At 58.1% G+C, this 1,113,484-nt stretch overlaps 11 protein-coding genes and 2 long non-coding RNA genes across 43 annotated transcripts in view; 6 read left to right on the forward strand and 7 right to left on the reverse strand.

The window, feature by feature from the left end:
- Window positions 1–55,768: 55,768 nt before the first annotated feature.
- Window positions 55,769–813,933, forward strand: TTC34 (tetratricopeptide repeat domain 34). The gene is made up of 9 exons (XM_055349041.2): window positions 55,769–55,885; window positions 56,594–57,418; window positions 66,707–67,550; window positions 69,853–70,078; window positions 71,536–71,740; window positions 73,722–73,888; window positions 805,315–805,585; window positions 806,400–806,614; window positions 809,021–813,933. The coding sequence occupies exons 2-9, from the start codon at window positions 56,638–56,640 to the stop codon at window positions 809,546–809,548; spliced, it is 3,237 nt and encodes a 1,078-aa protein (XP_055205016.2). The 5' UTR covers window positions 55,769–55,885; window positions 56,594–56,637; the 3' UTR covers window positions 809,549–813,933.
- LOC129524413 (uncharacterized) lies at window positions 79,466–82,112 on the reverse strand. 2 transcript variants are annotated; one of them, XR_008668169.2, is made up of 5 exons: window positions 81,249–82,112; window positions 80,640–81,128; window positions 80,155–80,437; window positions 79,915–80,035; window positions 79,466–79,832 (listed from the first exon to the last, which is right to left on the reverse strand). It is a non-coding gene; the product is annotated as an uncharacterized lncRNA (long non-coding RNA). The 2 variants fall into 2 exon arrangements; XR_008668167.2 differs by having other exon boundaries at window positions 80,114–80,437.
- A 364-nt stretch (window positions 813,934–814,297) lies between the features above and the next one.
- On the reverse strand, window positions 814,298–818,134 carry LOC129524421 (uncharacterized). Its single transcript, XR_008668184.2, has 3 exons — window positions 817,897–818,134; window positions 817,007–817,390; window positions 814,298–814,562 (listed from the first exon to the last, which is right to left on the reverse strand). It is a non-coding gene; the product is annotated as an uncharacterized lncRNA (long non-coding RNA).
- Window positions 818,135–818,281: 147 nt separating this feature from the next.
- On the forward strand, window positions 818,282–859,945 carry MMEL1 (membrane metalloendopeptidase like 1). Of its 3 annotated transcripts, none has more exons than XM_055349165.2 (25): window positions 818,282–818,412; window positions 821,040–821,309; window positions 821,715–821,905; window positions 838,783–838,860; window positions 839,657–839,716; window positions 841,147–841,308; window positions 841,559–841,639; window positions 843,907–844,002; window positions 844,610–844,728; window positions 845,352–845,417; window positions 846,693–846,827; window positions 847,001–847,090; window positions 852,339–852,475; window positions 852,829–852,922; window positions 854,439–854,567; window positions 855,022–855,120; window positions 855,726–855,809; window positions 856,192–856,295; window positions 856,641–856,699; window positions 857,151–857,270; window positions 858,119–858,252; window positions 858,365–858,430; window positions 858,891–858,986; window positions 859,285–859,361; window positions 859,829–859,945. In XM_055349165.2, exons 3-25 carry the CDS (start codon window positions 821,752–821,754, stop codon window positions 859,926–859,928), a joined length of 2,340 nt encoding a protein of 779 aa, XP_055205140.2. In that variant the 5' UTR covers window positions 818,282–818,412; window positions 821,040–821,309; window positions 821,715–821,751; the 3' UTR covers window positions 859,929–859,945. The 3 variants fall into 3 exon arrangements, with proteins under 3 accessions (XP_055205140.2, XP_018865768.3, XP_063559420.1); XM_019010223.4 differs by having other exon boundaries at window positions 818,287–818,412; window positions 821,059–821,309; XM_063703350.1 differs by lacking the exon at window positions 854,439–854,567 and having other exon boundaries at window positions 818,287–818,412; window positions 821,059–821,309.
- Window positions 859,454–864,160, reverse strand: PRXL2B (peroxiredoxin like 2B). Of its 12 annotated transcripts, none has more exons than XM_031007094.3 (7): window positions 863,960–864,160; window positions 863,625–863,829; window positions 863,128–863,179; window positions 862,467–862,530; window positions 862,295–862,370; window positions 861,880–861,998; window positions 859,454–861,509 (listed from the first exon to the last, which is right to left on the reverse strand). In XM_031007094.3, exons 1-7 carry the CDS (start codon window positions 864,020–864,022, stop codon window positions 861,492–861,494), a joined length of 597 nt encoding a protein of 198 aa, XP_030862954.2. In that variant the 5' UTR covers window positions 864,023–864,160; the 3' UTR covers window positions 859,454–861,491. The 12 variants fall into 12 exon arrangements, with proteins under 12 accessions (XP_030862954.2, XP_030862955.2, XP_030862949.3 ...); XM_031007095.3 differs by having other exon boundaries at window positions 861,880–861,966; window positions 862,295–862,390; window positions 863,960–864,132; XM_031007089.3 differs by having other exon boundaries at window positions 862,295–862,390; window positions 863,960–864,132.
- Window positions 864,161–887,161: 23,001 nt separating this feature from the next.
- Window positions 887,162–894,587, reverse strand: TNFRSF14 (TNF receptor superfamily member 14). The gene is made up of 8 exons (XM_004024518.4): window positions 894,252–894,587; window positions 893,151–893,259; window positions 892,516–892,641; window positions 890,999–891,154; window positions 890,263–890,353; window positions 889,162–889,304; window positions 888,095–888,126; window positions 887,162–887,843 (listed from the first exon to the last, which is right to left on the reverse strand). Exons 1-8 carry the CDS (start codon window positions 894,318–894,320, stop codon window positions 887,718–887,720), a joined length of 852 nt encoding a protein of 283 aa, XP_004024567.3. The 5' UTR covers window positions 894,321–894,587; the 3' UTR covers window positions 887,162–887,717.
- A 25,493-nt stretch (window positions 894,588–920,080) lies between these two features.
- Window positions 920,081–921,976, forward strand: HES5 (hes family bHLH transcription factor 5). Of its 2 annotated transcripts, XM_055348677.2 has the most exons (3): window positions 920,091–920,524; window positions 920,624–920,789; window positions 920,886–921,974. In XM_055348677.2, exons 1-3 carry the CDS (start codon window positions 920,471–920,473, stop codon window positions 921,161–921,163), a joined length of 498 nt encoding a protein of 165 aa, XP_055204652.1. In that variant the 5' UTR covers window positions 920,091–920,470; the 3' UTR covers window positions 921,164–921,974. The 2 variants fall into 2 exon arrangements, with proteins under 2 accessions (XP_055204632.2, XP_055204652.1); XM_055348657.2 differs by having other exon boundaries at window positions 920,081–920,524; window positions 920,624–921,976.
- Window positions 921,977–924,007: 2,031 nt separating this feature from the next.
- Window positions 924,008–941,829, forward strand: PANK4 (pantothenate kinase 4 (inactive)). Its single transcript, XM_055348482.2, has 19 exons — window positions 924,008–924,164; window positions 928,639–928,721; window positions 929,124–929,338; window positions 929,533–929,716; window positions 930,025–930,117; window positions 930,469–930,622; window positions 931,245–931,426; window positions 931,970–932,051; window positions 932,303–932,403; window positions 934,844–934,999; window positions 936,136–936,248; window positions 936,513–936,600; window positions 937,557–937,708; window positions 938,733–938,788; window positions 939,029–939,078; window positions 939,579–939,683; window positions 940,211–940,311; window positions 940,453–940,521; window positions 941,306–941,829. The coding sequence occupies exons 1-19, from the start codon at window positions 924,017–924,019 to the stop codon at window positions 941,517–941,519; spliced, it is 2,346 nt and encodes a 781-aa protein (XP_055204457.1). The 5' UTR covers window positions 924,008–924,016; the 3' UTR covers window positions 941,520–941,829.
- Window positions 941,830–944,716: 2,887 nt separating this feature from the next.
- On the reverse strand, window positions 944,717–982,318 carry PLCH2 (phospholipase C eta 2). Its single transcript, XM_063703353.1, has 22 exons — window positions 982,120–982,318; window positions 971,235–971,381; window positions 969,880–970,123; window positions 969,544–969,673; window positions 965,249–965,419; window positions 963,024–963,117; window positions 962,648–962,851; window positions 962,306–962,426; window positions 960,647–960,818; window positions 960,160–960,267; window positions 958,693–958,836; window positions 955,188–955,280; window positions 954,616–954,698; window positions 953,485–953,582; window positions 953,180–953,362; window positions 952,582–952,689; window positions 951,544–951,668; window positions 951,363–951,447; window positions 950,961–951,107; window positions 950,471–950,550; window positions 947,836–948,133; window positions 944,717–946,325 (listed from the first exon to the last, which is right to left on the reverse strand). The coding sequence occupies exons 1-22, from the start codon at window positions 982,160–982,162 to the stop codon at window positions 945,034–945,036; spliced, it is 4,170 nt and encodes a 1,389-aa protein (XP_063559423.1). The 5' UTR covers window positions 982,163–982,318; the 3' UTR covers window positions 944,717–945,033.
- A 52,570-nt stretch (window positions 982,319–1,034,888) lies between these two features.
- On the reverse strand, window positions 1,034,889–1,038,713 carry LOC134758552 (collagen alpha-1(I) chain-like). Its single transcript, XM_063706621.1, has 2 exons — window positions 1,037,372–1,038,713; window positions 1,034,889–1,036,022 (listed from the first exon to the last, which is right to left on the reverse strand). Exon 1 carries the CDS (start codon window positions 1,038,640–1,038,642, stop codon window positions 1,037,680–1,037,682), a length of 963 nt encoding a protein of 320 aa, XP_063562691.1. The 5' UTR covers window positions 1,038,643–1,038,713; the 3' UTR covers window positions 1,034,889–1,036,022; window positions 1,037,372–1,037,679.
- A 105-nt stretch (window positions 1,038,714–1,038,818) lies between these two features.
- PEX10 (peroxisomal biogenesis factor 10) lies at window positions 1,038,819–1,046,628 on the forward strand. Of its 3 annotated transcripts, none has more exons than XM_004024506.5 (6): window positions 1,038,819–1,039,062; window positions 1,040,996–1,041,076; window positions 1,042,589–1,042,995; window positions 1,044,554–1,044,729; window positions 1,044,830–1,044,965; window positions 1,045,615–1,046,628. In XM_004024506.5, the coding sequence occupies exons 1-6, from the start codon at window positions 1,038,951–1,038,953 to the stop codon at window positions 1,045,681–1,045,683; spliced, it is 981 nt and encodes a 326-aa protein (XP_004024555.2). In that variant the 5' UTR covers window positions 1,038,819–1,038,950; the 3' UTR covers window positions 1,045,684–1,046,628. The 3 variants fall into 3 exon arrangements, with proteins under 3 accessions (XP_004024555.2, XP_018865705.2, XP_063559434.1); XM_019010160.4 differs by having other exon boundaries at window positions 1,038,876–1,039,062; window positions 1,044,497–1,044,729; XM_063703364.1 differs by lacking the exons at window positions 1,038,819–1,039,062; window positions 1,040,996–1,041,076 and adding an exon at window positions 1,041,101–1,041,778 and having other exon boundaries at window positions 1,044,497–1,044,729.
- On the reverse strand, window positions 1,046,013–1,059,935 carry RER1 (retention in endoplasmic reticulum sorting receptor 1). Of its 7 annotated transcripts, none has more exons than XM_055382851.2 (9): window positions 1,059,728–1,059,887; window positions 1,058,302–1,058,387; window positions 1,056,930–1,057,011; window positions 1,055,787–1,055,874; window positions 1,054,438–1,054,542; window positions 1,052,147–1,052,246; window positions 1,050,737–1,050,815; window positions 1,049,102–1,049,237; window positions 1,046,013–1,048,408 (listed from the first exon to the last, which is right to left on the reverse strand). In XM_055382851.2, the coding sequence occupies exons 4-9, from the start codon at window positions 1,055,865–1,055,867 to the stop codon at window positions 1,048,319–1,048,321; spliced, it is 591 nt and encodes a 196-aa protein (XP_055238826.1). In that variant the 5' UTR covers window positions 1,055,868–1,055,874; window positions 1,056,930–1,057,011; window positions 1,058,302–1,058,387; window positions 1,059,728–1,059,887; the 3' UTR covers window positions 1,046,013–1,048,318. The 7 variants fall into 7 exon arrangements, with proteins under 7 accessions (XP_055238826.1, XP_055238819.1, XP_030862562.1 ...); XM_055382844.2 differs by having other exon boundaries at window positions 1,058,302–1,058,449; window positions 1,059,728–1,059,886; XM_031006702.3 differs by lacking the exon at window positions 1,056,930–1,057,011 and having other exon boundaries at window positions 1,058,302–1,058,449; window positions 1,059,728–1,059,914.
- Window positions 1,059,936–1,059,942: 7 nt separating this feature from the next.
- Window positions 1,059,943–1,113,484, forward strand: part of MORN1 (MORN repeat containing 1) — a 76,235-nt gene continuing 22,693 nt past the window's right edge. For 2 of the 8 annotated variants that reach the window (XM_055382785.2, XM_055382790.2), the window contains exons 1-9: window positions 1,059,958–1,060,228; window positions 1,063,354–1,063,452; window positions 1,064,161–1,064,271; window positions 1,065,798–1,065,888; window positions 1,066,632–1,066,719; window positions 1,077,280–1,077,376; window positions 1,079,246–1,079,356; window positions 1,095,688–1,095,811; window positions 1,096,808–1,096,974. In XM_055382785.2, coding sequence (XP_055238760.2) covers window positions 1,060,153–1,060,228; window positions 1,063,354–1,063,452; window positions 1,064,161–1,064,271; window positions 1,065,798–1,065,888; window positions 1,066,632–1,066,719; window positions 1,077,280–1,077,376; window positions 1,079,246–1,079,356; window positions 1,095,688–1,095,811; window positions 1,096,808–1,096,974 — 964 coding nt within the window. In that variant the 5' untranslated portion in view covers window positions 1,059,958–1,060,152. The other 6 variants (XM_055382798.2, XM_055382773.2, XM_055382783.2 and 3 more) reach the window with 6 other exon arrangements.

The following is a 1,113,484-nucleotide window of genomic DNA, read 5'->3' on the forward strand; positions in this document are numbered from 1 at the left end:
AGGGAACATCCCGTGGCCCTGGCCAGCCTGGGCCTGGGGCAGGACGTGCACCGTGCACCCCTCTGAAGGCTCTCCCCTCCCCATCACCTGCCAGACCATCTACCATCTTCCAGCTTTCTAGTCTCTGCTGCATGCCTGCCTCCCCTGGGCAGTGTCTGGGGGCCCCTGGCAGGAGGCGGTGCTAGTCTCAGGTCCCAGGAGTCAGCCTCATGCATGTGAGTCTCAGCTCCGGACGGGAGTGAGCCTCTGACACAGGACCAGACGCCCTACACAGGCTATGTCTGCAGCACCCAGGCTCACGGCACAGAGCTGGACACAGCAAACACTGGCCACCGCCTCAACTCAGACTCCTTCCTGGGCGGGCGGGGCAGGCAGGGGAGGCCAAGTGAAGATGAGCAGGAGGCCACAGAGATCATGGTCAAAGGCAGAAAAGAAAAGAAAATCACAGCCGCTCTACAGTGTATACGTGTTGCACACAATAATGATACATGATTTTTATTTGCCAGCTGAGAAGTTTAAAAAATTTTTTTTTACTTGCTCTGTCACCCAGTCTGGAGTGCGGTGGTTTGATTTTGGCTCACTGCAGCCTTGAACTCCCAGGCTCAAGCGATCCTCCCACCACAGCTACCTGACTGGCTGAGACAAGTGTGCACCACCACAGTCAGCTAATTTTTGTAGAGATGGGGTCTCATTGCATTGCCCAGGCTGGTCTCAAACTCCTGGGCTCAAGCAATCCTTCTACCTCAGCCTCCCAAAGTGCTGGGACTACAGGCGTGAGCCATCATGGCTGAACCTAAACAAAATTTTAAAGCAGAAGAAAAGGAACATGAATGTGAAACCTTCAGGATGGCTAAAATGAAAACAACTGACAATGCCAAGTGCTGCAAGGTGGTGGAGCAACTGGAACTCAGTGTCCCACGGCACAGCCATTTCAGAAAATCATCTGGCACTTCCCTTGAGGTTAAACCTACACTTATACCATAGGACCCAACCATTCCACTCCTGGGTATTTACCCAAGAAATGAAAGCATGTGTCCACCCAACAACCTGTAGGTGAATGTTCAAAGCAATGGTATTCATTGTAGCCCCACACTGGAAATCACACAAAACTACACCAAAAGGCTAATAGATAAATGGCCTGTGGTTCACCATACAATAGATACACGCAACGGACACAATGTGGAGGTGTATACAGTGGATAAGATGTGCAGGTGCCTGCCATGGATACAATGTGGAGGTGTATACAGTGGATAAGGTGTGTGTGTGTCCGCCATGGACACGATGTGGAGGTGTATACAGTGGATAAGATGTGTGGGTGTCTGCCTGGATGCAACGTGGAGGTGTATACAGTGGATAAGGTGTGTGGGTGTCCTCCATGGATACAATGTGGAGGTGTATACAGTGGATAAGGTGTGTGGGTGTCCTCCATGGATACAATGTGGAGGTGTATACAGTGGATAAGATGTGTGTGTGTCCGCCATGGACACGATGTGGAGGTGTATACAGTGGATAAGATGTGTGGGTGTCCGCCTGGATGCAACGTGGAGGTGTATACAGTGGATAAGGTGTGTGGGTGTCCTCCATGGATACAATGTGGAGGTGTATACAGTGGATAAGGTGTGTGGGTGTCCTCCATGGACACGATGTGGAGGTGTATACAGTGGATAAGATGTGTGTGTGTCCGCCATGGACACGATGTGGAGGTGTATACAGTGGATAAGATGTGTGGGTGTCCGCCTGGATGCAACGTGGAGGTGTATACAGTGGATAAGGTGTGTGGGTGTCCATCATGGATACAATGTGGAGGTGTATACAGTGGATAAGATGTGTGTGTGTCCGCCATGGATACAATGTGGAGGTGTATACAGTGGATAAGATGTGTGGGTGTCCGCCTGGATGCAACGTGGAGGTGTATACAGTGGATAAGGTGTGTGGGTGTCCTCCATGGATACAATGTGGAGGTGTATACAGTGGATAAGATGTGTGGGTGTCCGCCTGGATGCAACGTGGAGGTGTATACAGTGGATAAGGTGTGTGGGTGTCCTCCATGGATACAATGTGGAGGTGTATACAGTGGATAAGATGTGTGGGTGTCTGCCTGGATGCAACGTGGAGGTGTATACAGTGGATAAGGTGTGTGGGTGTCCTCCATGGATACAATGTGGAGGTGTATACAGTGGATAAGATGTGTGTGTGTCCACCATGGACACGATGTGGAGGTGTATACAGTGGATAAGATGTGTGGGTGTCCGCCATGGACACAATGTGGAGGTGTATACAGTGGATAAGGTGTGTGGGAGTCCGCCATGGACACAATGTGGAGGTGTATACAGTGGATAAGGTGTGTGGGTGTCCGCCATGGATACAATGTGGAGGTGTATACAGTGGATAAGGTGTGTGTGTGTCCGCCATGGACACGATGTGGAGGTGTATACAGTGGATAAGATGTGTGGGTGTCCGCCATGGACACAATGTGGAGGTGTATACAGTGGATAAGGTGTGTGGGAGTCCGCCATGGACACAATGTGGAGGTGTATACAGTGGATAAGGTGTGTGTGTGTCCGCCATGGACACAATGTGGAGGTGTATACAGTGGATAAGGTGTGTGGGTGTCCGCCATGGACACAATGTGGAGGTGTATACAGTGGATAAGGTGTGTGGGTGTCTGCCATGGATACAATGTGGAGGTGTATACAGTGGATAAGGTGTGTGGGAGTCCGCCTGGACGCGACGTGGAGGTGTATACAGTGGATAAGATGTGTGGGTGTCCATCATGGATACAATGTGGAGGTGTATACAGTGGATAAGGTGTGTGGGTGTCCGCCTGGACGCGACGTGGAGGTGTATACAGTGGATAAGGTGTGTGGGTGTCCGCCATGGACACGATGTGGAGGTGTATACAGTGGATAAGGTGTGTGGGTGTCCATCATGGACACGATGTGGAGGTGTATACAGTGGATAAGATGTGTGGGTGTCCATCATGGATACAATGTGGAGGTGTATACAGTGGATAAGATGTGTGGGTGTCCATCATGGACACGATGTGGAGGTGTATACAGTGGATAAGGTGTGTGGGTGTCCATCATGGATACAATGTGGAGGTGTATACAGTGGATAAGGTGTGTGGGTGTCCATCATGGATACAATGTGGAGGTGTATACAGTGGATAAGGTGTGTGGGTGTCCATCATGGATACAATGTGGAGGTGTATACAGTGGATAAGGTGTGTGGGTGTCCTCCATGGATACAATGTGGAGGTGTATACAGTGGATAAGATGTGTGGATGTCCATCATGGACACAACGTGGAGGTGTATACAGTGGATAAGATGTGTGGGTGTCCATCATGGACACGATGTGGAGGTGTATACAGTGGATAAGGTGTGTGGGTGTCCATCATGGATACAATGTGGAGGTGTATACAGTGGATAAGGTGTGTGGGTGTCCATCATGGATACAATGTGGAGGTGTATACAGTGGATAAGGTGTGTGGGTGTCCATCATGGACACAACGTGGAGGTGTATACAGTGGATAAGATGTGTGGGTGTCCATCATGGACACGATGTGGAGGTGTATACAGTGGATAAGGTGTGTGGGTGTCCATCATGGACACGATGTGGAGGTGTATACAGTGGATAAGATGTGTGGGTGTCCATCATGGATACAATGTGGAGGTGTATACAGTGGATAAGGTGTGTGGGTGTCCTCCATGGATACAATGTGGAGGTGTATACAGTGGATAAGGTGTGTGGGTGTCCTCCATGGACACGATGTGGAGGTGTATACAGTGGATAAGATGTGTGGGTGTCCATCATGGATACAATGTGGAGGTGTATACAGTGGATAAGATGTGTGGGTGTCCATCATGGATACAATGTGGAGGTGTATACAGTGGATAAGGTGTGTGGGTGTCCTCCATGGATACAATGTGGAGGTGTATACAGTGGATAAGATGTGTAGATGTCAGCCATGGACACGATGTGGAGGTGTATACAGTGGATAAGGTGTGTGGGTGTCCATCATGGATACAATGTGGAGGTGTATACAGTGGATAAGGTGTGTGGGTGTCCATCATGGATACAATGTGGAGGTGTATACAGTGGATAAGGTGTGTGGGTGTCCTCCATGGATACAATGTGGAGGTGTATACAGTGGATAAGATGTGTGGGTGTCCTCCATGGATACAATGTGGAGGTGTATACAGTGGATAAGATGTGTAGATGTCAGCCATGGACACGATGTGGAGGTGTATACAGTGGATAAGGTGTGTGGGTGTCCATCATGGATACAATGTGGAGGTGTATACAGTGGATAAGGTGTGTGGGTGTCCATCATGGATACAATGTGGAGGTGTATACAGTGGATAAGGTGTGTGGGTGTCCTCCATGGATACAATGTGGAGGTGTATACAGTGGATAAGATGTGTGGGTGTCCTCCATGGATACAATGTGGAGGTGTATACAGTGGATAAGATGTGTAGATGTCAGCCATGGACACGATGTGGAGGTGTATACAGTGGATAAGGTGTGTGGGTGTCCATCATGGATACAATGTGGAGGTGTATACAGTGGATAAGGTGTGTGGGTGTCCTCCATGGATACAATGTGGAGGTGTATACAGTGGATAAGATGTGTAGATGTCAGCCATGGACACGATGTGGAGGTGTATACAGTGGATAAGGTGTGTGGGTGTCCATCATGGATACAATGTGGAGGTGTATACAGTGGATAAGGTGTGTGGGTGTCCATCATGGATACAATGTGGAGGTGTATACAGTGGATAAGGTGTGTGGGTGTCCTCCATGGATACAATGTGGAGGTGTATACAGTGGATAAGATGTGTAGATGTCAGCCATGGACACGATGTGGAGGTGTATACAGTGGGTAAGATGTGTAGATGTCAGCCATGGACACGATGTGGAGGTGTATACAGTGGAGAAGATGTGTGGGTGTCCATCATGGATACAATGTGGAGGTGTATACAGTGGATAAGATGTGTGGGAGTCCGCCATGGATACAATGTGGAGGTGTATACAGTGGATAAGATGTGTAGATGTCAGCCATGGACACGATGTGGAGGTGTATACAGTGGATAAGATGTGTGGGAGTCCGCCATGGACACAATGTGGAGGTGTATACAGTGGATAAGATGTGTGGGAGTCCGCCATGGACACAATGTGGAGGTGTATACAGTGGATAAGGTGTGTGGGTGTCCATCATGGACACGATGTGGAGGTGTATACAGTGGATAAGGTGTGTGGGTGTCCATCATGGATACAATGTGGAGGTGTATACAGTGGATAAGGTGTGTGGGTGTCCATCATGGATACAATGTGGAGGTGTATACAGTGGATAAGGTGTGTGGGTGTCCATCATGGATACAATGTGGAGGTGTATACAGTGGATAAGGTGTGTGGGTGTCCTCCATGGATACAATGTGGAGGTGCATACAGTGGATAAGATGTGTAGATGTCAGCCATGGACACGATGTGGAGGTGTATACAGTGGATAAGGTGTGTGGGTGTCCATCATGGACACGATGTGGAGGTGTATACAGTGGATAAGGTGTGTGGGTGTCCATCATGGATACAATGTGGAGGTGTATACAGTGGATAAGGTGTGTGGGTGTCCATCATGGATACAATGTGGAGGTGTATACAGTGGATAAGGTGTGTGGGTGTCCATCATGGATACAATGTGGAGGTGTATACAGTGGATAAGGTGTGTGGGTGTCCTCCATGGATACAATGTGGAGGTGTATACAGTGGATAAGATGTGTAGATGTCAGCCATGGACACGATGTGGAGGTGTATACAGTGGGTAAGATGTGTAGATGTCAGCCATGGACACGATGTGGAGGCGTATACAGTGGAGAAGATGTGTGGGTGTCCATCATGGATACAATGTGGAGGTGTATACAGTGGATAAGATGTGTGGGAGTCCGCCATGGACACAATGTGGAGGTGTATACAGTGGGTAAGGTGTGTGGGTGTCCGCCATGGACACGATGTGGAGGTGTATACAGTGGATAAGGTGTGTGGGTGTCTGCCATGGACACAATGTGGAGGTGTATACAGTGGATAAGATGTGTGGGTGTCCATCATGGACACAATGTGGAGGTGTATACAGTGGGTAAGGTGTGTGGGTGTCCGCCTGGACGCGACGTGGAGGTGTATACAGTGGATAAGGTGTGTGGGTGTCTGCCATGGACACGATGTGGAGGTGTATACAGTGGATAAGGTGTGTGGGTGTCTGCCATGGATACCATGTGGAGGTGTATACAGTGGACAAAATGTATGGGTACCTGCAATGGACACCATGCGTAGCTCCACATAGAGTGCATGGGACGTGTGGGTGCCTGCAATGGAAACAACCTATGGATACATGTCATGGATAGCCTGTCTGGGTCCTTGCAGTGGATGGATACATACAAAGACCATTTCCCCAGCAGTAAAAAAGCAGAACTATTGATCCATGCAGCAAGATGAATACATCACAAAACAATTATGCTGAGAGAAAGAAGCCAGACCAAAAAGCGGGCATACTTGTACTCCACTTTGGTAAAACTCTAGAAGAATCTAAACTAATCCACAGTGACCGGAATCCGTCTTGGGCTGCCTGGGGTGGAGGGTAAGGGGGATTGTGTGGCAAGTGTGGGAGAAAACTTTCTGGGGACATGGCAATGCGCTCTAACTTGATGGAGTGGCAGTTACATGGATGTACACATTTGTCAACATTTATCCAACTTTACCTGGGTGCCTTTTCTAATTGTGGTGAAATATACACATAGCGTAAAACTTAACCATCTTCACGATTTTTCAGTGTAGACGTCCGCAGCACTGGGCGCATTCAGCTTGGTGTGCAGCCGTCACCACCATCTACCCCAGAACCCTTCTTCTTCCCAACCTGAACCTCTGCACCCATTAAACACTCACTCCCTGCTCCCCCTCCCCCAGCCCCAGGCACCCACCCTTCCACTTCCCGTCTCTTTGGATTTGACAGCTCTAGGGACCTCCTGTAAGTGGAATTCCATGGAATTTGTCCTTTCGTGACCGGCTGACTTCACTGAGCAGAATGTCCTCGAGGTGCATCCCTGTCATAGCCTGCATCGGCATTTTATTCCCTTTTACACTGAATAACCTTCCCATGTTTGGATACACAGCAGCCCCCAATCCTGGAGGATACGTGCCAAGACCCCCAGTGCGTGTTTGACACCATGGGCGGTACCACATTGTCTCTATACTGTTTTTTCTCATACACGCCGATGATTAAGTTTAATTCACAGGTCAGGCACAGGAAGAGGTTAACACTAACTAACAATAAAGACAACTATAACCATTTACTGTAATAGAAAGTTACGTGATTGTGGTCTCTCCTCCCTCCCCTGCCTCTCTCTTTCTCTCTCCTGAATATCCTGCCGCTCTGCGAGGTGCTCCCCCTCCTGCTTCCGGCGCTGATGTGCTGAGTTGCAGTGAGGCGCAGGACGCAGGCACCGGGATGCAGCTAGGCCACCATGGAGCTTATGCAGCCTGGAATCTGCGTAACTGTCCTCAACTGGGAGTCAACGGCTGGGCGTCACTCTCTCAGGCGTGCCTTGCTGAGGTCTCCCTACAGGCTCCGTGCTTTCCAGGGCCACATGATGCCATCCCAGAACACGCTTCCGCTCCTGTCCTCCACGCACACGTGGAACGCTTTTCCGTCTTCTCTAAGCACTTGCCATGCTCTGCGGCCACAACTGCTGCTGTTTGAGATGCAACAACAAAACTAGCAGAAATTTCTGTCTCCTTCTTGAGAGTTTGAGAAAAGACTTGTTCTTACTGCAGATCTCAGCAAGCTCAGCGTACAATTTCTGTTCTATCCTTATTAAATCGAGAACGTTCACCTTTGCACTTCAAGGAAGCACTTCACGGCCTCTCTTTCGCATAACCGAGTTGTCAGCATCGAGACTCTTGTGCTTTGGGGCCATTAAGTCAAATAAAGGTGATTGGAAAGCAAGCACCGTGATACCATGGCCGTCGATCGGATCACCAAGGTGGCTACTAAGTGGCTCACGGGCAGCAGTGTAGACAGCACGGATTCACCTGCAGGGCGGGACAGAGGGATGGCGGGAGATTTCATCACACTACACAGAATGGTGCACAATTTAAAGCTCGTGAGTTGTTTATTTCTGAAAGTTTCCATTTGATATTTTTGGGCCTCAATTGAGCGGGGGTGACTGAAACTGTGGCGCAAAGCCACAGATAAGGGGGTGACTGCACCAGGCGCTATTGATCCGTTTGTCTGCTGACGGACATTCTGTTTGCCCTCACCTTTTGACGGACATTTGGTTTGCTCTCACCTTTCGGCTACTGGGGATTATGCTGCTATGTGTGCACTGGGGTGCGAGTGCCTGTGAAGTCTCTGCTTCAGTTCTTTGGGGATACTCCTGGGAGTGGAATGGCTGGGTCATGTGGAGATTCTGTTTAATTCTTTGGGAAATGCCACGTTGTTTCCACAGCAGCCGCTCAATTCCACACTCCCGCCCAGGGCACAGGGTTCCATTCCACACTCCCACCCAGGACACAGGGCTCCATTCCACACTCCCACCCAGGGCACAGGGTTCAATTTCACACTCCCACCCAGGGCACAGGACTCAATTCCACACTCCCCCCCAGGATACAGGGTTCCATTCCACACTCCCACCCAGGGCACGGGGCTCAATTCCACACTCCCGCCCAGGACACAGGGTTCCATTCCACACTCCCACCCAGGACACAGGGCTCCATTCCACACTCCCACCCAGGCACAGGGTTCCATTCCACACTCCCGCCCAGGACACAGGGCTCAATTCCACACTCCCGCCCAGGACACAGGGCTCAATTCCACACTCCTGCCCAGGACACAGGGTTCCATTCCACACTCCTGCCCAGGGCACGGGGCTCCATTCCACACTCCTGCCCAGGACACGGGGTTCCATTCCACACTCCCACCCAGGGCACGGGGCTCAATTCCACACTCCCGCCCAGGACACAGGGTTCCATTCCACACTCCCGCCCAGGACACAGAGTTCCATTCCACACTCCCACCCAGGGCACAGGGCTCCATTCCACACTCCCGCCCAGGACACAGAGTTCCATTCCACACTCCCACCCAGGGCACAGGGCTCAATTCCACACTCCCGCCCAGGGCACAGGGCTTAATTCCACACTCCCGCCCAGGACACAGGGTTCCATGCCACACTCCCACCCAGGGCACGGGGCTCCATGCCACACTCCCGCCCAGGGCACGGGGCTCCATTCCACACTCCCACCCAGGGCACAGGGCTCAGTTCCACACTCCCGCCCAGGGCACAGAGCTCAATTCCACACTCCCGCCTAGGCACAGGGTTCAATTCCACACTCCCACCCAGGGCACAGGGCTCAGTTCCACACTCCCACCCAGGGCACGGGGCTCAATTCCACACTCCCGCCCAGGACACAGGGTTCCATTCCACACTCCCACCCAGGGCACGGGGCTCCATTCCACACTCCCGCCCAGGCCACAGGGTTCCATTCCACACTCCCACCCAGGGCACAGGGCTCAGTTCCACACTCCCGCCCAGGGCACAGAGCTCAGTTCCACACTCCTGCCTAGGCACAGGGTTCAATTCCACACTCCCACCCAGGGCACAGGGCTCAGTTCCACACTCCCACCCAGGGCACGGGGCTCAATTCCACACTCCCGCCCAGGACACAGGGTTCAATTCCACACTCCCACCCAGGGCACGGGGCTCAATTCCACACTCCCACCCAGGGCACAGAGCTCAATTCCACACTCCTGCCTAGGCACAGGGTTCAATTCCACACTCCCACCCAGGGCACAGGGCTCAATTCCACACTCCCACCCAGGGCACAGAGCTCAATTCCACACTCCCGCCCAGGCACAGGGCTCAATTCCACACTCCCACCCAGGGCACGGGGCTCAATTCCACACTCCCACCCAGGGCACGGGGCTCAATTCCACACTCCCACCCAGGCACAGGGTTCCAGTTTCTCCACATCCTCACCCACACTCATGTTTTCCTGGTTTGTTTTTTTTAAATAACAGCCATTCTACTAAAATGCATCCCGATGGGTGCATTTGATGATATGTAAAGCATGCCTCAAGAAAGTTATCTAAAATTTTTAATTAAACAACGTGAAACCCTTGGCTTCTCTCCCTACCCAAAGTGAGGGGACCTAACCCTCTGGGTGCTGGCCTCCACACTGGCAGCTCACATAATCAGCTCTCAGCAGCCTAAGCCTGTGACAGGGACCTTGTCCTCAGAGAAGCCAAGAACCCAGAGCTGCCCCTCCCGGGTCCTCTCCCCATCCCTGGTCACTGGCCCCAGGGAGACCCCTCTCTGGGTACCTCCTGGGCAGTGTTCAAGCAAAGCCTCTGAATGGGCCTTTCTCAGGTGACTGCACAGGGTGAGGACAGCAAGTCACCCATCCCTACCCGGGTCCTCAGCCCTGCTGGAGCAGATCAGCTCTGCAGACAGGGGAGGGCTGGCTGTGTGGGTGGAGGCAGCTGCGTGGGTGGAGATGGTTGTGTGGGTGGAGATGGTTGCGTGGGTGGAGATGGTTGCGTGGGTGGAGGCGGTTGCGTGGGTGGAGGCGGCTGCGTGGGTGGAGGCGGCTGCGTGGGTGGAGGCGGCTGCGTGGGTGGAGATGGCTGCGTGGGTGGAGATCCCCCTGCAGCCTGAGGCTCAAGGCATAGGTGGCAGCAGGATGGCATCCTGGCCCCGTGGCAGCACCTGGCAGGCCTCGGCCTCATCCCCGTGTGGCAGACAAGGACTCACTGCTCCTGTCTCCTGATGAGAATGCCAAGCCTCACCCTGGGCTGCCCCAGGCGGAGGGGTTCGTTTCCCCACCCCTGGGACATTGCCCGGCCGCCTCAGAAGCTGCCTCAAGCCCTTTACTGGCTATAGGGGTGAAGAAACAGACCATGGAGCCCGCAGCCACAGAAGAAGACGGGAGATAAGGAAGGGAACAGGCAAAGCCGTGCCCTTGCACTTGTCTAGAAGGAAATGGGCCGAATGTGGCAGGAGAATCACCGGGAAGAGCTTCCTCAAAGGCGTGGGGGGACAAAAAGCAGCTCCGCGGTGGCAGCATGAGGCCAACGCCCAAAGGACAGGAAGGCACTGGCCAGGCACAGGCCCTCCTTCCCTCTGCAGTGCCGGGGACAGGAGCGGACCCGTGCGGAACGTGCCCAGAGACAAGCAGACAAGATGAGGAGGGCCCTCCAGCCACACCCCGTGTGCTGAGCTTAAAGAGAACAGCACGGGGTGACCAACTGACACACTCTACCCAGCACCGAGGGAGTTTCCAGGATCCAGGACCTTCCGTTGTAAAACCAGGACAGTCCTGAGCAGACTGGGATGAGTTGGTCACACTAGGGTTTCTCCAGTTTGAAAAGGGCCACTGGGTGCAAAGAAAGAAAAGTGAATTCTGCCAAGATGGCTCAAGCCCCCACCCAGTCCCCCTGGGAGGGGGAGGCCAAGCAGGGCTGCTGGCCTTGGGGGAGGCGGGAGCAGGGCACATATTACTGATTTGTGTCCAAGACAGGTGCACCTGGCTGGGGGGATGAGCCAGGCCCCCACATGGTCTCTGTCTTGTCACTTTATTGCCATTAAATTGCACATTCCCTTTCATGCCATAGTCCTCAGAGACGGTGGGTGCATCTGGTGTCCTGCATGGTAGCTTTGGGTATTCAGACACAGAAAGGACCTAGAATTATGGAGAAACCACTCATGGACATTCACTGAGGCTCACCATGGGTTGAGATCCTGCACTGCAAAGCGCCTTGTAGAGATTTCTTTCCCACAACAGCCCAAAGGTGGGGATTATCGCCTTTCCCATTGCAGAGTTGAGAAAACTGAGATGGAAGTCAGCTAAGCCATCCGGTTAGTCCGAGGAGGAGCCGCGATTTGAACTGAGGCCCCCAGGACCCCGTGTCATTCCCACAGTGTGAGCCATCGGGCTCGGGAGATAGGGGCCAAAGAACTCCTAAGCCCCCCTTTGGTTTTAGGAGGTTCTCAAGGGGTTTCTCCATGCTCTGTTGCAGAATCGACATGAACTTTTAAAATATGGCCTTGATTTGTTAACTTATTTCTTCTTCTTCTTCTTTTTTTTTTCTGAGACAGAGTCTTGCTCTTTTACCCAGGCTGGAGTGCAGCGGCGTGATCTCGGCTCATTGCAACCTCTGCCTTCCAGATTCAAGCAATTATCCTGCCTCAGACTCCTGAGTAGCTGGGATTCCAGGCACGCACCACCATGCCTGGCTAATTTTTGAATTTTTAGTAGAGACGGGGTTTCACCATGTTGGCCAGGCTGGTCTCGAACTCCTGACTTCAAGTGATCCACCCACTTCGGCCTCCCAAAGTGCTGAGATTACAGGTGTGAGCCACCGCACCCGACCTAACTTATTTCTTAAACAGTTAAATCAGTTGCACAGGGAAAAGATCAACTCTCAGTTGTTGGTCCATTTGCACCACAGTTCAATTTTGTAAAGAAATAAGCATGTTTCAATTCAGTATTTAAAAAATTTTAATTGTATTATACATGATGATGCCCTTTACCTTCCACTATATTAGAGTAGATTATAGCAGACCAATCCTCCTGCAAACACAACTGAAAACTCTAGGATCGACACACAAAACCACAGCACCAGCAAAGCAGCCAGGACACAAGACCAGCCGACATCCTGGAGAAAAGGGAAGTGCAGGGAAGAAAGTCTGAGAACAGATTCCGTGGTTGGCATGACAAGGGCCTGTGGGCTGACAATCCAAGCCGACAGCAGCAGAGAGCATCCTGGTAGCATCACCCCCAAGCTCACGGTGCTGTGTTCAGAGCCTGCCAAGCAAGCGGTGCCCTGCTAAACACCACAGGCTTTCTGCCCCGATGACTCCAACTCCACCCAGGAGCAAGAGCAGCCTGTAGAGAGGCCAGGCCTCAGAGGAGCCAAACCCAGTGGAATCAGCTCAGTTCTTAGTTGGACGATGGAGATCCGGCCCCGTTGCAGCCACCTGCTAGGAACCAAAGAAAGTCTCCTCTGGTGAGATAAACAACCCAGAGTGCTACAGTGTTTTCTGAACAATGTGGAGAATTTTCTTTTTAGATTATAGGTGCAGTGAGCTGAGCGCTGGCCCCAAAAAAGATACATCCACTTCATAACCCCTAGAACCTGTGAATGTGACCTTATTTGGAAAAAAGGGTCTTTGCAGGTGTGATCAAGTCAAGGATCTTGGGAGAAGGAGCTTATCCTGGGTTCTCTAAAGGCAGTCCCATGTACGCTCTGTAAGAAACAAAGAGACTGGGCTGAGAAGCACAGAGGGAGACAGGCACACAGAGAAGAGGGGAAGGAAATGTGGCACAGAAGCAGGGACGGAAGGAATGCAGTCACTTCATCCACGAAGGAATTCCTGAAGCCACAGCAGCTGGAAGATGCAAGGGAGGGTTCCCCCAGAGGCACTGGAGGGAGTGCAGCCCTGCCCATACCTTGACGGGGGGCTTCTGGTCTCCACAACTGAGACATTAAGATCCTGTGTTTTGTTTTGTTTTGTTTTGTTTTGTTTTGTTTTGTTTTGTTTTTTTGAGATGGAGTCTCGCTCTGTCACCCAGGCTGGAGTGCAGTGATGCAATCTCAGCTCACTGCAAGCTCCACCTCCCGGGTTCACGCCATTCTCCTGCCTCAGCCTCTCCGAGTAGCTGAGACTACAGGCGCCCGCCACCATGCCTGGCTAATTTTTTCTAGTTTTAGTAGAGACGGGGTTTCACCGTGGTCTCGATCTCCTGACCTCATGATCCGCCCGCCTCGGCCTCCCAAAGTGCTGGGATTACAAGCATGAGCCACCACGCCCGGCCAAGATCCTGGTGTTTTAAACCACTCTGTGGTCATTTGTTATGGCAGCCATGGGAAACTAATACACCAAGTAAGCCAAGAGAGGAACAGCAAAGCAGACCATAGAAGCAGACCCACAGGTGATCCCGCTATTGGAGTTACAGAGACAGGCTTAACAAAAGTGCACTTAAGAAAGTAGAGAATTTCACCAGACAATTGAAATCTGTGAAAAAATAATACATAGAAATTCTAGGACTGAAAAATCCCTCCAAAGGAACAATAATATGACAGGGGACTTCACAACAGAAATGACAGAAGCCAGAAGGTAATGGTATGTCATGAAGTGCTGGGGAAAAATATGCTAAAAGCAACTACTGCCAACTTAGAATTCTAATGCAAGGGAGAATAACTTCAAAAATAAAGGCCAACAGTTCCTTTAAAGGTTAAATATAGCCCAACATATGACCCAGCCATTCCGCTCTTAGTTATGTACCCAAGAGAAAGAAAAACACATATCTACACCAAACTTTGTCTTAAAAATGTTCATAGCAGCGTTATACACAAAAGCCAAAAAGAAGATACAATTCAAGGGACCACCAACTGTTGAGTGATAAAGTCAGCTCTATCCATACAGTGGAATATTATTAAGCCATTAAATAGCACAGATTCATGCTAGCACATGGGTGACCCTCAACAGCATTATCCCCAGTGATAGAAGCCAGACACAAAAGAACACATAAGACAGGATTCCATTGATATAAAATGTCCAAAAAGTCAAATATAGAGAGACATAGAGCAGATCCATGGCTGGCTAGGGCTGGGGGAGGAAATGAGGAGTGACTTTTTTTTTTTTTTTTTTTTTTTGAGACAGTTTTGCTTTTGTTGCCCAGGCTGGAGTGCAGTGGCATGATCTCGGCTCATTGCAACCTCTGCCTTCCGGTTTCAAGCAATTCTCCTGCCTCAGCCTCCAGAGTAGCTGGGATTACAGGCAGGCTTATTTATTTTTAGGGTGTGGAAACCTAAAATTAGATTGTGGAGATAGTCATGCAACTCTGTAAATATACTAAAATTCATTGACTTGTACACATAAAACATGAATGTTATGACATGTCAATTATATCTCAATAAAGCTGGTTTAAAAAAAGAGAAGGCAAAAAAAATTTTGCAGACAAATAAAAACTGAGAGAACTGAGGTAGCAGCAGCACACATGCACACACAAATACACACACATAAATATTAAAGAGAATTCTCCTGCAGAACAAAATGATCCCAGGCTACAGAAAGGAAATTTAGGAGAAAATTAAGTGCACAGAAATAGTAACTGGGTAGGTACATATCAATGACTCTCAACTAAACAACAATAATGATGTCTTATAGGGTTTTAAATATACATAGAATTCGTGTATACACAGCAGTCACAGAACAGGTAGCAGCAGAAAATGGAGTTAAAATATTGCAAGCAGCCAGGCACAGTGGCTCACGCCTGTAATCCCGCACTTTGGGAGGCCAAGGAGGGCAGATCACCAGGTCAGGAGATGGAGACCATCCTGGCTAACACAGTGAAACCCCGTCTCTACTAAAAATACAAAAGATTAGCCAGGTGTGGTGGTGGGCGCCTGTAGTCCCAGCTACTCGGGAGGCTGAGGCAGGAGAATGGCATGAATCTGGGAGGCAGAGCTTGCAGTGAGCCGAGATCGCGCCACTGCACTCCAACTTGGGGCGACAGAGCGAGACTCCGTCTCAAAAATATATATATATATATTGCAAGCATGCCTACTTTCTATTTGAAAAGATTTGGATTCCCTAACCTGAGAGTTTTCCTGTAATGCAACCCATTGGGCGTGCAGTTATCATCCAACCTTCTTCCCATCACCCTGTGGGAAACAGAGCTCAGGGAAACTTCCCAGAAATTCTGATAGTCTAGCTACTGCTATTTCTATGTGTAATACATTGTCCATTTCTGACCCAGGGAAAAATTAATTACTTAATTAAAATAAAATATTCTAAAGTACTTGCCTTGTCTTGGAAGTGACAGGAGTATGCAATCATGGTAGAGTGTAATAAATCAAGGATGTGTTTTTAATCTTTTTTAGGGAAAAGACTAAAAGAAGAATAACATATAGGATATTTAACAAGTTAACAGGACAAGAGATAAAACAAGGGAAAACAGGAAAAAAGTGGATCAAAAAACAGACGAACCCAATAGAAAACCAGATAGTCGGATGGTAGATTTAAACCCCAAATATTTGTCATTATATTAAATGTAAAAGTACTAAATATTTCAATTAAAAGATAAAGATTGTCAGATTATATTTTTGAAAACCACTTACATGCTGCTTGTGACACACTTTAATTAGAAAGACATACAAAAATCAAAATAAAAGGATGGGGAAATCAGCGCCTTGTAAACAATAACCAAAAGGAAGCTGATGGTATGCTGACAGGCAGGGCGGACCTCCAGGCAAGAAGCCGTGCTTGAGATAACTGAGACAGTGCATACCGGTTAAAATGATACAGGTTAAATGATACAGGTTAAAACGGTCAATCCGTCAGGAAACATAGCATTAAAATTCACATGCACTCAATAATATAAGTTCAAAACATAAAGGGAAGGAATTGAGAAGGGAGAAACGGACAGAATTATCATCATAATGAAAAAATTTTCACCTACCTCAGCCTGTAACTGATAGAACAGACAGCAGGTAAGTGAGGATATATTAACAGACAGTTTGAAAACATGATTTTAAATATGACCTGATGTATGGATTGTCTTAGTCCCTTTGGGCTGCAGTAACAAAGGGCCCTAGATTGGATGGCTTATACATAGCAGAAATCTGTTTCTCACCCTTCTGGAGACAAACTCTGAGATGAGGATGCTGGCATTGCTGGGTTCTGGTGAGAGCCCCCTTCGGGGTTGCAGACGGCTGACCTCCCTTGTATCCTCACGGAGTAGAAAGAGGTCAAGCCAGCTCTCTGGGGTTCCTTTTATAAGGCATTGATTTCATTCTCGGGGGCTCCACCGTCATGACCTCATCAACTCCTAAGTGTCCACCTCCTAACCTTGTCATCTTAGGAGTTAGGATTTCAGCATCTGAATTCAAGGAGACATAAACACTCAGTTCATTGTACGGATACACAGCACTCTCCCCCAAAACTGCAGGAGACACACTCTTTTCAAGTACCTAAGGAATAGTAACCAAAATTTATCATATTTGGGGACAGAAATCAGGCTTTGACAAACGTCAAAGGCAGGGCCAGGACTAGGGTGAGTCCAGTGAGTTCCCCTAGGCCCAAAATATAAAGGGATGCTCACTCCCAGATTCACGCAGGCAGAGGAGTGGGAGGGAACACAGGAGAACTCAATTAGAAAAGGATGAGAAGAAAGCAGGGAAAATTCACGATAATAAAACAAACGACCCGAAAACAAGAGAAGGGAGCTTCCTTACTCCGATCAAAAGCACCTGCAAAAAGCCTGGAGAATATATTCTACCAATGGTGAAATCATGGAAGGTTTCCCACAAGATTAGAGATGAGACAAAGATGGCAGCTCCCCTGTGTAGTTTAAGTCACACATGCTGAGATCCTCACCAGTGTGATCACACCAAGAAAAGGAAATAAGAGGCATTTGATTGGAAAGGAAGAAATAAAACTTTTATTATAGGTGGACAACATGATTTTATATGTAAAATATCTTAAGGACGCTACAGATAAACCATCAGACTGATGAAGTAAACTCAGTGTGGTCACCGGATACAAGGTCAATATATAAAAATCAATGACATTTGTCTAGGCTGGTGTTGTGGTCACCCCACTGCAAGAAACAAGATAGACATCCCTCCCCCACGTTCCTAAAATTTGGTTTGGATGTCAGTACTGATGATGCCTTGCACACACGCACACACACACTCACACACACACTCACAGTCACACACACACACTCGCTCACACACACTCACAGACACTGATACACTCACACACTCACACACACACTCTCACACACTCACACACTCTCACACACACACACACACACACACTCACACATTCACACACCCCAAGAGGGTATGCAAGGCTTACTAGTCACGCAATGAGACTTTCTGGGGAGAGCGGGGCTGATGCCCAAGTTTGTCTGAAAGTGGCTTGAGGCGGCTGGGAGAGGAGGTGGACTCAGCCTTCCCAGAGGTCCCAGAGGTCGGGGATGGGCTGGGGTGAAGGTTCCCACAGGCAGGCCGGGGGCCCCAGGCTTTGAACTTCCTGCCAGCACCGCCAGAGGGGGACCCAGGCCTTCTTATCGGCTCACAGGAAGGTGGGACAGAAGAGGGAGGGGAGGGTGAGGCTTCAAGACCTTCTGCAGGAAAACCGCAAAACTGGAGCCAGAACCTTTACTGTTGCCGCGGATTGTGCTAATTGTGTTTAGAAAAGAAAATAACCAAGAAGTAAAATGATACTGAGGCAGGAGAATAGGGTCTGGAGTCTAAGGCTGATTCGCCCTGACTTCCTAGAACTGAATCAAAAGGAAAACCTCACCTCTTCCCACCCAAGTAACAAAACGATCAGAGGCGACTCCCTTAGCAACGCCCCCACCACCTCCACTGCGTTGCAGATGAGAAACGGAAAGTACCTCTGATTGGTCACCTCCAGCAACCAATCAGACTGGTCACGGCCTTACTCTTCATTTGCACAGCGGTGTAACTTTGTAACTTCATTTCAGCCTCTGATTGGTCCCAGTCACTCAGACTGGTCGTGGGCCACTCCATTTACATAGATTGTAACCAAGTAACCAATGAGAAACCTCTAGAGGCTGTTTAAACCCCAGAACATTCGTAAGCAGTGCTCTTGAGCCATTGGCTCGAGCCCACCCTCACTCTGGGGAATGTACTTTTGTTTCCATAAGTCTGTGCTTTCCTTGCTTGATTCTCTTGTCACTTTGTTCGTGCATTTTGTCCAACTCTTTGTGCAAAAAGCCAAGAACCCGAACCACCTGTAGCAAGACCTTCAGCCAGTAACAGTATCATTTACAATGACACAAAAAATCAAATACCTGAGAATGCATCTAAAATGTGCAAAACGTCTCTCACAGAAAACTACAAAACATCATTTTACAAAAGTAATGGAGGCCCCAAGTGGAGGAACCAGCTCATTCATGAATCAAAGGTGGACAGATGTCAATCATCTCCACATTAACACAGTGATTCCATGCATCGCTAGTTTTAAAATGCCAGCAGGTTTTTATTGGTGAAAGGAAGCCACACTTTTAAAGTGTACAGGAAATGAAAAGGTTGGGACTGGGCTGGGCACGGTGGCTCATGCCTGTAATCCCAGCACTTTGGGAGGCCAAGGCGGGTGGATCACTTGAGGTCAGGAGTTTGAAACCAGCCTGGCCAATATGGTGAAACCCTGTCTCTACTAAAAATGCAAAAATTAGCCAGGTGTGGTGGCGGGCACCTGTAATCCCAGCTACTAGGGAGGCTGAGGCAGGAGAATCACTTGAACCCAGGCAGCAGAGGTTGCAGTGAGCCGAGATTGCACCACTGCATGCCAGCCTGGGCAACAGAGCGAGACTCCATTTTAATTAAATAAAAAAGAAGGAAAGAAAAGACCAGGACAACCAGACAGTCTACAGGAGAAGAGCAACACAGGAGGACCTACCCCACCAGAGGCCAGGGTCTAAGATGAAGCTACAATAATTAAGCCAGTGTGGCATCAGTGCACAAACAGACCCACAATAAATGGCGACCTGGTGTAGAACGAAGCTGGGGGCAGGATGGTCTTTTCAAAAAATGGTGCTAAGTCACTTGGGTATCCGTCTGGAAGAAATAAGCCTCGGTCCCTATATCGCACCATTTCTAAATATCAGTTCCTGGGATGCTATAGATTCTAAACATCAAAGATAAAGCAGTAAAACGTCTAGAAGATAACACAGGCGAAATGTTGTATGACTTTGGGATAGGCAAAGATTTCTTAAGTCCAGACCTTATGGCACTATTAAGAAAGTAAAAAGGCAAACTATAGACTGTTGCAAAATACTTGTAACAAGTGTATTTGGTAAAAAACTCACTTCCTAGATATATACCAGACTTTTACAAATCAGTAAGAACAAGAACAAAAGGCAACCCATAATCAAAAAACGGGTTAAAAAAAAAAAAACTCCGACAGGCATTTTGCAAAAGTTATCTTATAAGCATTTGATTAAAAAGTGCTAAATATCAGCCAGATGCAGTGGTCCATGCCTGTAATTCCAGCAGCACTTTGGGAGGCTAAGGCAGGCAGATAACAAGGTCAGGAGTTCGAGACCAGCCTGGCCAATAAGGTGAACCCCATCTCTACTAAAAATACAAAAATTAACCGGGTGTGATAGCACGCACCTGTAGTCCCAGCTACTCAGGAGGCTGAGGCAGGAGAATCACCTGAACCCAGGAGGCAGAGGTTGCAGTGAGCCGACATCGTGCCACTGCAGTCCAGCCTGGGTGACAGAGCGAGACTCCATCTCAAAAAAAAAAAAAAAAAAAAACTGCGAAGCGTCAATCCTCACCAGGGAAAGCACATTAAAACCATGAGCCACCCATACACACTTATGAGAGAGGCTACAATGACAGACTGACATAAGCAAAAGTTGGTGGGGAGACAGAGCAACTGGAACTCCAGCACCCCACGTGCAGGGAGAGAAAGTGGTGTGACTCTGGAACGCTGGGTATCCATACTTCCTACAGCTGAATCTACACATAACTTATGGCCCAGCAATTCTGCACCTAGCCAAGTACTCTGTGGGAATGTGCACACATGTTCACCAAAAGACATACCACAGTGTTCACGGCAGCATGGTTAGCAATCTTGCTGAGGTCGGCATGACCCACTGACAATAGGACAGGCAAATAGGCTGCAGCATCGTCACACCAGGGGATGCTATGTATCGAAGGTGACAAGTCACAGCTCTGCCTGTCACGGAGTCATTGCAGCAACGTAATGTTGAGGGAAAGAAGCCAGACACACAGGAGGGCACATGGCATGATTCTATTTATGTAAAATTCAGAGAGGGGCAAAACCAAGCTATGGCCCTGGCGGTCATAGCTTTGGGTGGCAGTAGCTTTGGGAGGAGAGCCAAGTGTGCCAGGAATGGACATGGCTGCCCTGTTTCCTGGTGCGCAGGGTGATTTCTCAAGGGTGTTCAGCCACAGTGGGGCAGTTTTCTGCACTCACTGATGCTTCCATTAAAACAGAGCTCCCCATCCCCCAGACCACAATATGGGTCCATGGCCTGTTAGGAACTGGGCCGTGCAGCAGGAGGTGAGCAGCGTGTGAGTGAGCAAAGCTTCATCTGTGTTTCCAGCCACTGCCCATCACTCACATCACCACCAGGGCCCCACCTCCTGTCAGATCAGCCGTGGCATTGTGGCATTCGATTCTCATAGGAGCCAGGACCCTATTGTGAACCGTGCATGCGAGGGATGTAGGTTGTGCACTCCTCATGAGAATCTAAAGCCTGATGCTCTATCACTGTCTCCCCTTACCCACAGACGGGACCATCTAGTTGCAGGAAAACAAGCTCAGGGCTCCCACTGATTCTACATGACAGTGAGTTGTAGAATTATTTCATTACATATTACAACGTAATCATCATAGAAATAAAGTCCAAATAAATGCAATGCCCTTGAATCATCCCCAAACCATCCCCCACCCTCCAGATCCATAGAAAAATTGTCTTCTGCAAAACCAGTCCTGGTTGCCAAAAAGATTGAGAAACACTGAATTAAAAGGTTCACTAACAAGGGCGGAAGAGAATGCTGTCTTATTTCTGACGGGATCAGCTGCAGGTTATTCAATGTCCTCAACAAATCCCTCAAGTCAGGCACAGCCGTTATGGAAATCAGATTTTTTAACATGACCAAGGTCAGAAAAAAATACTCGTGCCTCGTCCCCCCACATCACACAGATTGCACGGGGTACTCCATCTGGAGAAGGGCTGAATGTTCCATCTTTTGAAACAGCAGGCCCCAAAGATAAATACTCTTGACTACAGCAAGGCCTTGTGTTGCTTTTCCAGACATGGCTTCCCCTCTGCAGTGGGCTGGGAGGGGCTGTGCTGGCCTCTTGTCTCTGTGAATCATTCCCTGTGTTCGCTGCATTCCGGGCCCTCCTGCTCTGGGCCCTCCTGGGGGCACAGTGGTCCTCCCCAAAAGAGGTCAAGCAAATGAAATGTCCTTGCTTCTATCACCAGTTTCGGGAGACAATGGGACAAATGGTTTTGAAGCACTCCCAAGTCACCCAGGGCCAGACACTAATTCACATCTGCCCCGTAGTGGATTCTAAGTACAGACTCGACCTCCCGGCCGAGGTAGGTGCCATCGAAACTCCAACTCACGCAGACTCGGTGCTGGGCGCCTCTGCGCTGTCCTCGGCCATTACCTTTGTGGTCTGTTCTAGGACCTTCTCAGTAGCCACGCAGCGTGAATGCCCATTCTGTGCAATTCTGAGTAGAATCACTTCTCTACCTTTCGCAGGAAAATTCTTCCACGTAAACCTAAAAAGCATTTTGCAGTTGTTCTAGGGGAAGAAAATGATTTTATCCGGAGGTTCCTGAGCTTTAAAAAAAAAAAAAAAAAAAGATGCAAAAGCTTCAAGGGCCCCCTGCCTATATTTGACAAAGTTTCCTAGCAGATAATGCCCCGGGGGTCAGGGAGACGGATCTCGGCCCCCGCAGGCCTCACAGCCGCTGTGCAGCCCTTCAGAAGAAAACAATTATTATTTGCATAATGGGATTTCTGCAGAAATCATAATTAATCTTAAATTTCACATTAGTGAATATATCTGAACCAAATTGCTCCAGCACTTTTTCATCTGAAACCACCACGCTGCCTGAAGACCACTTGAAAGTGGCTGGAGCCCCCCAGGGGTCCGCGACTGCCCTTCAGGAGACCCTGTCTGAGGCAGAGAGAGAGGGGGCGAGGCTGCAGGGTGCTAGGGGAGGGGTGCGGCTGGCAGTGGTGGGGAAGGGCGCAGGAGGGGAAGCCTGGCCGAGGGGGTTTTAGGGACTATATGGATTTTATTAGCAGGGTATAGGGTAGCAGAACTGGGGGGCCGAGTGGCCGCTGTGTGGGAGGGGGAGCCGCCCAGCCAGGTGTGGGACCACCACTGAGCCACTCTTGTTTGGACAATGGCTTGGAAACTACCCCTGCTCGATGCTTGAAACCTTAAGGTGAGATTTAAAGGGACTGGGGGCATTGAGACCATTCTCAGTGGGGGCCACTTGATGTTTTTCCAGATGACCTCCTGGGTTCAGGGGGCCTCCGGCTTGAGTGTCTAATGACTCCCAGGGGCTGGCCCCCCGCTCCTCCATTGTACAGTCCCTGCCCCAGCCCCACCAACCAGGCAAGTGTCCCAGGACCTGGCCTGGAAACCTGGGTCCAAACCCACTGTCGTGGCTGTCAGAACCCGGGATCCCCGGGGCCTTGTGCCCCAGCCACACAGCCTGGCTCAGCCAGAGAAGGCCAAGCTTCTAGAAGGCACCAGATGGTGGACTGCAGTGGGGGCAGGCGGCACTGGCTGCCGGGGCGAGGGCAGTGCACAGAGCCCCCTTTCTCCTCTCTGCCCACCCCATGGAACAGTGGAGACATGTCCAAGCCCTCCAGGGAGGTCTGCCTGTACGTGCTCCGGATCCCTGCGTGGCCGCACCTCCTGGCAAAGCCTCTTTGTCCACGGCTTCCTGGCAGGGCCCCTACTGCAGACTCCTGTTCCGTAAACACCTCACAGCCTCCGACCCCCGACTCCCTCTGGCTCCCACCTCCCCCTCCCACTCTCTGTACCCACAAACTTCCCCCGGGCACCCACTGTGCTGGGCATGCTGGCGTTTGGGGGAAGCACGCACGGGCCCGGCCCAGGGCCTGCCCAGGAAAAGCTGAGGCAAGGATGGCAATAACCATCCTCCTAGCTCGAAGCGATGGCTGGGAAGTGGCCCGGCCCCTCCATGCCTGGTGTCCTTATCTCTAAGGGGGAGGAAAGGTGTCCCCCTCAGAGGCTGTTTGGTGGAGCAGCGGAGATGCCACTGGGGTGAGGCATTTTTCCTGATATTTTCCCTGGGGCTGGGGAGGCATTCTCAGGGGCAGCCCAGAGCAGTGCGGTCAGCCCTCCAGAGCCCCGGGCCACACAGGACAGCGCTCAGGCCACTTCAACAGCGAAATCAGCAACAAGAAACGCACAAAGCAAGAAACACGTACTAAATTGACCTCGAGAAAGAGGCTTGCTTGGCGCTGGGTACACGTCCAGGTGACCTCAGGGCACCGGGAGTATGGATTTGGGGACCACCCATAGCTTTCATCACACAGGCAAATTGGTAAATGTGGAATCCGTGAATGAGGATCAACTGTACTGAAAACAAATCACTGAATTGTACGCTTTGAAAGGGTGATTGGTGACTTACACCTCGAATGCAACATACGACACAACGCAGCCCTGCCCCGAGAGCCGGGAAACAACCCAACACACCTGCAGTGGGAACAGAGACTCCTGGGGGCCCCACGGCACCGCTGCTCACCCCAGCACCTCCCAGATCCTGGGGCAGGAGCCTCTGCTTCTCCATCAAACCCGCCCTCTGACCACTCCACAGCACAGTCCCCTTCAGGCGGCACACACAGGGAGGACGGGAAGAGCAGGACAGGCACACCGAGGCAGAGCCCGAGGCTGGTTCCAGGGAATAGGTAGCATGGACACGGGGCTAGGGGAGGCAGTGAGGGGCTGGGAGGCAGGAAGGCCTGGCAGAGGGAGCCCCCTGAGCACAGTCAGAGGGAGACATGGGGTGGAGTTGCATGGGGTGAGGAGACGCCCCGATGCCTGGGATGGCCCTAGTTTGCACCCACTGTCCCAGCCAACGAACAGCTTCCCCCACTCTCAAAAGCACCCCAGTCTCGGCAAACGATTCTCTGGCAATCCTGCAAAAGGGCAGCATGCATGGCTACAGCACAGTGCCGGGGTGCACGGTGGAGGGGAATAGGGCTCTCCCTCTTTCCGGTGGGGGGGTCTTTAGCTGAAGGGGCTTCAGCCAAAACATGGACCCTGTTTCCTTCCCCGCTGGAGGCAGAGGGGCCATACCTGGTCCCCCGGAGGCAGCAGCACCCTGCCCGCCATCTGAGAGACACCTGTGTTGCTTGTCTGACATCCGCTGTGAAGAGTCAGGGGAGCCTCGGTGCTGCCTGGGGAGGATGCGACAGGAAGCCCCAGTGGGGCAGCTCCCCGCCTTCGACTCTGCCCCCACCCTCTGCACCGCAGCACTCCCAGCACCTGGCCAGGATGGGAAAACGTTGCAGACAGTCACCAGGGACCATCCTCTGCATGCGCTCCCTCCCGGCCTCGAGTGACTCTATTAGAGAGAGTATGTTTTATTAATATCAGATATTAAATTTTAATACTGTGATTGCAGGGGAAAAATGGGACTTCACCTTCGAGGAGTATTAGCGGATTCCAAAGAGAGTCTGTGAGCGGGAGGCACATTTGTCACGGCTTTGCAGGATGGGCGCCCCCATCCATCACACCCTTGGTGAGCTCTCCACGCTGCTGGCGGTGGCCACGGGGTGAGTGTCGCGACCCCGTCTGGTGCTGCCACCGGGTCAGCTCCCACCCCAGGGGTCTGGGGCCACCAGGAGAGGAAGTGTAGGTGAGGCAGGGGCACCAAGACCCCAGAGAGGGGGCTCCAGACTCTGCATCCTGCACCTCTGGGTATGGCTGGGACAGAGGCCGACCCCCTTCACTGGCTCCTGATTCTATGCAGGGAGCTCTGTGGGGCCCCCCTGGCCCCCAGTTCGCCCTTGTGGGCCCCTCGGACCGTTCTCACGCCTGCATGCCTGCGATGGACAAGGGCCACCCTCTCCGCTCAGAAGCCCAGGACCAGCAGGGTGGGGCGGGTGAGGAGCCGTGGTGGAGGCTCCAGAAAGGGGGCGGAGCTCACTGCAGGTTCCTGTCTCGCACTCCTTATAACTCCTGAGCCTGGCAGTTGGGGTGGGAGCCCCAGGCCCAGGCTGGAGGCCCAGCAGCGGCTCAGACCCAGCCCCTAGGCTCCTCCCCCATTCACACCATGGACACCTCCAGCCGCCCCGCCCGCAAATGCACAGGCCACCTCCACCTCCGCTGGCTGCTCTCGCTCCGCCCACTGGCTGCACTGGGCCTGGCTTCTCCTGGACTTTGGGCCTCCCCCCATACACCTTCCTTCTGCACCCCGTGCTGATCCATGCATGTTTATGGGGGTGACGAAATCAATGAACACATTTGGGAAGGTGCCGTTGGTAACAAAAAGAACTGGTGATCAGGCCGTCAGGCCCTGGGGGGACTGCACCCACACCCATCAGCTCATGATGGAGCCCTAGTCCTTCAGTGTGGCTGTAACAGAATACCACAGGCTGCGTAATTTACAAAGAACCGAAATGTCTTTCTAACCATTCTGGAGGCTGGGAAGTCCAAGACCGAGGTTTGGTGTCTGGTGAGGGCTGCATCCTTCAGAGGGGGACATGCTCACGCCAGGGTGGGCGAGCTTACCAAATGCTGTGGACTCCCAGTCGTGAGAGGAGGAGCCCTAATGGCCCAATCACCTCTTAAAGGCCCCTCTTAATGCCACCACATTGGCCATCGAGTTTCAACACCTGATGTTAGAGGGGACACAATCGAACCACAGCAGATGGCGAGAGCTGGGCTGGCTAAGAAAGGACTCAGTCGGCAGATGGGGAATTCCTGCCTCTCGCATCCACCCTCCCATCCCTCTGCACATGGCAGACATCACTAATCAATCGCCACACTCACTGCTGCTCAGCCCAGACCCAGCTGGACCCTCTCCAGCACTGGCCAGGCAGCCATGCCAGTTGGTGAAAGTGGGTGTCCCAGAGGGAGTCCAGCCAGATGCCTGCCTTTTACATGGGACACAGAGGATGAGGCGGGGGGGAGGGCAAGAAGGAGTTCCTCAGTTTCCCCTCAGAGAGGAAACAAGACAGGCAGCTGTCACGTGGTGGTACTTAGGCACCCACCCCTGGGTCTCAGAGTCCAGTGCAGCACTGGGTACACAGCAGGTGCTCCCTACGTGCCTGTGGGTGGCCACGCCCAGCCCTGAGTGCGGAGCCTTCCTGAAGCTGATGCTTCCTGCGAGGCAGGCCCCATGGCCTCAGGAAGACCTCAAAGGCCACGCTCGCGCATTCCACTCTTCCCAGCCCCTCGGGTTCTAGGTCCAGGGAGAACACGGAAGAGTGGCTGCTGCTGAGGCCCCTCCAGTGCCTCCCCAGAGGTTTAGACCACCTCAGGGGACAGGAGCAGCTCCATCCTCAGGATTCTGGGGCCTGGTGGGTGCAGGCTGGAGAGGAAGAGCAAGCTGGGAGCAGCGTCCTCAGGGGCCCAGCCCTTGAAGGCTCCACAGACGGGAAACATTATCTGTGGCCACTGGGCCCTTCCTGGGAAGAACTAAGTGTAAAGAGTAGCAGAGGCCATGAGGGGAACAGACCTTCTGGCAAAGCAGCCCTGTGAGGGGGGCGGGTGCGACCTCACCCAGAGGTGACCCCTCAGCATGGACAGGTAGAGAACACACAGGTGGCCTCCAGCCCACTGCTAGCCTGGGACCTGCTCCCAGCCCCTCCTTGCAGAGCTGAGGAGACCCTGAGAGGCCAGGACCCAAGGGCAGAAGCCCGGGCAGGGTGGCAGAGCTCAGGGGCTGAGAGGGCTGGGGAGGTGCACCTAGCACCAGGCTCTGAGCAATCTGGAGGGCACAGTGCCCAGGAGCTGCCACGCCCAGAAAGGCACCCATGGATGGCAGTGAGGCAGCGCCTGGCAGGAGAGACTTTGGTTGGCGCCGTGATGATGGCTGTGGTGTTGGCAGCTTGGTAGTGGGAGCACAGGTGGGACCTGGCCTCACGGCGCTGGCACCTTCCCCCTCGCCGGGGCTCCGGGGGATGAAGCAGCAGCAGGCGGCGGGGACGGGGGCGGGGCAGGGAGCCTCGCTTCTCAGGGAGACTTTGTGCATTCTGAATTTCGTATTTTGTGTTCTTTAAAAATAATCATTCAATTACAAATCAATATCCTCACACTTGTCTGTCCACATATATCTGCCACCCCAGAAATGCTGTTTGCCCCCAGAACTGAGTGACAGGGGAGGGCACTTGTGTCATCGGGGTGCTGGGAGCTTCTCTCTATGTCAGAGGATTGTATCCAACGCACAAGGAAGTAACCAGAATTTCCCGGTTACCTGCACCGTGGCCGGAGGTAGACATTTAAATTTAAATAAATTAAGATAAGTAAACTTTAAAATTCCATTCCTGAGTCACACTAACTACGTCTCAAGTGCTCAGTAGACTCACGTGGCCCATGGACATAGGACGTCTCGGCACAGGCAGCTCTGAGGATGGCACCGGCACCCACAGCCAACCCCTCCATCGCCCCGGGCTCTGCAGAGCACACGGTGGGAGCTCAGCGAACACTCGAAGGACAGAATGGAGCCTCAGGCGGGGACTCAGTGCTTGGCCGTCTTCATAGCACTGACTCTGCCCCTTGCTTCCTGGAAGGAGGAGGCATTAACTGGAAGGAGGAGGGTGAGGGACTTTGGCACCCCCATGCCTGGGGCACCCCCAGAGCTCAGCTTGGCTCAGTGGAGTTTCGAGGGGGTGGGGCTGGTCAGGGAGGGCTTCCAGGAAGAAGTAGAGCCTCGGGCAGCGGGGAGGGCAGTTACTTGATGAGTGAGCAGGGAAGACCGTGGAGGGAGGCACCTGGCCAGACATAGCAGCGTGGACCTTGGAGGTGGGAGCCCTCCAGGGGGACCAGGAAGACGCTGGCCAGAGTGCACAGAGGCCCAGGACATGGACTCACACGGCTGTCCTGACGGCCACATCCCAGGCCACCATCCTGTCCGTGACTCTGATGAGAGGAAACTCTTTCTGGAGGGAGGTCCCGGGCACCAGGAAGGAGGAGGGGCCCCCAGGCAGCCTGGGCCTGGGCAGAGAGGAGCACCGCAGAGCCTGGTGGTCTTGAGGTCACTTCCTCCACCCTCAGAGACCCCGGGAGGGATCCCCACCACCGGAGCCTCCCCTTGTCTACCCTGAGCCTGGTGCCCGTTACCTAAAGCTTAAAGGAGCAAATAATGCGCCTAAACAGAGTCCTCTCCTTGTGTTGTGTTTTTTATTTAATTTTCCAATGAACACACTCTTTTATCATCCAAAACCGTGAAAGTAAATTAAGAAGAAATGGGTTTCTTTCAATTAGGCTCCGCGTTGCTTTGAGTAACTGCCTATAATTCTATTTAATGAAAAAATAAAATCATTATTCCACTCTCCCCTGCCCTGTCACAGACCCACAGACGGGCTCCATTAGCGTGCACCGTAGATTTATTTAATTAGAAAAATATTTTGTTTTCTCTGAATCTTTGGGAACAGAAAAGGGAAGGGAAAAAAAAAAAACCTCCAGGCACAAAATTAATCAAATCTGTTACCTGGTAGTTAATGGTTTCTACGCTCAGGCATCTCTCAATCCCTACGGTCGTTCCCACCCTTGGATTTCGACCCAAACTCAATCACACACCACCAACGGGCCACCACCGCACCTCCCTGGCCGTGTCAGGCAAACTCAGATGCCAAGACCCTCGCTGCCGGGTGGGGGGACCCCCGCGGCAGGCAGATGGAGGAAGGGGGCCAAATTCTTCCTTCACCACAAAGCATCAGTCCCCCGGGCTCTGCATGATGGGCAGGAAGCTGGAGCCCGGGACGCACACGTGCTGTTCGTTAAGCAGAGCCCAGGACCGTGCCCACCTCACTCCCAAACCCGGGACGGGACCCCCACACCGAGGCCTCAGCTTCTTCCCAGGGCTCGGGAGTGGCAGAGAGTGTGTGAGAGAGAGGCGAGCTCACTTTACAAAAGAGCCTCTCTCCCACCCTCCAGGGACAAAGCTAAGATTTGGGAGTCAGGCCCTGAGGACCCCTCGTGTGACCTCCAGTGGCCCTGCTGTGAGCTTAGGGTCCTCTGACCATCTAGGAGGAGCGTGCCACCTGCGACGTATCTGCCATGGGGATAGATGGACTCAGCGTGGACTCCAGGCCCATTCTGTGTACTTGGGGCCACCCTGTGCCCTTTTCTGTGAGCATTGAGCCTCCAGTCCCTGGTCTTCCCAGAAGTCAAAACACAGACTCCACTGGGAAGCCTGTTCACAGCCCTGAGGCCCCGTGAGGTCCCACTGTTTTGGGGCATTGGGTGGCAGCAGGATGGAGCCCAAGTCCAGGCCTAGGGGATGCCAGGGGATCCTGGCTCAGACTGAAGAGAGAACGTCCTGGGGCATGGCTTCGTTCAGCTCCAGGGCAGCGGATCCCCACACCAGGCCACAGCAGGCACTCCAGGAACACTGGCTGAATAAATCACCCACTGTTGGGAGCAAGCCCCCCAAAATCTGGCCATAAACTGGCCCCAAGACTGGCCATAAACAAAATCTCTGCAGCACTGTGACATGTTCATAATGGCCCTAATGCCCAAGCTGGAAGGTTGTGGGTTGACGGGAATGAGGACAAGGAACACCTGGCCCGCCCAGGGCGGAAAACCGCTTAAAGGCATTCTTAAGCCATAAACAATAGCGTGAGCGATTTATGCCTTAAGGGCATGTTCCTGCTGCAGTTTAATAGCCCAACTATTCCTTCAATTCGGCCCATCCCTTCGTTTCCCGTAAGGGATACTTTTAGTTAATTTTATATCTATAGAAACAATGCTAATGACTGGCTTGCTGTTAATAAATATGTGGGTCAATCTCTGTTCGGGGCTGTCAGCTCTGAAGGCTGTGAGACCCCTGATTTCCCACTTCACACCTCTGTATTTCTGTGTGTCTTTAATTCCTCTAGCGCCGCCGGGTTAGGGTCTCCCCAACCGAGCTGGTCTCAGCAACCCACGAGCAGGGAGTCCTCAGGCCGGAGCCTACAGCTCCCCTCACACCTCCCTCCTCCCTCCCGCTTCCTGCCACGCCTTCTTTCTCTTCTTCCTCTCCCTTCCTGCCCCTTCCTTCCTTCCTTCTCTTCTCCCTTCTCTCTCCTTCTCTCCTTCCATCTTTCCCTTCTCCCATCCTCCCTTCTTCCTCTTCCTTTCTTCGCTCTGGACCCTGCAGGACCCTGTCAGTGGAAAAAGCCCACAGTTACGAGCAGAAACTCATGTTCTCTGAGGACCTTTGAGGTGAGGAAAGAAGGAACCCCTAAAAGAGCCACAAGCAGGTTTCCCAGACTGTGTGTCCTGGGACAGGACATCTGTGAGGTTGTCCTAACAAGAGCTCCCAGCCAGCTGAGCTTGGGGTGGGAACGCAGATAGAGTTGCCAGAGAAACTAGGCTGTCCACTTGCTCTGGAATCCCAGATCAACACCAGGTCATTTCTTAGAACAAGTATGCCCCCAAATCGTGCATGGGATATACTTACACTCAGAAGGACTTGCTGATCTGACATTCAAATGTCACTGGGCATCCTGTATCTCTGTTTGCTCTATCTGGCCATCTCTGGGGTAGACCTTGGTCTCCTGGGAGGCCCCCAACGATGCCCCTTGCCCTCTAGAGGCTCTGAGAAGCACTTGGTGCAACCCTTCCTCCCAGAGCCGATGGTTTCTACTGCAGCTGACACCTTCACCCTCCCACACGGAGGTGGGGCCTGCCACCATCCTACCCAGCCGGTGAGTGTGGGAGCTCCAGATCAGGGTGCTTTTCCTTCTTGGGGGATCTCAACTCGGCAAGATGGGAGCCCTGGGGCTGGCCTTCCGGTAGCCCCAACGTGTCCTCGCCCAGGCCTGGCCCTGGGCCTCTCCCACCCGGCACTGTGCATGGCCCAGCGGTTGGTGGGTGCAGGTCCCCAGCAGACGAATGTACCACAGAGGGAGGTCATGTGGCTCAGCCGAGCTGCAGCCAGACACCCAGACCTCGTTGTCCCAAAGCCAATCCCAGCCAGATGGGAGCTGGCACAAAGACAAGATGGCACGGCAGTGCCCACCTGGGCCAGGCTATGGCCTCTGAAACAGCCACTGTCTCCATCTTGCTTTCTGGTTTTTCCAGCAGAATCTCACCGTTGGAAGTCAGCTCCTCAGCTTAGGTGGACGTGGACCCCACCCTGGTCCACCCCACACACCTCCTGGATGAGGGAGATGGCCCAGGGGACAGGGATCTCCGGACTGACCTGGGAGCTGGGCTTCCCTCAAGCCCCTCAGGAGGGCCAGGTCCCGGAGACAGCAGGACCCCCCACATGAGGACAGGGTGCATGGGAACCAGAGAGCCCTGTCCCAGCTGCTCCCGGCAGGCACGATCCAGAACGCTCTCTATGGCCAGAGCTTGGCCAGCACCTGGTTGAGTTAATGCCACCCCCAGCGTCCTGACCACTGGCGCCTTCCTCAAACGCCCCTGAGGGGCTTGGAACCGGCACCGGGTAGAGTCCTCACTCCACTCCACCAGGTCTTGTGTGAAATCCTCAAACTCAGCTCGGTGGCGCAGACCTGCCCGCCGTTCTCTGCCTACAATTGGCAGCCCCTGTTGGCACAGGCGTGAGAACATTCTCCACCTGGGGCCCAGGGCTGTGGGGGGTGACCTGACTGAGGAAAACTGGCCCCTAAGAAGCAGCGTTTTAGAAAACCTGACCACAGCCAAGCTGTCTCTGCTCTCGGCCTGGCAGTGTGGGAAACTGCAGGTTTTTCTTGCTGCACCTCAACAAACATCCCCCTATGCCCCGCCCGGCTTCTGCCCACCAGTGGGGGAGCCACAGAAGAGGGGGTTCCTCTGAAAGCTGAACCCCCCCCCGTTAGGGCTGAACTCTGGCCCTGCATTGAAAAGGTGACTTAGGTGAAATGATGTCATAAGGGTGGGCCCTAATCCAGGTGTCCTTACAGGAGGAGGTGAGGACAGACGCACGGAGGGACGCCCCTGTGAGGACACGGAGAAGGCGGCATCTACCAGCCACAGAGAGGCCCCTGGAGGAGCGAGCCCTGTGGCGCCCTGACCCTGGACTCCCAGCCTGCAGGGCCGTGGGAACAGTGCTGTGTAAGCGTCCAGGCTGCGGTGCTTTGCTGTGGAAGTCCCTGCAAACCGACCCCACTCCACTGCTGCTTTCTGGCTTGAAACAAACAGAAATGTTTGCAAGCTCCCCCTCCAGATCAACAGTCAGGGGCTATTGTGCTGAGTGTGGAGGGCGTCCTGAGGCAGAGCCCCCGAGGGTGGCACCAGCTGCACGGAGCGGTCCTACCGCAGCCCAGCTGGGGATCTTCTCCAGCATTTACCTTCAGTTGGTGTGGACCGGAGCCTGTTGCCAGGCTGGGTTCCCTCGCAGCCATGTAAGTTGGCCCCTTTCTCCCTCCATCTAGGAAAGACACTACATTTTACCTTTTTTTTTTTTACCAGTGGTGACCCTAGTCCCAGCTTTCTCTAGGAGCCTGACTTTGACCTCACCTCCAGCAGCCCATTCTGCCCTAGAAAGCAAGCCCTCACCCCCACAGAGCTTAAGCCCCTGCCTGCAGAACAGGGGACCCAAGTTGAAGCAGGGGACCACACAGGTGACCCCCACAGTCAGAGACACCCATTGACCCCAGAGGCTCCCCATCCCCAGGGAAGGTGCCACCAGGCGTGCCCTCACCTGGCCCTGGCCCTGGGGAGCTGCAGACAGAGAGACCAAGCTGCCTGGTGGGAGACAAAGCACCCTCCATCAGCCTGGCAAAGTCTCCCCCCATCAGACCAGAGGGACAAAGTCCCCCCCCCCATCAGCCCAGAGGGGCAGGCTGTGACCCTTTCCCAGGTCCTGGGGACAGAGTCCTCTCCCACCTCCTTCCTGGACCCCCTGTACTGGCTGACCCCTTAGTGCCACCCCCCCCAAACACACACACACACTCACACACACTCACACTCACACACACTCACAATCACACTCACACACTCACACACACACTCACACACACACTCACACACACTCACACACACACACACTGAGATGCTCTTTGGGCAGAATAAGCCCCGGGTGACCTCAGAACACCTGGACATGGGGCAGAGGGAGGAGAGGCGGCCAGGATTCGCCCCCCAGGCATCAGCTCCAGGGCAGCCCCAAACCAAGGTGGTATCAATGGGATAGCTGTCCCCACCCAAATCTCGTGTGGAAATGAAATCCCCAGTGCTGGAGGTGGGGCCGGCGGAAGGTGCTTGGGTCCCGGGGGCAGAGCCCTCCAGGTTTGGTGCTGTCTTAGAGACAGATCTGGTTGTTTAAAGTGTGTGTGGCAGCTCCCCTTCTCTCTCTTGCTCCTGCTCCCGCCACATAAGACACCTACTTCCCCGTCATCTTCCGCCGTGATTGGAAGCCTTCTGAGGCCTCCCCAGACGCAGATGCCACCGTGCTTCCCACAGAGCCTCCAGAACCGTGAGCTTTTCTTGTAAGTTACACAGACATGGGCATTTCTCTACAGCAGCCCAAGAACAGCCTAATGCACACACCTTGCCCAGCAGCGGCTCCTGGGCATTTGCTTCCCCTGGGGCTGGGATGCACCACCTACATTGAACTTCCTCATTAGAACAGAAGACGAAAACCCCGAAATATCTAAAGAAGGAAGGCAGTCAGCAGCAATCCCAACACCCAGAGACGGCCCGGTGAGCTCTCAGAGCACGTGCTTCTGGGTTGCTCTGCCATGTTCTCAGGTGGACATGACAGGACTGTCCACCCCATCTGTGGTCAGCTGAATGACAGTCCCCACAGATGCCCGCGTCCCAGTCCCTGGAACCTTACCTGGCGCATTCGTCAGGGCTCTCTGGGAAAGCAAAACCAGCAGGCTGTGTGTCGGGGGGAAAGGGGATCAGGAAGGCCAATGGAGCCCACCATCTGCCATCTGTAGCCTTGAGACCCCGCAGGAGCCCCTGGTTTCGTTAAAGCTGAAGGCAGAGTGAATTCCTTCTTAACTGGGGAGGGGCACCTCTTTAGTTCTCTGCAGACCTTCCCCTGGTTGCGTGAGGCCACCCGCATGACAGAGAGCAGCCTTCTTTACCCTGTCTACCTGTTCAAATGTCAATCTCACCCAGAAACAGCCTCACAGACAGACACAGCCAGAGTCACACTGACCAAGTGTCTGGGAACCCCACGGCCCCGTCAAGTTAACCCATAAAAGTCACCATCACGCCTGGCAAAGGGGACTGTGCAGAGGGGGTTAAATTGAGGTTCTTGAGATGAGGAAATTATCCAGGATTATCCAGGTGGGGACAGTGTGATCACTGGGCTCTCCTAAGAGGGAGGCAGGAGGGTCAGAGTGGGAGGACATGCGGGTGTGGAAGCAGAGGTCAGAGAGAGGGACTGGAAGGAACTGTGCTGCCAGCTTTGAGAACGGAGGAGGGACAACAAGCCAAGGAGCATGGGCGTCTCTAGAAGTGAAAAGGCAAGGAAGAGATTCTCGCCTCGAGCCCCCAGGAGGAACCCGCCCTGCCACACCTTCCTTGTAGGACTCTGACTTCCAGAATTCTACAATAAGGAATGTGTGGTTCTAAGCCTGAAGTTTATTTCAATTTTTATAGCAACCAAAGGAAAAAACACATCATTCATGTTGTTAGTAGAATAAAATTCCATTTGATGTCTGTGCAATAGTTTCTCGGCTGTTCCTCCAGTTTTGAAGACTTGGTTGTTTCCAGTTCTGGCATCGTAAATAACACTGCGATGGACATCTTTATTCTCAGAGGCCCCCAGCATTTTCCATTGCTTTTAAGGCAGGTGCCCTATGGGTTTCCAGAAGCCCAGCCCTAGCCCCACCCTGTCCACTGCAGCAGGGTACTGGTGAGGAAGGGGGTTGGGGGCCAGTGCTCATTTGCGCCCCTTTCAGGGTGACCTTGTCAGCTTGAAGGACAGCTTGCCTCAGTCCTGGCCTAACGTGGGGATGGGGCTGCGCTCTCATTTCCCCCAGGCCTGAGGCAAACTCTCTTTCAGGAGTGGTCCTCGTCCGGCACCAAGGTCCCCGAACCCCTGAGAACTCGCCACTTGCAAGGGCCCTCCCGTCTGGAGAGCACAACCTGCTCATGGCACAGCTGCCAGGCACCCCCCTCCTGTCCTGCAACCACCTCCCAGCCTCTGTCCACTCTAGACCCCAGACAGGAGAATGGGCTGCACCCACCATGTTGTGTGGGTCTCGTGAGCAGGCCAGCCCCTCCCCCAGACATGTTTCAATGCTTGTCCAGTGGAGCAGAGACCCCTGTGAGGACAGGTGGAGGGGAAGATCCAGTCAGAAGGAGCTGGTGGAAACTTCTGCAGGAGTAACAGCAGGACCCCTCTGCCCTCTGGGGCCCAACCATGGTTGGAAGCTGGATGGGGGCTGCACTTGGACTCCAGACCACAACCCCTGTGGCCGCAGGCCCTGCCGCCCAAGCACCTCCTGCCCCCCTGCCCTGTTTCCTCACGCCCTGGAGAAGCCCTGGGTGGCTGTGCTTTCGAGCACCCCCCAAGCCCAAGCCCAAGCCCGGTATGTGGGCCGTGAGGATGCCCAGTGCAGGCCCAGCTCCAAGGGCACCGGCCAGGGCCCCCACTGCACCCTTCCCACCCCAGGTCCAGGTCTGAGGCCCCTCCCCTGCCCTGTGCAGTGGTCTTCCTGCGGCCTGAGCCCCTCCCCAGCCTCCCCCTGACTCGCACCTGGAGAGGGGGCTCCGGCGTGGACAGCCCAGCTGTGCGTGGTGTGTGGCCGCCCTCTGCTGGTGTCCACGAGCAGTGACTGCGGGAGGAGGCCGAGCAGCCACCCGCCCCGCCCCAGTGCAGACTCTGGGCCCTCCAGGGCACCTGCCAAGAGGGGCAGGGCCAGGACTCAGGAGCAGTCGCCATGAACTCTGGAGGGATCCCCAGTCCCTCCCTCCACAGCCTCGGCCGAGGCATCGCTAGCCTCGTTGCATTGAGGAGAAAACTGAGGCACAGCAGAGAGACAGCCATCTGGAGGTGGAGCTGCTCGGCCCCCACGTGCCCACCTTGAGTGAAAGCACCTCTCTCCAGAGGGGACATCTCGCCCTGGACAGGGGGAGCCACATGAGCATCAGTGCCCTCCCCACCCCCTTGCCCAGATGGAGAAACTGAGGCCTGGAGCCCCAGGCCTCGTGTCCTGGCCGGCCCCTATCGAGAGCTCATCCTCCCACAGGGCAGTGATCCGGGGGCTGCCTCAGGCAGGGACGCTCTGGAGGGAGGCCCAGAAGGGGGTGTCTGGTGCAGGGGAAGTAGAGGGCTGAGCAGGGCCTCAGCTGGTGGGGCTGGGACTGCCCTTAGACCCCATAAGACCTCTTCCCCAAAGCAGCCCCCAGGTGGGCTGGGGATTTCAGTGGGTCTGTCTGCAAGGGAGGTGAGTGCGAGGACCGGCTGCAGCCATGCCCGGAACAGGCCGGCCGGCTTCAGGGGCCTCCCTTTTGTGCGTTGCTGGGCCATCCCCCAGAAACTCGTTCCCCCCAGGCCCATCCAGCCGTGAACCATTCCCTGGGTGCTGCATCTGAGCACACGCGGCTGCAGGGCTCTGCAGAGTCAGGCGGAACTGCAGGCAAGGCCTGACTCCACCAGCGTCCAGCAGCCACCCCCAAGCTCGCAGACTCTTTTTCCCAGCCCACCATTCCCCAGAAGCCACAGAGGCCTGGCAGTGGCCCTGGGACCCTCCTTGGCCCCCTGAGACCTGGCTGTGCCGTTCTCCAGAGCTGAATGCCAAGCCTGGCTCGGAGGTTCTGACTTCTGTGTCCCACCCTGGTGCCGCCCCCAGCCATAGCCCCTTCAAGATGCCAGGGTTCAGCAGGCAGCCGGCAGAACTTGCCAGCCGATGTAGCTGAGCGGCTCCTGGCTCCAGAGACAGGGGCCTGTTGGTCTTGGTGGGAAAAACATCAGGGTCAACTATTTATCTGTCCTGACGGCAACAGCTGGGCCATTTCTGTCCCCTGAACCATCACTCCTGGAACATCCATGCAGCTGGACACTGGCCAGAGCACGGGAAGGACTCAGACCCAAGGCTGTGCTCACCTACACCCCTTACCAGAGACCTGGCTGCTAAAAATGCGAGGCCACCACCCCACAGTCCTCCTGGCCCAGCACTTTGGCCCCCTGCCTCCAGATCCCCAGTGCCCTGGACCCCCCACCTGCTGGCTCTCTGGCCTCCAGTCCCTCAGTCTCTTATCCCCCAAGACACTGACCCTGGCCCCCCGGACCCCTGGTCCCCTGAACCCCTGGCCTCCAGCCCCTCAGCCCGTGGTACCCCAAGACCCTGACCCTGGACCCCTGGACCCCTGGCCCCCTGGCCTGGGACCCACATGCACAGTGGTAGGAGCATGGAGGGCGCTGGGCCAGGCCCACACTGCACACCTAGGACTCCTAGGGCAGCCCCCGTGAGTGACTCTTTGGGCCTCTCCGCTGACTTGGGGTCACTGCCATGGGGAGAAACCGAGGCCCCTGAGGTGAAGGCAGGTCCTGGAGCCAGTGCAGGTCGGGGATCATGAGGGCTGAGCAGTAATTGGGGCTGAGCAGCAATTCGGGCTGAGCAGTTGCAGATGGTTTTCTCGCTTCACTCACTCACTCTCGTCCTCCTGGGAGGGAGATATTGATGCCTCCACTTTCAAACATGGAGAATCGGTCACGGGGAGCAAAGGGACGGGGAAGTAGTGGAGTCAGTCGTGGACGCAGGTGTGCTGACTCCAGAGCCCCATAGGCACAGGCTTGGGCGCTGCACCCAGGGAAGAGATGTGGTTGGGCGGGGCAGGGGAGCTGGGTCCCAAGGTCATGACATGGCAAGGTCAGACTCAGGAGGAGGGAAAGAGCTGCTCCTTCTGGAACAGAAAGGAAGAGGCCGCATCTATCCTGGGGTTCACAGGGCATCCCCAGAAAAGACAGCTGTGTGGCAGAGCCAGACAAGGGTGCCCACCAGGTGTGCTGGTGTGTATGACGGCAGGTGTAGGGGTGTGCATGCAGGTGTGTGTGTGCAGACGTATCTGTGTGTGCATGTGTGTGCCAGCAGGTGTGGCTGTTCATGTGTGTTCATATAGGTGTGTGTGTGTGTAGGTGTGTGGGGGTGTGCATGTGTGTGCATGCAGGTGTGTGTGCACATGTGCGTGCAGTTGTGTGGCTGTTCATGTGTGTGCGTGCAGGTGCATGTGTGCAGGAGTGTTGGGGTGTTCGTGTGTGTGTGGTGTGTGTGCAGGTGTGTGTGCGTTCATGTGTGCACACAGGTGTGTGTGGTGTGTACGCATGTGTGCAGTTGTGTGGGGGTGTGCATGTGTGTGCATACAGGTGTGTGTGCAGGTGTGTTGGGTGTTCATGTGTGTGCATGCATGTGAGTTTGTGCAGGTATGTGTGTGCACTTGTGTGGGGTGTGCAAGTGTGTGCATACAAGTGTGTGTAGCTTTCAGGTGTGTGCATACAGGGTGTGCAGATGTGTGTGGGTGTGCATGTGTCCCTGAAGGTGTGTGTGCACGCCAGTGTGTGTGATGTGTGCACATACGTGTGTCTGTTCAGGTGTGTGTGTTCAGGTGTGTGTAGGGAGAGAGGCTGCAATGATTGGATCACTGAACACAGGCACTGGTCACATGACCCTGCACAAATTCTTGGACTTCTCTGTGCCTCCGTCTCCTCCATTTTCAAATGAGAATAGGGCAGATCGAGGTCTTGTAGGCGTGAAGCTTTTCAATTTGGGAGCCCACTTTAAGAGAAAGGATATAAAATTATGCACAGTGCCTGGAAGAGGCCCATGCAAATGAGGACCCTGCAGTTAGCTTTCCAATAAATCTGTCCAAATGGGGAAATATAGCCACCCTTGGAGGGTGCCTTGAGATCAGAGGCACGGCAGGACAGGACTGTGGGAGCACCTGCCTAGGAATGGCGCTGTCCAGGTGTCAGGTTTCACTAATGGCCTGGGGTACACCCATGCGCACTCACATGGATAGCATGCACCTGAGGCACGTATGCACATGTATAGGCACACACGCATATGTTCATAAGTACATGTGTGCATTGCACTTTTGCACACATTCACATGGCCATATACATGCATGTCTATGTATCTGCACTCACACCTGGGCACATGCACAGATGCACCTCTATGCGCAGGCACACACACACAGACTCATGAGCATGGCATATACACACATGTATGCATGCAGGCACACTCACATGCAGACACAGGCACACAGACATGCACATATGCACACATGCAGAGAGGGCTGTTGTGTTTCCGGTGCCTTAAGAAAGCTTGGGGCTTCCTGGAGAGGAGAACATGAAGGGAGTACTTGAATCCAGAGCCCAGGGAAGGGCCAAGACCCAGGGGGAGGAGAGGGCCAGCATGGCAGTGTCTACTTGCCCCTGCAGGGCAGGCAGCAGGGAGAGCCTGGGGTGCACCCGGTTCCCATAGTGGTTGGTTGTGAGTGGTGCCCACCAAGACCTGAAGCAGTGGGGCCCCCAGCTGACACTCCTGGCCCAGTGAGAGCAGGGGCAGGAAGAGTGTGGGCCTCACCCTGGGGCCCCCAGCCAGCCCTGAGCCCTGGAGGGCCTGGAGGCTTCTACAACACTGTGGGGATGGGGAGCCGAGAAAAGATGGACAACGAACCTCTCACCAGCCAAGGGAGGACAAAGAGGCGCGTGTGTTTGAGCTGGAGAAAAAAAAAAAAAAAAACACTAAGATGATTCAGCACACACCAGTGTCATGGAGTCAAGGTCAAGACCAGCCAGACAGCCAGGCCTCCGTGGGAAGGTCAAGACCAGCCAGACGGCCAGGCCTCCGTGGGAAGGTCAAGACCAGCCAGACGGCCAGGCCTCCGTGGGAAGGTCAAGACCAGCCAGATAGTCCAGCCAGACGGCGAGGCCTCCGTGGGAAGGTCAAGACCAGCCAGACGGCCAGGCCTCCGTGGGAAGGTCAAGACCAGCCAGACGGCCAGGCCTCCGTGGGAAGGTCAAGACCAGCCAGATAGTCCAGCCAGACGGCGAGGCCTCCGTGGGCTCTGTGGGCCTTGTCCTGGTGCTATAGGGAAGCACGGGAAGGGCTTGGCAGGGGAGCAGCACCCTCAGAACAGGGGCTCCTGCTGACCAGCAGACTAAACGGAGGTCGCAGCCCACTTCCAAGGACTCCTGTGCCCCGGCGGCCCACGATACCATGCCACCTGTAAGAACCAAGGTCCTAGAGCATTTACTGGTATACTGCTGCGATTTCAGAATTTTTAAGAAATCAAAATCCAATCCTTTATATCATGAGGCCAGGATCAATAATTCAATTGCTCAATTTATTCAAAAAGACAAACCCGTGCAGAGCCTAGAAGCCTAGCGGGTTCCCATCCACAGGAGCCATGACAAGCACCCACGGAGCAGCAGTGATTCCAGCTTCAGTCCAAAGGCCTTCTCCCAAAACAGTGAAATGTGTGCCTGATGGTCGAGGGATTGATACGTCATAAACGCATCGGAACCTCCGTGCAGATGGAAGAAGCCTCAGGACGAAGACAACAGGAGACTCTCTCTAAACAGTGGTAGCTTGCTGTCAAGAGAAAAAGAGCAGGACCTTAAAGAAGATTTAATTTTCCTGTTTAGAAAAAAGAAAGTGCAGCTTGCTAGCAGCATTTATTTAATTTTACATCAATACGCTCTTTGAGGCTGAAACAAATCTGACTGATTTTCAACATGGAAATAAAATATAAAAACTGTCCTTGGAGTTATTTCTAAACAGAACTGACATCAGAATCGTCTGAATTATCAGAATCGTCTATTTCGGAAAAATCGGATTCATCAAACGAATCTTTGGCCAGCAGGTGTTTGAGAACAATGTCACCATCGCGCACAGGAATGGCATGGTTTTTTGCAGTGATCGAAAGTTACTATATTTTGTCAATGGAAATACCATGACTAAAAACAGAGTAATAGAATGATGGCTTTTGTTTCCAAAGTCGATATTCCAGAGCGAGGGGAAAATAATAATAAAAGTGAGATATTTTGTGGCAAAGCTATCTCAGTAAATGCTGTAGCCGTGGGCACTGCTGGCAAATATTCTCAGGGCAAATGGGAAAAGGGTTAAAAGAATGTCTCAGAGTCCAAGGAGCAGCAGCACCGTGCAGCGGCTGACTCTCCATCCTTCCCATCGTGGCATCGTTGGCAAGGTAAGGCGGCTACTTTTCCCACAGGAGATGCAGACTGACCCCACCTGCTTTGAATCCAGGCTGACCACTGGGATACGTGAATGTGGCAGCAGACAAGTTCACAGTGGCCCTGGGGCTTCCTCAATCCATCTCTTCCCCACCCCAAAAAAAACCTGCTTCTGCCGTGGGGACAAGCTCAAGCTAGTTGTTGGAGGATGAGAGGCCACACAGAGGAGACTTGAGGTGCCTCAGCCCGCAGCCAGCCCAGCCCTCAACCATGGAAAGCGCTAGCCTGGACCTGCAGGATCACCCTACCCCATCCTCTGCTGACCAAAAACACAAGAACAATGATTGATACGGATTGTTCCAAGCCACTGACTGTTGGGGTGATTTGTTAAGCAGTGATCAACGACCCATATCTACCACCCAGGCTGGCGGGCAGGGGCATTATCATGGCTCACTGCAGCCTTGACCTCCTCTCGGGCTCAAGCAGTCCTCCATATTAGCCTCCTGATTAGCTGGGACTACTGGTGCAAGCCACCACTCCCAAATAATTTGACCTTGACCTCCTCTCGGGCTCAAGCAATTCTCCATATTAGCCTACTGATTAGCTGGGACTACAAGTGCTTGCCACCACTCCCAAATAATTTTTATATTTTTTGTAAAGACAAGGTTTCTCCATATTGCCCAGGCTGGTCTTGAACTCCTGAGCTCAAGCAATCTGCCCGCCTCGACCTCCCACGGTGCTGGGATTACAGGTGTGAACCACCACATCCAGCCTCTCCAGCTTTTCTTTTATTACATGATGTTTGATTTTTTTATAACATACTTTGCTTTAATTCATTTATCTGCTAAATCCTTCTTTTAAAATAATAGTAAACGTTTGATGTCTATAGTTTTATAAGCATATATTTTTGCTCGATGTTGTAATACACTTAATAACTTTTACATCTCAAACATAGCAAATGTTTAGTTTATTTGATTTTTTAAATGAGATTCAAATACTTTAAAAATAATATGCTTTTTCAATATCATGAGAATAAACAGCAGAAGAACAGAACCATGTTCGGCTCTACAGCCACCACTGCCAAAGCCTGGGCAACACTCAAGAATGCGAACAAATCCCAGGTCGGCACTGCCTGATCCAGACCCTGGGGTCCTCGTCCTCCTGCCCAGCATGGGGTGCTGGCTGTGCTGAGGCTGCGGCCATGACTACAGGGACTGAGTTGTGTGATTAGGTGCGTTCCCAGAAGACCTCTGGGTACAGGCTGCAGCTCCAGACGGGAGGGCCAGGGAGAGGCCAGCCTCGCCCTTCAGGCCAGGGAGCCAGGGAGCCAGGGAGCCAGGAAGCAACCTGGCGCCAGGTGGAAACGCCTGCCTCCTTCCGCCGGGGTCCTCGCCCAGCCTGGCCCTCCTGCTCCCTGCCCCCAAGCCCCGGCTGCCACCCCACAGGGGTCTTAAATTAAAGTTAAAAACCCAGTTCTTCCTGAGCTCCTGAGTTGCAAACAGAAATCTTACTATTCTTTTTTTACTTTTAAAATTACAATCATCATTTGCAGGCCAGGTGCAGTGGCTCACGCCTGTGATCCCAGCACTTTGGGAGGCCAAGGCAGGTGGATTGCTTGAGCCCAGGAGTTTGAGATCAGCCTGGGCAACATGGTGAAACCCCATCTCCACAAAAAAGACAAGAATTAGCCAGATGTGGTGGTGTCTGCCTGTGGTCCCAGCTACTTGGGCGGCTGAGGTGGGAGGATCACTTGAGCCCAGGAGGCAGGTTGCAGGGAGCTGAGATCGCATCACTTGGCATGTGATGCATTTAGCTAGACACAGAGTGCTGATTGGTGTATTTACAATCCTCTAGCTAGATGTAAAAGTTCTCCAACTCCCCACCCGACTCAGGAGCCCAGCTGGCTTCACCTAGTGGATCCCCCTCTGGGCCCGGGAGGGCAGCCCACCAGTTCTGCACCACACCCACACCCCTCAGCCCTTGGGTGGTTGATGGGACCGGGCGCCGCGGAGCAGAGGGCGGCACTTGTCAGGGAGCCTTGGCCCCACGGGAGCCCACAGTGGGAGGGGGCTCGGGCATGGCAGGCTGCAGGTCCCAAGCCCTGCCCCATGGGGAGGCGGCTGAGGCCTGGCGAGAATTCAAGCATGGCGGAGGTGGGCCAGCAGTGCTGGGGTACCTGGTGCACCCTCCGCAGCTGCTGGCCCAGGTGCTAAGCCCCTCACTGCCCGGGGCTGGCGGCACCGGCCGGCCACTCTGTGTGTGGGGCCCACCGAGCCTGCACCCACCCGGAACTCACGCTGGCCCGTGAGCACCACGCGCAGCCCCGGTTCCTGCCCGTGCCTCTCCCTCCACACCTCCCTGCAAGAGGGAGCTGGCTCCGGCCTCGGCCAGCCCAGAGGGGGGCTCCCACAGTGCAGCAGCAGGCTGAAGGGCTCGTCAAGTGTGGCCAGAGTGGCCCCCGAGGCCGAGGAGGCGCCAAGAGCGAGCGAGGGCTGCCAGCATGCTGTCACCTCTCACCATCCTGGGTTCCCCTGTCACCTCCCTGGAGAAGGGTGTGTTCCTGGTGCCACTGGCTTTGTGCCTGGCCATGCGACACATCTTGACTCATGGAACGTGGGCACAGGTGAGGTGCGGCCCTGTCAGATCCACGGAAAATGCACTTGCAGGGGTTGGCCGAACCCCTCTTGCTCCTTCCCCTTTCTGTTAGTTTCCTATCAAAGCTGCAACAAAAACAACAGACATTTACTACCGTTCTGGAGGTCAGATGCCTCCAATGGGTCCCGCTGGGCTAAAATCAAGGTGTGAGCAGGGCTGCCTTCCTCCTAGGGGCTCCACAGAAGAATCCGTTTCACACCTTCTCAGCTTCTAGAGGCTGTGGCATCCCTGACTCATGGCCCCTTCCTCCACCATCGCAGTTGGCAGCACAGCTGACCCTAGCCTCCACCCTCACTGTCACTCTGCTCTTTGGCTCCGACCCTCCTGCCACCCCTTGTGAATATTCAGGTGCCAGGGCCCTCTCCATCTCAACATCTCTACTCACTCTGCAAAGCCCCTTGAGCTGCAGGAGGTCACATGTCCACAGCTTCCAGGGACAAGGGTGTGGACATTTTGGGGGAGCCATGATGCTGCCTCCCACACCTCCATATGAACATATCACAGCCCAGACAGATTCTCCTGCAGCCTGGGGCCTGGAATGCAAAGGCCACTGGGGCCAAATCAGCTGAACTGAGCTGAGCCAGCAGAGCTGCAGGCAGCAGCCGCCCTGTGAGCAGCTGGGAACCACTGAGAAGTGGAGATGTTTGTCATGGCAGCAGCAGCTGGCAGATACTTGCTATCCACACACCCTGGGCACACATGGGCACCAAGGCTGGGGGTGACAGGTGGGTTTTCTTTTCTTTGTAGAGATGGAGGCTCCCTGTGTTGCCCAGGCTGTCCTCCTCAAGCTATCCTCCTGCCTCGGCCTCCCAAAGTGCTGAGATTACAGGTGTGAGCCGCTGTGCCTGGCCATTATTTTTAAATATCTTTAAACTATTTTTAAATAATCAAAAAAGCCATTTTTGTTTTTTTTTTTTTCCAACTGAAACCTGAAGTATTTTTCTCACTTCACTTCCTAGAACTTTACACTGTGGGGTTCTCTCCTGACAGCCAAGAAGGGGGTTTTCCCTTCTACCACAAAGAACTTCCCCGGAGGTCTCCCCACATCTAATAATTAGGAAGATAACGTGGTCATCAACAATAAAAGCTGTCCAGGCAGGCGCCTGCACAAGCCTCAGATCAGAAGGTCATTCAGGCACAGCAAATGGGCTGGCCCTCCCCATGGACGACAGCTTCTTCAGTGCCTCAGAGCCAGTCAAGCCCCCAGGCCCAGAAGGCAATCACAGGAGACCGCAGCTCCTCCCTGTCCCCAAGGCGCTGCCGGCCGGGCTGCCTTCAGCAGCCACACAGCCAAACCTGTCTCCTCTCAGTTCCTATTTCAGCCTGAGCCTGAAACTGCCACCACACAGCCCCTCTGTGGATGGCCCTCCACGCACCTCACACCCCACTACAGACCTCACACCCCACTATGGCTTCAGCCCCTGGGGATCCCCTGTGCCGCTCTCAGGGGGCTCCTCCTCTCTCTTCCCTGGCTCAGACACGGGCCTTAGAGCTGGAGCCGGCCATGTGCTAGCTGCTGGGGCTGGCCTGGAGGCCCCTGTGACAAGGACCTTAATCCCCCAGGAGGGCCAGTGACGCTCAGCCAGAGCTGCCCCCATGGCTGTTCCCCCACTGGCCTGTGACCCCTGGGGCCCACTGCCACCCTGCCTGCCTGGAACCAACAAACCAGGTCATTCTGCCCTGCAGGGCCCACTGGGCTGGGTGCTAGGGAAGGCAGGGAGAATGCAGCTCTTGGCCCCGAGGAATTCATGGCCCATTGGGCCATTTAAGGCCACATCCTCACAGGACAGGGGTCACTCTGCCTTGCAGTAGGAGAAGGTGAAATGTTCAATGGGGAGAAGAAGACTGAGGTGCTACAGATTCGGAGCTAGGGCCTGGGCAGTCCGGGAGGGCTGCCTGGAGGTGGCTGCCCAGAGGTGGCAGCCCGGTATCCTGACCTGGGCCCCAGGGAATCCCATGAGTGGGAGGAAAGAGGGAGCTGAGGGTCCAGATGTCTGGACAGCATCCCTGAGTCCCCGTGATTTCCTCACAGGGAGAGGCTTGCTCTGTCTCCTCCCAGAGCGTGAGCCAGGCCCCTATGTCCAGTCGAGCCCCACGGGGTTGCTGGGAGGAACAGGAAGGGCCTGTGCAGTGCTGAGTCCAGGGCCCAAGACCAAGGGAGTGGTCAGCAAATGTGCTCTGTCCTCAACGTACTGCTGTGCAGCCGCTGTCTCCCCCAGGGTCTCCCACCACAACGGCACCTCCAGGAATTGTGCGGACCCCACCCAGTCCCCAGCAGTCCCTGGTGTGAGGGAACAAGGGGCAGGTCTCCAGGCCCTGCATAGGGGCACAGGGAGAGGGTGACCTTGGTGCTGGGGAGGGTGGCACTGGGTGGCTCTGACATTCACACCCAGCAACGCCTGTAGCTCATCCCAGGCTGAGAGGGCTTTGGGGGCCCCAGTCCCGCCGCTGTCCTCACCACAAGAAGGCTGGCTGAGCTAGCAGGGGCACGGAGAATGATGGAGAGGAGTGCGGCATCCCCAGGAGGACTGTTCCCCAGTCGGGGCGATGGGGACGGCTAGCTGGCAGGAGGGAGTTCAGCTGAGCTCGGGGAACCAACAACCCTCAGTCGTGTGCACAGCAGGGGCTGGACATGTGGTCCTCGCCTGGAGGGTGCTGATGAAGTTACGGTAGCAGCGTTCAGTCCAGGAGCACGTGCACCCCGCCCCCAGCCAGTCTCAGGCCTGGGACTGCATGGGCACGGCTAGGGGAGGGCGGGGGCTGCAGGCTGCCGGGCCAAGGGGCACATGGAGCAGGGGCCAGGGCTCAGGAGGGCTCAGGGGGTCCTGGGAGGGCCAAGTGTCTGAGCAGAGTCTAGGGAACCAGGAAGAAGGTTCTAGAAAAGGAAACTGCCCAGGCAGAGGCTGGTGCCAGGAAGGAGGCAGTACGTCCCATAATGCCGCGCTGTGGCCTGCTGGGCCCACTGTGACCAAGGAGCAGTGGGAGGTGAGGTTGGTGGAACCCAGGCCATACGTTCAGCTGGGGCCACGGCCTCGCCAGGGAGTCCACGCGCTTCTCAGAGCGAGTTCTCCACATGCTGCTCTGGACTCCCAGGAGGCTCTCAGGCAGATCCAGGCCGGATCCAAGGAATCGGACTTGCTTGCCAGGGGGCCGGGCATCTACATCACTCGAGGCCTCCCAGGGTGAGGCCCTAGGCCCAAGAGGGCGAGAATCACCCCACCCTACCTGCTGGTGGAGCCTTGGGCCAGGCCCACACCCCCTTCCCATGTGGCACTTCCTAGGCCAAGGCCACAGGTCCCTTGAGGCGCAGGGCAGGTGGCTTTGCCCCATGTCCCCTCCCTTCTCTGGGTTTGTGTCCTCACCCTTAATAAGGCCAGCTCCCCCTGTGCCAGGAGTGGCCTGTGCCAGTTGCTGGTGCTTGCCCACCCCCAGAGCCATCGGGTATGTTTCTGCTTCCCCGCAGGAGACCTGAGGGCAGGGATGGCGGCCGTCTCAGCCAGGGCTGCAATGCCACTTCCCGGGTAGCCCCAGGATAGGAAGGCACGAGCAGCCAGCCACAGGCACCTGAGTCCAGGCTGAGCGGGCCAGGGCCAGCCCGGGAGATCCGAGCAGGACATGGTCAGCGGCCGAGCTGGGGGCTGTTTGCTGCTGCTGGTTCTAGTGCAGGGAGGGCGGGCACAGCCCCGTGTCCCCCAGCTCTGCTGCGAGGCATGTGTCCCACGCCCGGGGACGCTGCCAGATCTTTTCCCAGGAGGATCAGCCCCCCCTCAATAAGTGGGTGCAGGGAGCTAAGGGAAGAGCTGCAGCTCCCATGATGATGCGGACACGGCCTCTGCCACCAAGCTCGCCTTTCCTGTGTGGGTGGCGACACGCGGCGCCGGCTGCCACCTGCACAGAGCCATGGAGCCAGGCCCACGGCAGCCCCGCCCACCCCAACCACACCTGCGAGGCCGGCAGCCCCAGCTCCTCCACAGCCCCAGACCTTCCTCCGTGCGTCCCCACTGAGCTCCTCCTGTCACCGTGGCCCAGTGAGGCCAGGGCACCGTGAGGCTGCCCGGCAGGGTCCTCACCGCCCCCCTTCCCACCAGCACCAGGGCCCTGTGGCCCTCAGGCCAGTGAGTGACCCAGCTCCAAAATCCCACCCTAAGGGTCTGCTTTCCAAGACCACCTTGACCTGGGCTCCCCAGAAAGCACAGCCTAATGGGGGTGGGAGGGGCCTTGGGGCCGTTATCCTAACAGGAAGAACAATCCCCCGAGCAGTGGTACTGATGGGAGAGGGAAGCCGTAGGAGGTGGCCCCGAGGAAGACAAGTCCCCAGGTGTCCCCCGCACCTGGCCCGGGGGACCCCATGCAGCAACCTGCGCCCGGGGCCTCTCCTGTGCAGCAGAAAAGGAGAGGCGCTCACACTCCCCACTCCTCCAGGCCCCCGGGTGTTGACTGCCCTGCAGGCTCTGGGCTTGGCTGTGTGGCTGCGTCCTCAGGAACCCGGGCAGGAGGCAAGAGTCAGCCCTGCTGCGTTGGGTGGTGCCTGTCCAAAATCACTCAGACCCCACATCAAACAGAGAGAAGGCCCGCGAGGCCCAGAGGGTCTGAAATGGAGCGTGGTGGGTGTCTGAGGCGGCAGGTAGCCAGCCAGGTATCTGGTTTGAGGATGCCAACATCGGACAGTGCGGGTGCAGGGCTGGCCTGTGTGTCTGCGTGCTGTCCACGGCTGCTTTTGTGCTGCCACGGTTGAGTGGAATGTAAACTTTGCGATTGGAACCCTTTCCAAAAAACATTTTCAGCCCCCACTCTGGAGTGATTCATGGCCAGACGTGCCCCCCTCCACAGTGCTGGGAAGCCTGCTGCACGTCGAGCTGATCTAGGCACTGGGGAGCCGGGGATCAACGGGACGTGTCCTGCCCCCGCAAGCCGGCACTCTTGCCAGGGAGACAGACAGGAACATGCTGACACTAGGCAAGAGCCTGAGCAAAAATACCATGGGAAAGGAGGACGGGATGGAGGCTGAATGGCGCGGTCAGGGTGGACGCCAGCGTGCACAGGGCTCTTTGTGATGAAAAGGCCCTGGAGCAGGACCTGCCCGGCGTGTCCAGGGGCAGCAGCAGGCTGCGGCGTCAGGGCCCGGGACTCACCAGCTGCTGGGACTGCAGGCCTGGGGCAGGTTCCCATCTCTCTGTGCCTGGGCTTCCTGCTTGCTGAAACAGGGTGATGGTTCTCACCCCCACAGGGCTGTTCTGCAGGTGGGGGAGGGTGGGGCACACATGTCTGGTTGGTTAAATGGTGTCTCTTGGAAGGAGCAAAGCCCCGGGTTGGCCGAGAGGCTCAGGGTACAGGAGAGGGGCCAGGCACAAAAGCAGAGGACCTGGACTTTGGGATGGGAAAGTCCGGATGGGCTGCTGAGCGCTCTTCTCAGCTCAGCCTCACCTGGGCCCTGCTTCAGCCTGCGGGGTCCAGCTGTCGCAAGGATCCGGCTAAGGCAGTTTGGAGCCAATCCCCGCCCTGGATATGGGATCACTCCACCTTGAGCAAGAATCGATGAAGTGGGTTTGCAAGAATCTCTCTGCCCTGGTGTCCCCGCTTTGTAATCTCCCATTCATCAAGCCCCTACCCTGCTCCTGGGCTGTGAACCCCCACTTGTCCTGGCATCCGGGGTCGAACCCTGTCTCTCTCTCTTACGCAACAGTCTTGAACGAAGTCTTCCTTACCAAGGGTCAGGATAATTTCCCTTTACCAGGGCCCCCACTTTCCTGGTCTCATCCAGCCCAAGCCGTGTGGAGAGGGAAGCCCAAGCCCCCGCCATTCAGGGGCAGCCTGAGGCCACCAGCCGTCACCTGCTAACAGCACCCAGAGACCACCGAGGCCACTGCACTGAGGCCACCCCACCCCCACCCCGCAGGAGGGGTGGCCTCGCCTGACTTCATTAATCTCACACTGGTTCACGTGTCAAAGTGCACACGATCTCTTGTAAAAATCATCTGGCTGCTAATTAGGCTGTTTATAACTTGTTTCCCTGGTCGCTAATGATAATTAACATGCAAATTAGCTCAGGGAGGGGAGGCTCTGGGGCCCCCGGTTCATTACCACGTTAATTACTGTTTGCATACTTAAGTATCACAGATATAAATGGCGGCATTTAGTGTAACGGGCAAGACGATAATTATACCAATGGCATTTTGAAAAGTCATTTCTCTGTGTTATTTTTCTGCGTGATTAATGATTCTGGGTTGCCTGGTTAATAAACTTCGTTAGTTCAAACCGATACAGGCTGTGTACACAACCCGGCTCCCAGCTCCCGCACCACGTTCATCATTCTCTCCCCAATGCCCGTTGGTTGGGAAGTTTCGGGGAAAGGAAAAGACAAAGGGGGACGTGGAGCAGCACCAGGCCGAGGAGCTTCTCCAAATTCTCGGTTTGACAGGAGCAGAACCCTGCCCTGCCCAGCTAAGTCCGGGGAGACCTGTGGCTCATGGCTGACCTCCTCCCGGGGAAGCTGGGCTCTCCCCTGCCCAGTGTAACACAGAGGTCGGAGAAGACATCTCCGCACGTCCTCCCTCACTCTTTCCTTCCTTCACACCTTCCTTTGCTTCTCTTCCACCTGCCAGGTCCTGTTGGGGGTGTGGCAGCCTTACCCTGCCCTGCTCACCTAAACACCAAGGCGGAAACGCCACCAATGCAAACAAAAGTGCGTGTCAGTGTTGGGTGGCGAAGGGGTGGGGGCAGGGAGGAGCAGCAGTGGGGCTGCGTGAGATGGGGAAGTCGGCCAAGGTCTGTTGAAGGAAGAAGGATTGAGCCCAGACCTGCCAGCTGTGGGGGCAACAGCTGGCAGTGCAAAGGCCCTGGGGCAAGAACAGACTGTGGGGAACAGGGTGGGGTCCAGCCCAGGAAGGGGCCGGCGTGGCTGGGCTGAGTGGCCAGGCACTGGGAGATGAGGGTGCAGATCCCGAGGGTGGGAGCAGACGGGACCGCGGTGGGCAGCCTCGCAGCGGTGGGAGATAAGAAGCCATCACGCCCAGGATATGCCTCAGCGGGGAAGCTGGGGACCTGCAGAAGGGCCAGGTGAGGGTGTGAGGACAGACGAGGTCTTGGAGGGGCCGCTGGCTTGTGGCCCCTTGCTTGCCCTGGCCCATCCCCTGGGGCTGGGTGGTCAGCTTCCCTGCAGGCCAGGCAGGACGCTGCAGGGTTGAATATCCCCTGCAGGCCTCAGAAACTGGCCACACGGGGCTCGGCAAAGCTCCTCCTCACCTGGAGTGCTAGCCCCCAAGAGCCTCCTCCCCCAGCGTCCCCCAAAGGCAATGAGAAGTCCACGGCTGAACTGTGGGTCCAAGGGAACCGCGGAGCCTCCGTGGTGCCAGAACACGAATATGGCAAATCTGCTCCTCCCTAAACAGGCATCTGACCCTCAGCCTCACCCACAGTAGCCCCCAGAATGCAAAGGGGCCCTCAGAAACCACCCCTGCAACTGAGCTCGCAACACAGCGGGAGCAGCTGGCGGGTGGGGGCCGGGAGGGGTGGGGGCTCCTCCCCCCACTGCATTATTGATCAAGGATGGAACAGGAGCCCGGGGAACAAGAGGAGCTCAGGGGCGGGGGTGGGCCCTGCACTGCCTGCCGGCTGCCAGGCCTGCGAGAAGTTTAGCTCGGGGAGGGAGGGCGTGGAGTGGAGAGGCCTCCCGACCCCAGGCTCCACTAGGGAGGGCTGTGCACTTCTCTGCCTGGCTGTCCACCTGCGGGTCCTGCCTGTGTGGCTCAGGGTCAAGAGGCGAAAATTTCATCTGGTGATGGCCGGGCCCCCCGGCCCCACCCTGGTCCTGTGAAGCTGCCCAGGTCTCCTGGACGATACCCCAGGTAAACCCCAGGGCCCAAGGGGCTCCCCTGAGCTGAGGGGCTCCGAGTCTTGGGGGAGTGTCCTAAGTTTTGGCAGCCGGGGCTCTGAGGGGCTCACATACCCTGGGAGGGCACTCTGGGGCACATGGGATGGAGGCGCCCCTTGGGTGGGGTGGACACCGAGGCCAGAGAAGTGGCCAGAGCTGCACCTGTTCCTGGGTCAGGAGGGCGGGGAAGCACCCCTGAGAGAGCCCAGGGCTACCCTTTTTGGGGTTTGGGGCGCAGCCTCGAGCTGTTGCTAAGGCTTCCCCTCTCTAACTGGGGCTGGCTTAGCCCAAAGTAATCTGCTTCCCCAGGTGAGCACCTGCGGGGGGGAAGAGGGGCAGGCAGGTGGGGAGGCTGTGGCCCTGGGGAAGCTGCACAGAGGCAGCATCACTGCCAAAGGCAGTGCAGGCCTGGGCCCCAGGCCTAGGCTGTGGGGATCCCTCCCTTTGTGCTATGATGGTAGGGGACAAGGACACGTGCCCGCCACCCCAAGGTCACCAAGGGCCCCAAATTGTTGCCACACTGGCAGCCCCCAGTGGCAGGAGGGTGCAGACCTCCCTTCCAGCTGGGGAGGAACAGCCTCGGGGCTGCTGGTGCTGGTGGGGCCTCAGCGGAGCCTGCAGGCAGGTGCTTGGCAGCAGCAGTTCACGGCCAGACCCCGCCTCCCAGTTGCATGCCTGACCTTTGAGGGCACTCAGGTGTCTGGAGGGCAGGGGGTTCCACTGACTAGGGTGAATGAAGCGCATCTGTTTGTATAAAGACAATGCGTGTCCTGGATTCCTCCTGCCCGTCCCTCTCGAGGAGCCTCGGAAGAGGCCCTGGGAAAGGTTCCAAAAGATTCCTTTGCCCAGTAGGCACACCCGTGTCCACTCTTGGGGAGCAGAGAAGGAGCTCCAAACAGGCTGGAGAGCCTGGTCCCGGGGCGGGCGCCTCGCTGCTCTGTGCCACCTGCACAAAGGGCAGAGCAAGCCCCGCCTGCAGCCATGCCTGCCCCAGCAGCCCATGCACGGCCCTGTGAGCCACGAGCACATGAGGTCAGCCTCAAGGCCATCCCCGGCTCCCACCAAGTCAACTGTTTTCACTGCTGGCTTCAAGAACATTCTGGTGACAGGGCTCAGAGCTCTTCCCAGAGGGTGGCGTCTTTATCCCAGGCCTTCGGTGTGACTGGGACGGGTCCTGCCAGCTGCGGACTCTCCTGAGGGCATCTCTGGTGGGGACTATGTGCTCCTGCTTGGCCCCGGCGTGGGAACCAGGCCCTTTCATTTCTGCAAGTCTGAGTGCAGGGAGTGAGGGGGTCCTTGCTGGGTGCTGACGCGGAGTCCTGCCCCTCCCTCCACCCAGACAGGTCTGACCACATAAACGGGGGCAGCCAAGCAGGCTCAGAGCAGGAGGAGTGGCTCCCAGGGCATCGGAAGCAGCTCCTGGGCCCTTCGCAAGGGTCTGTAAGGACAAGTGGTTGTTGTGGGTCCAGTCAGGGCTGAATGCTTCCATCACCCTCAAACCCTGTTTCCCCCTGAAGCGTCAGATGAGCCAGCTCCCTACGCTGTCAGTGCGCTAATGGTCTTGAATGGGAAAGTGTGCAGAGGGCAAATGAGCGGTATCCCCCGCCCCCGGCTAGCCTCGAGTTAGAAATGTTGGAAATCCTTTTGACTCACAAACTAAAGCAGCACAAACCCGAACATGAGACCCTGAAACTACCAGGTACCGGCCTCGGCCTCCCTGTCCGGCTCAGCAGCCCACTTTTGTCTGTGGCAGAATCAGAGACGAGAGTGCGGAGTGGGAGGGGTGGCGTGGAGGCGGCCCTGGGATTACCTGCATCCAGGTGTGCTGCTCTCAGGCAGGGGCTGTGATCATAGCTCGGGACCCTCCGAGACTTCCAGGCTCATCTGGCCAGTGTCTGTGGGCCCCGGGCAGGGCACTGTGCACAGGGCAGAGACGCAGGGGGCCCATCGGCGCTGCTGTGATGGCAACTGTCGCGCAGACCTGCCACCTCTGTGCCCCGGGCTCTTCTACAGCCCTGGTGACAGCCCCACTCCATTACAGCTCTCGCCTAATTAGGGCAATTAAAATGAAAGTAATCAACACCGAGTAATGGGAAATCTCTTAATAAACTGCCCCCACTGCATTACCCGCACAGGCCTTGGGCCCTGGCGAATGTCATGGAGCTGAAGAACTGGGCCAGGCAGCCCCAGCCCTGCTGACCCCCCCTGCCCTGCACCCTCAGACTGACCCTGACTGCTCTGCCCACGCTGCAGGGGCTCCACACCCTCCCCAAAGGGCCTGAGGGGCACGTCTCAGGAGACCCAGCCATCGAGGGGATCAGGGATGCCGCCCCCCATTCCCAAGATCCCCTCCCCCAAAGGGCACCCCCAACCCTGCTTCCCTGAGCCCCACAGAGGAGCCAGCATTGGCCTGGTGTCCGGGCACCTTGGCATCCTGAATTGGGAGGGACCTGTCTCAGGGACGCACCACCCCCATTCCCCCCACTCATGCCTGCCCTCCAGGGCAGCTGCCGGTGCTGGGGTCTCAGCTTCACAGACCTGAGCCTGCCTCCAGCCACCCCACTCAGTCTTTCTGCTCCTGCGGCATGGGCTAAGGGTGGCCACGGGCTGAGGGTGATGTTTCCTAAAATAGTCCCTATGCTGCCACCCCTTCCTCAGTGACAATCAGGGTCCCTGGGCAGTAGGCTCAGGTCATGGCTCCCAGAGCTGCCTCTGGGCCTCAACCCTGTGATGGGGGAGGGGTGTTTCCTCGGCTAATGTGCCCTGCCCTCCCCAGGGCACAGCTGGCTCAGCTGGTGCAGGCAGGACAGGGCTGCCTAAGCCTCTCAGAGGGAGGACCACCAAGGGAAACGGGCTGGCTGTGCACGGAAGGTCCAGTCCCAGCTGCCGGCACAGGGAACAGCCTGTGGGGAGGTGCCCCAGGACTGGGTGACAGGGCCCTGCCAGAAGACGAGTGAGGCTGGGCGGTGAGGGGCCCGCATAGCAGCCCAGGCGGAGTTCTGGGGGACAAACCCAGAGCCTGAGTGCACTGCGTGGGCAGGCGGCCCCCACCTGCCTCCAGGAAGCGCCCTCCTCATCTACACGGAGAGGAGGCTGGGGGCACCCTGGCAGAGCAGGCAGGGTGGAGGCTGGCCCCGCCTGTGGGGGGCTCTACCCCACAGGCCCCTTCTCCCCCAACACCCCCATGAACTCAGGGTTCTCTGCTCTGAGGCAGCCCATTGGAGCCTGGCTGGGGCAGTGTGGGTGGGACCTCGGCCTGGTAGCCTCTGGCCACAGCGGGGCGCTGCAGGACAGCAAGGAGACCCAAGGGTGTTGACGCTCTCCCGGGAAACCGCAGGCTGTGCCTTCCCCAACCCACACGGGGTGGTCATAGGAGCCCCACCCAGGCCTGGGCCCTCCAGCCAGCCACATTCCTCTGTCCCCCACCACCCACGAGGGAATCTGGGTCCCCAGGGCACAGCCGGCTCAGCCTCCAAGCTGCAGGTGAGTGTGAGTGTGTCTGTGTGTGTCTGAGAGCGGATGCTGGGGGCTGCCTGTTTGATGAGGAAAGAAAGGGCTGTGCGGAGCTAGTTCGTCAGATCAAGTAGCTTGGGGACCGGGAAGAGGGGAGTACCAGGGGCTGTCCCTGGAACCTCAACCTCAAAACTGAACCCCCCCACCCATGGGCAGGGGTGGCTCCCCTGACCCAAGGGCCTGGCAGATGCTCTTGGCGCCCCCCTGGAATGGCCCAGGTGTGAGAGGGTGGGCAGGGGTGTGGTCTTGCGTCCCACTGAGAGGGCTGCCTGGACTGACGGGGGGTGTGCCTTCCTGAGGGGCTCAGGGTTGGGAGGGGCAGAGGGTGGGTCCGGGGGCCCTATTGCTGGGCCCTGACACCTCGGGCCACCGTAACCCTCCCGACATGGGCACTCAGGGGTCAGATGTTCTTAGAGGGAACTCACCTGGGTGAGGCCACTGTCCCATTCTGCAAAGGAGGAAACTGAGGCTCCAGAGGTGAAGAGTGGGCTGGAAGTTGGCCTGGGACACCTGGTAGGCCCCACCCCACCAGCCCAGGATCCCCCCAGTTTTCACCCAGTGGGGTCTGCACTGACCCTGGGGTCAATGGGAAGGGGTGGAGGTGGCTTGAGGCTGGGCACGGGTGGCCACAGGGCAGGAGAACTGGCCGCCCTCTGTGCACTCACCATACTCCCCCACCCCCAGGTACTCTGAGGACCAGACATGGGCCCGTCGGGGTCCCAGACCTGATGTCAGCCCAGGAGCTCGTGGCCTGCCTCTGCCGGGAGGGGGAGCAGCATCTGGCACTGGGGGAGCTGCCCCTGGCCACCGCCTTCTACCTGGCTGCATTCAGCTGCCACGCCCCCTCAGCCCTGCAGAGTGTGCGCACTGCCCTGGCCCAGGCTCGGGGGGCGGCGGTGGTGGCCACCCTGGAGTCCTGGTGCCGCGGGGACAGCCAGATCCCCACCATCCACTGGGACGGCATGGCAGTGGTCTCCCTGACAGGGTCGCTGGCCTCTGCCTTCCTCGGCGCCCTCTGCCCGGACCACCCCGCTGCCATCCTGCACCTGCTGGCAGGTCTGCTGGCCCGCGGGCGTCACGAGGAAGTGGTGCAACGCTGCAGCACCCTGCTGGACTCTCACACACAGCAAGTCCTGGAGCTGCGGCTGACCCGCGCCCTGGCCTGGGTCCTGTCTGGGGTGCAGGCAGCGGATGGTGTGGCCGCCTATCTCCAGGCCTTCGCCTCCAGCTCCGACCGGACGGTAGCTTTCATTCGCACCCACCAGCAGCCCTACCTCCCCGCGCTGCTCAGTGCCCTCCAGGACTACCTCTCGGGGCACCCGGAGGCTGGGCACAGTGCCGGCCAGCAGGAGACCGGTGGCCAGCAACTCCTGGCGGCTCTGGACCCCAGGGGCACCCGGAGTGACACCCTGTCACCTGAAGCTCTGCTCCACAGCGGCAGGTATGAGGACTGCCTGGCAGCATGCAGCCGCGCCCTCGAGGCCCATCCCACCGGCAGCGGACCCCAAGGTAGGAGGACGGCATGGCCCCTGCAGAGCCAGGGTGAAAGCTGCCCCCGCCGCTCCCTCCCCACATGGTTATGTCCTGCCATGATGGGGTGAGGCTGTGCTGGGGCTGGGGTGCCTCGGTGACAAGAAAGTCAGGCCCTGCCCCTTTGGAGCACCCAAAGACACAAACAAAATGCATGCTTTAAGAAATGGGATAGGCAAGGTACTGCTCCAGCTGGTGATCAGGGAAAGCTTCTCAGGAGAGGAATCATTTAGGCTGAGAGTGAGGGTTCCAGGCAGCAGAAGCAAATGTGCCAAGTCCTTAGGGGAGCAAGAGCTTGGGCTCCCCCTGCCACTGAGGGGGCCAGGGCGACTGTCGGAGGGAAGGGGAAAAGGAATGGGAGACTGAAGACGGCAGCTGTGGGGCTAGATCCTGCTGGCCTCCCAAGGCCCTTGGATGTTACCAGTCCGTGAGGCTGAGCTGTGGAGTGAGGTGCTCTGAGCTGCATTTTTTTTTTTTTTGAGACGGAGTTTCGTTCTTGTTGCCCAGGCTGGAGTGCAATGGGGCGATCTCGGCTCACCGCAACCTCCACCCACTGGGTTCAAGAGATTATCTTGCTTCAGCCTCCTGAGTAGCTGGGATTACAGGCACCCACCACCATGCCTGGCTAATTTTTGTATTTTTAGTAGAGATGGAGTTTCACCATGTTGGCCAGGCTGGTCTCAAATTCCTAACCTCAGGTGATCCACCTGCCTCAGCCTCCCAAAGTGCTGGGATTACAGGAGTGAACCACCGCGCCCGGCGTCTGATCTGCATTTTTAAACTTTCCTCTGGCTGCCGTGTGCAGAATGTGCCAGAGGAGCCAGAGTAAGGACAGGACCTGCTGGGAGGCTGGGAGGCTGGGAGGCTGGGAGGCTGGGGGGCTTGGAGGCTGAGAGGCTGAGAGGCTGGGAGGCTGGGAGGCCTGGAGGCTTGGAGGCTGGGAGGCTGGGAGGCCGGGAGGCCGGGAGGCCGGGAGGCTTGGAGGCTGAGAGGCTGAGAGGTTGGGAGGCCGGGAGGCTGGGAGGCTTGGAGGCTGGGAGGCTGGGAGGCCAGGAGGCTGGTAGGCTTGGAGGCTGAGAGGCTGAGAGGTTGGGAGGCTGGGAGGCTGAGAGGCTGGGAGGCTGGGGGGCTGGGAAGCTGGGAGGCTGGGGAGCTGAGGGGCTGGGAGGCTGGGAGGCTGGGAGGCTGGGGGGCTGGGGAGCTAAGAGGCTGAGAGGCTGGGAGGCTGGGGGGCTGGGGAGCTGAGGGGCTGAGAGGCTGGGAGGCTGGGGGGCTGGGGGGCTGGGGAGCTGGGGAGCTGAGGGGCTGAGAGGCTGGGAGGCTGGGAGGCTGGGGGGCTGGGGAGCTGAGGGGCTGAGACGCTGGGAGGCTGGGAGGTTCGGAGGCTGAGAGGCTGGGGAGCTGAGGGGCTAAGAGGCTGAGAGGCTGGGAGGCTGGGAGGCTGGGGGGCTGGGGAGCTGAGGGGCTGAGACGCTGGGAGGCTGGGGGGCTGGGGAGCTGAGGGGCTGAGAGGCTTGGAGGCTGGGGAGCTGAGAGGCTAAGAGGCTGAGAGGCTGGGAGGCTGGGAGGCTGACAGCCTGGGAGGCTTGGATGCTGGGCAGCTGAGAGACTGGGAGGCTGGGACAATGATTCAGGAGAGAGATGATGGAATTCAGATCAGGGAGAAAGGGTTGCAGAGAAACCACGTGTCTGAGAGTTAGAAGTGATGAGATTGTGGGTAGATTTAATGGTGGAGAGACAGGCACAGAGAAGGAGGGTCAGGAACGTTTTCTGAGTTCATGTTGGGCAACTGAACTGTAGAGGGAAGTGCGGATGGGAAAAGGGGTGTCAGAGGTTTAGACACCCCCAGTTTGAGACACTGCTCCTGCCTGGTCCCTTCACTGCCTCTTCCTTCTGGAGGAGCACCCAGGGCCACAGCCCAGCCTACTGCCAGCACTCTGCCACCCTCGGATCCCCGAGTGCCTGAGACGAGGCTGCGCCTCCAGCCCAAAGGCTGCTGTGTGGATTCAGTGAACATGCACAGCAAACCCTTAGAATAATGTCACCTACTGAGTGCTTTACACACAGTCCTTTGAGCCCATCAAGCCTCATTGTCATTAGGCAGCCGGACAGGTGAGCCCTGAGGTGGGAGGAGCTCAGTTTGAAAGGGAGATTTAGAGTCAGTGCAAATAAGAGGTTGAAGGTCAAGGTTCCCAATAGAGGCAGGAAGTGGGGCCACGAGGCGTCCTGGAGCAGACAGGACCTCCCTGGCATGAGTGTCCTGCAAGGCACTGCAGCTCCCTGCCCTTTCCTCGTGCCCCACCTGCCCCCAGCCCCCATCCCAGGCCAGCAGACATCTGGAGGTGAGGATGGCAGTATTAGCTGCCATTTACTGAACAGCTAGTGGGTGGGCCCCATTTGATGGGTTTGATGTGCATAATCATGGAATCTGCAGAGCAGCCACCATCCCCACGAGACACGGGGCTGCCAAGGGCATACGGAGTGCAGGCAGCTGGGACTTGGCCCCTGGGGTGCTCCTAACCACCCTCCATACTGTGCCTCTGGGGAGGAGCAGCCCAGGAGGACAGGAAGAAGGAAGAAAATTCGGAGCCCGTGGGGTGACGGATCAGGGCCAGAAGAGGAGGGTGTTTGCAAGATAAAGACAGGTAGACAGCCCTGAGAGTGGCCACGATGTCCGTAAGGAGAGGACAAGGAGTGCGCATTGAGCGTGTGGTGCCGAGGTTCTTGGTGACCCCGATGAGAGGGTGGGGCAGGAACCAGTTAGAGAGAGCTGCAAAGTGAGCAGGAAAATTTGTTTCTGGAAATATGCTCAAATATGTTGAGCATTACCAGAAAATGATCAACAAAGTCACACCGAATCGTGAGCTTCTGAGGAAGGAGGGGACCCCAGGTGCCCAGAGCACAGGCACTCAGGGGCTGGTGAGTGAGGACCATGCCCACAGCAAGGGGGCTCCAGGAGGGAGGGGGCCTTCCACTTTAATGATCACGCAGGGGCAGGGCATGAATTAAGGGTGTGGGTGGGGTCACACTAAAGCTCTCTGCAGAAATCCAGAATCCCCCAAGTGTTGCAGCCTTGGGGAATGTGAGGGAAGACCCAGCTCCTCCAGGAAGGCCACCGGAAGCTCGTCTGTGTCTGCCGTGGCTCTGGTGTGTACAGGGAACACCTGCCCTAAGAATTGTGCATCCATTAGACCCAAGTCGCTTAGGTCAAGGGACTCCCCATATCGCCACCACCAGCACAAGCATGGCTTACGATGAGAAGAGAAGAAATGAATTTTCCTATAACAGACTTTTTACAAATGTAGTTTCCTGCAACAAATGACCTTCCATCTGGAGGTTACTTTCCAAAGTCCTTGGAAACATTGCACAAACCAGTCGCTCCATTTGTGCTGCTGTGACAGAATGCCACGGGCTGGGTGATCCATAATGAGTAGAAATGAATGAGCTCCAGTTCTGGATGCTGGAAGCCCAAAACCAAGGCCCCAACAGGCTTGGGGATTCGGATTCCAAGATGGCGCCTTGAATGCTGCATCCTCACTTGGCACAAGACAGAAGAGCAAAGAGGCGAAAGGGGCTGAACTTGCGTTAATCCCACCCAGAAGAGCAGAGCCCTCCTGGCCTAATCATCTTCAAAGATCTGACCTGTCAAAACCATTACAATGGCAGTTAAGTTTCAGCATGAGTTTTGGAGGGGACAAACATTCAAACTGTAGCAAAACCCTTCTATAATCTGGGAACTTTCTTTGCCCTCTTTAGTAAGTAGACATGCAGCGACACACGATGTGTGAGGACAAGATACAGAATAAACACCACTTTCCCTCAAGGTAGCTGCTAAGTAAGCATCCAGGTACCATGGCTCCCTACGTGTTTGTCTTCCCAAAGGACTGGGATGACCACTTCCAACTTGTTTAAGGTTCTTCATTAAGAGTGCTAGGAAAGTTGACAAAGCATAGCTGTAATTCCTGCATTCCTCCCACCAAGACGCAGGGTCTGTTCTCCATACAGAATCTGGCATGGCCTTGTGCCTTGCTGGGACCAGTAGAATATGGTAGAAGTGATGGCTTGTGCTTCAGGAGCCCAAGCCTCAGAGGCCCCACGGCTTCCACCTTCACCTTGGAATTCTCCCAGGGCCATGTAAGGAAGCTGGAATCATGACCAGTGAGAGAACACACAGACAGAGGCTCAGCTGACAGCCATCACCAAGGCCCCGGACACATGAGTGAGGCCACCTTAGATTCTCTTGTCCGGTAAAGCCACTGGATGGCTGCAGCCACCTGAGTGACCCCTGGTAAGACGAACAGAAGAACTGTCCAGCTTAGCCCAGCCCAAACTGAGGAATAATTATGGGCAAATATAAATGGTTGGATTTTCCTTTTTGAGACAGGGTCTCGCTCTGTCTCCCAGGCTGGAGTGCAGTGGTGTGATCACGGCTCACTGCACTCAATCTCCCAGGCTCAAGTGGTCCTCCTGCCTCAGCCTCCCAAGTAGCTGGGACTATAGGTACATACCATCACAACTGGCTAATTTTTTTTTTTTTTTGTAGAGACGGTGTCTCGCTATGTTGCCCAGGCTTGATTGTTGTTTTAAGCCACTAAGTTTTCAGTGGATGGTTATGCAGCAATAGTTAGCTGAAATAACTGCTGACCAGGTCAAAACATCAGTTTTGATGCATTTTAGCCAATATTTGGTCAAATATTATAATATAGAACTTAAAATTTTATGTTTCCAGAATTATATAATTCACTACATTAATAATTAATGGAATAAAGAACATATTATCATTGCAGTAGATTCAGAAAAACTGTTTTATAATATTTAACATTCCCAGAATTTTAACAATCAAGAAACAGAAGAAAACTTACTTAATTGAAAAAGATAATATCTATCCCAAACCCACCATAAATATCATACTCGATGGTGACAATTCAGAAGCCTTCCATTTAAAATCAATTACGAGGAGGCTGTGCACTCTCCCAGTTACTCATCATTGTGCTAGAGACCCCAGCCAATGCAATAAGGTAAGAAAACAAGACAGAACATGTAAGACCAGAAAGGAAGTCACAAAGTTATCATTATTCCAGGCAATATGATTAGCTATGTATATAGAAATTCCAAAAGAAGCAACAAAAAGGTATTAGACATTGTAGCAAAATTTAACAAAATATGCAAAACATTATTTATATTTATAAATACCAGCAACAAATAGATGCCCTGTGTCCCATTTACCACAGGGACAGAAAATGATTAAGTTATAAGAGTCACATGACTTTATGGAAAAAGTATAAAACTTTATTAAAAGATAATAAAGAATACCTATAGCCATGCCTCAGTGGCTCATGCCTGTAATCCCAGCACTTTTGGAGGCTGAAACAGGAGGAACCCTTGAGCTCAGAAGTCTGACACCAGCCTGGGCAACATAGTGGGAACTGGTCTCTACAAAAAATTTTAAAAATACAAAAAAACTTATCCGGGCACGTGGTGCATACCTGTGATCCCAGCTACTTAGCAGACTGACATGGGAGGATCTCTTAAGCTTGGCAGATGAAGGCTGCAGTGAGCTGTAATCACACCACTGCATGCCAGCCTGGGCAACAGCAAACATTGTATCAGAAAACAAAGAATATCTATATAAATGGAGAGATATTCACTGTCCACAGAAGAAGAAGGAGGGCGAGGAGGGGAAGGGAGAGGTAGGGGAGTGGGGAGGTGGGACGGGGGAGAAGAGGAGAAGGAGAAGCAGAAGATGGAGAAGGAAGAGGTGGCAGTAGAAGGATTTGCTCTACCAGTTAATACGAAGCTATACTAATCAATATGGAAGTTTATTGACTTCAGGGATAGATAGAAAGACCAATAAAATGAATTAGAGAGCTCAGAAGTGGACCCACGTCGATCTAAAACTTAACAGGTGACAGATGAGTGTTGCAAAATCTATAGGGAAAGAAAAGGAGCATTATTCAATGGAGGGTACTGATTTCCTACCTCTCACCTTGCAAAAAAGTGAATCCCAGGTGGAAGTTGCTGCATTTTACAGTTTCTAAAAGAAAATATCTGAGAATGTCATTAAGATTTCTATGTACAGGTGGGCTTCTTAAGATACAAAACAGGGAATCAATAAAGAAAAATTTAATACATCTGATTAAACTAAAATTTAAAACCTCTATTTTGCCCATAACTATAGAAAATAAAGACGATCCACAAAAGGAGAAAAATGCTTGCAAAATATACAATGAGCAAATAAATCAGTATGCAGAGTATTTGAAGAACTGCTACATATCAATAAGAAAAAAAAATTCAATACAAGACTTGGCAAAAGCATTCCCCAAAAGAGGAAACACAGATGGCTAATAAAACATGTGAACAATATTCAGCATCATAGTAATGAGACAAATGCAAAATTAAAACAATGAGAAACCATTTTCCACCCACCAGATTGGGGAAAAAATTAATAAGTAAACCTCACTAGTCATCAGGAAAATAGAAATTAAAACAATAATGTGATAGCATTTACATTCCTCTCAGCCAGTCAAAAATTGTCTATCTAACAATAGAAGATTTGGCTTCGAGTTGGCTTCAAGTCACTGTGGAATAGCTTGCCTACATGTCCCACAGATAACAATTATAAAAGCTGGACAAAATATAAAAAGTGACTATTTGAAGGCATGGATTAGTAACCACATGCAGGCAGAAACTAGTAGCTGACCCTTGAACAATGGTGTTGTGTGAGGTGAGATGTGCACCCCGCAGCTCTTCACCTGAGGGGGCTCCTCAACCTATGAGTCATTGTTCAGCAGATGCTGAAGTTCTCCTGGCTTGAGGTAGCACAGGACAGTTCAGGGCTGAGAAAAATGGATGGAAAGTTAGATGAAGAATCTTGAAAAGGAGGGAGCCACAGAGGGGGTGCAGCACCAAATCTGTGTATTAAATCTACTTAAATCTCCAGCCTACAGAACTGCACGTACAGAGGTAAAGACTAGCTGGGCTGAAAGAACAGGCACTGGAAGCTGCAAAAGCTACATGGAGACTTCAGCTCTGTCCATCAAAAAGCAATAGAATTTGGAGTTTAAACCCAGCCAATTTCACTGCTACTAAAACAAAACTCAGCTCTCTTCAGAGGAATGTAACTGAACCCAGAGTCTCCACAAAGTGTCCATCATGCCTGGTGTGTGGGAAGAAACTACTATTCACGCAAAGAGACAGGAAAATAAAATATGAGCTACAGTAAGGAGAAAAAGAAATCCCTAAAAACTGACTTCAGGAAAATGTGGACCTAACGATTGAACTGATGTGGAATCTTCATAGATAAATGGAAATTATATAAAGGAACCAGGCTAGGCATGGTTCCTTATAAAAAGGAGTACCAGTACTTTGGGAGGCTGAGGCGGGAGGATCACCTGGGCCCAGAAGTTCAAGACCACCCTGGGTGACAAAGTGAGACTCCAACTCTAAAAAACATCCAAAAGTGAGCTGGGTATGGTGGTGCATGCCTGTAGTCCCAACTACACAGGAGGCTGAGCCCAGGAGGTCAAGGTTACAGTGAGCCGTATTTACACCACTGCACTCCAGCCTGGGTGATGGAGCAAGACCCTGTCTTAAAAAAAAAAAAAAAAAGCATATGGCAAGTCTAGAGTTGAACAGTGCAATAATTGAAATGAAAATATTAGAGACAGTAGAAGGGTCGGTGAACTTGAAGACAGAATAGAAATTACTTGATATGAAGAACAGAAGAAAAATGAACAGAGGCTGGGTGACCTGCGGACAATATCAAAGTCTTGTGTGTGTAACTGGAATCTCGGAAAGAGAGGAGAGACCACCCTTTCACGTGGAAACATAAATAACAGCCCCCTATCACCCTCAGGTCCCAAGGGTTCTCCCCTGGCTGCAGCTCCCTCGGATCCATGAACTACCGCAAAAATCAGGAGTAATGTTGTGTTCAAGGGTCAGTAGCTGACAGGAAAGGCTCAAAGTGTCTTTTACTTTGGCCACCAGAACTAGACAGAGTGACCTTGTGGCTGCTTGCATGGCTAGTCTCAGGGCACGAGACACCTTCTGTGCTGGACTTGGCGCTTACCGCAACGGCAGCAGGGCAGTGACCGCAGCGGCTTTGCTTCTGCGCCCTGCGTGGTATTTTGCCCTCTCCAGAGTCCTGTTTGAATGCAGCAGATTGTTGCTGTTGTTGCTATTGAATGGGGTTATAAGGAAAAGCTGTTTGAAAATTCTGAAGGAGTCAGTGCAAAAAGCACTGAAGCAGAGGTTCGGAGGTCTGGGATGGACCCTGAGAACGTCCCTCCCCTGCAGCACCTTCGTAGCCTGTGAAAATAAGGGCCATGACCTGAAGCCCGCCCAGCACGGAGTATCCCCGCCTCTCCCAGTGGCCTGTGCACCCTGCCTGGGGCCCTTTTTAGGATGGGGCAGCTACACTTCCCTTACCAGTCAGAAAGCCCCATTCACGTTTGCTCAGACACACTGGGGCGGGGGGCAGGTGTGCGGGGAGGGTGCTGGGGGAGTGGGGGTGGGGAGGCTGCCCCTGACCTCACTGACTCACACGATGCACCAGGCCCTTTCTAGGCACTGGATGTAGGTAGATCCGTTTAATCCTCACACCCTGCGAGCGTGGATCATTATAACCCATTATAGTGCAGACCAGGGAACAGACGCAGGAGACTCCGTAAATGCCCAGGTCCACCCTCAGTAAGCCGCAGGGCATGCACCTCCAGTCCTAGACCTGAGAGAAGAGCTCTGCTTCAGAGAGGGAAGGGCTGGGTCCCCACTTGGCCCAAAGAAGGCAAGAAACAAAGGCGCCCAGGAATAAATGGCCACTGCAAAGGTCATAGAGTTGGAGCCTCAGCTCTGCCCTGGGAGTGGAGAGGCACTGATTCCCAGAGGAGGAAACTCAATCCTAAAACCCATTATTTAAATGTCAGGCAAGGGAAAGGCGTTGTAACTAAATTTGGTTTGCACTGAGCGGTGGGAGTGACTCTGAACCCACCCTGAGAGCACAGTGCGCTGGCAGGCAGGGCGGCTGCCCCCTCGCCGCTTGCCCAGCACCGTTCTCAACCTGCCCCGTCGCTCATGGGCGTCGGGCCTCCTGCCAGCTGGTGTCCTGGAGGTGCCATACCCAGGGCCACTTGGAGACTGGAGGGAGATGCCTCGGGCAAGAGGACTCACAGTCTCCTGAGTCCAAGCCCTGGACCTGGTGGGGACTTGCAGGTGGCACCCCTGGGGAGTCGGCCCCCCTGGCAGGACCCACGCCTCTGTTTCTCTCCGCAGGTGAGCGCCGGGCCGCCCTGCTGGTCACCCGCGCGGCCTCGGCCTTCTTCCTGGACGGCCGGGCCCAGGACGTGTTTTGGAACCTGCAGGAGGCCTTCCGCGAGAGCCCCTCTGGGGCGCGGAGGCAGTTCCAGGCCGTGTTCTCTGTCCAGGACCAGGAGCGCGTCCGGGCTCAGGCGCAGGAAGCCGCGGACGTGGGCTTCGCCCGCTTCCAGGAAGCCGTGCGGAACCACCCTGAGCTCCGCGAGGATGCGGGCCGCGAGCTGCTGGCCCCGGTAACCCGCGCGCTCCGCGTCCTGCTTCGCCTGGCGCCTGCCGGGGCGCGACCCGCGCTGGGAGCCCGCCTCGCCGAGTGCCTGCTGCTGGCGGGAGACGCCGCGGGCGCCCGGGCCATGTGCGAGCGCCTGCTGCGGCCCGCACGCCCTGAGGACCCTGCCGGGGACCGTGCAGGGGACCGCGCGCCTCTCCTGGTTCTGCGCGGCTTCTGCGCGCTGCATGCCGGGGACTCGCGGCGCGCCCTGGAGGACTTCCAGACGGTAGTGGAGCAGGGGGCGCCGCACCCGGGGGGCTGTGTGCGCGCGCTGTGCGGCCGGGGACTGCTGCGGGTGCTGGCGGGCAGCGCGTTCCTGGGCACGCTGGACTATGTCACCGCCTGCAGGCTGCGGCCCGAGGAGGCGCTGCTGGCCGCCAAGGCCTACGTGCCCTGGAACCACCGGGGGCTGCTGCTGGTGGTGCTGCGGGAGGAGGCCCGTGGGATGCTGCAGCGATGTCCACGCGCCGGGCCGTCCAGAGCGCAGGGCCGGAGGGAGGCCGCAGAGACGGGCGGCCCCACCACGCAGGAGGGGTGAGGACCCGCCCGGGCACGCTGGGGCCGCTGCTTCCTGCGGGTCTCCTTCGAGGTAGCGACGGATGTGTTTCCTCCTATTTTACAAAGGAATGAACGGAGGCAGTGGCGGGTGACCTCCCAAAGCACCCGAGGCAGGTCTAGCTCCGCTGCTTCCATCGACCGGCCGCAGTCCGGAAATGGAAAGCCGCGGCTCACATTTCCTTCCAGGCCTTTCGTTTGGTGCATGTAAAATAGCTCACCAAACCGAGTCTGTGCTGGACATGCGGTTCATATGCTAATTTTCTTACTCAGTAGGTCATGACGATTCCCTTTGTGGCTAAATGTGTTTCCGGCAGCACCGCCCCGACCTGCGCCCCTGCCACTACTCCTTCCAGCAGTCCTGGGGTTGGTTTGTTTTGTTTTGTTTTGTTTTGTTTTGTTTTGTTTTTTGTTCTTTGAGATGGAGTCTTACTCTGCCGCCCAGGCTGGAGTGCAATGGCGCAATCTTGGCTTGCTGCAACCTCCGCCTCCTGGGTTCAGGCCGTTCTTCTGCCTCAGCGTCCCAAGTAGGTGGGATCACCACGCCCAGCTAATCTTTATATTTTTAGTGGGATGGGGTTTCACCATGTTGGCCAGGCTGGTCTCGAACTCCTGACCTCAAGTGATCCTCCCACCTGGGCCTCCCAAAGTGCTGGGATTCCAGGTGAGCCACCGCGCCTGGCCTTTGTTCTTAGCTGTAATCCCTCGTGGGGTAATGTCCTGTCTCCAGGATGTTCTCTCCATGAGACGGAGACAGGCATGCAGTTCCCAGGTCAGGAAGCGCCGCCACTTGTAGGATCCTTGACTTCAGGAGCTGCCCTCCTCCCACCACAATCTGGCCACCGCCCATCCCCCACTCACCCTTGATGCTCATTTTGCAAATTATTTGCCAGCCCAAAGCCCAGTGGGTGAATCCCTAGCTGCTTTGACTTCCCTCGTGTAATTGCTAGGAGGTGGCAGGAAGGGGTTTCAGCAAAGTTGAAAGCACTGAGTCTGGGGGGTGGGGGCGGTTCTTGGAGGGCATCATTGATGTCAGCGTCCACCCCAAGGCACACACACAACACACACACACACAACACATACATAACACACACACAACACACCAGACACACACCATACACACCACACATACAACACACATACACCACACACAACACACAACATGTACATAACACACACACAACACACAACATGTACATACACACACAACACACAACATGTACATAACACACACAACACACAACATGTACATAACACACACAATACACAACGTGTACATAACACACACAACACACAACGTGTACATAACACACACACAACACACAACATGTACATACACACACAACACACAACATGCACATAACACACACACAACACACGTGTACATAACACACACACAACACACAACATGTACATAACACACACACAACACAACATGTACATAACACACACAATACAACATGTACATAACACACACAACACAACGTGTACATAACACACACACAACACACAACGTGTACATAATACACACACAACACACAACGTGTACATAACACACAACACACAACGTGTACATAACACACAACACACAACGTGTACGTAACACACACACAACACACAACGTGTACGTAACACACACACAACACACAACGTGTACATAACACACACAACACACAACGTGTACGTAACACACACACAACACACAACGTGTACGTAACACACACACAACACACAGAGTTCCTCTGCCTTCCGGGTGTTTAATTTGCGTGGCTTTGATTTGCTGCTGGTAATAAACTTTCATTATGTGATGGCATTTATATTTGTTCTCTGGAAATTGTCAAATTTGAGGCTCTGGCCCCATTTCCCAGTGAGCACTCAGTAACATTCCCACATGGACACAGGAACATGCCACATGCAGCCATGTGTTTTCTTGTTCTGCCTATAGGCACACCCCTGAGCCCAGCAAGGCCAAATTGTTCGTCTGTGTTTTTGCAGAAAAGGAAACTGAGGCAGGGTCCACACAGGGTCAGCCCTGCTTCTGCCTGTCTATACCGCCTCAATCCCACCTCCCACAGGGTGGGGGAAGGGCAAGGGAGAGCATGAGGGCCGCGTGCTAGGAAGGGCACCTTTGGCTTCTGGGGATGGTGTGGCGTGAGGGTCCTTCTGGAGGGAGCTGCCCAGGCCAGGTGCATGGAGACGGGATTTCCCCACTGCCCAATCACCCGGGCAGGTGGAGGGGTTGTCAAAAGGGGCGTGCCCCCCTGAGCTGATCTCCACACAGGGTCGCCTGCGGCGTGCACCAGCTGGCTACACTGCTGATGGAGCTGGATTCAGAGGACGAGGCCTCTCGCCTCCTGGCGGCTGATGCCCTGTACCGCCTGGGCCGCCTGGAGGAGACCCACAAGGCCCTGCTGGTGGCCCTATCCCGGAGGCCCCAGGCGGCCCCCGTGCTGGCGCGACTGGCCCTGCTGCAGCTGAGGAAGGGCTTCTTCTATGACGCCAACCAGGTGAGGAGGCCTGGGGGGTGACAGAGGGCAGGTGGAAACGGGCCCAGCTGGGAAGAGGGCGCAGGCCTCCCGTGGCCCTGGCGCTGGACCCCGCAGTCTGGGCTTTGGACCAGGCGACTGCATTCAGCCCCAGCTCTGCACCTGCTGCAGGCCCTCACCTACCTGACCCTCAGTCTCCTTATCTGGGTCCTGGTCCCATGGGTTGTCATGGAAATCGGCTGGGGCAGGTCCCCGGGGCCGGCAGTTTCCCTGCATGCGTAGCTGCTTTGTCGTACTTGCTTCCACTGTGGTTACGAAGCATAAGGGCCAGGAACTGACTGCAGGCCGAGCTTCTCTCCAAGTCTCTCACATAAACCAGGCTTGGATGCAACCCTGCCTTGGGGTGGGTAGCAGAGGGGACCTTCCCTCCTGCCTCCAAGACCCCCTGCTCCCAGGAAAGGCAGACCCTTACCTGCCTCAGGTGCTATCCCGGGTTCCTGTTTGAACTGGGGTCTAAAGTTTACGCTCTGGTGGGATTCAGGCCTTGGGGCCTGGGGTGAGGGCCTTGTCTCGTCTTCCTCCCCCTGGGGCCCGGTTTGGGTCCTGATCTCCTTGCCCTGCCCAGGTTCGGATGCCCTGAACCTGCATCCTCTTGCTCAGCTTGGGGAACCCGTGTGCCCACCAGCAGCCAGCAGGGGGCAGCATTGGGCCTCCTTCGGATGGAGTCGTGGAGAGGGGAGGTTGTGGGGTGGAGGTCTCCCCTCGCCCAGAGACCTGGTCCTACTTGGCCGTGCTGGGCTTTTGCTCCGCGTCATCTGAAGGACTCCCTGGCGCCTGTTGACCCTTCATGACCTAAAAGCCCCTTCCTCTGCTTCTCACTTGGACCTTGCTCCAGTGGGCCCACTGGGGCGGAGTCTCCACCTCCATGGGATGGAGAAGTCCTAGGCTCAGGGACCCTGAGAGTCCCAGCCCACCAATGCCATCAGCAGACAGATGCGGCTCGGACTGCAGCCCAGAGCGGGCTCACAGCTCCCCTCCCTGCCTACTCCTCTGCACCAAGCTGAGGACACACAGTCCCTGGCCGCTGTGGGACCCCCACCTATGGGGAGACAAAACGCCCCCAAAGGCTCAAATGGCCACATCGCAACACACGGCCAACCTCCTAGTGCTCAGACAGGCAGAAGCTCCCAGGTTCATGGACACACAGCCAGGGGCTGGTGGAGGCAGCGAGGCAGTAGGGGAGGATTGGGGTGATGGCACAGGGCAGACCCTGGCACAGAGAGGGTGGGGTGAGGAATTGCCAGGGGCGTTGGAACTGGGTGAGCCGTGGGGCAGCAAGGGTGGGACTGGGAGCGTTGGCACCAGGTGGACCCTGGGGCAGTGAGGGTGGGGTGGGGGATGGCCAGGGGCGTCAGTACAGGGTGGGCTCCAGGGCATCGGTCCCAAGGGCATGGGCAGTGACTGTGGCACCCTTGCAGTTGGTGAAGAAGCTGGTCCAGTCTGGTGACACCGCCTGCCTCCAGCCCACCCTGGACGTCTTCTGCCACGAGGACCGGCAGCTGCTTCAAGGCCACTGCCACGCCAGGGCCCTGGCCATCCTGCGGGCACGGCCAGGCGGGGCCGATGGCAGGGTTCACACCAAGGAGGCCATCGCCTACCTGTCTCTGGCCATCTTTGCCGCAGGTAGGAGCTGCTCACCTGCCCCCAGGGCCCAGTCTTGTGCCAGGCACAGGGGACATGGGGAGTCTCTGCCATGCTGGTTGGTGGGGACACGCGTGCTCCCCAGGTGCAGGGGCCTCAGGAACACCCACGGGTTGGACAGGGCAAGGGCCACTTGCGGAGGGCATTTCACCTTCAAGGTGGGTGCACCAAGGCCTGAGACCAGGCTCTGAGACCTGGGGCCTGAGCTGGGACCTGAGCTGTGCCCTGCCTGGTGCCTGAGCTGCCGTCCCAGCACCCCCAGTCCTGAGGAGAGAAGGGCCCCTTTCCTAGCTAATGACAAGGAGGCGAGGTCCCTGCTCCCCTCAGCCCTTCCTAGAAATAGTGACAGGCTCCTCCTATGCACGCCTGGCCTCCCCACCCTGGGACACCCAGCACGGGGGTGCTGCCTGCTTCCTGGAGTCAGTGCTGTTTCTGGGGTTGGGGGGCCAGGTGTCTGGAGGGAAGGCGATGTTTCCCAGGACTCGCAGGGATCTCCTGGGGTACAGGGAGTGTGAGAGCCTGGACCTAGATCAGGCTGCCACGTGGAACCCGGCCATGCACTTAGTGAGCACCCCTCACCCTCCTCTCCCAAAGGGGGATGGCAGCGTTGCCCATGTCGGGTGGAAGTGGGGATTCAGAGGGCTCATTTTGGGACAGTACCTGGCACAGAGAGCATGCCCTGCACACGTCGGCAGGAAGGCATGCAGCCCAGAGCGGCCCAGAGCAGCCCAGAGCGGCCCAGAGCGGCCCAGAGTGGCCCAGAGTGGCCCAGAGCAGCCTGGCATGTTGTCCCATGTCTGTCACCAAACAACACCCAGAAGGGGCACAGTAATGACAGCCTCTTTGGCGAGGGGTTGTGGGCAAAAGATTACCTAGGTGCCGAGGCAAGAGACTGAAGGCACAAACTGTTTCAGTATAATAAAGAAAATAGTTAGAATAAGAATAGTCATGATACAAATTAGATATAGAGATAATGAACAATTATCAATCATTATTAATCATTAGCTTTTAATATTACTCTTTGTTGCATTACTAACATAATCTAGTAATAACCGGTGGGTGTAGCATCAGGTGCTGAATGGACATTGTGAGAAGTGAATAGAAGGCAAGAGGTGAGCCTTCTGTCACACCCGCATAAGGGCCGCTTGAGGGCCCCTTGGTCAAGTGGTAACGCCAGTGTCTGGGAAGGCACCCGTTACTGAGCAGACTGGGAAAGGGAGTCTCCTTTCCTTGCAGGAGTCAGGGAACACTCTGCTCCACCAGCTTCTTATGGAAGGCTGGATATCATCCAGGCCTGCCCGCAGTCATCCGGAGGCCTAACCCCTCCCTGTGGTGCTTCAGTGGTCACGTTCCTTGTCCACTTTCGTGTCCCTCCCATACTCCTGGTTCCTCTTTGAAGTTTGTAGTAGATAGCGGTAGAAGGAATAGTGAAAGTCTTAAAGGCTTTGATCTTATAAGTTCATAGAAGAAAACGCTGATGTATGCCACCTTCTATCTCTGCTTCAGCTGCCCAAGAGGGAAGGGCCCACTGTCCTGTGATCATGTGACTTGCTTCACCTTGTCAATCACTTAGAAGATTCACCCTCCTTACCCTGCCCCCCTCATCTTGTATGCAGTAAATATCAGTGTGCTCAGCCGTTCGGGGCCACTACCGGTCTCCGTGTCTTGATGGTAGTGCTACCCTGATCCCCCTGCCCTCGTGTGGCCTCAGAGGCAGCTGCAGTGCCCCCTCCTCACGGCAGCCCCCCAGCTGTCCCCAGTCCTGGCTGGGCTCCTCTTGCCCTGCAGCCAATGCCCCCAAGTCCACCCTGTCTCTGTCTGTCTTGGTGCCCAGTGGCCTGTGAGCTCCCCAAGGTAGGCCCTGAAGCTCATGCACCCTCTGCCCTCCCCGGGCTGGGCAGGACGGATGCTGGGGAAGGGACCCAGCATAGGCTCATCCTGACCCCATGCCGTCTTCCTGCAGGAAGTCAGGCAAGTGAGTCCCTCCTTGCCCGAGCCCGCTGCTATGGGTTCCTGGGCCAGAAGAAGACGGCCATGTTCGACTTCAACACAGTGCTGCGGGCTGAGCCGGGGAACGTGCAGGCACTGTGTGGACGGGCGTTGGTGCACCTGGCCCTAGACCAGCTGCAGGTGCTGCCCCACTCCTGACCTGGGCCTGGGCAAGCAGGGGTGGGGGACCCAGGGAGCTGCCTTCCTCCACCCCAAGGAGAGAGGGAGCCGGGTAGGCCATCCTGAGCAGTGAGATGCCCATCAAAACCCATGTTCCCATCCCCACCTGTACAGCGGCTCATGGGAGCCGGGTCCCCACAAACCCGGTTTCTGGGAGTCCCGCCCTTTCATCCTCCCGGCCTCAGTCTGCGTGGATAGATGTGCGAGCCTTCAGAGGTACTAGGGGTCCTCCCCAGCTTAGATAATGCTCAGTGCATGCAGGGGTCCCTCTGGGGCTGTTGGCCAGGAGGTGTTCCCTCAGCTGCATTGGTGAGGCTGCCTGGCCCCCGGTGTTGAGAGGGGTTTAGAGGACATGCACAGAGGGAGTAAGTGCTGGCCTCGGCCAGCCATGTCTGCCACAGACAGGTGCGGGGATGCAGCCCCCAGACCCTGATCTGAGCTTCATTTACCTGCTCTTTAAGTTCGGTATCTATGCATTTAAGACTTTCTTCTGCAGGAACTGCTCCAATTTAAAATAAAAGTTAGGAGAGGGGCAATGGCAAGAAGACAGATCCCAATCAGCTGGGGGAGGCCTGTGTGCTGGAAGATGGTTTCTGTTCTGTTTGTTTATGAGCATTCCTTGCTTGCAACTGCACTGCATTCTATGTGGTCTGACTCTGAGGGACTCACACTGGACGTGTGTGCTCAGCCCAGGCCTGCTGCCCTGAGCACTGTCCCTGGAGCCCAGAAGAGTTGGGTCCAGCTAAGCAACCTCAGCCGAATTACTTCACCTCCCCAGGCCTCAGTTTCCTCCTCTGTAAAAGGAGGAGGGGGCTAAACAACCAATGGATCACAGAATAAATCACACTTCGAGAAGTTAGACAATGCTTAGAGACAAGTGAAAATGAAAACAACACACCCCAAATTATGAGACACAGGGAAAGCAATCCTGAGGGGGAAATGTATAGCTGTAAATGCTTCCATTAAAAAACAAGAAAGATCTCAAATCAACAATCTAACTTTACAACTTAAGAAACTAGAAAAAGAACACATGAACAGAAAGAGAAAGAAAGAGAGAGAGAGAGAAAGATAGATTACAGCAGAGATCAATAAAACATAGGATAGAGAAGAAATAGAGAAAATCAATGAAAACAAAAGTTTGTCCTTGAAAAGACAAAATTTGACAAACCTTTTGCCAGGTGGACTAAGAAAGAGAAAATTCAAATCATGACAATCAGAAATGAAAATCAGGTTATTACCAATTCTACAGAAATAAAAATAATTATAAGATAGTAATAGGAACAATTGTAAACCAACAAATCAGTTAATCTAGGTGAAATGGACAAATCCCTAGAAACACAAAACCTACCAAGACTAAATCATGAAGAAATAGAAGATCTGAATAGACCTATAACTAGTAAAAAGATTGAGTCAGTAATCAAAAATCTCTCAACAAAGAAAAGGCCAGGACCTGATGGCTTCACTGGTGAATTCTACCAAATATTTAAAGAACTAACACCAATCCTCAAACTTTTCCAAAAAATCAAAGAGGAAGGAACACTTCCTCAGACTCATTCTATGAGGCCAGCATTACCCTGATACCATAGCCAAAGACACTACAAGAAAACTACAGACCATTATCCCGTATGAATATTGAGGCAAAAATCCTCAACAAAATACTAACAAAACAAATTCAGCAATTTGTTAAAATGATGACACACATGACCAAGTGAGATTTATTGCTAGAATGCAAGGATGGTTCAACATACAAATGTCAATTTATGTAATATACCACATTAACAGAATGAAAGGGAAAAAATGATCATCTCAACTGATGCAGAAAAGCATTTGACAAAATTCAACACCCTTTTATGATAAGAATACTCAATAAACTAGGAATAGAAGGAAACTGCCTCAATATAAAATCCATATATGAAAAACCCACAGCAAACATCATACTCAATGATGAAAAAGAAAAGTTTTTCCTCTAAGATCAGGAACAAGGCAAGGATGATTGCTTTTGCACTTCTACTCAACATTGCACTGGAAGTTATAGCCAGAATAACTAGGCAAGAAAAAAATTACCAAGCATCCAAATTTGAAAGGAAGAAGTAAAATTATCTCTGTTCACAGATCTTATATTAGAAATCCCTAAAGATTCCACACACAAAAAAAAATTGTTAGAACTAATCAATGAATTCAGCAAAGTAGCAGGATACGAAGGCAACACAAAAATCAGTTGCATTTTTATATATTAATAATGAACAATCTAAAAAGGGAATTAAGAAAATACAGTCACCCCTTGGTATACACATGGGATTGGTTCCAGGACAACCCTCAGATACTGAAATCCCCACATACTGAAGTCCTACAGTCAGCCCTGTGGAACCCCCAACCCCTAGATATGAAAAGTTGGCCCTCCGTGTACGCAGGTTGCACATCCCAAGAACTGATCTGCATTTGGCTGTGGATTCGGAACCCACCAATATGAAAGGCTGACTGTATTTATTGAAAAAAATTCACATATAAGGGGACCCACATAATTTTAACCTGTGTTCAAGAGTCAACTGTAATTCCATCTACAATAGAATTAAAAAGAATAAAATACTTAGGAATTAACTAAAGAGGTGAAAGATTTGTACAATGAAAACTATAAAACATTGCTGAAATAAATTAAATAAGACATAAACAAATGGAAACACATTCCATGTACATGTATTAGAAGACTTCATGTTGGTAAGACGTCAGTATTACCCAAAGTGATCTACAGATTCAATGCAATCTCTGTCAAAATCTCAATAATGTTTTTTACAGAAGTAGAAAAGCTAAATTCTGAAATTCCTGTGGAATCTCAGGGGACCCCAAACAGCCAAAACAACCCTGAAAAAGAACCAGCAAGCTGGAGGACTCACACTTCCTGATTTCAAAACTTACTACAAAGCTACAGTGATCAAAATAGTGTGGTATGGCACAAAAACAGACAGAGAGACCAGTGAAACAGAATAGAGAGTCCAGAAATGAACCCTCCCATAGACGGTCAAATGATTTGACCAAGACCATTCAATGGGGAAGGGACAGTCTTTTTAACAAATGTTGCAGGGAAAACTATGCAAAAGAATGAAGTTGGACTCTTTCCTAACACTACATACAAAAATTAATTCAAAATGGATCAAAGACCTAAAACTATAAAATTCTTAGAAGTAAGCACAGGGGAGAAGCTTCACGACACTGGATTTGACAATGACTTCTGGGCTACAACACCAAAGGCACAGGCAGCAAAAGAAAAAATAAAGTTGGATTTCATGAAAATTAAATTTTTTGTGCACCAAAGGACACTATTATAATAGAGTAAAAAGGCAACTGACAGGATGGAAGAAAACCACAATATTTGCAAGTCACATATCTGATAAGGAATTATTACCCAGAATACACAGAGAAGTCCCAAAACTCAACAACAACAAAGCCAAAAACCCAATTCAATTTTTGGAGCTGAAGTCTCGCTCTGTCACCCAGGCCGGAGTGCAGTGGCGGGATCTCAGCTCATTGCAACTTCCACCTCCGGGGTTCAAGCGATTCTCCTGCCTCAGCCTCCCGAGTAGCTGGGATTACAGGTGGGCAACCCCACGCCTGGCTAATTTTTTGTATTTTTAGTAGAGACGAGGTTTCACTGTGTCATTCAAAAAAATGAGCAAAGGACTTAAACAGACATTTCTCAAAAAAAGATATACAAATGGACAATAAGCACATGAAAAGATGCTGGACATCACCAATCATCAGGGAAGCACAAATCAAAACAATGAGATATGCCTCACGCCTGTCAGGATGGCTACTATGAAGTTTTTAAAAAGAAAATAACAAGCACTGGTGAGGATGTGAAGAAACTGGAACCTTCTGCACTGTTGGTGGGAAGGTAAAATGGTGCAGCAGCTAAGGAAAACAGGATGGCCATTTCCCAAAAGGCTAAAAATAGAACTACCAGCTGGGTGTGGTGGCTCACGCCTGTAATCCCAGCACTTTGAGAGGCCAAGGAGGGTGGATCACGAAGTCAGGAGATCAAGACCATCCTGGCTAACACGGTGAAATCTGGTCTCTACTAAAAATACAAAAAGTTAGCCAGGCGTGGTGGCGCGTGCCTGTAATCCCAGCTACTCGGGAGGCTGAGGCAGGAGAATCGCTTGAACCCGGGAGGTGGGAGTTGCAGTGAGCTGAGATCCCGCCACTGCACTCCAGTCTGGGCGACAGAGCGAGACTCCAGCTCCAAAAAAAAAAAAAAAGAAAAAAAGAAATAGAACTACCATATGATCAAGCAATTCCACATCTGGGTCTACATCCAAAAGAAATGGAAGTAGGGTCTTTTAGAGACATTTGTATGCCATATTCATAGATAGCATCATTGTTCACAAGAGCTTGGAGGTGGAAGGCACCCAGGTGTCCACCGATGGATAGGTGGATAAGCCAAACATGATCCATCCATACAATGGGGAATTATTCAACATTAAAAAGGAAGGGATTCCTGGTACACACTACAACATGGATGAACCTCGAGGACATTGTGCTCAGTGAAATAAGCAGCCACCACAAAAGGACAAACACTGTGATTTCCCTTATATGAAGTCCCTAGGGTCATCGAATCACAGAGACAGGAAGCAGAATGGTGGGTGCCTGGAGTTGGGGGGAGAGAGTGCCTGGGGAACGGAGAGTGAGTATTTAACGGGGACAGAGTTTCAGTTTGGGAAGATGAGCTAGTTCTGGAAAGGGATGGTGGTGATGGCCACACAACATGATGAATGTATTTAATGCCACCGCACTGTACACATAAAGATAATTAAGATGGTAAATTTTACGTTATGTATATTTAACCACAATAAAAACAAATTGGAAAAAGAAGAGGGTGGGTGCTGCCCCTCCTGGGGATCAGAGGAGGCACCCTGGGGATATGCCCAGGTGCTGCCTGGCCCCTCCCCTGCCTGTCTCCCCCCACAGAGCTCCCATCAACCTCGGGTGAATGCAGGAGGGGCAGGAGAGGAGATGTGGCTGAACAGTGGTTCCTCCAGCCCGTAAACAGCTAAGACAAAAGGGACATCCCCTGTGATCTGCTGGGCACCCTCTTGGGTACTAGCCTGAGCTGTCTACTCAACAGGATGCATGGCAGGGATGGGAGGGGTCCACTCCCAGGCCCATGACAAGAGGCTGTCACAAGGGAGACCTGCCCTGAGGCAGCCACAGCCCCGGGGCCCTGCACTTTCTCTGTGGGGGCTGCCAGAGATGAGGGCACTTCCCAGCCAAGAGCAGTGTTGAAATTGGCTGTCTGCCCTGATGCTTCGCTGGGTAAAAGCACAGCACAGAGGCAATGTGCCTGCCAGGGCTTCTGATTTTCTTAAGGGCTGGAGTTCTAGGAAGCAAGGAAAAGCAATCCTGGAGGCCAGGAGGATGACAGCCTCCAGAGGCCATGCTTGCTGCTGCAGGGCAGGCTGCCGGACCAGGGCACCAAGTTTCCCCCAAGCCCACTGGCAGGCCTGACTTCTGTGCCAGCCTGGGCCCCAGGGAGGGAGACATGCATTTGGGGCTGGGAGCCAGCTCTCTGCCTGCCCTTTCCTGCACTGGACAGACTTTCCTGCACTGGACAGACATCTGTGGCTGCCAGGGACATGCCCATTTAACAGCTGGATGTGGCCACAAGGGATCCTTGGAAACTGCCTACAGGTGCCGGACCCAGATGCTCACCTGGGGCTGTGGGGTGCTGTTCCAGGCTGTCATATGCTCATCTGCCAGTAGGGGTGCTGTTTTATGCTGCCAGATGCCCACCTCGGGGTGAGGGTGCTGTTCTAGGTTGTCAGATGCTCCCCTGGGGGTGAGAGTGCTGTTCCTTGCTTTCAGATGCTTACTTGGAGAACTGGGGTTCTGTTCCAGGCTATCAGATGTTCACCTGGAAGCAGTGGGGGGGTTTCCAGGCTGTCAGATGCTCACCTGTGGGTGGAGGGTGCTTTCCCAGGCTGTCAAATGCTCACCTGGGGGCGGTGGTCTTGTTCCATGCTGTCAGATTGTTGCCTGGGGTGTGGGGTGCTGTTTCAGGCTGTCATATTCTCACCTGAAGGTGGAGGGTGCTGTTCCAGGCTGTCAGAGGCTCACCTGAAGGGGGTTGTTTTTCCAGGCTGTCAGATGCTCACCTGGGGGCAGTGGTCTTGTTCCACACTGTTGGAATCTTACCTGGGGATGTGTGGTGCTGTTCCAGGCCATCAGATGCTCACCTGGCAGTGGGCGTGGAGTTCCAGGCTGTGAGATGCTCATCTCGGGCAGGGGCTAGTTGTAGGCTTTCAGATGCTCATCTGGGGGTGTGGGGTGCTGTTTCACACTGCCAGATGGTCTCCTTGGCATTGGGAGTGCTGCTGTGTGCTGTCAGATGCTAACTCGGGGGTAGGCACTGCTCTTCCAGGCTGTCAGATCCTCACCTGAAGTTTTAGGGTGCTGTTGCAGACCATCAGATGCTCCTCTGGGGATGTGAGCTGCTGTTCCAGGCTGTCGGATGCTCACCTGCATGTGGGGTACCATTCCAGGCTTTCAGCTGAACACCTGGCTGTGTGGAGTGCCTATCCAGGCTATCACACGCTCACCTGCAGTTGTGGGGTGCTGTTCCAGGCTGTCAGATACTCACCTGAGGGCGGGGAGCTTTTTCCCACTTATCAAATTCTTATTTGAAGTTGTGGGGTTCTGTTCCAGGTTGTCGGATGCTCACCTGGGATGCGGGTGCTGCTCCAGGCTGTCGGATGCCCACCTGGAGGTGTGGGGTGCTGTTTCAGCCTGTCAGATGCTCACGTGGGGGTGTGGGGTGCTGTTCCAGGCTGTCAGATTCTCCCCTGGAGGTGTGGGGTGCTGCTCCAGGCTGTCAGATGCTCAGGTGGGGGTGCGGGGTGCTGTTCCAGGATGTCACATGCTCACGTGGGGGTGTAGGGTGTCGTTCCAGACTGTCAGATGCTGAACTTGGGGTGTGGGGTGCTGTTCCAGGTTGTCAGATGCTCACCTGTGGGTGTGGGATGCTGTTCAAGGCTGTCAGATGCTCACCTGGGATTGTGGGGTGCTGTTCCAGGATGTCAGATGGTCACCTGGGGGTGTGTGGTGCTGTTCCAGGCTGTCAGATGCTCAACTGGGGGTGTGGGGTGCTGTTCCAGGATGTCAGATGCTCGCCTGGGGGTGTGGGTGCTGCTTCAGGCTGTCGGATGCTCACCTGGGTTGAGGATGGCATTCCATGAGGTCAGATGCTCTTCTGGGGGTCTGGGTGCTGCTCCAGGCTGTCAGATGCTCACCTCGGGGTGTGGGGTGCTGTTCCAGCCTGTCAGATGCTCACCTGGAGGTGTGGGGTGCTGTTCCAGACTGTCAGATGCTCTCGTGGGGGCGTGGCGTGCTGTTCCAGGCGGTCAGATGCTCCCCTGGATGTGTGGGGTGATGCTCCAGGCTGTTAGATGCTCACCTGGGGGTGTGGGGTACGATTCCAGGATGTTAGATGGTCACGTGGGTGTGTAGGATGCGGTTCCAGGCTGTCAGATGCTCACCACGGGTGTGGGGTGCTGTTCCAGGATGTCAGATGCTCACCTGGGGGTATGGGGTGCTGTTCCAGGCTGTCACATGCTCACCTGGGGGTGTGGGGTGGTGTTCCAGGCTGTCAGATGCTCACCTGCGGGTGTGGGGTACTGTTCCAGGCTGTCAGATGCTCACCTGCGGGTGTGGGGTACTGTTCCAGGCTGTCAGATGCTCACCTGGGGGAGTGGGGTGCTGTTCCAGGCTGTCAGATGCTCACCTGGGGGAGTGGGGTGCTGTTCCAGGATGTCAGATGCTCACCTGGGCGTGTGGGTGCTGTTCCAGGCTATCAGATGCTCACCTGGCGGTGTGGGGTGCTATTCCAGGCTGTCAGACGCTCACCTGGAAGTCTGGGGTGCTGTTCCAGGCTGTCAGATGCTCACGTGGGGGTGTGGGGTGCGGTTCAAGGCTGTCAGATGCTCACCTGGGGGTGTGGTGTGCTGCTCCAGGCTGTCAGATGCTCACCTGGAGGTGTGGGGTGCTGTTCCAGGATGTCAGATGCTCACGTTGGGGTGTAGGGTGCTGTTCCAGAATGTCAAATGCTCACCTGGGGGTGTGCGGTGCAGTTCCAGGTTGTCAGATTCTCACATGGGGTTGTGGGGTGCTATTCCAGGCAGTCTGATGCTCACCTGGGGCTGTGGGTTGCTGTTCCAGGCTGTCAGATGCTCACCTGGGGGTGTGGGGTGCGGTTCAAGGCTGTCAGATGCTCACCTGGGGGTGTGGGGTGCGGTTCAAGGCTGTCAGATGCTCACCTGGGGTGTAGGGTGCTGTTCCAGGCTGTCAAATGCTCAACAGGGGGTGTGGGGTGCGTTTCCAGGAGGTCAGATGCTCACCTTGGGATGTGGAGTGCTGTTGCAGGCTGTCAGATGCTCACATGGGGATGTAGGGTGCTCTTCCGGGATGTCATGTGCACACCTGGCAGTGTGGGGTGCTCTTCCAGGCTGTCAGATGCTCACCTGGGGGTATGGGGTGCTGTTCCAGACTGTCCGATGCTCCCCTGGAGGTGTGGGGTGCTGCTCCAGGCTGTCACATGCTCACCTGGGAGTGTGGGGTGCTGTTCCAGTCTGTCAGATGCTCACCTGGAGGTGTGGGATGCTGTTCCAGGCTGTCAGATGCTCACGTTGGGGTTTGGGGTGCTGTTCCAGGCTATCCGATAATCCCCTAGAAGTGTGGGGTGCTGCTACAGGCTGTAGGATGCCCACCTGTGTGTGTGGGATGCTGTTCCAGGAAGTCAGCTGCTCACGTGGGGGTGTAGAGTGCTGTTGCAGGCTGCCAGGTGCTCACCTGGGGATGTGGGGTGCTGTTCCAGGCTGTCAAATGCTCACCTGGGGGTGTGGGGTGCTGTTCCAGGATGTCACATGCTCACCTGGGCATGTGGGGTGCTGTTGCAGGCTGTGAGATGCTCACCTGGGGGTGCAGGGTGTTGTTCCAGGATGTCAGATGCTCACCTGGGGGTTTGCGGTGCTGTTCCAGACTGTCTGATACCCCCTGGGGTTGTGGGGTGCTGCTCCAGACTGATACCCCCTGGGGGTGTGGGGTGCTGCTCCAGGCTTTCAGATACTCACCTGGGGGTGTGGGGTGCTGTTCCGGGCTATCAGCTGCTCCCCAGGGGGTGTGGGTTGCTGTTCCAGGCTGTCAGATGCTCACATGGGGGTGTGGCGTGCTGTTCCAGAATGTCAGATGCTCACATGGGAGTGTAGGGTGCTGTTCCAGTCTGTCAGATGCTCACCTGAGTGTGTGGGGTGCTGTACCCGGATGGCAGATGCTCACCTGGGGGTGTGGGGTGCTGTTCCAGGCTGTCACATGCTCACCTGGGGGTGTGGGGTGCTATTCCAGGATGTCACATGCTCCCCTGGGAGTGCGGGTGCTGCTCCAGGCTGTCGAGTGATCACCTAGGGGAGAGGATGCCATGCCATGCGGTCAGATGCTCCCCTGGAGGTGTGGGCGCTGCTCCAGGCTGTCAGATGCTCACCTGGGGTTGTGGGCGCTGCTCCAAGCTGTCAGATGCACACCTGGGTGTGTGGGCGCTGCTCCCGGCTGTCACATGCACACCAGGGGGTGTGGGTGCTGCTCCAGGCTGTCAGATGCTCACCTGTGGGTGTGGGGTGCTGCTCCAGGCTGTCAGATACTCACCTAGGGGTGTGGGGTGCTGTACCAGGATGTCAGATGCTCACCTGGGGGTGTGTGGTGCCGTTCCAGGATGTCAGATGCTCACCTGGGGGTGTGGGGTGCCGTTCCAGACTGTCCGATGCTCCCCTGGGGGGTGGGGTGCTGCTCCAGGCTGTCAGATGCTCACCTGGGTGTGTGGGTTGCTGCTCCAGGCTGTCAGATGCTCACCTAGGGATGTGGGTGCTGTTCCAGGCTATTGGACTCTCACCTGGGTGTGTGGGTGCTGCTCCAGGCTGTCAGATGCTCACCTGGGGGTGTGGGGTGCTCTTCCAAGCTGTCAGATTCTCACATGGGAGTGTGGGTTGCTGTTCTAGGGTATTAGATGCTTCCCTGGAGGTGTGGGGTGCTGCTCCATGCTGTCAGATGCTCACCTCTGGGTGTGGGGTGCTGTTCAAGGATTTCAGGTGCTCACGTCGGGGTGTAGGGTGCTGTTCCAGGCTGTCAGATGCTCACCTGCGGTTGTGGGGTGATGTTCCAGGATGTCAGATGCTCACCTAGGGGTGTGGGGTGCTGTTCCAGGCTGTCAGATGCTCACCTGGGGGTGTGGGGTGCTGTTCCAGGATTTCAGATGCTCACCTGGGGGTGTGGGGTTCTGTTGCAGGCTGTCAGATTCTCACGTGGGGGTGTGGGGTGCTGTTCCAGGATGTCAGGTGCTCACCGGGGGTGTGGGGTGCTGTTCCTGGCTGTCAGAGGCTCACCTGGAGGTGTGGGGTGTTGTTCCAGGATGTGAGATGCTCACCTGAGGGTGTGGGGTGCTGTTCCAGGATGTCAGATGCTCGCCTGGGCGTGTGGGTGCTGCTCAAGGCTGTCGGTTGCTCACCTGGGGGTGCGGATGCCATTCCATGAGGTCAGATGCTCACCTGGGGGTGTGGGTGCTGCTCCAGGCTGTCAGATGCTCACCTGGGTGTGTGGGCGCTGCTCCAAGCTGTCAGATGCTCACCTGGGGGAGTGGGCACTGCTCCCATCTGTCAGATGCTCACCTGTGTGTGTGGGTGCTGCTCCAGGCTGTCGGATGCTCACCTGGGGTTGTGGGTGCTGCTCCGGCCTGTCAGATGCTCACCTGGGGATATGGGTGCTGCTGCAGGATGTCAGATGCTCGCCTGGGTGTGTGGGGTGGTGTTTCAGGCTGTCAGATGCTCACCTGGGGGTGTGAGGTGCTGTTCCAGGCTGTCAGATGCTCACCTGGGGTTGTGGGTTGCTGTTCCAGGCTGTCAGACGCTCAACTGGGGATGTGGGGTGCTGTTTCAGGATGTCAGATGTTCACCTGTTGGTGTGTGGTGCTGTACCAGTCTGTCCGATGCTCCCCTGGGGGTGTGGGGTGCTGCTCCAGGCTGTCAGATGCACACCTGGGGGTGTCGGGTGCTGCTCCAGGCTGTCAGATGCTCACCTGGGGGTGTGGGTGCTGTTCCAGGCTGTCTCATGCTCACATGGGGGTGTTGGTGCTGCTCTAGGCTGTCAGATGCTCACCTGGGGGTGTGGCATGCTGTTCCAGGGTGTCAGATGCTCCCCTGCATGTGTGGGGTGCTGCTCCAGCCGGTCAGATGCTGACCTGGGGTGTGGGGTGCTGTTCCAGGATGTCAGATGCTCACCTGAGGGTGTGGGGTGCTGTTCCAGGTGGTCAGATCCTCACCTGGGGTTGTGGGGTACTGTTTCAGGATGTCAGATGCTCACCAGGGGGTGTGGGGTGGTGTCCTAGGATGTCAGATGCTCACCTGGGGGTGTGGGGTGCTGTTCCATGCTGTCAGATGCTCACCAGGGGGTGTGGGGTGCTGTTCCCCGATGTCAGATGCTCACCTGGGGGTGTGGGGTGCAGTTCCAGGCTGTCAGATGCTCACCTGGGGGTGTGGGGTGCTGTTCCAGGATGTCAGAAGCTCATGTGTGTTTGTAGGGTGCTGTTCCAGCCTGTCAAATGCCCACCAGGGGGTGTGGGGTGCTGTTCCAACATGTCAGATGCTCACCTATGGGTGTGGGGTGCTATTCCAGGCTCTCAGATGCTCACATGGGGGTGTGGGGTGCTGTTACAGGAAGTCAGGTGTTCACCTGGCGGTGTGGGTTGCTGTTCCAGGTTGTCAGATGCTCACCTGGGGGTGTGTGGTGCCGTTCCAGGATGTCAGATGCTCACCTGGGGGTGTGGGGTGCCGTTCCAGACTGTCCGATGCTCCCCTGGGGGAGTGGGGTGCTGCTCCAGGCTGTCAGATGCTCACCTGGGTGTGTAGGGTGCTGCTCCAGGCTGTCAGATGCTCACCTAGGGATGTGGGTGCTGTTCCAGGCTATTGGACGCTCACCTGGGTGTGTGGGTGCTGCTCCAGGCTGTCAGATGCTCACATGGGAGTGTGGGGTGCTCTTCCAAGCTGTCAGATTTTCACCTGGGAGTGTGGGTTGCTGTTCTTGGCTATTAGATGCTCACCTGGGGGTGTGGGGTGCTGTTCCAGGCTGTCAGATGCTCACGTGGGGGATTGGGGTGCTGTTCCAGGCTGTCAGATGCTCCCCTGGAGGTGTGGGGTGCTGCTCCATGCTGTCAGATGCTCACCTCTGGGTGTGGGGTGCTGTTCAAGGATTTCAGGTGCTCACGTCGGGGTGTAGGGTGCTGTTCCAGGCTGTCAGATGCTCACCTGCAGTTTTGGGTGCAGTTCCAGGATGTCAGATGCTCACCTAGGGGTGTGGGGTGCTGTTCAAGGATTTCAGGTGCTCACGTCGGGGTGTAGGGTGCTGTTCCACGCTGTCAGATGCTCACCTGCAGTTTTGGGTGCAGTTCCAGGATGTCAGATGCTCACCTAGGGGTGTGGGGTGCTGTTCCAGGCTGTCAGATGCTCACCTGTGGGTGTGGGTTGCTGTTCCAGGAATTCAGATGCTCACCTGGGGGTGTGGGGTTCTCTTGCAGGCTGTCAGATGCTCACCTGGGGGTGTGGGGTGCTGTTCCAGGATGTCAGGTGCTCACCGGGGTTGTGGGGTGCTGTTCCAGACTGTCAGATGCTCACCTGGAGTTGTGGGGTGTTGTTCCAGGATGTCAGATGCTCACCTGGGGGTGTGGGGTGCAGTTCCAGGATGTCAGATGCTCGCCTGGGCGTGTGGGTGCTGCTCCAGGCTGTCGGTTTCTCACCTGGGGGTGCGGATGCCATTCCATGCGGTCAGATGCTCACCTGGGGGTGTGGGCGCTGCTCCAGGCTGTCAGATGCTCACCTGAGTGTGTGGGCGCTGCTCCAAGCTGTCAGATGCTCACCTGTGGGAGTGGGCGCTGCTCCCAACTGTCAGATGCTCACCTGTGTGTGTGGGTGCTGCTCCAGGCTGTCGGATGCTCACCTGGGGTTGTGGGTGCTGCTCCGGCCTGTCAGATGCTCACCAGGTGGTATGGGTGCTGCTCCAGGCTGTCAGATGCTCCCCTGGGGTTGTCGGGTGCTGTTCCAGGATGTCAGATGCTCACCTGGGGGTGTGGGGTGCTGTTCCAGGGTGTCGGATGCTCACGTGGTGGTGTAGGGTGCTGTTCCAGACTGTCACATGCTCACCTGGGGGTGTGGGGTGCTGTTCCAGGTTGTCAGATGCTCACCTGGGTGTGTGGTGTGCTGTTCCAGGCTGTCAGATGCTCACCTGGGTGTGTGGGTTGCTGTTCCAGGCTGTCAGATGCTCACCTTGGGGTGTGGGGTGCTGCTCCAGGCTGTCAGATGCACACCTGGGGGTGTCGGGTGCTGCTCCAGGCTGTCAGATGCTCATCTGGGGGTGTGTGTGCTGTTCCAGGCTGTCTCATGCTCACATGGGGGTGTTGGTGCTGCTCTAGGCTGTCAGATGCTCACCTGGGGATGTGGCATGCTGTTCCAGGGTGTCAGATGCTCCCCTGCATGTGTGGGGTGCTGCTCCAGCCGGTCAGATGCTGACCAGGGGGAGTGGGGTGCTGTTCCAGGGTGTCGGATGCTCACGTGGGGGTGTAGGGTGCTGTTCCAGACTGTCACATGCTCACCTGGGGGTGTGGGGTGCTGTTCCAGGTTGTCAGATGCTCACCTGGGTGTGTGGTGTGGTGTTCCAGGCTGTCAGATGCTCACCTGGGTGTGTGGGTTGCTGTTCCCGGCTGTCAGATGCTCACCTTGGGGTGTGGGGTGCTGCTCCAGGCTGTCAGATGCACACCTGGGGGTGTCGGGTGCTGCTCCAGGCTGTCAGATGCTCACCTGGGGGTGTGGGTGCTGTTCCAGGCTGTCTCATGCTCACATGGGGGTGTTGGTGCTGCTCTAGGCTGTCAGATGCTCACCTGGGGGTGTGGCATGCTGTTCCAGGGTGTCAGATGCTCCCCTGCATGTGTGGGTTGCTGCTCCAGCCGGTCAGATGCTGACCTGGGGTGTGGGGTGCTGTTCCAGGATGTCAGATGCTCACGTGGGGGTGTCGGGTGCTGTTCCAGGCTGTCAAATGCTCACCTGGGGCTGTGGGGCGCTCCTCCAGTATGTCAGATGCTCACCTGGGGATGTGGGGTTCTGTTCCAGGTTGTCAGATACTCACCTGGAGTGTCGGGTGCTGTTCCAGGATGTCAGATGCTCACCTGGGGGTGTGGGGTGGTGTCCTAGGATGTCAGATGCTCACTAGGGGGTGTGGGGTGCTATTCCAGGCTGTCAGGTGCTCACCTGGGGGTGGTGTTTGCTGTTCCAGGCTGTCAGATGCTCCCTGGGGATGTGGGGTGCTTTTCCACGATGTCAGATTCTCACCTGGGGGTGTGGGGTGCTGTTCCAGGATGTCAGATGCTCACCTGAGGGTGTGGGGTGCTGTTCCAGGTGGTCAGATCCTCACCTGGGGTTGTGGGGTGCTGTTCCAGGATGTCAGATGCTCACCGGGGGTGTGGGGTGGTGTCCTAGGATGTCAGATGCTCACCTGGGGGTGTGGGGTGCTGTTCCATGCTGTCAGATGCTCACCAGGGGGTGTGGGGTGCTGTTCCCCGATGTCAGATGCTCACCTGGGGGTGTGGGGTGCAGTTCCAGGCTGTCAGATGCTCACCTGGGGGTGTGGGGTGCTGTTCCAGGATGTCAGAAGCTCATGTGTGTTTGTAGGGTGCTGTTCCAGCCTGTCAAATGCCCACCAGGGGGTGTGGGGTGCTGTTCCAACATGTCAGATGCTCACCTATGGGTGTGGGGTGCTATTCCAGGCTCTCAGATGCTCACATGGGGGTGTGGGGTGCTGTTACAGGAAGTCAGGTGTTCACCTGGCGGTGTGGGTTGCTGTTCCAGGTTGTCAGATGCTCACCTGGGGGTGTGTGGTGCCGTTCCAGGATGTCAGATGCTCACCTGGGGGTGTGGGGTGCCGTTCCAGACTGTCCGATGCTCCCCTGGGGGAGTGGGGTGCTGCTCCAGGCTGTCAGATGCTCACCTGGGTGTGTAGGGTGCTGCTCCAGGCTGTCAGATGCTCACCTAGGGATGTGGGTGCTGTTCCAGGCTATTGGACGCTCACCTGGGTGTGTGGGTGCTGCTCCAGGCTGTCAGATGCTCACATGGGAGTGTGGGGTGCTCTTCCAAGCTGTCAGATTTTCACCTGGGAGTGTGGGTTGCTGTTCTTGGCTATTAGATGCTCACCTGGGGGTGTGGGGTGCTGTTCCAGGCTGTCAGATGCTCACGTGGGGGATTGGGGTGCTGTTCCAGGCTGTCAGATGCTCCCCTGGAGGTGTGGGGTGCTGCTCCATGCTGTCAGATGCTCACCTCTGGGTGTGGGGTGCTGTTCAAGGATTTCAGGTGCTCACGTCGGGGTGTAGGGTGCTGTTCCAGGCTGTCAGATGCTCACCTGCAGTTTTGGGTGCAGTTCCAGGATGTCAGATGCTCACCTAGGGGTGTGGGGTGCTGTTCAAGGATTTCAGGTGCTCACGTCGGGGTGTAGGGTGCTGTTCCAGGCTGTCAGATGCTCACCTGCAGTTTTGGGTGCAGTTCCAGGATGTCAGATGCTCACCTAGGGGTGTGGGGTGCTGTTCCAGGCTGTCAGATGCTCACCTGTGGGTGTGGGTTGCTGTTCCAGGAATTCAGATGCTCACCTGGGGGTGTGGGGTTCTCTTGCAGGCTGTCAGATGCTCACCTGGGGGTGTGGGGTGCTGTTCCAGGATGTCAGGTGCTCACCGGGGTTGTGGGGTGCTGTTCCAGACTGTCAGATGCTCACCTGGAGTTGTGGGGTGTTGTTCCAGGATGTCAGATGCTCACCTGGGGGTGTGGGGTGCAGTTCCAGGATGTCAGATGCTCGCCTGGGCGTGTGGGTGCTGCTCCAGGCTGTCGGTTTCTCACCTGGGGGTGCGGATGCCATTCCATGCGGTCAGATGCTCACCTGGGGGTGTGGGCGCTGCTCCAGGCTGTCAGATGCTCACCTGAGTGTGTGGGCGCTGCTCCAAGCTGTCAGATGCTCACCTGTGGGAGTGGGCGCTGCTCCCAACTGTCAGATGCTCACCTGTGTGTGTGGGTGCTGCTCCAGGCTGTCGGATGCTCACCTGGGGTTGTGGGTGCTGCTCCGGCCTGTCAGATGCTCACCAGGTGGTATGGGTGCTGCTCCAGGCTGTCAGATGCTCCCCTGGGGTTGTCGGGTGCTGTTCCAGGATGTCAGATGCTCACCTGGGGGTGTGGGGTGCTGTTCCAGGGTGTCGGATGCTCACATGGTGGTGTAGGGTGCTGTTCCAGACTGTCACATGCTCACCTGGGGGTGTGGGGTGCTGTTCCAGGTTGTCAGATGCTCACCTGGGTGTGTGGTGTGCTGTTCCAGGCTGTCAGATGCTCACCTGGGTGTGTGGGTTGCTGTTCCAGGCTGTCAGATGCTCACCTTGGGGTGTGGGGTGCTGCTCCAGGCTGTCAGATGCACACCTGGGGGTGTCGGGTGCTGCTCCAGGCTGTCAGATGCTCATCTGGGGGTGTGTGTGCTGTTCCAGGCTGTCTCATGCTCACATGGGGGTGTTGGTGCTGCTCTAGGCTGTCAGATGCTCACCTGGGGATGTGGCATGCTGTTCCAGGGTGTCAGATGCTCCCCTGCATGTGTGGGGTGCTGCTCCAGCCGGTCAGATGCTGACCAGGGGGAGTGGGGTGCTGTTCCAGGGTGTCGGATGCTCACGTGGGGGTGTAGGGTGCTGTTCCAGACTGTCACATGCTCACCTGGGGGTGTGGGGTGCTGTTCCAGGTTGTCAGATGCTCACCTGGGTGTGTGGTGTGGTGTTCCAGGCTGTCAGATGCTCACCTGGGTGTGTGGGTTGCTGTTCCCGGCTGTCAGATGCTCACCTTGGGGTGTGGGGTGCTGCTCCAGGCTGTCAGATGCACACCTGGGGGTGTCGGGTGCTGCTCCAGGCTGTCAGATGCTCACCTGGGGGTGTGGGTGCTGTTCCAGGCTGTCTCATGCTCACATGGGGGTGTTGGTGCTGCTCTAGGCTGTCAGATGCTCACCTGGGGGTGTGGCATGCTGTTCCAGGGTGTCAGATGCTCCCCTGCATGTGTGGGTTGCTGCTCCAGCCGGTCAGATGCTGACCTGGGGTGTGGGGTGCTGTTCCAGGATGTCAGATGCTCACGTGGGGGTGTCGGGTGCTGTTCCAGGCTGTCAAATGCTCACCTGGGGCTGTGGGGCGCTCCTCCAGTATGTCAGATGCTCACCTGGGGATGTGGGGTTCTGTTCCAGGTTGTCAGATACTCACCTGGAGTGTCGGGTGCTGTTCCAGGATGTCAGATGCTCACCTGGGGGTGTGGGGTGGTGTCCTAGGATGTCAGATGCTCACTAGGGGGTGTGGGGTGCTATTCCAGGCTGTCAGGTGCTCACCTGGGGGTGGTGTTTGCTGTTCCAGGCTGTCAGATGCTCCCTGGGGATGTGGGGTGCTTTTCCACGATGTCAGATTCTCACCTGGGGGTGTGGGGTGCTGTTCCAGGATGTCAGATGCTCACCTGAGGGTGTGGGGTGCTGTTCCAGGTGGTCAGATCCTCACCTGGGGTTGTGGGGTGCTGTTCCAGGATGTCAGATGCTCACCGGGGGTGTGGGGTGGTGTCCTAGGATGTCAGATGCTCACCTGGGGGTGTGGGGTGCTGTTCCATGCTGTCAGATGCTCACCAGGGGGTGTGGGGTGCTGTTCCCCGATGTCAGATGCTCACCTGGGGGTGTGGGGTGCAGTTCCAGGCTGTCAGATGCTCACCTGGGGGTGTGGGGTGCTGTTCCAGGATGTCAGAAGCTCATGTGTGTTTGTAGGGTGCTGTTCCAGCCTGTCAAATGCCCACCAGGGGGTGTGGGGTGCTGTTCCAACACGTCAGATGCTCACCTATGGGTGTGGGGTGCTATTCCAGGCTCTCAGATGCTCACATGGGGGTGTGGGGTGCTGTTACAGGAAGTCAGGTGTTCACCTGGCGGTGTGGGTTGCTGTTCCAGGTTGTCAGATGCTCACCTGGGGGTGTGTGGTGCCGTTCCAGGATGTCAGATGCTCACCTGGGGGTGTGGGGTGCCGTTCCAGACTGTCCGATGCTCCCCTGGGGGAGTGGGGTGCTGCTCCAGGCTGTCAGATGCTCACCTGGGTGTGTAGGGTGCTGCTCCAGGCTGTCAGATGCTCACCTAGGGATGTGGGTGCTGTTCCAGGCTATTGGACGCTCACCTGGGTGTGTGGGTGCTGCTCCAGGCTGTCAGATGCTCACATGGGAGTGTGGGGTGCTCTTCCAAGCTGTCAGATTTTCACCTGGGAGTGTGGGTTGCTGTTCTTGGCTATTAGATGCTCACCTGGGGGTGTGGGGTGCTGTTCCAGGCTGTCAGATGCTCACGTGGGGGATTGGGGTGCTGTTCCAGGCTGTCAGATGCTCCCCTGGAGGTGTGGGGTGCTGCTCCATGCTGTCAGATGCTCACCTCTGGGTGTGGGGTGCTGTTCAAGGATTTCAGGTGCTCACGTCGGGGTGTAGGGTGCTGTTCCAGGCTGTCAGATGCTCACCTGCAGTTTTGGGTGCAGTTCCAGGATGTCAGATGCTCACCTAGGGGTGTGGGGTGCTGTTCAAGGATTTCAGGTGCTCACGTCGGGGTGTAGGGTGCTGTTCCAGGCTGTCAGATGCTCACCTGCAGTTTTGGGTGCAGTTCCAGGATGTCAGATGCTCACCTAGGGGTGTGGGGTGCTGTTCCAGGCTGTCAGATGCTCACCTGTGGGTGTGGGTTGCTGTTCCAGGAATTCAGATGCTCACCTGGGGGTGTGGGGTTCTCTTGCAGGCTGTCAGATGCTCACCTGGGGGTGTGGGGTGCTGTTCCAGGATGTCAGGTGCTCACCGGGGTTGTGGGGTGCTGTTCCAGACTGTCAGATGCTCACCTGGAGTTGTGGGGTGTTGTTCCAGGATGTCAGATGCTCACCTGGGGGTGTGGGCGCTGCTCCAGGCTGTCAGATGCTCACCTGAGTGTGTGGGCGCTGCTCCAAGCCGTCAGATGCTCACCTGTGGGAGTGGGCGCTGCTCCCAACTGTCAGATGCTCACCTGTGTGTGTGGGTGCTGCTCCAGGCTGTCGGATGCTCACCTGGGGTTGTGGGTGCTGCTCCGGCCTGTCAGATGCTCACCAGGTGGTATGGGTGCTGCTCCAGGCTGTCAGATGCTCCCCTGGGGTTGTCGGGTGCTGTTCCAGGATGTCAGATGCTCACCTGGGGGTGTGGGGTGCTGTTCCAGGGTGTCGGATGCTCACGTGGTGGTGTAGGGTGCTGTTCCAGACTGTCACATGCTCACCTGGGGGTGTGGGGTGCTGTTCCAGGTTGTCAGATGCTCACCTGGGTGTGTGGTGTGCTGTTCCAGGCTGTCAGATGCTCACCTGGGTGTGTGGGTTGCTGTTCCAGGATGTCAGATGCTCGCCTGGGCGTGTGGGTGCTGCTCCAGGCTGTCGGTTTCTCACCTGGGGGTGCGGATGCCATTCCATGCGGTCAGATGCTCACCTGGGGGTGTGGGCGCTGCTCCAGGCTGTCAGATGCTCACCTGAGTGTGTGGGCGCTGCTCCAAGCTGTCAGATGCTCACCTGTGGGAGTGGGCGCTGCTCCCGACTGTCAGATGCTCACCTGTGTGTGTGGGTGCTGCTCCAGGCTGTCGGATGCTCACCTGGGGTTGTGGGTGCTGCTCCAGCCTGTCAGATGCTCACCAGGGGGTATGGGTGCTGCTCCAGGCTGTCAGATGCTCCCCTGGGGTTGTCGGGTGCTGTTCCAGGATGTCAGATGCTCACCTGGGGGTGTGGGGTGCTGTTCCAGGGTGTCGGATGCTCACGTGGGGGTGTAGGGTGCTGTTCCAGACTGTCACATGCTCACCTGGGGGTGTGGGGTGCTGTTCCAGGTTGTCAGATGCTCACCTGGGTGTGTGTTGTGCTGTTCCAGGCTGTCAGATGCTCACCTGGGTGTGTGGGTTGCTGTTCCAGGCTGTCAGATGCACACCTGCGGGTGTCGGGTGCTGCTCCAGGCTGTCAGATGCTCACCTGGGGGTGTGGGTGCTGTTCCAGGCTGTCTCATGCTCACATGGGGGTGTTGGTGCTGCTATAGGCTGTCAGATGCTCACCTGGGGGTGTGGCGTGCTGTTCCAGGCAGTCAGATGCTCACCTGGGGGTGTGGGGTGCTGTACGATGCTGGCAGATGCTCACCTGGAGATGTGGGGTGCTGTTCCAGGGTGTCAGATGCTCCCCTGCATGTGTGGGGTGCTGCTCCAGCATGTCAGATGCTGACCTGGGGGTGTGGGGTGCTGTTCCAGGGGTGTGGGTGCTGTTCCAGGATGTCAGATGCTCACGTGGGGGTGTCGGGTGCTGTTCCAGGCTGTCACATGCTCACTTGGGGCTGTGGGGTGCTGTTCCAGGATGTCAGATGCTCACCAGGGGGTGTGGGGTTCTGTTCCAGGTTGTCAGATACTCACCTGGAGGTGTCGGGTGCTGTTCCAGGATGTCAGATGCTCACCTGGGGGTGTGGGGTGGTGTCCTAGGATATCAGATGCTCACCTGGGGTTGTGGGGTGCTATTCCAGGCTGTCAGATGCTCACCTGGTGGTGGTGGTTGCTGTTCCAGGCTGTCAGATGCTCCCTGGGGGTGTGGGGTGCTTTTCCAAGATGTCAGATGCTCACCTGGGGGTGTGGGGTGCTGTTCCAGGATGTCAGATGCTCACCTGAGGGTGTGGGGTGCTGTTCCAGGTGGTCAGATCCTCACCTGGGGGTGTGGGGTGCTGTTCCAGGATGTCAGATGCTCACCTGGGGGTGTGGGTTGCTGTTCCAGGCTGTCAGATGCTCACCTGGGGGTGTGGGGTGGTGTCCTAGGATATCAGATGTTCACCTGCGGGTGTGGAGTGCTGTTCCATGCTGTCAGATGCTCACCAGGGGGTGTGGGGTGCTGTTCCCCGATGTCAGATGCTCACATGGGGGATTGGGGTGCTGTTCCAGGCTGTCAGATGCTCCCCTGGAGGTGTGGGGTGCTGCTCCATGCTGTCAGATGCTCACCTCTGGGTGTGGGGTGCTGTTCAAGGATTTCAGGTGCTCACGTCGGGGTGTAGGGTGCTGTTCCAGGCTGTCAGATGCTCACCTGTGGTTGTGGGGTGCTGTTCCAGGATGTCAGATGCTCACCTAGGGGTGTGGGGTGCTGTACCAGGCTGTCAGATGCTCACCTGGGGGTGTGGGGTGCTGTTCCAGGATTTCAGATGCTCACCTGGGGGTGTGGGGTGCTGTTGCAGGCTGTCAGATGCTCACCTGGGGGTGTGTGGTGCCATTCCAGGATGTCAGATGCTCACCTGCGGGTGGTGGTTGCTGTTCCAGGCTGTCAGATGCTCCCTGGGGGTGTGGGGTGCTTTTCCAAGATGTCAGATGCTCACCTGTTGGTGTGTGGTGCTGTTCCAGGATGTCAGATGCTCTCCTGAGGGTGTGGGGTGCTGTTCCAGGTGGTCAGATCCTCACCTGGGGGTGTGGGTTGCTGTTCCAGGATGTCAGATGCTCACCTGGTGGTGTGGGTTGCTGTTCCATGCTGTCAGATGCTCACCTGGGGGTGTGGGGTGGTGTCCTAGGATGTCAGATGCTCACCTGGGGGTGTGGGGTGCTGTTCCATGCTCTCAGATGCTCACCAGGGGTTGTGGGGTGCTGTTCCCAGATGTCAGATGCTCACCTGGGGTTGTGGGGTGCTGTTCCAGGATGTCAGAAGCTCACATGTGTTTGTAGGGTGCTGTTCCAGCCTGTCAAATGCTAACCTGTGGGTGTGGGGTGCTATTCCAGGCTGTCAGATGCTCACATGATGGTGTGGGGTGCTGTTACAGGAAGTCAGGTGTTCACCTGGGGGTGTGGGTTGCTGTTCCAGGTTGTCAGATGCTCACCTGGGGGTGTGGTGCCGTTCCAGGATGTCAGATGCTCACCTGGGGATGTGGGGTGCTGTTCCAGACTGTCCGATGCTCCCCTGGGGTGGTGGGTTGCTGCTCCAGGCTGTCAGATGCTCACCTGGGTGTGTGGGGTGCTGCTCCAGGTTGTCAGATGCTCACCTGGGGGTGTGGGGTGCTGCTCCATGATGTCAGATGCTCACCTCTGCGTGTGGGGTGCTGTTCAAGGATTTCAGGTGCTCACGTCGGGGTGTAGGGTGCTGTTCCACGTTGTCAGATGCTCACCTGCGGTTCTGGGGTGCTGTTCCAGGATGTCAGATGCTCACCTAGGGGTGTGGGGTGCTGTACCACGGTGTCAGATGCTCACCTGGGGGTGTGGGGTGCTATTCCAGGATTTCAGATGCTCACCTGTGGGTGTGGGGTGCTGTTGCAGGCTGTCAGAAGCTCACCTAACGGTGTAGAGTGCCATTCCAAGCTGTCCGAAGCTCACCTGAGGGTGTAGAGTGCCATTCCAGACTATCAGAAGCTCACCTGGAGATGTAGAGTGCCATTCCAGGCTGTCAGATGCTCACCTGAGCATGTAGAGTGCCATTCCAGGCTGTCAGATGCTCACCTGGGGAAGCAGAGTGCCATTCCATGCTGTCAGATGCTCACCTGAGGGTGTAGAGTGCCATTCCAGGCTGTCAGATGCTCACCTGAGGGTGTGAGGTGCCATTCCAGGCTGTAAGAAGCTCACCTTGGGATGTAGAGTGCCATTCCAGGCTGTCAGATGCTCAGCTGAGGTGTAGAGTGCCATTCCAGGCTGTCAGAAACTCACCTGACGGTGTAGAGTGCCATTCCAGGCTGTAAGAAGCTCATCTGAGGGTGTAGAGTGCCAATCCAGGCTGTCAGAAGCTCACCTGGGGATGTAGAGTGCCATTCCAGGCTGTCAGATGCTCACGTGGGGATGTAGAGTGCCATACCAGGCTGTCAGATGCTCACCTGGGGATGTAGAGTGCCATTCCAGGCTGTCAGATGCTCACCTGAGGGTATAGAGTGCCATTCCAGGCTGTCAGAAGCTCACCTGGGGTTGTGGGTGCTGTTAAAGGCTGTCGGATGCTGACGTGGGGGTGTGGGTGCTGCCCCAGGCTGTCAGATGCTCTCCTGGGGGTGTGGGGTGCTCTTCCAGGCTGTCAGATGCTCACCTGGAGGTGTGGGGTGCTCTTCCAGGCTGTCAGATGCTCACCTGTAGGTATGGGGTGCCATTCCACACTGTCAGATGCTCTCGTGGGGGTGTGGGGTGCTGTACCAGGATGTCAGATGCAAACGTGGCGGTGCAGGGTGCTGTTCCAGGCGGTCAGATGCCCACCTGGGGGTGTGGGGTGCTGTTCCATGATGTCAGATGCTCACCTGGGGATGTGGGATGCTCTTCCAGGATGTCAGATGCTCACCTGGGTGTGTGGGGTGCTGTTCCAGGCTGTCAGATGCTCACCTGGGGGTGTGGGGTGCTGTTCCAGGATGTCAGATGCTCACATGGGGGTGTGGGGTGCTGTCCAAGACCGTCAGACCCTCCACTGAGTGTGTGGGGTGCTGCTGCAGGCTGTCAGATACTCACATGGTGTTGTGGGGCGCAGCTCCAGGCTGTCAGATGCTCCCCCCGGGATGTGGGGTGCTGTTCCAGGCTGTCAGATGCTCACATCGGGGTGTGGGGTGCTGTTCCAGGCTGTCAGATTCTCACCTGGAGCTGTGGGGTGCTGTTCCTGGAGGTCAGATGCTGACCGGGGGTGTGGGGTGCTGTTTCAGACTATCAGATGCTCACCTGGGGGTGTGGGGTGCTGTTCCAGGTTGTCAGATGCTCACCTGGTGGTGTGGGTGCTGTTCCAGGCTGTCGGATGCTCACCTGGGGATGTGGGTGCTACTCTAGGATGTCAGATGCTCCCCTGGGGGTTTGTGGTGCTGTTCCAGTCTGCCGGGTGCTCACCTGGGGGTGTGGGGTGCTGCTCCAGGATATCAGATGCTAACCTGGAGGTGTGCGGTGCTGTTCCACGCTGTCAGATGCTCACGTGGGTGTGTGGGTTGCTCTTCCAGATTGTCAGATGCTCCCCTGGAGGTGTGGGGTGCTGCTCCAGGCTGTCAGATGCTCAACTGGGGGTGTGGGATGCTGTTCCAGTATGTCAGTTGCTCACGTGGGGGTGCAGGGTGCAGTTCCAGGCTGTCAGATGCTCACCTGTGGGTGTGGGGTGCAGTTGTAGGATGTCAGTTGCTCACGTGTTGGTGTGGGGTGCTGTTCCAGGCTGTAAGATGCTCACCTGGGGGTGTGGGGTGCTGTTCCAGGCTGTCAGATGCTCACCTGAGGGTGCGGGGTGCTGCTCCAGGCTGTCAGATGCTCACCTGGGGTTGTGGAGTGCTGTTCCAAACTGTCAGACACTCCCCTGAGGGTGTAGGGTGCTGCTCCAGGCTGTCAGATGCATACCAGGTGGTGTGGGGTGCTGCACCAGTCTGTCAGATGCTCACCTCAGGGTATGGGTGCTGTTCCAGGCTGTCTGATGCTCACCTAGGGGAGTGGGCGCTGCTGCCGGCTGTCAGATGCTCAACTGTGTGTGTGGGTGCTGCTCCAGGCTGTCAGATGCTGACCTGGGGGTGTGGGGTGCTGTTCCAGGATGTCAGATGCTCACTTGGGGGTGTGGGTTGCTGTTCCAGGCTGTCAGATGCTCACCTGGGGGTGTGCGGTGGTGTCCTAGGATGTCAGACCCTCACCTGGGGGTGTGGCGTGCTGTTCCATGCTGTCAGATGCTCACCAGGGTGTGTGGGGTGCAGTTCCAGGATATCAGATGCTCACCTGGGCATGTAGAGTGCCATTCCACCCTGTCAGATGCTCACCTGAGGCTGTAGAGTGACATTCCAGGCTGTCAGATGCTCACCTGAGGGTGTGGGGTGCCATTCCAGTCTGTCAGAAGCTCATCTGGGGATGTAGAGTGCCATTCCAGGCTGTCAGAAGCTCACCTGGGGATGTAGAGTGCCATTCCCGGCTGTCAGAATCTCACCTGAGGGTGCAGAGTGCCATTCCAGGCAGTCAGAAGCTCACCTGAGGGTGTAGAGTGCCATTCCAGGCTGTCAGAAGCTCACCTGAGGGTGTAGAGTGCCATTCCAGGCTGTCAGAAGCTCACCTAACGGTGTAGAGTACCATTCCAAGCTGTCAGAAGTTCACCTGAGGGTGTAGAGTGCCATTCCAGACTGTCAGAAGCTCACCTGGGGATGTAGAGTGCGATTCCAGGCTGTCAGAAGTTCACCTTGGGATGTAGAGTGCCATTCCAGGCTGTCAGATGGTCACCTGGGGATGTAGAGTGCCATTCCAGGCTGTCAGATGCTCACCTGAGGGTGTAAGGTGCTGTTCCAGGCTGTCAGAAGCTCACCTGAGGATGTAGAGTGCCATTCCAGGCTGTCAGATGCTCACCTGGGGATGTAGAGTGCCATTCCAGGCTGTCAGATGCTCACCTGGGGATGTAGAGTGCCATTCCGGGCTGTCAGATGCTGACCTGAGGGTGTGGGGTGCCATTCCAGGCTGTCAGAAGGTCACCTGGGGATGTAGAGTGCCATTCCAGGCTGTCAGATGCTCACCTGGGGGTGTAGACTGCCATTCCAGGCTCTGAGAAGCTCACCAGAGGATGTAGAGTGCCATTCCAGGCTGTCAGAAGCTCACCTGGGGGTGTAGTGTGCCATTCCAGGCTGTCAGAATCTCACGTAAGGGTGTAGAGTGCCATTCCAAGTTGCCAGAAGCTCAACTGAGGGTGTAGAGTGTCATTACAGGCTGTCAGATGCTCACGTGAGAGTGTAGAGTGCCATTCCAGGCTGTCAGAAGCTCACCTGAGGGTGTAGAGTGCCATTCCAGGCTGTCAGATGCTCACCTGAGCGTGTAGAGTGCCATTTCAGGCTGTCAGATGCTCACCTGGGGAAGCAGAGTGCCATTCCAGGCTGTCAGATGATCACCTGGGCACGTAGAGTGCCATTCCAGGCTGTCAGATGCTCACCTGAGGGTGCAGAGTGCCATTCCATGCTGTCAGATGCTCACCTGAGGGTGTGGGGTGCCATTCCAGGCTGTAAGAAGCTCACCTTGGGATGTAGAGTGCCATTCCAGGCTGTCAGATGCTCATCTGAGGTGTAGAGTGCCATTCCCAGCTGTCAGAAGCTCAGCTGAGGGTGTAGAGTGCCATTCCAGGCTGTCAGAAGCTCACCTGAGGGTGTAGAGTGCCAATCCAGGCTGTCAGAAGCTCACCTGGGGATGTAGAGTGCCATTCCACGCTGTCAGATGCTCACATGGGGATGTAGAGTGCCATTCTGGGCTGTCAGATGCTGACCTGAGGGTGTGGGGTGCCATTCCAGGCTGTCAGAAGCTCACCTGGGGATGTAGAGTGCCATTCCAGGCTGTCAGATGCTCACCTGGGGGTGTAGACTGCCATTCCAGGCTGTCAGAAGCTCACCAGAGGATGTAGAGTGCCATTCCAGGCTGTCAGAAAGTCACGTAAGGGTGTAGAGTGCCGTTACAAGCTGTCAGAAGCTCACCTGAGGCTGTAGAGTGACATTCCAGGCTGTCAGAAGCTCACCTGAGGGTGTAGGGTGCCATTCCAGGCTTTCTGATGCTCACCTGAGTGTGTGGCGTGCCGTTTCAGGGTGTCAGATTCTCACCTGGGGATGGAGAGTGCCATTCCAGGCTATCAGATGCTCACCTGGGGATATAGAGTCCCATTCCAGGCTGTCAGAGGCTCACCTAAGGGTGTAGAGTGCCATTCCAGGCTGTCAGATGCTCACCTGAGGGTGTGAGGTGCTGTTCCAGGCTGTCAGAAGCTCACCTGGGGATGTAGAGTGCCATTCCAGGCTGTCAGATGCTCACCTGGGGATGTAGAGTGCCATTCCAGACTGTCAGATGCTCACCTGAGGGTTTAGAGTGCCATTCCAGGCTGTCAGGTGCTCACCTGGGGATGCAGAGTGCCATTCCAGGCTGTCAGAAGCTCACCTCAGGGTGTAGAGTGCCATTCCAGGCTGTCAGAAGCTCACCTAACGGTGTAGAGTGCCATTCCAAGCTGTCAGAAGCTCACCTGAGGGTGTAGAGTGCCATTCCAGACTGTCAGAAGCTCACCTGGGGATGTAGAGTGCCATTCCGGGCTGTCAGATGCTGACCTGAGGGTGTGGGGTGCCATTCCAGGCTGTCAGAAGCTCACGTGGGGATGTAGAGTGCCATTCCAGGCTGTCAGATGCTCACCTGGGGGTGTAGACTGCCATTCCAGGCTGTCAGAAGCTCACCAGAGGATGTAGAGTGCCATTCCAGGCTGTCAGAAGCTCACCTGAGGGTGTAGAGTGCCATTCCAGGCTGTCAGAAGCTCACCTGAGGGTGTAGGGTGCCATTCCAGGCTTTCTGATGCTCACCTGAGTGTGTGGCGTGCCGTTTCAGGCTGTCAGATTCTCACCTCGGGATGTACAGTGCCATTCCAGGCTGTCAGATGCTCACCTGGGGATGGAGAGTGCCATTCCAGGCTCTCAGATGCTCACCTGGGGGTGTGTGGTGCCATTCCAGGCTGTCAGATGCTCACCTGGGGGTGTGTGTTGCAGTTCCAGGATGTGAGATGCTCACCTGGGGATGTGGCCTTCTGTTCCAGACTGTCCGATGCTCCCTTGGGTGTGTGGGGTGCTGCTCCAGGCTTTCCGATGCTACCCTGGGCGTGTGGGTTGCTGCTCCAGGCTGTCAGATGCTAACCTGGGGGTGTGGGGTGCTGCTTCAGGCTGTCAGATGCTCACCTGTGAGTGTCGGTGCTGTTCCAGGCTGTCGGATGCTCTCCTGGGGTGTGAGTGCTGCTCTAGGATGTCAGATGCTCCCCTGGGGGTGTGGCGTGCTGTTTCAGGCTGTCAGATGCTCACCGGGAGGTGTAGGGTGCCGTTCCACGCTGTCAGATACTCAGGTGGGTGTGTGGGGTGCTGCTCCAGGCTGTCAGATGCTCACATGGGGGTGTGAGGTGCTGTCCCAGGATGTCAGATGCTCACCTGGGGGTGTGGGTTGCTGTTCCAGGCTGTCAGACGCTCAACTGGGGATGTTGGGTGCTGTTCCAGGATGTCAGATGGTCACCTGTCGGTGTGTGGTGCTGTTCCAGACTGTCCGATGCTCCCCTGGGGGTGTGGGGTGCTGCTCCAGGCTGTCAGATGCACACCTGGGGGTGTCGGGTGCTGCTCCAGGCTGTCAGATGCTCACCTGTGGGTGTGGGTGGTATTCCAGGCTGTCACATGCTCACATCAGGGTGTTGGTGCTGCTCTAGGCTGTCAGATGCTCACCTGGGGGTGTGGCGTGCTGCTCCAGGCTGTCAGATGCTCACCTGGGGGTGTGGGGTGCTGTACGAGCCTGGCAGATGCTCACCTGGGGGTGTGGGGTGCAGTTCCAGGCTCTCAGATGCTCACCTGCGGGTGTGGGCGCAGCTCCAAGCTGTCAGATGGTCACTTGGTGGAGTGGGCCCTGCCCCCGGCTGTCAGATGCTCAGCTGTGTGTGTAGGTGCTGCTCCAAGCTGTCAGATGCTCACCTGGGGGTGTGGTTGCTACTCCAGGCTGTCAGACGCTCACCTGGGGGTATGGGTGCTGCTCTATGCTGTCAGATGCTCGCCTGGGGGTGTGGTTGCTGATCCAGGCTGTCAGACGCTCAACTGGGGGTATGGGTGCTGCTCTATGCTGTCAGATGCTCGCCTGGGGGTGTGGGTGCTGCTCCAGGCTGTCAGATGCTCACATAGGGGTGTGGGTGCTGCTCCCGGCTGTCCAATGCTCACCTGGGGGTGTGGGGTGCTGTTCCAGGCTCTCAGATGCTCACGTGGGGCTGTGTCATGCTGTTCCAGACTGTCCGATGCTCCCTTGGGGGTGTGGGGTGCTGCTCCAGGCTTTCCCATGCTACCCTGGGCGTGTGGGTTGCTGCTCCAGGCTGTCAGATGCTCACCTGGGGGTGTGAGGTGCTGTCCCAGGCTGTCAGATGCTCACCTGGGGGTGTGCGATGCTGTTCCAGCCTGTCAGATGCTCACCTGGGGGTGTCGGGTGGTGTCCCTTGGATGTCAGATGCTCACCTGGGGGTGTGTGGTGCCATTCCAGGATGTCAGATGCTCACCTGCGGGTGGTGGTTGCTGTTCCAGGCTGTCAGATGCTCCCTGGGGGTGTGGGGTGCTTTTTCAAGATGTCAGATGCTCACCTGTTGGTGTGTGGTGCTGTTCCAGGATGTCAGATGCTCTCCTGAGGGTGTGGGGTGCTGTTCCAGGATGTCAGATGCTCACTTGGTGGTGTGGGTTGCTGTTCCATGCTGTCAGATGCTCACCTGGGGGTGTGGGGTGGTGTCCTAGGATGTCAGATGCTCACCTGGGGGTGTGGGGTGCTGTTCCATGCTGTCAGATGCTCACCAGGGGGTGTGGGGTGCTGTTCCCCGATGTCAGATGCTCACCTGAGGGTGTGGGTTGCAGTTCCAGGCTGTCAGATGCTCACCTGGGGGTGTGGGGTGCTGTTCCAGGATGTCAGAAGCTCACGTGTGTTTGTAGGGTGCACTTCCAGCCTGTCAAATGCTCACCAGGGGGTGTGGGGTGCTGTTCCAAGATGTCAGATGCTCATCTGTGGGTGTGGGGTGCTATTCCAGGCTGTCAGATGCTCACATGGTGGTGTGGGGTGCTGTTACAGGAAGTCAGGTGTTCACCTGGGGGTGTGGGTTGCTGTTCCAGGTTGTCAGATGCTCACCTGGGGGTGTGGGTTGCTGTTCCAGGCTGTCAGATGCTCACCTGGGGGTGTGCGGTAGTGTCCTAGGATGTCAGACACTCACCTGGGGGTGTGGCGTGCTGTTCCATGCTGTCAGATGCTCACCTGTGGGTGTGTGGTGCCATTCCAGGCTGTCAGATGCTCACCTGGGGGTGTGTGTTGCAGTTCCAGGATGTGAGATGCTCACCTGGGGATGTGGCCTTCTGTTCCAGACTGTCCGATGCTCCCTTGGGTGTGTGGGGTGCTGCTCCAGGCTTTCCGATGCTACCCTGGGCGTGTGGGTTGCTGCTCCAGGCTGTCAGATGCTAACCTGGGGGTGTGGGGTGCTGCTCCAGGCTGTCAGATGCTCACCTGTGAGTGTCGGTGCTGTTCCAGGCTGTCGGATGCTCTCCTGGGGTGTGAGTGCTGCTCTAGGATGTCAGATGCTCCCCTGGGGGTGTGGCGTGCTGTTTCAGGCTATCAGATGCTCACCGGGAGGTGTAGGGTGCCGTTCCACGCTGTCAGATACTCAGGTGGGTGTGTGGGGTGCTGCTCCAGGCTGTCAGATGCTCACATGGGGGTGTGAGGTGCTGTCCCAGGATGTCAGATGCTCACCTGGGGGTGTGCGATGCTGTTCCAGCCTGTCAGATGCTCACCTGGGGGTGTCGGGTGGTGTCCCTTGGATGTCAGATGCTCACCTGGTGATGTAGAGTGCCATTCCAGGCTGTCAGATGCTCACCTGGGGATGTAGAGTGCCATTCCGGGCTGTCAGATGCTGACCTGAGGGTGTGGGGTGCCATTCCAGGCTGTCAGAAGCTCACCTGGGGATGTAGAGTGACATTCCAGGCTGTCAGATGCTCACCTGGGGGTGTAGACTGCCATTCCAGGCTGTCAGAAGCTCACCAGAGGATGTAGAGTGCCATTCCAGGCTGTCAGAAGCTCAGCTGAGGGTGTAGAGTGCCATTCCAGGCTGTCAGAAGCACACTTAAGGGTGTAGAGTGCCATTCCAAGCTGTCAGAAGCTCACCTGAGGGTGTAGAGTGCCATTCCAGGCTGTCAGAAGCTCACCTAACGGTGTAGAGTACCATTCCAAGCTGTCAGAAGTTCACCTGAGGGTGTAGAGTGCCATTCCAGACTGTCAGAAGCTCACCTGGGGATGTAGAGTGCGATTCCAGGCTGTCAGAAGTTCACCTTGGGATGTAGAGTGCCATTCCAGGCTGTCAGATGGTCACCTGGGGATGTAGAGTGCCATTCCAGGCTGTCAGATGCTCACCTGAGGGTGTAAGGTGCTGTTCCAGGCTGTCAGAAGCTCACCTGAGGATGTAGAGTGCCATTCCAGGCTGTCAGATGCTCACCTGGGGATGTAGAGTGCCATTCCAGGCTGTCAGATGCTCACCTGGGGATGTAGAGTGCCATTCCGGGCTGTCAGATGCTGACCTGAGGGTGTGGGGTGCCATTCCAGGCTGTCAGAAGGTCACCTGGGGATGTAGAGTGCCATTCCAGGCTGTCAGATGCTCACCTGGGGGTGTAGACTGCCATTCCAGGCTCTGAGAAGCTCACCAGAGGATGTAGAGTGCCATTCCAGGCTGTCAGAAGCTCACCTGGGGGTGTAGTGTGCCATTCCAGGCTGTCAGAATCTCACGTAAGGGTGTAGAGTGCCATTCCAAGTTGCCAGAAGCTCAACTGAGGGTGTAGAGTGTCATTACAGGCTGTCAGATGCTCACGTGAGAGTGTAGAGTGCCATTCCAGGCTGTCAGAAGCTCACCTGAGGGTGTAGAGTGCCATTCCAGGCTGTCAGATGCTCACCTGAGCGTGTAGAGTGCCATTTCAGGCTGTCAGATGCTCACCTGGGGAAGCAGAGTGCCATTCCAGGCTGTCAGATGATCACCTGGGCACGTAGAGTGCCATTCCAGGCTGTCAGATGCTCACCTGAGGGTGCAGAGTGCCATTCCATGCTGTCAGATGCTCACCTGAGGGTGTGGGGTGCCATTCCAGGCTGTAAGAAGCTCACCTTGGGATGTAGAGTGCCATTCCAGGCTGTCAGATGCTCATCTGAGGTGTAGAGTGCCATTCCCAGCTGTCAGAAGCTCACCTGAGGGTGTAGAGTGCCATTCCAGGCTGTCAGAAGCTCACCTGAGGGTGTAGAGTGCCAATCCAGGCTGTCAGAAGCTCACCTGGGGATGTAGAGTGCCATTCCACGCTGTCAGATGCTCACATGGGGATGTAGAGTGCCATTCTGGGCTGTCAGATGCTGACCTGAGGGTGTGGGGTGCCATTCCAGGCTGTCAGAAGCTCACCTGGGGATGTAGAGTGCCATTCCAGGCTGTCAGATGCTCACCTGGGGGTGTAGACTGCCATTCCGGGCTGTCAGAAGCTCACCAGAGGATGTAGGGTGCCATTCCAGGCTGTCAGAAAGTCACGTAAGGGTGTAGAGTGCCGTTACAAGCTGTCAGAAGCTCACCTGAGGCTGTAGAGTGACATTCCAGGCTGTCAGAAGCTCACCTGAGGGTGTAGGGTGCCATTCCAGGCTTTCTGATGCTCACCTGAGTGTGTGGCGTGCCGTTTCAGGGTGTCAGATTCTCACCTGGGGATGGAGAGTGCCATTCCAGGCTATCAGATGCTCACCTGGGGATATAGAGTCCCATTCCAGGCTGTCAGAGGCTCACCTAAGGGTGTAGAGTGCCATTCCAGGCTGTCAGATGCTCACCTGAGGGTGTGAGGTGCTGTTCCAGGCTGTCAGAAGCTCACCTGGGGATGTAGAGTGCCATTCCAGGCTGTCAGATGCTCACCTGGGGATGTAGAGTGCCATTCCAGACTGTCAGATGCTCACCTGAGGGTTTAGAGTGCCATTCCAGGCTGTCAGGTGCTCACCTGGGGATGCAGAGTGCCATTCCAGGCTGTCAGAAGCTCACCTCAGGGTGTAGAGTGCCATTCCAGGCTGTCAGAAGCTCACCTAACGGTGTAGAGTGCCATTCCAAGCTGTCAGAAGCTCACCTGAGGGTGTAGAGTGCCATTCCAGACTGTCAGAAGCTCACCTGGGGATGTAGAGTGCCATTCCGGGCTGTCAGATGCTGACCTGAGGGTGTGGGGTGCCATTCCAGGCTGTCAGAAGCTCACGTGGGGATGTAGAGTGCCATTCCAGGCTGTCAGATGCTCACCTGGGGGTGTAGACTGCCATTCCAGGCTGTCAGAAGCTCACCAGAGGATGTAGAGTGCCATTCCAGGCTGTCAGAAGCTCACCTGAGGGTGTAGAGTGCCATTCCAGGCTGTCAGAAGCTCACCTGAGGGTGTAGGGTGCCATTCCAGGCTTTCTGATGCTCACCTGAGTGTGTGGCGTGCCGTTTCAGGCTGTCAGATTCTCACCTCGGGATGTACAGTGCCATTCCAGGCTGTCAGATGCTCACCTGGGGATGGAGAGTGCCATTCCAGGCTCTCAGATGCTCACCTGGGGGTGTGTGGTGCCATTCCAGGCTGTCAGATGCTCACCTGGGGGTGTGTGTTGCAGTTCCAGGATGTGAGATGCTCACCTGGGGATGTGGCCTTCTGTTCCAGACTGTCCGATGCTCCCTTGGGTGTGTGGGGTGCTGCTCCAGGCTTTCCGATGCTACCCTGGGCGTGTGGGTTGCTGCTCCAGGCTGTCAGATGCTAACCTGGGGGTGTGGGGTGCTGCTTCAGGCTGTCAGATGCTCACCTGTGAGTGTCGGTGCTGTTCCAGGCTGTCGGATGCTCTCCTGGGGTGTGAGTGCTGCTCTAGGATGTCAGATGCTCCCCTGGGGGTGTGGCGTGCTGTTTCAGGCTGTCAGATGCTCACCGGGAGGTGTAGGGTGCCGTTCCACGCTGTCAGATACTCAGGTGGGTGTGTGGGGTGCTGCTCCAGGCTGTCAGATGCTCACATGGGGGTGTGAGGTGCTGTCCCAGGATGTCAGATGCTCACCTGGGGGTGTGGGTTGCTGTTCCAGGCTGTCAGACGCTCAACTGGGGATGTTGGGTGCTGTTCCAGGATGTCAGATGGTCACCTGTCGGTGTGTGGTGCTGTTCCAGACTGTCCGATGCTCCCCTGGGGGTGTGGGGTGCTGCTCCAGGCTGTCAGATGCACACCTGGGGGTGTCGGGTGCTGCTCCAGGCTGTCAGATGCTCACCTGTGGGTGTGGGTGGTATTCCAGGCTGTCACATGCTCACATCAGGGTGTTGGTGCTGCTCTAGGCTGTCAGATGCTCACCTGGGGGTGTGGCGTGCTGCTCCAGGCTGTCAGATGCTCACCTGGGGGTGTGGGGTGCTGTACGAGCCTGGCAGATGCTCACCTGGGGGTGTGGGGTGCAGTTCCAGGCTCTCAGATGCTCACCTGCGGGTGTGGGCGCAGCTCCAAGCTGTCAGATGGTCACTTGGTGGAGTGGGCCCTGCCCCCGGCTGTCAGATGCTCAGCTGTGTGTGTAGGTGCTGCTCCAAGCTGTCAGATGCTCACCTGGGGGTGTGGTTGCTACTCCAGGCTGTCAGACGCTCACCTGGGGGTATGGGTGCTGCTCTATGCTGTCAGATGCTCGCCTGGGGGTGTGGTTGCTGATCCAGGCTGTCAGACGCTCAACTGGGGGTATGGGTGCTGCTCTATGCTGTCAGATGCTCGCCTGGGGGTGTGGGTGCTGCTCCAGGCTGTCAGATGCTCACATAGGGGTGTGGGTGCTGCTCCCGGCTGTCCAATGCTCACCTGGGGGTGTGGGGTGCTGTTCCAGGCTCTCAGATGCTCACGTGGGGCTGTGTCATGCTGTTCCAGACTGTCCGATGCTCCCTTGGGGGTGTGGGGTGCTGCTCCAGGCTTTCCCATGCTACCCTGGGCGTGTGGGTTGCTGCTCCAGGCTGTCAGATGCTCACCTGGGGGTGTGAGGTGCTGTCCCAGGCTGTCAGATGCTCACCTGGGGGTGTGCGATGCTGTTCCAGCCTGTCAGATGCTCACCTGGGGGTGTCGGGTGGTGTCCCTTGGATGTCAGATGCTCACCTGGGGGTGTGTGGTGCCATTCCAGGATGTCAGATGCTCACCTGCGGGTGGTGGTTGCTGTTCCAGGCTGTCAGATGCTCCCTGGGGGTGTGGGGTGCTTTTTCAAGATGTCAGATGCTCACCTGTTGGTGTGTGGTGCTGTTCCAGGATGTCAGATGCTCTCCTGAGGGTGTGGGGTGCTGTTCCAGGATGTCAGATGCTCACTTGGTGGTGTGGGTTGCTGTTCCATGCTGTCAGATGCTCACCTGGGGGTGTGGGGTGGTGTCCTAGGATGTCAGATGCTCACCTGGGGGTGTGGGGTGCTGTTCCATGCTGTCAGATGCTCACCAGGGGGTGTGGGGTGCTGTTCCCCGATGTCAGATGCTCACCTGAGGGTGTGGGTTGCAGTTCCAGGCTGTCAGATGCTCACCTGGGGGTGTGGGGTGCTGTTCCAGGATGTCAGAAGCTCACGTGTGTTTGTAGGGTGCACTTCCAGCCTGTCAAATGCTCACCAGGGGGTGTGGGGTGCTGTTCCAAGATGTCAGATGCTCATCTGTGGGTGTGGGGTGCTATTCCAGGCTGTCAGATGCTCACATGGTGGTGTGGGGTGCTGTTACAGGAAGTCAGGTGTTCACCTGGGGGTGTGGGTTGCTGTTCCAGGTTGTCAGATGCTCACCTGGGGGTGTGGGTTGCTGTTCCAGGCTGTCAGATGCTCACCTGGGGGTGTGCGGTAGTGTCCTAGGATGTCAGACACTCACCTGGGGGTGTGGCGTGCTGTTCCATGCTGTCAGATGCTCACCTGTGGGTGTGTGGTGCCATTCCAGGCTGTCAGATGCTCACCTGGGGGTGTGTGTTGCAGTTCCAGGATGTGAGATGCTCACCTGGGGATGTGGCCTTCTGTTCCAGACTGTCCGATGCTCCCTTGGGTGTGTGGGGTGCTGCTCCAGGCTTTCCGATGCTACCCTGGGCGTGTGGGTTGCTGCTCCAGGCTGTCAGATGCTAACCTGGGGGTGTGGGGTGCTGCTCCAGGCTGTCAGATGCTCACCTGTGAGTGTCGGTGCTGTTCCAGGCTGTCGGATGCTCTCCTGGGGTGTGAGTGCTGCTCTAGGATGTCAGATGCTCCCCTGGGGGTGTGGCGTGCTGTTTCAGGCTATCAGATGCTCACCGGGAGGTGTAGGGTGCCGTTCCACGCTGTCAGATACTCAGGTGGGTGTGTGGGGTGCTGCTCCAGGCTGTCAGATGCTCACATGGGGGTGTGAGGTGCTGTCCCAGGATGTCAGATGCTCACCTGGGGGTGTGCGATGCTGTTCCAGCCTGTCAGATGCTCACCTGGGGGTGTCGGGTGGTGTCCCTTGGATGTCAGATGCTCACCTGGTGATGTAGAGTGCCATTCCAGGCTGTCAGATGCTCACCTGGGGATGTAGAGTGCCATTCCGGGCTGTCAGATGCTGACCTGAGGGTGTGGGGTGCCATTCCAGGCTGTCAGAAGCTCACCTGGGGATGTAGAGTGACATTCCAGGCTGTCAGATGCTCACCTGGGGGTGTAGACTGCCATTCCAGGCTGTCAGAAGCTCACCAGAGGATGTAGAGTGCCATTCCAGGCTGTCAGAAGCTCAGCTGAGGGTGTAGAGTGCCATTCCAGGCTGTCAGAAGCACACTTAAGGGTGTAGAGTGCCATTCCAAGCTGTCAGAAGCTCACCTGAGGGTGTAGAGTGCCATTCCAGGCTGTCAGAAGCTCATGTGAGCGTGTAGAGTGCCATTCCTGGCTGTCAGAAGCTCACCTGAGGGTGTAGAGTGCCATTCCAGGCTTTCAGATGCTCACCTGAGCATGTAGAGTGCCATTCCAGGCTGTCAGATGCTCACCTGGAGAAGCAGAGTGCCATTCCAGGCTGTCAGATGTTCACCTGGGGATGTAGAGTGCCATTCCAGGCTGTCAGATGCTCAGCTGAGGTGTAGAGTGTCATTCCAGGCTGTCAGAAGCTCACCTGAGGGTGTAGAGTGCCATTCCAGGCTGTCAGAAGCTCACCTGAGGGTGTAGAGTGCCAATCCAGGCTGTCAGAAGCTCACCTGGGGATGTAGAGTGCCTTTCCAGGCTGTCAGATGCTCACCTGAGGGTGTAGGGTGCCATTACAGGCTGTCAGAAGCTCACCTGTTGATGCAGAGTGCCATTACAGGCTGTCAGATGCTCACCTGGGGATGTAGAGTGCCATTGCAGGCTGTCAGATGCTCACCTGGGGATGTAGAATGCCATTCCAGGCTGTGAGATGCTCACCTGAGGGTGTAGAGTGCCATTGCAGGCTGTCAGATGCTCTCCTGAGGGTGTGGGGTGCCATTCCAGGCTGTCAGAAGCTCACCTGGGGATGTAGAGTGCCATTCCAGGCTGTCAGAAGCTCACGTAAGGGTGTAGAGTGCCATTCCAGGCTTTCTGATGCTCACCTGAGTGTGTGGCGTGCCGTTTCAGGCTGTCAGATGCTCACCTGGGGATGGAGAGTGCCATTCCAGGCTCTCAGATGCTCACCTGGGGGTGTGTGGTGCCATTCCAGGCTGTCAGATGCTCACCTGGGGGTGTGTGTTGCAGTTCCAGGATGTGAGATGCTCACCTGGGGATGTGGCCTTCTGTTCCAGACTGTCCGATGCTCCCTTGGGGGTGTGGGGTGCTGCTCCAGGCTTTCCGATGCTCCCCTGGGCGTGTGGGTTGCTGCTCCAGGCTGTCAGATGCTCACCTGTGAGTGTCGGTGCTGTTCCAGGCTGTCGGATGCTCTCCTGGGGTATGGGTGCTGCTCTAGGATGTCAGATGCTCCCCTGGGGGTGTGGCGTGCTGTTTCAGGCTGTCAGATGCTCACCGGGAGGTGTAGGGTGCCGTTCCACGCTGTCAGATACTCAGGTGTGTGTGTGGGGTGCTGCTCCAGGCTGTCAGATGCTCACATGGGGGTGTGAGGTGCTGTCCCAGGATGTCAGATGCTCACCTGGGGGTGTGCGATGCTGTTCCAGCCTGTCAGATGCTCACCTGGGGGTGTCGGGTGGTGTCCCTTGGATGTCAGATGCTCACCTGGGGATGTGTGGTGCCATTCCAGGATGTCAGATGCTCACCTGCGGGTGGTGGTTGCTGTTCCAGGCTGTCAGATGCTCCCTGGGGGTGTGGGGTGCTTTTCCAAGATGTCAGATGCTCACCTGTTAGTGTGTGGTGCTGTTCCAGGATGTCAGATGCTCTCCTGAGGGTGTGGGGTGCTGTTCCAGGTGGTCAGATCCTCACCTGGGGGTGTGGGTTGCTGTTCCAGGATGTCAGATGCTCACCTGGTGGTGTGGGTTGCTGTTCCATGCTGTCAGATGCTCACCTGGGGGTGTGGGGTGGTGTCCTAGGATGTCAGATGCTCACCTGGGGGTGTGGGGTGCTGTTCCATGCTGTCAGATGCTCACCAGGGGGTGTGGGGTGCTGTTCCATGCTGTCAGATGCTCACCTGGGGGTGTGGGTTGCAGTTCCAGGCTGTCAGATGCTCACCTGGGGGTGTGGGGTGCTGTTCCAGGTTGTCAGAAGCTCACGTGTGTTTGTAGGGTGCTGTTCCAGCCTGTCAAATGCTCACCAGGGGGTGTGGGGTGCTGTTCCAAGATGTCAGATGCTCACCTGTGGGTGTGGGGTGCTATTCCAGGCTGTCAGATGCTCACATGGTGGTGTGGGGTGCTGTTACAGGAAGTCAGGTGTTCACCTGGGGGTGTGGGTTGCTGTTCCAGGTTGTCAGATGCTCACCTGGGGGTGTGGTGCCGTTCCAGGATGTCAGATGCTCACCTGGGGATGTGGGGTGCTGTTCCAGACTGTCCAATGCTCCCCTGGGGTGGTGGGTTGCTGCTCCAGGCTGTCAGATGCTCACCTGGGTGTGTGGGGTGCTGCTCCAGGCTGTCAGATGCTCACCTGGGGGTGCGGGGTGCTGCTCCAAGCTGTCAGATGCTCACCTGGGGTTGTGGAGTGCTGTTCCAAACTGTCAGACACACCTCTGAGGGTGTGGGGTGCTGCTCCAGGCTGTCCGATGCATACCAGGGGGTGTGGGGTGCTGCTCCAGTCTGTCAGATGCTCACCTGGGGGTGTGGGTGCTGTTCCAGTATGTCAGTTGCTCACGTGGGGGTGCAGGGTGCAGTTCCAGGCTGTCAGATGCTCACCTGTGGGTGTGGGGTGCAGTTGTAGGATGTCAGATGCTCACGTGTTGGTGTGTGGTGCTGTTCCAGGCTGTAAGATGCTCACCTGGGGGTGTGGGGTGCTGTTCCAGGCTGTCAGATGCTCACCTGTGGGTGTGCGGTGGTGTCCTAGGATGTCAGTTGCTCACCTGGGGGTGTGGGGTGCAGTTCCAGGCTGTCAGATGCTCACCTGGGGGTGTTGGGTGCTGTTCCAGGATGTCACATGCGCACCTGGGTGTGTGAGGTGCTGTTCCAAACTGTCATACGCTCCCCTGAGGGTGTGGGGTGCTGCTCCAGGCTGTCAGATGCTCACCTGGGGTTGTGCAGTGCTGTTCCAAACTGTCAGACACTCCCCTGAGGGTGTGGGGTGCTGTTCCAGGCTGTCAGATGCATACCAGGGGGTGTGGGGTGCTGCTCCAGTCTGTCAGATGCTCACCTGGGGGTATGGGTGCTGTTCCAGGCTGTCGGATGCTCACCTGGGGGAGTGGGCGCTGCTGCCGGCTGTCAGATGCTCAACTGTGTGTGTGGGTACTGCTCCAGGCTGTCAGATGCTGACCTGGGGGTGTGGGGTGCTGTTCCAGGATGTCAGATGCACACGTGAGGGTCTCGGGTGCTGTTCCAGGCTGTCACATGCTCATCTGGGGGTGTGGGGTGCTCTTCCAGGCTGTCAGATTCTCACATGGGAGTGTGGGTTGCTGTTCTAGGCTATTAGATGCTCACCTCTGGGTGTGGGGTGCTCTTCAAGGATTTCAGGTGCTCACGTCGGGGTGTAGGGTGCTGTTCCATGCTGTCAGATGCTCACCTGCGGTTGTGGGGTGCTGTTCCAGGATGTTAGATGCTCACCTAGGGGTGTGGGGTGCTGTACCAGGCTGTCAGATGCTCACCTGGGGGTGTGGGGTGCTGTTCCAGGATTTCAGATGCTCACCTCGGGGTGTGGGGTGCTGTTGCAGGCTGTCAGATGCTCACCTGGGGGTGTGGGGTGCTGTTCCAGGATGTCAGGTGCTCACCGGGGGTGTGGGGTGCTGTTCTGGACAGTCAGATGCTCACCTGGAGGTGTGGCGTGTTGTTCCAGGATGTGAGATGCTCACCTGAGGGTGTGGGGTGCTGTTCCAGGATGTCAGATGCTCACCTGGGCGTGTGGGTGCTGCTCCAGGCTGTCGGTTGCTCACCTGAGGGTGCGGATGCAATTCCATGCCGTCAGATGCTCACCTGGGGGTGTGGGTTGCTGTTCCAGGCTGTCAGACGCTCAACTGGGGATGTTGGGTGCTGTTCCAGGATGTCAGATGGTCACCTGTTGGTGTGTGGTGCTGTTCCAGACTGTCCGATGCTCCCCTGGGGGTGTGGGGTGCTGCTCCAGGCTGTCAGATGCACACCTGGGGGTGTCGGGTGCTGCTCCAGGCTGTCAGATGCTCACCTGTGGGTGTGGGTGGTATTCCAGGCTGTCACATGCTCACATCAGGGTGTTGGTGCTGCTCTAGGCTGTCAGATGCTCACCTGGGGGTGTGGCGTGCTGCTCCAGGCTGTCAGATGCTCACCTGGGGGTGTGGGGTGCTGTACGAGCCTGGCAGATGCTCACCTGGAGGAGTGGGGTGCTGTTCCAGGGTGTCAGATGGTCCCCTGCATGTGTGGGGTGCTGCTCCAGCCTGTCAGATGCCGACCTGGGGGTGTGGGGTGCTGTACCAGGCTGTCAGATACTCACCTGGGGGTGTGGGGTGCTGTTCCAGGATTTCAGATGCTCACCTCGGGGTGTGGGGTGCTGTTGCAGGCTGTCAGATGCTCACCTGGGGGTGTGGGGTGCTGTTCCAGGATGTCAGGTGCTCACCGGGGGTGTGGGGTGCTGTTCTGGACAGTCAGATGCTCACCTGGAGGTGTGGCGTGTTGTTCCAGGATGTGAGATGCTCACCTGAGGGTGTGGGGTGCTGTTCCAGGATGTCAGATGCTCACCTGGGCGTGTGGGTGCTGCTCCAGGCTGTCGGTTGCTCACCTGAGGGTGCGGATGCAATTCCATGCCGTCAGATGCTCACCTGGGGGTGTGGGTTGCTGTTCCAGGCTGTCAGACGCTCAACTGGGGATGTTGGGTGCTGTTCCAGGATGTCAGATGGTCACCTGTTGGTGTGTGGTGCTGTTCCAGACTGTCCGATGCTCCCCTGGGGGTGTGGGGTGCTGCTCCAGGCTGTCAGATGCACACCTGGGGGTGTCGGGTGCTGCTCCAGGCTGTCAGATGCTCACCTGTGGGTGTGGGTGGTATTCCAGGCTGTCACATGCTCACATCAGGGTGTTGGTGCTGCTCTAGGCTGTCAGATGCTCACCTGGGGGTGTGGCGCGCTGCTCCAGGCTGTCAGATGCTCACCTGGGGGTGTGGGGTGCTGTTCCAGGATTTCAGATGCTCACCTGGGGGTGTGGGGTGCTGTTCCAGGGTGTCAGATGGTCCCCTGCATGTGTGGGGTGCTGCTCCAGCCTGTCAGATGCTGACCTGGGGGTGTGGGGTGCTGTTCCAGGATGTCAGATGCTCACCTGGGGGTGTGGGGTTCTGTTCCAGGTTGTCAGATTCTCCCCTGGAGGTGTCGGGTGCTGTTCCAGGATGTCAGGTGCTCACCTGGGAGTGTGGGGAGCTGTTCCAGGCTGTCAGATGCTCACCTGGGTGTCTGGGGTGGTGTCCTAGCATGTCAGATCCTCACCTGGGGGTGTGGGGTGCTATTCCAGGCTGTCAGATGCTCACCTGGGGGGGGGGGTGGTTGCTGTTCCAGGCTGTCAGATGCTCCCTGGGGTTGTGGGGTGCTTTTCCAAGATGTCAGATTCTCACCTGGGGGTGTGGGGTGCTGTTCCAGGATGTCAGATGCTCACCAGAGGGTGTGGGGTACTATTCCAGGCAGTCAGATCCTCACCTGGAGGTGTGGGGTGCTGCTCCAGGATGTCAGTCGCTCACCTGGTGGTGTGGGTTGGTGTTCCAGGCTGTCAGATGCTCACCTGGGGGTGTGGGGTGGTGTCCTAGGATGTCAGAGGCTCACCTGGGGGTGTGGGGTGCTGTTCCATGCTGTCAGATGCTCACCAGGGGCTGTGGTTTGCTGTTCCCTGATGTCAGATGCTCACCTGGGGGTGTGGGGTGCAGTTCCAGGCTCTCAGATGCTCACCTGCGGGTGTGGGCGCAGCTCCAAGCTGTCAGATGGTCACTTGGTGGAGTGGGCCCTGCCCCCGGCTGTCAGATGCTCAGCTGTGTGTGTAGGTGCTGCTCCAAGCTGTCAGATGCTCACCTGGGGGTGTGGTTGCTGCTCCAGGCTGTCAGACGCTCACTTGGGGGTATGGGTGCTGCTCTATGCTGTCAGATGCTCGCCTGGGGGTGTGGTTGCTGATCCAGGCTGTCAGACGCTCACCTGGGGGTATGGGTGCTGCTCCAGGCTGTCACATGCTCACCTGGGGGTGTCGGTGCTGCTCCCGGCTGTCCGATGCTCACCTGGGGGTGTGGGGTGCTGTTCCAGGCTCTCAGATGCTCACGTGGGGCTGTGTCATGCTGTTCCCAACTGTCAGATGCTCCCTTGGGGGTAGAGGGTGCTGCTCCAGGCTGTCAAATGCTCACCAGGGGGTGTGGGGTGCTCTTCCAGGCTGTCAGATGCTCACATAGGGGTGTGGGGTGCTGTTCCAGGATGTCAGATGCTCACCTGGGTGTGTGAGGTGCTGTTCCAGACTGTCAGATGCTCACCTGGGGGTGTGTGTTGCAGTTCCAGGATGTCAGATGCTCACCTGGGGATGTGGCGTCCTGTTCCAGACTGTCCGATGCTCCCTTGGGGGTGTGGGGTGCTGCTCCAGGCTTTCCGATGCTCCCCTGGGCGTGTGGGTTGCTGCTCCAGGCTGTCAGATGCTCACATGGGGGTGTGAGGTGCTGTCCCAGGCTGTCAGATGCTCACCTGGGGGTGTGCGATGCTGTTCCAGCCTGTCAGATGCTCACCTGGGGGTGTCGGGTGGTGTCCCTTGGATGTCAGATGCACACCTGGGGATGTGTGGTGCCATTCCAGGATGTCAGATGCTCACCTGCGGGTGGTGGTTGCTGTTCCAGGCTGTCAGATGCTCCCTGGGGGTGTGGGGTGCTTTTCCAAGATGTCAGATGCTCACCTGTTGGTGTGTGGTGCTGTTCCAGGATGTCAGATGCGCTCCTGAGGGTGTGGGGTGCTGTTCCAGGTGGTCAGATCCTCACCTGGGGGTGTGGGTTGCTGTTCCAGGATGTCAGATGCTCACCTGGTGGTGTGGGTTGCTGTTCCATGCTGTCAGATGCTCACCTGGGGGTGTGGGGTGGTGTCCTAGGATGTCAGATGCTCACCTGGGGGTGTGGGGTGCTGTTCCATGCTGTCAGATGCTCACCAGGGGGTGTGGGGTGCTGTTCCCCGATGTCAGATGCTCACCTGGGGGTGTGGGTTGCAGTTCCAGGCTGTCAGATGCTCACCTGGGGGTGTGGGGTGCTGTTCCAGGATATCAGAAGCTCACGTGTGTTTGTAGGGTGCTCTTCCAGCCTGTCAAATGCTCACCAGGGGGTGTGGGGTGCTGTTCCAAGATGTCAGATGCTCACCTGTGGGTGTGGGGTGCTATTCCAGGCTGTCAGATGCTCACAAGGTGGTGTGGGGTGCTGTTACAGGAAGTCAGGTGTTCACCTGGCGGTGTGGGTTGCTGTTCCAAGTTGTCAGATGCTCACCTGGGGGTGTGGGTTGCTGTTCCAGGCTGTCAGATGCTCACCTGGGGGTGTGCGGTGGTGTCCTAGGATGTCAGACACTCACCTGGGGGTGTGGCGTGCTGTTCCATGCTGTCAGATGCTCACCAGGGTGTGTGGGGTGCAGTTCCAGGATATCAGATGCTCACCTGGGCATGTAGAGTGCCATTCCAGGCTGTCAGATGCTCACCTGAGGGTGTGGGGTGCCATTCCAGGCTGTCAGAAGCTCACCTGGGGATGTAGAGTGCCATTCCAGGCTGTCAGAAGCTCACCTGAAAGTGCAGAGTGCCATTTCAGGCAGTCAGAGGCTCACCTGAGGGTGTAGAGTGCCATTCCAGGCTGTCAGAAGCTCACCTGAGGGTGTAGAGTACCATTCCAGGCTGTCAGAAGCTCACCTAACGGTGTAGAGTGCCATTCCAAGCTGTCAGAAGCTCACCTGAGGGTGTAGAGTGCCATTCCAGACTGTCAGAAGCTCACCTGGGGATGTAGAGAACCATTCCAGGCTGTCAGAAGTTCACCTTGGGATGTAGAGTGCCTTTCCAGGCTGTCAGATGCTCACCTGGGGATGTAGAGTGCCATTCCAGGCTGTCAGATGCTCACCTGAGGGTGTAAGGTGCTGTTCCAGGCTGTCAGAAGCTCACCTGAGGATGTAGAGTGCCATTCCAGGCTGTCAGATGCTCACCTGGGGATGTAGAGTGCCATTCCAGGCTGTCAGATGCTCACATGGGGATGTAGAGTGCCATTCCGGGCTGTCAGATGCTGACCTGAGGGTGTGGGGTGCCATTCCAGGCTGTCAGAAGCTCACCTGGGGATGTAGAGTGCCATTCCAGGCTGTCAGATGCTCACCTGGGGGTGTAGACTGCCATTCCAGGCTGTCAGAAGCTCACCAGAGGATGTAGAGTGCCATTCCAGGCTGTCAGAAGCTCACCTGAGGGTGTAGATTGCCATTTCAGGCTGTCAGAAGCTGACGTCAGGGTGTAGAGTGCCACTGCAAGCTTTCAGAAGCTCACCTGAGGGTGTAGAGTGCCATTCCAGGCTGTCAGAAGCTCACGTGAGCGTGTAGAGTGCCATTCCTGGCTGTCAGAAGCTCCCCTGAGGGTGTAGAGTGCCATTCCAGGCTGTCAGATGCTCACCTGAGGATGTAGAGTGACACTCCAGGCTGTCAGATGCTCACCTGGGAAAGCAGAGTGCCATTCCAGGCTGTCAGATGTTCACCTGGGGATGTAGAGTGCCATTCCAGGCTCTCAGATGCTCACCTGAGGGTGTAGAGTGCGATTCCAGGCTGTCAGATGCTCACCTGAGTGTGTGGGGTGCCATTCCAGGTTGTAAGAAGCTCACCTTGGGATGTAGAGTGCCATTCCAGGCTGTCAGATGCTCAGCTGAGGTGTAGAGTGCCATTCCAGGCTGTCAGAAGCTCACCTGAGTGTGTAGAGTGCCATTCCAGGCTGTCAGTAGCTCACCTGAGGGTGTAGAGTGCCAATCCAGGCTGTCAGAAGCTCACCTGGGAATGTAGAGTGCCATTCCAGGCTGTCAGAGGCTCACCTGAGGGTGCAGGGTGCCATTCCAGGCTGTCAGAAGCTCACCTGTTGATGCAGAGTGCCATTCCGGGCTGTCAGATGCTCACCTCAGGGTGTGAGGTGCTGTTCCAGGCTGTCAGATGCTCACCTGGGGATGTAGATTGCCATTCCAGGGTGTCAGATGCTCACCTGGGGATGTAGAGTGCCATTCCAGGCTGTCTGATGCTCTCCTGAGGGTATAGAGTGCCATTCCAGGCTGTCAGAAGCTCACCTGAGGCTGTAGAGTGCCATTCCAGGCTGTCAGAAGCTCACCTCAGGGTGTAGAGTGCCATTCCAGGCTGTCAGAAGCTCACCTAACGGTGTAGAGTGCCATTCCAAGCTGTCAGAAGCTCACCTGAGGGTGTAGAGTGCCATTCCAGACTGTCAGAAGCTCACCTGGGGATGTAGAGTGCCATTCCAGGGTGTCAGATGCTCACCTGGGGATGTAGATTGCCATTCCAGGGTGTCAGATGCTCACCTGGGGATGTAGAGTGCCATTCCAGGCTGTCTGATGCTCTCCTGAGGGTATAGAGTGCCATTCCAGGCTGTCAGAAGCTCACCTGAGGCTGTAGAGTGCCATTCCAGGCTGTCAGAAGCTCACCTCAGGGTGTAGAGTGCCATTCCAGGCTGTCAGAAGCTCACCTAACGGTGTAGAGTGCCATTCCAAGCTGTCAGAAGCTCACCTGAGGGTGTAGAGTGCCATTCCAGACTGTCAGAAGCTCACCTGGGGATGTAGAGTGCCATTCCAGGCTTTCTGATGCTCACCTGAGTGTGTGGCGTGCCGTTTCAGGCTGTCAGATGCTCACCTGGGGATGTAGAGTGCCATTCCAGGCTGTCAGATGCTCACCTGAGGGTGTAAGGTGCCGTTCCAGGCTGTCAGATGCTCACCTGGGGGTGTACGTTGCAGTTCCAGGATGTGAGATGCTCACCTGGGGGTGTGGCCTTCTGTTCCAGACTGTCCGATGCTGCCTTGGGGGTGTGGGGTGCTGCTCCAGGCTTTCCGATGCTCCCCTGGGCGTGTGGGTTGCTGCTCCAGGCTGTCAGATGCTCACCTGGGGGTGTGGGGTGCTGCTCCAGGCTGTCAGATGCTCACCTGTGAGTGTCGGTGCTGTTCCAGGCTGTCAGATGCTCCCTGGGGGTGTGGGGTGCTTTTCCAAGATGTCAGATGCTCACCTGTTAGTGTGTGGTGCTGTTCCAGGACGTCAGATGCTCTCCTGATTGTGTGGGGTGCTGTTCCAGGTGGCCAGATCCTCACCTGGGGGTGTGGGTTGCTGTTCCAGGATGTCAGATGCTCACCTGGTGGTGTGGGTTGCTGTTTCATGCTGTCAGATGCTCACCTGGGGGTGTGGGGTGCTGTTCCATGCTGTCAGATGCTCACCAGGGGGTGTGGGGTGCTGTTCCCCGATGTCAGATGCTCACCTGGGGGTGTGGGTTGCAGTTCCAGGCTGTCAGATGCTCACCTGGGGGTGTGGGGTGCTGTTCCAGGTTGTCAGAAGCTCACGTGTGTTTGTAGGGTGCTGTTCCAGCCTGTCAAATGCTCACCAGGGGGTGTGGGGTGCTGTTCCAAGATGTCAGATGCTCACCTGTGGGTGTGGGGTGCTATTCCAGGCTGTCAGATGCTCACATGGTGGTGTGGGGTGCTGTTACAGGAAGTCAGATGCTCACCTGGGGGTGTGGGTTGCCGTTCCAGGATGTCAGATGCTCACCTGGGGATGTGGGGTGCTGTTCCAGACTGTCCGATGCTCCCCTGGGGTGGTGGGTTGCTGCTCCAGGCTGTCAGATGCTCACCTGGGTGTGTGGGGTGCTGCTCCAGGCTGTCAGATGCTCACCTGGGGGTGTGGGGTGCTCTTCCAGGCTGTCAGATTTTCACCTGGGAGTGTGGGTTGCTGTTCTTGGCTATTAGATGCTCACCTGGGGGTGTGGGGTGCCGTTCCAGACTGTCCGATGCTCCCCTGGGGGAGTGGGGTGCTGCTCCAGGCTGTCAGATGCTCACCTGGGTGTGTGGGTTGCTGCTCCAGGCTGTCAGATGCTCACCTAGGGATGTGGGTGCTGTTCCAGGCTATTGGACGCTCACCTGGGTGTGTGGGTGCTGCTCCAGGCTGTCAGATGCTCACATGGGAGTGTGGGGTGCTCTTCCAAGCTGTCAGATTTTCACCTGGGAGTGTGGGTTGCTGTTCTTGGCTATTAGATGCTCACCTGGAGGTGTGGGTGCTGCTCCGGCCTGTCAGATGCTCACCAGGGGGTATGGGTGCTGCTCCAGGCTGTCAGATGCTCCCCTGGGGTTGTCGGGTGCTGTTCCAGGATGTCAGATGCTCACCTGGGGGTGTGGGGTGCTGTTCCAGGGTGTCGGATGCTCATGTGGGGGTGTAGGGTGCTGTTCCAGACTGTCACATGCTCACCTGGGGGTGTGGGGTGCTGTTCCAGGTTGTCAGATGCTCACCTGGGTGTGTGGTGTGCTGTTCCAGGCTGTCAGATGCTCACCTGGGTGTGTGGGTTGCTGTTCCAGGCTGTCAGATGCACACCTGCGGGTGTCGGGTGCTGCTCCAGGCTGTCAGATGCTCACCTGTGGGTGTGGGTGCTGTTCCAGGCTGTCTCATGCTCACATGGGGGTGTTGGTGCTGCTCTAGGCTGTCAGATGCTCACCTGGGGGTGTGGCATGCTGTTCCAGGGTGTCAGATGCTCCCCTGCATGTGTGGGGTGCTGCTCCAGCCGGTCAGATGCTGACCTGGGGTGTGGGGTGCTGTTCCAGGATGTCAGATGCTCACGTGGGGGTGTCGGGTGCTGTTCCAGGCTGTCAAATGCTCACCTGGGGCTGTGGGGCGCTCCTCCAGTATGTCAGATGCTCACCTGGGGATGTGGGGTTCTGTTCCAGGTTGTCAGATACTCACCTGGAGTGTCGGGTGCTGTTCCAGGATGTCAGATGCTCACCTGGGGGTGTGGGGTGGTGTCCTAGGATGTCAGATGCTCACCAGGGGGTGTGGGGTGCTATTCCAGGCTGTCAGGTGCTCACCTGGGGGTGGTGTTTGCTGTTCCAGGCTGTCAGATGCTCCCTGGGGATGTGGGGTGCTTTTCCACGATGTCAGATTCTCACCTGGGGGTGTGGGGTGCTGTTCCAGGATGTCAGATGCTCACCTGAGGGTGTGGGGTGCTGTTCCAGGCGGTCAGATCCTCACCTGGGGGTGTGGGGTGCTGTTCCAGGATGTCAGATGCTCACCAGGGGGTGTGGGGTGGTGTCCTAGGATGTCAGATGCTCACCTGGGGGTGTGGGGTGCTGTTCCATGCTGTCAGATGCTCACCAGGGGGTGTGGGGTGCTGTTCCCCGATGTCAGATGCTCACCTGGGGGTGTGGGGTGCAGTTCCAGGCTGTCAGATGCTCACCTGGGGGTGTGGGGTGCTGTTCCAGGATGTCAGAAGCTCATGTGTGTTTGTAGGGTGCTGTTCCAGCCTGTCAAATGCCCACCAGGGGGTGTGGGGTGCTGTTCCAGGCTGTCAGATGCTCACCTGGGGGTGTGGGGTGCTGTTCCAGACTCTCTGATCCTCCCCTGGGGGTGTGGGGTGCTCCTCCAGGCTTTCCGATGCTACCCTGGGCGTGTGGGTTGCTGCTCCAGGCTGTCAGATGCTCACCTGGGGATGTGGGGTGCTGCTCCAGGCTGTCAGATGCTCACCTCGGGGTGTCGGTGCTGTTCCAGGCTGTCAGATGCTCACCTCGGGGTGTCGGTGCTGTTTTAGGCTGTCAGATGCTCACCGGGAGGTGTAGGGTGCTGTTCCATGCTGTCAGATACTCAGGTGGGTGTGTGGGGTGCAGTTCCAGGCTGTCAGGTGCTCCCCTGGAGGTGTGGGTTGCTGCTCCAGGCTGTCAGATGCTCACCTGGGGGTGTGAGGTGCTGTTCCAGGATGTCAGATAATCCCGTGGGGGTGTAAGGTGCTGTTCCAGTCTGTCAGATGCTCACCTGTGGGTGTGGGGCACAGTTGTAGGATTTCAGATGCTCACCTGGAGGTGTGGGGTGCTGTTCCAGGCTGTCAGATACTCACCTTTTGGTATGGGGTGGTGTTCTAGGATGTCAGATGCTCACCTGGGGGTGTGGCGTGCTGTTCCATGCTGTCAGATGCTCACCAGGGGGTGTGTGGTGCTGTTCCAGGCTGTCAGATCCTCAACTAGGGGTGTGGGTGCTGTTCCAGGCTATCCGACGCTCACCTGGGTGTGTGGGTGCTGCTCCAGGCTGTCAGATGCTCACCTGGGGGTGTGGGGTGCTCTTCCAGGTTGTGAGATTCTGACCTGGGAGTGTGGGTTGTGGTTCTACACTATTAGATGCTCACCTGGAGGTGTGTGGTGCTGTTCCAGGCTGTCAGATGCTCACGTGGGGATTGGGGTGCTGTTCCCGGCTGTCAGATGCTCCCCTGGAGGTGTCGGGTGCTGCTCCATGCTGTCAGATGCTCACCTGCGGGTGTGGGGTGCTGCTCCAGGCTGTCAGATGCTCACCTGGGGGTGTGGGTGCTGTTCCAGGCTGTCTCATGCTCACATGGGGGTGTGGGTGCTGCTATAGGCTGTCAGATGCTCACCTGGGGGTGTGGCGTGCTGTTCCAGGCAGTCAGATGCTCACCTGGGGGTGTGGGGTGCTGTACGATGCTGGCAGATGCTCACCTGGAGGTGTGGGGTGCTGTTCCAGGGTGTCAGATGCTCCCCTGCATGTGTGGGGTGCTGCTCCAGCATGTCAGATGCTGACCTGGGGGTGTGGGGTGCTGTTCCAGGGGTGTGGGTGCTGTTCCAGGATGTCAGATGCTCACGTGGGGGTGTCGGGTGCTGTTCCAGGCTGTCACATGCTCACTTGGGGCTGTGGGGTGCTGTTCCAGGATGTCAGATGCTCACCAGGGGGTGTGGGGTTCTGTTCCAGGTTGTCAGATACTCACCTGGAGGTGTCGGGTGCTGTTCCAGGATGTCAGATGCTCACCTGGGGGTGTGGGGTGGTGTCCTAGGATATCAGATGCTCACCTGGGGTTGTGGGGTGCTATTCCAGGCTGTCAGATGCTCACCTGGTGGTGGTGGTTGCTGTTCCAGGCTGTCAGATGCTCCCTGGGGGTGTGGGGTGCTTTTCCAAGATGTCAGATGCTCACCTGGGGGTGTGGGGTGCTGTTCCAGGATGTCAGATGCTCACCTGAGGGTGTGGGGTGCTGTTCCAGGTGGTCAGATCCTCACCTGGGGGTGTGGGGTGCTGTTCCAGGATGTCAGATGCTCACCTGGGGGTGTGGGTTGCTGTTCCAGGCTGTCAGATGCTCACCTGGGGGTGTGGGGTGGTGTCCTAGGATATCAGATGTTCACCTGCGGGTGTGGAGTGCTGTTCCATGCTGTCAGATGCTCAACAGGGGGTGTGGGGTGCTGTTCCCCGATGTCAGATGCTCACCTGGGGGTGTGGCTTGCAGTTCCAGGCTGTCAGATGCTCACCTGGGGGTGTGGGGTACTGTTCCCGGATGTCAGAAGCTCATGTGTGTTTGTAGGGTGCTGTTCCAGCCTGTCAAATGCTCACCAGGGGGTGTGGGGTGCTGTTCCAAGATGTCAGATGCTCACCTGTGGGTGTGGGGTGCTATTCCAGGCTGTCAGATGCTCACATGGTGGTGTGGGGTGCTGTTACAGGAAGTCAGGTGTTCACCTGGGGGTGTGGGTTGCTGTTGCAGGTTGCCAGATGCTCACCTGGGGGTGTGGTGCCGTTCTAGGATGTCAGATGCTCTCCTGGGGATGTGGGGTGCTGTTCCAGACTGTCCGATGCTCCCCTGGGGTGGTGGGTTGCTGCTCCAGGCTGTCAGATGCTCACCTGGGTGTGTGGGGTGCTGCTCCAGGCTGTCAGATGCTCACATGGGGGATTGGGGTGCTGTTCCAGGCTGTCAGATGCTCCCCTGGGGGAGTGGGGTGCTGCTCCATGCTGTCAGATGCTCACCTCTGGGTGTGGGGTGCTGTTCAAGGATTTCAGGTGCTCACGTCGGGGTGTAGGGTGCTGTTCCAGGCTGTCAGATGCTCACCTGTGGTTGTGGGGTGCTGTTCCAGGATGTCAGATGCTCACCTAGGGGTGTGGGGTGCTGTACCAGGCTGTCAGATGCTCACCTGGGGGTGTGGGGTGCTGTTCCAGGATTTCAGATGCTCACCTGGGGGTGTGGGGTGCTGTTGCAGGCTGTCAGATGCTCACCTGGGGGTGTGTGGTGCCATTCCAGGATGTCAGATGCTCACCTGCGGGTGGTGGTTGCTGTTCCAGGCTGTCAGATGCTCCCTGGGGGTGTGGGGTGCTTTTCCAAGATGTCAGATGCTCACCTGTTGGTGTGTGGTGCTGTTCTAGGATGTCAGATGCTCTCCTGAGGGTGTGGGGTGCTGTTCCAGGTGGTCAGATCCTCACCTGGGGGTGTGGGTTGCTGTTCCAGGATGTCAGATGCTCACCTGGTGGTGTGGGTTGCTGTTCCATGCTGTCAGATGCTCACCTGGGGGTGTGGGGTGGTGTCCTAGGATGTCAGATGCTCACCTGGGGGTGTGGGGTGCTGTTCCATGCTCTCAGATGCTCACCAGGGGTTGTGGGGTGCTGTTCCCAGATGTCAGATGCTCACCTGGGGGTGTGGGGTGCTGTTCCAGGATGTCAGAAGCTCACGTGTGTTTGTAGGGTGCTGTTCCAGCCTGTCAAATGCTAACCTGTGGGTGTGGGGTGCTATTCCAGGCTGTCAGATGCTCACATGATGGTGTGGGGTGCTGTTACAGGAAGTCAGGTGTTCACCTGGGGGTGTGGGTTGCTGTTCCAGGTTGTCAGATGCTCACCTGGGGGTGTGGTGCCGTTCCAGGATGTCAGATGCTCACCTGGGGATGTGGGGTGCTGTTCCAGACTGTCCGATGCTCCCCTGGGGTGGTGGGTTGCTGCTCCAGGCTGTCAGATGCTCACCTGGGTGTGTGGGGTGCTGTTCCCCGATGTCAGATGCTCACCTGGGGGTGTGGGGTGGAGTTCCAGGCTGTCACATGCTCACCTCTGGGTGTGGGGTGCTGTTCCAGGATGTCAGAAGCTCATGTGTGTTTGTAGGGTGCAGTTTCAGCCTGTCAAATGCTCACCAGGGGGTGTGGGGTGCTGTTCCAAGATGTCAGAAGCTCACGTGTGTTTGTAGGGTGCTGTTCCAGCCTGTCAAATGCTCACCAGGGGGTGTGTGGTGCTGTTCCAGGCTGTCAGATCCTCAACTAGGGGTGTGGGTGCTGTTCCAGGCTATCCGACGCTCACCTGGGTGTGTGGGTGCTGCTCCAGGCTGTCAGATGCTCACCTGGGGGTGTGGGGTGCTCTTCCAGGTTGTGAGATTCTGACCTGGGAGTGTGGGTTGTGGTTCTACACTATTAGATGCTCACCTGGAGGTGTGTGGTGCTGTTCCAGGCTGTCAGATGCTCATGTGGGGATTGGGGTGCTGTTCCCGGCTGTCAGATGCTCCCCTGGAGGTGTCGGGTGCTGCTCCATGCTGTCAGATGCTCACCTGCGGGTGTGGGGTGCTGCTCCAGGCTGTCAGATGCTCACCTGGGGGTGTGGGTGCTGTTCCAGGCTGTCTCATGCTCACATGGGGGTGTGGGTGCTGCTATAGGCTGTCAGATGCTCACCTGGGGGTGTGGGGTGCTGTTCCAAGATGTCAGATGCTCACCTGTGGGTGTGGGGTGCTATTCCAGGCTGTCAGATGCTCACATGGTGGTGTGGGGTGCTTTTACAGGAAGTCAGGTGTTCACCTGGGGTTGTGGGTTGCTTTTCTTGGCTATTAGATGCTCACCTGTGGGTGTGGGGTGCTGTTGCAGGCTGTCAGAAGCTCACCTAACGGTGTAGAGTGCCATTCCAAGCTGTCCGAAGCTCACCTGAGGGTGTAGAGTGCCATTCCAGACTATCAGAAGCTCACCTGGAGATGTAGAGTGCCATTCCAGGCTGTCAGATGCTCATCTGAGCATGTAGAGTGCCATTCCAGGCTGTCAGATGCTCACATGGGGAAGCAGAGTGCCATTCCATGCTGTCAGATGCTCACCTGAGGGTGTAGAGTGCCATTCCAGGCTGTCAGATGCTCACCTGAGGGTGTGGGGTGCCATTCCAGGCTGTAAGAAGCTCACCTTGGGATGTAGAGTGCCATTCCAGGCTGTCAGATGCTCAGCTGAGGTGTAGAGTGCCATTCCAGGCTGTCAGAAACTCACCTGACGGTGTAGAGTGCCATTCCAGGCTGTAAGAAGCTCATCTGAGGGTTTAGAGTGCCAATCCAGGCTGTCAGAAGCTCACCTGGGGATGTAGAGTGCCATTCCAGGCTGTCAGATGCTCACGTGGGGATGTAGAGTGCCATACCAGGCTGTCAGAAGCTCACCTGGGGATGTAGAGTGCCATTCCAGGCTGTCAGATGCTCACCTGAGGGTATAGAGTGCCATTCCAGGCTATCACAAGCTCACCTGGGGTTGTGGGTGCTGTTAAAGGCTGTCGGATGCTGACGTGGGGGTGTGGGTGCTGCCCCAGGCTGTCAGATGCTCTCCTGGGGGTGTGGGGTGCTATTCCATGCTGTCAGACGCTCACCTGGAAGTGTGGGGTGCTCTTCCAGGCTGTCAGATGCTCACCTGGAGGTGTGGGGTGCTCTTCCAGGCTGTCAGATGCTCACCTGTAGGTATGGGGTGCCATTCCACACTGTCAGATGCTCTCGTGGGGGTGTGGGGTGCTGTACCAGGATGTCAGATGCAAACGTGGCGGTGCAGGGTGCTGTTCCAGGCGGTCAGATGCCCACCTGGGGGTGTGGGGTGCTGTTCCATGATGTCAGATGCTCACCTGTGGGTGTGGGATGCTCTTCCAGGATGTCAGATGCTCACCTGGGTGTGTGGGGTGCTGTTCCAGGCTGTCAGATGCTCACCTGGGGGTGTGGGGTGCTGTTCCAGGATGTCAGATGCTCACATCGGGGTGTGGGGTGCTGTCCCAGACCGTCAGACCCTCCACTGAGTGTGTGGGGTGCTGCTGCAGGCTGTCAGATACTCACATGGTGTTGTGGGGCGCAGCTCCAGGCTGTCAGATGCTCCCCCCGGGATGTGGGGTGCAGTTCCAGGCTGTCAGATGCTCACATCGGGGTGTGGGGTGCTGTTCCAGGCTGTCAGATTCTCACCTGGAGCTGTGGGGTGCTGTTCCTGGAGGTCAGATGCTGACCGGGGGTGTGGGGTGCTGTTTCAGACTATCAGATGCTCACCTGGGGGTGTGGGGTGCTGTTCCAGGTTGTCAGATGCTCACCTGGTGGTGTGGGTGCTGTTCCAGGCTGTCAGATGCTCCCCTGGAGGTGTGGGGTGCTGTTCCAGTATGTCAGTTGCTCACGTGGGGGTGCAGGGTGCAGTTCCAGGCTGTCAGATGCTCACCTGTGGGTGTGGGGTGCAGTTGTAGGATGTCAGATGCTCACGTGTTGGTGTGGGGTGCTGTTCCAGGCTGTAAGATGCTCACCTGGGGGTGTGGGGTGCTGTTCCAGGCTGTCAGATGCTCACCTGAGGGTGCGGGGTGCTGCTCCAGGCTGTCAGATGCTCACCTGGGGTTGTGGAGTGCTGTTCCAAACTGTCAGACACTCCCCTGAGGGTGTGGGGTGCTGCTCCAAGCTGTCAGATGCATACCAGGGGGTGTGGGGTGCTGCACCAGTCTCTCAGATGCTCACCTCAGGGTATGGGTGCTGTTCCAGGCTGTCTGATGCTCACCTGGGGGAGTGGGCGCTGCTGCCGGCTGTCAGATGCTCAACTGTGTGTGTGGGTGCTGCTCCAGGCTGTCAGATGCTGACCTGGTGGTGTGGGGTGCTGTTCCAGGATGTCAGATGCTCACTTGGGGGTGTGGGTTGCTGTTCCAGGCTGTCAGATGCTCACCTGGGGGTGTGCGGTGGTGTCCTAGGATGTCAGACACTCACCTGGGGGTGTGGCGTGCTGTTCCATGCTGTCAGATGCTCACCAGGGTGTGTGGGGTGCAGTTCCAGGATATCAGATGCACACCTGGGCATGTAGAGTGCCATTCCACGCTGTCAGATGCTCACCTGAGGCTGTAGAGTGAAATTCCAGGCTGTCAGATGCTCACCTGAGGGTGTGGGGTGCCATTCCAGGCTGTCAGAAGCTCACATGGGGATGTAGAGTGCCATTCCAGGCTGTCAGAAGCTCACCTGGGGATGTAGAGTGCCATTCCCGGCTGTCAGAATCTCACCTGAGGGTGCAGAGTGCCATTCCAGGCAGTCAGAAGCTCACCTGAGGGTGTAGAGTGCCATTCCAGGCTGTCAGAAGCTCACCTGAGGGTGTAGAGTGCCATTCCAGGCTGTCAGAAGCTCACCTAACGGTGTAGAGTGCCATTCCAAGCTGTCAGAAGCTCACCTGAGGGTGTAGAGTGCCATTCCAGACTGTCAGAAGCTCACCTGGGGATGTAGAGTGCGATTCCAGGCTGTCAGAAGTTCACCTTGGGATGTAGAGTGCCATTCCAGGCTGTCAGATGGTCACCTGGGGATGTAGAGTGCCATTCCAGGCTGTCAGATGCTCACCTGAGGGTGTAAGGTGCTGTTCCAGGCTGTCAGAAGCTCACCTGAGGATGTAGAGTGCCATTCCAGGCTGTCAGATGCTCACCTGGGGATGTAGAGTGCCATTCCAGGCTGTCAGATGCTCACCTGGGGATGTAGAGTGCCATTCCGGGCTGTCAGATGCTGACCTGAGGTTGTGGGGTGCCATTCCAGGCTGTCAGATGCTCACCTGGGGGTGTAGACTGCCATTCGAGGCTCTCAGAAGCTCACCAGAGGATGTAGAGTGCCATTCCAGGCTGTCAGAAGCTCACCTGGGGGTGTAGAGTGCCATTCCAGGCTGTCAGAATCTCACGTAAGGGTGTAGAGTGCCATTCCAAGCTGCCAGAAGCTCAACTGAGGGTGTAGAGTGTCATTACAGGCTGTCAGAAGCTCACGTGAGAGTGTAGAGTGCCATTCCAGGCTGTCAGATGCTCACCTGAGGGTGTGAGGTGCTGTTCCAGGCTGTCAGAAGCTCACCTGGGGATGTAGAGTGCCATTCCAGGCTGTCAGATGCTCACCTGGGGATGTAGAGTGCCATTCCAGACTGTCAGATGCTCACCTGAGGGTTTAGAGTGCCATTCCAGGCTGTCAGATGCTCACCTGGGGATGCAGAGTGCCATTCCAGGCTGTGAGATGCTCACCTGAGGGTGTGAGGTGCCTTTTAAAACTGTCAGATGATCAGCCACGTGCGATGACTCCAGCTTGTAATCCCAGCACTTTGGGAGGCCGAGGTGGGTGGATCACCAGGAGTTCAAGACCAGCCTGGTCAACATGGTGAAACCCCGTCTCTACTAAAAATACAAAAATCAGCCTGTAGTCGCAGCTACTCAGAAGGCTGAGGCAGGAGAATCGATTAAACCTGGGGGCGGTGGCTGCAGTGAGCCACGATCGCACCACTGGCCTGTAGCCTGGGCGACAGAGAGAGACTCCATCTCAAAATAAAACAAAACTATCAGATGCTCACCTGAACATGAAGGGTGCTGTTCCAGGCTGTCAAATGCTCGCCTTGGGGTGGTGAGTGCTGCTGGAGGGTTTCAGATGCTCACCTGGGTGTGGGCACTGCTGTTCCAGGCTGTCAGATGCTCACCTGAAGGTTTGAGTGTTGATCCAGGCATTCAGATTCTCACCTAACTGGGGGGTGCCGTTCTAGGCTGTCAGATGCTTATGTGGGTTGTCATTCCTGGCTGTCAAATGATCACCTAAGGGTGGAGGGTGCTGTTTTAGGCTGTCAGATGCTCACCTGGGGTTGTGGGGTCCTGTTCCAGATTGTCACAAGCTCACCTGCTGTTGGAGAATGCTCTTCTAGGCTGTCACACACTCATCTGTGGGTGTGGATACCGTTCCAGGCTGTAAGACACTCACCTGGGGGTGTGGGGTGCTGTTTCAGGCTGGAAGATGCTCACCTGGGGGTGTGGTTGCTGTTCCACGCTGTCAGATGCTCACCTGGGGGTGTGGGTGCTGCTCCCGGATGTTGGATGCTCACCTGGGGGTGTGGGTGCTGTTCCAGGCTGTCAGATGCTCACCTCGGGGTTTGGGTACTATTCCAGGCTGTCAGATGCTCACCTCGGTGTGCAGAGTGCTGTTCCAGGCTGTCAGAGGCTCGCCTGGTTGTGTGTGTGCTGTTCCAGGCTGTCAGATGCTCACCTCGGGGTGCAGGGTGCTGTTCCAGGCTGTCAGATGCTCACCTGGGGGCGTGGTTGCTGTTCCAGGCTGTCAGATGCTCGCCTGGGGGTGTGGGTGCTGCTCCAGGCTGTCGGATGCTCACCTGGGGGTGTGGATGCTGCTCCAAGCTGCCGATGCTCGCCTGGGGTTGGAGAATTCTGGTCCAGACCATCAGATGCTCACTTAGAGGTGGAACGTGCTGCTTCAGGCTGTCAGATGCTCCCCTGAGTGCAGGGTGCCGACTTAGGTTCTCAGCTGCTCACCCAAATGCGTGAGTTGTTGTTTGAGTCCGACAGAGGCTCACCTAAGTGGTGGTACCGTTCCAGGCTGTCCGATGATCACCTGGTGGTGGAGGGTGTTTTTCCGGCTGTAAGATGCTCATCTGGGGGTGGAGGGTGCTGTTCTAGGCTGTCAGATAATCACCTGAAGGTTGGAGAGGGGTGGTGCTGTAGGGTTTCAGATGCTCACCTGGGTGTGGGGGTGCCTTCCCAGGCTGTCAGATGCCCTCCTGGGGTGCAGGGTGATGTTCCAAGCTGTCAGATACTCACCGGGGGGTGTGGGGTGCTGTTCCAGGCTCTCAGACACTCAGCTGAAGATCGAAGTGCTGATCCAGGCTGTCAGATTCTCACCTAAGTGTGGCGGTGCCATTCTAGGCTGTCAGATGCTCACCTGGGTGTGTGGGGTGCCATCCTTGGCTGTCAGATGCTTACCTGGGTGTGTGGGGTTCTGTTTCGGATTGTCACAAGTTCACCTGGGGCTGGAGAATGCTGCTCCAGTCTGTCCCATACTCATCTATGGGTGTGGGTGCCATTCAATGCCGTCAGATGCTCACCTGCCGGTGTGGACTTCTATTCCAGGTTGTCAGATCCTCACCTGGGATTGGAGAATGCTGTTTCAGGCTGTCACACATTCACCTTGGGGTGGGAGTGCCGTTCCAGGCAGTCAGATGCTCACCTTGGCCTGTGAGGTGCAGTTTTAGGCTGTGAAGTGCTCACCTGGTGGTGGAGGGTACTGTCCCAGGCTGCAAAGTTGCTCACCTGGGGGTTTGGGGTGCCATTCCAGGCTTTCTGATGCTTACCTGGGGGTGTGGGATACCGTTCTAGGCTGTCAGATGCCCCCCTGAAGGTGTGGAGTGCTGTTTCAGGCTATCAGATGCTTATTGGGGGTTTGGGGTGCCATTTGGATGGTGTGATGCTCACCTGGGGGGTTGGGGTGTCATTTAGGGCTGTCTGATGCTCGCTTGATGGTGTGGGGTGCTGTTGCAGTCTGTCAGCTGCTCACCTGTGGTGTGGGTCTGGTTTCAGGCTGTCAGAGGCTCACCTGGGGGTGTCAAGTGCTGTTCCCTGCTGTCAGATGCTCACCTGGCATGGGTGAGAGCTGATCCAGGGTTTCAGATGCTCACCTGGGGGTGAGGGTGACATTCTACGTTGTCAGAGTCTCATCTGTGGGTGTGAGGTGCTGTTCCCGACTGTCAGATGCTCACCTGGGGGTGTGGGGTGCTGTTCCAGACTCTCAGACACTCACCTGAAGGTCGAAGTGCTGATCCAGGCTGTCAGATTCTCACCTCAGGGTAGTAGTGCAATTCTTGGCTATCAGATCATCCCCTGTGGGTGGAGAGTGCTATTTTCGACTATCACATGCTCTCCTGGGGTAGTGGGGTCCTGTTCCAGATTGTCACAAGCTCACCTGGGGTTGGAGAATGCTGTTCCAGGCTGTCACACACTCACCTGTGGGTGTGAGGTGCTGTTCCAGGCTGTCAGATGCTCACATGGGGATGTACAGTGCCATTCCAGGCTGTCAGATGCTCACCTGAGGGTGTGAGGTGCTGTTCCAGGCTGTCAGAAGCTCACCTGGGGATGTAGAGTGCCATTCCAGGCAGTCAGATGCTCACCTGTGGATGTAAAGTGCCATTCCAGGCTGTCAGACGGTCACCTGGGGATGTAGACTGCCATTCCAGGCTATCAGATGCTCACCTGGGGAAATAGAGTCCCATTCCAGGCTGTCAGAGGCTCACCTAAGGGTGTAGAGTGCCATTCCAGGCTGTCAGATGCTCACCTGAGGGTGTGGGGTGCCATTCCAGGCTGTCAGAAGCTCACCTGGGGATGTAGAGTGCCATTCCAGGCTGTCAGATGCTCACCTGAGGGTGTAGAGTGCCATTCCAGACTGTCAGAAGCTCACCTGAGGGTGTAGAGTGCCATTCCAGGCAGTCAGAAGCTCACCTGAGGGTGTAGAGTGCCATTCCAGGCTGTCAGAAGCTCACCTGAGCGTGTACAGTGCCATTCCAGGCTGTCAGAAACTCACCTGGGGATGTAGACTGCCATTCCAGGCTGTCAGATGCTCACCTAAGGGTGTGGAGTGCCGTTCCAGGCTGTCTGATGCTCACCTGGGGATGTAGAGTCCCATTCCAGGCTGTCAGATGCTGACCTGAGGGTGTAGAGTGCCATTCCAGGCTGTCAGATGCTCACCTGAGTGTGTGGCATGCCGTTCCAGGCTGTCAGATGCTCACCTGGGGATGTAGAGTGCCATTCCAGGCTATCAGATGCTCACCTGGGGATATAGAGTCCCGTTCCAGGCTGTCAGAGGCTCACCTAAGGGTGTAGAGTGCCATTCCAGGCTGTCAGATGCTCACCTGAGGGTGTGAGGTGCTGTTCCAGGCTGTCAGAAGCTCACCTGGGGATGTAGAGTGCCATTCCAGACTGTCAGATGCTCACCTGGGGATGTAGAGTGCCATTTCAGGCTATCAGATGCTCACCTGGGGATATAGAGTCCCATTCCAGGCTGTCAGAGGCTCACCTAAGGGTGTAGAGTGCCATTCCAGGCTGTCAGATGCTCACCTGAGGGTGTGAGGTACTGTTCCAGGCTGTCAGAAGCTCACCTGGGGATGTAGAGTGCCATTCCAGGCTGTCAGATGCTCACCTGGGGATGTAGAGTGCCATTCCAGACTGTCAGATGCTCACCTGAGGGTTTAGAGTGCCATTCCAGGCTGTCAGATGCTCACCTGGGGATGCAGAGTGCCATTCCAGGCTATCAGATGCTCACCTGGGGATATAGAGTCCCATTCCAGGCTGTCAGAGGCTCACCTAAGGGTGTAGAGTGCCATTCCAGGCTGTCAGATGCTCACCTGAGGGTGTGAGGTGCTGTTCCAGGCTGTCAGAAGCTCACCTGGGGATGTAGAGTGCCATTCCAGGCTGTCAGATGCTCACCTGGGGATGTAGAGTGCCATTCCAGACTGTCAGATGCTCACCTGAGGGTTTAGAGTGCCATTCCAGGCTGTCAGATGCTCACCTGGGGATGCAGAGTGCCATTCCAGGCTGTGAGATGCTCACCTGAGGGTGTGAGGTGCCTTTTAAAACTGTCAGATGATCAGCCACGTGCGATGACTCCAGCTTGTAATCCCAGCACTTTGGGAGGCCGAGGTGGGTGGATCACCAGGAGTTCAAGACCAGCCTGGTCAACATGGTGAAACCCCGTCTCTACTAAAAATACAAAAATCAGCCTGTAGTCGCAGCTACTCAGAAGGCTGAGGCAGGAGAATCGATTAAACCTGGGGGCGGTGGCTGCAGTGAGCCACGATCGCACCACTGGCCTGTAGCCTGGGCGACAGAGAGAGACTCCATCTCAAAATAAAACAAAACTATCAGATGCTCACCTGAACATGAAGGGTGCTGTTCCAGGCTGTCAAATGCTCCCCTTGGGGTGGTGAGTGCTGCTGGAGGGTTTCAGATGCTCACCTGGGTGTGGGCACTGCTGTTCCAGGCTGTCAGATGCTCACCTGAAGGTTTGAGTGTTGATCCAGGCATTCAGATTCTCACCTAACTGGGGGGTGCCGTTCTAGGCTGTCAGATGCTTATGTGGGTTGTCATTCCTGGCTGTCAAATGATCACCTAAGGGTGGAGGGTGCTGTTTTAGGCTGTCAGATGCTCACCTGGGGTTGTGGGGTCCTGTTCCAGATTGTCACAAGCTCACCTGCTGTTGGAGAATGCTCTTCTAGGCTGTCACACACTCATCTGTGGGTGTGGATACCGTTCCAGGCTGTAAGACACTCACCTGGGGGTGTGGGGTGCTGTTTCAGGCTGGAAGATGCTCACCTGGGGGTGTGGTTGCTGTTCCACGCTGTCAGATGCTCACCTGGGGGTGTGGGTGCTGCTCCCGGATGTTGGATGCTCACCTGGGGGTGTGGGTGCTGTTCCAGGCTGTCAGATGCTCACCTCGGGGTTTGGGTACTATTCCAGGCTGTCAGATGCTCACCTCGGTGTGCAGAGTGCTGTTCCAGGCTGTCAGAGGCTCGCCTGGTTGTGTGTGTGCTGTTCCAGGCTGTCAGATGCTCACCTCGGGGTGCAGGGTGCTGTTCCAGGCTGTCAGATGCTCACCTGGGGGTGTGGTTGCTGTTCCAGGCTGTCAGATGCTCGCCTGGGGGTGTGGGTGCTGCTCCAGGCTGTCGGATGCTCACCTGGGGGTGTGGATGCTGCTCCAAGCTGCCGATGCTCGCCTGGGGTTGGAGAATTCTGGTCCAGACCATCAGATGCTCACTTAGAGGTGGAACGTGCTGCTTCAGGCTGTCAGATGCTCCCCTGAGTGCAGGGTGCCGACTTAGGTTCTCAGCTGCTCACCCAAATGCGTGAGTTGTTGTTTGAGTCCGACAGAGGCTCACCTAAGTGGTGGTACCGTTCCAGGCTGTCCGATGATCACCTGGTGGTGGAGGGTGTTTTTCCGGCTGTAAGATGCTCATCTGGGGGTGGAGGGTGCTGTTCTAGGCTGTCAGATAATCACCTGAAGGTTGGAGAGGGGTGGTGCTGTAGGGTTTCAGATGCTCACCTGGGTGTGGGGGTGCCTTCCCAGGCTGTCAGATGCCCTCCTGGGGTGCAGGGTGATGTTCCAAGCTGTCAGATACTCACCGGGGGGTGTGGGGTGCTGTTCCAGGCTCTCAGACACTCAGCTGAAGATCGAAGTGCTGATCCAGGCTGTCAGATTCTCACCTAAGTGTGGCGGTGCCATTCTAGGCTGTCAGATGCTCACCTGGGTGTGTGGGGTGCCATCCTTGGCTGTCAGATGCTTACCTGGGTGTGTGGGGTTCTGTTTCGGATTGTCACAAGTTCACCTGGGGCTGGAGAATGCTGCTCCAGTCTGTCCCATACTCATCTATGGGTGTGGGTGCCATTCAATGCCGTCAGATGCTCACCTGCCGGTGTGGACTTCTATTCCAGGTTGTCAGATCCTCACCTGGGATTGGAGAATGCTGTTTCAGGCTGTCACACATTCACCTTGGGGTGGGAGTGCCGTTCCAGGCGGTCAGATGCTCACCTTGGCCTGTGAGGTGCAGTTTTAGGCTGTGAAGTGCTCACCTGGTGGTGGAGGGTACTGTCCCAGGCTGCAAAGTTGCTCACCTGGGGGTTTGGGGTGCCATTCCAGGCTTTCTGATGCTTACCTGGGGGTGTGGGATACCGTTCTAGGCTGTCAGATGCCCCCCTGAAGGTGTGGAGTGCTGTTTCAGGCTATCAGATGCTTATTGGGGGTTTGGGGTGCCATTTGGATGGTGTGATGCTCACCTGGGGGGTTGGGGTGTCATTTAGGGCTGTCTGATGCTCGCTTGATGGTGTGGGGTGCTGTTGCAGTCTGTCAGCTGCTCACCTGTGGTGTGGGTCTGGTTTCAGGCTGTCAGAGGCTCACCTGGGGGTGTCAAGTGCTGTTCCCTGCTGTCAGATGCTCACCTGGCATGGGTGAGAGCTGATCCAGGGTTTCAGATGCTCACCTGGGGGTCAGGGTGACATTCTACGTTGTCAGAGTCTCATCTGTGGGTGTGAGGTGCTGTTCCCGACTGTCAGATGCTCACCTGGGGGTGTGGGGTGCTGTTCCAGACTCTCAGACACTCACCTGAAGGTCGAAGTGCTGATCCAGGCTGTCAGATTCTCACCTCAGGGTAGTAGTGCAATTCTTGGCTATCAGATCACCCCTGTGGGTGGAGAGTGCTATTTTCGGCTATCACATGCTCACCTGGGGTAGTGGGGTCCTGTTCCAGATTGTCACAAGCTCACCTGGGGTTGGAGAATGCTGTTCCAGGCTGTCACACACTCACCTGTGGGTGTGAGGTGCTGTTCCAGGCTGTCAGATGCTCACATGGGGATGTACAGTGCCATTCCAGGCTGTCAGATGCTCACCTGAGGGTGTGAGGTGCTGTTCCAGGCTGTCAGAAGCTCACCTGGGGATGTAGAGTGCCATTCCAGGCAGTCAGATGCTCACCTGTGGATGTAAAGTGCCATTCCAGGCTGTCAGACGGTCACCTGGGGATGTAGACTGCCATTCCAGGCTATCAGATGCTCACCTGGGGAAATAGAGTCCCATTCCAGGCTGTCAGAGGCTCACCTAAGGGTGTAGAGTGCCATTCCAGGCTGTCAGATGCTCACCTGAGGGTGTGGGGTGCCATTCCAGGCTGTCAGAAGCTCACCTGGGGATGTAGAGTGCCATTCCAGGCTGTCAGATGCTCACCTGAGGGTGTAGAGTGCCATTCCAGACTGTCAGAAGCTCACCTGAGGGTGTAGAGTGCCATTCCAGGCAGTCAGAAGCTCACCTGAGGGTGTAGAGTGCCATTCCAGGCTGTCAGAAGCTCACCTGAGCGTGTACAGTGCCATTCCAGGCTGTCAGAAACTCACCTGGGGATGTAGACTGCCATTCCAGGCTGTCAGATGCTCACCTAAGGGTGTGGAGTGCCGTTCCAGGCTGTCTGATGCTCACCTGGGGATGTAGAGTCCCATTCCAGGCTGTCAGACGCTCACCTGAGGGTGTAGAGTGCCATTCCAGGCTGTCAGATGCTCACCTGAGTGTGTGGCATGCCGTTCCAGGCTGTCAGATGCTCACCTGGGGATGTAGAGTGCCATTCCAGGCTATCAGATGCTCACCTGGGGATATAGAGTCCCATTCCAGGCTGTCAGAGGCTCACCTAAGGGTGTAGAGTGCCATTCCAGGCTGTCAGATGCTCACCTGAGGGTGTGAGGTGCTGTTCCAGGCTGTCAGAAGCTCACCTGGGGATGTAGAGTGCCATTCCAGGCTGTCAGATGCTCACCTGGGGATGTAGAGTGCCATTCCAGACTGTCAGATGCTCACCTGAGGGTTTAGAGTGCCATTCCAGGCTGTCAGATGCTCACCTGGGGATGCAGAGTGCCATTCCAGGCTGTGAGATGCTCACCTGAGGGTGTGAGGTGCCTTTTAAAACTGTCAGATGATCAGCCACGTGCGATGACTCCAGCTTGTAATCCCAGCACTTTGGGAGGCCGAGGTGGGTGGATCACCAGGAGTTCAAGACCAGCCTGGTCAACATGGTGAAACCCCGTCTCTACTAAAAATACAAAAATCAGCCTGTAGTCGCAGCTACTCAGAAGGCTGAGGCAGGAGAATCGATTAAACCTGGGGGCGGTGGCTGCAGTGAGCCACGATCGCACCACTGGCCTGTAGCCTGGGCGACAGAGAGAGACTCCATCTCAAAATAAAACAAAACTATCAGATGCTCACCTGAACATGAAGGGTGCTGTTCCAGGCTGTCAAATGCTCCCCTTGGGGTGGTGAGTGCTGCTGGAGGGTTTCAGATGCTCACCTGGGTGTGGGCACTGCTGTTCCAGGCTGTCAGATGCTCACCTGAAGGTTTGAGTGTTGATCCAGGCATTCAGATTCTCACCTAACTGGGGGGTGCCGTTCTAGGCTGTCAGATGCTTATGTGGGTTGTCATTCCTGGCTGTCAAATGATCACCTAAGGGTGGAGGGTGCTGTTTTAGGCTGTCAGATGCTCACCTGGGGTTGTGGGGTCCTGTTCCAGATTGTCACAAGCTCACCTGCTGTTGGAGAATGCTCTTCTAGGCTGTCACACACTCATCTGTGGGTGTGGATACCGTTCCAGGCTGTAAGACACTCACCTGGGGGTGTGGGGTGCTGTTTCAGGCTGGAAGATGCTCACCTGGGGGTGTGGTTGCTGTTCCACGCTGTCAGATGCTCACCTGGGGGTGTGGGTGCTGCTCCCGGATGTTGGATGCTCACCTGGGGGTGTGGGTGCTGTTCCAGGCTGTCAGATGCTCACCTCGGGGTTTGGGTACTATTCCAGGCTGTCAGATGCTCACCTCGGTGTGCAGAGTGCTGTTCCAGGCTGTCAGAGGCTCGCCTGGTTGTGTGTGTGCTGTTCCAGGCTGTCAGATGCTCACCTCGGGGTGCAGGGTGCTGTTCCAGGCTGTCAGATGCTCACCTGGGGGTGTGGTTGCTGTTCCAGGCTGTCAGATGCTCGCCTGGGGGTGTGGGTGCTGCTCCAGGCTGTCGGATGCTCACCTGGGGGTGTGGATGCTGCTCCAAGCTGCCGATGCTCGCCTGGGGTTGGAGAATTCTGGTCCAGACCATCAGATGCTCACTTAGAGGTGGAACGTGCTGCTTCAGGCTGTCAGATGCTCCCCTGAGTGCAGGGTGCCGACTTAGGTTCTCAGCTGCTCACCCAAATGCGTGAGTTGTTGTTTGAGTCCGACAGAGGCTCACCTAAGTGGTGGTACCGTTCCAGGCTGTCCGATGATCACCTGGTGGTGGAGGGTGTTTTTCCGGCTGTAAGATGCTCATCTGGGGGTGGAGGGTGCTGTTCTAGGCTGTCAGATAATCACCTGAAGGTTGGAGAGGGGTGGTGCTGTAGGGTTTCAGATGCTCACCTGGGTGTGGGGGTGCCTTCCCAGGCTGTCAGATGCCCTCCTGGGGTGCAGGGTGATGTTCCAAGCTGTCAGATACTCACCGGGGGGTGTGGGGTGCTGTTCCAGGCTCTCAGACACTCAGCTGAAGATCGAAGTGCTGATCCAGGCTGTCAGATTCTCACCTAAGTGTGGCGGTGCCATTCTAGGCTGTCAGATGCTCACCTGGGTGTGTGGGGTGCCATCCTTGGCTGTCAGATGCTTACCTGGGTGTGTGGGGTTCTGTTTCGGATTGTCACAAGTTCACCTGGGGCTGGAGAATGCTGCTCCAGTCTGTCCCATACTCATCTATGGGTGTGGGTGCCATTCAATGCCGTCAGATGCTCACCTGCCGGTGTGGACTTCTATTCCAGGTTGTCAGATCCTCACCTGGGATTGGAGAATGCTGTTTCAGGCTGTCACACATTCACCTTGGGGTGGGAGTGCCGTTCCAGGCGGTCAGATGCTCACCTTGGCCTGTGAGGTGCAGTTTTAGGCTGTGAAGTGCTCACCTGGTGGTGGAGGGTACTGTCCCAGGCTGCAAAGTTGCTCACCTGGGGGTTTGGGGTGCCATTCCAGGCTTTCTGATGCTTACCTGGGGGTGTGGGATACCGTTCTAGGCTGTCAGATGCCCCCCTGAAGGTGTGGAGTGCTGTTTCAGGCTATCAGATGCTTATTGGGGGTTTGGGGTGCCATTTGGATGGTGTGATGCTCACCTGGGGGGTTGGGGTGTCATTTAGGGCTGTCTGATGCTCGCTTGATGGTGTGGGGTGCTGTTGCAGTCTGTCAGCTGCTCACCTGTGGTGTGGGTCTGGTTTCAGGCTGTCAGAGGCTCACCTGGGGGTGTCAAGTGCTGTTCCCTGCTGTCAGATGCTCACCTGGCATGGGTGAGAGCTGATCCAGGGTTTCAGATGCTCACCTGGGGGTCAGGGTGACATTCTACGTTGTCAGAGTCTCATCTGTGGGTGTGAGGTGCTGTTCCCGACTGTCAGATGCTCACCTGGGGGTGTGGGGTGCTGTTCCAGACTCTCAGACACTCACCTGAAGGTCGAAGTGCTGATCCAGGCTGTCAGATTCTCACCTCAGGGTAGTAGTGCAATTCTTGGCTATCAGATCACCCCTGTGGGTGGAGAGTGCTATTTTCGGCTATCACATGCTCACCTGGGGTAGTGGGGTCCTGTTCCAGATTGTCACAAGCTCACCTGGGGTTGGAGAATGCTGTTCCAGGCTGTCACACACTCACCTGTGGGTGTGAGGTGCTGTTCCAGGCTGTCAGATGCTCACATGGGGATGTACAGTGCCATTCCAGGCTGTCAGATGCTCACCTGAGGGTGTGAGGTGCTGTTCCAGGCTGTCAGAAGCTCACCTGGGGATGTAGAGTGCCATTCCAGGCAGTCAGATGCTCACCTGTGGATGTAAAGTGCCATTCCAGGCTGTCAGACGGTCACCTGGGGATGTAGACTGCCATTCCAGGCTATCAGATGCTCACCTGGGGAAATAGAGTCCCATTCCAGGCTGTCAGAGGCTCACCTAAGGGTGTAGAGTGCCATTCCAGGCTGTCAGATGCTCACCTGAGGGTGTGGGGTGCCATTCCAGGCTGTCAGAAGCTCACCTGGGGATGTAGAGTGCCATTCCAGGCTGTCAGATGCTCACCTGAGGGTGTAGAGTGCCATTCCAGACTGTCAGAAGCTCACCTGAGGGTGTAGAGTGCCATTCCAGGCAGTCAGAAGCTCACCTGAGGGTGTAGAGTGCCATTCCAGGCTGTCAGAAGCTCACCTGAGCGTGTACAGTGCCATTCCAGGCTGTCAGAAACTCACCTGGGGATGTAGACTGCCATTCCAGGCTGTCAGATGCTCACCTAAGGGTGTGGAGTGCCGTTCCAGGCTGTCTGATGCTCACCTGGGGATGTAGAGTCCCATTCCAGGCTGTCAGACGCTCACCTGAGGGTGTAGAGTGCCATTCCAGGCTGTCAGATGCTCACCTGAGTGTGTGGCATGCCGTTCCAGGCTGTCAGATGCTCACCTGGGGATGTAGAGTGCCATTCCAGGCTATCAGATGCTCACCTGGGGATATAGAGTCCCATTCCAGGCTGTCAGAGGCTCACCTAAGGGTGTAGAGTGCCATTCCAGGCTGTCAGATGCTCACCTGAGGGTGTGAGGTGCTGTTCCAGGCTGTCAGAAGCTCACCTGGGGATGTAGAGTGCCATTCCAGGCTGTCAGATGCTCACCTGGGGATGTAGAGTGCCATTCCAGACTGTCAGATGCTCACCTGAGGGTTTAGAGTGCCATTCCAGGCTGTCAGATGCTCACCTGGGGATGCAGAGTGCCATTCCAGGCTGTGAGATGCTCACCTGAGGGTGTGAGGTGCCTTTTAAAACTGTCAGATGATCAGCCACGTGCGATGACTCCAGCTTGTAATCCCAGCACTTTGGGAGGCCGAGGTGGGTGGATCACCAGGAGTTCAAGACCAGCCTGGTCAACATGGTGAAACCCCGTCTCTACTAAAAATACAAAAATCAGCCTGTAGTCGCAGCTACTCAGAAGGCTGAGGCAGGAGAATCGATTAAACCTGGGGGCGGTGGCTGCAGTGAGCCACGATCGCACCACTGGCCTGTAGCCTGGGCGACAGAGAGAGACTCCATCTCAAAATAAAACAAAACTATCAGATGCTCACCTGAACATGAAGGGTGCTGTTCCAGGCTGTCAAATGCTCGCCTTGGGGTGGTGAGTGCTGCTGGAGGGTTTCAGATGCTCACCTGGGTGTGGGCACTGCTGTTCCAGGCTGTCAGATGCTCACCTGAAGGTTTGAGTGTTGATCCAGGCATTCAGATTCTCACCTAACTGGGGGGTGCCGTTCTAGGCTGTCAGATGCTTATGTGGGTTGTCATTCCTGGCTGTCAAATGATCACCTAATGGTGGAGGGTGCTGTTTTAGGCTGTCAGATGCTCACCTGGGGTTGTGGGGTCCTGTTCCAGATTGTCACAAGCTCACCTGCTGTTGGAGAATGCTCTTCTAGGCTGTCACACACTCATCTGTGGGTGTGGATACAGTTCCAGGCTGTAAGACACTCACCTGTGGGTGTGGGGTGCTGTTTCAGGCTGGAAGATGCTCACCTGGGGGTGTGGTTGCTGTTCCATGCTGTCAGATGCTCACCTGGGGGTGTGGGTGCTGCTCCAGGATGTTGGATGCTCACCTTGGGGTATGGGTGCTGTTCCAGACTGTCAGATGCTCACCTCGGGGTTTGGGTACTATTCCAGGCTGTCAGATGCTCACCTCGGTGTGCAGAGTGCTGTTCCAGGCTGTCAGAGGCTCGCCTGGTTGTGTGTGTGCTGTTCCAGGCTGTCAGATGCTCACCTCGGGGTGCAGGGTGCTGTTCCAGGCTGTCAGATGCTCACCTGGGGGTGTGGTTGCTGTTCCAGGCTGTCAGATGCTCGCCTGGGGGTGTGGGTGCTGCTCCAGGCTGTCGGATGCTCACCTGGGGGTGTGGATGCTGCTCCAAGCTGCCGATGCTCGCCTGGGGTTGGAGAATTCTGGTCCAGACCATCAGATGCTCACTTAGAGGTGGAACGTGCTGCTTCAGGCTGTCAGATGCTCCCCTGAGTGCAGGGTGCCGACTTAGGTTCTCAGCTGCTCACCCAAATGCGTGAGTTGTTGTTTGAGTCCGACAGAGGCTCACCTAAGTGGTGGTACCGTTCCAGGCTGTCCGATGATCACCTGGTGGTGGAGGGTGTTTTTCCGGCTGTAAGATGCTCATCTGGGGGTGGAGGGTGCTGTTCTAGGCTGTCAGATAATCACCTGAAGGTTGGAGAGGGGTGGTGCTGTAGGGTTTCAGATGCTCACCTGGGTGTGGGGGTGCCTTCCCAGGCTGTCAGATGCCCTCCTGGGGTGCAGGGTGATGTTCCAAGCTGTCAGATACTCACCGGGGGGTGTGGGGTGCTGTTCCAGGCTCTCAGACACTCAGCTGAAGATCGAAGTGCTGATCCAGGCTGTCAGATTCTCACCTAAGTGTGGCGGTGCCATTCTAGGCTGTCAGATGCTCACCTGGGTGTGTGGGGTGCCATCCTTGGCTGTCAGATGCTTACCTGGGTGTGTGGGGTTCTGTTTCGGATTGTCACAAGTTTACCTGGGGCTGGAGAATGCTGCTCCAGTCTGTCCCATACTCATCTATGGGTGTGGGTGCCATTCAATGCCGTCAGATGCTCACCTGCCGGTGTGGACTTCTATTCCAGGTTGTCAGATCCTCACCTGGGATTGGAGAATGCTGTTTCAGGCTGTCACACATTCACCTTGGGGTGGGAGTGCCGTTCCAGGCGGTCAGATGCTCACCTTGGCCTGTGAGGTGCAGTTTTAGGCTGTGAAGTGCTCACCTGGTGGTGGAGGGTACTGTCCCAGGCTGCAAAGTTGCTCACCTGGGGGTTTGGGGTGCCATTCCAGGCTTTCTGATGCTTACCTGGGGGTGTGGGATACCGTTCTAGGCTGTCAGATGCCCCCCTGAAGGTGTGGAGTGCTGTTTCAGGCTATCAGATGCTTATTGGGGGTTTGGGGTGCCATTTGGATGGTGTGATGCTCACCTGGGGGGTTGGGGTGTCATTTAGGGCTGTCTGATGCTCGCTTGATGGTGTGGGGTGCTGTTGCAGTCTGTCAGCTGCTCACCTGTGGTGTGGGTCTGGTTTCAGGCTGTCAGAGGCTCACCTGGGGGTGTCAAGTGCTGTTCCCTGCTGTCAGATGCTCACCTGGCATGGGTGAGAGCTGATCCAGGGTTTCAGATGCTCACCTGGGGGTCAGGGTGACATTCTACGTTGTCAGAGTCTCATCTGTGGGTGTGAGGTGCTGTTCCCGACTGTCAGATGCTCACCTGGGGGTGTGGGGTGCTGTTCCAGACTCTCAGACACTCACCTGAAGGTCGAAGTGCTGATCCAGGCTGTCAGATTCTCACCTCAGGGTAGTAGTGCAATTCTTGGCTATCAGATCACCCCTGTGGGTGGAGAGTGCTATTTTCGGCTATCACATGCTCACCTGGGGTAGTGGGGTCCTGTTCCAGATTGTCACAAGCTCACCTGGGGTTGGAGAATGCTGTTCCAGGCTGTCACACACTCACCTGTGGGTGTGAGGTGCTGTTCCAGGCTGTCAGATGCTCACATGGGGATGTACAGTGCCATTCCAGGCTGTCAGATGCTCACCTGAGGGTGTGAGGTGCTGTTCCAGGCTGTCAGAAGCTCACCTGGGGATGTAGAGTGCCATTCCAGGCAGTCAGATGCTCACCTGTGGATGTAAAGTGCCATTCCAGGCTGTCAGACGGTCACCTGGGGATGTAGACTGCCATTCCAGGCTATCAGATGCTCACCTGGGGAAATAGAGTCCCATTCCAGGCTGTCAGAGGCTCACCTAAGGGTGTAGAGTGCCATTCCAGGCTGTCAGATGCTCACCTGAGGGTGTGGGGTGCCATTCCAGGCTGTCAGAAGCTCACCTGGGGATGTAGAGTGCCATTCCAGGCTGTCAGATGCTCACCTGAGGGTGTAGAGTGCCATTCCAGACTGTCAGAAGCTCACCTGAGGGTGTAGAGTGCCATTCCAGGCAGTCAGAAGCTCACCTGAGGGTGTAGAGTGCCATTCCAGGCTGTCAGAAGCTCACCTGAGCGTGTACAGTGCCATTCCAGGCTGTCAGAAACTCACCTGGGGATGTAGACTGCCATTCCAGGCTGTCAGATGCTCACCTAAGGGTGTGGAGTGCCGTTCCAGGCTGTCTGATGCTCACCTGGGGATGTAGAGTCCCATTCCAGGCTGTCAGACGCTCACCTGAGGGTGTAGAGTGCCATTCCAGGCTGTCAGATGCTCACCTGAGTGTGTGGCATGCCGTTCCAGGCTGTCAGATGCTCACCTGGGGATGTAGAGTTTCATTCCAGGCTATCAGATGCTCACCTGGGGTTATAGAGTCCCATTCCAGGCTGTCAGAGGCTCACCTAAGGGTGTAGAGTGCCATTCCAGGCTGTCAGATGCTCACCTGAGGGTGTGAGGTGCTGTTCCAGGCTGTCAGAAGCTCACCTGGGGATGTAGAGTGCCATTCCAGGCTGTCAGATGCTCACCTGGGGATGTAGAGTGCCATTCCAGACTGTCAGATGCTCACCTGAGGGTTTAGAGTGCCATTCCAGGCTGTCAGATGCTCACCTGGGGATGCAGAGTGCCATTCCAGGCTGTGAGATGCTCACCTGAGGGTGTGAGGTGCCTTTTAAAACTGTCAGATGATCAGCCACGTGCGATGACTCCAGCTTGTAATCCCAGCACTTTGGGAGGCCGAGGTGGGTGGATCACCAGGAGTTCAAGACCAGCCTGGTCAACATGGTGAAACCCCGTCTCTACTAAAAATACAAAAATCAGCCTGTAGTCGCAGCTACTCAGAAGGCTGAGGCAGGAGAATCGATTAAACCTGGGGGCGGTGGCTGCAGTGAGCCACGATCGCACCACTGGCCTGTAGCCTGGGCGACAGAGAGAGACTCCATCTCAAAATAAAACAAAACTATCAGATGCTCACCTGAACATGAAGGGTGCTGTTCCAGGCTGTCAAATGCTCCCCTTGGGGTGGTGAGTGCTGCTGGAGGGTTTCAGATGCTCACCTGGGTGTGGGCACTGCTGTTCCAGGCTGTCAGATGCTCACCTGAAGGTTTGAGTGTTGATCCAGGCATTCAGATTCTCACCTAACTGGGGGGTGCCGTTCTAGGCTGTCAGATGCTTATGTGGGTTGTCATTCCTGGCTGTCAAATGATCACCTAAGGGTGGAGGGTGCTGTTTTAGGCTGTCAGATGCTCACCTGGGGTTGTGGGGTCCTGTTCCAGATTGTCACAAGCTCACCTGGTGTTGGAGAATGCTCTTCTAGGCTGTCACACACTCATCTGTGGGTGTGGATACCGTTCCAGGCTGTAAGACACTCACCTGGGGGTGTGGGGTGCTGTTTCAGGCTGGAAGATGCTCACCTGGGGGTGTGGTTGCTGTTCCACGCTGTCAGATGCTCACCTGGGGGTGTGGGTGCTGCTCCCGGATGTTGGATGCTCACCTGGGGGTGTGGGTGCTGTTCCAGGCTGTCAGATGCTCACCTCGGGGTTTGGGTGCTATTCCAGGCTGTCAGATGCTCACCTCGGTGTGCAGAGTGCTGTTCCAGGCTGTCAGATGCTCACCTCGGTGTGCAGAGTGCTGTTCCAGGCTGTCAGAGGCTCGCCTGGTTGTGTGTGTGCTGTTCCAGGCTGTCAGATGCTCACCTCGGGGTGCAGGGTGCTGTTCCAGGCTGTCACATGCTCACCTGGGGGTGTGGTTGCTGTTCCAGGCTGTCAGATGCTCGCCTGGGGGTGTGGGTGCTGCTCCAGGCTGTCGGATGCTCCGCTGGGTTTGTGGATGCTGCTCCAAGCTGCCGATGCTCGCCTGGGGTTGGAGAATTCTGGTCCAGACCATCAGATGCTCACTTAGAGGTGGAAGGTGCTGCTTCAGGCTGTCAGATGCTCCCCTGAGTGCAGGGTGCCGACTTAGGTTCTCAGCTGCTCACCCAAATGCGTGAGTTGTTGTTTGAGTCCGACAGAGGCTCACCTAAGTGGTGGTACCGTTCCAGGCTGTCCGATGATCACCTGGTGGTGGAGGGTGTTTTTCCGGCTGTAAGATGCTCATCTGGGGGTGGAGGGTGCTGTTCTAGGCTGTCAGATAATCACCTGAAGGTTGGAGAGGGGTGGTGCTGTAGGGTTTCAGATGCTCACCTGGGTGTGGGGGTGCCTTCCCAGGCTGTCAGATGCCCTCCTGGGGTGCAGGGTGATGTTCCAAGCTGTCAGATACTCACCGGGGGGTGTGGGGTGCTGTTCCAGGCTCTCAGACACTCAGCTGAAGATCGAAGTGCTGATCCAGGCTGTCAGATTCTCACCTAAGTGTGGCGGTGCCATTCTAGGCTGTCAGATGCTCACCTGGGTGTGTGGGGTGCCATCCTTGGCTGTCAGATGCTTACCTGGGTGTGTGGGGTTCTGTTTCGGATTGTCACAAGTTCACCTGGGGCTGGAGAATGCTGCTCCAGTCTGTCCCATACTCATCTATGGGTGTGGGTGCCATTCAATGCCGTCAGATGCTCACCTGCCGGTGTGGACTTCTATTCCAGGTTGTCAGATCCTCACCTGGGATTGGAGAATGCTGTTTCAGGCTGTCACACATTCACCTTGGGGTGGGAGTGCCGTTCCAGGCGGTCAGATGCTCACCTTGGCCTGTGAGGTGCAGTTTTAGGCTGTGAAGTGCTCACCTGGTGGTGGAGGGTACTGTCCCAGGCTGCAAAGTTGCTCACCTGGGGGTTTGGGGTGCCATTCCAGGCTTTCTGATGCTTACCTGGGGGTGTGGGATACCGTTCTAGGCTGTCAGATGCCCCCCTGAAGGTGTGGAGTGCTGTTTCAGGCTATCAGATGCTTATTGGGGGTTTGGGGTGCCATTTGGATTGTGTGATGCTCACCTGGGGGGTTGGGGTGTCATTTAGGGCTGTCTGATGCTCGCTTGATGGTGTGGGGTGCTGTTGCAGTCTGTCAGCTGCTCACCTGTGGTGTGGGTCTGGTTTCAGGCTGTCAGAGGCTCACCTGGGGGTGTCAAGTGCTGTTCCCTGCTGTCAGATGCTCACCTGGCATGGGTGAGAGCTGATCCAGGGTTTCAGATGCTCACCTGGGGGTCAGGGTGACATTCTACGTTGTCAGAGTCTCATCTGTGGGTGTGAGGTGCTGTTCCCGACTGTCAGATGCTCACCTGGGGGTGTGGGGTGCTGTTCCAGACTCTCAGACACTCACCTGAAGGTCGAAGTGCTGATCCAGGCTGTCAGATTCTCACCTCAGGGTAGTAGTGCAATTCTTGGCTATCAGATCATCCCCTGTGGGTGGAGAGTGCTATTTTCGGCTATCACATGCTCACCTGGGGTAGTGGGGTCCTGTTCCAGATTGTCACAAGCTCACCTGGGGTTGGAGAATGCTGTTCCAGGCTGTCACACACTCACCTGTGGGTGTGAGGTGCTGTTCCAGGCTGTCAGATGCTCACATGGGGATGTACAGTGCCATTCCAGGCTGTCAGATGCTCACCTGAGGGTGTGAGGTGCTGTTCCAGGCTGTCAGAAGCTCACCTGGGGATGTAGAGTGCCATTCCAGGCAGTCAGATGCTCACCTGTGGATGTAAAGTGCCATTCCAGGCTGTCAGACGGTCACCTGGGGATGTAGACTGCCATTCCAGGCTATCAGATGCTCACCTGGGGAAATAGAGTCCCATTCCAGGCTGTCAGAGGCTCACCTAAGGGTGTAGAGTGCCATTCCAGGCTGTCAGATGCTCACCTGAGGGTGTGGGGTGCCATTCCAGGCTGTCAGAAGCTCACCTGGGGATGTAGAGTGCCATTCCAGGCTGTCAGATGCTCACCTGAGGGTGTAGAGTGCCATTCCAGACTGTCAGAAGCTCACCTGAGGGTGTAGAGTGCCATTCCAGGCAGTCAGAAGCTCACCTGAGGGTGTAGAGTGCCATTCCAGGCTGTCAGAAGCTCACCTGAGCGTGTACAGTGCCATTCCAGGCTGTCAGAAACTCACCTGGGGATGTAGACTGCCATTCCAGGCTGTCAGATGCTCACCTAAGGGTGTGGAGTGCCGTTCCAGGCTGTCTGATGCTCACCTGAGGGTGTAGAGTGCCATTCCAGACTGTCAGAAGCTCACCTGAGGGTGTAGAGTGCCATTCCAGGCAGTCAGAAGCTCACCTGAGGGTGTAGAGTGCCATTCCAGGCTGTCAGAAGCTCATCTGAGCGTGTACAGTGCCATTCCAGGCTGTCAGAAACTCACCTGGGGATGTAGACTGCCATTCCAGGCTGTCAGATGCTCACCTAAGGGTGTGGAGTGCCGTTCCAGGCTGTCTGATGCTCACCTGGGGATGTAGAGTCCCATTCCAGGCTGTCAGATGCTCACCTGAGGGTGTAGAGTGCCATTCCAGGCTGTCAGATGCTCACCTGAGTGTGTGGCATGCCGTTCCAGGCTGTCAGATGCTCACCTGGGGATGTAGAGTGCCATTCCAGGCTATCAGATGCTCACCTGGGGATATAGAGTCCCATTCCAGGCTGTCAGAGGCTCACCTAAGGGTGTAGAGTGCCATTCCAGGCTGTCAGATGCTCACCTGAGGGTGTGAGGTGCTGTTCCAGGCTGTCAGAAGCTCACCTGGGGATGTAGAGTGCCATTCCAGGCTGTCAGATGCTCACCTGGGGATGTAGAGTGCCATTCCAGACTGTCAGATGCTCACCTGAGGGTTTAGAGTGCCATTCCAGGCTGTCAGATGCTCACCTGGGGATGCAGAGTGCCATTCCAGGCTGTGAGATGCTCACCTGAGGGTGTGAGGTGCCTTTTAAAACTGTCAGATGATCAGCCACGTGCGATGACTCCAGCTTGTAATCCCAGCACTTTGGGAGGCCGAGGTGGGTGGATCACCAGGAGTTCAAGACCAGCCTGGTCAACATGGTGAAACCCCGTCTCTACTAAAAATACAAAAATCAGCCTGTAGTCGCAGCTACTCAGAAGGCTGAGGCAGGAGAATCGATTAAACCTGGGGGCGGTGGCTGCAGTGAGCCACGATCGCACCACTGGCCTGTAGCCTGGGCGACAGAGAGAGACTCCATCTCAAAATAAAACAAAACTATCAGATGCTCACCTGAACATGAAGGGTGCTGTTCCAGGCTGTCAAATGCTCCCCTTGGGGTGGTGAGTGCTGCTGGAGGGTTTCAGATGCTCACCTGGGTGTGGGCACTGCTGTTCCAGGCTGTCAGATGCTCACCTGAAGGTTTGAGTGTTGATCCAGGCATTCAGATTCTCACCTAACTGGGGGGTGCCGTTCTAGGCTGTCAGATGCTTATGTGGGTTGTCATTCCTGGCTGTCAAATGATCACCTAAGGGTGGAGGGTGCTGTTTTAGGCTGTCAGATGCTCACCTGGGGTTGTGGGGTCCTGTTCCAGATTGTCACAAGCTCACCTGGTGTTGGAGAATGCTCTTCTAGGCTGTCACACACTCATCTGTGGGTGTGGATACCGTTCCAGGCAGTAAGACACTCACCTGGGGGTGTGGGGTGCTGTTTCAGGCTGGAAGATGCTCACCTGGGGGTGTGGTTGCTGTTCCACGCTGTCAGATGCTCACCTGGGGGTGTGGGTGCTGCTCCCGGATGTTGGATGCTCACCTGGGGGTGTGGGTGCTGTTCCAGGCTGTGAGATGCTCACCTCGGGGTTTGGGTACTATTCCAGGCTGTCAGATGCTCACCTCGGTGTGCAGAGTGCTGTTCCAGGCTGTCAGAGGCTCGCCTGGTTGTGTGGGTGCTGTTCCAGGCTGTCAGATGCTCACCTCGGGGTGCAGAGTGCTGTTCCAGGCTGTCAGATGCTCACCTGGGGGTGTGGTTGCTGTTCCAGGCTGTCAGATGCTCGCCTGGGGGTGTGGGTGCTGCTCCAGGCTGTCGGATGCTCACCTTGGGGTGTGGATGCTGCTCCAAGCTGCCGATGCTCGCCTGGGGTTGGAGAATTCTGGTCCAGACCATCAGATGCTCACTTAGAGGTGGAACGTGCTGCTTCAGGCTGTCAGATGCTCCCCTGAGTGCAGGGTGCCGACTTAGGTTCTCAGCTGCTCACCCAAATGCGTGAGTTGTTGTTTGAGTCCGACAGAGGCTCATCTAAGTGGTGGTACCGTTCCAGGCTGTCCGATGATCACCTGGTGGTGGAGGGTGTTTTTCCGGCTGTAAGATGCTCATCTGGGGGTGGAGGGTGCTGTTCTAGGCTGTCAGATAATCACCTGAAGGTTGGAGAGGGGTGGTGCTGTAGGTTTCAGATGCTCACCTGGGTGTGGGGGTGCCTTCCCAGGTTGTCAGATGCCCTCCTGGGGTGCAGGGTGATGTTCCAAGCTGTCAGATACTCACCGGGGGGTGTGGGGTGCTGTTCCAGGCTCTCAGACACTCAGCTGAAGATCGAAGTGCTGATCCAGGCTGTCAGATTCTCACCTAAGTGTGGCGGTGCCATTCTAGGCTGTCAGATGCTCACCTGGGTGTGTGGGGTGCCATCCTTGGCTGTCAGATGCTTACCTGGGTGTGTGGGGTTCTGTTTCGGATTGTCACAAGTTTACCTGGGGCTGGAGAATGCTGCTCCAGTCTGTCCCATACTCATCTATGGGTGTGGGTGCCATTCAATGCCGTCAGATGCTCACCGGCCGGTGTGGACTTCTATTCCAGGTTGTCAGATCCTCACCTGGGATTGGAGAATGCTGTTTCAGGCTGTCACACATTCACCTTGGGGTGGGAGTGCCGTTCCAGGCGGTCAGATTCTCACCTTGGCCTGTGAGGTGCAGTTTTAGGCTGTGAAGTGCTCACCTGGTGGTGGAGGGTACTGTCCCAGGCTGCAAAGTTGCTCACCTGGGGGTTTGGGGTGCCATTACAGGCTTTCTGATGCTTACCTGGGGGTGTGGGATACCGTTCTAGGCTGTCAGATGCCCCCCTGAAGGTGTGGAGTGCTGTTTCAGGCTATCAGATGCTTATTGGGGGTTTGGGGTGCCATTTGGATGGTGTGATGCTCACCTGGGGGGTTGGGGTGTCATTTAGGGCTGTCTGATGCTCGCTTGATGGTGTGGGGTGCTGTTGCAGTCTGTCAGCTGCTCACCTGTGGTGTGGGTCTGGTTTCAGGCTGTCAGAGGCTCACCTGGGGGTGTCAAGTGCTGTTCCCTGCTGTCAGATGCTCACCTGGCATGGGTGAGAGCTGATCCAGGGTTTCAGATGCTCACCTGGGGGTCAGGGTGACATTCTACGTTGTCAGAGTCTCATCTGTGGGTGTGAGGTGCTGTTCCCGACTGTCAGATGCTCACCTGGGGGTGTGGGGTGCTGTTCCAGACTCTCAGACACTCACCTGAAGGTCGAAGTGCTGATCCAGGCTGTCAGATTCTCACCTCAGGGTAGTAGTGCAATTCTTGGCTATCAGATCACCCCTGTGGGTGGAGAGTGCTATTTTCGGCTATCACATGCTCACCTGGGGTAGTGGGGTCCTGTTCCAGATTGTCACAAGCTCACCTGGGGTTGGAGAATGCTGTTCCAGGCTGTCACACACTCACCTGTGGGTGTGAGGTGCTGTTCCAGGCTGTCAGATGCTCACATGGGGATGTACAGTGCCATTCCAGGCTGTCAGATGCTCACCTGAGGGTGTGAGGTGCTGTTCCAGGCTGTCAGAAGCTCACCTGGGGATGTAGAGTGCCATTCCAGGCAGTCAGATGCTCACCTGTGGATGTAAAGTGCCATTCCAGGCTGTCAGACGGTCACCTGGGGATGTAGACTGCCATTCCAGGCTATCAGATGCTCACCTGGGGAAATAGAGTCCCATTCCAGGCTGTCAGAGGCTCACCTAAGGGTGTAGAGTGCCATTCCAGGCTGTCAGATGCTCACCTGAGGGTGTGGGGTGCCATTCCAGGCTGTCAGAAGCTCACCTGGGGATGTAGAGTGCCATTCCAGGCTGTCAGATGCTCACCTGAGGGTGTAGAGTGCCATTCCAGACTGTCAGAAGCTCACCTGAGGGTGTAGAGTGCCATTCCAGGCAGTCAGAAGCTCACCTGAGGGTGTAGAGTGCCATTCCAGGCTGTCAGAAGCTCACCTGAGCGTGTACAGTGCCATTCCAGGCTGTCAGAAACTCACCTGGGGATGTAGACTGCCATTCCAGGCTGTCAGAAGCTCACCTAAGGGTGTGGAGTGCCGTTCCAGGCTGTCTGATGCTCACCTGAGGGTGTAGAGTGCCATTCCAGACTGTCAGAAGCTCACCTGAGGGTGTAGAGTGCCATTCCAGGCAGTCAGAAGCTCACCTGAGGGTGTAGAGTGCCATTCCAGGCTGTCAGAAGCTCACCTGAGCGTGTACAGTGCCATTCCAGGCTGTCAGAAACTCACCTGGGGATGTAGACTGCCATTCCAGGCTGTCAGATGCTCACCTAAGGGTGTGGAGTGCCGTTCCAGGCTGTCTGATGCTCACCTGGGGATGTAGAGTCCCATTCCAGGCTGTCAGATGCTCACCTGAGGGTGTAGAGTGCCATTCCAGGCTGTCAGATGCTCACCTGAGTGTGTGGCATGCCGTTCCAGGCTGTCAGATGCTCACCTGGGGATGTAGAGTGCCATTCCAGGCTATCAGATGCTCACCTGGGGATATAGAGTCCCATTCCAGGCTGTCAGAGGCTCACCTAAGGGTGTAGAGTGCCATTCCAGGCTGTCAGATGCTCACCTGAGGGTGTGAGGTGCTGTTCCAGGCTGTCAGAAGCTCACCTGGGGATGTAGAGTGCCATTCCAGGCTGTCAGATGCTCACCTGGGGATGTAGAGTGCCATTCCAGACTGTCAGATGCTCACCTGAGGGTTTAGAGTGCCATTCCAGGCTGTCAGATGCTCACCTGGGGATGCAGAGTGCCATTCCAGGCTGTGAGATGCTCACCTGAGGGTGTGAGGTGCCTTTTAAAACTGTCAGATGATCAGCCACGTGCGATGACTCCAGCTTGTAATCCCAGCACTTTGGGAGGCCGAGGTGGGTGGATCACCAGGAGTTCAAGACCAGCCTGGTCAACATGGTGAAACCCCGTCTCTACTAAAAATACAAAAATCAGCCTGTAGTCGCAGCTACTCAGAAGGCTGAGGCAGGAGAATCGATTAAACCTGGGGGCGGTGGCTGCAGTGAGCCACGATCGCACCACTGGCCTGTAGCCTGGGCGACAGAGAGAGACTCCATCTCAAAATAAAACAAAACTATCAGATGCTCACCTGAACATGAAGGGTGCTGTTCCAGGCTGTCAAATGCTCCCCTTGGGGTGGTGAGTGCTGCTGGAGGGTTTCAGATGCTCACCTGGGTGTGGGCACTGCTGTTCCAGGCTGTCAGATGCTCACCTGAAGGTTTGAGTGTTGATCCAGGCATTCAGATTCTCACCTAACTGGGGGGTGCCGTTCTAGGCTGTCAGATGCTTATGTGGGTTGTCATTCCTGGCTGTCAAATGATCACCTAAGGGTGGAGGGTGCTGTTTTAGGCTGTCAGATGCTCACCTGGGGTTGTGGGGTCCTGTTCCAGATTGTCACAAGCTCACCTGGTGTTGGAGAATGCTCTTCTAGGCTGTCACACACTCATCTGTGGGTGTGGATACCGTTCCAGGCAGTAAGACACTCACCTGGGGGTGTGGGGTGCTGTTTCAGGCTGGAAGATGCTCACCTGGGGGTGTGGTTGCTGTTCCACGCTGTCAGATGCTCACCTGGGGGTGTGGGTGCTGCTCCCGGATGTTGGATGCTCACCTGGGGGTGTGGGTGCTGTTCCAGGCTGTGAGATGCTCACCTCGGGGTTTGGGTACTATTCCAGGCTGTCAGATGCTCACCTCGGTGTGCAGAGTGCTGTTCCAGGCTGTCAGAGGCTCGCCTGGTTGTGTGGGTGCTGTTCCAGGCTGTCAGATGCTCACCTCGGGGTGCAGAGTGCTGTTCCAGGCTGTCAGATGCTCACCTGGGGGTGTGGTTGCTGTTCCAGGCTGTCAGATGCTCGCCTGGGGGTGTGGGTGCTGCTCCAGGCTGTCGGATGCTCACCTTGGGGTGTGGATGCTGCTCCAAGCTGCCGATGCTCGCCTGGGGTTGGAGAATTCTGGTCCAGACCATCAGATGCTCACTTAGAGGTGGAACGTGCTGCTTCAGGCTGTCAGATGCTCCCCTGAGTGCAGGGTGCCGACTTAGGTTCTCAGCTGCTCACCCAAATGCGTGAGTTGTTGTTTGAGTCCGACAGAGGCTCACCTAAGTGGTGGTACCGTTCCAGGCTGTCCGATGATCACCTGGTGGTGGAGGGTGTTTTTCCGGCTGTAAGATGCTCATCTGGGGGTGGAGGGTGCTGTTCTAGGCTGTCAGATAATCACCTGAAGGTTGGAGAGGGGTGGTGCTGTAGGTTTCAGATGCTCACCTGGGTGTGGGGGTGCCTTCCCAGGCTGTCAGATGCCCTCCTGGGGTGCAGGGTGATGTTCCAAGCTGTCAGATACTCACCGGGGGGTGTGGGGTGCTGTTCCAGGCTCTCAGACACTCAGCTGAAGATCGAAGTGCTGATCCAGGCTGTCAGATTCTCACCTAAGTGTGGCGGTGCCATTCTAGGCTGTCAGATGCTCACCTGGGTGTGTGGGGTGCCATCCTTGGCTGTCAGATGCTTACCTGGGTGTGTGGGGTTCTGTTTCGGATTGTCACAAGTTCACCTGGGGCTGGAGAATGCTGCTCCAGTCTGTCCCATACTCATCTATGGGTGTGGGTGCCATTCAATGCCGTCAGATGCTCACCTGCCGGTGTGGACTTCTATTCCAGGTTGTCAGATCCTCACCTGGGATTGGAGAATGCTGTTTCAGGCTGTCACACATTCACCTTGGGGTGGGAGTGCCGTTCCAGGCGGTCAGATGCTCACCTTGGCCTGTGAGGTGCAGTTTTAGGCTGTGAAGTGCTCACCTGGTGGTGGAGGGTACTGTCCCAGGCTGCAAAGTTGCTCACCTGGGGGTTTGGGGTGCCATTCCAGGCTTTCTGATGCTTACCTGGGGGTGTGGGATACCGTTCTAGGCTGTCAGATGCCCCCCTGAAGGTGTGGAGTGCTGTTTCAGGCTATCAGATGCTTATTGGGGGTTTGGGGTGCCATTTGGATGGTGTGATGCTCACCTGGGGGGTTGGGGTGTCATTTAGGGCTGTCTGATGCTCGCTTGATGGTGTGGGGTGCTGTTGCAGTCTGTCAGCTGCTCACCTGTGGTGTGGGTCTGGTTTCAGGCTGTCAGAGGCTCACCTGGGGGTGTCAAGTGCTGTTCCCTGCTGTCAGATGCTCACCTGGCATGGGTGAGAGCTGATCCAGGGTTTCAGATGCTCACCTGGGGGTGAGGGTGACATTCTACGTTGTCAGAGTCTCATCTGTGGGTGTGAGGTGCTGTTCCCGACTGTCAGATGCTCACCTGGGGGTGTGGGGTGCTGTTCCAGACTCTCAGACACTCACCTGAAGGTCGAAGTGCTGATCCAGGCTGTCAGATTCTCACCTCAGGGTAGTAGTGCAATTCTTGGCTATCAGATCATCCCCTGTGGGTGGAGAGTGCTATTTTCGGCTATCACATGCTCACCTGGGGTAGTGGGGTCCTGTTCCAGATTGTCACAAGCTCACCTGGGGTTGGAGAATGCTGTTCCAGGCTGTCACACACTCACCTGTGGGTGTGAGGTGCTGTTCCAGGCTGTCAGATGCTCACATGGGGATGTACAGTGCCATTCCAGGCTGTCAGATGCTCACCTGAGGGTGTGAGGTGCTGTTCCAGGCTGTCAGAAGCTCACCTGGGGATGTAGAGTGCCATTCCAGGCAGTCAGATGCTCACCTGTGGATGTAAAGTGCCATTCCAGGCTGTCAGACGGTCACCTGGGGATGTAGACTGCCATTCCAGGCTATCAGATGCTCACCTGGGGAAATAGAGTCCCATTCCAGGCTGTCAGAGGCTCACCTAAGGGTGTAGAGTGCCATTCCAGGCTGTCAGATGCTCACCTGAGGGTGTGGGGTGCCATTCCAGGCTGTCAGAAGCTCACCTGGGGATGTAGAGTGCCATTCCAGGCTGTCAGATGCTCACCTGAGGGTGTAGAGTGCCATTCCAGACTGTCAGAAGCTCACCTGAGGGTGCAGAGTGCCATTCCAGGCAGTCAGAAGCTCACCTGAGGGTGTAGAGTGCCATTCCAGGCTGTCAGAAGCTCACCTGAGCGTGTACAGTGCCATTCCAGGCTGTCAGAAACTCACCTGGGGATGTAGACTGCCATTCCAGGCTGTCAGATGCTCACCTAAGGGTGTGGAGTGCCGTTCCAGGCTGTCTGATGCTCACCTGGGGATGTAGAGTCCCATTCCAGGCTGTCAGATGCTCACCTGAGGGTGTAGAGTGCCATTCCAGGCTGTCAGATGCTCACCTGAGTGTGTGGCATGCCGTTCCAGGCTGTCAGATGCTCACCTGGGGATGTAGAGTGCCATTCCAGGCTATCAGATGCTCACCTGGGGATATAGAGTCCCATTCCAGGCTGTCAGAGGCTCACCTAAGGGTGTAGAGTGCCATTCCAGGCTGTCAGATGCTCACCTGAGGGTGTGAGGTGCTGTTCCAGGCTGTCAGAAGCTCACCTGGGGATGTAGAGTGCCATTCCAGGCTGTCAGATGCTCACCTGGGGATGTAGAGTGCCATTCCAGACTGTCAGATGCTCACCTGAGGGTTTAGAGTGCCATTCCAGGCTGTCAGATGCTCACCTGGGGATGCAGAGTGCCATTCCAGGCTGTGAGATGCTCACCTGAGGGTGTGAGGTGCCTTTTAAAACTGTCAGATGATCAGCCACGTGCGATGACTCCAGCTTGTAATCCCAGCACTTTGGGAGGCCGAGGTGGGTGGATCACCAGGAGTTCAAGACCAGCCTGGTCAACATGGTGAAACCCCGTCTCTACTAAAAATACAAAAATCAGCCTGTAGTCGCAGCTACTCAGAAGGCTGAGGCAGGAGAATCGATTAAACCTGGGGGCGGTGGCTGCAGTGAGCCACGATCGCACCACTGGCCTGTAGCCTGGGCGACAGAGAGAGACTCCATCTCAAAATAAAACAAAACTATCAGATGCTCACCTGAACATGAAGGGTGCTGTTCCAGGCTGTCAAATGCTCCCCTTGGGGTGGTGAGTGCTGCTGGAGGGTTTCAGATGCTCACCTGGGTGTGGGCACTGCTGTTCCAGGCTGTCAGATGCTCACCTGAAGGTTTGAGTGTTGATCCAGGCATTCAGATTCTCACCTAACTGGGGGGTGCCGTTCTAGGCTGTCAGATGCTTATGTGGGTTGTCATTCCTGGCTGTCAAATGATCACCTAAGGGTGGAGGGTGCTGTTTTAGGCTGTCAGATGCTCACCTGGGGTTGTGGGGTCCTGTTCCAGATTGTCACAAGCTCACCTGGTGTTGGAGAATGCTCTTCTAGGCTGTCACACACTCATCTGTGGGTGTGGATACCGTTCCAGGCAGTAAGACACTCACCTGGGGGTGTGGGGTGCTGTTTCAGGCTGGAAGATGCTCACCTGGGGGTGTGGTTGCTGTTCCACGCTGTCAGATGCTCACCTGGGGGTGTGGGTGCTGCTCCCGGATGTTGGATGCTCACCTGGGGGTGTGGGTGCTGTTCCAGGCTGTGAGATGCTCACCTCGGGGTTTGGGTACTATTCCAGGCTGTCAGATGCTCACCTCGGTGTGCAGAGTGCTGTTCCAGGCTGTCAGAGGCTCGCCTGGTTGTGTGGGTGCTGTTCCAGGCTGTCAGATGCTCACCTCGGGGTGCAGAGTGCTGTTCCAGGCTGTCAGATGCTCACCTGGGGGTGTGGTTGCTGTTCCAGGCTGTCAGATGCTCGCCTGGGGGTGTGGGTGCTGCTCCAGGCTGTCGGATGCTCACCTTGGGGTGTGGATGCTGCTCCAAGCTGCCGATGCTCGCCTGGGGTTGGAGAATTCTGGTCCAGACCATCAGATGCTCACTTAGAGGTGGAACGTGCTGCTTCAGGCTGTCAGATGCTCCCCTGAGTGCAGGGTGCCGACTTAGGTTCTCAGCTGCTCACCCAAATGCGTGAGTTGTTGTTTGAGTCCGACAGAGGCTCACCTAAGTGGTGGTACCGTTCCAGGCTGTCCGATGATCACCTGGTGGTGGAGGGTGTTTTTCCGGCTGTAAGATGCTCATCTGGGGGTGGAGGGTGCTGTTCTAGGCTGTCAGATAATCACCTGAAGGTTGGAGAGGGGTGGTGCTGTAGGTTTCAGATGCTCACCTGGGTGTGGGGGTGCCTTCCCAGGCTGTCAGATGCCCTCCTGGGGTGCAGGGTGATGTTCCAAGCTGTCAGATACTCACCGGGGGGTGTGGGGTGCTGTTCCAGGCTCTCAGACACTCAGCTGAAGATCGAAGTGCTGATCCAGGCTGTCAGATTCTCACCTAAGTGTGGCGGTGCCATTCTAGGCTGTCAGATGCTCACCTGGGTGTGTGGGGTGCCATCCTTGGCTGTCAGATGCTTACCTGGGTGTGTGGGGTTCTGTTTCGGATTGTCACAAGTTCACCTGGGGCTGGAGAATGCTGCTCCAGTCTGTCCCATACTCATCTATGGGTGTGGGTGCCATTCAATGCCGTCAGATGCTCACCTGCCGGTGTGGACTTCTATTCCAGGTTGTCAGATCCTCACCTGGGATTGGAGAATGCTGTTTCAGGCTGTCACACATTCACCTTGGGGTGGGAGTGCCGTTCCAGGCGGTCAGATGCTCACCTTGGCCTGTGAGGTGCAGTTTTAGGCTGTGAAGTGCTCACCTGGTGGTGGAGGGTACTGTCCCAGGCTGCAAAGTTGCTCACCTGGGGGTTTGGGGTGCCATTCCAGGCTTTCTGATGCTTACCTGGGGGTGTGGGATACCGTTCTAGGCTGTCAGATGCCCCCCTGAAGGTGTGGAGTGCTGTTTCAGGCTATCAGATGCTTATTGGGGGTTTGGGGTGCCATTTGGATGGTGTGATGCTCACCTGGGGGGTTGGGGTGTCATTTAGGGCTGTCTGATGCTCGCTTGATGGTGTGGGGTGCTGTTGCAGTCTGTCAGCTGCTCACCTGTGGTGTGGGTCTGGTTTCAGGCTGTCAGAGGCTCACCTGGGGGTGTCAAGTGCTGTTCCCTGCTGTCAGATGCTCACCTGGCATGGGTGAGAGCTGATCCAGGGTTTCAGATGCTCACCTGGGGGTCAGGGTGACATTCTACGTTGTCAGAGTCTCATCTGTGGGTGTGAGGTGCTGTTCCCGACTGTCAGATGCTCACCTGGGGGTGTGGGGTGCTGTTCCAGACTCTCAGACACTCACCTGAAGGTCGAAGTGCTGATCCAGGCTGTCAGATTCTCACCTCAGGGTAGTAGTGCAATTCTTGGCTATCAGATCATCCCCTGTGGGTGGAGAGTGCTATTTTCGGCTATCACATGCTCACCTGGGGTAGTGGGGTCCTGTTCCAGATTGTCACAAGCTCACCTGGGGTTGGAGAATGCTGTTCCAGGCTGTCACACACTCACCTGTGGGTGTGAGGTGCTGTTCCAGGCTGTCAGATGCTCACATGGGGATGTACAGTGCCATTCCAGGCTGTCAGATGCTCACCTGAGGGTGTGAGGTGCTGTTCCAGGCTGTCAGAAGCTCACCTGGGGATGTAGAGTGCCATTCCAGGCAGTCAGATGCTCACCTGTGGATGTAAAGTGCCATTCCAGGCTGTCAGACGGTCACCTGGGGATGTAGACTGCCATTCCAGGCTATCAGATGCTCACCTGGGGAAATAGAGTCCCATTCCAGGCTGTCAGAGGCTCACCTAAGGGTGTAGAGTGCCATTCCAGGCTGTCAGATGCTCACCTGAGGGTGTGGGGTGCCATTCCAGGCTGTCAGAAGCTCACCTGGGGATGTAGAGTGCCATTCCAGGCTGTCAGATGCTCACCTGAGGGTGTAGAGTGCCATTCCAGACTGTCAGAAGCTCACCTGAGGGTGCAGAGTGCCATTCCAGGCAGTCAGAAGCTCACCTGAGGGTGTAGAGTGCCATTCCAGGCTGTCAGAAGCTCACCTGAGCGTGTACAGTGCCATTCCAGGCTGTCAGAAACTCACCTGGGGATGTAGACTGCCATTCCAGGCTGTCAGATGCTCACCTAAGGGTGTGGAGTGCCGTTCCAGGCTGTCTGATGCTCACCTGGGGATGTAGAGTCCCATTCCAGGCTGTCAGATGCTCACCTGAGGGTGTAGAGTGCCATTCCAGGCTGTCAGATGCTCACCTGAGTGTGTGGCATGCCGTTCCAGGCTGTCAGATGCTCACCTGGGGATGTAGAGTGCCATTCCAGGCTATCAGATGCTCACCTGGGGATATAGAGTCCCATTCCAGGCTGTCAGAGGCTCACCTAAGGGTGTAGAGTGCCATTCCAGGCTGTCAGATGCTCACCTGAGGGTGTGAGGTGCTGTTCCAGGCTGTCAGAAGCTCACCTGGGGATGTAGAGTGCCATTCCAGGCTGTCAGATGCTCACCTGGGGATGTAGAGTGCCATTCCAGACTGTCAGATGCTCACCTGAGGGTTTAGAGTGCCATTCCAGGCTGTCAGATGCTCACCTGGGGATGCAGAGTGCCATTCCAGGCTGTGAGATGCTCACCTGAGGGTGTGAGGTGCCTTTTAAAACTGTCAGATGATCAGCCACGTGCGATGACTCCAGCTTGTAATCCCAGCACTTTGGGAGGCCGAGGTGGGTGGATCACCAGGAGTTCAAGACCAGCCTGGTCAACATGGTGAAACCCCGTCTCTACTAAAAATACAAAAATCAGCCTGTAGTCGCAGCTACTCAGAAGGCTGAGGCAGGAGAATCGATTAAACCTGGGGGCGGTGGCTGCAGTGAGCCACGATCGCACCACTGGCCTGTAGCCTGGGCGACAGAGAGAGACTCCATCTCAAAATAAAACAAAACTATCAGATGCTCACCTGAACATGAAGGGTGCTGTTCCAGGCTGTCAAATGCTCGCCTTGGGGTGGTGAGTGCTGCTGGAGGGTTTCAGATGCTCACCTGGGTGTGGGCACTGCTGTTCCAGGCTGTCAGATGCTCACCTGAAGGTTTGAGTGTTGATCCAGGCATTCAGATTCTCACCTAACTGGGGGGTGCCGTTCTAGGCTGTCAGATGCTTATGTGGGTTGTCATTCCTGGCTGTCAAATGATCACCTAAGGGTGGAGGGTGCTGTTTTAGGCTGTCAGATGCTCACCTGGGGTTGTGGGGTCCTGTTCCAGATTGTCACAAGCTCACCTGGTGTTGGAGAATGCTCTTCTAGGCTGTCACACACTCATCTGTGGGTGTGGATACCGTTCCAGGCTGTAAGACACTCACCTGGGGGTGTGGGGTGCTGTTTCAGGCTGGAAGATGCTCACCTGGGGGTGTGGTTGCTGTTCCACGCTGTCAGATGCTCACCTGGGGGTGTGGGTGCTGCTCCCGGATGTTGGATGCTCACCTGGGGGTGTGGGTGCTGTTCCAGGCTGTCAGATGCTCACCTCGGGGTTTGGGTACTATTCCAGGCTGTCAGATGCTCACCTCGGTGTGCAGAGTGCTGTTCCAGGCTATCAGAGGCTCGCCTGGTTGTGTGTGTGCTGTTCCAGGCTGTCAGATGCTCACCTCAGGGTGCAGGGTGCTGTTCCAGGCTGTCAGATGCTCACCTGGGGGTGTGGTTGCTGTTCCAGGCTGTCAGATGCTCGCCTGGGGGTGTGGGTGCTGCTCCAGGCTGTCGGATGCTCACCTTGGGGTGTGGATGCTGCTCCAAGCTGCCGATGCTCGCCTGGGGTTGGAGAATTCTGGTCCAGACCATCAGATGCTCACTTAGAGGTGGAAGGTGCTGCTTCAGGCTGTCAGATGCTCCCCTGAGTGCAGGGTGCCGACTTAGGTTCTCAGCTGCTCACCCAAATGCGTGAGTTGTTGTTTGAGTCCGACAGAGGCTCACCTAAGTGGTGGTACCGTTCCAGGCTGTCCGATGATCACCTGGTGGTGGAGGGTGTTTTTCCGGCTGTAAGATGCTCATCTGGGGGTGGAGGGTGCTGTTCTAGGCTGTCAGATAATCACCTGAAGGTTGGAGAGGGGTGGTGCTGTAGGGTTTCAGATGCTCACCTGGGTGTGGGGGTGCCTTCCCAGGCTGTCAGATGCCCTCCTGGGGTGCAGGGTGATGTTCCAAGCTGTCAGATACTCACCGGGGGGTGTGGGGTGCTGTTCCAGGCTCTCAGACACTCAGCTGAAGATCGAAGTGCTGATCCAGGCTGTCAGATTCTCACCTAAGTGTGGCGGTGCCATTCTAGGCTGTCAGATGCTCACCTGGGTGTGTGGGGTGCCATCCTTGGCTGTCAGATGCTTACCTGGGTGTGTGGGGTTCTGTTTCGGATTGTCACAAGTTCACCTGGGGCTGGAGAATGCTGCTCCAGTCTGTCCCATACTCATCTATGGGTGTGGGTGCCATTCAATGCCGTCAGATGCTCACCTGCCGGTGTGGACTTCTATTCCAGGTTGTCAGATCCTCACCTGGGATTGGAGAATGCTGTTTCAGGCTGTCACACATTCACCTTGGGGTGGGAGTGCCGTTCCAGGCGGTCAGATTCTCACCTTGGCCTGTGAGGTGCAGTTTTAGGCTGTGAAGTGCTCACCTGGTGGTGGAGGGTACTGTCCCAGGCTGCAAAGTTGCTCACCTGGGGGTTTGGGGTGCCATTCCAGGCTTTCTGATGCTTACCTGGGGGTGTGGGATACCGTTCTAGGCTGTCAGATGCCCCCCTGAAGGTGTGGAGTGCTGTTTCAGGCTATCAGATGCTTATTGGGGGTTTGGAGTGCCATTTGGATGGTGTGATGCTCACCTGGGGGATTGGGGTGTCATTTAGGGCTGTCTGATGCTCGCTTGATGGTGTGGGGTGCTGTTGCAGTCTGTCAGCTGCTCACCTGTGGTGTGGGTCTGGTTTCAGGCTGTCAGAGGCTCACCTGGGGGTGTCAAGTGCTGTTCCCTGCTGTCAGATGCTCACCTGGCATGGGTGAGAGCTGATCCAGGGTTTCAGATGCTCACCTGGGGGTGAGGGTGACATTCTACGTTGTCAGAGTCTCATCTGTGGGTGTGAGGTGCTGTTCCCGACTGTCAGATGCTCACCTGGGGGTGTGGGGTGCTGTTCCAGACTCTCAGACACTCACCTGAAGGTCGAAGTGCTGATCCAGGCTGTCAGATTCTCACCTCAGGGTAGTAGTGCAATTCTTGGCTATCAGATCATCCCCTGTGGGTGGAGAGTGCTATTTTCAGCTATCACATGCTCACCTGGGGTAGTGGGGTCCTGTTCCAGATTGTCACAAGCTCACCTGGGGTTGGAGAATGCTGTTCCAGGCTGTCACACACTCACCTGTGGGTGTGAGGTGCTGTTCCAGGCTGTCAGATGCTCACATGGGGATGTACAGTGCCATTCCAGGCTGTCAGATGCTCACCTGAGGGTGTGAGGTGCTGTTCCAGACTGTCAGAAGCTCACCTGGGGATGTAGAGTGCCATTCCAGGCAGTCAGATGCTCACCTGTGGATGTAAAGTGCCATTCCAGGCTGTCAGACGGTCACCTGGGGATGTAGACTGCCATTCCAGGCTATCAGATGCTCACCTGGGGAAATAGAGTCCCATTCCAGGCTGTCAGAGGCTCACCTAAGGGTGTAGAGTGCCATTCCAGGCTGTCAGATGCTCACCTGAGGGTGTGGGGTGCCATTCCAGGCTGTCAGAAGCTCACCTGGGGATGTAGAGTGCCATTCCAGGCTGTCAGATGCTCACCTGAGGGTGTAGAGTGCCATTCCAGACTGTCAGAAGCTCACCTGAGGGTGTAGAGTGCTATTCCAGGCAGTCAGAAGCTCACCTGAGGGTGTAGAGTGCCATTCCAGGCTGTCAGAAGCTCACCTGAGCGTGTACAGTGCCATTCCAGGCTGTCAGAAACTCACCTGGGGATGTAGACTGCCATTCCAGGCTGTCAGATGCTCACCTAAGGGTGTGGAGTGCCGTTCCAGGCTGTCTGATGCTCACCTGGGGATGTAGAGTCCCATTCCTGGCTGTCAGATGCTCACCTGAGGGTGTAGAGTGCCATTCCAGGCTGTCAGATGCTCACCTGAGTGTGTGGCATGCCGTTCCAGGCTGTCAGATGCTCACCTGGGGATGTAGAGTGCCATTCCAGGCTATCAGATGCTCACCTGGGGATATAGAGTCCCATTCCAGGCTGTCAGAGGCTCACCTAAGGGTGTAGAGTGCCATTCCAGGCTGTCAGATGCTCACCTGAGGGTGTGAGGTGCTGTTCCAGGCTGTCAGAAGCTCACCTGGGGATGTAGAGTGCCATTTCAGGCTGTCAGATGCTCACCTGGGGATGTAGAGTGCCATTCCAGACTGTCAGATGCTCACCTGAGGGTTTAGAGTGCCATTCCAGGCTGTCAGATGCTCACCTGGGGATGCAGAGTGCCATTCCAGGCTGTGAGATGCTCACCTGAGGGTGTGAGGTGCCTTTTAAAACTGTCAGATGATCAGCCACGTGCGATGACTCCAGCTTGTAATCCCAGCACTTTGGGAGGCCGAGGTGGGTGGATCACCAGGAGTTCAAGACCAGCCTGGTCAACATGGTGAAACCCCGTCTCTACTAAAAATACAAAAATCAGCCTGTTGTCGCAGCTACTCAGAAGGCTGAGGCAGGAGAATCGATTAAACCTGGGGGCGGTGGCTGCAGTGAGCCACGATCGCACCACTGGCCTGTAGCCTGGGCGACAGAGAGAGACTCCATCTCAAAATAAAACAAAACTATCAGATGCTCACCTGAACATGAAGGGTGCTGTTCCAGGCTGTCAAATGCTCGCCTTGGGGTGGTGAGTGCTGCTGGAGGGTTTCAGATGCTCACCTGGGTGTGGGCACTGCTGTTCCAGGCTGTCAGATGCTCACCTGAAGGTTTGAGTGTTGATCCAGGCATTCAGATTCTCACCTAACTGGGGGGTGCCGTTCTAGGCTGTCAGATGCTTATGTGGGTTGTCATTCCTGGCTGTCAAATGATCACCTAAGGGTGGAGGGTGCTGTTTTAGGCTGTCAGATGCTCACCTGGGGTTGTGGGGTCCTGTTCCAGATTGTCACAAGCTCACCTGGTGTTGGAGAATGCTCTTCTAGGCTGTCACACACTCATCTGTGGGTGTGGATACCGTTCCAGGCTGTAAGACACTCACCTGGGGGTGTGGGGTGCTGTTTCAGGCTGGAAGATGCTCACCTGGGGGTGTGGTTGCTGTTCCACGCTGTCAGATGCTCACCTGGGGGTGTGGGTGCTGCTCCCGGATGTTGGATGCTCACCTGGGGGTGTGGGTGCTGTTCCAGGCTGTCAGATGCTCACCTCGGGGTTTGGGTACTATTCCAGGCTGTCAGATGCTCACCTCGGTGTGCAGAGTGCTGTTCCAGGCTATCAGAGGCTCGCCTGGTTGTGTGTGTGCTGTTCCAGGCTGTCAGATGCTCACCTCAGGGTGCAGGGTGCTGTTCCAGGCTGTCAGATGCTCACCTGGGGGTGTGGTTGCTGTTCCAGGCTGTCAGATGCTCGCCTGGGGGTGTGGGTGCTGCTCCAGGCTGTCGGATGCTCACCTGGGGGTGTGGATGCTGCTCCAAGCTGCCGATGCTCGCCTGGGGTTGGAGAATTCTGGTCCAGACCATCAGATGCTCACTTAGAGGTGGAACGTGCTGCTTCAGGCTGTCAGATGCTCCCCTGAGTGCAGGGTGCCGACTTAGGTTCTCAGCTGCTCACCCAAATGCGTGAGTTGTTGTTTGAGTCCGACAGAGGCTCACCTAAGTGGTGGTACCGTTCCAGGCTGTCCGATGATCACCTGGTGGTGGAGGGTGTTTTTCCGGCTGTAAGATGCTCATCTGGGGGTGGAGGGTGCTGTTCTAGGCTGTCAGATAATCACCTGAAGGTTGGAGAGGGGTGGTGCTGTAGGTTTCAGATGCTCACCTGGGTGTGGGGGTGCCTTCCCAGGCTGTCAGATGCCCTCCTGGGGTGCAGGGTGATGTTCCAAGCTGTCAGATACTCACCGGGGGGTGTGGGGTGCTGTTCCAGGCTCTCAGACACTCAGCTGAAGATCGAAGTGCTGATCCAGGCTGTCAGATTCTCACCTAAGTGTGGCGGTGCCATTCTAGGCTGTCAGATGCTCACCTGGGTGTGTGGGGTGCCATCCTTGGCTGTCAGATGCTTACCTGGGTGTGTGGGGTTCTGTTTCGGATTGTCACAAGTTCACCTGGGGCTGGAGAATGCTGCTCCAGTCTGTCCCATACTCATCTATGGGTGTGGGTGCCATTCAATGCCGTCAGATGCTCACCTGCCGGTGTGGACTTCTATTCCAGGTTGTCAGATCCTCACCTGGGATTGGAGAATGCTGTTTCAGGCTGTCACACATTCACCTTGGGGTGGGAGTGCCGTTCCAGGCGGTCAGATTCTCACCTTGGCCTGTGAGGTGCAGTTTTAGGCTGTGAAGTGCTCACCTGGTGGTGGAGGGTACTGTCCCAGGCTGCAAAGTTGCTCACCTGGGGGTTTGGGGTGCCATTCCAGGCTTTCTGATGCTTACCTGGGGGTGTGGGATACCGTTCTAGGCTGTCAGATGCCCCCCTGAAGGTGTGGAGTGCTGTTTCAGGCTATCAGATGCTTATTGGGGGTTTGGAGTGCCATTTGGATGGTGTGATGCTCACCTGGGGGATTGGGGTGTCATTTAGGGCTGTCTGATGCTCGCTTGATGGTGTGGGGTGCTGTTGCAGTCTGTCAGCTGCTCACCTGTGGTGTGGGTCTGGTTTCAGGCTGTCAGAGGCTCACCTGGGGGTGTCAAGTGCTGTTCCCTGCTGTCAGATGCTCACCTGGCATGGGTGAGAGCTGATCCAGGGTTTCAGATGCTCACCTGGGGGTGAGGGTGACATTCTACGTTGTCAGAGTCTCATCTGTGGGTGTGAGGTGCTGTTCCCGACTGTCAGATGCTCACCTGGGGGTGTGGGGTGCTGTTCCAGACTCTCAGACACTCACCTGAAGGTCGAAGTGCTGATCCAGGCTGTCAGATTCTCACCTCAGGGTAGTAGTGCAATTCTTGGCTATCAGATCATCCCCTGTGGGTGGAGAGTGCTATTTTCAGCTATCACATGCTCACCTGGGGTAGTGGGGTCCTGTTCCAGATTGTCACAAGCTCACCTGGGGTTGGAGAATGCTGTTCCAGGCTGTCACACACTCACCTGTGGGTGTGAGGTGCTGTTCCAGGCTGTCAGATGCTCACATGGGGATGTACAGTGCCATTCCAGGCTGTCAGATGCTCACCTGAGGGTGTGAGGTGCTGTTCCAGACTGTCAGAAGCTCACCTGGGGATGTAGAGTGCCATTCCAGGCAGTCAGATGCTCACCTGTGGATGTAAAGTGCCATTCCAGGCTGTCAGACGGTCACCTGGGGATGTAGACTGCCATTCCAGGCTATCAGATGCTCACCTGGGGAAATAGAGTCCCATTCCAGGCTGTCAGAGGCTCACCTAAGGGTGTAGAGTGCCATTCCAGGCTGTCAGATGCTCACCTGAGGGTGTGGGGTGCCATTCCAGGCTGTCAGAAGCTCACCTGGGGATGTAGAGTGCCATTCCAGGCTGTCAGATGCTCACCTGAGGGTGTAGAGTGCCATTCCAGACTGTCAGAAGCTCACCTGAGGGTGTAGAGTGCTATTCCAGGCAGTCAGAAGCTCACCTGGGGGTGTAGAGTGCCATTCCAGGCTGTCAGAAGCTCACCTGAGCGTGTACAGTGCCATTCCAGGCTGTCAGAAACTCACCTGGGGATGTAGACTGCCATTCCAGGCTGTCAGATGCTCACCTGAGTGTGTGGCATGCCGTTCCAGGCTGTCAGATGCTCACCTGGGGATGTAGAGTGCCATTCCAGGCTATCAGATGCTCACCTGGGGATATAGAGTCCCATTCCAGGCTGTCAGAGGCTCACCTAAGGGTGTAGAGTGCCATTCCAGGCTGTCAGATGCTCACCTGAGGGTGTGAGGTGCTGTTCCAGGCTGTCAGAAGCTCACCTGGGGATGTAGAGTGCCATTCCAGGCTGTCAGATGCTCACCTGGGGATGTAGAGTGCCATTCCAGACTGTCAGATGCTCACCTGAGGGTTTAGAGTGCCATTCCAGGCTGTCAGATGCTCACCTGGGGATGCAGAGTGCCATTCCAGGCTGTGAGATGCTCACCTGAGGGTGTGAGGTGCCTTTTAAAACTGTCAGATGATCAGCCACGTGCGATGACTCCAGCTTGTAATCCCAGCACTTTGGGAGGCCGAGGTGGGTGGATCACCAGGAGTTCAAGACCAGCCTGGTCAACATGGTGAAACCCCGTCTCTACTAAAAATACAAAAATCAGCCTGTAGTCGCAGCTACTCAGAAGGCTGAGGCAGGAGAATCGATTAAACCTGGGGGCGGTGGCTGCAGTGAGCCACGATCGCACCACTGGCCTGTAGCCTGGGCGACAGAGAGAGACTCCATCTCAAAATAAAACAAAACTATCAGATGCTCACCTGAACATGAAGGGTGCTGTTCCAGGCTGTCAAATGCTCGCCTTGGGGTGGTGAGTGCTGCTGGAGGGTTTCAGATGCTCACCTGGGTGTGGGCACTGCTGTTCCAGGCTGTCAGATGCTCACCTGAAGGTTTGAGTGTTGATCCAGGCATTCAGATTCTCACCTAACTGGGGGGTGCCGTTCTAGGCTGTCAGATGCTTATGTGGGTTGTCATTCCTGGCTGTCAAATGATCACCTAAGGGTGGAGGGTGCTGTTTTAGGCTGTCAGATGCTCACCTGGGGTTGTGGGGTCCTGTTCCAGATTGTCACAAGCTCACCTGCTGTTGGAGAATGCTCTTTTAGGCTGTCACACACTCATCTGTGGGTGTGGATACCGTTCCAGGCTGTAAGACACTCACCTGGGGGTGTGGGGTGCTGTTTCAGGCTGGAAGATGCTCATCTGGGGGTGTGGTTGCTGTTCCACGCTGTCAGATGCTCACCTGGGGGTGTGGGTGCTGCTCCCGGATGTTGGATGCTCACCTGGGGGTGTGGGTGCTGTTCCAGGCTGTCAGATGCTCACCTCGGGGTTTGGGTACTATTCCAGGCTGTCAGATGCTCACCTCGGTGTGCAGAGTGCTGTTCCAGGCTGTCAGAGGCTCGCCTGGTTGTGTGTGTGCTGTTCCAGGCTGTCAGATGCTCACCTCGGGGTGCAGGGTGCTGTTCCAGGCTGTCAGATGCTCACCTGGGGGTGTGGTTGCTGTTCCAGGCTGTCAGATGCTCGCCTGGGGGTGTGGGTGCTGCTGCAGGCTGTCGGATGCTCACCTGGGGGTGTGGATGCTGCTCCAAGCTGCCGATGCTCGCCTGGGGTTGGAGAATTCTGGTCCAGACCATCAGATGCTCACTTAGAGGTGGAACGTGCTGCTTCAGGCTGTCAGATGCTCCCCTGAGTGCAGGGTGCCGACTTAGGTTCTCAGCTGCTCACCCAAATGCGTGAGTTGTTGTTTGAGTCCGACAGAGGCTCACCTAAGTGGTGGTACCGTTCCAGGCTGTCCGATGATCACCTGGTGGTGGAGGGTGTTTTTCCGGCTGTAAGATGCTCATCTGGGGGTGGAGGGTGCTGTTCTAGGCTGTCAGATAATCACCTGAAGGTTGGAGAGGGGTGGTGCTGTAGGGTTTCAGATGCTCACCTGGGTGTGGGGGTGCCTTCCCAGGCTGTCAGATGCCCTCCTGGGGTGCAGGGTGATGTTCCAAGCTGTCAGATACTCACCGGGGGGTGTGGGGTGCTGTTCCAGGCTCTCAGACACTCAGCTGAAGATCGAAGTGCTGATCCAGGCTGTCAGATTCTCACCTAAGTGTGGCGGTGCCATTCTAGGCTGTCAGATGCTCACCTGGGTGTGTGGGGTGCCATCCTTGGCTGTCAGATGCTTACCTGGGTGTGTGGGGTTCTGTTTCGGATTGTCACAAGTTCACCTGGGGCTGGAGAATGCTGCTCCAGTCTGTCCCATACTCATCTATGGGTGTGGGTGCCATTCAATGCCGTCAGATGCTCACCTGCCGGTGTGGACTTCTATTCCAGGTTGTCAGATCCTCACCTGGGATTGGAGAATGCTGTTTCAGGCTGTCACACATTCACCTTGGGGTGGGAGTGCCGTTCCAGGCAGTCAGATTCTCACCTTGGCCTGTGAGGTGCAGTTTTAGGCTGTGAAGTGCTCACCTGGTGGTGGAGGGTACTGTCCCAGGCTGCAAAGTTGCTCACCTGGGGGTTTGGGGTGCCATTCCAGGCTTTCTGATGCTTACCTGGGGGTGTGGGATACCGTTCTAGGCTGTCAGATGCCCCCCTGAAGGTGTGGAGTGCTGTTTCAGGCTATCAGATGCTTATTGGGGGTTTGGGGTGCATTTGGATGGTGTGATGCTCACCTGGGGGGTTGGGGTGTCATTTAGGGCTGTCTGATGCTCGCTTGATGGTGTGGGGTGCTGTTGCAGTCTGTCAGCTGCTCACCTGTGGTGTGGGTCTGGTTTCAGGCTGTCAGAGGCTCACCTGGGGGTGTCAAGTGAAGTTCCCTGCTGTCAGATGCTCACCTGGCATGGGTGAGAGCTGATCCAGGGTTTCAGATGCTCACCTGGGGGTGAGGGTGACATTCTACGTTGTCAGAGTCTCATCTGTGGGTGTGAGGTGCTGTTCCCGACTGTCAGATGCTCACCTGGGGGTGTGGGGTGCTGTTCCAGACTCTCAGACACTCACCTGAAGGTCGAAGTGCTGATCCAGGCTGTCAGATTCTCACCTCAGGGTAGTAGTGCAATTCTTGGCTATCAGATCATCCCCTGTGGGTGGAGAGTGCTATTTTCGGCTATCACATGCTCCCCTGGGGTAGTGGGGTCCTGTTCCAGATTGTCACAAGCTCACCTGGGGTTGGAGAATGCTGTTCCAGGCTGTCACACACTCACCTGTGGGTGTGAGGTGCTGTTCCAGGCTGTCAGATGCTCACATGGGGATGTACAGTGCCATTCCAGGCTGTCAGATGCTCACCTGAGGGTGTGAGGTGCTGTTCCAGGCTGTCAGAAGCTCACCTGGGGATGTAGAGTGCCATTCCAGGCAGTCAGATGCTCACCTGTGGATGTAAAGTGCCATTCCAGGCTGTCAGACGGTCACCTGGGGATGTAGACTGCCATTCCAGGCTATCAGATGCTCACCTGGGGAAATAGAGTCCCATTCCAGGCTGTCAGAGGCTCACCTAAGGGTGTAGAGTGCCATTCCAGGCAGTCAGAAGCTCACCTGAGGGTGTAGAGTGCCATTCCAGGCTGTCAGAAGCTCACCTGAGCGTGTACAGTGCCATTCCAGGCTGTCAGAAACTCACCTGGGGATGTAGACTGCCATTCCAGGCTGTCAGATGCTCACCTAAGGGTGTGGAGTGCCGTTCCAGGCTGTCTGATGCTCACCTGGGGATTTAGAGTCCCATTCCTGGCTGTCAGATGCTCACCTGAGGGTGTAGAGTGCCATTCCAGGCTGTCAGATGCTCACCTGAGTGTGTGGCATGCCGTTCCAGGCTGTCAGATGCTCACCTGGGGATGTAGAGTGCCATTCCAGGCTATCAGATGCTCACCTGGGGATATAGAGTCCCATTCCAGGCTGTCAGAGGCTCACCTAAGGGTGTAGAGTGCCATTGCAGGCTGTCAGATGCTCACCTGAGGGTGTGAGGTGCTGTTCCAGGCTGTCAGAAGCTCACCTGGGGATGTAGAGTGCCATTTCAGGCTGTCAGATGCTCACCTGGGGATGTAGAGTGCCATTCCAGACTGTCAGATGCTCACCTGAGGGTTTAGAGTGCCATTCCAGGCTGTCAGATGCTCACCTGGGGATGCAGAGTGCCATTCCAGGCTGTGAGATGCTCACCTGAGGGTGTGAGGTGCCTTTTAAAACTGTCAGATGATCAGCCACGTGCGATGACTCCAGCTTGTAATCCCAGCACTTTGGGAGGCCGAGGTGGGTGGATCACCAGGAGTTCAAGACCAGCCTGGTCAACATGGTGAAACCCCGTCTCTACTAAAAATACAAAAATCAGCCTGTTGTCGCAGCTACTCAGAAGGCTGAGGCAGGAGAATCGATTAAACCTGGGGGCGGTGGCTGCAGTGAGCCACGATCGCACCACTGGCCTGTAGCCTGGGCGACAGAGAGAGACTCCATCTCAAAATAAAACAAAACTATCAGATGCTCACCTGAACATGAAGGGTGCTGTTCCAGGCTGTCAAATGCTCCCCTTGGGGTGGTGAGTGCTGCTGGAGGGTTTCAGATGCTCACCTGGGTGTGGGCACTGCTGTTCCAGGCTGTCAGATGCTCACCTGAAGGTTTGAGTGTTGATCCAGGCATTCAGATTCTCACCTAACTGGGGGGTGCCGTTCTAGGCTGTCAGATGCTTATGTGGGTTGTCATTCCTGGCTGTCAAATGATCACCTAAGGGTGGAGGGTGTTGTTTTAGGCTGTCAGATGCTCACCTGGGGTTGTGGGGTCCTGTTCCAGATTGTCACAAGCTCACCTGGTGTTGGAGAATGCTCTTCTAGGCTGTCACACACTCATCTGTGGGTGTGGATACCGTTCCAGGCTGTAAGACACTCACCTGGGGGTGTGGGGTGCTGTTTCAGGCTGGAAGATGCTCACCTGGGGGTGTGGTTGCTGTTCCACGCTGTCAGATGCTCACCTGGGGGTGTGGGTGCTGCTCCACGCTGTCAGATGCTCACCTGGGGGTGTGGGTGCTGCTCCAGGATGTTGGATGCTCACCTGGGGGTATGGGTGCTGTTCCAGGATGTCAGATGCTCACCTCGGGGTTTGGGTGCTATTCCATGCTGTCAGACGCTCACCTGGAAGTGTGGGGTGCTCTTCCAGGCTGTCAGATGCTCACCTGGAAGTGTGAGGTGCTCTTCCAGGCTGTCAGATGCTCACCTGTAGGTATGGGGTGCCATTCCACACTGTCAGATGCTCTCGTGGGGGTGTGGGGTGCTGTTCCAGGATGTCAGATTCAAACGTGGCGGTGCAGGCTGCTGTTCCAGGCGGTCAGATGCCCACCTGGGGGTGTGGGGTGCTGTTCCATGATGTCAGATGCTCACCTGGGGGGGGGGATGCTCTTCCAGGATGTCAGATGCTCACCTGGGTGTGTGGGGTGCTGTTCCAGGCTGTCAGATGCTCACATGCGGGGGTGGGGTGCTGTACCAGACCGTCAGACCCTCCACTGAGTGTGTGGGGTGCTGCTGCAGGCTGTCAGATACTCACATGGTGTTGTGGGGCGCAGCTCCAGGCTGTCAGATGCTCCCCCCGGGATGTGGGTTGCTGTTCCAGGCTGTCAGATGCTCACATGGGGGCGTGGGGTGCTGTTTCAGACTATCAGATGCTCACCTGTGGGTGTGGGGTGCTGTTCCAGGTTGTCAAATGCTCACCTGGGGGTGTGGGGTGCTGTTTCAGACTGTCAGATGCTCACCTGGGGTTGTGGGGTGCTGTTCCAGGCTGTCAGACGCTCACCAGGAGGTGCGTGTGCTGCTCCAGGCTGTCAGATGCTCACCTGGGGGTGTGGGTGCTGTTCCAGGCTGTCGGATGCTCACCTGGGGATGTGGGTGCTACTCTAGGATGTCAGATGCTCCCCTGGGGGTTTGTGGTGCTGTTCCAGTCTGCCGGGTGCTCACCTGGGGTTGTGGGGTGCTGCTCCAGGATGTCAGATGCTAACCTCGAGGTGTGCGGTGCTGTTCCACGCTGTCAGATGCTCACGTGGGTGTGTGGGGTGCTCTTCCAGACTGTCAGATGCTCCCCTGGAGGTGTGGGGTGCTGCTCCAGGCTGTCAGATGCTCACCTGGGGGTGTGGGATGCTGTTCCAGTATGTCAGTTGCTCACGTGGGGGAGCAGGGTGCAGTTCCAGGCTGTCAGATGCTCACCTGTTGGTGTGGGGTGCAGTTGTAGGATGTCAGATGCTCACGTGTTGGTGTGGGGTGCTGTTCCAGGCTGTAAGATGCTCACCTGGAGGTGTGGGGTGCTGTTCCACGCTGTCAGATACTCACGTGGGAGTGTGTGGTGCTTTTCCAGGCTGTCAGATGTTCCCCTGGAGGTGTGGGTTGATGCTCCAGGCTGTCAGATGCTCACCTGGGGTTGTGGGGTGGGGTTCCAGGATGTCAGATGCTCACGTGGGGGTGTAGGGTGCTGTTCCAGGCTGTCAGATGCTCACCTGTGGGTGTGGGGTGCTCTTCCAGGATGTCAGATGCTCACCTGGGGTGCGGGGTGCTGCCCCAGGCTGTCAGATGCTCACCTGGGGGTGTGGGGTGTTGTTCCAGGCTGTCAGATGCTCACCTGGGGGTGCAGGTGCTGCTCCAGGATGTCGGACGCTCACCTGGTGGTGAGAATGCCATTCTATGCTGTCAGATGCTCGCCTCGGTGAGTGGGTGCTGCTCCAGGCGCTCAGATTCTCACCTGGTGGTTTGGGTTCTGCTCCAGGCTATCAGATGTTCACCTGGGGGTGTGGGGTGTTGTTCCAGACTGTTCGATACCCCCCTGGTGGAGTGGGGTGCTCTTCCTGGCTGTCAGATGCTCACCTGGAGGTGTGGGGTGCTCTTCCAGGCTGTCAGATGCTCACCGGTAGGTATGGGGTGCCATTCCACACTGTCAGATGCTCTCGTGGGGGTGTGGGGTGCTGTACCAGGATGTCAGATGCAAACGTGGCGGTGCAGGCAGCTGTTCCAGGCGGTCAGATGCCCACCTGGGGGTGTGGGGTGCTGTTCCATGATGTCAGATGCTCACCTGTGGGTGTGGGATGCTCTTCCAGGATGTCAGATGCTCCCCTGGAGGTGTGGGGTGCTGCTGCAGGCTGTCAGATACTCACCTGGGGGTGTGGGATGCTGTTCCAGTATGTCAGTTGCTCACGTGGGGGTGCAGGGTGCAGTTCCAGGCTGTCAGATGCTCACCTGTTGGTGTGGGGTGCAGTTGTAGGATGTCAGATGCTCACGTGTTGGTGTGGGGTGCTGTTCCAGGCTGTAAGATGCTCACTGGGGGTATGGGGTGCTGTTCCAGGCTGTCAGACGCTCACCTGGGGGAGTGGGGTGCTGTTCCAGGCTGTCAGATGCTCACCTGGAACTGTGGGGTGCTGCTCCAGGCTGTCAGATGCTCACCTGGGATTGTGGAGTGCTGTTCCAAACTGTCAGACACTCCCCTGAGGGTGTGGGGTGCTGGCCAGGCTGTCAGATGCATACCAGGGGGTGTGGGGTGCTGCTCCAGTCTGTCAGATGCTCACCTGGGGGTGTGGGTGCTGTTCCAGGCTGTCGGATGCTCACCTGGGGGAGTGGGCGCTGCTGCCGGCTGTCAGATGCTCAACTGTGTGTGTGGGTGCCGCTCCAGGCTGTCAGATGCTGACCTGGGGGTTTGGGGTGCTGTTCCAGGATGTCAGATGCACACGTGGGGGTCTCGGGTGCTGTTCCAGGCTGTCACATGCTCATCTGTGGGTGTGAGGTGCTGTTCCAGGATGTCAGATGCTTACCTGGGTGTGTGGGGTGCTGTTCCACGTTATCAAATGCTCACCTGGGGATATGGGGTGCTGTTCCAGGATGTCAGATGCTCACCTGGGGGTGTGGGTTGCTGTTCCAGGCTGTCAGATGCTCACCTGGGGGTGTGCGGTGGTGTCCTAGGATGTCAGACACTCACCTGGGGGTGTGGCGTGCTGTTCCATGCTGTCAGATGCTCACCAGGGTGTGTGGGGTGCAGTTCCAGGATGTCAGATGCTCACCTGGGGGTGTGGGCTGCTGCTCCAGGCTGTCAGATGCTCCCCTGGGGGTGTGGCGTGCTGTCCCGGGATGTCAGATGTTCACCTGTGTTGTGCGGTGCTGTTCCAGGCTGTCAGATGCTCACCTGGGGTTGTGAGGGGCTGTTCCAGGCTGTCAGATGCTCACCTGGGGGTGTGGGGTGGTGTTCCAGGCTGTCAGATGCTCACCTGGGGGTGCGGGGTGCTGTTCCAAACTGTCAGGTGCTCACCTGGGGGTGTGGGGTGCTGTTCCATGATGTCAGATGCTCACGTGGGGGTGTAGCCTGCTGTTCCAGGATGTCAGATGCTCACCTGGGTGTGTGGGATGCTGTTGCAGGCTGTGAGATCCTCACCTGGCGGTGCAGGGTGTTGTTTCAGGATGTCAGATGTTCACCTGGGGGTTTGGGGTGCTGTTCCAGACTGTCAGATGCTCCCCTGGGGGTGTGGGGTGCTGTTCCAGGATGTCAGATGCTCACATGGGAGTGTAGGGTGCTGTTCCAGTACGTCAGATGCTCACCTGGGGGTGTGGGGTGCCGTACCAGGATGGCAGATGCTCACCTGGGGTTGTCGGGTACTGTTCCAGGCTGTCAGATGCTCACCTGTGGGTGTGGGGTGCTGTTCCAGGATGTCAGATGCTCACATGGGAGTGTAGGGTGCTGTTCCAGTCTGTCAGATGCTCACCTGGGGGTGTGGGGTGCCGTACCAGGATGGCAGATGCTCACCTGGGGGTGTGGGGTGCTGTTCCAGGCTGTCACATGCTCACCTGGGGGTGTGGGGTGCTATTCCAGGATGTCAGATGCTCCCCTGGGGGTGTGGGTGCTGCTCCAGGTTGTCAGATGCTCACGTGTGGGTGTGCGGTGCTGTTCCAGGATGTCAGATGCTCACCTGGGGGTGTGGTTGCTGTTCCACACTGTCAGATGCTCACCTGGGGGTGTGGGTGCTGCTCCAGGATGTCCGATGCTCACCTGGGGGTGTGGGTGCTGTTCCAGGCTGTCAGATGCTCACCTCGGGGTTTGGGTGCTGTTCCAGGCTGTCCGATGCTCACCTCGGTGTGCAGAGAGCTGCTCCAGGCTATCAGAGGCTCGCCTGGTTGTGTGGGTGCTGTTCCAGGCTGTCTTATGCTCACCTGGGGGTGCAGGGTGCTGTTCCAGGCTGTCAGATGCTCACCTGGGGGTATGGCTGCTGTTCCATGCTGTCAGATGCTTGCCTGGGGGTGTGGGTGCTGCTCCAGGCTGTCAGATGCTCGCCTGGGAGTGTGGGTGCTGCTCCAGGCTGTCAGATGCTCACCTGGGGGTGTGGATGCTGCTCCAGGCTGTCAGATGCTCGCCTGGGGTTGGAGAATTCTGGTCCAGACCATCAGCTGCTCACTTAGAGGTGGAAGGTGCTGCTTCAGGCTGTCAGATCCTCCCCTGAGTGCAGGGTGCCGACTTAGGTTCTCAGCTGCTCACCCAAATGCATGAGTTGTTGTTTGAGTCCGTCAGAGGCTCACCTAAGTGGTGGTACCGTTCCAGGCTGTCCGATGATCACCTGGTGGTGGAGGGTGTTTTTCCGGCTGTAAGATGCTCATCTGGGGGTGGAGGGTGCTGTTCTAGGCTGTCAGATAATCACCTGAAGGTTGGAGAGGGGTGGTGCTTTAGGGTTTCAGATGCTCACCTGGGTGTGGGGGTGCCTTCCCAGGCTGTCAGATGCCCTCCTGGGGTGCAGGGTGATGTTCCAAGCTGTCAGATACTCACCGGGGGGTGTGGGGTGCTGTTCCAGGCTCTCAGACACTCAGCTGAAGATCGAAGTGCTGATCCAGGCTGTCAGATTCTCACCTAAGTGTGGCGGTGCCATTCTAGGCTGTCAGATGCTCACCTGGGTGTGTGGGGTGCCGTCCTTGGCTGTCAGATGCTTACCTGGGTGTGTGGAGTTCTGTTTCGGATTGTCACAAGTTCACCTGGGGCTGGAGAATGCTGCTCCAGTCTGTCCCATACTCATCTATGGGTGTGGGTGCTGTTCCAGGCTGTCACATGCTCACCTGGGGGTGCAGGGTGCTGTTCCAGGCTGTCAGATGCTCACCTGGGGGTGTGGTTTCTGTTCCAGGCTGTCAGATGCTCTCCTCGGGGTGTGGGGTGTTGTTCCAGGCTGTCAGATGCTCACCTGGGGGTGTGGGTGCTGCTCCAGGATGTCGGACGCTCACCTGGTGGTGAGAATGCCATTCTATGCTGTCAGATGCTCGCCTGGGTGAGTGGGTGCTGCTCCAGGCGCTCAGATTCTCACCTGGTGGTTTGGGTTCTGCTCCAGGCTATCAGATGTTCACCTGGGGGTGTGGGGTGTTGTTCCAGACTGTTCGATACCCCCCTGGTGGAGTGGGGTGCTGCTCCAGGCTGTCAGATGCTCACCTGGGGTTGTGGGTGCTGTTACAGGCTGTCGGATGCTGACGTGGGGGTGTGGGTGCTGCCCCAGGCTGTCAGATGCTCTCCTGGCGGTGTGGGGTGCTATTCCATGCTGTGAGATGCTCACCTGGAGGTGTGGGGTGCTCTTCCAGGCTGTCAGATGCTCACCTGGAGGTGTGGGGTACTCTTCCAGGCTGTCAGATGCTCACCTGTAGGTATGGGGTGCCATTCCACACTGTCAGATGCTCTCGTGGGGGTGTGGGGTGCTGTACCAGGATGTCAGATGCAAACGTGGCGGTGCAGGGTGCTGTTCCAGGCGGTCAGATGCCCACCTGGGGGCGTGGGGTGCTGTTCCATGATGTCAGATGCTCACCTGTGGGTGTGGGATGCTCTTCCAGGATGTCAGATGCTCACCTGGGTGTGTGGGGTGCTGTTCCTGGCTGTCAGATGCTCACATGGGGGTGTGGGGTGCTGTCCCAGACCGTCAGACCCTCCACTGAGTGTGTGGGGTGCTGCTGCAGGCTGTCAGATACTCACCTGGGGGTGTGGGATGCTGTTCCAGTATGTCAGTTGCTCACGTGGGGGTGCAGGGTGCAGTTCCAGGCTGTCAGATGCTCACCTGTGGGTGTGGGGTGCTGTTCCAGGCTGTCAGATGCTCACATGGGGGTGTTGGGTGCTGTTCCAGGCTGTCAGATGCTCACGTGGGTGTGTGGGGTGCTCTTCCAGACTGTCAGATGCTCCCCTTGAGGTGTGGGGTGCTGCTGCAGGCTGTCAGATACTCACCTGGGAGTGTGGGATGCTGTTCCAGTATGTCAGTTGCTCACGTGGGGGTGCAGGGTGCAGTTCCAGGCTGTCAGATGCTCTCCTGTGGGTGTGGGGTGCAGTTGTAGGATGTCAGATGCTCACGTGTTGGTGTGGGGTGCTGTTCCAGGCTGTAAGATGCTCACTGGGGGTATGGGGTGCTGTTCCAGGCTGTCAGACGCTCACCTGGGGGAGTGGGGTGCTGTTCCAGGCTGTCAGATGCTCACCTGGAACTGTGGGGTGCTGCTCCAGGCTGTCAGATGCTCACCTTGGGTTGTGGAGTGCTGTTCCAAACTGTCAGACACTCCCCTGAGGGTGTGGGGTGCTGCTCCAGGCTGTCAGATGCATACCAGGGGGTGTGGGGTGCTGCTCCAGTCTGTCAGATGCTCACCTGGGGGTGTGGGTTCTGTTCCAGGCTGTCGGATGCTCACCTGGGGGAGTGGGCGCTGCTGCCGGCTGTCAGATGCTCAACTGTGTGTGTGGGTGCTGTTCCAGGATGTCAGATGCTGACCTGGGTGTGTGGGGTGCTGTTCCAGGATGTCAGATGCACACGTGGGGGTCTCGGGTGCTGTTCCAGGCTGTCACATGCTCATCTGTGGGTGTGAGGTGCTGTTCCAGGATGTCAGATGCTTACCTGGGTGTGTGGGGTGCTGTTCCACGTTATCAGATGCTCACCTGGGGATATGGGGTGCTGTTCCAGGATGTCAGACGCTCACCTGGGGGTGTGGGTTGCTGTTCCAGGCTGTCAGATGCTCACCTGGGGGTGTGCGGTGGTGTCCTAGGATGTCAGACACTCACCTGGGGGTGTGGCGTGCTGTTCCATGCTGTCAGATGCTCACCAGGGTGTGTGGGGTGCAGTTCCAGGATGTCAGATGCTCACCTGGGGGTGTGGGCTGCTGCTCCAGGCTGTCAGATGCTCCCCTGGGGGTGTGGGGTGCTGTCCCAGGATGTCAGATGCTCACGTGTGGGTGTGCGGTGCTGTTCCAGGCTGTCAGATGCTCACCTGGGGTTGTGAGGGGCTGTTCCAGGCTGTCAGATGCTCACCTGGGGGTGTGGGGTGGTGTTCCAGGCTGTCAGATGCTCACCTGGGGTGCGGGGTGCTGTTCCAAACTGTCAGCTACTCACCTGGGGGTGTGGGGTGCTGTTCCAGGATGTCAGATGCTCACGTGGGGGTGTAGCCTGCTGTTCCAGGATGTCAGATGCTCACCTGTGGGTGTGGGATGCTGTTGCAGGCTGTGAGATGCTCACCTGGCGGTGCAGGGTGTTGTTCCAGGATGTCAGATGTTCACCTGGGGGTTTGGGGTGCTGTTCCAGACTGTCAGATGCTCCGCTGGGGGTGTGGGGTGCTGCTCCAGGCTGTCAGATACTCACCTGTGAGTGTGGGGTGCTGTTCCGGGCTTTCAGATGCTCCCCAGGGGGTGTGGGGTACTGTTCCAGGATGTCAGATGCTCACATGGGAGTGTAGGGTGCTGTTCCAGTCTGTCAGATGCTCACCTGGGGCTGTGGGGTGCTGTACCAGGATGGCAGATGCTCACCTGGGGGTGTGGGGTGCTGTTCCAGGCTGTCACATGCTCACCTGGGGGTGTGGGGTGCTATTCCAGGATGTCAGATGCTCCCCTGAGAGTGCGGGTGCTGCTCCAGGCTGTCGGGTGATCACCTAGGGGTGAGGATGCCATGACATGCGGTCAGATGCTCCCCTGGGGTTGTGGGTGCTGCTCCAGGCTGTCAGATGCTCACCTGGGGTTGTGGGCGCTGCTCCAAGCTGTCAGATGCTCACCTGGGGGTGTGGGCACTGCTCCCGGCTATCACATGCACAGCAGGGGGTGTGGGTGCTGTTCCAGGCTGTCAGATGCTCACCTGGGGGTGTCGTGTGCTGTTCTAGGCAGTCAGATGCTCACCTGGGTGTGTGAGGTGCTGTTCCAGGCTTTCAGATGCTCACCTGGAGGTGTGGGGTGCTGTTGCAGCCTGTCAGATGCTCACGTGGTGGTGTGTGGTGCTGTTCCAGGCCATCAGATGCTCCCCTGGAGGTGTGGGGTGCTGTTCCAGGATGTCAGATGCTCACCTGGGGGTGTGGGGTGGTGTTCCAGGCTGTCAGATGCTCACCTGGGGCTGTGGAGTGCTGTTCCAGGATGTCAGATGCTCTCCTGCGGGTGTGGGGTGCTGCTCTAGGAGGTCAGATGCTCACCAGGGGTGTGCGGTGTTGTTCCAGGCTGTCAGATGCTCACTGGGTGTGTTGGGTTCTGTCCCAGGATGTCAGATACTCGCCTGGGAGTGTAGGGTGCTTTTCCAGGCTGACCGATGCTTACCTGGGGGTGTGGGGTGCTGTTTCAGGATGTCACATGCTCCACTGTGGGTGTGGGGTGCTGCTGCAGGCTGTCAGATGCTCACCTGGGGGTGTGGGGTGCTGCTCCAGGCTGTCGGATGCTCACCTGGGTGTGTGGGGTGCTGTTACAGGATGTCAGGTACTCGCCTGGGTGTGTGGGTGCTGCTCCAGGCTGTCAGATGCTCACCTGCAAGTGTGGGGTGCTGCTCCAGGCTGTCAGGTGCTGACCTGGGTGTGTGGGTGCTGTTCCAGGCTGTCAGATGGTCACCTGCAGGTGTGGGCTGCTGTTCCAGGCTGTCAGATGCCCACGTGGGGGTGTCGGGTACTGTTCCAGGTTCTCAGATGCTCCCCTGTAGGTGTGTGGTGCTGCTCCAGGCTGTCAGATGCTCACCTGGGGGTTTGGCGTGCTGCTCCAAGATGTCAGATGCTCATGTAGGGCTGTAGGGTGCTGTACCAGGCTGTCAGATGCTCACCTGGGGGTGTGGGGTGCTGCTCCGGGCTGTCAGATGCTCACCTCGGGGTGTGGGGTGCTGCTCAAGGCTGTCAGGTGCTTACCTGGGGGTGTGGGTGCTGTTCCAGTCTGCCGGGTGCTCACCTGGGGGTGTGGGGTGCTGCTCCAGGATGTCAGATGCTAACCTGGAGGTGTGCGGTGCTGTTCCACGCTGTCAGATGCTCACGTGGGTGTGTGGGGTGCTCTTCCAGACTGTCAGATGCTCCCCTGGAGGTGTGGGGTGCTGCTCCAGGCTGTCAGATACTCACCTGGGGGTGTGGGATGCTGTTCCAGTATGCCAGTTGCTCACGTGGGGGAGCAGGGTGCAGTTCCAGGCTGTCAGATGCTCACCTGTTGGTGTGGGGTGCAGTTGTAGGATGTCAGATGCTCACGTGTTGGTGTGGGGTGCTGTTCCAGGCTGTAAGATGCTCACCTGGAGGTGTGGGGTGCTGTTCCACGCTGTCAGATGCTCACGTGGGAGTGTGTGGTGCTTTTCCAGGCTGTCAGATGTTCCCCTGGAGGTGTGGGTTGATGCTCCAGGCTGTCAGATGCTCACCTGGGGTTGTGGGGTGGGGTTCCAGGATGTCAGATGCTCACGTGGGGGTGTAGGGTGCTGTTCCAGGCTGTCAGATGCTCACCTGTGGGTGTGGGGTGCTCTTCCAGGATATCAGATGCTCACCTGGGGGTGCGGGGTGCTGCCCCAGGCTGTCAGATGCTCACCTGGGGGTGTGGGGTGTTGTTCCAGGCTGTCAGATGCTCACCTGGGGGTGTGGGTGCTGCTCCAGGATGTCGGACGCTCACCTGGTGGTGAGAATGCCATTCTATGCTGTCAGATGCTCACCTGGGTGAGTGGGTGCTGCTCCAGGCACTCAGATTCTCACCTGGTGGTTTGGGTTCTGCTCCAGGCTATCAGATGTTCACCTGGGGGTGTGGGGTGTTGTTCCAGACTGTTCGATACCCCCCTGGTGGAGTGGGGTGCTGCTCCAGGCTGTCAGATGCTCACCTGGGGTTGTGGGTGCTGTTACAGGCTGTCGGATGCTGACGTGGGGGTGTGGGTGCTGCCCCAGACTGTCAGATGCTCCCCTGGAAGTGTGGGGTGCTGCTGCAGGCTGTCAGATACTCACCTGGGGGTGTGGGATGCTGTTCCAGTATGTCAGTTTCTCACGTGGGGGTGCAGGGTGCAGTTCCAGGCTGTCAGATGCTCACCTGTGGGTGTGGCGTGCAGTTGTAGGATGTCAGATGCACACGTGTTGGTGTGGGGTGCTGTTCCAGGCTGTAAGATGCTCACTGGAGGTATGGGGTGCTGTTCCAGGCTGTCAGACGCTCACCTGGGGGAGTGGGGTGCTGTTCCAGGCTGTCAGATGCTCACCTGGAACTGTGGGGTGCTGCTCCAGGCTGTCAGATGCAAACCTGGGATTGTGGAGTGCTGTTCCAAACTGTCAGACACTCCCCTGAGGGTGTGGGGTGCTGCTCCAGGCTGTCAGATGCATACCAGGGGGTGTGGGGTGCTGCTCCAGTCTGTCAGATGCTCACCTGGGGGTGTGGGTTCTGTTCCAGGCTGTCGGATGCTCACCTGGGGGAGTGGGCGCTGCTGCCGGCTGTCAGATGCTCAACTGTGTGTGTGGGTGCTGTTCCAGGATGTCAGATGCTGACCTGGGTGTGTGGGGTGCTGTTCCAGGATGTCAGATGCACACGTGGGGGTCTCGGGTGCTGTTCCAGGCTGTCACATGATCATCTGTGGGTGTGAGGTGCTGTTCCAGGATGTCAGATGCTTACCTGGGTGTGTGGGGTGCTGTTCCACGTTATCAGATGCTCACCTGGGGATATGGGGTGCTGTTCCAGGATGTCAGACGCTCACCTGGGGGTGTGGGTTGCTGTTCCAGGCTGTCAGATGCTCACCTGGGGGTGTGCGGTGGTGTCCTAGGATGTCAGACACTCACCTGGGGGTGTGGCGTGCTGTTCCATGCTGTCAGATGCTCACCAGGGTGTGTGGGGTGCAGTTCCAGGATGTCAGATGCTCACCTGGGGGTGTGGGCTGCTGCTCCAGGCTGTCAGATGCTCCCCTGGGGGTGTGGGGTGCTGTCCCAGGATGTCAGATGCTCACGTGTGGGTGTGCGGTGCTGTTCCAGGCTGTCAGATGCTCACCTGGGGTTGTGAGGGGCTGTTCCAGGCTGTCAGATGCTCACCTGGGGGTGTGGGGTGGTGTTCCAGGCTGTCAGATGCTCACCTGGGGTGCGGGGTGCTGTTCCAAACTGTCAGCTACTCACCTGGGGGTGTGGGGTGCTGTTCCAGGATGTCAGATGCTCACGTGGGGGTGTAGCCTGCTGTTCCAGGATGTCAGATGCTCACCTGTGGGTGTGGGATGCTGTTGCAGGCTGTGAGATGCTCACCTGGCGGTGCAGGGTGTTGTTCCAGGATGTCAGATGTTCACCTGGGGGTTTGGGGTGCTGTTCCAGACTGTCAGATGCTCCGCTGGGGGTGTGGGGTGCTGCTCCAGGCTGTCAGATACTCACCTGTGAGTGTGGGGTGCTGTTCCGGGCTTTCAGATGCTCCCCAGGGGGTGTGGGGTACTGTTCCAGGATGTCAGATACTCACATGGGAGTGTAGGGTGCTGTTCCAGTCTGTCAGATGCTCACCTGGGGCTGTGGGGTGCTGTACCAGGATGGCAGATGCTCACCTGGGGGTGTGGGGTGCTGTTCCAGGCTGTCACTTGCTCACCTGGGGGTGTGGGGTGCTATTCCAGGATGTCAGATGCTCCCCTGAGAGTGCGGGTGCTGCTCCAGGCTGTCGGGTGATCACCTAGGGGTGAGGATGCCATGACATGCGGTCAGATGCTCCCCTGGGGTTGTGGGTGCTGCTCCAGGCTGTCAGATGCTCACCTGGGGTTGTGGGCGCTGCTCCAAGCTGTCAGATGCTCACCTGGGGGTGTGGGCACTGCTCCCGGCTATCACATGCACAGCAGGGGGTGTGGGTGCTGTTCCAGGCTGTCAGATGCTCACCTGGGGGTGTCGTGTGCTGTTCTAGGCAGTCAGATGCTCACCTGGGTGTGTGAGGTGCTGTTCCAGGCTTTCAGATGCTCACCTGGAGGTGTGGGGTGCTGTTGCAGCCTGTCAGATGCTCACGTGGTGGTGTGTGGTGCTGTTCCAGGCCATCAGATGCTCCCCTGGAGGTGTGGGGTGCTGTTCCAGGATGTCAGATGCTCACCTGGGGGTGTGGGGTGGTGTTCCAGGCTGTCAGATGCTCACCTGGGGCTGTGGAGTGCTGTTCCAGGATGTCAGATGCTCTCCTGCGGGTGTGGGGTGCTGCTCTAGGAGGTCAGATGCTCACCAGGGGTGTGCGGTGTTGTTCCAGGCTGTCAGATGCTCACTGGGTGTGTTGGGTTCTGTCCCAGGATGTCAGATACTCGCCTGGGAGTGTAGGGTGCTTTTCCAGGCTGACCGATGCTTACCTGGGGGTGTGGGGTGCTGTTTCAGGATGTCACATGCTCCACTGTGGGTGTGGGGTGCTGCTGCAGGCTGTCAGATGCTCACCTGGGGGTGTGGGGTGCTGCTCCAGGCTGTCGGATGCTCACCTGGGTGTGTGGGGTGCTGTTACAGGATGTCAGGTACTCGCCTGGGTGTGTGGGTGCTGCTCCAGGCTGTCAGATGCTCACCTGCAAGTGTGGGGTGCTGCTCCAGGCTGTCAGGTGCTGACCTGGGTGTGTGGGTGCTGTTCCAGGCTGTCAGATGGTCACCTGCAGGTGTGGGCTGCTGTTCCAGACTGTCAGATGCCCACGTGGGGGTGTCGGGTACTGTTCCAGGTTCTCAGATGCTCCCCTGTAGGTGTGTGGTGCTGCTCCAGGCTGTCAGATGCTCACCTGGGGGTTTGGCGTGCTGCTCCAAGATGTCAGATGCTCATGTAGGGCTGTAGGGTGCTGTACCAGGCTGTCAGATGCTCACCTGGGGGTGTGGGGTGCTGCTCCGGGCTGTCAGATGCTCACCTCGGGGTGTGGGGTGCTGCTCAAGGCTGTCAGGTGCTTACCTGGGGGTGTGGGTGCTGTTCCAGTCTGCCGGGTGCTCACCTGGGGGTGTGGGGTGCTGCTCCAGGATGTCAGATGCTAACCTGGAGGTGTGCGGTGCTGTTCCACGCTGTCAGATGCTCACGTGGGTGTGTGGGGTGCTCTTCCAGACTGTCAGATGCTCCCCTGGAGGTGTGGGGTGCTGCTCCAGGCTGTCAGATACTCACCTGGGGGTGTGGGATGCTGTTCCAGTATGCCAGTTGCTCACGTGGGGGAGCAGGGTGCAGTTCCAGGCTGTCAGATGCTCACCTGTTGGTGTGGGGTGCAGTTGTAGGATGTCAGATGCTCACGTGTTGGTGTGGGGTGCTGTTCCAGGCTGTAAGATGCTCACCTGGAGGTGTGGGGTGCTGTTCCACGCTGTCAGATGCTCACGTGGGAGTGTGTGGTGCTTTTCCAGGCTGTCAGATGTTCCCCTGGAGGTGTGGGTTGATGCTCCAGGCTGTCAGATGCTCACCTGGGGTTGTGGGGTGGGGTTCCAGGATGTCAGATGCTCACGTGGGGGTGTAGGGTGCTGTTCCAGGCTGTCAGATGCTCACCTGTGGGTGTGGGGTGCTCTTCCAGGATATCAGATGCTCACCTGGGGGTGCGGGGTGCTGCCCCAGGCTGTCAGATGCTCACCTGGGGGTGTGGGGTGTTGTTCCAGGCTGTCAGATGCTCACCTGGGGGTGTGGGTGCTGCTCCAGGATGTCGGACGCTCACCTGGTGGTGAGAATGCCATTCTATGCTGTCAGATGCTCACCTGGGTGAGTGGGTGCTGCTCCAGGCACTCAGATTCTCACCTGGTGGTTTGGGTTCTGCTCCAGGCTATCAGATGTTCACCTGGGGGTGTGGGGTGTTGTTCCAGACTGTTCGATACCCCCCTGGTGGAGTGGGGTGCTGCTCCAGGCTGTCAGATGCTCACCTGGGGTTGTGGGTGCTGTTACAGGCTGTCGGATGCTGACGTGGGGGTGTGGGTGCTGCCCCAGACTGTCAGATGCTCCCCTGGAAGTGTGGGGTGCTGCTGCAGGCTGTCAGATACTCACCTGGGGGTGTGGGATGCTGTTCCAGTATGTCAGTTTCTCACGTGGGGGTGCAGGGTGCAGTTCCAGGCTGTCAGATGCTCACCTGTGGGTGTGGCGTGCAGTTGTAGGATGTCAGATGCTCACGTGTTGGTGTGGGGTGCTGTTCCAGGCTGTAAGATGCTCACTGGAGGTATGGGGTGCTGTTCCAGGCTGTCAGACGCTCACCTGGGGGAGTGGGGTGCTGTTCCAGGCTGTCAGATGCTCACCTGGAACTGTGGGGTGCTGCTCCAGGCTGTCAGATGCTCACCTGGGATTGTGGAGTGCTGTTCCAAACTGTCAGACACTCCCCTGAGGGTGTGGGGTGCTGCTCCAGGCTGTCAGATGCATACCAGGGGGTGTGGGGTGCTGCTCCAGTCTGTCAGATGCTCACCTGGGGGTGTGGGTTCTGTTCCAGGCTGTCGGATGCTCACCTGGGGGAGTGGGCGCTGCTGCCGGCTGTCAGATGCTCAACTGTGTGTGTGGGTGCTGTTCCAGGATGTCAGATGCTGACCTGGGGGTGTGGGGTGCTGCTCCAGGATGTCAGATGCACACGTGGGGGTCTCGGGTGCTGTTCCAGGCTGTCACATGCTCATCTGTGGGTGTGAGGTGCTGTTCCAGGATGTCAGATGCTTACCTGGGTGTGTGGGGTGCTGTTCCACGTTATCAGATGCTCACCTGGGGATATGGGGTGCTGTTCCAGGATGTCAGACGCTCACCTGGGGGTGTGGGTTGCTGTTCCAGGCTGTCAGATGCTCACCTGGGGGTGTGCGGTGGTGTCCTAGGATGTCAGACACTCACCTGGGGGTGTGGCGTGCTGTTCCATGCTGTCAGATGCTCACCAGGGTGTGTGGGGTGCAGTTCCAGGATGTCGGATGCTCACCTGGGGGTGGGGGCTGCTGCTCCAGGCTGTCAGATGCTCCCCTGGGGGTGTGGGGTGCTGTCCCAGGATGTCAGATGCTCACGTGTGGGTGTGCGGTGCTGTTCCAGGCTGTCAGATGCTCACCTGGGGTTGTGAGGGGCTGTTCCAGGCTGTCAGATGCTCACCTGGGGGTGTGGGGTGGTGTTCCAGGCTGTCAGATGCTCACCTGGGGGTGCGGGGTGCTGTTCCAAACTGTCAGGTGCTCACCTGGGGGTGTGGGGTGCTGTTCCAGGATGTCAGATGCTCACCTGAAGGTTTGAGTGTTGATCCAGGCATTCAGATTCTCACCTAACTGGGGGGTGCCGTTCTAGGCTGTCAGATGCTTATGTGGGTTGTCATTCCTGGCTGTCAAATGATCACCTAAGGGTGGAGGGTGCTGTTTTAGGCTGTCAGATGCTCACCTGGGGTTGTGGGGTCCTGTTCCAGATTGTCACAAGCTCACCTGGTGTTGGAGAATGCTCTTCTAGGCTGTCACACACTCATCTGTGGGTGTGGATACCGTTCCAGGCTGTAAGACACTCACCTGGGGGTGTGGGGTGCTGTTTCAGGCTGGAAGATGCTCACCTGGGGGTGTGGTTGCTGTTCCACGCTGTCAGATGCTCACCTGGGGGTGTGGGTGCTGCTCCAGGATGTCGGATGCTCACCTGGGGGTGTGGGTGCTGTTCCAGGCTGTCAGATGCTCACCTCGGGGTTTGGGTGCTGTTCCAGGCTGTCAGATGCTCACCTCGGTGGGCAGAGTGCTGTTCCAGGCTATCAGAGGCTCGCCTGGTTGTGTGGGTGCTGTTCCAGGCTGTCAGATGCTCACCTGGGGGTGCAGGGTGCTGTTCCAGGCTGTCAGATGCTCACCTGGGGGTGTGGTTGCTGTTCCAGGCTGTCAGATGCTCTCCTGGGGGTGTGGGGTGCTATTCCATGCTGTCAGACGCTCACCTGGAAGTGTGGGGTGCTCTTCCAGGCTGTCAGATGCTCACCTGGAAGTGTGAGGTGCTCTTCCAGGCTGTCAGATGCTCACCTGTAGGTATGGGGTGCCATTCCACACTGTCAGATGCTCTCGTGGGGGTGTGGGGTGCTGTACCAGGATGTCAGATGCAAACGTGGCGGTGCAGGCTGCTGTTCCAGGCGGTCAGATGCCCACCTGGGGGTGTGGGGTGCTGTTCCATGATGTCAGATGCTCACCTGTGGGTGTGGGATGCTCTTCCAGGATGTCAGATGCTCACCTGGGGGTGTGGGGTGCTGTTCCAGGCTGTCAGATGCTCACATGCGGGTGTGGGGTGCTGTCCCAGACCGTCAGACCCTCCACTGAGTGTGTGGGGTGCTGCTGCAGGCTGTCAGATACTCACATGGTGTTGTGGGGCGCAGCTCCAGGCTGTCAGATGCTCCCCCCGGGATGTGGGGTGCTGTTCCAGGCTGTCAGATGCTCACATGGGGGTGTGGGGTGCTGTTCCAGGCTGTCAGATTCTCACCTGGAGGTGTGGGGTGCTGTTCCAGGAGGTCAGATGCTGACCGGGGGTGTGGGGTGCTGTTTCAGACTATCAGATGCTCACCTGGGGGTGTGGGGTGCTGTTCCAGGTTGTCAGATGCTCACCTGGGGGTGTGGGGTGCTGTTTCAGACTGTCAGATGCTCACCTGGGGTTGTGGGGTGCTGTTCCAGGCTGTCAGACGCTCACCAGGAGGTGCGTGTGCTGCTCCAGGCTGTCAGATGCTCACCTGGGGGTGTGGGTGCTGTTCCAGGCTGTCGGATGCTCACCTGGGAATGTGGGTGCTACTCTAGGATGTCAGATGCTCCCCTGGGGGTTTGTGGTGCTGTTCCAGTCTGCCGGGTGCTCACCTGGGGGTGTGGGGTGCTGCTCCAGGATGTCAGATGCTAACCTGGAGGTGTGCGGTGCTGTTCCACGCTGTCAGATGCTCACGTGGGTGTGTGGGGTGCTCTTCCAGACTGTCAGATGCTCCCCTGGAGGTGTGGGGTGCTGCTCCAGGCTGTCAGATACTCACCTGGGGGTGTGGGATGCTGTTCCAGTATGTCAGTTGCTCACGTGGGGGTGCAGGGTGCAGTTCCACGCTGTCAGATGCTCACCTGTTGGTGTGGGGTACAGTTGTAGGATGTCAGATGCTCACGTGTTGGTGTGGGGTGCTGTTCCAGGCTGTAAGATGCTCACCTGAGGGTATGGGGTGCTGTTCCAGGCTGTCAGACGCTCACCTGGGGGAGTGGGGTGCTGTTCCAGGCTGTCAGATGCTCACCTGGAACTGTGGGGTGCTGCTCCAGGCTGTCAGATGCTCACCTTGGGTTGTGGAGTGCTGTCCCAAACTGTCAGACACTCCCCTGAGGGTGTGGGGTGCTGCTCCAGGCTGTCAGATGCATACCCGGGAGTGTGGGGTGCTGCTCCAGTCTGTCAGATGCTCACCTGGGGGTGTGGGTTCTGTTCCAGGCTGTCGGATGCTCACCTGGGGGAGTGGGCGCTGCTGCCGGCTGTCAGATGCTCAACTGTGTGTGTGGGTGCTGTTCCAGGATGTCAGGTGCTGACCTGGGGGTGTGGGGTGCTGTTCCAGGATGTCAGATGCACACGTGGGGGTCTCGGGTGCTGTTCCAGGCTGTCACATGCTCATCTGTGGGTGTGAGGTGCTGTTCCAGGATGTCAGATGCTTACCTGGGTGTGTGGGGTGCTGTTCCACGTTATCAGATGCTCACCTGGGGATATGGGTTGCTGTTCCAGGATGTCAGATGCTCACCTGGGGGTGTGGGTTGCTGTTCCAGGCGGTCAGATGCTCACCCGGGGGTGTGCGGTGGTGTCCTAGGCTGTCAGACACTCACCTGGGGGTGTGGCGTGCTGTTCCATGCTGTCAGATGCTCACCAGGGTGTGTGGGGTGCAGTTCCAGGATGTCAGATGCTCACCTGGGGGTGTGGGCTGCTGCTCCAGGCTGTCAGATGCTCCCCTGGGGGTGTGGGGTGCTGTCCCAGGATGTCAGATGCTCACGTGTGGGTGTGCGGTGCTGTTCCAGGCTGTCAGATGCTCACCTGGGGTTGTGAGGGGCTGTTCCAGGCTGTCAGATGCTCACCTGGGGGTGTGGGGTGGTGTTCCAGGCTGTCAGATGCTCACCTGGGGGTGCGGGGTGCTGTTCCAAACTGTCAGGTGCTCACCTGGGGGTGTGGGGTGCTGTTCCAGGATGTCAGATGCTCACGTGGGGGTGTAGCCTGCTGTTCCAGGATGTCAGATGCTCACCTGGGGGTGTGGGATGCTGTTGCAGGCTGTGAGATGCTCACCTGGCGGTGCAGGGTGTTGTTCCAGGATGTCAGATGTTCACCTGGGGGTTTGGGGTGCTGTTCCAGACTGTCAGATGCTCCCCTGGGGGTGTGGGGTGCTGCTCCAGGCTGTCAGATACTCACCTGTGAGTGTGGGGTGCTGTTCCGGGCTTTCAGATGCTCCGCAGGGGGTGTGGGGTACTGTTCCAGGCTGTCAGATGCTCACCTGGGGGTGTGGGGTGCTGTTCCAGGATGTCAGATGCTCACATGGGAGTGTAGGGTGCTGTTCCAGTCTGTCAGATGCTCACCTGGGGCTGTGGGGTGCTGTACCAGGATGGCAGATGCTCACCTGGGGGTGTGGGGTGCTGTTCCAGGCTGTCACATGCTCACCTGGGGGTGTGGGGTGCTATTCCAGGATGTCAGATGCTCCCCTGAGAGTGCGGGTGCTGCTCCAGGCTGTCGGGTGATCACCTAGGGGTGAGGATGCCATGACATGCGGTCAGATGCTCCCCTGGGGGTGTGGGCGCTGCTCCAGGCTGTCAGATGCTCACCTGGGGTTGTGGGCGCTGCTCCAAGCTGTCAGATGCTCACCTGGGGGTGTGGGCACTGCTCCCGGCTATCACATGCACAGCAGGGGGTGTGGGTGCTGTTCCAGGCTGTCAGATGCTCACCTGGGGGTGTCGTGTGCTGTTCTAGGCAGTCAGATGCTCACCTGGGTGTGTGAGGTGCTGTTCCAGGCTTTCAGATGCTCACCTGGAGGTGTGGGGTGCTGTTGCAGCCTGTCAGATGCTCACGTGGTGGTGTGTGGTGCTGTTCCAGGCCATCAGATGCTCCCCTGGAGGTGTGGGGTGCTGTTCCAGGATGTCAGATGCTCACCTGGGGGTGTGGGGTGGTGTTCCAGGCTGTCAGATGCTCACCTGGGGCTGTGGAGTGCTGTTCCAGGATGTCAGATGCTCTCCTGCGGGTGTGGGGTGCTGCTCTAGGAGGTCAGATGCTCACCAGGGGTGTGCGGTGTTGTTCCAGGCTGTCAGATGCTCACTGGGTGTGTTGGGTTCTGTTCCAGGATGTCAGATACTCGCCTGGAAGTGTAGGGTGCTTTTCCAGGCTGACCGATGCTTACCTGGGGGTGTGGGGTGCTGTTTCAGGATGTCACATGCTCCACTGTGGGTGTGGGGTGCTGCTGCAGGCTGTCAGATGCTCACCTGGGGGTGTGGGGTGCTGCTCCAGGCTGTCGGATGCTCACCTGGGGGTGTGGGTTGCTGTTCCAGGCTGTCAGATGCTCACGTGTGGGTGTGCGGTGCTGTTCCAGGCTGTCAGATGCTCACCTGGGGTTGTGAGGGGCTGTTCCAGGCTGTCAGATGCTCACGTGGGGGTGTGAGGTGGTGTTCCAGGCTGTCAGATGCTCACCTGGGGGTGCGCGGTGCTGTTCCAAACTGTCAGGTGCTCACCTGGGGGTGTGGGGTGCTGTTCCAGGATGTCAGATGCTCACCTGAAGGTTTGAGTGTTGATCCAGGCATTCAGATTCTCACCTAACTGGGGGGTGCCGTTCTAGGCTGTCAGATGCTTATGTGGGTTGTCATTCCTGGCTGTCAAATGATCACCTAAGGGTGGAGGGTGCTGTTTTAGGCTGTCAGATGCCCACCTGGGGGTGTGGGGTGCTGTTCCATGATGTCACATGCTCACCTGTGGGTGTGGGATGCTCTTCCAGGATGTCAGATGCTCACCTGGGTGTGTGGGGTGCTGTTCCTGGCTGTCAGATGCTCACATGGGGGTGTGCGGTGCTGTCCCAGACCGTCAGACCCTCCACTGAGTGTGTGGGGTGCTGCTGCAGGCTGTCAGATACTCACATGGTGTTGTGGGGCGCAGCTCCAGGCTGTCAGATGCTTCCCCCGGGATGTGGGGTGCTGTTCCAGGCTGTCAGATGCTCACATGGGGGTGTGGGGTGCTGTTCCAGGCTGTCAGATGCTCACGTGGGTGTGTGGGGTGCTCTTCCAGACTGTCAGATGCTCCCCTGGAGGTGTGGGGTGCTGCTGCAGGCTGTCAGATACTCACCTGGGGGTGTGGGATGCTGTTCCAGTATGTCAGTTGCTCACGTGGGGGTGCAGGGTGCAGTTCCAGGCTGTCAGATGCTCACCTGTGGGTGTGGGGTGCAGTTGTAGGATGTCAGATGCTCACGTGTTGGTGTGGGGTGCTGTTCCAGGCTGTAAGATGCTCACTGGAGGTATGGGGTGCTGTTCCAGGCTGTCAGACGCTCACCTGGGGGAGTGGGGTGCTGTTCCAGGCTGTCAGATGCTCACCTGGAACTGTGGGGTGCTGCTCCAGGCTGTCAGATGCTCACCTGGGATTGTGGAGTGCTGTTCCAAACTGTCAGACACTCCCCTGAGGGTGTGGGGTGCTGCTCCAGGCTGTCAGATGCATACCAGGGGGTGTGGGGTGCTGCTCCAGTCTGTCAGATGCTCACCTGGGGGTGTGGGCTCTGTTCCAGGCTGTCGGATGCTCACCTGGGGGAGTGGGCGCTGCTGCCGGCTGTCAGATGCTCAACTGTGTGTGTGGGTGCTGTTCCAGGATGTCAGATGCTGACCTGGGGGTGTGGGGTGCTGCTCCAGGATGTCAGATGCACACGTGGGGGTCTCGGGTGCTGTTCCAGGCTGTCACATGCTCATCTGTGGGTGTGAGGTGCTGTTCCAGGATGTCAGATGCTTACCTGGGTGTGTGGGGTGCTGTTCCACGTTATCAGATGCTCACCTGGGGATATGGGGTGCTGTTCCAGGATGTCAGACGCTCACCTGGGGGTGTGGGTTGCTGTTCCAGGCTGTCAGATGCTCACGTGTGGGTGTGCGGTGCTGTTCCAGGCTGTCAGATGCTCACCTGGGGTTGTGAGGGGCTGTTCCAGGCTGTCAGATGCTCACGTGGGGGTGTGGGGTGGTGTTCCAGGCTGTCAGATGCTCACCTGGGGGTGCGCGGTGCTGTTCCAAACTGTCAGGTGCTCACCTGGGGGTGTGGGGTGCTGTTCCAGGATGTCAGATGCTCACCTGAAGGTTTGAGTGTTGATCCAGGCATTCAGATTCTCACCTAACTGGGGGGTGCCGTTCTAGGCTGTCAGATGCTTATGTGGGTTGTCATTCCTGGCTGTCAAATGATCACCTAAGGGTGGAGGGTGCTGTTTTAGGCTGTCAGATGCTCACCTGGGGTTGTGGGGTCCTGTTCCAGATTGTCACAAGCTCACCTGGTGTTGGAGAATGCTCTTCTAGGCTGTCACACACTCATCTGTGGGTGTGGATACCGTTCCAGGCTGTAAGACACTCACCTGGGGGTGTGGGGTGCTGTTTCAGGCTGGAAGATGCTCACCTGGGGGTGTGGTTGCTGTTCCACGCTGTCAGATGCTCACCTGGGGGTGTGGGTGCTGCTCCAGGATGTCGGATGCTCACCTGGGGGTGTGGGTGCTGTTCCAGGCTGTCAGATGCTCACCTCGGGGTTTGGGTGCTGTTCCAGGCTGTCAGATGCTCACCTCGGTGTGCAGAGTGCTGTTCCAGGCTATCAGAGGCTCGCCTGGTTGTGTGTGTGCTGTTCCAGGCTGTCAGATGCTCACCTGGGGGTGCAGGGTGCTGTTCCAGGCTGTCAGATGCTCACCTGGGGGTGTGGTTGCTGTTCCAGGCTGTCAGATGCTCTCCTGGGGGTGTGGGGTGCTATTCCATGCTGTCAGACGCTCACCTGGAAGTGTGGGGTGCTCTTCCAGGCTGTCAGATGCTCACCTGGAAGTGTGAGGTGCTCTTCCAGGCTGTCAGATGCTCACCTGTAGGTATGGGGTGCCATTCCACACTGTCAGATGCTCTCGTGGGGGTGTGGGGTGCTGTACCAGGATGTCAGATGCAAACGTGGCGGTGCAGGCTGCTGTTCCAGGCGGTCAGATGCCCACCTGGGGGTGTGGGGTGCTGTTCCATGATGTCAGATGCTCACCTGTGGGTGTGGGATGCTCTTCCAGGATGTCAGATGCTCACCTGGGGGTGTGGGGTGCTGTTCCAGGCTGTCAGATGCTCACATGCGGGTGTGGGGTGCTGTCCCAGACCGTCAGACCCTCCACTGAGTGTGTGGGGTGCTGCTGCAGGCTGTCAGATACTCACATGGTGTTGTGGGGCGCAGCTCCAGGCTGTCAGATGCTCCCCCCGGGATGTGGGGTGCTGTTCCAGGCTGTCAGATGCTCACATGGGGGTGTGGGGTGCTGTTCCAGGCTGTCAGATTCTCACCTGGAGGTGTGGGGTGCTGTTCCAGGAGGTCAGATGCTGACCGGGGGTGTGGGGTGCTGTTTCAGACTATCAGATGCTCACCTGGGGGTGTGGGGTGCTGTTCCAGGTTGTCAGATGCTCACCTGTGGGTGTGGGGTGCAGTTGTAGGATGTCAGATGCTCACGTCTTGGTGTGGGGTGCTGTTCCAGGCTGTAAGATGCTCACTGGAGGTATGGGGTGCTGTTCCAGGCTGTCAGACGCTCACCTGGGGGAGTGGGGTGCTGTTCCAGGCTGTCAGATGCTCACCTGGAACTGTGGGGTGCTGCTCCAGGCTGTCAGATGCTCACCTGGGATTGTGGAGTGCTGTTCCAAACTGTCAGACACTCCCCTGAGGGTGTGGGGTGCTGCTCCAGGCTGTCAGATGCATACCAGGGGGTGTGGGGTGCTGCTCCAGTCTGTCAGATGCTCACCTGGGGGTGTGGGTTCTGTTCCAGGCTGTCGGATGCTCACCTGGGGGAGTGGGCGCTGCTGCCGGCTGTCAGATGCTCAACTGTGTGTGTGGGTGCTGTTCCAGGATGTCAGATGCTGACCTGGGGGTGTGGGGTGCTGCTCCAGGATGTCAGATGCACACGTGGGGGTCTCGGGTGCTGTTCCAGGCTGTCACATGCTCATCTGTGGGTGTGAGGTGCTGTTCCAGGATGTCAGATGCTTACCTGGGTGTGTGGGGTGCTGTTCCACGTTATCAGATGCTCACCTGGGGATATGGGGTGCTGTTCCAGGATGTCAGACGCTCACCTGGGGGTGTGGGTTGCTGTTCCAGGCTGTCAGATGCTCACGTGTGGGTGTGCGGTGCTGTTCCAGGCTGTCAGATGCTCACCTGGGGTTGTGAGGGGCTGTTCCAGGCTGTCAGATGCTCACGTGGGGGTGTGGGGTGGTGTTCCAGGATGTCAGATGCTCACCTGGGGGTGCGCGGTGCTGTTCCAAACTGTCAGGTGCTCACCTGGGGGTGTGGGGTGCTGTTCCAGGATGTCAGATGCTCACCTGAAGGTTTGAGTGTTGATCCAGGCATTCAGATTCTCACCTAACTGGGGGGTGCCGTTCTAGGCTGTCAGATGCTTATGTGGGTTGTCATTCCTGGCTGTCAAATGATCACCTAAGGGTGGAGGGTGCTGTTTTAGGCTGTCAGATGCTCACCTGGGGTTGTGGGGTCCTGTTCCAGATTGTCACAAGCTCACCTGGTGTTGGAGAATGCTCTTCTAGGCTGTCACACACTCATCTGTGGGTGTGGATACCGTTCCAGGCTGTAAGACACTCACCTGGGGGTGTGGGGTGCTGTTTCAGGCTGGAAGATGCTCACCTGGGGGTGTGGTTGCTGTTCCACGCTGTCAGATGCTCACCTGGGGGTGTGGGTGCTGCTCCAGGATGTCGGATGCTCACCTGGGGGTGTGGGTGCTGTTCCAGGCTGTCAGATGCTCACCTCGGGGTTTGGGTGCTGTTCCAGGCTGTCAGATGCTCACCTCGGTGTGCAGAGTGCTGTTCCAGGCTATCAGAGGCTCGCCTGGTTGTGTGTGTGCTGTTCCAGGCTGTCAGATGCTCACCTGGGGGTGCAGGGTGCTGTTCCAGGCTGTCAGATGCTCACCTGGGGGTGTGGTTGCTGTTCCAGGCTGTCAGATGCTCTCCTGGGGGTGTGGGGTGCTATTCCATGCTGTCAGACGCTCACCTGGAAGTGTGGGGTGCTCTTCCAGGCTGTCAGATGCTCACCTGGAAGTGTGAGGTGCTCTTCCAGGCTGTCAGATGCTCACCTGTAGGTATGGGGTGCCATTCCACACTGTCAGATGCTCTCGTGGGGGTGTGGGGTGCTGTACCAGGATGTCAGATGCAAACGTGGCGGTGCAGGCTGCTGTTCCAGGCGGTCAGATGCCCACCTGGGGGTGTGGGGTGCTGTTCCATGATGTCAGATGCTCACCTGTGGGTGTGGGATGCTCTTCCAGGATGTCAGATGCTCACCTGGGGGTGTGGGGTGCTGTTCCAGGCTGTCAGATGCTCACATGCGGGTGTGGGGTGCTGTCCCAGACCGTCAGACCCTCCACTGAGTGTGTGGGGTGCTGCTGCAGGCTGTCAGATACTCACATGGTGTTGTGGGGCGCAGCTCCAGGCTGTCAGATGCTCCCCCCGGGATGTGGGGTGCTGTTCCAGGCTGTCAGATGCTCACATGGGGGTGTGGGGTGCTGTTCCAGGCTGTCAGATTCTCACCTGGAGGTGTGGGGTGCTGTTCCAGGAGGTCAGATGCTGACCGGGGGTGTGGGGTGCTGTTTCAGACTATCAGATGCTCACCTGGGGGTGTGGGGTGCTGTTCCAGGTTGTCAGATGCTCACCTGGGGGTGTGGGGTGCTGTTTCAGACTGTCAGATGCTCACCTGGGGTTGTGGGGTGCTGTTCCAGGCTGTCAGACGCTCACCAGGAGGTGCGTGTGCTGCTCCAGGCTGTCAGATGCTCACCTGGGGGTGTGGGTGCTGTTCCAGGCTGTCGGATGCTCACCTGGGAATGTGGGTGCTACTCTAGGATGTCAGATGCTCCCCTGGGGGTTTGTGGTGCTGTTCCAGTCTGCCGGGTGCTCACCTGGGGGTGTGGGGTGCTGCTCCAGGATGTCAGATGCTAACCTGGAGGTGTGCGGTGCTGTTCCACGCTGTCAGATGCTCACGTGGGTGTGTGGGGTGCTCTTCCAGACTGTCAGATGCTCCCCTGGAGGTGTGGGGTGCTGCTCCAGGCTGTCAGATACTCACCTGGGGGTGTGGGATGCTGTTCCAGTATGTCAGTTGCTCACGTGGGGGTGCAGGGTGCAGTTCCACGCTGTCAGATGCTCACCTGTTGGTGTGGGGTACAGTTGTAGGATGTCAGATGCTCACGTGTTGGTGTGGGGTGCTGTTCCAGGCTGTAAGATGCTCACCTGAGGGTATGGGGTGCTGTTCCAGGCTGTCAGACGCTCACCTGGGGGAGTGGGGTGCTGTTCCAGGCTGTCAGATGCTCACCTGGAACTGTGGGGTGCTGCTCCAGGCTGTCAGATGCTCACCTTGGGTTGTGGAGTGCTGTCCCAAACTGTCAGACACTCCCCTGAGGGTGTGGGGTGCTGCTCCAGGCTGTCAGATGCATACCCGGGAGTGTGGGGTGCTGCTCCAGTCTGTCAGATGCTCACCTGGGGGTGTGGGTTCTGTTCCAGGCTGTCGGATGCTCACCTGGGGGAGTGGGCGCTGCTGCCGGCTGTCAGATGCTCAACTGTGTGTGTGGGTGCTGTTCCAGGATGTCAGGTGCTGACCTGGGGGTGTGGGGTGCTGTTCCAGGATGTCAGATGCACACGTGGGGGTCTCGGGTGCTGTTCCAGGCTGTCACATGCTCATCTGTGGGTGTGAGGTGCTGTTCCAGGATGTCAGATGCTTACCTGGGTGTGTGGGGTGCTGTTCCACGTTATCAGATGCTCACCTGGGGATATGGGGTGCTGTTCCAGGATGTCAGACGCTCACCTGGGGGTGTGGGTTGCTGTTCCAGGCTGTCAGATGCTCACGTGTGGGTGTGCGGTGCTGTTCCAGGCTTTCAGATGCTCACCTGGGGTTGTGTGGGGCTGTTCCATGCTGTCAGATGCTCACCAGGGTGTGTGGGGTGCAGTTCCAGGATGTCAGATGCTCACCTGGGGGTGCGCGGTGCTGTTCCAAACTGTCAGGTGCTCACCTGGGGGTGTGGGGTGCTGTTCCAGGATGTCAGATGCTCACCTGAAGGTTTGAGTGTTGATCCAGGCATTCAGATTCTCACCTAACTGGGGGGTGCCGTTCTAGGCTGTCAGATGCTTATGTGGGTTGTCATTCCTGGCTGTCAAATGATCACCTAAGGGTGGAGGGTGCTGTTTTAGGCTGTCAGATGCTCACCTGGGGTTGTGGGGTCCTGTTCCAGATTGTCACAAGCTCACCTGGTGTTGGAGAATGCTCTTCTAGGCTGTCACACACTCATCTGTGGGTGTGGATACCGTTCCAGGCTGTAAGACACTCACCTGGGGGTGTGGGGTGCTGTTTCAGGCTGGAAGATGCTCACCTGGGGGTGTGGTTGCTGTTCCACGCTGTCAGATGCTCACCTGGGGGTGTGGGTGCTGCTCCAGGATGTCGGATGCTCACCTGGGGGTGTGGGTGCTGTTCCAGGCTGTCAGATGCTCACCTCGGGGTTTGGGTGCTGTTCCAGGCTGTCAGATGCTCACCTCGGTGTGCAGAGTGCTGTTCCAGGCTATCAGAGGCTCGCCTGGTTGTGTGGGTGCTGTTCCAGGCTGTCAGATGCTCACCTGGGGGTGCAGGGTGCTGTTCCAGGCTGTCAGATGCTCACCTGGGGGTGTGGTTGCTGTTCCAGGCTGTCAGATGCTCTCCTGGGGGTGTGGGGTGCTATTCCATGCTGTCAGACGCTCACCTGGAAGTGTGGGGTGCTCTTCCAGGCTGTCAGATGCTCACCTGGAAGTGTGAGGTGCTCTTCCAGGCTGTCAGATGCTCACCTGTAGGTATGGGGTGCCATTCCACACTGTCAGATGCTCTCGTGGGGGTGTGGGGTGCTGTACCAGGATGTCAGATGCAAACGTGGCGGTGCAGGCTGCTGTTCCAGGCGGTCAGATGCCCACCTGGGGGTGTGGGGTGCTGTTCCATGATGTCAGATGCTCACCTGTGGGTGTGGGATGCTCTTCCAGGATGTCAGATGCTCACCTGGGGGTGTGGGGTGCTGTTCCAGGCTGTCAGATGCTCACATGCGGGTGTGGGGTGCTGTCCCAGACCGTCAGACCCTCCACTGAGTGTGTGGGGTGCTGCTGCAGGCTGTCAGATACTCACATGGTGTTGTGGGGCGCAGCTCCAGGCTGTCAGATGCTCCCCCCGGGATGTGGGGTGCTGTTCCAGGCTGTCAGATGCTCACATGGGGGTGTGGGGTGCTGTTCCAGGCTGTCAGATTCTCACCTGGAGGTGTGGGGTACTGTTCCAGGAGGTCAGATGCTGACCGGGGGTGTGGGGTGCTGTTCCAGGCTGTCAGACGCTCACCAGGAGGTGCGTGTGCTGCTCCAGGCTGTCAGATGCTCACCTGGGGGTGTGGGTGCTGTTCCAGGCTGTCGGATGCTCACCTGGGGATGTGGGTGCTACTCTAGGATGTCAGATGCTCCCCTGGGGGTTTGTGGTGCTGTTCCAGTCTGCCGGGTGCTCACCTGGGGGTGTGGGGTGCTGCTCCAGGATGTCAGATGCTAACCTGGAGGTGTGCGGTGCTGTTCCACGCTGTCAGATGCTCACGTGGGTGTGTGGGGTGCTCTTCCAGACTGTCAGATGCTCCCCTGGAGGTGTGGGGTGCTGCTCCAGGCTGTCAGATACTCACCTGGGGGTGTGGGATGCTGTTCCAGTATGTCAGTTGCTCACGTGGGGGTGCAGGGTGCAGTTCCACGCTGTCAGATGCTCACCTGTTGGTGTGGGGTACAGTTGTAGGATGTCAGATGCTCACGTGTTGGTGTGGGGTGCTGTTCCAGGCTGTAAGATGCTCACCTGAGGGTATGGGGTGCTGTTCCAGGCTGTCAGATGCTCACCTGGGGGAGTGGGGTGCTGTTCCAGGCTGTCAGATGCTCACCTGGAACTGTGGGGTGCTGCTCCAGGCTGTCAGATGCTCACCTTGGGTTGTGGAGTGCTGTCCCAAACTGTCAGACACTCCCCTGAGGGTGTGGGGTGCTGCTCCAGGCTGTCAGATGCATACCCGGGAGTGTGGGGTGCTGCTCCAGTCTGTCAGATGCTCACCTGGGGGTGTGGGTTCTGTTCCAGGCTGTCGGATGCTCACCTTGGGGAGTGGGCGCTGCTGCCGGCTGTCAGATGCTCAACTGTGTGTGTGGGTGCTGTTCCAGGATGTCAGGTGCTGACCTGGGGGTGTGGGGTGCTGTTCCAGGATGTCAGATGCACACGTGGGGGTCTCGGGTGCTGTTCCAGGCTGTCACATGCTCATCTGTGGGTGTGAGGTGCTGTTCCAGGATGTCAGATGCTTACCTGGGTGTGTGGGGTGCTGTTCCACGTTATCAGATGCTCACCTGGGGATATGGGGTGCTGTTCCAGGATGTCAGACGCTCACCTGGGGGTGTGCGGTGCTGTTCCAGGCTGTCAGATGCTCACCTGGGGTTGTGAGGGGCTGTTCCAGGCTGTCAGATGCTCACGTGGGGGTGTGGGGTGGTGTTCCAGGCTGTCAGATGCTCACCTGGGGGTGTGGGCTGCTGCTCCAGGCTGTCAGATGCTCCCCTGGGGGTGTGGGGTGCTGTCCCAGGATGTCAGATGCTCACGTGTGGGTGTGCGGTGCTGTTCCAGGCTGTCAGATGCTCACCTGGGGTTGTGAGGGGCTGTTCCAGGCTGTCAGATGCTCACCTGGGGGTGTGGGGTCGTGTTCCAGGCTGTCAGATGCTCACCTGGGGGTGCGGGGTGCTGTTCCAAACTGTCAGGTGCTCACCTGGGGGTGTGGGGTGCTGTTCCAGGATGTCAGATGCTCACGTGGGGGTGTAGCCTGCTGTTCCAGGATGTCAGATGCTCACCTGGGGGTGTGGGATGCTGTTGCAGGCTGTGAGATGCTCACCTGGCGGTGCAGGGTGTTGTTCCAGGATGTCAGATGTTCACCTGGGGGTTTGGGGTGCTGTTCCAGACTGTCAGATGCTCCCCTGGGGGTGTGGGGTGCTGCTCCAGGCTGTCAGATACTCACCTGTGAGTGTGGGGTGCTGTTCCGGGCTTTCAGATGCTCCGCAGGGGGTGTGGGGTACTGTTCCAGGCTGTCAGATGCTCACCTGGGGGTGTGGGGTGCTGTTCCAGGATGTCAGATGCTCACATGGGAGTGTAGGGTGCTGTTCCAGTCTGTCAGATGCTCACCTGGGGCTGTGGGGTGCTGTACCAGGATGGCAGATGCTCACCTGGGGGTGTGGGGTGCTGTTCCAGGCTGTCACATGCTCACCTGGGGGTGTGGGGTGCTATTCCAGGATGTCAGATGCTCCCCTGAGAGTGCGGGTGCTGCTCCAGGCTGTCGGGTGATCACCTAGGGGTGAGGATGCCATGACATGCGGTCAGATGCTCCCCTGGGGGTGTGGGCGCTGCTCCAGGCTGTCAGATGCTCACCTGGGGTTGTGGGCGCTGCTCCAAGCTGTCAGATGCTCACCTGGGGGTGTGGGCACTGCTCCCGGCTATCACATGCACAGCAGGGGGTGTGGGTGCTGTTCCAGGCTGTCAGATGCTCACCTGGGGGTGTCGTGTGCTGTTCTAGGCAGTCAGATGCTCACCTGGGTGTGTGAGGTGCTGTTCCAGGCTTTCAGATGCTCACCTGGAGGTGTGGGGTGCTGTTGCAGCCTGTCAGATGCTCACGTGGTGGTGTGTGGTGCTGTTCCAGGCCATCAGATGCTCCCCTGGAGGTGTGGGGTGCTGTTCCAGGATGTCAGATGCTCACCTGGGGGTGTGGGGTGGTGTTCCAGGCTGTCAGATGCTCACCTGGGGCTGTGGAGTGCTGTTCCAGGATGTCAGATGCTCTCCTGCGGGTGTGGGGTGCTGCTCTAGGAGGTCAGATGCTCACCAGGGGTGTGCGGTGTTGTTCCAGGCTGTCAGATGCTCACTGGGTGTGTTGGGTTCTGTTCCAGGATGTCAGATACTCGCCTGGAAGTGTAGGGTGCTTTTCCAGGCTGACCGATGCTTACCTGGGGGTGTGGGGTGCTGTTTCAGGATGTCACATGCTCCACTGTGGGTGTGGGGTGCTGCTGCAGGCTGTCAGATGCTCACCTGGGGGTGTGGGGTGCTGCTCCAGGCTGTCGGATGCTCACCTGGGGGTGTGGGTTGCTGTTCCAGGCTGTCAGATGCTCACATGTGGGTGTGCGGTGCTGTTCCAGGCTGTCAGATGCTCACCTGGGGTTGTGAGGGGCTGTTCCAGGCTGTCAGATGCTCACGTGGGGGTGTGAGGTGGTGTTCCAGGCTGTCAGATGCTCACCTGGGGGTGCGCGGTGCTGTTCCAAACTGTCAGGTGCTCACCTGGGGGTGTGGGGTGCTGTTCCAGGATGTCAGATGCTCACCTGAAGGTTTGAGTGTTGATCCAGGCATTCAGATTCTCACCTAACTGGGGGGTGCCGTTCTAGGCTGTCAGATGCTTATGTGGGTTGTCATTCCTGGCTGTCAAATGATCACCTAAGGGTGGAGGGTGCTGTTTTAGGCTGTCAGATGCTCACCTGGGGTTGTGGGGTCCTGTTCCAGATTGTCACAAGCTCACCTGGTGTTGGAGAATGCTCTTCTAGGCTGTCACACACTCATCTGTGGGTGTGGATACCGTTCCAGGCTGTAAGACACTCACCTGGGGGTGTGGGGTGCTGTTTCAGGCTGGAAGATGCTCACCTGGGGGTGTGGTTGCTGTTCCACGCTGTCAGATGCTCACCTGGGGGTGTGGGTGCTGCTCCAGGATGTCGGATGCTCACCTGGGGGTGTGGGTGCTGTTCCAGGCTGTCAGATGCTCACCTCGGGGTTTGGGTGCTGTTCCAGGCTGTCAGATGCTCACCTCGGTGTGCAGAGTGCTGTTCCAGGCTATCAGAGGCTCGCCTGGTTGTGTGGGTGCTGTTCCAGGCTGTCAGATGCTCACCTGGGGGTGCAGGGTGCTGTTCCAGGCTGTCAGATGCTCACCTGGGGGTGTGGTTGCTGTTCCAGGCTGTCAGATGCTCTCCTGGGGGTGTGGGGTGCTATTCCATGCTGTCAGACGCTCACCTGGAAGTGTGGGGTGCTCTTCCAGGCTGTCAGATGCTCACCTGGAAGTGTGAGGTGCTCTTCCAGGCTGTCAGATGCTCACCTGTAGGTATGGGGTGCCATTCCACACTGTCAGATGCTCTCGTGGGGGTGTGGGGTGCTGTACCAGGATGTCAGATGCAAACGTGGCGGTGCAGGCTGCTGTTCCAGGCGGTCAGATGCCCACCTGGGGGTGTGGGGTGCTGTTCCATGATGTCAGATGCTCACCTGTGGGTGTGGGATGCTCTTCCAGGATGTCAGATGCTCACCTGGGGGTGTGGGGTGCTGTTCCAGGCTGTCAGATGCTCACATGCGGGTGTGGGGTGCTGTCCCAGACCGTCAGACCCTCCACTGAGTGTGTGGGGTGCTGCTGCAGGCTGTCAGATACTCACATGGTGTTGTGGGGCGCAGCTCCAGGCTGTCAGATGCTCCCCCCGGGATGTGGGGTGCTGTTCCAGGCTGTCAGATGCTCACATGGGGGTGTGGGGTGCTGTTCCAGGCTGTCAGATTCTCACATGGAGGTGTGGGGTGCTGTTCCAGGAGGTCAGATGCTGACCGGGGGTGTGGGGTGCTGTTTCAGACTATCAGATGCTCACCTGGGGGTGTGGGGTGCTGTTCCAGGTTGTCAGATGCTCACCTGGGGGTGTGGGGTGCTGTTTCAGACTGTCAGATGCTCACCTGGGGTTGTGGGGTGCTGTTCCAGGCTGTCAGACGCTCACCAGGAGGTGCGTGTGCTGCTCCAGGCTGTCAGATGCTCACCTGGGGGTGTGGGTGCTGTTCCAGGCTGTCGGATGCTCACCTGGGGATGTGGGTGCTACTCTAGGATGTCAGATGCTCCCCTGGGGGTTTGTGGTGCTGTTCCAGTCTGCCGGGTGCTCACCTGGGGGTGTGGGGTGCTGCTCCAGGATGTCAGATGCTAACCTGGAGGTGTGCGGTGCTGTTCCACGCTGTCAGATGCTCACGTGGGTGTGTGGGGTGCTCTTCCAGACTGTCAGATGCTCCCCTGGAGGTGTGGGGTGCTGCTCCAGGCTGTCAGATACTCACCTGGGGGTGTGGGATGCTGTTCCAGTATGTCAGTTGCTCACGTGGGGGTGCAGGGTGCAGTTCCATGCTGTCAGATGCTCACCTGTTGGTGTGGGGTACAGTTGTAGGATGTCAGATGCTCACGTGTTGGTGTGGGGTGCTGTTCCAGGCTGTAAGATGCTCACCTGAGGGTATGGGGTGCTGTTCCAGGCTGTCAGACGCTCACCTGGGGGAGTGGGGTGCTGTTCCAGGCTGTCAGATGCTCACCTGGAACTGTGGGGTGCTGCTCCAGGCTGTCAGATGCTCACCTTGGGTTGTGGAGTGCTGTCCCAAACTGTCAGACACTCCCCTGAGGGTGTGGGGTGCTGCTCCAGGCTGTCAGATGCATACCCGGGAGTGTGGGGTGCTGCTCCAGTCTGTCAGATGCTCACCTGGGGGTGTGGGTTCTGTTCCAGGCTGTCGGATGCTCACCTGGGGGAGTGGGCGCTGCTGCCGGCTGTCAGATGCTCAACTGTGTGTGTGGGTGCTGTTCCAGGATGTCAGGTGCTGACCTGGGGGTGTGGGGTGCTGTTCCAGGATGTCAGATGCACACGTGGGGGTCTCGGGTGCTGTTCCAGGCTGTCACATGCTCATCTGTGGGTGTGAGGTGCTGTTCCAGGATGTCAGATGCTTACCTGGGTGTGTGGGGTGCTGTTCCACGTTATCAGATGCTCACCTGGGGATATGGGTTGCTGTTCCAGGATGTCAGATGCTCACCTGGGGGTGTGGGTTGCTGTTCCAGGCTGTCAGATGCTCACCCGGGGGTGTGCGGTGGTGTCCTAGGCTGTCAGACACTCACCTGGGGGTGTGGCGTGCTGTTCCATGCTGTCAGATGCTCACCAGGGTGTGTGGGGTGCAGTTCCAGGATGTCAGATGCTCACCTGGGGGTGTGGGCTGCTGCTCCAGGCTGTCAGATGCTCCCCTGGGGGTGTGGGGTGCTGTCCCAGGATGTCAGATGCTCACGTGTGGGTGTGCGGTGCTGTTCCAGGCTGTCAGATGCTCACCTGGGGTTGTGAGGGGCTGTTCCAGGCTGTCAGATGCTCACCTGGGGGTGTGGGGTGGTGTTCCAGGCTGTCAGATGCTCACCTGGGGGTGCGGGGTGCTGTTCCAAACTGTCAGGTGCTCACCTGGGGGTGTGGGGTGCTGTTCCAGGATGTCAGATGCTCACGTGGGGGTGTAGCCTGCTGTTCCAGGATGTCAGATGCTCACCTGGGGGTGTGGGATGCTGTTGCAGGCTGTGAGATGCTCACCTGGCGGTGCAGGGTGTTGTTCCAGGATGTCAGATGTTCACCTGGGGGTTTGGGGTGCTGTTCCAGACTGTCAGATGCTCCCCTGGGGGTGTGGGGTGCTGCTCCAGGCTGTCAGATACTCACCTGTGAGTGTGGGGTGCTGCTCCGGGCTTTCAGATGCTCCCCAGGGGGTGTGGGGTACTGTTCCAGGCTGTCAGATGCTCACCTGGGGGTGTGGGGTGCTGTTCCAGGATGTCAGATGCTCACATGGGAGTGTAGGGTGCTGTTCCAGTCTGTCAGATGCTCACCTGGGGCTGTGGGGTGCTGTACCAGGATGGCAGATGCTCACCTGGGGGTGTGGGGTGCTGTTCCAGGCTGTCACATGCTCACCTGGGGGTGTGGGGTGCTATTCCAGGATGTCAGATGCTCCCCTGAGAGTGCGGGTGCTGCTCCAGGCTGTCGGGTGATCACCTAGGGGTGAGGATGCCATGACATGCGGTCAGATGCTCCCCTGGGGGTGTGGGCGCTGCTCCAGGCTGTCAGATGCTCACCTGGGGTTGTGGGCGCTGCTCCAAGCTGTCAGATGCTCACCTGGGGGTGTGGGCACTGCTCCCGGCTATCACATGCACAGCAGGGGGTGTGGGTGCTGTTCCAGGCTGTCAGATGCTCACCTGGGGGTGTCGTGTGCTGTTCTAGGCAGTCAGATGCTCACCTGGGTGTGTGAGGTGCTGTTCCAGGCTTTCAGATGCTCACCTGGAGGTGTGGGGTGCTGTTGCAGCCTGTCAGATGCTCACGTGGTGGTGTGTGGTGCTGTTCCAGGCCATCAGATGCTCCCCTGGAGGTGTGGGGTGCTGTTCCAGGATGTCAGATGCTCACCTGGGGGTGTGGGGTGGTGTTCCAGGCTGTCAGATGCTCACCTGGGGCTGTGGAGTGCTGTTCCAGGATGTCAGATGCTCTCCTGCGGGTGTGGGGTGCTGCTCTAGGAGGTCAGATGCTCACCAGGGGTGTGCGGTGTTGTTCCAGGCTGTCAGATGCTCACTGGGTGTGTTGGGTTCTGTTCCAGGATGTCAGATACTCGCCTGGAAGTGTAGGGTGCTTTTCCAGGCTGACCGATGCTTACCTGGGGGTGTGGGGTGCTGTTTCAGGATGTCACATGCTCCACTGTGGGTGTGGGGTGCTGCTGCAGGCTGTCAGATGCTCACCTGGGGGTGTGGGGTGCAGCTCCAGGCTGTCGGATGCTCACCTGGGGGTGTGGGTTGCTGTTCCAGGCTGTCAGATACTCACGTGTGGGTGTGCGGTGCTGTTCCAGGCTGTCAGATGCTCACCTGGGGTTGTGAGGGGCTGTTCCAGGCTGTCAGATGCTCACGTGGGGGTGTGAGGTGGTGTTCCAGGCTGTCAGATGCTCACCTGGGGGTGCGCGGTGCTGTTCCAAACTGTCAGGTGCTCACCTGGGGGTGTGGGGTGCTGTTCCAGGATGTCAGATGCTCACCTGAAGGTTTGAGTGTTGATCCAGGCATTCAGATTCTCACCTAACTGGGGGGTGCCGTTCTAGGCTGTCAGATGCTTATGTGGGTTGTCATTCCTGGCTGTCAAATGATCACCTAAGGGTGGAGGGTGCTGTTTTAGGCTGTCAGATGCCCACCTGGGGGTGTGGGGTGCTGTTCCATGATGTCACATGCTCACCTGTGGGTGTGGGATGCTCTTCCAGGATGTCAGATGCTCACCTGGGTGTGTGGGGTGCTGTTCCTGGCTGTCAGATGCTCACATGGGGGTGTGCGGTGCTGTCCCAGACCGTCAGACCCTCCACTGAGTGTGTGGGGTGCTGCTGCAGGCTGTCAGATACTCACATGGTGTTGTGGGGCGCAGCTCCAGGCTGTCAGATGCTTCCCCCGGGATGTGGGGTGCTGTTCCAGGCTGTCAGATGCTCACATGGGGGTGTGGGGTGCTGTTCCAGGCTGTCAGATGCTCACGTGGGTGTGTGGGGTGCTCTTCCAGACTGTCAGATGCTCCCCTGGAGGTGTGGGGTGCTGCTGCAGGCTGTCAGATACTCACCTGGGGGTGTGGGATGCTGTTCCAGTATGTCAGTTGCTCACGTGGGGGTGCAGGGTGCAGTTCCAGGCTGTCAGATGCTCACCTGTGGGTGTGGGGTGCAGTTGTAGGATGTCAGATGCTCACGTGTTGGTGTGGGGTGCTGTTCCAGGCTGTAAGATGCTCACTGGAGGTATGGGGTGCTGTTCCAGGCTGTCAGACGCTCACCTGGGGGAGTGGGGTGCTGTTCCAGGCTGTCAGATGCTCACCTGGAACTGTGGGGTGCTGCTCCAGGCTGTCAGATGCTCACCTGGGATTGTGGAGTGCTGTTCCAAACTGTCAGACACTCCCCTGAGGGTGTGGGGTGCTGCTCCAGGCTGTCAGATGCATACCAGGGGGTGTGGGGTGCTGCTCCAGTCTGTCAGATGCTCACCTGGGGGTGTGGGTTCTGTTCCAGGCTGTCGGATGCTCACCTGGGGGAGTGGGCGCTGCTGCCGGCTGTCAGATGCTCAACTGTGTGTGTGGGTGCTGTTCCAGGATGTCAGATGCTGACCTGGGGGTGTGGGGTGCTGTTCCAGGATGTCAGATGCACACGTGGGGGTCTCGGGTGCTGTTCCAGGCTGTCACATGCTCATCTGTGGGTGTGAGGTGCTGTTCCAGGATGTCAGATGCTTACCTGGGTGTGTGGGGTGCTGTTCCACGTTATCAGATGCTCACCTGGGGATATGGGGTGCTGTTCCAGGATGTCAGACGCTCACCTGGGGGTGTGGGTTGCTGTTCCAGGCTGTCAGATGCTCACGTGTGGGTGTGCGGTGCTGTTCCAGGCTGTCAGATGCTCACCTGGGGTTGTGAGGGGCTGTTCCAGGCTGTCAGATGCTCACGTGGGGGTGTGGGGTGGTGTTCCAGGCTGTCAGATGCTCACCTGGGGGTGCGCGGTGCTGTTCCAAACTGTCAGGTGCTCACCTGGGGGTGTGGGGTGCTGTTCCAGGATGTCAGATGCTCACCTGAAGGTTTGAGTGTTGATCCAGGCATTCAGATTCTCACCTAACTGGGGGGTGCCGTTCTAGGCTGTCAGATGCTTATGTGGGTTGTCATTCCTGGCTGTCAAATGATCACCTAAGGGTGGAGGGTGCTGTTTTAGGCTGTCAGATGCTCACCTGGGGTTGTGGGGTCCTGTTCCAGATTGTCACAAGCTCACCTGGTGTTGGAGAATGCTCTTCTAGGCTGTCACACACTCATCTGTGGGTGTGGATACCGTTCCAGGCTGTAAGACACTCACCTGGGGGTGTGGGGTGCTGTTTCAGGCTGGAAGATGCTCACCTGGGGGTGTGGTTGCTGTTCCACGCTGTCAGATGCTCTCCTGGGGGTGTGGGGTGCTATTCCATGCTGTCAGACGCTCACCTGGAAGTGTGGGGTGCTCTTCCAGGCTGTCAGATGCTCACCTGGAAGTGTGAGGTGCTCTTCCAGGCTGTCAGATGCTCACCTGTAGGTATGGGGTGCCATTCCACACTGTCAGATGCTCTCGTGGGGGTGTGGGGTGCTGTACCAGGATGTCAGATGCAAATGTGGCGGTGCAGGCTGCTGTTCCAGGCGGTCAGATGCCCACCTGGGGGTGTGGGGTGCTGTTCCACGATGTCAGATGCTCACCTGTGGGTGTGGGATGCTCTTCCAGGATGTCAGATGCTCACCTGGGGGTGTGGGGTGCTGTTCCAGGCTGTCAGATGCTCACATGCGGGTGTGGGGTGCTGTCCCAGACCGTCAGACCCTCCACTGAGTGTGTGGGGTGCTGCTGCAGGCTGTCAGATACTCACATGGTGTTGTGGGGCGCAGCTCCAGGCTGTCAGATGCTCCCCCCGGGATGTGGGGTGCTGTTCCAGGCTGTCAGATTCTCACCTGGAGGTGTTGGGTGCTGTTCCAGGAGGTCAGATGCTGACCGGGGGTGTGGGGTGCTGTTTCAGACTATCAGATGCTCACCTGGGGGTGTGGGGTGCTGTTCCAGGTTGTCAGATGCTCACCTGGGGGTGTGGGGTGCTGTTTCAGACTGTCAGATGCTCACCTGGGGTTGTGGGGTGCTGTTCCAGGCTGTCAGACGCTCACCAGGAGGTGCGTGTGCTGCTCCAGGCTGTCAGATGCTCACCTGGGGGTGTGGGTGCTGTTCCAGGCTGTCGGATGCTCACCTGGGGATGTGGGTGCTACTCTAGGATGTCAGATGCTCCCCTGGGGGTTTGTGGTGCTGTTCCAGTCTGCCGGGTGCTCACCTGGGGGTGTGGGGTGCTGCTCCAGGATGTCAGATGCTAACCTGGAGGTGTGCGGTGCTGTTCCACGCTGTCAGATGCTCACGTGGGTGTGTGGGGTGCTCTTCCAGACTGTCAGATGCTCCCCTGGAGGTGTGGGGTGCTGCTCCAGGCTGTCAGATACTCACCTGGGGGTGTGGGATGCTGTTCCAGTATGTCAGTTGCTCACGTGGGGGTGCAGGGTGCAGTTCCACGCTGTCAGATGCTCACCTGTTGGTGTGGGGTACAGTTGTAGGATGTCAGATGCTCACGTGTTGGTGTGGGGTGCTGTTCCAGGCTGTAAGATGCTCACCTGAGGGTATGGGGTGCTGTTCCAGGCTGTCAGACGCTCACCTGGGGGAGTGGGGTGCTGTTCCAGGCTGTCAGATGCTCACCTGGAACTGTGGGGTGCTGCTCCAGGCTGTCAGATGCTCACCTTGGGTTGTGGAGTGCTGTCCCAAACTGTCAGACACTCCCCTGAGGGTGTGGGGTGCTGCTCCAGGCTGTCAGATGCATACCCGGGAGTGTGGGGTGCTGCTGCAGTCTGTCAGATGCTCACCTGGGGGTGTGGGTTCTGTTCCAGGCTGTCGGATGCTCACCTGGGGGAGTGGGCGCTGCTGCCGGCTGTCAGATGCTCAACTGTGTGTGTGGGTGCTGTTCCAGGATGTCAGGTGCTGACCTGGGGGTGTGGGGTGCTGTTCCAGGATGTCAGATGCACACGTGGGGGTCTCGGGTGCTGTTCCAGGCTGTCACATGCTCATCTGTGGGTGTGAGGTGCTGTTCCAGGATGTCAGATGCTTACCTGGGTGTGTGGGGTGCTGTTCCACGTTATCAGATGCTCACCTGGGGATATGGGTTGCTGTTCCAGGATGTCAGATGCTCACCTGGGGGTGTGGGTTGCTGTTCCAGGCTGTCAGATGCTCACCTGGGGGTGTGCGGTGGTGTCCTAGGATGTCAGACACTCACCTGGGGGTGTGGCGTGCTGTTCCATGCTGTCAGATGCTCACCAGGGTGTGTGGGGTGCAGTTCCAGGATGTCAGATGCTCACCTGGGGGTGTGGGCTGCTGCTCCAGGCTGTCAGATGCTCCCCTGGGGGTGTGGGGTGCTGTCCCAGGATGTCAGATGCTCACGTGTGGGTGTGCGGTGCTGTTCCAGGCTGTCAGATGCTCACCTGGGGTTGTGAGGGGCTGTTCCAGGCTGTCAGATGCTCACCTGGGGGTGTGGGGTCGTGTTCCAGGCTGTCAGATGCTCACCTGGGGGTGCGGGGTGCTGTTCCAAACTGTCAGGTGCTCACCTGGGGGTGTGGGGTGCTGTTCCAGGATGTCAGATGCTCACGTGGGGGTGTAGCCTGCTGTTCCAGGATGTCAGATGCTCACCTGGGGGTGTGGGATGCTGTTGCAGGCTGTGAGATGCTCACCTGGCGGTGCAGGGTGTTGTTCCAGGATGTCAGATGTTCACCTGGGGGTTTGGGGTGCTGTTCCAGACTGTCAGATGCTCCCCTGGGGGTGTGGGGTGCTGCTCCAGGCTGTCAGATACTCACCTGTGAGTGTGGGGTGCTGTTCCGGGCTTTCAGATGCTCCGCAGGGGGTGTGGGGTACTGTTCCAGGCTGTCAGATGCTCACCTGGGGGTGTGGGGTGCTGTTCCAGGATGTCAGATGCTCACATGGGAGTGTAGGGTGCTGTTCCAGTCTGTCAGATGCTCACCTGGGGCTGTGGGGTGCTGTACCAGGATGGCAGATGCTCACCTGGGGGTGTGGGGTGCTGTTCCAGGCTGTCACATGCTCACCTGGGGGTGTGGGGTGCTATTCCAGGATGTCAGATGCTCCCCTGAGAGTGCGGGTGCTGCTCCAGGCTGTCGGGTGATCACCTAGGGGTGAGGATGCCATGACATGCGGTCAGATGCTCCCCTGGGGGTGTGGGCGCTGCTCCAGGCTGTCAGATGCTCACCTGGGGTTGTGGGCGCTGCTCCAAGCTGTCAGATGCTCACCTGGGGGTGTGGGCACTGCTCCCGGCTATCACATGCACAGCAGGGGGTGTGGGTGCTGTTCCAGGCTGTCAGATGCTCACCTGGGGGTGTCGTGTGCTGTTCTAGGCAGTCAGATGCTCACCTGGGTGTGTGAGGTGCTGTTCCAGGCTTTCAGATGCTCACCTGGAGGTGTGGGGTGCTGTTGCAGCCTGTCAGATGCTCACGTGGTGGTGTGTGGTGCTGTTCCAGGCCATCAGATGCTCCCCTGGAGGTGTGGGGTGCTGTTCCAGGATGTCAGATGCTCACCTGGGGGTGTGGGGTGGTGTTCCAGGCTGTCAGATGCTCACCTGGGGCTGTGGAGTGCTGTTCCAGGATGTCAGATGCTCTCCTGCGGGTGTGGGGTGCTGCTCTAGGAGGTCAGATGCTCACCAGGGGTGTGCGGTGTTGTTCCAGGCTGTCAGATGCTCACTGGGTGTGTTGGGTTCTGTCCCAGGATGTCAGATACTCGCCTGGAAGTGTAGGGTGCTTTTCCAGGCTGACCGATGCTTACCTGGGGGTGTGGGGTGCTGTTTCAGGATGTCACATGCTCCACTGTGGGTGTGGGGTGCTGCTGCAGGCTGTCAGATGCTCACCTGGGGGTGTGGGGTGCTGCTCCAGGCTGTCGGATGCTCACCTGGGGGTGTGGGGTGCTGTTCCAGGATGTCAGATGCTCACCTGGGGGTGTGGGGTGCTGCTCCAGGATGTGAGATGCTCACCTGGGGTTGTGCGGTGCTGTTCCCGGCTATGAGATGCTCACCTGGGTGTGTGGGGTGCTGTTACAGGATGTCAGGTACTCGCCTGGGTGTGTGGGTGCTGCTCCAGGCTGTCAGATGCTCACCTGCAAGTGTGGGGTGCTGCTCCAGGCTGTCAGGTGCTGACCTGGGTGTGTGGGTGCTGTTCCAGGCTGTCAGATGGTCACCTGCAGGTGTGGGGTGCTGTTCCAGGCTGTCAGATGCTCACGTGGGGGTGTCGGGTACTGTTCCAGGTTCTCAGATGCTCCCCTGTAGGTGTGTGGTGCTGCTCCAGGCTGTCAGATGCTCACCTGGGGGTTTGGCGTGCTGCTCCAAGATGTCAGATGCTCATGTAGGGCTGTAGGGTGCTGTACCAGGCTGTCAGATGCTCACCTGGGGGTGTGGGGTGCTGCTCCGGGCTGTCAGATGCTCACCTCGGGGTGTGGGGTGCTGTTCAAGGCTGTGAGGTGCTTACCTGGGGGTGTGGGTGCTGTTCCAGGCTGTCGGATGCTCACCTGGGGGTGTGGGTGCTGCTTCAGGCTGTCAAATGCTCACCTGGGGGTGTGGGGTGCTGCTCTAGGCTGTCAGATGCTGACCTGGGGGTGCGGGATGCTGTTCCCGGCTGTCAGATGCTCACCTGGTGGTGTGGGGTGCTCTTCCAGGATGTCAGATGGTCACCTGGGGGTGTGGGTGCTGCTCCAGCCTGTCGGATGCTCACCTGTGGTTGAGGATGCCATTCCATGCGGTGAGATGCTCACCTGGGTGTGTGGGTGCTGTTCCAGGCTGTCAGATGCTCACCTGGAGGTGTGGGGTGCTATTCCAGGCAGTCAGATGCTCACGTGGGGGTGTGCAGTGCTGTTCCAGGCTGTCAGATGCTCCCCTGGAGGTGTGAGGTGCTGTTGCAGGCTGTCAGATGATCACATGGGGGTATGGCGTGCAGTTCCAGGATGTCAGATGCTCACCTGGGGGTGTAGGATGCTGTTCCTGGGTGTCACATGTTCACCTGGGGGTGTAGGGTGCAGTTCCAGGATGTCAGATGCTCACCTGTGGGTGTAGGGTGCTGTTCCAGGCTGTCAGATGCTCACGTGGGGTTGTGGGTTGCTGTTCCAGATTGTCACAAGCTCACCTGGGGTTGGAGAATGCTGTTCCAGGCTGTCACACACTCACCTGTGGGTGTGAGGTGCTGTTCCAGGCTGTCAGATGCTCACATGGGGATGTACAGTACCATTCCAGGCTGTCAGATGCTCACCTGAGGGTGTGAGGTGCTGTTCCAGGCTGTCAGAAGCTCACCTGGGGATGTAGAGTGCCATTCCAGGCTGTCAGATGCTCACCTGTGGATGTAGAGTGCCATTCCAGGCTGTCAGACGCTCACCTGGGGATGTAGACTGCCATTCCAGGCTATCAGATGCTCACCTAGAGATATAGAGTCCCATTCCAGGCTGTCAGATGCTCACCTAAGGGTGTAGAGTGCCATTCCAGGCTGTCAGATGCTCACCTGAGGGCGTAGAGTGCCATTCCAGGCTGTCAGAAGCTGACCTGAGGGTGTAGAGTGCCATTCCAGGCAGTCAGAAGCTCACCTGAGGGAGTAGAGTGCCATTCCAGGCTGTCAGAAGCTGACCTGAGCGTGTACAGTGCCATTCCAGGCTGTCAGAAGCTCACCTGGGGATGTAGAGTGCCATTCCAGGCTGTCAGATGATCACCTGGGGATGTAAAGTGCCATTCCAGGCTGTCAGATGCTCACCTGGGGATGTAGAGTCCCATTCCAGGCTGTCAGATGCTCACCTGAGGGTGTAGAGTGCCATTCCAGGCTGTCAGATGCTCACCTGAGGGTGTGGGGTGCCATGCCAGGCTTACAGAAGCTCACCTGGGGATGTAGAGTGCCATTCCAGGCTGTCAGATTCTCACCTGAGTGCGTAGAGTGCCATTCCCGGCTGTCAGAAGCTAACCTGAGGGTGTAGAGTGCCATTCCAAGCAGTCAGAAGCTCACCTGAGGGTGTAGAGTGCCATTCCAGGCTGTCAGAAGCTCACCTGAGGGTGTAGAGTGCCATTCCAGGCTGTCAGAAACTCAGCTGAGGGTGTAGAGTGCCATTCCAGGCTGTCAGAAACCCACCTGAGGGTGTAGATTGCCGTTACAGGCTGTTAGAAGCTCACCTGGGGATGTAGAGTGCCGTTCCAGGCTGCCAGACGCTCACCTGGGGATGTAGAGTGCCATTCCAGGCTGTCAGATGCTCACCTGAGGGTGTAGAGTGCCATTCCAGGCTCTCGGATGCTCATCTGAGGGTGTGGGGTGCAATTCCAGGCTGTCAGAAGCTCACCTGGGTATGTAGACTACCATTCCCGGCTGTCAGATGCTCACCTGAGTGTGTAGAGTGCCATTGCAGGCTGTCAGAAGCTCACCTGAGGGTGTAGAGTGCCATTCCAGGCTGTCAGAAGCTCACCTGAGGGTGTAGAGTGCCATTCCATGCTGTCAGAAGCTCACTGGGGATGTAGACTGCCATTGCAGGCTGTCAGATGCTCACCTAAGGGTGTGACGTGCCGTTCCAGGCTGTAAGATGCTGACCTGGGGGTATGGGGTGCTGTTCCAGGCTGTCAGACGCTCACCTGGGGGAGTGGGGTGCTGTTCCAGGCTGTCAGATGCTCACCTGGAACTGTGGGGTGCTGCTCCAGGCTGTCAGATGCTCACCTGGGGTTGTGGAGTGCTGTTCCAAACTGTCAGACACTCCCCTGAGGGTGTGGGGTGCTGCTCCAGGCTGTCAGATGCATACCAGGGGGTGTGGGGTGCTGCTCCAGTCTGTCAGATGCTCACCTGGGGGTGTGGGTTCTGTTCCAGGCTGTCGGATGCTCACCTGGGGGAGTGGGCGCTGCTGCCGGCTGTCAGATGCTCAACTGTGTGTGTGGGTGCTGTTCCAGGATGTCAGATGCTGACCTGGGGGTGTGGGGTGCTGTTCCAGGATGTCAGATGCACACGTGGGGGTCTCGGGTGCTGTTCCAGGCTGTCACATGCTCATCTGTGGGTGTGAGGTGCTGTTCCAGGATGTCAGATGCTTACCTGGGTGTGTGGGGTGCTGTTCCACGTTATCAGATGATCACCTGGGGATATGGGGTGCTGTTCCAGGATGTCAGACGCTCACCTGGGGGTGTGGGTTGCTGTTCCAGGCTGTCAGATGCTCACCTGGGGGTGTGCGGTGGTGTCCTAGGCTGTCAGACACTCACCTGGGGGTGTGGCGTGCTGTTCCATGCTGTCAGATGCTCACCAGGGTGTGTGGGGTGCAGTTCCAGGATGTCAGATGCTCACCTGGGGGTGTGGGCTGCTGCTCCAGGCTGTCAGATGCTCCCCTGGGGGTGTGTGGTGCAGTCCCAGGATGTCAGATGCTCACGTGTGGGTGTGCGGTGCTGTTCCAGGCTGTCAGATGCTCACCTGGGGTTGTGAGGGGCTGTTCCAGGCTGTCAGATGCTCACCTGGGGGTGTGGGGTGGTGTTCCAGGCTGTCAGATGCTCACCTGGGGGTTTGGCGTGCTGCTCCAGGATGTCAAATGCTCATGTAGGGCTGTAGGGTGCTGTACCAGGCTGTCAGATGCTCACCTGGGGGTGTGTGGTGCTGCTCCGGGCTGTCAGATGCTCACCTCGGCGTGTGGGGTGCTGTTCAAGGCTGTCAGGTGCTTACCTGGGGGTGTGGGTGCTGTTCCAGGCTGTCGGATGCTCACCTGAGGGTGTGGGTGCTGCTTCAGGCTGTCAAATGCTCTCCTGGGGGTGTGGGGTGCTGCTCTAGGCTGTCAGATGCTGACCTGGGGGTGCGGGATGCTGTTCCCGGCTGTCAGATGCTCACCTGGTGGTGTGGGGTGCTCTTCCAGGATGTCAGATGGTCACCTGGGGGTGTGGGTGCTGTTCCAGCCTGTCGGATGCTCACCTGTGGTTGAGGATGCCATTCCATGCGGTGAGATGCTCACCTGGGTGTGTGGGTGCTGTTCCAGGCTGTCAGATGCTCACCTGGAGGTGTGGGGTGCTATTCCAGGAAGTCAGATGCTCATGTGGGGGTGTGCAGTGCTGTTCCAGGCTGTCAGATGCTCCCCTGGAGGTGTGAGGTGCTGTTGCAGGCTGTCAGATGATCACGTGGGGGTATGGCGTGCAGTTCCAGGATGTCAGATGCTCACCTGGGGGTGTAGGATGCTGTTCCTGGGTGTCAGATGTTCACCTGGGGGTGTAGGGTGCAGTTCCAGGATGTCAGATGCTCACCTGTGGGTGTAGGGTGCTGTTCCAGGCTGTCAGATGCTCACGTGGGGTTGTGGGTTGCTGTTCCAGATTGTCACAAGCTCACCTGGGGTTGGAGAATGCTGTTCCAGGCTGTCACACACTCACCTGTGGGTGTGAGGTGCTGTTCCAGGCTGTCAGATGCTCACATGGGGATGTACAGTACCATTCCAGGCTGTCAGATGCTCACCTGAGGGTGTGAGGTGCTGTTCCAGGCTGTCAGAAGCTCACCTGGGGATGTAGAGTGCCATTCCAGGCTGTCAGATGCTCACCTGTGGATGTAGAGTGCCATTCCAGGCTGTCAGACGCTCACCTGGGGATGTAGACTGCCATTCCAGGCTATCAGATGCTCACCTAGGGATATAGAGTCCCATTCCAGGCTGTCAGATGCTCACCTAAGGGTGTAGAGTGCCATTCCAGGCTGTCAGATGCTCACCTGAGGGCGTAGAGTGCCATTCCAGGCTGTCAGAAGCTCACCTGAGGGTGTAGAGTGCCATTCCAGGCAGTCAGAAGCTCACCTGAGGGTGTAGAGTGCCATTCTAGGCTGTCAGAAGCTCACCTGAGGGTGTAGAGTGCCATTCCAGGCTGTCAGAAACTCAGCTGAGGGTGTAGAGTGCCATTCCAGGCTGTCAGAAACCCACCTGAGGGTGTAGATTGCCGTTACAGGCTGTTAGAAGCTCATCTGGGGATGTAGAGTGCCGTTCCAGGCTGCCAGACGCTCACCTGGGGATCTAGAGTGCCATTCCAGGCTGTCAGATGCTTACCTGGGGATGTAGAGTGCCATTCCAGGCTGTCAGATGCTCACCTGGGGATTTAGAGTGCCATTCCAGGCTGTCAGATGCTCACCTGGGGATGTAGAATGCCATTCCAGGCTGTCAGATGCTCACCTGAGGGTGTAGAGTGCCATTCCAGGCTCTCGGATGCTCATCTGAGGGTGTGGGGTGCAATTCCAGGCTGTCAGAAGCTCACCTGGGGATGTAGACTACCATTCCCGGCTGTCAGATGCTCACCTGAGGGTGTAGAGTGCCATTGCAGGCTGTCAGAAGCTCACCTGAGGGTGTAGAGTGTGATTCCAGGCTGTCAGAAGCTCACCTGAGGGTGTAGAGTGCCATTCCATGCTGTCAGAAGCTCACTGGGGATGTAGACTGCCATTCCAGGCTGTCAGATGCTCACCTAAGGGTGTGACGTGCCGTTCCAGGCTGTAAGATGCTCACTGGGGGTATGGGGTGCTGTTCCAGGCTGTCAGACGCTCACCTGGGGGAGTGGGGTGCTGTTCCAGGCTGTCAGATGCTCACCTGGAACCGTGGGGTGCTGCTCCAGGCTGTCAGATGCTCACCTGGGGTTGTGGAGTGCTGTTCCAAACTGTCAGACACTCCCCTGAGGGTGTGGGGTGCTGCTCCAGGCTGTCAGATGCATACCAGGGGGTGTGGGGTGCTGCTCCAGTCTGTCAGATGCTCACCTGGGGGTGTGGGTTCTGTTCAAGGCTGTCGGATGCTCACCAGGGGGAGTGGGCGCTGCTGCTGGCTGTCAGATGCTCAACTGTGTGTGTGGGTGCTGTTCCAGGATGTCAGATGCTGACCTGGGGGTGTGGGGTGCTGTTCCAGGATGTCAGATGCACACGTGGGGGTCTCGGGTACTGTTCCAGGCTGTCACATGCTCATCTGTGGGTGTGAGGTGCTGTTCCAGGATGTCAGATGCTTACCTGGGTGTGTGGGGTGCTGTTCCACGTTATCAGATGCTCACCTGGGGATATGGGGTGCTGTTCCAGGATGTCAGACGCTCACCTGGGGGTGTGGGTTGCTGTTCCAGGCTGTCAGATGCTCACCTGGGGGTGTGCGGTGGTGTCCTAGGATGTCAGACACTCACCTGGGGGTGTGGCGTGCTGTTCCATGCTGTCAGATGCTCACCAGGGTGTGTGGGGTGCAGTTCCAGGATGTCAGATGCTCACCTGGGGGTGTGGGCTGCTGCTCCAGGCTGTCAGATGCTCCCCTGGGGGTGTGGGGTGCTGTCCCAGGATGTCAGATGCTCACGTGTGGGTGTGCGGTGCTGTTCCAGGCTGTCAGATGCTCACCTGGGGTTGTGAGGGGCTGTTCCAGGCTGTCAGATGCTCACCTGGGGGTGTGGGGTGGTGTTCCAGGCTGTCAGATGCTCACCTGGGGGTGCGGGGTGCTGTTCCAAACTGTCAGGTGCTCACCTGGGGGTGTGGGGTGCTGTTCCAGGATGTCAGATGCTCACGTGGGGGTGTAGCCTGCTGTTCCAGGATGTCAGATGCTCACCTGGGGGTGTGGGATGCTGTTGCAGGCTGTGAGATGCTCACCTGGCGGTGCAGGGTGTTGTTCCAGGATGTCAGATGTTCACCTGGGGGTTTGGGGTGCTGTTCCAGACTGTCAGATGCTCCGCTGGGGGTGTGGGGTGCTGCTCCAGGCTGTCAGATACTCACCTGTGAGTGTGGGGTGCTGTTCCGGGCTTTCAGATGCTCCCCAGGGGGTGTGGGGTACTGTTCCAGGCTGTCAGATGCTCACCTGGGGGTGTGGGGTGCTGTTCCAGGATGTCAGATGCTCACATGGGAGTGTAGGGTGCTGTTCCAGTCTGTCAGATGCTCACCTGGGGCTGTGGGGTGCTGTACCAGGATGGCAGATGCTCACCTGGGGGTGTGGGGTGCTGTTCCAGGCTGTCACATGCTCACCTGGGGGTGTGGGGTGCTATTCCAGGATGTCAGATGCTCCCCCGAGAGTGCGGGTGCTGCTCCAGGCTGTCGGGTGATCACCTAGGGGTGAGGATGCCATGACATGCGGTCAGATGCTCCCCTGGGGGTGTGGGCGCTGCTCCAGGCTGTCAGATGCTCACCTGGGGTTGTGGGCGCTGCTCCAAGCTGTCAGATGCTCACCTGGGGGTGTGGGCACTGCTCCCGGCTATCACATGCACAGCAGGGAGTGTGGGTGCTGTTCCAGGCTGTCAGATGCTCACCTGGGGGTGTCGTGTGCTGTTCTAGGCAGTCAGATGCTCACCTGGGTGTGTGAGGTGCTGTTCCAGGCTTTCAGATGCTCACCTGGAGGTGTGGGGTGCTGTTGCAGCCTGTCAGATGCTCACGTGGTGGTGTGTGGTGCTGTTCCAGGCCATCAGATGCTCCCCTGGAGGTGTGGGGTGCTGTTCCAGGATGTCAGATGCTCACCTGGGGGTGTGGGGTGGTGTTCCAGGCTGTCAGATGCTCACCTGGGGCTGTGGAGTGCTGTTCCAGGATGTCAGATGCTCTCCTGCGGGTGTGGGGTGCTGCTCTAGGAGGTCAGATGCTCACCAGGGGTGTGCGGTGTTGTTCCAGGCTGTCAGATGCTCACTGGGTGTGTTGGGTTCTGTTCCAGGATGTCAGATACTCGCCTGGGAGTGTAGGGTGCTTTTCCAGGCTGACCGATGCTTACCTGGGGGTGTGGGGTGCTGTTTCAGGATGTCACATGCTCCACTGTGGGTGTGGGGTGCTGCTGCAGGCTGTCAGATGCTCACCTGGGGGTGTGGGGTGCTGCTCCAGGCTGTCGGATGCTCACCTGGGGGTGTGGGGTGCTGTTCCAGGATGTCAGATGCTCACCTGGGGGTGTGGGGTGCTGCTCCAGGATGTGAGATGCTCACCTGGGGTTGTGCGGTGCTGTTCCCGGCTATGAGATGCTCACCTGGGTGTGTGGGGTGCTGTTACAGGATGTCAGGTACTCGCCTGGGTGTGTGGGTGCTGCTCCAGGCTGTCAGATGCTCACCTGCAAGTGTGGGGTGCTGCTCCAGGCTGTCAGGTGCTGACCTGGGTGTGTGGGTGCTGTTCCAGGCTGTCAGATGGTCACCTGGAGGTGTGGGGTGCTATTCCAGGCAGTCAGATGCTCACGTGGGGGTGTGGAGTGCTGTTCCAGGCTGTCAGATGCTCACCTGTAGGTGTGGGGTGCTATTCCAGGCAGTCAGATGCTCACGTGGGGGTGTGCAGTGCTGTTCCAGGCTGTCAGATGCTCCCCTATAGGTGTGAGGTGCTGTTGCAGGCTGTCAGATGATCACGTGGGGGTATGGCATGCAGTTCCAGGCTGTCAGATTCTCACCTGGGGGTGTAGGATGCTGTTCCAGGGTGTCAGATGTTCACCTGGGGGTGTAGGGTGCAGTTCCAGGATGTCAGATGCACACCTGTGGGTGTGGGGTGCTGTTCCAGGCTGTCAGATGCTCACGTGGGGTTGTGAGTTGCTGTTCCAGATTGTCACAAGCTCACCTGGGGTTGGAGAATGCTGTTCCAGGCTGTCACACACTCACCTGTGGGTGTGAGGTGCTGTTCCAGGCTGTCAGATGCTCACAACGGGAGGTACAGTGCCATTCCAGGCTGTCAGATGCTCACCTGAGGGTGTGAGGTGCTGTTCCAGGCTGTCAGATGCTCACCTTGGTATGTAGAGTGCCATTCCAGGCTGTCAGATGCTCACCTAAGGGTGTGGCGTTCCGTTCCAGGCTGTCAGATGCTCACCTGGGGATGTAGAGTGCCATTCCAGGCTGTCAGATGCTCACCTGAGGGTGTAGAGTGCCATTCCAGGCTGTCAGATGCTCACCTGAGGGTGTGGGGTGCCATTCCAGGCTTACAGAAGCTCACCTGGGGATGTAGAGTGCCATTCCAGGCTGTCAGATGCTCACCTGGGGATGCAGAGTGCCATTCCAGGCTGTCAGATGCTCACCTGAGGGTGTGAGGTGCCTTTTAAAACTGTCAGATGATCAGCCACGTGCGATGACTCCAGCTTGTAATCCCAGCACTTTGGGAGGCCGAGGTGGGTGGATCACCAGGAGTTCAAGACCAGCCTGGTCAACATGGTGAAACCCCGTCTCTACTAAAAATACAAAAATCAGCCTGTAGTCGCAGCTACTCAGAAGGCTGAGGCAGGAGAATCGATTAAACCTGGGGGCGGTGGCTGCAGTGAGCCACGATCGCACCACTGGCCTGTAGCCTGGGCGACAGAGAGAGACTCCATCTCAAAATAAAACAAAACTATCAGATGCTCACCTGAACATGAAGGGTGCTGTTCCAGGCTGTCAAATGCTCCCCTTGGGGTGGTAAGTGCTGCTGGATGGTTTCAGATGCTCACCTGGGTGTGGGCACTGCTGTTCCAGGCTGTCAGATGCTCACCTGAAGGTTTGAGTGTTGATCCAGGCATTCAGATTCTCACCTAACTGGGGGGTGCCGTTCTAGGCTGTCAGATGCTTATGTGGGTTGTCATTCCTGGCTGTCAAATGATCACCTAAGGGTGGAGGGTGCTGTTTTAGGCTGTCAGATGCTCACCTGGGGTTGTGGGGTCCTGTTCCAGATTGTCACAAGCTCACCTGGTGTTGGAGAATGCACTTCTAGGCTGTCACACACTCATCTGTGGGTGTGGATACCGTTCCAGGCTGTAAGACACTCACCTGGGGGTGTGGGGTGCTGTTTCAGGCTGGAAGATGCTCACCTGGGGGTGTGGTTGCTGTTCCACGCTGTCAGATGCTCACCTGGGGGTGTGGGTGCTGCTCCCGGATGTCGGATGCTCACCTGGGGATGTGGGTGCTGTTCCAGGCTGTCAGATGCTCACCTCGGGGTTTGGGTACTATTCCAGGCTGTCAGATGCTCACCTCGGTGGGCAGAGTGCTGTTCCAGGCTGTCAGAGGCTCGCCTGGTTGTGTGTGTGCTGTTCCAGGCTGTCAGATGCTCACCTCAGGGTGCAGCGTGCTGTTCCAGGCTGTCAGATGCTCACCTGGGGGTGTGGGGTGGTGTTCCAGGCTGTCAGATGCTCACCTGGGGGTGCGGGGTGCTGTTCCAAACTGTCAGGTGCTCACCTGGGGGTGTGGGGTGCTGTTCCATGATGTCAGATGCTCACGTGGGGGTGTAGCCTGCTGTTCCAGGATGTCAGATGCTCACCTGGGGGTGTGGGATGCTGTTGCAGGCTGTGAGATGCTCACCTGGCGGTGCAGGGTGTTGTTTCAGGATGTCAGATGTTCACCTGGGGGTTTGGGGTGCTGTTCCAGACTGTCAGATGCTCCCCTGGGGGTGTGGGGTGCTGTTCCAGGATGTCAGATGCTCACATGGGAGTGTAGGGTGCTGTTCCAGTCTGTCAGATGCTCACCTGGGGGTGTGGGGTGCCGTACCAGGATGGCAGATGCTCACCTGGGGTTGTGGGGTACTGTTCCAGGCTGTCAGATGCTCACCTGTGGGTGTGGGGTGCTGTTCCAGGATGTCAGATGCTCACATGGGAGGGTAGGGTGCTGTTCCAGTCTGTCAGATGCTCACCTGGGGGTGTGGGGTGCCGTACCAGGATGGCAGATGCTCACCTGGGGGTGTGGGGTGCTGTTCCAGGCTGTCACATGCTCACCTGGGGGTGTGGGGTGCTATTCCAGGATGTCAGATGCTCCCCTGGGGGTGTGGGCGCTGCGCCAGGCTGTAAGATGCTCACGTGTGTGTGTGCGGTGCTGTTCCAGGATGTCAGATGCTCACCTGGGGGTGTGGTTGCTGTTCCACACTGTCAGATGCTCACCTGGGGGTGTGGGTGCTGCTCCAGGATGTCCGTTGCTCACCTGGGGGTGTGGGTGCTGTTCCAGGCTGTCAGATGCTCACCTCGGTGTGCAGAGTGCTGCTCCAGGCTATCAGAGGCTCGCCTGGTTGTGTGGGTGCTGTTCCAGGTTGTCAGATGCTCACCTGGGGGTGCAGGGTGCTGTTCCAGGCTGTCAGATGCTCACCTGGGGGTATGGTTGCTGTTCCAGGCTGTCAGATGCTCGCCTGGGGGTGTGGGTGCTGCTCCAGGCTGTCAGATGCTCGCCTGGGAGTGTGGGTGCTGCTCCAGGCTGTCAGATGCTCACCTGGGGGTGTGGATGCTGCTCCAGGCTGTCAGATGCTCGCCTGGGGTTGGAGAATTCTGGTCCAGACCATCAGCTGCTCACTTAGAGGTGGAAGGTGCTGCTTCAGGCTGTCAGATGCTCCCCTGAGTGCAGGGTGCCGACTTAGGTTCTCAGCTGCTCACCCAAATGCGTGAGTTGTTGTTTGAGTCCGTCAGAGGCTCACCTAAGTGGTGGTACCGTTCCAGGCTGTCCGATGATCACCTGGTGGTGGAGGGTGTTTTTCCGGCTGTAAGATGCTCATCTGGGGTTGGAGGGTGCTGTTCTAGGCTGTCAGATAATCACCTGAAGGTTGGAGAGGGGTGGTGCTGTAGGGTTTCAGATGCTCACCTGGGTGTGGGGGTGCCTTCCCAGGCTGTCAGATGCCCTCCTGGGGTGCAGGGTGATGTTCCAAGCTGTCAGATACTCACCGGGGGGTGTGGGGTGCTGTTCCAGGCTCTCAGACACTCAGCTGAAGATCGAAGTGCTGATCCAGGCTGTCAGATTCTCACCTAAGTGTGGCGGTGCCATTCTAGGCTGTCAGATGCTCACCTGGGTGTGTGGGGTGCCGTCCTTGGCTGTCAGATGCTTACCTGGGTGTGTGGAGTTCTGTTTCGGATTGTCACAAGTTCACCTGGGGCTGGAGAATGCTGCTCCAGTCTGTCCCATACTCATCTATGGGTGTGGGTGCCATTCAATGCTGTCAGATGCTCACCTGCCGGTGTGGACTTCTATTCCAGGTTGTCAGATCCTCACCTGGGATTGGAGAATGCTGTTTCAGGCTGTCACACATTCACCTTGGGGTGGGAGTGCCGTTCCAGGCAGTCAGATGCTCACCTTGGCCTGTGAGGTGCAGTTTTAGGCTGTGAAGTGCTCACCTGGTGGTGGAGGGTACTGTCCCAGGCTGCAAAGTTGCTCACCTGGGGGTTTGGGGTGCCATTCCAGGCTTTCTGATGCTTACCTGGGGGTGTGGGATACCGTTCCAGGCTGTCAGATGCCCCCCTGAAGGTGTGGAGTGCTGTTTCAGGCTATCAGATGCTTATTGGGGGATTGGGGTGCCATTTGGATGGTGTGATGCTCACCTGGGGGGTTGGGGTGTCATTTAGGGCTGTCTGATGCTCGCTTGATGGTGTGGGGTGCTGTTGCAGTCTGTCAGCTGCTCACCGGTGGTGTGGGTCTGGTTTCAGGCTGTCAGAGGCTCACCTGGGGGTGTCAAGTGCTGTTCCCTGCTGTCAGATGCTCACCTGGCATGGGTGAGAGCTGATCCAGGGTTTCAGATGCTCACCTGGGGGTCAGGGTGACATTCTACGTTGTCAGAGTCTCATCTGTGGGTGTGAGGTGCTGTTTCCGACAGTCAGATGCTCACCTGGGGGTGTGGGGTGCTGTTCCAGGCTCTCAGACACTCACCTGAAGGTCGAAGTGCTGATCCAGGCTGTCAGATTCTCACCTCAGGGTAGTAGTGCCATTCTTGGCTATCAGATCATCCCCTGGGGGTGGAGGGTGCTGTTTTCGGCTATCACATGCTCACCTGGGGTAGTGGGGTCCTGTTCCAGATTGTCACAAGCTCACCTGGGGTTGGAGAATGCTGTTCCAGGCTGTCACACACTCACCTGTGGGTGTGAGGTGCTGTTCCAGGCTGTCAGATGCTCACATGGGGATGTACAGTGCCATTCCAGGCTGTCAGATGCTCACCTGAGGGTGCGAGGTGCTGTTCCAGGCTGTCAGAAGCTCACCTGGGGATGTAGAGTGCCATTCCAGGCAGTCAGATGCTCACCTGTGGATGTAAAGTGCCATTCCAGGCTGTCAGACGCTCACCTGGGGATGTAGACTGCCATTCCAGGCTATCAGATCCTCACCTGGGGATATAGAGTCCCATTCCAGGCTGTCACAGGCTCACCTAAGGGTGTAGAGTGCCATTCCAGGCTGTCAGATGCTCACCTGAGGGTGTGGGGTGCCATTCCAGGCTGTCAGAAGCTCACCGGAGGGTGTGGCATGCCATTCCAGGCTGTCAGATGCTCACCTAAGGGTGTGGCGTGCCGTTCCAGGCTGTCAGATGCTCACCTGGGGATGTAGAGTGCCATTCCAGGCTGTCAGATGCTCACCTGAGGGTGTGGGGTGCCATTCCAGGCTTACAGAAGCTCACCTGGGGATGTAGAGTGCCATTCCAGGCTGTCAGATGCTCACCTGAGGGTGTGGGGTGCCATTCCAGGCTTACGGAAGCTCACCTGGGGATGTAGAGTGCCACTCCAGGCTGTCACATGCTCACCTGAGGGTGTAGACTGCCATTCCAGGCTGTCAGAAGCTCACCGGAGGGTGTAGAGTGCCATTCCAGGCAGTCAGAAGCTCACCTGAGGGTGTAGAGTGCCATTCCAGTCTGTCAGAAGCTCACCTGAGGGTGTAGAGTGCCATTCCAGGCTGTCAGAAGCTCACCTGGGGATGTAGAGTGCCATTCCAGGCTGTCAGAAGCTCACCTGAGGGTGTAGAGTGCCATTCCAGGCTGTCAGAAGCTCACCTGAGGGTGTAGAGTGCCATTCCAGGCTGTCGGAAGCTCACCTGGGGATGTACAGTGCCATTCCAGGCTGTCAGATGCTCACCTGAGGGTGTGGCATGCCGTTCCAGGCTGTCAGATGCTCACCTGGGGATGTAGAGTGCCATTCCAAGCTGTCAGATGCTCACCTGGGGATGTAGAGTGCCATTCCAGACTGTCAGATGCTCACCTGAGGGTTTAGAGTGCCATTCCAGGCTGTCAGATGCTCACCTGGGGATGCAGAGTGCCATTCCAGGCTGTCAGATGCTCACCTGAGGGTGTGAGGTGCCTTTTAAAACTGTCAGATGATCAGCCACGTGCGATGACTCCAGCTTGTAATCCCAGCACTTTGGGAGGCCGAGGTGGGTGGATCACCAGGAGTTCAAGACCAGCCTGGTCAACATGGTGAAACCCCGTCTCTACTAAAAATACAAAAATCAGCCTGTAGTCGCAGCTACTCAGGAGGCTGAGGCAGGAGAATCGATTAAACCTGGGGGCGGTGGCTGCAGTGAGCCACGATCGCACCACTGGCCTGTAGCCTGGGCGACAGAGAGAGACTCCATCTCAAAATAAAACAAAACTATCAGATGCTCACCTGAACATGAAGGGTGCTGTTCCAGGCTGTCAAATGCTCCCCTTGGGGTGGTGAGTGCTGCTGGAGGGTTTCAGATGCTCACCTGGGTGTGGGCACTGCTGTTCCAGGCTGTCAGATGCTCACCTGAAGGTTTGAGTGTTGATCCAGGCATTCAGATTCTCACCTAACTGGGGGATGCCGTTCTAGGCTGTCAGATGCTTATGTGGGTTGTCATTCCTGGCTGTCAAATGATCACCTAAGGGTGGAGGGTGCTGTTTTAGGCTGTCAGGTGCTCACCTGGGGTTGTGGGGTCCTGTTCCAGATTGTCACAAGCTCACCTGCTGTTGGAGAATGCTCTTCTAGGCTGTCACACACTCATCTGTGGGTGTGGATACTGTTCCAGGCTGTAAGACACTCACCTGGGGGTGTGGGGTGCTGTTTCAGGCTGGAAGATGCTCACCTGGGGGTGTGGTTGCTGTTCCACGCTGTCAGATGCTCACCTGGGGGTGTGGGTGCTGCTCCAGGATGTCGGATGCTCACCTGGGGGTGTGGGTGCTGTTCCAGGCTGTCAGATGCTCACCTCGGGGTTTGGGTGCTGTTCCAGGCTGTCAGATGCTCACCTCGGTGTGCAGAGTGCTGTTCCAGGCTATCAGAGGCTCGCCTGGTTGTGTGTGTGCTGTTCCAGGCTGTCAGATGCTCACCTCAGGGTGCAGGGTGCTGTTCCAGGCTGTCAGATGCTCACCTGGTTGTGTGGTTGCTGTTCCAGGCTGTAAGATGCGCTCCTGGGGGTGTGGGGTGCTATTCCATGCTGTCAGACGCTCACCTGGAAGTGTGGGGTGCTCTTCCAGGCTGTCAGATGCTCACCTGGAAGTGTGAGGTGCTCTTCCAGGCTGTCAGATTCTCACCTGGAGGTGTGGGGTGCTGTTCCAGGAGGTCAGATGCTGACCGGGGGTGTGGGGTGCTGTTTCAGACTATCAGATGCTCACCTGGGGGTGTAGGGTGCTGTTCCAGGTTGTCAGATGCTCACCTGGGGGTGTGGGGTGCTGTTTCAGACTGTCAGATGCTCACCTGGGGTTGTGGGGTGCTGTTCCAGGCTGTCAGACGCTCACCAGGAGGTGCGTGTGCTGCTCCAGGCTGTCAGATGCTCACCTGGGGGTGTGGGTGCTGTTCCAGGCTGTCGGATGCTCACCTGGGGATGTGGGTGCTACTCTAGGATGTCAGATGCTCCCCTGGGGGTTTGTGGTGCTGTTCCAGTCTGCCGGGTGCTCACCTGGGGGTGTGGGGTGCTGCTCCAGGATGTCAGATGCTAACCTGGAGGTGTGCGGTGCTGTTCCACGCTGTCAGATGCTCACGTGGGTGTGTGGGGTGCTCTTCCAGACTGTCAGATGCTCCCCTGGAGGTGTGGGGTGCTGCTCCAGGCTGTCAGATACTCACCTGGGGGTGTGGGATGCTGTTCCAGTATGTCAGTTGCTCACGTGGGGGAGCAGGGTGCAGTTCCAGGCTGTCAGATGCTCACCTGTTGGTGTGGGGTGCAGTTGTAGGATGTCAGATGCTCACGTGTTGGTATGGGGTGCTGTTCCAGGCTGTAAGATGCTCACCTGGAGGTGTGGGGTGCTGTTCCACGCTGTCAGATGCTCACGTGGGAGTGTGTGGTGCTTTTCCAGGCTGTCAGATGTTCCCCTGGAGGTGTGGGTTGATGCTCCAGGCTGTCAGATGCTCACCTGTGGGTGTGGGGTGCTCTTCCAGGATGTCAGATGCTCACCTGGGGGTGCGGGGTGCTGCCCCAGGCTGTCAGATGCTCACCTGGGGGTGTGGGGTGTTGTTCCAGGCTGTCAGATGCTCACCTGGGGGTGTAGGTGCTGCTCCAGGATGTGGGACGCTCACCTGGTGGTGAGAATGCCATTCTATGCTGTCAGATGCTCGCCTGGGTGAGTGGGTGCTGCTCCAGGCGCTCAGATTCTCAGCTGGTGGTTTGGGTTCTGCTCCAGGCTATCAGATGTTCACCTGGGGGTGTGGGGTGTTGTTCCAGACTGTTCGATACTCCCCTGGTGGTTTGGGTTCTGCTCCAGGCTGTCAGATGCTCACCTGGGGTTGTGGGTGCTGTTACAGGCTGTCGGATGCTGACGAGGGGGTGTGGGTGCTGCCCCAGGCTGTCAGATGCTCACCTGGAGGTGTGGGGTGCTCTTCCAGGCTGTCAGATGCTCACCTGTAGGTATGGGGTGCCATTCCACACTGTCAGATGCTCTCGTGGGGGTGTGGGGTGCTGTACCAGGATGTCAGATGCAAAGGTCGCGGTGCAGGGTGCTGTTCCAGGTGGTCAGATGCCCACCTGGGGGTGTTGGGTGCTGTTCCATGATGTCAGATGCTCTCCTGTGGGTGTGGGATGCTCTTCCAGGATGTCAGATGCTCACCTGGGTGTGTGGGGTGCTGTTCCTGGATGTCAGATGCTCACATGGGGGTGTGGGGTGCTGTCCCAGACCGTCAGACCCTCCACTGAGTGTGTGGGGTGCTGCTGCAGGCTGTCAGATACTCACATGGTGTTGTGGGGCGCAGCTCCAGGCTGTCAGATGCTCCCCCCGGGATGTGGGGTGCTGTTCCAGGCTGTCAGATGCTCACATGGGGATGTGGGGTGCTGTTCCAGGCTGTCAGATGCTCACGTGGGTGTGTGGGGTGCTCTTCCAGACTGTCAGATGCTCCCCTGGAGGTGTGGGGTGCTGCTGCAGGCTGTCAGATACTCACCTGGGGGTGTGGGATGCTGTTCCAGTATGTCAGTTGCTCACGTGGGGGTGCAGGGTGCAGTTCCAGGCTGTCAGATGCTCACCTGTGGGTGTGGGGTGCAGTTGTAGGATGTCAGATGCTCACGTGTTGGTGTGGGGTGCTGTTCCAGGCTGTAAGATGCTCACCTGGGGTTGTGCGGTGCTGTTCCAGGCTGCAAGATGCTCACCTGGAAGTGTGAGGTGCTGTTCCAGGCTGTCAGATGCTCACCTGTGGGTGTGCGGTGGTGTCCTAGGATGTCAGTTGCTCACCTGGGGTTGTGGGTGCTGTTCCAGGCTGTCGGATGCTCACCTGGGGGAGTGGGCGCTGCTGCCGGCTGTCAGATGCTCAACTGTGTGTGTGGGTGCTGCTCCAGGCTGTCAGATGCTGACCTGGGGGTGTGGGGTGCTGTTCCAGGATGTCAGATGCACACGTGGGGGTCTCGGGTGCTGTTCCAGGCTGTCACATGCTCATCTGTGGGTGTGAGGTGCTGTTCCAGGATGTCAGATGCTTACCTGGGTGTGTGGGGTGCTGTTCCACGTTATCAAATGCTCACCTGGGGATATGGGGTGCTGTTCCAGGATGTCAGACGCTCACCTGGGGGTGTGGGTTGCTGTTCCAGGCTGTCAGATGCTCACCTGGGGATGTCGTGGTGTCCTAGGATGTCAGACACTCACCTGGGGGTGTGGCGTGCTGTTCCATGCTGTCAGATGCTCACCAGGGTGTGTGGGGTGCAGTTCCAGGATGTCAGATGCTCACCTGGGGGTGTGGGCTGCTGCTCCAGGCTGTCACATGCTCACCTGGGGGTGTGGGGTGCTATTCCAGGATGTCAGATGCTCCCCTGGGGGTGTGGGCGCTGCTCCAGGATGTCAGATGCTCACGTGTGGGTGTGCGGTGCTGTTCCAGGATGTCAGATGCTCACCTGGGGGTGTGGTTGCTGTTCCACACTGTCAGATGCTCACCTGGGGGTGTGGGTGCTGCTCCAGGATGTCCGATGCTCACCTGGGGGTGTGGGTGCTGTTCCAGGCTATCAGATGCTCACCTTGGTGTGCAGAGTGCTGCTCCAGGCTATCAGAGGCTCGCCTGGTTGTGTGGGTGCTGTTCCAGGCTGTCAGATGCTCACCTGGGGGTGCAGGGTGCTGTTCCAGGCTGTCAGATGCTCACCTGGGGGTATGGTTGCTGTTCCAGGCTGTCAGATGCTCGCCTGGGGGTGTGGGTGCTGCTCCAGGCTGTCAGATGCTCGCCTGGGAGTGTGGGTGCTGCTCCAGGCTGTCAGATGCTCACCTGGGGGTGTGGATGCTGCTCCAGGCTGTCAGATGCTCGCCTGGGGTTGGAGAATTCTGGTCCAGACCATCAGCTGCTCACTTAGAGGTGGAAGGTGCTGCTTCAGGCTGTCAGATGCTCCCCTGAGTGCAGGGTGCCGACTTAGGTTCTCAGCTGCTCACCCAAATGCGTGAGTTGTTGTTTGAGTCCGTCAGAGGCTCACCTAAGTGGTGGTACCGTTCCAGGCTGTCTGATGATCACCTGGTGTTGGAGGGTGTTTTTCCGGCTGTAAGATGCTCATCTGGGGGTGGAGGGTGCTGTTCTAGGCTGTCAGATAATCACCTGAAGGTTGGAGAGGGGTGGTGCTGTAGGGTTTCAGATGCTCACCTGGGTGTGGGGGTGCCTTCCCAGGCTGTCAGATGCCCTCCTGGGGTGCAGGGTGATGTTCCAAGCTGTCAGATACTCACCGGGGGGTGTGGGGTGCTGTTCCAGGCTCTCAGACACTCAGCTGAAGATCGAAGTGCTGATCCAGGCTGTCAGATTCTCACCTAAGTGTGGCGGTGCCATTCTAGGCTGTCAGATGCTCACCTGGGTGTGTGGGGTGCCGTCCTTGGCTGTCAGATGCTTACCTGGGTGTGTGGAGTTCTGTTTCGGATTGTCACAAGTTCACCTGGGGCTGGAGAATGCTGCTCCAGTCTGTCCCATACTCATCTATGGGTGTGGGTGCTGTTCCAGGCTGTCAGATGCTCACCTGGGGGTGCAGGGTGCTGTTCCAGGCTGTCAGATGCTCACCTGGGGGTGTGGTTGCTGTTCCAGGCTGTCAGATGCTCACCTGGGGGTGTGCGGTGGTGTCCTAGGCTGTCAGACACTCACCTGGGGGTGTGGCGTGCTGTTCCATGCTGTCAGATGCTCACCAGGGTGTGTGGGGTGCAGTTCCAGGATGTCAGATGCTCACCTGGGGGTGTGGGCTGCTGCTCCAGGCTGTCAGATGCTCCCCTGGGGGTGTGGGGTGCTGTCCCAGGATGTCAGATGCTCACGTGTGGGTGTGCGGTGCTGTTCCAGGCTGTCAGATGCTCACCTGGGGTTGTGAGGGGCTGTTCCAGGCTGTCAGATGCTCACCTGGGGGTGTGGGGTGGTGTTCCAGGCTGTCAGATGCTCACCTGGGGGTGCGGGGTGCTGTTCCAAACTGTCAGGTGCTCACCTGGGGGTGTGGGGTGCTGTTCCAGGATGTCAGATGCTCACCTGAAGGTTTGAGTGTTGATCCAGGCATTCAGATTCTCACCTAACTGGGGGGTGCCGTTCTAGGCTGTCAGATGCTTATGTGGGTTGTCATTCCTGGCTGTCAAATGATCACCTAAGGGTGGAGGGTGCTGTTTTAGGCTGTCAGATGCTCACCTGGGGTTGTGGGGTCCTGTTCCAGATTGTCACAAGCTCACCTGGTGTTGGAGAATGCTCTTCTAGGTTGTCACACACTCATCTGTGGGTGTGGATACCGTTCCAGGCTGTAAGACACTCACCTGGGGGTGTGGGGTGCTGTTTCAGGCTGGAAGATGCTCACCTGGGGGTGTGGTTGCTGTTCCATGCTGTCAGATGCTCACCTGGGGGTGTGGGTGCTGCTCCAGGATGTCGGATGCTCACCTGGGGGTGTGGGTGCTGTTCCAGGCTGTCAGATGCTCACCTCGGGGTTTGGGTGCTGTTCCAGGCTGTCAGATGCTCACCTCGGTGTGCAGAGTGCTGTTCCAGGCTATCAGAGGCCCGCCTGGTTGTGTGGGTGCTGTTCCAGGCTGTCAGATGCTCACCTGGGGGTGCAGGGTGCTGTTCCAGGCTGTCAGATGCTCACCTGGGGGTGTGGTTGCTGTTCCAGGCTGTCAGATGCTCTCCTGGGGGTGTGGGGTGCTATTCCATGCTGTCAGACGCTCACCTGGAAGTGTGGGGTGCTCTTCCAGGCTGTCAGATGCTCACCTGGAAGTGTGAGGTGCTCTTCCAGGCTGTCAGATGCTCACCTGTAGGTATGGGGTGCCATTCCACACTGTCAGATGCTCTCGTGGGGGTGTGGGGTGCTGTACCAGGATGTCAGATGCAAACGTGGCGGTGCAGGCTGCTGTTCCAGGCGGTCAGATGCCCACCTGGGGGTGTGGGGTGCTGTTCCATGATGTCAGATGCTCACCTGTGGGTGTGGGATGCTCTTCCAGGATGTCAGATGCTCACCTGGGGGTGTGGGGTGCTGTTCCAGGCTGTCAGATGCTCACATGCGGGTGTGGGGTGCTGTCCCAGACCGTCAGACCCTCCACTGAGTGTGTGGGGTGCTGCTGCAGGCTGTCAGATACTCACATGGTGTTGTGGGGCGCAGCTCCAGGCTGTCAGATGCTCCCCCCGGGATGTGGGGTGCTGTTCCAGGCTGTCAGATGCTCACATGGGGGTGTGGGGTGCTGTTCCAGGCTGTCAGATTCTCACATGGAGGTGTGGGGTGCTGTTCCAGGAGGTCAGATGCTGACCGGGGGTGTGGGGTGCTGTTTCAGACTATCAGATGCTCACCTGGGGGTGTAGGGTGCTGTTCCAGGTTGTCAGATGCTCACCTGGGGGTGTGGGGTGCTGTTTCAGACTGTCAGATGCTCACCTGGGGTTGTGGGGTGCTGTTCCAGGCTGTCAGACGCTCACCAGGAGGTGCGTGTGCTGCTCCAGGCTGTCAGATGCTCACCTGGGGGTGTGGGTGCTGTTCCAGGCTGTCGGATGCTCACCTGGGGATGTGGGTGCTACTCTAGGATGTCAGATGCTCCCCTGGGGGTTTGTGGTGCTGTTCCAGTCTGCCGGGTGCTCACCTGGGGGTGTGGGTTGCTGCTCCAGGATGTCAGATGCTAACCTGGAGGTGTGCGGTGCTGTTCCACGCTGTCAGATGCTCACGTGGGTGTGTGGGGTGCTCTTCCAGACTGTCAGATGCTCCCCTGGAGGTGTGGGGTGCTGCTCCAGGCTGTCAGATACTCACCTGGGGGTGTGGGATGCTGTTCCAGTATGTCAGTTGCTCACGTGGGGGAGCAGGGTGCAGTTCCAGGCTGTCAGATGCTCACCTGTTGGTGTGGGGTGCAGTTGTAGGATGTCAGATGCTCACGTGTTGGTATGGGGTGCTGTTCCAGGCTGTAAGATGCTCACCTGGAGGTGTGGGGTGCTGTTCCACGCTGTCAGATGCTCACGTGGGAGTGTGAGGTGCTTTTCCAGGCTGTCAGATGTTCCCCTGGAGGTGTGGGTTGATGCTCCAGGCTGTCAGATGCTCACCTATGGGTGTGGGGTGCTCTTCCAGGATGTCAGATGCTCACCTGGGGGTGCGGGGTGCTGCCCCAGGCTGTCAGATGCTCACTTGGGGGTGTGGGGTGTTGTTCCAGGCTGTCAGATGCTCACCTGGGGGTGTAGGTGCTGCTCCAGGATGTCGGACGCTCACCTGGTGGTGAGAATGCCATTCTATGCTGTCAGATGCTCGCCTGGGTGAGTGGGTGCTGCTCCAGGCGCTCAGATTCTCACCTGGTGGTTTGGGTTCTGCTCCAGGCTATCAGATGTTCACCTGGGGGTGTGGGGTGTTGTTCCAGACTGTTCGATACTCCCCTGGTGGAGTGGGGTGCTGCTCCAGGCTGTCAGATGCTCACCTGGGGTTGTGGGTGCTGTTACAGGCTGTCGGATGCTGACGAGGGGGTGTGGGTGCTGCCCCAGGCTGTCAGATGCTCACCTGGAGGTGTGGGGTGCTCTTCCAGGCTGTCAGATGCTCACCTGGAGGTGTGGGGTGCTCTTCCAGGCTGTCAGATGCTCACCTGTAGGTATGGGGTGCCATTCCACACCGTCAGATGCTCTCGTGGGGGTGTGGGGTGCTGTACCAGGATGTCAGATGCAAACGTGGCGGTGCAGGGTGCTGTTCCAGGCGGTCAGATGCCCACCTGGGGGTGTGGGGTGCTGTTCCATGATGTCAGATGCTCACCTGTGGGTGTGGGATGCTCTTCCAGGATGTCAGATGCTCACCTGGGGGTGTGGGGTGCTGTTCCAGGCTGTCAGATGCTCACATGCGGGTGTGGGGTGCTGTCCCAGACCGTCAGACCCTCCACTGAGTGTGTGGGGTGCTGCTGCAGGCTGTCAGATACTCACATGGTGTTGTGGGGCGCAGCTCCAGGCTGTCAGATGCTCCCCCCGGGATGTGGGGTGCTGTTCCAGGCTGTCAGATGCTCACATGGGGGTGTGGGGTGCTGTTCCAGGCTGTCAGATTCTCACCTGGAGGTGTGGGGTGCTGTTCCAGGAGGTCAGATGCTGACCGGGGGTGTGGGGTGCTGTTTCAGACTATCAGATGCTCACCTGGGGGTGTAGGGTGCTGTTCCAGGTTGTCAGATGCTCACCTGGGGGTGTGGGGTGCTGTTTCAGACTGTCAGATGCTCACCTGGGGTTGTGGGGTGCTGTTCCAGGCTGTCAGACGCTCACCAGGAGGTGCGTGTGCTGCTCCAGGCTGTCAGATGCTCACCTGGGGGTGTGGGTGCTGTTCCAGGCTGTCGGATGCTCACCTGGGGATGTGGGTGCTACTCTAGGATGTCAGATGCTCCCCTGGGGGTTTGTGGTGCTGTTCCAGTCTGCCGGGTGCTCACCTGGGGGTGTGGGGTGCTGCTCCAGGATGTCAGATGCTAACCTGGAGGTGTGCGGTGCTGTTCCACGCTGTCAGATGCTCACGTGGGTGTGTGGGGTGCTCTTCCAGACTGTCAGATGCTCCCCTGGAGGTGTGGGGTGCTGCTCCAGGCTGTCAGATACTCACCTGGGGGTGTGGGATGCTGTTCCAGTATGTCAGTTGCTCACGTGGGGGAGCAGGGTGCAGTTCCAGGCTGTCAGATGCTCACCTGGGGTTGTGGGGTGGGGTTCCAGGATGTCAGATGCTCACGTGGGGGTGTAGGGTGCTGTTCAAGGCTGTCAGATGCTCACCTGTGGGTGTGGGGTGCTCTTCCAGGATGTCAGATGCTCACCTGGGGGTGCGGGGTGCTGCCCCAGGCTGTCAGATGCTCACCTGGGGGTGTGGGGTGTTGTTCCAGGCTGTCAGACGCTCACCGGGAAGTGTGGGGTGCTCTTCCAGGCTGTCAGATGCTCACCTGGAGGTATGGGGTGCCATTCCACACTGTCAGATGCTCTCGTGGGGGTGTGGGGTGCTGTACCAGGATGTCAGATGCAAACGTGGCGGTGCAGGGTGCTGTTCCAGGCGGTCAGATGCCCACCTGGGGGTGTGGGGTGCTGTTCCATGATGTCAGATGCTGACCTGTGGATGTGGGATGCTCTTCCAGGATGTCAGATGCTCACCTGGGTGTGTGGGGTGCTGTTCCTGGCTGTCAGATGCTCACATGCGGGTGTGGGGTGCTGTCCCAGACCGTCAGACCCTCCACTGAGTGTGTGGGGTGCTGCTGCAGGCTGTCAGATACTCACATGGTGTTGTGGGGCGCAACTCCAGGCTGTCAGATGCTTCCCCCGGGATGTGGGGTGCTGTTCCAGGCTGTCAGATGCTCACGTGGGTGTGTGGGGTGCTCTTCCAGACTGTCAGATTCTCACCTGGAGGTGTGGGGTGCTGCTGCAGGCTGTCAGATACTCACCTGGGGGTGTGGGATGCTGTTCCAGTATGTCAGTTGCTCACGTGGGGGTGCAGGGTGCAGTTCCAGGCTGTCAGATGCTCACCTGTGGGTGTGGGGTGCAGTTGTAGGATGTCAGATGCTCACGTGTTGGTGTGGGGTGCTGTTCCAGGCTGTAAGATGCTCACTGGGGGTATGGGGTGCTGTTCCAGGCTGTCAGACGCTCACCTGGGGGAGTGGGGTGCTGTTCCAGGCTGTCAGATGCTCACCTGGAACTGTGGGGTGCAGCTCCAGGCTGTCAGATGCTCACCTGGGATTGTGGAGTGCTGTTCCAAACTGTCAGACACTCCTCTGAGGGTGTGGGGTGCTGCTCCAGGCTGTCAGATGCATACCAGGGGGTGTGGGGTGCTGCTCCAGTCTGTCAGATGCTCACCTGGGGGTGTGGGTTCTGTTCCAGGCTGTCGGATGCTCACCTGGGGGAGTGGGCGCTGCTGCCGGCTGTCAGATGCTCAACTGTGTGTGTGGGTGCTGTTCCAGGCTGTCACATGCTCATCTGTGGGTGTTAGGTGCTGTTCCAGGATGTCAGATGCTTACCTGGGTGTGTGGGGTGCTGTTCCACGTTATCAGATGCTCACCTGGGGATATGGGGTGCTGTTCCAGGATGTCAGACGCTCACCTGGGGGTGTGGGTTGCTGTTCCAGGCTGTCAGATGCTCACCTGGGGGTGTGCGGTGGTGTCCTAGGATGTCGGACACTCACCTGGGGGTGTGGCGTGCTGTTCCATGCTGTCAGATGCTCACCAGGGTGTGTGGGGTGCAGTTCCAGGATGTCAGATGCTCACCTGGGGGTGTGGGCTGCTGCTCCAGGCTGTCAGATGCTCCCCTGGGGGTGTGGGGTGCTGTCCCAGGATGTCAGATGCTCACGTGTGGGTGTGCGGTGCTGTTCCAGGCTGTCAGATGCTCACCTGGGGTTGTGAGGGGCTGTTCTAGGCTGTCAGATGCTCACCTGGGGGTGTGGGGTGGTGTTCCAGGCTGTCAGATGCTCACCTGGGGGTGCGGGGTGCTGTTCCAAACTGTCAGGTGCTCACCTGGGGGTGTGGGGTGCTGTTCCAGGATGTCAGATGCTCACTTGAAGGTTTGAGTGTTGATCCAGGCATTCACATTCTCACCTAACTGGGGGGTGCCGTTCTAGGCTGTCAGATGCTTATGTGGGTTGTCATTCCTGGCTGTCAAATGATCACCTAAGGGTGGAGGGTGCTGTTTTAGGCTGTCAGATGCTCACCTGGGGTTGTGGGGTCCTGTTCCAGATTGTCACAAGCTCACCTGGTGTTGGAGAATGCTCTTCTAGGTTGTCACACACTCATCTGTGGGTGTGGATACCGTTCCAGGCTGTAAGACACTCACCTGGGGGTGTGGGGTGCTGTTTCAGGCTGGAAGATGCTCACCTGGGGGTGTGGTTGCTGTTCCATGCTGTCAGATGCTCACCTGGGGGTGTGGGTGCTGCTCCAGGATGTCGGATGCTCACCTGGGGGTGTGGGTGCTGTTCCAGGCTGTCAGATGCTCACCTCGGGGTTTGGGTGCTGTTCCAGGCTGTCAGATGCTCACCTCGGTGTGCAGAGTGCTGTTCCAGGCTATCAGAGGCCCGCCTGGTTGTGTGTGTGCTGTTCCAGGCTGTCAGATGCTCACCTGGGGGTGCAGGGTGCTGTTCCAGGCTGTCAGATGCTCACCTGGGGGTGTGGTTGCTGTTCCAGGCTGTCAGATGCTCTCCTGGGGGTGTGGGGTGCTATTCCATGCTGTCAGACGCTCACCTGGAAGTGTGGGGTGCTCTTCCAGGCTGTCAGATGCTCACCTGGAAGTGTGAGGTGCTCTTCCAGGCTGTCAGATGCTCACCTGTAGGTATGGGGTGCCATTCCACACTGTCAGATGCTCTCGTGGGGGTGTGGGGTGCTGTACCAGGATGTCAGATGCAAACGTGGCGGTGCAGGCTGCTGTTCCAGGCGGTCAGATGCCCACCTGGGGGTGTGGGGTGCTGTTCCATGATGTCAGATGCTCACCTGTGGGTGTGGGATGCTCTTCCAGGATGTCAGATGCTCACCTGGGGGTGTGGGGTGCTGTTCCAGGCTGTCAGATGCTCACATGCGGGTGTGGGGTGCTGTCCCAGACCGTCAGACCCTCCACTGAGTGTGTGGGGTGCTGCTGCAGGCTGTCAGATACTCACATGGTGTTGTGGGGCGCAGCTCCAGGCTGTCAGATGCTCCCCCCGGGATGTGGGGTGCTGTTCCAGGCTGTCAGATGCTCACATGGGGGTGTGGGGTGCTGTTCCAGGCTGTCAGATTCTCACATGGAGGTGTGGGGTGCTGTTCCAGGAGGTCAGATGCTGACCGGGGGTGTGGGGTGCTGTTTCAGACTATCAGATGCTCACCTGGGGGTGTAGGGTGCTGTTCCAGGTTGTCAGATGCTCACCTGGGGGTGTGGGGTGCTGTTTCAGACTGTCAGATGCTCACCTGGGGTTGTGGGGTGCTGTTCCAGGCTGTCAGACGCTCACCAGGAGGTGCGTGTGCTGCTCCAGGCTGTCAGATGCTCACCTGGGGGTGTGGGTGCTGTTCCAGGCTGTCGGATGCTCACCTGGGGATGTGGGCGCTACTCTAGGATGTCAGATGCTCCCCTGGGGGTTTGTGGTGCTGTTCCAGTCTGCCGGGTGCTCACCTGGGGGTGTGGGTTGCTGCTCCAGGATGTCAGATGCTAACCTGGAGGTGTGCGGTGCTGTTCCACGCTGTCAGATGCTCACGTGGGTGTGTGGGGTGCTCTTCCAGACTGTCAGATGCTCCCCTGGAGGTGTGGGGTGCTGCTCCAGGCTGTCAGATACTCACCTGGGGGTGTGGGATGCTGTTCCAGTATGTCAGTTGCTCACGTGGGGGAGCAGGGTGCAGTTCCAGGCTGTCAGATGCTCACCTGTTGGTGTGGGGTGCAGTTGTAGGATGTCAGATGCTCACGTGTTGGTATGGGGTGCTGTTCCAGGCTGTAAGATGCTCACCTGGAGGTGTGGGGTGCTGTTCCACGCTGTCAGATGCTCACGTGGGAGTGTGAGGTGCTTTTCCAGGCTGTCAGATGTTCCCCTGGAGGTGTGGGTTGATGCTCCAGGCTGTCAGATGCTCACCTATGGGTGTGGGGTGCTCTTCCAGGATGTCAGATGCTCACCTGGGGGTGCGGGGTGCTGCCCCAGGCTGTCAGATGCTCACTTGGGGGTGTGGGGTGTTGTTCCAGGCTGTCAGATGCTCACCTGGGGGTGTAGGTGCTGCTCCAGGATGTCGGACGCTCACCTGGTGGTGAGAATGCCATTCTATGCTGTCAGATGCTCGCCTGGGTGAGTGGGTGCTGCTCCAGGCGCTCAGATTCTCACCTGGTGGTTTGGGTTCTGCTCCAGGCTATCAGATGTTCACCTGGGGGTGTGGGGTGTTGTTCCAGACTGTTCGATACTCCCCTGGTGGAGTGGGGTGCTGCTCCAGGCTGTCAGATGCTCACCTGGGGTTGTGGGTGCTGTTACAGGCTGTCGGATGCTGACGAGGGGGTGTGGGTGCTGCCCCAGGCTGTCAGATGCTCACCTGGAGGTGTGGGGTGCTCTTCCAGGCTGTCAGATGCTCACCTGGAGGTGTGGGGTGCTCTTCCAGGCTGTCAGATGCTCACCTGTAGGTATGGGGTGCCATTCCACACCGTCAGATGCTCTCGTGGGGGTGTGGGGTGCTGTACCAGGATGTCAGATGCAAACGTGGCGGTGCAGGGTGCTGTTCCAGGCGGTCAGATGCCCACCTGGGGGTGTGGGGTGCTGTTCCATGATGTCAGATGCTCACCTGTGGGTGTGGGATGCTCTTCCAGGATGTCAGATGCTCACCTGGGGGTGTGGGGTGCTGTTCCAGGCTGTCAGATGCTCACATGCGGGTGTGGGGTGCTGTCCCAGACCGTCAGACCCTCCACTGAGTGTGTGGGGTGCTGCTGCAGGCTGTCAGATACTCACATGGTGTTGTGGGGCGCAGCTCCAGGCTGTCAGATGCTCCCCCCGGGATGTGGGGTGCTGTTCCAGGCTGTCAGATGCTCACATGGGGGTGTGGGGTGCTGTTCCAGGCTGTCAGATTCTCACCTGGAGGTGTGGGGTGCTGTTCCAGGAGGTCAGATGCTGACCGGGGGTGTGGGGTGCTGTTTCAGACTATCAGATGCTCACCTGGGGGTGTAGGGTGCTGTTCCAGGTTGTCAGATGCTCACCTGGGGGTGTGGGGTGCTGTTTCAGACTGTCAGATGCTCACCTGGGGTTGTGGGGTGCTGTTCCAGGCTGTCAGACGCTCACCAGGAGGTGCGTGTGCTGCTCCAGGCTGTCAGATGCTCACCTGGGGGTGTGGGTGCTGTTCCAGGCTGTCGGATGCTCACCTGGGGATGTGGGTGCTACTCTAGGATGTCAGATGCTCCCCTGGGGGTTTGTGGTGCTGTTCCAGTCTGCCGGGTGCTCACCTGGGGGTGTGGGGTGCTGCTCCAGGATGTCAGATGCTAACCTGGAGGTGTGCGGTGCTGTTCCACGCTGTCAGATGCTCACGTGGGTGTGTGGGGTGCTCTTCCAGACTGTCAGATGCTCCCCTGGAGGTGTGGGGTGCTGCTCCAGGCTGTCAGATACTCACCTGGGGGTGTGGGATGCTGTTCCAGTATGTCAGTTGCTCACGTGGGGGAGCAGGGTGCAGTTCCAGGCTGTCAGATGCTCACCTGGGGTTGTGGGGTGGGGTTCCAGGATGTCAGATGCTCACGTGGGGGTGTAGGGTGCTGTTCAAGGCTGTCAGATGCTCACCTGTGGGTGTGGGGTGCTCTTCCAGGATGTCAGATGCTCACCTGGGGGTGCGGGGTGCTGCCCCAGGCTGTCAGATGCTCACCTGGGGGTGTGGGGTGTTGTTCCAGGCTGTCAGACGCTCACCGGGAAGTGTGGGGTGCTCTTCCAGGCTGTCAGATGCTCACCTGGAGGTATGGGGTGCCATTCCACACTGTCAGATGCTCTCGTGGGGGTGTGGGGTGCTGTACCAGGATGTCAGATGCAAACGTGGCGGTGCAGGGTGCTGTTCCAGGCGGTCAGATGCCCACCTGGGGGTGTGGGGTGCTGTTCCATGATGTCAGATGCTGACCTGTGGATGTGGGATGCTCTTCCAGGATGTCAGATGCTCACCTGGGTGTGTGGGGTGCTGTTCCTGGCTGTCAGATGCTCACATGCGGGTGTGGGGTGCTGTCCCAGACCGTCAGACCCTCCACTGAGTGTGTGGGGTGCTGCTGCAGGCTGTCAGATACTCACATGGTGTTGTGGGGCGCAACTCCAGGCTGTCAGATGCTTCCCCCGGGATGTGGGGTGCTGTTCCAGGCTGTCAGATGCTCACGTGGGTGTGTGGGGTGCTCTTCCAGACTGTCAGATTCTCACCTGGAGGTGTGGGGTGCTGCTGCAGGCTGTCAGATACTCACCTGGGGGTGTGGGATGCTGTTCCAGTATGTCAGTTGCTCACGTGGGGGTGCAGGGTGCAGTTCCAGGCTGTCAGATGCTCACCTGTGGGTGTGGGGTGCAGTTGTAGGATGTCAGATGCTCACGTGTTGGTGTGGGGTGCTGTTCCAGGCTGTAAGATGCTCACTGGGGGTATGGGGTGCTGTTCCAGGCTGTCAGACGCTCACCTGGGGGAGTGGGGTGCTGTTCCAGGCTGTCAGATGCTCACCTGGGGGTGTGGTTGCTGTTCCAGGCTGACAGATGCTCTCCTGGGGGTGTGGGGTGCTATTCCATGCTGTCAGACGCTCACCTGGAAGTGTGGGGTGCTCTTCCAGGCTGTCAGATGCTCACCTGGAAGTGTGAGGTGCTCTTCCAGGCTGTCAGATGCTCACCTGTAGGTATGGGGTGCCATTCCACACTGTCAGATGCTCTCGTGGGGGTGTGGGGTGCTGTACCAGGATGTCAGATGCAAACGTGGCGGTGCAGGCTGCTGTTCCAGGCCATCAGATGCCCACCTGGGGGTGTGGGGTGCTGTTCCATGATGTCAGATGCTCACCTGTGGGTGTGGGATGCTCTTCCAGGATGTCAGATGCTCACCTGGGGGTGTGGGGTGCTGTTCCAGGCTGTCAGATGCTCACATGCGGGTGTGGGGTGCTGTCCCAGACCGTCAGACCCTCCACTGAGTGTGTGGGGTGCTGCTGCAGGCTGTCAGATACTCACATGGTGTTGTGGGGCGCAGCTCCAGGCTGTCAGATGCTCCCCCCGGGATGTGGGGTGCTGTTCCAGGTTGTCAGATGCTCACATGGGGGTGTGGGGTGTTGTTCCAGGCTGTCAGATTCTCACCTGGAGGTGTGGGGTGCTGTTCCAGGAGGTCAGATGCTGACCGGGGGTGTGGGGTGCTGTTTCAGACTATCAGATGCTCACCTGGGGGTGTAGGGTGCTGTTCCAGGTTGTCAGATGCTCACCTGGGGGTGTGGGGTGCTGTTTCAGACTGTCAGATGCTCACCTGGGGTTGTGGGGTGCTGTTCCAGGCTGTCAGACGCTCACCAGGAGGTGCGTGTGCTGCTCCAGGCTGTCAGATGCTCACCTGGGGGTGTAGGTGCTGTTCCAGGCTGTCGGATGCTCACCTGGGGATGTGGGTGCTACTCTAGGATGTCAGATGCTCCCCTGGGGGTTTGTGGTGCTGTTCCAGTCTGCCGGGTGCTCACCTGGGGGTGTGGGGTGCTGCTCCAGGATGTCAGATGCTAACCTGGAGGTGTGCGGTGCTGTTCCACGCTGTCAGATGCTCACGTGGGTGTGTGGGGTGCTCTTCCAGACTATCAGATGCTCCCCTGGAGGTGTGGGGTGCTGCTCCAGGCTGTCAGATACTCACCTGGGGGTGTGGGATGCTGTTCCAGTATGTCAGTTGCTCACGTGGGGGAGCAGGGTGCAGTTCCAGGCTGTCAGATGCTCACCTGGGGTTGTGGGGTGGGGTTCCAGGATGTCAGATGCAAACGTGGCGGTGCAGGGTGCTGTTCCAGGCGGTCAGATGCCCACCTGGGGGTGTGGGGTGCTGTTCCATGATGTCAGATGCTCACCTGTGGGTGTGGGATGCTCTTTCAGGATGTCAGATGCTCACCTGGGTGTGTGGGGTGCTGTTCCTGGCTGTCAGATGCTCACATGGGGGTGTGGGGTGCTGTCCCAGACCGTCAGACCCTCCACTGAGTGTGTGGGGTGCTGCTGCAGGCTGTCAGATACTCACATGGTGTTGTGGGGCGCAGCTCCAGGCTGTCAGATGCTCCCCCCGGGATGTGGGCTGCTGTTCCAGGCTGTCAGATGCTCACATGGGGATGTGGGGTGCTGTTCCAGGCTGTCAGATGCTCACGTGGGTGTGTGGGGTGCTCTTCCAGACTGTCAGATGCTCACCTGGGGATATGGGGTGCTGTTCCAGGATGTCAGATGCTCACCTGGGGGTGTGGGTTGCTGTTCCAGGCTGTCAGATGCTCACCTGGGGGTGTGCGGTGGTGTCCTAGGATGTCAGACACTCACCTGGGGGTGTGGCGTGCTGTTCCATGCTGTCAGATGCTCACCAGGGTGTGTGGGGTGCAGTTCCAGGATGTCAGATGCTCACCTGGGGGTGTGGGCTGCTGCTCCAGGCTGTCAGATGCTCCCCTGGGGGTGTGGCGTGCTTTCCCAGGATGTCAGATGTTCACCTGTGGGTGTGCGGTGCTGTTCCAGGCTGTCAGATGCTCACCTGGGGTTGTGAGGGGCTGTTCCAGGCTGTCAGATGCTCACCTGGGGGTGTGGGGTGGTGTTCCAGGCTGTCAGATGCTCACCTGGGGGTGTGGCGTGCTTTCCCAGGATGTCAGATGTTCACCTGTGGGTGTGCGGTGCTGTTCCAGGCTGTCAGATGCTCACCTGGGGTTGTGAGGGGCTGTTCCAGGCTGTCAGATGCTCACCTGGGGGTGTGGGGTGGTGTTCCAGGCTGTCAGATGCTCACCTGGGGGTGCGGGGTGCTGTTCCAAACTGTCAGGTGCTCACCTGGGGGTGTGGGGTGCTGTTCCATGATGTCAGATGCTCACGTGGGGGTGTAGCCTGCTGTTCCAGGATGTCAGATGCTCACCTGGGGGTGTGGGATGCTGTTGCAGGCTGTGAGATGCTCACCTGGCGGTGCAGAGTGTTGTTTCAGGATGTCAGATGTTCACCTGGGGGTTTGGGGTGCTGTTCCAGGATGTCAGATGCTCACATGGGAGTGTAGGGTGCTGTTCCACTCTGTCAGATGCTCACCTGGGGGTGTGGGGTGACGTACCAGGATGGCAGATGCTCACCTGGGGTTGTGGGGTAGTGTTCCAGGTTATCAGATGCTCACCTGTGGGTGTGGGGTGCTGTTCCAGGATGTCAGATGCTCACATGGGAGTGTAGGGTGCTGTTCCAGTCTGTCAGATGCTCACCTGGGGGTGTGGGGTGCCGTACCAGGATGGCAGATGCTCACCTGGGGGTGTGGGGTGCTGTTCCAGGTTGTCACATGCTCACCTGGGGGTGTGGGGTGCTCTTCCAGGATGTCAGATGCTCCCCTGGGGGTGTGGGCGCTGCTCCAGGTTGTCAGATGCTCACGTGTGGGTGTGCGGTGCTGTTCCAGGATGTCAGATGCTCACCTGGGGTTGTGGAGTGCTGTCCCAAACTGTCAGACACTCCCCTGAGGGTGTGGGGTGCTGCTCCAGGCTGGCAGATGCATACCAGGGGGTGTGGGGTTCTGCTCCAGTCTGTCAGATGCTCACCTGGGGGTGTGGGTTCTGTTCCAGGCTGTCGGATGCTCACCTGGGGGAGTGGGCGCTGCTGCCGGCTGTCAGATGCTCAACTGTGTGTGTGGGTGCTGTTCCAGGATGTCAGGTGCTGACCTGGGGGTGTGGGGTGCTGTTCCAGGATGTCAGATGCACACGTGGGGGTCTCGGGTGCTGTTCCAGGCTGTCACATGCTCATCTGTGGGTGTGAGGTGCTGTTCCAGGATGCCAGATGCTTACCTGGGTGTGTGGGGTGCTGTTCCACGTTATCAGATGCTCACCTGGGGATATGGGGTGCTGTTCCAGGATGTCAGATGCTCACCTGGGGGTGTGGGTTGCTGTTCCAGGCTGTCAGATGCTCACCTGTGGGTGTGCGGTGGTGTCCTAGGCTGTCAGACACTCACCTGGGGGTGTGGCGTGCTGTTCCATGCTGTCAGATGCTCACCAGGGTGTGTGGGGTGCAGTTCCAGGATGTCAGATGCTCACCTGGGGGTGTGGGCTGCTGCTCCAGGCTGTCAGATGCTCCCCTGGGGGTGTGGGGTGCTGTCCCAGGATGTCAGATGCTCACGTGTGGGTGTGCGGTGCTGTTCCAGGCTGTCAGATGCTCACCTGGGGTTGTGAGGGGCTGTTCCAGGCTGTCAGATGCTCACCTGGGGGTGTGGGGTGGTGTTCCAGGCTGTCAGATGCTCACCTGGGGGTGCGGGGTGCTGTTCCAAACTGTCAGGTGCTCACCTGGGGGTGTGGGGTGCTGTTCCAGGATGTCAGATGCTCACTTGGGGGTGTAGCCTGCTGTTCCAGGATGTCAGATGCTCACCTGGGGGTGTGGGATGCTGTTGCAGGCTGTGAGATGCTCACCTGGCGGTGCAGGGTGTTGTTCCAGGATGTCAGATGTTCACCTGGCGGTTTGGGGTGCTGTTCCAGACTGTCAGATGCTCCCCTGGGGGTGTGGGGTGCTGCTCCAGGCTGTCAGATACTCACCTGTGAGTGTGGGGTGCTGTTCCGGGCTTTCAGATGCTCCGCAGGGGGTGTGGGGTACTGTTCCAGGCTGTCAGATGCTCACCTGGGGGTGTGGGGTGCTGTTCCAGGATGTCAGATGCTCACATGGGAGTGTAGGGTGCTGTTCCAGTCTGTCAGATGCTCACCTGGGGCTGTGGGGTGCTGTACCAGGATGGCAGATGCTCACCTGGGGGTGTGGGGTGCTGTTCCAGGCTGTCACATGCTCACCTGGGGGTGTGGGGTGCTATTCCAGGATGTCAGATGCTCCCCTGAGAGTGCGGGTGCTGCTCCAGGCTGTCGGGTGATCACCTAGGGGTGAGGATGCCATGACATGCGGTCAGATGCTCCCCTGGGGGTGTGGGCGCTGCTCCAGGCTGTCAGATGCTCACCTGGGGTTGTGGGCGCTGCTCCAAGCTGTCAGATGCTCACCTGGGTGTGTGGGCACTGCTCCCGGCTATCACATGCACAGCAGGGGGTGTGGGTGCTGTTCCAGGCTGTCAGATGCTCACCTGGGCGTGTCGTGTGCTGTTCTAGGCAGTCAGATGCTCACCTGGGTGTGTGAGGTGCTGTTCCAGGCTTTCAGATGCTCACCTGGAGGTGTGGGGTGCTGTTGCAGCCTGTCAGATGCTCACGTGGTGGTGTGTGGTGCTGTTCCAGGCCATCAGATGCTCCCCTGGAGGTGTGGGGTGCTGTTCCAGGATGTCAGATGCTCACCTGGGGGTGTGGGGTGGTGTTCCAGGCTGTCAGATGCTCACCTGGGGCTGTGGAGTGCTGTTCCAGGATGTCAGATGCTCTCCTGCGGGTGTGGGGTGCTGCTCTAGGAGGTCAGATGCTCACCAGGGGTGTGCGGTGTTGTTCCAGGCTGTCAGATGCTCACTGGGTGTGTTGGGTTCTGTCCCAGGATGTCAGATACTCGCCTGGAAGTGTAGGGTGCTTTTCCAGGCTGACCGATGCTTACCTGGGGGTGTGGGGTGCTGTTTCAGGATGTCACATGCTCCACTGTGGGTGTGGGGTGCTGCTGCAGGCTGTCAGATGCTCACCTGGGGGTGTGGGGTGCTGCTCCAGGCTGTCGGATGCTCACCTGGGGGTGTGGGGTGCTGTTCCAGGATGTCAGATGCTCACCTGGGGGTGTGGGGTGCTGCTCCAGGATGTGAGATGCTCACCTGGGGTTGTGCGGTGCTGTTCCCGGCTATGAGATGCTCACCTGGGTGTGTGGGGTGCTGTTACAGGATGTCAGGTACTCGCCTGGGTGTGTGGGTGCTGCTCCAGGCTGTCAGATGCTCACCTGCAAGTGTGGGGTGCTGCTCCAGGCTGTCAGGTGCTGACCTGGGTGTGTGGGTGCTGTTCCAGGCTGTCAGATGGTCACCTGCAGGTGTGGGCTGCTGTTCCAGGCTGTCAGATGCTCACGTGGGGGTGTCGGGTACTGTTCCAGGTTCTCAGATGCTCCCCTGTAGGTGTGTGGTGCTGCTCCAGGCTGTCAGATGCTCACCTGGGGGTTTGGCGTGCTGCTCCAAGATGTCAGATGCTCATGTAGGGCTGTAGGGTGCTGTACCAGGCTGTCAGATGCTCACCTGGGGGTGTGGGGTGCTGCTCCGGGCTGTCAGATGCTCACCTCGGGGTGTGGGGTGCTGTTCAAGGCTGTGAGGTGCTTACCTGGGGGTGTGGGTGCTGTTCCAGGCTGTCGGATGCTCACCTGGGGGTGTGGGTGCTGCTTCAGGCTGTCAAATGCTCACCTGGGGGTGTGGGGTGCTGCTCTAGGCTGTCAGATGCTGACCTGGGGGTGCGGGATGCTGTTCCCGGCTGTCAGATGCTCACCTGGTGGTGTGGGGTGCTCTTCCAGGATGTCAGATGGTCACCTGGGGGTGTGGGTGCTGCTCCAGCCTGTCGGATGCTCACCTGTGGTTGAGGATGCCATTCCATGCGGTGAGATGCTCACCTGGGTGTGTGGGTGCTGTTCCAGGCTGTCAGATGCTCACCTGGAGGTGTGGGGTGCTATTCCAGGCAGTCAGATGCTCACGTGGGGGTGTGCAGTGCTGTTCCAGGCTGTCAGATGCTCCCCTGGAGGTGTGAGGTGCTGTTGCAGGCTGTCAGATGATCACGTGGGGGTATGGCGTGCAGTTCCAGGATGTCAGATGCTCACCTGGGGGTGTAGGATGCTGTTCCTGGGTGTCAGATGTTCACCTGGGGGTGTAGGGTGCAGTTCCAGGATGTCAGATGCTCACCTGTGGGTGTAGGGTGCTGTTCCAGGCTGTCAGATGCTCACGTGGGGTTGTGGGTTGCTGTTCCAGATTGTCACAAGCTCACCTGGGGTTGGAGAATGCTGTTCCAGGCTGTCACACACTCACCTGTGGGTGTGAGGTGCTGTTCCAGGCTGTCAGATGCTCACATGGGGATGTACAGTACCATTCCAGGCTGTCAGATGCTCACCTGAGGGTGTGAGGTGCTGTTCCAGGCTGTCAGAAGCTCACCTGGGGATGTAGAGTGCCATTCCAGGCTGTCAGATGCTCACCTGTGGATGTAGAGTGCCATTCCAGGCTGTCAGACGCTCACCTGGGGATGTAGACTGCCATTCCAGGCTATCAGATGCTCACCTAGGGATATAGAGTCCCATTCCAGGCTGTCAGATGCTCACCTAAGGGTGTAGAGTGCCATTCCAGGCTGTCAGATGCTCACCTGAGGGCGTAGATTGCCATTCCAGGCTGTCAGAAGCTCACCTGAGGGTGTAGAGTGCCATTCCAGGCAGTCAGAAGCTCACCTGAGGGAGTAGAGTGCCATTCCAGGCTGTCAGAAGCTGACCTGAGCGTGTACAGTGCCATTCCAGGCTGTCAGAAGCTCACCTGGGGATGTAGAGTGCCATTCCAGGCTGTCAGATGATCACCTGGGGATGTAAAGTGCCATTCCAGGCTGTCAGATGCTCACCTGGGGATGTAGAGTCCCATTCCAGGCTGTCAGATGCTCACCTGAGGGTGTAGAGTGCCATTCCAGGCTGTCAGATGCTCACCTGAGGGTGTGGGGTGCCATTCCAGGCTTACAGAAGCTCACCTGGGGATGTAGAGTGCCATTCCAGGCTGTCAGATTCTCACCTGAGTGCGTAGAGTGCCATTCCAGGCTGTCAGAAGCTCACCTGAGGGTGTAGAGTGCCATTCCAGGCAGTCAGAAGCTCACCTGAGGGTGTAGAGTGCCATTCCAGGCTGTCAGAAGCTCACCTGAGGGTGTAGAGTGCCATTCCAGGCTGTCAGAAACTCAGCTGAGGGTGTAGAGTGCCATTCCAGGCTGTCAGAAACCCACCTGAGGGTGTAGATTGCCGTTACAGGCTGTTAGAAGCTCACCTGGGGATGTAGAGTGCCGTTCCAGGCTGCCAGACGCTCACCTGGGGATCTAGAGTGCCATTCCAGGCTGTCAGATGCTTACCTGGGGATGTAGAGTGCCATTCCAGGCTGTCAGATGCTCACCTGGGGATTTAGAGTGCCATTCCAGGCTGTCAGATGCTCACCTGGGGATGTAGAATGCCATTCCAGGCTGTCAGATGCTCACCTGAGGGTGTAGAGTGCCATTCCAGGCTCTCGGATGCTCTTCTGAGGGTGTGGGGTGCAATTCCAGGCTGTCAGAAGCTCACCTGAGGGTGTAGAGTGCGATTCCAGGCTGTCAGAAGCTCACCTGAGGGTGTAGAGTGCCATTCCATGCTGTCAGAAGCTCACTGGGGATGTAGACTGCCATTCCAGGCTGTCAGATGCTCACCTAAGGGTGTGACGTGCCGTTCCAGGCTGTAAGATGCTCACTGGGGGTATGGGGTGCTGTTCCAGGCTGTCAGACGCTCACCTGGGGGAGTGGGGTGCTGTTCCAGGCTGTCAGATGCTCACCTGGAACTGTGGGGTGCTGCTCCAGGCTGTCAGATGCTCACCTGGGGTTGTGGAGTGCTGTTCCAAACTGTCAGACACTCCCCTGAGGGTGTGGGGTGCTGCTCCAGGCTGTCAGATGCATACCAGGGGGTGTGGGGTGCTGCTCCAGTCTGTCAGATGCTCACCTGGGGGTGTGGGTTCTGTTCCAGGCTGTCGGATGCTCACCTGGGGGAGTGGGCGCTGCTGCTGGCTGTCAGATGCTCAACTGTGTGTGTGGGTGCTGTTCCAGGATGTCAGATGCTGACCTGGGGGTGTGGGGTGCTGTTCCAGGATGTCAGATGCACACGTGGGGGTCTCGGGTACTGTTCCAGGCTATCACATGCTCATCTGTGGGTGTGAGGTGCTGTTCCAGGATGTCAGATGCTTACCTGGGTGTGTGGGGTGCTGTTCCACGTTATCAGATGCTCACCTGGGGATATGGGGTGCTGTTCCAGGATGTCAGACGCTCACCTGGGGGTGTGGGTTGCTGTTCCAGGCTGTCAGATGCTCACCTGGGGGTGTGCGGTGGTGTCCTAGGATGTCAGACACTCACCTGGGGGTGTGGCGTGCTGTTCCATGCTGTCAGATGCTCACCAGGGTGTGTGGGGTGCAGTTCCAGGATGTCAGATGCTCACCTGGGGGTGTGGGCTGCTGCTCCAGGCTGTCAGATGCTCCCCTGGGGGTGTGGGGTGCTGTCCCAGGATGTCAGATGCTCACGTGTGGGTGTGCGGTGCTGTTCCAGGCTGTCAGATGCTCACCTGGGGTTGTGAGGGGCTGTTCCAGGCTGTCAGATGCTCACCTGGGGGTGTGGGGTGGTGTTCCAGGCTGTCAGATGCTCACCTGGGGGTGCGGGGTGCTGTTCCAAACTGTCAGGTGCTCACCTGGGGGTGTGGGGTGCTGCTCCAGGATGTCAGATGCTCACGTGGGGGTGTAGCCTGCTGTTCCAGGATGTCAGATGCTCACCTGGGGGTGTGGGATGCTGTTGCAGGCTGTGAGATGCTCACCTGGCGGTGCAGGGTGTTGTTCCAGGATGTCAGATGTTCACCTGGGGGTTTGGGGTGCTGTTCCAGACTGTCAGATGCTCCGCTGGGGGTGTGGGGTGCTGCTCCAGGCTGTCAGATACTCACCTGTGAGTGTGGGGTGCTGTTCCGGGCTTTCAGATGCTCCCCAGGGGGTGTGGGGTACTGTTCCAGGCTGTCAGATGCTCACCTGGGGGTGTGGGGTGCTGTTCCAGGATGTCAGATGCTCACATGGGAGTGTAGGGTGCTGTTCCAGTCTGTCAGATGCTCACCTGGGGCTGTGGGGTGCTGTACCAGGATGGCAGATGCTCACCTGGGGGTGTGGGGTGCTGTTCCAGGCTGTCACATGCTCACCTGGGGGTGTGGGGTGCTATTCCAGGATGTCAGATGCTCCCCCGAGAGTGCGGGTGCTGCTCCAGGCTGTCGGGTGATCATCTAGGGGTGAGGATGCCATGACATGCGGTCAGATGCTCCCCTGGGGGTGTGGGCGCTGCTCCAGGCTGTCAGATGCTCACCTGGGGTTGTGGGCGCTGCTCCAAGCTGTCAGATGCTCACCTGGGGGTGTGGGCACTGCTCCCGGCTATCACATGCACAGCAGGGAGTGTGGGTGCTGTTCCAGGCTGTCAGATGCTCACCTGGGGGTGTCGTGTGCTGTTCTAGGCAGTCAGATGCTCACCTGGGTGTGTGAGGTGCTGTTCCAGGCTTTCAGATGCTCACCTGGAGGTGTGGGGTGCTGTTGCAGCCTGTCAGATGCTCACGTGGTGGTGTGTGGTGCTGTTCCAGGCCATCAGATGCTCCCCTGGAGGTGTGGGGTGCTGTTCCAGGATGTCAGATGCTCACCTGGGGGTGTGGGGTGGTGTTCCAGGCTGTCAGATGCTCACCTGGGGCTGTGGAGTGCTGTTCCAGGATGTCAGATGCTCTCCTGCGGGTGTGGGGTGCTGCTCTAGGAGGTCAGATGCTCACCAGGGGTGTGCGGTGTTGTTCCAGGCTGTCAGATGCTCACTGGGTGTGTTGGGTTCTGTTCCAGGATGTCAGATACTCGCCTGGGAGTGTAGGGTGCTTTTCCAGGCTGACCGATGCTTACCTGGGGGTGTGGGGTGCTGTTTCAGGATGTCACATGCTCCACTGTGGGTGTGGGGTGCTGCTGCAGGCTGTCAGATGCTCACCTGGGGGTGTGGGGTGCTGCTCCAGGCTGTCGGATGCTCACCTGGGGGTGTGGGGTGCTGTTCCAGGATGTCAGATGCTCACCTGGGGGTGTGGGGTGCTGCTCCAGGATGTGAGATGCTCACCTGGGGTTGTGCGGTGCTGTTCCCGGCTATGAGATGCTCACCTGGGTGTGTGGGGTGCTGTTACAGGATGTCAGGTACTCGCCTGGGTGTGTGGGTGCTGCTCCAGGCTGTCAGATGCTCACCTGCAAGTGTGGGGTGCTGCTCCAGGCTGTCAGGTGCTGACCTGGGTGTGTGGGTGCTGTTCCAGGCTGTCAGATGCTAACGTGGGGGTGTGGAGTGCTGTTCCAGGCTGTCAGATCCTCACCTGTAGGTGTGGGGTGCTATTCCAGGCAGTCAGATGCTCACGTGGGGGTGTGCAGTGCTGTTCCAGGCTGTCAGATGCTCCCCTGGAGGTGTGAGGTGGTGTTGCAGGCTGTCAGATGATCACGTGGGGGTATGGCGTGCAGTTCCAGGCTGTCAGATGCTCACCTGGGGGTGTAGAGTGCCATTCCAGGCAGTCAGAAGCTCACCTGAGGGAGTAGAGTGCCATTCCAGGCTGTCAGAAGCTGACCTGAGCGTGTACAGTGCCATTCCAGGCTGTCAGAAGCTCACCTGGGGATGTAGAGTGCCATTCCAGGCTGTCAGATGATCACCTGGGGATGTAAAGTGCCATTCCAGGCTGTCAGATGCTCACCTGGGGATGTAGAGTCCCATTCCAGGCTGTCAGATGCTCACCTGAGGGTGTAGAGTGCCATTCCAGGCTGTCAGATGCTCACCTGGGGGTGTGGGGTGCTGCTCCAGGCTGTCGGATGCTCACCTGGGGGTGTGGGGTGCTGTTCCAGGATGTCAGATGCTCACCTGGGGGTGTGGGGTGCTGCTCCAGGATGTGAGATGCTCACCTGGGGTTGTGCGGTGCTGTTCCCGGCTATGAGATGCTCACCTGGGTGTGTGGGGTGCTGTTACAGGATGTCAGGTACTCGCCTGGGTGTGTGGGTGCTGCTCCAGGCTGTCAGATGCTCACCTGCAAGTGTGGGGTGCTGCTCCAGGCTGTCAGGTGCTGACCTGGGTGTGTGGGTGCTGTTCCAGGCTGTCAGATGGTCACCTGCAGGTGTGGGCTGCTGTTCCAGGCTGTCAGATGCTCACGTGGGGGTGTCGGGTACTGTTCCAGGTTCTCAGATGCTCCCCTGTAGGTGTGTGGTGCTGCTCCAGGCTGTCAGATGCTCACCTGGGGGTTTGGCGTGCTGCTCCAAGATGTCAGATGCTCATGTAGGGCTGTAGGGTGCTGTACCAGGCTGTCAGATGCTCACCTGGGGGTGTGGGGTGCTGCTCCGGGCTGTCAGATGCTCACCTCGGGGTGTGGGGTGCTGTTCAAGGCTGTGAGGTGCTTACCTGGGGGTGTGGGTGCTGTTCCAGGCTGTCGGATGCTCACCTGGGGGTGTGGGTGCTGCTTCAGGCTGTCAAATGCTCACCTGGGGGTGTGGGGTGCTGCTCTAGGCTGTCAGATGCTGACCTGGGGGTGCGGGATGCTGTTCCCGGCTGTCAGATGCTCACCTGGTGGTGTGGGGTGCTCTTCCAGGATGTCAGATGGTCACCTGGGGGTGTGGGTGCTGCTCCAGCCTGTCGGATGCTCACCTGTGGTTGAGGATGCCATTCCATGCGGTGAGATGCTCACCTGGGTGTGTGGGTGCTGTTCCAGGCTGTCAGATGCTCACCTGGAGGTGTGGGGTGCTATTCCAGGCAGTCAGATGCTCACGTGGGGGTGTGCAGTGCTGTTCCAGGCTGTCAGATGCTCCCCTGGAGGTGTGAGGTGCTGTTGCAGGCTGTCAGATGATCACATGGGGGTATGGCGTGCAGTTCCAGGATGTCAGATGCTCACCTGGGGGTGTAGGATGCTGTTCCTGGGTGTCAGATGTTCACCTGGGGGTGTAGGGTGCAGTTCCAGGATGTCAGATGCTCACCTGTGGGTGTAGGGTGCTGTTCCAGGCTGTCAGATGCTCACGTGGGGTTGTGGGTTGCTGTTCCAGATTGTCACAAGCTCACCTGGGGTTGGAGAATGCTGTTCCAGGCTGTCACACACTCACCTGTGGGTGTGAGGTGCTGTTCCAGGCTGTCAGATGCTCACATGGGGATGTACAGTACCATTCCAGGCTGTCAGATGCTCACCTGAGGGTGTGAGGTGCTGTTCCAGGCTGTCAGAAGCTCACCTGGGGATGTAGAGTGCCATTCCAGGCTGTCAGATGCTCACCTGTGGATGTAGAGTGCCATTCCAGGCTGTCAGACGCTCACCTGGGGATGTAGACTGCCATTCCAGGCTATCAGATGCTCACCTAGGGATATAGAGTCCCATTCCAGGCTGTCAGATGCTCACCTAAGGGTGTAGAGTGCCATTCCAGGCTGTCAGATGCTCACCTGAGGGCGTAGAGTGCCATTCCAGGCTGTCAGAAGCTCACCTGAGGGTGTAGAGTGCCATTCCAGGCAGTCAGAAGCTCACCTGAGGGAGTAGAGTGCCATTCCAGGCTGTCAGAAGCTGACCTGAGCGTGTACAGTGCCATTCCAGGCTGTCAGAAGCTCACCTGGGGATGTAGAGTGCCATTCCAGGCTGTCAGATGATCACCTGGGGATGTAAAGTGCCATTCCAGGCTGTCAGATGCTCACCTGGGGATGTAGAGTCCCATTCCAGGCTGTCAGATGCTCACCTGAGGGTGTAGAGTGCCATTCCAGGCTGTCAGATGCTCACCTGAGGGTGTGGGGTGCCATTCCAGGCTTACAGAAGCTCACCTGGGGATGTAGAGTGCCATTCCAGGCTGTCAGATTCTCACCTGAGTGCGTAGAGTGCCATTCCAGGCTGTCAGAAGCTCACCTGAGGGTGTAGAGTGCCATTCCAGGCTGTCAGAAACTCAGCTGAGGGTGTAGAGTGCCATTCCAGGCTGTCAGAAACCCACCTGAGGGTGTAGATTGCCGTTACAGGCTGTTAGAAGCTCACCTGGGGATGTAGAGTGCCGTTCCAGGCTGCCAGACGCTCACCTGGGGATCTAGAGTGCCATTCCAGGCTGTCAGATGCTTACCTGGGGATGTAGAGTGCCATTCCAGGCTGTCAGATGCTCACCTGGGGATTTAGAGTGCCATTCCAGGCTGTCAGATGCTCACCTGGGGATGTAGAATGCCATTCCAGGCTGTCAGATGCTCACCTGAGGGTGTAGAGTGCCATTCCAGGCTCTCGGATGCTCATCTGAGGGTGTGGGGTGCAATTCCAGGCTGTCAGAAGCTCACCTGGGGATGTAGACTACCATTCCCGGCTGTCAGATGCTCACCTGAGGGTGTAGAGTGCCATTGCAGGCTGTCAGAAGCTCACCTGAGGGTGTAGAGTGCGATTCCAGGCTGTCAGAAGCTCACCTGAGGGTGTAGAGTGCCATTCCATGCTGTCAGAAGCTCACTGGGGATGTAGACTGCCATTCCAGGCTGTCAGATGCTCACCTAAGGGTGTGACGTGCCGTTCCAGGCTGTAAGATGCTCACTGGGGGTATGGGGTGCTGTTCCAGGCTGTCAGACGCTCACCTGGGGGAGTGGGGTGCTGTTCCAGGCTGTCAGATGCTCACCTGGAACTGTGGGGTGCTGCTCCAGGCTGTCAGATGCTCACCTGGGGTTGTGGAGTGCTGTTCCAAACTGTCAGACACTCCCCTGAGGGTGTGGGGTGCTGCTCCAGGCTGTCAGATGCATACCAGGGGGTGTGGGGTGCTGCTCCAGTCTGTCAGATGCTCACCTGGGGGTGTGGGTTCTGTTCCAGGCTGTCGGATGCTCACCTGGGGGAGTGGGCGCTGCTGCTGGCTGTCAGATGCTCAACTGTGTGTGTGGGTGCTGTTCCAGGATGTCAGATGCTGACCTGGGGGTGTGGGGTGCTGTTCCAGGATGTCAGATGCACACGTGGGGGTCTCGGGTACTGTTCCAGGCTATCACATGCTCATCTGTGGGTGTGAGGTGCTGTTCCAGGATGTCAGATGCTTACCTGGGTGTGTGGGGTGCTGTTCCACGTTATCAGATGCTCACCTGGGGATATGGGGTGCTGTTCCAGGATGTCAGACGCTCACCTGGGGGTGTGGGTTGCTGTTCCAGGCTGTCAGATGCTCACCTGGGGGTGTGCGGTGGTGTCCTAGGATGTCAGACACTCACCTGGGGGTGTGGCGTGCTGTTCCATGCTGTCAGATGCTCACCAGGGTGTGTGGGGTGCAGTTCCAGGATGTCAGATGCTCACCTGGGGGTGTGGGCTGCTGCTCCAGGCTGTCAGATGCTCCCCTGGGGGTGTGGGGTGCTGTCCCAGGATGTCAGATGCTCACGTGTGGGTGTGCGGTGCTGTTCCAGGCTGTCAGATGCTCACCTGGGGTTGTGAGGGGCTGTTCCAGGCTGTCAGATGCTCACCTGGGGGTGTGGGGTGGTGTTCCAGGCTGTCAGATGCTCACCTGGGGGTGCGGGGTGCTGTTCCAAACTGTCAGGTGCTCACCTGGGGGTGTGGGGTGCTGCTCCAGGATGTCAGATGCTCACGTGGGGGTGTAGCCTGCTGTTCCAGGATGTCAGATGCTCACCTGGGGGTGTGGGATGCTGTTGCAGGCTGTGAGATGCTCACCTGGCGGTGCAGGGTGTTGTTCCAGGATGTCAGATGTTCACCTGGGGGTTTGGGGTGCTGTTCCAGACTGTCAGATGCTCCGCTGGGGGTGTGGGGTGCTGCTCCAGGCTGTCAGATACTCACCTGTGAGTGTGGGGTGCTGTTCCGGGCTTTCAGATGCTCCCCAGGGGGTGTGGGGTACTGTTCCAGGCTGTCAGATGCTCACCTGGGGGTGTGGGGTGCTGTTCCAGGATGTCAGATGCTCACATGGGAGTGTAGGGTGCTGTTCCAGTCTGTCAGATGCTCACCTGGGGCTGTGGGGTGCTGTACCAGGATGGCAGATGCTCACCTGGGGGTGTGGGGTGCTGTTCCAGGCTGTCACATGCTCACCTGGGGGTGTGGGGTGCTATTCCAGGATGTCAGATGCTCCCCTGAGAGTGCGGGTGCTGCTCCAGGCTGTCGGGTGATCATCTAGGGGTGAGGATGCCATGACATGCGGTCAGATGCTCCCCTGGGGGTGTGGGCGCTGCTCCAGGCTGTCAGATGCTCACCTGGGGTTGTGGGCGCTGCTCCAAGCTGTCAGATGCTCACCTGGGGGTGTGGGCACTGCTCCCGGCTATCACATGCACAGCAGGGAGTGTGGGTGCTGTTCCAGGCTGTCAGATGCTCACCTGGGGGTGTCGTGTGCTGTTCTAGGCAGTCAGATGCTCACCTGGGTGTGTGAGGTGCTGTTCCAGGCTTTCAGATGCTCACCTGGAGGTGTGGGGTGCTGTTGCAGCCTGTCAGATGCTCACGTGGTGGTGTGTGGTGCTGTTCCAGGCCATCAGATGCTCCCCTGGAGGTGTGGGGTGCTGTTCCAGGATGTCAGATGCTCACCTGGGGGTGTGGGGTGGTGTTCCAGGCTGTCAGATGCTCACCTGGGGCTGTGGAGTGCTGTTCCAGGATGTCAGATGCTCTCCTGCGGGTGTGGGGTGCTGCTCTAGGAGGTCAGATGCTCACCAGGGGTGTGCGGTGTTGTTCCAGGCTGTCAGATGCTCACTGGGTGTGTTGGGTTCTGTTCCAGGATGTCAGATACTCGCCTGGGAGTGTAGGGTGCTTTTCCAGGCTGACCGATGCTTACCTGGGGGTGTGGGGTGCTGTTTCAGGATGTCACATGCTCCACTGTGGGTGTGGGGTGCTGCTGCAGGCTGTCAGATGCTCACCTGGGGGTGTGGGGTGCTGCTCCAGGCTGTCGGATGCTCACCTGGGGGTGTGGGGTGCTGTTCCAGGATGTCAGATGCTCACCTGGGGGTGTGGGGTGCTGCTCCAGGATGTGAGATGCTCACCTGGGGTTGTGCGGTGCTGTTCCCGGCTATGAGATGCTCACCTGGGTGTGTGGGGTGCTGTTACAGGATGTCAGGTACTCGCCTGGGTGTGTGGGTGCTGCTCCAGGCTGTCAGATGCTCACCTGCAAGTGTGGGGTGCTGCTCCAGGCTGTCAGGTGCTGACCTGGGTGTGTGGGTGCTGTTCCAGGCTGTCAGATGCTAACGTGGGGGTGTGGAGTGCTGTTCCAGGCTGTCAGATCCTCACCTGTAGGTGTGGGGTGCTATTCCAGGCAGTCAGATGCTCACGTGGGGGTGTGCAGTGCTGTTCCAGGCTGTCAGATGCTCCCCTGGAGGTGTGAGGTGGTGTTGCAGGCTGTCAGATGATCACGTGGGGGTATGGCGTGCAGTTCCAGGCTGTCAGATGCTCACCTGGGGGTGTAGGATGCTGTTCCAGGGTGTCAGATGTTCACCTGGGGGTGTAGGGTGCAGTTCCAGGATGTCAGATGCACACCTGTGGGTGTGGGGTGCTGTTCCAGGCTGTCAGATGCTCACGTGGGGTTGTGAGTTGCTGTTCCAGATTGTCACAAGCTCACCTGGGGTTGGAGAATGCTGTTCCAGGCTGTCACACACTCACCTGTGGGTGTGAGGTGCTGTTCCAGGCTGTCAGATGCTCACATGGGGAGGTACAGTGCCATTCCAGGCTGTCAGATGCTCACCTGAGGGTGTGAGGTGCTGTTCCAGGCTGTCAGATGCTCACCTGGGTATGTAGAGTGCCATTCCAGGCTGTCAGATGCTCACCTAAGGGTGTGGCGTTCCGTTCCAGGCTGTCAGATGCTCACCTGGGGATGTAGAGTGCCATTCCAGGCTGTCAGATGCTCACCTGAGGGTGTAGAGTGCCATTCCAGGCTGTCAGATGCTCACCTGAGGGTGTGGGGTGCCATTCCAGGCTTACAGAAGCTCACCTGGGGATGTAGAGTGCCATTCCAGGTTGTCAGATGCTCACCTGAGGGTTTGAGTGTTCATCCAGGCATTCAGATTCTCACCTAACTGGGGGGTGCCGTTCTAGGCTGTCAGATGCTTATGTGGGTTGTCATTCCTGGCTGTCAAATGATCACCTAAGGGTGGAGGGTGCTGTTTTAGGCTGTCAGATGCTCACCTGGGGTTGTGGGGTCCTGTTCCAGATTGTCACAAGCTCACCTGGTGTTGGAGAATGCTCTTCTAGGCTGTCACACACTCATCTGTGGGTGTGGATACCGTTCCAGGCTGTAAGACACTCACCTGGGGGTGTGGGGTGCTGTTTCAGGCTGGAAGATGCTCACCTGGGGGTGTGGTTGCTGTTCCACGCTGTCAGATGCTCACCTGGGGGTGTGGGTGCTGCTCCAGGATGTCGGATGCTCACCTGGGGTTGTGGGTGCTGTTCCAGGCTGTCAGATGCTCACCTCGGGGTTTGTGTGCTGTTCCAGGCTGTCAGATGCTCACCTCGGTGTGCAGAGTGCTGTTCCAGGCTATCAGAGGCTCGCCTGGTTGTGTGGGTGCTGTTCCAGGTTGTCAGATGCTCACCTGGGGGTGCAGGGTGCTGTTCCAGGCTGTCAGATGCTCACCTGGGGGTGTGGTTGCTGTTCCAGGCTGTCAGATGCTCGCCTGGGAGTGTGGGTGCTGCTCCAGGCTGTCGGATGCTCACCTGGGGGTGTGGATGCTGCTCCAGGCTGTCAGATGCTCGCCTGGGGTTGGAGAATTCTGGTCCAGACCATCAGATGCTCACTTAGAGGTGGAAGGTGCTGCTTCAGGCTGTCAGATGCTCCCCTGAGTGCAGGGTGCCGACTTAGGTTCTCAGCTGCTCACCCAAATGCGTGAGTTGTTGTTTGAGTCCGACAGAGGCTCACCTAAGTGGTGGTACCGTTCCAGGCTGTCCGATGATCACCTGGTGGTGGAGGGTGTTTTTCCGGCTGTAAGATGCTCATCTGGGGGTGGAGGGTGCTGTTCTAGGCTGTCAGATAATCACCTGAAGGTTGGAGAGGGGTGGTGCTGTAGGGTTTCAGATGCTCACCTGGGTGTGGGGGTGCCTTCCCAGGCTGTCAGATGCCCTCCTGGGGTGCAGGGTGATGTTCCAAGCTGTCAGATACTCACCGGGGGGTGTGGGGTGCTGTTCCAGGCTCTCAGACACTCAGCTGAAGATCGAAGTGCTGATCCAGGCTGTCAGATTCTCACCTAAGTGTGGCGGTGCCATTCTAGGCTGTCAGATGCTCACCTGGGTGTGTGGGGTGCCATCCTTGGCTGTCAGATGCTTACCTGGGTGTGTGGAGTTCTGTTTCGGATTGTCACAAGTTCACCTGGGGCTGGAGAATGCTGCTCCAGTCTGTCCCATACTCATCTATGGGTGTGGGTGCCATTCAATGCCGTCAGATGCTCACCTGCCGGTGTGGACTTCTATTCCAGGTTGTCAGATCCTCACCTGGGATTGGAGAATGCTGTTTCAGGCTGTCACACATTCACCTTGGGGTGGGAGTGCCGTTCCAGGCGGTCAGATGCTCACCTTGGCCTGTGAGGTGCAGTTTTAGGCTGTGAAGTGCTCACCTGGTGGTGGAGGGTACTGTCCCAGGCTGCAAAGTTGCTCACCTGGGGGTTTGGGGTGCCATTCCAGGCTTTCTGATGCTTACCTGGGGGTGTGGGATACCGTTCTAGGCTGTCAGATGCCCCCCTGAAGGTGTGGAGTGCTGTTTCAGGCTATCAGATGCTTATTGGGGGTTTGGGGTGCCATTTGGATGGTGTGATGCTCACCTGGGGGGTTGGGGTGTCATTTAGGGCTGTCTGATGCTCGCTTGATGGTGTGGGGTGCTGTTGCAGTCTGTCAGCTGCTCACCTGTGGTGTGGGTCTGGTTTCAGGCTGTCAGAGGCTCACCTGGGGGTGGCAAGTGCTGTTCCCTGCTGTCAGATGCTCACCTGGCATGGGTGAGAGCTGATCCAGGGTTTCAGATGCTCACCTGGGGGTCAGGGGGACATTCTACATTGTCAGAGTCTCATCTGTGGGTGTGAGGTTCTGTTCCCGACTGTCAGATGCTCACCTGGGGTAGTGGGGTCCTGTTCCAGATTGTCACAAGCTCACCTGGGGTTGGAGAATGCTGTTCCAGGCTGTCACACACTCACCTGTGGGTGTGAGGTGCTGTTCCAGGCTGTCAGATGCTCACATGGGGATGTACAGTGCCATTCCAGGCTGTCAGATGCTCACCTGAGGGTGTGAGGTGCTGTTCCAGGCTGTCAGAAGCTCACCTGGGGATGTAGAGTGCCATTCCAGGCAGTCAGACGCTCACCTGTGTATGTAAAGTGCCATTCCAGGCTGTCAGACGGTCACCTGGGGATGTAGACTGCCATTCCAGGCTATCAGATGCTCACCTGGGGAAATAGAGTCCCATTCCAGGCTGTCAGAGGCTCACCTAAGGGTGTAGAGTGCCATTCCAGGCTGTCAGATGCTCACCTGAGGGTGTGGGGTGCCATTCCAGACTGTCAGAAGCTCACCTGGGGATGTAGAGTGCCATTCCCGGCTGTCAGATGCTCACCTGAGGGTGTAGAGTGCCATTCCAGACTGTCAGAAGCTCACCTGAGGGTGTAGAGTGCCATTCCAGGCAGTCAGAAGCTCACCTGTGGGTGTAGAGTGCCATTCCAGGCTGTCAGAAGCTCAACTGAGCGTGTACAGTGCCATTCCAGGCTGTCAGAAACTCACCTGGGGATGTAGACTGCCATTCCAGGCTGTCAGATGCTCACCTAAGGGTGTGGAGTGCCGTTCCAGGCTGTCTGATGCTCACCTGGGGATGTAGAGTCCCATTCCAGGCTGTCAAATGCTCACCTGAGGGTGTAGAGTGCCATTCCAGGCTGTCAGATGCTCACCTGAGTGTGTGGCATGCCGTTCCAGGCTGTCAGATGCTCACCTGGGGATGTAGAGTGCCATTCCAGGCTATCAGATGCTCACCTGGGGATATAGAGTCCCATTCCAGGCTGTCAGAGGCTCACCTAAGGGTGTAGAGTGCCATTCCAGGCTGTCAGATGCTCACCTGAGGGTGTGAGGTGCTGTTCCAGGCTGTCACAAGCTCACCTGGGGATGTAGAGTGCCATTCCAGGCTGTCAGATGCTCACCTGGGGATGTAGAGTGCCATTCCAGACTGTCAGATGCTCACCTGAGGGTTTAGAGTGCCATTCCAGGCTGTCAGATGCTCACCTGGGGATGCAGATTGCCATTCCAGGCTGTCAGATGCTCACCTGAGGGTGTGAGGTGCCTTTTAAAACTGTCAGATGATCAGCCACATGCGATGACTCCAGCTTGTAATCCCAGCACTTTGGGAGGCCGAGGTGGGTGGATCACCAGGAGTTCAAGACCAGCCTGGTCAACATGGTGAAACCCCGTCTCTACTAAAAATACAAAAATCAGCCTGTAGTCGCAGCTACTCAGAAGGCTGAGGCAGGAGAATCGATTAAACCTGGGGGCGGTGGCTGCAGTGAGCCACGATCGCACCACTGGCCTGTAGCCTGGGCGACAGAGAGAGACTCCATCTCAAAATAAAACAAAACTATCAGATGCTCACCTGAACATGAAGGGTGCTGTTCCAGGCTGTCAAATGCTCCCCTTGGGGTGGTGAGTGCTGCTGGAGGGTTTCAGATGCTCACCTGGGTGTGGGCACTGCTGTTCCAGGCTGTCAGATGCTCACCTGAAGGTTTGAGTGTTGATCCAGGCATTCAGATTCTCACCTAACTGGGGGGTGCCGTTCTAGGCTGTCAGATGCTTATGTGGGTTGTCATTCCTGGCTGTCAAATGATCACCTAAGGGTGGAGGGTGCTGTTTTAGGCTGTCAGATGCTCACCTGGCGTTGTGGGGTCCTGTTCCAGATTGTCACAAGCTCACCTGCTGTTGGAGAATGCTCTTCTAGGCTGTCACACACTCATCTGTGGGTGTGGATACCGTTCCAGGCTGTAAGACACTCACCTGGGGGTGTGGGGTGCTGTTTCAGGCTGGAAGATGCTCACCTGGGGGTGTGGTTGCTGTTCCACACTGTCAGATGCTCACCTGGGGGTGTGGGTGCTGCTCCAGGATGTTGGATGCTCACCTAGGGTTGTGGGTGCTGTTCCAGGCTGTCAGATGCTCACCTCGGTGTGCAGAGTGCTGTTCCAGGCTGTCAGAGGCTCGCCTGGTTGTGTGTGTGCTGTTCCAGGCTGTCAGATGCTCACCTCGGGGTGCAGGGTGCTGTTCCAGGCTGTCAGATGCTCACCTGGGGGTGTGGTTGCTGTTCCAGGCTGTCAGATGCTCGCCTGGGGGTGTGGGTGCTGCTCCAGGCTGTCGGATGCTCACCTGGGGGTGTGGATGCTGCTCCAAGCTGCCGATGCTCGCCTGGGGTTGGAGAATTCTGGTCCAGACCATCAGATGCTCACTTAGAGGTGGAAGGTGCTGCTTCAAGCTGTCAGATGCTCCCCTGAGTGCAGGGTGCCGACTTAGGTTCTCAGCTGCTCACCCAAATGCGTGAGTTGTTGTTTGAGTCCGACAGAGGCTCACCTAAGTGGTGGTACCGTTCCAGGCTGTCCGATGATCACCTGGTGATGGAGGGTGTTTTTCCGGCTGTTAGATGCTCATCTGGGGGTGGAGGGTGCTGTTCTAGGCTGTCAGATAATCACCTGAAGGTTGGAGAGGGGTGGTGCTGTAGGGTTTCAGATGCTCACCTGGGTGTGGGGGTGCCTTCCCAGGCTGTCAGATGCCCTCCTGGGTTGCAGGGTGATGTTCCAAGCTGTCAGATACTCACCGGGGGGTGTGGGGTGCTGTTCCAGGCTCTCAGACACTCAGCTGAAGATCGAAGTGCTGATCCAGGCTGTCAGATTCTCACCTAAGTGTGGCGGTACCATTCTAGGCTGTCAGATGCTCACCTGGGTGTGTGGGGTGCCGTCCTTGGCTGTCAGATGCTTACCTGGGTGTGTGGAGTTCTGTTTCGGATTGTCACAAGTTCACCTGGGGCTGGAGAATGCTGCTCCAGTCTGTCCCATACTCATCTATGGGTGTGGGTGCCATTCAATGCCGTCAGATGCTCACCTGCCGGTGTGGACTTCTATTCCAGGTTGTCAGATCCTCACCTGGGATTGGAGAATGCTGTTTCAGGCTGTCACACATTCACCTTGGGGTGGGAGTGCCGTTCCAGGCAGTCAGATGCTCACCTTGGCCTGTGAGGTGCAGTTTTAGGCTGTGAAGTGCTCACCTGGTGGTGGAGGGTACTGTCCCAGGCTGCAAAGTTGCTCACCTGGGGGTTTGGGGTGCCATTCCAGGCTTTCTGATGCTTACCTGGGGGTGTGGGATACCGTTCCAGGCTGTCAGATGCCCCCCTGAAGTTGTGGAGTGATGTTTCAGGCTATCAGATGCTTATTGGGGGTTTGGGGTGCCATTTGGATGGTGTGATGCTCACCTGGGGTGTTGGGGTGTCATTTAGGGCTGTCTGATGCTCGCTTGACGGTGTGGGGTGCTGCTGCAGTCTGTCAGCTGCTCACCTGTGGTGTGGGTCTGGTTTCAGGCTGTCAGAGGCTCACCTGGGGGTGTCAAGTGCTGTTCCCTGCTGTCAGATGTTCACCTGGCAAGGGGGAGAGCTGATCCAGGGTTTCAGATGCTCACCTGGGGGTCAGGGTGACATTCAACGTTGTGAGAGTCTCATCTGTGGGTGTGAGGTGCTGTTCCCGACTGTCAGATGCTCACCTGAGGGTGTGGGGTGCTATTCCAGGCTGTCAGATGCTCACATGGTGATGTGGGGTGCTGTTACAGGAAGTCAGGTGTTCACCTGGAGGTGTGGGTTGCTGTTCCAGGTTGTCAGATGCTCACCTGGGGGTGTGGTGCCGTTCCAGGATGTCAGATGCTCACCTGGGGATGTGGGGTGCTGTTCCAGACTGTCCGATGCTCCCCTGGGGTGGTGGGTTGCTGCTCCAGGCTGTCAGATGCTCACCTGGGTGTGTGGGGTGCTGCTCCAGGCTGTCAGATGCTCACCTGGGGGTGTGGGGTGCTCTTCCAGGCTGTCAGATTCTCACATGTGTGTGTGGGTTGCTGTTCTAGGCTATTAGATGCTCACCTGGGGGTGTGGGGTTCTGTTCCAGGCTGTCAGATGCTCACATGGGGGATTGGGGTGCTGTTCCAGGCTGTTAGATGCTCCCCTGGAGGTGTGGGGTGCTGCTCCATGCTGTCAGATGCTCACCTCTGGGTGTGGGGTGCTGTTCAAGGATTTCAGGTGCTCACGTCGGGATGTGGGGTGCTGTTCCAGGCTGTCAGATGCTCACCTGCGGTTGTGGGGTGCTGTTCCAGGATGTCAGATGCTCACCTAGGGGTGTGGGGTGCTGTACCAGGCTGTCAGATGCTCACCTGGGGGTGTGGGGTGCTGTTCCAGGATTTCAGATGCTCACCTGGGGGTGTGGGGTGCTGTTGCAGGCTGTCAGATGCTCACCTGGGGGTGTGGGGTGCTGTTCCAGGATGTCAGGTGCTCACCGGGGGTGTGCGGTGCTGTTCCGGACAGTCAGATGCTCACCTGGAGGTGTGGGGTGTTGTTCCAGGATGTGAGATGCTCACCTGAGGGTGTGGGGTGCTGTTCCAGGATGTCAGATGCTCACCTGGGCGTGTGGGTGCTGCTCCAGGCTGTCGGTTGCTCACCTGGGGGTGCGGATGCAATTCCATGTGGTCAGATGCTCACCTGGGAGTGTGGGCGCTCCTCCAGGCTGTCAGATGCTCTCCTGGGTGTGTGGGCGCTGCTCCAAGCTGTCAGGTGCTCACCTGGGGGAGTGGGCGCTGCTCCCGTCTGTCAGATGCTCACTTGTGTGTGTGGGTGCTGCTCCAGGCTGTCGGATGCTCACCTGGGATTGTGGGTGCTGCTCCGGCCTGTCAGATGCTCGCCTGGGGGTATGGGTGCTGCTCCAGGCTGTCAGATGCTCGCCTGGGTGTGTAGGGTGCCGTTTCAGGCTGTCAGATGCTCACCTGGGGGTGTGGGGTGCTGTTCCAGGCTGTCAGACTCTCAACTGGGGATGTTGGGTGCTGTTCCAGGATGTCAGATGCTCACCTGTTGGTGTGTGGTGCTGTTCCAGACTGTCCGATGCTCCCCTGGGGTGAGGGGTGCTGCTCCAGGCTGTCAGATGCTCACCTGGGGGTGTCAGGTGCTGCTCCAGGCTGTCAGATGCTCATATCGGGGTGTTGGTGCTGCTCTAGGCTGTCAGATGCTCACCTGGGGGTGTGGCGTGCTGTTCCAGGCTGTCAGATGCTCACCTGGGGGTGTGGGGTGCTGTACGAGCCTGGCAGATGCTCACCTGGAGGTGTGGGGTGCTGTTCCAGGGTGTCAGATGCTCCCCTGCATGTGTGGGGTGCTGCTCCAACCTGTCAGATGCTCACCTGGAGGTGTGGGGTGCTGTTCCAGGATGTCAGATGATCACGTGGGGGTGTCGGGTGCTGTTCCAGGCTGTCACATGCTCACCTGGGGCTGTGGGGTGCTGTTCCAGGATGTCAGATGCTCACCTGGGGGTGTGGGGTTCTGTTCCAGGTTGTCAGATTCTCCCCTGGAGGTGTCGGGTGCTGTTCCAGGATGTCAGGTGCTCACCTGGGCGTGGTGGTTGCTGTTCCAGGCTGTCAGATGCTCCCCTGGGGGTGTGGGGTGCTATTCCAGACGGTCAGATCCTCACCTGGGGGTGTGGGGTGGTGCTCCAGGATGTCAGTCGCTCACCTGGTGGTGTGGGTTGCTGTTCCAGGCTGTCAGATGCTCACCTGGGGGTGTGAGGTGGTGTCCTAGGATGTCAGAGGCTCACCTGGGTGTGTGGGGTGCTGATCCATGCTGTCAGATGCTCACCAGGGGCTGTGGTGTGCTGTTTCCTGATGTTAGATGCTCACCTGGGTGTGTGGGCGCTGCTCCAAGCTGTCAGGTGCTCACCTGGGGGAGTGGGCTCTGCTCCCGTCTGTCAGATGCTCACTTGTGTGTGTGGGTGCTGCTCCAGGCTGTCGGATGCTCACCTGGGATTGTGGGTGCTGCTCCGGCCTGTCAGATGCTCACCTGGGGGTATGGGTGCTGCTCCTGGCTGTCAGATGCTCGCCTGGGTGTGTGGGGCGCCATTTCAGGCTGTCAGATGCTCACCTGGGGGTGTGGGGTGCTGTTCCAGGCTGTCAGATGCTCACCTGGGGGTGTGGGTTGCTGTTCCAGGCTGTCAGACGCTCAACTGGGGATGTTGGGTGCTGTTCCAGGATGTCAGATGCTCACCTGTTGGTGTGTGGTGCTGTTTCAGACTGTCCGATGCTCCCCTGGGGGTGTGGGGTGCTGCTCCAGGCTGTCAGATGCACACCTGGGGGTGTCGGGTGCTGCTCCAGGCTGTCAGATGCTCACCTAGGGATGTGGGTGCTATTCCAGGCTGTCAGATGCTCACATCCGGGTGTTGGTGCTGTTCTAGGCTGTCAGATGCTCACCTGGGGGTGTGGCGTGCTGTTCCAGGCTGTCAGATGCTCACCTGGGGGTGTGGGGTGCTGTACGAGCCTGGCAGATGCTCACCTGGAGGTGTGGGGTGCTGTTCCAGGGTGTCAGATGCTCCCCTGCATGTGTGGGGTGCTGCTCCAGCGTGTCAGATGCTCACCTGGGGGTGTGGGGTGCTGTTCCAGGATGTCAGATGCTCACGTGGGGGTGTCGGGTGCTGTTCCAGGTTGTCGGATTCTCCCCTGGAGGTGACGGGTGCTGTTCCAGGATGTCAGGTGCTCACCTGGGAGTGTGGGGAGCTGTTCCAGGCTGACAGATGCTCACCTGGGTGACTGGGGTGGTGTCCTAGCATGTCAGATCCTCACCTGGGGGTGTGGGGTGCTATTCCAGGCTGTCAGATGCTCACCTGGGGGTGGTGGTTGCTGTTCCAGGCTGTCAGATGCTCCCTGGGGATGTGGGGAGCTTTTCCAAGATGTCAGATGCTCACCTGGGGGTGTGGGGTGCTGTTCCAAGATATCAGATGCTCCCCTGGGGGTTTGGGGTGCTATTCCAGGCGGTCAGATCCTCACCTGGGGGTGTGGAGTGCTGCTCCAGGATGTCAGACGCTCACCTGGGGGTGTGGGGTGGTGTCCTAGGATGTCAGTGGCTCACCTGGGGGTATGGGTGCTGCTCTATGCTGTCAGATGCTCACCTGGGGGTGTGGGTGCTGCTCCAGGCTGTCCGATGCTCACCTGGGGGTGTGGGTGCTGCTCCAGGCTGTCACATGCTCACCTAGGGGTGTCGGTGCTGCTCCCGGCTGTCCGATGCTCACCTGGGGGTGTGGGGTGCTGTTCCAGGCTCTCAGATGCTCACGTTGGGCTGTGTCATGCCATTCCCAACTGTCAGATGCTCCCTTGGGGGTATAGGGTGCTGCTCCAGGCTGTCAGATGCTCACCTGAGGGTGTTGGGTGCTGTTCCAGGATGTCAGATGCTCACTTGTGTGTGTAGGGTGCTGTTCCAGGCTGTCAAATGCTCACCAGGGGTTGTGGGGTGCTGTTCCAGGATGTCAGATGCTCACATAGGGGTGTTGGGTGCTGTTCCAGGCTGTCAGATGCTCACATAGGGGTTTTGGGTGCTGTTCCAGGATGTCAGATGCTCACCTGGGTTTGTGATGTGCTGTTCCAGGCTGTCAGATGCTCACCTGGGGGTGTGTGTTGCAGTTCCAAGATGTCAGATGCTCACCTGGGGGTATGGGGTGCTGTTCCAGGATTTCAGATGCTCACCTGGGGGTGTGGGGTGCTGTTGCAGGCTGTCAGATGCTCACCTGCGGGTGTGTGTTGCAGTTCCAGGATGTCAGATGCTCACCTGGGGGTGTGGCTTGCAGTTCCAGGCTGTCAGATGCTCACCTGGGGGTGTGGGGTGCTGCTCCAGGCTGTCAGATGCTCACCTGGGGGTGTCGGTGCTGTTCCAGGCTGTCGGATGCTCTCCTGTGGTGTGGGTGTGCTCTAGGATGTCAGATGCTCCCCGGAGGGTATGGCGTGCTTTTTCAGGACGTCAGATGCTCACCTGGGGGTGTGGGGTGATGTTCCAGGCTGTCAGATGCTCACATAGGGGTGTGGGGTGCTGGTCCAGGATGTCAGATGCTCACCTCGGTGTGTGAGGTACTGTTCCAGGCTGTCAGATGCTCACCTGGGGGTGTGTGTTGCAGTTCCAGGATGTCAGATGCTCACCTGGGGGTGTGGGGTGGCGTCCTAGGATGTCAGAGGCTCACCTGCGGGTGTGGGGTGCTGTTCCAGGATGTCAGATGCTCTCCAGTGGCTGCGGTTTGCTGTTCCCTGATGTCAGATGCTCACCTGGGGGTGTGGGGTACAGTTCCAGGCTGTCAGATGCTCACCTGCGGGTGTGGGCGCAGCTCCAATCTGTCAGATGGTCACTTGGTGGAGTGGGCCCTGGCCCCGGCTGTCAGATGCTCAGCTGTGTGTGTAGGTGCTGCTCCAGGCTGTCAGATGCTCACCTGGGGGTGTCGGTGCTGTTCCAAGGCTGTCGGATGCTCTCCTCGGGGTGTGGGTGCTGTTCCAGGATGTTGGATACACACGTGGGGGCGTAGGGTGCTGTTCCAGACTGTCACATGCCCACCTGGGGGTGTGGGGTGCTGTTCCAGGTTGTCAGATGCTCACTTAGGGGTCTGGGGTGCTGTTCCAGGCTGTCAGATACTCACCTGGGGGTGTGGGGTGCTGTTCCAGGCTGTCAGATGCTCACCTGGGTTTGTGGGGCGCTGCTCCAAGCTGTCAGATGCTCACTTGGGGGAGTGGGTGCTGCTCCCGGCTGTCAGATGCTCTGCTGTGTGTGTAGGTGCAGCTCGCGGCTGTCAGATGCTCACCTGGGAGTGTGGGTGCTGCTCCAGGCTGTCGGATGCTCACCTGGGGGTATGGGTGCTGCTCCAGGCTGTCAGATGCGCGCCTTGGGGTGTGGGTGCTGCTCCAGGATGTCAGATGCTCAGCTGGGGGTGTGGGGTTCTGTTCCAGGCTCTCAGGTGCTCACCTGGTAGTGTGGGTGCTCTTCCAGGCTTTCGGACGCTCACCTGCGGGTGTGGGTGCTGCTCCAGGATGTCAGATGCACACCTGGGGTTTGGGGTGCTGTTCCAGGCTGTCCGATGCTCACCTGGTTGTGTGGGGTGCTGCTCCCGGCTGTCAGATGCTCACCTGGGGTATGGGGTGCTATTCCAGGATGTCAGATGCTCCCCTGGGTCTGCGGGTGCTGCTCCAGGCTGTTCCATGATCACCTAGGGGTGAGGATGCCATTCCATGCAGTCAGATGCTCACCTGTGGGTGCGGGCGCTGCTCCAAGCTGTCAGATTCTCACCTGGGGATGTAGGCACTGCTCCCGGCTGTCACATGCTCACCAGGGGGTGTGGGTGCTGCTCCAGGCTGTCAGATGCTCACCTGTGTGTGTGGGTGCTGCTCCAGGCTGTCAGATGCTCACCTGGAGGTGTGGGTTGCTATTCCACGCTCTCAGATGCTCACGTGGGGGTGTGGGGTGCTGTTCCAGGCTGTCATATGCTCCCCTGGAGGTGTGGGGTGCTGCTCCAGGCTGTCAGATGCTCACATGGCAGTATGGGGTTGCTGTTCCAGGATGTCAGCTGCTCACGTGGGAGTGAAGGGTGCTGTTCCAGGCTTCCAGATGCTCACCAGGGGCTGTGGGGTGCTGTTCCAGGATGTCAGATGCTCCGCTGGGGTGTGTGGGGTGCTGTTTCAGACTGTCCGATGCTCCCCTGGGTGTGTGGGGTGCTGCTCCAGGCTGTCAGATGCTCACCTGTGGGTGTGGGCTGCTGTTCCAGGCTGTCAGGTGCTCACCTGGTGTTGTGGGGTGCTGTTCCAGGATGTCAGGTGCCCACCTGAGGGTGTGGGGTGCTCTTCCAGGATGTCAGCTGCTCATCTGGGGGTGTGGGGTGCTATTCCAGGATGTCAGATGCTCTCCTGCATGTGTGGGCTGCTGTTCCAGGATGTCAGATGCTCACCTGGGGGTGTGGCGTGCTGTTCCATGCTGTCAGATGCTCACCAGGGTGTCGGGTGCAGTTCCAGGATGTCAGATGCTCACCTGGGGGTGTGGGCTGCTGCTCCAGGCTGTCAGATGCTCCCCTGGGAGTGTGGGGTGCTGTCCCAGGATGTCAGATGCTCACGTGTGGGTGTGCGGTGCTGTTCCACGCTGTCAGATGCTCACCTGGGGTTGTGGGTGCTGTTCCAGGCTGTCAGATGCTCACCTGGGGTTGTGGGTGCTGTTCCAGGCTGTCAGATGCTCTCCTGGGGGTGTGGGGTGCTATTCCATGCTGTCAGACGCTCACCTGGAAGTGTGGGGTGCTCTTCCAGGCTGTCAGATGCTCACCTGGAGGTGTGGGGTGCTCTTCCAGGCTGTCAGATGCTCACCTGTAGGTATGGGGTGCCATTCCACACTGTCAGATGCTCTCGTGGGGGTGTGGGGTGCTGTACCAGGATGTCAGATGCAAACGTGGCGGTGCAGGCTGCTGTTCCAGGCGGTCAGATGCCCACCTGGGGGTGTGGGGTGCTGTTCCATGATGTCAGATGCTCACCTGTGGGTGTGGGATGCTCTTCCAGGATGTCAGATGCTCACCTGGGGGTGTGGGGTGCTGTTCCAGGATGTCAGATGCTCATATGCGGGGGTGGGGTGCTGTCCCAGACCGTCAGACCCTCCACTGAGTGTGTGGGGTGCTGCTGCAGGCTGTCAGATACTCACATGGTGTTGTGGGGCGCAGCTCCAGGCTGTCAGATGCTCCCCCCGGGATGTGGGGTGCTGTTCCAGGCTGTCAGATGCTCACATGGGGGTGTGGGGTGCTGTTCCAGGCTGTCAGATTCTCACCTGGAGGTGTGGGGTGCTGTTCCAGGAGGTCAGATGCTGACCGGGGGTGTGGGGTGCTGTTTCAGGCTGTCAGATGCTCACATGGGTGTGTGGGGTGCTGTTACAGGCTGTCAGATTCTCACCTGGGGTTGTGGGGTGCTGTTCCAGGCTGTCAGACGCTCACCAGGAGGTGCGTGTGCTGCTCCAGGCTGTCAGATGCTCACCTGGGGGTGTGGGTGCTGTTCCAGGCTGTCGGATGCTCACCTGGGGATGTGGGTGCTACTCTAGGATGTCAGATGCTCCCCTGGGGGTTTGTGGTGCTGTTCCAGTCTGCCGGGTGCTCACCTGGGGGTGTGGGGTGCTGCTCCAGGATGTCAGATGCTAACCTGGAGGTGTGCGGTGCTGTTCCACGCTGTCAGATGCTCACGTGGGTGTGTGGGGTGCTCTTCCAGACTGTCAGATGCTCCCCTGGAGGTGTGGGGTGCTGCTGCAGGCTGTCAGATACTCACCTGGGGGTGTGGGATGCTGTTCCAGTATGTCAGTTGCTCACGTGGGGGTGCAGGGTGCAGTTCCAGGCTGTCAGATGCTCACCTGTTGGTGTAGGGTGCAGTTGTAGGATGTCAGATGCTCACGTGTTGGTGTGGGGTGCTGTTCCAGGCTGTAAGATGCTCACCTGGAGGTGTGGGGTGCTGTTCCACGCTGTCAGATGCTCACGTGGGAGTGTGTGGTGCTTTTCCAGGCTGTCAGATGTTCCCCTGGAGGTGTGGGGTGATGCTCCAGGCTGTCGGATGCTCACCTGGGGTTGTGGGGTGGGGCTCCAGGATGTCAGATGCTCACGTGAGGGTGTAGGGTGCTGTTCCAGGCTGTCAGATGCTCACCTGTGGGTGTGGTGTGCTCTTCCAGGATGTCAGATGCTCACCTGGGGGTGCGGGGTGCTGCCCCAGGCTGTCAGATGCTCACATCGTGGTGTGGGGTGCTGTTCCAGGGTGTCAGATGCTCACCTGGGTGTGTGAGGTGCTGTTCCAGGATGTCAGATGCTCACCTGAGGGTGTGGGATGCTGTTCCAGACTGTCCATGCTCCCTTGGGGCTGTGTGGTGCTGCCCCAGGCTTTCCGATGCTACCCTGGGCGTGTGGGTGGCTGCTCCAGGCTGTCAGATGCTCACCTGGGGGTGTGGGGTGCTGCTCCAGGCTGTCAGATGCTCACCTGGGGGTGTCGGTGCTGTTCCAAGGCTGTCGGATGCTCTCCTCGGGGTGTGGGTGCTGTTCCAGGATGTTGGATACACACGTGGGGGCGTAGGGTGCTGTTCCAGACTGTCACATGCCCACCTGGGGGTGTGGGATGCTGTTCCAGGTGGTCAGATGCTCACTTAGGGGTCTGGGGTGCTGTTCCAGGCTGTCAGATACTCACCTGGGGGTGTGGGGTGCTGTTCCAGGCTGTCAGATGCTCACCTGGGTTTGTGGGGCGCTGCTCCAAGCTGTCAGATGCTCACTTGGGGGAGTGGGTGCTGCTCCCGGCTGTCAGATGCTCTGCTGTGTGTGTAGGTGCAGCTCGCGGCTGTCAGATGCTCACCTGGGAGTGTGGGTGCTGCTCCAGGCTGTCGGATGCTCACCTGGGGGTATGGGTGCTGCTCCAGGCTGTCAGATGCGCGCCTTGGGGTGTGGGTGCTGCTCCAGGATGTCAGATGCTCAGCTGGGGGTGTGGGGTTCTGTTCCAGGCTCTCAGGTGCTCACCTGGTAGTGTGGGTGCTCTTCCAGGCTTTCGGATGCTCACCTGCGGGTGTGGGTGCTGCTCCAGGATGTCAGATGCACACCTGGGGTTTGGGGTGCTGTTCCAGGCTGTCCGATGCTCACCTGGTTGTGTGGGGTGCTGCTCCCGGCTGTCAGATGCTCACCTGGGGTATGGGGTGCTATTCCAGGATGTCAGATGCTCCCCTGGGTCTGCGGGTGCTGCTCCAGGCTGTTCCATGATCACCTAGGGGTGAGGATACCATTCCATGCAGTCAGATGCTCACCTGTGGGTGCGGGCGCTGCTCCAAGCTGTCAGATTCTCACCTGGGGATGTAGGCGCTGCTCCCGGCTGTCACATGCTCACCAGGGGGTGTGGGTGCTGCTCCAGTCTGTCAGATGCTCACCTGTGTGTGTGGGTGCTGCTCCAGGCTGTCAGATGCTCACGTGGGGGTGTGGGGTGCTGTTCCAGGCTGTCATATGCTCCCCTGGAGGTGTGGGGTTCTGCTCCAGGCTGTCAGATGCTCACATGGCAGTATGGGGTTGCTGTTCCAGGATGTCAGCTGCTCACGTGGGAGTGAAGGATGCTGTTCCAGGCTTCCAGATGCTCACCAGGGGCTGTGGGGTGCTGTTCCAGGATGTCAGATGCTCCGCTGGGGTGTGTGGGGTGCTGTTTCAGACTGTCCGATGCTCCCCTGGGAGTGTGGGGTGCTGCTCCAGGCTGTCAGATGCTCACCTGTGGGTGTGGGCTGCTGTTCCAGGCTGTCAGGTGCTCACCTGGTGTTGTGGGGTGCTGTTCCAGCATGTCAGGTGCTCACCTGGGGGTGTGGGGTGCTCTTCCAGGATGTCAGCTGCTCACCTGGGGGTGTGGGGTGCTATTCCAGGATGTCAGATGCTCTCCTGCATGTGTGGGCTGCTGTTCCAGGATGTCAGATGCTCACCTGGGGGTGTGGGGTGCTGTTCCAGACTGTCATACCCTCCCCTGAGGGTTTGGGTTGCTACTCCAGGCTGTCAGATACTCACCTGTGGTTGTGGGGTGCTGCTCCAGGCTGTCAGATGCTCCCCTCATGGTGTAGGGTGCTGTTCCAGGCTGTCAGATGCTCAACTGGGGATCTGGGGTGCTGTTCCAGAATGGCAGATGCTCACGTGGGCGTGTGGGTGCTGTTCCAGGCTGTCAGATGCTCACCTGGAGGTGTGGGGTGCTGTTCCATGCTGTCAGATGCTCAAGTGGGAGTGTGTGGTGCTTTTCCAGGCTGTCAGATGTTCCCCTGGAGGTGTGGGGTGATGCTTCAGGCTGTCAGATGCTCACCTGGGGTTGTGGGGTAGGGGTCCAGGATGTCAGGTGCTCACGTGGGGGTGTAGGGTGCTGTTCCAGGCGGTCAGATGCTCACCTTTGGGTGTGGGGTGCTCTTACAGGATGTCAGATGCACACCTGGGGGTGTGGGGTGCTGCCCCAGGCTGTCAGATGCTCACCTGGTGGTGTGGGGTGCTGCCCCAGGCTGTCAGATGCTCGCCTGGGTGAGTGGGTGCTGCTCCAGGCGCTCAGATTCTCACCTGGTGGTTTGTGTTCTGCTCCAGGCTATCAGATGTTCACCTGGGGGTGTGGGGTGTTGTTCCAGACTGTTCGATACCCTCCTGGTGGAATGGGGTGCTACTCCAGGCTGTCAGATGCTCACCTGGGGTTGTGGGTGATGTTACAGGCTGTCGGATGCTGACGTGGGGGTGTGGGTGCTGCCCCAGGCTGTCAGATGCTCACCTGGAGGTGTGGGGTGCTCTTCCAGGCTGTCAGATGCTCATCTGTAGGTATGGGGTGCCATTCCACACTGTCAGATGCTCTCGTGGGGGTGTGGGGTGCTGTACCAGGATGTCAGATGCAAACGTGGCGGTGCAGGGTGCTGTTCCAGGCGGTCAGATGCCCACCTGGGGGTGTGAAGTGCTGTTCCATGATGTCAGATGCTCACCTGTGGGTGTGGGATGCTCTTCCAGGATGTCAGATGCTCACCCGGGGGTGTGGGGTGCTGTTCCAGGCTGTCAGATGCTCACATGCGGGTGTGAGGTGCCTTTTAAAACTGTCAGATGATCAGCCACGTGCGATGACTCCAGCTTGTAATCCCAGCACTTTGGGAGGCCGAGGTGGGTGGATCACCAGGAGTTCAAGACCAGCCTGGTCAACATGGTGAAACCCCGTCTCTACTAAAAATACAAAAATCAGCCTGTAGTCGCAGCTACTCAGGAGGCTGAGGCAGGAGAATCGATTAAACCTGGGGGCGGTGGCTGCAGTGAGCCACGATCGCACCACAGGCCTATAGCCTGGGCGACAGAGAAAGACTCCATCTCAAAATAAAACAAAACTATCAGATGCTCACCTGAACATGAAGGGTGCTGTTCCAGGCTGTCAAATGCTCCCCTTGGGGTGGTGAGTGCTGCTGGAGGGTTTCAGATGCTCACCTGGGTGTGGGCACTGCTGTTCCAGGCTGTCAGATGCTCACCTGAGGGTTTGAGTGTTGATCCAGGCATTCAGATTCTCACCTAACTGGGGGGTGCCGTTCTAGGCTGTCAGATGCTTATGTGGGTTGTCATTCCTGGCTGTCAAATGATCACCTAAGGGTGGAGGGTGCTGTTTTAGGCTGTCAGATGCTCACCTGGGGTTGTGGGGTCCTGTTCCAGATTGTCACAAGCTCACCTGGTGTTGGAGAATGCTCTTCTAGGCTGTCACACACTCATCTGTGGGTGTGGATACCGTTCCAGGCTGTAAGACACTCACCTGGGGGTGTGGGGTGCTGTTTCAGGCTGGAAGATGCTCACCTGGGGGTGTGGTTGCTGTTCCACGCTGTCAGATGCTCACCTGGGGGTGTGGGTGCTGCTCCAGGATGTCGGATGCTCACCTGGGGGTGTGGGTGCTGTTCCAGGCTGTCAGACGCTCACCTCGGGGTTTGGGTGCTGTTCCAGGCTGTCAGATGCTCACCTCGGTGTGCAGAATGCTGTTCCAGGCTATGAGAGGCTCGCCTGGTTGTGTGGGTGCTGTTCCAGGCTGTCAGATGCTCACCTGGGGGTGCAGGGTGCTGTTCCAGGCTGTCAGATGCTCACCTGGGGGTGTGGTTGCTGTTCCAGGTTGTCAGATGCTCTCCTGGGGGTGTGGGGTGCTATTCCATGCTGTCAGACGCTCACCTGGAAGTGTGGGGTGCTCTTACAGGCTGTCAGATGCTCACCTGGAAGTGTGAGGTGCTCTTCCAGGCTGTCAGATGCTCACCTGGGGTTGTGGGGTCCTGTTCCAGATTGTCACAAGCTCACCTGCTGTTGGAGAATGCTCTTCTAGGCTGTCACACACCCATCTGTGGGTGTGGATACCGTTCCAGGCTGTAAGACACTCACCTGGGGGTGTGGGGTGCTGTTCCACGCTGTCAGATGCTCACCTGGGGGTGTGGGTGCTGCTCCAGGATGTCGGATGCTCACCTGGGGGTGTGGGTGCTGTTCCAGGCTGTCAGATGCTCACCTCGGGGTTTGGGCGCTGTTCCAGGCTGTCAGATGCTCACCTCGGTATGCAGAGTGCTGTTCCAGGCTGTCAGAGGCTCACCTGGTGGTGTGGTTGCTGTTCCAGGCTGTCAGATGCTCTCCTGGGGGTGTGGGGTGCTATTCCATGCTGTCGGATGCTCACCTGAGGGTTTGGATGCTGCTCCTGGCTGTCAGATGCTCGCCTGGGGTTGGAGAATTCTGGTCCAGACCATCAGCTGCTCACTTAGAGGTGGAAGGTGCTGCTTCAGGCTGTCAGATGCTCCCCTGAGTGCAGGGTGCCGACTTAGGTTCTCAGCTGCTCACCCAAATGCGTGAGTTGTTGTTTGAGTCCGTCAGCGGCTCACCTAAGTGGTGGTACCGTTCCAGGCTGTCCGATGATCACCTGGTGGTGGAGGGTGTTTTTCCGGCTGTTAGATGCTCATCTGGGGGTGGAGGGTGCTGTTCTAGGCTGTCAGATAATCACCTGAAGGTTGGAGAGGGGTGGTGCTGTAGGGTTTCAGATGCTCACCTGGGTGTGGGGGTGCCTTCCCAGGCTGTCAGATGCCCTCCTGGGGTGCAGGGTGATGTTCCAAGCTGTCAGATACTCACCGGGGGGTGTGGGGTGCTGTTCCAGGCTCTCAGACACTCAGCTGAAGATCGAAGTGCTGATCCAGGCTGTCAGATTCTCACCTAAGTGTGGCGGTGCCATTCTAGGCTGTCAGATGCTCACCTGGGTGTGTGGGGTGCCGTCCTTGGCTGTCAGATGCTTACCTGGGTGTGTGGAGTTCTGTTTCGGATTGTCACAAGTTCACCTGGGGCTGGAGAATGCTGCTCCAGTCTGTCCCATACTCATCTATGGGTGTGGGTGCCATTCAATGCCGTCAGATGCTCACCTGCCGGTGTGGACTTCTATTCCAGGTTGTCAGATCCTCACCTGGGATTGGAGAATGCTGTTTCAGGCTGTCACACATTCACCTTGGGGTGGGAGTGCCGTTCCAGGCAGTCAGATGCTCACCTTGGCCTGTGAGGTGCAGTTTTAGGCTGTGAAGTGCTCACCTGGTGGTGGAGGGTACTGTCCCAGGCTGCAAAGTTGCTCACCTGGGGGTTTGGGGTGCCATTCCAGGCTTTCTGATGCTTACCTGGGGGTGTGGGATACCGTTCTAGGCTGTCAGATGCCCCCCTGAAGGTGTGGAGTGCTGTTTCAGGCTATCAGATGCTTATTGGGGGTTTGGGGTGCCATTTGGATGGTGTGATGCTCACCTGGGGGGTTGGGGTGTCATTTAGGGCTGTCTGATGCTCGCTTGATGGTGTGGGGTGCTGTTGCAGTCTGTCAGCTGCTCACCTGTGGTGTGGGTCTGGTTTCAGGCTGTCAGAGGCTCACCTGGGGGTGTCAAGTGCTGTTCCCTGCTGTCAGATGCTCACCTGGCATGGGTGAGAGCTGATCCAGGGTTTCAGATGCTCACCTGGGGGTCAGGGTGACATTCTGCGTTGTCAGAGTCTCATCTGTGGGTGTGAGGTGCTGTTTCCGACAGTCAGATGCTCACCTGGGGGTGTGGGGTGCTGTTCCAGGCTCTCAGACACTCACCTGAAGGTCGAAGTGCTGATCGAGGCTGTCAGATTCTCACCTCAGGGTAGTAGTGCCATTCTTGGCTATCAGATCATCCCCTGGGGGTGGAGGGTGCTGATTTCGGCTATCACATGCTCACCTGGGGTAGTGGGGTCCTGTTCCAGATTGTCACAAGCTCACCTGGGGTTGGAGAATGCTGTTCCAGGCTGTCACACACTCACCTGTGGGTGTGAGGTGCTGTTCCAGGCTGTCAGATGCTCACATGGGGATGTACAGTGCCATTCCAGGCTGTCAGATGCTCACCTGAGGGTGTGAGGTGATGTTCCAGGCTGTCAGAAGCTCACCTGGGGATGTAGAGTGCCATTCCAGGCAGTCAGATGCTCACCTGTGGATGTAAAGTGCCATTCCAGGCTGTCAGACGGTCACCTGGGGATGTAGACTGCCATTCCAGGCTATCAGATGCGCACCTGGGGAAATAGAGTCCCATTCCAGGCTGTCAGAGGCTCACCTAAGGGTGTAGAGTGCCATTCCAGGCTGTCAGATGCTCACCTGAGGGTGTGGGGTGCCATTCCAGGCTGTCAGAAGCTCACCTGGGGATGTAGAGTGCCATTCCAGGCTGTCAGATGCTCACCTGAGGGTGTAGAGTGCCATTCCAGACTGTCAGAAGCTCACCTGAGGGTGTAGAGTGCCATTCCAGGCAGTCAAAAGCTCACCTGAGGGTGTAGAGTGCCATTCCAGGCTGTCAGAAGCTCACCTGAGCATGTACAGTGCCATTCCAGGCTGTCAGAAACTCACCTGGGGATGTAGACTGCCATTCCAGGCTGTCAGATGCTCACCTAAGGGTGTGGAGTGCCGTTCCAGGCTGTCTGATGCTCACCTGGGGATGTAGAGTCCCATTCCAGGCTGTCAGATGCTCACCTGAGGGTGTAGAGTGCCATTCCAGGCTGTCAGATGCTCACCTGAGTGTGTGGCATGCCGTTCCAGGCTGTCAGATGCTCACCTGGGGATGTAGACTGCCATTCCAGGCTATCAGATGCTCACCTGGGGATATAGAGTCCCATTCCAGGCTGTCAGAGGCTCACCTAAGGGTGTAGAGTGCCATTCCAGGCTGTCAGATGCTCACCTGAGGGTGTGAGGTGCTGTTCCAGGCTGTCAGAAGCTCACCTGGGGATGTAGAGTGCCTTTCCAGGCTGTCAGATGCTCACCTGGGGATGTAGAGTGCCATTCCAGACTGTCAGATGCTCACTTGAGGGTTTAGAGTGCCATTCCAGGCTGTCAGATGCTCACCTGGGGATGCAGAGTGCCATTCCAGGCTGTCAGATGCTCACCTGAGGGTGTGAGGTGCCTTTTAAAACTGTCAGATGATCAGCCACATGCGATGACTCCAGCTTGTAATCCCAGCACTTTGGGAGGCCGAGGTGGGTGGATCACCAGGAGTTCAAGACCAGCCTGGTCAACATGGTGAAACCCCGTCTCTACTAAAAATACAAAAATCAGCCTGTAGTCGCAGCTACTCAGAAGGCTGAGGCAGGAGAATCGATTAAACCTGGGGGCGGTGGCTGCAGTGAGCCACGATCGCACCACTGGCCTGTAGCCTGGGCGACAGAGAGAGACTCCATCTCAAAATAAAACAAAACTATCAGATGCTCACCTGAACATGAAGGGTGCTGTTCCAGGCTGTCAAATGCTCCCCTTGGGGTGGTGAGTGCTGCTGGAGGGTTTCAGATGCTCACCTGGGTGTGGGCACTGCTGTTCCAGGCTGTCAGATGCTCACCTGAAGGTTTGAGTGTTGATCCAGGCATTCAGATTCTCACCTAACTGGGGGGTGCCGTTCTAGGCTGTCAGATGCTTATGTGGGTTGTCATTCCTGGCTGTCAAATGATCACCTAAGGGTGGAGGGTGCTGTTTTAGGCTGTCAGATGCTCACCTGGGGTTGTGGGGTCCTGTTCCAGATTGTCACAAGCTCACCTGGTGTTGGAGAATGCTCTTCTAGGCTGTCACACACTCATCTGTGGTTGTGGATACCGTTCCAGGCTGTAAGACACTCACCTGGGGGTGTGGGGTGCTGTTTCAGGCTGGAAGATGCTCACCTGGGGGTGTGGGTGCTGTTCCACACTGTCAGATGCTCACCTGGGGGTGTGGGTGCTGCTCCAGGATGTCGGATGCTCACCTGGGGGTGTGGGTGCTGTTCCAGGCTGTCAGATGCTCACCTCAGTGTGCAGAGTGCTGTTCCAGGCTATCAGAGGCTCGCCTGGTTGTGTGGGTGCTGTTCCAGGCTGTCAGATGCTCACCTGGGGGTGCAGGGTGCTGTTCCAGGCTGTCAGATGCTCACCTGGGGGTGTGGTTGCTGTTCCAGGCTGTCAGATGCTCTCCTGGGGGTGTGGGGTGCTATTCCATGCTGTCAGACGCTCACCTGGAAGTGTGGGGTGCTCTTCCAGGCTGTCAGATGCTCACCTGGAAGTGTGAGGTGCTCTTCCAGGCTGTCAGATGCTCACCTGTAGGTATGGGGTGCCATTCCACACTGTCAGATGCTCTCGTGGGGGTGTGGGGTGCTGTACCAGGATGTCAGATGCAAACGTGGCGGTGCAGGCTGCTGTTCCAGGCGGTCAGATCCCCACCTGGGGGTGTGGGGTGCTGTTCCATGATGTCAGATGCTCACCTGGGGGGGGGGATGCTCTTCCATGATGTCAGATGCTCACCTGGGGGTGTGGGGTGCTGTTCCAGGCTGTCAGATGCTCACATGCAGGGGTGGGGTGCTGTACCAGACCGTCAGACCGTCCACTGAGTGTGTGGGGTGCTGCTGCAGGCTGTCAGATACTCACATGGTGTTGTGGGGCGCAGCTCCAGGCTGTCAGATGCTCCCCCCGGGATGTGGGGTGCTGTTCCAGGCTGTCAGATGCTCACATGGGGGTGTGGGGTGCTGTTTCAGACTATCAGATGCTCACCTGGGGGTGTGGGGTGCTGTTCCAGGTTGTCAGATGCTCACCTGGGGGTGTGGGGTGCTGTTTCAGACTGTCAGATGCTCACCTGGGGTTGTGGGGTGCTGTTCCAGGCTGTCAGACGCTCACCAGGAGGTGCGTGTGCTGCTCCAGGCTGTCAGATGCTCACCTGGGGGTGTGGGTGCTGTTCCAGGCTGTCGGATGCTCACCTGGGGATGTGGGTGCTACTCTAGGATGTCAGATGCTCCCCTGGGGGTTTGTGGTGCTGTTCCAGTCTGCCGGGTGCTCACCTGGGGGTGTGGGGTGCTGCTCCAGGATGTCAGATGCTAACCTGGAGGTGTGCGGTGCTGTCCACGCTGTCAGATGCTCACGTGGGTGTGTGGGGTGCTCTTCCAGACTGTCAGATGCTCCCCTGGAGGTGTGGGGTGCTGCTCCAGGCTGTCAGATGCTCACCTGGGGGTGTGGGATGCTGTTCCAGTATGTCAGTTGCTCACGTGGGGGAGCAGGGTGCAGTTCCAGGCTGTCAGATGCTCACCTGTTGGTGTGGGGTGCAGTTGTAGGATGTCAGATGCTCACGTGTTGGTGTGGGGTGCTGTTCCAGGCTGTAAGATGCTCACCTGGAGGTGTGGGGTGCTGTTCCACGCTGTCAGATGCTCACGTGGGAGTGTGTGGTGCTTTTCCAGGCTGTCAGATGTTCCCCTGGAGGTGTGGGTTGATGCTCCAGGCTGTCAGATGCTCACCTGGGGTTGTGGGGTGGGGTTCCAGGATGTCAGATGCTCACGTGGGGGTGTAGGGTGCTGTTCCAGGCTGTCAGATGCTCACCTGTGGGTGTGGGGTGCTCTTCCAGGATGTCAGATGCTCACCTGGGGTGCGGGGTGCTGCCCCAGGCTGTCAGATGCTCACCTGGGGGTGTGGGGTGTTGTTCCAGGCTGTCAGATTCTCACCTGGGGGTGTAGGTGGTGCTCCAGGATGTCGGACGCTCACCTGGTGGTGAGAATGCCATTCTATGCTGTCAGATGCTCGCCTGGGTGAGTGGGTGCTGCTCCAGGTGCTCAGATTCTCACCTGGTGGTTTGGGTTCTGCTCCAGGCTATCAGATGTTCACCTGGGGGTGTGGGGTGTTGTTCCAGACTGTTCGATACCTCCCTGGTGGAGTGGGGTGCTCTTCCAGGCTGTCAGATGCTCACCTGGAGGTGTGGGGTGCTCTTCCAGGCTGTCAGATGCTCACCGTTAGGTATGGGGTGCCATTCCACACTGTCAGATGCTCTCGTGGGTGTGTGGGGTGCTGTACCAGGATGTCAGATGCAAACGTGGCGGTGCAGGGTGCTGTTTCAGGCGGTCAGATGCCCACCTGGGGGTGTGGGGTGCTGTTCCATGATGTCAGATGCTCACCTGGGGGTGTGGGGTGCTGTTCCTGGCTGTCAGATGATCACATGGGGGTGTGGGTTGCTGTCCCAGACCGTCAGACCCTCCACTGAGTGTGTGGGGTGCTGCTGCAGGCTGTCAGATACTCACATGGTGTTGTGGGGCGCAGCTCCAGGCTGTCAGATGCTTCCCCCGGGATGTGGAGTGCTGTTCCAGGCTGTCAGATGCTCACATGGGGGTGTGGGGTGCTGTTCCAGGCTGTCAGATGCTCACGTGGGTGTGTGGAGTGCTCTTCCAGACTGTCAGATGCTCCCCTGGAGGTGTGGGGTGCTGCTGCAGGCTGTCAGATACTCACCTGGGGGTGTGGGATGCTGTTCCAGTATGTCAGTTGCTCACGTGGGGGTGCAGGGTGCAGTTCCAGGCTGTCAGATGCTCACCTGTGGGTGTGGGGTGCAGTTGTAGGATGTCAGATGCTCACGTGTTGGTGTGGGGTGCTGTTCCAGGCTGTAAGATGCTCACTGGGGGTATGGGGTGCTGTTCCAGGCTGTCAGACGCTCACCTGGGGGAGTGGGGTGCTGTTCCAGGCTGTCAGATGCTCACCTGGAACTGTGGGGTGCTGCTCCAGGCTGTCAGATGCTCACCTGGGATTGTGGAGTGCTGTTCCAAACTGTCAGACACTCCCCTGAGGGTGTGGGGTGCTGCTCCAGGCTGTCAGATGCATACCAGGGGGTGTGGGGTGCTGCTCCAGTCTGTCAGATGCTCACCTGGGGGTGTGGGTTCTGTTCCAGGCTGTCGGATGCTCACCTGGGGGAGTGGGCGCTGCTGCCGGCTGTCAGATGCTCAACTGTGTGTGTGGGTGCTGTTCCAGTATGTCAGTTGCTCACGTGGGGGTGCAGGGTGCAGTTCCAGGCTGTCAGATGCTCACCTGTGGGTGTGGGGTGCAGTTGTAGGATGTCAGATGCTCACGTGTTGGTGTGGGGTGCTGTTCCAGGCGGTAAGATGCTCACCTGGGGTTGTGCGGTGCTGTTCCAGGCTGCAAGATGCTCACCTGGAAGTGTGGGGTGCTGTTCCAGGCTGTCAGATGCTCACCTGTGGGTATGCGGTGGTGTCCTAGGATGTCAGTTGCTCACCTGGGGGTGTGGGTGCTGTTCCTGGCTGTCGGATGCTCACCTGGGGTAGTGGGCGCTGCTGCCGGCTGTCAGATGCTCAACTGTGTGTGTGGGTGCTGCTCCAGGCTGTCAGATGCTGACCTGGGGGTGTGGGGTGCTGTTCCAGGATGTCAGATGCACACGTGGGGGTCTCGGGTGCTGTTCCAGGCTGTCACATGCTCATCTGTGGGTGTGAGGTGCTGTTCCAGGATGTCAGATGCTTACCTGGGTGTGTGGAGTGCTGTTCCACGTTATCAGATGCTCACCTGGGGATATGGGGTGCTGTTCCAGGATGTCAGATGCTCACCTGGGGGTGTGGGTTGCTGTTCCAGGCTGTCAGATGCTCACCTGGGGGTGTGCGGTGGTGTCCTAGGATGTCAGACACTCACCTGGGGGTGTGGCGTGCTGTTCCATGCTGTCAGATGCTCACCAGGGTGTGTGGGGTGCAGTTCCAGGATGTCAGATGCTCACCTGGGGGTGTGGGCTGCTGCTCCAGGCTGTCAGATGCTCCCCTGGGGGTGTGGCGTGCTGTCCCAGGATGTCAGATGCTCACTTGTGGGTGTGCGGTTCTGTTCCAGGCTGTCAGATGCTCACCTGGGGTTGTGAGGGGCTGTTCCAGGCTGTCAGATGCTCACCTGGGGGTGTGTGGTGGTGTTCCAGGCTGTCAGATGCTCACCTGGGGGTGCGGGGTGCTGTTCCAAACTGTCAGGTGCTCACCTGGGGGTGTGGGGTGCTGTTCCAGGATGTCAGATGCTCACGTGGGGGTGTAGCCTGCTGTTCCAGGATGTCAGATGCTCACCTGGGGGTGTGGGATGCTGTTGCAGGCTGTGAGATGCTCACCTGGCGGTGCAGGGTGTTGTTTCAGGATGTCAGATGTTCACCTGGGGGTTTGGGGTGCTGTTCCAGACTGTCAGATGCTCCCCTGGGGGTGTGGGTTGCTGTTCCAGGATGTCAGATGCTCACATGGGAGTGTAGGGTGCTGTTCCAGTCTGTCAGATGCTCACCTGGGGGTGAGGGGTGCCGTACCAGGATGGCAGATGCTCACGTGGGGTTGTGGGGTACTGTTCCAGGCTGTCAGATGCTCACCTGTGGGTGTGGGGTGCTGTTCCAGGATGTCAGATGCTCACATGGGAGTGTAGGGTGCTGTTCCAGTCTGTCAGATGCTCACCTGGGGGTGTGGGGTGCCGTACCAGGATGGCAGATGCTCACCTGGGGGTGTGGGGTGCTGTTCCAGGCTGTCACATGCTCACCTGGGGGTGTGGGGTGCTATTCCAGGATGTCAGATGCTCCCCTGGGGGTGTGGGCGCTGCTCCAGGCTGTCAGATGCTCACGTGTGGGTGTGCGGTGCTGTTCCAGGATGTCAGATGCTCACCTGGGGGTGTGGTTGCGGTTCCACACTGTCAGATGCTCACCTGGGGGTGTGGGTGCTGCTCCAGGATGTCGGATGCTCACCTGGGGGTGTGGGTGCTGTTCCAGGCTGTCAGATGCTCACCTCGGGGTATGGGTGCTGTTCCAGGCTGTCAGATGCTCACCTCGGTGTGCAGAGTGCTGCTCCAGGCTATCAGAGGCTCGCCTGGTTGTGTGGGTGCTGTTCCAGGCTGTCAGATGCTCACCTGGGGCTGCAGGTTGCTGTTCCAGGCTGTCAGATGCTCACCTGGGGGTATGGTTGCTGTTCCAGGCTGTCAGATGCTCGCCTGGGGGTGTGGGTGCTGCTCCAGGCTGTCAGATGCTCGCCTGGGAGTGTGGGTGCTGCTCCAGGCTGTCAGATGCTCACCTGGGGGTGTGGATGCTGCTCCAGGCTGTCAGATGCTCCCCTGAGTGCAGGGTGCCGACTTAGGTTCTCAGCTGCTCTCCCAAATGCGTGAGTTGTTGTTTGAGTCCGTCAGAGGCTCACCTAAGTGGTGGTACCGTTCCAGGCTGTCCGATGATCACCTGGTGGTGGAGGGTGTTTTTCCGGCTGTAAGATGCTCATCTGGGGGTGGAGGGTGCTGTTCTAGGCTGTCAGATAATCACCTGAAGGTTGGAGAGGGGTGGTGCTGTAGGGTTTCAGATGCTCACCTGGGTGTGGGGGTGCCTTCCCAGGCTGTCAGATGCCCTCCTGGGGTGCAGGGTGATGTTCCAAGCTGTCAGATACTCACCGGGGGGTGTGGGGTGCTGTTCCAGGCTCTCAGACACTCAGCTGAAGATCAAAGTACTGATACAGGCTGTCAGATTCTCACCTAAGTGTGGCGGTGCCATTCTAGGCTGTCAGATGCTCACCTGGGTGTGTGGGGTGCCGTCCTTGGCTGTCAGATGCTTACCTGGGTGTGTGGAGTTCTGTTTCGGATTGTCACAAGTTCACCTGGGGCTGGAGAATGCTGCTCCAGTCTGTCCCATACTCATCTATGGGTGTGGGTGCTGTTCCAGGCTGTCAGATGCTCACCTGGGGGTGCAGGGTGCTGTTCCAGGCTGTCAGATGCTCACCTGGGGGTGTGGTTGCTGTTCCAGGCTGTCAGATGCTCACCTGGGGGTGGGCGGTGGTGTCCTAGGATGTCAGACACTCACCTGGGGGTGTGGCGTGCTGTTCCATGCTGTCAGATGCTCACCAGGGTGTGTGGGGTGCAGTTCCAGGATGTCAGATGCTCACCTGGGGGTGTGGGCTGCTGCTCCAGGCTGTCAGATGCTCCCCTGGGGGTGTGGGGTGCTGTCCCAGGATGTCAGATGCTCACGTGTGGGTGTGCGGTGCTGTTCCAGGCTGTCAGATTCTCACCTGGAGGTGTGGGGTGCTGTTCCAGGCTGTCAGATGCTCACCTGTAGGTATGGGGTGCCATTCCACACTGTCAGATGCTCTCGTGGGGGTGTGGGGTGCTGTACCAGGATGTCAGATGCAAACGTGGCGGTGCAGGGTGCTGTTCCAGGCGGTCAGATGCCCACCTGGGGGTGTGGGGTGCTGTTCCATGATGTCAGATGCTCACCTGTGGGTGTGGGATGCTCTTCCAGGATGTCAGATGCTCACCTGGGGGTGTGGGGTGCTGTTCCAGGCTGTCAGATGCTCACATGCGGGTGTGGGGTGCTGTCCCAGACCGTCAGACCCTCCACTGAGTGTGTGGGGTGCTGCTGCAGGCTGTCAGATACTCACATGGTGTTGTGGGGCGCAGCTCCAGGCTGTCAGATGCTCCCCCCGGGATGTGGGGTGCTGTTCCAGGCTGTCAGATGCTCACATGGGGGTGTGGGGTGCTGTTCCAGGCTGTCAGATTCTCACCTGGAGGTGTGGGGTGCTGTTCCAGGAGGTCAGATGCTGACCGGGGGTGTGGGGTGCTGTTTCAGACTATCAGATGCTCACCTGGGGGTGTAGGGTGCTGTTCCAGGTTGTCAGATGCTCACCTGGGGGTGTGGGGTGCTGTTTCAGACTGTCAGATGCTCACCTGGGGTTGTGGGGTGCTGTTCCAGGCTGTCAGACGCTCACCAGGAGGTGCGTGTGCTGCTCCAGGCTGTCAGATGCTCACCTGGGGGTGTGGGTGCTGTTCCAGGCTGTCGGATGCTCACCTGGGGATGTGGGTGCTACTCTAGGATGTCAGATGCTCCCCTGGGGGTTTGTGGTGCTGTTCCAGTCTGCCGGGTGCTCACCTGGGGGTGTGGGGTGCTGCTCCAGGATGTCAGATGCTAACCTGGAGGTGTGCGGTGCTGTTCCACGCTGTCAGATGCTCACGTGGGTGTGTGGGGTGCTCTTCCAGACTGTCAGATGCTCCCCTGGAGGTGTGGGGTGCTGCTCCAGGCTGTCAGATGCTCACCTGGGGGTGTGGGATGCTGTTCCAGTATGTCAGTTGCTCACGTGGGGGAGCAGGGTGCAGTTCCAGGCTGTCAGATGCTCACCTGTTGGTGTGGGGTGCAGTTGTAGGATGTCAGATGCTCACGGGTTGGTGTGGGGTGCTGTTCCAGGCTGTAAGATGCTCACCTGGAGGTGTGGGGTGCTGTTCCACGCTGTCAGATGCTCACGTGGGAGTGTGTGGTGCTTTTCCAGGCTGTCAGATGTTCCCCTGGAGGTGTGGGTTGATGCTCCAGGCTGTCAGATGCTCACCTGCGGTTGTGGGGTGGGGTTCCAGGATGTCAGATGCTCACGTGGGGGTGTAGGGTGCTGTTCCAGGCTGTCAGATGCTCACCTGTGGGTGTGGGGTGCTCTTCCAAGATGTCAGATGCTCACCTGGGGATGCGGGGTGCTGCCCCAGGCTGTCAGATGCTCACCTGGGGGTGTGGGGTGTTGTTCCAGGCTGTCAGATGCTCACCTGGGGGTGTGGGTACTGCTCCAGGATGTCGGACGCTCACCTGGTGGTGAGAATGACATTCTATGCTGTCAGATGCTCGCCTGGGTGAGTGGGTGCTGCTCCAGGCACTCAGATTCTCACCTGGTGGTTTGGGTTCTGCTCCAGGCTATCAGATGTTCACCTGGGGGTGTGGGGTGTTGTTCCAGACTGTTCGATACCCCTCTGGTGGAGTGGGGTGCTGCTCCAGGCTGTCAGATGCTCACCTGGGGTTGTGGGTGCTGTTACAGGCTGTCGGATGCTGACGTGGGGGTGTGGGTGCTGCCCCAGGCTGTCAGATGCTCTCCTGGGGGTGTGGGGTGCTATTCCATGCTGTCAGACGCTCACCTGGAAGTGTGGGGTGCTCTTCCAGGCTGTCAGATGCTCACCTGGAGGTGTGGGGTGCTCTTCCAGGCTGTCAGATGCTCACCTGTAGGTATGGGGTGCCATTCCACACTGTCAGATGCTCTCGTGGGGGTGTGGGGTGCTGTACCAGGATGTCAGATGCAAACGTGGCGGTGCAGGGTGCTGTTCCAGGCGGTCAGATGCCCACCTGGGGGTGTGGGGTGCTGTTCCATGATGTCAGATGCTCACCTGTGGGTGTGGGATGCTCTTCCAGGATGTCAGATGCTCACCTGGGTGTGTGGGGTGCTGTTCCTGGCTGTCAGATGCTCACATGGGGGTGTGCGGTGCTGTCCCAGACCGTCAGACCCTCCACTGAGTGTGTGGGGTGCTGCTGCAGGCTGTCAGATACTCACATGGTGTTGTGGGGCGCAGCTCCAGGCTGTCAGATGCTTCCCCCGGGATGTGGGGTGCTGTTCCAGGCAGTCAGATGCTCACATGGGGGTGTGGGGTGCTGTTCCAGGCTGTCAGATGCTCACGTGGGTGTGTGGGGTGCTCCTCCAGACTGTCAGATGCTCCCCTGGAGGTGTGGGGTGCTGCTGCAGGCTGTCAGATACTCACCTGGGGGTGTGGGATGCTGTTCCAGTATGTCAGTTGCTCACGTGGGGGTGCAGGGTGCAGTTCCAGGCTGTCAGATGCTCACCTGTGGGTGTGGGGTGCAGTTGTAGGATGTCAGATGCTCACGTGTTGGTGTGGGGTGCTGTTCCAGGCTGTAAGATGCTCACTGGAGGTATGGGGTGCTGTTCCAGGCTGTCAGATGCTCACCTGGAACTGTGGGGTGCTGCTCCAGGCTGTCAGATGCTCACCTGGGGTTCTGGAGTGCTGTTCCAAACTGTCAGACACTCCCCTGAGGGTGTGGGGTGCTGCTCCAGGCTCTCAGATGCATACCAGGGGGTGTGGGGTGCTGCTCCAGTCTGTCAGATGCTCACCTGGGGGTGTGGGTTCTGTTCCAGGCTGTCGGATGCTCACCTGGGGGAGTGGGCGCTGCTGCCGGCTGTCAGATGCTCAACTGTGTGTGTGGGTGCTGTTCCAGGATGTCAGATGCTGACCTGGGGGTGTGGGGTGCTGTTCCAGGATGTCAGATGCACACGTGGGGGTCTCGGGTGCTGTTCCAGGCTGTCACATGATCATCTGTGGGTGTGAGGTGCTGTTCCAGGATGTCAGATGCTTACCTGGGTGTGTGGAGTGCTGTTCCACGTTATCAGATGCTCACCTGGGGATATGGGGTGCTGTTCCAGGATGTCAGACGCTCACCTGGGGGTGTGGGTTGCTGTTCCAGGCTGTCAGATGCTCACCTGGGGGTGTGCGGTGGTGTCCTAGGATTTCAGACACTCACCTGGGGGTGTGGCGTGCTGTTCCATGCTGTCAGATGCTCACCAGGGTGTGTGGGGTGCAGTTCCAGGATGTCAGATGCTCACCTGGGGGTGTGGGCTGCTGCTCCAGGCTGTCAGATGCTCCCCTGGGGGTGTGGGGTGCTGTCCCAGGATGTCAGATGCTCACATGTGGGTGTGCAGTGCTGTTCCAGGCTGTCAGATGCTCACCTGGGGTTGTGAGGGGCTGTTCCAGGCTGTCAGATGCTCACCTGGGGGTGTGGGGTGGTGTTCCAGGCTGTCAGATGCTCACCTGGGGGTGCGGGGTGCTGTTCCAAACTGTCAGGTGCTCACCTGGGGTTGTGGGGTGCTGTTCCAGGATGTCAGATGCTCACCTGAAGGTTTGAGTGTTGATCCAGGCATTCAGATTCTCACCTAACTGGGGGGTGCCGTTCTAGGCTGTCAGATGCTTATGTGGGTTGTCATTCCTGGCTGTCAAATGATCACCTAAGGGTGGAGGGTGCTGTTTTAGGCTGTCAGATGCTCACCTGGGGTTGTGGGGTCCTGTTCCAGATTGTCACAAGCTCACCTGGTGTTGGAGAATGCTCTTCTAGGCTGTCACACACTCATCTGTGGGTGTGGATACCGTTCCAGGCTGTAAGACACTCACCTGGGGGTGTGGGGTGCTGTTTCAGGCTGGAAGATGCTCACCTGGGGGTGTGGTTGCTGTTCCACGCTGTCAGATGCTCACCTGGGGGTGTGGGTGCTGCTCCAGGATGTCGGATGCTCACCTTGGGGTGTGGGTGCTGTTCCAGGCTGTCAGATGCTCACCTCGGGGTTTGGGTGCTGTTCCAGGCTGTCAGATGCTCACCTCGGTGTGCAGAGTGCTGTTCCAGGCTATCAGAGGCTCGCCTGGTTGTGTGGGCGCTGTTCCAGGCTGTCAGATGCTCACCTGGGGGTGCAGGGTGCTGTTCCAGGCTGTCAGATGCTCACCTGGGGGTGTGGTTGCTGTTCCAGGCTGTCAGATGCTCTCCTGGGGGTGTGGGGTGCTATTCCATGCTGTCAGATGCTCACCTGGAAGTGTGGGGTGCTCTTCCAGGCTGTCAGATGCTCACCTGGAAGTGTGAGGTGCTCTTCCAGGCTGTCAGATGCTCACCTGTAGGTATGGGGTGCCATTCCACACTGTCAGATGCTCTCGTGGGGGTGTGGGGTGCTGTACCAGGATGTCAGATGCAAACGTGGCGGTGCAGGCTGCTGTTCCAGGCGGTCAGATGCCCACCTGGGGTTGTGGGGTGCTGTTCCATGATGTCAGATGCTCACCTGTGGGTGTGGGATGCTCTTCCAGGATGTCAGATGCTCACCTGGGGGTGTGGGGTGCTGTTCCAGGCTGTCAGATGCTCACATGCGGGTGTGGGGTGCTGTCCCAGACCGTCAGACCCTCCACTGAGTGTGTGGGGTGCTGCTGCAGGCTGTCAGATACTCACATGGTGTTGTGGGGCGCAGCTCCAGGCTGTCAGATGCTCCCCCCGGGACGTGTGGTGCTGTTCCAGGCTGTCAGATGCTCACATGGGGGTGTGGGGTGCTGTTCCAGGCTGTCAGATTCTCACCTGGAGGTGTGGGGTGCTGTTCCAGGAGGTCATATGCTGACCGGGGGTGTGGGGTGCTGTTTCAGACTATCAGATGCTCACCTGTGGGTGTGGGGTGCTGTTCCAGGTTGTCAGATGCTCACCTGTGGGTGTGGGGTGCTGTTCCAGGTTGTCAGATGCTCACCTGGGGGTGTGGGGTGCTGTTTCAGACTGTCAGATGCTCACCTGGGGTTGTGGGGTGCTGTTCCAGGCTGTGAGACGCTCACCAGGAGGTGCGTGTGCTGCTCCAGGCTGTCAGATGCTCACCTGGGGGTGTGGGTGCTGTTCCAGGCTGTCGGATGCTCACCTGGGGATGTGGGTGCTACTCTAGGATGTCAGATGCTCCCCTGGGGGTTTGTGGTGCTGTTCCAGTCTGCCGGGTGCTCACCTGGGGGTGTGGGGTGCTGCTCCAGGATGTCAGATGCTAACCTGGAGGTGTGCGGTGCTGTTCCACGCTGTCAGATGCTCACGTGGGTGTGTGGGGTGCTCTTCCAGACTGTCAGATGCTCCCCTGGAGGTTTGGGGTGCTGCTCCAGGCTGTCAGATACTCACCTGGGGGTGTGGGATGCTGTTCCAGTATGTCAGTTGCTCACGTGGGGGTGCAGGGTGCACTTCCAGGCTGTCAGATGCTCACCTGTTGGTGTGGGGTACAGTTGTAGGATGTCAGATGCTCACGTGTTGGTGTGGGGTGCTGTTCCAGGCTGTAAGATGCTCACCTGAGGGTATGGGGTGCTGTTCCAGGCTGTCAGACGCTCACCTGGGGTAGTGGGGTGCTGTTCCAGGCTGTCAGATGCTCACCTGGAACTGTGGGGTGCTGCTCCAGGCTGTCAGATGCTCACCTTGGGTTGTGGAGTGCTGTCCCAAACTGTCAGACACTCCCCTGAGGGTGTAGGGTGCTGCTCCAGGCTGTCAGATGCATACCCGGGGGTGTGGGGTGCTGCTCCAGTCTGTCAGATGCTCACCTGGGGGTGTGGGTTCTGTTCCAGGCTGTCGGATGCTCACCTGGGGGAGTGGGCGCTGCTGCCGGCTGTCAGATGCTCAACTGTGTGTGTGGGTGCTGTTCCAGGATGTCAGGTGCTTACCTGGGGGTGTGGGGTGCTGTTCCAGGATGTCAGATGCACACGTGGGGGTCTCGGGTGCTGTTCCAGGCTGTCACATGCTCATCTGTGGGTGTGAGGTGCTGTTCCAGGATGTCAGATGCTTACCTGGGTGTGTGGGGTGCTGTTCCACGTTATCAGATGCTCACCTGGGGATATGGGTTGCTGTTCCAGGATGTCAGATGCTCACCTGGGGGTGTGGGTTGCTGTTCCAGGCTGTCAGATGATCACCCGGGGGTGTGCGGTGGTGTCCTAGGCTGTCAGACACTCACCTGGGGGTGTGGCGTGCTGTTCCATGCTGTCAGATGCTCACCAGGGTGTGTGGGGTGCAGTTCCAGGATGTCAGATGCTCACCTGGGGGTGTGGGCTGCTGCTCCAGGCTGTCAGATGCTCCCCTGGGGGTGTGGGGTGCTGTCCCAGGATGTCAGATGCTCACGTGTGGGTGTGCGGTGCTGTTCCAGGCTGTCAGATGCTCACCTGGGGTTGTGAGGGGCTGTTCCAGGCTGTCAGATGCTCACCTGGGGGTGTGGGGTGGTGTTCCAGGCTGTCAGATGCTCACCTGGGGGTGCGGGGTGCTGTTCCAAACTGTCAGGTGCTCACCTGGGGGTGTGGGGTGCTGTTCCAGGATGTCAGATGCTCACGTGGGGGTGTAGCCTGCTGTTCCAGGATGTCAGATGCTCACCTGGGGGTGTGGGATGCTGTTGCAGGCTGTGAGATGCTCACCTGGCGGTGCAGGGTGTTGTTCCAGAATGTCAGATGTTCACCTGGGGGTTTGGGGTGCTGTTCCAGACTGTCAGATGCTCCCCTGGGGGTGTGGGGTGCTGCTCCAGGCTGTCAGATACTCACCTGTGAGTGTGGGGTGCTGTTCCGGGCTTTCAGATGCTCCGCAGGGGGTGTGGGGTACTGTTCCAGGCTGTCAGATGCTCACCTGGGGGTGTGGGGTGCTGTTCCAGGATGTCAGATGCTCACATGGGAGTGTAGGGTGCTGTTCCAGTCTGTCAGATGCTCACCTGGGGCTGTGGGGTGCTGTACCAGGATGGCAGATGCTCACCTGGGGGTGTGGGGTGCTGTTCCAGGCTGTCACATGCTCACCTGGGTGTGGGGTGCTATTCCAGGATGTCAGATGCTCCCCTGAGAGTGCGGGTGCTGCTCCAGGCTGTCGGGTGATCACCTAGGGGTGAGGATGCCATGACATGCGGTCAGATGCTCCCCTGGGGGTGTGGGCGCTGCTCCAGGCTGTCAGATGCTCACCTGGGGTTGTGGGCGCTGCTCCAAGCTGTCAGATGCTCACGTGGGGGTGTGGGCACTGCTCCCGGCTAGCACATGCACAGCAGGGGGTGTGGGTGCTGTTGCAGGCTGTCAGATGCTCACCTGGGGGTGTCGTGTGCTGTTCTAGGCAGTCAGATGCTCACCTGGGTGTGTGAGGTGCTGTTCCAGGCTTTCAGATGCTCACCTGGAGGTGTGGGGTGCTGTTGCAGCCTGTCAGATGCTCACGTGGTGGTGTGGGGTGCTGTTCCAGGCCATCAGATGCTCCCCTGGAGGTGTGGGGTGCTGTTCCAGGATGTCAGATGCTCACCTGGGGGTGTGGGGTGGTGTTCCAGGCTGTCAGATGCTCACCTGGGGCTGTGGAGTGCTGCTCCAGGATGTCAGATGCTCTCCTGCGGGTGTGGGGTGCTGCTCTAGGAGGTCAGATGCTCACCAGGGGTGTGCGGTGTTGTTCCAGGCTGTCAGATGCTCACTGGGTGTGTTGGGTTCTGTTCCAGGATGTCAGATACTCGCCTGGGAGTGTAGGGTGCTTTTCCAGGCTGACCGATGCTTACCTGGGGGTGTGGGGTGCTGTTTCAGGATGTCACATGCTCCACTGTGGGTGTGGGGTGCTGCTGCAGGCTGTCAGATGCTCACCTGGGGGTGTGGGGTGCTGCTCCAGGCTGTCGGATGCTCACCTGGGGGTGTGGGGTGCTGTTCCAGGATGTCAGATGCTCACCTGGGGGTGTGGGGTGCTGCTCCAGGATGTGAGATGCTCACCTGGGGTTGTGCGGTGCTGTTCCCGGCTATGAGATGCTCACCTGGGTGTGTGGGTGCTGCTCCAGGCTGTCAGATGCTCACCTGCAAGTGTGGGGTGCTGCTCCAGGCTGTCAGGTGCTGACCTGGGTGTGTGGGTGCTGTTCCAGGCTGTCAGATGGTCACCTGCAGGTGTGGGCTGCTGTTCCAGGCTGTCAGATGCTCACGTGGGGGTGTCGGGTACTGTTCCAGGTTCTTAGATGCTCCCCTGTAGGTGTGTGGTGCTGCTCCAGGCTGTCAGATGCTCACCTGGGGGTTTGGCGTGCTGCTCCAAGATGTCAGATGCTCATGTAGGGCTGTAGGGTGCTGTACCAGGCTGTCAGATGCTCACCTGGGGGTGTGGGGTGCTGCTCCGGGCTGTCAGATGCTCACCTCGGGGTGTGGGGTGCTGTTCCAGGCTGTCAGGTGCTTACCTGGGGGTTTGGGTGCTGTTCCAGGCTGTCGGATGCTCACCTGGGGGTGTGGGTGCTGCTTCAGGCTGTCAAATGCTCACCTGGGGGTGTGGGGTGCTGCTCTAGGCTGTCAGATGCTGACCTGGGGGTGCGGGATGCTGTTCCCGGCTGTCAGATGCTCACCTGGTGGTGTGGGGTGCTCTTCCAGGATGTCAGATGGTCACCTGGGGGTGTGGGTGCTGCTCCAGCCTGTCGGATGCTCACCTGTGGTTGAGGATGCCATTCCATGCGGTGAGATGCTCACCTGGGTGTGTGGGTGCTGTTCCAGGCTGTCAGATGCTCACCTGGAGGTGTGGGGTGCTATTCCAGGCAGTCAGATGCTCACGTGGGGGTGTGCAGTGCTGTTCCAGGCTGTCAGATGCTCCCCTGGAGGTGTGAGGTGCTGTTGCAGGCTGTCAGATGATCACGTGGGGGTATGGCGTGCAGTTCCAGGATGTCAGATGCTCACCTGGGGGTGTAGGATGCTGTTCCTGGGTGTCAGATGTTCACCTGGGGGTGTAGGGTGCAGTTCCAGGATGTCAGATGCTCACCTGTGGGTGTAGGGTGCTATTCCAGGCTGTCAGATGCTCACGTGGGGTTGTGGGTTGCTGTTCCAGATTGTCACAAGCTCACCTGGGGTTGGAGAATGCTGTTCCAGGCTGTCACACACTCACCTGTGGGTGTGAGGTGCTGTTCCAGGCTGTCAGATGCTCACATGGGGATGTACAGTACCATTCCAGGCTGTCAGATGCTCACCTGAGGGTGTGAGGTGCTGTTCCAGGCTGTCAGAAGCTCACCTGGGGATGTAGAGTGCCATTCCAGGCTGTCAGATGCTCACCTGTGGATGTAGAGTGTCATTCCAGGCTGTCAGACGCTCACCTGGGGATGTAGACTGCCATTCCAGGCTATCAGATGCTCACCTAGGGATATAGAGTCCCATTCCAGGCTGTCAGATGCTCACCTAAGGGTGTAGAGTGCCATTCCAGGCTGTCAGATGCTCACCTGAGGGCGTAGAGTGCCATTCCAGGCTGTCAGAAGCTCACCTGAGGGTGTAGAGTGCCATTCCAGGCAGTCAGAAGCTCACCTGAGGGAGTAGAGTGCCATTCCAGGCTGTCAGAAGCTGACCTGAGCGTGTACAGTGCCATTCCAGGCTGTCAGAAGCTCACCTGGGGATGTAGAGTGCCATTCCAGGCTGTCAGATGATCACCTGGGGATGTAAAGTGCCATTCCAGGCTGTCAGATGCTCACCTGGGGATGTAGAGTCCCATTCCAGGCTGTCAGATGCTCACCTGAGGGTGTAGAGTGCCATTCCAGGCTGTCAGATGCTCACCTGAGGGTGTGGGCTGCCATTCCAGGCTTACAGAAGCTCACCTGGGGATGTAGAGTGCCATTCCAGGCTGTCAGATTCTCACCTGAGTGCGTAGAGTGCCATTCCAGGCTGTCAGAAGCTCACCTGAGGGTGTAGAGTGCCATTCCAGGCAGTCTGAAGCTCACCTGAGGGTGTAGAGTGCCATTCCAGGCTGTCAGAAGCTCACCTGAGGGTGTAGAGTGCCATTCCAGGCTGTCAGAAACTCAGCTGAGGGTGTAGAGTGCCATTCCAGGCTGTCAGAAACCCACCTGAGGGTGTAGATTGCCGTTACAGGCTGTTAGAAGCTCACCTGGGGATGTAGAGTGCCGTTCCAGGCTGTCAGACGCTCACCTGGGGATCTAGAGTGCCATTCCAGGCTGTCAGATGCTTACCTGGGGATGTAGAGTGCCATTCCAGGCTGTCAGATGCTCACCTGGGGATTTAGAGTGCCATTCCAGGCTGTCAGATGCTCACCTGGGGATGTAGAATGCCATTCCAGGCTGTCAGATGCTCACCTGAGGGTGTAGAGTGCCATTCCAGGCTCTCGGATGCTCATCTGAGGGTGTGGGGTGCAATTCCAGGCTGTCAGAAGCTCACCTGGGGATGTAGACTACCATTCCCGGCTGTCAGATGCTCTCCTGAGGGTGTAGAGTGCCATTGCAGGCTGTCAGAAGCTCACCTGAGGGTGTAGAGTGCGATTCCAGGCTGTCAGAAGCTCACCTGAGGGTGTAGAGTGCCATTCCATGCTGTCAGAAGCTCACTGGGGATGTAGACTGCCATTCCAGGCTGTCAGATGCTCACCTAAGGGTGTGACGTGCCGTTCCAGGCTGTAAGATGCTCACCTGGGGGTATGGGGTGCTGTTCCAGGCTGTCAGACGCTCACCTGGGGGAGTGGGGTGCTGTTCCAGGCTGTCAGATGCTCACCTGGAACTGTGGGGTGCTGCTCCAGGCTGTCAGATGCTCACCTGGGGTTGTGGAGTGCTGTTCCAAACTGTCAGACACTCCCCTGAGGGTGTGGGGTGCTGCTCCAGGCTCTCAGATGCATACCAGGGGGTGTGGGGTGCTGCTCCAGTCTGTCAGATGCTCACCTGGGGGTGTGGGTTCTGTTCCAGGCTGTCGGATGCTCACCTGGGGGAGTGGGCGCTGCTGCCGGCTGTCAGATGCTCAACTGTGTGTGTGGGTGCTGTTCCAGGATGTCAGATGCTGACCTGGGGGTGTGGGGTGCTGTTCCAGGATGTCAGATGCACACGTGGGGGTCTCGGGTGCTGTTCCAGGCTGTCACATGCTCATCTGTGGGTGTGAGGTGCTGTTCCAGGATGTCAGATGCTTACCTGGGTGTGTGGGGTGCTGTTCCACGTTATCAGATGATCACCTGGGGATATGGGGTGCTGTTCCAGGATGTCAGACGCTCACCTGGGGGTGTGGGTTGCTGTTCCAGGCTGTCAGATGCTCACCTGGGGGTGTGCGGTGGTGTCCTAGGATGTCAGACACTCACCTGGGGGTGTGGCGTGCTGTTCCATGCTGTCAGATGCTCACCAGGGTGTGTGGGGTGCAGTTCCAGGATGTCAGATGCTCACCTGGGGGTGTGGGCTGCTGCTCCAGGCTGTCAGATGCTCCCCTGGGGGTGTGGGGTGCAGTCCCAGGATGTCAGATGCTCACGTGTGGGTGTGCGGTGCTGTTCCAGGCTGTCAGATGCTCACCTGGGGTTGTGAGGGGCTGTTCCAGGCTGTCAGATGCTCACCTGGGGGTGTGGGGTGGTGTTCCAGGCTGTCAGATGCTCACCTGGGGGTTTGGCGTGCTGCTCCAGGATGTCAGATGCTCATGTAGGGCTGTAGGGTGCTGTACCAGGCTGTCAGATGCTCACCTGGGGGTGTGGGGTGCTGCTCCGGGCTGTCAGATGCTCATCTCGGGGTGTGGGGTGCTGTTCAAGGCTGTCAGGTGCTTACCTGGGGGTGTGGGTGCTGTTCCAGTCTGCCGGGTGCTCACCTGGGGGTGTGGGGTGCTGCTCCAGGATGTCAGATGTTAACCTAGAGGTGTGTGGTGCTGTTCCACGCTGTCAGATGCTCACGTGGGTGTGTGGGGTGCTCTTCCAGACTGTCAGATGCTCCCCTGGAGGTGTGGGGTGCTGCTCCAGGCTGTCAGATACTCACCTGGGGGTGTGGGATGCTGTTCCAGTATGTCAGTTGCTCACGTGGGGGAGCAGGGTGCAGTTCCAGGCTGTCAGATGCTCACCTGTTGGTGTGGGGTGCAGTTGTAGGATGTCAGATGCTCACGTGTTGGTGTGGGGTGCTGTTCCAGGCTGTAAGATGCTCACCTGGAGGTGTGGGGTGCTGTTCCACGCTGTCAGATGCTCACGTGGGAGTGTGTGGTGCTTTTCCAGGCTGTCAGATGTTCCCCTGGAGGTGTGGGTTGATGCTCCAGGCTGTCAGATGCTCACCTGGGGTTGTGGGGTGGGGTTCCAGGATGTCAGATGCTCACGTGGGGGTGTAGGGTGCTGTTCCAGGCTGTCAGATGCTCACCTGTGGGTGTGGGGTGCTCTTCCAGGATGTCAGATGCTCACCTGGGGGTGCGGGGTGCTGCCCCAGGCTGTCAGATGCTCACCTGGGGGTGTGGGGTGTTGTTCCAGGCTGTCACATGCTCACCTGGGGGTGTGGGTGCTGCTCCAGGATGTCGGACGCTCACCTGGTGGTGAGAATGCCATTCTATGCTGTCAGATGCTCGCCTGGGTGAGTGGGTGCTGCTCCAGGCGCTCAGATTCTCACCTGGTGGTTTGGGTTCTGCTCCAGGCTATCAGATGTTCACCTGGGGGTGTGGGGTGTTGTTCCAGACTGTTCGATACCCCCCTGGTGGAGGGGGTGCTGCTCCAGGCTGTCAGATGCTCACCTGGGGTTGTGGGTGCTGTTACAGGCTGTCGGATGCTGACGTGGGGGTGTGGGTGCTGCCCCAGGGTGTCAGATGCTCTCCTGGGGGTGTGGGGTGCTATTCCATGCTGTCAGACGCTCACCTGGAAGTGTGGGGTGCTCTTCCAGGCTGTCAGATGCTCACCTGGAGGTGTGGGGTGCTCTTCCAGGCTGTCAGATGCTCACCTGTAGGTATGGGGTGCCATTCCACACTGTCAGATGCTCTCGTGGGGGTGTGGGGTGCTGTACCAGGATGTCAGATGCAAACGTGGCGGTGCAGGGTGCTGTTCCAGGCGGTCAGATGCCCACCTGGGGGTGTGGGGTGCTGTTCCATGATGTCAGATGCTCACCTGTGAGTGTGGGATGCTCTTCCAGGATGTCAGATGCTCACCTGGGTGTGTGGGGTGCTGTTCCTGGCTGTCAGATGCTCACATGGGGGTGTGCGGTGCTGTCCCAGACCGTCAGACCCTCCACTGAGTGTGTGGGGTGCTGCTGCAGGCTGTCAGATACTCACATGGTGTTGTGGGGCGCAGCTCCAGGCTGTCAGATGCTTCCCCCGGGATGTGGGGTGCTGTTCCAGGCTGTCAGATGCTCACATGGGGGTGTGGGGTGCTGTTCCAGGCTGTCAGATGCTCACGTGGGTGTGTGGGGTGCTCTTCCAGACTGTCAGATGCTCCCCTGGAGGTGTGGGGTGCTGCTGCAGGCTGTCAGATACTCACCTGGGGGTGTGGGATGCTGTTCCAGTATGTCAGTTGCTCACGTGGTGGTGCAGGGTGCAGTTCCAGGCTGTCAGATGCTCACCTGTGGGTGTGGGGTGCAGTTTTAGGATGTCAGATGCTCACGTCTTGGTGTGGGGTGCTGTTCCAGGCTGTAAGATGCTCACTGGAGGTATGGGGTGCTGTTCCAGGCTGTCAGACGCTCACCTGGGGGAGTGGGGTGCTGTTCCAGGCTGTCAGATGCTCACCTGGAACTGTGGGGTGCTGCTCCAGGCTGTCAGATGCTCACCTGGGATTGTGGAGTGCTGTTCCAAACTGTCAGACACTCCCCTGAGGGTGTGGGGTGCTGCTCCAGGCTGTCAGATGCATACCAGGGGGTGTGGGGTGCTGCTCCAGTCTGTCAGATGCTCACCAGGGGGTGTGGGTTCTGTTCCAGGCTGTCGGATGCTCACCTGGGGGAGTGGGCGCTGCTGCCGGCTGTCAGATGCTCAACTGTGTGTGTGCGTGCTGTTCCAGGATGTCAGATGCTGACCTGGGGGTGTGGGGTGCTGTTCCAGGATGTCAGATGCACACGTGGGGGTCTCGGGTGCTGTTCCAGGCTGTCACATGCTCATCTGTGGGTGTGAGGTGCTGTTCCAGGATGTCAGATGCTTACCTGGGTGTGTGGGGTGCTGTTCCACATTATCAGATGCTCACCTGGGGATATGGGGTGCTGTTCCAGGATGTCAGACGCTCACCTGGGGGTGTGGGTTGCTGTTCCAGGCTGTCAGATGCTCACCTGGGGGTGTGCGGTGGTGTCCTAGGATGTCAGACACTCACCTGGGGGTGTGGCGTGCTGTTCCATGCTGTCAGATGCTCACCAGGGTGTGTGGGGTGCAGTTCCAGGATGTCAGATGCTCCCCTGGGGGTGTGAGGTGCTGTCCCAGGATGTCAGATGCTCACGTGTGGGTGTGTGGTGCTGTTCCAGGCTGTCAGATGCTCACCTGGGGTTGTGAGGGGCTGTTCCAGGCTGTCAGATGCTCACCTGGGGGTGTGGGGTGGTGTTCCAGGCTGTCAGATGCTCACCTGGGGGTGCGGGGTGCTGTTCCAAACTGTCAGGTGCTCACTGGGGGTGTGGGGTGCTGTTCCAGGATGTCAGATGCTCACCTGAAGGTTTGAGTGTTGATCCAGGCATTCAGATTCTCACCTAACTGGGGGGTGCCATTCTAGGCTGTCAGATGCTTATGTGGGTTGTCATTCCTGGCTGTCAAATGATCACCTAAGGGTGGAGGGTGCTGTTTTAGGCTGTCAGATGCTCACCTGGGGTTGTGGGGTCCTGTTCCAGATTGTCACAAGCTCACCTGGTGTTGGAGAATGCTCTTCTAGGCTGTCACACACTCATCTGTGGGTGTGGATACCGTTCCAGGCTGTAAGACACTCACCTGGGGGTGTGGGGTGCTGTTTCAGGCTGGAAGATGCTCACCTGGGGGTGTGGTTGCTGTTCCACGCTGTCAGATGCTCACCTGGGGGTGTGGGTGCTGCTCCAGGATGTCGGATGCTCACCTGGGGGTGTGGGTGCTGTTCCAGGCTGTCAGATGCTCACATGCGGGTGTGGGGTGCTGTCCCAGACCGTCAGACCCTCCACTGAGTGTGTGGGGTGCTGCTGCAGGCTGTCAGATACTCACATGGTGTTGTGGGGCGCAGCTCCAGGCTGTCAGATGCTCCCCCCGGGATGTGGGGTGCTGTTCCAGGCTGTCAGATGCTCACATGGGGGTGTGGGGTGCTGTTCCAGGCTGTCAGATTCTCACCTGGAGGTGTGGGGTGCTGTTCCAGGAGGTCAGATGCTGACCGGGGGTGTGGGGTGCTGTTTCAGACTATCAGATGCTCACCTGGGGGTGTGGGGTGCTGTTCCAGGTTGTCAGATGCTCACCTGGGGGTGTGGGGTGCTGTTTCAGACTGTCAGATGCTCACCTGGGGTTGTGGGGTGCTGTTCCAGGCTGTCAGACGCTCACCAGGAGGTGCGTGTGCTGCTCCAGGCTGTCAGATGCTCACCTGGGGGTGTGGGTGCTGTTCCAGGCTGTCGGATGCTCACCTGGGGATGTGGGTGCTACTCTAGGATGTCAGATGCTCCCCTGGGGGTTTGTGGTGCTGTTCCAGTCTGCCGGGTGCTCACCTGGAGGTGTGGGGTGCTGCTCCAGGATGTCAGATGCTAACCTGGAGGTGTGCGGTGCTGTTCCACGCTGTCACATGCTCACGTGGGTGTGTGGGGTGCTCTTCCAGACTGTCAGATGCTCCCCTGGAGGTGTGGGGTGCTGCTCCAGGCTGTCAGATACTCACCTGGGGGTGTGGGATGCTGTTACAGTATGTCAGTTGCTCACGTGGGGGTGCAGGGTGCAGTTCCAGGCTGTCAGATGCTCACCTGTTGGTGTGGGGTACAGTTGTAGGATGTCAGATGCTCATGTGTTGGTGTGGGGTGCTGTTCCAGGCTGTAAGATGCTCACCTGAGGGTATGGGGTGCTGTTCCAGGCTGTCAGACGCTCACCTGGGGGAGTGGGGTGCTGTTCCAGGCTGTCAGATGCTCACCTGGAACTGTGGGGTGCTGCTCCAGGCTGTCAGACGCTCACCTGGGGGAGTGGGGTGCTGTTCCAGGCTGTCAGATGCTCACCTGGAACTGTGGGGTGCTGCTCCAGGCTGTCAGATGCTCACCTTGGGTTGTGGAGTGCTGTCCCAAACTGTCAGACACTCCCCTGAGGGTGTGGGGTGCTGCTCCAGGCTGTCAGATGCATACCCGGGGGTGTGGGGTGCTGCTCCAGTCTGTCAGATGCTCACCTGGGGGTGTGGGTTCTGTTCCAGGCTGTCGGATGCTCACCTGGGGGAGTGGGCGCTGCTGCCGGCTGTCAGATGCTCAACTGTGTGTGTGGGTGCTGTTCCAGGATGTCAGGTGCTGACCTGGGGGTGTGGGGTGCTGTTCCAGGATGTCAGATGCACACGTGGGGTTCTCGGGTGCTGTTCCAGGCTGTCACATGCTCATCTGTGGGTGTGAGGTGCTGTTCCAGGATGTCAGATGCTTACCTGGGTGTGTGGGGTGCTGTTCCACGTTATCAGATGCTCACCTGGGGTTATGGATTGCTGTTCCAGGATGTCAGATGCTCACCTGGGGGTGTGGGTTGCTGTTCCAGGCTGTCAGATGCTCACCCGGGGGTGTGCGGTGGTGTCCTAGGCTGTCAGACACTCACCTGGGGGTGTGGCGTGCTGTTCCATGCTGTCAGATGCTCACCACGGTGTGTGGGGTGCAGTTCCAGGATGTCAGATGCTCACCTGGGGGTGTGGGCTGCTGCTCCAGGCTGTCAGATGCTCCCCTGGGGGTGTGGGGTGCTGTCCCAGGATGTCAGATTCTCACGTGTGGGTGTGCGGTGCTGTTCCAGGCTGTCAGATGCTCACCTGGGGTTGTGAGGGGCTGTTCCAGGCTGTCAGATGCTCACCTGGGGGTGTGGGGTGGTGTTCCAGGCTGTCAGATGCTCACCTGGGGGTGCGGGGTGCTGTTCCAAACTGTCAGGTGCTCACCTGGGGGTGTGGGGTGCTGTTCCAGGATGTCAGATGCTCACGTGGGGGTGTAGCCTGCTGTTCCAGGATGTCAGATGCTCACCTGGGGGTGTGGGATGCTGTTGCAGGCTGTGAGATGCTCACCTGGCGGTGCAGGGTGTTGTTCCAGGATGTCAGATGTTCACCTGGGGGTTTGGGGTGCTGTTCCAGACTGTCAGATGCTCCCCTGGGGGTGTGGGGTGCTGCTCCAGGCTGTCAGATACTCACCTGTGAGTGTGGGGTGCTGTTCCGGGCTTTCAGATGCTCCCCAGGGGGTGTGGGGTACTGTTCCAGGCTGTCAGATGCTCACCTGGGGGTGTGGGGTGCTGTTCCAGGATGTCAGATGCTCACATGGGAGTGTAGGGTGCTGTTCCAGTCTGTCAGATGCTCACCTGGGGCTGTGGGGTGCTGTACCAGGATGGCAGATGCTCACCTGGGGGTGTGGGGTGCTGTTCCAGGCTGTCACATGCTCACCTGGGGGTGTGGGGTGCTATTCCAGGATGTCAGATGCTCCCCTGAGAGTGCGGGTGCTGCTCCAGGCTGTCGGGTGATCACCTAGGGGTGAGGATGCCATGACATGCGGTCAGATGCTCCCCTGGGGGTGTGGGCGCTGCTCCAGGCTGTCAGATGCTCACCTGGGGTTGTGGGCGCTGCTCCAAGCTGTCAGATGCTCACCTGGGGGTGTGGGCACTGCTCCCGGCTATCACATGCACAGCAGGGGGTGTGGGTGCTGTTCCAGGCTGTCAGATGCTCACCTGGGGGTGTCGTGTGCTGTTCTAGGCAGTCAGATGCTCACCTGGGTGTGTGAGGTGCTGTTCCAGGCTTTCAGATGCTCACCTGGAGGTGTGGGGTGCTGTTGCAGCCTGTCAGATGCTCACGTGGTTGTGTGTGGTGCTTTTCCAGGCCATCTGATGCTCCCCTGGAGGTGTGGGGTGCTGTTCCAGGATGTCAGATGCTCACCTGGGGGTGTGGGGTGGTGTTCCAGGCTGTCAGATGCTCACCTGGGGCTGTGGAGTGCTGTTCCAGGATGTCAGATGCTCTCCTGCGGGTGTGGGGTGCTGCTCTAGGAGGTCAGATGCTCACCAGGGGTGTGCGGTGTTGTTCCAGGCTGTCAGATGCTCACTGGGTGTGTTGGGTTCTGTTCCAGGATGTCAGATACTCGCCTGGAAGTGTAGGGTGCTTTTCCAGGCTGACCGATGCTTACCTGGGGGTGTGGGGTGCTGTTTCAGGATGTCACATGCTCCACTGTGGGTGTGGGGTGCTGCTGCAGGCTGTCAGATGCTCACCTGGGGGTGTGGGGTGCTGCTCCAGGCTGTCGGATGCTCACCTGGGGGTGTGGGGTGCTGTTCCAGGATGTCAGATGCTCACCTGGGGGTGTGGGGTGCTGCTCCAGGATGTGAGATGCTCACCTGGGGTTGTGCGGTGCTGTTCCCGGCTATGAGATGCTCACCTGGGTGTGTGGGGTGCTGTTACAGGATGTCAGGTACTCGCCTGGGTGTGTGGGTGCTGCTCCAGGCTGTCAGATGCTCACCTGCAAGTGTGGGGTGCTGCTCCAGGCTGTCAGGTGCTGACCTGGGTGTGTGGGTGCTGTTCCAGGCTGTCAGATGGTCACCTGCAGGTGTGGGCTGCTGTTCCAGGCTGTCAGATGCTCACGTGGGGGTGTCGGGTACTGTTCCACGTTCTCAGATGCTCCCCTGTAGGTGTGTGGTGCTGCTCCAGGCTGTCAGATGCTCACCTGGGGGTTTGGCGTGCTGCTCCAAGATGTCAGATGCTCATGTAGGGCTGTAGGGTGCTGTACCAGGCTGTCAGATGCTCACCTGGGGGTGTGGCGTGCTGCTCCGGGCTGTCAGATGCTCACCTCGGGGTGTGGGGTGCTGTTCAAGGCTGTCAGGTGCTTACCTGGGGGTGTGGGTGCTGTTCCAGGCTGTCGGATGCTCACCTGGGGGTGTGGGTGCTGCTTCAGGCTGTCAAATGCTCACCTGGGGGTGTGGGGTGCTGCTCTAGGCTGTCAGATGCTGACCTGGGGGTGCGGGATGCTGTTCCCGGCTGTCAGATGCTCACCTGGTGGTGTGGGGTGCTCTTCCAGGATGTCAGATGGTCACCTGGGGGTGTGGGTGCTGCTCCAGCCTGTCGGATGCTCACCTGTGGTTGAGGATGCCATTCCATGCGGTGAGATGCTCACCTGGGTGTGTGGGTGCTGTTCCAGGCTGTCAGATGCTCACCTGGAGGTGTGGGGTGCTATTCCAGGCAGTCAGATGCTCACGTGGGGGTGTGCAGTGCTATTCCAGGCTGTCAGATGCTCCCCTGGAGGTGTGAGGTGCTGTTGCAGGCTGTCAGATGATCACGTGGGGGTATGGCGTGCCGTTCCAGGATGTCAGATGCTCACCTGGGGGTGTAGGATGCTGTTCCTGGGTGTCAGATGTTCACCTGGGGGTGTAGGGTGCAGTTCCAGGATGTCAGATGCTCACCTGTGGGTGTAGGGTGCTGTTCCAGGCTGTCAGATGCTCACGTGGGGTTGTGGGTTGCTGTTCCAGATTGTCACAAGCTCACCTGGGGTTGGAGAATGCTGTTCCAGGCTGTCACACACTCACCTGTGGGTGTGAGGTGCTGTTCCAGGCTGTCAGATGCTCACATGGGGATGTACAGTACCATTCCAGGCTGTCAGATGCTCACCTGAGGGTGTGAGGTGCTGTTCCAGGCTGTCAGAAGCTCACCTGGGGATGTAGAGTGCCATTCCAGGCTGTCAGATGCTCACCTGTGGATGTAGAGTGCCATTCCAGGCTGTCAGACGCTCACCTGGGGATGTAGACTGCCATTCCAGGCTATCAGATGCTCACCTAGGGATATAGAGTCCCATTCCAGGCTGTCAGATGCTCACCTAAGGGTGTAGAGTGCCATTCCAGGCTGTCAGATGCTCACCTGAGGGCGTAGAGTGCCATTCCAGGCTGTCAGAAGCTCACCTGAGGGTGTAGAGTGCCATTCCAGGCAGTCAGAAGCTCACCTGAGGGAGTAGAGTGCCATTCCAGGCTGTCAGAAGCTGACCTGAGCGTGTACAGTGCCATTCCAGGCTGTCAGAAGCTCACCTGGGGATGTAGAGTGCCATTCCAGGCTGTCAGATGATCACCTGGGGATGTAAAGTGCCATTCCAGGCTGTCAGATGCTCACCTGGGGATGTAGAGTCCCATTCCAGGCTGTCAGATGCTCACCTGAGGGTGTAGAGTGCCATTCCAGGCTGTCAGATGCTCACCTGAGGGTGTGGGGTGCCATTCCAGGCTTACAGAAGCTCACCTGGGGATGTAGAGTGTCATTCCAGGCTGTCAGATTCTCACCTGAGTGCGTAGAGTGCCATTCCAGGCTGTCAGAAGCTCACCTGAGGGTGTAGAGTGCCATTCCAGGCAGTCTGAAGCTCACCTGAGGGTGTAGAGTGCCATTCCAGGCTGTCAGAAGCTCACCTGAGGGTGTAGAGTGCCATTCCAGGCTGTCAGAAACTCAGCTGAGGGTGTAGAGTGCCATTCCAGGCTGTCAGAAACCCACCTGAGGGTGTAGATTGCCGTTATAGGCTGTTAGAAGCTCACCTGGGGATGTAGAGTGCCGTTCCAGGCTGTCAGACGCTCACCTGGGGATCTAGAGTGCCATTCCAGGCTGTCAGATGCTTACCTGGGGATGTAGAGTGCCATTCCAGGCTGTCAGATGCTCACCTGGGGATTTAGAGTGCCATTCCAGGCTGTCAGATGCTCACCTGGGGATGTAGAATGCCATTCCAGGCTGTCAGATGCTCACCTGAGGGTGTAGAGTGCCATTCCAGGCTCTCGGATGCTCATCTGAGGGTGTGGGGTGCAATTCCAGGCTGTCAGAAGCTCACCTGGGGATGTAGACTACCATTCCCGGCTGTCAGATGCTCTCCTGAGGGTGTAGAGTGCCATTGCAGGCTGTCAGAAGCTCACCTGAGGGTGTAGAGTGCGATTCCAGGCTGTCAGAAGCTCACCTGAGGGTGTAGAGTGCCATTCCATGCTGTCAGAAGCTCACTGGGGATGTAGACTGCCATTCCAGGCTGTCAGATGCTCACCTAAGGGTGTGACGTGCCGTTCCAGGCTGTAAGATGCTCACCTGGGGGTATGGGGTGCTGTTCCAGGCTGTCAGACGCTCACCTGGGGGAGTGGGGTGCTGTTCCAGGCTGTCAGATGCTCACCTGGAACTGTGGGGTGCTGCTCCAGGCTGTCAGATGCTCACCTGGGGTTGTGGAGTGCTGTTCCAAACTGTCAGACACTCCCCTGAGGGTGTGGGGTGCTGCTCCAGGCTGTCAGATGCATACCAGGGGGTGTGGGGTGCTGCTCCAGTCTGTCAGATGCTCACCTGGGGGTGTGGGTTCTGTTCCAGGCTGTCGGATGCTCACCTGGGGGAGTGGGCGCTGCTGCCGGCTGTCAGATGCTCAATTGTTTGTGTGGGTGCTCTTCCAGGATGTCAGATGCTGACCTGGGGGTGTGGGGTGCTGTTCCAGGATGTCAGATGCACACGTGGGTGTCTCGGGTGCTGTTCCAGGCTGTCACATGCTCATCTGTGGGTGTGAGGTGCTGTTCCAGGATGTCAGATGCTTACCTGGGTGTGTGGGGTGCTGTTCCACGTTATCAGATGATCACCTGGGGATATGGGGTGCTGTTCCAGGATGTCAGACGCTCACCTGGGGGTGTGGGTTGCTGTTCCAGGCTGTCAGATGCTCACCTGGGGGTGTGCGGTGGTGTCCTAGGATGTCAGACACTCACCTGGGGGTGTGGCGTGCTGTTCCATGCTGTCAGATGCTCACCAGGGTGTGTGGGGTGCAGTTCCAGGATGTCAGATGCTCACCTGGGGGTGTGGGCTGCTGCTCCAGGCTGTCAGATGCTCCCCTGGGGGTGTGGGGTGCAGTCCCAGGATGTCAGATGCTCACGTGTGGGTGTGCGGTGCTGTTCCAGGCTGTCAGATGCTCACCTGGGGTTGTGAGGGGCTGTTCCAGGCTGTCAGATGCTCACCTGGGGGTGTGGGGTGGTGTTCCAGGCTGTCAGATGCTCACCTGGGGGTTTGGCGTGCTGCTCCAGGATGTCAGATGCTCATGTAGGGCTGTAGGGTGCTGTACCAGGCTGTCAGATGCTCACCTGGGGGTGTGGGGTGCTGCTCCGGGCTGTCAGATGCTCATCTCGGGGTGTGGGGTGCTGTTCAAGGCTGTCAGGTGCTTACCTGGGGGTGTGGGTGCTGTTCCAGTCTGCCGGGTGCTCACCTGGGGGTGTGGGGTGCTGCTCCAGGATGTCAGATGTTAACCTAGAGGTGTGTGGTGCTGTTCCACGCTGTCAGATGCTCACGTGGGTGTGTGGGGTGCTCTTCCAGACTGTCAGATGCTCCCCTGGAGGTGTGGGGTGCTGCTCCAGGCTGTCAGATACTCACCTGGGGGTGTGGGATGCTGTTCCAGTATGTCAGTTGCTCACGTGGGGGAGCAGGGTGCAGTTCCAGGCTGTCAGATGCTCACCTGTTGGTGTGGGGTGCAGTTGTAGGATGTCAGATGCTCACGTGTTGGTGTGGGGTGCTGTTCCAGGCTGTAAGATGCTCACCTGGAGGTGTGGGGTGCTGTTCCACGCTGTCAGATGCTCACATGGGAGTGTGTGGTGCTTTTCCAGGCTGTCAGATGTTCCCCTGGAGGTGTGGGTTGATGCTCCAGGCTGTCAGATGCTCACCTGGGGTTGTGGGGTGGGGTTCCAGGATGTCAGATGCTCACGTGGGGGTGTAGGGTGCTGTTCCAGGCTGTCAGATGCTCACCTGTGGGTGTGGGGTGCTCTTCCAGGATGTCAGATGCTCACCTGGGGGTGCGGGGTGCTGCCCCAGGCTGTCAGATGCTCACCTGGGGGTGTGGGGTGTTGTTCCAGGCTGTCACATGCTCACCTGGGGGTGTGGGTGCTGCTCCAGGATGTCGGACGCTCACCTGGTGGTGAGAATGCCATTCTATGCTGTCAGATGCTCGCCTGGGTGAGTGGGTGCTGCTCCAGGCGCTCAGATTCTCACCTGGTGGTTTGGGTTCTGCTCCAGGCTATCAGATGTTCACCTGGGGGTGTGGGGTGTTGTTCCAGACTGTTCGATACCCCCCTGGTGGAGGGGGTGCTGCTCCAGGCTGTCAGATGCTCACCTGGGGTTGTGGGTGCTGTTACAGGCTGTCGGATGCTGACGTGGGGGTGTGGGTGCTGCCCCAGGCTGTCAGATGCTCTCCTGGGGGTGTGGGGTGCTATTCCATGCTGTCAGACGCTCACCTGGAAGTGTGGGGTGCTCTTCCAGGCTGTCAGATGCTCACCTGGAGGTGTGGGGTGCTCTTCCAGGCTGTCAGATGCTCACCTGTAGGTATGGGGTGCCATTCCAAACTGTCAGATGCTCTCGTGGGGGTGTGGGGTGCTGTACCAGGATGTCAGATGCAAACGTGGCGGTGCAGGGTGCTGTTCCAGGCGGTCAGATGCCCACCTGGGGGTGTGGGGTGCTGTTCCATGATGTCAGATGCTCACCTGTGGGTGTGGGATGCTCTTCCAGGATGTCAGATGCTCACCTGGGTGTGTGGGGTGCTGTTCCTGGCTGTCAGATGCTCACATGGGGGTGTGCGGTGCTGTCCCAGACCGTCAGACCCTCCACTGAGTGTGTGGGGTGCTGCTGCAGGCTGTCAGATACTCACATGGTGTTGTGGGGCGCAGCTCCAGGCTGTCAGATGCTTCCCCCGGGATGTGGGGTGCTGTTCCAGGCTGTCAGATGCTCACATGGGGGTGTGGGGTGCTGTTCCAGGCTGTCAGATGCTCACGTGGGTGTGTGGGGTGCTCTTCCAGACTGTCAGATGCTCCCCTGGAGGTGTGGGGTGCTGCTGCAGGCTGTCAGATACTCACCTGGGGGTGTGGGATGCTGTTCCAGTATGTCAGTTGCTCACGTGGTGGTGCAGGGTGCAGTTCCAGGCTGTCAGATGCTCACCTGTGGGTGTGGGGTGCAGTTGTAGGATGTCAGATGCTCACGTCTTGGTGTGGGGTGCTGTTCCAGGCTGTAAGATGCTCACTGGAGGTATGGGGTGCTGTTCCAGGCTGTCAGACGCTCACCTGGGGGAGTGGGGTGCTGTTCCAGGCTGTCAGATGCTCACCTGGAACTGTGGGGTGCTGCTCCAGGCTGTCAGATGCTCACCTGGGATTGTGGAGTGCTGTTCCAAACTGTCAGACACTCCCCTGAGGGTGTGGGGTGCTGCTCCAGGCTGTCAGATGCATACCAGGGGGTGTGGGGTGCTGCTCCAGTCTGTCAGATGCTCACCAGGGGGTGTGGGTTCTGTTCCAGGCTGTCGGATGCTCACCTGGGGGAGTGGGCGCTGCTGCCGGCTGTCAGATGCTCAACTGTGTGTGTGCGTGCTGTTCCAGGATGTCAGATGCTGACCTGGGGGTGTGGGGTGCTGTTCCAGGATGTCAGATGCACACGTGGGGGTCTCGGGTGCTGTTCCAGGCTGTCACATGCTCATCTGTGGGTGTGAGGTGCTGTTCCAGGATGTCAGATGCTTACCTGGGTGTGTGGGGTGCTGTTCCACGTTATCAGATGCTCACCTGGGGATATGGGGTGCTGTTCCAGGATGTCAGACGCTCACCTGGGGGTGTGGGTTGCTGTTCCAGGCTGTCAGATGCTCACCTGGGGGTGTGCGGTGGTGTCCTAGGATGTCAGACACTCACCTGGGGGTGTGGCGTGCTGTTCCATGCTGTCAGATGCTCACCAGGGTGTGTGGGGTGCAGTTCCAGGATGTCAGATGCTCCCCTGGGGGTGGGAGGTGCTGTCCCAGGATGTCAGATGCTCACGTGTGGGTGTGTGGTGCTGTTCCAGGCTGTCAGATGCTCACCTGGGGTTGTGAGGGGCTGTTCCAGGCTGTCAGATGCTCACCTGGGGGTGTGGGGTGGTGTTCCAGGCTGTCAGATGCTCACCTGGGGGTGCGGGGTGCTGTTCCAAACTGTCAGGTGCTCACTGGGGGTGTGGGGTGCTGTTCCAGGATGTCAGATGCTCACCTGAAGGTTTGAGTGTTGATCCAGGCATTCAGATTCTCACCTAACTGGGGGGTGCCATTCTAGGCTGTCAGATGCTTATGTGGGTTGTCATTCCTGGCTGTCAAATGATCACCTAAGGGTGGAGGGTGCTGTTTTAGGCTGTCAGATGCTCACCTGGGGTTGTGGGGTCCTGTTCCAGATTGTCACAAGCTCACCTGGTGTTGGAGAATGCTCTTCTAGGCTGTCACACACTCATCTGTGGGTGTGGATACCGTTCCAGGCTGTAAGACACTCACCTGGGGGTGTGGGGTGCTGTTTCAGGCTGGAAGATGCTCACCTGGGGGTGTGGTTGCTGTTCCACGCTGTCAGATGCTCACCTGGGGGTGTGGGTGCTGCTCCAGGATGTCGGATGCTCACCTGGGGGTGTGGGTGCTGTTCCAGGCTGTCAGATGCTCACATGCGGGTGTGGGGTGCTGTCCCAGACCGTCAGACCCTCCACTGAGTGTGTGGGGTGCTGCTGCAGGCTGTCAGATACTCACATGGTGTTGTGGGGCGCAGCTCCAGGCTGTCAGATGCTCCCCCCGGGATGTGGGGTGCTGTTCCAGGCTGTCAGATGCTCACATGGGGGTGTGGGGTGCTGTTCCAGGCTGTCAGATTCTCACCTGGAGGTGTGGGGTGCTGTTCCAGGAGGTCAGATGCTGACCGGGGGTGTGGGGTGCTGTTTCAGACTATCAGATGCTCACCTGGGGGTGTGGGGTGCTGTTCCAGGTTGTCAGATGCTCACCTGGGGGTGTGGGGTGCTGTTTCAGACTGTCAGATGCTCACCTGGGGTTGTGGGGTGCTGTTCCAGGCTGTCAGACGCTCACCAGGAGGTGCGTGTGCTGCTCCAGGCTGTCAGATGCTCACCTGGGGGTGTGGGTGCTGTTCCAGGCTGTCGGATGCTCACCTGGGGATGTGGGTGCTACTCTAGGATGTCAGATGCTCCCCTGGGGGTTTGTGGTGCTGTTCCAGTCTGCCGGGTGCTCACCTGGAGGTGTGGGGTGCTGCTCCAGGATGTCAGATGCTAACCTGGAGGTGTGCGGTGCTGTTCCACGCTGTCACATGCTCACGTGGGTGTGTGGGGTGCTCTTCCAGACTGTCAGATGCTCCCCTGGAGGTGTGGGGTGCTGCTCCAGGCTGTCAGATACTCACCTGGGGGTGTGGGATGCTGTTACAGTATGTCAGTTGCTCACGTGGGGGTGCAGGGTGCAGTTCCAGGCTGTCAGATGCTCACCTGTTGGTGTGGGGTACAGTTGTAGGATGTCAGATGCTCATGTGTTGGTGTGGGGTGCTGTTCCAGGCTGTAAGATGCTCACCTGAGGGTATGGGGTGCTGTTCCAGGCTGTCAGACGCTCACCTGGGGGAGTGGGGTGCTGTTCCAGGCTGTCAGATGCTCACCTGGAACTGTGGGGTGCTGCTCCAGGCTGTCAGACGCTCACCTGGGGGAGTGGGGTGCTGTTCCAGGCTGTCAGATGCTCACCTGGAACTGTGGGGTGCTGCTCCAGGCTGTCAGATGCTCACCTTGGGTTGTGGAGTGCTGTCCCAAACTGTCAGACACTCCCCTGAGGGTGTGGGGTGCTGCTCCAGGCTGTCAGATGCATACCCGGGGGTGTGGGGTGCTGCTCCAGTCTGTCAGATGCTCACCTGGGGGTGTGGGTTCTGTTCCAGGCTGTCAGATGCTCACCTGGGGGAGTGGGCGCTGCTGCCGGCTGTCAGATGCTCAACTGTGTGTGTGGGTGCTGTTCCAGGATGTCAGGTGCTGACCTGGGGGTGTGGGGTGCTGTTCCAGGATGTCAGATGCACACGTGGGGTTCTCGGGTGCTGTTCCAGGCTGTCACATGCTCATCTGTGGGTGTGAGGTGCTGTTCCAGGATGTCAGATGCTTACCTGGGTGTGTGGGGTGCTGTTCCACGTTATCAGATGCTCACCTGGGGTTATGGATTGCTGTTCCAGGATGTCAGATGCTCACCTGGGGGTGTGGGTTGCTGTTCCAGGCTGTCAGATGATCACCCGGGGGTGTGCGGTGGTGTCCTAGGCTGTCAGACACTCACCTGGGGGTGTGGCGTGCTGTTCCATGCTGTCAGATGCTCACCACGGTGTGTGGGGTGCAGTTCCAGGATGTCAGATGCTCACCTGGGGGTGTGGGCTGCTGCTCCAGGCTGTCAGATGCTCCCCTGGGGGTGTGGGGTGCTGTCCCAGGATGTCAGATTCTCACGTGTGGGTGTGCGGTGCTGTTCCAGGCTGTCAGATGCTCACCTGGGGTTGTGAGGGGCTGTTCCAGGCTATCAGATGCTCACCTGGGGGTGTGGGGTGGTGTTCCAGGCTGTCAGATGCTCACCTGGGGGTGCGGGGTGCTGTTCCAAACTGTCAGGTGCTCACCTGGGGGTGTGGGGTGCTGTTCCAGGATGTCAGATGCTCACGTGGGGGTGTAGCCTGCTGTTCCAGGATGTCAGATGCTCACCTGGGGGTGTGGGATGCTGTTGCAGGCTGTGAGATGCTCACCTGGCGGTGCAGGGTGTTGTTCCAGGATGTCAGATGTTCACCTGGGGGTTTGGGGTGCTGTTCCAGACTGTCAGATGCTCCCCTGGGGGTGTGGGGTGCTGCTCCAGGCTGTCAGATACTCACCTGTGAGTGTGGGGTGCTGTTCCGGGCTTTCAGATGCTCCCCAGGGGGTGTGGGGTACTGTTCCAGGCTGTCAGATGCTCACCTGGGGGTGTGGGGTGCTGTTCCAGGATGTCAGATGCTCACATGGGAGTGTAGGGTGCTGTTCCAGTCTGTCAGATGCTCACCTGGGGCTGTGGGGTGCTGTACCAGGATGGCAGATGCTCACCTGGGGGTGTGGGGTGCTGTTCCAGGCTGTCACATGCTCACCTGGGGGTGTGGGGTGCTATTCCAGGATGTCAGATGCTCCCCTGAGAGTGCGGGTGCTGCTCCAGGCTGTCGGGTGATCACCTAGGGGTGAGGATGCCATGACATGCGGTCAGATGCTCCCCTGGGGGTGTGGGCGCTGCTCCAGGCTGTCAGATGCTCACCTGGGGTTGTGGGCGCTGCTCCAAGCTGTCAGATGCTCACGTGGGGGTGTGGGCACTGCTCCCGGCTAGCACATGCACAGCAGGGGGTGTGGGTGCTGTTCCAGGCTGTCAGATGCTCACCTGGGGGTGTCGTGTGCTGTTCTAGGCAGTCAGATGCTCACCTGGGTGTGTGAGGTGCTGTTCCAGGCTTTCAGATGCTCACCTGGAGGTGTGGGGTGCTGTTGCAGCCTGTCAGATGCTCACGTGGTGGTGTGTGGTGCTTCTCCAGGCCATCAGATGCTCCCCTGGAGGTGTGGGGTGCTGTTCCAGGATGTCAGATGCTCACCTGGGGGTGTGGGGTGGTGTTCCAGGCTGTCAGATGCTCACCTGGGGCTGTGGAGTGCTGTTCCAGGATGTCAGATGCTCTCCTGCGGGTGTGGGGTGCTGCTCTAGGAGGTCAGATGCTCACCAGGGGTGTGCGGTGTTGTTCCAGGCTGTCAGATGCTCACTGGGTGTGTTGGGTTCTGTTCCAGGATGTCAGATACTCGCCTGGAAGTGTAGGGTGCTTTTCCAGGCTGACCGATGCTTACCTGGGGGTGTGGGGTGCTGTTTCAGGATGTCACATGCTCCACTGTGGGTGTGGGGTGCTGCTGCAGGCTGTCAGATGCTCACCTGGGGGTGTGGGGTGCTGCTCCAGGCTGTCGGATGCTCACCTGGGGGTGTGGGGTGCTGTTCCAGGATGTCAGATGCTCACCTGGGGGTGTGGGGTGCTGCTCCAGGATGTGAGATGCTCACCTGGGGTTGTGCGGTGCTGTTCCCGGCTATGAGATGCTCACCTGGGTGTGTGGGGTGCTGTTACAGGATGTCAGGTACTCGCCTGGGTGTGTGGGTGCTGCTCCAGGCTGTCAGATGCTCACCTGCAAGTGTGGGGTGCTGCTCCAGGCTGTCAGGTGCTGACCTGGGTGTGTGGGTGCTGTTCCAGGCTGTCAGATGGTCACCTGCAGGTGTGGGCTGCTGTTCCAGGCTGTCAGATGCTCACGTGGGGGTGTCGGGTACTGTTCCACGTTCTCAGATGCTCCCCTGTAGGTGTGTGGTGCTGCTCCAGGCTGTCAGATGCTCACCTGGGGGTTTGGCGTGCTGCTCCAAGATGTCAGATGCTCATGTAGGGCTGTAGGGTGCTGTACCAGGCTGTCAGATGCTCACCTGGGGGTGTGGCGTGCTGCTCCGGGCTGTCAGATGCTCACCTCGGGGTGTGGGGTGCTGTTCAAGGCTGTCAGGTGCTTACCTGGGGGTGTGGGTGCTGTTCCAGGCTGTCGGATGCTCACCTGGGGGTGTGGGTGCTGCTTCAGGCTGTCAAATGCTCACCTGGGGGTGTGGGGTGCTGCTCTAGGCTGTCAGATGCTGACCTGGGGGTGCGGGATGCTGTTCCCGGCTGTCAGATGCTCACCTGGTGGTGTGGGGTGCTCTTCCAGGATGTCAGATGGTCACCTGGGGGTGTGGGTGCTGCTCCAGCCTGTCGGATGCTCACCTGTGGTTGAGGATGCCATTCCATGCGGTGAGATGCTCACCTGGGTGTGTGGGTGCTGTTCCAGGCTGTCAGATGCTCACCTGGAGGTGTGGGGTGCTATTCCAGGCAGTCAGATGCTCACGTGGGGGTGTGCAGTGCTATTCCAGGCTGTCAGATGCTCCCCTGGAGGTGTGAGGTGCTGTTGCAGGCTGTCAGATGATCACGTGGGGGTATGGCGTGCAGTTCCAGGATGTCAGATGCTCACCTGGGGGTGTAGGATGTTGTTCCTGGGTGTCAGATGTTCACCTGGGGGTGTAGGGTGCAGTTCCAGGATGTCAGATGCTCACCTGTGGGTGTAGGGTGCTGTTCCAGGCTGTCAGATGCTCACGTGGGGTTGTGGGTTGCTGTTCCAGATTGTCACAAGCTCACCTGGGGTTGGAGAATGCTGTTCCAGGCTGTCACACACTCACCTGTGGGTGTGAGGTGCTGTTCCAGGCTGTCAGATGCTCACATGGGGATGTACAGTACCATTCCAGGCTGTCAGATGCTCACCTGAGGGTGTGAGGTGCTGTTCCAGGCTGTCAGAAGCTCACCTGGGGATGTAGAGTGCCATTCCAGGCTGTCAGATGCTCACCTGTGGATGTAGAGTGCCATTCCAGGCTGTCAGACGCTCACCTGGGGATGTAGACTGCCATTCCAGGCTATCAGATGCTCACCTAGGGATATAGAGTCCCATTCCAGGCTGTCAGAAGCTCACCTGGGGATGTAGACTACAATTCCCGGCTGTCAGATGCTCACCTGAGGGTGTAGAGTGCCATTGCAGGCTGTCAGAAGCTCACCTGAGGGTGTAGAGTGCCATTCCATGCTGTCAGAAGCTCACTGGGGATGTAGACTGCCATTCCAGGCTGTCAGATGCTCACCTAAGGGTGTGACGTGCCGTTCCAGGCTGTAAGATGCTCACCTGGGGGTATGGGGTGCTGTTCCAGGCTGTCAGACGCTCACCTGGGGGAGTGGGGTGCTGTTCCAGGCTGTCAGATGCTCACCTGGAACTGTGGGGTGCTGCTCCAGGCTGTCAGATGCTCACCTGGGGTTGTGGAGTGCTGTTCCAAACTGTCAGACACTCCCCTGAGGGTGCAGGGTGCTGCTCCAGGCTGTCAGATGCATACCAGGGGGTGTGGGGTGCTGCTCCAGTCTGTCAGATGCTCACCTGGGGGTGTGGGTTCTGTTCCAGGCTGTCGGATGCTCACCTGGGGGAGTGGGCGCTGCTGCCAGCTGTCAGATGCTCAACTGTGTGTGTGGGTGCTGTTCCAGGATGTCAGATGCTGACCTGGGGGTGTGGGGTGCTGTTCCAGGATGTCAGATGCACACGTGGGGGTCTCGGGTGCTGTTCCAGGCTGTCACATGCTCATCTGTGGGTGTGAGGTGCTGTTCCAGGATGTCAGATGCTTACCTGGGTGTGTGGGGTGCTGTTCCACGTTATCAGATGCTCACCTGGGGATATGGGGTGCTGTTCCAGGATGTCAGATGCTCACCTGGGGGTGTGCGGTGGTGTCCTAGGATGTCAGACACTCACCTGGGGGTGTGGCGTGCTGTTCCATGCTGTCAGATGCTCACCAGGGTGTGTGGGGTGCAGTTCCAGGATGTCAGATGCTCACCTGGGGGTGTGGGCTGCTGCTCCAGGCTGTCAGATGCTCCCCTGGGGGTGTGGGGTGCTGTCCCAGTATGTCAGATGCTCACGTGTGGGTGTGCGGTGCTGTTCCAGGCTGTCAGATGCTCACCTGAGGGTGTGAGGTGCTGTTCCAGGCTGTCAGAAGCTCACCTGGGGATGTAGAGTGCCATTCCAGGCTGTCAGATGCTCACCTGTGGATGTAGAGTGCCATTCCAGGCTGTCAGATGCTCACCTGGGGATGTAGACTGCCATTCCAGGCTATCAGATGCTCACCTAGGGATATAGAGTCCCATTCCAGGCTGTCAGATGCTCACCTAAAGGTGTAGAGTGCCATTCCAGGCTGTCAGATGCTCACCTGAGGGCGTAGAGTGCCATTCCAGGCTGTCAGAAGCTCACCTGAGGGTGTAGAGTGCCATTCCAGGCAGTCAGAAGCTCACCTGAGGGAGTAGACTGCCATTCCAGGCTGTCAGAAGCTGACCTGAGCGTGTACAGTGCCATTCCAGGCTGTCAGAAGCTCACCTGGGGATGTAGAGTGTCATTCCAGGATGTCAGATGATCACCTGGGGATGTAAAGTGCCATTCCAGGCTGTCAGATGCTCACCTGAGGGTGTGGGGTGCCATTCCAGGCTTACAGAAGCTCACCTGGGGATGTAGAGTGCCATTCCAGGCTGTCAGATTCTCACCTGAGTGCGTAGAGTGCCATTCCAGGCTGTCAGAAGCTCACCTGAGGGTGTAGAGTGCCATTCCAGGCAGTCAGAAGCTCACCTGAGGGTGTAGAGTGCCATTCCAGGCTGTCAGAAGCTCACCTGAGGGTGTAGAGTGCCATTCCAGGCTGTCAGAAACTCAGCTGAGGGTGTAGAGTGCCATTCCAGGCTGTCAGAAACCCACCTGAGGGTGTAGATTGCCGTTACAGGCTGTTAGAAGCTCACCTGGGGATGTAGAGTGCCGTTCCAGGCTGCCAGACGCTCACCTGGGGATCTAGAGTGCCATTCCAGGCTGTCAGATGCTTACCTGGGGATGTAGAGTGCCATTCCAGGCTGTCAGATGCTCACCTGGGGATTTAGAGTGCCATTCCAGGCTGTCAGATGCTCACCTGGGGATGTAGAATGCCATTCCAGGCTGTCAGATGCTCACCTGAGGGTGTAGAGTGCCATTCCAGGCTCTCGGATGCTCATCTGAGGGTGTGGGGTGCAATTCCAGGCTGTCAGAAGCTCACCTGGGGATGTAGACTACCATTCCCGGCTGTCAGATGCTCACCTGAGGGTGCAGAGTGCCATTGCAGGCTGTCAGAAGCTCACCTGAGGCTGTAGAGTGCGATTCCAGGCTGTCAGAAGCTCACCTGAGGGTGTAGAGTGCCATTCCATGCTGTCAGAAGCTCACTGGGGATGTAGACTGCCATTCCAGGCTGTCAGATGCTCACCTAAGGGTGTGACGTGCCGTTCCAGGCTGTAAGATGCTCACCTGGGGGTATGGGGTGCTGTTCCAAGCTGTCAGACGCTCACCTGGGGGAGTGGGGTGCTGTTCCAGGCTGTCAGATGCTCACCTGGAACTGTGGGGTGCTGCTCCAGGCTGTCAGATGCTCACCTGGGGTTGTGGAGTGCTGTTCCAAACTGCCAGACACTCCCCTGAGGGTGTGGGGTGCTGCTCCAGGCTGTCAGATGCATACCAGGGGGTGTGGGGTGCTGCTCCAGTCTGTCAGATGCTCACCTGGGGGTGTGGGTTCTGTTCCAGGCTGTCGGATGCTCACCTGGGGGAGTGGGCGCTGCTGCCAGCTGTCAGATGCTCAACTGTGTGTGTGGGGGCTGTTCCAGGATGTCAGATGCTGACCTGGGGGTGTGGGGTGCTGTTCCAGGATGTCAGATGCACGCGTGGGGGTCTCCGGTACAGTTCCAGGCTGTCACATGCTCATCTGTGGGTGTGAGGTGCTGTTCCAGGATGTCAGATGCTTACCTGGGTGTGTGGGGTGCTGTTCCACGTTATCAGATGCTCACCTGGGGATATGGGGTGCTGTTCCAGGATGTCAGACGCTCACCTGGGGGTGTGGGTTGCTGTTCCAGGCTGTCAGATGCTCACCTGGGGGTGTGCGGTGGTGTCCTAGGATGTCAGACACTCACCTGGGGGTGTGGCGTGCTGTTCCATGCTGTCAGATGCTCACCAGGGTGTGTGGGGTGCAGTTCCAGGATGTCAGATGCTCCCCTGGGGGTGGGAGGTGCTGTCCCAGGATGTCAGATGCTCACGTGTGGGTGTGTGGTGCTGTTCCAGGCTGTCAGATGCTCACCTGGGGTTGTGAGGGGCTGTTCCAGGCTGTCAGATGCTCACCTGGGGGTGTGGGGTGGTGTTCCAGGCTGTCAGATGCTCACCTGGGGGTGCGGGGTGCTGTTCCAAACTGTCAGGTGCTCACTGGGGGTGTGGGGTGCTGTTCCAGGATGTCAGATGCTCACCTGAAGGTTTGAGTGTTGATCCAGGCATTCAGATTCTCACCTAACTGGGGGGTGCCATTCTAGGCTGTCAGATGCTTATGTGGGTTGTCATTCCTGGCTGTCAAATGATCACCTAAGGGTGGAGGGTGCTGTTTTAGGCTGTCAGATGCTCACCTGGGGTTGTGGGGTCCTGTTCCAGATTGTCACAAGCTCACCTGGTGTTGGAGAATGCTCTTCTAGGCTGTCACACACTCATCTGTGGGTGTGGATACCGTTCCAGGCTGTAAGACACTCACCTGGGGGTGTGGGGTGCTGTTTCAGGCTGGAAGATGCTCACCTGGGGGTGTGGTTGCTGTTCCACGCTGTCAGATGCTCACCTGGGGGTGTGGGTGCTGCTCCAGGATGTCGGATGCTCACCTGGGGGTGTGGGTGCTGTTCCAGGCTGTCAGATGCTCACATGCGGGTGTGGGGTGCTGTCCCAGACCGTCAGACCCTCCACTGAGTGTGTGGGGTGCTGCTGCAGGCTGTCAGATACTCACATGGTGTTGTGGGGCGCAGCTCCAGGCTGTCAGATGCTCCCCCCGGGATGTGGGGTGCTGTTCCAGGCTGTCAGATGCTCACATGGGGGTGTGGGGTGCTGTTCCAGGCTGTCAGATTCTCACCTGGAGGTGTGGGGTGCTGTTCCAGGAGGTCAGATGCTGACCGGGGGTGTGGGGTGCTGTTTCAGACTATCAGATGCTCACCTGGGGGTGTGGGGTGCTGTTCCAGGTTGTCAGATGCTCACCTGGGGGTGTGGGGTGCTGTTTCAGACTGTCAGATGCTCACCTGGGGTTGTGGGGTGCTGTTCCAGGCTGTCAGACGCTCACCAGGAGGTGCGTGTGCTGCTCCAGGCTGTCAGATGCTCACCTGGGGGTGTGGGTGCTGTTCCAGGCTGTCGGATGCTCACCTGGGGATGTGGGTGCTACTCTAGGATGTCAGATGCTCCCCTGGGGGTTTGTGGTGCTGTTCCAGTCTGCCGGGTGCTCACCTGGAGGTGTGGGGTGCTGCTCCAGGATGTCAGATGCTAACCTGGAGGTGTGCGGTGCTGTTCCACGCTGTCACATGCTCACGTGGGTGTGTGGGGTGCTCTTCCAGACTGTCAGATGCTCCCCTGGAGGTGTGGGGTGCTGCTCCAGGCTGTCAGATACTCACCTGGGGGTGTGGGATGCTGTTACAGTATGTCAGTTGCTCACGTGGGGGTGCAGGGTGCAGTTCCAGGCTGTCAGATGCTCACCTGTTGGTGTGGGGTACAGTTGTAGGATGTCAGATGCTCATGTGTTGGTGTGGGGTGCTGTTCCAGGCTGTAAGATGCTCACCTGAGGGTATGGGGTGCTGTTCCAGGCTGTCAGACGCTCACCTGGGGGAGTGGGGTGCTGTTCCAGGCTGTCAGATGCTCACCTGGAACTGTGGGGTGCTGCTCCAGGCTGTCAGACGCTCACCTGGGGGAGTGGGGTGCTGTTCCAGGCTGTCAGATGCTCACCTGGAACTGTGGGGTGCTGCTCCAGGCTGTCAGATGCTCACCTTGGGTTGTGGAGTGCTGTCCCAAACTGTCAGACACTCCCCTGAGGGTGTGGGGTGCTGCTCCAGGCTGTCAGATGCATACCCGGGGGTGTGGGGTGCTGCTCCAGTCTGTCAGATGCTCACCTGGGGGTGTGGGTTCTGTTCCAGGCTGTCAGATGCTCACCTGGGGGAGTGGGCGCTGCTGCCGGCTGTCAGATGCTCAACTGTGTGTGTGGGTGCTGTTCCAGGATGTCAGGTGCTGACCTGGGGGTGTGGGGTGCTGTTCCAGGATGTCAGATGCACACGTGGGGTTCTCGGGTGCTGTTCCAGGCTGTCACATGCTCATCTGTGGGTGTGAGGTGCTGTTCCAGGATGTCAGATGCTTACCTGGGTGTGTGGGGTGCTGTTCCACGTTATCAGATGCTCACCTGGGGTTATGGATTGCTGTTCCAGGATGTCAGATGCTCACCTGGGGGTGTGGGTTGCTGTTCCAGGCTGTCAGATGCTCACCCGGGGGTGTGCGGTGGTGTCCTAGGCTGTCAGACACTCACCTGGGGGTGTGGCGTGCTGTTCCATGCTGTCAGATGCTCACCACGGTGTGTGGGGTGCAGTTCCAGGATGTCAGATGCTCACCTGGGGGTGTGGGCTGCTGCTCCAGGCTGTCAGATGCTCCCCTGGGGGTGTGGGGTGCTGTCCCAGGATGTCAGATTCTCACGTGTGGGTGTGCGGTGCTGTTCCAGGCTGTCAGATGCTCACCTGGGGTTGTGAGGGGCTGTTCCAGGCTATCAGATGCTCACCTGGGGGTGTGGGGTGGTGTTCCAGGCTGTCAGATGCTCACCTGGGGGTGCGGGGTGCTGTTCCAAACTGTCAGGTGCTCACCTGGGGGTGTGGGGTGCTGTTCCAGGATGTCAGATGCTCACGTGGGGGTGTAGCCTGCTGTTCCAGGATGTCAGATGCTCACCTGGGGGTGTGGGATGCTGTTGCAGGCTGTGAGATGCTCACCTGGCGGTGCAGGGTGTTGTTCCAGGATGTCAGATGTTCACCTGGGGGTTTGGGGTGCTGTTCCAGACTGTCAGATGCTCCCCTGGGGGTGTGGGGTGCTGCTCCAGGCTGTCAGATACTCACCTGTGAGTGTGGGGTGCTGTTCCGGGCTTTCAGATGCTCCCCAGGGGGTGTGGGGTACTGTTCCAGGCTGTCAGATGCTCACCTGGGGGTGTGGGGTGCTGTTCCAGGATGTCAGATGCTCACATGGGAGTGTAGGGTGCTGTTCCAGTCTGTCAGATGCTCACCTGGGGCTGTGGGGTGCTGTACCAGGATGGCAGATGCTCACCTGGGGGTGTGGGGTGCTGTTCCAGGCTGTCACATGCTCACCTGGGGGTGTGGGGTGCTATTCCAGGATGTCAGATGCTCCCCTGAGAGTGCGGGTGCTGCTCCAGGCTGTCGGGTGATCACCTAGGGGTGAGGATGCCATGACATGCGGTCAGATGCTCCCCTGGGGGTGTGGGCGCTGCTCCAGGCTGTCAGATGCTCACCTGGGGTTGTGGGCGCTGCTCCAAGCTGTCAGATGCTCACGTGGGGGTGTGGGCACTGCTCCCGGCTAGCACATGCACAGCAGGGGGTGTGGGTGCTGTTCCAGGCTGTCAGATGCTCACCTGGGGGTGTCGTGTGCTGTTCTAGGCAGTCAGATGCTCACCTGGGTGTGTGAGGTGCTGTTCCAGGCTTTCAGATGCTCACCTGGAGGTGTGGGGTGCTGTTGCAGCCTGTCAGATGCTCACGTGGTGGTGTGTGGTGCTTCTCCAGGCCATCAGATGCTCCCCTGGAGGTGTGGGGTGCTGTTCCAGGATGTCAGATGCTCACCTGGGGGTGTGGGGTGGTGTTCCAGGCTGTCAGATGCTCACCTGGGGCTGTGGAGTGCTGTTCCAGGATGTCAGATGCTCTCCTGCGGGTGTGGGGTGCTGCTCTAGGAGGTCAGATGCTCACCAGGGGTGTGCGGTGTTGTTCCAGGCTGTCAGATGCTCACTGGGTGTGTTGGGTTCTGTTCCAGGATGTCAGATACTCGCCTGGAAGTGTAGGGTGCTTTTCCAGGCTGACCGATGCTTACCTGGGGGTGTGGGGTGCTGTTTCAGGATGTCACATGCTCCACTGTGGGTGTGGGGTGCTGCTGCAGGCTGTCAGATGCTCACCTGGGGGTGTGGGGTGCTGCTCCAGGCTGTCGGATGCTCACCTGGGGGTGTGGGGTGCTGTTCCAGGATGTCAGATGCTCACCTGGGGGTGTGGGGTGCTGCTCCAGGATGTGAGATGCTCACCTGGGGTTGTGCGGTGCTGTTCCCGGCTATGAGATGCTCACCTGGGTGTGTGGGGTGCTGTTACAGGATGTCAGGTACTCGCCTGGGTGTGTGGGTGCTGCTCCAGGCTGTCAGATGCTCACCTGCAAGTGTGGGGTGCTGCTCCAGGCTGTCAGGTGCTGACCTGGGTGTGTGGGTGCTGTTCCAGGCTGTCAGATGGTCACCTGCAGGTGTGGGCTGCTGTTCCAGGCTGTCAGATGCTCACGTGGGGGTGTCGGGTACTGTTCCACGTTCTCAGATGCTCCCCTGTAGGTGTGTGGTGCTGCTCCAGGCTGTCAGATGCTCACCTGGGGGTTTGGCGTGCTGCTCCAAGATGTCAGATGCTCATGTAGGGCTGTAGGGTGCTGTACCAGGCTGTCAGATGCTCACCTGGGGGTGTGGCGTGCTGCTCCGGGCTGTCAGATGCTCACCTCGGGGTGTGGGGTGCTGTTCAAGGCTGTCAGGTGCTTACCTGGGGGTGTGGGTGCTGTTCCAGGCTGTCGGATGCTCACCTGGGGGTGTGGGTGCTGCTTCAGGCTGTCAAATGCTCACCTGGGGGTGTGGGGTGCTGCTCTAGGCTGTCAGATGCTGACCTGGGGGTGCGGGATGCTGTTCCCGGCTGTCAGATGCTCACCTGGTGGTGTGGGGTGCTCTTCCAGGATGTCAGATGGTCACCTGGGGGTGTGGGTGCTGCTCCAGCCTGTCGGATGCTCACCTGTGGTTGAGGATGCCATTCCATGCGGTGAGATGCTCACCTGGGTGTGTGGGTGCTGTTCCAGGCTGTCAGATGCTCACCTGGAGGTGTGGGGTGCTATTCCAGGCAGTCAGATGCTCACGTGGGGGTGTGCAGTGCTATTCCAGGCTGTCAGATGCTCCCCTGGAGGTGTGAGGTGCTGTTGCAGGCTGTCAGATGATCACGTGGGGGTATGGCGTGCAGTTCCAGGATGTCAGATGCTCACCTGGGGGTGTAGGATGTTGTTCCTGGGTGTCAGATGTTCACCTGGGGGTGTAGGGTGCAGTTCCAGGATGTCAGATGCTCACCTGTGGGTGTAGGGTGCTGTTCCAGGCTGTCAGATGCTCACGTGGGGTTGTGGGTTGCTGTTCCAGATTGTCACAAGCTCACCTGGGGTTGGAGAATGCTGTTCCAGGCTGTCACACACTCACCTGTGGGTGTGAGGTGCTGTTCCAGGCTGTCAGATGCTCACATGGGGATGTACAGTACCATTCCAGGCTGTCAGATGCTCACCTGAGGGTGTGAGGTGCTGTTCCAGGCTGTCAGAAGCTCACCTGGGGATGTAGAGTGCCATTCCAGGCTGTCAGATGCTCACCTGTGGATGTAGAGTGCCATTCCAGGCTGTCAGACGCTCACCTGGGGATGTAGACTGCCATTCCAGGCTATCAGATGCTCACCTAGGGATATAGAGTCCCATTCCAGGCTGTCAGAAGCTCACCTGGGGATGTAGACTACAATTCCCGGCTGTCAGATGCTCACCTGAGGGTGTAGAGTGCCATTGCAGGCTGTCAGAAGCTCACCTGAGGGTGTAGAGTGCCATTCCATGCTGTCAGAAGCTCACTGGGGATGTAGACTGCCATTCCAGGCTGTCAGATGCTCACCTAAGGGTGTGACGTGCCGTTCCAGGCTGTAAGATGCTCACCTGGGGGTATGGGGTGCTGTTCCAGGCTGTCAGACGCTCACCTGGGGGAGTGGGGTGCTGTTCCAGGCTGTCAGATGCTCACCTGGAACTGTGGGGTGCTGCTCCAGGCTGTCAGATGCTCACCTGGGGTTGTGGAGTGCTGTTCCAAACTGTCAGACACTCCCCTGAGGGTGCAGGGTGCTGCTCCAGGCTGTCAGATGCATACCAGGGGGTGTGGGGTGCTGCTCCAGTCTGTCAGATGCTCACCTGGGGGTGTGGGTTCTGTTCCAGGCTGTCGGATGCTCACCTGGGGGAGTGGGCGCTGCTGCCAGCTGTCAGATGCTCAACTGTGTGTGTGGGTGCTGTTCCAGGATGTCAGATGCTGACCTGGGGGTGTGGGGTGCTGTTCCAGGATGTCAGATGCACACGTGGGGGTCTCGGGTGCTGTTCCAGGCTGTCACATGCTCATCTGTGGGTGTGAGGTGCTGTTCCAGGATGTCAGATGCTTACCTGGGTGTGTGGGGTGCTGTTCCACGTTATCAGATGCTCACCTGGGGATATGGGGTGCTGTTCCAGGATGTCAGATGCTCACCTGGGGGTGTGCGGTGGTGTCCTAGGATGTCAGACACTCACCTGGGGGTGTGGCGTGCTGTTCCATGCTGTCAGATGCTCACCAGGGTGTGTGGGGTGCAGTTCCAGGATGTCAGATGCTCACCTGGGGGTGTGGGCTGCTGCTCCAGGCTGTCAGATGCTCCCCTGGGGGTGTGGGGTGCTGTCCCAGTATGTCAGATGCTCACGTGTGGGTGTGCGGTGCTGTTCCAGGCTGTCAGATGCTCACCTGAGGGTGTGAGGTGCTGTTCCAGGCTGTCAGAAGCTCACCTGGGGATGTAGAGTGCCATTCCAGGCTGTCAGATGCTCACCTGTGGATGTAGAGTGCCATTCCAGGCTGTCAGATGCTCACCTGGGGATGTAGACTGCCATTCCAGGCTATCAGATGCTCACCTAGGGATATAGAGTCCCATTCCAGGCTGTCAGATGCTCACCTAAAGGTGTAGAGTGCCATTCCAGGCTGTCAGATGCTCACCTGAGGGCGTAGAGTGCCATTCCAGGCTGTCAGAAGCTCACCTGAGGGTGTAGAGTGCCATTCCAGGCAGTCAGAAGCTCACCTGAGGGAGTAGACTGCCATTCCAGGCTGTCAGAAGCTGACCTGAGCGTGTACAGTGCCATTCCAGGCTGTCAGAAGCTCACCTGGGGATGTAGAGTGTCATTCCAGGATGTCAGATGATCACCTGGGGATGTAAAGTGCCATTCCAGGCTGTCAGATGCTCACCTGAGGGTGTGGGGTGCCATTCCAGGCTTACAGAAGCTCACCTGGGGATGTAGAGTGCCATTCCAGGCTGTCAGATTCTCACCTGAGTGCGTAGAGTGCCATTCCAGGCTGTCAGAAGCTCACCTGAGGGTGTAGAGTGCCATTCCAGGCAGTCAGAAGCTCACCTGAGGGTGTAGAGTGCCATTCCAGGCTGTCAGAAGCTCACCTGAGGGTGTAGAGTGCCATTCCAGGCTGTCAGAAACTCAGCTGAGGGTGTAGAGTGCCATTCCAGGCTGTCAGAAACCCACCTGAGGGTGTAGATTGCCGTTACAGGCTGTTAGAAGCTCACCTGGGGATGTAGAGTGCCGTTCCAGGCTGCCAGACGCTCACCTGGGGATCTAGAGTGCCATTCCAGGCTGTCAGATGCTTACCTGGGGATGTAGAGTGCCATTCCAGGCTGTCAGATGCTCACCTGGGGATTTAGAGTGCCATTCCAGGCTGTCAGATGCTCACCTGGGGATGTAGAATGCCATTCCAGGCTGTCAGATGCTCACCTGAGGGTGTAGAGTGCCATTCCAGGCTCTCGGATGCTCATCTGAGGGTGTGGGGTGCAATTCCAGGCTGTCAGAAGCTCACCTGGGGATGTAGACTACCATTCCCGGCTGTCAGATGCTCACCTGAGGGTGCAGAGTGCCATTGCAGGCTGTCAGAAGCTCACCTGAGGCTGTAGAGTGCGATTCCAGGCTGTCAGAAGCTCACCTGAGGGTGTAGAGTGCCATTCCATGCTGTCAGAAGCTCACTGGGGATGTAGACTGCCATTCCAGGCTGTCAGATGCTCACCTAAGGGTGTGACGTGCCGTTCCAGGCTGTAAGATGCTCACCTGGGGGTATGGGGTGCTGTTCCAAGCTGTCAGACGCTCACCTGGGGGAGTGGGGTGCTGTTCCAGGCTGTCAGATGCTCACCTGGAACTGTGGGGTGCTGCTCCAGGCTGTCAGATGCTCACCTGGGGTTGTGGAGTGCTGTTCCAAACTGCCAGACACTCCCCTGAGGGTGTGGGGTGCTGCTCCAGGCTGTCAGATGCATACCAGGGGGTGTGGGGTGCTGCTCCAGTCTGTCAGATGCTCACCTGGGGGTGTGGGTTCTGTTCCAGGCTGTCGGATGCTCACCTGGGGGAGTGGGCGCTGCTGCCAGCTGTCAGATGCTCAACTGTGTGTGTGGGGGCTGTTCCAGGATGTCAGATGCTGACCTGGGGGTGTGGGGTGCTGTTCCAGGATGTCAGATGCACGCGTGGGGGTCTCCGGTACAGTTCCAGGCTGTCACATGCTCATCTGTGGGTGTGAGGTGCTGTTCCAGGATGTCAGATGCTTACCTGGGTGTGTGGGGTGCTGTTCCACGTTATCAGATGCTCACCTGGGGATATGGGGTGCTGTTCCAGGATGTCAGACGCTCACCTGGGGGTGTGGGTTGCTGTTCCAGGCTGTCAGATGCTCACCTGGGGGTGTGCGGTGGTGTCCTAGGATGTCAGACACTCACCTGGGGGTGTGGCGTGCTGTTCCATGCTGTCAGATGCTCACCAGGGTGTGTGGGGTGCAGTTCCAGGATGTCAGATGCTCACCTGGGGGTGTGGGCTGCTGCTCCAGGCTGTCAGATGCTCCCCTGGGGGTGTGGGGTGCTGTCCCAGGATGTCAGATGCTCACGTGTGGGTGTGCGGTGCTGTTCCAGGCTGTCAGATGCTCACCTGGGGTTGTGAGGGGCTGTTCCAGGCTGTCAGATGCTCACCTGGGGGTGTGGGGTGGTGTTCCAGGCTGTCAGATGCTCACCTGGGGGTGCGGGGTGCTGTTCCAAACTGTCAGGTGCTCACCTGGGGGTGTGGGGTGCTGTTCCAGGATGTCAGATGCTCACGTGGGGGTGTAGCCTGCTGTTCCAGGATGTCAGATGCTCACCTGGGGGTGTGGGATGCTGTTGCAGGCTGTGAGATGCTCACCTGGCGGTGCAGGGTGTTGTTCCAGGATGTCAGATGTTCACCTGGGGGTTTGGGGTGCTGTTCCAGACTGTCAGATGCTCCCCTGGGGGTGTGGGGTGCTGCTCCAGGCTGTCAGATACTCACCTGTGAGTGTGGGGTGCTGTTCCGGGCTTTCAGATGCTCCCCAGGGGGTGTGGGGTACTGTTCCAGGCTGTCAGATGCTCACCTGGGGGTGTGGGGTGCTGTTCCAGGATGTCAGATGCTCACATGGGAGTGTAGGGTGCTGTTCCAGTCTGTCAGATGCTCACCTGGGGCTGTGGGGTGCTGTACCAGGATGGCAGATGCTCACCTGGGGGTGTGGGGTGCTGTTCCAGGCTGTCACATGCTCACCTGGGGGTGTGGGGTGCTATTCCAGGATGTCAGATGCTCCCCTGAGAGTGCGGGTGCTGCTCCAGGCTGTCGGGTGATCACCTAGGGGTGAGGATGCCATGACATGCGGTCAGATGCTCCCCTGGGGGTGTGGGCGCTGCTCCAGGCTGTCAGATGCTCACCTGGGGTTGTGGGCGCTGCTCCAAGCTGTCAGATGCTCACCTGGGGGTGTGGGCACTGCTCCCGGCTATCACATGCACAGCAGGGGGTGTGGGTGCTGTTCCAGGCTGTCAGATGCTCACCTGGGGGTGTCGTGTGCTGTTCTAGGCAGTCAGATGCTCACCTGGGTGTGTGAGGTGCTGTTCCAGGCTTTCAGATGCTCACCTGGAGGTGTGGGGTGCTGTTGCAGCCTGTCAGATGCTCACGTGGTGGTGTGGGGTGCTGTTCCAGGCCATCAGATGCTCCCCTGGAGGTGTGGGGTGCTGTTCCAGGATGTCAGATGCTCACCTGGGGGTGTGGGGTGGTGTTCCAGGCTGTCAGATGCTCACCTGGGGCTGTGGAGTGCTGTTCCAGGATGTCAGATGCTCTCCTGCGGGTGTGGGGTGCTGCTCTAGGAGGTCAGATGCTCACCAGGGGTGTGCGGTGTTGTTCCAGGCTGTCAGATGCTCACTGGGTGTGTTGGGTTCTGTTCCAGGATGTCAGATACTGGCCTGGGAGTGTAGGGTGCTTTTCCAGGCTGACCGATGCTTACCTGGGGGTGTGGGGTGCTGTTTCAGGATGTCACATGCTCCACTGTGGGTGTGGGGTGCTGCTGCAGGCTGTCAGATGCTCACCTGGGGGTGCGGGGTGCTGCTCCAGGCTGTCGGATGCTCACCTGGGGGTGTGGGGTGCTGTTCCAGGATGTCAGATGCTCACCTGGGGGTGTGGGGTGCTGCTCCAGGATGTGAGATGCTCACCTGGGGTTGTGCGGTGCTGTTCCCGGCTATGAGATGCTCACCTGGGTGTGTGGGGTGCTGTTACAGGATGTCAGGTACTCGCCTGGGTGTGTGGGTGCTGCTCCAGGCTGTCAGATGCTCACCTGCAAGTGTGGGTGCTGCTCCAGGCTGTCAGGTGCTGACCTGGGTGTGTGGGTGCTGTTCCAGGGTGTCAGATGTTCACCTGGGGGTGTAGGGTGCAGTTCCAGGATGTCAGATGCACACCTGTGGGTGTGGGGTGCTGTTCCAGGCTGTCAGATGCTCACGTGGGGTTGTGAGTTGCTGTTCCAGATTGTCACAAGCTCACCTGGGGTTGGAGAATGCTGTTCCAGGCTGTCACACACTCACCTGTGGGTGTGAGGTGCTGTTCCAGGCTGTCAGATGCTCACATGGGGAGGTACAGTGCCATTCCAGGCTGTCAGATGCTCACCTGAGGGTGTGAGGTGCTGTTCCAGGCTGTCAGATGCTCACCTGGGTATGTAGAGTGCCATTCCAGGCTGTCAGATGCTCACCTAAGGGTGTGGCGTTCCGTTCCAGGCTGTCAGAGGCTCACCTGGGGATGTAGAGTGCCATTCCAGGCTGTCAGATGCTCACCTGAGGGTGTAGAGTGCCATTCCAGGCTGTCAGATGCTCACCTGAGGGTGTGGGGTGCCATTCCAGGCTTACAGAAGCTCACCTGGGGATGTAGAGTGCCATTCCAGGCTGTCAGATGCTCACCTGAGGGTTTGAGTGTTCATCCAGGCATTCAGATTCTCACCTAACTGGGGGGTGCCGTTCTAGGCTGTCAGATGCTTATGTGGGTTGTCATTCCTGGCTGTCAAATGATCACCTAAGGGTGGAGGGTGCTGTTTTAGGCTGTCAGATGCTCACCTGGGGTTGTGGGGTCCTGTTCCAGATTGTCACAAGCTCACCTGGTGTTGGAGAATGCTCTTCTAGGCTGTCACATACTCATCTGTGGGTGTGGATACCGTTCCAGGCTGTAAGACACTCACCTGGGGGTGTGGGGTGCTGTTTCAGGCTGGAAGATGCTCACCTGGGGGTGTGGGTGCTGTTCCACGCTGTCAGATGCTCACCTGGGGGTGTGGGTGCTGCTCCAGGATGTCGGATGCTCACCTCGGGTTGTGGGTGCTGTTCCAGGCTGTCAGATGCTCACCTCGGGGTTTGGGTGCTGTTCCAGGCTGTCAGATGCTCACCTCGGTGTGCAGAGTGCTGTTCCAGGCTATCAGAGGCTCGCCTGGTTGTGTGGGTGCTGTTCCAGGCTGTCAGATGCTCACCTGGGGGTGCAGGGTGCTGTTCCAGGCTGTCAGATGCTCACCTGGGGGTATGGTTGCTGTTCCAGGCTGTCAGATGCTCACCTGGGGGTGTGCGTGCTGCTCCAGGCTGTCAGATGCTCGCCTGGGAGTGTGGGTGCTGCTCCAGGCTGTCGGATGCTCACCTGGGGGTGTGGATGCTGCTCCAGGCTGTCAGATGCTCGCCTGGGGTTGGAGAATTCTGGTCCAGACCATCAGATGCTCACTTAGAGGTGGAAGGTGCTGCTTCAGGCTGTCAGATGCTCCCCTGAGTGCAGGGTGCCAACTTAGGTTCTCAGCTGCTCACCCAAATGCGTGAGTTGTTGTTTGAGTCCGACAGAGGCTCACCTAAGTGGTGGTACCGTTCCAGGCTGTCCGATGATCACCTGGTGGTGGAGGGTGTTTTTCCGGCTGTAAGATGCTCATCTGGGGGTGGAGGGTGCTGTTCTAGGCTGTCAGATAATCACCTGAAGGTTGGAGAGGGGTGGTGCTGTAGGGTTTCAGATGCTCACCTGGGTGTGGGGGTGCCTTCCCAGGCTGTCAGATGCCCTCCTGGGGTGCAGGGTGATGTTCCAAGCTGTCAGATACTCACCGGGGGGTGTGGGGTGCTGTTCCAGGCTCTCAGACACTCAGCTGAAGATCGAAGTGCTGATCCAGGCTGTCAGATTCTCACCTAAGTGTGGCGGTGCCATTCTAGGCTGTCAGATGCTCACCTGGGTGTGTGGGGTGCCGTCCTTGGCTGTCAGATGCTTACCTGGGTGTGTGGAGTTCTGTTTCGGATTGTCACAAGTTCACCTGGGGCTGGAGAATGCTGCTCCAGTCTGTCCCATACTCATCTATGGGTGTGGGTGCCATTCAATGCTGTCAGATGCTCACCTGCCGGTGTGGACTTCTATTCCAGGTTGTCAGATCCTCACCTGAGGGTGTGGGGTGCCATTCCAGGCTTACAGAAGCTCACCTGGGGATGTAGAGTGCCATTCCAGGCTGTCAGATTCTCACCTGAGTGCGTAGAGTGCCATTCCAGGCTGTCAGAAGCTCACCTGAGGGTGTAGAGTGCCATTCCAGGCAGTCAGAAGCTCACCTGAGGGTGTAGAGTGCCATTCCAGGCTGTCAGAAGCTCACCTGAGGGTGTAGAGTGCCATTCCAGGCTGTCAGAAACTCAGCTGAGGGTGTAGAGTGCCATTCCAGGCTGTCAGAAACCCACCTGAGGGTGTAGATTGCCGTTACAGGCTGTTAGAAGCTCACCTGGGGATGTAGAGTGCCGTTCCAGGCTGCCAGACGCTCACCTGGGGATCTAGAGTGCCATTCCAGGCTGTCAGATGCTTACCTGGGGATGTAGAGTGCCATTCCAGGCTGTCAGATGCTCACCTGGGGATTTAGAGTGCCATTCCAGGCTGTCAGATGCTCACCTGGGGATGTAGAATGCCATTCCAGGCTGTCAGATGCTCACCTGAGGGTGTAGAGTGCCATTCCAGGCTCTCGGATGCTCATCTGAGGGTGTGGGGTGCAATTCCAGGCTGTCAGAAGCTCACCTGGGGATGTAGACTACCATTCCCGGCTGTCAGATGCACAACTGAGGGTGCAGAGTGCCATTGCAGGCTGTCAGAAGCTCACTTGAGGGTGTAGAGTGCGATTCCAGGCTGTCAGAAGCTCACCTGAGGGTGTAGAGTGCCATTCCATGCTGTCAGAAGCTCACTGGGGATGTAGACTGCCATTCCAGGCTGTCAGATGCTCACCTAAGGGTGTGACGTGCCGTTCCAGGCTGTAAGATGCTCACCTGGGGGTATGGGGTGCTGTTCCAGGCTGTCAGACGCTCACCTGGGGGAGTGGGGTGCTGTTCCAGGCTGTCAGATACTCACCTGGAACTGTGGGGTGCTGCTCCAGGCTGTCAGATGCTCACCTGGGGTTGTGGAGTGCTGTTCCAAACTGTCAGACACTCCCCTGAGGGTGTGGGGTGCTGCTCCAGGCTCTCAGATGCATACCAGGGGGTGTGGGGTGCTGCTCCAGTCTGTCAGATGCTCACCTGGGGGTGTGGGTTCTGTTCCAGGCTGTCGGATGCTCACCTGGGGGAGTGGGCGCTGCTGCCGGCTGTCAGATGCTCAACTGTGTGTGTGGGTGCTGTTCCAGGATGTCAGATGCTGACCTGGGGGTGTGGGGTGCTGTTCCAGGATGTCAGATGCACACGTGGGGGTCTCTGGTACTGTTCCAGGCTGTCACATGCTCATCTGTGGGTGTGAGGTGCTGTTCCAGGATGTCAGATGCTTACCTGGGTGTGTGGGGTGCTGTTCCACGTTATCAGATGCTCACCTGGGGATATGGGGTGCTGTTCCAGGATGTCAGACGCTCACCTGGGGGTGTGGGTTGCTGTTCCAGGCTGTCAGATGCTCACCTGGGGGTGTGCGGTGGTGTCCTAGGATGTCAGACACTCACCTGGGGGTGTGGCGTGCTGTTCCATGCTGTCAGATGCTCACCAGGGTGTGTGGGGTGCAGTTCCAGGATGTCAGATGCTCACCTGGGGGTGTGGGCTGCTGCTCCAGGCTGTCAGATGCTCCCCTGGGGGTGTGGGGTGCTGTCCCAGGATGTCAGATGCTCACGTGTGGGTGTGCGGTGCTGTTCCAGGCTGTCAGATGCTCACCTGGGGTTGTGAGGGGCTGTTCCAGGCTGTCAGATGCTCACCTGGGGGTGTGGGGTGGTGTTCCAGGCTGTCAGATGCTCACCTGGGGGTGCGGGGTGCTGTTCCAAACTGTCAGGTGCTCACCTGGGGGTGTGGGGTGCTGTTCCAGGATGTCAGATGCTCACGTGGGGGTGTAGCCTGCTGTTCCAGGATGTCAGATGCTCACCTGGGGGTGTGGGATGCTGTTGCAGGCTGTGAGATGCTCACCTGGCGGTGCAGGGTGTTGTTCCAGGATGTCAGATGTTCACCTGGGGGTTTGGGGTGCTGTTCCACACTGTCAGATGCTCCCCTGGGGGTGTGGGGTGCTGCTCCAGGCTGTCAGATACTCACCTGTGAGTGTGGGGTGCTGTTCTGGGCTTTCAGATGCTCCCCAGGGGGTGTGGGGTGCTGCTCCAGGCTGTCAGATACTCACCTGTGAGTGTGGGGTGCTGTTCTGGGCTTTCAGATGCTCCCCAGGGGGTGTGGGGTACTGTTCCAGGCTGTCAGATGCTCACCTGGGGGTGTGGGGTGCTGTTCCAGGATGTCAGATGCTCACATGGGAGTGTAGGGTGCTGTTCCAGTCTGTCAGATGCTCACCTGGGGCTGTGGGGTGCTGTTCCAGGATGTCAGATGCTCACCTGGGGGTGTGCGGTGGTGTCCTAGGATGTCAGACACTCACCTGGGGGTGTGGCGTGCTGTTCCATGCTGTCAGATGCTCACCAGGGTGTGTGGGGTGCAGTTCCAGGATGTCAGATGCTCACCTGGGGGTGTGGGCTGCTGCTCCAGGCTGTCAGATGCTCCCCTGGGGGTGTGGGGTGCTGTCCCAGTATGTCAGATGCTCACGTGTGGGTGTGCGGTGCTGTTCCAGGCTGTCAGATGCTCACCTGAGGGTGTGAGGTGCTGTTCCAGGCTGTCAGAAGCTCACCTGGGGATGTAGAGTGCCATTCCAGGCTGTCAGATGCTCACCTGTGGATGTAGAGTGCCATTCCAGGCTGTCAGATGCTCACCTGGGGATGTAGACTGCCATTCCAGGCTATCAGATGCTCACCTAGGGATATAGAGTCCCATTCCAGGCTGTCAGATGCTCACCTAAAGGTGTAGAGTGCCATTCCAGGCTGTCAGATGCTCACCTGAGGGCGTAGAGTGCCATTCCAGGCTGTCAGAAGCTCACCTGAGGGTGTAGAGTGCCATTCCAGGCAGTCAGAAGCTCACCTGAGGGAGTAGACTGCCATTCCAGGCTGTCAGAAGCTGACCTGAGCGTGTACAGTGCCATTCCAGGCTGTCAGAAGCTCACCTGGGGATGTAGAGTGTCATTCCAGGATGTCAGATGATCACCTGGGGATGTAAAGTGCCATTCCAGGCTGTCAGATGCTCACCTGAGGGTGTGGGGTGCCATTCCAGGCTTACAGAAGCTCACCTGGGGATGTAGAGTGCCATTCCAGGCTGTCAGATTCTCACCTGAGTGCGTAGAGTGCCATTCCAGGCTGTCAGAAGCTCACCTGAGGGTGTAGAGTGCCATTCCAGGCAGTCAGAAGCTCACCTGAGGGTGTAGAGTGCCATTCCAGGCTGTCAGAAGCTCACCTGAGGGTGTAGAGTGCCATTCCAGGCTGTCAGAAACTCAGCTGAGGGTGTAGAGTGCCATTCCAGGCTGTCAGAAACCCACCTGAGGGTGTAGATTGCCGTTACAGGCTGTTAGAAGCTCACCTGGGGATGTAGAGTGCCGTTCCAGGCTGCCAGACGCTCACCTGGGGATCTAGAGTGCCATTCCAGGCTGTCAGATGCTTACCTGGGGATGTAGAGTGCCATTCCAGGCTGTCAGATGCTCACCTGGGGATTTAGAGTGCCATTCCAGGCTGTCAGATGCTCACCTGGGGATGTAGAATGCCATTCCAGGCTGTCAGATGCTCACCTGAGGGTGTAGAGTGCCATTCCAGGCTCTCGGATGCTCATCTGAGGGTGTGGGGTGCAATTCCAGGCTGTCAGAAGCTCACCTGGGGATGTAGACTACCATTCCCGGCTGTCAGATGCTCACCTGAGGGTGCAGAGTGCCATTGCAGGCTGTCAGAAGCTCACCTGAGGCTGTAGAGTGCGATTCCAGGCTGTCAGAAGCTCACCTGAGGGTGTAGAGTGCCATTCCATGCTGTCAGAAGCTCACTGGGGATGTAGACTGCCATTCCAGGCTGTCAGATGCTCACCTAAGGGTGTGACGTGCCGTTCCAGGCTGTAAGATGCTCACCTGGGGGTATGGGGTGCTGTTCCAAGCTGTCAGACGCTCACCTGGGGGAGTGGGGTGCTGTTCCAGGCTGTCAGATGCTCACCTGGAACTGTGGGGTGCTGCTCCAGGCTGTCAGATGCTCACCTGGGGTTGTGGAGTGCTGTTCCAAACTGCCAGACACTCCCCTGAGGGTGTGGGGTGCTGCTCCAGGCTGTCAGATGCATACCAGGGGGTGTGGGGTGCTGCTCCAGTCTGTCAGATGCTCACCTGGGGGTGTGGGTTCTGTTCCAGGCTGTCGGATGCTCACCTGGGGGAGTGGGCGCTGCTGCCAGCTGTCAGATGCTCAACTGTGTGTGTGGGGGCTGTTCCAGGATGTCAGATGCTGACCTGGGGGTGTGGGGTGCTGTTCCAGGATGTCAGATGCACGCGTGGGGGTCTCCGGTACAGTTCCAGGCTGTCACATGCTCATCTGTGGGTGTGAGGTGCTGTTCCAGGATGTCAGATGCTTACCTGGGTGTGTGGGGTGCTGTTCCACGTTATCAGATGCTCACCTGGGGATATGGGGTGCTGTTCCAGGATGTCAGACGCTCACCTGGGGGTGTGGGTTGCTGTTCCAGGCTGTCAGATGCTCACCTGGGGGTGTGCGGTGGTGTCCTAGGATGTCAGACACTCACCTGGGGGTGTGGCGTGCTGTTCCATGCTGTCAGATGCTCACCAGGGTGTGTGGGGTGCAGTTCCAGGATGTCAGATGCTCACCTGGGGGTGTGGGCTGCTGCTCCAGGCTGTCAGATGCTCCCCTGGGGGTGTGGGGTGCTGTCCCAGGATGTCAGATGCTCACGTGTGGGTGTGCGGTGCTGTTCCAGGCTGTCAGATGCTCACCTGGGGTTGTGAGGGGCTGTTCCAGGCTGTCAGATGCTCACCTGGGGGTGTGGGGTGGTGTTCCAGGCTGTCAGATGCTCACCTGGGGGTGCGGGGTGCTGTTCCAAACTGTCAGGTGCTCACCTGGGGGTGTGGGGTGCTGTTCCAGGATGTCAGATGCTCACGTGGGGGTGTAGCCTGCTGTTCCAGGATGTCAGATGCTCACCTGGGGGTGTGGGATGCTGTTGCAGGCTGTGAGATGCTCACCTGGCGGTGCAGGGTGTTGTTCCAGGATGTCAGATGTTCACCTGGGGGTTTGGGGTGCTGTTCCAGACTGTCAGATGCTCCCCTGGGGGTGTGGGGTGCTGCTCCAGGCTGTCAGATACTCACCTGTGAGTGTGGGGTGCTGTTCCGGGCTTTCAGATGCTCCCCAGGGGGTGTGGGGTACTGTTCCAGGCTGTCAGATGCTCACCTGGGGGTGTGGGGTGCTGTTCCAGGATGTCAGATGCTCACATGGGAGTGTAGGGTGCTGTTCCAGTCTGTCAGATGCTCACCTGGGGCTGTGGGGTGCTGTACCAGGATGGCAGATGCTCACCTGGGGGTGTGGGGTGCTGTTCCAGGCTGTCACATGCTCACCTGGGGGTGTGGGGTGCTATTCCAGGATGTCAGATGCTCCCCTGAGAGTGCGGGTGCTGCTCCAGGCTGTCGGGTGATCACCTAGGGGTGAGGATGCCATGACATGCGGTCAGATGCTCCCCTGGGGGTGTGGGCGCTGCTCCAGGCTGTCAGATGCTCACCTGGGGTTGTGGGCGCTGCTCCAAGCTGTCAGATGCTCACCTGGGGGTGTGGGCACCGCTCCCGGCTATCACATGCACAGCAGGGGGTGTGGGTGCTGTTCCAGGCTGTCAGATGCTCACCTGGGGGTGTCGTGTGCTGTTCTAGGCAGTCAGATGCTCACCTGGGTGTGTGAGGTGCTGTTCCAGGCTTTCAGATGCTCACCTGGAGGTGTGGGGTGCTGTTGCAGCCTGTCAGATGCTCACGTGGTGGTGTGGGGTGCTGTTCCAGGCCATCAGATGCTCCCCTGGAGGTGTGGGGTGCTGTTCCAGGATGTCAGATGCTCACCTGGGGGTGTGGGGTGGTGTTCCAGGCTGTCAGATGCTCACCTGGGGCTGTGGAGTGCTGTTCCAGGATGTCAGATGCTCTCCTGCGGGTGTGGGGTGCTGCTCTAGGAGGTCAGATGCTCACCAGGGGTGTGCGGTGTTGTTCCAGGCTGTCAGATGCTCACTGGGTGTGTTGGGTTCTGTTCCAGGATGTCAGATACTGGCCTGGGAGTGTAGGGTGCTTTTCCAGGCTGACCGATGCTTACCTGGGGGTGTGGGGTGCTGTTTCAGGATGTCACATGCTCCACTGTGGGTGTGGGGTGCTGCTGCAGGCTGTCAGATGCTCACCTGGGGGTGCGGGGTGCTGCTCCAGGCTGTCGGATGCTCACCTGGGGGTGTGGGGTGCTGTTCCAGGATGTCAGATGCTCACCTGGGGGTGTGGGGTGCTGCTCCAGGATGTGAGATGCTCACCTGGGGTTGTGCGGTGCTGTTCCCGGCTATGAGATGCTCACCTGGGTGTGTGGGGTGCTGTTACAGGATGTCAGGTACTCGCCTGGGTGTGTGGGTGCTGCTCCAGGCTGTCAGATGCTCACCTGCAAGTGTGGGTGCTGCTCCAGGCTGTCAGGTGCTGACCTGGGTGTGTGGGTGCTGTTCCAGGGTGTCAGATGTTCACCTGGGGGTGTAGGGTGCAGTTCCAGGATGTCAGATGCACACCTGTGGGTGTGGGGTGCTGTTCCAGGCTGTCAGATGCTCACGTGGGGTTGTGAGTTGCTGTTCCAGATTGTCACAAGCTCACCTGGGGTTGGAGAATGCTGTTCCAGGCTGTCACACACTCACCTGTGGGTGTGAGGTGCTGTTCCAGGCTGTCAGATGCTCACATGGGGAGGTACAGTGCCATTCCAGGCTGTCAGATGCTCACCTGAGGGTGTGAGGTGCTGTTCCAGGCTGTCAGATGCTCACCTGGGTATGTAGAGTGCCATTCCAGGCTGTCAGATGCTCACCTAAGGGTGTGGCGTTCCGTTCCAGGCTGTCAGAGGCTCACCTGGGGATGTAGAGTGCCATTCCAGGCTGTCAGATGCTCACCTGAGGGTGTAGAGTGCCATTCCAGGCTGTCAGATGCTCACCTGAGGGTGTGGGGTGCCATTCCAGGCTTACAGAAGCTCACCTGGGGATGTAGAGTGCCATTCCAGGCTGTCAGATGCTCACCTGAGGGTTTGAGTGTTCATCCAGGCATTCAGATTCTCACCTAACTGGGGGGTGCCGTTCTAGGCTGTCAGATGCTTATGTGGGTTGTCATTCCTGGCTGTCAAATGATCACCTAAGGGTGGAGGGTGCTGTTTTAGGCTGTCAGATGCTCACCTGGGGTTGTGGGGTCCTGTTCCAGATTGTCACAAGCTCACCTGGTGTTGGAGAATGCTCTTCTAGGCTGTCACATACTCATCTGTGGGTGTGGATACCGTTCCAGGCTGTAAGACACTCACCTGGGGGTGTGGGGTGCTGTTTCAGGCTGGAAGATGCTCACCTGGGGGTGTGGGTGCTGTTCCACGCTGTCAGATGCTCACCTGGGGGTGTGGGTGCTGCTCCAGGATGTCGGATGCTCACCTCGGGTTGTGGGTGCTGTTCCAGGCTGTCAGATGCTCACCTCGGGGTTTGGGTGCTGTTCCAGGCTGTCAGATGCTCACCTCGGTGTGCAGAGTGCTGTTCCAGGCTATCAGAGGCTCGCCTGGTTGTGTGGGTGCTGTTCCAGGCTGTCAGATGCTCACCTGGGGGTGCAGGGTGCTGTTCCAGGCTGTCAGATGCTCACCTGGGGGTATGGTTGCTGTTCCAGGCTGTCAGATGCTCACCTGGGGGTGTGCGTGCTGCTCCAGGCTGTCAGATGCTCGCCTGGGAGTGTGGGTGCTGCTCCAGGCTGTCGGATGCTCACCTGGGGGTGTGGATGCTGCTCCAGGCTGTCAGATGCTCGCCTGGGGTTGGAGAATTCTGGTCCAGACCATCAGATGCTCACTTAGAGGTGGAAGGTGCTGCTTCAGGCTGTCAGATGCTCCCCTGAGTGCAGGGTGCCAACTTAGGTTCTCAGCTGCTCACCCAAATGCGTGAGTTGTTGTTTGAGTCCGACAGAGGCTCACCTAAGTGGTGGTACCGTTCCAGGCTGTCCGATGATCACCTGGTGGTGGAGGGTGTTTTTCCGGCTGTAAGATGCTCATCTGGGGGTGGAGGGTGCTGTTCTAGGCTGTCAGATAATCACCTGAAGGTTGGAGAGGGGTGGTGCTGTAGGGTTTCAGATGCTCACCTGGGTGTGGGGGTGCCTTCCCAGGCTGTCAGATGCCCTCCTGGGGTGCAGGGTGATGTTCCAAGCTGTCAGATACTCACCGGGGGGTGTGGGGTGCTGTTCCAGGCTCTCAGACACTCAGCTGAAGATCGAAGTGCTGATCCAGGCTGTCAGATTCTCACCTAAGTGTGGCGGTGCCATTCTAGGCTGTCAGATGCTCACCTGGGTGTGTGGGGTGCCGTCCTTGGCTGTCAGATGCTTACCTGGGTGTGTGGAGTTCTGTTTCGGATTGTCACAAGTTCACCTGGGGCTGGAGAATGCTGCTCCAGTCTGTCCCATACTCATCTATGGGTGTGGGTGCCATTCAATGCTGTCAGATGCTCACCTGCCGGTGTGGACTTCTATTCCAGGTTGTCAGATCCTCACCTGAGGGTGTGGGGTGCCATTCCAGGCTTACAGAAGCTCACCTGGGGATGTAGAGTGCCATTCCAGGCTGTCAGATTCTCACCTGAGTGCGTAGAGTGCCATTCCAGGCTGTCAGAAGCTCACCTGAGGGTGTAGAGTGCCATTCCAGGCAGTCAGAAGCTCACCTGAGGGTGTAGAGTGCCATTCCAGGCTGTCAGAAGCTCACCTGAGGGTGTAGAGTGCCATTCCAGGCTGTCAGAAACTCAGCTGAGGGTGTAGAGTGCCATTCCAGGCTGTCAGAAACCCACCTGAGGGTGTAGATTGCCGTTACAGGCTGTTAGAAGCTCACCTGGGGATGTAGAGTGCCGTTCCAGGCTGCCAGACGCTCACCTGGGGATCTAGAGTGCCATTCCAGGCTGTCAGATGCTTACCTGGGGATGTAGAGTGCCATTCCAGGCTGTCAGATGCTCACCTGGGGATTTAGAGTGCCATTCCAGGCTGTCAGATGCTCACCTGGGGATGTAGAATGCCATTCCAGGCTGTCAGATGCTCACCTGAGGGTGTAGAGTGCCATTCCAGGCTCTCGGATGCTCATCTGAGGGTGTGGGGTGCAATTCCAGGCTGTCAGAAGCTCACCTGGGGATGTAGACTACCATTCCCGGCTGTCAGATGCACAACTGAGGGTGCAGAGTGCCATTGCAGGCTGTCAGAAGCTCACTTGAGGGTGTAGAGTGCGATTCCAGGCTGTCAGAAGCTCACCTGAGGGTGTAGAGTGCCATTCCATGCTGTCAGAAGCTCACTGGGGATGTAGACTGCCATTCCAGGCTGTCAGATGCTCACCTAAGGGTGTGACGTGCCGTTCCAGGCTGTAAGATGCTCACCTGGGGGTATGGGGTGCTGTTCCAGGCTGTCAGACGCTCACCTGGGGGAGTGGGGTGCTGTTCCAGGCTGTCAGATACTCACCTGGAACTGTGGGGTGCTGCTCCAGGCTGTCAGATGCTCACCTGGGGTTGTGGAGTGCTGTTCCAAACTGTCAGACACTCCCCTGAGGGTGTGGGGTGCTGCTCCAGGCTCTCAGATGCATACCAGGGGGTGTGGGGTGCTGCTCCAGTCTGTCAGATGCTCACCTGGGGGTGTGGGTTCTGTTCCAGGCTGTCGGATGCTCACCTGGGGGAGTGGGCGCTGCTGCCGGCTGTCAGATGCTCAACTGTGTGTGTGGGTGCTGTTCCAGGATGTCAGATGCTGACCTGGGGGTGTGGGGTGCTGTTCCAGGATGTCAGATGCACACGTGGGGGTCTCTGGTACTGTTCCAGGCTGTCACATGCTCATCTGTGGGTGTGAGGTGCTGTTCCAGGATGTCAGATGCTTACCTGGGTGTGTGGGGTGCTGTTCCACGTTATCAGATGCTCACCTGGGGATATGGGGTGCTGTTCCAGGATGTCAGACGCTCACCTGGGGGTGTGGGTTGCTGTTCCAGGCTGTCAGATGCTCACCTGGGGGTGTGCGGTGGTGTCCTAGGATGTCAGACACTCACCTGGGGGTGTGGCGTGCTGTTCCATGCTGTCAGATGCTCACCAGGGTGTGTGGGGTGCAGTTCCAGGATGTCAGATGCTCACCTGGGGGTGTGGGCTGCTGCTCCAGGCTGTCAGATGCTCCCCTGGGGGTGTGGGGTGCTGTCCCAGGATGTCAGATGCTCACGTGTGGGTGTGCGGTGCTGTTCCAGGCTGTCAGATGCTCACCTGGGGTTGTGAGGGGCTGTTCCAGGCTGTCAGATGCTCACCTGGGGGTGTGGGGTGGTGTTCCAGGCTGTCAGATGCTCACCTGGGGGTGCGGGGTGCTGTTCCAAACTGTCAGGTGCTCACCTGGGGGTGTGGGGTGCTGTTCCAGGATGTCAGATGCTCACGTGGGGGTGTAGCCTGCTGTTCCAGGATGTCAGATGCTCACCTGGGGGTGTGGGATGCTGTTGCAGGCTGTGAGATGCTCACCTGGCGGTGCAGGGTGTTGTTCCAGGATGTCAGATGTTCACCTGGGGGTTTGGGGTGCTGTTCCACACTGTCAGATGCTCCCCTGGGGGTGTGGGGTGCTGCTCCAGGCTGTCAGAAGCTCACCTGGGGATGTAGAGTGCCATTCCAGGCAGTCAGATGCTCACCTGTGGATGTAAAGTGCCATTCCAGGCTGTCAGACGCTCACCTGGGGATGTAGACTGCCATTCCAGGCTATCAGATGCTCACCTGGGGATATAGAGTCCCATTCCAGGCTGTCACAGGCTCACCTAAGGGTGTAGAGTGCCATTCCAGGCTGTCAGATGCTCACCTGAGGGTGTGGGGTGCCATTCCAGGCTGTCAGAAGCTCACCGGAGGGTGTGGCATGCCATTCCAGGCTGTCAGATGCTCACCTAAGGGTGTGGCGTGCCGTTCCAGGCTGTCAGATGCTCACCTGGGGATGTGGGTTGCTGTTCCAGGCTGTCAGATGCTCACCTGGGGGTGTGCGGTGGTGTCCTAGGATGTCGGACACTCACCTGGGGGTGTGGCGTGCTGTTCCATGCTGTCAGATGCTCACCAGGGTGTGTGGGGTGCAGTTCCAGGATGTCAGATGCTCACCTGGGGGTGTGGGCTGCTGCTCCAGGCTGTCAGATGCTCCCCTGGGGGTGTGGGGTGCTGTCCCAGGATGTCAGATGCTCACGTGTGGGTGTGCGGTGCTGTTCCAGGCTGTCAGATGCTCACCTGGGGTTGTGAGGGGCTGTTCCAGGCTGTCAGATGCTCACCTGGGGGTGTGGGGTGGTGTTCCAGGCTGTCAGATGCTCACCTGGGGGTGCGCGGTGCTGTTCCAAACTGTCAGGTGCTCACCTGGGGGTGTGGGGTGCTGTTCCAGGATGTCAGATGCTCACCTGAAGGTTTGAGTGTTGATCCAGGCATTCAGATTCTCACCTAACTGGGGGGTGCCGTTCTAGGCTGTCAGATGCTTATGTGGGTTGTCATTCCTGGCTGTCAAATGATCACCTAAGGGTGGAGGGTGCTGTTTTAGGCTGTCAGATGCTCACCTGGGGTTGTGGGGTCCTGTTCCAGATTGTCACAAGCTCACCTGCTGTTGGAGAATGCTCTTCTAGGCTGTCACACACTCATCTGTGGGTGTGGATACCGTTCCAGGCTGTAAGACACTCACCTGGGGGTGTGGGGTGCTGTTTCAGGCTGGAAGATGCTCACCTGGGGGTGTGGTTGCTGTTCCACGCTGTCAGATGCTCACCTGGGGGTGTGGGTGCTGCTCCAGGATGTCGGATGCTCACCTGGGGGTGTGGGTGCTGTTCCAGGCTGTCAGATGCTCACCTGGGTGTGCAGGGTGCTGTTCCAGGCTGTCAGATGCTCACCTGGGGGTGTGGTTGCTGTTCCAGGCTGTCAGATGCTCGCCTGGGGGTGTGGGTGCTGCTCCAGGCTGTCAGATGCTCGCCTGGGGGTGTGGTTGCTGTTCCAGGCTGTCAGATGCTCACCTGGGGGTGTGGTTGCTGTTCCAGGCTGTCAGATGCTCGCCTGGGGGTGTGGGTGCTGCTCCAGGCTGTCGGATGCTCACCTGGGGGTGTGGATGCTGCTCCAAGCTGCCAATGCTCGCCTAGGGTTGGAGAATTCTGGTCCAGACCATCAGATGCTCACTTAGAGGTGGAAGGTGCTGCTTCAGGCTGTCAGATGCTCCCCTGAGTGCAGGGTGCCGACTTAGGTTCTCAGCTGCTCACCCAAATGCGTGAGTTGTTGTTTGAGTCCGACAGAGGCTCACCTAAGTGGTGGTACCGTTCCAGGCTGTCCGATGATCACCTGGTGGTGGAGGGTGTTTTTCCGGCTGTAAGATGCTCATCTGGGGGTGGAGGGTGCTGTTCTAGGCTGTCAGATAATCACCTGAAGGTTGGAGAGGGGTGGTGCTGTAGGGTTTCAGATGCTCACCTGGGTGTGGGGGTGCCTTCCCAGGCTGTCAGATGCCCTCCTGGGGTGCAGGGTGATGTTCCAAGCTGTCAGATACTCACCGGGGGGTGTGGGGTGCTGTTCCAGGCTCTCAGACACTCAGCTGAAGATCGAAGTGCTGATCCAGGCTGTCAGATTCTCACCTAAGTGTGGCGGTGCCATTCTAGGCTGTCAGATGCTCACCTGGGTGTGTGGGGTGCCGTCCTTGGCTGTCAGATGCTTACCTGGGTGTGTGGAGTTCTGTTTCGGATTGTCACAAGTTCACCTGGGGCTGGAGAATGCTGCTCCAGTCTGTCCCATACTCATCTATGGGTGTGGGTGCCATTCAATGCTGTCAGATGCTCACCTGCCGGTGTGGACTTCTATTCCAGGTTGTCAGATCCTCACCTGGGATTGGAGAATGCTGTTTCAGGCTGTCACACATTCACCTTGGGGTGGGAGTGCCGTTCCAGGCAGTCAGATGCTCACCTTGGCCTGTGAGGTGCAGTTTTAGGCTGTGAAGTGCTCACCTGGTGGTGGAGGGTACTGTCCCAGGCTGCAAAGTTGCTCACCTGGGGGTTTGGGGTGCCATTCCAGGCTTTCTGATGCTTACCTGGGGGTGTGGGATACCGTTCTAGGCTGTCAGATGCCCCCCTGAAGGTGTGGAGTGCTGTTTCAGGCTATCAGATGCTTATTGGGGGTTTGGGGTGCCATTTGGATGGTGTGATGCTCACCTGGGGGGTTGGGGTGTCATTTAGGGCTGTCTGATGCTCGCTTGATGGTGTGGGGTGCTGTTGCAGTCTGTCAGCTGCTCACCTGTGGTGTGGGTCTGGTTTCAGGCTGTCAGAGGCTCACCTGGGGGTGTCAAGTGCTGTTCCCTGCTGTCAGATGCTCACCTGGCATGGGTGAGAGCTGATCCAGGGTTTCAGATGCTCACCTGGGGGTCAGGGGGTCATTCTACGTTGTCAGAGTCTCATCTGTGGGTGTGAGGTGCTGTTTCCGACAGTCAGATGCTCACCTGGGGGTGTGGGGTGCTGTTCCAGGCTCTCAGAAACTCACCTGAAGGTCGAAGTGCTGATCCAGGCTGTCAGATTCTCACCTCAGGGTAGTAGTGCCATTCTTGGCTATCAGATCATCCCCTGGGGGTGGAGGGTGCTGTTTTCAGCTATCACATGCTCACCTGGGGTAGTGGGGTCCTGTTCCAGATTGTCACAAGCTCACCGGGGGTTGGAGAATGCAGTTCCAGGCTGTCACACACTCACCTGTGGGTGTGAGGTGCTGTTCCAGGCTGTCAGATGCTCACATGGGGATGTACAGTGCCATTCCAGGCACTCAGATGCTCACCTGAGGGTGCGAGGTGCTGTTCCAGGCTGTCAGAAGCTCACCTGGGGATGTAGAGTGCCATTCCAGGCAGTCAGATGCTCACCTGTGGATGTAAAGTGCCATTCCAGGCTGTCAGACGCTCACCTGGGGATGTAGACTGCCATTCCAGGCTATCAGATGCTCACCTGGGGATATAGAGTCCCATTCCAGGCTGTCACAGGCTCACCTAAGGGTGTAGAGTGCCATTCCAGGCTGTCAGATGCTCACCTGAGGGTGTGGGGTGCCATTCCAGGCTGTCAGAAGCTCACCGGAGGGTGTGGCATGCCATTCCAGGCTGTCAGATGCTCACCTAAGGGTGTGGCGTGCCGTTCCAGGCTGTCAGATGCTCACCTGGGGATGTGGGTTGCTGTTCCAGGCTGTCAGATGCTCACCTGGGGGTGTGCGGTGGTGTCCTAGGATGTCGGACACTCACCTGGGGGTGTGGCGTGCTGTTCCATGCTGTCAGATGCTCACCAGGGTGTGTGGGGTGCAGTTCCAGGATGTCAGATGCTCACCTGGGGGTGTGGGCTGCTGCTCCAGGCTGTCAGATGCTCCCCTGGGGGTGTGGGGTGCTGTCCCAGGATGTCAGATGCTCACGTGTGGGTGTGCGGTGCTGTTCCAGGCTGTCAGATGCTCACCTGGGGTTGTGAGGGGCTGTTCCAGGCTGTCAGATGCTCACCTGGGGGTGTGGGGTGGTGTTCCAGGCTGTCAGATGCTCACCTGGGGGTGCGCGGTGCTGTTCCAAACTGTCAGGTGCTCACCTGGGGGTGTGGGGTGCTGTTCCAGGATGTCAGATGCTCACCTGAAGGTTTGAGTGTTGATCCAGGCATTCAGATTCTCACCTAACTGGGGGGTGCCGTTCTAGGCTGTCAGATGCTTATGTGGGTTGTCATTCCTGGCTGTCAAATGATCACCTAAGGGTGGAGGGTGCTGTTTTAGGCTGTCAGATGCTCACCTGGGGTTGTGGGGTCCTGTTCCAGATTGTCACAAGCTCACCTGGTGTTGGAGAATGCTCTTCTAGGCTGTCACACACTCATCTGTGGGTGTGGATACCGTTCCAGGCTGTAAGACACTCACCTGGGGGTGTGGGGTGCTGTTTCAGGCTGGAAGATGCTCACCTGGGGGTGTGGTTGCTGTTCCACGCTGTCAGATGCTCACCTGGGGGTGTGGGTGCTGCTCCAGGATGTCGGATGCTCACCTGGGGGTGTGGGTGCTGTTCCAGGCTGTCAGATGCTCACCTGGGGGTGCAGGGTGCTGTTCCAGGCTGTCAGATGCTCACCTGGGGGTGTGGTTGCTGTTCCAGGCTGTCAGATGCTCGCCTGGGGGTGTGGGTGCTGCTCCAGGCTGTCAGATGTTCGCCTGGGGGTGTGGTTGCTGTTCCAGGCTGTCAGATGCTCACCTGGGGGTGTGGTTGCTGTTCCAGGCTGTCAGATGCTCGCCTGGGGGTGTGGGTGCTGCTCCAGGCTGTCGGATGCTCACCTGGGGGTGTGGGTGCTGCTCCAGGATGTCGGATGCTCACCTGGGGGTGTGGGTGCTGTTCCAGGCTGTCAGATGCTCACGTGGGTGTGTGGGGTGCTCTTCCAGACTGTCAGATGCTCCCCTGGAGGTGTGGGGTGCTGCTCCAGGCTGTCAGATACTCACCTGGGTGTGTGGGATGCTGTTCCAGTATGTCAGTTGCTCACGTGGGGGTGCAGGGTGCAGTTCCAGGCTGTCAGATGCTCACCTGTTGGTGTGGGGTACAGTTGTAGGATGTCAGATGCTCACGTGTTGGTGTGGGGTGCTGTTCCAGGCTGTAAGATGCTCACCTGAGGGTATGGGGTGCTGTTCCAGGCTGTCAGACGCTCACCTGGGGGAGTGGGGTGCTGTTCCAGGCTGTCAGATGCTCACCTGGAACTGTGGGGTGCTGCTCCAGGCTGTCAGATGCTCACCTTGGGTTGTGGAGTGCTGTCCCAAACTGTCAGACACTCCCCTGAGTGTGTGGGGTGCTGCTCCAGGCTGTCAGATGCATACCAGGGGGTGTGGGGTGCTGCTCCAGTCTGTCAGATGCTCACCTGGGGGTGTGGGTTCTGTTCCAGGCTGTCGGATGCTCACCTGGGGGAGTGGGCGCTGCTGCCGGCTGTCAGATGCTCAACTGTGTGTGTGGGTGCTGTTCCAGGATGTCAGGTGCTGACCTAGGGGTGTGGGGTGCTGTTCCAGGATGTCAGATGCACACGTGGGGGTCTCGGGTGCTGTTCCAGGCTGTCACATGCTCATCTGTGGGTGTGAGGTGCTGTTCCAGGATGTCAGATGCTTACCTGGGTGTGTGGGGTGCTGTTCCACGTTATCAGATGCTCACCTGGGGATATGGGGTGCTGTTCCAGGATGTCAGATGCTCACCTGGGGGTGTGGGTTGCTGTTCCAGGCTGTCAGATGCTCACCCGGGGGTGTGCGGTGGTGTCCTAGGCTGTCAGACACTCACCTGGGGGTGTGGCGTGCTGTTCCATGCTGTCAGATGCTCACCAGGGTGTGTGGGGTGCAGTTCCAGGATGTCAGATGCTCACCTGGGGGTGTGGGCTGCTGCTCCAGGCTGTCAGATGCTCCCCTGGGGGTGTGGGGTGCTGTCCCAGGATGTCAGATGCTCACGTGTGGGTGTGCGGTGCTGTTCCAGGCTGTCAGATGCTCACCTGGGGTTGTGAGGGGCTGTTCCAGGCTGTCAGATGCTCACCTGGGGGTGTGGGGTGGTGTTCCAGGCTGTCAGATGCTCACCTGGGGGTGCGGGGTGCTGTTCCAAACTGTCAGGTGCTCACCTGGGGGTGTGGGGTGCTGTTCCAGGATGTCAGATGCTCACGTGGGGGTGTAGCCTGCTGTTCCAGGATGTCAGATGCTCACCTGGGGGTGTGGGATGCTGTTGCAGGCTGTGAGATGCTCACCTGGCGGTGCAGGGTGTTGTTCCAGGATGTCAGATGTTCACCTGGGGGTTTGGGGTGCTGTTCCAGACTGTCAGATGCTCCCCTGGGGGTGTGGGGTGCTGCTCCAGGCTGTCAGATACTCACCTGTGAGTGTGGGGTGCTGTTCCGGGCTTTCAGATGCTCCCCAGGGGGTGTGGGGTACTGTTCCAGGCTGTCAGATGCTCACCTGGGGGTGTGGGGTGCTGTTCCAGGATGTCAGATGCTCACATGGGAGTGTAGGGTGCTGTTCCAGTCTGTCAGATGCTCACCTGGGGCTGTGGGGTGCTGTACCAGGATGGCAGATGCTCACCTGGGGGTGTGGGGTGCTGTTCCAGGCTGTCACATGCTCACCTGGGGGTGTGGGGTGCTATTCCAGGATGTCAGATGCTCCCCTGAGAGTGCGGGTGCTGCTCCAGGCTGTCGGGTGATCACCTAGGGGTGAGGATGCCATGACATGCGGTCAGATGCTCCCCTGGGGGTGTGGGCGCTGCTCCAGGCTGTCAGATGCTCACCTGGGGTTGTGGGCGCTGCTCCAAGCTGTCAGATGCTCACCTGGGGGTGTGGGCACTGCTCCCGGCTATCACATGCACAGCAGGGGGTGTGGGTGCTGTTCCAGGCTGTCAGATGCTCACCTGGGGGTGTCGTGTGCTGTTCTAGGCAGTCAGATGCTCACCTGGGTGTGTGAGGTGCTGTTCCAGGCTTTCAGATGCTCACCTGGAGGTGTGGGGTGCTGTTGCAGCCTGTCAGATGCTCACGTGGTGGTGTGGGGTGCTGTTCCAGGCCATCAGATGCTCCCCGGGAGGTGTGGGGTGCTGTTCCAGGATGTCAGATGCTCACCTGGGGGTGTGGGGTGGTGTTCCAGGCTGTCAGATGCTCACCTGGGGCTGTGGAGTGCTGTTCCAGGATGTCAGATGCTCTCCTGCGGGTGTGGGGTGCTGCTCTAGGAGGTCAGATGCTCACCAGGGGTGTGCGGTGTTGTTCCAGGCTGTCAGATGCTCACTGGGTGTGTTGGGTTCTGTTCCAGGATGTCAGATACTCGCCTGGGAGTGTAGGGTGCTTTTCCAGGCTGACCGATGCTTACCTGGGGGTGTGGGGTGCTGTTTCAGGATGTCACATGCTCCACTGTGGGTGTGGGGTGCTGCTGCAGGCTGTCAGATGCTCACCTGGGGGTGCGGGGTGCTGCTCCAGGCTGTCGGATGCTCACCTGGGGGTGTGGGGTGCTGTTCCAGGATGTCAGATGCTCACCTGGGGGTGTGGGGTGCTGCTCCAGGATGTGAGATGCTCACCTGGGGTTGTGCGGTGCTGTTCCCGGCTATGAGATGCTCACCTGGGTGTGTGGGGTGCTGTTACAGGATGTCAGGTACTCGCCTGGGTGTGTGGGTGCTGCTCCAGGCTGTCAGATGCACACCTGCAAGTGTGGGGTGCTGCTCCAGGCTGTCAGGTGCTGACCTGGGTGTGTGGGTGCTGTTCCAGGCTGTCAGATGGTCACCTGCAGGTGTGGGCTGCTGTTCCAGGCTGTCAGATGCTCACGTGGGGGTGTCGGGTACTGTTCCAGGTTCTCAGATGCTCCCTTGTAGGTGTGTGGTGCTGCTCCAGGCTGTCAGATGCTCACCTGGGGTTTTGGCGTGCTGCTCCAAGATGTCAGATGCTCATGTAGGGCTGTAGGGTGCTGTACCAGGCTGTCAGATGCTCACCTGGGGGTGTGGCGTGCTGCTCCGGGCTGTCAGATGCTCACCTCGGGGTGTGGGGTGCTGTTCAAGGCTGTCAGGTGCTTACCTGGGGGTGTGGGTGCTGTTCCAGGCTGTCGGATGCTCACCTGGGGGTGTGGGTGCTGCTTCAGGCTGTCAAATGCTCACCTGGGGGTGTGGGGTGCTGCTATAGGCTGTCAGATGCTGACCTGGGGGTGCGGGATGCTGTTCCCGGCTGTGAGATGCTCACCTGGTGGTGTGGGGTGCTCTTCCAGGATGTCAGATGGTCACCTGGGGGTGTGGGTGCTGCTCCAGCCTGTCGGATGCTCACCTGTGGTTGAGGATGCCATTCCATGCGGTGAGATGCTCACCTGGGTGTGTGGGTGCTGTTCCAGGCTGTCAGATGCTCACCTGGAGGTGTGGGGTGCTATTCCAGGCAGTCAGATGCTCACGTGGGGGTGTGCAGTGCTGTTCCAGGCTGTCAGATGCTCCCTTGAAGGTGTGAGGAGCTGTTGCAGGCTGTCGGATGATCACGTGGGGGTATGGCGTGCAGTTCCAGGATGTCAGATGCTCACCTGGGGGTGTAGGATGCTGTTCCTGGGTGTCAGATGTTCACCTGGGGGTGTAGGGTGCAGTTCCAGGATGTCAGATGCTCACCTGTGAGTGTAGGGTGCTGTTCCAGGCTGTCACACACTCACCTGTGGGTGTGAGGTGCTGTTCCAGGCTGTCAGATGCTCACATGGGGATGTACAGTACCATTCCAGGCTGTCAGATGCTCACCTGAGGGTGTGAGGTGCTGTTCCAGGCTGTCAGAAGCTCACCTGGGGATGTAGAGTGCCATTCCAGGCTGTCAGATGCTCACCTGTGGATGTAGAGTGCCATTCCAGGCTGTCAGATGCTCACCTGGGGATGTAGACTGCCATTCCATGCTATCAGATGCTCACCTAGGGATATAGAGTCCCATTCCAGGCTGTCAGATGCTCACCTAAGGGTGTAGAGTGCCATTCCAAGCTGTCAGATGCTCACCTGAGGGCGTAGAGTGCCATTCCAGGCTGTCAGAAGCTCACCTGAGGGTGTAGAGTGCCATTCCAGGCAGTCAGAAGCTCACCTGAGGGAGTAGAGTGCCATTCCAGGCTGTCAGAAGCTGACCTGAGCGTGTACAGTGCCATTCCAGGCTGTCAGAAGCTCACCTGGGGATGTAGAGTGCCATTCCAGGCTGTCAGATGCTCACCTGAGGGTGTGGGGTGCCATTCCAGGCTTACAGAAGCTCACCTGGGGATGTAGAGTGCCATTCCAGGCTGTCAGATTCTCACCTGAGTGCGTAGAGTGCCATTCCAGGCTGTCAGAAGCTCACCTGAGGGTGTAGAGTGCCATTCCAGGCAGTCTGAAGCTCACCTGAGGGTGTAGAGTGCCATTCCAGGCTGTCAGAAGCTCACCTGAGGGTGTAGGGTGCCATTCCAGGCTGTCAGAAACTCAGCTGAGGGTGTAGAGTGCCATTCCAGGCTGTCAGAAACCCACCTGAGGGTGTAGATTGCCGTTACAGGCTGTTAGAAGCTCACCTGGGGATGTAGAGTGCCGTTCCAGGCTGCCAGACGCTCACCTGGGGATCTAGAGTGCCATTCCAGGCTGTCAGATGCTTACCTGGGGATGTAGAGTGCCATTCCAGGCTGTCAGATGCTCACCTGGGGATTTAGAGTGCCATTCCAGGCTGTCAGATGCTCACCTGGGGATGTAGAATGCCATTCCAGGCTGTCACATGCTCACCTGAGGGTGTAGAGTGCGATTCCAGGCTGTCAGAAGCTCACCTGAGGCTGTAGAGTGCCATTCCATGCTGTCAGAAGCTCCCTGGGGATGTAGACTGCCATTCCAGGCTGTCAGATGCTCACCTAAGGGTGTGACGTGCCTTTCCAGGCTGTAAGATGCTCACCTGGGGGTATGGGGTGCTGTTCCAGGCTGTCAGACGCTCACCTGGGGGAGTGGGGTGCTGTTCCAGGCTGTCAGATGCTCACCTGGAACTGTGGGGTGCTGCTCCAGGCTGTCAGATGCTCACCTGGGGTTGTGGAGTGCTGTTCCAAACTGTCAGACACTCCCCTGAGGGTGTGGGGAGCTGCTCCAGGCTGTCAGATGCATACCAGGGGGTGTGGGGTGCTGCTCCAGTCTGTCAGATGCTCACCTGGGGGTGTGGGTTCTGTTCCAGGCTGTCGGATGCTCACCTGGGGGAGTGGGCGCTGCTGCCGGCTGTCAGATGCTCAACTGTGTGTGTGGGTGCTGTTCCAGGATGTCAGATGCTGACCTGGGGGTGTGGGGTGCTGTTCCAGGATGTCAGATGCTCACCTGAAGGTTTGAGTGTTGATCCAGGCATTCAGATTCTCACCTAACTGGGGGGTGCCGTTCTAGGCTGTCAGATGCTTATGTGGGTTGTCATTCCTGGCTGTCAAATGATCACCTAAGGGTGGAGGGTGCTGTTTTAGGCTGTCAGATGCTCACCTGGGGTTGTGGGGTCCTGTTCCAGATTGTCACAAGCTCACCTGGTGTTGGAGAATGCTCTTCTAGGCTGTCACACACTCATCTGTGGGTGTGGATACCGTTCCAGGCTGTAAGACACTCACCTGGGGGTGTGGGGTGCTGTTTCAGGCTGGAAGATGCTCACCTGGGGGTGTGGTTGCTGTTCCACGCTGTCAGATGCTCACCTGGGGGTGTGGGTGCTGCTCCAGGATGTCGGATGCTCACCTGGGGGTGTGGGTGCTGTTCCAGGCTGTCAGATGCTCACCTGGGGGTGCAGGGTGCTGTTCCAGGCTGTCAGATGCTCACCTGGGGGTGTGGTTGCTGTTCCAGGCTGTCAGATGCTCGCCTGGGGGTGTGGGTGCTGCTCCAGGCTGTCAGATGTTCGCCTGGGGGTGTGGTTGCTGTTCCAGGCTGTCAGATGCTCACCTGGGGGTGTGGTTGCTGTTCCAGGCTGTCAGATGCTCGCCTGGGGGTGTGGGTGCTGCTCCAGGCTGTCGGATGCTCACCTGGGGGTGTGGATGCTGCTCCAGGCTGTCAGATGCTCGCCTGGGGTTGGAGAATTCTGGTCCAGACCATCAGATGCTCACTTAGAGGTGGAAGGTGCTGCTTCAGGCTGTCAGATGCTCCCCTGAGTGCAGGGTGCCGACTTAGGTTCTCAGCTGCTCACCCAAATGCGTGAGTTGTTGTTTGAGTCCGACAGAGGCTCACCTAAGTGGTGGTACCGTTCCAGGCTGTCCGATGATCACCTGGTGGTGGAGGGTGTTTTTCCGGCTGTAAGATGCTCATCTGGGGGTGGAGGGTGCTGTTCTAGGCTGTCAGATAATCACCTGAAGGTTGGAGAGGGGTGGTGCTGTAGGGTTTCAGATGCTCACCTGGGTGTGGGGGTGCCTTCCCAGGCTGTCAGATGCCCTCCTGGGGTGCAGGGTGATGTTCCAAGCTGTCAGATACTCACCGGGGGGTGTGGGGTGCTGTTCCAGGCTCTCAGACACTCAGCTGAAGATCGAAGTGCTGATCCAGGCTGTCAGATTCTCACCTAAGTGTGGCGGTGCCATTCTAGGCTGTCAGATGCTCACCTGGGTGTGTGGGGTGCCGTCCTTGGCTGTCAGATGCTTACCTGGGTGTGTGGAGTTCTGTTTCGGATTGTCACAAGTTCACCTGGGGCTGGAGAATGCTGCTCCAGTCTGTCCCATACTCATCTATGGGTGTGGGTGCCATTCAATGCTGTCAGATGCTCACCTGCCGGTGTGGACTTCTATTCCAGGTTGTCAGATCCTCACCTGGGATTGGAGAATGCTGTTTCAGGCTGTCACACATTCACCTTGGGGTGGGAGTGCCGTTCCAGGCAGTCAGATGCTCACCTTGGCCTGTGAGGTGCAGTTTTAGGCTGTGAAGTGCTCACCTGGTGGTGGAGGGTACTGTCCCAGGCTGCAAAGTTGCTCACCTGGGGGTTTGGGGTGCCATTCCAGGCTTTCTGATGCTTACCTGGGGGTGTGGGATACCGTTCTAGGCTGTCAGATGCCCCCTGAAGGTGTGGAGTGCTGTTTCAGGCTATCAGATGCTTATTGGGGGTTTGGGGTGCCATTTGGATGGTGTGATGCTCACCTGGGGGGTTGGGGTGTCATTTAGGGCTGTCTGATGCTCGCTTGATGGTGTGGGGTGCTGTTGCAGTCTGTCAGCTGCTCACCTGTGGTGTGGGTCTGGTTTCAGGCTGTCAGAGGCTCACCTGGGGGTGTCAAGTGCTGTTCCCTACTGTCAGATGCTCACCTGGCATGGGTGAGAGCTGATCCAGGGTTTCAGATGCTCACCTGGGGGTCAGGGGGACATTCTACGTTGTCAGAGTCTCATCTGTGGGTGTGAGGTGCTGTTTCCGACAGTCAGATGCTCACCTGGGGGTGTGGAGTGCTGTTCCAGGCTCTCAGACACTCACCTGAAGGTCGAAGTGCTGATCCAGGCTGTCAGATTCTCACCTCAGGGTAGTAGTGCCATTCTTGGCTATCAGATCATCCCCTGGGGGTGGAGGGTGCTGTTTTCGGCTATCACATGCTCACCTGGGGTAGTGGGGTCCTGTTCCAGATTGTCACAAGCTCACCGGGGGTTGGAGAATGCAGTTCCAGGCTGTCACACACTCACCTGTGGGTGTGAGGTGCTGTTCCAGGCTGTCAGATGCTCACATGGGGATGTACAGTGCCATTGCAGGCAGTCAGATGCTCACCTGAGGGTGCGAGGTGCTGTTCCAGGCTGTCAGAAGCTCACCTGGGGATGTAGAGTGCCATTCCAGGCAGTCAGATGCTCACCTGTGGATGTAAAGTGCCATTCCAGGCTGTCAGACGCTAACCTGGGGATGTAGACTGCCATTCCAGGCTATCAGATGCTCACCTGGGGATATAGAGTCCCATTCCAGGCTGTCACAGGCTCACCTAACGGTGTAGAGTGCCATTCCAGGCTGTCAGATGCTCACCTGAGGGTGTGGGGTGCCATTCAAGGCTGTCAGAAGCTCACCGGAGGGTGTTGCATGCCATTCCAGGCTGTCAGATGCTCACCTAAGGGTGTGGCGTGCCGTTCCAGGCAGTCAGATGCTCACCTGGGGATGTAGAGTGCCATTCCAGGCTGTCAGATGCTCACCTGTGGGTGTGGGGTGCCATTCCAGGCGTACAGAAGCTCACCTGGGGATGTAGAGTGCCATTCCAGGCTGTCAGATGCTCACCTGAGGGTGTAGAGTGCCATTCCAGTCTGTCAGAAGCTCACCTGAGGGTGTAGAGTGCCATTCCAGGCTGTCAGAAGCTCACCTGGGGATGTAGAGTGCCATTCCAGGCTGACAGAAGCTCACCTGAGGGTGTAGAGTGCCATTCCAGGCTGTCAGAAGCTCACCTGAGGGTGTAGAGTGCCATTCCAGGCTGTCAGAAGCTCACCTGGGGATGTACAGTGCCATTCCAGGCTGTCAGATGCTCACCTGAGGGTGTGGCATGCCGTTCCAGGCTGTCAGATGCTCACCTGGGGATGTAGAGTGCCATTCCAAGCTGTCAGATGCTCACCTGGGGATATAGAGTGCCATTCCAGACTGTCAGATGCTCACCTGAGGGTTTAGAGTGCCATTCCAGGCTGTCAGATGCTCACCTGGGGATGCAGAGTGCCATTCCAGGCTGTCACAGGCTCACCTAAGGGTGTAGAGTGCCATTCCAGGCTGTCAGATGCTCACCTGAGGGTGTGTGGTGCCATTCCAGGCTGTCAGAAGCTCACCGGAGGGTGTGGCATGCCATTCCAGGCTGTCAGATGCTCACCTAAGGGTGTGGCGTGCCGTTCCAGGCTGTCAGATGCTCACCTGGGGATGTAGAGTGCCATTCCAGGCTGTCAGATGCTCACCTGAGGGTGTGGGGTGCCATTCCAGGCTTACAGAAGCTCACCTGGGGATGTAGATTGCCATTCCAGGCTGTCAGATGCTCACCTGAGGGTGTGGGGTGCCATTCCAGGCTTACAGAAGCTCACCTGGGGATGTAGAGTGCCATTCCAGGCTGTCAGATGCTCACCTGAGGGTGTAGAGTGCCATTCCAGTCTGTCAGAAGCTCACCTGAGGGTGTAGAGTGCCATTCCAGGCTGTCAGAAGCTCACCTGGGGATGTAGAGTGCCATTCCAGTCTGTCAGAAGCTCACCTGAGGGTGTAGAGTGCCATTCCAGGCTGTCAGAAGCTCACCTGAGGGTGTAGAGTGCCATTCCAGGCTGTCAGAAGCTCACCTGGGGATGTACAGTGCCATTCCAGGCTGTCAGATGCTCACCTGAGGGTGTGGCATGCCGTTCCAGGCTGTCAGATGCTCACCTGGGGATGTAGAGTGCCATTCCAAGCTGTCAGATGCTCACCTGGGGATGTAGAGTGCCATTCCAGACTGTCAGATGCTCACCTGAGGGTTTAGAGTGCCATTCCAGGCTGTCAGATGCTCACCTGGGGATGCAGAGTGCCATTCCAGGCTGTCAGATGCTCACCTGAGGGTGTGAGGTGCCTTTTAAAACTGTCAGATGATCAGCCACGTGCGATGACTCCAGCTTGTAATCCCAGCACTTTGGGAGGCCGAGGTGGGTGGATCACCAGGAGTTCAAGACCAGCCTGGTCAACATGGTGAAACCCCGTCTCTACTAAAAATACAAAAATCAGCCTGTAGTCGCAGCTACTCAGGAGGCTGAGGCAGGAGAATCGATTAAACCTGGGGGCGGTGGCTGCAGTGAGCCACGATCGCACCACTGGCCTGTAGCCTGGGCGACAGAGAGAGACTCCATCTCAAAATAAAACAAAACTATCAGATGCTCACCTGAACATGAATGGTGCTGTTCCAGGCTGTCAAATGCTCCCCTTGGGGTGGTGAGTGCTGCTGGAGGGTTTCAGATGCTCACCTGGGTGTGGGCACTGCTGTTCCAGGCTGTCAGATGCTCACCTGAGGGTTTGAGTGTTGATCCAGGCATTCAGATTCTCACCTAACTGGGGGGTGCCGTTCTAGGCTGTCAGATGCTTATGTGGGTTGTCATTCCTGGCTGTCAAATGATCACTTAAGGGTGGACGGTGCTGTTTTAGGCTGTCAGATGCTCACCTGGGGTTGTGGGGTCCTGTTCCAGATTGTCACAAGCTCACCTGGTGTTGGAGAATGCTCTTCTAGGCTGTCACACACTCATCTGTGGGTGTGGATACCGTTCCAGGCTGTAAGACACTCACCTGGGGGTGTGGGGTGCTGTTTCAGGCTGGAAGATGCTCACCTGGGGGTGTGGTTGCTGTTCCACGCTGTCAGATGCTCACCTGGGGGTGTGGGTGCTGCTCCAGGATGTCGGATGCTCACCTGGGGGTGTGGGTGCTGTTCCAGGCTGTCAGATGCTCACCTCGGGGTTTGGGTGCTGTTCCAGGCTGTCAGATGCTCACCTCGGTGTGCAGAGTGCTGTTCCAGGCTATCAGAGGCTCGCCTGGTTGTGTGGGTGCTGTTCCAGGCTGTCAGATGCTCACCTGGGGGTGCAGGGTGCTGTTCCAGGCTGTCAGATGCTCACCTGGGGGTGTGGTTGCTGTTCCAGGCTGTCAGATGCTCTCCTGGGGGTGTGGGGTGCTATTCCATGCTGTCAGACGCTCACCTGGAAGTGTGGGGTGCTCTTCCAGGCTGTCAGATGCTCACCTGGAAGTGTGAGGTGCTCTTCCAGGCTGTCAGATGCTCACCTGTAGGTATGGGGTGCCATTCCACACTGTCAGATGCTCTCGTGGGGGTGTGGGGTGCTGTACCAGGATGTCAGATGCAAACGTGGCGGTGCAGGGTGCTGTTCCAGGCGGTCAGATGCCCACCTGGGGGTGTGGGGTGCTGTTCCATGATGTCAGATGCTCACCTGTGGGTGTGGGATGCTCTTCCAGGATGTCAGATGCTCACCTGGGGGTGTGGGGTGCTGTTCCAGGCTGTCAGATGCTCACATGCGGGTGTGGGGTGCTGTCCCAGACCGTCAGACCCTCCACTGAGTGTGTGGGGTGCTGCTGCAGGCTGTCAGATACTCACATGGTGTTGTGGGGCGCAGCTCCAGGCTGTCAGATGCTCCCCCCGGGATGTGGGGTGCTGTTCCAGGCTGTCAGATGCTCACATGGGGGTGTGGGGTGCTGTGCCAGACCGTCAGACCCTCCACTGAGTGTGTGGGGTGCTGCTGCAGGCTGTCAGATACTCACATGGTGTTGTGGGGCGCAGCTCCAGGCTGTCAGATGCTCCCCCCGGGATGTGGGGTGCTGTTCCAGGCTGTCAGATGCTCACATGGGGGTGTGGGGTGCTGTTCCAGGCTGTCAGATTCTCACCTGGAGGTGTGGGGTGCTGTTCCAGGAGGTCAGATGCTGACCGGGGGTGTGGGGTGCTGTTTCAGACTATCAGATGCTCAGCTGGGGGTGTGGGGTGCTGTTCCAGGTTGTCAGATGCTCACCTGGGGGTGTGGGGTGCTGTTTCAGACTGTCAGATGCTCACCTGGGGTTGTGGGGTGCTGTTCCAGGCTGTCAGACGCTCACCAGGAGGTGCGTGTGCTGCTCCAGGCTGTCAGATGCTCACCTGGGGGTGTGGGTGCTGTTCCAGGCTGTCGGATGCTCACCTGGGGATGTGGGTGCTACTCTACGATGTCAGATGCTCCCCTGGGGGTTTGTGGTGCTGTTCCAGTCTGCCGGGTGCTCACCTGGGGGTGTGGGGTGCTGCTCCAGGATGTCAGATGCTAACCTGGAGGTGTGCGGTGCTGTTCCACACTGTCAGATGCTCAGGTGGGTGTGTGGGGTGCTCTTCCAGACTGTCAGATGCTCCCCTGGAGGTGTGGGGTGCTGCTCCAGGCTGTCAGATACTCACCTGGGGGTGTGGGATGCTGTTCCAGTGTGTCAGTTGCTCACGTGGGGGAGCAGGGTGCAGTTCCAGGCTGTCAGATGCTCCCCTGTTGGTGTGGGGTGCAGTTGTAGGATGTCAGATGCTCACGTGTTGGTGTTGGGTGCTGTTCCAGGCTGTAAGATGCTCACCTGGAGGTGTGGGTGCTGTTCCAGGCTGTCAGATGCTCACCTCGGTGGGCAGAGTGCTGTTCCAGGCTGTCAGAGGCTCGCCTGGTTGTGTGTGTGCTGCTCCAGGCTGTCAGATGCTCACCTCGGGGTGCAGGGTGCTGTTCCAGGCTGTCAGATGCTCACCTGGGGGTGTGGTTGCTGTTCCAGGCTGTCAGATGCTCGCCTGGGGGTGTGGGTGCTGCTCCAGGCTGTCGGATGCTCACCTGGGGGTGTGGATGCTGCTCCAAGCTGCCGATGCTCGCCTGGGGTTGGAGAATTCTGGTCCAGACCATCAGATGCTCACTTAGAGGTGGAAGGTGCTGCTTCAGGCTGTCAGATGCTCCCCTGAGTGCAGGGTGCCGACTTAGGTTCTCAGCTGCTCACCCAAATGTGTGAGTTGTTGTTTGAGTCCGACAGAGGCTCACCTAAGTGGTGGTACCGTTCCAGGCTGTCCGATGATCACCTGGTGGTGGAGGGTGTTTTTCCGGCTGTAAGATGCTCATCTGGGGGTGGAGGGTGCTGTTCTAGGCTGTCAGATAATCACCTGAAGGTTGGAGAGGGGTGGTGCTGTAGGGTTTCAGATGCTCACCTGGGTGTGGGGGTGCCTTCCCAGGCTGTCAGATGCCCTCCTGGGGTGCAGGGTGATGTTCCAAGCTGTCAGATACTCACCGGGGGGTGTGGGGTGCTGTTCCAGGCTCTCAGACACTCAGCTGAAGATCGAAGTGCTGATCCAGGCTGTCAGATTCTCACCTAAGTGTGGCGGTGCCATTCTAGGCTGTCAGATGCTCACCTGGGTGTGTGGGGTGCCGTCCTTGGCTGTCAGATGCTTACCTGGGTGTGTGGAGTTCTGTTTCGGATTGTCACAAGTTCACCTGGGGCTGGAGAATGCTGCTCCAGTCTGTCCCATACTCATCTATGGGTGTGGGTGCCATTCAATGCTGTCAGATGCTCACCTGCCGGTGTGGACTTCTATTCCAGGTTGTCAGATCCTCACCTGGGATTGGAGAATGCTGTTTCAGGCTGTCACACATTCACCTTGGGGTGGGAGTGCCGTTCCAGGCAGTCAGATGCTCACCTTGGCCTGTGAGGTGCAGTTTTAGGCTGTGAAGTGCTCACCTGGTGGTGGAGGGTACTGTCCCAGGCTGCAAAGTTGCTCACCTGGGGGTTTGGGGTGCCATTCCAGGCTTTCTGATGCTTACCTGGGGGTGTGGGATACCGTTCTAGGCTGTCAGATGCCCCCCTGAAGGTGTGGAGTGCTGTTTCAGGCTATCAGATGCTTATTGGGGGTTTGGGGTGCCATTTGGATGGTGTGATGCTCACCTGGGGGGTTGGGGTGTCATTTAGGGCTGTCTGATGCTCGCTTGATGGTGTGGGGTGCTGTTGCAGTCTGTCAGCTGCTCACCTGTGGTGTGGGTCTGGTTTCAGGCTGTCAGAGGCTCACCTGGGGGTGTCAAGTGCTGTTCCCTGCTGTCAGATGCTCACCTGGCATGGGTGAGAGCTGATGCAGGGTTTCAGATGCTCACCTGGGGGTCAGGGTGACATTCTACGTTGTCAGAGTCTCATCTGTGGGTGTGAGGTGCTGTTTCCGACAGTCAGATGCTCACCTGGGGGTGTGGGGTGCTGTTCCAGGCTCTCAGACACTCACCTGAAGGTCGAAGTGCTGATCGAGGCTGTCAGATTCTCACCTCAGGGTAGTAGTGCCATTCTTGGCTATCAGATCATCCCCTGGGGGTGGAGGGTGCTGTTTTCGGCTATCACATGCTCACCTGGGGTAGTGGGGTCCTGTTCCAGATTGTCACAAGCTCACCTGGGGTTGGAGAATGCAGTTCCAGGCTGTCACACACTCACCTGTGGGTGTGAGGTGCTGTTCCAGGCTGTCAGATGCTCACATGGGGATGTACAGTGCCATTCCAGGCTGTCAGATGCTCACCTGAGGGTGCGAGGTGCTGTTCCAGGCTGTCAGAAGCTCACCTGGGGATGTAGAGTGCCATTCCAGGCAGTCAGATGCTCACCTGTGGATGTAAAGTGCCATTCCAGGCTGTCAGACGCTCACCTGGGGATGTAGACTGCCATTCTAGGCTATCAGATGCTCACCTGGGGATATAGAGTCCCATTCCAGGCTGTCACAGGCTCACCTAAGGGTGTAGAGTGCCATTCCAGGCTGTCAGATGCTCACCTGAGGGTGTGGGGTGCCATTCCAGGCTGTCAGAAGCTCACCGGAAGGTGTGGCATGCCATTCCAGGCTGTCAGATGCTCACCTAAGGGTGTGGCATGCCGTTCCAGGCTGTCAGATGCTCACCTGCGGATGTAGAGTGCCATTCCAGGCTGTCAGATGCTCACCTGAGGGTGTAGGGTGCCATTCCAGGCTTACAGAAGCTCACCTGGGGATGTAGAGTGCCATTCCAGGCTGTCAGATGCTCACCTGAGGGTGTAGAGTGCCATTCCAGGCTGTCAGAAGCTCACCGGAGGGTGTAGAGTGCCATTCCAGGCTGTCAGATGCTCACCTGAGGGTGTAGAGTGCCATTCCAGTCTGTCAGAAGCTCACCTGAGGGTGTAGAGTGCCATTCCAGGCTGTCAGAAGCTCACCTGGGGATGTAGAGTGCCATTCCAGGCTGTCAGAAGCTCACCTGAGGGTGTAGAGTGCCATTCCAGGCTGTCAGAAGCTCACCTGAGGGTGTAGAGTGCCATTCCAGGCTGTCAGAAGCTCACCTGGGGATGTACAGTGCCATTCCAGGCTGTCAGATGCTCACCTGAGGGTGTGTCATGCCGTTCCAGGCTGTCAGATGCTCACCTGGGGATGTAGAGTGCCATTCCAAGCTGTCAGATGCTCACCTGGGGATGTAGAGTGCCATTCCAGACTGTCAGATGCTCACCTGAGGGTTTAGAGTGCCATTCCAGGCTGTCAGATGCTCACCTGGGGATGCAGAGTGCCATTCCAGGCTGTCAGATGCTCACCTGAGGGTGTGAGGTGCCTTTTAAAACTGTCAGATGATCAGCCACGTGCGATGACTCCAGCTTGTAATCCCAGCACTTTGGGAGGCCGAGGTGGGTGGATCACCAGGAGTTCAAGACCAGCCTGGTCAACATGGTGAAACCCCGTCTCTACTAAAAATACAAAAATCAGCCTGTAGTCGCAGCTACTCAGGAGGCTGAGGCAGGAGAATCGATTAAACCTGGGGGTGGTGGCTGCAGTGAGCCACGATCGCACCACTGGCCTGTAGCCTGGGCGACAGAGAGAGACTCCATCTCAAAATAAAACAAAACTATCAGATGCTCACCTGAACATGAACGGTGCTGTTCCAGGCTGTCAAATGCTCCCCTTGGGGTGGTGAGTGCTGCTGGAGGGTTTCAGATGCTCACCTGGGTGTGGTCACTGCTGTTCCAGGCTGTCAGATGCTCACCTGAGGGTTTGAGTGTTGATCCAGGCATTCAGATTCTCACCTAACTGGGGGGTGCCGTTCTAGGCTGTCAGATGCTTATGTGGGTTGTCATTCCTGGCTGTCAAATGATCACTTAAGGGTGGAGGGTGCTGTTTTAGGCTGTCAGATGCTCACCTGTGGTTGTGGGGTCCTGTTCCAGATTGTCACAAGCTCACCTGGTGTTGGAGAATGCTCTTCTAGGCTGTCACACACTCATCTGTGGGTGTGGATACCGTTCCAGGCTGTAAGACACTCACCTGGGGGTGTGGGGTGCTGTTTCAGGCTGGAAGATGCTCACCTGGGGGTGTGGTTGCTGTTCCACGCTGTCAGATGCTCACCTGGGGGTGTGGGTGCTGCTCCAGGATGTCGGATGCTCACCTGGGGGTGTGGGTGCTGTTCCAGGCTGTCAGATGCTCACCTCGGGGTTTGGGTGCTGTTCCAGGCTGTCAGATGCTCACCTCGGTGTGCAGAGTGCTGTTCCAGGCTATCAGAGGCTCGCCTGGTTGTGTGGGTGCTGTTCCAGGCTGTCAGATGCTCACCTGGGGGTGCAGGGTGCTGTTCCAGGCTGTCAGATGCTCACCTGGTGGTGTGGTTGCTGTTCCAGGCTGTCAGATGCTCTCCTGGGGGTGTGGGGTGCTATTCCATGCTGTCAGACGCTCACCTGGAAGTGTGGGGTGCTCTTCCAGGCTGTCAGATGCTCACCTGGAAGTGTGAGGTGCTCTTCCAGGCTGTCAGATGCTCACCTGTAGGTATGGGGTGCCATTCCACACTGTCAGATGCTCTCGTGGGGGTGTGGGGTGCTGTACCAGGATGTCAGATGCAAACGTGGCAGTGCAGGGTGCTGTTCCAGGCGGTCAGATGCCCACCTGGGGGTGTGGGGTGCTGTTCCATGATGTCAGATGCTCACCTGTGGGTGTGGGATGCTCTTCCAGGATGTCAGATGCTCACCTGGGTGTGTGGGGTGCTGTTCCAGGCTGTCAGAAGCTCACATGCGGGTGTGGGGTGCTGTCCCAGACCGTCAGACCCTCCACTGAGTGTGTGGGGTGCTGCTGCAGGCTGTCAGATACTCACATGGTGTTGTGGGGCGCAGCTCCAGGCTGTCAGATGCTCCCCCCGGGATGTCGGGTGCTGTTCCAGGCTGTCAGATGCTCACATGGGGGTGTGGGGTGCTGTTCCAGGCTGTCAGATTCTCACCTGGAGGTGTGGGGTGCTGTTCCAGGAGGTCAGATGCTGACCGGGGGTGTGGGGTGCTGTTTCAGACTATCAGATGCTCAGCTGGGGGTGTGGGGTGCTGTTCCAGGTTGTCAGATGCTCACCTGGGGGTGTGGGGTGCTGTTTCAGACTGTCAGATGCTCACCTGGGGTTGTGGGGTGCTGTTCCAGGCTGTCAGACGCTCACCAGGAGGTGCGTGTGCTGCTCCAGGCTGTCAGATGCTCACCTGGGGGTGTGGGTGCTGTTCCAGGCTGTCGGATGCTCACCTGGGGATGTGGGTGCTACTCTACGATGTCAGATGCTCCCCTGGGGGTTTGTGGTGCTGTTCCAGTCTGCCGGGTGCTCACCTGGGGGTGTGGGGTGCTGCTCCAGGATGTCAGATGCTAACCTGGAGGTGTGCGGTGCTGTTCCACACTGTCAGATGCTCACGTGGGTGTGTGGGGTGCTCTTCCAGACTGTCAGATGCTCCCCTGGAGGTGTGGGGTGCTGCTCCAGGCTGTCAGATACTCACCTGGGGGTGTGGGATGCTGTTCCAGTGTGTCAGTTGCTCACGTGGGGGAGCAGGGTGCAGTTCCAGGCTGTCAGATGCTCCCCTGTTGGTGTGGGGTGCAGTTGTAGGATGTCAGATGCTCACGTGTTGGTGTTGGGTGCTGTTCCAGGCTGTAAGATGCTCACCTGGAGGTGTGGGTGCTGTTCCAGGCTGTCAGATGCTCACCTCGGTGGGCAGAGTGCTGTTCCAGGCTGTCAGAGGCTCGCCTGGTTGTGTGTGTGCTGCTCCAGGCTGTCAGATGCTCACCTCGGGGTGCAGGGTGCTGTTCCAGGCTGTCAGATGCTCACCTGGGGGTGTGGTTGCTGTTCCAGGCTGTCAGATGCTCGCCTGGGGGTGTGGGTGCTGCTCCAGGCTGTCGGATGCTCACCTGGGGGTGTGGATGCTGCTCCAAGCTGCCGATGCTCGCCTGGGGTTGGAGAATTCTGGTCCAGACCATCAGATGCTCACTTAGAGGTGGAAGGTGCTGCTTCAGGCTGTCAGATGCTCCCCTGAGTGCAGGGTGCCGACTTAGGTTCTCAGCTGCTCACCCAAATGCGTGAGTTGTTGTTTGAGTCCGACAGAGGCTCACCTAAGTGGTGGTACCGTTCCAGGCTGTCCGATGATCACCTGGTGGTGGAGGGTGTTTTTCCGGCTGTAAGATGCTCATCTGGGGGTGGAGGGTGCTGTTCTAGGCTGTCAGATAATCACCTGAAGGTTGGAGAGGGGTGGTGCTGTAGGGTTTCAGATGCTCACCTGGGTGTGGGGGTGCCTTCCCAGGCTGTCAGATGCCCTCCTGGGGTGCAGGGTGATGTTCCAAGCTGTCAGATACTCACCGGGGGGTGTGGGGTGCTGTTCCAGGCTCTCAGACACTCAGCTGAAGATCGAAGTGCTGATCCAGGCTGTCAGATTCTCACCTAAGTGTGGCGGTGCCATTCTAGGCTGTCAGATGCTCACCTGGGTGTGTGGGGTGCCGTCCTTGGCTGTCAGATGCTTACCTGGGTGTGTGGAGTTCTGTTTCAGATTGTCACAAGTTCACCTGGGGCTGGAGAATGCTGCTCCAGTCTGTCCCATACTCATCTATGGGTGTGGGTGCCATTCAATGCTGTCAGATGCTCACCTGCCGGTGTGGACTTCTATTCCAGGTTGTCAGATCCTCACCTGGGATTGGAGAATGCTGTTTCAGGCTGTCACACATTCACCTTGGGGTGGGAGTGCCGTTCCAGGCAGTCAGATGCTCACCTTGGCCTGTGAGGTGCAGTTTTAGGCTGTGAAGTGCTCACCTGGTGGTGGAGGGTACTGTCCCAGGCTGCAAAGTTGCTCACCTGGGGGTTTGGGGTGCCATTCCAGGCTTTCTGATGCTTACCTGGGGGTGTGGGATACCGTTCTAGGCTGTCAGATGCCCCCCTGAAGGTGTGGAGTGCTGTTTCAGGCTATCAGATGCTTATTGGGGGTTTGGGGTGCCATTTGGATGGTGTGATGCTCACCTGGGGGGTTGGGGTGTCATTTAGGGCTGTCTGATGCTCGCTTGATGGTGTGGGGTGCTGTTGCAGTCTGTCAGCTGCTCACCTGTGGTGTGGGTCTGGTTTCAGGCTGTCAGAGGCTCACCTGGGGGTGTCAAGTGCTGTTCCCTGCTGTCAGATGCTCACCTGGCATGGGTGAGAGCTGATGCAGGGTTTCAGATGCTCACCTGGGGGTCAGGGTGACATTCTACGTTGTCAGAGTCTCATCTGTGGGTGTGAGGTGCTGTTTCCGACAGTCAGATGCTCACCTGGGGGTGTGGGGTGCTGTTCCAGGCTCTCAGACACTCACCTGAAGGTCGAAGTGCTGATCGAGGCTGTCAGATTCTCACCTCAGGGTAGTAGTGCCATTCTTGGCTATCAGATCATCCCCTGGGGGTGGAGGGTGCTGTTTTCGGCTATCACATGCTCACCTGGGGTAGTGGGGTCCTGTTCCAGATTGTCACAAGCTCACCTGGGGTTGGAGAATGCAGTTCCAGGCTGTCACACACTCACCTGTGGGTGTGAGGTGCTGTTCCAGGCTGTCAGATGCTCACATGGGGATGTACAGTGCCATTCCAGGCTGTCAGATGCTCACCTGAGGGTGCGAGGTGCTGTTCCAGGCTGTCAGAAGCTCACCTGGGGATGTAGAGTGCCATTCCAGGCAGTCAGATGCTCACCTGTGGATGTAAAGTGCCATTCCAGGCTGTCAGACGCTCACCTGGGGATGTAGACTGCCATTCTAGGCTATCAGATGCTCACCTGGGGATATAGAGTCCCATTCCAGGCTGTCACAGGCTCACCTAAGGGTGTAGAGTGCCATTCCAGGCTGTCAGATGCTCACCTGAGGGTGTGGGGTGCCACTCCAGGCTGTCAGAAGCTCACCGGAAGGTGTGGCATGCCATTCCAGGCTGTCAGATGCTCACCTAAGGGTGTGGCATGCCGTTCCAGGCTGTCAGATGCTCACCTGCGGATGTAGAGTGCCATTCCAGGCTGTCAGATGCTCACCTGAGGGTGTAGGGTGCCATTCCAGGCTTACAGAAGCTCACCTGGGGATGTAGAGTGCCATTCCAGGCTGTCAGATGCTCACCTGAGGGTGTAGAGTGCCATTCCAGGCTGTCAGAAGCTCACCGGAGGGTGTAGAGTGCCATTCCAGGCAGGCAGAAGCTCACCTGAGGGTGTAGAGTGCCATTCCAGTCTGTCAGAAGCTCACCTGAGGGTGTAGAGTGCCATTCCAGGCTGTCAGAAGCTCACCTGGGGATGTAGAGTGCCATTCCAGGCTGTCAGAAGCTCACCTGAGGGTGTAGAGTGCCATTCCAGGCTGTCAGAAGCTCACCTGAGGGTGTAGAGTGCCATTCCAGGCTGTCAGAAGCTCACCTGGGGATGTACAGTGCCATTCCAGGCTGTCAGATGCTCACCTGAGGGTGTGGCATGCCGTTCCAGGCTGTCAGATGCTCACCTGGGGATGTAGAGTGCCATTCCAAGCTGTCAGATGCTCACCTGGGGATGTAGAGTGCCATTCCAGACTGTCAGATGCTCACCTGAGGGTTTAGAGTGCCATTCCAGGCTGTCAGATGCTCACCTGGGGATGCAGAGTGCCATTCCAGGCTGTCAGATGCTCACCTGAGGGTGTGAGGTGCCTTTTAAAACTGTCAGATGATCAGCCACGTGCGATGACTCCAGCTTGTAATCCCAGCACTTTGGGAGGCCGAGGTGGGTGGATCACCAGGAGTTCAAGACCAGCCTGGTCAACATGGTGAAACCCCGTCTCTACTAAAAATACAAAAATCAGCCTGTAGTCGCAGCTACTCAGGAGGCTGAGGCAGGAGAATCGATTAAACCTGGGGGCGGTGGCTGCAGTGAGCCACGATCGCACCACTGGCCTGTAGCCTGGGCGACAGAGAGAGACTCCATCTCAAAATAAAACAAAACTATCAGATGCTCACCTGAACATGAACGGTGCTGTTCCAGGCTGTCAAATGCTCCCCTTGGGGTGGTGAGTGCTGCTGGAGGGTTTCAGATGCTCACCTGGGTGTGGGCACTGCTGTTCCAGGCTGTCAGATGCTCACCTGAGGGTTTGAGTGTTGATCCAGGCATTCAGATTCTCACCTAACTGGGGGGTGCCGTTCTAGGCTGTCAGATGCTTATGTGGGTTGTCATTCCTGGCTGTCAAATGATCACTTAAGGGTGGAGGGTGCTGTTTTAGGCTGTCAGATGCTCACCTGTGGTTGTGGGGTCCTGTTCCAGATTGTCACAAGCTCACCTGGTGTTGGAGAATGCTCTTCTAGGCTGTCACACACTCATCTGTGGGTGTGGATACCGTTCCAGGCTGTAAGACACTCACCTGGGGGTGTGGGGTGCTGTTTCAGGCTGGAAGATGCTCACCTGGGGGTGTGGTTGCTGTTCCACGCTGTCAGATGCTCACCTGGGGGTGTGGGTGCTGCTCCAGGATGTCGGATGCTCACCTGGGGGTGTGGGTGCTGTTCCAGGCTGTCAGATGCTCACCTCGGGGTTTGGGTGCTGTTCCAGGCTGTCAGATGCTCACCTCGGTGTGCAGAGTGCTGTTCCAGGCTATCAGAGGCTCGCCTGGTTGTGTGGGTGCTGTTCCAGGCTGTCAGATGCTCACCTGGGGGTGCAGGGTGCTGTTCCAGGCTGTCAGATGCTCACCTGGTGGTGTGGTTGCTGTTCCAGGCTGTCAGATGCTCTCCTGGGGGTGTGGGGTGCTATTCCATGCTGTCAGACGCTCACCTGGAAGTGTGGGGTGCTCTTCCAGGCTGTCAGATGCTCACCTGGAAGTGTGAGGTGCTCTTCCAGGCTGTCAGATGCTCACCTGTAGGTATGGGGTGCCATTCCACACTGTCAGATGCTCTCGTGGGGGTGTGGGGTGCTGTACCAGGATGTCAGATGCAAACGTGGCGGTGCAGGGTGCTGTTCCAGGCGGTCAGATGCCCACCTGGGGGTGTGGGGTGCTGTTCCATGATGTCAGATGCTCACCTGTGGGTGTGGGATGCTCTTCCAGGATGTCAGATGCTCACCTGGGTGTGTGGGGTGCTGTTCCAGGCTGTCAGAAGCTCACATGCGGGTGTGGGGTGCTGTCCCAGACCGTCAGACCCTCCACTGAGTGTGTGGGGTGCTGCTGCAGGCTGTCAGATACTCACATGGTGTTGTGGGGCGCAGCTCCAGGCTGTCAGATGCTCCCCCCGGGATGTCGGGTGCTGTTCCAGGCTGTCAGATGCTCACATGGGGGTGTGGGGTGCTGTTCCAGGCTGTCAGATTCTCACCTGGAGGTGTGGGGTGCTGTTCCAGGAGGTCAGATGCTGACCGGGGGTGTGGGGTGCTGTTTCAGACTATCAGATGCTCAGCTGGGGGTGTGGGGTGCTGTTCCAGGTTGTCAGATGCTCACCTGGGGGTGTGGGGTGCTGTTTCAGACTGTCAGATGCTCACCTGGGGTTGTGGGGTGCTGTTCCAGGCTGTCAGACGCTCACCAGGAGGTGCGTGTGCTGCTCCAGGCTGTCAGATGCTCACCTGGGGGTGTGGGTGCTGTTCCAGGCTGTCGGATGCTCACCTGGGGATGTGGGTGCTACTCTACGATGTCAGATGCTCCCCTGGGGGTTTGTGGTGCTGTTCCAGTCTGCCGGGTGCTCACCTGGGGGTGTGGGGTGCTGCTCCAGGATGTCAGATGCTAACCTGGAGGTGTGCGGTGCTGTTCCACACTGTCAGATGCTCACGTGGGTGTGTGGGGTGCTCTTCCAGACTGTCAGATGCTCCCCTGGAGGTGTGGGGTGCTGCTCCAGGCTGTCAGATACTCACCTGGGGGTGTGGGATGCTGTTCCAGTGTGTCAGTTGCTCACGTGGGGGAGCAGGGTGCAGTTCCAGGCTGTCAGATGCTCCCCTGTTGGTGTGGGGTGCAGTTGTAGGATGTCAGATGCTCACGTGTTGGTGTTGGGTGCTGTTCCAGGCTGTAAGATGCTCACCTGGAGGTGTGGGTGCTCTTCCAGGCTGTCAGATGCTCACCTCGGTGGGCAGAGTGCTGTTCCAGGCTGTCAGAGGCTCGCCTGGTTGTGTGTGTGCTGCTCCAGGCTGTCAGATGCTCACCTCGGGGTGCAGGGTGCTGTTCCAGGCTGTCAGATGCTCACCTGGGGGTGTGGTTGCTGTTCCAGGCTGTCAGATGCTCGCCTGGGGGTGTGGGTGCTGCTCCAGGCTGTCGGATGCTCACCTGGGGGTGTGGATGCTGCTCCAAGCTGCCGATGCTCGCCTGGGGTTGGAGAATTCTGGTCCAGACCATCAGATGCTCACTTAGAGGTGGAAGGTGCTGCTTCAGGCTGTCAGATGCTCCCCTGAGTGCAGGGTGCCGACTTAGGTTCTCAGCTGCTCACCCAAATGCGTGAGTTGTTGTTTGAGTCCGACAGAGGCTCACCTAAGTGGTGGTACCGTTCCAGGCTGTCCGATGATCACCTGGTGGTGGAGGGTGTTTTTCCGGCTGTAAGATGCTCATCTGGGGGTGGAGGGTGCTGTTCTAGGCTGTCAGATAATCACCTGAAGGTTGGAGAGGGGTGGTGCTGTAGGGTTTCAGATGCTCACCTGGGTGTGGGGGTGTCTTCCCAGGCTGCCAGATGCCCTCCTGGGGTGCAGGGTGATGTTCCAAGCTGTCAGATACTCACCGGGGGGTGTGGGGTGCTGTTCCAGGCTCTCAGACACTCAGCTGAAGATCGAAGTGCTGATCCAGGCTGTCAGATTCTCACCTAAGTGTGGCGGTGCCATTCTAGGCTGTCAGATGCTCACCTGGGTGTGTGGGGTGCCGTCCTTGGCTGTCAGATGCTTACCTGGGTGTGTGGAGTTCTGTTTCGGATTGTCACAAGTTCACCTGGGGCTGGAGAATGCTGCTCCAGTCTGTCCCATACTCATCTATGGGTGTGGGTGCCATTCAATGCTGTCAGATGCTCACCTGCCGGTGTGGACTTCTATTCCAGGTTGTCAGATCCTCACCTGGGATTGGAGAATGCTGTTTCAGGCTGTCACACATTCACCTTGGGGTGGGAGTGCCGTTCCAGGCAGTCAGATGCTCACCTTGGCCTGTGAGGTGCAGTTTTAGGCTGTGAAGTGCTCACCTGGTGGTGGAGGGTACTGTCCCAGGCTGCAAAGTTGCTCACCTGGGGGTTTGGGGTGCCATTCCAGGCTTTCTGATGCTTACCTGGGGGTGTGGGATACCGTTCTAGGCTGTCAGATGCCCCCCTGAAGGTGTGGAGTGCTGTTTCAGGCTATCAGATGCTTATTGGGGGTTTGGGGTGCCATTTGGATGGTGTGATGCTCACCTGGGGGGTTGGGGTGTCATTTAGGGCTGTCTGATGCTCGCTTGATGGTGTGGGGTGCTGTTGCAGTCTGTCAGCTGCTCACCTGTGGTGTGGGTCTGGTTTCAGGCTGTCAGAGGCTCACCTGGGGGTGTCAAGTGCTGTTCCCTGCTGTCAGATGCTCACCTGGCATGGGTGAGAGCTGATGCAGGGTTTCAGATGCTCACCTGGGGGTCAGGGTGACATTCTACGTTGTCAGAGTCTCATCTGTGGGTGTGAGGTGCTGTTTCCGACAGTCAGATGCTCACCTGGGGGTGTGGGGTGCTGTTCCAGGCTCTCAGACACTCACCTGAAGGTCGAAGTGCTGATCGAGGCTGTCAGATTCTCACCTCAGGGTAGTAGTGCCATTCTTGGCTATCAGATCATCCCCTGGGGGTGGAGGGTGCTGTTTTCGGCTATCACATGCTCACCTGGGGTAGTGGGGTCCTGTTCCAGATTGTCACAAGCTCACCTGGGGTTGGAGAATGCAGTTCCAGGCTGTCACACACTCACCTGTGGGTGTGAGGTGCTGTTCCAGGCTGTCAGATGCTCACATGGGGATGTACAGTGCCATTCCAGGCTGTCAGATGCTCACCTGAGGGTGCGAGGTGCTGTTCCAGGCTGTCAGAAGCTCACCTGGGGATGTAGAGTGCCATTCCAGGCAGTCAGATGCTCACCTGTGGATGTAAAGTGCCATTCCAGGCTGTCAGACGCTCACCTGGGGATGTAGACTGCCATTCTAGGCTATCAGATGCTCACCTGGGGATATAGAGTCCCATTCCAGGCTGTCACAGGCTCACCTAAGGGTGTAGAGTGCCATTCCAGGCTGTCAGATGCTCACCTGAGGGTGTGGGGTGCCATTCCAGGCTGTCAGAAGCTCACCGGAAGGTGTGGCATGCCATTCCAGGCTGTCAGATGCTCACCTAAGGGTGTGGCATGCCGTTCCAGGCTGTCAGATGCTCACCTGCGGATGTAGAGTGCCATTCCAGGCTGTCAGATGCTCACCTGAGGGTGTAGGGTGCCATTCCAGGCTTACAGAAGCTCACCTGGGCATGTAGAGTGCCATTCCAGGCTGTCAGATGCTCACCTGAGGGTGTAGAGTGCCATTCCAGGCTGTCAGAAGCTCACCGGAGGGTGTAGAGTGCCATTCCAGGCAGGCAGAAGCTCACCTGAGGGTGTAGAGTGCCATTCCAGTCTGTCAGAAGCTCACCTGAGGGTGTAGAGTGCCATTCCAGGCTGTCAGAAGCTCACCTGGGGATGTAGAGTGCCATTCCAGGCTGTCAGAAGCTCACCTGAGGGTGTAGAGTGCCATTCCAGGCTGTCAGAAGCTCACCTGAGGGTGTAGAGTGCCATTCCAGGCTGTCAGAAGCTCACCTGGGGATGTACAGTGCCATTCCAGGCTGTCAGATGCTCACCTGAGGGTGTGGCATGCCGTTCCAGGCTGTCAGATGCTCACCTGGGGATGTAGAGTGCCATTCCAAGCTGTCAGATGCTCACCTGGGGATGTAGAGTGCCATTCCAGACTGTCAGATGCTCACCTGAGGGTTTAGAGTGCCATTCCAGGCTGTCAGATGCTCACCTGGGGATGCAGAGTGCCATTCCAGGCTGTCAGATGCTCACCTGAGGGTGTGAGGTGCCTTTTAAAACTGTCAGATGATCAGCCACGTGCGATGACTCCAGCTTGTAATCCCAGCACTTTGGGAGGCCGAGGTGGGTGGATCACCAGGAGTTCAAGACCAGCCTGGTCAACATGGTGAAACCCCGTCTCTACTAAAAATACAAAAATCAGCCTGTAGTCGCAGCTACTCAGGAGGCTGAGGCAGGAGAATCGATTAAACCTGGGGGCGGTGGCTGCAGTGAGCCACGATCGCACCACTGGCCTGTAGCCTGGGCGACAGAGAGAGACTCCATCTCAAAATAAAACAAAACTATCAGATGCTCACCTGAACATGAACGGTGCTGTTCCAGGCTGTCAAATGCTCCCCTTGGGGTGGTGAGTGCTGCTGGAGGGTTTCAGATGCTCACCTGGGTGTGGGCACTGCTGTTCCAGGCTGTCAGATGCTCACCTGAGGGTTTGAGTGTTGATCCAGGCATTCAGATTCTCACCTAACTGGGGGGTGCCGTTCTAGGCTGTCAGATGCTTATGTGGGTTGTCATTCCTGGCTGTCAAATGATCACTTAAGGGTGGAGGGTGCTGTTTTAGGCTGTCAGATGCTCACCTGTGGTTGTGGGGTCCTGTTCCAGATTGTCACAAGCTCACCTGGTGTTGGAGAATGCTCTTCTAGGCTGTCACACACTCATCTGTGGGTGTGGATACCGTTCCAGGCTGTAAGACACTCACCTGGGGGTGTGGGGTGCTGTTTCAGGCTGGAAGATGCTCACCTGGGGGTGTGGTTGCTGTTCCACGCTGTCAGATGCTCACCTGGGGGTGTGGGTGCTGCTCCAGGATGTCGGATGCTCACCTGGGGTTGTGGGTGCTGTTCCAGGCTGTCAGATGCTCACCTCGGGGTTTGGGTGCTGTTCCAGGCTGTCAGATGCTCACCTCGGTGTGCAGAGTGCTGTTCCAGGCTATCAGAGGCTCGCCTGGTTGTGTGGGTGCTGTTCCAGGCTGTCAGATGCTCACCTGGGGGTGCAGGGTGCTGTTCCAGGCTGTCAGATGCTCACCTGGTGGTGTGGTTGCTGTTCCAGGCTGTCAGATGCTCTCCTGGGGGTGTGGGGTGCTATTCCATGCTGTCAGACGCTCACCTGGAAGTGTGGGGTGCTCTTCCAGGCTGTCAGATGCTCACCTGGAAGTGTGAGGTGCTCTTCCAGGCTGTCAGATGCTCACCTGTAGGTATGGGGTGCCATTCCACACTGTCAGATGCTCTCGTGGGGGTGTGGGGTGCTGTACCAGGATGTCAGATGCAAACGTGGCGGTGCAGGGTGCTGTTCCAGGCGGTCAGATGCCCACCTGGGGGTGTGGGGTGCTGTTCCATGATGTCAGATGCTCACCTGTGGGTGTGGGATGCTCTTCCAGGATGTCAGATGCTCACCTGGGTGTGTGGGGTGCTGTTCCAGGCTGTCAGAAGCTCACATGCGGGTGTGGGGTGCTGTCCCAGACCGTCAGACCCTCCACTGAGTGTGTGGGGTGCTGCTGCAGGCTGTCAGATACTCACATGGTGTTGTGGGGCGCAGCTCCAGGCTGTCAGATGCTCCCCCCGGGATGTCGGGTGCTGTTCCAGGCTGTCAGATGCTCACATGGGGGTGTGGGGTGCTGTTCCAGGCTGTCAGATGCTCACATGGGGGTGTGGGGTGCTGTTCCAGGCTGTCAGATTCTCACCTGGAGGTGTGGGGTGCTGTTCCAGGCTGTCGGATGCTCACCTGGGGATGTGGGTGCTACTCTAGGATGTCAGATGCTCCCCTGGGGGTTTGTGGTGCTGTTCCAGTCTGCCGGGTGCTCACCTGGGGGTGTAGGGTGCTGCTCCAGGATGTCAGATGCTAACCTGGTGGTGTGCGGTGCTGTTCCACGCTGTCAGTTGCTCACGTGGGTGTGTGGGGTGCTCTTCCAGACTGTCAGATGCTCCCCTGGAGGTGTGGGGTGCTGCTCCAGGCTGTCAGATACTCACCTGGGGGTGTGGGATGCTGTTCCAGTATGTCAGTTGCTCACGTGGGGGAGCAGGGTGCAGTTCCAGGCTGTCAGATGCTCACCTGTTGGTGTGGGGTGCAGTTGAAGGATGTCAGATGCTCACGTGTTGGTGTGGGGTGCTGTTCCACGCTGTCAGATGCTCACGTGGGAGTGTGTGGTGCTTTTCCAGGCTGTCAGATGTTCCCCTGGAGGTGTGGGTTGATGCTCCAGGCTGTCAGATGCTCACCTGTGGTTGTGGGGTGGGGTTCCAGGATGTCAGATGCTCACGTGGGGGTGTAGGGTTCTGTTCCAGGCTGTCAGATGCTCACCTGTGGGTGTGGGGTGCTCTTCCAGGATGTCAGATGCTCACCTCGTGGTGCGGGGTGCTGCCCCAGGCTGTCAGATGCTCACCTGGGGGTGTGGGGAGTTGTTCCAGGCTGTCAGATGCTCACCTGGGGGTGTGGGTGCTGCTCCAGGATGTCGGACGCTCACCTGGTGGTGAGAATGCCATTCTATGCTGTCAGATGCTCGCCTGGGTGAGTGGGTGCTGCTCCAGGCGCTCAGATTCTCACCTGGTGGTTTGGGTTCTGCTCCAGGCTATCAGATGTTCACCTGGGGGTGTGCGGTGTTGTTCCAGACTGTTCGATACCCCCCTGGTGGAGTGGGGTGCTGCTCCAGGCTGTCAGATGCTCACCTGGGGTTGTGGGTGCTGTTACAGGCTGTCGGATGCTGACGAGGGGGTGTGGGTGCTGCCCCAGGCTGTCAGATGTTCACCTGGAGGTGTGGGGTGCTCTTCCAGGCTGTCAGATGCTCACCTGGAGGTGTGGGGTGCTCTTCCAGGCTGTCAGATGCTCACCTGTAGGTATGGGGTGCCATTCCACACTGTCAGATGCTCTCGTGGGGGTGTGGGGTGCTGTACCAGGATGTCAGATGCAAACGTGGCGGTGCAGGGTGCTGTTCCAGGTGGTCAGATGCCCACCTGGGGGTGTGGGGTGCTGTTCCATGATGTCAGATGCTCACCTGTGGGTGTGGGATGCTCTTCCAGGATGTCAGATGCTCACCTGGGTGTGTGGGGGGCTGTTCCTGGCTGTCAGATGCTCACATGGGGGTGTGGGGTGCTGTCCCAGACCGTCAGACCCTCCACTGAGTGTGTGGGGTGCTGCTGCAGGCTGTCAGATACTCACATGGTGTTGTGGGGCGCAGCTCCAGGCTGTCAGATGCTCCCCCCGGGATGTGGGGTGCTGTTCCAGGCTCTCAGATGCTCACATGGGGATGTGGGGTGCTGTTCCAGGCTGTCAGATGCTCACGTGGGTGTGTGGGGTGCTCTTCCAGACTGTCAGATGCTCCCCTGGAGGTGTGGGGTGCTGCTGCAGGCTGTCAGATACTCACCTGGGGGTGTGGGATGCTGTTCCAGTATGTAAGTTGCTCACGTGGGGGTGCAGGGTGCAGTTCCAGGCTGTCAGATGCTCACCTGTGGGTGTGGGGTGCAGTTGTAGGATGTCAGATGCTCACGTGTTGGTGTGGGGTGCTGTTCCAGGCTGTAAGATGCTCACCTGGGGTTGTGCGATGCTGTTCCAGGCTGCAAGATGCTCACCTGGAAGTGTGGGGTGCCGTTCCAGGCTGTCAGATGCTCACCTGTGGGTGTGCGGTGGTGTCCTCGGATGTCAGTTGCTCACCTGGGGGTGTGGGTGCTGTTCCAGGCTGTCGGATGCTCACCTGGGGGAGTGGGCGCTGCTGCCGGCTGTCAGATGCTCAACTGTGTGTGTGGGTGCTGCTCCAGGCTGTCAGATGTTGACCTGGGGGTGTGGGGTGCTGTTCCAGGATGTCAGATGCACACGTGGGGGTCTCGGGTGCTGTTCCAGGCTGTCACATGCTCATCTGTGGGTGTGAGGTGCTGTTCCAGGATGTCAGATGCTTACCTGGGTGTGTGGGGTGATGTTCCACGTTATCAAATGCTCACCTGGGGATATGGGGTGCTGTTCCAGGATGTCAGATGCTCACCTGGGGGTGTGGGTTGCTGTTCCAGGCTGTCAGATGCTCACCTGGGGGTGTGCGGTGGTGTCCTAGGATGTCAGACACTCACCTGGGGGTGTGGCGTGCTGTTCCATGCTGTCAGATGCTCACCAGGGTGTGTGGGATGCAGTTCCAGGATGTCAGATACTCACCTGGGGGTGTGGGCTGCTGCTCCAGGCTGTCAGATGCTCCCCTGGGGGTGTGGCGTGCTGTCCCAGGATGTCAGATGTTCACCTGTGGGTGTGCGGTGCTGTTCCAGGCTGTCAGATGCTCACCTGGGGTTGTGAGGGGCTGTTCCAGGCTGTCAGATGCTCACCTGGGGGTGTGGGGTGCTGTTCCAGGATGTCAGATGCTCTCATGGGAGTGTAGGGTGCTGTTCCAGTCTGTCAGATGCTCACCTGGGGGTGTGGGGTGCCGTACCAGGATGGCAGATGCTCACCTGGGGGTGTGGGGTGCTGTTCCAGGCTGTCACATGCTCACCTGGGGGTGTGGGGTGCTATTCCAGGATGTCAGATGCTCCCCTGGGGGTGTGGGCGCTGCTCCAGGATGTGAGATGCTCACGTGTGGGTGTGCGGTGCTGTTCCAGGATGTCAGATGCTCACCTGGGGGTGTGGCTGCTGTTCCACACTGTCAGATGCTCACCTGGTGGTGTGGGTGCTGCTCCAGGATGTCCGATGCTCACGTGGGGGTGTGGGTGCTGTTCCAGGCTGTCAAATGCTCACCTCGGTGTGCAGAGTGCTGCTCCAGGCTATCAGAGGCTCGCCTGGTTGTGTGGGTGCTGTTCCAGGCTGTCAGATGCTCACCTGGGGGTGCAGGGTGCTGTTCCAGGCTGTCAGATGCTCACCTGGGGGTATGGTTGCTGTTCCAGGCTGTCAGATGCTCACCTGGGGGTGTGGGTGCTGCTCCAGGCTGTCAGATGCTCGCCTGGGGGTGTGGGTGCTGCTCCAGGCTGTCAGATGCTCACCTGGGGGTGTGGATGCTGCTCCAGGCTGTCAGATGCTCGCCTGGGGTTGGAGAATTCTGGTCCAGACCATCAGCTGCTCACTTAGAGGTGGAAGGTGCTGCTTCAGGCTGTCAGATGCTCCCCTGAGTGCAGGGTGCCGACTTAGGTTCTCAGCTGCTCACCCAAATGCGTGAGTTGTTGTTTGAGTCCGTCAGAGGCTCACCTAAGTGGTGGTACCGTTCCAGGCTGTCTGATGATCACCTGGTGGTGGAGGGTGTTTTTCCGGCTGTAAGATGCTCATCTGGGGGTGGAGGGTGCTGTTCTAGGCTGTCAGATAATCACCTGAAGGTTGGAGAGGGGTGGTGCTGTAGGGTTTCAGATGCTCACCTGGGTGTGGGGGTGCCTTCCCAGGCTGTCAGATGCCCTCCTGGGGTGCAGGGTGATGTTCCAAGCTGTCAGATACTCACCGGGGGGTGTGGGGTGCTGTTCCAGGCTCTCAGACACTCAGCTGAAGATCGAAGTGCTGATCCAGGCTGTCAGATTCTCACCTAAGTGTGGCGGTGCCATTCTAGGCTGTCAGATGCTCACCTGGGTGTGTGGGGTGCCGTCCTTGGCTGTCAGATGCTTACCTGGGTGTGTGGAGTTCTGTTTCGGATTGTCACAAGTTCACCTGGGGCTGGAGAATGCTGCTCCAGTCTGTCCCATACTCATCTATGGGTGTGGGTGCTGTTCCAGGCTGTCAGATGCTCACCTGGGGGTGCAGGGTGCTGTTCCAGGCTGTCAGATGCTCACCTGGGGGTGTGGTTGCTGTTCCAGGCTGTCAGATGCTCACCTGGGGGTGTGCGGTGGTGTCCTAGGATGTCAGACACTCACCTGGGGGTGTGGTTGCTGTTCCATGCTGTCAGATGCTCACCAGGGTGTGTGGGGTGCAGTTCCAGGATGTCAGATGCTCACCTGGGGGTGTGGGCTGCTGCTCCAGGCTGTCAGATGCTCCCCTGGGGGTGTGGGTTGCTGTCCCAGGATGTCAGATGCTCACGTGTGGGTGTGCGGTGCTGTTCCAGGCTGTCAGATGCTCACCTGGGGTTGTGAGGGGCTGTTCCAGGCTGTCAGATGCTCACCTGGGGGTGTGGGGTGGTGTTCCAGGCTGTCACATGCTCACCTGGGGGTGCGGGGTGCTGTTCCAAACTCTCAGGTGCTCACCTGGGGGTGTGGAGTGCTGTTCCAGGATGTCAGATGCTCACCTGAAGGTTTGAGTGTTGATCCAGGCATTCAGATTCTCACCTAACTGGGGGGTGCCGTTCTAGGCTGTCAGATGCTTATGTGGGTTGTCATTCCTGGCTGTCAAATGATCACCTAAGGGTGGAGGGTGCTGTTTTAGGCTGTCAGATGCTCACCTGGGGTTGTGGGGTCCTGTTCCAGATTGTCACAAGCTCACCTGGTGTTGGAGAATGCTCTTCTAGGCTGTCACACACTCATCTGTGGGTGTGGATACCGTTCCAGGCTGTAAGACACTCACCTGGGGGTGTGGGGTGCTGTTAAAGGCTGGAAGATGCTCACCTGGGGGTGTGGTTGCTGTTCCACGCTGTCAGATGCTCACCTGGGGGTGTGGGTGCTGCTCCAGGATGTCGGATGCTCACCTGGGGGTGTGGGTGCTGTTCCAGGCTGTCAGATGCTCACCTCGGGGTTTGGGTGCTGTTCCAGGCTGTCAGATGCTCACCTGGGGGTGTGGTTGCTGTTCCAGGCTGTCAGATGCTCTCCTGGGGGTGTGGGGTGCTATTCCATGCTGTCAGACGCTCACCTGGAAGTGTGGGGTGCTCTTCCAGGCTGTCAGATGCTCACCTGGAAGTGTGAGGTGCTCTTCCAGGCTGTCAGATGCTCACCTGTAGGCATGGGGTGTCATTCCACACTGTCAGATGCTCTCGTGGGGGTGTGGGGTGCTGTACCAGGATGTCAGATGCAAACGTGGCGGTGCAGGGTGCTGTTCCAGGCGGTCAGATGCCCACCTGGGGGTGTGGGGTGCTGTTCCATGATGTCAGATGCTCACCTGTGGGTGTGGGATGCTCTTCCAGGTTGTCAGATGCTCACCTGGGGGTGTGGGGTGCTGTTCCAGGCTGTCAGATGCTCACATGCGTGTGTGGGGTGCTGTCCCAGACCGTCAGACCCTCCACTGAGTGTGTGGGGTGCTGCTGCAGGCTGTCAGATACTCACATGGTGTTGTGGGGCGCAGCTCCAGGCTGTCAGATGCTCCCCCCGGGATGTGGGGTGCTGTTCCAGGCTGTCAGATGCTCACATGGGGGTGTGGGATGCTGTTCCAGGCTGTCAGATTCTCACCTGGAGGTGTGGGGTGCTGTTCCAGGAGGTCAGATGCTGACCGGGCGTGTGGGGTGCTGTTTCAGACTATCAGATGCTCACCTGGGGGTGTAGGGTGCTGTTCCAGGTTGTCAGATGCTCACCTGGGGGTGTGGGGTGCTGTTTCAGACTGTCAGATGCTCACCTGGGGTTGTGGGGTGCTGTTTCAGACTGTCAGATGCTCACCTGGGGTTGTGGGGTGCTGTTCCAGGCTGTCAGACGCTCACCAGGAGGTGCGTGTGCTGCTCCAGGCTGTCAGATGCTCACCTGGGGGTGTGGGTGCTGTTCCAGGCTGTCGGATGCTCACCTGGGGATGTGGGTGCTACTCTAGGATGTCAGATGCTCCCCTGGGGGTTTGTGGTGCTGTTCCAGTCTGCCGGGTGCTCACCTGGGGGTGTGGGGTGCTGCTCCAGGATGTCAGATGCTAACCTGGAGGTGTGCGGTGCTGTTCCATGCCGTCAGATGCTCACGTGGGTGTGTGGGGTGCTCTTCCAGACTGTCAGATGCTCCCCTGGAGGTGTGGGGTGCTGCTCCAGGCTGTCAGATACTCACCTGGGGGTGTGGGATGCTGTTCCAGTATGTCAGTTGCTCACGTGGGGGAGCAGGGTGCAGTTCCAGGCTGTCAGATGCTCACCTGTTGGTGTGGGGTGCAGTTGTAGGATGTCAGATGCTCACCTGTTGGTATGGGGTGCTGTTCCAGGCTGTAAGATGCTCACCTGGAGGTGTGGGGTGCTGTTCCACGCTGTCAGATGCTCACGTGGGAGTGTGTGGTGCTTTTCCAGGCTGTCAGATGTTCCCCTGGAGGTGTGGGTTGATGCTCCAGGCTGTCAGATGCTCACCTGTGGTTGTGGGGTGGGGTTCCAGGATGTCAGATGCTCACGTGGGGGTATAGGGTGCTGTTCCAGGCTGTCAGATGCTCACCTGTGGGTGTGGGGTGCTCTTCCACGATGTCAGATGCTCACCTGGGGGTGCGGGGTGCTGCCCCAGGCTGTCAGATGCTCACCTGGGGGTGTGGGGTGTTGTTCCAGGCTGTCAGACGCTCACCTGGAAGTGTGGGGTGCTCTTCCAGGCTGTCAGATGCTCACCTGGAGGTATGGGGTGCCATTCCACACTGTCAGATGCTCTCGTGGGGGTGTGGGGTGCTGTACCAGGATGTCAGATGCAAACGTGGCGGTGCAGGGTGCTGTTCCAGGCGGTCAGATGCCCACCTGGGGGTGTGGGGTGCTGTTCCATGATGTCAGATGCTCACCTGTGGGTGTGGGATGCTCTTCCAGGATGTCAGATGCTCACCTGGGTGTGTGGGGTGCTGTTCCTGGCTGTCAGATGCTCACATGCGGGTGTGGGGTGCTGTCCCAGACCGTCAGACCCTCCACTGAGTGTGTGGGGTGCTGCTGCAGGCTGTCAGATACTCACCTGGGGATGTAGAGTGCCATTCCAGGCTGTCAGATGCTTCCCCCGGGATGTGGGGTGCTGTTCCAGGCTGTCAGATGCTCACATGTGGGTGTGGGGTGCTGTTCCAGGCTGTCAGATGCTCACGTGGGTGTGTGGGGTGCTCTTCCAGACTGTCAGATGCTCCCCTGGAGGTGTGGGGTGCTGCTGCAGGCTGTCAGATACTCACCTGGGGGTGTGGGATGCTGTTCCAGTATGTCAGTTGCTCACGTGGGGGTGCAGGGTGCAGTTCCAGGCTGTCAGATGCTCACCTGTGGGTGTGGGGTGCAGTTGTAGGATGTCAGATGCTCACGTGTTGGTGTGCGGTGCTGTTCCAGGCTGTAAGATGCTCACTGGGGGTATGGGGTGCTGTTCCAGGCTGTCAGACGCTCACCTGGGGGAGTGGGGTGCTGTTCCAGGCTGTCAGATGCTCACCTGGAACTGTGGGGTGCTGCTCCAGGCTGTCAGATGCTCACCTGGGATTGTGGAGTGCTGTTCCAAACTGTCAGACACTCCCCTGAGGGTGTGGGGTGCTGCTCCAGGCTGTCAGATGCATACCAGGGGTTGTGGGGTGCTGCTCCAGTCTGTCAGATGCTCACCTGGGGGTGTGGGTTCTGTTCCAGGCTGTCGGATGCTCACCTGGGGGAGTGGGCGCTGCTGCCGGCTGTCAGATGCTCAACTGTGTGTGTGGGTGCTGTTCCAGGATGTCAGATGCTGACCTGGGGGTGTGGGGTGCTGTTCCAGGATGTCAGATGCACACGTGGGGGTCTCGGGTGCTGTTCCAGGCTGTCACATGCTCATCTGTGGGTGTGAGGTGCTGTTCCAGGATGTCAGATGCTTACCTGGGTGTGTGGGGTGCTGTTCCACGTTATCAGATGCTCACCTGGGGATATGGGGTGCTGTTCCAGGATGTCAGACGCTCACCTGGGGATGTGGGTTGCTGTTCCAGGCTGTCAGATGCTCACCAGGGGGTGTGCGGTGATGTCCTAGGATGTCGGACACTCACCTGGGGGTGTGGCGTGCTGTTCCATGCTGTCAGATGCTCACCAGGGTGTGTGGGGTGCAGTTCCAGGATGTCAGATGCTCACCTGGGGGTGTGGGCTGCTGCTCCAGGCTGTCAGATGCTCCCCTGGGGGTGTGGGGTGCTGTCCCAGGATGTCAGATGCTCACGTGTGGGTGTGCGGTGCTGTTCCAGGCTGTCAGATGCTCACCTGGGGTTGTGAGGGGCTGTTCCAGGCTGTCAGATGCTCACCTGGGGGTGTGGGGTGGTGTTCCAGGCTGTCAGATGCTCACCTGGGGGTGCGGGGTGCTGTTCCAAACTGTCAGGTGCTCACCTGGGGGTGTGGGGTGCTGTTCCAGGATGTCAGATGCTCACCTGAAGGTTTGAGTGTTGATCCAGGCATTCAGATTCTCACCTAACTGGGGGGTGCCGTTCTAGGCTGTCAGATGCTTATGTGGGTTGTCATTCCTGGCTGTCAAATGATCACCTAAGGGTGGAGGGTGCTGTTTTAGGCTGTCAGATGCTCACCTGGGGTTGTGGGGTCCTGTTCCAGATTGTCACAAGCTCACCTGGTGTTGGAGAATGCTCTTCTAGGCTGTCACACACTCATCTGTGGGTGTGGATACCGTTCCAGGCTGTAAGACACTCACCTGGGGGTGTGGGGTGCTGTTTCAGGCTGGAAGATGCTCACCTGGGGGTGTGGTTGCTGTTCCACGCTGTCAGATGCTCACCTGGGGGTGTGGGTGCTGCTCCAGGATGTCGGATGCTCACCTGGGCGTGTGGGTGCTGTTCCAGGCTGTCAGATGCTCACCTCGGGGTTTGGGTGCTGTTCCAGGCTGTCAGATGCTCACCTCGGTGTGCAGAGTGCTGTTCCAGGCTATCAGAGGCTCGCCTGGTTGTGTGGGTGCTGTTCCAGGCTGTCAGATGCTCACCTGGGGGTGCAGGGTGCTGTTCCAGGCTGTCAGATGCTCACCTGGTGGTGTGGTTGCTGTTCCAGACTGTCAGATGCTCACCTGGTGGTGCGGGGTGCTGCCCCAGGCTGTCAGATACTCACCTGGGGGTGTGGGGTGTTGTTCCAGGCTGTCAGATGCTCACCTGGGGGTGTAGGTGCTGCTCCAGGATGTCGGACGCTCACCTGGTGGTGAGAATGCCATTCTATGCTGTCAGATGCTCGCCTGGGTGAGTGGGTGCTGCTCCAGGCGCTCAGATTCTCACCTGGTGGTTTGGGTTCTGCTCCAGGCTATCAGATGTTCACCTGGGGGTGTGGGGTGTTGTTCCAGACTGTTCGATACCCCCCTGGTGGAGTGGGGTGCTGCTCCAGGCTGTCAGATGCTCACCTGGTGTTGTGGGTGCTGTTACAGGCTGTCGGATGCTGACGAGGGGGTGTGGGTGCTGCCCCAGGCTGTCAGATGCTCACCTGGAGGTGTGGGGTGCTCTTCCAGGCTGTCAGATGCTCACCTGGAGGTGTGGGGTGCTCTTCCAGGCTGTCAGATGCTCACCTGTAGGTATGGGGTGCCATTCCACACTGTCAGATGCTCTCGTGGGGGTGTGGGGTGCTGTACCAGGATGTCAGATGCAAACGTGGCGGTGCAGGGTGCTGTTCCAGGTGGTCAGATGCCCACCTGGGGGTGTGGGGTGCTGTTCCATGATGTCAGATGCTCACCTGTGGGTGTGGGATGCTCTTCCAGGATGTCAGATGCTCACCTGGGTATGTGGGGTGCTGTTCCTGGCTGTCAGATGCTCACATGGGGGTGTGGGGTGCTGTCCCAGACCGTCAGACCCTCCACTGAGTGTGTGGGGTGCTGCTGCAGGCTGTCAGATACTCACATGGTGTTGTGGGGCGCAGCTCCAGGCTGTCAGATGCTCCCCCCGGGATGTGGGGTGCTGTTCCAGGCTGTCAGATGCTCACATGGGGGTGTGGGGTGCTGTTCCAGGCTGTCAGATTCTCACCTGGAGGTGTGGGGTGCTGTTCCAGGAGGTCAGATGCTGACCGGGGGTGTGGGGTGCTGTTTCAGACTATCAGATGCTCACCTGGGGGTGTGGGGTGCTGTTCCAGGTTGTCAGATGCTCACCTGGGGGTGTGGGGTGCTGTTTCAGACTGTCACATGCTCACCTGGGGTTGTGGGGTGCTGTTCCAGGCTGTCAGACGCTCACCAGGAGGTGTGTGTGCTGCTCCAGGCTGTCAGATGCTCACCTGGGGGTGTGGGTGCTGTTCCAGGCTGTCGGATGCTCACCTGGGGATGTGGGCTGCTGCTCCAGGCTGTCAGATGCTCCCCTTGGGGTGTGGCGTGCTGTCCCAGGATGTCAGATGTTCACCTGTGGGTGTGCGGTGCTGTTCCAGGCTGTCAGATGCTCACCTGGGGTTGTGAGGGGCTATTCCAGGCTGTCAGATGCTCACCTGGGGGTGCGGGGTGCTGTTCCAAACTGTCAGGTGCTCACCTGGGGGTGTGGGGTGCTGTTCCATGATGTCAGATGCACACGTGGGGGTGTAGCCTTCTGTTCCAGGATGTCAGATGCTCACCTGGGGGTGTGGGATGCTGTTGCAGGCTGTGAGATGCTCACCTGGCGGTGCAGGGTGTTGTTTCAGGATGTCAGATGTTCACATGGGAGTGTAGGGTGCTGTTCCAGTCTGTCAGATGCTCACCTGTGGGTGTGGGGTGCTGTTCCAGGATGTCAGATGCTCACATGGGAGTGTAGGGTGCTGTTCCAGTCTGTCAGATGCTCACCTGGGGGTGTGGGGTGCCGTACCAGGATGGCAGATGCTCACCTGGGGGTGTGGGGTGCTGTTCCAGGCTGTCACATGCTCACCTGGGGGTGTGGGGTGCTATTCCAGGATGTCAGATGCTCCCCTGGGGGTGTGGGCGCTGCTCCAGGATGTGAGATGCTCACGTGTGGGTGTGCGGTGCTGTTCCAGGATGTCAGATGCTCACCTGGGGGTGTGGTTGCTGTTCCACACTGTCAGATGCTCACCTGGGGGTGTGGGTGCTGCTCCAAGATGTCCGATGCTCAACTGGGGGTGTGGGTGCTGTTCCAGGCTGTCAGATGCTCACCTCGGTGTGCAGAGTGCTGCTCCAGGCTATCAGAGGCTCGCCTGGTTATGTGGGTGCTGTTTCAGACTATCAGATGCTCACCTGGGGGTGTGGGGTGCTGTTCCAGGTTGTCAGATGCTCACCTGGGGGTGTGGGGTGCTGTTTCAGACTGTCAGATGCTCACCTGGGGTTGTGGGGTGCTGTTCCAGGCTGTCAGACGCTCACCAGGAGGTGCGTGTGCTGCTCCAGGCTGTCAGATGCTCACCTGGGGGTGTGGGTGCTGTTCCAGGCTGTCGGATGCTCACCTGGGGATGTGGGTGCTACTCTAGGATGTCAGATGCTCCCCTGGGGGTTTGTGGTGCTGTTCCAGTCTGCCGGGTGCTCACCTGGGGGTGTGGGGTGCTGCTCCAGGATGTCAGATGCTAATCTGGAGGTGTGCGGTGCTGTTCCACGCTGTCAGATGCTCACGTGGGTGTGTGGGGTGCTCTTCCAGACTGTCAGATGCTCCCCTGGAGGTGTGGGGTGCTGCTCCAGGCTGTCAGATACTCACCGGGGGTGTGGGATGCTGTTCCAGTATGTCAGTTGCTCACGTGGGGGTGCAGGGTGCAGTTCCAGGCTGTCAGATGCTCACCTGTTGGTGTGGGGTACAGTTGTAGGATGTCAGATGCTCACGTGTTGGTGTGGGGTGCTGTTCCAGGCTGTAAGATGCTCACCTGAGGGCATGGGGTGCTGTTCCAGGCTGTCAGACGCTCACCTGGGGGTGTGCAGTGCTGTTCCAGGCTGTCAGATGCTCCTCTGGAGGTGTGAGGTGCTGTTGCAGGCTGTCAGATGATCACGTGGGGGTATGGCGTGCAGTTCCAGGATGTCAGATGCTCACCTGGGGGTGTAGGATGCTGTTCCTGGGTGTCAGATGTTCACCTGGGGGTGTAGGGTGCAGTTCCAGGATGTCAGATGCTCACCTGTGGGTGTAGGGTGCTGTTCCAGGCTGTCACACACTCACCTGTGGGTGTGAGGTGCTGTTCAAAGCTGTCAGGTGCTTACCTGGGGGTGTGGGTGCTGTTCCAGGCTGTCGGATGCTCACCTGGGGGTGTGGGTGCTGCTTCAGGCTGTCAAATCCTCTCCTGGGGGTGTGGGGTGCTGCTCTAGGCTGTCAGATGCTGACCTGGGGGTGCGGGATGCTGTCCCCGGCTGTCAGATCCTCACCTGGTGGTGTGGGGTGCTCTTCCAGGATGTCAGATGGTCACCTGGGGGTGTGGGTGCTGCTCCAGCCTGTCGGATGCTCACCTGTAGTTGAGGATGCCATTCCATGCGGTGAGATGCTCACCTGGGTGTGTGGGTGCTGTTCCAGGCTGTCAGATGCTCACCTGGAGGTGTGGGGTGCTGTTGCAGGCTGTCAGATGATCACGTGGGGGTATGGCGTGCAGTTCCAGGATGTCAGATGCTCACCTGGGGGTGTAGGATGCTGTTCCTGGGTGTCAGATGTTCACCTGGGGGTGTAGGGTGCAGTTCCAGGATGTCAGATGTTCACCTGTGGGTGTAGGGTGCTGTTCCAGGCTGTCAGATGCTCACGTGGGGTTGTGGCTTGCTGTTCCAGATTGTCACAAGCTCACCAGGGGTTGGAGAATGCTGTTCCAGGCTGTCACACACTCACCTGTGGGTGTGAGGTGCTGTTCCAGGCTGTCAGATGCTCACATGGGGATGTACAGTACCATTCCAGGCTGTCAGATGCTCACCTGAGGGTGTGAGGTGCTGTTCCAGGCTGTCAGAAGCTCACCTGGGGATGTAGAGTGCCATTCCAGGCTGTCAGATGCTCACCTGTGGATGTAGAGTGCCATTCCAGGTTGTCAGACGCTCACCTGGGGATGTAGACTGCCATTCCAGGCTATCAGATGCTCACCTAGGGATATAGAGTCCCATTCCAGGCTGTCAGATGCTCACCTAAGGGTGTAGAGTGCCATTCCAGGCTGTCAGATGCTCACCTGAGGGCGTAGAGTGCCATTCCAGGCTGTCAGAAGCTCACCTGAGGGTGTAGAGTGCCATTCCAGGCAGTCAGAAGCTCACCTGAGGGAGTAGAGTGCCATTCCAGGCTGTCAGAAGCTGACCTGAGCGTGTACAGTGCCATTCCAGGCTGTCAGAAGCTCACCTGGGGATGTAGAGTGCCATTCCAGGCTGTCAGATGATCACCTGGGGATGTAAAGTGCCATTCCAGGCTGTCAGATGCTCACCTGGGGATGTAGAGTCCCATTCCAGGCTGTCAGATGCTCACCTGAGGGTGTAGAGTGCCATTCCAGGCTGTCAGATGCTCACCTGAGGGTGTGGGGTGCCATTCCAGGCTTACAGAAGCTCACCTGGGGACGTAGAGTGCCATTCCAGGCTGTCAGATTCTCACCTGAGTGCGTAGAGTGCCATTCCAGGCTGTCAGAAGCTCACCTGAGGGTGTAGAGTGCCATTCCAGGCAGTCAGAAGCTCACCTGAGGGTGTAGAGTGCCATTCCAGGCTGTCAGAAGCTCACCTGAGGGTGTAGAGTGCCATTCCAGGCTGTCAGAAACTCAGCTGAGGGTGTAGAGTGCCATTCCAGGCTGTCAGAAACCCACCTGAGGGTGTAGATTGCCGTTACAGGCTGTTAGAAGCTCACCTGGGGATGTAGAGTGCCGTTCCAGGCTGCCAGACGCTCACCTGGGGATCTAGAGTGCCATTCCAGGCTGTCAGATGCTCACCTGGGGATTTAGAGTGCCATTCCAGGCTGTCAGATGCTCACCTGGGGATGTAGACTACCATTCCCGGCTGTCAGATGCTCACCTGAGGGTGTAGAGTGCCATTACAGGCTGTCAGAAGCTCACCTGAGGGTGTAGAGTGCGATTCCAGGCTGTCAGAAGCTCACCTGAGGGTGTAGAGTGCCATTCCATGCTGTCAGATGCTCACCTGGGGATTTAGAGTGCCATTCCAGGCTGTCAGATGCTCACCTGGGGATGTAGAATGCCATTCCAGGCTGTCACATGCTCACCTGAGGGTGTAGAGTGCCATTCCAGGCTCTCGGATGCTCATCTGAGGGTGTGGGGTGCAATTCCAGGCTGTCAGAAGCTCACCTGGGGATGTAGACTACCATTCCCGGCTGTCAGATGCTCACCTGAGGGTGTAGAGTGCCATTGCAGGCTGTCAGAAGCTCACCTGAGGGTGTAGAGTGCGATTCCAGGCTGTCAGAAGCTCACCTGAGGGTGTAGAGTGCCATTCCATGCTGTCAGAAGCTCACTGGGGATGTAGACTGCCATTCCAGGCTGTCAGATGCTCACCTAAGGGTGTGACGTGCAGTTCCAGGCTGTCAGATGCTCAATGGGGGTATGGGGTGCTGTTCCAGGCTGTCAGACGCTCACCTGGGGGAGTGGGGTGCTGTTCCAGGCTGTCAGATGCTCACCTGGAACTGTGGGGTGCTGCTCCAGGCTGTCAGATGCTCACCTGGGGTTGTGGAGTGCTGTTCCAAACTGTCAGACACTCCCCTGAGGGTGTGGGGTGCTGCTCCAGGCTGTCAGATGCATACCAGGGGGTGTGGGGTGCTGCTCCAGTCTGTCAGATGCTCACCTGGGGGTGTGGGTTCTGTTCCAGGCTGTCGGATGCTCACCTGGGGGAGTGGGCGCTGCTGCCGGCTGTCAGATGCTCAACTGTGTGAGTGGGTGCTGTTCCAGGATGTCAGATGCTGACCTGGGGGTGTGGGGTGCTGTTCCAGGATGTCAGATGCACACGTGGGGGTCTCGGGTACTGTTCCAGGCTGTCACATGCTCATCTGTGGGTGTGAGGTGCTGTTCCAGGATGTCAGATGCTTACCTGGGTGTGTGGGGTGCTGTTCCACGTTATCAGATGCTCACCTGGGGATATGGGGTGCTGTTCCAGGATGTCAGACGCTCACCTGGGGGTGTGGGTTGCTGTTCCAGGCTGTCAGATGCTCACCTGGGGGTGTGCGGTGGTGTCCTAGGATGTCAGACACTCACCTGGGGGTGTGGCGTGCTGTTCCATGCTGTCAGATGCTCACCAGGGTGTGTGGGGTGCAGTTCCAGGATGTCAGATGCTCACCTGGGGGTGTGGGCTGCTGCTCCAGGCTGTCAGATGCTCCCCTGGGGGTGTGGGGTGCTGTCCCAGGATGTCAGATGCTCACGTGTGGGTGTGCGGTGCTGTTCCAGGCTGTCAGATGCTCACCTGGGGTTGTGAGGGGCTGTTCCAGGCTGTCAGATGCTCACCTGGGGGTGTGGGGTGGTGTTCCAGGCTGTCAGATGCTCACCTGGGGGTGCGGGGTGCTGTTCCAAACTGTCAGGTGCTCACCTGGGGGTGTGGGGTGCTGTTCCAGGATGTCAGATGCTCACGTGGGGGTGTAGCCTGCTGTTCCAGGATGTCAGATGCTCACCTGGGGTTGTGGGATGCTGTTGCAGGCTGTGAAATGCTCACCTGGCGGTGCAGGGTGTTGTTCCAGGATGTCAGATGTTCACCTGGGGGTTTGGGGTGCTGTTCCAGACTGTCAGATGCTCCCCTGGGGGTGTGGGGTGCTGCTCCAGGCTGTCAGATACTCACCTGTGAGTGTGGGGTGCTGTTCCGGGCTTTCAGATGCTCCCCAGGGGGTGTGGGGTACTGTTCCAGGCTGTCAGATGCTCACCTGGGGGTGTGGGGTGCTGTTCCAGGATGTCAGATGCTCACATGGGAGTGTAGGGTGCTGTTCCAGTCTGTCAGATGCTCACCTGGGGCTGTGGGGTGCTGTACCAGGATGGCAGATGCTCACCTGGGGGTGTGGGGTGCTGTTCCAGGCTGTCACATGCTCACCTGGGGGTGTGGGGTGCTATTCCAGGATGTCAGATGCTCCCCTGAGAGTGCGGGTGCTGCTCCAGGCTGTCGGGTGATCACCTAGGGGTGAGGATGCCATGACATGCGGTCAGATGCTCCCCTGGGGGTGTGGGCGCTGCTCCAGGCTGTCAGATGCTCACCTGGGGTTGTGGGCGCTGCTCCAAGCTGTCAGATGCTCACCTGGGGGTGTGGGCACTGCTCCCGGCTATCACATGCACAGCAGGGGGTGTGGGTGCTGTTCCAGGCTGTCAGATGCTCACCTGGGGGTGTCGTGTGCTGTTCTAGGCAGTCAGATGCTCACCTGGGTGTGTGAGGTGCTGTTCCAGGCTTTCAGATGCTCACCTGGAGGTGTGGGGTGCTGTTGCAGCCTGTCAGATGCTCACGTGGTGGTGTGTGGTGCTGTTCCAGGCCATCAGATGCTCCCCTGGAGGTGTGGGGTGCTGTTCCAGGATGTCAGATGCTCACCTGGGGGTGTGGGGTGGTGTTCCAGGCTGTCAGATGCTCACCTGGGGCTGTGGAGTGCTGCTCCAGGATGTCAGATGCTCTCCTGCGGGTGTGGGGTGCTGCTCTAGGAGGACAGATGCTCACCAGGGGTGTGCGGTGTTGTTCCAGTCTGTCAGATGCTCACTGGGTGTGTTGGGTTCTGTTCCAGGATGTCAGATACTCGCCTGGGAGTGTAGGGTGCTTTTCCAGGCTGACCGATGCTTACCTGGGGGTGTGGGGTGCTGTTTCAGGATGTCACATGCTCCACTGTGGGTGTGGGGTGCTGCTGCAGGCTGTCAGATGCTCACCTGGGGGTGTGGGGTGCTGCTCCAGGCTGTCGGATGCTCACCTGGGGGTGTGGGGTGCTGTTCCAGGATGTCAGATGCTCACCTGGGGGTGTGGGGTGCTGCTCCAGGATGTGAGATGCTCACCTGGGGTTGTGCGGTGCTGTTCCCGGCTATGAGATGCTCACCTGGGTGTGTGGGGTGCTGTTACAGGATGTCAGGTACTCGCCTGGGTGTGTGGGTGCTACTCCAGGCTGTCAGATGCTCACCTGCAAGTGTGGGGTGCTGCTCCAGGCTGTCAGGTGCTGACCTGGGTGTGTGGGTGCTGTTCCAGGCTGTCAGATGCTCACCTGGAGGTGTGGGGTGCTATTCCAGGCAGTCAGATGCTCACGTGGGGATGTGCAGTGCTGTTCCAGGCTGTCAGATGCTCCCCTAGAGGTGTGAGGTGCTGTTGCAGGCTGTCAGATGATCACGTGGGGGTATGGCGTGCAGTTCCAGGATGTCAGATGCTCACCTGGGGGTGTAGGATGCTGTTCCAGGGTGTCAGATGTTCACCTGGGGGTGTAGGGTGCAGTTCCAGGATGTCAGATGCACACCTGTGGGTGTGGGGTGCTGTTCCAGGCTGTCAGATGCTCACGTGGGGTTGTGGGTTGCTGTTCCAGATTGTCACAAGCTCACCTGCGGTTGGAGAATGCTGTTGCAGGCTGTCACACACTCACCTGTGGGTGTGAGGTGCTGTTCCAGGCTGTCAGATGCTCACATGGGGAGGTACAGTGCCATTCCAGGCTGTCAGATGCTCACCTGAGGGTGTGAGGTGCTGTTCCAGGCTTTCAGATGCTCACCTGGGTATGTAGAGTGCCATTCCAGGCTGTCAGATGCTCACCTAAGGGTGTGGCGTTCCGTTCCAGGCTGTCAGATGCTCACCAGGGGATGTAGAGTGCCATTACAGGCTGTCAGATGCTCACCTGAGGGTGTAGAGTGCCATTCCAGGCTGTCAGATGCTCACCTGAGGGTGTGGGGTGCCATTCCAGGCTTACAGAAGCTCACCTGGGGATGTAGACTGCCATTCCAGGCTGTCAGATGCTCACCTGAGGGTTTGAGTGTTCATCCAGGCATTCAGATTCTCACCTAACTGGGGGGTGCCTTGCTAGGCTGTCAGATGCTTATGTGGGTTGTCATTCCTGGCTGTCAAATGATCACCTAAGGGTGGAGGGTGCTGTTTTAGGCTGTCAGATGCTCACCTGGGGTTGTGGGGTCCTGTTCCAGATTGTCACAAGCTCACCTGGTGTTGGAGAATGCTCTTCTAGGCTGTCACACACTCATCTGTGGGTGTGGATACCGTTCCAGGCTGTAAGACACTCACCTGGGGGTGTGGGGTGCTGTTTCAGGCTGGAAGATGCTCACCTGGGGGTGTGGTTGCTGTTCCACGCTGTCAGATGCTCACCTGGGGGTGTGGGTGCTGCTCCAGGATGTCGGATGCTCACCTGGGGGTGTGGGTGCTGTTCCAGGCTGTCAGATGCTCACCTGGGGGTGCAGGGTGCTGTTCCAGGCTGTCAGATGCTCACCTGGGGGTGTGGTTGCTGTTCCAGGCTGTCAGATGCTCGCCTGGGGGTGTGGGTGCTGCTCCAGGCTGTCAGATGTTCGCCTGGGGGTGTGGTTGCTGTTCCAGGCTGTCAGATGCTCACCTGGGGGTGTGGTTGCTGTTCCAGGCTGTCAGATGCTCGCCTGGGGGTGTGGGTGCTGCTCCAGGCTGTCGGATGCTCACCTGGGGGTGTGGATGCTGCTCCAGGCTGTCAGATGCTCGCCTGGGGTTGGAGAATTCTGGTCCAGACCATCAGATGCTCACTTAGAGGTGGAACGTGCTGCTTCAGGCTGTCAGATGCTCCCCTGAGTGCAGGATGCCGACTTAGGTTCTCAGCTGCTCACCCAAATGCGTGAGTTGTTGTTTGAGTCCGACAGAGGCTCACCTAAGTGGTGGTACCGTTCCAGGCTGTCCGATGATCACCTGGTGGTGGAGGGTGTTTTTCCGGCTGTAAGATGCTCATCTGGGGGTGGAGGGTGCTGTTCTAGGCTGTCAGATAATCACCTGAAGGTTGGAGAGGGGTGGTGCTGTAGGGTTTCAGATGCTCACCTGGGTGTGGGGGTGCCTTCCCAGGCTGTCAGATGCCCTCCTGGGGTGCAGGGTGATGTTCCAAGCTGTCAGATACTCACCGGGGGGTGTGGGGTGCTGTTCCAGGCTCTCAGACACTCAGCTGAAGATCGAAGTGCTGATCCAGGCTGTCAGATTCTCACCTAAGTGTGGCGGTGCCATTCTAGGCTGTCAGATGCTCACCTGGGTGTGTGGGGTGCCGTCCTTGGCTGTCAGATGCTTACCTGGGTGTGTGGAGTTCTGTTTCGGATTGTCACAAGTTCACCTGGGGCTGGAGAATGCTGCTCCAGTCTGTCCCATACTCATCTATGGGTGTGGGTGCCATTCAATGCTGTCAGATGCTCACCTGCCGGTGTGGACTTCTATTCCAGGTTGTCAGATCCTCACCTGGGATTGGAGAATGCTGTTTCAGGCTGTCACACATTCACCTTGGGGTGGGAGTGCCGTTCCAGGCAGTCAGATGCTCACCTTGGCCTGTGAGGTGCAGTTTTAGGCTGTGAAGTGCTCACCTGGTGGTGGAGGGTACTGTCCCAGGCTGCAAAGTTGCTCACCTGGGGGTTTGGGGTGCCATTCCAGGCTTTCTGATGCTTACCTGGGGGTGTGGGATACCGTTCTAGGCTGTCAGATGCCCCCCTGAAGGTGTGGAGTGCTGTTTCAGGCTATCAGATGCTTATTGGGGGTTTGGGGTGCCATTTGGATGGTGTGATGCTCACCTGGGGGGTTGGGGTGTCATTTAGGGCTGTCTGATGCTCGCTTGATGGTGTGGGGTGCTGTTGCAGTCTGTCAGCTGCTCACCTGTGGTGTGGGTCTGGTTTCAGGCTGTCAGAGGCTCACCTGGGGGTGTCAAGTGCTGTTCCCTGCTGTCAGATGCTCACCTGGCATGGGTGAGAGCTGATCCAGGGTTTCAGATGCTCACCTGGGGGTCAGGGGGTCATTCTACGTTGTCAGAGTCTCATCTGTGGGTGTGAGGTGCTGTTTCCGACAGTCAGATGCTCACCTGGGGGTGTGGGGTGCTGTTCCAGGCTCTCAGAAACTCACCTGAAGGTCGAAGTGCTGATCCAGGCTGTCAGATTCTCACCTCAGGGTAGTAGTGCCATTCTTGGCTATCAGATCATCCCCTGGGGGTGGAGGGTGCTGTTTTCAGCTATCACATGCTCACCTGGGGTAGTGGGGTCCTGTTCCAGATTGTCACAAGCTCACCGGGGGTTGGAGAATGCAGTTCCAGGCTGTCACACACTCACCTGTGGGTGTGAGGTGCTGTTCCAGGCTGTCAGATGCTCACATGGGGATGTACAGTGCCATTCCAGGCACTCAGATGCTCACCTGAGGGTGCGAGGTGCTGTTCCAGGCTGTCAGAAGCTCACCTGGGGATGTAGAGTGCCATTCCAGGCAGTCAGATGCTCACCTGTGGATGTAAAGTGCCATTCCAGGCTGTCAGACGCTCACCTGGGGATGTAGACTGCCATTCCAGGCTATCAGATGCTCACCTGGGGATATAGAGTCCCATTCCAGGCTGTCACAGGCTCACCTAAGGGTGTAGAGTGCCATTCCAGGCTGTCAGATGCTCACCTGAGGGTGTGGGGTGCCATTCCAGGCTGTCAGAAGCTCACCGGAGGGTGTGGCATGCCATTCCAGGCTGTCAGATGCTCACCTAAGGGTGTGGCGTGCCGTTCCAGGCTGTCAGATGCTCACCTGGGGATGTGGGTTGCTGTTCCAGGCTGTCAGATGCTCACCTGGGGGTGTGCGGTGGTGTCCTAGGATGTCGGACACTCACCTGGGGGTGTGGCGTGCTGTTCCATGCTGTCAGATGCTCACCAGGGTGTGTGGGGTGCAGTTCCAGGATGTCAGATGCTCACCTGGGGGTGTGGGCTGCTGCTCCAGGCTGTCAGATGCTCCCCTGGGGGTGTGGGGTGCTGTCCCAGGATGTCAGATGCTCACGTGTGGGTGTGCGGTGCTGTTCCAGGCTGTCAGATGCTCACCTGGGGTTGTGAGGGGCTGTTCCAGGCTGTCAGATGCTCACCTGGGGGTGTGGGGTGGTGTTCCAGGCTGTCAGATGCTCACCTGGGGGTGCGGGGTGCTGTTCCAAACTGTCAGGTGCTCACCTGGGGGTGTGGGGTGCTGTTCCAGGATGTCAGATGCTCACCTGAAGGTTTGAGTGTTGATCCAGGCATTCAGATTCTCACCTAACTGGGGGGTGCCGTTCTAGGCTGTCAGATGCTTATGTGGGTTGTCATTCCTGGCTGTCAAATGATCACCTAAGGGTGGAGGGTGCTGTTTTAGGCTGTCAGATGCTCACCTGGGGTTGTGGGGTCCTGTTCCAGATTGTCACAAGCTCACCTGCTGTTGGAGAATGCTCTTCTAGGCTGTCACACACTCATCTGTGGGTGTGGATACCGTTCCAGGCTGTAAGACACTCACCTGGGGGTGTGGGGTGCTGTTTCAGGCTGGAAGATGCTCACCTGGGGGTGTGGTTGCTGTTCCACGCTGTCAGATGCTCACCTGGGGGTGTGGGTGCTGCTCCAGGATGTCGGATGCTCACCTGGGGGTGTGGGTGCTGTTCCAGGCTGTCAGATGCTCACCTGGGGGTGCAGGGTGCTGTTCCAGGCTGTCAGATGCTCACCTGGGGGTGTGGTTGCTGTTCCAGGCTGTCAGATGCTCGCCTGGGGGTGTGGGTGCTGCTCCAGGCTGTCAGATGTTCGCCTGGGGGTGTGGTTGCTGTTCCAGGCTGTCAGATGCTCACCTGGGGGTGTGGTTGCTGTTCCAGGCTGTCAGATGCTCGCCTGGGGGTGTGGGTGCTGCTCCAGGCTGTCGGATGCTCACCTGGGGGTGTGGATGCTGCTCCAGGCTGTCAGATGCTCGCCTGGGGTTGGAGAATTCTGGTCCAGACCATCAGATGCTCACTTAGAGGTGGAAGGTGCTGCTTCAGGCTGTCAGATGCTCCCCTGAGTGCAGGGTGCCGACTTAGGTTCTCAGCTGCTCACCCAAATGCGTGAGTTGTTGTTTGAGTCCGACAGAGGCTCACCTAAGTGGTGGTACCGTTCCAGGCTGTCCGATGATCACCTGGTGGTGGAGGGTGTTTTTCCGGCTGTAAGATGCTCATCTGGGGGTGGAGGGTGCTGTTCTAGGCTGTCAGATAATCACCTGAAGGTTGGAGAGGGGTGGTGCTGTAGGGTTTCAGATGCTCACCTGGGTGTGGGGGTGCCTTCCCAGGCTGTCAGATGCCCTCCTGGGGTGCAGGGTGATGTTCCAAGCTGTCAGATACTCACCGGGGGGTGTGGGGTGCTGTTCCAGGCTCTCAGACACTCAGCTGAAGATCGAAGTGCTGATCCAGGCTGTCAGATTCTCACCTAAGTGTGGCGGTGCCATTCTAGGCTGTCAGATGCTCACCTGGGTGTGTGGGGTGCCGTCCTTGGCTGTCAGATGCTTACCTGGGTGTGTGGAGTTCTGTTTCGGATTGTCACAAGTTCACCTGGGGCTGGAGAATGCTGCTCCAGTCTGTCCCATACTCATCTATGGGTGTGGGTGCCATTCAATGCTGTCAGATGCTCACCTGCCGGTGTGGACTTCTATTCCAGGTTGTCAGATCCTCACCTGGGATTGGAGAATGCTGTTTCAGGCTGTCACACATTCACCTTGGGGTGGGAGTGCCGTTCCAGGCAGTCAGATGCTCACCTTGGCCTGTGAGGTGCAGTTTTAGGCTGTGAAGTGCTCACCTGGTGGTGGAGGGTACTGTCCCAGGCTGCAAAGTTGCTCACCTGGGGGTTTGGGGTGCCATTCCAGGCTTTCTGATGCTTACCTGGGGGTGTGGGATACCGTTCTAGGCTGTCAGATGCCCCCCTGAAGGTGTGGAGTGCTGTTTCAGGCTATCAGATGCTTATTGGGGGTTTGGGGTGCCATTTGGATGGTGTGATGCTCACCTGGGGGGTTGGGGTGTCATTTAGGGCTGTCTGATGCTCGCTTGATGGTGTGGGGTGCTGTTGCAGTCTGTCAGCTGCTCACCTGTGGTGTGGGTCTGGTTTCAGGCTGTCAGAGGCTCACCTGGGGGTGTCAAGTGCTGTTCCCTGCTGTCAGATGCTCACCTGGCATGGGTGAGAGCTGATCCAGGGTTTCAGATGCTCACCTGGGGGTCAGGGGGTCATTCTACGTTGTCAGAGTCTCATCTGTGGGTGTGAGGTGCTGTTTCCGACAGTCAGATGCTCACCTGGGGGTGTGGGGTGCTGTTCCAGGCTCTCAGAAACTCACCTGAAGGTCGAAGTGCTGATCCAGGCTGTCAGATTCTCACCTCAGGGTAGTAGTGCCATTCTTGGCTATCAGATCATCCCCTGGGGGTGGAGGGTGCTGTTTTCAGCTATCACATGCTCACCTGGGGTAGTGGGGTCCTGTTCCAGATTGTCACAAGCTCACCGGGGGTTGGAGAATGCAGTTCCAGGCTGTCACACACTCACCTGTGGGTGTGAGGTGCTGTTCCAGGCTGTCAGATGCTCACATGGGGATGTACAGTGCCATTCCAGGCACTCAGATGCTCACCTGAGGGTGCGAGGTGCTGTTCCAGGCTGTCAGAAGCTCACCTGGGGATGTAGAGTGCCATTCCAGGCAGTCAGATGCTCACCTGTGGATGTAAAGTGCCATTCCAGGCTGTCAGACGCTCACCTGGGGATGTAGACTGCCATTCCAGGCTATCAGATGCTCACCTGGGGATATAGAGTCCCATTCCAGGCTGTCACAGGCTCACCTAAGGGTGTAGAGTGCCATTCCAGGCTGTCAGATGCTCACCTGAGGGTGTGGCATGCCATTCCAGGCTGTCAGATGCTCACCTAAGGGTGTGGCGTGCCGTTCCAGGCTGTCAGATGCTCACCTGGGGATGTGGGTTGCTGTTCCAGGCTGTCAGATGCTCACCTGGGGGTGTGCGGTGGTGTCCTAGGATGTCGGACACTCACCTGGGGGTGTGGCGTGCTGTTCCATGCTGTCAGATGCTCACCAGGGTGTGTGGGGTGCAGTTCCAGGATGTCAGATGCTCACCTGGGGGTGTGGGCTGCTGCTCCAGGCTGTCAGATGCTCCCCTGGGGGTGTGGGGTGCTGTCCCAGGATGTCAGATGCTCACGTGTGGGTGTGCGGTGCTGTTCCAGGCTGTCAGATGCTCACCTGGGGGTGTGGGGTGCTGTTCCAGGATGTCAGATGCTCACATGGGAGTGTAGGGTGCTGTTCCAGTCTGTCAGATGCTCACCTGGGGCTGTGGGGTGCTGTACCAGGATGGCAGATGCTCACCTGGGGGTGTGGGGTGCTGTTCCAGGCTGTCACATGCTCACCTGGGGGTGTGGGGTGCTATTCCAGGATGTCAGATGCTCCCCTGAGAGTGCGGGTGCTGCTCCAGGCTGTCGGGTGATCACCTAGGGGTGAGGATGCCATGACATGCGGTCAGATGCTCCCCTGGGGGTGTGGGCGCTGCTCCAGGCTGTCAGATGCTCACCTGGGGTTGTGGGCGCTGCTCCAAGCTGTCAGATGCTCACCTGGGGGTGTGGGCACTGCTCCCGGCTATCACATGCACAGCAGGGGGTGTGGGTGCTGTTCCAGGCTGTCAGATGCTCACCTGGGGGTGTCGTGTGCTGTTCTAGGCAGTCAGATGCTCACCTGGGTGTGTGAGGTGCTGTTCCAGGCTTTCAGATGCTCACCTGGAGGTGTGGGGTGCTGTTGCAGCCTGTCAGATGCTCACGTGGTGGTGTGGGGTGCTGTTCCAGGCCATCAGATGCTCCCCTGGAGGTGTGGGGTGCTGTTCCAGGATGTCAGATGCTCACCTGGGGGTGTGGGGTGGTGTTCCAGGCTGTCAGATGCTCACCTGGGGCTGTGGAGTGCTGTTCCAGGATGTCAGATGCTCTCCTCCGGGTGTGGGGTGCTGCTCTAGGAGGTCAGATGCTCACCAGGGGTGTGCGGTGTTGTTCCAGGCTGTCAGATGCTCACTGGGTGTGTTGGGTTCTGTTCCAGGATGTCAGATACTCGCCTGGGAGTGTAGGGTGCTTTTCCAGGCTGACCGATGCTTACCTGGGGGTGTGGGGTGCTGTTTCAGGATGTCACATGCTCCACTGTGGGTGTGGGGTGCTGCTGCAGGCTGTCAGATGCTCACCTGGGGGTGCGGGGTGCTGCTCCAGGCTGTCGGATGCTCACCTGGGGGTGTGGGGTGCTGTTCCAGGATGTCAGATGCTCACCTGGGGGTGTGGGGTGCTGCTCCAGGATGTGAGATGCTCACCTGGGGTTGTGCGGTGCTGTTCCCGGCTATGAGATGCTCACCTGGGTGTGTGGGGTGCTGTTACAGGATGTCAGGTACTCGCCTGGGTGTGTGGGTGCTGCTCCAGGCTGTCAGATGCACACCTGCAAGTGTGGGGTGCTGCTCCAGGCTGTCAGGTGCTGACCTGGGTGTGTGGGTGCTGTTCCAGGCTGTCAGATGGTCACCTGCAGGTGTGGGCTGCTGTTCCAGGCTGTCAGATGCTCACGTGGGGGTGTCGGGTACTGTTCCAGGTTCTCAGATGCTCCCCTGTAGGTGTGTGGTGCTGCTCCAGGCTGTCAGATGCTCACCTGGGGTTTTGGCGTGCTGCTCCAAGATGTCAGATGCTCATGTAGGGCTGTAGGGTGCTGTACCAGGCTGTCAGATGCTCACCTGGGGGTGTGGGGTGCTGCTCCGGGCTGTCAGATGCTCACCTCGGGGTGTGGGGTGCTGTTCAAGGCTGTCAGGTGCTTACCTGGGGGTGTGGGTGCTGTTCCAGGCTGTCGGATGCTCACCTGGGGGTGTGGGTGCTGCTTCAGGCTGTCAAATGCTCACCTGGGGGTGTGGGGTGCTGCTCTAGGCTGTCAGATGCTGACCTGGGGGTGCGGGATGCTGTTCCTGGCTGTGAGATGCTCACCTGGTGGTGTGGGGTGCTCTTCCAGGATGTCAGATGGTCACCTGGGGGTGTGGGTGCTGCTCCAGCCTGTCGGATGCTCACCTGTGGTTGAGGATGCCATTCCATGCGGTGAGATGCTCACCTGGGTGTGTGGGTGCTGTTCCAGGCTGTCAGATGCTCACCTGGAGGTGTGGGGTGCTATTCCAGGCAGTCAGATGCTCACGTGGGGGTGTGCAGTGCTGTTCCAGGCTGTCAGATGCTCCCCTGGAGGTGTGAGGTGCTGTTGCAGGCTGTCAGATGATCACGTGGGGGTATGGCGTGCAGTTCCAGGATGTCAGATGCTCACCTGGGGGTGTAGGATGCTGTTCCTGGGTGTCAGATGTTCACCTGGGGGTGTAGGGTGCAGTTCCAGGATGTCAGATGCTCACCTGTGGGTGTAGGGTGCTGTTCCAGGCTGTCACACACTCACCTGTGGGTGTGAGGTGCTGTTCCAGGCTGTCAGATGCTCACATGGGGATGTACAGTACCATTCCAGGCTGTCAGATGCTCACCTGAGGGTGTGAGGTGCTGTTCCAGGCTGTCAGAAGCTCACCTGGGGATGTAGAGTGCCATTCCAGGCTGTCAGATGCTCACCTGTGGATGTAGAGTGCCATTCCAGGCTGTCAGATGCTCACCTGGGGATGTAGACTGCCATTCCAGGCTATCAGATGCTCACCTAGGGATATAGAGTCCCATTCCAGGCTGTCAGATGCTCACCTAAGGGTGTAGAGTGCCATTCCAAGCTGTCAGATGCTCACCTGAGGGCGTAGAGTGCCATTCCAGGCTGTCAGAAGCTCACCTGAGGGTGTAGAGTGCCATTCCAGGCAGTCAGAAGCTCACCTGAGGGAGTAGAGTGCCATTCCAGGCTGTCAGAAGCTGACCTGAGCGTGTACAGTGCCATTCCAGGCTGTCAGAAGCTCACCTGGGGATGTAGAGTGCCATTCCAGGCTGTCAGATGATCACCTGGGGATGTAAAGTGCCATTCCAGGCTGTCAGATGCTCACCTGGGAATGTAGAGTCCCATTCCAGGCTGTCAGATGCTCACCTGAGGGTGTAGAGTGCCATTCCAGGCTGTCAGATGCTCACCTGAGGGTGTGGGGTGCCATTCCAGGCTTACAGAAGCTCACCTGGGGATGTAGAGTGCCATTCCAGGCTGTCAGATTCTCACCTGAGTGCGTAGAGTGCCATTCCAGGCTGTCAGAAGCTCACCTGAGGGTGTAGAGTGCCATTCCAGGCAGTCTGAAGCTCACCTGAGGGTGTAGAGTGCCATTCCAGGCTGTCAGAAGCTCACCTGAGGGTGTAGAGTGCCATTCCAGGCTGTCAGAAACTCAGCTGAGGGTGTAGAGTGCCATTCCAGGCTGTAAGAAACCCACCTGAGGGTGTAGATTGCCGTTACAGGCTGTTAGAAGCTCACCTGGGGATGTAGAGCGCCGTTCCAGGCTGCCAGACGCTCACCTGGGGATCTAGAGTGCCATTCCAGGCTGTCAGATGCTTACCTGGGGATGTAGAGTGCCATTCCAGGCTGTCAGATGCTCACCTGGGGATTTAGAGTGCCATTCCAGGCTGTCAGATGCTCACCTGGGGATGCAGAATGCCATTCCAGGCTGTCACATGCTCACCTGAGGGTGTAGAGTGCCATTCCAGGCTCTCGGATGCTCATCTGAGGGTGTGGGGTGCAATTCCAGGCTGTCAGAAGCTCACCTGGGGATGTAGACTACCATTCCCGGCTGTCAGATGCTCACCTGAGGGTGCAGAGTGCGATTCCAGGCTGTCAGAAGCTCACCTGAGGCTGTAGAGTGCCATTCCATGCTGTCAGAAGCTCACTGGGGATGTAGACTGCCATTCCAGGCTGTCAGATGCTCACCTAAGGGTGTGACGTGCCGTTCCAGGCTGTAAGATGCTCACCTGGGGGTATGGGGTGCTGTTCCAGGCTGTCAGACGCTCACCTGGGGGAGTGGGGTGCTGTTCCAGGCTGTCAGATGCTCACCTGGAACTGTGGGGTGCTGCTCCAGGCTGTCAGATGCTCACCTGGGGTTGTGGAGTGTTGTTCCAAACTGTCAGACAATCCCCTGAGGGTGTGGGGTGCTGCTCCAGGCTGTCAGATGCATACCAGGGGGTGTGGGGTGCTGCTCCAGTCTGTCAGATGCTCACCTGGGGGTGTGGGTTCTGTTCCAGGCTGTCGGATGCTCACCTGGGGGAGTGGGCGCTGCTGCCGGCTGTCAGATGCTCAACTGTGTGTGTGGGTGCTGTTCCAGGATGTCAGATGCTGACCTGGGGGTGTGGGGTGCTGTTCCAGGATGTCAGATGCACACGTGGGGGTCTCGGGTGCTGTTCCAGGCTGTCACATGCTCATCTGTGGGTGTGAGGTGCTGTTCCAGGATGTCAGATGCTTACCTGGGTGTGTGGGGTGCTGTTCCACGTTATCAGATGATCACCTGGGGATATGGGGTGCTGTTCCAGGATGTCAGACGCTCACCTGGGGGTGTGGGTTGCTGTTCCAGACTGTCAGATGCTCACCTGGGGGTGTGCGGTGGTGTCCTAGGATGTCAGACACTCACCTGGGGGTGTGGCGTGCTGTTCCATGCTGTCAGATGCTCACCAGGGTGTGTGGGGTGCAGTTCCAGGATGTCAGATGCTCACCTGGGGGTGTGGGCTGCTGCTCCAGGCTGTCAGATGCTCCCCTGGGGGTGTGGGGTGCAGTCCCAGGATGTCAGATGCTCACGTGTGGGTGTGCGGTGCTGTTCCAGGCTGTCAGATGCTCACTTGGGGTTGTGAGGGGCTGTTCCAGGCTGTCAGATGCTCACCTGGGGGTGTGGGGTGGTGTTCCAGGCTGTCAGATGCTCACCTGGGGGTTTGGCGTGCTGCTCCAGGATGTCAGATGCTCATGTAGGGCTGTAGGGTGCTGTACCAGGCTGTCAGATGCTCACCTGTGGGTGTGGGGTGCTGCTCCGGGCTGTCAGATGCTCACCTCGGCGTGTGGGGTGCTGTTCAAGGCTGTCAGGTGCTTACCTGGGGGTGTGGGTGCTGTTCCAGGCTGTCGGATGCTCACCTGGGGGTGTGGGTGCTGCTTCAGGCTGTCAAATCCTCTCCTGGGGGTGTGGGGTGCTGCTCTAGGCTGTCAGATGCTGACCTGGGGGTGCGGGATGCTGTTCCCGGCTGTCAGATGCTCACCTGGTGGTGTGGGGTGCTCTTCCAGGATGTCAGATGGTCACCTGGGGGTGTGGGTGCTGCTCCAGCCTGTCGGATGCTCACCTGTAGTTGAGGATGCCATTCCATGCGGTGAGATGCTCACCTGGGTGTGTGGGTGCTGTTCCAGGCTGTCAGATGCTCACCTGGAGGTGTGGGGTGCTGTTGCAGGCTGTCAGATGATCACGTGGGGGTATGGCGTGCAGTTCCAGAATGTCAGATGCTCACCTGGGGGTGTAGGATGCTGTTCCTGGGTGTCAGATGTTCACCTGGGGGTGTAGGGTGCAGTTCCAGGATGTCAGATGTTCACCTGTGGGTGTAGGGTGCTGTTCCAGGCTGTCAGATGCTCACGTGGGGTTGTGGCTTGCTGTTCCAGATTGTCACAAGCTCACCAGGGGTTGGAGAATGCTGTTCCAGGCTGTCACACACTCACCTGTGGGTGTGAGGTGCTGTTCCAGGCTGTCAGATGCTCACATGGGGATGTACAGTACCATTCCAGGCTGTCAGATGCTCACCTGAGGGTGTGAGGTGCTGTTCCAGGCTGTCAGAAGCTCACCTGGGGATGTAGAGTGCCATTCCAGGCTGTCAGATGCTCACCTGTGGATGTAGAGTGCCATTCCAGGCTGTCAGACGCTCACCTGGGGATGTAGACTGCCATTCCAGGCTATCAGATGCTCACCTAGGGATATAGAGTCCCATTCCAGGCTGTCAGATGCTCACCTAAGGGTGTAGAGTGCCATTCCAGGCTGTCAGATGCTCACCTGAGGGCGTAGAGTGCCATTCCAGGCTGTCAGAAGCTCACCTGAGGGTGTAGAGTGCCATTCCAGGCAGTCAGAAGCTCACCTGAGGGAGTAGAGTGCCATTCCAGGCTGTCAGAAGCTGACCTGAGAGTGTACAGTGCCATTCCAGGCTGTCAGAAGCTCACCTGGGGATGTAGAGTGCCATTCCAGGCTGTCAGATGATCACCTGGGGATGTAAAGTGCCATTCCAGGCTGTGAGATGCTCACCTGGGGATGTAGAGTCCCATTCCAGGCTGTCAGATGCTCACCTGAGGGTGTAGAGTGCCATTCCAGGCTGTCAGATGCTCACCTGAGGGTGTGGGCTGCCATTCCAGGCTTACAGAAGCTCACCTGGGGATGTAGAGTGCCATTCCAGGCTGTCAGATTCTCACCTGAGTGCGTAGAGTGCCATTCCAGGCTGTCAGAAGCTCACCTGAGGGTGTAGAGTGCCATTCCAGGCAGTCAGAAGCTCACCTGAGGGTGTAGAGTGCCATTCCAGGCTGTCAGAAGCTCACCTGAGGGTGTAGAGTGCCATTCCAGGCTGTCAGAAACTCAGCTGAGGGTGTAGAGTGCCATTCCAGGCTGTCAGAAACCCACCTGAGGATGTAGATTGCCGTTACAGGCTGTTAGAAGCTCACCTGGGGATGTAGAGTGCCGTTCCAGGCTGCCAGACGCTCACCTGGGGATCTAGAGTGCCATTCCAGGCTGTCAGATGCTCACCTGGGGATTTAGAGTGCCATTCCAGGCTGTCAGATGCTCACCTGGGGATGTAGACTACCATTCCCGGCTGTCAGATGCTCACCTGAGGGTGTAGAGTGCCATTGCAGGCTGTCAGAAGCTCACCTGAGGGTGTAGAGTGCGATTCCAGGCTGTCAGAAGCTCACCTGAGGGTGTAGAGTGCCATTCCATGCTGTCAGGAGCTCACTGGGGATGTAGACTGCCATTCCAGGCTGTCAGATGCTCACCTAAGGGTGTGACGTGCAGTTCCAGGCTGTAAGATGCTCAATGGGGGTATGGGGTGCTGTTCCAGGCTGTCAGACGCTCACCTGGGGGAGTGGGGTGCTGTTCCAGGCTGTCAGATGCTCACCTGGAACTGTGGGGTGCTGCTCCAGGCTGTCAGATGCTCACCTGGGGTTGTGGAGTGCTGTTCCAAACTGTCAGAACCTCCCCTGAGGGTGTGGGGTGCTGCTCCAGGCTGTCAGATGCATACCAGGGGGTGTGGGGTGCTGCTCCAGTCTGTCAGATGCTCACCTGGGGGTGTGGGTTCTGTTCCAGGCTGTCGGATGCTCACCTGGGGGAGTGGGCGCTGCTGCCGGCTGTCAGATGCTCAACTGTGTGTGTGGGTGCTGTTCCAGGATGTCAGATGCTGACCTGGGGGTGTGGGGTGCTGTTCCAGGATGTCAGATGCACACGTGGGGGTCTCGAGTACTGTTCCAGGCTGTCACATGCTCATCTGTGGGTGTGAGGTGCTGTTCCAGGATGTCAGATGCTTACCTGGGTGTGTGGGGTGCTGTTCCACGTTATCAGATGCTCACCTGGGGATATGGGGTGCTGTTCCAGGATGTCAGACGCTCACCTGGGGGTGTGGGTTGCTGTTCCAGGCTGTCAGATGCTCACCTGGGGGTGTGCGGTGGTGTCCTAGGATGTCAGACACTCACCTGGGGGTGTGGCGTGCTGTTCCATGCTGTCAGATGCTCACCAGGGTGTGTGGGGTGCAGTTCCAGGATGTCAGATGCTCACCTGGGGGTGTGGGCTGCTGCTCCAGGCTGTCAGATGCTCCCCTGGGGGTGTGGGGTGCTGTCCCAGGATGTCAGATGCTCACGTGTGGGTGTGCGGTGCTGTTCCAGGCTGTCAGATGCTCACCTGGGGTTGTGAGGGGCTGTTCCAGGCTGTCAGATGCTCACCTGGGGGTGTGGGGTGGTGTTCCAGGCTGTCAGATGCTCACCTGGGGGTGCGGGGTGCTGTTCCAAACTGTCAGGTGCTCACCTGGGGGTGTGGGGTGCTGTTCCAGGATGTCAGATGCTCACGTGGGGGTGTAGCCTGCTGTTCCAGGATGTCAGATGCTCACCTGGGGTTGTGGGATGCTGTTGCAGGCTGTGAGATGCTCACCTGGCGGTGCAGGGTGTTGTTCCAGGATGTCAGATGTTCACCTGGGGGTTTGGGGTGCTGTTCCAGACTGTCAGATGCTCCCCTGGGGGTGTGGGGTGCTGCTCCAGGCTGTCAGATACTCACCTGTGAGTGTGGGGTGCTGTTCCGGGCTTTCAGATGCTCCCCAGGGGGTGTGGGGTACTGTTCCAGGCTGTCAGATGCTCACCTGGGGGTGTGGGGTGCTGTTCCAGGATGTCAGATGCTCACATGGGAGTGTAGGGTGCTGTTCCAGTCTGTCAGATGCTCACCTGGGGCTGTGGGGTGCTGTACCAGGATGGCAGATGCTCACCTGGGGGTGTGGGGTGCTGTTCCAGGCTGTCACATGCTCACCTGGGGGTGTGGGGTGCTATTCCAGGATGTCAGATGCTCCCCTGAGAGTGCGGGTGCTGCTCCAGGCTGTCGGGTGATCACCTAGGGGTGAGGATGCCATGACATGCGGTCAGATGCTCCCCTGGGGGTGTGGGCGCTGCTCCAGGCTGTCAGATGCTCACCTGGGGTTGTGGGCGCTGCTCCAAGCTGTCAGATGCTCACCTGGGGGTGTGGGCACTGCTCCCGGCTATCACATGCACAGCAGGGGGTGTGGGTGCTGTTCCAGGCTGTCAGATGCTCACCTGGGGGTGTCGTGTGCTGTTCTAGGCAGTCAGATGCTCACCTGGGTGTGTGAGGTGCTGTTCCAGGCTTTCAGATGCTCACCTGGAGGTGTGGGGTGCTGTTGCAGCCTGTCAGATGCTCACGTGGTGGTGTGTGGTGCTGTTCCAGGCCATCAGATGCTCCCCTGGAGGTGTGGGGTGCTGTTCCAGGATGTCAGATGCTCACCTGGGGGTGTGGGGTGGTGTTCCAGGCTGTCAGATGCTCACCTGGGGCTGTGGAGTGCTGCTCCAGGATGTCAGATGCTCTCCTGCGGGTGTGGGGTGCTGCTCTAGGAGGTCAGATGCTCACCAGGGGTGTGCGGTGTTGTTCCAGTCTGTCAGATGCTCACTGGGTGTGTTGGGTTCTGTTCCAGGATGTCAGATACTCGCCTGGGAGTGTAGGGTGCTTTTCCAGACTGACCGATGCTTACCTGGGGGTGTGGGGTGCTGTTTCAGGATGTCACATGCTCCACTGTGGGTGTGGGGTGCTGCTGCAGGCTGTCAGATGCTCACCTGGGGGTGTGGGGTGCTGCTCCAGGCTCTCGGATGCTCACCTGGGGGTGTGGGGTGCTGTTCCAGGATGTCAGATGCTCACCTGGGGGTGTGGGGTGCTGCTCCAGGATGTGAGATGCTCACCTGGGGTTGTGCGGTGCTGTTCCCGGCTATGAGATGCTCACCTGGGTGTGTGGGGTGCTGTTACAGGATGTCAGGTACTCGCCTGGGTGTGTGGGTGCTACTCCAGGCTGTCAGATGCTCACCTGCAAGTGTGGTGTGCTGCTCCAGGCTGTCAGGTGCTGACCTGGGTGTGTGGGTGCTGTTCCAGGCTGTCAGATGCTCACCTGGAGGTGTGGGGTGCTATTCTAGGCAGCCAGATGCTCACGTGGGGATGTGCAGTGCTGTTCCAGGCTGTCAGATTCTCCCCTAGAGGTGTGAGGTGCTGTTGCAGGCTGTCAGATGATCACGTGGGGGTATGGCGTGCAGTTCCAGGATGTCAGATGCTCACCTGGGGGTGTAGGATGCTGTTCCAGGGTGTCAGATGTTCACCTGGGGGTGTAGGGTGCAGTTCCAGGATGTCAGATGCTCACGTGGGGTTGTGGGTTGCTGTTCCAGATTGTCACAAGCTCACCTGGGGTTGGAGAATGCTGTTGCAGGCTGTCACACACTCACCTGTGGGTGTGAGGTGCTGTTCCAGGCTGTCAGATGCTCACATGGGGAGGTACAGTGCCATTCCAGGCTGTCAGATGCTCACCTGAGGGTGTGAGGTGCTGTTCCAGGCTTTCAGATGCTCACCTGGGTATGTAGAGTGCCATTCCAGGCTGTCAGATGCTCACGTAAGGGTGTGGCGTTCCGTTCCAGGCTGTCAGATGCTCACCTGGGGATGTAGAGTGCCATTCCAGGCTGTCAGATGCTCACCTGAGGGTGTAGAGTGCCATTCCAGGCTGTCAGATGCTCACCTGAGGGTGTGGGGTGCCATTCCAGGCTTACAGAAGCTCACCTGGGGATGTAGAGTGCCATTCCAGGCTGTCAGATGCTCACCTGAGGGTTTGAGTGTTCATCCAGGCATTCAGATTCTCACCTAACTGGGGGGTGCCTTTCTAGGCTGTCAGATGCTTATGTGGGTTGTCATTCCTGGCTGTCAAATGATCACCTAAGGGTGGAGGGTGCTGTTTTAGGCTGTCAGATGCTCACGTGGTGTTGTGAGGGGCTGTTCCAGGCTGTCAGATGCTCACCTGGGGGTGTGGGGTGCTGTTTCAGGCTGGAAGATGCTCACCTGGGGGTGTGGTTGCTGTTCCACGCTGTCAGATGCTCACCTGGGGGTGTGGGTGCTGCTCCAGGATGTCGGATGCTCACCTCGGGGTGTGGGTGCTGTTCCAGGCTGTCAGATGCTCACCTGGGGGTGCAGGGTGCTGTTCCAGGCTGTCAGATGCTCACCTGGGGGTGTGGTTGCTGTTCCAGGCTGTCAGATGCTCGCCTGGGGGTGTGGGTGCTGCTCCAGGCTGTCAGATGTTCGCCTGGGGGTGTGGTTGCTGTTCCAGGCTGTCAGATGCTCACCTGGGGGTGTGGTTGCTGTTCCAGGCTGTCAGATGCTCGCCTGGGGGTGTGGGTGCTGCTCCAGGCTGTCGGATGCTCACCTGGGGGTGTGGATGCTGCTCCAGGCTGTCAGATGCTCGCCTGGGGTTGGAGAATTCTGGTCCAGACCATCAGATGCTCACTTAGAGGTGGAAGGTGCTGCTTCAGGCTGTCAGATGCTCCCCTGAGTGCAGGGTGCCGACTTAGGTTCTCAGCTGCTCACCCAAATGCGTGAGTTGTTGTTTGAGTCCGACAGAGGCTCACCTAAGTGGTGGTACCGTTCCAGGCTGTCCGATGATCACCTGGTGGTGGAGGGTGTTTTTCCGGCTGTAAGATGCTCATCTGGGGGTGGAGGGTGCTGTTCTAGGCTGTCAGATAATCACCTGAAGGTTGGAGAGGGGTGGTGCTGTAGGGTTTCAGATGCTCACCTGGGTGTGGGGGTGCCTTCCCAGGCTGTCAGATGCCCTCCTGGGGTGCAGGGTGATGTTCCAAGCTGTCAGATACTCACCGGGGGGTGTGGGGTGCTGTTCCAGGCTCTCAGACACTCAGCTGAAGATCGAAGTGCTGATCCAGGCTGTCAGATTCTCACCTAAGTGTGGCGGTGCCATTCTAGGCTGTCAGATGCTCACCTGGGTGTGTGGGGTGCCGTCCTTGGCTGTCAGATGCTTACCTGGGTGTGTGGAGTTCTGTTTCGGATTGTCACAAGTTCACCTGGGGCTGGAGAATGCTGCTCCAGTCTGTCCCATACTCATCTATGGGTGTGGGTGCCATTCAATGCTGTCAGATGCTCACCTGCCGGTGTGGACTTCTATTCCAGGTTGTCAGATCCTCACCTGGGATTGGAGAATGCTGTTTCAGGCTGTCACACATTCACCTTGGGGTGGGAGTGCCGTTCCAGGCAGTCAGATGCTCACCTTGGCCTGTGAGGTGCAGTTTTAGGCTGTGAAGTGCTCACCTGGTGGTGGAGGGTACTGTCCCAGGCTGCAAAGTTGCTCACCTGGGGGTTTGGGGTGCCATTCCAGGCTTTCTGATGCTTACCTGGGGGTGTGGGATACCGTTCTAGGCTGTCAGATGCCCCCCTGAAGGTGTGGAGTGCTGTTTCAGGCTATCAGATGCTTATTGGGGGTTTGGGGTGCCATTTGGATGGTGTGATGCTCACCTGGGGGGTTGGGGTGTCATTTAGGGCTGTCTGATGCTCGCTTGATGGTGTGGGGTGCTGTTGCAGTCTGTCAGCTGCTCACCTGTGGTGTGGGTCTGGTTTCAGGCTGTCAGAGGCTCACCTGGGGGTGTCAAGTGCTGTTCCCTGCTGTCAGATGCTCACCTGGCATGGGTGACAGCTGATCCAGGGTTTCAGATGCTCACCTGGGGGTCAGGGGGTCATTCTACGTTGTCAGAGTCTCATCTGTGGGTGTGACGTGCTGTTTCCGACAGTCAGATGCTCACCTGGGGGTGTGGGGTGCTGTTCCAGGCTCTCAGAAACTCACCTGAAGGTCGAAGTGCTGATCGAGGCTGTCAGATTCTCACCTCAGGGTAGTAGTGCCATTCTTGGCTATCAGATCATCCCCTGGGGGTGGAGGGTGCTGATTTCGGCTATCACATGCTCACCTGGGGTAGTGGGGTCCTGTTCCAGATTGTCACAAGCTCACCTGGGGTTGGAGAATGCTGTTCCAGGCTGTCACACACTCACCTGTGGGTGTGAGGTGCTGTTCCAGGCTGTCAGATGCTCACATGGGGATGTACAGTGCCATTCCAGGCTGTCAGATGCTCACCTGAGGGTGTGAGGTGCTGTTCCAGGCTGTCAGAAGCTCACCTGGGGATGTAGAGTGCCATTCCAGGCAGTCAGATGCTCACCTGTGGAAGTAAAGTGCCATTCCAGGCTGTCAGACGGTCACCTGGGGATGTAGACTGCCATTCCAGGCTATCAGATGCCCACCTGGGGAAATAGAGTCCCATTCCAGGCTGTCAGAGGCTCACCTAAGGGTGTAGAGTGCCATTCCAGGCTGTCAGATGCTCACCTGAGGGTGTGGGGTGCCATTCCAGGCTGTCAGAAGCTCACCTGGGGATGTAGAGTGCCATTCCAGGCTGTCAGATGCTCACCTGAGGGTGTAGAGTGCCATTCCAGACTGTCAGAAGCTCACCTGAGGGTGTAGAGTGCCATTCCAGGCAGTCAGAAGCTCACCTGAGGGTGTAGAGTGCCATTCCAGGCTGTCAGAAGCTCACCTGAGCATGTACAGTGCCATTCCAGGCTGTCAGAAACTCACCTGGGGATGTAGACTGCCATTCCAGGCTGTCAGATGCTCACCTAAGGGTGTGGAGTGCCGTTCCAGGCTGTCTGATGCTCACCTGGGGATGTAGAGTCCCATTCCAGGCTGTCAGATGCTCACCTGAGGGTGTAGAGTGCCATTCCAGGCTGTCAGATGCTCACCTGAGTGTGTGGCATGCCGTTCCAGGCTGTCAGATGCTCACCTGGGGATGTAGACTGCCATTCCAGGCTATCAGATGCTCACCTGGGGATATAGAGTCCCATTCCAGGCTGTCAGAGGCTCACCTAAGGGTGTTGAGTGCCATTCCAGGCTGTCAGATGCTCACCTGAGGGTGTGAGGTGCTGTTCCAGGCTGTCAGAAGCTCACCTGGGGATGTAGAGTGCCATTCCAGGCTGTCAGATGCTCACCTGGGGATGTAGAGTGCCATTCCAGACTGTCAGATGCTCACCTGAGGGTTTACAGTGCCATTCCAGGCTGTCAGATGCTCACCTGGGGATGCAGAGTGCCATTCCAGGCTGTCAGATGCTCACCTAGGGGTGTGGGTGCTGCTCCAGGATGTCGGATGCTCACCTGGGGGTGTGGGTGCTGTTCCAGGCTGTCAGATGCTCACCCCGGTGTGCAGAGTGCTGTTCCAGGCTATCAGAGGCTCGCCTGGTTGTGTGGGTGCTGTTCCAGGCTGTCAGATGCTCACCTGGGGGTGCAGGGTGCTGTTCCAGGCTGTCAGATGCTCACCTGGGGGTGTGGTTGCTGTTCCAGGCTGTCAGATGGTCTCCTGGGGGTGTGGGGTGCTATTCCATGCTGTCAGACGCTCACCTGGAAGTGTGGGGTGCTCTTCCAGGCTGTCAGATGCTCACCTGGAAGTGTGAGGTGCTCTTCCAGGCTGTCAGATGCTCACCTGTAGGTATGGGTGCCATTCCACACTGTCAGATGCTCTCGTGGGGGTGTGGGGTGCTGTACCAGGATGTCAGATGCAAACGTGGCGGTGCAGGCTGCTGTTCCAGGCGGTCAGATCCCCACCTGGGGGTGTGGGGTGCTGTTCCATGATGTCAGATGCTCACCTGGGGGGGGGATGCTCTTCCATGATGTCAGATGCTCACCTGGGGGTGTGGGGTGCTGTTCCAGGCTGTCAGATGCTCACATGCGGGGGTGGGGTGCTGTACCAGACCGTCAGACCATCCACTGAGTGTGTGGGGTGCTGCTGCAGGCTGTCAGATACTCACATGGTGTTGTGGGGCGCAGCTCCAGGCTGTCAGATGCTCCCCCCGGGATGTGGGGTGCTGTTCCAGGCTGTCAGATGCTCACATGGGGGTGTGGGGTGCTGTTTCAGACTATCAGATGCTCACCTGGGGGTGTGGGGTGCTGTTCCAGGTTGTCAGATGCTCACCTGGGGGTGTGGGGTGCTGTTTCAGACTGTCAGATGCTCACCTGGGGTTGTGGGGTGCTGTTCCAGGCTGTCAGACGCTCACCAGGAGGTGCGTGTGCTGCTCCAGGCTGTCAGATGCTCACCTGGGGGTGTGGGTGCTGTTCCAGGCTGTCGGATGCTCACCTGGGGATGTGGGTGCTACTCTAGGATGTCAGATGCTCCCCTGGGGGTTTGTGGTGCTGTTCCAGTCTGCCGGGTGCTCACCTGGGGGTGTGGGGTGCTGCTCCAGGATGTCAGATGCTAACCTGGAGGTGTGCGGTGCTGTTCCACGCTGTCAGATGCTCACGTGGGTGTGTGGGGTGCTCTTCCAGACTGTCAGATGCTCCCCTGGAGGTGTGGGGTGCTGCTCCAGGCTGTCAGATGCTCACCTGGGGGTGTGGGATGCTGTTCCAGTATGTCAGTTGCTCACGTGGGGGAGCAGGGTGCAGTTCCAGGCTGTCAGATGCTCACCTGTTGGTGTGGGGTGCAGTTGTAGGATGTCAGATGCTCACGTGTTGGTGTGGGGTGCTGTTCCAGGCTGTAAGATGCTCACCTGGAGGTGTGGGGTGCTGTTCCACGCTGTCAGATGCTCACGTGGGAGTGTGTGGTGCTTTTCCAGGCTGTCAGATGTTCCCCTGGAGGTGTGGGTTGATGCTCCAGGCTGTCAGATGCTCACCTGGGGTTGTGGGGTGGGGTTCCAGGATGTCAGATGCTCATGTGGGGGTGTAGGGTGCTGTTCCAGGCTGTCAGATGCTCACCTGTGGGTGTGGGGTGCTCTTCCAGGATGTCAGATGCTCACCTGGGGTGCGGGGTGCTGCCCCAGGCTGTCAGATGCTCACCTGGGGGTGTGGGGTGTTGTTCCAGGCTGTCAGATTCTCACCTGGGGGTGTAGGTGCTGCTCCAGGATGTCGGACGCTCACCTGGTGGTGAGAATGCCATTCTATGCTGTCAGATGCTCGCCTGGGTGAGTGGGTGCTGCTCCAGGTGCTCAGATTCTCACCTGGTGGTTTGGGTTCTGCTCCAGGCTATCAGATGTTCACCTGGGGGTGTGGGGTGTTGTTCCAGACTGTTCGATACCTCCCTGATGGAGTGGGGTGCTCTTCCAGGCTGTCAGATGCTCACCTGGAGGTGTGGGGTGCTCTTCCAGGCTGTCAGATGCTCACCGTTAGGTATAGGGTGCCATTCCACACTGTCAGATGCTCTCGTGGGTGTGTGGGGTGCTGTACCAGGATGTCAGATGCAAATGTGGCGGTGCAGGGTGCTGTTTCAGGCGGTCAGATGCCCACCTGGGGGTGTGGGGTGCTGTTCCATGATGTCAGATGCTCACCTGTGGGTGTGGGATGCTCTTCCAGGATGTCAGATGCTCACCTGGGGGTGTGGGGTGCTGTTCCTGGCTGTCAGATGCTCACATGGGGGTGTGGGGTGCTGTCCCAGACCGTCAGACCCTCCACTGAGTGTGTGGGGTGCTGCTGCAGGCTGTCAGATACTCACATGGTGTTGTGGGGCGCAGCTCCAGGCTGTCAGATGCTTCCCCCGGGATGTGGAGTGCTGTTCCAGGCTGTCAGATGCTCACATGGGGGTGTGGGGTGCTGTTCCAGGCTGTCAGATGCTCACGTGGGTGTGCGGAGTGCTCTTCCAGACTGTCAGATGCTCCCCTGGAGGTGTGGGGTGCTGCTGCAGGCTGTCAGATACTCACCTGGGGGTGTGGGATGCTGTTCCAGTATGTCAGTTGCTCACGTGGGGGTGCAGGGTGCAGTTCCAGGCTGTCAGATGCTCACCTGTGGGTGTGGGGTACAGTTGTAGGATGTCAGATGCTCACGTGTTGGTGTGGGGTGCTGTTCCAGGCTGTAAGATGCTCACTGGGGGTATGGGGTGCTGTTCCAGGCTGTCAGACGCTCACCTGGGGGAGTGGGGTGCTGTTCCAGGCTGTCAGATGCTCACCTGGAACTGTGGGGTGCTGCTCCAGGCTGTCAGATGCTCACCTGGGATTGTGGAGTGCTGTTCCAAACTGTCAGACACTCCCCTGAGGGTGTGGGGTGCTGCTCCAGGCTGTCAGATGCATACCAGGGGGTGTGGGGTGCTGCTCCAGTCTGTCAGATGCTCACCTGGGGGTGTGGGTTCTGTTCCAGGCTGTCGGATGCTCACCTGGGGGAGTGGGCGCTGCTGCCGGCTGTCAGATGCTCAACTGTGTGTGTGGGTGCTGTTCCAGTATGTCAGTTGCTCACGTGGGGGTGCAGGGTGCAGTTCCAGGCTGTCAGATGCTCACCTGTGGGTGTGGGGTGCAGTTGTAGGATGTCAGATGCTCACGTGTTGGTGTGGGGTGCTGTTCCAGGCGGTAAGATGCTCACCTGGGGTTGTGCGGTGCTGTTCCAGGCTGCAAGATGCTCACCTGGAAGTGTGGGGTGCTGTTCCAGGCTGTCAGATGCTCACCTGTGGATGTGCGGTGGTGTCCTAGGATGTCAGTTGCTCACCTGGGGGTGTGGGTGCTGTTCCTGGCTGTCGGATGCTCACCTGGGGGAGTGGGCGCTGCTGCCGGCTGTCAGATGCTCAACTGTGTGTGTGGGTGCTGCTCCAGGCTGTCAGATGCTGACCTGGGGGTGTGGGGTGCTGTTCCAGGATGTCAGATGCACACGTGGGGGTCTCGGGTGCTGTTCCAGGCTGTCAAATGCTCATCTGTGGGTGTGAGGTGCTGTTCCAGGATGTCAGATGCTTACCTGGGTGTGTGGGGTGCTGTTCCACGTTACCAAATGCTCACCTGGGGATATGGGGTGCTGTTCCAGGATGTCAGATGCTCACCTGGGGGTGTGGGTTGCTGTTCCAGGCTGTCAGATGCTCACCTGGGGGTGTGCGGTGGTGTCCTAGGATGTCAGACACTCACCTGGGGGTGTGGCGTGCTGTTCCATGCTGTCAGATGCTCACCAGGGTGTGTGGGGTGCAGTTCCAGGATGTCAGATGCTCACCTGGGGGTGTGGGCTGCTGCTCCAGGCTGTCAGATGCTCCCCTGGGGGTGTGGCGTGCTGTCCCAGGATGTCAGATGCTCACGTGTGGGTGTGCGGTGCTGTTCCAGGCTGTCAGATGCTCACCTGGGGTTGTGAGGGGCTGTTCCAGGCTGTCAGATGCTCACCTGGGGGTGTGGGGTGGTGTTCCAGGCTGTCAGATGCTCACCTGGGGGTGCGGGGTGCTGTTCCAAACTGTCAGGTGCTCACCTGGGGGTGTGGGGTGCTGTTCCATGATGTCAGATGCTCACGTGGGGGTGTAGCCTGCTGTTGCAGGATGTCAGATGCTCACCTGGGGGTGTGGGATGCTGTTGCAGGCTGTGAGATGCTCACCTGGCGGTGCAGGGTGTTTTTTCAGGATGTCAGATGTTCACCTGGGGGTTTGGGGTGCTGTTCCAGACTGTCAGATGCTCCCCTGGGGGTGTGGGTTGCTGTTCCAGGATGTCAGATGCTCACATGGGAGTGTAGGGTGCTGTTCCAGTCTGTCAGATGCTCACCTGGGGGTGAGGGGTGCCGTACCAGGATGGCAGATGCTCACCTGGGGTTGTGGGGTACTGTTCCAGGCTGTCAGATGCTCACCTGTGGGTGTGGGGTGCTGTTCCAGGATGTCAGATGCTCACATGGGAGTGTAGGGTGCTGTTCCAGTCTGTCAGATGCTCACCTGGGGGTGTGGGGTGCCGTACCAGGATGGCAGATGCTCACCTGGGGGTGTGGGGTGCTGTTCCAGGCTGTCCCATGCTCACCTGGGGGTGTGGGGTGCTATTCCAGGATGTCAGATGCTCCCCTGGGGGTGTGGGCGCTGCTCCAGGCTGTCAGATGCTCACGTGTGGGTGTGCGGTGCTGTTCCAGGATGTCAGATGCTCACCTGGGGGTGTGGTTGCGGTTCCACACTGTCAGATGCTCACCTGGGGGTGTGGGTGCTGCTCCAGGATGTCGGATGCTCACCTGGGGGTGTGGGTGCTGTTCCAGGCTGTCAGATGCTCACCTCGGGGTTTGGGTGCTGTTCCAGGCTGTCAGATGCTCACCTCGGTGTGCAGAGTGCTGCTCCAGGCTATCAGAGGCTCGCCTGGTTGTGTGGGTGCTGTTCCAGGCTGTCAGATGCTCACCTGGGGGTGCAGGTTGCTGTTCCAGGCTGTCAGATGCTCACCTGGGGGTATGGTTGCTGTTCCAGGCTGTCAGATGCTCGCCTGGGGGTGTGGGTGCTGCTCCAGGCTGTCAGATGCTCGTCTGGGAGTGTGGGTGCTGCTCCAGGCTGTCAGATGCTCACCTGGGGGTGTGGATGCTGCTCCAGGCTGTCAGATGCTCGCCTGGGGTTGGAGAATTCTGGTCCAGACCATCAGATGCTCACTTAGAGGTGGAAGGTGCTGCTTCAGGCTGTCAGATGCTCCCCTGAGTGCAGGGTGCCGACTTAGGTTCTCAGCTGCTCACCCAAATGCGTGAGTTGTTGTTTGAGTCCGTCAGAGGCTCACCTAAGTGGTGGTACCGTTCCAGGCTGTCCGATGATCACCTGGTGGTGGAGGGTGTTTTTCTGGCTGTAAGATGCTCATCTGGGGGTGGAGGGGGCTGTTCTAGGCTGTCAGATAATCACCTGAAGGTTGGAGAGGGGTGGTGCTGTAGGGTTTCAGATGCTCACCTGGGTGTGGGGGTGCCTTCCCAGGCTGTCAGATGCCCTCCTGGGGTGCAGGGTGATGTTCCAAGCTGTCAGATACTCACCGGGGGGTGTGGGGTGCTGTTCCAGGCTCTCAGACACTCAGCTGAAGATCAAAGTGCTGATCCAGGCTGTCAGATTCTCACCTAAGTGTGGCGGTGCCATTCTAGGCTGTCAGATGCTCACCTGGGTGTGTGGGGTGCCGTCCTTGGCTGTCAGATGCTTACCTGGGTGTGTGGAGTTCTGTTTCGGATTGTCACAAGTTCACCTGGGGCTGGAGAATGCTGCTCCAGTCTGTCCCATACTCATCTATGGGTGTGGGTGCTGTTCCAGGCAGTCAGATGCTCACCTGGGGGTGCAGGGTGCTGTTCCAGGCTGTCAGATGCTCACCTCGGGGTGTGGTTGCTGTTCCAGGCTGTCAGATGCTCACCTGGGGGTGTGCGGTGGTGTCCTAGGATGTCAGACACTCACCTGGGGGTGTGGCGTGCTGTTCCACGCTGTCAGATGCTCACGTGGGTGTGTGGGGTGCTCTTCCAGACTGTCAGATGCTCCCCTGGAGGTGTGGGGTGCTGCTCCAGGCTGTCAGATACTCACCTGGGTGTGTGGGATGCTGTTCCAGTATGTCAGTTGCTCACGTGGGGGAGCAGGGTGCAGTTCCAGGCTGTCAGATGCTCACCTGTTGGTGTGGGGTGCAGTTGTAGGATGTCAGATGCTCACGGGTTGGTGTGGGGTGCTGTTCCAGGCTGTAAGATGCTCACCTGGAGGTGTGGGGTGCTGTTCCACGCTGTCAGATGCTCACGTGGGAGTGTGTGGTGCTTTTCCAGGCTGTCAGATGTTCCCCTGGAGGTGTGGGTTGATGCTCCAGGCTGTCAGATGCTCACCTGGGGTTGTGGGGTGGGGTTCCAGGATGTCAGATGCTCACGTGGGGGTGTAGGGTGCTGTTCCAGGCTGTCAGATGCTCACCTGTGGGTGTGGGGTGCTCTTCCAAGATGTCAGATGCTCACCTGGGGGTGCGGGGTGCTGCCCCAGGCTGCCAGATGCTCACCTGGGGGTGTGGGGTGTTGTTCCAGGCTGTCAGATGCTCACCTGGGGGTGTGGGTGCTGCTCCAGGATGTCGGACGCTCACCTGGTGGTGAGAATGACATTCTATGCTGTCAGATGCTCGCCTGGGTGAGTGGGTGCTGCTCCAGGCGCTCAGATTCTCACCTGGTGGTTTGGGTTCTGCTCCAGGCTATCAGATGTTCACCTGGGGGTGTGGGGTGTTGTTCCAGACTGTTCGATACCCCCCTGGTGGAGTGGGGTGCTGCTCCAGGCTGTCAGATGCTCACCTGGGGTTGTGGGTGCTGTTACAGGCTGTCGGATGCTGACGTGGGGGTGTGGGTGCTGTTCCAGGCTGTCAGATGCTCTCCTGGGGGTGTGGGGTGCTATTCCATGCTGTCAGACGCTCACCTGGAAGTGTGGGGTGCTCTTCCAGGCTGTCAGATGCTCACCTGGAGGTGTGGGGTGCTCTTCCAGGCTGTCAGATGCTCACCTCTAGGTATGGGGTGCCATTCCACACTGTCAGATGCTCTCGTGGGGGTGTGGGGTGCTGTACCAGGATGTCAGATGCAAACGTGGCGGTGCAGGGTGCTGTTCCAGACGGTCAGATGCCCACCTGGGGGTGTGGGGTGCTGTTCCATGATGTCAGATGCTCACCTGTGGGTGTGGGATGCTCTTCCAGGATGTCAGATGCTCACCTGGGTGTGTGGGGTGCTGTTCCTGGCTGTCAGATGCTCACATGGGGGTGTGCGGTGCTGTCCCAGACCGTCAGACCCTCCACTGAGTGTGTGGGGTGCTGCTGCAGGCTGTCAGATACTCACATGGTGTTGTGGGGCGCAGCTCCAGGCTGTCAGATGCTTCCCCCGGGATGTGGGGTGCTGTTCCAGGCAGTCAGATGCTCACATGGGGGTGTGGGGTGCTGTTCCAGGCTGTCAGATGCTCACGTGGGTGTGTGGGGTGCTCCTCCAGAATGTCAGATGCTCCCCTGGAGGTGTGGGGTGCTGCTGCAGGCTGTCAGATACTCACCTGGGGGTGTGGGATGCTGTTCCAGTATGTCAGTTGCTCACGTGGGGGTGCAGGGTGCAGTTCCAGGCTGTCAGATGCTCACCTGTGGGTGTGGGGTGCAGTTGTAGGATGTCAGATGCTCACGTGTTGGTGTGGGGTGCTGTTCCCGGCTGTAAGATGCTCACTGGAGGTATGGGGTGCTGTTCCAGGCTGTCAGACGCTCACCTGTGGGAGTGGGGTGCTGTTCCAGGCTGTCAGATGCTCACCTGGAACTGTGGGGTGCTGCTCCAGGCTGTCAGATGCTCACCTGGGATTGTGGAGTGCTGTTCCAAACTGTCAGACACTCCCCTGAGGGTGTGGGGTGCTGCTCCAGGCTGTCAGATGCATACCAGGGGGTGTGGGGTGCTGCTCCAGTCTGTCAGATGCTCACCTGGGGGTGTGGGTTCTGTTCCAGGCTGTCGGATGCTCACCTGGGGGAGTGGGCGCTGCTGCCGGCTGTCAGATGCTCAACTGTGTGTGTGGGTGCTGTTCCAGGATGTCAGATGCTGACCTGGGGGTGTGGGGTGCTGTTCCAGGATGTCAGATGCACACGTGGGGGTCTCGGGTGCTGTTCCAGGCTGTCACATGATCATCTGTGGGTGTGAGGTGCTGTTCCAGGATGTCAGATGCTTACCTGGGTGTGTGGAGTGCTGTTCCACGTTATCAGATGCTCACCTGGGGATATGGGGTGCTGTTCCAGGATGTCAGACGCTCACCTGGGGGTGTGGGTTGCTGTTCCAGGCTGTCAGATGCTCACCTGGGGGTGTGCGGTGTTGTCCTAGGATTTCAGACACTCACCTGGGGGTGTGGCGTGCTGTTCCATGCTGTCAGATGCTCACCAGGGTGTGTGGGGTGCAGTTCCAGGATGTCAGATGCTCACCTGGGGGTGTGGGCTGCTGCTCCAGGCTGTCAGATGCTACCCTGGGGGTGTGGGGTGCTGTCCCAGGATGTCAGATGCTCACGTGTGGGTGTGCGGTGCTGTTCCAGGCTGTCAGATGCTCACCTGGGGTTGTGAGGGGCTGTTCCAGGCTGTCAGATGCTCACCTGGGGGTGTGGGGTGGTGTTCCAGGCTGTCAGATGCTCACCTGGGGGTGCGGGGTGCTGTTCCAAACTGTCAGGTGCTCACCTGGGGGTGTGGGGTGCTGTTCCAGGATGTCAGATGCTCACCTGAAGGTTTGAGTGTTGATCCAGGCATTCAGATTCTCACCTAACTGGGGGGTGCCGTTCTAGGCTGTCAGATGCTTATGTGGGTTGTCATTCCTGGCTGTCAAATGATCACCTAAGGGTGGAGGGTGCTGTTTTAGGCTGTCAGATGCTCACCTGGGGTTGTGGGGTCCTGTTCCAGATTGTCACAAGCTCACCTGGTGTTGGAGAATGCTCTTCTAGGCTGTCACACACTCATCTGTGGGTGTGGATACCGTTCCAGGCTGTAAGACACTCACCTGGGGGTGTGGGGTGCTGTTTCAGGCTGGAAGATGCTCACCTGGGGGTGTGGTTGCTGTTCCACGCTGTCAGATGCTCACCTGGGGGTGTGGGTGCTGCTCCAGGATGTCGGATGCTCACCTGGGGGTGTGGGTGCTGTTCCAGGCTGTCAGATGCTCACCTCGGGGTTTGGGTGCTGTTCCAGGCTGTCAGATGCTCACCTCGGTGTGCAGAGTGCTGTTCCAGGCTATCAGAGGCTAGCCTGGTTGTGTGGGTGCTGTTCCAGGCTGTCAGATGCTCACCTGGGGGTGCAGGGTGCTGTTCCAGGCTGTCAGATGCTCACCTGGGGGTGTGGTTGCTGTTCCAGGCTGTCAGATGCTCTCCTGGGGGTGTGGGGTGCTATTCCATGCTGTCAGACGCTCACCTGGAAGTGTGGGGTGCTCTTCCAGGCTGTCAGATGCTCACCTGGAAGTGTGAGGTGCTCTTCCAGGCTGTCAGATGCTCACCTGTAGGTATGGGGTGCCATTCCACACTGTCAGATGCTCTCGTGGGGGTGTGGGGTGCTGTACCAGGATGTCAGATGCAAACGTGGCGGTGCAGGCTGCTGTTCCAGGCGGTCAGATGCCCACCTGGGGGTGTGGGGTGCTGTTCCATGATGTCAGATGCTCACCTGTGGGTGTGGGATGCTCTTCCAGGATGTCAGATGCTCACCTGGGGGTGTGGGGTGCTGTTCCAGGCTGTCAGATGCTCACATGCGGGTGTGGGGTGCTGTCCCAGACCGTCAGACCCTCCACTGAGTGTGTGGGGTGCTGCTGCAGGCTGTCAGATACTCACATGGTGTTGTGGGGCGCAGCTCCAGGCTGTCAGATGCTCCCCCCGGGATGTGGGGTGCTGTTCCAGGCTGTCAGATGCTCACATGGGGGTGTGGGGTGCTGTTCCAGGCTGTCAGATTCTCACCTGGAGGTGTGGGGTGCTGTTCCAGGAGGTCAGATGCTGACCGGGGGTGTGGGGTGCTGTTTCAGACTATCAGATGCTCACCTGTGGGTGTGGGGTGCTGTTCCAGGTTGTCAGATGCTCACCTGGGGGTGTGGGGTGCTGTTTCAGACTGTCAGATGCTCACCTGGGGTTGTGGGGTGCTGTTCCAGGCTGTCAGACGCTCACCAGGAGGCGCGTGTGCTGCTCCAGGCTGTCAGATGCTCACCTGGGGGTGTGGGTGCTGTTCCAGGCTGTCGGATGCTCACCTGGGGATGTGGGTGCTACTCTACGATGTCAGATGCTCCCCTGGGGGTTTGTGGTGCTGTTCCAGTCTGCCGGGTGCTCACCTGGGGGTGTGGGGTGCTGCTCCAGGATGTCAGATGCTAACCTGGAGGTGTGCGGTGCTGTTCCACGCTGTCAGATGCTCACGTGGGTGTGTGGGGTGCTCTTCCAGACTGTCAGATGCTCCCCTGGAGGTGTGGGGTGCTGCTCCAGGCTGTCAGATACTCACCTGGGGGTGTGGGATGCTGTTCCTGTATGTCAGTTGCTCACGTGGGGGAGCAGGGTGCAGTTCCAGGCTGTCAGATGCTCACCTGTTGGTGTGGGGTACAGTTGTAGGATGTCAGATGCTCACGTGTTGGTGTGGGGTGCTGTTCCAGGCTGTAAGATGCTCACGTGAGGGTATGGGGTGCTGTTCCAGGCTGTCAGACGCTCACCTGGGGGAGTGGGGTGCTGTTCCAGGCTGTCAGATGCTCACCTGGAACTGTGGGGTGCTGCTCCAGGCTGTCAGATGCTCACCTTGTGTTGTGGAGTGCTGTCCCAAACTGTCAGACACTCCCCTGAGGGTGTGGGGTGCTGCTCCAGGCTGTCAGATGCATACCCGGGGGTGTGGGGTGCTGCTCCAGTCTGTCAGATGCTCATCTGGGGGTGTGGGTTCTGTTCCAGGCTGTCGGATGCTCACCTGGGGGAGTGGGCGCTGCTGCCGGCTGTCAGATGCTCAACTGTGTGTGTGGGTGCTGTTTCAGGATGTCAGTTGCTGACCTGGGGGTGTGGGGTGCTGTTCCAGGATGTCAGATGCACACGTGGGGGTCTCGGGTGCTGTTCCAGGCTGTCACATGCTCATCTGTGGGTGTGAGGTGCTGTTCCAGGATGTCAGATGCTTACCTGGGTGTGTGGGGTGCTGTTCCACGTTATCAGATGCTCACCTGGGGATATGGGTTGCTGTTCCAGGATGTCAGACGCTCACCTGGGGGTGTGGGTTGCTGTTCCAGGCTGTCAGATGATCACCCGGGGGTGTGCGGTGGTGTCCTAGGCTGTCAGACACTCACCTGGGGGTGTGGCGTGCTGTTCCATGCTGTCAGATGCTCACCAGGGTGTGTGGGGTGCAGTTCCAGGATGTCAGATGCTCACCTGGGGGTGTGGGCTGCTGCTCCAGGCTGTCAGATGCTCCCCTGGGGGTGTGGGGTGCTGTCCCAGGATGTCAGATGCTCACGTGTGGGTGTGCGGTGCTGTTCCAGGCTGTCAGATGCTCACCTGGGGTTGTGAGGGGCTGTTCCAGGCTGTCAGATGCTCTCCTGGGGGTGTGGGGTGGTGTTCCAGGCTGTCAGATGCTCACCTGGGGGTGCGGGGTGCTGTTCCAAACTGTCAGGTGCTCACCTGGGGGTGTGGGGTGCTGTTCCAGGATGTCAGATGCTCACGTGGGGGTGTAGCCTGCTGTTCCAGGATGTCAGATGCTCACCTGGGGGTGTGGGATGCTGTTGCAGGCTGTGAGATGCTCACCTGGCGGTGCAGGGTGTTGTTCCAGGATGTCAGATGTTCACCTGGGGGTTTGGGGTGCTGTTCCAGACTGTCAGATGCTCCCCTGTGGGTGTGGGGTGCTGCTCCAGGCTGTCAGATACTCACCTGTGAGTGTGGGGTGCTGTTCCGGGCTTTCAGATGCTCCCCAGGGGGTGTGGGGTACTGTTCCAGGCTGTCAGATGCTCACCTGGGGGTGTGGGGTGCTGTTCCAGGATGTCAGATGCTCACATGGGAGTGTAGGGTGCTGTTCCAGTCTGTCAGATGCTCACCTGGGGCTGTGGGGTGCTGTACCAGGATGGCAGATGCTCACCTGGGGGTGTGGGGTGCTGTTCCAGGCTGTCACATGCTCACCTGGGGGTGTGGGGTGCTATTCCAGGATGTCAGATGCTCCCCTGAGAGTGCGGGTGCTGCTCCAGGCTGTCGGTTGATCACCTAGGGGTGAGGATGCCATGACATGCGGTCAGATGCTCCCCTGGGGGTGTGGGCGCTGCTCCAGGCTGTCAGATGCTCACCTGGGGTTGTGGGCGCTGCTCCAAGCTGTCAGATGCTCACCTGGGGGTGTGGGCACTGCTCCCGGCTATCACATGCACAGCAGGGGGTGTGGGTGCTGTTCCAGGCTGTCAGATGCTCACCTGGGGGTGTCGTGTGCTGTTCTAGGCAGTCAGATGCTCACCTGGGTGTGTGAGGTGCTGTTCCAGGCTTTCAGATGCTCACCTGGAGGTGTGGGGTGCTGTTGCAGCCTGTCAGATGCTCATGTGGTGGTGTGGGGTGCTGTTCCAGGCCATCAGATGCTCCCCTGGAGGTGTGGGGTGCTGTTCCAGGATGTCAGATGCTCACCTGGGGGTGTGGGGTGGTGTTCCAGGCTGTCAGATGCTCACCTGGGGCTGTGGAGTGCTGTTCCAGGATGTCAGATGCTCTCCTGCGGGTGTGGGGTGCTGCTCTAGGAGGTCAGATGCTCACCAGGGGTGTGCGGTGTTGTTCCAGGCTGTCAGATGCTCACTGGGTGTGTTGGGTTCTGTTCCAGGATGTCAGATACTCGCCTGGGAGTGTAGGGTGCTTTTCCAGGCTGACCGATGCTTACCTGGGGGTGTGGGGTGCTGTTTCAGGATGTCACATGCTCCACTGTGGGTGTGGGGTGCTGCTGCAGGCTGTCAGATGCTCACCTGGGGGTGTGGGGTGCTGCTCCAGGCTGTCGGATGCTCACCTGGGGGTGTGGGGTGCTGTTCCAGGATGTCAGATGCTCACCTGGGGGTGTGGGGTGCTGCTCCAGGATGTGAGATGCTCACCTGGGGTTGTGCGGTGCTATTCCCGGCTATGAGATGCTCACCTGGGTGTGTGGGGTGCTGTTACAGGATGTCAGGTACTCGCCTGGGTGTGTGGGTGCTGCTCCAGGCTGTCAGATGCTCACCTGCAAGTGTGGGGTGCTGCTCCAGGCTGTCAGGTGCTGACCTGGGTGTGTGGGTGCTGTTCCAGGCTGTCAGATGGTCACCTGCAGGTGTGGGGTGCTGTTCCAGGCTGTCAGATGCTCACGTGGGGATGTGCAGTGCTGTTCCAGGCTGTCAGATTCTCCCCTAGAGGTGTGAGGTGCTGTTGCAGGCTGTCAGATGCTCACCTGGGGGTTTGGCTTGCTGCTCCAAGATGTCAGATGCTCATGTAGGGCTGTAGGGTGCTGTACCAGGCTGTCAGATGCTCACCTGGGGGTGTGGGGTGCTGCTCCGGGCTGTCAGATGCTCACCTCTGGGTGTGGGGTGCTGTTCCAGGCTGTCAGGTGCTTACCTGGGGGTGTGGGTGCTGTTCCAGGCTGTCGGATGCTCACCTGGGGGTGTGGGTGCTGCTTCAGGCTGTCAAATGCTCACCTGGGGGTGTGGGGTGCTGCTCTAGGCTGTCAGATGCTGACCTGGGGTTGCGGGATGCTGTTCCCGGCTGTCAGATGCTCACCTGGTGGTGTGGGGTGCTCTTCCAGGATGTCAGATGGTCACCTGGGGGTGTGGGTGCTGCTCCAGCCTGTCGGATGCTCACCTGTGGTTGAGGATGCCATTCCATGCGGTGAGATGCTCACCTGGGTGTGTGGGTGCTGTTCCAGGCTGTCAGATGCTCACCTGGAGGTGTGGGGTGCTATTCCAGGCAGTCAGATGCTCACGTGGGGGTGTGCAGTGCTGTTCCAGGCTGTCAGATGCTCCCCTGGAGGTGTGAGGTGCTGTTGCAGGCTGTCAGATGATCACGTGGGGGTATGGCGTGCAGTTCCAGGATGTCAGATGCTCACCTGGGGGTGTAGGATGCTGTTCCTGGGTGTCAGATGTTCACCTGGGGGTGTAGGGTGCAGTTCCAGGATGTCAGATGCTCACCTGTGGGTGTAGGGTGCTATTCCAGGCTGTCAGATGCTCACGTGGGGTTGTGGGTTGCTGTTCCAGATTGTCACAAGCTCACCTGGGGTTGGAGAATGCTGTTCCAGGCTGTCACACACTCACCTGTGGGTGTGAGGTGCTGTTCCAGGCTGTCAGATGCTCACATGGGGATGTACAGTACCATTCCAGGCTGTCAGATGCTCACCTGAGGGTGTGAGGTGCTGTTCCAGGCTGTCAGAAGCTCACCTGGGGATGTAGAGTGCCATTCCAGGCTGTCAGATGCTCACCTGTGGATGTAGAGTGTCATTCCAGGCTGTCAGACGCTCACCTGGGGATGTAGACTGCCATTCCAGGCTATCAGATGCTCACCTAGGGATATAGAGTCCCATTCCAGGCTGTCAGATGCTCACCTAAGGGTGTAGAGTGCCATTCCAGGCTGTCAGATGCTCACCTGAGGGCGTAGAGTGCCATTCCAGGCTGTCAGAAGCTCACCTGAGGGTGTAGAGTGCCATTCCAGGCAGTCAGAAGCTCACCTGAGGGAGTAGAGTGCCATTCCAGGCTGTCAGAAGCTGACCTGAGCGTGTACAGTGCCATTCCAGGCTGTCAGAAGCTCACCTGGGGATGTAGAGTGCCATTCCAGGCTGTCAGATGATCACCTGGGGATGTAAAGTGCCATTCCAGGCTGTCAGATGCTCACCTGGGGATGTAGAGTCCCATTCCAGGCTGTCAGATGCTCACCTGAGGGTGTAGAGTGCCATTCCAGGCTGTCAGATGCTCACCTGAGGGTGTGGGGTGCCATTCCAGGCTTACAGAAGCTCACCTGGGGATGTAGAGTGCCATTCCAGGCTGTCAGATTCTCACCTGAGTGCGTAGAGTGCCATTCCAGGCTGTCAGAAGCTCACCTGAGGGTGTAGAGTGCCATTCCAGGCAGTCTGAAGCTCACCTGAGGGTGTAGAGTGCCATTCCAGGCTGTCAGAAGCTCACCTGAGGGTGTAGAGTGCCATTCCAGGCTGTCAGAAACTCAGCTGAGGGTGTAGAGTGCCATTCCAGGCTGTCAGAAACCCACCTGAGGGTGTAGATTGCCGTTACAGGCTGTTAGAAGCTCACCTGGGGATGTAGAGTGCCGTTCCAGGCTGCCAGACGCTCACCTGGGGATCTAGAGTGCCATTCCAGGCTGTCAGATGCTTACCTGGGGATGTAGAGTGCCATTCCAGGCTGTCAGATGCTCACCTGGGGATTTAGAGTGCCATTCCAGGCTGTCAGATGCTCACCTGGGGATGTAGAATGCCATTCCAGGCTGTCAGATGCTCACCTGAGGGTGTAGAGTGCCATTCCAGGCTCTCGGATGCTCATCTGAGGGTATGGGGTGCAATTCCAGGCTGTCAGAAGCTCACCTGGGGATGTAGACTACCATTCCCGGCTGTCAGATGCTCTCCTGAGGGTGTAGAGTGCCATTGCAGGCTGTCAGAAGCTCACCTGAGGGTGTAGAGTGCGATTCCAGGCTGTCAGAAGCTCACCTGAGGGTGTAGAGTGCCATTCCATGCTGTCAGAAGCTCACTGGGGATGTAGACTGCCATTCCAGGCTGTCAGATGCTCACCTAAGGGTGTGACGTGCCGTTCCAGGCTGTAAGATGCTCACCTGGGGGTATGGGGTGCTGTTCCAGGCTGTCAGACGCTCACCTGGGGGAGTGGGGTGCTGTTCCAGGCTGTCAGATGCTCACCTGGAACTGTGGGGTGCTGCTCCAGGCTGTCAGATGCTCACCTGGGGTTGTGGAGTGCTGTTCCAAACTGTCAGACACTCCCCTGAGGGTGTGGGGTGCTGCTCCAGGCTGTCAGATGCATACCAGGGGGTGTGGGGTGCTGCTCCAGTCTGTCAGATGCTCACCTGGGGGTGTGGGTTCTGTTCCAGGCTGTCGGATGCTCACCTGGGGGAGTGGGCGCTGCTGCCGGCTGTCAGATGCTCAATTGTTTGTGTGGGTGCTCTTCCAGGATGTCAGATGCTGACCTGGGGGTGTGGGGTGCTGTTCCAGGATGTCAGATGCACACGTGGGGGTCTCGGGTGCTGTTCCAGGCTGTCACATGCTCATCTGTGGGTGTGAGGTGCTGTTCCAGGATGTCAGATGCTTACCTGGGTGTGTGGGGTGCTGTTCCACGTTATCAGATGATCACCTGGGGATATGGGGTGCTGTTCCAGGATGTCAGACGCTCACCTGGGGGTGTGGGTTGCTGTTCCAGGCTGTCAGATGCTCACCTGGGGGTGTGCGGTGGTGTCCTAGGATGTCAGACACTCACCTGGGGGTGTGGCGTGCTGTTCCATGCTGTCAGATGCTCACCAGGGTGTGTGGGGTGCAGTTTCAGGATGTCAGATGCTCACCTGGGGGTGTGGGCTGCTGCTCCAGGCTGTCAGATGCTCCCCTGGGGGTGTGGGGTGCAGTCCCAGGATGTCAGATGCTCACGTGTGGGTGTGCGGTGCTGTTCCAGGCTGTCAGATGCTCACCTGGGGTTGTGAGGGGCTGTTCCAGGCTGTCAGATGCTCACCTGGGGGTGTGGGGTGGTGTTCCAGGCTGTCAGATGCTCACCTGGGGGTTTGGCGTGCTGCTCCAGGATGTCAGATGCTCATGTAGGGCTGTAGGGTGCTGTACCAGGCTGTCAGATGCTCACCTGGGGGTGTGGGGTGCTGCTCCGGGCTGTCAGATGCTCATCTCGGGGTGTGGGGTGCTGTTCAAGGCTGTCAGGTGCTTACCTGGGGGTGTGGGTGCTGTTCCAGTCTGCCGGGTGCTCACCTGGGGGTGTGGGGTGCTGCTCCAGGATGTCAGATGTTAACCTAGAGGTGTGTGGTGCTGTTCCACGCTGTCAGATGCTCACGTGGGTGTGTGGGGTGCTCTTCCAGACTGTCAGATGCTCCCCTGGAGGTGTGGGGTGCTGCTCCAGGCTGTCAGATACTCACCTGGGGGTGTGGGATGCTGTTCCAGTATGTCAGTTGCTCACGTGGGGGAGCAGGGTGCAGTTCCAGGCTGTCAGATGCTCACCTGTTGGTGTGGGGTGCAGTTGTAGGATGTCAGATGCTCACGTGTTGGTGTGGGGTGCTGTTCCAGGCTGTAAGATGCTCACCTGGAGGTGTGGGGTGCTGTTCCATGCTGTCAGATGCTCACGTGGGAGTGTGTGGTGCTTTTCCAGGCTGTCAGATGTTCCCCTGGAGGTGTGGGTTGATGCTCCAGGCTGTCAGATGCTCACCTGGGGTTGTGGGGTGGGGTTCCAGGATGTCAGATGCTCACGTGGTGGTGTAGGGTGCTGTTCCAGGCTGTCAGATGCTCACCTGTGGGTGTGGGGTGCTCTTCCAGGATGTCAGATGCTCACCTGGGGGTGCGGGGTGCTGCCCCAGGCTGTCAGATGCTCACCTGGGGGTGTGGGGTGTTGTTCCAGGCTGTCACATGCTCACCTGGGGGTGTGGGTGCTGCTCCAGGATGTCGGACGCTCACCTGGTGGTGAGAATGCCATTCTATGCTGTCAGATGCTCGCCTGGGTGAGTGGGTGCTGCTCCAGGCGCTCAGATTCTCACCTGGTGGTTTGGGTTCTGCTCCAGGCTATCAGATGTTCACCTGGGGGTGTGGGGTGTTGTTGCAGACTGTTCGATACACCCCTGGTGGAGGGGGTGCTGCTCCAGGCTGTCAGATGCTCACCTGGGGTTGTGGGTGCTGTTACAGGCTGTCGGATGCTGACGTGGGGGTGTGGGTGCTGCCCCAGGCTGTCAGATGCTCTCCTGGGGGTGTGGGGTGCTATTCCATGCTGTCAGACGCTCACCTGGAAGTGTGGGGTGCTCTTCCAGGCTGTCAGATGCTCACCTGGAGGTGTGGGGTGCTCTTCCAGGCTGTCAGATGCTCACCTGTAGGTATGGGGTGCCATTCCACACTGTCAGATGCTCTCGTGGGGGTGTGGGGTGCTGTACCAGGATGTCAGATGCAAACGTGGCGGTGCAGGGTGCTGTTCCAGGCGGTCAGATGCCCACCTGGGGGTGTGGGGTGCTGTTCCATGATGTCAGATGCTCACCTGTGGGTGTGGGATGCTCTTCCAGGATGTCAGATGCTCACCTGGGTGTGTGGGGTGCTGTTCCTGGCTGTCAGATGCTCACATGGGGGTGTGCGGTGCTGTCCCAGACCGTCAGACCCTCCACTGAGTGTGTGGGGTGCTGCTGCAGGCTGTCAGATACTCACATGGTGTTGTGGGGCGCAGCTCCAGGCTGTCAGATGCTTCCCCCGGGATGTGGGGTGCTGTTCCAGGCTGTCAGATGCTCACATGCGGGTGTGGGGTGCTGTTCCAGGCTGTCAGATGCTCACGTGGGTGTGTGGGGTGCTCTTCCAGACTGTCAGATGCTCCCCTGGAGGTGTGGGGTGCTGCTGCAGGCTGTCAGATACTCACCTGGGGGTGTGGGATGCTGTTCCAGTATGTCAGTTGCTCACGTGGTGGTGCAGGGTGCAGTTCCAGGCTGTCAGATGCTCACCTGTGGGTGTGGGGTGCAGTTGTAGGATGTCAGATGCTCACGTCTTGGTGTGGGGTGCTGTTCCAGGCTGTAAGATGCTCACTGGAGGTATGGGGTGCTGTTCCAGGCTGTCAGACGCTCACCTGGGGGAGTGGGGTGCTGTTCCAGGCTGTCAGATGCTCACCTGGAACTGTGGGGTGCTGCTCCAGGCTGTCAGATGCTCACCTGGGATTGTGGAGTGCTGTTCCAAACTGTCAGAAACTCCCCTGAGGGTGTGGGGTGCGGCTCCAGGCTGTCAGATGCATACCAGGGGGTGTGGGGTGCTGCTCCAGTCTGTCAGATGCTCACCAGGGGGTGTGGGTTCTGTTCCAGGCTGTCGGATGCTCACCTGGGGGAGTGGGCGCTGCTGCCGGCTGTCAGATGCTCAACTGTGTGTGTGCGTGCTGTTCCAGGATGTCAGATGCTGACCTGGGGGTGTGGGGTGCTGTTCCAGGATGTCAGATGCACACGTGGGGGTCTCGGGTGCTGTTCCAGGCTGTCACATGCTCATCTGTGGGTGTGAGGTGCTGTTCCAGGATGTCAGATGCTTACCTGGGTGTGTGGGGTGCTGTTCCACGTTATCAGATGCTCACCTGGGGATATGGGGTGCTGTTCCAGGATGTCAGACGCTCACCTGGGGGTGTGGGTTGCTGTTCCAGGCTGTCAGATGCTCACCTGGGGGTGTGCGGTGGTGTCCTAGGATGTCAGACACTCACCTGGGGGTGTGGCGTGCTGTTCCATGCTGTCAGATGCTCACCAGGGTGTGTGGGGTGCAGTTCCAGGATGTCAGATGCTCCCCTGGGGGTGTGAGGTGCTGTCCCAGGATGTCAGATGCTCACGTGTGGGTGTGTGGTGGTGTTCCAGGCTGTCAGATGCTCACCTGGGGTTGTGAGGGGCTGTTCCAGGCTGTCAGATGCTCACCTGGGGGTGTGGGGTGGTGTTCCAGGCTGTCAGATGCTCACCTGGGGGTGCGGGGTGCTGTTCCAAACTGTCAGGTGCTCACCTGGGGGTGTGGGGTGCTGTTCCAGGATGTCAGATGCTCACCTGAAGGTTTGAGTGTTGATCCAGGCATTCAGATTCTCACCTAACTGGGGGGTGCCGTTCTAGGCTGTCAGATGCTTATGTGGGTTGTCATTCCTGGCTGTCAAATGATCACCTAAGGGTGGAGGGTGCTGTTTTAGGCTGTCAGATGCTCACCTGGGGTTGTGGGGTCCTGTTCCAGATTGTCACAAGCTCACCTGGTGTTGGAGAATGCTCTTCTAGGCTGTCACACACTCATCTGTGGGTGTGGATACCGTTCCAGGCTGTAAGACACTCACCTGGGGGTGTGGGGTGCTGTTTCAGGCTGGAAGATGCTCAGCTGGGGGTGTGGTTGCTGTTCCACGCTGTCAGATGCTCACCTGGGGGTGTGGGTGCTGCTCCAGGATGTCGGATGCTCACCTGGGGGTGTGGGTGCTGTTCCAGGCTGTCAGATGCTCACCTGGGGGTGTGGGGTGCTGTTCCAGGCTGTCAGATGCTCACATGCGGGTGTGGGGTGCTGTCCCAGACCGTCAGACCCTCCACTGAGTGTGTGGGGTGCTGCTGCAGGCTGTCAGATACTCACATGGTGTTGTGGGGCGCAGCTCCAGGCTGTCAGATGCTCCCCCCGGGATGTGGGGTGCTGTTCCAGGCTGTCAGATGCTCACATGGGGGTGTGGGGTGCTGTTCCAGGCTGTCAGATTCTCACCTGGAGGTGTGGGGTGCTGTTCCAGGAGGTCAGATGCTGACCGGGGGTGTGGGGTGCTGTTTCAGACTATCAGATGCTCACCTGGGGGTGTGGGGTGCTGTTCCAGGTTGTCAGATGCTCACCTGGGGGTGTGGGGTGCTGTTTCAGACTGTCAGATGCTCACCTGGGGTTGTGGGGTGCTGTTCCAGGCTGTCAGACGCTCACCAGGAGGTTCGTGTGCTGCTCCAGGCTGTCAGATGCTCACCTGGGGGTGTGGGTGCTGTTCCAGGCTGTCGGATGCTCACCTGGGGATGTGGGTGCTACTCTAGGATGTCAGATGCTCCCCTGGGGGTTTGTGGTTCTGTTCCAGTCTGCCGGGTGCTCACCTGGAGGTGTGGGGTGCTGCTCCAGGATGTCAGATGCTAACCTGGAGGTGTGCGGTGCTGTTCCACGCTGTCAGATGCTCACGTGGGTGTGTGGGGTGCTCTTCCAGACTGTCAGATGCTCCCCTGGAGGTGTGGGGTGCTGCTCCAGGCTGTCAGATACTCACCTGGGGGTGTGGGATGCTGTTACAGTATGTCAGTTGCTCACGTGGGGGTGCAGGGTGCAGTTCCAGGCTGTCAGATGCTCACCTGTTGGTGTGGGGTACAGTTGTAGGATGTCAGATGCTCATGTGTTGGTGTGGGGTGCTGTTCCAGGCTGTAAGATGCTCACCTGAGGGTATGGGGTGCTGTTCCAGGCTGTCAGACGCTCACCTGGGGGAGTGGGGCGCTGTTCCAGGCTGTCAGATGCTCACCTGGAACTGTGGGGTGCTGCTCCAGGCTGTCAGACGCTCACCTGGGGGAGTGGGGTGCTGTTCCAGGCTGTCAGATGCTCACCTGGAACTGTGGGGTGCTGCTCCAGGCTGTCAGATGCTCACCTTGGGTTGTGGAGTGCTGTCCCAAACTGTCAGACACTCCCCTGAGGGTGTGGGGTGCTGCTCCAGGCTGTCAGATGCATACCCGGGGGTGTGGGGTGCTGCTCCAGTCTGTCAGATGCTCACCTGGGGGTGTGGGTTCTGTTCCAGGCTGTCGGATGCTCACCTGGGGGAGTGGGCGCTGCTGCCGGCTGTCAGATGCTCAACTGTGTGTGTGGGTGCTGTTCCAGGATGTCAAGTGCTGACCTGGGTGTGTGGGGTGCTGTTCCAGGATGTCAGATGCACACGTGGGGTTCTCGGGTGCTGTTCCAGGCTGTCACATGCTCATCTGTGGGTGTGAGGTGCTGTTCCAGGATGTCAGATGCTTACCTGGGTGTGTGGGGTGCTGTTCCACGTTATCAGATGCTCACCTGGGGTTATGGATTGCTGTTCCAGGATGTCAGATGCTCACCTGGGGGTGTGGGTTGCTGTTCCAGACTGTCAGATGCTCACCCGGGGGTGTGCGGTGGTGTCCTAGGCTGTCAGACACTCACCTGGGGGTGTGGCGTGCTGTTCCATGCTGTCAGATGCTCACCACGGTGTGTGGGGTGCAGTTCCAGGATGTCAGATGCTCACCTGGGTGTGTGGGCTGCTGCTCCAGGCTGTCAGATGCTCCCCTGGGGGTGTGGGGTGCTGTCCCAGGATGTCAGATTCTCACGTGTGGGTGTGCGGTGCTGTTCCAGGCTGTCAGATGCTCACCTGGGGTTGTGAGGGGCTGTTCCAGGCTGTCAGATGCTCACCTGGGGGTGTGGGGTGGTGTTCCAGGCTGTCAGATGCTCACCTGGGGGTGCGGGGTGCTGTTCCAAACTGTCAGGTGCTCACCTGGGGGTGTGGGGTGCTGTTCCAGGATGTCAGATGCTCACGTGGGGGTGTAGCCTGCTGTTCCAGGATGTCAGATGCTCACCTGGGGGTGTGGGATGCTGTTGCAGGCTGTGAGATGCTCACCTGGCGGTGCAGGGTGTTGTTCCAGGATGTCAGATGTTCACCTGGGGGTTTGGGGTGCTGTTCCACACTGTCAGATGCTCCCCTGGGGGTGCGGGGTGCTGCTCCAGGCTGTCAGATACTCACCTGTGAGTGTGGGGTGCTGTTCCGGGCTTTCAGATGCTCCCCAGGGGGTGTGGGGTACTGTTCCAGGCTGTCAGATGCTCACCTGGGGGTGTGGGGTGCTGTTCCAGGATGTCAGATGCTCACATGGGAGTGTAGGGTGCTGTTCCAGTCTGTCAGATGCTCACCTGGGGCTGTGGGGTGCTGTACCAGGATGGCAGATGCTCACCTGGGGGTGTGGGGTGCTGTTCCAGGCTGTCACATGCTCACCTGGGGGTGTGGGGTGCTATTCCAGGATGTCAGATGCTCCCCTGAGAGTGCGGGTGCTGCTCCAGGCTGTCGGGTGATCACCTAGGGGTGAGGATGCCATGACATGCGGTCAGATGCTCCCCTGGGGGTGTGGGCGCTGCTCCAGGCTGTCAGATGCTCACCTGGGGTTGTGGGCGCTGCTCCAAGCTGTCAGATGCTCACGTGGGGGTGTGGGCACTGCTCCCGGCTATCACATGCACAGCAGGGGGTGTGGGTGCTGTTCCAGGCTGTCAGATGCTCACCTGGGGGTGTCGTGTGCTGTTCTAGGCAGTCAGATGCTCACCTGGGTGTGTGAGGTGCTGTTCCAGGCTTTCAGATGCTCACCTGGAGGTGTGGGGTGCTGTTGCAGCCTGTCAGATGCTCACGTGGTGGTGTGTGGTGCTTTTCCAGGCCATCAGATGCTCCCCTGGAGGTGTGGGGTACTGTTCCAGGATGTCAGATGCTCACCTTGGGGTGTGGGGTGTTGTTCCAGGCTGTCAGATGCTCACCTGGGGCTGTGGAGTGCTGTTCCAGGATGTCAGATGCTCTCCTGCGGGTGTGGGGTGCTGCTCTAGGAGGTCAGATGCTCACCAGGGGTGTGCGGTGTTGTTCCAGGCTGTCAGATGCTCACTGGGTGTGTTGGGTTCTGTTCCAGGATGTCAGATACTCGCCTGGAAGTGTAGGGTGCTTTTCCAGGCTGACCGATGCTTACCTGGGGGTGTGGGGTGCTGTTTCAGGATGTCACATGCTCCACTGTGGGTGTGGGGTGCTGCTGCAGGCTGTCAGATGCTCACCTGGGGGTGTGGGGTGCTGCTCCAGGCTGTCGGATGCTCACCTGGGGGTGTGGGGTGCTGTTCCAGGATGTCAGATGCTCACCTGGGGGTGTGGGGTGCTGCTCCAGGATGTGAGATGCTCACCTGGGGTTGTGCGGTGCTGTTCCCGGCTATGAGATGCTCACCTGGGTGTGTGGGGTGCTGTTACAGGATGTCAGGTACTCGCCTGGGTGTGTGGGTGCTGCTCCAGGCTGTCAGATGCTCACCTGCAAGTGTGGGGTGCTGCTCCAGGCTGTCAGGTGCTGACCTGGGTGTGTGGGTGCTGTTCCAGGCTGTCAGATGGTCACCTGCAGGTGTGGGCTGCTGTTCCAGGCTGTCAGATGCTCACGTGGGGGTGTCGGGTACTGTTCCAGGTTCTCAGATGCTCCCCTGTAGGTGTGTGGTGCTGCTCCAGGCTGTCAGATGCTCACCTGGGGGTTTGGCGTGATGCTCCAAGATGTCAGATGCTCATGTAGGGCTGTAGGGTGCTGTTCCTGGCTGTCAGATGCTCACCTGGGGGTGTGAGGGGCTGTTCCAGGCTGTCAGATGCTCTCCGGGGGCTGTAAGGTGCTGTACCAGGCTGTCAGATGCTCACCTGGGGGTGTGGGGTGCTGCTCCGGGCTGTCAGATGCTCACCTCGGCGTGAGGGGTGCTGTTCAAGGCTGTCAGGTGCTTACCTGGGGGTGTGGGTGCTGTTCCAGGCTGTCGGATGCTCACCTGAGGGTGTGGGTGCTGCTTCAGGCTATCAAATGCTCTCCTGGGGGTGTGGGGTGCTGCTCTAGGCTGTCAGATGCTGACCTGGGTGTGCGGGATGCTGTTCCCGGCTGTCAGATGCTCACCTGGTGGTGTGGGGTGCTCTTCCAGGATGTCAGATGGTCACCTGGGTGTGTGGGTGCTGCTCCAGCCTGTCGGATGCTCACCTGTGGTTGAGGATGCCATTCCATGCGGTGAGATGCTCACCTGGGTGTGTGGGTGCTGTTCCAGGCTGTCAGATGCTCACCTGGAGGTGTGGGGTGCTATCCCAGGCAGTCAGGTGCTCACGTGGGGGTGTGCAGTGCTGTTCCAGGCTGTCAGATGCTCCTCTGGAGGTGTGAGGTGCTGTTGCAGGCAGTCAGATGATCACGTGGGGGTATGGCGTGCAGTTCCAGGATGTCAGACGCTCACCTGGGGGTGTAGGATGCTGTTCCTGGGTGTCAGATGTTCACCTGGGGGTGTAGGGTGCAGTTCCAGGATGTCAGATGCTCACCTGTGGGTGTAGGGTGCTGTTCCAGGCTGTCAGATGCTCACGTGGGGTTGTGGGTTGCTGTTCCAGATTGTCACAAGCTCACCTGGGGTTGGAGAATGCTGTTCCAGGCTGTCACACACTCACCTGTGGGTGTGAGGTGCTGTTCCAGGCTGTCAGATGCTCACATGGGGATGTACAGTACCATTCCAGGCTGTCAGATGCTCACCTGAGGGTGTGAGGTGCTGTTCCAGGCTGTCAGAAGCTCACCTGGGGATGTAGAGTGCCATTCCAGGCTGTCAGATGCTCACCTGTGGATGTAGAGTGCCATTCCAGGCTGTCAGATGCTCACCTGGGGATGTAGACTGCCATTCCAGGCTATCAGATGCTCACCTAGGGATATAGAGTCCCATTCCAGGCTGTCAGATGCTCACCTAAGGGTGTAGAGTGCCATTCCAGGCTGTCAGATGCTCACCTGAGGGCGTAGAGTGCCATTCCAGGCTGTCAGAAGCTCACCTGAGGGCGTAGAGTGCCATTCCAGGCAGTCAGAAGCTCACCTGAGGGAGTAGACTGCCATTCCAGGCTGTCAGAAGCTGACCTGAGCGTGTACAGTGCCATTCCAGGCTGTCAGAAGCTCACCTGGGGATGTAGAGTGTCATTCCAGGATGTCAGATGATCACCTGGGGATGTAAAGTGCCATTCCAGGCTGTCAGATGCTCACCTGAGGGTGTGGGGTGCCATTCCAGGCTTACAGAAGCTCACCTGGGGATGTAGAGTGCCATTCCAGGCTGTCAGATTCTCACCTGAGTGCGTAGAGTGCCATTCCAGGCTGTCAGAAGCTCACCTGAGGGTGTAGAGTGCCATTCCAGGCAGTCAGAAGCTCACCTGAGGGTGTAGAGTGCCATTCCAGGCTGTCAGAAGCTCACCTGAGGGTGTAGAGTGCCATTCCAGGCTGTCAGAAACTCAGCTGAGGGTGTAGAGTGCCATTCCAGGCTGTCAGAAACCCACCTGAGGGTGTAGATTGCCGTTACAGGCTGTTAGAAGCTCACCTGGGGATGTAGAGTGCCGTTCCAGGCTGCCAGACGCTCACCTGGGGATCTAGAGTGCCATTCCAGGCTGTCAGATGCTTACCTGGGGATGTAGAGTGCCATTCCAGGCTGTCAGATGCTCACCTGGGGATTTAGAGTGCCATTCCAGGCTGTCAGATGCTCACCTGGGGATGTAGAATGCCATTCCAGGCTGTCAGATGCTCACCTGAGGGTGTAGAGTGCCATTCCAGGCTCTCGGATGCTCATCTGAGGGTGTGGGGTGCAATTCCAGGCTGTCAGAAGCTCACCTGGGGATGTAGACTATCATTCCCGGCTGTCAGATGCTCACCTGAGGGTGCAGAGTGCCATTGCAGGCTGTCAGAAGCTCACCTGAGGGTGTAGAGTGCGATTCCAGGCTGTCAGAATCTCACCTGAGGGTGTAGAGTGCCATTCCATGCTGTCAGAAGCTCACTGGGGATGCAGACTGCCATTCCAGGCTGTCAGATGCTCAACTAAGGGTGTGACGTGCCGTTCCAGGCTGTAAGATGCTCACCTGGGGGTATGGGGTGCTGTTCCAGGCTGTCAGACGCTCACCTGGGGGAGTGGGGTGCTGTTCCAGGCTGTCAGATGCTCACCTGGAACTGTGGGGTGCTGCTCCAGGCTGTCAGATGCTCACCTGGGGTTGTGGAGTGCTGTTCCAAACTGCCAGACACTCCCCTGAGGGTGTGGGGTGCTGCTCCAGGCTGTCAGATGCATACCAGGGGGTGTGGGGTGCTGCTCCAGTCTGTCAGATGCTCACCTGGGGGTGTGGGTTCTGTTCCAGGCTGTCGGATGCTCACCTGGGGGAGTGGGCGCTGCTGCCGGCTGTCAGATGCTCAACTGTGTGTGTGGGTGCTGTTCCAGGATGTCAGATGCTGACCTGGGGGTGTGGGGTGCTGTTCCAGGATGTCAGATGCACACGTGGGGGTCTCCGGTACTGTTCCAGGCTGTCACATGCTCATCTGTGGGTGTGAGGTGCTGTTCCAGGATGTCAGATGCTTACCTGGGTGTGTGGGGTGCTGTTCCACGTTATCAGATGCTCACCTGGGGATATGGGGTGCTGTTCCAGGATGTCAGACGCTCACCTGGGGGTGTGGGTTGCTGTTCCAGGCTGTCAGATGCTCACCTGGGGGTGTGCGGTGGTGTCCTAGGATGTCAGACACTCACCTGGGGGTGTGGCGTGCTGTTCCATGCTGTCAGATGCTCACCAGGGTGTGTGGGGTGCAGTTCCAGGATGTCAGATGCTCACCTGGGGGTGTGGGCTGCTGCTCCAGGCTGTCAGATGCTCCCCTGGGGGTGTGGGGTGCTGTCCCAGGATGTCAGATGCTCACGTGTCGGTGTGCGGTGCTGTTCCAGGCTGTCAGATGCTCACCTGGGGTTGTGAGGGGCTGTTCCAGGCTGTCAGATGCTCACCTGGGGGTGTGGGGTGGTGTTCCAGGCTGTCAGATGCTCACCTGGGGGTGCGGGGTGCTGTTCCAAACTGTCAGGTGCTCACCTGGGGGTGTGGGGTGCTGTTCCAGGATGTCAGATGCTCACGTGGGGGTGTAGCCTGCTGTTCCAGGATGTCAGATGCTCACCTGGGGGTGTGGGATGCTGTTGCAGGCTGTGAGATGCTCACCTGGCGGTGCAGGGTGTTGTTCCAGGATGTCAGATGTTCACCTGGGGGTTTGGGGTGCTGTTCCAGACTGTCAGATGCTCCCCTGGGGGTGTGGGGTGCTGCTCCAGGCTGTCAGATACTCACCTGTGAGTGTGGGGTGCTGTTCCGGGCTTTCAGATGCTCCCCAGGGGGTGTGGGGTACTGTTCCAGGCTGTCAGATGCTCACCTGGGGGTGTGGGGTGCTGTTCCAGGATGTCAGATGCTCACATGGGAGTGTAGGGTGCTGTTCCAGTCTGTCAGATGCTCACCTGGGGCTGTGGGGTGCTGTACCAGGATGGCAGATGCTCACCTGGGGGTGTGGGGTGCTGTTCCAGGCTGTCACATGCTCACCTGGGGGTGTGGGGTGCTATTCCAGGATGTCAGATGCTCCCCTGAGAGTGCGGGTGCTGCTCCAGGCTGTCGGGTGATCACCTAGGGGTGAGGATGCCATGACATGCGGTCAGATGCTCCCCTGGGGGTGTGGGCGCTGCTCCAGGCTGTCAGATGCTCACCTGGGGTTGTGGGCGCTGCTCCAAGCTGTCAGATGCTCACCTGGGGGTGTGGGCACTGCTCCCGGCTATCACATGCACAGCAGGGGGTGTGGGTGCTGTTCCAGGCTGTCAGATGCTCACCTGGGGGTGTCGTGTGCTGTTCTAGGCAGTCAGATGCTCACCTGGGTGTGTGAGGTGCTGTTCCAGGCTTTCAGATGCTCACCTGGAGGTGTGGGGTGCTGTTGCAGCCTGTCAGATGCTCACGTGGTGGTGTGGGGTGCTGTTCCAGGCCATCAGATGCTCCCCTGGAGGTGTGGGGTGCTGTTCCAGGATGTCAGATGCTCACCTGGGGGTGTGGGGTGGTGTTCCAGGCTGTCAGATGCTCACCTGGGGCTGTGGAGTGCTGTTCCAGGATGTCAGATGCTCTCCTGTGGGTGTGGGGTGCTGCTCAAGGAGGTCAGATGCTCACCAGGGGTGTGCGGTGTTGTTCCAGGCTGTCAGATGCTCACTGGGTGTGTTGGGTTCTGTTCCAGGATTTCAGATACTCGCCTGGGAGTGTAGGGTGCTTTTCCAGGCTGACCGATGCTTACCTGGGGGTGTGGGGTGCTGTTTCAGGATGTCACATGCTCCACTGTGGGTGTGGGGTGCTGCTGCAGGCTGTCAGATGCTCACCTGGGGGTGTGGGGTGCTGCTCCAGGCTGTCGGATGCTCACCTGGGGGTGTGGGGTGCTGTTCCAGGATGTCAGATGCTCACCTGGGGGTGTGGGGTGCTGCTCCAGGATGTGAGATGCTCACCTGGGGTTGTGCGGTGCTGTTCCCGGCTATGAGATGCTCACCTGGGTGTGTGGGGTGCTGTTACAGGATGTCAGGTACTCGCCTGGGTGTGAGGGTGCTGCTCCAGGCTGTCAGATGCTCACCTGCAAGTGTGGGTGCTGCTCCAGGCTGTCAGGTGCTGACCTGGGTGTGTGGGTGCTGTTCCAGGGTGTCAGATGTTCACCTGGGGGTGTAGGGTGCAGTTCCAGGATGTCAGATGCACACCTGTGGGTGTGGGGTGCTGTTCCAGGCTGTCAGATGCTCACGTGGGGTTGTGAGTTGCTGTTCCAGATTGTCACAAGCTCACCTGGGGTTGGAGAATGCTGTTCCAGGCTGTCACACACTCACCTGTGGGTGTGAGGTGCTGTTCCAGGCTGTCAGATGCTCACATGGGGAGGTACAGTGCCATTCCAGGCTGTCAGATGCTCACCTGAGGGTGTGAGGTGCTGTTCCAGGCTGTCAGATGCTCACCTGGGTATGTAGAGTGCCATTCCAGGCTGTCAGATGCTCACCTAAGGGTGTGGCGTTCCGTTCCAGGCTGTCAGAGGCTCACCTGGGGATGTAGAGTGCCATTCCAGGCGGTCAGATGCTCACCTGAGGGTGTAGAGTGCCATTCCAGGCTGTCAGATGCTCACCTGAGGGTGTGGGGTGCCATTCCAGGCTTACAGAAGCTCACCTGGGGATGTAGAGTGCCATTCCAGGCTGTCAGATGCTCACCTGAGGGTTTGAGTGTTCATCCAGGCATTCAGATTCTCACCTAACTGGGGGGTGCCGTTCTAGGCTGTCAGATGCTTATGTGGGTTGTCATTCCTGGCTGTCAAATGATCACCTAAGGGTGGAGGGTGCTGTTTTAGGCTGTCAGATGCTCACCTGGGGTTGTGCAGTCCTGTTCCAGATTGTCACAAGCTCACCTGGTGTTGGAGAATGCTCTTCTAGGCTGTCACACACTCATCTGTGGGTGTGGATACCGTTCCAGGCTGTAAGACACTCACGTGGGGGTGTGGGGTGCTGTTTCAGGCTGGAAGATGCTCACCTGGGGGTGTGGGTGCTGTTCCACGCTGTCAGATGCTCACCTGGGGGTGTGGGTGCTGCTCCAGGATGTCGGATGCTCACCTCGGGTTGTGGGTGCTGTTCCAGGCTGTCAGATGCTCACCTCGGGGTTTGGGTGCTCTTCCAGGCTGTCAGATGCTCACCTGAGGGCGTAGAGTGCCATTCCAGGCTGTCAGAAGCTCACCTGAGGGTGTAGAGTGCCATTCCAGGCAGTCAGAAGCTCACCTGAGGGAGTAGAGTGCCATTCCAGGCTGTCAGAAGCTGACCTGAGCGTGTACAGTGCCATTCCAGGCTGTCAGAAGCTCACCTGGGGATGTAGAGTGCCATTCCAGGCTGTCAGATGATCACCTGGGGATGTAAAGTGCCATTCCAGGCTGTCAGATGCTCACCTGGGAATGTAGAGTCCCATTCCAGGCTGTCAGATGCTCACCTGAGGGTGTAGAGTGCCATTCCAGGCTGTCAGATGCTCACCTGAGGGTGTGGGGTGCCATTCCAGGCTTACAGAAGCTCACCTGGGGATGTAGAGTGCCATTCCAGGCTGTCAGATTCTCACCTGAGTGCGTAGAGTGCCATTCCAGGCTGTCAGAAGCTCACCTGAGGGTGTAGAGCGCCATTCCAGGCAGTCTGAAACTCACCTGAGGGTGTAGAGTGCCATTCCAGGCAGTCAGAAGCTCACCTGGGGATTTAGAGTGCCATTCCAGGCTGTCAGATGCTCACCTGGGGATGTAGAATGCCATTCCAGGCTGTCACATGCTCACCTGAGGGTGTAGAGTGCCATTCCAGGCTCTCGGATGCTCATCTGAGGGTGTGGGGTGCAATTCCAGGCTGTCAGAAGCTCACCTGGGGATGTAGACTACCATTCCCGGCTGTCAGATGCTCACCTGAGGGTGTAGAGTGCGATTCCAGGCTGTCAGAAGCTCACCTGAGGCTGTAGAGTGCCATTCCATGCTGTCAGAAGCTCACTGGGGATGTAGACTGCCATTCCAGGCTGTCAGATGCTCACCTAAGGGTGTGACGTGCCGTTCCAGGCTGTAAGATGCTCACCTGGGGGTATGGGGTGCTGTTCCAGGCTGTCAGACGCTCACCTGGGGGAGTGGGGTGCTGTTCCAGGCTGTCAGATGCTCACCTGGAACTGTGGGGTGCTGCTCCAGGCTGTCAGATGCTCACCTGGGGTTGTGGAGTGCTGTTCCAAACTGTCAGACACTCCCCTGAGGGTGTGGGGTGCTGCTCCAGGCTGTCAGATGCATACCAGGGGGTGTGGGGTGCTGCTCCAGTCTGTCAGATGCTCACCTGGGGGTGTGGGTTCTGTTCCAGGCTGTCGGATGCTCACCTGGGGGAGTGGGCGCTGCTGCCGGCTGTCAGATGCTCAACTGTGTGTGTGGGTGCTGTTCCAGGATGTCAGATGCTGACCTGGGGGTGTGGGGTGCTGTTCCAGGATGTCAGATGCACACGTGGGGGTCTCGGGTGCTGTTCCAGGCTGTCACATGCTCATCTGTGGGTGTGAGGTGCTGTTCCAGGATGTCAGATGCTTACCTGGGTGTGTGGGGTGCTGTTCCACGTTATCAGATGATCACCTGGGGATATGGGGTGCTGTTCCAGGATGTCAGACGCTCACCTGGGGGTGTGGGTTGCTGTTCCAGACTGTCAGATGCTCACCTGGGGGTGTGCGGTGGTGTCCTAGGATGTCAGACACTCACCTGGGGGTGTGGCGTGCTGTTCCATGCTGTCAGATGCTCACCAGGGTGTGTGGGGTGCAGTTCCAGGATGTCAGATGCTCACCTGGGGGTGTGGGCTGCTGCTCCAGGCTGTCAGATGCTCCCCTGGGGGTGTGGGGTGCAGTCCCAGGATGTTAGATGCTCACGTGTGGGTGTGCGGTGCTGTTCCAGGCTGTCAGATGCTCACTTGGGGTTGTGAGGGGCTGTTCCAGGCTGTCAGATGCTCACCTGGGGGTGTGGGGTGGTGTTCCAGGCTGTCAGATGCTCACCTGGGGGTTTGGCGTGCTGCTCCAGGATGTCAGATGCTCATGTAGGGCTGTAGGGTGCTGTACCAGGCTGTCAGATGCTCACCTGTGGGTGTGGGGTGCTGCTCCGGGCTGTCAGATGCTCACCTCGGCGTGTGGGGTGCTGTTCAAGGCTGTCAGGTGCTTACCTGGGGGTGTGGGTGCTGTTCCAGGCTGTCGGATGCTCACCTGGGGGTGTGGGTGCTGCTTCAGGCTGTCAAATCCTCTCCTGGGGGTGTGGGGTGCTGCTCTAGGCTGTCAGATGCTGACCTGGGGGTGCGGGATGCTGTTCCCGGCTGTCAGATGCTCACCTGGTGGTGTGGGGTGCTCTTCCAGGATGTCAGATGGTCACCTGGGGGTGTGGGTGCTGCTCCAGCCTGTCGGATGCTCACCTGTAGTTGAGGATGCCATTCCATGCGGTGAGATGCTCACCTGGGTGTGTGGGTGCTGTTCCAGGCTGTCAGATGCTCACCTGGAGGTGTGGGGTGCTGTTGCAGGCTGTCAGATGATCACGTGGGGGTATGGCGTGCAGTTCCAGGATGTCAGATGCTCACCTGGGGGTGTAGGATGCTGTTCCTGGGTGTCAGATGTTCACCTGGGGGTGTAGGGTGCAGTTCCAGGATGTCAGATGTTCACCTGTGGGTGTAGGGTGCTGTTCCAGGCTGTCAGATGCTCACGTGGGGTTGTGGCTTGCTGTTCCAGATTGTCACAAGCTCACCAGGGGTTGGAGAATGCTGTTCCAGGCTGTCACACACTCACCTGTGGGTGTGAGGTGCTGTTCCAGGCTGTCAGATGCTCACATGGGGATGTACAGTACCATTCCAGGCTGTCAGATGCTCACCTGAGGGTGTGAGGTGCTGTTCCAGGCTGTCAGAAGCTCACCTGGGGATGTAGAGTGCCATTCCAGGCTGTCAGATGCTCACCTGTGGATGTAGAGTGCCATTCCAGGCTGTCAGACGCTCACCTGGGGATGTAGAGTGCCATTCCAGGCTGTCAGATGCTCACCTAGGGATATAGAGTCCCATTCCAGGCTGTCAGATGCTCACCTAAGGGTGTAGAGTGCCATTCCAGGCTGTCAGATGCTCACCTGAGGGCGTAGAGTGCCATTCCAGGCTGTCAGAAGCTCACCTGAGGGTGTAGAGTGCCATTCCAGGCAGTCAGAAGCTCACCTGAGGGAGTAGAGTGCCATTCCAGGCTGTCAGAAGCTGACCTGAGCGTGTACAGTGCCATTCCAGGCTGTCAGAAGCTCACCTGGGGATGTAGAGTGCCATTCCAGGCTGTCAGATGATCACCTGGGGATGTAAAGTGCCATTCCAGGCTGTCAGATGCTCACCTGGGGATGTAGAGTCCCATTCCAGGCTGTCAGATGCTCACCTGAAGGTGTAGAGTGCCATTCCAGGCTGTCAGATGCTCACCTGAGGGTGTGGGCTGCCATTCCAGGCTTACAGAAGCTCACCTGGGGATGTAGAGTGCCATTCCAGGCTGTCAGATTCTCACCTGAGTGCGTAGAGTGCCATTCCAGGCTGTCAGAAGCTCACCTGAGGGTGTAGAGTGCCATTCCAGGCAGTCAGAAGCTCACCTGAGGGTGTAGAGTGCCATTCCAGGCTGTCAGAAGCTCACCTGAGGGTGTAGAGTGCCATTCCAGGCTGTCAGAAACTCAGCTGAGGGTGTAGAGTGCCATTCCAGGCTGTCAGAAACCCACCTGAGGGTGTAGATTGCCGTTACAGGCTGTTAGAAGCTCACCTGGGGATGTAGAGTGCCGTTCCAGGCTGCCAGACGCTCACCTGGGGATCTAGAGTGCCATTCCAGGCTGTCAGATGCTTACCTGGGGATGTAGAGTGCCATTCCAGGCTGTCAGATGCTCACCTGGGGATTTAGAGTGCCATTCCAGGCTGTCAGATGCTCACCTGGGGATGTAGAATGCCATTCCAGGCTGTCACATGCTCACCTGAGGGTGTAGAGTGCCATTCCAGGCTCTCGGATGCTCATCTGAGGGTGTGGGGTGCAATTCCAGGCTGTCAGAAGCTCACCTGGGGATGTAGACTACCATTCCCGGCTGTCAGATGCTCACCTGAGGGTGTAGAGTGCCATTGCAGGCTGTCAGAAGCTCACCTGAGGGTGTAGAGTGCGATTCCAGGCTGTCAGAAGCTCACCTGAGGGTGTAGAGTGCCATTCTATGCTGTCAGAAGTTCACTGGGGATGTAGACTGCCATTCCAGGCTGTCAGATGCTCACCTAAGGGTGTGACGTGCAGTTCCAGGCTGTAAGATGCTCAATGGGGGTATGGGGTGCTGTTCCAGGCTGTCAGACGCTCACCTGGGGGAGTGGGGTGCTGTTCCAGGCTGTCAGATGCTCACCTGGAACTGTGGGGTGCTGCTCCAGGCTGTCAGATGCTCACCTGGGGTTGTGGAGTGCTGTTCCAAACTGTCAGACACTCCCCTGAGGGTGTGGGGTGCTGCTCCAGGCTGTCAGATGCATACCAGGGAGTGTGGGGTGCTGCTCCGGGCTGTCAGATGCTCACCTCGGGGTGTGGGGTGCTGTTCCAAGCTGTCAGGTGCTTACCTGGGGGTGTGGGTGCTGTTCCAGGCTCTCGGATGCTCACCTGGGGGTGTGGGTGCTGCTTCAGGCTGTCAAATGCTCACCTGGGGGTGTGGGGTGCTGCTCTAGGCTGTCAGATGCTGACCTGGGGGTGCGGGATGCTGTTCCCGGCTGTCAGATGCTCACCTGGTGGTGTGGGGTGCTCTTCCAGGATGTCAGATGGTCACCTGGGGATGTGGGTGCTGCTCCGGCCTGTCGGATGCTCACCTGTGGTTGAGGATGCCATTCCATGCGGTGAGATGCTCACCTGGGTATGTGGGTGCTGTTCCAGGCTGTCAGATGCTCACCTGGAGGTGTGGGGTGCTATTCCAGGCAGTCAGATGCTCACGTGGGGTTGTGCAGTGCTGTTCCAGGCTGTCAGATGCTCCCCTGGAGGTGTGAGGTGCTGTTGCAGGCTGTCAGATGATCACGTGGGGGTATGGCGTGCAGTTCCAGGATGTCAGATGCTCACCTGGGGGTGTAGGATGCTGTTCCTGGGTGTCAGATGTTCACCTGGGGGTGTAGGGTGCAGTTCCAGGATGTCAGATGCTCACCTGGGGGTGTAGGGTGCTGTTCCAGGCTGTCACACACTCACCTGTGGGTGTGAGGTGCTGTTCCAGGCTGTCAGATGCTCACATGGGGATGTACAGTACCATTCCAGGCTGTCAGATGCTCACCTGAGGGTGTGAGGTGCTGTTCCAGGCTGTCAGAAGCTCACCTGGGGATGTAGAGTGCCATTCCAGGCTGTCAGATGCTCACCTGTGGATGTAGAGTGCCATTCCAGGCTGTCAGACGCTCACCTGGGGATGTAGACTGCCATTCCAGGCTATCAGATGCTCACCTAGGGATATAGAGTCCCATTCCAGGCTGTCAGATGCTCACCTAAGGGTGTAGAGTGCCATTCCAAGCTGTCAGATGCTCACCTAAGGGCGTAGAGTGCCATTCCAGGCTGTCAGAAGCTCACCTGAGGGTGTAGAGTGCCATTCCAGGCAGTCAGAAGCTCACCTGAGGGAGTAGAGTGCCATTCCAGGCTGTCAGAAGCTGACCTGAGCGTGTACAGTGCCATTCCAGGCTGTCAGAAGCTCACCTGGGGATGTAGAGTGCCATTCCAGGCTGTCAGATGATCACCTGGGGATGTAAAGTGCCATTCCAGGCTGTCAGATGCTCACCTGGGAATGTAGAGTCCCATTCCAGGCTGTCAGATGCTCACCTGAGGGTGTAGAGTGCCATTCCAGGCTGTCAGATGCTCACCTGAGGGTGTGGGGTGCCATTCCAGGCTTACAGAAGCTCACCTGGGGATGTAGAGTGCCATTCCAGGCTGTCAGATGCTCACCTGGGGATGTAGAATGCCATTCCAGGCTGTCACATGCTCACCTGAGGGTGTAGAGTGCCATTCCAGGCTCTAGGATGCTCATCTGAGGGTGTGGGGTGCAATTCCAGGCTGTCAGAAGCTCACCTGGGGATGTAGACTACCATTCCCGGCTGTCAGATGCTCACCTGAGGGTGTAGAGTGCGATTCCAGGCTGTCAGAAGCTCACCTGAGGCTGTAGAGTGCCATTCCATGCTGTCAGAAGCTCACTGGGGATGTAGACTGCCATTCCAGGCTGTCAGATGCTCACCTAAGGGTGTGACGTGCCGTTCCAGGCTGTAAGATGCTCACCTGGGGGTATGGGGTGCTGTTCCAGGCTGTCAGACGCTCACCTGGGGGAGTGGGGTGCTGTTCCAGGCTGTCAGATGCTCACCTGGAACTGTGGGGTGCTGCTCCAGGCTGTCAGATGCTCACCTGGGGTTGTGGAGTGCTGTTCCAAACTGTCAGACACTCCCCTGAGGGTGTGGGGTGCTGCTCCAGGCTGTCAGATGCATACCAGGGGGTGTGGGGTGCTGCTCCAGTCTGTCAGATGCTCACCTGGGGGTGTGGGTTCTGTTCCAGGCTGTCGGATGCTCACCTGGGGGAGTGGGCGCTGCTGCCGGCTGTCAGATGCTCAACTGTGTGTGTGGGTGCTGTTCCAGGATGTCAGATGCTGACCTGGGGGTGTGGGGTGCTGTTCCAGGATGTCAGATGCACACGTGGGGGTCTCGGGTGCTGTTCCAGGCTGTCACATGCTCATCTGTGGGTGTGAGGTGCTGTTCCAGGATGTCAGATGCTTACCTGGGTGTGTGGGGTGCTGTTCCACGTTATCAGATGATCACCTGGGGATATGGGGTGCTGTTCCAGGATGTCAGACGCTCACCTGGGGGTGTGGGTTGCTGTTCCAGACTGTCAGATGCTCACCTGGGGGTGTGCGGTGGTGTCCTAGGATGTCAGACACTCACCTGGGGGTGTGGCGTGCTGTTCCATGCTGTCAGATGCTCACCAGGGTGTGTGGGGTGCAGTTCCAGGATGTCAGATGCTCACCTGGGGGTGTGGGCTGCTGCTCCAGGCTGTCAGATGCTCCCCTGGGGGTGTGGGGTGCAGTCCCAGGATGTTAGATGCTCACGTGTGGGTGTGCGGTGCTGTTCCAGGCTGTCAGATGCTCACTTGGGGTTGCGAGGGGCTGTTCCAGGCTGTCAGATGCTCACCTGGGGGTGTGGGGTGGTGTTCCAGGCTGTCAGATGCTCACCTGGGGGTTTGGCGTGCTGCTCCAGGATGTCAGATGCTCATGTAGGGCTGTAGGGTGCTGTACCAGGCTGTCAGATGCTCACCTGTGGGTGTGGGGTGCTGCTCCGGGCTGTCAGATGCTCACCTCGGCGTGTGGGGTGCTGTTCAAGGCTGTCAGGTGCTTACCTGGGGGTGTGGGTGCTGTTCCAGGCTGTCGGATGCTCACCTGGGGGTGTGGGTGCTGCTTCAGGCTGTCAAATCCTCTCCTGGGGGTGTGGGGTGCTGCTCTAGGCTGTCAGATGCTGACCTGGGGGTGCGGGATGCTGTTCCCGGCTGTCAGATGCTCACCTGGTGGTGTGGGGTGCTCTTCCAGGATGTCAGATGGTCACCTGGGGGTGTGGGTGCTGCTCCAGCCTGTCGGATGCTCACCTGTAGTTGAGGATGCCATTCCATGCGGTGAGATGCTCACCTGGGTGTGTGGGTGCTGTTCCAGGCTGTCAGATGCTCACCTGGAGGTGTGGGGTGCTGTTGCAGGCTGTCAGATGATCACGTGGGGGTATGGCGTGCAGTTCCAGGATGTCAGATGCTCACCTGGGGGTGTAGGATGCTGTTCCTGGGGGTCAGATGTTCACCTGGGGGTGTAGGGTGCAGTTCCAGGATGTCAGATGTTCACCTGTGGGTGTAGGGTGCTGTTCCAGGCTGTCAGATGCTCACGTGGGGTTGTGGCTTGCTGTTCCAGATTGTCACAAGCTCACCAGGGGTTGGAGAATGCTGTTCCAGGCTGTCACACACTCACCTGTGGGTGTGAGGTGCTGTTCCAGGCTGTCAGATGCTCACATGGGGATGTACAGTACCATTCCAGGCTGTCAGATGCTCACCTGAGGGTGTGAGGTGCTGTTCCAGGCTGTCAGAAGCTCACCTGGGGATGTAGAGTGCCATTCCAGGCTGTCAGATGCTCACCTGTGGATGTAGAGTGCCATTCCAGGCTGTCAGACGCTCACCTGGGGATGTAGACTGCCATTCCAGGCTATCAGATGCTCACCTAGGGATATAGAGTCCCATTCCAGGCTGTCAGATGCTCACCTAAGGGTGTAGAGTGCCATTCCAGGCTGTCAGATGCTCACCTGAGGGCGTAGAGTGCCATTCCAGGCTGTCAGAAGCTCACCTGAGGGTGTAGAGTGCCATTCCAGGCAGTCAGAAGCTCACCTGAGGGAGTAGAGTGCCATTCCAGGCTGTCAGAAGCTGACCTGAGCGTGTACAGTGCCATTCCAGGCTGTCAGAAGCTCACCTGGGGATGTAGAGTGCCATTCCAGGCTCTCAGATGATCACCTGGGGATGTAAAGTGCCATTCCAGGCTGTCAGATGCTCACCTGGGGATGTTGAGTCCCATTCCAGGCTGTCAGATGCTCACCTGAGGGTGTAGAGTGCCATTCCAGGCTGTCAGATGCTCACCTGAGGGTGTGGGCTGCCATTCCAGGCTTACAGAAGCTCACCTGGGGATGTAGAGTGCCATTCCAGGCTGTCAGATTCTCACCTGAGTGCGTAGAGTGCCATTCCAGGCTGTCAGAAGCTCACCTGAGGGTGTAGAGTGCCATTCCAGGCAGTCAGAAGCTCACCTGAGGGTGTAGAGTGCCATTCCAGGCTGTCAGAAGCTCACCTGAGGGTGTAGAGTGCCATTCCAGGCTGTCAGAAACTCAGCTGAGGGTGTAGAGTGCCATTCCAGGCTGTCAGAAACCCACCTGAGGGTGTAGATTGCCGTTACAGGCTGTTAGAAGCTCACCTGGGGATGTAGAGTGCCGTTCCAGGCTGCCAGACGCTCACCTGGGGATCTAGAGTGCCATTCCAGGCTGTCAGATGCTTACCTGGGGATGTAGAGTGCCATTCCAGGCTGTCAGATGCTCACCTGGGGATTTAGAGTGCCATTCCAGGCTGTCAGATGCTCACCTGGGGATGTAGAATGCCATTCCAGGCTGTCACATGCTCACCTGAGGGTGTACAGTGCCATTCCAGGCTCTCGGATGCTCATCTGAGGGTGTGGGTTGCAATTCCAGGCTGTCAGAAGCTCACCTGGGGATGTAGACTACCATTCCCGGCTGTCAGATGCTCACCTGAGGGTGTAGAGTGCCATTGCAGGCTGTCAGAAGCTCACCTGAGGGTGTAGAGTGCGATTCCAGGCTGTCAGAAGCTCACCTGAGGGTGTAGAGTGCCATTCCATGCTGTCAGAAGCTCACTGGGGATGTAGACTGCCATTCCAGGCTGTCAGATGCTCACCTAAGGGTGTGACGTGCCGTTCCAGGCTGTAAGATGCTCACCTGGGGTTATGGGGTGCTGTTCCAGGCTGTCAGACGCTCACCTGGGGGAGTGGGGTGCTGTTCCAGGCTGTCAGATGCTCACCTGGAACTGTGGGGTGCTGCTCCAGGCTGTCAGATGCTCACCTGGGGTTGTGGAGTGCTGTTCCAAACTGTCAGACACTCCCCTGAGGGTGTGGGGTGCTGCTCCAGGCTGTCAGATGCATACCAGGGGGTGTGGGGTGCTGCTCCAGTCTGTCAGATGCTCACCTGGGGGTGTGGGTTCTGTTCCAGGCTGTCGGATGCTCACCTGGGGGAGTGGGCGCTGCTGCCGGCTGTCAGATGCTCAACTGTGTGAGTGGGTGCTGTTCCAGGATGTCAGATGCTGACCTGGGGGTGTGGGGTGCTGTTCCAGGATGTCAGATGCACACGTGGGGGTCTCGGGTACTGTTCCAGGCTGTCACATGCTCATCTGTGGGTGTGAGGTGCTGTTCCAGGATGTCAGATGCTTACCTGGGTGTGTGGGGTGCTGTTCCACGTTATCAGATGCTCACCTGGGGATATGGGGTGCTGTTTCAGGATGTCAGACGCACACCTGGGGGTGTGGGTTGCTGTTCCAGGATGTCAGATGCTCACCTGGGGGTGTGCGGTGGTGTCCTAGGATGTCAGACACTCACCTGGGGGTGTGGCGTGCTGTTCCATGCTGTCAGATGCTCACCAGGGTGTGTGGGGTGCAGTTCCAGGATGTCAGATGCTCACCTGGGGGTGTGGGCTGCTGCTCCAGGCTGTCAGATGCTCCCCTGGGGGTGTGGGGTGCTGTCCCAGGATGTCAGATGCTCACGTGTGGGTGTGCGGTGCTGTTCCAGGCTGTCAGATGCTCACCTGGGGTTGTGAGGGGCTGTTCCAGGCTGTCAGATGCTCACCTGGGGGTGTGGGGTGGTGTTCCAGGCTGTCAGATGCTCACCTGGGGGTGCGGGGTGCTGTTCCAAACTGTCAGGTGCTCACCTGGGGGTGTGGGGTGCTGTTCCAGGATGTCAGATGCTCACGTGGGGGTGTAGCCTGCTGTTCCAGGATGTCAGATGCTCACCTGGGGTTGTGGGATGCTGTTGCAGGCTGTGAAATGCTCACCTGGCGGTGCAGGGTGTTGTTCCAGGATGTCAGATGTTCACCTGGGGGTTTGGGGTGCTGTTCCAGACTGTCAGATGCTCCCCTGGGGGTGTGGGGTGCTGCTCCAGGCTGTCAGATACTCACCTGTGAGTGTGGGGTGCTGTTCCGGGCTTTCAGATGCTCCCCAGGGGGTGTGGGGTACTGTTCCAGGCTGTCAGATGCTCACCTGGGGGTGTGGGGTGCTGTTCCAGGATGTCAGATGCTCACATGGGAGTGTAGGGTGCTGTTCCAGTCTGTCAGATGCTCACCTGGGGCTGTGGGGTGCTGTACCAGGATGGCAGATGCTCACCTGGGGGTGTGGGGTGCTGTTCCAGGCTGTCACATGCTCACCTGGGGGTGTGGGGTGCTATTCCAGGATGTCAGATGCTCCCCTGAGAGTGCGGGTGCTGCTCCAGGCTGTCGGGTGATCACCTAGGGGTGAGGATGCCATGACATGCGGTCAGATGCTCCCCTGGGGGTGTGGGCGCTGCTCCAGGCTGTCAGATGCTCACCTGGGGTTGTGGGCGCTGCTCCAAGCTGTCAGATGCTCACCTGGGGGTGTGGGCACTGCTCCCGGCTATCACATGCACAGCAGGGGGTGTGGGTGCTGTTCCAGGCTGTCAGATGCTCACCTGGGGGTGTCGTGTGCTGTTCTAGGCAGTCAGATGCTCACCTGGGTGTGTGAGGTGCTGTTCCAGGCTTTCAGATGCTCACCTGGAGGTGTGGGGTGCTGTTGCAGCCTGTCAGATGCTCACGTGGTGGTGTGTGGTGCTGTTCCAGGCCATCAGATGCTCCCCTGGAGGTGTGGGGTGCTGTTCCAGGATGTCAGATGCTCACCTGGGGGTGTGGGGTGGTGTTCCAGGCTGTCAGATGCTCACCTGGGGCTGTGGAGTGCTGCTCCAGGATGTCAGATGCTCTCCTGCGGGTGTGGGGTGCTGCTCTAGGAGGTCAGATGCTCACCAGGGGTGTGCGGTGTTGTTCCAGTCTGTCAGATGCTCACTGGGTGTGTTGGGTTCTGTTCCAGGATGTCAGATACTCGCCTGGGAGTGTAGGGTGCTTTTCCAGGCTGACCGATGCTTACCTGGGGGTGTGGGGTGCTGTTTCAGGATGTCACATGCTCCACTGTGGGTGTGGGGTGCTGCTGCAGGCTGTCAGATGCTCACCTGGGGGTGTGGGGTGCTGCTCCAGGCTGTCGGATGCTCACCTGGGGGTGTGGGGTGCTGTTCCAGGATGTCAGATGCTCACCTGGGGGTGTGGGGTGCTGCTCCAGGATGTGAGATGCTCACCTGGGGTTGTGCGGTGCAGTTCCCGGCTATGAGATGCTCACCTGGGTGTGTGGGGTGCTGTTACAGGATGTCAGGTACTCGCCTGGGTGTGTGGGTGCTACTCCAGGCTGTCAGATGCTCACCTGCAAGTGTGGGGTGCTGCTCCAGGCTGTCAGGTGCTGACCTGGGTGTGTGGGTGCTGTTCCAGGCTGTCAGATGCTCACCTGGAGGTGTGGGGTGCTATTCCAGGCAGTCAGATGCTCACGTGGGGATGTGCAGTGCTGTTCCAGGCTGTCAGATGCTCCCCTAGAGGTGTGAGGTGCTGTTGCAGGCTGTCAGATGATCACTTGGGGGTATGGCGTGCAGTTCCAGGATGTCAGATGCTCACCTGGGGGTGTAGGATGCTGTTCCAGGGTGTCAGATGTTCACCTGGGGGTGTAGGGTGCAGTTCCAGGATGTCAGATGCACACCTGTGGGTGTGGGGTGCTGTTCCAGGCTGTCAGATGCTCACGTGGGGTTGTGGGTTGCTGTTCCAGATTGTCACAAGCTCACCTGCGGTTGGAGAATGCTGTTGCAGGCTGTCACACACTCACCTGTGGGTGTGAGGTGCTGTTCCAGGCTGTCAGATGCTCACATGGGGAGGTACAGTGCCATTCCAGGCTGTCAGATGCTCACCTGAGGGTGTGAGGTGCTGTTCCAGGCTTTCAGATGCTCACCTGGGTATGTAGAGTGCCATTCCAGGCTGTCAGATGCTCACCTAAGGGTGTGGCGTTCCGTTCCAGGCTGTCAGATGCTCACCTGGGGATGTAGAGTGCCATTCCAGGCTGTCAGATGCTCACCTGAGGGTGTAGAGTGCCATTCCAGGCTGTCAGATGCTCACCTGAGGGTGTGGGGTGCCATTCCAGGCTTACAGAAGCTCACCTGGGGATGTAGAGTGCCATTCCAGGCTGTCAGATGCTCACCTGAGGGTTTGAGTGTTCATCCAGGCATTCAGATTCTCACCTAACTGGGGGGTGCCTTTCTAGGCTGTCAGATGCTTATGTGGGTTGTCATTCCTGGCTGTCAAATGATCACCTAAGGGTGGAGGGTGCTGTTTTAGGCTGTCAGATGCTCACCTGGGGTTGTGGGGTCCTGTTCCAGATTGTCACAAGCTCACCTGGTGTTGGAGAATGCTCTTCTAGGCTGTCACACACTCATCTGTGGGTGTGGATACCGTTCCAGGCTGTAAGACACTCACCTGGGGGTGTGGGGTGCTGTTTCAGGCTGGAAGATGCTCACCTGGGGGTGTGGTTGCTGTTCCACGCTGTCAGATGCTCACCTGGGGGTGTGGGTGCTGCTCCAGGATGTCGGATGCTCACCTGGGGGTGTGGGTGCTGTTCCAGGCTGTCAGATGCTCACCTGGGGGTGCAGGGTGCTGTTCCAGGCTGTCAGATGCTCACCTGGGGGTGTGGTTGCTGTTCCAGGCTGTCAGATGCTCGCCTGGGGGTGTGGGTGCTGCTCCAGGCTGTCAGATGTTCGCCTGGGGGTGTGGTTGCTGTTCCAGGCTGTCAGATGCTCACCTGGGGGTGTGGTTGCTGTTCCAGGCTGTCAGATGCTCGCCTGGGGGTGTGGGTGCTGCTCCAGGCTGTCGGATGCTCACCTGGGGGTGTGGATGCTGCTCCAGGCTGTCAGATGCTCGCCTGGGGTTGGAGAATTCTGGTCCAGACCATCAGATGCTCACTTAGAGGTGGAAGGTGCTGCTTCAGGCTGTCAGATGCTCCCCTGAGTGCAGGGTGCCGACTTAGGTTCTCAGCTGCTCACCCAAATGCGTGAGTTGTTGTTTGAGTCCGACAGAGGCTCACCTAAGTGGTGGTACCGTTCCAGGCTGTCCGATGATCACCTGGTGGTGGAGGGTGTTTTTCCGGCTGTAAGATGCTCATCTGGGGGTGGAGGGTGCTGTTCTAGGCTGTCAGATAATCACCTGAAGGTTGGAGAGGGGTGGTGCTGTAGGGTTTCAGATGCTCACCTGGGTGTGGGGGTGCCTTCCCAGGCTGTCAGATGCCCTCCTGGGGTGCAGGGTGATGTTCCAAGCTGTCAGATACTCACCGGGGGGTGTGGGGTGCTGTTCCAGGCTCTCAGACACTCAGCTGAAGATCGAAGTGCTGATCCAGGCTGTCAGATTCTCACCTAAGTGTGGCGGTGCCATTCTAGGCTGTCAGATGCTCACCTGGGTGTGTGGGGTGCCGTCCTTGGCTGTCAGATGCTTACCTGGGTGTGTGGAGTTCTGTTTCGGATTGTCACAAGTTCACCTGGGGCTGGAGAATGCTGCTCCAGTCTGTCCCATACTCATCTATGGGTGTGGGTGCCATTCAATGCTGTCAGATGCTCACCTGCCGGTGTGGACTTCTATTCCAGGTTGTCAGATCCTCACCTGGGATTGGAGAATGCTGTTTCAGGCTGTCACACATTCACCTTGGGGTGGGAGTGCCGTTCCAGGCAGTCAGATGCTCACCTTGGCCTGTGAGGTGCAGTTTTAGGCTGTGAAGTGCTCACCTGGTGGTGGAGGGTACTGTCCCAGGCTGCAAAGTTGCTCACCTGGGGGTTTGGGGTGCCATTCCAGGCTTTCTGATGCTTACCTGGGGGTGTGGGATACCGTTCTAGGCTGTCAGATGCCCCCCTGAAGGTGTGGAGTGCTGTTTCAGGCTATCAGATGCTTATTGGGGGTTTGGGGTGCCATTTGGATGGTGTGATGCTCACCTGGGGGGTTGGGGTGTCATTTAGGGCTGTCTGATGCTCGCTTGATGGTGTGGGGTGCTGTTGCAGTCTGTCAGCTGCTCACCTGTGGTGTGGGTCTGGTTTCAGGCTGTCAGAGGCTCACCTGGGGGTGTCAAGTGCTGTTCCCTGCTGTCAGATGCTCACCTGGCATGGGTGAGAGCTGATCCAGGGTTTCAGATGCTCACCTGGGGGTCAGGGGGTCATTCTACGTTGTCAGAGTCTCATCTGTGGGTGTGAGGTGCTGTTTCCGACAGTCAGATGCTCACCTGGGGGTGTGGGGTGCTGTTCCAGGCTCTCAGAAACTCACCTGAAGGTCGAAGTGCTGATCCAGGCTGTCAGATTCTCACCTCAGGGTAGTAGTGCCATTCTTGGCTATCAGATCATCCCCTGGGGGTGGAGGGTGCTGTTTTCAGCTATCACATGCTCACCTGGGGTAGTGGGGTCCTGTTCCAGATTGTCACAAGCTCACCGGGGGTTGGAGAATGCAGTTCCAGGCTGTCACACACTCACCTGTGGGTGTGAGGTGCTGTTCCAGGCTGTCAGATGCTCACATGGGGATGTACAGTGCCATTCCAGGCACTCAGATGCTCACCTGAGGGTGCGAGGTGCTGTTCCAGGCTGTCAGAAGCTCACCTGGGGATGTAGAGTGCCATTCCAGGCAGTCAGATGCTCACCTGTGGATGTAAAGTGCCATTCCAGGCTGTCAGACGCTCACCTGGGGATGTAGACTGCCATTCCAGGCTATCAGATGCTCACCTGGGGATATAGAGTCCCATTCCAGGCTGTCACAGGCTCACCTAAGGGTGTAGAGTGCCATTCCAGGCTGTCAGATGCTCACCTGAGGGTGTGGGGTGCCATTCCAGGCTGTCAGAAGCTCACCGGAGGGTGTGGCATGCCATTCCAGGCTGTCAGATGCTCACCTAAGGGTGTGGCGTGCCGTTCCAGGCTGTCAGATGCTCACCTGGGGATGTGGGTTGCTGTTCCAGGCTGTCAGATGCTCACCTGGGGGTGTGCGGTGGTGTCCTAGGATGTCGGACACTCACCTGGGGGTGTGGCGTGCTGTTCCATGCTGTCAGATGCTCACCAGGGTGTGTGGGGTGCAGTTCCAGGATGTCAGATGCTCACCTGGGGGTGTGGGCTGCTGCTCCAGGCTGTCAGATGCTCCCCTGGGGGTGTGGGGTGCTGTCCCAGGATGTCAGATGCTCACGTGTGGGTGTGCGGTGCTGTTCCAGGCTGTCAGATGCTCACCTGGGGTTGTGAGGGGCTGTTCCAGGCTGTCAGATGCTCACCTGGGGGTGTGGGGTGGTGTTCCAGGCTGTCAGATGCTCACCTGGGGGTGCGGGGTGCTGTTCCAAACTGTCAGGTGCTCACCTGGGGGTGTGGGGTGCTGTTCCAGGATGTCAGATGCTCACCTGAAGGTTTGAGTGTTGATCCAGGCATTCAGATTCTCACCTAACTGGGGGGTGCCGTTCTAGGCTGTCAGATGCTTATGTGGGTTGTCATTCCTGGCTGTCAAATGATCACCTAAGGGTGGAGGGTGCTGTTTTAGGCTGTCAGATGCTCACCTGGGGTTGTGGGGTCCTGTTCCAGATTGTCACAAGCTCACCTGCTGTTGGAGAATGCTCTTCTAGGCTGTCACACACTCATCTGTGGGTGTGGATACCGTTCCAGGCTGTAAGACACTCACCTGGGGGTGTGGGGTGCTGTTTCAGGCTGGAAGATGCTCACCTGGGGGTGTGGTTGCTGTTCCACGCTGTCAGATGCTCACCTGGGGGTGTGGGTGCTGCTCCAGGATGTCGGATGCTCACCTGGGGGTGTGGGTGCTGTTCCAGGCTGTCAGATGCTCACCTGGGGGTTTGGGTGCTGTTCCAGGCTGTCAGATGCTCACCTGGGGGTGTGGTTGCTGTTCCAGGCTGTCAGATGCTCGCCTGGGGGTGTGGGTTCTGCTCCAGGCTGTCAGATGTTCGCCTGGGGGTGTGGTTGCTGTTCCAGGCTGTCAGATGCTCACCTGGGGGTGTGGTTGCTGTTCCAGGCTGTCAGATGCTCGCCTGGGGGTGTGGGTGCTGCTCCAGGCTGTCGGATGCTCACCTGGGGGTGTGGATGCTGCTCCAGGCTGTCAGATGCTCGCCTGGGGTTGGAGAATTCTGGTCCAGACCATCAGATGCTCACTTAGAGGTGGAAGGTGCTGCTTCAGGCTGTCAGATGCTCCCCTGAGTGCAGGGTGCCGACTTAGGTTCTCAGCTGCTCACCCAAATGCGTGAGTTGTTGTTTGAGTCCGACAGAGGCTCACCTAAGTGGTGGTACCGTTCCAGGCTGTCCGATGATCACCTGGTGGTGGAGGGTGTTTTTCCGGCTGTAAGATGCTCATCTGGGGGTGGAGGGTGCTGTTCTAGGCTGTCAGATAATCACCTGAAGGTTGGAGAGGGGTGGTGCTGTAGGGTTTCAGATGCTCACCTGGGTGTGGGGGTGCCTTCCCAGGCTGTCAGATGCCCTCCTGGGGTGCAGGGTGATGTTCCAAGCTGTCAGATACTCACCGGGGGGTGTGGGGTGCTGTTCCAGGCTCTCAGACACTCAGCTGAAGATCGAAGTGCTGATCCAGGCTGTCAGATTCTCACCTAAGTGTGGCGGTGCCATTCTAGGCTGTCAGATGCTCACCTGGGTGTGTGGGGTGCCGTCCTTGGCTGTCAGATGCTTACCTGGGTGTGTGGAGTTCTGTTTCGGATTGTCACAAGTTCACCTGGGGCTGGAGAATGCTGCTCCAGTCTGTCCCATACTCATCTATGGGTGTGGGTGCCATTCAATGCTGTCAGATGCTCACCTGCCGGTGTGGACTTCTATTCCAGGTTGTCAGATCCTCACCTGGGATTGGAGAATGCTGTTTCAGGCTGTCACACATTCACCTTGGGGTGGGAGTGCCGTTCCAGGCAGTCAGATGCTCACCTTGGCCTGTGAGGTGCAGTTTTAGGCTGTGAAGTGCTCACCTGGTGGTGGAGGGTACTGTCCCAGGCTGCAAAGTTGCTCACCTGGGGGTTTGGGGTGCCATTCCAGGCTTTCTGATGCTTACCTGGGGGTGTGGGATACCGTTCTAGGCTGTCAGATGCCCCCCTGAAGGTGTGGAGTGCTGTTTCAGGCTATCAGATGCTTATTGGGGGTTTGGGGTGCCATTTGGATGGTGTGATGCTCACCTGGGGGGTTGGGGTGTCATTTAGGGCTGTCTGATGCTCGCTTGATGGTGTGGGGTGCTGTTGCAGTCTGTCAGCTGCTCACCTGTGGTGTGGGTCTGGTTTCAGGCTGTCAGAGGCTCACCTGGGGGTGTCAAGTGCTGTTCCCTGCTGTCAGATGCTCACCTGGCATGGGTGAGAGCTGATCCAGGGTTTCAGATGCTCACCTGGGGGTCAGGGGGTCATTCTACGTTGTCAGAGTCTCATCTGTGGGTGTGAGGTGCTGTTTCTGACAGTCAGATGCTCACCTGGGGGTGTGGGGTGCTGTTCCAGGCTCTCAGAAACTCACCTGAAGGTCGAAGTGCTGATCCAGGCTGTCAGATTCTCACCTCAGGGTAGTAGTGCCATTCTTGGCTATCAGATCATCCCCTGGGGGTGGAGGGTGCTGTTTTCAGCTATCACATGCTCACCTGGGGTAGTGGGGTCCTGTTCCAGATTGTCACAAGCTCACCGGGGGTTGGAGAATGCAGTTCCAGGCTGTCACACACTCACCTGTGGGTGTGAGGTGCTGTTCCAGGCTGTCAGATGCTCACATGGGGATGTACAGTGCCATTCCAGGCACTCAGATGCTCACCTGAGGGTGCGAGGTGCTGTTCCAGGCTGTCAGAAGCTCACCTGGGGATGTAGAGTGCCATTCCAGGCAGTCAGATGCTCACCTGTGGATGTAAAGTGCCATTCCAGGCTGTCAGACGCTCACCTGGGGATGTAGACTGCCATTCCAGGCTATCAGATGCTCACCTGGGGATATAGAGTCCCATTCCAGGCTGTCACAGGCTCACCTAAGGGTGTAGAGTGCCATTCCAGGCTGTCAGATGCTCACCTGAGGGTGTGGGGTGCCATTCCAGGCTGTCAGAAGCTCACCGGAGGGTGTGGCATGCCATTCCAGGCTGTCAGATGCTCACCTAAGGGTGTGGCGTGCCGTTCCAGGCTGTCAGATGCTCACCTGGGGATGTGGGTTGCTGTTCCAGGCTGTCAGATGCTCACCTGGGGGTGTGCGGTGGTGTCCTAGGATGTCGGACACTCACCTGGGGGTGTGGCGTGCTGTTCCATGCTGTCAGATGCTCACCAGGGTGTGTGGGGTGCAGTTCCAGGATGTCAGATGCTCACCTGGGGGTGTGGGCTGCTGCTCCAGGCTGTCAGATGCTCCCCTGGGGGTGTGGGGTGCTGTCCCAGGATGTCAGATGCTCACGTGTGGGTGTGCGGTGCTGTTCCAGGCTGTCAGATGCTCACCTGGGGTTGTGAGGGGCTGTTCCAGGCTGTCAGATGCTCACCTGGGGGTGTGGGGTGGTGTTCCAGGCTGTCAGATGCTCACCTGGGGGTGCGGGGTGCTGTTCCAAACTGTCAGGTGCTCACCTGGGGGTGTGGGGTGCTGTTCCAGGATGTCAGATGCTCACCTGAAGGTTTGAGTGTTGATCCAGGCATTCAGATTCTCACCTAACTGGGGGGTGCCGTTCTAGGCTGTCAGATGCTTATGTGGGTTGTCATTCCTGGCTGTCAAATGATCACCTAAGGGTGGAGGGTGCTGTTTTAGGCTGTCAGATGCTCACCTGGGGTTGTGGGGTCCTGTTCCAGATTGTCACAAGCTCACCTGCTGTTGGAGAATGCTCTTCTAGGCTGTCACACACTCATCTGTGGGTGTGGATACCGTTCCAGGCTGTAAGACACTCACCTGGGGGTGTGGGGTGCTGTTTCAGGCTGGAAGATGCTCACCTGGGGGTGTGGTTGCTGTTCCACGCTGTCAGATGCTCACCTGGGGGTGTGGGTGCTGCTCCAGGATGTCGGATGCTCACCTGGGGGTGTGGGTGCTGTTCCAGGCTGTCAGATGCTCACCTGGGGGTTTGGGTGCTGTTCCAGGCTGTCAGATGCTCACCTGGGGGTGTGGTTGCTGTTCCAGGCTGTCAGATGCTCGCCTGGGGGTGTGGGTTCTGCTCCAGGCTGTCAGATGTTCGCCTGGGGGTGTGGTTGCTGTTCCAGGCTGTCAGATGCTCACCTGGGGGTGTGGTTGCTGTTCCAGGCTGTCAGATGCTCGCCTGGGGGTGTGGGTGCTGCTCCAGGCTGTCGGATGCTCACCTGGGGGTGTGGATGCTGCTCCAGGCTGTCAGATGCTCGCCTGGGGTTGGAGAATTCTGGTCCAGACCATCAGATGCTCACTTAGAGGTGGAAGGTGCTGCTTCAGGCTGTCAGATGCTCCCCTGAGTGCAGGGTGCCGACTTAGGTTCTCAGCTGCTCACCCAAATGCGTGAGTTGTTGTTTGAGTCCGACAGAGGCTCACCTAAGTGGTGGTACCGTTCCAGGCTGTCCGATGATCACCTGGTGGTGGAGGGTGTTTTTCCGGCTGTAAGATGCTCATCTGGGGGTGGAGGGTGCTGTTCTAGGCTGTCAGATAATCACCTGAAGGTTGGAGAGGGGTGGTGCTGTAGGGTTTCAGATGCTCACCTGGGTGTGGGGGTGCCTTCCCAGGCTGTCAGATGCCCTCCTGGGGTGCAGGGTGATGTTCCAAGCTGTCAGATACTCACCGGGGGGTGTGGGGTGCTGTTCCAGGCTCTCAGACACTCAGCTGAAGATCGAAGTGCTGATCCAGGCTGTCAGATTCTCACCTAAGTGTGGCGGTGCCATTCTAGGCTGTCAGATGCTCACCTGGGTGTGTGGGGTGCCGTCCTTGGCTGTCAGATGCTTACCTGGGTGTGTGGAGTTCTGTTTCGGATTGTCACAAGTTCACCTGGGGCTGGAGAATGCTGCTCCAGTCTGTCCCATACTCATCTATGGGTGTGGGTGCCATTCAATGCTGTCAGATGCTCACCTGCCGGTGTGGACTTCTATTCCAGGTTGTCAGATCCTCACCTGGGATTGGAGAATGCTGTTTCAGGCTGTCACACATTCACCTTGGGGTGGGAGTGCCGTTCCAGGCAGTCAGATGCTCACCTTGGCCTGTGAGGTGCAGTTTTAGGCTGTGAAGTGCTCACCTGGTGGTGGAGGGTACTGTCCCAGGCTGCAAAGTTGCTCACCTGGGGGTTTGGGGTGCCATTCCAGGCTTTCTGATGCTTACCTGGGGGTGTGGGATACCGTTCTAGGCTGTCAGATGCCCCCCTGAAGGTGTGGAGTGCTGTTTCAGGCTATCAGATGCTTATTGGGGGTTTGGGGTGCCATTTGGATGGTGTGATGCTCACCTGGGGGGTTGGGGTGTCATTTAGGGCTGTCTGATGCTCGCTTGATGGTGTGGGGTGCTGTTGCAGTCTGTCAGCTGCTCACCTGTGGTGTGGGTCTGGTTTCAGGCTGTCAGAGGCTCACCTGGGGGTGTCAAGTGCTGTTCCCTGCTGTCAGATGCTCACCTGGCATGGGTGAGAGCTGATCCAGGGTTTCAGATGCTCACCTGGGGGTCAGGGGGTCATTCTACGTTGTCAGAGTCTCATCTGTGGGTGTGAGGTGCTGTTTCCGACAGTCAGATGCTCACCTGGGGGTGTGGGGTGCTGTTCCAGGCTCTCAGAAACTCACCTGAAGGTCGAAGTGCTGATCCAGGCTGTCAGATTCTCACCTCAGGGTAGTAGTGCCATTCTTGGCTATCAGATCATCCCCTGGGGGTGGAGGGTGCTGTTTTCAGCTATCACATGCTCACCTGGGGTAGTGGGGTCCTGTTCCAGATTGTCACAAGCTCACCGGGGGTTGGAGAATGCAGTTCCAGGCTGTCACACACTCACCTGTGGGTGTGAGGTGCTGTTCCAGGCTGTCAGATGCTCACATGGGGATGTACAGTGCCATTCCAGGCACTCAGATGCTCACCTGAGGGTGCGAGGTGCTGTTCCAGGCTGTCAGAAGCTCACCTGGGGATGTAGAGTGCCATTCCAGGCAGTCAGATGCTCACCTGTGGATGTAAAGTGCCATTCCAGGCTGTCAGACGCTCACCTGGGGATGTAGACTGCCATTCCAGGCTATCAGATGCTCACCTGGGGATATAGAGTCCCATTCCAGGCTGTCACAGGCTCACCTAAGGGTGTAGAGTGCCATTCCAGGCTGTCAGATGCTCACCTGAGGGTGTGGGGTGCCATTCCAGGCTGTCAGAAGCTCACCGGAGGGTGTGGCATGCCATTCCAGGCTGTCAGATGCTCACCTAAGGGTGTGGCGTGCCGTTCCAGGCTGTCAGATGCTCACCTGGGGATGTGGGTTGCTGTTCCAGGCTGTCAGATGCTCACCTGGGGGTGTGCGGTGGTGTCCTAGGATGTCGGACACTCACCTGGGGGTGTGGCGTGCTGTTCCATGCTGTCAGATGCTCACCAGGGTGTGTGGGGTGCAGTTCCAGGATGTCAGATGCTCACCTGGGGGTGTGGGCTGCTGCTCCAGGCTGTCAGATGCTCCCCTGGGGGTGTGGGGTGCTGTCCCAGGATGTCAGATGCTCACGTGTGGGTGTGCGGTGCTGTTCCAGGCTGTCAGATGCTCACCTGGGGTTGTGAGGGGCTGTTCCAGGCTGTCAGATGCTCACCTGGGGGTGTGGGGTGGTGTTCCAGGCTGTCAGATGCTCACCTGGGGGTGCGCGGTGCTGTTCCAAACTGTCAGGTGCTCACCTGGGGGTGTGGGGTGCTGTTCCAGGATGTCAGATGCTCACCTGAAGGTTTGAGTGTTGATCCAGGCATTCAGATTCTCACCTAACTGGGGGGTGCCGTTCTAGGCTGTCAGATGCTTATGTGGGTTGTCATTCCTGGCTGTCAAATGATCACCTAAGGGTGGAGGGTGCTGTTTTAGGCTGTCAGATGCTCACCTGGGGTTGTGGGGTCCTGTTCCAGATTGTCACAAGCTCACCTGCTGTTGGAGAATGCTCTTCTAGGCTGTCACACACTCATCTGTGGGTGTGGATACCGTTCCAGGCTGTAAGACACTCACCTGGGGGTGTGGGGTGCTGTTTCAGGCTGGAAGATGCTCACCTGGGGGTGTGGTTGCTGTTCCACGCTGTCAGATGCTCACCTGGGGGTGTGGGTGCTGCTCCAGGATGTCGGATGCTCACCTGGGGGTGTGGGTGCTGTTCCAGGCTGTCAGATGCTCACCTGGGTGTGCAGGGTGCTGTTCCAGGCTGTCAGATGCTCACCTGGGGGTGTGGTTGCTGTTCCAGGCTGTCAGATGCTCGCCTGGGGGTGTGGGTGCTGCTCCAGGCTGTCAGATGCTCGCCTGGGGGTGTGGTTGCTGTTCCAGGCTGTCAGATGCTCACCTGGGGGTGTGGTTGCTGTTCCAGGCTGTCAGATGCTCGCCTGGGGGTGTGGGTGCTGCTCCAGGCTGTCGGATGCTCACCTGGGGGTGTGGATGCTGCTCCAAGCTGCCAATGCTCGCCTAGGGTTGGAGAATTCTGGTCCAGACCATCAGATGCTCACTTAGAGGTGGAAGGTGCTGCTTCAGGCTGTCAGATGCTCCCCTGAGTGCAGGGTGCCGACTTAGGTTCTCAGCTGCTCACCCAAATGCGTGAGTTGTTGTTTGAGTCCGACAGAGGCTCACCTAAGTGGTGGTACCGTTCCAGGCTGTCCGATGATCACCTGGTGGTGGAGGGTGTTTTTCCGGCTGTAAGATGCTCATCTGGGGGTGGAGGGTGCTGTTCTAGGCTGTCAGATAATCACCTGAAGGTTGGAGAGGGGTGGTGCTGTAGGGTTTCAGATGCTCACCTGGGTGTGGGGGTGCCTTCCCAGGCTGTCAGATGCCCTCCTGGGGTGCAGGGTGATGTTCCAAGCTGTCAGATACTCACCGGGGGGTGTGGGGTGCTGTTCCAGGCTCTCAGACACTCAGCTGAAGATCGAAGTGCTGATCCAGGCTGTCAGATTCTCACCTAAGTGTGGCGGTGCCATTCTAGGCTGTCAGATGCTCACCTGGGTGTGTGGGGTGCCGTCCTTGGCTGTCAGATGCTTACCTGGGTGTGTGGAGTTCTGTTTCGGATTGTCACAAGTTCACCTGGGGCTGGAGAATGCTGCTCCAGTCTGTCCCATACTCATCTATGGGTGTGGGTGCCATTCAATGCTGTCAGATGCTCACCTGCCGGTGTGGACTTCTATTCCAGGTTGTCAGATCCTCACCTGGGATTGGAGAATGCTGTTTCAGGCTGTCACACATTCACCTTGGGGTGGGAGTGCCGTTCCAGGCAGTCAGATGCTCACCTTGGCCTGTGAGGTGCAGTTTTAGGCTGTGAAGTGCTCACCTGGTGGTGGAGGGTACTGTCCCAGGCTGCAAAGTTGCTCACCTGGGGGTTTGGGGTGCCATTCCAGGCTTTCTGATGCTTACCTGGGGGTGTGGGATACCGTTCTAGGCTGTCAGATGCCCCCCTGAAGGTGTGGAGTGCTGTTTCAGGCTATCAGATGCTTATTGGGGGTTTGGGGTGCCATTTGGATGGTGTGATGCTCACCTGGGGGGTTGGGGTGTCATTTAGGGCTGTCTGATGCTCGCTTGATGGTGTGGGGTGCTGTTGCAGTCTGTCAGCTGCTCACCTGTGGTGTGGGTCTGGTTTCAGGCTGTCAGAGGCTCACCTGGGGGTGTCAAGTGCTGTTCCCTGCTGTCAGATGCTCACCTGGCATGGGTGAGAGCTGATCCAGGGTTTCAGATGCTCACCTGGGGGTCAGGGGGTCATTCTACGTTGTCAGAGTCTCATCTGTGGGTGTGAGGTGCTGTTTCCGACAGTCAGATGCTCACCTGGGGGTGTGGGGTGCTGTTCCAGGCTCTCAGAAACTCACCTGAAGGTCGAAGTGCTGATCCAGGCTGTCAGATTCTCACCTCAGGGTAGTAGTGCCATTCTTGGCTATCAGATCATCCCCTGGGGGTGGAGGGTGCTGTTTTCAGCTATCACATGCTCACCTGGGGTAGTGGGGTCCTGTTCCAGATTGTCACAAGCTCACCGGGGGTTGGAGAATGCAGTTCCAGGCTGTCACACACTCACCTGTGGGTGTGAGGTGCTGTTCCAGGCTGTCAGATGCTCACATGGGGATGTACAGTGCCATTCCAGGCACTCAGATGCTCACCTGAGGGTGCGAGGTGCTGTTCCAGGCTGTCAGAAGCTCACCTGGGGATGTAGAGTGCCATTCCAGGCAGTCAGATGCTCACCTGTGGATGTAAAGTGCCATTCCAGGCTGTCAGACGCTCACCTGGGGATGTAGACTGCCATTCCAGGCTATCAGATGCTCACCTGGGGATATAGAGTCCCATTCCAGGCTGTCACAGGCTCACCTAAGGGTGTAGAGTGCCATTCCAGGCTGTCAGATGCTCACCTGAGGGTGTGGGGTGCCATTCCAGGCTGTCAGAAGCTCACCGGAGGGTGTGGCATGCCATTCCAGGCTGTCAGATGCTCACCTAAGGGTGTGGCGTGCCGTTCCAGGCTGTCAGATGCTCACCTGGGGATGTGGGTTGCTGTTCCAGGCTGTCAGATGCTCACCTGGGGGTGTGCGGTGGTGTCCTAGGATGTCGGACACTCACCTGGGGGTGTGGCGTGCTGTTCCATGCTGTCAGATGCTCACCAGGGTGTGTGGGGTGCAGTTCCAGGATGTCAGATGCTCACCTGGGGGTGTGGGCTGCTGCTCCAGGCTGTCAGATGCTCCCCTGGGGGTGTGGGGTGCTGTCCCAGGATGTCAGATGCTCACGTGTGGGTGTGCGGTGCTGTTCCAGGCTGTCAGATGCTCACCTGGGGTTGTGAGGGGCTGTTCCAGGCTGTCAGATGCTCACCTGGGGGTGTGGGGTGGTGTTCCAGGCTGTCAGATGCTCACCTGGGGGTGCGCGGTGCTGTTCCAAACTGTCAGGTGCTCACCTGGGGGTGTGGGGTGCTGTTCCAGGATGTCAGATGCTCACCTGAAGGTTTGAGTGTTGATCCAGGCATTCAGATTCTCACCTAACTGGGGGGTGCCGTTCTAGGCTGTCAGATGCTTATGTGGGTTGTCATTCCTGGCTGTCAAATGATCACCTAAGGGTGGAGGGTGCTGTTTTAGGCTGTCAGATGCTCACCTGGGGTTGTGGGGTCCTGTTCCAGATTGTCACAAGCTCACCTGGTGTTGGAGAATGCTCTTCTAGGCTGTCACACACTCATCTGTGGGTGTGGATACCGTTCCAGGCTGTAAGACACTCACCTGGGGGTGTGGGGTGCTGTTTCAGGCTGGAAGATGCTCACCTGGGGGTGTGGTTGCTGTTCCACGCTGTCAGATGCTCACCTGGGGGTGTGGGTGCTGCTCCAGGATGTCGGATGCTCACCTGGGGGTGTGGGTGCTGTTCCAGGCTGTCAGATGCTCACCTGGGGGTGCAGGGTGCTGTTCCAGGCTGTCAGATGCTCACCTGGGGGTGTGGTTGCTGTTCCAGGCTGTCAGATGCTCGCCTGGGGGTGTGGGTGCTGCTCCAGGCTGTCAGATGTTCGCCTGGGGGTGTGGTTGCTGTTCCAGGCTGTCAGATGCTCACCTGGGGGTGTGGTTGCTGTTCCAGGCTGTCAGATGCTCGCCTGGGGGTGTGGGTGCTGCTCCAGGCTGTCGGATGCTCACCTGGGGGTGTGGGTGCTGCTCCAGGATGTCGGATGCTCACCTGGGGGTGTGGGTGCTGTTCCAGGCTGTCAGATGCTCACGTGGGTGTGTGGGGTGCTCTTCCAGACTGTCAGATGCTCCCCTGGAGGTGTGGGGTGCTGCTCCAGGCTGTCAGATACTCACCTGGGTGTGTGGGATGCTGTTCCAGTATGTCAGTTGCTCACGTGGGGGTGCAGGGTGCAGTTCCAGGCTGTCAGATGCTCACCTGTTGGTGTGGGGTACAGTTGTAGGATGTCAGATGCTCACGTGTTGGTGTGGGGTGCTGTTCCAGGCTGTAAGATGCTCACCTGAGGGTATGGGGTGCTGTTCCAGGCTGTCAGACGCTCACCTGGGGGAGTGGGGTGCTGTTCCAGGCTGTCAGATGCTCACCTGGAACTGTGGGGTGCTGCTCCAGGCTGTCAGATGCTCACCTTGGGTTGTGGAGTGCTGTCCCAAACTGTCAGACACTCCCCTGAGTGTGTGGGGTGCTGCTCCAGGCTGTCAGATGCATACCAGGGGGTGTGGGGTGCTGCTCCAGTCTGTCAGATGCTCACCTGGGGGTGTGGGTTCTGTTCCAGGCTGTCGGATGCTCACCTGGGGGAGTGGGCGCTGCTGCCGGCTGTCAGATGCTCAACTGTGTGTGTGGGTGCTGTTCCAGGATGTCAGGTGCTGACCTAGGGGTGTGGGGTGCTGTTCCAGGATGTCAGATGCACACGTGGGGGTCTCGGGTGCTGTTCCAGGCTGTCACATGCTCATCTGTGGGTGTGAGGTGCTGTTCCAGGATGTCAGATGCTTACCTGGGTGTGTGGGGTGCTGTTCCACGTTATCAGATGCTCACCTGGGGATATGGGGTGCTGTTCCAGGATGTCAGATGCTCACCTGGGGGTGTGGGTTGCTGTTCCAGGCTGTCAGATGCTCACCCGGGGGTGTGCGGTGGTGTCCTAGGCTGTCAGACACTCACCTGGGGGTGTGGCGTGCTGTTCCATGCTGTCAGATGCTCACCAGGGTGTGTGGGGTGCAGTTCCAGGATGTCAGATGCTCACCTGGGGGTGTGGGCTGCTGCTCCAGGCTGTCAGATGCTCCCCTGGGGGTGTGGGGTGCTGTCCCAGGATGTCAGATGCTCACGTGTGGGTGTGCGGTGCTGTTCCAGGCTGTCAGATGCTCACCTGGGGTTGTGAGGGGCTGTTCCAGGCTGTCAGATGCTCACCTGGGGGTGTGGGGTGGTGTTCCAGGCTGTCAGATGCTCACCTGGGGGTGCGGGGTGCTGTTCCAAACTGTCAGGTGCTCACCTGGGGGTGTGGGGTGCTGTTCCAGGATGTCAGATGCTCACGTGGGGGTGTAGCCTGCTGTTCCAGGATGTCAGATGCTCACCTGGGGGTGTGGGATGCTGTTGCAGGCTGTGAGATGCTCACCTGGCGGTGCAGGGTGTTGTTCCAGGATGTCAGATGTTCACCTGGGGGTTTGGGGTGCTGTTCCAGACTGTCAGATGCTCCCCTGGGGGTGTGGGGTGCTGCTCCAGGCTGTCAGATACTCACCTGTGAGTGTGGGGTGCTGTTCCGGGCTTTCAGATGCTCCCCAGGGGGTGTGGGGTACTGTTCCAGGCTGTCAGATGCTCACCTGGGGGTGTGGGGTGCTGTTCCAGGATGTCAGATGCTCACATGGGAGTGTAGGGTGCTGTTCCAGTCTGTCAGATGCTCACCTGGGGCTGTGGGGTGCTGTACCAGGATGGCAGATGCTCACCTGGGGGTGTGGGGTGCTGTTCCAGGCTGTCACATGCTCACCTGGGGGTGTGGGGTGCTATTCCAGGATGTCAGATGCTCCCCTGAGAGTGCGGGTGCTGCTCCAGGCTGTCGGGTGATCACCTAGGGGTGAGGATGCCATGACATGCGGTCAGATGCTCCCCTGGGGGTGTGGGCGCTGCTCCAGGCTGTCAGATGCTCACCTGGGGTTGTGGGCGCTGCTCCAAGCTGTCAGATGCTCACCTGGGGGTGTGGGCACTGCTCCCGGCTATCACATGCACAGCAGGGGGTGTGGGTGCTGTTCCAGGCTGTCAGATGCTCACCTGGGGGTGTCGTGTGCTGTTCTAGGCAGTCAGATGCTCACCTGGGTGTGTGAGGTGCTGTTCCAGGCTTTCAGATGCTCACCTGGAGGTGTGGGGTGCTGTTGCAGCCTGTCAGATGCTCACGTGGTGGTGTGGGGTGCTGTTCCAGGCCATCAGATGCTCCCCGGGAGGTGTGGGGTGCTGTTCCAGGATGTCAGATGCTCACCTGGGGGTGTGGGGTGGTGTTCCAGGCTGTCAGATGCTCACCTGGGGCTGTGGAGTGCTGTTCCAGGATGTCAGATGCTCTCCTGCGGGTGTGGGGTGCTGCTCTAGGAGGTCAGATGCTCACCAGGGGTGTGCGGTGTTGTTCCAGGCTGTCAGATGCTCACTGGGTGTGTTGGGTTCTGTTCCAGGATGTCAGATACTCGCCTGGGAGTGTAGGGTGCTTTTCCAGGCTGACCGATGCTTACCTGGGGGTGTGGGGTGCTGTTTCAGGATGTCACATGCTCCACTGTGGGTGTGGGGTGCTGCTGCAGGCTGTCAGATGCTCACCTGGGGGTGCGGGGTGCTGCTTCAGGCTGTCGGATGCTCACCTGGGGGTGTGGGGTGCTGTTCCAGGATGTCAGATGCTCACCTGGGGGTGTGGGGTGCTGCTCCAGGATGTGAGATGCTCACCTGGGGTTGTGCGGTGCTGTTCCCGGCTATGAGATGCTCACCTGGGTGTGTGGGGTGCTGTTACAGGATGTCAGGTACTCGCCTGGGTGTGTGGGTGCTGCTCCAGGCTGTCAGATGCACACCTGCAAGTGTGGGGTGCTGCTCCAGGCTGTCAGGTGCTGACCTGGGTGTGTGGGTGCTGTTCCAGGCTGTCAGATGGTCACCTGCAGGTGTGGGCTGCTGTTCCAGGCTGTCAGATGCTCACGTGGGGGTGTCGGGTACTGTTCCAGGTTCTCAGATGCTCCCTTGTAGGTGTGTGGTGCTGCTCCAGGCTGTCAGATGCTCACCTGGGGTTTTGGCGTGCTGCTCCAAGATGTCAGATGCTCATGTAGGGCTGTAGGGTGCTGTACCAGGCTGTCAGATGCTCACCTGGGGGTGTGGGGTGCTGCTCCGGGCTGTCAGATGCTCACCTCGGGGTGTGGGGTGCTGTTCAAGGCTGTCAGGTGCTTACCTGGGGGTGTGGGTGCTGTTCCAGGCTGTCGGATGCTCACCTGGGGGTGTGGGTGCTGCTTCAGGCTGTCAAATGCTCACCTGGGGGTGTGGGGTGCTGCTATAGGCTGTCAGATGCTGACCTGGGGGTGCGGGATGCTGTTCCCGGCTGTGAGATGCTCACCTGGTGGTGTGGGGTGCTCTTCCAGGATGTCAGATGGTCACCTGGGGGTGTGGGTGCTGCTCCAGCCTGTCGGATGCTCACCTGTGGTTGAGGATGCCATTCCATGCGGTGAGATGCTCACCTGGGTGTGTGGGTGCTGTTCCAGGCTGTCAGATGCTCACCTGGAGGTGTGGGGTGCTATTCCAGGCAGTCAGATGCTCACGTGGGGGTGTGCAGTGCTGTTCCAGGCTGTCAGATGCTCCCTTGAAGGTGTGAGGAGCTGTTGCAGGCTGTCGGATGATCACGTGGGGGTATGGCGTGCAGTTCCAGGATGTCAGATGCTCACCTGGGGGTGTAGGATGCTGTTCCTGGGTGTCAGATGTTCACCTGGGGGTGTAGGGTGCAGTTCCAGGATGTCAGATGCTCACCTGTGAGTGTAGGGTGCTGTTCCAGGCTGTCACACACTCACCTGTGGGTGTGAGGTGCTGTTCCAGGCTGTCAGATGCTCACATGGGGATGTACAGTACCATTCCAGGCTGTCAGATGCTCACCTGAGGGTGTGAGGTGCTGTTCCAGGCTGTCAGAAGCTCACCTGGGGATGTAGAGTGCCATTCCAGGCTGTCAGATGCTCACCTGTGGATGTAGAGTGCCATTCCAGGCTGTCAGATGCTCACCTGGGGATGTAGACTGCCATTCCATGCTATCAGATGCTCACCTAGGGATATAGAGTCCCATTCCAGGCTGTCAGATGCTCACCTAAGGGTGTAGAGTGCCATTCCAAGCTGTCAGATGCTCACCTGAGGGCGTAGAGTGCCATTCCAGGCTGTCAGAAGCTCACCTGAGGGTGTAGAGTGCCATTCCAGGCAGTCAGAAGCTCACCTGAGGGAGTAGAGTGCCATTCCAGGCTGTCAGAAGCTGACCTGAGCGTGTACAGTGCCATTCCAGGCTGTCAGAAGCTCACCTGGGGATGTAGAGTGCCATTCCAGGCTGTCAGATGCTCACCTGAGGGTGTGGGGTGCCATTCCAGGCTTACAGAAGCTCACCTGGGGATGTAGAGTGCCATTCCAGGCTGTCAGATTCTCACCTGAGTGCGTAGAGTGCCATTCCAGGCTGTCAGAAGCTCACCTGAGGGTGTAGAGTGCCATTCCAGGCAGTCTGAAGCTCACCTGAGGGTGTAGAGTGCCATTCCAGGCTGTCAGAAGCTCACCTGAGGGTGTAGGGTGCCATTCCAGGCTGTCAGAAACTCAGCTGAGGGTGTAGAGTGCCATTCCAGGCTGTCAGAAACCCACCTGAGGGTGTAGATTGCCGTTACAGGCTGTTAGAAGCTCACCTGGGGATGTAGAGTGCCGTTCCAGGCTGCCAGACGCTCACCTGGGGATCTAGAGTGCCATTCCAGGCTGTCAGATGCTTACCTGGGGATGTAGAGTGCCATTCCAGGCTGTCAGATGCTCACCTGGGGATTTAGAGTGCCATTCCAGGCTGTCAGATGCTCACCTGGGGATGTAGAATGCCATTCCAGGCTGTCACATGCTCACCTGAGGGTGTAGAGTGCGATTCCAGGCTGTCAGAAGCTCACCTGAGGCTGTAGAGTGCCATTCCATGCTGTCAGAAGCTCCCTGGGGATGTAGACTGCCATTCCAGGCTGTCAGATGCTCACCTAAGGGTGTGACGTGCCTTTCCAGGCTGTAAGATGCTCACCTGGGGGTATGGGGTGCTGTTCCAGGCTGTCAGACGCTCACCTGGGGGAGTGGGGTGCTGTTCCAGGCTGTCAGATGCTCACCTGGAACTGTGGGGTGCTGCTCCAGGCTGTCAGATGCTCACCTGGGGTTGTGGAGTGCTGTTCCAAACTGTCAGACACTCCCCTGAGGGTGTGGGGAGCTGCTCCAGGCTGTCAGATGCATACCAGGGGGTGTGGGGTGCTGCTCCAGTCTGTCAGATGCTCACCTGGGGGTGTGGGTTCTGTTCCAGGCTGTCGGATGCTCACCTGGGGGAGTGGGCGCTGCTGCCGGCTGTCAGATGCTCAACTGTGTGTGTGGGTGCTGTTCCAGGATGTCAGATGCTGACCTGGGGGTGTGGGGTGCTGTTCCAGGATGTCAGATGCTCACCTGAAGGTTTGAGTGTTGATCCAGGCATTCAGATTCTCACCTAACTGGGGGGTGCCGTTCTAGGCTGTCAGATGCTTATGTGGGTTGTCATTCCTGGCTGTCAAATGATCACCTAAGGGTGGAGGGTGCTGTTTTAGGCTGTCAGATGCTCACCTGGGGTTGTGGGGTCCTGTTCCAGATTGTCACAAGCTCACCTGGTGTTGGAGAATGCTCTTCTAGGCTGTCACACACTCATCTGTGGGTGTGGATACCGTTCCAGGCTGTAAGACACTCACCTGGGGGTGTGGGGTGCTGTTTCAGGCTGGAAGATGCTCACCTGGGGGTGTGGTTGCTGTTCCACGCTGTCAGATGCTCACCTGGGGGTGTGGGTGCTGCTCCAGGATGTCGGATGCTCACCTGGGGGTGTGGGTGCTGTTCCAGGCTGTCAGATGCTCACCTGGGGGTGCAGGGTGCTGTTCCAGGCTGTCAGATGCTCACCTGGGGGTGTGGTTGCTGTTCCAGGCTGTCAGATGCTCGCCTGGGGGTGTGGGTGCTGCTCCAGGCTGTCAGATGTTCGCCTGGGGGTGTGGTTGCTGTTCCAGGCTGTCAGATGCTCACCTGGGGGTGTGGTTGCTGTTCCAGGCTGTCAGATGCTCGCCTGGGGGTGTGGGTGCTGCTCCAGGCTGTCGGATGCTCACCTGGGGGTGTGGATGCTGCTCCAGGCTGTCAGATGCTCGCCTGGGGTTGGAGAATTCTGGTCCAGACCATCAGATGCTCACTTAGAGGTGGAAGGTGCTGCTTCAGGCTGTCAGATGCTCCCCTGAGTGCAGGGTGCCGACTTAGGTTCTCAGCTGCTCACCCAAATGCGTGAGTTGTTGTTTGAGTCCGACAGAGGCTCACCTAAGTGGTGGTACCGTTCCAGGCTGTCCGATGATCACCTGGTGGTGGAGGGTGTTTTTCCGGCTGTAAGATGCTCATCTGGGGGTGGAGGGTGCTGTTCTAGGCTGTCAGATAATCACCTGAAGGTTGGAGAGGGGTGGTGCTGTAGGGTTTCAGATGCTCACCTGGGTGTGGGGGTGCCTTCCCAGGCTGTCAGATGCCCTCCTGGGGTGCAGGGTGATGTTCCAAGCTGTCAGATACTCACCGGGGGGTGTGGGGTGCTGTTCCAGGCTCTCAGACACTCAGCTGAAGATCGAAGTGCTGATCCAGGCTGTCAGATTCTCACCTAAGTGTGGCGGTGCCATTCTAGGCTGTCAGATGCTCACCTGGGTGTGTGGGGTGCCGTCCTTGGCTGTCAGATGCTTACCTGGGTGTGTGGAGTTCTGTTTCGGATTGTCACAAGTTCACCTGGGGCTGGAGAATGCTGCTCCAGTCTGTCCCATACTCATCTATGGGTGTGGGTGCCATTCAATGCTGTCAGATGCTCACCTGCCGGTGTGGACTTCTATTCCAGGTTGTCAGATCCTCACCTGGGATTGGAGAATGCTGTTTCAGGCTGTCACACATTCACCTTGGGGTGGGAGTGCCGTTCCAGGCAGTCAGATGCTCACCTTGGCCTGTGAGGTGCAGTTTTAGGCTGTGAAGTGCTCACCTGGTGGTGGAGGGTACTGTCCCAGGCTGCAAAGTTGCTCACCTGGGGGTTTGGGGTGCCATTCCAGGCTTTCTGATGCTTACCTGGGGCTATGGGATACCGTTCTAGGCTGTCAGATGCCCCCCTGAAGGTGTGGAGTGCTGTTTCAGGCTATCAGATGCTTATTGGGGGTTTGGGGTGCCATTTGGATGGTGTGATGCTCACCTGGGGGGTTGGGGTGTCATTTAGGGCTGTCTGATGCTCGCTTGATGGTGTGGGGTGCTGTTGCAGTCTGTCAGCTGCTCACCTGTGGTGTGGGTCTGGTTTCAGGCTGTCAGAGGCTCACCTGGGGGTGTCAAGTGCTGTTCCCTGCTGTCAGATGCTCACCTGGCATGGGTGAGAGCTGATCCAGGGTTTCAGATGCTCACCTGGGGGTCAGGGGGACATTCTACGTTGTCAGAGTCTCATCTGTGGGTGTGAGGTGCTGTTTCCGACAGTCACATGCTCACCTGGGGGTGTGGGGTGCTGTTCCAGGCTCTCAGACACTCACCTGAAGGTTGAAGTGCTGATCCAGGCTGTCAGATTCTCACCTCAGGGTAGTAGTGCCATTCTTGGCTATCAGATCATCCCCTGGGGGTGGAGGGTGCTGTTTTCGGCTATCACATGCTCACCTGGGGTAGTGGGGTCCTGTTCCAGATTGTCACAAGCTCACCTGGGGTTGGAGAATGCAGTTCCAGGCTGTCACACACTCACCTGTGGGTGTGAGGTGCTGTTCCAGGCTGTCAGATGCTCACATGGGGATGTACAGTGCCATTCCAGGCTGTCAGATGCTCACCTGAGGGTGCGAGGTGCTGTTCCAGGCTGTCAGAAGCTCACCTGGGGATGTAGAGTGCCATTCCAGGCAGTCAGATGCTCACCTGTGGATGTAAAGTGCCATTCCAGGCTGTCAGACGCTCACCTGGGGATGTAGACTGCCATTCCAGGCTATCAGATGCTCACCTGGGGATATAGAATCCCATTCCAGGCTGTCACAGGCTCACCTAAGGGTGTACAGTGCCATTCCAGGCTGTCAGATGCTCACCTGAGGGTGTGGGGTGCCATTCCAGGCTGTCAGAAGTTCACCGGAGGGTGTGGCATGCCATTCCAGGCTGTCAGATGCTCACCTAAGGGTGTGGCGTGCCGTTCCAGGCTGTCAGATGCTCACCTGGGGATGTAGAGTGCCATTCCAGGCTGTCAGATGCTCACCTGAGGGTGTGGGGTGCCATTCCAGGCTTACAGAAGCTCACCTGGGGATGTAGAGTGCCATTCCAGGCTGTCAGATGCTCACCTGAGGGTGTGGGGTGCCATTCCAGGCTTACAGAAGCTCACCTGGGGATGTAGAGTGCCATTCCAGGCTGTCAGATGCTCACCTGAGGGTGTAGAGTGCCATTCCAGGCTGTCAGAAGCTCACCGGAGGGTGTAGAGTGCCATTCCAGGCAGTCAGAAGCTCACCTGAGGGTGTAGAGTGCCATTCCAGTCTGTCAGAAGCTCACCTGAGGGTGTAGAGTGCCATTCCAGGCTGTCAGAAGCTCACCTGGGGATGTACAGTGCCATTCCAGGCTGTCAGATGCTCACCTGAGGGTGTGGCATGCCGTTCCAGGCTGTCAGATGCTCACCTGGGGATGTAGAGTGCCATTCCAAGCTGTCAGATGCTCACCTGGGGATGTATAGTGCCATTCCAGACTGTCAGATGCTCACCTGAGGGTTTAGAGTGCCATTCCAGGCTGTCAGATGCTCACCTGGGGATGCAGAGTGCCATTCCAGGCTGTCAGATGCTCACCTGAGGGTGTGAGGTGCCTTTTAAAACTGTCAGATGATCAGCCACGTGCGATGACTCCAGCTTGTAATCCCAGCACTTTGGGAGGCCGAGGTGGGTGGATCACCAGGAGTTCAAGACCAGCCTGGTCAACATGGTGAAACCCCGTCTCTACTAAAAATACAAAAATCAGCCTGTAGTCGCAGCTACTCAGGAGGCTGAGGCAGGAGAATCGATTAAACCTGGGGGCGGTGGCTGCAGTGAGCCACGATCGCACCACTGGCCTGTAGCCTGGGCGACAGAGAGAGACTCCATCTCAAAATAAAACAAAACTATCAGATGCTCACCTGAACATGAAGGGTGCTGTTCCAGGCTGTCAAATGCTCCCCTTGGGGTGGTGAGTGCTCCTGGAGGGTTTCAGATGCTCACCTGGATGTGGGCACTGCTGTTCCAGGCTGTCAGATGCTCACCTGAGGGTTTGAGTGTTGATCCAGGCATTCAGATTCTCACCTAACTGGGGGGTGCCGTTCTAGGCTGTCAGATGCTTATGTGGGTTGTCATTCCTGGCTGTCAAATGATCACTTAAGGGTGGAGGGTGCTGTTTTAGGCTGTCAGATGCTCACCTGGGGTTGTGGGGTCCTGTTCCAGATTGTCACAAGCTCAGCTGGTGTTGGACAATGCTCTTCTAGGCTGTCACACACTCATCTGTGGGTGTGGATACCGTTCCAGGCTGTAAGACACTCACCTGGGGGTGTGGGGTGCTGTTTCAGGCTGGAAGATGCTCAGCTGGGGGTGTGGTTGCTGTTCCACGCTGTCAGATGCTCACCTGGGGGTGTGGGTGCTGCTCCAGGATGTCGGATGCTCACCTGGGGGTGTGGGTGCTGTTCCAGGCTGTCAGATGCTCACCTCGGGGTTTGGGTGCTGTTCCAGGCTGTCAGATGCTCACCTCGGTGTGCAGAGTGCTGTTCCAGGCTATCAGAGGCTCGCCTGGTTGTGTGGGTGCTGTTCCAGGCTGTCAGATGCTCACCTGGGGGTTCAGGGTGCTGTTCCAGGCTGTCAGATGCTAACCTGGGGGTGTGGTTGCTGTTCCAGGCTGTCAGATGCTCTCCTGGGGGTGTGGGGTTCTATTCCATGCTGTCAGACGCTCACCTGGAAGTGTGGGGTACTCTTCCAGGCTGTCAGATGCTCACCTGGAAGTGTGAGGTGCTCTTCCAGGCTGTCAGATGCTCACCTGTAGGTATGGGGTGCCATTCCACACTGTCAGATGCTCTCGTGGGGGTGTGGGGTGCTGTACCAGGATGTCAGATGCAAACGTGGCGGTGCAGGGTGCTGTTCCAGGCGGTCAGATGCCCACCTGGGGGTGTGGGGTGCTGTTCCATGATGTCAGATGCTCACCTGTGGGTGTGGGATGCTCTTCCAGGATGTCAGATGCTCACCTGGGGGTGTGGGGTGCTGTTCCAGGCTGTCAGATGCTCACATGGGGGTGTGGGGTGCTGTTCCAGGCTGTCAGATTCTCACCTGGAGGTGTGGGGTGCTGTTCCAGGAGGTCAGATGCTGACCGGGGGTGTGGGGTGCTGTTTCAGACTATCAGATGCTCACCTGGGGGTGTGGGGTGCTGTTCCAGGTTGTCAGATGCTCACCTGGGGGTGTGGGGTGCTGTTTCAGACTGTCACATGCTCACCTGGGGTTGTGGGGTGCTGTTCCAGGCTGTCAGACGCTCACCAGGAGGTGCGTGTGCTGCTCCAGGCTGTCAGATGCTCACCTGGGGGTGTGGGTGCTGTTCCAGGCTGTCGGATGCTCACCTGGGGATGTGGGTGCTACTCTAGGATGTCAGATGCTCCCCTGGGGGTTTGTGGTGCTGTTCCAGTCTGCCGGGTGCTCACCTGGGGGTGTGGGGTGCTGCTCCAGGATGTCAGATGCTAACCTGGAGGTGTGCGGTGCTGTTCCACGCTGTCAGATGCTCACGTGGGTGTGTGGGGTGCTCTTCCAGACTGTCAGATGCTCCCCTGGAGGTGTGGGGTGCTGCTCCATTCTGTCAGATACTCACCTGGGGGTGTGGGATGCTGTTCCAGTATGTCAGTTGCTCATGTGGGGGAGCAGGGTGCAGTTCCAGGCTGTCAGATGCTCACCTGTTGGTGTGGGGTGCAGTTGTAGGATGTCAGATGCTCACGTGTTGGTGTGGGGTGCTGTTCCACGCTGTAAGATGCTCACCTGGAGGTGTGGGGTGCTGTTCAATGCTGTCAGATGCTCACGTGGGAGTGTGTGGTGCTTTTCCAGGCTGTCAGATGTTCCCCTGGAGGTGTGGGTTGATGCTCCAGGCTGTCAGATGCTCACCTGGGGTTGTGGGGTGGGGTTCCAGGATGTCAGATGCTCACGTGGGGGTGTAGGGTGCTTTTCCAGGCTGTCAGATGCTCACCTGTGGGTGTGGGGTGCTCTTCCAGGATGTCAGATGCTCACCTGGGGGTGCGGGGTGCTGCCCCAGGCTGTCAGATGCTCACCTGGGGGTGTGGGGTGTTGTTCCAGGCTGTCAGATGCTCACCTGGGGGTGTGGGTGCTGCTCCAGGATGTCGGACGCTCACCTGGTTGTGAGAATGCCATTCTATGCTGTCAGATGCTCGCCTGGGTGAGTGGGTGCTGCTCCAGGCGCTCAGATTCTCACCTGGTGGTTTGGGTTCTGCTCCAGGCTATCAGATGTTCACCTGGGGGTGTGGGGTGTTGTTCCAGACTGTTCGATACCCCCCTGGTGGAGTGGGGTGCTGCTCCAGGCTGTCAGATGCTCACCTGGGGTTGTGGGTGCTGTTACAGGCTGTCGGATGCTGACGTGGTGGTGTGGGTGCTGCCCCAGGCTGTCAGATGCTCTCCTGGGGGTGTGGGGTGCTATTCCATGCTGTCAGACACTCACCTGGAAGTGTGGGGTGCTCTTCCAGGCTGTCAGATGCTCACCTGGAGGTGTGGGGTGCTCTTCCAGGCTGTCAGATGCTCACCTGTAGGTATGGGGTGCCATTCCACACCGTCAGATGCTCTCGTGGGGGTGTGGGGTGCTGTACCAGGATGTCAGATGCAAACGTGGCGGTGCAGGGTGCTGTTCCAGGCGGTCAGATGCCCACCTGGGGGTGTGGGGTGCTGTTCCATGATGTCAGATGCTCACCTGTGGGTGTGGGATGCTCTTCCAGGATGTCAGATGCTCAACTGGGTGTGTGGGGTGCTGTTCCAGGCTGTCAGATGCTCACATGCGGGTGTGGGGTGCTGTCCCAGACCGTCAGACCCTCCACTGAGTGTGTGGGGTGCTGCTGCAGGCTGTCAGATACTCACATGGTGTTGTGGGGCACAGCTCCAGGCTGTCAGATGCTTCCCCCGAGATGTGGGGTGCTGTTCCAGGCTGTCAGATGCTCACATGGGGGTGTGGGGTGCTGTTCCAGGCTGTCAGATGCTCACGTGGGTGTGTGGGGTGCTCTTCCAGACTGTCAGATGCTCCCCTTGAGGTGTGGGGTGCTGCTGCAGGCTGTCAGATACTCACCTGGGGGTGTGGGATGCTGTTCCAGTATGTCAGTTGCTCACGTGGGGGTGCAGGGTGCAGTTCCAGGCTGTCAGATGCTCACCTGTGGGTGTGGGGTGCAGTTGTAGGATGTCAGATGCTCACGTGTTGGTGTGGGGTGCTGTTCCAGGCTGTAAGATGCTCACTGGGGGTATGGGGTGCTGTTCCAGGCTGTCAGACGCTCACCTGGGGGAGTGGGGTGCTGTTCCAGGCTGTCAGATGCTCACCTGGAACTGTGGGGTGCTGCTCCAGGCTGTCAGATGCTCACCTGGGATTGTGGAGTGCTGTTCCAAACTGTCAGACACTCCCCTGAGGGTGTGGGGTGCTGCTCCAGGCTGTCAGATGCATACCAGGGTGTGTGGGGTGCTGCTCCAGTCTGTCAGATGCTCACCTGGGGGTGTGGGGTGGTGTTCCAGGCTGTCAGATGCTCACCTGGGGGTGCGGGGTGCTGTTCCAAACTGTCAGGTGCTCACCTGGGGGTGTGGGGTGCTGTTCCAGGATGTCAGATGCTCACGTGGGGGTGTAGCCTGCTGTTCCAGGATGTCAGATGCTCACCTGGGGGTGTGGGATGCTGTTGCAGGCTGTGAGATGCTCACCTGGCGGTGCAGGGTGTTGTTCCAGGATGTCAGATGTTCACCTGGGGGTTTGGGGTGCTGTTCCAGACTGTCAGATGCTCCCCTGGGGGTGTGGGGTGCTGCTCCAGGCTGTCAGATACTCACCTGTGAGTGTGGGGTGCTGTTCCGGGCTTTCAGATGCTCACGTGGGGGTGTAGGGTGCTGTTCCAGTCTGTCAGATGCTCACCTGGGGCTGTGGGGTGCTGTACCAGGATGGCAGATGCTCACCTGGGGGTGTGGGGTGCTGTTCCAGGCTGTCACATGCTCACCTGGGGGTGTGGGGTGCTATTCCAGGATGTCAGATGCTCCCCTGAGAGTGCGGGTGCTGCTCCAGGCTGTCGGGTGATCACCTAGGGGTGAGGATGCCATGACATGCGGTCAGATGCTCCCCTGGGGGTGTGGGCGCTGCTCCAGGCTGTCAGATGCTCACCTGGGGTTGTGGGCGCTGCTCCAAGCTGTCAGATGCTCACCTGGGGGTGTGGGCACTGCTCCCGGCTATCACATGCACAGCAGGGGGTGTGGGTGCTGTTCCAGGCTGTCAGATGCTCACCTGGGGGTGTCGTGTGCTGTTCTAGGCAGTCAGATGCTCACCTGGGTGTGTGAGGTGCTGTTCCAGGCTTTCAGATGCTCACCTGGAGGTGTGGGGTGCTGTTGCAGCCTGTCAGATGCTCACGTGGTGGTGTGTGGTGCTGTTCCAGGCCATCAGATGCTCCCCTGGAGGTGTGGGGTGCTGTTCCAGGATGTCAGATGCTCACCTGGGGGTGTGGGGTGGTGTTCCAGGCTGTCAGATGCTCTCCTGCGGGTGTGGGGTGCTGCTCTAGGAGGTCAGATGCTCACCAGGGGTGTGCGGTGTTGTTCCAGGCTGTCAGATGCTCACTGGGTGTGTTGGGTTCTGTTCCAGGATGTCAGATACTCGCCTGGGAGTGTAGGGTGCTTTTCCAGGCTGACCGATGCTTACCTGGGGGTGTGGGGTGCTGTTTCAGGATGTCACATGCTCCACTGTGGGTGTGGGGTGCTGCTGCAGGCTGTCAGATGCTCACCTGGGGGTGCGGGGTGCTGCTCCAGGCTGTCGGATGCTCACCTGGGGGTGTTGGGTGCTGTTCCAGGATGTCAGATGCTCACCTGGGGGTGTGGGGTGCTGCTCCAGGATGTGAGATGCTCACCTGGGGTTGTGCGGTGCTGTTCCCGGCTATGAGATGCTCACCTGGGTGTGTGGGGTGCTGTTACAGGATGTCAGGTACTCGCCTGGGTGTGTGGGTGCTGCTCCAGGCTGTCAGATGCTCACCTGAAAGTGTGGGGTGCTGCTCCAGGCTGTCAGGTGCTGACCTGGGTGTGTGGGTGCTGTTCCAGGCTGTCAGATGGTCACCTGCAGGTGTGGGGTGCTGTTCCAGGCTGTCAGATGCTCACGTGGGGGTGTGGGGTACTGTTCCAGGTTCTCAGATGCTCCCCTGTAGGTGTGTGGTGCTGCTCCAGGCTGTCAGATGCTCACCTGGGGGTTTGGCGTGCTGCTCCAGGATGTCAGATGCTCATGTAGGGCTGTAGGGTGCTGTACCAGGCTGTCAGATGCTCACCTGGGGGTGTGGGGTGCTGCTCTGGGCTGTCAGATGCTCACCTCGGGGTGTGGGGTGCTGTTCCAGGCTGTCAGGTGCTTACCTGGGGGTGTGGGTGCTGTTCCAGGCTGTCGGATGCTCACCTGGGGGTGTGGGTGCTGCTTCAGGCTGTCAAATGCTCACCTGGGGGTGTGGGGTGCTGCTCTAGGCTGTCAGATGCTGACCTGGGGGTGCGGGATGCTGTTCCCGGCTGTCAGATGCTCACCTGGTGGTGTGGGGTGCTCTTCCAGGATGTCAGATGGTCACCTGGGGGTGTGGGTGCTGCTCCAGCCTGTCGGATGCTCACCTGTGGTTGAGGATGCCATTCCATGCGGTGAGATGCTCACCTGGGTGTGTGGGTGCTGTTCCAGGCTGTCAGATGCTCACCTGGAGGTGTGGGGTGCTATTCCAGGCAGTCAGATGCCCACGTGGGGGTGTGCAGTGCTGTTCCAGGCTGTCAGATGCTCCCCTGGAGGTGTGAGGTGCTGTTGCAGGCTGTCAGATGATCACGTGGGGGTATGGCGTGCAGTTCCAGGATGTCAGATGCTCACCTGGGGGTGTAGGATGCTGTTCCTGGGTGTCAGATGTTCACCTGGGGGTGTAGGGTGCAGTTCCAGGATGTCAGATGCTCACCTGTGGGTGTAGGGTGCTGTTCCAGGCTGTCAGATACTCACGTGGGGTTGTGGGTTGCTCTTCCAGATTGTCACAAGCACATCTGGGGTTGGAGAATGCTGTTCCAGGCCGTCACACAATCACCTGTGGGTGTGAGGTGCTGTTCCAGGCTGTCAGAAGCTCACCTGAGGGTGTAGAGTGCCATTCCAGGCTGTCAGAAGGTGACCTGAGGGTATAGAGTGCCATTCCAGGCTGTCAGAACCTCACCTGGGGATGTAGAGTGCCATTCCAGGCTGTCAGATGCTCACCTGAGGATGTAGAGTGCCATTCCAGACTGTCAGATGCTCACCTGAGGGTTTGGAATGCCATTCCAGGCTGTCAGATGCTCACCTGGCGATACAGAGTGCCACTCCAGGCTGTCAGATGCTCACCTGAGGGTGTGAGGTGCCTTTTAAAACTGTCAGATGATCAGCCACGTGCGATGACTCCAGCTTGTAATCCCAGCACTTTGGGAGGCCGAGGTGGGTGGATCACCAGGAGTTCAAGACCAGCCTGGTCAACATGGTGAAACCCCGTCTCTACTAAAAATACAAAAATCAGCCTGTAGTCGCAGCTACTCAGGAGGCTGAGGCAGGAGAATCGATTAAACCTGGGGGCGGTGGCTGCAGTGAGCCACGATCGCACCACTGGCCTGTAGCCTGGGCGACAGAGAGAGACTCCATCTCAAAATAAAACAAAACTATCAGATGCTCACCTGAACATGAAGGGTGCTGTTCCAGGCTGTCAAATGCTCCCCTTGGGGTGGTGAGTGCCGCTGGAGGGTTTCAGATGCTCACCTGGGTGTGGGCACTGCTGTTCCAGGCTGTCAGATGCTCACCTGAGGGTTTGAGTGTTGATCCAGGCATTCAGATTCTCACCTAACTGGGGGGTGCCGTTCTAGGCTGTCAGATGCTTATGTGGGTTGTCATTCCTGGCTGTCAAATGATCACTTAAGGGTGGAGGGTGCTGTTTTAGGCTGTCAGATGCTCACCTGGGGTTGTGGGGTCCTGTTCCAGATTGTCACAAGCTCACCTGGTGTTGGAGAATGCTCTTCTAGGCTGTCACACACTCATCTGTGGGTGTGGATACCGTTCCAGGCTGTAAGACACTCACCTGGGGGTGTGGGGTGCTGTTTCAGGCTGGAAGATGCTCACCTGGGGGTGTGGTTGCTGTTCCACGCTGTCAGATGCTCACCTGGGGGTGTGGGTGCTGCTCCAGGATGTCGGATGCTCACCTGGGGGTGTGGGTGCTGTTCCAGGCTGTCAGATGCTCACCTCGGGGTTTGGGTGCTGTTCCAGGCTGTCAGATGCTCACCTCGGTGTGCAGAGTGCTGTTCCAGGCTATCAGAGGCTCGCCTGGTTGTGTGGGTGCTGTTCCAGGCTGTCAGATGCTCACCTGGGGGTGCAGGGTGCTGTTCCAGGCTGTCAGATGCTCACCTGGGGGTGTGGTTGCTGTTCCAGGCTGTCAGATGCTCTCCTGGGGGTGTGGGGTGCTATTCCATGCTGTCAGACGCTCACCTGGAAGTGTGGGGTGCTCTTCCAGGCTGTCAGATGCTCACCTGGAAGTGTGAGGTGCTCTTCCAGGCTGTCAGATGCTCACCTGTAGGTATGGGGTACCATTCCACACTGTCAGATGCTCTCGTGGGGGTGTGGGGTGCTGTACCAGGATGTCAGATGCAAACGTGGCGGTGCAGGGTGCTGTTCCAGGCGGTCAGATGCCCACCTGGGGGTGTGGGGTGCTGTTCCATGATGTCAGATGCTCACCTGTGGGTGTGGGATGCTCTTCCAGGATGTCAGATGCTCACCTGGGGGTGTGGGGTGCTGTTCCAGGATGTCAGATGCTCACATGCGGGTGTGGGGTGCTGTCCCAGACCGTCAGACCCTCCACTGAGTGTGTGGGGTGCTGCTGCAGGCTGTCAGATACTCACATGGTGTTGTGGGGCGCAGCTCCAGGCTGTCAGATGCTCCCCCCAGGATGTGGGGTGCTGTTCCAGGCTGTCAGATGCTCACATGGGGGTGTGGGGTGCTGTTCCAGGCTGTCAGATTCTCACCTGGAGGTGTGGGCTGCTGTTTCACGAGGTCAGATGCTGACCGGGGGTGTGGGGTGCTGTTTCAGACTATCAGATGCTCACCTGGGGGTGTGGGGTGCTGTTCCAGGTTGTCAGATGCTCACCTGGGGGTGTGGGGTGCTGTTTCAGACTGTCAGATGCTCACCTGGGGTTGTGGGGTGCTGTTCCAGGCTGTCAGACGCTCACCAGGAGGTGCGTGTGCTGCTCCAGGCTGTCAGATGCTCACCTGGGGGTGTGGGTGCTGTTCCAGGCTGTCGGATGCTCACCTGGGGATGTGGGTGCTACTCTAGGATGTCAGATGCTCCCCTGGGGGTTTGTGGTGCTGTTCCAGTCTGCCGGGTGCTCACCTGGGGGTGTGGGGTGCTGCTCCAGGATGTCAGATGCTAACCTGGAGGTGTGCGGTGCTGTTCCACGCTGTCAGATGTTCACGTGGGTGTGTGGGGTGCTCTTCCAGACTGTCAGATGCTCCCCTGGAGGTGTGGGGTGCTGCTCCAGGCTGTCAGATACTCACCTGGGGGTGTGGGATGCTGTTCCAGTATGTCAGTTGCTCACGTGGGGGTGCAGGGTGCAGTTCCAGGCTCCCAGATGCTCACCTGTTGGTGTGGGGTGCAGTTGTGGGATGTCAGATGCTCACGTCTTGGTGTGGGGTGCTGTTCCAGGCTGTAAGATGCTCACCTGGGGGTATGGGGTGCTGTTCCAGGCTGTCAGACGCTCACCTGGGGGAGTGGGGTGCTGTTCCAGGCTGTCAGATGCTCACCTGGAACTGTGGGGTGCTGCTCCAGGCTGTCAGATGCTCACCTGGGGGTGTGGTTGCTGTTCCAGGCTGTCAGATGCCTGGGGGTGTGGGGTGCTGTTTCAGGCTGGAAGATGCTCACCTGGGGGTGTGGATGCTGCTCCAAGCTGCCGATGCTCGCCTGGGGTTGGAGAATTCTGGTCCAGACCATCAGATGCTCACTTAGAGGTGGAACGTGCTGCTTCAGGCTGTCAGATGCTCCCCTGAGTGCAGGGTGCCGACTTAGGTTCTCAGCTGCTCACCCAAATGCGTGAGTTGTTGTTTGAGTCCGACAGAGGCTCACCTAAGTGGTGGTACCGTTCCAGGCTGTCCGATGATCACCTGGTGGTGGAGGGTGTTTTTCCGGCTGTAAGATGCTCATCTGGGGGTGGAGGGTGCTGTTCTAGGCTGTCAGATAATCACCTGAAGGTTGGAGAGGGGTGGTGCTGTAGGGTTTCAGATGCTCACCTGGGTGTGGGGGTGCCTTCCCAGGCTGTCAGATGCCCTCCTGGGGTGCAGGGTGATGTTCCAAGCTGTCAGATACTCACCGGGGGGTGTGGGGTGCTGTTCCAGGCTCTCAGACACTCAGCTGAAGATCGAAATGCTGATCCAGGCTGTCAGATTCTCACCTAAGTGTGGCGGTGCCATTCTAGGCTGTCAGATGCTCACCTGGGTGTGTGGGGTGCCGTCCTTGGCTGTCAGATGCTTACCTGGGTGTGTGGGGTTCTGTTTCGGATTGTCACAAGTTCACCTGGGGCTGGAGAATGCTGCTCCAGTCTGTCCCATACTCATCTATGGGTGTCGGTGCCATTCAATGCCGTCAGATGCTCACCTGCCGGTGTGGACTTCTATTCCAGGTTGTCAGATCCTCACCTAGGATTGGAGAATGCTGTTTCAGGCTGTCACACATTCACCTTGGGGTGGGAGTGCCGTTCCAGGCGGTCAGATGCTCACCTTGGCCTGTGAGGTGCAGTTTTAGGCTGTGAAGTGCTCACCTGGTGGTGGAGGGTACTGTCCCAGGCTGCAAAGTTGCTCACCTGGGGGTTTGGGGTGCCATTCCAGGCTTTCTGATGCTTACCTGGGGGTGTGGGATACCGTTCTAGGCTGTCAGATGCCCCCCTGAAGGTGTGGAGTGCTGTTTCAGGCTATCAGATGCTTATTGGGGGTTTGGGGTGCCATTTGGATGGTGTGATGCTCACCTGGGGGGTTGGGGTGTCATTTAGGGCTGTCTGATGCTCGCTTGATGGTGTGGGGTGCTGTTGCAGTCTGTCAGCTGCTCACCTGTGGTGTGGGTCTGGTTTCAGGCTGTCAGAGGCTCACCTGGGGGTGTCAAGTGCTGTTCCCTGCTGTCAGATGCTCACCTGGCATGGGTGAGAGCTGATCCAGGGTTTCAGATGCTCACCTGGGGGTCAGGGGGACATTCTACGTTGTCAGAGTCTCATCTGTGGGTGTGAGGTGCTGTTCCCGACTGTCAGATGCTCACCTGGGTGTGTGGGGTGCTGTTCCAGGCTCTCAGACACTCACCTGAAGGTCGAAGTGCTGATCCGGGCTGTCAGATTCTCACCTCACGGTAGTAGTGCAATTCTTGGCTACCAGATCATCCCCTGTGGGTGGAGAGTGCTATTTTCGGCTATCACATGCTCACCTGGGGTAGTGGGGTCCTGTTCCAGATTGTCACAAGCTCACCTGGGGTTGGAAAATGCTGTTCCAGGCTGTCACACACTCACCTGTGGGTGTGAGGTGCTCTTCCAGGCTGTCAGATGCTCACATGGGGATGTACAGTGCCATTCCAGGCTGTCAGATGCTCACCTGAGGGTGTGAGGTGCTGTTCCAGGCTGTCAGAAGCTCACCTGGGGATGTAGAGTGCCATTCCAGGCAGTCAGATGCTCACCTGTGGATATAAAGTGCCATTCCAGGCTGTCAGACGGTCACCTGGGGATGTAGACTGCCATTCCAGGCTATCAGATGCTCACCTGGGGAAATAGAGTCCCATTCCAGGCTGTCAGAGGCTCACGTAAGGGTGTAGAGTGCCATTCCAGGCTGTCAGATGCTCACCTGAGGGTGTGGGGTGCCATTCCAGGCTGTCAGAAGCTCACCGGAGGGTGTGGCATGCCATTCCAGGCTGTCAGATGCTCACCTAACGGTGGGGCGTGCCGTTCCAGGCTGTCAGATGCTCACCTGGGGATGTAGAGTGCCATTCCAGGCTGTCAGATGCTCACCTGAGGGTGTGGGGTGCCATTCCAGGCTTACAGAAGCTCACCTGGGGATGTAGAGTGACATTCCAGGCTGTCAGATGCTCACCTGAGGGTGTGGGGTGCCATTCCAGGCTTACAGAAGCTCACCTGGGGATGTAGAGTGCCATTCCAGGCTGTCAGATGCTCACCTGAGGGTGTAGAGTGCCATTCCAGGCTGTCAGAAGCTCACCGGAGGGTGTAGAGTGCCATTCCAGGCAGTCAGAAGCTCACCTGAGGGTGTAGAGTGCCATTCCAGTCTGTCAGAAGCTCACCTGAGGGTGTAGAGTGCCATTCCAGGCTGTCAGAAGCTCACCTGGGGATGTAGAGTGCCATTCCAGGCTGTGAGAAGCTCACCTGAGGGTGTAGAGTGCCATTCCAGGCTGTCAGAAGCTCACCTGAGGGTGTAGAGTGCCATTCCAGGCAGTCAGAAGCTCACCTGAGGGTGTAGAGTGCCATTCCAGGCTGTCAGAAGCTCAACTGAGCATGTACAGTGCCATTCCAGGCTGTCAGAAACTCACCTGGGGATGTAGACTGCCATTCCAGGCTGTCAGATGCTCACCTAAGGGTGCGGAGTGCCGTTCCAGGCTGTCTGATGCTCACCTGGGGATGTAGAGTCCCATTCCAGGCTGTCAGATGCTCACCTGAGGGTGTAGAGTGCCATTCCAGGCTGTCAGATGCTCACCTGAGTGTGTGGCATGCCGTTCCAGGCTGTCAGATGCTCACCTGGGGATGTAGAGTGCCATTCCAGGCTATCAGATGCTCACCTGGGGATATAGAGTCCCATTCCAGGCTGTCAGAGGCTCACCTAAGGGTGTAGAGTGCCATTCCAGGCTGCCAGATGCTCACCTGAGGGTGTGGGGTGCCATTCCAGGCTTACAGAAGCTCACCTGGGGATGTAGAGTGACATTCCAGGCTGTCAGATGCTCACCTGAGGGTGTGGGGTGCCATTCCAGGCTTACAGAAGCTCACCTGGGGATGTAGAGTGCCATTCCAGGCTGTCAGATGCTCACCTGAGGGTGTAGAGTGCCATTCCAGGCTGTCAGAAGCTCACCTGGGGATGTAGAGTGCCATTCCAGGCTGTCAGAAGCTCACCTGGGGATGTAGAGTGCCATTCCAGGCTGTCAGAAGCTCACCTGAGGGTGTAGAGTGCCATTCCAGGCTGTCAGAAGCTCACCTGAGGGTGTAGAGTGCCATTCCAGGCTGTCAGAAGCTCACCTGGGGATGTACAGTGCCATTCCAGGCTGTCAGATGCTCACCTGAGGGTGTGGCATGCCGTTCCAGGCTGTCAGATGCTCACCTGGGGATGTAGAGTGCCATTCCAAGCTGTCAGATGCTCACCTGGGGATGTAGAGTGCCATTCCAGACTGTCAGACGTTCACCTGAGGGTTTAGAGTGCCATTCCAGGCTGTCAGATGCTCACCTGGGGATGCAGAGTGCCATTCCAGGCTGTCAGATGCTCACCTGAGGGTGTGAGGTGCCTTTTAAAACTGTCAGATGATCAGCCACGTGCGATGACTCCAGCTTGTAATCCCAGCACTTTGGGAGGCCGAGGTGGGTGGATCACCAGGAGTTCAAGACCAGCCTGGTCAACATGGTGAAACCCCGTCTCTACTAAAAATACAAAAATCAGCCTGTAGTCGCAGCTACTCAGGAGGCTGAGGCAGGAGAATCGATTAAACCTGGGGGCGGTGGCTGCAGTGAGCCACGATCGCACCACTGGCCTGTAGCCTGGGCGACAGAGAGAGACTCCATCTCAAAATAAAACAAAACTATCAGATGCTCACCTGAACATGAACGGTGCTGTTCCAGGCTGTCAAATGCTCCCCTTGGGGTGGTGAGTGCTGCTGGAGGGTTTCAGATGCTCACCTGGGTGTGGGCACTGCTGTTCCAGGCTGTCAGATGCTCACCTGAGGGTTTGAGTGTTGATCCAGGCATTCAGATTCTCACCTAACTGGGGGGTGCCGTTCTAGGCTGTCAGATGCTTATGTGGGTTGTCATTCCTGGCTGTCAAATGATCACTTAAGGGTGGAGGGTGCTGTTTTAGGCTGTCAGATGCTCACCTGGGGTTGTGGGGTCCTGTTCCAGATTGTCACAAGCTCACCTGGTGTTGGAGAATGCTCTTCTAGGCTGTCACACACTCATCTGTGGGTGTGGATACCGTTCCAGGCTGTAAGACACTCACCTGGGGGTGTGGGGTGCTGTTTCAGGCTGGAAGATGCTCACCTGGGGGTGTGGGTGCTGCTCCAGGATGTCGGATGCTCACCTGGGGGTGTGGGTGCTGTTCCAGGCTGTCAGATGCTCACCTCGGGGTTTGGGTGCTGTTCCAGGCTGTCAGATGCTCACCTCGGTGTGCAGAGTGCTGTTCCAGGCTATCAGAGGCTCGCCTGGTTGTGTGGGTGCTGTTCCAGGCTGTCAGATGCTCACCTGGGGGTGCAGGGTGCTGTTCCAGGCTGTCAGATGCACACCTGGTGGTGTGGTTGCTGTTCCAGGCTGTCAGATGCTCTCCTGGGGTTGTGGGGTGCTATTCCATACTGTCAGACGCTCACCTGGAAGTGTGGGGTGCTCTTCCAGGCTGTCAGATGCTCACCTGGAAGTGTGAGGTGCTCTTCCAGGCTGTCAGATGCTCACCTGTAGGTATGGGGTGCCATTCCACACTGTCAGATGCTCTCGTGGGGGTGTGGGGTGCTGTACCAGGATGTCAGATGCAAACGTGGCAGTGCAGGGTGCTGTTCCAGGCGGTCAGATGCCCACCTGGGGGTGTGGGGTGCTGTTCCATGATGTCAGATGCTCACCTGTGGGTGTGGGATGCTCTTCCAGGATGTCAGATGCTCACCTGGGGTGTGGGGTGCTGTTCCAGGCTGTCAGATGCTCACATGCGGGTGTGGGGTGCTGTCCCAGACCGTCAGACCCTCCACTGAGTGTGTGGGGTGCTGTTCCAGGCTCTCAGACACTCACCTGAAGGTCGAAGTGCTGATCCAGGCTGTCAGATTCTCACCTCAGGGTAGTAGTGCCATTCTTGGATATCAGATCATCCCCTGGGGGTGGAGGGTGCTGTTTTCGGCTATCACATGCTCACCTGGGGTAGTGGGGTCCTGTTCCAGATTGTCACAAGCTCACCTGGGGTTGGAGAATGCTGTTCCAGGCTGTCACACACTCACCTGTGGGTGTGAGGTGCTGTTCCAGGCTGTCAGATGCTCACATGGGGATGTACAGTGCCATTCCAGGCTGTCAGATGCCCACCTGAGGGTGCGAGGTGCTGTTCCAGGCTGTCAGACGCTCACCTGGGGATGTAGAGTGCCATTCCAGGCTGTCAGACGCTCACCTGGGGATGTAGACTGCCATTCCAGGCTATCAGATGCTCACCTAGGGATATAGAGTCCCATTCCAGGCTGTCAGATGCTCACCTAAGGGTGTAGAGTGCCATTCCAGGCTGTCAGATGCTCACCTGAGGGCGTAGAGTGCCATTCCAGGCTGTCAGAAGCTCACCTGAGGGTGTAGAGTGCCATTCCAGGCAGTCAGAAGCTCACCTGAGGGAGTAGAGTGCCATTCCAGGCTGTCAGAAGCTGACCTGAGCGTGTACAGTGCCATTCCAGGCTGTCAGAAGCTCACCTGGGGATGTAGAGTCCCATTCCAGGCTGTCAGATGATCACCTGGGGATGTAAAGTGCCATTCCAGGCTGTCAGATGCTCACCTGGGGATGTAGAGTCCCATTCCAGGCTGTCAGATGCTCACCTGAGGGTGTAGAGTGCCATTCCAGGCTGTCAGATGCTCACCTGAGGGTGTGGGGTGCCATTCCAGGCTTACAGAAGCTCACCTGGGGATGCAGAGTGCCATTCCAGGCTGTCAGATTCTCACCTGAGTGCGTAGAGTGCCATTCCAGGCTGTCAGAAGCTCACCTGAGGGTGTAGAGTGCCATTCCAGGCAGTCAGAAGCTCACCTGAGGGTGTAGAGTGCCATTCCAGGCTGTCAGAAGCTCACCTGAGGGTGTAGAGTGCCATTCCAGGCTGTCAGAAACTCAGCTGAGGGTGTAGAGTGCTATTCCAGGCTGTCAGAAACCCACCTGAGGGTGTAGATTGCCGTTACAGGCTGTTAGAAGCTCACCTGGGGATGTAGAGTGCCGTTCCAGGCTGCCAGACGCTCACCTGGGGATCTAGAGTGCCATTCCAGGCTGTCAGATGCTTACCTGGGGATGTAGAGTGCCATTCCAGGCTGTCAGATGCTCACCTGGGGATTTAGAGTGCCATTCCAGGCTGTCAGATGCTCACCTGGGGATGTAGAATGCCATTCCAGGCTGTCAGATGCTCACCTGAGGGTGTAGAGTGCCATTCCAGGCTCTCGGATGCTCATCTGAGGTTGTGGGGTGCAATTCCAGGCTGTCAGAAGCTCACCTGGGGATGTAGACTACCATTCCCGGCTGTCAGATGCTCACCTGAGGGTGTAGAGTGCCATTGCAGGCTGTCAGAAGCTCACCTGAGGGTGTAGAGTGCCATTCCATGCTGTCAGAAGCTCACTGGGGATGTAGACTGCCATTCCAGGCTGTCAGATGCTCACCTAAGGGTGTGACGTGCCGTTCCAGGCTGTAAGATGCTCACTGGGGGTATGGGGTGCTGTTACAGGCTGTCAGACGCTCACCTGGGGGAGTGGGGTGCTGTTCCAGGCTGTCAGATGCTCACCTGGAACTGTGGGGTGCTGCTCCAGGCTGTCAGATACTCACCTGGGGGTGTGGGATGCTGTTCCAGTATGTCAGTTGCTCACGTGGGGGAGCAGGGTGCAGTTCCAGGCTGTCAGATGCTCACCTGTTGGTGTGGAGTGCAGTTGTAGGATGTCAGATGCTCACGTGTTGGTGTGGGGTGCTGTTCCAGGCTGTAAGATGCTCACCTGGGGGTGTGGGTGCTGTTCCCGGCTGTCAGATGCTCACCTCGGTGTGCAGAGTGCTGTTCCAGGCTGTCAGAGGCTCGCCTGGTTGTGTGTGTGCTGTTCCAGGCTGTCAGATGCTCACCTCGGGGTGCAGGGTGCTGTTCCAGGCTGTCAGATGCTCACCTGGGGTTGTGGTTGCTGTTCCAGGCTGTCAGATGCTCACCTGAGGGTTTGAGTGTTGATCCAGGCATTCAGATTCTCACCTAACTGGGGGGTGCCGTTCTAGGCTGTCAGATGCTTATGTGGGTTGTCATTCCTGGCTGTCAAATGATCACCTAAGGGTGGAGGGTGCTGTTTTAGGCTGTCAGATGCTCACCTGGGGTTGTGGGGTCCTGTTCCAGATTGTCACAAGCTCACCTGGTGTTGGAGAATGCTCTTCAAGGCTGTCACACACTCATCTGTGGGTGTGGATACCGTTCCAGGCTGTAAGACACTCACCTGGGGGTGTGGGGTGCTGTTTCAGGCTGGAAGATGCTCACCTGGGGGTGTGGTTGCTGTTCCACGCTGTCAGATGCTCACCTGGGGGTGTGGGTGCTGCTCCAGGATGTCGGATGCTCACCTGGGGGTGTGGGTGCTGTTCCAGGCTGTCAGATGCTCACCTCGGGGTTTGGGTGCTGTTCCAGGCTGTCAGATGCTCACCTCGGTGTGCAGAGTGCTGTTCCAGGCTATCAGAGGCTCGCCTGGTTGTGTGGGTGCTGTTCCAGGCTGTCAGATGCTCACGTGGTGGTGTGTGGTGCTGTTCCAGGCCATCAGATGCTCCCCTGGTGGTGTGGGGTGCTGTTCCAGGATGTCAGATGCTCACCTGGGGGTGTGGGGTGGTGTTCCAGGCTGTCAGATGCTCTCCTGCGGGTGTGAGGTGCTGCTCTAGGAGGTCAGATGCTCACCAGGGGTGTGCGGTGTTGTTCCAGGCTGTCAGATGCTCACTGGGTGTGTTGGGTTCTGTTCCAGGATGTCAGATACTCGCCTGGGAGTGTAGGGTGCTTTTCCAGGCTGACCGATGCTTACCTGGGGGTGTGGGGTGCTGTTTCAGGATGTCACATGCTCCACTGTGGGTGTGGGGTGCTGCTGCAGGCTGTCAGATGCTCACCTGGGGGTGTGGGGTGCTGCTCCAGGCTGTCGGATGCTCACCTGGGGGTGTGTGGTGCTGTTCCAGGATGTCAGATGCTCACCTGGGGGTGTGGGGTGCTGCTCCAGGATGTGAGATGCTCACCTGGGGTTGTGCGGTGCTGTTCCCGGCTATGAGATGCTCACCTGGGTGTGTGGGGTGCTGTTACAGGATGTCAGGTACTCGCCTGGGTGTGTGGGTGCTGCTCCAGGCTGTCAGATGCTCACCTGAAAGTGTGGGGTGCTGCTCCAGGCTGTCAGGTGCTGACCTGGGTGTGTGGGTGCTGTTCCAGGCTGTCAGATGGTCACCTGCAGGTGTGGGGTGCTGTTCCAGGCTGTCAGATGCTCACGTGGGGGTGTGGGGTAATGTTCCAGGTTCTCAGATGCTCCCCTGTAGGTGTGTGGTGCTGCTCCAGGCTGTCAGATGCTCACCTGGGGGTTTGGCGTGCTGCTCCAGGATATCAGATGCTCATGTAGGGCTGTAGGGTGCTGTACCAGGCTGTCAGATGCTCACCTGGGGGTGTGGGGTGCTGCTCTGGGCTGTCAGATGCTCACCTCGGGGTGTGGCGTGCTGTTCAAGGCTGTCAGGTGCTTACCTGGGGGTGTGGGTGCTGTTCCAGGCTGTCGGATGCTCACCTGGGGGTGTGGGTGCTGCTTCAGGCTGTCAAATGCTCACCTGGGGGTGTGGGGTGCTGCTCTAGGCTGTCAGATGCTGACCTGGGGGTGCGGGATGCTGTTCCCGGCTGTCAGATGCTCACCTGGTGGTGTGGGGTGCTCTTCCAGGATGTCAGATGGTCACCTGGGGGTGTGGGTGCTGCTCCAGCCTGTCGGATGCTCACCTGTGGTTGAGGATGCCATTCCATGCGGTGAGATGCTCACCTGGGTGTGTGGGTGCTGTTCCAGGCTGTCAGATGCTCACCTGGAGGTGTGGGGTGCTATTCCAGGCAGTCAGATGCCCACGTGGGGGTGTGCAGTGCTGTTCCAGGCTCTCAGATGCTCCCCTGGAGGTGTGAGGTGCTGTTGCAGGCTGTCAGATGATCACATGGGGGTATGGCGTGCAGTTCCAGGATGTCAGATGCTCACCTGGGGGTGTAGGATGCTATTCCTGGGTGTCAGATGTTCACCTGGGGGTGTAGGGTGCAGTTCCAGGATGTCAGATGCTCACCTGTGGGTGTAGGGTGCTGTTCCAGGCTGTCAGATACTCACGTGGGGTTGTGGGTTGCTGTTCCAGATTGTCACAAGCTCACCTGGGGTTGGAGAATGCTGTTCCAGGCTGTCACACACTCACCTGTGGGTGTGAGGTGCTGTTCCAGGCTGTCAGATGCTCACATGGGGATGTACAGTGCCATTCCAGGCTGTCAGATGCTCACCTGAGGGTGTGAGGTGCTGTTCCAGGCTGTCAGAAGCTCACCTGGGGATGTAGAGTGCCATTCCAGGCTGTCAGATGCTCACCTGTGGATGTAGAGTGCCATTCCAGGCTGTCAGACGCTCATCTGGGGATGTAGACTGCCATTCCAGGCTATCAGATGCTCAACTGGGGATATAGAGTCCCATGCCAGGCTGTCAGATGCTCACCTAAGGGTGTAGAGTGCCATTCCATGCTGTCAGATCCTCACCTGAGGGCGTAGAGTGCCATTCCAGGCTGTCAGAAGCTCACCTGAGGGTGTAGAGTGCCATTCCAGGCAGTCAGAAGCTCACCTGAGGGAGTAGAGTGCCATTCCAGGCTGTCAGAAGCTGACCTGAGCGTGTACAGTGCCATTCCAGGCTGTCAGAAGCTCACCTGGGGATGTAGAGTGCCATTCCAGGCTTTCAGATGATCACCTGGGGATGTAAAGTGCCATTCCAGGCTGTCAGATGCTCACCTGGGGATGTAGAGTCCCATTCCAGGCTGTCAGATGCTCACCTGAGGGTGTAGAGTGCCATTCCAGGCTGTCAGATGCTCACCTGAGGGTGTGGGGTGCCATTCCAGGCTTACAGAAGCTCACCTGGCGATGTAGAGTGCCATTCCAGGCTGTCAGATTCTCACCTGAGGGCGTAGAGTGCCATTCCGGGCTGTCAGAAGCTCACCTGAGGGTGTAGAGTGCCATTGCAGGCTGTCAGAAGCTCACCTGGGGATGTAGAGTGCCATTCCAGGCTGTCAGAAGCTCACCTGAGGGTGTAGAGTGCCATTCCAGGCTGTCAGAAGCTCACCTGAGGGTGTAGAGTGCCATTCCAGGCTGTAAGAAGGTGACCTGAGGGTATAGAGTGCCATTCCAGGCTGTCAGAATCTCACCTGGGGATGTAGAGTGCCATTCTAGGCTGTCAGATGCTTACCTGAGGATGTAGAGTGCCATTCCAGACTGTCAGATGCTCACCTGAGGGTTTAGAATGCCATTCCAGGCTGTCAGATGCTCACCTGGTGATACAGAGTGCCATTCCAGGCTGTCAGATGCTCACCTGGGGCTGTGGAGTGCTGTTCCAGGATGTCAGATGCTCTCCTGCGGGTGTGGGGTGCTGCTCTAGGAGGTAAGATGCTCACCAGGCGTGTCCGGTGTTGTTCCAGGCTGTCAGATGCTCACGTGGGGTTGTGGGTTGCTGTTCCAGATTGTCACAAGCTCACCTGGGGTTGGAGAATGCTGTTCCAGGCTGTCACAAACTCACCTGTGGGTGTGAGGTGCTGTTCCAGGCTGTCAGATGCTCACATGGGGATGTACAGTACCATTCCAGGCTGTCAGATGCTCATCTGAGGGTGTGAGGTGCTGTTCAAGGCTGTCAGAAGCTCACCTGGGGATGTAGAGTGCCATTCCAGGCTGTCAGATGCTCACCTAAGGGTGTGGCGTGCCGTTCCAGGCTGTCAGATGCTCACCTGGGGTTGTGGGCGCTGCTCCAAGCTGTCAGATGCTCACCTGGGGGTGTGGGCACTGCTCCCGGCTATCACATGCACAGCAGGGGGTGTGGGTGCTGTTCCAGGCTGTCAGATGCTCACCTGGGGGTGTCGTGTGCTGTTCTAGGCTGTCAGATGCTCACCTGGGTGTGTGAGGTGCTGTTCCAGGCTTTCAGATGCTCACCTGGAGGTGTGGGGTGCTGTTGCAGCCTGTCAGATGCTCACGTGGTGGTGTGTGGTGCTGTTCCAGGCCATCAGATGCTCCCCTGGAGGTGTGGGGTGCTGTTCCAGGATGTCAGATGCTCACCTGGGGGTGTGGGGTGGTGTTCCAGGCTGTCAGATGCTCACCTGGGGCTGTGGAGTGCTGTTCCAGGATGTCAGATGCTCTCCTGCGGGTGTGGGGTGCTGCTCTAGGAGGTCAGATGCTCACCAGGGGTGTGCGGTGTTGTTCCAGGCTGTCAGATGCTCACTGGGTGTGTTGGGTTCTGTTCCAGGATGTCAGATACTCGCCTGGGAGTGTAGGGTGCTTTTCCAGGCTGACCGATGCTTACCTGGGGGTGTGGGGTGCTGTTTCAGGATGTCACATGCTCCACTGTGGGTGTGGGGTGCTGCTGCAGGCTGTCAGATGCTCACCTGGGGGTGCGGGGTGCTGCTCCAGGCTGTCGGATGCTCACCTGGGGGTGTGGGGTGCTGTTCCAGGATGTCAGATGCTCACCTGGGGGTGTGGGGTGCTGCTCCAGGATGTGAGATGCTCACCTGGGGTTGTGCGGTGCTGTTCCCGGCTATGAGATGCTCACCTGGGTGTGTGGGGTGCTGTTACAGGATGTCAGGTACTCGCCTGGGTGTGTGGGTGCTGCTCCAGGCTGTCAGATGCTCACCTGAAAGTGTGGGGTGCTGCTCCAGGCTGTCAGGTGCTGACCTGGGTGTGTGGGTGCTGTTCCAGGCTGTCAGATGGTCACCTGCAGGTGTGGGGTGCTGTTCCAGGCTGTCAGATGCTCACGTGGGGGTGTGGGGTACTGTTCCAGGTTCTCAGATGCTCCCCTGTAGGTGTGTGGTGCTGCTCCAGGCTGTCAGATGCTCACCTGGGGGTTTGGCGTGCTGCTCCAGGATGTCAGATGCTCATGTAGGGCTGTAGGGTGCTGTACCAGGCTGTCAGATGCTCACCTGGGGGTGTGGGGTGCTGCTCTGGGCTGTCAGATGCTCACCTCGGGGTGTGGGGTGCTGTTCCAGGCTGTCAGGTGCTTACCTGGGGGTGTGGGTGCTGTTCCAGGCTGTCGGATGCTCACCTGGGGGTGTGGGTGCTGCTTCAGGCTGTCAAATGCTCACCTGGGGGTGTGGGGTGCTGCTCTAGGCTGTCAGATGCTGACCTGGGGGTGCGGGATGCTGTTCCCGGCTGTCAGATGCTCACCTGGTGGTGTGGGGTGCTCTTCCAGGATGTCAGATGGTCACCTGGGGGTGTGGGTGCTGCTCCAGCCTGTCGGATGCTCACCTGTGGTTGAGGATGCCATTCCATGCGGTGAGATGCTCACCTGGGTGTGTGGGTGCTGTTCCAGGCTGTCAGATGCTCACCTGGAGGTGTGGGGTGCTATTCCAGGCAGTCAGATGCCCACGTGGGGGTGTGCAGTGCTGTTCCAGGCTGTCAGATGCTCCCCTGGAGGTGTGAGGTGCTGTTGCAGGCTGTCAGATGATCACGTGGGGGTATGGCGTGCAGTTCCAGGATGTCAGATGCTCACCTGGGGGTGTAGGATGCTGTTCCTGGGTGTCAGATGTTCACCTGGGGGTGTAGGGTGCAGTTCCAGGATGTCAGATGCTCACCTGTGGGTGTAGGGTGCTGTTCCAGGCTGTCAGATACTCACGTGGGGTTGTGGGTTGCTGTTCCAGATTGTCACAAGCTCACCTGGGGTTGGAGAATGCTGTTCCAGGCTGTCACACACTCACCTGTGGGTGTGAGGTGCTGTTCCAGGCTGTCAGATGCTCACATGGGGATGTACAGTGCCATTCCAGGCTGTCAGATGCTCACCTGGCGATACAGAGTGCCATTCCAGGCTGTCAGATGCTCACCTGGGGCTGTGGAGTGCTGTTCCAGGATGTCAGATGCTCTCCTGCGGGTGTGGGATGCTGCTCTAGGACGTCAGATGCTCACCAGTGGTGTGCGGTGTTGTTCCAGGCTGTCAGATGCTCACGTGGGGTTATGGGTTGCTGTTCCAGATTGTCACAAGCTCACCTGGGGTTGGAGAATGCTGTTCCAGGCTGTCACACACTCACCTGTGGGTGTGAGGTGCTGTTCCAGGCTGTCAGATACTCACATGGGGATGTACAGTACCATTCCAGGCTGTCAGATGCTCATCTGAGGGTATGAGGTGCTGTTCCAGGCTGTCAGAAGCTCACCTGGGGATGTAGAGTGCCATTCCAGGCTGTCAGATGCTCATCTAAGGGTGTGGCGTTCCGTTCCAGGCTGTCAGATGATCACCTGGGGATGTAGAGTGCCATTCCAGGCTGTCAGATGCTCACCTGAGGGTGTGGGGTGCCATTCCAGGCTTACAGAAGCTCACCTGGGGATGTAGTGTGCCATTCCAGGCTGTCAGATGCTCACCTGAGGGTGTAGAGTGCCATTCCATGCTGTCAGAAGCTCACCGGAGGGTGTAGAGTGCCATTCCAGGCAGTCAGAAGCTCACCTGAGGGTGTAGAGTGCCATTCCAGTATGTCAGAAGCTCACCTGAGGGTGTAGAGTGCCATTCCAGGCTGTCAGAAGCTCACCTGGGGATGTAGAGTGCCATTCCAGGCTGTCAGAAGCTCACCTGAGGGTGTAGAGTGCCATTCCAGGCTGTCAGATGCTCACCTGAGGGTGTGAGGTGCCTTTTAAAACTGTCAGATGATCAGCCACGTGCGATGACTCCAGCTTGTAATCCCAGCACTTTGGGAGGCCGAGGTGGGTGGATCACCAGGAGTTCAAGACCAGCCTGGTCAACATGGTGAAACCCCGTCTCTACTAAAAATACAAAAATCAGCCTGTAGTCGCAGCTACTCAGAAGGCTGAGGCAGGAGAATCGATTAAACCTGGGGGCGGTGGCTGCAGTGAGCCACTATCGCACCACTGGCCTGTAGCCTGGGCAACAGAGAGAGACTCCATCTCAAAATAAAACAAAACTATCAGATGCTCACCTGAACATGAAGGGTGCTGTTCCAGGCTGTCAAATGCTCCCCTTGGGGTGGTGAGTGCTGCTGGAGGGTTTCAGATGCTCACCTGGGTGTGGGCACTGCTGTTCCAGGCTGTCAGATGCTCACCTGAAGGTTTGAGTGTTGATCCAGGCATTCAGATTCTCACCTAACTGTGGGGTGCCGTTCTAGGCTCTCAGATGCTTATGTGGGTTGTCATTCCTGGCTGTCAAATGATCACCTAAGGGTGGAGGGTGCTGTTTTAGGCTGTCAGATGCTCACCTGGGGTTGTGGGGTCCTGTTCCAGATTGTCACAAGCTCACCTGGTGTTGGAGAATGCTCTTCTAGGCTGTCACACACTCATCTGTGGGTGTGGATACCGTTCCAGGCTGTAAGACACTCACCTGGGGGTGTGGGGTGCTGTTTCAGGCTGGAAGATGCTCACCTGGGGGTGTGGTTGCTGTTCCACGCTGTCAGATGCTCACCTGGGGGTGTGGGTGCTGCTCCCGGATGTTGGATGCTCACCTGGGGGTGTGGGTGCTGTTCCAGGCTGTCAGATGCTCACCTCGGGGTTTGGGTACTATTCCAGGCTGTCAGATGCTCACCTCGGTGTGCAGAGTGCTGTTCCAGGCTGTCAGAGGCTCGCCTGGTTGTGTGTGTGCTGTTCCAGGCTGTCAGATGCTCACCTCGGGGTGCAGGGTGCTGTTCCAGGCTGTCAGATGCTCACTTGGGGGTGTGGTTGCTGTTCCAGGCTGTCAGATGCTCGCCTGGGGGTGTGGGTGCTGCTCCAGGCTGTCGGATGCTCACCTGGGGGTGTGGATGCTGCTCCAAGCTGCCGATGCTCGCCTGGGGTTGGAGAATTCTGGTCCAGACCATCAGATGCTCACTTAGAGGTGGAAGGTGCTGCTTCAGGCTGTCAGATGCTCCCCTGAGTGCAGGGTGCCGACTTAGGTTCTCAGCTGCTCACCCAAATGCGTGAGTTGTTGTTTGAGTCCGACAGAGGCTCACCTAAGTGGTGGTACCGTTCCAGGCTGTCCGATGATCACCTGGTGGTGGAGGGTGTTTTTCCGGCTGTAAGATGCTCATCTGGGGGTGGAGGGTGCTGTTCTAGGCTGTCAGATAATCACCTGAAGGTTGGAGAGGGGTGGTGCTGTAGGGTTTCAGATGCTCACCTGGGTGTGGGGGTGCCTTCCCAGGCTGTCAGATGCCCTCCTGGGGTGCAGGGTGATGTTCCAAGCTGTCAGATACTCACCGGGGGGTGTGGGGTGCTGTTCCAGGCTCTCAGACACTCAGCTGAAGATCGAAGTGCTGATCCAGGCTGTCAGATTCTCACCTAAGTGTGGCGGTGCCATTCTAGGCTGTCAGATGCTCACCTGGGTGTGTGGGGTGCCGTCCTTGGCTGTCAGATGCTTACCTGGGTGTGTGGAGTTCTGTTTCGGATTGTCACAAGTTCACCTGGGGCTGGAGAATGCTGCTCCAGTCTGTCCCATACTCATCTATGGGTGTGGGTGCCATTCAATGCTGTCAGATGCTCACCTGCCGGTGTGGACTTCTATTCCAGGTTGTCAGATCCTCACCTGGGATTGGAGAATGCTGTTTCAGGCTGTCACACATTCACCTTGGGGTGGGAGTGCCGTTCCAGGCAGTCAGATGCTCACCTTGGCCTGTGAGGTGCAGTTTTAGGCTGTGAAGTGCTCACCTGGTGGTGGAGGGTACTGTCCCAGGCTGCAAAGTTGCTCACCTGGGGGTTTGGGGTGCCATTCCAGGCTTTCTGATGCTTACCTGGGGGTGTGGGATACCGTTCTAGGCTGTCAGATGCCCCCCTGAAGGTGTGGAGTGCTGTTTCAGGCTATCAGATGCTTATTGGGGGATTGGGGTGCCATTTGGATGGTGTGATGCTCACCTGGGGGGTTGGGGTGTCATTTAGGGCTGTCTGATGCTAGCTTGATGGTGTGGGGTGCTGTTGCAGTCTGTCAGCTGCTCACCTGTGGTGTGGGTCTGGTTTCAGGCTGTCAGAGGCTCACCTGGGGGTGTCAAGTGCTGTTCCCTGCTGTCAGATGCTCACCTGGCATGGGTGAGAGCTGATCCAGGGTTTCAGATGCTCACCTGGGGGTCAGGGTGACATTCTACATTGTCAGAGTCTCATCTGTGGGTGTGAGGTGCTGTTTCCGACAGTCAGATGCTCACCTGGGGGTGTGGGGTGCTGTTCCAGGCTCTCAGACACTCACCTGAAGGTCGAAGTGCTGATCCAGGCTGTCAGATTCTCACCTCAGGGTAGTACTGCCATTCTTGGCTATCAGATCATCCCCTGGGGGTGGAGGGTGCTGTTTTCGGCTATCACATGCTCACCTGGGGTAGTGGGGTCCTGTTCCAGATTGTCACAAGCTCACCTGGGGTTGGAGAATGCTGTTCCAGGCTGTCACACACTCACCTGTCGGTGTGAGGTGCTGTTCCAGGCTGTCAGATGCTCACATGGGGATGTACAGTGCCATTCCAGGCTGTCAGATGCTCACCTGAGGGTGCGAGGTGCTGTTCCAGGCTGTCAGAAGCTCACCTGGGGATGTAGAGTGCCATTCCAGGCAGTCAGATGCTCACCTGTGGATGTAAAGTGCCATTCCAGGCTGTCAGACGCTCACCTGGGGATGTAGACTGCCATTCCAGGCTATCAGATCCTCACCTGGGGATATAGAGTCCCATTCCAGGCTGTCACAGGCTAACCTAAGGGTGTAGAGTGCCATTCCAGGCTGTCAGATGCTCACCTGAGGGTGTGGGGTGCCATTCCAGGCTGTCAAAAGCTCACCGGAGGGTGTGGCATGCCATTCCAGGCTGTCAGATGCTCACCAAAGGGTGTGGCGTGCCGTTCCAGGCTGTCAGAAGCTCACCGGAGGGTGTAGAGTGCCATTCCAGGCAGTCAGAAGCTCACCTGAGGGTGTAGAGTGCCATTCCAGTCTGTCAGAAGCTCACCTGAGGGTGTAGAGTGCCATTCCAGGCTGTCAGAAGCTCACCTGGGGATGTAGAGTGCCATTCCAGGCTGTCAGAAGCTCACCTGAGGGTGTAGAGTGCCATTCCAGGCTGTCAGAAGCTCACCTGGGGATGTACAGTGCCATTCCAGGCTGTCAGATGCTCACCTGAGGGTGTGGCATGCCGTTCCAGGCTGTCAGATGCTCACCTGGGGATGCAGAGTGCCATTCCAGGCTGTCAGATGCTCACCTGAGGGTGTGAGGTGCCTTTTAAAACTGTCAGATGATCAGCCACGTGCGATGGCTCCAGCTTGTAATCCCAGCACTTTGGGAGGCCGAGGTGGGTGGATCACCAGGAGTTCAAGACCAGCCTGGTCAACATGGTGAAACCCCGTCTCTACTAAAAATACAAAAATCAGCCTGTAGTCGCAGCTACTCAGGAGGCTGAGGCAGGAGAATCGATTAAACCTGGGGGCGGTGGCTGCAGTGAGCCACGATCGCACCACTGGCCTGTAGCCTGGGCGACAGAGAGAGACTCCATCTCAAAATAAAACAAAACTATCAGATGCTCACCTGAACATGAAGGGTGCTGTTCCAGGCTGTCAAATGCTCCCCTTGGGGTGGTGAGTGCTGCTGGAGGGTTTCAGATGCTCACCTGGGCGTGGGCACTGCTGTTCCAGGCTGTCAGATGCTCACCTGAGGGTTTCAGTGTTGATCCAGGCATTCAGATTCTCACCTAACTGGGGGGTGCCGTTCTAGGCTGTCAGATGCTTATGTGGGTTGTCATTCCTGGCTGTCAAATGATCACTTAAGGGTGGACGGTGCTGTTTTAGGCTGTCAGATGCTCACCTGGGGTTGTGGGGTCCTGTTCCAGATTGTCACAAGCTCACCTGGTGTTGGAGAATGCTCTTCTAGGCTGTCACACACTCATCTGTGGGTGTGGATACCGCTCCAGGCTGTAAGACACTCACCTGGGGGTGTGGGGTTCTGTTTCAGGCTGGAAGATGCTCACCTGGGGGTGTGGTTGCTGTTCCACGCTGTCAGATGCTCACCTGGGGGTGTGGGTGCTGCTCCAGGATGTCGGATGCTCACCTGGGGGTGTGGGTGCTGTTCCAGGCTTTCAGATGCTCACCTCGGGGTTTGGGTGCTGTTCCAGGCTGTCAGATGCTCACCTCGGTGTGCAGAGTGCTGTTCCAGGCTATCAGAGGCTCGCCTGGTTGTGTGGGTGCTGTTCCAGGCTGTCAGATGCTCACCTGGGGGTGCAGGGTGCTGTTCCAGGCTGTCAGATGCTCACCTGGTGGTGTGGTTGCTGTTCCAGGCTGTCAGATGCTCTCCTGGGTGTGTGGGGTGCTATTCCATGCTGTCAGACGCTCACCTGGAAGTGTGGGGTGCTCTTCCAGGCTGTCAGATGCTCACCTGGAAGTGTGAGGTGCTCTTCCAGGCTGTCAGATGCTCACCTGTAGGTATGGGGTGCCATTCCACACTGTCAGATGCTCTCGTGGGGGTGTGGGGTGCTGTACCAGGATGTCAGATGCAAACGTGGCGGTGCAGGGTGCTGTTCCAGGCGGTCAGATGCCCACCTGGGGGTGTGGGGTGCTGTTCCATGATGTCAGATGCTCACCTGTGGGTGTGGGATGCTCTTCCAGGATGTCAGATGCTCACCTGGGGGTGTGGGGTGCTGTTCCAGGCTGTCAGATGCTCACATGCGGGTGTGGGGTGCTGTCCCAGACCGTCAGACCCTCCACTGAGTGTGTGGGGTGCTGCTGCAGGCTGTCAGATACTCACATGGTGTTGTGGGGCGCAGCTCCAGGCTGTCAGATGCTCCCCCCAGGATGTGGGGTGCTGTTCCAGGCTGTCAGATGCTCACATGGGGGTGTGGGGTGCTGTTCCAGGCTATCAGATTCTCACCTGGAGGTGTGGGGTGCTGTTCCAGGAGGTCACATGCTGACCGGGGGTGTGGGGTGCTGTTTCAGACTATCAGATGCTCACCTGGGGGTGTGGGGTGCTGTTCCAGGTTGTCAGATGCTCACCTGGGGGTGTGGGGTGCTGTTTCAGACTGTCAGATGCTCACCTGGGGTTGTGGGGTGCTGTTTCAGGCTGTCACACGCTCACCAGGAGGTGCGTGTGCTGCTCCAGGCTGTCAGATGCTCACCTGGGGTTGTGGGTGCTGTTCCAGGCTGTCGGATGCTCACCTGGGGATGTGGGTGCTACTCTAGGATGTCAGATGCTCCCCTGGGGGTTTGTGGTGCTGTTCCAGTCTGCCGGGTGCTCACCTGGGGGTGTGGGGTGCTGCTCCAGGATGTCAGATGCTAACCTGGAGGTGTGCGGTGCTGTTCCACGCTGTCAGATGCTCACGTGGGTGTGTGGGGTGCTCTTCCAGACTGTCAGATGCTCCCCTGGAGGTGTGGGGTGCTGCTCCAGGCTGTCAGATACTCACCTGGGGGTGTGGGATGCTGTTCCAGTATGTCAGTTGCTCACGTGGGGGAGCAGGGTGCAGTTCCAGGCTGTCAGATGCTCACCTGTTGGTGTGGGGTGCAGTTGTAGGATGTCAGATGCTCACGTGTTGGTGTGGGGTGCTGTTCCAGGCTGTAAGATGCTCACCTGGAGGTGTGGGGTGCTGTTCCAGGCTGTCAGATGCTCACGTGGGAGTGTGTGGTGCTTTTCCAGGCTGTCAGATGTTCCCCAGGAGGTGTGGGTTGATGCTCCAGGCTGTCAGATGCTCACCTGGGGTTGTGGGGTGGGGTTCCAGGATGTCAGATGCTCACGTGGGGGTGTAGGGTGCTGTTCCAGGCTGTCAGATGCTCACCTGTGGGTGTGGGGTGCTCTTCCAGGATGTCAGATGCTCACCTGGTGGTGCGGGGTGCTGCCCCAGGCTGTCAGATGCTCACCTGGGGGTGTGGGGTGTTGTTCCAGGCTGTCAGATGCTCACCTGGGGGTGTAGGTGCTGCGCCAGGATGTTGGACGCTCACCTGGTGGTGAGAATGCCATTCTATGCTGTCAGATGCTCGCCTGGGTGAGTGGGTGCTGCTCCAGGCGCTCAGATTCTCACCTGGTGGTTTGGGTTCTGCTCCAGGCTATCAGATGTTCACCTGGGGGTGTGGGGTGTTGTTCCAGACTGTTCGATACCCCCCTGGTGGAGTGGGGTGCTGCTCCAGGCTGTCAAATGCTCACCTGGGGTTGTGGGTGCTGTTACAGGCTGTCGGATGCTGACGAGGGGGTGTGTGTGCTGCCCCAGGCTGTCAGATGCTCACCTGGAGGTGTGGGGTGCTCTTCCAGGCTGTCAGATGCTCACCTGTAGGTGTGGGGTGCCATTCCACACTGTCAGATGCTCTCGTGGGGGTGTGGGGTGCTGTACCAGGATGTCAGATGCAAACGTGGCGGTGCAGGGTGCTGTTCCAGGTGGTCAGATGCCCACCTGGGGGTGTGGGGTGCTGTTCCATGATGTCAGATGCTCACCTGTGGGTGTGGGATGCTCTTCCAGGATGTCAGATGCTCACCTGGGTGTGTGGGGTGCTGTTCCTGGCTGTCAGATGCTCACATGGGGGTGTGGGGTGCTGTCCCAGACCGTCAGACCCTCCACTGAGTGTGTGGGGTGCTGCTGCAGGCTGTCAGATACTCACATGGTGTTGTGGGGCGCAGCTCCAGGCTGTCAGATGCTCCGCCGGGATGTGGGGTGCTGTTCCAGGCTGTCAGATGCTCACATGGGGATGTGGGGTGCCGTTCCAGGCTGTCAGATGCTCACGTGGGTGTGTGGGGTGCTCTTCCAGACTGTCAGATGCTCCCCTGGAGGTGTGAGGTGCTGCTGCAGGCTGTCAGATACTCACCTGGGGGTGTGGGATGCTGTTCCAGTATGTCAGTTGCTCACGTGGGGGTGCAGTGTGCAGTTCCAGGCTGTCAGATGCTCACCTGTGGGTGTGGGGTGCAGTTGTAGGATGTCAGATGCTCACGTGTTGGTGTGGGGTGCTGTTCCAGGCTGTAAGATGCTCACCTGGGGTTGTGCGATGCTGTTCCAGGCTGCAAGATGCTCACCTGGAAGTGTGGGGTGCTGTTGTAGGATGTCAGATGCTCACCTGTGGGTGTGCGGTGGTGTCCTAGGATGTCAGTTGCTCACCTGGGGGTGTGGGTGCTGTTCCAGGCTGTCGGATGCTCACCTGGGGGAGTGGGCGCTGCTGCCAGCTGTCAGATGCTCAACTGTGTGTGTGGGTGCTGCTCCAGGATGTCAGATGCTGACCTGGGGGTGTGGGGTGCTGTTCCAGGATGTCAGATGCACACGTGGGGGTCTCCGGTGCTGTTCCAGGCTGTCACATGCTCATCTGTGGGTGTGAGGTGCTGTTCCAGGATGTCAGATGCTTACCTGGGTGTGTGGGGTGCTGTTCCACGTTATCAAATGCTCACCTGGGGATATGGGGTGCTGTTCCAGGATGTCAGGTGCTCACCTGGGGGTGTGGGTTGCTGTTCCAGGCTGTCAGATGCTCACCTGGGGGTGTGCGGTGGTGTCCTAGGATGTCAGACACTCACCTGGGGGTGTGGCGTGCTGTTCCATGCTGTCAGATGCTCACCAGGGTGTGTGGGGTGCAGTTCCAGGATGTCAGATGCTCACCTGGGGGTGTGGGCTGCTGCTCCAGGCTGTCAGATGCTCCCCTGGGGGTGTGGCGTGCTGTCCCAGGATGTCAGATGTTCATCTGTGGGTGTGCGGTGCTGTTCCAGGCTGTCAGATGCTCACCTGGGGTTGTGAGGGGCTGTTCCAGGCTGTCAGATGCTCACCTGGGGGTGTGGGGTGGTGTTCCAGGCTGTCAGATGCTCACCTGGGGGTGCGGGGTGCTGTTCCAAACTGTCAGGTGCTCACCTGGGGGTGTGGGGTGCTGTTCCATGATGTCAGATGCTCACGTGGGGGTGTAGGCTGCTGTTCCAGGATGTCAGATGCTCATCGGGGGTGTGGGATGCTGTTGCAGGCTGTGAGATGCTCACCTGGCGGTGCAGGGTGTTGTTTCAGGATGTCAGATGTTCACCTGGGGGTTTGGGGTGCTGTTCCAGGATGTCAGATGCTCACATGGGAGTCTAGGGTGCTGTTCCAGTCTGTCAGATGCTCACCTGGGGGTGTGGGGTACCGTACCAGGATGGCAGATGCTCACCTGGGGTTGTGGGGTACTGTTCCAGGCTGTCAGATGCTCACCTGTGGGTGTGGGGTGCTGTTCCAGGATGTCAGATGCTCACATGGGAGTGTAGGGTGCTGTTCCAGTCTGGCAGATGCTCACCTGGGGGTGTGGGGTGCCGTACCAGGATGGCAGATGCTCACCTGGGGGAGTGGGGTGCTGTTCCAGGCTGTCACATGCTCACCTGGGGGTGTGGGGTGCTATTCCAGGATGTCAGATGCTCCCCTGGGGGTGTGGGCGCTGCTCCAGGCTGTCAGATGCTCACGTGTGGGTGTGCGGTGCTGTTCCAGGATGTCAGATGCTCACCTGGGGGTGTGGTTGCTGTTCCACACTGTCAGATGCTCACCTGGGGGTGTGGGTGCTGCTCCAGGATGTCCGATGCTCACCTGGGGGTGTGGGTGCTGTTCCAGGCTGTCAGATGCTCACCTCGGGGTTTGGGTGCTGTTCCAGGCTGTCAGATGCTCACCTCGGTGTGCAGAGTGCTGCTCCAGGCTATCAGAGGCTCGCCTGGTTGTGTGGGTGCTGTTCCAGGCTGTCAGATGCTCACCTGGGGGTGCAGGGTGCTGTTCCAGGCTGTCAGATGCTCACCTGGGGGTATGGTTGCTGTTCCAGGCTGTCAGATGCTCGCCTGGGGGTGTGGGTGCTGCTCCAGGCTGTCAGATGCTCGCCTGGGAGTGTGGGTGCTGCTCCAGGCTGTCAGATGCTCACCTGGGGGTGTGGATGCTGCTCCAGGCTGTCAGATGCTCGCCTGGGGTTGGAGAATTCTGGTCCAGACCATCAGCTGCTCACTTAGAGGTGGAACGTGCTGCTTCAGGCTGTCAGATGCTCCCCTGATTGCAGGGTGCCGACTTAGGTTCTCAGCTGCTCACCCAAATGCGTGAGTTGTTGTTTGAGTCCGTCAGAGGCTCACCTAAGTGGTGGTACCGTTCCAGGCTGACGGATGATCACCTGGTGGTGGAGGGTGTTTTTCCGGCTGTAAGATGCTCATCTGGGGGTGGAGGGTGCTGTTCTAGGCTGTCAGATAATCACCTGAAGGTTGGAGAGGGGTGGTGCTGTAGGGTTTCAGATGCTCACCTGGGTGTGGGGGTGCCTTCCCAGGCTGTCAGATGCCCTCCTGGGGTGCAGGGTGACGTTCCAAGCTGTCAGATACTCACCGGGGAGTGTGGGGTGCTGTTCCAGGCTCTCAGACACTCAGCTGAAGATCTAAGTGCTGATCCAGGCTGTCAGATTCTCACCTAAGTGTGGCGGTGCCATTCTAGGCTGTCAGATGCTCACCTGGGTGTGTGGGGTGCCGTCCTTGGCTGTCAGATGCTTACCTGGGTGTGTGGAGTTCTGTTTCGGATTGTCACAAGTTCACCTGGGGCTGGAGAATGCTGCTCCAGTCTGTCCCATACTCATCTATGGGTGTGGGTGCTGTTCCAGGCTGTCAGATGCTCACCTGGGGGTGCAGGGTGCTGTTCCAGGCTGTCAGATGCTCACCTGGGGTTGTGGTTGCTGTTCCAGGCTGTCAGATGCTCACCTGGGGGTGTGCGGTGGTGTCCTAGGATGTCAGACACTCACCTGGGGGTGTGGCGTGCTGTTCCATGCTGTCAGATGCTCACCAGGGTGTGTGGGGTGCAGTTCCAGGATGTCAGATGCTCACCTGGGGGTGTGGGCTGCTGCTCCAGGCTGTCAGATGCTCCCCTGGGGGTGTGGGGTGCTGTCCCAGGATGTCAGATGCTCACGTGTGGGTGTGCGGTGCTGTTCCAGGCTGTCAGATGCTCACCTGGGGTTGTGAGGGGCTGTTCCAGGCTGTCAGATGCTCACCTGGGGGTGTGGGGTGGTGTTCCAGGCTGTCAGATGCTCACCTGGGGGTGCGGGGTGCTGTTCCAAACTGTCAGGTGCTCACCTGGGGGTGTGGGGTGCTGTTCCAGGATGTCAGATGCTCACCTGAAGGTTTGAGTGTTGATCCAGGCATTCAGATTCTCACCTAACTGGGGGGTGCCGTTCTAGGCTGTCAGATGCTTATGTGGGTTGTCATTCCTGGCTGTCAAATGATCACCTAAGGGTGGAGGGTGCTGTTTTAGGCTGTCAGATGCTCACCTGGGGTTGTGGGGTCCTGTTCCAGATTGTCACAAGCTCACCTGGTGTTGGAGAATGCTCTTCTAGGCTGTCACACACTCATCTGTGGGTGTGGATACCGTTCCAGGCTGTAAGACACTCACCTGGGGGTGTGGGGTGCTGTTTCAGGCTGGAAGATGCTCACCTGGGGGTGTGGTTGCTGTTCCACGCTGTCAGATGCTCACCTGGGGGTGTGGGTGCTGCTCCAGGATGTCGGATGCTCACCTGGGGGTGCAGGGTGCTGTTCCAGGCTGTCAGATGCTCACCTTGGGGTTTGGGTGCTGTTCCAGGCTGTCAGATGCTCTCCTGGGGGTGTGGGGTGCTATTCCATGCTGTCAGACGCTCACCTGGAAGTGTGGGGTGCTCTTCCAGGCTGTCAGATGCTCACCTGGAAGTGTGAGGTGCTCTTCCAGGCTGTCAGATGCTCACCTGTAGGTATGGGGTGCCATTCCACACTGTCAGATGCTCTCGTGGGGGTGTGGGGTGCTGTACCAGGATGTCAGATGCAAACGTGGCGGTGCAGGGTGCTGTTCCAGGCGGTCAGATGCCCACCTGGGGGTGTGGGGTGCTGTTCCATGATGTCAGATGCTCACCTGTGGGTGTGGGATGCTCTTCCAGGATGTCAGATGCTCACCTGGGGGTGTGGGGTGCTGTTCCAGGCTGTCAGATGCTCACATGCGGGTGTGGGGTGCTGTCCCAGACCGTCAGACCCTCCACTGAGTGTGTGGGGTGCTGCTGCAGGCTGTCAGATACTCACATGGTGTTGTGGGGCGCAGCTCCAGGCTGTCAGATGCTCCCCCCGGGATGTGGGGTGCTGTTCCAGGCTGTCAGATGCTCACATGGGGGTGTGGGGTGCTGTTCCAGGCTGTCAGATTCTCACCTGGAGGTGTGGGGTGCTGTTCCAGGAGGTCAGATGCTGACCGGGGGTGTGGGGTGCTGTTTCAGACTATCAGATGCTCACCTGGGGGTGTAGGGTGCTGTTCCAGGTTGTCAGATGCTCACCTGGGGGTGTGGGGTGCTGTTTCAGACTGTCAGATGCTCACCTGGGGTTGTGGGGTGCTGTTCCAGGCTGTCACACGCTCACCAGGAGGTGCGTGTGCTGCTCCAGGCTGTCAGATGCTCACCTGGGGGTGTGGGTGCTGTTCCAGGCTGTCGGATGCTCACCTGGGGATGTGGGTGCTACTCTAGGATGTCAGATGCTCCCCTGGGGGTTTGTGATGCTGTTCCAGTCTGCCGGGTGCTCACCTGGGGGTGTGGGGTGCTGCTCCAGGATGTCAGATGCTAACCTGGAGGTGTGCGGTGCTGTTCCACGCTGTCAGATGCTCACGTGGGTGTGTGGGGTGCTCTTCCAGACTGTCAGATGCTCCCCTGGAGGTGTGGGGTGCTGCTCCAGGCTGTCAGATACTCACCTGGGGGTGTGGGATGCTGTTCCAGTATGTCAGTTGCTCACGTGGGGGAGCAGGGTGCAGATCCAGGCTGTCAGATGCTCACCTGGGGTTGTGGGGTGGGGTTCCAGGATGTCAGATGCTCACGTGGGGGTGTAGCCTGCTGTTCCAGGATGTCAGATGCTCACCTGGGGGTTTGGGATGCTGTTGCAGGCTGTGAGATGCTCACCTGGCGGTGCAGGGTGTTGTTTCAGGATGTCAGATGTTCACATGGGAGTGTAGGGTGCTGTTCCAGTCTGTCAGATGCTCACCTGTGGGTGTGGGGTGCTGTTCCAGGATGTCAGATGCTCACATGGGAGTGTAGGGTGCTGTTCCAGTCTGTCAGATGCTCACCTGGGGGTGTGGGGTGCCGTACCAGGATGGCAGATGCTCACCTGGGGGTGTGGGGTGCTGTTCCAGGCTGTCACATGCTCACCTGGGGGTGTGGGGTGCTATTCCAGGATGTCAGATGCTCCCCTGGGGGTGTGGGCGCTGCTCCAGGATGTCAGATGCTCACGTGTGGGTGTGCGGTGCTGTTCCAGGATGTCAGATGCTCACCTGGGGTTGTGGTTGCTGTTCCACACTGTCAGATGCTCACCTGGGGGTGTGGGTGCTGCTCCAGGATGTCCGATGCTCACCTGGGGGTGTGGGTGCTGTTCCAGGCTGTCAGATGCTCACCTCGGTGTGCAGAGTGCTGCTCCAGGCTATCAGAGGCTCGCCTGGTTGTGTGGGTGCTGTTCCAGGCTGTCAGATGCTCACCTGGGGGTGCAGGGTGCTGTTCCAGGCTGTCAGATGCTCACCTGGGGGTATGGTTGCTGTTCCAGGCTGTCAGATGCTCGCCTGGGGGTGTGGGTGCTTCTCCCGGCTGTCAGATGCTCGCCTGGGAGTGTGGGTGCTGCTCCAGGCTGTCAGATGCTCACCTGGGGGTGTGGATGCTGCTCCAGGCTGTCAGATGCTCACCTGGGGTTGGAGAATTCTGGTCCAGACCATCAGCTGCTCACTTAGAGGTGGAAGGTGCTGCTTCAGGCTGTCAGATGCTCCCCTGAGTGCAGGGTGCCGACTTAGGTTCTCAGCTGCTCACCCAAATGCGTGAGTTGTTGTTTGAGTCCGTCAGAGGCTCACCTAAGTGGTGGTACCGTTCCAGGCTGTCTGATGATCACCTGGTGGTGGAGGGTGTTTTTCCGGCTGTAAGATGCTCATCTGGGGGTGGAGGGTGCTGTTCTAGGCTGTCAGATAATCACCTGAAGGTTGGAGAGGGGTGGTGCTGTAGGGTTTCAGATGCTCACCTGGGTGTGGGGGTGCCTTCCCAGGCTGTCAGTTGCCCTCCTGGGGTGCAGGGTGATGTTCCAAGCTGTCAGATACTCACCGGGGGGTGTGGGGTGCTGTTCCAGGCTCTCAGACACTCAGCTGAAGATCGAAGTGCTGATCCAGGCTGTCAGATTCTCACCTAAGTGTGGCGGTGCCATTCTAGGCTGTCAGATGCTCACCTGGGTGTGTGGGGTGCGTCCTTGGCTCTCAGATGCTTACCTGGGTGTGTGGAGTTCTGTTTCGGATTGTCACAAGTTCACCTGGGGCTGGAGAATGCTGCTCCAGTCTGTCCCATACTCATCTATGGGTGTGGGTGCTGTTCCAGGCTGTCAGATGCTCACCTGGGGGTGCAGGGTGCTGTTCCAGGCTGTCAGATGCTCACCTGGGGGTGTGGTTGCAGTTCCAGGCTGTCAGATGCTCACCTGGGGGTGTGCGGTGGTGTCCTAGGATGTCAGACACTCACCTGGGGGTGTGGCGTGCTGTTCCATGCTGTCAGATGCTCACCAGGGTGTGTGGGGTGCAGTTCCAGGATGTCAGATGCTCACCTGGGGGTGTGGGCTGCTGCTCCAGGCTGTCAGATGCTCCCCTGGGGGTGTGGGGTGCTGTCCCAGGATGTCAGATGCTCACGTGTGGGTGTGCGGTGCTGTTCCAGGCTGTCAGATGCTCACCTGGGGTTGTGAGGGGCTGTTCCAGGCTGTCAGATGCTCACCTGGGGGTATGGGGTGGTGTTCCAGGCTGTCAGATGCTCACCTGGGGGTGCGGGGTGCTGTTCCAAACTGTCAGGTGCTCACCTGGGGGTGTGGGGTGCTGTTCCAGGATGTCAGATGCTCACCTGAAGGTTTGAGTGTTGATCCAGGCATTCAGATTCTCACCTAACTGGGGGGTGCCGTTCTAGGCTGTCAGATGCTTATGTGGGTTGTCATTCCTGGCTGTCAAATGATCACCTAAGGGTGGAGGGTGCTGTTTTAGGCTGTCAGATGCTCACCTGGGGTTGTGGGGTCCTGTTCCAGATTGTCACAAGCTCACCTGGTGTTGGAGAATGCTCTTCTAGGCTGTCACACACTCATCTGTGGGTGTGGATACCGTTCCAGGCTGTAAGACACTCACCTGGGGGTGTGGGGTGCTGTTTCAGGCTGGAAGATGCTCACCTGGGGGTGTGGTTGCTGTTCCACGCTGTCAGATGCTCACCTGGGGGTGTGGGTGCTGCTCCAGGATGTCGGATGCTCACCTGGGGGTGTGGGTGCTGTTCCAGGCTGTCAGATGCTCACCTCGGGGTTTGGGTGCTGTTCCAGGCTGTCAGATGCTCACCTCGGTGTGCAGAGTGCTGTTCCAGGCTATCAGAGGCTCGCCTGGTTGTGTGGGTGCTGTTCCAGGCTGTCAGATGCTCACCTGGGGGTGCAGGGTGCTGTTCCAGGCTGTCAGATGCTCACCTGGGGTTGTGGGTGCTGTTCCAGGCTGTCAGGTGCTCTCCTGGGGGTGTGGGGTGCTATTCCATGCTGTCAGACGCTCACCTGGAAGTGTGGGGTGCTCTTCCAGGCTGTCAGATTCTCACCTGGAAGTGTGAGGTGCTCTTCCAGGCTGTCAGATGCTCACCTGTAGGTATGGGGTGCCATTCCACACTGTCAGATGCTCTCGTGGGGGTGTGGGGTGCTGTACCAGGATGTCAGATGCAAACGTGGCGGTGCAGGGTGCTGTTCCAGGCGGTCAGATGCCCACCTGGGGGTGTGGGGTGCTGTTCCATGATGTCAGATGCTCACCTGTGGGTGTGGGATGCTCTTCCAGGATGTCAGATGCTCACCTGGGGGTGTGGGGTGCTGTTCCAGGCTGTCAGATGCTCACATGCGGGTGTGGGGTGCTGTCCCAGACCGTCAGACCCTCCACTGAGTGTGTGGGGTGCTGCTGCAGGCTGTCAGATACTCACATGGTGTTGTGGGGCGCAGCTCCAGGCTGTCAGATGCTCCCCCCGGGATGTGGGGTGCTGTTCCAGGCTGTCAGATGCTCACATGGGGGTGTGGGGTGCTGTTCCAGGCTGTCAGATTCTCACCTGGAGGTGTGGGGTGCTGTTCCAGGAGGTCAGATGCTGACCGGGGGTGTGGGGTGCTGTTTCAGACTATCAGATGCTCACCTGGGGGTGTAGGGTGCTGTTCCAGGTTGTCAGATGCTCACCTGGGGGTGTGGGGTGCTGTTTCAGACTGTCAGATGCTCACCTGGGGTTGTGGGGTGCTGTTCCAGGCTGTCAGACGCTCACCAGGAGGTGCGTGTGCTGCTCCAGGCTGTCAGATGCTCACCTGGGGGTGTGGGTGCTGTTCCAGGCTGTCGGATGCTCACCTGGGGATGTGGGTGCTACTCTAGGATGTCAGATGCTCCCCTGGGGGTTTGTGGTGCTGTTCCAGTCTGCCGGGTGCTCACCTGGGGGTGTGGGGTGCTGCTCCAGGATGTCAGATGCTAACCTGGAGGTGTGCGGTGCTGTTCCACGCTGTCAGATGCTCACGTGGGTGTGTGGGGTGCTCTTCCAGACTGTCAGATGCTCCCCTGGAGGTGTGGGGTGCTGCTCCAGGCTGTCAGATACTCACCTGGGGGTGTGGGATGCTGTTCCAGTATGTCAGTTGCTCACGTGGGGGAGCAGGGTGCAGTTCCAGGCTGTCAGATGCTCACCTGTTGGTGTGGGGTGCAGTTGTAGGATGTCAGATGCTCACGTGTTGGTATGGGGTGCTGTTCCAGGCTGTAAGATGCTCACCTGGAGGTGTGGGGTGCTGTTCCACGCTGTCAGATGCTCACGTGGGAGTGTGTCGTGCTTTTCCAGGCTGTCAGATGTTCCCCTGGAGGTGTGGGTTGATGCTCCAGGCTGTCAGATGCTCACCTGGGGTTGTGGGGTGGGGTTCCAGGATGTCAGATGCTCACGTGGGGGTGTAGGGTGCTGTTCCAGGCTGTCAGATGCTCACCTGTGGGTGTGGGGTGCTCTTCCAGGATGTCAGATGCTCACCTGGGGGTGCGGGGTGCTGCCCCAGGCTGTCAGACGCTCACCTGGAAGTGTGGGGTGCTCTTCCAGGCTGTCAGATGCTCACCTGGAGGTATGGGGTGCCATTCCACACTGTCAGATGCTCTCGTGGGGGTGTGGGGTGCTGTACCAGGATGTCAGATGCAAACGTGGCGGTGCAGGGTGCTGTTCCAGGCGGTCAGATGCCCACCTGGGGGTGTGGGGTGCTGTTCCATGATGTCAGATGCTCACCTGTGGGTGTGGGATGCTCTTCCAGGATGTCAGATACTCACCTGGGTGTGTGGGGTGCTGTTCCTGGCTGTCAGATGCTCACATGCGGGTGTGGGGTGCTGTCCCAGACCGTCAGACCCTCCACTGAGTGTGTGGGGTGCTGCTGCAGGCTGTCAGATACTCACATGGTGTTGTGGGGCGCAGCTCCAGGCTGTCAGATGCTTCCCCCGGGATGTGGGGTGCTGTTCCAGGCTGTCAGATGCTCACATGGGGGTGTGGGGTGCTGTTCCAGGCTGTCAGATGCTCACGTGGGTGTGTGGGGTGCTCTTCCAGACTGTCAGATGCTCCCCTGGAGGTGTGGGGTGCTGCTGCAGGCTGTCAGATACTCACCTGGGGGTGTGGAATGCTGTTCCAGTATGTCAGTTGCTCACGTGGGGGTGCAGGGTGCAGTTCCAGGCTGTCAGATGCTCACCTGTGGGTGTGGGGTGCAGTTGTAGGATGTCAGATGCTCACGTGTTGGTGTGGGGTGCTGTTCCAGGCTGTAAGATGCTCACTGGGGGTATGGGGTGCTGTTCCAGGCTGTCAGACGCTCACCTGGGGGAGTGGGGTGCTGTTCCAGGCTGTCAGATGCTCACCTGGAACTGTGGGGTGCTGCTCCAGGCTGTCAGATGCTCACCTGGGATTGTGGAGTGCTGTTCCAAACTGTCAGACACTCCCCTGAGGGTGTGGGGTGCTGCTCCAGGCTGTCAGATGCATACCAGGGGTTGTGGGGTGCTGCTCCAGTCTGTCAGATGCTCACCTGGGGGTGTGGGTTCTGTTCCAGGCTGTCGGATGCTCACCTGGGGGAGTGGGCGCTGCTGCCGGCTGTCAGATGCTCAACTGTGTGTGTGGGTGCTGTTCCACGATGTCAGATGCTGACCTGGGGGTGTGGGGTGCTGTTCCAGGATGTCAGATGCACACGTGGGGGTCTCGGGTGCTGTTCCAGGCTGTCACATGCTCATCTGTGGGTGTGAGGTGCTGTTCCAGGATGTCAGATGCTTACCTGGGTGTGTGGGGTGCTGTTCCACGTTATCAGATGCTCACCTGGGGATATGGGGTGCTGTTCCAGGATGTCAGACGCTCACCTGGGGGTGTGGCTTGCTGTTCCAGGCTGTCAGATGCTCACCTGGGGGTGTGCGGTGGTGTCCTAGGATGTCGGACACTCACCTGGGGGTGTGGCGTGCTGTTCCATGCTGTCAGATGCTCACCAGGGTGTGTGGGGTGCAGTTCCAGGATGTCAGATGCTCACCTGGGGGTGTGGGCTGCTGCTCCAGGCTGTCAGATGCTCCCCTGGGGGTGTGGGGTGCTGTCCCAGGATGTCAGATGCTCACGTGTGGGTGTGCGGTGCTGTTCCAGGCTGTCAGATGCTCACCTGGGGTTGTGAGGGGCTGTTCCAGGCTGTCAGATGCTCACCTGGGGGTGTGGGGTGGTGTTCCAGGCTGTCAGATGCTCACCTGGGGGTGCGGGGTGCTGTTCCAAACTGTCAGGTGCTCACCTGGGGGTGTGGGGTGCTGTTCCAGGATGTCAGATGCTCACCTGAAGGTTTGAGTGTTGATCCAGGCATTCAGATTCTCACCTAACTGGGGGGTGCCGTTCTAGGCTGTCAGATGCTTATGTGGGTTGTCATTCCTGGCTGTCAAATGATCACCTAAGGGTGGAGGGTGCTGTTTTAGGCTGTCAGATGCTCACCTGGGGTTGTGGGGTCCTGTTCCAGATTGTCACAAGCTCACCTGCTGTTGGAGAATGCTCTTCTAGGCTGTCACACACTCATCTGTGGGTGTGGATACCGTTCCAGGCTGTAAGACACTCACCTGGGGGTGTGGGGTGCTGTTTCAGGCTGGAAGATGCTCACCTGGGGGTGTGGTTGCTGTTCCACGCTGTCAGATGCTCACCTGGGGGTGTGGGTGCTGCTCCAGGATGTCGGATGCTCACCTGGGGGTGTGGGTGCTGTTCCAGGCTGTCAGATGCTCACCTCGGGGTTTGGGTGCTGTTCCAGGCTGTCAGATGCTCACCTCGGTGTGCAGAGTGCTGTTCCAGGCTATCAGAGGCTCGCCTGGTTGTGTGGGTGCTGTTCCAGGCTGTCAGATGCTCACCTGGGCGTGCAGGGTGCTGTTCCAGGCTGTCAGATGCTCACCTGGGGGTGTGGTTGCTGTTCCAGGCTGTCAGATGCTCTCCTGGGGGTGTGGGGTGCTATTCCATGCTGTCAGACGCTCACCTGGAAGTGTGGGGTGCTCTTCCAGGCTGTCAGATGCTCACCTGGAAGTGTGAGGTGCTCTTCCAGGCTGTCAGATGCTCACCTGTAGGTATGGGGTGCCATTCCACACTGTCAGATGCTCTCGTGGGGGTGTGGGGTGCTGTACCAGGATGTCAGATGCAAACGTGGCGGTGCAGGGTGCTGTTCCAGGCGGTCAGATGCCCACCTGGGGGTGTGGGGTGCTGTTCCATGATGTCAGATGCTCACCTGTGGGTGTGGGATGCTCTTCCAGGATGTCAGATGCTCACCTGGGGGTGTGGGGTGCTGTTCCAGGCTGTCAGATGCTCACATGCGGGTGTGGGGTGCTGTCCCAGACCGTCAGACCCTCCACTGAGTGTGTGGGGTGCTGCTGCAGGCTGTCAGATACTCACATGGTGTTGTGGGGCGCAGCTCCAGGCTGTCAGATGCTCCCCCCGGGATGTGGGGTGCTGTTCCAGGCTGTCAGATGCTCACATGGGGGTGTGGGGTGCTGTTCCAGGCTGTCAGATTCTCACCTGGAGGTGTGGGGTGCTGTTCCAGGAGGTCAGATGCTGACCGGGGGTGTGGGGTGCTGTTTCAGACTATCAGATGCTCACCTGGGGGTGTAGGGTGCTGTTCCAGGTTGTCAGATGCTCACCTGGGGGTGTGGGGTGCTGTTTCAGACTGTCAGATGCTCACCTGGGGTTGTGGGGTGCTGTTCCAGGCTGTCAGACGCTCACCAGGAGGTGCGTGTGCTGCTCCAGGCTGTCAGATGCTCACCTGGGGGTGTGGGTGCTGTTCCAGGCTGTCGGATGCTCACCTGGGGATGTGGGTGCTACTCTAGGATGTCAGATGCTCCCCTGGGGGTTTGTGGTGCTGTTCCAGTCTGCCGGGTGCTCACCTGGGGGTGTGGGGTGCTGCTCCAGGATGTCAGATGCTAACCTGGAGGTGTGCGGTGCTGTTCCACGCTGTCAGATGCTCACGTGGGTGTGTGGGGTGCTCTTCCAGACTGTCAGATGCTCCCCTGGAGGTGTGGGGTGCTGCTCCAGGCTGTCAGATACTCACCTGGGGGTGTGGGATGCTGTTCCAGTATGTCAGTTGCTCACGTGGGGGAGCAGGGTGCAGTTCCAGGCTGTCAGATGCTCACCTGTTGGTGTGGGGTGCAGTTGTAGGATGTCAGATGCTCACGTGTTGGTATGGGGTGCTGTTCCAGGCTGTAAGATGCTCACCTGGAGGTGTGGGGTGCTGTTCCACGCTGTCAGATGCTCACGTGGGAGTGTGTGGTGCTTTTCCAGGCTGTCAGATGTTCCCCTGGAGGTGTGGGTTGATGCTCCAGGCTGTCAGATGCTCACCTGTGGGTGTGGGGTGCTCTTCCAGGATGTCAGATGCTCACCTGGGGGTGCGGGGTGCTGCCCCAGGCTGTCAGATGCTCACCTGGGGGTGTGGGGTGTTGTTCCAGGCTGTCAGATGCTCACCTGGGGGTGTAGGTGCTGCTCCAGGATGTGGGACGCTCACCTGGTGGTGAGAATGCCATTCTATGCTGTCAGATGCTCGCCTGGGTGAGTGGGTGCTGCTCCAGGCGCTCAGATTCTCACCTGGTGGTTTGGGTTCTGCTCCAGGCTATCAGATGTTCACCTGGGGGTGTGGGGTGTTGTTCCAGACTGTTCGATACTCCCCTGGTGGTTTGGGTTCTGCTCCAGGCTGTCAGATGCTCACCTGGGGTTGTGGGTGCTGTTACAGGCTGTCGGATGCTGACGAGGGGGTGTGGGTGCTGCCCCAGGCTGTCAGATGCTCACCTGGAGGTGTGGGGTGCTCTTCCAGGCTGTCAGATGCTCACCTGTAGGTATGGGGTGCCATTCCACACTGTCAGATGCTCTCGTGGGGGTGTGGGGTGCTGTACCAGGTTGTCAGATGCAAAGGTCGCGGTGCAGGGTGCTGTTCCAGGTGGTCAGATGCCCACCTGGGGGTGTTGGGTGCTGTTCCATGATGTCAGATGCTCTCCTGTGGGTGTGGGATGCTCTTCCAGGATGTCAGATGCTCACCTGGGTGTGTGGGGTGCTGTTCCTGGATGTCAGATGCTCACATGGGGGTGTGGGGTGCTGTCCCAGACCGTCAGACCCTCCACTGAGTGTGTGGGGTGCTGCTGCAGGCTGTCAGATACTCACATGGTGTTGTGGGGCGCAGCTCCAGGCTGTCAGATGCTCCCCCCGGGATGTGGGGTGCTGTTCCAGGCTGTCAGATGCTCACATGGGGATGTGGGGTGCTGTTCCAGGCTGTCAGATGCTCACGTGGGTGTGTGGGGTGCTCTTCCAGACTGTCAGATGCTCCCCTGGAGGTGTGGGGTGCTGCTGCAGGCTGTCAGATACTCACCTGGGGGTGTGGGATGCTGTTCCAGTATGTCAGTTGCTCACGTGGGGGTGCAGGGTGCAGTTCCAGGCTGTCAGATGCTCACCTGTGGGTGTGGGGTGCAGTTGTAGGATGTCAGATGCTCACGTGTTGGTGTGGGGTGCTGTTCCAGGCTGTAAGATGCTCACCTGGGGTTGTGCGGTGCTGTTCCAGGCTGCAAGATGCTCACCTGGAAGTGTGAGGTGCTGTTCCAGGCTGTCAGATGCTCACCTGTGGGTGTGCGGTGGTGTCCTAGGATGTCAGTTGCTCACCTGGGGGTGTGGGTGCTGTTCCAGGCTGTCGGATGCTCACCTGGGGGAGTGGGCGCTGCTGCCGGCTGTCAGATGCTCAACTGTGTGTGTGGGTGCTGCTCCAGGCTGTCAGATGCTGACCTGGGGGTGTGGGGTGCTGTTCCAGGATGTCAGATGCACACGTGGGGGTCTCGGGTGCTGTTCCAGGCTGTCACATGCTCATCTGTGGGTGTGAGGTGCTGTTCCAGGATGTCAGATGCTTACCTGGGTGTGTGGGGTGCTGTTCCACGTTATCAAATGCTCACCTGGGGATATGGGGTGCTGTTCCAGGATGTCAGACGCTCACCTGGGGGTGTGGGTTGCTGTTCCAGGCTGTCAGATGCTCACCTGGGGATGTCGTGGTGTCCTAGGATGTCAGACACTCACCTGGGGGTGTGGCGTGCTGTTCCATGCTGTCAGATGCTCACCAGGGTGTGTGGGGTGCAGTTCCAGGATGTCAGATGCTCACCTGGGGGTGTGGGCTGCTGCTCCAGACTGTCACATGCTCACCTGGGGGTGTGGGGTGCTATTCCAGGATGTCAGATGCTCCCCTGGGGGTGTGGGCGCTGCTCCAGGATGTCAGATGCTCACGTGTGGGTGTGCGGTGCTGTTCCAGGATGTCAGATGCTCACCTGGGGGTGTGGTTGCTGTTCCACACTGTCAGATGCTCACCTGGGGGTGTGGGTGCTGCTCCAGGATGTCCGATGCTCACCTGGGGGTGTGGGTGCTGTTCCAGGCTATCAGATGCTCACCTTGGTGTGCAGAGTGCTGCTCCAGGCTATCAGAGGCTCGCCTGGTTGTGTGGGTGCTGTTCCAGGCTGTCAGATGCTCACCTGGGGGTGCAGGGTGCTGTTCCAGGCTGTCAGATGCTCACCTGGGGGTATGGTTGCTGTTCCAGGCTGTCAGATGCTCGCCTGGGGGTGTGGGTGCTGCTCCAGGCTGTCAGATGCTCGCCTGGGAGTGTGGGTGCTGCTCCAGGCTGTCAGATGCTCACCTGGGGGTGTGGATGCTGCTCCAGGCTGTCAGATGCTCGCCTGGGGTTGGAGAATTCTGGTCCAGACCATCAGCTGCTCACTTAGAGGTGGAAGGTGCTGCTTCAGGCTGTCAGATGCTCCCCTGAGTGCAGGGTGCCGACTTAGGTTCTCAGCTGCTCACCCAAATGCGTGAGTTGTTGTTTGAGTCCGTCAGAGGCTCACCTAAGTGGTGGTACCGTTCCAGGCTGTCTGATGATCACCTGGTGTTGGAGGGTGTTTTTCCGGCTGTAAGATGCTCATCTGGGGGTGGAGGGTGCTGTTCTAGGCTGTCAGATAATCACCTGAAGGTTGGAGAGGGGTGGTGCTGTAGGGTTTCAGATGCTCACCTGGGTGTGGGGGTGCCTTCCCAGGCTGTCAGATGCCCTCCTGGGGTGCAGGGTGATGTTCCAAGCTGTCAGATACTCACCGGGGGGTGTGGGGTGCTGTTCCAGGCTCTCAGACACTCAGCTGAAGATCGAAGTGCTGATCCAGGCTGTCAGATTCTCACCTAAGTGTGGCGGTGCCATTCTAGGCTGTCAGATGCTCACCTGGGTGTGTGGGGTGCCGTCCTTGGCTGTCAGATGCTTACCTGGGTGTGTGGAGTTCTGTTTCGGATTGTCACAAGTTCACCTGGGGCTGGAGAATGCTGCTCCAGTCTGTCCCATACTCATCTATGGGTGTGGGTGCTGTTCCAGGCTGTCAGATGCTCACCTGGGGGTGCAGGGTGCTGTTCCAGGCTGTCAGATGCTCACCTGGGGGTGTGGTTGCTGTTCAAGGCTGTCAGATGCTCACCTGGGGGTGTGCGGTGGTGTCCTAGGATGTCGGACACTCATCTGGGGGTGTGGCGTGCTGTTCCATGCTGTCAGATGCTCACCAGGGTGTGTGGGGTGCAGTTCCAGGATGTCAGATGCTCACCTGGGGGTGTGGGCTGCTGCTCCAGGCTGTCAGATGCTCCCCTGGGGGTGTGGGGTGCTGTCCCAGGATGTCAGATGCTCACGTGTGGGTGTGCGGTGCTGTTCCAGGCTGTCAGATGCTCACCTGGGGTTGTGAGGGGCTGTTCCAGGCTGTCAGATGCTCACCTGGGGGTGTGGGGTGGTGTTCCAGGCTGTCAGATGCTCACCTGGGGGTGCGGGGTGCTGTTCCAAACTGTCAGGTGCTCACCTGGGGGTGTGGGGTGCTGTTCCAGGATGTCAGATGCTCACCTGAAGGTTTGAGTGTTGATCCAGGCATTCAGATTCTCACCTAACTGGGGGGTGCCGTTCTAGGCTGTCAGATGCTTATGTGGGTTGTCATTCCTGGCTGTCAAATGATCACCTAAGGGTGGAGGGTGCTGTTTTAGGCTGTCAGATGCTCACCTGGGGTTGTGGGGTCCTGTTCCAGATTGTCACAAGCTCACCTGCTGTTGGAGAATGCTCTTCTAGGCTGTCACACACTCATCTGTGGGTGTGGATACCGTTCCAGGATGTAAGACACTCACCTGGGGGTGTGGGGTGCTGTTTCAGGCTGGAAGATGCTCACCTGGGGGTGTGGTTGCTGTTCCACGCTGTCAGATGCTCACCTGGGGGTGTGGGTGCTGCTCCAGGATGTCGGATGCTCACCTGGGGGTGTGGGTGCTGTTCCAGGCTGTCAGATGCTCACCTGGGGGTTTGGGTGCTGTTCCAGGCTGTCAGATGCTCACCTCGGTGTGCAGAGTGCTGTTCCAGGCTATCAGAGGCTCGCCTGGTTGTGTGGGTGCTGTTCCAGGCTGTCAGATGCTCACCTGGGGGTGCAGGGTGCTGTTCCAGGCTGTCAGATGCTCACCTGGTGGTGTGGTTGCTGTTCCAGGCTGTCAGATGCTCTCCTGGGGGTGTGGGGTGCTATTCCATGCTGTCAGACGCTCACCTGGAAGTCTGGGGTGCTCTTCCAGGCTGTCAGATGCTCACCTGGAAGTGTGAGGTGCTCTTCCAGGCTGTCAGATGCTCACCTGTAGGTATGGGGTGCCATTCCACACTGTCAGATGCTCTCGTGGGGGTGTGGGGTGCTGTACCAGGATGTCAGATGCAAACGTGGCGGTGCAGGGTGCTGTTCCAGGCGGTCAGATGCCCACCTGGGGGTGTGGGGTGCTGTTCCATGATGTCAGATGCTCACCTGTGGGTGTGGGATGCTCTTCCAGGATGTCAGATGCTCACCTGGGGGTGTGGGGTGCTGTTCCAGGCTGTCAGATGCTCACATGTGGGTGTGGGGTGCTGTCCCAGACCGTCAGACCCTCCACTGAGTGTGTGGGGTGCTGCTGCAGGCTGTCAGATACTCACCTGGGGGTGTGGGATGCTGTTCCAGTATGTCAGTTGCTCACATGGGGGAGCAGGGTGCAGTTCCAGGCTGTCAGATGCTCACCTGTTGGTGTGGGGTGCAGTTGTAGGATGTCAGATGCTCACGTGTTGGTATGGAGTGCTGTTCCAGGCTGTAAGATGCTCACCTGGAGGTGTGGGGTGCTGTTCCACGCTGTCAGATGCTCACGTGGGAGTGTGTGGTGCTTTTCCAGGCTGTCAGATGTTCCCCTGGAGGTGTGGGTTGATGCTCCAGGCTGTCAGATGCTCACCTGGGGTTGTGGGGTGGGGTTCCAGGATGTCAGATGCTCACGTGGGGGTGTAGGGTGCTGTTCCAGGCTGTCAGATGCTCACCTGTGGGTGTGGGGTGCTCTTCCAGGATGTCAGATGCTCACCTGGGGGTGCGGGGTGCTGCCCCAGGCTGTCAGATGCTCACCTGGGGGTGTGGGGTGTTGTTCCAGGCTGTCAGACGCTCACCTGGAAGTGTGGGGTGCTCTTCCAGGCTGTCAGATGCTCACCTGGAGGTATGGGGTGCCATTCCACACTGTCAGATGCTCTCGTGGGGGTGTGGGGTGCTGTACCAGGATGTCAGATGCAAACGTGGCGGTGCAGGGTGCTGTTCCAGGCGGTCAGATGCCCACCTGGGGGTGTGGGGTGCTGTTCCATAATGTCAGATGCTCACCTGTGGGTGTGGGATGCTCTTCCAGGATGTCAGATGCTCACCTGGGTGTGTGGGGTGCTGTTCCTGGCTGTCAGATGCTCACATGCGGGTGTGGGGTGCTGTCCCAGACCGTCAGACCCTCCACTGAGTGTGTGGGGTGCTGCTGCAGGCTGTCAGATACTCACATGGTGTTGTGGGGCGCAGCTCCAGGCTGTCAGATGCTTCCCCCGGGATGTGGGGTGCTGTTCCAGGCTGTCAGATGCTCACATGGGGGTGTGGGGTGCTGTTCCAGGCTGTCAGATGCTCACGTGGGTGTGTGGGGTGCTCTTCCAGACTGTCAGATGCTCCCCTGGAGGTGTGGGGTGCTGCTGCAGGCTGTCAGATACTCACCTGGGGGTGTGGGATGCTGTTCCAGTATGTCAGTTGCTCACGTGGGGGTGCAGGGTGCAGTTCCAGGCTGTCAGATGCTCACCTGTGGGTGTGGGGTGCAGTTGTAGGATGTCAGATGCTCACGTGTTGGTGTGGGGTGCTGTTCCAGGCTGTAAGATGCTCACTGGGGGTATGGGGTGCTGTTCCAGGCTGTCAGACGCTCACCTGGGGGAGTGGGGTGCTGTTCCAGGCTGTCAGATGCTCACCTGGAACTGTGGGGTGCTGCTCCAGGCTGTCAGATGCTCACCTGGGGTTGTGGAGTGCTGTTCCAAACTGTCAGACACTCCCCTGAGGGTGTGGGGTGCTGCTCCAGGCTGTCAGATGCATACCAGGGGGTGTGGGGTGCTGCTCCAGTCTGTCAGATGCTCACCTGGGGGTGTGGGTTCTGTTCCAGGCTGTCGGATGCTCACCTGGGGGAGTGGGCGCTGCTGCCGGCTGTCAGATGCTCAACTGTGTGTGTGGGTGCTGTTCCAGGATGTCAGATGCTGACCTGGGGGTGTGGGGTGCTGTTCCAGGATGTCAGATGCACACGTGGGGGTCTCGGGTGCTGTTCCAGGCTGTCACATGCTCATCTGTGGGTGTGAGGTGCTGTTCCAGGATGTCAGATGCTTACCTGGGAGTGTGGGGTGCTGTTCCACGTTATCAGATGCTCACCTGGGGATATGGGGTGCTGTTCCAGGATGTCAGACGCTCACCTGGGGGTGTGGCTTGCTGTTCCAGGCTGTCAGATGCTCACCTGGGGGTGTGCGGTGGTGTCCTAGGATGTCGGACACTCACCTGGGGGTGTGGCGTGCTGTTCCATGCTGTCAGATGCTCACCAGGGTGTGTGGGGTGCAGTTCCAGGATGTCAGATGCTCACCTGGGGGTGTGGGCTGCTGCTCCAGGCTGTCAGATGCTCCCCTGGGGGTGTGGGGTGCTGTCCCAGGATGTCAGATGCTCACGTGTGGGTGTGCGGTGCTGTTCCAGGCTGTCACATGCTCACCTGGGGTTGTGAGGGGCTGTTCCAGGCTGTCAGATGCTCACCTGGGGGTGTGGGGTGGTGTTCCAGGCTGTCAGATGCTCACCTGGGGGTGCGGGGTGCTGTTCCAAACTGTCAGGTGCTCACCTGGGGGGTGTGGGGTGCTGTTCCAGGATGTCAGATGCTCACCTGAAGGTTTGAGTGTTGATCCAGGCATTCAGATTCTCACCTAACTGGGGGGTGCCGTTCTAGGCTGTCAGATGCTTATGTGGGTTGTCATTCCTGGCTGTCAAATGATCACCTAAGGGTGGAGGGTGCTGTTTTAGGCTGTCAGATGCTCACCTGGGGTTGTGGGGTCCTGTTCCAGATTGTCACAAGCTCACCTGGTGTTGGAGAATGCTCTTCTAGGCTGTCACACACTCATCTGTGGGTGTGGATACCGTTCCAGGCTGTAAGACACTCACCTGGGGGTGTGGGGTGCTGTTTCAGGCTGGAAGATGCTCACCTGGGGGTGTGGTTGCTGTTCCACGCTGTCAGATGCTCACCTGGGGGTGTGGGTGCTGCTCCAGGATGTCGGATGCTCACCTGGGGGTGTGGGTGCTGTTCCAGGCTGTCAGATGCTCACCTCGGGGTTTGGGTGCTGTTCCAGGCTGTCAGATGCTCACCTCGGTGTGCAGAGTGCTGTTCCAGGCTATCAGAGCTCGCCTGGTTGTGTGGGTGCTGTTCCAGGCTGTCAGATGCTCACCTGGGGGTGCAGGGTGCTGTTCCAGGCTGTCAGATGCTCACCTGGTGGTGTGGTTGCTGTTCCAGGCTGTCAGATGCTCTCCTGGGGGTGTGGGGTGCTATTCCATGCTGTCAGACGCTCACCTGGAAGTGTGGGGTGCTCTTCCAGGCTGTCAGATGCTCACCTGGAAGTGTGAGGTGCTCTTCCAGGCTGTCAGATGCTCACCTGTAGGTATGGGGTGCCATTCCACACTGTCAGATGCTCTCGTGGGGGTGTGGGGTGCTGTACCAGGATGTCAGATGCAAACGTGGCGGTGCAGGGTGCTGTTCCAGGCGGTCAGATGCCCACCTGGGGGTGTGGGGTGCTGTTCCATGATGTCAGATGCTCACCTGTGGGTGTGGGATGCTCTTCCAGGATGTCAGATGCTCACCTGGGGGTGTGGGGTGCTGTTCCAGGCTGTCAGATGCTCACATGCGGGTGTGGGGTGCTGTCCCAGACCGTCAGACCCTCCACTGAGTGTGTGGGGTGCTGCTGCAGGCTGTCAGATACTCACATGGTGTTGTGGGGCGCAGCTCCAGGCTGTCAGATGCTCCCCCCGGGATGTGGGGTGCTGTTCCAGGCTGTCAGATGCTCACATGGGGGTGTGGGGTGCTGTTCCAGGCTGTCAGATTCTCACCTGGAGGTGTGGGGTGCTGTTCCAGGAGGTCAGATGCTGACCGGGGGTGTGGGGTGCTGTTTCAGACTATCAGATGCTCACCTGGGGGTGTAGGGTGCTGTTCCAGGTTGTCAGATGCTCACCTGGGGGTGTGGGGTGCTGTTTCAGACTGTCAGATGCTCACCTGGGGTTGTGGGGTGCTGTTCCAGGCTGTCAGACGCTCACCAGGAGGTGCGTGTGCTGCTCCAGGCTGTCAGATGCTCACCTGGGGGTGTGGGTGCTGTTCCAGGCTGTCGGATGCTCACCTGGGGATGTGGGTGCTACTCTAGGATGTCAGATGCTCCCCTGGGGGTTTGTGGTGCTGTTCCAGTCTGCCGGGTGCTCACCTGGGGGTGTGGGGTGCTGCTCCAGGATGTCAGATGCTAACCTGGAGGTGTGCGGTGCTGTTCCACGCTGTCAGATGCTCACGTGGGTGTGTGGGGTGCTCTTCCAGACTGTCAGATGCTCCCCTGGAGGTGTGGGGTGCTGCTCCAGGCTGTCAGATACTCACCTGGGGGTGTGGGATGCTGTTCCAGTATGTCAGTTGCTCACGTGGGGGAGCAGGGTGCAGTTCCAGGCTGTCAGATGCTCACCTGTTGGTGTGGGGTGCAGTTGTAGGATGTCAGATGCTCACGTGTTGGTATGGGGTGCTGTTCCAGGCTGTAAGATGCTCACCTGGAGGTGTGGGGTGCTGTTCCACGCTGTCAGATGCTCACGTGGGAGTGTGTGGTGCTTTTCCAGGCTGTCAGATGTTCCCCTGGAGGTGTGGGTTGATGCTCCAGGCTGTCAGATGCTCACCTGGGGTTGTGGGGTGGGGTTCCAGGATGTCAGATGCTCACGTGGGGGTGTAGGGTGCTGTTCCAGGCTGTCAGATGCTCACCTGTGGGTGTGGGGTGCTCTTCCAGGATGTCAGATGCTCACCTGGGGGTGCGGGGTGCTGCCCCAGGCTGTCAGATGCTCACCTGGGGGTGTGGGGTGTTGTTCCAGGCTGTCAGACGCTCACCTGGAAGTGTGGGGTGCTCTTCCAGGCTGTCAGATGCTCACCTGGAGGTATGGGGTGCCATTCCACACTGTCAGATGCTCTCGTGGGGGTGTGGGGTGCTGTACCAGGATGTCAGATGCAAACGTGGCGGTGCAGGGTGCTGTTCCAGGCGGTCAGATGCCCACCTGGGGGTGTGGGGTGCTGTTCCATGATGTCAGATGCTCACCTGTGGGTGTGGGATGCTCTTCCAGGATGTCAGATACTCACCTGGGTGTGTGGGGTGCTGTTCCTGGCTGTCAGATGCTCACATGCGGGTGTGGGGTGCTGTCCCAGACCGTCAGACCCTCCACTGAGTGTGTGGGGTGCTGCTGCAGGCTGTCAGATACTCACATGGTGTTGTGGGGCGCAGCTCCAGGCTGTCAGATGCTTCCCCCGGGATGTGGGGTGCTGTTCCAGGCTGTCAGATGCTCACATGGGGGTGTGGGGTGCTGTTCCAGGCTGTCAGATGCTCACGTGGGTGTGTGGGGTGCTCTTCCAGACTGTCAGATGCTCCCCTGGAGGTGTGGGGTGCTGCTGCAGGCTGTCAGATACTCACCTGGGGGTGTGGAATGCTGTTCCAGTATGTCAGTTGCTCACGTGGGGGTGCAGGGTGCAGTTCCAGGCTGTCAGATGCTCACCTGTGGGTGTGGGGTGCAGTTGTAGGATGTCAGATGCTCACGTGTTGGTGTGGGGTGCTGTTCCAGGCTGTAAGATGCTCACTGGGGGTATGGGGTGCTGTTCCAGGCTGTCAGACGCTCACCTGGGGGAGTGGGGTGCTGTTCCAGGCTGTCAGATGCTCACCTGGAACTGTGGGGTGCTGCTCCAGGCTGTCAGATGCTCACCTGGGATTGTGGAGTGCTGTTCCAAACTGTCAGACACTCCCCTGAGGGTGTGGGGTGCTGCTCCAGGCTGTCAGATGCATACCAGGGGTTGTGGGGTGCTGCTCCAGTCTGTCAGATGCTCACCTGGGGGTGTGGGTTCTGTTCCAGGCTGTCGGATGCTCACCTGGGGGAGTGGGCGCTGCTGCCGGCTGTCAGATGCTCAACTGTGTGTGTGGGTGCTGTTCCACGATGTCAGATGCTGACCTGGGGGTGTGGGGTGCTGTTCCAGGATGTCAGATGCACACGTGGGGGTCTCGGGTGCTGTTCCAGGCTGTCACATGCTCATCTGTGGGTGTGAGGTGCTGTTCCAGGATGTCAGATGCTTACCTGGGTGTGTGGGGTGCTGTTCCACGTTATCAGATGCTCACCTGGGGATATGGGGTGCTGTTCCAGGATGTCAGACGCTCACCTGGGGGTGTGGCTTGCTGTTCCAGGCTGTCAGATGCTCACCTGGGGGTGTGCGGTGGTGTCCTAGGATGTCGGACACTCACCTGGGGGTGTGGCGTGCTGTTCCATGCTGTCAGATGCTCACCAGGGTGTGTGGGGTGCAGTTCCAGGATGTCAGATGCTCACCTGGGGGTGTGGGCTGCTGCTCCAGGCTGTCAGATGCTCCCCTGGGGGTGTGGGGTGCTGTCCCAGGATGTCAGATGCTCACGTGTGGGTGTGCGGTGCTGTTCCAGGCTGTCAGATGCTCACCTGGGGTTGTGAGGGGCTGTTCCAGGCTGTCAGATGCTCACCTGGGGGTGTGGGGTGGTGTTCCAGGCTGTCAGATGCTCACCTGGGGGTGCGGGGTGCTGTTCCAAACTGTCAGGTGCTCACCTGGGGGTGTGGGGTGCTGTTCCAGGATGTCAGATGCTCACCTGAAGGTTTGAGTGTTGATCCAGGCATTCAGATTCTCACCTAACTGGGGGGTGCCGTTCTAGGCTGTCAGATGCTTATGTGGGTTGTCATTCCTGGCTGTCAAATGATCACCTAAGGGTGGAGGGTGCTGTTTTAGGCTGTCAGATGCTCACCTGGGGTTGTGGGGTCCTGTTCCAGATTGTCACAAGCTCACCTGGTGTTGGAGAATGCTCTTCTAGGCTGTCACACACTCATCTGTGGGTGTGGATACCGTTCCAGGCTGTAAGACACTCACCTGGGGGTGTGGGGTGCTGTTTCAGGCTGGAAGATGCTCACCTGGGGGTGTGGTTGCTGTTCCACGCTGTCAGATGCTCACCTGGGGGTGTGGGTGCTGCTCCAGGATGTCGGATGCTCACCTGGGGGTGTGGGTGCTGTTCCAGGCTGTCAGATGCTCACCTCGGGGTTTGGGTGCTGTTCCAGGCTGTCAGATGCTCACCTCGGTGTGCAGAGTGCTGTTCCAGGCTATCAGAGGCTCGCCTGGTTGTGTGGGTGCTGTTCCAGGCTGTCAGATGCTCACCTGGGCGTGCAGGGTGCTGTTCCAGGCTGTCAGATGCTCACCTGGGGGTGTGGTTGCTGTTCCAGGCTGTCAGATGCTCTCCTGGGGGTGTGGGGTGCTATTCCATGCTGTCAGACGCTCACCTGGAAGTGTGGGGTGCTCTTCCAGGCTGTCAGATGCTCACCTGGAAGTGTGAGGTGCTCTTCCAGGCTGTCAGATGCTCACCTGTAGGTATGGGGTGCCATTCCACACTGTCAGATGCTCTCGTGGGGGTGTGGGGTGCTGTACCAGGATGTCAGATGCAAACGTGGCGGTGCAGGGTGCTGTTCCAGGCGGTCAGATGCCCACCTGGGGGTGTGGGGTGCTGTTCCATGATGTCAGATGCTCACCTGTGGGTGTGGGATGCTCTTCCAGGATGTCAGATGCTCACCTGGGGGTGTGGGGTGCTGTTCCAGGCTGTCAGATGCTCACATGCGGGTGTGGGGTGCTGTCCCAGACCGTCAGACCCTCCACTGAGTGTGTGGGGTGCTGCTGCAGGCTGTCAGATACTCACATGGTGTTGTGGGGCGCAGCTCCAGGCTGTCAGATGCTCCCCCCGGGATGTGGGGTGCTGTTCCAGGCTGTCAGATGCTCACATGGGGGTGTGGGGTGCTGTTCCAGGCTGTCAGATTCTCACCTGGAGGTGTGGGGTGCTGTTCCAGGAGGTCAGATGCTGACCGGGGGTGTGGGGTGCTGTTTCAGACTATCAGATGCTCACCTGGGGGTGTAGGGTGCTGTTCCAGGTTGTCAGATGCTCACCTGGGGGTGTGGGGTGCTGTTTCAGACTGTCAGATGCTCACCTGGGGTTGTGGGGTGCTGTTCCAGGCTGTCAGACGCTCACCAGGAGGTGCGTGTGCTGCTCCAGGCTGTCAGATGCTCACCTGGGGGTGTGGGTGCTGTTCCAGGCTGTCGGATGCTCACCTGGGGATGTGGGTGCTACTCTAGGATGTCAGATGCTCCCCTGGGGGTTTGTGGTGCTGTTCCAGTCTGCCGGGTGCTCACCTGGGGGTGTGGGGTGCTGCTCCAGGATGTCAGATGCTAACCTGGAGGTGTGCGGTGCTGTTCCACGCTGTCAGATGCTCACGTGGGTGTGTGGGGTGCTCTTCCAGACTGTCAGATGCTCCCCTGGAGGTGTGGGGTGCTGCTCCAGGCTGTCAGATACTCACCTGGGGGTGTGGGATGCTGTTCCAGTATGTCAGTTGCTCACGTGGGGGAGCAGGGTGCAGTTCCAGGCTGTCAGATGCTCACCTGTGGGTGTGGGGTGCAGTTGTAGGATGTCAGATGCTCACGTGTTGGTATGGGGTGCTGTTCCAGGCTGTAAGATGCTCACCTGGAGGTGTGGGGTGCTGTTCCACGCTGTCAGATGCTCACGTGGGAGTGTGTGGTGCTTTTCCAGGCTGTCAGATGTTCCCCTGGAGGTGTGGGTTGATGCTCCAGGCTGTCAGATGCTCACCTGTGGGTGTGGGGTGCTCTTCCAGGATGTCAGATGCTCACCTGGGGGTGCGGGGTGCTGCCCCAGGCTGTCAGATGCTCACCTGGGGGTGTGGGGTGTTGTTCCAGGCTGTCAGATGCTCACCTGGGGGTGTAGGTGCTGCTCCAGGATGTGGGACGCTCACCTGGTGGTGAGAATGCCATTCTATGCTGTCAGATGCTCGCCTGGGTGAGTGGGTGCTGCTCCAGGCGCTCAGATTCTCACCTGGTGGTTTGGGTTCTGCTCCAGGCTATCAGATGTTCACCTGGGGGTGTGGGGTGTTGTTCCAGACTGTTCGATACTCCCCTGGTGGTTTGGGTTCTGCTCCAGGCTGTCAGATGCTCACCTGGGGTTGTGGGTGCTGTTACAGGCTGTCGGATGCTGACGAGGGGGTGTGGGTGCTGCCCCAGGCTGTCAGATGCTCACCTGGAGGTGTGGGGTGCTCTTCCAGGCTGTCAGATGCTCACCTGTAGGTATGGGGTGCCATTCCACACTGTCAGATGCTCTCGTGGGGGTGTGGGGTGCTGTACCAGGATGTCAGATGCAAAGGTCGCGGTGCAGGGTGCTGTTCCAGGTGGTCAGATGCCCACCTGGGGGTGTTGGGTGCTGTTCCATGATGTCAGATGCTCTCCTGTGGGTGTGGGATGCTCTTCCAGGATGTCAGATGCTCACCTGGGTGTGTGGGGTGCTGTTCCTGGATGTCAGATGCTCACATGGGGGTGTGGGGTGCTGTCCCAGACCGTCAGACCCTCCACTGAGTGTGTGGGGTGCTGCTGCAGGCTGTCAGATACTCACATGGTGTTGTGGGGCGCAGCTCCAGGCTGTCAGATGCTCCCCCCGGGATGTGGGGTGCTGTTCCAGGCTGTCAGATGCTCACATGGGGATGTGGGGTGCTGTTCCAGGCTGTCAGATGCTCACGTGGGTGTGTGGGGTGCTCTTCCAGACTGTCAGATGCTCCCCTGGAGGTGTGGGGTGCTGCTGCAGGCTGTCAGATACTCACCTGGGGGTGTGGGATGCTGTTCCAGTATGTCAGTTGCTCACGTGGGGGTGCAGGGTGCAGTTCCAGGCTGTCAGATGCTCACCTGTGGGTGTGGGGTGCAGTTGTAGGATGTCAGATGCTCACGTGTTGGTGTGGGGTGCTGTTCCAGGCTGTAAGATGCTCACCTGGGGTTGTGCGGTGCTGTTCCAGGCTGCAAGATGCTCACCTGGAAGTGTGAGGTGCTGTTCCAGGCTGTCAGATGCTCACCTGTGGGTGTGCGGTGGTGTCCTAGGATGTCAGTTGCTCACCTGGGGGTGTGGGTGCTGTTCCAGGCTGTCGGATGCTCACCTGGGGGAGTGGGCGCTGCTGCCGGCTGTCAGATGCTCAACTGTGTGTGTGGGTGCTGCTCCAGGCTGTCAGATGCTGACCTGGGGGTGTGGGGTGCTGTTCCAGGATGTCAGATGCACACGTGGGGGTCTCGGGTGCTGTTCCAGGCTGTCACATGCTCATCTGTGGGTGTGAGGTGCTGTTCCAGGATGTCAGATGCTTACCTGGGTGTGTGGGGTGCTGTTCCACGTTATCAAATGCTCACCTGGGGATATGGGGTGCTGTTCCAGGATGTCAGACGCTCACCTGGGGGTGTGGGTTGCTGTTCCAGGCTGTCAGATGCTCACCTGGGGATGTCGTGGTGTCCTAGGATGTCAGACACTCACCTGGGGGTGTGGCGTGCTGTTCCATGCTGTCAGATGCTCACCAGGGTGTGTGGGGTGCAGTTCCAGGATGTCAGATGCTCACCTGGGGGTGTGGGCTGCTGCTCCAGACTGTCACATGCTCACCTGGGGGTGTGGGGTGCTATTCCAGGATGTCAGATGCTCCCCTGGGGGTGTGGGCGCTGCTCCAGGATGTCAGATGCTCACGTGTGGGTGTGCGGTGCTGTTCCAGGATGTCAGATGCTCACCTGGGGGTGTGGTTGCTCTTCCACACTGTCAGATGCTCACCTGGGGGTGTGGGTGCTGCTCCAGGATGTCCGATGCTCACCTGGGGGTGTGGGTGCTGTTCCAGGCTATCAGATGCTCACCTTGGTGTGCAGAGTGCTGCTCCAGGCTATCAGAGGCTCGCCTGGTTGTGTGGGTGCTGTTCCAGGCTGTCAGATGCTCACCTGGGGGTGCAGGGTGCTGTTCCAGGCTGTCAGATGCTCACCTGGGGGTATGGTTGCTGTTCCAGGCTGTCAGATGCTCGCCTGGGGGTGTGGGTGCTGCTCCAGGCTGTCAGATGCTCGCCTGGGAGTGTGGGTGCTGCTCCAGGCTGTCAGATGCTCACCTGGGGGTGTGGATGCTGCTCCAGGCTGTCAGATGCTCGCCTGGGGTTGGAGAATTCTGGTCCAGACCATCAGCTGCTCACTTAGAGGTGGAAGGTGCTGCTTCAGGCTGTCAGATGCTCCCCTGAGTGCAGGGTGCCGACTTAGGTTCTCAGCTGCTCACCCAAATGCGTGAGTTGTTGTTTGAGTCCGTCAGAGGCTCACCTAAGTGGTGGTACCGTTCCAGGCTGTCTGATGATCACCTGGTGTTGGAGGGTGTTTTTCCGGCTGTAAGATGCTCATCTGGGGGTGGAGGGTGCTGTTCTAGGCTGTCAGATAATCACCTGAAGGTTGGAGAGGGGTGGTGCTGTAGGGTTTCAGATGCTCACCTGGGTGTGGGGGTGCCTTCCCAGGCTGTCAGATGCCCTCCTGGGGTGCAGGGTGATGTTCCAAGCTGTCAGATACTCACCGGGGGGTGTGGGGTGCTGTTCCAGGCTCTCAGACACTCAGCTGAAGATCGAAGTGCTGATCCAGGCTGTCAGATTCTCACCTAAGTGTGGCGGTGCCATTCTAGGCTGTCAGATGCTCACCTGGGTGTGTGGGGTGCCGTCCTTGGCTGTCAGATGCTTACCTGGGTGTGTGGAGTTCTGTTTCGGATTGTCACAAGTTCACCTGGGGCTGGAGAATGCTGCTCCAGTCTGTCCCATACTCATCTATGGGTGTGGGTGCTGTTCCAGGCTGTCAGATGCTCACCTGGGGGTGCAGGGTGCTGTTCCAGGCTGTCAGATGCTCACCTGGGGGTGTGGTTGCTGTTCAAGGCTGTCAGATGCTCACCTGGGGGTGTGCGGTGGTGTCCTAGGATGTCGGACACTCATCTGGGGGTGTGGCGTGCTGTTCCATGCTGTCAGATGCTCACCAGGGTGTGTGGGGTGCAGTTCCAGGATGTCAGATGCTCACCTGGGGGTGTGGGCTGCTGCTCCAGGCTGTCAGATGCTCCCCTGGGGGTGTGGGGTGCTGTCCCAGGATGTCAGATGCTCACGTGTGGGTGTGCGGTGCTGTTCCAGGCTGTCAGATGCTCACCTGGGGTTGTGAGGGGCTGTTCCAGGCTGTCAGATGCTCACCTGGGGGTGTGGGGTGGTGTTCCAGGCTGTCAGATGCTCACCTGGGGGTGCGGGGTGCTGTTCCAAACTGTCAGGTGCTCACCTGGGGGTGTGGGGTGCTGTTCCAGGATGTCAGATGCTCACCTGAAGGTTTGAGTGTTGATCCAGGCATTCAGATTCTCACCTAACTGGGGGGTGCCGTTCTAGGCTGTCAGATGCTTATGTGGGTTGTCATTCCTGGCTGTCAAATGATCACCTAAGGGTGGAGGGTGCTGTTTTAGGCTGTCAGATGCTCACCTGGGGTTGTGGGGTCCTGTTCCAGATTGTCACAAGCTCACCTGCTGTTGGAGAATGCTCTTCTAGGCTGTCACACACTCATCTGTGGGTGTGGATACCGTTCCAGGATGTAAGACACTCACCTGGGGGTGTGGGGTGCTGTTTCAGGCTGGAAGATGCTCACCTGGGGGTGTGGTTGCTGTTCCACGCTGTCAGATGCTCACCTGGGGGTGTGGGTGCTGCTCCAGGATGTCGGATGCTCACCTGGGGGTGTGGGTGCTGTTCCAGGCTGTCAGATGCTCACCTGGGGGTTTGGGTGCTGTTCCAGGCTGTCAGATGCTCACCTCGGTGTGCAGAGTGCTGTTCCAGGCTATCAGAGGCTCGCCTGGTTGTGTGGGTGCTGTTCCAGGCTGTCAGATGCTCACCTGGGGGTGCAGGGTGCTGTTCCAGGCTGTCAGATGCTCACCTGGTGGTGTGGTTGCTGTTCCAGGCTGTCAGATGCTCTCCTGGGGGTGTGGGGTGCTATTCCATGCTGTCAGACGCTCACCTGGAAGTCTGGGGTGCTCTTCCAGGCTGTCAGATGCTCACCTGGAAGTGTGAGGTGCTCTTCCAGGCTGTCAGATGCTCACCTGTAGGTATGGGGTGCCATTCCACACTGTCAGATGCTCTCGTGGGGGTGTGGGGTGCTGTACCAGGATGTCAGATGCAAACGTGGCGGTGCAGGGTGCTGTTCCAGGCGGTCAGATGCCCACCTGGGGGTGTGGGGTGCTGTTCCATGATGTCAGATGCTCACCTGTGGGTGTGGGATGCTCTTCCAGGATGTCAGATGCTCACCTGGGGGTGTGGGGTGCTGTTCCAGGCTGTCAGATGCTCACATGTGGGTGTGGGGTGCTGTCCCAGACCGTCAGACCCTCCACTGAGTGTGTGGGGTGCTGCTGCAGGCTGTCAGATACTCACCTGGGGGTGTGGGATGCTGTTCCAGTATGTCAGTTGCTCACATGGGGGAGCAGGGTGCAGTTCCAGGCTGTCAGATGCTCACCTGTTGGTGTGGGGTGCAGTTGTAGGATGTCAGATGCTCACGTGTTGGTATGGAGTGCTGTTCCAGGCTGTAAGATGCTCACCTGGAGGTGTGGGGTGCTGTTCCACGCTGTCAGATGCTCACGTGGGAGTGTGTGGTGCTTTTCCAGGCTGTCAGATGTTCCCCTGGAGGTGTGGGTTGATGCTCCAGGCTGTCAGATGCTCACCTGGGGTTGTGGGGTGGGGTTCCAGGATGTCAGATGCTCACGTGGGGGTGTAGGGTGCTGTTCCAGGCTGTCAGATGCTCACCTGTGGGTGTGGGGTGCTCTTCCAGGATGTCAGATGCTCACCTGGGGGTGCGGGGTGCTGCCCCAGGCTGTCAGATGCTCACCTGGGGGTGTGGGGTGTTGTTCCAGGCTGTCAGACGCTCACCTGGAAGTGTGGGGTGCTCTTCCAGGCTGTCAGATGCTCACCTGGAGGTATGGGGTGCCATTCCACACTGTCAGATGCTCTCGTGGGGGTGTGGGGTGCTGTACCAGGATGTCAGATGCAAACGTGGCGGTGCAGGGTGCTGTTCCAGGCGGTCAGATGCCCACCTGGGGGTGTGGGGTGCTGTTCCATAATGTCAGATGCTCACCTGTGGGTGTGGGATGCTCTTCCAGGATGTCAGATGCTCACCTGGGTGTGTGGGGTGCTGTTCCTGGCTGTCAGATGCTCACATGCGGGTGTGGGGTGCTGTCCCAGACCGTCAGACCCTCCACTGAGTGTGTGGGGTGCTGCTGCAGGCTGTCAGATACTCACATGGTGTTGTGGGGCGCAGCTCCAGGCTGTCAGATGCTTCCCCCGGGATGTGGGGTGCTGTTCCAGGCTGTCAGATGCTCACATGGGGGTGTGGGGTGCTGTTCCAGGCTGTCAGATGCTCACGTGGGTGTGTGGGGTGCTCTTCCAGACTGTCAGATGCTCCCCTGGAGGTGTGGGGTGCTGCTGCAGGCTGTCAGATACTCACCTGGGGGTGTGGGATGCTGTTCCAGTATGTCAGTTGCTCACGTGGGGGTGCAGGGTGCAGTTCCAGGCTGTCAGATGCTCACCTGTGGGTGTGGGGTGCAGTTGTAGGATGTCAGATGCTCACGTGTTGGTGTGGGGTGCTGTTCCAGGCTGTAAGATGCTCACTGGGGGTATGGGGTGCTGTTCCAGGCTGTCAGACGCTCACCTGGGGGAGTGGGGTGCTGTTCCAGGCTGTCAGATGCTCACCTGGAACTGTGGGGTGCTGCTCCAGGCTGTCAGATGCTCACCTGGGGTTGTGGAGTGCTGTTCCAAACTGTCAGACACTCCCCTGAGGGTGTGGGGTGCTGCTCCAGGCTGTCAGATGCATACCAGGGGGTGTGGGGTGCTGCTCCAGTCTGTCAGATGCTCACCTGGGGGTGTGGGTTCTGTTCCAGGCTGTCGGATGCTCACCTGGGGGAGTGGGCGCTGCTGCCGGCTGTCAGATGCTCAACTGTGTGTGTGGGTGCTGTTCCAGGATGTCAGATGCTGACCTGGGGGTGTGGGGTGCTGTTCCAGGATGTCAGATGCACACGTGGGGGTCTCGGGTGCTGTTCCAGGCTGTCACATGCTCATCTGTGGGTGTGAGGTGCTGTTCCAGGATGTCAGATGCTTACCTGGGAGTGTGGGGTGCTGTTCCACGTTATCAGATGCTCACCTGGGGATATGGGGTGCTGTTCCAGGATGTCAGACGCTCACCTGGGGGTGTGGCTTGCTGTTCCAGGCTGTCAGATGCTCACCTGGGGGTGTGCGGTGGTGTCCTAGGATGTCGGACACTCACCTGGGGGTGTGGCGTGCTGTTCCATGCTGTCAGATGCTCACCAGGGTGTGTGGGGTGCAGTTCCAGGATGTCAGATGCTCACCTGGGGGTGTGGGCTGCTGCTCCAGGCTGTCAGATGCTCCCCTGGGGGTGTGGGGTGCTGTCCCAGGATGTCAGATGCTCACGTGTGGGTGTGCGGTGCTGTTCCAGGCTGTCACATGCTCACCTGGGGTTGTGAGGGGCTGTTCCAGGCTGTCAGATGCTCACCTGGGGGTGTGGGGTGGTGTTCCAGGCTGTCAGATGCTCACCTGGGGGTGCGGGGTGCTGTTCCAAACTGTCAGGTGCTCACCTGGGGGGTGTGGGGTGCTGTTCCAGGATGTCAGATGCTCACCTGAAGGTTTGAGTGTTGATCCAGGCATTCAGATTCTCACCTAACTGGGGGGTGCCGTTCTAGGCTGTCAGATGCTTATGTGGGTTGTCATTCCTGGCTGTCAAATGATCACCTAAGGGTGGAGGGTGCTGTTTTAGGCTGTCAGATGCTCACCTGGGGTTGTGGGGTCCTGTTCCAGATTGTCACAAGCTCACCTGGTGTTGGAGAATGCTCTTCTAGGCTGTCACACACTCATCTGTGGGTGTGGATACCGTTCCAGGCTGTAAGACACTCACCTGGGGGTGTGGGGTGCTGTTTCAGGCTGGAAGATGCTCACCTGGGGGTGTGGTTGCTGTTCCACGCTGTCAGATGCTCACCTGGGGGTGTGGGTGCTGCTCCAGGATGTCGGATGCTCACCTGGGGGTGTGGGTGCTGTTCCAGGCTGTCAGATGCTCACCTCGGGGTTTGGGTGCTGTTCCAGGCTGTCAGATGCTCACCTCGGTGTGCAGAGTGCTGTTCCAGGCTATCAGAGCTCGCCTGGTTGTGTGGGTGCTGTTCCAGGCTGTCAGATGCTCACCTGGGGGTGCAGGGTGCTGTTCCAGGCTGTCAGATGCTCACCTGGTGGTGTGGTTGCTGTTCCAGGCTGTCAGATGCTCTCCTGGGGGTGTGGGGTGCTATTCCATGCTGTCAGACGCTCACCTGGAAGTGTGGGGTGCTCTTCCAGGCTGTCAGATGCTCACCTGGAAGTGTGAGGTGCTCTTCCAGGCTGTCAGATGCTCACCTGTAGGTATGGGGTGCCATTCCACACTGTCAGATGCTCTCGTGGGGGTGTGGGGTGCTGTACCAGGATGTCAGATGCAAACGTGGCGGTGCAGGGTGCTGTTCCAGGCGGTCAGATGCCCACCTGGGGGTGTGGGGTGCTGTTCCATGATGTCAGATGCTCACCTGTGGGTGTGGGATGCTCTTCCAGGATGTCAGATGCTCACCTGGGGGTGTGGGGTGCTGTTCCAGGCTGTCAGATGCTCACATGCGGGTGTGGGGTGCTGTCCCAGACCGTCAGACCCTCCACTGAGTGTGTGGGGTGCTGCTGCAGGCTGTCAGATACTCACATGGTGTTGTGGGGCGCAGCTCCAGGCTGTCAGATGCTCCCCCCGGGATGTGGGGTGCTGTTCCAGGCTGTCAGATGCTCACATGGGGGTGTGGGGTGCTGTTCCAGGCTGTCAGATTCTCACCTGGAGGTGTGGGGTGCTGTTCCAGGAGGTCAGATGCTGACCGGGGGTGTGGGGTGCTGTTTCAGACTATCAGATGCTCACCTGGGGGTGTAGGGTGCTGTTCCAGGTTGTCAGATGCTCACCTGGGGGTGTGGGGTGCTGTTTCAGACTGTCAGATGCTCACCTGGGGTTGTGGGGTGCTGTTCCAGGCTGTCAGACGCTCACCAGGAGGTGCGTGTGCTGCTCCAGGCTGTCAGATGCTCACCTGGGGGTGTGGGTGCTGTTCCAGGCTGTCGGATGCTCACCTGGGGATGTGGGTGCTACTCTAGGATGTCAGATGCTCCCCTGGGGGTTTGTGGTGCTGTTCCAGTCTGCCGGGTGCTCACCTGGGGGTGTGGGGTGCTGCTCCAGGATGTCAGATGCTAACCTGGAGGTGTGCGGTGCTGTTCCACGCTGTCAGATGCTCACGTGGGTGTGTGGGGTGCTCTTCCAGACTGTCAGATGCTCCCCTGGAGGTGTGGGGTGCTGCTCCAGGCTGTCAGATACTCACCTGGGGGTGTGGGATGCTGTTCCAGTATGTCAGTTGCTCACGTGGGGGAGCAGGGTGCAGTTCCAGGCTGTCAGATGCTCACCTGTTGGTGTGGGGTGCAGTTGTAGGATGTCAGATGCTCACGTGTTGGTATGGGGTGCTGTTCCAGGCTGTAAGATGCTCACCTGGAGGTTTGGGGTGCTGTTCCACGCTGTCAGATGCTCACGTGGGAGTGTGTGGTGCTTTTCCAGGCTGTCAGATGTTCCCCTGGAGGTGTGGGTTGATGCTCCAGGCTGTCAGATGCTCACCTGGGGTTGTGGGGTGGGGTTCCAGGATGTCAGATGCTCACGTGGGGGTGTAGGGTGCTGTTCCAGGCTGTCAGATGCTCACCTGTGGGTGTGGGGTGCTCTTCCAGGATGTCAGATGCTCACCTGGTGGTGCAGGGTGCTGCCCCAGGCTGTCAGATGCTCACCTGGGGGTGTGGGGTGTTGTTCCAGGCTGTCAGATGCTCACCTGGGGGTGTAGGTGCTGCTCCAGGATGTCGGACGCTCACCTGGTGGTGAGAATGCCATTCTATGCTGTCAGATGCTCGCCTGGGTGAGTGGGTGCTGCTCCAGGCACTCAGATTCTCACCTGGTGGTTTGGGTTCTGCTCCAGGCTATCAGATGTTCACCTGGGGGTGTGGGGTGTTGTTCCAGACTGTTCGATACCCCCCTGGTGGAGTGGGGTGCTGCTCCAGGCTGTCAGATGCTCACCTGGGGTTGTGGGTGCTATTACAAGCTGTCGGATGCTGACGAGGGGGTGTGGGTGCTGCCCCAGGCTGTCAGATGCTCACTTGGAGGTGTGGGGTGCTCTTCCAGGCTGTCAGATGCTCACCTGGAGGTGTGGGGTGCTCTTCCAGGCTGTCAGATGCTCACCTGTAGGTATGGGGTGCCATTCCACACTGTCAGATGCTCTCGTGGGGGTGTGGGGTGCTGTACCAGGATGTCAGATGCAAACGTGGCGGTGCAGGGTGCTGTTCCAGGTGGTCAGATGCCCACCTGGGGGTGTGGGGTGCTGTTCCATGGTGTCAGATGCTCACCTGTGGGTGTGGGATGCTCTTCCAGGATGTCAGATGCTCACCTGGGTGTGTGGGGTGCTGTTCCTGGCTGTCAGATGCTCACATGGGGGTGTGGGGTGCTGTCCCAGACCGTCAGACCCTCCACTGAGTGTGTGGGGTGCTGCTGCAGGCTGTCAGATACTCACATGGTGTTGTGGGGCGCAGCTCCAGGCTGTCAGATGCTCCCCCCGGGATGTGGGGTGCTGTTCCAGGCTGTCAGATGCTCACATGGGGATGTGGGGTGCTGTTCCAGGCTGTCAGATGCTCACGTGGGTGTGTGGGGTGCTCTTCCAGACTGTCAGATGCTCCCCTGGAGGTGTGGGGTGCTGCTGCAGGCTGTCAGATACCCACCTGGGGGTGTGGGATGCTGTTCCAGTATGTCAGTTGCTCACGTGGGGGTGCAGGGTGCAGTTCCAGGCTGTCAGATGCTCACCTGTGGGTGTGGGGTGCAGTTGTAGGATGTCAGATGCTCACATGTTGGTGTGGGGTGCTGTTCCAGGCTGTAAGATGCTCACCTGGGGTTGTGCGATGCTGTTCCAGGCTGCAAGATGCTCACCTGGAAGTGTGGGGTGCTGTTCCAGGCTGTCAGATGCTCACCTGTGGGTGTGCGGTGGTGTCCTAGGATGTCAGTTGCTCACCTGGGGGTGTGGGTGCTGTTCCAGGCTGTCGGATGCTCACCTGGGGGAGTGGGCGCTGCTGCCGGCTGTCAGATGCTCAACTGTGTGTGTGGGTGCTGCTCCAGGCTGTCAGATGCTGACCTGGGGGTGTGGGGTGCTGTTCCAGGATGTCAGATGCACACGTGGGGGTCTCGGGTGCTGTTCCAGGCTGTCACATGCTCATCTGTGGGTGTGAGGTGCTGTTCCAGGATGTCAGATGCTTACCTGGGTGTGTGGGGTGCTGTTCCACGTTATGAAATGCTCACTGGGGATATGGGGTGCTGTTCCAGGATGTCAGATGCTCACCTGGGGGTGTGGGTTGCTGTTCCAGGCTGTCAGATGCTCACCTGGGGGTGTGCGGTGGTGTCCTAGGATGTCAGACACTCACCTGGGGGTGTGGCGTGCTGTTCCATGCTGTCAGATGCTCACCAGGGTGTGTGGGGTGCAGTTCCAGGATGTCAGATGCTCACCTGGGGGTGTGGGCTGCTGCTCCAGGGTGTCAGATGCTCCCCTGGGGGTGTGGCGTGCTGTCCCAGGATGTCAAAGATGTTCACCTGTGGGTGTGCGGTGCTGTTCCAGGCTGTCAGATGCTTACCTGGGGTTGTGAGGGGCTGTTCCAGGCTGTCAGATGCTCACCTGGGGGTGTGGGGTGCTGTTCCAGGATGTCAGATGCTCACATGGGAGTGTAGGGTGCTGTTCCAGTCTGTCAGATGCTCACCTGCGGGTGTGGGGTGCCGTACCAGGATGGCAGATGGTCACCTGGGGGTGTGGGGTGCTGTTCCAGGATGTCAGATGCTCCCCTGGGGGTGTGGGCGCTGCTCCAGGATGTCAGATGCTCACGTGTGGGTGTGCGGTGCTGTTCCAGGATGTCAGATGCTCACCTGGGGGTGTGGTTGCTGTTCCACACTGTCAGATGCTCACCTGGGGGTGTGGGTGCTGCTCCAGGATGTCCGATGCTCACCTGGGGGTGTGGGTGCTGTTCCAGGCTGTCAGATGCTCACCTCGGTGTGCAGAGTGCTGCTCCAGGCTATCAGAGGCTCACCTGGTTATGTGGGTGCTGTTCCAGGCTGTCAGATGCTCACCTGGGGGTGCAGTGTGCTGTTCCAGGCTGTCAGATGCTCACCTGGGGGTATGGTTGCTTTTCCAGGCTGTCAGATGCTCGCCTGGGGGTGTGGGTGCTGCTCCAGGCTGTCAGATGCTCGCCTGGGGGTGTGGGTGCTGTCCCAGGATGTCAGATGTTCACCTGTGGGTGTGCGGTGCTGTTCCAGGCTGTCAGATGCTCACCTGGGGTTGTGAGGGGCTGTTCCAGGCTGTCAGATGCTCACCTGGGGGTGTGGGGTGGTGTTCCAGGCTGTCAGATGCTCACCTGGGGGTGCGGGGTGCTGTTCCAAACTGTCAGGTGCTCACCTGGGGGTGTGGGGTGCTGTTCCATGATGTCAGATGCACACGTGGGGGTGTAGCCTGCTGTTCCAGGATGTCAGATGCTCACCTGGGGGTGTGGGATGCTGTTGCAGGCTGTGAGATGCTCACCTGGCGGTGCAGGGTGTTGTTTCAGGATGTCAGATGTTCACATGGGAGTGTAGGGTGCTGTTCCAGTCTGTCAGATGCTCACCTGTGGGTGTGGGGTGCTGTTCCAGGATGTCAGATGCTCACATGGGAGTGTAGGGTGCTGTTCCAGTCTGTCAGATGCTCACCTGGGGGTGTGGGGTGCTGTACCAGGATGGCAGATGCTCACCTGGGGGTGTGGGGTGCTGTTCCAGGCTGTCACATGCTCACCTGGGGGTGTGGGGTGCTATTCCAGGATGTCAGATGCTCCCCTGGGGGTGTGGGCGCTGCTCCAGGATGTCAGATGCTCACGTGTGGGTGTGCGGTGCTGTTCCAGGATGTCAGATGCTCACCTGGGGGTGTGGTTGCTGTTCCACACTGTCAGATGCTCACCTGGGGGTGTGGGTGCTGCTCCAGGATGTCCGATGCTCACCTGGGGGTGTGGGTGCTGTTCCAGGCTGTCAGATGCTCACCTCGGTGTACAGAGTGCTGCTCCAGGCTATCAGAGGCTCGCCTGGTTGTGTGGGTGCTGTTCCAGGCTGTCAGATGCTCACCTGGGGGTGCAGGGTGCTGTTCCAGGCTGTCAGATGCTCACCTGGGGGTATGGTTGCTGTTCCAGGCTGTCAGATGCTCGCCTGGGGGTGTGGGTGCTGCTCCAGGCTGTCAGATGCTCGCCTGGGAGTGTGGGTGCTGCTCCAGGCTGTCAGATGCTCACCTGGGGGTGTGGATGCTGCTCCAGGCTGTCAGATGCTCGCCTGGGGTTGGAGAATTCTGGTCCAGACCATCAGCTGCTCACTTAGAGGTGGAAGGTGCTGCTTCAGGCTGTCAGATGCTCCCCTGAGTGCAGGGTGCCGACTTAGGTTCTCAGCTGCTCACCCAAATGCGTGAGTTGTTGTTTGAGTCCGTCAGAGGCTCACCTAAGTGGTGGTACCGTTCCAGGCTGTCTGATGATCACCTGGTGGTGGAGGGTGTTTTTCCGGCTGTAAGATGCTCATCTGGGGGTGGAGGGTGCTGTTCTAGGCTGTCAGATAATCACCTGAAGGTTGGAGAGGGGTGGTGCTGTAGGGTTTCAGATGCTCACCTGGGTGTGGGGGTGCCTTCCCAGGCTGTCAGATGCCCTCCTGGGGTGCAGGGTGATGTTCCAAGCTGTCAGATACTCACCGGGGGGTGTGGGGTGCTGTTCCAGGCTCTCAGACACTCAGCTGAAGATCGAAGTGCTGATCCAGGCTGTCAGATTCTCACCAAAGTGTGGCGGTGCCATTCTAGGCTGTCAGATGCTCACCTGGGTGTGTGGGGTGCCGTCCTTGGCTGTCAGATGCTTACCTGGGTGTGTGGAGTTCTGTTTCGGATTGTCACAAGTTCACCTGGGGCTGGAGAATGCTGCTCCAGTCTGTCCCATACTCATCTATGGGTGTGGGTGCTGTTCCAGGCTGTCAGATGCTCACCTGGTGGTGCAGGGTGCTGTTCCAGACTGTCAGATGCTCACCTGGGGGTGTGGTTGCTGTTCCAGGCTGTCAGATGCTCACCTGGGGGTGTGCGGTGGTGTCCTAGGATGTCGGACACTCACCTGGGGGTGTGGCGTGCTGTTCCATGCTGTCAGATGCTCACCAGGGTGTGTGGGGTGCAGTTCCAGGATGTCAGATGCTCACCTGGGGGTGTGGGGTGCTGTCCCAGGATGTCAGATGCTCACGTGTGGGTGTGCGGTGCTGTTCCAGGCTGTCAGATGCTCACCTGGGGTTGTGAGGGGCTGTTCCAGGCTGTCAGATGCTCACCTGGGGGTGTGGGGTGGTGTTCCAGGCTGTCAGATGCTCACCTGGGGGTGCGGGGTGCTGTTCCAAACTGTCAGGTGCTCACCTGGGGGTGTGGGGTGCTGTTCCAGGATGTCAGATGCTCACCTGAAGGTTTGAGTGTTGATCCAGGCATTCAGATTCTCACCTAACTGGGGGGTGCCGTTCTAGGCTGTCAGATGCTTATGTGGGTTGTCATTCCTGGCTGTCAAATGATCACCTAAGGGTGGAGGGTGCTGTTTTAGGCTGTCAGATGCTCACCTGGGGTTGTGGGGTCCTGTTCCAGATTGTCACAAGCTCACCTGCTGTTGGAGAATGCTCTTCTAGGCTGTCACACACTCATCTGTGGGTGTGGATACCGTTCCAGGCTGTAAGACACTCACCTGGGGGTGTGGGGTGCTGTTTCAGGCTGGAAGATGCTCACCTGGGGGTGTGGTTGCTGTTCCACGCTGTCAGATGCTCACCTGGGGGTGTGGGTGCTGCTCCAGGATGTCGGATGCTCACCTGGGGGTGTGGGTGCTGTTCCAGGCTGTCAGATGCTCACCTCGGGGTTTGGGTGCTGTTCCAGGCTGTCAGATGCTCACCTCGGTGTGCAGAGTGCTGTTCCAGGCTATCAGAGGCTCGCCTGGTTGTGTGGGTGCTGTTCCAGGCTGTCAGATGCTCACCTGGGGGTGCAGGGTGCTGTTCCAGGCTGTCAGATGCTCACCTGGGGGTGTGGTTGCTGTTCCAGGCTGTCAGATGCTCTCCTGGGGGTGTGGGGTGCTATTCCATGCTGTCAGACGCTCACCTGGAAGTGTGGGGTGCTCTTCCAGGCTGTCAGATGCTCACCTGGAAGTGTGAGGTGCTCTTCCAGGCTGTCAGATGCTCACCTGTAGGTATGGGGTGCCATTCCACACTGTCAGATGCTCTCGTGGGGGTGTGGGGTGCTGTACCAGGATGTCAGATGCAAACGTGGCGGTGCAGGGTGCTGTTCCAGGCGGTCAGATGCCCACCTGGGGGTGTGGGGTGCTGTTCCATGATGTCAGATGCTCACCTGTGGGTGTGGGATGCTCTTCCAGGATGTCAGATGCTCACCTGGGGGTGTGGGGTGCTGTTCCAGGCTGTCAGATGCTCACATGCGGGTGTGGGGTGCTGTCCCAGACCGTCAGACCCTCCACTGAGTGTGTGGGGTGCTGCTGCAGGCTGTCAGATACTCACATGGTGTTGTGGGGCGCAGCTCCAGGCTGTCAGATGCTCCCCCCGGGATGTGGGGTGCTGTTCCAGGCTGTCAGATGCTCACATGGGGGTGTGGGGTGCTGTTCCAGGCTGTCAGATTCTCACCTGGAGGTGTGGGGTGCTGTTCCAGGAGGTCAGATGCTGACCGGGGGTGTGGGGTGCTGTTTCAGACTATCAGATGCTCACCTGGGGGTGTAGGGTGCTGTTCCAGGTTGTCAGATGCTCACCTGGGGGTGTGGGGTGCTGTTTCAGACTGTCAGATGCTCACCTGGGGTTGTGGGGTGCTGTTCCAGGCTGTCAGACGCTCACCAGGAGGTGCGTGTGCTGCTCCAGGCTGTCAGATGCTCACCTGGGGGTGTGGGTGCTGTTCCAGGCTGTCGGATGCTCACCTGGGGATGTGGGTGCTACTCTAGGATGTCAGATGCTCCCCTGGGGGTTTGTGGTGCTGTTCCAGTCTGCCGGGTGCTCACCTGGGGGTGTGGGGTGCTGCTCCAGGATGTCAGATGCTAACCTGGAGGTGTGCGGTGCTGTTCCACGCTGTCAGATGCTCACGTGCGTGTGTGGGGTGCTCTTCCAGACTGTCAGATGCTCCCCTGGAGGTGTGGGGTGCTGCTCCAGGCTGTCAGATACTCACCTGGGGGTGTGGGATGCTGTTCCAGTATGTCAGTTGCTCACGTGGGGGAGCAGGGTGCAGTTCCAGGCTGTCAGATGCTCACCTGTTGGTGTGGGGTGCAGTTGTAGGATGTCAGATGCTCACGTGTTGGTGTGGGGTGCTGTTCCAGGCTGTAAGATGCTCACCTGGAGGTGTGGGGTGCTGTTCCACGCTGTCAGATGCTCACGTGGGAGTGTGTGGTGCTTTTCCAGGCTGTCAGATGTTCCCCTGGAGGTGTGGGTTGATGCTCCAGGCTGTCAGATGCTCACCTGGGGGTGTGGGTGCTGTTCCAGGCCGTCGGATGCTCACCTGGGGATGTGGGTGCTACTCTAGGATGTCAGATGCTCCCCTGGGGGTTTGTGGTGCTGTTCCAGTCTGCCGGGTGCTCACCTGGGGGTGTGGGGTGCTGCTCCAGGCTGTCAGATACTCACCTGTGAGTGTGGGGTGCTGTTCCGGGCTTTCTGATGCTCCGCAGGGGGTGTGGGGTACTGTTCCAGGCTGTCAGATGCTCACCTGGGGGTGTGGGGTGCTGTTCCAGGATGTCAGATGCTCACATGGGAGTATAAGGTGCTGTTCCAGTCTGTCAGATGCTCACCTGGGGCTGTGGGGTGCTGTACCAGGATGGCAGATGCTCACCTGGGGGTGTGGGGTGCTGTTCCAGGCTGTCACATGCTCACCTGGGGGTGTGGGGTGCTATTCCAGGATGTCAGATGCTCCCCTGAGAGTGCGGGTGCTGCTCCAGGCTGTCGGGTGATCACCTAGGGGTGAGGATGCCATGACATGCGGTCAGATGCTCCCCTGGGGGTGTGGGCGTTGCTCCAGGCTGTCAGATGCTCACCTGGGGTTGTGGGCGCTGCTCCAAGCTGTCAGATGCTCACCTGGGGGTGTGGGGTGGTGTTCCAGGCTGTCAGATGCTCACCTGGGGCTGTGGAGTGCTGTTCCAGGATGTCAGATGCTCTCCTGCGGGTGTGGGGTGCTGCTCTAGGAGGTCAGATGCTCACCAGGGGTGTGCGGTGTTGTTCCAGGCTGTCAGATGCTCACTGGGTGTGTTGGGTTCTGTTCCAGGATGTCACATACTCGCCTGGGAGTGTAGGGTGCTTTTCCAGGCTGACCGATGCTTACCTGGGGGTGTGGGGTGCTGTTTCAGGATGTCACATGCTCCACTGTGGGTGTGGGGTGCTGCTGCAGGCTGTCAGATGCTCACCTGGGGGTGTGGGGTGCTGCTCCAGGCTGTCGGATGCTCACCTGGGGGTGTGGGGTGCTGTTCCAGGATGTCAGATGCTCACCTGGGGGTGTGGGGTGCTGCTCCAGGATGTGAGATGCTCACCTGGGGTTGTGCGGTGCTGTTCCCGGCTATGAGATGCTCACCTGGGTGTGTGGGGTGCTGTTACAGGATGTCAGGTACTCGCCTGGGTGTGTGGGTGCTGCTCCAGGCTGTCAGATGCTCACCTGCAAGTGTGGGGTGCTGCTCCAGGCTGTCAGGTGCTGACCTGGGTGTGTGGGTGTTGTTCCAGGCTGTCAGATGGTCACCTGCAGGTGTGGGCTGCTGTTCCAGGCTGTCAGATGCTCACGTGGGGGTGTCGGGTACTGTTCCAGGTTCTCAGATGCTCCCCTGTAGGTGTGTGGTGCTGCTCCAGGCTGTCAGATGCTCACCTGGGGGTTTGGCGTGCTGCTCCAAGATGTCAGATGCTCATGTAGGGCTGTAGGGTGCTGTACCAGGCTGTCAGATGCTCACCTGGGGGTGTGGGGTGCTGCTCCGGGCTGTCAGATGCTCACCTCGGGGTGTGGGGTGCTGTTCCAGGCTGTCAGGTGCTTACCTGGGGGTGTGGGTGCTGTTCCAGGCTGTCGGATGCTCACCTGGGGGTGTGGGTGCTGCTTCAGGCTGTCAAATGCTCACCTGGGGGTGTGGGGTGCTGCTCTAGGCTGTCAGATGCTGACCTGGGGGTGCGGGATGCTGTTCCCGGCTGTCAGATGCTCACCTGGTGGTGTGGGGTGCTCTTCCAGGATGTCAGATGGTCACCTGGGGATGTGGGTGCTGCTCCGGCCTGTCGGATGCTCACCTGTGGTTGAGGATGCCATTCCATGCGGTGAGATGCTCACCTGGGTGTGTGGGTGCTGTTCCAGGCTGTCAGATGCTCACCTGGAGGTGTGGGGTGCTATTCCAGGCAGTCAGATGCTCACGTGGGGGTGTGCAGTGCTGTTCCAGGCTGTCAGATGCTCCCCTGGAGGTGTGAGGTGCTGTTGCAGGCTGTCAGATGATCACGTGGGGGTATGGCGTGCAGTTCCAGGATGTCAGATGCTCACCTGGGGGTGTAGGATGCTGTTCCTGGGTGTCAGATGTTCACCTGGGGGTGTAGGGTGCAGTTCCAGGATGTCAGATGCTCACCTGTGGGTGTAGGGTGCTGTTCCAGGCTGTCAGATGCTCACGTGGGGTTGTGGGTTGCTGTTCCAGATTGTCACAAGCTCACCTGGGGTTGGAGAATGCTGTTCCAGGCTGTCACACACTCACCTGTGGGTGTGAGGTGCTGTTCCAGGCTGTCAGATGCTCACATGGGGATGTACAGTACCATTCCAGGCTGTCAGATGCTCACCTGAGGGTGTGAGGTGCTGTTCCAGGCTGTCAGAAGCTCACCTGGGGATGTAGAGTGCCATTCCAGGCTGTCAGATGCTCACCTGTGGATGTAGAGTGCCATTCCAGGCTGTCAGACGCTCACCTGGGGATGTAGACCGCCATTCCAGGCTATCAGATGCTCACCTAGGGATATAGAGTCCCATTCCAGGCTGTCAGATGCTCACCTAAGGGTGTAGAGTGCCATTCCAGGCTGTCAGATGCTCACCTGAGGGCGTAGAGTGCCATTCCAGGATGTCAGAAGCTCACCTGAGGGTGTAGAGTGCCATTCCAGGCAGTCAGAAGCTCACCTGAGGGAGTAGAGTGCCATTCCAGGCTGTCAGAAGCTGACCTGAGCGTGTACAGTGCCATTCCAGGCTCTCAGAAGCTCACCTGGGGATGTAGAGTGCCATTCCAGGCTGTCAGATGATCACCTGGGGATGAAAAGTGCCATTCCAGGCTGTCAGATGCTCACCTGGGGATGTAGAGTCCCATTCCAGGCTGTCAGATGCTCACCTGAGGGTGTAGAGTGCCATTCCAGGCTGTCAGATGCTCACCTGAGGGTGTGGGGTGCCATTCCAGGCTTACAGAAGCTCACCTGGGGATGTAGAGTGCCATTCCAGGCTGTCAGATTCTCACCTGAGTGCGTAGAGTGCCATTCCAGGCTGTCAGAAGCTCACCTGAGGGTGTAGAGTGCCATTCCAGGCAGTCTGAAGCTCACCTGAGGGTGTAGAGTGCCATTCCAGGCTGCCAGAAGCTCACCTGAGGGTGTAGAGTGCCATTCCAGGCTGTCAGAAACTCAGCTGAGGGTGTAGAGTGCCATTCCAGGGTGTCAGAAACCCACCTGAGGGTGTAGATTGCCGTTACAGGCTGTTAGAAGCTCACCTGGGGATGTAGAGTGCCGTTCCAGGCTGCCAGACGCTCACCTGGGGATCTAGAGTGCCATTCCAGGCTGTCAGATGCTTACCTGGGGATGTAGAGTGCCATTCCAGGCTGTCAGATGCTCACCTGGGGATTTAGAGTGCCATTCCAGGCTGTCAGATGCTCGCCTGGGGATGTAGAATGCCATTCCAGGCTGTCAGATGCTCACCTGAGGGTGTAGAGTGCCATTCCAGGCTCTCGGATGCTCATCTGAGGGTGTGGGGTGCAATTCCAGGCTGTCAGAAGCTCACCTGGGGATGTAGACTACCATTCCCGGCTGTCAGATGCTCACCTGAGGGTGTAGAGTGCCATTGCAGGCTGTCAGAAGCTCACCTGAGGGTGTAGAGTGCGATTCCAGGCTGTCAGAAGCTCACCTGAGGGTGTAGAGTGCCATTCCATGCTGTCAGAAGCTCACTGGGGATGTAGACTGCCATTCCAGGCTGTCAGATGCTCACCTAAGGGTGTGACGTGCCGTTCCAGGCTGTAAGATGCTCACCTGGGGGTATGGGGTGCTGTTCCAGGCTGTCAGACGCTCACCTGGGGGAGTGGGGTGCTGTTCCAGGCTGTCAGATGCTCACCTGGAACTGTGGGGTGCTGCTCCAGGCTGTCAGATGCTCACCTGGGGTTGTGGAGTGCTGTTCCAAACTGTCAGACACTCCCCTGAGGGTGTGGGGTGCTGCTCCAGGCTGTCAGATGCATACCAGGGGGTGTGGGGTGCTGCTCCAGTCTGTCAGATGCTCACCTGGGGGTGTGGGTTCTGTTCCAGGCTGTCGGATGCTCACCTGGGGGAGTGGGCGCTGCTGCCGGCTGTCAGATGCTCAACTGTGTGTGTGGGTGCTGTTCCAGGATGTCAGATGCTGACCTGGGGGTGTGGGGTGCTGTTCCAGGATGTCAGATGCACACGTGGGGGTCTCGGGTGCTGTTCCAGGCTGTCACATGCTCATCTGTGGGTGTGAGGTGCTGTTCCAGGATGTCAGATGCTTACCTGGGTGTGTGGGGTGCTGTTCCACGTTATCAGATGATCACCTGGGGATATGGGGTGCTGTTCCAGGATGTCAGACGCTCACCTGGGGGTGTGGGTTGCTGTTCCAGGCTGTCAGATGCTCACCTGGGGGTGTGCGGTGGTGTCCTCGGATGTCAGACACTCACCTGGGGGTGTGGCGTGCTGTTCCATGCTGTCAGATGCTCACCAGGGTGTGTGGGGTGCAGTTCCAGGATGTCAGATGCTCACCTGGGGGTGTGGGCTGCTGCTCCAGGCTGTCAGATGCTCCCCTGGGGGTGTGGGGTGCAGTCCCAGGATGTCAGATGCTCACGTGTGGGTGTGCAGTGCTGTTCCAGGCTGTCAGATGCTCACCTGGGGTTGTGAGGGGCTGTTCCAGGCTGTCAGATGCTCACCTGGGGGTGTGGGGTGGTGTTCCAGGCTGTCAGATGCTCACCTGGGGGTTTGGCGTGCTGCTCCAGGATGTCAGATGCTCATGTAGGGCTGTAGGGTGCTGTACCACGCTGTCAGATGCTCACCTGGGGGTGTGGGGTGCTGCTCCGGGCTGTCAGATGCTCACCTCGGCGTGTGGGGTGCTGTTCAAGGCTGTCAGGTGCTTACCTGGGGGTGTGGGTGCTGTTCCAGGCTGTCGGATGCTCACCTGGGGGTGTGGGTGCTGCTTCAGGCTGTCAAATCCTCTCCTGGGGGTGTGGGGTGCTGCTCTAGGCTGTCAGATGCTGACCTGGGGGTGCGGGATGCTGTTCCCGGCTGTCAGATGCTCACCTGGTGGTGTGGGGTGCTCTTCCAGGATGTCAGATGGTCACCTGGGGGTGTGGGTGCTGCTCCAGCCTGTCGGATGCTCACCTGTGGTTGAGGATGCCATTCCATGCGGTGAGATGCTCACCTGGGTGTGTGGGTGCTGTTCCAGGCTGTCAGATGCTCACCTAGGGATATAGAGTCCCATTCCAGGCTGTCAGATGCTCACCTAAGGGTGTAGAGTGCCATTCCAGGCTGTCAGATGCTCACCTGAGGGCGTAGAGTGCCATTCCAGGCTGTCAGAAGCTCACCTGAGGGTGTAGAGTGCCATTCCAGGCAGTCAGAAGCTCACCTGAGGGAGTAGAGTGCCATTCCAGGCTGTCAGAAGCTGACCTGAGCGTGTACAGTGCCATTCCAGGCTGTCAGAAGCTCACCAGGGGACGTAGAGTGCCATTCCAGGCTGTCAGATGATCACCTGGGGATGTAAAGTGCCATTCCAGGCTGTCAGATGCTCACCTGGGGATGTAGAGTCCCATTCCAGGCTGTCAGATGCTCACCTGAGGGTGTAGAGTGCCATTCCAGGCTGTCAGATGCTCACCTGAGGGAGTGGGGTGCCATTCCAGGCTTACAGAAGCTCATCTGGGGATGTAGAGTGCCATTCCAGGCTGTCAGATTCTCACCTGAGTGCGTAGAGTGCCATTCCAGGCTGTCAGAAGCTCACCTGAGGGTGTAGAGTGCCATTCCAGGCAGTCAGAGGCTCACCTGAGGGTGTAGAGTGCCATTCCAGGCTGTCAGAAGCTCACCTGAGGGTGTAGAGTGCCATTCCAGGCTGTCAGAAACTCAGCTGAGGGTGTAGAGTGCCATTCCAGGCTGTCAGAAACCCACCTGAGGGTGTAGATTGCCGTTACAGGCTGTTAGAAGCTCACCTGGGGATGTAGAGTGCCGTTCCAGGCTGCCAGACGCTCACCTGGGGATCTAGAGTGCCATTCCAGGCTGTCAGATGCTTACCTGGGGATGTAGAGTGCCATTCCAGGCTGTCAGATGCTCACCTGGGGATTTAGAGTGCCATTCCAGGCTGTCAGATGCTCACCTGGGGATGTAGAATGCCATTCCAGGCTGTCAGATGCTCACCTGAGGGTGTAGAGTGCCATTCCAGGCTCTCGGATGCTCATCTGAGGGTGTGCGGTGCAATTCCAGGCTGTCAGAAGCTCACCTGGGGATGTAGACTACCATTCCCGGCTGTCAGATGCTCACCTGAGGGTGTAGAGTGCCATTGCAAGCTGTCAGAAGCTCACCTGAGGGTGTAGAGTGCGATTCCAGGCTGTCAGAAGCTCACCTGAGGGTGTAGAGTGCCATTCCATGCTGTCAGAAGCTCACTGGGGATGTAGACTGCCATTCCAGGCTGTCAGATGCTCACCTAAGGGTGTGACGTGCAGTTCCAGGCTGTAAGATGCTCACTGGGGGTATGGGGTGCTGTTCCAGGCTGTCAGACGCTCACCTGGGGGAGTGGGGTGCTGTTCCAGGCTGTCAGATGCTCACCTGGAACTGTGGGGTGCTGCTCCAGGCTGTCAGATGCTCACCTGGGGTTGTGGAGTGCTGTTCCAAACTGTCAGACACTCCCCTGAGGGTGTGGGGTGCTGCTCCAGGCTGTCAGATGCATACCAGGGGGTGTGGGGTGCTGCTCCAGTCTGTCAGATGCTCACCTGGGGGTGTGGGTTCTGTTCCAGGCTGTCGGATGCTCACCTGGGGGAGTGGGCGCTGCTGCCGGCTGTCAGATGCTCAACTGTGTGTGTGGGTGCTGTTCCAGGATGTCAGATGCTGACCTGGGGGTGTGGGGTGCTGTTCCAGGATGTCAGATGCACACGTGGGGGTCTCGGGTACTGTTCCAGGCTGTCACATGCTCATCTGTGGGTGTGAGGTGCTGTTCCAGGATGTCAGATGCTTACCTGGGTGTGTGGGGTGCTGTTCCACGTTATCAGATGATCACCTGGGGATATGGGGTGCTGTTCCAGGATGTCAGACGCTCACCTGGGGGTGGGGGTTGCTGTTCCAGGCTGTCAGATGCTCACCTGGGGGTGTGCGGTGGTGTCCTAGGATGTCAGACACTCACCTGGGGGTGTGGCGTGCAGTTCCATGCTGTCAGATGCTCACCAGGGTGTGTGGGGTGCAGTTCCAGGATGTCAGATGCTCACCTGGGGGTGTGGGCTGCTGCTCCAGGCTGTCAGATGCTCCCCTGGGGGTGTGGGGTGCTGTCCCAGGATGTCAGATGCTCACGTGTGGGTGTGCGGTGCTGTTCCAGGCTGTCACATGCTCACCTGGGGTTGTGAGGGGCTGTTCCAGGCTGTCAGATGCTCACCTGGGGGTGTGGGGTGGTGTTCCAGGCTGTCAGATGCTCACCTGGGGGTGCGGGGTGCTGTTCCAAACTGTCAGGTGCTCACCTGGGGGTGTGGGGTGCTGTTCCAGGATGTCAGATGCTCACCTGAAGGTTTGAGTGTTGATCCAGGCATTCAGATTCTCACCTAACTGGGGGGTGCCGTTCTAGGCTGTCAGATGCTTATGTGGGTTGTCATTCCTGGCTGTCAAATGATCACCTAAGGGTGGAGGGTGCTGTTTTAGGCTGTCAGATGCTCACCTGGGGTTGTGGGGTCCTGTTCCAGATTGTCACAAGCTCACCTGCTGTTGGAGAATGCTCTTCTAGGCTGTCACACACTCATCTGTGGGTGTGGATATCGTTCCAGGCTGTAAGACACTCACCTGGGGGTGTGGGGTGCTGTTTCAGGCTGGAAGATGCTCACCTGGGGGTGTGGTTGCTGTTCCACGCTGTCAGATGCTCACCTGGGGGTGTGGGTGCTGCTCCAGGATGTCGGATGCTCACCTGGGGGTGTGGGTGCTGTTCCAGGCTGTCAGATGCTCACCTGGGTGTGCAGGGTGCTGTTCCAGGCTGTCAGATGCTCACCTGGGGGTGTGGTTGCTGTTCCAGGCTGTCAGATGCTCGCCTGGGGGTGTGGGTGCTGCTCCAGGCTGTCAGATGCTCGCGTGGGGGTGTGGTTGCTGTTCCAGGCTGTCAGATGCTCACCTGGGGGTGTGGTTGCTGTTCCAGGCTGTCAGATGCTCGCCTGGGGGTGTGGGTGCTGCTCCAGGCTGTCGGATGCTCACCTGGGGGTGTGGATGCTGCTCCAAGCTGCCAATGCTCGCCTGGGGTTGGAGAATTCTGGTCCAGACCATCAGATGCTCACTTAGAGGTGGAAGGTGCTGCTTCAGGCTGTCAGATGCTCCCCTGAGTGCAGGGTGCCGACTTAGGTTCTCAGCTGCTCACCCAAATGCGTGAGTTGTTGTTTGAGTCCGACAGAGGCTCACCTAAGTGGTGGTACCGTTCCAGGCTGTCCGATGATCACCTGGTGGTGGAGGGTGTTTTTCCGGCTGTAAGATGCTCATCTGGGGGTGGAGGGTGCTGTTCTAGGCTGTCAGATAATCACCTGAAGGTTGGAGAGGGGTGGTGCTGTAGGGTTTCAGATGCTCACCTGGGTGTGGGGGTGCCTTCCCAGGCTGTCAGATGCCCTCCTGGGGTGCAGGGTGATGTTCCAAGCTGTCAGATACTCACCGGGGGGTGTGGGGTGCTGTTCCAGGCTCTCAGACACTCAGCTGAAGATCGAAGTGCTGATCCAGGCTGTCAGATTCTCACCTAAGTGTGGCGGTGCCATTCTAGGCTGTCAGATGCTCACCTGGGTGTGTGGGGTGCCGTCCTTGGCTGTCAGATGCTTACCTGGGTGTGTGGAGTTCTGTTTCGGATTGTCACAAGTTCACCTGGGGCTGGAGAATGCTGCTCCAGTCTGTCCCATACTCATCTATGGGTGTGGGTGCCATTCAATGCTGTCAGATGCTCACCTGCCGGTGTGGACTTCTATTCCAGGTTGTCAGATCCTCACCTGGGATTGGAGAATGCTGTTTCAGGCTGTCACACATTCACCTTGGGGTGGGAGTGCCGTTCCAGGCAGTCAGATGCTCACCTTGGCCTGTGAGGTGCAGTTTTAGGCTGTGAAGTGCTCACCTGGTGGTGGAGGGTACTGTCCCAGGCTGCAAAGTTGCTCACCTGGGGGTTTGGGGTGCCATTCCAGGCTTTCTGATGCTTACCTGGGGGTATGGGATACCGTTCTAGGCTGTGAGATGCCCCCCTGAAGGTGTGGAGTGCTGTTTCAGGCTATCAGATGCTTATTGGGGGTTTGGGGTGCCATTTGGATGGTGTGATGCTCACCTGGGGGGTTGGGGTGTCATTTAGGGCTGTCTGATGCTCGCTTGATGGTGTGGGGTGCTGTTGCAGTCTGTCAGCTGCTCACCTGTGGTGTGGGTCTGGTTTCAGGCTGTCAGAGGCTCACCTGGGGGTGTCAAGTGCTGTTCCCTGCTGTCAGATGCTCACCTGGCATGGGTGAGAGCTGATCCAGGGTTTCAGATGCTCACCTGGGGGTCAGGGGGACATTCTACGTTGTCAGAGTCTCATCTGTGGGTGTGAGGTGCTGTTTCCGACAGTCAGATGCTCACCTGGGGGTGTGGGGTGCTGTTCCAGGCTCTCAGACACTCACCTGAAGGTCGAAGTGCTGATCCAGGCTGTCAGATTCTCACCTCAGGGTAGTAGTGCCATTCTTGGCTATCAGATCATACCCTGGGGGTGGAGGGTGCTGTTTTCGGCTATCACATGCTCACCTGGGGTAGTGGGGTCCTGTTCCAGATTGTCACAAGCTCACCTGGGGTTGGAGAATGCAGTACCAGGCTGTCACACACTCACCTGTGGGTGTGAGGTGCTGTTCCAGGCTGTCAGATGCTCACATGGGGATGTACAGTGCCATTCCAGGCTGTCAGATGCTCACCTGAGGGTGCGAGGTGCTGTTCCAGGCTGTCAGAAGCTCACCTGGGGATGTAGAGTGCCATTCCAGGCAGTCAGATGCTCACCTGTGGATGTAAAGTGCCATTCCAGGCTGTCAGACGCTCACCTGGGGATGTAGACTGCCATTCCAGGCTATCAGATGCTCACCTGGGGATATAGAGTCCCATTCCAGGCAGTCACAGGCTCACCTAAGTGTGTAGAGTGCCATCCCAGGCTGTCAGATGCTCACCTGAGGGTGTGGGGTGCCATTCCAGGCTGTCAGAAGCTCACCGGAGGGTGTGGCATGCCATTCCAGGCTGTCAGATGCTCACCTAAGGGTGTGGTGTGCCGTTCCAGGCTGTCAGATGCTCACCTGGGGATGTAGAGTGCCATTCCAGGCTGTCAGATGCTCACCTGAGGCTGTGGGGTGCCATTCCAGGCTTACAGAAGATCACCTGGGGATGTAGAGTGCCATTCCAGGCTGTCAGATGCTCACCTGGGGGTGTGGGGTGCTGCTCCGGGCTGTCAGATGCTCACCTCGGGGTGTGGGGTGCTGCTCAAGGCTGTCAGGTGCTTAACTGGGGGTGTGGGTGCTGTTCCAGTCTGCCGGGTGCTCACCTGGGGGTGTGGGGTGCTGCTCCAGGATGTCAGATGCTAACCTGGAGGTGTGCGGTGCTGTTCCACGCTGTCAGATGCTCACGTGGGTGTGTGGGGTGCTCTTCCAGACTGTCAGATGCTCCCCTGGAGGTGTAGGGTGCTGCTCCAGGCTGTCAGATACTCACCTGGGGGTGTGGGATGCTGTTCCAGTATGTCAGTTGCTCACGTGGGGGAGCAGGGTGCAGTTCCAGGCTGTCAGATGCTCACCTGTTGGTGTGGGGTGCAGTTGTAGGATGTCAGATGCTCACGTGTTGGTGTGGGGTGCTGTTCCAGGCTGTAAGATGCTCACCTGGAGGTGTGGGGTGCTGTTCCATGCTGTCAGATGCTCACGTGGGAGTGTGTGGTGCTTTTCCAGGCTGTCAGATGTTCCCCTGGAGGTGTGGGTTGATGCTCCAGGCTGTCAGATGCTCACCTGTGGGTGTGGGGTGCTCTTCCAGGATGTCAGATGCTCACCTGGGGGTGCGGGGTGCTACCCCAGGCTGTCAGATGCTCACCTGGGGGTGTGGGGTGCTGTTCCAGGCTGTCAGATGCTCACCTGGAACTGTGGGGTGCTGCTCCAGGCTGTCAGATGCTCACCTGGGATTGTGGAGTGCTGTTCCAAACTGTCAGACACTCCCCTGAGGGTGTGGGGTGCTGCTTCAGGCTGTCAGATGCATACCAGGGGGTGTGGGGTGCTGCTCCAGTCTGTCAGATGCTCACCTGGGTGTGTGGGGTGGTGTTCCAGGCTGTCAGATGCTCACCTGGGGGTGCGGGGTGCTGTTCCAAACTGTCAGGTGCTCACCTGGGGGTGTGGGGTGCTGTTCCAGGATGTCAGATGCTCACGTGGGGGTGTAGCCTGCTGTTCTAGGATGTCAGATGCTCACCTGGGGGTGTGGGATGCTGTTGCAGGCTGTGAGATGCTCACCTGGCGGTGCAGGGTGTTGTTCCAGGATGTCAGATGTTCACCTGGGGGTTTGGGGTGCTGTTCCAGACTGTCAGATGCTCCGCTGGGGGTGTGGGGTGCTGCTCCAGGCTGTCAGATACTCACCTGTGAGTGTGGGGTGCTGTTCCGGGCTTTCAGATGCTCCCCAGGGGGTGTGGGGTACTGTTCCAGGCTGTCAGATGCTCACCTGGGGGTGTGGGGTGCTGTTCCAGGATGTCAGATGCTCACATGGGAGTGTAGGGTGCTGTTCCAGTCTGTCAGATGCTCACCTGGGGCTGTGGGGTGCTGTACCAGGATGGCAGATGCTCACCTGGGGGTGTGGGGTGCTGTTCCAGGCTGTCACATGCTCACCTGGGGGTGTGGGGTGCTATTCCAGGATGTCAGATGCTCCCCTGAGAGTGCGGGTGCTGCTCCAGGCTGTCGGGTGATCACCTAGGGGTGAGGATGCCATGACATGCGGTCAGATGCTCCCCTGGGGGTGTGGGCGCTGCTCCAGGCTGTCAGATGCTCACCTGGGGTTGTGGGCGCTGCTCCAAGCTGTCAGATGCTCACCTGGGGGTGTGGGCACTGCTCCCGGCTATCACATGCACAGCAGGGGGTGTGGGTGCTGTTCCAGGCTGTCAGATGCTCACCTGGGAGTGTCGTGTGCTGTTCTAGGCAGTCAGATGCTCACCAGGGTGTGTGAGGTGCTGTTCCAGGCTTTCAGATGCTCACCTGGAGGTGTGGGGTGCTGTTGCAGGCTGTCAGATGCTCACGTGGTGGTGTGTGGTGCTGTTCCAGGCCATCAGATGCTCCCCTGGAGGTGTGGGGTGCTGTTCCAGGATGTCAGATGCTCACCTGGGGCTGTGGGGTGGTGTTCCAGGCTGTCAGATGCTCTCCTGCGGGTGTGGGGTGCTGCTCTAGGAGGTCAGATGCTCACCAGGGGTGTGCGGTGTTGTTCCAGGCTGTCAGATGCTCACTGGGTGTGTTGGGTTCTGTTCCAGGATGTCAGATACTCGCCTGGGAGTGTAGGGTGCTTTTCCAGGCTGACCGATGCTTACCTGGGGGTGTGGGGTGCTGTTTCAGGATGTCACATGCTCCACTGTGGGTGTGGGGTGCTGCTGCAGGCTGTCAGATGCTCACCTGGGGGTGCGGGGTGCTGCTCCAGGCTGTCGGATGCTCACCTGGGGGTGTGGGGTGCTGTTCCAGGATGTCAGATGCTCACCTGGGGGTGTGGGGTGCTGCTCCAGAATGTGAGATGCTCACCTGGGGTTGTGCGGTGCTGTTCCCGGCTATGAGATGCTCACCTGGGTGTGTGGGGTGCTGTTACAGGATGTCAGGTACTCGCCTGGGTGTGTGGGTGCTGCTCCAGGCTGTCAGATGCTCACCTGAAAGTGTGGGGTGCTGCTCCAGGCTGTCAGGTGCTGACCTGGGTGTGTGGGTGCTGTTCCAGGCTGTCAGATGGTCACCTGCAGGTGTGGGGTGCTGTTCCAGGCTGTCAGATGCTCACGTGGGGGTGTGGGGTACTGTTCCAGGTTCTCAGATGCTCCCCTGTAGGTGTGTGCTGCTGCTCCAGGCTGTCAGATGCTCACCTGGGGGTTTGGCGTGCTGCTCCAGGATGTCAGATGCTCTTGTAGGGCTGTAGGGTGCTGTACCAGGCTATCAGATGCTCACCTGGGGGTGTGGGGTGCTGCTCTGGGCTGTCAGATGCTCACCTCGGGTTGTGGGGTGCTGTTCCAGGCTGTCAGGTGCTTACCTGGGGGTGTGGGTGCTGTTCCAGGCTGTCGGATGCTCACCTGGGGGTGTGGGTGCTGCTTCAGGCTGTCAAATGCTCACCTGGGGGTGTGGGGTGCTGCTCTAGGCTGTCAGATGCTGACCTGGGGGTGCGGGATGCTGTTCCCGGCTGTCAGATGCTCACCTGGTGGTGTGGGGTGCTCTTCCAGGATGTCAGATGGTCACCTGGGGGTGTGGGTGATGCTCCAGCCTGTCGGATGCTCACCTGTGGTTGAGGATGCCATTCCATGCGGTGAGATGCTCACCTGGGTGTGTGGGTGCTGTTCCAGGCTGTCAGATGCTCACCTGGAGGTGTGGGGTGCTATTCCAGGCAGTCAGATGCCCACGTGGGGGTGTGCAGTGCTGTTCCAGGCTGTCAGATGCTCCCCTGGAGGTGTGAGGTGCTGTTGCAGGCTGTCAGATGATCACGTGGGGGTATGGCGTGCAGTTCCAGGATGTCAGATGCTCACCTGGGGGTGTAGGATGCTGTTCCTGGGTGTCAGATGTTCACCTGGGGGTGTAGGGTGCAGTTCCAGGATGTCAGATTCTCACCTGTGGGTGTAGGGTGCTGTTCCAGGCTGTCAGATACTCACGTGGGGTTGTGGGTTGCTGTTCCAGATTGTCACAAGCTCACCTGGGGTTGGAGAATGCTGTTCCAGGCTGTCACACACTCACCTGTGGGTGTGAGGTGCTGTTCCAGGCTGTCAGATGCTCACATGGGGATGTACAGTGCCATTCCAGGCTGTCAGATGCTCACCTGAGGGTATGAGGTGCTGTTCCAGGCTGTCAGAAGCTCACCTGGGGATGTAGAGTGCCATTCCAGGCTGTCAGATGCTCACCTGTGGATGTAGAGTGCCATTCCAGGCTGTCAGACGCTCACCTGGGGATGTAGACTGCCATTCCAGGCTATCAGATGCTCAACTGGGGATATAGAGTCCCATGCCAGGCTGTCAGATGCTCACCTAAGGGTGTAGAGTGCCATTCCAGGCTGTCAGATCCTCACCTGAGGGCGTAGAGTGCCATTCCAGGCTGTCAGAAGCTCACCTGAGGGTGTAGAGTGCCATTCCAGGCAGTCAGAAGCTCACCTGAGGGAGTAGAGTGCCATTCCAGGCTGTCAGAAGCTGACCTGAGCGTGTACAGTGCCATTCCAGGTTGTCAGAAGCTCACCTGGGGATGTAGAGTGCCATTCCAGGCTGTCAGATGATCACCTGGGGATGTAGAGTGCCATTCCAGGCTGTCAGACGCTCACCTGGGGATGTAGACTGCCACTCCAGGCTATCAGATGCTCAACTGGGGATATAGAGTCCCATGCCAGGCTGTCAGATGCTCACCTGAGGGCGTAGAGTGCCATTCCAGGCTGTCAGAAGCTCACCTGAGGGTGTAGAGTGCCATTCCAGGCAGTCAGAAGCTCACCTGAGGGTGTAGAGTGCCATTCCAGGCTGTCAGAAACTCACCTGAGGGTGTAGAGTGCCATTCCCGGCTGTCAGAAGGTGACCTGAGGGTATAGAGTGCCATTCCATGCTGTCAGAACCTCACCTGGGGATGTAGAGTGCCATTCCAGGCTGTCAGATGCTCACCTGAGGATGTAGAGTGCCATTCCAGACTGTCAGATGCTCACCTGAGCGTTTAGAATGCCATTCCAGGCTGTCAGATGCTCACCTGGCGATACAGAGTGCCATTCCAGGCTGTCAGACGCTCACCTGGGGCTGTGGAGTGCTGTTCCAGGATGTCAGATGCTCTCCTGCGCGTGTGGGGTGCTGCTCTAGGAGGTCAGATGCTCACCAGGGGTGTGCGGTGTTGTTCCAGGCTGTCAGATGCTCACTGGGTGTGTTGGGTTCTGTTCCAGGATGTCAGATACTCGCCTGGGAGTGTAGGGTGCTTTTCCAGGCTGACCGATGCTTACCTGGGGGTGTGGGGTGCTGTTTCAGGATGTCACATGCTCCACTGTGGGTGTGGGGTGCTGCTGCAGGCTGTCAGATGCTCACCTGGGGGTGCGGGGTGCTGCTCCAGGCTGTCGGATGCTCACCTGGGGGTGTGGGGTGCTGTTCCAGGATGTCAGATGCTCACCTGGGGGTGTGGGGTGCTGCTCCAGGATGTGAGATGCTCACCTGGGGTTGTGCGGTGCTGTTCCCGGCTATGAGATGCTCACCTGGGTGTGTGGGGTGCTGTTACAGGATGTCAGGTACTCGCCTGGGTGTGTGGGTGCTGCTCCAGGCTGTCAGATGCTCACCTGAAAGTGTGGGGTGCTGCTCCAGGCTGTCAGGTGCTGACCTGGGTGTGTGGGTGCTGTTCCAGGCTGTCAGATGGTCACCTGCAGGTGTGGGGTGCTGTTCCAGGCTGTCAGATGCTCACGTGGGGGTGTGGGGTACTGTTCCAGGTTCTCAGATGCTCCCCTGTAGGTGTGTGCTGCTGCTCCAGGCTGTCAGATGCTCACCTGGGGGTTTGGCGTGCTGCTCCAGGATGTCAGATGCTCATGTAGGGCTGTAGGATGCTGTACCAGGCTGTCAGATGCTCACCTGAGGGTGTGGGGTGCTGCTCTGGGCTGTCAGATGCTCACCTCGGGGTGTGGGGTGCTGTTCCAGGCTGTCAGGTGCTTACCTGGGGGTGTGGGTGCTGTTCCAGGCTGTCGGATGCTCACCTGGGGGTGTGGGTGCTGCTTCAGGCTGTCAAATGCTCACCTGGGGGTGTGGGGTGCTGCTCTAGGCTGTCAGATGCTGACCTGGGGGTGCGGGATGCTGTTCCCGGCTGTCAGATGCTCACCTGGTGGTGTGGGGTGCTCTTCCAGGATGTCAGATGGTCACCTGGGGGTGTGGGTGCTGCTCCAGCCTGTCGGATGCTCACCTGTGGTTGAGGATGCCATTCCATGCGGTGAGATGCTCACCTGGGTGTGTGGGTGCTGTTCCAGGCTGTCAGATGCTCCCCTGGAAGTGTGAGGTGCTGTTGCAGGCTGTCAGATGATCACGTGGGGGTATGGCGTGCAGTTCCAGGATGTCAGATGCTCACCTGGGGGTGTAGGATGCTGTTCCTGGGTGTCAGATGTTCACCTGGGGGTGTAGGGTGCAGTTCCAGGATGTCAGATGCTCACCTGTGGGTGTAGGGTGCTGTTCCAGGCTGTCAGATACTCACGTGGGGTTGTGGGTTGCTGTTCCAGATTGTCACAAGCTCACCTGGGGTTGGAGAATGCTGTTCCAGGCTGTCACACACTCACCTGTGGGTGTGAGGTGCTGTTCCAGGCTGTCAGATGCTCACATGGGGATGTACAGTGCCATTCCAGGCTGTCAGATGCTCACCTGAGGGTGTGAGGTGCTGTTCCAGGCTGTCAGAAGCTCACCTGGGGATGTAGAGTGCCATTCCAGGCTGTCAGATGCTCACCTGTGGATGTAGAGTGCCATTCCAGGCTGTCAGACGCTCACCTGGGGATGTAGACTGCCATTCCAGGCTATCAGATGCTCAACTGGGGATATAGAGTCCCATGCCAGGCTGTCAGATGCTCACCTAAGGGTGTAGAGTGCCATTCCAGGCTGTCAGATCCTCACCTGAGGGCGTAGAGTGCCATTCCAGGCAGTCAGAAGCTCACCTGAGGGAGTAGAGTGCCATTCCAGGCTGTCAGAAGCTGACCTGAGCGTGTACAGTGCCATTCCAGGCTGTCAGAAGCTCACCTGGGGATGTAGAGTGCCATTCCAGGCTGTCAGATGATCACCTGGGGATGTAAAGTGCCATTCCAGGCTGTCAGATGCTCACCTGGGTATGTAGAGTCCCATTCCAGGCTGTCAGATGCTCACCTGAGGGTGTAGAGTGCCATTCCAGGCTATCAGATGCTCACCTGAGGGTGTGGGGTGCCATTCCAGGCTTACAGAAGCTCACCTGGCGAAGTAGAGTGCCATTCCAGGCTGTCAGATTCTCACCTGAGGACGTAGAGTGCCATTCCAGGCTGTCAGAAGCTCACCTGAGGGTGTAGAGAGCCATTCCAGGCTGTCAGAAGCTCACATGGGGATGTAGAGTGCCATTCCAGGCTGTCAGAAGCTCACCTGAGGGTGTAGAGTGCCATTCCAGGCTGTCAGAAGCTCACCTGAGGGTGTAGAGTGCCATTCCAGGCTGTCAGAAGGTGACCTGAGGGTATAGAGTGCCATTCCAGGCTGTCAGAACCTCACCTGTGGATGTAGAGTGCCATTCCAGGCTGTCAGATGCTCACCTGAGGATGTAGAGTGCCATTCCAGACTGTCAAATGCTCACCTGAGGGTTTAGAATGCCATTCCAGGCTGTCAGATGCTCACCTGGCGATACAGAGTGCCATTCCAGGCTGTCAGATGCTCACCTGAGGGTGTGAGGTGCCTTTTAAAACTGTCAGATGATCAGCCACGTGCGATGACTCCAGCTTGTAATCCCAGCACTTTGGGAGGCCGAGGTGGGTGGATCACCAGGAGTTCAACACCAGCCTGGTCAACATGGTGAAACCCCGTCTCTACTAAAAATACAAAAATCAGCCTGTAGTCGCAGCTACTCAGGAGGCTGAGGCAGGAGAATCGATTAAACCTGGGGGCGGTGGCTGCAGTGAGCCACGATCGCACCACTGGCCTGTAGCCTGGGCGACAGAGAGAGACTCCATCTCAAAATAAAACAAAACTATCAGATGCTCACCTGAACATGAAGGGTGCTGTTCCAGGCTGTCAAATGCTCCCCTTGGGGTGGTGAGTGCTGCTGGAGGGTTTCAGATGCTCACCTGGGTGTGGGCACTGCTGTTCCAGGCTGTCAGATGCTCACCTGAAGGTTTGAGTGTTGATCCAGGCATTCAGATTCTCACCTAACTGGGGGGTGCCGTTCTAGGCTGTCAGATGCTTATGTGGGTTGACATTCCTGGCTGTCAAATGATCACTTAAGGGTGGAGGGTGCTGTTTTAGGCTGTCAGATGCTCACCTGGGGTTGTGGGGTCCTGTTCCAGATTGTCACAAGCTCACCTGGTGTTGGAGAATGCTCTTCTAGGCTGTCACACACTCATCTGTGGGTGTGGATACCGTTCCAGGCTGTAAGACACTCACCTGGGGGTGTGGGGTGCTGTTTCAGGCTGGAAGATGCTCACCTGGGGGTGTGGTTGCTGTTCCACGCTGTCAGATGCTCACCTGGGGGTGTGGGTGCTGCTCCAGGATGTCGGATGCTCACCTGGGGGTGTGGGTGCTGTTCCAGGCTGTCAGATGCTCACCTCGGGGTTTGGGTGCTGTTCCAGGCTGTCAGATGCTCACCTCGGTGTGCAGAGTGCTGTTCCAGGCTATCAGAGGCTCGCCTGGTTGTGTGGGTGCTGTTCCAGGCTGTCAGATGCTCACCTGGGGGTGCAGGGTGCTGTTCCAGGCTGTCAGATGCTCACCTGGGGGTGTGGTTGCTGTTCCAGGCTGTCAGATGCTCTCCTGGGGGTGTGGGGTGCTATTCCATGCTGTCAGACGCTCACCTGGAAGTGTGGGGTGCTCTTCCAGGCTGTCAGATGCTCACCTGGAAGTGTGAGGTGCTCTTCCAGGCTGTCAGATGCTCACCTGTAGGTATGGGGTGCCATTCCACACTGTCAGATGCTCTCGTGGGGGTGTGGGGTGCTGTACCAGGATGTCAGATGCAAACGTGGCGGTGCAGGGTGCTGTTCCAGGCGGTCAGATGCCCACCTGGGGGTGTGGGGTGCTGTTCCATGATGTCAGATGCTCACCTGTGGGTGTGGGATGCTCTTCCAGGATGTCAGATGCTCACCTGGGGGTGTGGGGTGCTGTTCCAGGCTGTCAGATGCTCACATGCGGGTGTGGGGTGCTGTCCCAGACCGTCAGACCCTCCACTGAGTGTGTGGGGTGCTGCTGCAGGCTGTCAGATACTCACATGGTGTTGTGGGGCGCAGCTCCAGGCTGTCAGATGCTCCCCCCGGGATGTGGGGTGCTGTTCCAGGCTGTCAGATGCTCACATGGGGGTGTGGGGTGCTGTTCCAGGCTGTCAGATTCTCACCTGGAGGTGTGGGGTGCTGTTCCAGGAGGTCAGATGCTGACCGGGGGTGTGGGGTGCTGTTTCAGACTATCAGATGCTCACCTGGGGGTGTGGGGTGCTGTTCCAGGTTGTCAGATGCTCACCTGGGGGTGTGGGGTGCTGTTTCAGACTGTCAGATGCTCACCTGGGGTTGTGGGGTGCTGTTCCAGGCTGTCAGACGCTCACCAGGAGGTGCGTGTGCTGCTCCAGGCTGTCAGATGCTCACCTGGGGGTGTGGGTGCTGTTCCAGGCTGTCGGATGCTCACCTGGGGATGTGGGTGCTACTCTAGGATGTCAGATGCTCCCCTGGGGGTTTGTGGTGCTGTTCCAGTCTGCCGGGTGCTCACCTGGGGGTGTGGGGTGCTGCTCCAGGATGTCAGATGCTAACCTGGAGGTGTGCGGTGCTGTTCCACGCTGTCAGATGCTCACGTGGGTGTGTGGGGTGCTCTTCCAGACTGTCAGATGCTCCCCTGGAGGTGTGGGGTGCTGCTCCAGGCTGTCAGATACTCACCTGGGGGTGTGGGATGCTGTTCCAGTATGTCAGTTGCTCACGTGGGGGAGCAGGGTGCAGTTCCAGGCTGTCAGATGCTCACCTGTTGGTGTGGGGTGCAGTTGTAGGATGTCAGATGCTCACGGGTTGGTGTGGGGTGCTGTTCCAGGCTGTAAGATGCTCACCTGGGGGTGTGGGTGCTGTTCCAGGCTGTCAGATGCTCACCTCGGGGTTTGGGTGCTGTTCCAGGCTGTCAGATGCTCACCTCGGTGTGCAGAGTGCTGTTCCAGGCTGTCAGAGGCTCGCCTGGTTGTGTGTGTGCTGTTCCAGGCTGTCAGATGCTCACCTGGGGGTGTGGTTGCTGTTCCAGGCTGTCAGATGCTCGCCTGGGGGTGTGGGTGCTGATCCAGGCTGTCAGATGCTCGCCTGGGGGTGTTGGTGCTGCTCCAGGCTGTCGGATGCTCACCTGGGGGTGTGGTTGCTGTTCCAGGCTGTCAGATGCTCGCCTGGGGGTGTGGGTGCTGCTCCAGGCTGTCGGATGCTCACCTGGGGGTGTGGATGCTGCTCCAAGCTGCCGATGCTCACCTGGGGTTGGAGAATTCTGGTCCAGACCATCAGATGCTCACTTAGAGGTGGAACGTGCTGCTTCAGGCTGTCAGATGCTCCCCTGAGTGCAGGGTGCCGACTTAGGTTCTCAGCTGCTCACCCAAATGCGTGAGTTGTTGTTTGAGTCCGACAGAGGCTCACCTAAGTGGTGGTACCGTTCCAGGCTGTCCGATGATCACCTGGTGGTGGAGGGTGTTTTTCCGGCTGTAAGATGCTCATCTGGGGGTGGAGGGTGCTGTTCTAGGCTGTCAGATAATCACCTGAAGGTTGGAGAGGGGTGGTGCTGTAGGGTTTCAGATGCTCACCTGGGTGTGGGGGTGCCTTCCCAGGCTGTCAGATGCCCTCCTGGGGTGCAGGGTGATGTTCCAAGCTGTCAGATACTCACCGGGGGGTGTGGGGTGCTGTTCCAGGCTCTCAGACACTCAGCTGAAGATCGAAGTGCTGATCCAGGCTGTCAGATTCTCACCTAAGTGTGGCGGTGCCATTCTAGGCTGTCAGATGCTCACCTGGGTGTGTGGGGTGCCGTCCTTGGCTGTCAGATTCTTACCTGGGTGTGTGGAGTTCTGTTTCGGATTGTCACAAGTTCACCTGGGGCTGGAGAATGCTGCTCCAGTCTGTCCCATACTCATCTATGGGTGTGGGTGCCATTCAATGCTGTCAGATGCTCACCTGCCGGTGTGGACTTCTATTCCAGGTTGTCAGATCCTCACCTGGGATTGGAGAATGCTGTTTCAGGCTGTCACACATTCACCTTGGGGTGGGAGTGCCGTTCCAGGCAGTCAGATGCTCACCTTGGCCTGTGAGGTGCAGTTTTAGGCTGTGAAGTGCTCACCTGGTGGTGGAGGGCACTGTCCCAGGCTGCAAAGTTGCTCACCTGGGGGTTTGGGGTGCCATTCCAGGCTTTCTGATGCTTACCTGGGGGTGTGGGATACCGTTCTAGGCTGTCAGATGCCCCCCTGAAGGTGTGGAGTGCTGTTTCAGGCTATCAGATGCTTATTGGGGGTTTGGGGTGCCATTTGGATGGTGTGATGCTCACCTGGGGGGTTGGGGTGTCATTTAGGGCTGTCTGATGCTCGCTTGATGGTGTGGGGTGCTGTTGCAGTCTGTCAGCTGCTCACCTGTGGTGTGGGTCTGGTTTCAGGCTGTCAGACGCTCACCTGGGGGTGTCAAGTGCTGTTCCCTGCTGTCAGATGCTCACCTGGCATGGGTGAGAGCTGATCCAGGGTTTCAGATGCTCACCTGGGGGTCAGGGTGACATTCTACATTGTCAGAGTCTCATCTGTGGGTGTGAGGTGCTGTTTCCGACAGTCAGATGCTCACCTGGGGGTGTGGGGTGCTGCTCCAGGCTCTCAGACACTCACCTGAAGGTCAAAGTGCTGATCCAGGCTGTCAGATTCTCACCTCAGGGTAGTAGTGCCATTCTTGGCTATCAGATCATCCCCTGGGGGTGGAGGGTGCTGTTTTCGGCTATCACATGCTCACCTGGGGTAGTGGGGTCCTGTTCCAGATTGTCACAAGCTCACCTGGGGTTGGAGAATGCTGTTCCAGGCTGTCACACACTCACCTGTGGGTGTGAGGTGCTGTTCCAGGCTGTCAGATGCTCACATGGGGATGTACAGTGCCATTCCAGGCTGTCAGATGCTCACCTGAGGGTGCGAGGTGCTGTTCCAGGCTGTCAGACGCTCACCTGGGGATGTAGAGTGCCATTCCAGGCTGTCAGACGCTCACCTGGGGATGTAGACTGCCATTCCAGGCTATCAGATGCTCACCTAGGGATATAGAGTCCCATTCCAGGCTGTCAGATGCTCACCTAAGGGTGTAGAGTTCCATTCCAGGCTGTCAGATGCTCACCTGAGGGCGTAGAGTGCCATTCCAGGCTGTCAGAAGCTCACCTGAGGGTGTAGCGTGCCATTCCAGGCAGTCAGAAGCTCACCTGAGGGAGTAGAGTGCCATTCCAGGCTGTCAGAAGCTGACCTGAGCGTGTACAGTGCCATTCCAGGCTGTCAGAAGCTCACCTGGGGATGTAGAGTGCCATTCCAGGCTGTCAGATGATCACCTGGGGATGTAAAGTGCCATTCCAGGCTGTCAGGTGCTCACCTGCAAGTGTGGAGTGCTGCTCCAGGCTGTCAGGTGCTGATCTGGGTGTGTGGGTGCTGTTCCAGGCTGTCAGATGGTCACCTGCAGGTGTGGGCTGCTGTTCCAGGCTGTCAGATGCTCACGTGGGGGTGTGGGGTACTGTTCCAGGTTCTCAGATGCTCCCCTGTAGGTGTGTGGTGCTGCTCCAGGCTGTCAGATGCTCACCTGGGGGTTTGGCGTGCTGCTCCAGGATGTCAGATGCTCATGTAGGGCTGTAGGGTGCTGTACCAGGCTGTCAGATGCTCACCTGTGGGTGTGGGGTGCTGCTCTGGGCTGTCAGATGCTCACCTCGGGGTGTGGGGTGCTGTTCCAGGCTGTCAGGTGCTTACCTGGGGGTGTGGGTGCTGTTCCAGGCTGTCGGATGCTCACCTGGGGGTGTGGGTGCTGCTTCAGGCTGTCAAATGCTCACCTGGGGGTGTGGGGTGCTGCTCTAGGCTGTCAGATGCTGACCTGGGGGTGCGGGATGCTGTTCCCGGCTGTCAGATGCTCACCTGGTGGTGTGGGGTGCTCTTCCAGGATGTCAGATGGTCACCTGGGGGTGTGGGTGCTGCTCCAGCCTGTCGGATGCTCACCTGTGGTTGAGGATGCCATTCCATGCGGTGAGATGCTCACCTGGGTGTGTGGGTGCTGTTCCAGGCTGTCAGATGCTCACCTGGAGGTGTGGGGTGCTATTCCAGGCAGTCAGATGCCCACGTGGGGGTGTGCAGTGCTGTTGCAGGCTGTCAGATGCTCCCCTGGAGGTGTGAGGTGCTGTTGCAGGCTGTCAGATGATCACGTGGGGGTATGGCGTGCAGTTCCAGGATGTCAGATGCTCACCTGGGGGTGTAGGATGCTTTTCCTGGGTGTCAGATGTTCACCTGGGGGTGTAGGGTGCAGTTCCAGGATGTCAGATGCTCACCTGTGGGTGTAGGGTGCTGTTCCAGGCTATCAGATACTCACGTGGGGTTGTGGGTTGCTGTTCCAGATTGCCACAAGCTCACCTGGGGTTGGAGAATGCTGTTCCAGCTGTCACACACTCACCTGTGGGTGTGAGGTGCTGTTCCAGGCTGTCAGATGCTCACATGGGGATGTACAGTACCATTCCAGGCTGTCAGATGCTCACCTGAGGGTGTGAGGTGCTGTTCCAGGCTGTCAGAAGCTCACCTGGGGATGTAGAGTGCCATTCCAGGCTGTCAGATGCTCACCTGTGGATGTAGAGTGCCATTCCAGGCTGTCAGACGCGCACCTGGGGATGTAGACTGCCATTCCAGGCTATCAGATGCTCACCTGGGGATATAGAGTCCCATTCCAGGCTGTCAGATGCTCACCTAAGGGTGTAGAGTGCCATTCCAGGCTGTCAGATGCTCACCTGAGGGCGTGGAGTGCCATTCCAGGCTGTCAGAAGCTCACCTGAGGGTGTAGATTGCCATTCCAGGCAGTCAGAAGCTGACCTGAGCGTGTACAGTGCCATTCCAGGCTGTCAGAAGCTCACCTGGGGATGTAGAGTGCCATTCCAGGCTGTCAGATGCTCACCTGGGGATGTAAAGTGCCATTCCAGGCTGTCAGATGCTCACCTGGGGATGTAGAGTCCCATTCCAGGCTGTCAGATACTCACCTGAGGGTGTAGAGTGCCATTCCAGGCTGTCAGATGCTCACCTGAGGGTGTGGGGTGCCATTCCAGGCTTACAGAAGCTCACCTGGGGATGTAGAGTGCCATTCCAGGCTGTCAGATGCTCACCTGAGGGTGTAGAGTCTCATTCCAGGCTGTCAGATGCTCACCTGAGGGTGTGGGGTGCCATTCCAGGCTTACAGAAGCTCACCTGGGGATGTAGAGTGCCATTCCAGGCTGTCAGATTCTCACCTGAGGGCGTAGAGTGCCATTCCAGGCTGTCAGAAGCTCACCTGAGGGTGTAGAGTGCCATTCCAGGAAGTCAGAAGCTCACCTGAGGGTGCACAGTGCAATTCCAGGCTGTCAGAAGCTCACCTGAGGGTGTAGAGTCCCATTCCAGGCTGTCAGAAACTCAGCTGAGGGTGTAGGGTGCCATTCCAGGCTGTCAGAAACCCACCTGAGGGTGTAGATTGCCGTTACAGGCTGTTAGAAGCTCACCTGGGGATGTAGAGTGCCGTTCCACGCTGCCAGAGGCTCACCTGGGGATCTAGACTGCCATTCCAGGCTGTCAGATGCTCACCTGAGGATGTAGAGTCCCATTCCCGGCTGTCAGATGCTCACCTGAGGGTGTAGAGTGCCATTCCAGGCTGTCAGATGCTCACCTGAGGGTGTGGGGTGCCATTCCAGGCTGTAAGAAGCTCACCTGGGGATGTAGAGTGCCATTCCAGGCTGTCAGATGCTCACCTGAGGGTGTAGAATGCCATTCCAGGCTGTCAGAAGCTCACCTGAGGGTGTAGAGAGCCATTCCAGGCAGTCAGAAGCTCACCTGAGGGTGTAGAGTGCCATTCCAGGCTGTCAGAAGCTCACCTGAGGGTGTAGAGTGCCATTCCAGACTGTCGGAAACTCACCTGGGGATGTAGAGTGCCATTCCAGGCTGTCAGAAGCTCACCTGAGGGTGTAGAGTGCCATCCCAGGCTGTCAGAAGCTCACCTGGGGATTTAGAGTGCCATTCCAGGCTGTCAGATGCTCACCTGAGGGTGTGGCATGCCGTTCCAGGCTGTCAGATGCTTACCTGGGGATGTAGAGTGCCATTCCAAGCTGTCAGATGCTCACCTGGGGATGTAGAGTGCCATTCCAGGCTGTCGGATGCTCACCTGACGGTGTGAGGTGCCTTTTAAAACTGTCAGATGATCAGCCACGTGCGATGGCTCCAGCTTGTAATCCCAGCACTTTGGGAGGCCGAGGTGGGTGGATCACCAGGAGTTCAAGACCAGCCTGGTCAACATGGTGAAACCCCGTCTCTACTAAAAATACAAAAATCAGCCTGTAGTCGCAGCTACTCAGGAGGCTGAGGCAGGAGAATCGATTAAACCTGGGGGCGGTGGCTGCAGTGAGCCACGATCGCACCACTGGCCTGTAGCCTGGGCGACAGAGAGAGACTCCATCTCAAAATAAAACAAAACTATCAGATGCTCACCTGAACATGAAGGGTGCTGTTCCAGGCTGTCAGATGCTCCCCTTGGGGTGGTGAGTGCTGCTGGGGGGTTTCAGATGCTCACCTGGGGGTGTGGGTGCTGTTCCAGGCTGTCAGATGCTCACCTCGGGGTTTCGGTGCTGTTCCAGGCTGTCAGATGCTCACCTGGGGATGTAGACTGCCATTCGAGGCTGTCAGATGCTCACCTGAGGGTGTAGAGTGCCATTCCAGGCTGTCAGAAGCTGACCTGAGTGTGTGGCGTGCCATTCTAGGCTGTCAGAAGCTCACCTGAGGGTGTACAGTGCCATTCTAGGCTGTCAGAAGCTCACCTGGGGATGTAGAGTGCCATTCCAGGCTGTCAGATGCTCACCTGAGGGTGTGAGGTGCTGTTCCAGGCTGTCAGAAGCTCACCTGGGGATGTAGAGTGCCATTCCAGGCTGTCAGATGCTCACCTGTGGATGTAAAGTGCCATTCCAGGATGTCAGACGCTCACCTGGGGATGTAGACTGGCATTCCAGGTTATCAGATGCTCAACTGGGGATATAGAGTCCCATTCCAGGCTGTCAGAGGCTCACGTAAGGGTGTAGACTGCCATTGCAGGCTGTCAGATACTCACCTGAGGGAGTAGAATGTCATTCCAGGATGTCAGAAGCTCACCTGAGGGTGTAGAGTGCCATTCCAGGCTGTCAGAAGCTCACCTGAGGGTGTAGAGTGCCATTCCAGGCTGACAGAAGCTCACCTGAGGGTGTAGAGTGCCATTCCAGGCTGACAGAAGCTCACCTGAGGGTGTAGAGTGCCATTCCAGGCTGTCAGAAGTTCACCTGAGGGTGTAGAGTGCCATGCCAGGCTGTTGGAATCTCACCTGGGGATGTAGAGTGCCATTCCAGGCTGTCAGATGCTCACCTGAGTGTGTGGCGTGCCGTTCCAGGCTGTCAGATGCTCACCTGAGGGTGTGGGGTGCCATTCCAGGCTGTCAGATGATCACCTGGGGATGTAGAGTGCCATTCCAGGCTGTCAGACGCTCACCTGAGGGTGTAGAGTGCCATTCCAGGCTGTCAGAAGTTCACCTGAGGGTGTAGAGTGCCATTCGAGGTAGTCAGAAGCTCACCTGAGGGTGTAGAGTGCCATTCCAGGCAGTCAGAAGCTCACCTGAGGTTGTAGAGTGCCATTCCAGGCTGTCAGAAGCTCACCTGGGCATGTAGAGTGCCATTCCAGGCTGTCGGATGCTCACCTGGGGATGTAGAGTGCCATTCCAGGCTGTCAGAAGCTCGCCTGGGGATGTAGAGTGCCATTCCAGGCTGTCAGATGCTCACCTGAGGGTGCGGCGTGCCGTTCCAGGCAGTCAGATGCTCAGCTGGGGATGTAGACTGCCACTCCAGGCTATCAGATGCTCACCTGAGGGTGTGGGGTGCCATTCCAGGCTGTCAGTTTCTCACCTGAGGGTGTAGAGTGCCATTCCAGGCTGTCAGAAGCTCACCTGGGGATGCACAGTGCCATTCCAGGCTATCAGATGCTCACTTCAGCGAGTGAGGTGCTGTTCCAGACTGTCAGATGCTCACCTGGGCATATAGAGTGCCATTCCAGGATGTTAGATGCTCACCTGGGGATGTAGAGTGCCATACCAGGCTGTCAGATGCTCACCTGGGGATGTAGAGTGCCATTCCAGGCTGTCAGATGCTCACCTGAGGGTGTAGAGTGCCATTCCAGGCTGTCAGATGCTCACCTGAGGGTGTTGGGTGCCATTCCAGGCTGTCAGAAGCTCACCTGGGCATATAGATTGCCATTCCAGGCTGTCAGATGCTCACTTGAGGCTGTAGAGTGCCATTCCAGGCTGTCAGAAGCTCACCTGTGGCTGTAGAGTGCCATTCCAGGCTGTCAGAAGCTCACCTGAAGGTGTAGAGTGCCATTCCAGGCTGTCAGAAGCTCACCTGGGGATGTAGAGTGCCATTCCAGGCTGTCAGATGCTCACCTGAGGATGTAGAGTCCAATTCCATGCTGTCAGAAGCCCACCTGAGGGTGTAGAGTGCCATTCCAGGTGGTCAGAAGCTCACCTGAGGGTGTAGAGTGCCATTCCAGGCTGTCAGAACCTCACCTGAGGGTGTAGAGTGCCATTACAGGCTGTCAGAAACTCACCTGAGGGTGTAGAGTGCCATTCCAGGCTGTCAGAAGCTCACCTGAGGGTGTGGCGTGCGGTTCCAGGATGTCAGGTGCTCACCTGGGGATGTAGAGTGCCATTCCAGGCTGTCAGAAGCTCGCCTGGGGATGTAGAGTGCCATTCCAGGCTGTCAGATGCTCACCTGAGGGTGTGGCGTGCCGTTCCAGGCTGTCAGATGCTCAGCTGGGGATGTAGAGTGCCACTCCCGGCTGTTAGATGCTCACCTGGGGATGTAGAGTGCCATACCAGGCTGTCAGATGCTCACCTGGGGATGTAGAGAGCCATTCCAGGCTGTCAGATGCTCACCTGAGGGTGTAGAGTGCCATTCCAGGCTGTCAGATTCTCACCTGAGGGTGTGGGGCGCCATTCCAGGCTGTCAGAAGCTCACCTGGGAATGTAGAGTGCCATTCCAGGCTGTCACATGCTCACCTGAGGCTGTAGAGTGCCATTCCAGGCTGTCAGAAGCTCACCTGTGGCTGTAGAGTGCCATTCCAGGCTGTCAGAAGCTCACCTGAAGGTGTAGAGTGCCATTCCAGGCTGTCAGAAGCTCACCTGGGGATGTAGAGTGCCATTCCAGGCTGTCAGATGCTCACTTGAGGGTGTGAGGTGTAGTTCCAGGCTGTCAGATGCTCACCTGGGGTTGTAGAGTGCCATTCCAGGCTGTCAGATGCTCACGTAGGGATGTAGAGTGCCATTCCAGGCTGTCAGATGCTCACCTGAGGATGTAGAGTACAATTCCATGCAGTCAGAAGCCCACCTGAGGGTGTAGAGTGCCATTCCAGGCTGTCAGAAGCTCACCTGAGGGTGTAGAGTGCCATTCCAGGCAGTCAGAAGCTCACCTGAGGTTGTAGAGTGCCATTCCAGGCTGTCAGAAGCTCACCTGGGCATGTAGAGTGCCATTCCAGGCTGTCGGATGCTCACCTGGGGATGTAGAGTGCCATTCCAGGCTGTCAGAAGCTCGCCTGGGGATGTAGAGTGCCATTCCAGGCTGTCAGATGCTCACCTGAGGGTGCGGCGTGCCGTTCCAGGCTATCAGATGCTCAGCTGGGGATGTAGAGTGCCACTCCAGGCTATCAGATGCTCACCTGAGGGTGTGGGGTGCCATTCCAGGCTGTCAGTTTCTCACCTGAGGGTGTAGAGTGCCATTCCAGGCTGTCAGAAGCTCACCTGGGGATGCACAGTGCCATTCCAGGCTATCAGATGCTCACTTCAGCGAGTGAGGTGCTGTTCCAGACTGTCAGATGCTCACCTGGGCATATAGAGTGCCATTCCAGGCTGTTAGATGCTCACCTGGGGATGTAGAGTGCCATACCAGGCTGTCAGATGCTCACCTGGGGATGTAGAGTGCCATTCCTGGCTGTCAGATGCTCACCTGAGGGTGTAGAGTGCCATTCCAGGCTGTCAGATGCTCACCTGAGGGTGTTGGGTGCCATTCCAGGCTGTCAGAAGCTCACCTGGGAATGTAGAGTGCCATTCCAGGCTGTCAGATGCTCACCTGAGGGTGTGGGGTGCCATTCCAGGCTATCAGAAGCTCACCTGGGGATGCAGAGTGCCATTCCAGGCTGCCAGATGCTCACCTGAGGGTGTGGCGTGACATTCCAGGCTGTCAGATGCTCACCTGTGGATGCAGAGTGCCATTCCAGGTTGTCAGAAGCTCACCTGGGGATGTAGAGTGCCATTTCAGATTCTCAGATGCTCACTGGAGATGCACAGTGCCATTCCAGGCTGTCACATGCTCACCTGGGGATGTAGAGTGCCATTCCAGGCTGTCAGATGCTCACTTCAGCGAGTGAGGTGCTGTTCCAGGCTGTCAGATGCTCACCTGGGCATGTAGAGTGCCATTCCAGGCTGTTAGATGCTCACCTGGGGATGTAGAGTGCCATACCAGGCTGTCAGATGCTCACCTGGGGATGTAGAGTGCCATTCCAGGCTGTCAGATGCTCACCTGGGGGTGTCAAGTGTTGTTCCCTGCTGTCAGATGCTCACCTGGCATGGGGGAGAGTTGATCCAGGGTTTCAGATGCTCACCTGGAGGTCAGAGTGACATTCTACATTGTCAAAGTCGCATCTGTGGGTGTGAGGTGCTGTTCCCGACTGTCAGATGCTCACCTGGGGGTGTGAGGTGCGGTTCCAGGCTATCAGAAGCTCATCTGGGGATGTACGGTGCCTTTCCAGGCTGTCAGATGCACACATGGGGATGTAGAGTGCCATACCAAGCTGTCAGATGCTCACCTGGGGATGTAGAGTGCAATTCCAGGCTGTCAAGATGCTCACCTGAAGGTGTAGATTGCCATTCCAGGCTGTCACATGCTCACCTAAGGGTGTAGAGTGCCAATCCAGGCTATCAGATGCTCATCTGAGGGTGTGGGGTGCCATTCCAGGCTGTCAGAAGCTCACCTGGGGATGTAGAGTGCCATTCCGGGCTTTCAGATGCTCACCTGAGGGAGTGGCATGCCATTCCAGGCTGTCAGATGCTCACCTATGGATGCAGAGTGCCATTCCAGGCTGTCAGAAGCTCACCAGGGGATATAGAGTGCCATTCCAGGCTGCCAGATGCTCACCTGAGGGGGTGGAGTGCCATTCCAGGCTGTCAGAAGCTCACCTGGGGATATAGAGTGCAATTCCAGGCTGTCAGATGCTCACCTGAGGGTGTGCCGCGCCGTTCCAGGCTGTCAGATGCTCACCAGGGGATGTAGAGTGCCATTCCAGGCTGTCAGAAGCTCACCTGGGGATGTAGAGTGCCATTCCAGGCTGTCAGAAGCTCACCTGGGGATGTAGAGTGCCATTCCAGGCTGTCAGATGCTCACCTGAGGGTGTGAGGTGCAGTTCCAGGCTGTCAGAAGCTCACCTGGAGATGCACAGTGCCATTCCAGGCTGTCACATGCTCACCTGGGGATGTAGAGTGCCATTCCAGGCTGTCAGATGCTCACCTGAGGGTGTAGAGTGCCATTCCAGGCTGTCAGAAGCTCACCTGGGGATTTAGAGTGCGATTCCAGGCTGTCAGATGCTCACCTGAGGGTGTGGCATGCCATTCCAGGCTGTCAGATGCTCACCTGGGGATGTAGAGTGCCATTCCAAGCTGTCAGATGCTCACCTGGGGATGTAGAGTGCCATTCCAGGCTGTCGGATGCTCACCTGAGGGTTTAGAGTGCCATTCCAGGCTGTCAGATGCTCACCTGGGGATGCAGAGTGCCATTCCTGGCTGTCAGATGCTCACCTGAGGGTGTGAGGTGCCTTTTAAAACTGTCAGATGATCAGCCACGTGCGATGACACCAGCTTGTAATCCCAGCACTTTGGGAGGCCGAGGTGGGTGGATCACCAGGAGTTCAAGACCAGCCTGGTCAACATGGTGAAACCCCGTCTCTACTAAAAATACAAAAATCAGCCTGTAGTCGCAGCTACTCAGGAGGCTGAGGCAGGAGAATCGATTAAACCTGGGGGCGGTGGCTGCAGTGAGCCACGATCGCACCACTGGCCTGTAGCCTGGGCGACAGAGAGAGACTCCATCTCAAAATAAAACAAAACTATCAGATGCTCACCTGAACATGAAGGGTGCTGTTCCAGGCTGTCAGATGCTCCCCTTGGGGTGGTGAGTACTGCTGGAGGGTTTCAGATGCTCACCTGGGTGTGGGCACTGCTGTTCCAGGCTGTCAGATGCTCACCTGAAGGTTTGAGTGTTGATCCAGGCATTCAGATTCTCACCTAACTGGGGGGTGCCGTTCTAGGCTGTCAGATGCTTATGTGGGTTGTCATTCCTGGCTGTCAAATGATCACCTAAGGGTGGAGGGTGCTGTTTTAGGCTGTCAGATGCTCACCTGGGGTTGTGGGGTCCTGTTCCAGATTGTCACAAGCTCACCTGGTGTTGGAGAATGCTCTTCTAGGCTGTCACACACTCATCTGTGGGTGTGGATACCGTTCCAGGCTGTAAGACACTTACCTGGGGGTGTGGGGTGCTGTTTCAGGCTGGAAGATGCTCACCTGGGGGTGTGGTTGCTGTTCCACGCTGTCAGATGCTCACCTGGGGGTGTGGGTGCTGCTCCAGGATGTCGGATGCTCACCTGGGGGTGTGGGTGCTGTTCCAGGCTGTCAGATGCTCACCTCGGGGTTTCGGTGCTGTTCCAGGCTGTCAGATGCTCACCTCGGTGTGCAGAGTGCTGTTCCAGGCTGTCAGATGCTCGCCTGGTTGTGTGTGTGCTGTTCCAGGCTGTCAGATGCTCACCTCGGGGTGCAGGGTGCTGTTCCAGGCTGTCAGATGCTCACCTGGGGGTGTGGGTGCTGCTCCAGGCTGTCAGATGCTGGCCTGGGGGTGTGGGTGCTGCTCCAGGCTGTCAGATGCTCACCTGGGGGTGTGGATGCTGCTCCAGGCTGTCAGATGCTCGCCTGGGGTTGGAGAATTCTGGTCCAGACCATCAGATGCTCACTTAGAGGTGGAAGGTGCTGCTTCAGGCTGTCAGATGCTCCCCTGAGTGCAGGGTGCCGACTTAGGTTCTCAGCTGCTCACCCAAATGCGTGAGTTGTTGTTTGAGTCCGTCAGAGGCTCACCTAAGTGGTGGTACCGTTCCAGGCTGTCCGATGATCACCTGGTGGTGGAGGGTGTTTTTCCGGCTGTAAGATGCTCATCTGGGGGTGGAGGGTGCTGTTCTAGGCTGTCAGATAATCACCTGAAGGTTGGAGAGGGGTGGTGCTGTAGGGTTTCAGATGCTCACCTGGGTGTGGGGATGCCTTCCCAGGCTGTCAGATGCCCTCCTGGGGTGCAGGGTGATGTTCCAAGCTGTCAGATACTCACCGGGGGGTGTGGGGTGCTGTTCCAGGCTCTCAGACACTCAGCTGAAGATCGAAGTGCTGATCCAGGCTGTCAGATTCTCACCTAAGTGTGGCGGTGCCATTCTAGGCTGTCAGATGCTCACCTGGGTGTGTGGGGTGCCATCCTTGGCTGTCAGATGCTTACCTGGGTGTGTGGGGTTCTGTTTCGGATTGTCACAAGTTCACCTGGGGCTGGAGAATGCTGCTCCAGTCTGTCCCATACTCATCTATGGGTGTGGGTGCCATTCAATGCTGTCAGATGCTCACCTGCCGGTGTGGACTTCTATTCCAGGTTGTCAGATCCTCACCTGGGATTGGAGAATGCTGTTTCAGGCTGTCACACATTCACCTTGGGGTGGGAGTGCCGTTCCAGGCAGTCAGATGCTCACCTTGGCCTGTGAGGTGCAGTTTTAGGCTGTGAAGTGCTCACCTGGTGGTGGAGGGTACTGTCCCAGGCTGCAAAGTTGCTCACCTGGGGGTTTGGGGTGCCATTCCAGGCTTTCTGATGCTTACCTGGGGGTGTGGGATACCGTTCCAGGCTGTCAGATGCCCCCCTGAAGTTGTGGAGTGATGTTTCAGGCTATCAGATGCTTATTGGGGGTTTGGGGTGCTATTTGGATGGTGTGATGCTCACCTGGGGGGTTGGGGTGTCATTTAGGGCTGTCTGATGCTCGCTTCACGGTGCGGGGTGCTGCTGCAGTCTGTCAGCTGCTCACCTGTGGTGTGGTTCTGGTTTCAGGCTGTCAGAGGCTCACCTGGGGGTGTCAAGTGCTGTTCCCTGCTGTCAGATGCTCACCTGGCATGGGGAGAGCTGATCCAGGGTTTCAGATGCTCACCTGGGGGTCAGGGTGACATTCTACGTTGTCAGAGTCTCATCTGGGGGTGTGAGGTGCTGTTCCCGACTGTCAGATGCTCACCTGGGGGTGTGGGGTGCTGTTCCAGGCTCTCAGACACTCACCTGAAGGTCGAAGTGCTGATCCAGGCTGTCAGATTCTCACCTCAGGGTAGTAGTGCCATTCTTGGCAATCAGATCATCCCCTGGGGGTGGAGGGTGCTGTTTTCGGATATCACATGCTCACCTGGGGTAGTGGGGTCCTGTTCCAGATTGTCACAAGCTCACCTGGGGTTGGAGAATGCTGTCCCAGGCTGTCACACACTCACCTGTGTGTGTGAGGTGCTGTTCCAGGCTGTCAGATGCTCACCTGGGGATGTAGAGTGCCATTCCAGGCTGTCAAATGCTCACCTGAGGCTGTAGAGTGCCATTCCAGGCTGTCAGATGCCCACCTGAGGGTGTGGGGTGCCATTCCAGGCAGTCAGAAGCCCACATGGGGATGTAGAGTGCCATTCCAGGCTGTCAGAAGCTCACCTGAGGGTGTAGAGTGCCATTCCAGGCAGTCACAAGCTCACCTGAGGGTGTAGAGTGCCATTCCAGGCTGTCAGAAGCTGACCTGAGGGTGTAGAGTGTCATTCCAGGCTGTCAGAAGCTCACCTTGGGATGTAGACTGCCATTCCAGGCCGTCAGATGCTCACCTGAGGGTGTGCCGTGCTGTTCCAGGCTGTCAGATGCACACCTGGGGATGTAGAGTGCCATTCCAGTCTTTCAGATGCTCACCTGGGGATGTAGAGTGCCATTCCAAGCTGTCGGAGGCTCACCTGGGGATGTAGAGTGCCATTCCAGGCTGTCAGATGCTCACCTGAGGGTGTAGAGTGCCATTCCAGGCTCTCAGATGCTCACCTGAGGGTGTGGGGTGCTATTCCAAGCTGTCAGAAGCTCACCTGGGGATGTAGAGTGCCATTCCAGGCTGCCAGATGCTCACCTGAGTGTGTGGCGTGCCATTCCAGGCTGTCAGATGCTCACCTGAGGGTGTAGAGTGCCATTCCAGGCTGTCAGATGCTCACCTGAGGGTGTGGGGTGCCATTCCAGGCTGTCAGAAGCTCACCTGGGAATGTAGAGTGCCATTCCAGGCTGTCACATGCTCACCTGAGGCTGTAGAGTGCCATTCCAGGCTGTCAGAAGCTCACCTGTGGCTGTAGAGTGCCATTCCAGGCTGTCAGAAGCTCACCTGAAGGTGTAGAATGCCATTCCAGGCTGTCAGAAGCTCACCTGGGGATGTAGAGTGCCATTCCAGGCTGTCAGATGCTCACCTGAGGGTGTGAGGTGTAGTTCCAGGCTGTCAGATGCTCACCTGGGGTTGTAGAGTGCCATTCCAGGCAGTCAGATGCTCACGTAGGGATGTAGAGTGCCATTCCAGGCTGTCAGATGCTCACCTGAGGATGTAGAGTACAATTCCATGCAGTCAGAAGCTCACCTGAGGGTGTAGAGTGCCATTCCAGGCTGTCAGAAGCTCACCTGAGGGTGTAGAGTGCCATTCCAGGCAGTCAGAAGCTCACCTGAGGTTGTAGAGTGCCATTCCAGGCTGTCAGAAGCTCACCTGGGCATGTAGAGTGCCATTCCAGGCTGTCGGATGCTCACCTGGGGATGTAGAGTGCCATTCCAGGCTGTCAGAAGCTCGCCTGGGGATGTAGAGTGCCATTCCAGGCTGTCAGATGCTCACCTGAGGGTGCGGCGTGCCGTTCCAGGCTGTCAGATGCTCAGCTGGGGATGTAGAGTGCCACTCCAGGCTATCAGATGCTCACCTGAGGGTGTGGGGTGCCATTCCAGGCTGTCAGTTTCTCACCTGAGGGTGTAGAGTGCCATTCCAGGCTGTCAGAAGCTCACCTGGGGATGCACAGTGCCATTCCAGGCTATCAGATGCTCACTTCAGCGAGTGAGGTGCTGTTCCAGACTGTCAGATGCTCACCTGGGCATATAGAGTGCCATTCCAGGCTGTTAGATGCTCACCTGGGGATGTAGAGTGCCATACCAGGCTGTCAGATGCTCACCTGGGGATGTAGAGTGCCATTCCTGGCTGTCAGATGCTCACCTGAGGGTGTAGAGTGCCATTCCAGGCTGTCAGATGCTCACCTGAGGGTGTTGGGTGCCATTCCAGGCTGTCAGAAGCTCACCTGGGAATGTAGAGTGCCATTCCAGGCTGTCAGATGCTCACCTGAGGGTGTGGGGTGCCATTCCAGGCTATCAGAAGCTCACCTGGGGATGCAGAGTGCCATTCCAGGCTGCCAGATGCTCACCTGAGGGTGTGGCGTGACATTCCAGGCTGTCAGATGCTCACCTGTGGATGCAGAGTGCCATTCCAGGTTGTCAGAAGCTCACCTGGGGATGTAGAGTGCCATTTCAGATTCTCAGATGCTCACTGGAGATGCACAGTGCCATTCCAGGCTGTCACATGCTCACCTGGGGATGTAGAGTGCCATTCCAGGCTGTCAGATGCTCACTTCAGCGAGTGAGGTGCTGTTCCAGGCTGTCAGATGCTCACCTGGGCATGTAGAGTGCCATTCCAGGCTGTTAGATGCTCACCTGGGGATGTAGAGTGCCATACCAGGCTGTCAGATGCTCACCTGGGGATGTAGAGTGCCATTCCAGGCTGTCAGATGCTCACCTGGGGGTGTCAAGTGTTGTTCCCTGCTGTCAGATGCTCACCTGGCATGGGGGAGAGTTGATCCAGGGTTTCAGATGCTCACCTGGAGGTCAGAGTGACATTCTACATTGTCAAAGTCGCATCTGTGGGTGTGAGGTGCTGTTCCCGACTGTCAGATGCTCACCTGGGGGTGTGAGGTGCGGTTCCAGGCTATCAGAAGCTCATCTGGGGATGTACGGTGCCTTTCCAGGCTGTCAGATGCACACATGGGGATGTAGAGTGCCATACCAAGCTGTCAGATGCTCACCTGGGGATGTAGAGTGCAATTCCAGGCTGTCAAGATGCTCACCTGAAGGTGTAGATTGCCATTCCAGGCTGTCACATGCTCACCTAAGGGTGTAGAGTGCCAATCCAGGCTATCAGATGCTCATCTGAGGGTGTGGGGTGCCATTCCAGGCTGTCAGAAGCTCACCTGGGGATGTAGAGTGCCATTCCGGGCTTTCAGATGCTCACCTGAGGGAGTGGCATGCCATTCCAGGCTGTCAGATGCTCACCTATGGATGCAGAGTGCCATTCCAGGCTGTCAGAAGCTCACCAGGGGATATAGAGTGCCATTCCAGGCTGCCAGATGCTCACCTGAGGGGGTGGAGTGCCATTCCAGGCTGTCAGAAGCTCACCTGGGGATATAGAGTGCAATTCCAGGCTGTCAGATGCTCACCTGAGGGTGTGCCGCGCCGTTCCAGGCTGTCAGATGCTCACCAGGGGATGTAGAGTGCCATTCCAGGCTGTCAGAAGCTCACCTGGGGATGTAGAGTGCCATTCCAGGCTGTCAGAAGCTCACCTGGGGATGTAGAGTGCCATTCCAGGCTGTCAGATGCTCACCTGAGGGTGTGAGGTGCAGTTCCAGGCTGTCAGAAGCTCACCTGGAGATGCACAGTGCCATTCCAGGCTGTCACATGCTCACCTGGGGATGTAGAGTGCCATTCCAGGCTGTCAGATGCTCACCTGAGGGTGTAGAGTGCCATTCCAGGCTGTCAGAAGCTCACCTGGGGATTTAGAGTGCGATTCCAGGCTGTCAGATGCTCACCTGAGGGTGTGGCATGCCATTCCAGGCTGTCAGATGCTCACCTGGGGATGTAGAGTGCCATTCCAAGCTGTCAGATGCTCACCTGGGGATGTAGAGTGCCATTCCAGGCTGTCGGATGCTCACCTGAGGGTTTAGAGTGCCATTCCAGGCTGTCAGATGCTCACCTGGGGATGCAGAGTGCCATTCCTGGCTGTCAGATGCTCACCTGAGGGTGTGAGGTGCCTTTTAAAACTGTCAGATGATCAGCCACGTGCGATGACACCAGCTTGTAATCCCAGCACTTTGGGAGGCCGAGGTGGGTGGATCACCAGGAGTTCAAGACCAGCCTGGTCAACATGGTGAAACCCCGTCTCTACTAAAAATACAAAAATCAGCCTGTAGTCGCAGCTACTCAGGAGGCTGAGGCAGGAGAATCGATTAAACCTGGGGGCGGTGGCTGCAGTGAGCCACGATCGCACCACTGGCCTGTAGCCTGGGCGACAGAGAGAGACTCCATCTCAAAATAAAACAAAACTATCAGATGCTCACCTGAACATGAAGGGTGCTGTTCCAGGCTGTCAGATGCTCCCCTTGGGGTGGTGAGTACTGCTGGAGGGTTTCAGATGCTCACCTGGGTGTGGGCACTGCTGTTCCAGGCTGTCAGATGCTCACCTGAAGGTTTGAGTGTTGATCCAGGCATTCAGATTCTCACCTAACTGGGGGGTGCCGTTCTAGGCTGTCAGATGCTTATGTGGGTTGTCATTCCTGGCTGTCAAATGATCACCTAAGGGTGGAGGGTGCTGTTTTAGGCTGTCAGATGCTCACCTGGGGTTGTGGGGTCCTGTTCCAGATTGTCACAAGCTCACCTGGTGTTGGAGAATGCTCTTCTAGGCTGTCACACACTCATCTGTGGGTGTGGATACCGTTCCAGGCTGTAAGACACTTACCTGGGGGTGTGGGGTGCTGTTTCAGGCTGGAAGATGCTCACCTGGGGGTGTGGTTGCTGTTCCACGCTGTCAGATGCTCACCTGGGGGTGTGGGTGCTGCTCCAGGATGTCGGATGCTCACCTGGGGGTGTGGGTGCTGTTCCAGGCTGTCAGATGCTCACCTCGGGGTTTCGGTGCTGTTCCAGGCTGTCAGATGCTCACCTCGGTGTGCAGAGTGCTGTTCCAGGCTGTCAGATGCTCGCCTGGTTGTGTGTGTGCTGTTCCAGGCTGTCAGATGCTCACCTCGGGGTGCAGGGTGCTGTTCCAGGCTGTCAGATGCTCACCTGGGGGTGTGGGTGCTGCTCCAGGCTGTCAGATGCTGGCCTGGGGGTGTGGGTGCTGCTCCAGGCTGTCAGATGCTCACCTGGGGGTGTGGATGCTGCTCCAGGCTGTCAGATGCTCGCCTGGGGTTGGAGAATTCTGGTCCAGACCATCAGATGCTCACTTAGAGGTGGAAGGTGCTGCTTCAGGCTGTCAGATGCTCCCCTGAGTGCAGGGTGCCGACTTAGGTTCTCAGCTGCTCACCCAAATGCGTGAGTTGTTGTTTGAGTCCGTCAGAGGCTCACCTAAGTGGTGGTACCGTTCCAGGCTGTCCGATGATCACCTGGTGGTGGAGGGTGTTTTTCCGGCTGTAAGATGCTCATCTGGGGGTGGAGGGTGCTGTTCTAGGCTGTCAGATAATCACCTGAAGGTTGGAGAGGGGTGGTGCTGTAGGGTTTCAGATGCTCACCTGGGTGTGGGGATGCCTTCCCAGGCTGTCAGATGCCCTCCTGGGGTGCAGGGTGATGTTCCAAGCTGTCAAATACTCACCGGGGGGTGTGGGGTGCTGTTCCAGGCTCTCAGACACTCAGCTGAAGATCGAAGTGCTGATCCAGGCTGTCAGATTCTCACCTAAGTGTGGCGGTGCCATTCTAGGCTGTCAGATGCTCACCTGGGTGTGTGGGGTGCCATCCTTGGCTGTCAGATGCTTACCTGGGTGTGTGGGGTTCTGTTTCGGATTGTCACAAGTTCACCTGGGGCTGGAGAATGCTGCTCCAGTCTGTCCCATACTCATCTATGGGTGTGGGTGCCATTCAATGCTGTCAGATGCTCACCTGCCGGTGTGGACTTCTATTCCAGGTTGTCAGATCCTCACCTGGGATTGGAGAATGCTGTTTCAGGCTGTCACACATTCACCTTGGGGTGGGAGTGCCGTTCCAGGCAGTCAGATGCTCACCTTGGCCTGTGAGGTGCAGTTTTAGGCTGTGAAGTGCTCACCTGGTGGTGGAGGGTACTGTCCCAGGCTGCAAAGTTGCTCACCTGGGGGTTTGGGGTGCCATTCCAGGCTTTCTGATGCTTACCTGGGGGTGTGGGATACCGTTCCAGGCTGTCAGATGCCCCCCTGAAGTTGTGGAGTGATGTTTCAGGCTATCAGATGCTTATTGGGGGTTTGGGGTGCTATTTGGATGGTGTGATGCTCACCTGGGGGGTTGGGGTGTCATTTAGGGCTGTCTGATGCTCGCTTCACGGTGCGGGGTGCTGCTGCAGTCTGTCAGCTGCTCACCTGTGGTGTGGTTCTGGTTTCAGGCTGTCAGAGGCTCACCTGGGGGTGTCAAGTGCTGTTCCCTGCTGTCAGATGCTCACCTGGCATGGGGAGAGCTGATCCAGGGTTTCAGATGCTCACCTGGGGGTCAGGGTGACATTCTACGTTGTCAGAGTCTCATCTGGGGGTGTGAGGTGCTGTTCCCGACTGTCAGATGCTCACCTGGGGGTGTGGGGTGCTGTTCCAGGCTCTCAGACACTCACCTGAAGGTCGAAGTGCTGATCCAGGCTGTCAGATTCTCACCTCAGGGTAGTAGTGCCATTCTTGGCAATCAGATCATCCCCTGGGGGTGGAGGGTGCTGTTTTCGGCTATCACATGCTCACCTGGGGTAGTGGGGTCCTGTTCCAGATTGTCACAAGCTCACCTGGGGTTGGAGAATGCTGTCCCAGGCTGTCACACACTCACCTGTGGGTGTGAGGTGCTGTTCCAGGCTGTCAGATGCTCACCTGGGGATGTAGAGTGCCATTCCAGGCTGTCAAATGCTCACCTGAGGCTGTAGAGTGCCATTCCAGGCTGTCAGATGCCCACCTGAGGGTGTGGGGTGCCATTCCAGGCAGTCAGAAGCCCACATGGGGATGTAGAGTGCCATTCCAGGCTGTCAGAAGCTCACTGAGGGTGTAGAGTGCCATTCCAGGCAGTCACAAGCTCACCTGAGGGTGTAGAGTGCCATTCCAGGCTGTCAGAAGCTGACCTGAGGGTGTAGAGTGTCATTCCAGGCTGTCAGAAGCTCACCTTGGGATGTAGACTGCCATTCCAGGCCGTCAGATGCTCACCTGAGGGTGTGCCGTGCTGTTCCAGGCTGTCAGATGCACACCTGGGGATGTAGAGTGCCATTCCAGTCTTTCAGATGCTCACCTGGGGATGTAGAGTGCCATTCCAAGCTGTCGGAGGCTCACCTGGGGATGTAGAGTGCCATTCCAGGCTGTCAGATGCTCACCTGAGGGTGTAGAGTGCCATTCCAGGCTCTCAGATGCTCACCTGAGGGTGTGGGGTGCTATTCCAAGCTGTCAGAAGCTCACCTGGGGATGTAGAGTGCCATTCCAGGCTGTCAGATGCTCACCTGAGTGTGTGGCGTGCCATTCCAGGCTGTCAGATGCTCACCTGGGGATGTAGATTGCCATTCCAGGCTGTCAGATGCTCACCTGGGGATGTAGACTGCCATTCCAGGCTGTCAGATGCTCACCTGAGGGTGTAGAGTGCCATTCCAGGCTGTCAGAAGCTGACCTGAGTGTGTGGCGTGCCATTCTAGGCTGTCAGAAGCTCGCCTGAGGGTGTACAGTGCCATTCTAGGCTGTCAGAAGCTCACCTGGGGATGTAGAGTGCCATTCCAGGCTGTCAGATGCTCACCTGAGGGTGTGAGGTGCTGTTCCAGGCTGTCAGAAGCTCACCTGGGGATGTAGAGTGCCATTCCAGGCTGTCAGATGCTCACCTGTGGATGTAAAGTGCCATTCCAGGCTGTCAGACGCTCACCTGGGGATGTAGACTGGCATTCCAGGTTATCAGATGCTCAACTGGGGATATAGAGTCCCATTCCAGGCTGTCAGAGGCTCACGTAAGGGTGTAGACTGCCATTGCAGGCTGTCAGATGCTCACCTGAGGGTGTAGAATGTCATTCCAGGATGTCAGAAGCTCACCTGAGGGTGTAGAGTGCCATTCCAGGCTGTCAGAAGCTCACCTGAGGGTGTAGAGTGCCATTCCATGCTGACAGAAGCTCACCTGAGGGTGTAGAGTGCCATTCCAGGCTGTCAGAAGCTCACCTGAGGGTGTAGAGTGCCATTCCAGGCTGTCAGAAGTTCACCTGAGGGTGTAGACTGCCATGCCAGGCTGTTGGAATCTCACCTGGGGATGTAGAGTGCCATTCCAGGCTGTCAGATGCTCACCTGAGTGTGTGGCGTGCCGTTCCAGGCTGTCAGATGCTCACCTGAGGGTGTGGGGTGCCATTCCAGGCTGTCAGATGATCACCTGGGGATGTAGAGTGCCATTCCAGGCTGTCAGAGGCTCACCTGAGGGTGTAGAGTGCCATTCCAGGCTGTCAGAAGCTCACCTGAGGGTGTAGAGTGCCATTCGAGGTAGTCAGAAGCTCACCTGAGGGTGTAGAGTGCCATTCCAGGCAGTCAGAAGCTCACCTGAGGTTGTAGAGTGCCATTCCAGGCTGTCAGAAGCTCACCTGGGCATGTAGAGTGCCATTCCAGGCTGTCGGATGCTCACCTGGGGATGTAGAGTGCCATTCCAGGCTGTCAGAAGCTCTCTTGGGGATGTAGAGTGCCATTCCAGGCTGTCAGATGCTCACCTGAGGGTGCGGCGTGCCGTTCCAGGCTGTCAGATGCTCAGCTGGGGATGTAGAGTGCCACTCCAGGCTATCAGATGCTCACCTGAGGGTGTGGGGTGCCATTCCAGGCTGTCAGTTTCTCACCTGAGGGTGTAGAGTGCCATTCCAGGCTGTCAGAAGCTCACCTGGGGATGCACAGTGCCATTCCAGGCTATCAGATGCTCACTTCAGCGAGTGAGGTGCTGTTCCAGACTGTCAGATGCTCACCTGGGCATATAGAGTGCCATTCCAGGCTGTTAGATGCTCACCTGGGGATGTAGAGTGCCATACCAGGCTGTCAGATGCTCACCTGGGGATGTAGAGTGCCATTCCTGGCTGTCCGATGCTCACCTGAGGGTGTAGAGTGCCATTCCAGGCTGTCAGATGCTCACCTGAGGGTGTTGGGTGCCATTCCAGGCTGACAGAAGCTCACCTGGGAATGTAGAGTGCCATTCCAGGCTGTCAGATGCTCACTTGAGGCTGTAGAGTGCCATTCCAGGCTGTCAGAAGCTCACCTGTGGCTGTAGAGTGCCATTCCAGGCTGTCAGAAGCTCACCTGAAGGTGTAGAGTGCCATTCCAGGCTGTCAGAAGCTCACCTGGGGATGTAGAGTGCCATTCCAGGCTGTCAGATGCTCACCTGAGGATGTAGAGTCCAATTCCATGCTGTCAGAAGCCCACCTGAGGGTGTAGAGTGCCATTCCAGGTGGTCAGAAGCTCACCTGAGGGTGTAGAGTGCCATTGCAGGCTGTCAGAACCTCACCTGAGGGTGTAGAGTGCCATTGCAGGCTGTCAGAAACTCACCTTAGGGTGTAGAGTGCCATTCCAGGCTGTCAGAAGCTCACCTGAGGGTGTGGCGTGCGGTTCCAGGATGTCAGGTGCTCACCTGGGGATGTAGAGTGCCATTCCAGGCTGTCAGAAGCTCGCCTGCGGATGTAGAGTGCCATTCCAGGCTGTCAGATGCTCACCTGAGGGTGTGGCGTGCCGTTCCAGGCTGTCAGATGCTCAGCTGGGGATGTAGAGTGCCACTCCCGGCTGTTAGATGCTCACCTGGGGATGTAGAGTGCCATACCAGGCTGTCAGATGCTCACCTGGGGATGTAGAGTGCCATTCCAGGCTGTCAGATGCTCACCTGAGGGTGTAGAGTGCCATTCCAGGCTGTCAGATGCTCACCTGAGGGTGTGGGGTGCCATTCCAGGCTGTCAGAAGCTCACCTGGGAATGTAGAGTGCCATTCCAGGCTGTCACATGCTCACCTGAGGCTGTAGAGTGCCATTCCAGGCTGTCAGAAGCTCACCTGTGGCTGTAGAGTGCCATTCCAGGCTGTCAGAAGCTCACCTGAAGGTGTAGAATGCCATTCCAGGCTGTCAGAAGCTCACCTGGGGATGTAGAGTGCCATTCCAGGCTGTCAGATGCTCACCTGAGGGTGTGAGGTGTAGTTCCAGGCTGTCAGATGCTCACCTGGGGTTGTAGAGTGCCATTCCAGGCAGTCAGATGCTCACGTAGGGATGTAGAGTGCCATTCCAGGCTGTCAGATGCTCACCTGAGGATGTAGAGTACAATTCCATGCAGTCAGAAGCCCACCTGAGGGTGTAGAGTGCCATTCCAGGCTGTCAGAAGCTCACCTGGGGATGTAGAGTGCCATTCCAGGCTGTCAGATGCTCACCTGAGGGTGCGGCGTGCCGTTCCAGGCTGTCAGATGCTCAGCTGGGGATGTAGAGTGCCACTCCAGGCTATCAGATGCTCACCTGAGGGTGTGGGGTGCCATTCCAGGCTGTCAGTTTCTCACCTGAGGGTGTAGAGTGCCATTCCAGGCTGTCAGAAGCTCACCTGGGGATGCACAGTGCCATTCCAGGCTATCAGATGCTCACTTCAGCGAGTGAGGTGCTGTTCCAGACTGTCAGATGCTCACCTGGGCATATAGAGTGCCATTCCAGGCTGTTAGATGCTCACCTGGGGATGTAGAGTGCCATACCAGGCTGTCAGATGCTCACCTGGGGATGTAGAGTGCCATTCCTGGCTGTCAGATGCTCACCTGAGGGTGTAGAGTGCCATTCCAGGCTGTCAGATGCTCACCTGAGGGTGTTGGGTGCCATTCCAGGCTGTCAGAAGCTCACCTGGGAATGTAGAGTGCCATTCCAGGCTGTCAGATGCTCACCTGAGGGTGTGGGGTGCCATTCCAGGCTATCAGAAGCTCACCTGGGGATGCAGAGTGCCATTCCAGGCTGCCAGATGCTCACCTGAGGGTGTGGCGTGACATTCCAGGCTGTCAGATGCTCACCTGTGGATGCAGAGTGCCATTCCAGGTTGTCAGAAGCTCACCTGGGGATGTAGAGTGCCATTTCAGATTCTCAGATGCTCACTGGAGATGCACAGTGCCATTCCAGGCTGTCACATGCTCACCTGGGGATGTAGAGTGCCATTCCAGGCTGTCAGATGCTCACTTCAGCGAGTGAGGTGCTGTTCCAGGCTGTCAGATGCTCACCTGGGCATGTAGAGTGCCATTCCAGGCTTTTAGATGCTCACCTGGGGATGTAGAGTGCCATACCAGGCTGTCAGATGCTCACCTGGGGATGTAGAGTGCCATTCCAGGCTGTCAGATGCTCACCTGGGGGTGTCAAGTGTTGTTCCCTGCTGTCAGATGCTCACCTGGCATGGGGGAGAGTTGATCCAGGGTTTCAGATGCTCACCTGGAGGTCAGAGTGACATTCTACATTGTCAAAGTCGCATCTGTGGGTGTGAGGTGCTGTTCCCGACTGTCAGATGCTCACCTGGGGGTGTGAGGTGCGGTTCCAGGCTATCAGAAGCTCATCTGGGGATGTACGGTGCCTTTCCAGGCTGTCAGATGCACACATGGGGATGTAGAGTGCCATACCAAGCTGTCAGATGCTCACCTGGGGATGTAGAGTGCAATTCCAGGCTGTCAAGATGCTCACCTGAAGGTGTAGATTGCCATTCCAGGCTGTCACATGCTCACCTAAGGGTGTAGAGTGCCAATCCAGGCTATCAGATGCTCACCTGAGGGTGTGGGGTGCCATTCCAGGCTGTCAGAAGCTCACCTGGGGATGTAGAGTGCCATTCCGGGCTTTCAGATGCTCACCTGAGGGAGTGGCATGCCATTCCAGGCTGTCAGATGCTCACCTGTGGATGCAGAGTGCCATTCCAGGCTGTCAGAAGCTCACCAGGGGATATAGAGTGCCATTCCAGGCTGCCAGATGCTCACCTGAGGGGGTGGAGTGCCATTCCAGGCTGTCAGAAGCTCACCTGGGGATATAGAGTGCAATTCCAGGCTGTCAGATGCTCACCTGAGGGTGTGCCGCGCTGTTCCAGGCTGTCAGATGCTCACCAGGGGATGTAGAGTGCCATTCCAGGCTGTCAGAAGCTCACCTGGGGATGTAGAGTGCCATTCCAGGCTGTCAGAAGCTCACCTGGGGATGTAGAGTGCCATTCCAGGCTGTCAGATGCTCACCTGAGGGTGTGAGGTGCAGTTCCAGGCTGTCAGAAGCTCACCTGGAGATGCACAGTGCCATTCCAGGCTGTCACATGCTCACCTCGGGATGTAGAGTGCCATTCCAGGCTGTCAGATGCTCACCTGAGGGTGTAGAGTGCCATTCCAGGCTGTCAGAAGCTCACCTGGGGATTTAGAGTGCGATTCCAGGCTGTCAGATGCTCACCTGAGGGTGTGGCATGCCGTTCCAGGATGTCAGATGCTCACCTGGGGATGTAGAGTGCCATTCCAAGCTGTCAGATGCTCACCTGGGGATGTAGAGTGCCATTCCAGGCTGTCGGATGCTCACCTGAGGGTTTAGAGTGCCATTCCAGGCTGTCAGATGCTCACCTGGGGATGCAGAGTGCCATTCCTGGCTGTCAGATGCTCACCTGAGGGTGTGAGGTGCCTTTTAAAACTGTCAGATGATCAGCCACGTGCGATGACACCAGCTTGTAATCCCAGCACTTTGGGAGGCCGAGGTGGGTGGATCACCAGGAGTTCAAGACCAGCCTGGTCAACATGGTGAAACCCCGTCTCTACTAAAAATACAAAAATCAGCCTGTAGTCGCAGCTACTCAGGAGGCTGAGGCAGGAGAATCGATTAAACCTGGGGGTGGTGGCTGCAGTGAGCCACGATCGCACCACTGGCCTGTAGCCTGGGCGACAGAGAGAGACTCCATCTCAAAATAAAACAAAACTATCAGATGCTCACCTGAACATGAAGGGTGCTGTTCCAGGCTGTCAGATGCTCCCCTTGGGGTGGTGAGTACTGCTGGAGGGTTTCAGATGCTCACCTGGGTGTGGGCACTGCTGTTCCAGGCTGTCAGATGCTCACCTGAAGGTTTGAGTGTTGATCCAGGCATTCAGATTCTCACCTAACTGGGGGGTGCCGTTCTAGGCTGTCAGATGCTTATGTGGGTTGTCATTCCTGGCTGTCAAATGATCACCTAAGGGTGGAGGGTGCTGTTTTAGGCTGTCAGATGCTCACCTGGGGTTGTGGGGTCCTGTTCCAGATTGTCACAAGCTCACCTGGTGTTGGAGAATGCTCTTCTAGGCTGTCACACACTCATCTGTGGGTGTGGATACCGTTCCAGGCTGTAAGACACTTACCTGGGGGTGTGGGGTGCTGTTTCAGGCTGGAAGATGCTCACCTGGGGGTGTGGTTGCTGTTCCACGCTGTCAGATGCTCACCTGGGGGTGTGGGTGCTGCTCCAGGATGTCGGATGCTCACCTGGGGGTGTGGGTGCTGTTCCAGGCTGTCAGATGCTCACCTCGGGGTTTCGGTGCTGTTCCAGGCTGTCAGATGCTCACCTCGGTGTGCAGAGTGCTGTTCCAGGCTGTCAGATGCTCGCCTGGTTGTGTGTGTGCTGTTCCAGGCTGTCAGATGCTCACCTCGGGGTGCAGGGTGCTGTTCCAGGCTGTCAGATGCTCACCTGGGGGTGTGGGTGCTGCTCCAGGCTGTCAGATGCTGGCCTGGGGGTGTGGGTGCTGCTCCAGGCTGTCAGATGCTCACCTGGGGGTGTGGATGCTGCTCCAGGCTGTCAGATGCTCGCCTGGGGTTGGAGAATTCTGGTCCAGACCATCAGATGCTCACTTAGAGGTGGAAGGTGCTGCTTCAGGCTGTCAGATGCTCCCCTGAGTGCAGGGTGCCGACTTAGGTTCTCAGCTGCTCACCCAAATGCGTGAGTTGTTGTTTGAGTCCGTCAGAGGCTCACCTAAGTGGTGGTACCGTTCCAGGCTGTCCGATGATCACCTGGTGGTAGAGGGTGTTTTTCCGGCTGTAAGATGCTCATCTGGGGGTGGAGGGTGCTGTTCTAGGCTGTCAGATAATCACCTGAAGGTTGGAGAGGGGTGGTGCTGTAGGGTTTCAGATGCTCACCTGGGTGTGGGGGTGCCTTCCCAGGCTGTCAGATGCCCTCCTGGGGTGCAGGGTGATGTTCCAAGCTGTCAGATACTCACCGGGGGGTGTGGGGTGCTGTTCCAGGCTCTCAGACACTCAGCTGAAGATCGAAGTGCTGATCCAGGCTGTCAGATTCTCACCTAAGTGTGGCGGTGCCATTCTAGGCTGTCAGATGCTCACCTGGGTGTGTGGGGTGCCATCCTTGGCTGTCAGATGCTTACCTGGGTGTGTGGGGTTCTGTTTCGGATTGTCACAAGTTCACCTGGGGCTGGAGAATGCTGCTCCAGTCTGTCCCATACTCATCTATGGGTGTGGGTGCCATTCAATGCTGTCAGATGCTCACCTGCCGGTGTGGACTTCTATTCCAGGTTGTCAGATCCTCACCTGGGATTGGAGAATGCTGTTTCAGGCTGTCACACATTCACCTTGGGGTGGGAGTGCCGTTCCAGGCAGTCAGATGCTCACCTTGGCCTGTGAGGTGCAGTTTTAGGCTGTGAAGTGCTCACCTGGTGGTGGAGGGTACTGTCCCAGGCTGCAAAGTTGCTCACCTGGGGGTTTGGGGTGCCATTCCAGGCTTTCTGATGCTTACCTGGGGGTGTGGGATACCGTTCCAGGCTGTCAGATGCCCCCCTGAAGTTGTGGAGTGATGTTTCAGGCTATCAGATGCTTATTGGGGGTTTGGGGTGCTATTTGGATGGTGTGATGCTCACCTGGGGGGTTGGGGTGTCATTTAGGGCTGTCTGATGCTCGCTTTACGGTGCAGGGTGCTGCTGCAGTCTGTCAGCTGCTCACCTGTGGTGTGGTTCTGGTTTCAGGCTGTCAGAGGCTCACCTGGGGGTGTCAAGTGCTGTTCCCTGCTGTCAGATGCTCACCTGGCATGGGGAGAGCTGATCCAGGGTTGCAGATGCTCACCTGGGGGTCAGGGTGACATTCTACGTTGTCAGAGTCTCATCTGGGGGTGTGAGGTGCTGTTCCCGACTGTCAGATGCTCACCTGGGGTTGTGGGGTGCTGTTCAAGGCTCTCAGACACTCACCTGAAGGTCGAAGTGCTGATCCAGGCTGTCAGATTCTCACCTCAGGGTAGTAGTGCCATTCTTGGCAATCAGATCATCCCCTGGGGGTGGAGGGTGCTGTTTTCAGCTATCACATGCTCACCTGGGGTAGTGGGGTCCTGTTCCAGATAGTCACAAGCTCACCTGGGGTTGGAGAATGCTGTCCCAGGCTGTCACACACTCACCTGTGTGTGTGAGGTGCTGTTCCAGGCTGTCAGATGCTCACCTGGGGATGTAGAGTGCCATTCCAGGCTGTCAAATGCTCACCTGAGGCTGTAGAGTGCCATTCCAGGCTGTCAGATGCCCACCTGAGGGTGTGGGGTGCCATTCCAGGCAGTCAGAAGCCCACATGGGGATGTAGAGTGCCATTCCAGGCTGTCAGAAGCTCACCTGAGGGTGTAGAGTGCCATTCCAGGCAGTCACAAGCTCACCTGAGGGTGTAGAGTGCCATTCCAGGCTGTCAGAAGCTGACCTGAGGGTGTAGAGTGTCATTCCAGGCTGTCAGAAGCTCACCTTGGGATGTAGACTGCCATTCCAGGCCATCAGATGCTCACCTGAGGGTGTGCCGTGCTGTTCCAGGCTGTCAGATGCACACCTGGGGATGTAGAGTGCCATTCCAGTCTTTCAGATGCTCACCTGGGGATGTAGAGTGCCATTCCAAGCTGTCGGAGGCTCACCTGGGGATGTAGAGTGCCATTCCAGGCTGTCAGATGCTCACCTGAGGGTGTAGAGTGCCATTCCAGGCTCTCAGATGCTCACCTGAGGGTGTGGGGTGCTATTCCAAGCTGTCAGAAGCTCACCTGGGGATGCAGAGTGCCATTCCAGGCTGTCAGATGCTCACCTGATTGTGTGGCGTGCCATTCCAGGCTGTCAGATGCTCACCTGGGGATGTAGATTGCCATTCCAGGCTGTCAGATGCTCACCTAGGGATGTAGACTGCCATTCCAGGCTGTCAGATGCTCACCAGAGGGTGTAGAGTGCCATTCCAGGCTGTCAGAAGCTGACCTGAGTGTGTGGCGTGCCATTCTAAGCTGTCAGAAGCTCACCTGAGGGTGTACAGTGCCATTCTAGGCTGTCAGAAGCTCACCTGGGGATGTAGAGTGCCATTCCAGGCTGTCAGATGCTCACCTGAGGGTGTGAGGTGCTGTTCCAGGCTGTCAGAAGCTCACCTGGGGATGTAGAGTGCCATTCCAGGCTGTCAGATGCTCACCTGTGGATGTAAAGTGCCATTCCAGGCTGTCAGACGCTCACCTGGGGATGTAGACTGGCATTCCAGGTTATCAGATGCTCAACTGGGGATATAGAGTCCCATTCCAGGGTGTCAGAGGCTCACGTAAGGGTGTAGACTGCCATTGCAGGCTGTCAGATGCTCACCTGAGGGTGTAGAATGTCATTCCAGGATGTCAGAAGCTCACCTGAGGGTGTAGAGTGCCATTCCAGGCTGTCAGAAGCTCACCTGAGGGTGTAGAGTGCCATTCCAGGCTGACAGAAGCTCACCTGAGGGTGTAGAGTGCCATTCCAGGCTGTCAGAAGCTCACCTGAGGGTGTAGAGTGCCATTCCAGGCTGTCAGAAGTTCACCTGAGGGTGTAGAGTGCCATGCCACGCTGTTGGAATCTCACCTGGGGATGTAGAGTGCCATTCCAGGCTGTCAGATGCTCACCTGAGTGTGTGGCGTGCCGTTCCAGGCTGTCAGATGCTCACCTGAGGGTGTGGGGTGCCATTCCAGGCTGTCAGATGATCACCTGGGGATGTAGAGTGCCATTCCAGGCTGTCAGACGCTCACCTGAGGGTGTAGAGTGCCATTCCAGGCTGTCAGAAGCTCACCTGAGGGTGTAGAGTGCCATTCGAGGTAGTCAGAAGCTCACCTGAGGGTGTAGAGTGCCATTCCAGGCAGTCAGAAGCTCACCTGAGGTTGTAGAGTGCCATTCCAGGCTGTCAGAAGCTCACCTGGGCATGTAGAGTGCCATTCCAGGCTGTCGGATGCTCACCTGGGGATGTAGAGTGCCATTCCAGGCTGTCAGAAGCTCGCTTGGGGATGTAGAGTGCCATTCCAGGCTGTCAGATGCTCACCTGAGGGTGCGGCGTGCCGTTCCAGGCTGTCAGATGCTCAGCTGGGGATGTAGAGTGCCACTCCAGGCTATCAGATGCTCACCTGAGGGTGTGGGGTGCCATTCCAGGCTGTCAGTTTCTCACCTGAGGGTGTAGAGTGCCATTCCAGGCTGTCAGAAGCTCACCTGGGGATGCACAGTGCCATTCCAGGCTATCAGATGCTCACTTCAGCGAGTGAGGTGCTGTTCCAGACTGTCAGATGCTCACCTGGGCATATAGAGTGCCATTCCAGGCTGTTAGATGCTCACCTGGGGATGTAGAGTGCCATACCAGGCTGTCAGATGCTCACCTGGGGATGTAGAGTGCCATTCCTGGCTGTCCGATGCTCACCTGAGGGTGTAGAGTGCCACTCCAGGCTGTCAGATGCTCACCTGAGGGTGTTGGGTGCCATTCCAGGCTGACAGAAGCTCACCTGGGAATGTAGAGTGCCATTCCAGGCTGTCAGATGCTCACTTGAGGCTGTAGAGTGCCATTCCAGGCTGTCAGAAGCTCACCTGTGGCTGTAGAGTGCCATTCCATCCTGTCAGAAGCTCACCTGAAGGTGTAGAGTGCCATTCCAGGCTGTCAGAAGCTCACCTGGGGATGTAGAGTGCCATTCCAGGCTGTCAGATGCTCACCTGAGGATGTAGAGTCCAATTCCATGCTGTCAGAAGCCCACCTGAGGGTGTAGAGTGCCATTCCAGGTGGTCAGAAGCTCACCTGAGGGTGTAGAGTGCCATTCCAGGCTGTCAGAACCTCACCTGAGGGTGTAGAGTGCCATTGCAGGCTGTCAGAAACTCACCTGAGGGTGTAGAGTGCCATTGCAGGCTGTCAGAAGCTCACCTGAGGGTGTGGCGTGCGGTTCCAGGATGTCAGGTGCTCACCTGGGGATGTAGAGTGCCATTCCAGGCTGTCAGAAGCTCGCCTAGGGATGTAGAGTGCCATTCCAGGCTGTCAGATGCTCACCTGAGGGTGTGGCGTGCCGTTCCAGGCTGTCAGATGCTCAGCTGGGGATGTAGAGTGCCACTCCCGGCTGTTAGATGCTCACCTGGGGATGTAGAGTGCCATACCAGGCTGTCAGATGCTCACCTGGGGATGTAGAGTGCCATTCCAGGCTGTCAGATGCTCACCTGAGGGTGTAGAGTGCCATTCCAGGCTGTCAGATGCTCACCTGAGGGTGTGGGGTGCCATTCCAGGCTGTCAGAAGCTCACCTGGGAATGTAGAGTGCCATTCCAGGCTGTCACATGCTCACCTGAGGCTGTAGAGTGCCATTCCAGGCTGTCAGAAGCTCACCTGTGGCTGTAGAGTGCCATTCCAGGCTGTCAGAAGCTCACCTGAAGGTGTAGAATGCCATTCCAGGCTGTCAGAAGCTCACCTGGGGATGTAGAGTGCCATTCCAGGCTGTCAGATGCTCACCTGAGGGTGTGAGGTGTAGTTCCAGGCTGTCAGATGCTCACCTGGGGTTGTAGAGTGCCATTCCAGGCTGTCAGATGCTCACCTGAGGATGTAGAGTACAATTCCATGCAGTCAGAAGCCCACCTGAGGGTGTAGAGTGCCATTCCAGGCTGTCAGAAGCTCACCTGAGGGTGTAGAGTGCCATTCCAGGCAGTCAGAAGCTCACCTGAGGTTGTAGAGTGCCATTCCAGGCTGTCAGAAGCTCACGTGGGCATGTAGAGTGCCATTCCAGGCTGTCGGATGCTCACCTGGGGATGTAGAGTGCCATTCCAGGCTGTCAGAAGCTCGCCTGGGGATGTAGAGTGCCATTCCAGGCTGTCAGATGCTCACCTGAGGGTGCGGCGTGCCGTTCCAGGCTGTCAGATGCTCAGCTGGGGATGTAGAGTGCCACTCCAGGCTATCAGATGCTCACCTGAGGGTGTGGGGTGCCATTCCAGGCTGTCAGTTTCTCACCTGAGGGTGTAGAGTGCCATTCCAGGCTGTCAGAAGCTCACCTGGGGATGCACAGTGCCATACCAGGCTATCAGATGCTCACTTCAGCGAGTGAGGTGCTGTTCCAGACTGTCAGATGCTCACCTGGGCATATAGAGTGCCATTCCAGGCTGTTAGATGCTCACCTGGGGATGTAGAGTGCCATACCAGGCTATCAGATGCTCACCTGGGGATGTAGAGTGCCATTCCTGGCTGTCCGATGCTCACCTGAGGGTGTAGAGTGCCATTCCAGGCTGTCAGATGCTCACCTGAGGGTGTTGGGTGCCATTCCAGGCTGACAGAAACTCACCTGGGAATGTAGAGTGCCATTCCAGGCTGTCAGATGCTCACTTGAGGCTGTACAGTGCCATTCCAGGCTGTCAGAAGCTCACCTGTGGCTGTAGAGTGCCATTCCAGCCTGTCAGAAGCTCACCTGAAGGTGTAGAGTGCCATTCCAGGCTGTCAGAAGCTCACCTGGGGATGTAGAGTGCCATTCCAGGCTGTCAGATGCTCACCTGAGGATGTAGAGTCCAATTCCATGCTGTCAGAAGCCCACCTGAGGGTGTAGAGTGCCATTCCAGGTGGTCAGAAGCTCACCTGAGGGTGTAGAGTGCCATTCCAGGCTGTCAGAACCTCACCTGAGGGTGTAGAGTGCCATTGCAGGCTGTCAGAAACTCACCTGAGGGTGTAGAGTGCCATTCCAGGCTGTCAGAAGCTCACCTGAGGGTGTGGCGTGCGGTTCCAGGATGTCAGGTGCTCACCTGGGGATGTAGAGTGCCATTCCAGGCTGTCAGAAGCTCGCCTGGGGATGTAGAGTGCCATTCCAGGCTGTCAGATGCTCACCTGAGGGTGTGGCGTGCCGTTCCAGGCTGTCAGATGCTCAGCTGGGGATGTAGAGTGCCACTCCCGGCTGTTAGATGCTCACCTGGGGATGTAGAGTGCCATACCAGGCTGTCAGATGCTCACCTGGGGATGTAGAGTGCCATTCCAGGCTGTCAGATGCTCACCTGAGGGTGTAGAGTGCCATTCCAGGTTGTCAGATGCTCACCTGAGGGTGTGGGGTGCCATTCCAGGCTGTCAGAAGCTCACCTGGGAATGTAGAGTGCCATTCCAGGCTGTCACATGCTCACCTGAGGCTGTAGAGTGCCATTCCAGGCTGTCAGAAGCTCACCTGTGGCTGTAGAGTGCCATTCCAGGCTGTCAGAAGCTCACCTGAAGGTGTAGAATGCCATTCCAGGCTGTCAGAAGCTCACCTGGGGATGTAGAGTGCCATTCCAGGCTGTCAGATGCTCACCTGAGGGTGTGAGGTGTAGTTCCAGGCTGTCAGATGCTCACCTGGGGTTGTAGAGTGCCATTCCAGGCAGTCAGATGCTCACGTAGGGATGTAGAGTGCCATTCCAGGCTGTCAGATGCTCACCTGAGGATGTAGAGTACAATTCCATGCAGTCAGAAGCTCACCTGAGGGTGTAGAGTGCCATTCCAGGCTGTCAGAAGCTCACCTGAGGGTGTAGAGTGCCATTCCAGGCAGTCAGAAGCTCACCTGAGGTTGTAGAGTGCCATTCCAGGCTGTCAGAAGCTCACCTGGGCATGTAGAGTGCCATTCCAGGCTGTCGGATGCTCACCTGGGGATGTAGAGTGCCATTCCAGGCTGTCAGAAGCTCGCCTGGGGATGTAGAGTGCCATTCCAGGCTGTCAGATGCTCACCTGAGGGTGCGGCGTGCCGTTCCAGGCTGTCAGATGCTCAGCTGGGGATGTAGAGTGCCACTCCAGGCTATCAGATGCTCACCTGAGGGTGTGGGGTGCCATTCCAGGCTGTCAGTTTCTCACCTGAGGGTGTAGAGTGCCATTCCAGGCTGTCAGAAGCTCACCTGGGGATGCACAGTGCCATTCCAGGCTATCAGATGCTCACTTCAGCGAGTGAGGTGCTGTTCCAGACTGTCAGATGCTCACCTGGGCATATAGAGTGCCATTCCAGGCTGTTAGATGCTCACCTGGGGATGTAGAGTGCCATACCAGGCTGTCAGATGCTCACCTGGGGATGTAGAGTGCCATTCCTGGCTGTCAGATGCTCACCTGAGGGTGTAGAGTGCCATTCCAGGCTGTCAGATGCTCACCTGAGGGTGTTGGGTGCCATTCCAGGCTGTCAGAAGCTCACCTGGGAATGTAGAGTGCCATTCCAGGCTGTCAGATGCTCACCTGAGGGTGTGGGGTGCCATTCCAGGCTATCAGAAGCTCACCTGGGGATGCAGAGTGCCATTCCAGGCTGCCAGATGCTCACCTGAGGGTGTGGCGTGACATTCCAGGCTGTCAGATGCTCACCTGTGGATGCAGAGTGCCATTCCAGGTTGTCAGAAGCTCACCTGGGGATGTAGAGTGCCATTTCAGATTCTCAGATGCTCACTGGAGATGCACAGTGCCATTCCAGGCTGTCACATGCTCACCTGGGGATGTAGAGTGCCATTCCAGGCTGTCAGATGCTCACTTCAGCGAGTGAGGTGCTGTTCCAGGCTGTCAGATGCTCACCTGGGCATGTAGAGTGCCATTCCAGGCTTTTAGATGCTCACCTGGGGATGTAGAGTGCCATACCAGGCTGTCAGATGCTCACCTGGGGATGTAGAGTGCCATTCCAGGCTGTCAGATGCTCACCTGGGGGTGTCAAGTGTTGTTCCCTGCTGTCAGATGCTCACCTGGCATGGGGGAGAGTTGATCCAGGGTTTCAGATGCTCACCTGGAGGTCAGAGTGACATTCTACATTGTCAAAGTCGCATCTGTGGGTGTGAGGTGCTGTTCCCGACTGTCAGATGCTCACCTGGGGGTGTGAGGTGCGGTTCCAGGCTATCAGAAGCTCATCTGGGGATGTACGGTGCCTTTCCAGGCTGTCAGATGCACACATGGGGATGTAGAGTGCCATACCAAGCTGTCAGATGCTCACCTGGGGATGTAGAGTGCAATTCCAGGCTGTCAAGATGCTCACCTGAAGGTGTAGATTGCAATTCCAGGCTGTCACATGCTCACCTAAGGGTGTAGAGTGCAAATCCAGGCTATCAGATGCTCACCTGAGGGTGTGGGGTGCCATTCCAGGCTGTCAGAAGCTCACCTGGGGATGTAGAGTGCCATTCCGGGCTTTCAGATGCTCACCTGAGGGAGTGGCATGCCATTCCAGGCTGTCAGATGCTCACCTGTGGATGCAGAGTGCCATTCCAGGCTGTCAGAAGCTCACCAGGGGATATAGAGTGCCATTCCAGGCTGCCAGATGCTCACCTGAGGGGGTGGAGTGCCATTCCAGGCTGTCAGAAGCTCACCTGCGGATGTAGAGTAACATTCCAGGCTGTCAGAAGCTCACCTGGGAATGTAGAGTGCCATTCCAGGCTGTCAGATGCTCACCTGACGGTGTAGAGTGTCATTCCAGGCTGTCAAAAGCTCACCTGAGGGTGCAGAGTGCCATTCCAGACTATCAGAAGCTCACCTGAGGGTGTAGAGTGCCATTCCAGGCTGTCAGAATCTCACCTGAGGGTTCAGAGTGCCATTCCAGGGTGTCAGAAGCTCACCTGAGGGTGTGGCGTGACATTCCAGGCTGTCAGATGCTCACCTGTGGATGCACAGTGCCATTCCAGGCTGTCACATGCTCACCTGGGGATGTAGAGTGCCATTACAGGCTGTCAGATGCTCACTTCAGCGAGTGAGGTGCTGTTCCAGGCTGTCAGATGCTCACCTGGGAATGTAGAGTGCCATTCCAGGATGTTAGATGCTCACCTGGGGATATAGAGTGCCATACCAGGCTGTCAGATGCTCACCTGGGGATGTAGAGTGCCATTCCAGGCTGTCAGATGCTCACCTGAGGGTGTAGAGTGCCATTCCAGGCTGTCAGATGCTCACCTGAGGGTGTGGGGTGCCATTCCAGGCTGTCAGAAGCTCACCTGGGAATATAGAGTGCCATTCCAGGCTGTCACATGCTCACCTGAGGCTGTAGAGTGCCATTCCAGGCTGTCAGAAGCTCACCTGAGCGTGTAGAGTGCCATTCCAGGCTGTCAGAAGCTCACCTGAAGGTGTAGAGTGCCATTCCAGGCTGTCAGAAGCTCACCTGCGGATGTAGAGTGCCATTCCAGGCTGTCATATCCTCACCTGAGTGTGTGGCGTGCCGTTCCAGGCTGTCAGATGCTCACCGGGGGATGTAGAGTGCCATTCCAGGCTATCAGATGCTTATTGGGGGTTTGGGGTGCCATTTGGATGGTGTGATGCTCACCTGGGGGTTTGGGGTGTCATTTAGGGCTGTCTGATGCTAGCTTGATGGTGTGGGGTGCTGTTGCAGTCTGTCAGCTGCTCACCTGTGGTGTGGGTCTGGTTTCAGGCTGTCAGAGGCTCACCTGGGGGTGGCAAGTGGTGTTCCCTGCTGTCAGATGCTCACCTGGCATGAGGAGAGCTGATCCAGGGTTTCAGATGCTCACCTACGGGTCAGGGTGGCATTCTACGTTGTCAGAGTCTCATCTGTGGGTGTCAGGGGCTGTTCCCCACTGTCAGATGCAAACCTCGGGGTGTGGGGTGCTGTTCCAGGCTCTCAGACACTCACCTGAAGGTTGAAGTGCTGATCCAGGCTCTCAGATTCTCACCTCAGGGTAGTAGTGACATTCTTGGCTATCAGATCATCCCCTGTGGGAGGAGAGTGCTGTTTTCGGCTATCACATGCTCACCTGGGGTAGTGGGGTCCTGTTCCAGATTGTCACAAGCTCACCTGGGGTTGGAGAATGCTGTTCCAGGCTGTCACACACTCACCTGTGGGTGTGAGGTGCTGTTCCAGGCTGTCAGAAGCTCACCTGGGGATGCAGAGTGCCATTTCAGACTGTCAGATGCTCACCTGGGGATGCACAGTGCCATTCCACGCAGTCACATGCTCAACTGGGGATGTAGAGTGCCATTCCAGGCTGTCAGTTGCTCACCTGAGGGTGTAGTGTGCCATTCCAGACTATCAGAAACTCACCTGTGGGTGTACAGTGCCATTCCAGGCTGTCAGAACCTCACCTGAGGGTGTAGAGTGCCATTCCAGGCTGTCAGATGCTCACCTGAGAGTGTGGGGTGCCATTCCAGGCTGTCAGAAGCTCACCTGGGGATGCAGAGTGCCATTCCAGGCTGTCAGATGCTCACCTGAGGGTGTGGCGTGCCATTCCAGGCTGTCAGATGCTCACCTGTGGATGCAGAGTGCCATTCCAGGCTGTCAGAAGCTCACCTGGGGATGTAGAGTGCCATTTCATATTGTCAGATGCTCACCTGGAGATGCACAGTGCCATTCCAGGCTGTCACATGCTCACCTGGGGATGTAGAGTGCCATTCCAGGCTGTCAGATGCTCACCTGAGGGTGTAGAGTGCCATTCCAGGCTGTCAGAAACTCACCTGTGGGTGTCCAATGCCATTCCAGGCTGTGAGAAGCTCACCTGAGGGTGTAGAGTGCCATTCCAGGCTGTCAGATGCTCACCTGAGGGTGTGGGCTGCCATTTCAGGCTGTCAGAAGCTCACCTGCGGATGTAGAGTGCCATTCCAGGGTGTCAGATGCTCACCTGAGGGTGTTCCGCGCCATTCCAGGCTGTCAGATGCTCACCAGGGGATGTACAGTGCCATTCCAGGCTGTCAGATGCTCACCTGAAGGTGTGGTGTGCCGTTCCAAGCTGTCAGATGCTCACCTGGGGATGTAGAGTGCCATTCCAGGCTGTCAGAAGCTCACCTGAGGGTGTAGAGTGCCATTCCAGGCTGTCAGAAGCTCACCTGAGGGTGCAGAGTGCCATTCCAGGCTGTCAGAAGCTCACCTGAGGGTGTAGAGTGCCATTCCAGGCTGTCAGAAGCTCACCTGAGAGTGTAGAGTGCCATTCCAGGCTGTTGGAAGCTCACCTGGGAATGTAGATTGCCATTCCAGGCTGTCAGATGCTCACCTGGGTGTGTGGCGTGCCGTTCCCGGCTCTCAGATGCTCACCTGGTGATGTAGAGTGCCATTCCAGGCAGTCAGAAGCTCACCTGGGGACGTAGACTGCCATTCCAGGCTGTCAGATGCTCACCTGAGGGTGTGGCGAGCCGTTCCAGGCTGTCAGGGGCTCACCTGGGGCTGTAGAGTGCCACTCCAGGCTGTCAGATGCTCACCTGGCGATGTAGAGTGCCATTCCAGGCTGTCAGATGCTCACCTGAGGGTGTGGGGTGCCATTCCAGGCTGTCAGAAGCTCACCTGGGGATGTAGAGTGCCATTCCAGGCTGTCAGATGCTCACCTGGGGATGTAGAGTGCCACTCCCGGCTGTCAGATGCTCACCTCAGCGAGTGAGATGCTGTTCCAGGCTGTCAGATGCTCACCTGGGGATGTAGAGTGCCATTCCAGGCTGTTAGATGCTCACCTGGGGATATAGAGTGCCATACCAGGCTGTCAGATGCTCACCTGGGGATATAGAGTGCCATTCCAGGCTGTCAGATGCTCACCTGAGGGTGTAGAGTGCCATTCCAGGCTGTCAGATGCTCACCTGAGGGTGTGGGGTGCCATTCCAGGCTGTCAGAAGCTCACCTCGGGATGTAGAGTGCCATTCCAGGCTGTCAGAATCTCACCTGAGGGTTCAGAGTGCCATTCCAGGGTGTCAGAAGCTCACCTGAGCGTGTAGAGTGCCATTCCAGGCTGTCAGAAGCTCACCTGAGGGTGTAGAGTGCCATTCCAGGCTGTTAGAAGCTCTCCTGGGGATGTAGAGTGCCATTCCAGGCTGTCATATCCTCACCTGAGTGTGTGGCGTGCCGTTCCAGGCTGTCAGATGCTCACCGGGGGATGTAGAGTGCCATTCCAGGCTATCAGATGCTTATTGGGGGTTTGGGGTGCCATTTGGATGGTGTGATGCTCACCTGGGGGTTTGGGGTGTCATTTAGGGCTGTCTGATGCTAGCTTGATGGTGTGGGGTGCTGTTGCAGTCTGTCAGCTGCTCACCTGTGGTGTGGGTCTGGTTTCAGGCTGTCAGAGGCTCACCTGGGGGTGGCAAGTGCTGTTCCCTGCTGTCAGATGCTCACCTGGCATGGGGAGAGCTGATCCAGGGTTTCAGATGCTCACCTACGGGTCAGGGTGGCATTCTACATTGTCAGAGTCTCATCTGTGGGTGTCAGGTGCTGTTCCCCACTGTCAGATGCAAACCTCGGGGTGTGGGGTGCTGTTCCAGGCTCTCAGACACTCATCTGAAGGTCGAAGTGCTGATCCAGGCTCTCAGATTCTCACCTCAGGGTAGTAGTGACATTCTTGGCTATCAGATCATCCCCTGTGGGTGGAGAGTGCTGTTTTCGGCTATCACATGCTCACCTGGGGTAGTGCGGTCCTGTTCCAGATTGTCACAAGCTCACCTGGGGTTGGAGAATGCTGTTCCAGGCTGTCACACACTCACCTGTGGGTGTGAGGTGCTGTTCCAGGCTGTCAGAAGCTCACCTGGGGATGCAGAGTGCCATTTCAGACTGTCAGATGCTCACTTGGGGATGCACAGTGCCATTCCACGCTGTCACATGCTCAACTGGGGATGTAGAGTGCCATTACAGGCTGTCAGTTGCTCACCTGAGGGTGTAGAGTGCCATTCCAGACTATCAGAAACTCACCTGTGGGTGTAGAGTGCCATTCCAGGCTGTCAGAACCTCACCTGAGGGTGTAGAGTGCCATTCCAGGCTGTCAGATGCTCACCTGAGGGTGTGGGGTGCCATTCCAGGCTGTCAGAAGCTCACCTGGGGATGCAGAGTGCCATTCCAGGCTGTCAGATGCTCACCTGAGGGTGTGGCGTGCCATTCCAGGCTGTCAGATGCTCACCTGTGGATGCAGAGTGCCATTCCAGGCTGTCAGAAGCTCACCTGGGGATGTAGAGTGCCATTTCATATTGTCAGATGCTCACCTGGAGATGCACAGTGCCATTCCAGGCTGTCACATGCTCACCTGGGGATGTAGAGTGCCATTCCAGGCTGTCAGAAACTCACCTGTGGGTGTACAATGCCATTCCAGGCTGTGAGAAGCTCACCTGAGGGTGTAGAGTGCCATTCCAGGCTGTCAGATGCTCACCTGAGGGTGTGGGCTGCCATTTCAGGCTGTCAGAAGCTCACCTGCGGATGTAGAGTGCCATTCCAGGGTGTCAGATGCTCACCTGAGGGTGTTCCGTGCCATTCCAGGCTGTCAGATGCTCACCAGGGGATGTACAGTGCCATTCCAGGCTGTCAGATGCTCACCTGAAGGTGTGGTGTGCCGTTCCAAGCTGTCAGATGCTCACCTGGGGATGTAGAGTGCCATTCCAGGCTGTCAGATGCTCACCTGAGGTTGTACGGTGTCATTCCAGGCTGTCAGAAGCTCACCTGAGGGTGTAGAGTGCCATTCCAGGCTGTCAGAAGCTCAACTGAGGGTGTAGAGTGCCATTCTAGGCTGTCAGAAGCTCACCTGAGGGTGCAGAGTGCCATTCCAGGCTGTCAGAAGCTCACCTGAGGGTGTAGAGTGCCATTCCAGGCTGTCAGAAGCTCACCTGAGAGTGTAGAGTGCCATTCCAGGCTGTTGGAAGCTCACCTGGGAATGTAGATTGCCATTCCAGGCTGTCAGATGCTCACCTGGGTGTGTGGCGTGCCGTTCCCGGCTCTCAGATGCTCACCTGGCGATGTAGAGTGCCATTCCAGGCAGTCAGAAGCTCACCTGGGGACGTAGACTGCCATTCCAGGCTGTCAGATGCTCACCTGAGGGTGTGGCGAGCCGTTCCAGGCTGTCAGGGGCTCACCTGGGGCTGTAGAGTGCCACTCCAGGCTGTCAGATGCTAACCTGAGGGTGTGGGGTGCCATTCCAGGCTGTCAGAAGCTCACCTGGGGATGTAGAGTGCCATTCCAGGCTGTCAGATGCTCACCTGGGGATGTAGAGTGCCACTCCCGGCTGTCAGATGCTCACCTCAGCGAGTGAGATGCTGTTCCAGGCTGTCAGATGCTCACCTGGGGATGTAGAGTGCCATTCCAGGCTGTTAGATGCTCACCTGGGGATATAGAGTGCCATACCAGGCTGTCAGATGCTCACCTGAGGGTGTAGAGTGCCATTCCAGGCTGTCAGATGCTCACCTGAGGGTGTGGGGTGCCATTCCAGGCTGTCAGAAGCTCACCTTGGGATGTAGAGTGCCATTCCAGGCTGTCAGAATCTCACCTGAGGGTTCAGAGTGCCATTCCAGGGTGTCAGAAGCTCACCTGAGCGTGTAGAGTGCCATTCCAGGCTGTCAGAAGCTCACCTGAGGGTGTAGAGTGCCATTCCAGGCTGTTAGAAGCTCTCCTGGGGATGTAGAGTGCCATTCCAGGCTGTCATATCCTCACCTGAGTGTGTGGCGTGCCGTTCCAGGCTGTCAGATGCTCACCGGGGGATGTAGAGTGCCATTCCAGGCTATCAGATGCTTATTGGGGGTTTGGGGTGCCATTTGGATGGTGTGATGCTCACCTGGGGGTTTGGGGTGTCATTTAGGGCTGTCTGATGCTAGCTTGATGGTGTGGGGTGCTGTTGCAGTCTGTCAGCTGCTCACCTGTGGTGTGGGTCTGGTTTCAGGCTGTCAGAGGCTCACCTGGGGGTGGCAAGTGCTGTTCCCTGCTGTCAGATGCTCACCTGGCATGGGGAGAGCTGATCCAGGGTTTCAGATGCTCACCTACGGGTCAGGGTGGCATTCTACGTTGTCAGAGTCTCATCTGTGGGTGTCAGGTGCTGTTCCCCACTGTCAGATGCAAACCTCGGGGTGTGGGGTGCTGTTCCAGGCTCTCAGACACTCACCTGAAGGTCGAAGTGCAGATCCAGGCTCTCAGATTCTCACCTCAGGGTAGTAGTGACATTCTTGGCTATCAGATCATCCCCTGTGGGTTGAGAGTGCTGTTTTCGGCTATCACATGCTCACCTGGGGTAGTGGGGTCCTGTTCCACATTGTCACAAGCTCACCTGGGGTTGGAGAATGCTGTTCCAGGCTGTCACACACTCACCTGTGGGTGTGAGGTGCTGTTCCAGGCTGTCAGAAGCTCACCTGGGGATGCAGAGTGCCATTCCAGGCTGTCAGATGCTCACCTGAGGGTGTGGCGTGCCATTCCAGGCTGTCAGATGCTCACCTGTGGATGCAGAGTGCCATTCCAGGCCATCAGAAGCTCACCTGGGGATGCACAGTGCCACTCCAGGCTGTCACATGCTCACCTGGGGTTGTAGAGTGCCATTCCAGGCTGTCAGATGCTCACCTGAGGGTGTAGAGTGCCATTCCAGGCTGTCAGAAACTCACCTGTGGGTGTACAATGCCATTCCAGGCTGTGAGAAGCTCACCTGAAGGTGTAGAGTGCCATTCCAGGCTGTCAGATGCTCAGCTGACGGTGTGGGGTGCCATTTCAGGCTGTCAGAAGCTCACCTGGGGATGTAGAGTGCCATTCCAGGGTGTCAGATGCTCACCTGAGGGTGTTCCGCGCCATTCCAGGCTGTCAGATGCTCACCAGGGGATGTACAGTGCCATTCCAGGCTGTCAGATGCTCACCTGAAGGTGTGGTGTGCCGTTCCAAGCTGTCAGATGCTCACCTGGGGATGTAGATTGCCATTCGAGGCTATCAGATGCTCACTTGGGGATATAGAGTGCCATTCCCGGCTGTCAGGTGCTCACCTGAGTGTGTAGAGTGCCATTCCAGGCGGTCAGATGCTCACCTGAGGGTGTGGGGTGCCATTCCAGGCTTACAGAAGCTCACCTGGGGATGTAGAGTGCCATTGCAGGCTGTCAGATGCTCACCTGAGGTTGTACGGTGTCATTCCAGGCTATCAGAAGGTCACCTGAGGGTGTAGAGTGCCATTCCAGGCTGTCAGAAGCTCACCTGAGGGTGTAGAGTGCCATTCCAGGCTGTCAGAAGCTCACCTGAGGGTGTAGAGTGCCATTCCAGGCTGTCAGAAGCTCACCTGAGAGTGTAGAGTGCCATTCCAGGCTGTTGGAAGCTTACCTGGGAATGTTGATTGCCATTCCAGGCTGTCAGATGCTCACCTGAGTGTGTGGCGTGCCGTTCCCGGCTCTCAGATGCTCACCTGGCGATGTAGAGTGCCATTCCAGGCAGTCAGAAGCTCACCTGGGGATGTAGACTGCCATTCCAGGCTGTCAGATGCTCACCTGAGGGTGTGGCGAGCCGTTCCAGGCTGTCAGGGGCTCACCTGGGGCTGTAGAGTGCCACTCCAGGCTGTCAGATGCTCACCTGAGGGTGTGGGGTGCCATTTCAGGCTGTCAGAAGCTCACCTGGAGATGTAGAGTGCCAATCCAGCCTGTCAGATGCTCACCTGTGGATGCAGAGTACCATTCCAGGCTGTGAGAAGCTCACCAGGGGATGAAGAGTGCCATTCCAGGCAGTCAGAAGCTCACCTGGGGATGTAGACTGCCATTCCAGGCTGTCAGATGCTCACCTGAGGGTGTGGCGAGCCGTTCCAGGCTATCAGGGGCTCACCTGGGGCTGTACAGTGCCATTCCAGGCTGTCAGATGCTCACCTGAGGGTGTGGGGTGCCATTTCAGGCTGTCGGAAGCTCACCTGGAGATGTAGAGTGCCAATCCAGGCTATCGGATGATCACCTGAGGGAGTAGAGCGCCATTCCAGGCTGTCAGAAACTCACCTGTGGGTGTAGAGTGCCATTCCAGGCTGTCAGAAGCTCACCTGAGGGTGTAGAGTGCCATTCCAGGCTGTCAGATGCTCACCTGTGGGTGTAGAGTGCCATTCCAGGCTGTCAGAAACTCAACTGTGGGTGTAGAGTGCCATTCCAGGCTGTCAGAAGCTCACCTGAGGGTGTAGAGTGCCATTCCAGGCTGTCAGATGCTCACCTGAGGCTGTGGGGTGCCATTCCAGGCAGTCAGAAGCTCACCTGGGGATGCAGAGTGCCATTCCAGGCTCTCAGATGGTCACCTGAGGGTGTGGCGTGCCATTACAGGCTGTCAGATGCTCACCTGTGGATGCAGAGTGCCATTCCAGGCTGTCAGATGCTCACCTGGAGATGCACAGTGCCATTCCAGGCTGTCACATGCTCACCTGGGGATGTAGAGTGCCATTCCAGGCTGTCAGATGCTCACCTGAGGGTGTAGAGTGCCATTCCCGGCTGTCAGAAACTCACCTGTGGGTGTAGAGTGCCATTCCAGGCTGTCAGAAGCTCACCTGAGGGTGTAGAGTGCCATTCCAGGCTGTCAGATGCTCACCTGAGGGTGTGGGGTGCCATTTCAGGCTGTCAGAAGCTCACCTGGAGATGTAGAGTGCCAATCCAGGCTGTCCGATGCTCACCTGTGGATGCACACTGCCATTCCAGGCTGTCAGAAGCTCACCAGGGGATGTAGAGTGCCATTCCAGGCTGTCAGATGCTCACCTGAAGGTGTGGCGTGCCGTTCCAGGCTGTCAGATGCTCACCTGGGGATGTAGAGTGCCATTCCAGGCTGTCAGATGCTCACTTGGGGATGTAGAGTGCCATTCCCGGCTGTCAGATGCTCACCTGAGTGTGTAGAGTGCCATTCCAGGCTGTCAGATGCTCACCTCAGGGTGTGGGGTGCCATTCCAGGCTTACAGAAGCTCACCTGGGGATGTAGACTGCCATTGCAGGCTGTCAGATGCTCACCTGAGGTTATACGGTGTCATTCCAGGCTGTCAGAATCTCACCTGAGGGTGTAGAGTGCCATTACAGGCTGTCAGATGCTCACCTCAGGGTGTGGGGTGCCATTCCAGGCTGTCAGAAGCTCATCTGTGGATGCAGAGTGCCATTCCAGGCTTTCAGATGCTCACCTGAGGGTGTGGCGTGCCATTCCAAGCTGTCAGATGCTCACCTGTGGATGCAGAGTGCCATTCCAGGCTGTCAGAAGATCACCTGGGGATGTAGAGTGCCATTTCAGACTGTCAGATGCTCACCTGGAGATGCACAGTGCCATTCCAGGCTGTCACATGCTCACCTGGGGATGTAGAGTTCCATTCCAGGCTGTCACATGCTCACCTAAGGGTGTAGAGTGCCAATCCAGGCTATCAGATGCTCACCTGAGGGTGTGCCGCGCCGTTCCAGGCTGTCAGATGCTCACCAGGGGATGTAGAGTGCCATTCCAGGCTGTCAGAAGCTCACCTGGGGATGTAGAGTGCCATTCCAGGCTGTCAGAAGCTCACCTGGGGATGTAGACTGCCATTCCAGGCTGTCAGATGCTCACCTGGGGATGTAGAGTGCCATTCCAGGCTGTCAGATGCTCACCTGGGGATATAGAGTGCCATTCCAGGCTGTCAGATGCTCACCTGAGGGTGTAGAGTGCCATTCCAGGCTGTCAGATGCTCACCTGAGGGTGTGGGGTGCCATTCCAGGCTGTCAGAAGCTCACCTCGGGATGTAGAGTGCCATTCCAGGCTGTCAGAATCTCACATGAGGGTTCAGAGTGCCATTCCAGGGTGTCAGAAGCTCACCTGAGCGTGTAGAGTGCCATTCCAGGCTGTCAGAAGCTCACCTGAGGGTGTAGAGTGCCATTCCAGGCTGTTAGAAGCTCTCCTGGGGATGTAGAGTGCCATTCCAGGCTGTCATATCCTCACCTGAGTGTGTGGCGTGCCGTTCCAGGCTGTCAGATGCTCACCGGGGGATGTAGAGTGCCATTCCAGGCTATCAGATGCTTATTGGGGGTTTGGGGTGCCATTTGGATGGTGTGATGCTCACCTGGGGGTTTGGGGTGTCATTTAGGGCTGTCTGATGCTAGCTTGATGGTGTGGGGTGCTGTTGCAGTCTGTCAGCTGCTCACCTGTGGTGTGGGTCTGGTTTCAGGCTGTCAGAGGCTCACCTGGGGGTGGCAAGTGCTGTTCCCTGCTGTCAGATGCTCACCTGGCATGGGGAGAGCTGATCCAGGGTTTCAGATGCTCACCTACGGGTCAGGGTGGCATTCTACGTTGTCAGAGTCTCATCTGTGGGTGTCAGGTGCTGTTCCCCACTGTCAGATGCAAACCTCGGGGTGTGGGGTGCTGTTCCAGGCTCTCAGACACTCACCTGAAGGTCGAAGTGCTGATCCAGGCTCTCAGATTCTCACCTCAGGGTAGTAGTGACATTCTTGGCTATCAGATCATCCCCTGTGGGTGGAGAGTGCTGTTTTCGGCTATCACATGCTCACCTGGGGTAGTGCGGTCCTGTTCCAGATTGTCACAAGCTCACCTGCGGTTGGAGAATGCTGTTCCAGGCTGTCACACACTCACCTGTGGGTGTGAGGTGCTGTTCCAGGCTGTCAGAAGCTCACCTGGGGATGCAGAGTGCCATTTCAGACTGTCAGATGCTCACCTGGGGATGCACAGTGCCATTCCACGCTGTCACATGCTCACCTGGGGATGTAGAGTGCCATTACAGGCTGTCAGTTGCTCACCTGAGGGTGTAGAGTGCCATTCCAGACTATCAGAAACTCACCTGTGGGTGTAGAGTGCCATTCCAGGCTGTCAGAACCTCACCTGAGGGTGTAGAGTGCCATTCCAGGCTGTCAGATGCTCACCTGAGGGTGTGGGGTGCCATTCCAGGCTGTCAGAAGCTCACCTGGGGATGCAGAGTGCCATTCCAGGCTGTCAGATGCTCACCTGAGGGTGTGGCGTGCCATTCCAGGCTGTCAGATGCTCACCTGTGGATGCAGAGTGCCATTCCAGGCTGTCAGAAGCTCACCTGGGGATGTAGAGTGCCATTTCATATTGTGAGATGCTCACCTGGAGATGCACAGTGCCATTCCAGGCTGTCACATGCTCACCTGGGGATGTAGAGTGCCATTCCAGGCTGTCAGATGCTCACCTGAGGGTGTAGAGTGCCATTCCAGGCTGTCAGAAACTCACCTGTGGGTGTACAATGCCATTCCAGGCTGTGAGAAGCTCACCTGAGGGTGTAGAGTGCCATTCCAGGCTGTCAGATGCTCACCTGAGGGTGTTCCGCGCCATTCCAGGCTGTCAGATGCTCACCAGGGGATGTACAGTGCCATTCCAGGCTGTCAGATGCTCACCTGAAGGTGTGGTGTGCCGTTCCAGGCTGTCAGATGCTCACCTGGGGGTGTAGAGTGCCATTCCAGGCTGTCAGATGCTCACCTGAGGTTGTACGGTGTCATTCCAGGCTGTCAGAAGCTCACCTGAGGGTGTAGAGTGCCATTCCAGGCTGTCAGAAGCTCACCTGAGGGTGTAGAGTGCCATTCCAGGCTGTCAGAAGCTCACCTGAGGGTGCAGAGTGCCATTCCAGGCTGTCAGAAGCTCACCTGAGGGTGTAGAGTGCCATTCCAGGCTGTCAGAAGCTCACCTGAGAGTGTAGAGTGCCATTCCAGGCTGTTGGAAGCTCACCTGGGAATGTAGATTGCCATTCCAGGCTGTCAGATGCTCACCTGGGTGTGTGGCGTGCCGTTCCCGGCTCTCAGATGCTCACCTGGCGATGTAGAGTGCCATTCCAGGCAGTCAGAAGCTCACCTGGGGACGTAGACTGCCATTCCAGGCTGTCAGATGTTCACCTGAGGGTGTGGCGAGCCGTTCCAGGCTGTCAGGGGCTTACCTGGGGCTGTAGAGTGCCACTCCAGGCTGTCAGATGCTCACCTGGCGATGTAGAGTGCCATTCCAGGCTGTCAGATGCTCACCTGAGGGTGTGGGGTGCCATTCCAGGCTGTCAGAAGCTCACCTGGGGATGTAGAGTGCCATTCCAGGCTGTCAGATGCTCACCTGGGGATGTAGAGTGCCACTCCCGGCTGTCAGATGCTCACCTCAGCGAGTGAGATGCTGTTCCAGGCTGTCAGATGCTCACCTGGGGATGTAGAGTGCCATTCCAGGCTGTTAGATGCTCACCTGGGGATATAGAGTGCCATACCAGGCTGTCAGATGCTCACCTGGGGATATAGAGTGCCATTCCAGGCTGTCAGATGCTCACCTGAGGGTGTAGAGTGCCATTCCAGGCTGTCAGATGCTCACCTGAGGGTGTGGGGTGCCATTCCAGGCTGTCAGAAGCTCACCTTGGGATGTAGAGTGCCATTCCAGGCTGTCAGAATCTCACCTGAGGGTTCAGAGTGCCATTCCAGGGTGTCAGAAGCTCACCTGAGCGGGTAGAGTGCCATTCCAGGCTGTCAGAAGCTCACCTGAGGGTGTAGAGTGCCATTCCAGGCTGTTAGAAGCTCTCCTGGGGATGTAGAGTGTCATTCCAGGCTGTCATATCCTCACCTGAGTGTGTGGCGTGCCGTTCCAGGCTGTCAGATGCTCACCGGGGGATGTAGAGTGCCATTCCAGGCTATCAGATGCTTATTGGGGGTTTGGGGTGCCATTTGGATGGTGTGATGCTCACCTGGGGGTTTGGGGTGTCATTTAGGGCTGTCTGATGCTAGCTTGATGGTGTGGGGTGCTGTTGCAGTCTGTCAGCTGCTCACCTGTGGTGTGGGTCTGGTTTCAGGCTGTCAGAGGCTCACCTGGGGGTGGCAAGTGGTGTTCCCTGCTGTCAGATGCTCACCTGGCATGGGGAGAGCTGATCCAGGGTTTCAGATGCTCACCTACGGGTCAGGGTGGCATTCTACGTTGTCAGAGTCTCATCTGTGGGTGTCAGGTGCTGTTCCCCACTGTCAGATGCAAACCTCGGGGTGTGGGGTGCTGTTCCAGGCTCTCAGACACTCACCTGAAGGTCGAAGTGCAGATCCAGGCTCTCAGATTCTCACCTCAGGGTAGTAGTGACATTCTTGGCTATCAGATCATCCCCTGTGGGTGGAGAGTGCTGTTTTCGGCTATCACATGCTCACCTGGGGTAGTGGGGTCCTGTTCCAGATTGTCACAAGCTCACCTGGGGTTGGAGAATGCTGTTCCAGGCTGTCACACACTCACCTGTGGGTGTGAGGTGCTGTTCCAGGCTGTCAGAAGCTCACCTGGGGTGCAGAGTGCCATTCCAGGCTGTCAGATGCTCACCTGTGGATGCAGAGTGCCATTCCAGGCTGTCAGAAGCTCACCTGGGGATGCACAGTGCCACTCCAGGCTGTCACATGCTCACCTGGGGATGTAGAGTGCCATTCCAGGCTGTCAGATGCTCACCTGAGGGTGTAGAGTGCCATTCCAGGCTGTCAGAAACTCACCTGTGGGTGTACAATGCCATTCCAGGCTGTGAGAAGCTCACCTGAGGGTGTAGAGTGCCATTCCAGGCTGTCAGATGCTCAGCTGACGGTGTGGGGTGCCATTTCAGGCTGTCAGAAGCACACCTGGGGATGTAGAGTGCCATTCCAGGGTGTCAGATGCTCACCTGAGGGTGTTCCGCGCCATTCCAGGCTGTCAGATGCTCACCAGGGGATGTACAGTGCCATTCCAGGCTGTCAGATGCTCACCTGAAGGTGTGGTGTGCCGTTCCAAGCTGTCAGATGCTCACCTGGGGATGTAGATTGCCATTCCAGGCTGTCAGATGCTCACTTGGGGATATAGAGTGCCATTCCCGGCTGTCAGGTGCTCACCTGAGTGTGTAGAGTGCCATTCCAGGCTGTCAGATGCTCACCTGAGGGTGTGGGGTGCCATTCCAGGCTTACAGAAGCTCACCTGGGGATGTAGAGTGCCATTGCAGGCTGTCAGATGCTCACCTGAGGTTGTACGGTGTCATTCCAGGCTGTCAGAAGCTCACCTGAGGGTGTAGAGTGCCATTCCAGGCTGTCAGAAGCTCACCTGAGGGTGTAGAGTGCCATTCCAGGCTGTCAGAAGCTCACCTGAGGGTGCAGAGTGCCATTCCAGGCTGTCAGAAGCTCACCTGAGGGTGTAGAGTGCCATCCCAGGCTGTCAGAAGCTCACCTGAGAGTGTAGAGTGCCATTCCAGGCTGTTGGAAGCTCACCTGGGAATGTTGATTGCCATTCCAGGCTGTCAGATGCTCACCTGAGTGTGTGGCGTGCCGTTCCCGGCTCTCAGATGCTCACCTGGCGATGTAGAGTGCCATTCCAGGCAGTCAGAAGCTCACCTGGGGATGTAGACTGCCATTCCAGGCTGTCAGATGCTCACCTGAGGGTGTGGCGAGCCGTTCCAGGCTGTCAGGGGCTCACCTGGGGCTGTAGAGTGCCACTCCAGGCTGTCAGATGCTCACCTGAGGGTGTGGGGTGCCATTTCAGGCTGTCAGAAGATCACCTGGAGATGTAGAGTGCCAATCCAGGCTGTCAGATGCTCACCTGTGGATGCAGAGTGCCATTCCAGGCTGTGAGAAGCTCACCAGGGGATGAAGAGTGCCATTCCAGGCAGTCAGAAGCTCACCTGGGGATGTAGACTGCCATTCCAGGCTGTCAGATGCTCACCTGAGGGTGTGGCGAGCCGTTCCAGGCTATCAGGGGCTCACCTGGGGCTGTACAGTGCCATTCCAGGCTGTCAGATGCTCACCTGAGGGTGTGGGGTGCCATTTCAGGCTGTCAGAAGCTCACCTGGAGATGTAGAGTGCCAATCCAGGCTATCGGATGATCACCTGAGGGAGTAGAGCGCCATTCCAGGCTGTCAGAAACTCACCTGTGGGTGTAGAGTTCCATTCCAGGCTGTCAGAAGCTCACCTGAGGGTGTAGAGTGCCATTCCAGGCTGTCAGATGCTCACCTGGGGGTGTAGAGTGCCATTCCAGGCTGTCAGAAACTCACCTGTGGGTGTAGAGTGCCATTCCAGGCTGTCAGAAGCTCACCTGAGGGTGTAGAGTGCCATTCCAGGCTGTCAGATGCTCACCTGAGGCTGTGGGGTGCCATTCCAGGCAGTCAGAAGCTCACCTGGGGATGCAGAGTGCCATTCCAGGCTCTCAGATGGTCACCTGAGGGTGTGGCGTGCCATTACAGGCTGTCAGATGCTCACCTGTGGATGCAGAGTGCCATTCCAGGCTGTCAGATGCTCACCTGGAGATGCACAGTGCCATTCCAGGCTGTCACATGCTCACCTGGGGATGTAGAGTGCCATTCCAGGCTGTCAGATGCTCACCTGAGGGTGTAGAGTGCCATTCCCGGCTGTCAGAAACTCACCTGTGGGTGTAGAGTGCCATTCCAGGCTGTCAGAAGCTCACCTGAGGGTGTAGAGTGCCATTCCAGGCTGTCAGATGCTCACCTGAGGGTGTGGGGTGCCATTTCAGGCTGTCAGAAGCTCACCTGGAGATGTAGAGTGCCAATCCAGGCTGTCCGATGCTCACCTGTGGATGCACACTGCCATTCCAGGCTGTCAGAAGCTCACCAGGGGATGTAGAGTGCCATTCCAGGCTGTCAGATGCTCACCTGAAGGTGTGGCGTGCCGTTCCAGGCTGTCAGATGCTCACCTGGGGATGTAGAGTGCCATTCCAGGCTGTCAGATGCTCACTTGGGGATGTAGAGTGCCATTCCCGGCTGTCAGATGCTCACCTGAGTGTGTAGAGTGCCATTCCAGGCTGTCAGATGCTCACCTGAGGGTGTGGGGTGCCATTCCAGGCTTACAGAAGCTCACCTGGGGATGTAGACTGCCATTGCAGGCTGTCAGATGCTCACCTGAGGTTATACGGTGTCATTCCAGGCTGTAAGAATCTCACCTGAGGGTGTAGAGTGCCATTACAGACTGTCAGATGCTCACCTCAGGGTGTGGGGTGCCATTCCAGGCTGTCAGAAGCTCATCTGTGGATGCAGAGTGCCATTCCAGGCTTTCAGATGCTCACCTGAGGGTGTGGCGTGCCATTCCAAGCTGTCAGATGCTCACCTGTGGATGCAGAGTGCCATTCCAGGCTGTCAGAAGATCACCTGGGGATGTAGAGTGCCATTTCAGACTGTCAGATGCTCACCTGGAGATGCACAGTGCCATTCCAGGCTGTCACATGCTCACCTGGGGATGCAGAGTTCCATTCCAGGCTGTCACATGCTCACCTAAGGGTGTAGAGTGCCAATCCAGGCTATCAAATGCTCACCTGAGGGTGTGGCATGCCGTTCCAGGCTGTCAGATGCTCACCAGGGGATGTAGAGTGCCATTCCAGGCTGTCAGAAGCTCACCTGGGGATGTAGAGTGCCATTCCAGGCTGTCAGAAGCTCACCTGGGGATGTAGACTGCCATTCCAGGCTGTCAGATGCTCACCTGGGGATGTAGAGTGCCATTCCAGGCTGTTAGATGCTCACCTGGGGATATAGAGTGCCATACCAGGCTGTCAGATGCTCACCTGGGGATATAGAGTGCCATTCCAGGCTGTCAGATGCTCACCTGAGGGTGTAGAGTGCCATTCCAGGCTGTCAGATGCTCACCTGAGGGTGTGGGGTGCCATTCCAGGCTGTCAGAAGCTCACCTCGGGATGTAGAGTGCCATTCCAGGCTGTCAGAATCTCACATGAGGGTTCAGAGTGCCATTCCAGGGTGTCAGAAGCTCACCTGAGCGTGTAGAGTGCCATTCCAGGCTGTCAGAAGCTCACCTGAGGGTGTAGAGTGCCATTCCAGGCTGTTAGAAGCTCTCCTGGGGATGTAGAGTGCCATTCCAGGCTGTCATATCCTCACCTGAGTGTGTGGCGTGCCGTTCCAGGCTGTCAGATGCTCACCGGGGGATGTAGAGTGCCATTCCAGGCTATCAGATGCTTATTGGGGGTTTGGGGTGCCATTTGGATGGTGTGATGCTCACCTGGGGGTTTGGGGTGTCATTTAGGGCTGTCTGATGCTAGCTTGATGGTGTGGGGTGCTGTTGCAGTCTGTCAGCTGCTCACCTGTGGTGTGGGTCTGGTTTCAGGCTGTCAGAGGCTCACCTGGGGGTGGCAAGTGGTGTTCCCTGCTGTCAGATGCTCACCTGGCATGGGGAGAGCTGATCCAGGGTTTCAGATGCTCACCTACGGGTCAGGGTGGCATTCTACGTTGTCAGAGTCTCATCTGTGGGTGTCAGGTGCTGTTCCCCACTGTCAGATGCAAACCTCGGGGTGTGGGGTGCTGTTCCAGGCTCTCAGACACTCACCTGAAGGTCGAAGTGCAGATCCAGGCTCCCACATTCTCACCTCAGGGTAGTAGTGACATTCTTGGCTATCAGATCATCCCCTGTGGGTGGAGAGTGCTGTTTTCGGCTATCACATGCTCACCTGGGGTAGTGGGGTCCTGTTCCAGATTGTCACAAGCTCACCTGGGGTTGGAGAATGCTGTTCCAGGCTGTCACACACTCACCTGTGGGTGTGAGGTGCTGTTCCAGGCTGTCAGAAGCTCACCTGGGGATGCAGAGTGCCATTTCAGACTATCAGATGCTCACCTGAGGATGCACAGTGCCATTCCACACTGTCACATACTCACCTGGGGATGTAGAGTGCCATTCCAGGCTGTCAGTTGCTCACCTGAGGGTGTAGAGTGCCATTCCAGGCTATCAGAAACTCACCTGTGGGTGTAGAGTGCCATTCCAGGATGTCAGAAGCTCACCTGAGGGTGTAGAGTGCCATTCCAGGCGGTCAGAAGCTCACCTGGGGATGTAGAGTGCCATTCCAGGCTGTCAGATGCTCACCTGAGGGTGTGCCGCGCCGTTCCAGGCTGTCAGATGCTCACCAGGGGATGTAGAGTGCCATTCCAGGCTGTCAGAAGCTCACCTGGGGATGTAGAGTGCCATTCCAGGCTGTCAGAAGCTCACCTGGGGATGTAGACTGCCATTCCAGGCTGTCAGATGCTCACCTGAGGATGTGGCGTGCCGTTCCAGGCTGTCATATGCTCACCTGGGGCTGTACAGTGCCACTCCAGGCTGTCAGATGCTCACCTGGCGATGTAGAGTGCCATTCCAGGCTGTCAGATGCTCACCTGAGGGTATGGGGTGCCATTACAGGCTGTCAGAAGCTCACCTGGGAATGTAGAGTGCCATTCCAGGCTGTCAGATGCTCACCTGACGGTGTAGAGTGTCATTCCAGGCTGTCAAAAGCTCACCTCATGGTGTAGAGTGCCATTCCAGGCTGTCAGAAGCTCACCTGAGGGTGTAGAGTGCCATTCCAGGCTGTCAGATGCTCACCTGAGGGTGTGGCGTGCCGTTTCACGCTGTCAGATGATCACCTGGGGATGTAGAGTGCCATTCTATGCTATCAGATGCTCACCTGGGGATGTAGAGTGCCATTCCAGGCTGTCAGATGCTCACCTGACGGTGTAGAGTGTCATTCCAGGCTGTCAAAAGCTCACCTCAGGGTGTAGAGTACCATTCCAGGCTGTCAGAAGCTCACCTGAGGGTGTAGAGTGCCATTCCAGGCTGTCAGATGCTCACCTGAGGGTGTGGCGTGCCGTTCCACGCTGTCAGATGATCACCTGGGGATGTAGAGTGCCATTCTATGCTATCAGATGCTCACCTGAGGTTGTACGGTGTCATTCCAGGCTGTCAGAAGCTCACCTGAGGGTGTAGAGTGCCATTCCGGGCTGTCAGAAGCTCACCTGAGGGTGTAGAGTGCCATTCCAGGCTGTCAGAAGCTCACCTGAGGGTGCAGAGTGCCATTCTAGGCTGTCAGAAGCTCACCTGACGGTGTAGAGTGCCATTCCAGGCTGTCAGAAGCTCACCTGAGAGTGTAGAGTGCCATTCCAGGCTGTTGGAAGCTCACCTGGGAATATAGATTGCCATTCCAGGCTGTCAGATGCTCACCTGAGTGTGTGGTGTGCCGTTCAAGGCTCTCAGATGCTCACCTGGCGATGTAGAGTGCCATTCCAGGCAGTCAGAAGCTCACCTGGGGATGTAGACTGCCATTCCAGGCTGTCAGATGCTCACCTGAGGGTGTGGGGTGCCATTCCAGGCTGTCAGAAGCTCACCTCGGGATGTAGAGTGCCATTCCAGGCTGTCAGAATCTCACATGAGGGTTCAGAGTGCCATTCCAGGGTGTCAGAAGCTCACCTGAGCGTGTAGAGTGCCATTCCAGGCTGTCAGAAGCTCACCTGAGGGTGTAGAGTGCCATTCCAGGCTGTTAGAAGCTCTCCTGGGGATGTAGAGTGCCATTCCAGGCTGTCATATCCTCACCTGAGTGTGTGGCGTGCCGTTCCAGGCTGTCAGATGCTCACCGGGGGATGTAGAGTGCCATTCCAGGCTATCAGATGCTTATTGGGGGTTTGGGGTGCCATTTGGATGGTGTGATGCTCACCTGGGGGTTTGGGGTGTCATTTAGGGCTGTCTGATGCTAGCTTGATGGTGTGGGGTGCTGTTGCAGTCTGTCAGCTGCTCACCTGTGGTGTGGGTCTGGTTTCAGGCTGTCAGAGGCTCACCTGGGGGTTGCAAGTGGTGTTCCCTGCTGTCAGATGCTCACCTGGCATGGGGAGAGCTGATCCAGGGTTTCAGATGCTCACCTACGGGTCAGGGTGGCATTCTACGTTGTCAGAGTCTCATCTGTGGGTGTCAGGTGCTGTTCCCCACTGTCAGATGCAAACCTCGGGGTGTGGGGTGCTGTTCCAGGCTCTCAGACACTCACCTGAAGGTCGAAGTGCAGATCCAGGCTCTCAGATTCTCACCTCAGGTTAGTAGTGACATTCTTGGCTATCAGATCATCCCCTGTTGGTGGAGAGTGCTGTTTTCGGCTATCACATGCTCACCTGGGGTAGTGGGGTCCTGTTCCAGATTGTCACAAGCTCACCTGGGGTTGGAGAATGCTGTTCCAGGCTGTCACACACTCACCTGTGGGTGTGAGGTGCTGTTCCAGGCTGTCAGAAGCTCACCTGGGGATGCAGAGTGCCATTTCAGACTATCAGATGCTCACCTGAGGATGCACAGTGCCATTCCACACTGTCACATACTCACCTGGGGATGTAGAGTGCCATTCCAGGCTGTCAGTTGCTAACCTGAGGGTGTAGAGTGCCATTCCAGGCTATCAGAAACTCACCTGTGGGTGTAGAGTGCCATTCCAGGATGTCAGAAGCTCACCTGTGGGTGTAGAGTGCCATTCCAGGCGGTCAGAAGCTCACCTGGGGATGTAGAGTGCCATTCCAGGCTGTCAGATGCTCACCTGAGGGTGTGCCGCGCCGTTCCAGGCTGTCAGATGCTCACCAGGGGATGTAGAGTGCCATTCCAGGCTGTCAGAAGCTCACCTGGGGATGTAGAGTGCCATTCCAGGCTGTCAGAAGCTCACCTGGGGATGTAGACTGCCATTCCAGGCTGTCAGATGCTCACCTGAGGATGTGGCGTGCCGTTCCAGGCTGTCATATGCTCACCTGGGGCTGTACAGTGCCACTCCAGGCTGTCAGATGCTCACCTGGCGATGTAGAGTGCCATTCCAGGCTGTCAGATGCTCACCTGAGGGTATGGGGTGCCATTACAGGCTGTCAGAAGCTCACCTGGGAATGTAGAGTGCCATTCCAGGCTGTCAGATGCTCACCTGACGGTGTAGAGTGTCATTCCAGGCTGTCAAAAGCTCACCTCATGGTGTAGAGTGCCATTCCAGGCTGTCAGAAGCTCACCTGAGGGTGTAGAGTGCCATTCCAGGCTGTCAGATGCTCACCTGAGGGTGTGGCGTGCCGTTTCACGCTGTCAGATGATCACCTGGGGATGTAGAGTGCCATTCTATGCTATCAGATGCTCACCTGGGGATGTAGAGTGCCATTCCAGGCTGTCAGATGCTCACCTGACGGTGTAGAGTGTCATTCCAGGCTGTCAAAAGCTCACCTCAGGGTGTAGAGTACCATTCCAGGCTGTCAGAAGCTCACCTGAGGGTGTAGAGTGCCATTCCAGGCTGTCAGATGCTCACCTGAGGGTGTGGCGTGCCGTTCCACGCTGTCAGATGATCACCTGGGGATGTAGAGTGCCATTCTATGCTATCAGATGCTCACCTGAGGTTGTACGGTGTCATTCCAGGCTGTCAGAAGCTCACCTGAGGGTGTAGAGTGCCATTCCGGGCTGTCAGAAGCTCACCTGAGGGTGTAGAGTGCCATTCCAGGCTGTCAGAAGCTCACCTGAGGGTGCAGAGTGCCATTCTAGGCTGTCAGAAGCTCACCTGACGGTGTAGAGTGCCATTCCAGGCTGTCAGAAGCTCACCTGAGAGTGTAGAGTGCCATTCCAGGCTGTTGGAAGCTCACCTGGGAATATAGATTGCCATTCCAGGCTGTCAGATGCTCACCTGAGTGTGTGGCGTGCCGTTCCCGGCTCTCACATGCTCACCTGGTGATGTAGAGTGCCATTCCAGGCAGTCAGAAGCTCACCTGGGGATGTAGACTGCCATTCCAGGCTGTCAGATGCTCACCTGAGGGTGTGGCGATCCGTTCCAGGCTGTCAGGGGCTCACCTGGGGCTGTACAGTGCCACTCCAGGCTGTCAGAAGCTCACCTGGGGATGCAGAGTGCCATTCCAGGCTGTCAGATGCTCACCTGGGGATGCAGAGTGCCATTCCAGGCTGTCAGATGCTCACCTGGGGATGAAGAGTGCCACTCCCGGCTGTCAGATGCTCACCTGAGGGTGTAGAGTGCCATTCCAGGCTGTCAGAAGCTCACCTGGGGATGCAGAGTGCCATTTCAGGCTGTCAGATGCTCACCTCAGCGAGTGAGGTGCCGTTCCAGGCTGTCAAATGCTCACTTGGGGATGTAGAGTGCCATTTCAGGCTGATAGATGCTCACCTGGGGATGTAGAGTGCCTTACCAGGCTGTCAGATGCTCACCTGGGGATGTAGAGTGCCATTCCAGGCAGTCAGATGCTCACCTGAGGGTGTGGGGTGCCATTCCAGGCTGTCAGAAGCTCACCTCGGGATGTAGAGTGCCATTCCAGGCTGTCAGATGCTCACCTGAGGCTGTAGAGTGCCATTCCAGGCTTTCAGAAGCTAACCTGAGGGTGTAGAGTGACATTCCAGGCTGTCAGAAGCTCACCTGGGGATGTAGAGTGCCATTCCAGGCTGTCAGATGCTCACCTGAGGGTGTGGCGAGCCGTTCCAGGCTGTCAGGGGCTCACCTGGGGCTGTACAGTGCCATTCCAGGCTGTCAGATGCTCACCTGAGGGTGTGGGGTGCCATTCAGGCTGTCAGAAGCTCACCTGGAGATGTAGAGTGCCAATCCAGGCTGTCAGATGATCACCTGAGGGAGTAGAGTGCCATTCCAGGCTGTCAGAAACTCACCTGTGGGTGTAGAGTGCCATTCCAGGCTGTCAGAAGCTCATCTGAGGGTGTAGAGTGCCATTCCAGGCTGTCAGATGCTCACCTGAGGGTATAGAGTGCCATTCCAGGCTGTCAGAAACTCACCTGTGGGTGTAGAGTGCCATTCCAGGCTGTCAGAAGCTCACCTGAGGGTGTAGAGTGCCATTCCAGGCTGTCAGATGCTCACCTGAGGCTGTGGGGTGCCATTGCAGGCAGTCAGAAGCTCACCTGGGGATGCAGAGTGCCATTCCAGGCTCTCAGATGGTCACCTGAGGGTGTGGCGTGCCATTCCAGGCTGTCAGATGCTCACCTGTGGATGCAGAGTGCCATTCCAGGCTGTCAGATGCTCACCTGGAGATGCACAGTGCCATTCAAGGCTGTCACATGCTCACCTGGGGATGTAGAGTGCCATTCCAGGCTGTCAGATGCTCACCTGAGGGTGCAGAGTGCCATTCCAGGCTGTCAGAAACTCACCTGTGGGTGTAGAGTGCCATTCCAGGCTGTCAGAAGCTCATCTGAGGGTGTAGAGTGCCATTCCAGGCTGTCACATGCTCACCTGAGGGTATAGAGTGCCATTCCAGGCTGTCAGAAACTCACCTGTGGGTGTAGAGTGCCCTTCCAGGCTGTCAGAAGCTCACCTGAGGGTGTAGAGTGCCATTCCAGGCTGTCAGATGCTCACCTGAGGCTGTGGGGTGCCATTCCAGGCAGTCAGAAGCTCACCTGGGGATGCAGAGTGCCATTCCAGGCTCTCAGATGGTCACCTGAGGGTGTGGCGTGCCATTCCAGGCTGTCAGATGCTCACCTGTGGATGCAGAGTGCCATTCCAGGCTGTCAGATGCTCACCTGGAGATGCACAGTGCCATTCAAGGCTGTCACATGCTCACCTGGGGATGTAGAGTGCCATTCCAGGCTGTCAGATGCTCACCTGAGGGTGCAGAGTGCCATTCCAGGCTGTCAGAAACTCACCTGTGGGTGTAGAGTGCCATTCCAGGCTGTCAGAAGCTCACCTGAGGTTGTAGAGTGCCATTCCAGGCTGTCAGATGCTCACCTGAGGGTGTGGGGTGCCATTCCAGGCTGTCAGAAGCTCACCTGGAGATGTAGAGTGCCAATCCAGGCTGTCAGATGCTCACCTGTGGATGCAGAGTGCCATTCCAGGCTGTCAGAAGCTCACCAGGGGATGTAGAGTGCCATTCCAGGCTGTCAGATGCTCACCTGAAGGTGTGGCGTGCCGTTCCAGGCTGTCAGATGCTCACCTGGGGATGTAGAGTGCCATTCCAGGCTGTCAGATGCTCACTTGGGGATGTAGAGTGCCATTCCCGGCTGTCAGATGCTCACCTGAGTGTGTAGAGTGCCATTCCAGGCTGTCAGATGCTCACCTGAGGGTGTGGGGTGCCATTCCAGGCTTACAGAAGCTCACCTGCGGATGTAGACTGCCATTGCAGGCTGTCAGATGCTCACCTGAGGTTATACGGTGTCATTCCAGGCTGTGAGAATCTCACCTGAGGGTGTAGAGTGCCATTCCAGGCTGTCAGATGCTCACATCAGGGTGTGGGGTGCCATTCCAGGCTGTCAGAAGCTCATCTGTGGATGCAGAGTGCCATTCCAGGCTTTCAGATGCTCACCTGAGGGTGTGGCGTGCCATTCCAAGCTGTCAGATGCTCACCTGTGGATGCAGAGTGCCATTCCACGCTGTCAGAAGATCACCTGTGGATGTAGAGTGCCATTTCAGACTGTCAGATGCTCACCTGGAGATGCACAGTGCCATTCCAGACTATCACATACTCACCTGGGGATGTAGAGTGCCATTCCAGGCTGTCACATGCTCACCTAAGGGTGTAGAGTGCCAATCCAGGCTATCAGATGCTCACCTGAGGGTGTGGGGTGCCATTACAGGCTGTCAGAAGCTCACCTGGAGATGTAGAGTGCCATTCCGGGCTTTCAGATGCTCACCTGAGGGAGTGGCGTGCCATTCCAGGCTGTCAGATGCTCACCTGTGGATGCAGAGTGCCATTCCAGGCTGTCAGAAGCTCACCAGGGGATGTAGAGTGCCATTCCAGGCTGTCAGAAGCTCACCTGGGGATGTAGAGTGCCATTCCAGTCTGTCAGAAGCTCACCTGGGGATGTAGACTGCCATTCCAGGCTGTCAGATGCTCACCTGAGGGTGTGGCGTGCCGTTGCAGGCTGTCAGGTGCTCACCTGGGGCTGTACAGTGCCACTCCAGGCTGTCAGATGCTCACCTGGCGATGTAGAGTGCCATGCCAGGCTGTCAGATGCTCACCTGAGGGTATGGGGTGCCATTTCAGGCTGTCAGAAGCTAACCTGGGAATGTAGAGTGCCATTCCAGGCTGTCAGATGCTCACCTGACGGAGTAGAGTGTCATTCCAGGCTGTCAAAAGCTCACCTAAGGGTGTAGAGTGCCATTCCAGGCTGTCAGAAGCTCACCTGAGGGTGTAGAGTGCCATTCCAGGCTGTCAGAATCTCACCTGAGGGTTCAGAGTGCCATTCCAGGGTGTCAGAAGCTCACCTGAGGGTGTAGAGTGCCATTCCAGGCTGTCAGAAGCTCACCTGAGGGTGTAGAGTGCCAATCCAGGCTGTCAGAAGCTCTCCTGGGGATGTAGAGTGCCATTCCAGGCTGTCATATCCTCACCTGAGTGTGTGGCGTGCCGTTCCAGGATGTCAGATGCTCACCGGGGGATGTAGAGTGCCATTCCAGGCTATCAGATGCTTATTGGGGGTTTGGGGTGCCATTTGGATGGTGTGATGCTCACCTGGGGGTTTGGGGTGTCATTTAGGGCTGTCTGATGCTAGCTTGATGGTGTGGGGTGCTGTTGCAGTCTGTCAGCTGCTCACCTGTGGTGTGGGTCTGGTTTCAGGCTGTCAGAGGCTCACCTGGGGGTGGCAAGTGGTGTTCCCTGCTGTCAGATGCTCACCTGGCATGGGGAGAGCTGATCCAGGGTTTCAGATGCTCACCTACGGGTCAGGGTGGCATTCTACGTTGTCAGAGTCTCATCTGTGGGTGTCAGGTGCTGTTCCCCACTGTCAGATGCAAACCTCGGGGTGTGGGGTGCTGTTCCAGGCTCTCAGACACTCACCTGAAGGTCGAAGTGCAGATCCAGGCTCTCAGATTCTCACCTCAGGGTAGTAGTGACATTCTTGGCTATCAGATCATCCCCTGTGGGTGGAGAGTGCTGTTTTCGGCTATCACATGCTCACCTGGGGTAGTGGGGTCCTGTTCCAGATTGTCACAAGCTCACCTGGGGTTGGAGAATGCTGTTCCAGGCTGTCACACACTCACCTGTGGGTGTGAGGTGCTGTTCCAGGCTGTCAGAAGCTCACCTGGGGATGCAGAGTGCCATTCCAGGCTGTCAGATGCTCACCTGAGGGTGTGGCGTGCCATTCCAGGCTGTCAGATGCTCACCTGTGGATGCAGAGTGCCATTCCAGGCTGTCAGAAGCTCACCTGGGAATGTAGAGTGCCATTCCAGGCTGCCAGATGCTCACCTGACGGTGTAGAGTGTCATTCCAGGCTGTCAAAAGCTCACCTCAGGGTGTAGAGTGCCATTCCAGGCTGTCAGAAGCTCACCTGAGGGTGTAGAGTGCCATTCCAGGCTGTCACATGCTCACCTGAGGGTGTGGCGTGCCGTTTCACGCTGTCAGATGATCACCTGGGGATGTAGAGTGCCATTCTATGCTATCAGATGCTCACCTGGGGATGTAGAGTGCCATTCCAGGCTGTCAGATGCTCACCTGACGGTGTAGAGTGTCATTCCAGGCTGTCAAAAGCTCACCTCAGGGTGTAGAGTACCATTCCAGGCTGTCAGAAGCTCACCTGAGTGTGTAGAGTGCCATTCCAGGCTGTCAGATGCTCACCTGAGGGTGTGGCATGCCGTTCCACGCTGTCAGATGATCACCTGGGGATGTAGAGTGCCATTCTATGCTATCAGATGCTCACCTGAGGTTGTACGGTGTCATTCCAGGCTGTCAGAAGCTCACCTGAGGGTGTAGAGTGCCATTCCGGGCTGTCAGAAGCTCACCTGAGGGTGTAGAGTGCCATTCCAGGCTGTCAGAAGCTCACCTGAGGGTGCAGAGTGCCATGCTAGGCTGTCAGAAGCTCACCTGAGGGTGTAGAGTGCCATTCCAGGCTGTCAGAAGCTCACCTGAGAGTGTAGAGTGCCATTCCAGGCTGTTGGAAGCTCACCTGGGAATATAGATTGCCATTCCAGGCTGTCAGATGCTCACCTGAGTGTGTGGCGTGCCGTTCCCGGCTCTCAGATGCTCACCTGGCGATGTAGAGTGCCATTCCAGGCAGTCAGAAGCTCACCTGGGGATGTAGACTGCCATTCCAGGCTGTCAGATGCTCACCTGAGGGTGTGGCGATACGTTCCAGGCTGTCAGGGGCTCACCTGGGGCTGTACAGTGCCACTCCAGGCTGTCAGATGCTCACCTGGCGATGTAGAGTGCCATTCCAGGCTGTCAGATGCTCACCTGAGGGTGTGGGGTGCCATTCCAGGCTGTCAGAAGCTCACCTGGGGATGCAGAGTGCCATTCCAGGCTGTCAGATGCTCACCTGGGGATGAAGAGTGCCACTCCCGGCTGTCAGATGCTCACCTGAGGGTGTAGAGTGCCATTCCAGGCTGTCAGAAGCTCACCTGGGGATGCAGAGTGCCATTTCAGGCTGTCAGATGCTCGCCTCAGCGAGTGAGGTGCCGTTCCAGGCTGTCAAATGCTCACCTGGGGATGTAGAGTGCCATTTCAGGCTGATAGATGCTCACCTGGGGATGTAGAGTGCCTTACCAGGCTGTCAGATGCTCACCTGGGGATGTAGAGTGCCATTCCAGGCTGTCAGATGCTCACCTGAGGGTGTGGGGTGCCATTCCAGGCTGTCAGAAGCTCACCTCGGGATGTAGAGTGCCATTCCAGGCTGTCAGATGATCACCTGAGGCTGTAGAGTGCCATTCCAGGCTATCAGAAGCTAACCTGAGGGTGTAGAGTGCCATTCCAGGCTGTCAGAAGCTCACCTGGGGATGTAGAGTGCCATTCCCGGCTGTCAGATGCTCACCTGAGGGTGTGGCATGCCGTTCCACGCTGTCAGATGATCACCTGGGGATGTAGAGTGCCATTCTAAGCTATCAGATGCTCACCTGGGGATGTAGAGTGCCATTCCAGGCAGTCCGAAGCTCACCTGGGGACGTAGACTGCCATTCCAGGCTGTCAGATGCTCACCTAAGGATGTGGCGAGCCGTTCCAGGCTGTCACGGGCTCACCTGGGGCTGTACAGTGACACTCCAGGCTGTCAGATGCTCACCTGAGGGTGTGGGGTGCCATTTCAGGCTGTCAGAAGCTCACCTGGACATGTAGAGTGCCAATCCAGGCTGTCAGATGCTCACCTGTGGATGCAGAGTGCCATTCCAGGCTGTCAGAAGCTCACCAGGGGATGTAGAGTGCCATTCCAGACAGTCAGAAGCTCACCTGGGGATGTAGACTGCCATTCCAGGCTGTCAGATGCTCACCTGAGGGTCTGGCGAGCCGTTCCAGGCTGTCAGGGGCTCACCTGGGGCTGTACAGTGCCATTCCAGGCTGTCAGATGCTCACCTGAGGGTGTGGGGTGCCATTCAGGCTGTCAGAAGCTCACCTGGAGATGTAGAGTGCCAATCCAGGCTATCGGATGATCACCTGAGGGAGTAGAGCGCCATTCCAGGCTGTCAGAAGCTCACCTGGGGGTGTAGAGTGCCATTCCCGGCTGTCAGAAACTCACCTGTGGGTGTAGAGTGCCATTCCAGGCTGTCAGAAGCTCACCTGAGGGTGTAGAGTGCCATTCCAGGCTGTCAGATGCTCACCTGAGGCTGTGGGGTGCCATTCCAGGCAGTCAGAAGCTCACCTGGGGATGCAGAGTGCCATTCCAGGCTCTCAGATGGTCACCTGAGGGTGTGGCGTGCCATTACAGGCTGTCAGATGCTCACCTGTGGATGCAGAGTGCCATTCCAGGCTGTCAGATGCTCACCTGGAGATGCACAGTGCCATTAAAGGCTGTCACATGCTCACCTGGGGATGTAGAGTGCCATTCCAGGCTGTCAGATGCTCACCTGAGGGTGTAGAGTGCCATTCCAGGCTGTCAGAAACTCACCTGTGGGTGTAGAGTGCCATTCCAGGCTGTCAGAAGCTCACCTGAGGGTGTAGAGTGCCATTCCAGGCTGTCAGATGCTCACCTGAGGCTGTGGGGTGCCATTCCAGGCAGTCAGAAGCTCACCTGGGGATGCAGAGTGCCATTCCAGGCTCTCAGATGGTCACCTGAGGGTGTGGCGTGCCATTCCAGGCTGTCAGATGCTCACCTGTGGATGCAGAGTGCCATTCCAGGCTGTCAGATGCTCACCTGGAGATGCACAGTGCCATTCAAGGCTGTCACATGCTCACCTGGGGATGTAGAGTGCCATTCCAGGCTGTCAGATGCTCACCTGAGGGTGCAGAGTGCCATTCCAGGCTGTCAGAAACCCACCTGTGGGTGTAGAGTGCCATTCCAGGCTGTCAGAAGCTCACCTGAGGTAGTAGAGTGCCATTCCAGGCTGTCAGATGCTCACCTGAGGGTGTGGGGTGCCATTCCAGGCTGTCAGAAGCTCACCTGGAGATGTAGAGTGCCAATCCAGGCTGTCAGATGCTCACCTGTGGATGCAGAGTGCCATTCCAGGCTGTCAGAAGCTCACCAGGGGATGTAGAGTGCCATTCCAGACTGTCAGATGCTCACCTGAAGGTGTGGCGTGCCGTTCCAGGCTGTCAGATGTTCACCTGGGGATGTAGAGTGCCATTCCAGGCTGTCAGATGCTCACTTGGGGATGTAGAGTGCCATTCCCGGCTGTCAGATGCTCACCTGAGTGTGTAGAGTGCCATTCCAGGCTGTCAGATGCTCACCTGAGGGTGTGGGGTGCCATTCCAGGCTTACAGAAGCTCACCTGGGGATGTAGACTGCCATTGCAGGCTGTCAGATGCTCACCTGAGGGTATGGCGTGCCATTCCAAGCTGTCAGATGCTCACCTGTGGATGCAGAGTGCCATTCCACGCTGTCAGAAGATCACCTGGGGATGTAGAGTGCCATTTCAGACTGTCAGATGCTCACCTGGAGATGCACAGTGCCATTCCAGGCTGTCACATACTCACCAGGGGATGTAGAGTGCCATTCCAGGCTGACACATGCTCACCTAAGGGTGTAGAGTGCCAATCCAGGCTATCAGATGCTCACCTGAGGGTGTGGGGTGCCATTACAGGCGGTCAGAAGCTCACCTGGGGATGTAGAGTGCCATTCCAGGCTGTCAGATGCTCACCTGAGGGTGTGCCGCGCCGTTCCAGGCTGTCAGATGCTCACCAGGGGATGTAGAGTGCCATTACAGGCTGTCAGAAGCTCACCTGGGGATGTAGAGTGCCATTCCAGGCTGTCAGAAGCTCACCTGGGGATGTAGACTGCCATTCCAGGCTGTCAGATGCTCACCTGAGGGTGTGGTGAGCCGTTCCAGGCTGTCAGGGGCTCACCTGGGGCTGTAGAGTGCCACTCCAGGCTGTCAGATGCTCACCTGAGGGTGTGGGGTGCCATTTCAGGCTGTCAGAAGCTCACCTGGAGATGTAGAGCGCCAATCCAGGCTGTCAGATGCTCACCTGTGGATGCAGAGTGCCATTCCAGGCTGTGAGAAGCTCACCAGGGGATGAAGAGTGCCATTCCAGGCAGTCAGAAGCTCACCTGGGGATGTAGACTGCCATTCCAGGCTGTCAGATGCTCACCTGAGGGTGTGGCGAGCTGTTCCAGGCTATCAGGGGCTCACCTGGGGCTGTACAGTGCCATTCCAGGCTGTCAGATGCTCACCTGAGGGTGTGGGGTGCCATTTCAGGCTGTCAGAAGCTCACCTGGACATGTAGAGTGCCAATCCAGGCTATCGGATGATCACCTGAGGGAGTAGAGCGCCATTCCAGGCTGTCAGAAGCTCACCTGGGGGTGTAGAGTGCCATTCCCGGCTGTCAGAAACTCACCTGTGGGTGTAGAGTGCCATTCCAGGCTGTCAGAAGCTCACCTGAGGGTGTAGAGTGCCATTCCAGGCTGTCAGATGCTCACCTGAGGCTGTGGGGTGCCATTCCAGGCAGTCAGAAGCTCACCTGGGGATGCAGAGTGCCATTCCAGGCTCTCAGATGGTCACCTGAGGGTGTGGCGTGCCATTACAGGCTGTCAGATGCTCACCTGTGGATGCAGAGTGCCATTCCAGGCTGTCAGATGCTCACCTGGAGATGCACAGTGCCATTCAAGGCTGTCACATGCTCACCTGGGGATGTAGAGTGCCATTCCAGGCTGTCAGATGCTCACCTGAGGGTGTAGAGTGCCATTCCCGGCTGTCAGAAACTCACCTGTGGGTGTAGAGTGCCATTCCAGGCTGTCAGAAGCTCACCTGAGGGTGTAGAGTGCCATTCCAGGCTGTCAGATGCTCACCTGAGGGTGTGGGGTGCCATTTCAGGCTGTCAGAAGCTCACCTGGAGATGTAGAGTGCCAATCCAGGCTGTCCGATGCTCACCTGTGGATGCAGAGTGCCATTCCAGGCTGTCAGAAGCTCACCAGGGGATGTAGAGTGCCATTCCAGGCTGTCAGATGCTCACCTGAAGGTGTGGCGTGCCGTTCCAGGCTGTCAGATGCTCACCTGGGGATGTAGAGTGCCATTCCAGGCTGTCAGATGCTCACTTGGGGATGTAGAGTGCCATTCCCGGCTGTCAGATGCTCACCTGAGTGTGTAGAGTGCCATTCCAGGCTGTCAGATGCTCACCTGAGGGTGTGGGGTGCCATTCCAGGCTTACAGAAGCTCACCTGGGGATGTAGACTGCCATTGCAGGCTGTCAGATGCTCACCTGAGGTTATACGGTGTCATTCCAGGCTGTCAGAATCTCACCTGAGGGTGTAGAGTGCCATTACAGGCTTTCAGATGCTCACCTGAGGGTGTGGCGTGCCATTCCAAGCTGTCAGATGCTCACCTGTGGATGTAGAGTGCCATTCCACGCTGTCAGAATATCACCTGGGGATGTAGAGTGCCATTTCAGACTGTCAGATGCTCACCTGGAGATGCACAGTGCCATTCCAGGCTGTCACATGCTCACCTGGGGATGTAGAGTGCCATTCCAGGCTGTCACATGCTCACCTAAGGGTGTAGAGTGCCAATCCAGGCTATCAGATGCTCACCTGAGGGTGTGGGGTGCCATTACAGGCTGTCAGAAGCTCACCTGGGGATGTAGAGTGCCATTCCGGGCTTTCAGATGCTCACCTGAGGGAGTGGCGTGCCATTCCAGGCTGTCAGATGCTCACCTGTGGATTCAGAGTGCCATTCCAGGCTGTCAGAAGCTCACCAGGGGATGTAGAGTGCCATTCCAGGCTGCCAAATGCTCACCTGAGGGTGTGGAGTGCAATTCCAGGCGGTCAGAAGCTCACCTGGGGATGTAGAGTGCCATTCCAGGCTGTCAGATGCTCACCTGGGGATGTAGAGTGCCATTCCAGGCTGTTAGATGCTCACCTGGGGATATAGAGTGCCATACCAGGCTGTCAGATGCTCACCTGGGGATATAGAGTGCCATTCCAGGCTGTCAGATGCTCACCTGAGGGTGTAGAGTGCCATTCCAGGCTGTCAGATGCTCACCTGAGGGTGTGGGGTGCCATTCCAGGCTGTCAGAAGCTCACCTCGGGATGTAGAGTGCCATTCCAGGCTGTCAGAATCTCACATGAGGGTTCAGAGTGCCATTCCAGGGTGTCAGAAGCTCACCTGAGCGTGTAGAGTGCCATTCCAGGCTGTTAGAAGCTCTCCTGGGGATGTAGAGTGCCATTCCAGGCTGTCATATCCTCACCTGAGTGTGTGGCGTGCCGTTCCAGGCTGTCAGATGCTCACCGGGGGATGTAGAGTGCCATTCCAGGCTATCAGATGCTTATTGGGGGTTTGGGGTGCCATTTGGATGGTGTGATGCTCACCTGGGGGTTTGGGGTGTCATTTAGGGCTGTCTGATGCTAGCTTGATGGTGTGGGGTGCTGTTGCAGTCTGTCAGCTGCTCACCTGTGGTGTGGGTCTGGTTTCAGGCTGTCAGAGGCTCACCTGGGGGTGGCAAGTGGTGTTCCCTGCTGTCAGATGCTCACCTGGCATGGGGAGAGCTGATCCAGGGTTTCAGATGCTCACCTACGGGTCAGGGTGGCATTCTACGTTGTCAGAGTCTCATCTGTGGGTGTCAGGTGCTGTTCCCCACTGTCAGATGCAAACCTCGGGGTGTGGGGTGCTGTTCCAGGCTCTCAGACACTCACCTGAAGGTCGAAGTGCAGATCCAGGCTCTCACATTCTCACCTCAGGGTAGTAGTGACATTCTTGGCTATCAGATCATCCCCTGTGGGTGGAGAGTGCTGTTTTCGGCTATCACATGCTCACCTGGGGTAGTGGGGTCCTGTTCCAGATTGTCACAAGCTCACCTGGGGTTGGAGAATGCTGTTCCAGGCTGTCACACACTCACCTGTGGGTGTGAGGTGCTGTTCCAGGCTGTCAGAAGCTCACCTGGGGATGCAGAGTGCCATTTCAGACTATCAGATGCTCACCTGAGGATGCACAGTGCCATTCCACACTGTCACATACTCACCTGGGGATGTAGAGTGCCATTCCAGGCTGTCAGTTGCTCACCTGAGGGTGTAGAGTGCCATTCCAGGCTATCAGAAACTCACCTGTGGGTGTAGAGTGCCATTCCAGGCTGTCAGATGCTCACCTGAGGGTGTGCCGCGCCGTTCCAGGCTGTCAGATGCTCACCAGGGGATGTAGAGTGCCATTCCAGGCTGTCAGAAGCTCACCTGGGGATGTAGAGTGCCATTCCAGGCTGTCAGAAGCTCACCTGGGGATGTAGACTGCCATTCCAGGCTGTCAGATGCTCACCTGAGGGTGTGGTGAGCCGTTCCAGGCTGTCAGGGGCTCACCTGGGGCTGTACAGTGCCACTCCAGGCTGTCAGATGCTCACCTGGCGATGTAGAGTGCCATTCCAGGCTGTCAGATGCTCACCTGAGGGTGTGGGGTGCCATTCCAGGCTGTCAGAAGCTCACCTGGGGATGCAGAGTGCCATTCCAGGCTGTCAGATGCTCACCTGGGGATGAAGAGTGCCACTCCCGGCTGTCAGATGCTCACCTGAGGGTGTAGAGTGCCATTCCAGGCTGTCAGAAGCTCACCTGGGGATGCAGAGTGCCATTTCACGCTGTCAGATGCTCACCTCAGCGAGTGAGGTGCCGTTCCAGGCTGTCAAATGCTCACCTGGGGATGTAGAGTGCCATTTCAGGCTGATAGATGCTCACCTGGGGATGTAGAGTGCCTTACCAGGCTGTCAGATGCTCACCTGGGGATGTAGAGTGCCATTCCAGGCTGTCAGATGCTCACCTGAGGGTGTGGGGTGCCATTCCAGGCTGTCAGAAGCTCACCTCGGGATGTAGAGTGCCATTCCAGGCTGTCAGATGCTCACCTGAGGCTGTAGAGTGCCATTCCAGGCTTTCAGAAGCTAACCTGAGGGTGTAGAGTGCCATTCCAGGCTGTCAGAAGCTCACCTGGGGATGTAGAGTGCCATTCCAGGCTGTCAGATGCTCACCTGAGGGTGTGGCATGCCGTTCCACGCTGTCAGATGAACACCTGGGGATGTAGAGTGCCATTCTATGCTATCAGATGCTCACCTGGGGATGTAGAGTGCCATTCCAGGCAGTCCGAAGCTCACCTGGGGATGTAGACTGCCATTCCAGGCTGTCAGATGCTCACCTGAGGGTGTGGCGAGCCGTTCCAGGCTGTCACGGGCTCACCTGGGGCTGTACAGTGACACTCCAGGCTGTCAGATGCTCACCTGAGGGTGTGGGGTGCCATTTCAGGCTGTCAGAAGCTCACCTGGAGATGTAGAGTGCCAATCCAGGCTGTCAGATGCTCACCTGTGGATGCAGAGTGCCATTCCAGGCTGTCAGAAGCTCACCAGGGGATGTAGAGTGCCATTCCAGACAGTCAGAAGCTCACCTGGGGATGTAGACTGCCATTCCAGGCTGTCAGATGCTCACCTGAGGGTGTGGCGAGCCGTTCCAGGCTGTCAAGGGCTCACCTGGGGCTGTACAGTGCCATTCCAGGCTGTCAGATGCTCACCAGAGGGTGTGGGGTGCCATTCAGGCTGTCAGAAGCTCACCTGGAGATGTAGAGTGCCACTCCAGGCTGTCAGATGATCACCTGAGGGAGTAGAGTGCCATTCCAGGCTGTCAGAAACTCACCTGTGGGTGTAGAGTGCCATTCCAGGCTGTTAGAAGCTCATCTGAGGGTGTAGAGTGCCATTCCGGGCTGTCAGATGCTCACCTGAGGGTATAGAGTGCCATTCCAGGCTGTCAGAAACTCACCTGTGGGTGTAGAGTGCCATTCCAGGCTGTCAGAAGCTCACCTGAGGGTGTAGAGTGCCATTCCAGGCTGTCAGATGCTCACCTGAGGCTGTGGGGTGCCATTCCAGGCAGTCAGAAGCTCACCTGGGGATGCAGAGTGCCATTCCAGGCTCTCAGATGGTCACCTGAGGGTGTGGCGTGCCATTCCAGGCTGTCAGATGCTCACCTGTGGATGCAGAGTGCCATTCCAGGCTGTCAGATGCTCACCTGGAGATGCACAGTGCCATTCAAGGCTGTCACATGCTCACCTGGGGATGTAGAGTGCCATTCCAGGCTGTCAGAAGCTCACCTGAGGGTGCAGAGTGCCATTCCAGGCTGTCAGAAACTCACCTGTGGGTGTAGAGTGCCATTCCAGGCTGTCAGAAGCTCACCTGAGGGTGTAGAGTGCCATTCCAGGCTGTCAGATGCTCACCTGAGGGTGTGTGGTGCCATTCCAGGCTGTCAGAAGCTCACCTGGAGATGTAGAGTGCCAATCCAGGCTGTCAGATGCTCACCTGTGGATGCAGAGTGCCATTCCAGGCTGTCAGAAGCTCACCAGGGGATGTAGAGTGCCATTCCAGGCTGTCAGATGCTCACCTGAAGGTGTGGCGTGCCATTCCAGGCTGTCAGGTGCTCACCTGGGGATGTAGAGTGCCATTCCAGGCTGTCAGATGCTCACTTGGGAATGTAGAGTGCCATTCCCGGCTGTCAGGTGCTCACCTGAGTGTGTAGAGTGCCATTCCAGGCTGTCAGATGCTCACCTGAGGGTGTGGGGTGCCATTCCAGGCTTACAGAAGCTCACCTGGGGATGTAGACTGCCATTGCAGGCTGTCAGATGCTCACCTGAGGTTATACGGTGTCATTCCAGGCTGTGAGAATCTCACCTGAGGGTGTAGAGTGCCATTCCAGGCTGTCAGATGCTCACATCAGGGTGTGGGGTGCCATTCCAGGCTGTCAGAAGCTCATCTGTGGATGCAGAGTGCCATTCCAGGCTTTCAGATGCTCACCTGAGGGTGTGGCGTGCCATTCCAAGCTGTCAGATGCTCACCTGTGGATGCAGAGTGCCATTCCAGGCTGTCAGAAGATCACCTGGGGATGTAGAGTGCCATTTCAGACTGTCAGATGCTCACCTGGAGATGCACAGTGCCATTCCAGGCTGTCACATACTCACCAGGGGATGTAGAGTGCCATTCCAGGCTGACACATGCTCACCTAAGGGTGTAGAGTGCCAATCCAGGCTATCAGATGCTCACCTGAGGGTGTGGGGTGCCATTACAGGCTGTCAGAAGCTCACCTGGGGATGTAGAGTGCCATTCCGGGCTTTCAGATGCTCACCTGAGGGAGTGGCGTGCCATTCCAGGCTGTCAGATGCTCACCTGTGGATGCAGAGTGCCATTCCAGGCTGTCAGAAGCTCACCAGGGGATGTAGAGTGCCATTCCAGGCTGCCAGATGCTCACCTGAGGGTGTGGAGTGCAATTCCAGGCGGTCAGAAGCTCCCCTGGGGATGTAGAGTGCCATTCCAGGCTGTCAGATGCTCACCTGAGGGTGTGCCGCGCCGTTCCAGGCTGTCAGATGCTCACCAGGGGATGTAGAGTGCCATTCCAGGCTGTCAGAAGCTCACCTGGGGATGTAGAGTGCCATTCCAGGCTGTCAGAAGCTCACCTGGGGATGTAGACTGCCATTCCAGGCTGTCAGATGCTCACCTGAGGATGTGGCGTGCCGTTCCAGGCTGTCATATGCTCACCTGGGGCTGTACAGTGCCATTCCAGGCTGTCAGAAGCTCACCTGGCGATGTAGAGTGCCATTCCAGGCTGTCAGATGCTCACCTGAGGGTATGGGGTGCCATTTCAGGCTGTCAGAAGCTAACCTGGGAATGTAGAGTGCCATTCCAGGCTGTCAGATGCTCACCTGACGGTGTAGAGTGTCATTCCAGGCTGTCAAAAGCTCACCTCAGGGTGTAGAGTGCCATTCCAGGCTGTCAGAAGCTCACCTGAGGGTGTAGAGTGCCATTCCAGGCTGTCAGAATCTCACCTGAGGGTTCAGAGCGCCATTCCAGGGTGTCAGAAGCTCACCTGAGGGTGTAGAGAGCCATTCCAGGCTGTCAGAAGCTCACCTGAGGGTGTAGAGTGCCATTCCAGGCTGTCAGAAGCTCTCCTGGGGATGTAGAGTGCCATTCCAGGCTGTCATATCCTCACCTGAGTGTGTGGCGTGCCGTTCCAGGATGTCAGATGCTCACCGGGGGACGTAGAGTGCCATTCCAGGCTATCAGATGCTTATTGGGGGTTTGGGGTGCCATTTGGATGGTGTGATGCTCACCTGGGGGTTTGGGGTGTCATTTAGGGCTGTCTGATGCTAGCTTGATGGTGTGGGGTGCTGTTGCAGTCTGTCAGCTGCTCACCTGTGGTGTGGGTGTGGTTTCAGGCTGTCAGAGGCTCACCTGGGGGTGGCAAGTGCTGTTCCCTGCTGTCAGATGCTCACCTGGCATGGGGAGAGCTGATCCAGGGTTTCAGATGCTCAGCTACGGGTCAGGGTGGCATTCTACGTTGTCAGAGTCTCATCTGTGGGTGTCAGGTGCTGTTCCCCACTGTCAGATGCAAACCTCGGGGTGTGGGGTGCTGTTCCAGGCTCTCAGACACTCACCTGAAGGTCGAAGTGCTGATCCAGGCTCTCAGATTCTCACCTCAGGGTAGTAGTGACATTCTTGGCTATCAGATCATCCCCTGTGGGTGGAGAGTGCTGTTTTCGGCTATCACATGCTCACCTGGGGTGGTGGGGTCCTATTCCAGATTGTCACAAGCTCACCTGGGGTTGGAGAATGCTGTTCCAGGCTGTCACACACTCACCTGTGGGTGTGAGGTGCTGTTCCAGGCTGTCAGAAGCTCACCTGGAGATGCAGAGTCCCATTTCAGACTGTCAGATACTCACCTGGGGATGCACAGTGCCATTCCACGCTGTCACATGCTCACCTGGGGATGTAGAGTGCCATTCCAGGCTGTCAGTTGCTCACCTGAGGGTGTAGAGTGCCATTCCAGGCTATCAGAAACTCACCTGTGGGTGTAGAGTGCCATTCCAGGCTGTCAGAAGCTCACCTGAGGGTGTAGAGTGCCATTCCAGGCTGTCAGATGCTCACCTTAGGGTGTGGGGTGCCATTCCAGGCTGTCAGAAGCTCACCTGGGGATGCAGAGTGCCATTCCAGGCTGTCAGATGCTCACCTGAGGGTGTGGCGTGCCATTCCAGGCTGTCAGATGCTCACCTGTGGATGCAGAGTGCCATTCCAGGCTGTCAGAAGCTCACCTGGGGATGTAGAGTGCCATTTCAGATTGTCAGATGCTCTCCTGGAGATGCACAGTGTCATTCCAGGCTGTCACATGCTCACCTGGGGATGTAGAGTGCCATTCCAGGCTGTCAGATGCTCACCTGAGGGTGTAGAGTGCCATTCCAGGCTGTCAGATGCTCACCTGGGGATGTAGAGTGCCATTCCAGGCTGTCAGATGCTCACTTGGGGATGTAGAGTGCCATTCCCGGCTGTCAGATGCCCACCTGAGTGTGTAGAGTGCCATTCCAGGCTGTCAGAAGCTCACCTGAGGGTGCAGAGTGCCATTCCAGGCTGTCAGAAGCTCACCTGAGGGTGTAGAGTGCCATTCCAGGCTGTCAGAAGCTCACCTGGGGATGTAGAGTGCCATTCCAGGCTGTCAGATGCTCACCTGAGGGTGTGGCATGCCGTTACATGCTGTCAGATGATCACCTGGGGATGTAGAGTGCCATTCTATGCTATCAGATGCTCACCTGGGGATGTAGAGTGCCATTCCAGGCAGTCAGAAGCTCACCTGGGGATGTAGAGTGCCATTCCAGGCTGTCAGAAACTCACCTGTGGGTGTAGAGTGCCATTCCAGGCTGTCAGAAGCTCACCTGAGGGTGTAGAGTGCTATTCCAGGCTGTCAGATGCTCACCTGAGGGTGTGGGGTGCCATTTCAGGCTGTCAGAAGCTCACCTGGAGATGTAGAGTGCCAATCCAGGCTGTCAGATGCTCACCTGTGGATGCAGAGTGCCATTCCAGGCTGTCAGAAGCTCACCAGGGGATGTAGAGTGCCATTCCAGGCTGTCAGATGCTCACCTGAAGGTGTGGCGTGCCGTTCCAGGCTGTCAGATGCTCACCTGGGGATGTAGAGTGCCATTCCAGGCTGTCAGAAGCTCACCTGAGGGTGCAGAGTGCCATTCCAGGCTGTCAGAAGCTCACCTGAGGGTGTAGAGTGCCATTCCAGGCTGTCAGAAGCTCACCTGAGAGTGTAGAGTGCCATTCCAGGCTGTTGGAAGCTCACCTGGGAATGTAGAGTGCCATTCCAGGCTGTCAGATGCTCACCTGAGTGTGTGGCGTGCCGTTCCCGGCTCTCAGATTCTCACCTGGCGATGTAGAGTGCCATTCCAGGCAGTCAGAAGCTCACCTGGGGATGTAGACTGCCATTCCAGGCTGTCAGATGCTCACCTGAGGGTGTGGCGAGCCGTTCCAGGCTGTCACGGGCTCACCTGGGGCTGTACAATGCCACTCCAGGCTGTCAGATGCTCACCTGAGGGTGTGGGGTGCCATTTCAGGCTGTCAGAAGCTCACCTGGAGATGTAGAGTGCCAATCCAGGCTGTCAGATGCTCACCTGTGGATGCAGAGTGCCATTCCCGGCTGTCAGAAGCTCACCAGGGGATGTAGAGTGCCATTCCAGGCAGTCAGAAGCTCACCTGGGGATGTAGACTGCCATTCCAGGCTGTCAGATGCCCACCTGAGGGTGTGGCGAGCCGTTCCAGGCTGTCAGGGGCTCACGTGGGGCTGTACAGTGCCATTCCAGGCTGTCAGATGCTCCCCTGAGGGTGTGGGGTGCCATTTCAGGCTATCAGAAGCTCACCTGGAGATGTAGAGTGCCAATCCAGGCTGTCAGATGATCACCTGAGGGAGTAGAGTCCCATTCCAGGCTGTCAGAAACTCACCTGTGTGTGTAGAGTGCCATTCCAGGCTGTCAGAAGCCCACCTGAGGGTGTAGAGTGCCATTCCAGGCTGTCAGATGCTCACCTGAGGGTATAGAGTGCCATTCCAGGCTGTCAGAAACTCACCTGTGGGTGCAGAGTGCCATTCCAGGCTGTCAGAAGCTCACCTGAGGGTGTAGAGTGCCATGCCAGGCTGTCAGATGCTCCCCTGAGGCTGTGGGGTGCCATTCCAGGCAGTCAGAAGCTCACCTGGGGATGCAGAGTGCCATTCCAGGCTCTCAGATGGTCACCTGAGGGTGTGGCGTGCCATTCCAGGCTGTCAGATGCTCACCTGTGGATGCAGAGTGCCATTCCAGGCTGTCAGATGCTCACGTGGAGATGCACAGTGCCATTCCAGGCTGTCACATGCTCACCTGGGGATGTAGAGTGCCATTCCAGGCTGTCAGATGCTCACATGAGGGTGTAGAGTGCCATTCCAGGCTGTCAGAAACTCACCTGTGGGTGTAGAGTGCCATTCCAGGCTGTCAGAAGCTCACTTGAGGGTGTAGAGTGCCATTCCAGGCTGTCAGATGCTCACCTGATGGTGTGGGGTGCCGTTCCAGGCTGTCAGATGCTCACCTGGGGATGTAGAGTGCCATTCCAGGCTGTCAGATGCTCACTTGGGGATGTAGAGTGCCATTCCCGGCTGTCAGATGCTCACCTGAGTGTGTAGAGTGCCATTCCAGGCTGTCAGATGCTCACCTGAGGGTGTGGGGTGCCATTCCAGGCTTACAGAAGCTCACCTGGGGATATAGACTGCCATTGCAGGCTGTCAGATGCTTATTGGGGGTTTGGGGTGCCAGTTGGATGGTGTGATGCTCACCTGGGGGTTTGGGGTGTCATTTAGGGCTGTCTGATGCTAGCTTGATGGTGTGGGGTGCTGTTGCAGTCTGTCAGCTGCTCACCTGTGGTGTGGGTCTGGTTTCAGGCTGTCAGAGGCTCACCTGGGGGTGGCAAGTGCTGTTCCCTGCTGTCAGATGCTCACCTGGCATGGGGAGAGCTGATCCAGGGTTTCAGATGCTCAGCTACGGGTCAGGGTGGCATTCTACGTTGTCAGAGTCTCATCTGTGGGTGTCAGGTGCTGTTCCCCACTGTCAGATGCTCACCTGGGGGTGTGGGGTGCTGTTCCAGGCTCTCAGACACTCACCTGAAGGTCGAAGTGCTGATCCAGGCTGTCAGATTCTCACCTCAGGGTAGTAGTGACATTCTTGGCTATCAGATCATCCCCTGTGGGTGGAGAGTGCTGTTTTCGGCTATCACATGCTCACCTGGGGTAGTGGGGTCCTGTTCCAGATTGTCACAAGCTCACCTGGGGTTGGAGAATGCTGTTCCAGGCTGTCACACACTCACCTGTGGGTGTGAGGTGCTGTTCCAGGCTGTCAGAAGCTCACCTGGGGATGCAGAGTGCCATTTCAGACTGACAGATGCTCACCTGGGGATGCACAGTGCCATTCCACGCTGTCACATGCTCACCTGGGGATGTAGAGTGCCATTCCAGGCTGTCAGTTGCTCACCTGAGGGTGTAGAGTGCCATTCCAGGCTATCAGAAACTCACCTGTGGGTGTAGAGTGCCATTCCAGGCTGTCAGAAGCTCACCTGAGGGTGTAGAGTGCCATTCCAGGCTGTCAGAAGCTCATCTGTGGATGCAGAGTGCCATTCCAGGCTTTCAGATGCTCACCTGAGGGTGTGGCGTGCCATTCCAAGCTGTCAGATGCTCACCTATGGATGCAGAGTGCCATTCCAGGCAGTCAGAAGATCACCTGGGGATGTAGAGTGCCATTTCAGACTGTCAGATTCTCACCTGGAGATGCACAGTGCCATTCCAGGCTGTCACATGCTCACCTGGGGATGTAGAGTGCCATTCCAGGCTGTCACATGCTCACCTAAGGGTGTAGAGTGCCAATCCAGGCTATCAGCTGCTTACCTGAGGGTGTGGGGTGCCATTACAGGCTGTCAGAAGCTCACCTGGGGTTCTAGAGTGCCATTCCGGGCTTTCAGATGCTCACCTGAGAGAGTGGCGTGCCATTCCAGGCTGTCAGATGCTCACCTGTGGATGCAGAGTGCCATTCCAGGCTGTCAGAAGCTCACCAGGGGATGTAGAGTGCCATTCCAGGCTGCCAGATGCTCACCTGAGGGTGTGGAGTGCCATTCCAGGCGGTCAGAAGCTCACCTGGGGATGTAGAGTGCCATTCCAGGCTGTCAGATGCTCACCTGAGGGTGTGCCGCGCCGTTCCAGGCTGTCAGATGCTCACCAGGGGATGTAGAGTGCCATTCCAGGCTGTCAGAAGCTCACCTGGGGATGTAGAGTGCCATTCCAGGCTGTCAGAAGCTCACCTGGGGATGTAGACTGCCATTCCAGGCTGTCAGATGCTCACCTGAGGATGTGGCGTGCCGTTCCAGGCTGTCATATGCTCACCTGGGGCTGTACAGTGCCACTCCAGGCTGTCAGATGCTCACCTGGCGATGTAGAGTGCCATTCCAGGCTGTCAGATGCTCACCTGAGGGTATGGGGTGCCATTCCAGGCTGTCAGAAGCTTACCTGGGAATGTAGAGTGCCATTCCAGGCTGTCAGATGCTCACCTGACGGTGTAGAGTGTCATTCCAGGCTGTCAAAAGCTCACCTCAGGGTGTAGAGTGCCATTCCAGGCTGTCAGAAGCTCACCTGAGGGTGTAGAGTGCCATTCCAGGCTGTCAGAATCTCACCTGAGGGTTCAGAGTGCCATTCCAGGGTGTCAGAAGCTCACCTGTGGGTGTAGAGTGCCATTCCAGGCTGTCAGAAGCTCACCTGAGGGTGTAGAGTGCCATTCCAGGCTGTTAGAAGCTCTCCTGGGGATGTAGAGTGCCATTCCAGGCTGTCATATCCTCACCTGAGGGTGTAGAGTGCCATTCCAGGCTGTCAGATGCTCACTGGGGGATGTAGAGTGCCATTCCAGGCTATCAGATGCTTACTGGGGGTTTGGGGTGCCATTTGGATGGTGTGATGCTCACCTGGGGGTTTGGGGTGTCATTTAGGGCTGTCTGATGCTAGCTTGATGGTGTGGGGTGCTGTTGCAGTCTGTCAGCTGCTCACCTGTAGTGTGGGTCTGGTTTCAGGCTGTCAGAGGCTCACCTGGGGGTGGCAAGTGCTGTTCCCTGCTGTCAGATGCTCACCTGGCATGGGGAGAGCTGATCCAGGGTTGCAGATGCTCACCTGGGGGTCAGGGTGACATTCTACGTTGTCAGAGTCTCATCTGGGGATGTGAGGTGCTGTTCCCGACTGTCAGATGCTCACCAGGGGGTGTGGGGTGCTGTTCCAGGCTCTCAGACACTCACCTGAAGGTCGAAGTGCTGATCCAGGCTGTCAGATTCTCACCTCAGGGTAGTAGTGACATTCTTGGCTATCAGATCATCCCCTGTGGGTGGAGAGTGCTGTTTTCGGCTATCACATGCTCACCTGGGGTAGTGGGGTCCTGTTCCAGATTGTCACAAGCTCACCTGGGGTTGGAGAATGCTGTTCCAGGCTGTCACACACTCACCTGTGGGTGTGAGGTGCTGTTCCAGGCTGTCAGAAGCTCACCTGGGGATGCAGAGTGCCATTTCAGACTGACAGATGTTCACCTGGGGATGCACAGTGCCATTCCACGCTGTCACATGCTCACCTGGGGATGTAGAGTGCCATTCCAGGCTGTCAGTTGCTCACCTGAGGGTGTAGAGTGCCATTCCAGGCTATCAGAAACTCACCTGTGGGTGTAGAGTGCCATTCCAGGCTGTCAGAAGCTCACCTGAGGGTGTAGAGTGCCATTCCAGGCTGTCAGATGCTCACCTGAGGGTGTGGGGTGCCATTCCAGGCTGTCAGAAGCTCACCTGGGGATGCAGAGTGCCATTCCAGGCTGTCAGATGCTCACCTGTGGATGCAGAGTGCCATTCCAGGCTGTCAGAAGCTCACCTGGGGATGTAGAGTGCCATTTCAGATTGTCAGATGCTCACCTGGAGATGCAGTGCCATTCCAGGCTGTCACATGCTCACCTGGGGATGTAGAGTGCCATTCCAGGCTGTCAGATGCTCACCTGAAGGTGTAGAGTGCCATTCCAGGCTGTCAGAAACTCACCTGTGGGTGTACAGTGCCATTCCAGGCTGTCAGAAGCTCACCTGAGGGTGTAGAGTGCCATTCCAGGCTGTCAGATGCTCAGCTGAGGGTGTGGGGTGCCATTTCAGGCTGTCAGAAGCTCACCTGGGGATGTAGAGTGCCATTACAGGGTGTCAGATGCTCACCTGAGGGTGTTCCGCGCCATTCCAGGCTGTCAGATGCTCACCAGGGGATGTACAGTGCCATTCCCGGCTGTCAGATGCTCACCTGAGTGTGTAGAGTGCCATTCCAGGCTGTCAGATGCTCACCTGAGGGTGTGGGGTGCCATTCCAGGCTTACAGAAGCTCACCTGGGGATGTAGAGTGCCATTGCAGGCTGTCAGATGCTCACCTGAGGTTGTACGGTGTCATTCCAGGCTGTCAGAAGCTCACCTGAGGGTGTAGAGTGCCATTCCAGGCTGTCAGAAGCTCACCTGAGGGTGCAGAGTGCCATTCCAGGCTGTCAGAAGCTCACCTCGGGATGTAGAATGCCATTCCAGGCTGTCAGAATCTCACCTGAGGGTTCAGAGTGCCATTCCAGGGTGTCAGAAGCTCACCTGAGGGTGTAGAGTGCCATTCCAGGCTGTCAGATGCTCACCTGAGGGTGTGGGGTGCCATTCCAGGCTGTCAGAAGCTCACCTGGGGATGTAGAGTGCCATTCCAGGCTGTCAGATGCTCACCTGGGGATGAAGAGTGCCACTCCCGGCTGTCAGATGCTCACCTGAGGGTGTAGAGTGCCATTCCAGGCTGTCAGAAGCTCACCTGGGGATGCAGAGTGCCATTCCAGGCTGTCAGATGCTCACCTCAGCGAGTGAGGTGCCGTTCCAGGCTGTCAAATGCTCACCTGGGGATGCAGAGTGCCATTCCAGGCTGTTAGATGCTCACCTGGGGATGTAGAGTGCCTTACCAGGCTGTCAGATGCTCACCTGGGGATGTAGAGTGCCATTCCAGGCTGTCAGATGCTCACCTGAGGGTGTGGGGTGCCATTCCAGGCTGTCAGAAGCTCACCTCGGGATGTAGAGTGCCATTCCAGGCTGTCAGATGCTCACCTGAGGCTGTAGAGTGCCATTCCAGGCTTTCAGAAGCTAACCTGAGGGTGTAGAGTGCCATTCCAGGCTGTCAGAAGCTCACCTGGGGATGTAGAGTGCCAATCCAGGCTGTGAGATGCTCACCTGAGGGTGTGGCGTGCCGTTCCACGCTGTCAGATGATCACCTGGGGATGTAGAGTGCCATTCTATGCTATCAGATGCTCACCTGGGGATATAGAGTGCCATTCCAGGCAGTCAGAAGCTCACCTGGGGATGTAGACTGCCATTCCAGGCTGTCAGATGCTCACCTGAGGGTGTGGCGAGGCGTTCCAGGCTGTCACGGGCTCACCTGGGGCTGTACAGTGACACTCCAGGCTGTCAGATGCTCACCTGAGGGTGTGGGGTGCCATTTCAGGCTGTCAGAAACTCACCTGGAGATGTAAAGTGCCAATCCAGGCTGTCAGATTCTCACCTGTGGATGCAGAGTGCCATTCCAGGCTGTCAGAAGCTCACCAGGGGATGTAGAGTGCCATTCCAGGCAGTCAGAAGCTCACCTGGGGATGTAGACTGCCATTCCAGGCTGTCAGATGCTCACCTGAGGGTGTGGCGAGCCGTTCCAGGCTGTCAGGGGCTCACCTGGGGCTATACAGTGCCATTCCAGGCTGTCAGATGCTCACCTGAGGGTGTGGGGTGCCATTTCAGGCTGTCAGAAGCTCACCTGGAGATGTAGAGTGCCAATCCAGGCTGTCAGATGATCACCTGAGGGAGTAGAGTGCCATTCCAGGCTGTCAGAAACTCACCTGTGGGTGTAGAGTGCCATTCCAGGCTGTCAGAAGCTCACCTGAGGGTGTAGAGTGCCATTCCAGGCTGTCAGATGCTCACCTGAGGGTATAGAGTGCCATTCCAGGCTGTCAGAAACTCACCTGTGGGTGTAGAGTGCCATTCCAGGCTGTCAGAAGCTCACCTGAGGGTGTAGAGTGCCATTCCAGGCTGTCAGATGCTCACCTGAAGCTGTGGGGTGCCATTCCAGGCAGTCAGAAGCTCACCTGGGGATGCAGAGTGCCATTCCAGGCTCTCAGATGGCCACCTGAGGGTGTGGCGTGCCATTCCAGGCTGTCAGATGCTCACCTGTGGATGCAGAGTGCCATTCCAGGCTGTCAGATGCACACCTGGAGATGCACAGTGCCATTCCAGGCAGTCACATGCTCACCTGGGGATGTAGAGTGCCATTCCAGGCTGTCAGATGCTCACCTGAGGGTGTAGAGTGTCATTCCAGGCTGTCAGAAACTCACCTGTGGGTGTAGAGTGCCATTCCAGGCTGTCAGAAGCTCACCTGAGGGTGTAGAGTGCCATTCCAGGCTGTCAGATGCTCAGCTGAGGGTGTGGGGTGCCATTTCAGGCTGTCAGAAGCTCACCTGGAGATGTAGAGTGCCAATCCAGGCTGTCAGATGCTCACCTGTGGATGCAGAGTGCCATTCCAGGCTGTCAGAAGCTCACCAGGGGATGTAGAGTGCCATTCCAGGCTGTCAGATGCTCACCTGAAGGTGTGGCGTGCCGTTCCAGGCTGTCAGATGCTCACCTGGGGATGTAGAGTGCCATTCCAGGCTGTCAGATGCTCACTTGGGGATGTAGAGTGCCATTCCCGGCTGTCAGATGCTCATCTGAGTGTGTAGAGTGCCATTCCAGGCTGTCAGATGCTCACCTGAGGGTGTGGGGTGCCATTCCAGGCATACAGAAGCTCACCTGGGGATGTAGACTGCCATTGCAGGCTGTCAGATGCTCACCTGAGGTTATACGGTGTCATTCCAGGCTGTCAGAATCTCACCTGAGGGTGTAGAGTGCCATTCCAGGCTGTCAGATGCTCACCTCAGGGTGTGGGGTGCCATTCCAGGCTGTCAGAAGCTCATCTGTGGATGCAGAGTGCCATTCCAGGCTTTCAGATGCTCACCTGAGGGTGTTGCGTGCCATTCCAAGCTGTCAGATGCTCACCTGTGGATGCAGAGTGCCATTCCAGGCTGTCAGAAGATCACCTGGGGATGTAGAGTGCCATTTCAGACTGTCAGATGCTCACCTGGAGATGCACAGTGCCATTCCAGGCTGTCACATGCTCACCTGGGGATGTAGAGTGCCATTCCAGGCTGTCACATGCTCACCTAAGGGTGTAGAGTGCCAATCCAGGCTATCAGATGCTCACCTGAGGGTGTGGGGTGCCATTACAGGCTGTCAGAAGCTCACCTGGGGATGTAGAGTGCCATTCCGGGCTTTCAGATGCTCACCTGAGGGAGTGGCGTGCCATTCCAGGCTGTCAGATGCTCACCTGTGGATGCAGAGTGCCATTCCAGACTGTCAGAAGCTCACCAGGGGATGTAGAGTGCCACTCCAGGCTGCCAGATGCTCACCTGAGGGTGTGGAGTGCCATTCCAGGCGGTCAGAAGCTCACCTGGGGATGTAGAGTGCCATTCCAGGCTGTCAGATGCTCACCTGAGGGTGTGCCGCGCCGTTCCAGGCTGTCAGATGCTCACCAGGGGATGTAGAGTGCCATTCCAGGCTGTCAGAAGCTCACCTGGGGATATAGAGTGCCATTCCAGGCTGTCAGAAGCTCACCTGGGGATGTAGACTGCCATTCCAGGCTGTCAGAGGCTCACCTGAGGATGCGGCGTGCCGTTCCAGGCTGTCATGTGCTCACCTGGGGCTGTACAGTGCCACTCCAGGCTGTCAGATGCTCACCTGGCAATGTAGAGTGCCATTCCAGGCTGTCAGATGCTCACCTGAGGGTATGGGGTGCCATTCCAGGCTGTCAGAAGCTCACCTGGGAATGTAGAGTGCCATTCCAGGCTGTCAGATGCTCACCTGACGGTGTAGAGTGTCATTCCAGGCTGTCAAAAGCTCACCTCAGGGTGTAGAGTGCCATTCCAGGCTGTCAGAAGCTCACCTGAGGGTGTAGAGTGCCATTCCAGGCTGTCAGAATCTCACCTGAGGGTTCAGAGTGCCATTCCAGGGTGTCAGAAGCTCACCTGAGGGTGTAGAGTGCCATTCCAGGCTGTCAGAAGCTCACTTGAGTGTGTGGTGTGCCGTTCCAGGCTGTCAGATGCTCACTGGGGGATGTGGAGTGCCATTCCAGGCTGTCATATCCTCACCTGAGTGTGTGGTGTGCCGTTCCAGGCTGTCAGATGCTCACTGGGGGATGCAGAGTGCCATTCCAGGCTATCAGATGCTTATTGGGGGTTTGGGGTGCCATTTGGATGGTGTGATGCTCACCTGGGGGTTTGGGGTGTCATTTAGGGCTGTCTGATGCTAGCTTGATGGTGTGGGGTGCTGTTGCAGTCTGTCAGCTGCTCACCTGTGGTGTGGGTCTGGTTTCAGGCTGTCAGAGGCTCACCGGGGGTGGCAAGTGCTGTTCCCTGCTGTCAGATGCTCACCTGGCATGGGGAGAGCTGATCCAGGGTTTCAGATGCTCAGCTACGGGTCAGGGTGGCATTCTACGTTGTCAGAGTCTCATCTGTGGGTGTCAGGTGCTGTTCCCCACTGTCAGATGCAAACCTCGGGGTGTGGGGTGCTGTTCCAGGCTCTCAGACACTCACCTGAAGGTCGAAGTGCTGATCCAGGCTCTCAGATTCTCACCTCAGGGTAGTAGTGACATTATTGGCTATCAGATCATCCCCTGAGGGTGGAGAGTGCTGTTTTCGGCTATCACATGCTCACCTGGGGTAGTGGGGTCCTGTTCCAGATTGTCACAAGCTCACCTGGGGTTGGAGAATGCTGTTCCAGGCTGTCACACACTCACCTGTGGGTGTGAGGTGCTGTTCCAGGCTGTCAGAAGCTCACCTGGGGATGCAGAGTGCCATTTCAGACTGACAGATGCTCACCTGGGGATGCACAGTGCCATTCCACGCTGTCACATGCTCACCTGGGGATGTAGAGTGCCATTTCAGGCTGTCAGATGCTCACCTGAGGGTGTAGAGTGCCATTCCAGGCTATCAGAAACTCACCTGTGGGTGTAGAGTGCCATTCCAGGCTGTCAGAAGCTCACCTGAGGGTGTAGAGTGCCATTCCAGGCTGTCAGATGCTCACCTGAGGGTGTGGGGTGCCATTCCAGGCTGTCAGAAGCTCACCTGGGGATGCAGAGTGATATTCCAGGCTGTCAGATGCTCACCTGAGGGTGTGGCATGCCATTCCAGGCTGTCAGATGCTCACCTGTGGATGCAGAGTGCCATTCCAGGCTGTCAGAAGCTCACCTGGGGATGTAGAGTGCCATTTCAGATTGTCAGATGCTCACCTGGAGATGCACAGTGCCATTCCAGGCTGTCACATGCTCACCGGGGGATGTAGACTGCCATTCCAGGCTGTCAGATGCTCACCTGAGGGTGTAGAGTGCCATTCCAGGCTGTCAGAAACTCACCTGCGGGTGTACAGTGCCATTCCAGGCTCTCAGAAGCTCACCTGAGGGTGTAGAGTGCCATTCCAGACTGTCAGATGCTCAGCAGAGGATGTGGGGTGCCATTTCAGGCTGTCAGAAGCTCACCTGGGGATGTAGACTGCCATTCCAGGCTGTCAGATGCTCACCTGAGGGTGTTCCGCGCCATTCCAGGCTGTCAGATGCTCACCAGGGGATGTACAGTGCCATTCCAGGCTGTCAGATGCTCACCTGAAGGTGTGGTCTGCCGTTCCAAGCTGTCAGATGCTCACCTGGGGATGTAGAGTGCCATTCCAGGCTGTCAGATGCTCACTTGGGGATGTAGAGTGCCATTCTCGGCTGTCAGATGCTCACCTGAGTGTGTAGAGTGCCATTCCAGGCTGTCAGATGCTCACCTGATGGTGTGGGGTGCCATTCCAGGCTTACAGAAGCTCACCTGGGGATGTAGAGTGCCATTGCAGGCTGTCAGATGCTCACCTGAGGATATACGGTGTCATTCCAGGCTGTCAGAATCTCACCTGAGAGTGTAGAGTGCCATTCCAGGCTGTCAGATGCTCACCTCAGGGTGTGCGGTGCCATTCCAGGCTGTCAGAAGCTCATCTGTGGATGCAGAGTGCCATTCCAGGCTGTCAGAAGATCACCTGGGGATGTAGAGTGCCATTTCAGACTCTCAGATGCTCATCTGGAGATGCACAGTGCCATTCCAGGCTGTTACATGCTCACCTGGGGATGTAGAGTGCCATTCCAGGCTGTCAGATGCTCACCTGAGGGTGTAGAGTGCCATTCCAGGCTCTCAGAAACTCACCTGTGGGTGTAGAGTGCCATTCCAGGCTGTCAGAATCTCACCTGAGGGTGTAGAGTGCCATTCCAGGCTGTCAAATGCTCACCTGAGGGTGTGGGGTGCCATTTCAGGCTGTCAGACGCTCACCTGGGGATGTAGAGTGCCAATCCAGGCTGTCAGATGCTCACCTGTGGATGCAGAGTGCCATTCCAGGCTGTCAGAAGCTCACCAGGGGATGTAGAGTGCCATTCCAGGCTGTCAGATGCTCACCTGAAGGTGTGGCGTGCCGTTCCAGGCTGTCAGATGCTCACCTGGGGATGTAGAGTGCCATTCCAGGCTGTCAGATGCTCACCTGAGGGTGTAGAGTGCCATTCCAGGCTGTCAGAAACTCACCTGTGGGTGTAGAGTGCCATTCCAGGCTGTCAGACGCTCACCTGAGGGTGTAGAGTGCCATTCCAGGCTGTCAGATGCTCAGCTGAGGGTGTGGGGTGCCATTCCAGGCTTACAGAAGCTCACCTGGGGATGTAGAGTGCCATTCCAGGCTGTCAGATGCTCACCTGAGGTTGTACGGTGTCATTCCAGGCTGTCAGAAGCTCACCTGAGGGTGTAGAGTGCCATTCCAGGCTGTCAGAAGCTCACCTGAGGGTGTACAGTGCCATTCCAGGCTGTCAGAAGCTCACCTGAGGGTGCAGAGTGCCATTCTAGGCTGTCAGAAGCTCACCTGAGGGTGTAGAGTGCCATTCCAGGCTGTCAGAAGCTCACCTGAGAGTGTAGAGTGCCATTCCAGGCTGTTGGAAGCTCACCTGGGAATATAGATTGCCATTCCAGGCTGTCAGATGCTCACCTGAGTGTGTGGCGTGCCGTTCCCGGCTCTCAGATGCTCACCTGGCGAAGTAGAGTGCCATTCCAGGCAGTCAGAAGCTCATCCGGGGATGTAGACTGCCATTCCAGGCTGTCAGATGCTCACCTGAGGGTGTTCCGCGCCATTCCAGGCTGTCAGATGCTCACCAGGGGATGTACAGTGCCATTCCAGGCTGTCAGATGCTCACCTGAAGGTGTGGTCTGCCGTTCCAAGCTGTCAGATGCTCACCTGGGGATGTAGAGTGCCATTCCAGGCTGTCAGATGCTCACTTGGGGATGTAGAGTGCCATTCTCGGCTGTCAGATGCTCACCTGAGTGTGTAGAGTGCCATTCCAGGCTGTCAGATGCTCACCTGATGGTGTGGGGTGCCATTCCAGGCTTACAGAAGCTCACCTGGGGATGTAGAGTGCCATTGCAGGCTGTCAGATGCTCACCTGAGGATATACGGTGTCATTCCAGGCTGTCAGAATCTCACCTGAGAGTGTAGAGTGCCATTCCAGGCTGTCAGATGCTCACCTCAGGGTGTGCGGTGCCATTCCAGGCTGTCAGAAGCTCATCTGTGGATGCAGAGTGCCATTCCAGGCTGTCAGAAGATCACCTGGGGATGTAGAGTGCCATTTCAGACTCTCAGATGCTCATCTGGAGATGCACAGTGCCATTCCAGGCTGTCACATGCTCACCTGGGGATGTAGAGTGCCATTCCAGGCTGTCAGATGCTCACCTGAGGGTGTAGAGTGCCATTCCAGGCTCTCAGAAACTCACCTGTGGGTGTAGAGTGCCATTCCAGGCTGTCAGAATCTCACCTGAGGGTGTAGAGTGCCATTCCAGGCTGTCAAATGCTCACCTGAGGGTGTGGGGTGCCATTTCAGGCTGTCAGAAGCTCACCTGGGGATGTAGAGTGCCAATCCAGGCTGTCAGATGCTCACCTGTGGATGCAGAGTGCCATTCCAGGCTGTCAGAAGCTCACCAGGGGATGTAGAGTGCCATTCCAGGCTGTCAGATGCTCACCTGAAGGTGTGGCGTGCCGTTCCAGGCTGTCAGATGCTCACCTGGGGATGTAGAGTGCCATTCCAGGCTGTCAGATGCTCACCTGAGGGTGTAGAGTGCCATTCCAGGCTGTCAGAAACTCACCTGTGGGTGTAGAGTGCCATTCCAGGCTGTCAGACGCTCACCTGAGGGTGTAGAGTGCCATTCCAGGCTGTCAGATGCTCAGCTGAGGGTGTGGGGTGCCATTCCAGGCTTACAGAAGATCACCTGGGGATGTAGAGTGCCATTCCAGGCTGTCAGATGCTCACCTGAGGTTGTACGGTGTCATTCCAGGCTGTCAGAAGCTCACCTGAGGGTGTAGAGTGCCATTCCAGGCTGTCAGAAGCTCACCTGAGGGTGTAGAGTGCCATTCCAGGCTGTCAGAAGCTCACCTGAGGGTGCAGAGTGCCATTCTAGGCTGTCAGAAGCTCACCTGAGGGTGTAGAGTGCCATTCCAGGCTGTCAGAAGCTCACCTGAGAGTGTAGAGTGCCATTCCAGGATGTCAGAAGCTCACCTGAGGGTGCAGAGTGCCATTCTAGGCTGTCAGAAGCTCACCTGAGGGTGTAGAGTGCCATTCCAGGCTGTCAGACGCTCACCTGAGAGTGTAGAGTGCCATTCCAGGCTGTTGGAAGCTCACCTGGGAATATAGATTGCCATTCCAGGCTGTCAGATGCTCACCTGAGTGTGTGGCGTGCCGTTCCCGGCTCTCAGATGCTCACCTGGCGAAGTAGAGTGCCATTCCAGGCAGTCAGAAGCTCATCTGGGGATGTAGACTGCCATTCCAGGCTGTCAGATGCTCACCTGAGGGTGTGGCGAGCCGTTCCAGGCTGTCAGGGGCTCACCTGGGGCTGTACAGTGCCACTCCAGGCTGTCCGATGCTCACCTGGCGATGTAGAGTGCCATTCCAGGCTGTCAGATGCTCACCTGAGGGTGTGGGGTGCCATTCAAGGCTGTCAGAAGCTCACCTGGAGATGTAGAGTGCCATTCCAAGCTGTCAGATGCTCACCTGGGGATGAAGAGTGCCACTCCCGGCTGTCAGATGCTCACCTGATGGTGTAGAGTGCCATTCCAGGCTGTCAGAAGCTCACCTGGGGATGCAGAGTGCCATTCCAGGCTGTCAGATGCTCACCTCAGCCAGTGAGGTGCCGTTCCAGGCTGTCAAATGCTCACCTGGGGATGTAGAGTGCCATTCCAGGCTGTTAGATGCTCACCTGGGGATGTAGAGTGCCTTACCAGGCTGTCAGATGCTCACCTGGGGATGTAGAGTGCCATTCCAGGCTGTCAGATGCTCACCTGACGGTGTGGGGTGCCATTCCAGGCAGTCAGAAGCTCACCTCGGGATGTAGAGTGCCATTCCAGGCTGTCAGATGCTCACCTGAGGCTGTAGAGTGCCATTCCAGGCTTTCAGAAGCTAACCTGAGGGTGTAGAGTGCCATTCCAGGCTCTCAGATGCTCACCTGAGGGTGTAGAGTGCCATTCCAGGCTGTCAGAAACTCACCTGTGGGTGTAGAGTGCCATTCCAGGCTGTCAGAAGCTCACCTGAGGGTGTAGAGTGCGATTCCAGGCTGTCAGATGCTCACCTGAGGCTGTGGGGTGCCATTCCAGGCAGTCAGAAACTCACCTGTGGGTGTAGAGTGCCATTCCAGGCTGTCAGAAGCTCACCTGAGGGTGTAGAGTGCGATTCCAGGCTGTCAGATACTCACCTGAGGCTGTGGGGTGCCATTCCAGGCAGTCAGAAGCTCACCTGGGGATGCAGAGTGCCATTCCAGGCTGTCAGATGCTCACCTGTGGATGCAGAGTGCCATTCCAGGCTGTCAGATGCTCACCTGGAGATGCACAGTGCCATTCCAGGCTGTCACATGCTCACCTGGGGATGTAGAGTGCCATTCCAGGCTGTCAGATGCTCACCTGAGGGTGTACAGTGCCATTCCAGGCTGTCAGAAACTCACCTGTGGGTGTAGAGTGCCATTCCAGGCTGTCAGAAGCTCACCTGAGGGTGTAGAGTGCCATTCCAGGCTGTCAGATGCTCACCTGAGGGTGTGGGGTGCCATTTCAGGCTGTCAGAAGCTCACCTGGAGATGTAGAGTGCCAATCCAGGCTGTTGGAAGGTCACCTGGGAATGTACAGTGCCATTCCAGGCTGTCAGATACTCACCTGAGTGTGTGGCGTACCGTTCCAGGCTGTCAGATGCTCACCTGGCGATGTAGAGTGCCATTCCAGGCTGTCAGAAGCTCACCTGGGGATGTAGACTGCCATTCCAGGCTGTCAGATGGTCACCTGAGGGTGTGGCGTGCCTTTGCAGGCTGTCAGGTACTCACCTGGGGCTGTACAGTGCCACTCCAGGCTGTCAGATGCTCACCTGGCGATGTAGAGTGCCATTCCAGGCTGTCAGATGCTCACCTGAGGGTGTGGGGTGCCATTCCAGGCTGTCAGAAGCTCACCTGGGGATGTAGAGTGCCATTCCAGGCTGTCAGATGCTCACCTGTGGATGTAGAGTGCCACTCCCGGCTGTCAGATGCTCACCTGAGGGTGTAGAGTGCCATTCCAGGCTGTCAGAAGCTCACCTGGGGATGCAGAGTGCCATTCCAGGCAGTCAGATGCTCACCTCAGCGAGTGAGGTCCTGTTCCAGGCTGTCAGATGCTCACCTGGGGATATAGAGTGCCATTCCAGGCTGTCAGATGCACACCTGAGGGTGTGGGGTGCCATTCCAGGCTTACAGAAGCTCACCTGGGGATGTAGAGTGCCATTGCAGGCTGTCAGATGCTCACCTGAGGTTATACGGTGCCATTCCAGGCTGTCAGAATCTCACCTGAGGGTGTAGACTGCCATTCCAGGCTGTCAGATGCTCACCTCAGGGTGTGGGGTGCCATTCCAGGCTGTCAGAAGCTCACCTCGGGATGCAGAGTGCCATTCCAGGCTGTCAGATGCTCACGTGAGGCTGTAGAGTGCCATTCCCGGCTGTCAGAAGCTAACCTGAGGGTGTAGAGTGCCATTCCAGGCTGTCAGAAGCTAACCTGGGGATGTAGAGTGCCATTCCAGGCTGTCAGATTCTCACCTGAGGGTGTGAGGTGCAGTTCCAGGCTGTCAGATGCTCACGTGGGGTTATAGAGTGCCATTCCAGGCTGTGAGATGCTCACCTGCGGATGTAGAGTGCCATTCCAGGCTGTCGGATGCTCACCTGAAGATGTAGAGTACAATTCCATGCTGTCAGAAGCCCACCTGAGGGTGTAGAGTGCCATTACAGGCTGTCAGAAGCTCACCTGAGGGTGTACAGTGCCATTTCAGGCTGTCAGAAGCTCACCTGAGGGTGTAGAGTGCCATTGCAGGCTGTCAAAAGCTCACCTGTGGGTGTAGAGTGCCATTCCAGGCTGTCAGAAGCTCACCTGAGGGTGTGGCGTGCGGTTCCATGCTGTCAGGTGCTCACCTGAGGATGTAGAGAGCCATTCCAGGCTGTCAGAAGCTCACCTGGGGATGTAGAGTGCCATTTCAGACTGTCACATGCTCACCTGAGGGTGTCGAGTGCCATTCCAGGCTGTCAGAAGCTCACCTGGGGATGTAGAGTGCCAATCCAGGCTGTCAGATGCTCACCTGTGGATGCAGAGTGCCATTCCAGGCTGTCAGAAGCTCACCAGGGGATGTAGAGTGCCATTCCAGGCTGTCAGATGCTCACCTGAAGGTGTGGCGTGCCGTTCCAGGCTGTCAGATGCTCACCTGGGGATGTAGAGTGACATTCCAGGCTGTCAGATGCTCACCTGAGGGTGTAGAGTGCCATTCCAGGCTGTCAGAAACTCACCTGTGGGTGTAGAGTGCCATTCCAGGCTGTCAGACGCTCACCTGAGGGTGTAGAGTGCCATTCCAGGCTGTCAGATGCTCAGCTGAGGGTGTGGGTTGCCATTCCAGGCTTACAGAAGCTCACCTGGGGATGTAGAGTGCCATTCCAGGCTGTCAGATGCTCACCTGAGGTTGTACGGTGTCATTCCAGGCTGTCAGAAGCTCACCTGAGGGTGTAGAGTGCCATTCCAGGCTGTCAGAAGCTCACCTGAGGGTGTAGAGTGCCATTCCAGGCTGTCAGAAGCTCACCTGAGGGTGTAGAGTGCCATTTCAGGCTGTCAGAAGCTCACCTGAGGGTGCAGAGTGCCATTCCAGGCTGTCAGAAGCTCACCTGAGGGTGTAGAGTGCCATTCCAGGCTGTCAGAAGCTCACCTGAGAGTGTAGAGTGCCATTCCAGGCTGTTGGAAGCTCACCTGGGAATGTAGATTGCCATTCCAGGCTGTCAGATGCTCACCTGGGTGTGTGGCGTGCCGTTCCCGGCTCTCAGATGCTCACCTGGCGATGTAGAGTGCCATTCCAGGCAGTCAGAAGCTCACCTGGGGACGTAGACTGCCATTCCAGGCTGTCAGATGCTCACCTGAGGGTGTGGCGAGCCGTTCCAGGCTGTCAGGGGCTCACCTGGGGCTGTAGAGTGCCACTCCAGGCTGTCAGATGCTCACCTGGCGATGTAGAGTGCCATTCCAGGCTGTCAGATGCTCACCTGAGGGTGTGGGGTGCCATTCAAGGCTGTCAGAAGCTCACCTGGGGATGTAGAGTGCCATTCCAGGCTGTCAGATGCTCACCTGGGGATGTAGAGTGCCACTCCCGGCTGTCAGATGCTCACCTCAGCGAGTGAGATGCTGTTCCAGGCTGTCAGATGCTCACCTGGGGATGTAGAGTGCCATTCCAGGCTGTTAGATGCTCACCTGGGGATATAGAGTGCCATACCAGACTGTCAGAAGCTCACCTCGGGATGTAGAGTGCCATTCCAGGCTGTCAGAATCTCACATGAGGGTTCAGAGTGCCATTCCAGGGTGTCAGAAGCTCACCTGAGCGTGTAGAGTGCCATTCCAGGCTGTCAGAAGCTCACCTGAGGGTGTAGAGTGCCATTCCAGGCTGTTAGAAGCTCTCCTAGGGATGTAGAGTGCCATTCCAGGCTGTCATATCCTCACCTGAGTGTGTGGCGTGCCGTTCCAGGCTGTCAGATGCTCACTGGGGGATGTAGAGTGCCATTCCAGGCTATCAGATGCTTATTGGGGGTTTGGGGTGCCATTTGGATGGTGTGATGCTCACCTGGGGGCTTGGGGTGTCATTTAGGGCTGTCTGATGCTAGCTTGATGGTGTGGGGTGCTGTTGCAGTCTGTCAGCTGCTCACCTGTGGTGTGGGTCTGGTTTCAGGCTGTCAGAGGCTCACCTGGGGGTGGCAAGTGCTGTTCCCTGCTGTCAGATGCTCACCTGGCATGGGGAGAGCTGATCCAGGGTTTCAGATGCTCACCTACGGGTCAGGGTGGCATTCTACGTTGTCAGAGTCTCATCTGTGGGTGTCAGGTGCTGTTCCCCACTGTCAGATGCAAACCTCGGGGTGTGGGGTGATGTTCCAGGCTCTCAGACACTCACCTGAAGGTCGAAGTGCTGATCCAGGCTCTCAGATTCTCACCTCAGGGTAGTAGTGACATTCTTGGCTATCAGATCATCCCCTGTGGGTGGAGAGTGCTGTTTTCGGCTATCACATGCTCACCTGGGGTAGTGGGGTCCTGTTCCAGATTGTCACAAGCTCACCTGGGGTTGGAGAATGCTGTTCCAGGCTGTCACACACTCACCTGTGGGTGTGAGGTGCTGTTCCAGGCTGTCAGAAGCTCACCTGGGGATGCAGAGTGCCATTCCAGGCTGTCAGATGCTCACCTGAGGGTGTGGCGTGCCATTCCAGGCTGTCAGATGCTCACCTGTGGATGCAGAGTGCCATTCCAGGCTGTCAGAAGCTCACCTGGGGATGTAGAGTGCCATTTCAGATTGTCAGATCCTCACCTGGAGATGCACAGTGCCACTCCAGGCTGTCACATGCTCACCTGGGGATGTAGAGTGCCATTCCAGGCTGTCAGATGCTCACCTGAGGGTGTAGAGTGCCATTCCAGGCTGTCAGAAACTCACCTGTGGGTGTACAATGCCATTCCAGGCTGTGAGAAGCTCACCTGAGGGTGTAGAGTGCCATTCCAGGCTGTCAGATGCTCAGCTGAGGGTGTGGGGTGCCATTTCAGGCTGTCAGAAGCTCACCTGGGGATGTAGAGTGCCATTCCAGGGTCTCAGATGCTCACTTGAGGGTGTTCCGCGCCATTCCAGGCTGTCAGATGCTCACCAGGGGATGTACAGTGCCATTCCAGGCTGTCAGATGCTCACCTGAAGGTGTGGTGTGCCGTTCCAAGCTGTCAGATGCTCACCTGGGGATGTAGATTGCCATTCCAGGCTGTCAGATGCTCACTTGGGGATGTAGAGTGCCATTCCCGGCTGTCAGGTGCTCACCTGAGTGTGTAGAGTGCCATTCCAGGCTGTCAGATGCTCACCTGAGGGTGTGGGGTGCCATTCCAGGCTTACAGAAGCTCACCTGGGGATGTAGAGTGCCATTGCAGGCTGTCAGATGCTCACCTGAGGTTGTACGGTGTCATTCCAGGCTGTCAGAAGCTCACCTGAGGGTGTAGAGTGCCATTCCAGGCTGTCAGAAGCTCACCTGAGGGTGTAGAGTGCCATTCCAGGCTGTCAGAAGCTCACCTGAGGGTGCAGAGTGCCATTCCAGGCTGTCAGAAGCTCACCTGAGGGTGTGGAGTGCCATTCCAGGCTGTCAGATGCTCACCTGAGAGTGTAGAGTGCCATTCCAGGCTGTTGGAAGCTCACCTGGGAATGTTGATTGCCATTCCAGGCTGTCAGATGCTCACCTGAGTGTGTGTCGTGCCGTTCCCGGCTCTCAGATGCTCACCTGGCGATGTAGAGTGCCATTCCAGGCAGTCAGAAGCTCACCTGGGGATGTAGACTGCCATTCCAGGCTGTCAGATGCTCACCTGAGGGTGTGGCGAGCCGTTCCAGGCTGTCAGGGGCTCACCTGGGGCTGTAGAGTGCCACTCCAGGCTGTCAGATGCTCACCTGAGGGTGTGGGGTGCCATTTCAGGCTGTCAGAAGCTCACCTGGAGATGTAGAGCGCCAATCCAGGCTGTCAGATGCTCACCTGTGGATGCAGAGTGCCATTCCAGGCTGTGAGAAGCTCACCAGGGGATAAAGAGTGCCATTCCAGGCAGTCAGAAGCTCACCTGAGGGTGTGGGGTGCCATTTCAGGCTGTCAGAAGCTCACCTGGACATGTAGAGTGCCAATCCAGGCTATCGGATGATCACCTGAGGGAGTAGAGCGCCATTCCAGGCTGTCAGAAGCTCACCTGAGGCTGTGGGGTGCCATTCCAGGCAGTCAGAAGCTCACCTGGGGATGCAGAGTGCCATTCCAGGCTCTCAGATGGTCACCTGAGGGTGTGGCGTGCCATTACAGGCTGTCAGATGCTCACCTGTGGATGCAGAGTGCCATTCCAGGCTGTCAGATGCTCACCTGGAGATGCACAGTGCCATTCAAGGCTGTCACATGCTCACCTGGGGATGTAGAGTGCCATTCCAGGCTGTCAGATGCTCACCTGAGGGTGTAGAGTGCCATTCCCGGCTGTCAGAAACTCACCTGTGGGTGTAGAGTGCCATTCCAGGCTGTCAGAAGCTCACCTGAGGGTGTAGAGTGCCATTCCAGGCTGTCAGATGCTCACCTGAGGGTGTGGGGTGCCATTTCAGGCTGTCAGAAGCTCACCTGGAGATGTAGAGTGCCAGTCCAGGCTGTCCGATGCTCACCTGTGGATGCAGAGTGCCATTCCAGGCTGTCAGAAGCTCACCAGGGGATGTAGAGTGCCATTCCAGGCTGTCAGATGCTCACCTGAAGGTGTGGCGTGCCGTTCCAGGCTGTCAGATGCTCACCTGGGGATGTAGAGTGCCATTCCAGGCTGTCAGATGCTCACTTGGGGATGTAGAGTGCCATTCCCGGCTGTCAGATGCTCACCTGAGTGTGTAGAGTGCCATTCCAGGCTGTCAGATGCTCACCTGAGGGTGTGGGGTGCCATTCCAGGCTTACAGAAGCTCACCTGGGGATGTAGACTGCCATTGCAGGCTGTCAGATGCTCACCTGAGGTTATACGGTGTCATTCCAGGCTGTCAGAATCTCACCTGAGGGTGTAGAGTGCCATTACAGGCTGTCAGATGCTCACCTCAGGGTGTGGGGTGCCATTCCAGGCTGTCAGAAGCTCATCTGTGGATGCAGAGTGCCATTCCAGGCTTTCAGATGCTCACCTGAGGGTGTGGCGTGCCATTCCAAGCTGTCAGATGCTCACCTGTGGATGTAGAGTGCCATTCCACGCTGTCAGAATATCACCTGGGGATGTAGAGTGCCATTTCAGACTGTCAGATGCTCACCTGGAGACGCACAGTGCCATTCCAGGCTGTCACATGCTCACCTGGGGATGTAGAGTGCCATTCCAGGCTGTCACATGCTCACCTAAGGGTGTAGAGTGCCAATCCAGGCTATCAGATGCTCACCTGAGGGTGTGGGGTGCCATTACAGGCTGTCAGAAGCTCACCTGGGGATGTAGAGTGCCATTCCGGGCTTTCAGATGCTCACCTGAGGGAGTGGCGTGCCATTCCAGGCTGTCAGATGCTCACCTGTGGATTCAGAGTGCCATTCCAGGCTGTCAGAAGCTCACCAGGGGATGTAGAGTGCCATTCCAGGCTGCCAAATGCTCACCTGAGGGTGTGGAGTGCAATTCCAGGCGGTCAGAAGCTCACCTGGGGATGTAGAGTGCCATTCCAGGCTGTCAGATGCTCACCTGGGGATGTAGAGTGCCATTCCAGGCTGTTAGATGCTCACCTGGGGATATAGAGTGCCATACCAGGCTGTCAGATGCTCACCTGGGGATATAGAGTGCCATTCCAGGCTGTCAGATGCTCACCTGAGGGTGTGGGGTGCCATTCCAGGCTGTCAGAAGCTCACCTCGGGATGTAGAGTGCCATTCCAGGCTGTCAGAATCTCACATGAGGGTTCAGAGTGCCATTCCAGGGTGTCAGAAGCTCACCTGAGCGTGTAGAGTGCCATTCCAGGCTGTTAGAAGCTCTCCTGGGGATGTAGAGTGCCATTCCAGGCTGTCATATCCTCACCTGAGTGTGTGGCGTGCCGTTCCAGGATGTCAGATGCTCACCGGGGGATGTAGAGTGCCATTCCAGGCTATCAGATGCTTATTGGGGGTTTGGGGTGCCATTTGGATGGTGTGATGCTCACCTGGGGGTTTGGGGTGTCATTTAGGGCTGTCTGATGCTAGCTTGATGGTGTGGGGTGCTGTTGCAGTCTGTCAGCTGCTCACCTGTGGTGTGGGTCTGGTTTCAGGCTGTCAGAGGCTCACCTGGGGGTGGCAAGTGGTGTTCCCTGCTGTCAGATGCTCACCTGGCATGGGGAGAGCTGATCCAGGGTTTCAGATGCTCACCTACGGGTCAGGGTGGCATTCTACGTTGTCAGAGTCTCATCTGTGGGTGTCAGGTGCTGTTCCCCACTGTCAGATGCAAACCTCGGGGTGTGGGGTGCTGTTCCAGGCTCTCAGACACTCACCTGAAGGTCGAAGTGCAGATCCAGGCTCTCAGATTCTCACCTCAGGGTAGTAGTGACATTCTTGGCTATCAGATCATCCCCTGTGGGTGGAGAGTGCTGTTTTCGGCTATCACATGCTCACCTGGGGTAGTGGGGTCCTGTTCCAGATTGTCACAAGCTCACCTGGGGTTGGAGAATGCTGTTCCAGGCTGTCACACACTCACCTGTGGGTGTGAGGTGCTGTTCCAGGCTGTCAGAAGCTCACCTGGGGATGCAGAGTGCCATTTCAGACTATCAGATGCTCACCTGAGGATGCACAGTGCCATTCCACACTGTCACATACTCACCTGGGGATGTAGAGTGCCATTCCAGGCTGTCAGTTGCTCACCTGAGGGTGTAGAGTGCCATTCCAGGCTATCAGAAACTCACCTGTGGGTGTAGAGTGCCATTCCAGGATGTCAGAAGCTCACCTGAGGGTGTAGAGTGCCATTCCACGCGGTCAGAAGCTCACCTGGGGATGTAGAGTGCCATTCCAGGCTGTCAGATGCTCACCTGAGGGTGTGCCGCGCCGTTCCAGGCTGTCAGATGCTCACCAGGGGATGTAGAGTGCCATTCCAGGCTGTCAGAAGCTCACCTGGGGATGTAGAGTGCCATTCCAGGCTGCCAGAAGCTCACCTGGGGATGTAGACTGCCATTCCAGGCTGTCAGATGCTCACCTGAGGGTGTGGTGAGCCGTTCCAGGCTGTCAGGGGCTCACCTGGGGCTGTACAGTGCCACTCCAGGCTGTCAGATGCTCACCTGGCGATGTAGAGTGCCATTCCAGGCTGTCAGATGCTCACCTGAGGGTGTGGGGTGCCATTCCAGGCTGTCAGAAGCTCACCTGGGGATGCAGAGTGCCATTCCAGGCTGTCAGATGCTCACCTGGGGATGAAGAGTGCCACTCCCGGCTGTCAGATGCTCACCTGAGGGTGTAGAGTGCCATTCCAGGCTGTCAGAAGCTCACCTGGGGATGCAGAGTGCCATTTCACGCTGTCAGATGCTCACCTCAGCGAGTGAGGTGCCGTTCCAGGCTGTCAAATGCTCACCTGGGGATGTAGAGTGCCATTTCAGGCTGATAGATGCTCACCTGGGGATGTAGAGTGCCTTACCAGGCTGTCAGATGCTCACCTGGGGATGTAGAGTGCCATTCCAGGCTGTCAGATGCTCACCTGAGGGTGTGGGGTGCCATTCCAGGCTGTCAGAAGCTCACCTCGGGATGTAGAGTGCCATTCCAGGCTGTCAGATGCTCACCTGAGGCTGTAGAGTGCCATTCCAGGCTTTCAGAAGCTAACCTGAGGGTGTAGAGTGCCATTCCAGGCTGTCAGAAGCTCACCTGGGGATGTAGAGTGCCATTCCAGGCTGTCAGATGCTCACCTGAGGGTGTGGCATGCCGTTCCACGCTGTCAGATGAACACCTGGGGATATAGAGTGCCATTCTATGCTATCAGATGCTCACCTGGGGATGTAGAGTGCCATTCCAGGCAGTCCGAAGCTCACCTGGGGATGTAGACTGCCATTCCAGGCTGTCAGATGCTCACCTGAGGGTGTGGCGAGCCGTTCCAGGCTGTCACGGGCTCACCTGGGGCTGTACAGTGACACACCAGGCTGTCAGATGCTCACCTGAGGGTGTGGGGTGCCATTTCAGGCTGTCAGAAGCTCACCTGGAGATGTAGAGTGCCAATCCAGGCTGTCAGATGCTCACCTGTGGATGCAGAGTGCCATTCCAGGCTGTCAGAAGCTCACCAGGGGATGTAGAGTGCCATTCCAGACAGTCAGAAGCTCACCTGGGGATGTAGACTGCCATTCCAGGCTGTCAGATGCTCACCTGAGGGTGTGGCGAGCCGTTCCAGGCTGTCAAGGGCTCACCTGGGGCTGTACAGTGCCATTCCAGGCTGTCAGATGCTCACCTGAGGGTGTGGGATGCCATTCAGGCTGTCAGAAGCTCACCTGGAGATGTAGAGTGCCACTTCAGGCTGTCAGATGATCACCTGAGGGAGTAGAGTGCCATTCCAGGCTGTCAGAAACTCACCTGTGGGTGTAGAGTGCCATTCCAGGCTGTTAGAAGCTCATCTGAGGGTGTAGAGTGCCATTCCAGGCTGTCAGATGCTCACCTGAGGGTATAGAGTGCCATTCCAGGCTGTCAGAAACTCACCTGTGGGTGTAGAGTGCCATTCCAGGCTGTCAGAAGCTCACCTGAGGGTGTAGAGTGCCATTCCAGGCTGTCAGATGCTCACCTGAGGCTGTGGGGTGCCATTCCAGGCAGTCAGAAGCTCACCTGGGGATGCAGAGTGCCATTCCAGGCTCTCAGATGGTCACCTGAGGGTGTGGCGTGCCATTCCAGGCTGTCAGATGCTCACCTGTGGATGCAGAGTGCCATTCCAGGCTGTCAGATGCTCACCTGGAGATGCACAGTGCCATTCAAGGCTGTCACATGCTCACCTGGGGATGTAGAGTGCCATTCCAGGCTGTCAGATGCTCACCTGAGGGTGCAGAGTGCCATTCCAGGCTGTCAGAAACTCACCTGTGGGTGTAGAGTGCCATTCCAGGCTGTCAGAAGCTCACCTGAGGGTGTAGAGTGCCATTCCAGGCTGTCAGATGCTCACCTGAGGGTGTGGGGTGCCATTCCAGGCTGTCAGAAGCTCACCTGGAGATGTAGAGTGCCAATCCAGGCTGTCAGATGCTCACCTGTGCATGCAGAGTGCCATTCCAGGCTGTCAGAAGCTCACCAGGGGATGTAGAGTGCCATTCCAGGCTGTCAGATGCTCACCTGAAGGTGTGGCGTGCCGTTCCAGGCTGTCAGGTGCTCACCTGGGGATGTAGAGTGCCATTCCAGGCTGTCAGATGCTCACTTGGGGATGTAGAGTGCCATTCCCGGCTGTCAGATGCTCACCTGAGTGTGTAGAGTGCCATTCCAGGCTGTCAGATGCTCACCTGAGGGTGTGGGGTGCCATTCCAGGCTTACAGAAGCTCACCTGGGGATGTAGACTGCCATTGCAGGCTGTCAGATGCTCACCTGAGGTTATACGGTGTCATTCCAGGCTGTGAGAATCTCACCTGAGGGTGTAGAGTGCCATTCCAGGCTGTCAGATGCTCACATCAGGGTGTGGGGTGCCATTCCAGGCTGTCAGAAGATCACCTGGGGATGTAGAGTGCCATTTCAGACTCTCAGATGCTCATCTGGAGATGCACAGTGCCATTCCAGGCTGTTACATGCTCACCTGGGGATGTAGAGTGCCATTCCAGGCTGTCAGATGCTCACCTGAGGGTGTAGAGTGCCATTCCAGGCTCTCAGAAACTCACCTGTGGGTGTAGAGTGCCATTCCAGGCTGTCAGAATCTCACCTGAGGGTGTAGAGTGCCATTCCAGGCTGTCAAATGCTCACCTGAGGGTGTGGGGTGCCATTTCAGGCTGTCAGACGCTCACCTGGGGATGTAGAGTGCCAATCCAGGCTGTCAGATGCTCACCTGTGGATGCAGAGTGCCATTCCAGGCTGTCAGAAGCTCACCAGGGGATGTAGAGTGCCATTCCAGGCTGTCAGATGCTCACCTGAAGGTGTGGCGTGCCGTTCCAGGCTGTCAGATGCTCACCTGGGGATGTAGAGTGCCATTCCAGGCTGTCAGATGCTCACCTGAGGGTGTAGAGTGCCATTCCAGGCTGTCAGAAACTCACCTGTGGGTGTAGAGTGCCATTCCAGGCTGTCAGACGCTCACCTGAGGGTGTAGAGTGCCATTCCAGGCTGTCAGATGCTCAGCTGAGGGTGTGGGGTGCCATTCCAGGCTTACAGAAGCTCACCTGGGGATGTAGAGTGCCATTCCAGGCTGTCAGATGCTCACCTGAGGTTGTACGGTGTCATTCCAGGCTGTCAGAAGCTCACCTGAGGGTGTAGAGTGCCATTCCAGGCTGTCAGAAGCTCACCTGAGGGTGTACAGTGCCATTCCAGGCTGTCAGAAGCTCACCTGAGGGTGCAGAGTGCCATTCTAGGCTGTCAGAAGCTCACCTGAGGGTGTAGAGTGCCATTCCAGGCTGTCAGAAGCTCACCTGAGAGTGTAGAGTGCCATTCCAGGATGTCAGAAGCTCACCTGAGGGTGCAGAGTGCCATTCTAGGCTGTCAGAAGCTCACCTGAGGGTGTAGAGTGCCATTCCAGGCTGTCAGACGCTCACCTGAGAGTGTAGAGTGCCATTCCAGGCTGTTGGAAGCTCACCTGGGAATATAGATTGCCATTCCAGGCTGTCAGATGCTCACCTGAGTGTGTGGCGTGCCGTTCCCGGCTCTCAGATGCTCACCTGGCGAAGTAGAGTGCCATTCCAGGCAGTCAGAAGCTCATCCGGGGATGTAGACTGCCATTCCAGGCTGTCAGATGCTCACCTGAGGGTGTTCCGCGCCATTCCAGGCTGTCAGATGCTCACCAGGGGATGTACAGTGCCATTCCAGGCTGTCAGATGCTCACCTGAAGGTGTGGTCTGCCGTTCCAAGCTGTCAGATGCTCACCTGGGGATGTAGAGTGCCATTCCAGGCTGTCAGATGCTCACTTGGGGATGTAGAGTGCCATTCTCGGCTGTCAGATGCTCACCTGAGTGTGTAGAGTGCCATTCCAGGCTGTCAGATGCTCACCTGATGGTGTGGGGTGCCATTCCAGGCTTACAGAAGCTCACCTGGGGATGTAGAGTGCCATTGCAGGCTGTCAGATGCTCACCTGAGGATATACGGTGTCATTCCAGGCTGTCAGAATCTCACCTGAGAGTGTAGAGTGCCATTCCAGGCTGTCAGATGCTCACCTCAGGGTGTGCGGTGCCATTCCAGGCTGTCAGAAGCTCATCTGTGGATGCAGAGTGCCATTCCAGGCTGTCAGAAGATCACCTGGGGATGTAGAGTGCCATTTCAGACTCTCAGATGCTCATCTGGAGATGCACAGTGCCATTCCAGGCTGTCACATGCTCACCTGGGGATGTAGAGTGCCATTCCAGGCTGTCAGATGCTCACCTGAGGGTGTAGAGTGCCATTCCAGGCTCTCAGAAACTCACCTGTGGGTGTAGAGTGCCATTCCAGGCTGTCAGAATCTCACCTGAGGGTGTAGAGTGCCATTCCAGGCTGTCAAATGCTCACCTGAGGGTGTGGGGTGCCATTTCAGGCTGTCAGAAGCTCACCTGGGGATGTAGAGTGCCAATCCAGGCTGTCAGATGCTCACCTGTGGATGCAGAGTGCCATTCCAGGCTGTCAGAAGCTCACCAGGGGATGTAGAGTGCCATTCCAGGCTGTCAGATGCTCACCTGAAGGTGTGGCGTGCCGTTCCAGGCTGTCAGATGCTCACCTGGGGATGTAGAGTGCCATTCCAGGCTGTCAGATGCTCACCTGAGGGTGTAGAGTGCCATTCCAGGCTGTCAGAAACTCACCTGTGGGTGTAGAGTGCCATTCCAGGCTGTCAGACGCTCACCTGAGGGTGTAGAGTGCCATTCCAGGCTGTCAGATGCTCAGCTGAGGGTGTGGGGTGCCATTCCAGGCTTACAGAAGATCACCTGGGGATGTAGAGTGCCATTCCAGGCTGTCAGATGCTCACCTGAGGTTGTACGGTGTCATTCCAGGCTGTCAGAAGCTCACCTGAGGGTGTAGAGTGCCATTCCAGGCTGTCAGAAGCTCACCTGAGGGTGTAGAGTGCCATTCCAGGCTGTCAGAAGCTCACCTGAGGGTGCAGAGTGCCATTCTAGGCTGTCAGAAGCTCACCTGAGGGTGTAGAGTGCCATTCCAGGCTGTCAGAAGCTCACCTGAGAGTGTAGAGTGCCATTCCAGGATGTCAGAAGCTCACCTGAGGGTGCAGAGTGCCATTCTAGGCTGTCAGAAGCTCACCTGAGGGTGTAGAGTGCCATTCCAGGCTGTCAGACGCTCACCTGAGAGTGTAGAGTGCCATTCCAGGCTGTTGGAAGCTCACCTGGGAATATAGATTGCCATTCCAGGCTGTCAGATGCTCACCTGAGTGTGTGGCGTGCCGTTCCCGGCTCTCAGATGCTCACCTGGCGAAGTAGAGTGCCATTCCAGGCAGTCAGAAGCTCATCTGGGGATGTAGACTGCCATTCCAGGCTGTCAGATGCTCACCTGAGGGTGTGGCGAGCCGTTCCAGGCTGTCAGGGGCTCACCTGGGGCTGTACAGTGCCACTCCAGGCTGTCCGATGCTCACCTGGCGATGTAGAGTGCCATTCCAGGCTGTCAGATGCTCACCTGAGGGTGTGGGGTGCCATTCAAGGCTGTCAGAAGCTCACCTGGAGATGTAGAGTGCCATTCCAAGCTGTCAGATGCTCACCTGGGGATGAAGAGTGCCACTCCCGGCTGTCAGATGCTCACCTGATGGTGTAGAGTGCCATTCCAGGCTGTCAGAAGCTCACCTGGGGATGCAGAGTGCCATTCCAGGCTGTCAGATGCTCACCTCAGCCAGTGAGGTGCCGTTCCAGGCTGTCAAATGCTCACCTGGGGATGTAGAGTGCCATTCCAGGCTGTTAGATGCTCACCTGGGGATGTAGAGTGCCTTACCAGGCTGTCAGATGCTCACCTGGGGATGTAGAGTGCCATTCCAGGCTGTCAGATGCTCACCTGACGGTGTGGGGTGCCATTCCAGGCAGTCAGAAGCTCACCTCGGGATGTAGAGTGCCATTCCAGGCTGTCAGATGCTCACCTGAGGCTGTAGAGTGCCATTCCAGGCTTTCAGAAGCTAACCTGAGGGTGTAGAGTGCCATTCCAGGCTCTCAGATGCTCACCTGAGGGTGTAGAGTGCCATTCCAGGCTGTCAGAAACTCACCTGTGGGTGTAGAGTGCCATTCCAGGCTGTCAGAAGCTCACCTGAGGGTGTAGAGTGCGATTCCAGGCTGTCAGATGCTCACCTGAGGCTGTGGGGTGCCATTCCAGGCAGTCAGAAACTCACCTGTGGGTGTAGAGTGCCATTCCAGGCTGTCAGAAGCTCACCTGAGGGTGTAGAGTGCGATTCCAGGCTGTCAGATACTCACCTGAGGCTGTGGGGTGCCATTCCAGGCAGTCAGAAGCTCACCTGGGGATGCAGAGTGCCATTCCAGGCTGTCAGATGCTCACCTGTGGATGCAGAGTGCCATTCCAGGCTGTCAGATGCTCACCTGGAGATGCACAGTGCCATTCCAGGCTGTCACATGCTCACCTGGGGATGTAGAGTGCCATTCCAGGCTGTCAGATGCTCACCTGAGGGTGTACAGTGCCATTCCAGGCTGTCAGAAACTCACCTGTGGGTGTAGAGTGCCATTCCAGGCTGTCAGAAGCTCACCTGAGGGTGTAGAGTGCCATTCCAGGCTGTCAGATGCTCACCTGAGGGTGTGGGGTGCCATTTCAGGCTGTCAGAAGCTCACCTGGAGATGTAGAGTGCCAATCCAGGCTGTTGGAAGGTCACCTGGGAATGTACAGTGCCATTCCAGGCTGTCAGATACTCACCTGAGTGTGTGGCGTACCGTTCCAGGCTGTCAGATGCTCACCTGGCGATGTAGAGTGCCATTCCAGGCTGTCAGAAGCTCACCTGGGGATGTAGACTGCCATTCCAGGCTGTCAGATGGTCACCTGAGGGTGTGGCGTGCCTTTGCAGGCTGTCAGGTACTCACCTGGGGCTGTACAGTGCCACTCCAGGCTGTCAGATGCTCACCTGGCGATGTAGAGTGCCATTCCAGGCTGTCAGATGCTCACCTGAGGGTGTGGGGTGCCATTCCAGGCTGTCAGAAGCTCACCTGGGGATGTAGAGTGCCATTCCAGGCTGTCAGATGCTCACCTGTGGATGTAGAGTGCCACTCCCGGCTGTCAGATGCTCACCTGAGGGTGTAGAGTGCCATTCCAGGCTGTCAGAAGCTCACCTGGGGATGCAGAGTGCCATTCCAGGCAGTCAGATGCTCACCTCAGCGAGTGAGGTCCTGTTCCAGGCTGTCAGATGCTCACCTGGGGATATAGAGTGCCATTCCAGGCTGTCAGATGCACACCTGAGGGTGTGGGGTGCCATTCCAGGCTTACAGAAGCTCACCTGGGGATGTAGAGTGCCATTGCAGGCTGTCAGATGCTCACCTGAGGTTATACGGTGCCATTCCAGGCTGTCAGAATCTCACCTGAGGGTGTAGACTGCCATTCCAGGCTGTCAGATGCTCACCTCAGGGTGTGGGGTGCCATTCCAGGCTGTCAGAAGCTCACCTCGGGATGCAGAGTGCCATTCCAGGCTGTCAGATGCTCACGTGAGGCTGTAGAGTGCCATTCCCGGCTGTCAGAAGCTAACCTGAGGGTGTAGAGTGCCATTCCAGGCTGTCAGAAGCTAACCTGGGGATGTAGAGTGCCATTCCAGGCTGTCAGATTCTCACCTGAGGGTGTGAGGTGCAGTTCCAGGCTGTCAGATGCTCACGTGGGGTTATAGAGTGCCATTCCAGGCTGTGAGATGCTCACCTGCGGATGTAGAGTGCCATTCCAGGCTGTCGGATGCTCACCTGAAGATGTAGAGTACAATTCCATGCTGTCAGAAGCCCACCTGAGGGTGTAGAGTGCCATTACAGGCTGTCAGAAGCTCACCTGAGGGTGTACAGTGCCATTTCAGGCTGTCAGAAGCTCACCTGAGGGTGTAGAGTGCCATTGCAGGCTGTCAAAAGCTCACCTGTGGGTGTAGAGTGCCATTCCAGGCTGTCAGAAGCTCACCTGAGGGTGTGGCGTGCGGTTCCATGCTGTCAGGTGCTCACCTGAGGATGTAGAGAGCCATTCCAGGCTGTCAGAAGCTCACCTGGGGATGTAGAGTGCCATTTCAGACTGTCACATGCTCACCTGAGGGTGTCGAGTGCCATTCCAGGCTGTCAGAAGCTCACCTGGGGATGTAGAGTGCCAATCCAGGCTGTCAGATGCTCACCTGTGGATGCAGAGTGCCATTCCAGGCTGTCAGAAGCTCACCAGGGGATGTAGAGTGCCATTCCAGGCTGTCAGATGCTCACCTGAAGGTGTGGCGTGCCGTTCCAGGCTGTCAGATGCTCACCTGGGGATGTAGAGTGACATTCCAGGCTGTCAGATGCTCACCTGAGGGTGTAGAGTGCCATTCCAGGCTGTCAGAAACTCACCTGTGGGTGTAGAGTGCCATTCCAGGCTGTCAGACGCTCACCTGAGGGTGTAGAGTGCCATTCCAGGCTGTCAGATGCTCAGCTGAGGGTGTGGGTTGCCATTCCAGGCTTACAGAAGCTCACCTGGGGATGTAGAGTGCCATTCCAGGCTGTCAGATGCTCACCTGAGGTTGTACGGTGTCATTCCAGGCTGTCAGAAGCTCACCTGAGGGTGTAGAGTGCCATTCCAGGCTGTCAGAAGCTCACCTGAGGGTGTAGAGTGCCATTCCAGGCTGTCAGAAGCTCACCTGAGGGTGTAGAGTGCCATTTCAGGCTGTCAGAAGCTCACCTGAGGGTGCAGAGTGCCATTCCAGGCTGTCAGAAGCTCACCTGAGGGTGTAGAGTGCCATTCCAGGCTGTCAGAAGCTCACCTGAGAGTGTAGAGTGCCATTCCAGGCTGTTGGAAGCTCACCTGGGAATGTAGATTGCCATTCCAGGCTGTCAGATGCTCACCTGGGTGTGTGGCGTGCCGTTCCCGGCTCTCAGATGCTCACCTGGCGATGTAGAGTGCCATTCCAGGCAGTCAGAAGCTCACCTGGGGACGTAGACTGCCATTCCAGGCTGTCAGATGCTCACCTGAGGGTGTGGCGAGCCGTTCCAGGCTGTCAGGGGCTCACCTGGGGCTGTAGAGTGCCACTCCAGGCTGTCAGATGCTCACCTGGCGATGTAGAGTGCCATTCCAGGCTGTCAGATGCTCACCTGAGGGTGTGGGGTGCCATTCAAGGCTGTCAGAAGCTCACCTGGGGATGTAGAGTGCCATTCCAGGCTGTCAGATGCTCACCTGGGGATGTAGAGTGCCACTCCCGGCTGTCAGATGCTCACCTCAGCGAGTGAGATGCTGTTCCAGGCTGTCAGATGCTCACCTGGGGATGTAGAGTGCCATTCCAGGCTGTTAGATGCTCACCTGGGGATATAGAGTGCCATACCAGACTGTCAGAAGCTCACCTCGGGATGTAGAGTGCCATTCCAGGCTGTCAGAATCTCACATGAGGGTTCAGAGTGCCATTCCAGGGTGTCAGAAGCTCACCTGAGCGTGTAGAGTGCCATTCCAGGCTGTCAGAAGCTCACCTGAGGGTGTAGAGTGCCATTCCAGGCTGTTAGAAGCTCTCCTAGGGATGTAGAGTGCCATTCCAGGCTGTCATATCCTCACCTGAGTGTGTGGCGTGCCGTTCCAGGCTGTCAGATGCTCACTGGGGGATGTAGAGTGCCATTCCAGGCTATCAGATGCTTATTGGGGGTTTGGGGTGCCATTTGGATGGTGTGATGCTCACCTGGGGGCTTGGGGTGTCATTTAGGGCTGTCTGATGCTAGCTTGATGGTGTGGGGTGCTGTTGCAGTCTGTCAGCTGCTCACCTGTGGTGTGGGTCTGGTTTCAGGCTGTCAGAGGCTCACCTGGGGGTGGCAAGTGCTGTTCCCTGCTGTCAGATGCTCACCTGGCATGGGGAGAGCTGATCCAGGGTTTCAGATGCTCACCTACGGGTCAGGGTGGCATTCTACGTTGTCAGAGTCTCATCTGTGGGTGTCAGGTGCTGTTCCCCACTGTCAGATGCAAACCTCGGGGTGTGGGGTGATGTTCCAGGCTCTCAGACACTCACCTGAAGGTCGAAGTGCTGATCCAGGCTCTCAGATTCTCACCTCAGGGTAGTAGTGACATTCTTGGCTATCAGATCATCCCCTGTGGGTGGAGAGTGCTGTTTTCGGCTATCACATGCTCACCTGGGGTAGTGGGGTCCTGTTCCAGATTGTCACAAGCTCACCTGGGGTTGGAGAATGCTGTTCCAGGCTGTCACACACTCACCTGTGGGTGTGAGGTGCTGTTCCAGGCTGTCAGAAGCTCACCTGGGGATGCAGAGTGCCATTCCAGGCTGTCAGATGCTCACCTGAGGGTGTGGCGTGCCATTCCAGGCTGTCAGATGCTCACCTGTGGATGCAGAGTGCCATTCCAGGCTGTCAGAAGCTCACCTGGGGATGTAGAGTGCCATTTCAGATTGTCAGATCCTCACCTGGAGATGCACAGTGCCACTCCAGGCTGTCACATGCTCACCTGGGGATGTAGAGTGCCATTCCAGGCTGTCAGATGCTCACCTGAGGGTGTAGAGTGCCATTCCAGGCTGTCAGAAACTCACCTGTGGGTGTACAATGCCATTCCAGGCTGTGAGAAGCTCACCTGAGGGTGTAGAGTGCCATTCCAGGCTGTCAGATGCTCAGCTGAGGGTGTGGGGTGCCATTTCAGGCTGTCAGAAGCTCACCTGGGGATGTAGAGTGCCATTCCAGGGTGTCAGATGCTCACTTGAGGGTGTTCCGCGCCATTCCAGGCTGTCAGATGCTCACCAGGGGATGTACAGTGCCATTCCAGGCTGTCAGATGCTCACCTGAAGGTGTGGTGTGCCGTTCCAAGCTGTCAGATGCTCACCTGGGGATGTAGATTGCCATTCCAGGCTGTCAGATGCTCACTTGGGGATGTAGAGTGCCATTCCCGGCTGTCAGGTGCTCACCTGAGTGTGTAGAGTGCCATTCCAGGCTGTCAGATGCTCACCTGAGGGTGTGGGGTGCCATTCCAGGCTTACAGAAGCTCACCTGGGGATGTAGAGTGCCATTGCAGGCTGTCAGATGCTCACCTGAGGTTGTACGGTGTCATTCCAGGCTGTCAGAAGCTCACCTGAGGGTGTAGAGTGCCATTCCAGGCTGTCAGAAGCTCACCTGAGGGTGTAGAGTGCCATTCCAGGCTGTCAGAAGCTCACCTGAGGGTGCAGAGTGCCATTCCAGGCTGTCAGAAGCTCACCTGAGGGTGTGGAGTGCCATTCCAGGCTGTCAGATGCTCACCTGAGAGTGTAGAGTGCCATTCCAGGCTGTTGGAAGCTCACCTGGGAATGTTGATTGCCATTCCAGGCTGTCAGATGCTCACCTGAGTGTGTGTCGTGCCGTTCCCGGCTCTCAGATGCTCACCTGGCGATGTAGAGTGCCATTCCAGGCAGTCAGAAGCTCACCTGGGGATGTAGACTGCCATTCCAGGCTGTCAGATGCTCACCTGAGGGTGTGGCGAGCCGTTCCAGGCTGTCAGGGGCTCACCTGGGGCTGTAGAGTGCCACTCCAGGCTGTCAGATGCTCACCTGAGGGTGTGGGGTGCCATTTCAGGCTGTCAGAAGCTCACCTGGAGATGTAGAGCGCCAATCCAGGCTGTCAGATGCTCACCTGTGGATGCAGAGTGCCATTCCAGGCTGTGAGAAGCTCACCAGGGGATAAAGAGTGCCATTCCAGGCAGTCAGAAGCTCACCTGAGGGTGTGGGGTGCCATTTCAGGCTGTCAGAAGCTCACCTGGACATGTAGAGTGCCAATCCAGGCTATCGGATGATCACCTGAGGGAGTAGAGCGCCATTCCAGGCTGTCAGAAGCTCACCTGAGGCTGTGGGGTGCCATTCCAGGCAGTCAGAAGCTCACCTGGGGATGCAGAGTGCCATTCCAGGCTCTCAGATGGTCACCTGAGGGTGTGGCGTGCCATTACAGGCTGTCAGATGCTCACCTGTGGATGCAGAGTGCCATTCCAGGCTGTCAGATGCTCACCTGGAGATGCACAGTGCCATTCAAGGCTGTCACATGCTCACCTGGGGATGTAGAGTGCCATTCCAGGCTGTCAGATGCTCACCTGAGGGTGTAGAGTGCCATTCCCGGCTGTCAGAAACTCACCTGTGGGTGTAGAGTGCCATTCCAGGCTGTCAGAAGCTCACCTGAGGGTGTAGAGTGCCATTCCAGGCTGTCAGATGCTCACCTGAGGGTGTGGGGTGCCATTTCAGGCTGTCAGAAGCTCACCTGGAGATGTAGAGTGCCAGTCCAGGCTGTCCGATGCTCACCTGTGGATGCAGAGTGCCATTCCAGGCTGTCAGAAGCTCACCAGGGGATGTAGAGTGCCATTCCAGGCTGTCAGATGCTCACCTGAAGGTGTGGCGTGCCGTTCCAGGCTGTCAGATGCTCACCTGGGGATGTAGAGTGCCATTCCAGGCTGTCAGATGCTCACTTGGGGATGTAGAGTGCCATTCCCGGCTGTCAGATGCTCACCTGAGTGTGTAGAGTGCCATTCCAGGCTGTCAGATGCTCACCTGAGGGTGTGGGGTGCCATTCCAGGCTTACAGAAGCTCACCTGGGGATGTAGACTGCCATTGCAGGCTGTCAGATGCTCACCTGAGGTTATACGGTGTCATTCCAGGCTGTCAGAATCTCACCTGAGGGTGTAGAGTGCCATTACAGGCTGTCAGATGCTCACCTCAGGGTGTGGGGTGCCATTCCAGGCTGTCAGAAGCTCATCTGTGGATGCAGAGTGCCATTCCAGGCTTTCAGATGCTCACCTGAGGGTGTGGCGTGCCATTCCAAGCTGTCAGATGCTCACCTGTGGATGTAGAGTGCCATTCCACGCTGTCAGAATATCACCTGGGGATGTAGAGTGCCATTTCAGACTGTCAGATGCTCACCTGGAGACGCACAGTGCCATTCCAGGCTGTCACATGCTCACCTGGGGATGTAGAGTGCCATTCCAGGCTGTCACATGCTCACCTAAGGGTGTAGAGTGCCAATCCAGGCTATCAGATGCTCACCTGAGGGTGTGGGGTGCCATTACAGGCTGTCAGAAGCTCACCTGGGGATGTAGAGTGCCATTCCGGGCTTTCAGATGCTCACCTGAGGGAGTGGCGTGCCATTCCAGGCTGTCAGATGCTCACCTGTGGATTCAGAGTGCCATTCCAGGCTGTCAGAAGCTCACCAGGGGATGTAGAGTGCCATTCCAGGCTGCCAAATGCTCACCTGAGGGTGTGGAGTGCAATTCCAAGCGGTCAGAAGCTCACCTGGGGATGTAGAGTGCCATTCCAGGCTGTCAGATGCTCACCTGGGGATGTAGAGTGCCATTCCAGGCTGTTAGATGCTCACCTGGGGATATAGAGTGCCATACCAGGCTGTCAGATGCTCACCTGGGGATATAGAGTGCCATTCCAGGCTGTCAGATGCTCACCTGAGGGTGTGGGGTGCCATTCCAGGCTGTCAGAAGCTCACCTCGGGATGTAGAGTGCCATTCCAGGCTGTCAGAATCTCACATGAGGGTTCAGAGTGCCATTCCAGGGTGTCAGAAGCTCACCTGAGCGTGTAGAGTGCCATTCCAGGCTGTTAGAAGCTCTCCTGGGGATGTAGAGTGCCATTCCAGGCTGTCATATCCTCACCTGAGTGTGTGGCGTGCCGTTCCAGGATGTCAGATGCTCACCGGGGGATGTAGAGTGCCATTCCAGGCTATCAGATGCTTATTGGGGGTTTGGGGTGCCATTTGGATGGTGTGATGCTCACCTGGGGGTTTGGGGTGTCATTTAGGGCTGTCTGATGCTAGCTTGATGGTGTGGGGTGCTGTTGCAGTCTGTCAGCTGCTCACCTGTGGTGTGGGTCTGGTTTCAGGCTGTCAGAGGCTCACCTGGGGGTGGCAAGTGGTGTTCCCTGCTGTCAGATGCTCACCTGGCATGGGGAGAGCTGATCCAGGGTTTCAGATGCTCACCTACGGGTCAGGGTGGCATTCTACGTTGTCAGAGTCTCATCTGTGGGTGTCAGGTGCTGTTCCCCACTGTCAGATGCAAACCTCGGGGTGTGGGGTGCTGTTCCAGGCTCTCAGACACTCACCTGAAGGTCGAAGTGCAGATCCAGGCTCTCAGATTCTCACCTCAGGGTAGTAGTGACATTCTTGGCTATCAGATCATCCCCTGTGGGTGGAGAGTGCTGTTTTCGGCTATCACATGCTCACCTGGGGTAGTGGGGTCCTGTTCCAGATTGTCACAAGCTCACCTGGGGTTGGAGAATGCTGTTCCAGGCTGTCACACACTCACCTGTGGGTGTGAGGTGCTGTTCCAGGCTGTCAGAAGCTCACCTGGGGATGCAGAGTGCCATTTCAGACTATCAGATGCTCACCTGAGGATGCACAGTGCCATTCCACACTGTCACATACTCACCTGGGGATGTAGAGTGCCATTCCAGGCTGTCAGTTGCTCACCTGAGGGTGTAGAGTGCCATTCCAGGCTATCAGAAACTCACCTGTGGGTGTAGAGTGCCATTCCAGGATGTCAGAAGCTCACCTGAGGGTGTAGAGTGCCATTCCACGCGGTCAGAAGCTCACCTGGGGATGTAGAGTGCCATTCCAGGCTGTCAGATGCTCACCTGAGGGTGTGCCGCGCCGTTCCAGGCTGTCAGATGCTCACCAGGGGATGTAGAGTGCCATTCCAGGCTGTCAGAAGCTCACCTGGGGATGTAGAGTGCCATTCCAGGCTGCCAGAAGCTCACCTGGGGATGTAGACTGCCATTCCAGGCTGTCAGATGCTCACCTGAGGGTGTGGTGAGCCGTTCCAGGCTGTCAGGGGCTCACCTGGGGCTGTACAGTGCCACTCCAGGCTGTCAGATGCTCACCTGGCGATGTAGAGTGCCATTCCAGGCTGTCAGATGCTCACCTGAGGGTGTGGGGTGCCATTCCAGGCTGTCAGAAGCTCACCTGGGGATGCAGAGTGCCATTCCAGGCTGTCAGATGCTCACCTGGGGATGAAGAGTGCCACTCCCGGCTGTCAGATGCTCACCTGAGGGTGTAGAGTGCCATTCCAGGCTGTCAGAAGCTCACCTGGGGATGCAGAGTGCCATTTCACGCTGTCAGATGCTCACCTCAGCGAGTGAGGTGCCGTTCCAGGCTGTCAAATGCTCACCTGGGGATGTAGAGTGCCATTTCAGGCTGATAGATGCTCACCTGGGGATGTAGAGTGCCTTACCAGGCTGTCAGATGCTCACCTGGGGATGTAGAGTGCCATTCCAGGCTGTCAGATGCTCACCTGAGGGTGTGGGGTGCCATTCCAGGCTGTCAGAAGCTCACCTCGGGATGTAGAGTGCCATTCCAGGCTGTCAGATGCTCACCTGAGGCTGTAGAGTGCCATTCCAGGCTTTCAGAAGCTAACCTGAGGGTGTAGAGTGCCATTCCAGGCTGTCAGAAGCTCACCTGGGGATGTAGAGTGCCATTCCAGGCTGTCAGATGCTCACCTGAGGGTGTGGCATGCCGTTCCACGCTGTCAGATGAACACCTGGGGATATAGAGTGCCATTCTATGCTATCAGATGCTCACCTGGGGATGTAGAGTGCCATTCCAGGCAGTCCGAAGCTCACCTGGGGATGTAGACTGCCATTCCAGGCTGTCAGATGCTCACCTGAGGGTGTGGCGAGCCGTTCCAGGCTGTCACGGGCTCACCTGGGGCTGTACAGTGACACACCAGGCTGTCAGATGCTCACCTGAGGGTGTGGGGTGCCATTTCAGGCTGTCAGAAGCTCACCTGGAGATGTAGAGTGCCAATCCAGGCTGTCAGATGCTCACCTGTGGATGCAGAGTGCCATTCCAGGCTGTCAGAAGCTCACCAGGGGATGTAGAGTGCCATTCCAGACAGTCAGAAGCTCACCTGGGGATGTAGACTGCCATTCCAGGCTGTCAGATGCTCACCTGAGGGTGTGGCGAGCCGTTCCAGGCTGTCAAGGGCTCACCTGGGGCTGTACAGTGCCATTCCAGGCTGTCAGATGCTCACCTGAGGGTGTGGGATGCCATTCAGGCTGTCAGAAGCTCACCTGGAGATGTAGAGTGCCACTCCAGGCTGTCAGATGATCACCTGAGGGAGTAGAGTGCCATTCCAGGCTGTCAGAAACTCACCTGTGGGTGTAGAGTGCCATTCCAGGCTGTTAGAAGCTCATCTGAGGGTGTAGAGTGCCATTCCAGGCTGTCAGATGCTCACCTGAGGGTATAGAGTGCCATTCCAGGCTGTCAGAAACTCACCTGTGGGTGTAGAGTGCCATTCCAGGCTGTCAGAAGCTCACCTGAGGGTGTAGAGTGCCATTCCAGGCTGTCAGATGCTCACCTGAGGCTGTGGGGTGCCATTCCAGGCAGTCAGAAGCTCACCTGGGGATGCAGAGTGCCATTCCAGGCTCTCAGATGGTCACCTGAGGGTGTGGCGTGCCATTCCAGGCTGTCAGATGCTCACCTGTGGATGCAGAGTGCCATTCCAGGCTGTCAGATGCTCACCTGGAGATGCACAGTGCCATTCAAGGCTGTCACATGCTCACCTGGGGATGTAGAGTGCCATTCCAGGCTGTCAGATGCTCACCTGAGGGTGCAGAGTGCCATTCCAGGCTGTCAGAAACTCACCTGTGGGTGTAGAGTGCCATTCCAGGCTGTCAGAAGCTCACCTGAGGGTGTAGAGTGCCATTCCAGGCTGTCAGATGCTCACCTGAGGGTGTGGGGTGCCATTCCAGGCTGTCAGAAGCTCACCTGGAGATGTAGAGTGCCAATCCAGGCTGTCAGATGCTCACCTGTGCATGCAGAGTGCCATTCCAGGCTGTCAGAAGCTCACCAGGGGATGTAGAGTGCCATTCCAGGCTGTCAGATGCTCACCTGAAGGTGTGGCGTGCCGTTCCAGGCTGTCAGGTGCTCACCTGGGGATGTAGAGTGCCATTCCAGGCTGTCAGATGCTCACTTGGGGATGTAGAGTGCCATTCCCGGCTGTCAGATGCTCACCTGAGTGTGTAGAGTGCCATTCCAGGCTGTCAGATGCTCACCTGAGGGTGTGGGGTGCCATTCCAGGCTTACAGAAGCTCACCTGGGGATGTAGACTGCCATTGCAGGCTGTCAGATGCTCACCTGAGGTTATACGGTGTCATTCCAGGCTGTGAGAATCTCACCTGAGGGTGTAGAGTGCCATTCCAGGCTGTCAGATGCTCACATCAGGGTGTGGGGTGCCATTCCAGGCTGTCAGAAGCTCATCTGTGGATGCAGAGTGCCATTCCAGGCTTTCAGATGCTCACCTGAGGGTGTGGCGTGCCATTCCAAGCTGTCAGATGCTCACCTGTGGATGCAGAGTGCCATTCCAGGCTGTCAGAAGATCACCTGGGGATGTAGAGTGCCATTTCAGACTGTCAGATGCTCACCTGGAGATGCACAGTGCCATTCCAGGCTGTCACATACTCACCAGGGGATGTAGAGTGCCATTCCAGGCTGACACATGCTCACCTAAGGGTGTAGAGTGCCAATCCAGGCTATCAGATGCTCACCTGAGGGTGTGGGGTGCCATTACAGGCTGTCAGAAGCTCACCTGGGGATGTAGAGTGCCATTCCGGGCTTTCAGATGCTCACCTGAGGGAGTGGCGTGCCATTCCAGGCTGTCAGATGCTCACCTGTGGATGCAGAGTGCCATTCCAGGCTGTCAGAAGCTCACCAGGGGATGTAGAGTGCCATTCCAGGCTGCCAGATGCTCACCTGAGGGTGTGGAGTGCAATTCCAGGCGGTCAGAAGCTCCCCTGGGGATGTAGAGTGCCATTCCAGGCTGTCAGATGCTCACCTGAGGGTGTGCCGCGCCGTTCCAGGCTGTCAGATGCTCACCAGGGGATGTAGAGTGCCATTCCAGGCTGTCAGAAGCTCACCTGGGGATGTAGAGTGCCATTCCAGGCTGTCAGAAGCTCACCTGGGGATGTAGACTGCCATTCCAGGCTGTCAGATGCTCACCTGAGGATGTGGCGTGCCGTTCCAGGCTGTCATATGCTCACCTGGGGCTGTACAGTGCCATTCCAGGCTGTCAGAAGCTCACCTGGCGATGTAGAGTGCCATTCCAGGCTGTCAGATGCTCACCTGAGGGTATGGGGTGCCATTTCAGGCTGTCAGAAGCTAACCTGGGAATGTAGAGTGCCATTCCAGGCTGTCAGATGCTCACCTGACGGTGTAGAGTGTCATTCCAGGCTGTCAAAAGCTCACCTCAGGGTGTAGAGTGCCATTCCAGGCTGTCAGAAGCTCACCTGAGGGTGTAGAGTGCCATTCCAGGCTGTCAGAATCTCACCTGAGGGTTCAGAGCGCCATTCCAGGGTGTCAGAAGCTCACCTGAGGGTGTAGAGAGCCATTCCAGGCTGTCAGAAGCTCACCTGAGGGTGTAGAGTGCCATTCCAGGCTGTCAGAAGCTCTCCTGGGGATGTAGAGTGCCATTCCAGGCTGTCATATCCTCACCTGAGTGTGTGGCGTGCCGTTCCAGGATGTCAGATGCTCACCGGGGGACGTAGAGTGCCATTCCAGGCTATCAGATGCTTATTGGGGGTTTGGGGTGCCATTTGGATGGTGTGATGCTCACCTGGGGGTTTGGGGTGTCATTTAGGGCTGTCTGATGCTAGCTTGATGGTGTGGGGTGCTGTTGCAGTCTGTCAGCTGCTCACCTGTGGTGTGGGTCTGGTTTCAGGCTGTCAGAGGCTCACCTGGGGGTGGCAAGTGCTGTTCCCTGCTGTCAGATGCTCACCTGGCATGGGGAGAGCTGATCCAGGGTTTCAGATGCTCAGCTACGGGTCAGGGTGGCATTCTACGTTGTCAGAGTCTCATCTGTGGGTGTCAGGTGCTGTTCCCCACTGTCAGATGCAAACCTCGGGGTGTGGGGTGCTGTTCCAGGCTCTCAGACACTCACCTGAAGGTCGAAGTGCTGATCCAGGCTCTCAGATTCTCACCTCAGGGTAGTAGTGACATTCTTGGCTATCAGATCATCCCCTGTGGGTGGAGAGTGCTGTTTTCGGCTATCACATGCTCACCTGGGGTGGTGGGGTCCTGTTCCAGATTGTCACAAGCTCACCTGGGGTTGGAGAATGCTGTTCCAGGCTGTCACACACTCACCTGTGGGTGTGAGGTGCTGTTCCAGGCTGTCAGAAGCTCACCTGGAGATGCAGAGTCCCATTTCAGACTGTCAGATACTCACCTGGGGATGCACAGTGCCATTCCACGCTGTCACATGCTCACCTGGGGATGTAGAGTGCCATTCCAGGCTGTCAGTTGCTCACCTGAGGGTGTAGAGTGCCATTCCAGGCTATCAGAAACTCACCTGTGGGTGTAGAGTGCCATTCCAGGCTGTCAGAAGCTCACCTGAGGGTGTAGAGTGCCATTCCAGGCTGTCAGATGCTCACCTTAGGGTGTGGGGTGCCATTCCAGGCTGTCAGAAGCTCACCTGGGGATGCAGAGTGCCATTCCAGGCTGTCAGATGCTCACCTGAGGGTGTGGCGTGCCATTCCAGGCTGTCAGATGCTCACCTGTGGATGCAGAGTGCCATTCCAGGCTGTCAGAAGCTCACCTGGGGATGTAGAGTGCCATTTCAGATTGTCAGATGCTCTCCTGGAGATGCACAGTGCCATTCCAGGCTGTCACATGCTCACCTGGGGATGTAGAGTGCCATTCCAGGCTGTCAGATGCTCACCTGAGGGTGTAGAGTGCCATTCCAGGCTGTCAGATGCTCACCTGGGGATGTAGAGTGCCATTCCAGGCTGTCAGATGCTCACTTGGGGATGTAGAGTGCCATTCCCGGCTGTCAGATGCCCACCTGAGTGTGTAGAGTGCCATTCCAGGCTGTCAGAAGCTCACCTGAGGGTGCAGAGTGCCATTCCAGGCTGTCAGAAGCTCACCTGAGGGTGTAGAGTGCCATTCCAGGCTGTCAGAAGCTCACCTGGGGATGTAGAGTGCCATTCCAGGCTGTCAGATGCTCACCTGAGGGTGTGGCATGCCGTTACATGCTGTCAGATGATCACCTGGGGATGTAGAGTGCCATTCTATGCTATCAGATGCTCACCTGGGGATGTAGAGTGCCATTCCAGGCAGTCAGAAGCTCACCTGGGGATGTAGAGTGCCATTCCAGGCTGTCAGAAACTCACCTGTGGGTGTAGAGTGCCATTCCAGGCTGTCAGAAGCTCACCTGAGGGTGTAGAGTGCTATTCCAGGCTGTCAGACGCTCACCTGAGGGTGTGGGGTGCCATTTCAGGCTGTCAGAAGCTCACCTGGAGATGTAGAGTGCCAATCCAGGCTGTCAGATGCTCACCTGTGGATGCAGAGTGCCATTCCAGGCTGTCAGAAGCTCACCAGGGGATGTAGAGTGCCATTCCAGGCTGTCAGATGCTCACCTGAAGGTGTGGCGTGCCGTTCCAGGCTGTCAGATGCTCACCTGGGGATGTAGAGTGCCATTCCAGGCTGTCAGAAGCTCACCTGAGGGTGCAGAGTGCCATTCCAGGCTGTCAGAAGCTCACCTGAGGGTGTAGAGTGCCATTCCAGGCTGTCAGAAGCTCACCTGAGAGTGTAGAGTGCCATTCCAGGCTGTTGGAAGCTCACCTGGGAATGTAGAGTGCCATTCCAGGCTGTCAGATGCTCACCTGAGTGTGTGGCGTGCCGTTCCCGGCTCTCAGATGCTCACCTGGCGATGTAGAGTGCCATTCCAGGCAGTCAGAAGCTCACCTGGGGATGTAGACTGCCATTCCAGGCTGTCAGATGCTCACCTGAGGGTGTGGCGAGCCGTTCCAGGCTGTCACGGGCTCACCTGGGGCTGTACAATGCCACTCCAGGCTGTCAGATGCTCACCTGAGGGTGTGGGGTGCCATTTCAGGCTGTCAGAAGCTCACCTGGAGATGTAGAGTGCCAATCCAGGCTGTCAGATGCTCACCTGTGGATGCAGAGTGCCATTCCCGGCTGTCAGAAGCTCACCAGGGGATGTAGAGTGCCATTCCAGGCAGTCAGAAGCTCACCTGGGGATGTAGACTGCCATTCCAGGCTGTCAGATGCCCACCTGAGGGTGTGGCGAGCCGTTCCAGGCTGTCAGGGGCTCACGTGGGGCTGTACAGTGCCATTCCAGGCTGTCAGATGCTCCCCTGAGGGTGTGGGGTGCCATTTCAGGCTATCAGAAGCTCACCTGGAGATGTAGAGTGCCAATCCAGGCTGTCAGATGATCACCTGAGGGAGTAGAGTGCCATTCCAGGCTGTCAGAAACTCACCTGTGGGTGTAGAGTGCCATTCCAGGCTGTCAGAAGCCCACCTGAGGGTGTAGAGTGCCATTCCAGGCTGTCAGATGCTCACCTGAGGGTATAGAGTGCCATTCCAGGCTGTCAGAAACTCACCTGTGGGTGCAGAGTGCCATTCCAGGCTGTCAGAAGCTCACCTGAGGGTGTAGAGTGCCATGCCAGGCTGTCAGATGCTCCCCTGAGGCTGTGGGGTGCCATTCCAGGCAGTCAGAAGCTCACCTGGGGATGCAGAGTGCCATTCCAGGCTCTCAGATGGTCACCTGAGGGTGTGGCGTGCCATTCCAGGCTGTCAGATGCTCACCTGTGGATGCAGAGTGCCATTCCAGGCTGTCAGATGCTCACGTGGAGATGCACAGTGCCATTCCAGGCTGTCACATGCTCACCTGGGGATGTAGAGTGCCATTCCAGGCTGTCAGATGCTCACATGAGGGTGTAGAGTGCCATTCCAGGCTGTCAGAAACTCACCTGTGGGTGTAGAGTGCCATTCCAGGCTGTCAGAAGCTCACTTGAGGGTGTAGAGTGCCATTCCAGGCTGTCAGATGCTCACCTGATGGTGTGGGGTGCCGTTCCAGGCTGTCAGATGCTCACCTGGGGATGTAGAGTGCCATTCCAGGCTGTCAGATGCTCACTTGGGGATGTAGAGTGCCATTCCCGGCTGTCAGATGCTCACCTGAGTGTGTAGAGTGCCATTCCAGGCTGTCAGATGCTCACCTGAGGGTGTGGGGTGCCATTCCAGGCTTACAGAAGCTCACCTGGGGATATAGACTGCCATTGCAGGCTGTCAGATGCTCACCTGAGGTGATACGGTGTCATTCCAGGCTGTGAGAATCTCACCTGAGGGTGTAGAGTGCCATTCCAGGCTGTCAGATGCTCACCTCAGGGTGTGGGGTGCCATTCCAGGCTGTCAGAAGCTCATCTGTGGATGCAGAGTGCCATTCCAGGCTTTCAGATGCTCACCTGAGGGTGTGGCGTGCCATTCCAAGCTGTCAGATGCTCACCTATGGATGCAGAGTGCCATTCCAGGCAGTCAGAAGATCACCTGGGGATGTAGAGTGCCATTTCAGACTGTCAGATGCTCACCTGGAGATGCACAGTGCCATTCCAGGCTGTCACATGCTCACCTGGGGATGTAGAGTGCCATTCCAGGCTGTCACATGCTCACCTAAGGGTGTAGAGTGCCAATCCAGGCTATCAGATGCTTACCTGAGGGTGTGGGGTGCCATTACAGGCTGTCAGAAGCTCACCTGGGGTTCTAGAGTGCCATTCCGGGCTTTCAGATGCTCACCTGAGAGAGTGGCGTGCCATTCCAGGCTGTCAGATGCTCACCTGTGGATGCAGAGTGCCATTCCAGGCTGTCAGAAGCTCACCAGGGGATGTAGAGTGCCATTCCAGGCTGCCAGATGCTCACCTGAGGGTGTGGAGTGCCATTCCAGGCGGTCAGAAGCTCACCTGGGGATGTAGAGTGCCATTCCAGGCTGTCAGATGCTCACCTGAGGGTGTGCCGCGCCGTTCCAGGCTGTCAGATGCTCACCAGGGGATGTAGAGTGCCATTCCAGGCTGTCAGAAGCTCACCTGGGGATGTAGAGTGCCATTCCAGGCTGTCAGAAGCTCACCTGGGGATGTAGACTGCCATTCCAGGCTGTCAGATGCTCACCTGAGGATGTGGCGTGCCGTTCCAGGCTGTCATATGCTCACCTGGGGCTGTACAGTGCCACTCCAGGCTGTCAGATGCTCACCTGGCGATGTAGAGTGCCATTCCAGGCTGTCAGATGCTCACCTGAGGGTATGGGGTGCCATTCCAGGCTGTCAGAAGCTCACCTGGGAATGTAGAGTGCCATTCCAGGCTGTCAGATGCTCACCTGACGGTGTAGAGTGTCATTCCAGGCTGTCAAAAGCTCACCTCAGGGTGTAGAGTGCCATTCCAGGCTGTCAGAAGCTCACCTGAGGGTGTAGAGTGCCATTCCAGGCTGTCAGAATCTCACCTGAGGGTTCAGAGTGCCATTCCAGGGTGTCAGAAGCTCACCTGAGGGTGTAGAGTGCCATTCCAGGCTGTCAGAAGCTCACCTGAGGGTGTAGAGTGCCATTCCAGGCTGTTAGAAGCTCTCCTGGGGATGTAGAGTGCCATTCCAGGCTGTCATATCCTCACCTGAGGGTGTAGAGTGCCATTCCAGGCTGTCAGATGCTCACTGGGGGATGTAGAGTGCCATTCCAGGCTATCAGATGCTTATTGGGGGTTTGGGGTGCCATTTGGATGGTGTGATGCTCACCTGGGGGTTTGGGGTGTCATTTAGGGCTGTCTGATGCTAGCTTGATGGTGTGGGGTGCTGTTGCAGTCTGTCAGCTGCTCACCTGTATTGTGGGTCTGGTTTCAGGCTGTCAGAGGCTCACCTGGGGGTGGCAAGTGCTGTTCCCTGCTGTCAGATGCTCACCTGGCATGGGGAGAGCTGATCCAGGGTTGCAGATGCTCACCTGGGGGTCAGGGTGACATTCTACGTTGTCAGAGTCTCATCTGGGGGTGTGAGGTGCTGTTCCCGACTGTCAGATGCTCACCTGGGGGTGTGGGGTGCTGTTCCAGGCTCTCAGACACTCACCTGAAGGTCGAAGTGCTGATCCAGGCTGTCAGATTCTCACCTCAGGGTAGTAGTGACATTCTTGGCTATCAGATCATCCCCTGTGGGTGGAGAGTGCTGTTTTCGGCTATCACATGCTCACCTGGGGTAGTGGGGTCCTGTTCCAGATTGTCACAAGCTCACCTGGGGTTGGAGAATGCTGTTCCAGGCTGTCACACACTCACCTGTGGGTGTGAGGTGCTGTTCCAGGCTGTCAGAAGCTCACCTGGGGATGCAGAGTGCCATTTCAGACTGACAGATGCTCACCTGGGGATGCACAGTGCCATTCCACGCTGTCACATGCTCACCTGGGGATGTAGAGTGCCATTCCAGGCTGTCAGTTGCTCACCTGAGGGTGTAGAGTGCCATTCCAGGCTATCAGAAACTCACCTGTGGGTGTAGAGTGCCATTCCAGGCTGTCAGAAGCTCACCTGAGGGTGTAGAGTGCCATTCCAGGCTGTCAGAAGCTCATCTGTGGATGCAGAGTGCCATTCCAGGCTTTCAGATGCTCACCTGAGGGTGTGGCGTGCCATTCCAAGCTGTCAGATGCTCACCTATGGATGCAGAGTGCCATTCCAGGCAGTCAGAAGATCACCTGGGGATGTAGAGTGCCATTTCAGACTGTCAGATTCTCACCTGGAGATGCACAGTGCCATTCCAGGCTGTCACATGCTCACCTGGGGATGTAGAGTGCCATACCAGGCTGTCACATGCTCACCTAAGGGTGTAGAGTGCCAATCCAGGCTATCAGCTGCTTACCTGAGGGTGTGGGGTGCCATTACAGGCTGTCAGAAGCTCACCTGGGGTTCTAGAGTGCCATTCCGGGCTTTCAGATGCTCACCTGAGAGAGTGGCGTGCCATTCCAGGCTGTCAGATGCTCACCTGTGGATGCAGAGTGCCATTCCAGGCTGTCAGAAGCTCACCAGGGGATGTAGAGTGCCATTCCAGGCTGCCAGATGCTCACCTGAGGGTGTGGAGTGCCATTCCAGGCGGTCAGAAGCTCACCTGGGGATGTAGAGTGCCATTCCAGGCTGTCAGATGCTCACCTGAGGGTGTGCCGCGCCGTTCCAGGCTGTCAGATGCTCACCAGGGGATGTAGAGTGCCATTCCAGGCTGTCAGAAGCTCACCTGGGGATGTAGAGTGCCATTCCAGGCTGTCAGAAGCTCACCTGGGGATGTAGACTGCCATTCCAGGCTGTCAGATGCTCACCTGAGGATGTGGCGTGCCGTTCCAGGCTGTCATATGCTCACCTGGGGCTGTACAGTGCCACTCCAGGCTGTCAGATGCTCACCTGGCGATGTAGAGTGCCATTCCAGGCTGTCAGATGCTCACCTGAGGGTATGGGGTGCCATTCCAGGCTGTCAGAAGCTTACCTGGGAATGTAGAGTGCCATTCCAGGCTGTCAGATGCTCACCTGACGGTGTAGAGTGTCATTCCAGGCTGTCAAAAGCTCACCTCAGGGTGTAGAGTGCCATTCCAGGCTGTCAGAAGCTCACCTGAGGGTGTAGAGTGCCATTCCAGGCTGTCAGAATCTCACCTGAGGGTTCAGAGTGCCATTCCAGGGTGTCAGAAGCTCACCTGTGGGTGTAGAGTGCCATTCCAGGCTGTCAGAAGCTCACCTGAGGGTGTAGAGTGCCATTCCAGGCTGTTAGAAGCTCTCCTGGGGATGTAGAGTGCCATTCCAGGCTGTCATATCCTCACCTGAGGGTGTAGAGTGCCATTCCAGGCTGTCAGATGCTCACCTGGGGATGTAGAGTGCCATTCCGGGCTTTCAGATGCTCACCTGAGGGAGTGGCGTGCCATTCCAGGCTGTCAGATGCTCACCTGTGGATTCAGAGTGCCATTCCAGGCTGTCAGAAGCTCACCAGGGGATGTAGAGTGCCATTCCAGGCTGCCAAATGCTCACCTGAGGGTGTGGAGTGCAATTCCAGGCGGTCAGAAGCTCACCTGGGGATGTAGAGTGCCATTCCAGGCTGTCAGATGCTCACCTGGGGATGTAGAGTGCCATTCCAGGCTGTTAGATGCTCACCTGGGGATATAGAGTGCCATAGCAGGCTGTCAGATGCTCACCTGGGGATATAGAGTGCCATTCCAGGCTGTCAGATGCTCACCTGAGGGTGTGGGGTGCCATTCCAGGCTGTCAGAAGCTCACCTCGGGATGTAGAGTGCCATTCCAGGCTGTCAGAATCTCACATGAGGGTTCAGAGTGCCATTCCAGGGTGTCAGAAGCTCACCTGAGCGTGTAGAGTGCCATTCCAGGCTGTTAGAAGCTCTCCTGGGGATGTAGAGTGCCATTCCAGGCTGTCATATCCTCACCTGAGTGTGTGGCGTGCCGTTCCAGGCTGTCAGATGCTCACTGGGGGATGTAGAGTGCCATTCCAGGCTATCAGATGCTTATTGGGGGTTTGGGGTGCCATTTGGATGGTGTGATGCTCACCTGGGGGTTTGGGGTGTCATTTAGGGCTGTCTGATGCTAGCTTGATGGTGTGGGGTGCTGTTGCAGTCTGTCAGCTGCTCACCTGTGGTGTGGGTCTGGTTTCAGGCTGTCAGAGGCTCACCTGGGGGTGGCAAGTGGTGTTCCCTGCTGTCAGATGCTCACCTGGCATGGGGAGAGCTGATCCAGGGTTTCAGATGCTCACCTACGGGTCAGGGTGGCATTCTACGTTGTCAGAGTCTCATCTGTGGGTGTCAGGTGCTGTTCCCCACTGTCAGATGCAAACCTCGGGGTGTGGGGTGCTGTTCCAGGCTCTCAGACACTCACCTGAAGGTCGAAGTGCAGATCCAGGCTCTCAGATTCTCACCTCAGGGTAGTAGTGACATTCTTGGCTATCAGATCATCCCCTGTGGGTGGAGAGTGCTGTTTTCGGCTATCACATGCTCACCTGGGGTAGTGGGGTCCTGTTCCAGATTGTCACAAGCTCACCTGGGGTTGGAGAATGCTGTTCCAGGCTGTCACACACTCACCTGTGGGTGTGAGGTGCTGTTCCAGGCTGTCAGAAGCTCACCTGGGGATGCAGAGTGCCATTTCAGACTATCAGATGCTCACCTGAGGATGCACAGTGCCATTCCACACTGTCACATACTCACCTGGGGATGTAGAGTGCCATTCCAGGCTGTCAGTTGCTCACCTGAGGGTGTAGAGTGCCATTCCAGGCTATCAGAAACTCACCTGTGGGTGTAGAGTGCCATTCCAGGATGTCAGAAGCTCACCTGAGGGTGTAGAGTGCCATTCCAGGCGGTCAGAAGCTCACCTGGGGATGTAGAGTGCCATTCCAGGCTGTCAGATGCTCACCTGAGGGTGTGCCGCGCCGTTCCAGGCTGTCAGATGCTCACCAGGGGATGTAGAGTGCCATTCCAGGCTGTCAGAAGCTCACCTGGGGATGTAGAGTGCCATTCCAGGCTGTCAGAAGCTCACCTGGGGATGTAGACTGCCATTCCAGGCTGTCAGATGCTCACCTGAGGGTGTGGTGAGCCGTTCCAGGCTGTCAGGGGCTCACCTGGGGCTGTACAGTGCCACTCCAGGCTGTCAGATGCTCACCTGGCGATGTAGAGTGCCATTCCAGGCTGTCAGATGCTCACCTGAGGGTGTGGGGTGCCATTCCAGGCTGTCAGAAGCTCACCTGGGGATGCAGAGTGCCATTCCAGGCTGTCAGATGCTCACCTGGGGATGAAGAGTGCCACTCCCGGCTGTCAGATGCTCACCTGAGGGTGTAGAGTGCCATTCCAGGCTGTCAGAAGCTCACCTGGGGATGCAGAGTGCCATTTCACGCTGTCAGATGCTCACCTCAGCGAGTGAGGTGCCGTTCCAGGCTGTCAAATGCTCACCTGGGGATGTAGAGTGCCATTTCAGGCTGATAGATGCTCACCTGGGGATGTAGAGTGCCTTACCAGGCTGTCAGATGCTCACCTGGGGATGTAGAGTGCCATTCCAGGCTGTCAGATGCTCACCTGAGGGTGTGGGGTGCCATTCCAGGCTGTCAGAAGCTCACCTCGGGATGTAGAGTGCCATTCCAGGCTGTCAGATGCTCACCTGAGGCTGTAGAGTGCCATTCCAGGCTTTCAGAAGCTAACCTGAGGGTGTAGAGTGCCATTCCAGGCTGTCAGAAGCTCACCTGGGGATGTAGAGTGCCATTCCAGGCTGTCAGATGCTCACCTGAGGGTGTGGCATGCCGTTCCACGCTGTCAGATGAACACCTGGGGATATAGAGTGCCATTCTATGCTATCAGATGCTCACCTGGGGATGTAGAGTGCCATTCCAGGCAGTCCGAAGCTCACCTGGGGATGTAGACTGCCATTCCAGGCTGTCAGATGCTCACCTGAGGGTGTGGCGAGCCGTTCCAGGCTGTCACGGGCTCACCTGGGGCTGTACAGTGACACACCAGGCTGTCAGATGCTCACCTGAGGGTGTGGGGTGCCATTTCAGGCTGTCAGAAGCTCACCTGGAGATGTAGAGTGCCAATCCAGGCTGTCAGATGCTCACCTGTGGATGCAGAGTGCCATTCCAGGCTGTCAGAAGCTCACCAGGGGATGTAGAGTGCCATTCCAGACAGTCAGAAGCTCACCTGGGGATGTAGACTGCCATTCCAGGCTGTCAGATGCTCACCTGAGGGTGTGGCGAGCCGTTCCAGGCTGTCAAGGGCTCACCTGGGGCTGTACAGTGCCATTCCAGGCTGTCAGATGCTCACCTGAGGGTGTGGGGTGCCATTCAGGCTGTCAGAAGCTCACCTGGAGATGTAGAGTGCCACTCCAGGCTGTCAGATGATCACCTGAGGGAGTAGAGTGCCATTCCAGGCTGTCAGAAACTCACCTGTGGGTGTAGAGTGCCATTCCAGGCTGTTAGAAGCTCATCTGAGGGTGTAGAGTGCCATTCCAGGCTGTCAGATGCTCACCTGAGGGTATAGAGTGCCATTCCAGGCTGTCAGAAACTCACCTGTGGGTGTAGAGTGCCATTCCAGGCTGTCAGAAGCTCACCTGAGGGTGTAGAGTGCCATTCCAGGCTGTCAGATGCTCACCTGAGGCTGTGGGGTGCCATTCCAGGCAGTCAGAAGCTCACCTGGGGATGCAGAGTGCCATTCCAGGCTCTCAGATGGTCACCTGAGGGTGTGGCGTGCCATTCCAGGCTGTCAGATGCTCACCTGTGGATGCAGAGTGCCATTCCAGGCTGTCAGATGCTCACCTGGAGATGCACAGTGCCATTCAAGGCTGTCACATGCTCACCTGGGGATGTAGAGTGCCATTCCAGGCTGTCAGATGCTCACCTGAGGGTGCAGAGTGCCATTCCAGGCTGTCAGAAACTCACCTGTGGGTGTAGAGTGCCATTCCAGGCTGTCAGAAGCTCACCTGAGGGTGTAGAGTGCCATTCCAGGCTGTCAGATGCTCACCTGAGGGTGTGGGGTGCCATTCCAGGCTGTCAGAAGCTCACCTGGAGATGTAGAGTGCCAATCCAGGCTGTCAGATGCTCACCTGTGCATGCAGAGTGCCATTCCAGGCTGTCAGAAGCTCACCAGGGGATGTAGAGTGCCATTCCAGGCTGTCAGATGCTCACCTGAAGGTGTGGCGTGCCGTTCCAGGCTGTCAGGTGCTCACCTGGGGATGTAGAGTGCCATTCCAGGCTGTCAGATGCTCACTTGGGGATGTAGAGTGCCATTCCCGGCTGTCAGATGCTCACCTGAGTGTGTAGAGTGCCATTCCAGGCTGTCAGATGCTCACCTGAGGGTGTGGGGTGCCATTCCAGGCTTACAGAAGCTCACCTGGGGATGTAGACTGCCATTGCAGGCTGTCAGATGCTCACCTGAGGTTATACGGTGTCATTCCAGGCTGTGAGAATCTCACCTGAGGGTGTAGAGTGCCATTCCAGGCTGTCAGATGCTCACATCAGGGTGTGGGGTGCCATTCCAGGCTGTCAGAAGCTCATCTGTGGATGCAGAGTGCCATTCCAGGCTTTCAGATGCTCACCTGAGGGTGTGGCGTGCCATTCCAAGCTGTCAGATGCTCACCTGTGGATGCAGAGTGCCATTCCAGGCTGTCAGAAGATCACCTGGGGATGTAGAGTGCCATTTCAGACTGTCAGATGCTCACCTGGAGATGCACAGTGCCATTCCAGGCTGTCACATACTAACCAGGGGATGTAGAGTGCCATTCCAGGCTGACACATGCTCACCTAAGGGTGTAGAGTGCCAATCCAGGCTATCAGATGCTCACCTGAGGGTGTGGGGTGCCATTACAGGCTGTCAGAAGCTCACCTGGGGATGTAGAGTGCCATTCCGGGCTTTCAGATGCTCACCTGAGGGAGTGGCGTGCCATTCCAGGCTGTCAGATGCTCACCTGTGGATGCAGAGTGCCATTCCAGGCTGTCAGAAGCTCACCAGGGGATGTAGAGTGCCATTCCAGGCTGCCAGATGCTCACCTGAGGGTGTGGAGTGCAATTCCAGGCGGTCAGAAGCTCCCCTGGGGATGTAGAGTGCCATTCCAGGCTGTCAGATGCTCACCTGAGGGTGTGCCGCGCCGTTCCAGGCTGTCAGATGCTCACCAGGGGATGTAGAGTGCCATTCCAGGCTGTCAGAAGCTCACCTGGGGATGTAGAGTGCCATTCCAGGCTGTCAGAAGCTCACCTGGGGATGTAGACTGCCATTCCAGGCTGTCAGATGCTCACCTGAGGATGTGGCGTGCCGTTCCAGGCTGTCATATGCTCACCTGGGGCTGTACAGTGCCATTCCAGGCTGTCAGAAGCTCACCTGGCGATGTAGAGTGCCATTCCAGGCTGTCAGATGCTCACCTGAGGGTATGGGGTGCCATTTCAGGCTGTCAGAAGCTAACCTGGGAATGTAGAGTGCCATTCCAGGCTGTCAGATGCTCACCTGACGGTGTAGAGTGTCATTCCAGGCTGTCAAAAGCTCACCTCAGGGTGTAGAGTGCCATTCCAGGCTGTCAGAAGCTCACCTGAGGGTGTAGAGTGCCATTCCAGGCTGTCAGAATCTCACCTGAGGGTTCAGAGCGCCATTCCAGGGTGTCAGAAGCTCACCTGAGGGTGTAGAGAGCCATTCCAGGCTGTCAGAAGCTCACCTGAGGGTGTAGAGTGCCATTCCAGGCTGTCAGAAGCTCTCCTGGGGATGTAGAGTGCCATTCCAGGCTGTCATATCCTCACCTGAGTGTGTGGCGTGCCGTTCCAGGATGTCAGATGCTCACCGGGGGACGTAGAGTGCCATTCCAGGCTATCAGATGCTTATTGGGGGTTTGGGGTGCCATTTGGATGGTGTGATGCTCACCTGGGGGTTTGGGGTGTCATTTAGGGCTGTCTGATGCTAGCTTGATGGTGTGGGGTGCTGTTGCAGTCTGTCAGCTGCTCACCTGTGGTGTGGGTCTGGTTTCAGGCTGTCAGAGGCTCACCTGGGGGTGGCAAGTGCTGTTCCCTGCTGTCAGATGCTCACCTGGCATGGGGAGAGCTGATCCAGGGTTTCAGATGCTCAGCTACGGGTCAGGGTGGCATTCTACATTGTCAGAGTCTCATCTGTGGGTGTCAGGTGCTGTTCCCCACTGTCAGATGCAAACCTCGGGGTGTGGGGTGCTGTTCCAGGCTCTCAGACACTCACCTGAAGGTCGAAGTGCTGATCCAGGCTCTCAGATTCTCACCTCAGGGTAGTAGTGACATTCTTGGCTATCAGATCATCCCCTGTGGGTGGAGAGTGCTGTTTTCGGCTATCACATGCTCACCTGGGGTGGTGGGGTCCTGTTCCAGATTGTCACAAGCTCACCTGGGGTTGGAGAATGCTGTTCCAGGCTGTCACACACTCACCTGTGGGTGTGAGGTGCTGTTCCAGGCTGTCAGAAGCTCACCTGGAGATGCAGAGTCCCATTTCAGACTGTCAGATACTCACCTGGGGATGCACAGTGCCATTCCACGCTGTCACATGCTCACCTGGGGATGTAGAGTGCCATTCCAGGCTGTCAGTTGCTCACCTGAGGGTGTAGAGTGCCATTCCAGGCTATCAGAAACTCACCTGTGGGTGTAGAGTGCCATTCCAGGCTGTCAGAAGCTCACCTGAGGGTGTAGAGTGCCATTCCAGGCTGTCAGATGCTCACCTTAGGGTGTGGGGTGCCATTCCAGGCTGTCAGAAGCTCACCTGGGGATGCAGAGTGCCATTCCAGGCTGTCAGATGCTCACCTGAGGGTGTGGCGTGCCATTCCAGGCTGTCAGATGCTCACCTGTGGATGCAGAGTGCCATTCCAGGCTGTCAGAAGCTCACATGGGGATGTAGAGTGCCATTTCAGATTGTCAGATGCTCTCCTGGAGATGCACAGTGCCATTCCAGGCTGTCACATGCTCACCTGGGGATGTAGAGTGCCATTCCAGGCTGTCAGATGCTCACCTGAGGGTGTAGAGTGCCATTCCAGGCTGTCAGATGCTCACCTGGGGATGTAGAGTGCCATTCCAGGCTGTCAGATGCTCACTTGGGGATGTAGAGTGCCATTCCCGGCTGTCAGATGCCCACCTGAGTGTGTAGAGTGCCATTCCAGGCTGTCAGAAGCTCACCTGAGGGTGCAGAGTGCCATTCCAGGCTGTCAGAAGCTCACCTGAGGGTGTAGAGTGCCATTCCAGGCTGTCAGAAGCTCACCTGGGGATGTAGAGTGCCATTCCAGGCTGTCAGATGCTCACCTGAGGGTGTGGCATGCCGTTACATGCTGTCAGATGATCACCTGGGGATGTAGAGTGCCATTCTATGCTATCAGATGCTCACCTGGGGATGTAGAGTGCCATTCCAGGCAGTCAGAAGCTCACCTGGGGATGTAGAGTGCCATTCCAGGCTGTCAGAAACTCACCTGTGGGTGTAGAGTGCCATTCCAGGCTGTCAGAAGCTCACCTGAGGGTGTAGAGTGCTATTCCAGGCTGTCAGATGCTCACCTGAGGGTGTGGGGTGCCATTTCAGGCTGTCAGAAGCTCACCTGGAGATGTAGAGTGCCAATCCAGGCTGTCAGATGCTCACCTGTGGATGCAGAGTGCCATTCCAGGCTGTCAGAAGCTCACCAGGGGATGTAGAGTGCCATTCCAGGCTGTCAGATGCTCACCTGAAGGTGTGGCGTGCCGTTCCAGGCTGTCAGATGCTCACCTGGGGATGTAGAGTGCCATTCCAGGCTGTCAGAAGCTCACCTGAGGGTGCAGAGTGCCATTCCAGGCTGTCAGAAGCTCACCTGAGGGTGTAGAGTGCCATTCCAGGCTGTCAGAAGCTCACCTGAGAGTGTAGAGTGCCATTCCAGGCTGTTGGAAGCTCACCTGGGAATGTAGAGTGCCATTCCAGGCTGTCAGATGCTCACCTGAGTGTGTGGCGTGCCGTTCCCGGCTCTCAGATGCTCACCTGGCGATGTAGAGTGCCATTCCAGGCAGTCAGAAGCTCACCTGGGGATGTAGACTGCCATTCCAGGCTGTCAGATGCTCACCTGAGGGTGTGGCGAGCCGTTCCAGGCTGTCACGGGCTCACCTGGGGCTGTACAATGCCACTCCAGGCTGTCAGATGCTCACCTGAGGGTGTGGGGTGCCATTTCAGGCTGTCAGAAGCTCACCTGGAGATGTAGAGTGCCAATCCAGGCTGTCAGATGCTCACCTGTGGATGCAGAGTGCCATTCCCGGCTGTCAGAAGCTCACCAGGGGATGTAGAGTGCCATTCCAGGCAGTCAGAAGCTCACCTGGGGATGTAGACTGCCATTCCAGGCTGTCAGATGCCCACCTGAGGGTGTGGCGAGCCGTTCCAGGCTGTCAGGGGCTCACGTGGGGCTGTACAGTGCCATTCCAGGCTGTCAGATGCTCCCCTGAGGGTGTGGGGTGCCATTTCAGGCTATCAGAAGCTCACCTGGAGATGTAGAGTGCCAATCCAGGCTGTCAGATGATCACCTGAGGGAGTAGAGTGCCATTCCAGGCTGTCAGAAACTCACCTGTGGGTGTAGAGTGCCATTCCAGGCTGTCAGAAGCCCACCTGAGGGTGTAGAGTGCCATTCCAGGCTGTCAGATGCTCACCTGAGGGTATAGAGTGCCATTCCAGGCTGTCAGAAACTCACCTGTGGGTGCAGAGTGCCATTCCAGGCTGTCACATGCTCACCTGGGGATGTAGAGTGCCATTCCAGGCTGTCAGATGCTCACATGAGGGTGTAGAGTGCCATTCCAGGCTGTCAGAAACTCACCTGTGGGTGTAGAGTGCCATTCCAGGCTGTCAGAAGCTCACTTGAGGGTGTAGAGTGCCATTCCAGGCTGTCAGATGCTCACCTGATGGTGTGGGGTGCCGTTCCAGGCTGTCAGATGCTCACCTGTGGATGCAGAGTGCCATTCCAGGCTGTCAGATGGTCACCTGAGGGTGTGGCGTGCCATTCCAGGCTGTCAGATGCTCACCTGTGGATGCAGAGTGCCATTCCAGGCTGTCAGATGCTCACGTGGAGATGCACAGTGCCATTCCAGGCTGTCACATGCTCACCTGGGGATGTAGAGTGCCATTCCAGGCTGTCAGATGCTCACATGAGGGTGTAGAGTGCCATTCCAGGCTGTCAGAAACTCACCTGTGGGTGTAGAGTGCCATTCCAGGCTGTCAGAAGCTCACTTGAGGGTGTAGAGTGCCATTCCAGGCTGTCAGATGCTCACCTGATGGTGTGGGGTGCCGTTCCAGGCTGTCAGATGCTCACCTGGGGATGTAGAGTGCCATTCCAGGCTGTCAGATGCTCACTTGGGGATGTAGAGTGCCATTCCCGGCTGTCAGATGCTCACCTGAGTGTGTAGAGTGCCATTCCAGGCTGTCAGATGCTCACCTGAGGGTGTGGGGTGCCATTCCAGGCTTACAGAAGCTCACCTGGGGATATAGACTGCCATTGCAGGCTGTCAGATGCTCACCTGAGGTGATACGGTGTCATTCCAGGCTGTGAGAATCTCACCTGAGGGTGTAGAGTGCCATTCCAGGCTGTCAGATGCTCACCTCAGGGTGTGGGGTGCCATTCCAGGCTGTCAGAAGCTCATCTGTGGATGCAGAGTGCCATTCCAGGCTTTCAGATGCTCACCTGAGGGTGTGGCGTGCCATTCCAAGCTGTCAGATGCTCACCTATGGATGCAGAGTGCCATTCCAGGCAGTCAGAAGATCACCTGGGGATGTAGAGTGCCATTTCAGACTGTCAGATGCTCACCTGGAGATGCACAGTGCCATTCCAGGCTGTCACATGCTCACCTGGGGATGTAGAGTGCCATTCCAGGCTGTCACATGCTCACCTAAGGGTGTAGAGTGCCAATCCAGGCTATCAGATGCTTACCTGAGGGTGTGGGGTGCCATTACAGGCTGTCAGAAGCTCACCTGGGGATGTAGAGTGCCATTCCGGGCTTTCAGATGCTCACCTGAGAGAGTGGCGTGCCATTCCAGGCTGTCAGATGCTCACCTGTGGATGCAGAGTGCCATTCCAGGCTGTCAGAAGCTCACCAGGGGATGTAGAGTGCCATTCCAGGCTGCCAGATGCTCACCTGAGGGTGTGGAGTGCCATTCCAGGCGGTCAGAAGCTCACCTGGGGATGTAGAGTGCCATTCCAGGCTGTCAGATGCTCACCTGAGGGTGTGCCGCGCCGTTCCAGGCTGTCAGATGCTCACCAGGGGATGTAGAGTGCCATTCCAGGCTGTCAGAAGCTCACCTGGGGATGTAGAGTGCCATTCCAGGCTGTCAGAAGCTCACCTGGGGATGTAGACTGCCATTCCAGGCTGTCAGATGCTCACCTGAGGATGTGGCGTGCCGTTCCAGGCTGTCATATGCTCACCTGGGGCTGTACAGTGCCACTCCAGGCTGTCAGATGCTCACCTGGCGATGTAGAGTGCCATTCCAGGCTGTCAGATGCTCACCTGAGGGTATGGGGTGCCATTCCAGGCTGTCAGAAGCTCACCTGGGAATGTAGAGTGCCATTCCAGGCTGTCAGATGCTCACCTGACGGTGTAGAGTGTCATTCCAGGCTGTCAAAAGCTCACCTCAGGGTGTAGAGTGCCATTCCAGGCTGTCAGAAGCTCACCTGAGGGTGTAGAGTGCCATTCCAGGCTGTCAGAATCTCACCTGAGGGTTCAGAGTGCCATTCCAGGGTGTCAGAAGCTCACCTGAGGGTGTAGAGTGCCATTCCAGGCTGTCAGAAGCTCACCTGAGGGTGTAGAGTGCCATTCCAGGCTGTTAGAAGCTCTCCTGGGGATGTAGAGTGCCATTCCAGGCTGTCATATCCTCACCTGAGGGTGTAGAGTGCCATTCCAGGCTGTCAGATGCTCACTGGGGGATGTAGAGTGCCATTCCAGGCTATCAGATGCTTATTGGGGGTTTGGGGTGCCATTTGGATGGTGTGATGCTCACCTGGGGGTTTGGGGTGTCATTTAGGGCTGTCTGATGCTAGCTTGATGGTGTGGGGTGCTGTTGCAGTCTGTCAGCTGCTCACCTGTATTGTGGGTCTGGTTTCAGGCTGTCAGAGGCTCACCTGGGGGTGGCAAGTGCTGTTCCCTGCTGTCAGATGCTCACCTGGCATGGGGAGAGCTGATCCAGGGTTGCAGATGCTCACCTGGGGGTCAGGGTGACATTCTACGTTGTCAGAGTCTCATCTGGGGGTGTGAGGTGCTGTTCCCGACTGTCAGATGCTCACCTGGGGGTGTGGGGTGCTGTTCCAGGCTCTCAGACACTCACCTGAAGGTCGAAGTGCTGATCCAGGCTGTCAGATTCTCACCTCAGGGTAGTAGTGACATTCTTGGCTATCAGATCATCCCCTGTGGGTGGAGAGTGCTGTTTTCGGCTATCACATGCTCACCTGGGGTAGTGGGGTCCTGTTCCAGATTGTCACAAGCTCACCTGGGGTTGGAGAATGCTGTTCCAGGCTGTCACACACTCACCTGTGGGTGTGAGGTGCTGTTCCAGGCTGTCAGAAGCTCACCTGGGGATGCAGAGTGCCATTTCAGACTGACAGATGCTCACCTGGGGATGCACAGTGCCATTCCACGCTGTCACATGCTCACCTGGGGATGTAGAGTGCCATTCCAGGCTGTCAGTTGCTCACCTGAGGGTGTAGAGTGCCATTCCAGGCTATCAGAAACTCACCTGTGGGTGTAGAGTGCCATTCCAGGCTGTCAGAAGCTCACCTGAGGGTGTAGAGTGCCATTCCAGGCTGTCAGAAGCTCATCTGTGGATGCAGAGTGCCATTCCAGGCTTTCAGATGCTCACCTGAGGGTGTGGCGTGCCATTCCAAGCTGTCAGATGCTCACCTATGGATGCAGAGTGCCATTCCAGGCAGTCAGAAGATCACCTGGGGATGTAGAGTGCCATTTCAGACTGTCAGATTCTCACCTGGAGATGCACAGTGCCATTCCAGGCTGTCACATGCTCACCTGGGGATGTAGAGTGCCATTCCAGGCTGTCACATGCTCACCTAAGGGTGTAGAGTGCCAATCCAGGCTATCAGCTGCTTACCTGAGGGTGTGGGGTGCCATTACAGGCTGTCAGAAGCTCACCTGGGGTTCTAGAGTGCCATTCCGGGCTTTCAGATGCTCACCTGAGAGAGTGGCGTGCCATTCCAGGCTGTCAGATGCTCACCTGTGGATGCAGAGTGCCATTCCAGGCTGTCAGAAGCTCACCAGGGGATGTAGAGTGCCATTCCAGGCTGCCAGATGCTCACCTGAGGGTGTGGAGTGCCATTCCAGGCGGTCAGAAGCTCACCTGGGGATGTAGAGTGCCATTCCAGGCTGTCAGATGCTCACCTGAGGGTGTGCCGCGCCGTTCCAGGCTGTCAGATGCTCACCAGGGGATGTAGAGTGCCATTCCAGGCTGTCAGAAGCTCACCTGGGGATGTAGAGTGCCATTCCAGGCTGTCAGAAGCTCACCTGGGGATGTAGACTGCCATTCCAGGCTGTCAGATGCTCACCTGAGGATGTGGCGTGCCGTTCCAGGCTGTCATATGCTCACCTGGGGCTGTACAGTGCCACTCCAGGCTGTCAGATGCTCACCTGGCGATGTAGAGTGCCATTCCAGGCTGTCAGATGCTCACCTGAGGGTATGGGGTGCCATTCCAGGCTGTCAGAAGCTTACCTGGGAATGTAGAGTGCCATTCCAGGCTGTCAGATGCTCACCTGACGGTGTAGAGTGTCATTCCAGGCTGTCAAAAGCTCACCTCAGGGTGTAGAGTGCCATTCCAGGCTGTCAGAAGCTCACCTGAGGGTGTAGAGTGCCATTCCAGGCTGTCAGATGCTCACCTGAGGGTGTGGGGTGCCATTCCAGGCTGTCAGAAGCTCACCTGAGGGTGTAGAGTGCCATTCCAGGCTGTTAGAAGCTCTCCTGGGGATGTAGAGTGCCATTCCAGGCTGTCATATCCTCACCTGAGGGTGTAGAGTGCCATTCCAGGCTGTCAGATGCTCACTGGGGGATGTAGAGTGCCATTCCAGGCTATCAGATGCTTATTGGGGGTTTGGGGTGCCATTTGGATGGTGTGATGCTCACCTGGGGGTTTGGGGTGTCATTTAGGGCTGTCTGATGCTAGCTTGATGGTGTGGGGTGCTGTTGCAGTCTGTCAGCTGCTCACCTGTAGTGTGGGTCTGGTTTCAGGCTGTCAGAGGCTCACCTGGGGGTGGCAAGTGCTGTTCCCTGCTGTCAGATGCTCACCTGGCATGGGGAGAGCTGATCCAGGGTTGCAGATGCTCACCTGGGGGTCAGGGTGACATTCTACGTTGTCAGAGTCTCATCTGGGGATGTGAGGTGCTGTTCCCGACTGTCAGATGCTCACCAGGGGGTGTGGGGTGCTGTTCCAGGCTCTCAGACACTCACCTGAAGGTCGAAGTGCTGATCCAGGCTGTCAGATTCTCACCTCAGGGTAGTAGTGACATTCTTGGCTATCAGATCATCCCCTGTGGGTGGAGAGTGCTGTTTTCGGCTATCACATGCTCACCTGGGGTAGTGGGGTCCTGTTCCAGATTGTCACAAGCTCACCTGGGGTTGGAGAATGCTGTTCCAGGCTGTCACACACTCACCTGTGGGTGTGAGGTGCTGTTCCAGGCTGTCAGAAGCTCACCTGGGGATGCAGAGTGCCATTTCAGACTGACAGATGTTCACCTGGGGATGCACAGTGCCATTCCACGCTGTCACATGCTCACCTGGGGATGTAGAGTGCCATTCCAGGCTGTCAGTTGCTCACCTGAGGGTGTAGAGTGCCATTCCAGGCTATCAGAAACTCACCTGTGGGTGTAGAGTGCCATTACAGGCTGTCAGAAGCTCACCTGAGGGTGTAGAGTGCCATTCCAGGCTGTCAGATGCTCACCTGAGGGTGTGGGGTGCCATTCCAGGCTGTCAGAAGCTCACCTGGGGATGCAGAGTGCCATTCCAGGCTGTCAGATGCTCACCTGTGGATGCAGAGTGCCATTCCAGGCTGTCAGAAGCTCACCTGGGGATGTAGAGTGCCATTTCAGATTGTCAGATGCTCACCTGGAGATGCAGTGCCATTCCAGGCTGTCACATGCTCACCTGGGGATGTAGAGTGCCATTCCAGGCTGTCAGATGCTCACCTGAAGGTGTAGAGTGCCATTCCAGGCTGTCAGAAACTCACCTGTGGGTGTACAGTGCCATTCCAGGCTGTCAGAAGCTCACCTGAGGGTGTAGAGTGCCATTCCAGGCTGTCAGATGCTCAGCTGAGGGTGTGGGGTGCCATTTCAGGCTGTCAGAAGCTCACCTGGGGATGTAGAGTGCCATTACAGGGTGTCAGATGCTCACCTGAGGGTGTTCCGCGCCATTCCAGGCTGTCAGATGCTCACCAGGGGATGTACAGTGCCATTCCCGGCTGTCAGATGCTCACCTGAGTGTGTAGAGTGCCATTCCAGGCTGTCAGATGCTCACCTGAGGGTGTGGGGTGCCATTCCAGGCTTACAGAAGCTCACCTTGGGATGTAGAGTGCCATTGCAGGCTGTCAGATGCTCACCTGAGGTTGTACGGTGTCATTCCAGGCTGTCAGAAGCTCACCTGAGGGTGTAGAGTGCCATTCCAGGCTGTCAGAAGCTCACCTGAGGGTGCAGAGTGCCATTCCAGGCTGTCAGAAGCTCACCTCGGGATGTAGAATGCCATTCCAGGCTGTCAGAATCTCACCTGAGGGTTCAGAGTGCCATTCCAGGGTGTCAGAAGCTCACCTGAGGGTGTAGAGTGCCATTCCAGGCTGTCAGATGCTCACCTGAGGGTGTGGGGTGCCATTCCAGGCTGTCAGAAGCTCACCTGGGGATGTAGAGTGCCATTCCAGGCTGTCAGATGCTCACCTGGGGATGAAGAGTGCCACTCCCGGCTGTCAGATGCTCACCTGAGGGTGTAGAGTGCCATTCCAGGCTGTCAGAAGCTCACCTGGGGATGCAGAGTGCCATTCCAGGCTGTCAGATGCTCACCTCAGCGAGTGAGGTGCCGTTCCAGGCTGTCAAATGCTCACCTGGGGATGCAGAGTGCCATTCCAGGCTGTTAGATGCTCACCTGGGGATGTAGAGTGCCTTACCAGGCTGTCAGATGCTCACCTGGGGATGTAGAGTGCCATTCCAGGCTGTCAGATGCTCACCTGAGGGTGTGGGGTGCCATTCCAGGCTGTCAGAAGCTCACCTCGGGATGTAGAGTGCCATTCCAGGCTGTCAGATGCTCACCTGAGGCTGTAGAGTGCCATTCCAGGCTTTCAGAAGCTAACCTGAGGGTGTAGAGTGCCATTCCAGGCTGTCAGAAGCTCACCTGGGGATGTAGAGTGCCAATCCAGGCTGTGAGATGCTCACCTGAGGGTGTGGCGTGCCGTTCCACGCTGTCAGATGATCACCTGGGGATGTAGAGTGCCATTCTATGCTATCAGATGCTCACCTGGGGATATAGAGTGCCATTCCAGGCAGTCAGAAGCTCACCTGGGGATGTAGACTGCCATTCCAGGCTGTCAGATGCTCACCTGAGGGTGTGGCGAGGCGTTCCAGGCTGTCACGGGCTCACCTGGGGCTGTACAGTGACACTCCAGGCTGTCAGATGCTCACCTGAGGGTGTGGGGTGCCATTTCAGGCTGTCAGAAACTCACCTGGAGATGTAAAGTGCCAATCCAGGCTGTCAGATTCTCACCTGTGGATGCAGAGTGCCATTCCAGGCTGTCAGAAGCTCACCAGGGGATGTAGAGTGCCATTCCAGGCAGTCAGAAGCTCACCTGGGGATGTAGACTGCCATTCCAGGCTGTCAGATGCTCACCTGAGGGTGTGGCGAGCCGTTCCAGGCTGTCAGGGGCTCACCTGGGGCTATACAGTGCCATTCCAGGCTGTCAGATGCTCACCTGAGGGTGTGGGGTGCCATTTCAGGCTGTCAGAAGCTCACCTGGAGATGTAGAGTGCCAATCCAGGCTGTCAGATGATCACCTGAGGGAGTAGAGTGCCATTCCAGGCTGTCAGAAACTCACCTGTGGGTGTAGAGTGCCATTCCAGGCTGTCAGAAGCTCACCTGAGGGTGTAGAGTGCCATTCCAGGCTGTCAGATGCTCACCTGAGGGTATAGAGTGCCATTCCAGGCTGTCAGAAACTCACCTGTGGGTGTAGAGTGCCATTCCAGGCTGTCAGAAGCTCACCTGAGGGTGTAGAGTGCCATTCCAGGCTGTCAGATGCTCACCTGAAGCTGTGGGGTGCCATTCCAGGCAGTCAGAAGCTCACCTGGGGATGCAGAGTGCCATTCCAGGCTCTCAGATGGCCACCTGAGGGTGTGGCGTGCCATTCCAGGCTGTCAGATGCTCACCTGTGGATGCAGAGTGCCATTCCAGGCTGTCAGATGCACACCTGGAGATGCACAGTGCCATTCCAGGCAGTCACATGCTCACCTGGGGATGTAGAGTGCCATTCCAGGCTGTCAGATGCTCACCTGAGGGTGTAGAGTGTCATTCCAGGCTGTCAGAAACTCACCTGTGGGTGTAGAGTGCCATTCCAGGCTGTCAGAAGCTCACCTGAGGGTGTAGAGTGCCATTCCAGGCTGTCAGATGCTCAGCTGAGGGTGTGGGGTGCCATTTCAGGCTGTCAGAAGCTCACCTGGAGATGTAGAGTGCCAATCCAGGCTGTCAGATGCTCACCTGTGGATGCAGAGTGCCATTCCAGGCTGTCAGAAGCTCACCAGGGGATGTAGAGTGCCATTCCAGGCTGTCAGATGCTCACCTGAAGGTGTGGCGTGCCGTTCCAGGCTGTCAGATGCTCACCTGGGGATGTAGAGTGCCATTCCAGGCTGTCAGATGCTCACTTGGGGATGTAGAGTGCCATTCCCGGCTGTCAGATGCTCATCTGAGTGTGTAGAGTGCCATTCCAGGCTGTCAGATGCTCACCTGAGGGTGTGGGGTGCCATTCCAGGCATACAGAAGCTCACCTGGGGATGTAGACTGCCATTGCAGGCTGTCAGATGCTCACCTGAGGTTATACGGTGTCATTCCAGGCTGTCAGAATCTCACCTGAGGGTGTAGAGTGCCATTCCAGGCTGTCAGATGCTCACCTCAGGGTGTGGGGTGCCATTCCAGGCTGTCAGAAGCTCATCTGTGGATGCAGAGTGCCATTCCAGGCTTTCAGATGCTCACCTGAGGGTGTTGCGTGCCATTCCAAGCTGTCAGATGCTCACCTGTGGATGCAGAGTGCCATTCCAGGCTGTCAGAAGATCACCTGGGGATGTAGAGTGCCATTTCAGACTGTCAGATGCTCACCTGGAGATGCACAGTGCCATTCCAGGCTGTCACATGCTCACCTGGGGATGTAGAGTGCCATTCCAGGCTGTCACATGCTCACCTAAGGGTGTAGAGTGCCAATCCAGGCTATCAGATGCTCACCTGAGGGTGTGGGGTGCCATTACAGGCTGTCAGAAGCTCACCTGGGGATGTAGAGTGCCATTCCGGGCTTTCAGATGCTCACCTGAGGGAGTGGCGTGCCATTCCAGGCTGTCAGATGCTCACCTGTGGATGCAGAGTGCCATTCCAGACTGTCAGAAGCTCACCAGGGGATGTAGAGTGCCACTCCAGGCTGCCAGATGCTCACCTGAGGGTGTGGAGTGCCATTCCAGGCGGTCAGAAGCTCACCTGGGGATGTAGAGTGCCATTCCAGGCTGTCAGATGCTCACCTGAGGGTGTGCCGCGCCGTTCCAGGCTGTCAGATGCTCACCAGGGGATGTAGAGTGCCATTCCAGGCTGTCAGAAGCTCACCTGGGGATATAGAGTGCCATTCCAGGCTGTCAGAAGCTCACCTGGGGATGTAGACTGCCATTCCAGGCTGTCAGAGGCTCACCTGAGGATGCGGCGTGCCGTTCCAGGCTGTCATGTGCTCACCTGGGGCTGTACAGTGCCACTCCAGGCTGTCAGATGCTCACCTGGCAATGTAGAGTGCCATTCCAGGCTGTCAGATGCTCACCTGAGGGTATGGGGTGCCATTCCAGGCTGTCAGAAGCTCACCTGGGAATGTAGAGTGCCATTCCAGGCTGTCAGATGCTCACCTGACGGTGTAGAGTGTCATTCCAGGCTGTCAAAAGCTCACCTCAGGGTGTAGAGTGCCATTCCAGGCTGTCAGAAGCTCACCTGAGGGTGTAGAGTGCCATTCCAGGCTGTCAGAATCTCACCTGAGGGTTCAGAGTGCCATTCCAGGGTGTCAGAAGCTCACCTGAGGGTGTAGAGTGCCATTCCAGGCTGTCAGAAGCTCACTTGAGTGTGTGGTGTGCCGTTCCAGGCTGTCAGATGCTCACTGGGGGATGTGGAGTGCCATTCCAGGCTGTCATATCCTCACCTGAGTGTGTGGTGTGCCGTTCCAGGCTGTCAGATGCTCACTGGGGGATGCAGAGTGCCATTCCAGGCTATCAGATGCTTATTGGGGGTTTGGGGTGCCATTTGGATGGTGTGATGCTCACCTGGGGGTTTGGGGTGTCATTTAGGGCTGTCTGATGCTAGCTTGATGGTGTGGGGTGCTGTTGCAGTCTGTCAGCTGCTCACCTGTGGTGTGGGTCTGGTTTCAGGCTGTCAGAGGCTCACCGGGGGTGGCAAGTGCTGTTCCCTGCTGTCAGATGCTCACCTGGCATGGGGAGAGCTGATCCAGGGTTTCAGATGCTCAGCTACGGGTCAGGGTGGCATTCTACGTTGTCAGAGTCTCATCTGTGGGTGTCAGGTGCTGTTCCCCACTGTCAGATGCAAACCTCGGGGTGTGGGGTGCTGTTCCAGGCTCTCAGACACTCACCTGAAGGTCGAAGTGCTGATCCAGGCTCTCAGATTCTCACCTCAGGGTAGTAGTGACATTATTGGCTATCAGATCATCCCCTGAGGGTGGAGAGTGCTGTTTTCGGCTATCACATGCTCACCTGGGGTAGTGGGGTCCTGTTCCAGATTGTCACAAGCTCACCTGGGGTTGGAGAATGCTGTTCCAGGCTGTCACACACTCAACTGTGGGTGTGAGGTGCTGTTCCAGGCTGTCAGAAGCTCACCTGGGGATGCAGAGTGCCATTTCAGACTGACAGATGCTCACCTGGGGATGCACAGTGCCATTCCACGCTGTCACATGCTCACCTGGGGATGTAGAGTGCCATTTCAGGCTGTCAGATGCTCACCTGAGGGTGTAGAGTGCCATTCCAGGCTATCAGAAACTCACCTGTGGGTGTAGAGTGCCATTCCAGGCTGTCAGAAGCTCACCTGAGGGTGTAGAGTGCCATTCCAGGCTGTCAGATGCTCACCTGAGGGTGTGGGGTGCCATTCCAGGCTGTCAGAAGCTCACCTGGGGATGCAGAGTGATATTCCAGGCTGTCAGATGCTCACCTGAGGGTGTGGCATGCCATTCCAGGCTGTCAGATGCTCACCTGTGGATGCAGAGTGCCATTCCAGGCTGTCAGAAGCTCACCTGGGGATGTAGAGTGCCATTTCAGATTGTCAGATGCTCACCTGGAGATGCACAGTGCCATTCCAGGCTGTCACATGCTCACCGGGGGATGTAGACTGCCATTCCAGGCTGTCAGATGCTCACCTGAGGGTGTAGAGTGCCATTCCAGGCTCTCAGAAGCTCACCTGAGGGTGTAGAGTGCCATTCCAGGCTGTCAGATGCTCAGCAGAGGATGTGGGGTGCCATTTCAGGCTGTCAGAAGCTCACCTGGGGATGTAGACTGCCATTCCAGGCTGTCAGATGCTCACCTGAGGATGTTCCGCGCCATTCCAGGCTGTCAGATGCTCACCAGGGGATGTACAGTGCCATTCCAGGCTGTCAGATGCTCACCTGAAGGTGTGGTCTGCCGTTCCAAGCTGTCAGATGCTCACCTGGGGATGTAGAGTGCCATTCCAGGCTGTCAGATGCTCACTTGGGGATGTAGAGTGCCATTCTCGGCTGTCAGATGCTCACCTGAGTGTGTAGAGTGCCATTCCAGGCTGTCAGATGCTCACCTGATGGTGTGGGGTGCCATTCCAGGCTTACAGAAGCTCACCTGGGGATGTAGAGTGCCATTGCAGGCTGTCAGATGCTCACCTGAGGATATACGGTGTCATTCCAGGCTGTCAGAATCTCACCTGAGAGTGTAGAGTGCCATTCCAGGCTGTCAGATGCTCACCTCAGGGTGTGCGGTGCCATTCCAGGCTGTCAGAAGCTCATCTGTGGATGCAGAGTGCCATTCCAGGCTGTCAGAAGATCACCTGGGGATGTAGAGTGCCATTTCAGACTCTCAGATGCTCATCTGGAGATGCACAGTGCCATTCCAGGCTGTCACATGCTCACCTGGGGATGTAGAGTGCCATTCCAGGCTGTCAGATGCTCACCTGAGGGTGTAGAGTGCCATTCCAGGCTCTCAGAAACTCACCTGTGGGTGTAGAGTGCCATTCCAGGCTGTCAGAAGCTCACCTGAGGGTGTAGAGTGCCATTCCAGGCTGTCAAATGCTCACCTGAGGGTGTGGGGTGCCATTTCAGGCTGTCAGAAGCTCACCTGGGGATGTAGAGTGCCAATCCAGGCTGTCAGATGCTCACCTGTGGATGCAGAGTGCCATTCCAGGCTGTCAGAAGCTCACCAGGGGATGTAGAGTGCCATTCCAGGCTGTCAGATGCTCACCTGAAGGTGTGGCGTGCCGTTCCAGGCTGTCAGATGCTCACCTGGGGATGTAGAGTGCCATTCCAGGCTGTCAGATGCTCACCTGAGGGTGTAGAGTGCCATTCCAGGCTGTCAGAATCTCACCTGTGGGTGTAGAGTGCCATTCCAGGCTGTCAGACGCTCACCTGAGGGTGTAGAGTGCCATTCCAGGCTGTCAGATGCTCAGCTGAGGGTGTGGGGTGCCATTCCAGGCTTACAGAAGCTCACCTGGGGATGTAGAGTGCCATTCCAGGCTGTCAGATGCTCACCTGAGGTTGTACGGTGTCATTCCAGGCTGTCAGAAGCTCACCTGAGGGTGTAGAGTGCCATTCCAGGCTGTCAGAAGCTCACCTGAGGGTGTAGAGTGCCATTCCAGGCTGTCAGAAGCTCACCTGAGGGTGCAGAGTGCCATTCTAGGCTGTCAGAAGCTCACCTGAGGGTGTAGAGTGCCATTCCAGGCTGTCAGAAGCTCACCTGAGAGTGTAGAGTGCCATTCCAGGACGTCAGAAGCTCACCTGAGGGTGCAGAGTGCCATTCTAGGCTGTCAGAAGCTCACCTGAGGGTGTAGAGTGCCATTCCAGGCTGTCAGACGCTCACCTGAGAGTGTAGAGTGCCATTCCAGGCTGTTGGAAGCTCACCTGGGAATATAGATTGCCATTCCAGGCTGTCAGATGCTCACCAGAGTGTGTGGCGTGCCGTTCCCGGCTCTCAGATGCTCACCTGGCGAAGTAGAGTGCCATTCCAGGCAGTCAGAAGCTCATCTGGGGATGTAGACTGCCATTCCAGGCTGTCAGATGCTCACCTGAGGGTGTGGCGAGCCGTTCCAGGCTGTCAGGGGCTCACCTGGGGCTGTACAGTGCCACTCCAGGCTGTCCGATGCTCACCTGGCGATGTAGAGTGCCATTCCAAGCTGTCAGATGCTCACCTGAGGGTGTGGGGTGCCATTCAAGGCTGTCAGAAGCTCACCTGGAGATGTAGAGTGCCATTCCAAGCTGTCAGATGCTCACCTGGGGATGAAGAGTGCCACTCCCGGCTGTCAGATGCTCACCTGATGGTGTAGAGTGCCATTCCAGGCTGTCAGAAGCTCACCTGGGGATGCAGAGTGCCATTCCAGGCTGTCAGATGCTCACCTCAGCCAGTGAGGTGCCGTTCCAGGCTGTCAAATGCTCACCTGGGGATGTAGAGTGCCATTCCAGGCTGTTAGATGCTCACCTGGGGATGTAGAGTGCCTTACCAGGCTGTCAGATGCTCACCAGGGGACGTAGAGTGCCATTCCAGGCTGTCAGATGCTCACCTGACGGTGTGGGGTGCCATTCCAGGCAGTCAGAAGCTCACCTCGGGATGTAGAGTGCCATTCCAGGCTGTCAGATGCTCACCTGAGGCTGTAGAGTGCCATTCCAGGCTTTCAGAAGCTAACCTGAGGGTGTAGAGTGCCATTCCAGGCTCTCAGATGCTCACCTGAGGGTGTAGAGTGCCATTCCAGGCTGTCAGAAACTCACCTGTGGGTGTAGAGTGCCATTCCAGGCTGTCAGAAGCTCACCTGAGGGTGTAGAGTGCGATTCCAGGCTGTCAGATGCTCACCTGAGGCTGTGGGGTGCCATTCCAGGCAGTCAGAAACTCACCTGTGGGTGTAGAGTGCCATTCCAGGCTGTCAGAAGCTCACCTGAGGGTGTAGAGTGCGATTCCAGGCTGTCAGATACTCACCTGAGGCTGTGGGGTGCCATTCCAGGCAGTCAGAAGCTCACCTGGGGATGCAGAGTGCCATTCCAGGCTGTCAGATGCTCACCTGTGGATGCAGAGTGCCATTCCAGGCTGTCAGATGCTCACCTGGAGATGCACAGTGCCATTCCAGGCTGTCACATGCTCACCTGGGGATGTAGAGTGCCATTCCAGGCTGTCAGATGCTCACCTGAGGGTGTAGAGTGCCATTCCAGGCTGTCAGAAACTCACCTGTGGGTGTAGAGTGCCATTCCAGGCTGTCAGAAGCTCACCTGAGGGTGTAGAGTGCCATTCCAGGCTGTCAGATGCTCACCTGAGGGTGTGGGGTGCCATTTCAGGCTGTCAGAAGCTCACCTGGAGATGTAGAGTGCCAATCCAGGCTGTTGGAAGGTCACCTGGGAATGTACAGTGCCATTCCAGGCTGTCAGATACTCACCTGAGTGTGTGGCGTACCGTTCCAGGCTGTCAGATGCTCACCTGGCGATGTAGAGTGCCATTCCAGGCTGTCAGAAGCTCACCTGGGGATGTAGACTGCCATTCCAGGCTGTCAGATGGTCACCTGAGGGTGTGGCGTGCCTTTGCAGGCTGTCAGGTACTCACCTGGGGCTGTACAGTGCCACTCCAGGCTGTCAGATGCTCACCTGGCGATGTAGAGTGCCATTCCAGGCTGTCAGATGCTCACCTGAGGGTGTGGGGTGCCATTCCAGGCTGTCAGAAGCTCACCTGGGGATGTAGAGTGCCATTCCAGGCTGTCAGATGCTCACCTGTGGATGTAGAGTGCCACTCCCGGCTGTCAGATGCTCACCTGAGGGTGTAGAGTGCCATTCCAGGCTGTCAGAAGCTCACCTGGGGATGCAGAGTGCCATTCCAGGCAGTCAGATGCTCACCTCAGCGAGTGAGGTCCTGTTCCAGGCTGTCAGATGCTCACCTGGGGATATAGAGTGCCATTCCAGGCTGTCAGATGCACACCTGAGGGTGTGGGGTGCCATTCCAGGCTTACAGAAGCTCACCTGGGGATGTAGAGTGCCATTGAAGGCTGTCAGATGCTCACCTGAGGTTATACGGTGCCATTCCAGGCTGTCAGAATCTCACCTGAGGGTGTAGACTGCCATTCCAGGCTGTCAGATGCTCACCTCAGGGTGTGGGGTGCCATTCCAGGCTGTCAGAAGCTCACCTCGGGATGCAGAGTGCCATTCCAGGCTGTCAGATGCTCACGTGAGGCTGTAGAGTGCCATTCCCGGCTGTCAGAAGCTAACCTGAGGGTGTAGAGTGCCATTCCAGGCTGTCAGAAGCTCACCTGGGGATGTAGAGTGCCATTCCAGGCTGTCAGATTCTCACCTGAGGGTGTGAGGTGCAGTTCCAGGCTGTCAGATGCTCACGTGGGGTTATAGAGTGCCATTCCAGGCTGTGAGATGCTCACCTGCGGATGTAGAGTGCCATTCCAGGCTGTCGGATGCTCACCTGAAGATGTAGAGTACAATTCCATGCTGTCAGAAGCCCACCTGAGGGTGTAGAGTGCCATTACAGGCTGTCAGAAGCTCACCTGAGGGTGTACAGTGCCATTTCAGGCTGTCAGAAGCTCACCTGAGGGTGTAGAGTGCCATTGCAGGCTGTCAAAAGCTCACCTGTGGGTGTAGAGTGCCATTCCAGGCTGTCAGAAGCTCACCTGAGGGTGTGGCGTGCGGTTCCATGCTGTCAGGTGCTCACCTGAGGATGTAGAGAGCCATTCCAGGCTGTCAGAAGCTCACCTGGGGATGTAGAGTGCCATTTCAGACTGTCACATGCTCACCTGAGGGTGTCGAGTGCCATTCCAGGCTGTCAGAAGCTCACCTGGGGATGTAGAGTGCCAATCCAGGCTGTCAGATGCTCACCTGTGGATGCAGAGTGCCATTCCAGGCTGTCAGAAGCTCACCAGGGGATGTAGAGTGCCATTCCAGGCTGTCAGATGCTCACCTGAAGGTGTGGCGTGCCGTTCCAGGCTGTCAGATGCTCACCTGGGGATGTAGAGTGCCATTCCAGGCTGTCAGATGCTCACCTGAGGGTGTAGAGTGCCATTCCAGGCTGTCAGAAACTCACCTGTGGGTGTAGAGTGCCATTCCAGGCTGTCAGACGCTCACCTGAGGGTGTAGAGTGCCATTCCAGGCTGTCAGATGCTCAGCTGAGGGTGTGGGTAGCCATTCCAGGCTTACAGAAGCTCACCTGGGGATGTAGAGTGCCATTCCAGGCTGTCAGATGCTCACCTGAGGTTGTACGGTGTCATTCCAGGCTGTCAGAAGCTCACCTGAGGGTGTAGAGTGCCATTCCAGGCTGTCAGAAGCTCACCTGAGGGTGTAGAGTGCCATTCCAGGCTGTCAGAAGCTCACCTGAGGGTGCAGAGTGCCATTCTAGGCTGTCAGAAGCTCACCTGAGGGTGTAGAGTGCCATTCCAGGCTGTCAGAAGCTCACCTGAGAGTGTAGAGTGCCATTCCAGGATGTCAGAAGCTCACCTGAGGGTGCAGAGTGCCATTCTAGGCTGTCAGAAGCTCACCTGAGGGTGTAGAGTGCCATTCCAGGCTGTCAGACGCTCACCTGAGAGTGTAGAGTGCCATTCCAGGCTGTTGGAAGCTCACCTGGGAATATAGATTGCCATTCCAGGCTGTCAGATGCTCACCTGAGTGTGTGGCGTGCCGTTCCCGGCTCTCAGATGCTCACCTGGCGAAGTAGAGTGCCATTCCAGGCAGTCAGAAGCTCATCTGGGGATGTAGACTGCCATTCCAGGCTGTCAGATGCTCACCTGAGGGTGTGGCGAGCCGTTCCAGGCTGTCAGGGGCTCACCTGGGGCTGTACAGTGCCACTCCAGGCTGTCCGATGCTCACCTGGCGATGTAGAGTGCCATTCCAGGCTGTCAGATGCTCACCTGAGGGTGTGGGGTGCCATTCAAGGCTGTCAGAAGCTCACCTGGAGATGTAGAGTGCCATTCCAAGCTGTCAGATGCTCACCTGGGGATGAAGAGTGCCACTCCCGGCTGTTAGATGCTCACCTGATGGTGTAGAGTGCCATTCCAGGCTGTCAGAAGCTCACCTGGGGATGCAGAGTGCCATTCCAGGCTGTCAGATGCTCACCTCAGCCAGTGAGGTGCCGTTCCAGGCTGTCAAATGCTCACCTGGGTATGTAGAGTGCCATTCCAGGCTGTTAGATGCTCACCTGGGGATGTAGAGTGCCTTACCAGGCTGTCAGATGCTCACCTGGGGATGTAGAGTGCCATTCCAGGCTGTCAGATGCTCACCTGAGGGTGTGGGGTGCCATTCCAGGCTGTCAGAAGCTCACCTCGGGATGTAGAGTGCCATTCCAGGCTGTCAGATGCTCACCTGAGGCTGTAGAGTGCCATTCCAGGCTTTCAGAAGCTAACCTGAGGGTGTAGAGTGCCATTCCAGGCTCTCAGATGCTCACCTGAGGGTGTAGAGTGCCATTCCAGGCTGTCAGAAACTCACCTGTGGGTGTAGAGTGCCATTCCAGGCTGTCAGAAGCTCACCTGAGGGTGTAGAGTGCGATTCCAGGCTGTCAGATGCTCACCTGAGGCTGTGGGGTGCCATTCCAGGCAGTCAGAAACTCACCTGTGGGTGTAGAGTGCCATTCCAGGCTGTCAGAAGCTCACCTGAGGGTGTAGAGTGCGATTCCAGGCTGTCAGATACTCACCTGAGGCTGTGGGGTGCCATTCCAGGCAGTCAGAAGCTCACCTGGGGATGCAGAGTGCCATTCCAGGCTGTCAGATGCTCACCTGTGGATGCAGAGTGCCATTCCAGGCTGTCAGATGCTCACCTGGAGATGCACAGTGCCATTCCAGGCTGTCACATGCTCACCTGGGGATGTAGAGTGCCATTCCAGGCTGTCAGATGCTCACCTGAGGGTGTAGAGTGCCATTCCAGGCTGTCAGAAACTCACCTGTGGGTGTAGAGTGCCATTCCAGGCTGTCAGAAGCTCACCTGAGGGTGTAGAGTGCCATTCCAGGCTGTCAGATGCTCACCTGAGGGTGTGGGGTGCCATTTCAGGCTGTCAGAAGCTCACCTGGAGATGTAGAGTGCCAATCCAGGCTGTTGGAAGGTCACCTGGGAATGTACAGTGCCATTCCAGGCTGTCAGATACTCACCTGAGTGTGTGGCGTACCGTTCCAGGCTGTCAGATGCTCACCTGGCGATGTAGAGTGCCATTCCAGGCTGTCAGAAGCTCACCTGGGGATGTAGAGTGCCATTCCAGGCTGTCAGATGCTCACCTGTGGATGTAGAGTGCCACTCCCGGCTGTCAGATGCTCACCTGAGGGTGTAGAGTGCCATTCCAGGCTGTCAGAAGCTCACCTGGGGATGCAGAGTGCCATTCCAGGCAGTCAGATGCTCACCTCAGCGAGTGAGGTCCTGTTCCAGGCTGTCAGATGCTCACCTGGGGATATAGAGTGCCATTCCAGGCTGTCAGATGCACACCTGAGGGTGTGGGGTGCCATTCCAGGCTTACAGAAGCTCACCTGGGGATGTAGAGTGCCATTGCAGGCTGTCAGATGCTCACCTGAGGTTATACGGTGCCATTCCAGGCTGTCAGAATCTCACCTGAGGGTGTAGACTGCCATTCCAGGCTGTCAGATGCTCACCTCAGGGTGTGGGGTGCCATTCCAGGCTGTCAGAAGCTCACCTCGGGATGCAGAGTGCCATTCCAGGCTGTCAGATGCTCACGTGAGGCTGTAGAGTGCCATTCCCGGCTGTCAGAAGCTAACCTGAGGGTGTAGAGTGCCATTCCAGGCTGTCAGAAGCTCACCTGGGGATGTAGAGTGCCATTCCAGGCTGTCAGATGCTCACCTGAGTGTGTGAGGTGCAGTTCCAGGCTGTCAGATGCTCACGTGGGGTTATAGAGTGCCATTCCAGGCTGTGAGATGCTCACCTGCGGATGTAGAGTGCCATTCCAGGCTGTCGGATGCTCACCTGAAGATGTAGAGTACAATTCCATGCTGTCAGAAGCCCACCTGAGGGTGTAGAGTGCCATTACAGGCTGTCAGAAGCTCACCTGAGGGTGTACAGTGCCATTTCAGGCTGTCAGAAGCTCACCTGAGGGTGTAGAGTGCCATTGCAGGCTGTCAAAAGCTCACCTGTGGGTGTAGAGTGCCATTCCAGGCTGTCAGAAGCTCACCTGAGGGTGTGGCGTGCGGTTCCATGCTGTCAGGTGCTCACCTGAGGATGTAGAGAGCCATTCCAGGCTGTCAGAAGCTCACCTGGGGATGTAGAGTGCCATTTCAGACTGTCACATGCTCACCTGAGGGTGTCGAGTGCCATTCCAGGCTGTCAGAAGCTCACCTGGGGATGTAGAGTGCCAATCCAGGCTGTCAGATGCTCACCTGTGGATGCAGAGTGCCATTCCAGGCTGTCAGAAGCTCACCAGGGGATGTAGAGTGCCATTCCAGGCTGTCAGATGCTCACCTGAAGGTGTGGCGTGCCGTTCCAGGCTGTCAGATGCTCACCTGGGGATGTAGAGTGCCATTCCAGGCTGTCAGATGCTCACCTGAGGGTGTAGAGTGCCATTCCAGGCTGTCAGAAACTCACCTGTGGGTGTAGAGTGCCATTCCAGGCTGTCAGACGCTCACCTGAGGGTGTAGAGTGCCATTCCAGGCTGTCAGATGCTCAGCTGAGGGTGTGGGGTGCCATTCCAGGCTTACAGAAGCTCACCTGGGGATGTAGAGTGCCATTCCAGGCTGTCAGATGCTCACCTGAGGTTGTACGGTGTCATTCCAGGCTGTCAGAAGCTCACCTGAGGGTGTAGAGTGCCATTCCAGGCTGTCAGAAGCTCACCTGAGGGTGTAGAGTGCCATTCCAGGCTGTCAGAAGCTCACCTGAGGGTGCAGAGTGCCATTCTAGGCTGTCAGAAGCTCACCTGAGGGTGTAGAGTGCCATTCCAGGCTGTCAGAAGCTCACCTGAGAGTGTAGAGTGCCATTCCAGGATGTCAGAAGCTCACCTGAGGGTGCAGAGTGCCATTCTAGGCTGTCAGAAGCTCACCTGAGGGTGTAGAGTGCCATTCCAGGCTGTCAGACGCTCACCTGAGAGTGTAGAGTGCCATTCCAGGCTGTTGGAAGCTCACCTGGGAATATAGATTGCCATTCCAGGCTGTCAGATGCTCACCTGAGTGTGTGGCGTGCCGTTCCCGGCTCTCAGATGCTCACCTGGCGAAGTAGAGTGCCATTCCAGGCAGTCAGAAGCACATCTGGGGATGTAGACTGCCATTCCAGGCTGTCAGATGCTCACCTGAGGGTGTGGCGAGCCGTTCCAGGCTGTCAGGGGCTCACCTGGGGCTGTACAGTGCCACTCCAGGCTGTCCGATGCTCACCTGGCGATGTAGAGTGCCATTCCAGGCTGTCAGATGCTCACCTGAGGGTGTGGGGTGCCATTCAAGGCTGTCAGAAGCTCACCTGGAGATGTAGAGTGCCATTCCAAGCTGTCAGATGCTCACCTGGGGATGAAGAGTGCCACTCCCGGCTGTCAGATGCTCACCTGATGGTGTAGAGTGCCATTCCAGGCTGTCAGAAGCTCACCTGGGGATGCAGAGTGCCATTCCAGGCTGTCAGATGCTCACCTCAGCCAGTGAGGTGCCGTTCCAGGCTGTCAAATGCTCACCTGGGGATGTAGAGTGCCATTCCAGGCTGTTAGATGCTCACCTGGGGATGTAGAGTGCCTTACCAGGCTGTCAGATGCTCACCTGGGGATGTAGAGTGCCATTCCAGGCTGTCAGATGCTCACCTGACGGTGTGGGGTGCCATTCCAGGCTGTCAGAAGCTCACCTCGGGATGTAGAGTGCCATTCCAGGCTGTCAGATGCTCACCTGAGGCTGTAGAGTGCCATTCCAGGCTTTCAGAAGCTAACCTGAGGGTGTAGAGTGCCATTCCAGGCTCTCAGATGCTCACCTGAGGGTGTAGAGTGCCATTCCAGGCTGTCAGAAACTCACCTGTGGGTGTAGAGTGCCATTCCAGGCTGTCAGAAGCTCACCTGAGGGTGTAGAGTGCGATTCCAGGCTGTCAGATGCTCACCTGAGGCTGTGGGGTGCCATTCCAGGCAGTCAGAAACTCACCTGTGGGTGTAGAGTGCCATTCCAGGCTGTCAGAAGCTCACCTGAGGGTGTAGAGTGCGATTCCAGGCTGTCAGATACTCACCTGAGGCTGTGGGGTGCCATTCCAGGCAGTCAGAAGCTCACCTGGGGATGCAGAGTGCCATTCCAGGCTGTCAGATGCTCACCTGTGGATGCAGAGTGCCATTCCAGGCTGTCAGATGCTCACCTGGAGATGCACAGTGCCATTCCAGGCTGTCACATGCTCACCTGGGGATGTAGAGTGCCATTCCAGGCTGTCAGATGCTCACCTGAGGGTGTAGAGTGCCATTCCAGGCTGTCAGAAACTCACCTGTGGGTGTAGAGTGCCATTCCAGGCTGTCAGAAGCTCACCTGAGGGTGTAGAGTGCCATTCCAGGCTGTCAGATGCTCACCTGAGGGTGTGGGGTGCCATTTCAGGCTGTCAGAAGCTCACCTGGAGATGTAGAGTGCCAATCCAGGCTGTTGGAAGGTCACCTGGGAATGTACAGTGCCATTCCAGGCTGTCAGATACTCACCTGAGTGTGTGGCGTACCGTTCCAGGCTGTCAGATGCTCACCTGGCGATGTAGAGTGCCATTCCAGGCTGTCAGAAGCTCACCTGGGGATGTAGACTGCCATTCCAGGCTGTCAGATGGTCACCTGAGGGTGTGGCGTGCCGTTGCAGGCTGTCAGGTACTCACCTGGGGCTGTACAGTGCCACTCCAGGCTGTCAGATGCTCACCTGGCGATGTAGAGTGCCATTCCAGGCTGTCAGATGCTCACCTGAGGGTGTGGGGTGCCATTCCAGGCTGTCAGAAGCTCACCTGGGGATGTAGAGTGCCATTCCAGGCTGTCAGATGCTCACCTGTGGATGTAGAGTGCCACTCCCGGCTGTCAGATGCTCACCTGAGGGTGTAGAGTGCCATTCCAGGCTGTCAGAAGCTCACCTGGGGATGCAGAGTGCCATTCCAGGCAGTCAGATGCTCACCTCAGCGAGTGAGGTCCTGTTCCAGGCTGTCAGATGCTCACCTGGGGATATAGAGTGCCATTCCAGGCTGTCAGATGCACACCTGAGGGTGTGGGGTGCCATTCCAGGCTTACAGAAGCTCACCTGGGGATGTAGAGTGCCATTGCAGGCTGTCAGATGCTCACCTGAGGTTATACGGTGCCATTCCAGGCTGTCAGAATCTCACCTGAGGGTGTAGACTGCCATTCCAGGCTGTCAGATGCTCACCTCAGGGTGTGGGGTGCCATTCCAGGCTGTCAGAAGCTCACCTCGGGATGCAGAGTGCCATTCCAGGCTGTCAGATGCTCACGTGAGGCTGTAGAGTGCCATTCCCGGCTGTCAGAAGCTAACCTGAGGGTGTAGAGTGCCATTCCAGGCTGTCAGAAGCTCACCTGGGGATGTAGAGTGCCATTCCAGGCTGTCAGATGCTCACCTGAGGGTGTGAGGTGCAGTTCCAGGCTGTCAGATGCTCACGTGGGGTTATAGAGTGCCATTCCAGGCTGTGAGATGCTCACCTGCGGATGTAGAGTGCCATTCCAGGCTGTCGGATGCTCACCTGAAGATGTAGAGTACAATTCCATGCTGTCAGAAGCCCACCTGAGGGTGTAGAGTGCCATTACAGGCTGTCAGAAGCTCACCTGAGGGTGTACAGTGCCATTTCAGGCTGTCAGAAGCTCACCTGAGGGTGTAGAGTGCCATTGCAGGCTGTCAAAAGCTCACCTGTGGGTGTAGAGTGCCATTCCAGGCTGTCAGAAGCTCACCTGAGGGTGTGGCGTGCGGTTCCATGCTGTCAGGTGCTCACCTGAGGATGTAGAGAGCCATTCCAGGCTGTCAGAAGCTCACCTGGGGATGTAGAGTGCCATTTCAGACTGTCACATGCTCACCTGAGGGTGTCGAGTGCCATTCCAGGCTGTCAGAAGCTCACCTGGGGATGTAGAGTGCCAATCCAGGCTGTCAGATGCTCACCTGTGGATGCAGAGTGCCATTCCAGGCTGTCAGAAGCTCACCAGGGGATGTAGAGTGCCATTCCAGGCTGTCAGATGCTCACCTGAAGGTGTGGCGTGCCGTTCCCGGCTCTCAGATGCTCACCTGGCGAAGTAGAGTGCCATTCCAGGCAGTCAGAAGCTCATCTGGGGATGTAGACTGCCATTCCAGGCTGTCAGATGCTCACCTGAGGGTGTGGCGAGCCGTTCCAGGCTGTCAGGGGCTCACCTGGGGCTGTACAGTGCCACTCCAGGCTGTCCGATGCTCACCTGGCGATGTAGAGTGCCATTCCAGGCTGTCAGATGCTCACCTGAGGGTGTGGGGTGCCATTCAAGGCTGTCAGAAGCTCACCTGGAGATGTAGAGTGCCATTCCAAGCTGTCAGATGCTCACCTGGGGATGAAGAGTGCCACTCCCGGCTGTTAGATGCTCACCTGATGGTGTAGAGTGCCATTCCAGGCTGTCAGAAGCTCACCTGGGGATGCAGAGTGCCATTCCAGACTGTCAGATGCTCACCTCAGCCAGTGAGGTGCCGTTCCAGGCTGTCAAATGCTCACCTGGGTATGTAGAGTGCCATTCCAGGCTGTTAGATGCTCACCTGGGGATGTAGAGTGCCTTACCAGGCTGTCAGATGCTCACCTGGGGATGTAGAGTGCCATTCCAGGCTGTCAGATGCTCACCTGAGGGTGTGGGGTGCCATTCCAGGCTGTCAGAAGCTCACCTCGGGATGTAGAGTGCCATTCCAGGCTGTCAGATGCTCACCTGAGGCTGTAGAGTGCCATTCCAGGCTTTCAGAAGCTAACCTGAGGGTGTAGAGTGCCATTCCAGGCTCTCAGATGCTCACCTGAGGGTGTAGAGTGCCATTCCAGGCTGTCAGAAACTCACCTGTGGGTGTAGAGTGCCATTCCAGGCTGTCAGAAGCTCACCTGAGGGTGTAGAGTGCGATTCCAGGCTGTCAGATGCTCACCTGAGGCTGTGGGGTGCCATTCCAGGCAGTCAGAAACTCACCTGTGGGTGTAGAGTGCCATTCCAGGCTGTCAGAAGCTCACCTGAGGGTGTAGAGTGCGATTCCAGGCTGTCAGATACTCACCTGAGGCTGTGGGGTGCCATTCCAGGCAGTCAGAAGCTCACCTGGGGATGCAGAGTGCCATTCCAGGCTGTCAGATGCTCACCTGTGGATGCAGAGTGCCATTCCAGGCTGTCAGATGCTCACCTGGAGATGCACAGTGCCATTCCAGGCTGTCACATGCTCACCTGGGGATGTAGAGTGCCATTCCAGGCTGTCAGATGCTCACCTGAGGTTGTAGAGTGCCATTCCAGGCTGTCAGAAACTCACCTGTGGGTGTAGAGTGCCATTCCAGGCTGTCAGAAGCTCACCTGAGGGTGTAGAGTGCCATTCCAGGCTGTCAGATGCTCACCTGAGGGTGTGGGGTGCCATTTCAGGCTGTCAGAAGCTCACCTGGAGATGTAGAGTGCCAATCCAGGCTGTTGGAAGGTCACCTGGGAATGTACAGTGCCATTCCAGGCTGTCAGATACTCACCTTAGTGTGTGGCGTACCGTTCCAGGCTGTCAGATGCTCACCTGGCGATGTAGAGTGCCATTCCAGGCTGTCAGAAGCTCACCTGGGGATGTAGAGTGCCATTCCAGGCTGTCAGATGCTCACCTGTGGATGTAGAGTGCCACTCCCGGCTGTCAGATGCTCACCTGAGGGTGTAGAGTGCCATTCCAGGCTGTCAGAAGCTCACCTGGGGATGCAGAGTGCCATTCCAGGCAGTCAGATGCTCACCTCAGCGAGTGAGGTCCTGTTCCAGGCTGTCAGATGCTCACCTGGGGATATAGAGTGCCATTCCAGGCTGTCAGATGCACACCTGAGGGTGTGGGGTGCCATTCCAGGCTTACAGAAGCTCACCTGGGGATGTAGAGTGCCATTGCAGGCTGTCAGATGCTCACCTGAGGTTATACGGTGCCATTCCAGGCTGTCAGAATCTCACCTGAGGGTGTAGACTGCCATTCCAGGCTGTCAGATGCTCACCTCAGGGTGTGGGGTGCCATTCCAGGCTGTCAGAAGCTCACCTCGGGATGCAGAGTGCCATTCCAGGCTGTCAGATGCTCACGTGAGGCTGTAGAGTGCCATTCCCGGCTGTCAGAAGCTAACCTGAGGGTGTAGAGTGCCATTCCAGGCTGTCAGAAGCTCACCTGGGGATGTAGAGTGCCATTCCAGGCTGTCAGATGCTCACCTGAGGGTGTGAGGTGCAGTTCCAGGCTGTCAGATGCTCACGTGGGGTTATAGAGTGCCATTCCAGGCTGTGAGATGCTCACCTGCGGATGTAGAGTGCCATTCCAGGCTGTCGGATGCTCACCTGAAGATGTAGAGTACAATTCCATGCTGTCAGAAGCCCACCTGAGGGTGTAGAGTGCCATTACAGGCTGTCAGAAGCTCACCTGAGGGTGTACAGTGCCATTTCAGGCTGTCAGAAGCTCACCTGAGGGTGTAGAGTGCCATTGCAGGCTGTCAAAAGCTCACCTGTGGGTGTAGAGTGCCATTCCAGGCTGTCAGAAGCTCACCTGAGGGTGTGGCGTGCGGTTCCATGCTGTCAGGTGCTCACCTGAGGATGTAGAGAGCCATTCCAGGCTGTCAGAAGCTCACCTGGGGATGTAGAGTGCCATTTCAGACTGTCACATGCTCACCTGAGGGTGTCGAGTGCCATTCCAGGCTGTCAGAAGCTCACCTGGGGATGTAGAGTGCCAATCCAGGCTGTCAGATGCTCACCTGTGGATGCAGAGTGCCATTCCAGGCTGTCAGAAGCTCACCAGGGGATGTAGAGTGCCATTCCAGGCTGTCAGATGCTCACCTGAAGGTGTGGCGTGCCGTTCCAGGCTGTCAGATGCTCACCTGGGGATGTAGAGTGCCATTCCAGGCTGTCAGATGCTCACCTGAGGGTGTAGAGTGCCATTCCAGGCTGTCAGAAACTCACCTGTGGGTGTAGAGTGCCATTCCAGGCTGTCAGACGCTCACCTGAGGGTGTAGAGTGCCATTCCAGGCTGTCAGATGCTCAGCTGAGGGTGTGGGGTGCCATTCCAGGCTTACAGAAGCTCACCTGGGGATGTAGAGTGCCATTCCAGGCTGTCAGATGCTCACCTGAGGTTGTACGGTGTCATTCCAGGCTGTCAGAAGCTCACCTGAGGGTGTAGAGTGCCATTCCAGGCTGTCAGAAGCTCACCTGAGGGTGTAGAGTGCCATTCCAGGCTGTCAGAAGCTCACCTGAGGGTGCAGAGTGCCATTCTAGGCTGTCAGAAGCTCACCTGAGGGTGTAGAGTGCCATTCCAGGCTGTCAGAAGCTCACCTGAGAGTGTAGAGTGCCATTCCAGGATGTCAGAAGCTCACCTGAGGGTGCAGAGTGCCATTCTAGGCTGTCAGAAGCTCACCTGAGGGTGTAGAGTGCCATTCCAGGCTGTCAGACGCTCACCTGAGAGTGTAGAGTGCCATTCCAGGCTGTTGGAAGCTCACCTGGGAATATAGATTGCCATTCCAGGCTGTCAGATGCTCACCTGAGTGTGTGGCGTGCCGTTCCCGGCTCTCAGATGCTCACCTGGCGAAGTAGAGTGCCATTCCAGGCAGTCAGAAGCTCATCTGGGGATGTAGACTGCCATTCCAGGCTGTCAGATGCTCACCTGAGGGTGTGGCGAGCCGTTCCAGGCTGTCAGGGGCTCACCTGGGGCTGTACAGTGCCACTCCAGGCTGTCCGATGCTCACCTGGCGATGTAGAGTGCCATTCCAGGCTGTCAGATGCTCACCTGAGGGTGTGGGGTGCCATTCAAGGCTGTCAGAAGCTCACCTGGAGATGTAGAGTGCCATTCCAAGCTGTCAGATGCTCACCTGGGGATGAAGAGTGCCACTCCCGGCTGTCAGATGCTCACCTGATGGTGTAGAGTGCCATTCCAGGCTGTCAGAAGCTCACCTGGGGATGCAGAGTGCCATTCCAGGCTGTCAGATGCTCACCTCAGCCAGTGAGGTGCCGTTCCAGGCTGTCAAATGCTCACCTGGGGATGTAGAGTGCCATTCCAGGCTGTTAGATGCTCACCTGGGGATGTAGAGTGCCTTACCAGGCTGTCAGATGCTCACCTGGGGATGTAGAGTGCCATTCCAGGCTGTCAGATGCTCACCTGAGGGTGTGGGGTGCCATTCCAGGCTGTCAGAAGCTCACCTCGGGATGCAGAGTGCCATTCCAGGCTGTCAGATGCTCACCTGAGGCTGTAGAGTGCCATTCCAGGCTTTCAGAAGCTAACCTGAGGGTGTAGAGTGCCATTCCAGGCTCTCAGATGCTCACCTGAGGGTGTAGAGTGCCATTCCAGGCTGTCAGAAACTCACCTGTGGGTGTAGAGTGCCATTCCAGGCTGTCAGAAGCTCACCTGAGGGTGTAGAGTGCGATTCCAGGCTGTCAGATGCTCACCTGAGGCTGTGGGGTGCCATTCCAGGCAGTCAGAAACTCACCTGTGGGTGTAGAGTGCCATTCCAGGCTGTCAGAAGCTCACCTGAGGGTGTAGAGTGCGATTCCAGGCTGTCAGATACTCACCTGAGGCTGTGGGGTGCCATTCCAGGCAGTCAGAAGCTCACCTGGGGATGCAGAGTGCCATTCCAGGCTGTCAGATGCTCACCTGTGGATGCAGAGTGCCATTCCAGGCTGTCAGATGCTCACCTGGAGATGCACAGTGCCATTCCAGGCTGTCACATGCTCACCTGGGGATGTAGAGTGCCATTCCAGGCTGTCAGATGCTCACCTGAGGGTGTAGAGTGCCATTCCAGGCTGTCAGAAACTCACCTGTGGGTGTAGAGTGCCATTCCAGGCTGTCAGAAGCTCACCTGAGGGTGTAGAGTGCCATTCCAGGCTGTCAGATGCTCACCTGAGGGTGTGGGGTGCCATTTCAGGCTGTCAGAAGCTCACCTGGAGATGTAGAGTGCCAATCCAGGCTGTTGGAAGGTCACCTGGGAATGTACAGTGCCATTCCAGGCTGTCAGATACTCACCTGAGTGTGTGGCGTACCGTTCCAGGCTGTCAGATGCTCACCTGGCGATGTAGAGTGCCATTCCAGGCTGTCAGAAGCTCACCTGGGGATGTAGACTGCCATTCCAGGCTGTCAGATGGTCACCTGAGGGTGTGGCGTGCCGTTGCAGGCTGTCAGGTACTCACCTGGGGCTGTACAGTGCCACTCCAGGCTGTCAGATGCTCACCTGGCGATGTAGAGTGCCATTCCAGGCTGTCAGATGCTCACCTGAGGGTGTGGGGTGCCATTCCAGGCTGTCAGAAGCTCACCTGGGGATGTAGAGTGCCATTCCAGGCTGTCAGATGCTCACCTGTGGATGTAGAGTGCCACTCCCGGCTGTCAGATGCTCACCTGAGGGTGTAGAGTGCCATTCCAGGCTGTCAGAAGCTCACCTGGGGATGCAGAGTGCCATTCCAGGCAGTCAGATGCTCACCTCAGCGAGTGAGGTCCTGTTCCAGGCTGTCAGATGCTCACCTGGGGATATAGAGTGCCATTCCAGGCTGTCAGATGCACACCTGAGGGTGTGGGGTGCCATTCCAGGCTTACAGAAGCTCACCTGGGGATGTAGAGTGCCATTGCAGGCTGTCAGATGCTCACCTGAGGTTATACGGTGCCATTCCAGGCTGTCAGAATCTCACCTGAGGGTGTAGACTGCCATTCCAGGCTGTCAGATGCTCACCTCAGGGTGTGGGGTGCCATTCCAGGCTGTCAGAAGCTCACCTCGGGATGCAGAGTGCCATTCCAGGCTGTCAGATGCTCACGTGAGGCTGTAGAGTGCCATTCCCGGCTGTCAGAAGCTAAGCTGAGGGTGTAGAGTGCCATTCCAGGCTGTCAGAAGCTCACCTGGGGATGTAGAGTGCCATTCCAGGCTGTCAGATGCTCACCTGAGGGTGTGAGGTGCAGTTCCAGGCTGTCAGATGCTCACGTGGGGTTATAGAGTGCCATTCCAGGCTGTGAGATGCTCACCTGCGGATGTAGAGTGCCATTCCAGGCTGTCGGATGCTCACCTGAAGATGTAGAGTACAATTCCATGCTGTCAGAAGCCCACCTGAGGGTGTAGAGTGCCATTACAGGCTGTCAGAAGCTCACCTGAGGGTGTACAGTGCCATTTCAGGCTGTCAGAAGCTCACCTGAGGGTGTAGAGTGCCATTGCAGGCTGTCAAAAGCTCACCTGTGGGTGTAGAGTGCCATTCCAGGCTGTCAGAAGCTCACCTGAGGGTGTGGCGTGCGGTTCCATGCTGTCAGGTGCTCACCTGAGGATGTAGAGAGCCATTCCAGGCTGTCAGAAGCTCACCTGGGGATGTAGAGTGCCATTTCAGACTGTCACATGCTCACCTGAGGGTGTCGAGTGCCATTCCAGGCTGTCAGAAGCTCACCTGGGGATGTAGAGTGCCAATCCAGGCTGTCAGATGCTCACCTGTGGATGCAGAGTGCCATTCCAGGCTGTCAGAAGCTCACCAGGGGATGTAGAGTGCCATTCCAGGCTGTCAGATGCTCACCTGAAGGTGTGGCGTGCCGTTCCAGGCTGTCAGATGCTCACCTGGGGATGTAGAGTGCCATTCCAGGCTGTCAGATGCTCACCTGAGGGTGTAGAGTGCCATTCCAGGCTGTCAGAAACTCACCTGTGGGTGTAGAGTGCCATTCCAGGCTGTCAGACGCTCACCTGAGGGTGTAGAGTGCCATTCCAGGCTGTCAGATGCTCAGCTGAGGGTGTGGGGTGCCATTCCAGGCTTACAGAAGCTCACCTGGGGATGTAGAGTGCCATTCCAGGCTGTCAGATGCTCACCTGAGGTTGTACGGTGTCATTCCAGGCTGTCAGAAGCTCACCTGAGGGTGTAGAGTGCCATTCCAGGCTGTCAGAAGCTCACCTGAGGGTGTAGAGTGCCATTCCAGGCTGTCAGAAGCTCACCTGAGGGTGCAGAGTGCCATTCTAGGCTGTCAGAAGCTCACCTGAGGGTGTAGAGTGCCATTCCAGGCTGTCAGAAGCTCACCTGAGAGTGTAGAGTGCCATTCCAGGATGTCAGAAGCTCACCTGAGGGTGCAGAGTGCCATTCTAGGCTGTCAGAAGCTCACCTGAGGGTGTAGAGTGCCATTCCAGGCTGTCAGACGCTCACCTGAGAGTGTAGAGTGCCATTCCAGGCTGTTGGAAGCTCACCTGGGAATATAGATTGCCATTCCAGGCTGTCAGATGCTCACCTGAGTGTGTGGCGTGCCGTTCCCGGCTCTCAGATGCTCACCTGGCGAAGTAGAGTGCCATTCCAGGCAGTCAGAAGCTCATCTGGGGATGTAGACTGCCATTCCAGGCTGTCAGATGCTCACCTGAGGGTGTGGCGAGCCGTTCCAGGCTGTCAGGGGCTCACCTGGGGCTGTACAGTGCCACTCCAGGCTGTCCGATGCTCACCTGGCGATGTAGAGTGCCATTCCAGGCTGTCAGATGCTCACCTGAGGGTGTGGGGTGCCATTCAAGGCTGTCAGAAGCTCACCTGGAGATGTAGAGTGCCATTCCAAGCTGTCAGATGCTCACCTGGGGATGAAGAGTGCCACTCCCGGCTGTCAGATGCTCACCTGATGGTGTAGAGTGCCATTCCAGGCTGTCAGAAGCTCACCTGGGGATGCAGAGTGCCATTCCAGGCTGTCAGATGCTCACCTCAGCCAGTGAGGTGCCGTTCCAGGCTGTCAAATGCTCACCTGGGGATGTAGAGTGCCATTCCAGGCTGTTAGATGCTCACCTGGGGATGTAGAGTGCCTTACCAGGCTGTCAGATGCTCACCTGGGGATGTAGAGTGCCATTCCAGGCTGTCAGATGCTCACCTGAGGGTGTGGGGTGCCATTCCAGGCTGTCAGAAGCTCACCTCGGGATGCAGAGTGCCATTCCAGGCTGTCAGATGCTCACCTGAGGCTGTAGAGTGCCATTCCAGGCTTTCAGAAGCTAACCTGAGGGTGTAGAGTGCCATTCCAGGCTCTCAGATGCTCACCTGAGGGTGTAGAGTGCCATTCCAGGCTGTCAGAAACTCACCTGTGGGTGTAGAGTGCCATTCCAGGCTGTCAGAAGCTCACCTGAGGGTGTAGAGTGCGATTCCAGGCTGTCAGATGCTCACCTGAGGCTGTGGGGTGCCATTCCAGGCAGTCAGAAACTCACCTGTGGGTGTAGAGTGCCATTCCAGGCTGTCAGAAGCTCACCTGAGGGTGTAGAGTGCGATTCCAGGCTGTCAGATACTCACCTGAGGCTGTGGGGTGCCATTCCAGGCAGTCAGAAGCTCACCTGGGGATGCAGAGTGCCATTCCAGGCTGTCAGATGCTCACCTGTGGATGCAGAGTGCCATTCCAGGCTGTCAGATGCTCACCTGGAGATGCACAGTGCCATTCCAGGCTGTCACATGCTCACCTGGGGATGTAGAGTGCCATTCCAGGCTGTCAGATGCTCACCTGAGGGTGTAGAGTGCCATTCCAGGCTGTCAGAAACTCACCTGTGGGTGTAGAGTGCCATTCCAGGCTGTCAGAAGCTCACCTGAGGGTGTAGAGTGCCATTCCAGGCTGTCAGATGCTCACCTGAGGGTGTGGGGTGCCATTTCAGGCTGTCAGAAGCTCACCTGGAGATGTAGAGTGCCAATCCAGGCTGTTGGAAGGTCACCTGGGAATGTACAGTGCCATTCCAGGCTGTCAGATACTCACCTGAGTGTGTGGCGTACCGTTCCAGGCTGTCAGATGCTCACCTGGCGATGTAGAGTGCCATTCCAGGCTGTCAGAAGCTCACCTGGGGATGTAGACTGCCATTCCAGGCTGTCAGATGGTCACCTGAGGGTGTGGCGTGCCGTTGCAGGCTGTCAGGTACTCACCTGGGGCTGTACAGTGCCACTCCAGGCTGTCAGATGCTCACCTGGCGATGTAGAGTGCCATTCCAGGCTGTCAGATGCTCACCTGAGGGTGTGGGGTGCCATTCCAGGCTGTCAGAAGCTCACCTGGGGATGTAGAGTGCCATTCCAGGCTGTCAGATGCTCACCTGTGGATGTAGAGTGCCACTCCCGGCTGTCAGATGCTCACCTGAGGGTGTAGAGTGCCATTCCAGGCTGTCAGAAGCTCACCTGGGGATGCAGAGTGCCATTCCAGGCAGTCAGATGCTCACCTCAGCGAGTGAGGTCCTGTTCCAGGCTGTCAGATGCTCACCTGGGGATATAGAGTGCCATTCCAGGCTGTCAGATGCACACCTGAGGGTGTGGGGTGCCATTCCAGGCTTACAGAAGCTCACCTGGGGATGTAGAGTGCCATTGCAGGCTGTCAGATGCTCACCTGAGGTTATACGGTGCCATTCCAGGCTGTCAGAATCTCACCTGAGGGTGTAGACTGCCATTCCAGGCTGTCAGATGCTCACCTCAGGGTGTGGGGTGCCATTCCAGGCTGTCAGAAGCTCACCTCGGGATGCAGAGTGCCATTCCAGGCTGTCAGATGCTCACGTGAGGCTGTAGAGTGCCATTCCCGGCTGTCAGAAGCTAACCTGAGGGTGTAGAGTGCCATTCCAGGCTGTCAGAAGCTCACCTGGGGATGTAGAGTGCCATTCCAGGCTGTCAGATGCTCACCTGAGGGTGTGAGGTGCAGTTCCAGGCTGTCAGATGCTCACGTGGGGTTATAGAGTGCCATTCCAGGCTGTGAGATGCTCACCTGCGGATGTAGAGTGCCATTCCAGGCTGTCGGATGCTCACCTGAAGATGTAGAGTACAATTCCATGCTGTCAGAAGCCCACCTGAGGGTGTAGAGTGCCATTACAGGCTGTCAGAAGCTCACCTGAGGGTGTACAGTGCCATTTCAGGCTGTCAGAAGCTCACCTGAGGGTGTAGAGTGCCATTGCAGGCTGTCAAAAGCTCACCTGTGGGTGTAGAGTGCCATTCCAGGCTGTCAGAAGCTCACCTGAGGGTGTGGCGTGCAGTTCCATGCTGTCAGGTGCTCACCTGAGGATGTAGAGAGCCATTCCAGGCTGTCAGAAGCTCACCTGGGGATGTAGAGTGCCATTTCAGACTGTCACATGCTCACCTGAGGGTGTCGAGTGCCATTCCAGGCTGTCAGAAGCTCACCTGGGGATGTAGAGTGCCAATCCAGGCTGTCAGATGCTCACCTGTGGATGCAGAGTGCCATTCCAGGCTGTCAGAAGCTCACCAGGGGATGTAGAGTGCCATTCCAGGCTGTCAGATGCTCACCTGAAGGTGTGGCGTGCCGTTCCAGGCTGTCAGATGCTCACCTGGGGATGTAGAGTGCCATTCCAGGCTGTCAGATGCTCACCTGAGGGTGTAGAGTGCCATTCCAGGCTGTCAGAAACTCACCTGTGGGTGTAGAGTGCCATTCCAGGCTGTCAGACGCTCACCTGAGGGTGTAGAGTGCCATTCCAGGCTGTCAGATGCTCAGCTGAGGGTGTGGGGTGCCATTCCAGGCTTACAGAAGCTCACCTGGGGATGTAGCGTGCCATTCCAGGCTGTCAGATGCTCACCTGAGGTTGTACGGTGTCATTCCAGGCTGTCAGAAGCTCACCTGAGGGTGTAGAGTGCCATTCCAGGCTGTCAGAAGCTCACCTGAGGGTGTAGAGTGCCATTCCAGGCTGTCAGAAGCTCACCTGAGGGTGCAGAGTGCCATTCTAGGCTGTCAGAAGCTCACCTGAGGGTGTAGAGTGCCATTCCAGGCTGTCAGAAGCTCACCTGAGAGTGTAGAGTGCCATTCCAGGATGTCAGAAGCTCACCTGAGGGTGCAGAGTGCCATTCTAGGCTGTCAGAAGCTCACCTGAGGGTGTAGAGTGCCATTCCAGGCTGTCAGACGCTCACCTGAGAGTGTAGAGTGCCATTCCAGGCTGTTGGAAGCTCACCTGGGAATATAGATTGCCATTCCAGGCTGTCAGATGCTCACCTGAGTGTGTGGCGTGCCGTTCCCGGCTCTCAGATGCTCACCTGGCGAAGTAGAGTGCCATTCCAGGCAGTCAGAAGCTCATCTGGGGATGTAGACTGCCATTCCAGGCTGTCAGATGCTCACCTGAGGGTGTGGCGAGCCGTTCCAGGCTGTCAGGGGCTCACCTGGGGCTGTACAGTGCCACTCCAGGCTGTCCGATGCTCACCTGGCGATGTAGAGTGCCATTCCAGGCTGTCAGATGCTCACCTGAGGGTGTGGGGTGCCATTCAAGGCTGTCAGAAGCTCACCTGGAGATGTAGAGTGCCATTCCAAGCTGTCAGATGCTCACCTGGGGATGAAGAGTGCCACTCCCGGCTGTCAGATGCTCACCTGATGGTGTAGAGTGCCATTCCAGGCTGTCAGAAGCTCACCTGGGGATGCAGAGTGCCATTCCAGGCTGTCAGATGCTCACCTCAGCCAGTGAGGTGCCGTTCCAGGCTGTCAAATGCTCACCTGGGGATGTAGAGTGCCATTCCAGGCTGTTAGATGCTCACCTGGGGATGTAGAGTGCCTTACCAGGCTGTCAGATGCTCACCTGGGGATGTAGAGTGCCATTCCAGGCTGTCAGATGCTCACCTGAGGGTGTGGGGTGCCATTCCAGGCTGTCAGAAGCTCACCTCGGGATGTAGAGTGCCATTCCAGGCTGTCAGATGCTCACCTGAGGCTGTAGAGTGCCATTCCAGGCTTTCAGAAGCTAACCTGAGGGTGTAGAGTGCCATTCCAGGCTCTCAGATGCTCACCTGAGGGTGTAGAGTGCCATTCCAGGCTGTCAGAAACTCACCTGTGGGTGTAGAGTGCCATTCCAGGCTGTCAGAAGCTCACCTGAGGGTGTAGAGTGCGATTCCAGGCTGTCAGATGCTCACCTGAGGCTGTGGGGTGCCATTCCAGGCAGTCAGAAACTCACCTGTGGGTGTAGAGTGCCATTCCAGGCTGTCAGAAGCTCACCTGAGGGTGTAGAGTGCGATTCCAGGCTGTCAGATACTCACCTGAGGCTGTGGGGTGCCATTCCAGGCAGTCAGAAGCTCACCTGGGGATGCAGAGTGCCATTCCAGGCTGTCAGATGCTCACCTGTGGATGCAGAGTGCCATTCCAGGCTGTCAGATGCTCACCTGGAGATGCACAGTGCCATTCCAGGCTGTCACATGCTCACCTGGGGATGTAGAGTGCCATTCCAGGCTGTCAGATGCTCACCTGAGGGTGTAGAGTGCCATTCCAGGCTGTCAGAAACTCACCTGTGGGTGTAGAGTGCCATTCCAGGCTGTCAGAAGCTCACCTGAGGGTGTAGAGTGCCATTCCAGGCTGTCAGATGCTCACCTGAGGGTGTGGGGTGCCATTTCAGGCTGTCAGAAGCTCACCTGGAGATGTAGAGTGCCAATCCAGGCTGTTGGAAGGTCACCTGGGAATGTACAGTGCCATTCCAGGCTGTCAGATACTCACCTGAGTGTGTGGCGTACCGTTCCAGGCTGTCAGATGCTCACCTGGCGATGTAGAGTGCCATTCCAGGCTGTCAGAAGCTCACCTGGGGATGTAGACTGCCATTCCAGGCTGTCAGATGGTCACCTGAGGGTGTGGCGTGCCGTTGCAGGCTGTCAGGTACTCACCTGGGGCTGTACAGTGCCACTCCAGGCTGTCAGATGCTCACCTGGCGATGTAGAGTGCCATTCCAGGCTGTCAGATGCTCACCTGAGGGTGTGGGGTGCCATTCCAGGCTGTCAGAAGCTCACCTGGGGATGTAGAGTGCCATTCCAGGCTGTCAGATGCTCACCTGTGGATGTAGAGTGCCACTCCCGGCTGTCAGATGCTCACCTGAGGGTGTAGAGTGCCATTCCAGGCTGTCAGAAGCTCACCTGGGGATGCAGAGTGCCATTCCAGGCAGTCAGATGCTCACCTCAGCGAGTGAGGTCCTGTTCCAGGCTGTCAGATGCTCACCTGGGGATATAGAGTGCCATTCCAGGCTGTCAGATGCACACCTGAGGGTGTGGGGTGCCATTCCAGGCTTACAGAAGCTCACCTGGGGATGTAGAGTGCCATTGCAGGCTGTCAGATGCTCACCTGAGGTTATACGGTGCCATTCCAGGCTGTCAGAATCGCACCTGAGGGTGTAGACTGCCATTCCAGGCTGTCAGATGCTCACCTCAGGGTGTGGGGTGCCATTCCAGGCTGTCAGAAGCTCACCTCGGGATGCAGAGTGCCATTCCAGGCTGTCAGATGCTCACGTGAGGCTGTAGAGTGCCATTCCCGGCTGTCAGAAGCTAAGCTGAGGGTGTAGAGTGCCATTCCAGGCTGTCAGAAGCTCACCTGGGGATGTAGAGTGCCATTCCAGGCTGTCAGATGCTCACCTGAGGGTGTGAGGTGCAGTTCCAGGCTGTCAGATGCTCACGTGGGGTTATAGAGTGCCATTCCAGGCTGTGAGATGCTCACCTGCGGATGTAGAGTGCCATTCCAGGCTGTCGGATGCTCACCTGAAGATGTAGAGTACAATTCCATGCTGTCAGAAGCCCACCTGAGGGTGTAGAGTGCCATTACAGGCTGTCAGAAGCTCACCTGAGGGTGTACAGTGCCATTTCAGGCTGTCAGAAGCTCACCTGAGGGTGTAGAGTGCCATTGCAGGCTGTCAAAAGCTCACCTGTGGGTGTAGAGTGCCATTCCAGGCTGTCAGAAGCTCACCTGAGGGTGTGGCGTGCGGTTCCATGCTGTCAGGTGCTCACCTGAGGATGTAGAGAGCCATTCCAGGCTGTCAGAAGCTCACCTGGGGATGTAGAGTGCCATTTCAGACTGTCACATGCTCACCTGAGGGTGTCGAGTGCCATTCCAGGCTGTCAGAAGCTCACCTGGGGATGTAGAGTGCCAATCCAGGCTGTCAGATGCTCACCTGTGGATGCAGAGTGCCATTCCAGGCTGTCAGAAGCTCACCAGGGGATGTAGAGTGCCATTCCAGGCTGTCAGATGCTCACCTGAAGGTGTGGCGTGCCGTTCCAGGCTGTCAGATGCTCACCTGGGGATGTAGAGTGCCATTCCAGGCTGTCAGATGCTCACCTGAGGGTGTAGAGTGCCATTCCAGGCTGTCAGAAACTCACCTGTGGGTGTAGAGTGCCATTCCAGGCTGTCAGACGCTCACCTGAGGGTGTAGAGTGCCATTCCAGGCTGTCAGATGCTCAGCTGAGGGTGTGGGGTGCCATTCCAGGCTTACAGAAGCTCACCTGGGGATGTAGAGTGCCATTCCAGGCTGTCAGATGCTCACCTGAGGTTGTACGGTGTCATTCCAGGCTGTCAGAAGCTCACCTGAGGGTGTAGAGTGCCATTCCAGGCTGTCAGAAGCTCACCTGAGGGTGTAGAGTGCCATTCCAGGCTGTCAGAAGCTCACCTGAGGGTGCAGAGTGCCATTCTAGGCTGTCAGAAGCTCACCTGAGGGTGTAGAGTGCCATTCCAGGCTGTCAGAAGCTCACCTGAGAGTGTAGAGTGCCATTCCAGGATGTCAGAAGCTCACCTGAGGGTGCAGAGTGCCATTCTAGGCTGTCAGAAGCTCACCTGAGGGTGTAGAGTGCCATTCCAGGCTGTCAGACGCTCACCTGAGAGTGTAGAGTGCCATTCCAGGCTGTTGGAAGCTCACCTGGGAATATAGATTGCCATTCCAGGCTGTCAGATGCTCACCTGAGTGTGTGGCGTGCCGTTCCCGGCTCTCAGATGCTCACCTGGCGAAGTAGAGTGCCATTCCAGGCAGTCAGAAGCTCATCTGGGGATGTAGACTGCCATTCCAGGCTGTCAGATGCTCACCTGAGGGTGTGGCGAGCCGTTCCAGGCTGTCAGGGGCTCACCTGGGGCTGTACAGTGCCACTCCAGGCTGTCCGATGCTCACCTGGCGATGCAGAGTGCCATTCCAGGCTGTCAGATGCTCACCTGAGGGTGTGGGGTGCCATTCAAGGCTGTCAGAAGCTCACCTGGAGATGTAGAGTGCCATTCCAAGCTGTCAGATGCTCACCTGGGGATGAAGAGTGCCACTCCCGGCTGTCAGATGCTCACCTGATGGTGTAGAGTGCCATTCCAGGCTGTCAGAAGCTCACCTGGGGATGCAGAGTGAAATTCCAGGCTGTCAGATGCTCACCTCAGCCAGTGAGGTGCCGTTCCAGGCTGTCAAATGCTCACCTGGGGATGTAGAGTGCCATTCCAGGCTGTTAGATGCTCACCTGGGGATGTAGAGTGCCTTACCAGGCTGTCAGATGCTCACCTGGGGATGTAGAGTGCCATTCCAGGCTGTCAGATGCTCACCTGAGGGTGTGGGGTGCCATTCCAGGCTGTCAGAAGCTCACCTCGGGATGTAGAGTGCCATTCCAGGCTGTCAGATGCTCACCTGAGGCTGTAGAGTGCCATTCCAGGCTTTCAGAAGCTAACCTGAGGGTGTAGAGTGCCATTCCAGGCTCTCAGATGCTCACCTGAGGGTGTAGAGTGCCATTCCAGGCTGTCAGAAACTCACCTGTGGGTGTAGAGTGCCATTCCAGGCTGTCAGAAGCTCACCTGAGGGTGTAGAGTGCGATTCCAGGCTGTCAGATGCTCACCTGAGGCTGTGGGGTGCCATTCCAGGCAGTCAGAAACTCACCTGTGGGTGTAGAGTGCCATTCCAGGGTGTCAGAAGCTCACCTGAGGGTGTAGAGTGCGATTCCAGGCTGTCAGATACTCACCTGAGGCTGTGGGGTGCCATTCCAGGCAGTCAGAAGCTCACCTGGGGATGCAGAGTGCCATTCCAGGCTGTCAGATGCTCACCTTTGGATGCAGAGTGCCATTCCAGGCTGTCAGATGCTCACCTGGAGATGCACAGTGCCATTCCAGGCTGTCACATGCTCACCTGGGGATGTAGAGTGCCATTCCAGGCTGTCAGATGCTCACCTGAGGGTGTAGAGTGCCATTCCAGGCTGTCAGAAACTCACCTGTGGGTGTAGAGTGCCATTCCAGGCTGTCAGAAGCTCACCTGAGGGTGTAGAGTGCCATTCCAGGCTGTCAGATGCTCACCTGAGGGTGTGGGGTGCCATTTCAGGCTGTCAGAAGCTCACCTGGAGATGTAGAGTGCCAATCCAGGCTGTTGGAAGGTCACCTGGGAATGTACACTGCCATTCCAGGCTGTCAGATACTCACCTGAGTGTGTGGCGTACCGTTCCAGGCTGTCAGATGCTCACCTGGCGATGTAGAGTGCCATTCCAGGCTGTCAGAAGCTCACCTGGGGATGTAGACTGCCATTCCAGGCTGTCAGATGGTCACCTGAGGGTGTGGCGTGCCGTTGCAGGCTGTCAGGTACTCACCTGGGGCTGTACAGTGCCACTCCAGGCTGTCAGATGCTCACCTGGCGATGTAGAGTGCCATTCCAGGCTGTCAGATGCTCACCTGAGGGTGTGGGGTGCCATTCCAGGCTGTCAGAAGCTCACCTGGGGATGTAGAGTGCCATTCCAGGCTGTCAGATGCTCACCTGTGGATGTAGAGTGCCACTCCCGGCTGTCAGATGCTCACCTGAGGGTGTAGAGTGCCATTCCAGGCTGTCAGAAGCTCACCTGGGGATGCAGAGTGCCATTCCAGGCAGTCAGATGCTCACCTCAGCGAGTGAGGTCCTGTTCCAGGCTGTCAGATGCTCACCTGGGGATATAGAGTGCCATTCCAGGCTGTCAGATGCACACCTGAGGGTGTGGGGTGCCATTCCAGGCTTACAGAAGCTCACCTGGGGATGTAGAGTGCCATTGCAGGCTGTCAGATGCTCACCTGAGGTTATACGGTGCCATTCCAGGCTGTCAGAATCGCACCTGAGGGTGTAGACTGCCATTCCAGGCTGTCAGATGCTCAACTCAGGGTGTGGGGTGCCATTCCAGGCTGTCAGAAGCTCACCTCGGGATGCAGAGTGCCATTCCAGGCTGTCAGATGCTCACGTGAGGCTGTAGAGTGCCATTCCCGGCTGTCAGAAGCTAACCTGAGGGTGTAGAGTGCCATTCCAGGCTGTCAGAAGCTCACCTGGGGATGTAGAGTGCCATTCCAGGCTGTCAGATGCTCACCTGAGGGTGTGAGGTGCAGTTCCAGGCTGTCAGATGCTCACGTGGGGTTATAGAGTGCCATTCCAGGCTGTGAGATGCTCACCTGCGGATGTAGAGTGCCATTCCAGGCTGTCGGATGCTCACCTGAAGATGTAGAGTACAATTCCATGCTGTCAGAAGCCCACCTGAGGGTGTAGAGTGCCATTACAGGCTGTCAGAAGCTCACCTGAGGGTGTACAGTGCCATTTCAGGCTGTCAGAAGCTCACCTGAGGGTGTAGAGTGCCATTGCAGGCTGTCAAAAGCTCACCTGTGGGTGTAGAGTGCCATTCCAGGCTGTCAGAAGCTCACCTGAGGGTGTGGCGTGCGGTTCCATGCTGTCAGGTGCTCACCTGAGGATGTAGAGAGCCATTCCAGGCTGTCAGAAGCTCACCTGGGGATGTAGAGTGCCATTTCAGACTGTCACATGCTCACCTGAGGGTGTCGAGTGCCATTCCAGGCTGTCAGAAGCTCACCTGGGGATGTAGAGTGCCATTCCAGGCTGTCAGAAGCTCACCTGAGTGTGTGGCGTGCCGTTCCAGGCTGTCAGATGCTCACCTGGGGATGTAGAGTGCCATTCTAGGCTATCAGATGCTCACCTGGGGATGTAGAGTGCCATTCCAGGCTGTCACAAGCTCACCTGGGGATGCACACTGCCATTCCAGGCTGTCAGATGCTCACCTGACGGTGTGGAGTGCCGTTCCAGGGTGTCAGGTGCTCCCCTCGGGCTATACAGTGCCACTCCAGGCAATCAGATGCTCACCTGGCGATGTAGAGTGCCATGCCAGGCTGTCAGAAGCTCACCTGAGGGTGTAGAGTGCCATTCCAGGCTGTCAGAAGCTCACCTGGGGATGCAGAGTGCCATTCCAGGCTGTCAGATGCTCACCTGAGGGTGTGGGGTGCCGTTCCAGGCTGTCAGAAGCTCACCTGGGGATGTAGAGTGCCATTCCAGGCTGTCAGATGCACACCTGAGGGTGTAGAGTGCCATTCCGGGCTGTCAGAAGCTCACCTGAGGGTGTAGAGTGCCATTCCAGGCTGTCAGAACCTCACCTGAGGGTATAGAGTGCCATTCCAGGCTGTCAGAAGCTCACCTGGGGATGTAGCGTGCCATTTCAGACTGTCAGATGCTCACCTGGGGATGCACAGTGCCATTCCAGGCTGTCAGATGCTCACCTGGGGATGTAGAGTGCCATTCCCGGCTGTCAGATGCTCTCCGGAGTGTGTACAGTGCCATTCCAGGCTGTCAGATGCTCACCTGAGGGTGTGGGGTGCCATTCCAGGCTGTGAGAAGCTCACCTGGGGATGTAGAGTGCCATTACAGGCTGTCAGATGCTTACCTGAGGTTGTACCGTGTCATTCCAGGCTGTCAGAAGCTCACCTGAGGGTGTAGAGTGCCATTCCAGGCTGTCAGAAGCTCACCTGAGGGTGTAGAGTGCCATTCCAGGCTGTCAGAAGCTCACCTGAGGGTGCAGAGTGCCATTCCAGGCTGTCAGAAGCTCACCTGAGGGTGCAGAGTGCCATTCCAATCTGTTGGAAGCTCACCTGGGGATGTAGAGTGCCATTCCAGGCTGTCAGATGCTCACCTGAGGGTGTGAGGTGCAGTTCCAGGCTGTCAGATGCTCACCTGAGGTTGTAGAGCGCCATTCCAGGCTGTCAGATGCTCACCTGGGGATGCAGAGTGCCATTCCCGGCTGTCAGATGCTCAACTGAGTGTGTAGAGTGCCATTCCAGGCTGTCAGATGCTCACCTGAGGTTATACGGTGTCATTCCAGGCTGTCAGAATCTCACCTGAGGGTGTAGAGTGCCATTCCAGGCTGTCAGAAGCTCACCTGAGCGTGTAGAGTGCCATTCCAGGCAGTCAGAAGCTCACCTGAGGGTGCAGAGTGCCATTCCAGGCTCTCAGAAGCTCACCTGAGGGTGAAGAGTGCCATTCCAGGCTGTCAGAAGCTCACCTGAGAGTGTAGAGTGCCATTCCAGGCTGTTGGAAGCTCAGCTGGGAATGTAAAGTGCCATTCCAGGCTGTCAGATGCTCACCTCAGTGTGTGGCGTGCCGTTCCAGGCTGTCAGATGCTCACCTGGCGACGTAGAGTGCCATTCCAGGCTGTCAGAAGCTCACCTGGGGATGTAGACTGCCATTCCAGGCTGTCAGATGCTCACCTGAGGGTGTGGCGTGCCGTTGCAGGCTGTCAGGTGCTCACCTGGGGCTGTACAGTGCAACTCCAGGCTGTCAGATGCTCACCTGGCGATGTAGAGTGCCATGCCAGGCTGTCAGATGCTCACCTGAGGGTGTAGAGTGCCATTCCAGGCTGTCAGAAGCTCACCTGGGGATGCAGAGTGCCATTCCAGGCTGTCACATGCTCACCTGCGGGTGTGGGGTGCCATTCCAGGCTGTCAGAACCTCACCTGGGGATGTAGAGTGCCATTCCAGGCTGTCAGATGCTCACCAGAGGGTGTAGAGTGCCATTCCGGACTGTCAGAAGCTCACCTGAGGGTGTCCAGTGCCATTCCAGGCTGTCAGAACCTCACCTGAGGGTACAGAGTGCCATTCCAGGCTGTCAGAAGCTCACCTGGGGATGTAGAGTGCCATTTCAGACTGTCAGATGCTCACCTGGGGATGCACAGTGCCATTCCAGGCTGTCAGATGCTCACCTGGGGATGTAGAGTGCCATTCCCGGCTGTCAGATGCTCACTGGAGTGTGTAGAGTGCCATTCCAGGCTGTCAGATGCTCACCTGAGGGTGTGGGGTGCCATTCCATGCTGTGAGAAGCTCACCTGGGGATGTAGAGTGCCATTACAGGCTGTCAGATGCTCACCTGAGATTGTACCGTGTCATTCCAGGCTGTCAGAAGCTCACCTGAGGGTGTAGAGTGCCATTCCAGGCTGTCAGAAGCTCACCTGAGGGTGTAGAGTGCCATTCCAGGCTGTCAGAAGCTCACCTGAGGGTGCAGAGTGCCATTCCAGGCTGTCAGAAGCTCACCTGAGGGTGCAGAGTGCCATTCCAATCTGTTGGAAGCTCACCTGGGGATGTAGAGTGCCATTCCAGGCTGTCAGATGCTCACCTGAGGGTGTGAGGTGCAGTTCCAGGCTGTCAGATGCTCACCTGAGGTTGTAGAGTGCCATTCCAGGCTGTCAGATGCTCACCTGGGGATGTAGAGTGCCATTTCAGGCTGTCAGATGCTCACCTGAGGATGTAGAGTACAATTCCATGAAGTCAGAAGCCCACCTGAGGGTGTAGAGTGCCATTCCAGGCTGTCAGATGCTCACGTGAGGGTGTAGAGTGCCATTCCAGGCTGTCAGAAACTCACCTGTGGGTGTAGAGTGCCATTCCAGGCTGTCAGAAGCTCACCTGAGGGTGTAGAGTGCCATTAGAGGCTGTCAGATGCTCACCTGAGGGTGTGGGGTGCCATTTCAGGCTGTCAGAAGCTCACCTGGGGATGTAGAGTGCCAATCCAGGCTGTCAGATGCTCACCTGTGGATGCAGAGTGCCATTCCAGGCTGTCAGAAGCTCACCAGGGGATGTAGAGTGCCATTCCAGGCTGTCAGATGCTCACCTGAAGGTGTGGCGTGCCGTTCCAGGCTGTCAGATGCTCACCTGGGGATGTAGAGTGCCATTCCAGGCTGTCAGATGCTCACTTGGGGATGTAGACTGCCATTCCCGGCTGTCAGATGCTCACCTGAGTGTGTAGAGTGCCATTCCAGGCTTTCAGATGCTCACCTGAGGGTGTGGGGTGCCATTCCAGGCTTACAGAAGCTCACCTAGGGATGTAGACTGCCATTGCAGGCTGTCAGATGCTCACCTGAGGATATACGGTGTCATTCCAGGCTGTCAGAATCTCACCTGAGGGTGTAGAGTGCCATTCCAGGCTGTCAGAAGCTCACCTGAGCGTGTAGAGTGCCATTCCAGGCTGTCAGAAGCTCACCTGAGGGTGCAGAGTGCCATTCCAGGCTGCCAGAAGCTCACCTGAGGGTGTAGAGTGCCATTCCAGGCTGTTGGGGGCTCACGTGGCAATATAGAGTGCCATTCCAGGCTGTCAGATGCTCACCTGAGTGTGTGGCGTGCCGTTCCAGGCTGTCAGATGCTCACCTGGCAATGTAGAGTGCCATTCCAGGCTGTCAGACGCTCACCTGGGGATGTAGACTGCCATTCCAGGCTGTCAGATGCTCACCTGAGGGTGTGGCGTGCCGTTTCAGACTGTCAGGTGCTCACCTGGGGCTGCACAGTGCCACTCCAGGCTGTCAGATGCTCACCTGGGGATGTAGAGTGGCATTCCAGGCTGTCAGATGCTCACCTGAGGGTGTGGGGTGCCATTCCAGGCTGTCAGAAGCTCACCTGGGGATGTAGAGTGCCATTCCAGGCTGTCAGATGCTCACGTGGGGATGTAGAGTGCCACTCCCGGCTGTCAGATGCTCACCTGAGGGTGTAGAGTGCCATACCAGGCTGTCAGAACCTCACCTCGGGATGCAGAGTGCCATTCCAGGCAGTCAGATGCTCACCTCAGCGAGTGAGGTCCTGTTCCAGGCTGTCAGATGCTCACCTGGGGATGTAGAGTGCCATTCCAGGCTGTTAGATGCTCACCTGGGGATGTAGAGTGCCATACCAGGCTGTCAGATGCTCACCTGGGGATGTAGAGTGCCATTCCAGGCTGTCAGATCCTTACCTGAGGGTGTAGAGTGCCATTCCAGGCTGTCAGATGCTCACCTAAGGGTGTGGGGTGCCATTCCAGGCTGTCAGAAGCTCACTTCCGGATGTTGAGTGCCATTCCAGGCTGTCAGATGCTCACGTGAGGCTGTAGAGTGCCATTCCTGGCTGTCAGATGCTAACCTGAGGGTGTAGAGTGCCATTCCAGGCTGTCAGAAGCTCACCTGGGGATGTAGAGTGCCATTCCAGGCTGTCAGATGCTCACCTGAGGGTGTGAGGTGCAGTTCCAGGCTGTCAGATGCTCACCTGGGGTTATAGAGTGCCATTCCAGGCTGTGAGATGCTCACCTGCGGATGTAGGGTGCCATTCCACGCTGTCAGATGCTCACCTGAGGATGTAGAGTACAATTCCATGCTGTCAGAAGCCCACCTGAGGGTGTAGAGTGCCATTACAGGCTGTCAGAAGCTCACCTGAGTGTGTACAGTGCCATTTCAGGCTGCCAGAAGCTCACCTGAGGGTGTAGAGTGTCATTGCAGGCTGTCAGAAGCTCACCTGAGGGAGTAGAGTGCCATTCCAGGCTGTCAGAAGCTCACCTGAGGGAGTGGCGTGCGGTTCCATGCTGTCAGGTTCTCACCTGAGGATGTAGAGTGCCATTCCAGGCTGTCAGAAGCTCACCTGGGGATGTAGAGTACCATTTCAGACTGTCACATGCTCACCTGAGGGTATCGAGTGCCATTCCAGGCTGTCAGAAGCTCACCTGGCGATGTAGAGTGCCATTCCCGTCTGTCAGATGCTCACCAGTGGATGCAGAGTGCCATTCTAGGCTATCAGATGCTCCCCTGGGGAAGTAGAGTGCCATTCCAGGCTGTCAGATGCTCACCTGGGGATGTAGAGTGCCATTCTAGTCTATCAGATGCTCACCTGGGGATGAAGAGTGCCATTCCAGGCTGTCAGAAGCTCACCTGGGGATATACACTGCCATTCCAGGCTGTCAGATGCTCACCTGACGGTGTGGAGTGCCGTTCCAGGCTGTCAGGTGCTCACCTGAGGGTGTAGAGTGCCATTCCAGGCTATCAGAAACTCACCTGTGGGTGTAGAGTGCCATTCCAGGCTGTCAGAAGCTCACCTGAGGGTGTAGAGTGCCATTCCAGGCTGTCAGATGCTCACCTTAGGGTGTGGGGTGCCGTTCCAGGCTGTCAGAAGCTCACCTGGGGATGCAGAGTGCCATTCCAGGCTGTCAGATGCTCACCGGAGGGTGTGGCGTGCCATTCCAGGCTGTCAGATGCTCACCTGTGGATGCAGAGTGCCATTCCAGGCTGTCAGAAGCTCACCTGGGGATGTAGAGTGCCATTTCAGATTGTCAGATGCTCACCTGGAGATGCACAGTGCCATTCCAGGCTGTCACATGCTCACCTGGGGATGTAGAGTGCCATTCCAGGCTGTCAGATGCTCACCTGAGGGTGTAGAGTGCCATTCCAGGCTGTCAGAAACTCACCTGTGGGTGTACAGTGCGATTCCAGGCTGTCAGAAGCTCACCTGAGGGTGTAGAGTGCCATTCCAGGCTGTCAGATGCTCAGCTGAGGGTGTGGGGTGCCATTTCAGGCTGTCAGAAGCTCACCTGGGGATGTAGAGTGCCATTCCAGGGTGTCAGATGCTCACCTGAGGGTGTTCCGCGCCATTCCAGGCTGTCAGATGCTCACCAGGGGATGTACAGTGCCATTCCATGCTGTCAGATGCTCACCTGAAGGTGTGGTGTGCCGTTCCAAGCTGTCAGATGCTCACCTGGGGATATAGAGTGCCATTCGAGGCTGTCAGATGCTCACTTGGGGATGTAGAGTGCCATTCCCGGCTGTCAGATGCTCACCTGAGTGTGTAGAGTGCCATTCCAGGCTGTCAGATGCTCACCTGAGGGTGTGGGGTGCCATTCCAGGCTTACAGAAGCTCACCTGGGGATGTAGACTGCCATTGCAGGCTGTCAGATGCTCACCTGAGGTTGTACAGTGTCATTCCAGGCTGTCAGAAGCTCACCTGAGGGTGTAGAGTGCCATTCCAGGCTGTCAGAAGCTCACCTGAGGGTGTAGAGTGCCATTCCAGGCTGTCAGAAGCTCACCTGAGGGTGCAGAGTGCCATTCCAGGCTGTCAGATGCTCACCTGAGGTTGTACGGTGTCATTCCAGGCTGTCAGAAGCTCACCTGAGGGTGTAGAGTGCCATTCCAGGCTGTCAGAAGCTCACCTGAGGGTGTAGAGTGCCATTCCAGGCTGTCAGAAGCTCACCTGAGGGTGCAGAGTGCCATTCTAGGCTGTCAGAAGCCCACCTGAGGGTGTAGAGTGCCATTCCAGGCTGTCAGAAGCTCACCTGAGAGTGTAGAGTGCCATTCCAGGCTGTTGGAAGCTCACCTGGGAATATAGATTGCCATTCCAGGCTGTCAGATGCTCACCTGAGTGTGTGGCGTGCCGTTCCCAGCTCTCAGATGCTCACCTGGCGATGTAGAGTGCCATTCCAGGCAGTCAGAAGCTCACCTGGGGATGTAGACTGCCATTCCAGGCTGTCAGATGCTCACCTGAGGGTGTGGGGAGCCGTTCCAGGCTGTCAGGGGCTCACCTCGGGCTGTACAGTGCCACTCCAGGCTGTCCGATGCTCACCTGGCGATGTAGAGTGCCATTCCAGGCTGTCAGATGCTCACCTGAGGGTGTGGGGTGCCATTCCAGGCTCTCAGAAGCTCACCTGGGGATGTAGAGTGCCATTCCAGGCTGTCAGATGCTCACCTGGGGATGAAGAGTGCCACTCCCGGCTGTCAGATGCTCACCTGAGGGTGTAGAGTGCCATTCCAGGCTATCAGAAGCTCACCTGGGGATGCAGAGTGCCATTCCAGGCTGTCAGATGCTCACCTCAGCGAGTGAGGTGCCGTTCCAGGCTGTCAAATGCTCACCTGGGGATGTAGAGTGCCATTCCAGGCTGTTAGATGCTCACCTGGGGATGTAGAGTGCCTTAAAAGGCTGTCAGATGCTCACCTGGGGATGTAGAGTGCCATTCCAGGCTGTCAGATGCTCACCTGAGGGTGTGGGGTGCCATTCCAGGCTGTCAGAAGCTCACCTCGGGATGTACAGTGCCATTCAAAGCTGTCAGATGCTCACCTGAGGCTGTAGAGTGCCATTCCAGGCTTTCAGAAGCTAACCTGAGGGTGTAGAGTGCCATTCCAGGCTGTGAGAAGCTCACCTGGGGATGTAGAGTGCCATTCCAGGCTGTCAGATGCTCACCTGGGGATGTAGAGTGATATTCCAGGCTGTCAGATGCTCACCTGAGGGTGTGGGGTGCCATTCCAGGCTGTGAGATGCTCACCTGGGGATGTAGAGTGCCATTCCAGGCTGTCAGAAGCTCACCTGAGGGTGTAGAGTGCCATTCCAGGCTGTCAGATGCTCACCTGAGGGTGTGGGGTGCCATTTCAGGCTGTCAGAAGCTCACCTGGAGATGTAAAGTGCCAATCCAGGCTGTTGGAAGGTCACCTGTGAATGTACAGTGCCATTCGAGGCTGTCAGATGCTCACCTGAGTGTGTGGCGTACCGTTCCAGGCTGTCAGATGCTCACCTGGCGATGTAGAGTGCCATTCCAGGCTGTCAGAAGCTCACCTGGGGATTTAGACTGCGATTCCAGGCTGTCAGATGGTCCCCTAAGGGTGTGGCGTGCCCTTGCAGGCTGTCAGGTGCTCACCTGGGGCTGTAGAGTGCCACTCCAGGCTGTCAGATGCTCACCTGGCGATGTAGAGTGCCATTCCAGGCTGTCAGATGCTCACCTGAGGGTGTGGGGTGCCATTCCAGGCTGTCAGAAGCTCACCTGGGGATGCAGAGTGCCATTCCAGGCTGTCAGATGCTCACCTGGGGATGTAGAGTGCCACTCCCGGCTGTCAGATGCTCACCTGAGGGTGTAGAGTGCCATTCCAGGCTGTCAGAAGCTCACCTGGGGATGCAGAGTGCCATTCCAGGCAGTCAGATGCTCACCTCAGCGAGTGAGGTCCTGTTCCAGGCTGTCAGATGCTCACCTGGGGATATAGAGTGCCATTCCAGGCTGTCAGATGCTCACCTGAGGGTGTGGGGTGCCATTCCAGGCTTACAGAAGCTCACCTGGGGATGTAGAGTGCCATTGCAGGCTGTCAGATGCTCACCTGAGGTTATACGGTGCCATTCCAGGCTGTCAGAATCTCACCTGAGGGTGTAGACTGCCATTCCAGGCTGTCAGATGCTCACCTCAGGGTGTGGGGTGCCATTCCAGGCTGTCAGAAGCTCACCTGAGAGTGTAGAGTGCCATTCCAGGCTGTTGGAAGCTCACCTGGGAATATAGATTGCCATTCCAGGCTGTCAGATGCTCACCTGAGTGTGTGGCGTGCCGTTCCCGGCTCTCAGATGCTCACCTGGCGATGTAGAGTGCCATTCCAGGCAGTCAGAAGCTCACCTGGGGATGTAGACTGCCATTCCAGGCTGTCAGATGCTCACCTGAGGGTGTGGCGAGCCGTTCCAGGCTGTCAGATGCTCACCTGTGGATGAAGAGTGCCACTCCCGGCTGTCAGATGCTCACCTGAGGGTGTAGAGTGCCATTCCAGGCTGTCAGAAGCTCACCTGGGGATGCAGAGTGCCATTCCAGGCTGTCAGTTGCTCACCTCAGCGAGTGAGGTGCCGTTCCAGGCTGTCAAATGCTCACCTGGGGATGTAGAGTGCCATTCCAGGCTGTTAGATGCTCACCTGGGGATGTAGAGTGCCTTACCAGGCTGTCAGATGCTCACCTGGGGATGTAGAGTGCCATTCCAGGCTGTCAGATGCTCACCTGAGGGTGTGGGGTGCCATTCCAGGCTGTCAGAAGCTCACCTCGGGATGTAGAGTGCCATTCCAGGCTGTCAGATGCTCACCTGAGGCTGTAGAGTGCCATTCCAGGCTTTCAGAATCTAACCTGAGGGTGTAGAGTGCCATTCCAGGCTGTGAGAAGCTCACCTGGGGATGTAGAGTGCCATTCCAGGCTGTCAGATGCTCACCTGGGGATGTAGAGTGATATTCCAGGCTGTCAGATGCTCACCTGAGGGTGTGGGGTGCCATTCCAGACTGTGAGATGCTCACCTGGGGATGTAGAGTGCCATTCCAGGCTGTCAGAAGCTCACCTGAGGGTGTAGAGTGCCATTCCAGGCTGTCAGATGCTCACCTGAGGGTGTGGGGTGCCATTTCAGGCTGTCAGAAGCTCACCTGGAGATGTAGAGTGCCAATCCAGGCTGTTGGAAGGTCACCTGTGAATGTACAGTGCCATTCGAGGCTGTCAGATGCTCACCTGAGTGTGTGGCGTACCGTTCCAGGCTGTCAGATGCTCACCTGGCGATGTAGAGTGCCATTCCAGGCTGTCAGAAGCTCACCTGGGGATTTAGACTGCGATTCCAGGCTGTCAGATGGTCACCTAAGGGTGTGGCGTGCCCTTGCAGGCTGTCAGGTGCTCACCTGGGGCTGTACAGTGCCACTCCAGGCTGTCAGATGCTCACCTGGCGATGTAGAGTGCCATTCCAGGCTGTCAGATGCTCACCTGAGGGTGTGGGGTGCCATTCCAGGCTGTCAGAAGCTCACCTGGGGATGCAGAGTGCCATTCCAGGCTGTCAGATGCTCACCTGGGGATGTAGAGTGCCACTCCCGGCTGTCAGATGCTCACCTGAGGGTGTAGAGTGCCATTCCAGGCAGTCAGATGCTCACCTCAGCGAGTGAGGTCCTGTTCCAGGCTGTCAGATGCTCACCTGGGGATATAGAGTGCCATTCCAGGCTGTCAGATGCTCACCTGAGGGTGTGGGGTGCCATTCCAGGCTTACAGAAGCTCACCTGGGGATGTAGAGTGCCATTGCAGGCTGTCAGATGCTCACCTGAGGTTATACGGTGCCATTCCAGGCTGTCAGAATCTCACCTGAGGGTGTAGACTGCCATTCCAGGCTGTCAGATGCTCACCTCAGGGTGTGGGGTGCCATTCCAGGCTGTCAGAAGCTCACCTCGGGATGCAGAGTGCCATTCCAGGCTGTCAGATGCTCACCTGAGGGTGCGGCGTGCCATTCCAGGCTGTCAGATTCTCACCTGTGGATGCAGAGTGCCATTCCAGGCTGTCAGAAGCTCAGCTGGGAATGTAGACTGCCATTGCAGGCTGTCAGATGCTCACCTGAGGTTATACGGTGTCATTCCAGGCTGTCAGAATCTCACCTGAGGGTGTAGAGTGCCATTCCAGGCTGTCAGAAGTTCACCTGAGCGTGTAGAGTGCCATTCCAGGCTGTCAGAAGCTGACCTGAGGGTACAGAGTGCCATTCCAGGCTGTTAGAAGCTCACCTGAGGGTGTAGAGTGCCATTCCAGGCTCTCAGAAGCTCACCTGAGAGTGTAGAGTGCCATTCCAGGCTGTTGGAAGCTCACCTGAGGGTGTAGAGTGCCATTCCAGGATGTCAGATGCTCACCTGAGTGTGTGGCGTGCCGTTCCAGGCTGTCAGATGCTCACCTGGCGATGTAGAGTGCCATTCCAGGCTGTCAGAAGCTCACCTGGGGATGTAGACTGCCATTCCAGGCTGTCAGATGCTCACCTGAGGGTGTGGCGTGCCATACCAGGCTGTCAGAACCTCACCTGGGGATTCAGAGTGCCATTCCTGGCAGTCAGATGCTCACCTCAGCGAGTGAGGTCCTGTTCCAGGCTGTCAGATGCTCACCTGGGGATGTAGAGTGCCATTCCAGGCTGTTAGATGCTCACCTGGGGATGTAGAGTGCCATACCAGGCTGTCAGATGCTCACCTGGGGATGTAGAGTGCCATTCCAGGCTGTCAGATCCTTACCTGTGGGTGTAGAGTGCCATTCCAGGCTGTCAGATGCTCACCTGAGGGTGCGGGGTGCCATTCCAGGCTGTAAGAAGCTCACCTTGGGATGTAGACTGCCATTCCAGGCTGTCAGATGCTCACGTGAGGCTGTAGAGTGCCATTCCCGGCTGTCAGAAGCTAACCTGAGGGTGTAGAGTGCCATTCCAGGCTGTCAGAAGCTCACCTGGGGATGTAGAGTGCCATTCCAGGCTGTCAGATGCTCACCTGAGGGTGTGAGGTGCAGTTCCAGGCTGTCAGATGCTCACCTGGGGTTATAGAGTGCCATTCCAGGCTGTGAGATGCTCACCTGCGGATGTAGAGTGCCATTCCAGGCTGTCGGATGCTCACCTGAGGATGTAGAGTAAAATTCCATGCTGTCAGAAGCCCACCTGAGGGTGTAGAGTGCCATTACAGGCTGTCAGAAGCTCACCTGAGGGTGTACAGTGCCATTTCAGGCTGTCAGAAGCTCACCTGTGGGTGTAGAGTGCCATTGCAGGCTGTCAGAAGCTCACCTGTGGGTGTAGAGTGCCATTCCAGGCTGTCAGAAGCTCACCTGAGGGTGTAGCGTGCGGTTCCATGCTGTCAGGTGCTCACCTGAGGATGTAGAGAGCCATTCCAGGCTGTCAGAAGCTCACCTGGGGATGTAGAGTGGCATTTCAGACTGTCATATGCTCACCTGAGGGTGTCGAGTGCCATTCCAGGCTGTCAGAAGCTCACCTGGGGATGTAGAGTGCCATTCCAGTCTGTCAGATGCTCACCAGTGGATGCGGAGTGCCATTCCAGGCTGTCAGAAGCTCACCAGGGGATGTAGAGTGCCATTCCAGGCTGTCAGAAGCTCACCTGAGTGTGTGGCGTGCCGTTCCAGGCTGTCAGATGCTCACCTGGGGATGTAGAGTGCCATTCTAGGCTATCAGATGCTCCCCTGGGGATGTAGAGTGCTATTCCAGGCTGGCAGATGCTCACCTGGGGATGTAGAGTGCCATTCTAGGCTATCAGATGCTCATCTGGGGATGTAGAGTGCCATTCCAGGCTGTCAGAAGCTCACCTGGGGATGCACACTGCCATTCCAGGCTGTCAGATGCTCACCTGACGGTGTGGAGTGCCGTTCCAGGCTGTCAGGTGCTCCCCTGGGGCTGTACAGTGCCACTCCAGGAAATCAGATGCTCACCTGGCGATGTAGAGTGCCATGCCCGGCTGTCAGATGCTCACCTGAGGGTGCAGAGTGCCATTCCAGGCTGTCAGAAGCTCACCTGGGGATGCAGAGTGCCATTCCAGGCTGTCAGATGTTCACCTGGAGATGCACAGTGCCATTCCAGGCTGTCACATGCTCACCTGGGGATGTAGAGTGCCATTCCAGGCTGTCAGATGCTCACCTGAGGGTGTAGAGTGCCATTCCAGGCTGTCAGAAACTCACCTGTGGGTGTAGAGTGCCATTCCAGGCTGTCAGAAGCTCACCTGATGGTGTAGAGTGCCATTCCAGGCTGTCAGATGCTCACCTCAGTGTGTGGCGTGCCGTTCCAGGCTGTCAGATGCTCACCTGGCGATGTAGAGTGCCATTCCAGGCTGTCAGAAGCTCACCTGGGGATGTAGACTGCCATTCCAGGCTGTCAGATGCTCACCTGAGGGTGTGAGGTGCAGTTCCAGGCTGTCAGATGCTCACCTGAGGTTGTAGAGTGCCATTCCAGGCTGTCAGATGCTCACCTGGGGATGTAGAGTGCCATTTCAGGCTGTCAGATGCTCACCTGAGGATGTAGAGTACAATTCCATGCAGTCAGAAGCCCACCTGAGGGTGTAGAGTGCCATTCCAGGCTGTCAGATGCTCACGTGAGGGTGTAGAGTGCCATTCCAGGCTGTCAGAAACTCACCTGTGGGTGTAGAGTGCCATTCCAGGCTGTCAGAAGCTCACCTGAGGGTGTAGAGTGCCATTCCAGGCTGTCAGATGCTCACCTGAGGGTGTGGGGTGCCATTTCAGGCTGTCAGAAGCTCACCTGGGGATGTAGAGTGCCAATCCAGGCTGTCAGATGCTCACCTGTGGACGCAGAGTGCCATTCCAGGCTGTCAGAAGCTCACCTGGGGATGTAGACTGCCATTCCAGGCTGTCAGATGCTCACCTGAGGGTGTGGCGTGCCATACCAGGCTGTCAGAACCTCACCTGGGGATTCAGAGTGCCATTCCTGGCAGTCAGATGCTCACCTCAGCGAGTGAGGTCCTGTTCCAGGCTGTCAGATGCTCACCTGGGGATGTAGAGTGCCATTCCAGGCTGTTAGATGCTCACCTGGGGATGTAGAGTGCCATACCAGGCTGTCAGATGCTCACCTGGGGATGTAGAGTGCCATTCCAGGCTGTCAGATCCTTACCTGTGGGTGTAGAGTGCCATTCCAGGCTGTCAGATGCTCACCTGAGGGTGAGGGGTGCCATTCCAGGCTGTAAGAAGCTCACCTCGGGATGTAGACTGCCATTCCAGGCTGTCAGATGCTCACGTGAGGCTGTAGAGTGCCATTCCCGGCTGTCAGAAGCTAACCTGAGGGTGTAGAGTGCCATTCCAGGCTGTCAGAAGCTCACATGGGGATGTAGAGTGCCATTCCAGGCTGTCAGATGCTCACCTGAGGGTGTGAGGTGCAGTTCCAGGCTGTCAGAAGCTCACATGGGGATGTAGAGTGCCATTCCAGGCTGTCGGATGCTCACCTGAGGATGTAGAGTACAATTCCATGCTGTCAGAAGCCCACCTGAGGGTGTAGAGTGCCATTACAGGCTGTCAGAAGCTCACCTGAGGGTGTACAGTGCCATTTCAGGCTGTCAGAAGCTCACCTGTGGGTGTAGAGTGCCATTGCAGGCTGTCAGAAGCTCACCTGTGGGTGTAGAGTGCCATTCCAGGCTGTCAGAAGCTCACCTGAGGGTGTAGCGTGCGGTTCCATGCTGTCAGGTGCTCACCTGAGGATGTAGAGAGCCATTCCAGGCTGTCAGAAGCTCACCTGGGGATGTAGAGTGGCATTTCAGACTGTCACATGCTCACCTGAGGGTGTCGAGTGCCATTCCAGGCTGTCAGAAGCTCACCTGGGGATGTAGAGTGCCATTCCAGTCTGTCAGATGCTCACCAGTGGATGCGGAGTGCCATTCCAGGCTCGCAGAAGCTCACCAGGGGATGTAGAGTGCCATTCCAGGCTGTCAGAAGCTCACCTGAGTGTGTGGCGTGCCGTTCCAGGCTGTCAGATGCTCACCTGGGGATGTAGAGTGCCATTCTAGGCTATCAGATGCTCCCCTGGGGATGTAGAGTGCTATTCCAGGCTGGCAGATGCTCACCTGGGGATGTAGAGTGCCATTCTAGGCTATCAGATGCTCATCTGGGGATGTAGAGTGCCATTCCAGGCTGTCAGAAGCTCACCTGGGGATGCACACTGCCATTCCAGGCTGTCAGATGCTCACCTGACGGTGTGGAGTGCCGTTCCAGGCTGTCAGGTGCTCCCCTGGGGCTGTACAGTGCCACTCCAGGAAATCAGATGCTCACCTGGCGATGTAGAGTGCCATGCCCGGCTGTCAGATGCTCACCTGAGGGTGCAGAGTGCCATTCCAGGCTGTCAGAAGCTCACCTGGGGATGCAGAGTGCCATTCCAGGCTGTCAGATGTTCACCTGGAGATGCACAGTGCCATTCCAGGCTGTCACATGCTCACCTGGGGATGTAGAGTGCCATTCCAGGCTGTCAGATGCTCACCTGAGGGTGTAGAGTGCCATTCCAGGCTGTCAGAAACTCACCTGTGGGTGTAGAGTGCCATTCCAGGCTGTCAGAAGCTCACCTGAGGGTGTAGAGTGCCATTCCAGGCTGTCAGATGCTCACCTGAGGGTGCAGAGTGCCATTCCAGGCTCTCAGAAGCTCACCTGAGAGTGTAGAGTGCCATTCCAGGCTGTTGGGAGCTCACGTGGGAATGTAGAGTGCCATTCCAGGCTGTCAGATGCTCACCTGGGTATGTAGAGTGCCATTTCAGGCTGTCAGATGCTCACCTGAGGATGTAGAGTACAATTCCATGCAGTCAGAAGCCCACCTGAGGGTGTAGAGTGCCATTCCAGGCTGTCAGATGCTCACGTGAGGGTGTAGAGTGCCATTCCAGGCTGTCAGAAACTCACCTGTGGGTGTAGAGTGCCATTCCAGGCTGTCAGAACCTCACCTGAGGGTGTAGAGTGCCATTCCAGGCTGTCAGATGCTCACCTGAGGGTGTGGGGTGCCATTTCAGGCTGTCAGAAGCTCACCTGGGGATGTAGAGTGCCAATCCAGGCTGTCAGATGCTCACCTGTGGATGCAGAGTGCCATTCCAGACTGTCAGAAGCTCACGAGGGGATGTAGAGTGCCATTCCAGGCTGTTGGAAGCTCACCTGGGAATGTACAGTGCCATTCCAGGCTGTCAGATGCTCACCTCAGTGTGTGGCGTGCCGTTCCAGGCTGTCAGATGCTCACCTGGCGATGTAGAGTGCCATTCCAGGCTGTCAGAAGCTCACCTGGGGATGTAGACTGCCATTCCAGGCTGTCAGATGCTCACCTGAGGGTGTGAGGTGCAGTTCCAGGCTGTCAGATGCTCACCTGAGGTTGTAGAGTGCCATTCCAGGCTGTCAGATGCTCACCTGGGGATGTAGAGTGCCATTTCAGGCTGTCAGATGCTCACCTGAGGATGTAGAGTACAATTCCATGCAGTCAGAAGCCCACCTGAGGGTGTAGAGTGCCATTCCAGGCTGTCAGATGCTCACGTGAGGGTGTAGAGTGCCATTCCAGGCTGTCAGAAACTCACCTGTGGGTGTAGAGTGCCATTCCAGGCTGTCAGAAGCTCACCTGAGGGTGTAGAGTGCCATTCCAGGCTGTCAGATGCTCACCTGAGGGTGTGGGGTGCCATTTCAGGCTGTCAGAAGCTCACCTGGGGATGTAGAGTGCCAATCCAGGCTGTCAGATGCTCACCTGTGGATGCAGAGTGCCATTCCAGGCTGTCAGAAGCTCACCAGGGGATGTAGAGTGCCATTCCAGGCTGTCAGATGCTCACCTGAAGGTGTGGCGTGCCGTTCCAGGCTGTCAGATGCTCACCTGGGGATGTAGAGTGCCATTCCAGGCTGTCAGATGCTCACTTGGGGATGTAGAGTGCCATTCCCGGCTGTCAGATGCTCACCTGAGTGTGTAGAGTGCCATTCCAGGCTGTCAGATGCTCACCTGAGGGTGTGGGGTGCCATTCCAGGCTTACAGAAGCTCACCTGGGGATGTAGACTGCCATTGCAGGCTGTCAGATACTCACCTGAGGTTATACGGTGTCATTCCAGGCTGTCAGAATCTCACCTGATGGTGTAGAGTGCCATTCCAGGCTGTCAGAAGCTCACCTGAGCGTGTAGAGTGCCATTCCAGGCTGTCAGAAGCTCACCTGAGGGTGCAGAGTGCCATTCCAGGCTCTCAGAAGCTCACCTGAGGGTGTAGAGTGCCATTCCAGGCTCTCAGAAGCTCACCTGAGAGTGTAGAGTGCCATTCCAGGCTGTTGGGAGCTCACGTGGGAATGTAGAGTGCCATTCCAGGCTGTCAGATGCTCACCTGAGTGTGTGGCGTGCCGTTCCAGGCTATCAGATGCTCACCTGGCGATGTAGAGTGCCATTCCAGGCTGTCAGAAGCTCACCTGGGGATGTAGACTGCCATTCCAGGCTGTCAGATGCTCACCTGAGGGTGTGGCGTGCCGTTGCAGGCTGTCAGGTGCTCACCTGGGGCTGCGCAGTGCCACTCCAGGCTGTCAGATGCTCACCTGGGGATGTAGAGTGCCATTCCAGGCTGTCAGATGCTCACCTGAGGGTGTGGGGTGCCATTCCAGGCTGTCAGAAGCTCACCTGAGGATGTAGAGTGCCATTCCAGGCTGTCAGATGCTCACGTGGGGATGTAGAGTGCCACTCCCGGCTGTCAGATGCTCACCTGAGGGTGTAGAGTGCCATACCAGGCTGTCAGAACCTCACCTGGGGATGCAGAGTGCCATTCCAGGCAGTCAGATGCTCACCTCAGCGAGTGAGGTCCTGTTCCAGGCTGTCAGATGCTCACCTGGGGATGTAGAGTGCCATTCCAGGCTGTTAGATGCTCACCTGGGGATGTAGAGTGCCATACCAGGCTGTCAGATGCTCACCTGGGGATGAAGAGTGCCATTCCAGGCTGTCAGATCCTTACCTGAGGGTGTAGAGTGCCATTCCAGGCTGTCAGATGCTCACCTCAGGGTGTGGGGTGCCATTCCAGGCTGTCAGAAGCTCACCTCCGGATGTTGAGTGTCATTCCAGGCTGTCAGATGCTCACGTGAGGCTGTAGAGTGCCATTCCCGGCTGTCAGAAGCTAACCTGAGGGTGTAGAGTGCCATTCCAGGCTGTCAGAAGCTCACCTGGGGATGTAGAGTGCCATTCCAGGCTGTCAGATGCTCACCTGAGGGTGTGAGGTGCAGTTCCAGGCTGTCAGATGCTCACCTGGGGTTATAGAGTGCCATTCCAGGCTGTGAGATGCTCACCTGCGGATGTAGGGTGCCATTCCAGGCTGTCAGATGCTCACCTGAGGATGTAGAGTACAATTCCATGCTGTCAGAAGCCCACCTGAGGGTGTAGAGTGCCATTACAGGCTGTCAGAAGCTCACCTGAGGGTGTACAGTGCCATTTCAGGCTGCCAGAAGCTCACCTGAGGGTGTAGAGTGCCATTGCAGGCTGTCAGAAGCTCACCTGAGGGTGTAGAGTGCCATTCCAGGCTATCAGAAGCTCACCTGAGGGTGTGGCGTGCGGTTCCATGCTGTCAGGTTCTCACCTGAGGATGTAGAGTGCCATTCCAGGCTGTCAGAAGCTCACCTGGGGATGTAGAGTACCATTTCAGACTGTCACATGCTCACCTGTGGGTATCGAGTGCCATTCCAGGCTGTCAGAAGCTCACCTGCGATGTAGAGTGCCATTCCAGTCTGTCAGATGCTCACCAGTGGATGCAGAGTGCCATTCTAGGCTATCAGATGCTCCCCTGGGGAAGTAGAGTGCCATTCCAGGCTGTCAGATGCTCACCTGGGGATGTAGAATGCCATTCTAGTCTATCAGATGCTCACCTGGGGATGAAGAGTGCCATTCCAGGCTGTCAGAAGCTCACCTGGGGATATACACTGCCATTCCAGGCTGTCAGATGCTCACCTGACGGTGTGGAGTGCCGTTCCAGGCTGTCAGGTGCTCACCTGAGGGTGTAGAGTGCCATTCCAGGGTATCAGAAACTCACCTGTGGGTGTAGAGTGCCATTCCAGGCTGTCAGAAGCTCACCTGAGGGTGTAGAGTGCCATTCCAGGCTGTCAGATGCTCACCTTAGGGTGTGGAGTGCCGTTCCAGGCTGTCAGAAGCTCACCTGGGGATGCAGAGTGCCATTCCAGGCTGTCAGATGCTCACCGGAGGGTGTGGCGTGCCATTCCAGGCTGTCAGATGCTCACCTGTGGATGCAGAGTGCCATTCCAGGCTGTCAGAAGCTCACCTGGGGATGTAGAGTGCCATTTCAGATTGTCAGATGCTCACCTGGAGATGCACAGTGCCATTCCAGGCTGTCACATGCTCACCTGGGGATGTAGAGTGCCATTCCAGGCTGTCAGATGCTCACCTGAGGGTGTAGAGTGCCATTCCAGGCTGTCAGAAACTCACCTGTGGGTGTACAGTGCCATTCCAGGCTGTCAGAAGCTCACCTGAGGGTGTAGAGTGCCATTCCAGGCTGTCAGATGCTCAGCTGAGGGTGTGGGGTGCCATTTCAGGCTGTCAGAAGCTCACCTGGGGATGTAGAGTGCCATTCCAGGGTGTCAGGTGCTCACCTGAGGGTGTTCCGCGCCATTCCAGGCTGTCAGATGCTCACCAGGGGATGTACAGTGCCATTCCATGCTGTCAGATGCTCACCTGAAGGTGTGGTGTGCCGTTCCAAGCTGTCAGATGCTCACCTGGGGATGTAGAGTGCCATTCGAGGCTGTCAGATGCTCACTTGGGGATGTAGAGTGCCATTCCCGGCTGTCAGATGCTCACCTGAGTGTGTAGAGTGCCATTCCAGGCTGTCAGATGCTCACCTGAGGGTGTGTGGTGCCATTCCAGGCTTACAGAAGCTCACCTGGGGATGTAGAGTGCCATTGCAGGCTGTCAGATGCTCACCTGAGGTTGTACAGTGTCATTCCAGGCTGTCAGAAGCTCACCTGAGGGTGTAGAGTGCCATTCCAGGCTGTCAGAAGCTCACCTGAGGGTGTAGAGTGCCATTCCAGGCTGTCAGAAGCTCACCTGAGGGTGCAGAGTGCCATTCCAGGCTGTCAGATGCTCACCTGAGGTTGTACGGTGTCATTCCAGGCTGTCAGAAGCTCACCTGAGGGTGTAGAGTGCCATTCCAGGCTGTCAGAAGCTCACCTGAGGGTGTAGAGTGCCATTCCAGGCTGTCAGAAGCTCACCTGAGGGTGCAGAGTGCCATTCTAGGCTGTCAGAAGCCCACCTGAGGGTGTAGAGTGTCATTCCAGGCTGTCAGAAGCTCACCTGAGAGTGTAGAGTGCCATCCCAGGCTGTTGGAAGCTCACCTGGGAATATAGATTGCCATTCCAGGCTGTCAGATGCTCACCTGAGTGTGTGGCGTGCCGTTCCCGGCTCTCAGATGCTCACCTGGCGATGTAGAGTGCCATTCCAGGCAGTCAGAAGCTCACCTGGGGATGTAGACTGCCATTCCAGGCTGTCAGATGCTCACCTGAGGGTGTGGCGAGCCGTTCCAGGCTGTCAGGGGCTCACCTGGGGCTGTACAGTGCCACTCCAGGCTGTCCGATGCTCACCTGGCGATGTAGAGTGCCATTCCAGGCTGTCAGATGCTCACCTGAGGGTGTGGGGTGCCATTCAAGGCTGTCAGAAGCTCACCTGGAGATGTAGAGTGCCATTCCAGGCTGTCAGATGCTCACGTGGGGATGAAGAGTGCCACTCCCGGCTGTCAGATGCTCACCTGAGGGTGTAGAGTGCCATTCCAGGCTGTCAGAAGCTCACCTGGGGATGCAGAGTGCCATTCCAGGCTGTCAGATGCTCACCTCAGCGAGTGAGGTGCCGTTCCAGGCTGTCAAATGCTCACCTGGGGATGTAGAGTGCCATTCCAGGCTGTTAGATGCTCACCTGGGGATGTAGAGTGCCTTACCAGGCTGTCAGATGCTCACCTGGGGATGTAGAGTGCCATTCCAGGCTGTCAGATGCTCACCTGAGGGTGTGGGGTGCCATTCCAGGCTGTCAGAAGCTCACCTCGGGATGTAGAGTGCCATTCCAGGCTGTCAGATGCTCACCTGAGGCTGTAGAGTGCCATTCCAGGCTTTCAGAAGCTAACCTGAGGGTGTAGAGTGCCATTCCAGGCTGTCAGAAGCTCACCTGGGGATGTAGAGTGCCATTCCAGGCTGTCAGATGCTCACCTGGGGATGTAGAGTGATATTCCAGGCTGTCAGATGCTCACCTGAGGGTGTGGGGTGCCATTCCAGGCTGTGAGATGCTCACCTGGGGATGTAGAGTGCCATTCCAGGCTGTCTGATGCTCACCGGGGGATGTAGAGTGCCATTCCAGGCTATCAGATGCTTATTGGGGGTTTGGGGTGCCATTTGGATGGTGTGATGCTCACCTGGGGGGTTGGGGTGCCATTTAGGGCTGTCTGATGCTCGCTTGATGGTGTGGGGTGCTGTTGCAGTCTGTCAGCTGCTCACCTGTGGTGTGGGTCTGGTTTCAGGCTGTCAGAGGCTCACCTGGGGGTGGCAAGTGCTGTTCCCTGCTGTCAGATGCTCACCTGGCATGGGGAGAGCTGATCCAGGGTTTCAGATGCTCACCTACGGGTCAGGGTGACATTCTATGTTGTCAGAGTCTCATCTGTGGGTGTGAGGTGCTGTTCCCGACTGTCAGATGCTCACCTGGGAGTGTGAGGTGCTGTTCCAGGCTCTCAGACACTCACCTGAAGGTCGAAGTGCTGATCCAGGCTCTCAGATTCTCACCTCAGGGTAGTAGTGACATTCTTGGCTATCAGATCATCCCCTGTGGGTGGAGAGTGCTATTTTCGGCTATCACATGCTCACCTGGGGTAGTGGGGTCCTGTTCCAGATTGTCACAAGCTCACCTGGGGTTGGAGAATGTTGTTCCAGGCTGTCACACACTCACCTGTGGGTGTGAGGTGCTGTTCCAGGCTGTCAGAAGCTCACCTGGGGATGAAGAGTGCCATTTCAGACTGTCAGATGCTCACCTGGGGATTCACAGTGCCATTCCAGGCTGTCACATGCTCACCTGGGGATGTAGAGTGCCATTCCAGGCTGTCAGATGCTCACCTGAGGGAATAGAGTGCCATTCCAGGTTGTCAGAAACTCACCTGTGGGTGTAGAGTGCCATTCCAGGCTGTCAGAAGCTCACCTGAGGGTGTAGAGTGCCATTCCAGGCTGTCAGTTGCTCACCTGAGGGTGTAGAGTGCCATTCCAGGCTGTCAGAAACTCACCTGTGGGTGTAGAGTGCCATTCCAGGGTGTCAGAAGCTCACCTGAGGGTGTAGAGTGCCATTCCAGGCTGTCGGATGCTCACCTGAGGCTGTGGGGTGCCATTCCAGGCAGTCAGAAGCTCACCTGGGGATGCAGAGTGCCATTCCAGGCTGTCAGATGCTCACCTGTGGATGCAGAGTGCCATTCCAGGCTGTCAGATGATCACCTGGAGATGCACAGTGCCATTCCAGGCTGTCACATGCTCACCTGGGGATGTAGAGTGCCATTCCAGGCTGTCAGATGCTCACCTGAGGGTGTAGAGTGCCATTCCAGGCTGTCAGAAACTCACCTGTGGGTGTAGAGTGCCATTCCAGGCTGTCAGAAGCTCACCTGAGGGTGTAGAGTGCCATTCCAGGCTGTCAGATGCTCACCTGAGGGTGCAGAGTGCCATTCCAGGCTCTCAGAAGCTCACCTGAGAGTGTAGAGTGCCATTCCAGGCTGTTGGGAGCTCACGTGGGAATGTAGAGTGCCATTCCAGGCTGTCAGATGCTCACCTGGGTATGTAGAGTGCCATTTCAGGCTGTCAGATGCTCACCTGAGGATGTAGAGTACAATTCCATGCAGTCAGAAGCCCACCTGAGGGAGTAGAGTGCCATTCCAGGCTGTCAGATGCTCACGTGAGGGTGTAGAGTGCCATTCCAGGCTGTCAGAAACTCACCTGTGGGTGTAGAGTGCCATTCCAGGCTGTCAGAACCTCACCTGAGGGTGTAGAGTGCCATTCCAGGCTGTCAGATGCTCACCTGAGGGTGTGGGGTGCCATTTCAGGCTGTCAGAAGCTCACCTGGGGATGTAGAGTGCCAATCCAGGCTGTCAGATGCTCACCTGTGGATGCAGAGTGCCATTCCAGACTGTCAGAAGCTCACGAGGGGATGTAGAGTGCCATTCTAGGCTGTTGGAAGCTCACCTGGGAATGTACAGTGCCATTCCAGGCTGTCAGATGCTCACCTCAGTGTGTGGCGTGCCGTTCCAGGATGTCAGATGCTCACCTGGCGATGTAGAGTGCCATTCCAGGCTGTCAGAAGCTCACCTGGGGATGTAGACTGCCATTCCAGGCTGTCAGATGCTCACCTGGGGATGTAGAGTGCCATTTCAGGCTGTCAGATGCTCACCTGAGGATGTAGAGTACAATTCCATGCAGTCAGAAGCCCACCTGAGGGTGTAGAGTGCCATTCCAGGCTGTCAGATGGTCACCTGAGGGTGTAGAGTGCCATTCCAGGCTGTCAGAAACTCACCTGTGGGTGTAGAGTGCCATTCCAGGCTGTCAGAAGCTCACCTGAGGGTGTAGAGTGCCATTCCAGGCTGTCAGATGCTCACCTGAGGGTGTGGGGTGCCATTTCAGGCTGTCAGAAGCTCACCTGGGGATGTAGAGTGCCAATCCAGGCTGTCAGATGCTCACCTGTGGATGCAGAGTGCCATTCCAGGCTGTCAGAAACTCACCGGGGGATGTAGAGTGCCATTCCAGGCTGTCAGATGCTCACCTGAAGGTGTGGCGTGCCGTTCCAGGCTGTCAGATGCTCACCTGGGGATGTAGAGTGCCATTCCAGGCTGTCAGATGCTCACTTGGGGATGTAGAGTGCCATTCCCGGCTGTCAGATGCTCACCTGAGTGTGTAGAGTGCCATTCCAGGCTGTCAGATGCTCACCTGAGGGTGTGGGGTGCCATTCGAGGCTTACAGAAGCTCACCTGGGGATGTAGACTGCCATTGCAGGCTGTCAGATGCTCACCTGAGGTTATACGGTGTCATTCCAGGCTGTCAGAATCTCACCTGATGGTGTAGAGTGCCATTCCAGGCTGTCAGAAGCTCACCTGAGCGTGTAGAGTGCCATTCCAGGCTGTCAGAAGCTCACCTGAGGGTGCAGAGTGCCATTCCAGGCTCTCAGAAGCTCACCTGAGGGTGTAGAGTGCCATTCCAGGCTCTCAGAAGCTCACCTGAGAGTGTAGAGTGCCATTCCAGGCTGTTGGGAGCTCACGTGGGAATGTAGAGTGCCATTCCAGGCTGTCAGATGCTCACCTGAGTGTGTGGCGTGCCGTTCCAGGCTGTCAGATGCTCACCTGGCGATGTAGAGTGCCATTCCAGGCTGTCAGAAGCTCACCTGGGGATGTAGACTGCCATTCCAGGCTGTCAGATGCTCACCTGAGGGTGTGGCGTGCCGTTGCAGGCTGTCAGGTGCTCACCTGGGGCTGCACAGTGCCACTCCAGGCTGTCAGATGCTCACCTGGGGATGTAGAGTGCCATTCCAGGCTGTCAGATGCTCACCTGAGGGTGTGGGGTGCCATTCCAGGCTGTCAGAAGCTCACCTGAGGATGTAGAGTGCCATTCCAGGCTGTCAGATGCTCACGTGGGGATGTAGAGTGCCACTCCCGGCTGTCAGATGCTCACCTGAGGGTGTAGAGTGCCATACCAGGCTGTCAGAACCTCACCTGGGGATGCAGAGTGCCATTCCAGGCAGTCAGATGCTCACCTCAGCGAGTGAGGTCCTGTTCCAGGCTGTCAGATGCTCACCTGGGGATGTAGAGTGCCATTCCAGGCTGTTAGATGCTCACCTGGGGATGTAGAGTGCCATACCAGGCTGTCAGATGCTCACCTGGGGATGTAGAGTGCCATTCCAGGCTGTCAGATCCTTACCTGAGGGTGTAGAGTGCCATTCCAGGCTGTCAGATGCTCACCTCAGGGTGTGGGGTGCCATTCCAGGCTGTCAGAAGCTCACCTCCGGATGTTGAGTGCCATTCCAGGCTGTCAGATGCTCACGTGAGGCTGTAGAGTGCCATTCCCGGCTGTCAGAAGCTAACCTGAGGGTGTAGAGTGCCATTCCAGGCTGTCAGAAGCTCACCTGGGGATGTAGAGTGCCATTCCAGGCTGTCAGATGCTCACCTGAGGGTGTGAGGTGCAGTTCCAGGCTGTCAGATGCTCACCTGGGGTTATAGAGTGCCATTCCAGGCTGTGAGATGCTCACCTGCGGATGTAGGGTGCCATTCCAGGCTGTCAGATGCTCACCTGAGGATGTAGAGTACAATTCCATGCTGTCAGAAGCCCACCTGAGGGTGTAGAGTGCCATTACAGGCTGTCAGAAGCTCACCTGAGGGTGTAGAGTGCCATTTCAGGCTGCCAGAAGCTCACCTGAGGGTGTAGAGTGCCATTGCAGGCTGTCAGAAGCTCACCTGAGGGTGTAGAGTGCCATTCCAGGCTATCAGAAGCTCACCTGAGGGTGTGGCGTGCGGTTCCATGCTGTCAGGTTCTCACCTGAGGATGTAGAGTGCCATTCCAGGCTGTCAGAAGCTCACCTGGGGATGTAGAGTACCATTTCAGACTGTCACATGCTCACCTGTGGGTATCGAGTGCCATTCCAGGCTGTCAGAAGCTCACCTGCGATGTAGAGTGCCATTCCAGTCTGTCAGATGCTCACCAGTGGATGCAGAGTGCCATTCTAGGCTATCAGATGCTCCCCTGGGGAAGTAGAGTGCCATTCCAGGCTGTCAGATGCTCACCTGGGGATGTAGAGTGCCATTCTAGTCTATCAGATGCTCACCTGGGGATGAAGAGTGCCATTCCAGGCTGTCAGAAGCTCACCTGGGGATATACACTGCCATTCCAGGCTGTCAGATGCTCACCTGACGGTGTGGAGTGCCGTTCCAGGCTGTCAGGTGCTCACCTGAGGGTGTAGAGTGCCATTCCAGGCTATCAGAAACTCACCTGTGGGTGTAGAGTGCCATTCCAGGCTGTCAGAAGCTCACCTGAGGGTGTAGAGTGCCATTCCAGGCTGTCAGATGCTCACCTGAGGGTGTAGAGTGCCATTCCAGGCTGTCAGATGCTCAGCTGAGGGTGTGGGGTGCCATTTCAGGCTGTCAGAAGCTCACCTGGGGATGTAGAGTGCCATTCCAGGGTGTCAGATGCTCACCTGAGGGTGTTCCGCGCCATTCCAGGCTGTCAGATGCTCACCAGGGGATGTACAGTGCCATTCCATGCTGTCAGATGCTCACCTGAAGGTGTGGTGTGCCGTTCCAAGCTGTCAGATGCTCACCTGGGGATGTAGAGTGCCATTCGAGGCTGTCAGATGCTCACTTGGGGATGTAGAGTGCCATTCCCGGCTGTCAGATGCTCACCTGAGTGTGTAGAGTGCCATTCCAGGCTGTCAGATGCTCACCTGAGGTTGTACAGTGTCATTCCAGGCTGTCAGAAGCTCACCTGAGGGTGTAGAGTGCCATTCCAGGCTGTCAGAAGCTCACCTGAGGGTGTAGAGTGCCATTCCAGGCTGTCAGAAGCTCACCTGAGGGTGCAGAGTGCCATTCCAGGCTGTCAGATGCTCACCTGAGGTTGTACGGTGTCATTCCAGGCTGTCAGAAGCTCACCTGAGGGTGTAGAGTGCCATTCCAGGCTGTCAGAAGCTCACCTGAGGGTGCAGAGTGCCATTCTAGGCTGTCAGAAGCCCACCTGAGGGTGTAGAGTGCCATTCCAGGCTGTCAGAAGCTCACCTGAGAGTGTAGAGTGCCATCCCAGGCTGTTGGAAGCTCACCTGGGAATATAGATTGCCATTCCAGGCTGTCAGATGCTCACCTGAGTGTGTGGCGTGCCGTTCCCGGCTCTCAGATGCTCACCTGGCGATGTAGAGTGCCATTCCAGGCAGTCAGAAGCTCACCTGGGGATGTAGACTGCCATTCCAGGCTGTCAGATGCTCACCTGAGGGTGTGGCGAGCCGTTCCAGGCTGTCAGGGGCTCACCTGGGGCTGTACAGTGCCACTCCAGGCTGTCCGATGCTCACCTGGCGATGTAGAGTGCCATTCCAGGCTGTCAGATGCTCACCTGAGGGTGTGGGGTGCCATTCCAGGCTGTCAGAAGCTCACCTGGAGATGTAGAGTGCCATTCCAGGCTGTCAGATGCTCACGTGGGGATGAAGAGTGCCACTCCCGGCTGTCAGATGCTCACCTGAGGGTGTAGAGTGCCATTCCAGGCTGTCAGAAGCTCACCTGGGGATGCAGAGTGCCATTCCAGGCTGTCAGATGCTCACCTCAGCGAGTGAGGTGCCGTTCCAGGCTGTCAAATGCTCACCTGGGGATGTAGAGTGCCATTCCAGGCTGTTAGATGCTCACCTGGGGATGTAGAGTGCCTTACCAGGCTGTCAGATGCTCACCTGGGGATGTAGAGTGCCATTCCAGGCTGTCAGATGCTCACCTGAGGGTGTGGGGTGCCATTCCAGGCTGTCAGAAGCTCACCTCGGGATGTAGAGTGCCATTCCAGGCTGTCAGATGCTCACCTGAGGCTGTAGAGTGCCATTCCAGGCTTTCAGAAGCTAACCTGAGGGTGTAGAGTGCCATTCCAGGCTGTCAGAAGCTCACCTGGGGATGTAGAGTGCCATTCCAGGCTGTCAGATGCTCACCTGGGGATGTAGAGTGATATTCCAGGCTGTCAGATGCTCACCTGAGGGTGTGGGGTGCCATTCCAGGCTGTGAGATGCTCACCTGGGGATGTAGAGTGCCATTCCAGGCTGTCTGATGCTCACCGGGGGATGTAGAGTGCCATTCCAGGCTATCAGATGCTTATTGGGGGTTTGGGGTGCCATTTGGATGGTGTGATGCTCACCTGGGGGGTTGGGGTGCCATTTAGGGCTGTCTGATGCTCGCTTGATGGTGTGGGGTGCTGTTGCAGTCTGTCAGCTGCTCACCTGTGGTGTGGGTCTGGTTTCAGGCTGTCAGAGGCTCACCTGGGGGTGGCAAGTGCTGTTCCCTGCTGTCAGATGCTCACCTGGCATGGGGAGAGCTGATCCAGGGTTTCAGATGCTCACCTACGGGTCAGGGTGACATTCTATGTTGTCAGAGTCTCATCTGTGGGTGTGAGGTGCTGTTCCCGACTGTCAGATGCTCACCTGGGAGTGTGAGGTGCTGTTCCAGGCTCTCAGACACTCACCTGAAGGTCGAAGTGCTGATCCAGGCTCTCAGATTCTCACCTCAGGGTAGTAGTGACATTCTTGGCTATCAGATCATCCCCTGTGGGTGGAGAGTGCTATTTTCGGCTATCACATGCTCACCTGGGGTAGTGGGGTCCTGTTCCAGATTGTCACAAGCTCACCTGGGGTTGGAGAATGCTGTTCCAGGCTGTCACACACTCACCTGTGGGTGTGAGGTGCTGTTCCAGGCTGTCAGAAGCTCACCTGGGGATGCAGAGTGCCATTTCAGACTGTCAGATGCTCACCTGGGGATTCACAGTGCCATTCCAGGCTGTCACATGCTCACCTGGGGATGTAGAGTGCCATTCCAGGCTGTCAGATGCTCACCTGAGGGAATAGAGTGCCATTCCAGGCTGTCAGAAACTCACCTGTGGGTGTAGAGTGCCATTCCAGGCTGTCAGAAGCTCACCTGAGGGTGTAGAGTGCCATTCCAGGCTGTCAGTTGCTCACCTGAGGGTGTAGAGTGCCATTCCAGGCTGTCAGAAACTCACCTGTGGGTGTAGAGTGCCATTCCAGGGTGTCAGAAGCTCACCTGAGGGTGTAGAGTGCCATTCCAGGCTGTCGGATGCTCACCTGAGGCTGTGGGGTGCCATTCCAGGCAGTCAGAAGCTCACCTGGGGATGCAGAGTGCCATTCCAGGCAGTCAGATGCTCACCTGTGGATGCAGAGTGCCATTCCAGGCTGTCAGATGATCACCTGGAGATGCACAGTGCCATTCCAGGCTGTCAGATGCTCACCTGGGGATGTAGAGTGCCATTCCAGGCTGTCAGATGCTCACCTGAGGGTGTAGAGTGCCATTCCAGGCTGTCAGAAACTCACCTGTGGGTGTAGAGTGCCATTCCAGGCTGTCAGAAGCTCACCTGAGGGTGTAGAGTGCCATTCCAGGCTGTCAGATGCTCACCTGAGGGTGTGGGGTGCCATTTCAGGCTGTCAGAAGCTCACCTGGAGATGTAGAGTGCCAATCCAGGCTGTTGGAAGGTCACCTGTGAATGTACAGTGCCATTCGAGGCTGTCAGATGCTCACCTGAGTGTGTGGCGTACCGTTCCAGGCTGTCAGATGCTCACCTGGCGATGTAGAGTGCCATTCCAGGCTGTCAGAAGCTCACCTGGGGATTTAGACTGCGATTCCAGGCTGTCAGATGGTCACCTAAGGGTGTGGCGTGCCCTTGCAGGCTGTCAGGTGCTCACCTGGGGCTGTACAGTGCCACTCCAGGCTGTCAGATGCTCACCTGGCGATGTAGAGTGCCATTCCAGGCTGTCAGATGCTCACCTGAGGGTGTGGGGTGCCATTCCAGGCTGTCAGAAGCTCACCTGGGGATGCAGAGTGCCATTCCAGGCTGTCAGATGCTCACCTGGGGATGTAGAGTGCCACTCCCGGCTGTCAGATGCTCACCTGAGGGTGTAGAGTGCCATTCCAGGCTGTGAGAAGCTCACCTGGGGATGCAGAGTGCCATTCCAGGCAGTCAGATGCTCACCTCAGCGAGTGAGGTCCTGTTCCAGGCTGTCAGATGCTCACCTGGGGATATAGAGTGCCATTCCAGGCTGTTAGATGCTCACCTGAGGGTGTGGGGTGCCATTCCAGGCTTACAGAAGCTCACCTGGGGATGTAGAGTGCCATTGCAGGCTGTCAGATGGTCACCTAAGGGTGTGGCGTGCCCTTGCAGGCTGTCAGGTGCTCACCTGGGGCTGTACAGTGCCACTCCAGGCTGTCAGATGCTCACCTGGCGATGTAGAGTGCCATTCCAGGCTGTCAGATGCTCACCTGAGGGTGTGGGGTGCCATTCCAGGCTGTCAGAAGCTCACCTGGGGATGCAGAGTGCCATTCCAGGCTGTCAGATGCTCACCTGGGGATGTAGAGTGCCACTCCCGGCTGTCAGATGCTCACCTGAGGGTGTAGAGTGCCATTCCAGGCTGTGAGAAGCTCACCTGGGGATGCAGAGTGCCATTCCAGGCAGTCAGATGCTCACCTCAGCGAGTGAGGTCCTGTTCCAGGCTGTCAGATGCTCACCTGGGGATATAGAGTGCCATTCCAGGCTGTTAGATGCTCACCTGAGGGTGTGGGGTGCCATTCCAGGCTTACAGAAGCTCACCTGGGGATGTAGAGTGCCATTGCAGGCTGTCAGATGGTCACCTAAGGGTGTGGCGTGCCCTTGCAGGCTGTCAGGTGCTCACCTGGGGCTGTACAGTGCCACTCCAGGCTGTCAGATGCTCACCTGGCGATGTAGAGTGCCATTCCAGGCTGTCAGATGCTCACCTGAGGGTGTGGGGTGCCATTCCAGGCTGTCAGAAGCTCACCTGGGGATGCAGAGTGCCATTCCAGGCTGTCAGATGCTCACCTGGGGATGTAGAGTGCCACTCCCGGCTGTCAGATGCTCACCTGAGGGTGTAGAGTGCCATTCCAGGCTGTCAGAAGCTCACCTGGGGATGCAGAGTGCCATTCCAGGCAGTCAGATGCTCACCTCAGCGAGTGAGGTCCTGTTCCAGGCTGTCAGATGCTCACCTGGGGATATAGAGTGCCATTCCAGGCTGTCAGATGCTCACCTGAGGGTGTGGGGTGCCATTCCAGGCTTACAGAAGCTCACCTGGGATGTAGAGTGCCATTGCAGGCTGTCAGATGCTCACCTGAGGTTATACGGTGCCATTCCAGGCTGTCAGAATCTCACCTGAGGGTGTAGACTGCCATTCCAGGCTGTCAGATGCTCACCTCAGGGTGTGGGGTGCCATTCCAGGCTGTAAGAAGCTCACCTCGGGATGCAGAGTGCCATTCCAGGCTGTCAGATGCTCACCTGAGGGTGTGGCGTGCCATTCCAGGCTGTCAGATTCTCACCTGTGGATGCAGAGTGCCATTCCAGGCTGTCAGAAGCTCAGCTGGGGATGTAGACTGCCATTGCAGGCTGTCAGATGCTCACCTGAGGTTATACGGTGTCATTCCAGGCTGTCAGAATCTCACCTGAGGGTGTAGAGTGCCATTCCAGGCTGTCAGAAGTTCACCTGAGCGTGTAGAGTGCCATTCCAGGCTGTCAGAAGCTGACCTGAGGGTACAGAGTGCCATTCCAGGCTGTCAGAAGCTCACCTGAGGGTGTAGAGTGCCATTACAGGCTGTCAGAAGCTCACCTGAGAGTGTAGAGTGCCATTCCAGGCTGTTGGAAGCTCACCTGGGAATGTAGAGTGCCATTCCAGGCTGTCAGATGCTCACCTGAGTGTGTGGCGTGCCGTTCCAGGCTGTCAGATGCTCACCTGGCGATGTAGAGTGCCATTCCAGGCTGTCAGAAGCTCACCTGGGGATGTAGACTGCCATTCCAGGCTGTCAGATGCTCACCTGAGGGTGTGGCGTGCCATACCAGGCTGTCAGAACCTCACCTGGGGATTCAGAGTGCCATTCCTGGCAGTCAGATGCTCACCTCAGCGAGTGAGGTCCTGTTCCAGGCTGTCAGATGCTCACCTGGGGATGTAGAGTGCCATTCCAGGCTGTTAGATGCTCACCTGGGGATGTAGAGTGCCATACCAGGCTGTCAGATGCTCACCTGGGGATGTAGAGTGCCATTCCAGGCTGTCAGATCCTTACCTGAGGGTGTAGAGTGCCATTCCAGGCTGTCAGATGCTCACCTGAGGGTGTGGGGTGCCATTCCAGGCTGTAAGAAGCTCACCTCGGGATGTAGACTGCCATTCCAGGCTGTCAGATGCTCACGTGAGGCTGTAGAGTGCCATTCCCGGCTGTCAGAAGCTAACCTGAGGGTGTAGAGTGCCATTCCAGGCTGTCAGAAGCTCACCTGGGGATGTAGAGTGCCATTCCAGGCTGTCAGATGCTCACCTGAGGGTGTGAGGTGCAGTTCCAGGCTGTCAGATGCTCACCTGGGGTTATAGAGTGCCATTCCAGGCTGTGAGATGCTCACCTGCGGATGTAGAGTGCCATTCCAGGCTGTCGGATGCTCACCTGAGGATGTAGAGTACAATTCCATGCTGTCAGAAGCCCACCTAAGGGTGTAGAGTGCCATTACAGGCTGTCAGAAGCTCACCTGAGGGTGTACAGTGCCATTTCAGGCTGTCAGAAGCTCACCTGTGGGTGTAGAGTGCCATTGCAGGCTGTCAGAAGCTCACCTGAGGGTGTAGAGTGCCATTCCAGGCTGTCAGAAGCTCACCTGAGGGTGTAGCGTGCGGTTCCATGCTGTCAGGTGCTCACCTGAGGATGTAGAGAGCCATTCCAGGCTGTCAGAAGCTCACCTGGGGATGTAGACTGCCATTCCAGGCTGTCAGATGCTCACCTGAGGGTGTGGCGAGCCGTTCCAGGCTGTCAGGGGCTCACCTGGGGCTGTACAGTGCCACTCCAGGCTGTCCGATGCTCACCTGGCGATGTAGAGTGCCATTCCAGGCTGTCAGATGCTCACCTGAGGGTGTGGGGTGCCATTCCAGGCTGTCAGAAGCTCACCTGGAGATGTAGAGTGCCATTCCAGGCTGTCAGATGCTCACGTGGGGATGAAGAGTGCCACTCCCGGCTGTCAGATGCTCACCTGAGGGTGTAGAGTGCCATTCCAGGCTGTCAGAAGCTCACCTGGGGATGCAGAGTGCCATTCCAGGCTGTCAGATGCTCACCTCAGCGAGTGAGGTGCCGTTCCAGGCTGTCAAATGCTCACCTGGGGATGTAGAGTGCCATTCCAGGCTGTTAGATGCTCACCTGGGGATGTAGAGTGCCTTACCAGGCTGTCAGATGCTCACCTGGGGATGTAGAGTGCCATTCCAGGCTGTCAGATGCTCACCTGAGGGTGTGGGGTGCCATTCCAGGCTGTCAGAAGCTCACCTCGGGATGTAGAGTGCCATTCCAGGCTGTCAGATGCTCACCTGAGGCTGTAGAGTGCCATTCCAGGCTTTCAGAAGCTAACCTGAGGGTGTAGAGTGCCATTCCAGGCTGTCAGAAGCTCACCTGGGGATGTAGAGTGCCATTCCAGGCTGTCAGATGCTCACCTGGGGATGTAGAGTGATATTCCAGGCTGTCAGATGCTCACCTGAGGGTGTGGGGTGCCATTCCAGGCTGTGAGATGCTCACCTGGGGATGTAGAGTGCCATTCCAGGCTGTCTGATGCTCACCGGGGGATGTAGAGTGCCATTCCAGGCTATCAGATGCTTATTGGGGGTTTGGGGTGCCATTTGGATGGTGTGATGCTCACCTGGGGGGTTGGGGTGCCATTTAGGGCTGTCTGATGCTCGCTTGATGGTGTGGGGTGCTGTTGCAGTCTGTCAGCTGCTCACCTGTGGTGTGGGTCTGGTTTCAGGCTGTCAGAGGCTCACCTGGGGGTGGCAAGTGCTGTTCCCTGCTGTCAGATGCTCACCTGGCATGGGGAGAGCTGATCCAGGGTTTCAGATGCTCACCTACGGGTCAGGGTGACATTCTATGTTGTCAGAGTCTCATCTGTGGGTGTGAGGTGCTGTTCCCGACTGTCAGATGCTCACCTGGGAGTGTGAGGTGCTGTTCCAGGCTCTCAGACACTCACCTGAAGGTCGAAGTGCTGATCCAGGCTCTCAGATTCTCACCTCAGGGTAGTAGTGACATTCTTGGCTATCAGATCATCCCCTGTGGGTGGAGAGTGCTATTTTCGGCTATCACATGCTCACCTGGGGTAGTGGGGTCCTGTTCCAGATTGTCACAAGCTCACCTGGGGTTGGAGAATGCTGTTCCAGGCTGTCACACACTCACCTGTGGGTGTGAGGTGCTGTTCCAGGCTGTCAGAAGCTCACCTGGGGATGCAGAGTGCCATTTCAGACTGTCAGATGCTCACCTGGGGATTCACAGTGCCATTCCAGGCTGTCACATGCTCACCTGGGGATGTAGAGTGCCATTCCAGGCTGTCAGATGCTCACCTGAGGGAATAGAGTGCCATTCCAGGCTGTCAGAAACTCACCTGTGGGTGTAGAGTGCCATTCCAGGCTGTCAGAAGCTCACCTGAGGGTGTAGAGTGCCATTCCAGGCTGTCAGTTGCTCACCTGAGGGTGTAGAGTGCCATTCCAGGCTGTCAGAAACTCACCTGTGGGTGTAGAGTGCCATTCCAGGGTGTCAGAAGCTCACCTGAGGGTGTAGAGTGCCATTCCAGGCTGTCGGATGCTCACCTGAGGCTGTGGGGTGCCATTCCAGGCAGTCAGAAGCTCACCTGGGGATGCAGAGTGCCATTCCAGGCAGTCAGATGCTCACCTGTGGATGCAGAGTGCCATTCCAGGCTGTCAGATGATCACCTGGAGATGCACAGTGCCATTCCAGGCTGTCAGATGCTCACCTGGGGATGTAGAGTGCCATTCCAGGCTGTCAGATGCTCACCTGAGGGTGTAGAGTGCCATTCCAGGCTGTCAGAAACTCACCTGTGGGTGTAGAGTGCCATTCCAGGCTGTCAGAAGCTCACCTGAGGGTGTAGAGTGCCATTCCAGGCTGTCAGATGCTCACCTGAGGGTGTGGGGTGCCATTTCAGGCTGTCAGAAGCTCACCTGGAGATGTAGAGTGCCAATCCAGGCTGTTGGAAGGTCACCTGTGAATGTACAGTGCCATTCGAGGCTGTCAGATGCTCACCTGAGTGTGTGGCGTACCGTTCCAGGCTGTCAGATGCTCACCTGGCGATGTAGAGTGCCATTCCAGGCTGTCAGAAGCTCACCTGGGGATTTAGACTGCGATTCCAGGCTGTCAGATGGTCACCTAAGGGTGTGGCGTGCCCTTGCAGGCTGTCAGGTGCTCACCTGGGGCTGTACAGTGCCACTCCAGGCTGTCAGATGCTCACCTGGCGATGTAGAGTGCCATTCCAGGCTGTCAGATGCTCACCTGAGGGTGTGGGGTGCCATTCCAGGCTGTCAGAAGCTCACCTGGGGATGCAGAGTGCCATTCCAGGCTGTCAGATGCTCACCTGGGGATGTAGAGTGCCACTCCCGGCTGTCAGATGCTCACCTGAGGGTGTAGAGTGCCATTCCAGGCTGTGAGAAGCTCACCTGGGGATGCAGAGTGCCATTCCAGGCAGTCAGATGCTCACCTCAGCGAGTGAGGTCCTGTTCCAGGCTGTCAGATGCTCACCTGGGGATATAGAGTGCCATTCCAGGCTGTTAGATGCTCACCTGAGGGTGTGGGGTGCCATTCCAGGCTTACAGAAGCTCACCTGGGGATGTAGAGTGCCATTGCAGGCTGTCAGATGGTCACCTAAGGGTGTGGCGTGCCCTTGCAGGCTGTCAGGTGCTCACCTGGGGCTGTACAGTGCCACTCCAGGCTGTCAGATGCTCACCTGGCGATGTAGAGTGCCATTCCAGGCTGTCAGATGCTCACCTGAGGGTGTGGGGTGCCATTCCAGGCTGTCAGAAGCTCACCTGGGGATGCAGAGTGCCATTCCAGGCTGTCAGATGCTCACCTGGGGATGTAGAGTGCCACTCCCGGCTGTCAGATGCTCACCTGAGGGTGTAGAGTGCCATTCCAGGCTGTCAGAAGCTCACCTGGGGATGCAGAGTGCCATTCCAGGCAGTCAGATGCTCACCTCAGCGAGTGAGGTCCTGTTCCAGGCTGTCAGATGCTCACCTGGGGATATAGAGTGCCATTCCAGGCTGTCAGATGCTCACCTGAGGGTGTGGGGTGCCATTCCAGGCTTACAGAAGCTCACCTGGGATGTAGAGTGCCATTGCAGGCTGTCAGATGCTCACCTGAGGTTATACGGTGCCATTCCAGGCTGTTGGAAGCTCACCTGGGAATGTAGAGTGCCATTCCAGGCTGTCAGATGCTCACCTGAGTGTGTGGCGTGCCGTTCCAGGCTGTCAGATGCTCACCTGGCGATGTAGAGTGCCATTCCAGGCTGTCAGAAGCTCACCTGGGGATGTAGACTGCCATTCCAGGCTGTCAGATGCTCACCTGAGGGTGTGGCGTGCCATACCAGGCTGTCAGAACCTCACCTGGGGATTCAGAGTGCCATTCCTGGCAGTCAGATGCTCACCTCAGCGAGTGAGGTCCTGTTCCAGGCTGTCAGATGCTCACCTGGGGATGTAGAGTGCCATTCCAGGCTGTTAGATGCTCACCTGGGGATGTAGAGTGCCATACCAGGCTGTCAGATGCTCACCTGGGGATGTAGAGTGCCATTCCAGGCTGTCAGATCCTTACCTGAGGGTGTAGAGTGCCATTCCAGGCTGTCAGATGCTCACCTGAGGGTGTGGGGTGCCATTCCAGGCTGTAAGAAGCTCACCTCGGGATGTAGACTGCCATTCCAGGCTGTCAGATGCTCACCTGGGGATGTAGAGTGCCATTCCAGGCTGTCAGATCCTTACCTGAGGGTGTAGAGTGCCATTCCAGGCTGTCAGATGCTCACCTCAGGGTGTGGGGTGCCATTCCAGGCTGTCAGAAGCTCACCTCCGGATGTTGAGTGCCATTCCAGGCTGTCAGATGCTCACGTGAGGCTGTAGAGTGCCATTCCCGGCTGTCAGAAGCTAACCTGAGGGTGTAGAGTGCCATTCCAGGCTGTCAGAAGCTCACCTGGGGATGTAGAGTGCCATTCCAGGCTGTCAGATGCTCACCTGAGGGTGTGAGGTGCAGTTCCAGGCTGTCAGATGCTCACCTGGGGTTATAGAGTGCCATTCCAGGCTGTGAGATGCTCACCTGCGGATGTAGGGTGCCATTCCAGGCTGTCAGATGCTCACCTGAGGATGTAGAGTACAATTCCATGCTGTCAGAAGCCCACCTGAGGGTGTAGAGTGCCATTACAGGCTGTCAGAAGCTCACCTGAGGGTGTACAGTGCCATTTCAGGCTGCCAGAAGCTCACCTGAGGGTGTAGAGTGCCATTGCAGGCTGTCAGAAGCTCACCTGAGGGTGTAGAGTGCCATTCCAGGCTATCAGAAGCTCACCTGAGGGTGTGGCGTGCGGTTCCATGCTGTCAGGTTCTCACCTGAGGATGTAGAGTGCCATTCCAGGCTGTCAGAAGCTCACCTGGGGATGTAGAGTACCATTTCAGACTGTCACATGCTCACCTGTGGGTATCGAGTGCCATTCCAGGCTGTCAGAAGCTCACCTGCGATGTAGAGTGCCATTCCAGTCTGTCAGATGCTCACCAGTGGATGCAGAGTGCCATTCTAGGCTATCAGATGCTCCCCTGGGGAAGTAGAGTGCCATTCCAGGCTGTCAGATGCTCACCTGGGGATGTAGAGTGCCATTCTAGTCTATCAGATGCTCACCTGGGGATGAAGAGTGCCATTCCAGGCTGTCAGAAGCTCACCTGGGGATATACACTGCCATTCCAGGCTGTCAGATGCTCACCTGACGGTGTGGAGTGCCGTTCCAGGCTGTCAGGTGCTCACCTGAGGGTGTAGAGTGCCATTCCAGGCTATCAGAAACTCACCTGTGGGTGTAGAGTGCCATTCCAGGCTGTCAGAAGCTCACCTGAGGGTGTAGAGTGCCATTCCAGGCTGTCAGATGCTCACCTGAGGGTGTAGAGTGCCATTCCAGGCTGTCAGATGCTCAGCTGAGGGTGTGGGGTGCCATTTCAGGCTGTCAGAAGCTCACCTGGGGATGTAGAGTGCCATTCCAGGGTGTCAGATGCTCACCTGAGGGTGTTCCGCGCCATTCCAGGCTGTCAGATGCTCACCAGGGGATGTACAGTGCCATTCCATGCTGTCAGATGCTCACCTGAAGGTGTGGTGTGCCGTTCCAAGCTGTCAGATGCTCACCTGGGGATGTAGAGTGCCATTCGAGGCTGTCAGATGCTCACTTGGGGATGTAGAGTGCCATTCCCGGCTGTCAGATGCTCACCTGAGTGTGTAGAGTGCCATTCCAGGCTGTCAGATGCTCACCTGAGGTTGTACAGTGTCATTCCAGGCTGTCAGAAGCTCACCTGAGGGTGTAGAGTGCCATTCCAGGCTGTCAGAAGCTCACCTGAGGGTGTAGAGTGCCATTCCAGGCTGTCAGAAGCTCACCTGAGGGTGCAGAGTGCCATTCCAGGCTGTCAGATGCTCACCTGAGGTTGTACGGTGTCATTCCAGGCTGTCAGAAGCTCACCTGAGGGTGTAGAGTGCCATTCCAGGCTGTCAGAAGCTCACCTGAGGGTGTAGAGTGCCATTCCAGGCTGTCAGAAGCTCACCTGAGGGTGCAGAGTGCCATTCTAGGCTGTCAGAAGCCCACCTGAGGGTGTAGAGTGCCATTCCAGGCTGTCAGAAGCTCACCTGAGAGTGTAGAGTGCCATCCCAGGCTGTTGGAAGCTCACCTGGGAATATAGATTGCCATTCCAGGCTGTCAGATGCTCACCTGAGTGTGTGGCGTGCCGTTCCCGGCTCTCAGATGCTCACCTGGCGATGTAGAGTGCCATTCCAGGCAGTCAGAAGCTCACCTGGGGATGTAGACTGCCATTCCAGGCTGTCAGATGCTCACCTGAGGGTGTGGCGAGCCGTTCCAGGCTGTCAGGGGCTCACCTGGGGCTGTACAGTGCCACTCCAGGCTGTCCGATGCTCACCTGGCGATGTAGAGTGCCATTCCAGGCTGTCAGATGCTCACCTGAGGGTGTGGGGTGCCATTCCAGGCTGTCAGAAGCTCACCTGGAGATGTAGAGTGCCATTCCAGGCTGTCAGATGCTCACGTGGGGATGAAGAGTGCCACTCCCGGCTGTCAGATGCTCACCTGAGGGTGTAGAGTGCCATTCCAGGCTGTCAGAAGCTCACCTGGGGATGCAGAGTGCCATTCCAGGCTGTCAGATGCTCACCTCAGCGAGTGAGGTGCCGTTCCAGGCTGTCAAATGCTCACCTGGGGATGTAGAGTGCCATTCCAGGCTGTTAGATGCTCACCTGGGGATGTAGAGTGCCTTACCAGGCTGTCAGATGCTCACCTGGGGATGTAGAGTGCCATTCCAGGCTGTCAGATGCTCACCTGAGGGTGTGGGGTGCCATTCCAGGCTGTCAGAAGCTCACCTCGGGATGTAGAGTGCCATTCCAGGCTGTCAGATGCTCACCTGAGGCTGTAGAGTGCCATTCCAGGCTTTCAGAAGCTAACCTGAGGGTGTAGAGTGCCATTCCAGGCTGTCAGAAGCTCACCTGGGGATGTAGAGTGCCATTCCAGGCTGTCAGATGCTCACCTGGGGATGTAGAGTGATATTCCAGGCTGTCAGATGCTCACCTGAGGGTGTGGGGTGCCATTCCAGGCTGTGAGATGCTCACCTGGGGATGTAGATTGCCATTCCAGGCTGTCTGATGCTCACCGGGGGATGTAGAGTGCCATTCCAGGCTATCAGATGCTTATTGGGGGTTTGGGGTGCCATTTGGATGGTGTGATGCTCACCTGGGGGGTTGGGGTGCCATTTAGGGCTGTCTGATGCTCGCTTGATGGTGTGGGGTGCTGTTGCAGTCTGTCAGCTGCTCACCTGTGGTGTGGGTCTGGTTTCAGGCTGTCAGAGGCTCACCTGGGGGTGGCAAGTGCTGTTCCCTGCTGTCAGATGCTCACCTGGCATGGGGAGAGCTGATCCAGGGTTTCAGATGCTCACCTACGGGTCAGGGTGACATTCTATGTTGTCAGAGTCTCATCTGTGGGTGTGAGGTGCTGTTCCCGACTGTCAGATGCTCACCTGGGAGTGTGAGGTGCTGTTCCAGGCTCTCAGACACTCACCTGAAGGTCGAAGTGCTGATCCAGGCTCTCAGATTCTCACCTCAGGGTAGTAGTGACATTCTTGGCTATCAGATCATCCCCTGTGGGTGGAGAGTGCTATTTTCGGCTATCACATGCTCACCTGGGGTAGTGGGGTCCTGTTCCAGATTGTCACAAGCTCACCTGGGGTTGGAGAATGCTGTTCCAGGTTGTCACACACTCACCTGTGGGTGTGAGGTGCTGTTCCAGGCTGTCAGAAGCTCACCTGGGGATGCAGAGTGCCATTTCAGACTGTCAGATGCTCACCTGGGGATTCACAGTGCCATTCCAGGCTGTCACATGCTCACCTGGGGATGTAGAGTGCCATTCCAGGCTGTCAGATGCTCACCTGAGGGAATAGAGTGCCATTCCAGGCTGTCAGAAACTCACCTGTGGGTGTAGAGTGCCATTCCAGGCTGTCAGAAGCTCACCTGAGGGTGTAGAGTGCCATTCCAGGCTGTCAGTTGCTCACCTGAGGGTGTAGAGTGCCATTCCAGGCTGTCAGAAACTCACCTGTGGGTGTAGAGTGCCATTCCAGGGTGTCAGAAGCTCACCTGAGGGTGTAGAGTGCCATTCCAGGCTGTCGGATGCTCACCTGAGGCTGTGGGGTGCCATTCCAGGCAGTCAGAAGCTCACCTGGGGATGCAGAGTGCCATTCCAGGCAGTCAGATGCTCACCTGTGGATGCAGAGTGCCATTCCAGGCTGTCAGATGATCACCTGGAGATGCACAGTGCCATTCCAGGCTGTCAGATGCTCACCTGGGGATGTAGAGTGCCATTCCAGGCTGTCAGATGCTCACCTGAGGGTGTAGAGTGCCATTCCAGGCTGTCAGAAACTCACCTGTGGGTGTAGAGTGCCATTCCAGGCTGTCAGAAGCTCACCTGAGGGTGTAGAGTGCCATTCCAGGCTGTCAGATGCTCACCTGAGGGTGTGGGGTGCCATTTCAGGCTGTCAGAAGCTCACCTGGAGATGTAGAGTGCCAATCCAGGCTGTTGGAAGGTCACCTGTGAATGTACAGTGCCATTCGAGGCTGTCAGATGCTCACCTGAGTGTGTGGCGTACCGTTCCAGGCTGTCAGATGCTCACCTGGCGATGTAGAGTGCCATTCCAGGCTGTCAGAAGCTCACCTGGGGATTTAGACTGCGATTCCAGGCTGTCAGATGGTCACCTAAGGGTGTGGCGTGCCCTTGCAGGCTGTCAGGTGCTCACCTGGGGCTGTACAGTGCCACTCCAGGCTGTCAGATGCTCACCTGGCGATGTAGAGTGCCATTCCAGGCTGTCAGATGCTCACCTGAGGGTGTGGGGTGCCATTCCAGGCTGTCAGAAGCTCACCTGGGGATGCAGAGTGCCATTCCAGGCTGTCAGATGCTCACCTGGGGATGTAGAGTGCCACTCCCGGCTGTCAGATGCTCACCTGAGGGTGTAGAGTGCCATTCCAGGCTGTGAGAAGCTCACCTGGGGATGCAGAGTGCCATTCCAGGCAGTCAGATGCTCACCTCAGCGAGTGAGGTCCTGTTCCAGGCTGTCAGATGCTCACCTGGGGATATAGAGTGCCATTCCAGGCTGTTAGATGCTCACCTGAGGGTGTGGGGTGCCATTCCAGGCTTACAGAAGCTCACCTGGGGATGTAGAGTGCCATTGCAGGCTGTCAGATGGTCACCTAAGGGTGTGGCGTGCCCTTGCAGGCTGTCAGGTGCTCACCTGGGGCTGTACAGTGCCACTCCAGGCTGTCAGATGCTCACCTGGCGATGTAGAGTGCCATTCCAGGCTGTCAGATGCTCACCTGAGGGTGTGGGGTGCCATTCCAGGCTGTCAGAAGCTCACCTGGGGATGCAGAGTGCCATTCCAGGCTGTCAGATGCTCACCTGGGGATGTAGAGTGCCACTCCCGGCTGTCAGATGCTCACCTGAGGGTGTAGAGTGCCATTCCAGGCTGTCAGAAGCTCACCTGGGGATGCAGAGTGCCATTCCAGGCAGTCAGATGCTCACCTCAGCGAGTGAGGTCCTGTTCCAGGCTGTCAGATGCTCACCTGGGGATATAGAGTGCCATTCCAGGCTGTCAGATGCTCACCTGAGGGTGTGGGGTGCCATTCCAGGCTTACAGAAGCTCACCTGGGATGTAGAGTGCCATTGCAGGCTGTCAGATGCTCACCTGAGGTTATACGGTGCCATTCCAGGCTGTCAGAATCTCACCTGAGGGTGTAGACTGCCATTCCAGGCTGTCAGATGCTCACCTCAGGGTGTGGGGTGCCATTCCAGGCTGTAAGAAGCTCACCTCGGGATGCAGAGTGCCATTCCAGGCTGTCAGATGCTCACCTGAGGGTGTGGCGTGCCATTCCAGGCTGTCAGATTCTCACCTGTGGATGCAGAGTGCCATTCCAGGCTGTCAGAAGCTCAGCTGGGGATGTAGACTGCCATTGCAGGCTGTCAGATGCTCACCTGAGGTTATACGGTGTCATTCCAGGCTGTCAGAATCTCACCTGAGGGTGTAGAGTGCCATTCCAGGCTGTCAGAAGTTCACCTGAGCGTGTAGAGTGCCATTCCAGGCTGTCAGAAGCTGACCTGAGGGTACAGAGTGCCATTCCAGGCTGTCAGAAGCTCACCTGAGGGTGTAGAGTGCCATTACAGGCTGTCAGAAGCTCACCTGAGAGTGCAGAGTGCCATTCCAGGCTGTTGGAAGCTCACCTGGGAATGTAGAGTGCCATTCCAGGCTGTCAGATGCTCACCTGAGTGTGTGGCGTGCCGTTCCAGGCTGTCAGATGCTCACCTGGCGATGTAGAGTGCCATTCCAGGCTGTCAGAAGCTCACCTGGGGATGTAGACTGCCATTCCAGGCTGTCAGATGCTCACCTGAGGGTGTGGCGTGCCATACCAGGCTGTCAGAACCTCACCTGGGGATTCAGAGTGCCATTCCTGGCAGTCAGATGCTCACCTCAGCGAGTGAGGTCCTGTTCCAGGCTGTCAGATGCTCACCTGGGGATGTAGAGTGCCATTCCAGGCTGTTAGATGCTCACCTGGGGATGTAGAGTGCCATACCAGGCTGTCAGATGCTCACCTGGGGATGTAGAGTGCCATTCCAGGCTGTCAGATCCTTACCTGAGGGTGTAGAGTGCCATTCCAGGCTGTCAGATGCTCACCTGAGGGTGTGGGGTGCCATTCCAGGCTGTAAGAAGCTCACCTCGGGATGTAGACTGCCATTCCAGGCTGTCAGATGCTCACGTGAGGCTGTAGAGTGCCATTCCCGGCTGTCAGAAGCTAACCTGAGGGTGTAGAGTGCCATTCCCGGCTGTCAGAAGCTCACCTGGGGATGTAGAGTGCCATTCCAGGCTGTCAGATGCTCACCTGAGGGTGTGAGGTGCAGTTCCAGGCTGTCAGATGCTCACCTGGGGTTATAGAGTGCCATTCCAGGCTGTGAGATGCTCACCTGCGGATGTAGAGTGCCATTCCAGGCTGTCGGATGCTCACCTGAGGATGTAGAGTACAATTCCATGCTGTCAGAAGCCCACCTAAGGGTGTAGAGTGCCATTACAGGCTGTCAGAAGCTCACCTGAGGGTGTACAGTGCCATTTCAGGCTGTCAGAAGCTCACCTGTGGGTGTAGAGTGCCATTGCAGGCTGTCAGAAGCTCACCTGAGGGTGTAGAGTGCCATTCCAGGCTGTCAGAAGCTCACCTGAGGGTGTAGCGTGCGGTTCCATGCTGTCAGGTGCTCACCTGAGGATGTAGAGAGCCATTCCACGCTGTCAGAAGCTCACCTGGGGATGTAGAGTGCCATTTCAGACTGTCACATGCTCACCTGAGGGTGTCGAGTGCCATTCCAGTCTGTCAGATGCTCACCAGGGGATGCGGAGTGCCATTCCAGGCTCGCAGAAGCTCACCAGGGGATGTAGAGTGCCATTCCAGGCTGTCAGAAGCTCACCTGAGTGTGTGGCGTGCCGTTCCAGGCTGTCAGATGCTCACCTGGGGATGTAGAGTGCCATTCTAGGCTATCAGATGCTCCCCTGGGGATGTAGAGTGCTATTCCAGGCTGGCAGATGCTCACCTGGGGATGTAGAGTGCCATTCTAGGCTATCAGATGCTCATCTGGGGATGTAGAGTGCCATTCCAGGCTGTCAGAAGCTCACCTGGGGATGCACACTGCCATTCCAGGCTGTCAGATGCTCACCTGACGGTGTGGAGTGCCGTTCCAGGCTGTCAGGTGCTCCCCTGGGGCTGTACAGTGCCACTCCAGGCAATCAGATGCTCACCTGGCGATGTAGAGTGCCATGCCCGGCTGTCAGATGCTCACCTGAGGGTGCAGAGTGCCATTCCAGGCTGTCAGAAGCTCACCTGGGGATGCAGAGTGCCATTCCAGGCTGTCAGATGCTCACCTGAGGGTGTGGGGTGCCATTCCAGGCTGTCAGAAGCTCACCTGGGGATGTAGAGTGCCATTCCAGGCTGTCAGATGCGCACCTGAGGGTGTAGAGTGCCATTCCGGGCTGTCAGAAGCTCACCTGAGGGTGTAGAGTGCCATTCCAGGCTGTCAGAACCTCACCTGAGGGTATAGAGTGCCATTCCAGGCTGTCAGAAGCTCACCTGGGGATGTAGAGTGCCATTTCAGACTGTCAGATGCTCACCTGGGGATGCACAGTGCCATTCCAGGCTGTCAGATGCTCACCTGGGGATGTAGAGTGCCATTCCCGGCTGTCAGATGCTCACCGGAGTGTGTAGAGTGCCATTCCAGGCTGTCAGATGCTCACCTGAGGGTGTGGGGTGCCATTCCAGGCTGTGAGAAGCTCACCTGGGGATGTAGAGTGCCATTACAGGCTGTCAGATGCTCACCTGAGGTTGTACCGTGTCATTCCAGCCTGTCAGAAGCTCACCTGAGGGTGTAGAGTGCCATTCCAGGCTGTCAGAAGCTCACCTGAGGGTGCAGAGTGCCATTCCAATCTGTTGGAAGCTCACCTGGGGATGTAGAGTGCCATTCCAGGCTGTCAGATGCTCACCTGAGGGTGTGAGGTGCAGTTCCAGGCTGTCAGATGCTCACCTGAGGTTGTAGAGTGCCATTCCAGGCTGTCAGATGCTCACCTGGGTATGTAGAGTGCCATTTCAGGCTGTCAGATGCTCACCTGAGGATGTAGAGTACAATTCCATGCAGTCAGAAGCCCACCTGAGGGTGTAGAGTGCCATTCCAGGCTGTCAGATGCTCACGTGAGGGTGTAGAGTGCCATTCCAGGCTGTCAGAAACTCACCTGTGGGTATAGAGTGCCATTCCAGGCTGTCAGAACCTCACCTGAGGGTGTAGAGTGCCATTCCAGGCTGTCAGATGCTCACCCGAGGGTGTGGGGTGCCATTTCAGGCTGTCAGAAGCTCACCTGGGGATGTAGAGTGCCAATCCAGGCTGTCAGATGCTCACCTGTGGATGCAGAGTGCCATTCCAGACTGTCAGAAGCTCACGAGGGGATGTAGAGTGCCATTCCAGGCTGTTGGAAGCTCACCTGGGAATGTACAGTGCCATTCCAGGCTGTCAGATGCTCACCTCAGTGTGTGGCGTGCCGTTCCAGGCTGTCAGATGCTCACCTGGCGATGTAGAGTGCCATTCCAGGCTGTCAGAAGCTCACCTGGGGATGTAGACTGCCATTCCAGGCTGTCAGATGCTCACCTGAGGGTGTGAGGTGCAGTTCCAGGCTGTCAGATGCTCACCTGAGGTTGTAGAGTGCCATTCCAGGCTGTCAGATGCTCACCTGGGGATGTAGAGTGCCATTTCAGGCTGTCAGATGCTCACCTGAGGATGTAGAGTACAATTCCATGCAGTCAGAAGCCCACCTGAGGGTGTAGAGTGCCATTCCAGGCTGTCAGATGCTCACGTGAGGGTGTAGAGTGCCATTCCAGGCTGTCAGAAACTCACCTGTGGGTGTAGAGTGCCAATCCAGGCTGTCAGATGCTCACCTGTGGATGCAGAGTGCCATTCCAGGCTGTCAGAAGCTCACCAGGGGATGTAGAGTGCCATTCCAGGCTGTCAGATGCTCACCTGAAGGTGTGGCGTGCCGTTCCAGGCTGTCAGATGCTCACCTGGGGATGTAGAGTGCCATTCCAGGCTGTCAGATGCTCACTTGGGGATGTAGAGTGCCATTCCCGGCTGTCAGATGCTCACCTGAGTGTGTAGAGTGCCATTCCAGGCTGTCAGATGCTCACCTGAGGGTGTGGGGTGCCATTCCAGGCTTACAGAAGCTCACCTGGGGATGTAGACTGCCATTGCAGGCTGTCAGATGCTCACCTGAGGTTATACGGTGTCATTCCAGGCTGTCAGAATCTCACCTGAGGGTGTAGAGTGCCATTCCAGGCTGTCAGAAGCTCACTGAGCGTGTAGAGTGCCATTCCAGGCTGTCAGAAGCTCACCTGAGGGTGCAGAGTGCCATTCCAGGCTCTCAGAAGCTCACCTGAGAGTGTAGAGTGCCATTCCAGGCTGTTGGGAGCTCACGTGGGAATGTAGAGTGCCATTCCAGGCTGTCAGATGCTCACCTGAGTGTGTGGCGTGCCGTTCCAGGCTGTCAGATGCTCACCTGGCGATTTAGAGTGCCATTCCAGGCTGTCAGAAGCTCACCTGGGGATGTAGACTGCCATTCCAGGCTGTCAGATGCTCACCTGAGGGTGTGGCGTGCCGTTGCAGGCTGTCAGGTGCTCACCTGGGGCTGCACAGTGCCACTCCAGGCTGTCAGATGCTCACCTGGGGATGTAGAGTGCCATTCCAGGCTGTCAGAAGCTCACTGAGCGTGTAGAGTGCCATTCCAGGCTGTCAGAAGCTCACCTGAGGGTGCAGAGTGGCATTCCAGGCTGTCAGATGCTCACCTGAGTGTGTGGGGTGCCATTCCAGGCTGTCAGAAGCTCACCTGGGGATGTAGAGTGCCATTCCAGGCTGTCAGATGCTCACGTGGGGATGTAGAGTGCCACTCCCGGCTGTCAGATGCTCACCTGAGGGTGTAGAGTGCCATACCAGGCTGTCAGAACCTCACCTGGGGATGCAGAGTGCCATTCCAGGCAGTCAGATGCTCACCTCAGCGAGTGAGGTCCTGTTCCAGGCTGTCAGATGCTCACCTGGGGATGTAGAGTGCCATTCCAGGCTGTTAGATGCTCACCTGGGGATGTAGAGTGCCATACCAGGCTGTCAGATGCTCACCTGGGGATGTAGAGTGCCATTCCAGGCTGTCAGATCCTTACCTGAGGGTGTAGAGTGCCATTCCAGGCTGTCAGATGCTCACCTGAGGATGTGGGGTGCCATTCCAGGCTGTCAGAAGCTCACCTCCGGATATTGAGTGCCATTCCAGGCTGTCAGATGCTCACGTGAGGCTGTAGAGTGCCATTCCCGGCTGTCAGAAGCTAACCTGAGGGTGTAGAGTGCCATTCCAGGCTGTCAGAAGCTCACCTGGGGATGAAGAGTGCCATTCCAGGCTGTCAGATGCTCACCTGAGGGTGTGAGGTGCAGTTCCAGGCTGTCAGATGCTCACCTGGGGTTATAGAGTGCCATTCCAGGCTGTGAGATGCTCACCTGCGGATGTAGGGTGCCATTCCAGGCTGTCAGATGCTCACCTGAGGATGTAGAGTACAATTCCATGCTGTCAGAAGCTCACCTGAGGGTGTAGAGTGCCATTCCAGGCTGTCAGAAGCTCACCTCAGGGTGTGGCGTGCGGTTCCATGCTGTCAGGTGCTCACCTGAGGATGTAGAGTGCCATTCCAGGCTGTCAGAAGCTCACCTGGGGATGTAGAGTACCATTTCAGACTGTCACATGCTCACCTGTGGGTATCGAGTGCCATTCCAGGCTGTCAGAAGCTCACCTGCGATGTAGAGTGCCATTCCAGTCTGTCAGATGCTCACCAGTGGATGCAGAGTGCCATTCTAGGCTATCAGATGCTCCCCTGGGGAAGTAGAGTGCCATTCCAGGCTGTCAGATGCTCACCTGGGGATGTAGAGTGCCATTCTAGTCTATCAGATGCTCACCTGGGGATATACACTGCCATTCCAGGCTGTCAGATGCTCACCTGACGGTGTGGAGTGCCGTTCCAGGCTGTCAGGTGCTCACCTGGGGATGTAGAGTGCCATGCCAGGCTGTCAGATGCTCACCTGAGGGTGCAGAGTGCCATTCCAGGCTGTCAGAAGCTCACCTGGGGATGCAGAGTGCCATTCCAGGCTGTCAGATGCTCACCTGAGGGTGTGGGGTGCCATTCCAGGCTGTCAGAAGCTCACCTGGGGATGTAGAGTGCCATTCCAGGCTGTCAGATGCTCACCTGAGGGTGTAGAGTGCCATTCCGGGCTGTCAGAAGCTCACCTGAGGGTGTACAGTGCCATTTCAGGCTGTCAGAACCTCACCTGAGGGTATAGAGTGCCATTCCAGGCTGTCAGAAGCTCACCTGGGGATGTAGAGTGCCATTTCAGACTGTCAGATGCTCACCTGGGGATGCACAGTGCCATTCCAGGCTGTCAGATGCTCACCTGGGGATGTAGAGTGCCATTCCCGGCTGTCAGATGCTCACCGGAGTGTGTAGAGTGCCATTCCAGGCTGTCAGAATCTCACCTGATGGTGTAGACTGCCATTCCAGGCTGTCAGATGCTCACCTCAGGGTGTGGGGTGCCATTCCAGGCTGTCAGAAGCTCACCTCGGGATGCAGAGTGCCATTCCAGGCTGTCAGATGCTCACCTGAGGGTGTGGCGTGCCATTCCAGGCTGTCAGATTCTCACCTGTGGATGCAGAGTGCCATTCCAGGCTGTCAGAAGCTCAGCTGGGGATGTAGACTGCCATTGCAGGCTGTCAGAGGCTCACCTGAGGTTATACGGTGTCATTCCAGGCTGTCAGAATCTCACCTGAGGGTGTAGAGTGCCATTCCAGGCTGTCAGAAGTTCACCTGAGCGTGTAGAGTGCCATTCCAGGCTGTCAGAAGCTGACCTGAGGGTACAGAGTGCCATTCCAGGCTGTCAGAAGCTCACCTGAGGGTGTAGAGTGCCATTACAGGCTGTCAGAAGCTCACCTGAGAGTGTAGAGTGCCATTCCAGGCTGTTGGAAGCTCACCTGGGAATGTAGAGTGCCATTCCAGGCTGTCAGATGCTCACCTGAGTGTGTGGCGTGCCGTTCCAGGCTGTCAGATGCTCACCTGGCGATGTAGAGTGCCATTCCAGGCTGTCAGAAGCTCACCTGGGGATGTAGACTGCCATTCCAGGCTGTCAGATGCTCACCTGAGGGTGTGGCGTGCCATACCAGGCTGTCAGAACCTCACCTGGGGATTCAGAGTGCCATTCCTGGCAGTCAGATGCTCACCTCAGCGAGTGAGGTCCTGTTTCAGGCTGTCAGATGCTCACCTGGGGATGTAGAGTGCCATTCCAGGCTGTTAGATGCTCACCTGGGGATGTAGACTGCCATACCAGGCTGTCAGATGCTCACCTGGGGATGTAGAGTGCCATTCCAGGCTGTCAGATCCTTACCTGAGGGTGTAGAGTGCCATTCCAGGCTGTCAGATGCTCATCTGAGGGTGTGGGGTGCCATTCCAGGCTGTAAGAAGCTCACCTCGGGATGTAGACTGCCATTCCAGGCTGTCAGATGCTCACGTGAGGCTGTAGAGTGCCATTCCCGGCTGTCAGAAGCTAACCTGAGGGTGTAGAGTGCCATTCCAGGCTGTCAGAAGCTCACCTGGGGATGTAGAGTGCCATTCCAGGCTGTCAGATGCTCACCTGAGGGTGTGAGGTGCAGTTCCAGGCTGTCAGATGCTCACCTGGGGTTATAGAGTGCCATTCCAGGCTGTGAGATGCTCACCTGCGGATGTAGAGTGCCATTCCAGGCTGTCGGATGCTCACCTGAGGATGTAGAGTACAATTCCATGCTATCAGAAGCCCACCTGAGGGTGTAGAGTGCCATTACAGGCTGTCAGAAGCTCACCTGAGGGTGTACAGTGCCATTTCAGGCTGTCAGAAGCTCACCTGTGGGTGTAGAGTGCCATTGCAGGCTGTCAGAAGCTCACCTGTGGGTGTAGAGTGCCATTCCAGGCTGTCAGAAGCTCACCTGAGGGTGTAGCGTGCGGTTCCATGCTGTCAGGTGCTCACCTGAGGATGTAGAGAGCCATTCCAGGCTGTCAGAAGCTCACCTGGGGATGTAGAGTGCCATTTCAGACTGTCACATGCTCACCTGAGGGTGTCGAGTGCCATTCCAGGCTGTCAGAAGCTCACCTGGGGATGTAGAGTGCCATTCCAGTCTGTCAGATGCTCACCAGTGGATGCGGAGTGCCATTCCAGGCTCGCAGAAGCTCACCAGGGGATGTAGAGTGCCATTCCAGGCTGTCAGAAGCTCACCTGAGTGTGTGGCGTGCCGTTCCAGGCTGTCAGATGCTCACCTGGGGATGTAGAGTGCCATTCTAGGCTATCAGATGCTCCCCTGGGGATGTAGAGTGCTATTCCAGGCTGGCAGATGCTCACCTGGGGATGTAGAGTGCCATTCTCGGCTATCAGATGCTCATCTGGGGATGTAGAGTGCCATTCCAGGCTGTCAGAAGCTCACCTGGGGATGCACACTGCCATTCCAGGCTGTCAGATGCTCACCTGACGGTGTGGAGTGCCGTTCCAGGCTGTCAGGTGCTCCCCTGGGGCTGTACAGTGCCACTCCAGGCAATCAGATGCTCACCTGGCGATGTAGAGTGCCATGCCCGGCTGTCAGATGCTCACCTGAGGGTGCAGAGTGCCATTCCAGGCTGTCAGAAGCTCACCTGGGGATGCAGAGTGCCATTCCAGGCTGTCAGATGCTCACCTGAGGGTGTGGGGTGCCATTCCAGGCTGTCAGAAGCTCACCTGGGGATGTAGAGTGCCATTCCAGGCTGTCAGATGCGCACCTGAGGGTGTAGAGTGCCATTCCGGGCTGTCAGAAGCTCACCTGAGGGTGTAGAGTGCCATTCCAGGCTGTCAGAACCTCACCTGAGGGTATAGAGTGCCATTCCAGGCTGTCAGAAGCTCACCTGGGGATGTAGAGTGCCATTTCAGACTGTCAGATGCTCACCTGGGGATGCACAGTGCCATTCCAGGCTGTCAGATGCTCACCTGGGGATGTAGAGTGCCATTCCCGGCTGTCAGATGCTCACCGGAGTGTGTAGAGTGCCATTCCAGGCTGTCAGATGCTCACCTGAGGGTGTGGGGTGCCATTCCAGGCTGTGAGAAGCTCACCTGGGGATGTAGAGTGCCATTACAGGCTGTCAGATGCTCACCTGAGGTTGTACCGTGTCATTCCAGCCTGTCAGAAGCTCACCTGAGGGTGTAGAGTGCCATTCCAGGCTGTCAGAAGCTCACCTGAGGGTGTAGAGTGCCATTCCAGGCTGTCAGAAGCTCACCTGAGGGTGCAGAGTGCCATTCCAGGCTGTCAGAAGCTCACCTGAGGGTGCAGAGTGCCATTCCAATCTGTTGGAAGCTCACCTGGGGATGTAGAGTGCCATTCCAGGCTGTCAGATGCTCACCTGAGGGTGTGAGGTGCAGTTCCAGGCTGTCAGATGCTCACCTGAGGTTGTAGAGTGCCATTCCAGGCTGTCAGATGCTCACCTGGGTATGTAGAGTGCCATTTCAGGCTGTCAGATGCTCACCTGAGGATGTAGAGTACAATTCCATGCAGTCAGAAGCCCACCTGAGGGTGTAGAGTGCCATTCCAGGCTGTCAGATGCTCACGTGAGGGTGTAGAATGCCATTCCAGGCTGTCAGAAACTCACCTGTGGGTGTAGAGTGCCATTCCAGGCTGTCAGAACCTCACCTGAGGGTGTAGAGTGCCATTCCAGGCTGTCAGATGCTCACCTGAGGGTGTGGGGTGCCATTTCAGGCTGTCAGAAGCTCACCTGGGGATGTAGAGTGCCAATCCAGGCTGTCAGATGCTCACCTGTGGATGCAGAGTGCCATTCCAGACTGTCAGAAGCTCACGAGGGGATGTAGAGTGCCATTCCAGGCTGTTGGAAGCTCACCTGGGAATGTACAGTGCCATTCCAGGCTGTCAGATGCTCACCTCAGTGTGTGGCGTGCCGTTCCAGGCTGTCAGATGCTCACCTGGCGATGTAGAGTGCCATTCCAGGCTGTCAGAAGCTCACCTGGGGATGTAGACTGCCATTCCAGGCTGTCAGATTCTCACCTGAGAGTGTGAGGTGCAGTTCCAGGCTGTCAGATGCTCACCTGAGGTTGTAGAGTGCCATTCCAGGCTGTCAGATGCTCACCTGGGGATGTAGAGTGCCATTTCAGGCTGTCAGATGCTCACCTGAGGATGTAGAGTACAATTCCATGCAGTCAGAAGCCCACCTGAGGGTGTAGAGTGCCATTCCAGGCTGTCAGATGCTCACGTGAGGGTGTAGAGTGCCATTCCAGGCTGTCAGAAACTCACCTGTGGGTGTAGAGTGCCATTCCAGGCTGTCAGAAGCTCACCTGAGGGTGTAGAGTGCCATTCCAGGCTGTCAGATGCTCACCTGAGGGTGTGGGGTGCCATTTCAGGCTGTCAGAAGCTCACCTGGGGATGTAGAGTGCCAATCCAGGCTGTCAGATGCTCACCTGTGGATGCAGAGTGCCATTCCAGGCTGTCAGAAGCTCACCAGGGGATGTAGAGTGCCATTCCAGGCTGTCAGATGCTCACCTGAAGGTGTGGCGTGCCGTTCCAGGCTGTCAGAAGCTCACCTGGGGATGTAGAGTGCCATTCCAGGCTGTCAGATGCTCACTTGGGGATGTAGAGTGCCATTCCCGGCTGTCAGATGCTCACCTGAGTGTGTAGAGTGCCATTCCAGGCTGTCAGATGCTCACCTGAGGGTGTGGGGTGCCATTCCAGGCTTACAGAAGCTCACCTGGGGATGTAGACTGCCATTGCAGGCTGTCAGATGCTCACCTGAGGTTATACGGTGTCATTCCAGGCTGTCAGAATCTCACCTGAGGGTGTACAGTGCCATTCCATGCTGTCAGAAGCTCACCTGAGCGTGTAGAGTGCCATTCCAGGCTGTCAGAAGCTCACCTGAGGGTGCAGAGTGCCATTCTAGGCTCTCAGAAGCTCACCTGAGGGTGTAGAGTGCCATTCCAGGCTCTCAGAAGCTCACCTGAGAGTGTAGAGTGCCATTCCAGGCTGTTGGGAGCTCACGTGGGAATGTAGAGTGCCATTCCAGGCTGTCAGATGCTCACCTGAGTGTGTGGCGTGCCGTTCCAGGCTGTCAGATGCTCACCTGGCGATGTAGAGTGCCATTCCAGGCTGTCAGAAGCTCACCTGGGGATGTAGACTGCCATTCCAGGCTGTCAGATGCTCACCTGAGGGTGTGGCGTGCCGTTGCAGGCTGTCAGGTGCTCACCTGGGGCTGCACAGTGCCACTCCAGGCTGTCAGATGCTCACCTGGGGATGTAGAGTGCCATTCCAGGCTGTCAGATGCTCACCTGAGGGTGTGGGGTGCCATTCCAGGCTGTCAGAAGCTCACCTGGGGATGTAGAGTGCCATTCCAGGCTGTCAGATGCTCACGTGGGGATGTAGAGTGCCACTCCCGGCTGTCAGATGCTCACCTGAGGGTGTAGAGTGCCATACCAGGCTGTCAGAACCTCACCTGGGGATGCAGAGTGCCATTCCAGGCAGTCAGATGCTCACCTCAGCGAGTGAGGTCCTGTTCCAGGCTGTCAGATGCTCACCTGGGGATGTAGAGTGCCATTCCAGGCTGTTAGATGCTCACCTGGGGATGTAGAGTGCCATACCAGGCTGTCAGATGCTCACCTGGGGATGTAGAGTGCCATTCCAGGCTGTCAGATGCTCACCTGGGGATGCACAGTGCCATTCCAGGCTGTCAGATGCTCACCTGGGGATGTAGAGTGCCATTCCCGGCTGTCAGATGCTCACCGGAGTGTGTAGAGTGCCATTCCAGGCTGTCAGATGCTCACCTGAGGGTGTGGGATGCCATTCCAGGCTGTCAGATGCTCACCTGAGGGTGTGAGGTGCACTTCCAGGCTGTCAGATGCTCACCTGAGGTTGTAGAGTGCCATTCCAGGCTGTCAGATGCTCACCTGGGGATGTAGAGTGCCATTTCAGGCTTTCAGATGCTCACCTGAGGATGTAGAGTACAATTCCATGCAGTCAGAAGCCCACCTGAGGGTGTAGAGTGCCATTACAGGCTGTCAGAAGCTCACCTGAGGGTGTACAGTGCCATTCCAGGCTGTCACAAGCTCACCTGAGGGTGTACAGTGCCATTGCAGGCTGTCACAAGCTCACCTGAGGGTGTAGAGTGCCATTCCAGGCTATCAGAAGCTCACCTGAGGGTGTGGCGTGCGGTTCCAGGCTGTCAGGTGCTCACCTGGGGATGTAGAGTGCCATTCCAGGCTGTCAGATGCTCACCTGAGGTTGTAGAGTGCCAATCCAGGCTGTCAGAACCTCACCTGGGGATGTACAGTGCCATTTCAGACTGTCAGATGCTCACCTGGGGATGCACAGTGCCATTCCAGGCTTTCAGATGCTCACCTGGGGATGTAGAGTGCCATTCCAGGCTGTCAGATGCTCACCTGAGGGTGTGGGTTGCCATTCCAAGCTGTCAGAATCTCACCTGGGGATGTAGAGTGCCATTCCAGGCCGTCAGATGCTCACCTGAGGGTGTGCCGTGCCGTTCCAGGCTGTCAGATGTTCACCAGGGGATGTAGAGTGCCATTCCAGGCTGTCAGATGCTCACCTGAGGGTGTGCGGTGCCATTCCAGGCTGTGAGAAGCTCACCTGGGGATGTAGAGTGCCATTACAGGCTGTCAGATGCTCACCTGAGGTTGTACCGTGTCATTCCAGGCTGTCAGAAGCTCACCTGAGTGTGTAGAGTGCCATTCCAGGCTGTCAGAAGCTCACCTGAGGGTGTAAAGTGCCATTCCAGGCTGTCAGAAGCTCACCTGAGGGTGCAGAGTGCCATTCCAGGCTGTCAGAAGCTCACCTGAGGGTGTAGAGTGCCATTCCAGGCTGTTGGAAGCTCACCTGGGGATGTAGAGTACCATTCCAGGCTGTCAGATGCTCACCTGACTGTGTGGCGTGCCTTTCCAGGCTGTCAGATGCTCACCTGGGGATGTAGAGTGCCATTCCCGGCTGTCTGATGCTCACCGGGGGATGTAGAGTGCCATTCCATGCTATCAGATGCTTATTGGGGGTTTGGGGTGCCAGTTGGATGGTGTGATGCTCACCTGGGGGGTTGGGGTGTCATTTAGGGCTGTCTGATGCTCGCTTGATGGTGTGGGGTGCTGTTGCAGTCTGTCAGCTGCTCACCTGTGGTGTGGGTCTGGTTTCAGGCTGTCAGAGGCTCACCTGGGGGTGGCAAGTGCTGTTCCCTGCTGTCAGATGCTCACCTGGCATGGGGAGAGCTGATCCAGGGTTTCAGATGCTCACCTACGGGTCAGGGTGACATTCTACGTTGTCAGAGTGTCATCTGTGGGTGTGAGGTGCTGTTCCCCACTGTCAGATGCTCACCTTGGGGTGTGGGGTGCTGTTCCAGGCTCTCAGACACTCACCTGAAGGTCTAAGTCCTGATCCAGGCTCTCAGATTCTCACCGCAGGGTAGTAGTGACACTCTTGGCTATCAGATCATCCCCTGGGGGTGGACGGTGCTGTTTTCGGCTATCACATGCTCACCTGGGGTAGTGGGGTCCTGTTCCAGATTGTCACAAGCTCACCTGGGGTTGGAGAATGCTGTTCCAGGCTGTCACACACTCACCTGTGGGTGTGAGGTGCTGTTCCAGGCTGTCAGATGCTCACCTGGGGATGTAGAGTGCCATTCCAGGCTGTCAGATGCTCACCTGATGGTGTGGGGTGCCATTCCACGCTGTCAAAAGCACACCTGGGGATGCAGAGTGCCATTCCAGGCTGTCAGATGCTCACCTGGGGGTGTAGAGTGCCATTCCGGGCTGTCAGAAGCTCACCTGAGGGTGTAGAGTGCCATTCCAGGCTGTCAGATGCTCACCTGAGGGTGTGGCGTACCGTTCCAGGCTGTCAGATGCTCCCCTGGGGATGTACAGTGCCATTCCCGGCTGTCAGATGCTCACCTGAGTGTGTACAGTGCCATTCCAGGCTGTCAGATGCTCACCTGAGGGTGTGAGGTGCTGTTCCAGGCTGTCAGAAGCTCACCTGGGGATGTAGAGTGCCATTCCAGGCTGTCAGATGCTCACCTGGGGATGCACAGTGCCATTCCAGGCTGTCAGATGCTCACCTGAGGATGTACAGTGCCATTCCAGGCTGTCAGATGCTCACATGAGGGTGTAGAGTGCCATTCTAGACTGTCAGAAGCTCACCTGAGGGTGTAGAGTGCCATTCCAGGCTGTCAGAAGCTCACCTGGGGATGTAGAGTGCCATTCCAGACTGTCAGATGCTCACCTGAGGAAGTGGGGTGCCGTTCCAGGCTGTCAGATGCTCACTTGGGGATGTAGAGTGCCATTCCAGGCTGTCAGAAGCTCTCCAGGGGATGTAAAGTGCCATTCCAGGCTGTCAGATCCTGACCTGAGGGAGTCACGTGCCATTCCAGGGTGTCAGACGCTCACCTGGGGATGTAGAGTGCCATTCCAGGATATCAGATGCTCACCTGAAGGTGTAGAGTGCCATTCCAGGCTGTCAGATGCTCACCTGAGGGTGTGGGGTGCCATTCCAGGCTGTCAGAAGCTCACCTGGGGATGTAGAGTGCCATTCCAGGATGTCAGATTCTAACCTGAGGGTGTAGAGTGCCATTCCAGGCTGTCAGAATCTCACCTGAGGGTGCAGAGTGCCATTCCAGGCTGTCAGATGCTCACCTGAGTGTGTGGCGTGCCGTTCCAGGCTGTCAGATGCTCACCTCGGGTTGTAGAGTGCCATTCCAGGCTGTCAGATGCTCACCTGGGGATGTAGAGTGCCATTCCAGGCTGTCAGATGCTCACCTGAGGGTGTAGAGTGCCATTCCAGGCTGTCAGAAGCTCACCTGAGGGTGTAGAGTGCCATTCCCGGCTGTCAGAAGCTCAATTGGGGATGTAGAGTGCCATTCCAGGCTGTCAGAAGCTCACCTGAGGGTGTAGAGTGCCATTCCAGGCTGTCAGATGCTCACCTGAGGGTGTAGAGTGCCATTCCAGGCTGTCAGAAGCTCACCTGGGGATGCACAGTGCCATTCCAGGCTGTCAGATGCTCACCTGAGGGTGTAGAGTGCCATTCCGGGCTGTCAAAAGCTCACCTGGGGATGCACAGTGCCATTCCAGGCTGTCAGATGCTCACCTGGGGATGTAGAGTGCCATTCCAGGCTGTCAGATGCTCACCTGAGGGTGTAGAGTGCCATTCCAGGCTGTCAGAAGCTCACCTGAGGGTGTAGAGTGCCATTCCAAGCTGTCAGAAGCTCACCTGAGGGTGTGGAGTGCCATTCCAGGCTGTCAAAAGCTCACCTAGGTATGCAGAGTGCCATTCCAGGCTGTCAGATGCTCACCTGTGTGTGTGGTGTGCCGTTCCAGGCTGTCAGATGCTCACCTGGGGATGTAGAGTGCCATTCCAGGCTATCGGATGCTCACCTGGGGATGCAGAGTGCCATTCCAGGCTGTCAGAAGCTCACCTGGGGATGCCAAGCGCCATTCCAGGCTGTCACATGCTCACCTTGGGATGTAGAGTGCCATTCCAGGCTATCGGATGCTCACCTGGGGATGCAGATTGCCATTCCAGGCTGTCAGAAGCTCACCTGGGGATGCCAAGCGCCATTCCAGGCTGTCAGATGCTCACCTGAGGGTGTGAGGTGCCTTTTAAAACTGTCAGATTATCAGCCACGTGCGATGACTCGAGCTTGTAATCCCAGCACTTTGGGAGGCCGAGGTGGGTGGATCACCAGGAGTTCAAGACCAGCCTGGTCAACATGGTGAAACCCCGTCTCTACTAAAAATACAAAAATCAGCCTGTAGTCGCAGCTACTCAGGAGGCTGAGGCAGGAGAATCGATTAAACCTGGGGGCGGTGGCTGCAGTGAGCCACGATCGCACCACTGGCCTGTAGCCTCGGGGACAGATGGAGACTCCATCTCAAAATAAAACAAAACTATCAAGATGCTCACCTGAACATGAAGGGTGCTGTTCCAGGCTGTCAAATGCTCCCCTTGGGGTGGTGAGTGCTGCTGGAGGGTTTCAGATGCTCACCTGGGTGTGGGCACTGCTGTTCCAGGCTGTCAGATGCTCACCTGAAGGTTTGAGCATTGATCCAGGCATTCAGATTCTCACCTAACTGGGGGGTGCCGTTCTAGGCTGTCAGATGCTTATGTGGGTTGTCATTCCTGGCTGTCAAATGATCACCTAAGGGTGGAGGGTGCTGTTTTAGGCTGTCAGATGCTCACCTGGGGTTGTGGGGTCCTCTTCCAGATTGTCACAATCTCACCTGGGGTTGGAGAATGCTGTTCTAGGCTGTCACACACTCATCTGTGGGTGTGGATACCGTTCCAGGCTGTAAGACACTCACCTGGGGGTGTGGGGTGCTGTTTCAGGCTGGAAGATGCTCACCTGGGGGTGCAAGGTGCCGTTCCAGGCTGTAAGATTTTCACCTGTTGGTCGGGGGTGGTGCTATAGGGTTTCAGATGCTCAACTGGGTGTGGGGGTGCATTCCCAGGCTGTCAGATACTCACCTGGGGGTGTGGGGTGCTGTTCCAGGCTGTAAGATGCTCCCCTAGGTGTGTGGGGTGCCATCCTTGGCTGTCAGATGCTCACCTGGGTGTGTAGGGTTCTGTTTTGGATTGTTGCAAGTTCACCTGGGGCTGGAGAATGCTGCTCCAGTCTGTCCCACACTCACCTGTGAGTGTGGGTGCCATTCCAGGCTGTCAGATGTTCACCTGTGCTCACCTGGGAGTGTGCGGTGCTGTTCCAGGCTGTCAGATATGCTCACCTCTGTGTGTGGGGTTCTATTCCAGGTTGTCAGATCCTCACCTGGGGTTGGAGAATGCTGTTTCAGGCTGTCACACATTCACCTGTGGGTATGGATGCTGTTCCAGGCTCTATGATGCTCCCCTGAAGGTGTGGGGTTCTATTCCAGGCTGTAAGATGCTCCCCTGGGGTGTGGGGTGCTGTTCCAGGCTGTAAGATGCTCCCCTGGGGTGTGGGGTGCTGTTCCCGGCTGTCAGATGCTCACCTGGGGATGTGGGTGCCATTCCAGGCTCCTGACAGCTGTATAAACTGGATATAATGCATGAGCAAACGTTTCCAGGCACCAAACAACAGGCAGCAAAGAGCTGTGCCCTGAGAGACAGGAGGCCGCAGAGAGGCTTTTCTGAACATCTTGGGCATTCAGTTGAGACCCCAGAAAGGCCACACCCTAAAATTAAGATTGTACTTTAGGACTAAGTTCAAAAACCAATACTCCCCTAGCAAAGTACAAGATAAAGCCCGGCAGGGCCAAAATGATCCACCAGTAATCTACCTGCCCACCAGAGTGAAATCAGCCCCCTTGCAGGACAGCACCACAGCCCTGTCTACCACATGCCAGACACAGAGCCCAGCGCAAAACCAAGAACTGCTAGGCACGCAGAGAACCAGGGAAATGGGACCCGTAATAAGAGAAGAAGTACTTCATAGAAACAGACCCTGAGTGGCTTAGAGGTTTGGAATTTACACACAAGGGCTTTTAAAAGCAGTGACATAAACATGTAAAAGAAATGTTTGCTAGAATGAGGGAGCTGATGGAGAATCCTAGCAGAGGAATGTGGAAAAAAAAAACAGTAATAATCAAGTGGAGATCCTAGATCTGAAATGCAGCATATCTGGAATTAAAAACTTACTAGGCAGGCACAACAGCAGATTGGAAACTGCCAAAGCAGGATTAGTGAACTCAAGTATAGACCAAAGAAAATTATCCAATCTAAGGAAATTATCCAATCTAAGGAACAGCAGGGAAAACAAAAAACAAAAAACAAAACTCTGTTTCAAACGATGAGAGCTGAGCTGAGCATCATGGCTCACACCTGTAATTCCGGTACTTTGGGAGGGCGAAGTGGCAGCATCACTTGAGCCCAGGAGTTTGAGACCAGCCTGGGCGACAGTGAGACTCCCTCTCAAAATAAAAAAAAGAAAGAAAAAAAATTTTTTCTAGAAGAGATGGAGTCTCACTCTGTCACCTAGGCTGGAGTGCAGTGCCACAATCTCAGCTCACCACAACCTCCACCTCCTGGGATCAACCAATTCTCCTGCCTCAGCCTCCTGAGTAGCTGGGACTACAGGCACCCACCACTATGCCTGGCTAAGTTTTGTATTTTTATTGTATTTTTAGTAGAGATGGGGTTTCACCATGTTGGCCAGGATGGTCTCGATCTCCTGACCTCTGGATCTGCCCACCTCGGCCTCCCAACATGCTGGGATTACAGGCGTGAGCCACTGCACCTGGCCTCTAAAAAACTTTTAAAAATTAAAAAAATAAATGAAGAAACCTTCAGTGACCGGTGGGACAATTTCAGGCCGTCTAGCATACATGTGACTGGACTCCCAGAGAATACGGAGAATGAATGGGACAAATATACACAGAAATAACAGCAGAAAAATTCCCAAGAAGCTCAACAAATCCCAAGAGGAAAAATACAAAGAGAACCACCCCTAAGAAGGCACATCTTGGTCAAGTTCCTGAAAAAAAAAGATAAAGAGAACATCTTAAAAGCAACCAGAGGGGTGAAATATTGACATACAACAACACGAATGACTGTCCCACAAACAATGGAACCCAGAAGACAATGGGACAGCACCTTTAAGGCACTAAAAGAAAAAAGTACCAAGCCAGAATTATCCATCTTGTTAAAATGTCCTTCAGAAACGAGGGTGACATTAAAGACCCGTTGGACAAATGGAAGCTGAGAGATTGGTCATCAGTCAATGACACCACAGCAGATCCTGAGGGAAGGTGGTGAAATTGAAGAGAACTGATGCCTGATAGAAATTCTCTGCTGGAAGAAATGAAAAGCATCTGCAAATACAAAATGATGTATTTATTTCTTCTTTTAATTTCTTTGAACAAAGCTATCTAAATTAAAAACAGGCCAGGTGTGGTAGCTCACACCTGTAATCCCAGTACTTTGGGAGGCCAAGGTGGGAGGATGGCTTGAGACCAGAAGTTCCATACCAGCCCAGGCAATATATCAAGACCCCATTTGTACAAAAAGATTTTAAAATGAGCTCGGTGTGGTGGCATGTGCCTGTGGTCCCAGCTACTCCGGAGGCAGAAGTGGGAGGATCACTTCAGCCCAGGAGTTCAAGGTTGCAGTGAACCAAGATCATGCCACTGCACTCCAGCCTGGGCAACAGACAGGGACCCTGTCTCAAAATATATATATAATTAATTCACTTGAAATAATGCACTATGTGAGGAAGTGTATTGCTCAGTGTATGACAACGATAACACAAAGTATGGGAATAATGGAATTTACTGCTGTGGGGATCTCACATTTTAGGTAAAGTGGCCCCATATTAACTGTACATAGACTGTGGTAGGGTGCTCACCTAGGAGCTGGGGGCTTGTTCACAGCTGTAAGGCTACGTATTGTAATCTGCAAGGCAATTGCTAGAAAGATAATATAAAGAGGCATAGTTAGGGCCAGGCGCGGTATTGTGCACCAGATGGGCTGGGCACCCTCCTTCCACTGCTTCTGGGAGTTATGGGAGGGCAGTAACTGGGCTTTCTACCCTTCCGGCGTCCCCAAGGCCACAGGCACTGGGAGGAGCACAGGGATACCCAAGGAGCTCCAGCCTCCCCCACTGTGAGGTAACAGATGCCCCTGTGGGGAGGGACAGGCGTGGAGGGAGCCAGCTACAAGCTGGGAGAGCGAGGGACCCAGGGAGGGCTCACAGACCGCAGGCAGCCTCAGGAGATGGAAATTAGCAGCGTTTGGCCTCAGAAAAGGGGTTCTGAGCCTGACAACTTTCAGGGTCAAGGTCAGTGAGCTGAGTCCCCTCAAATGCTAACCAGAATCAGGAGGGATGGTAGGAGGCTGCAGCCACAGAGAAGCGGGAAGGGGCAGGAAGCTGGGTGTTCAGACCCTCTAGGACCCCAGGGAGAAGATCAGGGAATGAGAAAGACAGAGCCAGTCCTCCTACTCTGACCCTCTGCCCAGTCTCTCTACCTAGGACAACTCTGCACCCGCCCGCCCTCCCTCCTTGCAGGAAGCCGTGGACGACATCGTCTCTGCTCTGAAGCTCGGCCCCGGGACCGTGGTCCCTGAGCTCCACTCTCTGAAGCCGGAAGCCCAGGCCCTCATCACACAGGGCCTCTACTCCCACTGCCGGGCCCTTCTGAGCCAGCTGCCAGACACTGGGACCCCTCTCGAGGACAAGGACACCCAGGGCCTCCTTGCTGTGGGGGAGGCGCTGATCAAAATCGACTCAGGGCAACCGCACTGGCACCTCCTCCTGGCAGACATTCTCATGGCACGGGGTATGCGGCGGCCCCAAGGTGGGAAACACGGGGTCTGGGCTTCTGTCTCCGCTCCTCTGACCTCTGTATCCTGTTCTGTAAAAATGGAAGAAAGAGACCCGGACCACAACAGCTTCCAAGGTCCCTTCCACCCCAAATCCCATGACCTCTGGCCCTGCTCCCTGTGTGAGGCCTGGCGTTCAAAAGGCTCTCCTCTGCTTTACCCGGGTGGCTCTTTGCTTGCAATGGAGGAGAAACCGAGGGGTGATCTTGGTCTTTGAAAGGTCTTGGACCCTCGGCCCCCTCATTCATCCATGCACCTCCAGTCGTTGTTTCTCGGGCACCCACGGGATGGCAGGCCCTGTTCCAGGAGGAACTGTCAGAAGCCCCATGGGCCGACATGCAGGCCCTTCCCGCGGATTTCCACATCCCCCTGGTTATGTGGAAACCACTTCACCACTAATTCCAAAGGGGAGCTCTCTCTGCAGTCTGCATTTGCCCACCAAGGGCTTCAGGGGCCCCAGGGCTGCTCCCCACATGCCACTCTGCTCCAGCAGGCCCAGAGTTTGCCTCTAGTTGCCCGGGAGAGAAAGCAGCCCCTTGTAGTGCCCACAGTGTGGTAGCTCAGCATCATGGAGTGGGGTCAGAGGTGAGTCCCTGTGACCTGCCTGGAATCACGGTGCACCTCTGCTCCCGGCTCCTTCTTCCTGGGCTGAGCCATCATCAGCTCCCCGCAAGCCAGCACAGGGCAGGGAAGGAGCCGCCAGCGAGTCTCAGCTCTCTTGCACCTCTGCCCAACCCCACACACTGACTGTCCCTCCTGAATCCCTGACAGGCAGCTACGAGGAAGCTGGCACCCACCTGGAAAAAGCCCTGCACCCTGCCCCAACGTCAGAGGCAGCCCGGGCCCGGCTGGGCCTGCTCCGGCTCAAGAAGGGAGACGTGCCAGGGGCTGCAAGGGACCTGCAGAGCCTGGCCGAGGTGGATGCCCCGGATCTCAGCTGCCTGCTGCATCTCCTGGAGGCCTCGGAGCGGCAGAGCCTTGCCCAGGTGCCCAAAGAACCCCACAGATCTCCCACCCCAACCTTCCCCAGCACACAGGCATGAGACCCCCGGGCCCACCACTGGGGCAGCCTTTCTTCACTCTCTGCGGTTGGGTTGATTTCAGTTAGGTTTGGGGTGGGGTGGGAGGCACCCACTTCTGGCCCAGGAAGACGGTCTCTGGCCACCTTAGCCCTACAACCCCACCGACCTCTCAGCCTCTTTGTATGGGAAGTATAAGCCACAGGTGACTTGGGTGCAAGAGAGGGAAGAGGACCTTGCCCTCAGGGCCAGACTGAGCCAGCCAGGGGCACCTTACCCGGCAGGAAGCCCACCCCAAACCCATGGCAGGCCGGGAGAAGGCACGTGGGGACAAGGCAGGCTGGGAGGCCAAGAGCACAGCAGGCTTTGGGGTCCCAGAGGCAGAACTACACCCCAGTGGGGCCTGGGCAGGATTTCACCTCCTTAATGCTTCCTGACACCATCGGGTTCTAGCACTCCGGGGCCGCCTAGGAAAACAGAAACCACACTAGGAAGAACAGGGAGCTCATGGCGGAGTCGGGGCTACACCAGTGTGAGGCGCAGTTCGGTGCTGCAGAGGGGGCGCCGCCGCCCCCCCCGAGCTGAAGAGCAACGCTGAGATTGGGTTATCGGGACCTAGAGGAGGCAGCCGGGCTTGGGGGGGGGGGGGGGGGTCTCAGAGCTCCCAGAGGGACTGGGGGTTTCCAAGCCAGGAGGAGGGGGCTGTGCTGGGGTCTTCGAGGTGGGAGCAGGGCCTGGCAGGGGGCGGGAAGCCTGGCTGGGGCCATGGTCCCGGAGCCCAGAGGAGGCGGCTAGATGGGGTCTCCTGAACGGGGGTCACCGAGCCCGGAGGCGGGGCTGGGCGCGGGTCTCCGAGGCTGAAGAATACGGCTGGGCTGCGACGCCAGGAGGCGGCTCCCGGCAGAGGCAAGAATCTGCACGACGCGAAATGGTTGCCTGGAGACGGGGACCCACCCGGAAATGAGCCAACAGTGGTTTCGCCCCGCTTCCTGCGCCCCGCCCCTCGGCAGGCGGCCCCTTCCGGGTGGCACTGCGCCTGCGCGGCCCGAGCCGCGGGTTCAGGGGAGTCTGGGGTCGGATTGAGCGCCCTTCCCCACTGGGGCGGCCCGGGGGCTCCCGGGGTCCGACGGCTGCTCGGGGCCTCGCCCTCCTGCTGCCATGGACCCGGCCCAAATGTGCGGGTCCTGCGCGGGCCGAGGCTTCACTACCATCCCGGGCCGTGAGCTACGCGTCGGGGTCAGGTGCCTCCGCCCGGAGAGGGGCGGTCCCGCGGGCCGCACCGCAGGCGAGGGACGGGGTTTCGAGCCCCTGCCCTGCTGAGCGCCGCTCACAGCTGGCAGAAGAGGCCGCACTGTGCCCTGCGGGAGCCCAGCAGCAAAGCCGGGACCGTGGGACCCCCTCGCTCCCTGCACGGACCCCGGGCGTGGGCCTGGGCTTCGTCCCGTGCGGCCAAGCCTGGCGGGGTCCTGGGTGCGCTGCGCCGCCCGGGGGAGGTAGCGTCGAGGACCGCCGGGCTGCTGGGAAAGAGGCAGCGCCAGCGAGAAAGGCGGGGCCTGCACCGTGGCGTGTTCCTCAGGCAGCGGGGAACCCCTGCAGGTTCTTGAGCGGAGGAGGAGCCCAGCGAGGCGAGCGGATTTCTGGTCGTGGTTGACTCCGTGAAAAAACTGGGTCAGAGATGAGGCGATTGGGTCTGGGTGGGCTCAGGAAAGTGCCTGGGAGGAGTGGGGGGGCAGGCAGGCCTGGCCAGCAGCAGCCCACAGCACAGGCTGTGCCCTCCGTCCAGCAGCCCCAGGGAGAGGGGCTAGGGTGCACGTGCTCAGAGACCAGGCAAAGGCCATGTCTGCCACTGTCCTGAGGCCTGGAGCAGCCTTCAGAAGGTGGGCAGAGTGGAAGGGCTGGGCAGCAGCCCCCTCAGAGGGCCCTATGGAGAGGTGACTTGGCCCAGAGGGACAGAGGGAGGAGGCCGCTGTGGTCACCCAGGCAAGGGAACCTGGGCCCAGCCGGTGGGGCGGTAGGGCTGCCAGGAGGGGACCATGAGGAGGTAAATCCAGGTCCCTGATCCGAGGCCCAGGGAGAAGAGCAGTGGGCAAGGATGCCAGGCCTTGGGCCAAGGGTCAGAACAGCACTTTGGCAGGTTGCAGGGCAGTGGGAATTGCAGGGAGGGGTCCTCTACCCTGGGTCCCCCTTCCTGCCCTTGCCCATGGTCAGCCAGCCCCTCCAGAAGCAGTGGGCAGCTCCTGTGCAGTCTAGGGCCCCGCCATCCCCAGGGAGCCAGCAGAAGCTGGCTGTGCAGAGGACCTCTGCAGGGCAGGGGCGGCCGGGCTTTTGGGGCTGACCCCACTCTCCCTGCCTCTCTCTCTGTCCTCTGTGCAGGCCGCGGCCCAGGAAGCCGGCACCCTCCTGGACGCAGGGCAACCCAGGCAGGCGCTGGGCTACTGTTCACTGTCTGTCCTGGCCGGTGGCAGCAGTGCCTGTCACCTGCGTCTGCGGGCCACCTGCCTGGCCGAGCTGCAGGAGTTTGGCCGGGCCCTCAGGGACCTGGACCATGTGCTCCAGGAGGCACTGGGGGATGGTGACCTCCCAAGGCGGGCAGAGGACTTCTGCTGTCAGGGTCGCCTGCTGCTGAGCCTGGGGAATGAGGCGGCGGCCGCAGGGGCCTTTGCCCAGGCCCTGAAGCTGGCGCCCACCTTGGCCCAGAACAGCCTGTGCAAGCAGCCAGGCCGGGCCCCCACTGCACGCATGTTCCTCGTTCGCGGGGAGTGCTGCCTGGAGGAGCAGCATCACGCAGAGGCCTGGACGGCGGTAGAGAGCGGCCTCCTGGTGGACCCCGACCACCGTGGCCTGAAGAGACTGAAGGCCAGAATCCGGAGGGAGGCATCCTCAGGCTGCTGGCTACAGTGACTGGGCCTGACCCTCTCCCAGCCCTAATCACAGGGCCACCCTAGCATCTGCACCTGATGTCCAGGCCCAGGGGTGTACCCAGCTCCCCAAATCGGGGAGGTACCTGCCCTGCCCTCCCCACACCCCCTTCCCAGCCCTCCCCACACACCCCTTCCCAACCCTCCCCACAGCCCCCCTTCCCAACCCTCCCCACAGCCCCCCTTCCCAACCCTCCCCACAGCCCCCCTTCCCAACCCTCCCCACAGCCCCCGTTCCCACCCTCCCCACACACCCCTTCCCAGCCCTCCCCACATCCCCCTTCCCAGCCCTCCCCATACCCCCTTCCCAGCCCTCCCCACACCCCGCTTCCCTGCCCCAGCATGAGTCAGTGTTGGACAGCCAGCCTCACACCTCTTTGCCTTGGAAAGGAAAGGGGACAGCTTCCTACTTGCATGAAGGGACCATCCTAGAAGCTTCACAGTCCCTTCTACCACCAGCAACCTGGTCCCTGCAGTTGGGGCCCTCTTGGCCCACACCTGGGGCTCAGACCTTGAAGAAGCAGCCCCAGGTCTCGTCCCTGGCCTGGGATCCTACAGGTTGGACAGGATTGAGGCCAGACTCCTGGGGCCCTTGGGGAGATGGTACCAGCCCCAGAAGCCCCTCCTTGGGTGTGAAGCTGCGTTTTGCTTGGACCCTGAGCCTTGGGCCAGCCTCCAGCAGAGCCTGGGCCCTCTCCAGAGACAGAGCTCCCAAATGGGCCCAGCCAGCCCATACCCCAAGCTGACCTTTCAGGGTGCTTTCATGGGGGCCCTTCATCGAGAATCCAGTGTGCTGGAGGTAAACTTCCTCCCTCCTCCACAGGCCCCTCCCTTCCAAGCAGAGGGACCACCGAGGGGCCCTGATGAGCACAGTCCCCAGGCTCCCACCAGACCTGTCTCCCGAAGCTGCTGGGAGGTATCGGTGCTTCCACAGAGCGAGAGAACAGCTTGTTCCTATACGTGGGTTAAACGTCCCCAGGCCTTGCAGCTGCCAGTGAGCTTAGGGACTTCTGGGTGGGGCAGAGGCAGCCAGCCTTTGCCCATCACTGTGAGTGTCACAGACTGAGGCCTCAGCCCGGGGCTTTCTCTCATGGCCATGGGCGAGAGACATGCTGGGTGGGCTGACTCGGTGCAAAACGTGCCCCCAAGCCCTGCCTGACTTCACCGTGGGGAGACAGGGCCACGACCCCCTCTCCTGGCTTCTCTCTCCTCCTGGGCACTTGCATTTGTCCCATTTCTGTCCCCTTGTCTGCCGCTTCCTTCCATGGTCTTGAACCCACAGACAGACCCCCTGCCTCTCCACCCACTTGGCTTCTGGGATCATCTGACGAACCCCAGTCCAGGGGGTCAGGCAGGGAGGGGCCCTATTCCTCGCCCTGCATGGAAGTGGGGCCCCCAGGCAGCAGGTGCAGGGCTGGGTAGCCCCCCTCCTCCGCAGGCCTCACCCACTCCTCAACCCCCATGCCCCTTCATCAGCTGGCACCGCCTATGTGTCTCTGGCCACAGGGGTCTGGGTAAAGGGTCAGCGCCTCCCACCTTGAGTACCTCGGGGATGGGCAGCCCACAGTGGGAGAGGGCCCTGACAGGGACCTTCAGCCCTGCTCCTCGCCTTCCCCGCTCGGTATCTTCACGCAGTCCCCCTCTTCCGGGGTTCCCCAGCGCAGGCACCAATTCGATCCATCTTCCGCCTGCCAGCTCCCCATCCACCCTTCCCTCCCTGTCTTCAACCATGTGCTCAAGGACTCAACAAACACCTGTCAGCAGCCCAAGAGCTAAGTTCAGGGACACGCAAGTTCCTCGGGTCAGGTGGGCCAGTCAGCACCGAGGCAGAGGAGGCAAGGGCTGGTCCAGAGAGCCTGGTCACAGCAGAAGGACCTGCTCCAGTGTCGGGGCCAGGTGGAGGCAGTGGGGAGGCATCCCCTAGGGGTGCCCTCCCCCACCACGTTCCCTGCTCCTACAGTCCTCGCCTGGGATGTCCTGCCCCATCCATCCGTGCAAGGCTGAGTGTAGATGCCAGCCCCGCTGAGGCTCCTCCCGGACCTCAGGATCGCTGTGTTTCTCCCCCACCAGGGAGCTGCCCCCTCCACCACCAGCTCACCCAGCAGGTATCTCTCATCAGCCTTTGGCCTGGCTCCTTGTGGGCTCTGAATGTCTGCATTCCCCCAAACTTTATGTGTTGCGATCCTAACCCCCAAGGTTATGGTATCAGAAGTGGGGCTTTTGGGAGATGACCAGGGGTGGAACCTCATAAGTGGGATTAGTGTCCTTATAAAAGAGACCCCAGAGTTCTCCCAAGCCCCTCCACCATGCGGAGACCCAGTGAGAAGCTGTCTGTGAACCAGGAAGGGGCCCTCACTAGAGAGCGAGCTGGCACCTTCATCTTGGGCTTCCAGCCTCCAGAACTGTGAGAAATAAGTATCTGTTGATGAACCACCTGTTTCTGCTATTCTGTTGGGGCAGTCCAGATAGACAAAGACACGCCCGTTCCCGCGGCCCACCACCTCTGCCCTGAGCACAGTGGGTGAGTCTCGGTTCCCCTTATCCCATCCCTGCTGGGGTCCAGCCCTGGCTTTTCCTGAGGTAGTTCCTCCAGGACCAAGCAGACACCCACAACCAGCAGCCCTTAAGGCATGGACGCAGTCGTCCCCGAGGCCTGGGTGTCCCGCCTGGAGGGGCATGTCCACAGCTGCTCTGGGTCCTGACGCTCCAGGAGCTCACGCTGTCTGCAGATCCACCACTTCCCCGGGCAGCCCCCGGCCTGCATCTTCCTCAGTGCTCAGCTGGAGGTGGAGAGAAATCAGGCTGGGATGGAGGGTGGCCCTTGCTTTGCACGATTCCTGCCTCGACGTTACACCAGGGACATTCCAGCATCTCCCCTTCATTAACTGTAGACCGCCAGCAAATCCAGATTTCATTCAACCAAGTAAACTGGTAGAGTCATTTCCAGCAGCTAATGTGAGCTAGTGCATTAAATTCAGAATCTCTAGTAAGTGTACCTGCATCAATAAAGCCAAGCCGGTCCAGCTGCATTAATACCCTACCCTCCATTCCCACACGGTTCCCAGGTCTCCGTGTGTGAATTTGTAACATCTTACGAGCATTTTGGTGTGAAAGTGGTTCCTTCCTGAGTCAGGCTTTGTACTTGACCCTTCCCCTCCCTGGGAGCACACTGAGGTTCTAGAGGCAACAGGGTGGCTATGGTGGTTAAATAAACTGAGCATCATTTCTAGGCAACTGGCCAGGTAAGCTTATCACAGCGTTTTCAAGCAGAACAAAAATAAATAAATAAAGGCTACTCTCAGATCTTGGAGGACAAGCTGCTTCCCCTGGAAGGAGAAGCTCAGAGAACCAGGGGGTTCACAATTCTCAGCTTTATCTGAGCCCAACCAGACATCCCCATGCCAAGCTTCAGCATCCAGTTCCTTCCCACTCAGTGCCCACGTTTCAGTAGTGAGGCTGTGAATGTGAGCCACACAGCAGTCACACAACTCAGAGTTAAACTGTGCATCCGAGTTTTAGCAGCATCTGAGTTTTAGCAGCAGCAGCCCCGAGGCTCTCAGGAACAAGGGACTGTTCCATGGCCATGGCAGTCCTGATTCTCTGTCTATGACTTAAACTGAGTTTAGAGACCTGAATGTGTGGTTCCTTCCTGTTAGTGCTGCTGGACCCTCAGGGGACCCCCCACAGCCCTCGTGGTTGTGGTCATCCTCATGGCCGTGACAGCCTCACACAGCAGCACGTGGGTTCCCGAGGCCCTCAATTCTGCTGGTGCCTCACAGCCAGCATGGGGGATGGCTTGGTTAACTGTGAAGCCCCCCCAACAACACTGTGTGCCAACAGCCTCCCCTTCCCACTGGCCAGGAGATCAGGCCTGCAGCCCAGCCCAAGCAACAACCACACTAACCTAACCCCCAGACCCCACCTTTTGATAGTGACAGGAGGCAGACAAATCCTAGGCAGACAGGGACAGGTTCCCAGTGAAACCCCACCTCCGAGCCAAAGACAGTTTAAAGCCTGAAAGCCAAGCTACAAATTAAATCCTCAGCCTGGATTGAGAACCCATCTTCCCATTTGGCTGCTTTCCTCTGATTGATCCCCACCCTTCACCTATTTTACATGTACCTATCTTTTCCTAATTCATTTTCTACACTGGCATGCCCACCTTTGAGTGGTACCTTTGTTTAAGCCTTTTTTGCATAATCACAAGCCCATCAGCATGCACTCCCCCATTCTGAGCCCATAAATGCCCCGGACCCAGCCACACTAGGAGAGAAACCACCTGACTTCAGGTCGGGAACCACCCGTGCACCCCCTGTCTGCTGAGAGCTGTTCCGTCTCTCAATAAAATTCTTCTCTGCCCTTCTCACACTTCGATTGGCAGCATCTCCTCATTCTTCTTGGACACGGGACAAGAACTTGGGAACTGCCATACATGGATACAAGCTATAACACAAGCAGGCTGGAACATGCCCAGCCCAGCCACAGGTTGAGCTGGTGAACAGCTAGATGTGGCCCAGGCAGGCTGAGTGGGTGGGCCACCTCCTGCGGCAGGTAGCGTGGCCAAGAGAGGCCTGGGGAGGGGGGTGTCAGCAGCCAGAGGTATCTGGCTGGCAAAGTGACCAAAGAGGTACCTGACTGTATCACTTTGAGGGCCTGTCTCTGGGGACCCCCTCCTAGTATGAATTTATGTATCAGTTGGGGTCTACTTGGGAGATGGAAACCACAACAGTGATTCTAACAGCACGAATTTAATGTGCAGAATTTTTCATTAATTCTAGGTAAAAACAGCTCTAGGGAATCATGGAAGTTGCAACCACAAAATTCAGAGAGGTGACCTGGCCAGTGACACTGGTAATAATGGTCACCTGCCATGCAGCCTCTCAGCTCAGGTGGCCACACTCCTCTGCCCCTGCCCGCTTCCTCTCCCAGGTGAATCTTGACCACACCTGTGCCTGGCACTGTGCACACATTCTCTGTTGTTCAACTCTGCGATCAATCTGAAAAAAAAAAAAAAAACCCTTTTTAGGAGAGTAAAAGGAAAATAAATCTTGGGGCCCCAAAATCACTAAGCCAAAGGGAAAAGTCAAGCTGGGAACTGCTTAGGGCAAGCCTGCCTCCCATCCCATTCAAAGTCATTCCCCCGCTCGCTGAGATAGATGCATATCTGATTGCCTTCTTTGGAAAGGCTCATCAGAAACTCAAAAGAATGTAACTCTATCTTACATGTGTTGATTGATGTCTCATATCTCCCTAAAATGTATAAAACCAAGCTGTCCTCTGACCACCTTGGGCACATATCAGGACCTCCTGAGGCTGTGTCACAGGTGTGCATCCTTAATTTTGGCAAAATAAACTTCCCAAATTGACTGAGACCTGTCTCAGATTTTTGGAATTCACAAGTGAGGAGGCAGAGGCTCCAGCTACTGGGGATGGGCTGGTGGCTCAATGACACAGATTTTGGGGCAGCAGGACCACTGGGCCCCTTCCCTCCTGCCCTGGATACCCAGGGCCTGACTTCAGGAGGCAGCTGACAAGGAAGGTGGGGACCCCAGAGGCCCGGCTGTCGTCCCAGCAGCCGGAAAGAGGCTCACCCAGAAATGCTGGTGAGCCTCTTCTGACCTGTGCATCTTCTGTAAGTGGGGCACCTCATTCCTGCCCAGAGCGTAGCTGGGCAGACCTAAGGGAGAGGCCCTGCTCCCAATGGGCAGAGGAAATGCCTGTTGGGCACGTCTGGGGTGCACCAAAGCACAGGACCTGCCACCAGTAGCCTGGCCTGAGAGTGTGGGGCAGTCACAGGCAGGCGTCTCCAGGGCCTGAGGGCAGCCCCCAAGGCAGGGTGGACACGGCAACCTGGGTGAGGGCAGCCCCACAGCAGTGTGGACAAAGGCTAGTGCCCTCAAGGCCCACCCTGGCCCCAGGGCTGCTGCAGGAAGCACTTCCCTGACCCCCGTCCCACCTGCCTCCTTGGACCCCTGAGCTGGGGCTGCTCCTCGGATCTCCACATCCCACAGCAACCCAGAGAGTAGGACGGGCAGGGAACACCCATTTTCCCCCAATCTCCCTAGGAGATGGGATTAATGTCCACCTCCGGGGTGCTGGGCTCTGGCTATGCAGGTGTCTGGGGGGACAATCCATGCAGGTATTTGCGGGGGATGGTCTGTGTGGGTGTCTGGGGGGACGGTCTGTGTGGGTGTCTAGGGGAACGGTCTGTGTAGGTATCTGGGGGGACAGTTTATTCTGTGTAGGTTGTCTGGGGGGACGGTCTGTGCGGGTGTCTGGGGGGATGGTCTGTGTGGGTGTTTGGGGGGACAGTCTGTGTGGGTGTTTGGGGGCATGGTCTGTGTGGGTGTTGGGGGGATGGTCTGTGTAGGTATCTGGGGGGACAGTTTATTCTGTGTAGGTTGTCTGGGGGGATGGTCTGTGTGGGTGTTTGGGGGGATGGTCTGTGTGGGTGTCTGGGGGGACAGTTTATTCTGTGTAGGTTGTCTGGGGGGATGGTCTGTGTGGGTGTCTGGGGGGACGGTCTGTGTGGGTGTTTGGGGGGATGGTCTGTGTGGGTGTCTGGGGGGACAGTTTATTCTGTGTAGGTTGTCTGGGGGGATGGTCTGTGTGGGTGTCTGGGAGGACGGTCTGTGTGGGTGTCTGGGGGGATGGTCTGTGTGGGTTTCTGGGGGAACGGTCTGTGTAGGTATCTGGGGGGACAGTTTATTCTGTGTAGGTTGTCTGGGGGGATGGTCTGTGTGGGTGTCTGGGGGGACGGTCTGTGTGGGTGTCTGGGGGGACGGTCTGTGTGGGTGTCTGGGGGGATGGTCTGTGTGGGTGTCTGGGGGGACGGTCTGTGTGGGTGTCTGGGGGGACGGTCTGTGTGGGTGTCTGGGGGGATGGTCTGTGTGGGTGTTTGGGGGGATGGTCTGTGTGGGTGTCTGGGGGGACGGTCTGTGCGGGTGTCTGGGGAGAGAGTCATCTGTGTGGGTGTTTCAGGGAATGGTCTGTGCAGGTGTCTGGGGAGATAGTCGTCTGTGTAGGTGTCTGGGGAGAGAGTCATCTGTGCAGGTGTTTGGGGCGGCTGGGTTGCACTGCCCCGGGCACCTGCAAATCTGTGAGTGTCCAGTGACCGGGGTAGGTCTCGGGGTCTGCAGCCTCCTTGGCCTTTAGCCTCCTTTCCCAGTTTCTCTTGTCTGGCAGGTGCCAGGCTAGGACCCAAGCCTCCTGCTGTCACCTAGAAGCAGGGAGAACCTGGGAATAAGGGGTCCCAAGTTTGGCAGCCCAGGTCACCAGGTGGCCTTGGGCCAGGCTGGGGGCTGCTGGGCTGGACAGGCCTGGGGTTCGGGAAGGAGGAGCATGCACAGGGCCAGCCTTGGGGAGTCGGTTCAGAGTCCAGGGAGCCCCTGCTGAAGTAGGCCAGACCCGTGCATCTGTTTCTCCCTCTGTGGATTTGTACCTTAGAGACAAGAACACTGTGACATCCAGAAAGGGCCTGCTGGCACCAGGGCTGTCAGGCAGGTGGGCTCGGAAAGGCTCTGGCCTCTCCCCATAGCAGGAGCCTCCAGCCAGGCTGGACCCTGGCCCACTCCCAGCTCCCCAGAAAGGGCGGTCCCGGCTTCCTGCTTGGCTGGCCTTGACATTGTTTCCATTTGGGCCAGCAACCCAGGCAGCCTGAGGCCAGACTGCAGCTCCTGGGCTGGTTGCTGGGCGTGATGGCAGGGGGCTGCTAGGACAGCCAGCGGGCCCCAGGGAGAGACTTCCCGGGCTCAGGGTGGTGTCTGGGATCTGATCCCAGCCTGGCTGCAGCTCGAAGCCTTTCTCCTCCCAGGGCCTGGCCAACCTAAAGGGCCATAGACAAAGCTTCCAACAGCACTCAGCGTGGGAGATCTGGCCGGGGCGGCCGTGAGGAGCAGTTTGCCGTGGGACCCCTAGCTCTGTGGCCCAGCCCCGCCCAGATGGCCTGACACATGCCTGCCTGACTCATGCCTGGGCAGGAGGACTCGTTCTGGGGATTCTGAAACAGAAGCTAGGAACCTCATCAGGCCTGGAGAATCAGACAGAGACTGCTCTGCCCAGAACCCCCGTCCGCAAGCAGGGCTGGGTGCAGGGCTCACACTCTTATCACTGCGAACCCTTCAGAAGCCACAAAGCCCTTCTGCCAGCTCCCCGGCCAGGGCTGCCCACCCTCTGTAGCTTGTGGTCTGAACCTCGTGAGTTTTCTGTGGGCAGAGGGAAGCAGCCAAACCCAGGCTAGTATCTCTGGGTGGGACCCTCCTGGCAGCCAGCACCCACCCCCTTCAGGACCACCCCTTCCCCTTGCACCTTGGCAAGATCCCCAGAACCCACCATCCTCCTTGGAGATTGAAGAGAAAGAACACCCAGGGTGGGGCCTTTGTAACCCCCCACCGGGTGGTTAGGGGCAGAGCAGAGGGTGTGGAGTAGGACAAGGGCCTGACCTTCCTCCCAGCAGCCCCTGGGGCCCCTTTGGACTGAAAGGTCAGGAGACAGAAGCAAGGAAGGAGGGCGGCTTGGGAGGCGGGGCCAGAGGCCCTGAGAAGGGCACCCATAAGGCAGGGCAGCCCGGGTGCCAAGAAGCTGCCCTCAGCCCCTCCCCCCATGCCACACCCCCAGTGGAACCTCCTGACTGTGAGCAGGAGTCACCACCTCTAGGGAGCCCATGCCTGCATCACAAAGGAGGCCCAGAAGCCTGCAGGCAGCCTCAACTCAGCCCCAAGCCACTGCTCTCCCATCCCAGTCCCTGGAAATCCACCCACTTGGCCCAGCTCACCCCAACTCCAACCCACTGGGACCCAGTCTCCAGGGGCCTGACTGTGGGCGGCAGCCACTCCTGAGTGAGCAAAGGTGAGTTGTGCTGAAGGAAAGTACCCGGCCTGCTTTCCTGGGCCTTGAAACCCTCTCCAGGCCCTCTCCTGGGCCTTGAAACCCTCTCCAGGCGCTCAGCCCCTTTCTCAGGAGGCTGGGCGGGGCGTCCTGTGTGCAGTCTCGCCTGTGCCAGGGCAGGCAGCCCCCTCTGGCATACGGTTTATCTTACCCAAAGGACCCACTGTCCCCCATCTGTAGTAACCTGGAGAGGCCACGAGTGTCCCCAGGGAGCCGCAGTGCCTTCACCTCAGCAGACACTCCACACCTGCCCTGGGTACTCGGCTCAATTTGAAGGTGTTTATTTTGTGTGTGCCGTGGGGCACATGGAGCCGTCTGTGGATACCTGCAGGACAGAATGAACTCAGGACGCAGGAGCAGATTCATTAATTCTGACCAAAGTAAGAAGTTCGTGGAAGCTGTGCTCAGACTTGTCCAAATGATTGATCCATTCATTCATCATTCATTCATTCATTCACCCAACAGATAATGACCGAGGTCTCTGGGGTGGGGGTGCCAGTCTAGGTGAAGCGGCCCCCACAGAGGGTGTCCCTGCCCGTGGAGCTGACGTTCCCAGGGGGCTGCAGAAGTAGCGAGGAGATGTGGAGGTGGAGCTGGGAGTCCCTGGAGACACAGAGCAGGGGAGGGGCTGGGGCTCCCCGAGTTGAACCCAAGGCCGAGCCAAGGAAGGCCCCACTGGGAAGGGGAGCTAGGCAGGAATCTGGGAGCCCTGCCTGGGTGGGTGGGGAGGGTGGGGGGAGAAACCTGGGGGGCCTGTCTGAGGGTAGGGGGAGGGCATAGTGAGAGGGGAGGAGGGCCAAAGAGGGTACTGACATCAGGGCAAGGCCCGGCTCTTCCTCCAAGGGTTTGGCTACCAGGGGCCAGGGAGTGACGGCCTCTGACTCTAGTTACAGGCCCCTGGGCCCCTGTGGTGGGGATCAGTGGGTGAGACAGACCCCTCAGGGGGAGGTGATTGGTGGGGCCTGGAACAGGCAGCGAGTGGCAGGAATGAGAAAGGGTCCGACTGAGATGGGCTTGGAGGCTGAGGACTGGCGCAGGGTGTGGATGCAGGCAAGGGAGGCAGATGGCTCCAAAGTCCAGCTTCAGCCAGTGGCGGGACAGGGGTGTCTAGGGGCACAGCAGAGGCTGTCAAAGGAAGCATCTGAGGGTGTGTGGATGCATGAACGCTGCGGTTCACAGAGCCAGGGACTGAGAGAGGTGGCTGAGGGGACAGGAAGGGAGGAGCAAGGGACCTGGAGGAGAGGAGTGAGGTCCAGGTCCCCGTACCCACTCCTCACACAGCCAGAGGTCAGGGAGCCCTGGAGGAGTCGCTGAAATGAGCTGGCCCAGCCACCTTTGCAGGGTGTTGCCCAGACAGGCTAAGGGACATCTAGGATCTCCCAGGGAGTCAGGGACAGAACTCAGGCAAAGTCCACAGCAGGGGGGCGGTGGGGTACAGGGGGGCGGAAGCATATTTAGCCCAGGTGCTGGCAGTCTCAGCAGCCAGTCCCTGACCCGCCCGCAGGCAGGACTGGGCCTGGCTTCCTTTCGCTGCTCCCACATTATCCGCCCTGCCTGGTACAGGGCTAAGCTGGGGCTCAGCACAGCAGGTGTGTGATTGCGTGTGACGACTGAAAGTGCTGGAAGGCCAAAGCACCCAGCCGCTTCCCTAGGGCCGGGCAACTTCCCAGCAGGGCTCCGAGTGCCAGCGAGGGATGTGCACATCCATGCATGTGCTCACATATGTGCACACTCACACACACAGACATGCACATGCACATGAGCGCACACGCACAGGTGCACAATCACAGTCACACACATGCACACACGAGCATACATGCACACACGTGCATATCCACGCACACAATCATGCACATGCACACACAAGAGCACACGCACACAATGCAGTCACACACATGCAGACACGAGAGTACACACACACAGGTGTATATCCATGCACATAATCATGCACATGCACACACGAGAGGACACACACATGCACACTCAGTCACACACGTACACACACGTGCATATCCACGCAATCATGCACATGCACACATGAGAGCACACGTGCAGTCACACACGTGCACACACGAGCATACACACACGTGCATATCCGCACACATAATCATGCACATGCACACATGCGAGCACATGCACACACGTGCACACTCAGTCACACACATGCACACACGAGAGGACACACGTGCACACTCACAGTCACACACATGCACACATGAGCATAGACAGTGCATATCCACGCACACAATCATGCACACACACACGAGAGCACACGCACACAAGTGCACAGTCACACACATGCACACACCAGAGCGCACACACACGTTCACACTCATGCACAGTCATGCACATGCACACACCAGAACATGTGCACACGTGTGTGTACACAATCATACATCAGAACATATGCACACATGCACACACAGTCATACACATGCACATGCCCAACTACATGCACACACTCATTTGCACACATGTGTACACTCAGGTTCACACTCCCACACATACATACTCACACGCACACTGGAGCACGCAGACTTGGGAGCCTCCTGAGTCCAGTGTCCTGTGCCCCAACCCTTCCTGCCCAGCTCCCTGTCCTGCCTACAGCAGCAGCCTGTGCCCAGCCGTGTGTGTCTTCAAGTGCTGCCCACTGCCCTACTGGCTCCAGAAGGTGTCTCCTCCATAACAACAGGGTCAGGGGACGACCAGAGCTGCACACCAGCCAGGTGGCTGCCAGGGCTAAGACTCAAGCCTGCCTGGCCCTGCAGATCCCTTCCTGGCCCACGTAGTCACCGCCTGTGTGGGTACCTACTGTTCTGGTGTCGCCCATCACTGGCTTCTGGGCTCCAAGAGGAAAGGTGGGCTGGGAGCCCAGAAGCCCAAGTGGCCTCCCCGACAGCGTCCTTGACCTAGCGCTCAGGCCCACAGCTCCAAGACACCCAGCATGAGCAGCCCAGGGGGGCTCCACTACAGGGGTCCCTTGACAGCACAGGGGCTGAGCCTCCTGGGTCCAGCTTGCGACCCCAAGCTGGGAGCATCCCAGTCCTAGAACCTCCATGTACTCAGAGATTCCGGCCCAGGGGTAGTGTGGAAAGTTCCGGGACCCAGTCACCCAGGGTTGTGGGCTTGGAGAGGGAGACGGGAACAGAGTGTTCCAAAGGCACCCAGCGCCCGCTCCCAGCCAGCATCCGGCCCTTCCAGCCTCGGGCCGGGCTCGGGGAGCTCCACGCCCCTCTCCCCTCTCCCCTGCCCTGGGCCTGCAGGTTCCTCCGCGGTGCTCTCCCGTCCAGAGCCCTGCTGATGGGGAAGTCCGAAGGCCCCGTGGGGATGGTGGAGAGCGCCGGCCGTGCAGGGCAGAAGCGCCCGGGGTTCCTGGAGGGGGGACTGCTGCTGCTGCTGCTGGTGGTGACCGCTGCCCTGGTGGCCTTGGGTGTCCTCTACGCAGACCGCAGAGGTGAGTGCGGGTGCCCCGCCCCCGCCTGTCCCCGCGCCCGCTCTCCGCGCTCGCCCCGCTGCACCTGCTGCAGGGTCCGCCTGCCCCCAGCCCGAGCCCGCCCGTCAGATGGGGCAGGTGGGTCTGCACTGGGCACCCAGGGATTCCCAGGGCCGAGCTGCGGACTCAGAGGCGGCGGGAGGGGCACTGACCTGCAGGGAGCCCGCGGTCCCTTCCAGAAAGCTCTGCCCCGGCCCCGACTCGCGCGCGCTGCTTCTGCGGCTCTGCACCCGCCCGCCTCCGCCTCCGCCTCCGCCTCCGCCTCCTCCTCCTCCTCCGCCGGACTCCCGGAGGGTGGAGGGTCTGTCGCCCGCCCCTCCGCCCCCCCCCTCCCTGCCTGGCCGCTCAGCCCCGGCTGGGGACCACCGGCGTCCGTGTCCCTCCCGCCGCCCGGGCTCACCTGGCTGCCTCACTCCCCCGCTGCCATCCTGCGGAGAGACCTGAGGGTCCTGCCGCCCCCGCCCCGCTCAAGGCCGCGTCAGGTCACGGGACCACGGCGGGAAGGGGCCAGGCTGGGGTCCCAAGGAGACAAAGGCGTGGCCAGGGCTGCTCGCTGGAACCTCGGGCTGTCCCAGGAACACTCACCCCGCCCCCACGCCGGCCCCTCCCTTGCTCTCCCCTCTGGGTTCAGGGGCTCCCAGGCACCCGTAGACCTGGTCACCTTCCAGCCGCCCCTGCCAGCCCCTCCGCAGGCACAGCCCTGGTCCCTCTGAGACCGGGCAGCGCGCACACATCGGGGAGCAATGCTCACCCCCGGGGCAGGTGCGTGGGGCGCTCCCACAGTGGCAGGCACCGGACTCAGAGCTCATGGCGGACCTCGCACCCCAGGTCCAACAATGGGGCGCCTCAGCCTGTGTTACTAGAATGCTCCCTCATGTCTGGAGCCCTGCGCACTGCCTGGGACCATCCCTCCACCCCTGCGGGAGGCTGTGTCTGTGAAGCAGAAGTGGGTGCTGCCTGTGGATGTGCAGGGCGTCCCATCCCGGGGCTGCATGGGTGGCCACTGTACAGTGTGGCTGCTGCCCAGACCGCAGCCCCTGGCCCTCTAGGGTCTCCCCTGGGACAGAGGGGTCCTGCGACCTCCATGGGCGGTGGGCAGTGGGGGAGGGAAAGGCTCACTCACCCTGAGGAACCCAGAGCCCAAGGGAAGCTCTGTTCAGAGCCTGCTGGTCTCAAAACACCTGCTTTCCAGGCTTTCATAAAACAAGGCTGACCCCACACACACCCCCAGCTGTGCGGTAGGAGGAGGCCTCTCTCTTCTTCTGGGTCGTGCCAAGGGGCCTGAGCCCACCCATCCCAGAGAGACCCTCTCTGCCCAGCCAGGTGCTCGGGAGTGCCCCACGGTGCCATGGATCTCAGCAAAGCCTGCCTCCACCCACTCCAGTGTGGAAACGGGCCCTGGACCCCCTCCCTCCAGGGCGGCAGAGCCCTCTGTTCCCCCATCAAGACCCCCCACCAGGAATGACCCCACAGCTGACCTTGGCCTCAGTCCAGGATTGTTTGTGGAAGGTTTTCTAAGCAGTTATTATCATTTATTTCTGTGTATTTTCTCATTTCCATTATGACTTTTTCATTGACTTATAAGTCATTTAGAAATTTTTTTAATTTCCAGACATGAGTTTTTAGTTACTTTTTTAAAATTATTGATTTCTAACTTAACTGTGTTGTCAGAAACCATGGTTTATGCCATTATTTATGTGGTTCTTTCTTTGATATTTGCTGGGCTTGCTTTGGGGCTAACACTTGATCGATTTTATAAATAAGCCCTGTGTGCTGCGGAATAGGCTCAATCACCAAATGCTGAGTGATGGTGTCTATCTACATCCACTAGATCAATCAAGTCTTCTACATATTGGCTCTTTTTCCATTCTCTTGATCTCAAAAGAATGAAAGATTTGGAAAGATCAAGAAAATGATTTCTTAAAATCAAGTACTGAAGTGTATATGCTAAAATCTTGCACTAAACAATCACCCATTCTTGTAGTTAAGTCAAATCTTACCTAATTTACCTATTTAAGGCTATATTACTATGTGAATGCAAATTTAGGTATGAATTATAAAATCAGTTTCATAAATTTAATATTGTAGTAAGATACACATATGAAGTTAATATATCTTTCACTTCGTGAAACTGTGTAGTTACCGTTTCTGACTTAACAAGGCTTTTTGCCTTAAATCCTGTTGAGCCTGACATGAGTACTAGCTACTCAGCATTTGCTGTGTCTATTTTTTCCATTCTTTTTCTTTGAAACTTTTCATCTCCTTAGCTTTAGATGTGTCTCTTTCAATCGTGTATGGCTGGATTGGGGGTTTGTCTATCTTTTAATTGGAGGATTTTGTTGGTTTATAATTACCAGGACAACTAAAATGTATGTGTTTCCTATTGTGTTGTTTTGTGTGTCTCATGCTTTTTTTCTGTTTTCTTGCCTTGTTTTGGATCAACCTATCATTATTTCCTCTATTTTCCCTCAACTAACTTGGAAGTTTTGTATTTCTATCTTTTCAACAGTTATCTTAGATTTTTTTGTTTTAATTATTTTTAAAGTTATAAACTTTCTTTTATAAAATCAAATGTTTTTACAAAAATGACAGTGAGAAATACAGTCTCATGTCCATCCTAGAATTCTACTCCTCCAAAACAACTGTATTCATTTTCTAGTACAGGGGTTGGCAAACTATGGCCCATAGGCCAAATCTGACCCCTTGCTTCTTTTTGTATATAAAGTTTTATTGGAACACAGCCAGACCCATTCATTTATGTATCATCTATGGCTACTTTCCTGCTAGGACAGCAAAGTTGAACAGGTGAGATGAAGCACGTATGCGGCCCACAAAGCCTCAAATATTTACATCTGGCTTTTTACAGAAGTCCAACCCCAAGACTGGAGTGCCCCTCGTGTATAAACCTGGTCTGTGAACCCTTCTCTCTTTATCGTACAGTTTAGATCATGAGGAAGCATTATCAGATTGTGGCTAGCACCCAGGCTCGCAGTTTTTGACCACTCAGAAAGCTCAATCCACATACCTCTTCCCCAAATTTCTTTGTCACCAATTTTCCAATCATACTTCTTCCAAGTCCCTGACCATCCAGCCAAACCATTGGCCACAGCCCATGAATCGGTATATAATCGCATCGCACATCTGGCCTCTTCTCCTTCCAAGCAAAGTGCACAACAAGGTACGCTGCTTGAAGTTCTGCCCACTGGGAAGATTTCCCTTCACCGCTGTCCTTCATGGATGTCCTGGAAAGGGGCTATAGTGCTGCAGCTGTCCACTTGTGGGTGGTGCCTTCATATCATGCAGAACCATCTGTGAATCAGGCCCTAGTCTTCTCTTCCTCTGTCAACTGGTCATAGGAACTCCCCATGAGGCTATCGGTGCAGGCTGGAGGAGAGAAGGCAGGGTGGGAGGAGTGAAGACCATGGGCATTTGAGCCACTTCCTCATGTAACTTACTTGTGCCTTCAGGACTTGCTTGAGCCTGATCTTGTATATACCACTTCCATTTGATGATGGAATGCCGCTGTGCATGACCCACTTTACGGCTAGATGGGTCAGAAAGCACCCAGTTCATGATAGGAAGTTCAGGTCGCATGGTGACTTGGTGATCCGTAGTCAAACGTTCACTTTCCACCAAAGCCCAGTAACAGGCCAAGAGCTATCTCAAAAGGAGAGCAGTTAACTGCAGAAGATAGCAGGGCCCTGCTCCAAAATCCTAGAGGGCTCCGCTGTGATTCACCCACAGGGGCCTGCCAAAGGCTCCAAACAGCATCCCTATCTATCTGCCACTGACACTCCAGGCACCGTTGGATCTGCTGGGTCATACAGCCCAAGTGGCAGAGCAGCTTGCCCAGCAGCCTGGACCTGTTGCAGAGCCTGCTCCTGTTCTGGACCCCACTCGACACTGGCAGCCTTTTGGGTCACTTGATAAATGGGCTGAAGTAACACACCCAAATGAGGAATGTGCTGCCTCCAGAATCCAAATAGGCCCATTAGGCCCCAGACACCTTGTCTCAGATGAAACTTTGGACTCGGAATTTTGAGTTAATGCCGGAATGAGTTCAGACTTTGGGGGACTGTTGGGAAGGCATGATTGGTTTCAAAATGTGAGAAGGACATGAGATTTGGGAGGGGCTGGGGGCAGAATGATATAGTTTGATTCTGCGTCCCCACCCAATCTCATGTCAAATTGTAATCCTCATGTGTCAGGGGAGAGGCCTGGTGGGATGTGATTGGATCATGGGAGTGGATTTCCCTCTTGCAGTTCTCGTGATAGTGAGTGAGTTCTCACGAGATCTGGTTGTTTGAAAGTGTGCAGCTCCTCCCCCTTCGCGCTCTCTCTCTCCCCTGCTCCACCATGGTGAGACGTGCTTGCGTCCCCTTTGCCTTCTGCCATGATTGTAAGCTTCCTCAGGCGTCCTAGCCACGCTTCCTGTACAGCCTGAGGAACTGGAGTCAATGAAACCTCTTTTCTTCATAAATTACCCAGTTTCAGGTAGTTCTTTCTAGCAGTGTGATAATGGACGATACAAGTAGAGACTGAGATCAATAGCATTTGCACTGGGCCTGGAACACACTGTTAAGAACGTAAGAGCTATTGCTGTCATTAGTAATATTCTGTATTATTGGCAACATCATCACAATACACTGCTGTGGGAGGGTCTGAGATACTTCTTTGCAGACTCCAATATTTGTCAAAACATAAAATCAGGAGCCTCATGAATAGTGTTTAAATTTTTACATAATAATACATTGCACCATTTGGTATATGAGTCTTTTTGAAATGGTATATGCAGGACGGTTTCCTAATATACAGAATTAGGTACACCTCCTCTTCCATCAGTGCGTGAGTGTGAGGGATTGAATTCCTCTGGTTAGGAGTTAGCTGGCTGGGGGTTCTACTGCTGTTGTTACCCACAGTGCACCTCAGACTCACGTTTCTCCAGCAATGAGCTCCTGTTCCCTGCGCTTAGAGAAGTCAGCCCGGGGACCAGACGGTTCTCTCCTCTTGCCTGCTCCAGCCTTGGCCTTCAGCAGTCTGGATGCCTATGACACAGAGGGCATCCTCCCCATGCCCTGGTCCTTCTGTGAGTGGTGAGTTGCTGTTGCTGGTCAGTACTAGGCCCGGGCTGGAGGTGGGGGCTCTCTGGTGTCGTGGCCCAATCTCAGGCTTAGGCAGGCCTAGTATACCTGGGGCTGGGGATGCACCTCTTGGCATCCCTACCCCATCCCCATGTCAACCAAGCTTCGCCCTGTGCCTGAGTTGCCTACCCCTCCTCTAGAGGCAGGAGACCACTGCTCGATGTCAGTCTAGGATTCTGGGCCCACAAGGATCTCCTGCCCTTCCATGGGCCAAGGATTTTTACTCCTGACCCTCCTACAGAACAGGGGATTTGCCTGGTCCCTGGGTGTGAAAGGGGTTCCACCTGCCTCAGTGGTTTAAAGCTTTTGCTGCCTGCCAGACGAGTATAGTTTCATGTCTCAGCCAAAGCAGGTCCCTGCCTCCATCCCTGGGCCACCAAGGGAGTCTCTCTCCAGCCTTCTGAGACCTGCCCCAGTCTTTCTCATAGGCATCTGGGAAAGGCCGTGGACAGAACATGGAGTGAGTGAAAACCTCTTCGTGATGGGGGCTCCCGGCTACTCCAAACTCATGTAGCAGCCCACACTGGGCCTGTAAGAATGTGTGAAAAATTTTAGCTGATTTCTTGTGACCCACTTGGAACATCTCTTACTCTCAGGTCTTGACCAAAGTGAAATAATTTACATATCCGGCCTTTCCTTGGAGGGCCTTGTCACTCGGAAATTGTTTACCTGATTGTCTTTGACCTCAGGTCTTGGATGGGCTCCAAAAAGTTGTGCTTTTTGTAGATTCTTTGGCTTTTTCTTGTACGGAAGGAAATGATATTCAATTGCAGCTTTTGATGTCCTCGGCAAAAAGCAGAACTTCTCTACCTTAAATTTTTATGCTTATTTAACTTAAATATTAAAGTAATCAATATCTCTATTATTTCTTCTAAACAATACAAGCATTTAGAACAGTTTAACTCTTTGCACCACTACCCACCCTGTTCACATGTTATTGCCGTTAAGAACTTGTTTTTTTTTTTTTAGACGGAGTCACTCTGTTGCCAGGCTGGAGTGCAGTGGCGCGATCTCGGCTCACTGCAACCTCTGCCTCCTGGGTTCAAGCGAGTCTCCTGCCTCAGCCTCCTGAGTAGCTGGGACTATAGGTGCGTACCATCACGCCCAGCTAATTTTTTGTATTTTTGGTAGAGATGGGGTTTCACCATGTTGGCCAGGATGGTCTTGATCTCTTGACCTTGGCCTCCCAAAGTGCTGGGATTACAGGTGTGAGCCACTGCGCCTGGCCTTTTTTTTTTTTTGAGACAGAGTTTCACTCTTTCACCCAGGCTGGAGCGAAGTGACACTATTTTGGCTCACTGCAACCTTCGCCCCCAGATTCAAGCGATTCTCCTGCCTCAGCCTCCCAAGTAGCTGGGATTACTGGTGCCCACCACCACGCCCAAATAATTTTTGTATTTTTAGTAGAGATGGGATTTTGCCATGTTGGCCAGGCTGGTCTCAAACTCCTGACCTCAGGTGATCCACCCGCCTTGGCTTCCCAGTGCTGAGATTGCAGACGTGAGCCACCACGCCCGGCCAAGAATTTGATTTCTATCTTACTTTTTACCTACCACAGATCAGCAACATTACTATTTAATATGGTCAATGTTAACTCAGATCTTCCCCTATCCTCATGAATTCCATTATGCATCTTTCTTCTTACATCTTGGGCAGTTCTTATTAAATAATTTTTCTTCTTTCTGAAATACATACTTCAGGGTCTCCTACTCAAAGTGTGGCCCACAGACCAGTGGTGTCAGCCATTGCCTGGGAGCCTGTTAGAAATTCAGAAACTCAAGGTCCAACCAAGGCTGCAGGACCAGTGTTGGTATTTCAGCAAGACCCCCAGGTGATTCATCTGCACATTCATGTTAGGGAAGCACTGGTTTAAAACAGTGTTGACCAAATTTGCTTGATAATTGGAATCACCTGGGGAAATTGTTACAAATCCAGACGTTGGGCCCTCCCTCAGTTTGCCTGGGCTACAGTCACAAAATGCTCAGGTGGCTTAAAAACAGAAACATATTTTCTCCTAGTTCTGGAGGCTGTGAAGTCCAAGATCTAGATGCCAACTGAATCAGACCCTCTTGTCAATGACAAGAGTCAAACTCTGTAAAACATTTGCAGAGATTTATTCGGAGCCAAATATGAGTGACCAATGGCCCGTGACACAGCCCCAGGAGGTCCTGAGGACATGTGCCCTAGGTGGTTAGGCTGCAGTTTGGATTTATACATTTTCAGGAAACGTAAGACATCAATCAATACATGTAAGATATGGCTGGGCACGGTGGCTCACACCTGTAATCCCAGCACTTCAGGAGGCCAAGGCAGGCGGATCACCTGAAGTCGGGAGCTCGAGATCAGCCTGACCAACGTGAGAAACCCCATCTCTACTTAAAATACAAAATTAGCCAGGCGTGATGGCGGCTGCCTGTAATCCCAGCTACTCGGGAGGCTGAGGCAGGAGAATCTCTTGAACCTGAGAGGCGGAGGTTGCAGTGAGCCGAGATTGTGCCATTGCATGATGATGGATGAAACTCCATCTCCAAAACAAAAAAAAAAATGTACATTGGTTCAGTCCAGAAAGGTGGGACAACTCCAAGTAGGGGCTTCCACATCACAGGTAGATTCAAAGGTTTTCTGATAGCAGTTGGCTGGAAGAGTTTATCTAAAGACTTGGAACCAATAGAAGGGAATGTCTGGGTTAAAATAAGGGGTTGTGGAGACCAAGGTCCTTATTATATAGGTGAAGCCTCCAGGTAGCAGGCTTTGGAGAAAATAGATTGTAGTTCTTATTAGACTTAGTCTGTTCTCTCAGTCTTAAGGTCTCTGGTTTTGTTTGTTTGTTTTTGAGACAGGGTCTCACTCTGTCACTCAGGCTGGAGGGCAGTGGTGCAATCACAGCTCACTGCAGCCTCAACCTCCTGGGCTCAAGTGATCCTCCCACCTCAGCCTCCCAAGTAGCTGGAACCACAGGCACATGCCACCACACCTGGCTAGGTTTTTCTATTTTTTGTAAAGATGGGTCTCTCTGTGTTGCCCAGGCTGGTCTCAAACTCCTGGGCTCAAGCAGTCCTCCCGCCTCAGCCTCCCAAAGTGCTGGGATTATAGGTGTGAGCCATCACGCCTGGCATGTCTCTGTTTTAAGGTGAATGCTGGTCAGCTGTGCCTGAATTCCAATGGGAAGAGGGTATAATGGGGCATGTCCAACCCCCACTTCCCATCATGGCCTGAACTCGTTTTTCAGGTTAACTTTGGAATGCCCTTGGCTGAAGGGAGGGTCCATCAGTCACCTGGAAAATTTAGTTTATTTTTGGTTCATGCTTTCTTCCCACAAGGCCCATGCTTTTTTTTTTTTTCATTATTTTATTGTTTAAAAATGTTTTCCCACTTCAATAAGCTGGTCTACCAAATGGCCACCTTCTTGCTGTGTCCTCATGTAGTGGAAAGAGACAGTGAGCTCTGTCATTTCTTCCCCCTCTTATGAGGGCACCAGACTTACCGGGTTATGCCCCCCGCCAGCCCTGCCCATTGAGCTGATTTTAAACCTCCTCACAGGCCCTATCTCCAAATAGTCACATTAGGGGTTAGGGCTTCAAACCACGAAGTCAGTCCATAACAAGCCCCAAACAGTGAAACCCGGGAATCTTGTAGGGTAAGACCTCTGAATCCCACACGCATTTGAGACCTTGCTTGTGATCAGACAAGTTTGGGGAGCCCTGCTTGAAAATAATCTGTCAGCATTAAACTCTTATCTCTTGTCTATGTGAAAATTACTTTATTTAGCGCTCATCCTTCAGTGATCATTTAATTGGTTAAATGAGTCTGAGCTGTTATTTTCTCTCAATATCTTGAAGATTTAGCTCTCATGTCTTCTGACTCCCCTTGCTGCTGTTCAGACGTGGCTTCAGAGAAAAGTGCAGTCAGCCTAACTGCCGCTCCTCTGTTGGGTGAACAATCTTTTCTCCTTGAGCTATGTTCTCTTTGTCTTGGGTATTCTGAATTGTTATCATGAGTTGTTTAGCTGTGAAATTATTTGTATTTATTCTGCTGTGGATTTGTTGTGATTCCTGAAGCTGAGCACTGATAACATATATTAATGTTGGAAAATTGTACCCTTTATCTTCCTGGATGGTGTATCTCCTACAATATCCCTTTTGTCTCCTTTTCCATTTTCCACTGCATATCTGCTCCGTTTTTCCCACTGTCCTCCATGTCTTTCAGCTTTTCTTTCATATTTTCCATCTCGTTGACTTTCTCCTGCATTCTGGGTCAGTTCTTTAGAACTACACTTCATTTCACTAAATCTTCTGTTCTGTTATGTCTGTTGCTTAACTCAGCCTTTTGGGTTTGTAGTTGTTTTTGTTTTTTAAATCTCAACAACTACGTGGTTTTATTTCTAGAATTTACAATGGATCCTTTTTCAAATTGATTTTTTATTGTTCCTTGTTCTTGCTTTTGATTTTTTTTTTTTTTTTTGATAGAGTCTCACTCTGTCACCCAGGCTGGAATGCAGTGGCGTGATCTCGGATCCATGCAACCTCTGCCTCCTGGATTCAAGTGATTCTCATGCCTCAGCCTCCTGAGAAGCTGGGATTACAGGTGTCCGCCGCCATGCCTGGCTAATTTTTGTAATTTTAGTAGAGACAGGGTTTCACCATGTTGGCCAGGCTGGTCTCAAACTCCTGACCTCAAGTGATCTGCCCACCTTGGCCTCCCAAAGTGCTAGGATTACAGGCATGAGCCACCACACCTAGCCTAGTTTTGATTCTTTTTGAAGCATTTCAAACATACTTACGTTATTTTATTTTAGCAATTGGGGTCTTAAAACCCAGCCCAACACTCACTGGCATAAAACAATGATTTATTGTGAGGCATCTCCACTGTTTGCCTGGGGTCATCTGACCTAGGTTGGGCTCAGCTGGGGTGCTCTGTCCATGTAACTTTCATCCTCCTACCAGAGCCCGGCAAGCATTCCTGCGCAGATCCCTCTCCTGGCAGTGAAAGAAATCCAAAAGGACAGGTGAAAACATGAAAGCCCTCTTAGGGCCCAGGCTCAGAACTGGAACCCTGTCATTCCCACCTCATTCTGTTGGCCAAAGCAAGTCACTTGGGCCACCCACAGTCAAGAATAGAAGAAAAAAAATAATTTGTCCCTTTTGTGGGAGCAACTACGGAGTCCCATGGCCAAGGCACGGATGCAGAGAAGACTCAGATCCAGGGCCAGTGGTGCCAGCTTCCATACGTTCTGGATCAGATCATTCCTAATTGGCAATCTTTGGGGTTCTGGTTTTGCTGTTTGTTGTCTCTCACTAATGTAAGATTTTCTTTTTAAAAAATGTAAATACACATTCAAATTGGCTTTTATCTATGGGGATCCTGTGTTATTGGGCTGAGAAATGTTCCCTCTGGAGAATATGTATTTGTTTTCATCAGGCACCTTGGGACACTACCAGACTGGAGTTTCTTTAAATTGGCTTCTCGGCGAGAGGTTTCCTTGGCCACACATTTCTGTAAACTCGGCAATGGCATGACAAGCCGTCTGTGATTACACATCCTCCAGGGAGGGTGTTTCTTTCTCCACTCTGTGAAGTTCTTTGTGCCTTTGTTTCTTCTGAAAGAGGGATGGAGAAGAGAGGGAAAAGAAAGAAATGTAAATTATTTACATCAAGATTGTTTTAGTCCATTTGTGTTGCTCTAAAGGACTACCTTAGACTGAGCAATTTATAGAGAAAAGAGGTGGATTCGGCTCAGGGTTCTGCAGGCTGCACAGGAAGCATGGCTCCCCATCTACTTCAGGCTGTTCCATTCATGGTGGAAGGTAAAGGGAAGCCTGTGCATGCAGGTCATACGGCAAGAGAAAGAGAGAGAGAGAGAGAGAGGAGGTGCCAGGCTCTTTTCAAGCCACTCAGGGGCACCAAGCCATTCATGAAGAATCAGGTCCACAACCCAAACACCTCCCACCAGGCCCCACCCCCAACATTGGGTATCACATTTCAACATGAGACTTGGTAGGGAAAAATAAACCACATCCAAACTGTGGCAGAGGTCTTATTCAAATCAAGGCATTTGGAAAACTTTAGGAAAACAAAACCTTCAGAGGAAATGTCAAAAATAGTTTTTAAAATGTAGAAAGCCTATGTAAAAATGATTGGCATATTACAGAAGTTATTCAAGCAAATATAAAAGAACAAAGAGAAGATCCTGTGTCAACTGAGTATTCAGGAAAGCTGCCCTTTTTGGAATTATGAAAAAGAAAAATCTCCTTTTGGAGAGATCATTGACTGTGTTTCCTGTGATCATATTTTAGCATTAGGGTAAGATTTTGTTTCTTTTCAGCCATTGTGTCAAAAGGGTCTCACTGTTTTTGCTTTTTCTCTTAGAAGAACAGAGCTGTCGAATGCCAGTATGGGGTCTGGAGGTCCATGCCCTGCCACTCCCCCAAGGAAAGTGACCTTGGGTGTGTGATCTTGCCTCCCCAACAGTTTTCCCAAGAAAAGTAGAGATGAGGAAACTCACAAGCTTCTTTTTTTTTTTTTTTTTTTTTTTTTGAGATAGAATCTCGCTCTGTCGCCCAGGCTGGAGTGCAGTGGCGCAATCTCAGCTCACTGCAATCTCCACCCACTGTGTTCAAGTGATTCTCCCACCTCAGCCTCTTGAGTAGATGGGATTACAGGCATGCACCACCACACCTGACTAATTTTTGAATTTTTAGTAGAGACGGGGTTTTGCCATGTTGGCCAGGTTGGTCTTGAAGTGATCCTGGCCTCAAGTGATCCAGCTTCCTTGTGATGATTAAATGAGGCACTGTAAGTTAAGGGATGACACGGAAAAAACATGCCTAGCTCATCTAATTCAGTTTTGAAAGTGCTGCTCAGGAGCCCACTACATCTTCAGGCAGCCCTTGATCTGCAGCATCTGGTGAATTTCCTTGGGGGTTTCCCCCATCAACAAGGCTACGGGAAATCCTATGTTGGGAATGCAGTGGGAGCTGTAGAGGCAGGATGCAGGCATGTAGGAGGCATGAACTCACCTCTTCAGTTGTCCTAATTTGTTCTGGATACATCTGACTAGATGGGAAACAAATGAATCAGAGGCACTGTTTGGGTCCGGGTCTCCCGTCACACTTTGCTCCCTCTTTCCCCTTTCTCAGGCTCATCATTCCTGCCCACCAATCTGGTCTTCCCACTGGTTTCATGTCCCTTCTGAGTGAAGACCTTTTAGCATTTGTTGTGGTGCACATCCAGTAGAGACACATGTTCTCAGCTTTGGTCTAAAATGTCTTTATTTCACCTTCACTTTTGAAATATGTTTTTGCTGGGTATAGAATTATAAGCTGATAATGTATTATTGTTTTTTTCAAGGACTTAAAGAGCTCATTCCATCATCTTCTGGCCTTCATTCTTTCTGGTGAGAGGTCACCGTCATTCTTACTGTTGTTCCCCCTCAATATAATGTGTCTTTTTTTTGTCTGCTTTTTTTTTTTTTTTTTTTTTTTGAGCTAGGGTCTCACTCTGTTGCCCAGGCCGGAGTGCAGTGGCATAATCACAGCTTACTGGAATATCCCCCCACCCAGACTCAAGTGATCTTCCCACCTCAGCCTCCCAAATAGCTGGAACCACAGGTGTCCACCATCATGCCCAGCTAATTTTTGTTTTGTAATTTTTTTTATAGAGGTAAGGTTTCTCCATGTTGCCCGGGCTGGTCTCAACTCCTGGACTCAAGCAATCCACCTACCTCAGCCTCCCAAAGTGCTGGGATTCAGGCATGAGCCACCATGCCCAGCCCCACTGACTGCTTTTAAGTATGTCTTGAAATTCTTAATCCTGAATTTCTCTTTATCTTTAGTCCTCCACAGTTTGACTATGATGCTGCTGGATGGTTTTCTTTGTATTTGCCCAGCTTGGGATACACTGCCCTTCTTGGGGTAGATTTATATCTTTTACTAACTTTAAATATTTATTGGTCAGTATCTCTTCAAAGATTGCTCTCTGAGTCTCTAGTTACATATATGTTAAGCCATTTAACATTGTCCTACAGGTCTGAGATCTTCTGTTCAGGTTTCCTTCCTTAATATTTCAAAAATTTAGAACAATTTTAGATTTACAGAGGCATTGCAAAATAGTACAGAAATCCCTATATACCCCACCCCCAGTCTCCCCTATTATGAACATCTTGCATTAGCCTGATACATTTGCCACAAGTAGTGAACCAATAGTGATAATATTACTATTAACTAAAGTTCATACTCAATTCACGTTTCCCCATTTTCCCTCCTGTCCTCTTACCGTCCCAGGGTCATATCCAGAATACCACGTCTTCTCAGGCTCCTCTTGGCTGTGACAGTTTCTCAGACTTTCATTGTTTTCTTGTTTGTGTTTTTGTTTTTTATGATCTTGACAGTCTTGAGGATTACTGATCAGGTGGAATGACCCTCAGTTGGAATTAGCCTAATGGTTTTCTCATGATTAGACTGGGGTAACATGTGTTGAAGAGGAAGGCCGCAGGTCACAGGTGCACACTTTCAATGACTGGACTTATCACTGTTGATGTTAACCTTAATTGCCTGGCTGGAGGTAGTATCTGGTTTTTGCACTGCAAGTTACTTTTTTCCCTTCTTTTTCATAGTGCAGTCTTTGAAAGGAAGCCACTGTGTGCAGCTCACACCTGAGGAGTGGGGAGTTATGCTCCACATCCTTAGAGGCAGAGTATCTACCTAAAGTATTTGGCATTCTTCTGTATGAGAGATTCATCTATTCTCCCTCATTTATTTATTTCCTCAATGATTTGTAGATATTTATTTTACACTTTGCATTATAATCCACTACTATATTGCATTGCTCAAATTGTTCCAACTCTGGCCATTGGGAGTTGTCAGTTGCTTCTATGACCCTCTGATGTATCCCCATTATCGTGAATTTGGGGTGAGTTTTTTTGGGGGGAGCACTTTCTTACTTTTTGACATTTCAACATGCTCCAAGCTCATCCCATATGTTTCCTACCCCAGTTGTATAATCAACCATTTTTCTAAGGAGCCCTGGCTTCTTTTATCGGATAATGGTATCAAAAACCAACAGCTTCTAGGATAATGTGGTGTCTGAAAAACAAACAGAAACCAAGAGCTGGGTCCTATTCTTTGCTTACTGCTACTCCTTGGTTGGTGTTGCTTCTAGTCTAGCTCACCTGGCAGAGCAAAGGAATATGTATGTATACATGAACCCATCTAGATACTCATATCTATAAATATTTATATATGCAACCATCTGCATCTATATTAAGCTAAAAATGAGTTCACACTGTTGTCTCCAATTCTACTCCACCACCACATGGACCATTGTGACTTCCTCCTTTCCTTGTCTGTAACTTCTCACTGAAGCAGCAATAAGCCCAGCCACCTGCTATCCACTTACTTTTTCCATTCCAATGTATATGTGCAGTGGTTTCAGAATTCAGCTGGGATCCCATGAAGGACAACTTTATCAACTAGAGTACAGTGCTTATGTACAGCTTCCTTTGCTTTAGTCTCATAGACTCTACTCATTTCTAAAGTTACTTAGGTCAACACTTTATTCCCCTATCCATTTCAGTGAGATTGTTTTATACATTTGTCTTGAGTCTCATTCTGCGTTTCATCCTGGGATTCCCCTGACAGTCTAAATAATTTTTTAAATTTGCATACAATAAGGTTTACTCTTTGTGCTGTAACATTCTGTGGGTTTTGACAAATGGTTTCACCATTCACCATCACAGTATCGTACAGAATAGTTTCACTGCCAAACGCGTTCACCATTCACCTTCACAATATTGTACAAAATAGTTACCATTCACCATCACAGTATCGTACAGAATAGTTGCCCTGCCAAATGCATTCACTATTTGTCATTTTTTGCCCCCAAAAGTCCCTTGTTCTTCACCTATTCAACCTCTTCAACATCCATTTTCCCAAACTCCTGGCAACTACTATTTAACATCTCTCCTCTCTAAAGTTTTGTTTTTCCAGAATGTCACATAATTGGAATCAGACAGTATGTAGCTCATAGTTTTTAGGTTTGTTTTTTTTTTTTTTTTTTTGAGACAGGGTCTCACTCTGTCTGCCAGGCTGGAGTGCAGTGGTGCAATTTCAGCTCACTGCAACCTCAACCTCCCGGGCTCAAGCAGTCCTCCCACCTCAGCCTCCCAATTAGCTGGAACTACAGACATATGCCGCCATGCTTGAACGGCCTTGCCAGGCGCATGTGCCCCTCCTCATGCTTTGACTCCAAAGGCAATGCAGCCACAGGCCTCTCCTCTCCTGGGAAGGCCTCATTCCTCCCTGGAATTTGACTCATGCTGGTTTCTCTATGTCCTCAGCTCTCGTGGGTTTCTAAAAGTGCCCATGCTGTAGCTTCTCCAGCTTGCTCTCCTGGCTAGGGTGGGGGCCACAGTCAATTTCAACTTTCTGCATCCTAATCAGAAGCAGAAAGCCCTTGCCCTCCTTGTCACCACTTTGGTCAGAGGTGATGTCCCTCGAATCCACTCTTTTGCTGAGGTGAGGCCCTCTGGAGTCCACAGTCCAGTCTCTGGTCCATAGGCTCTGGGTTACTGCAATTGGCAAACACCACAGGGCAGCCGTGCCTTCCGCTCGCACTCACCACCTCCTTTCCGTTGCTGGCCTGGGGGATTCCTTTGCTCTGAAGCTCAGCCTTGCCCTTCAGCACTTTACCTCGGTGTGTGCAGCATGCGGCACTTTCTCCCTGTTTCCACCGGGCAGGGGGCTCCTTGAGGGCTGGGCCCTGTGTGGCTCACATCTGAACTCCAGCATCTGGCCTGGCTCACAGTCATCATCCAGTGTTGGACTAATGGCTTTTTGAATGGCCAGGCCCCCAAGGAGCTGATATTTTTGTGGCTTCTAGCACGCTCTCTGCAGTCTCTGCCCAGGGCTAGGCCAGGTTCCAGGCCTGCCAACAGCCCTGACCTGAACGAGCCCTGTTCCCTCCTTCCATTCAGTCCTCTGTGTGCCTCACTGCTGGGGAAATTTGGCCACAAGCCAGGTCTGAGGGTAGCCAGGCCTGGCTTGTCACCTCTCTGGACCTGGGGTCCTCTCTTCTCTCCATCCCACCCTCCTCTCCCACACATCTCTCCAGGCAGTTGACAGCCATCCCAGGAGCCCCCGATGCTGACCAGGCAGGCCCCTCCCAGCAGGCAGTAGAGAGATGGAGGGAGGGTGGCTTGGCACCTTCAGCAGCAGTGAGGGTGGAGGGGCTAGGGACAAGGGTCATTAGTGGGAAGCCACCCTCTCTGAAAAGGCCCTGTCCCTCTAAAGAGCCTGCCCTGTGGGACTCCAGGAGCGTGCCACCTTGTGTGGGCCTTGTCAGGGTCAGGAAGATCCTGAGGTAGAGGAGGCTGTCAGGAAGAGAAAGGTCTCACCTCAGGACCCCTCTAGGCCCTGGCACATCGGGGACCTTGGGGTGGGTGGAGGGAGAATTAAAGGGTGGGGCTGGCAAGGCAGGGCAAACCGCCCCCCATTCAAGCCCAGCAGGAGACAGATTGAAGCCGGCCCCTGCAGTGAACTCTGTGGATCTCCTGTCTCGCTGCCCTGGGGACCAGCCCTCACTACAGGGGTAGGGCTACAGCACCCAGCACTGTGGGAAGATGGCGTGCTGACCCAGGGAGGCCCCCAGCACCCCAGGGAGCTGCAGGCAGGAGGCCGCAGCTGAGCGCTGTGTTTCTCCCCAGGGAAGCAGCTGCCACGCCTTGCTAGCCGGCTGTGCTTCTTACAGGAGGAGAGGACCTTTGTAAAACGAAAACCCCGAGGTAGCCTTTGCCTTCCCTTCCAAAACAGCCCCAGGCAGGTGGGCGCCGGCCTCCCAAGGTGGGGGGACTCCGTGGAGGGGCAGGGGCTGGGTTCTGCCCAACCCTCATGTGCTGGAGGAGGGCCATGGGGAGAGGACAGTGGCAGGGACCTCAGCTGGGTGCACCTGCTGGACGCAGGAGGCTTACTGGGCACTGTGGACACTCCGCACCTGCTCCTGCGTGGCCTCGGCACATTCAATTCCACCAGCTGGCACAGGGGTGGGGCAGGCTGGGGCAGGCTGGGGCAGGGCATGCAGAGAGGGGCAGCAAGGCAGACTGCCTGGAGGAGCTGGCCCTGGCAGCAGGTGAGAGTGGGCTGGGCAGAAGGCAGGAGGGCAGAATGGCCGGCTTCAGCCCTTGGGGCCTGGGGCAGCTGTGGGGGTACATGGAGGCAGAGGGTGTAAAGAGGCTCCCAGGTCCCTGCAGGGGTCAAGGACAAAGAACGAAGCTCACTATCACTGAAGGCCTCAGGCCTGGGCCACCAGGGGAGGACTTGGGCTGCCAGGCTGGACCACCCATGGGGATGGAAGATGGGGTGGAGGGCCACACCCCACCCCCACCAGCCTATGCTTTGGTTACCCTGGCCTTGCCCTACTGGCTTCAGCCCATGCTCCACCCACCCTGACCTTGCCCCGCCCACCCCAGTCTATGCCCATCCCCATGCCACACCCATCAGACCTTGCCCCGCCCACACCCACTCCAGTCCTGCCCCACCCTCTCCGTGGCTCCCGGTGCTCAGGCTGCTCCTTGCCCGCAGGGATCCCAGAGGCCCAAGAGGTGAGCGAGGTCTGCACCACCCCTGGCTGCGTGATGGCAGGTAAGCCCCGCCCCCTTGCCGTCCACAGCCTGCCCAAGGGCTGGGGGCTCCCGGCTGACACTGACGCAGGCGCCGCCCAAGGCCCAGGGAAGCAACTCCAAGACACTGCGGGCGGTGGAGCCGGGTGGGCCGGACTCGGACTCGCTGTGGAGCGGGCGGAGCTGGTGTTTCTGGTATCTGGCACCCGCTGGGCCCCCAGTCCCCAGCCTCCAGCAGCCAGGCCCTGCAGCAACAGCATCCCGTCCCAAGAACCCCAGCGGCTTTTGTCCACATTTATAGAAAGAAAGATTCAATGAATAGCCACTTTCTTACTTCAAATTTTCTCCCAGGAATTTGTCTTAAAATTGGGGGTCAGGTACCGCTATTTGCAGATGACAAAAACTGTTAACAGGCTGTGAAAGCGCCAATAGTGGAGAAGCTCTGGACTGTGGCTTTTCTGCCCGTGCTGGGGGCTGGGGGGCCTGTGGACACGCCTTCCGTGAGGTCCCCAGCCCCAGAGGTGGAGTGGCCAAGGCCAAGTTGGACAGAATTTGAGGGACGGTTCTTGGTCGGGGGGTGCAGCCCAGCTACCCCAGTTGAAAGCGTTCAGTGGGAAGCCTGGGTCTCCCCTGTCCGGTGCACATTCGGGGTTCCTGGGGCAAAGCCAACCTCTCTAGCAGAATACAAACCCCCATGGTGGTAAGAGTCGTCCCTCCCTCTGGGGACCAAGCACACGGATGAGTGAGGGGGCAGGGGGCAGAGTCAGAACAGAAAGGTCCTGGACAGAACAGAAGGGCAGGGTCACCAGCTGAGCACCTCCTGTGAGCTGGCACCATCTCAGCCATCGCCTCAGCCTGCAAGTCAGACCGCTGGTGTTCCCGGATTCACAGAAAAGGAAATGAGTCTCGGAGGGTTTGAGGTTCAAGATCATGTGGTTAATAAGTGAAAACCCAGCCAACTCATGCCTGAATTCCCAGCAACTCTGGAGGCTGAGGTGGACCACTTGAGCCCAGGAGTTCCAGACCAGCCTGGGCAACACAGCGAGACCCTGTTCTAAAATAAATTTTTTAAAAAGGCATTTGGGAGAGGTGACACACATCTGTGATCCCAGCTACTCAGGAGGCTGAAGTGGGAGGATTGCTTAAGCCCAGGAGTTCAAGGCTGCAGTGAGCTGTGATCACACCACTGCACTCCAGCCTGGGCAACAGAGTGAGACCCTGTCTCTAAAAATAAATAAGTGAAAACCCTAGCACTGAATCCAGGTTGGGGGATTCCCTCTCTGCAGCTCAGAGAGGGTGGTTAACTCTCCCTGGGCACACAGCTGCGACTGGATGGACAGCAGCCCCTTCCCGAGGGACCAGGCTGTGTCTTGGACCGGGAGACAGGCTTCTGGGCTGTCCACAACTCTCTCTGTCTCCCCTCTCCCTGCTCCACGCCATGGGGACGAGCAGCCGCCAGGATCCTCCAGAACATGGACCCGACCACGGAACCGTGTGACGACTTCTACCAGTTTGCATGCGGAGGCTGGCTGCGGCGCCACGTGATCCCCGAGACCAACTCAAGATACAGCATCTTTGACGTCCTCCGCGATGAGCTGGAGGTCGTCCTCAAAGGTGGCAGAGCACAGCCGGGGGCGCAGTGGGGTGACGCCGAACAGGACAGCACCGGGCCAGGAGTTGGTCCTGACTGTGTCTCGCCCCTGTTTGTGCTTCCTCCTTGGTCCGGTGGGCGCAGAGGAGAGGGAATAAAGACCCAGCAGCTGGGGGGCCGCCTCTCACCGAGCACTGCAGGGGATGTAGAGACTTGTGACCTGGCCCCTGCAGCCTCGTCAGGCCTCTGTCCAACCTTTTCCTGTGCCCACAGCGGTGCTGGAGAATTCGACTGCCAAGGACCGGCCGGCTGTGGAGAAGGCCAGGACGCTGTACCGCTCCTGCATGAACCAGAGTGAGTGAGGGCCGCCAGGAAGGGGCTGAGGCAGGGGACGGGGGCGGGCTGCCCCTGCCAGGGCCTAGCGCAGCCCCAGGACCCCATGGCTGCCCCTAGGGTAAGAGTGGGTGCCTTTAGGACTCATGCCAGAGGGTCTATGTGCTGTGTCCCACTGCCAGCCACAGGGTCCAGGCTCGCAGTAATGCCAGCTGCCCTGCGGCCTCACTCACACCCCAACCCCAGCACAGGCCACACGTTCCAGGCTGCAGGAAGACTGTGTGTGTGTGTGTGTGTGTGTGTGTGTGTGTATTATATGTATATGAGTATGTGTATATACGTGCATGCATATTATACATTTATGTGCATATATGTGTGTTGTGTGTATATGTATGTATATTGTGTATGTATATGTGTATATGTGTATGTGTATATATGTATATGTGTGCATGCATGTATATATATGTTACATGTGGTTTGTGCATGTGTACATGTGGGTACATGTGTTGTGTATGCATGTATGTGTATTGTTATGTATATGTGTATATGTATATGCACGCAGTGTGTACATATGTGTGTGCATTGTGTGCACATGTGTGTTACATGCATGTCACATGTGTATTGTGTATAGTGTATATGTGTATTATGTGCACATGCATGTATGTGTATATGTGTGTATTCTATGGGTGTGTTGTGTGTGCATATGTGTATGTTGTGTTTGCATGTATGTGTGTTATGTGTACATGTGTGTACTGTATATATATGTGCTGTGTGTACTTGTGTACATGTGTATATGTGTGTATGTGTATGTGTGTATATGTGTGTATGTGTATGTGTGTATATGTGTTATGTGTGTATACATGTTATGTGTGTGCTGTATGTGTGTCATATGTGCGTGTGTGTGCATGTGGATGTATGTGGATGTGTGTGTATGGTGTGCAGGGCAGATTATCCGTGTTTCAGTTCCCATTAAAGGAATTCACGTGCTTGGAGCACCCCCGGCCCAGCACTGTTTAACTCCTCCACTTGGGGGTCTGCAGGCCCAACCTGTGGTTGTGGCTGCTGTAGAGACAGCTCCTCCGCTGAGCACCAGGGTTCAGGGCTGGCTGTTTTGCCCAGGGGGTCTCGTGGAGCCTCCGCCTGACTGTGGAACTCGCTGGGACCCTGGCTTTAGGGGGCGTCTCCGTGAGACCCCTGCTTGGGTGCACTGGGCTTGTCTCCTCCCCATGGAAACAGAAGGCCGGGCCCCCATTCTGGGCAATACCCCCAGCTGGAGACGACTTCCTGTGTCCTCGCCTTTACTTAATTTTTGGCCTGAGAGGCTGAATATACAAACGGCAGGGGCCAGACCATGTGGAAAACTGGAACGCAACTCAGGACCGGCAGCCCAGCCCGGAACCCAGCCCTTTATCCCCAGTGGGCAGCCCAGGAGGTCAGACGGCACTCCCCACGGCATCCGGCCCCAAACAGCCGGGGCCTGCCTCATCACTGGCAGCCTCCCCTGGAATGTCTGTCCCTGCCTCCAGCACAGGATCCTAGCCAAGCCCAAAGGAGGCCGGCCTCTAGTGAGCCTGCCACAGCCTCCCCAGGCCAGCAGCCCCAACTCGGCCCACACAGGCCTCCCCTCTTCCACTAGGAAGCCCTGCTGCTCCCTGCAGGCCTTTGACCTGACGGGGCACCTGCCGTGCTGTGCCAACACTGAAGCCTTCACTTTGCCCTGTGGGTGGTCTTCACTTATTCCCACAGTGACTCTCTCCGTGTCCCCACCTTTACCTAATCTTCGACTGCAGGAGCCCTGCTTGTCGGGGCCCCACCGTGCTGAGCCGAGACACAGGACACACACAGGCCCCAGGGCTCCCCTGCCTACCCCGCGCCCCCTCCCAGCCCACCCACCACTGCCTGAGTCCTCGCCGAGGCTTGGCCTGCGCCCAGAGCCTCCTCTCCTCTCCCAGGCTCCTCGCCTGCTGGCCGGCTCCCAGGCCCCAGGGGCTGCCTCCCATCATCCTCTTTGTCCCCCGGGGCTCATGTGCTTTTCTCAGCCCCCAGGTCTCCTTTCACGCCCGTGTCCAGTCTCAGCCTCCGCCTCCTGCGTTGCAGAGCTGCCAAGATGCTGACCTGTGACGGGAGGGTGCAGGTGTAAAGGCCCAGAGGCTGGGAGGCCGCCTCTTGCGGAGCACTGCAGGGGCTGTGGGGACCTGTGACGCCGGCCAACGGCGCCCCCACGGTTCTGTGTCGTGGCACGTGAGCCACAGGGAGGCTGGGAGAGTGACCACTGCGTCCCTTCTCAGGTGTGATAGAGAAGCGAGGCTCTCAGCCCCTGCTGGACATCTTGGAGGTGGTGGGAGGCTGGCCGGTGGTGATGGACAGGTGGAACGAGACCGTAGGTAAGGCCGGGCCTGACAGCAGCCTCACAGACAGACAAAGGAGGACCAGGGCCAGGGCTCCTTCGGTCCGAGGCCTTCCAGGAGGGGACCCCACCCCCACCCCCAGCTGCCTGCTCTCAGGAGCCCCAAGAGGCCCAACCCAGCCAGGGAAACCTCAGGGTCCTGGGAGGTGGTTTAGGTTCCATGCTGGGGAGTTGGTGCCCCGTGGCCAGTCCCATCCAGCCCTGCAGAGGGGTGCCCCTCCTCGGCCCCTAGGAGCACTCAACGCTCAGGCCCCAGCCAGGCTCCAGCCAGGCCCTGGCCCCAGGGCTCCCCACTCTGAGCATGTGCTCCATTCCCCCGGGGGCAGGAGTGGCACCTCACGTGGCTGGCAGCCCTGACAACCCCATGCTGCGCCCAACCCCCTCCGGTCACCTGGGGGCCCGCCTGTGGCTCCTGGGCTGTTAGGGAAAGTATCTCCCAGATCCCCCAGCCCCTAAGGCACACAGGTGAGCTCCCCACCCTATGGCCCCCTAGTTCCTGGCTCCGGAGGCCAGATTCACCGACAAGGGGCCGGGCTGGGGCCCCAGGGCCCGCCAGTCTCCAGTGTGGGGCACTGCCTCCCCAGGACTCGAGTGGGAGCTGGAGCGGCAGCTGGCGCTGATGAACTCACAGTTCAACAGGCGCATCCTCATCGACCTCTTCATCTGGAACGACGACCAGAACTCCAGCCGGCACATCATCTACGTACGAGCCGCGCCGGTGGGCAGGGGTAGGCAGGGTCCCCAAGCCTGGCTGGGGGCTCTTGCAGCACAGCAGAAGGATGGGCCAGGCTGACAGGGAGCTCCAGGGTCTCCTGGGACCTGGGCTCCTGGCTCCTGTCCACGTCCGTGGGCCCGGGAACGAGCTGCTGCTGCTGGAGTTTCTGTTGGGCCTCCTGGCCGAGCTGGTGGCCACAGTAGAACCCGGCTCTGGTCAGAGGGGCGGGCCTCCTGAACAGCGGGGCTGGAACCGGGGCAGGAGGCCTGACCTCAGGGAGCCACTGCTGGCCACGGGCTGGAGGCCAAAGAGAAACACACGAAACAAATACGCGCCCCACTCTGGGGGAGCCGCGGGTGCTGCAAGGCCCGGGGCAGCCTGAACTCCTCCCCACCCCACCCCCGCCACCCTCTCCAGTCCAGCCCAGCACCCCCACCATCACTCAGGGCAGGGTCTGGGCTCCCGGGTCCGGCACAAGCTCCACCACCAGCTCCTGGGCAGAGCATGTGTGCACGGGGCACAGTCCTGGGGGGAGGCGGCTGCAGCCTGCCTCAGCCAGGCTGTGGGGACCCCGGGCCCCTTGCCCAGGGTCACACCTTCTGTGTTTCCAGATAGACCAGCCCACCTTGGGCATGCCCTCCCGAGAGTACTACTTCAACGGCAGCAGCAACCGGAAGGTGGGTGGGTCCTCACCGCAATGCCAGATGACCCCCCCATCACCCCCTACCCCGTGGTCTGGCCTTCCCGTTGCCCACCTGACCTTCCCTCCCCGAAGCTGGTGTTAGTGAGCAACTGTGGAGGTTGAGCCTGGCACTGAGGGTGGCGGGTGCAGACGCAACCTATTGCTTGCCACCATCCTGGGGGACGTTCCCTCAACACCCGGGCCAGGCCTGGGGACAAGCTCAGCTCAGCAGCAGCCCCATGGGGCAGAACTGTCATCCCCTTCCCGTCAGTACAGACCCAGGCTCTGCAGCACCGGATTCCCAGGAGGGCCCCTGAAGATCTGAGCGCAGGCAGCCGGGCCCCGAGCCTGCTCCATCTCAAGGGGCTGTCAAGAGAGGGGAGGGATGAGGACCCCCACTGTGGACAAGGGGACCTTGAGGCTGGCAGGCCCAGGGCTAGCCCAGGGTGCAGGGAAGGGTGGGGAAGGACAGGGAGCAGGTGAGGAGGGCAAGGCATCCAGCACCAGGGCAGAGGTGAACAGGCATGAGGCATGAATGCCCCAGAGGGCCAGACACCATCCAGGGGCCTCCTGGTGGAGGTGGGCTATGAACTAGACTTTGAAGGATGACCAAGCCCAGAGGAAGGGCCGTGTGGCCAAAGGTGGAGCAGTGGGGCTGAGAGAACCACGCCAGAGCAGGAGGGACTGGAGTGTCTCAAAAGCGCCATGTCTGGCCATGTGTTCAGACCAGGCAGCTATGGGCTGAGCCTGGCCAGAGCATTGGCCTGCACTGGGGAAGCCCTGCCCAGCACGAGGAAGGCAGCTCCCTGAGGAGCAAACTTCCTCAGGATCCAACTCCGGACATTCAGGCCAGGGAGCACCTGGGTAGGGAGGCCCAAATTAGCCCTGGCACCCACCACCCCGGCACCCACCACCCTGGCACCCACAGCCCCAGCAGTCCCAAGTTAGCCCTGGCACCCCAAGCCCAGCACCCCAACCCCAGCACCGACAGCCCCGGCACCCACCTGTGCAAAGCCTTATAGGCAGCCACACAGTTTAAGCCCTGAGCAGCCCTGCAGACTAGGTACCCCGTCCAGTGGCTTGGGCACAGGTCACGCGTCTGAGACGCTCCCACTCGGCACTCTGTGTGCCCAAGAGCCTGCTGGTCAAGGTGGGTGGACACGCATTAGGGGCTTCCCCATGTCCTACGCCCACCCCACCCCCACAGAGAACTCCCTGGGGGCCATGGTGGCCGAGGCCACCCAGCTCTGCCTGGCGTCCTTTGGCCCAGGTGCGGGAAGCCTACCTGCAGTTCATGGTGTCAGTGGCCACGATGCTGCGGGAGGATGCAAACCTGCCCAGGGACAGCTGCCTGGTGCAGGAGGACATGGCGCAGGTGCTGGAGCTGGAGACACAGCTGGCCAAGGTAAGGGGGCCGGGGTGGGTGGGGAGCGGGCAGGGAGTGGGCTGGGAGCCCCAGGCGGTGTGGCTGGCCAAGGTGAGGGGGTGCTAGGTGGGCTGGTAGCAGGCAGGGAGTGGGCCAGGAGCCCCAGGGGGCATCCTGGCCACCCGCCTGTGTGACCGCTATCCCCGGCACAGGCCACGGTACCCCAGGAGGAGAGACACGATGTCATCGCCTTGTACCACCGGATGGGACTGGAGGAGCTGCAAAGCCAGTTTGGCCTGAAGGTGAGGCCACACCACACAGGAGGCCGGCACTGGCCGGGTGGAGACTCGTGGGGGACATGGAAGCGGCCCTCTGAGAGGGCACGTTGGCTGGCATTTAAGCTCAGAAACATTCCCCATCCCCGAGCAGGGAGACCCTGTACCTCATCACCCAAACTTGCTGCAGAGCAGCACCAGCACGATTACTAATGTCACCGGGACAGCGGTGCCAACTGTGCCATCCTGGAACAGAGTCACCCATCTGTGCGGTGCTCTGATGGCCCGGTCTTCTGAGCAGGAAACCGAGGCCTCAGGGGGCTGCTGATGTGTGGGGGGGGTACAGGGTCCCACCCAGGGCTCTCGGACCCCAAGTCCCGCCCAGAACCTTAGCAGGGTGCTTCCTCCCAGTCCTGCCTGCCCTGAGGGTAGCAGTTCCCCCTGGCCACACCCTCAGGCGCTCCCCTCCCCAGTGTCAGGCCAGGCACCGCCCTGTGCTTTGAGGTGGGGGCTGGAGAGGAGCAGCCCAGCCTGGGAAGGGGCAAGTCCCCCACTCCCTCAGCCAACTCTCACCGTGCTGGAGCAGCCGGCCTTCTCCAGGGCCTCCTCCCCCAGGAGGCGCAGGCATGCAGCTTCGGCAAAGGGTGCCCAAGTCAGTGGGGGGAGGGCAAGGGCAGAAGGGGGTCCAAAGCCCCTGCCCCCTCAACCAGAGTATGTCCCTGAGCGTCTGGAGCCACAGTTCTTGCCAAGGGCAAGACAGAGAGACTCTGGGGAGAGCCTCGCCCCAGGGCACCTAGTGCCTTGCAAGGCTGGTGGTCCCTAGATCGGTTCTGGTCCCCAGGGCTGGCCTGTGGGGACACACCTTCCCCAACACCCCGCCGCCTGGAACACACGCAGTGGGGCCAGGCTCTGCTCTGGCACTGGGCTTTATCCCCTTCCCAAACAAAGGCCTATCTCGACCGAGGTTCCGGTGCGGGAGAGGGACAGGAAAGCGGAGTGACCTCTAAAAAGTGTCAGAAAGCCAGAAAGGGGGCAGGATGAGCTCAGCCAGGACAGCAGACAGGAGGTAAAGCCTTGCAGAGAACCAAGGGCCATGGCCGTCTGGGGCCAGTGTGGCTCACACAGCAGTTCCCCAAGAGTCTGGGGCAGGGACTCCCAGCTAATGAGCGCCAGGGCTAGAGAGAGATGGAGTAGGAAGTAAAGCGGGGGATGCCGTGTCCGACCTCAGGGGCCACTTGAAAGTCTCAGACTCTGCCCAAGAGGAGTGGGGGTATGACAGGACGTGACCTGGTTCACAAGTAAGAGTGAGTGAAGGGGACAGGGCAGGTGGCAGAGAAGCCAATCAGAGGCTGCCACGCAGCCCAGGCAAGAGATGGCAGCTCTGCCAAGGGGGGTGCCCGTGGTGGAGGTGGCTTTGGGGTTGATTTTGGAAGTGAAGCCAACAGGGTTTGCAAAAGGACTAAATATGGAAGTGAGAGAGCTCAGATGGCCTGAGGTTGCCGTGGAGACATCACAGGGGCAGGTTCAGGGGAGCGTCCAGGAGCCCAGGGTTTGGGGACATTTGGTTTACAATGCATTTATGATGTTCAGAATCGCCCCAAAGTGAACACGTCCACACAACCACCCCTCAGATCAAGATTTACGTGACCACCGACATCCCAGAAGCCCCCACATCCCCCTGCCTAGCCCCTGTGCCCGCCTCCTTCCCTGGAGAAGAGACCCTGACTTCTCCCTGGAGGGAGGCTGGTCCCTGCCATGGTCTCTCGATTGCTGAGTGGCCTCTGACTCTAGCAAGAGACCCTGACTTCTCCCTGGAGGGAGGCCGGTCCCTGACGTGGCCTCTAGATTGCTGAGTGGCCTCTGACTCTAAGAAGACGAACCTGACTTCTACCTGGAGGGAGGCTGGTCCCTGACGTGGCCTCTAGATTGCTGAGTGGCCTCTGACTCTAAGAACATGCGACAACTCGGGTCCCACTGTGCTGTCTCTGGGCCTTTTCTGAGTGATGTTGTCATGCCCACGCCTGTGTGTGCCTGTGGCAGGCAAGTGGGTGGGAGTGGAATTGCTGGGTCAAAGCACACGCATCTGTTCAACAGTAACAGGCACTGTCTTTCCCCAGAATTATCCAGGGATGTGCGCTCCCCAACAGCGGCTGGTGCCACACCCTCGCCCGTTCTGGGTGGTGTCCGTTCTCACCTTAGCCATTTCTGCACCTGTGTAGTGGGGTTTCATCTGGGTTCAATGTGACTTTCCCCAAGGGCGGATGAGGTTAAACGCCATCTCCTGTCAATTGGCCAATGCCATTCCCTTTTGTGGAACGTCTGTTTGAGTCTTGCCCATTTGTTCTATCGGGCGATCTTTCTCTGATTGATTCTTGGAGTTACCTATTTTAGATGTGACTCCTTGGTCAGCTTATGTGTACAAATGTTCTCCCCACTGGGCAGCTTGCTTTTTTACTCTCATAAGGGTTTCTTATGAGAAAGCATAAGAGAAGCAGATCTCTTCTTCGTGGTTAGTATTCTTTGTGTTCTGCTAAAGAACTCTTTGCCTACCCTCAAGTTTGCTTAGGTCTACAATCTACTTTGAGTTGATTTTTTTAATGGACAGTGAGATGTAGGAATTGTTTCTTTCTTATGGATTTCCAGTCATTCAGCACCATTTATTAAAAAGAGCCCCCCGTGAGCCCCTGGTCTTGGTGCCTTCTGTGTTATAAATCAGGTGTTCCTGTGTGTCTATGCGTGGGCCCATATGTATATTTCTGGACTCTCTTCTGCCCCACTGGTCTCTTTATCTATCCAAGTGATAACCCCTACCACCATCACTCCTTCAGCTTTATAATGTCTTGATAGTCAGTAGAGTGTATATTTCAACTTTGTTCTTCAAGAGTGTCTTGATAATTCTCAGTCCTTTGCATTTTCACATAAAACTTAAAATCTGCCTTCCATTTGCATACACGCACACACACAAAAAGAAAACTCTGCTAGAAATTTGATAGGAATCACTTTGAATCTCTGTATCAATTTGGGGAAGACTTTGCAATGCCGAGTCTTCCAATCCATGAACATGGTATATGCTTCCATTTATGCTTCAATTTTTCTTAATAACGTTTAAAGCTTTCAGTGTCAAGTTCTTATACATATTTTATTAGATAAATTACAGGTGTTTGGTTTTCTACTATAAATAGAATCATTTTGAAATTATCTTATTTGTTGCTGATATATGGAAATACTGACTTTGTAAATATGCAGTCTTACTCAATGCACTTATTAGTTCTGGTTATTTATTTGTAGAATAAACAAAATCATATCATTTGTAAAAAAACAACAGGGGGGTTGGGTTTTGTTTGTTTGTTTGTTTGTTTGTTTGAGACAGGGTCTCACTCTGTCATGCAGACTGGAGTGGAGTGGCACAGTCATGGCTCACTGCAGCCTTGACCTCTTGGGCTCAAGCCTCCTGAGTAGCTGCGACCACAGGAATACACCATGACCAAGCCTTGCCTGATTTTTTTTTTTTTCCCAGAAACAGGGTTTCTCTATGTTGGCCAGGCTGGTCTTGAACTCCTGTGCTCAAGCAGTCCTCCCGCCCTGGCCTCCCAAAGTGCTGGGATTACAGGCATGAGCCACCGCACCTGGTCCAGTTTTATTTATTCTCTTTCAGTTCTTACTGGCTTTATTTCATGTTTGCTTTTACTGAACTGGCCAGGATTTTGAGCTGATGATAATGCTGATGTCATAATAGTAGACATTAAAAGAAAAGCACATATATTCTTACCACTAAATTTTATGTTTGGCCAGGCATGGTGGTTCATGCCTGTAATCCCAGCACTTTGGGAGGCCAAGGCAGGTGGATCACCTGAGGTTAGGAGCTCGAGACCAGCCTGGCCAACATGGCGAAACCCTGTCTCTAACTAAAAATACAAAAACTAGCTAGGTGTGTTAGCACATGCCTGTAATCTCAGCTACTAAGGAGGCTGAGGCAGCAGAATTGCTTGAACCCAGGGGTCAGAGGTTGCAGTGACCCAAGATCGCGCTGCTGCACTTGAACCTGGGCAACAAAGCGAGACTCTGTCTCAAAAATAAATTTTAAAAAAAGTTATGTTTGCTATGGAGTTGTTTTTGTTGCCGCTGCTGCTTCATACATTTCCTTTATCAGGTTATAGAATTTTCCTTCTATTTTTCTTTTTATCTTTTTTTTTTTTTTTTTTTTTTTGAGACAAAGTCTTGCTCTGTCGCCCAGGCTGGAGTGCAGTGGAGTGATCTCAGCTCACCATAACCTCTGCCTCCCAGGTTCAAGCGATTCTCATGCCTCAGCCTCCCAAGTAGCTGGGACTACAGGCGTGCGCCACCATGCCCAGCTAATTTTTGCATTTTTAGTAGACACAGGGTTTTACCATGTTGGCCAGCATGGTCTTGAACTCCTGGCCTCAGGTGATCTGCCTGCCTCGACCTCCCAGAGTGTTGGGATTACAGGCGTGAGCCACTGTGGCTGACCCCTTCTATTTTTATTTGCCAAGAGTTTTTATTATGAATAGATGGCAGATTTTATCAAATGCTTTTTCTGCATCTGTTGAAACAATCATGTGACTTTCCTCCTTTATTCAGTTGTTGCAGTGAATTAAAATTATTTTATTTTCAAATGTTACACCAAACTTGTATTCCTTGAATAAATCTAATTCAGCTGTGATGTATTAGCATTTTATACAAGTATGGCTAGGTTCTATTTGCTAATATTTTGCTTAGAACTTTTGTATCTATGACATAAGCAAGACTGGCTTATTATTTACTCTGCTTATAATGTCCTTATTTTGGTATTAAGGTTATTCTTGGCCTCATAAATCAAGTTGAAAAGCATTTTGTTATCTCTGGAAAGTTTTAGTAAGATTGGCAGTTTTCCTTAAATGTCAGATAGAATCCACTGGTGAAGCCAAATGGGTCTGGAAATTTCTTTGTTGGAAAGTTTCAAATTAAATATTCCATTTATTTAACCTAGAAGACTATTCATATTTTCTATTTCTTTTTTTGTCATTTTTGCTAAGTTGTGTTTTTCTAGGAGCTTGCCTGTTATACTTAGGCTTTCGCATATATCTGCATGATCGCTTGGGTTTTTACAGCTGTAGGCTCTGTAATAATGTTACCCACCCTTTCCTGATTCTGATTACCTGCACCTTCTCTCTTATTCCTTGAACATTCTTCAACAGGGGCTGGGTTTCTTAGATTCCCAGGAACTTTTTCTCCCTCTCTCTCTCTCCCTCTTTCTCCCCACTTCCTCTATCTACAGGGATTTAACTGGACTCTGTTCATACAAACTGTGCTGTCCTCTGTCAAAATCAAGCTGCTGCCAGATGAGGAAGTGGTGGTCTATGGCATCCCCTACCTGCAGAACCTTGAAAACATCATCGACATCTACTCAGCCAGGTGAGGCCCAGGGAGGGTCTCCAAAGGCCTCAGCATCTTTGCCCCTGCTCTCCCATCCTCCCCAACACAGCTTCTGCTCCCAGGAGGGGACCCTATGAAGCATCTGCCCTGAGGGGTGTGGGACATGAGGGGTTAAGCTTTAGTGGCCAGTGGAGTCTTACATTAAAAATGTGTCACATCCCAAGCACCCGGGGCAGAAGGGCTGGATCTTGGAGGTGGTCGTCCTGGAGGTTTTCTCCAGCACCCATAACTCTCTGGGGTGGAACGTGCTGGCCAAGGGCCCTAAGCCATATCTCCTCCCTTGCAAAGACCTCTCACCTGTTCTCCCCTCACCCTCTACCTTCTGCCCCCAGGACCATACAGAACTACCTGGTCTGGCGCCTGGTGCTGGACCGCATTGGTAGCCTAAGCCAGAGATTCAAGGACACACGAGTGAACTACCGCAAGGTGAGCCCCTTCCCTGCCCAGAGCCTGGCCAGGCACTCATTCATTCAGGCCACGATGCTGAGCATAAGCTGTAGGCAAGCACCGAGGTCCACACCAGGGTCACAGCCATGGACGAGGCAGGGCAAGGTGCCTACCCCGGTGGGGAGTGGACCATGACAGTCAACAAGGCAGAACGTAGCTCTGCCAAAACCGCAGAGTATGATGTGGCGGGGAGGCAGGGAGGGACGAGGACAGGGAGCGCTGCTCCGGGGAGGTGACATTTGAGACCTTAAAGGCCTGAAGAGGTGGTGGGGTGATTTCCCGGGAGCAGAAACAGCTAGTGCCAGTGCAGAGGCCAGAGGCAGGAGCAGGCAGGGGCCGGACCCGTGGTCAGCAGCGGACAGGAAGGAGAAGATGGCAGGGAGGGAGGCGAGGTGACCACGGGCCACAGCAGCCGGTTTGGATTGTACTCCCCATCTGAAAGCCGCAGGGGTGCTAAGAGCAGAGACGCGGTCAGATTTCCTGCTCCTGTAGTCACTGTGGCTGCTCCAGGGCTGGGGTGAGGGTGGAGACAAGGAAGCGCAGGGAGGCCCTAGGGGGATTCTGGCTGTTCTGCGGAGAGTGAGTTGAGTAGGGGGTGGGGTCAGCATGGAGGCCGATGTGGTCACCCAGGTGAGGTGACAGGCTTGGCCATGGTGCTGGCAGACACACAGACGCAGGGGAGGTGTTGACCGCAGCAGCTGAGGGATTGGGTATAGGGGCTAAGGGCAGAGGGGAGTCGGGACTCTCAAGACCTTTGTTAGAGTAGTGGGAGGGACAGAGGCCCCCACTGCAATGGGGAGACTGAGGCAGAGGCAAGCTGGGGGCAAGTCAAGCCTCCTGTTGCCATGGGGGGGTAGGTCAGAGACATCTGTGAGTCAAGCGTCAGGGGGGCACTGAGTCTAGGAGCTTCTGGGGAGGAAGAAAGGGCTGCCTCCCTTTCCTAGAGGGCAGGAAGTCCTGCAGCCCAGAAGGTGTGGCAGGACGCTGGGCAGAGTGCTCCCTGGGCTTGCCTGAGTCTGGGGCCCAGAGTCTCGTGCCCCTGCGTCCCTGGGGACAGATGAGCAGGTGTTCTCACAGCTGCTTCAACAATGGGGAGACCAGGGCCCTGGGAGCTGGTGGCTGAGAGGGACGTGGTCCCAGGCCTTGCTCTGGGGTCAGCGCCAGCCCTGTGCCTTGAGACTGGGGCTGGAGTCCTGGAGAGCAGAGTCCAGCCAGACAACCAGGACAGGGGCCGGGGAGGAACCCCCCCAACTCCTCAGGGTAAAGGCCCAGCTCTCAGTCTGCGGAAGTTCCCCAATCATAATACCATGCCCATCCTCCCCCCGCCGCAGCAGCACCCAGAGGTGAGGCTGAGATCATCCCGTGCCCCCGCTAGCCCCGGGGCACCCTGAGGCTGAGGATAGGTGGGTCTGCTCACGCCGTAAGCCCAGGGCCCCACGCCAGGCCTGGGAAGGCTGACGTGGGGGCCCGTGGGATGATCGGGTGGCCCCGCCAGGCGCTGTTTGGCACAATGGTGGAGGAGGTGCGCTGGCGTGAATGTGTGGGCTACGTCAACAGCAACATGGAGAACGCCGTGGGCTCCCTCTACGTCAGGGAGGCGTTCCCTGGAGACAGCAAGAGCATGGTGGGCGCCCCTCATCCATGGCCCACCCGGGGCCAGCCTTCCGCAGGGACACCGAGCCTCCCTGCCCTGAGACTCCCACCCCGCCCAGGCTCAGGGGCACCTGCCCCAGCTCACCAGACAGAGGGAGGGCTAAGGGAAGCCGTGCCCACCCCATGCCCCTGACCCCAGCCGGCCACTGGGCCCCAGCCTGAGCCCTGCAGGTCCAGCTGGGAAAGGCACAGGTGGTACAAGTTGCCTCTGGCCCATAAGGACCCACAGCCCAGCAGGGAGGACCCTGAAGTTGGGTTGTCATCTCATCCCCACACCGGCCCCACACCTCACCCGAGAGGCCCACAGCTGGGCAGCCCTGGGCCTTGCCCCGGCGGGGCTCAGACCAGACCTCCCCAAAGCCCTCGAGGCTGGTCATTCGCCCTCCAGATGAGTCTGGGACACGAGGGCCATGCCCGCTTCCCAGGTCAGAGAACTCATTGACAAGGTGCGGACAGTGTTTGTGGAGACGCTGGACGAGCTGGGCTGGATGGACGAGGAGTCCAAGAAGAAGGCGCAGGAGAAGGTACGTGGCTCGCAGAGGTCGGGGCAGCCCCGACTGGATCTGGGCACGGGCAGCACCGCCCCGACAAAGCCGCCTGACAGTCCCCACGGGGAGAAGGCAGCCCCGGGAGGCGCAGACAGGACCCCACGGGGAGAAGGCAGCCCCAGGAGGTGCAAACAGGACCACTCGCCCACTGTGGAGCTGAGGAAAAGCAGGCAGGGGCAGGAACCAGGCCTGGGACATCCCCAGCGCCCCCCAGGAGCCAGCGGGGGTAGCGGTGGCCTCGGGAGCGAGGGTCAGACCCACCAGAAGCTCCTCTGGACCCAAGTGACAGATGGCAGCCGAGTGACCCCTCCAGGGCCCCTGCCCCCACCCGGACCCCTGGCGGGCTGTTGGGCTGTAGGTCAGGTGGGCGGAGCCTTCCATATTCTGTCCCCATTAAACCTCCCCAGAGCCAGGTGGGGGCCAGATCCCAGAGCCCCCCAGCCCCTCACCACAGGACAGGGAGAGCACAGCCAGGATGCCCCGGGCTGACCCCTCCCACAGTGCGGCACTCACTGACCGGCCCCCAGGCTGACCCCATCCGCAGTGGGGCACCCACTGACCAGTCCCTCCTCCCCACTCAGGCCATGAGCATCCGGGAGCAGATCGGGCACCCTGACTACATCCTGGAGGAGACGAACAGGCGCCTGGACGAGGAGTACTCCAATGTGCGCCCCCAACCCCAGCCCTAAACTGCCCCCCACACCGTGGACATGGGCCCTGATTGCCTGGGGGCTCCTCTGTGCCAAGCTCTGTGCCCTCCTCCCAGGCGCTAACACAGCTGTTCTCACCGTGCCCTAGGGTGGTGGCTCCAGCACTACCCTCAGTGTACAGATGGGGAAACTGAGGCCTGGAGGGACGAGGGACTTGCTCAGAGTCATGTAAATGCCCACAGCCAGGGCTGCCCCGTTCACCTGCACCCACAGCCGACTGTCCACGTGCGGACGCCTGGCAAGGCTTGAGGTCCTTCCCCAACCACCCAGGACCTCTCCCCTTGCTCCTCTGAGGGCCTGGCCCCAGCATCTGGCAGTGACTGCCCCTCTCCCGTAGCTGAACTTCTCGGAGGACCTGTACTTTGAGAACAGTCTGCAGAACCTCAAGGTGGGCGCCCAGCGGAGCCTCAGGAAGCTTCGGGAAAAGGTGGACCCAAATCTGTGAGTGGCATCGCTGGCACGGCATGGGGCGGGGGGCCAGGGAGTGGCCAGTAAGGCGTGCAGGGCTACCTGCCAGGCGGGGGACTGGATGCGTGGCTGGGGTCCGGTGCCAGCTGAGGGGTGCAGTCACTGGGCCTATCTTGGACAGAGTCCCCCATCACCCTCTGCTTTCTGGGGCCCAAGTCGCCTCCTCCTCAGGGACCCCAGGAAGGAACCAGATCTTGGGACAGGCCTGGGCCCTTGCTCTGGTGTGGCCAGGGTAGGCCCTGGTCCATCAAGGCAGAGAGAGCCCGGAGGGAGGGTCCCCGGAGAGGTGGCTCCCAGAGACCGGCTTGTCTATCACAGCTGGATCATCGGGGCGGCGGTGGTCAATGCGTTCTACTCCCCAAACCGAAACCAGATTGGTAAGTTCCTCCCACTCCCTGCCTGCCCAGGCCCTTTGGTGCCAGAGTTGAAGGGGTGGCTTGCAGCCCCCTGCCCATCCCTTCCTCCTGGGGGCACCCCAGCCTGTTCTCGGAACACTCTCCTATGTCACCCCTTGCTGCCCCCGTGGGGAACATTCGCTCCCGTGCCCATGAGCGGCTTGGGGAGGGACTTGGCAGGTGGCCCAGAGCCTTTCCTGCAGGCAGAACAGGATGGTGGGAGGAGGCCGGACTGAGGTCTTGGGTCTGCCAGGCACGAGCCTGCCCAGACTCTGAACCTCCGTGTCTTCATCTGTAAATTGAGGGAATCCTGACCTCTGCCTCCCGGTCTGTGGGATCAAGTGTCAGAACCCCTGGCAGTGCCATCCCTGAGCCTGGCACACAGGAGATGTGTCCACTCACAGCTTATTCTTTATCCCGCCCTTGGGGACAGTATTCCCTGCCGGGATCCTCCAGCCCCCCTTCTTCAGCAAGGAGCAGCCACAGGCCTTGAACTTTGGAGGCATTGGGATGGTGATCGGGCACGAGATCACGCACGGCTTTGACAACAATGGTGAGTGGCCGCCCCTCCAATCACACACTCCCTCCCCTCTCCGCGGAGAAGCAACCAGGAAGGGGCCTGGGGGCGCTCCATTCAACCCCTTCACGGTTTCAGTGGGGACACCGAGGCCAGGTCCTCAGGGAGCTGTGGGGGCAGAGCAGGCTTTGAATGCCAGGCTGGGGCCCTGTCTGGGGGCACTGACTCCCAGCATGGAGGAGGAGACCCAGGGACTCCAGCCCATGACCCTGACTCCACCTGGCACTAGGCACTTCCCACCCACGGCCTGTGACATGGGGACGACAACACTGCCCAACACAGCAGTGAAGCCCAGATCCCAGCCTGGGAGACTCTCCAGATGGCCGGCATCCTCCACCAGGGGGGTGTGCCACCCCCGCCATGGCCATGCTGACCTCCGCCCCTCGGTGGGGACCGCCCTGCCTGGGAGAGGGGCCCCAGCTGGTTTTCCCCTGTGGCTCGGCCATCGGGACCTTCCATGGGCAGCTCTTGTCCCCAGGGACCACATACTCCTCTCACCTGGAACTTAGAGTTTGGGCATCCCAGGAGGAGCCCTTAAACCATGATGCCTCCAAGACCACAGGACCCAGGTGCTAGGCCCTAGCCTCAGGGGGTGGCATGGGAGACCACTGAAGCCCTCCTTCTCTGGGGGCTGTGTAGCCCCAGACAGCTGCTGCCCCTTGGAGCCCGCGATGCTCTTCCAGGCTCAGCCTACTCAGACTGTGGGCTCTCTGTACTGGGGCTGGCTGCAGGAGGGGCAGGAGCGGCCAGGCACAGTGGCTGCCATGGGGCCGGGCACAGTGCAGCCAGGGGCATGTGGGCAGCCCTCCTCTACCCCTGCCCAGGCCGGAACTTCGACAAGAATGGCAACATGATGGATTGGTGGAGTAACTTCTCCACCCAGCACTTCCGGGAGCAGTCGGAGTGCATGATCTACCAGTACGGCAACTATTCCTGGGACCTGGCGGACGAACAGAACGTGAGCGCTGCCACCAGCACCGAGGCTGTGGGGGGACCAGAGCCCCAGCCCTGGCCCTGAGGGAGAGGGAAGTCAGGGCCGGGGCTGCCCCAATCCTGTCTCCTGTGCGCAGGTGAACGGATTCAACACCCTTGGGGAAAACATTGCTGACAACGGAGGGGTGCGGCAAGCCTATAAGGTGGGGCCTGGCAGGGGAGGGGGCGTCAGCACGGCAGGGGAGAGGGCATCAACACGGCAGGGGAGGGGGCGCCAGTGCATCGGGAGGGGGCGCCAGCACGGCAGGGGAGGGGGCATCAGCGCGGCAGGGGAGGGGGTGCCAGTGTGGCAGGGGAGGGGGTGTCAGCGCTGCAGGGGAGGGGGCGCCAGTGCATCAGGGGAGGGGGCATCAGGGGCTCATTCAGGACAGGTGCCGTGCGGTGGGCTGTCTGGCCAGGGATCCCCTCCGAGAGCCCAGCTCAGGGGTCCCTGAGTGACTGAGGTGGTGAGCGCTCATCCGTGGGGTGTGTGAAGGGCCCTTGCAGCAGCAGGACCCCCACAGGGGTAGGTCCTGGAGCCAGACCTCTGCTCTGCCCTGAGATCTGAGGGTTCTGGAGTCCAGGCTGGCAGGCCTGAGCTCAGCTCCTGTCCGGTGCCTGCAGGCCTACCTCAAGTGGATGGCAGAGGGTGGCAAGGACCAGCAGCTGCCCGGCCTGGATCTCACCCATGAGCAGCTCTTCTTCATCAACTATGCCCAGGTGGCAGCCGCAGTCCTGGTCCCACCATCCCCATGCTTCCCCACTCATCTCTGGAGGGCCCACTCTGGGGCACCTCCAGGGACCAGAGCCCAGCATGGAAGGCCCCTTGGGGGGAAAGCATGAGGGGCAGGGGGCGGGAGCTGGACAGGATTTCAATGCTGATGGGAGGAGGGGAGCACCTGCTGACTCCCCTCACCCCACCCTAGAAGGGGAAGCCTGGGGATAGTGGAGACCCTCCCCCACCCCTCCTGGCCACCCCACCACACCACCTGTAGCCACGCCCCCCACATGCCCACAGGTGTGGTGTGGGTCCTACCGGCCCGAGTTCGCCGTCCAATCCATCAAGACAGATGTCCACAGTCCCCTGAAGTACAGGCAAGTCTCCCATGCCCACAATCCCCTTGCCACCCACAACCCCCTCGCCCCCACCCCAGTGGCCTGTAAAAGAAGAAAGCACAAAAAGTGGCTCAACAGAGACAGGTTTATTTTGGGAATAAACCTGAGCGGGGCTTCTGGCCGATTTCGGTCAGGGACATTCTCTTACAGACTAAGGGCATTTAAGGGTTTAGGAAGGGGGAGCCTACCGCAGGCTGCAAATGCTTCTGTGTGAAGGAGAGTTTTATTGCAGAGTTGGAATATCTCTGGCTGGAGGGGAGGTTATTCTCAGGATTGGCATGTTTCTGGTCAGATGGGGGTTTATCTCACGGTTGAAATGTTTCTGCTCATACTGACATGAGCCATTAGGCTGATGTTTTGGGCTGGTTTTTAATCACGGGGAACTTAAAATGGCCATGTTTGTCCAAGATGGCAATGCTCCTGCTGTCACACCCACCCACCCACAGGGTACTGGGGTCACTGCAGAACCTGGCCGCCTTCGCAGACACGTTCCACTGTGCCCGGGGCACCCCCATGCACCCCAAGGAGCGATGCCGCGTGTGGTAGCCAAGGCCCGGCCGCGCTGTGCGGCCCACGCCCACCCGCTGCTCGGAGGCATCTGTACGAAGGTGCAGCTAGCGGCGACCCAGTGTACGTCCTGCCCCGGCCAACCATGCCAAGCCTGCCTGCCAGGCCTCTGCACCTGGCCTAGGGTGCAGCCACCTGCCTGACACCCAGGGATGAGCAGTGTCCAGTGCAGTACCTGGACCGGAGCCCCCTCCACAGACACCCACGGGGCTCAGCGCCCCCGTCACAGCTCTATAGAGACAATCAACTGTGTCCTGCCCACCCTCCAAGGTGCATTGTCTTCCAATATCTACAGCTTCAGACTTGAGCTAAGTAAATGCTTCAAAGAAATCAGAGGCCTTGCTTGTCTGGGAGGGACCAGGGTGGGCAAACAGGTAGCAGTGGCCTTGGGCAAAACAGCTGCCCAGGGGTGGGACAGAGTGACAGCTGGGAGCTGATGGGGAGGGAGCCAGTTCCAGTCAAGTCTCCTAGGGTCCAATGCTAGGGCCAGCAGTGACCAGGATGCCCCCAAGTGCCCGCCCCCAGGGACCACACGTTCAGATGCGGGGAGCCCCACTGGGGCACCGGGGGACCCAGAGAGCTACAGCTGGGAACCTGAAATTTTAGCTTTGTGTAACTGAAAGCCAGAGGAGGAGCTGAACACAAAGGGACGCAGTGTGTCACCTGCTACGCATTTTTAAATGGCCACCGCAAGGGTGGGATTGGGGGCGGGAAGGGAGCCGGGAGACCCACAGGAACCCACAGTGGTCCCCAGGTCTGAACTAGGGAGTGCAGAGAGGGCTGCAGTTGTCATCGGCCTGCATGGGAGGGGAGGGCCTGAGCAGGTAGTCTGACCTGGGAGGTAAGGGGCTCTGCTCTGGGCCTGTTAGGGTCCCCAGGGAAAGGTGGCCAAGAAGCTGGACACACCTAATTAGACTAAGACCCTCCTGGGCCGGCCACCCCACAGGCCATACCCAGCAGGTGCAAACAATGATTCTGACATCACTAAAAGGCCTTGGGGCAGGCTGGCCCATCACCTGAGAGTCTCCAGGGTCCACCCACCCCACCAGGTGGAATCAAGCCCATCTCTGCCCTGAAAACCCAACTCTCCTGAGTGGCCCCCACCAGACATGGGCACTGACCCCGACCCTGCTGGAGCTGACCCCACGCTCCTCTCCTGACGTGGGCTGGGGTCTGTCGCCTTTGAAGGGAGTGACAGGGCAGTGAGGTTACCATCCCCAGTGCCCCACAGGCCAAAGGCCCAAGGTCTCCAGAGAAAGTTGCAGAGCAGGAAGATGACACCTGGGACTCACAGCTACCCTGCCCGCCCTGAGGGCCCCAACAGTGAGCGAGGTGGGGGCTGTGGAGGATGCAGGGCTCGGAGCCTGCGAAGCAGTGCGTGGTCAGGAACTGCAGTTTTAATGGCTTGTTGCTGCCAGCGGATCAGGAGAGGTTCGGCATCCCGACCCAGCGCCTCCGGAACAGTTCTTCCAAGTGGACTTCCAGCACACCTAGGGCAGCAGACGCCACCCAGATCCTCGGAGGCCAGGGCCTTCGCCTCCCTCACACCTCTCTGTCACACTGAGGGGACAGCAGGGTCCCATGGGGCCGCTGGACACTGGATCAGACAAATGCCTGGGAGGGTCCCCTTGGACAATCCCCAGCCCTCCCGAGGCTGAGAGGACATGCCTCTCTGCCCGCCGCCCCATGTGTCACCCCCACCTCGGAGGACAGCCCCAAGGTGCCTGTCCATCCAGCCATGCTGCCCTTCGGCCCCTCTCAGCCTGCCCCACTCTGCAAGTGGGGTCACAGTGGCATCCACATCCCAGGGCACAATTGGCATGATGCCCACGGCGCTGTGGCTGAGCTCCCAGCCAAGCCAAGTGCTCCTCCCAGGGGACCTGGGGGCAGGGCGTGGGTTGGCAGGCAGTGCCCCCAAGGCCCAGCTCACCTGAGGCGGGTCACTGGCACCGACCTCCGCAGAGATGCCCAGGACCTGCAGGATGTGCTCCTTGGGGACGTAGTCGCCTGGGGATTTCTGGACGAAATGCAGCAGCACTTTATCACCACCTGTAGCAGCGGGCAGGCAGTCACGGCACCCCGGAGGCCGCCGGCACCTCACAGCCACGTACCAGGAGGAGGGAGAGTAGGGCAGCCCTGGCCAGCCATATCCCCCACCCGGCTACCCAGATGAGTGAGCTGTTCTGCCACAGCCCCGCTCAGCCCAGCAGACACGCAGAACCAGGCCACATTGCGGCGGAGGGGCTGTGATGAGATTGACAAGCCAGAGAGAGGGCCTGGGCTGGGCCACCAAGTTCAGCAAGGCCCTCCTTGAGGCAGTGGCCGAGGCCCCTCCCTCGACCCACCTTTGCTGACCACCAGCAGCCCTCCGCTCTGCAGCAGGTCCCCAGACAAGTTCCCCTGGATGCCAACAGCCTTGGCCTGTCAGGAGTGGGCACAGCCTGAGTCAATCCTAGAAGAAAGGCTCCTGGGAGCTCCCACCACCCCCCGGCCTGTACACCCTTGACCCACACAAACCTTGGCAGCCACATCACGCACGGGCTTCCCCAGAGCTGCTGGGAGGATGCTCAGGCTGTTGTACCTGCAAAGACACCAGGTCGCTTGGCCAGACTCTGGAGAAGCCTGGGTCCAGAGCCTGCTCCAGTGTCCATGAGACCAGTTCCTAGGTCAGGCCCCACCCCACCCACCCACCTCACCAGGGCTCAGAGATGGCACAGGCGACCAGATCAGTAGCCAGCCCAGCCCACCGGCAGGTTGGACACCGAGCCCAGTGGCTGCTAGCCGAGGGCCCACAGAGGGTGCAGGGAGCATGGATGGGGCCCCAGGCTGGGTGTGCCCAGGGATCTGGCTCAGCTGGCAACTGCCAAGCAAAGGAAGCAGGCTGTGGCACAGACACCAGAAAGCTGGGTTGGCCCCTGATGGGGCACGAGGCTCCACCCCACGAGGTGGTCTGGACACTGAGAGTAAGCCCCGGAGAAGGTGGCTCATTACAGTCGCCCAGCACCCAACAGAAGGCCTGGCAGAAGGGCTGGTCCACAGTGCCACCAGAGCCGCCTTGCCCAGGAAGGCCCGAGTGGACAGCACCACAGAGGGCAGCAGGGAGAGGAGGTGGCAGGGAGTGGTGGGCACCCCTGGGCCCCCCACCCCACGCTACCCAAGGGTGCCCGCCCCCACTCACCGCTTGAAGCCTAGCTCCTTATAAAGCTGCTTGCTCTCATCCAGGTAGAGCTCTGGAAAGCGGAAGCCACATGTGTGTGCCCCAGGCGCAGAACCAGCCCCCAACCCACTCACCACCAAGAATCGCCCTCCTCCTTCCGACCCTCTGTTCCTCTGCCCACCCTCCGTGCTCAGCCCACCCCCGCAGGGCCGGGAGGGGTAAAACGGGGCTGAGTGTCCCCCCTCCCCTCAGAAGAGGGGCTGAGTCCCAGAGGCAACAGGTGGAGCCGGCGGGGCAGAGCTCGTCCAGACTCAGCTGCTGGGCCCAGGTCTGTGCAGGGCACCACCCAGCCACCAGCTGCGGGGCGGGGAGGCAGGGAGAGATGAGGGACGCTGACCCGTGGGCATATCAAGGCCGCTCCAGGAGACAGAAGGGCCTGGGTTGGGCAAGAAAGGGCCCCGAACGCCCTGAGCTCAGGGAAGGGTATCTGCGCCGCCGCGGCGGGGAACAGGACGCACCTCCCGCGAAGTAGTCGCCGTCCAGGAACTCCTGCAGACCCAGGGCCTCGGGCCCTACGCCCACCAGGCGCACGCCGTGCTGGTCCAGGAGCCCAGCAAGGCTGCTGAGGTCCTGGGCGATCCAGCGGCACACCACGCACCCGAAGCGCCGCAGCCCGGCCACCACGCACGCGCGCTCCCGCCACAGGCTCCGCAGCTCCACGGCCTGCCGGGCGGCTGGGTCATGGGCGCGCCCCGTTGCCCCCAGCCCCGCGGCCCCCACCACCCCATCGCTGCCAGGACGCCCGGGCAAGAGCCAGGGACGCGCCCACCGCCCTGCGTCCACCCGGCCTCACCTCCCCGGTCACCGCATGCTTCAGGATGCACGCGCCCACGCGGGCAAGGTCCACCGTGCTCATGGCGGCCGCTGCCAGCCCTGGTTCCCGGCTCCCCGACTCCCCGGTTCCCCGCTCCCGGCTCCTCGCTCCTGGATCCCCGCTCCCGGCTCATAGATCCAGCCCCAAGCCCCGCCCCGAGATGCCCCGGTCCCGCCTCTCTCGCTGCCGCCGAGGCCCCGCCCCTTCGGGCTCGTCTCCGCCCCGGGCCCGCCCCCAAGATGGCCGCAGCGCGCCCCGGCCACGCCTCCGGCCTCGCCCCCGACCGCTCCCCGAGCCCTGCTCCGCCCCCTCGGATTCGCCCCTAGTCCCGCCTTGTTTCCCCTCCTACTCCAGGCCAAGCCTCGAGATCGCGGCGCCAAATCCCGGGTCCGCCTGCCTGGGTCCCTCCCGCCTCCTCAATCCGGGACTTGCGGGACAGTTGCTGTCCCGCGTCCCGGTCCCGCCCCTAGCCCCGCCTCTCCGTTGGGCCGCCGACTTGGACCCCGTCGGCCATTGGCGCAGCAGGCGGAGCTGGGCGGTGCGGCCCTCGGTGCGCGGTGCGCTTGTGCGGAATGCAGCGGGAGGCGGGCAGCCGGCTCGGGGTGGTCCCGGGGGGCGCCGGGGAGCGGCTGGGTACGGTGGGCCCAGGGGTGGTCCAGGGAGCGGCGGGGGTCTCCCTGCGGCCTCGCGCGAGACTGGGCTGGACTCAGGGTTGAGGGGAGAGGGTGAGCGCAGGAGTCGCGGGCATAGGGGACCGCGGGCCGGGGTCTCCCGCGGGGCGGGGGTCCCAGCAGTGGGGGGCGGGGGGGTGCGAGGGCTTAGCCTTTCCACGTGGCCTGGTTTTCGCTTGAAAATCCCTGCAAATGCGGCAGCATCTCAATTATACATGGGCGCGATGTCTTTAATCATAAAATACTGTTCATGTCGTGCCGGTTGCATATCAGCTTTTAACCCGCCAAACCTTGGGGCGAAATAGACCCCGGGGAGATAAGCACAGCTCCCAGAAGTGCACTGCGGGTCAGGTGCCTGGCAGATGCGTCCTGTTCCTCCCCCACTGCAGCCCTGTGATAGCTTTTGTCACCGAGATGGGGTGAGGGCCGGGTCACAGCTTCACCCGGCCTGGGCTCCCACCTGGGCGGGCCCGGCCTGGCAGAGTCTGTGCTGCTGGCACGGGTCCTCACTCCCCAGGCCCCAGGACAGCTCCAGGGGCCTGGGCGGGCTGGAGAAGGAAGGGGGAGCCCCCACACTGTATTCCAAATAAAGGGAGGCTCGGGGGGGTGCTGCTGCTTCCTGTGCCCTCGCCCTGGGGCGGTGAAGGTCCAGACTGGGAAACGGAAGTCATTACTATGTCAGAAAGGGCAAAAAGCAAAACGAGGAAGGGGAAGCACGAGGAGGGAGGACCTGTGGCAGCTCCAGAGACCAGGAGTGCAGCCCCCAGAGACCAGGGCTACCCCTCTACCGTCTCGGGCTGTGTAGGAGGGGCCCTCTACCCTCTGGAGTTGTGCAGGAGGGGGCCCCTCTACCATCTGGGGCTGGGCAGGAAGGCCCCCCCCCCCACCGTCTCAGGCTGTGCAGGAGGGGGCCCCTCTACTGTCTCGGGCTGTGCAGGAGGGGGCCCCTCTATCTTCTGGGGCTGTGCAGGAGAGGGCCCCTCTGCCGTCTGGGGCTGTGCAGGAGAGGGCCCCTCTGCCGTCTGGGGCTGTGCAAGCAGTGAGCAAGCTGCCGCCTCCTTGGGAGCTGGGATCCCAGACGGGATTCAGCCATTTTCAGAGACGTTCCCAGAAACGAGAATGCGAGATCAATTCCTCGCCTGGCATCTCCCACCAGCGCCATCGCTGCAGGAGCCTCACTGGAAGCCAACGGGCAGAGGAGAGTGGGAAAGGAGCTTGCAGCCTCCCAGCTCCAGTGATGCAGAGCAGAAGGTGGCTGGGAGGCTGAGAAGCCGTAAGAAAATAGCAGGGCCAGCCCATGTGGCCGCTCAGATACATGCTATGTGTGTGTTTGCATATGTAGGGGCTGAAAAACTCCACCTCCATCCTTTTGAGGTCCTGGCTGGGCCCAAGAGTTAAATCAAGATAAGACAGATCATCATGCCAGTGTATTTGATTCAAGTTGGATGTGGCTCGGGAGCCCTCCTAAGGAAATGAAGACCCAGTGAAGCAGACTCAGTCACTCGTGTGCTGAGTTGGACAGAGAACAGTGAGGCTTGAGGAAGCAGCTAGATGATGTGGGGGGCTGAAAAGGTGAGAGGCATTTTATCAAGGACTGTACAGCATTTGCTGGGTCTCAGCTTCTCATCCTTGAGGATCAGAGCTTCCTAGTGTAGGGAGAGCATCTTTCACCTGGGAATTTCATCTTCTGCTTTTAAGAAACACAAGAGAGATCAGAATGATCTTTTTGCACCTGTTATTGTTTTAACTGCCTTTAATTCCTAATAGTGACTATGCCAGAGCAGCCTATTTTGGGGTGGCACCTTCTTAACTCTGCATACTGTACATATCTGGCACACATCATTTAAAGTAAATAGACAGGCTTGCTTACTTTTTACTCAGGTGCAACATAATTCAGAAAAGTGCAGACATGCTCAGTAGACAGCTCCTTCTACACGCCTGTCGACTTTCTTTCATCAGTGACATATTGGTCGGCTCTTGCTAGGCTGTGTTGCCAAAACAACTCGCAAGCCTGGGTCAATCACAGCAACCAAGTTTCCCCTCCCACTCAGGTTTCTTGTCAGCCACGGGGGGGCTCAGCTTCTGATGCCTCCTTCGTTCTGGGGTCCAGGATGAGCAAGCTGTGGCTCTCTGGAACATGCCGTTCTCCTGACCAAGGGAGGACATGGAGGAGAGATGGAGAAACCATGCCACACTCTCCCGGCGGCCATACACAGCTGGGATGTGTCGCTTGCACTCCCATGTCACTGGCCAGAGCAAGTCACATGGCCAAGGAGGGGCAGGGAAAAGCACTTCCTCCTCCAGGTGGTGCCAGCTCTGGGACTGGGTTTTAGCTTTCCTTACAAAGGAAGAGCTGGCCCGTTACTGCAGCAGGGATGCTGCCAGAAGACGTGAAACTCCGGGGTCAGAGACAAAGGACTTTTTCATTCATGGCATGGCAGGCAGGTGCTCACCTGTGTGTTTGGTCTTATCCCCTTGCCCCCAAATTCCACGGGTGCCATGTGGGTAGGCCTGGGTGGGCACTGCACAGTCAGTGGGTTTGCGTGGCCACTGAGGAGCCCTGCACTGGGGGAGTCAGCTGTTTCTGCAGCAAGCAGTGAGCAAGCTGCTCTTTGTCCCTAGAGGACTCTCAGGGCAAACCACCCTGAGAAATGGGGGAGGGTACTCAGGGCCTCCGTTCCTGGCACACCCTGTGAGAGGTGGGGGGCATGAGACACTCGTGGAGGACTGCCCTCTTAACACGAGAAGCTGCCAGTACCGGAGGCCAAAGAGACTTACCCAGAGATTTCACCGGCATCCCTGGGCTGCCTGGTGCCACATATGTGAAAACATTTCATGTAAGCTTATCCACTCAGTAGCATGAAGGTGGAAGGGTGTCTTAGTCATAGATGGGGTGGCTTCTAAAGAACAGAAATGGATTTCTCACATTTCTGGAGGCTCGAGGTCCAAGATCAAAGCGCCAGCATATTCAGGGTCTGGCGAGGACTCCTTCCTGGTTCCTAGATCACTTTTTCATGCTGTGTCCTCACAGGGTGGAAGGCACGAGGGGGCTCTGGGGGGCCTCCTTTTTAAAGGCACTAACTTTGGCTGGGCGCGGTGGCTCACATCTGTAATCCCAGCACTTTGGGAGGCCGAGGTGGGCGGATCACCTGTAGTCGAGACCAGCCTGGCTAACATGGTGAAACCTTATCTCTACTAATGATGCAAAAATTAGCTGGACGTGGTGGAGCATGCCTGTAATCCCAGCTACTCGGGAGGCTGAGGCAGGAGAATCACTTGAACTCGGGAGGCAGAGGTTGCAATGAGCCAAGATCATGCCACTGCCTTCCAGCCTAGGCGACAGAGTGAGACTTCGTCTCAAAATAAAATAAAATACATAAATAAAAGCACTAACCCATTCCTGAGGGCTCCACCCTCACTACCCACCTAAGCACATGCCGAAGCCCCACCTCATAATGTCATCACATTAGGGATTCGGTTTCAGCGTATGAACTGGGGGAGGGGACACAAATGGGGGAAACTGGCTCCACTGTGTGAAAATTGTCAATACTAAGGCAGAGTCACTTATGTCAGGACCCAAGCAAAACGGAGCTGGGAGTCCTCAACAGAAGGTCCCTCATGCTCGGGTGCCTATGATGAGAACTGTTACAGGGACTCCGACAGCACACAACATTCCAGATCAGCTGCTCCTATGAAGACATCTCCCCCGCAATAATCATGTTACCCATGAGTAATCACCAACCCTGCAATAAGCTCCTGTACCCAGGGAGGTTTATTCCAAAACAATCTGTGTAGACTTCCTCTTCTCACCCCTAAAAGAAAGATATACCTACGGTCCCCCTCGGCGTGCATATCCCAGATTGCAATCCCCTGCCATCCCCCAGTAAACTTTGTTTGGGAGAGCCAGTCTCTCTGTTGTTTATTTTACATTGACAAGTTGCAGCATCGTGGCCAGCAGCAGAAGTCTTACTAGAAGTCCTACTAGGCTTCTTGAGTATGTGGGTTGGTATCTTTCATCAGTTTGGGAATTCTTTTATTTTATTTGTTTGTTTGTTTGTCTGTTTGTTTTGAGATGCAGTTTTGCTCTTGTTGCCCAGGCTGGAGTGCAATGGCTCGATCTCAGCTCGCTGCAACCTCTGCCTCTTGGGTTCAAGCGATTCTCCTGCCTCAGCCTCTGGAGTAGCTGAGATTACGGGTGCCCACCACCATGCCCAGCTAACTTTTGTATTTTAGTAGAGACAAGGTTTCACCATGTTGGTCAGGCTGGTCTTGAACTCCTGACTTCAGGTGATCCACCTGCCGTGGCCTCCCAAAGTGCTGAGATTACAGGCATGAGCCACCGCGCCCGGCTGGGAATTCTTTTTTTTTAACACTATCTTATGATGTCTCATTCTTTCCTTCCTTCCTTCCTCTTATCCTGGGAAGCCCCATACGCATATATTAGATCTTTTAACTAATGCGTCTTGTTGAGTCAGAGTCACATAAGTCTCCTGTTCTCTGTTGTGCTTTTCTTTCCCACGGGTATTTCAGTGGCTGTTTGCACCGTTTCTGTTGCCCTGTCTCTGTCTCCCCTCCATGGTCCACCTGCCACGGGGTCCAGTCTGCCATCACCCATCTCATGACACTGACCTGCAGCCCTGGGATGTCCATTTGGTTCTCTCGTATAGGTTCCAATCAGCTGTGGAATTCTCCATCCAGAGATCCCGTTAGACGGCATTTCCTGTTCTTAGTAACACGTGAATGAGTTATTTTAAAATACCTGTCTACTGACACTCACATCTGAGGTTCTGCTTCTGTTGCCTCTGTTTTCTTTTCTTTTCTTTCTTTTTTTTTTTTTTTTTTTTGAGATGGATTCTTGCTCTGTCGCCTAGGCTGGAGTGCAGTGGCACAGTATCAGCTCACTGCAACCTCCACCTCCCGGGTTCAAGCGATTCTCCTGCCTCAGCTTCCCAAGTAGGACTACAGGCGCGCACCACCACACCTGGCTAATTTTTGTATTTTTAGTAGAGACGGGGTTTCACCATGTTGGCCAGGCTGGTGTTGAACTGACCTCAGGTGATCCACCCACCACGGCCTCCTAAAGTGCTGGAATTATAGGCATGAGCCACTACACCTGGCCAGCCTCTGTTCTCTTTTGATAATGGCACACACCTTCCTGCCTCTTCTCATGTCTACATCTCTGTTCTAGCGCTGGGCCCTGCAAACCTTAGGGGAGGTGTGCCCAGTACACAAACACACGTGTGTGCACAAAGATAGGTCATTGTCAGGGCGTGGGGAGATCGCAGGACCTGCATCAGACCAGGGCTTGTTCAGATGCTGGCTCTGGCACCTCCCAGCTGGGTCACTGTGGGTAAGTCACCACCTTGTCTAAGCCTCAGTTTCTTCATCTGTAAAATAGACCCTGGTAATCACCTTTGCCAACCACACACTCAGTTATCAGCCACTCTGGCCTGCTCACCTTGCTTCTGAGCAGCAGGAATCACAGCCCCGCTGTGGCTGAGAGGATGCTGGAGCGCTCCAGCTCCATCCCAAATGGCCCCTGGCCCCTGCCATCCTGCCCATCCCCTCCAGCAAAGCCCAGGATGTCCCTATGAGAAGCCTCACGGACTCAACCAGGTGGGCAGGCTGCAGAGGACCCCTGGGAAAGAGCAGCTGTGTTTCCCCAAGTCCCACCCTTTATACACCAAAGATGGGATTTGATCAACTTTCTTTCTTTTATTATTATTATTATTATTACTTTTGAGGCAGGATCTGGCTCTGTCACCCGGGCTGAAGAGCAGTGGTGCAATCTCAGCTAACTGCAACCTCTGCCACCCAGGCTCAAGTGATCCTCTCACCTCAGCCTCCCAAGTAGCTGGGACTACAGGTTCCGCCTGGCTAATTTTTGTATTTTTAGTAGAGATGAGGTTTCATCATGTTGGCCAAGCTGGTCTGGAAGTCCTGACTTCAAGCAATCCACCTGCCTCGACCTCCCAAAATGCTGGGATTACAAGCTGAGCCACCGTGCCCAGCCTCAAAATTATTTTGTAATTGTGATAAGATACACATGACATAAAATTCACCACGTGGAGCATTTTAAGATCAGTTCAGTGGCATTAGGTACATCCACATTGTTGCAGCCATCACCACCATCCATCTCCAGAATTTGTTGACAATCCTAAACTGGAACCCTCACCTATGAAACACTAACTGCCTCCCCCAGCCCCTGGCACCCACTGCTCTATTTCCTCTCTATAAATTTGACAGTTGTAGGCGCCTCATAGAAGTGGCATCATAATGGCCTTTGTCTTCTATAAATGGCTTATGGTACGTGGTGTAAATTCCTCAACATCCATCCATAGTGCAGCCTGTGTTCGATCTCCTTTCCAAGGCTGAGCACCTTCCACTGGACCTATCGGCCACATTTTCCTTATTCTTGTACCTGTTGATGGACTTCTGCGTGGCGTCCACATTCGAGCTCTTGTGAACGCTGCGGCTGTGAACCTGGGTGTGCAAATATGTGCTCAAGTCCCTGTTTTCAATTCTTTGGGATCTATACCCAGAAGCGGAATGGCTGGATCACATGGTCATTGTAGTTTTAATTTTTAGAGGAACTGCCCTAATGGTTTCCACAACATCTGCACCATGTCCCATTCCCGCCAGCAGTGCACGGGAATTCTAATTTCTCCCCTTCCTCAGCAACAATTATTCCTCTCCAGGCCGGGCACGGTGGCTCATGCCTGTAATCCCAGCACTTTGGGAGGCCAAGGTGCGTGGATCACCTGAGGTCAGGAGTTCAAGACCAGCCTGGCCAACATGGTGAAACCCCGTCTCTACTAAAAATACAAAATTAGCGGGGCATGGTGGCAGGTGCCTGTAGTCCCAGCTACTCGGGATGCTGAGGCAAGAGAATGCCTTGAACCCGGGAGGCAGAGGTTGCAATGAGCCAAGATCTCGCCACTGCACTCCAGCCTGGGCGACAGAGCAGGACTCTGTCTCAAAAAAAAAAAAAAAAAAAATCTTACTCTCTGTATTGGGAGCTTGAAAAGAAGCCGTCCATCCCGCTGGGCCTGAGGTGGTCTCCCCGTTGTTCTGATTTGCGTTTCCCATTTCCCAAATGCTTGGTGGCACCAAGCCTTGTTTCAGGGGCATGGTGGCCATTTGTGTGTCTTCTCTATTCTAGTCCTTTTCCATTTTTTCACCCAGTGGTTTGTTTTTGATGTTGTTGGGGTGTGAGGGTTCTTTACAAATTCTAAACGGAATGCCTTATCTGATACATTTCCTCCCAGTCCACGTGTTGCCTTTCATTCTATTCATTCATGTTCATAAAGCCCCATGCATCTATTTCACATGTTTCTGCCTGTCCTTTTCCTGTCATACCCAAGAAATCAAGAAATCACTACCAAGTCTAACATCAAGAGGCTTGTGTTTTCCTTTGAGGGTTTTAGAGTGTTTTGTTTGTTTGTTTTGAGACGGAGTCTGGCTCTGTCGCCCAGGCTGGAGTGCAGTGTTAGCCAGGATGGTCTCTATCTCCTGACCTCGTGATCCGCCCGCCTCGGCCTCCCAAAGTGCTGGGATTACAGGCGAGGGTTTTAGAGTTTTAGGTCATAATTTAAAACAAGCCCCAGCTCCAGCGGAGTGGAGCTGCCGCCAGGGGTCACAGCCCAGCGTCTGAAATGCAGTGGTGCACAGACTAGGGAAGGCCCAGGCCTGGGTGGGTCTTTCCGCAGGATCCTGGAATATTGCTTAGGGGAGGCTGAGACCAGACTGGCAGTCACCTGTCTGGGAAAGCACCAGGCCCTGCGGAAGTCCCCATGGTGACAGTCACGTCCTGGCCATGTGGGCGGGTGTGGGGGAGGGACCGCAGGGAGGCGGAAGTCCTTGTTTTTTCCTGCAGCCGGGCACGGGCAGGAGCTGAGCAGCCCGAAGCCGTGAGTCGCTGCCACTGCTCCTTCTGTGCCTGGTGCAGCCCCAGCTCATGGGGTCTGGGCCGCCTCTGATCCCATGCCCCCCCACTTCACACTTGGGGTTCTGGCTTCCCCGCTGTGAGCCTGTCTCTCCTCCATGGGACAGGCCAGCCTGGGCAGCCATCCCAGTGCTCACTGCCCAGCATATAGTGGGTGCCTCATAAATGTGGGCTGAATAGAGCCTGCCCCTGGGGGCCCCCTCACTGCCAGGCATACAGAAGGTGCCTCATAAATGTGGGCTGAACAGAGCCTGCCCCTGGGCCCCCCGACTTCCAGACATAAAGTAGGTGCTTCATAAATGCAGCCCAAACAGAACCTACCCTGGGGGCCTCCACTTCCCTTGGATGGGGGCAGAGACCCTCTGCCAGGCAGCGGCCACCCAGTGCCTGGGACAGGTGCCCCCTTCTCCCACCCTGGCCTATCTCGGGGCATCTGAGGGAGGACAGGGCTGTGCCCCCCACTTTATCCTCGAGGGTCTGGCTTCCCCACCTGTGAGCTTGTCTCTCCTCCGTGGGAGGAGCCGCACCGTCGTTTTCACTTTCCATGATGACCACTGAGTGAGAGAAGATGACGGCAGCTCCCGTGTTTAAAAAGGAACCATCCGCGTAACTGCCGCAGGCAGGGCCCGTGCTTGGGCAGTGAGGCCTCGGCCCTGAGAAGGCCCGGACCCCACAGGCCTGGCCGTGGCTGAGAGGGAGTTGGAGTCTCCCGCCTGGGCAGCCCCTCTGCACCTGGGGTGGTGGAGCAGGAGCTTGGCTGCAGGCGGGGCTTTCCTCCCAGCTCTGGGAGCCACCTTGCTGCAAACGCTGTGACTTCCGAGAGCCTCCGTCTCTGTTTGACACTGTTAATCCTTTAGGTGACTTTTTTTTTTTTTAGATGGAGTTTTGCTCATCGCCCAGGCTGGAGTGCAATGGCACGATCTCAGCTCACTGCAACCTCTGCCTCCCAGGTTCAAGTGATTCTCCCGCCTCAGCCTCCCGAGTAGCTGGGATTACAAGGCACCTGACACCATGCCCAGTTAATTTTTGTATTTTTCGTAGAGATGGGGTTTCACCATGTTACTCAGGATGGTCTCAAACTCCTGATCTCAGACGATCCGCACACCTCCACCTCCCAAAGTGCTGGGATTACAGGCGTCAGCCACCATGCCTGGCCTAGGTGACTTTTCATGGTGAGATAACACACAGGCATGGTGAGCAGCGTGGCAGAGGACCTGTGTGCAGGGCCCTGTCTCCCCCCGGGGACCCCTTCATCTGGGAAATCTCCGCTGCGGGACAGGGATGCTGTGTCGTCAGGACGCAGCGTCTCTCCAGGGCACCCGGGCCTCTTCTGAGCCTCTTTACCCTCTTTGGCTGCGTGCTTTCTTCTCTGTGGCAAAAGGTACATGACGTTTTATTGACCATTTCAGCCACTGGCAAGTGTGCAAATCAGTGGCTTTAGTCCATTCGCAATGCAGCTGGACCCCACCCTTTCCTGATTCCCGCAGGCCAGGGCTGAGGGCGGGGAGGGGCCTGTGCGGCAGCCTGAGACCGGCTGTCCAATGGCAGAGCTGCCTTCTGGGAAAGCCAGGGGGTCCCCTGGGGCCCCATGCTGGAACCCCAGCAATGGTGGTTCACGTGTCTCTCCATCTCACTTCCCATGCAAAAGCAACACAGGCGGGTACAAACCCCAACAATGCAGACGTGGAGGACACAGAAAGTGAAAATGGTTTCTGAGCCCCTCCAGCCGCCCTCTGGGGACACCAGCCTGGCGTTCTTCAGACACAAGCACTCCCTGCAGCCAGCGTAGTTGGTGCTCACTGGAGGGCTGGCCAGGCCTGGGAGCTGATCCTCTCAGCAAAGTTCAGCCCCAGGGATGAGCTCAGCCGGAGAAGGAGAGCTCTTTGCCTCTGGGGCTGCTGCCCTGGCGGAGCCACGCCGGGAACCCGAATTCCAGCCGAGACAGTTCTGGACCCAACTGTGTCTCCCCTGATTTTCTGTGTGGAGACTTAAGCCCCAGTGATGCTGCATTTGGAGGTGGACTTGTAGGGAGGGAGAGACACCAAGCGCCCTCTCTCTGCCCTGGCCAAGGGGAAGGCCGGGTGAGGACATAATGAGAAGGTCCCTTCTGCAAGCCAGGAAGAGACGCTGCCTGGAACCAACCCTGCCTGCGCTGGCTCCGGGACCTCTCGCCGCCAGGACTGTGGGAAAATGCTGCCCATGACTTCAGCCACTCAGTCTGTGGGACTTTGTCCTGGCCAGTTGAACAGATTAACAAAGCCAAAAAAAGCGTACACAAGTGGGCAAACATACATACACAGAGAAGCAAACAGTGCTGGGGGGAGGGGACACCAGACCTTGAGGAAGTGAACCCAGGGCAGGGCTGGGCCGGGAGTGGCTGGGGTGGGGAGACCTGGGTTTGCCAGAGCCCGCGGTGGAGCAGGTGGAATGCGACCTCCTCAGAGCCTGTGACTATCAGGGAAGGAGCGGCCCGAGGAGGCCCGAGCAGGCTGCCAGGGGCAGGGCCCCTATGGGTGTCAACATCTTCTGAGAGTTGGGCACAGCCTGGACTTTTCCCAGGGTGGGGCCGGACCTCCCAGGGGCTTCGGGGCTGGGCCAAGACCGCTGGATTCATCAGGCTGCAGCCACACTGGGGTTGCGGGCCACGGGTCTGTTCGGTGCAGACGGATCCAAGGGATGGACAGACATAGGACAGCCTGGTACCAATTCCCACTTAGAAACATCACCTGCTTCAGGGTCCGTATGATGTCCAATAAAGCACACCCGCTGTGAGCCTGTGAGTCTTGAGTCTGGCAAGTGCCTGCCCTCACATAACCACCATCACTTTTGTGATGAAGACATTTCCAACAAACTTCCCTTGTTGAGCTTCTATGGACTGAATGACGTTTCCCCCAATTCACAGGTCTAAGCCCTACACCCCAGTGTGACTATGTTTGGAAATGGGGCCCTCAAAGAACTGATTAAGGTGAAGAGACATAATGATGGCCAGCACTACACAGGAGGAATGGTGTCCTTATAGGAAGAGGAGGCGCCAGTGTCCTGGGGGCAGAGGGACCACCCTGTGAGGACATAGGGAGCAGGTACCATCTGCAGGCCCAGGAGGGAACCAACCCCACCTGCCCCTGCATCTTGGACTTCCAGCCCCCAGAACCATGACAACATTGCATTTCCATTTCTTGAGCCCCCAAGTCTGTGGCCCTTTGCTTTGTTTTGACACCCCAGCAACATGAGCCCCTTCCCAACCCCTCCCCAGCCCTGGCCACATCATCCTTGACCTCTCTCTCCCTGCAGGTTAGATCTGCCTGTCCCAGAATTTCACCTGAATCACAAAGTGTTGCGCCTCCGGGCCTGGCTCCCTTCACGTGGCCTGATGTCTGTATATTCATCCGCCATGCAGTGTGTGTCCACGGTTCATTTTGTGTTGCCACGTAGCATCTCATTTTGTGGCCCTAGCCCAGTGTGTTAATGCGTTCACCTGCTGGTGGGTGTTGCAGTGGTTTCCAGCTCTTGGTTATCACAGAGAAAGTGATTGTGAACTTTCGCACACACGTTTTGCTGAGGACAACTCCTTCCATTTCACTTGGTTACTAGGAGTGGAGTTGCGGGGTCCTAGGGAAGGTGTGTGTTTCTCTCTAAAAGAATTTGCCAAACTGATGTCCAAAGCTGTACCATTTCAAGCTCCTGCCAGCAGCACGTGGGAGCTCTAATTACCCCATGTCCTTCCCACACTTGGTATGGTCAGAACTTTTCCTCTCCATCACCGTGACGGGTGTGGAGTGGAATCTCACAGTGGTTTAATGTCATTTCCCGAATGACTGTGCATGCTGACCACCCTTTCATGGCTTTGGTGAAGTTCAAATCTTGCCCATTAAAAAACAATAGTGCTGTTTGTCCTCGTATTGACTTGTAAGAATTTTCTCAGAGTGTTGGAATTGTCACCCAATGCGTGGTTTGCCTTTTCATTTCCTGGAAAGCATACTTCCAAGAGCAGGAGTTGCTAATGTCAATAAGTCCCAATTTCAAACATTTTCTCTTGTAGCTCTTGTGTTCTGAGTCCTGTCAAAGAAATCTTTGCCCACGTCCAGGTCACAGATATTTTCTCCAGTGTTTTTCCCAGGAAGTCTTATAGTTTGAGCTTTACATTCAAGCCTATTGTTCGTTTCAAGCTAATTTTTTGTGTCGTGTAGGTAAAGATTAAGGCCATTGTCCCGTCATTTATCCAGTATTCCAGAAATTGTTTGCCAAAAAGACTACCTTCTTCATATTGCATTACCTTGACACCTCTGTCAGAAATGCTTGCATCATCTGTGAATGGGTCTCTCTCTGGCCGCTCCTGTTTCATTGACCTATTGGCACACCTCATGCCCGCCCCACTCTCTCTCAATGGCTGAAGCTCTACAGTAAGTCTTTAAGTCAGGAAATGAAAATACTCCAACTTCGCTCTTCCTTTTCACTATTTTTTTGGCTGGTAAATGTCCTGTCTGTTTTCATATACATGTTTAGAATCAGTTTCTCGATTTCGACGACCAAGCCTGCTGGAATGTTGACTGGGATTGCATTGGTCCATTTGGGGGAGAATGTGTATTTTCCTTATACTCGGTCTTCTGATGTATCTACATGCCATGCCTTTCCAGTTATTAGAACTTCTTTCACTTCTCTCGACAACGTTTTCACTGGCCTTGCGGGTATTTTGTTAAATTTCCCCTAAGCATTTCCTGTTTTTTGATGCAAATATGTTCTTGTTTCCCTTATACTTCAAATTCCAATGTTTAGTTTTTAAAATATTGGCCTTGCATCTTGTGACCTTGATAATAAAGTGACTAGTTCTCATAGGCATTTTGTCGATTTCTTAGGGCTTTTATACACATGAGCACGTTCTCTGCAAAGAGGCAATGTCTTTTTCCCCCTTTGTGTCCAATCTCTATGCCTTCCATTTCTTTTTCTTTTCTTATTGCACTGGCTAGGACCTCCAGTACCATGTTGAGTGCAGGTGGTAGGATGGGAGTCCTTGCCTGGCTCCTGACCTTTAGAAAGACACGTCCTGTCTCACCTGCAGACTTGAGGCATGGGGCGACTCTGCATGCCGTCTCCTGGGCTCAGCTTCTGCACCGCTCCCTGGTCTCTGCAGCTCTGTCTTGCAATTTCCAGCTGCAATCCTTTTGCTTTTACCCAGCCCATTTCTCTTTTGTGTGTGTGTGTCTTTTTTCCCCCTTTTTCTGCAGAAGAGGGTCTCTCTATATTGCCCAGGCAGGTCTTGAACTCCTGGGCTCAAGCTGTCCTCCCACCTCTGCCTCCCTAAGTGCTGGGATTACAGGCATGAGCCACCGCACCGGGCTTAACCAGCCCATTTCTTAAAATGTAAAGTGGGTTTCTTGTAGTCAGCCTTTAGTTGGCTGTTGGTTTTGTATCTGATATGGCCATTTCTGTATTTAATTGGACTATTTAGACCATTTATATTCAAAGTCATTACCTATACAGCTGGATGTGGGCACATCATCTTTCTACTATTTGCTGTTTCATATTTCTGATTTCCCATTGTCCTACCTTCTGTTTGATTATTTCTGTAGTATTTCATTTCATCCCCATGGTTGCCTTCTTAGCGATACATCTTTGTTTTCCTTATTTAGTGGTTATTGAAGGCTTTGTGACATCCATCTGCACTTATCACAGCCTATATTCAGGTTGTGTGACCACTAAACATGCCTGCACCTTCCCACGCAGCGGAAATGCAGAAGAATCTCACTGTCACACACTTGCCTTTCCCCTTCATAACTTATACTACTGTCATAGGTTTTAATTGTATATGCTTTAAATGTCACAATGCGTCACTAACATATTTGCGTTAAGCATTTTATTATTTTTGAAGATATTTAAAAATGAGAAAAAATTTCCTCCCGCATTTGCCATTTCTTTCATCCATAATTCCTTTGAGCAGATTTCAATTTCCACATGAGGCCAGGCAAGGTGGCTCGTGCTTATAATCCCAGCACTCTGGAAGGCCAAGGTGAGCAGATCACCTGAGGTCAGGAATTCGAGACCAGCCTGGCCAACATGGTGAAACCCCATCTCTACTAAAAATACAAAAATTAGCCAGGCGTGGTGGTGCACACCTGTAATCACAGCTACATGGGAGGCTGACGCAGGAGAATCCCTTGAACCCAGGAGGCAGACGTTGCAGTGAGCCAAGATGGCACCACTGCACTCCAGCCTGGAGAAAGAGTGAGACTCCATCTCAAAAAAAAAAAAAAAGAAACAATTTCCCTATGAAAAAACTTCCTTGTGCTTGAAGAAAGTCCTTGGATGTTTCTTGTCATGCAAATCTGTCTGCTGCTGAGAAATTCTCTCAGCTGTCAGTATGTCCTCAGTCTTTGATTTGCTTTCATATATATATTTGAGATAGGGTCTCACTCTGTCACCCAGGCTGGAGTGCAGTGGTGGGAGCTTGGCTCACTGCAACCCCTGCCTCCCAGGTTCAAGCGATTCTCATGCCTCAGCCTCCAGAGTAGCTGGGACTATAGGCGTGTGCCACCATGCCTGGCTAATTTTTGTATTTTTAGCTGAGATGGGATTTCACCATGTTGGCCAGGCTGGTCTCAAACTCCTGACTTCAAGTTATCCGCCCGCCTCAGTCCCCTAGACTGGGCCCGGCCTCCAGTTCCTTTATTTTTGTAACTTAATAGACAAGGTCTTGCTCTGTTGCCAGAGCTGGCCTTGAATCCTGGGGCTCAAGTGATCCTCCTGCCTCGGCCTCCGAGTTGCTGGGTCCACAGGCGGAGGCCACCGAGCATGGTCTATTTTTCACAGACAGATTCACTGGGTTTGGAGTTCAAAGTTGAAATGTTCTTTCAGCATCTTAAAAATGTTTTGCTCACCTTCTGACCTGAACTGTTCCTGGGGACAAGTCCGCATGGCCCTTATCTTTGCGTCTTTGTACCCAAAGGTGGCCTCACCTGACCCCGGTGTCCAGGTCCCCTCTGTGTCCCTGGTTCCCGGGCATTGATTAGGATTTGCTGTGCAGTGCATGCCTCTCTATTTACCCCTCTTGGGGTCTGTTGATCTTTCTGCATTTGTGGGATCACAGTTTTCTTGTAGTTTAGAAAACTTTCACTGCTTTTTCTTCAAATGATTTTCTGTTCCTGCCTCTTTCTGTTTCTCTGGGACTCTAACTGCACTTCTGTTAGGCAGCTCGATATTTTCCAGGAGATCTTTGAGAATACGTTCATTTATTCATTTTCTGTGTGTTTTTCATTTGGGGTAGATTCTGATAGTATATCTTCAAGTTCACTGGTGTTTCCTTTTGAGCTGTCTAATCTGTTGTTAATCCTCCTGTTTTTGTTTTTGTTTTGAGGCAGGGCCTCCTCTGTCAGCCAGGCTGGAGTGCAGTGGTGTGATCATGGCTCTCTGCAGCCGTGACCTCCAGGGCTCACGGGCTCAACTGATTCTCCCTCCTCAGCCTCCCAAGTAAGTGGGACTCCAGGTGTGCGCCACCAGGCCTGGCTAATTTTTGTCTTTTTTGGAGAGATGAGATTTTGCCTGTGCACAGGCTGGTCTGGAACTCCTGGGCAGAAGTGATCCTCTTGCCTCAGTCTCCCAAAGTGCTGGGATTACAGGTGTGAGCCACCACACCTGGCCTAATCCTACTGTTATTGGCTGAACGGGATCCCTCCAGAATTCACACTAAGAATGGGATGGGATGAAGAGATTGGACTGTAAAGAGGTGACTGGCTGAATGAGGCCATATGGGTGGGCCCTGATCCAGAATGACTGGAGTCCTCCTCAGAGGAGGAAGTTTGGACAGAGACACGTCAGGGAACTGCACGCACAGAGAAGAGACTGCGTGAGGACACACGGAAAGACACCATCTGCAGACCACAGCCGAGCTCCCAGGGAGTGAAACCTGCTGCCACCCTCACGCCAGCTTCCAGCCTCCAGGCCTGAGACAGCATTTCCATCGGGGAAGCCAGCCAGACTGCGGCGTCCTGTGACAGCCACCCAAGCGGACTGGTGTGCGTACAAGGACGTTATTCATTTCAGACCTGGCTCTTTGTTTTGTCCTCCATTTCTCACACCAGGCTTACATTTTCCTTTAGAGGACGTTGTGATTGTCATTTCAGGGTCCACGCCTGACAATTCCACCGTAGCTGCCCTTCTGGGCCTGTTGCTACTGACTCATGTTCCCATGGTTACTCTTCCCTGCATGTGGACGTAGCAGCAATTTCTCGTTGGATGTGGACATTGTGCTGTGACGGCTTTGATCACCTGGCATTTTTGTTGGGTTGTTTTTGGCCTTCCTTTAAAGGACGCTGCGCTGTGTTCTGCGTGGAGTTCAGCTCCTTGCTCTTCACTTTGGTCTTCGTGTGGCTGGTTCTGAAGCCTCTCAGAGCAGGTCCAGCCCAGCCTTTCCTGCAGGAAGAGTCCAGCCCCACTCCCAGGACAGGCCCTGCTGGGTGGCTGCCGACAGCCCAGGATCCTCCAGGACTCTCCCCTTGGCGGTCGGAACTCCTGTCTCCCACCTGTGAGTCCCAGGGGCCGGGGGTCCACAGCCCCCTAGGGTCCCACCCATGCTGAAAGTCCACCTTCCACATGCATGGCACCCGACTCCGGAGGCCTCAGAGACCCTCAGGCAGCCTTCTGGAGCTTTCTGTCTGTGCAGTTCCCTCCCTTCCGGAGCTCTGCCTGCCAGGTCCCTCTGCGGATGCCTCCCTGAGCCCTGACGTCCTTCTCCTCAGCCCCCCAGGACTGCTGGACCTGCCTGGACGCCCGCCCCTGCTCGGCCATCCTCAATGGGCCTCCACCCCAGGGCTGGGGTGACCCTGGCTGAAAACAGTTCATCCTGAGTTTCAGTCTCGAGCTTTCGTGGCAGGAGGGAAACTGCCGGCTGTGTTACTCCACGGCAGATGGAACAGACGGGACCAGCTCCCTTCAGAGGGGCACTTCGGTTGGTTCTAGAATTCTCCTTTGCTATGAAGGCTGCCGGACACATTCTACACTGGCCACCCTCCACCTCGCATGTGCGTTTATCAATGAAACGCCCTAATGGGACCTCCTGGATCAAAACACTGAGTATTGTCCTGGAACCTGCCTCTCAGAAGGCCGTGCGCTCCCGCCTGGGATCCTGCTGCTCCTCCGCCGGCCGCCCCACACACGCTCCGCTGCCTCTCTGGGCCGGCTCAGCCGTTTCACGTTCCTGCGTGTGCACTGAGATGTCCACCCTGGCACGCTTCTTCCCCTCGGCAGGTGGTCCCCACGCTGTGTCTGCCCAGCTCGGAGCCCAGAGGCCCCCGCAGCTCCCCACAACTTCATGGTGCAGTGACTTGAGGCCTCCCCTGGCTCAGTCCCTTTCCCAGGGTCAGGGGTTAATGTATTGAACCAGGACAGGAGGTGCCTTCCCCCTGAGCTCTGTCCCTGCTGAACCTGGAAGGCAGCGCCCAGTGGCAGCTCAGACCCCCAGAGCCTCTTCTGAGGTCCGACACTCCTCTGCTCTCCCCAGGGAGACCCCCTGGCCTGGCCCCCAGCTCTCGGTGCCTCGGTTTCCTCACCTGGAAGGTGGGGATGTTGAAGGTGCCTGGGTTGTGGCTGTGCACTAACCTAGGGAGACTGTGAGCTTCCAGAGCTCGAATGTCTGGAAGGAAAGGTGCGAGCTGGGTGGGTGTGAGTGTCCTGATCATGGACACAGAGCGTGGGGCCCCTTGGAGGGCTGGAACCCAGGTGGGGGATGCCCGGGTGGTGGGACAGAGTGGGGCTGGAGGAGAGGGTCTGAGGAATGTTCCGGCCACAGACACCCCAAGCCCATGGGAGGTCAAGAGTTGGTCACAAGGAAGGTGAGGTGGGGAACAGAGCTGGGGCCCAGGGTTCTGATTTGGGGTGAGATGTGACGCCATCCCCGAGGCAGAAAGACGGCCAGGGGAGGGGAGGAGGTGGGGAAAGCAGACGGGAGGGGGGAGGCGGGGGGAGCCCAGGGCCAGGAGTGTCAGGGGCAGGCACTTGAGACAGAGGCACCCTGAGGTTTCCCAGCAGGCAATTGATACCCTGGCCTGCAGCGTGGAGGAACCGGGCCTGGGCTGGAGGCCTGGGGACGCCTGGGGCTGCCCCGATTCCCAGCAGACGCCTCACCCTCTGGGAAGCCCCAGCTGCCCCAGATCCCTCCCACAATGCTCTGACCACCCCCAACCCCCAAGTCCTCTCCCTTCTGTCCCCAAGCCTGAGGGCTTGGAGCTGCCCCCGCCCTGGGCCATGACAGCTGGACACAGAGCCCTCCAAGTTCCATGGGCCTCCTGTACCACCGCCTGCTCCGCCCTCCTGCCCTTCCTGGTGGCCTCCCCTGTGAGGGCTGCCCACCTAGGTGACCCCGGAGCCGCCTCCTCACACCTCCGTCTGCTCTGCACACCGTCCACTAGCCTGACAGCTGCCCAAAGCCTCCAGAACACAGAACGGGCCTGGTGTCTGCGCCTCCCTCTCGGGGTGGGCCACGGCCGGTTCTGTGTCCCGTCCCCTCCCCGCTCACCAGCGGTGGACCCCAGCTTCCCTCTGCAGCAGCACTCAACTCACACACTTTCTCAGAGACGCGCAGCCCACCTCGCCCCCGCAGGTTCCTCTTCATCCCTCAGAGCACCCCATGGCCTGGGCAGTCCATCCTGAGTGTCCGCACCACATGACTGTAGACGTTTGGCTTCTGGACTCAAATCCTTCACCAGATCGTGACCAGGAGGGCAATGACCAGGCCTCGGCCTCAGCCCCCTGCCTGGCCTGCACTGGCACAGAGCAGGGGAGGTGCAGGCCGGCCTTGAAGGCGCAGGAGTGGAGGGGGAGCCCTTAGCTGGGCCCGGGACCCTGCCCTCCATCCCTTAGGGTGTGGCTCCAGCCCTCAGGTACCCACAGCCGCTGTCCCATCCTCTGTGCCCAGGGGCTCCCATCAACAGAAAAGGGAAGCATCTTTGGGGGTTTCCGGACAGTCCCCTGGAGACGGCCCTGCCGGGAGGTTGGGGTGTGAAGCTGACCCTGTGGGGATCCATGGAGACCCAGGTCGGGGCTGTGTGGAGGACCTCACGGAGGGCAGTGGGGTGACGCGGTGCTGGACTCTGGGGGGCCTGGGGCTCCTCAGCTGTTGCAGAGTGATGGGGGGAGGCCCAGCCTGGGGGTGAGGGTCTGTGTTTTGTGCCCGTGACACCGACCAGTCTCAGCCGCAGTTTCCCCATCTGCCCCGGGGGGAGGTGTGCACAGAATGCCCTCTAAATCTCCTGCCTGAAGCCGGGTGTGGTGACTCACACCTGTAATCCCAGCACCTTGGGAGGCTGAGGTGGGTGGATCACAAGATCAGGAGTTCTAACCCAGCCTGGCCAAGATGGTGAAACCCCGTCTCTACTAAAAATACAAAAATTAGCCAGGCGCAGTTATAGGCGCCTGTAATCCCAGCTACTCAGGCAGCTGAGGCAGGAGAATCGCTTGAACCCGAGAGGCGGAGGTTGCAGTGAGCCGAGATGCTGCCACTGCACTCTAGTCTGGGTGACAGAGCGAGACTCCGTCTCAAAATAAATAAATAAATAAATTAAATAAATAAATAAATAAATAAATCCGCGGCCTGGCCCCTGGCCCTGAGTTCGCGGGGAGGGCATCGCCCAGTGGGATCCTGAGGTCTCTGGGCTCAGGCCCTGGCTGTGACAGGAGTGGGGAGGGGCCCTGTGTCCCTGGGCCCAGGTCATGGGGGTGTAGGGAGGAGAGGCCCTGGGCCACCAGGGACCATTGTGTCTGGGGAGTCCCCTTGACAGGAGGCGTGGGGCTGGGGGTGCTCCCCTGCCTCCCTCTCCCTGCTGGTTCTGGTGGGCCCTGGGATGGGGGCGGTGATATCCTGTGGGCAACCGGGTCGGTGAGGACGGCTGGGGGCTGGAGAGGGCCCCGTCTCCCACCTCTTCGGGCTGCCTCATTCCCTCCCTGATGACCCTGGTGTGCTGCACAAGGCCTGGTGGTGCTGGTGCCGGGACAGCCCACACTGAACGGATTGAATGGATGAAGGAGTGAGTGCTGTACTTAGCCGGGGGTGCTAGGCGCTGCGTCGGGAGTCCGGGACATTTCCTCCTGCTGCCTGGGAGGTAACACCCTGGACCCCTGGAGTCTGCATTCCAGGAGAGCGGGCAGACCACAGAAAAGGGAGAAAAGGGGCGGAGGGTCGAGGCGGGCAGACACAGGGAGCAGGGAGCGGGGACAGGGCTTACTCAGCAATCAGAGAAGACCTCACGGAGGAGGTGAGGTATTTAGGTGGTTGGTGAAGGTGGAAGCCCCAGGAATGGGTTAGTGCCCTTAAAAAAGAGACCTAGAAGGCTCCCTCACCCCGACCACTGTGTCAAGACACAATGAGGAGCCATCTAGGAACCAGGAAGAGACCCTCACCAGACCCCGAATCTACCGGCACCTTGATCTTGGACCTCCAGCCTCCAGAAACGTGAGAAATAAATTCCTGTCCTTTTATTTTTTGAGATGGAGTCTCGCTCACTTGCCCAGGCTGGAATGCAGTGGTGGGATCTCAGCTCACTGCAACCTCTGCCTCCTGGGTTCTAGCGATTCTCCTGCCTCAGCCTCCTGAGTAGCTGGGATTACAGGCACCCGCCACCATGCCCAGCTAGTTTTCGTATTTTTAGTAGAGGCCGGGTTTCACCATGTTGGCCAGGCTGGTCTCAAACTTCTGACTTCAAATGATCTGCCCGCTTCGGCCTCCCAAAGTGTGGGGATTACAGGCATGAGCCACCGCGCCCTGCCAAATGTCTGTTCTTTTTAAGCCACCCAGTGTATGGTAGTTTTTATTTCTATAGCAACTTGAATAGAACAAGATACCCTCCCACATTCAACAGCTACTGAGTGGACAAGCTTAAATTAAACAACTGTTTTCAAAGACGTGGCACCAGGCGGCCCGGGACAGCGGTGCCGCTGAAATCACTCTCCGGGCCCTGCGCTGCTGGCTGCCTCCCACCTCTCTCCCCTCTCCCTCTGCCGTCCTGTCTTCTTTGCCCAGCCTCTCCTTATTTCTCTCCTCCTCCTTCCTTCCCCCCACCTCCCCATAGCCGGGCTTGGAAAAGTCAGACAGACCTCTGAGGTCTCATCCCAGAGCTGCCACTAACCCAGCCTCCCCCCGGGGACCTGCCTTCACCACCCAGAGCCCTGGGAGCCAGGGACACTCCCTGGGGCTGAGTGAGCACCGGGGGCTGCACCTGCCACTCCCACGTCCTCGGCCCCACTCCCTCGGATGCAGCAGGTGGCTGGTGACGGAGGCCAGACCTGGGAGCAGCAGCTCCCGCTGGATGTGATTTCTCTCAGGGAGCCTCATCGTCAACGTCATTGTTTTCTCCACACTTGGCCTAATCTCATGTATGAAAAGAAGAAAATCAAGGGGTGAGCACACAGCGGCCCCATGAGGGCTCGTGTCCCCAGCCGTCGCCTCTTGGAGCTCTGTACCCCCAAACCTGGGAGGTGGCCCCAGAGCTTTTCCAGGATCCGTGGCTCCTCCCAGGAGGAGCTACAGGTTGGGGCAGGTGGGCTTCCCGCTGTGCCTGGAGCCCAGATGTCAGGTGGCCTCCCTGGGGGAAGGGAAGTTGGGGCCCCTGACCAGGGAGCCCACTGCCTCCCCTGCCCGCTCACTCCATGGCCCCACGCTCCCGCCTGCCCCCGGAGCTGTGGGCAGAAGGGCAGGCTGTGCTTGGCTCCCATCTAGCACTGGGGGGCAGCCAGGTCTATGGGGTCAGCCTCTGAAAAGGTACCCTGGCAATGACCCTGGACGGTGGTCAGGAGCCGGTCCATGCACAGGGAGGCCCGCGGTCCCTGGAGACCATGCATCCAGTTGGGGAGAGGGTGACACGGGGTGGGGCAGCCAGAAGTGCTGCTTTCTAGGGGCCCAGGGCTCCACCTGGCCTGCATGGGCCTCTCCACACCCCAGGACGCTAAGCCAAAGCTTCCACAGGACAAGTTGTGGCAGGAGAGGAGTTGGGGTGGGTGGCTCAGCCTGGGGGCTCTGCTGGAGGCAGGTGACAAGGAAAGGAGAGGGGGTAGGGCGGGGTGGAGCGGGCATGCTCAGAGGGGCTATGTGGCCTCCATCCTCATGGCATGGCTGCAGGGTCATTCCCCTCACCGCTTCTACCTTCAGATGTGGGGAAAGGGGCCTCATCCCGAGCATTAAATGAATGTGTGGCTCAGAGGCCTGGTGAAGCCCCTGCCAGCGGGACCTGGGCTTGGCGGGTTCCCGGAGCAGGTGGAGAGGGCTGGGCACAGCAGGCGTCACTGATACTGGGTTTCTCAGTGGACACAGCTGGGAAGTGTAGGTCAGATGTAGATCTGGGGTTTTTACTGGGCAAATCTGACACCATTTGAGCATCAGAATCCACAGCAATAGCCTCAGACGGAGCCACAGAGGTCAGGAGAGCCCACTGAGAGCGCAGCTGTTGGGATACGAAGAGGCAGCCAGGGCTCCTCTCTGGGTGGAGTGAACCCCCAGGCATGATGGGAGGAGGGCAGGGGTCCCCCAAACAGCCCAGCAGCCATCCTGGAACTCCTTGTTCAGCAAGAAACACCAGGAGGTGACAGTTTGAGGAGAAACAAGATATTTACATCCTCCCACAGCATCTCCCCAAATACACTGTTTCATGACAAATAGAAAACAGGAGCCGAATTCAAATCCAATTTAGAAAATCACTTCCGATGTGGTATCCACTTAACACCACACTGCGGCCAACCCAGTCCAGCCTTGGCCGTGAGGCAGTGCCCGGGGCCTGTCCTGCTGAGGCCACAATAGTCAGACGCGCAGACAGCTGGGGTCTGAAGGGCCCTCTGGGCTGGCCCAGGAGGGCTGGGCGTGTGGTCTGTGAGCGAGGGGCAACTGGCGCTCTTCCTCAGGACTCTGGGGAGCTCAGGCCACAGCAGAACAGAGGCCCCAGGCCCTCACTGGCCCATGGGAATGGCACGTGGCGTCCCCAGCTCTACCCCAGCAGGGGCCCCACCTCTCCCCCCACTGGAGGAGACGGAAGCCAGCCCAGGGCGGAGCCCCCAAGCCTCCGGGCTCCGCTGGTTCCGCCAGGTGGACAGCCTCTTTCAGCAGTCGTCGCTCCAGCTATCTCTGGCGTCGGGGTGCAGAGTCTGTGGGTCAGTGGTTTGGGCTCCTCCCCGTGAATGCGGGTATTGTCTCCTCCACGGCCACCGTGGTGACGTCCGGAGGGGCCTGCAGGGCCTCGATGACTGTGGCCTCACCTTCTGCCTCCTGTCTTTTCCGCTGCGGGCACACGAATCGTGGAGACCCTGCCTGCTCAGGCCCCCCTGGGACTCCAGGTTCTCGGGTTCATTTTACTGCTTTCAGTTTGAAGGGGTGGGTTCTTTCCTGAGCTACCGTGGCTGTACTTGAAAGACTCAGGACCCTCAGAGAACTGGGAGCCCCCACCATGTACACCAGAAACACCAGCCCCAGTGGGGAGGGGGGAGGGGGGAAGATGGAGGGGGGAGAGAGAGGGGGAGGAGGATCAATACCTGGACGGAGACGATCACCTTGACTACATCACCTGCAATACACAGACACACAGGTCAGGGAGGGGCAGTGTCTGATCAGGGGACACAGGCTCATGGCAATGGTCTCACAGCGGTGGCGGAGGCACAACTCCTGCTTCTCCCTGGGAGACCGTCCCCAAGGGACTGACCCTCTCTGAGAGCAGAGGAGGCCAACTGTGTTGGGACTGCTAGCCCAGCCTGTCCCCAGGAGGCCCAGCATGGGTGATAGGACTGGGGGCGCCTGGCCCACCTCCCCAGCTGAGGCCCCCAAGTGCATAACTAACCCTAATTCAACCGTCATCTATGGGAGGCGAACAAGTGCTTCACAGTGGAGAGGCCCTGCCCACCATACCAGCAGGTGCCCAGTTGGGTGAGACTAAGCTGCTGCCCGGCCTACCCTAGAGCCTGAGGCCCCGAGACCTCCCCGCATTGGAGGCCCCGGGTGAGGATCAGGTGGCTTTGCTGCCGCCTGGCTGGAGGATGGGGCTGACTTTCCCTTCGGACCTCAATGCTTAGAAGCTGCGTCCCTGGGGGCTGTGCACAGGGCTCCCAGGGCCACAGCCGGGTCCACACAGCAGGGTCAGTGCCCAGGAGGCCAGGCACAGCACAGGTGCCCAGACCAGGGCGGATAGGTGGATGAATGAATGAATGAATGAATGGCCTTACTCTCCTCAATGAGGACAAAGCCTTGTCCCCAGCAGGGCGGCTGTTGACCCTCAGCCCAGAGCTTCTCCCAGCTGAGCAGAGCCTGTCCTGCTCCCCACATCCCACAGGGGGCAGGCAGGAGCACACGGTCATAGAGTGCGTGGGCAGGGGTGGCTGTGGGCTCCACGGTCAGGTGTCCCACCTTCCCTTCCCCCAGGGAGGCCAGCTGACACCTGGGCTCTTGCCACAGCAGAAAGCCCACCTGCCCCAGCCTGCAGTGGCTGCCCTGGGAGGAGCCGCGGATCCTGGAAAAGCTCTGGGGCCACCTCCCAGGCTTGGGGTAACAGAGCTCCAAGAGGCGACAGTTGGGGACGTGAGCCCTGATGGGGCCGCCGTGTGCTCACCCCTTGGCTTTCTTCTTTTCACACATATGATTAGGCCAAGTGTGGAGCAAACAATGACGATGACGAGGCTCCCTGAGAGAAACCACCATACCCAGTGGGAGCTGCTGGTCCCAGGTCCGGCTTTCGTCACCAGCCAGCTGCACCTGCGGGAGTGGGGCCGAGGACGTGGGAGAGGCAGGTGCAGCGCCCGGTGTTCACTCAGCCCCAGGGAGCCTCCCTGGCTCCCAGGGCCCCAGGCAGTGAAGACAGGTCCCAGGGAGGCTGGGCTGATGGCAGCTCCAGGATGAGACCTCAGAGGTCTGTCTGACTTTTCCAAGCTCGGCTATGGGGAGGTGGAGAGAAGGAAGGAGGAGAAGAGAAACAAGGAGAGACTGGGCAAAGGAGACAGGACGGCAGAGGGAGAGGGGAGAGAAGCGGAAGGCAGCCAGCAGTGCAGAGACCCCAGAGCACGGGAGACCAGTGGCAGACAAGGACAGAAGGTGGAGGGAGAGCCAGTGTCGGGACAGAAATGGTTAGAGCTGGAGACGGACAGGACTGAGCTGAGGCCAGAGGACGAGGAGGGCAGAGCAGGATGGAAGGCCCCACCGCCCCCTCCCTGGGGCAGCCACCCCTGCCCCATCCCAGGCTCTGCTGGGGGACCCCAGCTCCTCCCAAGAAGCTCTGGAGTCTCAGGTCAGTTAGGGGCCCAGCGCCAGCATTTGAAGGTGCCCTCCCGTAGGCGGACAAAGAGCAGAGTGCTCACTTTCCCCAGCCGCTGAAGCCCAGGGGCCCTCCCATGGCCCTGACATTCAGGGACACCCACAGCCCCAGGGGACAGGGGCTCTGGAGGCAGCCTCCCTCTGGGCCTGCTTCTGGGAAGGCCCATCCTGAGCCTCCAGGAAGCTCAGATCTGATGAGGCTTTGTCTGGGCCCATGGAAGGGGTTATCTGGGGCACACAGGCTTCAGCCCTGCAGCTCTCCTGGACGCAGGCATGTGACCAGGGTGCCGCTCAGGGTGGGACCTTCAAGCCTTTCTGCTGGAGAAGACGGTCATCTCCCAGGGAAGCAACGTGGAGCCCCCTCCCCAGGGCACAGAGCTGGGCCTCCCCCAGGTTCACTTACTTGGTCTGGTGCTGACATTCCTCCAGGGTCCCATTGGGAGAGAAGGTCCCCGGGGGGCAGTTCTGACACAGGGTGTCCTGACTCTCGGTGCCTGAGAAGAGAGGGACGGACAGAGGGGGCTGAGGGCACCAGGCCGGGAGGGGGCTGGCGGCTAGGGACTGCTTGTCTGTGAACTTCTAGACCTGGGTGCTCTGCGGGTGATGGGAGGACCAGCGGGGAGGGGCAGGCTCCCTGTCCAGAGTCTTGGAGGTGAGGCCTGGGGTGGTGGCTCTGGCTGTCCCGGCCTTGAGTAGCTGGGATCTCATGAGTCCCGGAGTCCCTCTGTGTCCACATCCTGCAGTGCTGTGGGGGCTGCCCAGCCAGGTGCAGGCCAGGGCTGGACACTTACTCCTCCTAGACTTAGCTTGAACAGTGGCATTAACCATGGTCACTCCCATAAACCCAGGCTCCAGACCTGGGGCCCGAGAGTGAGGCCTGGGGACTGGGAAGTCCCAGAACCCCGAGGTGGAGCAAACTGGGATGGCCCTTCCCTGCCCCCTCCCCTGCCTCCATCACCTGTTTCCCACCGGGCTGCTTCCAGGACAGGGCTGAAGTGGGTGGGCCTGGGGCTGGCCAAGGTTCTGTCTCACCAGGGCCCCTGGGCAGGCCATGCCGTCGAGGAAACCTGGGGCTCCAGACAGCGGGGCACTGGGGACCAGGGTGGAAATGGGAGGGGTGTCTGCTACCCACCGCTTACCTCCCTTCTGCACCCTCTGGCCCGGGCTGGAGGTGGCGTAAGCGCGGCACGCGGCGCAGTGGTCCCCGTCCTGGACGATGCAGAAGTGGCCTGGGCTGCAGCCACACACGGCGTTCTCTGTCCTGGAGCAGTTCCGGCTCGCGCGCAGGCCCATGGCTGGAGTCCAAGAGGAGGGGCTGAGAGGGGTACGTGGAGGCCGGGACACCATCCGCAGGCCAGGACAGCATCCACAGGCCAAGGACTGCTGCCAGGGCGCCCTGCCAGGCTGAACCCCTGGCTCAGCCAAACGAGGTGCCCGGAGGTACCCAGCATGGAGGACCTGAGGCCGGGAGGGACACCAACGGACGGCAGAGCTGCGTGTGGGACGAGGGCTTTCAGGAAGGTCCTGGGAGGGCTTCGTTGATGGGAGAAACCAGCCTTCTGCCCAGATGGGCAGGACGCCGAGCTTGCACTGTCAGTTCCAGGCCAGGGTCCCTCAGGCAGGTCCTCGCCCCATGTGCCCACCCAGACACCCACCCCTCAAATGGGCTTCCCATCTGTGCAAACCAGGCCATTCCAATGGCAGAGGCAGGTCGGGTGAGAGCCCCACTTCTTCAGGTACTGGTGGAGGCGGGGTACAAGCTGGGCCTGGGCCCCTCCTGAGGGCAGCCTCACCTGCCACCTGTGCCCCCACGTCCTCAGCCCAATCAGACAGGTGCTTTCACAAGAGGGGAGGGGCATGGAACTGGGCATGCAGGTTGAGGTGTGAGCCCCAAATCCCAGCCTACATGCATGAACCCCCAAAGCACTCCAGCTTCCTCTTCTGTTCATGGCTAGCCTACCTGCCCTGTGCCTCCCTGTAGGCTCAGGCCCTGCCCCCAGGTGTGCCGTCAGCCCTGTCCTGCAGGTGCAGTCCTGCCTGGCCCCAGGGAGCACTGGCCATGCTGAGCCTGGCATGAGGCTCCAAAGGGACAGAGCCATTGGCCGCATGGACAGGCTCTGCGCTCAGCAACTCAAAGGACACCTCTGGGTCTAGCTCCCCTTTCTGTCTGCCTGGACTCAGGTGGGCACCAGCCTCCAGGTGACCTCTTCCCCTGAGGTCATGGGGGGAACCAATATCTGGAGGAGAGAGGGACAAGAAGCCCTGTGGGGAAGCAGCAGGCCCGAGTGCCAGCCGGAGAGTCCCAGCACCATCCCATTCCACTTTGCAGCTAGGGACGTGGGCACAGGAGAGGTCTGGGCACCCACCCAGGGCACCAGAGGAGCCAAGGACGAGGGCTAAGGGTCAGTCGCCAAGCTCAGGATGGCCCACCTGGCGGCCCACGTGACAAAGTGAGAGGTAAGACAGAGGTGGACGGGGGGCCGGAGGCTGACCTCAAGGCGTCCCCTGCAGGGTGCATCCATGGAGATGGGGTTGGGACCTGGCCTGGCGCAGCCGGAGCCTTCCTGGGGCACTGTGGCCATGGAGAGAGGGTACAGGGTGCGGGGGCATCCAGGCTGCCCAAGCGGAGGCCGGGCCGGCTGTGCTGGCCTCTTACCTGGGTCACACATTTGGCACTGCAGACACTTGCTCAGGCCATTGAGGTGGGCAATGTAGGTCCCCGGAGGGCAGGGTTCACACACTGTGCCCGTCAGCTCCCCGCAGGCCTCCTTCACACGATAACCTGCCGCCCAGAGAGTGGGAACTTCGCAAGTCTGCGGGAGGCCCCTTCGGGAGCCCACCCATCACTCCACCTGCGCCCAGAGCCCAAGCAGGGAGACACCAGCTAAGGGGACTCAAATGGCCCATGAGCCCCACGGGACACAGCAGCCCCATCAGCCATGAGCAGAGCTGCTCTGGGGAAAATCGGAAAGTTCTGGAAGCACATGGGGCCTCCTGGGACACCTGGCCCGGCTCTGGTATGTGCCCCCTGAGCCCATGTCTCTGGCTACGGTGGGCCAGCCACGTCTCTCAGACCCACCCCCTGTGCAGTGTGACTGTGAGGGTCCCCCAGGGTGAAGAGTCCAGGCTGCTGGCCTGGGGGTCCTGCCCTCACTGTCTGCACACCTGGCCCCAGGGCTTCATCACACCCATGGCTGTGGGGGCAGAGAACACAGGGGTGTCTGGGGCAGAAGGGGGCAAGAGTGTCTGCCCTCGGCCCACGGAGCTGGCCCGCCAAAGGGCTGCACCTACCTGGACTGCACTTGGGGCAGCACTCAGAGCCCACCGGGTACTCGTCCTCCTTGCAGGATGGCAGAGCTGGGGCGTAGCAGGGGGCTCCCAGGAAGGTGAGATACAGCACCTAAGGGGGTCAGGACAGGCGTTGGGAGATGCCCTGGCTGCCCCGTGGGCTCTGCCAGGCTTGGACCCACAGCCTGAGTCTCCCTCTGTGCAATGGGGAGGAGCAGCAGTGCCTGGTAGAGAGGACAGAAGCGGGCCCCAGGCCAGGCTCATGGAACAACCTTGCCGACCGCTGGAGCCCAGGATCGGGTGGGGACCGCCCCTCCTCCAGCCCTGATGACCCTGCCTGGCAGCGTGGAGCCCTGGGAACTGGAACTCTGCCTTCGCCAGGGACCCCACACCCCACACCTGGGAGCATTGAGCCCACTGGGCAGACAACCTGCCGGCCCCCCTGCTGGCCTAGGCTGGACCTGCTGACCCCTGAAGAGCCAGCAGGGGCAGCCAGGGATGTGCCCCAGGGGCTCACAAGCCAGACAGTGGGTGACAGGCTGATCAGGGCCACATCGGGGAGGGTGGCTCTGCCGTGGCCTCGTTCCTGGGCTGGCTGATGGGCAGTCGGGGGCCCCTGATGGGGAAAGTGCCTGGACAGGCAGGAGTGCCACATGAGCATGGAGAGTGTCCCTACCCCGCCCACCTGGGTCCAGCCCCCTGCTGCACACTGATCTTATCACCTGTCACCAAGGTCGGGGCTGCCGGGGAGTTGGGTCACCTGCTCCAGAGCCCCGCCCAGAGACGCCCAGAGACACCCAGCCCCCAGAAGTGCCCACATCCGGCCAAATAGGGGCTCACCAGCTGCCCGTGGACGGAGTGGTGAGTGGGGGACACACACAGGAGGAGGTCTGCTGGGTAGGGCTGTGGCTCTGCTGCTCACCCCACTGTGGTGAGCCCAGTGCTGGGGGTCTGGGTTGACCCGAGAGCCCCGGGCAGCAGGGGACGGGCTGGACGCAGGAGCCAGCCACGGCCAGGACAGGGGCATGGGGAAGAGATCTGTGGGAGGCCCTGGGGTCAGAACTGGGATCTGCGAGCAGACGGGGAGGAGGCTCGGGGGCTCACCAGCCTCAAGACGTCGGTTTTGGGGGTGGATCTCCAGGGAGGAGGCCCCCAGTCTCCAGGAGGCTCCATGCCTCAGGCTCAGACCGGCAGCTCGGGAACCCAGCTAGCAGGACGAACTCCAGCAGAGGAACTCAGCGCCATTGCTGCGGCTGTGGGCCAGAAGAGAAAGAGAAAGAGAAAGAGAATCCGCCTGGGTGTGATAAGCTGTGCCTCAGAACCCGAGCAGCAGGAGACTGGGCAGCAGGGGGTGTCTGGCAGCAGAGAGGGGCTCAGGCCTGCTGAGTGGAGCAGCGCTGGGGGACACAGGTGGGCCCTGCGGGAGGCAGGAGCTGTCCAGGCAAAGCCGAGGGGAAGGGCCGGTGTGAAGGAGGCGCCCGATGGGAGGGGCGAGTTCTCCCCCTGCACCGTTCCAGTCCACTCCGGGTTTCCTGTAGGAGGGGGAGCCCCCCAAAGTCCATGTGTGTTTCCCCACCTCACTCACACACTCAGGGACCCTCGGCTGCTCCCCGTGGCGCTGACTGACATTTTTGCCGAATAAAGGGGCCCTGTGGGTTTCCTGTTCCCATCTCAGCTTCTGCTGAACAGGGTAAACTTCCCTTCCGAATAAAACCACCAGAATGCGGTCTGGCCAATTTCAGTCACAGGCCCACCAGGCCTGTGTCCCTGTGTGAGGGGGTGGGAAAAGCCCAGAGCGCCCCTACCCGTCCCCTGGGAGGGGTGGAAGGGCAGCTCTTGCTCCCCCTGCAGAGACGCTGCGCGGACTGGGAAGGCTGCCAGCCTCGCCCGGTCTCCCTGTGGACCCTGCCCTGACCCCACCCCAGCTTCCTGGCTCCCTGCACCCCACTGGGCTTCCCTGCCCCACAGAGCCTGGTGGTAGGGAGACCTCTGGATGGAGACAGCCCACAGCCCCGGAGCCCCAAGGCAGGCACCAGTGAGTCCCTCGTGACGGCCTCACTCCCCGCATCACATGGAACCTCGTGACCCACGTGACAGCGCCAGTGCCCCCATGGCCCTTTCCTGCTGTTGGACGTGATGCAGTCAATGGAAGTCCAGGTCTGTCACGCACCGCCTGTGCTTCCCCAGAGCAGGTCCCGGTCACCCCCTCTGGCACCGCCTGCTCCACACCAGGAACCCCCACCTCCAGCAAGCCCATCTGCCAGATGCCTGGCCCAGGACTGCCCCCTGCCCCTCGACTGCCCCCTGCCCCTCCTGGTCCTGACTTCAGCCAGGTGACCCCCTCCAGAGTCCAGCCCTGGCCCCTGGGGGACTCAGTGGCAACTGGTGGAAAGGACCTTGGGGATCGCGCCCACCCTCACCTGCAGGAGAGTTGGCAGGGTGGCCAGCCACAGGAAGCTGTGGCAGGAGCCCAGGGACCTGCACCCCGACTAGAAAGTGTGCAGCCCTGCAGGCCGGCCCTGGAGAGGGAGCAGGCAGGGGTGAAGTTAGGCCGGCTGTGGTGTGCGGCACCGTCCTGTGGGGCCAAGCGTCCCGAGCTCCAGAGGCAGGTGCACTCCTGGCCAGCATCCAGGGTGGACGAGCCCAGACCCCAATACTCTGAGGCAGGGTGGGGGACCAGGTGGCACCCAGTGGAGAAAAAGCCCCCAAGAGACACACAGGAGCATGGACTCCCACCCCACAGCTGGAGCCTGGGAGAGGAGCCCCATCTGCTGTTTCCCTGGTGCACTCACATCCTGGCCCTCAGTGCCCCCTGCCAGGAATGTCCCCCACATGCAGAGCCACATGGGTCTTCCAAGGAAGAAGAAGGGGGCCCCTTGCATCCTCCCGGGTGCTCCAGGAGTGCATGGAGGCTCCAGGGTGCAGGGACAGCACGTTCCCTCACCAACTACCCAAGAACGCCCAACCTCCAAGAGCAGACACAGCGCCTACACCTGCCGGTACAGGCCTCCAACCCCACTCTCTCAGATAAGTCCTCAAGAGTCATCTCATCCACCCCACCCTGGGGAGAAGGGAAACTGAGGCATGGCAAGAGACAAGACTAACACAGGCATCAGTGAGACTCAGCCCCTCCTGCCCCTTCCTCCATGCCCCTCCTACCCCGACTTCAGCTCCCACACCAAGGCCCCAAGCCTGACATAGGGCCCCAGGTGCCAGGCCTCAAGGGCGGCTGAAGGGAGCCCGTCTGCCCCACCGAGAGCACAGACAGTGCCAGGTCTTTGCTGAAATGTCACCTCTTCCTTGAGGCCTTCTCTGATTGCTGAGTAAGCCCTGTCCCCGCTCCTTGCTCCCCGTATCCGCCAGCCTCGGCCCTCCGTCCCTTTTCTCCCTTCTCTGTGGCCTGCCCGCTCTCACAGAATGCAGACTCGAGGGGTTCAGGGTGTTACCTCCCGGGCAGCAGGAGGAAATGTCCTGGGCTCCCCACCCAGCGCTCAGCGCCCCCCGCTAAGTACAGCACTCACTCCTTCATCCATTCAGCGTGGGCTCTCCCGGCACCAGCACCGCCAGGCCCTGTGCAGGACACCAGGGCCATCAGGAAGGAAATGAGGCTGCCCAAGGAGGCAGGAGACGAGGCCCTCCCCAGCCCCCAGCCATCCGCACTGACACGGCTGCCCACAGGATATCACTGCCCCCATCCCAGGGCCCACCATTACCAGCAGGGAGAGGGAGGCAGGTGAGCCCCCCGAGCCCCGTGCCTCCTGTCGCGGGGACTCCCCAGACCCAATGCTGTGCCAGTGCAGGCCAGGCAGGGGGCTGAGGCCGAGGCCTGGTCATTGCCCTCCTGGTCACGATCTGGTGAAGGATTTGAGTCCAGAAGCCAAACGTCTACAGTCGTGTGGTGCGGACACTCAGGATGGACTGCCCAGGCCATGGGGTGCTCTGAGGGATGAAGAGGAACCTGCAGGGGCGAGGTGGGCTGCGCGTCTCTGAGAAAGTGTGTGAGTTGAGTGCTGCTGCAGAGGGAAGCTGGGGTCCACCGCTGGTGAGCGGGGAGGGGACGGGACACAGAACCGGCCGTGGCCCACCCCGAGAGGGAGGCGCAGACACCAGGCCCGTTCTGTGTTCTGGAGGCTTTGGGCAGCTGTCAGGCTAGTGGACGGTGTGCAGAGCAGACGGAGGCGTGAGGAGGCGGCTCCGGGGTCACCTAGGTGGGCAGCCCTCACAGGGGAGGCCACCAGGAAGGGCAGGAGGGCGGAGCAGGCGGTGGTACAGGAGGCCCGTGGAACTTGGAGGGCTCTGTGTCCAGCTGTCATGGCCCAGGGCGGGGGCAGCTCCAAGCCCTCGGGCTTGGGGACAGAAGGGAGAGGACTTGGGGGTTGGGGGTGGTCAGAGCATTGTGGGAGGGATCTGGGGCAGCTGGGGCTTCCCAGAGGGTGAGGCGTCTGCTGGGAATCGGGGCAGCCCCAGGCGTCCCCAGGCCTCCAGCCCAGCCCCAGTTCCTCCACACTGCAGGCCAGGGTATCAATTGCCTGCTGGGAAACCTCAGGGTGCCTCTGTCTCAAGTGCCTGCCCCTGACACTCCTGGCCCTGGGCTCCCCCCGCCTCCCCCTCCGTCTGCTTTCCCCACCTCCTCCCCTCCCCTGGCCGTCTTTCTGCCTCGGGGATGGCGTCACATCTCACCCCAAATCAGAACCCTGGGCCCCCAGCTCTGTTCCCCACCTCACCTTCCTTGTGACCAACTCTTGACCTCCCATGGGCTTGGGGTGTCTGTGGCCGGAACATTCCTCAGACCCTCTCCTCCAGCCCCACTCTGTCCCACCACCCGGGCATCCCCCACCTGGGTTCCAGCCCTCCAAGGGGCCCCACGCTCTGTGTCCATGATCAGGACACTCACACCCACCCAGCTCGCACCTTTCCTTCCAGACATTCGAGCTCTGGAAGCTCACAGTCTCCCTAGGTTAGTGCACAGCCACAACCCAGGCACCTTCAACATCCCCACCTTCCAGGTGAGGAAACCGAGGCACCGAGAGCTGGGGGCCAGGCCAGGGGGTCTCCCTGGGGAGAGCAGAGGAGTGTCGGACCTCAGAAGAGGCTCTGGGGGTCTGAGCTGCCACTGGGCGCTGCCTTCCAGGTTCAGCAGGGACAGAGCTCAGGGGGAAGGCACTTCCTGTCCTGGTTCAATACATTAACCCCTGACCCTGGGAAAGGGACTGAGCCAGGGGAGGCCTCAGGTCACTGCACCATGAAGTTGTGGGGAGCTGCGGGGGCCTCTGGGCTCCGAGCTGGGCAGACACAGCGTGGGGACCACCTGCCGAGGGGAAGAAGCGTGCCAGGGTGGACATCTCAGTGCACACGCAGGAACGTGAAACGGCTGAGCCGGCCCAGAGAGGCAGCGGAGCGTGTGTGGGGCGGCCGGCGGAGGAGCAGCAGGATCCCAGGCGGGAGCGCACGGCCTTCTGAGAGGCAGGTTCCAGGACAATACTCAGTGTTTTGATCCAGGAGGTCCCATTAGGGCGTTTCATTGATAAACGCACATGCGAGGTGGAGGGTGGCCAGTGTAGAATGTGTCCGGCAGCCTTCATAGCAAAGGAGAATTCTAGAACCAACCGAAGTGCCCCTCTGAAGGGAGCTGGTCCCGTCTGTTCCATCTGCCGTGGAGTAACACAGCCGGCAGTTTCCCTCCTGCCACGAAAGCTCGAGACTGAAACTCAGGATGAACTGTTTTCAGCCAGGGTCACCCCAGCCCTGGGGTGGAGGCCCATTGAGGATGGCCGAGCAGGGGCGGGCGTCCAGGCAGGTCCAGCAGTCCTGGGGGGCTGAGGAGAAGGACGTCAGGGCTCAGGGAGGCATCCGCAGAGGGACCTGGCAGGCAGAGCTCCGGAAGGGAGGGAACTGCACAGACAGAAAGCTCCAGAAGGCTGCCTGAGGGTCTCTGAGGCCTCCGGAGTCGGGTGCCATGCATGTGGAAGGTGGACTTTCAGCATGGGTGGGACCCTAGGGGGCTGTGGACCCCCGGCCCCTGGGACTCACAGGTGGGAGACAGGAGTTCCGACCGCCAAGGGGAGAGTCCTGGAGGATCCTGGGCTGTCGGCAGCCACCCAGCAGGGCCTGTCCTGGGAGTGGGGCTGGACTCTCCCTGCAGGAAAGGCTGGGCTGGACCTGCTCTGAGAGGCCTCAGAACCAGCCACACGAAGACCAAAGTGAAGAGCAAGGAGCTGAACTCCACACAGAACACAGCGCAGCGTCCTTTAAAGGAAGGCCAAAAACAACCCAACAAAAATGCCAGGTGATCAAAGCCGTCACAGCACAATGTCCACATCCAACGAGAAATTGCTGCTACGTCCAGACGCAGGGAAAGGTGGCCGTGGGAACGTTAGTCAGCAGCAACAGGCCCAGAAGGGCAGCCACGGTGGACTTGTCAGACACGGACCCTGAAATGACAATCACAGCGTGATTTCAGGCAGGAGCCTGAAATGGTACAGCTTTGGACATCGGTTTGGCAAATTCTTTTAGAGAGAAACACACACCTTCCCTAGGACCCCGCAACTCCACTCCTAGTAACCAAGTGAAATGGAAGGAGTTGTCCTCAGCAAAACGTGTGTGCGGAAGTTCACAGTCACTTTCTCTGTGATAACCAAGAGCTGGAAACCACTGCAACACCCACCAGCAGGTGAACGTATTAACACACTGGGCTAGGGCCACACAATGAGATGCTACGTGGCAACACAAAATGAACCGTGGACACACACTGCACGGCGGATGAATATGCAGACATCAGGCCACGTGAAGGGAGCCAGGCCCCGAGGCGCCACGCTTTGTGATTCAGGTGAAATTCTGGGACAGGCAGATCTAACCTGCAGGGAGAGAGAGGTCAAGGATGATGGGGCCAGGGCTGGGGAGGGGTTGGGAAGGGGCTCATGTTGCTGGGGTGTCAAAACAAAGCAAAGGGCCACAGACTTGGGGGCTCAAGAAATGGAAACGCAATGTTGTCATGGTTCTGGGGGCTGGAAGTCCAAGATGCAGGGGCAGGTGGGGTTGGTTCCCTCCTGGGCCTGCAGATGGTACCTGCTCCCTATGTCCTCACAGGGTGGTCCCTCTGCGCCCAAGACCCAGCTGCCTCTTCCTCTTCCTGGCTGCAGGGAGTGCTTGGGTCTGAAGAACGCCAGGCTGGTGTCCCCAGAGGGCGGCTGGAGGGGCTCAGAAACCATTTTCACTTTCTGTGTCCTCCACGTCTGCATTGTTTGGGTTTGTACCCGCCTGTGTCGCTTTTGCACGGGAAGTGAGATGGAGAGACACATGAACCACCATTGCTGGGGTTCCAGCATGGGGCCCCAGGGGACCCCCTGGCTTTCCCAGAAGGCAGCTCTGCCATTGGACAGCCGGTCTCAGGCTGCCGCACAGGCCCCTCCCCGCCCTCAGCCCTGGCCTGCGGGAATCAGGAAAGGGTGGGGTCCAGCTGCATTGCGAATGGACTAAAGCCACTGATTTGCACACTTGCCAGTGGCTGAAATGGTCAATAAAACGTCATGTACCTTTTGCCACAGAGAAGAAAGTACGCAGCCAAAGAGGGTAAAGAGGCTCAGAAGAGGCCCGGGTGCCCTGGAGAGACACTGCGTCCTGCTGCTCTTTCCCTGCCTGTGGAGACAGACTGCCCAGTCTCCTGCGGCATTTCAGTGACACACAGCATTCCTGTCCCACAGCGGAGATTTCCCAGATGAAGGATTCCCCGGCGGGAGACAGGGCCCTGCACACAGGTCCTCTGCCACGCTGCTCACCATGCCTGTGTGTTATCTCCCCATGAAAAGTCACCTAGGCCGAGCATGGTGGCTCACGCCTGTAATCCCAGCACTTTGGGAGGTGGAGGTGTGCGGATCGTCTGAGATCAGGAGTTTGAGACCATCCTGAGTAACATGGTGAAACCCCGTCTCTAGGAAGAATACAAAAATTAACTGGGCGTGGTGTCAGGTGCCTTGTAATCCCAGCTACTCGGGAGGCTGAAGCGGGAGAATCGCTTGAACCTGGGTGGCAGAGGTTGCAGTCACAGCGTTTGCAGCGAAGTGGCTCCCAGAGCTGGGAGGAAAGCCCCGCCTGCAGCCAAGCTCCTGCTCCACCACCCCAGGTGCAGAGGGGCTGCCCCAGGCGGGGGACTCCAACTCCCTCTCAGCCACGGCCAGGCCTGTGGGGTCCGGGCCTTCTCAGGGCCAAGGCCTCACTGCCCGAGCACGGGCCCTGCCTGCGGCAGTTACGCGGATGGTTCCTTTTTAAACTCAGGAGCTGCCGTCATCTTCTCTCACTCAGTGGTCATCATGGAAAGTGAAAACGACGGTGCGGCTCCTCCCACGGAGGAGAGACAAGCTCACAGGTGGGGAAGCCAGACCCTCGAGGGTGAAGTGGGGGGCACAGCCCCATCCTCCCTCAGATGCCCGGAGATAGGCCAGGGTGGGAGAAGGGGGCACCTGTCCCAGGCACTGGGTGGCCGCTGCCCGGCAGAGGGTCTCTGCCCCCATCAAAGGGGAGACCCCCAGGGTAGGTTCTGTTTGGCCTGCATTTATGAAGCACCTACTTTATGTCTGGAAGTCGGGGGGCCCAGGGGCAGGCTCTGTTCAGCCCACATTTATGAGGCACCTGCTGTATGCCTGGCAGTGAGGGGGGGCCCCCGGGGCAGGTTCTGTTCAGCCCACATTTATGAGGCACCCACTATATGCTGGGCAGTGGGTACAGGGATGGCTGCCCAGGCTGGCCTGTCCCACGGAGGAGGGACAGGCTCACAGCGGGGAAGCCAGAACCCCAAGTGTGAAGTGGGGGGCATGGGATCAGAGGCGGCCCCAGACCCCATGAGCTGGGGCTGCACCGGGCACAGAAGGAGCAGTGGCAGCGACTCATGGCTTCAGGCTGCTCAGGTCCTGCCCGGGCCGACTGCAGGAAAAAACAAGGCCTTCCGCCTCCCTGCGGTCCCTCCCCCACACCCGCCCACGTGGCCAGGACGTGAATGTCACCATGGGGACTTCCACAGGGCCTAGTGCTTTCCTTTTTGTTTTTTGTTTTTTTTGTTTTTTGTTTTTTGTTTTTTGTTTTGAGTCTGGCTCTGTCACCCAGGCCGGAGTGCAAAGGCGCGATCTCGGCTCACTGCAAGCTCCGCCTCCCGGGTTCACGCCATTCTCCTGCCTCAGCCTCCAGAGTAGCTGGGACTACAGGCGCCCGTCGCCATGCAAGGCTGATTTTTTGTATTTTTAGTAGAGATGGGGTTTCACCGTGTTAGCCAGGATGGTCTCGATCTCCTGACCTCATGATCTTCCCGCCTCCGCCTCCCAAACTGCTGGGATGACAGGCGTGATCCACCGCACCCGGCCAGGGCCTGGTGATTTCCCGAAAGACAGGTGACTGCCCATCTGTTCTCAGCCTCCCCTAAGCAACATCCCAGGATCCTGCGGAAAGACCCACCCAGGCCTGGGCCTTCCCTGGTCCGTGCAGGGCTGTGGGCGCGACCCCTGGCAGCAGGCCAGGACGTGGGGGGCCGCCCTGCCGGAGCTGGGACAGGGCCAAGGGATCCTCCACCTCTGAATTTGCCCTGGGAGCTGAGACTTCTGATGGGAGACCTCAGACCTCTGTCTCTTCCTCAGAGCCACAGGGGCTGCACATCAAGGCCTTTTGCCTGGACAGACCGCAAGCCACCAGGGGGCAGCAAAATCCAGGCCCTGCCTCCCCGGACGCAGGTGCCGCTTCCCAGAACCTGGGCTCCCTGTGCCATCACCTGCGTGCCTAACCCTGGGTGTGCATTTGGGGCCACACTCACTGCAGCCCTTTAAGAATCCACCCGCTCCTCCCTCCCCTCCCCCTGGGAAAACACAAGGGCTGCCCTCCATGTTCTGGTTGTCAGTGAGGGACACTGGGCTGGGCCCAGACACTAGAATAAATTATTCGGGTAATACATGGTTCGATGAGGGGCCAGGTGAGCCCGTGGGGGTTGGGCAGCCATGGTCCGGGCGGATCACGGTCCAAGGCCGGCCCCCACTGCTGCAGGGCCTCAGCCCACTCTCACTTCCTGTGTCTCTGTCATGGTCGCAGAGTGCAGGAGCCCCGTTTGCTCATCTCTAAAATGGAGTCATGTCGCTCTGCCTCCCGAGCTATTGGGAGGTGACTGGCGGACACTCCCACAGGTGGCTGGTACACAGCAGGGCTCACAGGGGCACTGGACAAACCGGGGCTCCCCCAGATTGCTGTGGGCAGGGAGGAGCTGTCCCCGGCTCAGAGCAGCCCTGACGGGCTTTCCAGCAGGGGCCAGGGTAGAGGCCAGCGGGGCAGGGCCCCAGCCCAGGGAGCCCCGAGCTCCCTGCCCACGTCCTGAGCAGAAGCCTCCAATCTCAGGGGCTGCAGTCGGCCAAGCTGTGGACCAGAAACTCAGGCAGAAATTGCAGGGCTAGTGCCTTTATTAAAGCTCCATGGAGGGGCAGCTCCAAGGCCTGCACGCCACAGTTGGCCGCCATTGCCCAACTGACACAGCACATCCCCCCCGCAGTGCCTCCACAGCCCCACACCCCGGGGCAATTAGCACAGGGCCATGCCCTTCCATTGCGCAGCGTTCACCCACCCCACCACCACTTCAGCATAAACCGTGGAGTCCTTTCCCACGCTGGACGGAGCCGGGGTCCAGCTGCGGGGCCTGGCTGGGGAGGCGCTGCCCGGCTGAGGAGGCGCTGCCCAGGCCCTCCCCACACACCTGCCCCTCCCCGCCGGGCGCATCCCCACCTCCCGCTGCCTCAAACCGCCTTCCTAACAACACCCTTTCCCCAGAGCCCCTCCTCCAATATGTAGACTGGCCGCTGGGTCCATGGGAGGGGCTGCTCAGCCCCCGCCCTGCCCTGGCGCTAGACACCAAGCAGGAGGGGAACGGAAATCCCCTCTGCTTCGCTGGGAGATGGGGAGCCTGGCAAAGTGGCCACCAGGGCGTCCACCGGGTCCCCTGTGGGCGGGGTTGCTGGGCGCTGCTCCTGGGCAGAGGCCGAGGTCTCTCCGGCCCGTCGCTCTTCATTCACCGTGGCCTGAGACTCCCCAGTACTCGGTGGAGGGAGAAGGCCGGAAGGCTTCCCGGAGGCGGCGCGCCAGGCCTTCCCTGAGGTCCATCCGCGGCGCTCTCGGCGGCCCGGGCTCCGGGAGTGAGGTGGCTGGTGAGGCCCGCGGAGTGGGAGGCCGGTAGGACGCGCGTCCTGCCCAGCGCAGGCGACAGACACCCCTGCCGCCATCCCCGCCAGGCTCGCCGGGGACGTTTCCTGTTCTGTCCCCAGCTGGGAGCTGGGCTGGCACCGCACGAACTTCTCGGACAGCAGGGAGAGCAGAAAGGTGGCAAGGAGCGCCCACCCGCCCCTGCCTGGCCCTGCACGAGGGCCCTGCGCTGCCGCCGCACCGCCACGCTCTTCACTCTGGAGCACCGGCCTCAACGAGCGCGCGGGGCGGAGGGCGGCCGGGAGGCGGCGGCGGCGCAGGTGGTGGAGGCGTCTTTATGGGCGCCAGGCGGTGGTGCACGCTTTCCCACGCCCGGCAGCCAATTGGAGGCCAGGGCCAGAAGATGCACGGCCCCGCCCTCTAGCTCCGGGCTGGGCCACCCCCACCCCCACCCCCCTCACCCCCCACACCCCCCACTCCCCGCTCCTCCCGCCCCCGGCCTGCAGCAGGGCGATGTGGGTAGGCGTGGCCGGGGGGGACACGTGGGACCTGACCGGGAGGAGGAGCCTGCCCCTAAGTCCCTCCCTCAAACCTGCTCCCTCCCTGTCCCCAGCTTTCCGACCACCTGACCTGTCCTCCATCTGACAGTCTTCCAGCCTGGCCAGGAGCAGCCCCAGCCCAGGCACCTGCCCGGGCCTAGCCTCCTCAGGGGTGAGGACAGGGGCCGCAGAGGCAGCTCCAGCTGTGGAAGCAACAGGGAGACAGGCCAGGGAAGGGGCTGAGCCGCAGCCACTGCACAGGGGGGCCAGGGCCACTGCTCCAGGAAGCCCCCACCCTCCTCCTGCACTTCCTGATAATCCAGGCCAGCGGCCACCTCCCCCAGGAAGCCCCCGACCCCTCCCTCCCCTGGGCTGGCTCTCATATTAAAAGGTCATCCGTGGAGGTGCTCTGGGCAGTTAATTCCAGGCAGCAGCCCCACACCCCGCTTCTCCAAACCTGGTATTTGTTAACCAGCCGCCCTTGGGGGTCCTTCCATCAGCCTTGGGAGGCAGCAGTGCTGTCCCACACCTCAGACAAGGAGACTGAGGTCCAGGGAGGAGGCCTTACCCAGCTCACTGCCCCACCAGGTCCCTCTCCTGCCCCCTACACTGACAGGGTGGGCTGCTGGGTGGGCAAGAGGATGGTTGCAAAGGGTGTGAGAGCCGTGCAGGCCAGACTTGGAAGCAAGGAAGGTGCCAGCCCTGGGGACTCATGGCCAGTGTGTGGGGGCGAGCAATGGGTAGTGTGACGGTGGAGGCACGGCGCCGGGCATGGTAGTGGGTGCCTGCAGGGTCCTCCTGAGCCATCCTTTACCCAGGCACCCATGATAAATGACAGGCCCAGGAAGGGTGCCAGTCTCGGGCCAAAAGAGAGGCGGTGGCAGCTGGCCTGGGTGGCTGCACAAGACTACCCCTATGCCCTGGAGACCTCCTGCCCCCATGGCCAGAAGGGAGGTGCCTCCCTGTCACGAAAGTCCTGCTGGGGGTGGCCAGGTAGGCTGTGGCTGCCGCTCTGACAGCCCCGCCTGCCTGAGGCCATGAATGGCCGGGAGCCTTTTGTGGGTGAGCAGCTGGCTACCGGCCCTTTCTGTGGGGCTGTGGGAAAGTCCTCGGGCCAGCCTCTCACAGCCTCTCAAAGCCCGGATTATCTCTGGGTCTGCAGGACACCCTCTCAAGGACGCCCCCAGCATGCTTGGGGGCAGGGACGCCTCTGCAGAGGCCCTGTCTGCTGAGCTGTGGCCCCAGAAGTCGCTTGGCCAGGAAGGGTCTCCTGAGTGGAAACACCCCGCGGACACCCCACTCCGTGCCCCCTACCGCATCCAACTGCCCAGACTCAGAAATGCCCACCACGCCAGGCAGGCTGTCCTGGAGCCCCGGCTCACTGTTGTCCTGGCCTCTAGCCCTCTGGGGAAGGGTGTGCTCAGCAGAAGAGCTTGCTGGGGGTTGCTAGTAACCCCCCCTCGACCCCAGGCCACGTGGCTGCGCCCACAGCTGGGCAGACCCAAGCCAGGTCCAGGGCTGAGATCACACTTGGAGGTGCTCAGGGCTGAGGGCCTCGAGGCAAGTGCTCACTTACTCAGCACCTACTGCATACAGGCCAGGCAGAAGCTGCTCAGAGTCCTGAGAGTGGGGCAGGACCACAGCTGCCCCACCCGCACCGAGCAGGGGTGGGCCCAGCTCTAAGCATAGGTGCCTGCGGCCAGCTGGCCTTTCCCTGACCCCCAGCCAGTTTCTAGGAAGCCTGGAACACAGGCAGGGGTCGCCCACCCAGGAAACCGAATGAAGGCGAGAAGAAGCAGAGCCGGGCAGTGCCTGGGGCAGGGGTCTGCCTGCCGAGGCCAGTGCACATGCCTGGCGCTCATCCACTCTCCGTCCTCAGCACAGGCCTTGGGTGGGACCGTTATCAGCTCCATTGCACAGATGAGGAAACTGAGCCCCAGAGGGCCCACCTACTGAGGGGCACTCCCTGGATTGGAACCCTGTGCCCACAGCCCTCCCCACTGGGCCGTGTGCATACAGCCTGCATCAGGGGTAGGGCAGGGAGGCAGGCGCCTGCCTTGGTCCCCTCCTGGCACCTAGTGCCATGCCAGGGCCAGAGCGTGCAGGGGACAGCCAGGAGGCTGTGGGAACTGGAAGGCACTGGACAGGCCGGATGTGTGCGGTTTCCAGCGCGGTTGCTCAGGGTGCCTCGGCTGCTTCCCGGGCCTCAAAGGCAGCCTGGAGGGGGCCCTGCCGCCCGCTGGGACGACTGCTCCCCAGATGGCCTCTGAGGCCGGAGCTCAGCACACAAAGCCCGGGCAGCCCGTGGCGAATGAGTTTGTTGCCGCGCACGCGCCTTTTGTGCAGGATGAATGTCCGCAGAGGGGGGTGGATGTGGGAACCCACCCGGAGCGGGCTCCAGCCCAAATGCCCCTCCAGGCAGGGGAGCAGGGGAGGTAGGCGGGTGCCTGGGGCAGCACACAGCCTCGGTGCCAGCCCCGAGCCCTGACACAGGCAAGCAGTGCCGGGCTCCCCCTCCCCCACCTCGCGCAGGAGCCACAGGCGAGGGAGGGCTGAGGGTGGCTCCAGGGCGGGGGAGCTGCCTGATGGGGCTGGAGCCCAGTGGGCTGAGGGCTACTGAGCAGGAGGCTGAACACATTCCCAGGGGCTCCAGGGGCTGGGTCGGGGTACTGGGGGGAAGCAGGACCTTCTGGAACCTGCCCTGGGCACCTTCAAGTCCAGAGGGTGGCTGCCCTCCAGAAGCCAGAGTCTCCCCTGGTTGAAGCCAGGATGCATCTCAGTCCTGGGGGTGGGGACAAGAGGCTGAAGGTCTCTGCCAGACCTAGGGGGCAACTAGAGGAGGAAGCGCAGACTCCCAGAGCCCCCTCCCGTTCCTCCTCCCTCACTGCGGGACCAGCAGAACTCTCGGCCCCGTACCCGGCAGCTCACTTAATGAAAAAGGGTGGTTCCTGCCCTGCTGGGCTGGCAGCCTGACCTCTCCTCTGCCTAAGCTGGCCAGGCCTCTGCCTCCCTTCCCTCCATCTGTGACAGGGGTGCCATATCCACTGTGCTGCAGCAGGTCCCGGGAGACCCCCATCCATGGCTGTGGGGGTGCCCCAGGCATGGGTCCTCCCTGCTGGTCACTGCCGAGGGTCCCCACGCTGGGCTGGAAGCCCCTACCTGAGACAGCTGGCCCATCGTAATGGGGGTGGTGGTGGGGATGGGAGCCCCACTCGGTACCACACCCCAAATAGAGTGCTGATAAAGGCCAGCATCCCCTGTAAGAGTTGGGGCGGCACATCAACGGAAGGGCTGGGATCCAAGGCTCAGAGAGAAGTGATCACTGGGGCCTGGGGCTTGAGCCCCACATCTGTGATCTCCCTGGTCCCCCCACACGTGGATGACAGAGGCTCATAGATGGAGGGTCCCCCCACCCTGGCCAGATAGTGCTCGCAGAGCTAGGGCACCAGATGGGGGGTGCTGGAACAGGGCCAGTGCAACAAGGCCAGGGCCACAGGAAGGGCCAAACACCTGCAGGCCAGTGCGACAAGAGAATGGACTTCCAGACCCAGAGTCCCAGAGCTGCTGGACCCCACCCAGGGCTTCCCAGGTAACTGACAACAAGCAGCCCCCCCCCCCCCCCCCGCCTCCCAGCAGTATGGCCCAGACCCCAGCCCCTCACAGGGCCTAATCTGCTTCAGGAGCAAGCGAGCTGCCATCCGGCAAAGCCCTCAGCACAGCCCCAGGCTGCTGCTCCCCCTGGACTCTGCCCCCGGTGGAAGACATGTTGACCCCACCCTGTGTCTGTTTGTGGAGCCCCAAAGATCAGCTAGGCCACCCCCTCAATAATCAGTTGGGGAAAAAGGCAAAAAGTCAGCCCAGGACCCCAGCGAGTCATGTGGAGCTGCCAGTCTGGCCGGGAGGGGAGCTGGGACGCTTTTCAGTGCAAAGTAGGTCTTTCCCAGCGGTGGAAGAGCAGACCCGTGCGCGTGCTCTGCGGCAGGGACCTGAGGAAGTGCCTGTGGCCAGCGTGAAGGCTACATGAGCAAAGCAGGAGCCTGACCCGGATGGGTGAGGCTGCCGACCTGCCCTAGCCCAGGGTTCTCTCTGGCCTCGGCCTCCACCTGGCAGCTGGGCCCTGGGTTTCCATGGGCCTCAGTTTGCCACCCTGTCCAATGGGCACGATGACGAAGCCTCAGGACGGTGTGGCCACACCCGAGTGCACACTCACTCAGTCCCCTCCTGAGGCTCCCACATCAGCCCCAGAAGTGAGAGGAATGGGGCACCCCCCGGGGGCGGTGAGGACAGCGATCGTGGGAGGCTCTGCCTGGGGCAGGTAGTCCTTCACTGCGGGTGGGGCCGGTGCTTATGAAGAGGGCCCAGCAGTAACCACTGCAGGCCACGTGGCCAGGCTTCTGTCCTCCCACGCCACTGGCGTCACGCCAGGAGGTGGCCTTCCTGGATAGCATCGGGTGTGGCGCCCGGCTGTGTCTCCGTACAATGTTATTTATGGATGCTGAAACTTGAATTTCATCTTTTTCACAAGTAGTGAAACATCCTTCTTCTCTATTTATTTGTTTCAGCTGGTGCTGAGACCGGCCGACCTGTAATCCCAGCTACTCAGGAGGCCAAGGCAGGAGGATCGCTTGAGCCCTGGAGTTCAAGACCAGCCTGGACAACATAGAGAGACCCTGTCTCAAAAAAAAAAAAAAGTAAAAAACACTCTTGGGTGGGGGTGGGGGGTGGTACAAAATCAGTGAGCGGCCCGGACGCTCACCCCTTTTCTAAAAGTTTTACAAATATTAACGCTTCTGATCCTCCCAAAACCTAGTGAGGGGGCCCTATCACTGTCCCCATTTAACAGATGAGGAAACTGAGGCACGGGTAGGGTTAAGTGCCCTGCCCGAGGTCCCACAGCTGGGGACCCTGGGATTCCTCCCTGCTCCCGCCTCCCCAGCCTCTAAGAACCAGGGATTGTGGGGCTGGAGACGAGCCTCCTGAGCATTCCCTTAGCCCCTGACTTGAGAGCCCTCCCGGCCCAGGCGAGCTGGGACGCAGCCCTCCCCACCCCTCCCCAGCTCTCCCATGCGCGGGTTTCCAAGCCCCTCCCTCCGCCCGGCTGTGGGTTCGCGCTCGCCGGCGGTTCCCACACTGCGCGGGCGGGCGGCGAGGGAAGCGTGCCTGGGCCCCCCCGCGGCATTAGTGCCGGGGTCTGACTCTGAATGAATGAGGGCGGCGGCGGGGGGCGCGGGGGGGCAACTCCCAAAAGACCATCTGGCTCCGCGTTATAATAGAGCAATAAAGGGCTTGTCTGCCTTTCAGAGGTTGGGAACGAGCTGCTCTCTGACACCGCGGGGTTTTTAACCAGCTTGGGACGGCGACCCGGCCCTGCCCTGGGGCGCACGAGGGGGTGGAGGGACACCGACGGGGCGGGGCGCGCGGCCACGTGGGCCCGGACGGCCCCTAATCCCCGCGCCCGTGAGACTGCGGGCCGCGGGCTTTCCCACCACCCACCCCTGCGCGCCGGGGGAGCCAACCCCGCAGGTGCCCCCATGGTCCCCACAGCAGCCTGGTTTTACACTAGGGAAACTGAGGCCCAGAAAGCTGGGCAGGGGGAGCCTGAGGTTGTGCCCATGCGTGTGGACTCCAGTCCCTTGGAGAAGGTGGGGCCTGGAATGGTGCACAAAGCTGGGGCCTCAAGCCTGGCCTGGGACTTGGGAAGGCTGCAGTCCGTGGGGGGTGCCCTCATGGGCTACAGGAGCCCCCTCGGCTTCAGGAACACCCACCCCATCTCCACAGATGCCCAGGTGCCCTAGAAGCAGCTGGTGTGCCCTGCGCAGGGGTGTGTGGGCTACTGTCTCAGCCGGGGCCCCAGTGGCCTCTCAGGTGTCAGCCCCACCCCAGCAGCCCTGGAGAACCCAGGCCCAAGCCAGGGCACCAAAGGGCTTCAGCTCGGTGGGCCTGGTGCACCCCCAATTCTCCAGCAAGGGCCTTTCCCCCTGAGGTTCTTGGGTCAGGGCTGTGGCGGGGAGCCCAGCCACAGGTCCCGGTGGAGGGATGGAGCCTTACCTTAGTCAGATGAGAAATGGTACCTCCACCGCCCAGCTCAGCCCACCTATAGTGCTCTCACGCAAGGCCTTAGGCCTGCCTTCCCTGTTCAGACCCCACGGGTCCCCGTGTGGCCAGGTTGGTTGCGATCGGGAGATGGGTAGAGGGCCCTGCCCCCTGACTTGGTGCCCCTGGCCAGGTGCAGTGTGCAGTGCAGGGACTGGGACACCTGTTTGGGCCCACAAGCCATATTCCAGGTGAGGAGCAGACAGCAGGTGGCCAGCCCCAGCACAGAGTCTCCTGGGCTGGGGCTAACTGGGTATGGAGGGGGTGGGCGCTACTCTGCAGTGCCCCAGCTCTTTCCCCGCCATCCTCAGGGTTTGTCTCACTTCCAGCCACCTGGAGCCAGGCCTCCCAAGATCAAGATGAGCTTGGCAGGGAAAGCCCATTTTATAGACCCGTAAGCTGAGGCTCAGAGAGGAGCGGGGTGTGTCCAACAGTCTCTGAGTGAAAAAGACAAGGGCAGAGCCCAGCCTTGGCCTGGACCTTCTGCTTTCACCAAGCCACTCAGTGCCTGCCCCGGGGCCTCTCGGAAGGAAACACGCTCCTGGGGGACCCCTGCAGGTTCAAACCTGCACTGCACACTGCACCTGGCCAGGGGCACCAAGTCAGGGGGCAGGGCCCTCTACCCATCTCCCGATCGCAACCAACCTGGCCACATGGGGACCCGTGGGGTCTGAACAGGGAAGGCAGGCCTAAGGTCTGCCTTAGGCCTAAGGGCTGAGCTGGGCGGTGGAGGTACCATTTCTCATCTGACTAAAGTAAGGCTCCATCCCTCCACCGGATGGACTCTGCACCCCAGTTCTGCACCTCAGCGCAACACTGAAATGCTGCAGGAGACTGGGCAGTCCGTCTCCACAGCCACGGAAAGAGCAGGTGTCTGTGTTCCCAGCCTGGGGAGTTGCTGCAGAGTAGGAGCTGAGAGGCTGACCCCCGTGAGGGCCCCAGAAGCACACCTGGGCAGGTCAGTCCCCTCACCTTGTGAAGCCTCAGTTTCCTCATCTGTACAATGGACTTGATCATCATAATCCAAAATCACAGAGTTGCTGAGCAGATGTGAAGCCCTTCTGGGCTGTGCACACAGGGGATGCTCGTTTGGAGGTCAGGCTGTAGAGGCTGCGAGCCCTGTCCCACCGCAGCCCGGCTTCTCAGCTGGGTATCTCACTGGCTGTGACACCCCTGGGTGCTGCCAAAAGGTGTTACTCAAGGCAGACTCTCTAACCCATTTGGGATGCTCAGGCCCCCAGGTAGAATTCAGGCCCAAGGGGTGATTGGGGAGGGGGGTCTGATGTCCTGACCTCAGCAAATGGGAGTACTTCAAGCCCAGGGGAGGCTCCACATACTGGGGGGCTCAGCACACAGAGGATGATCTGCACACAGGAAGGGCTCTGCACATAAGAGGTATCCACACACAGGCATGCTCTCTACACAGTGGGGGCTCTGCCACACAGGAGGGGCTCTGCACGCAGGAGGGACTCTGCACGCAGGAGGGGCTCTGCACGCAGGAGGGGCTCTGCACACAGAGGGGACTCTGCACACAGGAGGGACTCTGCACACAGGAGGGGCTCTGTACACAGGAGGGCTCAGGAACTGCTATTTACTTTAGCATAGTGTGAACAGGGAGGCCTATCCAGCCTCCACCTTGGACGATGAGAGAGTTCTCAGCCCACCCTCTGACCGAGGTCACTCCACGTCAGGCATGCAGAGACAGGCCCAGCAGCTCCCAAGGACGTCAGACCCCCCTTCCCCAATCACCCCTTGGGCCTGAATTCTACCCTGGGGCTTGAGCATCCCAAGCGGGTTACAGAGTCTGCCTCATAACACCTGTTGGCATCACGCGGGGGTGTCACAGCCGGTGGGAGACCCAACTGAGAAGCCGGGCTGTGGTGGGACAGGGCTAGCAGTGTCTGCAGCCTGACCTCCACCCCAGGAGAAGGCTCTGGCCCCTGCCCACCTTTCCTCGGGCCTCAGCTTCCCGACTGGACTCTGCATGCCCTGACCCCCTCTTCTGGGTCTGAGCAGCACGCAGCGGCACCTCCTGTGGGAAGCCAGCGTCAAGGGGAGGAGCAACTGGTCCTAAGCACTGAGGGCCACACCCTGAGCTCTGTCCCTTCTTGGCTCTGCTGCCAACTGACTGGCAGCATGCCCCTTGCCAAGGCCTGCCCCCAGGCATGGTGGTGGGGGGCATGACCGTGAGACCTTGGCAAGTTATTTTGCCCCTCAGCACCTCTGTCCCTCACCTGCAGATAGGGACGCACTTACCTGCCTCGGAGGGCCGCCAGGGGCCTGGTTGAGCACCGTTCCTACTGGGCAGGTCAGGGCAGAGGCACTCCTGTCAGGGTTTTTCCCCACAGTCACCCCAGGGCCCAGGGCTCACGTGGCACAGAGCAGTGCTCGGCCAATGCGGGCACTCTGGGAGTTAGGGCAGCGGGGCAGGGTGGGGACGGGTGGCCCAGCTGAGGACATCTGAGCAGGCGTGAGCATTCCTGGGCACATGCACGCAGATGCATGCATAGACACACATGGGCACACATGCACACACGCACACACTGGTACACACAGACACATGGGCACACACACGTACACAAGCGCACACACTGGTACACAGACACACGAGCGCACACACACAGGCCCACGCACACACTCATACAGACACATGGGCACGCACACACACACAGGGACATAGACACAGGCACACACACGTACTCAGGTGCACACACATAAGTACATGCATACAGGCACACACACACAGGTGCACTCACACAGGTGTATACACAGGAGCCTCCTGGGCTGGGCACGGTGGCTCACGCCTGTAATCCCAGCACTTTGGGAGGCTGAGGCGGGTGGATCACCTGAGGTCAGGAGTTCAAGACCAGCCTGGCCAACATGATGAAACCCTGTCTCTACTAAAAGTACAAAAATTAGCCGGGCATGGTGGCGTGTGCCTGTAATCCCAGCTACTCAGGAGGCTGAGGCAGGAGAATTGCTTGAACCCAGGAGGCGGAGCTTGCAGTGAGCCCATATCATGCCTTTGCACGCCAGCCTGGGCAACAAGAGCGAGACTCCATCTCAAAAACAAACAAACAAAAAAAACCACAGGAGCATCCTTCCAGACTTGGAGATGTCAGTCCTGCTCACCTGGTCTCTCTTGCCCTGAGCTGGTGTCCCCGTAGCGCCCTCTGCCTGGAAGGTGCTTCCCAGAACTCCTCAAGCAGAACTCGCCAACACCCTCCTCAGTCACCATTCCCTCTGGAAGCCCCTCTTGGTCACCCACCTTCCCCTTTGTCCCCACCTCAGGGATTCTTTCTCGCCCTTCTGAAGATGCAATGACTTCCTCCCATAGGAACCTATGCATGTGGATGCACGTATGTATGTATGTGAGCGTGTGTGTGTTGTCTGTGTGTGTGCGTGTGTCTGTGTGTGGGGAAGCCCTTTCAAAAACTACACAAGTAATAAATGCTCATTCAAGAAAACACAGACATGAAAAATTAACCAAATCTATGCCCCCAAAACTGTGTTGGCTCTGCTGGGGGGCGTGTGGCTGCCCGACTCTGCCACCGATGTCAGACAGGCTCCAGCTCAGCTGTTGCACCTGGCTTCACCGCAGGTCCATGCCGGGCCCAGTCTACACCCTCAAGGCATCTCCCACAGGTAAGAGTGTCCCCTACCCCCAGTGCAGGAGCCTCATTCCCAGCTCAGCATGTGTTCTCAAGCATCTGCTGACCAACGAAAGAGAAGCTGCCCACTGAGGGGGGCTGGCTGTGGGGAGGAGCTGGAACCAGCCCCATTTCTGGACCCAGGTCTTTGGTCCAGTTCTTCATTTAGGAGGGGAGGGATGCAAGGAACTGAGGCCACAGGGAGGCCACCACCGGCCTAGCAGAGGGACCAGGGCATGGAAAGGGCCGAGGATTTCCTCTTGGCCTCATGGTGGTGCGCCACCCCCACAGAGCACCCCTAAAGACGAGCACCAAGAGGAGCCGTGCAGCCGGCGGTTCCCACACTCCGCGCTCCTGGCGGCCTTCCCTGGTGACAAAGGGCATCGCGTGTGCCTCGCTGGCCCCCTTCATGCTACAGCCTCCCTTTGTCCGCACATCCGTGCAGGCCACCCACCATCTGGAGCTCCAGCTCCCAGCACTGATCGGATCGATGCGCTGCTCTGCCCTCGCCAGAGGGTGGAGGGCTGCAGGGAGCGGGGGAGGCCACACCGTCCCTCACCAATGCCCCCTCCCCGCCAGAGGGCTCCCCGCACGTGAGCGCCCCAGGCTCCCTCCCCCAGCTCCGCACACCCCTCCCTTCCCACCACCCCACCTCCCTCAGCTCCTCAGGAAGAAGACGGGGCGCACCACCACACGTCCCCGTCTCACGTCAGACCCTCACCAGCTGTGTGGTGTGAGCACCTCTCTGCGCTGCAGACTCAGTGTAAACAGAAAATAAACAGTGCCTACCTCCTGGCTTCGTAGTCAAGTCTAAACTGGCAAGTACACATGAAGTGCATAATAAATACTCGAGTGTTGACTCCTCCTGTTAGCTGACCCAGAGTACATGTGACCTTGGGCACGTCACTTAACCTCTGTGACCCTCTTGCCCCCAGCCCCCCAGCTGGAGAGTGAGCACAGGCCCACGCACTTTGCAGGGAGGGCTGTTGTAGGAAGTCGGATTTCCATGTTCCATACCTGCCTGGTGCTTCACAGATGCTCAGTGCCTGAGGACTCTTCCTCCCTCCCCCACTGCAGCTTCTGCCTGGAGCCCCAAGGAGAGATCTCAACCCTCTCCCAGCCACTCCACCTCCCGTGAACAGGTGTCCTCCCTGGCCGAGGGTGGAGACACACCTGGTCCGGCTGCATCTGTTCACAGCTGGGGAGACAAGCTGGGTGGCTCCTTGCAGCAGGTGGGCTGGCTGCTGATGCGGGGGGTGGCCTGGCTCCAGGGCAGAGCCCTATGCATGGATGGGCCCAGGGCAATGGCAGGCAGTGCTGGCCACTGTTCAGGCAGGGGTCCTGGGTGTGGGGGAGGCCACTGTCTCTGAAATCTGGAACGGGGCCATCTCCCTGAACTGACTTCCCAGGCAGCAGGGCGTTTTGCAGACTTCGAGTAGAGTTTCCACCCAGAGGCCCCCAAGCAAGGGCTTCAGGGGCTGGAAGAAGAAGAAGCTGGGAGCTATGGTTACCCCTGACCCTCCTTCCCCAGGTCAGCCTGGCTCCTGGCCCCCGCCAGCCTGCCTGTTCCCCACACCCCAAGCTGGAAACCCTTGGGGACAGGAACACCAGGTCGGGGGTGCCCGGCACCACACCTACTTCCTCAGCTGGAGGCAGCGCCTGGGAGGGATTGGGGGGGCTGCCACTGCCTGGGCGGGGAGGGGGCAGCAGGAGGGAGTTCGTGGTTCTTCTCCAAAAAAGCTCCTCCTTTTTGTTTTCTCCAGTTGTGGCAAAATATATATAACATAAAACAACCATCTTAGCCATTTCTCAGCACAGAGTTCCATGCCATGAAGAGCATTCGTGATGTGCCACCGTCACCACTGTCCACCTCCAGAAAATGTCCATCTCCCAAGCCGAACCTCTGTCCCCAGGAACGCTTACTGCCTAGTCCCTCCCAGCCCCTGGCACCCACCATTCCACTTTCTGTCTGTGAATCTGACGACTCTAGGGGCCTCCTACAATGGCACCACCTGGGATGGGCCCTTTTGTGACTGCTTTATGTCACTGAGCACAGTGTCCTCAAGGTGCAGGCCTGCTGTGGCCTGCGTCACAACCTCCTTCTCTTCTGAGGCTGAAGAACGGTCCACTATGTGGAAGGACCACATTTGTTTGTTCACAGACAATGGGGCGGCGGCCGCCTCTTGGGTTTGGGAACCGCACTGCTCTGAAGACAGGGCCCAAATAACTCCCCCAGGTCCTGCTTTCCATTCTCTTGTGCATGGACCTAGAAGTGGAGCTGCTGGGTCCTATGGTTGTTCTGTGCTTCATTTTTGGGGGAACTGCCAAGCTGTTTTCTAGTGTCTGCGCCGTTTGACCTTCCCAGCACCACGTCCTGCTTTGGAGCTGGGAGCAAATGCCCCTGGAGCTTCCCATCGCCCCCCACCCCCATGGGCCCCTCCCCTCCGAGGAGCCCTTCGCTTTGCTGTCAGCCCTGGAGGGAGTGGTGCTGGGCGTGTGGATTATTTAGAAATGGGTCATGGTTCTAGACGCGTGCATTCTAGCTTAATCATGCCCAACTTGTAGGTTTTGCCTGAAGGCCCCCTGCCTCAACAGTTGCTGAGCTGTGGAGGAGAATAGAGAGTCCATGTTTCATGGGAACAGAGGTTCAGCTTGGAGAGAAGGACATTTTCTGGAGATGGACAGTGGTGATGGTGGCACAGCATTGTGAATTGAGACAGCAAAGTGCCCTGCCTCAATGTCTGTGTATGAGGAGGCAGGAGGAGTATTACCAACTCTAGATGTGCCAACCCCACCCCAACTATCAAGCCCCTTAGACTATCAAGCCCTCCAGGGTTGGGGGCTCAGAGAGGTGCAGGCAGGACAAACTCCCTCCCTCCTCAAAGCCCGGCTGGGGCAAGAACACCCCCATCCCATGCTGAGCTGCTGGGGGCAGCCAAGGTGGAGGACCCCAGCCCCCCAACACTTCACAGTGCTTCTGTGGAGCAGAGCCTGCCAGCCTGGAGCAGCCTCCAGCCCTCCCTCCTCCAGCCCCCTCCGCAGCCCACCGTGGATGGTGTGAGCCGGGAGCCTAGTGAGTTTCCCACACTTTGGCCCCATTCACAGTGTTAAACGGCCCACAAAGGCCAGGCGTGTGCCTCGGAGGCCGCCAGAGCTGCCATCTGGCCCGAACTCAGGGAGGGAACCAGCCTTTCATCCGGCCAGGATTCAACACCATTCATTTCATATTTCCCACAACTGAAAATTGGATCAAAGCTGCTCCAGTCCAGGGGGAGGGAGGAAGAGGCGGGAGGCAGCAGCCCCCACACAGCCCACCCACCACCCTCACCTCCGGCAGGCCGCCATCCTGGCCCACTGCGGGTGGGCGGGCCGTGGGGGTGGGGAGGTTGGACCACATCTCCCGGCGGCACGTGTCTCCTGTGGGCTGAGGAGCTGGCTCAGGGTAAGGGACCAGGACAGGACACAAGCCCCAGCCACCTGCCGCTCCAAAGCCTGCGGGAGCAGGGCCTGGCCTCAGTGCCACCCCCATATCTGGGCACAGGCCCTGTCCCCGCTGCCAGCAGCTGGGTGGTCAGGGCACACGTGGCTCAGGTTCCGTTTCCTGCTGGCGGAGGTGGTGGCCAGGGCCTGCCTGGGCTGGGGCCACCTGCTCGTGCTCCCGCACCCCTAGCCCCTGGCTAAGCACCTCCTTGATGTGGCCGCTGGACCAGCAGTGTATAGGTCATGGGCACACGGGTGACTACCTCGTCCTGCCCTCCTCACCCCCAGTCCAACCCCGGGGAGCCCATAGTCAGGCAAGGGACATGCCACAATGTGACTGCCGCCAGCATGAACCCCACTTCAGCTGCGAAATAGCTCCACTGAACACAACCAGATCCCCTGCGTAGCCGGGAGTCCACAGCCCATAGCCAGTGCCAGCCGCCATCAATGCCCAGAGCTGTGGGAGCCATGGCGTGAGCGCGTGGCCTCCACACGGGTTGCCCTCCTGCGTCCATCAAGGGCCAGAGTGTTGTGGTGGGACCCCACCTGCTCAGAGATGAGCCCCCAGCAGTCCCAGCCCCCAATGTCACCGCCTCCCTCTGACAGCCTGGAGGATGAGTCCCCTTCAAGGGAGGTGTTGTGGGAGTCCAGCGAGGGTACAAGGGTGAATAGGGGCTCCCTTCCTGCCACCTCCAAAGTCACCTGATGTTTCCGCCTGGGAGCCTCCCAGCCTAACCCTTCACAATGGCGTCCAGCTGGCCTGTGGGAGGGCCACCCTGCATTGGCTTGAAGTCCTGTCTTCCCCTGCTGTCCCAGCACTGTCCTGGCTGCCCCCTGGACCGTCCATCCTTGTGCTGAGGGCCTCCTGGAGCTAGGCCCCCCAAGCGGGTCACTCAGAGCCGGGGGTCACTGCCGAGAGCCTCCGGGGAAGGCTCCTCATTGGACCCTGCCAGCTGGCCAGGGAACCCCACTCCTGGATTCAAACTCTGCCTAACCAGCCCTGATGCCAGCCCCAGGTCTGGCGGCTAAGGCCCTTCCGCTAGGACCCGGCGGGGTCCCAACCTGTCTCTAGGAGCCAGCCCAGGCCCCGAATCCTCTCCTAGTCTCTGCTGCAGAGCATTAGAGGAACTGTGACCGCAGGCTAGGGGGTAGGGGTCTCCCAAGGGACCCTCCCCTAAGGACCCAGGGTGGGATTCATTGCCTCAAAGTGGCTGGGCGCTCAGCTCAGTTGGCCAGGTACCGGGGTTATTAGCTCATCCCGTGGACCGGTGGTTGGGGGGGGGCTAGGGCTGGCATGGCCTCTGATCCTCAAGCCTGCCACCTGGCACCCACTCCCTACCCACTGGCAAAATGCCGGAGGAAAGCAAGCCCTACAAGTGCCCTGGCTGCCAGAGAGACTAGGTGGAGCTGTGGCATGCATAAACTGTGGCCACAGCAAGCGTGCCAAGAGCCGAGGCCTCCCGAGCTGCGTGGACACTGTAGTCAGATCCCTGGCCAGATAGGGGTGGGGAGAGGCCCCTGAGTGACACCTGCCAGCTCGTGGAGCAGCCCCAGTGCTGCTGTGGGTTACAGTGCTCCTGGGAGGACAGGGTGCAGGAAGCGGGGAGAGCTGCGGGGTGCCGGGCTCCACGTGGAGAACGGGCCCCAGCTTCCTGGAGCTGCCCGGAGCCCAGCCAGGAAGGTACAAGGCCCGTTTTCTAGGTCTGGAGAAGTCAGGAGTCCCAGGTGACAGTCAGGGGGCTTGTAATATAGGCACGTAGGACTGATCCTAAGAGCGTGGCCCCCTCTGTCCCCCTCCCCTGGAGGGGCAGCAGGTCCCAGTCAGGGAAGGTGCCCATCCCCCAGGAAGCCGTGGCACTTGTTCATTCTACAGCTTTTCCCTTATCTGTGCCTACGGCCTCTGCCAGCCAGCAGTGGGGAGCCGCTGGGGAGAGGCCGGGGAGGGGAGCGGAGGGGAGGGCGGGGGAGGGGGCCCTCCTTCCTGCCCCCCTCCCCGCTTGGCGGCCTGGGAAAAGGCAGCATATTGAGGCGCGGGGCTCCCGGCATCAGGCCCCGGGATGCTAATGAGGGCGAGCGCGTTCCCACAGCCCGGACATTGTGCCGCGCGGCCCACCTGCTCCTTGGGGAGCGCCCATTGTGCCCGCGCCAATTCACAGGCAATTTAGCGTGCGCTAATGGGCCGGCGCCTTTGTGCGGCCCGCGCGGCCATTGGCCGCGGAGTGTGGGAACGGCCGCGGCGCCCGGACTCCAGGCGCCAGGCCGCCGCCCGCGCCTATATAGGGCGTCGGCGCGCGGGGCCGGTGTCCGCGCCAGCCCGGGACGCGCTTGGCCCTGCCCGCGCCCGCTCGCCTCGTCTCGCCCGGCCTCCCCGCGTCGCCTCCTCGCCTGTTCCGCGCCAGGCATGGCCCCCAGCACTGTGGCCGTGGAGCTGCTCAGCCCCAAAGAGAAAAACCGAGTAAGTACCAGGCTCGCCCGGCGCGCTGTCCCCGCGGCCTCCGGTCCTCGGGGTTCCCTGCGCCGTGCCGGGCCAGCCTGACACCCCCTCCTCCCGCAGCTGCGGAAGCCGGTGGTGGAGAAGATGCGCCGCGACCGCATCAACAGCAGCATCGAGCAGCTGAAGCTGCTGCTGGAGCAGGAGTTCGCGCGGCACCAGCCCAACTCCAAGCTGGAGAAGGCCGACATCCTGGAGATGGCTGTCAGCTACCTGAAGCACAGCAAAGGTGAGCCCGCCCGGGCCCCCCGCGCCCCGAGTTCCCACCGCGCCCCGGCTCCCCCGCGCCCCGCCGCCCGCTCACCGCCGCCGCGTCTCCCCGCAGCCTTCGTCGCCGCCGCCGGCCCCAAGAGCCTGCACCAGGACTACAGCGAAGGCTACTCGTGGTGCCTGCAGGAGGCCGTGCAGTTCCTGACGCTCCACGCCGCCAGCGACACGCAGATGAAGCTGCTGTACCACTTCCAGCGGCCCCCGGCCGCGCCCGCCGCGCCCGCCAAGGAGCCCAAGGCGCCGGGCGCCGCGCCCCCGCCCGCGCTCTCCGCCAAGGCCACCGCCGCCGCCGCCGCACACCAGCCTGCCTGCGGCCTCTGGCGGCCCTGGTGACCCGGCGGGACCTGCGGGCGCGCGGCCCGACGACCAGAGGGCGAGCCTCCTCCTCTCGCCTGTAGGGAAGCGCATTCCCGCCGTCGTCCGCCCCGGGCTTGGACGCGCCCTTCTCCGGAAGGCTCTGGCCCCAAGCTGGCCGGCCCGCAGGAGCCCCATTCTCAGAGAATGTGTGTGCAGAGTCCCTGCCGTTTTAGGACAATCAGGGCCCATCTTCTGCCAAGTGTCTGACCCCATGGGGTTGTTCTGTGTTTGCATTTAAGCAAGTGACTTCTGGGAAGTCCCCGGCCGCCCGGGGTTCTATGATATTTGTAGTGCCGGGGCTCGCACACTGGTGCCCCCAGCCTGTAGAGGACTTTCTTCAGGGCCCGTAGCTGCTGGGCGTATCCCTGGCAGGCGGGCTGTGCCGCGGGCACATTTGCCTTTTGTGAAGGCCGAACTCGAGCTGTATCCTCATAGGAAACAGTGATCACCCCGGACGGGCGTCCAGGACCCTGAGGGCCATGGCCAAAAGGCTCCTGAGTGTGCCTGGTGGTCTGGCTGGGGCTCACGGTGGGCTGTCTGGGGAGGGTGGGTGCCTCCACTATGATCCTTAAAGGATTCCTCTGTGTGGGTGGATGCGTGTGGGCACGACTTTGTACTCAGAAATTGAACTCTCAGTCACGTGGAAGCCACGGGACTGCTCTGAAGCCCTTATAATAAAATCTGACTGTTCAGCCCCCAACACAGTCTGTCTTCTGCTGTGCCTCACACCTGTCCTTGGCAGCCACGGAGCGGGTCTGCAGGGGTGAAGGGGAATGGGCAGGGCCATGGTAGCAGTTAAGCAGGGAGGGACCCCTGCCAGTGGCCCCCTGGACCCTGGAAGAAGGGTGGGGTCCTTGCTCCGGAAGAACAGGGGGAGGGAGGGATGGAGGGAAAGCAGGTGAGGGGCAGGGGCAGGGGGAGGTGGGCTGGAGGGGTGGACATGGTTGGAGCCCTGGGTCTCCCCCCCCAGGCCTTTCACTAGCTTCCGGAAGGTAGGGGTGGGGCAAGGTGACAGCGCAGGACCTTAGGCTGTGTCCACTGAGAGGCGACCCAGGGCCACAGCCCGCAGATCTGTCGCTACAGCCAAAGGGGCTTGGCCATGGGCCAAACAGGACAAAACATTTGCCCCGAGTTGCTGCTGCACACTCCCACGGCCTGCAGCGCCAGTCCTGGCATGGGCTCCGGGGACACCTGCCTGCTGGCCACCGTGCCAAGGCAGGATCTGGCAGTCCTGGCAGGAGCCTGCGCGGGGCCATCCCTTGCCTCAGAAAGGGCATGTATTTTTAGGCAGGCCACAGGGTGTTGGCTGAGTCTGCAAGAACTGAGGCCTATGGCTCCCAGGGACCAGCTCCCAAGAGGCAAAATCCATCCAGCAAGGATTGGGCCGGAGTGGGCCGCATTCCCACCCCCGCTGAATGGCAGCCCCGCGTGTGGGCCTGCCCTGCCTGCTCCTTCCTGCTCAGCCCCTCTCACTCTGCTCAGCCTTCAGCCCCTTTCTGGCTACTCCACAGGCAGTCTAGACAGGGTCCCCCCACCAGACCAACCCAGTGCCTGCCAGTGGTCCCTACCGAGCCCCGGGGTATGGTGGGCAGAGGACAGGGAAGGCCCCCATTCGCCTGCATGTTTCCCGCATGTTCAGTGGGCACACAGGTGGGCGCCCCTCATGGAGGGCACCTCCTGCCAGGCTGGCCCATGGCACACTGTGCTGCCAGGGGTCTGAGCTGCCAGAGGTCTAAGCCGCCTGGGGTGTGCTCCACTCTTCCACCCAGGCCTCCCTGGGGCAGGCTCCCCCTCCAGAGCCACACACCCACCCCCTTGGAAGACACAGGCAAGGATGCCTCCTCCCTGAAGTCTTGCCCCGCGCACACAGATGCATTATCCCTGGAGTTTGTGCCGCCCCACAGGCCTGTGCTCCCAGGAGCCCTGCCAGGCAGCTGGTGGCATTCTCCACGTGCAGACAGAGGCTGAGGGCCAGAGACGTGCAGTAATGACCCTGGGTTACCCGGGAGGGGCTGATCTGTCTGCTTCCAACACTGGGCTTTTTCCCAAGGCGCCCAGAGCCTCTGGAGAAGATGCATCTCTTCATGCCAGCAGGGCTTCCCAGCCACTCACCCTGGAACCCTGGCCTGCCCCACCTATACCCCTGTCCTGGCTCCAGCTGCTTCCAAGGCTTGTTCCTGCAGCCTCCCAGGCACCTGTCTTGCCCGCAGGCAGCCTGCCTGGCTTCCCCCGACCACAGCACTTTCTACGGATCGCCATTACAGCACACATCTTCCCTACCCGCAGGTGCATGCCAGGCTGGGGCTCCTCCCAGGTGGGGCAGGGTTCCCCACTCCTCTGGTTTGCATGGGACTTTTAACATTGAAAGTCCCACGAACCTGGGAAGCCAGGATTGAGTCACCCTAGCAAAGACCGCATCACATTCGCCCTGGCGTGCAGGGCCAAGCTTACAGCAGGCACTCGCTGAAGGGCAGGGCTCTCTGACAGTCTGCAGACCCACGTGCCCCCTTGAAGCAGGTGGGCGCCCTCTGCGGCCTCCCTCAGCAGGGCTCAGAGCACTTGAGTTAAGCCTGTGGACAGCGCGGTAAAAGAACATCAGTCCAGATGTTCTGTACTGATGCGCGATCTCTGGAGGATAACCGCCCGCCCGCCCGCAGCCCCGGGCCTCTCGGACCCCTGCCCAGCACTGGCCCTAGTTCGCCCTGTAGCGGCCGAGACCTCAGAGGCCGGGGGTGGGGGAGGGAAGGGGCGGGGCCGGCGCCTCATTAACATAATCTATGCGAGGGGGCGTTTAGCAGTCAAATATATGCGCATATATCTCCATGGCTGATGAGCTGGCCGGGCACTTTCAAAATGGCGGAGTGTGGAGCGAGCGGCAGCGGGAGCAGCGGGGACAGTCTGGACAAGAGCATCACGCTGCCCCCCGACGAGATCTTCCGCAACCTGGAGAACGCCAAGCGCTTCGCCATCGACATAGGTAGCCGCAGGCCGGGCGCCGGGCGCGGGCTGCGGGGGCGGGCGGGGCGCCGGCGGTGGGCCGGCGAGCGGGGGCGGCGGGAAGGACGAAGGGCGGGGGCGCGGGCCTCGCGCACAGCCTCACGGGCCTTGTAGTCCGCGGGTCCGCGCACAGCCTCACGGGCCTTGTAGTCCGCAGGGGAGCTGATGCGCGGGCTCGGGGCGACGGCCGGACTACAGCTACCGGGAGGCGCCGCAGGGACCAGAGCGGGGCCTGCCGGGCCTGGTAGTTCGCGCGGCCGTCCTGGGTGGCTGGGGGCCGGGGTCCAGCGTTACCCGCCGCGAGGTGGGAGGGTCGGTGGAATTTTATGTCTTCGGCCACATCGGCAGCTGGGCGCCCCGGCTCCGCCGCTTGGCTGGTGGCTGGCCTGAGATTTGGGGTCCTTAGTTCTGGTCGACACGAGGACGAGCTCGGCGGGAAGCCCTTGGCAGAGTGGCCCCGAAAAGGCCGCGCGTTCCCGCGGCGTGGCCAGCTGTGGCCCGCGGGCCGGACAGTCCGTGCACAGGCCCCGCTCTCTGGAGAGTGGACGCCGGGCGTGAGTTCAGGCGGCCGTGGACGTGGGACCTGGGAACTCGTGCCTCTGGTTTAAAAGCCACCCGTGCCTTCCGTGGCCTTTAAGGCGGCCTGCACTTCTGCCCTGGCCTCTCCAGGGTCCGCTGCAAACCCTCCTGCCTGATGGCTGTGCTCTCAGTAATGACGGCGGGCCAGGCTCTGTTCTAGACCTTTTTCCCACGCTCCTGACTCCCGGACACCTCCCAGCCACCTCTAGAGGAGGAACGCGAATTACTCCCTTTTCGCAGATGAGGATACTAAGCCCCAGAAAGGTCCAGAAAGGTGAACTAATTTGCCCAGGGTCATCGGGCTAGAAAGTGGCAGAACCAGGATTTGAACCAGCCACTCCCTGCTCTCCTACTCTGCCCATGTTTCAGGCATGAGGGCTTCCTGGGGGCAGCTTCACCTGGAGAAACCCCCCTTGAATAGCCGCTGCGGCTTCGCATACCTCTCCCTCTTAGCACTCATCTCGGCTGTAGGCTGAGTCTGCTTGTGTGTGAATCCCACAAGAGCAGCGGTGTGTCTTGTAGCCCCAGCCCCCCAAAAGGATGCCCAACCTGTCTTTGCCACCCAGTAAATACTGGGATGAATGGGCCTGCCGCTGACTGCTTCCCACCTCCCTGGAAAAGCTGGGACTCAGAGAGACCCAGGCCATTCCCTCTGAGCTGTGTGCTCCTGGTGCATCTGACATGTTTGCTGCTGTGGTGTCCTCGGGGTTGTTGGTGTCATCATCTCTCTGAGATGTCCAGCCAGGGAAGGGTGTCCTCTAGGGAAGTGGGGGGTGATGAGAATGGAAGTAGCTGTAGGTCCTGGCTCCCACCTTTCAGTGAGCTTATGAGAGGCAATGCTTCTTAGGGGGTGTGGCCTGGTGCCAGGTATGAGAACGTGTGAGTAGCATCTTTAGGGACCGCTGATAGGACTTGGGACTGACTGGTTATTGGGCTGCAGGTGCTGAGCTTGCAGCCCTAGCCTAGGGGATTGTCTACCGCAGGCCTCACCAGAGGCTCCCCAGCCATGCTTCCCAGCCTTCTGAGACCTTCAGGCCCGGTAGAGCGTGTGCTCTGCAAGGTTCTGCTGCCCTTACACTGGGGGATTCTGTTACTGGAAACAAGTCGGAACGAAATGTTTCTGAAATGCAATTGCAGTTGGCCTGCATAAGTCATCTGGGGAATGGCCAGGAGAACAGGGCTCACCGTAGATGTTCTGTGTGGCCCCGAGAGGCACGTGAAGCCGCAGAGCTGGGGCTGTCCAGGAAGGGCTGCGACAGCCCTGGAGGGCCCTGGAGTACCAGCCTGTTCTCCAGGCTGAGCCCAGGGGGTTTCTTGGTAGAAGGATACTCTAAGAGGTCTGTTTAGTGCTGGTATTTATTTCCCCTCTTCAAAGTTTCTCCCTGCGTCTGGGTCCTGTGTCTCTGGTTCTTAAGAGGACCTATTGACTGATACTGAGAGACCTTTTGTTTGTTACTCCTGACCGAGCTGCTGGGAGGCCACGCTCAGGGTGGGGTGTCTTCAACCCAGGAACCCTCAAAGCCAAAGTGCTTGTCAACAGTATTGTTTAAAAGCAGGCTTCTCCCATTTCCTCTTCCCTTGCCTATGTCTCTGGATCTAGGAAATCTCACCTGCCCTGTGTTCTGGCAAGCTGTTTTCCTCTCGACGGGATGCTGATGTCTGCTGAGCAGATTCACCTCTTGGAAAGCAGCAGGGACGTTGTATTTCTCAAAACATACTGCAGCTTCTATCTGATTTTAGGTTTCTGCGGGCTGTGGGGAGGGTTCCTCAGAGGCACGTGAGACAGGAAGGGGCCACTGCTGGGCTGTCCTGCCCTCCATTGGTGCCCAAAGAGGAAACACAGGACCAGAGAGAATGGCAGAGGGGATGGGGCCTGTGGGACAGGGAGAACTAGAAGGCCATGGCTCAGGTATGAAGAGCACAGGTGACCAAACCTCTGGGAAGCCCCCTTCCCCCACCAGCTGTTGGCCTCAGGGCTGAGCGCGGGCAGCCTGGAGAGCCGCCAGGGGGCACTCCTGTCACTGCCTTGCCAGCCGCGGTTTGCTGTGATTCCGAGGGGTCCCTGAGCTCAGTCCGGAAGGGTCCCCGCCCGCAGGCGGTTCCCTCTGCTCTAACAGATCTCCCTGCTGTGCGTGCCCCGCACGCCTCAGGTCCCGTTTTGTCCCCCCTGGGTGTGGGGAGTAGGAAGACGGAACACTGGCCTTGCTGGGCTTCTCCGTGCAGGGGTCTCGGGGAGGGAGGATGCGTATCTTGCAGAAACCAACCCACCCCCACCTCTCTCCCAACCCCAGTACATCCCGTTTGGGCGTGTATTTAACACAAAGATCCCAGGTCCTGAAACTGGATTTCTGTGACCTGAGAGTTTGTTTATAGTGACTTTTGATGAGTCTCTTAAAATAGATCTTCATCCTCTTGCATCATCTGTCGTTTTAGAAAACGATTTATTTACTGAGGTGGGTCGGCAGCATGGTGTATTTTAGTGAGACTCTCCGGGCCCGGCCAGGACTGGGGGCGGGGGAGGGGATAAGGAGGCTTAAAGCCACAGGCTAGGGGATCAGATTGAGCCTGTGACGCGTCCACCAGACTGTACGCCGGCCGTCGGGGAGCCTGCCCTCACCACCAGGCAGGAGGTGCCCTGGGATGGCTGTTGTGGGGCCTGGACACGGTGAGTTTTGTTACATGAACAGCATTGGCTGTTTCCTTGCTGTTTCCAAATCTTTTTACTGACCTGAGTGTTTGTTCTCAGATATCCTTATAGTATTTTGTCAAAAAACAATAATTTGAAAATAACTTTAGCCTCATTACTCTCATGCTGTGGGATTTTTGCCTCTTTTTGTCAGGCCCTGTAAGAAATGCACTGTGTTAAGTCACTATAGCACTGCGCAGTGCACTTTAAGTCATTATAACACCATACGGTGCCCTCCGTTAAGTCACTATAGCACCATACGGTGCCCTCCGTTAAGTCACTATAGCACCGCGCAGTGCACTTAAAGTCACATTTTGTTTCTTTTTCTATTTGTCGTTCATGGAGTTTCAAATCTATGAATACAACTCTAGCCTCAACAATGTCTGGCTTTTTTTTTTTTTTTTTTTTTTGACTTAGAAGAGTTTGTCCTTGAAAAGGCCTTCTTCAAGAATCTTTTCACCTTTCCCTGAAACCTGGTTCAGGTGCATAGAGCCCCTTTCATTTCCTGATATTTATTCAACCTTTGATCACAGGCGGCATCCTGGAAGCCACAGGGCTTCTCGAGAGCATCAGAGAGACTTCGGCCTGTGGGGAAACAGACTTTGGTGGCCTCTGACTTCTGGCTACTTTTGGGGCTGGGGCTGCATTTTCTGCCTGGAGCCTCTCAAGAGTAGCCAGCGGCACCGTTTGCCTCTCCAGGGTAGGGGAGCTGCTCAGGCCCCATTACCGCCCTGGGCTGTGAGGAGAGCCTCCTTTGTAAGCAGGGACGGTCGAGGATGTACTTCTTAAACGAAAACAGCCTGGATTTGTCAGCTTATCGCTTTGGGTCATTAGCAAGATCACTTGAAACTGAATTTTCTTAAAGCAGTGAGGATAACCAAGGTTACCCAAAGCAAGACAGCTCTCCCTTTCCTCTACAGGACTTGGTGCCAAGGGGAAGCGGGACCTCTTGAGCTCAGTTTGGCCAGAGAGCTGAGGAGGAGCCGAATTTGAAAAAGAAAAGTGTAGATTTAATTGTTCGTTGTCCCGTCCTCTTTCGTGCCCACAGGGTTTGTAAGTTCCAGTAGCCCCAAACCCCTCATCTACAGAGATTTTAGTCTCCAGGACACCCAGAGAGTGTGGGGCATGGACCCCCAGGCCCCGCTGTCTCCTGGTCCTGAATCCTGCCCGGTTTGTGTCTCCCCTGCAGGTGGGTCGTTAACCAAGCTGGCCTACTATTCAACGGTACAGCACAAAGTCGCCAAGGTGCGGTCTTTCGACCACTCCGGAAAGGTGAGCCTGCCCTGTGGCCACCCGGGGCAGGGCAGCCGCTTCTCTGTCGTCTTGGACCTGGCACTTGTCTCGCAGTCATCCCTCTGCTGCTGCAGACCTCGACTTCAGTGTCCTGGGAGTTTCTAGCAGGGACAGCCTCCCCTGCCTTCCGCCGTGTCCCTTCAAGACCCTTTGTAGGAACCTGCGCCTGCCTGTGCTCCCCCGGGGGAGGCTTCCGCTCCTGCTGGGTGGCCCTGAGGTCGCCACGGTCCTGGGCTCCTCCCTCTTGCCCAGGATTCTGCCTCAGAGCCCCGCCTGGTTGAAGGCTGGCGCGAACAGCCAGCTCCGCTAGGGCAGGGTGTGCACAGCCCAGCCCGGCGCGGTGTCCCACACACATGCGGCCTCCCCTACTCTGTTTTCCAGGACACAGAACGTGATCATGAGCCGCCCTATGAGATTTCAGTTCAAGAAGAGATCACTGCTCGACTGCACTTCATTAAGTTTGAGAATACCTACATCGAAGCCTGCCTGGACTTCATCAAAGACCATCTCGTCAACACAGAGACCAAGGTCATCCAGGCGACCGGGGGCGGGGCCTACAAGTTCAAGGACCTCATCGAAGAGAAGCTGCGGCTGAAGTGAGTGGGGATCTCAAGGGCGAGAAAGGAACATGTGTCTGCCCCCGAGTCCCTGGGCGTCCCAGAGCCGCGTCCCTGGCGCTCGTGTGTCAGATCATGCATGGGGCATGGCTGCCCCTTCGGACCAGGCAGGCTTGCATGGTTGCACTTGTCTGTGGCCCAGACTCTTTAAGGGGTTGGCGCTTCCTTTTCAGAGTCGACAAGGAGGACGTGATGACGTGCCTGATTAAGGGGTGCAACTTCGTGCTCAAGAACATCCCCCATGAGGCCTTCGTGTACCAGAAGGATTCCGACCCTGAGTTCCGGTTCCAGACCAACCACCCCCACATTTTCCCCTATCTTCTTGTCAATATCGGCTCTGGAGTCTCCATCGTGAAGGTAAGACCCGGCTTCATGAATGAATGAGTGGATGGTTTAGCCATAGTTTGTTAAGCCCTCGCTGTGTGCAGGAGCCAGGGCTGGGCACATGGATGGGGCCCAGTGGGCGGGAGGGGGGGGGCGAGGCTGTGAGCTCAGAGCCGCTGTGGGAGGGGCATCAGCGCCCCAAGGCTTGGCCGTGAGAGTCCTCCCACTGGCGGTTGGGGTGGGGGCGGGGCTCACCCCAGCGCAGCACATGCGGCGGAGGGCGGGGGAGCCTGTGTGGCTGAGGGCCCACTGAGGGCGCACCTGCCCTGGCTCTGTTGCAGGTGGAGACGGAGGACAGGTTCGAGTGGGTCGGCGGCAGCTCCATTGGAGGCGGCACCTTCTGGGGGCTTGGCGCTCTGCTCACCAAAACGAAGGTATGCGGCAGCTGCCAGAGACCCTCCAGGGTCTGCGGAGATGTCCGCTTCCTTCCCCCGAAGGCCTACGGCTGGGCGGTGCAAAAGCTGCTTCCAGGCCTCCCTCCTGACTGGCGTCAGTGGGTCTCTGGCCTCTGCGGCTTCACTCTTTGCGCCCTGAGGGATGGATGTCTCAGCACCCAGAGCTTCTATCCTGGCTGGGTGGCCCGAGGGTCCCGCTTGCCGCCTCCTGCCTTTGGTCCCACGTGATGACGGCCCATTTACCCCCTGCCCGCGCGTGCCTTCTGCCGTGGGCTTGGTTTCTGGGGTCGTGGGGCTGCGCCTCACCCGCCCCCTCACCGTGTCCCGCAGAAGTTTGACGAGCTCCTGCACCTGGCCTCGAGGGGCCAGCACAGCAATGTGGACATGCTGGTGCGGGACGTCTACGGCGGCGCCCACCAGACGCTCGGGCTGAGCGGGAACCTCATCGCCAGCAGCTTCGGGAAGTCGGCCACTGCCGACCAAGGTGCCCACCCCGGCCTCTGCCGCCAGAGAGCAGGATGGTGGGGACACTTGGGGTCTTGCGGACAGGAGCTTCCCCCACCATTGCTTTCCCACAACCGCTCCCTGGAGAGTCGGGGTCTTGGGTGTCAGCCCTGTAACCTCTTCCTGCCGAGTCGCTGCAGCTCAGGCCCACTGCTCAGAACGTCGGCAAATAAACGCCACGGTCTTGGTTTTGGAAGAAAAACAGTTTCCTGAGTTAGGAAAAGCGGTTTGGGTTTTTTCCTCCTTGAAAACAAAGCCTAATCCGTCCAGGAATGATTCACACATCACACGCAGCCTCCCGCACTTGGGCTCCAGTTCCCCCACTCAGCTCTCTGTCCGCCTCTCCTCCCACTCAGCTCTCTCCCCCTCCCCTCCCGCGCTTGGGCTCCAGTTCCCCCACTCAGCTGTCTCTCCCCCTCCCCTCCCACTCAGCTCTCTCTCCCCCTCCCCTCCCACTTGGCTCTCTCTCCCCCTCCCCTCCCGCTCGGCTCTCTCTCCCCCTCCCCTCCCGCTCAGCTCGCTCTCCCCCTCCCCTCCTGCTCGCTCTCACGTCGTGCACTTGCTGTACTTGGAGATGAGTGCCTTTTCCTTCCCCTCCTCAGAGTTCTCCAAAGAAGACATGGCGAAGAGCCTGCTGCACATGATCAGCAACGACATTGGGCAGCTGGCCTGCCTCCACGCGCGGCTGCACAGCCTGGACCGCGTGTACTTTGGAGGCTTCTTTATCCGGGGCCACCCCGTGACCATGCGTACCATCACCTATAGCATCAACTTCTTCTCCAAGGTAACGGATGCGCCGCCCTCCCCGGCCTCTAACGCGGACCCCCAGGATCTTCACAATCAGTCGTGCTGGTTAGACACCGCAGCACCCCCAGGGAGGCCTGGAGGGTGGGGGCCAAGAAGCCCAGCACCCCTCCCTTCTGACTGATTCTGGGCAGCCTACATTTTGTGGCACCGTGGCCACCTGAGTCTGAGTACATCACCAGTGATGAGCATTCTAGAGAGCTCCAGGCGGGCCTGCTGATCTGCGCTGGGGTCAGGGTGCCCTGCCCCCGCAGAGGCACGCCCACCCACATGCCTGACGCAGAGACTTGTGGGCCAGGGACTCGCTGCATGGGAGAAGCTGTCTCACCCTTAGCTTTCTTCAAACAGCAGCCTGCCCTCTGCTGCCAGGCGCGATTCCACTGGCAATTATGCCGTGGGTGCCGTGGCACCTCTTCGAGGGTTTGGGCCGCGCGGTGCGAGGCCCGCGCACGTTGAGCTGGTTTGCGGAGGCACCGGGTGTTGTGTGGGGCCAACAGCAGCACGTGTGCTTTGGCCATGGCAGGGGGAAGTGCAGGCGCTGTTTCTGAGGCACGAAGGCTACCTGGGAGCCATCGGAGCGTTCCTGAAAGGAGCCGAGCAGGACAGTGAGTCGCGGTGCTGGCGCCCCTGAGCAGCGTGGGGCCTCAGCTGTGGCCTGGGCCTGTGTTCCAGGCCAGGGCGGCCCAGGGTGGAGGTGGGGTGGGGAGCGTGAGTCCTCAGAAAGTGACAGCAGCAGGCATGTCTAACATTTTAACAATTTAGTTAATAAGCGATGTTATACCCTTTCCTCCTCCACTCTCCTGCTTTTGAATCAAGGGCAAGGTTAACGCAAGTGACCTGGCTTCTTGCTTTCCAGATCCTAACCAGTACAGCTGGGGAGAGAACTATGCAGGCAGCTCCGGGCTGATGAGTGCATCACCCGAGCTCGGCCCGGCGCAGCGAGCGCGGAGTGGCACCGTGAGTAGTGGGCTCTGGCCGCCCCGGGCCCCAGGGGAGCAGCCTGTGCTGCACTCACCTCCCCTGTCCCTGAGCGAAGCCTCTCGTGGCTGTACCGGCTGAAAGGCGCCTCTGCCCATGGCGAATCCTCCCATGGACCTGGGGTATAACTAGGGGCAAGAGAAGGACACTGTGGCTTGCTTTCCCATCTCCCTCATTGGGTGCTTTCGTATTTTGGAAACATTCAGCAGGAATTACGGAGTCTGTGTGATCCGGCCTTCTTGTTTGCAGAGAGATTGGTAAAGTTCAGGGGTGACGGGGGCCTCTCCCCACGCCAGAAGGCCCATCCACTTTGGAGTTGAAACCCGAAACCGCAGGAGCTACCCAGGGCCCTGCCTAGGACTGCGCGCTCTGCCGCACACTCTGCCGCGCACTGTGGCTGATGGTCTGTCGGTTACAGTCTGCTCTCCTCGGGGTGTCCCGGCTCATTCCTTGGATCCCCGGTGGGTTTGCCCTGGCCTGAGCTGGGTGGCACCGGCGGGCTAGGAGACGCACCCCATGTCTGCCGAGTTGGAGCTGCTCTGGAAGGGTCCCCCGCCAGGACCTGTGTCAGCCACACGGGATGCCCCCAGCACAGCCCCACGTGGCAGGAACCGCCCCGTGTCACAGGCTGTCAGGGTCCTCGACCGTGCCCCCCCGCGGGGCTCATTCCTTCTGTAGCTGTGAGCAGTTAACCTGAGGTCATGCACAAAGCTAGTCGGACCCCTCAGGACAGGCCGCTGGCATTGTTGGCGGGAAGTTGCTTGTCATTTGTAGACATGGGGTTCAGTGTCAGTATTTTCAAGACCACGACTTGTTGAGTTCTTGCTTCTCAGGAGGGCGCCTCCCTTTTGTGTGGGTCCTGCAATTCACACCAGGCCACGGCCCCGCACAGACGCACCACACTGGCCGCAGCCCTGGTCTGCCTTTCCCACCGCCCGCACTAGGCAGGGGAGTGGGGGCGAGGCTCTGGGGGCCTGGCAGAGCCCCAGGCTCTCAGCTTTTGCCCTGGTGTTGGGCAGAGGGGCTTGGTGTCTTCCAGCCTCAGTTTCTGATTTGCCAAGTGTGCATAATTTGCCAAATGTCCTGGACTGTAACCTGGAGTGACTGCGTGGACGGCCACAGTGCTTCGGGGGCCCCGTTCAGGAGGCGCTTGTTACCTATTTGGTACCCCACCAGTGGCACAGCCCTGCCAGGCAGGAGGGGCCCCCACCTTACTGAGGATCAAACTGACACGCAGAGAGATGGAGTCATTTATTTCAGTTTATATTGTCCAAAAAAGTCAAAGCGAAGATTTGAACCCATTTGTCAGGATAGAAGGAGCCTGCGACCTGGCAAGGCAGCACCAGGCGATCCCGGCTGTGGTCCGTGGTAGTTAAGGTGGGGCTCCTGCCGCCTTCTGCACCTGCTTTGGGAAGGCACTGGCTTTTTCCATGTGGAGCTTCTGCCCGGCGTGGGCTTCCCACCTGGAAGGTGTCCCCTTTGCTCTGGAGGTCCCTGCCCACCCAGAGGCTGCTTCTCCAGCCCCAGGGGTTGCCGGCAGGGGTGCCCCAGTGGAGAAGGGCAGAGGGCCAGCATGTGACCTGTGGGGTAGCCACCGGAGGGTGGGAAGAGGCGGCCAGCTACACAGTTCCCCTCATAGCCCCTCTGGTCCCAGAGCAGCGGCTGCTGCGGTGAGCGTGCAGAGAGCCGAGTACTGATGTGTGCGTCGGCTCAGTTCAGTTCACTTCCTCCCGGCATAAGGTAGAAAAAGCCAGCAGGGCCCGTGAGCGCGCCCGTGCTGGGTGCAGGTGGCCCCGGGGTGCCCTGGGTGCATAATGGCCTGGCCTTGCCATAGCCCTTCACGGACAGAACGTGCTGGGAGGCCCGGCAGCCATGGAGGAAGAAGGGTGCACGTGGGGCGTGGGGGCTCCCTGCCCGGCACGGGGTGGAACACTGCCTGGCGCTTAGTGAGGACAGAACCCCAAACCTCTGCAGACACGGCCACCTGGAGGTCCAGAGGTGGGAACAGCGTGACTGCAGGGGTGACGGGAGGAGGTGAAACTAGGGGTGACAGGGAGGGGTGACTGCAGGGAGGTGGTGATGGGGGACGGAGTTACTATAGGGATGGTGGAGGAGGGGTGATGGGAGGGTGACTGCAGCGGTGATTGGGGAGGCGTGGCTGCAGCGGGGAGGTGTTGGGGGCAGGAAGCGTGTGGTGGGAGCACACGCAACCCCAGTGTCAAACCAGGGGGTAAGTCAAGGTATCCGGCTCAGGCCGCCGGGCAGCTGAGGGGGCCTGGTGGGGGTCTCGTCTGTGGCCCAGAGACATGGCGGAAGAAGGCAGTACATCTCCCTTCTTAGAGAGTGGAAGCTTCTGAGTGTGGCTTAGGTCGTTCTGAACCATGGTGACGTTTCCACCCTGCCACTGCCTGTCTTCCAGTTTGACTTGCTGGAAATGGACCGGCTGGAGAGGCCACTGGTTAACCTGCCGCTCCTCCTGGACCCGCCCTCCTACGTGCCCGACACGGTGGACCTCACCGATGACGCTCTGGCCCGAAAATACTGGCTCACCTGCTTTGAGGAGGCCCTGGACGGGGTGAGGGCTCCGGGTGCCGTCTAGACGATTCCAAGGCCGCGGCCGGGTTAACCTTCCAAGGCTCCGGGGGCAAAGCCAAGGTGGCGAAGGGGGACAGGCCAGTGTCTTCCAGAAACCCCTCGATCTGCGTCTGAGTGAGAGGGGCGATTTCGGTTTCTCAGGCAAAAATGCCGCTCCTGACCACCTGGTGGGTCAGTGAGGACGTGGCGTCTTCGAGGCACACGTTGCTTCTAAGGGCAGCTGATAGTTCTGCTAGCTAGCACATTCCTTCAGAAAGCAATTTAGGAGACGTCTCTGCTCTTTTGAGGTGTGACTGAGGTGCGGGAGGCATTGTGGGACCCTGACTCTGAGGGTGGGGTGAGGCTCAGCCCCAGCGAGCTCCCGGCGAGGCCACCTTGGGGCTCCTGCGTCCCACCTTCTCCAAGGCTGGGCTGGTCCCGTGGAGCAAATGCCAGGCCCTGGGCCACGCTGCCCCTCAGGAGCTCAGCTCGGGGCCAGGGAGCCCCGGTAGCAACACGCACTCTTCATGAAGCCCTCGGAGAGGCCGGGTCATGCCAGGGTTTGTCCTGAGGGAGGAGTCCCAGCCCTGCCCAGGACCCGGAGTGAGCTCTGAGTGCCCAGAGCCCCTCGTCCCCGGCACAGGATGGGGGCTTGAGTCTGAGGACATGGGTCTCGGCCTCGGGTTTCCTGGGGGGTGAGGGACCAAGGTCACTCCTGCTCCTGCCTCCCAGGGCAACTGGGAGGGGCGAATGGCAAAGGGAAGCCTCGGGTGACCGTGAACTGTCACCGTCAGCCTTTCCCGTTCCAGTAGAAGCTGCCCTGACCACAGCCCAGGCAGCCCCCACCCTGCCCCAGTCCCCCACAGCAGGCCCTGACCCTGCCCCGGGAAGCCCCCCATAGCTAGCCCCCACCCTGCCCCAAACAGCCCCCGACAGCCGGCTCCCACCCTGCACCAGGCCTCCTACAGCCGCCCCAACCCTGCCCTGGGCAGCCCCCAACGGCCGGCCCCGACCCTGCCCCAGACAGTCCCCCACAGCCGACCCCCACCCTTCCCCGAGCCCCCTGCTGTCACATGTGGGGACTTCGCAAGCAGCAGGGCCAGCGCTTGACTAACCCCCTCCTTCTGTCGCTGGCAGGTAGTGAAGCGCGCAGTGGCGAGCCAGCCAGACTCTGTGGATGCAGCCGAGAGGGCGGAGAAGTTCCGGCAGAAGTACTGGAACAAGCTTCAGACCCTGAGGCAGCAGCCCTTGTAAGTGCCCAGCACCCCGGTGTGTGGCCGCCTCTTCCATCCAGAGGGCCCCTGCACCTCTGAGAAAGTGCCGTGATGTTGGCATTCGGACCCCAGCTCGCTGGGGGTGGGTGTGGGCCCTGGTGGCACAGCCCCCTTGGGCCCCGCCTCAAGCGGCGTTTGCACTGCCGGGCTCCCGAGGACGTCCGTGGCACAGCCAAGGATGGCAGACGGGCGGGTGTTCGGCCTGCCCTGCTCAGCGCCCTCTGCCGTGTCTGTCCCCAGCGCCTATGGGACCCTGACCGTGCGCAGCCTGCTGGACACCAGGGAGCACTGTCTGAACGAGTTCAACTTCCCGGATCCCTACTCCAAAGTGAGTGCAGTGTGCCCTGGCCTTCCGCTCACTCCTGTCCCCGTCCCGCTGGCACCGTGTGTCCTGTCTCTGTCCCGCTGGCTCGGGGCATCCTGTCCTGTCTGAGGCCATGCAGGTTTGGCAGCGGCCCCAGCTCCAGCCCTGGCACCACAATAGCCAGGGCCTCTGTTGGCAGCATCTGCTGAGGAACTGTTACCCCCACAGATGCTGGGGCCACTTAGGGGTGGGGACTGCTGTGACTAGAGAAGGGTGTGAACCCCAGTTTGGATGTGTTCCTGACAGACACAGGCTGCCTGCCTGCAGGAGCCAAGGGCCTCCCAGCTTCTGCAAGGGTGGGCGATTGTGGTTGGGGACTGCTTTCCCCTCATGGGGAGGGGCTGGAACCCTGGATCACCCTCGCTCCCTCCTAGGAGGCTGGACAGTGACCGGAGGCCTCCTATCCCGGCAACGTGCAGGGCCGTGCGAGGTGGGCCTTTCCGGGCGTCCGTTTTGCTTCCCCAAGTCTGGCGGCCAGAGTCCTCCTTGGCCCTTTCTGCCAGGAGGCAGCGGGCAGCAGCGGAGGCATGGACTCCTCCCACCTCTTCTGGAAAGGGCCAGCGCCATGCCTCCCTCCCCTCACACGCCAAGCCTTGTGACAGGGGAAGTCTGGGTGTCAAGGGTTTTGAGGCCAGGGCTGTGGGTACCTGTGGGGGCCATGTCCTCCACTCTTGTCCTGCCCTTCACCCACTGCTCAGTCACATGGGGGCTGAAGCTGTCCTGGGCCTCGTCCTCAGAGCCCCGTGCAGCTGTGTGCTGGCCGCTGTCCCGGACCGATAGGCTTGTGCCTGGTGGGGTCCCGGTTGGGCCTGAGTCTTCAATCCTGAGGGGCGTGGTATGGAACGGGCTGGGCCTGGCAGGTGTCCGGGGTGGCTGAGGCCACGTCTTCACTCAGGCCTGGCATCTGGCACTCTCCACAGGTGAAGCAGCGGGAGAATGGCGTGGCGCTGAGATGCTTCCCCGGGGTTGTGCGCTCCCTGGACGCGCTGGGCTGGGAGGATCGGCAGCTGGCGCTGGTGAAAGGCCTCCTGGCGGGGAACGTCTTTGACTGGGGGGCCAAAGCCGTGTCTGAGTAGGTGTCTGCGGGCTCGGAGCAGGCTCTGCAGCCCGTGGGTCCCTGTCCTGCCCCAGGCTTGCGTGCAAGGAGGTGGAGCGGGTCCCTCGGGGGTCACGTGGCGCTTGGTGGCTTGGTGGCTCAGGGCTTTGGGGCCCAGGGAGTGCACATGGCAGCAGCGCCAGGGGCTGGGCAGGGCGCAGCGCCCTTGTCTGTCCCCTCAGGCTCTGAGGAGGCCCCTTCCTTAAGCATGGGTGCCGCAGAGGCCTAGGGGTGTGGATTTGAAAATCGGGGCTGGCATTTTCTATTGTCAGAATCCAAATTCATGTTTCCTATGTGTGGTAGGAATTAAACATTTCTGATGTGATGATCAAAGGGTGCTTTGCAAAGCAGTCCCCTAGACTGGCCTGTAGGACACGCAGGTGTCTAGCACATGGCGCCGTCTCCTGGGGCTCTGAATCTTGAAAATGAACCCCCCCACCATCATTTACCTTCACTCCCAAAGAAGCTGCTTCCAGTCTCTGCGCCTCCCCAGGCGGCCGCACCACCTCTCGTGGTCCCTGCTTTTTTTCATGTGGGGCTGGAGGGAAATGCCTGGGTTCTCGGCCCTCCCTGGGTCCCACTCGTGTCTCGAGACATAGATGAGAATGCCGCCTCCAATCATGGCTGCCCCTCTGGGACACAGGCCCCTGCCGCAGCCTGTCAGGAGCATTGGAGGAGGGTCGTGACCCATGGGATTGGCCTTGTGGCTGGGGGCTCCCCACACCGCCTGCGTGATTTGGGGTCTTCACGTTGAGCAGCTGCCTCTGTCCCACCTGGGAGGGATTTGGGGTCTTAGCAGCTGCCTCTGTCCTGCCTGGGAGTGATTTGGGGTCTTCACGTTGAGCAGCTGCCCCTGTCCCACCTGGGAGGGATTTGGGATCTTTACATTGAGCAGCTGCCTCTGTCCCGCCTGGGAGGGATTCGGGGTCTTCACATTGAGCACTGTGGCTGAAGGTTTTCGTTCTGTTGTCTTAATTTTCTTTTCTCCTCCTCCATGCAGTGTCCTTGAATCCGACCCCTACTTTGGGTTTGAAGAAGCAAAGAGGAAGTTACAAGGTACTGATGGCCAAGTAACCTGGGGCCTTGCCTTGTGATGGGGCCGTGCCTGGACGTTCTCTGCAACAGCGAATGCGGTCGCGGTCGGGGTCCATGCACCTCCCATGCTCAAGGCTCTGTCAGCTGGGCTTCGGGGGCGGGGAGAACTTGCTTCCTGGAGAGACGAACACCTGAAGACGCGTCTCCCTGACCCCTGACCTGGAGCACCGGGCTAATCGTGTGTCCCTCTCTCTGTCTCAGAAAGACCCTGGCTCGTGGATTCCTACAGCGAGTGGCTTCGGAGATTAAAGGTATGTGGAGGGGCCTCCCACCTCTGCTGCTGGGGACACAGTGGGGCCCAGGGGGGGTGGTCACTGGAGGGAGGTGGGCATGGGCTGCCTCGGGTGGCCTTCCCCTCCTGTTAGAGTCTCACCAGCCTGCGAGCCAAGGGTCTCAGCATACCCTGCTCCACACTTGCCCTCCTGTCGTGACTGCTTCTTAGGTCACCTGCTCTAGGCACAAAGCCTTGCCGAAAGAGACAGGCACTGGCCCATGTAGGCCAATCCGTCCCTGGCGCCTCTGGGGTCCTGAAGCCCCAGTCTCAGCCCCTGCAGGCTGGCCCGTCCCGGTGCCTCTGGGGTCCTGAAGCCCCTGGTCTCGGCCCCTGCAGGACAGCCCATCCCTGGCATCTCTGGGGCCCTGAAGCCCCCAGTCTCGGCCCCTGCAGGGCAGCGTGACGGGCAGCAGGGGTGCGGTCTGACTCGCTTGGATGCGCCTGTTCCCAACTGAACGTCCTGGTTTTGTCTTACAGGGGCCCCCTCATAAATGTGCCTTAATTTTCGCAGATAACAGTGGAATAGACATCATTTTGGGAGTCTTCCCCTTTGTCAGGGAGCTACTCCTTAGAGGGACAGAGGTGAGTGTTGAGGTGGTGGGTGGGGCCCTTCCCCTGGGCTTCTCTGCTCTCGGTGGGGTTGGCGCCGCTGTGGGCCTCTGGCGGTGGTCGGGGCTCCTCCGGACGCAGCAGGTAGGTGCAGGCAGCAGCACGGGGGAGGCGGCCCAGAGCCCTCATCTGGGGTGGAGGCTCCCAGCCCCCCTGGGCTCAGGCTGAGGGTCCATGTGCTGAAGCCCAGGGCTGACGCCAGGCTCCTGGAAGGGTGCTCACAGCAAGGAGGATTTGGGGCTGTGACTTCATGCCGATCGGAGACAGGCAGGTCCCAAGGGCAGGCTCTAAACTCAGCTCTGCCCCTCGGCTCAGCTCCCTCCCAGGGGCCACAGAGTGGCAAGGTCAGGCGAGGTCCCTGCTCCTCAGCAGCAGGTGGCTGGCCAGGCCCGCTGCGTACAGCGCCCTCACCCAGCCCAGCCACTCGAAGGCCAGGGTGCACGCAGGCTCCATGCTGGGCCAGCACAGGTTCCTAAAGAGCCTGGGCCCTCCTCCTGCAGGTCATCCTGGCGTGCAACTCAGGCCCCGCCCTGAACGACGTGACCCACAGCGAGTCCCTCATCGTGGCAGAGCGTATTGCGGGCATGGACCCTGTCGTGCAGTGAGTGTTGGCGGGCAGTGCTGGGGGGGCCTTGATGGGGAGGGGCACCAGCTGGGCAGAGTGGGCCATGGGGATTGTCACTGAACTGGGAGCTCCCGGGGGCCACCCTCCTGGGGGCGCTGACCACCTTGTGTCTGGCAGCTCTGCGCTCCGGGAAGAGAGGCTGCTGCTGGTGCAGACGGGCTCCAGCTCCCCGTGCCTCGACCTCAGGTAACCCCGCACCCTGCACCTGTTCTCTCCCTCCTGGGCTCTGTGCCCTCTGTGCCGTGCACCTGCACCCAGGTGCATGCGGGACACCGACCTCAGGACTGCCCCTGCGGCCTCTTCTGACCCCAGGCCCAGATTGACCTCAGGAGGGGACAGATACGCCATCCCCGAAGGTGGCCTGGGGAGGGTGAATGGATTCAGGGTCTGAGGTGGCTACACATGGGCTGGGTTTGGGGACTTGGGGCAAGAGGGGCCAATGTCCCTGTGGCCACTCAGCTGAGATGGAGGGCGACCTGGGCAGCTGCCCGGTGTCTGTCACCTCCGTGTCCTACATAGATGCCAGGCTCTGCTTCTGTGGTTCTGGAGGTCATTAGTCAACTGTATGTGGTGCTGTCTGTCCTCCTGATTGCAGAGGAGGAAGGAACCCCTTAAATGAGCGGGTTCTGAGTGCTGGGGCCGCTGGTCTGCTCTGCCTGGTGGGATTCTCCAGTGCCGGCTTCATCTGTGCCCCAGCCCCACTCTCACCAACAAAGAGGGCGTGAAAATGACAAGGAATCCATCCCTAGAGTTCACGGGAGATCTAGGGCAGAGTTTCCAAGCTGCAGCTGCTCTGGCCGTGTGTGAGCTGCTGCTCTGAGGAGGCCCCAGGCTGAGGCTGGGTTTGGAGGCCTCCACATCAGGGAATTGAGCGGTAGGGGTTTCAGCCTTCACGTTGGTCGCCGCACTGTATGGGAACTGGGGTCTGGGGTCTGCTTGCCCAGTCTCACCGTCCTCTTCCTCCCCAAAGCCGCCTGGATAAGGGGCTGGCCGCACTGGTGAGGGAGCGTGGCGCGGATCTGGTGGTCATCGAGGGCATGGGCCGTGCTGTCCACACCAACTACCACGCAGCCCTGCGCTGCGAGAGCCTCAAGCTGGCCGTCATCAAGAACACGTGGCTGGCCGAGCGGCTGGGCGGCCGGCTCTTCAGCGTCATCTTCAAGTACGAGGTCCCGGCCGAGTGAGGCACTGCGGCTGCCGGACTCTTCTGCTTGTCACTTGTCAGGAATGTATTTTTACCACCACAGGGAAACTGCGTTCAAATCAACGTATTTATATGGTACTGCTGTGACACGGCACATACGCCCCAGCCGCACAGATGCGTGTGATCCAGAGGCAAGACGCAGCTTTGTCCTGGGAGACGTTCGTATTGGAATCTATTTAACTGCTAAAGAACCTTTTATATATATATATATATAAATAGAGAGATCTATACAGGTATGTCTGACGGGACGCAGCACCGTGGGCACGCACCAAATAGAGTTTTTAAAAGAGGCCGGAGCCATCTGCGCTGTTTTATTTCGGTGCAGGGGCCCCTCCCGACTCCTTCCATGGGGGGAGCCCAGAGCGGGAGCCCTTCCCTGCGCTGCTTCTAGACCTTGTGGGCAACAAGCGCCAGCCGCCCCGCAGACCCCCTGGCCCCGGGCCCCTGCGTCTCTCGCCGCTCCCTCCGGGCCAGAAGAACCGACTCAGCCACCCTCGTCCCTCCAGCGCCCTCCCCCTGCACCTGCGGGATGTGTGGGTGCTGAGCAGCAATTCCTGACTCGAGAGCCTGGGAAAGGAGCCCTCGGCATCGATCACCCTCAAGGGCTCTCAGGCAGCCAGGCGCTGACGTGGACCCTGCTAGGAGCTGTGCGGACCACGTGGGTTTTGTTGCTATGGCCTTGGGACCAGGCTCCCTGGGGCCCTGTTCTGTGGCTAGGGTGGGCGTGGCTGGGGGGAGCTGGCAGCAGGGAGGCCCGCTGGTCCTGGCCCCTGGGAGCTCTGAGGCGCCTGTGGGTCCTCCCCCTCAGCCCAGGTGTGGGATTGAGACCACACATAGCATCGTAGAGAGGACAGGAGGGCGCAGAGCTTGCGGAGGCCCTGCTGGGGTGGGCTGGCTGTAGGCCCCCAGCTTTGACTTCATGTGGCGGGAGCTGTTCCTGGTGCTGAGCTGCTGGGCAAGCCCTGAGGAGGCTGAGCTGCTACCTTGCCCCACCACCCCCACCCCCGCTAGGGTCCCCTACATCCAGAAGCTTCACTGAGACCCCCAAGCACAGGCTGTCCTAGGCCAAGGAGGTGGGGTGGCATGGATCACCTTCCAGACAGCTTTGCTTGGTGGTCTGGAACCTGCAGAGGCTAAGACCCCTCCCTCATGGAGACCTGGTCTGCCCAGAGGTGCCCAGTGGCCATTTCTGGCCCCCACTGTGGTGTCTCTTCATGACCTGCCCTTGGAGTCTGCGTGAAACCGGAGTCCCAGCCCTCGTGCAGCGGCCACCAAGGGGTCTCCTGTCCTGGCAGAGGAGCCCGGGGGCAGCTGGGCTGTCCTGAGGTGGACTGTCCCCCTGGCTCCAGCTTCTCCCTCCTGTGGGTCCCCAGGGCAGAGGCCCAGCCCCTGGAACCCCATGGGCCCTCACCACTTTCCGGCCCTCTCCTCGGGCCCAGCTCTCTGATGGGGAAGCCCTCCCAGTTTGCATCTCTGTAGCCTTCCCTGACCCCACTCAGCCCCTCCAGCTCTTGCTCCCATCCTGGCCCCACCCTCACTGGTGGTGGGTGGCAGCAGTGGCCTGGCCGCTCTGGGCACCCGGGTGTGTGACTGCCTGGCCTGACACCCACAGGGCTTGACCCCAGGGTTGGAGAGTCCATCTGTGCTGGGGACGCACCCACTACAGAGATTTGGCCTGAGCCTGGCCCAGACAGGATGCCGAGGAGGAGGTGGGGAATGCACAGAGGCCTGGAAGGACAGAGCCAGGACAAAGACACCAGGGCCCAGCCCAGGCTCGTGAGCCCCTGCACACCCCCACGCAGGGCCTGCCGGTGGCCACGGCCTCAGCTCCCCTCTTGCACAAGGGGCCACCCAGCCTATGAGCCATGCACCCCTGTGCCTCCGGGCAACTCCAGCCTCTGTGACCCCAGCCCTTTTCCAGCCCTTCCCCAGCCGGAGCCGGAGCTGGAGCAGGAGGGCTCTGGCCTCTGCCTTGTTCCCTTGATGTGGCCATTTCAACGGTGCTTTCCTCAAAACACGAGCTGTCCCCAGGCCCTCAGCCCCTCCTTGACTCCCACAGACCCCCAGCTGGCTCCCCAATCTCTGCCCTGCCCACGGCACCACTTGGGGGCTCACCAGGAGGCCTCGGTCACCAGGCTGCAGCTGCCCACATGCAAATGTTCTGGGGCTCGAGGATGACGAAGTCCTGCCAGGCTCTCTCTGAGGGGCCTGGTGGGGCTGGGGGAAGGGCGGCACCAGTGGCCCCTCTGCCTGGCTGAGCTGGGGAAGTGGTGACAGCGATTCCTGTGGCCGCCCACAATCCCTGTCAGTGCAGGAACATGGTGAGGGCAGAACAGCCCCCCTAGAGCCCCCCCAGCACCCCAGGGTCCCGGCCTCCGGGCCTCAGGCCCGCCTTCCCAAGGGCCCTGCCTGGGCACAACGCAGCCAGGGGTGAGACAGGATACCCCGACAGAGCAGTGCTCATGCAGGTGGTGCGCTGGGCAGGCCCCTTGGGCAGCCGCAGGTGGCAGAGCCTCATGGGGCAGGACATCCCGACTCCCCTGGCCACAGGGTGGGCCACACTCACTCCCACTGTTGGGGCAGCAGAGGACGGGCTGCAGCACAGGCTTCCAGAGGCCCAACCAGCACCCCAGCTTCTCTAGAGCAGGGGCCTTTCTGGAACCGCCATGCTCTGCAGGCAGAGCAGTCCCCAGGGTTAGGGGGCCTGTGGCCCAGGGTTAGGGGGCCTGTGGCCCGGGGTTAGGGCCTGCGTCCTGAGGAGCAGGCTTTGCAGCCTACCCTGGGAGCCTGTCCAGCTCAGCCCTCTGAGGACAGGCCAGGTCTTTTCTTGGGGTGTCTTTTGGGCCTGGCGCAGGCTCCGACGGGCACCTGGTAAGTAAGTGGCACAGGAGGCTGAGCGAACGGGAAGCCCATGCGTGCTGGTGAGCACGTTTATCAGAACCACATTTGGGAGTTGACAGAGGCTTAGGCATGGTGCAGAGGGTGGCGTGGTCGGTGCAAGGCAGATACAGGCTTCAGGGCAAGGCCCAGACGGCCGTCCTGAGCAGCCGTGGCGCCTCACAAGCACCCCAGCCTGTGCTGTGGCCAGGTCAGCCGCGCCTCCCGGGGCAGGCTCAGGACAGGTGCGCACAGATGCACACCACACACACCTGGGGCGAAAAAGCAGGTAAAAATGGAAAGGGACTTGGTATCATTTTAATGTTGTATAAGTTTTGCTTCTAAAAATTTAAATATTTCTATATGTACAGATCCTAAAACGCCGGGAAAACTGCCTGGCAGGGCCAGCCTCGAAGCCCCTTCTGTGGGCTCCGGGCCAGCAGCTTTAGCCTTTCCTCCCCGGGAGCAGGGGCAGGAGGGAGGCAGGGGCGGAGGGGACACAGGGCAGCCAGGGACACACAGTTTTGGGGGCCTGGCTGCCCTGTTTCCTGAGCAAACAACACGCCCACCCCTGCCCTGGGCCTCCAGAGCCGCCCAGGTTCCCACCACTGAAAGGGTCAGAGGCAGAGCAGGACCAGGTTTTCAGCAGCCGCGGATGCTGGCCCGAGGGCTCCCTTGGAGGGTGCTGGCGCATCCACACTGCCCTCGTGGCCCACGGAGCAGGCGCCCTCGGGGATGCCCCGCTCCTCTTCTGGGGGTCCCTGCCGGCCCAGGCCCTGCAGTCTCTGCTGCCGCTCCTGGGCCTGGCGGGCCCGGCTGGCAATGGCACGCACGCGGCTGTGGCTGCGGGAGGAGGAGCGCCGCAGAAAACCAGGGCCCCCTGCCACCCCCTCCCCAGCCGGGCCCAGGCTGGTGGGTGACGTGATGTCTCCTGCCTGCTGGAAGACAGTGAGCCAGCGCAGCTGCTCTGTCAGGGTGTCCCGTCTCACCCCTGGCCCCGACACCCGCCGTGTCCCTCCCGGGAGGCCCAGGCTGTGGCTCAGTCTGCGGGAGCCGCCCTCAAAGCTAGGGGCAAAGTCATCAGCAGTGAGGTCCCCCAGGCTCTTGGACTTGGCAGCCACGGGGCAGTCCTGCAGGCCCACCAGGGAAAGGCAGCCCCAGGGAGGCCGGAAGGGGAGGCCAGCCATCCTTGGGGCCAGGGCCCTGGGCTGCAGTTCGTCAGGCATGGGAGGCCGCTGGCCCGTAGCCCGCAGGTTGGGGTTGGATTTGCTCTTGGTCACAGGTGGCAGGTCTGGGCGGGCAGCCGAAGCCGAGTGGGGCCTGGGGGGCAGGCGTCCCATGTGGGCTCCGGCGAGGTTCTCACGGCTGCGGCCCAGGCCCAGGCTGGGCAGGGAGAGGTCAATGACAGTGTCGCTGGATGACATGCTGGAGGAGGAGGAAACACTGTCTCGGTGGCCACATGGCTCCAGCCGCTGCCACAGCGGGTCACTGCCCGTGGCGTCGGAGTACACGGCAGGGGCTGGAAAGGGAGCGGCCAGGGGCCGCCATCCTCCCAGGGGCTCCGTGGGCACCTGCCCCTCACTCTTCACCCTTCTAATCACGGGCAGGTGGCCCAGGGTCCGGGGCTGGCTCCTGCTGTCCGTCTGGCTGCCGGGGGCCCCCTCGTATGCCCCGACGGCGCCCTTGCCGTTGCACGGCCGAGGCCTGCTGTCTCGGGGCTCCTCAGTGTCTTCTGGGGGGCTTGCCACATTGGCTCCGGGTCCTGTGGGGTATGGGGGCCGTCCCTGGGAAGAGCTGGTGGGGACAGCCGCTGGTGGCGGGGGACCAGGGCCTGGGGCGGGCTCCTCAGCAATGGTTTCCAGGCTGCACAGTGGGGGGAGCGGCCGCTGCATGGAGAGGGGGCGGGTGTCTGTGGGGAGGTGGGGGAGTGAGAGAGCGCCAGAGGGAGAAGCAGAAGAGAGAGAGAGAGGCAGGGAGAGAGGCAGAGAGGAGTCGGATCAGGGTGGTGTCCCCGGTGCCCTGTGCCAAGGGTCGCCAGGCCCAGCTCCCATCCCGAGGCATCCCCCGGGCGCGGCACACTCGGTGTCCCCACCCTGCTGCTGCTGGGGCCCAGTCCACGCCCTGTGCCGCACACGGGGCCCTCCTTGGGCTGGGACAGCACGGGACACCGGGGCTGGGCCCCGTTACCTGTCACTCGCCGCTCTCAGTTCCTAACTACGGAGGCAGCATGGGTGGGGAGCAGAAAGGAAAGCTTGGTCAGGGGGGTCTGGAGGGGCAGGGTGGTGTGGGGCAGGCTCCATGTATGTTCCTCCCTCCAGGCTAAGGAGACACCCTTCTAGTGGGGTGCTTCAGCCCAAAGCAGCGAAGCCCTGGGGCCCAGGGAATCTACTCCACGCAGCACTCAGCAGGCTCCAGGCGTCCCAGGGGCGCAGGAGACACCCAGCAGCTGCACTACCTGCCCACATCAGACTTCCCAATAGGGACCCCTGGAGCCTGCCCTAGAGGGAGGTGGGAATGGGATGGTACGTGGCCCCCAGTCCCAGGAAAGGCATCAGGGGCCATGCAGGTCGCCAGCCGCCCAGGAGGTGAGTTTGGGGAAGCGCCCAGCCGGAGGGGCCCAGCATGTCAGGCAACAGTCCCAGCCCCAGACCCTCAGCAAGAGCAGCTGGTTCTTCCCAGCCTGTCGGGCCTCAAACCAGCTCCACGCAAGTCCCAGGGCCTCAAGGTCAGACAGGAGGGCTGGGGCTATGGGCCACAGGCAAGCCAAGGGAGCAGAGTGCCACGGAGACAGTGCCACGGATACAGAGCCACGAGCACGAGCACACGAGGCGACGCCGTCCACGCAGAAGCAGCAGCAGGTGACCCAGGCCCAGCCATGCCAGGGGCGTGCGGGAGGACCACGCAGGGCAAGAGGGGCTTACCGGCGGAGAACATGGGGGATTTACTCCTGATCTCCTCCAGCTTTTGAGCAAACAAGGCACTCATCTCTCCCTGCAGGGCCCCCGGTTGCCTGCAGGCACCCTCAGGCCAGCGGGGGGACCTTTCGGGGATGCCTGGGCTGTCTGGGCTGCTGGAGTCCAAGGACACGGAGCCGCTACCGCCTGGACCCTGCCTCCAGGCCCCAGGACCCTTGGGGGCCTCTCTGCTTCTCCCCGGGATAGCGTGAGGGTCCAGGCCACAGCAGGGGGCCCCCAGTGAGGCAGCCCGGGCCCGGGGCTGCTGGCGAATGGCTGCCTGCCTGCTTGCAGGCCCCGGGCTGGGTGGCCGCTCCCTCTGCAGGCCCTCGGTGTTCACGCCAGTGCAGGATCCCACCACACACTTCATGCATGTGGCGGCCATCCCAGCAGGCCCGGGGCCGTCCAGGATACGCGGGGGCCGCACTCGCACAGGACTCTTTGCCGCCGCAGCTGGTGCCTTACCTCGGGGGCTGCCGCTGACGGGCCCCTCCCGGGCTGGGGCTTCCGGAGCAGGTCCGGGCCCGGGGGGCACCACGTCATCTGCCACCCCCTTGGAGCCTGTGTCCCGTGTGCCCAGGACCAGCTCCGGGAAGCCCCTGCGGCCCGGCTTCTGGCTCTTGGTCGGGGCGCTGGCCGTGCGCCGCAGGATCCGCTGGCTAACGGAGGGCCGGGCCGGGGGCCGCCCAGCAGCATGACTGTCCAGCGAGCCGGGCTTTGGGCCTCGGAGGAAGAGGCCTTTTAGGCCCAGAGCCTGCTTGACCTGCAAGAGAAGGAGCCCGCGTAGCTGTTGCCAGGGGTCCCAGCCCAGCTGCAGCTGCTCCTCCAGGGCCAGCTCTCCAGACCGTGCCACAGACGTGCCGTGCATGTCTCGGTCCGAGGGGCTGGGCCACCTCAGGCTGGGGGTGTGTGGACACACCAGGGCCTTCAGGAGCAGGGTCCCTAGGGCAGCTCTGCCCGGGACAGTAGCTGCTACAGATCTAAGTACAGATGGCCCACCCCACCCTTCCGGCAGAAACTGCCCTCGCCCGACCTGTCCAGGGCATGTGGGGCCCTTGAGGGGCATGGAGAGAAGGTCCTTCCCTCCAGAGGAGAGACCTCGAGCCCCAGCCTGGCCCACCACAGCCTGCACCTGCTCAGAGGCCCGCAGCCCCCAGGGCTAGCAGGGGACACTGGCGTGGCACTCCCTGGTTGTGTGTGCCCCACCCTCAGGCAGGAGTAGCTGGTCCACAGCAGGAGTAGCCAGGTGCAGCGGGAGGCCCACTTGCCCGGCCCCTGTCCTGCCCACTCCCATGGTGATACTCCTGCCCTAGGAAGTACCACCTCTTCCAGGAAGCCTTCCTGAATTCCCCCAGGCAGCCTTTTCTGGTCTTGCCCTGCCCTCCACTCATGTGAGCCCCCAAGGCCCACAGCTGGCTTGCTGCCCCCTGAGCCCTGCCAAGATGGGCTCAGACTCCCAGCCCACCAGCACCTGGCCACAGCCAATCTTCCTGGACAGCTGTGCCCAGGAGGTCCCTCCCTGGGCAGAACAGCTGCTGAGAGGGAGGCAGCCGCATCTCCAGGGCGCAGAGGCCAGAGGGGCCCTCACATGCCAGATGCCCCCGAGACAGGCAGCACCCACCGCGCCCCCATGACGAGCCGTGCTTGTGCACAGAGCGGCCCAGGCCCGGCAGGTGGGTCACACCCCTGCAGGGGCGCCTCTGGGCAGATGCGTTCAGATGGCCAGCACTTGAATCAGCTTCCTGATTCAAGATCCCAAATCTACGCATTTGGTCACAGTGGCTGGGAAGCCATTTAGAAGCAGATCCGGGATTCTGGCTCGGAGCGCCGGCCTCAGGGGTGCCCTCATCCCAGGCACTGGCATGGTTGGCAAGGACAGGGAGGGAGCGGGAGGTGAACTCAGAACCAACAGCCTGAGGGTCCGAGATGGGGGCAGGAGAGAGAAGGAGGGAGATATGAGGGGCACAGTGGGGGCTCCAGCGGGCTGCCCGCCAGGGAAGGGGCTGAGGGAGGGGAGGGAGGACTGAGGGAGGGGAGGGGAGGAGAAGCCAGTGAGAAGGCGGCCACCCAGCTGAACCCTGGATCTGCCTCATAAATGCCACTATGGCTGGGGATGGCCAGGGCCCCCGGAGCCATGTCATGATCCACGTCACATGAGCGACAGTCTCCAAATGCTACCAGGAATCACGGATGCTAATGGGGTGCGGCCTGGGCATGCGGGGCGGCGGGCCGCACTGTCCCGCGCACCGGGTACCTTCAAGGCTCCTAACGGAGCTGCACTTCTAAAAGTAGGCTGTGGCCATAGAGAAGCCGACTGCAAGACCAAAGAGACAGGGGGAGCAGGTGAGGCGGCCACAGCAGTGGCGTGGGGAGCCCTGCAGCCTGGGGGACGAGGAACAGATGGGTGGATAGACGGCAGGGGCTGGATGGCACCTCTGGGCCCGAGAGCATGGCAGGAGAGAGTAGTCAGCACTGGGCCTGGGCAGGCCCCTCCTGCTGTGTGTGTGGGGTCCCCCGAGGGCCAGCTGCAGCCAGCAGGACCCAGAGGGCACTGGGCCCCAGCTCAAAGCCAGGGCAGCAGGGCTGGCACCAAGACCGCTTCCGGCGGAAGCCGAGGCCCCACCCTGACCTGGGGCAGGGGACAGACATGCTGGGTGTGGAGTCACAGGCAAACCCGGGCAGCTGCCTTCCACGTGACACCAGGAAGTAGAGGGGTGGGGGTGGGAGAGGGGAGAGGGGCATCACTCGGTCCCTGCTGAGAAGCCAGATGGCAGCACTGTAGGGGTGGAGGCTGCAAGGCCCCCAAGAGTCTGAGACAGGCATGGGTGACACAGGGCAGGGCAAGGCCCGGAGCACTCGGGACCTGTCCTGCCCGAGATGCCCACAGCCAGCCCTGAGATCAGAGGTGGGCACTGGCGGCTCAGGAGCCAGGCCCCCACAGCAGCCCCTCTTGAGATAGAGGAGCAGAGGCCCGGGGAGGGGACCCTAGGCCTCACTGCCTGAGTTCAGGACCCAGCACTGGGGACACATGGGGGGGCATGAGACAAGGGGCTGGTGTGGCCCCTCCCTATGATGGCTGGTGGCAGGGGGTGACACTCACCTTACCGCTGATGTCACTGACAGCCACATGCACGAAGATGGAGGCCTCTTCCATCCCCTCCAGGTACACGTGTCTGTAGCCTGGAGCAGTGTGGGTCAGCAGGGTCATGAGGTCACAGCCTCCCAGGGCCCCCACCTGCTCTGCCCCCCATTCTACTTAAAGGTCCCAAGACCCCAGATACACCCAACAAGCCCAGGCCTGGGGCTTCTGCCTCCTGTGGGCCCAGCACTACCCCACCTCCTCCAGGAAGCCCACTGGCATTGCACCAGCCTGCAGGGACCTCTTCCTGGGGGTGGCCCTTCCCCTACAGGCCATGCCCCTGCCTGACCCGCAGATCCCCAGGCTGGCTCTCCTCCCGTCCTCAGCTCCTGTCTCTTTGGTGCCAGCTGCAGGCCCACCTACACAGGCACTGACTCACAGGGGAAAGAGTACCTGCCCTGCCCTGGGGCCCTCGGCCAGTGTGGGGGGCACCGTGTCCACTCCTGCCCACCTGGCATCATGCTGCTGAAGGCCAGCGTCCTCTGGCCAATGAAGTCACGCCCGATGGGATCGTGGTCCCAGACGAGGAAGCGGACCAGCGCGATCTCCGGCATGTGCACCGTGAAAACCAGTGTCTCCTCCCAGGTGGGGTTGAACCCTGGGGAAGCAGCGCCAGGAGGAGTGTCCCATGGGGAGGGCCCGGCCCAGCACCGCTCCAGCCTGGAGCCCCCGGCCCACACCACTCCCAGTGCCACTCCCGGTGCTGCTTCCGGGACTGCCCACCTAGAGGGGAGGGCGCCCAGGACTGTCACCGAGGGAGGCCTGGGCAGAGCACCTGGGCACACCAGGTAGCCCCAACCCTCCCCCCTCAGACTTCCATCACAGGTGTGACGGAGCCATGGCCGAGCCTCACCGTTGTCGTCCACCACGCGGGTCTGCTCCCTGCTGCAGTCCACGGGGAGCCCAATGATCTCCACCTCCACAAAGGGGTCGATGATCTGGGACACAGGAGTGGGGGTGGCATCGGGGCCCATCGCGATGCCCGGCCCACCCCCAACTCCCACCCCTCCCGCCTGTGTGGGGCTGGCCCCCACCTCCCCGCGGTCCCCCAGCATGGAGTCGCGCGGCTTGGGAAGCTGCTGGCCACTGATGATCCGGAGCACCAGCTGCTTCTTGAGCTGCCCGGGCAGGGGGTCCTCCGAGTTGGGGTTGAACACGCCTGAGGGGATGCCGGGGAGGTGGTCAGTGGCCCAGCCCTCAGCAAGCCCCCTACTTGCTGAGGCATGGCTGCCAACAGCCCCCTCCCCAGCCCCCACATAGGAGACTGGAGCCGGTGCCAGGGGGAGGGAGGGAGGCAGTGGTCCAGGGGGGCACCTCGGGGTGCACCTGGCCCAGTATGGATCACCTTTGTGGCCACCGCAGCACGTGGGACAGAGCCCATGCCTCCCACAGCTGAGCCGAGGAGGTCATACGGCTTCTGGGGGTGGGTCTGGGTCCCTGGGGGTATGAGGGGTGGGGTCTCTGGTGACAGTGTCCCCAGGGCACGCTCAGGCTGAGAACTCTGAGGAGGGCAAGCCAAGGGCAGAGGTGGGAGTAGCTGGTCCACAGCAGGAGTAGCCTGGTCTAGTGAGAGGCCCGCTCGCCCAGCCCCTGTCCTGCCCTCTCCCATGGTGATACTCCTGCCAGGGCCACAGGGGGACCAAGCTAGAAGTCATCCACAGCAGACAAAACAGAGGTGTCTGAGAGCCGGGAGGAGGTTCCTCCAAACACCCAGCCCAGACCCAGGTCCTGAGACCCACAGAGGGGCCAGGCACAGGGGGCTGGGTCGCTGGCACTGGGGCCCCTCAGACAAGTCCTGCCATTAATCTCATGTGGGGCCCAGGCTCCCCAGTTCTCCATTGCTGGATTCCTGATGGAGCTGGGCCCTTCTTTGCAACGCTAGCAAGGAGGGTTCCCCCACCCACCTCCCCAGCATCCTGGGAGCTTCGTCCCAACCTGACCCTCCAGGGGACTCTGCCAAAGCCACCCCCACCCCCTTGCTAGCCTGTGGGGCTCCGATTTCTGTTCTGGGGACACCCAGGAGGCCCATCCGAGCCCTGAGCGTCCGAGCCCTGAGCGTCCGAGTGCCTCACCCTGGCACATGCACCCAGGCTTGAGTACGTAGCCACAGCCACCATTGGTGCTGAACTTGGCTCGGTTCAGCTGCAGCATCCGCCCCTCTGACTGGTAGTTCAGGGCAACTGTGAGGGGGACACAAGGCTGCCCTGGTCAGCACCTGACCTTCCAGGTGTGTGCCCCGCCCACCCGCCACCACACGCTAGCCTCCCCTGCACAGCTGCCGCGGATCTGCCGTCTGCCCCTCGTTCACCCAATATGAATGGGACTCCAAGGTTCACACCTGTGCAGGACTGAAGCCAGCACATCCTGGAGGGACATCCCCGGAGCTGGCGCAGCCAGCCTCGCAGGCAGGTATCCCTGGGAGTAGGTGGACAGGCCTGCACCATCGCTCCCACATCCCCCCAAGGCCTGAAGGACCCTGCCCCAGTGCTAGCCTGGTGTCAGTGTCAGCCTGGTGTCGGCAGCATGCCACAGAGGTGTGGAGGCTCCAAGGGCAATGGAGCCCAGGACAGAACCGAGGCCCCAGCGGGTCCCCTGCTCGCCCCTTGGGCTTCAGGGACCGTCTGAGCCGAGCCCTCCCCACCACACCCAGCGCACCATGCCCGCACCCACCCATTTGGCAGCCGGCGTTCCAGAAGGGCTGCGGGTTGTAGTTGCTGGAGTCCACACGGTAGGAGGAGGGGTAGATGCGGGAGAGCTGCTGCTGGTTGAAGCGCAGGTACTGCGCCGGCTTCTGCTGCAGAATCTGGTGGGCCTTGGTCTCGCTGAAGGACGACACCTGCCAGCTGGACGCCGCTGTGGCGCCGGTGACCGGGCATCAGCTGTGAGTCCTCGACCTCGCCCGGCGCCCAGCAGCATAGCAGGGATGGGGGACAGGGAGGCCTCCGCCCGTGGCCCCAGGTCCCCGAGCCGCTCACCCTCCATCTCTATGTCATGGGTGGCCACGGACTTGGTGTACTTCACCAGGTCAGAGAGGGCCCGGGACAGCTTCATGGTCTTCTTCTGCCGGGTCGCCCTGTGGCAGGTGCAGGGGGTCAGAACCCCTCCCGTCCAGGGCCAGCCCGGCACCCAGCTCCGTGAGACGGGCTCCAGGGCTCGGGCAGGTTCATTAATTCACGCAGCAGGCCCCGAACCCTCAGAGACGGACACCAGACTGGGCCGCGGGCTGCGGAAACCTGAGTGCCGGGCAGGATGTGGGCTGGCTCGGAGCTACCAGCAGGTGCAAAGTCCCTAGGCACTGTGTGCTGTGGAGGATGACGTGGCCTGCCAAGCGTGGCAGGTGTGGGGGTTTCTGGAAGGTTCTGAGCAGGGGAGAGCTGGGCTCGAGGCCTGGATCTGGCCTAGAATCGCTATGTGGAGAGGAGGCCGGGGTCCAAGGGGGCCTCCGTGTTGCCCAGATGGCAGCGGCACACGTGGATCAGATGTGTGCTAAGGGCAGAGCCCGGCTGGCACGTGGGACGGGACGAGACAGGAGGGGGCTGTGCCCAGGCGAGGGGCACGGAGGAACCATTGGGGGATGGAAGTGAGGGGAGACGGCAATAGGAGGGAGTGGGTGGCACGGGGGAGCCCAGGGTCCGGGAGGGGTGGGAGCTCCTTCTGGACCTGTAGGTTTGAGACCTCGAAGAGACCCCAGACAGTGCTGAGGAAGGCCTCCGACACGGGGGCCTGGGCCTTGAATTCAGCCTGACTGGGCGGGACAAGGGGGAGCCACTTCATGGCAGGCATTTGATGCCCCCTGGGGAGGGCATGAGGCTGGGTGCCTCATAAGCGGAGGCGGCGAGGACCGAGAGCCGACAGCCCGGCAGCACCCAGGCCTGTGGGAACCTGGGCCCTCCAGCCACCTGCTCAGCTGCCCCTGCCCCCACTGCCCGCAGCCACCAGCCTGCCCTGCACACCACACTCCCACTTCCCATTGCTTCCAGGGGCCAAGAAGTGGGTGGGTCCTGCCCTGCTCAGGGACGGTCCTGGTGGGGTCACCGCAGAGAAGGGCCCGGTTGGGCCAGGCTCCCAGGAGTGTGCAGGGCCTCGCCATGGGGCAGGGTACCTACCCTCGGCTCTGGCCTCCCGGGGAGTCCTGACCCTCATCTCCCTCCTCCACGCTGGCCGCCTTCTTCAGCTTGCTGCCCTTCTTCTGTGCGGGGGGCAGAGGTGTGAGCTGTAGAGCCTCTGGCCCAGGCCAGGCCTTGGCGAAGGCTGGGGGGTTGGGGAGGGCCTATCCTCCGGGGTCCCCAGCGGCCCACGCAGCCTCCCATGTCCATCCCGCCTGGCTGGGCCTGCCAAAGCCTCCTCGGTGCCCTCTCGATCTGGGCTCTGGCAGACTCTCAGGGCAGCCACAAGGCACCTGAGCTTGGGGCGAGGGCCAGCGTGGGCCAGAGAAGGGATGTGAGCCAGCCAGGCACCTGTTCCCACCAGCTCCGAGCCCAGGCTTCTGGCCCAGTCTCTGGCACCTGCAGCCGATAGCTCAGCCTGACTCAGAGGGGATCCTGTGAGCCAGGCTGGGAACCCTGGGGGCTGGAGGAGACCCCCATCTGCTCTGGCTGGGGCAGGGCCCACTGGGGCACTGGGAGCAGGGAGGACACTGGGCCCAGACCGGGACCCTGGCCTGGGAGCTGCGCCGGACCTTGCGCCTGGAGAAGCTTCCCACGACAAGGCGGCCATTGCGTCTGCTGGCCCCGGCATCCTCCCCAGACTCCACGTCCTCTTCAGCCTTGCTCTGAGTCCAGGGGAGAGACAGGGACAAGGTGAGTCTAGCCTTGAACCAGGCAGGGAGGCCGGGACAGCCCCCTGGTGGCCCCAGAAGGCCTTCCTGGAAGAGGTGGGCTTGAGCCAGGTCTGGAGTAAGGCAGATGGGAGGGGGGGGCAGGGCGGGGACAGGTTGGGGAGCCCCCGTGGCAGCCGTTCCCAGTCCACCCTGGGGCAGAGGCAGCTGCCGAGGAGAAGCGGCCTGCAAGGCAGGCCCCAGTGGAAACATTCGCTCACACCTGCCTCAGCGTCTCTCATGTGTTGTTTTAAACTAAGTTCTGAATCTTTTTTCCCCACCAGTGGTGACTACATAATAACTGCGTTTGTGTGCCTGGAATATTGCTCGGCCAGGCCTGCTTGCGCAACCCTTTTACGAGCGTTCCACGGCCCTGACCTGTTCCCGCAGTGCTCAGGTATCACCTAATCAGACAAACGGCTCCAGGTGGGTGCTCCCTGAGGCGGGTTCTGAGCTGGGGAACCCCAGGAAACCGCTGTGAGCCTTCCTACCACTGTATAAGCAGCAGACACATCCGGGGCTACCCTACCTGCCCCCCACCGAACCCAGGGCTGCCTCACGAGCTGCTCATTCACCCCAAAGCTCATTCCCAATGGAACCAGCAGAGCCTGTGCCACCACCTGACCCCTGCAGCCCCTTCCACAGACACCTCCAAAACATGGCCCAGCTGTGCTCAGGAGGGGCTCCCATACCAAATCCTGTCCCCCACCAAGGATGGGGGCTACTTTCTTTGAAACACAGCAAAGCCGTGGGCCTGCAGCAGAGGTCCCTGTTAGGAGGGGCTTCCGCCAGAAGCGGACACATCACCACCCTGTACACGCCCACCCTGTACACGCCCCTGTACACGCCCACCCCTCTGCACACACCCCTGCAACACCCACAGCACGCCCCTGCACACACACCCTCCCACACCCCTGGATGCTCCCACACTGCTGCAAGGAGGCCACTGCAGCTCTCATGACCACAGACACTCGGCGCTCAACCACGCCACAGCAAACAGCTCCGACTGCTGCCCGCTCTCCCCAGCCTGGACCTGGGCCTGCCTGGACACTGCCTCGCTGGACGCGTTGGAAATCAGGGCACATCGCGTCCACAGGCCCCATGCCAGACGGGCCTCTCAGTCCTGTTGATGCGGCCGGGGAGCTCCCACCAGCCTCCCTGTGCTCTGGGTACCATGGCCCAGAGGTGTGCCCTGCCCCTCCTTCACCCTCATAGGGAGCCAGGATGGGATTGGACGGCCCTTCCCACGGCCCAGAGTGGCCAAGGGGCCTTCCCGTCACCAGGCTGCACTGGCTGGAGCCCAAGGCCCCGCGTGCACCGCAGCAGGAGGCTCCCAGGTTGTCCAGGTCCACATGGCTCTCAGACATGCTCGTCTCTCTCCACCTCCAGAAAAGCCAGCCCCGGTTTCCTCTGAATTTATTGGTGCCACGGCTGCCAGGAGAGGCGCTAGGAGCCAGACTGACAGCGCGCCTGGAGCCGGTCGGGGCCGCCTCACTTCACAGCTCCTTAAACATCCCCAAAATGCTGCAGTGACCCAGAGCCACGAGCGACTGTAAATCCAGGCATGACTGAGGGGAGGCACGCGCTGACCCAGGAGACGGATGGCCAGACACAGCCCATACTGCACGGCCAGACCCGTTGTCACCCCTGGGACTCCCAAACAGAGGAGACAGCAAGACCCAACCATGCTCCAAGGGGCTGCGGGCAGCAGGAGGCCCAGGTGAGGGGGCCTGGATGGTGGTGGAGGGTCTCAGCCAGCAGCAGGCCCCCCAGCCCTGCCTCTGTCAGGGAGGCTGGGTGCTGGGCCCTGAGGGGGTGCTCAGGGAAGGGTCCTCACGGGGCGAGGCTGTTGGCTGCACAAGCACTCACTGGGTTGTGCTCAGCTGTCTGGGGGTGGGGCCCCTCCTTACCCACCGGCTTCTCTCCCCAGCTCTCTGGGGGTGGGGCCCCTCCTTACCCACCGGCTTCTCTCCCCAAGATACCCATTCCTGCTGCCCCCAGGCCTCAGGGACCCGTGAGTAGAGGTCTCACGTCCTCAAGGTTCATGGGAAGAGGGGACACCGGCTACCCCAGGGGGACAGAGAGTCACAAGTGTCCCTCAGTTGGATTTGCCATCCCCACGACCCCCAGCGCACAGACACCCCCTTTACCTGGGCCACGCCCCCAGTGAGCTCCAGGGCTGAACGCGTCCCGGCCTGGCCTTGGGATCAGCTCCGCCCCTCGCCTGTACCAAAGACTCTGGGACCCTTCTGGGGTGTGTGTCCACACCAGGCAAGGAGTGCATCTCATCAGGGAGGATTCCCGCTCCTCCCCCAACCTTAGTGGCTGTGCCTGAGCCCCTCCTCCTCCTGCAGGAAGCCTTCCCTGAGCACAGAACCCCCAACAGCCGCTCAGACATGAGGTCTGCAGGGGACCACTCTCCTGCACCCGCAGATGCATCTCCAGGTTTTGCACAGGCCCAGCTGGCTGCCCAGCAGAGCCACAGATGGCCACTCTCCCCCACCTAGACACCTTGGGATAAAAATAAAGGAACGCCTCTCAGCTCGGGCCCTGCGAGAGCCACCTGCACAGGGCATGTTCCTCGAGCTCTCCTGCGGTGTCAGCTGTGCCGAGTGCTCCGAGGCCCGTGGGCGGAAACGCAAACACCTGAGTCTAAAAATACTGGTCCTGGAAGGGGACACAGCACCCTCACTTGGCCAGGGAGAAGTCACCTTCCCACCCTCCCCAAGGGTTAGGAGAACAGCAAGGTCCCTGCAGGGACAGGCAGAACGAGCCAGTGCCACAGGGCACGGTAGGGCTCTCCAGGCACCAGGAGACCGTGTCCCCAGCACGGGCGCCCACCAGCACTGTCACCCTGTGGAGGGTCTGTAGGGCCCACCCACGCTCCCCACTCTGCCCCACCCACAGCAGGACTGCGGGATCCACCGGCCACAGCTCCTGGTTCCTTCGAGGTCTACAAGGAGGCTCTGTGACCGCAGGACCCGGCCCACCCTGCCTGTCACCTCTCACCCCACACACACTCCATTGTGTCTGCCATGACAGCCCCTGAGGGCCATTCGCTCCACGTGGAAACTTCCCCACATGGCCACAGGCAGCTCTAGGCAGGGGCGCTGGGCAGGGAAGGCAATCATGTCCCCCCAGCTGGGCAGCTCTCAACGACTGGCTGGGCTTTGAGACCCCACTGGTAGGTGGGTATGGATCATGCAGGTGTGTGCGGAGGTGTGTACAGAGGTATGCTTGTGTGCAGATTTGTGTGTACACAGGTGTGAGTGTGCACAGAGCATACGTTCGGGGGCCCTGGCTGGCCCACAGGCTGGCTGTCGGGGGGGCCTGTCGGCATCAGGGGTGTCACCTTTTTGGCCTCTACCTTGCGTCCGAGCTTTCCAGATGGGGACAGTGTGGAGACGGAGAAGTTGTTGGGGTCCTCACAGTCCCGAATCTTCGACTCTTTGATGAGGGAATCCAGTTTCCTCTTAGCAGTGTTTTCTACACGATTTCGATTGGTGGATGCCTGCAGGAGCCAGAGGTCGGCCTGTTGGCATCTGTCCCCAGCCCTGCGAGTAGTGGCAATGACAACCCCCAGGGTCACAGCACTCTGCCCACCCCAGGCTCAGGGAAGGCGTGTGATTCACCTCAGGGCCTGCAGGCAGCCACAGGCAGGATGGGAACCCAGGCCCACCCGACTCCTCCAGCAGCACGAGTCTGCCCAGGGGCCCCCAGTAGAGCCTGTGCGGCTTCTGGCCCTGTGGCCTGGGAGGTCAGTGCGCCAGCAGGCGGCACAGGGTCTGGAGTCCCACCACTGGCCGCCATGTGCCTCAGGAGATGGCACGGCCAGGGGCAGACTTCAGGGCAGCCTCTGAGCTGGGTTGGACGCCCTTCCCTGCCAGTGCAGCCCCCCGGGTGCCCTGATGAACTTGGAATCCTTGAGGACAGGGTCTGGGACTTGGGTGTCAGACGCCCCTGGTGCCAGGTTGGAGTGGGCACAAAGCCAGGAGCACCGTGGAGCTGCCTTTGCCATCACGTGGGCCACACAGAGGCGTGTGCCGCACATCCCAGGCAGGAAGAGTGCTGCTGCCTCAGGAGTTTCTAAAATGGTTGGCCGCGTGGCCAGGGGCACGCTGCACAATTATCTCCCCATGCATGGCCCCTCTGGAAGCAACGGCCTTCCCTGCCTCACAGCAGCGGCCCCAGAGCAGTGTCCAGAGGAGAGGAGCTCGGCGCCCCCGAGCCCAACACCTCACAGGACCCTCCTGACTCTGCAGCCCCCCGCCCCGGCCCTGGCGGGGACACAGTGACAGCGCTCTGTGGAGGTGACTGCTGGTGGGACCCCCGTATCAGAGTTGACCTTAGAGATGGCACTGCTTGGAGATGAGGCCAGCACTGGCCACGGGGGTGGCTGGGCAGGACTACCAGCCACCCAGCGTCCAGCCAGACTTGGTGGGGAAAAGGGCGGGAAGCTGGGAAATCCTGTGCCAGGGCCTGGGTGGGCCAGGTGCTGGTGGGAATGGGGTGGAGTCTGGCGTGGGACCCAGCCCCCAGTGCTGCCCCCACTTACTGAGGGGCCAAGAGGACAGGGCAGGGGGAGTGGATGGTACCCCAAGAGTCAGCTCAAATGTGGGAGCTGAAACTGGGGAAGAGGCAGGCCTGCAGCTCTCATGCAGAGGGGTGGGTGGGCAGGGAGGACCCCCCCAGGCCCCGGGCCGCTGTGCAAATCTGCCCCAGTGTCCCTCTCTCCCGGATGCCTCCCTTTCTAACTCGCCCCAACAGCAAGGACGGACAGCTGTTCTTGGGAACTGCAGGCTCCGCCCGCCCCCCAACCCCCAGCCCGACTCACATCCCCATTGAGGAGCTTGCAGTCATCGTCAATCTCATCAGCGCTGTCCTCATCAGACACCTCACCTTCCTCCGCATCCTCGCTGATGTTGGCTGGGAGCTTCTTCCCCTGGGGGAGGAGGTGCACGATGGGAGGGGCCCTGGAGAAAATGCTGGGAAGCCAGTACCTGGCACCCACAAAGAGCCGCCGGCCAAGGAGGGGCCTTTTCTCAAGCTCAGTTTTGGCATCTCAGCCATGGGGCAGAGGCCAGACTGGCCAGCTCCCTGTGGCTGCAGCAGCGTGAAGGGAAAGGCCTGGATGTGCATGAGGGGCCTGAGCCAGAGTGACCACCATGGGGAGATGTAGGCCAGGTCAGGAGCGTGGCCAGCCCTCAGCCCCCCAGATATGCCCACGGATGGCATGATGCCCCTGCCTGTCTGGAGCAGGGCACTGCTGCAGGCCCGAGACTCTGTGTGAGCTGGTCCCAGGAGGGCAGGGGCTCACTCACCTTCACGAGGATCTTGCCCTTGAGCATCTGTGGAGAGGGGAGTGTGGTGGCATCTTCACTGCTCACTGATGACAGGTCCAGCTTGTCCCCAAGGATGTCAGTCAGATACTGGGCCATTTTCTTCTGCTGGATGACACTGCAGTGGTTCTCGATGGACAGGATCACTGGGTACCTGTGGCCCCAAGGCAGAAGGAGCAGGATGAGGCCAGGGCCTCAGAGGATGGGTAGGCCCCACCTCTGCAAGATCCCAGGTCATCTAAACCATTGAATGAGGAGGGGTCTTCACCAGGAACCCAGGATAGCTGGGATTACCAGCAGCTCTGGGAGGTGGCCCACCCATCAATGGCTTTGAAAAGCAACAGAGTGGATGGGAAAGGAGCTGGGAGAATCTTAGGGACTGGTAAAGACAGCATGAGCTTCTTTCCCCAATAAGAAAAAAAACAAAGGCAATGAGAAACTCCAGGAAAACGAAAGGAACGTTTGAAAAAGTCATGGTTTTAAAATGATGTGGACAAAACCAAGGTACAGTGTGGAGCTATAGATAGGCTGGGAAATAGAATCCCTTTGACCTAGATACTGGGGACACTGTCCTCTGAATGGCCCTGGGGTCCTGACATTGGTCCCATAAAGAAGGAGACATAAGCCTGGCACACACCATCTGGTGGAACATGGTTATTACCTGCACAGTGCAGAATGGGGAGTATAGCAGGGACTTTTAATTATAAGCTTTTCAGCTTCATTTTTAACCATGTGTATGTTTTACTTGGGTTTTTACCAAAAGGCAGCCATGATTCTTTAAGAAAATGTAAGTGACCCAGAGCAAGAGGGCATGAACCAGGGCAAGAGATGAGCAAGTCCTGTGATGTGGAGTGGCAGGCAGGGCACAGGGGCTCATTCCCCCACTTCTCAGGCAAGAAACTGAGGCCTGAAGCCCAGGGCCTGCAGGAGAACATTGTGCCTGCACAGATTACACTGGTCATAGGTGCAACCCTGTCCTGAGATCCCAGCAGGCCCCTGGCTCCTCCCAGCTCATCTCTCTTCCCCCCATCCCCGCCCCTGTGCCTTGCAATGCCCTTCCCACCTACAGTCCCAGGGATGGGGCCAGCTCGAGACTGTGACAGCAAGGACCAGCTCTTCCAGGAGAGGCCCATCTACTTCTGTTTCCTAAATCAATCTTGCTTCTCCTCTCTTCCTTCATGCAATTAGCTCCTTGCCCACCTGCGAGCCTCATGTAGCCAAGACTTGAAGGTAATTCAGACCACACGGGGAGACGGTCTTCTAATTCCAGAAACTAATTTCTGGATTTTCTTCAACAGTGTCTACAGCCACAGCTGAGTGACAGCAAATTGAGTCTGGACACAGAGTGGCTTCTCAGGGGTGATGAGTGTGGGAGCCACAGCTGCTGTGGGCACTGACACCGGGAGGTGCCACCAGGCGTGTGGACGAGCTGCTCCTGTGAAGCCCCTGCCTAGACTTGCGGCCACACTCTCTCCCTGCCCCTCTCTCCTCAACCAGAGATGCCAGAATGAAACCAGCCCCCTGGTCACCACAGTCACTGCTCCCAAAGAAAGGACATGTGGGTGTGGCAGGAAGAGCTAGAGCCTGGAGACCCTACCCTGCCCACCTCTGGGGCCAGCCCCACTAGGCCCAGCCACTCACTCATTCTTGATGAAGGCATATTTGTTGATGGTTTCAATGACGTCTTTGAAGAGGATCTTGGAAGTCAGAGTGTAGCCATGGTGCACAATGGGCTCCCCGTCGGGCCCATCCCAGCAGTCCACTGCAGGCGGGCAGGCCTTGGTCAGCCCCAGGGGCCTAGCCACAGTGAGCCCAGGCAGGCTGAGCTTCGACCAAAAGAGGGCCTGTCCTATTGCTCAGTGAGGGACACAGAAGAGGCCTTCCCAGTCCCTGCCCAGAGATCCCCCCGGGGGCTCCTCAGGTGCAGCCCATCTCCCACAGCAGATGCCAGCCCACGGCCGTCACCCAAGGTCCAGGGCTTACCCTCCACGCAGCGGCAGCCAGCCTGCAGGACCCAAGCATACATGTCCACCCGTGACTGGGACATGAGCTGGTCACCCACGAGGTAGGTGTTGTGGGATGAGGTGATGAAGTAGTGGCTCAGCGGCTGCGTCATGTCCTGGTGCACATGGTGGTGCTCAGGGTTGAAGATGTCACCAGCAGGGCTCCTGGTGTAGTTGGTGAAGCCTGCAGGATGGCGTGGCATAGGGGCCATGTCAGCCCACCACCAGCCTCATCTCATGACCACCTGCCCCCATGCCACACAGAACACAGAGCACCTGTCCCGGCCCACAGGTTGGGCCCTCGTTGCCCCTCCAGCATCCCAGGACAGCTGGGCTGAGGGCAGCGCCCCACTCACCATCAATGCCCAGCAGCCCCTTACTCTTGTTTTCTGGGCATGGCTCAAACTGCTCGATGATGTCCTGGCAGCTCTCGAGGGTCACACCCGTCATCTAGGCCAGAGCAGGGGCATGAGCCCAGGTAGCCCATCCCTGGCCTGGGATAGCCTCAGGCAGCTCCCCCATCACCACTGTCCCCTGCCTGTCTCTGATTACACCAGGGATGACCATGGCCAGCCAGCCCCAGTGTCACATGACTTGGGACTACCGTGGATCACGTGGCTTTTGGATGGCTTGCTCTGACTATGAACTCTGACGGCACGGGAGGGGCCTCTGACCTCATCAGCTGGACCACCCCATACCAGTGCGAGACCTGCGGCCCACAGTGGGCCTGGCACGGAGCAGAGGCCATGTGTGGGTGGGTACAGGAGAGCAAGAATCTTCATGCCCCCTTGGCAGAGCCAGGCAGGCACAGGCAGCCCCCTTATCCAGCCCCTCCCACTATCTGCCCAAGCCGTCACACACTAACCCTCCCAAGAGATCTGAGCACCACAGTCCGGCCCAGCCCAGGCCGCCCCAGGCATCACAGGCCAAGGGACCTCCAGGGCGCTATGGTGCAGCTGGGCCAGGAGCTGCCCAGCCCACTGACACGGCTTCTTGGAGGTCCCTGGGAACATGGTGAGGTAACAGGTGGGGGAGCCCAGAGCCAGCTGTGGGCCCCTGGGGAGGCCCAGCAACCAGGAGGCCAGGCAAAGGGCACCAGTTGCCGGCTGGAGGACTCTGGCTCCTGAGTGCACAGAGGGTTCCACAAGGCTTGGGGCAAAGGTCAGGGAGGGAAGGGTCACTTCTGCCTGCCAATCCCCCATCCAGGCCCCGTTCCCACCTCTGCCTTTACTGGGACAGAGTACCTACTATCTGCAGCCAGGTCACCCACAGACACATGCTGGTGCCGCCCCTGGTGGCCAGGGCACAGGGCATCCGAGACAGTGGGGTCTAGCCAACTGGTGCTAGCTTCCCCTGCCTGGGCCATGCGTCCCGGGTGTCATGCCTGCAGGACTGGAGAAGCGGCTGCCACGGGATGGAGCCTGGCAAGCTGCCCCGGCCAGGTGGGGGCATCCCGGGAGCTCAGGCCCAGGGACAGCCCCAAAGGCCAGCTCTGGGTTTGTGGTAAGCTTGGGGGTGGGGTACTGCTGGGAGATCCTGGGTAAAACCCACCCAGACCCTACCTGGGATTCCCAAGGCTCCTCCTGCCACTCCCATCCTCGCCCTCAGACCATCACCAAGAGGCTGACGCAGCGCAGGTGGCCAGTAGAGTGGAGGTCCCTAAGCAGCACCCCCAGGCCGAGGCATCTTGGTCCCCTAAGGCTTGCCCTGTCCCTACTCTCCTCCCTGAGGAGGGTCCAGGGTCCTCACCTGCACTCCTACGAGGCTGGAGGGTGGCCACACACAGTCTGAGCCCCTCCCATGGATCCCTGTCCCTACTGGGGCTCCAGCCTTCCCCTCCGCTGCCTGGCTGGACCTGTAACTCCTGCCACCAGGGCATGCGGTACCCAGTCCCTGCCCAGGCCTGATACAAGATGGCCAGAGCCCTGAACCTCTGGAAATGAGGTCCCTGGTCAGTGGGGCAGCGTCCAGAGAGCACTTGGCCTTGGCATTGGTCTCTAAGGATGGCCAGGATTTCTTGGGGTCTAGATAAAGGGCTGAGCATGCCCCTCTGGATTCCAGGAGGCATCTGAGTGTCTGCTGGACAAACAGGTGAGTGGATATTGTGGCGGGCCTGGCACCCTAGGGGAGCGAGTCAGCCAGACCCATGTGGCTGGAACACAGGGGCAGGTCTCAAAGGCTGGGCCACAGAACCCTAGTCCACAAGATGCTCGACACCAAGGCAGGAGGCATGGTCAAGCTGTGGGAGGTGCAGGGTGTCCACAGTCAGGACCAAGCCATTCAGAGGCCCCTGGAGGAGAAACCACAAACTTTCCCTACCTGCTTGGCTGCCCCATAGGGTGCACCCTGTAATATCAAAACTAAAGCCAACTTGGGGGGCTCTCAAATGCCAGGCTGTGACCTGCCCCACCCTAATCTCTCCATCTCAGAGCAGGGGCATGAGCCCAGGTAGCCCATCCCTGGCCTGGGATAGCTTCAGGCAGCTCCCCCATCACCACTGTCCCCTGACTGAAGCTCAAAGCTCAGAACAGAAGGCGAGGCCTGATGGCTGGCCCCCCAACACCTGCCCCGGGCAGCACACCTTCTGCTCCACCTGCAGGAAGCGCTGCAGGCTGGCGGCATCCAGGTGGTCCTTGTGGTTGCTGTAGGTCAGCATGAGCAGGTAGAGGTCCCGGCGGGTGGACATCATCTTGTAGAAGGCACAGAACTCTTCAAAACCCAGCGTCCCTTGGTGGTCATCCGTGTCCGCTTCCTGCAATGCAAGGCCTTGGGTCCCCATTGGCACCTCGACCAGGGCTGCATGCACAGGGGTCCTTCAGGACCACCCCACTTCCCAGTCAAGACCAACACGCAAGCCTACCCTCCTCTACTCCACTGCCTTTGTCACGGCCTCCAATCACTCCCCAGGGCACGGGCCCACCCACCAAGATGACAGCCCCATGAAAATGCAGAACTGACGCACCTGCCTGAAGCCATATGCTTTTCACCTTCAACCCACAGCCACCTCCATATACTCACCCCACACAGCACTTAACACTAACCACACGGGAGTTAACACTACCCACACGGGAGCCAACGCCCCCCACGCGGGAGCCAGCGCCGCCCCACGCGGGAGCCAGCGCCGCCCCACGCGGGAGCCAGCGCCGCCCCACGCGGGAGCCAGCGCCCCACGCGGGAGCCAGCGCCCCCCACACGGGAGCCAGCGCCCCCCACGCGCGAGCCAACGCCCCCCACGCGGAGGCCAACGCCCCCCACACGGGAGTCAACAATGCACCCACACGGGAGTCAACAATGCACCCACACGGGAGTCAACAATGCACCCACACGGGAGTCAACAATGCACCCACACGGGAGTCAACGCCCCCCACACGGGAGTCAACAATGCACCCACACGGGAGTCAACGCCCCCCACACGGGGGTCAACAACACACTCTGGGCTGGAGGCTGGGCATCCCAGCAGAAACCCAAGGTGCTACAGGGGCCATGGGAATCCCATGGCAGCAATAAAGTCCCCATGGAAGGGGATGCTTGAAATCCTTGAGCCCTAAGGATTGAGGACTTTGCCTCACAAGGGTATGGGAGCCCAGGGCTGGGCAGGGCAGGGTGAGAGCATGACCTGCTTGGAGGTGACATGGCCCCAGTGTGACACCCCAGCTCAGCCCCTACTCACGAGGAACGCCAGGCCCAAAGGGACGCAGTGCCTAGCCCTGCTCTTCAAAGAGTTCCAGAGTTCAACATTTCAGGCAGGGGCAGCCCTGACAGCTCGTTTCACACCTGCCCAGCTGCTCAGCATCTTGAGGGGTCCTACGCTCCCAGTGAGCCGCCTGCTGTCACTTCGGCCCCGGCCCCCCACTGAGGATGTGGCCAGAGATGGGACGGGCTGATCAGATATGCCTTGAAGGCAGGGTTCCGCCCTGTGCCTGCTCACCCCAGGCCTGGCCACACCGACACCCAGCCAGCAGGTGTCCGCCTACACTGGCTGAGTCCTCAGGCCTCCACGGAAGCCCCAGACTGGGTGCCCTGAGAAGCAAGAAATACCTCCAAAAGTCAAGGAGGTGCTGCATCCACCACAGCAGTAGTCTAGAGGCTTCGTGATTTGGGCTTCCAGACAAGCCCCGCCGGGTCCTCTTCCCAGAGCCCACACAGGCTGAGGACGGCGTGGTCTCAGCAGCCCACCCAGGGGCTCCAAGGGGGCCTGCGAGGAGCCCAGAGTGGGGTCGAAGAAGCAGGCTACAAAGGGCCACCTGCACGCTGGCCATGCCTCTCAGGACAGCTTAATGTCCTGGTCCACAGGAGAGTACCCAGGGCCCCACCTCGGCCTGCAGATGTGCCTCAGCTGAGCAGGAATCAGGGCCGGCTCAGCACCATGGACAGCAGCAGCCACCAGCCTGCCACTGGGGACCAGCCTGCCACTGGGGACCAGCCTTGCCTCCTCCCGTGGCCACGATCTGGGGTGGCCAGGGGTGGTGGTGCCAGCTCCCCTGGGATCCCCTCTGAGCCAGGGGAGTCACCAGTCAGGTGGCCTCATCAGCCCCTTTGTCCCTGTCCCCAGGGCAGAGCCCTGGCTGCCACACGCCCTACACCCACGGCTTGGCATGAAGGTGGGTCAGGACCCCAGGGACAGGCTGTGTGCCCACACCAAGGCTGGGATGAGGCCAGCGTGGCATGAAGGGCCCAGCTAAAGCCACATGCACTGGGCCCAGCACACACCGGATGAAGCCCCGGGGTGCCTGGTGCGAGGTGTGAGGGTAGCCCCAAGTCTGGGGGTGCCCACTCACTGCACCCAGGACAGCCATGAGGGGACACACTGCAGCTCAAAGGGCCCCCGTGGGACAGAGCCTGGGCTGATGGCCCTCCCAGGGGCCATGGGACAAAGCCCAGGCCAGAGGCCCTCCCAGGGCCTGTGGCTGAGCTGGGCAGAGATGCGGCCCCCTCCACAGAGTGGCTATGTGCCAGGGTGAGCCACTCACCACTGAGCAGGAACAAAAATGCTCGGACAGTGAGGCCCTCGGGGCCTGAGCCCAACCCTAGAACGCCCCTGACACAGTCACGTGGCATCTTTTCTTTCCACAAAGGGAAGCCACTGCTGTTGAACGTGCACTTTGGCTGAGCCTGCCTCGGTGCCCGCCCAGCACACTCTTTGGCAATTAGGCCCCACTGGGTCCAGCCCACTTCCAGCCTTATCTTAGGTTTGATGAAATTAGTCTCAAGCCAAGTGTTTATCCACCATGCAGGTCTCTCTGATTAGGCCGTGCCAGGCAATGGGAGCCGTCTCCAGATTTCTCTACAGCGAAGCTGATGCCACTTCTCAGAGCCCCTCCAGCCTGGCTTCAGGCTCCTTCTCTCGGCTCTACAGGGCCCAGAGAGGATGCAGTACAGATGGGCGGGGAGGCCCAGCGCTCTGAAACTGGGGCTTTCTCCAGCTGTCTTGACCACCAAAGACCAGGGCCACTGGGCCTCCACTGCATAGGGCTGGAGTGCCAGGCCAGTGACTTGACAGCAACAGCTACCTCGCCATTCCTCTCCAGAGCCAGCCCTGGAGACTGTCCCTGCTTCCGCCTGCCTGGGGTTCCCTTAGGGAGGTCTGGTTGGACCTTCAGGCCCCAGAAACCACGCACACTCGTGCTGGATTCAGTGAGGGGCATCTGTCTCCTCCTACTCGGAGGCCACTCTGGAGCCTGCACCCTAAGCCACCCTGCTGCCTGGGCCCTGGCACAGCCTCAACTCTGTGGAGGGACCTGCTGGCCCCAGAGCTGCCCCTGAGCCCAAAATGTGGCTGGGGATGGCCCCAGGCAGGCAGGGAGAAGGGGCGCAGACATGCAGACTCAGCCACCTGCCAGCCCCCACAGCCCAGGCAGACTGTGTCCCCACTGGGGCCTTCACAAGCCCCGGGCAGTCTCCAGAGTGTCTGCGAGCACCCAGCCCCTAACTCACGCACACACTCTGTCCTGTGAGCAGGCCAGCTTCCCTTGCTCCAGCCAGGCATGACCAGCCACCTACAGTGAGAACAGGCAGCAGCTGGCAGGAGCTGGCAGGGGCTGGACACGGCGGAGCTGTCAGGCTGTGAGCATGTGTGTGCGTGTGTGTGTGTGCATGTGTGTGCCTGTGTGCATGTGTGTATGTGCACGTGTGTGCGTGTATTTGTGCACGTGCATGCGTGTGCGTGTGTGTGCGCGTATGTGCGTGTCAGAGACCCCAGGGCCTGGCACTTGCACCCACAGAACCCGCTTTCCAAGCTGCAGCAAAGCAGCAAGGCCCCAGGGCCTGGTTTGCTGGCTCAGCCAGCACCGCCCGGAACCAGGACCTGCTGACGGGCAGAGTTTCTCTCCCCCGGCCCAGTAGGCTTTCCGGAAACAGAAACTAATTACAGACAATAAAGGCTGCAGCTCAGCTGAAGGCTGCATTTTCATAACTCCTAACATCAGGATGGTTGGGCGAGGGCGGCGTGGGGAAAGTAACAAGAGCTGCTGCGCATCAGACTGGGCCCTGCCAGGGCTGGTGTACCCCCCTCGAGGCTGAGGGGCTGGGGCCTGGGAAGGGGGTGCAGCTTCATTTGGGCACCTGCCCTGAATGCCCAGTCCGCTCACCTGGCAGGGCCTGTGCCAGGTGCCCCGACCACTTTCCCCAGAGCTGGCAGAGCAGCCCCCGGCCCAGCTGCAAAGAGGCAGCACCTGGGCACCCACCTGCCTGCCTGCCATAGGCTGTGGGGTGGCTGGGCAGGCGGCCCCATCCTCAGCAGCCAGCTACTCTGTGCAGCTTGAGGGCACTGCCAGGGTCCCCTCCAGCTCAGTCAGGGCTGGCAGGCTCCCAGCCACACAAGCACAGCCCCCGTGCAGCCCTGGCTCTGGAGCCCAGGTAGGACTCCCCCCAGCTCACCCTGAACATCTGCTTCACCCTCTGCCGGGGCAGGTTCACGTTGAGCTTGTGCAGCAGCTGCAGGACCTCGCCAATGCTCAGGGTGCCATCCCCGTTCTTGTCGGCCTCGTCAAACGTCTGCTTCAGCCACTTTGGTGCCGAGTTAGGGGCCAACAGCGATCCATGGGCCCGGCCCTGACACCTCCACCCTCTGGCCTAGGGAGGAAGGAATAGGGGACCCCAGCCTACCGGCCACTTCCCCAGCGTGTGACCCGGCAAAGGACAGAGCCCCCCCAGGGTGAGCAGCCAAGGGGCCGGTCCCCGGGTCTGCCTTGCCCGATAGGTGCCCAAGGATATTGGTCCCTGGTGCGCTGGCGGCGAGCCAGGCTGTCCTCGTCGCTGATGCCGGCCATGAGGTAGCGCAGGCCAGTGACCCAGGTGCGTGCCACCTCGCTGCTGGTGGAGACCAGGTCCAGCGACTCGCGGTGGCTGCCGTGGTAGATGCTGAAACAGCAGTTGGGGTCGAAGCTGCCGTCAGGGTAGCGCTGGAAGACCTCCGACTGCCGCCCCTCACTCACCTCCTGGATGGAGTCGATGGAGACTGCGGGGTGGGGAGGGAGCACGGGTCAGGTCCCCGGGGGCCCAGCATCCCTCTGCTGGCAGCCCCAACACAGCGGAGACCAAGCAGCCAGGAGCTCCTTGCCCACCTTTGCGGGACCCTCGGCAGGGCTCAGGGTCCAGAGTTCAAGAACCAAGGGTGAAGATCTGTGAGACTGCACAGCCCCCCACTGCTGACCCGTGTCCCTCCCCCTTTCCCTTTCCTGTGGAAAAGACATGCCCCCATGAGGGAGAGCATCCACCTCCCTCCACCTGCAGCCCCCAGTGCCCGGCTGGCCCGGGGCTCCACGTTTAACCAGCACGTTTCCACGTTCCAAGGAAGCCCCTGGCCACCTCCAGGGCTCCAGCGCCGCAGGTGGGGACAGCGGCTCCAGGGACCCCCAGCTCCGCACTCAGGTGCATCCAGGCTCTTGTGACCTCAGGTCCCCATGGGGGCTCCGCAGCGTGACTCTCTCCAGGGGCCCAAAGTGGCTACACGCTTGGCAACTGCTGGGCTGAGGCCTTGCCTGGCATGCCTGGGTCCTGACCATCAGCAAAGCCATCAGAAACCCTGGCTGCGCCCTGATCCCAGCCCTTGAGGACTGCCATGTCTGTCCCCAAACCGTGGGACCCTACCCGTTCCCTGTGTGCCTCAACTCTCCCCACCCACCCCCTGCACAGAGCCTCCATCTCGGGTGGCCCCTGCTCCCTCCAGCAGCCATGCCCAGTGGCTGCCTGAGCCACTGTTTGCACCCATGCCCATCCATCAGCATACCTCTGTGGGGGTCGTTTCTGTTTATGGGGAGCTGTGACCTCCCCAGCTAGATGGACTATGCTGTGCCCCTCCTTCCAGCCCAGCACTCAGCACAGGGCTGGGCACAGTGCTACTCGGTCCTCACTGAGTCCCAGGGAGCTCTGCCAGGTGGGCAGGGGGCCTGGATCCCTCCTACCCCACAGCCCAAGGTCACTGCGGATCCCCAAGGCCACTGAGCCCAGAGGTGTCCAGGCCTAGGGTCTCACTGCTCCTCAGCCATCAGTGGCTGCCCTGGGAGGGTCCCTACCGTCGTGTCGCCCCAGGGACTCTGACTTGTCCCCACCCCAGGGCTCCCACTCACTCTTGGCCTTCTCGTTCTTGCGTGAGGGCCTCCAGCGGATGCAGGAGCGGTGCTCGTCCAGGTAGTAGAAGCGGACCAGGCCCTTGGAGCCGCCACGCAGCTTCACCATCTGCATCCCCTCTTGCATGGCACCCATGCACCGCTCCACTGGACACGGGAGAGACACGGCCGTCAGCGGAGGCACAGCCACTCCTCGCAGGAGAGACACGGCCGTCAGCGGAGGCACGGCCACTCCTCACCTCGCCCGGCCCCGTCCACACCGCCCTGCCAGTGACAGGGCAAAGGCCAAAGCCCAGGGCCACCTCCACCCCAGGTGCCAGCTTGCCTGGGTCACACAGCTCAGCTGGGCCCTGCCACTCCTCCCCAGATGGTCCTGGGAACTGAGGGCCCTGCTCCACACCCTGCTCGGCCACCTGCCACTCCCACCACCTCCTGGACCAGTCCTAGCAGCCCTGGTAACCGGCGCTGGGCCTGGGGCCCCGAGAGCTACCACTCAGATGGAGCCAGCACAGAACTCAACAATGGGAAGGCCGGGCGCGAGGCAAGACAGATGAGGTGGCTGGGCTGGCTGTCTGGGGCCATAGTGCAGTGGAGGCCCCTTGTCAGGGGCGGGGTGGGCCTAGCAGGCAGCAACCCCATGCCCCTGCCCCTGCCCCTGGCCACAGGTGGCTCCTGGGAGCGGTCGAATTCCTGAGTGCCTGTGCCCCTGCTTGGGGCATCTCCAGGAAAGCCCCCACCCCTCATGTGCAACAAGGGCCACGAATGGTGCCGTGAATGTCTGCGTCCCAGGCCCTGCACAGCAGTATGGACTTGGGAGGCTGTGGTGCCAGATCCGAGCTTCACAACCCCTCCCCTCCCCTCCCCCCGGCTGCCTGCCTCGCTCCTTCTCTCCCCTCCTCTCTCCATTCAGCCTCCTGCTGTAGCTTGTCCCAGGAGAAGGGGCTGCAGGGTCCAGGGAGTCCAGGCCAGAATCAGCTGTCCCAGCCCAGGAACAGACTGGTCTCACCCCCTCGGTTCCTGCACACCTGCTCACAGAAAGCCCGGGTCCCAGAGGTACCATCTGCTAAAGTACACAGACGTTAATCCCCACCCCAGGTCTGCACGCTGAGGGACCCTGGCGGGGGCGTTGTGGAGGACCAAGGGCAATACTGGCCAGGCCTTCTTGGGGAAGCTACTACGTGATCACGAGCAGAGGGGAATTGAAGGGATGGAAGCCATGGCATGGGGGGCTGGGCTCTCCGGGGCACATGGGAGGTGAAGACGCAGGTATGGCTGCAGGGACTTAGGAGAGGGGTGAGGCAGGACACAGGGGCAGGGGGCGGGCAGAGGCCTGCAACAGGGCAGCCTGGACAGGACCCTGTCTGCCGCTGGAACAGAGAGCTGGCAGGCCAGCCCGGACCGGGGCCCTCCACAGGCCACCACAAGACACACACTCCACCCTCCCAGCCATACCCAGCCAGTCTCCTCTGCAGAGTCTCCTAACGGCAAGGGCCCTTATGTCCAGCACCAGGATGCCAGCCCAGCCGCCTGGGCTGCAAGCACCACTGACCCCCAGAGCACAAAGGACCCCTTCAATGAGAGCATTGGAGCCACCTGAGATCCCCCCTCGCCCCCTTGGGTTCAGCCCCCAGGCCCTGCACGTGCCTGGGAGACTGAGGTGTGCTGAGCGCGCCTCTGAGCGGCTGAGGGGCAGGGCCAGCCGACGCTGCTGGACCCACATGACCCCTAGAGCACCCAGGGGGACAGGGGAGGCGAGTGCAGGATGGGATGGAGACTCAGGCTTCCCCCACCTCCAGGAACAGCCCCCACCCGCCAGTCACCTGGCCAGGGCCAGCACTCAGCCCGGGCCACTCCCCTGCCCCTTCTTACCCAGGGGGCCGAGCTGCCACTCTGAAGACAGCACCACACTCCCTCCAACCCAGAGGAGTACCTCTGCCAGCCAGGCCACCGTTCCCTTGGTCCGGCTGTCGGGGGAGGGCCATGGGCCAGACATGGCCTGACGACAGCCGGGCCTGCTTCACGGAGGCCACAGAGGCCCACCGGCCTTCAGGCAGCGGAGGTCAGGCAGTGGCAACGCTGGCGACAGGACCTCCGTGGGGCCTTCTCTCCTCTGCCTCTTCCTCCTCCTCCTCAGGGCCCTCTGAAGCCCCCACAGGGCTGTGCCCAGGCCCGGCTGGCATTGGCCTGACCGTCACCTGCTGTCCTGATGGCCCCCAGGCCAGCCTATCTACCCTCCAGGGCCACCAAGGAGTCCCTGACGCAGCTGCCTCCCAAGGCTGGGGGAGCAAAGGACCTCAGCCCCGCCCAGGCCCGGGCCCAATCCCTGTGCTAATCCCAGCTCCAGCCCAGCTGGCGGAGGATTTAGGCCGAGGGAACTCCCAGCTGGGGATGGGAGGGCACTGGGGAGGCAACAGTGTTTCCCAAGGCCTCAGGCCACCAGACCCAGGTCAGGGCTGCGGGACAAGAGCAGGACCAATGGGAGGGCCCTCCTGGGACCCAGAGAACGCAACTGGAAGGCCTGCAGGGTACTGTCCTCAGAGGACCCTGTGTGGGGTGGGCCTCCCCGCTGTGCACCCACCACAGATGCCGAGGCTGGGCCTGGAGTGGTCCCTGCCCTCACCCCGCATCCCTACTTATGGGGACCTCCGAGTGGATCCCCAAAGTCCAGAGGCAGGTGGCCCAGAGCAGGGGCAGAAGCTCACCTCATCCCCGCAGCGCCCAGCCCTTGTGGCTGGAGAGGGGAGCCGAGCCGGATCCCTTACAGCGACAACTCCCAGCCCAGGCCCAGGATGTGGGTCCCTGAGCCTGGGTTGGGCTCTCCATGTCTCCCTCATGCAGCTGCAGCCCCAGCCTGACCTTTCTCCACGGTCACCGAGCTGTGGCGGAGGAGGTGGCCCCATGCCCAGGGCACGTTTGTCCCCACATTCTGCCCTGCAGGGATGACAGCCATCTGACCTGGAGAGGGGCCTTGCCCAAGGAGGACCCACCCCACCGTCTCAGCTCCCACTGAGGAAAGGACTCCAGGTCCCACTGCCACCAGGGCCACACAGCCCACCCTGTGTACTGGCCCCACACTGCAGGACAGCACAGGCTCTCCCATCCCCAAGTCCAGGCCGGGACACCAGGGGCAGCTGTGGGAATGGGAGGTGGGCAGACCCCGGCTGAACACCAGCCACCTGTGTCCTGGCCATGCCCATGCTTCGTGACCACGCTGGGGGGAACCCCGCCCTTCTTCCCACCCACTGCCCAGGCTCTACTGGCTCCAGCAACAAGGACTGGAAGGTCCCGGGCAGCTGCTCGCCTCCCCCCATACCAGGGGAGGAGTTTGGCCTGCAGAGCCCAGGACAGGGAGGTGCCAGGGCTGGGCATCCTGGCAGAGCCCCGGGGCTAAGGTCAGGCGTGGGAGGTGGCAGTCCCTGAGGAGATGGCCGTGCGTCTCCAGCTGACCACTGATGACCAGGGCCACACCCAGCCAGATCAGATGCAGTCAGCGCAGAGCCAACCCAGGCCCCCACCAGGGGCCCCGTCACAGGCTCTGCTGCTCTCGGTGGAAGCAGGTCAGCAGGCGTTTCTGGCCTCTGCCGTGGAATTAGATTAGGGAGCCATGAGCCGCAGGGAGAGGAGAGGGGCTGGAGTCCCGGGCGTCCTCAGGAAGACAGGGCCTCGGGGAAGGCCACCGTGTAAGGGGCAGCTCAGGGGCCAGGAGGTGGCCTGAGGGCCTGGAGACAGACCAGGCGGCCATAGCCCTGGCCCAGGGCCCCTGCCCACCTCATACTGGGCTGCTGCAGGCTTCCACTCTGACCCAGGGGGTCCAGTTCTCCTTCCTGCACCTCAGAGGCCTCCTGGCCTGGGACACACCTGCTGTTCCCTCACCCTGGGCCTGGCCCCAGCTGGGGGTGCTCCCGTCTCTCACCCATCCCTCCTCGAAGCTCCCCAAGGCTGGGCCTCTGCTCCCTCCCTCCTCCCTTGAGCTCTCAGCCACTAGCTGATCCCCCATCAGCTGGGGTTAGGGCTTGGAGGCCGCCATCTGCCTGGGCAGGGGTTCTGAGAGGGGCCACACATACAGTGCCTGGCCCCAGCCCCACAACGTAGGGCCCAGGCTCCTGCACCCCAGGCCCCCTGACCTCCTCAGCAGCAGAGCTGGAATCCTCAACTGTCCAGGCGGGTGGAGGCCTGGCTAATCCTTCCTGACACAGGCCTCTGCCGGGGGCTGCCCTGCCTGCCCTGAGGTCCAAAGGGACCGCCCACTCCCCTCCAAAACTCAGGCAGACACAGAACCGCAGCTGCAGCGTGAAGCCGGGGGTGCCCCAGGCCAAGAGACGTGGCAGGGGCCCAGGCCCAGAGACTTAAGAACCCTTCCCCACGTGCTGCCTGTGAGCCGGCCCAGGGCCCAGCCCAGCCCCCACACAAGGTCACGGAGGGGGCTGCCCCACCCCCATGCCAGCAGGCGAGCCCAGCCCCACAGCCTGCACTGACGGGCCCTCATGCTCACTCTGCCTGCCCTGAGCCAGGGCCCGGCCATCCCGAAAGCCCACGGGGAGGCCGAAGAAGCCACGCTCTGCTCTGTGGTTCCACACAGGGGCCCAGCCCTCAGCCATGGTCCACACCCACCCCCAGGCCGCCTCGGCCCCTCCCGTGAGCCTGAGCCAGGACACCTGATGTGGGAGCTCAGGTGGGATTGTAGCAACGCACCTGGCTGTGGGCCCACACCAGAGGCCAGACTGGGAGGGGCCGGCAGTCCTGGTCGGGCAGATACAGGCTCCATCGGGGAGAGGGGGGCCCTGGCTCACCTGCTGCTCCCCCAGGTCCCTGCACAGCACAGTGGGGCTCCCCAGTCCTCAGAGCACTGCCTGACCCCGGGACATCCCTGGGGCAGGGACCTCGAAGTCCTCCTCCCTGCTCTGTCCCTGTGAGGCCATGATCCAACACATAGCAGGCGCTGGCTGGACACAGGTGGACAGGGAGGGACGGGCAGGACAGAGGCGGCTAAGGCCACCAGGCCTGCTCTGAGGAGGTGACGGGAGCCAGTGTCCACACTGGTGTCCAGGGTCCAGCTCTCAAGGGTCTGGCCGGCTTCAGCCCTGGGCCTGGAGAAGCCTCCCACACAGATGCACCCAGATGGGCGGATGGGTGGACAGACGGGCAGACGGGGCCACACCCCAGTTGGGGAGAGTGCATGGGAGGGCTCTGCGGGCCCCACGGTGACACGCAGAGGAATGCGCCCGTGATCCCCTGGGCTCAGCCCCCGCACCTGGGCTGCACCGGCCCACCCTGACTGCCTGGCCCTGGTGGCTGCTGGGAAGCAGGGGTCCTGGGCCTGCCCCCCGACCTTGGGTTGTCCTCCCTGTCTCAGTGCCTCAGTTTCCCCACTGTGAGAAGTTTGCTCCTGCAGCCCCTTCCTTTCTTCCCAAGGCTGGAACCGGGCGGGTGGCAGCTGATTAGAGGAAGAGCACGCGCTGTCAGAAGCCAGGGCGGTGTTGGCTTAATTTTGTTTTTATGGCGGAGATCGGTCTTGTCCTAACACAGCAGGCAGCATGGGCCTCGCGGCTGTCATCAACAAGGGGCCAGCGGTGGCTCAGCATCTCCGCCTCTCCCCTGGGGAAGGCTGGAAAATAATTGAATCTTCCAACAAAACCCACAAATCACACCCACAGGCCTCCCGGCGTGTACACACACACCCGGGGCAGCTTTGGGTACCGCAGCCCCTCCCACGACAGGAGCATGGGGACTGCACACGCCCCTCCACCAACCTCTTCCCTTCACAAGCGTGTACGGGACGGGCAGGGGCCCCACCTCTTCCAGGCCTGTCCAGAGGTGGCCCTGGCTGCCTCTAAGCCCCCTCCTCTCCTGACGCTTGCTGCCTTTCAGCAGGACTTTTCAAAGGACCTCCCTGGGCCCACCCGTGTCTCCCTCTGAAGCCCCCACAGGGCTGTGCCTGGGCCCGGCTGGCATTGGCCTGACCGTCACCTGCTGTCCCGATGGCCCCCAGGCCAGCCTACCCACCCTCCAGGGCCACCAAGAGTCCCTGAGGCAGCTGCATCCCAGGGCTAGGAGAGCAAAGGACCTCAGCAGCAGTGAGGCATGAGGGCCGGATGCTCCTGCAGCCCTTCCTGGTCCTGTCTCTTCCCTGCCCCCCTGCCCCTCGCAGCCCCAGCATCCCCCTCCTGTGCTGCCCCCAAGGGCTGGCCCAGCATGCAGGAGGGGCTGAGGCTGTGCTTGGGTGGACGGGAGGGAGGAGGAAGTGGCCACCTTGCCCCAGCGACGGTGCTCACTGGAGATCAGCCGGGCCCCTGGACTGGCGCCGCAGGGGAGGGAGGGCCGGGCCCACACACATATGGCGGAGATTATTTAAACGTCTGAGAGAAGCGACTTGTCCCCCCGCACGTCTGGGAGCCTCCTCCCCAACTATTTTTATTTTATCAGGAGTGTGAGTTGGTGCCTCAAGCCCTCCCCACAGGCAGGACCCCAGGGTGATCGTGCTAGGAGCCCAGGGATCCCAGAGTCAGGCTGAGCCTGAGGGGTCCCAGCAAGGGCAGGGGAACCAAGGGCAAGTGCCCGGGGCCTGTGGGGCTGGGGCCACCCTAGGCACACCTGGAGGGCACCGCAGGGACAGACGCTCTGCCCTCTCCTCTGGCAGCGCCCTCCGTGTGGCAGCCACTCCAGCTCTCAGCAGGAGGTGGGGGCGTTGTGGAGGGAAGGGCCTGACCCCATGGCAGTACCCAACTCGGCAGGGGAGCAGGCCGGAGGGGGCCCTGGGGCCTGACTTTGTTCTGCCCCCTTGGGTGGCTCCTGGTCCGTGTGCACAGAGCCCTGGGGGAGCTGGAACGGCCAGTGTCCTAGAGGGTGGGGACAGGTTCTCGATGGCCAGCCATACTCCATCGGCCGCGCCACCTGACCTGCCCTCCACCTTCCACCGGCCGCAGAGCCGGGGGAGGACAGCAGCCAGGCTCATGCTCCCCTGGTGGCCCAGCTGCTGCTAGAAGGATCCAGCTCCCACAGGGCCCAGAGGGAGGGCCAGCAGACACCTTTCTTCTGTCATCCGGCCACCCGGTGTGGAGGGATGGACAGGAGGACTTGTGATCATCACAGGTGTCCAAAGCAGTCCCAGTTGCACAGAAAGGTGCCCCTCGTCAGGAACTTGAGGCCACTGGACCCTCCAAGCAGCCAGCAGTGGCAAGTGGACAGGATGGCCTCTGAGGCCATGTGACCCGTGCCCCGTACCTTCCCCCAGTGCAGCCCCTTCTTGTGCACATGGGCATCTGCCCAGCCCAGGCCTCCACACTCTCCAGCTGGCCCACTGTGGCCAAGGGGGCCCCAACATCTGGCCTTTCTCTGGCCTCTTCAGGCCAGCCAGGACCAGGTCCCCATCTCAGTGAGGGTCCCTCCCAGAGTGGGCTCCCCTTCCTGCCCCCTCGCCGTCCCCAGCCATCCCCAGCTGGTGGCAGCCCAGCTCACAGCAGCGGTATTAATTGCACTTGACAGCCCCATCAGGAAGGGGACCCTATTAATAGCCCATTTCACAGCTTCCTCCCCCCACCGCGAGTGCCCCCCCATTGTGTGTCCCTGGAGGCTCCTGTCCCTGCCACAAGCCACTGGCTTCTCTGAGGCCCTGGCTGCCTCTCTGCCCTCACTGAGCAGGGCATGGCCAGCAGGGGCATCGCACCCACCTGGCCTGGGGCTCTCTGAAGGCAAGTGCACGGCCTTGCCCCCAGCCACCGTCCAGGACACCCCCAGAGGAGCTGCAGAGGGAGCCAGGCTCGTGGCAGCCACGGTGGGGGAGCCTTTCCTGAAAAGTCACCAGATGGAGCCTGGCCTGCCAGCTGGGAGAGAGGGAGCTCCTGCCGAGCGAGGGGAGGGGGCTGCAGCTCCAAGGGGAGGGTCCTCGGGCCAAGTGGGCGGAGCCAGTCCTGCCCCCAGCCCATAGCCAGGCGCGGGAGGGAGGGTGGCAGCTGGGCCGCTGCCAGGCAGAGCAGGCATGGAGCCACAGAGGAGGCGAGGAAAGAGGAGGCTGAGCCCGCCACATCCGTCCCGGCACGGGGCTGCTCTTCCCGGCCAGAGCACCCCGGGCCACTGCCAGGCCGGGGAGCAGCTTCCTCGAGCAGCCCCACGAATGCTCTGCCAGAGAGTCTCAGACAGAGAGGGTGTCCTCGAGATGGAGCTGGCCCTCCGAGCTTCCCTGCCTGAAGTTTCTGGCATCTTGTATAGTCGTTCCGTCCCTATCCGGACCTCCCTGCTCAAGCTGGCCCTGGGGCTGGGCTGGCTGCCTTGTCTCCCACTCCTGCCTTTTGGGAGCCAGTGAGGTGCTCCCTGGGTCGGCCCCCACCCACACAGCAGCTGACCCAGGAAGGGCACAGGGCTGCCCCCAAGAACTGGGCCGCCCGAAACCTCCACAACAGGAGCCTGAAAGTCGGAGCAGCCAGGGGCCTGATCAATGTGAGATCAAGACCACTCAAATCCCTCAGAGGTGTGTTCCTGGGTCGCCAGGTCTGAGCGGTGGAAGGGACCTACTCCCAGGACGGTGTGGCCACCGTCCCCAAGTCAGGGCTGCATCATGGTGCCTGGGACCTGCCTGCTGAAAGAGCCCCCTGTGGCCCTCACCCAGGTGCTGCTCTCTGGGGTAGAGCTGGAGGGGGTTCCACAGTCCCACCAGAGTGGCTCACTGTTGTCTCCAGTGACCGTCAGCCACAAGGCCCCCTCTTGGGATCTTCACCCAGCTAGCATGGAGCCATGCCTGCGGCCACCATGGTGAGTGACTTCTCAGGAGCCAGAGGAAACGTCCTGTCCTGGGGATGGTGTCCACCAACTCCACCCTGCCCCCACACGGGAGGCCCGCGCCCACTCGCCTTTCCCACACAGGAAGTCCGTCCAGCCGGTGGGAGCCCACGTATGCAGTGCTGGGAGCAAAATCCCAGGAAGAAACAGGCACGTTGGATTACTCATCCCCTTCCCCAACCCCTCCGCCAGCCCACCCTCAATGAAGGTGGAGCCACTGGGCCTGGGTCCCTGAGAGGGCCCCAGGCACCCCACACACACCTGCCCCAGCAAAGGGCACTGCCCGGGCAGGGCCAGCCCATGGCTTCTCCAGGAGAAGGTGCCAGGAACTGGGACGCCATCGTCATCAGCTCATTAGCTGTGCAGATGGAGGGCTGGACCCAGGACACTGGCCCATCTGCTCCGTCCTCGGCGGCACGTGGAGTCTGTAAGGACTGTTCTGCTGGCTCCCCTCCCTCTGCCCAGAGGACGCAGGCACGGAGGTTGGGCTCAGAGCCACTCCCACCACTGCCCCCTCCTAAGACTAGGCCCTTCCCTGGCCAGCTGCAGACCCCATGTATGCTGGGTCTCCTGGAACCTGGGGCTTTGGGGCCACCTGGCAGCAGCCAGCCCCTGTCCACAGCAGGCAGGCATCCTGAGCCCAGTGGCCAGCACAGGGCAGTGACTCCAGGGAGCTCTCTGCAGGCCAGACAGGCAGGAACCAGGGACAACGTGCCCAGGAGAGGCCTGGGATGGGGGCTGCGGTCAGCGAGTGGGTGCACCTGGAGTGACCTGAATATACAGCCCATCCTACAAACAGTGTCTGCCCAGCAGCCCTGGTTACATCTGCCACACTATTCTCCATTCAGAGAGGGCACCTCCACTGGGGGTGGGACAGAGGAGGGGACAGGCACCCTGGAGCAGCTGCACAGGCCAGGCACGGCATGACCACTGCAGACACGCTTGCTCTGAATGCCCACAGCCACCCTGTGAAAGCGCCCCATGCTATCCCTCTTGCCCATGGAGGCTTAGAGAGGCTCAGTCCCTTGTGTGAGGTCACACGGTTTATCAGAGGCAAACACCAGCAACCCGTCCCCAGTCTGCCCAGCAGCGATGCCATGTCCCACCCCACGTGTCCATGCCAATCACAGGGCAGAACAAGCAGGTTCCAAACCACCAGGAGGCAAGCTCCTACTGTCCCTGGAAACCCAGGAGTTCCTCCTGGTGTCCGGCCTGAGCCACTTCTTCTGTAGCCGTGGCCACTGTCCCCCTTCACGTTTTCCTCTCCCCGCCCCTGGCCCAGAGCTAGCACTGTGTTTGGGGAGCTGGAGACCCTGCCCCAGCCAGTGCTGAAGGGGCCTGCCCAGGATGCCCCTCGGAAGCTCCTGCTGTGAACAGCCCCAGGGCTCCCGCCACCCCTGCTGCTCCGCTCTGTCTGCGCAGGGCAATGTCCGGCTCCCAGGTCAGGAAAGCGTGACAGATCACAGCAAGAAATCTCCAACCCGGAGCGGAGCGGGATGGGCCAGACCAGAGTGTAACTCCAGGGAACCCTGAGGATGCACAGCAACTGCAGGCCCCCCAGAGAAAGCAGCAGCTGCCCCTGTCCATGGTGCTGACTGCAGCTCAGGGCCACCTCTGCCAACCTGGATCGGGGCTGGGGTGGGGTTGGGCCAGGAGAGCCCCCAGAGCCTACCAGCCCCTGGCACCCCCAGACCTGCCCCCCACCCGAGCAGTGTGCATCCGCTGGGATCAAGCTGGAGGTCAGGACCCGTGCTGGCATGGCTGAGGGCGCCTCCCCCACCGCCCACCTGGACTGTGTTGGACCCTTTGCAGGGAGCAGACCCTCTCGCTTTCACGTGTCAGCGCAGGGGCAGATGAGGCAGGGTGGGGGCGCCAAGGGGTCGGGGCAGCATCCCTCCTCTGGGACCGAGTCTGAGGGATGTGCAGGTAATGGGGTCATTGGGCCGTGCTCCCGGAGACCCTGCTGGGAGGAGCTCTGCACTGCCCACGGGGGGTCAGTGGGTCACCAGTGAACAGGTCCGGTCCTGGGCGGGTCACCAGTGAACAGGTCCGGTCCTGGGCTCCCCACGGGGACCATCACAACCCCCTTCTGGGACCCCACCTGCCCCCTTACCTTGGTCCTGGCTGAGCCCACCTGGGGGCCCAGGCTCTTCCATGGCCGGCGGGTGCCAATCCCAGTTACCGGCACGGCCCGAGGGACACCGGGCCCTGTGCTGGCCCCCGGCGTCCCCTGAGCCCCAGCCCGAGCAGGGGCACCCCGCGCGCAGAGCCCATGCCGATCACAGCCCCACGCGCTGCCCTGCCGCGCCCGTGAGGAAGGCGAGGGGAAGGCGGGACGGGGCCGCCGCTGGGACCGCCCCTCCCGTGGGAGCCCCGCCCACTTAACCCTTGGCTGCCCAGCCCGGGACCAGCAGCCTCTGCTGGAGTAGGGAGGGAGGGCACCTGGGCTGGGGTCTCTGGCGGGAGCTGAGCTGGCTCCGCTGAGAGGCCAGAAGGGGAGGCGGGTTGGCTGCTGGCTCTTCCCATAGCAGCTTGAGCGACCACCCACCGTTCATCCTGTCCTCCCTCCCTCCCTCCCTCCCGGCAGGGCTCCTCCTACTGAGGGGTGGCTGCACCCCCAGGACCAGAGCCAAATGCTCCCTGGCTGGCTGCCCCTCCACCACAGGAACCCTCTGGTCATTACACCCCAGGCCCCGCAGGCTGCAGCCAAGAAGAGCCACTCACCCCAGGAGGGCCTCTGGGAAGGGCTGAGCACTGCCAAGGGTCATTGAGGTGACATTTCACTGGCTGCCCTGGGGGGCGTCCAGCGTTGGGGGAGGCCGAGTCCCAGCAGTAGCTCCTGGTGATGGTGACGGTGACGGCTGCAGCCCTGCGTGCTGCTACACCCCTTCCTGTGCTCTCCCAGCCCCTCGCCTCCCTGCCCTGTCTGTCCAGTGCTGAGCTGCCGGCGCTGGGGTCCTCTCCCTCGCCGAGCCAGCATTCTGCCTCCCCCTGCACGCGCTGCTCCCAGCATCTGAGGGACGTAACATTTTCCAGACAAAAGAGACGTCCACCCATGGGGGGTGTTCTGAAAGGTACCACCTCTGCCCCAAGGGGCCTTGAGCCCCCATCCCAGAGTGCGGCCTGGGAGGCTTGTGTGGACACTGAGCCCCGGATGTGGGCAGGGCAGGCAGGCACGCAGGCCCAGGCAGGAGGATGTGGGGCCACCTCTGGGCTCTCTGAGCCGCTGCCACCTCAAGGTGTGACCACCTCCTGCCATGCGGGGCCCCAGGTATGGAGGGGGAGGGGAGCCACCAGCAGCTGCAGTCACCACCTGGGTCCTGCCAGGGAAGGCCCCTGGGCGCAGCTGCCTGGCACCCTCAAAGGAGCTGCCTCCTGCCTTCACCACCACTCAGGTGGCCTAGGACCCTCGGCTGGACCAGCCCCTGCCCTGGGCTCTTGGGACCTGCCCCCGTGAATGAACAGTCTCTCTCACGACCCATTCGGCACAGCCAGGGTCCCAGGGCCTGTGTCCACCTGTCTGGCCACAGCTGCGAGAAGGGAGGGGCGGCCCCCTCCCTCTGGGCCCCGGGTCTCAGTGGGTCCCGGTGCTGAGCTGAGTGGCAGGGCTGAGGGGAGGCCAGGCCACAATGGGGGCTGTCCAGGCAATGATACTGCAGTGCACATGTGCCAGAGGCAACCAGTGGCCCAGGAGCAACAGGCGTCCCAGCATCCCCCACACCTGGGCTCTGTGTGTCCCCTGGGACAGTCCACTCAGGAAGGGGCCAGCAGCCCCAAGTCTCAGAAGGGAGAAACTGAGGTGGGGAGAGGAGACAGAAGGCGAAAGCCACAGACACGCCCGAGGGTGGGAAGGAGGGAGAGGGGTGTGCGGGCTGCAGGTCCCGACCCAGCCACGCCTCCTTGGAGTGGACAGAGGCCCCTGAGCCCCCTTCCAGAGGCCGGTGAAACCCGGGTTCAGGTTCTAAGGAATAATCCATCCTCAGGGCCAGCCCCGCCCGCCACTCAGCCAGGAGATGATTTCCGTCACCGCGGCCTGCGATTAAAGGCAGTGATTAAAAGCCGCCTGCTGCACATGTTAATTTGCTTAAGATTCTGATCTCCTAAATCTCTTTTCTGGGCATTTAAGCAGAATTCTGTCTTTGAGAGCATTTGGCCCGGCGGGTGGCAGGTGGCGGGTGGCAGGCGGCGGGCAGCAGGCGAGGAGGCACCATGGTGGCAGGGGAGCCAGCCCCCCGGGAGTTTAATTTTCTCCTCGTTTGAAGAAGGCGACTGGAAGGAACAAACACATCCAGGGACGCAGAGCCAGCTGTGAGCCCACCAGAGCCCCTGCCCATGGGCCGGCACAGCTGGGAGGACCAGACCCAGCTCCTGCCTTGGCCGGAGGGTGGAGGGCAGAGGGCAGAGGGGCCCCACCCTGTAGGCCCAGAGCTGTGTCTCCTCAGCCCCGCTTTCTGGGACTGGTTCTTGCCTTCCGGGTCTGAGAGGCTGCCCCTGTCCCCACAGTCTAAGGCTGGATTTGGCTGTGAGCCTTGGCTGGATCTCTCCTTGGGTTCACAGGCATTGCCAGGACAGAGGCCGGAGGAGACCACACCCTGAGACAGGGCGAGCCTAGACCTTGGCCCACAGCCCTAGGTTCTCAGCTAGGCCTGTAGGTGGGCAGAGCTGATCCCCCTTCCCCTGTGCCTCAGTTTCCTTGATGTGCAATGGAAACACTGCACACCTGCTCCCCGGGCCCTGGCTCTGCACACAAAGGCAGCCACTTCCCCTGCCCTTTTGGGCTTCAGTGACACCAAGCCCAGCCTCAGGGCCTGCTGAGCCCCTAACGCCTCCTGCAGAGCCGAGCCTGAGGGTCCCGTCTTCAGTCTGTGTGAGTTGACTGAGAGCCGGCCGTGAGCCCAAGGCCACCTGTACCAGGTGCTGCCCTGACCTCCATGCTGCCCACCCCAGAGTCCGCAGTGTCTCCATCTCATCTCTTTCAGCTGGAGGGGCTTTCTTGTCCTGCAGGCTGGACAGAGGCCCCAAGCAGGCAGGGCACCACCCAGCATCTCACAGGGGTAGGGGCGGGAGGCAGCTGAGTCCGGACAGAGCCCAGGCCCCGGCTTCCCTGCAGTGCACCTTCCATTCCTGCTTTCTCCATTGGCTTGGGGGAGCAGGAGGTGGCCCCTCTCCTCAGCCATCCTGCAGCAAAAGTTCCTTCACGTATCATCTCCAAAGAAAACCATTTAGGTGGCCCCTGCCCCAGGGCACAGGTTCAGGAAGACACGGCCAGCCCAAAGACAGGGGCCACTATAGGCCAGGGTTGCTCCAGGCTCCCAGGCACCCCTGAGGACCTCTGTGCACTCGTGTGCATGCCCAGGGGCCAGACAAGCACTCCATGCACCAGCCTGCGTCAGGATTGCCAATTCTGAGCCCGCAGGTGACCCTGTGTTTGAGCACAAACAGCCCCAGAGAAAGCCAGGGATGGAAATACGGAGATGCACATCGGGAAGACCAGAGTAAGGGCAGAGTGGGGAGGGGAGAAGCTCGTGAAGCCCCCCTGCCAACACTCGAACCCCATGGAAAGAGACTCCACCCCCAGGACTTCCCACAGCCCAGCTGCTTCTGAGCCCCAGAGCCCTCTCTTGGACAGTGGGCAGCACCCTGTGCCGCCAGGGAGGCCAGTGGCCTGGTCACACCCGCAACCAGCTGCCGAGTGATCCCACCACACAGGAGCCCAGCACCATGTCCTCTGGGGCTGCCAGCAAGGGGTGCCCTGAGTGTGTTCCAGAAAATGCCACTGTAGACAGGAGCCGGGAAGGGCAGTGCTCCGGCCAGCTCAGGAGACCCCAGTTCACACCCTGGCTCTGCCCGACTCTGTGTGCCGCATGGGAGTTCACTGCCCCTCCGGCTTCAGTTTCCCCGTGTTGAACCAGGGAGGACCAGCAGTTCTCCAAGGGCTTGGCCAGCTGGTGCCTTGGCTCAGGCCATGGGGAGGAGGGTTCCCAGAGGAGGGCAGTGGGCACCTTCAGTGTGGTCTGGCGGGGGACATTCTTGCACCAAAGGTCCAAGTGCGATATCCCCCTGGGTGGCCACTGCTGTGAGGAGGGGCTAGGAGCCCTGTTCTCGGGTCGCGGGCTCTGACCAGTCTCCGGGCGGCAGCTGTCTCCCAGCAGCCTGCAGGAGCAGAGCCCTGAGAAACCGCCTCCCGCCAGCGGTGTGGTGCCTTCGTGGGGTGCCTCGGTTTCAGCTTCCGAGTTCTGTCCTACATATGTCTCCAAGGAAACGCTTCCCGATGACCTGCTGCAGTAAACAGATTCTCGGCTGCAGCCCCGTTCAGCAAACTTCAGCAGGCAGGGGCTCTGCAGCCTGCCTACCAGCACCAGGGCGACCTGGGGACACAGCGAGGTCCCCCATGTGTCCCTGATTCTGCTCCTCCACCACCTTGGAATGTCTGAGTTAGACAGGCCCCCAGAGGCCCCTGGATCCAACCTCTTCACTTTTCAGATAGGGAAACTGAGGCAGGGGAATCTTGCCCGGGGTCTCACAGCCCAGCTGACCCTGCAGCTCCCCCTCCAGGGTGGGCTGGTCCACAACAGTCGCACTGGCCCTGCAGCCCCCTGGAGGTGAGCACCCCAGCCTCCTCATCATGCACAGAATGTCCTAATTACCTCTCACAGGTGCCAAGCGCACATTTAAAGACAGAAATGCAGGCCCCTCCAATGACGAGACGGTGCTGACAGCTCTGCGGCTGGGAGAGACACAGCCCAGAAGCCCATACCTCAGACATTTCATTAATTATTCAACATCAAAGCGAATTCCGTGTTGCTTTCTCGCCTGGTTTAAGAGTTCTATGGATATTATGGCTTCGGTTAGGAAACTAAGCCCACTGTGGGGGCCTCGAAGGGCCAGACCCACCCCCACCACCCCGACACACATCTTGGCACCAGGACGGGCTGAGCGACCTCCTGTCCTGGGCAGTGGCTAGGGGGTGGGAGCACAGAGTAAGGCAAGGGATGCCCCTCTAAGGCCCTTCTGTGCCCCCAGCACAAAGATCCCCTACTGCCTCAGCCCCCAGGGCCCCATGTGAAACCACCCCAGCGATGCCCAGAGCCCAGACCTCGGTTCTGGGGCTCTAAGGTCACAGAGGAGCATGTAGCCTGGCTGAGGAGGAAGACAGACCAGTGAGGACCTGGCCAGACTGACCACGGGCCACCCAGACTGACCGCAGTTGCCCCGGATGGACCAAGATGCCTTGGGGTGACCACCTAACAGCAGGCCATGGGGACAAGACCACGCATCAGGCAGAGGGGGTGTCAGGTGGAAGGGTGTCAGATGGAGGGGTGTCAGGCAGAGGGGTGTCAGGCGGAGGGGGTGTCAGGTGGAGGGGGTGTCAGAGGGGCTGTCAGGCGGAGGGGGTGTCAGACAGAGGGGTGTCAGGCAGAGGGGGTGTCAGGCAGAGGGGTGTCAGGTGGAGGGGGTGTCAGGTGGAGGGGGTATCAGGCAGAGGGGTGTCAGGCAGAGGGTGTCAGAGGAGGTGTCAGGCGGGGGTGTCAGGCGGAGAGGGTATCAGGCGGAGGGGGTGTCAGGTGGAGGGGGTATCAGGTGGAGGGGGTGTCAGGTGGAGGGGGTGTCAGGCAGAGGGGTGTCAGGTGTAGGGGTGTCAGGCGGAGGGGGTATCAGGCGGAGGGGTGTCAGGCGGAGGGGGTGTCAGGTGGAGGGTTGTCAGGCAGAGTGGTGTCAGGTGGAGGAGGTGTCAGGCAGAGGGGGTGTCAGGCAGAGGGGCTGCCGAGTGGCACAGCCAGTGCAGGCAGAGTTCCAGAGAGGGGGCGCCAGGGGAGGCAGCCCCAAGAAAGTGGGACTCAAGCAAACACAAGCTGATGGGACAGGGGGTCCCGGGTGGATGGCCAGGGAAGGCCAGATGCAGAGGCCCTGGGTGGGGATGAGTCTGGCATCCCCAGCTGCCCTGCCCACCTTCCATGGTGCCATTCCCCAAACAAAGGCCCCAGCCCTGCTCCTGGTTCCCCCAAACCTGGGGGAGTTGCAGATAGGTTCAAAGGGAACATTGTTAATGCCAAGGCAGAGGCACAGAAGAAACAAAGAAGACAGAGCAAGAAACAGCTGGATTTGAGGCCCACAGAGGCAGGAGGCATGGGGATGGGGTGTCCAGTGGGCGTCACTGTCCCCACAGTGTTCCCTGTTGCAGGCTGGAGGGGAGCCGAGGCCCCAAGGCTGGGTAACCCAGCAGGCAGCGAAATCTGGGCCAGCCACAGGGACCGGAGCTTCAGGAAGGCTCTGCCCTGAATCATCTCAGCAGGGCCCATACATCCTAGCCTCCCAGTGCCCAGGGGCCAGGTCCCACATGGACCGAGCTCAGCCCACCCTGCTAGCAGCATCCACAGTCACAGCAGGTGCCCACATGCCTCCCTCCTCCCTGCTGCAGGACAGCCTTGCCAGGGGGTTCAGGCACCACCAGAAGGGCCCTGGCCAAGGTCGGTGGGTCAGGTGTCCAGCCCTGGGCTGCAGAGCCCCACTGGACGCTGAGGGAGCAGGCACTGCCCTGGCTGCCCAGCCCTACCCCCCTGCACCAGCCTGACCTAGATTCTGTGCCCGCATGCAGCAGCCATGCAGAGCCTTGGCCAGCCTGGCACGGAGTCCAGTGAGCAGGATTCCAGGACGAACACTGCCCCATGGCCACCAATGCAGCCATGTCCCAGGACACACACCCTCAGCAGGGTCTGTCAGGAGCTGCTGGCCACCTGGCCCCACCCAGGCCCTCCCCATGTGGGGGTGTGAGATCCGGCCCCAGAGAGGGGCACTGGGCACACTCCTGAGCCCCCACCCCACCAGGCTGGCACCCAGCCTCAAGGGCCTGCTGAAGGAAGGGCAGAGAGAGAAGAGGCGAACCCGCAGCTGTTGCCCTGCAGGTGGGGAGTGTCGCCGCTGCACTGAGGGGTCTGAGGCTCAGAGAAGCTGTGAGACCTGCTAAGTCCACACAGTCAGTCACTGAAACCTGAGCTCAGGTCAGCGCCGTCAGCCCCTGGCTGCTGGTCAAAAGCCCCCACAGCCTTGGCCCCACAGGCAGGCCAGTCCCCACCCCCAGGACCAGGAGCCCCTTCAGCCTCACCAGCCTCCACCAGGGTCATCAGGCCCGAGCAGCCCAGCTTACACCTGGGTGCCGCCCCAGGCCTCCCAGCTGCTTGCATCGTTGAAAATATGAAAATCCTTGAAAAAGAAGCAGTGTCCCTTTTATGCCACTAAGCCCCTGCCTTTGGCTCCCAGGATCCCAGTCCTCAGACTCGGTTCTCAGGCCAGAGGGAGCCCACACGGCCCATGCCCCAGGGCCAAGACCTGCCACCCTCTGCGTCCTTCCTTGCCTGTCTCCAGCCCACCTGTTCCATACCCCTAGCCATCAGCCGGAGCTTATTAAGCACCTGCTGTGTGTGGGCATGGCTTAGAGCTGGAGAGGAAGTGAGGAAACCAGAGGTAGGCCCCGCACCCAGAGGGCTTCTGGTCTGGGAAACAGAGCAGTGGTCAGGGGTCCTAGCTCTTGGGGGAACCCGGCCTGGGACCCTGGGGCAGCATGGCCTTAGAAAAGCCCTGGAGAGAATGGGCTGCTTTCCTGGACAGCAGGGCCCCTGGGGGCATGAAGGGCCAGTCCCATGGGGGCACGGGCCCCTCCCTTAGGCCAGGCTAGAGCAGCAAGGGGAGGAACCGGAGGGCAGAAAGGGCCTGGGCAGGGCTGGACAGCGCCAGCTGGAGCACAGTCACTGCCGGAGCAGAAGAGCGCTTGGCCCAGGTCCCAGCTCAGGGTGCTCGCTTGGAGCCAAACAGGCCAGAGGGGAGCGAACAGAGTGGTGAGGGGCCGATGGACGTTTCCACTGGCCGCCTGGACCGGCCCCTCACTGTGCCAAGGAAACAGCCCCACCATGAGGCGCTGAGCGGAAACTGGCCTCCAAACACTGCCCGCCGTCCACGGCCGGCCGGTCCTGTGTGTGAATGACTCAGGAGCGTATTCCCCAGGCGCCAGCACTGCATTCAGATAAGCGCTGGCTCAGTGTCAGCCCAAGGAAGACAGACCACTGGCAAGGAAGACCACCAGAAAAGAGAACCACCGGCAAGGAGGACCACCGGCAAGGAGGACCACCGGCAAGGAGGACCACCGGCAAGGAGGACCACCGGCAACGAGGATCACCGGCAAGGAGGACCACCGGCAAGGAGGACCACCGGAAAGGAGGACCACCGGAAAGGAAGACCACCGGCAAGGAGGACCACCGGCAAGGAGGACCACCGGCAAGGAGGACCACCAGGAAGGAGGACCACCGGCAAGCCTGCGAGGGGCACGTGCATCTCCAACAAGACAAAATAAACAAGCCAGAGAGGGCTTGTGACCAGCGTGGCATTTGTCACCATGTCCCACGCAGGGCCAACGGGAGGCCCTGGGTGGACGCCGGGGGTGCATGGTTTTAGCCCCAGTGAAGCTCCTGGCGGGTGGCAAGAACCCACTGACCACCTGGCATCACCAAGGCCGCCTCCTGAGCCCCACCTCCAGATGGGTGCAACCCAGCCACCGGGGAGCAGGATTCGGGGCTGAGTCTGCAATGAGGGGGCCAGGTCACTACGAGGCAGTGGCTCAAGAGTGCCCAGGAGCAGCCCCACTGCAAGACCGGCGTGGCCCAGGCTGCTGAGAAGCAGCACCAGCCCCTCAGGCCCCCGTTTGCAGAGACGGCCAAGCACACATCACAGCGCACGGGGACATCCCCAGATGTAGTCACTTTTTACCATGGTTGCGTAAGTGCAGATTAGAAGCCAGTGAGACTCAGGAGTACAGGAGGCTGAAGTGGGAATGAAACGTGGCCTCAAGGTCATCCCTGTGCAGATGGGTCTTTGGGGGCTGCCCTTATTGGGGGCGGGCTGCCTGTATGGGCGCGGTCTGGGCGGGAGCGTCCCTGAGGGCAGAGCCAGAGCCTCCTCAGGCATCTCCCCCGGCCACTCAGCCACTGACTGCTCCAGGGGCACAGATGGAGCCCAGCTTCTCCCCAGGCCCAGGAAGCAGGGGTCACACCGACCTTCCTGTCCACCCAGCCTGCCAGTTCCTTTGAAAGCAGGAAGGCCACTCGGGCCAGCCTGGCACCCGTTCCCCGGCCACTCGGCATGTCCAGGTCAGGCCAGGCCAGTGCCCAAGGGGGACTGTCCAGCCCAGCCTCCAGCCCTTCCTGTGTCATGGGTCCCGGCTGAGGGCCCCTGCTGCAGGTGCCCAGCCCCCTGCTAGTGCCCTGCTCCAGGGTCTCTGCCATCTGCTCCAAGGCAGCTGGATGCCTGCACAAGGTCCTGGTGTCTGGACAGCAGGACACACCCTTGTCCCGTCCTCAGCCTCACAGGGGCCAGGCACTGAGCAGGGCCTTACGGGGACTGATAGGAGTCTCCCCGCCCCAGGCAGCCCGGTGTCCTGCCCTGAGTCCCCACCCAGCCGGCCACCTTCCCTGTGTTGTCAGAGCTCCCGAGGACAGGCCTGGGTGCCCACAGTGACGGCCTGGCCCACCCCCACTCACACACACAGCCTGGGGCCAGTCAGCCCTGCAGGGATGCACCAGTGAGCCCAGCGCCCACCAGCCCCTTGCCTGTGCAGCCTCCTTGGTGCCTGAGGACTGCACGTTGCACTCTGCCCTCCCTACCACCTGCCCTGGTGAGAAGCTGCAGTGGCAGGAAGCTGAGGCAGAGGGCACTCAGCCCCTTGTGATCACGGCCACGAGGCTACTGGGAGCATGCAGCCCCCCAGCCCCTGGCCACTCACAGGTCCCAGCCATGGCTGGAAAGGCCCCTGAAGCCCAGCAGGGAGGGTAGGAGAGGTCCCCACTGAGTGGAGGACGGGCCAGCCCAGCGTGGCCAGGCAGGCCCGGGTCTCATTCCTGTCCTTGCTGATGGACGGAGCTGCCAGCTGGTCAGTTCACATCTCAGCCCACCTGAGAGAGCCCTGGGTACCCCCCAGCCCCAGGCCATCCTGCACAAGGGCTGGCCAGTGTGAGAAGACCACCAGGGCCGGACCCAAAGCCACCACCGCCACACCAGGCGCCTGAGGACTGGAGCCCCGGGGGGTTCTGGAGGTAGGTGGCTCTTGCCCCTTAGAAAATGGAGATGACAGGTAGGGGCCCTGGCTGGACAGAGAAGACCTGCCTAAGGCCTAGAGGAGGTGCGGATCGCCCCTCACAGTGCCAGAGTCATGGTGTGAACCTGGGGTCCCTTCCCACCTGGAAGCCCCTTGTGGCTGTGAGACCTGCTCTCCGCAGACCCAGCACGGGCCCCTCCGCTGGCCCTAGAAGGGGCAGAAAAAGGTCCTACCAAGTGGGCCCCTTCTCTCAGGAAGGATGGGCACCTCCCACCAAGAGCCCTGGACAAACCAAGTCCAGAGGAAGGCCCAGCTCCCTGGCTTCAGAGGGGGAAACTGAGGCCCAGGGAGGGCGGCTCCCTCAAGTTACAGCCATGGCAGGAAGCCGACGGAGGCCGTGTCTCACCAGCTCCAGCAGCTCCCCCATGTCCCCCAACCCCAAGGGGTCGACGGGCCTACCGGAGGCGGGGGCTGCACAGGACGAGCCACCCCGGTGACCTCACGCGTCCCCAGAAGCAGCGGCAGCGGTGACAGTGACGGTGACAACTGAGTCACCACCCGCAGCTTTTTAAGGCACAGCTGAGAGCAAGGGGCAATTTAAGTCTTTTTGACGAGCCCCAGAGTGCGTGGCTAGAGCGCCGCCCCGCCCCCCAGCGCCGCCCCGCCCCCCAGCGCCGCCCCGCCTCCCAAGCTGGGCTGGAGCCCCTCCAAGACCCTGCGGGGCTCAGCGGCCATGAGGTCAGGTAGGAGCCAGCGCCCAGGGGACGAACTGGGGGGGCTGCGCTCGGAAGCCAGGGGAGGCCTAAACCCGACAAAGGCCCGGGAGAAACTGCCCGCCGGGTGATCTGGTGCTGGCGGCTTGGTGACCCTGATAGCCCCGTGACAGGCCCAAGGGACACGCTGGGCCTCCCCTCTGGGGTCCGCGTCCCAAACGGCATCAACACCCCCACCCACAGCCAATGCTGCCCCAGGCGACGCCGTTTCCTTACAAACACAGAATCTAATAATTGCAATATTGCCAAGCCTAAAATAACCCACAGTGCACCGCTTGCCGAGCTCCTACCAGAGAATGGAAGTGAGTCAAACACAGCTGCAAAGCCGCTTTAAAAATACACTTAAACACACGAGCACACAGGCACACACACGCACACAGCCCGCCCGCGGGATGCTCGCCTCCACCCACGGCACGGCTCAACAGGTATGGAGGGTGAAGACGGGGGCACGGCCGGGGAGGGAGGCCCTGCAGGGGGGTGGAGGGCCCGAGGGGCTCCCGGTGGCCATACTCCCCGAACTGGGCCCTCTCACACCTGCAGCAGGTGCACTTTGCCACCTGGGAGCCTCCCGCCTCCATCTGCAGCAAAGGCCCTGGGGCCACTCCTCTGAAGCTTCTGACTGCTCCTGCCCCCACCTGACCCCCAGGACCACAGGGAACAAGCGTCAGCACCCCCCCACAGGCAGCTGCTCCAGCTATGGTGGCCACAGAGCGTCCTTCACACTCACTGAGTCTAACTCCACCTGCAGGAAGGCGGGCTGCCAGCCTCCCTGCGCCCCCAGTAGGCCCTTCTCTGGGGACCCTGTGCCCCTACGTGCTCTCCCTGAGGGGTGTCTCCCAACCTCGCACAGGCCCTGGGAACAGCGGGTGAACCGCCAAATTTGGGGACCCACACCGAGGGATGCAGAGGGGGCCTGGCAGGGCCAAGGGTCCTCCTGCCCCGACACCTTGGCGCTCAGGCCAGGCCGGGGAACAGGGACCTGCCGGGCCTCTGGGCAGCACCCAGCCTAGACTGGCCATCATGCAGCCAACATCCACTTCCAGGTGCCCGCCCGTCCTAGCTCCCACAGCCAAGGGTCCCATGCCCGGACTAAGCCTGCAGATGGGTCGGCTGAGTTCCTATCTCAGAAAAGAGCATGGTCTCAAGGGTAAGGGGAGAGCCAGGTCCCGGCCCCGCTGGGGGCTCAGCATCATGGGGTCTGGCCCATGGAGGCTGCAGGGAGGAGCAGAGCCTTCTGGAGCAGGTGGGGTCAGAGCACAGCTGGGCGCATGTGCTCAGGCCACACGGGGGGCCGAGGCCTGGCTGCCCCCAGGCAGGGAGGGTCCAGCCTGGACAACAGGTTTCTGGGGGTGACACACACTCCACTGGTGACAGTGAGAGGGCTCCAAGGGGCTCCTGAGCCATGAGCCACCTGCTCTGTCTCACCCACGCTGCCACTGAGCCCCAAACCTGGCCAAGGACATAGTGCACAGACCTTCGGAGACAGGCCCTGCCCCAACAGCCCCGCAAGGGCCAGGACACCGAGGAGCCAAGCCAGGGCGCTGCTCTCAGGGAAGCCACCATTCCCGGTTTATCCCAGACCCTGAGGGCCCCTGGGGAAGCCACTGGGGCTCAGGTCCTGGCCCCTCCCCACTCGGAGGCCTCACCTGGGAGGGGGCTCCAGAGGCCCTGCAGGGTCCCGGGCAGGAAGGCCTGGGGTCCACCATCAGGCCACCCCTACCAAGTAAAGGGACACGGTCCACTCAGTGCATTGCTGGTTCAGCCCCTGGGGAGTAGCAGGTCCGTGGCCTTGAGCCTCCACAGACCATCCTCCCGGAGGGGACCACACCACATTATGTCACATCAAGCATGTCATGTGGTGCCGCCTCCTGCCATACCACACCATCAACCCCTTCCTGAGCAAGGGCCTGCACTTCCAAGGGTCCTGCAGAGGCGGCCCTAAGACCCTGTCTCGGGGCTGCCTGGGGATCCCCACGTGTCAGGGTGAGTCGGGCATGGTGGGCGGGGCACTGGCCATCGGGGAACTGGAGGGCCCAGGCCCAGGTCACCTCCAGTGCTGCAGGGCAGGAAGGGAACAGGCAGTTTCTGCCCTAGGAGCTCAGCCAGGTGAGCCAGGACATGCCCCGGGGAGGCCTACCACCCAGCCCGGACTGCTGGAGAGGCCAGGTGGCCCTCATGGCTATGCCCGCAGTGGGCACCCATAGGTGGGTGACAGACTGGGGGTGGGGGTGGGGGTGGGGGTGGGGGTGGCTTGCGGCACCCCCGGAACCCCACTACCAGCCTTGGCTCTCAGAGGCCCCCACACACTCGGCTCTCAGAGGCCCCCACACTGGCTGGGGCCTGCCCTCTTTCCCCCACCCCACTCGGCAGGCACAGGCCAGGCCCCTCCAGCAGCCCCCGCCACCATTGCCCAAAGTCCTGGGGACCCTGGAAGCCATAGCAGCCCTCCCCACCGGGAGACGGGGACAGGCACCGGGCTGGACCCAGGGCTGGCATCTGCTGGAGTCAGGAGAGGGTGTCCAGGGGCTACACACAGGAACAAGGACCCCAGAAAGAGGCAGCAGAGAGCAGGCACTGGGGTGCACTTTCCTCTGCTGGGAGGATGGGGCTCTGCTCCACAGGGGATGGAAGGAAGGGGTGGTGGAGGGTCCTGCCCCTGCCAGAGGGGGTGGCCCTGGGCAATGGGGAGGGCAAAGGCCACGGGGCCCTGTGAAGACACTGGCCCTGGACACGTGAAGGAGGTCCTGTGAGCCCCGTGTCTCAGCCCAGATCACTGTCAGCATTCCGGGGCCAGTGGCCCCCTCCTCCAGGCTGGGGAGGGCCTGCGGTGTGCACAGACGCTCTCGGTGAGCTCTCCAGATAGGACAAGGGCCTCCCCTGCACCGCCTGCCATCCCCAGCCTCAATGTCCTCATCTTTGCAATGGGCGATAACAGGGCGGACCGGAAACATACGCCTCAGGGGTCTTCACCTCCCAAGCAGCACCACACAGGGAAGGGCCCCAGGGAGCACCACGCCCACAGACCACATCTCGAGCACAGTGGGGGCACTGGCGCTGTCGGGGGGCAGACTTGCGTTTTGGCAAATTGTCCCGGCTGCCCCACTGGAAGATCGGGGGACAGGCAGGAGGCTTGTAGCATGGTGGAGGACGGGCAGCCCAGGCCTGGGTGGAGGTGGTGAGGAGTCCCAGCTCTGAGAGCACTGAGGGGGCGCCCCGACCAGGAATGGATCCACGGGGAAGGGTGGGGTGAGCCAGGACTCTGAGAGCACTGAGGGGCACCCCCACTGGGAATGGATCCATGGGAAGGGGTGGGGTGAGCCGGGACTTCCCGCCTGAGAAGCCAGGACCAGGTGCCAACAGGCACCCTTCCTCCAGGCTGTCCTCCTCTAGGCTCTGCTGAGCTCCGGGCAACAAAGGCACTGCCCTGATTGTGTACTTGCTGCACCCGGGGCCAGGCCCAGCGGCGGTCAGCTGAGGACAGCGACTGGCCAGGCTCCAGGCCCTCCCAGGACCAAGGCTGACTGGGTGGCCAGGCGCCCCAGAAGGGAGGTTCATGCCCAGCCTCTGGTTGGGGAACCCTAGGCCAGCATCCCCTGTCCCCGGGGCCTGTGAATTATTTAAGCCCCTCCCTGGGCCCACCTGCTGCTCTCTGGGGCAGCTTGGGGTGGAGTGAACGGTGCATTTGCTCCCCGCATGCCTGCAAGGCGCCGCTGGAGGGAGGCGGACCCCACCTCAGCACCAGCCCTCACCTCCTGCTGCTCACGGTGGCCGCTCCCAAAGGCCAGAGGGGCTGGGGCAGGGGAGAGGCAGGGAGGGCCAGGGCAGGAGGCAGAGGAGGAGGCAGGATCAAGGGCTCCCATCCCCACCAGATAGGCCCCCCTCCATGGGGCTCACTCCAGGACGGCAGCTGCTGCCTTTGAGCCAAGATGAAATACTTCCACGGGGCTGCTACCCGCCAGGCTGGGCCGGGGGATGAGGGGCGGCAGGGGGACCCAGGCCTCAGCGGCTTCTGGAGAACCTCCGGATTGCTCCCTGAAGCTCCAGCGTCCTGGGTCGTGCGGCCCAGCTGCACTCAGCCTCCACCATCCTTCTGCACACTTGGCTGCACACGGCGGCCACCGTGGTTCCAGGCTCAGCAATGCAGTGGGGGCTGCCCGCTGCCCCTACCAGCAAGGGAGCCTCGGGCCGGAGGGAGGGGGCGCCTTCCCATGCACTGCCAAGGCTCGGGGCCCAGACGGAAGTCTCTGCTCAGCCTCCTCCGACAGGCCCGCGGCGGAGCAGACCTCACTTCACAGGGTTGGCATTTCTGAAGGATGACAAAGATCCCGGGGCTCAGAACGTGTTTTCTGTGCAAACAGACACTTCCCCACCAGCATGCCGATGACAGGCATCCGTGACAGCTCAGCCTGAATCACAGTCCCCCCACCACCACCCACCGCCCCCCCGGCAGCCCGGACGCAGTGGGGGCAGGGCTGGGGCCGAGAGCACGTTAGGGTCCCAGGCCGGTGGGGCCAACTTGCTGCCCAGCCCCCAGGGAGGGGTCCCATTGGCCTGTCCTGCCCCCGTTACCGGGGCTGTCTGGGGGAAGGGCTCCCTGCTGCCAACGGTGGCTGACCCTCTGAGGGGTCAGAGCCCCCAAGAGCCCCCAGCCCACCCATGGCACAGACCCCCACAGGGCTGCCCTCCACGATGATAGGACATGTTGGTGGGTCGCGGCTCTCTGGCCTCACGGTGGCCCTTGGAGCCAGTTCCTGGGGCTGGAGTAGAGGGGCTTCCTCCAGAAGCCCTATTGGGGCTGCCAGGGGTTAGCCGGGCAGCACTGATCAGTCCAGAGGGACGGCACTGATCTATACAGCCCAGAAACGCACCTCCATCAGCCACATTCTCCACGACAATCTCTGCCTGTCACTGCTAGTGGCATCCCTCGGAGACGCTACTGCGTATGATCATCGGGGGCCGGGGAGGCACACACATCTCTGGCCCCAGACCCCACAATCGGGACACGAGGCAAGCCCACCACCGCCTGCCTTGGCTGGGAGGGGGAGGGCCCTGGGGAGTGGAGAGGCGCCCGGCACCTTGTTGACGTGGACACCAGCAACAGGCCTCCCTCCTGGAGCGCACTCGGCCCAGCTGCTGGCCTGGACCCCAGGCCCTGCCCCAAATTGTACCTCGAGTCCTATTTCCAGACAGCGTGTGCTGGGTGACCGAGCCACAGCCCCTATGGCAGGGCCAGGGCCAGGGCTGTGTCCTGGGAGCCGACATCCCTAGCACGGGCGGGGGTCCCCCTGCCGGGCTGTCCCTCCTTCTCTACAAGTCACCTGCTCACCCTCACAACCACTGTCACCTCCTTTTCACAGATGAGGAAACTGAGACCCAGAGACACAGGTATGTCCCCAAAACCCACATTCCAGCAACTGGTGGGCAGACAGGTGGGGATTTGAGCCCAGGCTGGGGGCCCACGTGCTTGGCCTTGAACGCGCCTGGTCCAAGGGTCTGGAGCCTGGGATGCAACAGTCAGCAGGTGGTGAGCGGGGGGTAGGCGGGGAGCCGGGGGTAAGCGGAGAGCCGGGGGCAGGCGGGGAGCGGGGGGGCAGGCGGGGAGCGGGGGGCAGGCGGGGAGTTGGAGTTGGGGGGCAGGCCGAGTGGTGGGCAGGTGGGGAGTTAGGGGGAAGGTGGGGAGTTAGGGGGCAGGTGGGGAATTGGGGGGCAAGCGGGGAGTGGGGCCAGGCGGGTAGTTGGGGGCAGGCTGTATAGGGCGCAGGCTGAATAGGGAGGCAGGCCGAGTTGGGGGCACTTGGTAACGAGCTCCTTTTCTGTGTTCTGAATGCCGCGGGAAACATCCCAGACGGCCCAGCCCATCTTCACTTAGTGTAGAGCAGAGGCTCTGAAAAGTGGGGCACGTCCTGGTGAGCTAACGAGGCACCCAGAGGACCGGCCACCTGTGCTGGAGGCCCCGGGGAGGGAGGGAATGGCTGGGTGTTTGAACCAGCTCTCGAAGGATCACATTTTGCAGACAAAAACCAAACTCCCTCCTGGGAGGAGGTGCCCGATATCCGCCCCCCCGCCGAGGCCCAGCCAAGAAGGGGACAGCAACAGATGAAGCCACCTCTGCCCAGGGCGCCTGTTCCTGGACAAGCCTCAGGGGACGGGCCCAGCTGGGAGGGGCCGGGGCTCCTTGAGGTGGCTCAGGAGACCCCGGGGAGCCAGGGAGACACTGTATGCGGAGAAACAGCTTCATTCACCCACTTCCCCAGGGTTGAGCTTGGCGGCGGCAGCCCAGTCCAAGGCCAGCCTCCCACTTATGCATCAAAGACGACTGCAGCTACAGCTGCAACTCAGTTCTGAGGGCTTTTGGATCCCCAGAGAATGACTGAGGTCCAGGGAGCGTCACGGAGCAGGGGCAGGATGGGGCGAGGCTGGGGCAGCCACTGTCCCTGAGAGGTGGCTAGGCAGAGCTTACAGGCAGCCACGCAGCCCTGCCCATAACATACTACTGCTGGCTCATCTCAGCAGTGAGTCCATTGCCCAAGGCCACACAGTTGCAGATTTGGGATCCAAGTCTGCCCAGCTCCAGAGCCATGTCCTCCACCCCAGTGACACCACCTGGGCAGAGCCGCCCCACCCAGGCCAGACAGAGGCTGCTGCAGACCTGGTCCCCTACCTCACCTGACACCACTCACTCAAGTGTGGGCCTTGACACCCTGGTTTGTTGGTTGGTTGGTTGGTTGGTTTTGTTGAGACAGAGTCTCACTATGTCACCCAGGCTGGAGTGCAGTGGCACCATCTCAGCTCACTGCAACCTCTGCCACCTCCCAGGTTCAAACGATTCTCCTGCCTCAGCCTCCCAAGTAGCTGGGATTGCAGGTGCTTGCCACCACACACAGATAAATTTTTGTATTTTGAGTAGAGACGGGGTTTCACCATGTTGCCCAGGCTGGTCTCGAACTCCTGATCTCAGGCGATCCACCCGCCTCAGCCTCCCAAAGTGCTGGGATTACAGGCATGAGCCACAGTGGCTGGCCAGACGCCCCAGTTTAAAACATGTATTTCTACTGAAATAGCTCCAACCTCTGGGTGGCGGGGGGCGGGGGTGCTGAATCTGCATTTTCCTCCGTCCAGGGGGATGTGAAGCTGCTACAGCTCCGACCAGGACTCCCAGACCCATCTGAGCCTCCTCAGAGCAGCTGGTGGGGCCTGGAGCCTGCAGAGCCACTGATCCTGGGATGCGTCCCAGGGCCCAAGCCCACGGCCCTTTCCCCGCGCCAGCAAAGGAGCCACGTACAACAGTTTGACGAAACGAGCATTCTGGAGGCCCCAGCTGCCTTCCGGGGCAGCAGTGATGTGACTTGTGGTTGGGAACCAGGAGCAGCCGCTCCCTAAGAATGGAGTGAGGCCCGTCCAGGCCTCCAGTACCCCTCTTGGTCACCTGTGGAGCCAGGACCCCACCCAGGGAGAGACTGGATGGTGGGGAGCCAGGAGGCTGCGCCAGGGGGGATGGTGGGGAGCCAGGAGGCTGTGCCAGGGGGGATGGTGGGGAGCAAGGAGGCTGCATCAGGGGGGATGGTGGGGAGCCAGGAGGCTGCGCCAGGGGGAATGGTGGGGAGCAAGGAGGCTGCGCCAGGGGGGATGGTGGGGAGCCAGGAGGCTGCGCCAGGGGGGATGGTGGGGAGCCAGGAGGCTGCGCCAGGGGGCCTGTGGGACCTCAGCAGCGTGAGGTCCAGGGCCTGCCTCGGGCGGGGGTGCTAGGGGTGGAGCACACGGCCACAGTAGGGGGCTGAAGGGCGACCCCCGACAGAAAACACATCCGCATCCCAGAGCCTGTGAATTTGGCCTTATTTGGAAAAAGGGTCTCTGAGGGTGTGCTCAGTGAAAGGCCCGTGCCGAGGAGATCGTCCCGAATGACCCAGGCAGGCCCCAGATCCTACAGGAGAAAGGAGACTCGAGGCGCAAGAGAAGACGGACAGAAGGGCCAGGGAAGACAGGCAGAAGCAGGAGGCGGCCACAACCCAAGGGACGCCAGAGCCACCAGAAGCTGGAGGAGGCCAGGAAGATCCTCCCGGGGAGCCTGCAGAGGGAGCGCAGCCCCACCCACACCCTGACCTCAGACTTCCGGCCTCCAGGACCGCGAGAGAATAAGCGTGCGGCATTTTCAGTGGCCATTGCACGGCAGCCGGTCCCAGCAGCCGCAGGAAACACACCCCCCCATGTCGTGGTGCTCCAGACACCCGGGGCACCTGGCGCTCCAGGAGGGCAAGGGCAGCCCAGCTGTCAGCAAAGCCTTCCTGACAAGGGTCACCTTCGCCTGGGTTTGGCTGCCTGGAGGCCACCACCAGGGAAAAAGGACCACAGCAGCCAGGGGCACCATACCCTCTGCCCACAGGCACTGCGGCACGGCCTGGTCTGAATGATCTCACTGACTCCCCTGGTACCGCAGGGGAGGGAGGGATAAGCAGGGGCCAAGTGCCCTGCCAAAGTCCCGCAGCCAGGGAGGGACGGAAAGACCTCAGGCCTTGCCGCAAAGCACATGCATCCTCAGGGAATACATCCTCTGTATTCCCCGGTTCCCGGTCAGCTGGTCCCCGGTGGGCTGAGGGAAAGACCCCAAAGACTCATAGAGCAGCTGCCCCGAAGTGGGCAGACCGGGCCACATCAGGGAGGAGTGAGGCCAGGTTACCTCCGCTGAAGCTCCAGTCAGGCGTCTCCCTGGGCCCAACCTGAGAGATCAAGCTGGGGACATTTCAGCAACTTGCCCCCACCCCCAAGCCCTTCCTGCCTTCCAGTCTCTCCAGGGTCAGCAGCTCAGTCACAGTCAAGGATCACAGTGGAGCTCCAGGTCAGCGGCCCCTCCCTGGAGCTGCAGGCCCTCAACACGGGCCGGGCCGGCTGTCTCTGGAATCTCCACCCACTATGCATGTCCCTCCTTGCTCCCCAGTGGGAGGGCACCCTGGGAGCACAGCAGAACCTGGGGGAGGGGAGGGGAAGCCCTGAGAAGGCTGGCTTAGCCCCTTCCGCCATCTTGGGAGTGACTGTGCAGCTGTGTGCAGGTGTGTGAGGAACACAGGTCCAGCGATCCGGGAGAAGGAGCTGAAGGCAGAGTGGTCCTGGAGGATGCGGGTGAGGTGAGCAAATGGGCCTCCCCCCACAGACTTGGGGCCCCACCCTGCAGCCACCCTAGCCCTGGAACCCCCTCAGGTTCCTCATTTCTGCCATCAAGCCTGGCTCCTCCTGGAGCCTCACCCACAGGGTCTGATCTGCACTGGGAGCTCAGAAGGCAGGTGTGAGGAGCCTGCTCCCATCTGCGGGGGTGGAGACCCCAGAATCGACACCCAAAGGCTGCTGGGAGCACATGAGGGGGTGGGAGAGGAAGGCAGGAAGAGGAGCCCTGAGGGCGGCTCTGAGGCTGGGGTGGGTACCCTCTGCCACCTCCACCTCTGCCAGGCCACCGTGCTGCCTGAAGCTGGCCCCGGAAAGGTGCTTGTGCATGGGCACAGACGTGTGTGCACGCACACACGGGGCTGCAGGGGCAGGAGGAGGAAGGAGCCCCAGCCCAGACTCAGCCCAGCCCTGGGGAGCATGAGGCAGTGAAGGGATGATCACATTCCTGCCGGCTCTGACCCCTCTGCAGGCCCCGACCCCTCTGCAGGCCCCGACCCCTCTGCCAGCCCCAACCCCTCTGCCAGCCCCAACCCCTCTGCATGGGCCCAGGTTGGCCAGCTCTCAGCTGGGCTGGGCAGCCGAGGCAGCCTCCTTTGTCCCTTTGTGCTGGGCGAGTGGAAAGGACAAAAGCTGTTCTCCCGGCTGGCTAGCTGCTGCCGCCGGAGACATCTCCAGGAGCCCTTCCTCCCTCTGCCTCCAATGTGCGCCTGTTACACAACAGACCTAAGAATAATCCGGAGGGCGGTCGGAGTCGGAGCTGCCCCGCCTCCTGGGACCCCTGCAGCTGGGGGGAGGGAGGGGCTGAGGCACACAGCTCCTGCTTCTGCCTGGGGCCCCAGTCTGTCAAGGGCCACCCCACCCCCAGCCCCGGGAGACCTGGCCACAGGGTCTTAACTCCAGCCTCAACCCCCAAATCGCAGGCAGGGCTGAGCCACAAGTGAATAGGGGGGTGAGTGGCAGTGGAACCCCAGAATCCAGGGCCACTTGTGCCCAGGTGCCATTGGAGACAAGAGTCCCAGTGGGGCCTGTGACAGCCCCAGAGTGGGCAGCAGCAGGGAAGCTGGGCCTTCAGTGGGTACACTGATGTCCAAGCCCCCAATGGCCACCCCTTCCTGGCAGCCAGGGGCAGCACCCTGGCTAGGACTGCAGTGGACAGGGAAGCAGCACCGGGGTGGAAGCCCGGCCAGGCAGCGGGAGGGACCCTCTGGGCTGGTCCTCAGCCCCCCTCCCGTCGGCGTGCCCATCACTGGAGCAGGTGGCAGGCAGCTCTTGGGGCTCTGGCATGGGGCTCGGGCCAGGCTCCCTCCGTTCCCGGACAGACGGCACTGTGGGAGCAACAGCAGCTAATGAAGCGGTGCTATTAGGCGCAGAGGAACGGAAGATACACAAATTGGTCCGAAGCTCTTCATGTGTTGTGGACATTAAAAATTAAAATCCAATTACAACTCGTATTGTCAGACCTGGCTGCTGCGGCTTACGGCAATCCGTGTGTGCCGTGCAGATTATGTAACCTGAACTCCAGCAGCAGCAGTGAGGGCCTCGGGAACCGGGCTGCCAGGCCCCCACCACCACCTAGGAGGGTCTGTAGGGGGTCTCTCCTGCCCACCAGCTCCTCTGCCTCCCCCCTCTGGGCAGGGTCCCTACCTGGTCACCCACAGGAGGGGCCGCTGCCAACCTGTCCCCACCCTCCCCCGTACCCCCAGCTGTTCCCCACCCACAGCCAGCTCTGCCAGAGGCTGGACATCAGGCCTGACCCCAGCCTCATGCTCAGGGATCTGAGGCCAAGGCCACCAGACCAAGCCCCGAGCCCCGAGTCTTCTACACACTGTCCAGCAGACACTCCCACCAGTTCCCCGGCCACTGCCCAGGCCTGTTCCAGCCTCTTCTCTCACTGCCCTGGGTTCCCTGGGGACATGCCAAGCAGGCGCCAGTCTCCCTCCCTGCCTCGTCCAGACGAGGCTGCAGGCTCAGCTCTCTCACCTCCCAGAGGGCAGGGCCATCAGGTGTTCAGCCTCAGGGAAGGGGCCTGTGGGGACCCTCAGCACAGCCACAGGCACCCACTTGCCCGGTGCACACCTGCCTCCCTCATCCTTTCCAGACCCCAGACCCTCCCCTAGGGCAGTGCGGAGAATGTGGCCCTGGCTTCAGTGCAGAGGGAACATAGTGGGGGCCAATTTAGAGACGACTTCTCCCATCAGCCCAGGGTCCTAGGGGAGACCAACAGGCTGGCTTCTGTCCCCACCAACCAAGCAGGAGATAGGACAGTGGCCTCCGCCCTCTGACTTGCCCCTCCCCGGCCTCCCATGGTGCCTGAATCCCCTCTGAGGCTGCACCTCGCTGAAGGAGTCTCTAGGATCAGACACCCAGGCAGGCAGACACCATGGGCTCCCCAAGTCAGGGGTGTTGGGGCACCGTGACCCCGCCTCACCAGACCAACGTGTCAGGGGACGAAGGGGACACCGATCGGGTCCATTTTCGTGGAGGGAGAAGGCCATGGGGGAAGGGCAGTTCCAGTGGTCTCAGTGGTCACAGTGGGGATCAGTGGCCACCTTGGCTGCCTCCAGTGTCACCAGACAGTGTGGGAGGCAGGGAGCGGAGGGGAGGGGAAGCCTCTTATCTCCTTGGCATCTTCCTCCACCAGCTCCAGCAGAGCCCATGTCCCCTAAAGAATACCCTGTAGCTCTGCCGGCAGGTCCAGAGCCCAGGAGGCCCCTCAGCAGTGGACACTCAGACACTTCCCCCTCCCGTGTCCTACAGACCATCCAGCAGGGCCGCCTCAGGGCCTCCGGAGCTCCCGCCTGCCCGGGCAGTGCCCGCTGCACCCCACCTGCTAGTGTGGGGAGAGGCCGGCTCCCCCCAGACGCGCACCTGCAGCCCAGGCAGATGTGCCATGCGGCAAGTCCACGCAGCACCTCCCGGACCCACACAGGGTGCCCTGCGGCACCATCCGGCAGGGATCGGGGTGCCCGGCCTGGGCTCAGCAGGGGTCATTTTCTCAGCACGGTCACAGCCCCAGTGCGACCTCCGCAGAAGCCCGGGGAAGGAAAGTTTGCCGAGGGGCGGCCCCCAGATCCCTCACCCGGCACCTGAGGCCATCCGGAGAGCTCAAGACCGCTCCGCCCGTCCCGCCCACAGTCCCGCGCCCGCACCCCTGCCCGTGCCACCGCGATCCGAGCCTCCGCTCCCGAGTCTGAAGCCCAGGCAGCTCAGCCCCGACCCGCACCAGGGCTGCGGCGCCCCCGCGCGTCCACCCGCGCATCCCGGTTGGCAGCGGCGCAGCGGCAGGAGCGGCACCTACTGTGCTTCTGCGGGGCGGCTCCCGCGTCCATTGTCTCCGTGGCGGCTGCAGCGAGGGCAGCGAGGGCGGCGGGGGCGGGGGCTGCGGGCCGGGAGGCGCAGTCAGCGGCCGGGCTCGGGCTTGGGCTGGGGCTCCGGCTCCCGCGGCATCGCCCCGCCAGCTCGGGCGGCCCGCGGCGGGCTGTGCGCGGTGACACTGCGCCCCGTGGAGGCGCCGCGCGAGGAGCGCGCTGTCACTCGTGCCGCCCGCACCACACCCCCTGCCCGCCCCGCGCCGGGAGGGGGCCGGGGGCGCGGGCTCCGCGGCGGGCACCGGGCGGGGGGCAGATCGGGCGCAACCGGGCGAGCGCGGCGCACAGAACAGGTGGGGCGCGGGGCGCACGGCGGGGCCAGCCGGCCCGCCCTGCGCCCGCCGCAGCCAAAGTACTTTCTCCGCAAAGATGCTCCCGCGGCCTTCCGCTCCCCACACCTCCCCCTCCGCCTCCCTCCGGCTCCCCGTGGCCCCAGCCGGCGGGACCGGGAAGCGGGCGGAGCCGAGAGCGCTTCCCATCTCCAGGCTGGGCGTTTGCCCAGGCGCTGGGAGAAGCCAAGACAGGGGCCCCGGCGACACTACAACCCACCCCCGACTCCCATCACCCTGGCGTTTGAGGACTGGGGCCTGGGCCACCCCTCCCCCAACTAAGATGTCAGGGGCACATGCAGACCCTCGCAGAAGTGCCTGGGACTGCTGAGAACGGGGTACGGCCCAGCCCCAAGAGGGTGGCAGGGCACCCTTAGCTCCCATCGGGCAGCCAGCCCACCCACCTCTGGGGGGAGGGAGCTTAGTGCTGCCTCCTGTGCCCCCAGGGAGAACCAGGATGACCATTCCCCTGGGCAGGTCCCTAGCCCCACAGCAGTCAACTCTTCCACCGTTCCAGACCCTGGAGGCCCAAAGCAGCCAGAGAGACAGGCCCTAGACCCTGGGGACCCTCCCTGCCCACCAGGCTTCTCTGTTTCCAGGCACTTCGTCCCTTCCCCGCTCTGCTGCAGGCAGCCATGAAGGAGGAGGCGGGAGACAAGTCAAGAGAGACTGCCCAGCTCTGGCCTGTGTCCAGAGAGGCCTCAGCTCCCCCAGGTCTGCCTTGGCCACAGAGCCAAGAGGCAGAACTTTCCCAACAGACCTCCTGGCAGACTCTGGAACAAGAAGGGCTCCCGCACTCAGAGCCCCCCGGCTTACCCACGAGGCCAGCCTCCAGCCTTAGAGGGAAGCCACAGCATTCACCCTAGGGCAGCCCCGTGCACCCACACCATGCTGCTTCTGCACCCAAGGGTCCCTGGACTTTGTTCTCTGGGTCTAATATGAGTGGTTCAGACTGAGAGAGGGGCCTCGCCAGAGCTGAGACAGGGGCACAGGCCACTAAGGACACACACATCCCTGGGCCCGTCAGCTCTGCCTGCCAAGGAGAGGAAAGGCTGAGTCTGAGATGAGGCCCGAAATGGGCGCCAAGCTGGGAGCCAGGCAGGAGGCCGGGGTGGGGTAGGGGTGCGTGGGAGCGTGTCACTCGGGACCAGTGTTGCCAGAGTTTCTATTTTGCTCTCTCCAAAGCAGACGCTGCCCACCATCTGGCCCTGGCGTAGTGGCTGAAGAGGAGACAGAAGACACCGGTGCACGTCCTGGCTCCCCACAGATTCACGAGAGGCCTCAGTCTCCCCTCCAGACCTCAGTTTCCCCAGGAATAGACCTGCTGGTGTCTATGGTTCTTTCCCGATTGCTGAAGCCCAGGAGGTTTCTGACTCCCCCAGGCAGTCTATTGCTTGGCTGTGCCCCAGAGCCTGGGGCATGGTCAGGATTCCTCCTGGTGCAAAGCTCACCGCGGAGAGGCTACGTCCTGCCGCCTGCAGGGCCAGCTCCGCTCCCGAGGCTTTCTGCTTTCCAGGAGCACCAGGCAGTGCCATCTCCACACAGCCCTGGAGACTCTGTGCCGGGTGTGTGTTCCCGGATGTTTCATCTGGCTGAGGCTGGGCGGGCTCTAGCGGCCTCTGCCCAGGACCATGAGCCTGCAGTGAAGCCTCTGTCATCACTACCCTGAGGGGCTGACAGAGCCCTGCGCCCTGAGGTGTGGCTGCCTTAATGCGGGCTGTGGATGGAAGGCAAAGAGAGCCGCTCCTCCCGCAGTGAACCCTGCAGCAGCTCCAGGGCTTCTCCTCCAAGGAAAGGCTAGTTCCTGGCTCCCTTGGCCACACCGGCACACGGGACTCCCAGACTCCACCCTGGCTTCCTCTCCCGGGGTGCTGGCTCCTGCAGCTTCTCTGCTTACCCCTACACCAGGGACCTAATGCCCAGGCCAGGGCAGAGCTGCCGCTCTTCCCTCTCCTTCCCACGAGGAAACCCCGCCGTGACAGCATCAGCTGGTCTGGGATCCCAAAGTGAGAGTGGACTCAGCAGATGAGTGGAGGACGGACGTGCCAGTCGACACTCAGAAACGTGCAGGAGGAATACATGAGGTGTGGGTGAATGAAAGAGTACCCACAGAGCTCTGTGCTGTGAATGAATGTCCCCAGGCTCCTGCCCACCCCCATGCCCCCACGCGCAGCCCCTCCCAGCGCAGGCCCAGGAGCTGGCAGAAGCCAAGCCCAGGGCGGATGGGACGCCTGCTTGGAGCTGGGAGTTGCTCTGGGACCATACGTGTGGTGCCAGTGCCTCTTCGCTTCTGAAGCTTCACAGCAGGGGCTGGCAGGGGCTGGCAGGGGGGCTCTCTCCACTTTTCCCATCCCCCGGCCCTCTAGGGGCTTTCCTCAGATGAAAGCCTGAGCACCCCTTTCACTGCCTGGCTTAGAGACCACCTGGAGCCAGGTGCAGTCAGGATGGGAACCCACCCCCTCCACTTCCTGGGCACCTGGAGCGGGCAGTGCCCTCTGAACCATGCCCATCTGCACCCCCTTTCCCGGACAGCATGGTCGGGGCGGTTTCCTGGGGGCAGGACCACCCGGGCACAGCCAGATCTCGGCAGTTGTGGAGCTCAGTGGCCTCAGATGAGGCCCCAGGAGGAAAGACCCACAGCCTTCCGTTCCCAGGGGGACATGGCCAAGCACCAGGGACCCAGGGACAGAGGCAGAGAGATGACACCAACAGCAATGAGACAGAAACCTGGCCTCCTGCACAAAGCCAAAACTGAAATGCAAATTGGAAACCGTGAAAGAAATCTCCATCCTGAGCCAGAGGCTCAAGAATCCCTGGTCGCAGAATGCAAGATCCCCGGGCAGGCCGGGCAAGGCCAGCGACAGACATGGAGAGAGGCCGCCTCTCACGGCAGACTGTGTGGAGGCACCCACCACCATGGCCGGGTGCTCCTGGGGGCAACTCCAGCAGCCAGGGCACACCGCCTGCCCCCCACCCGAGATCCTCCCCAGCTCCAGCCCTCCCAGCCAGTCTTCCTTCCCGGGCACTCCCAGATGGGCCACTTCCCGGGCCGTACCCACAGACCCCATCTGGCCTGCAGGCCTCACTCCAATACACCCACCCCTGCAGCTGGACCACAGGCTACATCGGACCCCTCAGCCTGGCACCCAGGGCCCTGTGGACTGGCTGCAGCTGCCTTCTCTACCCTGTTTGCCCTTCCCTCATAGACACTCCACCAAGCCTGACTCCCCCTTCTCCACAGGCCCCCTGCCCACCCCTGCCTGGTTTCCAAGGTCAGGAATGAGGCACCTCCTCTGGGAAGCCTCCCTGGTTGCCTTGTCCCCCGCAGTGTCCCGGACACGACCTTGCCCTGATTTTGAGTCTGCCCTTCACATTAAGATCATGAGGTCCCTGCAGGCAGGGAGCCGCGTGCCCGCTGCCCTCGAACACTCCAGCCAGGCCTGGCTGCGGTGTCTCTCAGGCAATGCCTTTCCTCAGTGGAGAAGAAGCCAGCTGGACTCTGACGGGCTCTCCTCACGGACCCCGGGACTCTCCCCCGAGGGCGGCAGTGTCAGCCCCAGGTGAACAGATGGCTCAGAGCCAGAGACCTGGGCGGGAGGTCTCAGAGGCCCTTCTGCAGCCTGAGGTCACCATGGAGGACAGACAGCCCGGAGAGGCACAGCTGAGCACTGCAGAGAGAGCACGTGCACGCAACTCAATCAATGGGCTTAATCGGGTAAACGTGCAATCCTCAGCAGCTAAATTTAGAAAGTGTGTGTTTCATTTTCCACCAGCATCTGGTCTGAAGACGTCCCGTTCTCAATCAGAACTCAAGACAACGAACCGGTGGGATGGGATCAGCTGCCCCTGGCTTGGCTTCCCATGAACAGGGCCCAGAACCCGGGGGCAGCCCTGGGGTCGGGGACCAGGTCTGGCCAGCACTGGGGTGGGTGGGAGCCCACAGGGCAGGGCTGAGCCTCCTGCTCCGAGACCCCCCAGGCAGCTTGCTGCATGGGCTGGTGCCAGCGAGAAGGGTGAGGACACCCTCGGGGGGCCAAAGGTCTTTATAGGCACTGCCTGCCCTTAGGAATCATTGAGGCCTGACACACCCTTTTCTCTGAGGGGGAAACTGAGGCACAAAGAGAGAAAGGCACCTGCCCAGGGTCCCCAGAGACATGGTATCCTGCCTTGAAACAGCCTCTCATTGGCAAGGGAGATATTTCCGTCCAGGTCTAGCAAGACAGGGACCCTGGGAGCTGGGTCAGGGCTGGGAGGGCGTAGTCAAAGCCACTTCTACCTGGAGCTACCCATGTGGCCAGAGCTGGGCTCCATCGGCCCATCCAGATCCCTGGGCAGGGCAGCCCACGCCGGCAACGTGGGGCAAAACACTCAATGCTGCCGTGAATTGCCCCGGTTCCCCCCGCACACGCTGCGCCCCCTGAAGGACCCCAGATCTGCAGGGAAGGTGCCCATGGGACCAGAGGCCCCTCTGGCACACAGGGAGGGTGGCAGACTGGTGGGCAGGCAGCGGGACGGGGGGTGCTCCCAGCTGGAATGATCCGAGCCAATTTGGAGGAAAATAGACCTCCAGACTGTGGGGAGCAGGTGTTGGGAGGCGGGGGCAAGAAGGGATCTTCACCTGCCCCAGCCGCAGTGGCCGGGGGTGCTCTCTCTTGGGCAATCGGCAAAGACGATGTGAAGAAGCACCAGCCCCCTCCCCTTCCTGTGGGCACCCACACCCAGAGCCCTCACGCTGCCCTCTCTGATGGAGCCCAGGGTCGAGGGTGCACACCTTTGCCGGAGGTGAGCTGGAGGGGACATGGCAGGGGCATGGGAGACAGTACAGGAGGGAGTGCCTCCTGGACAGACCCTCCCCTGGGCCTCCTGCTGACCTGGGCTGACCCTGGGCCCCTCGGCCTCACAGTCATGCCCCAGGGGTGCCAAGGGGCAGAGACTGGTGGGACCCAGGGACACTAGGCCCTGCCCTTTCTTCTTACCCCACGCCAGCCGGGCCCAGTGCACACTTCCTTGTAAACCAACTGTCGCCTGCACAGGGCCGGGCGCCAGCACACACCGTCTGCCGAGCGCCGTTCATCTCCGCGCTTGCTCATTTCCACAGCTGCCAACAGGCACGCTCTGAGCATCCCCAGGGCTCTGAGCCAGGTGGCTGGGAGCGCAGTGTGACCCTGCCCTGGGAGAGGCCTCAGCCCAGGGACCTGCAAAGCCAGCACACAACCAAGTTGCCAAGAACTTTACTAATGCTGAGGCAGTAGGTGCCAGGCGGGCCTGGAGGGACCTTGGCGGCTGCCCAGTTGGGGTGGGGTGGCAGAGGCAGGCAGGGGCCAGATCGTGGAAGGCCTTCGAGGCCAAAGAGGAGGCGGTGAGAGGCGAGTTCTGGAAGACGACTGAGATGGACGGCCATGGGCATGGGTGCATGTATTGTGTGTGCACGTATGTGTGTGGTATGCACACGTGTATGTGCATGTCTGCACAAATGTGTGTGCCTTCGTGTGTGCGTGTGCATGTGTGTATTGCCTGTCCCTAGAGAGAGAGGCAGGGAGCAGGCGATCTGGCTACGGCCCCTGCTTAGCCAGGTATGACTTGAGGGTGGTTCTGAAGGGGTGGGGGCTGCAGGGGTGGAGCAAAGAGGGGGACTTGGGACAGGAGAGAAACCCCCAGGCTGAGTCGGATGGTGGGCGGGAGGGTGTTCCCAGGATCTGGGCCCCCCAGTTGCGGTGGGTGCTATTTGCCCAGCAGGGAGGCCTGGAGTCAGGGTCTGAGGTTGAGTCCTCAGGGATGATGAATTTGAGATTTGGGCAGAGCTGTCCAGCTGGCCAGAGGAGGTCTAAGTCAGTCTTGGACAGGAGTAGGGGCTGGGCACTGCATGGAGCAACCCTAGAGAATGTGGGGGGCTCTGGAACAGGAGTCCGTGCTCAGAGAGGAGGGGCTCGCAGCCCACCAAGGCACCGAAATTGGCAGAGTGACCCCGGGCCATAACCCAAGCCTGCTCCCTCCCAGCCAAGCCCTCCATGACCTGGGGACCTGCTGTGGCCTTGCTGCTCCCTCACCTGCCCGCTGGGCCCCAGGGCAACACTGAGCACCTGACCCATGGGGGCTGCCCTGCCCCACAGAAGGCGAGAGGCCTGGCGGCCCTGTCTGGGCTGGGGACTGTGGGAGGGTCTTGGGAGCAAAGCCCCGGGGAGGGGCCCCAGCAGCACCTCAGGTCCCCATGCTCACCCCCATCCAAGGTGCACCCTGGGCCCAGAGCTCCCCACGAGGCCTCAGCTGGGTGGTCTCTTGGGACGCTCTAACCAGATGGGCCACGCTGCCCACACCCTCCCCTGCCTGCAGGTCCCCACCCACCCTGGCCCAGGAAGACCAACCCTGCCCTCTTCACCAGACTCCAGGAGCCACTGTGCCCAGGACAAGGCTGCATGTGCCCACTCAGTGCCAGTTTCCAGGACACTAGGAGAAGGGACTAGCCTGACCCTCGGGCCATGCCTGCCAGCGCAGCCTGCATAGCCACCCACCCCTGCCTCTCCAGGCCTCCCAGGAGACAGAGCCACAGGTGACGGCTAAGCCCTGGGGAGACACCACTGACCTTGGAGGGAGGAAGGGAGGAGGGAGGAGGGAGGAAGGAGGAAAGGAGGAGGGAGGAAGGAGGAAAGGTGGAGGGAGGAAGGAGGAAAGGAGGAGGGAGGAAGGAGGAAAGGAGGAGGGAGGAAGGGAGGAGGGAGGAAGGAGGAAAGGTGGAGGGAAGAAGGGAGGAGGGAGGAAGGAGGAAAGGTGGAGGGAGGAAGGAGGAAAGGAGGAGGGAGGAAGGAGGAAAGGTGGAGGGAGGAAGGGAGGAAAGGAGGAGGGAGGAAGGAGGAAAGGTGGAGGGAGGAAGGGAGGAAAGGAGGAGGGAGGAAGGAGGAAAGGTGGAGGGAGGAAGGGAGGAGGGAGGAAGGAGGAAAGGAGGAGGGAGGAAGGAGGAAAGGTGGAGGGAGGAAGGGAGGAAAGGAGGAGGGAGGAAGGAGGAAAGGTGGAGGGAGGAAGGGAGGAGGGAGGAAGGAGGAAAGGAGGAGGGAGGAAGGAGGAAAGGAGGAGGGAGGAAGGAGGAAAGGTGGAGGGAGGAAGGGAGGAGGGAGGAAGGAGGAAAGGAGGAGGGAGGAAGGAGGAAAGGTGGAGGGAGGAAGGAGGAAAGGAGGAGGGAGGAAGGAGGAAAGGAGGAGGGAGGAAGGAGAAAAGGAGGAGGGAGGAAGGGAGGAGGGAGGAAGAGAAGAGGGAGGAAGGGAGGAAGGAGGAAAGGAGGAGGGAGGAAGGAGGAAAGGAGGAGGGAGGAAGGGAGGAAAGGTGGAGGGAGGAAGGGAGGGAAGGAGGAGGGAGGAAGGAGGAAAGGAGGAGGGAGGAAGGAGGAAAGGAGGAGGGAGGAAGGAGGAAAGGAGGAGGGAGGAAGGAGGAAAGGAGGAGGGAGGAAGGGAGGAGGGAGCAAGAGAGGAGGGAGGAAGGGAGGAAGGAGGAAAGGAGGAGGGAGGAAGGAGGAAAGGTGGAGGGAGGAAGGAGGAAAGGTGGAGGGAGGAAGGAGGAAAGGAGGAGGGAGGAAGGGAGGAGGGAGGAGGGAGGAAAGGTGGAGGGAGGAAGGAGGAAAGGTGGAGGGAGGAAGGAGGAAAGGAGAAGGGAGGAAGGAGGAAAGGAGGAGGGAGGAAGGAGGAAAGGAGGAGGGAGGAAGGAGGAAAGGTGGAGGGAGGAAGGAGGAAAGGAGGAGGGAGGAAGGAGGAAAGGTGGAGGGAGGAAGGAGGAAAGGAGGAGGGAGGAAGGAGGAAAGGTGGAGGGAGGAAGGAGGAAAGGAGGAGGGAGGAAGGAGGAAAGGTGGAGGGAGGAAGGAGGAAAGGTGGAGGGAGGAAGGAGGAAAGGAGAAGGGAGGAAGGAGGAAAGGAGGAGGGAGGAAGGAGGAAAGGTGGAGGGAGGAAGGAGGAAAGGAGGAGGGAGGAAGGAGGAAAGGAGGAGGGAGGAAGGGAGGAGGGAGGAAGGAGGAAAGGTGGAGGGAGGAAGGAGGAAAGGTGGAGGGAGGAGGGAGGAAGGGAGGAGGGAGGAAGAGAGGAGGGAGGAAGGGAGGAAGGAGGAAAGGAGGAGGGAGGAAGGAGGAAAGGTGGAGGGAGGAAGGAGGAAAGGAGGAGGGAGGAAGGAGGAAAGGAGGAAAGGAGGAGGGAGGAAGGGAGGAGGGAGGAAGGAGGAAAGGAGGAGGGAGGAAGGAGGAAAGGTGGAGGGAGGAAGGAGGAAAGGAGGAGGGAGGAAGGAGGAAAGGAGGAAAGGAGGAGGGAGGAAGGGAGGAGGGAGGAAGGAGGAAAGGAGGAGGGAGGAAGGAGGAAAGGAGGAGGGAGGAAGGAGGAAAGGAGGAGGGAGGAAGGGAGGAGGGAGGAAGAGAGGAGGGAGGAAGGGAGGAAGGAGGAAAGGAGGAGGGAGGAAGGAGGAAAGGTGGAGGGAGGAAGGAGGAAAGGTGGAGGGAGGAAGGAGGAAAGGAGGAGGGAGGAAGGGAGGAGGGAGGAAGGAGGAAAGGTGGAGGGAGGAAGGAGGAAAGGTGGAGGGAGGAAGGAGGAAAGGAGAAGGGAGGAAGGAGGAAAGGAGGAGGAGGAAGGAGGAAAGGTGGAGGGAGGAAGGAGGAAAGGAGGAGGGAGGAAGGAGGAAAGGTGGAGGGAGGAAGGAGGAAAGGTGGAGGGAGGAAGGAGGAAAGGAGGAGGGAGGAAGGGAGGAGGGAGGAAGGAGGAAAGGTGGAGGGAGGAAGGAGGAAAGGTGGAGGGAGGAAGGAGGAAAGGAGAAGGGAGGAAGGAGGAAAGGAGGAGGGAGGAAGGAGGAAAGGTGGAGGGAGGAAGGAGGAAAGGAGGAGGGAGGAAGGAGGAAAGGAGGAGGGAGGAAGGAGGAAAGGTGGAGGGAGGAAGGAGGAAAGGAGGAGGGAGGAAGGAGGAAAGGAGGAGGGAGGAAGGGAGGAGGGAGGAAGAGAGGAGGGAGGAAGGGAGGAAGGGAGGAAAGGAGGAGGGAGGAAGGAGGAAAGGTGGAGGGAGGAAGGAGGAAAGGTGGAGGGAGGAAGGGAGGAGGGAGGAAGGAGGAAAGGTGGAGGGAGGAAGGAGGAAAGGAGGAGGGAGAAAGGAGGAAAGGTGGAGGGAGGAAGGGAGGAGGGAGGAAGAGAGGAGGGAGGAAGGGAGGAGGGAGGAAGGGAGGACGAAGGAAGGGAGGAGGGAAGAAGGAGGAAAGGAGGAGGGAGGAAGGAGGAAAGGAGGAGGGAGGAAGGGAGGAGGGAGGAAGGGAGGACGAAGGAAGGGAGGAGGGAAGAAGGAGGAAAGGAGGAGAGAGGAAGGAGGAAGGGAGGAGAGAGGAAGGGAGGAGGGAGGAAGGGAGGAGAGAGGAAGGGAGGAGGGAAGAAGGAGGAAAGGAGGAGGGAGGAAGGAGGAGGGAGGAAGGAGGAAAGGAGGAGGAGGGAGGAGGGGAGGAGGGAGGAAGGAGGAAAGGTGGAGGGAGGAAGGAGGAAAGGAGGAGGGAGGAAGGGAGGAAGGAGGAGGATGCAGGGAGGAAGGGAGGAGGGAGCAGGGAGGAAGGGAGGAGGGGAGGAGGGAGGAAGGGAGGAGGAGAGGAGGGAGGAAAGGAGGAGGGGAGGAGGGAGGAAGGGAGGAGGGGAAGAGGGAGGAGAGAGGAAGGGAGGAGGGGAGGAAGAAGGAGAGAGGAAGGGCGGAGGGGAGGAGGGAAGAAGGGAGGAGGGAGGAGAGAGGAGGGAAGCAGGAGGAAGGGAGGAGGGAGGAGGGAAGAAGGGAGGAGGGAGGAGGAGAGGAGGGAGGAAGGGAGGAGGGGCCCTCACTCTTTTCCTGGCCAGAGGGAGAGAGATGATGAGAGCCCAAGTCTCAGCAGCAAATTCAGCCCCACACTGGGCAGACCAGGTGTTCCCAGCTGAGCCCCCCAGGTGTGGGGCCACTCACTCCAGGTTGAGCTGAGCCTCCCATCGCAGGGGCTCTGGACCCCAGCTGCCCACAGTTCATCATCTTCTCCACCCTGGTTGTATTCCACAGCCATCAAAGGACCCTGGAAACCCAGTCTCCCCTCCTGGAGATCATAGCTGGCCAGGCGTGCTATGGGCTCTGAGAGCCGTGTCACGCTGCACTCGGGCCCTGCCAGCCAGCAACTATTCCCACCTCTGTCCTCCCCAGGGACCCCATTGACATCCCTGGCCCCTTCCCCAGTCCCTGCAAAGAGAGGCCCCTGTGCCTGCTATCCCCGCCTCACTAACACGGGCCTCCAGCCTCCAGCCATTTGGAACCTAAAACAGCTTTGCTGGTGCCCTCTGACTACCCAGGGTGGTGTGAGAGCGCTGGTCAGCCCAGAGCCCGGGGACCCCTGGGCATGAGCCTCACTTCCCTATCCGCTCTGAGGAAACACCCCGAGCCCAGGTGCCCTCCCTGCAAGAGGCAGAAACCGGGCCTCACCCCCCACGGCCCCTGCCCGGCCTCTGGCCTGCTCACTGTCCGCAGGTGACAGGGGTTTCTGGAGGAAAGGTCCTCACCCCCGGGACCATCTTCCACATGCTCTCCTTCGTCCTGGTGAGCTCCACCCCTCCTCCCAGCAGAGCTCCTGGACTGCTCACTTCTCTGCAGCCCAGGCAGGACCATCCAGGTCAGTGCACCTGCCTCCTGCTGCTGACAAAGCCAAGTCCCCACGCGCCGGTGTTCTGCCCGGCCTGCTGCGTGCTGAGGCTCGCAGGCCACGGACTTCTCAGAACAAATCCCCCCTGAGAAGCCAGCTCTGGGCCACGGGGACACACTTCTAGGGGTCTGCCTTCCCGTGCGGGCTCAGCTCTCCTGGGCAGCCTGGGTACAGCATGGGCACCTGAGGACATACACAACCCACAGCTGATCCTGCCCGGGGGTGGTTTCCACAGGGTGAGGCACATCATCAGTGCACGTGGCACCAGGGAGAGGAGCTTGCATGGCCCAGAGTGGTGACACAACCGGCGAGGCTCTCCCCACTTTTCGTGCGGCTGGCAGCCCGGGCAGCCTGGGGCTCCTCTGCTGGCTGTGGGGGGAAGGGGGTTGCTGGAAGCCAGGCCCTTGCCACACTTGGCCCTTCCGGGACTGGAGGGTCCCACGGCCCAGTGTCCAGGGTTCTGCATCTCAAAGGAGAGTCAGGGCCCCCAAGGCCAGTGACAGAGCTTGTGCCGCCCGCACCTGGAGGCAGCTGCTTTGTCTACAAAGGCAGCGTTTAATTTTGCTTTCCACAACCAGACTGCATTCTGGATACAGCTGTGGAGACAGATAAGGAACCTGTGCATGGGGGAAATACGCCCCTGCCAGAGGCCCTGTGGGTGCCCGGGAGAGAAGGGGCCCCACGGCACAAGGAGCTGGGGCCACCTTCCCAGGTCGTAGACGGCTGTGAAGGTGAGTCCGTGTGTCCTGCCTCCTTCTAGAAAAGCCTCCGACCTGGCTTCAGGCAGGGACTGACCCGGGGAAGGCGTGGTGCCCCCTGCCCAGGCACGGCCCCCGCCGGCCCCTGGCACACCCAGCCACCTCCCTTGGTTGCTCAGTAAGAAGCTGAAGGTGGGAGCCTCAAAGAGCTCGGTGCACATACATCAAACGCCACCCAGGGAGACCCGCAGCCTCCAAGGAAACAACGGGAGACCCGCCACGGAGCCGGACGCGCGATGCCTGTGAAGGAACCTCCTGCGATGTTGATGGCAGCAGCGCGTCGAGTTTCCTGGGTGCCCGGGGGAGACTGCACTGCTGCCCCTTGGAGCATGAGGCAGACACTCAAAGCCGGGCTCCAGGGGAAAATTCAAAGGTTTGAAGGGACCAAACGGCCAACATCACCCGGGACCCCCAGTGTGGGCATCCGTGGGGGGAGTCGATGGCTCTGAGGGGGTTGGGGAGCCGGCAGGGGCTCTGCCTAACCCAGGCACCCAAAGCCACAAAGGAGCGGGGAGAGGTGGATGGCAATGGCTGGTCTGATTTTCTCCCTTGTCTTTTTCTGTATTTTCCAAAGCATCTCCTCTGAGTGAGTCTTGCTTTCATGATCAGGGAAAAAAGAAACATACAGGAGCCGCCAACATAAGAGCCGGTGTAGAGTCAGAAGGAAAACGCAGATCTGAGTGCACTTTGAAGTCAGAAAGCCCCCGGGGAGGCTCCTGCTATGCGGACACACCGTTCCCACCTGTGCCAGCCTCAAGGCACCGAGACTGAGCCGCTCCAGCTCCAGCTCAGTGAGAATGGGGGGACACATACTCCAGCAGCCCTGAACCCCGAGAGTCACAGCCTCCCGCTGGAGTACTCCAGGGGACAGGAGCACACCGGCCCAGATGGGCCTCAGCAGCCCCTGGCCAAGTAGGGCCATGCTGCCAGCCTCATCCACATGGAGATGCCAGGGAGGCCAGGCCACCAGCAGCCCCAGGTGCACATGCAGTCAGCCCCACAAAACCTGCCTGCCTCTGCTCCCAGCTCCACCACCCACACCACAGCACACTGGTCCTCCCCGGACACCTGAGCACGTACACAGCGGGGGCCGGGAGCCAATCTGGAAGGGGAAGAGTGGAAGGAGGACCCCCATTTACCCTTGCTGGCTCAGTATTAGGGGGCAGCCCGAAGAAGGCTCCCACCTCTGAGTTCAGTGGGGCCCCACATCCAAGCCGTTCAATCCTCCCAGAGGGAAGCACGGCCCCAACCTCAGGGACGGGAGGGGGCAAGGGGTGGGCACTTGAAGCTCAGCCATGGGCACTGGTGGGTAACAGGCAGGCAGGGTGCCCAGGTTCTTCCGCCCAGCCCGTGTGTGCACCGGGAAGAGAAGGGAGCACTGCCACAGACCCCTCCCCACCTGACGGACGGGAAAGACCTCCAGGCGCCTCCCAGGGGCAGCTCCTGTGACAGCCCCTCCAGACGGGGGAGTTGGGGACCCTCCCTGCTGTGGGAGGGCGGCGGTGTGCGTCCAGGCAAGCCTGCACAGCGGGCTCTGACCCTCCACCTCTGGCATCCGGCCCCAGGCACTGAGAGGCTCAGGGATCAGGAGTGAAGGCTCCCAGAGCCTGGAGAGTGCACTGTCTGGGCAGCTCAGACCCTCGTCATGCCCAGCAGGGGCCCCCGGGCCCAGGGCGCTAAGTGTGGGGGCCAGGTGCACACCCCAGCCTGTGCCATGGGCCCGGCCACGTGCCCAGCAGTCATTTGCAGTCTCCCCCACCCGTTAGCCCCGGGAGCTGGATCAAGCTGCTCCAAATGAAAGCCCGTTACCACGGATACACGAGAACTGGAGTAAGGCAAATTGCACAGGGGACGGGGTATGCTGTCAGCCATGAGGGGCCAGCAGGGCAGGGAGCTGGCCCCAGTGCTGTCCCACGGCCCCCAACCTGGGCCCCCTGCTGTCCACCTGCCCCAGTCCCAGCCGGAGTGCTCAGTTATTCACCCCCAAGCTGCACTCCCAAGCGGACCCGACCCCCATCCCCATCACTGCCCACCGCTTCAGGGCTGAGGGTGTGAGCCAGGAAGATGAGAGAGTCGGCAGCCAGGTGCCAGCCCCAGCATTGTGGGGTCCTCACCACCTCATCTGCAGAGTGGGGCCTGGCCTCACTGTGGGCAGCCATGGCCGTGAGTCCCAGAGGGGGCAGCACGAAGCTGACGCCTGGTAAATGCACGAGGCTCCATACAAGCCCCCCACCCTGGGACCCAGAAACCCAACAGGCAGAGCCGAGCCTGTCCTGGAGCAGGCCAGAGGCCCACACCGCCTGGGGCACCTTGCCAACCACCACCCTAATGTGCACAGGTAACTGAGCTGGCATCAGTGGGGGCAGGCACCGACTCAAAGGAAGGGGACACGATTCAGGCTCAACCAAAAAGGAGCCTCCCAGAAAGGCCCCCAGGATGAGGGTAGGCCCAGCACCCAGCACAAGACTGCCCTCCCTCAGCATCCACCACCCAGGCATGGGGCGGGGACAGTAACAAGGGGTAGGAACGGAGAGGCAGGGACTGTGATGAGGGGCAGGGCCAGCAGCAGAAGGGTACACAGCAGGAGTCCCCTATCCTGGGAACCGTTGCCCCTGGACCTGATACTGTTTCTGCATATAGGACCGCTGGCTCCTCCTGCCCCTAGTCCCTGCCAGAGTTGGAAGCTCTCCAGGACTCTGGAAGCTCTGGAGAAGGGGGTGCAGCTTGCTCCCCTCCCCCATCTGGTCTCCCCTTTCCCTGGTGTCCATTCCAGACAACGCTGAAAGCCAGGGCCCCAAGCCCGGCAGGGGCTGCATGCAGCTCCACAGGCGCAGCTCCACCCTCAGATGGCGAAGACCTGTCTGGGCATATCTGGAGAATGTGGCATTAACAAGCCGGAGCCACCTCTGCGAGGCACAGGCATGCACAGAGCATGAGCACACACACACACACGCACTTGGGCACACACCATGTAGGCACAGGTGCAGACCCTCACGAGTGCAGGCAGACACATGCACACACGCACACATGCTCACCACTGCCATGGTTCTTGCCTGGGAGCGGCCGCCCAGAGAGCAGCAGGGGCCCCCAGGGGGAGCAGAAGCGGCAGATAGCGGTGTGCACACACACACACACACACACACACACGCAAGGCAGCCAGCCACAGGCCTGCCACTCCAGGGCATCCCAGCAGAAGCTCAGGAGCTCAGGAGCTCAGGGGACCAGCTCCACACCCCAAAGTCTCCACACTAGACCCCAGAGCTGTCCGCCACATCGGGAGGCCTTCGCCCTTCTGACAGTGACAACATGACCAAGAAGGAAGCATCGTGAGCTGCAGGGGCACCTCTCCCAGACCCCCCAGTGCAGCAGGTGGGCAGAGAGCCGTCCCCCAAGAATGAACCCACCCCCTCTCTGCCCACACGAAGGGACACACACTGAGAGCTCTTGAATTGCATGCCAGGCTCCTCTGCACGTGGCGGCCCCACCTGCCCTGGGGTGCTAGCAGAGCCCCAGTTCTCCCCAGGTGACATCACGGGACATCAGGGTCACTGAACTGAACCCTGAACCGTATTGTCCCTGGGCTCCAGGAAACAGAGACGCACTCAGCAGGAGAAGAACAATGTTCTCTGGCTTGGTCTGGGTAGCCAGGGCCTCACTCACCCACGGGCAGAATGTTGGCACTCAAGAAAAGCCACCTGCTCTCCGGATCCGGCCCTGGGTCCTCAGGCGGAAGAGCTGGGCCAGGAAGGGGGCCGGCTGTCGGGGGAGCCATCATGGAGGGACTGAGGACTGTCGGTACGGGCAGCAACTGAAAGCTGGGACTGGCTGGGATCACCAGCTGGGGCTGGCCGTCCACAGGAGGCAGGAGGAGGCTGCTCTGAGGTCCCTCTGCTCCCAGGGCCCCCGGTGTCCCTTGTTGGGGTGTAGCCTGGGCCAGCAGCTCATCACACACCTAGAGAGAGCAAGAAGGCCAGAGGGAGTTGGTGGGTGAGGTCTGTCCAGGCAGGTGCATAACTCGGGGGAGGGAGCACAGTGTGTGCCCAGTGACTCCTGCTGGCAGGCGCTGCATTGCAGCCCAGCTTCACTGCACCTTATAGGTAAATAGGCCAGCACAGTGGGGCTGGGTAGCTGTGTCTGAAGAGTCAGGTGGGAAGGACCAAAGAGCAGGGGAGGAGAGCCACAGGACCCTGCCCTGAAACCCCAAGTCTCTGGGGGAGTCACAGAGGAAGCCAGAAGACCAAGGACCCAAGGCCACAGCTTCCTCCATGCTCCAGCTGTTTCTCTGTGTTGACACTTTCCCCACAGCTTGATGAAATTCAAAGGCAAAACAGGATTCACTTTACAGAAACCAGCCAGTCTCCCAGGAGCACATTTGCAAAGCAAGAGGTGCCTGGGGTGTCTCTGAGGCCGGCCCCCCCAGCCCCTCCTGCTGTGCTGGGTACAGGAGGTACTTGCCAGCCCTCACAGCACAGTGGGCCCCAGTGGCCCCAAGGAGGAGCCGCAGGCATGGCAGGCAGCCCTTTCTCCTTTCTCCAGCCGTGTGGTCTCACCAGTGTCACTCCTGAGGCCAGGGTCTCAAGCCCTTTTGGTCACCACGCAGCCCATGCAGTGAATCAAGGCCCCTTTGGTCTCCCTGGTAATATCTGCCAAGGGCAGCCCCGCTTGGCTGAGCTCCAAACCCCTAACTCTCACTGCTCCCAAGAAGGGGCCCCAGGCTCCAAACAGCCTCCTCGTCCTGGCCCAGGGGTTCCGTCCCACCAGCCTCTGCTCAGCCTCCCTGCCCAGAACCCGCCTTTCCACCACATCACCCGCCAACTCCTCACTCTCAGGCCAGCTCCTTTCAGAGCCTTTCTGGCCACCTTTTCCTTGGTGCCCGCCCCTCAGGGAGGTGAGTGCCCTCCCTGGGGAGGGTATTAATAGGGGCCAGGTGGAGGCCTTGGCCCTTAGGCCTGGATTCTTCCCAGCCTGCCCAGCACAGATGGACATCAGGAGTCCTGGGCCCTCAAACACCCAGAGCCATGCTCTGCCAGGTGGGAAGAACAGCCAGGGCTGGGAGGGCCAGGCTCCTGGCGGCATGTCTCTCTCCCCAGGGCCCTAGAAGCAGCCCTGGCAGGTAGGATCCCCACCCTTGACCTCGCCTCCCTCCTCACACCCAATCCCCAGGAAGGAGGGCCCCTTGGCCACCTGTCCCGTCACCCTGCACACCCCAGGCCCTGGCCCTCCAGCCTCACCCACCCCCTCCAATCGGCACAGACCTAGACTTGGCTGGCCCGGCACCTCTGGCAGCCCTGGCCCCAGAAGATGGCAGGGAGAGGGCATTGGGCCGCCACCCACCCCGGGGCCCCCAGGACTCCCGGCTCGCTGTCGACCAGAGGCCTCCCTCCTCACCCAAGCCTGGTGGTGCCCAGCCCTCTCTCTGTAGCCTCTCACCGCACTGCCCTGGCTCCAGGCTCACCCCCAGGCATGGGGTCTCCCAGCCCAGGTTCCCCGAGGCGGCTGGAATGAGCACTCAGCCCCTCAGCCTCAGGGCCCTGGAGGCTTGAGCTGATCCAGCCACCGTCCCAGCCGGAGACCGGCAGGTTCCTGAGCAGTTCCTGCGGCAGTGGGAGTGCAGGAGCCGTGCCCCGACACGTCTGCCAGCGCAAGGGCCGGGCGTGGGCTCCGCTGGGGCTGGCACAGTCCAACCTAATTAGGCAACAACGCCACGTCGGCTGCCGCAAGCCTAGGCGAGGCCACGGAGGACCATGAGGTCAGCCGTTGGCGTGGGCCCCACAGCACGGCACCAGGCGAGCCAGACGCAGGACCCCGTGCAGGACAGACGCAGTCCACGCTTGCCCACCCAGTCCTGCCCTGAGAGCCACCGTGGTCCCAGAGTGGCGCCCTTACTTCCAGCCACACTGGTCTCTGCGGCTCCTGGAGAGCTGGAGAGGGCCTACAGGTCAGAGGAGCACCGGCTGGTCTTGTGATGGGGCCATCCCCAGCGAGGCCTGCTGCTCCCCGCCCTGGCCATGGGGTGCTGGCCGGTCCCCAGGAGCCCAGACCCTGGCCTAAGAAGGGGACATTGCCGGTGCCAGGCCTTCAGCCTCTGCTCAGACCCTGGACCTGCTGCCATGGGCAACTCTCACTGACAACGTCACTCGGGGCCAGGCTGGACCGGGACAGGCTGGGGACAGGCTGGAGAGGTCCCCTGGACCCTGTCCCTATTGAATCAGGAAGCACAGCCCAGGCCCAGGCCCAGCTCCGGGCCGAGTGCCCAGGGTGGAACGACCACACGCAGACCAGCAGATCTTCCTCTAGGCAGGGACCTCTGCCCTCGAAGCCCCCAGAGGATGAAGTGGCACTCACTCAGCAGGTCCTACAGCCCTAAGTTCCCAGCCTGCCCACCCACTGCTCTCACCCACAGGGAGAGCCCAGGTACCTGCTCAGGGCCAGCGAGTCCAAGCCGGCTCCCACCCCTGGAGGGCTCCCACCCCCGGAGGGCTCCCACTTCTGGAGGGCTCCCACTTCTGGAGGGCTCCCACTTCTGGAGGGCTCCCACTTCTGGAGGGCTCGCCGGCTGCTTCTGTTTCAATACCTGCAGTGGCCCCTCCCGCTGTGTCCCTTGGATCGTGAGCTCCCAGCAGAGGTACCGGAGGCCCCCACAAGCCCCGGCCTGCTCCTCTGACATCCTCCCATCCTCCCTCCCACCTTCTGCGGCAGTGCCCAGGAAGTGGGGTGCCACACCCTTGGCTGGTATCCCCTGGCTCAGGAAGCCCCCTGAGGGCAGGTAGAAGTGGGAGCCTCAGCCTCTCCAGGAAAGATGTCACAGAGGGGTGCCCTCTCCCTCCTGGCCTGAGGCCCCACTGGCCACCCAGCCCACAAGAGAGTCCACTCTCAGGAGAGAGAGATTGAGGCCCAGAGAGGGCAGGACCCTATCCCGGAGAAAGCACCAGCAGGGGCGGCTGAGCTGGGGCGGGTTCGGCTGCCCCCAGCACCTGACTCCTCCCAGACCTGCGGCCCCAGGCCCCCACGAGAGACCCAGAGGGTGAGGGGACAGCCTGCCTGCCCCAGCTGCCCTCCTGGCCCTAGGGCGCCCCACTGCAGCCCACTGCCCAGCTCCTCAACGCCCCCAGGAGCTCCACCCAGTGGGCCCCTCGCCACCGGCACCTGCTGTCACACAGAGGCCACCTCCTGCTACATCCCTGCTACCCTGACTTCCGTCTCCAGGCTGAACGTGGGTCCCAGGTATGGAGACCCCCGGCCAAGACGTCCTGGGCATAGGAGGCAGACCAGGCCCCATGCCAGTGAGCCTATGGCTGGGCCTCTGCCACTCTGCCAGGGGCCACTGGCTGCCCACAGTCCTCCCCACTCTCCCAGCCCAAGGCCCCTCTGTGAGGCCCTGCTCCCACCCCTGGACTTAGCGGATGCAGGGAACACAGACCAAAGGCCCCGGAGAAGCCACAGGCCCCAGCAAGCTCAGCCGCTGCCCCCAAGCTGGTGGGGTTGCTGGAGCCCGCCTGGCTACACCCACCTGCCGGCCTGGCCGCACAGGGTGACAAAGAACCCAGCAGCCCCGACCCCACAACCGTGTCAGGAAGTGCGGGGCTGAGGCCAGGCCCCTCCATGCTCACAGCGGGCAGGAATGCCAGCCTGCACATCTGCGCTCAGGGGCCATCTTCATGGAGGGAGTGGAGCCCGCCCGGCTCACCGGCACTCTGGAGACAGAGGGAGGGGTGTTTGACAAGGGAAGGGAAGACCGCGAGGGGCCAGCCCTAGGTCAGCGTGGGAGCACTGGGCCAAGCTCGTGTGTGTAGGCCGGGGACTCCGCCGCTCTAACCCGGAGGGAAAGGCCCCCAGGACCCCATGGGGACTCAGCAGGCTGCTCATGGCAGCCCAGAACCAGGGACTTTGGGAGGCCATGGGGTGGGGGACACCCCGGAGCCCCACTCAGTGTTAGAAGCAAGAAGAGAAAGCTTAGTGCTGGGTGGAGAAAGTAAAGATCAGAACGGGGTGCTTGGCCAAACACGGGGCCATACACACTGCTCCCCAGAGTGTGGCCCAAATAACCCTGGGGTCCTCAGAACCTTCCAGGAGCCTGCAAGGTCTAAGCTGTTTTTATGTAAAGGAGGTGTCCCTTCCCCGCGCTGACATCTGCACAGATGGTGAAAGACTCTGATGGGTGACACCCTGGGCCTCGGCTCAGATACAGTGTCCTTCACCAATGCGTGCTCAGAATTAAAGCAGAGAAGAGGCCATTTCCCTAAGAAGGTCTTTGTTGAAGCAGCACAAACGATGAACTGTACCGAAGCTCAGTTCCGTGCAGGGAGCCACAGGAGAACAGAAAGCTGCCACAGCAAAGGGCATTTTCCTGGGAGGAGGCTCTCGAGCGACGGGGACTCCAGCTGAATTAGCCGGGGGACCCACTGTATAGTGGGGAGCAGGACTTTCCTGGAAAGACAGCTGAGACACTGTGGTGCTGCCGGCTGTGTGCTGCACTGCTGTTTCCTCAAAAACGCATGAGCCCAGCGCAGTGGCTCACTCCTGTCATCCCAGAACTTTGGGAGGCCAAGGCAGGTGGATTGCTCAACTGAGGAGTTTCAGACCAGCCTGGGCAACATGGTGAAACTCCATCTCTACAAAAATAAAACACACCAAAATTAGCCAGGCGCGGTGGTACGTGCCTGTAATCCCAGCTACTTGGGGGTCTGAGGCAGGAGAATCACTTGAGCACAGAAGGCAGAAATTGAAGTCAGCCAAGATCATGCCACTGCACTCCAACCTTGGCAACAGAGGCACACCCTATCTAAAGCCTGCCACCTAAAAACCAACAGAGCAGATCCAGCAACCCCACTCCTGCATATATTTCCAAAGGAAATGAAGTCAACGTGTTGAAGAGACACCTGCATTTCCATGTCCACTGCCACACTGTTCGCAACAGCCGAGTTACAGAATCAGCCTGAGTGTCCATCAGTGGATGAGTGGATACAGAAAATGTGTGTGTGGGGGTGTATGTGTGTGTATATGTGTGTATGTATATGTGTATGTGTTCATGTGTATATATGTGTGTGTATATGTGTGTGTCTATGTGTGTGTGTTACATATGTGTGTGTAAATATGTGTGTGTGTGCATGCGCCCAAGCAACGAAATACTATTCAGCTTTTTTTTTTTTTTGAGACGGAGTGTCACACTCTATCGCCCAGGCTGGAGTGCAGTGGCACGATCTCCGCTCACTGCAGCCTCCGCCTCCTGGGTTCAAGTGATTCTCCTGCCTTAGCCTCCTGAGTAGCTGGGATTACAGGTGGCCGCCACCACGCACGTCTAATTTTGTGTTTTTTGTTTTTTGTTTTTTTGAGACGGAGTCTTGCTCTGTTGCCCAGGATGGAGTGCAGTGGCGCAATCTTGGCTCACTGCAAGCTCCGCCTCCCGGGTCCACACCATTCTCCTGCCTCAGCCTCCCGAGTAACTGGGACTACAGGTGCCCGCCACCATGCCGAGCTAATTTTTTGTATTTTTAGTAGAGACAGGGTTTCACTGTGTTAGCCAGGATGGTCTCGATCTCCTGACCTCGTGATCCACCCGCCTCGGCCTCCCAAAGTGCTGGGATTACAGGCATGAGCCACCGTGCCCAGCCTAATTTTGCGTATTTTTAGTAGAGATGGGGTTTTGCCATGTTGGCCAGGCTGGTCTCAAACTCCTGATCTCAAGTGATCTGCCTGCCTCAGCCTCCCAAAGTGCTGGGATTATAGCTGTGAGCCACTGCACCTGGCCTCAGCCTTTAAAAAGGAAGAAATTCTGTCATTTTCAACAACATGGATGGAACTAGAGAACATCAAGCTAAGTGATATAAGCCAAACCACAGAAGACAAATACCACATCTTCTCACTTATATGTAGAATCTAAAACAACTGAGCTCATAGAAGCAGGGTAGAAAGCTGGTCCCTAGAGGCCAGGGTTTGGGGAATGGGGAGATGATGGCCAAAGGGTGCCAGGCCTCAGTTAGACAGGAAGGGTATGTTTTGTGGTTTGGGGGGATTTTTTAGTTCTGTTGTGCAGCATGGTGAATATAATTAATAATAGAGTTTTGTGCATTTCAAAACTGCTAAGAGTACATGTCAAATGTTCTCACCACAAAAGATGGTAAATATCTGAGGTGATGGTTATGTTAATTAGCTTGATTTAAACTGAAATGATTGTATTTAAAAATCATAACATCACTGTCTACCTCATAAATATATACAACCATAATCTGTCAAATATATACTTTTAAAAATGAAATTTAAAAATAAACAGGCCGGGCACAGAGGCTCATGCTGGGAGGCCAGGGTGGGAGCACCACTTGAAGACAGGGTTTGAGGCTGAAATCACCCCTGTAAACTTTATAAAATTATTCAGAGGAGAAGGGAGGGGGAGAAGGGAAAATGAACTAAGCTGGCGGTGCAGGCAGCGTCACGACGAGGTGGGCTGGCTCTCTGACCTCTCCTCATAACTGTCGCTGCCTACTGCCCCAGAATCACACAGACCCCATCCCAAGATCATAGTTCCCCTAACTACCATAGAGAGAACAACTTAAATATTGTAAAAGGTTGATTTCCATCTGAGATACTCTTTCAGGTCCTGCCTACCAGTAAAATTACTGATGCCAGCTGGTGGGAAGGACCTCACAGCAGCTGACTCACCAGCAAATGCATTTTCCACCTCCTGATTTCATCCCCCTTACCCCAACCAGTCAGTGACCCCAGCTTCTCCAGCCCCTCATCCTCCATAATCTCCTTAAGAACCCCAGCCCAGAACTCCAGGGGAGGTGGATTTGAGGGTCTCCTCCCATCTCCTTGCTTCGCACCTGCAATCATTAAGCTTTCTCTGCTGCAAACCCTGCTGTCTCCGTGTATCGGTTGGGTGCTGTGCAGAGGGCACACCAACCTGGTGGCCTTGTAACAAGAACAGCAGGGACAACAGAGCAAGATCCCATCTCTTTAAAAAAAATAGCTGGGTGTGGGGGATGTGCCTGTGGTCCCAGCTACTCAGGAAGCTGAGGCAGGAGGATCGCTTCAGCCCAGGAGTTCGAGGTTACGGTGAACTGTGATGGTGCCACTGCATTCCAGCGTGAGGGACAGAGCAAGACCTTGTCTCTAAAACAAACAAACAACAAACAAACAAACAAACAAAAAAACTAAATAAAACCCTCTCCAAAACAACACAAAACAGCAAATTGCAGGATCTGTTGCCAATAATAAAATTCAGGCTTAGGTAAAAATCAGCATTTTGGAAAACTTGTATTCATCACTGTGAGTCTATCAGCTTCCAACTATTTAAAGGCTTTTATCGTGAGATCGGGGTGATAGTAATGTGATTTTGGGATAATATTTAATAAAATGTGTCAAGATTTGAAAAATCTGCATAACTCAGTAAACCAATATTTTTCAAATTAATAATACCAAAACATGGTCTTCCAAAATTATGCATAGGTAAATTTCCACTCAAAGTGAAAAACAGGGCCAGGTACAGTGGCTCATGCCTGTAATCCCAACACTTTAGGAGGCTAAGGTGGGAGGATCACTTGAGGCCAGGAGTTTGAGGCCACAGTTGAGCTATGATGGTACCACTGCACTCCAGCCTGGGCAACAGAGCAAGACCCTTTCTCAAAACATAACAAAAACAAAAAACAAAGTAAAAACAGACCAACAGATGATAATGTAACACAACAGATGATAATGTAACAATACAAAAAGTCCATTGGCACGGTTTCAGATTCTGATATCGCAACAACCTGTAAGAAACTCTACCATTCATCCAGTCCGGGTGTACCATCAGAGAAGAGTGTCCATGATTACCTGAAAAGGCGGCTCAGCCCTGTGAGGCCAGATCTCTTCACTGATTTCAACCAAAACACACTGGGACATATGCAACGCAGATGCAGACAAACATTCAAGAGACTGCAAAACTGCAAAGCCATGTCCCTCTTCTCACTGGATTTTTTTGTTTTGAAAGTATTTTTCATAAAATGTTAACATGTTATTTCTATTAACATGCCATTAGTTTATGGGTTTTTGTTTGTTTGTTTGTTTTTTGAGATGGAGTCTTGCACTGTCCTCCAGGCTGGAGCGCACTGGCGCGATCTCGGCTCACTGCAACCTCCACCTCCTGGGTTCAAGCGATTCTCCTGCCTCAGCCTCCCGAGTAGCTAAGATTACAGGCACCTGCCACCATGCCCGGCTAATTTTTGTATTTTTAGTAGAGACATGGTTTCCATGTTGGCCAGGACGGTCTCAAACTCCTGGCCTCAGGTGATCCTCCTCCTTCAGCCTCCCAAAGTGCTGGGATTACAGGCGTGAGCCACTGCGCCTGGCCTTTTCTTTTCTTCTTTTTTTGAGATAAAGTCCTGCTCCGTCGCCTGGGCTGGAGTGTAGTAGCGTGATCTTGGCTCACTGCAGCCTCTGCTTCCCAGGTTCAAGCAATTCTCCTGCCTCAGCCTCCTGTGTAGCTGAGGTTACATGCATGCGCCACCACGCCCAGCTAATTTTTGTATTTTTAGTAGAGACAGGGTTTCACCATGTTGGCCAGGCTGGTCTCGAACTCCTGGCCTCAGGTGATCCTCCTGCCTTGACCTCCCAAAGTGCTGGGATTACAGGCGTGAACCACTGCGCCTGGCCTGTTGTTATTTTCAATAAGACTTCATGAATATTTTCATATTTTTTCATGAAGGTGGTGTAAACATGTGGTGTAAACATTCCCACTTGAGCCCACAGAGCACAGAGTGGGGAAGAGATGGACAGTATCATACGGCATTTCCACTAGACAGACACACACAGACTGCACCCAGATAACAGCATGGATCACAGTAAGCTAGAAATAATTTGGAAGCAATACATTTTGAGTATTTATTTCCTTCGCTTTTTATAGTATTTCTGTGTTTTACATAATTTAATTAGTTTAATTTGATTTGAATAATGGTTGTGTCCAACAACCAGCTAATGAGATTACTGGAGATGCTACCGTAGGCTCTGGTGAGCATGTGCAAGCCTGCTCCAGCACACACTACAGACAGCACCCCAAAACCAAAGCTCCTTGGGCTTCTCAACAGCTGCTAAGAGTGTTGGGGCCAGATGCAGTGGCTCACGTCTGTAACCCCAGCACTTTGGGAGGCCAAGGAGGGTGCTTCATCTGATGTCAGGAGTTCAAGACCAGCCTGGCCAACGTGGTGAAATTCCGTCTCTACTAAAAATACAAAAATTAGCCAGGCGTGGTGGCGCATGCCTGTAATCTCAGCTACTCAGGAGGCTGAGGCAGGAAAATCGATTGAACCCGGGAAGCAGAGGTTGCAGTGAGCCGAGATCCCACCACTGCACTCCAGCCTGGGTGAGACTCTGTCTCAAAAAAAAAAAAAAAGTGTGAAGGGATACTAAGGCCAAAACGTTTGCACCCCACTAATAGTGATGAAAATACTCACACCAGAACAACACAGCATTCTGGAAAACAAAAAAAAACAAGATACACACTCAACGCTCCTCAGAAGGAGTCCCAAGGGGGAAGAGATACTGATGTGGGTAAAGGCAATGAATCGATCACTCCACCCTCCAATCGAGAGAGGAGCGGCTCCCACAGCCCTCCAGGCCTGAGGCCTGAAGAGATTTTTCAAAATGGGGGTCTCTGGGTCAGAGGTCAGCTTGAAGCCTGCCCTTAAACTCTCCCTCTCTGACTCAGTTTCCTCATCTGTAAAGCGGGGTGCAAAGAGTGTGCCCCAGCCCTGGGGTCCTGAGAAGCTGGACCTGGCAGGCGGACTTGAGGCCCTTCCTGTGGTCCAGCTCCGGGACTCCCCACCCCTCGGGGCTCTTTCTGCAGCCCCTACCTACCGGGACATAAACGTTCAGTCCCGCATCCCACTGTGGATCCACAACCCCGCCCCTGTCTGGACCTTCTCCCCTTGCCAGCATCACTGGGCCCCACAGGCCCCCACACCCACCTCTTGAAGGAGGTGGAAGCTTTCAGACCTGCACCTGGGGAGCTTTGTCCTGAAATCATGGGGCAGGGGGCTGAAAGTGGAATCGAGGAGCGGGAGGAAGGACAAGAGGTGGGTGCTGCCTGGATGCCCCCCAGACACTGGCTCCTTTGGGATCCAAGTCTTGGGAGGAGTTGGGGTCAGCTGAGAGGGATGTGAGGTAGGGGCTGGGGCGGGGTGCCTGTCTGAGTCCTTAACTCAGCACTGATGAGCTCCTGACCAATGACCAGAGATGGCGGGGAGTGAGGAGGCAGGTTACTGTTGCTCTGCCCGCCCCCACCCCCATAGCTGTACCCAGGCTACTGGAGAGGCAGCACAGGAGGGGGTAGTGGGGGGAGGGCACAAAGGGGTTGGCTGGGGGTAGGGGGGACTTGGCCTGCTATGCTTGAACTTTGAGTTGGCAAGAGCCGACTAGGGGCAGCAGGTGCAGCAGTTCCGAGGCAGGAAGGGCCTGGCTGGCCCCAGCCCAGGGCTGGCTTGAGGGACCCAGTCCAGTTTCTACGGACAGCTTCAGATTAATCCCCCAAGGATGAATACGGTGGAGCCCACAGGAAGAAGGATGAGCGGCCCCCAAGTCTCCAGAGCCCCATGTCACCACCTCCACCAGAGCCAGCAGCGCCTCCTCGAAGCTGGCCCCCGGGTCTGTGGATGCCAGGGTCGGGCACGGGGATCCCTGCATTGAGCTCCGGGCAAGAAGAGCCAGCGAGGTGGTGGGGTGGTAGATCTGGAGAGCCCCGGTCCCCTGCCTGCTCCTCTTCCTCCCTCACCGGCCTCACATCCCCAGGGGAGACCCTGCACCCCACTGCCATGGGAGGCACCTCTGTCAACAAGAAGTGGAAAACCCCCCGGACCAACGGCCGAGGCCGGGGCCTCAGAGTGTGGACCAGCTCCGCACAGGCGCCCCTTCGATCCCCTCTGGACAATTATTGTCTCTTCACAATCAGTGGGAAACTCAAGGACTAGCAAATAGGACCTCCAGGGCCAACCAGGAATGGCACGGCTGAGCCAGGGGTGCAGAGGGAAGGGGCTGGCAGGGGATAGATGGATTTACGGATGGATAGACAGACAGCAGCACAGCCCAAGGCCTCTGCTGTGGATTGAAGCTCGACCGTGCAGACCAGGCCGGCAGCCTGGGAGGGGACAGATGACTGCAGGTGGGAAGGGTCACGGCAGGCTCTCCTGGGACGGGCCCCACGCAGGGAAGGGCAAGGAGCTGGGCAGACAGATGGGGGAGCCTCAGACGCCACATCCTTGGCCAGGCGTCACATGCCCCAGCCAGAGGATGAGCCGTGCCAACCGCAGAGAGAGGCGTCGGGCACAGACCCCGAGGGTGGGGAGGTGAGCAGGTCCTCTCTCGGGTAGGGGAGTGGTAGGAAGAATCAAGGGCTACTTGGCTGCAACCCCAATAAGCCAGGTTTTGCGCCAGCATTTCCCCACCCAGTGTGGGCTGAGGTGGGCAGAGACCTGGGCATAACTGGGCACTGGGAGGTCGACAGCCAGGGAGAGGGGGACAGCCAAGTCGAGGCCATGTGCAAAGGAGAGGCCGTCATAAGCGCACAGGTCAGGTGTCTGCAGAGCACACGGCTCACTCCCACTCGCACAGACAGGACCTGCAGAGGCAGGCGGGCAGCCTCAGGAGTCCAGGACGGCACCCCTGGAACTTGGGGAGCCTTTGCCTGACTGAAGATCCTGAGCCCTGAGGAGCAGCCTCGTGGGGAGCTCTTATTGTCCATCAGGCATCAAATGCCAGGTTCAGAACTCCTGAAGGAGGCGGGTCAGAGGAGAACAGGAGGGGATGACCCACACCATTCAGCCGTCCAAGGGAGGCAGTGGGTGGGGCCCAATGCCAGCCATGGCCCCGGGGCCCCTCCTTCTAGCACGTGGTGGAGGAGAACGACCAGAGCCCCGCCCCCTCCACTGAGACCCCCCGAGCTCGCTGCAGGAGCCCCCATGCCTGACCCTGGCATCCAGACCCGGGAGCCAGCTTTGATAACTAAAACATCCCCACTCCTGTCTCTCTCGGTCTAACTGAAGGCGCCCAGAGGAATGCTGGATGCTGTTACTGCCGGCAGCTGCTCATCGGTGTGAATCAGTTCAGTGCAGTTTCCAAAAAACAAAATTCAGAAACCAACTAGCTATGGGGCTGAAGGCAGAGCAATGTGGGCTCTGCCCGGAATTCTGGGGGGCACCTGCCGTGGTGGGTGTCTGCCTCGCACCGGTCACACGTCTTCACTGCGCTGACTCCATAGCTCCTGCAAGTTCCTGCGTGTTCGCGTTTGGGGGCAGGACACAGGGATGCCCTGGGCTCAGCCTCTTCTCACCAGAGTCTAAATGCCTGCAAAGCCCTGAGCTGGGGGTCCGGGGAAGGCCCCGGAGGGCACCCCACACATGTGCCATCCTGAGTCCTCTCACAACCCGGGAGGCAGGGGCCTCTATTCCCCCACTTGACAGGTGAGGAAGCTGAGGCCAGGGAAGACCAGGAGCTGCTCAAGGTCACACCTCAGTGCAGAGGCTGCAGCCCCTGCCCGTCCCCTCCTCCCAGGGCTGCCCGGCTCCTGGCCCTGACTCTGCCTTAGGGGAGGCTGTGTGGGGAAGGTGGCGTGGCAGTGCCTCAGGAGGTGGCTCCCAGGTGCCCTCCAGCCAGCACACAGCCCCTTACCGGTTGGCCACACTCAGCACAGCCCAGGCTATGCAGTGCTCGCAGGACAGGGCCGGACTCTCCACAGCCCCATCCAGATGCCCACATCCAGAGTGGACGCCATTCCAGCTCGGGCCTCCCTCGTGGGTCCTCTCCGGCCTTGCCTAGTACCCACAGGTCCTGGGCTCACTCTCCTGGGCACCCCACCCTGTGTGATTCCAGACTCACCAGGCCCCCTCCCTCCGGCCTCACAGAGGAGGCTGGGAAGCTGGGCAGGGCCCACCCTTAGCGCCCCCCAACCCAACAATCCCAGCCTCCACTTGTCAGAAAAGGCCATGCCTCTCACATGGACAGAGCCCTCCTTCACTCTTACCAGTGCAAAGTCTCTTCCTCCAGGAAGTCCTCCCAGATCTCCTTTATGGGGGACCCTGGGTTTCCAGCCCTCAGTTATCAGCCAGTTCAGCCCAGATGACAGCTGCACACCAGGACCCCTCATTTCCTATCAGCGAGGTCATGGTGCCCAGCACCCCTCCCCAAGCCCAGCGACAGGTAGAGACTGGGACACAGGTGTGGGCAAACTGACCTGGGATTCACCTTGTGCCTGCCTTGGACCAGGCATGGCCTCTCTGGCCATCAGTTTCTCAACTCTGCCACAGGCCCATGCCCCTCTCTCCACATACCCCTCCCCATTTCTCTTTCCTGTCCTAGCTCCCTCAAGGTCCTAAGAGCAGCCCAGAGCCCCAGAGCCCGAGGGCCCCCCCAGGCTGGCTCTCCTGTCGGACCCACAGTGTTCTGCCAGGAATTCATTCCTGCTGGTCCCCGGCCAGCACAGGGACACAGGCAGAGCCCCGGACCACCTGCCCGAGCCCCAAAATCACCCAACATCACTTCCCAGGCCAGCCCATGCCCACACCAACCCTCTGCACTCTGCACCCCTGTCCTAACCTCACCTGCTAAACCCTGGCCCAGGCACTGTTTCCCACGGAGGCTCCAGGAGGCCTTCATCCACCAGCACTTCCTGCCTCTGGCTGCCGGGCCCCACCCTCCCCATCTTGGCTCTGGGGCCTCTGCCTGACTGTGCCCACCCAGGGCTCACTTCCCCTCCCTGGGCCCAGTGCCGCCCACTGCCCACCCTCCCCAGCTCACACTCTGCAGGTACCTCCAGGTCCTGGGTCTGCCACAGACGGGTGGAGTGTGGCTTCCAGGGCCTCCAGCCAGGCAGACGAACCCGTTCTCCTGGTTTGTGGCTGGCGCTGCGAGGGGCTTCCCGAGGGCCGCACCCTACAGTCCTGTCCCTGTACTCGGGGCCAGCTTGTGGGTGGCCCTTCCTCAATCCCCAAACCCATGTATAGCTAAAGAGAAGGGAGGGGACACGGCCACACCCCTGAAGCCAGAACTGCCACGCTGGGCAGGAGCCACTCCCCTCAAGCAGCACCAGCGCCCACTCCTGCTCTGTGCTCCGGGCACCTGCCCACCCAGGGACCCCAACCTGCTGTGTCCAGCTCCTGGGCCCACCCTGCCCTCCTCGGGGTCCTGAGCGACTGCTGGGTGCCAGGCAGCAATCCAGGCACAGCAGTTCCCTGTTCTGGTGGTGCTCACACCCCACCAGAGGGGGCACAGAGGGCAGCACCTGCTGGTGCGTCAGATCACCTGCGGGGCTGTCCACCGCACTGGGTGTTGGTGGGAGGTTGGGGATACGAACCGTGGGGCTGCACCCCGAGCTCCCTCTCCTCCCCGGCCTCTGAGCTCCCCAGAGCACCGGAACTGGGTTTAGCGGAGCAGCGCAGGCCCTCCAGAGGAAGGATGTCGGACAACACACCTGCCGCTGCTGGGCGGAAGTGGGTGAGTGTGATGGGCGAGGCTGAGAGCCCTGCTCCGGCGCAGGCTTGGTCTGGGAGCTTGTTGGAAATGCAGAACTGGATCTCAGCCCAGGCCCATCCACCCAGACCTGCACTGTGACCAGACACCAGACGATGTGTGCACTGGGCAGGAGCAAAGCAGGCTCTTAATAAATACCAGCTGATTATTGCCCAGTCCCATTCCATAGACCAGAAGACAGAAGCCCAGGGGAGTTCAGACGGAATGGGTGTGAGAGCCCCCTGTAAATGGCAGGGCCGGCGGAGGGCACAGCAGGCTGCGGTCAGAGGCCAGCCAGGAAGCACTGCTGTGCAGCGTCCCCAGCAGCCTGGATTTGAAGCCGGGCGGCACATAGGCTGAGTGGCAAGAGATGGTGAGGTATATCGGGGCTTATTGATTCAAGAACAGGCTCCTCCAGAAGGATGTAAGGCGCTGCCAACAAGAATAACGCTCGGTTTAAAGGCTGTGGTGATCCCCTGCTGGGGCCAGGCACATGGCTGTCAAGAGACCCAAGACTGGGGCTGGGCCCTGTTGGCCACTTCTGCCCAATGCCTGTGGTTGCTCTCCCTAAAATCCACAGCCTTGGCCAGGCACGGTGGCTCACACCTGTAATCCCAGCACTTTGGGAGGCTGAGGCGGGCGGATCACAAGGTCAGGAGGTCAAGACCATCCCGGCTAACACAGTGAAACCCCGTCTCTACTAAAAATACAAAAAATTAGCCAGGCGTGGTGGCGGGCGCCTGTAGTCCCAGCTACTCAGGAGGCTGAGGCAACAGAATGGTGCGAACCCCAGAGGCAGAGCTTGCGGTGAGCCGAGATCCCGCCACTGCACTCCAGCCTGGGCGACAGAGCGAGACTCTGTCTCAAAAAAAAAAAAAAAAAAATCCACAGTCTCCACCTTCCTGACCTCGATCCCCAAAGAAGAGAGGGACAGAGTTTGTCAAAAGTCCCAAGGGCTCAAGAGAAGGCTGCCACAGGGAGGCAAGGGTGCCAAGTGGAAAACGCCCCCTCCCCTGGCAGGACCCCCCATGTCCCACCCCAGAACCCTGGAACCAACCAGAGCTCCCAGGTTGCCCGGTCAGCCAGGAAGGACATGGAGACCTGACTCCCGCCCCACCTCCCTGAGACCCCCTCCAGGCGCTTCCTTCCCTCCGCTGTTTCGAGCAGATGGGTCTCTCCACTTCGCCAGTGGTTCTGATCTAGATTCAATTCCCTTTGGGGCAAAACTCACCGCCTAATCCCCTATAACTCTACCGGGGAGCCCGGTGGAGAGCAGACGGGCTGACGCTGCCACCTGCCGGCCATCCCAGGATAGGACCGCCATATTCAAGTCGCCCTCAGGAAGGACCCTCGGGGCACCAGAGGCCTTCGAAGCCCCAGTGAGTGAGGCAACTGAGGGTCGCGGGTGCCATTACACGGCCCAGCCAAGGCCTAGAGCCAAGGTTTGAACCGTGGGGGACCCTCAAGCCCCACCTGCCCAGGAACAGCAGACACTGGGACACTTTGTTTCGGGTCCTGCCCAGGCCCCTCCCACTGTGAGGCTGGGATTTGTCGCCCAGGGTGCAGATGAGAAGAGTGGGGAAAGCAGTCCTGAGGCAGGACAGCGGTGGGGGATGCCTCCTAGAGCAGGCCCTCCCGTCAGGGGCCCATCCTAGAACCCAGTGTGAATCCAAAGAAGGAGCCGAAGCCTCCTCCTCTGAATCAGACGTGGAGCCATGAACCCAGGGGCCAGAGCGGCATCTCAAACTGTTATCTAAGCATTGACCACAACACATGATCACCTCAGCGGCTCCACGTGGGCGATGCCGGGTTGCCTGGTCCACGGATGAGGGGTTCGGCCCAAAGTGCTCAACCCAATCAGAAGGCAGCCTCTGTGTCCAGGAGACACGGGTGCACCCGCGGGGTCAGAACTCCAAAGGGGCGCGGGGGCGCTGGGAGGTTTGGTAGCCAGACGGCCTGCGGGGCGGGGCCACCCAGGCCATGCCCCTTCCCTGTAAAAGGGGCCATTCCTGCAGGGTGGGGCTCTGGCTTTGTGACTGGGCTGTGCCAGTCTGGGGATGATCCCACAGCTGAGCTCCTGTAGATGGAACTAGAGGTGAGGCAAGGAACTGGAGGCCCTCCCCACTGAGGTCAGCGAGGCGCAGACGCCCCCTTGTCGTGCCCTGCCTTCCTCCTGCAATCCTGCAGGACTCTCCAGGGCCAAGTGCTGCCCTTGGGGCCAAAAAACAGGGCCTTCTCCTTCACCTGCCCTGCAGCCATTCAGGGATGTGCCAGGCATCTCCTGCCCTCCCTGGCCAGGCGGCCCCAGAGGCACAGGCCGCAGACACCGCAGGCGACCTGCGTGGGCCTCCAGTTCCCGCCCCAGCCCTTCCCGCCCCCAGCTCAGGGCAGGTCCAGCTGTGGCCAGCGGCTGGGGAAAGTTCTGTCCCCTCCAGGTGTGCGGCCTTGGCAAGTGCTTCAGGCCTCCCTCCGCTCTTCTCCTGGGAGCAGAGGGGTCGGAGCGCCTGCGATGTGGTTCCCCAGAGCACCCGCGGGGCTCAGGCCAGGCAGGGTGGAGGGTGGAGGGTGGAGGGTGGAGGGCCACCTTCCGCCCGTCCTGGAACCACGCGGCGGCCTCCCGGCTGCCCCCCACCCGCCAGGCCCTGCCTCCCGTGGGCACCAGGGGGGCGTCCACACCAAGCCGGCCGTGTGCTTTTCGCGCAGGATTACTGGGGAAGGCGGCTGCTCGGGGCCTGGAAGGTCCCGGGTCTCGCCTCGTGCCCCTCTGGCCCCCAAACCGACCGGCTCCCCGGAACTGGCCAACCCGCGCTGAGAGCCCGCGCAGCTCAGAGGGCGCGAGGGCGGGACCGCCGCGGCCGGCGCTGGGAGCTCGGCTTCCCGGAGACCCAAGCGAAAGCCTCCGTCTCCCCAGCCGTAAATGGGCCCGCAGCGTCTCCACTCCGCAGCGCTGTCCCCAGTGGGAAGGCCGCCCGTGGAAGTGCAGGGAGCGGAGCAGGGGCCCCTGGCAGCGTGGGACCCCGGGGGCGCCGCAGCCACGCGGCCGCGAGCCCATCCCGCTGCCTCGCCCGCGCCCCTCGCGCGTGCCCCGCCCCCACCTCGGCTCGCGGGCCCCGCCCCGCCCCGCCCTGCGCCTCCGACTACCTTCCCGCTGCCCCGCCCCGCGCTGCGCTGGTTCGGACTCCAGCCCCGCTTCCGCCCGGGCCCTGGCCCCGCCTCCAGCCCCAGTCCGGCCCCGCCCCAGCACCTTGACGCAGAAGGTCTGAGCCGCACGCAGAGCCACGTCGTGCCGTCATCAGTTCTCGCCCGTCTGGGCGTGAGCGTGGCCGGCGTGGCTTCTCGGGACCACCCGAACCCGCGGCCATGGCCCCGGCCGCCGCCAGCCCCCCGGAGGTGATCCGCGCGGCGCAGAAGGACGAGTACTACCGCGGTGGGCTGCGGAGCGCGGCGGGCGGCGCCCTGCACAGCCTGGCGGGTGAGGGCCGGGCGCGGCCGGACGTCCTCGCGAGCGGCCCAGGGGGTGTTGCCCCTCATGGAGGCGGGGTGTCTGCCGTGTGTGGTCAAGGTCGCCTGGGCCCGTCCCACAACCTGGGACCCGGCAGTCTTCTTCGCCTGCCCTGCGGCCATTCAGGGATGTGCGGGGCACCTCCTGCCCTCCCTGGCCAGGTGGCCCCAGAGGCATAGGCCGCAGACACCGCGGGGGACCTGCGTGGGCCTCCAGTTCCCGCCCAAGCCCTTCCCGTCCCCAGCTCAGGGCAGGTCCAGCTGACGCCAGCGGCTGGGGAAGACTCTGCCCCCTCCAGGTGTGAGGCCTTGGCAAGTGCTTCAAGCCTCCCTCCGATCCTCCCCTGTGAGCAGAGGGGTCAGAGCGCCCGCGGCGCGAACGCCTCATACCTCGGTCCCGTTCACACTGACCCCGGCCTTTCCTAGGCCTGAGCAGCAGCCCAGGCCCCTCGCCCTGCTGACCCCAGTGTAGGCTCAGCCAGGCCCTGCCTGCCTCACCAGGCCGTGAGCTGAGTATAGAAGCCAGTGTACTCAGTGAAGCAGCACCTGTCATCCCAGCAGTTTGGGAGGCGGAGGCGGGAGGATCACTTGAGCCCAGGAGTTTGAGACCAGCCTGGGCAACATGGCAAGACCCGGTCTCTACAGAAAATCTGAAAATTAGCCGGACGTGGTGCCGGCATCTGTAATCCCAGCTCTTCAGGAGGCTGAGGCAAGAGAATCGCCTGAGCCCGAGGGATGAGGCTGCAGTGAGCCATGATTGTGCCGCTGCACTCCAGCCTGGGCGACGGGGCCAGACCCCATCACCGATTAAAAAACGAAAAAAAAAAGATGCCGGGTGTGGTGGCTCACGCCTGTAATCCCAGCACTTTGGGAGGCCGAGGCGGGTGGATCACTTGAGGTCAGGAGTTCGAGACCAGTCTACGCAACATGGTGAAACCCCGTCTCTACTAAAAATACAAAAATCAGCAGGGCGTGGTGGCGCGTGCGTGTAATCCCAGCTACTTGGGAGGCTGAGACAGAATCACTTGAACCCGGGAGGCGGAGGTTGCAGTAAGCCGAGATCGCGCCACTGCATTCCAGTCTGGGCAACAGAGTGAGACTCCATCTCAAAAAGAAAAAAAATAAAAGGCAAAGCCATCAAGTCTTTGAGGGGTGGGGCAGGCAGTCGTTAAAGGCATGAACTCCCGGCAGAACGTTTCAGGGAGCAGTGGCACTAGAGTCCAGTGGTGGGGGTGTCGTGGCTGCAGGAACAGTGCCATGGGACAGGAAGAGCATGGGTAAATATCAGAAGACAGCCAGGCTCTGTGCCGGGAGGCCCATGGGTGTCAGGTGGGCAGCCATTGGTGGATTCTGAACAGGAGAGTGACATGATGAGAATTTTTTGTGTGTGTACTTACTTGTTTTACAATACACTTGGCACTTACCCCTGTGCCAGACACTGTTCCCGGTGTTTTACAGATATTGAATCTTCAAACATCCCTCCAAGTAGGACTTATTACTCTTCTGATAGATGAGCAAATTGAGATTCCAGAAAGACCTCACAGCCAGCAAGTTGGAGAGCTGCTTTTTGATGCTAGACAGTTGGCCTCTGGCCTGTAATCTTAATACCCCAGACCATCTTTCCACGTGGCCCTCATAGGCCCTAGAACAGTTGCTCAGGGGAATCCCGGAGCAAGAGATGAGCACAGGTGGGAGATTCTTCACAGACTGTCTGCAGCTCACGCTAAGGCAAGTCAAGGTGGTGCCTCCAGAGACAGAAGCAGAGAGGGAGGCCAGGGAGTGAGTGTTGGCTTCATGGAAGGGGTGGGACTGGATCTGGGCCTAGACAACTGGGGGAGGACTGTGGTCCCTCATCCTCAGGGGATGCCCACCAGCTCCCCCGGACTAATACTGTTTCTCCTCAGGTGCGAGGAAGTGGCTGGAGTGGAGGAAGGAGGTTGAGCTGCTCTCAGATGTGGCCTACTTTGGCCTCACCACACTTGCAGGTAGAAGCTCCCACGGGACCTCAGGACTGAGGGCAGCCACACACACCAAGTCTGGGGACGGTGGCCAGGGGGCTGCCAGGCAGTGTGAGAAGCTCCTGGAGCTGGCCCGGGTGAGGTTGCTTCAGGGAAGTGCAGGAGGTACTGCTCCGAGGGAGGCGAGGCATCTGCTCCCAGCAGGGAGCCGACTTTTCCAGCCTTTGTGTGTCCCTGGGGATCTTTGTTTAAGACTTTACCCCGGGTGCCATTGAGACCCATTTCTCAGTGGCCAGCCCTGGTGGCACCAGTGAGTCACAGTGCTGAGCCATGTCATAGGGTGCAGTGCCCGTGTGACAGTGCCCTGGTGGAGCAGTGGTGGGTCCGTGGCCCAGGCTGGTCACCACCCTGTAGAGGCAGTTGTTGACAGAGGCTCTCAGGCTCCCAACCCCAGCTCCGCATGTAGCAAGGACCACCCAGTACCAGCCTGGTTCCCTACGAGGGGCTCGCCCCGGGTATCCTGCCGCCGTGGAGAGTGTGCTCGGTGGGCGGGAGACAGATGTGGCTGCGTCACAGAGCATCTTGGGAAGTGAGGGGCTCTCAGAGATAAAGACCACGTCTTGGGGAAGAGCATTTTCCAGACCGGCAGAGCAAGCAGCCGGGAAAGGCCCTGAGAAGAACACATCCTTGGCGGTTTGGGAGAATGACCCCGGGGGGCTCCTGAGTTTTGTAAGCCCATAGCTTTCCCTGTGCGAGGCTTGGGGCATTGCAGGGACGTGGGCAAGAGAGAGGCCGACCACTAGCTAAGACCAGACCTCAGGGGACAAAGTTGGGCTCAGGGAGACTACAGAGGCTGTGACAGTCCCCCACAGGATGGTGGTGGTACAGAGCAGGGGCGGCAGCGAGGGGGTGGAACACACAGGGAAGGTGCATGCAGGGTGCCCCTTGGGCTTGACCTCAGGAACCGGAGGCCTGGCGTTGCCATCCACAGAGATGGGAACGGGGAGCAAGCTTTTCTGGGTGGGGGCGCTGAAAGCTGTCTTGGCAGGGGTGGAATTGGGGTGCTCATCTGAGGATACATGGCGATGTCAGGTAGGTGGCGGACCTGCATGGCTGGCACTCACGAGTAAGGTCCAGGCTGGGCATAAATCGGGTGGTGCCAGCTGTGTGGTTGGTGGAGAGCCATGGGACTGGATCCGAGTGCTTGGGCTGGGGGAGGTGGCGGGGACAGCTAGGGAGAAAGGGGAAAGAGCAGAGACTCTTGGGGAGAAGCCAGGAGAGGGAGGGACACTGGCCAGCCAAGGCCCTGGGAGCCAAGGGCAGCCATTGGCCGGGCCTGTCATGTGCTGCCTGAGGTCACAGTGGGCTTAGCGACAGAAGGTCATGTTGGCCTCAGCCAGCATGGGGTGGCAGTGGGCTCAAGGGCAACAAGATGGGGCTGTTGACAGGAGCCAGCAGAGGGTCGGCTCGCAGGGGCGCCCGGAGCCTGTCCCCGCGGCAGCAGTCTCAGGGTCCACATACCCATCCTCTTCCTCGCAGGCTACCAGACCCTGGGGGAGGAGTACGTCAGCATCATCCAGGTGGACCCATCGCGGACACATGTGCCCTCCTCGTTGCGCCGTGGCGTGCTGGTGACGCTGCATGCCGTCCTGCCCTACCTGCTGGACAAGGCCCTGCTCCCCCTGGAGCAGGAGCTGCAGGCTGACCCCGACAGTGGGCGACCCTCACAGGGGAGCCTGGTGCCAGGTGGGCGTGGCTGCTCAGGGGCGCGGCGCTGGATGCGTCACCACACGGCCACCCTGACTGAGCAGCAGAGGAGGGCGCTGCTGCGGTCGGTCTTCGTCCTCAGACAGGGCCTCGCCTGCCTCCAGCGGCTACATGTTGCCTGGTTTTACATCCACGGTGTCTTCTACCACCTGGCCAAGAGGCTCACGGGGATCACGTACGTAAGTAGCAGGCGCTGAGGGCACAGCCGCTTAGGCCGCCCTTGTCACCCCCACTGGACTTGGGTGCATGCACAGAGCTGGCCCTCCAGGCCTCTCAGCCAACAGGGTTCTACATCCAGCATCTGTGTCAAGGCAGGAACCCAAATCCTCTGCTTGGAAAAAAAGCAGATTTTGTTTAATTACACTTGGCTGAAAGATCCAAGGAAGTCCAGACCCTAAGTGTAGAATGAACTCTTGCTGCAGCCCCTCATGGACACCAGGCCCTGCGCTTAGCTCTTTACTGACCGGGGGGCCCCGGGTCACGCCTCACCACAGATCCCTGAACCTGGGCCCGTGACTGCCTATGTCACTGCTGTGGGGAACAAACAGCTTCTCCCAGACACTGTGGGAGCATGGACTGCAGCCCCGGCCCCAGCCCCTCACCCCTCGCCCCTGCCTGGCCCAGCAGTCTGCCCCATCAGACGGCCGTTCCCACCTTCTCCCCTCCGCAGCCGTCGGCACCTCTGCCTATCCTGACCCCCAGCTGATGCCCCTGCTTCCAGATTCAGCAACGAAGCCTCCCCCGTGGTCCCACCACCATGTCCACCTGCCACAGCGTTAGTCCCTGGCCCACCAGAGCCACTACTGCATGAGCTCCTTCCAGAACAGCCCTCTGAGGAACCCCCTTCCTTTTGTCCCTAGAGCTGCACTGGGCCCCTCAGCCCCTACTTGCCAGGCGACCCCATCTCCACACACACCCTAAACAGGCCACCGTGACCTCGTCGCAGAGCCAGTGGTCAGGTCTTCGTCCTCAGCGTACCCAGCCTCACTCACGCGTATTTGATGTGGTTTCTTGCCCCGTCCATGTTGGTGAGGGATTTGATGAGCTGCTGTGACAGGGGCATGGAAGTGGGGCTCAAACCAGATGGGAGGCTCCCTCTCTCCTAGGACAGCCAGGAAGTGGCTGGACACCCAGGGCCCATGCTGGCGGTGTGACCTGCCACCTCTGTATGTGGTTCCCGGCCCTGGGCCGAGGCTGTCTGGCTGTCTCCATTTCCCAGCCAGTGGAAAGTGACACGGGAAGCCGAGGGCAGCCAGCTGTCCTTCAGTGGCACGGTCAGAAGCTACCTGCGTCACCAGCAGCAGGAGGGTGGGAGCAGTGTCCCTGGGGCCATGTGCCTTGTTACACTGGGGCTTCAGTCCCTGTAGCAGGGTAGCTGGTGGGCAGCGTCTGCAGCCCCACATTTCCGCTCCCCGCCTCCTTTTCTGAGAGGTGGTCCCTGGACATCCCCACATCCTCACCTGCTCTGCCAGCCTCATAGCTAAGACTCTTTCTGCACTGGTGATGCCAAGGCTGGTCTGGAGCTCAGGCCTCTCCATCATGCTAGGCTACGAAACAGGCACCTCAGACTCCCTGAACCTGCCCCCTGGCTTGATCGTTTCTGCCGGGCACTCCCCATGCCAGTGAGAGGCCTGGTTCTAACGCGCTCTGTGCCAACTGAACGTGTGACCCTCCCAGCAGGCGCTGAGGCCAGATCCCCTCAGGGTCCTGATGAGTGTGGCGCCATCTGCCTTACAGCTCCGTGTCCGCAGCCTGCCCGGAGAGGACCTGAGGGCCCGTGTTAGCTACAGGCTGCTGGGGGTCGTCTCACTGCTGCACCTGGTGCTGTCCATGGGGCTGCAGCTGTACGGTTTCAGGCAGCGGCAGCGAGCCAGGAAGGAGTGGAGGCTGCACCGCGGCCTGTCTCACCGCAGGTGCGTGCGGGGGCCACACATGGGGGCTGGGGGTGTCCTGGGCACTTCACAAGGACCTGTAAGCTGCACCCACCTTGACGCTCTGCCCCACCTTCCCCAGGGCCTCCTTGGAGGAGAGAGCCGTTTCCAGAAACCCCCTGTGCACCCTGTGCCTGGAGGAGCGCAGGCACCCAACAGCCACGCCGTGCGGCCACCTGTTCTGCTGGGAGTGCATCACCGCGTGGTGCAGCAGCAAGGTGAGGTGGGAGCCTTCTGGGGTCCTGGGGTGCTCAGCGGCTGTGCCGGCAAGATGCACCTGGCTGCAGCAGAAGTGGGGAGTCTGGCTCTGAGCACCCTCCAGTTTTGAGGGTACAGAGGTGGGCATCTTTTTAAAGGCTCCCAGGTAGGTCAGATGTGGGTTCGTTGCGGGGGTTAAAGTTCCAAATTCATGTGTATTGAGGCTTTGCCGAATGCAGGTTGGGGTAGTGGCCAGCCCTGAAAGGCCCCACGCCTGTGACACGCACCCCAGCACACCCTTCCTCCCGGGGTCCTCACCACACCTGAAAACCCTAGCACACTGACTCACACCCACCGAAGATGCCGGCAGGGTGAGAGCAGCACGCTTTCCCAGGAGCTGGGCTTCCTGGGCTGTGTCAGCTGCGGGAGCAGGAGGGAACCTCCCGGCCGAGCCCCACACCCCGAGCCCCAAGCCCCCAGCCCCGCCCCAGCCCCCACTGGGACTCGGCCTTCTGAAAAAAGGCTGGCTTTCTTGGTCATTAGTTGAAGGAAATAGAACATTTATGTTGTGTGTCATGTGCAGAGAATGTGGACAGGAAAAGAAATGCCGATGGGGATGGGCATGGCCCGGTGGCCCCAGCTGCTGTGACCCCCTTCTTCTCTCCGCAGGCGGAGTGTCCCCTCTGCCGGGAGAAGTTCCCTCCCCAGAAGCTCATCTACCTTCGGCACTACCGCTGAGCCGGCGCCCGGGTGGGCCTGGACACAGATGACCTCTACGGGAGTCCGAACGCCAAGATTTAGTCTCAGGATTAACCTTGCTTGCACAGAAGTTAGAACACTCTCCGTTTTTTGTCATGTAAGATACTAACCTAGCCACCCTGGGAGAGAACAGAAAGCTGTCCCTGGCTGCGCCTTCTCAGCCCTGGGAGGGGCGCCTGAACCCAGAATATTTCCCTAACCCCAACCTGGTAGGACTCAGCCACTTCTTCAGGAGTTTCACTTATTTGGACGGGATTTTAGGTTTCCCTCCCTTCCCCAAACCATACAGTTGAGAAGTAATTCAGAAGTAGGCCAGAAGACACTTTATTCGTTTATATTGTGAGAAAACGGCCCATCAGGCTTGTGTTAAGGCAATGGACTGAATGAGTGCGTGCTGGGTGGGGTGGGGCACGGAGGCTGGCCGGTGGCTTCAGCCAGTGCGGTGAGAACAGCAGCCCCACGGCCCCATGGGAGGCGGCGCTGCTCTCCCCGAGGGCGGCTGGGCAGAGCACATCCCCGAGGACTTGATGACCACACGGGGCAGAGAGAAACCAACCAAGGCCAGCACCTCCGTCGGAAGCATTTGGCACACACACCTTCAATACACGTCAAGGCCGCTTCCAGTTTTAGAAAACAGAAATCTGCATCTCAGCCTGAGACGCACAGAGAGGTCTCTTCCTGACCCAGACGCACTCACGAGCCAGGTCCTGGGGGTGTGGGGGCTGCCAGGGGCGCCCGAGCCCTCTCCTGGGGGCCTGCTGGGCAGGCGACCTGCTGACCCATGGTCACTGCTGTGTTCAGCCCCTCAGCTCCGCCCCAGCCTATTTCCCGCCTCCATTTGATGTTTCCAGGTTTTCAAAACTGCATTTAACCTGCGCCAGAGAGTTCGCCGTAGGCATCTTTAATAAACTAACTCCACCAAAATGTGGGTACGTTAATAACATAAGATGGAACTTGAGATTCCCTGAAGCGGTGTTAAAATGCCTCGAGGGTGTGTGCCACATTTCCCTGCTGACGTAAAACACCTGGCCAGCAGGACCGGCTTCCAGCAAAGACCCGCGCAAACCACGTCTTGCTGTTTGACTTAGGAATGAGGATGACCCTGTATTCCTGGGTTAGTCAAAGTCAGCTTGCCAGAGACGGGGGAGGGCGGGGGGGCTGTGACCCTCTAGACTGGGAGGACCACCAGGAGAGGCACTGGGGGCTGCGGCCGGGTGGGCAGATGCCGCCGTGGCTCCATCCATCAGCACCCAGTCCTTTGCTTCACTGTGCTCTGGCCAAGCGCATGCGACTTCCTGTCACACCTTAGGCCTGAGCGCGTATGAAGAAAGCAGTATGAAAAATGACACACACTCCTGCCTGCAGTCTGAGAATCCCAAGTGTGTCAACATGGTACCAGAAGGACCACCTGGGAGCAGCACCGGCTATCTTGGGTCAGGGACACACAAGCTTGAACGTGGCCTCTTAAGAGAGGAGCTCGATGTCAGATATGCAAACACTGGCACAAGAAAATCCAGACACTAAGCATTCACCGTGTCAATCCTGAGACAGGAAACACCGCCCAGAGTGAGGAGCCTGCGCAGCCCAGGGCCCGGGAGGAGAGGCCTTCACTCGCATGTCAGTGTCTCGTCTGGGCCCACAGCTGTGGTGGTCTGCTGTGCAATACGGGTTCACCTTTTGAAAAGGCCAAACAAAAGCTGGGCTTTCCTGTGTCCAGCGACTGCCATGTTTTAGATAAAGACTTTAGTAAAGGTGGAGGTAAAATCACTCGCTAAAACGTCGAGAGTATTTTTCTCGAATTAAAAACGCTGACATGCAAGTGGGTTCCGCCTCTCCCGCAGTGGGGGGGCCGAGTGCTGAACCCACAAAGCCAGTCTGCTCCCTGCCAGCTTCGCTGCCCCTCATGGAGGGTTGCATGAGGACAGATTTAAATTAAAAACAAAACACTCTTTACGTATCAAACAAATGTGTCAAAATAATCTCAAACAATTAAAATATAATATATATTTATAATTCCGGGCCCTCAAAAGCAATCATGGTAGTTAAGAACAAAGTTTTGAGTCATTAGGACAGAGGCCAACTTTAAACATCTCCAGTGAGATGGAATTAGGAAACTGGCATTAGAACCCCACACAGTTACTTGACAATCACCTTTAAAACGTTAAGTTCTTTCGGACACGCAGGAATCAGGCTAGATCATCCCTCGGGCTCTGTGGAGTGGCTGGCACCACCTGCGGCTGCTGGGGAAGGCGGCTGGCGGGGAGCGGCCCGTTCCTCCCTCGCAGGCCTTGCTCCTGCCTGCCCACCTGGCACCGGGGGGACCGGCCACTCGCCCTTGCTCCCATGGGCTCCACCCGCCTGGCTTCCCGCCTGCAGCTGACTAGAATTCCATCCGTGAGAAACACTTGAACGTCACTGAAAAAGAAATCCATGCGATTTGGTTTAAGCGCCAGTTTCTTCTAGAACCTGATATTTCAGTTACAAATCATTGAAGCTCCTTTTTAAAAAGAAAATTTGACTCCCTCGTAATCAACTACTTTATGTGAAGAAAAAAGGCATTGTTAACAATGGCTCAAAACTTCTTGCAACACGTGAGGCAGCCTCAGTCCCGCTTCTAGCTGGCGAAGGCCTTGCCGGCATCCTCCTTGCCTCTGTACCTCCTCTTCCCATGTGTGAACGGGATGTACCGGTACTTAATCATGTGCTGGGGAGAGAAACACAGACTCAGTTACTGCACAACCGCTCTCCAGTCAGTCACACTGTCCCCAAATCTGAGCGGCCACAGGTCCCCCATCTTTTCTATACATCAGACAAGTGGAATTGGGGCCCCAGTGGCTTCCTGTGCCCCCAACAACACAGCAAGACCTTCCACAGCCCACGAGGCCTAGGTTTGAAACCCCATCAATCCCAGTGCTTCGTGAGCCTCCCGTGGAGGAAGGGCGAGGCGGATGTGAGGTGGCCCAGGGCCCTCTCTGCAGCCAACACCCCGGGCACAGAGTGAGGCCCGTGGCACGAAGGCCACACCGTCAAGGGCACAGTCCGCAGTCTCGGCTAACTTCCCCCTAACGCCCTCCTCCTCGGGCAGGCTGGCGCAGGGCGCTGGGCACCCTAAGAGGAGCCACCGGGACACTGCACTCGCCGGGGCTCTCCCACCCGGCTTCCACAAAGTTTCCACCAAGAGCCCGCCCGCTCCCACAGCTGCGCTCCCCGTTTAGTTAGCTGGCTGTGCTGGGGAACGGAGCAGTGTCCTCGTCACACACAAGACAGTGCCACTTAGCTCCACATTCACACCAGGCAGACTCTGCCACCACCCACCACAGCCCAGCACAGCTCCCCCAGTGCTGCGGGTAACAGAACAGCGATTGCGGCCGGCGTGGCGGCAGCGCCTCTGCTTTACCTTGATTTGCCTCTTCATCGTGATACAGAAGAGCATGATGAAGTACATCACCAGAATCGGCCAGAACACCGGGACGTTGAAAGCGTCGAAGAAAGTACAGACCATAGCCACAAGGATGCCCTTGGTAGCTGCATGCCTTCAAGTGGGGAGAGAAGGTTAGCGCCGCATCTGCAGCCAGCACCGGGCACCTGCCGGCCGCCTCCAGCCTTGCAGCTGCACCGACCGTCCCCGCAAACAGAAGCATCCCTGTGGAAAGGAGGGGTCTACCCTGGGCACAGCAGCAGCAGGACCCTTTGCATGTAGCTCACAGACATGTACTGCCCTAACCACAGAAACATCCTTCTCTTACTCCCTTGAAAGACACAATTCTTCTTAAAACTACACAAAATATAAAGCATCAGTACTGAGGCTGGGGGCCCCATGCCTGCTGGCTGGGCTTGCGATCTGGAGAGAAACCCAGGCTGTGTCTTGTGGACCATCCAGGGCCTTCACCTTGTCACTGTGGTATGGCCACCAGTGCTCCCTCCCATCCCAGCACATGGCCAACAGATGCCACTGCCCTGGAGGCTCAGCTCTCCCTTCCTAGTCCAAGCTTCTGGTGGCTTCCAGGACCCCTGATCCTTCTGCACCACACTCCATCTGCGGCTGCAAAGTCAAGGCGTGGAGCCCCACGAGCTCAGCAGGCTCCTTCAGTTCACTGATCCAACAGACTTGGGTTCCTCCTGTGCTCCCAGAGTGGGGTATGAGGGACAGGACAAACGGATGCACACGCTCCCGTCCCTCTGATGGCTGCGCCACCCACCTCTGCCTACCGGTGCAGACACGGACACCTCGGCTCAAACCCCTCTCAAAAATGACTCCAGGAGAAGGCTAGTCCCCCTCTGCCAGCCAAAAGGAGCCACAAGGCTGGGGATGGGAGAGAGGAAGGAGGGAGGAGGAGGGAGGAAGGAGGGAGGGAGGAAGGAGGGAGGAGTAGGGAGGAAGGAGGGAGGGAGGAGGAGGGAGGGAGGAGGAGGGAGGGAGGGGGAGGAGGGAGGAGGAGGGAGGGGGAGGAGGGAGGAGGAGGGAGGAGGAGGGAGAGGGAGGGAGGAGGAGGGAGGAGGAGGGAGGATGGAGGGAGGATGGAGGGAGGGAGGGAGGAGGAGGGAGGAGGGAACGAGGGAGGAGGGAGAGAGGGAGGAGGGGGGAGGAGGGAGGAGGGAGGGAGGAAGGAGGAGGAGGGAGAGGGAGGAGGGAGGGAGGAGGCAGGAAGGAGGGAGGAGGAGGCAGGAAGGAGGGAGGAGGCGGCAGGAAGGAGGGAGGAGGAGGCAGGAAAGAGGGAGGAGGAGGGAGGAGGAGGGAGGAAGGAGGGAGGAAGGAGGAAGGACGGAGGGCCTGCCCTCCCCAGGCCACGACCACAGGAGCTGGTGCGCACTCCATCCCAGACTCAGCCTCCAGGGCACTGGTGCTGACTTGAAACCAAGAGAATGCGGCAAGGTAGTGAGTGGCCTTCTACAGAGACCCCTGCGATTCCCCGTGCCCAGCCCAGCACAGCAGTCATCTTTCAGGTGACTTGAACAAAAACCAGTGTAGTCTCAGTCTCAGCCACCCTTGAGCACAATTCTCCTTCTCAAATACCATGAAGAATTAGCTCACCAAAATTTAAACTCTGGAAGCCTTCGAATGAAGGGGCGGAATTCCTCGTTCTGTTTGGTGGGTAGCGAAGGACCGTCATCTGTAAGGCAGAGCAACCATCAGGGAGGGCACCTCTTTTCATTCCCATCACAGTTCTACCTTTTCCCCTCAAGGCTTTGGACTAGCAGGCCTCACAAATCTAAACCGAGATTCATGTCGTTTAACCAGAGAAAACAGGGGTCTGTGGTCAACTGACACATCCAATTCACTGCTTTCAGAAGGTGCTATCAGAATGTTTTTTAGACTTCCACACGTTTTCAATGCACGAAGAATTCAACCCCATATAAACATCCAGGAACACGTCAGCTGCACCACGTAAAGGCACAGAAGAAAACAAAGGTAAATTAACATAAAAAGCAAGCAGCAGAGAACAGGGCGGAGCCAAAGATGTGCTGACCGTGGAACCCGGGCGCCAGGCCTGTCCCACCAGCAGCTGTGCCAAGCCCACTCTCACCCCGCCTCCCCCACTGGGATGAGTGCCGCTCCCCATTTACAGATGGGAAAACTGAGGCCTACAGGAAAGGGGCTCTTTGTTATTTTCTAGTCTCCTCCAAACAGCAACAGAGAGGGGCTATGTTCCCAGCAATCTTTTCATCACATATCCTACACAGAAGACTCACAGGCTTCTGGCCACACAGTGAGAGCATACCCTACTCCCTGACAGCAGGTTCCCCCAGAACGAGGAGGGTCCTGGCAGGGAGCTGCGTGTGGGTTTTCCCTCAATGGCCACTACGTCCTGGAATGCAGTTGTTTGTTCCTCGCCTGCGGCTGCCAGTCAGGCGTGAACTCAGGGCCCCTACCTGGCCCAGGCAGGCCCAGGAGCTGCGTGAGTCTTCCAATAGTGGAGCATGAAGCGCCAGGAACACTTCAGCTCACAGCTCCTCAGAAACCAGAGAAGGCTGCCCAAAGCCTGACTCGACCCGATGCTGGCATTAGGGTCCCGGCGGTCTCTGTGCACCACAGTGAGCTGCCTGTGGAACCCTCTGGCTACGGGAAAAGGTAACCTCGTCATGGCTGCCTCCGCTGATTCTGAGAGGGACCACTGACTGGGGTGGGACGGGTGCCGGAGTCGGACTGTCCACCTCAGACCCCTACTGTCTGTGGTGCCATGTGACCTCAAACACGTTACCTAACCCTGTATGCCTCAGTTTCCTCACCTGCAAAGTGGGAAAACAGAATGAACACCCACTTCGTGGCTGTCAGGAGGGTTTGAAGAGTCATTCTACAAACGTATCCTGATCACCCAACGTTACAAGTACATTTCAACCCCAAGAGAAGAGTCTCGGGTGTTTCCAGAGAACACTGGGCAATCCCATCAGAAAGGAAAGGCCCAACCTGCCCACACAGCCCAGTGCACAGCCGCTACCCTACCTGAGTCTTCCATTAAGGAAGGATCCACTTTGGGAGAAAGAAAAGCTATGAAAAGATTTAGATGGTAGATCCCCAAGGCATAGGTCACAATGTACCAACCCTGAAAGAGAAGGAAAGAGAGTCAGTGGTGCACTCTGACCATCCATCAGCCTGAGCCAGTTCACATTTGCACTCCAGTTCACTCTCAACTTTGTTAACTGATCTAACTTTGTTTTAACACACAAAACTTACTCATAGCAAGGACAAGGAAATACAGTGAAATCCCATGGTAACAATTTATCTCAAATTATACTCTGTGGGAACAGAAACAAAGCGGACAAGCAAGGGCCCAAATGAGCAAAGTTCTTCAAGGGTCCAGTTAGACACATGTGATCCCTGAAGCCACAGACGCCCCACAAGGAGCGCAGCAGAAAACGAGGCTTTTCTCAAGAAGCACATGCTCAAGCTACACCACAGGCTCGGGTGGCCCGGGCACCTGAGTGATGCTGGCCCAGAGCCCCACCCAGGAGCAGCTTCATCAGAAACAGAAGACAGACTCTCAACTGTGACTGGAGGCGTGCTGGCTGATGTTCCTCCAACAGACAATTCACATTGCCAAAAACACTCTGCCAGGAGGGTTAAACCTTTGCCCAGAAGAAATCCACAACTGGGAAATCCAGAAAAGTGCGCTTATGCCAAGCCTTCCTCAAGAGATGAAAAGTGGGGACAATTTTGGCAAGATGCCTGAGTGCAGCGCACTTATTTGCAACTAATTCATTTTTAAAATGATTAAGCATATCCCGTTAGAAGCCAGAACCGCATTCTCAATTTCAAAAGCCTTAAATTTCTCAGTCGGGTGTGGTGGCTCACGCCTGCAATCCCAGCACTTTGGGAGGCCAAGGTGGGTGGATCACCTGAGGTCAGGAGTTCAAGACCAGCCTGGCCAACATGGTGAAACCTCGTCTCTACTAAAAATACAAAAATTAGCCAGGCATGGTGGCACATGCCTGTGATCCCAGCTGCTCGGGAAGCTGAAGTAAGAGAATCACTTGAACCCGGGAGGTGGAGGTTGCAGTGAGCCAAGATCAGGCCACTGCACTCCAGCCTGGGCAACAGAGTGAGACCCCATCTCAAAACAATAAATAAAATATAAATGCTTTAACTTTCTCATACAAACAAGAAGTCTTTCTGCCTAAAAGCTTTTCCAGTCAGACGGCTGAACGCCGGATGTGAGGGCTAACTGATGTCTGTGTGTCCATCCTTGGCTGAACGCCGGATGTGAGGGCTAACTGAAGTCTGCGTGTCCATCCTCGGCTGAACGCCCGATGTGAGGGCTAACTGATGTCTGTGTGTCCATCCTCAGCTGCAGGGCCACACCTGAAGAGACGCCAAATGAGGCACGAGCTTGGTTCCGAACGCAGTAAAACTGACCTGTGGGTGCTGCACTCTTCCCACCCCCTGCTCCTGCCTGAAGTCCCTGATTCAAGATTTCTAGGTCATTCTTTCCATCAGAGAATGGACCCAGTTCCAATTTAAAAACAAAAATAAATAATTAAGGTGTGTGCTTTAAACAAGGAAGTATCTTCCACAGTCCCCAGAGGAGAAAATAGCCCAGACAAGGCTTTCAACATGCCCTGCTCTGCACATAAGATTAAGTAACCTCCTCTAAAGACCGACGAAGAATTCCCATCTTACAGGTTTGCTCCTAGAAACGCCGTGTTTACCAGCAAGTAAAGGAGCACCCAGGTGAAGTCTGAGATGACATCACCTGACCTAGGGGTGCCCGAAAACACACGAAGGAAACCCTCGAGACCCCCTTCGGTCACTGTCTCTCTTACTTGACTCGGCGTCTCAACCTGCACTGTGCTTTGGCCTCACACAAGGGAGAGCTCAGGAAAAGCTACATAAACCCTTTGGACGCAGAGTCATTCATGACACCCAAGGCATGGACTCTTCACCCGAGGAATGAGGCAGCCACAGAGCGCAACCTTGTCCTGAGCATCATGCAGCAGGGTCGGAGGGACACCAGCGGCTCCACTGTCCAGGCCTGGATGTGCCCAGGGCAGGGCCAGGCTGGGCTCAGGACGGCCTGGGTATACTGAGAAGCCTGGCGAGGGGACTCCGGGTGAATCATAAACAACCCTGTTCATTAAAGACAGTCACTGAGATCTTTCTGACATTTGGCGTTTAGCTGAAAATTGATTACTAGAGACCACTTCCTGCAAGACAGACTGGATCAACAACATCCCCACGAACACCACGCCCAGGTAACATGGACAGAGCCAAGTCTCGTCACTTCAGCCCACACCTACCTGCAGCAGGTAAACTCGAATCATGTAGACAAAGCTCAGGCCCAGTGTCACGACCCATCGCACAGCCGTGTAGGGTGTGGACTTGTCTAGCCAGGACTGATAAATCTAGAAAGACAAGAGTCCAAAAGCATGAAGCAGGTCCTGTAACTTCTGTACTGACCCTGCCACAAAATGTACCTTCTGCTAGGGTTGGCTTTCAATTTTTAAAACAGCTAAAAGAGTGAGTTAAAATAGCAAGAGATCATCTATGTATCAGCACAAAGAAGTGACTACAATTAATCCAAAGTTTATTTTCAATAATTCCTGAAGCAGGTTCATCTCTTAAGCAAGACTATTACAAAACAATCTCCTAGGAGACTGTGACATTGTGCTGGCCCCAAGGGATCACTATGGGGAAGACCCAGCCTCACCCCAAAGGGAGGACTGTGCATCTCAAAGTCCCCACCCTACAGCACAGCCCTTATCGTCACATCTCAAGTCAGCTCCCCCATCTGCAGCAGCCAGCGGCCAGCCTTGCCCCGCTCCCAGGCCCACTGGCCACAGCCTGAGCCCCAGCAGCCACATCCGCATGTGTGCGTCCAGGCGGCTGTGGACATGACCGAAGGAGCCCTTAGTTTTATGTATTTATTTTTACAAATACATATATGTATGGTTTTTTATTTTAATTTAGAAATTTAATTTTCAAATTGTGAGAAATTTCCAAATTCACAAAAGTAAAAAGATTATAGAAGCCTACATATGCCTGTCACCCAACTTCATTAATCGCCAATCGCTTTTCATATGTGATTTAATTAAGGTGATGAATTTTTATTTGAGCAGGATCCTCAGCACCTGGAACTGCCGGTGACCCAAGCTTTTCCTGACACTGAGGTTCGGACTCCAGCGTTCAAAGGCAGCTCTAGGCCCCTCACTCACCAAGCAATGCACACGCAGCCCACACAAGAGCCTCTCACCCTCAGGGACAGAACCGCCGAGCTGACACGGGGCAGGTGGGGCTACCAGCACCGGGGACGTGGGTGGCTGGGAGAGGGACAGCAAGAGCAGAACGGCAGCCACAGCCGCGTCTGTCCTGCCTGGGAGCTGAGACTGGGTTTTATGTTTTTAAAGGTTGGTAAAAGGAAAACAGAAACAGAAAACGCATATGTTTCACAGACCACGTGTGGCCCCAGAGCCCGATCTCTCCACAGCTGGCCCTTCACAGTGAAGAGAATGCTATCTTCAGGAAGTTTGAGCCTGAGGCGAAGTAACTTCTCCATCAGGAACACCAGCAAACAGATCCTTCCTGAAAATGCTGGGAGTCCAGTTTCTTTTTCAAATATTTATACTCATCTACTAAAAAACCCACCAACCTGTCCAAGTCTTGTGAAAAATCTGTACACCACCGAAGGTTTCCCATGGACGGACTCTCCCACACTGTCCCCTTCAGACATTCTGTAACTGGGAGAAGAACACAAAATACTTTTCAATAAAAAGCATTCATGGGTGTGAAATCTTGGCCCTATTTTCACCAACACTGTCAAGTAGGTTTCTTCAACATTCAGTATTTTGTCCATACCATTTGTGTTTTTACCATGAATTGTTCGGGAAAAAGTAGCAGGTACACAGGCTTCCGTGGAGGGGAAGGGCAGCGTGAGACGCATGGGCCCAGGAGCACAGGCCGCGTTTTCATTCCCACTCTGGCACCTCAGTCACCTGCATGGGTGGCACTGTCCACCCCACTGGCCCCAGGAGCAGCCTTGCTGGCCATGGGGTCCACTGGCTGGTCCATGGCACGTGGCACTGCACGTCCTCCCTCCAAGGACCGCATCCTCTGTGGATCCCTCAGGGTTCCCCTGCCCAGGCACCCTGTCTGCTCCACGCCCTGTCCTGGGTCTCTGGTCTGGCAGGAGCAGGAGGGATCCTGTCCTCTCAGGGCCAGGTCCTCCACCCCATGAACAGGAAAATGTTATCTACAACTCTCAGGTAGTCCATCCATCTGCGTCCCAGTTTCTTATCTGGCAAGCGGAGGTAACGTAACTGCTCCTATTTCAACACACTGCTGTGATGCCATGAGGAATTCACCTGAGAACCCAGGTGCCAGAGGTCACATTGTTTACCCACTTAATTCCCAGATGCTCAAGTGAAGGGCATCATGACCCCCATTTCACCAAGTCTCAAACAGTGGAAGCCACGTGTCCAAGGTCCTGGCACAGCCCTGCTTCTGGGCAGGCCAAGCCAAGCCTGACTGCCACCTGGCTCCTCAGCTGAGCACGCCACCACCCCACTCCTGAGATGAGACGGCGTCAGGACCTGCCGCTCTTCGGTAAAGCACAGCTGAGTACCCACGGCCTGCCGGTTGTCATTCCTACTTTAAAGATGAGGTGCCTCCTGGCCCCTGAGCTAGAGAAGATGCCAGGGGTGACGTTCACCTCCCCCACCACCCCCCATCTGCTCCCTCGGCAGGGCAGTGAGGAGAAACAGACTCTGGTCTCAAGTTTGGCTTAAAGTCCCACCTGTGCTAAGCGGCTGTGAGGCCTTCAGCAAACCCTCTGAGCACGCAGCCAGCCTCAGTTTCCTCATCTGTAAAATGAGGCTCTAAGAAATACCAGACACAAAAGCAAAGACATCATTCCTCAGCAACAGTTGGGGTCAGTCTTATTGTTCTCATTTACAGATAAGAAAACTGAAGCTCACAAAGACTAAAGAGTTGCCTTGGCCCATCAGCACGTTCGCAGTGGGCAGGAGCCGGAACCTGCACCTTCCTGAAACCAACGCTTTTCCAGTCCCATCCTCACTGTGAGCACTGGGGAAATTTTCCCTTCAGGTGGAAGGCAACAGGTGGCCAGACGCAATCCCGCCCTCAAGTGCCTTGGCTCTCCCATCACAACTGATGCGCTGAAGTGATCCAGGCAGCTCCCTCCACGTCACCAAGTCTGTGCAGAATGTGGCTCCATGACACCGTTCCTGGATCCTCTGTGCAGAGTGCCAGGCTGCTCAAGGAGACCGAGGGGCCCTTTGGTCTCACGGAGCCGCGTAAACCAGACACAGAGGAGGAGCACCTTTACTCTCCACTGAAAGAACTCCATATTTAAATAGAGGCTACACTAAAATGCGTCACCTGGAATGGCCACCCTATTTAGGCCAAAGCCAGGCCATCTGAAAGCCACCCGTCACATTGTTCGTCCTATAGCTCCTTGTAAGTTTCCCCGTTTTACTCAGACTGTTTCCCATTAAAGCACTTTTACTGGACTGGAGGTGATGAGAGTAATGTCAGGGAGAAAATATCCGGCTCTCCCGCCAAAGGGTGTTCTCTAGGCAAAGCTCAGAACTTCTCACTCTCCAACTGAACATGTAGAAAACCTACTCAAAATGCCATCAGCCAACTCTGCTTGTCTGACACACACAACACGTATACCAAACACACACGTATACCAAACACAGCTTGCACCCTGACTGAACGCATTGCCAGGAATAGCCTGAGGCAGGGCGGCAGGAGCAAGAACGTGAACTTTGGACTCCAACGGCCTGTTTTCAGATCCTGGCTCTACCACTCTCTGCCAGTGTGACTAGGACAGGCTATTCCAGGATGCCTCAGGTTCCAGTCTGTGAAATGGGACGACAGCACCTCTCATGCCTTCTCCATGAGGCTCTCGTGAGGAATCAGTGGGCAGCCCGTGGAGCACCCTTGGAGCCGGGCAAGGCAGTGCCAGCCCTGTTCCTGGATCAGGGCCAGCCCTCACAGCAGCTGACCCCCTGCAGTCCTCTTCTCCACTCAGTTTGAAGGCCACCTCCTCTTCAGAGGCCTCCGTTACCGCCCACACTGACCCCCAGTCCCTTACATCACATCACCCTATTTTTATTTTGTGTACAACTGTTTCCTGATACCTTTCTGGTTTACTTCTCAATTTTCTCCTGCTAGAATGAAGCTCCTTGAGGGGTCCCTTGTCTGGTTCGGGGCTGGGCCCTGCCACCTGGAAGTCCATTACATAGTAGACAGCCCATCAATTACCTGTTGAAGGTGACTGCTTTATGCCTGGTCACAAACAAAACAGAAAGGGAGATAAAACCAGTCCAAGAAGAGACCATGAGGACGTGCCAGAAAGTGTAAGACTCTCTATGTGCCTTGTTCCAGGCCCGTCACATTCATCCACATCTGTGGTCCATCACTATGCACGTGGAAAGGATGAAGTCCTCTGCCTGGCGTCCAGGAGCACTGAAGTCTGGGACGAAGTCCTCTGCCTGGCGTCCGGGAGCACTGACAGTCTGGCTCCCACCTTTCTCTTCACGTCCCCATCCCCAATTCCTCTGGGACTAAGAAAGCCCCCGGCTGCCGTGCACCAAGCTTCACGCCTCTGGTGTTGTTCAGTCCTCTGAAATGCCCTTCCAGACCCCGTCTCTTCCTTCTTCCCAAGGCCACATTCTAGCCTGGGCTCCCCCCTCCTCTGGGCCTGACCATCTTATATCTCCACCTGGCTCTGACACACTGTAACCGCCGTCGCCGTCACCTCAGGCATACGGCAGAAGCCATGTGAGAGTCTGAATTACTGAGAACCCTTTATCCACTTACGGGGATAACTGCATCTTCCTGGGAAATGTCAACTCAACTAAAAATAAAGTGCTTCCAGGACTAGCGGTCAGTCTCTACTCTTCATAAAGGGAAAAGGGCGAAAGCCCACTGAAGGTACTTAGGCTGAAAGCAGCCCTCTGTGCTGTAAGACACCTGGCAGAGAAACGAACGATACCTTTATCAGTGGGGCCACAGACCAGTACTAAGTCAGCCTGGAGAATTTATGATTTTATTGCCTATTTAGAATACGATCAAAACCGATGTAACTAGTTTCCCTTCAGCCCGTCAGTAACGCCTTCACCCCAGAGCTTAACACTACATCCTACAGATAAGCGCTGACCTGGACGCAGGGTGGGGAGAGGGCACATTACTCTGGAATACAGCCCAACTCGCAGAGCTGTGGGGGCCGCGACTGCCCGCTTCCCCCAGATGCCAAGCAGGGGATGCGGACGAGATGCGGCCCGGGTGGCTCGAGGGCTGCAGCCCCCGCCCGGCCCCTCTCCCGCTCCCCCGACCCTCGCAGGCCCCAGGGCTCCGCCGCACCCCCCAGCACCCCATCCCGGGCGCGACCCGTACCCCTCAGGGCCGCGGGTCGGGAACACGGTCCCCGCGGCCACCCGGGCCCCGACGGCCCTCCCCGCCCGGCCCTCAGCGCGGCCCCGCCCGCCCGCGGCCTTGACAGCCCGGAAGGAGCGGAGGCGGCGCTGCCCGGCCGTTCCCGCGCCACGCAGCCCTTCCTGGCACCTCGCAGCTCCGCTACGGCCGAGCCGCGGTCTCCCTCACGGCCGCGGGAAGGAGAACGGCGGGGCACGGGCGGCCGCAGGCGCTGCGCTCCGGCTCCGGGAAGCTGCAGCGAGCACTTCCGCTCCGTCCTCCGCGGCGCCGCCTCCAGGGCCCCCAAGATGGCGCGAGGGCGGGGCCAAGGGCTCCAACCATTTCCGCTTCCGGCGCAGACGCGCAGGCCGTTGGCGGGCGGGCCTCTCGGCGGAAGAGACGACAGAGGCGGAAACGCGCACAGGCGCAGCTGCGTCCTCTGGCTCCGGGCCCGGCTAGCTTCGCTCCAGAGATTGCGCGGGCTCAGGGACTAGGCCCGTGGCCACGCCCCCCCTTGCGACAAAGACCAATGGAAGCGGGCGTTGCTGGTCGCTAAGGGAACCCTCGGCGGCAAGATGGCAGCGGCGGGCGAGGGCACCCCGAGTTCCCGCGGGCCGCGTCGGGACCCGCCTAGGCGGCCGCCCCGGGACGGTAACGACTGCGGGCCACGGGACAGGTCGCTGGCTGCCCTGGGCTCCATTCAGGATGCGATCGCTCTACGCCCTCGACCCCCAAATGCTCACCTCGGAAAGTAGAGGTCCAGGTGCCGCGGCGGAGCCAGGGCCGCCCCCGCGTCCCCCACTCCCACAGGACTCGCCGTGCGCCTCGGGCCCGGCTCGCACCCTTCCCCGAGCCCTCCTCCCGCAGCAGGCCAAGCCCTGCAGGGGGTCGCCCCCCGCGGGCTCCTAGCAGGGAAGACCGGGTTCCGGCCGGAGCCTCACAGCCAGCGGGACCTGGGGTTGCCATGGGGATCCCGAAGCCCAGGACGTGGGGCGAGGGCAGGCGCAGGAGCAGCACCAAGCCTCCTGACTTCCTGGCCGGTGCTGTCCAGAAACGCTAGGACGCGTTTCAAAAGCAGTTTTTGCCTGTACTTCCAGCACTTTGGGAGGCCGAGGCGGGTGGATCACCTGAGGTCGGGAGTTCGAGACCAGTGTGGCCAACATGGTGAAACCCCGTCTCTACTAAAAAATACAAAAATTGGCCGGGGGTGGTGTCTCCTGTAGTTCCAGCTACTCGGGAGGCTGAGGCAGGAGAATCGCTTGAACCCAGGAAGCGGAGGTTGCAGTGAGCCGAGATCGCGCCGCTGCACCCCAGCCTGGGCGACAGAGCAAGACTCAGTCTCGAAAAAAAAAAAAAAAAAAGAGCGGGTTTTGATAGGAACTGTTTCTAGAATCAAATAAACGGGTCTGGAATGAACTCAGAGCTAACACTAGTATCTTGAGGTAGAACCTGACCCTGATTTGGGACAGATACAGTAGCCTGTAGTAACCCCCTGCCCTCTTCCCCGACATTTTCCCATAAACCCTGCCCCCAAGATGTGCCTGAGGAGCTGGTAGGGAGGGAGCCCTGCCCATTCCTGGAACTGCAGGAGTTGGCAGGTGGCACACCCAGCAACTAGGAGGAGATGAAGCCGGCCAGGCCGTCCTTGGGTATGAGTGTGGATTTTCTCCCCAGCGATAGGAGGCCACTGAAGGGCCACAGCAGGGGATGGGAGAGTCTGCTCCTCCCCTGTGTGCCTCACTGACACTGCCGCTCTGCCTTCCCCTGGCTCACTCATCTCCTGCAGCGAGGCTCCCAACCTGCCCCTCACCACCTCCCGAGCACCTCTGGTCTCTCAAGGACCTGCACTTGTTTCAAGCCAGCCCTCCTCTTACTGGGCCTGTCTTCTCCGCACCAAGTAGGTCCTCATCCTTGTCACATAAACAAATGAGCAAATGAATGGCCCAACAGTCGACAGGAGAGCACATGAGCCCCACAGGTCGCCTCTGGTCTGCTGAAGGTGACGTGTACCAACCCCTTGAAGGCCCTCAAGGGAGCTGCACTCCTTCCTTCAGCACTGGAGAGCATCCCTCATCTCTGTGTCTGTGCTTACCTGTGTGTGTCTTCTCAATACTCAGGTTATGGTGTCTACGTATACCCAAATTCCTTCTTCCGATATGAAGGAGAATGGAAAGCAGGGAGGAAGCACGGTGAGAAGCCTCTGTGGTCTCTTCTTGCAGCTGCTGCCGCACAGCTGATGAAACCAGTTTCTCCCCGGGAGGTTGGGTGGGCAAGTGGCATTTCCTGTAGCTTTCGAGCCCATTGTACCCTGGTGCTTCCCTGGCTGCTCAGGGTAAGGCCGGATGGGCAGGGGAAACAGAGGCCTGGGAGACCCCCCTGGAGGGCTACCTTTAGCAAAGGAAGCTGCGACTTTGAAATTCTCCCTAGAGGTTGAGTTCATTTGTCTTTTCCAGACTGAAAACTGGCTTTATGGTTTATTTCCGATTATAAAGAGAACCTACTCTTGTAGTAAATCCAAGTAATAGAAGAAAGAAAGTGTAAAGCCAAGCCAAGCTCAGTGGCTCACGCCTGTAATCCCAGTACTTTGGGAGGCCAAGGTGGGCGGATCACTTGAGGTCAGGAGTTCCAGAACAGCCTGACCAGCATGCTGAAACCCTGACCCTACTGAAAAGACAATAATAGCTGGATGTGGTAAGGCACACCTGTAATCCCAGCTACTTGGCAGGCTGAGCCAGGAGAATCCCTTGAACACAGGAGGCAGAGGTCGCAGTCAGCTGAGATTGTGCCACTGCACTCCAGCCCGGGTGACAGACTGAGACTCCATCTCAAAACAGAACAAAAAAAACAAGTATAAAGTCGATAACACCTGTACTGTACCCCCTCCCCCAACCCCAGGCAAGTGCCATGAACCTTCGGTGGCGTGGACGTTCCCCCCACTGTGTTCCTCTCACGCAGTTTTGTATCTGCTCTCTGCCAGTTTTGTTTCTTTTCTTTTTTTTTTTTTTGAGACAGAGTTTTGCTCTTGTTGCCCAGGCTGGAATGCAATGCTGCCATCTCGGCTCACTGCAACCTCCGGCTCCCAGGTTCAAGTGATTCTCCTGCCTCAGCCTCACGAGTAGCTGGGATTACAGGCACCTGCCACCACGCCCAGCTAATTTTTGTATTTTTAGTAGAGATGCAGTTTTGCCATGTTGGCCAGGCTGGTCTCGAACTCCTGACCTCAGGTGATCTGCCCACCTCGACCTCCCAAAGTGCTGGGATTACAGGCATGAGCCACTGCGCCCAGCCACTCTGCCCAGTTTTCTTCTCTCTCTCTTTTTTTTTTTTTTTTTTTTTTTGAGACAGTCTTGCTCTGTCGCCCAGGCTGGAGTGCAGTGGTGCAATCATGGCTCTCTGCAGCCTCAACCTCCTGACTCAAAGGATCCTCCCACCTCAGCCTCCTGAGCAGCTGGACCCACAAACACGTACCACCACACCTGGCTAATTTTTAAAATTTTGTGTAGAGACGGGGTCTCTCCGTGTTGCTCAGGCTGGCTGCCTGCACTTCGATTCCTGTGCTTGTTCTGGCTGAAGGCGCCGGCCGCTCAGGCGTGCTTCGGCAGATATTTTTGAGAACACTTTTTTATTTTTAAATACATGTATAGCATGAGTGATGGAGCCAAACACAAGTTTTGAAGCCAAGCTCTTCGTTCTGAGAAACAGGCCCAACACTGCACAGTGTCATTCGCAGTCAACCCAACCACTGTCTGAGTTCACATGACGATTTCTCCTGCCAGGTCACGGGAAGTTGTTATTTAAAGATGGCAGTTATTATGAAGGGGCGTTTGTGGACGGAGAGATCACGGGAGAAGGCCGCCGGCACTGGGCCTGGTCAGGTGAGCTCTAGCCGGGATGGCACATTCACTCCTTTCTCATAACCCATCGGGCTCAGTTGGTCCCCCGAGTCTACACGCAGAAGGCGTGACATGTACACGGGAAGCTTTGTGCTGTGAGGGGCCTGGCCTACCGAGAAGCCCTGGGGACCTGACTGAGGCTCTGTGGTCACCGCTGAGAGCAACTCAGGCTTCCGGAGACACTTTTCTAGAATAAAGATGTATCTGTCCCAAGTTACACTATTTCTTTTTTATTTAAAGCTATTTCAGCCACATTGTATCCCTAGATGGGAAACCAGCTCTGGGGACTCGTTGCCGGGAGCTGTGTGTCCAGGAACCTCAGACCCTCACGCCAGAGGGGTCGGTGGGTTCTCAGTTTAGGTGTTTTCTCTCAGGCTTGGCTTTCAGTTTTTAAAGAGCCAGGGAAAAAGCTCACCCTTCACCCTGCAAACCAACCAGAGGGTCCTTTGCCCTCGGGATAGATGCCCACAGAGAGTGTCTGCCTGGGGCTGTCTGCATGCCCAGCTGTTGGGGAGACCAGACCTGCTTACCATGTTTTCCCTCATGAACCAGACTGAGTAGTATGATGAGGCAGGGACGTCCATTCTGGAATGGTTCCTGCGTGTCATGGGTCAGGGACAGAGGAGAGCCGACTGGGGCTGCAGCCCTGAACTGAACCTCCTGTCTCCCCTCCTCCTTGTCCACATGCAGGAGACACCTTCTCTGGACAGTTTGTTCTGGGAGAGCCTCAAGGCTACGGCGTCATGGAGTACAAAGCCGGCGGATGTTACGAAGGGGAGGTCTCCCACGGCATGCGGGAAGGTCTGGCGCCCACAGGAGCCGGGTGCTGTGAGGGTGGGCGCTTTCAGGACATGGAATCCTACGTCCACTCGGGTTCAGGAAACTCTGAGAGGGCCTGCCTGACTTCAGAGGGTGGGAAAGGAGGTAGGGGGCCCATGCCCTCTTCTCCACACCCCCAGGCCATGTCCTATGCCCGGCATACACCAGTATGCCCAGCGGGTCCTGTGGCGCTTGATGCAGCTCTGTCATCCGTTACCACGGAACAGACGCCCATGGCTTAGGGGTTAAAATGGCCACTGCTTTATTGACTGCTCCTGATCCTGGGGTCAGTAGGTTGGCCTGGGCCCTGCAGGGAGGGGCTTCTGGTCTGGCCTATGTGGGGTCACTAAATGGCTACAGTCACCGCAACTCTGCCAGGCCTGAGGGTCCCTGAGGTCTGCATAGGCCTGGGAAGCCCAGCTCCTTGCCCAGTAGTCTTGGACAGCTTAGCCACTTCCTCCACATTCTGTTGGCCCAAGCAAGTCAGGAGGCCAGACTCAAGCCAGGAGGGGGCTGTGCCCTGTCCCTCTACCCAGCCAAGCCAGGCCCAGCACGGTCCGTAGTCCCACAGCCAAAAGGCCACCCGCACTCGAGACAGGAGTCAAGCACATAATACCCTCCACCACAGACGGAGCTTCTTTTTCCAGTGTTTTCCTTATGTTAAGAAGCAGAGGCCAGGCGTGGTAGCTCACGCTTGTAATCCCAGCACTTTGGGAGGCCAAGGCGGGCGGATCACCTGAGATGAGGAGTTTGAGACCAGCCTTGGCAAAATGGTGAAACTCCGTCTCTACTAAAAATACAAAAATGGCTGGGCATGGATGGTGGCACACACCTGTAATCCCAGCTACTCAGGAGGCTGAGGCAAGAGAATCACTTGAACCCAGGAGGCAGAGGTTGTAGTGAGCCGAGATCGTGCCACTGCACTCCAGCCTGGCGACAGAGTGGGACTTCGTCTCAAAAGCAAAGCAACAACAACAAAAAAAAACAAAAGAAGCAGAAATACTCTCAAATTTCTGAGTTGTCCAAAATCTGAAAATGCCGCAGTTTACGAACCCCCATCCTCTTTTGAGTTTCTCCTCGTTCAGGTCAAGCCCTGGCCTCCTCACTGTGAACTTGAAGTTTTTTGTGAAAACAAACGACAGGCCCAAACTGCACCCATCCTCACCCCAGCAGCACGCAGAGCCTGTGCAGCCTCAGATGGCAGTCTGCAAGGCCCCTCAACGGCACCTTTCAGAACTGGACCCCAGGGCCATTTTTGCTGCCCTGTCAGCTCACCGACCTGTCCCAAAGCACATCTGCCCTTCCCGTTCAGAGCCTCACTGAGCCGTGCTGAGGCCTCTGTGTAGCCAGGTCTGGAGGGTCCGTCATGTTCCTGGGGGGCCCTGAGCCCCATGCCTCCTAGACTCGCTACTTTGCTCCTGCCCGCCCTCCAAGGAGCGGAGGGCAGATCCCTTCTCAGATGCAGGAGGAGGCACAAAGCCAAGTCTTTCTCTTGGTCTCTTCTCCAGGACACGGGTTTCTGGTGGACCGGGATGGACAAGTGTACCAGGGCTCCTTCCATGACAACAAGAGGCACGGCCCTGGGCAGATGCTCTTTAAGTGAGTATGAGTCTTGCGGGTGCTGCCTGGCGCATGACAGATACACAGGGCAGGTGTGAGGCCATGTGGCCTGCGGGTGTAGACAGGACTGCCATGGGACACCCCGGGCCTGTTCCGTCCCCTGCTGTCTACCCGCCACCCCCCAGTGCCAAGTTGTTGAACCACATTCTGTGGTTTCGGTGTTATTCTGTAATTCTCCCCTTGTTTATTGAAATTGACCAATTGTGTGTTTAGTAGATAAAACATCACCCCCCCCCCGATTAAAATACCTCCTGAGAACGTCAGGCTGGCGGCAAAGTGGCACCACAGGAGCGTCTCCAGGTCTAAATGAGAATGGGGGTGCCCTCCGGCCAGCAGAGCCTCCCGCCTCCCGCCTCCCAAGTGCTGGGCATCTTCAGCCCGTGTGGAAATTCCTACGGCGGAGTCTCGGCCTCACTGGCTGTGGAGACTGCAGCCCCCTCCCGTTGCCTTTCCTGGGTCATTTCCCATTTTGAGTGGCGGAAGCTGAGCACATCCCGAGCAGGCCTGCCATCTAGGGTGGGGGTGGGCGGACGTGTCCCCACCGCCTGTCGTCGGCCCCCAGCCGGCCCTGGCGAGGCAGGAGCTCTTGGGGCCATCTGCTCGGGCCTATCTTTGCCTCGGTCCCGCGGTGCCTGCGGAGCCCGGTGGGAGGAGCCGGTCTGAGTCACTGCCACCACCCGGCTCCCCCCGTTGAGAGTGGACTCTGTGCGTGTGTCCCCCAGGAACGGTGACAAGTACGACGGCGACTGGGTCCGGGACCGGCGTCAGGGACACGGGGTGCTGCGCGGCGCCGACGGCTCCACCTACGAGGTACCCGGGGACGCGGCATCTGCTGCCCAGAGGGTGCAGGCCTCGTGGTGGGCAGGGCGCGTGGGGTGTATGGGGAGCCTCACCCTGGCAGCTTCTCCACGTGCCAGGCCCTGCGATGCCCTGATCCCGTGTGGGAAGATAAGTTTCTCTCTCCCCTCACAGTTCCCTGTTGGGAAAAGAGAAAAACAAACAGGAGTGTATTCATATGTGTGCCTTGTGTATACTCGGGAGGTACACGGAGAGGCAGGGAAGCTCACAGGCGGCTCTCACTTTTGACTTAAATCCCATCTTCAGCCAAACCAAAGGAAGAAGGGTGCTGGGGGCCAGTCACGGGGATAAGGCTGGTGGCGCAGCTGAGGCGGGGCCTTCTCCACCGACGGGAGCCTCTGCGCCTCGGCGATCTGGGGACTTTCTCTTCGTGGTATGGAGAGGAGATGCCCTTACCAGTGGAACTTCCTTTACGGATGCAAATTTTTTCTTACAAAAGGGAGCTTCTCCTGTGTCTGCAGTTTCTCAAAATAATCTGCTCAAAATAGTGCTGATGCCAAAGAGGCAGATTTGGGGGTGGTACATTCTGGTCTGTGACAGGCCCTACAAGGCAGGGACTAGGATTGTTCTTGGGAATGGGGCAGCAGCCCCATGAGTGCAGAGAGCAAATTTCAGGATGTTTGGAGGAGAGGACACCAGACTTGTTGACAGGCTGGATGTGCGGGCAAAGGCAAGAGAAGAGTCAAGGTTGGTGCCTGAGCTTTCGGTCTGAGCATTGGATGGACAGTGGGGCCTGGTTCAGGATGCAGTCAGGAGGCAGAAGCAACACCGATCACTCCAGTGGGGAAAAACGTAATGAAAAAATCACTAACAAGGACGATTCAGGAGACAGAAACCACACCCATCACTCCAATGGGAAAAACGTAATGAAAGAGTCACCAACAAGGACGAGGCAGCTACCTACCAAAAAGGGCAGGAGAAGGAAGAGCAACGTCTCAGTGTCAGGAGGGGGCCTCTGCGGTGGAGTCTGGGAGTGGTGTGGTTGCTGCTTCGGCTGGGCTGCAGGCCTGAGCTCCTGGCTGGTGGGAAGGGGAGGCTGCTGGTCCACAGCGTGGGGGTGCTTCACGGATAACCAAGCCATCCCCCATGCTGGCCGTGAGGCACCAGTGGAATTGAGAGCCTCAGAAACCCAGGTGCTGCTGTGTGAGGCTATCACAGCCATGAAGATGACCGTGACTGCAAGGGCTGTGAGGGGCCCCCTGAGCGTCCAGCAGCACTAACAGATAGGAACCACACGTGCAGGTGTCTAAACACAGCGCAGGTCACAGCCTGAGAATCAGGACTGCTGTGGCCAGGAGTCCCTCGTTCCTTAGAGCCTCGGGGCTGCTTTGATGAGAAACGCAACATTTAATTGTGTGGGTCGCAGAATTACAATGTCACTTGAATTCCCTTCCTTGCCAAGATTCTCCTATGAAAGTTGGAGCAGTGGTTGGAGATAATGGTCCCTGGAACTAGGAGGAACCCAGCACCCTCCTGAGACTCAGACCTCCACAGAGAGGGTGTGGCTGCCAGCCCAGGTGGTAGAGAGGTTTTCTAGGGTGCCAGGGGCCAAAGCTACTTCTCAGGAAACTCCCCCTGAGGTGCAGGAGACGCTTGCCAGAGACCAGACACTGGGGTGTTCCACAGGCCACTGGCCCTGGCCATAGGAGTTAAAGTAGAAACACTACCTCCCACAGTCCCGCCTTGTTCTCTGTTGACAAAGCCTGGCATTGCACTTGTTGGCAAAGGAGAAACGTTGACAGGGTCCAGTTCCCATCAGGCAAAAGTGGGCAAGGAAGGGGGGTGCTGGGAGCTGAGAGGTGATGGGTTGGCAGTTGGCATGGGGCCACATGGGGATGGAGGAGTTGGGGGTGGGGATGGGAGCCTCATCCTGGCTGGCACAGCTGCCCGCAGCAGGGCCTCAGAGGTGGTCAGATGTGGGGCCCCTGGAGGGGTGGTCAGGCGGGAGGTGCAGTGTGGCTCCCCTCCGCATGCATGTCCACCCTCCCTGCTCTTGAAACAGAGCATCCTGCTTGGATAAAAGTGCCACCCATGCCCACTCCGGGGTCTGCCAGCCTTGCTCAGGGCAGTTGACCATTGGCAGTGTCCTTGCTGGACCACGGGAGCCCATGTCAGCGTCGTTGCTGCCCCTGCTGGCCTGGGCTAGTGCTGCGGGTTCTCACCTGAGCCATATGCAGGAGATGCTGTAGCCAGGCCAAGGCTCTGCCTCTTCTCCCCTGGGGACGTGTGTCCATCCTACAGGACCAGACTTCACCGCGTGCTGGGGCAGCCACTGCTCCCTTGTCTTCACTGTCCAGAGTGGCAGTGGGAGAGTGCGCCTAAGGGAGTCCCTGGGCAGAATTCTCTTCTGCCCGCCCCTTCCCGCCCGAGCATTCCCGGGCCCCCACCCCACTGCCACCATGACGATTCCCTCGCCTTGCAGGGCTAGGGCGAAGCTGGGGCCGGCGCTGGTGCACAGCTCTGGAGCTAGGGCTCGGGTGTGTGGTTTCACTTCCTGGGTGCCAGGCGCTGCTGTCAGCCTTTCGGTGCATTGGCTCATGATCCCCACCAGTCCCAGCAGGGCATAGGTGAGGAAGCTGAGGTGCTAGGATGGCAGGCTCCCTCACCAGGGCAACACAGCCCTGGGGGCCCCCGGCCACTCACCCAATCCTCATGTTCCCTGAGATTCAGGAGGACCTGGTCAGGGCCTGTCTCATGGCCCAGGGACACAGAGGTGCCGCCTGCTGCCAGACAGGGCCATCCCCTCCGGCCTGGGCTGGGCGAGAAGCAGCTCCTGTTCTTCCAGAGGACCATGGACAGCTTTGTCCTCCCCACCCCCACTCCCAGCACAGCCCTGTCCCCAGAGGCTGTTCTGTCCCACAGGTCCCCTGGCTACCACCCAAGCGCCAACTCGGGTCCACACTGCTTGCTGGTCACCAGCGCCCTGGGCCAAGAGAGAGGACCAGGCAAGGGACGGCGCCCTCCCTCCTGGGCTGATAGCACCAGGGTGCTCAGCGCATCCACCAGGGGGCAGCCCAGCCCTGTCCCGGCACCACACTGGCCCGGGCCTTGCCGGAGGGAGGCAGCTCCTCCCCGGGAGCCCAGAGCTTATTCCCAAGCCATGAGTTTGGACGGGGGAGGATGGCCTGGGATGGCCACTGGGCCCAAGGGCTGGCTGGGTACTCCTGAGAGCCGGGCCCCCAAGCGGCCCCCCAGGCCTTTCTGCTTGGGATGGTTTCTCCCCTTGGTGCTAAAACCTTGAATTCTGCAGAGGGTTTTGCAGAGGATTTCTGCGAGAGTCTTGGTACCAAACCCTTCGCGTGACCTACATTCCCTGGGGTTATAACATGACCTCCCCACTCCTCTGCCGTCCAGGCCCAGAGGACTGGGAGACCTAGGCAGGCCCTGGGACCGCCTGCCAACCGAGGCCCGCACACCCTCCCCAGGTAGACCCGTGGCTTGAGCTCCCTGGGGACACTGCTGTGTGCTGGTTCTCGCTGCCCCACGGGGTGCTCTGGGCAGTGTCACTGGTGGCAACAGTCCCCTGGCCTCGTCCACGCTGCTGACACCTGCAGGCACTGGCAGACCGTGGCCAGTGAGCTGCCTGCTCCTCCAGCGCCTTCTCCAGGCATTGCTCCTGCCCAGACCGATGTAGACGCTGAGAAGGGCGCCCGAGGCCAAAAGGACAGGCTGGGCCCCCATGCCCTCAGGTCAGGACTGGGCCGGGGCCGCCTCCCACGCAGCACAGCCGTGGCTGCCAGACCACGCTTCAGAGGCAGGAGGTTTTCACATGGCTGTTTGTGCAAGAAGACGTTACCAGGTCTGTCCCTTGGACTCTGGTTAATGAGGAGAAGCGAGGCTCTCTTGGCTCAGCTGCTCAGTTCTCTGCTCTGCGTCTTAGCGCTGGGCCCTCCGGTCACAGTGCCTCTCCTCCACCTTCAACCTGGAGAGTAAACGGCATCGACCCGGAGAGGCAGCAGCCGCCAGAGACGGGAGTCAGGCCGCACATTCCGAGAGCTGTCCAGAGTGAGGGGACAGCTGTTCCTTGTGGTGTCATTAGTCAAATATTTAGCCAGCTTTAAAAAACATTTTGTTGACCAGGCACGGTGGCTCACACCTGTACTCTCAGCACTTTGGGAGGCCGAGGTGGGAGGACTGCTTGAGCCCAGGAGTTCAAGACCAGCCTGGGCAACACAGGGAGACCCTGTCTCTACAAAAGAAGTTTTAAAAAATACAAAAGTAGGCCAGGTGCAGTGGCTCACGCCTGTAATCCCAACACTTTGGGAGGCCGAGGTGGGAGGATTGCTTGGGCCCAGGAGTTTAAGACCAGCCTGGGCAACATGGGGAGACCCTGTCTCTACAAAAGAATTTTTAAACAATACAAAATTAGCTAAGCATGGTGGTACACACCTGTGGCCCAGCTCCTCAGGAGGCTGAGGAGGGAGGATCGCTTGAACCTGGGAGGCAGAGGTTGTAGTGAGCTGAGATCACGCCCACTGCACTCCAGCCTGGGTGACAGAGCAAGACCCTGTCTCAGAAAAATAAAAAACCAAAACACCAACCATTTTGTCATGGTAAAATCCATATAATATAAAACTTAGCATCTTAACTACTTTTTGTTTTGAAGAGGCGAGGTCTCACTGTGTTGCCCAGGCTAATCTCCAATTCCTGGGCCCCAAGTGCTTCTGCCTTGGCCCCCAAAGGGCTGGGATTTCAGGCGCGAGCCGCCGCGCTGGGCCGTGACCATTTTTAAGCGTGCAGTGGCGTGGCAGGAGGCACGGGCACATTTCGTGTAGCCACAACCACATCCACCTCCAGAACTTTGTCACCTTCCCACCCGAACCTCTGTCCCCATCCAGCACGAACTCCCCACGCTTCCACCCCTGGCAGCCACCGTTCCACTGTGTGTTTGTAGACTCTACTGATCTCAGGGCCTCCTGTGAGTGGTGTCCTTTCGTGCCAGGCTTGTTTCACCCGGCACAGTGTCCCCAGAAGCCTCCATGCTGGAGCCTGTGCCAGCCCCTCCTTCCTTGCTAAGGCTGAGCCGGGCCCGCACCCCCCACCACCACCACTCCGTGTGGACAGACACGCTTCTCTGCCCGTCTGTGGGTGGACTCTGGGGAGGCTTCCCCCCCTGGGTCCTGTGGGTGATGCTGCTGTGAATACGGCTGCACAGAGAGCTCTTCAAGGCCCTGTGGGCTGCAGCCCCAGAGGTGAGACTGCTGCGTCGGATGGTGATTCTGTTTTTAATTTTTGAGGAACCGCCATGCTGTTCTCCACAGCGGCCTCACCCTTTTACCTTCCTGCCCACAGTGCACACAGTTCCAGTTCCTCCCCACCCTCACCAACACTGGTTATTTTCTGTTGTTTTTGTAAAAGGTTACCCTCATGAGTATTAGCCCTCTTAACAATAACCACAATTGAGATGCAAGCCCATCCACTGTCAGCCATGGCCACCACTGCGCACCCGGTCTCCCCCTCTTTGATGCTTCTTGGCAGCTGTAGTCTCCCCCAGTCCTGGCCACCAGCTGCCCCCACCCGTGAGCGCCTGCCCCTCGCCATGTTTGGTGCTGCCAGGCTTTGTGCAGTGCCTTTGTGCACAGGAGTTTGGCCTTTTGACTTCTTCCCTGGGAGCTTAAACCATCGATCAAGGCCACGAGGTAGGCGCTGGGACCTTCTTGGACACTGAGTTGCCTCTTAGAATTGCCCTGCCCCTCCAGCCACACCCCAACCAGTGCCGGCTGTTCGTTTATTTTTAGAGATCATTTTATGTTCTGAAAAGACTAGAAAGTGGTAAGTCCTTTCTTTTCTCTCTCCTGGCCTTCGCCTCTGCCCACCTCGGAGCATGCCCTTGGCACCTCCTACATCAGCTCTGATCCACCCATCTATAGTAGGAGAAACTCAAGGAGACATCGGCTGCTACCCAGGCACCATGAGCTCGGGGTTGGTGAGGCCCCTCCGGGAGACCTGTTCTCCCTCTCGACAGCAGGTGTGTTTTCTGCAAACCATGTCTCCTGCCTTGCAGCCAGTATTCCTTAATGCAGAGCTCTATGAAGAACCTTTTTTTAAAAATGCATTCTAGAAAAAAAATGCATTCCTGAAAATAAACGTGTTACAGCTTCTTCTGACGGAAAATAAGAACAGCGGATCCCAAAGCAGAGAAGGCTCCTCTTCCACAGGGACAGGAGCCACGCGGCTCAGGCCGGTCCCGGAAGCCACAGAGGTCCTGGGCCACAAGCACCCCCACCAGCCTGTGACGCCTCAGCCATCTCCGTCCTCCACACTCCTAGTTTACAGCTTACTGCCTCGACCTCCCAGGACCCGAGGGCTTGGGCAGGCCCCACACGTCCTCCTGAACATCCTCGGTGGGAGCCGGACCAGAACACGGAGCAGACAGAGTGGAGGCCACACACGTGTGTGCACATCAGAGCGTCTCCTACCCATGTTGGCAGCAGCGCGGCCCTCCGGGCGTCCCTTGGCTATATCAGCTGCGCCATGAGTGTTGGCTGTCTCACACGCCAGCTTTCCCGGAGTTGCCACTGGGTGCCGAGCACCTGCTCACTGCACGGAGCAGGTGGCTCCTTCTGGGCGGCTTTGCCTGCCGCAGTCCCCGAGCCTCCTCTCCTCAGCTGGGCGTGTGTGGGAATGCCCAACCGGGGGCCTCCACGGGGCCTACAGCCTCCACGTTTGGGCCTACTGCCCTCGGACCCAGGGGTCACAGTCCAGGAAGCCTGGGCCAGTGGGGGATTCCTGGGGTGCATGCAACACTGAGAATCATGTAGATAATTTGGGGTGTTTGAGCACGCATGGCCTGTGGGGAGTCTGGCCAGCTTGCCTCATGTGGACCCCACCACCACCCTGGGGCAGAGGAGGGGGCCGGCTATTGGGGCCGTCATGGAAGCACTAGGGTTACACTAGGGCAGGCCCCATGTCCCCTCTGGAACTCCTCACAGTTCACACCTTGAAGCTCAGGCACTTGCGATGGGACCAGCGAGGTCAAATGCAGGACGCCTGGTCCTCACGGCAAATGGCCGGTCTTCAGAAACCGGAGCTAGCCCCACCCATGCCACCAAGGCACACCAGCCCCTGATCAGTCGCAGGGCCCAGGCAGAAGGGTCCGGCAGGCTCCTCACTCATGACGTGGCCTGAGGGGGCTGGGCAGCTGGTCCTCGGAGCCCCCACCTGGTGCACCAGGCCGTGAACCTCAGCAAAGTCCCCATCTCTTGATGCCCAAGGTTTGGCAATGGTTGGGGGTTACTTTCTCCAGACCACAGCACCCTCGAGGCCAACACTGGGGAAAGCTGGAGCCCCTGCTCTTCACCCCCACCTCCCGGCGCTGTTGAACCCCAAGGAGCACCAGACCAGGACCCCTCCAGGAGGGCCAGAGGCAGGAAGTGCCTGATGGTGCCAGGGGAGGGTGGACGCCTGACTAGGGCCTGAAAACAGAGGGCATCGCTTCCGATAAAGCATGGAAAGAAAACAGCATGAATGGACCAGAAGTGCTTCCCAGTGGGAGAAAGAAGAGCACTCACAACCTCTTCTGCCCCAGGCTGCTTGGAGTGGGCCAGCGCCAGAGCAGTCCCTGCACCAGCCGAGCCGTCCCAGCTCGTCGACTATCAAGGAAGGTGTGAGCCTTCGGCTGAGTGGTGCTGGGAGCTGGGGAAAGCCGAGCACTGCCCGGGGCCTCCTGAGTGCTCTGCCACCCAGCTGGGCAGGGAAGGGAGGGCCCCTCACAGAGGACACCCTTGTGGTCCTGGGGTTGCCTTTGTGACCGAGGGGGACGTATGTGTGTCACCATCATCCTGCATGACCACTTCCTGACTTTGGAACCGCTGTTTGCCTCTTTATTTTGGGTGTGGACCTGGACCCCAAGTGGCCCTTCCCCAAAGGTCGTGTGACCATCACCACCTTCCCGTGTCCCACACCGCACACCTGTGCTCACCTGGGTGCCAGGCAGTGGCCCGGCAGGGAGGAGGAGGGTGAGCAGGTGGCAAAATGCCCATTCCTCGGTCCCAGCCTCTGTGTGGCTGAGGCCCTGCATGTAACTCTCCACGATGGGCATCGGCCTGGACTGTGCCTGGGTGCTCCCTGAGGCCCGGGCGGGAGGCAGCTGCTCCAGGACTCTCAGCGCCCCAGTCTGTGCCGTCAGCAGGAGGATCAGGAGCCTCCCCTGCACCCTATTTAATAAGCTCTTGCTCGTTCCTGCTTGGGGTACATGCAACAGAAACAGCCAAATTGTCAAAGGTGTGATTGATAACGTGAATTAGACAAGACCGTGCTATTGGATCAGTTGAATTGATCACTCAAATGTGCTTGGACTGACCAAGCGCTGCATGAAAGCTTGCCTGGCTCAGCCCTCCCACCTGGACACCAGCGGTGGGTACCGAGGATGCCAAGCCCTGACCTGATTGCTGCGCACCCAGGGAGGGGGATGCCAGGCAGGCTCGTGCCACATACGTGAGCCGCAGCCCCAGACCAACCATGGGTGGAGCCACTCACCCCAAAGGCGGGCTCTGCACCTCTGCATTTCTCGTGACTCGAGTGTGTCCGGCTTCCCCTGCCCAGCCACAGCCTCACTGGGTACTCACCCTGGACGCCATATTGCAGCTGGTGTCAGCCCTGCCCCGCAGCTCCACCTCCCTCCTCCTAAAAAGCCCGGGCACCTTCCAGAGGCCGAGCAGGTGGAAGGGGGCAGAGACCAGACATCGCCATTCTCATCACTGACGGTGACGGGGGCCCCGGACGCCCTGAAGAGCCCTCAGCTGTGCGCTGACTCGCGCCTCTCCCCGTCCAGCGTGAATGAGATGAGAGACAGTGAGGACAGTGGTCCCAGGAAGAGACCCTCAAGAAATGCCAGTCAAATGCATTGGACTCTCACCCAGTTTGGTGGGAACGTCTGGAGTCATAGGACAGAGAGCTGAGGAGGCAAGGCTGAGGGGAGGTGCTCTGTGGATGCAAGGGTGCCCACGGCCTCCAACAGGGCATGGCCTCCAGGCATGCCGTGCAGCAGCAGTCAGGGCAGCCCATGGACTCTGCGCCAGTCCTTGGTATCTGAAGCCCAGAACCACTCTCACCTGACCCCACATGTGGTCAGCTCTGGGGCCCCCATCCACTGTAGTTGCCAGTGTGGATGGTGCTTGCCCAGAGCCCAGGGTGGCATGGTGAACCGGACTCTGATCTTCAGGGCAACTGTCTGGGCCGATGGGGTGACGTCAGTGGTGCGCTCAGCTTAGAACACTGCAGGAATGCAGCCGGGTGGGTGCTGGCTGGGATCTTGGGGTCTGGGAGCTGGAGGAACAAGAGCCTCAGGAGCAAGGGCCCTGTCCAGACAGCAGCCAGGCCTCTGCCCACCTGGCACCCCGAGCTGGCTGCCCAGCCTCTCCTGAAGCTGAGAGCTGCCTTTTTGCTGCCTCCGGGCACCCACGCAGGCTGCCAGTTGTCTCGGATCGGAGCCCCCTGCCTGGAGGCGTGAGCCGTGCTCCCAGCCAGCAGCTGTGAGTTGCCCCCACCCTGCCCCAGCCCTTCATGCACTGTGGCTCTCCCTGGCCTTTGGGGCAATCCAGTCGCCTTCAGGGCTGTCTGCAGAGGCCCTGTCTCCCTGCAGCCAGAGAGAGCTCCAGCACCATCCACTTCTCCCTGATCTGCCACACTCCTCAGCCCTGGCCCTCGGCCCTCACTGTCTCTTCCCACGCATCCCAGGGCCCAGGATCCGTGGAGAGGCCCCAGAAGGCACGCGCTGCGCCCTGTAGACCTGCCATGGCTGCCTCGGGGTTCCCCTGGGAAAGGCACCCAGGGAGGGCCGGGCAGGGAAGCAGGAGCCCACTTGGCTCCTGCCAAAGAGTGAACAGAAGCAAAACGTGCCTTTGGTTAATTTTTCTTCTAATAGAAGTAATTCAGAGTCAAATGAAATACAATTTAAATTTTCCATGAAAATAATCACCCTGCTATTTCATATGATTTTCCCAGGCTTTGTTGTATGACTTGGAAACCAGGCTTGTTATGAAGGAGGCAGAGTTGGGGTGTGCAGCGAACAGGCATTTCTCCCAAGCGCACGGGCACATTTTTTCAAACTGTGTTTTTTAATTGGCCTCTGCATGTATAAATGAACAGTGTAACGGACAAGCAGGGCACCTTAATCCCAACGCCACAGTCGGCCAGTTTGCGGGTTCAGGCCTCCTTTATGATACATGCCACAAACACAATATCTTTGTATTAAAAGGATTTTTTTTGCTGAAATGTGCCCGTTCGAGGTTTTGTTTGCATTTTATATACTGTGCCGTTGTTCCCATACCTCCTGGCATCGTTAAAATTCCAAAGGGAGTATATTTTGCAAAGCAAATTGGATTGCATTCTAATGAAACATAGTTTCTTACCACCAAGGGACAGGCTGCAAGGACCCTCGAGACGATGTAGTTTTCTAGCAGCCTTTGGTCTTGGGGCCCTGCTGTAGCACCAGGAAGCTGCAGTGCCATGCGGGGACCCACAAAAGCCCCTTGGGAGCCACCAGCCTGAGCCTCACCCTTCTCTCTGCAGGGACAGTGGCACAGCGACGTCTTCAGTGGACTGGGCAGCATGGCCCACTGCTCAGGGGTCACCTATTATGGGTTGTGGATCAACGGCCACCCAGCAGGTAGGTGTCCCTGCCTTCCTGTGGGCACTGTGAGGTCCACTGTGGGGTGTGTCCCTGGCCCCTGGGCAGTCATATGGGAAATACTGACCAAGAGCACACTGGGGAGGGGTGGGGCAAAGTGGAATATAAAATCCCACCCCTTTTAAGGAAAAACATGTTCTAATCTGATGTCAAAAGTGGTCCTGCTGCAAGTGGGGCTTCCCGGACTAGGGGCCTGAGTGTCTGGGGGTGGCCTCTTCACGGCTGCGCTGTCCCCCAAGTGGCCTCTGTCCAATTTCCCTGAGCCCTCTGCACTGTGATGTGGCCACAGGGTGGCCTGGGCTCACAGAAGGACCAGCCAGTTGGGCCTCCTCTGGGGGCTGCCTCCCGAGCCACTCTCCCTCTCCCCATGGTGTTCCTGGTGGCCTGTGGGTGGCCTCTCGATAGATTCCAGGATGAGGGTGCCACCCCAGGGGTCAGTCTAGCCAGGGACACAACACTCATCCAAACCTTGGGGCCAAGTTCATGACACAGGTGCAGGTGCCGCCAGCACCGACTCTGGCTCTGCGCCGGGGCACCTGCAAGGTCTCAGCCCAGGCAGCCCCACACATACCTCCTGGGTTGGAGGACCTTGGGGGACCAAGACCTGTTAGCTGGGAGAGGTCACAGGGGTGACGGGTGACAGTAACTGCTGCCCTCAGCACAGACCTGCTGGCCCTGGGCTCCTCGTGGAGGCTGAGATCTTCGGGAAGGCAGGAGTGGCCAGGTGCCTGGGGAGCACTGAGAGGTGGGTCCCAGCACCCGCACGCACACAGTGCACCCTGCAGGGGATCCTGGGATGGAGGCCGAGCCTGGGTCCCGGCCCAGATGCTTCTCCCTCAGGCGGAGTCTCCGTGAGGGGCCCCTGGATCCTCAGCAGAGCTCTCCAGGAGTGTCTTGGTGACCTCACCTCAAGGGAAAGAATCCAGATCCCAGCCCCTCCTCCCAAAAAAGTCTCTTGGCCCTTGTTGAAATTTCTAGGTGGGAAAAACGGGGCAAGAGGTGCAGGACGCAGCCTGGCTTCACCCCGAGGAGGGTCTCCCTCCGAGCCAAGGTGGGCTCTGGCTTTGCCCCCAGAACACAGCAGGAGCTCCCACAGGGGCCAGAGCTTCAGGCCCTTCCCCAGCCCCACCATTACCATGAAGTCCGGGGCACCCGCCACCCTGTGCACCCGGCGTTGCCTGTGCTGCCTTTTGAGGCAGCCTCAGATCCCAGGTGTTCTCCCAGCATCTGCTTTTAAAGCCCCTCCATTGTGCTTTGCTGGAGGCCAATCCATAGGGGAGAGTCAGGGATGGCAGGTGGGGACAGGGGCGGTGGGCGGCAGGACGCGGTGTGACGACACCGCCCACAGCGATGCCCTGCAGGCGCCGGTGGAGCAGGGGCGGCCCTGGCTGCCAGGAGACACTGGCCAGCCGGTGGACCCACCCTTGCCAGGCCTTGCCCTAGTCCCAGGTCCAGCACCTCAGGGTGCTGACTCAGATGCAGGGAATGCAGCGCCTAAATCCCGACCAGCGGGAAGACGTGCAGGAACATTCCACGGGCAGGAAAACCCAACAGCCCCACACCACCCACTTGTGTCTCTTGTATGCTCCGTGGCCCCGGTGGTCCACTTGGTTCAATTCCACAGTGCTCCGGGCCAGCAGAGCCGAGCCTCACGGTCTGAGTGCGGACGAATGCCCAGGTCGCTGCTCTGCAAGGTGGTTTGCGGAGGGTCGGCCCCCGCATGTGCTTGTGTTCCAGCTGCCACACTGGGCTCTGGTCGGTTCCTGGGGTGCCCACTGCTGACTCAGCGATGGGGTGGGTGGGGGACCATGCCAGTCACCGCTAAAGCCACACTCTGTCCTCTCCCAGAACAAGCTACGAGGATCGTGATCTTGGGTCCGGAGGTGATGGAAGTGGCCCAAGGGTCTCCCTTCTCGGTGAACGTTCAGCTGCTACAGGACCACGGGGAAATTGCCAAGAGTAAGCATCTCCAGGGGGAGATGACCTAACATTTCCAAAAGAGAAACAGGCAGCAGGTTCTTAAGCAGTGAAGATGCGGACGAGATGTTGCATGTGGCTCCTGAGGCACAGCAGTGACTTCGTGCCCAGAGCCTGGCAGAGAGGTCGCAGGCGTGCCAGCTTCCCTGCCAGTCAGGGCAGCCTTGGGTGTGTGTGCAAGCATGTGTGCACATATTGTGTGATGTGCGTGCTTGTGTGTGTGTGTGCATATGTGTGTATGCCTTGCACAGGTGTGCACAGGTCTGAATGTGTATACGTGGGGGGGGGGCACGCGTGCACATGTGTCAGAGTGTCCTTCCTTTTTAGGAGGAATAGTCTTCCGTTCTAGTGAGGGGCTATTTTCTGCTTCCCCACTCATCTGCTGTTGGCCATCGCAGTTGTTTGCACCTTGGGCTGTTATGAATAGTGCTGCTGTGGACATGTGTATACAAGTTTTTGTGTGAATGTGTTTTCATTTCTCATGGGTATGCACTTATGAATGGAATTGCTGGATCACATGGTAGATTTATGTTTGAACTTTTTTTTTTTTTTTTTTGAGATGGAGTTTCACTCTTGCTGCCCAGGCTGGAGTGCAGTGGTGCAATGTCGGCTCTCCGCAACCTCTGCCTCCTGCGTTCAAGCGATTCTGCCTCGGCCTCCTGAGTAGCTGGGATTACAGGCATGTGCCATCATGCCCCACTAATTTTGTATTTTGAGTAGAGATGGGGTTTCGCCATGTCGCTCAGGCTGGTCTCGAACTCCCGACCTCAGGTGATCAGCCTGCCTCAGCCTCCCAAAGTGCTGGGATTACAGGCGTGAGCCACCGCGCCTGGCCTAAACTTTTAAAGAAACTGCTAAACTGGTTTTCCAAAATTGCTGCAGCATTTTACAGTCCCGCCAGTAATGCATGAAGGTTCAGATTTCTCTGCGTCTTCCCAACACTTGGAATTGTGTCTTTTTGTAATAGCTGCCCTGTGGGTGTGAAGTGATAGCTCCTCGTGATTTTGATTCGCATTTCCCTAACGAGTGATGACGATGAGTGGCTCTCGCTGTGTTGATTGGCTATTTGTTTATCTTCTTTGGAGAAATGTCTATTCAAATATTACACCCATTTTTTAAAAATTGGACTGTCAGTCAGGCACAGTGGCTCACACCTAAAATCCCAGCACTTTGGGAGGCTGAGGTGCGAGGATCACTAGAGCCCAGGAGATCTTTCTTTTTGTTGTTGTTGTTGTTGTTGTTTTGAGACAGAGTCTCGCTGTGTCACCCGGGCTGGAGTGCGGTGGCATGATCTCGGCTCACTGCAAGCCCCGCCTCCCAGGTTCAAGCGATTCTCCTGCCTCAGCCTCCCGAGTAGCTGGGACTACAGGCGCCCACCACCATGCCCAGCTAATTTCTTGTATTTTTTTTTTAGTAGAGACGGGGTTTCACCATGTTGGCCAGGATGGTCTCGATCTCCTGACCTCGTGATCCGCCCGCCTTGGCCTCCCAAAGTGCTGGGATTACAGGCGTGAGCCACCGTGCCCGGCCAAGTCCAGGAGATCAAGACCAGCCTGGGCAATATAGTGAGACCCCATCCCTAAAAAAAGAAACCAAAATTGTTTTTAATTAGCTGGTCATGGTAGTGCATGCGTGTGGTCCCAGCTACTCGGAAGGCTGAAATTGGGAGAGTCCCTTGAGCCCAGCAGGTTGAGGCTACAGTGAGCCCCGTGACTGCACCACTATACTCTAGCCTGGGTGACAGAGGGAGATCCTGTCTCATTAAAAAAAAAAAAAAAAGAAGAAGAAGAAGAAAAAAAAAACCGAAAAAAAGGTTGTCTTCTTATTTTTAGCTATAGAGTTCTTTACCTATTGTGGATATAAGTCCTTTATCAGATACGTCTTTGCAAATGCTTTCCGTCCACCTATGGCTTATCTTTTCATTTGCCTAATGCTATCTTTGGAACAGCAAAAGTTTTTCATTTTGCTGAAGTCCAGTTTGTCCATTTTTTCTTTTATGGAACATAGTTTTGGTACCGTATTCAAGAATTCTTTGCCTAACCCAAGTTTCACAAAGATTTTCTCGTATCCCCCCAGAACTCTTATAGTTCTAGCTCTTACATTTAGGCCTGGGATCCAGTGTGACTTATTTTTTATGGAAAAGATAAAGTTCTAAATTCATCTTTTCTTCATGGGGATGTTCAATCATCCCAGCATCATTTGTTGAGAACACTGTCCTTTTGCCGTTGAGTTGCCCTGGCACCTTGGTTGAAAATCAGTCAGCCCTAAGAGTCAGGGTTGATGCCTGGACCCCCAGTCTGCTCCACTGATCTGTCTATCCTGATTTATCCTCAGTCTATGCCAGGACCACACTATCTGGATTCTTGTTGCTTTTAGCACGTTTTCCAATTGGAGAGTCCTCCAGTTTTGTTTTTCCTTTTCAAAATGATCTTGACTCTGCTGGGACCTTTACATTTCTGTATAAAATTTTAAGATCAGCTTGCCAACTTCTGCAACAACAACAAAAGAAGGCTGCTGGAATGTTGATGGAGGTGCGTTGAACCCCTCTGGAGAGAATGGCCAGATGAAATCTTACCAACACTGAGGCCTCCAGCTCATGAACACAGAAGCATCTCTCCATTTAGGTAGAGTTCTTACTTTATCACCAGCGTCTTGTTCCTTTCAGCACACATCTTGCACTTCTTTGTGAAAGCTATTAACACATAATAATGTTATTTATTAGATATTGAATTATAATTATTTTATTAATTATTTCTAAATGCTGGTAAATTTGTTTATTCATTTTATGCCATCATGAGTAGAATTTTCTTAACTTCATTTCAGAGGTTGCCGTAGACTACAATTGATTTTTACATATTGACCTCATTTCCTTTGACTTGCTTTACTCATTTATTAGTTCTACTAGTTTTTTAGAGGATTCCTTAAGATTTTCTCTATATACGATCATATTGTTTATAAATAAATACAGTTTTACTTCTTCCTTTTCAGTCTGAACATGAAAAGCTGCAAGGTTTTTACATTACCTCCAGCAGTGAAAGAGGGTTCCAATGGCTTTACACCCTCCTCAGTACTTGCTACTGTCTGTCTTCTTTTTTTTTTTTTTTTTTTTTCTGAGACTGAGTTTTGCCCTGTCATCCAGGCTAGAGTGCAGTGGCTCGATCTCGGCTCACTGCAAGCTCCACCTCCTGGGTTCACACCATTCTCCTGCCTCAGCCTCCTGAGTAGCTGAGACTACAGGCGCCCGCCACCATGCCCGGCTAATTTTTTTGTATTTTTTTAGTACAGACGGGGTTTCACCCTGCTAGCCAGGATGATCTCAATCTCCTGACTTCTTGATCCACCGCCCTCGGCCTCCCAAAGGGCTGGGATTACAGGCATCAGCCCCTGCCCCCAGCCTTTTTTTTTTTGAGACTGGGTCTTGCTTTATTGTCCAGGCTGGAGTGCAGTGGTGCAATCTCAGCTCACTGCAACCTCTGCCTCCCGGGCTCAAGCAATTCTCCTGCCTCAGCCTCCCAAGTAGCTGGGACTACAGGCACCCACCACCACACCCAGCTAATTTTTGTATTTTTAGTAGAGACAGGGTTTCACCATGTTGGCCAGAATGGTCTCCATCTTCTGACCTTGTGATCCGCCCGCCTCAGCCTCCCAACGTGCTGGGATTACAAGCATGAGCCACCTTGCTGGCCTGTCTGTCTTTTGGATGTAGCCATCTTTGTGGGTGTGAAGTGGTGCCTTCTTGTGGTTTTGATTTACATTTCTCTAAAGGCTAATGATGTTGAGCATCTTTTTGTGTGGTATGGGCCATTTGTAGATCTTAGTTGGAGAAATGGAGATAAGAGGCAGAACTTGACTCCAGAAGTGGGGCTCAGACACAAGACCAAATTGAGGACTAGATAAAACAGGGCCAGGGAGGAAGCAGCCTTCCATAAGACACGCCCACCAACGCATCATGCCAGTTTACCATCACCATGGCAACACCTGGGAGTTACCGCCCCTTTCCATGGCAATGGCCTGATGACCCAAAAGTTACTGCCGCTTCCCTAGAAATGTCCACATAAACCACCCCTTGATCTGCACACGGTTAAAAGTGGGTATAAATATGACTGCGACACTGCCCTGAGCTGCTGCTTTCTGCCTGGGGGGCAGCCCCGCTCTGCAGGAGCTGTAGCCCTGCCGCTTCCATACCTCCCACTCACCCTTAAATCCTTCCCTGGCGAAAGCCAAGAACCCTCACAGGCTAAGCCCTACTGTGGAGCTCACCTGCATCAAGATGTCGTAAGAGTTCTTTACATATTCTAGACACAAGCCCCTTATCAGATATCTAATTGGCAGATACATTTTTCCATTTTGTGGGCAGTCGGACAGTTTCTTGATGGTGTCCTTTGAAACACAAAAGTTTTAAGTTTCGATGAAGCCCAATTCTCTATTTTTCTTTTTGTTGCTTTTGATGTCATATCTACGAAGACTTTGCTTAGTCTGAAGTCATGGAGATTTACTCCTGTGTTTTCTTTTAAGAATTTTATATTTTTAGGCCAGGCACGGTGGCTCACGCCTGTAATCCCAGCACTTTGAGAGGCCAAGGCAGGCGGATCACCTGAGGTCAGGAGTTCAAGACCAGCCTGGCCAACGTGGCAAAACCCTGTCACTACTAAAAAATACAAAAACTAGCTGGGCATAGTGGCGGGTGCCTGTAGTCCCAGCTACTTGAGAGGCTGAGGCAGGGAGAATTGCTTGAACCCAGGAGGCAGAGGTTGCAGTGAGCCGAGATCACGCCACTGCACCCCAGAGCAAGACTCCATCTCAAAAAAAAATTATATATTTTTAGCTCTTACATTTAGGACTGTGAACCGTTCGGTATTAATCTTTTTGTTTGGTGTAAGGAAGGGGTCCAACTGCTGTATATTCTTTTGAATGTGGATATCTATTTGTCCTAAGATCATTTGTTAAAAAGAGTATTCTTTCCCCAATTATCTTTTTGTTTGTTTTTGTAATTTTTTTTTTTGTAGAGACAGAATCTCACTATGTTGCCCAGGCTGATCTCAAACTCTCAGGCTCAAGCGATCCTCCCACCTCAGCCTCCCAAAATACTGGGATCACAGGCATAAGCCACCAAGCCTGGACTTTTTTCTTTTTCTTTTTTTTTTAATAGAGCAATGAATTATCTTGTCCTTCGGTTTGCTAAAGTTTTGTTGGGAATTTCTGCATCCCTGTTCGTGAAGGATATTGGCATGAAATTTTCTTTTCCTGTAATGTCTTTGTCTAGTTTTGCTATCAAGGTAATGCTGTCCTCATAGAATGAGTGAATTGGGAAAAATTCTCTCTTCAATTTTCGGGAAGAGTTTGTGTGCACTTGAGAAGAATGTGAATTTTGTTGTGTACAATATTTTATAAATCAGGTCAATTCTGTTGATATTATTGGTTTTTCTACGTATTTTTCTATGTGTTTTTCTATGTATTTTTCTATGTATTTTGTTGATATTATTGATATTCTGTGTATGTATGTATACTATGTCCTTGCTGATTTTCTGTCTGCTTGTTTTATCAGTTATTGAGAGTAGCATATTGAAATATCTGACTATGATAGATTTGCCTTGCCGGGTGCAGTGCCTCATACCTGTCATCCCAGCATTTTGAGAGGCTGAGGCAAGCACATCACTTGAAGTCAGGAGTTTGAGACCAGCCTGGCCAACATGGTGAAGCCCCATCTCTACTAAAATCTCTACTAAAAATACAAAAATTAGCCAGGCATGGTGGTTCACACCTGTAATCCCAGCTACTTGGGAGGCTGAGGCAGGAGAATTGCTTGAACCTGGGAGGCGGAGGTTGCAGTGAGCTGAGATCGCACCACTGTACTACAGCCTGGGTGACAGAGCAAGATCCTGTCTCAAAACAAGCAAACAAACAAACAAAAGATTTGCCTATTTCTGCTTTTATTTGTTTTTTTTTAATTTTATTATTATTATACTTAAAGTTTTAGGTACATGTGCACAATGTGCAGGTTAGTTACATATGTATACATCTGCCATGCTGGTGTGCTGCACCCATTAACTCGTCATTTAGCATTAAGTATATCTCCTAAAGCTATCCCTCCCCCCTCCCCCCACCCCACAACAGTCCCCGGAGTGTGATGTTCCCCTTCCTATGTGTTCTCATTGTTCTCGTTGTTCAATTCTCACCTATGAGTGAGAACATGCGGTGTTTGGTTTTTTGTTCTTCCAATAGTTTACTGAAAATGATGATTTCCAATTTCATCCATGTCCCTACAAAGGACGTGAACTCATCATTTTTTATGGCTGCATAGTATTCCATGGTGTATATGTGCCACATTTTCTTAATCCAGTCTATCATTGTTGGACATTTGGGTTTGTTCCAAGTCTTTGCTATTGTGAATAGTGTCGCAATAAACATACGTGTGCATGTGTCTTTATAGCAGCATGATTTATAGTCCTTTGGGTATATACCCAGTAATGGGATGGCTGGGTCAAATGGTATTTCTAGTTCTAGATCCCTGAGGAATCACCACACTGACTTCCACAATGGTTGAACTAGTTTACAGTCCCACCAACAGTGTAAAAGTGTTCCTATTTCTCCACATCCTCTCCAGCACCTGTTGTTTCCTGACTTTTTAATGATTGCCATTCTAACTGGTTTGAGATGGTATCTCATTGTGGTTTTGATTTGCATTTCTCTGATAGCCAGTGATGGTAAGCATTTCTTCATGTGTTTTTTGGCTGCCTATGACAAACCCACAGCCAATATCATACTGAATGGGCAAAAACTGGAAGCATTCCCTTTGAAAACTGGCACAAGACAGGGATGCCCTCTCTCACCACTCCTATTCAACATAGTGTTGGAAGTTCTGGCCAGGGCAATTAGGCAGGAGAAGGAAATAAAGGGTATTCAGTTAGGAAAAGAGGAAGTCAAATTGTCCCTGTTTGCAGATGACATGATTGTATATCTAGAAAACCCCATTGTCTCAGCCCAAAATCTCCTTAAGCTGATAAGCAACTTCAGCAAAGTCTCAGGATACAAAATCAATGTACAAAAATCACAAGCATTCTTATACACCAATAACAGACAAACAGAGAGCCAAATCATGAGTGAACTCCCATTCACAATTGCTTCAAAGAGAATAAAATACCTAGGAATCCAACTTACAAGGGACGTGAAGGACCTCTTCAAGGAGAACTACAAACCACTGCTCAATGAAATAAAAGAGGATACAAAGAAATGGAAGAATATTCCATGTTCATGGGTAGGAAGAATCAATATCATGAAAATGGCCATACTGCCCAAGGTAATTTATAGATTCAGTGCCATCCCCATCAAGCTACCAATGACTTTCTTCACAGAATTGGAAAAAACTACTTTAAAGTTCATATGGCACCAAAAAAGAGCCCGCATCGCCAAGTCAATCCTAAGCCAAAAGAACAAAGCTGGAGGTATCATGCTACCTGACTTCAAACTATACTACAAGGCTACAGTAACCAAAACAGCATGGTACTGGTACCAAAACAGAGATATAGATCAATGGAACAGAACAGAGCCCTCAGAAATAACGCCGCATATCTACAACTATCTGATCTTTGACAAACCTGAGAAAAAACAAGCAATGGGGAAAGGATTCCCTATTTAATAAATGGGTAATAATGGAAAACTGGGTAGCCATATGTAGAAAGCTGAAACTGGATCCCTTCCTTACACCTTATACAAAAATTAATTCAAGATGGATTAAAGACTTAAACGTTAGACCTAAAACCATAAAAACCCTAGAAGAAAACCTAGGCATTACCATTCAGGACATAGGCATGGGCAAGGACTTCATGTCTAAAACACCAAAAGCAATGGCAACAAAAGCCAAAATTGACAAATGGGATCTAATTAAACTAAAGAGCTTCTGCATAGCAAAAGAGACTACCATCAGAGTGAACAGGCAACCTACAAAATGGGAGAAAATTTTCACAACCTACTCATCTGACAAAGGGCTAATATCCAGAATCTACAATGAACTCAAACAAATTTACAAGAAAAAAACAAACAACCCCATCAAAAAGTGGGTGAAGGACATGAACAGACACTTCTCAAAAGAAGACATTTATGCAGCCAAAAAACACATGAAAAAATGTTCTGCTTTTATTTGTTTCAATTTTTGGTTCATGTATTTTGGGGCTCTGTTATTGGGGGCATACACATTTAGGATTTTTATGTAGTTTAATCAATTGATCCCTTATCACGGTGAAATTACTTTCTTTATCCCTAGTAACTGTCCTTACTCTTACATCTACTTTCTGTGATATTAATATGGTCACTTTTTATTTCTTTTGACTAGCATTAGCATGGTGTAGCTCTATCCATCCTTTTACTTTTAACCTGCCTATGTTTTTAAAGTGTACTTTTTGTAGGCAGCATATCGTCATCTTGCTTTTTATCCAATCTAACAATCTCTGCCTTTTAACTGAACTGTTTATACCATTCACATTTAATATGGTTATTGACACAGTAGGATTAAATTTACCATTTTACTATTTTTTTTTTTTTTTTTTTTTTTTTTTTATTGATCATTCTTAGGTGTTTCTTGCAGAGGGGGATTTGGCAGGGTCACAGGACAATAGTGGAGGGAAGGTCAGCAGATAAACAAGTGAACAAAGTTCTCTGGTTTTCCTAGGCAGAGGACCTTGCGGCCTTCCGCAGTGTTTGTGTCCCTGGGTACTTGAGATTAGGGAGTGGTGATGACTCTTAAGGAGCATGCTGCCTTCAAGCATCTGGTTAACAAAGCACATCTTGCACCGCCCTTAATCCATTCAACCCTGAGTGGATACAGCACATGTTTCAGAGAGCACAGGGTTGGGGGTAAGGTCACAGATCAACAGGATCCCAAGGCAGAAGAATTTTTCTTAGTACAGAACAAAATGAAGTCTCCCATGTCTACCTCTTTCTACACAGACACGGCAACCATCCGATTTCCCAATCTTTTCCCCACCTTTCTCCCCTTTCTATTCCACAAAACTGCCATTGTCTTCATGGCCCGTTCTCAATGAGCTGTTGGGTACACCTCCCAGACGGGGTGGTGGCCGGGCAGAGGGGCTCCTCACTTCCCAGTAGGGGCGGCCGGGCAGAGGCGCCCCTCACCTCCCGGACGGGGTGGCTGGCCAGGCGGGGGGCTAACCCCCCCACCCCCCTCCCAGATGGGGCAGCTGGCCGGGCAGGGGGCTGACACCCCCACCTCCCTCCCGGACGGGGCGGCTGGCCGGGCAGAGGGGCTCCTCACTTCCCAGTAGGGGCGGCCGGGCAGAGGCGCCCCTCACCTCCCGGACGGGGGCGGCTGGCCAGGCGGGGGGCTGACCCCCCCACCTCCCTCCCGGACGGGGCGGCTGGCCGGGCGGGGGGCTGACCCCCCCACCTCCCTCCCGGACAGGGCGGCTGGCCAGGCGGGAGGGCTGACCCCCCCACCTCCCACCCAGACGGGGCGGCTGGCCGGGCGGGGGGCTGACCCCCCACCTCCCTCCCGGACGGGGCGGCTGGCCGGGCAGAGGGGCTCCTCACTTCCCAGTAGGGGCGGCCGGGCAGAGGCGCCCCTCACTTCCCCGACGGGGCGGCTGGCCGGGCGGGGGGCTGACCCCCCCACCTCCCTCCCGGAGGGGGCGGCTGGCCGGGCAGAGGGGCTCCTCACTTCCCAGTAGGGGCGGCCGGGCAGAGGCGCCCCTCACCTCCCGGACGGGGCGGCTGGCCAGGCGGGGGGCTAACCCCCCCACCCCCCTCCCAGATGGGGCAGCTGGCCGGGCAGGGGGCTGACACCCCCACCTCCCTCCCGGATGGGGCGGCTGGCCGGGTGGGGGGCTGACCCCCCCACCTCCCTCCCGGACGGGGCGGCTGGCCGGGTGGGGGGCTGACCCCCCCACCTCCCTCCCGAACGGGGCGGCTGGCCGGGCAGAGTGGCTCCTCACTTCCCAGTAGGGGCGGCCGGGCAGAGGCGCCCCTCACCTCCCGAACGGGGGCGGCTGGCCGGGCGGGGGGCTGATCCCCCCACCTCCCTCCCGGACGGGGTGGCTGGCCGGGTGGGGGGCTGACCCCCCCACCTCCCTCCCGGACGAGGTGGCTGCCGGGCGGAGACGCTCCTCACTTCCCAGACGGGGTGGCTGCTGGGCGGAGGGGCTCCTCACTTCTCAGACGGGACGGCTGCCGGGCGGAGGGGCTGCTCACTTCTCAGACGGGGCGGTTGCCAGGCAGAGGGTCTCCTCACTTCTCAGACGGGGCGGCCGGGCAGAGACGCTCCTCACATCCCGGACGGGGCGGCAGGGCAGAGGTGCTCCCCACATCTCAGACGATGGGCGGCCGGGCAGAGACGTTCCTCACTTCCTAGATGGGATGGCGGCCGGGAAGAGGCGCTCCTCACTTCCTAGATGGGATGGCGGCCGGGCAGAGACGCTCCTCACTTTCCAGACTGGGAAGCCAGGCAGAGGGGCTCCTCACATCCCAGACAATGGGCGGCCAGGCGGAGACGCTCCTCGCTTCCCAGAATGGGGGGCGGCCGGGCAGAGGCTGCAATCTCGGCTCTTTGGGAGGCCAAGGCTGGCGGCTGGGAGGTGGTTGTAGCGAGCCGAGATCACGCCACTGCACTCCAGCATGGGCGCCATTGAGCACCGAGTTAACGAGACTCCGTCTGCAATCCCGGCACCTCGGGAGGCCGAGGCTGGCAGATCACTCGCGGTTAGGAGCTGGAGACCAGCCCGGCCGACACAGCGAAACCCCGTCTCCACCAAAAAAATACGAAAACCAGTCAGGCGTGGCGGCGCGCGCCTGCAATCGCAGGCACTGGGCAGGCTGAGGCAGGAGAATCAGGCAGGGAGGTTGCAGTGAGCTGAGATGGCAGCAGTACCGTCCAGCTTCGGCTCGGCATCAGAGGGAGACCGTGGAAAGAGAGGGAGAGGGAGACCGTGGGGAGAGGGAGAGGGAGAGGGAGAGGGAGAGGGAGAGGGAGAGGGAGAGGGAGAGGGAGAGGGAGAGGGAGAGGGAGAGGGAGAGGGAGAGGGAGAGGGAGAGGGAGAGGGAGAGGGAGAGGGAGAGGGAGAGGGAGAGGGAGAGGGAGAGGGAGAGCCATTTTACTATTTTTTAATTTGCCCCAGCTGTTTGTTTCCCCTCTGTATTTATTTTTATCTTTTTTGAATTGGGCATTTTTTATGATTCCATTTTATCGTCTCTGATTTTATATACATATATATATTTTTTTTTTTCTAACTGATTTTTTTTTTTTTGAGACAAGGTCTCAGTCTGTCACCCAGGCTGAAGTACAGTAGTGAAATCATAGCTTACTGCAGCCTTGACCTCCTGGGCTCAAGTAATCCTCCTGCCTCAGCCTCCTGAGTAGCTGGGACTATAGGTGCACACCACCACGCCTGGTTAATTTAAAAAAAATTTTTTTTTCTTTTAGAGATGAGGTCTCACTCTGTTGCCCAGGCTGCTCTTTAACTCCTGGTCTCAAGCAATCTGCCCACCTGGGCCTCCCAAAGTGCTGGGATTACAGGTGTGAGCCACCACGCCTGGCGCTCCGTTAATGTATTAATTATAACTCTTTGTTTTGTTATTTGAGGGATTACTTTAGGGTTTTACAACTCATTAAGTAAAAGGGGATCATCGTAAATGTATTGGAGGAGGAAGGGTTGGTCTTGCTGTGTCAGGGGTAGCAGAGGTACATCTTGACTTACCACAGTTTCTTTCTTTCTTTTTTTATTTTATTCTTTACTCCTGGCAAGCGGTGACACAGTTATTTTCAAGAGATGTAATATACTACTTCACGCGTAAGAACTGTACAATTGTATACGTTTTTTGCCAGTCCCAATTTTTATGCAGTTGTTTTCATACATTTTATGTTCATATATGTAATAAAATTAATAATATGTTGTTATTTTTATTTAAATGACCACTTAGGTTTTAATGTGTACTTAATAAACAGTAAGCACTCTCTTCTGTTGACCCACATTGCTGTGGCTTCTGGTTCTTCTCGCTTCTTCCTGTGGGTCCATATTTCCATCTGCTCTCATTTTCCTCTGCCTGAAGGACTTAATCTTTAACATTTCTTGTAGTACAGGTTTGCTAGTGATGAATTCTTTCCGCTTTTGTATGTCTGGAAACATCTTGATTTTATTTTCTTTTTTTTTGAGATGGAGTTCTGCTCTGTCACCCAGGCTGGAGTGCAATGGCGCGATCTTGGCTCACTGCAACCTCTGCCTCCCAGGTTCGAGCAATTCTCCTGCCTCAGCCTCCCGAGTAGCTGGGATTACAGGCGCCCGCCACCACGCCCAGCTAATTTTTTTTGTATTTTTAGTAGAGACAGGGTTTCGCCATGTAGGCCAGGTTGGTCTCAAACTCCTGACCTCAGGTGTTTTCATTAAATTTGGAAAATTTTCAACCATTATTTCTTCCAGTAATTTTTCTGGCACAGCCTCTCCCATGTGTTACCCATGATTGGGCTACTTGAGATTGTCCCACTGTTTGCTGGTTCCCTTCCTTTCTTCCTTCTGTTTTTTCTTTTTAACTCTTTTTTTCCCTCGATGGTTCACTTGGGATGGCTTCTATAGCTGTACAGTTGACCCTTGAACAAAAACAGGTTTGAACTGCGGGATCCACTCATACACAGGTTTTCCTCTGCCTTGGCCACCCCAAAAACAGCAAGACCAACCCCTCTTCTTCCTCCTCCTCCTCAGTGTATTCAATGTGAAGACAACAAGGATGATCTTTGTGATAATCCACTTCCACTTAATGAATAGTAAATATGTTTTTTGTTTTTTGTTTTGAGTTGTCTCGCTCTGTCGCCCAGGCTGGAGTGCAGTGGCATGATCAGAGCTCATTGCAACCTCCACCTCCCGGGTTCAAGTGATTCTCCTGCCTCAGCCTCCCGAGTAGCTGGGACTACAGGCGCATGCCACCAGGCCCAGCTGATATTTGTATTTTTAGTAGAGACAGGGTTTCACCATATTGGCCAGGGCGGTCTCAAACTCCTGACCTCGTGATCCGCCTGCCTCAGCCTCCCAAGGTGCTGGGATTACAGGCGTGAGCCACTGCGCCCAGACTTGTCTTCTTTTACTATGATTTTCTTTCTTCTAGCTTACTTTATTATAAGAATACAGTGCTTAATAGATACACACAATATGTGTTCAACAACACTTTCTGTTCTCAGTAAGGCTTCTGGTCAACAGTGTGCTATTAAAGTTGTGGGGAGTCAGAATTGACATGTGGATGTTCAGCCGCATGGAGGGCCAGCGGCCCTCATCCCCATGTTGGCCAAGGGTCAACTGCATTTCCAGGTTCATAAATCTTTGCTTCTGCAATGTTTAACCTGTTGTGAATCACATCCAGCATATTTTTTATCTCATACATTATAATTTCCATCTCCAGAAGTTTTACTTCGTTCTTTTTTCTTATTTATTTATTTGTTTATTTGTTTATTTCTTGAGACAGAGTCTCGCTCTGTCTCCTAGGCTGGAGTGCAGTAGTACAATCTCGGCTCACTGCAACCTCCACCTCCCAGGTTCAAATGATTCTCCTGCCTCAGCCTCCCAAGTAGCTGGGATGACAGACACGTGCCACCACACCCAGCTAATTTTTTGTATTTTTAGTAGAAATGGGGTTTTGACATGTTGGCCAGGCTGGTCTCAAACTCCTGACCTCAGGTGATCTGCCAACCTTGGCCTCCCAAAGTGCTGGGATTACGGGTGTGAGTCACTGCGCCCGGCTCTTTGTTCTTGTTTATATCTTCTGTGTGTCTGTTTAACTTTGGAACATGGAATACGGTTATGATCACCATGCTTGAATGTCCTCTACTGCTGATTCTAACATCCGTGTCAGTTTTGGACCGGTTTCAGTAGATGGATTTTTCTCCTTGTTATGGGCCATACTTTCCTGCATTCTTTGCATGCCTCATAATCTTTGATTGGATGCCAGACATTGTAAATTTTACCTTGTTGGGTGTTGGATATTTTTGTATTCCTATAAATATTCTTGAGCTTTGTTCTGGGGCACAGTTTAGTGACTTGGAGACAGTTTAATCCTCTTGGGTCTTGCTTTTATGATTTGTTAGACAGGTCTGCTGGAGACCTGTCTGCCTCACACCAGTGGTTCCCCATGACTGTAGCAAGACCCTTCTGAAAGCTTGCCCCCGCTTCCTGTGACCTCTGAGTTTTTCCAGCCTGGCTGATGAGGACAGGCACCATGCCCAGTCCTGTGTGAGGCCCAGGTCCTGGTCCCTCTTAATTCTTCAGATGGTTCTTCCCCAGCCTCGTGGAGTTTTGTCCCGGGTGTGCTGAATGGTGCTCTGCTGAACACTCCAGGGCCTCCTGCGGGCTGCAGGGTCCTCCCCCTACTCAGGGTCCTCTCTCTCCTCTTCGCTGCTCTGCCCTTTGAATTTTAAAACTCTGACTATGTGCCTTGTTCCCCAGATTCTCTGCTCATTTTCCTCAACTGAGGGGTTTGTTGGGCTCTGCCTCGGTTTCCCCTCTCTGCAGCTCATCCTGCACGTTCTCTTAAGGCAGCAGCCAGGGCAATTATAGAGTCCACGCCGTTTGTTTCCTTCTTTCAAGGATCTGTCCTGAGTTGCCTGGTGTCCGGGATCCTGATATCAATTTCATTGCACTTCGTCGGCTTTCTTGGTTGTTGGAACCAGGGGTGTCAATAGATCCCAGTTACTCCATCCCCATACAGATGTCCAGCAGGCTAACGCTAGTGTTTTTACATTTGACATCTTTGCTTTCCCAGTCGTGTCTCCTTTGCCAGATCTTAGTAAGATGAGAGGCTGGGTTCCTGTCAACCTGTCCTCCATAGGACCTTGTCCTCAGAGTCCGCATGACCAGGCCCTGGACCCGTGCCTAGTGCCAGGGGTGCAGGGTGTGATACATCATCCGTGATGATTGGGGGTAGCCCCAGGCTCTGAGGCGACCCCTCCATGGCCACCCCAAGTGGGAGCCTGCCTGGGCCCTGCTTTGTCCGAATGGCCCATGTTTGCTGAAGTCCAGTCACTTCCCACTTGGGAGCCCGTCCCAAAGCTCAGCATCCACTCTGGGGCACCGGACTGGTCTCCTTCCTCTTCTTCTTTTGTTTCCCTTTTTTTTTTTTTTTTTGAGACGGAATCTCTCTCTGTCACCCTGGCTGGAGTGCAGTGGCATGATCCTGGCTCACTGCAGCCTGCACCTCCTGGGTTCAAGCGATTCTCCTGCCTCAACCTCCCAAGGAGCTGGGATGATTACAGGTGCTGCCACCACACTTGACTACTTTTTGTATTTTTAGTAGAGACAGGTTTCGCCATGTTGACCAGGCTGGTCTCAAACTCCTGACCTCAGGAGATCCACCCGCCTCGGCCTCCCAAAGTGCTGGGATGACAGGGGTGAGCCACCACATCTGGCCTCCTTCCTCTTCCTCTTTGCTCCTCTCGGCACAGCCATCTTGCCTCCACCCACTGTACCCAAGCCACTCCTCCCTGCTATCCAGCACTCCCACGTGGGGTCTTCTGGGTGTGGCTGAACACCCAGCTCTGCCACCTCCACCTGCCCAGCAGGGCCCAGAGCATCTGCACTCAGCAACTCAGAGGGACAGTGGTGTCCACTCCTTGGGCACTGTCCTCTGGGGGCCACCTGCAGCCTGAGGTTCCCAGGAGCAATGGGGTGCAGGATGGAGCAGCTGACTCAGCAGACACTTGGTGGGCACCAGCTGTGTGCCAGGCCCTGTGCTGGGTACCTTAGTGGAGGGGGGAGCCCATCCCCCCGGGTCAAGGTGGGAGATGGGCACGGAGAGCCTGCTATCTGCCAGGGTGATGAGGACCACCATGGAGGCCCAGGAGCTTGTGAGTGCCAGTGCCACCCCACGCCCCTGACCAGCCCAGGGCCTGGGTGTGCCTGAGGTGAACCCCTGAGGCTGGTCAGCAAGGAGATGCCTTCCCATAGTGTGCCAGCCCCAGGCTAGGGCAGGGGTGGAGCCAGGGGTCCCCGAGGCCTAGAGCTGGAGATTCAGGATCCAGGACCTGAGGCAAGGGGTACAGGGGTATAGGGGTATTGGGGTGAGTGTGGCCAGCACCAGAGATCCCAGGGCTGGGAAACTTCTGCAGGGCATGGGAGAGGAGCAGAGAGGCCACGGAGGGCAAGCCGGGGTCCTCAGCCCGCCAGGGTCACAGCCACTGGCAAATGTGGCCCCGCTGAGTTATAAACACAGCGTCCCAGAAGCCTGCCCCGGGCCCCTGCCCGCAGGCGGAGTCTTGGTGAGCCCTGTGCCCGCGCACCCCGCTCCTGGGTGCCTGTGAGTGTTCACTGCCTGCTCCTCTCTCCTGGAAGGCGAGAGCGGCCGGGTCCTGCAGATCTCAGCGGGCGTCAGATACGTGCAGCTGTCAGCCTACTCTGAGGTCAACTTTTTCAAAGTGGACACAGACAACCAAGAGACACTCATCCAGACCCCATTGTGAGTACGTGTGACACCAATGAGTTAGTTTTGAGTTTGTTTTGAGTTCATTTAGGTCACATTAATTCCTTGTCCTTTTTTCCCCTAGAGACCTGGGCTAAGTCCTGGTTATGACAAATGAAATATTCAATGTCTGTTCTAAGGAAACAGCTCCCTTGAATTTCAGTACCTGACCCTCTGCCGTGGCCCCTCTTGCCTTCTGAGACCGCGAGCCCCTGGTCAGAGCCCCTAGTCTCCCCCAGCGCTCGGCCCCCAAGCCTCTGGGCCTGGGTCCGTGTCTGGAGTGGAGACATCAGGACTCCGGCCCTCGGGTGCTCCTGGGAGGAGGGTCGGCTGCAGAGATGCTCAGGCCTCTCTTGGTGCAGCCAGGAGGGGAATGGCCCTTATCAGCCAGGCGTAGTTGGGCGCCACTCCCCACGCACACATCACCAGGCCTCCCAGGAACACACTGGACCAGGCCAGTGTGTGCACAAACCCACACGCAAACAGAGGCCTGAGCTGCAGGACTCCAGGAAGAGGCCTCACTCTAAGCCCTGCAGTATGAAAAATCCATGCATTTTACCATTCACAGTCAGAACTTAGCAGTGCCCCAGGCGACCAGACCTGAGTGTGACGCCGCAGCTCTCACACTCCCTTTTCCCACCGGCCCGTCTCCTGAGTTAAGGACAGTCTGACATTTGGGGTAAACTTGGACCCACTGTGAAGTCAGAACGCACCCGAGAGGTGACGCTGCTGGAGTTGTCATAAATAATAATGGGGGCGGCAGGCAGCTCTTCCTTCAAGCCAAGACCTGCTGTCTTCTCCCTGGCGAGGTCCTTTTTCTCTCTGGGCCTCAACTGGCCCCATCCCAGCAGGAGACCTCCCAGAGAGGCTGAGTAGTGCTCCCTGGACTCAGTGTAGGCAAGTTCCAGGGTCCAGGGCATGGGCCACGCTGTCTGCCTGCACCCTAGTTTGGTGTGGGGTGAGTAGAGCCAAGCTGCCCCCATTCCTTTGCAGTGGGTTCGAATGCATCCCTTATCCTGTGTCCAGCCCCGCAGCTGGGGTGCCGGGGCCCAGAGCTGCCAAGGGAGGTGCAGAAGCCGACGTGCCCCTGCCCAGGGGAGACCTGGAGCTGCATTTGGGTGCCCTCCATGGCCAGGAGGACACCCCTGGTGGCCTGCTTGGTAAGTGGAGCTCACAAACCAGTTGGGGATGGGTGGGCCCAGGCCCAGCAGTCAAGGTGGGGGTGGGGTCATGGGGACCCAGAACCAGGCCAGAGCAGGAGCAAGCCGCACCCAGGGTCAGTCATCACGCGTGGGTGAAAGGAGGCAGGGCCGGGCAGCCCACATCCCCACACAAGCAGTCACGGGTGGCTGTGGAGGCTCAAGCCGATTGTTCGTCTGCCCTGAGCCTGGCAGGGGCTGCAGCCTCGTGGGGTCCTCAGGGCAGAGTTTCTGGGTCTACTTGGCTGAGGGCAGCAGACTCACCCAGGCCTCGAGGCCAGTGGCCAGCCCAGACACGGCCCCAGCCACTCCTGCCGCCCAGGAGCCCCCACAGCAGCCGCCGGCCATGGCTCTGGGGGCCGCGGCGCCGACTGCTCTCTCGAGGTCAGGGTTTCCCGCTGCTCCGCTTCTGCACGGGTTGCCTCACGTTTCTTCATGGAGATGAGGCCCAGGTGCTCCGTCAGAACCCCCCAGCCCCCAACTCTGCCCCCCAAGGCTGGGGCCAGTGAGAACTGCACTTCCATAGAATGTGCAGCCTAGACTTCACAGGGATCATTCCAGAGTTACTCATGGAGTTGAATCAAAGCTTAATCCCTCCAGTGCAGCAAGCGGTGCGTGTCAAACCCTCCTGTGCAGTGAGCAGTGTGCGCGTCAAACCCTCCCGTGCAGCGTGGTGTGTGCGTCAAGCCCTCCCGTGCAGCGTGGTGTGTGTGTCATGCCCTCCCATGCAGTGAGCCGTGTGCGTCAAGCCCTCCCATGCAGTGAGCTGTGTGCGTCAAACCCTCCAGTGCAGTGAGCGGTGTGCATCAAGCCCTCCCGTGCAGTGAGCGGTGTGCGTCAAACCCTCCCGTGCAGTGAGCGGTGTACGTCAAACCCTCCCGTGCAGCGTGGTGTGTGCGTCAAGCCCTCCCGTGCAGCGTGGTGTGTGCGTCATGCCCTCCCATGCAGTGAGCCGTGTGCGTCAAGCCCTCCCATGCAGTGAGCTGTGTGCGTCAAACCCTCCAGTGCAGTGAGCGGTGTGCATCAAGCCCTCCCGTGCAGTGAGCGGTGTGCGTCAAACCCTCCCGTGCAGTGAGCGGTGTACGTCAAACCCTCCCGTGCAGCGTGGTGTGTGCGTCAAGCCCTCCCGTGCAGCATGGTGTGTGCGTCATGCCCTCCCATGCAGTGAGCCGTGTGCGTCAAGCCCTCCCATGCAGTGAGCTGTGTGCGTCAAACCCTCCAGTGCAGTGAGCCGTGTGCATCAAGCCCTCCCGTGCAGTGAGCCGTGTGCGTCAAGCCCTCCCGTGCAGTGAGCGGTGTGCGTCAAACCCTCCCGTGCAGCGAGCGGTGTACGTCAAACCCTCCCGTGCAGCGAGCGGTGTGCGTCAAACCCTCCCGTGCAGCGTGGTGTGCGTCTCAGTGCCGGACTGAGGGAACAGTCTTGACAGCGTTGGGAGGCCCTGGGGTGCTGCCGGCCACCGGGTCCTTCTTGCCACAGCCCTGCACCCCAAGGCTCAGTAAACGGGGGTCGGGCGTGGGGGTCCCCACTGGACAAATGCCTGGCACTTTGAGTTTGGGGGCCTTTGAAGAGGGCCCAGCTGACAGCTGAGGTTCCCGGCCCCCAAAGCTGGGATCTGAGCCTGAGGTGCTGCTTGGGGAGGACACAGGCCGCAGGTTCCTGGGTTGAGGAGCACAGGGCAGATCTGAGAGGCTGTGGTGAGCCCAGATCCACAACTTAGCAGGGGTGGGCTGTGCGCCACCACCTTCCACATGCAGATAAATGTCCCAGGTTTGACGAGACGTCCCTGGTCATCCCCAAATGCGCCTCATATGCCAGCCCTCGTCACCTGCCTTGGCCGATGCGAGCTCAATCCCTGCCATGTCCCTGCCCAGCCCTTCCCACCACATGCAGCCCCAAGTCCCCTGGAGGCCTCTCCCCAGGATTTGCACAGATGGCACCACCAGGCGGCCATCGCACTGCCTCCCCAAGTGCCAAGGCCTCTCTACTCTAGACCTGAGCCCCACCTGCCGCGCCTGAGTCCTCACAGTCCCCCGACCCGGCTGCCGCACTGGGGTGATCCCCCAACTCCAACCCTCCAGGCCCCTGGGGCAAGCAGGCAGGGCCAGCCCCTTCCCAAGCCGGAGTCCGGTGAGCCTTGGCCTGGACCCCCCTTTCCTGTCCCTTAAGCCAGCCTAGCACGCCCCAAAGCCTCCCTCACATCTTCCTGCCCAGGGTGTGCCTGTCCCAAGGGTGCCGCAGACCCCAACCCAGCCAGCCACACTGCCTTGTGAGCTCAGCTCAGCTCTGGGCTCTCCTGCAGTGAGACAGGGCTGAGGGCTGAGGGGCGTGGTTGGCAGGCTGTGCCAGGGCCCTTTCTCCCGGGCACTGTGTGGCCTGTGACCCTCCTGGTCACTGTCTGCAGCAGTCCCTCTCAGCAGCCAGCACTCCTGGCCGGTCACTCGGCCCCGAGTTCTCCCTGAGGTTCCATGACTCACATGGCTGAAGCGGGAGAAAGTGGCAGCGGAATGGCCCTGGCCGCCCTGGGAAGAGCCTCCGCCACCAGGGCCACCTCCATGCCCGTGCCCCTGGAAAGAGCCTCCGCCACCAGGGCCACCTCCATGCCTGTGCCCCTGGGAAGAGCCTCCGCCACCAGGGCCACCTCCATGCCTGTGCCCCTGCCCCCAGAAACCTCACCCAGCTGGTGGCCAGAAGCCCCAGAGCCTCAGAGCCTCGGGGGTCTGTGCTTGCAGGGAGCTCACTCTTCTAGGATCAGACGAGTCTCCTTCCAGACAACAGCTGTGAGAGGGCCAGCAAGCGCAGGCGTCATTCATCATATAAAAGAGCATGCGGGCATCCCAGGTGGGGCAGCAGGGCCCGGTGCCACTCCACGGGAGGCCAAGGCGGCCAAGCCTCAGGCCAGCAGGCCCACGGGGGGCCCGGCCCGCGCCCCCTCGTCTGCCTTCACCTCAGTTGATAGAAGCAGTTCCACACTGCATAGGTGGAATAGCTCTCATATTTCTGCATAAAAATACTTACTGGGCGCCACGCCTTCTACTGGGAGAGATTTTCAGAGCCAAAGTCTCAATTGAAACCAGCCTCGTGCCTGCATCGCACCCTACCCCGCGCGGGCCCCCCGCGCCGGCCCCACTGCCTGAGTCTGGGACGGATCCTCCCTGGGGGCCTCCCCCCACTCTCAGCCCGGCTCAGGCTGCTTCTGGCTTGACGATGATGTGAGTGTCCAGCCGTAAATTCTCCAGCACAAAAGATATTTCCCTTGGGAAACCTAGAGGAACGTGCTTTTGTTTTTGTAAGACCTGCTGGGGCTTGAACCACAGACATTTGGAGTTGGGTGCCGAGCTCTGCCTGGGCCTCACGGGTGCATCCGAGACCAACCCTGGGAGGCTGGGCGGCTGCTTTCACTCTGATGTGAAGCTAAACCTATCTGTGCCTCAGTTTCCTCATCCATAAAGGGAGGGCAACAGCAGTGTCCACCCCAAGGACGGATGACTGAGTGCTCATGCTGGCCTCCACCCAGGCCTGTGCAGGGGGCGCCCCGGAGGAGAGGAGCGTGGCCTGGGGTCTGGTGCAGTCAAGTCCACACTGAGAAGAGGAGGGGGAGGCCAGGGTCAGGGAGGGGCACTCCCGTAGGCTTCTACTTTCTTTCTGTCACCCAGGCTGGAGTGCAGTGGCGTGATCTCGGCTCATCGCAGCCTCCACCTCCCGGGCTCAGGTGATCCTCCCACCTCAGCCTCTGGAGTAGCTGGAACCACAGGCACGAGCCACCGTGCCCGGCTAATATTTTGTATTTTTTTGTAGAGACAGGGCCTCGCCATGTTGCCCAGGCTGGTCTCAAACTCCTGAGTTCAAGCAGTCCTCCCGCCTCAGCCTCCCAAAGTGCTGGGATTACAGGCTGCTTTTACTTTCCTTTTCTTAAAACTGTATAACGCCTCACGAGAAGGGGCTGGTTGGGCAGGTTTCCCCAGAGCACGGTCAGCAGGGTCCTTGCTTTGTCTGTCTCCTGTCTCAGCGACTGGGCCAAGGACCCAGCAGGACTAACCCTAACACCACGCCCGACTAATTTTTGTATTTTTAGTAGAGATGGGGTTTTGCCATGTTGGCCAGGATGGTCTCAAACTCCTGACCTCACATGATCTGCTCGCCTTGGCCCCTCAAAGTGCTGGGATCACAGGCGTGAGCCACCACGCCCGGCCTCTTTAGTCTTTATCTTCCCTTCTTTATGTAATCCGTAATCCCATTTAGGACTGATTTATCGGGCTTGCTGCTTCCAAACCATGATCCATGAATTGTTACCCTTCATTCCATGCAGCAGATGACACAAACTTTTCTTCCCAATTCCCATCTCCCATTGAAAGTCTGCCCCCAACATGTGGCCTTCACGGCACCCTGGGACATGGTGGGGACATGTGGCCTCCCTGCCCCGGGACAGCAGGGTGCTGGGCAGAGGGCCTCACTCGGTACCTGGAGCCCTGCCAGGCCCCCACCACAGCCCTCGGGCCCTTAGGGGATTGGGGACTCCGGCCAGGAGCCCTGCAGACGCAACGGAATCATTTCTAAGTTTCAGTTCCAGCCAGGACAGCATTCATCCCCAAGTAGGAGAAAACTAAGATAATCATGGCTTCAGCAAGAGTATTCCTGGCTGGGAGGCCCAGAGGTGTCAGCCCCACTGTCAGGAACACAGCTCTGTCTACCTGGACCCACCAGCGTCACCCCAAGGTCTGAGGCAGCTCCCGGAGCCCCTCCCTCAGTCAGCAACCCCTGCTCAGGCCTGGAAGGGTGGGCCAATTCCAGACAGGCTCAGGCCCAGCTGCACGGAGGCCCTAGAATCAAGCAAGACCTCGCAACCAGCCAGCAGGGACAGGGGGGCCGGCTTTAGCCATCATCCTGAAAGAAAACAAAACGGTGGCATTCTGAGGCTGTCCAGCGTGTCCAGGGAAAATACACTATGAATCATTTCCTTGTAAGCATGAACTTCGCATTCTCAAAAAAACCAAACCAAAGTCCCTTGCTCACATTTGTCCCTGGCCCAGTCACAGCGCTGCCTGCTTGGCTCCCAGACAGGCGTCCTTCCCTCTGGCCAGACCCATGCAAAGAGGTGGGCCCCGTTGAAGCCTCTGGCCTGGCCTGCAGTGCGTCCTGGGACCGCGGGCAGCTGTGCTGGTCCCAGCCTCAAGTTTCCACCTCTGCTTACCTGGGAGAGGGCTGGGGGCCATGGGACGCAGGATGTCCCGTGAGACTCCTGCCCCGTGGCTGCAGAGACGGCACCTGCAGAAACCTGCCCGCCTGGCACCGACCGTGACACGCCCTCCAGCCACCAAGCAGGATCCCCACCCAGATGGCCACTCACCTACAGGGCACAGACATCAGGCCAGAAGATAATCCAACATGAGGCCTGAAAGAAACTTGGGCCAGAAAATCTCCAGGGTACCTGCCCGCCGAAGTCCCTTCCGAGGACTCTCCTGAGCCAGTGGCTGAGACATGCACATCCATGGTGGAAGCTCCAGGTCTGGGCAGCCCTCTCCCTGCAGTCACAGACTATGCCCACTAGGAACACCCACCTGGGACAAAGCCCAGCCACAGCCAGAGAGCAGGACGGCTCTCACCAAGCCCCTTGGGTGGCTCCCCGCCACTGACCCTGTGCTGCGTGGCACAGGCTTCCCAACGCCCTGCCACATTTGGCTTCCTCCAAGCAGGCCATGTGCTTAGGATGAGATGTGGCTACTTTTAGCAAACAACACTAGAGTGGCTTCAGCCCAGCCACGGTGACTTCTCGCTCCCATAAGAGCTCAAGAGGGAGAGGTGATCTCCCTCCCCAGCCACTGGGGACCCCAGTTCCTGTTGCCTATTCTGCCACTGTCATCTTCCTGCACCACCTCATGGTCCTGGATGGCTGCACAGGCTCTAGCCATCATGCCCCTATTCCAGCTAGGAGAAAGGGGGAAGCATAAGTGGCAAGGAGAAGCGCCCTCCCCTTCTTTTTTTTTTTTAATTGCTCTATACATTTATTATTAGCTGTTATTAATGCAGAACCAGGGGACAAAAAGCTCACAAACACTCTACACAATTTCACAAGACACATTGCGGGGGAAAAAGTGACTGAGATGGATCAACAGTATGCTAGGGTCTTGGTGGACTCATTCCTAGGGGAGGTGGACCTCTAATTCCTGGTGGAGGGGGCCTCATTCCTGGAGGGGGCATGCCTACTGGTGTCCCTCGAGCAGAGGGAAGCCCAATTGGTGGGCCCGTGGGTGGCCTCATACCAGGTTCAGAAGCTCCAAGTTTTAACTGTGGACATTGGATCTGGGGGAACGGCAGTCATGACCGTGGGCAAGAGTAGCAAGATGCTGCCGCACACGGACCACAGAATGAGACGTATCCTACAAGATGGCCGAGTCTTCATTGGCACCTTCAAGGCTTTTGACAAGCATATGAATTTGATCCCCTGTGATTGTGACGAGTTCAGAAAGATGAAACTAAAGAATGCGAAGCAACCAGAACGTGAAGAAAAGCGGGTTTAGGGCCCTCCGCTTCTAAAGAAGCTTGCTGGAGGCGCCACACTCACTGCCGTTGCTCAGAACTTGGTTACACGGCCTGGCCACACCAGGCCACACAGAGACGAGAAGCGCAATGTGCTGGCAAAGACTCTTACCGGAGGAGAAGGGGAGAATGGCTGTCTTTGCCAAATAACCCATCACGAACGTACCCCTGCTGGGCCCCCACAGGTGCACCAACCGACTCGAAAGTCCCAGAGAGGGCTGGCGGGCAAGGACCTGAGTCTCCAGCCACCCCTGCAGGAGGAGCCCAGGGACCCTCGCATCTCTGGTAAGGAAGCAGGTGGGGTGCCCTGCTGTGACCCCGAAACAGCCTGTAGTCTCACCCTCCATTTCCACGAGACTCTAAGTCTGCCGCTTTTGTAGCAAAAGCCCAGTGCTGGGGGTGAGCGTGTGGGGAGTGTGGGAGACGGGCTCTGACCCGGCCACCCTGGGCAGCTGTGCTCACGCAGCACCCCCGCCGGTCCCAGCTGGACTTCGCCTGGCAGGACACCCAATAGGCCTCACCGTGGCCTCCGCCCCAGGGGTCGTGCATGGGGGACTGGGCCAGCCCGACCAGTGGGACGTGCTGCCTCCCTACCCTGCTCCACCTGCCACAAACACAAACTGGAATGTTCTCAGCCACCTCCAGACTTCACACCCTTTGGGCTTTGGGGCACAGAGGTCGGGCTGCCCTGGGGAGAGGAGGGAGAGAAGGAGGCTTCGAGAGAGCACAGACATGAGTCAGACCTGAAATCAAGCAAAGCCGCACCGCCTCATGTTTTAAAGCAATTGCCAATGTCTCAGCGTGTTCTCAAGCTCAGGGCAACAGCCAGGGGCCGATAAACACCTGCCACAGATGCCTAGCATGCCCGTGCCACCCCCGTGCCACCCCTGAGGTCTCTGGACTGAAGGAAGCAGAAGGCCCTGGAGGGCACCTCCTGCTGGGTCAGGGCCACTGGGGTCTCCCAGGAGCACCTCCAGCCCTGCCCCCCATGCCCAGATTGTGGGGAGCACAGGGCTCGCTCCACTGTCCATGGAAGAGGCTGGAAATTCAGCCCAGCCATCCCCACCCCAGGGACAGGCCTCCCAGGAGCTCACACTCACCCCCCACAAACTGACGTGGACTTGGGGTCCCAGGCATCTTTCCTCCCATACCCGACAGCAGCCAGAAACAAACCCTCCAGAAACCTGCCTTTCACTGGTACAAATAAATAGACAAAGAGGGCAAATCCTTTCTCTTTCTGGAGGCCTAATGTCAGTGATACATAATTGCACATCACAGTATTTTATTATTTTGTTGATATGAAATATTTCAGTTGTTTAGTTGTTTTTAACTTTCAAATAAGAATTTGCATTTCGTTGAAAAGAAAAGATGATTTCCAAGACATGGACTATTGCCAGATATTCTAAACCCTATTTTGGTTAAATTACAGCACCCAGATTTTAGTAACAAAGCACATTGATTTTATATTCAAAGCATTTTTATATTTAGTCTCTTAACCTTTTGTAATTCCCACCCACAGCTTGCAGTGCGGAACCCTTTTGTGTCCCTTGTTGTCAGTGGGGTGCCTGCCTGGGCCCAATAATTTGGGCCATTGAGTTGGAGTGCAGGTGCTGCCCATGGCGGGTAGACATTGTCAGGCTGGCTGGGCCCCAGCGCCTCAAACAATCCCCTGTGAATTGGATTTGGGAATGTAGAGAGGCTGCAGCCGTGAGAGGACGTCAGGTTGCTTTTCTTTTCTTCTTTTTTTTCATGCACAAAACCCTCCCAGTGAATATTTTCAACGGATCTGAGTGGTTTCTCTTACACATGTTGGACAAATGGTTTTGAGTATTCATCAGATGGGATCTATGAAGAATCAATCATGATTGTAAGATGATTTTAAAAATCAAGTTGCCCTCTGCCACTAATTCAGTCTTGCCCGTAAAAGTGTCTGAATGTGCAGCAGAGAATTTCAGGGAATTTCATTGCCTCGTGGGGTGATAACAGCTTTAAATATTAATTGTCTATGGTTAATTATGGCACAGTAGCATGAAAGAGCCATATTTTTAAAGGAATGTTTGTGCTATAAATTCTTTTTCTAGGAATCACATCATATAGAGGGACTGTCCCAGAAAAATACAGTATAAAAAGATATCATGTTGCTTCCAATGCCAGAACAGTAGATGAAAATGGAAATGAACTCAGACTTCGGGGTGTGCGTGTGTCTAAAACTAAGCAGGGATGTCGGAGGGGGCCGGGACTGGGAGCAAGGCTAATTCTCTGCCTTCAGGCAGGCTTGTGGGTGCTGAGGGGCTCTTTGGTCGGCAGGCGGGTGGAGCACCCCTCCCTTGGGGTTAAGCAGCCTCCTTGGAGGTGGCTGCTCTTTTGGGTAAAAGCTTAAGCTTTTAGGTTCCCTCCTCCTCCACAGGTCGTTTTCTCTTCTCTGAGGTTCTTTCCTGTTCTTCCCTCCCCTTCCCGCCTGGAACAATTCAGTCCCAAAGCCATCAAGTCCTGCCAAGTGAGGTGGCCATCGGGGTCTCAGAGCCCCTGCTCTGGGCGTTGGGCCCAATGGAGCAGGGAAGCCCCCAAGCACAGGGCCTGAGGGGGTGATGGAGGCAGCATCCATGGGGTGTCCCTGTGCTGAGGGGTGCAGCAGGGCCTACGGACACAAAGAAGGGGGGACAAGAAGGAACCCGTGGGCTGGCACTCAGGGGTGTGGACTGGGGGTTTGCATCATAGAGAGGAAAGTGAACCTGTGCGTTTGTGTGCATGTCTGCGTACACATGGCTGTGTGTGCGTGCACATGACTGTGCGTGCCCGCGCAGGTGTGCGTGTGCGTGCGTGCCTGCGCAGGTGTGCGTGCGCGTGCGTGTGTGTGCGTGCCTGAGCAGGTGTGCGTGTGCGTGCGCGCCTGCCTAGGTGCACGTATGTGTGCGTGCGTGTGTGTGCACCCTCCGGCTCTGCCGGGGCCCGTGGGCAGTGGCCCCCCAGCAGGCGGGAGCGGACACAGTACCCAGGTGCGCGTCTGAAAAGAACCGGGGTTCCCCGGAGAAGCGGCGGATCCGGGCTGGGGCAGGGTGGAGGCACTTCCCCCATGGAGGGCAGAGGGAGGAGGAGTCAGCTCCCCACGGAGACGCGCCACCAGCCTCACGGAGCCTCACGGTGGACTCCACTGGTTCTGGGTCAGTGAAAATCCTGCCCCACCTGGCAGCGTGGGCTGAGCAGACCCATCCATGAAAGGCATGAGCGTCGCATCCATGCCTTTCCTGCCAAAGATGCGTAACCCGGGTCTCTCTGTGATGAGACCTCAGACAAGGCCACACGGGGGAACCTTCCCTAAAAGGCCTGGCCTGGAAGCTTCAAAGACGCCAGGACCATGGCAGTCAGGGAAAGGCCCGGGAATATTCCAGACCGACGGAGACTGAAGGCACAATGAGAGCTCGCTGCAATGTGTGGTCCCAGGCTGATCTCCTTCCTGCGAGGGACATCACTGGGCCACGGGGAAGCCCAGGCTGGGGTCTGACCCCGAGGCGTGCCCTGCCCCGGGACGGCTGTGCTGGGTTACGTGAGGCAAAAAACTTCCCAGTTTGTAAAATGCACTCAAGGACGTGGAGTGAGGAGCCAATTCAGCAACGGACTTTCAGATGGTCCAGCGAAAACATTCTTTGTACTCTACCTGTGACTTTTCTGTAAATGTTCGATTAAACATTTACCCCAAAATGGAAAATACCTGTGCACCCGGCACGCAGGGTGGCGGGGGGGGGGGACGGGGGCAGTGGGGGCAGAGCAGGAGCCTCAAGGCCGCAGCAGCCGTGCAGTCCACCTCCCTGTCCCGCAGTCAGAACCTAACCCTGAGGACATCGGGAGCATCGCACGGGCAGCCACGGCGGGGAGGACACCTGTGTGGCCCTGTCCCCCCTGCACCGAGACTGTGGGGCCAGCCGCTGGCCTGGTGGTACTAAGTCATCTGGGGCCTGTCCAGCAATGGCCTAGACCCCTAAGGTCATGGGGTGTGTGGGCCTAGGGGCGCCTCTGCAGATGCCAGGGTCTCAGCCACTCGGGATCCTCCTCCCTGGTGTCCCCTGGAGACAGCCTGTGCCTGACCAGCGCCCTCCATGGAGTGCCCCATACCCTGCTTCGGGATGGGTGATCGGAGGTAGGGGGCAGCTGCAGCCACACAGCACGCACATGGGCCATCTGCCACCTGCAGCTGGGGATGGGACCTCCGTGGCACATTAGATTCTGTACTTCCTAGAGGCGCTTTGGCACTGGCACACAGTCGCAGCCTCTGAACAGACTCAGACTGGCCACCAGCTGCCCCAAGGGGACATGCCCCCTACCACTCCACGTGGGAAACCACCTCCCCCAGCAAAGCTGTGTGGGGGGTGGCATCCCAGGTCCTGGGGCCATGGGGCCAAGAGTGCAGCTGGGTAGGGTGCTTTGAGTTCCCCATCTCCCAAGAGCTCCCCATCTCCCAAGAAGTTCCCCATCTCCCAAGAGTCCCCATGTCCCAAGAAGCTCCCTATCTCCCAAGAAGGACCCAGGAGTCCCTCTCCTAGGAGGAAGGGAGCACCCACACCAGTCCAGCCCTGGCCAGCGGGACGGTGGCCTTCAGGGCTAGTGGGAGCTGGGCTGGGGGTGGGCAGGGAGAGCTGGGCCCCACCCAGACTAGGAGGACAGCTCCTGCGGCCCAGGGCAGACCCCAGCAGGGGTGACCAGCAGGAGCCTCGGTACTCGGACCGGCTGAGGGCTGGAGCACCCTGAGGGGCTGAGGATGCACCCAAACACCCCTCTTAGGTCGAGATGGGGGAAGGAGAAGGGGGTGCTTTTTTGTCTTTTCCTTTAAAATTTATCTCAGGGTGGGCACGGTGGCTCACACCTGTAATCCCAGCACTTTGGGAGGTCAAGGCGGGTGGATCACCTGAGGTCAGGAAATCAAGACCAGCCTGGGCAACATGGCAAAACCCCATCCCTACTAAAAATACAAAAATTAGCCAGGTGTGGTGGCGGGCACCTGTAATCCCAGCTACTCAGGAGGCTGAGGCAGAATCGCTTGAACCAGGGAGTCGGAGGTTGCAGTGAGCCGAGAACGCACCACGGCACTCCATCCTGGGTGACAGAGCGAGACTTTGTCTCAAAAAATAAAAAATATATAAAAACAAAATAAAATGTATCTCGAGGCCAGGTGAGGTCCCTGTAATCCTCAAACACCTGGGCTCAAGTGATCCTCCTGCCTCAGCCTCCCAGCACTTCGGAACCTTCCGGGGCCTTTCCCTGACTGCCGGCGCCCTGGCGTCTGTGAAGCTTCCAGGCCAGGCCTTTCAGGGAAGGTTCCCTGGTGGCTTTGTCTGAGGAAGGTTCCTGGTGGCTTTGTCTGAGGAAGGTTCCCTGGTGGCTTTGTCTGAGGAAGGTTCCTGGTGGCTTTGTCTGAGGAAGGTTCCCTGGTGGCTTTGTGTGAGGAAGGTTCCTGGTGGCTTTGTGTGAGGAAGGTTCCCTGGTGGCTTTGTCTGAGGAAGTTTCCTGGTGGCTTTGTGTGAGGAAGGTTCCTGGTGGCTTTGTCTGAGGAAGGTTCCTGGTGGCTTTGTCTGAGGTCTCATCACAGATGCAGGCTGCATCTTTGGCAGACGTGGAAATGGGGAGACAAGATAGAACCCATGTGCCTGGGGCGTGTGAGTTCAGGGTGTGCGTCATAGAGATAAGAGCAAACATCTGTGTGTGTGTCTGTGTGGCCGCATACATGTGGCTGTGTGTGTGCTCTTGCTTTCCCCTGTCAGGGCCTGTGAGCAGCGACTCTGCTGGCGTGAGCTTGGCTGGCATGGGCACCCAGGCACCTGGGGTCAGAGCTGCTCACCGCAGCCTGGCCCTAGGCCCTCAGGGCACAGTTTCTGTTCCTCAAGGAGACCCTGGGACACAGAGCCCCTATGTTGCTGGCTAGGGTGCCTTCGTCTCCGTCTCTGGTCAGTAGCAATGCTGCCGGCAGCCTGTGTCCACTGACGAGGGGCAGGTGCTGGGACTGGCCCTCTGAGCGGCCTGAGGGTCCGGCTGGCAGGGCAGGGGGTCCCCCGGTGCAGAGCCTGGCCCTTGTTCAGAGCCACGTAGGGTGAGCCTGAGGCTCTCCTAGGAGGACGGAGGCAAGACAAGTGCCCCAAATTGTCCTGTGTCCCCCAACAAGGCCGGCCCATGCCCGGCCGCCAACAGGGAGCAGTGGGGGAGTGTGTGGCTGCTGCCCCAGCAGGTGGCAGGTGGCGGGTGTGCAGGCCTGGCCCTGGCCTGGTGGAAGGAATGGATTGGAGGTGCCGGGGCAGAGACAGACCCTGAGTGTGGCAGCCTGGGGACCGCCCATGCCTGCGCGAGGGTGCGGGCACATGTGGCCATCCATGAGCGCAGAGCATGAGCACTCGTGGACCCTCCCGGAGGCTGACGCCGTTTTCAGGGCGCGTGTGGTCATCCATGAGCGCAGAGTGTGAGCACGCGTGGACCCTCGCGGGGGCTGACATTGTCTTCAGGGCACATGTGGCCATCCATGAGCGGAGAGTGTGAGCACACGTGGACCCTCCCGGAGGCTGACGCTGTCTTTGTTGCTCTCGCTTTGTGCCAACAGAGACAGTCATGCTCCCTCTGGCAGAATTCTGCATTCGGGGACTTGGCATTTGCTGCTGGAAGGTGGAGGTGGCCCCCAAGTTCCTCCATGGCCAGCTTCAGCCCTGCCCCCAGGCTCTGCAGGCGGCTGTTGTGGCTCGTAGAGCCTGTGAGTTGGCACAGCGCTCCCCCTTTCCCTTCCCACTGGGGCGGCCGGGCCCCATCTGTGCAGCGCAGGGACGAGGCCCCCAGGGAAGGAGGCCGGAGCAGGCCAGGGTCCTCACGCTTGCCCTGAGAGGCCAGCAGGGACCAGTGTGTCCTGTGCACAGCCCGGCCCACACGGGACCCCCCTCCAGAGGAACTGTGGTCTGTGCGGTCCCCGTTCCTGGCCTCCTCACCAGCATCGGCCTTGGGGCTCCTGCGCCCCACACCCTGTCCCCCAGGCCTTTCCCAGCCCCCACAACATGCTCCTGGTCGCTGGGCCTTCCTGCCGCCCCAATAGTGAGAATGTGGCCCTGTGGGGGACGCTTGGAGCCAGCTCGCCGCACCGCCTTGTCGAGTGTGCTCACCGGAGCTTCTGGGGAGCAGCTGCCTGGCTTCAGAACCATGTCTCAACCTGCCCTGCAGATCCCTCCCAGGCCCGCCAGCCCCTTGTGCCTGGCCACGCCCAGCCCTCAGGTGATGCCGCTCTCGCAAGAAGGGCCCCTAAGGCCGCCCGAGGGCAGTGCCCCTGGACGTCCTCCTCAGCCGTGGCTGTGGGTCTGCTTTGTAGGGCATTTGTGGCCTGATTCTGGTGGGTCTGGACCAGGCCCTCCCACACTCCTTTCTCTCCTGCTCCGGATGGGAAAGAAGGCCGATGGCCGGGAAGGAGGTCCCAGGGAAGTTGTCCCACCCCCACCCCACCCTGCCCCTGGCCCCAGCCCCAGGCCCAGTCCCGCCTCAGTCACCCCCACAGCTGGCAGCAGGGGAGGCCTACGGGAATCCCGCCCAGCAGACATGGGACCACGGTTTCCTCCATTCTCTTCCGGAAGAATGGGGCCGTGGATTATTCATCGTTTTGCTAAAAGAAGTCCAAACCCCAAGCCAGAGGCGGACGCCGTGGTGTTTAGAAGCCTGGGGAGGCAGCCAGTCCCCAGGAAAGCTGGCCTCTTGCGGCTGTGCGTCCTCCTACCACCCTGTGAAGCTGCTTCCAAGGCTCCGCGAGACCTCTGTCTATCTGAGAGCCCAGGACAGCCGTGGCAGGGTGGCTCCTGGCCTGTCCTCCCCAGGAAAGCTTCAGAACAGTTCGTGAGAACACAGTGGAGGTGAGGAGAACCCTGAGGACAGCAGCCGCAGGGAGCCCCGGACCTTGGCCAGGCCCCCAGGCCCGAGTCTCAGTCCTCGACGGGCCACTGCTGCTCAGCACAGCACCCCCAGAGGATCAGGAGCAAGATGAGGGGCCTGCCCCACACCCGCCTGACTGGAACGGCACCCGCCTGGCCCCGGCAGGGCTGGTGCCCCGCAGCGTCATCCCCAGGGCCCGGCGGCTCTGTCACAGGGCCCAGCGGCTTTGGCAGCTACACTGACAGCTTTGTGGGGGGCTCCTGGAGGCGAGGAGCGGGCGGGCATGGAGAGAGCCCAGAGCAGTCCTGTCTTGGCAGCTTTACCAGCAGAGGTGCCCGCAGGTCCCAGAGGCAGGTCTGAAGGCAGCAGTGGAGAAACAACAGCATCATGCTCGCCAAATGCATGGGAGCAGCCACGACGGCCCAGGCCCCAGGAGCTCTGGAGTGTCTTTTATTTTCTGAACGTTCAGGAAGGATGGAGGCTACTGGAGATGGAGGCTTAGGGTCAAGCGCATTTTCTATGCCTCAGGAAAGGCAGGGGAGCTGGCGCGGGGCCACGCCCGTGATCCCAGCACTTTGGGAGGCTGAGGCGGGAGGATTGCTTGAACTCAGGAGTTCAAGGCCAGCCTGGGCCACAAAGGGAGGCCCCATCTCTATGATAAAATAAAATAAAATAAAATATTTAAAAAGGCAAAGGAAAGGCCAGCACAGGTCCCTTCTCGGTGACAGTGCTAGGGCCCATGCTGGCTCTGCTGAGGGAGGCCAGGCACGGTGCTGGCCCAGCCTACACCTCCTCGTGGATCTTGGGTGGCTTGGGTCAGCAGAGCCACGTCTGCGGTGTGGGAGGTGAGGAGGGTGAGGGAGGTGAAGACGAAGCCCGGGGCTGGGGACAGCAGGGGAGTCCGAGAGGCCCCGCGTGTGTCTCGTGTGCCCCGGCGTGTTCCCGCTGACTTCTCCAGGCCCCGCCCTGCGTCTCTAATGAGCAGCGCTTCTCGGCTGACTGATGGACTCTTAAAGACTAATGCCCTGTGTCTGGTCACCTCCAAACGAGACTGTTCTCGTCCCCTTAGGGCCAATAACGTTTTATGTTTTTAATCCACTTAAACGAAGTCAACGTTTCTGCTTCGGCCTGCCCTCCCCCTGGCCAGGTCCTGCGCCTGCCGCGGCTATTCTTGGGGCTGGCCTGGTCCGAGCAGCCTTGTTGATTCCGGCAGCATACCCGCCTGCTGCCTGGTGCCCTACACAGGTGACTAGGGAGTCTAATTGAGTCCGCCGTAAAAAGATAATGAATTGGCATTTCCCTCCAGAGCGGTCAAGCTGCCCGATCCCGTCCCGGGCTGGCTCAGCCTCTCGGTTCCCGAGGCCCCTGAGGTCGTACTGTGACCTTTATCTTGCTTATAAAGCTGTAACTGATGTCATTAAAACTGGCATAAAGGCTTGGAAGGCACTCCCGAGAGCTGGGGAGGGGCATGCCTGCCAGGAGGTGACGAGCGTGGCCTTGGCTCGGGAAGTTCCCCAGACACTGCCAGGGACCCTCACTCTCCATCACGAGTGGTTCCTTTGGGGCCTGTGCAGCCCAGAGTTTGATGAGCTGACACATCCACCACAGAATGTGTCTCCCTGAGCCTTGGAGTGAGGCCCACTCGGGCTGGCGGGCGCCACTCAGACGGGGAAGAGAGGATCTCCACTGACGGTGGGCGCTGCGCTGTCCGAAGGTGTCTGCACCTCGGCTTCTCTGAGTTTAATGCCTTTGGGGGGCACTTGCCATCAGACTTTCAGCCTTTTCTTTTTCTTTTTTTTTCTTGAGACGGAGTCTCGTTCTGTGGCCAGGCTGGAGTGCAATGGCGCGATCTTGGCTCACAGTAACCTCTGCCTCCCGTGTTCAAGCGATTCTCGTGCCTCAGCCTCCCGCGTAGCTGGGATTACAGGCACCTGCCACCACACCTGGCTAATTTTTGTATTTTTAGTAGAGACGGGGTTTCACCATGTTGGCCAGGATGATCTCAATCTCCTGACCTCCTGATCTGCCCACTTTGGCCTCCTGAAGTGCTGGGAC

Source organism: Gorilla gorilla, chromosome 1 (genome assembly GCF_029281585.2).
Source record: "Gorilla gorilla gorilla isolate KB3781 chromosome 1, NHGRI_mGorGor1-v2.1_pri, whole genome shotgun sequence".
Classification (NCBI taxonomy): Eukaryota; Metazoa; Chordata; class Mammalia; order Primates; family Hominidae; genus Gorilla; species Gorilla gorilla.

What these genes read in the sequence shown, in the direction of transcription:
- TTC34 (XM_055349041.2), top strand. Translation starts at nt 56,638, where the DNA reads ATGTCAGCCCAGGAGCTCGTGGCCTGCCTCTGCCGGGAGGGGGAGCAG. An exon ending in GGCCCCACCACGCAGGAGGG is followed by an intron (nt 67,551 to 69,852) that starts GTGAGGACCCGC and finishes ATCTCCACACAG; the next exon opens with GGTCGCCTGCGGCGTGCACC. An exon ending in TGGCCCTAGACCAGCTGCAG is followed by an intron (nt 73,889 to 805,314) that starts GTGCTGCCCCAC and finishes CCCTCCTTGCAG; the next exon opens with GAAGCCGTGGACGACATCGT.
- MMEL1 (XM_055349165.2), top strand. Translation starts at nt 821,752, where the DNA reads ATGGGGAAGTCCGAAGGCCCCGTGGGGATGGTGGAGAGCGCCGGCCGT. An exon ending in TGGACGAGGAGTACTCCAAT is followed by an intron (nt 855,810 to 856,191) that starts GTGCGCCCCCAA and finishes CCTCTCCCGTAG; the next exon opens with CTGAACTTCTCGGAGGACCT. An exon ending in TCTTCATCAACTATGCCCAG is followed by an intron (nt 858,987 to 859,284) that starts GTGGCAGCCGCA and finishes ACATGCCCACAG; the next exon opens with GTGTGGTGTGGGTCCTACCG.
- PRXL2B (XM_055349258.2), bottom strand. Translation starts at nt 864,022, where the DNA reads ATGAGCACGGTGGACCTTGCCCGCGTGGGCGCGTGCATCCTGAAGCAT. An exon ending in AGCATGCGGTGACCGGGGAG is followed by an intron (nt 863,830 to 863,959) that starts GTGAGGCCGGGT and finishes GCCGCCCGGCAG; the next exon opens with GCCGTGGAGCTGCGGAGCCT. An exon ending in TGCGTGATGTGGCTGCCAAG is followed by an intron (nt 862,391 to 862,466) that starts GTTTGTGTGGGT and finishes GGATTGACTCAG; the next exon opens with GCTGTGCCCACTCCTGACAG.
- TNFRSF14 (XM_004024518.4), bottom strand. Translation starts at nt 894,320, where the DNA reads ATGGAGCCTCCTGGAGACTGGGGGCCTCCTCCCTGGAGATCCACCCCC. An exon ending in CTGCCCCAAGTGCAGTCCAG is followed by an intron (nt 892,642 to 893,150) that starts GTAGGTGCAGCC and finishes TCTGGGCGGCAG; the next exon opens with GTTATCGTGTGAAGGAGGCC. An exon ending in GAAAAGAAGAAAGCCAAGGG is followed by an intron (nt 888,127 to 889,161) that starts GTGAGCACACGG and finishes TGTGTATTGCAG; the next exon opens with GTGATGTAGTCAAGGTGATC.
- HES5 (XM_055348657.2), top strand. Translation starts at nt 920,471, where the DNA reads ATGGCCCCCAGCACTGTGGCCGTGGAGCTGCTCAGCCCCAAAGAGAAA. An exon ending in GCCCCAAAGAGAAAAACCGA is followed by an intron (nt 920,525 to 920,623) that starts GTAAGTACCAGG and finishes CTCCTCCCGCAG; the next exon opens with CTGCGGAAGCCGGTGGTGGA.
- PANK4 (XM_055348482.2), top strand. Translation starts at nt 924,017, where the DNA reads ATGAGCTGGCCGGGCACTTTCAAAATGGCGGAGTGTGGAGCGAGCGGC. An exon ending in GAAGAGAAGCTGCGGCTGAA is followed by an intron (nt 929,339 to 929,532) that starts GTGAGTGGGGAT and finishes CTTCCTTTTCAG; the next exon opens with AGTCGACAAGGAGGACGTGA. An exon ending in GGGGCCAAAGCCGTGTCTGA is followed by an intron (nt 937,709 to 938,732) that starts GTAGGTGTCTGC and finishes TCCTCCATGCAG; the next exon opens with TGTCCTTGAATCCGACCCCT.
- PLCH2 (XM_063703353.1), bottom strand. Translation starts at nt 982,162, where the DNA reads ATGGAAGAGCCTGGGCCCCCAGGTGGGCTCAGCCAGGACCAAG. An exon ending in CCATGACATAGAGATGGAGG is followed by an intron (nt 953,363 to 953,484) that starts GTGAGCGGCTCG and finishes CCGGCGCCACAG; the next exon opens with CGGCGTCCAGCTGGCAGGTG. An exon ending in CTTCAGCAGCATGATGCCAG is followed by an intron (nt 950,551 to 950,960) that starts GTGGGCAGGAGT and finishes ACACTGCTCCAG; the next exon opens with GCTACAGACACGTGTACCTG.
- LOC134758552 (XM_063706621.1), bottom strand. Translation starts at nt 1,038,642, where the DNA reads ATGGGCTCGCGGCCGCGTGGCTGCGGCGCCCCCGGGGTCCCACGCTGC.
- PEX10 (XM_019010160.4), top strand. Translation starts at nt 1,038,951, where the DNA reads ATGGCCCCGGCCGCCGCCAGCCCCCCGGAGGTGATCCGCGCGGCGCAG. An exon ending in GGCTCACGGGGATCACGTAC is followed by an intron (nt 1,042,996 to 1,044,496) that starts GTAAGTAGCAGG and finishes CCCTCCCAGCAG; the next exon opens with GCGCTGAGGCCAGATCCCCT. An exon ending in CCGCGTGGTGCAGCAGCAAG is followed by an intron (nt 1,044,966 to 1,045,614) that starts GTGAGGTGGGAG and finishes TTCTCTCCGCAG; the next exon opens with GCGGAGTGTCCCCTCTGCCG.
- RER1 (XM_031006702.3), bottom strand. Translation starts at nt 1,058,399, where the DNA reads ATGGACTTCCAGGTGGCAGGGCCCAGCCCCGAACCAGACAAGGGACCC. An exon ending in TTGAGAAGTAAACCAGAAAG is followed by an intron (nt 1,055,875 to 1,058,301) that starts GTATCAGGAAAC and finishes TTCTTCTCCCAG; the next exon opens with TTACAGAATGTCTGAAGGGG. An exon ending in TTTTCACAAGACTTGGACAG is followed by an intron (nt 1,054,543 to 1,055,786) that starts GTTGGTGGGTTT and finishes TTGTCTTTCTAG; the next exon opens with ATTTATCAGTCCTGGCTAGA.